This window comes from Sciurus carolinensis, chromosome 18, assembly GCF_902686445.1.
Source record: "Sciurus carolinensis chromosome 18, mSciCar1.2, whole genome shotgun sequence".
NCBI lineage: Eukaryota > Metazoa > Chordata > Mammalia > Rodentia > Sciuridae > Sciurus > Sciurus carolinensis.
Genome location: NC_062230.1, coordinates 11,133,605 through 12,281,544, shown reverse-complemented (window position 1 = coordinate 12,281,544; position 1,147,940 = coordinate 11,133,605). Strand labels below are relative to the sequence as shown.

Below are 1,147,940 nucleotides of genomic sequence, written 5' to 3'. Positions count from 1 at the left end.
ACTTGCATGAGGCTAATGAGGTTGAACACCTTTTCAATCTGGTCATTTGGATTTTCTCTTTTGTAAAGTGCTTATTCCAGTCTTTGGTCCATTTTTCTTTTGGGTCTTTTCTTCTTAGTAGTTTGAAGTTCTTTGAAGAAAGGGAAAACTAGTCCTTGTGGGTAGTATATTTTGGATATATTCTTCTTACTCTGTGATTTTCGTTTTCTTTTTGACAAAACAACCATTGTCAAATTTATAGTATCTTCCTTTAAGACTAGTGCTTTTAATGACTTAATAAGATATTCTCTACCCCAATTTCCTGAAGATGTTTTCTAACAACAACTGTTTAAAACTTTGCAGCTTTACCTTTCATGTTTAATCCTTTTTTTTTTTTTTTTTTAATTTATTTTTATTGTAAACAAATGGGATACATCTTGTTTCTCTGTACATGAAGTAGAAGCATACCATTTGTGTAATCATACATTTACATAGGGTAATGGTGTTTGATTCATTCTGTTATTTTTTCCTTCCCCCCACCCCTCCCACCCCTCTTTTCCTGCTATACAGTCCCTCCTAAACATCCACTCTTAATAAGAAGTGTTGTGAAGTTAGAAAAACAATTCTGAACACAACCACCTTTGAAAAATAAAGGAAAATAATAATAATAGCAATAAGAATCATAAAATAAAATGTACAACAGAAAATTACTAAGGTCAAATTCCATACACTGTTGTAATAAGAAAGAGGAAAGTGAGGAACAAGTTACCATCCCTGCTGACAATAACAGCATACTGAAGGCCCACAGATCAGATCAAAGGGGAACCAAGTATTTACAAATGAGGTAAAAGACCTTATGAAAAAAAATTCAAGAAATGGAAAAAGCAACATATGTCCAAATTAGACATAAGGTGATAAAATTCAGGAAAGAATTAGAAATAGAAAGTAAAAAATAATTTCGTTAAATTGAATTAAGAAGGAACACAGAAGAAAAACAGATAATACCTTAATGAAAAGGAGAAAACTTTAAAAGATAATAAAGAAACAAAGGAATTTGAGAGAAAGTGACAAATACTGAAGATAGTCAAAGCGTATCCAACTCATTGATAACAGAATGCCTGAAGCAGCATAGAAACTCACAAAGGAACAGAACACTGTTTTCCTGAAACAAAAAGACTCGATATTAAACACTGAAAGTGCACCATCTATACAGAAATATAAACGCAGAACAAACATATGAGGACATATTTTAATAAAAAAAATTGAACTTTAAACAACAATGTAAAAATTCTTTGTGCATTGAGACATAAAAAGCGAATGATTTTTTGTGGGGCTAAACACAAAACAAAACAACAACTAGATTCCATGACTTTCCAGAAGCAATGCTGTTACATCAGAAGGAAGTATAGTTTACACATTTAAGGTGTTTAAAATAAAATGGATCCAAGGATTTTCATATCAATAACATCCGACTTTTAAGATAAAGGTCTTTTTCTTTTACCCCCACAATTATCAACATGCAACAACTCAGGCAGCAATTTTCGCATGAGCCCTCCTCACAAAATCTATCAGGGTGGTGTAGTGGTGCACACTTTTAATGCCAGTGACTGGGGAGGCTGAGGCAGGAGGATCGCAAGTTTGAGTTTGTCTTAGCATGTTGGTGAAACATTTAGCAATGTTGTGAGAATGCTCTTTAAAAAAAAAAAAAAAAGACTGGAAATGTAGCTCAGGGGTAAATCTTCCTGGTTTCAATTCCTAGTACAGAAAAAAAAAAGTGTCAGAAAGCCAAAATGACCAGAGTAACTGCAACATAAAGATTGATAACCTAGGCTGTAAGTACAGGCAAACCTGTAGAGACCTAGATAGCACATATTCTAGCCTTCGTGAACAAAGGCCACACCTCCTGCTATTGGAGTTATAGATTATTCATAAATGAAAGAGTGTGCTGTATTCATAGACCATATAAAAGACATGGTTGGAATTTGGTCAACAGCTGGAGTTCACTGGCCCCTGAGCCAGGTCTTGAGCATCAAAGACTGCCAACGTCAGAGACAACTGATACTATGTGATTCCTGAAGAGAAAACACACTTCCACATACAAGTCTATGAAATAAACCTCTGGATTCAGTTTAGAATTTGCGGCCAGAACACAGGTCAGAAGATCATGCTGAATTGTGCCATGATAGACAATCAGCAAGGTTGAAACTGTGAGCACTTCTGTGGGTTCTGCCACAGATAAATTGTATAAATAAATAAAAGTGAATTGTGGTAGTAACCTGAAGATTAAAAGAGTTGTAACAGATATAAAATTAGATACAACTCTAATTCTAGGAATAGACATTTGTGTGATAAAACCATAACAAAATGCAGGGAAGTGATTAGTTCAAGGACCAGTTAGGAGAAGAAGGGGTTATGATGGAGCACACTGAAGGTGGTGATTGGTTGTTTTGGTTTCTTGACTCGGCGGTAGTCTGAAGAGTATTTGCCCTAACAATCATTAGGTTTTACCTTTGGTTTGTATGCCTTTCTTCATTTCTGTCTTATTTTACATTATAAATGTTAATGTATGTGCAGGAACCAGTCTGATAGAAATAGACTATCTTTATATGTCTGAGAAGCTGTGGGTGTAGTTAGATATAGGCACTAAAATACAGGACTCTGTGTCAGGCAGAAGGATAAGAAAGTCTGTAAACACTTCCAAATTAGTAATTTTCATCACTTTTCATATACTATTTCCTCACCTGCTCCCCTGACCTCCTCCAGAGTGTAACACAGAACTGAATGTTACATTTTTCTTCATAAGAGCACAGAACCATATTCCCACATAAAGTGGCCTCAATTTATGTTTGTTGATGTTGATAATAAAATATCACCAAAATTTCTTCCCCATAACTATGCTATTTCCCACACATTTTTCTTTTTTTTTTTTTTTTTTTTTTCTTTTTTTTTTTATTTTTTTTTTACGTTTACATAGGGTAATGATGTTTATTATATTTTTCCCCTCCCCCCCACCCCTCCCACCCCTCCCACCCCTCCCACCCCTCTTTTCCCTCTACACAGTCCTTCTTTCCTTCATTCTTACTGCTCTCCTTAGCCTAACTCTAAACCTAACCCTAAACCTAATGCTAGCCCCTCCCACCCCCCATTATATGTCCTCATCCGCTTATCAGCGAGATCATTCGTCCTTTAGTTTTTTGAGATTGGCTTATCTCACTTAGCATGATATTCTCCAATTTCGACCATTTGCCTACAAATGCCATAATTTTATCATTCTTCATTGCGGAGTAATATTCCATTGTACAAATATGCCACAGTTTCTTTATCCATTCATCAACTGAAGGGCATCTAGGTTGGTTCCACAATCTGGCTATGGTGAATTGAGCAGCAATGAACATTGATGTGGCTGTATCTCTGTAGTATGCTGATTTTAAGTCCTTTGGGTATAGGCCAAGGAGTGGGATAGCTGGGTCAAATGGTGGTTCCATTCCAAGCTTTCTGAGGAATCTCCACACTGCTTTCCAGAGTGGTTGCACTAATTTGCAACCCCACCAGCAATGTATGAGTGTTCCTTTTTCACCACATCCTCGCCAACACCTATTGTTGCTTGTATTCTTGATAATCGCCATTCTAATTGGGGTGAGATGAAATCTTAGGGTAGTTTTGATTTGCATTTCCCTTATTACTAGGGATGTTGAACATTTTTTCATATATCTGGTGATTACTTGTACATCTTCTTCTGTGAAGTGTCTGTTCATTTCCTTAGCCCATTTGTTGATTGGATTATTTGTATTCTTCGTGTAGAGTTTTTTGAGTTCTTTATAGATTCTGGAAATTAGCGCTCTATCTGAGGTATGGTTGGCAAAGATATTCTCCCACTCTGTAGGCTCTCTCTTCACATTTCTGATAGTTTCCTTTGCTGAGAGAAAGCTTTTTAGTTTGAATCTATCCCAGTTGTTTATTCTTGCTTTTATTTCTTGTGCTATGGGAGTCCTGTTAAGGAAATCTGATCCTGAGCCAACAAGTTGAAGATTTGGACCTACTTTTTCTTCTATAAGATGCAGGGTCTCTGGTCTGATTCCGAGGTCCTTGATCCATTTTGAGTTGAGTTTTGTGTAGGGTGAGAGATAGGGGTTTAGTTTCATTCTATTGCATATAGTTTTCCAGTTTTCCCAGCACCATTTGTTGAAGAGGCTATCTTTTCTCCATTGCATATTGTTGGAACCTTTGTCTAGTATGAGAAAATTGTATTTATTTGGGTTTGTGTCCATGTCCTCTATTCTGTACCATTGATCTACCTGTCTATTTTGGTACCAATACCATGCTGTTTTTGTTACTATTGCTTTGTAGTAGAGTTGAAGATCTGGTATTGCAATACCCCCTGCTTCGCTCTTGCTACTGAGGATTGCTTTAGCTATTCTAGGTTTTTTATTCTTCCAGATGAATTTCATAATTGCTTGCTCTATTTCTGCGAGGTACATCATTGGGATTTTAATTGGAATTGCATTGAATCTGTATAGAACTTTAGGTAGTATAGCCATTTTGACGATATTAATTCTGCCTATCCAGGAACATGGGAGATCTTTCCATCTTCTAAGGTTTTCTTGAATTTCTTTCTTTAGTGTTCTGTAGTTCTCATTGTAGAGGTCTTTCACCTCTTTTGTGAGATTGATTCCCAAGTATTTTATTTTTTTCGATGCTATTGTGAATGGAGTAGTTTTCCTAATTTCTCTTTCTGAAGATTCATCACTTATGTATAAAAATGCATTGGATTTATGAGCATTGATCTTGTAACCTGCTACTTTACTGAATTCACTTATGAGTTCTAAAAGTTTTCTGGTGGAATTTCCAGGTTCCTCTAAATATATAATCATGTCATCAGCGAACAGGGATAGTTTGAGTTCTTCTTTTCCTATTCGTATCCCTTTAATTTCTTTGGTTTGTCTGATTGCTCTGGCTAGAGTCTCAAGGACGATGTTGAATAGAAGCGGTGAAAGAGGGCATCCCTGCCTTGTTCCAGTTTTTAGGGGGAACGCTTTCAGTTTTTCACCATTTAGAATGATATTAGCCATGGGCTTAGCGTAGATGGCCTTTATAATGTTTAGGAATGTTCCCATTACCCCAATTTTTTCTAGTGTTTTGAGCATGAAGGGATGCTGTATTTTATCAAATGCTTTTCTGCATCTATTGAAATAATCATGTGATTCTTAACTTTAAGTCTGTTGATATGGTGAATGACATTTATTGATTTCCGAATGTTGAACCAACCTTGCATCCCTGGGATAAAACCCACTTGATCGTGGTGCACTATCTTTTTAATATATATTTGTATGCGATTTGCTAAAATTTTGTTGAGAATTTTTGCATCGATGTTCATTAAGGATATTGGTCTGAAATTTTCTTTCCTTGATGTGTCTCTGTCTGATTTAGGTATCAGGGTGATATTGGCTTCATAGAACGAGTTTGGTAGGGTTCCCTCCTCTTCTATTTCATGGAATAGTTTGAGGAGTATTGGAATGAGCTCTTCTTTAAAGGTTTTATAGAACTCGGCTGAGAACCCATCTGGTCCTGGACTTTTCTTTGTTGGTAGGCTTTTGATGACCTCTTCTATTTCATTGCTTGAAATTGGTTTATTTAAGTTGTGTATGTCCTCCTCGTTCAGTTTAGGTAGTTCATATGTCTCTAGAAATTTGTTGATGTCTTCAAGGTTTTCTGTTTTGTTGGAGTATAGATTTTCGAAATAGCTTCTAATTATGTTTTGTATTTCACTCGTGTCTGTTGTGATGTTTCCTTGTTCATTCCGAATTTTAGTAATTTGAGTTTTCTCCCTTTTTCTCTTTGTTAGTGTGGCTAAGGGTTTATCAATTTTATTTATTTTTTCAAAGAACCAACTATTTATTTTATTAATTTTTCTGATTGTTTCTTTTGTTTCGATTTCGTTGATTTCGGCTCTGATTTTAACTATTTCCTGTCTTCTACTACTTTTGGTATTGGTCTGCTCTTCTTTTTCTAGTGCTTTGAGTTGTAGTGTTAACTCGTTTATTTGTTGATTTCTACTTCTTTTTTTGAATGCACCCCATGAAATAAATCTTCCTCTAAGTACTGCTTTCATAGTGTCCCAGAGATTTTGATATGATGTGTCTTTGTTCTCGTTTACTTCTAAGAATTTTTTAATTTCCCTCCTGATGTCTTCTGTTATCCATTCATCATATAATAGTGTATTATTTAGTCTCCAGGTATTGGAGAAGTTTCTGTTTTTTATTCTGTCATTTATTTCTAATTTCAATCCATTATGATCTGATAGAGTACAAGGTAGTATCTCTATCTTCTTGTATTTACTAACAGTAGCTTTGTGGCATAAAATATGGTCTATTTTAGAGAAGGATCCATGTGCTGCTGAGAAGAAAGTGTATTCGTTCTTTGTTGGATGGTATATTCTATATATGTCCGTTAAGTCTAAATTGCTGATTGTGTTGTTGAGATCTATAGTTTCTTTATTCAATTTTTGTTTGGACGATCTATCCAGTGGTGAGAGAGGTGTGTTAAAATCGCCTAGTATTATTGTGTTGTGGTCTATTTGATTTCTGGAATTGAGAAGGATTTGTTTGACGTACGTGGATGAGCCAATGTTCGGGGCATAGATATTTATGATTGTTATGTCTTGCTGATTTATGCTTCCCTTAAGCAGCATGTAGTGTCCTTCTTTATCCCTTCTGACTAGTTTTGGTTTGAAGTCCACATTATCTGAGATGAGGATGGATACTCCAGCTTTTTTGCTGTGTCCGTGTGCATGGTATGTTTTTCCCCATCCTTTCACCTTTAGTCTATGGGTGTCTCTTTCTATGAGATGTGTCTCTTGCAGGCAGCATATTGTTGGATTTTTCTTTTTAATCCAATCTGCCAGTCTGTGTCTTTTGATTGATGAATTCAGGCCATTAACATTCAGGGTTATTATTGTGATATGATTTGTATTCCCAGTCAATTGACTCATATTTGTTTTTGACATGATTCGGTTTCTCCTTTATTTGGCTATTCCTTTAGGCTAGCGCCTCCTGTTGCTGATTTGCATCGTTGTTTTTCATCTCTTCCTCATGGAATATTTTGCTGAGAATGTTCTGTAATGCTGGCTTTCTTTTTGTAAATTCCTTTAGCTTTTGTTTATCATGGAAGGATCTTATTTCATCGTCAAATTTGAAGGTAAGTTTTGCTGGGTATAAGATTCTTGGTTGGCATCCATTTTCTTTCAGGGCTTGGTATATGTTGTTCCAGGCCCTTCTAGCTTTTAGGGTCTGGATTGAAAAATCTGCTGATATTCTTATTGGTTTCCCTCTGAATGTAATTTGATTCTTTTCTCTCGCGGCCTTTAAAATTCTGTCTTTATTTTGTATGTTAGGTATTTTCATAATAATGTGCCTTGGTGTGGGTCTGTTGTAATTTTGTATGTTTGGAGTTCTATAAGCCTCTTGTACTTGGTTTTCCATTTCGTTCTTCAGATTTGGGAAATTTTCTGTTATTATTTCATTGAATAGATTGTTCATTCCTTTGGTTTGTTTCTCTAAGCCTTCCTCAATCCCAATAATTCTCAAATTTGGCCTTTTCATGATATCCCATAGTTCTTGGAGATTCTGTTCATGATTTCTTACCATCTTCTCTGTTTGTTCCACTTTGTTTTTAAGGTTAAATATTTTGTCTTCAATGTCTGAGGTTCTGTCTTCCAGGTGTTCTATCCTATTGGTTATGCTTTCTATGGAGTTTTTAACTTGATTTATTGTTTCCTTCATTTCAAGGATTTCAGTTTGGTTTTTTTTCAGTATCTCTAACTCTTTATTGAAATGATCTCTTGCTTCCCGTATTTGGTCTTTTAACTGTTGATTGGTGCGATCATTTAATGCCTGCATTTGCTCTTTCATCTCCTCCTTCAATGCCTGCATTTGCTCTTTCATCTCCTCATTAGCTTCCCTGATCGTTTTAATTACGTACATTCTGAACTCCCTTTCTGACATTTCTTCTGCTCTGCTGTCATTGGGTTTTATTGATGTAGTATCTAGGTTTGTTTGGGACATTTTCTTCCCTTGTTTTCTCATAATGGTCAGTTGTCAGTGGGACCCTGAGATATTGCAGTTTTCCACTATTGGCTTATAGTGTCCCAGTAGATTTCCAGTGTATCACCTCCCAGCCTTCAGTAGCCTGATGTCTTGGAGGAATCTGATAAAGCAGCTCATTCGAAGAATACTGCCCCTAGCCCCCTACTGGTTCCACGTTTTGGAACTGGCTCTGTGCGGAAATGCTCTCACTGTGGGCCTGCACCGTGCAGCTGGCCGTGTGGGAAGAGCCCACTGCCGGAGTGTGGAAGACTACCTTGGGAAGACTCAAGCTGCCCTGCCCGGCTCTGCTAAGCCACCTCTATCTGGGCCTGCCACCCGGGCTGAGCTTTACCCAGTGGGCAGACTCACCTGTGGCTCCACTTCAGTTCGAGTCTCTCAATGCCTCCCCTTCTTAACTCCTGGGTTGTGGAGCGACCGGAGGTGCAGTCTCCCTCTAGGCCGCCATCTTGGATCGCCCCGTGAAGAGAGCCCGCAGCCGGAGTGGGCAGAGCCGCCTGAAGAGGTCTCCGGCTGCCCTGCCCTTATCCCTGAGGCTGACTGCAGATCGAGGCTCTCCGCTGGTTCTTTGCAGGAGTACACTGCACTGCAGGGGCTCCGGGACTCGGAGCGTGCTCTGTTCAGACAGGCTCTCACTAGCGGGCCAGTTCCGTTCCGAGAACCTGGAGAAGCTGGCTGTGTGGGCGGGGCCCACCGCCGGAGTGCGCAGGACTGCCTGTGGATGGCTCTAGCTGCCCTGCCCGGCTCCGATAAGCCACCTCTATCTGGGCCTGCCACCCGGGCCGAGCTTTACCCAGTGGGCAGACTCACCCGTGGCTCCACTTCAGTCCGAGTCTCTCAATGCCTCCCCTTCTTAACTCCTGGGTTGTGGAGCGACTGGAGGTGCAGTCTCCCTCTAGGCCGCCATCTTGGATCGCCCCGTGAAGAGAGCCCGCAGCCGGAGTGGGCAGAGCCGCCTGAAGAGGTCTCCGGCTGCCCTGCCCTTATCCCTGAGGCTGACTGCAGATCGAGGCTCTCCGCTGGTTCTTTGCAGGAGTACACTGCACTGCAGGGGCTCCGGGACTCGGAGTGTGCTCTATTCAGACAGGCTCTCACTAGCGGGCCAGTTCCGTTCCGAGAACCTGGAGAAGCTGGCTGTGTGGGCGGGGCCCACCGCCGGAGTGCGCAGGACTGCCTGTGGATGGCTCTAGCTGCCCTGCCCGGCTCCGATAAGCCACCTCTATCTGGGCCTGCCACCCGGGCCGAGCTTTACCCAGTGGGCAGACTCACCCGTGGCTCCACTTCAGTCCGAGTCTCTCAATGCCTCTCCTTCTTAACTCCTGGGTTGTGGAGCGACTGGAGGTGCAGTCTCCCTCTAGGCCGCCATCTTGGATCGCCCCCATGTTTAATCCTTTAATCCACCTGGAATTGATTTTTGCATATGATGTAATACTGCATTGAATGAAGTACCATAACTTTAACTCCTGGGATCTGCTAGGGAAGGTTCACTTTGTTCTTTGTCTTGGCTATTCTTTAGTCTTCATATTTCCATGTAGGTCTTAGGATCAGCTTCCATAATAAAAAGTTGGGATTTTCATTAAGATTGCATCCAATCTATAAGTCAACATGGGGAAGAACTGGCCTCCTCATGGTACAGAGTTTTCTAATCCATGAAAAATGGCATATCTTTGCACTTATTTAATCCTTTTTAAAGTCTCTCAATGGTATTTTGTAACATCTCTGTGGAGACGGTCATATCTTTTCTTAAATTTATTCCCAGTTCATAATTTTCAGGCTACTTTAAGTGGTATCTTTTCTTAGATATTATTTTCTGTTTGTGGCTGGTTTATGGGAATATAGTTGATTGCAAATCTAGCAACCTTATTCAACTCTAATTAAATGTAATCATGTATCTGTTGATAATTTTGAGTTTTCTTTATGACCAATCTTATATTTGCAAATAATCACAGTTTTATTTTTAAACTCTTATATATTAAATTTGTTTTTCTTGCCTTAGTGTGCTGGCTAGTACCTCCAGTAAGATTTTGAGTAGAAATGCATTCTTTGCTAGTTGCTGACCTCAAAACTGAAAAGTGCATGAGTCATGGCATAGGATCTTGTAGTTACCCAACAGCAAGCCACACGCTAGGACAAAGGAGTGAAAATATTCTAAGCATGTGAAGTTTGCCCTTGAAGAAGTAATCTTATCACCTATCATATCTGACACATTCTTTAATAAGCTTTGCTTTAGGAAAAAGCAGTTAGAGGGATACAACTTGTTAAAACTTTTAGTTGGTTTTGTTATGGACCCAATGGCAGTTGTTTTACTCAGCTGGAAAGGAGTGAAAGCAGCCAGCACCCAGGGTCCCCAGTGTCCCTGATGGTGGTGCCTTTGCAGGCTGCTGTGCTGTAGCACAGCTCCTTCCCTGTGCCGCCAACGTGTTTGAGTCTGGAAGACTTCCTAGGGGTTTAGTTCTACTTAGCGAACCCTACATACAGAATGCCCTGTCCCCTTTTCTGTTTCCGGTGACTCATGTGGAGTTGTTCCCTGTTTTATTTCCTGAAAGTCAGGATGAGTGCACAGGGTCTGATTTTGCCCAATGCTAATGTTTCCCTGGCCATTTCACGCCCTCTCGCCATACACCACACCTGCCTGTTGCCATCTGCCATCCTGCAAGTCCCCCTCAAATGCCAATACCTCTGCTCACCTGCAGCCAGCAGTGATGCCTCCTTCACCTGCAAACTGCAGGCATGTGCTCTTTGTTTGCTGGGGCAGCAGAGTTGAGAGAAGAGCATATCCCTGGCGGTGTTCTCAGAATCACCTGCGGCAACTGAACATGAGACCCTCCTGCCCTTCTTCTGTCCTTGTGTCCCAAATCCACTGAAGACATTAGGTGTGGCTCCCTGTCTAGGAGGTTCTCTGAGCCAAGACCTCTTTCAGACAGAGCTGGTCTTCATCCTACGTATGTTTCCTAGGGCCAGAAAGTGGATGGTTTAAACAACAGAAATCTACTCTCTCACTGTTCTGGAGGCAGAAGCCCAAGATCAAAAGGCAGGTGGGGACCTTGTTCCCTCTGAAGGTTCTAGGGAAATGTCTGTCCCAAGTCTCTCTCCTGTCCCTGGTAGTTCCTTGACTTGTGTTAGCAGAACCTCCATCTTCGCAAGGCCTTCTCCCTGTGTATGGCTATCTCCAAATTTCCCCCTTTTATAGGGATGCCTATCATACAGTACTAGGAGCCCAGACTATTCTGGTATGACTGCATCTTAAATAATTTCATCTGCAATGACCCTATTTCCAAATCAGGTCAATTTTGAGGTGCTGATGGTTATGACCTTCAATACACAGATTTTTTTTGGGGGGGACACCTCTCAACCCATAATGGTGACCATATAGTGGATCATTTGGGACTGGCACACTTTTGGGAGTAAAATGGGCCATTGCTGTAATTAGACTAGGATTGCAGGTATAAACCATGAGGAGGGCGGTCCCAGATGGGCAGATCACCCTAGGCAGAGGGGCCCAAAGGATTCATGTCATGCAAACACATAAGTACTGACTCAGTTAGTACTTCTTCTTACTTTAAATAGTAGAAAACTGACCTCAACATGGCTTGACATGAGGGTTCTCATGATCTTATGTCATGAGAACTCAGAACATGGGGCAGTCCAGAAGTGGGTGGGTTCACTGACTCAGGGATGTTGTCTAGGACTCAGTTTCTTCCCATTCTTCATGTCTTCTGTCCTTGGTGTATTGGACCTAATAATTTCCAAATGGCAATGGGGGCTTTAGGTCTTCCATCTTCAAAAACCAGGATCCAGAGACCATTTTTGTTTCAGGGGTCTCTTTTTAGCAATGAAGACACCTCTCTCGGTGCTCCCACCCAGTCCACTTCCTCTTGTCTCCTTGTGCAAAATGGCCTCAAGTGCCCAGACCCAAATCAATTCCTGGCAAAGAGTTTCAGACCACCACGCTTTTCTTAGCCCCATTGCGATACTCCTAGGAGCTGGGGTGCTCTTCTCCTGAAGTCAAGGGAAAATAACATTTGGACAAAATCTGGGTCTCCTGACAGGAAAAGGAGAGGGTGGGGAGGGGGATCCTGGGTAGTCATCCAAAAGGTATCTGCTACAGCAGAGCACTGGTGAACTGCAAGAGGAGAGGGAAGGATACATTATCACAGCTGAGCATAAAGGCAAAAATGAATCTTTAAGCTGTTATTCTTTCTAGTACATTTATTAAACGTAATGTTTTGGGAAGTCGGTGGCAATAGCCACATCTCATGTGGTAATTCAGAAGGCCAGATAGTTTTGTTATTGCCCTGGTCTGAAATCATTTCACACCAGATTGCTCTGTGATGCAGTCTTACTGAAGTGTACCAATGAGATAAAGGCCTCATTAAAGATGATTGTTACCAAGCAACAGCTAGCTTGTCAAGAACTGAACAAAAGGAACTGAAATGGACCACAAAAGTCAATCATCGAAAAAAAAAAAAAAAGGTAGCATATGGAAAGAAAAGAACATTAGAGAGCTGTTCCCATTTCTGTTCAATTTCATTTTAAAAACTCCACTTCTCCCAGCTAGAACTGCAACATATGTTCATTGTAGAAAATTAGGAAAATAGATATAAAAAAGAAACTAAGCTCATGCATCATCTCACAATAGCAATTTTTTTTTTTTTTAAATATGGGGTCTCACTCTGCTGCTCAGGCTGAGTTCAAGCAATCTTGCCTCAGTCTCCCCCTGGAGCAGACCTCCAGGTGTATGCCATGGAACCCAACTTTAAAATATTTTTTGACTGGCATGTTCCTCTGCTATTTGATAATGACACAAGCCAGGCTAGACTATCCAGACCCTGGGATGGTTGATTTATTTCAACTTGCCTAGTCTAAGGGGTGCCCAGATGGCTGGTAAAACATCATTTCTGGTTGTGTCTTTAGTGTGTCTCAGGAGGAGACAGGGCTTGAATCAGTAGGCTTGAGTGAAGATCAACCCATCAAAATGGACAGACATCATACAATCTGTTAAGAGACCTAACAGAACAAAGATGCAGAGGAAAATCTCATTGAAACTCTCTCTCTGATCTGAGACAGCCATTATGACTTGCCCTTGAATATCCTGTGCTCCTGGTTTGAACCTTTGAACTCAGACTGGGCATACAAAAGATTTTATTGGGCCCTTATTACTTGTTGAAAAAAGTAAAAGCAGCTGGATGTACAATGAATAAAATTGGCTAGGGCCTCCGCTGAGCTAGAGAGAAGGTAAGGGGAGAGGTGTACATAGATATTATGTATTAATCAGTATCTGCTGCCTGGGTGCCACATAACAAACAGCCTGCTCCCCCCAGACCTCAGTGGTTTATACCGTAAGCATTTATTTCTTCATTAGGGGTCTACTAGGCTATAGCTCTACCAGGCTCTGTTGGGCCTAGCTTCAGGTTGCTGATTTGGACCAGGTCTCTCCCATGAGTCTCAATTCTCCTTAGACAGTAGCTGTCCATGCCAAGTTCTTATCATGGATGACAGAACCGTAAGAAGAACATGAGACACTTCTTAGGCCTCATCTTGGAACTAGCCCAGTAGGGAGGCTTATATTCACATTCCACCAACCTAATCCAGGTGCATGACCAGGCCCCAAATCCACGAGGATGCGGCTATACATGTTCCCTTTCTTTCTGTGAATTAGGCAAAGTTAACAGTTCTATGCAAAAGATGGGGATGTACGATTTTACCACAAGGAAGGGAAGGAGTACCTACTACATAGATGTCAATAATTCCTAAATGTATATTATGTGCCAGTGGCCATTATGCTGTCATTAAAAACAATTTTACCACTTCATGGCTGACAATCTCTTCTAGCAGGACAGACTCCTTTGTTCCTTGTAGTCCATCCTTCCTGTGGTCTATTTCAGCTCTGGTTAGAATTCACAAGCCCATGCTGCATTCCAGCCACAAATCCATACTTTGAAGTACACTCCTACCTTGCAGGGCCAACAAACTGCTCGATCTGCATTCATCTGATCTTCCATGCTAATTTTCCGAGCTGATGGCATGCACTTGTTTTGGAAGGACCTCTGTCCTCAAATGTGAATGCATATCACTCAGTGACTCTTTAAGCCAGGAACCCCCCCCCCCCCACTCCACTGCTTTTAACATTTATATGAAAAAGAATATGCTTCTACTCTGAAGCATGCAAATCTGGGACTGTCACGTCTGTGCTTGATAGCAGCCACAGTATCTGGATAAAAAAGGCAGTCATTTCTCCACAACAGGACAAGCCAAGCGCCTGCCCACAGATAACAGGCTTGGGCCTTGGGTGATAAGGACTTGTCGGGGGAAATGATTGCTTGGTCTGTGTCTTTGGTTTAAAAACTTCATATTTAGAGATTAATGAATAATGCAGTATTAGCTGTTGGTTAATAAAGAACAGCAACATCAGAAGAAAGGCAGAGAAGCTGTGACTTGAGGTTATATCTAAGGAGGAAAGGAAATGGAGTTTTTTCTTCTTTTCCATGTTCCCAGCATATGTCTAACTTAAAAAAAAAAAAAAAAAAACAAAAAAAAAAAACTTTTTTTTTTTTTTTTCAATTGGGTCTTTTTGGTTTCTAAACTAAAACAAGGGAGCGGCTGCGGGAAGGCGAGACCCCTGGTTCCCCCACCCTGCTTCCTGCACGGGGCCGTTGGGAGCACACTGCAGCCTTGGTCACGTTCCAAGGCCCGTCTGCGCTGGCCAGGCAGCTTTCCCTGTTTGTTTGTGCGAGTGTGGGAGGCCCAGGCAGCTTGTCAGTGTCCTGTTGGCGAGAGGGTTGGAGGAATCTTTCTGCTCAGGCTTTTGCAAAGCTCTTCCTGCTTAGAAAAGAGGTTTTGTTTGACTCCTTTTCTGGCCTCAGAGGCACCAAGGGGAGTGATTAATAGAGAGCCACCTCGAGATTTCAATAGAGCCGCAGCGGGAGCTCCCAGGGCGAGGGGGGCCTTTGTTCCACAGAAAGTCTGGATAAAGCCTCTGTGGGCTGCTGCCTGCCATCCCGTCCTCACTCTGGCGGTTCCGTCTTTGCCAGGACAACCTCACGACCTGGGCAGCCTGGGAAGATCCGTCCTCCTGCACTCAAGCTGAGCCCATCTCCTTGGCAAAGTGCTCAGGGCTGGAGCTGGGGCCCAGGAAGTCTTGGTTTCTTTTGTGACATCCTGCAGACCAGAGCACTAAACAGGGCCTGGGGAAGGGGGGGGTGGAGGGTGGGGGCTCTGTGGTGGAAGCTTCAAAGATGCCTAGGCCTCTGTGGCAGGGAGGAGATGCGGGCCTGTGAGCGGGGTCATGGCTCTAGGCCAGTTTGGACTAATCTTGGGGCAGGCGAAGTGGGCCATCTAATATCACAACAGAAATGGGGAAGAGCTTTGAAAGCCAATGGAAGTCTGAGGAGTTAATCAGAAAGGGACACATTGGTCAGCATTCCTGGGCTGCATTTGTCCTTGAGAGCTAATGTGGGGACTTAGAAAGTAGTTTTGGTCCCACTGGAGTGAGGGTCAAGTAGGATCCTGCAATCGAGTACCAGAAAATCCAACTCAAAAATGGCCTAAATGATACTGCAATGTGTAGGTCCACGTAACTGGGGACATGTTGGAATTCGCTGCACTGGGGCCCCGAGCTCCTCCAAAGAGCGAGGGAGCTGGCTCTGCTCTCTTCCCAAGCAGCCTGGGGACCCAACACCCAAATCGGGCGGGGCCACCCACAGCTCACCCTCTCCAGGGGCATCTGGGAAGAAGAGACCTTCTCTTCCCATCACTGCCTCTTGAAAGACGCCTGCTATCTTCTAAAAGAATCTCCTTCAAATGCCCCCAAGAAGCGCGTACCTAACCCTTCCCGAACAGCTTAGGAAGAGTGGACAATGATGTACGTGGGTGCCTGACATCCCCTGACAAGAGAATGGTCCCCTTCCTCAGGGTAGAACCTTGTAGGCCTACCTGGGAGGTGGGTCGGTGAGCCCAGCAGGGGTCATCAGGCCCACAAAACCCACAGGGCTTCCTGATTCCTGAGGCAGGACACGCGAGGGCATTCTTGCCAACATCTTGGGAGTTACTTTCCACCTTTGTTATTGTGTAATGTTCATGTTTTTACCACTGACCTTAAAAAATTGAGAAATGCAGACCAGAGAGAAAGGAGCATGCGTTTGATGTGTCTCACAAGGCTACCATGAGGGGGGTCAGTAGGGCTGTGTGCTCATCAGGAGACTCGATAGGCCATGAATCCTCTTCAAAGCTCTCTCAGGCTGTTGCAAGATGTTTCCTGATAGTCTTGTGACAAGGCTCTGGCTTCCTCCTGCCATTGGCTAGATGTCCCCCTCAGGTTCTGGAGAATGCTCATGGGCTCCAGTTATGGAGTGGCCAGTCACAATATGCTGTTTGCTTTCGCAAGGCCAGCAGGAAGAACTATTTGTAGTCATCCAAGGTGGGGTCTCATTGATGTTCGTGATCATGAGAGGGAGGGGAGTGACGCCCACCCTTTCCTTGTAAGGCAACCTGATCAAGGCCATGCAACCCCCTCCCCTTCTCCATTTTCTGCTGGTTATAAGCATGTCACAGGCCCAGTCCACACTCAAGGTCATGGGATGATAAAGGAAGTGACTCGGTGGGGGTATGTCGTCTTGGCTTAGAGGTGAGATCTGTGTTGGCTCAGCAAGTCAGATGATAAATCTGTGGGCTGTTAAATGAAGTCATCATTATTATTGTTGGTATAGCTGTTATTATTATTTTTGCAGTACTGGGATTGAACTCAGGGGCATTCTACCACTGAGTTATACCTCCAGCCCTATAAAATTTTTTTAAAAATTTTGAGCTGGCACAGTGACATATGCTTGTAATCCCAGCTATTCAGGTGGCTAAGGCAGGAGGATTAGAAATTTGAGACCAGTCTGGGAAACTTAGCAAGACCTTGTCTCAGAATAAAAAAATGAAAATAAAAAGGGCTGGGAATACATAGCTCAGTGGTCGAGTGTCTCTGGGGTTAACCCTAGTACTGAATATCTTTTAAAATTTTGAGGCAGGGTATCTGATAAGTTGCCCAGGCTAGTCTCTAACTTGTGCTTCTCTTGCCTCGGTCTCCTGAGTCTCTGGAATTACATGTGTGCCACCATGCCCAGCTAAACACAGTCACTGTTAAATTACAGTGAAATCAATTCTATGAAAAACAAAGTCTCTAACCTCATCACTTCCATCATTTGCAATTTTGTGGCATAGACATCAGAGTATTCTTAGACAAACTGAGATGCTACAATGTCACTAGGTGATATAAACTGTATATGTGGTCTGGCGTTGACTGAACCATCATTATGTGGCACATGACTGAAATTAACAATCTATTGGCAGAACATATTTGTAAACACCTAGTGTAGACTTAATAAGGTAATACAGAAGTAACATCAATAAAACAATCTTAAAATTGTGTAAGATGTGTAGCCATCATATTGTTGAATAGCAGGAGATATTGAGGAACTATTCATCCAGTATAAGAAAACCATGATCCAATTCAGCCAAGTTATTGTTCATATCATGGAAGCACAAAGTTCTGATCTGGTCTTTTTTGCTCATTTCCATCTTATTCATTAACTTAAGAATACTGACCAACATCTGTATCACATATTACATTTAATGATAATAAATCTATTGGGAAAATATTAGGTTGGGAAGCAACTCAGTTTAACAAATTATGACTCAGTTCCAACCACAGGTTGGCTACGGATAGGAGAGTTTAGCCAAAGTAAGCAAAAACATTCTCTGAGAATCACTTGGCTCTATGGAATTCATAATAAATCAGTTTATCATTATTTGTAATTTGCTTCTTGCATAAACAGTAAAGTTTATAATAAATCTATGTACATACATCTGCACTCTGCACAGTGGGCTGTTAAACACATCCCACCAGCCTAATTTTTATGGTGGGTACTTCCTGGTGTTCTATAACTTAACAACTTTGGGACTTTCCTCTTACTTTTGATGTGATCCAGGAGCCTCAGAGTGGCCACATCGTATTTTATTTAAAAGACAAAGCTGGAGTGGATAAACTGAGGAATCATAATTTTACAGAGCAAACAGTCTCGGCAATGCAATTCTGGCCTTTACCACAGAAATGGCAGAAAATCAGGGAGAAGTTGGTTTGCTCGTTTTAAAATCTGTGAGCCTCTTCAAACCTTTCTAAAATCCTCCCAATCTAGGTATAAAGTTAAAGGAAAAAAGCAGCAACCGTAATACCAACTACCATTGACTAAGAGCTTAGCAAACGCCCACAGCGTGGTTCACGTAGCACCGCACGGATAGGACCTGCAAGAGTGGCTGATAATACTATCCGTTCGCTTCCCACTTATTAAACATGCAGCGAGCATGCGGAGGCCTCGGGCAGGGACGCGAGCCGCCTGCAAGCACCTGAGGTCAACTCGCGCAAGGCACACACGCAGGTGCACACTGCGACTCCACAGCCCTCGCAGCCTAAAGATCCACTGCAGCGTCCCCCGCGCACGTGACGGCGGCCCCGCCTCCGCGCGGCGGCAACGGCGCACGCCGGTTCAGCCCGACCCGGAAGGCGCCTCGCGCCGCATTCTGCGCAGGCGCGACGAGAAAGACGCCGCCAGGGGGTGCTGCGAAAACGCCATGGGGGAGGGGAGGACCGCACCGGCGGACCACGTGCGCACCACGTGGCGCCCGGCAGCCCCCAGCCGCAGCAGGGCCGCCGACGGGCCACGTCGCTCAGCCTTCAGCCCGCCAGGGTGGCAGGGCCGGCCTCTGGAACGGCGCCCCCGCGCCCACTGACCTCTGACCTCCGACCCTACCGCCTTTAGGGTTACCCCTCACCGGCGGCCGCGCGGTGTGTTTATAAACAGAGCTGTCGGCACGGCCGAAACCCCGGATGGGCGGATTCACACCCGGGGGAGCGGAGCCTTCGCGCATGTGCCCTGTGGCCGCACCGTGCGTCTCCTTGTGCGCCTGCGCACTGAGGCGCAGGAGGGGCGGGGCTAAGGAGGGCGGAGCCGAGAGGCGTGGACTGGGCGTTCCATTGCCCTCCACGCTCGCGCCTACCGGGTCCAGGTCCCTGCTCCGCGCGCCGTGTCTCTGAGCCGTGGGGATCAGAGGGTTAGTCAGGAAGGTTAGGTGCTGACAGCTCCCCGCCCAGCTGTCCTGCTCGGGCCACGTTGCCCTAGTGGGGACGCGGCGCCTGGCAGCTAACCAGTCCACTTTTGGAATTCACACACCATGGAGTAATTTCTCCTTAGGAAGGAATAAAGTAGTTTATGTCATGCGTACTTTATTTGAAAAGAGGAAGGATGTTCGAACCCTTGCTGCACTTGATGACTCCTGAGGACGTTGTGTGAGAGAAATACGCCAGTCACTAAAGGATGCAGTGCTGCCATCCCGCTTATGCAATGTCCCTGGAGTAGTCACATTCCTAGAGAGAAAGTAGGATGGTGATGGGTGCCAGAGCCTGGGGAGGCGGATAGGGAGTTGGTGTTTAATGGGGATAGAGTTTCCCCATTAAATAAACTATGATTGCATGGTGGTGATGGCCCAACCACAGTGTGAACGTGCTTAGTGTGTCACTGGACTGTCCATTTAAAAATGGTTCAGGAGGAAGTTCTGTGGTGTGTGTATTTTACCACAGCGACGCAGACATGTCACACTGGGGGAAAGTATGATATACATCCTCTCTGTGATCTCAGAGGCTTCCGCCTCTCAGTCCAGCCAGTGGCATCCTGAAGCCTCACAACCCAGCCTCACGTCCCATCCTGTTTCAGCCCCCGATAGTTTCTTACCTGGAGCACACCAGCCTTGGTGCTTCTCCTTGCTGATCTCTCTGACAGAAATACCTTTCCTTCATCTTCTCAAATAAAACGATCATTGGGCTTTCTTAGGTGTGCACTCATTGTATAAACACATGTCCTTGCTTACTAGGTGCTAGTTATTATGCAAGGAGCAGGTGACCAAAACAGTTAAGGACCTCCTTTCATGGACTTTATACTCTGGAGAGGCTGTGGTTAGTGAACACAAAAATATCAGGTGTCTGGTGATGAGATCTGTAAGGAAAATGTGGGGATGTGCTTAGGATGGTGGCTGGGAATCTAATCTAGATCAGGTGATGTTGAAGAACTCTCTGAGGGTGTCCCTTTGACCTGACACCTGTGTGATAAGGAGATAGCCCTGGCTCCATTGGAAATTCCACAGGGTGGGGGGATTTCCAGGGAGAGAAAACAAGTGCAGGAAGTTCTGAGGCCAGGACCATTTAGTATGTTTGAGGAACAGAAGGTCCAGGTGGTAGGAGCCTGTGAACAGAGAGGGTTTTGAGGTAGGAAGGCAGAGACAGGTGTATCCATTCCTATAACTGTATGACAGCTGCACTCTCCCCGCAACATGTACTTGTGTTAAACAATAGTCATTTTATTTGGCTCACAATTTTATGGATCAGGAGTTCATTTAGGGCTCAGTTAGGCAATTCTTGCTTGGGGCCTATATAGTTGTCATCACATGTTGATGGGGATTGTGGACATTTAAAAGCTGGACAGGGCTAGATGTTCGAGATAGCTTGCTTCTGTGACTGGCTGGTGATGCTGGCTGTCAGCTGGGTGGTAGGCAGAGTCTCCACTGCCAGGGATACTTATGTGTGGCTTCTCCACCACAGTGGCCTCAGTGCAGCTGGACTTAGGCTCTGGGGAGACCCAGGCAGAAACTTCATGATGGCCTTTTGGGATTTATCCTTGAAAGTCACCCCACAGCTTTGCTTTTGTTGTACTTTCCTGCTGGAGCAATCAGAAAGATGCTCAGATTCAAAGAAGGGGACGGACACCACCTCTCATGGGGAGGAGGGCCTCAGATGTTCTTAGCTCTGTTTTCGAATTACTGCGGGAGGTGACGTTAGCTCCTCTAACAGATGGCGCCTCCTCACGGTCAATGAAGCGCTTGCTGGAGGTCACAGCGGAACTTGGGACGCCAGTGGCTCTGGTCCTGTTTCTTTCATGTCCCTCCTGCCCTATTCTGCTTCAGCCACATGGACGGGAAGCTTCCGGACTAGCATTGTTGTGAGCATGGATGCCTTTGGCTCAAAGTCATCTCAGAAGGGCTTTCTCAATCCCACATGAAAGTAGCACAAAACCTGGGTTTCTCTGTCCTACTTCATCTTCTTGGCAGCCCTTCTCGTGGTCTCAAATGACTTCTCTGTTTCTTTGTTTGTTGTTTGTCTTGTCCACTGCCAACAACCTCAGTCTTAGTTGCAGCACCCAGTCAGTCTCTGTCCCCCGGAAACGTTCTGTAAGTGCTTGGGGGCTGAATAGATGGATTTAACTGAGGCTTCACTGGGCAGGGTGCACTCCTGGGTCCTAACTGCATCCTGCTGAGCACCTGCAACAGGCCAGGTGCTTGATAGACATCCATGCAGCTCTTCACAGCAATGCTTCACCCCATGGTACAGAGCAGGAAGTGGAGGCTCAGGAAGGGAGATCCATGTTCCAAGCTGTAGACTGGATTGTTTTGGCCTCCGATGGCCCTCTCCCTGCTTCTCCTGAACTTGTCATGGGTTAAAGAGGTAGTAAGTGCAGGGGTTTAGTCAACCAGGGGACCAACCAGTACAACTGGGATTCTTATCAAAATATGTGCTTGTTTCTGTCACACCTCATTTCTAAAAGTGGCCGAACAGGTCATGGTGACAGATAACGAGAGCATCAGGATGGAACACAAGACCGTAGTTCCCCCTTACCTGCAGTTTCTCTTTCTGCCATTTTAGTTTCTGGTGGTCAACTGCAGTCCAAAAATACTAAATGGAATATTCCAGAAGTAATCCATAAGCATTTTTTGTATCATGGCATATTGTTCTACTTGTTCTATTTTATGATTGGTTGTTGTGCCTAGTCGATGAATTCAACTTGACCATACATGTGTATGCAGGAAAATGCAAAGTATACACAGGGGTTGGTACTATCCAGAGTTTTAGACATCTTGAGATGTATCCCCCATGGATAAGAAGAGACTATTGTGATTCGGTGGGAGAAGGTGGGCTGGAGGAGAAGGGAAAAAGGAGGATAAGAACAAAGAGAAATGATTTTGTAGTGACAGTGTGTGAAAAGCAGTTCACCTGGCACTGAGGGTGTTGCCAAGCAGGTACGGGCTGGGACAGGCTGGCCACACCCTTGGGTGGCTTGCCTCTTCCTCGGTGGCACCGATGGTTGGATCTAAGATGAAGACCCTTGGAAGAGAGGGCTGCCCAGAGCTCACAGTGGTCTTGGCTGTTAGAGGCAGGGTGGAGAAACGCCCCTGGGACACGGGTCCTAGGATCCTGCAGGACAAACTCCTCATGTCTGAGCTACACAGGACTTGTCCTCCAGCCAGCAGAGCCCTGTAATTGGCAGAGCCCCAGACACCCTTGTCCTGAGTGTACCGCAAAGATCTTGTAAGACACGTTCGACCTAATGTGTAATTATGGGATCTCGGGCTTGCAGGCAATTCTCCTGCCGCAGCAGGAATGATTAGGCCATTCTTGTTACTTGTATTGCTAGCGGATATTAAGAGGAGATGTCTTAATTAAAGCATCTGTTTTAGAAAATTTATTTTTTTCCCTCCCCACCACATTGTAGTATCTTAAGAATTTCTAAAATGTGTTTTTGGTCAAATGCCTCCCTCCCCCTAACCCTACTCCACCCAAGTCCCCCAGCGTGCAGAAAATCCACAGATGCTTTAAATATCAGTGTAAATACTCCTGGGGTATTACCCTTTCCTCTTCTTTTTTGGTTGCAGACATCAAAGTCTGTTAAACACACACACACACACACACACACACACACAAGCACGGGGTCACTCTTTGATCCACGTTTCTGTACTTTGCCTCAGTGCTGTTGATCTTGCAGCAGGAAAGAGAGTTTGGCAGCTGAACACGCAAAAGGCACGACGGCTTTGGAACTCGAATGCCATCCGATAACATCAGTGTAAGCAATGTTTAAAGCCTGGAGACTCGCGGTGGGGTCCGTGCACCACTCCGTGTCTGCCTTACCATTTACTGTGAAGAGAAAAGATCAGAAATTGAAAACAAGCATTTAAACCTGGCTAGGTGGCGCCCACGTGTAATAGCAGCCTCTGAGGAGGCTGAGGCAGGAGGATGGTGAGTTCAAAGCCAGCCTCAGCAACAGCGAGGCGCTCATCAACTCAGTGAGACCCTATCTTAAATAAAATGCAAAAGAGGGCTGGGGATGTGGCTCAGTGGTCAAGTGCCCCTGAGTTCAATCCCCAGTAAATTTGAAGACAAGCATTTAGAAACTCTTTCGGCAACTGGTCATTCTGACAGCGTCCAAGAGTGGGTTCTGTGGACTTGTCCCCTATTCTACCAAATGGTCTGGAGAGAAAAGCAAAGCACACCTATCACCACCAGTGGTTTGGGGAGAACTGGAACAAGCTGATCTGAAGGTCCATGTCCACAGCATGTCCTACACCAAGAAACCTGACGACCAAGTGACAAACTTCCATGAACGCTAAGAGGATTTGATAGGATGGGCGGGTACATGGTGAATATTTTAAAAAGCCAATAGAATTTTCAGCTGGATGCAGTGACGCAGGCCCATAATCCCAGCGACTCGGGGGTAGAAAAAGTTAATAGAATTTTCCTATACAAATAACTGCTCCATAGAAAAATATATTGGAGGACGAAGTCCCTTAAAATGAAAATGCCCAGGGATCAATTAAACAGTTATGCAAAATCTTTTTGAATGATTTTCTCCCTTTGAGATCTAGAAGGCACCAGAAATTTTCTTGATGAAATTGAGGTGTTTAACTGGGAAGGAAGATCCTGACATACTTGGCAACTGGCTGGAAGAGTGTCCAAGGAAGTCAGGGTACAGTCCCAGAACTCATGGATTCTTGAAGTGCCTTGGAGGCAGATTCTGGGTCCATAAAATGGAGGTAAAATCCAGAGCACCGGAGCGAGCATCTTTAGCAAAGACGCTGAGGCTGACTGATAAAATCTTCATTCAGATATTAAACTGTCTGGGAAGAGATTTGGGGACAAGCTCCAAATGGTTCAGGAACATTTATGGAAACAGTAGGATACACGCAGGTGGTGGCAGACACTGGGCATCCCTGTAAGGACACCTGGGAAGCTGGGGACTGCATTCCTGCAGAGGGCTCCTGGGAGGTGGGGCAGAGGCAGGAGGGAGGGAGACATGCCCCCACCTTTTTTTTTTTTTTTTTTGTTATCAGGGATTGAACCCAGGGGTGCTTAACCACTGAGCCACATCCCCAGCCCTTTTAATTTTTTTATTTTGAGACAGGGTCCTGCTAAGTTGCTGAGGCTGGTTTTGAACTGGCAATCCTCCTGCCTCAGCCTCCTGAGCTGCTGGGATTACAGGTGTGCGCCACCTCACCCAGCCTTTGTTCCTTGTGAATTTTGTTCCATGTGCGTCTACAGACCATTCAAGAAGAGCAGAGATGCTAATCTGAAAAAGGCTCATGTCTTTTAGCCTTCTCAATGGAGGCCCATGGAGGATTAGCAGTTTCACTAGTGACATCTAGCTTATTGGTGGTAGAGCTGGAACTGCATTCTAACCAGGATTAGAATCCCTACCTGCAGTTACATCATCAGGTGACCAACCCCCCTCCCCCCGCCCCCGTACCTTTTTAAACACCTGGAGACCATTTAATGGATGTGGCCCAGTTCTTCAGCATGTATGGTTCTGCACTTAGCATTCATTCAGTTGTTCTGTAACGGTTTACTGAACATTTATTCTGGCCACGTTCATGCACCCCAGGTGCCAGGTGAAGTCCTTGGAACCCAAGGAACAAAATAGACCAAGATCCCAGCTGCAGGGAGCTGAGTACTGGAGGGAGAGTGAGATAAGAAAGCTGATAACAAAATACATATGGTACCCTGTTGGGAGGTGTACACAGAGGACAGAAGGTGCAGGACGGGCTGAGGGCATCTGGAGGGTGGGGCTCTCGGCCATGGAAAGCTGGGGGCAGGGTTGGGGCATTGCCAGGGAGAGCTGGGTCTCGCAGGACTCTGCAGGTCTTCCTAAGAACTTGAACTTGGCCTTCAGTGTTGTGCCAGGGGAGCTTCTGTTGGGTTTTCATCACAGAACTGATATGACTTGACCTTTTTTTTCTCTTTTTTTAATGACTTGCTTCTTGCAGACAACACTTGGCTGTGTTGGAAGTGGGGTGTAGGGCAGCAGCAGGCATGAGAGCCAACAAGGAGGCTGTTTCAGCAGCCCAGCTGGGTGGTGATGGAACCAGGCTGGGTGCAGACCTTGGGATGAAAGTGGTGGCCTTACAAATATATTTTTTATTTATTTTTGGGGGAGTACTGGGGATTGAACTCGGGGGCACTTGACCCCTGAGCCACATCCGCAGCCCTAATTTGTATTTTGTTTAGAGACAGGGTCTCACTGAGTTGCTGAGGGCCTCGCTGTTGCTGAGGCTGGCTTTGAACTCTCTGTCCTCCTGCTTCAGCCTCGGGAGCTGCTGGGATGACAGGCATGTACCACTCAGTGCTGAGTATGAATACATTTTTAAAAACCATTTTTTTCCACCGTGATAAAATATATATCACATATGATCTGCTCTTTTAATCATTTTAAGTGTACCATTCTGTGGTATTAATTACATTTGCAGTATTATGAAACCATCACCACTATCTATTTCCAAAATCATCACCCCAAACAGAAACTCTGTAACCACTATGCAAAAGCTACCCATTCCTCTTCTCATAGGTCCCCTGGTTACCCCTCTTCTACTTCCTGTCCCTATGACTCTGCCTATTCTAGATGTTTTGTATCAGTGGAATCATATAATATTTGTTATGTGTTTGGCTGCTTTCACTTAGCATAATATTTTCAAGGTCCATTTATGTTGTGACGTGCATCAGTACTTTATTGTTCTTCTATGGCTGCATACTATTCCATCATATGATTGTATAGATAGAGCATATCTTGTTTTTTCTTCTCGTCTGTTCGTGGACACTTGAGGTCTTTGCTGCCTTTGGGAATGGTGCTGCTTTGAACATTGTTGTACAAGTACCTGGGTCCCTGTTTTCATCTCTTTGGAGTATATGGTTAGGGGTAGAATCACTGAGCCACAGGCTAGTTCTATGTTTACCTTTTTCTTTTTTTGTGGTGTTGGGGATTGAACCCAGGGCCTTGTGCATTCGAGGCAAGCACGCTACCAACTGAGCTATCTCCCCAGCCCCTATATTTAGCTTTTTGAGGAACCACCCAATAGTTTTCCACAGTGGTTATCTTAATTCCTACCAGTAATATACACAGGCTCCAATTTCTACACAGACTCACGGGTACTTGTGATTTTGCATTTTAAAAATGAATCTCCATCCTGGCAGATGTGAGATGGTATCACATCGTGGTTTTGTCTCCCATTTCCCTAATGATTCATGATGTCTGGTGTCTTTTCATGTGCTTGTTGGCTGTTTGGATATATTCTTAGGAGAAAAAGAATTAATGAGCATTAGTAAAACTGTTAGTAAAAATCAATACATCATTAATAAATTGTGCCATATAAAACAAAACTCTCAAACTTTTTTTTATTAGAATCTCTTGGGGAGTTTTAAAACTCAATATTGGGTTGTGCCTGGTACAGAATAAATTGGTCTCTAGGGATTCCCACAACAGTACTTGCTGAAGCTCTGCAGGTGATTTCCACGTGCAGACAGGTTTGAGAATGAGAGTTGCAGAGTTTCCAGGACTTTAATGTTTCTGTAAAGCATCCAGGATCCTGCTCAAATGCAGATTCTCATTCCTCAGGTCTGAGGTGGGGCCTAGGACTTTGCATTTCTAACAAACTCCAGGGCAATGCTAAGGATGCCCAGATGAGGGGTTTCACATTTCGAGGAGCACAGGTCGTCCAGGTGATGCTGAGACTGCTGGTCCTTGGACCACAGATTGCCTGTCAAAGCCAGGTCACAGCATCAGAGGAACCACATCTGGAGCATCTGGGATTCACTGGAAACGCGGACTCAGCCCAACCCAGCCTCCTGCTGGGATCTGCATTGCACAAGATCCCGGTGCTTGCTGCTTCATTACCCTGGGTCAAGCGCAGGGCGAGGGCTCTCCCTGTCCTGGCCCCTGGTGTCTCTAGTTAATAGCACAGGAGAGCAGCTGCAAATGGACATCTGGGCTTCTGGGCTCCTGTAGCTTTGAATGACCAGCCAATCCCCTCTTCCCACCACTGCGCCGTGAAGGGAGAGTAATGATGAGCGAATGTTCTAAAGTGGTCCAGATCCCTCCCCTCCCAGATCCAAGGCCCTAATGAAGAGGGCAGGGTCGCCTGCTCCTCCTCAAGTCTGCAGCAGCTTTGCTCATCCTGGAAAGGCCCCAGTGCCCTGGAGATGGCAGTGCAGGACGGGAATTGAACAGAACACCCGCAGCGGCTCCTCCCTGACTTTGCACCGTCGGTTGGCTGTAATCACCAGAGTTGTTCTTGCTGTCCCACTGTGCTCCTGGTTTCCTGCCCTGAGGGCCAGCTGTCCAGCAGGAGCCAGGCCAGTGTCCTCTCAGAGCAGTTCTCTAGAGCACAGCGTGGATGGACGGGGTGCGGATGCTCCTGTGTTCGGGCTGGGAGGGAGATGCATTTAGCCCGAGACCAACATGTATCCATCGCCTGCTAAGTGCTGGGGACACAGGCTCAGTGCCAAGGAAACAAACGGTGATCAGGTGCCAGTCACATACATGTGTTCACGCTTAATTGACGCCTGTGAGACTGAGAACTGATCCGGGTGGGGATTTCTTCCTTGTGAGCGGGTTGAGGTCCAGGGGGTGGCAGCAGGTGGCAGGACAGAGCTGGGTGAGCGGGTGACACACTTCGTTCATGACTTAACAACGAAACACACGGTGATGCCAGGCTGTGTGAGGGACGAGAGGTGTTTGAGAGTTCCCCCTTCTCCTTGGTGACAAACCAGGCTTACCAATCCCAGCTAGCATTCGTGGAACATGGAGTCACTCAGACAGTGCCATACGCTTTTGGGTGAGGATGGCCCCAAACTTGGGAGAAATACCTGGCTTCACAGAAGTCAGCACCTGTCCCCTGAGATGGTCACATGTCCCATGGTGGGGCTCTGGGAAGCCTGGGCCATTCCAGAAAGCAGCAGCCAGGCTCTTGCTTCCTGAGAGTCACGGATTTTATTAGAGAGATCAGAAACCAACCTCAGCAAGAGGGCGGATGGGGCAAACAGGTTTGCAAAATGGTCAACAAGTTCTAGAGGGAGGGGGGAGGAAGCAGGGTGAGGTTCAGAGGAAAGAACTGGGGGAACGTGGGGGTTGCATCAGCCGAGGAGTGGGGTTCAGGGAACTCGGGGGAGCCCACCTAACTTGACCAGGTGCCTGAAGAGCAGATGGGTGAGGCTGATGTTGAGAGGGACCAGGATGGGAGAACTCAGACTTCTCTCCTGGGACCCCAAAAGACAGGAATGGAAGGCTCCAGGGCCACCTGGCTGAAACTCTACTGAAAACCCAGGTTTGTTCTTCAAAATGCTCCTACAAGCTGGAAATGATGTCACCCTTCTAGTCCCAGGTATTCTGGAGGCTCAGACAGGAGGATGACTTGAGCCCAGGAGTTGGAGATCACCCCAGCTGGGCGACATAGTGAGTTTGCTCCCCCGCAAAACCTTCTACCTTTCGCATTGTGCTCCATGATATAGGCAAGCCCAGCATAAAAATAATGTTTTGAATTGTTTGTTCGATGACTGGGATTTGTTTTTCAGCTTCTCAAGCTGAAAGAGGCCAGCATTTCAGGTGCTGGATGCCGACCAAACTCCTAACTTGGACAGACAGACGGGTGGACCTGGGTTTCTTCCCTAGGTGCATCGAAGTCTGGGTTCAAATCCCACATTCCCTACCAGGATGTCGTGGGTGAGGTTCCTTCTCCTCCCTGGACCCAGTGGAGCTCTCTGAGGGGGGATGAATCCCACAGGTGTGGGCTAGAATGGAATGTGTGCGAAAGCCCAGAATGGAATGTGTGCGAAAGCCCATAGTCAAGGGTCAATAAATGTCAGCTGTCATGAGGGTCCATATCCTTAGCTGACCAGAGAGGGCCTAGATGGCCACACTTCAAAGAAGAGGTGCAGGTGCGGGTGGAGGACCTGGGCCTAGGAGTTCAGTTGCTGTGAATCTGGGGATCAAAGGGACAGGGGTGTGGTCAGGAATAAAACCTGGTTGCCTCTGGCCCTTGGAGGAGGGTTGAGAGGAAGGAATGAGTTAGTCAGGAGGGGCCCTGTGAAGAGACCCCTGGTGGCAGCGTCTTGCTCACCGGCCCATGACCGTCAACACAGGCTCATGAGATGCAGAGCTTCGTTCAAAGCAAACAGATCTGAGCTCTCTGATTCGCTTGTCTGGCTGCATGAAATGGGTTGTCATTGATCAGATACCCAGGATGACATTTTCTCAGCTCAGAGAAGTGCCTTCTCACAGTCCTTTGGCCCCAATCTTCTCTCTCTCTCTCTTTCTCTCTCTCTTTCTCTCTCTCTCTCTCTCTCTCTCTCTCTCTCTCTCTCTCACACACACACACACACACACACACACACACACACACACACTTAGTAATTATATATTCTTTGCCCATTTTAATGACCTATATTGTCTATTTGTCATCCATCTCCCGTGAAGGCCAGGCTGTGTCTCTTTGTACGGCCAGTTCCTCATACAGTCTTCGGTGCCTAATAGATGCTCGGGGGCTACTTGTCTTTGGGGAAGTGGGTCCAGGTACTCGCTGTGCACAACAGGTCTTTGCAATTCTACAAGGTAGATAGAACTGACCTTTCCCAGATGAAGAAACTGAGGCTGATGGAGATGTGGAGTGATATGTCTCAAAGCCACACCTGGGTGGTGTGGTTGGGGATAGAACCCAGGTGTTGCTGGCTGCCAAGACCCTGTGTCTTCCACAAAACCAGGTGGCTTCCAGCTTGAGAGGGTGGTTCAGGAGTTGACAAGCTGAGTTTGCAAAGATGGCGGACTTCCAGGTGGAAACGTCCAAAGGAACACACAGACATGAAGGATCTTAGGGTTAGAAAGGACCCTAGAGGACGTCACCACTGTCCTTCACCCAGGCCTGGACTGTTCTTCTCTTTGTGGAAGGTGGTCCCTCACCAGGATCTGCTCAGACCGAGGCAGTGGTAGCAATTCCCTGACACGAAGGGCATACTGGATCTTTTCTCCGTGAGGTTTCGTTGTTTAATTCTTCTTTATCCAGAGCCAATATTTGTTTCTCTGGCTGACAATATGATAAACAGGACAGAGCCAGGAAGAGAAATGTGAGGCCTTGAGACTCTGGGTTGACATTAACCTGTTCATCAAACTTCACGTTGGGTCACTGCCTCTCCTGAACCATCTCATGTGACTCTGCTCCAGCCTGTATTTGTCCAAGTTGCCCACAGGACCCTTACGAGATGCCTATCAAATAAGTGCCTGGCAGAAACCCAGACACAGACTCTTTAGTCTCCCCCTCTCAGGAAGGGAAATGATCGTCCTCTAGTATGAATGTTCTCAGTGCATCCTACTGTCTCCTAAGGACACCCTTTTGTGCCTTTCCCCAGGGTTTACAGGACCTTAGAATTTCTCGGAAGTTTTTCTCATCCATAGACAGAGTTCTGCAGCTCCCAGAACCTGCCCTTCTTTGCTTTTTTCCAGAGGGAAGCATCTGTTCCTCCTTCCTCTCCTGGCACCTCCTTACCTCTTGGGGCTCTCGGAATACGGAGACCACATCTGTTCCTCACTGTCCCATTTGTTCCTGAGCCTGACAGAGAGGAAATGCTCAGCAGCTGTGTCGACTCAGACTGAACCAAACGGACTCAATTCTCAATCGTGTTCGCAAAACCTGCCATGTCTGTGATCACCCAGATTTCCCAAACCCTAACCTGTCTCCTGCTTGTGTTATTCTTTAAAAACAGCCTGTTCTTTATTGTAACCATAAAAGTAACACCTGCCTGTTCAGGATCCTAAAGACAATCAAACAAAACCCATCCATGATTCCGTTGCTGGAAGGTAATGACTGATGACATTTTCTTCCTGAGTTTTGGATTCAGATTTCCAACTGCCTGTGGAACATTTCCACCAGGGGTTCTTAAAAACATCTCAAGCTCCACCTGACCCCAATCAACCCCACCATCTCCAGATTGATTAATAGCATCACTATGCACCAAATCACCCAAGACAGAAATCTTTCATTAGCTTTCTTTTGACCCCCAACAACCCATTTCTCACCAAGACCCTAAAATATGTTTTTTCATCATTTTTCAGTGCTTGAAAACAGTCCCTTATCATCTCTTGTCTGAATTATTGCAATGACATTCTTACTGGTCTCCTAACCTTTAATCTCTCTTTCGCAGGAAATCTAATCTCTGTGGTGCTGCTGAGATAAGACTAGGTTATCCCTCTGCTCAAAAATGTTCAACAGCACTATTTTCTAGGGAAAAAATTCAACAGGGCATTGAAAGCCCCACATCATTTGTTCTCAATCTCTAGCTCCATCTTCAATACCTATTCACATGTCAACTCTTCCAAGAAGCCTACTCACATCTTGACAGCCAAACTGGCAGCCCACTCTTGATTGCCCCATGGAGCTTCTGTGGGTATGCAACAGCTTTTCCCAATCACTTTATGGTTGATTGCATGTATATTTTGCTCTGTCTCTAGCCTGGGGACTCTTCAATGTCAGGGATTGTTTCATTTATATTTGCGTGACCTGAGAACCACATTATCATTCAGGTCGATTTCAGGAGAGAATCCATCAGGGCATGGCGACTTGAATCCTTGACTATCTGGAACCTCCATCTTCTTTTTAAAGTGTTTTAAATGAATTGGAATGGATCTTTTCCCTCTTTTGATTCTCTAGGTACACATTCTTCTTGATTTCACCTTGAGGATTTGCTGGCTTCTACCCCAGTGGATATAGTCCTAACAGGGTTGATGTGGGGTTGACGAGCAGGAGTCTGTCCTCCCCAAGCTGAAGGGGGTCATATGCTCCAAGCTCACCCCAGTTGAATCATTTTCCTCCTGACACTGAATCTGAGGCAAAAGAACAAAGATTAAAAATTAGTGGCATTAGTTCTTCCCTAGTCCCTCTTGTGGGACGTGTCTTCTTAGGATGTATCAGAATGCGGGCTTCACTTCTATTGCTTGCTAGGGCTCACTTTGACTTTTGAAGGTTACAATATGAGGGGAATTATAGGATTTCCAAGGGTCAGACTTGATTCTCTATCAATCACTAAGGCGTATACATGCAGGTATTTTCCATAGTATTTCCAAAACTCCGCCTGTGAGGGGAGTCATTGCCCTGGACCTTGGAGCTGGCCAGGCTTGTCCGTGTGTAAGAAATGGTGCCACTCTGGTCCTATGAGTCCCTAATTTTAAGATGACTCCATTATACATGTGAAACCTAAGTCACAGCCATCACGCCTGGGTTGCATTACAGGTTTAACTTTGAGAGGAAACATAAATCTTAGAGGTGTAGGGTGAGGGAGTCCCCCTGGCCTCCTGCTCAGCATCATGAAGTCCTTCATGATGGAAAAATGGTGGGAACACCTATCCATCACTCTTGGTTCATTGGAGACACTGAGAGGGCCCATTTCCCTCCAGAACCGTGATTGCAAGAGGCAAGCAGAATCTCCTTTTGAGACGGAAAGCTTACTGGTTTGTGTGTTCTCCCTCCATGTTCCAACCTGTTGTTTAGCTTCCAGGAAAGGGTGTGGCTTGGTTTTGGATACCGGTGTCTGTTTATACACCCAACGGTTAGGAGAAGAAGCATATGACGGTGATAGGTCAGACATAACTTCTTGGATGGGTTCTTGCTTCTTAACTCTTGAACTGCCTTGGTTCTTGTCATTTCAAAGCCTGGTCTACATTCTTGCTGATCCTGGGAGTCTTGGATGAGGATTAAGGGATGAGTTTTCAGGCAGCAGAAAGAATGATTTAAATATCAAGAATGGACAACTCAGGTCTCATCTGTGGCCCTGTGGGATCACCAATGACCCAGACTGTTTCTGTTTTTCTATTCCAACTGTCCTCAATGTATAACTTCAAGGTCACATATGGTCATGACAGCTGCTGCAGGACTGGCCATCATATTGATATTCTAGATGGGAGGAAGGGAGAGTGGGTTAAAAGGACATAGCCAGCCACTTAAAAAACTCTTTCCTACAATTCCAACCCAGTGACTTCCACTTATATCCTATTTGCCATTACCGTGTCCTGTACCCACCCCTAGTACTGAGGGGAACTGAGAAGTGTTGTTAATTTGCTACCTTGATTATGACCAGGTTTCTCTCTGGAAGGAAGAGGGAGGAAATGGATATTGGAAGGATGAGTCTGACCCTGCTCAGGTCTCAGTGACCTTCTTATGATTTCTTTTGCTTATATTAGTTAGAGTTAGTTTCTGTAGCTTTGGACCAAAGAAAACTAACACTGTAACTAATCTTTTAATTGTTATAAAATAATGCATCTAAATTTAAAGGGAAACATGAGTGAAAAATCAAGATCACCTGTAATCCCACTACCCAAAGAGAAATATTATTAATAATCTCCTCATACCAATACATATTCCTAACTAAATTTTTAAGCTACTTTCTAACTTAAAAAAAAATCTTAAAGGATGCTCATCCTTATTGAATAGAGAGAATAGAGCTTCTTTGATTGACACTGGCCTGGGGGCCCAGACCCCTTCCTGTTGGTCCCCTCCTCCCTTTGCTAAATATAGGATTCAGATGGGAAACCACTGTTCAAAAAGCTGCCCACTGACCGCTACTTGGACACACCCTAATTCTTTCCATCATCCCCCATTGGTGAGTACTTAGGTTGTTGCCATGTTTCCGTTTGTGATAGGTAAATTTTGTTGTAAATTCCCCCATCATTTCTTTCCATTTCTCTAGGTTTGTTTCCACTGGAGAGCTCTTTGATTGACTTGGAGAAGGTCAGAGGACTGGAAGAGTCGAATCATTCTTCCTCTGCCACCTAGTGGCTTTACACCGGGACATCTCACCTTTCTCCTCCCCCTGAGCTTAACAAGAACAGCCATCTTTAAATGCACTAAGACTTTTTTAGAGCATCTCTCCTCTCACCGACATGGGGACGCAGCCTCGATGGCACAGTTGATGTCTTCCATAGGCTCCATCCTGGGGTCTGTAAAGGCTGGCATGAGCTTTTAAACACCCTGTGGAGTCTCTTCCTAGTGATGAGTGCCAGATAGTACTGACGGCTCGGTGTTTGTGTAAAGAAATAATCTATTTAAGAACTTTATTTTGAAATAATTCTATTCATAGGAAATTGCAAAAAAAAAATGTTCAGGGAGGTCCTTTGTATCTCTACATTTCTAGCTTAAAAAAGTCTTAAGGATGCTCACCTTATAAAATAGATAAAACAGAGTTGTTTTGGTTGATACTGACATGGGCCCCAGACCCCTCCCAGCTGGTCCTGCATCGCTGTGTAAGATGTTACTGGTGAAAGTATCACTACAACCTCTCTGTTTCCCCCAAGAGTAACCATGTGAAGACCTGAAATCCGAAATGCTTCCAAGTCTGAAACTTTTTGAGTGCCGACAAGACACCAGAAGTGGAAATTCCATACCTGACCACGTGCGAGAGTCACAGTCAAAAACAGGTGTGCTACAAATATTGCATGAAATTACTTTTAGGCTACAGGGTGTCTATGAAACATAAATGAATATTATGTTTAGACTTGGCTTCCGTGCCCAAAATATCTTGTTATGTATGTACACATATTCCAAAATCTGGAAAAAAAAATCTGAAATTCGAAACATTCTGATCCCAAGCATTTCGAACAAGTCCCTGTAGTACAATATCGACATCAGGAAATTGACATCGGTGCAACTGATTTCACCAGTTCTACGTTCACGGCTCTCATGCACATAGTTTTATGTAATTTCATAAGTTTTTCGTAGTTTTGATGTGATTTCACCCACACAGACCCATGTAGCCACCAACACAGTCAAGCAGATCTGAACCTTCCTCACGACCCAGGTCCAGTCCTCATCCCTGGCCACCAGGAATCTGTTTTACATCTCTATAATTTTTCCATTTAAAGAATGTTAGATAAATGGCACCATATCATATGTAACCTTTTGAGACTAGTTTTTTTTTTTTTTCCACTTAGCATTGTTCCCTTGAGATCCATAAAAGTTATTATGTGTATCAACGGCTTGGTTCTTTTTATCGCTAAGTGGTATTCATGGTGTGGATGTTAACAGTTTCTTTGAAGGACATTGGGTTGTTTCCAGTTTTTGCAAATCATGAATACAGTTACTCTGGACAATGGTATGCAGGATTTTTTTTTTTTTGTAAATCTGAATTTTTGCTTTTTTGGCATAAGTGCCCAGGAGCGTAATTGTTGGGTCTTATGGTGTATATACACCTTTGGTTGTAGAAGAAATCACCAAGCCATTTTCCAGAGCATCTGCACCAGTTTGCATTCCCTCCAGCAAGATGTGAGGGATCCAGTTTCTCTGTATTCTCAGTTGCTTAGGGTGTTGTTACTATTTTTTTTTTTTTTAAGCCATTCTGGTAGGTTGTTGTGATACCTCACAGTGGCCTCTATTTGTATTTCTCCAGCAACTAATGATGTTGAGCATCTTTTCATGTGATTCTTTGCCATCCTTATATCTTTTCTGGTGAAAGGTCTCTTCATTTCCTTTGTTCATTTTCTAATTAGACTTTTTCCCCCCTATTGATTCTTGAGAGTTCTTGTATTTATTACACATACACACACACACACAGTGCTTTGGTGAATGATTTGCAAATATTTTCTCCCATTCTGTGACTTTACTTTTCATTATCTTAAACAGGGTCTTTTTAAAAAAATTGAAGATGGGCACAGTGGCTCATGCCTGTAATCCCAGTGGCTCAGGAGGCTGAGGCAGGAGGATCCCAAGTTGGAGACCAGTCTCAGCAACTCAGCAAGGCCCTAAGCAACCTAGTGAGATTCTGTCTCAAAATAAAAAATAAATAAATAAAAAGGGCTGGGGATGTGGCTCAGTGGTTAAGTGCCCCTGGGTTTAATACTGGTACCAAAAAACAAAACGAAACAAAACAAAAAAACCCAGAAGTTGTCGGCACTTATAAAACACAAGATGTAATTAATATACCATAAATTCACCCTTTAAAAGTCTACAATTCAGTAGTTTTTAATATATTCTAATATAGTCTCAGATTTGCACTGTCATCATCTGATCCCAGAACCTTCTCATCACTCCATAAACAAGCCCAGTACCCATAAGCAATCCTCCCTGTTCTCCTCTTCCCTCCCGAACCTGTAAACCACTGTTGGTCACTGTGATTGGCCTATTCTGGGTGTTTGGTGGAAATGGGGTCCTATACTTTGTGGTTTCTGTCATGAAGCACCGTGTCTTCAAGTGTCTGTAGCCTGTGTTGGAATCTTACCCCTGTGATGGCTGAATAACGTTCCATTGTATGGTCACACCACATTGTCGTTAGTAGCCGGGTTGCAAATCCCCCCAAAGAGACACTGAGATTCTCACCCACCGAACCTCAGCACGGGAGCTTATTTGGAAACGCCATTAGCTGTCGTGCATTATGACGAGGTCCTACTAGAGAAGGGCGGGCCGTTCGTCCAACGTCAACGGGACCCTCATAAGCTACAGGGACAGAGACAGAGCTCCGGGTGATGCAGGTGTAAGCCGAGGAACTGCAGGCATTGCAGCAAACACGGGGCCAGCGTGGGGACAGGATGGGGTCTCCCTGTGGCTCCTGGGGAGCCAGTGGTTCTGCAAACACTCCTGACCTCCAGAGCCTGAAGAGTACATTTCTTTTGTTTTATGCAAACACATTTGTGGTCATTTGTTATAGTTCCCCGGGAAATGAATCTGTCCGTTCATCAGCTGAGGAGCACTTGGGTCATTCCCACCTTTGGGCTATTATGAGTCCTGCTGCTGTGATTTTTGTGGACAAGTTTTGTACGTACACATTTTTAATACTCTGGGGCACACTTAGGCAGGGCTTCCCTGGGTCACATAGTGTCTCTGTGTTGAACTCTGTGGGTGTGTGTAAAAGACACACAACAGAAGGTTTTCCACTTTCACCATTTTAAAGCACATAGTTGAGCCCAGTCACAGGGTTGTAGGACCGACTGCCTGGGCTATGGAGGCCCAGAACTTGCTTTACTACCCCAAACCCAAACCCCATGTCGTTGGGCAGTCCCGCCCCTCCTCCCCCTCCCCCAGGCCCTGGAAGTTGCTGATCTGCTTTCCGTCTCTGCCATTTTGCTTATTCTGGGCATTTCCTATAAATGGAATTATAAGATACCCGGCCTGTCGTGTTGGATTTCTTTCAGCTTCATTTTCAAGTTCCAGGCACATTGTCACATGTGTCCATTCTGTTTAAGGGTTGAGCAATAGTCTGTTGTACGTATGGACCAAATGCAAACCTCAGTCTCTCTCTTGATGGACATGGGGGTCATTTTTCTTGAGTAGGGCTCTTGTGACATTCGTGTCTGAGGTTTTGTTTAGACACCTACTTGCAGTTCTCTTGGCTAGATACAGGGGAGTGGAGGTGCAGGGCCCTGTGGCCATCGGTGTGTAAACTTCCACAGCAGCTGCTCCTTGTCACCGGGTGGGGGCAGCCCACGGGTGCATGAGAGCTTTAATTTCCCCACGTCCTCACCAGCATCTACGGTTGTCCTGTCTTTATTTTTAATATAACTTATTGAATTGTACATCTATATAATTTAACATTTCATAATGCCTCTGCTTAACACCTGGCATGCCAAACTTGTGGACATTTGGCAGAGGACCTTGCGAGATGGTATGAGCTAGTATGAGTCAACTCTATTCTACCCCCGATTGAAGCCCTACTGTGTGAATCTGACACAGAAAGATGTGAATGGTTTTTTTTTTTTTGGTACTGGGGATTGAATCCAGGGGTGCTTAACCATTGAACCACATCTGCAGCTCTTTTTAATTTTTTATTTAGAGACAGGGACTCATTAAGTTGCTTAGAGCCTTGATAAAGTGCTAAGGCTGACTTTGAGCTCCCAATCCTCCTGCCTCAGCCCCCTAAGCCCCTGAGATTAGGGGAGTGTGCCTCTGTGCCCAACCTGAATGCCTTTTTTTTGTTGTTTTAAATCTCATTACCATTTTCATAGGAGGGAGGGGGACTGTCAGTACCTAACCATGCTGGATCCCTGTTCTTGGACTCCCAGCTCCATAGCTGTGAGAAATAAATTTCTGTTGTGTGGAAGCCACCCCGTCTTGGTGCTTAGCTATATTATCCCCAAAGGACAAAGATGGTTTTGCCAGGCTTTGAACTTTATCTAAAAGTAATCATACAGTAATAGAGCTCTTACCTGGCTTCTCTGCTCAGGGTAGTGTCCACAGATTGATCCAGGTCATTGCACCGAGCAGCGGCCTGCTCACTCTTGTCACTGTGCAGTGTTCCATTGCTAGACTACACCACCCACTATTGACCTGTGTACACTGGATGGACATTTGAGTGGCTTCCAGCTTTAGCCTGTTATAAACAAAGCTGTGGTGCACCTTCTTTAACACGTCTCGGGGAGGCTTCGTGCCCTTCTATCTCCCGGGAAGGAACGAGCTTGCTGGCATTCACAGGCATTGCAGCTGCTCTTTCTGAAGCAGTTGGACCAAGCTGAGCAGGAATGGAAGGGGAGGTAGTGTCCTTTTCTCTGATGGCTCAGGTCGTGGAGCTCCTTGCTGTCTGATTATCTCCCATTAATATTTTGTTTGACTGATTCTCACTCTCATCCCGGGAGATTGGCATTCTTGTGTCCTTCAGCCTGACAGGGTCATGTGGTGTCCTGTCCGAGGGTGCTTGGTTGCTAAGTGGCAGGGCCCCTGGGTCTCTGTGTAAGCATTTCCTTTGACTGCTATTCTGTAGAGTGGCCTTGAGGCTAGGGGAGAAAATTCTTCCTCTCAAACTGGAGGAAGATCACCGAGACTCCGAGGAGTTTGTGTCAAATCAAAGTTCTGACACATGAGGGTTAAGGAGGCTCCTTGCAGTGGATTTGCCAGTTGGTAGGCACCGTCATTGGTTATTTTTTTGGGAAAGCACATTCCTTATTCTAAGTCATGGACGTTGGGATGAGCCCTGGAGTGTGGCCTGCGTCCGTCAACCAAAAGAAAACATTACAACCTGACCTGCAAGTGACCAGGAAGGTGGCTGACAGAACCTAACACACAGGCCTGGGGTTCAGGCATGTTGGGGTGGAGGCCTGGCCACTTCAGACTGCAGGGTTCTGCATCTGGAAAATACTAGAGTGCATTCGTCTCCACATTAAGTCAGCTTCCCCAGAAATGAAGACTGAGGTGAGGATTCGTATGCAAGGCACTGGTTAGGGATGGGGTCCCAGGGAGGCGGAAGGGAGTCAGAGAGACAAGGAGCCAGGAAGGGTGAGGGTCCCCGAGGATGGCTCCAGTCTGATCCTGCTGGAGGATTCCGCAGTGCCAGTTATGCCTCGGGGTTTGTCCATGCTTAGCCTGGGGTTCTGGGCTTTCACATACGCCTGCAAGGGCGTCGCTGGCCTGGGGCTGAAACTCACAGGCACCTCTCAATGTGTGCGGGCAGGTAAGCAAAGCGGCCTCACAGGAGCTGCGCCGGAAGCGCAGCACCCTGAAGCCCAGGAGGATGGTGAGGCTCACAGAGCCACAGCTCCTGAACTGGCATCCTATGGGAACGCGGGGATCGACCTCATGGCCTTCCCTGCCTGTCGCCTGCTTCCCCAAGACTTCCTGAGCCCCATCCCTTGGTTCCCAAGTTGGGGAGATGGGCAGTCGCTGTTGCCGGAATCATAATTCAACTTAGTCCAGTTCCAGCGCGGTGATCGATTGTTAAACGATGCGCTGATAGCTCCAGCCCTTTCATTTCCTCTGCAAAACTGGAGGCCTCAGTGCTTTCGAATTGCAAATGACAGCCAGAAGAATTACTAGTCAGCAATTCGGGAAGACAGTTGGGAGGAGAGTCCTCAGGGCCAATCGAAAGAAGTTGGTTTCCTCCGCCAGAACGCAGGGAGCGCAGCAGGCCGCGCACTGCGCTGGTGCAGGACCCTGGCACCTGGAAGCAGTGGAGCCCGGATGTGACCTTTGCTCTCCCCCTTTCCTTTCCTGCCTAACGCACACGTGGTTGTCTTTTGAGATATTCATTGTCGGAGTGCAGTGTGTATACAGAGAGTACAGGACGCCAGTGTGCGCTGCTCTGTGGATTTTCCAAATGGAACCGGCCTGTGTGACCACCTCTCAGATCAAAGCTCAGGATCTAGAGCGCTTGCCAGGTGTGGGCAAGGCCCTGGGTCCAGTCCCTAGCACCGTGCAGGGAGTCAGGACCTTCCTGGCAGCTTAGGAGATTCCCTCCATTCCCTCTCACCCCTACCCACTCACCCTTCAGGAAAACCACGATCTCACTTTTACTCCAGATACCAGCTTTGCCTCCTGTTGACATTTTATGGAAACGAAATCACACAGGGAGTTTTCTTTTGTGCTTGGTTTCATTTACTTAATGCATGCCAGCGTTGGCCATAGGACAGTGCCCAAGAGCCTTGTTGAATAGAATCCTGTGATCGGAGCATCATTTATTACCCTTCTATTACAGATGGGCATGAAAGCTCTTTCATCACGCCCACGGACAGTATGGAGCATAATTTTGTGTGCATCCGTGTGCATGCTATCTGGTACACAGCGAGTGCATCATGGGTATTTGTATGTTCGACTTAATTAGGGGCTGCCAGTTTCCACAGTGGGGATGTGACAATCTGCACTTCTACCAGTAATGTCGGCCTTGAAGTTCCTTGATAACGTCACCCACACTGGGCATTTGGAGCTTCCATTGGCAACTTGGAAAGGATGAGATCATTTATTTCAGTATTCTCCAGCCTCAGGGCTGCTGCTAGTTCTCCTAACACCTCAGCGTGGACTACCAAAGGCACCCCTGCATTTCCGACTGCTGAAAAATTTTGAGACGCTGATTTTGTTACAGTATGACACATTACTGCCCTCTGCTGGAAAACCAGAAATTTGTAGTACAGTACTTGTCTTGGATGCTACTTGGACAGAAATGGCAACCTCTTAGTGCCCTTGGGCAGAGCACATCAGGGACAACCACACGTGCTGACTCCAGCCATTCCCCACTCTTGTTCACACACTAACTGGAGGCGAAGGTGAGGAAGCACAATGAAAAGTCACAGACTGGTTGCCCAGGAGCTCAATTTGGCCTGTAGTGATGTTTTATTTGACCCACAGTGTCAAAAACAATTGAGCCGATATTTTAAAATTTGGAAGATTTTATCTAAAAATCTGGAAAAATCAGAGGAACTAGAAAAAATTAGGCCCTCATCTCTAAATTATAACACAGAGGCTGATCTATATGTTTCCCAGTTAGCCTCAATCTCCACCATGCCCTATTGCCTCCCAACCCCACAGGCTCTGTCAATGGCAGTCACAAACCCCAAACGTGATGATAATGGAGTCCAGTCCCCATTCTCAGTATCTTCACTTTTTTATGGCACCTGCCTAGATGTGTGCTAAAGGCGTGTTCAATTGTGATCACTAGTCATGATATTGATAAGGCGGGAACCAGTCAAGAAGATCATTAGATTGTGAAATAAATAATTTTTTAATTTACTTTGTGTAGAGTAAAAAAAACTCATGTGATGAGATTCTACAAACTATGTGGCAATCGGGCAAATGTCTACTGGCAGCACCGCCCACAGAGGTTGATGATTCTCCTGCTGGTAGTCAAGAAATGTCAAAGCCCAGAGAATGTGATACTGGTCACATCCAGGACATGATAAGAAAGCAAGTGTTTTCAGAGACCTGGGCTGGGGTGGCGGTGTGAGAGCTTGTAAACTGAGACTGAACTGGACATTCCCAATCTGTATGTTACTGAATTGATCAAGAATTTTTCACTTGTCTATCTAAAGCAATTTTTATTTTTGCACTTAGCAGCTTAATCAGCTAACCATGAAGTCATTATCTTTATCATCACTGTTGAATGAGAATTAAGGGTCATAACAAAGCTGGTGCCTTTTGGGCACTTCCTGTGTGCCAGTGCTGACTCATGAATCTTCAAAAGGACCCTCTGCCTCAATGTCCATACTACTATTAGCTCCACTGTTTAGATAAATGACCTCAAACACAGTCAATCCAGGAGCCCTCTGCTCCTCTGCCCGGCTGTTGTTGAGTTTGGAATCAGAACTCCTTCCCCATGAAGTCCACGTTGTCATAGTTACAAGCCTGTTAGTACCACACTGAGGGATGAACGTGCGACACCTTTCTGAACTGAACATTCCAAATCAGAGATGTGATTTGAAATCAGAACTTCTGAATTCTAATTCAGAAAGGTGGGTCTTTTTGATCTTTTACACCATGAGCTTTTTCAAACCAAAAATGTGGTTCGAAATCAGAATTTCTATCCAGTTTAGGAAGGTGGGTCCTTTTGATCTTCCACATCATGAGCTTTGAGACCCTGCAGGCTCGGATCACAGAGTCCCCCATCCCATGGGCTTCCAGGAGCCCCCACCGCCACCTGATGTTTTCACAAGGTCTCATGGGCGCCTGCAGCAGGGTAGAGGTGGGACTCTGCCCTGACTACCTGGGGTGGGGGCGTGGTTTCTCCACCCAGTGTGGGGGCTGGGTTCCAACTTCCGGGAGGCACCGGCCCGTGCACTTTGGAATGGTAGCTTGGAAGCCCTGCTCATACAGGATGCCTCCGCCTCCTTTCCTGAGTGGCAGGCGTCATCAGTCCTGATTCATGCCTGGCTTCTTGAAGTGGGCCTCCCATTCCGGGACCTCAGCTCGTCTGAGATTCCCACCGTGGCAGAGGCGGGCGTGACCCGCGCCCTTGCCGGATACGTTCGGTCTTGCCCTGGCTTAAGCAGGATATGGTGGGATCATGGGTCCTGCCTTAAGCCCTTGCGGGGGTGTGGCAGGGATCAGATGAGCTGTGCATGTGAAAGCTTTCGGAACAGAATAAGGTGCTGGGCAAACAGAGCTGGCTGATTACTGGGCTGGAGGAGCAAGCTGGAGAGAGGTCTCTGGAAGGGCGGTTCAGCTTTCCTCTGGGATGGGCCTTTCTTGGCCTTTGCGGGGCCGCGGGCTGCTGCTTGCTAAGGGTGTGGCTTGGCTCCCTGACATCTTGGCTTTGCATTTTCATTTGCACTGGAGCCTTGTGTTGAAGACACCTGACAGGTAGATTAAATAGAAGCTTTTCTTAGGCCACAGAAAGGTGATTATTTGCATTATGTGGGAGTAGTCATCCGTGAGAAGGAGAAATTTCCCTCTTAAAAATAAAGTGAAGAGATACTCCCGGGATCCTGTCAATGCTACACTCACAGAGAGGTCTTAGCCTTGGGAGGGAAGGGTGTCTGGATGGACAGGCATGTGAAATCCTTCCAGGGGCAGAAGTAAAAACAGGTGGAATGTGGTTATTCATTTATTTCTTCATTTAAAAAATTGTTTATTAAATACACACTTTGCCTGGACCCGGTTGACAAAGTAACTGTAGGGGCACGGATGTGGGAAAAATTGATGCTGTTGGGGAGATGGGTGTCTGGGAATGTTCCAGAGACATTTGCAGTTGACGGTAACTGTTCATGTTCCAGTTTACATGCACACAGGGTCCTGAAGGATGCATGAGACTTTTCCAGTTAGACAAGGAAGGGATAGGCATTTACAGTGGAGGAACAGAATGGGCAAAGGACCTGGGGTTGGAAAGTGCAAGAGTTTTGGCACAAGGAATTTCCTGTAGTGGGTAGAGCATAAGGTGCCAGGAGCAGGGGCCACATCAGGCTGGGAGAACCTCCCCTGCTATAGGTACCTTTCCCCCACCACCGGGTGCTCTATCACTGAGCTATCCCTTTCTACAAATTTAAAACATTTTGAGACATTGTCTCCCTAACTTGCCCAGGCTGGCCTTGAACTTGAGATCCTCCCCCCTCAGCCTCCCAAGCAGCTGGGATTACAGACAGGCCTGTGCCCAACTCCATGGAGCCTTTGCTCTAGTTCTGTCTTTTCTTGAGCCTAAGCTCATCATTCTTCCATTCTTATTATCAAAATCATCTCTGGTTTTAGTTGTAACTTAAAATAAAAAAAAAAAATCCTACTTAATATAGAAACAGTGGCCTCTAGGCGCCCAGAGGACTTTGCCATCAAAGAGGGATCCATTATGTTCATTAGCTGACACTCACCAAGCCTGAAGAGTGGGAGGCTTTGCAACCCCAGGAGTCAGAGTAGAGCGGCTTCTGCTCAACTCCCTGTCTGCCAGAGACACAATCCATCAAAATGGTCCATTTCTCCGCTTGACGCTTTACTGCATTGGGATTCTCTAACAGGAGATAATGTTATAAAGGCCTGGCATGTATCAAAAACTCAACCAACAAACAGAGGAGGGAGTGGAAATGAGGGTCCCTCAGGTTGTCCTGGGCTGTATGCAAGGACCTGGGAGTAACACGGAATCCTGTGCAACCAGGCGAGGAGTCTTGGACGTGGAACCAGGCTCCAGGAAAGAGGCAGGGAGGGGTGTTGAAATGGAACGGGCTCTACCTGGTGCCTGTGGAGATACTACTTTGGGCGCTCATAATTGAAAGTTGTGCCATAAGATTGTGAGACAATATCTCCCTAACTTGCCCAGGCTGGTCTTGAACTTGCTATCCTCGCCCCTCGGCTTCCCAAGAAGCTGAGATTCCAGGTGTGTCCACTTCACCCGGCTCCCTGGGAGCCTTTGCTCCTTCAAAGAGAATCAGGAAGAAGTCCAGAGAGGAGGAATCCCTATCCTAAAATCAGTCTGAGGATATGAAGTTTGAGTAAGTCTGCTAGGTGCATATTTGGTGACTTTAAAGAACTGATCTTGGCATTGAAGAATGACTGCGTCTGTCATCTCCTTCTTGGACTCCATATTTAGGAAGACTTCAGGTGCCATATTGCTTTCGCTAACTACAAGGTAATTGTTCTTTCCACGTATTATCATTAACATGGAGAGCTAATCAATGGTTTGGGTCAGAACAAGAACTAGGGCTACTATTCTGCTTTGATATTTTTCCTGCCCAAACCAAAGAAAGTTTTGTTTTGTTAGCAAGGTAGGTCTGACTCATTCATTCATTCATTCATGCGTTTGTTTGCTCAGCAAATATTTATAGAACATCTGCCTGTGACAGGTATTGCCCTGGAGTATACGGGTTGAGCAGCTGGGGTGCTCACAGCAGCAGGAGCTGTTGGAGAGCAGCCCGGGCTCTGGACACACTGGCCTCAGGCTAGACACCCTCTTAAGAGCAAGCGGAGCCCCCTATGACAGCATTTCCCCCCTTACATTTTCTTTTTGAAAAATGAAGCCCCCTTAGAAAAGTTATAAAAATAATACAACAATCACCCATTGTTATGGTTTGGATACGAGGTGTCTCCCCCAAAAGCTCGTGTGTTAGGAATGTTCAGAGGTGAAATAATGATGAGATCTCTAACCTCATTAGTGGATTAATCCATTTGATGGATTAAGAATTTGAATGTAGTGGTAACTGTAGGCATGTGGGGCATGGCTGGAGGAAGCAGTTCCCTGAGGGCATGCCCTTGGGGATTATACTTTGTCCTGGGCTCCTTGCTTTCTTCCTATTTCCCAACCATCATGAACTGAGCAGATTTCCTCTGCCACATCCTTCTGCCATGATGTTCTGCCTCACCTCAGACCCAGAGCAATGGAGTCAACCGTCCACAGACCGAAACTTTGAAATCCGAGAGCCCCGAAGAAACTTTTCCTCCTCTAAGTTGTTCTTGTCAGATATTTTGGTTACAGTGACAAAAAGCTGAACCACAGACCCATCCTCTCTGTCCGTACTTTTTCTGTTGTGATGTGGCAGAGGGCTAAGCTATTGGCCCTTGGATCCCACTTGAGGTGTAGCTTGGGGATCTGACAAATGACAGCAAATGAAATACAGCTCCTCGGTCCAGGCATGTCACGTTCTTTCCCTCCCTCACTGAATTCATCTATTCCTTCAATAGGCATTTGGTTGAGTGCCTATTAGGTGCTAGATACTGTGCTAGGCTTTGCGTATGCAGTTACGGTGACAGGACAGAAAGTACCTTGTGGGTACATGAGGTTCTTTCTGCACTGTCCCTGTCAATTTTTCAAAGCTCACCAAACTGTTCATCTAAAATGGGTCACATTTATTGTATGCAAATCATACTTTAGAGGAGTTGTTTGAGAAAGTTCTTAAAAAGTGATTTGCATTCACACGATGGAGTATTATCCTCCACCCCAAAGAAGGAGGTAGAATACCAATTTGGAGATATCTTTAAGATACTGCAAGTGACAGAGGAAAGTTGTACAGCAATGGACCCAGGACCCAGCTGGATTTAGACCCAATCTGTTTATTGAAACAGTGGCTCTCCTCACTGTGTTCAGGCCAACTTCCACTGAGCTGCCAAGACTCCTAAGGGAGTTTTCAGCAGACGCGTGATGTGCTCAGCTGGCACCCCATCTCATTTTGAGGAGGGTTGTTTTGGTTACTGAGGGGTGGTTGTACTGGAGGCAGGGAGGCCAGGGAGGAGGCTACTGTGGGCACCTAGGCAGGAAACAGTGGACCACAATGATGGAGGATGAAGTGGTCAGACCAAAGTGGTCATACTCCAGGGATACTTTGGAGGTGATTATCTGGTGGGGGTGGGTGAAGGGAAAGATGGAGGGCACAGATGCACAAGGGTGAGGGTTTTTCTGGCGTGGCCGATGGAGTAGGGTGTACAAGTTCCCTGAGATAGAACCTACTGGAGGAGGCCCAGGGATGTTCAGGGTTTACATTGGTGGTTGGTGTCTGGAAAGAGGCCAGCAGAGCCCAGGAGGAGAGCTGCTTAGCTGGGGAGGTAAGATGTGTTAGCTCTGGAAGGAGCCAGGGTCTCTCTGGGGGTTGGGCCATCCCTCTCTTGTAGGCTCCCTAGGAAGTTGGGGCTTCCTCCCTGTCCCCCTGATGTCCCCTGGTGTCTTAAAGGCTGGCCCTGCTTTCTTCATCTTTGATGCAAGACCAGCTCAGTCCCCCTTGGTGGACGCTGGAGGGAGGAATGCATGCATGGTAGCTAGTGCATCAGGAAACCAAGGCAGGCCTGGGATTCAGACAGCAAAGGGCTTCACTCATTCAGAGACCAAAGACTGAGACTGATCCAGGGGCAACCCTTGGCCTTTAGGTCCGCTGTCCACTGGGCCTCAGTCTGGAACAGAACACAGCTCTCCTCTTTGGGTTGGCCAGACATCCATGGCCCTTGTCGTTTTTGCTCTAGTCCCAGAAGTCAGTCACTGTCACTTGGGCCTTGCTCTCCTGGTCAAGGCGTTCACAAAGCCCTGCCCAGCTTCAAGGGAGGTAAATAGCCCACTGCTTCCGAGGAGAAGTATCAAGGTCTCATTTTAAGAAGAGCAGGTGGGATGGGAGACATTTCTGTGGCCATGTTCAGAAAATGATCGACTGTAAAACAAGACAGGGGCAGTGGCTAGGGAGACCAAGGACTTGGAAGAATCCTCTGCCAACTCCTGTCGAGGCTCTTACAAGGAAAGTCCACAGAAGGTGGTTCCTGGTTCAAATCCCAGCCTATCCACTGGCCCCCAGAGTATCCCTTCTCCCGAATTCACAGCAGGCAGTTGAGTGGTGTGCCTACCAGAGATGGGTGCTCATGGCGCCATGATTAGGATTGCTGTTCAGTCTCGACACTATTAGTTGCAGTTGGTTAGATCTGCTGCAAAATCCGTGCAGGTCTCTTAATGGTAAATGGTCAGTAAATGGTCTTAATGTAAATGGTCAGTACCTGGTGAGTCCCACCTTGTTGTAAAGATTGACACTGTCTAGAGATGACTTTTTGTGCTGGGGCATGGTGGGTTTTATGAGACCTTCCCATTGGGGAGGAGGAAAATTTGGGGAAATTCAACAACCTGGAAGCCCAGCATTTGTTGAGAGGAAGTGCCCTGTTTTTTGGCATGGACTCTAAACCATTTGGTGGTGGGGGGCATTGTGGGGAAGGTGTTGGCTTAGAACCTGTCCCTGGGCTGGGTATGTCACATGCTTGCCTGTGGTACTCAGGGGATTTGGTGAGGCTGGCCTCTGGATTAGAGAAAGCCCATAATTCCAGCCAGGTAAACACTGTGCTCATGACAGTTTCATTTTTGGTCATTTTCCAATGCCAGCACGCTATGCAGTGTTTGCACCTAGCTATTTTTCCATCTGCAAAAATCTCTTTTCCTTCCCTAACTACCTCACAGGGATTTAAAATGCCTGCAAAGTACTTTTGTTCATCAGACAGGGAAAAAAAAGAAGCACTACCAAAATAGAAGATATTATTAATACTGTAGGATTGTAAAAATGGTGATCAGGGAATTGAGAATGAAGGCGTTGAGGGAGAGCCGCAGTAGTGAATATTTTAGAAATAAAACATACATGATAAAAGAATTACCAGTGCGGACTAATTATAGAACCAAGGCTATTAAGGGAGGAGAGGAAAAGCCTCGCTGAGGGGGAAATGAGAAGGAAATTGGTGAACAGAGAGTGGAAAATGGAGCAGGAGAGAAATATTTATGCTCATCATCTGTTATATCAGCGGTATCTGAAATGTGCAGAATGAAAAGGAGACGTTTGAAGAGGAAAGAGGCCGTTGTCGGATCAGGATGATTTACTTTTTATTTTTATATGTAAGTCGGTTTTATCGAGGGATAATTTACATCTAGCAAAATTTGCCTTTTCAATATGCAGTTCTATAATGTTGACAGATGCCTGCCCAACAATAAAGACCCAGAATATTCCATCATCACCCAAAGCTCCCTGTTTCTATGTCCTCCTACCCACCCCCTTACAATCTGTCTTCCTCCTCCATCACACTGCGGGGAGAGCTCTGGTCAAGGCCAGTGATGACCTCTTGATTAAGTTTGGACATGTTTGAGAGATTCTAGAAGCTTGTTCAACTGAGTAGGGTCAGGAAGAAGGTGGGACGGAAGGACAGTGTAGGTGGGGCCACCTTTCTGGAACAGGTGAGGAGTACAGTGGAAATGGAAGAAGTCAGATCTGAAGGTCTTAATCATCTTGAAGTGAGAGGCTGGGTCGCCTCCTTAGAGTGAGGAGTTTGGGGCATGGGATTAGTATTTGAGGACTCTGGTGCAAACTGGAAAGTATTGGGGGTTTGCTTTGAGAGATCGAGAGACCTGTTGGTACCTCCACCTGGCATGGACATGTGGCACTTTCTAATTACATGACCCCAGGGCATTTAAAGAAAAACGAATGTTAATTCTTCTCAAACTCTTCTAAAAAATCAAAGAGAAGGAAATGCTTCTGTACTCGTTTTATGATGCTGGGATTACCTTGATACTAAAACACAAATGAAAAAGACAGTATGAGAGAAGAAAACTGCAGTCCAATATTCCTGATGAAAATAGGTATAAAAATTCTCAACAAAATATAAGCAAACTGAATTTAACTGTATATTAAGAGGATCATACACCATGACCAAGTGAGTTATCTCTGGGATGCAAGGATAATTCTACAAGTACACCTCAATAAATATGTATTGCACCACATTAATAGAGAACAAAAACCATACGGTTATCTTAATAGAGCTTTCAAAATAATTTGATAAATTTCAACATGCTTTCTGGATTAAAACACTCGAAAAACTAGGGATACAGGAAAATAGGAACTTATAAAGGCCACAGCTAACATGCTCAATAGGGAAAAACTGAAAAAATTTCCCCCAAGGTCAGGAACAGACAGGGATCCTCGCTTTCACAATTCAGCATAGTTCTGGGAGTACAAGACAGAACAATTAGGCAAGAAAAAGAAAATAAAAAGTTATTGGAAAAGAAGAAGTAAGATTATCTGTTTGCTGATGATATGATCTAATGTGCAGAAAATCCTGAAAATTCTATCCCAAAATATGTTAAAACTAATAAATTCAGCAGGATACAAAATTAGCAGAGAAAAACCATTTGTTGTTTCACAATGAACAACAATGAACAATGAATAATCCACAAGGAAATTAGGAAAACAATCCCAATTATAATAGAATAAAACCCAGACAATTTAAGAGTAAACTTAATAAGGGAGGTGAAAGGGTTATGCACTGAAAACTAAAAAGCATATGTTAAAGAAGACACAATGAATGGAAAGATGGCCCACGTTCATGGATTGGAAGACAATGTTGTTAAATGTCCATACTTTCCAAAGTGATCTACAGATCTAATAATTTCCTATCAGATTTCTAATGCCCATAAATATTGTTTGACAGAAATAGAAAAAAATCCTAAAATTCATGTGGAATGACAAAGAATTTCAATTAGCCAAAACAATTCTGAAAAAGAACAAAGTTGGAAGTTTCACATTTCCTGATTTCAAAGAATATTACAAAGCTACAGTGGTCTAAGCAGTATGGTACTGGAACACAGATATATAGACCAATGGAGCAGAATAGAGAGCTCAGAAGTAACAGACACATATACAGTCAGATGATCTTTTTTTAAAATATATTTTTAGTTGTCAATGGATATTTTATTTTATTTATTTTATGTGGTGCTAAGTATCAAACCCAGGACTTCACACATGCTAGGCAAGCACTCTACCACTGAGCCACTCCAACCCCTAGATGAGCTTTGATAGGAGTGTCAAGACACCACAGTGGGGAAAAGATAGTCTCTTTAATAAGGAACTCAATAGCAAAACAAAACAACAACAATAAAACAATAAATAACCAGGTTGAAAAAATGGACAAAGGACTTGAATAGCTATTTCTCCAAAGAAGAAATACAAATGTGAAAAGATGCTCAACACCACTGAATATCAGAAAAAGGCAAATTAAGTCATAACAAAGTATCAACTCACACTTGTTAAGATGGCTGTTATAAAACAATCAACCAACCAACCAACCAACCACAAAACAAAATAATAAGTATTGTCAAGACTGTGGAGAAATTGAAACCATTGTACAGGGTTGGTGGGAATGTCAAATGGTACTGCCACTATGAAAAACTGTATGGAGATTCCTCAAAATAAAAATGGAATACCTCAAAATAAAAATAGAACAACTCTGTGGTCTAGCAGTTCAACTTCTGGGTATATACCCAAATAATTGAAGTCATATCTTGAAGAGATCTGTATTCACACTGTCTTAGTGTGTTTTGGGCTGCTGTGACAGAATGCCTGAGATTAGGTAATTTACAAAGAACAGGAGTTTATTTCTTTCAGTTGTGGAGGCTGGGAAGTCTAAGGTTGAGCAGGTGCAGATGGTAAGGGCTCTCCTGCTGTGTCAGAACATGGGCGAGGGTACAAGTTTGAGAGCAAGAGATTGGACTCCCAGCCTCAAGCCCTTTTCTAGAGAGCATAAATCCACCCAGGAAGGTGGAGCCCTCATGATCTAAACACCTCCCATTAAGTCCCACCTCCCTACGCTGTTGCAATGGGGATTAAGTTTCTAATGCATGCTGGTTTGGGGGGCACCTTCAAACCATAGCACCCATGCAAATTGCAAGATGATTCACAATAGCCACAGAGGGAAACCATCTAAATGTCCACTCATGGATGAGTGGATAAAGAAAACACACACACACACACACACACACACAGAGGAAAATTTTTCAGCTGTAAAAAAGAGATCCTGCCTTGAGACAACATGGACAACCCTTGAGGACATTATGGTAAGTTCAATAAGCCAGTTACAAGGACAAACTGCATAATATTCCACTCACGTGAGGGATCTAAAGTCATCAAACTCATAGACCCAAAAGGTAGCTTGGGGCATGCAGGGCCCGGAAGGAGGGAGAAACAGGTAGCTGCTGTTCAATGGGCACGGAGACTCAGTCACGCAAGATGAACAAGTTCTAGAGACGAGCTGTACAACATAGCGCTCATTATTAAGAAAAACACATTAGGTATTAAAAGGTTTGTTGAGGGTAGGTCTTGTGTTTTTTCCCCCCATATTAAAACATAATAGAAAAATAGAAATAGATTAAAATGAACTGCAGGAAGACAGACTAGAAAGAGGCCCTGGTAAACAGTTGCCCGCAGAATGGAACAGAGGGGAGAGTGGTGCCATGCATATGGCGGCCACGGGCCACACAGGACTACGGAGCAGGAGGAAGGTCGTGAGTGTGATGAGGAGCCTCAGAGGAAGTGAGAGGGGGTCGCCAGGTGGAGGGGAGCCAGGCAGCAGGTAAGGTGGAGAGCTTGAAAGTGCTCAGAGTGACTGGGACCCAGAGGTCATGGGTGGTTTTGATTTTGAACTTGGTTTTAAGGACATTGGAGGCCATGACGGTTGTAAGCAGGGGAGTCAGAAGACGCAGGTGGGTGGGTACAGAGGCCAGCAAGGAGGCTCCTGCAGTGGTCCGGGTGAGAGGAAGCTGGTTGTGCACCTGGAGATGGCAAGACGTGGATGGAGTTGGGAGATGAATTCAGTAGGTCTGGGCTTGAGTGTGGTCCCTTAGATTAAGGGAAGATGCTGAGAACCGTTTGAAAATGGTGAAAGGAACCAGTGAACACGTGGGTTATTGTGAGCACTAAAGGACTGTCTCAGGGTAATGGATCCAAGGGAGTGCGTGTTTTCTCCTCGGCCTTATAAGAGAGCCAAGGTGGCTGCCATCTTTATACAGTTTTATAAGTCAGCATAAGCGCTGCCAGCGGCTGCAACAAAGAGCCCTGATGTCTCAGTGGCTCCAGTCATCAAGTTTGTTTTCCATCGCTTCACAGACTGGGGCAGGTAGAGCAGGGTCTGAAGTTTGGCTTTCTGGAATTGCCACCAGTTCCTTGGAGGAGGGTAGGCTCAGTGAGAGATAGGGGGTCTGCTCCAGGGCCGTCTGGGTAACAGTTTATCAGGTCTGAGCCAACAGACAACATCTGCAGCCAGATGTGTGGGGAGAAGACATCTCTGGATGACTTTCACCCCCAACCTCCAGAGGAGGTGCCGGACATGGTGGGGCAGCGAGAAGTCTCCCTGACTATGCCGGATTCCAAACTCACAGACCCACCAGCAGAACAAAAGTCTCCTACCGAGGGGCGGGACCTCCTGGCACACCTTTTCTTTTGATCCCAGCCCAGGAGGCCCATCCCTTCCGATTGCTTCTTGGGATGGAAGGAGCATATGAGGACACTACGTTGAGCTTCATTTGCTTCATCCTGACAGGCCCTCAGAACCGTGGCGTGCCCTTTAAAATCCAACTCATTAAACTAGGTGCAGTGATGAACGCCTGTAACCCCAGCCAGTTGCGAGGTTGAGGTAGGAGGATTACAAGTTTGAGGCCAACCTCAGCAACTTAGTGAGACCCTGTCTCAGAATGAGGGACTGGGATGTGGCTCAGTGGTAGAAAGCCCCTGAGTTCAATCCCCAGTACCATCCCCCACACCAAACTAAAATTGAGTTCTAAATTCATCAAAAACATAAGGAAACTGTTCTGAAGAGCAGAGTAAACCGAGGGGAGAAACAGAAGTAAAGCTGAACCTTAGGCAAAGGCCAGAGGCTCTGCGGCCAGAGGCTCCTCTGTTCTGCTGAGTGAAGTTCCTTGTGGGGTTGATGGTTGCTGGCCAGGGTCCTCTCCAGGTCGGTGGCCTGAGGCCCCCAATGTCCCGGACACTCTGATTCTGAACTGCAGGCCTGTCCGTGGGATGCCGGCCCCGCCTCCTCTCCGAGCCGGTCACCTGCCTGCCTGCCGCGTAAAGGGGAAGCCTGCCACGCGGGCCGCGGGTGACTTTTTGAAGCCACGATAATGATCGCAGCTCATATTTACTAAGCGCCCCTGTGTTGCCGACAACTCTCACACGTGAGCTCATCGCTCTCAACCGACTCCCTGTCTCTGGGGACTGGACGGGGGTGGGGGTGGTTGCATAACGCCCTGGGGGGACCAGACGCCACTGCCTGTTCCTTCAAAGTGGTGAGTTTTATGTGATGTGACTTTCCCCTCAATAAATTATGACACCAACAAAAACGACTCAGGGAAGCAGATGTGATGGTGCCGTGTTTGGACGAGGAGCTGGGTCCCGGCAGGTGACCTAGGGTCTCCCAGCTTGTCTGCGGGGAGCTAAGATCCCAATCCAAGCTGCTGAGCGGCAGGGTCCCGGATTTAACCACCGAGAGCCATTTGCGGGGTGCTTTGCAGGGACAGCAGAACCTTCCTGCACACAGTGCTGTGTCCGTGGATGTTTTTTAGCAGTTTCTAGAAGGCAGTTTTCTTCTTTGAGGAGGGAGGCCTGTGCTCTTTTTAATTTGGAGGTCATTATTTCACGTCCTCTGCTAAATGGGCTCTCAGGTCTAACGTTCATGGGGCATTAGGTAGGATATTAGAGCTTCACCAGCGTCACCAATACCTGAGATAATCGACTCATGAAGAAAAAGGGTTTATTTTGGCTCAGAGTTTCCATGATTGATCGGCCCCGCTGCCTTGGCCTGTGGTGAGGAGGCACATCTTGGTGGAAGGATGTGTTAGAAAGAAACTTCGGGATGCATGACCAGGGAGTGAGAAGGAGTGAGGAAGGGGCTAGGGTTCCCCAGTCCCCTCCAAGGCACACCTCCAGTGACCCAAAGGCCCCACTTCTCCAAGAGTCCACCACACCCTGATATGGGCCGTGTTGGGGGCCAAGCCTGCAACCCGAGGGCCTCTGGGGACGTTCCACATTCAAGCTGTAGCATGTGGGATGCACAGAGTGGGTCCTGAATGACAGCCAGGAACAGACTTGGTCTCTGCTCAGCAAATTAAGTTTTAAGTCAATTACATATATATTTTTTTGGGGGCGGGTTCCGGGGATTGAACTCAGGGGCACTTGGCCACTGAGCCACATCCCCAACCCAACTTTGTATTTTATTTAGAGACAGGGTTTCACTGAGTGGCTTAGCGCCTCACTTTTGCTGAGGCTGGCTTTGAACTCTTGATCCTCCTTCCTCAGCCTCCTGAGCAGCTGGGATTACAGGTGTGCTCCACTGTGTCTGCATTGAGTCAAATATATTTTTGACAAAATATTTATCATGAGTCCGAGGTCCCAGCCCCACCCCTCAGGGGCTTCTGGTTGCTCAAACTGTCAGAGTCTTCTCTCTAGAACCACAGGAAACCTTCATGGGAGTTTAAAGAAAAGCATCTTCTCATGGGAAGAGTCCATCAATAGAGGGGGACTGACTTGCACAGGTGCCTGCTCTTGTCAAAGCTCAATAGATACGTCTTTCAAATCGGTCACCTCCTCAGCTGGTGCCACAGGCAGCAAAGAATCGGCCTAACCTTGGGTGTGGCTCCACTTCCCATCTCAAGCCTGAAGGAGCCGTTCTCTGAACACTGTAGACATTTTCTTTTACCACAGAGAGGAGAATCTGCACTCTGTCGCTTGTAATTTTCTCTTTGAAGACTCCTGAGCCTGTGCCTGCCCTCCCTGGTCCGCCCCACACCATCTTAGCTACCGCAGCTTTTTCACAGGTCTGCAGAGTAGGTTTAAGCCCTCTGGCTTCCTCATCCTCCTCCCTTTTTCCTTCCCTTGCTTTGCCTTGGCCATTTTGGGCCCCTTTAAATTGCCACGTGAATGTTAGCACATCGCTCTAGAGAATTCTCAGGCAGTATCTGCTAAGCTGAAGGGGCCAATGCACTCAGCCAACAGTCCCCCTTGCAGGTACATAGTCCAGTGAATCACATCCACATTTTGACCCAAGATATGCAGGAGAACGTATGTACATGGCAGTGCTATTCCTAATGGCTTGGGACTGGAAAATTCCCAGGGGCCCACCAGGGCAATGGTTGAATATACTGTGCAGATTCACTCTGTGGAATACTATACAGCAGTGAAAACGAAGCAGTTCTTGTTGCACACAAATCTCACAAACACAATGTTGAGTGAAGCCAGATACAGGATTCAATCTGGTGGTTTCATTTTTGTTAAAGACGAAGTGAGCCCAGCTCATTTTTGCTGTGAGCGATCAAGAGAGAGGCTACTCTTGGTGGTGGTGGGAGGGATCCTGGGTAGAAGGAGGCCCAAAGGGGCTTCTGGGGATTCTCTCCCTTGCTGTGGTCCACATGGGGGGGGTGCTGGGTTTGTGGATATTCATTGAGCTGGACACTTGCAGTCTGTGCGTCCCTGCATGTAGATGGTGCTTTGATGAAGTTTTAAACATGGGGTGGTACTTTCTAAAGGAATGCTGACCAACACGGCACCCTCAGTCTGCAGTGCATACCGGTGGTCCTTGGGCACTGGCTGGGCATCCTTGAGGCTCCCAGAAACTGACCCCACAGGGCTTGAACTCTGGGTAGATCCTCCTTGTGGGTGATCCAGTCCATGGGATTCACCAAGCTTGTGCCTCCTCATCCCTCATGTTCCACCACCTCTCTGGCTGCCCCATCTAGGAATGGTCTCCATGGTGGGACACCTTCCATCCATCCACCCAGCATCTCCTCAATCTCTCACTTTTTTTTTTCTTTCTTGGTACCAGGAATTGAACACACAGGCACTTAACCACTGAGCCACATCCCCAGCTCCTTTTTCTATTTTATTAGTGACAGGGTCTCACTGAGTTGCTTAGAGCCTCACTAAGTTGCTGAGGCTGGCTTTGAACCTGCAATCCTCCTGCCTCAGCCTCCTGAGCCGTACAGGCATGTGCCTCCATGCCCAGTTCAATCTCTTACCTACATATGAGAAAACCCTCCAGTCTGCTGGGGCTCGGGCTTTGGAATGAAAATCTAAGGAACGACTCATTTCTCTTTCAGTTTCTGCTCTGCCTTCTCTCCTTGTGGCACAACAGGCAGAGTGGAAGGAAAATCCAGGGATAAAAAGGCAGCATTTACATTCTTGAGACTGGACAGTGGTGATGGTAGCACAACTTTGTACAGGTATTAAAGGCCAGTGAGTTGTACTTGAACATTTTTATCTGATGTCATGCAGATTTCACCTTGATTTAAAAAAAAAGTAAAAAGAGGCACCAGTTAATAATTTAAAAATGTTATCTCATGACGTCGCAGTGTGATTCAGGAGCCAGGTGGAGAGAATGAAATCAGCACCTTTAATTCTATCCTGGTTAATTGGAGCGAGCTCAGGTTTCTGGCTGCGGCAAACTGACTTTATGTGATTAATTTAGCAAATGTCATGGTCAAGAGTACAGGCTGTGGATCGGACCAGCGGAGGGCTGAGGCCTGACTCTGTCACTTACAAGTTGTGTGACCTTGGCAAGATTTTTAATTAAAAAAAAATTGTTCATTTATTATCAGCAGCCCGAGAGGAAGTATGTGACTATTATCCAATATTCTATGTCACCTTTCATGTCTTAGGGATTTTCACTGGAGGTGATATCGGTCAGGTCCAGTGGAGAAACATTCAAGAAGAAAGAAGTCAAAATTTTCCAAAAGGTCTCCAAGTGTTAGAAAAATGAATCACCAACCAAAAAGCACTTTTGGGGGGCGATAGATACTTAAATTCTTTGTGCTTCAATTTCTTTACCAGTAAACGAGGAATAATAAGGATGCAGTAGGATAAAAGATGTTTCATATACAACTCAGTGGCTGAAAACTTTGAAGTTTTTGTTATTGCTATTATTATTAATTTATTAATTAGTTTAATGCAAGTTCTGAGGGCAAGAAACTTTCCTGCTTCCTTCCTTCTGCACAGTGGGCCCAGCTTTGAATGGGCTCCACGTTCAATAAATAATTTTTTTTTTTTGGTACCAGGGACTGAAACCAGAGGGGTTTAACCACTGAGCAACCCCCCCTTTTCATATTTTATTTAGAGACAGGGTCTTACTGAGTTGCTTAGGGCCTCGCTAAGTTGCTGAGGCTGGCTTTGAACTAGCGATCTTCCCCTGCCTGGAATTACAAGTGTGGACCACTATGCCCAGCTCAGTAAATAATTTTTAATGACTAGTTGATTGAATTATTTCAATATTTAGAATCCATAATGTTTTTGGAGCTTAAGATTGAATCATACCTTTCCCATTCCATTCTAGTCCTCCAGTTCTTCAAAACTTTCTCATGATGTTTTTTTAGGGGATACCTGGGATTGAACTCAGGGGCACTTGACCACTGAACCACATCCCCAGTCCTGTTTCGTATTTTATTTAGAGACAGGGTCTCACTGAGTTGCTTAGGGTCTTGCTTTTGCTGAGGCTGACTTTGAACTCACGATCCTCCTGCCTCAGCCTCCCGAGCTGCGGGGATTACAGGTGTGCACCTGATGATGTTTCACGGGGTGTCCAGTGTCCAGGAGGGTCTGGGGAAGCATCCGCTGAGTGAATGGGTACATTGCAGAGACTCATCCGGGCTCTCTGGGCATAGAAGATGACCTTACCGCCATGGTCAGAGTTGAATACTTCCTAGCTGGCGGTGCTCAGCGGGAACCTGAGCTGCAGAGCCGCAGGTCCAGCAGAGTTCTGCCAGCTCCAGGCGGGTCCAGGAGGAAGGAACGAGCCATTCCAGCTTGCTTTGTTGTTCCTGACCCAACTCAGCCTGAGCCAGGGGGCGACAGAGAGCTGGCCTCTGGGCCTTTCATCCTCTGCCCGCTCCCGCATCTCCTGGTCTTGACCTTGACTCTGTGCGGCCCTACAGCCCTCCCTCTCTTACCGCGAACCCCCATGTCCATCCGTCACTTGATGCAAGACCTCTTTGATGTCCTGCACGCCAGGGCCCCTGCCAGGTCCACATGGGCAGGACCACCTTCGCTTTTTGACCTGCAGTTCACCTTTGCCCAGTGATCCCAATACCCCATCACGTTTGGCCTTGTTATTTCACCAAGATTTTTGTATAAATTACCTAGTATTAAAACCCGCCAGGAGAATGCCCGGTGAACCACACTGAGACCAGGCTGGAAAGTGCTGGGGGCCGGGGGACAGTGGCGACTCCCGCAGGTGATTCTCCTGGGAAGGAAGTGGACATGGGAGGACGGGTACAAACGGGGGCGGGGGCAGGGCCTTCCCTGGGATTGGAGCTGCTGGGGTGCTCTCTGCTCCCCGAGGGCGGGAGCGGATGGCCTGCTCGCACACACGTCCCCAGCCGGTGCTTGGGGGGTGGGGGGGAGGGCTGCCCCGTCTCCACGGCATCCCAAAGCCTTTTAGAAATTCTTCATCTGCTCTTCGAAGTTCTGGCAATAAGTTGCTTAACTTGCTGATGGATTATTCCCTGGAACAATCAATATGGGCTTTTATTAACCTTCAGATTAACTTCCGTCCTCAGACCTCTTTAGATTCCTTTCTTCTGCCCTGGTCCTCCCCCTCCCCCTCCCCCTCCCCCTCCCCCCTCGCCCTCCCTTTCCTCCTCCTCCTCCTCCTCCTCCTCCTCCTCCTCCTCCTCCTCCCTCTCCTCCTCGGATTTCATTGTTCCTTAATAATCTTGCAGCTGTGGGCATTGTTGACAGAATATTTCAGATCAGCCAACAGTGAACAGGGCTCCATTTGTCATTCCAGAGGACCAAGGCATAAACTAGGCTAGGCTGATGCAGAAGGGTCCCGCCAGCCGTCCTCTGCCCGCACACCTGACACCTGACAGAGGTCACCAGTACTCTCATGCCCGTAAGCCTTTCCTTTCTTATTCCCTGGGAATTCAGTAGAAATCCAATCCTTGTCTTTAAGGTTTCACAAAGTTGACCTTTATGTATCATGAGGGTGTGTGCGTGGGAGGGTCTGCAGAATTCTATTGTGGATTGTCTTTCATTTAAGAAATCTTGTCTTTAATAATTGCCAGTGACAGATTCTAGTTGCAGGCATTTTCTCGCCTGTTCCTCTGCCCCTCCGTCTCCTTGACCTGTTTTCTGGTCCTCTGTTCTCCTTTCGTTTTAAAATAGCTCTGAATCAAGCCAGTTGTTCTGGCAGAGTCTGGACACTTCTGATTTTATTTCTGTCTCTTTCTCTTTCAAAACTTCCCTCTATAATTTCAGTGTCTTCTTAAGGGTTATGAATGTAACTCTTGCTTCCTTAACCTCAGAGCTGTGACAGTTTTAAAAAATAGTTAAAATTAAAGGAGGAAAACCTTCTACATCAATGGAAGAGCTGAAACCATAAAACTTTTGGAAAGAAATGGGGGGAAATCTTCAAGACATTGGATTTGGCAAGGATTCTTTGATATTACACCCAAAACACAGGCACCCAAAGAAAAGTTGATAAATTGGACTTGATCAAAATTAAAAACTTTGGTGCGTTAAAACTATTCAGAGAATAGAAACACAACCCATAGGAGGGGGAAGTATTTGCAAACCCTATAACTGATAAGGAATTAATAGTCACAATATATAAAGATCTCTTACAACTCAACAATAACAAAAAGATAATTCAATTAAAAATGGGCAAAGAACTTAAATAGACATTTCTCCAAAGGGCCAATAAGCACATGAAAAAATGCTCAATATCATTCATTACTCATCAGGAAAAGGCAGTGAGATACCATTCATACCCACATCCTGGTCATGATGAGAAAGACTGAAAATATCAAATGTTGTCAAGGAAGTGGAGAAATTGGAACTGTTGAGCCTGGTTAGTGGGAATGTAAAAGGGCGAAGCACCAATGGAAAACAACCTGGCAGGCAGTTCCTCAAAAAGCTGAAGCCAGGCGCTGTGGCTGGCGCACGCCTGCAATCCCAGAGGCTCCGGAGGCTGAGGCTGGAGGATTACGAGTTCAAAGCCAGCCTCAGCAGCTTAGTGACCTGTTTCAAAATAAAAAAAAAAAAAATTTTTAAAAAGTGGGAGGCTGGGGATGTGGTTCAGTGGTTAAGCTCCTCTGGGTTCAATCCCTAGTATTTAAAAAAAAAAAAACCTGAACATAGAATTATCCAGCAATTCACACCTGAGTATATACCCCAAAAGAATTGAAAACAGGGATTTAAACAGATAACTTCTACCTCTATGTTCATAAACAGTATTGTTCAGAATAACCAAGAGGTGGGAGTGACCCAAGTGTCCACAGACAGATGGATAAATAGCAAAATGTAGTTTATACACCACCACGGCATATTTTTTCAACTATAAACAGAAGTGAAAGACTGATACACACCAAAACATGGATGAACCCGGAGGACGTAAGGCTGAGAGGAATAAACCATAAAAGGACAATTAGTAAGCAGTCTCACTTATTTGAGGAGCCTAGGCTTGGTGGATTGGGAAAGTAGAACAGAGGTTCCCAGGGATGAGGAGGGAGAGAGGGAAGGGGGTGCAGGGTTTCCTGTTTTTTGTTTAATGGGTGCAGGGTTTCTGTCTGGGGTGAGGCGAGTCCAGGGGGTGGATGGTAGTAGCTGCATGACATCGTGACTATGCTCAATGCCACCCAACTGTCCACTTACTACAATAAAAAATGAAACCAAATATAAAATGAAAAAAAAAATGAAAGAAAAAAAAGGAAGGAGAATTCCTTACCATCAGTCCATCAAGGTACTAAGGGGTGCCACATCATCTTTGCCTCCTTCTGGAGGAATATTTGAAAAATTCTGTCACCTGTAGGCATTAAAGCAACTTCAGTAGCAATGGGTTTTATTGATTAAGGCCACTCAGATAATTTTGGTTTTGGGGATCAGGGATTGAACCCAGGGGCACTTGACCACTGAGCCACATCCCCAGCCCTATTTTGTATTTTATTTAGAGAAAGGGTCTCGCTGAATTGCTGAAGTGCCTCACTGTTGCTGAGGCTGGTTTTGAACTCCAGATCCTCCTGCCTCAGCCTCCTGAACTGCTGGGATTACAGGTGTGACCCACCACACCAGGCCCCCTAGGATAATTTAGTGGGTATGAACATAAGCCTTTACTTTGGCAAATTCAATTTCTGAGCATGCAGAGTTCTGCTTTTTAGATTCCATATCAACAAATGTATTCTAAGGGGGCTGAAGCTGTCAAAGGAATCTTGACCTTTAATGGCAGGTACTAGAGTTCTCTGGTAAGAGCCAAGTTCATATCCTCAACCTTCTCAAAGTGGTCTGATTATAATTTGAACTTCCTCAGGCTTGTGTGCCTAGTTGAGGTCTTGGTCTGATTTTCTTCCTCTTTTTCCTCTTTTTAAATTAGTTCTTCTTAGTTATACATGACGGTAGAATCCATTTTGATAAAATTATGCAAGCATGGACTTATCTTATTCTAATTAGGACCCCATTCTTGTGGGAGGGCATGACCGTGGGGTTCACTGAGGTATTTTCATATGTGTACATAGGAAAATTATGCTAGATTATTCTACTGTCTTTCCTATTCCCACCTCCCTCCCGTGCCTTGGGTCCCCTTTGTCTAATCTACTGAACTTTTTCTCCTTCCCCTTTCCCTCTTTATTGTGGTTTAGCTTCCACATATCAGCAAAAACACTCGGGCACCAAAGAATAAATAACCCAGTTAATAAATGGGCAAAGGAAGTGAACAGACCCTTCTCAAAAGGAGAAACATCAACAAATATATGAAAAAGTATTTTGCATCTCTAGCAATTAGAGAAATGTAAATTAAAGCCACGCTGAGATTCCATCCGACTCCAGTCAGAATGGCAACAATCCAGAATACAGGAAGCAAGGAATGTGGGCGAAGACGTGGGGAGAGGGAGCGCCCACACATTGTTGGTGGGGCTGCAAATCGGTCCAATTGACAAGGAGGATTCAGCCATGATCGCTGCAGGAGGTTTGACATGGAGCACATTCCAGTTTCTGCCAGCCTCTGCCTCCCGTTTAATTCACTCTTCTGTCTTCCTAGGAGGACTTGAATGTGGCTTGAGAATCCTGCTGTCTGGGAACGAAGAACACGTAGTTCTAAAGGACAGACAGGGAAACCGAGAGCGAAAGGGGCTTCCATGGTCAAGAGTGATTGACAGCTCTGGAGTGGGACCCTGGGGACTGGATTCCCATGTGATTTCCTCCCAATACTATTTCAGCTGTCCCTTTGTTTACTCCAGAATTGCAAGTGTGGTCCGAGCTTGCTGATTCCCACCTTTCATTCCCTGCCTGCTCCAATGGCCCCTTCGCTTATTTCACTCTGGCTGAGAGGCCCTCTGAGGCCCGGAAGGGCCTTCTTTGCATGAATACATCGTCTCAGTTTACAGAGCTGCTCTGCGGGGAGCTGCTGGGGCCTGAGCCTTCACCACTTGGCATCACCTTCTCTGACCTCCGTGCGCACCTCGGGTGGGAGCCTCTGCTTGGAGCTGATGCAGCTGGTGGGCTGACCTTGGGGGCTCACTCGGACTGCTGCTGGCTCCTTCCAGCATCGTCTTTCCTCCATCCCAACATATTCCTCCGCTCCATCCTGGCAACTTTGCATGCTGTCTCCCCGCAGGGAGTTTGTTCCCAGGAACAAGCTGGAGTCCACAGAGGGAGCTGCGGGTCTTTGGAAGTAACTAGAAAGGACAGGATCAGCAGCTGCAAGGCTGGGAAGAAATGCTGAGCTTAAAGAGGCCCTCGCTCTCATCTGAGGGGCTAATCCTGCACTCCTTGGTTGTCCTGTCAGGCATGGTGCTTGGTGGTGAAGAAATGAGAAGTTTCTATCAATATTTCTAACCTCCTATTCATTACTTCTGTTCTCTTGAGAGGTTTGGGGAGGAATGCTCCAGGATAGAGGGGCAAGGAGATGTAAAACATCTGTCACACATCTGTTGGAGTTGTTGCTTTTGATTCGCATATATCCCTGCAGATGGTTTCCATGCGGAGGGAATTCTCCGCCCCATGGCTTGTGCTTGGTTTTCTGAAGGACAGTTGGTAGGAGCCAGGGGTTCACTATAAAGGAGCAATTTTTTTCTCATGGAAAGTCCCCTTCTGAGGCTGTTCGACACAGTCCGTCAGAGGATCCCCATGGGATGCCCCAGTTGTCCACAGCATTGGACATGCTCATTATCACACTCTGTCTTTGCTTCTCACCTTCCTTGGGTGGTGTCTCTACCCTCTCAAAATGCTTCCTGGGATCACCTGCTAAATAAACCACTTCCATCCCAATCTTTGTCTCGGAGTCTGCATTTGGAGGAAATGCAAACCAAGAGCCCATTTGTGCCCTGGGGATTTTACATTTGTTTTGTCAGTTGCTTTTCACTAGGCCAGGAAGTGTGCATCAAATCTTTTCAGCTGAGGTTCAGATTCCCCAGGGTCTCAGGGCAAACGAGGGCAGAGCCAGGATGTGAGACCATGCCTGTGGGACTCCTAAGTGTGTGTGTCCACCATTCCAGGCTGCTGCAGGAGAACCCTTGGGTGGGACTCTGCGGGCCTACCCTCTGGTGCTTTCTTCCTCCACACGGTGTGTGAGCTTGGGCAAACCCCTTGGTGATTCTTCATCTAAATCTTATTTGCATTTTCACCTCCAGTTTTTTTTTTTATTATTTTTAGTCGTTGGTGGATCTTTATTTTATTCATTTATTTATATGTGATGCTGAGGATCGAACCCAGTGCCTCACACATGCCAGGCAAGTGCTCTACCACTGAACCACAACCCCAGCCCCTCTCCTCCAGTGTTTGCATCAGTTATTCTCTTTGCCTGGAACATTCTTCCTTCAGTTTCTCCTTGTGCCACGCATCACCGAGACCACCATCAGATTTAATGATTTGCTAGAAGGACTTGGACAAGGTATTATACTCACGGTTATGCTTTATCACAGCAAAAGGGTGCAGATTAAAATCATAATGGTAAAAGGCATGGAGGACAGAGTTGGAAGGTGCCAGGGACAAGTTTTCCTTTGTTCAGAGTCAGCACCTGGTTCTCCCAGTGACAATGTGGGCTGACACATGTGACTCGTTGTCAGCCAGGGAAGCTCACCCACGTGTTGGGGTCAGAGTTTTTACTGAGGGTTGGTTGTGTAGGCCTGAAGCCCCTATGTGGCTGACTTTAGTTAGTCAGTTTCTAGTTCCTTCAGACTGATACAGGGTGGCCAAGACCTCCGCCCTCCACAATTCACACCGTTGGCCTTCTATTCCCAGGGATACAGAGATACTCTCACCAGGTGGAAGATTCCAAGGGCTCAGCGCCCTTTCCCAGGAGGTGGTCAAAGGCCAGGCCTTGCTTTGGATATGCAAGGTTCGGACAACACAGGCCTCTGTGTTAACCCTTCCCTGCGCACGCTCCCAGCTCAGCACAACCATGAGCTCCTCACAAGGACCTTTTTACAACCAAGTAGCCTGGATGACCCTCCCTCTCTGACTGCCACTTTTCTTCACCGTTCTTCTGACCACTGTATACTACCCGCCTCCCCCAAAGCATGTTCTTTGGAGAATAAAGACTTTGCTCCTCATCTTCTCTGTTGTATCTCAAATGCCGAGAAGAGACTATGGCAAAGAATGGATATGTAAGAAACCCTCTTTGAGAACTGAAGGCATCTGGTTAACAACAGATGGTGTTCTAGTATCTTCCCTGACTCTAAATACCATGAATTAAGTGAATCGATTCACATTTTCTTAACTAGATTTTTTTCCCACTTTTTTTTTTTAATTGGTGCATTCTAGTTGTTTGTACTGATGGGATGTTATGGCTTGGATGTGAGGTATCCCCCAAAAGCTCATGTGTGAGGCAATGCAAGAAGGTTTAGAGGAGCAATGATTGGGTTACAAGAGTTAATCAGTGAATTAATCCCCTGATAGGGATTAACTGAGTGGTAACTGAAGGTGGGTAGGTTGTGGCTGGAGGAGGTGGGTCCCTGGGGTGTGCACCTTTGGGGTATGTTTTTGGTATCTGGTGAGTGGAGTCTCTCTCTGCTTCCTGATCATCATGTGAGCTGCTTCCCTTCACCACACTCTTCTGCCATGATGCTCAGCTTCACCGTGAGCCCTGAGGAATGGAGCCTGCTGACTCTGGATTCACACCTCTGAAACTGTGAGTCCTCAAATGAAATTTTCCTCTTCCAGAATTGTTCTGGTCAGTCTTTTAGTTACAGCATAGAAAAAGCTGATCAAACATGGGATTTGTTGTTACATATTTGTACATTCACACAATATGCAATATAACAATATAATTTGGCCAAGATCACTCCTCAGCACTTCCCCTCTCCCTCCTAAGGGTACCAGGAATTGAACTCAGGGTCACTCAAGCACTGAGCCACATCCCCAGCTCTATTTTGTATTTTATTTAGAGACGGTCTCATTGAGTTGCTTAGAGCCTCGCTTTTGCTGAGGCTGGTTTTGAATTCGCAATCCTCCTGCCTCAGCCTCCAGATCCCCTAGGATTACAGGTGTGTGCCACTGTGGCCAGCTTAGGTCTTGAGTTCTAATAAGGAAAGGCTATTTTTCCTAGGATTATTCCACCTGAAAGTCCTCAAGACTGTTTGGGCAAGAGCAGCTGCCTGAGAAACACCTGGTGAATGCGTGATTCTCCCTCTATCTCCCATGACTCTCATGATATCCTGGGCCCTTCCTTCCCTTCTTCCTCTTCTTCCGTGGTGTTGTGGATATGACTTGTGAATCATGTTGCTTTCCTCATCTGCAGTTGCATCAATTGTTTTAAGCTCTTTTGCAACTAGCTGGTTCTTCCTGAGGTGACAAGCCTGTCCCTTAAGAGTGTGGCTTTCTGATGACTTACCTCTAGCAGGAGGCTCCGAAGGTGCTCTCCCAAAGTGCATCTTACTTGAGCCTCCCTCTTGTCTGCCTTCCTGCCACAGTTAGCTTGGTTGACACATCTATTTGTGTCCTAGGGCTGCCATAGCAAATTCTTACAAGTTGATGGCTTGAAACAACAGAAATTCATGCTCTCATGGTTCAAAGTCAAGGTGCAAGCGCGACCCACTCCCTCTTCCTGCCTCTCCCAGCCTCTGGAGGCACCTGGAATTCCTTGACCTGTGACCCTGCAAATCTAACCTCTGCCCCTTCTTTATGTCTCTCTGTCTCCGGTTTCTCTCTCCTTCCTCTATGAGGATGCCCATCCTTGGATTTGGGGCCATCCCCCAATCCAGAACGACCTCATAATTAAGATCCTTAACTTAAGTAGGTCTGCCAAGAGTCAATTTCCAAATAAGACCATCTTCACAGGTGCTGCGATTTGGGACTTGGGCATATTTTTAGCGGGGCGGCTCTTCAACCTACTACAACCTCATTTTGCCCTGGGCCACAGAATGTTTGAACTAATTCCTCTTTCAGGGTCTGGCAGACAGCTGAGTCTTGCAGGCTGGAAAATGAGTTACACAGACTCCATCTTCCCTTCAAGTTTATATCAATGAACTTTGTCATCAAATCTTCTTCCTGACCTTGACTGTCCTATTTAATACTTAACTCCTCTTCTGAGAGACTTCTGAACTTTAACTCTAGGCTCCAAGGTTAAAATAGAATGTCATGATGTCCCACAAATGGGTAGATGATATTGGGTGAAGGAAGTGGGGATTGGGCTGTGTCCGGTACCTGGAAGTGGGCATTGGAGCCCTGTATGCAGTAAGCACACACTAAATTCCTTCAGATGACTCTGAACTTGACCAGGAGAGCCAGAAATTTGTATTTTCCACACCCTGAGAAACTGTCTGGTTAGACACAAGTTATGGTAGGAGAAATGCATACAGAATCAGAGAAAGATCAGGTGACAGATGGTTAGAGGAAGAGAGATTTGTCTATTTCTTCCTTTAGCTGAAGCCCAAGTGGTGAGAAAACAGGAGGCACTTCCCAACTGCTCCACTCAAAGGGCGTAGCAGTTGTCAAGTGTGCATCTCGCTGCGAGTTTGATCTTTCCCATGTGTCATTTGGTTGTCTAGGGATGCCTCTGTTTTACTATTGAAATGTATCCTCCTTTCATTTAATTTGGAAATTGGAACACCAGATAGGTCACAAGCAACCTAGTTCTGCCTCTTTCAGCTTAAACTGACGCTCAGATACAGGACAGGGACAGAGAATGTCAACGGCAAATCCCTGCTCTCGGCCTCGAGGCTCTGCGGGAGAGTTCTCAAAACCTTTATCGAAAATCGAATCTAGACATGACCTCTCCATTGTCCAGGACGGTGACCTTGAGCAAGCCGGTCATCTGTTTTTGCAATTCCATGCAAGGCTTTATCTACACCTGACTCCATGGAATAATTTTCAGATTATGAATCTAAATATATGATTAATGCAGAAATACTACATTTTTTATATCAAAATACTAAGCATATTAAGTGAGATAAGCCAATTACAAAAAAACCAAAGGCCAAATGTTTTCTCTGATAAGTGGATGCTGATGCATGATGGGGGGTAGATAAGGGAAGAATGGAGGAACTTAGGATTGTGTAGAGCGAAATGAGGGGAGGGGAGGGGCGAGGGAAGGAAAGGTGGTGGAATGAGACAGACGTCATTACCCTGGGACACGTATGATCACATGAATGGTGTGACTCTACAGCGTGTACTACCAGAGAAATGAAAAGTGGTACCCCATTCGTGTAGTGATTCAAAGTGCATTCTGCTGTTACGTAGAACAAAATAGAACAACAACAACAAAAATAGTACCTGCTGCAAAATTCTCAAAAAATCAAAGACAAAAACAAAAAGAAAATACTAAGCATATTTAGGATGACTTTCCACATCTTCAGGCAATCTCTCCCATTTCCTGCAAAGTCCACAAATGATCAATTATTTCTTAATATTTTTGCATTCCGCAAACATCTCAAATTTTGTTTCCAATTCTTTTTCTTCCCTCCCTCCCTCCCTCCTTCCTTCCTTCCTTCCTTCCTTCCTTCCTTCCTTCCTTCCTTCCTTCCTTCCTTCTTTCCTTCCTTCCTTCCTTCCTTTTTTCCTCATATCATAAACTCGTTTTCTTGGTTCTATTCCTGAACCTCCCACATCCACGTGGGCTTGCGTCTCTGTTCCAGCTCTTACGCCCTGATCTTAGTCCCTTTTTTGCTCTGGGTAAGAGACTCAGGTTTTCTAGACAGGGCTTGGCGACTCCTTCTTGATGTTTTTATTAACTGGCTTCCAAAACCATTTGTAGTGAAGCATTTGTGGCTCAGGCTTGGTAATTCCCCCAGACAATGAGGGCTGCTTAGAATAAAAGACACATCCAATACGATTATTGGAAAAGAAAAAGAAATGAAAGCCATTCAGAGGAACGAATAGGCTCCCTCCAGGACTAAGCCACGGTAATGAAATGCTAAATCCCTCACCCGGGACTCCTGTTAGCCTGGGCAACGGGGGAGACAGAAGCATTGTACAAGTTGCATCATTTACTAGAGGAGAAAGCTGGTCCACCTGTCATTAGAGAGACACCTTTTCTGGTTTTAAACTACAGAAGGGACTTCTTGGGTGGATGCTGAATGAGGAACACTGAACAGCATCATTCACAAGGTAGAGGCTATTTTGACTTATTCTGGTCCCTCCTTGGGGATGGTCTTGTGTGACTTAGTTATGAAATGGCCCCATGGGACCAAAAAAGCCAGCCATCGGAGAGGAGTCAGTATTGACCACTTCCTTGTTGGACAGCACCAGACAGGGGCCTCCTGGATGCAGGTATTGGTACCGATTTTGTTATAATCTTCATGCTGATTGTGTTGAATTTACATTGCTACTTTTTTTTTTCTGGTACCAGGGATTGAACCCAGTGGCGCTTAACCACTGAGCCACGTCCCTGCCCTTTTTATTAATTGCTATTTATTTAGCGAGACAGGGTCTGCTTAGGGTCTTGCTAAGTTGCTGAGGCCAGCCTTGGACTTGTGATCCTCCTGCCTCAGCCTCCCGACTTGCTGGGATTCCAGGTGTGGGCCATTGTGCCTGGCTCGTCCATGCTTCTTGAAGCCAGGCTGGTCATAAAATGAGCTCACTGATTTTCGATGGAAGAGGGGCTGCAGGCGATTCTTTTTTTTTCGGTACTGGGGATCGAACTCAGGGCCTTATGCTTGCGAGGCAAGCACTCTACCAGCTGAGCTATCTCCCCAGCCCACAGGCGTTTCTTCCATACACTTCACCCTGCATCCTCTCAGTCAGTATCCACACCAGCGTCCAGGAGGCCCCTGGCTGGTGCTGTCCAACAAGCAAGAACTCCAAACTCAAGGCGTCTACAGGGTTGGTTTCTGCCAGAGACTGATGAGCGCCTGGCCCTCATGTCTTCCTGGTTTCTGGTGGACACGGGCAACCTTGGTACTCCTTGGCTGGTGGCAGCTCAGGTCAGTCCCCAGCCCCAGCCCACCATCCATCTTATTTTTTGCTGTGTTTCAGGGTAAGTTTAGAGGGAGGTGCTTGGCCCCTACGCTCTGCAGCATGCGGGACTCGAACCAGACGAACTGTGGTGTGTACATATAGGTAAGCACCTCTGGAGCAATGCCGACATTTTTGAACTAAATAAAGGAGGTGGTCACTCAACTCTGTGATGTTCTGAGTTAAGGTTGGTGTTCCCATACAGGCCAAGAACTCCAGCTTGTGGACCCAGGTGATCTCTGCTGAGCACACCTGCTTGACTCTGCCTCCCCTGCCCTTTGTGCCCTTGAGACCCATCACACCAAGTAACCTCACACGCAGAAAATATTTACCTTCCTCAGTGAGTGTTGAACCTTCTCCCTATTCACTCTGGGATCCACATGCTAGATTGCTGACAAAAATGAGTAATGCTGTTTGTCCCCATTTAGAGCAAAAAACAAAGGTGATTTGGTAGGTAGCAGCTAGCAATTAGCAGTGAAATGCATGGTAAGGTCATAAAGCGTCCTTCAAATGACTTCCAGATCCTTCTTTACGATAAGGTCATAAAGTGTTCTTTAAATTACTTTAGGGTCCTTTAAACTACTTCCAAAGTAGACGAGAAAGCAAAGGGTGGTAGTTAATTTGCAGAAAATAAACAGAAGCAAAAGGAGCTAATTGGGAAAACCTGTCAAGAGAAAAGGATTCATGGGACTTGACAGGGTCCTGTGAGGTTGGTGTGAAGCTAGGACTGACAGTTAAAGGTGTCTCCATTTGTCTGGGAAGAAAGATTCCTCCAGTAGCGCAGGCGCACTAAAGTAACTCCTGACCAGTTATTGACCCCAGTGCCCACATTAACATGGGATTGGCCTGTAGATGAATCCCTCCCCTAAACAGGATGGTCACCATGACATGAGAGGACCAACTAAGGTCAGAAACTCCACCACTCAACATGAAGGGGGAGTTGAACACTTGATTGGCAAAGAGTACAAAAGGTGGTCCCCAGCTCTCCAGGTAAACCTTAAACGGTAATAAAATTGGGGACAGCACTGTCTCCTGTGTCGTTCTTTGCATAGAGACGGCCCAATTTTTCCCTTGAGCATGCTTTCTGCTTAAGGCTCACTTTTCTTTTACTTTATGTTCACCTCACTTTCACTTCTAATAAAGTTCTCTTGCATGGCTTTTGGTGTCTGACTTTAAATTTTCTTTTGTCGGAACCGAGGTTTGGAGTTTTAGCTCCTGGGTTTCCTGTGACAGACTGATGGGATTTTTTTCACTTAAAAAAAAGTAACTTTATTTATTTTTTTTGCAAAGGTAATACGTACACACAAGGAAACATTAGAGTAGTATAAAAGGATTGTGCTTTTATACTACTAAGAATGGTGCTCGTACAACCAAAGTGTCCAACAACTGATCAATGGTTAAAGTGCGCGTCTATTCAATGGAATCATAATCACCCAGGAAAAGGGATGAAATCCCATCAATTGCAGAACGTGGATGGAATTGAACGTGACTGACGTGAGCCTGGCACCATGATGTCACTCGTGTGGAATCTAAAAGAGTTGATCTCGGAGGTGGAGGAGAGAATGGTATTTACCAGGGACTGGGGAAAGAGCGTGGGAATACCGGGAAAGGTTGATTGACAGGTGCTAAGTTACAGCTGGGTAGGAGCCAGAAGTTCTCCTTGGCTCAGTAGAGTGACTATTGACAATAGTGGTGAACGGTACGTTTCAGAGTACTGGAAGAAAGGGTTCTGGATTTTTTTTTTTTAACCACAAAGAAATGATAAAAGTTTGAGGAGCCAGGTGTGTTCGACCTGTGTGATTAAGGTCATTCTCTGCCAGTAGGGTTTTCTTCTTTTTTCTTTTTTAAATCACAAAAGAGCCCTGAGGAGGACCCAGTGCCTTTCCTGAGACTACGGAGAGGATCGCTTCACCTCCTTTAACCGGTCGATGGGATTATCTGTATTTATGTTCCTTCACTGCTCACCACTCTCAAGTTCCAGGTTAATTCCCTATTTCTAGATTGTTCCATTTCATATTTTTTTGAAATTTGAATATTTGTTACTTTTGTCTAGCTCAAACGTACTTGAGTATAAATTGATATAGCTTAAATTTAGTTGTGTCTGTTTTTAAAAACCAATTGAAAATAATTCCTGAAAATTTCAGTCTGTTTTTAGATACTGGAATGAATCAGCTCTCGCACACTACTGAGAGTATTTCTGAAATATGGTAGGCCATTCACCTACTTTGGGTATCTTTTTTTTTTGAACCACAGTTGACTGTGGGCAACTGAAATCTCAGAAAGAGAAACTGAGGGAAGGAGTCTCCTGTAATGTTATGCTGGAAACTTTTTTTTTTTTTTTTCTTTTCTCATCTCTGGATGGAGCAAATCCCAAGGTTACACGTTAAAGTTGATTGCAGAAGAATGTATTTTATTTAGAGACAGGGTCTCACTGAGTTGCTTAGTGCCCCACTAAGTTGCTGAGGTTGGATTTGAACTTGCGATCCTCCTCCCTTAGACTCCTGAGCAGCTGGGATTACAGGCATGCGCCACCACGCCCAGCCTGTCATTTGTTTTTTAATGCTGATACTTTCCTCCTACTTTCAGGTATGCTGGTGGGGCCTGGAGTGGGTAAAACACCCCAGGGAGATCACTGTCACATGCCGGGTGACGAACATCTTCTCCATCATCGACCACCCCCAGTTCAGTGAGTGTCCTCCCAGGTTTTCTGAAGCCTGGCCGACGTTCTCTGTTACCCGTTACTCCCATCACCTTTAACTTTGTGCTTTCCTGGAAACCCCAACGATCCCCATTGTGACCTGTCACAATGACCCCCCGCCTTCCCTTCGGATTCAGTTCTGGGCGGCAGGATGTGCCTGTCACTTTTGTGGTCACGACCAGCTCTGAAGCATTTTGCAACCACCATGAGAATGTTCAGGGAGGTGAGGAGAAGGCCCTGCCCGGGGCCAGGGTGACACATCCTGACAAGCTGTTTCAGGAGGAAGCCACGCTTGGAATCAGATGATCCTGTTCCCTGCCCTGGATTCCGGTTAAGCTGCTTGGACAGTCTCTTCCCCACCCTGGGCGACTGTCTCTGCTTCTGTGAAGTGGGAATTAACATCACCCAACATGACTTCACTCACTGTGCTTGGCACCATCCTGGGCACCATGGTAACGAGTGAGGTGCCCACCTCCTGCAGCGCCAAGAGAACGTCCCAGAGCCTGCCACCCGCCTCCCTGCCCCAACTAAGAGACCCACAAGAATTGGCTACTCCCCTCCTCCAGCCACCAAGTAGATACCCCGGGGTTCCCAGATCAAGTTTGGCCCTACCGAGAAGAACGGGCACCTGGGATTTGAGTTAGACAAATAACCTTGTTTGCATTTCTTCCTCCTCCCTCCTTCCTTCTCCCTTCCTTCTTTCCTTCCTTCCTCCCTCCCTGCCTGCCAAGCTGTCTTCCCAAGTGACCCTACCTCAGAGCCCCAGCAGACCTGAATGCAAGTTCCCATGGCGCACCTCCACACCGTGTTTGGTGCTTGGGGACTTCTGTTCAGTCTTCAGCCCAGTTTTTAATCAGCTCATCTGTTTCCTCGTTGTTGAGTTTTAAAAGATTTTGTCCATGTGGGGCAACGGTCCTCCATGTGTCTTGTAGGGACATTTTCTCCTGGTGTGTGCCTTGTGTTCTCACTGTCGGGTTGGCGTTTTTTTGCAGAGTGGAAGAGTTTGATTTTAACAAAGTCCAGCCTATCGATTCTCCCTATCGGGTGGTGTCTTGGTGCTGAAACTCGTGTTGGAGTTTAATCTCCACGGAGAGGTGTCTGGAGCATGGGAATTTGACCCAACTCTGGTGTTGAGGAGTGGAGCCCATGGGAGACCTTATGGATGAGGCAAGGTCATCTGGGAGGAGCCCATGAGTGAATCCTGGTGGCTTTCTAGAATAGAGCAAGACAGAGCCCAAACACACTTCTTTACAAGTTACCCAAGCTGTGGTTTTATGGTAACAGAATCAGAAAACATCAGACAGTAATGATTCAACTTAGCACGCCTTAGCAAGAGTCGACCGTCCAGCCCACGATCAGTTCTTCCATTGGTTGGCATCTCCTTTGCTTTCTTCAGTAAATATTTGTAGTTTTCAGTGCCCAGGTTGCTCACCTCCTTGGTTAGGTTTATTTCTAAGTACTTTATTCTTTTGAGGCTATTCTGAATGAAATAGCTTTCTCACATTTCTTTTCCGATTTTTCATTTTAGTCTATAGAAACATGACTTATTTTGTGAGTTGAGCTTGCATCCTGCAAGTCTGTTGAACTTGTCCATTACTTCTAATGGTGTTTTTGTAGACTCCAAGGTTTTCTACCCTTGAGGTCAAGTGGAGTCAGTGGCCTGTGGATCACCCACATCAGACATCAGATCACCCACAACAGACAGATGCCTTTGCTGAGTAGCTATTTGCTGAAAGTCTCATTTGCAGGACTCCTGAGTCAATTTCTCCCTGGTCCCTCCCTCCTGATGCTGCACTATGACAGGGGAGGGGGTGGGTTTTCCTGTAAACATTCTTTGCTATTTTAATTTCTGGACTGAGGTCGCCCTATGCCTCTGATTTGCCTCCTTCCTTTGCCTACCCTGCTCTCCCCATTCTGTGGGCACCATGGTGAGCTCTCCCATAAACCTATATTTCTGTGTTTTTTTTTTCCCCTTCTATTTCTATGGACTTAGGTCCATTTTTTTGGCAGAGAACTGGCAATAATGGAATATCCTGTTTCAGTGTCTTACAATATGGTGAATCCACTTAACCTTGAACTGACCTCCAGAGAATGGTGGGAAATGGGCCCTGGACTCAAAGCTACTCACTCCAGGTTTTGATGACCACAAAGCCCAACCCGAGACCTTCCCTGTACCAGGGACAGGAAAGTGATTCACATCACTGTGCCCTGTGACCCTTTGTGCTATGTTGGAGGATGGTACTAAAGACTAATTAATAGGCTGTTTACAAAGTGCTTCAACCTTTGCTCTTTCCATCTTGCTAAACCTAGGAGGTGTTGTGTGAGACAGAGGTGGTTTCTTCCTTGGTGTGTTTAAAGTCACCAAGCCTGCACTGCATTCTCAGGCCGTGGGAACAAAGAAATGAACAGACTGAGGATCCTATCTGTGAAGAAACATAGTTTTGTGGGCAGGACATTTGCATAATTATTGCACATATAGTGTGACATGTGTCTCAGCAGGGACCTGCATGCAATGCAACAGGGTTTTTTGAGGGGAAGGTCGGGAGAGCTGGGGAGACAGATATCAGCCTGACTATGTTCAGACCCAGGCACTAGAGTGTACAGCGACCACGAGATCTGATCCCAGGTCTGCTGGATACTGGGCCCGTGGGATTTGCCAGCGAGCAGCAATAAATTGAAACCCTCCTGTCATAAAAGATGGTGCTGCAGGGTTTGGAAGGGGTTTCTAAAATATAGAAGAACATAAAGAATAAGGTAACCAACACCCACGCTTGTTACTCAGAGTCCAGAATTCAAATCATTAATATTTCAGATAAATATTTTTGAATATTTAAAGGAGATAGAATAATATAATAAAGATGAAGTGCACTTTGTATCCCTCCCTAGTTTCAATCTCCGTTTTTCTTCCCCAGAGACAACATTATCATAAATTTGCTATGTATTTGTCTACTCTATTTTAAATGATTTCATCATGCATTTCAATGAATATATATCTCTATGATATTGCAGAGTATCATTTTATGCATTTTGAACTTTACAGAAGTTCTATGTAATGCATAGCATAAAATGGTAATGCTTGTTTTTAAAAAATTCAACATTATGTTTTCCAAGATCCGATCACCTGTCTATCTATTTATCTAATATATCCATCCATCCATCCATCTATTATCTAATATCTATCTTATTTTTAAATCCTTTGTAATATTCTTCAATGGAACAATTTGCATAACTTGTGCATAATTTTTCCTGCTGATGGACATTTAGGTTTTCTCTCTTTCTTTTGTTTTATTTCGCTGATAATTCTACAACAAGCAGTGTTTACACATCTGATGGAAAACTGCAAACATTTTTGGATTGGAGAAAGTGGGCAATACTAACTGAGGCCATATTGTTCTCCAAAATGATTGGATCCACTTGCATTTCCACCCTTTTCTAATGCAGGTTTATATTAAGCATCTGGTATTGTCAGGATTTTTGGTTTGCCAGTTGGATGTGGAGTTGAGGCCTCCTTGCCAGCTGTGTGCTGGAACTGGCTTGGGCTATTCTGGAAAGCTCATCATGTGCAGCTCATCCCAACTCCAGGGTCAGGGACTTCACAGTGCTGGCTTTTGATTGGCTGTGATGAGAGTCTTTACACCTTGGAAATGGGCAGATGCCATCTATCATGCTCCCCTGTGGAGAGCAGGTTGTGAGGACTTTGCAGCACATTGCCAGACACAGGGCTCCTGAAGTCACCTCTGACTCTGCCTCACTTCACACTGTTAGTGACTGACAGTCTGAAGACACAGGCAGTGTGGCAACTCTTGGTGGCATAGCGTTTGATGGCATCTTTATCACATGACAGTTCCAGACTGAAGGGGGTACCTGGTAAGATGCTCCTGGTAAGCAGTTAGAAAAACAAAAAAACAAAAACAAAACCTCCAAAAGCCCAAGAAAAACCTTCAGGAAATTTTATATCCAAAGGATAAGTAAAACATATTCAAATACATTAACATCCTCCTTTTAAAACTTCTTTTTTTCACTAAACAGACTCTGTACCTAATGATATTTTCCGGAACATATTGAATAGTGTATGCTGAGATCTATTCCATACTTTTTGTAGGTGCAGAGTCCCCATTTTATGGACATACCACAGATGAGCCCATCAATCCCCCACTGATGGACACGCAGGTTGCTTCCAGCCTTCTGCTTATAACAAGAAAAAAAAAAAAGGTTATCATAAATTAATGTATGAGTCATTTTGTATTTTTGATTAAGCATATTTAGGATAGATTCTTGGGAGTAGGATTTCTAAGAAACTTAAAGCAGTTTAAAAAACTTTATTGACATATAATTTGTACATCATAAAATGCAACAATTGTAAGTTTCCCATTCAATGATTTTGCCATAATTTATATGGTTTTGCAACCACCTCCTTTATCCAGTTTTAGGACACTGCCATCCCACCCCCAAATTCCCTCTGCCTGTTCCTGACCTCACATCAGATGCGTATTGATTTGTTTATTATCTCTGAAGCTGTTCCCTTTCCAGAAATTTCCTGTAAGTGAAATCATACAATCTGTAGACTTTCGCATGGAATTTTTTCACTTAACATCATTCTTGGGATTCATCCACGGCATTTGTTCAAGAGTCTGTTCCCTTTTATTATTGAGTGACACTTCACCGTGCGGTTATTTGTTTATCCACTCCTTAGTCGATGGAGTCTCGGTTGTTTTTGGTTTGGGAATTAGGATGGATAAAGATGCTGTGAACCCTCACAGCACGTCTTTGTGTGGTCGTGTTTTTATTTCTTGGGTAAACAGATACCTAGGTGTGGAATTGCTGGTTCATCTGATAAGTATATGCTTGACATTAAAAAAAGCCTGTCAAACTGTTTTCCAATTTTACATTCCTACCAACAACATTTGTGAGTTTAACTTTCTCCACATCCTTGCCACTGACAGGGTTTTTGATTTTAGCTCCATTTCCGGGTGTCCAAGGGCACCTTATTGTAGTTTGAGTTTGCATCCCCCTAGTGACTGAGAATTCTGATTATCTTTTCAAGTGCTGATGAGCTATTTATGTCGTGTACTAATGAAATGACTATTCAAATCTTTTACTTATTTTTAATTAGATCATTGGTCTTATAATTATTGAGCTGTAGAAGTTCTTTATATATTCTGGATACTAGTTCTTTATCAGATAAATATATGATTTACAAATATCTTCTCTCAGTCCATGGCTTGTCTTTCCATGTTCTTGGTGGTGTTTTTGAAGAGCAAAATTTTAAAATTTTTGATGAAGTCAACATTTATCATCTTTTTCTATGAATGGATTACGCTTTTGGTGTCATATCTAAAAAATTTCTGTCTTGTCCAAAGGAACAAAGATTTTCTCCAGTGCTTTTCTGTAGATGTTTAGTGAATTTTGCCCTTTTCTTTAGTTCTGTGATCCCTTTTGAGTTAATCTTGTATGCAGTCTGAGGTTCAGTTTGGTTATGTGCACAAAGGTGTCTGGGTTGCCCTTTAAAAGTGCTTTTGTTATCTGGTTCCTTCCATCCCAGTCTCCTGGGCCTCCTGTGGACACCAGGTACTTTCGCCTATGGAGCGCACCAGTCTGCTGGACATTAACTCCAGCCCAGGGACCCAGCCAGCTCCCCTGGATTTTGTCTCTCTCATGAGATTTACATCTCCCCCAAAAACCTGGTGGTCCTTAGAGATGACTGAAATTGCAGAGACCCTCGCCTGGGGACCTATGCCTTGCTTATGGAATGGGGAGAGGTGAGACTGACCAGAAAGCAATGAAGTTTAGTGTTTAAGGCCACTACGATGTCACAGTAATGAAATTCAACCTCCCAACATTTGAGTCCTAACTCTCCACCCTGGGTGGGTGGGAAAGGGCCTGCCTCATTCCCATCACTCCCTAGGGTGCACCCCCCACCACCTATCCCCTGATCTGATAAGAGAACCACACACAGAAGTGAGCAGCTGAGAGAGTCGATGCAAAGATGGGGATGGAGACACAGCCTGGGCAAAGGCGTGGCCCCAGGAGGGCCAGCACCAGGCTTTCCCCACCAGAATTCTGGAGGGATGTTGCTCACCAGAAAGTGGGGACAATGACCACATCCACAGCAGGATGGTTTTACAGACTCTAGGAAGAAACGTGCGTGCATGCGCGCGCGCGCGCGCACACACACACACACACATTCCCTAGTGTCATTCAGTGTTGCAAACACAGGGCACCATGGCAGGGCTGGGTCCTGCCTCACAGGTCATCTCACTCTCCCCAATCTCACGGTTCCACCTCCCCAGCGAGCCAGGGAGGGGCCCCGGTCACAGGGAGAAGTGAGTCCAGCCTGGCTTGGTCTTCAGGCAGTCAAGTGGTTCCCCAAATGTCAGAAATGTGGATTTAAACAAAAAATAACTCTATTTCTCTATGTTGATAAGATAAAAATAATTTTAAAAGATTCTGGGAGCCAAGTAAAACAAATATACGTGCCTGATTCAGAACAGATGCATGACTTCTGCTTTATGGCAAGGTCTAATCAGTGATAGATCGCCAGGTAGATTAAACCACCTGGGCCACAACTTTAAATTCAGGGGAGAAAAGGAGGTGGGGACAGGAGATGAGAGTCCCAGCTGTCTCTTTGCCATGGAAACCTGGTGGGAGAAGGCTGATATTTTTTTCTGTATTAAGAGATCAATGGGAGATTAATAATAATCCAGTACATTGATGTAGCTCTTCAAACTTGAGAGCTTGCTCCTCTATAATCTCATTTGATCCTCAAATCGGCCCATGAGCTTGTCAAGAGCATCCAGGACTTCCCAACCCGATTAGTGGGAGATAAGGACTTGGATGATTTCACTCACAGAAAGAAAATAGAGAGAGAGGAAAGGACACAGGGGACTCAGGTTTCAGGGGAAATGCTCAGGAAAGAGTTCATATTTTTTCCTGGACTTCCTTTGCTCTCTCAGCCTCTATTTGCTGTGCTTCTCTGCTTAGCAGATACAGAAGACAGCAGGCAAGGAAGACACACACACACACACACACACACACACACACACACACCTGCCCTAGTGAGTCCTTGGGCACAGCAGCAACAGGAATGAGAATACCTGCTGGTCAGGTAGAACAGAGCTGGCTAGATTTGCAAAGAATATACAGCCCGATAAATTGATGTCCTAAGAATCAAACTTTGACTAACCTCCGTGGAGTCCATATACCTAAAAATAAATAGCTGGGGGCCAATCTTTACAATCTGGGGACTCAGGCAAAAGTTCTCTTATGAGGTGGGGTGAATGTGCCCATCAGGAATGGTTACTATAATAAAACAAAACAAAATCCTGAAAATAATAAGTGTTGGCAAGGATGGAGACACATTGGAAGCCCTACATACTTTGGGTGGGAATGTAAGATGGTGTCTCCATAGAGGAAAATGAACAGCATGGTAGTTCCTCACAAAAGGACAATAGAATGACTATGTGACCCAGCAATTCCATTTCTGGGCAGGTACTTAAAAGAATTGAAAGCAGGATCTCAAAGAAATACTTGTACTCCTGTGTTCATGGAACCATTATTCACAAGAGACAAAAGTTGTAGGCAAATGTCCATCTACAGGTGAATGGATACCCAAGATGTGTGTGTGTGTGTGTGTGTGTGTGTGTGTGTGTGCTTCTGAGAATATATACAACAATCTTGCTCAGCTGTTAAAAGGGCAGACATCCTGACACATGCCACAACATGGATGAACCTGGAAGGTATTATGCTCAATGAAATATGTCCTTCACCAAAAGACAAATAATTTAGGGTTCCACTTAAAATGAAGACCCTGGAGTAACCTGATTCCTAGAGACAGAGCAGAAGGGTGGGTGCCAGGGGCTGAGGGAGGGATGAATGGGGAGTCAGTGTTGAATGGGGATAGAACTTCAGTTTTGCAAGATGGAGAGTTGGGGAGCTTGGTTGCACACCAATGTGTATTTCCTTAACAACTGAATTGTACACTAAAAATGGTTCAGATGGCAAATATTATGTTACGTAGATTTTACCTCAATTAAAAACATGAAAACAATTTTTTAAAAATTGGGCTGAAATCCTAGAACTGATGTAATCGTTCCCAAGCCACCCTTAGCTCTCCCCTTGGTCTTCAGTGATTTCAGAGTTACACTCTGCTGGTCTACATCTTGACGCCACTTTTGTCTCCTCTGTCTGGAATGTTGTTCCCATCTTTATCCTAGTTTGTGACCAAACCTGGCTCAGATGTCAGTTTTCCAAAGCCTTCCTAATCCTGACCACTCAAAATCAGCCTGAAAGGTAATCTGGTGATAGGATCTAGGACTGTGTTTGTCAGCTTTCTATTACTGTGACAAAATACCTGACATGGTCAATGTATAAGGAGGAAAGGTTTATCTTGGATCACAGTTTCTGAGCTATCAGTTGTGGTCAGTTGGCTCCATTGCTTCTGGGCCTGCGGTGAGAAGAATATCATGGTGGAAGCCTGTGTTGGAGCAAAGCTGCTCACCTTGTGGTAACTGGAAAGCAAAGAGACACAGGAAGGGACTGGAGCCCTAATATGCCATTCAAGGAAACATCCCAGCATCCTGATTTCCTCCCCCTGGTCCCCACTTCCTGAAGCTTCAACCACATCCCCACAATGCCATGGGTCGGGGACCAAACCAGCAACATAGGCCTTTGGGGGAGAGTCAAGATCCTAACTATAGCAACAACAATGAGGGGTCTAGAAAATGATTCATGAAATAAGAAACCCTAAGGGTGGTAGGGGCCGTGCCTGGTGTGCTGGTAACCATGATCCCAGACACAAGCGAGGAGCAATCTTTTTTCTTTTGTGCCTGGGATTGAACCCAGGAGTGCTCAACCACTGAGCCACATCCCCAGCCCTTTTTAATATTTTATTTAGAGACAGGGTCTCACTGAGTTGCTTAGGGCCTTGCTAAGTTGCTGAGGCCGGCTTTGAACTTGTGACCTCCTGCCTCGGCCTCCTGAGCTGCTGGGATGACAGGCGTGCACCACCGCACCTGATGAAGAACACGTTTTCCTGCTCCCTCTTCTGTTGGGAACTTCCTTCCCTGCCCTCTCCCAGTGGGAGCTTGGTCAGCCCTGATTTTGAGCTCATTGGTACAGGACGCAGTGCCGGCTCAGTCCCAGGGCAGGCGCAGCCTGGAGTCAGCACCAGATGTGTCCCCATTGACGTGTCCATCAGCACTCCCAGCCCGATTTAGCAGCATGTCTTTTTCCTTCTCCTGGCTGGGGGCTGGAGCCCTGGTGGGGAAGTGGAGGCCTGGCAGGTTTCCAGCCTTCTGTGTCCTGATTCCCCCTAAAGGGCTCTGCAGCAGGAGAGAGGAGAGAACAGGCAGATGCTGTGAGTCACTCCCGCCTGCAGGGCAGGTGACATAAAGTCTCTCTCTGCCTCCCTCCTTCCCTCTCTCCCCAAGTCAGAGTCCAGCCCCCGTGCCGTCTGAGCCCCACCACCTGGAGAGCCCACTGTGGGTGAAAGTGGACGGACTCTCAACTGCAGCCATGAGGGAGGCCTGGTCTTGATACCACTCTCTCTAGCAGTGTGGCATGAGGAACACCCCAAGTGTCTCTGGTCCTCTGCTTCAAGAAGCATGTGGAGGTCCTGGTACTTGGACTTGAGCAAGTTGGAGGTTGATGGAGGAAGAAGTTAGGACCACCAGCTGGCAGGAGAAGCTGGAGTTTCATTTGGTTGAAACTTGGACAACTTGCAGCATGGACTTCCAGAGGATTTGGTGTGGAGCCATCACCCAGCCAGTGAGAAGGTCCAGGGTGCTCTGAGGGATCAGCGATGGCTCTGGGTGGGGGTTCTAGTGTTGTGGTCCAGCATCCCTGAGGGGTCCTTGTCCTCTTCCAAGCTGCTGACTTACCTTAGCTATGGCTCACAGAGGTTGGGCACAAGCTTTATTTATTTTTATTTATTTATTTATTTTTTAAAGAAACTAAAAACCACAAGAAGCAAAGAACAAAGTCATCCATAATCACAAGCCGTTTTCTGTTTGATGAGCCCTCCCAGGCCCTGTGTGTGTGCATAGACCCAACAAAAGATCTTTTCCCACAACTGAGATCCCCACACTTTTTCACAGGCTCTGAATATTTACCAACTCAAAGTATGCTGGGAACGAAGATTCTAAAGCAAGCGGTGGAACAATCCAGCCACGGGGAACTCTAGGGAGGAATATCCTTGTGGTGATCCCAGAGACCACCAGGGGCAATGAGAGTTTGATGGGATGGTTTGTAGGAAGACAGTTATTGTTTTCCCACTGGATTGGATCTGGGAATACAGGCCTGTGGAGCTGGTGGGAATCTTCTTGCCTCTGTGTGGTGCCTGGGGTGAGGCTGACATCGAGGAGGGGGAGGTGGACAGATGGACAGAAGGGCAGATAGGGTCCTGTGGCTGCCAGGTAAACACCCCACATCATGTCTGCTGCCCGACAGAGATCTGAACTTCCCAGTCACAGAAGATAAAGTCTTCTCCTTTGTTCGTGCAAACCACACATAATCACTTTACCTGTGACAAGCTGAGTGTGGCATTAAAGAACAACGGTTCCTTTAACTTATGTTGTCCCGGGAGGGTCACACTGTGGTACCCTACTTGGGGTAGAGTCCACAATCTACTGTTTTATAAAGGAGCCAAAGATGGTCCCTACACAGTGGGCCCTGTGCTATTTATTTCTTCAAGCAAGCTGGGACCCATTCCCTCAAGAGACCACTGTTACCATGTTTATAGCAGCATAAAACACAACAGCCAAGCCATGGAACCAGTCCAGGTGTCCATCAGAGAAAGAGTGGACGCAGAGAAGATGGTCTGTAGACAGAACAGAGTTTGATTCAGACTTCAAGAAGAATGAAATTGTAGGAAAATGGAACTCAAGAGCATTTATGTAAAGTAAGCCAAACTTGGAAAGTTCAAGGGTCAAGGGTCACATGTTTTCTCTCCAATGTGGAAGCCAGGAAGGAAAAAGGGGGACACAACATGGAGGGCGGGGCTGTCATGAAAATAGAATGGAGAACAGTAGAATAGGAAGGGTACCAGTGGGGAGGGAGTGGGGAGGAAAGGCGAGGTCAAGGGGGAACAGAATCATCCCAAAGGTATAGTTATGCCATGTGCACCTACAAACGTGTAATAGCAAATTCTACCATTAGGTAAAATTATAATGCACTAATAAAAAAATCCCCATAAAAAGACCACTAGTACTGGATTCAATTTTTTTTACACAGATAATTGTTTTAACCATAGTGTAAATAGGTGTATTTTTAGCCATTTAGGCTCTACCTGCTTTGCGTACCCCTCAATTTACGCAAAAGGTCTCATTTCATGCCTTATTTCTTGTCTTCTGAAGAGCAATGATTTTGTCGTTTTATTGTTTTTCCTCCCATAGTCTGAGATTGAGTAGTTATACACCTATTTCTATTTTTCTCGTAATTGCCCTTTAAAGTTTCTTTACAATGTCTAGAATTAAACAGTATTTTTATTTCCTCCTCCAGACAAGAATATTAGCACTGAACTCCTTTATTTCTTATCAGTCTTCCTTCCCATCCCTCTAAACACCCCCATCCCACATCAAAATCTTTTGAAATGTTTTTCATTTCCTTTTTCTTCTTTTTGATTGACACCTCCTACGTGTACATGCTTGTGGGGTATGATGTGATATTTTGATTCATGTATACATTCTGATTTTTTAATAACATGTAAAAATATTGTGCCTCAAGAATTATTTAGACATACATATTTTTCTTCCACCATGTTTAAATTTCCTGCATGTAAAACTCACGAGCTGACCAATAGTGGTTTGATCTGATTGCTTCTTTCCCTTCACTATGGTTACTTTTATTTTATGACATCTAATTTCTTAAATTCATTAAATTTTTGATTGTCTTGTTAGCATAAGTCCCTAACTAATCTGTCAAAGAAGATTTTTAGATGACAAACTCTTTGAACCTCTCTTCTGTCTGAAGGTATCTTTAGTATGATCTCACACATAAATATTAGCTTTTGACTGTATTTAAGTCACGAAGTTCAAAACGGGTTTTATCTTCAGACTTTTGAGGTCTTTGCTCTTTTGTCTTGGTGTCTGCTGTGGCCAATGAGAAGGCAGAGCCCAGTGGATTTTTATTTCTTTGCAGGCATGTTTTTCTCTCTTTTGTATTTCCTGTTTTGTTACCTTTTAGGACTTCCTCTTCATCTCTGTTGTTTTGAAATTTCCCAAAGGTGCCTTTGGGTGTTGCTATGGTTGTGGATGAGTGTCTCTCAAAGGTCCATTTATACAGTCTTGGTCCTCAGGGTGGTGCTATTGGGAAGTGCTATGGATCTTTAAGAGGCGGAGCCTGATGGGAGGTGGTTGAGTCCTTGGGGGCGTGCCCTGGAATGGAAGTGTTGGACCTGCCCACCTGTCTCTGCTTCCTGGCTGGAGATGTGCCTGCTTGCCCTGACACACACACCTGTTATCACCATCAGTTGCCAAACCAGAGGCCAAACCAGTGGGCATCCCTCTGCTGGAGCTGGAGCTCCCAACCTCCACCACTGTGAGTTGAATAAACCTCTCTTGACTTCATAAGTAGCTTGTCTCAGGTACTTTGTTGCAGCAATGCAAAGCTGACTAACACAAGTGCTGATCTGTTTCATTCACTGTGATCTGTGAACTCATTTGACACAAATACTGTGTCTTTATTTAGCTCTGGAAAATTCTATTTTATTCTCTTTTATTATTAATCTATTCTGTCCTCCTTGCTCTCGTTTCTCCAACTGGATATTTTTTATTAGATGGTTTTTAGGGTGAGTTGATTATTTGGGCAATATTTTTTTTTCACTTGCATTGATCTACATTCACCTAATCTATTGAATTTTACATTTTAATTATCAGATTGTTATTTCCTAAGACTCCTAATTGCTCTTTTTTTTTCTCCAATCATGCCTTCCCCACCCCAGTAAGTTCACCAGGCATCCTTCTATTGGTGGCAGCAAAATACTTCATAAAAGAACAAACCTCCTCACAGAGGTCCTTGCTCTGTATCCGTGGGCTCCACACCTTCTGCTTCAACTGACCGGAGTTTGAAAATATTTGGAAGAAGAATTTTGCATCAGACTGAACAAGTACACATTTTTCCGTTGCCATTGTGCCTTACACAATGCAGTATAATCACTCCTTACGTGGGATTTACATTTTATTGGTTATTATACATAATCTAGAGATGATTTTAAGTCTACCAGCGGATGAGTGCAGGTTTTATGTAAGTACTATGTAATTTTTTAAAATAAGAGACTCGAGCATTTGTGGATTTTAGTATCTGTGTGTGTGTGTGTGTGTGTGTGTGAGACCTGGAACCAACCCCCAAGGATATTTAGGAACCACCGTATAACTCTGTATTTTAAATAGCTTTACGATTATACATTCATGGTTGACCTTAACCTTGGTCAGGTGCAGTAAGATCTGCAGAAAGTAAAACAGAAATGCTACTAATTTAAAAAAATTAGGGTAAACTGATCAATCTTGAGCTCCTCTTTAAACTGAAGCCACCCGAGACTTGGTGTATCCCACAAAGAGAGACAAATAAACGAAATAGACTTTTTTCTAAAATGCTTTCAGAACTCTGCCATTGCTGCTCCGACTTGTCACACAGCTCTGCCCGTGTACCTAAATTTAGATCCTTCCTTGTTATGAAACCAGGACGTTCCATTTTTGTTCAAAAAGAAATGGCACACAAGAGTATTCAGTTGCTTCATAAAACATTTAAATTTAGCTGAGGAAATAAAGATGTTAATTACAGTGTTATTTATAGTAGCAGAAATTGGAAATAATCCAAATGGTCAAAAGGAGAGAAGAAAATAAATCACAGTCTATTCAATCAAAGAATATTATGTAGACATTAAAAAGGAGATCTGTGGAGCCTCCAGGGGAAAACTTAGATAGGGTCAAATGAAAACGGCATCAATTGCCTGCACACCTTGGTTAAAACTATGCATACATAAAATACATGTGAAAACAAGAAAATACTAAAAAAGTGTTTTTTGTGATGATGGATTAGGATACTTTTTATTGGGAATTTTTTTTTTTTTTTTTTTTAAAGCCTAAGTTTTATAGCACGAGACAACTTTTAAAGTATTATTTGGGAGAATATTTAGCAGAGATGGGGAAGGTGATGGAGAAGCCAGTGGACCGAGCGGGAGCCCTGGGTTCACTCTGGTTTCAAGTTCTGCTCTGGTTGCAGGCAGCTTCCGCGTGCGATCTGTGGCCTTCTCCCCGACCCTAGATCATGTGGGATATGCTTTGATATTTCCCAAAACATCTTCCAAATTTTGGGTCTAGTACAATCATGGGTGTTTTTCTCTTTAAAATGATATTTTCTGCCATCTTGTGGGATTCAGAGACAGAAAGAAAGGATGCTTACTTAGTATGGTATCAGTGACAGCGGAGACCTTCCCGGGGATGCTAAGGGAAGGGCTTGGGAACAGCTGACTGCCCTGTTGGGTCAGCTGGACTACAGAGTCCCCCACCACTGCCTGTGAGGCCGAGGGCCTGGGGAGTGGGCTTAGGGTGGAAAAACCTAGTCCACATGGCGCTTTGGATTTTGCTCTCTCTTCTGGGTCAAAGGACAGGGTGGCTTATCCTGGCACTGGCAGGGGGCTTTGGTGGCAGCGGGCAGAGTGGCTGTCCTGTGCAGCTGGGTGTGAACGAGTCTCGCTTACTGGCTCAGAAACACCTTCCTCCCATCCCTGGCCTCAGAAGTTTCCGGGATTCAAGGTGAAGGCCGGGGGCTCTCTGTCCACAAGGACATGATCGCCTGCGCTGTGGAGAACTTCAGGGAGCAGAAACTCCAGGTGGTATTGCTCTGTGGGAGACAGGTGCCCAAGGCCCTGTTCTACCTGGTCCTGTGTGGGGACAGTGGGTCATAGAAAGAGCACCCGAGCTCTGGCACTCCACTCTCCAGGGGCTGGGGGGTGCACGGGGGCAGAGGAGGAGAGAAGCGCGGGCCAAGGAACCAGAGATCTGAAACCTCCTGGGCTTCCCGGCTCAGCCTTAGCCTCCACTGCCCCACCCAGACCCACCCTCAGGACAAAGATCTCCCGGGAGTCTGTGCTCCCATAGGTGAGAGAGAGGGAGAAGGAAAGGGAGGAAAAGTGAGAGAGGGAGGCAAACTTAATCCATGGCATCTGAGTCAAGATTGTCATTGATTTAAAAAGTCAGGGTGACCTCTTGGATGTGGCCTTTGGGCCAATTTGATGCAGAGTTCTGGTTGCTTCTCCATCTGAATGCGTCCCTAGAGTCAATGTGCACGTAGTTTTCTGGCTCTTCTTGACCTGGGAAAGCTGCTTGCAGGCAACCACAGGGGGACACACTCCTCATCACGCACGGCCACTGGATGGATCTGCATTTAGCCTGAGTGCCTCGGACCTTATTGAACTCTTTAGAGAGCGGAGACACCACCAGCCTGATGATTTTGCTGCTTGGAGCCTCTGGGTTCCAAAGGGCGGCAGCTTCTGCCAGGAGGTCCCCTGTGGGGTTTTGGGTGGTAATTTAGACACAGCTAGTGCTTCAAATACCTTTGCAAAGTAGCTATTAGCTTGCTTCTGAGTCCTTATTGAAATGGGATGCCTGGCCCATAGAGGACTGACCGGTGTCCCTAGTTTGTAGGTGTCAATCAACTCAATTCTAATGGCAACAGGAAGTGATGCCTCACTTGTCCAATAAATATGGAGCATTGAAGATCATGGTCAGCCTGGCCTCAGAGCCATCTAGGCATTGTGTCAAAGTGGCAGCGATCCCACCGGGGGAGTTTTCTCCGCCTCCCTGTTGCCTGAAAAAGAGCTCAGTCGCCGGCTCTCAGGGGTCCTATTCGGATTCCCTCAGATGCCCGTGTCTGGCTGAACTGAATGCTGCTGGTGTCTAGGGGGCCGTCCAGCCTCAGCATCAGCCATGCACACGCGAGAGTGGACCCGGCCGTTCCACTCTGGTGAGACTCAGACTCTTGAACTGTGGTCGATCAAAGGTACTCTCTTGGGGGCTGTGAACTGTTGAAGCAGAATGTGGTCGCTGATTGAACTGACAGGGTCCCTGATGTAGATGGCCAAGGCACAGGCCGTGACCCAAGAGGGACGGGGATCCCACGGTGTGTAATGAGGACTGCATTCACTGAGCGCTTGCTGTGTTCTCTGATGAGGCCCAAGGGAAGCCACCGGCGACAGAGCCTGTGACTCATTCTCGATTCTCCATCCGCAGAGCCGCTGTGAACATCCATGCACTGGTCTCCTTGTGCCCGAGGGCAGTGCGGAGTCAGAGAGCTGGACTCTTGGATCCGAGGGTAGGACAACTTATGCATTTTACAGAGGCCAGTAAATGGCCTTCTAGAGCAGGTTACAGGTGTTCCCATTTTCCTGTACTGTTAAACACAGGGCTTCAAACAATTTATTAAAAAGGCAGCATCTGACGTAGGTTTTGCTATGCCGTGTTATTTATGTCAAAACTAGTTTTGCCTGACGCCTGTCATGTTGCTATTCACTCCAACATCTGGGGCTCTGGATCTGCACCCATCACTCTGCCAGGTGTGGAAAGCCAGGTGGAAGCAGACGAAGCTCCACCCTTGTGAGCGTCTCTGGAAATGACTGTAGTGGCAGAGAGGCACAGGAAGGCAGGATGGCAGGGGTGGAGGAAATGTGAGGAGATGCACAGCCCAGATGAGGGTGGAGAGTGGGCCTCGAGAGAGGGAATGTGACCTTCAGGTGATGAGGAAACTCTCCAAACACAGGAGACAAAGACCGGGAGGAAGAGATCGATGTCAGAGAAGCCATAAATGTGGACGAAGTGAATCTGTGTCGCATATAAAAATCTCCCTCGTGAGGAGAGCTGTCCATGCAGAGGACCATGCACTTAGATTGACCCCAGATCCCAACAGGACCAGACTGAAGGCATTTTCCAGACCAGTGGACAATGGTGTTTACACCTCTGCGATTCCTCTGAGTTCATGCCTTCTCTCTACCACACTCGTGGTCAATCTTTGATTAGCACGACCACCAGGGACCTGCCAGACCAGAATTTAAACCTACTCTCAGGGTCATTGCATTTTTCAGGGGCGCATGCTCCTTGACCTGCATCCTTAAGTCTCAGCTTTGCTTATTTTTTAAAGTTTCTGGTGGCCTTTATTGATTCCTTCCCAGCATCCATTGTAATCTAAATAAAAGTATAAAGAGTCCAAGATGTAAAAAGGCCCTGTGTGGTTTTAACGTGTCTGTAAAGCCTCTCATGTGAGGATGAGTTTAGTTTTGGTTTATGGGTCTTTTGCAGACTCTTGATACTCACCCTTACTGTTGCTGATCCCACTGAAATGTGGCCCCCAACACCCCCCCACACCTGAGTCGCCTGTCACCATAAGGTGAAGTGAACAATGACCTCAGGTGGAAACTGACCCCAGAAGGGTCTCTGAATACCTCATCATCACAAAAGCTGCTTGGAAATTCAGGAAGCAAGGCCAAGGTTGCTTTCTGTAGCAAATGAACTGCTAGAGAGTTTGGCAGCGGTTGGAGCGTTCTTAGTTTCTAAGGAACGTTACCGTGCTGTGGACCAAGCATCCGGTTCTGATACTCAGTGAACAGAAATGTATGAAATGAAGAGCTGAGTTGTCACTCAACAACTCTAGAATATGTCACTCAAGGAACACAGTTTAAGATTCTATGCTATTACATTAATGCAATTTAGTAAATATAATTTCACAAAAATTGCTGCCTGGCGTATTGCAGAGCAGAATCTCTATGATATATGTAATGCAACATGTAATTCATATATTATATCAGATTAGTGTAATATATAATTAATGTAATAAAACATACATTATGTCATATACATGAGTGTATGTAATATATACATTACAAAATATATGCAATTAATGTTCCACTACATGTTAATTATACATGATTATGTTGTATCATATCGCATATGATATCATTGTGCACTGTTTTATAGTTACAGGGTGACTTGCTAGTTTGACCATCTCAATTCTCAGAAGTGCAGCTTCAGATCAGATTGGATGAGCGGAAACCTAATTTGAATGTTAAGGTAGCTTCTGGAGCTTCCATGTGCATGTGACTCCCTTGGGGTCCCTGTTAAAATACAGGTGCTGATCAGAAGGTGCCGGGCAGGACCTGAGAACCTGCCCACTCTCTTCCTCACTCTCAGGGATGCGGGCAGCTGGCACCCTGAGGGGCAGAGGCTGTCCTGCATGCTGGGCTTGCAAGTGTGGCCTGGAGCTTGAGGCCTGTGTCCATAGCCAGGCAGGGCCTCGCATGGCGGCATCTCTAGGCTACGTCTCTCCAGCCCAGAGCTGCGCCTGTTTCCACTCCAGTGATGGTTTTTGTGCCCGTGCCACGATAGGGTAAGTACCAGCCTTGCCTTTGTGAACCCCAGACCATCTGGGTCTGCTGGAATTCTTTAACTTCAGAGGACAGAAAAATAAGCCTAAATGACTCCAGTAAAAAAAAGGGGATTTACTGGTTCAAGTAGTTGGAAAGTCCAGGAGTAGGCCTGGCTTCGGCATTCAGAGAATACCCCCTCAAACTCTGATTTTTCCTCTACATTCTCTTGGTTCCGCTTGCTGTGGGTAGCAGCTGTCTGTCTATGGTTTCACCTTCTCTCTCCTCAGATTCCTAATCTCCCCTGACTCCAGCCAGGGTGCTGCTGGAGCTCAGGGGTGCTGGGTCCACCCCGAGGGCTTCTGATTCCGTGGATCTGAGATGAGGTGGGAGGACCTATGCACATCCCAAACAGGTTTGCAGGTAAAGTTTGTTGAGACTCGATGCACTGAGAAGTTCTGCCTGGACCATGCTGCTGCTGAGCTTTCCTCTCCTGTCTCTAGATCTTTTCCTTTACTGTCACATATTGTCATTTGGAGGGTCCTGTTTTCCTCTGATCTCAGCTGTATGTGAGGCCCTGAGAGCTGAGCACGCCCCTCCTTATTTAAATGCATTAGACTCAGAAATTGCCACTTAATGCCTGGATTTGGAGAACAGAAGCTGAAAGCCCCTGGGCAGTTTGTTGGTCACTGAGGGCTGCAGAAGGACCTTTTGCCCACACTCTCTCCCTCCACATCCCTCCTGTAATTCACATGTATCTACACACTGCGCCAGTGTCCCCGGAAACCCAATTCAATAGACCTCCTTGGAGAGCAAAATGGCACATGCTTTTCCCAGAGAGTAGAGGCAGGGTCATCTGGGTAAATGCTGCTGCTGCTCAGTGGCTAGCAGGAAGTACAAATGCCCCTCCCCCATGGTGCCAACTGTAACGGCAATAGTGGGGACCCCTCCCCGCCCTGCTGCTGCAGCGACCGCTCTGGGTCTTCTTGAATCCAGGCGAGGTGGATGCACGGCACACCCACCCTGGTCTTTTCCCATTGTCAGTGTCATGACACAGAGGAAAAGCCACGCTCGCCCCAACTTTGGGAGAGCACCTCTTCTCCAAAGAACCTTCTAGAGAAGAGCTGGGCCCTGTTAGCATTCATGTTCTCATAAAGGACCTGCTGCTTACTGCGCCAGTCTGGAAGGGTCTTGGAGCTGTACTTGGGGATCAGTCTTGTCTGAATTCCCACAGTTCATTTCCTGGGTTAGGCACTCACGTCCCCATGTGACATTCTCCCCAACAATGTGAATGACATTTTGTTTCATTCATGATACCTCAGTGTGAAGACGCTGGGGCTGTGTGAGGACGCTGGATGGCTTGGCTTGGTAAGAAAGGGAGTGGTGAATGGGGACCGACGTGTGGGGTGTGCTGGGTTAAATGCCCATCTTCCTATCCATGCCCTTGTTTTGATCTTACAAAAGTGACCCTATTTTCCTGCTTTACTGATGTGGATAAAGCATTTGCTTTGGCCACCAGGATGTTGGCAGACACTGCATGAGCAGAAGTTTGAAGTATGCTCTTGCCCATTCACCATTGATATGGGAAGAGTTCCACTGAATGGCTTCTGCCCCTACAACCTGGATCCCCCTCATGAACACATGGTGCAGGGTGGATCCAAATCCTGGAGGTGGAAACGGGGAGAGCCAACCAGACTTGTAGCTTGAAGAAGCAGATGAGCCCAGTCTTAATCAATGACCTTATGCTATTTTTCTTCACCACTGAGATTTTGTGGTTTGTTATGCAGCAATAGCTGACTGATACAGAAGGGAGAACAATTAGCAGGGATGTTGGAAATGCAAATAAGATTTTTATCACCTTTTTAAATGTGCCTAGACAGGTCCTGCTTCCACACCAAAGACCACAGGTCCATGAGAGACTTTTCCAAAAGCATGATTCATTTTTGCCTCCCTCATTGCGAACTGCAGGATAATGATGTCATTAAGCAGCTTTTAAAATTTCACATTAGCCAAGTGATGGGACTGAAACCAACACTTTGGCAAGATTTCAAAACTGAAAGGGATTTGGGAGGCAGGTTCATTTATATAAAATGAAATAACTTGAAGGTTTTAGTTTTCAATTACTAAGGTTCTAGTGCCAAAGCCCAGTCATGCAATTTAGTTCTTAGCTATTTTCGATAATATCTTCTCAGTGCTTGACATCTAAATACCCAGTCAGTCAACAGCCATTATGGAATTCTTATTATATGCAGTGTGGCATATGGAGTCGTGGGGAGAATACACAAAGTAAAAAGTGCTCCCTACTCTTTGGGAATTCATAATTTAGAGTAAACATGAACCATTGAATAGATCAATTATTGACTGAAGTGCTGACCAAATTTTATCAATGAACTCTTTAGTAACCTTATTTTTATAAATTGCTATAATAATATGTTTATTTCAAACAACTTACAAAATGTAAAATAGCATAAGGATTGACAATAATCTCAATGCTCAGATAATCATTGTTAACGTTTTGATGAATGATTTTTCAGAACTTTTCAGAGTACCTATGTTATTATACAAATAATTTGAAAAAAATAGTATCTTACTGCTTTTTTCCTATATAATATAAACGATCATCTTTCCATGTCCATAATTTTCATGGCTACAAAGTATTTGCATGAATATGCCATGTTTGTTTCATTAGTCTTTTAGTTTTTTTATTTTCTGTTTTTTTTCTTTATTATAAAGAGCAATGTGGTAAAATTCTTGGATCTTCACGTTTGTGCATTGGTCTCCTTGTAGACTTAAGACAAGTTCCTGTGGGTGCAATTTCTAGGTCAAAGCCATGCTACTTGTATAAAGCATTTGATACACATGCGCAAACGAACTCCAAAGGCTCTATTTTAAACGTCTTCTCTAAAGAAATTAATTTCTATAGATGGTCACATCACCATCGAAACATGCAATGAATCTGACTCTCTTGATGTCAAAGGCGATCCTTTTTGAATTTGTAGGTTCCACAAACTTAAAGGACTTACAAATCAGTCAAAAGCTTCCAATTTTGGTACTCTCAACTCAGTGTCTATAAATTCCATCTTTTCCTGCATTGACCTCTAGCCCATAAAAGGAATATCCATACTGTGTCGGTGCAGGTTAAAAAATAGGACAGAAGTACCATTGCATCCCCCTGAGATGTGGATGCTAACCCACTTTGCAAACCTTCTGTATCAACCCCTCCCCGCAGCCCACCATCCCCATGACAGTAAAGGATTTCCATAAATCAGCTGCTGATCACCATCACCAGACACTTCACAACTGCTGGGAAATTCCACAGGTTTGAGAGCTGGCAGCCTGTACCTGGGATGAGTACTACCCCATGCTTCCAATTCCCCACCGTTCCCTCATGATCAAGACTGGATGTTCCACCCATTCACCTTCCCTGTTGTTTCTATGGGCCTGTGAGTTTCATTGTAAATTAACCTTCTTCTGAATTAGAAGAAAAGGGTATTGCAGGCAAATAAGGAACTTGCAAGGTAACCTAGATGTTGCTGTGGTTGGATGTGGTTCGTCTCTCAAAGGTTCATATGTTGGAAGCCTGGTCCCCATTGTGGCTATGTTAAGAGATGGTGGACTTTTAAGAGCTGGTTGGTGTCTAGGGGGAAGTTATTAGCTTGTTGGGGGTGCTGCCTTTGGAAAACATTAAGATAGATCTCATGGAACCCCTGGTTAATTCTCATGATAAGTTTATTATAAAAGAGTAAGATTGTCCTCATGCCAGTCTCTGGCGTCCTGTCTGTCTCCTGTATGGGCTCCTACCTTGACACCATCTGCTGTGTGATGATACAGCCAAGGCGACTTTCATCAGGGCCTGAATGAAGGAGGCAGGGTAACTGAAGGTGGCTGCCGTTTCTATGCTTTGTGTGACAAATGGAATTCCTTGGGATCTTCCAAATGAAACTCTCTCTTCCCCATCTGGCTTCTCTGATCCCATCTGTGGAACCACAAGGTGGGGGTGTGTATGCAGGAAATGAACCCCTTCCTTAAATTCAAGCCATATCTGTAGAAGTCAGTGATTTTGTAGTTCACTCTGGGGAGTACGGAGGTGGCTACTCACTTCTGTTGCTGTCTCTTGATTAAAAGATCTGAAATCAGAGGCTACACAGAAACTGCAAATAAAAGAATGGAGGAAAAGTCCCATCAGGACTGTACTACTAAAAATCCCGCTCTACTGAGATAAAGAGCAATCTCATTGACTTTAAGACAGAAAGCAACACGGGGGACGGGGCTGGTCTTTGCATAACATTTGCAGGTTCCGTTTAGCAAGAAGAGGCAGCCACCCAAACGTGGGTACATGGAATAAGATGGTCCTACGTAGATTAAGCTAAAAACAGAACATCAGGGGAAATTGAAAAATCTACCCATACTATTCTTTCAATTATTGATAAGCCAATCAGGCAAAAAATGAGCAAGAATATTGGAGATGTGGACGAATCACAAGATGACCTAACAGGTCCCCATGGAATTCAGCATTCAGTGCCAGAGATGTCAGAAACACGGAGACCCACAAGCATTAATCATGTAGTTTCTGGACCACACAGTAGCCTCAGTAAATCTTACAGAATAGGCTTCATAAAGCCCTTGTTCTCTGATCACATGGCTATTAAGTTAGAAGTTAATACAAAAAGACAAGTTAAAAAATACTCACAGGCTGGTCATTTAAGGACCCTGTGAAATAATTTGTGAGTCATAGTAAAACTGTTAGTGGGAGGTTAGAAAGAACCAAAGACATGCAGTGGGAGCCCCTTTGAACTGGACCCTAGTCCTTCTAGTCTTCAACAATGACCTTGAGTTTTGAGCAAGAACAAATGTCCGAGGCTTATCATGGGTCCTTCTGCCCCAGACTGTGGATCAACCATTTCTCCAAGGGATGCTGGCTCCTGTTAGAGGCAAAAGGTATTTAGAAATCAAACTGTGGATGCACAGAGTGCTCAGTGCACCTAGGACACCCTAGTATGTCCTTGCTTCCTTTCTAGGTCTTTCAGTGGAAATGCCACTTTTCTAAGATCTTTAGTGAGTCTTGTAATTCAAGTTTAAATATTCAATATTCAACATTAAAGTTTAAACATTAAACGTTTAAAAATGAAATCTAAGAAATTTGCTGAACTTCCTAAATTTTAAATTTGTATTTCTTCTTTGTTGTGAAAAATCTTGTTTCATTTATAATATACATCTACTTGTTTCAAGTTAACATTGATATTACTGATCTACCAGGCAAACTAAATGTGATTGAAGATTTCTTAGCAATTTTACTCTATTTTTGCTCCTGGAATATATCCCACTAAATGAGTATGGTTGAAGCACTTATTCTAAATTTGTGTAAAATAATTCTTTTCTTTTTGTGATGATTTTTTAAATCAATTTTGTACACAGTTATGCCCATTAATTTGTTTTAAAATCTTAAGGATTTTCTGATTTAAAAAAAAATTTAGATGTATTTAAATGAATTCCAGAGTTCCAATGTCAAAACCATAACAAAATACATTTGGGGAAGTTGGGATTCCATTCTTGTTCCCTTCACCTGTCCTTACTGGTACCCCATAGGTAACCTTTTATAACTGATTTCTGGTTTAAAATATAGAGGGGTCTATGTTCGTGTACATGCATTTGTATGTTGGAGGGACTAAAAGAGAGAGCGGGGGAAAGACACATACCAACCTTCCTTCTTTCTTCACTCTAAATCTAACATATTGTGTTAATCAGGGCAGACTGATGAACTGATTGTCTTCTTCCAAGTTTTGCTGCTATAACTGAACACCAGAGACTGGGTCATTTATGAAGAAAAAAAAGGTTTATTTAACTCATAGTTCTGGAAGTCAAGAGTATGGAACCCACATCTGGTGGACCTCGGCTGAAGGCCAGTTGCTGGTGGGAACTCTGCAGGCAACACAGGGCATTGCCTGGCAGGCTTTGGTTTGGATCTCTCGTTTTCTTCTTATAAAGCCAACTGCATCGAAGGTTCCCACCCTCATGACCTCATGAAATTCTGACTGCCTCCTGAAGACCCCACATTCAAATACCATTAACAGGTGACTTTGGGGATCAGATTTCTAAAACATGAAATTTGGGAGATGCATTCACACTGTAGCTGCACCACAAATGAGTAGCAAACCCAACGTCAGGTGCGGAAGCCACTGACAGCTCATTTCTGGCTCCCACTGCGTGTCTGCAGAGGGTCGGCAGGAGGTACCCTGCACCATCAGAAGCCCCAGCTGGCAGAGGCTGCCGTCTTGCAGTCGCACCATCTGGAGGACACCCCCTCTTGGTTCCATGACAGGGGAGGTGAAACAGCTGTGACCATTGGCAGCCACTTCCAAGTTTCCTGAACCAGCACCAGCTGTCCTTGGGTTTGGCCCCTCTTCTCTCCCCCTTCCCTTCCCCGGCTACTGTTGCAAGTCTATAATTTTTTGTATTAAATTCTTTCATCGAAGTTGGTTTTTTCTGTTTTCCTGCTTCAGCTCTGACGGAGACAGCTAGACCCCATCCCTGATACTGATTTGGCATCTTACAAATTTCCACTCTTACAGAGAAGGGGTGGAGGAACACCTCGGGTTGTGGGGGGTCACCTCCGATTTTGCAAACTTCAGAACGAAGGAGAATCAACCTTTGTAAATACTCAGCATATGACAGAGCCACTCTAATTAAAATGGTGAGGGTCCTGGCACAGTAACAAGAAGGTTGAGGGACACAGAGAAAGTAGGGAAACAGACCCAAGCACCTATGGAAACAGTAAAGGGGAACGTGGCCTTGCCTATCAAATTGGAGGAAAAAAGCCGGATCGTTTAACATACCATGTTGGACAAACTGATGAGCTAATTTAAAAAAGATGATATAAATTGGAATTTGACCACATTCCTTTTATCAAAATAAATTCCACTGCATCTATATCTATCATATTTTCTTTATCCAGACATCCAATGGATACTGAGGCTGAGTCCATATCTTGGCTACCGTGGATAGTAACGCAGTGAAGAGGGGATGATCGTAATGCAGTGAACACAACTCTTTGATGTGATGGTTTTGTTTCCTTTGGATACACAGAATACTATTCAGCCTTAAGGAAAGAAAGAAATCCTGTCATATGGGAGAACCTGGATGAACCAGAGGACCATACTCTAAATGAAATACACTAGGCACAGAAAGACAAATGCCGTATGATCATGTGGAATCTAAAAAAGTCAAACTTGGAAGCAGAGGGTAGACTTGTTGCTGGAGGCTGGGAGGGGACTGGGAGATGATGGTGGAAAGGCACAAAGTCACAATTAAGCAAGATGAATAAATTCTGGAGATCTGACTTGCAGCATGGTGACAATAGCTAGCCATGCCTTATGTATTTGAAAATGACTCAGAGTGTAGATCCTAAATGTTCTCAACACACACACACACACACACACACACACACACACACACACACAAATGTATGTGAAGAGATGGGCATGTTAATTTAGTCATTTTACAATACCTATAGCAACATGTATTGTGCACTATAAATAGATAAAATTTTTTATTTATCATTTACACCTTGGAAATCTGAAGTTCAGAAATAGAGAAAATACTTCAGATAGAAATTTTATATAAAAATAAAAATATCTTCAGAAGAGATATTGGTGGCTCTCATATGATAGTCATATTTTTAATTCTTTAGGAACTTCCATATTTTCATTGTAAGTATTTGTCAGGGAATGAATGGATAAAAATGTGGTATCTATAACATTATTATTCAGCCCTAACAATGTAGGAGATCCTGCCATTTTCACAGCACGGATGAACCTGGAGAACATAATTCTAAGTGAAATTAGCCAGATGCAGAATGACAAATGCCAATATTGCATGGTCTTACTTATATGTGGAATCTTAAAAAAAAAGGTCAAATTGACAATAGTTACTGGGACCAAGGGGCAAAGGACTGGGAGAGAAGGAAAAGTAGTTAGATATAAAAAGAAAAGATATGTAGGAAGAACAGTCTAGAGAGTTAAAGTACATGAGTATGATAGCAAAATCATGTTGTTAGGAATTTTAAAAAATAAATATAATTTAGCTGATTCTAAAAGCTACTGTGTGAGGTGATAGATATGGTAATTTGCTTCATAATAGTAACCATTTTACTATCTATATGTGTCTCTCAACACCACATGGTAAATCTCAAAAATATGCAATAAACTTTATTTAAAAATTAAAAAAATAAGTTAAGGAACTCATTGGTGACGCTTCAAAAAAATAATGTCAACATTGAGAAGTTCTGAGAAAGGTTGAAAAATGTAGATTCATTAAACTATCAGCAAGGGGCTCATTGTATTGCTGCCTGGTTTTTTAAATAAAGTTTTATTGGAACATAGTCATGGCCATTTGCATTACGGTGATCAAATTGAGTAGTCCCAACAGAGAGCTTATAGCTCTCAGAGTTTGAAATATTTATTATCAGACTCTTTACTTAAAATTTGTTGACTACTAGGCCAAACCAAACACTGAAGAAAAAGATTGGTACATCAGAGATCACAAAGATTAAGTCTTCTATAAGATAGCAAACCTCTCTTAAAAATAAACAGTTTTCAAAGAAAACGTTGCAACAATACAGAGCTATTTTCCCTAAAATAAAGAGTTTTAAAAGTTCTGAACAGGACGCACCAAGCTGCTATAAAGATATTGGTACTCTTTGATAGTGAGGTTGAGGTTACATTGCAAAAACTATGAGACACTTTCAATAACTACATAATTTTGCAATAATCCTACACAACTTTTACAAAAGCACAGTGAATCAGAGAGCTAAGATGATTTTAAGAATTTAATCTAATTCCTAAAATTAGCCGGAATGTAAGTTTCTTGAGGGCGGAAACTTGTGTTCCAGTCACAACTGAATTTCCAGCACCACGGACAGCGCCTGGGTCTCTGTGGGGTCCAGGGTTTGCTGAATACATCTGATTAGTGTGTGTGTGTTGAGAACATTTAGGATCTACACTCTGAGTCATTTTCAATACATCAGGGTTCAGAAGACGCAGCTTGTGGGCCAACTCCAGATCTCCTCCTGTTAATATAAACAACCTTTCTCTGAAATGCAGCCACACCCATTCATTTGCATGTTTTCTTGGGCTGTTTTCCCTCTACAATGCCAGAGATAAGTAGTTGCAATCAAGACCATCTGGTCTGCAAAGCTGAAAGCTATTTACTCTCTGGCATTTTAGTGAAAAAGTCTGCCCACCCTATATTTGTTCATTAGCTAGTTGTCCCCAGAGGGTGGTGCCTTGGAGAAGGAATGGGGCAACCATTTGATGCTCCCACAATTTCATTTTTCACTTAAATTCATTGTTAATTTAGTTGGAGATTGTACAGAGGCCTCAGATTTTCCGGAGGGTAGGGTGCCCATTCAGTCTGGTGGCCTAGAAGGCTGTGTCAATGCACCCACAATCCTCATGGGTGACCCCAAAATGCAAAAGTTCTGCAAACTGAACCTTTTTGGAACTCTTTTTGCGGCAAAGCCTGACCTGTACTGATGAGGCTCTATTTATGATCCTCATTTTTCCCCCCAATTAATCTGAATATTCATGTATTTTGCTGCATAAATGTTAATAGGTTGGGTTACGCATGGTGCCCACAGGTTCTTCAGGGTTTTAATGCAATACGGAGCCAGTGCAGCGTATTATCTTTCTGAAAGCTGCAATGCTCTGAATTCCAAAACACACCTGATCCCAAGCCTTTTAGATAAGGCACCTTGGCCTTGACTTGTAACATGACAATATATAGCTATCCTTGGGTTAGAAGCGGAGTGCTTAACTGTGTACAAGGGAAAGGGGAATGGTCCTGAGAGGTGGGGGTGCTGGGGTCTGGGGCTGCTGAGGTCTCAGGGGGGCCACTCTTGGTGGGCATCTGGTCACTAAGCCTGGCTAAGAGCACCTATCAGGCTCTCAGGGAAGTTTGGGGAGAAAAACAGAAATGCCATTTTTTCTAAGACTGATGCTGTCTGAGGCCCTTCTCCTACAAGTTGAGCTCATTCATCTCTCAGTAATATTGTGGCACTTATATTAGTGACTCTTTTGGGCCCTTTCCACTCTCTTTCTTTTTGTCTGATGTTCCCTCCCCCAGATATCTACCTATAGTAGTCTCCCCTTACCACCGCTTTGCCTTCTGTGGTTTCAGGTAGTCAGAGTCAACCTCAGTCTGAAAATGCAGTACAGTGCAATAATACGAGAGAGGGAGGTGGGGTGGGGGGGGGGGAGAGAGAGAGAGAGAGAGAGAGAGAGAGAGAGAGAATATATCCACACAACTTTTATTATAATATACTGTTATAATTGTTCACTTTAATATTAACCACTATTTTTTTCTTACTGTACATGATTATTAGTTCAACTTTATCATAGGTTTGTATGTATAGGAAAAAACCCACAGTATCTATAGGGTTTGGTATTATCCATGATTGGGGGTTTTGGAACATAGACCATGTAGATAGGAGGGAAGCATTGTTGTATTTGGATGTGGGAGAAATTCCCATCAATTTCTGGTCTGGTTCTGGTTAGGACACCTGGTACTGGAATGACAGAGAGCTCCCTGTCCCTTACTGTGCTCTCCCTGGCTTGGGAGTCAACACCAGGTGTGTGCTGATGGGGAGGCAGGTCAAAGTCTGAGCTTGAGCTGAAAGGGAGGCTGGGAACAAGAAATCTAACATTTTCAGTCATGGTAGTGGGAGCTGTCTTTATCCTTCTCTCCTACCCCCTCAAAACGTGGGGACTTGTCAAATGCTAATAGAGGTTAAGATGCTGAGTGTGCAAAATGAACAACAAATTTGCTGATGTCTTAGAGAAGGAGAATGATTAGAAAACAAAATGGAAGTGGAAAATAAATGAAATCATGGACATTCCTAAATGATCCATTTTTTAAAAAATTTCTTCCCATGGATGCCAATCTTTGCATTTTTTCCCACTCTTCTCACTTGGGATTAAATTTGCTTTAGAAAACTAGTCATTTTAAAAAATTTTTGTAGACTGCTGGAATGATTTCATTGACTTGAAAAACTTCCTGCCAATCGCCTTTCATTGCCTTCCCCTTTCAATCAAAGATGCTTATATTCAGGCCTGGATCAGCTCCGAATTAAGTGATTACATGTTGTTGCCCCCATACTCTCCTCTGATTTTTTCAAAGTGAATGGACTATTCACATGCCCTTCTAAAAGTAATGACCCATTTACGGAGGTAGCACCTGCCACCCTGGGTGACTGGTTTCTTGGGGAGAGGTAGATTTTCATCTAGAGGTAGAATTCTAATAAAAAGGACCCAACAAAAGGGTAGAAGAAGGTAAGGGAAGTGGTTGCCAGGTTGACAAATTAAGAAAAGTGGTGAGCACTCTTGAGTGACTTTTTCCTCCTTTGGATTTGATTCACTAAAACGTGGAGGGAGATTGGTTGAGGACCTACGTGGTGTTCAGCAGTGCTGCCACAGAAATTTGCTGCATATACAGTACTTCTGGGGAAGGAGAGGCCTGCAGGTGAGGGGCTCTGCTCCAGCAAAACCCAAGAGGCGGGAGTGAAAGGGACGTGATTAGGCACAAGGGTGGTGTCGTCGTAAGTGGCCAGTGTTAGGTCCTGGACCCGTGCCAATTCCTAGAGCTTCTGCAGGAAAAACTTCTTGTGGAAGGAAGGATCCTTAGATCCTCTAGAAACTCAATTTCTTGGGCACCTTTTAAAGTAAAGGACATAAGTGGTTATCAGGAAGAAAAATCAAGTTGGAATAAATTGCCTGGGAATGAATAAATTGCCATAGAAATGCAGGTCGGTGGGGATGCTGGATTTGGTGTTTGCCCTCTGCTCAATTATCAGGGTGATAATTGCATGCAATGACATTTTGGTCCATCTCTAGGTGAGTACAGATGGGTGGTCATGTTCCCCAATACAGTTTTTTGAACTTGGTGTCTTGGTGTAGTTTGAATGAAGGGGATTTGCACTAGCATTGGGATGGAATGAGGAGAACTGGACACCCACATGAGGTGGGCGTGCTGAGGAACCCACAGTCCCCAGACCCTGGAGATGCCCTCCAACATTTCTAGGTTGAGGACTTGGGTTAATAGGGGAAAAGAGCAAAGGATCCATGAAGATTTTCAAAAGACAGAAGAGAAACCAATGTCCTCCCCAGTCAAGTTGTCCTCTGTTTCTTCCCGATGCCTTCCCCAGCACCCCTGCCTCCCACATATTTTCCCCTTCCTGACCCTGGACATCACCCGAAGGCCACTCTGGAATGTGAGTACTTTCTTCAAACTTCCTTCCTTTTATGACTTCACCTGTGGTGTGCTAAAGCCTGTGACATCAACTCCTCCCGCCATGAACTCAGCCACAGCCCCAATCTCCACTCAGTTGCTGGACACTTCTACTCTGGGGTTCCCCATCTTCTCAGAATCAAAATGTCATAACCACTGTCAATCAGCTTCCCTGCCCATTTTCTCATTCATGGGGCTTTGGAACCCTCTCTCTTAGTCCATTTTATGTTGCTAAGGACATAATAGCACAGAATGACTATGTTATAAAGAAAAGAGGTTGATTTTGGCTCCTGGTTCTGGTCCACGGTCAACAGACCCTGTCTGGTGATGGCCTTTTAGTTGGCAGAGTCCAGAGCCAATACTGGGCATCACACACTGAGAAACAGGTAGCATGCTGGAGATGCAGACAAACTCGCTCTTGAGGTAACCCATGAACCTGTTAATACTAATTCCATTGTAAGGGCAGAACCCTAATCATCTCTTACAGGTCTCACCTCTTCATGTCTGATAATGGGGACTGGATTTCAATGTGTTTTGGAGGGAACAAACCATATTTGAACCATAACCCATTCTTTTCTACTTGGTTGACTTCTGTATCTAGTCATCCCCAAATATACTTTTATCTTAAGAAATTTTTTTTTTTTTGAACCAGGGATTGAACCCAGGGGCACTTAAGCACTGAGTCACATCCCAGCCCTTTTAAATTTTTTATTTAGAGACAGGGTCTCGCTAAGTTGCTGAGGTTGACTTGGAACTCACGATCCTCCTGCCTCAGCCTCCCGAATTACTGGGATTTCAGGTATGCACCACCATGCTCAGCTAGAATTTTTCTTGAGTTAATTCTTCTCCTTAAAAAATTCTTCAAATTGAGGTATAATACACACATAAAGAAAAATTACTAGTAGAAGGTATATGTGTGTGGGTGCATGTGCAAGTTTGTGTAAAACAATCACCTCATTAAGAAATTCAGCCTGGGTGTGGTGGTACATATCTGTAATTCCAGCAGCTCGGAGGCTGAGGCAGGAAGATTGTAAGTTCAAAGCCAGCCTCAGCAATTTAGTGGGGCCCTAAGCAAATTAGTGAGACCCTATCTCTAAGTAAAATATAAAAAGGGTTGGGGATGTGGCTCAGTGGTTAAGCAACCCTGGGTTCAATCCCCAGCATCCCCCCGCCAAAAAAACATCAGGACATACCCATGATTTCAGAGGTGTGCCTTCCTCTGCCCCCACCCCTCAGTCCATCTTGACCCAGGAGGTAACTGCTAATATCCACATAGATGGTTTTTGCAGTCTTGCATTTTACACAAATGGAACTGTAGCCTACATACTATTTTGTGCCTGGCTTCATTTTTGTATTTGGTCAACAGAAAGCCTGTGAGATTATGCCATTATTTTTAGCATTCCTTTTGGTCACTGTATAGTATTCTGTGGAATAATATGCCCTGATTTAATCACCCATTCAATTCTTGATGGACATTTGGGTCATTTTAAGTTGGGAGCTATTTTGAGTAAAGATGTGCTCATTCTCGTGTGTGGCTTTGGTGGAGGAATGCAGTCAGCTCCGAGAATAGAGCTGCTGAGGAGGCCTAGGGCTCATTTGTGCCCTGGGGATTTTAACTTCCTGAGGTGACGCAGTGAAGATACAGACAGGTCAATGGTATGGAAAGAAGAAAATATTACTTAACATTTGCAAGAGAAGGAGGCATGCCCTGCCATGCAGGGCCACCTGGGAAGCCCCAGGGTGGGTCAGGAGGCAGAGGCAGGAGGCAGGGGAAAGCAGAGGCCAGAGCCTTTATTGGGGTTTCCGTGGGAAAGACAAGGCAGGGCAGGGAAACCGTTTAGGACGGGCAGGTGTGAGTGCTCCTACAGGTTTTGTGTGGTACAGGTGGCCTCCAGGTGCCCGGCATGTGGCCCTGGGATGATCTGGGCAGGGGAAATATTAGCTTGTGCATGAGACTCAGAAACAGGACTGTCAGCTTGCCTCTGACAGGTGTGTCCCCCCATTACGCATTTTCCTGCCTTTAGAAACAAGTCACTCTTGGAAGAACAGGGTCTCCTGGGGCCAGCAAGCTTTTAAAGATATCACAACATCAAAACATGATGAAATGCAGAACATTTACAAAATATGATTCACACAGCACACGTTGGGCTTTAGTAGATACTGACTCGCAATTTACCCAGGCGGGTCCCCAGCCGCCGCGAAGCTCCAGTCGACACCTCCGCCTGCCAGCAGGGGTCAGGACATTGCCAGTCTTCTTCTTTAAATTAAGTTTTAGCCATTTTGATGGATATAGAGTTGCATCTCACTGTGATTTTAATTTACTTTTCCCCGCTGAGCACATTTTATATGCTTATTGAGTATCTTAAATATCAGATATCTTCTTCCATGAAGTGCCTGTTCAAATCTATTGTTCATCTTTTATTTGAATTATTTTTTTCCTTCTTCCTACAAATAAGAGCCCTTTTCCAGAGATCTACATGGCAGATATCTTATCTGCATCTGCTCATCCTCTCTTCCTACCCTTGAGGAGGTTTTCTGGTGAACAGAGCTTTCAGTGTTAAGCGTCTGAATTCTCACTTTCAGGATCCCAACATCCTGAAAAGCATATGCTTTGTTTTCTTCTGAAAGCTGGTTTTTTTCTGTTGTTGTTTTGCTTTTCATATTTAGGTCCATGACCTACCTGTGACACACTGTTTTTGTGTGTGTATGATGGGAGGCAGGTGTCAGGATCCGTATTTCTTTTTCTGTGTGGTTATGCCAGGCCCCAGCAGCATTTTTTGAGAAGAGGATTTCTTCCCTACTGAATCCTCGTGGGGCCCTTGGTGATAAAGGCCTTTCTTTTGCAGAGCTGCCTCTGGACTCCTTTTGGGCCAGCAGCCCAGTCTTCACGGCTGCAGTTTTAGTCTGTAAGTCTATATTCAGATCTTACTTCCTCCAGTCAGACTTGCCTTTCACAATTCTGCAAAATAAACTCTCTTATACTGTTACGGTTGGATGTGAGGGGTCCCCCAAAAGCTCACATGAGACAGTGCGGGAAGGTTCAGAGGAGAAATGATTGGGTTGTAAGCATTAACCCATCAGTGAATTAATCCCTGATGGGATTAATTGAAGTGGTAGGGTGTGGCTGGAGGAGATGGGAATTGGGGTGCATATTTTGTAACTGGAGAGTAGAGACTCTCTCTCCCTCTCTCTCTCTCTCTCTCTCTCTCTCTCTCTCTCTCTCTCTCTCTCCTTCCTGATGATGCAAGCTACTTCCCTCTGCCATACTCTTCCACCATGATGTATGTTCTGCCTCACCTCGAGCCCCAAGGAATGGAGCCCGCCTTCTATGGACTAAGACCTCTGAAACTGTGAGCCCTCAAATAAACCTTTCCTCCTCTGTAATTGTGCTGATCAGATCATTTAGTACAGCAGTGAAAAACCTGGCTAAACCATACATACAGCAAGATCAGATTTTGTGTGTGTGTGGTGGGGTTGGGGGCGGGTAAAAGGGATTGAACCCAGGGGCCCTTAATCACTGAGCCACATCCCCAGCCCTATTTTGTACTTTATTTAGAGACAGGGTTTCACTGAGTTGCTTAGGGCCTCACTGTCACTGAGGCTGGCTTTTAACTCTGGATCCTCCTGCCTCAGCCTCCCTAGCCGCTGGGATTACAGGCATGTGCCACTGTGCCTGGTCAGGTTTTTTTCTTTGTTTATTAACTCCCCATTTTGTTTCTGGTTTTAGAAACCACGATGAACATTTACACAAATGCTGGCATAAAGGAGCACTGGTACGCTCTGCTCGGGGCTGAGGCGAGGGAGAGGGACCGACGCCCACCCACTCAGCCACCTCCTGCCTCATCTCCACCCACTCGCTCCATCTATGTTCATCCCATATACATTTATTGTGCACCCACTGTGTGCCACGCCCTGTGCAAAGTCCCAGGGAGTGTGGTGAGCAGACAGTAGACATGGTTCCCTTGGAGCTTCCAGTCTAGAGGATCGTGAAGACGTTTGAACCACAGATAAGTCGGGACATTACAAACTGTGAAGACGGTGACAAAGGGGACAGAAGGCCATGAAAGAGACCAACGACATGGAAGCTCCTTCCGTGCACCATCAGGGAGGGCTTCTCAAGCCAAGACCCCAAGGATGGGAAGAAGCCAACCACTCGAAGCGAGAGTCGGTTCTAAGCAGGAGAAGAAAGAGGCGTGGATGTAGACACCGCGGCCCGTGTTCTTTTTTTTTTTTTTTTTTTTTTTTGTTGCATTTCTTAAATACTATGCTATTAAGAAGAGCAGAGTGGCCATTGGAAAGCATCCGTGGAACGGAACCGTCCACACCTTGTCAGGAATTACAGGTGCATGACTGGAAGCTGAGAAGCCTGTTTCTGGCTTTTTCCCACGGATGAATTATTTTTTGTTGAAGTGTTGAAAAGAGTAAGAAATCAAATTAATAACCCTGCAAGAGCACACCCTGGACCTTATGGTTTTTATTTAAAGATTTAACATCACCCATTTGTAACTTCTTCATTAATTTATGCTCCTAGTTACCTAAGACCCTTTAAGGAACATTGTAGGATGTGAATAAATAGGTAAATAATGACAAAGGCAATATGTGCCAACCTGGGGTCGGTGGAAAAAAAAAAAATCAAGCAACGAATATTATGGGATGTAAGCTCAACCAACAGCGAACAGCCGCTGATCCTTAACAAGTTCAATAATGGAAGAGATGAGAGGCCTCGGTGACCAAACCTAGGAAGAGAAGCGTGTGCAGTTGATGACGTCATGCTTGAGTGGTGGATGGATGGACATGTCACCCCCATTGCAACTGCAGGAGTCAGACCTGCCGTGGCTTTAGGGGTGCAGGATCAGGAGGCAGACACCTGTCCCTGGTCACTCCCCTGTCATTCTTGGTGGTGTGATCGTGGGAAGTCACATAACACGGCCATGCTTTGGTTTCTTCAAGACCACCCATCTCTTAGGCTCGGAGTGGCCTTTCTAAGGTATAAAGGGGCCTCTGGGCCAAATCTGATCTGCCATCTATTTCTTACAGCCTGCTAGCTCCAAGTGTTTTCTACATTTTTAAATGGTGAAAAGAAAAACCAGAAGAATATTTGGCGACATGAAAAAAATCATACGAAATTCAAATTCCAGTGTCCATAGAAAAGCTTGTCCTGGGACATAGCTGGGCTCTTTCCTTGACTTTGCCCGTGACTGCTTTTCCGAGATGGGTATCTGTGATAGAGGCCTAGTGGCCAGGAAAGCCAAAAATACTTATTATTTGATCCTTTACAGAAGAAATTTGCTGCCCCTGGGATAATACCTCCAAAGGGCTTATTGCAATGTCTGGTCCTGTGTTGACTATTAAAATAATATATTAATAAAAATGTGTATTTGGGTTGTTAAGAAAATAAATTGGTTCTTCTCCACCTTTTCCCTCTTCCTTTAAAAATCATTTTATTCTCATTACCGCTATTCTTAGTAGGAGAAAGAGGGACGTTCCATCTCCCTAGGGCTAAACCCAGTGAGCAGCCCCACCCCCACAATATCTTCCAGGAACGCTGGAAGAGTCACCTGCTTGCTCCTGTTGGCCACATTTTCTTCCTTTGGCACCTCAAGCCCCTCTTCCCTCCTCCTTCCTCTCTGGCTCCTCTTTCTCAGTCTCACTTTCTGGTCCCTCCTTGCTTTTGTCCCTTTCCTGGGTTGGGTGCTCTGGAGCCACGTCTGGGGGCTGCCCACTCATCTCCTCCCTGGGCCCATAGCTGCAGATGGCTTCGTCTGGTCGACGTCTCCCACCTGACACCCAGGTCTGGATCTCTGCCTGGGCTCCAGGTGTAGGTGTTCTCTGACCTGCCAGGATCTGTCTTAGTGTCATCTTCACATTGGTCCATCCACAAGGTGCCCTGGGTCTCCTCCCCACAAACCTGCTCTGTTCTCATTTCTTTCCTCTTCTGTGGGTGGCAGCTCTGTCTTTCTGTGGCCTCTCCCACTCACCGCTGATGCCCAATCTGGCTTCAATCCGTCTGCTCTACTTTGTGAGAATTTGCAAAATCTGACCATTTCTTACCACTTCCTCCAGGGCTCTATCGTGGAAGCTGCAATGGTCTGTCACTCAAATGGTTTCAGGTTTCTCCTTAGGCATTTCCTGGCCCACCTCCCCACTGTCCATTCCCAATGAGCAGTCAGATTAATCCTTTAAAATGCAAGCCAGACATTGTGGAAAACCCTTTGGAATCCATTCTTACCATGTACCAAGATGTTTTGGCTCTTCTTGTGTCCCTGACCCTATCTTCCGACTCTCCCCTCCCTGGGCCCATTTAGCTTCTGATCTTGGGATCTTCTCACTGTTCCTGGAAACACCAGGCAGAATTCCACCTTGGAGTTCTTCTCTTTTTCTGGAAACTTCCTCCCCTAGAGAGTGGCATGGTTTATTCTCTTGTCACCTCCATGGTTCAGCTTAAATGTCACTTACAGGACAGGATCCCTCTATAGAATAGCAGCATTACCTGTCCTCAACTTTCCAGCCCTTCCGAATTTCCTTTTTCTGCCTCTCCTTTCTCCATGACAATTTTCAGACACAGAAAATATCTGTGTATCACTCTTCTTCAGTTAGCATATTACCCCCATTAGGAAGGGAGCATCGTCTATTCTCTCTTGCTTCTTCAATGCTTAAAATAGAGTCTGGCTTATAGTGGGTATTTAATCAACTTTTGTTCAATGAGTGATAATTTTATATATCTCTATATCGTTTGACTTCTTCGGTTAAAAGATTGTCAGAATGGACACAAAAATAAAATTCAACGATATTCTATTTATTTATTTATTTATTTTAGATATTTAAAATTTTTTTTGCTATTCTATTTATTAAGATACCCATGTAGAAATGCAATTAAAAAGTTTTAAAGTAAAAGGATAAAATTTATAACAAGCTAGGACTGATGCATTCATATTAGTAATATAGACTTTAAGACAAAAAGCAAAAATGAGTCACAATATAATGATAAAATACTCCTCATGAAATCAGTGCTAACTATGAATTTGTATGTACCTAATAACACACCTTCAAAACCTATGAAGTAAAAATTATCAAATCCATGACTAATAAGGAGCAAACTCTTTTAGAATTGAAAATAGAAGTCTTCAATTTAACCTCTCAAACAGACAAAAAAGTTAGCAGAGAAACAAAAATATTCCAACAACACAATTAACAATCTTCTTATAATAAACATATAAAACATATATAGAGAAGCTTTGCATAAATCTGGACATTTTTTCCCAGCCTGTATCACTTAGGGTTGTGGGTGCTATACTGTGGGATCCTTTTTTTAACAAATATTTTTTAATGTCCCTTTTAATTTTCTTAAGATGAATTATATATATATATATATATATATTTGAATGTAGTTTTTACCTTATTTCTTTCAATTTTATCAATCAAAAATGCAACTCAAAGTCCTGCCATAGTACAACAGAAGTAAAAGGAATTAAGATAAAATAATAAGATAAAGATAAATAAAAAAATATTTGAACATGTAGATATATCCAGCATATTTGAATGCATTAAGCATATTTGAATGTTTAAGGCGGCCCATTCTAGAAGATACAAGAAGGAGCCAGACGCTTGTATTTACATGTAGAATCACTGTGGTGTGACAGGTACAAATGCAAACTAATGGAGAGGGTTATTGGCATCTCAAACGATTGTGACTGGCATTGCCACTCTGGTTTTCTGAAATGGTTAAACAAGCACTCTCCTGGCAAAATTTCCCAAAAGTAACAACGTGATCTTCCTACTGAATTTGCATTCCTGGAAATTCAATATATATTAAAAGCATGCAAAACATGGCCTGTGTTTTACATAAATCTGAGTTTGGTCTAAGCTCAGATAATGAGGAACAGGGTTTCCATCTTACTCTGTCAAAGTCAGTGAAAATATTACAGAGTCATGTCTGGCACCCCTGAGCCCTCCTCAGTGCCCCCAATCATTGTGACAAGAAGCAGCTCACCAGTGTTCAAGATACCTCCTGGGACAAGAACTTTCCCCATCCCCAAAGGGAAAACCACTGAGCTGGGGTGTCCGATGGTTCCCAGTTCTTGGCACAAACACTCCTCTCAGCTGCTCGAACCAGGACCAGCTGCTCCTCTTTCAGAGTCCCAACCAAAATCTTGCTGTCTAAAACACAAGCTGGATTTCCATCAACAAAAACTCTGCCCGTGCCAGGCAAAGCTACAACAAATGTTAATGTAGAAATTGCACTGCAAACAATTACCGACAGCCAAATAATGGGCAAGAGTCACGATGGGGAAAACATGGTACATTGAGAAAAAAAAAATCTGTTATAAATATATCCTTTTACTTTTTTTTTTTTACCCTTTTAATTTTTTTTTTATTGTAAACAAATGGGATACATGTTGTTTCTCTATCTGTACATGGCGTAAAGGCATACCATTTGTGTAATCATAAATTTACATAGGGTAATGTTGTTTGATTCATTCTGCCATTTTTTCCCTTCTCCCCCCACCCCTCCCACCCCTCCCCTCCCTCTATACAGTCCTTCCTTCCTCCATTCCTGCCCCCCTCCCTAAACCCAACTCCAACCCCAACACTAACCCTTCCCACCCCCCATTATGTGTCATCATCCACTTATTAGCGATATCATTCTTCCTTTGGTTTTTTGAGATTGACTTATCTCACTTAGCATGATATTCTCCAGTTTCATCCATTTGCCTGCAAATACCATAATTTTATCATTCTTTATGGCTGAATAATATTCCGTTGTATATATATACCACATTTTCTTTATCCATTCATCAATTGAAGGACATCTAGGTTGGTTCCACAATCTGGCTATTGTGAACTGAGCAGCTATGAACATTGATGTGGCTGTATCTCTGTAATATGCTGATTTTAAGTCCTTTGGGTATAGGCCAAGGAGTGGGATAGCTGGGTCAAATGGTGGTTCCATTCCAAGTTTTCTAAGGAATCTCCACACTGCTTTCCAGAGTGGCTGCACTAATTTGCAGCCCCACCAGCAATGTAAGAGTTTACCTTTCTCCCCACATCCTCGCCAACACCTGTTGTTGCTTGTATTCTTGATAATCGCCATTCTAATTGGGGTGAGATGGAATCTTAGGGTGGTTTGGATTTGCATTTCTCTTATTACTAGAGATGTTGAACATTTTTCCATATGTTTGTTGATTGCTTGTATATCTTCTTCTGTGAAGTGTCTATTCATTTCTTTAGCCCATTTGTCAATTGGATTATTTACATTCTTGGTGTAGAGTTTTTTGAGTTCTTTATAGATTCTGCAGATTAGCGCTCTATCTGAAGTATGATTGGCAAAGATTTTCTCCCACTCTGTAGGCTCTTTCTTTGCATTGCTGATAGTTTCCTTTGCTGAGAGAAAACTTTTTAGTTTGAATCTATCCCAGTTATTAATTCTTGCTTTTATTTCTTGTGCTATGGGAGTCCTGTTGAGGAAGTCTGGTCCTAAGCCGACATGTTGAAGCTCTGGACCTACTTTTTCTTCTATAAGATGCAAGGTCTCTGGTCTGATTCCGAGATCCTTAATCCATTTTGAGTTTAGTTTCGTGCATGGTGAGAGATATGGGTTTAGTTTCATTCTGTTTCATATGGATTTCCAATTCTCCCAGCACCATTTGTTGAAGAGGCTATCTTTTCTCCATTGCATATTTTTGGCCCCTTTGTCTAGTATGAGAAAATTGTATTTATTTGGGTTTGTGTCCGTGTCCTCTATTCTGTACCATTGATCCACCTTTCTATTTTAGTACCAATACCATGCCGTTTTTGTTACTATTGCTTTGTAGTAGAGTTGAAGATCTGGTATTGCGATACCCCCTGCTTCACTCTTTCTGCCAAGGATTGCTTTAGCTATTCTGGGTTTTTTATTCTTCCAGATGAATTTCATAATTGCTTGCTCTATTTCTGTAAGGTACATCATTGGGATTTTAATTGGAATTGCATTGAATCTGTATAGCACTTTTGGTAGTATGGCCATTTTGACAATATTAATTCTTCCTATCCAAGAACATGGGAGATCTTTCCATCTTCTAAGGTTTTCTTTAATTTCTTTCTTTAGTGTTCTGTAGTTCTCATTGTAGAGGTCTTTCACCTCTTTTATGAGATTGATTCCCAAATACTTTATTTTTTTCGAAGCTATTGTGAATGGGGTAGTTTTCCTAATTTCTCTTTCTGAAGATTCATCGCTTATGTATAAAAATGCCTTAGATTTATGTGCATTGATCTTATATCCCGCTACTTTACTGAATTCACTTATGAGATCTAAAAGTTTTCTGGTGGAATTTCCTGGTTCCTCTAAGTATACAATCATATCATCAGCAAATAGGGATAGTTTGAGTTCTTCTTTTCCTATTCGTATCCCTTTAATTTCTTTGGTCTGTCTAATTGCTCTGGCTAGAGTTTCAAGGACGATATTGAATAGAAGTGGTGAAAGAGGGCATCCCTGCCTTGTTCCAGTTTTTAGAGGGAATGCTTTCAGTTTTTCACCATTTAGCATTCTAAATTAGCCATGGGTTTAGCGTAGATGGCCTTTACAATGTTAAGGAATGTTCCCACTATCCCTATTTTTTCTAGTGTTTTGAGCATGAAGGGGTGCTGTATTTTATCAAATGCTTTTTCTGCATCTATCGAAATAATCATGTGATTCTTGACTTTAAGTCTATTGATATCCTTTTACTCTTGTAAATATAAATTTAAGTAGAAAAATGAATTCCAAATACTTTTTTACATTTTTCACAGAGTTTAGCGAGGTCTCTGTCAGTGGTTGATTTATAAATGTAGATCAGATGAATGCAACTACATTCCTTCCTGAAGATCTCAAAATGACACTTGTCATTGATTTAGGACCTAACTTTCTTTCCAAAGAGCCCAGATGAATTTCTGCTGCATTATTTAGCAGTCGCACATTCTGTCGTCGAATTCTGGAATTTTATCTTCAAGTTACCTTCCAGCTCTGTGAGGCTTCAGGTGGTGAAGTGGAGACATTTGGCCTCCTGAATGACATCTAGCCAGGTAGGACCTTCAAAGGCTGGCACCCGGGTGCATTCCAGGGTACTCTTTGAATTGTCTTATCTTATCAAAAAGAGTTTGGAAGTTTCTACTCCTGTTCCTTAAATGTCTGTCTTAGACAACTCAGGACTTCCTTTGGAAGTTAGGAATTCTATGATTTTTGACTTTCCAACGACAGACTACTGCTGCTCTTTTCCAGAACCAGAGGCTCCCATCTTCAGGAGGTGGGCTTATTTCAAAGAAATCCTAATTATACTTTTCTGGAAAATTCTACCCTTTGAATAAATTTTTTTTGCTTTTATTAGTGCATTACAGGTATACATAACAGTTGGGTTCATTTTGACATGATCATATGTGCAGAGAATTCCCCTTCCTCTGCTTTACAGGTCCTTTATTGATTTATTTTTAATTGGTGCTTTGTAGATACACATACAGGTGGGATTCACTGTGGTGTATTCACTCATGGCTGTAACATAATTTTGTCAAATTTGTTCTTATTTCCTCCCCTTTCCCATCTCTCTTCCCTCCCCTGGTAAGCTCCTTCTACTCCACTGACCTTGCCTCTATCTATATTGGACATCCCTCCCCCACCCCTGCTTTTCCCCCTTACCTTTCCCTAGCTTTTACACAGGAGAGAAATCATTCAACCCTTGTTTTTCTGAATCTTATTGTGTTTTTATTTCACTTAGCATGATGTTCTCCAGTTCCATCCAGTTCCAGGCAAATGCTGGAATTTTGTTCTTTATGGCTGAGTAAAACTCCTTTGTGTATATAGACCACATGGCCTTTATCCATCATCTCTTGATGGGCACTTGAGCTGGTTCCATAACTTGGGGTTGTTGTGGGTTGTGCTGCTATGAACATCAATATGGCTGCATTGCCATATTGTATACTATGCTGATTTTATTGCTTCTGAATAAATGCCGAGGAATGAGATAGTTGGATCCTAAGGTGGTTCCATCCCTGCTTTTCTGAGGAATCTCCACATGGCTTTCCACAGTGGTTATACCAACTTTTAGTCCTACCAACAATGTCTGAGTGTACATTTCTCCACATCTTGCCAGCACTTATTATTCTTTGTGTTCTAGAAAATTGCCCTTCTGACTGGCATGAAATGAAATCTCAGTGTAGTTTTGATTTGCATTTCCCTGATTGCTAGGGATATTGAATATTTTTCCACATATTTGTTGGCCATTATTATTTCTTCCTTGAAGAAATGTCTGTTTAGTTATTTTGCCCATTTATTGATTGGGTTATTTGTGGGGATTTTTTGGTGTTGGGATTTTTGAGTTCTTTATATATGCTGGATATTAATCCCCTGTCAGAGGAGTAGTTGGCAAAGATCTTCTCCCATCAGTAGGCTCTTCCTTCATGTTCTTAAGTGTTTCATTTACTGTGCAGAAGCTTTTTAGTTTGATGATGTCCTATTTATTGATTCTTGGTTTTATATCTTGAGCTTTAGGGGTCTTGTTAAGAAAGCAGACTTTTCTCGATCCTCCTGGCTTTCCACTCTCTCTAGTGCACGCCCTTTCTTTTCCTTTCTATTTTCCTCTCATTTTCTCTCTTACCCTGCAGGGAGACACTCTGTTTGCTTAACAAATTTTCCTTATGTGAAAAAAAAAAAAAAAAAAAAAAAAGAAAGCAGTTACCTGCAATGGTGTGTTGGAATGTTGACCCTATGTTTTGTTCTAGCAGTTGCTAAGTTTTGTCTAATTACCAAGTCTTTGATATACTTTGAGTTGACTTTATTTAAGGTGTGAGATAGTGATATAGTTTCATTCTTCTACATAAGGATTTGCAGTGTTCCCAGCACCATTTGTTAAAAAGGTTGTCTTCTCTCCAAAATACATTTTTGGCTCCTCTTTCAAGTACTGAATGAGTATAAGAGTGTGGGTTTATCTCTGTGTCTTCTATTTGATTCCATTGGTATTCATGTCTCTTTTTATGCCAATACCATGCTGTTTTGTTATTATAGCTCCATAGTGTATTTTGAGGTCTGGTAACCATGGTGCTTCTAATATTGCTCTTATTGCTCAGGATTGCTTTGGCTATTCTGTGTCTGTTATTCTTCCAAATGAATTTTAGGATTTTTTTCTAGTTATGTGAAGAATGTCATTGGTATTTTGATGGGGATGGCACTGAATCTGTATATTGCTTTTGGCAATATGGTCATTCTGACATTATTAATTTTGCTGATCCAATTACATGGGAGGTCTTCCCATCTTTGGATCTTTGTTCTTCTTCGATTTCTTTCCTTGGTGTTCTTATAATTTTTATTGTAGAGGTCTTACATCTCCTTGGTTAGATTAATTCCCAAGTATTTTATTTTTATTTTGAGGTTATCATGAATGGGATAGTTTTTCTGATTTCTTTCTCAGCATAATCACTATTGGATTATAGGAAAGTTATTGATTTATTAATGTTGATCTTGTATCCTGCTAGTTTCCTGAATTTGTTTATCAGTTCTAGAAGTCTTCTAGTGGAGTTTTTTGGTCTTCTAGATATAGGATCATGTCATCAGTAAACAGAAATAATTTGACTTTTTCTTTTCCTGTTTATATCCTTTAAATTCCCTTCTCTTACCTGATTTCTCTGGCCAGAGTTTCAAGAATCATATTTAATAGGAGTGGTGAGAGTAGACATCTTTATCTTGTTCCTGATTTTAGAGGAAATGCTTTAGGTTTTTCTGTAGTGTAATGTTGGCTTTGGTTTTGTTATATACAACCTTTATAATGTTGAGGTAAGTTTCTCTATCATTAGTTTCTCCAGTGTTTTAGAAATGAATGAGTGATGAATTTTATCAAAGACCTTTTTACGTCTATTGAGATAACCACATGATTCTTGTCCTTAATTCTATTTATGTGGTGAACTACATTTATTGATTTGCATATGTTGAACCAATCTTGCATCCCAGGGATGAACCCCACTTGATCATTGCTTTTTCATTCTGTTTTTTAATATTTTTTGAATGCTACCATTTTATGAAGGATATTTGCATCTATGTTCATCAGGGATATGGGTCTGTGGATTTCTTTCCTTGCTGTGTCTTTGTTTGGTTTTAGTGTCAGGGTGACACTGGCTTCATAGAATCATTTGAGGAAGACTGGTGTTAGTTCTTTTTTAAACATCTAGTAGAACTCAGCTGAGAATCCATCTGATCCTGGGTTTTTTCTTTGTTGGAAGGTGTTATGGTTTAGATGTGAGGTGTCTCCCAAAAGCTCAAGTGTAAGACAATGTGAGAAAGAGATGAAATGATCAGGTTATAAAAGTTCTAACCTACCATTTGACCCAGCTATCCCACTCCTTGGCCTATACCCAAAGGACTTAAAATCAGCATACTACAGAGATACAGTCACATCAATGTTCATAGCTGCTCAATTCACAATAGCCAGACTGTGGAACCAACCTAGATGCCCTTCAATTGATGAATGGATAAAGAAACTGTGGTATATATATACAATGGAATATTACTCAGCCATAAAGAATGATAAAATTATGGCATTTGCAGGCAAATGGATGAAATTGGAGAATATCATGCTAAGTGAGATAAGTCAATCTCAAAAAACCAAAGGATGAATGATCTTGCTGATAAGTGGATGATGACACATAATGGGGGGTAGGAGGGGTTAGTGTTAGGGTTAGAGTTAGGGTTAGGGAGGGGGGCAAGAATGGAGGAAGGAAGGACTGTATAGAGGGAAAAGAGGGGTGGGAGGGGTGGGGGGAAGGGAAAAAATAACAGAATGAATCAAACAACATTATCCTATGTAAATTTATGATTACACAAATGGTACGCCTTTACTCCATGTACAAATAGAGAAACAACATGTATCCCATTTGTTTATAATAAAAAAAATTACCGATCATAAAAAAATAAAATAAAAGTTCTAACCTGATCAGTGCATTAATCCCTGATAGGAATTAACTGGGTGGTAACTGTAGACAGGTAGGGTGTGACTGGAGGAAGTGGTCACTGGGGTATAGATTTTGCTGGTGGTGAAGGCAGTTGATCTCTCTTTGCTTTCTGGTGCAAGTACTGAGACACTTTCCCCTACCACACTCTTCCACCATGATTTCTGCCTCACTTCAAGCCCTGAGAAATGGAATTGGCCTTCTATGGACTGAGACATCTGAAACCATGAGCCCTCAAATAAACTTTTCCTCCTCTAATTGTTCTTGTCAGGTCTTTTGGTCATAGCTGTGACTAAAACAGAAGATTAAAAAAAATTTTTTTTGTAGTTATCAGTGGATCTTTAATTTACTTATTTATATGTGGTGCTGAAGATCAAATCCAGGGCCTCACACATGCCAGGCAAGTGCTGTACCACTGAGCCCCAACTCCAGCTCCCAGAAGGCTTTTAATGCTGTTTCGATTTCATTGCTTGATATTGGTCTGGTTAGGTTTTCTATTTCTTCCTGATTCAATTGGGGCAGATCATGTGTGTCTAGAAATTTGTAAATGTCTTCTAAAAATTCCAGTTTATTGGAGTATGAATTTTCAAAATAGTTTCTAATGATCCTCTGGATTTCAGAAGCATCAGGGGTGATATCTCCTTTGTAATCTCTAATTTTTTTTTATTTTGGTCTTCTCCCTTTCTTTTGGTTAATTTGGTTGAGCATTTATCAATCTTATTTATCTTTTTAAAGAACCAAATTTTTGTTGCATTGATCCTTTGTATTTTTAAAAAATTCTCAATTTCATGAATTTCAGCCCTGTTCTTAATTATTCAATGTCTCTACTGTTTTGACATTAGTTTACTCTTCCTTTTCTAAGATCTTGAGAATTAGATTATTTATTTGGGGGCTCTTCTATTTTACTATTTTTTAAATGTAGGTACTCAATGCTATAAATTTTCCTATTAGCACTGTCTTCATATTGTCCCAGAGATTTTAATATGTTGTTTCTCTGTTCTCATTTGTTTCTAAGAATTTCTTCTTTTATTTCTTCTGAGATTCATTCCTCAAATAAGAGTATTGTTCAATCTTCATGTATTTTGTGGTTTCTATAATTTTCTTGGTGTTGATTTCTAGTTTAATTCCATTATGATCTGATAGGACCCATGGGATTATATCACATTTTTTGTATGTGCTGAGACTTACATTGTGACCTATAATATAGTCTATTTTGGATAAGGCTTCATGAACTGCTGAGAAGAAAGTGAATTCAGCTATTTTGTGGTGAAATATTCTGTAGATGTGTTATATCATTTTATGCATAGTATTTTTAGGTTGGAAATATCTTTATTGATTTTATGTTTGAATGACCTGCCTATTGGTGATAGGGGTATGTTGAAATAACCTATAATTATTGTATTGGGGACTATGTTGGATTAAAGTTAAGAAGTATGTTTAGTGTAATTAGGTGCACTGACAATTGGGGCATAAATATTTACTATTGTTATATCTTCTTGTTGGATCGTTCCCTTTACCAGTACGTAGTGGGCTTCTTTGCCTCTTCTGATTAATTTTTGCTTGAAATCTGCTTTGTCAGATATGAGAGTAGCTACTCCTGCTTGTTTTTGGACTCTTTGCATGGATGTTCTTTTTTTTTTTTTTTTTCCTACCCTTTTACTTTGAGACTATGATTGTCTTTGCCTATAGGATGAATCTCTTGCAAACAGCATATAGTTGGATCTTGTTTTTATTTTTGTTTGTTTGGTACTGGGGATTGAACTCAGAGGTGCTTAACCACTGGCAACATCTCCAGGCTTTTAAATAAATTTTGATTTTGAGATAACATCTTCTTAAGTTGCTGAGGGTTGGGAGTGGTTTTGGGTTTTTTTTTTTTTTCTGTATGCAGTATATCTTTAAGTATCTATGTAGTGCTAGCTTAGTAGTTATGAATTCTTTTAGTTTACCCTTTTCATGGCAGGTTTTATTTCTCTATCAATTCTTTTTTATTATTATTATTTTTTGATACTGGGTATTGAACCCAGGGGCAGTTAATCACTAGGCCACATCACCAGCCCTTTTTAATATTTTATTTAGAAACAGGGTCTCACTCAGTTGTTTAGGGCCTTGCTAATTTTCTGAGGCTGGCTTTGAACTTGTGATCCTCCTGCCTCAGCCTCCTGAGTCACTGGGATGACAAGCATGTACCACCATACTTGACTATCTCTATCGATTCTGAAAAATAACTTTGCTGAATATAGAAATCTTTGCTGGCAATTGTTTTCTTCTAGAACTTTGAATATCTCATTCCAAGCCCCGCTCCCCTTGATTTTAGAGTCTGATTTGAGAAATCAGAAATGAGTCTTATTTTTTCATCTCTGAATGTGCCCTGACACCTCTTGCACCTTTTAATGTTCTTTCCTTATTTTTTATGTTGGGCATTTTGATTATAATGTGTCTTGGAGAAGTTCTTTTTTGATATTGTTTATTTGGGGTTCTATATGCATCCTATATGTGAATGTCTATCTCATTTCGAATGAGAGGAAAGTTCTTCTATTTCTTACTGAAGAGGTTCTTAATGCCTTTAGGCTATACCTCATGTTCTCATCTATTCCAAAGACTCTCAGCTTTGTTCTCTTGATCTTGTCCCAGAATTCTTGAATATTCTGATCATGGTCTTTTATTTTTTTCCTTACTGCATACTGAGTATTCATGTTCATATACCCTGAAGTTCCGTCATTGAAGCCTTTTGAGTGAATTTTTAAATTTGATTCATTATGTCTTTTGTTTCTGGTAGTTCTGATTGGTTTCTTTTTAGTATCTCTATTTATTTATTGAAATGTTCTTTAGACTCCTATATTTGCTGTCTTAATTTATTCTGTAGATCTTCTTTTAGTTCACTAAACATTTAATAATCAGTTTTTTAAATAGCAGGGATTAAACTCAATGACACTTTACTACTGAGTCATATACTCAGCCCTATTTATTTTTTATTTTGAAATAGTCTTGATAATTTGCTTAGGGGCTTGCTAAGTTGCTGAGGCTGGCTTTGAACTTGAGATTCTCCTGCCTCAGCCTCCTGAGCCTCTGGGATGTAGGTGTGTGCCACTGCACCCAACTAATATTCACTTTTTTACAGTCTTTCTCTGGAATTTCATCCACTTCCATATCTGTGTGTTCCTTTTTTGGGAGATTGTGAATTTGGGGGGTAGATTTTTTTGCACGTTTCCTCATGTCTTCAGATGTCTAGGACTTGTGCATCAGTTGAGATGGATTCCTCTTCCTCTTTTATATACCTGCCCTTTGTTGTATAGTTATCTTTTTCTATCTAGGGATTCTCTGCTTTTGCTGTACAGAGTGGGGCCTGAGGTCCCCCTATGGTTGTTCCTACTTGGTACCTGGTCATTGGTTTGGTTTCCCCCCTCTATTCTGTGTTGAAGTATTATTGAGGCCCAAGTGAAGCTCATTTGTCTTTGAAGTGAGGTTCACTGTTACTTGACTGAGTAGTGAATGAGCTCAGCAGCAGGAGCTCTGCTCTGTGATCTTACAGGGATCCAACCACTTCCCAGTCCCTCTCACTGAGAAGCAGTCTTCCTACTGTTTAAATCTTGAGCTGAGGAACTGGGATAGTGCACCATCTTTACTAGTGCCCTGTGGTTGGTTTTTTTTTTTTTTTCCTCTCTCTTTTTTTTTTTTTTTTTTTTTTTTTGCTGTACACTCCTGGAACCAGTGACTGCAGATAGTTGGCTTTTTGTTGTAGTTGCTTTTGTTTTGTTTGCAATTGTCATCAGTTTTGCTGGGGAATGGATCCATGAAGCTCTTCACACAGTCAGGCTGCAAGTCTCGTTTTCTGGCTTTCATGGTGCCCGGTGTTCTCCCTATGGACCTTCCAACACCTGCATAGCAGAGAAACCTGGGCCCCTTGAGCATAGGAGAGGGAGTCTAGGAATGGATCCATAGAATGCATGGATATTCTCTGAAAGCATATTCTGAGCTTGGCACAGATGGGAAAATTCTTTTAGCCTTACAGTGTAGTCCTGATCAGCCCCAAAGAGTTAATAGACACTCACTGTGGCACAGTTCCAGGTGCCAGTATTAAAATGCTCTATAGAGGCATCACACATAACTCATAGTTCAGAGGGAAATAAATACTTCATCCCAAAGACTACTCATGGAGGTGTTACAGGACATCAAAATGGAAACTTTCCTGCCTCAGACATTTGTCAGGAGAGGCCAAGGTATTACCTCATTGCCTTCTGTCAGCATTAGCCATCCTCCACCGGCAGTACACAAAAGGGCAGCCAGGAAATTTATCCTGGGGTCCTGGAGGTTGGAAAGGGAAAGTTGTCTTGGGGTGCCAGAGTTTGGACTCTCTTTGAGAGAACAGCCTGAAACTCAAAACGAGGCCCAATGGAGTCTGAGGGACAAAGAGGGCAGGTGGATCTGACTCACCCCAGAGCTCTGTAGAGGTGAAAGGCTACGTGGGGCACCCCATCGAGGCACGGAGGAGCACGGCGCTGCCTAGGGAGCAGCATGCACTCCCATCAGAGCAACTGGACCGAGTGCTTGTCCTGGGCAGGGAGTGACCAGTTGCGGATCCAAGGAAGTGAGCTATGTTGAAGATGACCCCAACCTACAAAGATGCCCTGGCAGGGGAGCCTGGGGTTATTAAAAGCAGTTGGATAGAAAGAGCATTGCTTATTAAAAGGAAAATGCTGTTGGAGATCCTCGTAGGGGGAGATGTAGGGGAGACCCAAAGATAGCCTCAGAGCATCTGCCATGTGCGGGGCCCCCCAACTCCATCACATCTTCCTCTTCCTCTTCCCAGAATGCCTGGCCCCAAGGAGCCAGTGAGTCTGGAAGGAGGTTGAACAAAGAATGAGCAACAAACTCCACTGTCCCTTCCCCTGAGACTTCCCATCCTGCAGCCAGCTGGTTCCCGCAGGGAATCAGCCCCGCAGCCTGGAGGAGAATTTTACCTTTCATGGATTAGAGTGTTTCAAATTCCTGAGAAAAGATCCCATTCATTTATATCTTCTGGAAGGGATCCAAAAATCTGTTCCGTCTACCTGAAATTCCATTAGGGGGTAAGAAAGCTAGTCAAGGAAATGGGCTGAAGAGTGACGATGCTCTTCATTTGCTACCCAGAGCTGGGTTCCTGTGATGGTTCCTTACCTGGGCTGTTCATGAAGGGTGGGAAGCCAAACCAAAAATTCGTTTTCCTAACTGAAGATTCATCTCTTCTAAGCTCCAGATGGGAATGCCTGGCTTCTCAACCTCTCAAACATTTATCTACAGAGGCCAATTCTAGTTAACCAAGAAGTCTAATTAACACTCAGCATCCAAGGAATTGGTGAGAGCATTATTCAAGGAAGCCTCAGGGTGGGTTTTATTTTATTTTTTATTTTTATTTTTTTGGTACTGGGTGTTTTGCCCAGGGGTGCTTTATTGACCTATATCCCCTGCCCCCCTTTTTTTTTTGTTTTGAAACAGAGTCTTGCTACATTGTTGAGGGTCTCAGTAAGTTGCTAAAGCTGGCCTTGAAACTGTGGTCCACCCGCCTTGGCCTTCTGAGTCACGGGGATTACAGATGCATGCCACCATGCCTGGTTAGCATGGGGATTTCAAGCTGGGTCAATGACCCCACGGGTCTCAGAGTTTCCCTCAGATTCCAAGAAACTGCAAAACTGCAATCAAAGATTGTATGTGCTATGCACTTTTTGGGGGGATAGGGGGAGACAGTAACTTTTATTGTTTTCTCAAAAGTCTGAGACCTAAAAGTGGTCTAGAACCCATAACCAAGAGTTCTAGGTCCTTGGGCTCAGATGAACCTTTTGGGATGAGGTAAATACTGTCCCGGGATATAGGGCAACTCTTGGGCTCTTCACTAGCAGATGTGGAACTGAAGCCATGTGACATGCTTCTGAGAGATCAGCTCCTGAAAAGAAAAGGGGAGGAATCAGGATTGGATAAAGGGAAAAAAATCAGATTCCCACACAGACCCACCAGAGCCCGTGCACCCTGGAGGGGCTGCAGCATGACTATTTCCACCAGAGTGCCCCTTCCTGGGCTGAGACGGAGCCTGGGTACCTCAGTCACCAGATGCAGGCCACCCAGGAAGGGGTGGTTGCTCTCTGCAGCTGAGTCCCACCCTGCAGGAATGGGTGGCTGCTGGCATGTGCAGGACAAGCTCCCCAGCTGGGTGGCCAGGCTGACTGGGTGGCCAGGGATCCTGCCAATAGCTCTGTGTCACAGCCGTCTTCTGTCTTCCAGAAGCACCAAGTCAAAACCCTCACCAACCATTTGCTTCAGGCCCAGGATTGGCTTTCGCCCAGCATCTGGGGACCTGGCTCCCCACCAAGAGAGCTGAGGTTCCTGCTTGCAAGCTATATTTAGGCATCCATTCAACTCAACTCAAACAATGTCAGAGGATGCTCGATCCTTTTTAAGAAGCCATCTGGGAGTTGGTAGAGAACATGCCCACCATGCAGGAAGCCCCGGGGTTCCATCCCCAGCACCGCACAAAACAGAGAAGCAGGGTTTAGAGTTCAACTCATTACCTTCCTTGGGCATCACAATGGAGGGTCCTTTCTAGAACTTTCTCATCACAATTTCTGAAAAGCGATCGAAACAAAACAGAATACAAAGAACACAGGGGCGGACAAGAAGAGGAACTTCCTGGGCTGCTTTGTGTGCCTCTTACTTTGTTGCTGCGAGGAGCTGCTGGAATCCCGGGCTTCACCTGGTCTCGCTGGCCCAGCTGCCTTGTCCAGCTCTCCCCAATTAGGAGTTTTACTTTCACAAAGGAGAGTGCTTCCTGGGATGAGGCTCGTACCACCCGCCAGCACTGCCTGTCTTCTGCCTTTTCAACTTCGTTGCCCCTAGCTCCGGTTTAATTCCTTGCAAGTGTCAGAAACAGGGAGGGAAAAACTGCGTTCAGTTGTCAGGGCGGCTGCGCGCTGGCCGCCCCGGACCCTCGCAGCTGCTTCCCCAATTAGAATGTTTTCTGGACCGTTTGCTTGAGAACTAGGTCGTAACCTGCTCCGTTTCCTCCTTTTGAGGAAGCCCGCTGATTCTCTCCGCGTCCGCATGTAAGCGTGAAAAAATATCCCTATTGTATAAATTCAACTTTTGACACAACTCTGGAAAAATTGAGCTTAGACTAAGGAGATGTGATACACCGACATTGATTTCCTAACCATCTTTATGATTCAAATACCTTATAGTGACCGAGCACCCACTGCCAGGGAAAGAGAGGAATTTATGGGATCCTTAATTAAAAAAAAAGAAAAAGTATTAAGTCCATTTTAGAAGAAAAGATGCAGCCCTAACGTCTGGAAGTCTTTCAGTTACCTTTGCTGGAGATTAATTGAGCCATCTGAAACTCATCTGAGAAACTGATCTTTAGATGGCTTTAGATAAAACTTAAATTAAAAAAAAAAAATCCCTGTCTTGGACGAGATTGGACCACTGAGAACAAGTTGGAAAATGGGTTTGTGAACTCAAGAACTGACTTCCAAGTCAATGTGGGGCTCCTTGGTGACACACGCCTCCCTTCCAGGATGTCACGGCTGTTGTTCCCTAGCGATAGTCATCCCAGGTCAGCCTTCCTCTTACCAGCGCACAAGAAAGAACTGACATTCTCTCACCGAGCAGCTCATCAGTACTAGTGTCTAAGAAGAAGCTCTTTATTCTTCTCGTTAAACCTTCAAGACAATAAATGGGCCCATGACATCCAAAAGTTTCCTTGCACGCCTTTATGGGCTTTTTCTTTTTGTCTTTTTGGGTAAGAACACTTCACCTGAGACCTACCCTCTGACCACATTTTTAAGTGCACAATTTATTCTTGTCCATGGCAGCAGATCTCTAGAACTGTAACCAAACCCCATTGAACAACTCCTGACTCCTTCCTCTCCCTTCCCCTGGTCGCCCCCGTTCCATTGTTCCAATCACTCTACATTTGACTATTTTAGGAGCTTCAGAGAAAGGAAATCATGCATTACTTGTCCTTCTGTAAATAACCTGTTTCACCTGCTATGATATCTTCCAGGTTCATCTGTGTTTTTGCAAATGGCAAGATTTCCTTCTTCTTCAATGCTGAATAACACTCCACTACATCCATCTGTCCCTTGCACCTGCTGGTGGGCAGTGGGTCATTACCATGTCTTGGCTGTTGGGAACAGTGCTGCAGTGAACCTGGGCACGTGGGTTATCTCTTCAAGGTCCTGATTCAGTTCTTTTAGATATATATACAGAGAAGTGGGGTTGCTGTATCATATGGCTGTTCTATTTTAGATTTTTCGAGGAACCTCTACATCATGTGCCACAGCAGCTGCCTGGTTCTGCATTCCCGCTAACAGCACACAGATGGTCCCTGCCTTACACTGTTTTCACTTTACAGTGTTGTGAAAGCCATGTGCATTCAACAGAAACCATACTTCAAATTTTGACATTTTCCTGGACTTGCTCTATGCTGTATGATATTTTCTCAGAAGGCTGGGGAGCAGGAGCAAGCTGCAGCTTGCATTCAGCCATGTGGTCACCAGGGGAAGCAGCTGGCCCTCCAGGGTGTCCTGTGTGGCTAAGCCAGGGTGTTCTGCAGGTTAGGTGTATGAAGTGCATTTCGACATGAGATTTTCAATTAAGCATGGGTTTATCAGGTTGTAGCCCCATCGTTGTAAGTTGAAGCGCATCTCTGCTTCCAGTTTCTCCACAACCTTGCCAGCTCTTGTAATTTTTTGCTTTTTTGATGACAGCTACCTCAGCAGGTGTGGGATGATATCAAATGGCAGTTGTGATTTGCATTTCCCTGGTGGTTAATGATGTTAGTCATCTCTGATATACCCATTAGCCATCTTTATGTCTTCTTTGGAGAAGCCTCTATTTCAGGCCTTTTAAGTTATTCATTTATGTATGTATGTACATATGTATGTATTTATTTATTTGCTATTGAGTTGTAGACATTCCTTACGTATTTTGGAAATCAGTCCCCTTTGCTGTGGAGAAGCTGTTTAGTTTGATGTAATCCCATTTGTCTATTTTTGCTTTTGATATCATATCTAAGAATTATTGCTAAGACCCTGTCAAGAAGCTTTCCTCCTATTCTCTTCTAAGACTTACGATTTCAGATCTCCCTTTAACTATAATTCATTTTGAGTTAATTTTTTCATTATGGTATAACATGATGATCTGCTTTCATGTGGATGGGCCTTTATGCAGTTTTTTTCAACAGCATTTGTTGAAGAAACCAAACTTCTTCTATTGGGTATTTGGCACCCTTATCAAAAAAAATTGATCCTATATGTGGGGACTTATTTCTAGATTCTCGATTCTGTTTCCTCAGTTTATATGTCTACTTTTATATTGGTACCACACTGCTTTGGGTTTTTGTAACTTTGTAATATATTTTGAAATCAGGAAGTGTGCTGTCTCTTGTTTCTTTCTTGCTCAAAAATCACTATTTGGAGTATTTTGTGGTTACAGATCAAATTTAGAATTGCTTTATTGATTTCAGTAAAATAGGCCATTGAGATTTTGATGGGGTTATATTAAATCTGAAGGGTTTTTTGGTATAGTATGGTCATTTAACAATATTAATTCTTCCAATCCATGAACTTGAGCTATCTTTCCATTTGTTTATATTTGCTTTAATTTCTTTCATCAGTGTTTTTGATATAATAAGTCTTTTGTCTCCTTAATTGTTTATTCCTAAATATTTTGGTGCTATAGTAAATATGACTGTTGTCATTGTTGGTGTTTAGAAATACAGTGATTACATTTGATTTTGAAAGTTGATTGTACGCTCAAACTTATCTGAATTCTCCTATTACTGTTTAACAGATTTTTTTCCTGTGTAATTTTTAGTTTTCCACATATAAAATTATGTGACCTGCAAACAGAGCTAATTTGACATCTTTCTTTCCAATTGGATGCCTATTATTTCTTTTTCTTGCCTAATTGCTCTGGCTAGGACTTTTAGTACAATGTTGAAAGAGAGATATTCTTGCCTAAGACTGAATTCTTTTTGGTAAGACACAGTTGCTTATTTAGCAAATGCTTATAGGAGCTGATTATGAATTTTATCCTATGTGAGTTGAATATATTGTGTAAATGAGAAGTCATGCCCACAAGCAACTATTGTATTAGGTGATATGGGACAAAATTATTGAAACTTGAAAAGGTAGAGCTGTATCCTAGCTACGTACACAGCATGTGTATGGAGGTAATTCTTATGGCATTGAGGGGCACATTATCTATATGAAGGTATATAATTAGGAAATAAAAATGTGGATGTACTTGTTTGTTTCCTCCAGCTTACCCCTTCTCCCCACGAACCCCTTAATATGTGATAAGAATCTGTGTTCCCTACATGGTCATTAAACATTCCTTAGTTTCCCAAAACCCCATAACCAGTGAAAAGTTTGAACAGAATCTTACTTCTACTTCCCAGAACATTAGTCCCCTGAGAATTGACTTCCTCTCTCTCACTGAGGATGAACATTGACAGGAGTTTCTGTGTTCTGCTAACACACACTAGTGGGAAAACCAAGGCGATAAAAACCATTTTTAAAAAAGGAATGAGAAGAGTGCCCTGTGAGCAGAGCCTGTCTGTATTCCAAGTGTCCCTGGCATCTCCTCCAGTCTGACTGTAATCTTGCTGAGAGATGAACCCAACTACTGGAACATAACAAGTATTTTCTGTTTTGTCAAGACGCAGTTATGCCTATAAAATATCACCTTTTTTTTTTTTTTCATAGCCTTGAAGATGGTAAGGGCTTCCAGATGCTGCATAGTAAAGAACTGTGTGCGGGAGCTGGTGAGGAAAAAAGGCCAGTAGGAAGTGGAGGAGAGCGAGGGGGGAGGCGCAGGAGAGCTGAATCACCCGGCAGCACCCCGGGGAGAGCCACATGTCATCAGTGGCGTTTCAAGAGTTTGGCTGGCTTTTAGGAGACTCGGAACTGCTTTTATTTCTCCCAGTAAACAAGTTCCAAGTTCATAAATTTCACTGAACTGTCACTGGGATGGAAATGAGAACTTCCAGACCAGCGTAAGTGGGTATCCACGCACAATTTGAAAATCTAATCTGAAGTATCACATTGAATATCTCAAGCCTTTGCCTGGTCTCCGCTTGATCCTGCATTTAGATCAGACTGTTAGAGCATGACACAGCGCTGTCTGGAGCCCCCAAAGGAAGCAAGTTTTGGAATATGTTTTCCCTCTTATCAGAATCTGTGGTGCCAACAGCGCAGATAGGATGACTAGTTCATGGCTGGGGGTAATATCGATTCCCTCCACAACCCGGGAAATGGATGGAAAACTTCTTCCGATGTTAGTTATCATTTTTAGAAACTTGTTCTTAGAAATGAGGCTAGATGATCACCCTGTTGTCGCAGAGAAGGGAAGGGGGTTAACACGGATAGATCCACTTGTCACAGGGCTGAGTGCTTCCGTGTGTCACTGCACGTGACCACCATTACGACCATCTGCGGTTTAAAGAGAAGGGAACCAAGAGTCAAGGCAGAAGTCCAGGAAGATCAGCTCAGGGGTCCTGATCCCACTGCATGGCAGAGAGGGCAGGAAGAAAAGCCGCCTGCAGCTGTGGGCATCCCCTTACTTCCCCACAAAGAGCTTAGTGGAAGTCCGGTTGCATGGTTGGATGTCCTGAGGAACAGGCAGAGAGAGGAGCGGTGGGGACACCTATCAGAGAGATAGCGAGTGGAGGCATGTCGTCTGGGGTGCCCCGCGCTTCCTTAAGGGGAGCCACGTGGGACTCTTACTGATTTGGGAACGCGCTGAGATGCTTCCAGATTTGTACCCAACATAATAAACATGTTTCGGTTAAGTTTGCCCTGGAGGTCTACCCTAAGGCCTGCATTCAAATTCAGGTTTATTTGGGAGGTGTTCCCAGGAAACGCTGAGAGGCAGAAGGAAAGGCAGACAACATGGGTCGCATTATGAAGCAACTTACCATGTGGGTGACTGGGGTCATTCCCTCTGGGGAACTCTGCCTTGAGAACACGGGCCTCTGTGCTCCTCCACAGGAGGCGTGTGGGCACTGGGGTATCTGTACCCCGAGGGTAGTCAATCATCGCTTCTGGGCATATTTGGGGACATCACTTCTCTGGCTATCCGGCAGCCAGAGCAAAGAGATGCAGGACACGCTGCAGAGGTAATGACCACGGACTTGGGAAGGGCAACCTCGGAATGCACGGCGGACTTCACCTGTCCTTCATTGAGCCAGGTAGAGCTCTTTGTGTCCACCTGATAAAGGAAGGGAGCGAGTGAATCTTGACCAAAGGACTTAGGGGAGGGACAGATCACACTTGCTCACTTCCTCATGCCTCTCCAGGAAGTATACTTCTGGCTTATGCTTTTAAAAATATGCCTTTGACTTCCACTTGATGGAGTGGGTGTTTTACTGAATTCATCTTACTAACTACAACTGAGCCCCAGGATGGTGGGTATAAAACAGCCAGTAGAGGACAATGCGAATGGACCTAATGCTCCCAAACAATACGCTCAACAATGGGAGAAACGGCACATTTCACCTCGTGTCTCCTTTACCGTGAACAAACAACGAGCAAACGAACACGAGAAGACACTGAAAGGAGGCGAGAAGGCACACTGGCCAGGGACTCCTGGACCCAAGGAAAGACATGGCAGTGAATTACCTGCCTCTTCTTCTTGCCTGATGTGTGTTCCAGCTGGAGAAGCCAGCAACTAAGAAAAGCCAGCGGGTGCAGAGAAGCCAATCCCCACAGGGCTTGCTCTCTCTGGCCAGAGGAAAGGAAAAGGGGGGCTTCACATTGGGATACATCCCAGTACTTTTAAAATTTTTTATTTTGAGACAGGGCATCACTAAGTTGCTGAGGGTCTCGCCAAGTTGCCAAGGCTGACCCCGAGCACGTGATCCTCCTGCCTCAGCCTCCCGAGTCGCTGGGATCACAGGCATGCACCACTGTGTCTGAGGATTCTTCTACCTTTGAGGCAACGTCACCCTCCTCCAGCCGAATACCACAGAAAAAAGTGTCCCCTGCCTCCACTCCTGCAGCCTGGGTCCAGCTGAGCCCCAGCTGGACTTCTGTCCTGGGAGGCCACAATGATGGGTCTCGTCCACTGGGCAGTGTCAGAAAGACCCAGGGTGGAGCCTGGACAGTCTTTCTCATCCACAGAGAACTTAGATTTCTGTCCCCAACCAGTGGCACCGAGGCACCGTCTGCTTTCTCCCTGCTGGGTGGGGAGGGTGAGGACTTTCACTACAGCCTGGAGGTACACCTATGTAATGAGGGCTCCCCTATTTGCCAGTGGTGGCCACACAGGGGACAGGAATGATGTGCCCCTACCCATCCAGCTGGGAGTGTGTTGGTGGAGGAGTAGCAGGGCCTTGGGCTCCCCCGCTACCAGGAGAGATGGAAAGAGATGTCCCTGCAGCTCAGTGGGGAACTCAACCTCACCCACCGGGGAGCTGGAGTCTCATGACATAGTCCTCAAAGGGGCATGTTCCAAGAGAAATCCCTAGCCATACAAGAACTAGGCATATCCCAGCTTGAATGAGAAGACAACCAACAGACACCGAAGCTGAGATAAAACAGATGTTGGAATTATCTCCTGATGATGGACAAGCATCGTCAGAAAAATCCTCCAGCAAAAAGCAACAGACATGCTTGAGTCAAAAGATGGAGTCTCAGCAACGCAATAGGTGTCAGGAAGAAAAATGTAATAATCGAAATGGAAAACTCAATGAATGGGCTCAACAGCAGAATGGAGGGGACAGAGGGAAGATCCAGCAAAGGTGAAGACGGAAAAGAGAAATGACCTAGTCCAAAAACAGAGAAAACAGACTGAAGTGCCCGGGAGCACTGTGGAAGGTCTGAAGTCCAGATCACTGGAGTAGCAACAGGAGAAAGACAGGGCAGCTGAGAACCCTGTCAAGTGACCTCATGATAGGGATGCATTCTGAGGAAAGTGTCTTTGTAGATTTGGTCATCATGTGAACATCGTAGAGGGTGCTTACAAGACTGAGAGTGTACGGCTCTGATGCTGTGCTCTCTGGGTCCACCGTGGCGTGTGTGGTCCATGGTTGAGAGAAACAGCATCACGTTGTATTATGACTGCAAAGGAAGAATGGCTGAAAACCCCCTCCGTTTGGCAAAAGAGAATTAAGTTACAGATTCAAGAAGCTGAACACATCTTGTGTCAGTCAGATTTTTATTGCTGTGACCAAAACACCTGACAAGAACAACTTAGAGGAGGAAAAGTTTATTTTGTGCTCAGAGTTTCGGAGTTTCAGTTTCTGGTCAGCTGACACCATAGCTCTGGGCCTACGGTGAGGCAGAACATCCTGGCCAAGGGATGTGGTGGAGGGAAGCTCCTCAGCCCAGGGCAATCAGGAAGCAGATAGCGAAAGACTGTGGAGCCAGGGACACAATATAATCCCCAAGGACACTCCCTCAACCACCTGCTTCCTCCAGCCACACCCTACCTGCCTACAGTTATCAACCAGTAATCCTTTTGAATTATTAATCCATCAAATGGATTAATCCACATTAGCTTACACCTCTCATACTCTAACCATGTCACCTCTGAACATTTCTGCATTGTCTAATGCATGAGCTTTTTGGTGGACACCTCATATCCAAACAATAACAGCTTCTACACAGAACAAATTCAAAGACAGCCACAGTTAAACCTGTGAAAATTAAAAAAAAAAAAAAAAGAAACAATAGTCCTAAAAAGATCAGAAATGATACTTCACCTGCAGGTGAAAAACAATTTGAAAGGCAGTGATTTCTAATCACAAACAAACAAAAAAAGTTTGCTTTTTAAAAAATATAGTAGTGCAAAAGTAATTCAATGAAGGGAGGGCAGACTTTAAAAAAAATGAATCAAGTCTTAAACATTAGACTCTACAGAAAATGAACCCCAAATGGAAAAACGTACCTAAATGTAAATGTAAAACCACAAAACTTTCAGGATGAAAAAGGAGAAGATCCTCAGAAGCTCGGGCTTGATGATGAGCTCTTAGACGTGGCACAGGAAGTGTGATCCATAAAAGAACAATATCATAAATTGGATTTCATTTTAGTTAAAAACGTTTGTTCTGTGAAAGACCCAGTGAGGAGGATGAAAGGACCAGGCTGGGAGGAAATCCGTGCAAACCACAATCAGCAAAACCTCATACCTGCAGATATTTAAAGAACCCTCAAAACTCAGCTGTAAAAAAGAAATTGAGCAATCCACTTAGAAAATGGACCAGAGAGCCTGGTGCGGTGGGGCACGCCTGTAATCCCAGCAGCTCGGGAGGCCGAGGCAGGAGGATCCAGAGTTCAAAGTCAGCCTCAGCAACTTAGCGAGGCCCAAAGCAACTTAGCAAGACCCTGTCTCAAAATAAAAAAAAATAAAAAGGGCTGGGGCCATGGATCAGTGATAAAGCGAGTCTGGGTTCAATTCCAATCCCTAGGGGGAAAAGAAGAAAGAAGGAAGGAAGGAAGGAAGGAAGGAAGGAAGAAAGAGAAAGAAAGAGAAAGAAAGAAAGAAAGAAAGAAAGAAAGAAAGAAAGAAAGAAAGAAAGAAAGAAAGAAAGAAAGGAAGAAAGAAAGAAAGAAAATAGGCCAGACATCACAACAAGCAAAGGTTATTCAGATGGCAGAAGGCACAGGGGAAGATCCTCCATATCACTAACCAAAAGGGAAACGCAAATTACACGCATCAGAGAGGCAGAAGAAAACCCCCAGAGCTGGCAAGGACCCGCGGGCAGGGGCCCTCGAGCGTCTCTGGTGGGCTTGCGAAGCGGTGCAGGCATTCAGGACGGTGGTTCGGCATTTTCTTAACGCTAGACATACCCTTAGCATATGGTCCAGCAATTGTACTCCTGGGCATTTATCCCAGAAAATATGCAAACTTAAGTCTACTCAAAACCTGTGACCAAGGTCCACGGCAGCTCCCTTTGCAACAGCCAGAACTGCGAACGGGCGGCCCGGCAACGCGGGGACAGAGAGAAGGGAACGCGCGACACCTTCCATGGGTCTCACCTGCGCGGGAAAAAGTCAGTCTCAAAAGGCCACACGCTGTATGATCCCATTTATAGAATGCTCTCAAAAGGACAAAATTTAAATATGAGAACACACGAACGAACGGTTGCTAGGGTCGGGTGGGGGCGAGGGGCGTTGGGACCACCCTACGGGGGCAGCGGGAAGGAGCCTTGGCGGCTGCCCTGAGATCCACCTGCAGCCGGGCGGGGCGGACCTGCGAGGCGGCGCAGAAGTGGCTCCACCCACCACCGCTGTCCATCACCTGGTCTTCATTTCACACTAATTAAGTAAGATGTCACTGTTGGGGAAATCGGGTACGAGTTTCTCAGGATGGCTTTGTACTCTATTTGCTGCATCCTGTGAATCTGCGATGATTTTCAAAGAAAGAAGATATTTCAGAACTGCTGACTCCTACCAGTCTGTGAGAATCAAAGACCGTGAGAACTCGAGAAAGCTTAGGTAAGCGCTGGTATGCGCCCCTCATTAGACGTGGGAAAACGCTGCTTTTTAAAAATGAGCTCTGGAACATATTTTTCAGATTTCCTGATAGTTCACATAAATGTCAGGCTTTGGTCTGGGGAAGTGGCACACATCTGTAATCCCAGCAGCTCAGGAGGCTGAGGCAGGAGGATCGCAAATTCAAAGCCAGCTTTAGCAATTTAGCGAGGCTCTAAGCAACTTAGCAAGACCCTGTCTCAAAAAAAAAAAAAAAAAAAAAAAATTAAAAGGGCTAGGGATGTGACTCAGCGGTTAAGTACCCCTGGGTTCAATCCCTGGTTACCCCCCCCCCCAAAAAAAAAAAAAAAAAAAAAAGAAAGAAAGAAAGAAAGAAAAAAGTCAAGCTTGGGTGGGGGGTTGTTCTTGGGAGGTTTGGAAATATTTTCCAGTGAATTGTCATATCAGGATTCATTACTTCTGTGAGGAGGACCTTTGGATAATTTCGAGTCCATGCCATGAAATTACAGAGACATGTATCTGTGGAATTTGGAGTTGATAAAAGCAAGAAACCTCCCTCGAATCCTCGATTTTGAGAAGTTTTACCTCCCAAAGCTTGGAGATGAAATAGAGTTAAGATTCCCTGATTCCTGACCGGCTGCGAGTGTGCTCCGTGGGAAAGGAGTTATGAACGATGAATTCTAACCACCCAATTATAAACGAGGCTAATGGAAAAGGTAATGGAGGGAAATGGAAAGAAATCAGCGTGGCGGGGTCCTGGCAAGGGAGAAAGCTCGTTAATTTCCGAGGGTGAAGGGACAGGAGAGGAAAGCTTGGCCGCCCAGTGGGGACGTGTATCACAGGTGGGCGTGGCTGTTAGGTCAGGGTTGGGGGGATGCACCCCATGGACACTGAACCCAGCCGGCTTGGGAAGCTGAGCTGGAAACAGAAGACCAACGGCGGTGTCTGCTAAGCTGAAGCTGGAGAGCCTGTGGGGCCACCGATGCTGGTTCCAGAGTGCACAGGCTGGAGAGCCTGCGGCTGCGCTATCCAGAGGCAGGAGCGGAAGGCCGTGGGCTCTGGGAGAGACCTCGAGAGCTCTGCCTGAGTGGTTTGGTTCCATCTGAGTGAGTCCAGCTGACCCAGCAGTGCCGGCCCCCAGAGAAGGCCGATCATCCTCACCCAGTCCACCCCAAACCAGCCTTCCCGACAACCAGATCAATGTGATCGGTGGAGGGAAATCTGTGGGAGGAGGAGCTGGTTGGTGTCTCTCGGCCACCCTGGCTGTCCCGCGGGGGTGCACGTATCTCACCCTGGAGTTCCACTGCAGGAAGAAGAGAGTGGAATTTGGAGCCAATGAAAGCCAGACTCTCCCAAGTCCTTGGTTTTGAGTTTTACCTCCAGAGTTTGAAGATGGAATAGAGGGAGGAGTCTCGGATTCGTGACAGCTCCGGAGGAGAGGAGTTATGAAGGATAAAGTCTGCCCACAGGATAACAAGGTGATGGAAAAGGTAATGGGGCGGGGAACGGAAAGAAACCAGCCGGCGGGGCCCTGCACAGGAGAATGCTCTGAGCAGCTGCTCAGAGACAGCAGCTTGCCCAGGATCAGGCACAGCTGGATCACCAGGGTGCGGCTCACCTGCACCTCACACCCAGAGAGTCCAGCAAGAGTGGGGTTCGCCATCCGGAAGAACGAAGCTTAGAACAAGTTGAATCTCAAGAGGGTCCTGGAGGTTATGAAAGAAAACAATTGCCCATCTAGTTATTGAAAATCAGAAGCTTGAATGAGCTCGGATGACCCCCTTGCAGAATGGACAAAATCCCTTCACTTGCGATCATTCATCCTGGGTCATCATAATTAAGAAACTTGAGTGAACACAGATCATGGGTAGATATCCAGGTTTTCAGAGGAGGGTGTTGGCACAATGGATAGGGCTCATTTGGAATGTTCCTAAGATTCTAGCATCCAGCTTGGGTGAGACTAACCACATGACCTTACTGCACCCAGCCCATCTTCTCGGTTTTTCTTAACATAATGATTTTTCCCTTCTAGGCTTATGAACTCATGCTTACAAGATTGTTGCCACAGCTCTGGGCATTGCATCCTGATAGAACTGCACCCATAGCCAGGAAATGGACAGGTGGCCATGTGGTTAAACATCCCTAGCACATATTTCCATACTCCATTTCCATATTCCATGAACCAGAACTGGGTCATATTGGCAATATAAGATGATATGATGTGGCCATCCTTGGCCATAAGTGGAAATGTATCAGGATTTAGGTAAAGCATATTAAAAAAAATAAATTTCATGATTCCTTTGTTTGTAGGTCATTTGGCCTCTTGCATGTCATAGTCCAAGGTCTTTTCTAGTAACCAGTTTCCCCCTCACTTGCCTTTCCTGTGAATTAGGGTGTTTCTTCCTCACACACCATGCTAACAGTACAGATGGCAGGTCTGTGGTCCAAGCCTGGAGTCCTTGCCGATCCCACCCCACTCTCACGTCCAGCTTCCTGGCTGGAGCCCCGATCCCTCAGTGGACCTGGGAGTGGAAGCAATGCAGGCTCTCCGTAAGCTCTAGAAGGTCTGAATTTGAGCCACACCCCCAACTCTAATGCAAGAATTTTTCAGACAGTCAACCCCACAGGTGTGGAAAGAGTCGCCGCACTGGCAATGTGTTTGTGGGCTTCTGCTAACCATAGCTTAATTGGAGCCAAAATACAATGTGACTCTGCAAACAGCAGTATCAGTTCTTATAAATAGGTGCATAAATCAGTTTCCAGTCTTGGAAATCTATAATTCCAGCACCAGGTGCATTTTCCGGTGAAGACTTGCAGGGTTGGCCTCCCTTGCCCTTCAAGAGAACTAATGCAAACAGCTCGAGTGTGTGCAGGCCCTGGAAACCACAGCCTATGGGGAAGGGAAGGAGGAACTTGAGGTATTTGTCTGGAAAAGGTGAAAAGGGACCAGGATATTTGTTTCCCAATCTCAAAAATTCTTCGGCAGAGGAGGATTCATGCAACAAAAATCTGGTAAGTTCCTTCTACAGGCTGGGCTGGTTTCAAGACATCGCAGAGAACGGAGACTGCTGGGATGGGACAGGGGTGCAGTTTCAAGTGAAAGATCCAGGGGAGACCGTATTGGTGATGTGACGATAGGAGAGGCTTGAGAGGTGAGTGGGTCCCGCGGATATGTCAGAGGGACAGCTGAGCAAAGGCCCTGCGGTGGGCTGACCTGGCGTGTCCCAAGGCCCACAGGAGCAGACTCGTTCCAGGGACAGTGAGGACAGCCAACTTCCAGAAGGACTGGGTGGCCAGGTCAAGGGGGGTTGGGACAGACTCTAAGGAGGCTGCAGGAGGGCTGGGTGCGCTGGGGGCCGGGGCTTGGAGCAGGGAGGGCTGATGACCATGTCTTCCTGGCCATGCCTGGGAGGCGGGGCCCAGGACTTACCCAGGAATCTTCAGTTTTTAGGCTGAGCAATGGGGTTAACCAAGACGGGGGCAGAGCAAGAAGGCGAGGTGCCGAAGTGCAGGATCCGGAATTTAGACTTAAAAAAAAAAAGTCCTTAGACATTTAGTGAGGAGGAGGCGGGTTCTGGGATGGAGGCTGGGGGAGGCCTGGACTGGAGGCACATTTCAGGGCCAGTGTCTGCCAGGGGGGGCTTACCCGCAGAGTCTGGATGAGGTCCCCCGGGGAGTGCAGCTGGAGAGCAGACTGTGGCCCCGAGGTCAGGGTGCTGGAGAAGAGGAAGTCACAAGGCGAGGTGGGAGGGAGGGAGATCTTGGTGTCCAGTAGGACTACAGAGAGCCTCTCAAGGAGAAGGGAGTGGGTAACTGTGGCAATGGCCACCGGAACCAGAAACCAGAAAGAGGAGGGTTGAAAACCTGGTCCTGGGTTTAACCGCAACGAGATCTGACTGAAATCAGCAATGAAAGGTTCAGATGGAATGGTATTTTTTTTTAAATTTATTTTATTTTTATTTATTTTTTTTTTTTTGTACTGGGGATTGGACCCAGGGGTGCTTAATCACTGAGCAACATCCCCAGACCTTTAAAAATTTTTTTCTTTTTTTTTTTTTTAGTTCGAGACAGGACCTCTCTGAATTGCTTAAGGCCTTGCTAAGTTACTGAGGCTGCTTTGGACTTGCGATCCTCCTGCCTCAACCTCCCTGCCACTGGGATTACCAGCGTGAGCCATTGCGCCTGGCTGGAACAATGGTTTTGCAAACCTGATTGGAGTCCCCGGGAGGGACACTGGCAGGAGGGGACCTGAGGCAACATCAGGACCCATGGGTGACGGGTGGGTGATAAGGAGGAGCTGGAGAGGTAGCAGGTGGGTCCCGGCCCTGGGTCTGCCCCAGTGGAGCACCGGACCCTCCGGAAACTGGATGCACATTTACCAGGAAGAGTGCGGTAAGGGTTTGCGCGGCGTGCGCAGGTTGACTGATGATTGATAAGGTCATTCCGGGCTCTGAGATCCTATCATTCATTTTGCCACGGGTTTTATGAGCATCCGCCTTCCGCGCGTCCTGAAGCAGGGGCGTGAATGCGAATGTGCCGGCAGACGCTCCTGCGCGGGCCTCTCCTCCCGCCGTGCGTCCTTTTTCACTCTACGATTGTATTTGCACCCCCAGCTCCTCTTCTTAAAATGTCAAGCCGACCAGCCTCCCACAGAAGTACTGGAATTCTTCACCAGATCAATAAGCAACGCTGATAGAAAATCGTCCAAAAGGTGCCTGTGCAAGAAGCAGATCCTCCCAGTGCACCGACAGGGGAGAGCGAGAAGCGCCCCGGAACCGAGCTGAGCATGCGGGCTGATGCAGACACCCGGGGCCCCCGGGCGGTTCTGCATGAGGACCAAGGTTTGCAGGGGCGCAGCTCGGGAGGGAGACTGAGGCCCCGCCGCGGACTCCCAGGCGACTTCAGTTTTGATGAAGATGCTCCACGTGCTGGTGCGCACGTCTGTAATCCCAGCCTCTCCGGAGGCTGAGGCAGGAGGATTGTGAGTTCAAAGCCAGCGTCAGCAGTTAGGCCCTAAGCAACTCTGTGAGACCCGGTCTCTAAGTAAAAAAAGACCGTGAATGTGACTCCATGGTTCCATGGTTAAGGGCCCCCAGGTTCAATCAACGACCACCACGAAAGCGCTCCCTGTCAGTTCAGTTTAACGCCTCACAATGATTATTTCGTATTTAGGGTAGAATTATTCACATTTCTGCCTCTTTAATTTTCCTTGAGGCATATGGAACATTTTTTTTTAAACAACAAAAATAAAAGGTATTTCTTTAATTTAAGATTATGACCACTTAAGTTCAGTGACCCAGGCGTCCTCTTTACACCCACATGGAACAGACTCACCTAGAGGAGAACCAGACCACGGCCACTGATCCACCGATCCTCAGGAAGTCCTTCCAGGGCGTCGGCTCCCCGGGTCAGGGTGCCCTCGTGCTTCCCTCCTGCCACCCGAGTCCCTTGCTGGGCTGACCTGCTCCACCCCCCCCCCCCCCCCCCCAGCAAGCAGCCACCACACAGAGGGTGCCAGCGGGTGCCAGCACCAGCCACCTCCCAGGTGTCTTTGGGGACATCTTCCCACCTCCAGGACAGTGGAGCTGAGCAGTTCTAAACACACAGGCCTGGAAAGGCAGTGAAGTCGCTTGCTCAGCTGAGGTCCGGGTCCTCTGGTGTGGCCGTTGGTCGTGTCTGGCCACCAGCAGGAAAATGGAAATGGAAAATGACCAAGGAGATGCAAGGACCCCGGCCTCGGGATTGAGTGAGACCGCAGAGGTTGCATCCAGTCCCTGCGGAAGCTGGCTGACCCCTGCCCTTGCTGGATGATGTCTGGATGTCCATTCTGGGTCCCTCCTCCCCGTCAGAAACAGGGGTCAGGTTGGGTGTGTTGCTCTGCAAATCGTGATGGAAAACTTTAATCAGGGGCCAAGATGGAAGCTCACATCTCATAATAGTCACTCCCATTTACCTTCTCTTTTTTCTACTGTCCTCTTCAGAAAATTAAAAATGACTAGATGTTGCTTTTTTAGTATTTATTTATTTATTTTTGTCACAGTGGGTCACCACATATTGTGAGATTTAAGGGAACATTTTCTGAGGAGCTTCCACAAAACATTTTCCTTCTTTGATAATAATGAGAGGAAATTATATCGGAAATACCATCCTACTTCTGAAATTTAAAAAAAAAGGTGATGCCTGGAGCTACAACAGCCACCTTGTGAACATGAGGCAATGAACATGAGCTCAGAAAGCCCACATTTTAAAGATGAAGAGTAAAAGAATAGATGATCTTGAATCCTTGAAAATTCTTTTGAGTTAAATTCTTGCTCAGTAAGAGAGCCCTTATTGTTGTGTTTCCTGTTGTTTCAGCTAAGTGTGTTGAAATCCAACATCTGTAAGGCAATCTCTGAGCTTGTGACTGGAGGAGATATATCACAGGGAGCATGGCTTTGGGGTCTATATTGTGTCCCCGGTGAGCAAAGTTCTCTCTCTGCTTCCTGGTTGCCATGATGTCAGGTCCAGAGCAATGGAGTCAGCCATCTATGGACTGAGACTCTAAAACTATGAACCAAAATAAACTTTTCCTCCTTTAAATTGTTCTGTTGGGTCTTTTGTTATAGCAATGCAAAGCCAATGGAAACCAAAATTAGTACCAGGAAGTGGAGTCTTTGCTGTGACTAATCTGACCACGTGGTTCAGAAGCCTTTGGAGCTGGTATGTGGTGGGGTAGAAATGTTGAGAAGTTTGGAGGTACGAACTGGAAAAGCTTTAGCATGTTGTAAGCAGAGCTTAATGGGTGAGTTTGTGGAAGCTCAGAAGACCAGAATGCTGATGGGACTGTGGACAGTAAAGGCTGGGCTCATGAGATTTCAGGCAAGGCGGACTCTACTGAAAATTGAAGCAGTTAATGTTATGTTCTGGAAAAGAAGTTGTCTACATTTTGCTCATATCCTGAGTCCTTCTGTGGCTGAGTTTAAAGGTGATGGACTAATTAATCTGACAAAAGAAATTTCAAGGCAGCACAGCATTCAGAAAATGGCATGAATATTTCTGGCAACTTTTAGCCAAGTTTACTGTGATAATCAAAGCAAAAAACAAAGCAGAAAGATTTTAAAAACTTTCAGTTTGACCAGAAAATTGTGAGTAAAACTGGGGCTAAGGTAGTTGTGGTTATTAAAGACATTACAGCCACTAAAGAGATGCTAAGTACTTTACCTAGAAACAATAGGGAAGAAAGCTTGAGGGCATCTCAGGAATCAGCAAAGCCACACACATCTCAGGCTTAAGGGTGTAACAGTCAAAATTTCCTTGACAAGAGACCAGGGGGGCACCCTGCTTGCACAGTTGGACCCAGGAAGTTGAAGTACACTGGCACTTAGCAGCTGCTACAGTCATGGTCCCAAGAGATTTGGATACTGTTCAAGATGGAGGTAGACCTTGGCATCAACCACGTGGTACTGGTTCTGCAGAAAGGCAGGATGCTGGAGTTACAGGGCTGGGCCTGGGAGGTCAGGCAAAGTGTGGAAAGGTCAGAGTCCCTGTGGGCTGCCCTTTACTGGGTGATATGTGAAGATATGAAAAGGAAGTTGAAGCTGCAGTGAGACCCCTGAGAGTAAGAGATGCCAGTAATGTGGGATATCTACTTCAGGAATTGAGAAGAAACAAGCCAACAGAGAGGCCGTGTGGGCTGCAATCAGCAAGGCCTTAGGGCAGAGCTACACAACCCTTTGTAGGGAACATCATGGTGCTATGCACCCTGGAGGCTGGACATGGAGCTACAGCACTTGTTTGCCCAGCTGGATTTCTGTTTTGCTTTGGTCCCATTCTTCATTCTATGGCCCCATCTCTCTCCTGTGCAATGGAAATGGTTACTCTGCGTCTTTATATGTTGGATAAATGTGACTTGCTTTTGATCTTTACAGGGCAAAGAGTTTGCCTTGGGTCTCAGATGAGCTATTTGACTTGGACTTCTGGGCAAAGCTGGAACTGTTAAGACTCTGGGGACTCTCAGAATGGGCTAAATGTATTTTGCCTAGGGCAATGGGCATGAGATTTTGGGGACCAGGGACAAAATGTTATGGTTTAGATATGAGGTGTCCCAAAAACTCAATTGTTAGACAATGCAAGCATTTTTCAGAGATGAAATTACTAGATTATGAGAAGTGTAACCTAATCAGTGAATTAATCCACCAACATGGGTTGATAGGCAGGTAGGGTGTAGCTGGAGGAAGTAGGTCACTGGGGGTGTGAATTTGGGATTTATATTCTCTCTCTCTCTCTCTCTCTCTGCTTCCTGGTGCCTGAGCTGCCCTCCTCTGCCACCCCTCTGCCTGGTGTTCTGCCTCACCTTGGGTTCAGAGCAGCAGAGTCAGCCATCCGTGGACTGAGCCTTCTGAAACCATGAGCCAAACCAAATGTCTCCTCTTTTAAATTGTTCTTATTGAGTCTTGGTGACAGTGAGGCAAAGCTGACCACAATAATCCCCAGAGCGTGGACCTAAACCCCAGATTCCCAATTCCAAACCTGCCTTTGGTCCTCTGCCCTGTCCCCGTTGAAGGAGCGGATGTAGGCAGTGCAAGCCCGAGGGCTGGGGCGGGTGGCCCGCGACAGACCTGCCTGCAAGTCAGAGCTTCTCCAATGGCAGCTGCTCGTACTGCGAGGACGTCTGTGAGCAGTTCACACAGAAACGAGCAGCTGACTTCCTCTGCTTCTTCCTGGTACTAAAAGATGCCTTAACTTTATGGAATTTTAATAGAGACCAGGGAACATGTTTGTTCACTATTAACATTATGCAGATCCTTGACTTGGCTTTGACGCAGATGAAGTCTTCACTCAAACTTCTATGTCTCGATCACTGATTCTACAAATAAAACATGTCTCATTAAAATCATGCCCATTGACATGGTAGGAGGCCTAGAGTGATCATTTTAAAAATTTATGACATGCTGTATCAGTTAAGACAGGTTAACTCTAAGTAACTGCAAACCTGGCAAATGGAGGATTAAATAATGTAGACATTTAGTATCTCTTAATGGAAGAAGCCCACTGGTAAATTGCTCCAGGATTGGCTATTGCAGTGGAATCATGAATTCATTATGGATATAGGTACTTTCTTTCTTTGCTCAGTCATCCTCAACTTTTTTCCTTACTTGAGTTTCCTAATGGTCACAAAATGGCTGCCACAGCTCCAGAAATCATATGTTTACCCAACTATGTTCAAGAGAAGGAAGGGATTTTTTTTTTCTTCCATATCCTTCTTGACTAGGGAATTTCTCTCATGATCCATTGGACAGGAAGTGGGTAAGGTTTAGCTGCAAGGGAAGCTGGGATGTCATGGCAGAAGGGAAGGTAAGAGTTTGCTCTGAAGTCCTCTGTACAGGACAACGTTGTGGATTAGCATCAAGTTGCTAGGAAAGAAACTGGTTTCACCATCCACCTTAGAAGCTGCTGTGTTTGCTCCTGCCCCACAGCACGGCCTTGCAGGAGATTGCTCACCACAGCCTCATCTGGTAACAATGCTTCAGTTAGTGACTGTGAGTCATGAGGCTCTCAGAGTATCACGGCGCTTTCTAAACGATGACTTCGTGTGTGTGTCCGTGATAACTATTTTTCCACCTAAAGCACACTGAATAAATAAGCTATTAAAAAAAGCGATATTTTGCAGGGCGTGGTCTCAAGTTCAAGGGCAGCCTCAGCAGCTTAGTGAGGCCCTGAGCAACTCAGTGAGACCCTGTCTCAAAATAAAATGTAAAAAAGGGCTGGGGATGTGGCTCAGTGGTTAAGCACCCCTGGGTTAAATCCCTGATACCAAAAAAAAAAAAAAAAAAAAAGGTAGGAATATTCTGATGCTACAGTTTCAAGCAAGGACATGCAATTGACTTGCCACAGTTTTGAGTTGGAGACTATCGATATAATAAAATTTAATTGCACATCAAGAGCTTTGCTTTTCCTGCATCTGCCCACGGGAGCAATTGAAGGTCATGACTTCCAAAAGCCTTCGGTCCCTCTGTTGTGTGGATCCCATGTTCTTCTCTTGACGAGTTCTCACGTTTTGCTTTTATTTTGCCCTAAAGGTGATTTTATTTTAAAGTGCACCTGGAGCAACCAGGACCCTCCAAAACATTGAAAAATTGATGAGCAAGGCACAGGGAGGAGAAAAAAGAGAAGTGAACAATAAAACTTTATTACATTATACTTTATGGACAAGCCGTATTTATTTACTTTAAAGGAGTTATTTTATAACCTCGCTTTCCTTGTTCAATTGATATATGCTTGATCTGTGACAATTGTTTAAATAGCTTAAGTTGGGATGGATGGTGTCACAATTTCGCCTGTGAAATAATAGAAACATTTTTTCATTTAATAGCTCTTCACTCAATGCAGGAATTTCCAGAAGTAAATTAAGGTTGTTAAGTGAGATATTGATGTATAGATAGACGTGGCTTTTTAGAACCACAAACTATGCACAGTATTTTATTCCTTGTTCTTAATCGCTGGCTGATTTATCTACCCTGCTGAATAAAGGCTGCCTAAAAGATGGCTGCATTCGAATTCCTGGTGTATGAGCAGCACTCACAGGTACAGAATGCAACTGTACATGGATTGGCGTTGGGCTTGAAGGCTGGCATGCATGGGGAGCGTCCATTGCAGGCAATGCTGTCCTTGGAATTTTCTTGGATTAGCTTTATGTGAGCTGATGAGCATATTAGCTTTAAGTCTAGCTTGACTGAGCTGATGTCCCCGGTTAATTCAGCACTGATCTAGGGGTGCTACAGAGGTGTCAGATCCCACATCTGCAATCAGTTGACCAAGGGACAGAGGTTATCTTTTAACTTGGCTTATCCAGTTTAAGACTTTTACAAAACAAACTAAGACCCCCTGATGCTTCTCAAAGAAAAGTTTCTGCCTTAAGATCCTAGACTGAGTCAAGTGTGGTGGCGCACACCTCTAACCCCAGCAAATCAGGAGGCTGAGGCAGGAGGATTCCAAGTTCAAGGTCAGCTTCACAACTTAGCAAGGTCCTAAGCAACTTAGCCAGACCCTGTCTCAAAATTAAAAAAAAAAAAAAGAAAGAAAGAAGAGTTGGGGGAGCAGGAGATGTGACTCAGTGGCTAAGCACCATGGGCTCAATTCTTGTATCAAAAAAAAAAAAACAAAAAAAACAAAAAAAACTTAAGTATCAGCTCCTGAGCTGTCCTGCAGATTTTGGGGTTCCCAGCTCCCATAACTGCATGAACAAGTGCCTTAAAATAATATCTCCATTGATCTATTACATAATACAATTAGTATAATAATTTGTATAAGCAACATATGCATATTTATAATTAACATATTACTTGTAATAATTTGAATATTGCATTATTATATTACTGACATTGTATAATATGTAACATGCATACAGTATGTCATGTGTGTATATAGCGTGTACACATATACACCACGTGCAGCATCTGCGATTTCTCGTGTACGCATGGTGGCGTGCTGAGCACGGTCCACGCCGTCTGTAGCACAAGGACCTTTAACCACATGGGCGACCCTGGCTCCCAGCGTGGGCTGTGCCTGGAGCGGCCCCTGGAGTGGCCGGGTGGGGCAGTGGCGGACTCTGGTCCCACCTCGTGCTCAGATGGGACCGCGGGCTGGCGAGGGACGGGGCAGCCTTGGTTCTCTTTCCTTCCTGGTCTGGGACCTGCTCTGAGTCTCGTGGCGCAGGAGTGATGTCTCTGTGTCACCGAGAGTCTCACTCCGCCACGGAGCTTCTGCCCAGTTGCAGGCACCACCCTGGGTTCTGGAAGGAAGGGCCCAAGGAGTAGTGTGGGGGGGGGCCCGGGTGACGCAATTGGGTATGGAGAGGCACAGGAGCCCAACGGGAGCTCCCAGCGCCCCAGGTTGCAGCCTGGCACCGGTGTCATCACCAGCACCCCAAGCTCCTCCTACCTCGGAGCTGGGAAGACCTGCAGGCAGCGCTCACCCCGGACCTGGCCTCCCTGCGTGGGATCTTCCCGCGTGGCCTGCCGAGGGCGCGTCCTTTGCACAGCTGGCCAAGTCGTGGTGACAACTCCCTCCTGTGACAGGTGACACTCAGAGGGGAACCCAGCCCAGCCCATGTGCAGAAGAGGTGCTTCCAAAACAGAACGGATGAGGAGTGGAAGGAACAGGAAAAGGAAGAACATTCCAGGTAGAGGCAAATGCCCCTGCAGAGACTCCTGGAATGTTCCAGAAGCTGCCAGGACATCGGAATAGCCGGTATGCGTGCGAGGACTTCTTGAATTCCACCACAGCTGTCTGACCAGAGCAGGAAATGGCAGTGATCGGAAACAGCGTAATTAAAACTCACCATTTCTTTTTAACGGATGCGCACTGCTGCTCTCCTCCCTTAGACCTCGCGAAGAGTTCATTGGAGCTGTCAGCCTGCTGGAGGCGGGAGGCCTCTGGGTGGGTCAGTGGGCGTGCCTAGGAGTGATTGGCGTGGGGGATAGAGGACTAGGCGTGGCCTGCACCATCCAATAGGCTGGAGGCTGGATGGAGTCTGCGCTGGAAGAACACGGAAGCAGCGCACGTGCGAGCCCCATTCTCGAAGGCGTTCTTGATTGCTGCTGCGGTCGCCTGAGGACCTCCGACTCTCGCTCCTTCACTCTTCCAAAGGGGACTCTGCCAGTGATTCTCCAGGAGCCTTTGGTCTCAGTCTGGGGCAGTACCGCTGATCCCTCTTCAGCCTCTTGGACTGCGAAGCGACTGTTCCCTCCTGCTCTCCAGCCTGCGGATGGCCATTGTGGGCTATCCAGCTTCCGGTTGTGTAAAAGGATTCAATAGATCCCCTTTTTATAACCATACCTCCTGTTGATTCTGTTCCTCTGAGAACCTGATAATACAGACCTGTGTATGAAAATATTTGCTGGTCTGCCTCTGATTCACATAGCTGGCAGCAGCTGTAAGGGGCTGGACTACTGAAGAGGGGCATGCGTTTGCCCTCCACAGCAGAAATGGACAGTCAGCTGGCACTGGATACAGGACCGACCATAGTGGGCACTGCAGTGTTCAGGAGGCAGGTCAGAGGCAGGTCAGAGAGAACAAGAACAGGGAGGGTGTTTGCTGGGAAAGGCAAGGGCCATGAATGATGGCCATTGCAGGCTCCTCTTCTGATCTGGGACCAGGGTCTGTGTCCCCATCCCTAGAAGCTGGTGGCTTCCAATGCTGCCTTCACCCGTTGAGTACAGTGGAAGTGACATAACATGGCCTGGCTGGCTTATAAAAATGCCTTGCTGCTGGGTCCTCGCCCTAGGAACCCAGCCACCATGCCATGAGGAAGCTCAAGCAGCCCATGGAAAAGTCTGGGTGGAGAGAAGTCAAGATCCTCAAGCCACAGAGCTCCCTGGACACCACCAGCGCCAGTCGGACAACTGTGCAATGCGCCATCTTGAAAGTGGATCCTCCAGTACCCAGGTGAGGTTCCCTGGGTGGTGCTGTTTGGGCTGAGATAAGCCGTTTCCTCTAAACCCTGCATATTGTGAGCAAAATAAATAATTATTGATAAGTTACCAAGTTTGGGGTGGCTTATTGCACAGTCATCAATAACTGATTTTGATCTTAACCATCTCTTGCTCCAGCATCATCTCCCATCTAACACATTCTTGTCATATAATAGCAAGACAATGACTTCGAGGGTCCTCCATCAGGTGATAGGATCTGTGTTCCCTCCCTTGAACCTAGATGGGCTTGTGACTATGGCATTAATGGCACCGTGTGACCCTCCAGGCTTAGGTTATAGAAGGTGACACAGCAGCTTCCTCTTGGTTCTCTGGGGAAGCTCACTTTTGGAACCCAGCTGCCATCTTGTGAGGAAGCTCAGCCCATGGAGACCCAAAAGTTTCCCGAAGTCTTGTGTTGATGGCTTGGTTCCCAGTCTATGGTGCTCTTGAGAGGTGGTGGAACCGTAGCAAGTGAGGCCTAGTGGAGGAAGTTAGGTCACTGGGGGCATGCTCTTGAAGGGGATTTTGTAACCCCGTCCCCTTTCTGTCTTTCACTTTGCTTCCTGGCTGCCATAGGTGAGCAGCCTCTTCTGCCATGAGCTCCCTCCATGATGTTCTGTGCCACCCCAGACCCAAAGCAATAGGGCCAAGTGACTGTGAACCGAAACCTCAGCAACTGTGAGCCCGAGCAAAAATGAACCTTTCTTCTAAGTGGACTGTCTCAGTTATTATGTCATAGTGATGGAAAGCAGACTAAGCGAAGCCACCAGCCCCACTGGGGTCCATTCAGCAACCAGACCCACCTGCCAGACACATGGGTGAAGTTGACTCCAGAGCTCTACAGTCCGTATGGCAGCCATATGTGGCCACTCAATTTAAATTAAAACAAATAAAGCTTAAAACTCAGTTCCTTGGTTGTACTGGTCACATTTAGAGTACTCAAGGCCACACGTGGCCAGTGGCTGCTGCCTTGGAGAGCAAAGTTCTAGAGATTTCTGCTGGTTGGCTGTCAAGCTTTTTGAGGTTTTTCCACTGAGACCCCAGATGTGGTAGAGGAACTGGGAGAAGCTGCCCCTAAAAATCTGTGCCTGAGTCACTGCCCCATGCCCATGTGAGCACAATAGTTTGACAGCCTCAGGCCTTGAAGTTTTGGGGTGGCGTTCTGTGCAGCAATAGTGCCCAGAGGGCAGGCAGGGGTTCGACAGAGCTGGAGGCACGTGGACAGTGCTCCAGGAGGGGAGGCCTTGCAGACTTACAGGGGGCAGGGGTCCCTTGTCGTGTGCGAGATACACGGTTCCCGGCTGTCACGTGCCTGGAAGGTTTGCACACTGCTGGTGTTTCAGCTGGAGGCCAGCAGACCCTCGTGAGCCACCCAAGGGGAGGTGGTCCAGCAGACAGCCTGGCCTGTCTCTGCTCCATTTTGACCCTGTCTGCCACTAAAAGAGATTCCAAGTCAATTTTTTTTTTCCGGTGACTCTTGGACAACAATAAAAACTACACGAATATTTCAACTGAGAAGGAATAAAAATCACATGTATTTCATAAGATGGCAACAACTGTGACTGAGGTGTTTCTTGGACAACAAAAATGAACATGTTTGCCAGGCACGGTGGCACATGCCTGTAATTCCAGGGGCCCGGGAGGCTGAGGCAGGAGGATCGTAAGTTCAAAGCCAGCCTCAGCAAAAGTGAGGTGCTGAGCAACTCAGTGAGACCCCATCTCGAAATAAAATACAAAATAGTGTCCCTGAGCTCAATCCCCAGTATCTCCCCCAAAGAAAGAAAATATGAATGTGTTTTGAATACTTTTTCTCTCAGACACATTCCATCTGAAAAGGGGGCATTTGGAGTAAAAATGAATTAAAAAAAAAAAGCAGAATAGAAAGTGGTGTGAAAAAGGTATTGATTTGGAGCGACGTTTAACCTGGAGAAGAGCAAGTGAAGGTCAGTTGTAGCTACCTTCGTGTGACTTTTGCTCTCCTGGGTAACATCCCTGTCCACCCAAAAGACCTGGAAAAGTCAGAGCCAGTGTGGTGGCGACTGAATCCTTGCCACCACGCCCAACCACGGCTCTCGGCTCACACTTAACCCACGTAGTTGCAGAAAAATCGAACAATAAACTCAACAAAAAGACACACAGGGAAAGTCGCCCACATTTATATTCCTCCCACAGAGAGCCTGTTCACGCCTTCAGATGTCTTCTTCCATATTTATTCCTATGCAAATATGTGTGCTGTTTTTACAAAATCAGGATTACACTACATATAGAGTCTTGTGATCTGTTCCTTTCACTTAAGATGTCTTCTATTTTTTAAGCAATTTTCTTCTAATTCAAGCGAATGTTCTGAGTTGGAAAAAAAAGAGGATAAATCATCAGTGTCGTTTGTGCTTATATGCGAGTGGAAACTTGAAGTTATAGCCTCTTGGGTAAGGGGCACAGGAAAGGTATTGTTAACTGAGGGATTTAAACAGGCTCAGTAAGAATATTTTTTATTTATTTGTTGACCATTCATATTTCTTCTTCTGTGAAGTGTCTGTTCAGTTCCTCAGCCCATTAATTGATTGAGTTATTTGGGTTTTTTTTTTTTTTTAAGCTTTTTGAGTTCTTTATATATCCTGGAGATTAATGCTCTATCTGAGGTGCACATGGTAAAGATTTTCTCCCATTCTGTGGGCTCTCTCTTAATGTTCTTGATTGTTTTCTTTGCTGTGAAGAAGCTTTTTAGTTTGATATCATCCCATTTCTTGATTCTTTATTTTACTTCTTGCACGTTAGGAGTCTTATTGAGGAATTCAATGATGATGTAGATCTTCTGTGAAGTGTCTATTCATTTCCTTAGCCCATTTGTCGATTGGATTTCTTCTTTTTCTAGGGCTTTGAGCTGTAGTGTTCGTTTATTTGTTGAATTTTACTTCTTTTATTAAATGTGCTCCATGAAATAAATTTTCCTCTGGTCTTCATGTCTGTTTTGATGCCAATACCACACTGTTTTTGTTACTATAGCTCTGTAGTAGAGTTTAAGGTCTGTTATTGGAATGCCTCCTGCTTCATTTTTCTCACTGATTATTGCTTTGGCTATTCTGGGCCTCTTATTTTTTCCAATGAATTTCATAATGACTTTTTCTATTTCTATGAAGGATGACATCAGAATCTTAATAGGAATTGCATTTAATCCGTATAGTGCTTTTGATAGTATGGCCATTTTGACAATATAAAATCTGCCTATCCAAGAACATGGGAGATCTTTCCATCTTCTAAGGTCTTCTTCAATTTCTTTCTTTAGAGTTCTGTAGTTTTCATTGTAGAGGTCCTTCACCCCTTTTGTTAGATTGATTCCCCCAAAATTTTTTGAGGTTATTGTGAATGGGATAATTTTCCTAATTTCTCTTTCAGTTGATTCATCACTGATGTATAGGAATGAAATTGATTTGTAGGTGTTAATTTTATATCCTGCTACTTTGCTGAATTCATTTACGAGTTCTAGAAGTTTTCTAGTGGGGTTTTTTAGGTCTTCTAAATATAGAATCATGTCATTGACAAATAGGGATAGTTTGAGTTCTTCTTTTCCTATTCATATCCCTTTAATTTCTTTCTTCTGTATAATTTCTTCTGTATAATTCTCTAACTAGTTTCCAGGACTATGTTGAATAGAAGATGTGAAAGATGGCATCTGTCTTGTTCTAGGTTTTTAGAAGGAATGTTTTCAAACTTTTCTCCATTTAGAATAATGTTGGCTAGCATATATAGCTTTTACAATGTTGATGTATGTTCCTACTATCCCTAGTTTTTCTTGAGGGTTTGAACATTAATCGGTGCTGTATTTTGTCAAATGTTATCTATTGAGATAATCATGTGATTCTTGTCCTTTAGTCTGTAAATGTGATGAATTACATTTTTTGATTTCCATATGTTGAACCAACCTTGCATCCCTGAGATAAACCCCACTTGATCATGGTGCATTATCTTTTTAATATGTTTTTGTATGTGATTTGCCAGTATTTTTAAGAATTTTTGCATCTGTGTTCCTCAGGGATATTGGTCTGAAATTTACTTTCTTTGATGTGTCTTTGTCTGGTTTGGTCGTAGCTTCAAGAATGAGTTTGGAAGGGTTCCCTTCCTTTCCATTTCAAGGAATAATTTGAGGAGTACTGGTGTCAATTCTTCTTTGAAGTTCTGGTAGAACTCGCTGAGAATCCATCTGGTTATGGGCTTTTCTTTCTTGGTAGGCTTTTGCTGGCATCTTCAATTTCATTGCTTGAAATTAATCTGTTTAAGTTTTCTATGTCCTCCTGATTCAAGTTTGGAAGGTCTTATGTCTCTAGAAATTTGTCAATGTCATCAAGATTATCTATTTAATTAGAGTATAAATTTTCAAAATAGTGTCTGGTCATTATCAGACTATTTCCTTTCTCATCATGAATTTTAGTAATTTGAATTTTCTCTCTCTCTTCGTTAGCTTGGCTAAGGGTTTATCAATTTTATTTATTTTTTCAAAGAACCAACTTTCTGTTTTGTTGGTTTTTGAATTGTTTCTTTTGTTTCAATTTAATTGATTTCAGCTCTGATTTTAATTATTTCCTGTCTTCTACTGCTTTTGGTGTTGATTTGTTTCTTCTTTTTCTAGGGCTTTGAAATGTAGTGGTAGGTCATTTATTTGTTAACTTTCTATTCTTTTAGTGAATGAACTCAATGCAAGAAACTTTCCTATTAGCACTACCTTCATAGCTTCCCAGAGATTTTGATATGTTGTATCGCTATTCTCATTTACCTCTAAGAATTTTTTAAATTTAATACCTGATTTCTTCTGCTATCCATTGCTCTTTCAGTAGTGTATTTAGTCTCCAGGTGTTAAAGTAGCTTCTATTTTTTATTTTATCTTTGGCTTCTAATTCCATACCATTATGATCTGATAGAATGCAAGGTATTATCTCTATTTTTTGTATTTGCTGAGAGTATCTTTGTGGCCTAAGATACGATCTATTTTAGAGAAGAATCCACATGCTGCTTAGAAGAAAGTGTATTCTGTTATTGATGGGTAAAATATTCTTTATGTCTGCTAAGTCTAAATTATTAATTTTGTGTTTTAGTTCTATAGCTTCTTTGTTCCATTTCTTTATATTCACTATCTGACACTACATAATAACTTAAGAAGATATAACTATTCTTGATGACTGTTTGCATATTTCTTTCAGCTTTCTAGTCAAACTACTTCTTATACTATGTCACTGGTATTTTTTCTGAAAAATGAAGTTTTAAAAAATTATTCTGTTATTTTTCATGAAATTGTCTGCACTCTTCATTGAAGTGACTGTTATGTTAATGAATTTGAAAACATTGACACCTTCCATTGATTCTTCTCCATCATAATATTTTAAATTGCAAAAATACCTCCCTGTACAGATACCGAGGTATCTGTGAAACTTGGAGCAATTCTGATAAATGGCAGTCATTATCAATTTTATTATTTTTGCATTAAAATGTGTGAATACTTCAGTCTAAATTTTTACAAATTCTCCTTCTGCTACCATCCCAAACACCTTCTGTTGACAAACATTTTTATGAATCAAAATTTGTGAAATAAGTTCCCTCTACTAAGGATTCTTTGGAGTGATTTGCTAATCAAAGATACTGGGAAATTTTAAGACTTGAGTATCAATTTATCAAATTATAAATAGGGTCTGCAGCAAATCTCAATATCCCCAATCACAGTCTTAGAAGTTTCAAATTAAATCTTGTAAATGGTTTGAGCTTACAACATTTAAGTTGTTTACTTCCAGGCTTGCTTTTGTGGGGACAAATTTCAATACCTTCTCTGATTACAGATTTTATTTCCAATAATTACATTTCACTAAAATCTTTAAGCGCTGAAGATCTTTTGGTACTCTGTGATGACTTTAATTAAAAATTTCTAACTGATTTGGAAAAAAAATGATGCATTCAAAATTTGGAGAACTCATTTACCAAAAAAAAAAAAAAAAAAAAATCGCTATCACTGTGGGTTGCTTCATTTAAATAATAGCCTATTTTAAAGTATTCAAAGATTCAAACATTTCTAAAATGCATTGATGATGGGAAGCCAAGAGAGAAAACATTAGTTTTTTAAAAAATGTACCATCAACATCATTTAAGTCATTTTGTAGTTCTCTCACTATTTTTATAAATAAAATATGTGTAAATTGTGGCAGGCACAGTTTTATTTTATTGGTAGAATATTGCTGCAAACTTGGGAATGATTATATGTGCAGCAGAACCAGCTCCAAGTGCAGTTTTTATTCCATAGGTTCTATAATTTAGGGATGATGCTGCTTTTATGTTGATGTATTCCCTCAAATTTTGTATTGTATTGTCACAGTGAAAAAAAACATTTTATCTTCAATGTCAACTTTTCAAACTGAATTTTCAGTGGCATTCATGATAATCCCAGATGATTCACCTCCGACAGGGTGAATTTTCAAAGACTGGATAATATAAATTGGATGAAAAAGGATCAAACTATAATTGGAATTATCTCATGTTTGATTTGAAATCTCTTGCGGCCATGATGCTGTTTAAGGAAATTAAGATGGAGACCAAGCCAGTAGAATCCCTGCAAGGAGAGAGCCAGGTAAACCTCATCAGTGCCTTGACATCGCTCATTCACAAACACCAACACAACCTACGTTCAGCTGTTTCTAACAAATGCCTAAAGAAGATCGGAAGTTAGGCCCAACTCATCAGAAGTAGCCAACAAACTTAAATAACTAGAGATTTTCAAGAGGCTAGACCAGAAGGGCAACCCGAGCGGTAAGCATCCTCACCCTCTCTTGGCTTTACATCTGTCTTTTCTGCAAAGTCTCCCTCTGGCATTGTTGTGGTTTGGATATGAGGTGCTCCCCAAAAGCACCTGCATGGATGCAGGACTGTTCAGAGGTTAGATGACTGAGCTGTGAGAGTGTAACCTAAGCAGTCTGTCCTAGTCTGAATGGACTAACTGGGTGGTAACTGTAGGCAAGTGGGTCACTGGGGGCTTGCCCTGGGAGAGTTCATCTTCCCTGTGGCCCCTTCCCCTCTCTCTCTCTCTCCACCCATCTCTACTTCCTGAGTGGCTGTCCTCTGCTGGGCCCTTCCGCCATGATGTGCCGTCTCACCTTGGGCCCAGAGCAATGGCGTCAACCATCTATGGACTGAGACCTTTAAAAAACCATGAGCCCCAAATAAACTTCCGCTCCTCTCAGTTTTTCTTTCTTAGGTATTTTGGTCATAGTGACACAATTGCTGAGTAAAACTCATTCCACCGGTGGAGGTTCCCAGCCACCGAGCTCTAGTTTGGAGCTGCCCGATTCCTGAATCATCGGCTCAACTAAACTCTTTAAACTTTTATTGTGCCTCAGTTTGCCTTTTTTACCAACACAAAACTGGCACCGACTGGCTTTGAAATTCTTGTGCTAAAAAGGTCAACACCTGCAGCGAAGCTCTGCCCTCGATATCTGTGCCTATGCAAGGGAACTTGGGAGCGAATCGGGTGACGGGAGGTAGAAGAGCCATTTGATCTAAATGACAAGTCATGCTTCACAGAGTGCTGGGTCCATGTGCCTTCCATGGGGCACATATTCAGTTGTCATCTTAAAATGACATCAGCTCTTGGAGTAGACCCTGATGATTCTGCGGCAGGCTTCCCTTCCCCTGGTTTGCACGGGGAAAGGGCTTTCTCCCTGGCCTCCACGGCAGGCAGCACGTGTTGACAAGGATTTGCTAGGAAGGGCATGTTTGTCACCAACTTTCTTGACAAATGGAAATTTATGACTCAATTTTTATTAAACATACAAGTTTGCTTTTCCTTTTTAGTTGATTGTTATCTTAAGAGTGTTTTACAAAATAAGAAAAGCATTACCATTACTGGATCCCTAACTAGTTGTTTTACTCTATGCAGTAAGTGTCCATGCCATTACTAGAATCCCTAACTAGTTGCTTTACTGTATGCAGTAAGTGTCCATGCCGTTACTGGAATCCCTAACTAGTTGCTTTACTCTATGCAATAAGTGTCCATACCGTTACTAAAATCCCTAACTAGTTGCTTTACTCTATGCAATAAGTGTCCTTGCCATTACTAAAATCCCTAACTAGTTGCTTTACTCTATGCAATAAGTGTCCATGCTGTTACTGGAATCCCTAACTAGTTGCTTTACTGTATGCAATGTGTCCATGCTGTTACTGGAATCCCTAAGTAGTTGCTTTACTGTATGCAATAAGTGTCCATACCGTTACTAAAATCCCTAACTAGTTGCTTTACTCTATGCAATAAGTGTCCATGCTGTTACTAGAATCCCTAACTAGTTGCTTTACTGTATGCAGTAAGTGTCCATGCCATTACTAAAATCCCTAACTAGTTGCTTTACTCTATGCAATAAGTGTCCATGCTGTTACTGGAATCCCTAACTAGTTGCTTTACTGTATGCAATAAGTGTCCATACCGTTACTAAAAATCCCTAACTAGTTGCTTTACTGTATGCAATAAGTGTCCATGCCATTACTAAAATCCCTAACTAGTTGCTTTACTCTATGCAATAAGTGTCCATGCTGTTACTGGAATCCCTAACTAGTTGCTTTACTGTATGCAATGTGTCCATGCTGTTACTGGAATCCCTAAGTAGTTGCTTTACTGTATGCAATAAGTGTCCATACCGTTACTAAAATCCCTAACTAGTTGCTTTACTCTATGCAATAAGTGTCCATGCTGTTACTGGAATCCCTAACTAGTTGCTTTACTGTATGCAATAAGTGTCCATACCGTTACTAAAAATCCCTAACTAGTTGCTTTACTGTATGCAATAAGTGTCCATGCCATTACTAAAATCCCTAACTAGTTGCTTTACTCTATGCAATAAGTGTCCATGCTGTTACTGGAATCCCTAACTAGTTGTTTTACTGTATGCAATAAGTGTCCATGCCATTACTAAAATCCCTAACTAGTTGTTTTACTGTATGCAATAAGCGTCCATGCCATTACTAAAATCCCTAACTAGTTGCTTTACTGTACGCAATAAGCGTCCATACCGTTACTGGAATCCCTAACTAGTTGTTGTACTCTATGCAGTAAGTGTCCCCACCCCCAGAGCAGAAGTCTCCGGTTGTTCTCGTAGGCTCTACGGCACTTTCCACATGCACATCACATGCACCTACAGGCGTTTCTTGTGCAGAGCTAACCCACTGGTGGTCTGCTGGCTTTATGCCTTTTGTAGGGTGACGCACAGGCCTTTCCCGCTGGCCATCCCACAGGGACTGGCAGTGGGGGCTGCACTGCACCTTCCCCCGCCCCCTGGGCCTGGACAGGGTGGGCTGTGCCAGCGCAGCGTCCCTGAGTCACCACATGACATCCCCAGCCTGCTGGGCGGCGGCAGCAAGGCTCCTTCGTCCTCCCCCTGAAGGAGAAGTGTGTCGATGTTGGAAATGGTCAGGAAGCACAGGACTGGTGGCCGATCGGCTTTCAAGAACCGCATCCCCTGCCTGAGCCACACGTGGCTAGACCAGAGGCCCGAACAGCTTCTAGTAATCAAAGTGCAGGTCCCTCTGGCCTCGCTGCATTATAGCACTGTGTGGTCAGAAGCGAGAGCTCTGAGACCAATGCTGCAGGCACAAATGGCCCTGTCGGACAACGTGGGAAGGTTGGATGAGGACAGATGGATGATAGGCAGATGAAGGACACATGGACAGAAAGATAGATGGTAATGGAATAAGTGATAGGTGAGAGATAGGTAGGCAGATAAATGACCCATGGACAGATCCATGATAGGTGGGTTCACGGATGGAAAGATGACGGATGAATAAATGGATGGATGGATGGATGACAGGTTGACATAGATTAGAGAGAGATGAGGGATAAGTAGCTCCTACCATAATTTTGCTAATTGTCAATTTTGGAGCCATGGAAATTTGGTAAATTTGCTATTTGTGGAAGAATTAAGCACACATGGGGTTTACTGAGAAGTCTTCTACTCTGGGAATGTATAATCAGTCTCTTTGAGTTTCAACTCCCTTATTTTCAACATAAAGAGAAAAGACACTTCCCGCCCCTAATACAAAGGTGTGGTATCCAATGCGGCACTGTCAGCACGCTTTGAAAAATGTGAACTGGGAGCATTCTCTTTTCACAAGAAGAGGATCCCCGGTGCAGAATCGCTGCGGCTCCCTTCTCAGAGATGCTTTTACATTTCTGCTTTCAGGGGGAAAAAAAATCTTATTTCTTATGCTGTCAGGATGAAAGATACAGAGTAGAGATGAAAGACTGTATTCTCATATAGATTTCCTGAGCTTCCAACTAAACACTATCACTTGCTGTATTTGATTTTTAATTTAAAAATATTTATCAAAGTATTATGTACACAGTTTCAAAATCAAATAGTACCACAAGGTTTTACAGTGAAAAAAACAATCTTCTCTATCCCTGAATCCTACTCCTCACTGAAAAAACCACGGTGAACTGGTTTTATTGTGGTAAACTATACATAACATGAAATCTGTCTAACTTTGGCCATTTTATTTATTTATTTTGGGGGGGTGTTAGGGATTGAACCCAGGAGTGCTTAACCACTGAGCCACATCCCCAACCCCTTTTTGTATTTTATTTAGAGACAGGGTCTCCCTGAGTTGCTCAGGGCCTCACTGAGGCTGGTTTTGAACTCCTGATCCTCCTGCCTCAGCCTCCTGAGCCACTGGGATTACAGGTGTGCGCCACTGCGCTTGGCCACTTTGGCCATTTTTAAGTAGACAGTCCTGTGGCATCAAGTACAATCCCACTATTGTGTGACCATCTCCACCCTCTATCTGTGGACCTTCCATCTTCCCAAACTGAAACTCGGTCCCCACTAAACAACGCCCTGCCCATCCCTCACCCCCTAGCCACCATTTCCTTTCCTACAGGACAATCCGACTACTCGAGGGAGCTCACAGTGGTGGAATCCTACGGCATTTGTCCGTTGGTGATCAGCTGATTTCATTCGGTGTCGGGTCCTCGAGGTCCATGGGAGCTGCCCCAGCTGTCAGGATGCCCCTCTCTGTAGGACGGGGCACTGTCCCCTAGGTCGTGGACGCCACATTTGAGCCTCATTCCCTCCCTCCGTGACACTCAAGCCCCTTCTGCCCCTGGGCTCTTGTGACTTGTGCTCTTGGTCCAGACCCAGCGCGACTTCTGACTCTTGGCCAGCCTTCCTTCTTTTCCTGCTAAGCCACACGCTGGCCCCGCTCCGGCTTGAGTTTTAAATCCCAGGGCTCCCTGAGCTCTCCGCGGTCGGTGAAGAACCGGCTCTCCTTTCCACACCTGCCCGCTGCCTCGGCCTCCGAATATTTTGAATTAAATCAATAAATGGGATTTACATTACTAGGTGTCCGCTGCAGAGCTAAGTGGCCTCCCCTGCCAGGATCTCCCTCCCACACCATGGTCACTGCCTGGCAGCCTCTTTCCCAGTGCACAGTGCCCAGGGACACTGCCACGGCCTGTCCCCTTCACTCCTGAGGGCAAAGTGGCTTCTATCTCTGACAGCTCATCTTCCCTTATTTGTTCCTTTAACAAACAGCAAAGCCCCCTAAGCTGTCCCTCCATTAAGGTCTCTGCTCACCTCCATGGTCGCCCGGGTCCCTGGGCCTTCCTCTCTCCATCCAGAGCGTGCCAAGAAAGGCATGTGGGAGACACATTTTTTTCTGAGTCTTTCATGTCTGGGAATGTCTTCTTCCTGAATCCCAAAAGATGGACAAAGAGTAAAGATTCTGAACTGACAATCATGTCCCTTTGGACATTGTTTTTTCTAAATCCTCCATTGTTATGTGGCCTCCAGCGAGGTCGAGAGGTAAGAGTCTCAGCTCCGTGAGGGTGGCCCTGCTGGGTTGGTTTTGCTTTCCTTCTGGGAGATTGGAGCCCCTTCTCTTGATGCTCCAGGGTCTGGGGTGATGCCCCCCAGGTGGCTTCTTCCAGCCAACATGCCCTTTCCTTTTCTCAGTTCTATCAGGAACGCCGAGGAGTTGGATGTCGGATCTCCCCAGCCAATTCCATTCCTTATCTCCTTTTATATCACAATACCAGAAATGTCCAGTCCGGGCTGATAAATTAGTACAAGGAAAAAAAAAAAAACCTGCTACACCGTGGTATTACCGGAGAAACCCAATTCTCTGGCAAAAATCAAGCAGAATGAGCCAACAAGAAACACTGCAGAGTGCTGGCTTTGTTTATTTTTGCTCTGTACCATCCAGCTAGCGTGTGTTGCAGAGGACAGATGTGGCGTTGCTCTCCCCAGATTCCTCAGTGTCTGGAATGCTCATTTTGCAGGTGCTCAGTAGACACTGGTTAACAAGTGAAGTGAACCCCTCCATTGGGCAGCATGGGAAATGGGTGGGATGCCTGGTGATCAGTTCTCTCCTCTGCTGGAACCGCAAGAACTCAGACTGTGCCTAGTGCATAGTAGATGCTCATTTAGTAAGTCAATTGGGTTAGAAGGCACCTTCCTGCTGAGAGAGTCCAGTATGCTAACTACGGACACCCTCTTCTGAGGGCTGTATTTCTCCAGAGCTTAAACTTCCTGTCTGTAGATTGGCATTTGATACCCAGTTGCTGGACTGAGTCTGGAGGGGTTTGGAGAAGGGCAGATGGTCTGTGGTCTCATCACAGATACTCAATTGACTCCCCTGGTTTCATTTACTGCATTGTGTGCATCTGGGCCACCTTGGAGGACTCAAAGTCCCCTCTCCCTGGGGGTCTGTGCGAATGACCCCTCCCCCACCTCCTGGAGCTCTCCCAGGTCCGAATCCTCCCTCCAGCTCACAATGGTGACCCGTCCTCCCCACCAGCCTCAGCCCCTTCCCACATGCCCTCCTGTGCAATCCGTCACCCGCGGAGGGTCCTCTGGTGTTCTCTGCCACTTTGTAAATTTAAACTTTAAAAACTAGCCCTTACTGAATCATTTTAAATAGATCTTGGCAAAGAGGGAAAGAAGGCACGCTTGGCTTTCAAACTGTCATCTCTTCCATGTCTGTTACGCCATCGTGGTGGTCACGTGGTTGGGGAGGAAGGTGTTCTATGTGGGACCACCAGATTCCCAACTAGCAGGATGCCTGTTCTTCAAATCTTGACCAAATCCGACCCTCAGAGGGAGAGGTGGCCGCTCGGGGTGGCCTCTGCAGGAGCAATTCAGTACCGTGAATGCAGCCATATTAGTGGAATGAGTCACAGGGGAGAGATTGGCAGCCACAGGACGTATGGATGGGAGCGGGGAAAACAGAACCACGGCCACCGCTCAGAACATCTCAAGGGGCAAAATCCAAGCAAAGACTGAAGGCTGCCTGCCTGAGGAGGAAGCCCTTTGCAGAGAGAATGGGTGACTCGGAAAGATGATTGAGGGCAGCTGTCAGGAGACCCAGCGAGGAAGCCCCTGGGGCTGCGACGTCCCGGATCAAAGCAACCAGAAGGCAGGGACAAAGCTGCAGGAGAAGCTGAGGCCTCCGGCCGGAGCCCCAGCTGCTGATGGTCTGGATCCTGCCCTCCTGAGAACTCTCCCGAGACTGGACCCAACAAGTGCTTCAGCGTATGTGGTATCTTGCTTTCCTCGGGGACACAGGAGAGTTTTTTTTCTCCTCTGACACGAAGCACGGGGCTGTGGCTCAGGACAGTGGCCTCTCGTTAAAGCCCGGTCTCAGGAGCATCCAGGGCTACTCCGGCTTCAGGCGGTGGCTGAAAGGATGCATGGTTTCCGCTCGGTGGCCCTTGGGTCTTTGGCAGCGATCGGTGCCGCGGTGTGACAGTGTCTCAGGAGAAGTGAGCGGGGACAGGCCAGTCTTCATTTCCAAGAGGAAACCCTCCAAGGACGAGGCAGAGAATGTGGACTCAGAAAGGCCAGTGAAGCTCTGAAGCTGGAGGACACTGTGGCTGGATCTGGGCATCTGAGGAGACAGTGACGGAAAGACCTACTGTGGCCTCCAGGACGGGAGGAGGCGTGGCCAGGAGTAGAGCCCAGGGGCTGAGGGCAGTGCTTCCCCAAACCCCGCAGGACGAGTCGCTTGCTTGCTGAGTAAGGGCCACGACCGGTTGAGGAGCAGGGCGTCCTCAGGGTGACCTTTGGCAACCATGGAGGGTCCTTGTCTGCCTCTCTTCCGGTTGACCTCCTGCTGTTCCTCCAGCCCCTTCCTCTCCAGTCAGTCCATGCCCTGGAGGCTGCTCTTCCGGGCCTCTTTCCTTCTTGCTCTGGGGACGTAGCTCCCGGCTATTCTGAGGTCTGCAGGCGTTGAAGGCAAGAAAAAAACATGAAGAGAGAGCAGGTGGCACAGTGTTGAGCCATGTCCCACCAGGATCTGATAATTCCAACTGTCCCTTACTCGGGATGCCCCAGATAAAAGGGCCTCTCCAGAGTCTTTGCAGGGAACATGGTCTCACTAACATTTTTATTTTAGACTTTTGGACTCCAGAATGATGAGAGAAGAAATTTCTGTTATTTTCAGTCACCCGGTTTGTGGCGATTTGTTACAGCAGCTGTAGGAAACTGATACACGTCTAGATGGCAGAAACTCTTCCTGTCAACCCTTGACCCCCTTGTCTGAGACACTACTAAGACTGTGTTCAGGCGACTGTACCTAGCTCTAGTGGGTAATTAGTTCAGGTTGCCTGACCAGTGGGTTATCCTGGTGGTCTTCTGGGGAGTCCACAGTTCAGAACTTTCTTCTCTTCTCTCAGACCCTTTCTTTCCCTTAACCACCGTGTTATATTCCCCCCAAGACTCCACAAAGAGCCAAGGGTGATCTAAAGATATGAGAGAGAGGACGGGGAGGGAGAGGCAGGAGAGAACCGCATCACAGGATGTTGCATTTATCCTGAGGCATCTTGGTCTAGAAAATTGACAGATTAATTCATTTGTCCATGCATTACGCACTTACCAATTTGTTTGTTTGCATCTATTTTACCAAGACCCTTGGGAAACCAGAAGCAGGATAGAAAAAAAGAAAACAAAAACCCCCAGTAGATAGCATATCGAGTGGAGAATACTGGAATAAAATAGTTTAAGTGGGAAGAAAACACACATCTAAAATGTGAATTATGGATCCTTAATGGTCTCCTGCTGCATTAGTATCGAGGTTTTACCCAGAATGGAGACAGTTCCTGCTCACGGCAGCTATTCCAAACAGTAGGACGATTCCGGCACTCTTAAAAACACAAGGGGATGAGAACACACATTTATTAACACTCCCCCCACACCGGTGGTCTGTGCCCACCCTAGTGCTGATGAAGATCCGCAGGCTGTGGAGACACCCCAGGTTTCAGATGACAGTCCTCATTTCAAATTCTCTTATAATTCAAGGATGAGGCCCCATTAACCTCAAAAACCACCCATCTATCTAAGACATACTCAGGGACGCTCTGTGGAGAAGTCGGATGGAGGACTCAGAGCCCTGCGACCTTGGAAGACACTGACTAGTTTCCTGCTGTTGTGAAGAACTGACCGGCAGTTCCTTTCCTCGCATTAGTCTCCGAATGTCATCGCTTGGACCCCGAGGCCTCCCCTGCAGCCCCCGACCGGCAGGAACTGGAATGTCAAATCAAATCATTGCATTTTTTGTCTAGATATAAGATGGAGAGATTGGGTGATGGTATTGCAGGGTCAGTACCTCCCAAAGTTCATGCTGCCCTAGGGGAAATAAGCCCGCTCTGAGTGTGTTGGAAACAGATGTTTAGATGTGGGTGAGATTTCTGTCTTCTGCCTCCCCAGCAGGTGAATGAGAGGACTGGGGAATGGGGGTTCAAAAATGAATAGAATATTCCAGAAAGATCTGGGTCTGAGAGAAGAAGGGATGCATGCCCTTCTAGGCTGGGAGGAGTCTCCTACCTCTGTGAGGTTTGGGAGCCAAGAACAGATGCCAGGCCAAAAGGTCCAAAGCAGCCCCACTTGGGCCCACTGAGCCAAAGGGGTGGGGCCAGGTTTGCCTGGGAGGAGGCAGGCTGGAGAGGTCAGTGAGCTCGGGCACCTGCCCCCGGAGAGATGCGCATGCTCTTCTGGACTCCTCCTCACTCCCAGGGAGAGGCGGAGTCTAAGCCCCTTCCTGTGAATCTGGGAGGGCTTTGAGTTGCTCGTTAACCCATAGAACACAGCAGAGGTGACCTGTGGTTCCCAGGTCGTGGTTCAGAGGTGATGCTGCAGTGTCCTCCGGCTTGCCGCAGTACCTCATCTGAAAGCTTCACCACCAGGTAAGGCAGCCTGATTGCCCAGGGACTGCCATGCTTCCAGGAAGCGCAACCATTCCACCTGGAGAGGTGGTGGGAATGCATGGATGGAGAGAGATGTGGGTCCAGATCCTCCAGACCCTCCCCTTCCTCTTGTGAAGTTACAGGTCCAGGCACTGTTTGTCTCCATGAGACACCTGGAGCCCTTATCCCCCAACCTGCCTCAAAATCGTGTCCCATAAAAACCATGAGAGGTAAAAAAAATTAATGCTGGACTAGGGATGCGGCTCAGTGGTAAAACCTCTGTGTTGCTTGTGCAAGACCCTGGGTTTGATCCCCAGCATCACACACACACACACACACACACACACACACACACACACCGATAAATGTTTTTATGTCTCTAAGGTTTGGATTGATTAATTATGTAACAATAGAAAACGGGTGACGGGTGTAAGCTTTCTCCTCTCTGCAGGAGTAGAGGTTTGAATAGAAGCCAAGTTTAATTAATAAAATTGTGTTTAATTTTTGCGTTGCAAGTTTGAGGTTTGCAAATGTACCCAGCTCTAGAGTGGTCGCTCAAGGACCAGCGGGGTTGTGATGGACTCCTGAGCACTGGACACACGTGGCCAAAGGTGATCCAGTCTTGAAATCCATGTGACTCCCTTGCCTGGCTCTGGGGAAGGTGGACGCTGAGGACCTCAGAGTCCCTGGGATGTTCATTAGCATTTATTGGAAGAGGAGTTTGCAGAGTCAAATGCACGAGTGATCTGGAGAGCAAGTGCCCCCGAGGACTCCAGCATCCAGAAAGCTCCGTGACCAGCTCTGACCCCTCCCACAGGGGTAGTGCCCAGCCTAGAAGTGGCTCGGGGAAGCTAGCGTGTCATATCGGACCCCACCGTTTAGGGAATATTTTCAGTCTGCACTATGTTGAAACTGCAGGCACGGAATCCATGGATACAAAGGGCTCCTTCACACTCTCAGACCCTATGAAATGCCCTCCCCTGCCCTCCTGACACCAGAAAGTCCCCCGGAACCTTTCCTCTCATCTGATTCTGCAGAAGGGTTAAGCTTAAGGATTGTTCCAGAGCAGTTTCAACATCACTTTTATGGATAAAGATTTAAGATTAAATCAGCATTTCCCAACCCATTTCTATAAACCCACAGGGGCTCAAAAATATGTAGGGAAGTATAAATGGCTAAAAATGAACATGGAGCATATTTCCTTTTCAGTGATAAAAATGAACATTAAGCTTACGATTTCAGTGTTTTATTACTTTCAATTAGAGCCATTTAAAAGCCTCCGAGTGTACCTAGAGTGAGTCCACCTATGAGCTAGTGGGACCTGGGTGCTGTGGCCACCTCTCCTCTGTCCTTTTTGTCACTTGTGGGATTACATAGGCCACTGAGGCATAATTGGCCATTATGCAGTTTAAAGTGGTTTTTAATTGTATCATTTTCAGTGGTCGCCATCCTTAGGCATGGCTTAATGTGGGGACCATTGTTCAAATAGGGGAAACATATGGAACTCTGAATTTTAAATATAAGTTAAATAGGATAATAAAAAGAAACCAGGAGTCTTCAAATTTGTCTCCAGCAGCTCTTACTAGATCCATAAATCACAGTCGTTGTATCAAAAAATGGCACATCGAGATTTCCTTGTATTTTAAAAACTGGCATTACGGAAAGCACAGGGTGACCGGTCTTCGTGCCGTCTGTCTCTGCAGCGTGCAGCTTTGGAGGAAGGCTAGGAGATGGCAGTGCAGTCCTCACACTTAGCGGGTCACTTAAAAAAAAAACACAATGTTTATTTTTTAAAAGAATCAGTTGATTGTGCACTGCCGGTAGAATGTAGGAGGAAAACAGCGTGGGAGTTCCTCAGAAAACTAAAATGGGGTCACCGCCGGCTCCAGCCGCCCCATGTCTGGGCACACACTCTAAAGTGCTGAACATAGGGATGTGAGCAGGTGCTTGTGTAAGGAGCAAAATTAAATGTGTGACATTCTGTGTGCTGTGTAACTTGCAAAAAGTAACTTGAGTGCTCTGTGCTGTAATGAGGTAATGATGTGGTGCTGCCCCAAGATAAGATTGATGTTGCCCCAAGCTGGAGACATGTGCAACTGACCCCAAGTAAGATGACTGACTTCCCCTGACCAAGACCGGCTGGCAGGGTCTGATAAGAAGGATTTGAAAGGACTCACGTTGAGCCTAGCTCCAGTCTCCGTTTTCCACCAGTGACGCCAGTGCTGCGCCCAGCCTGGAGGAGACTCGCTGACTTGCTCGATGGAACATCCGTTGTCCTCACCGTGACCAAGACGTTCCTGTGGAGACGACCGCAGAGCTGCCTCGTCTTCCATGACAGCGGAGCTGCCCGTGTGCATCCTGCCTGAGACGTCTCGGCCTGGCCTGCCTGCCGTGACCTTGACGCCGATCAGGACTCCGGCCGGAGGGAGCTCCCCAGCGAGATCCTGAGCCGTCTTCCTGACTGACCCCTGGGAGTCGCTGCCATTCGACTCAAGGCATGTCACACAGGAGTGGAACTTAGGAACGGATCTCAGTGAGGAGTGAGTCTTATTTGGGGCTTATAGTAATTAAGTAATGTGTGATATTGGTGTGACTAAAGTTAAATAACTATAATAATTGTGTGATTAGCATCAAATACAAGCCAATTGATTTTGGACCAAATTTACTCTCGTTGACTCCTCCTTGCCGCTCATGACAGCCTGCATTCCCATACAAGGTGGCAGGAGCCTAGGTGTCCACGGGTCCTTGTTTTGTAATGGATACACAAAATATGATGTCTACCTAAAGTGGAATCTTAATCAGCCTTGAAAAGAAGGGAAATTCTAACACACATGCCACAGCATAGCGATCACCAAGGTGCTGGAGCAGAATCAGCCAGCCACCGAAGGACAGATAGCAAGGATTCCACTCATGCGAAGGCCCCTGGAGCAGCCACCTCTCCAGAGACAGAAGGTGGGACCGTGTGGCCTGGGGCAGGGGCTGGAGGGGGTGTTCAGTGGGTGCAGAGCTTCTGTTCTGCAAGATGGAGAGAGTTCTGGAGGTGGATGGTGGTGATGGCCACAAACAGTGTGGATGTGCCTAAGGCCACGGGGTGTCTATGTAAAAGTGGCCAAGATGGCGAACGTCATTGTTCCATCTTACCATGTCTCAGACTGGGACCTCTAAATATTTCAGTTAAACACTTAAAAAATTTTATAGCACATATTTATGTATATGTGTGTGTGTGGTCCCATATATATATAATAGTTATAATATGTATTACTATATATTATATACATAACTATTAATGTGGGACCATTGTTCGAATATGAAAAACACACGGAACCCTGAATTTTAAATATAAGTTAAATCAACTGATTTCCTGTATGTATATAGATACATAAACACATGCATATATATATACATGTGTGTATATATGATTAGTTGATTGATTAAAAAATTTTTTTAGTTGTTGATGGATCTTTATTGTATTCATTTATCTGTGGGTGATGCTGAGAGAGAAACCCAGTGCCTCACACACACTAGGCAAGCACTCCACCACTGAGCTACAACCCCAGCCCCAGTTGATTGATTTTATGTTCAAGATTCAAGAATTTCAAGCATCAAACCAATTTTTATCTACCTTTAAGGATAGGGTGAATTGTTGAATTTTAATTTATATGTCAATATTTAATTTTTATTTTTGAATTTTTTGTAAATGAATTAAACTTTTTGTACAGCTAATTGGGAAGCTCCAACATTTTCAGTATATTTCATAAGATAAAGGCTTATATAGTTAATTTTGAAGTACTTTAACTTAAAATCTTTCTTCATCATACCCTCGTGTGCAGTACTGAGTGGCACCCTAGGCTGAGCCCAAGAACTACATGTCCCAGAAGCCCCTGCCCCAGGAACTTCCTGTCAGAGTTGGTGGGAAGAGGAAATGGGGGCATTGGAAAATCATCATAGTCTGCTGTAGGGGTGGACAGATCTGAGGTGTTTCCTCACCCTCCTTCATGCAGCCTGGGGGTCACATGCCTTGGGCTCCATGACTCTGCTCTTTTGCAGACTCTTGGCTGTTGGTTCAGAGTCAGCAGCCACATGAGGTGCAGGTGCCCACAGCCCACTGACCAGGGCCCCCTGCAGTTAGGACTAGGGCCTACTCTGAATTTTCCTGCAGGAGCCAACTTCCCCTATGGGCCACCAACTGCCTCGACCAGCATGGCCAAACTTGTGGTTCCTGAAGGGGGTGAAGGGGGATTAGAAAAATAAAGACTCACAAACACAGACTTTGAAGATTAAGCTGGGATCAGGTGGAGGTCTGCCCTCTGATGGAGATGCATGCCAGCAATCTTTAGGTATGTCTCATCAGGTTAAAGGCTATGCAAGCATTACTCTTTGTATTCAGGAAAGTTACAGAAACCAGGACATCTATATAGCTTTTCTGTAGCTGCAATCCACAGTTGCAAAGTGCAATGTCAGGAGCTCTCTGTAGCTCTCAAGAAAGTCCATTGTTTAAAGTTACTGTGAAGCGGGCAGGAACAGGAGAAGGAGCTGGTGAAACATTGTGTCTGTCTAGGATAAGAATTCCTTCCTTCCTGGGAGCTGTGTGCCTGAGATCAAGGTCAGAGCTGGCGGGACTCTTGCACAGCCTCCTCAAGCAGGGTATTGCCTCCGCAGCTGAGCATCCTGTGCCCTTGCACAGGAACATTCCCAGGCACCAGGCAGGCCACAGCCATGAGGTCATCAGAGATCCTGATCTCAGTCACTGCTCTCCCTTCCTCCGTCACCACTCTCCACAGCCTGGGGTGGCGGGATGTGGGGGGCAGGGACAGCCCGAGTGGCTTTTCTACGACCTCCCAGCTCTATCTTCCAACCGTTCATTTCCCCAGCGCACTCCACATGTGTGTAAAGACCAGTATCAACAATAAATCCCTTATCCCATAATACTCGAGGTAACTCTGCTTGCTTCCCTGACTCAACCCTGACAGATACACCAAGAAAAAATTGCAACAGGCTTACAATTCCCAAAATGGTGCCCCATGGCTACAAATCCCTGTGAAAGGGGCTCATGAATCAGGACCCCCGGGGAGACCCTCAGGTAAATGGAGAGCTAAATGCAATTTAGTTTTATTCCTTTGTATGATTTTTCTTCAACAAATGAAAAACCTACAGACACCCACATCCCACAAATTTGGAGGAAGTTACGGTCATGTGTGTTAGTCAGCTTTTTTGTCATGGTGATAAAATACCTGCATGAAACCCCAGGCAGGGCAGAGGGGTCTGTGCTTTCTGGGACCAGGGGGCCCTTCCCAGGAGAGGTGACCTGAGCTGAGAATAAATAGAGTCACTCAGCAAGGGAGGCTTTTCAACAAAGGAAGTGTGTACAAGGGCCAGGGGTCTGCTGGTCATTCAGTCTGGCTGGAGCTTGGAGACTAGGGGCAGGTGGCAGAGGAATAGAGCCAGAGTTGGGGTTTGTCCCACCCTGCGCCTCGTTACAACCGAAGCAGAAACCATTCCACAATCCTCACCGAAGAATCTGAGGCGGACCCTGAAAACGAGGGGGAGACTTTGAAGTAGCAGAAGGAAAACTCAACTCCGAATCAGGACAAGAGCAAATGAAATCACAACCTTAGAAAATGCTAGAATTGTCTGAGGAGACTTGACTTCAAGGCCATGTGGAGAGAGGCGGACCAGGGATGGAGGAAAATAATCACATCCTCCAGACAGACAACGCCTAAGAGTCAGCAAAGAATTGGGAAGAAGGAAAGAAACACAGGAAGGATAGAAGAGTGAACATGGACTGAGATCACTCAGACCCAAACAACAGAATGTCAGCGGATTAAAACCCAAAGTTCTGTTCAGCCAGCGGGGCAGGCAGCAGGACTGTGGAGGGATACGGCTGCCTGAGAATCTTGCTGGAGTTCCCTGTGCGTGGGCATCGCTGCCTGGGAAGGTGGACACAGGGAAGGACCTGGCCACAGACCACCTGGGGGCTTTAACCTTCAACATCCCCCGGAGCAGGCAGGCAGCAGGCTGAGGTGCTGACACTAGGGTGTGGTGGAGACTGGGGCCCATTCCCCAGAATCACAGCTTGCTCGACTCCCCATGCCACCTGTTGGTGAGCAGGCTGAGAACCAATGATGTTGACTTCTAATTGATTTTAGAGGGGTTGGATGTCAGGATGTTAATGGGAAATCATTCAATGTGTTAAAAAGTTGTTAACTAATTCAATTTTATGACAAGTCCAAAAAAAAAAAAATCCCCACATTTCATATGTCAAGTTTAAGATCCAGAGAGACTAAATCTTTCCTGCCAGCAGTTGGAAATCTTCCATTCAAACTCCAAGGCGCGTGATCTCCACCAAGCCTGGATTTCAAAACTCGCTAGAGTTTACTCCAAATCCAAAAGTCTTTGACTTAAAGATGGAATCAGGTCAAGCTTTCTGAAGCTATGGAAGAGGTACAGTAGGGGGTCAGAGCAGGAAACGTTATAAGCTCCAGTCTCTGTGGTCCTCTCTGCTGGATCCTGAGGAAAAAAATACAGAGACAGTAGTTTGGATCTGAAATGTCCCCCAAAGGCCCTTGAGTTGAAGGGTTGGCCCCAGCCCTTGGTGGTTGGGAGATGGCGGAACCTTTAGGAGATGGGAACTCATAGGAGGAAGTAAGATAATTGAGGGTGCACCCTTGAATTGGGTATGGGCACTCCAGCTCCTTCCTGTCTCCCTCTTTGTTTCCTGTCTGCCATGAGATGAGAAGATTTATTCCACTATGCTCTCCTGCCACGATGGTCTGCCTCACCACAGGTCCAAACCAATCATGGTCTGAAATCTCCATAGCCATGAGCCAAAATAAACCTTTCTTCAAGTGTTGTCTCAGCACCTTGGTGACCTAGATGGCCTAGAGAGACACTAGCCTTCTCTGCATGGTCTAGCTGCACCTGTCTCTATGTTCTTCAGCTGTTTGCAAGTCTCTTCCCTCACTCACCCAGGAACTCCTTGCACACTGAAACCCCCATTCATTAAACCTGTTCACCTTCGCACCCCCATTTTGAGCATACAGTGAATGTGTTAGTTCATGCCATGAGCTGGGTTCAGTTCAGGTTCACTTCCTGTGTCTTCTTCTGGAATCAGTGTGATGCCTGAGCATGTACTTCTCATGGGAACGACCTAAGTTCAGGAAGCAAGCCCACCTGGAGGGACACCTGCGCACCAGCTAACGTCCCTGGTACTGCCTAGTCCAGTTGCATGGTGGAGAAATGCCCTGATCTTCTTGAAGCCAGAGCAGGTGTGTGGAAAGCACAGTAGAACCACAAGGAAATGAAGAGCTCACACCAGCCTTCGTTTTACCCCAGGTGCTTCAGTATCTGAGGAATTGACCAATAAGAAATACTAGAGAGATTCAGGAAGGTTCCCAACGACTGATAGTTTAACAACTGCGAGTTTACACACAGGCAAGACCAGCCCGTTTTTTTGATGGTTGCTCTCCCAAGGGTGCATGTGCTGAAGGCGTGGTCTCAGTGTAGAGGTACAAGGAGGTGGTGAGAACTTTAAGGGCAGGGATTAGCAGCAGGTGATTATGTCATCAGGGGTGTGCCCCTGGAAAGGATCAGTGTAGCTCTCTTGGAGTTCTGGTTAGCTCTCTGGAGAGTCGGATGTTGTAGACCATGTGCTTGGCCCTTCCTGCAAGTCACCATTTCCCTTCCCAGTTCTCTGCTGCCATGGGGCCTTCACCGATGCTGAACAGATGGGGCTGCCTGATATTGGACTTTCAGTCTTCAAAATTGTAAGCTAAACTGACCTCTTTTCTTTATAAGGTATCCAGCTTTGGGTATTTCGTTATAGTAACAGGAAATAGACCAATACCGAGAGGCTGCTGCCTCTTCCAGCATTACCCAACCCAGGCTTGCATTTCTCAAAGAAGAAGTAGTGACTGTCTTAGATCAAGCTAGAGGATCAGAGCACAGGGCTTGATGGCATAGAGAGACACTAGCCTTCTCTGCACGGTCTAGCTGCAGCATGGGGTGATGCAACACAGCAACATCCGGGTCAGCACGTCTCCACACCTGCTTCCTCTACTGATGTGCTCCAGAGGGGAACGAAAGGCTGAAACCTACTGAATTCTTGTCAGCCATCTCATTTTATTAGTCCATCACTGTAAAATGAGTTTTGGCATATGTACGAGAATTATTAACAAAGCTCATGAAGGAACAAATAGTTTGGCTCATTATTGTTCCTTTATTAATGTTTGTTCTTTTGATTATTTGTGGAATTCTATTAAAGGAAATGAGGAAGATGGACCCTTTCCAAGTTCCTGCTCATTGATGTTAATCCCAGGGATTTTATGCAATGAAATTTGCTTTTGAGGTTTGTGGGTTTTTTTTTTTTTTTGGTAGAGTTGGTTCAGTACCTCCCTTTATAATTTGCTGGGAGGCAGAGGTCGGCAGTAATATGCATAAATATTTATTTCCCGAACAGTTAATTCTTGCTCTTAAAATGATTTGGGGGAACTTTGAGGGGAATAGATTTTCATTACACAGCAGAAAACATTGAATAATTGAACTGGCATTTTAGAATACCGGACGGTGAAGTCCAGGAGGGGCCCAGGAGGCGAGGGGGTTTGGAATGATCCAGACATGGAGACCTGCCAGACTGTAGGGAGAAGCTGGGGTGCGCTGGGCAGCTGCGTGGTGTGACCTGGCGACTCCTGACTCCTGTCCTTTGAGGCTGGAGCTAAAAACCACACGCAGACAATCACATTGCCGACCACCCCCGAAAAGGTGTCCTCTCCCCAGTGTGGCCTAAGTCCTCGGCTCCCGAGGGCATCCCTCCAATGCACGAGGAAAGAGGGGAGGCTTTGCTGAGAAATGCCTCACCTTGTCCTCTAGAAACCACGCAGGTAACTTCAGGGCAACTTCCCCCACTGCTTGTTGGAGAGACTGCGACGGCGTTTAACAAACACTCTTTTCTTTCCCCCTCATTGCTGGCACTATGGATTTTTTTGCGTGAGGGCTTTCAGGTGCACTTGAGGACACTGGGCAACATCTATGGCCTCTACCCAACGGTGGTACCCAACCACCAGCGGTGCCGTCCACCCCCGTGACAACAGAGCGTCTGTAGACATTGCCAATGTGTCCCTCGAGGGGGGAATTGCTCCTCATTGAAAGCCGCTGTTTGAGCCCAATCTAAAAACAATTATGTGCTTGGTAATCAGGGAAATGCAAATGAGAACAAGCATTAAACACTATTTCCCCCATTAGCTCTGCAAAAACGCAAAGGTAATGTAGAATGTTGGCAAAAGTGCAGAGGAGACGCTTGCTGGAGCGAGTTGGAACAGTGTCGGACAAGGTATCCTGGGGAACGATCGGTGGTTTCTATTAAAAGTACACACGCACAGATCCAGTGGCAGAGACCACTTCCCAGGATCAGCCCAGGGGAAGCAGAAGCACTTTTACATGAGGAAGCATTTAAATGATGTTTTTTGCAAAATTACTTGGTGTCATGGAAAACAGAGTTGCCTAAATATGGTGCTGGGAAGGTGGACTAGGGACTGCTTTGCAGCCACAAAAAAATAATTAGGCACATCTGTGTGGACCAATGTGGCCGGAATACCCAGAGGTGGTATTAAGAATAAGCAAATTACTGAGTGATGGCTGTGCACAGAATAATTTTGCTCATGCTGCCCATCCCCCTGCACACACAGGTAAGAGATTGGCTTCAGGGACACGGAGAAGGACCAGGAAACATTCCCCAAGAGTGGCAGGGCATCTCTGATGCCCTCTCCTGCTCAAGGGTCAGAGAGGGCTTCAGTGGGGACTTGCTGGGTGGGGCAGGTGGATGGGGTTAGGCTGGGGGTGAAGCCGGGACTTTGAGAGACCTGCTTGTCACAGCCACAGCAGACATTGAGGAAGCAGAGGGTTCGGGTCTCCAGGAAAAGGGAGCAGAGAGTGGGGAGTGTACACTTGGCCAATCGGGCACCCCACATTCAGGCTAGCAGCAGCACTGATCCCAAGGACCAAGGGGCAGAACCAGGTCCAGTTCCTGACAGCAGATGAATGGATAAACACAACATGGTCTGTCCGAACGGTAGAATACCATTCAGGCATGAAAAGAGCAGAATACTGATACTTGGAAGAACATGGACAGATCTTGAAAAGGTGGTGCAGAGGGAAAGAAGCCAGACACAAAGAGCCCGTATCACAGCACATGACTCCATCTTTACCACACACCTCAAATGGGTAAATCCTTATAGATAGAGGCCCTGTCCGCAGGAGGGAGAGGGATGGAGAATGACTTCTCACAAGTGTGGGTTTCCCTGTGGGCTGCTGAGAAAGTTCTGGAACTGGACTGAGAGTTGGTGACTGCGCAGCCTGTTTACTGTGCTAAATGCCACCAAAATTGTTCACCCAGAAACGGTCAATTCTATAATTCTATTGAATTTCACTCTGATAGAAATACATTCAAACACAAACAACAAACTCTCCCCCAACACTGGAGCTGAGGAGGTGCCTTTTCCAAACTGCAAATTTGCTGTCAAGGAAACATTTCACCCTATTAATGAATGAGAGTCAGATACGTGGATTCCTGACAAAATACTCCTACAATGCGAACAGTTTCTACCAAAGAGTTGGTAGAAAATGTTATCAAGGTGTTGACCCCACCCTCTGGGCCTCTAAGAGGAGAAAAAGTTGTGAAAACAAGAATTACGTGGTTGCACCAATTTGCAACTCCACCAGCAATGTAGAATCCTAAGAAAACTTGGAATGGATCCACCTTTTGACCCAGTTATTCCACTCCTTGGTTTATACCCAAAGGACCTAAAATCAGCAAACTACAGTAACGCAGTCACATCAATGTTTATAGCAGCTCAGTTCACAATAGCTAGGCTGTGGAACCAACGTAGATGCCCTTCAACAGATGAATGGATAAAGAAACTCTGGTATAGCTACACAATGGAATACTCTTCAGTCATAAAGAAGAATAATATTATGGCGTTTGCAAATAAATGGATGGAACCGGAGAATATCATGCTAACTGAAATAAGCCAAGCCCAAAAAACCAAAGGCCAAATGTTTTCCCTGATAAGTGGAGGATGATATATAATGGGGTTAGGGGGTGGGGAATGAGAGAATAATGGGGGAACTTTAGAATATGTAGAAGAAAATGAGAGGGAGGGGGGTATGAAAAATGGTGGAATGAGACAGACATCATTACCCTACGTACATGTATGATTACATGAGTGGTATGAATCTACATTGTGCACAACCATAGAAACGAAATGATGTACCCCATTGTGTACAATGAATTAAAATGCAGTCTGTAAAAATGTAAAAGCTAAATAAAAATGAAATTTAAAAAAAAAGAATTACCTGGTAAGTTGATAAATTGTGCCTAAGGCTGCCTCCCATTCAGGGAGGAAAGGGTTCCACCTGACGCCCTGGAGCTGGGTTTGCCTTAGGACCTGAGTGATGGGGACAAGGATGCCCCGGGGCCTCTGAGGGCGCCCTCTGGTGGTGGTAGGTGGCAGTGGCAGGTTTCCAAGGGCAGGCGTCCAGGCTCAGGAGGTGCTCCACTCTCCTGCTCACCTGCTGGGTTCCTCAGATCAGTAACTTCTTCCAACTCCTCCTTCCAAGCCTCCTGTCCACTCCCACCCTCATTTTAAGAAAATGGCTTTGCCTCCTTTCTCGCTGTGGGAAGGAACAGAAACCACCGGTTCGAAATTCCTTCTGTCTTCAGACTGGGGCTCCCTGTGTGTGGCCTCCCTGGGTCTGGACTGTCCTGCCTCCTGCTCACCGGCTGCACCATAAGGGGGGCACTTCACGCCAAGGCGGGTCCTCTCCTTGTGCCCTGGAGAACCCCGACCCTTAAAGGCCAGCCTCCCCCAAACCCCTGTCTCTCTCTGCAGTCTTCCTGCTGCTTTTTAACGAGAAGAGATTTGTGGGGAAACTGGATGGAAGGCAGGGGGTTCCCGCACACCTCCTTCCCACCCTCAGGCTCCCCGTTATCAACATCGGGCATCGACTGGCACAATGCTCATGACCCCCGAGCCGGTACTGGCATGTCGTCATGACTAAAGTCCAGCGTTGGCTCTCGGGGCTCGCTCTTGGGCTTGTACTTCTCCAGGCTTTGACAAGCACCCAGCCACAGGTCAACCCTTCTAGGATCCCGCGTGCTAGGTTCACTGCCCTAAGCTTTGCCTGCGTTCCACCTAGTCATCCCACCCTCCCCACCAACCTGGAAACCACAGTCTTTTGCTGTACCCCGAATTTTGCCTTTTCGGGAACATCATATGGTTGCCACCCTAGGACACGTAGCCTTTCCAGAAGGGGATCTTTCACTTAGGATATCTATTTAAGTCTCCTCCTAGTGTTTTCTTGGGTTCATAATTTTTCGTTTCTATTACGGAATCCCACACTTTGCCTGGAGGTGCCAGTTCGTTGATTCATTGACCTGTTGATCTTGGTTGCTCTCGAGTTCAGGCAGGAATGAATGAAGCTCTCTGAACACCTGTGTGGATTTGTCCTGTCGCATTTAACCCGGGCAGGTCTTGACTCGGTTTTCCCCCAGCCTACAATTCCTTTCCCACATTTCCTTCCCTGCGTCCTCCCGCCTCTCATCCCTCACCTCTCACTCACCTCTTGACACAATTCAATCCCAGGTCCTGTCCCAGCAGTGTAGCCCAGTAGTTCTCAAAGTGTGGTCCCCGGACCAGCAGAATCCGCTTCACTGGAGAATTCTGAAAATGTAAATTCTCAGCACGCCAGCCCACGGAGTCAGAAATGGAGGCAGGGCTCTGCCCTCTGTGCAAACAACCCTGGAGGGAGGCCGGTGCGTGCTCAGGTATGAGGACCACCGAATTAGAACGCACGGTTCTGCTACCCCCATGCCAGACCACTCCAAGGCCAAGAGGGACCACTTGCCACCCACCAAACAGCTGGAACCAAAAAGTCAGGCGAGAACAAGCGCCAGTGAGTTCACGGATCCACCGGAGCCCTCAGCCCGGCTGGTGGCACGTACACCGTGTCACCACTGTGGAAAAAGCATGGCGGGTCAGCGAGTGATCCAGCTATTGGTCTAGCGATCCCACGGCCCTGAACAGACAAAACCTGGAACGCCCGAGGTCACAGCAGCATTGTTCACAATGACCCAAAGGTAGAGGCAACCCAGATGTCCATCGGGGCCTGGGTGAATAAGCAGATGTGGTCCATCCTTACAACGGAACGTTGACGGCGAGAAAGTCAGAAGCACTGACAACACACCGAGGTACAAACGGACCCCGAAAACACTGAGCTTGGTGAAGGAAACCTGTCACCAAGGACCACATGTGGTAAGATTCTATTCATGTAAAATTTCCCAAATAAGAAAATCCACGCAGCCTGAGAATGGAGTCTTGGTTGCTTAGGGGTCATGGGCGTGGGGAATGGAGGGGGATAGCTACCGGGTACTTCTTTTTGAGGTGACAAAAATATCCTAGAGTTGGGTGCAGTGGGGCATGCCTGTAATCCCAGTGGCTCGGGAGGCTGAGGCAGGAGGATCCCGAGTTCAAAGCCAGCCTCAGCAAAAGTGAGGTGCTAAGCCACTCAGTGAGACCCTGTCTCTAAATAAAATACAAAATAGGGCCGGGGATGTGGCTCAGTGGTCAAGTGGCCCCGAGTTCAATCCCCAGCACCCATACAAAACCAAAACATCCTGGAGTTGACTGGGATGAGCGTTGCATGTTATCTGTGGATGCACAGAGTCACTGCATCCCTAAACTTTAAATGAATAAGCTTCACCTCAACAAAGCTGCTTTGAAGAACATTCAAGGGCTCTCCATGGCTTTTATCATTAATTTAGGGGTCTGAGCAGCCACCCGTGGAGCCCGACATGATTGGATGCCCCCTGTGTCCTTCTCACGTGCTGGTCCCTCCCAGAGCTTCCCCCTCGCCTGAGGCATCTTTGTTTCATTAGCGTCTGGTTCTCAGGAGACTCCGAGCTCCGCTGAGCTGGGCACCCAGTCTCTTGGTGCCAACCTGAGATCTGCAGCACCCAGCGCAGTGCCTGGCACGGAAGGATGCTCCATAAATATTAATGCCGTTAACCAATATTAATGGAAATGCTAATTCCCTTCCACACCCCTGGGGCGTGCTTCAGCATCCTCCAAACGCCGGCGAGGATGATCCTAATGGCTTTTCTTGTAGCTGAGAGAAATTTCATAATGCCCTTCTTGGAGGTGGAAATAAACAGGAGAAGACGCTGTCACTGATTCTGCTTCAGCTGAATCTCAAGTGACCTTTCAGTCCAGGTGAACCTAAAGTCGGGTAGGGAGGAAGGAGGCGTGGGCTCAGGTCAGAGGCTCCTGGGGACGCAGGTGAACGCTGGAATGTTCGCCTGTGGGGCGGGGCAGGGGGAACCCACATAAGCTCCTAACAGGTTTCCACTGGTTTCCGCTGGCATCAGGCTGAAGTCTGGCCCTGTTTTCTGAGAGTCTGTTACAGCAAGGCCAAAGGCCGGCTTGGGGAATGAGAGATGGGGGTGAGGGGGCCCGTCGTTCAAGGACCAAGTCAGGCGATGCCAACCTGGAGGGGCTCTGAAGGGGTCCTCGCCTCAGTCCCAACCCTGCCTGCGGCAGCTGCCACCCTCCAAGCCACAGACTGGGGCTCCAACCCCAGACTTCGATTTTCTCACGATTCTGGGAGCTGAAAACCCGAGATAAGCCAGATTTACCTGGGCAGGGCTGCTCCTCCTGAGTCTGCCCTCCCTGGCTGGCTGATGCCACTTTCTCCCTGAGTCCTCATGTGGTCGTGAGTCTGTGTCCCGATGTCCTATTTAGAAGGACACTGGTCATTTCACCTCACACAAGCCTGCTCTCCAAATGCGGCCACGTTTCAAAGGGCTGGGCCAGGGCTTCCACGGGCGAGTTCCCAGGGGTGCCAGTCAGAGCATGGACCATCTTATGCAGATAGCAGCTGAGCTCAGGAAGGACCCAGGCAGACGTGGTCTACCCTCTGCTCCCACAGAGCCCGACCATGGATCCAGCCAACTGCAGGTCAAAAGATTACAAATAAAAAATTATATATATTATAAAAATAGTATTTAAAAAATTCCAGAGAGTTCCAAAAGGCAAGACTTGAACTTGCTATGCATCAAAAACAACACTGAATCCATGTGAATGAAAAGTGTTGGCAGGGCATGTTTTCGATCTGATAAGTCATCTAAGGATGATTAACATATAGGAGGATGTGAATAGGCTGTGTGAACCGACTACACCATTTTATGTGAGGGACATGAGTATCCATGGATCTTGGTTGGTATTCCTGGAGACCAGTCTCCCCGGGATGCCCAGGGATGACTGTATAACTCTTCCCAGAGTAGGAACACCAACGTTAGCCATTCCTTGAGTGAGTTTTGAATCATTAGATTACTGTCTAAATCAATTTGACACTAACCCTCAGCATTTGGTGAATCCAGGCACGTGGTCACTGATACAACACAGATGCTTTGCAAATGTTTAAAGACTGAGTCAGAGCCAGCATGGCAGTACACATCTGTAGTCCCAGCTACTCAGGAGGCCAGGGCAGGATGACTGCTTGAACGCAGATGTGTGAGGCCATCCTGAGCAACAAAGTGAGACCCTGTCTCACAAACAAACAAAAATGAAAGAATTTAATCAGCAATTGATTCATGATACTATAAACATAGACTATTTCTCATACTCTGAGTTGGACATAGTCCTCTACTTTTAAGAAAATTTTAGTAAAACAGAACATAAAATTTGCCATTTTAACCCTTGTGAAGTGTGTAGTTCAGTAGTTCAGGCTCTGCACCTGATCTCCAGAACTCTTTTTATCTTGTAAAACAGAGACTGTGTCCGCCTTAAGCAACAACTGCCTGTCCCCTCAATCTGCAGTTTTAAAATGACGAATACAGTAAATAATTTTGGAAGCTATGCCAGGAGATCCTCTGTGCATGTGATTGATTCTGTCTCTGAACAAAACCAGAGCAGAAGAGAATATCTGCAGATCCAACTCAAGAAAACCTATTGAAATACAGGATTTAGCCTCTGTAATGAAAGATCACACTATGTGACTCAGAGCAGCTAACAATGGAATATTTCTAGTTGGTTACTAAACTTCAAAGATAAAGGCAAAAATTCCTTGGGACAGTCAGGCAGAAAAAAGGAAGACCAGAAAAAAAATTCCAGCAGTTATAAGATATTCAGGTATTCAGTAATATAAATGCAAAAAATAAAAAAAGAGGCCAAGGGCAGGGGAAATCCTCATAATTTCTCATGGAAATCAAGTGTGAGACTTGATTTGATATCCAGCTAAACTGTCCTAAAGCACCAAGGCTCCTACAAACATGCTTTTGACCTGAAAGAACGAACAGACCATTATGCTCACGAATCCTTCTTGGGGCATCAATCAGAGGATCAGCTCCAGTCAAGCAAGGCATGAGCCAAAAAAGAAAAAAAATATATATATCTTCTGGTTTTGAAGAGAGCATAACCCCAATAGCATTATAGGAGATTGCAGTAATAATAGAATTGATATTCTTCTTCTTTTATTAATGACAGTAGTAATAATAAACCATTCTCACTCATGAATATAGATGCAAAATTTCTAAATAAAATATTATATTAGTGAAAGAATCTAGTAACATTTAAATATGCCAAGACAGAGCCAGTTCTGTGAGGAATATAAGAACTTTCAACTTGAAGAATTCTAATAAATACTTCAATTCACGCTGTAATTAAAAAATCATTTTCACTTTATGCTGAAAGGCATTGGAAAATTTTCAACCTCCATACTAATGATAAAAACACTCAAGGAAACATTGACAGATGGATACTGCCTTGTTCACCGTGGATACGTGATAAAGTATATCTACCCCAGATGAAAACCCAGGGTCTCTCTTAACAATACTTCATAGTGCATTTCTAAGACAATGATGTCCGCTGTCACTACTGTCCTTCAGCATTGCACAGGAAATTCCAGCCCTGGTGGGCAGACGAGAGATGCAACCTCAAGTCTTGCCAAAGGCGTCAAGCCTGCCAAAGTCGTCAAGCCCTCCAAATCTAGTTGCCAATTTGCAGGAAATAAGAGCCTGCAGGGACATGCTGAATGACACTAAGGGACACAATCAGCAAAAACTGTCCCAGATTTGTCAACAGATACATTTCAAGGATAAAGAAAGTAAGGAAAGCGATGACTTGAGAGTAAATGAGACTTCTGAGACAGAGCTTGGTTTTATGTGCTGGGGCACATGGCGGGTGGGCAGGGGGGCAAGACCCAACCATTGTGTCCTGGGGCTGCACACTGGGTAATTGTACTAAGGAATCGAGAAAGTCCTGACTGTGTCAGGCGAGTCGCTGCTTGCTGGGGAGAAAGGAGAAGCCAAGATTGGAATAAATAGAAAAGCAAGAGCACTTTTGGGGTACCATTCTTAACCTGGGTCTTGTTGACCGGAGAGCCTGCTGTACAATCCTTAAGCTGTACATCTCGTGTGTGTATTTTTTCATCCCTATGTCTCATTTTACAATAAAGAGGTTGAAAAAAGTTAAACTCTGATGGCCTAAAACACTGTGACAAAACCAAAAGGCAAACGATAACTCAATGTTGTCAACATAAAAGCAACAGGTTTACTCTAATTATATAAAGAGTTTTTAGAAATCAACAAGAAAGAAGTCATATTTGTTAGAAAAATGGACACAGGATGTGAATCAAGAGTTCGAAAAACATAAAAGATGCCTAGTTTCATCGAGGTGGTTGATATGCATAAGGTGCATCAGTGTTTCTGACCCGTCTTTTGGAGCCACAGTCCTTTGGGATCAGGTGTGGCCTTGTGACAATTTGTGCCAATGAAGCAAAGCAGAAGTGAACCATGTCACCTGCAGGTGGCAGCATTTACATGCCGCTGAAGGGCCTCCAGGACTCTCCCCAGCCCAGGTGATGGTGGCAGCATAATTGATATCAAGGTGCAAAGCTGAGCTGTTGCCTGGAGGGCAGCTTCCTGAAGAGTCTCTGGGCTTCATCAGGGACTTTGTGGGAAGCCATCGCCCATGAAATCTCGGGGTCATTTGTTACTGCGGCATAACTTTGCTTATCTTTGGGAGCGTGTATAGAGGATACAAATGTTCTCAGGGTGGCCTTTTACAATTATTATTGTGGTCCAGGCTGGGAAGAAAAATACTGCTGTTCGCAGTGGTAACTGATCAACTGCATCCTCCAAAGTGGGAAGGTTTCTAAATGCAGCTGATAAGGAAAAAAAAATGACAACCCTTTTAGCAAAGCTGAATATCTTCATATTTCAAAATGCCACCCCCACAGACAATGAGCCTGGATGGCCACATGATTTCATTTCCTTTGTGATCTCAACAAAATCACTGTATCATGAAAGAGGCCGTCCACCTTTTCTTAAAATTTCACTTATTTGTTCCACACATGTTAATTGAGCACCTATTCTGCGTCTGGCCCTTTTCTGGGTGATATATTTGGGAAGGAAGGAAATAAAAATTCCAGCTGTCCTGGAGTTTACTTCCTAGGGAGACGCAGACAGTAAACAATAGCCACAGTGCATAAATAAAGGGCACCACGAGCTGCGAATGAAGGGAATGAAGCAGCGTGAGAAAGATCGGGAAGGCCAGAGTGGGTGTCACCTGGTCAGTTGTCAGGAGAGGCCACGCTGGGAGCGCAACATCTGAGCCAGAATGGAGGAGCAGAGAGGGCCAACCAGATCTCAGGGGCATCGTGTTCCCTGTGTGAAAGTCCCGATGTGGGGACAAGCCTGCAGAACTTGTCAACGAGGATGCCCAGGTGGTTCGTGGTTGCAATGGGGCAGATGGGTGGGGGAGAGGAGGAGGAGCTCATTTGCGCCCAGTGACGCAGAGACGCATAAGCGCAAGGACGGAGCCCAACAGTGCTGGGACTGCCTGGGATTGTCACGGGCCTTGGGCCATGTGGAGAGATGTGGAGGACCCTGCCGTGATCAGCATCCAGAGCAGGGGAGGTGGGGGGTTCCCTCCTTTTCTGGGTTCAGACTTTCGGGGTGGAGGCTACAGGCTACCAGATATCTTCATGGTTTGGCTGTGGAACATGAGAGAAAGAAAGAGTCAGGATGTCTTGGAGGCATCCGCTGGAGCACCTGGGAGGATGGAGACACTGGTTTCCTCAGATGGATGACTTGAGAGCAGTGGGCTCAGGCAGTTTTGGACATATGGACTATCCACTGGCGGTTGGCCATTGCATTAGTGTCCTGGGGGCTCTTGTAACCAAAAACTGTAAACTGGGTGTCTTTAAACAACAGCATTTATTCTCTGGCAGTGTCCATTGTTTACTAGTATAACAAAATGCCTGAGGCAGGCTACTTTAAAAAGAAAAGAGGTTTTTTCATTCACAGTTTGGAGCCTGGAAGTTCAATCAGCTTTGGGCAGGCTCTGGAGAGGCCCCCTGTTGGCTGTACCATGTGGTGTGGTGTGTAGTGTCTCTCTCTTTCTCTCTCTCTCTCTCTCTCTCTCTCTCTCTCTCTCTCTCTCTCCTTATAAACCACCAGGATTCAGTCACAGAGGCTCCATCCTAATGATTTAATCTAATCTAATCAGTTCCCAAAGACCCCACCTCTAAACGTGAGAATTGGATAAAAGTTTACACCCTCTATCAAATTATGGTTTTGGGGCGTAGACTCCTGCATGATTTGGGGGCCACAAAAATATTCAAACCCTATCAGACAGTTCTGGAGGCCAGAAGGCTGTAATCTGGCAGGACCGAGTTCCCTCTGGGGACTCTGGGGAGAATCTGCCCTCACCTCTTGCAGTTTCTGGCAGCTTGAACATCCCTGGGCTTAAGGATGTACCTCCGTCTCTGTCTTCCTTCCGTTTGCATGTCCCCTGTAAGGACTCAGTGAGGATTTAGAGCCCATTTGGATAATTGAAGATGACTCTTTGTCTCAAGATCTTTAGCTACATCAGCAAAGATCCTGTCCCCAAGTACAGTCGCCTTCACAGGTTCCTGGCATTAGGATATGGACATACCTCTTTGCTTTGGGGCACTCTCCAGCCCAGGCTAAGCCTCCAGTGGTTCAGCGTGGATTCCGGTGGGTTCTGCTGGTGTTGCTCATGTTCTGGATGTTACGGTTGGAGTTCAGGGGACCCAGTGAAGCCAGGAGCGGAAGTGAGTTTTGATACCTGGTAGTCATTTAGTAAGCAAATGCTTTGCCCCTGTGAGCTCGCTTGTGTCCAGGGGTGTCTGTGTGGCTGCACATGGCTTCTCTTGGTGGCCTCCAAACTCCATCAGCACAGGGGACTGTGGCAGGGAGGAAATGTCATCCCCAATCAACCCGGGGCCGACACCTGAGAGGAGTGGAGACAGCGAGGAAGAGGAGAGGGTCCCTCGGTCGGCATGTCGCTGTGTGCTCGGGCAGGAGGAGGTCCTCAGGTATTTGCTCTGGCTCTCAAATTATTGGCTCCAGGGCTGCCAGCGACATTAAGAGTCTCAGGATGGTGTTCAGCGCACCCACCAGAGAGCCGGGATCCAGTCCCAGCTCCGTCTCTTCACACCTCTGCAGCCCCGCCTGGCAGGACCCTCAGGCTCTGCAGAGCTGTCTCTCCCTCAAGAAGGAAAGAAGGGCTATGGCCTCTGAGAGTCAAGAGTACCGTCAGCCTCCACGTCCCGCCTGTGGGTTCTGCGTCCATGGCTTTGAGCAACTGTGAGTAAAAGAAAAAAGAAAAAAAAAAAAAAAAAAAAAAAAAAAAACCCAGCATCTCTCAGGAGCATGCACAGTCATTTCCTGGTCGTATCACCTAAACAACGCAGCGGGACAATGGCTCACATCGCGTTCACATGGCGTCTGGTATTTAAGCCATCTAGAAATAGCTTAAAGCATGTGGGAGGATGTGCACAGGTTTTATGCGAATGCCATGTGGTTTACTTAAGGACTTGAGCGTTCTTGGTCCACAGGGGTCCTGGAACCAGCTCCCGCAGGTCCCCAGGGAAGGCGCGTGTGATTCCGCCTCTGTGCTCATGGCCTCTCCTCTCCCGGCCCTCGATTCTACCCCTGCCCTCATGCCGTCCCTTCTCACCTGTGATCCGCTGAGGTTCGATCACAGTGAGCCCTCGGTCCTGGGTCTGCCGGTCCTGCGTCTCCTGCCCTCCCCTCTGGTGAACTTAGGCAGGCAGTTCTCCAGCAATTTCCGAATTGAGTCTTTTAAAGCAGTGGCGCTGCTGTTACATCCTCAAATTTTAAATGTCAGTTTGCTCCACTGACAGGTACCGGTCGGGCCCCATTGCTGGGCTGCTGCAGATCCAGGGGACAGGAGTGAACACAGAAGCTGCCAGCGTGGCTGGTTAGAGACTTGCGTCGCAAACCGCAGAGGGACCGTGGTTGCTTAGAGCAGACCGGGGACTTCTTAAGAGGCGTGGAGGGAGCTCACAGCACCTCCGTGAGGTCTCCAAACCAGGTTTGGGGACGCTTTGCCGTGGACAAGGCTCCCTGCAGGTCCCCCGGGCACCCAGGGATCTGCTTGTCTGCCTCCTCCGACCCCAAACTCTGGGGGCTGCCTCCAGAGCTGCCATGACCGCTGGCTCTGGACACTGGACACAGCTGCTCTGCTGTGGCCGCTGTCACAGGAAGACACAGGGAGGACCCCTTCCTTTGCCGTTCTGACGCCTGTTTCAAGACTTGCCGACAGGGAGGCTGCAGCCAGGCCAGGAGCCCGCGCCCCGCTGCCTGAGAGGTGGAACAGCCCGGGTGCGCCACAGGCCAGCCTGTCTGAGGAGACAGTGCCCGACACTCACACTGCAGGCCCGGGAGCGTGATGGCCAGCCTCAGCAGCGTTCTCAGCGGCAAGCTGGGCTGTGCCCACCTGGAATCACGTCGTGTTCTTACCCTAGACCTTCCAGGGCATCTGTAAAAGGGCAAAGCAAAGTCAGGTCTCCTGCCCTGGGGCTGCCCCAGCTCCAGCCCAGCCTTCCAGGTCGGCTCTCACACGACTTCCTGTTCTCCCTCCTCCTCTCTACCAGGCCACCTGCCCTGAGCCCCTCCTGTGCCCACCTGGGGTCAGGTCCCCCTCTTCCAGTAGCCAGGAATTCTCTCATCCAGTACACTCGAGGCTCCAACAAAATATTTCCTTTATAATGAAACTGTTTCTGCTTCTTGAGCCAAAATCCTGCTTCTGCCCCCGTGTTTATGCCAAGACTAACCGGGAAAGCCTGCACCCCTTCACTGAAGTATGTTAACTGAGCACCTGCTATGGGCATAAACAGTGAGGGAAACTCCTCACTTCATGGAGCTTACGTTCTACAGAGAGGACAACAGGAAACCAGTCGACAAATGTAGGGAGGCTGTGTCATGTTTTGCTTAGGGATTTGCTAAATTGCTTAAAGTGTACCACTTCACACCCAATAGGATGGATATAATTTTTTTTTTTTTTTTTTGGTACCTGGAATTGAACCCAGGGACTTAACCATTAAGCCACATCCCCAGTCCTTTATTTTTATTTATTTATTTATTTTTGAGACAGGGTCTCACTTGGTTGCTTACAGTCTTGCTAAGTTGCTGAGGCTGGCTTCGAACCTGTGAGCCCCCTGCCTCAGCCTCCTGAGCCACTGGCAATAATTTTTAAGTTGATAAGTAAGTATTGGCAAAGATTTGGAGAAATTGCAGCACCTACATATTGCTGGCTTAGATGTAAAATATTATGGCTACTTGGGGAAACAATTTGATACTTCTTCAAAAAGTGAAATGGAATTACTATGTGTCCCAGCAAGTTCCATACTGGGTGTACACCCCAAAGAATGGAAAACTGGTGCTCCAGCAGGTGACATACACCCATGTCCATGGCAGATGAATGAATAAAGAAATTATGGTCACATTCAATGCATTAGTATTCAGTCATAAAGAAGGAGGGAAGCACTGTATGAATTGGCTAGCGCTGCTGTAACAAAGCAACACACAAGTGTCTTAACCAACAGAAATGTATTTTCTGACCATCTGGAGACGGGAAGTCCAGGATCAAGGTGCAGGTGGGGCTGGTTCCTCTGAGATCACCCTCTATGGCTTCTAGATGCCATCTTCTCTCTGGGTTCTCATGTGGTTGTCCCTCTGTGTGTGTCTCTGTCCAGATCTCCTCTTCTTATAAGGATTCAGTTAGATGGGATTAGGATCCACCTGACGTCCTCATGAAATCTTTTTTTTTTTTTTTTTTGCGGTGCTGGAGATTGGACTCAGGACCTTGTACTTGCAAGGTAAGCCCTCTACCAACTGAGCTATCTCCCTAGTATGAAATCTTAATAATCTTAAGGCAAGGATGGTTCAATTTATGACAAATCAATGTAATATGCCACATTAACAAGATAAATCAAACCCCCATGTAACCACCTTAATTGATGCAGTAAGAGCATTTGACACAATGTAACACACTGAGCAAAGGATTAAAATAGAGATCCCAGAAAGAAACCTTTACAGATGTGGTCAAATGAGTTTTGACAAGGGTCCCAGGACCATTCAGTGGGGAAAGGTCATGCAGCAGGGGACAGTGCACCTTCCTAAAACCACCCACAATCTCACCAAAACAGGAACAAAGATCTAAACACAAGACCTAAACCTACAGAACCTTTAGAAAAAGACACAGGGCCCCCGGGCATGGAGGTGCACACCTACCATCCCAGTGCCTCGGGAGGCTGAGGGAGGAGGATCGCGAGTTTAAAGCCAGCCTCGGCAACTTAAAATAAAATAAAATGAAATGAAATAAAAATAAAAAGGGCTGGGGATGTGGCTCAGTGGTAGAGTGCCCCTGGGTTCAATCCCCAGTAAAAAAAATATATAAATAAATTTTTAAAAATAAATAAATAAAGTAGAGAAAACCACAGTGTGAAACTCTAGCACGTCGACCTTGGCAGTGACTTTTTGGATATGGCACCAAAAGCACAGGCAACAAGAGAAAAACCAGACAAACCAGTCTCGTGGAAGCACACAAATGTCACACGTCAAACGGTGTTTGAGGTTCGTCCACCAGTAACGGTGCATGAACGAACCGCAGCATTGCAACATGCCCCGCAGGGACGCACCGCTGTGACCTGTCAATCAAACACATGTCAGCAGGGTGAGAAGGTGACCCACGGAATGGGGCTGGGAGAAGGTATTTGGAAGTCCCATGTCTGAGGGGTTAATATCCAGCGTATACGGAGACCTCCAAACACATGGGCATGCAGAGCAGAAGCGCCTGAGTAGGCGTGCTTCCAGAAGACAAGCAGATGGCCGATGCTTACAGGAACACATGCCCATTGCCTGGGGGACTGGGAATCAAAACTCCAAAGAGAGATGTCACCTTAGGAAGGCTACGACCCAAATGCAACAGACTTCATGTGCTGGTGAGGGTGCGGGAGACCGGGACCCCGGGGCACTGTCCCCAGGGTGTGAAATAGCACAGCACCTGCAAAAAAGGGCCTGGAAGCACCTCAGAAGAACTAAAGGTGGCATTACCATGTAGTCCAGCCACGTCCCCCGGGTCTCTGAAAGCAGAGAACTGAACAGACGTTTGTTCAGTCGGGTCCTTCACAGCGCCAGTCCCAGGAGCCCAAAGGCGGAGGAAACCCCGGTGCTTGTTGACAGAGAAATGGGTAAGCCACAGGAGGTCGGTCCATTATGCAGCCTTGAAAAGGAAGGACGTTCCCAGGTGGACCTTGGGGGTCAGATGCCCAGAGAAGTGAACCAGTTACCAAAGGACAGGTGCTACTTGGTTCCATTCCTATGAGGTCCCTAGAGCACTTAAAGTCAGAGACAGAAAACAGAGCTGTGGGTGCTAGGGCTGCGGGGGGAAGGGGGCCTCAGGGCTCCAAGCGTGTGGAGTCCCCGTTGTACAAGACGAGAAGAGCCCGCGAGAGGGTGGTGGGAGAGGGTGGTGGTGACGCTGTTCGACATTATGCAGGTGTTTAAACCACTGACCTGTACAAAGAAAATGGACAAGATGCTCAGTTTCATGTTGTGTGTGTGTGTGTTGTTTTTTGTTGTTGGTACTGGGGATTGAACCCAGAGGTGCTTTACCACCCAGTCACATCCCTAGTCCATTTTATTTTTTATTCTGAGACAGGGTCTCACTAAGTTGTTTAGGGTCTCACTAAGTTGCAGAGGTTGGCCTTGAACTTGTGATTCTCCTGCCTCAGCCTCCTGAGCCGCTGGGATGGCACAAGTCAAAAGGAATTAGCTACTGATACACATAAAAACACAGATGACTCTCAGATGCATTGCGCTGAGGGAAAGAGGGTTACCATGTGGCTCCACTTACAACAATCTCACAAAGGCAACCTGGTGGGCACCAATGCTAGATCAGCGTTTCCCAGGAGCTGGGCGGGGGCAGGGTGGTCCATATGGGGTCACGAAGGGCATTATTTGAAGAGATTGCTCATTGTGGCAATGGCTACACAACTGTATGCGTTTGTCAGACTCAGAACTGACACCCCAAAGGGGGAAATGTACCTCAAATAACCCTGGCCTTTTAAAAAAGTGAAAGAAAATGGAGAAAGATGTTCTGAGTGAGTGGGCAGAAAAATGAAAGGCTGGGAAAGTATTTAGAAGAGATTAAATTTTTTTTTAAATCTCTCTTCAACAGGAAGCCAAGCTGGCAGTTCTTTTTCTCCTTCCAATGCTGCAAAATTCCTATGAATTTCTCCTCCCTCTATGTTATGAAACTCCTCAGGCACAGTTCAGGGAACCGCCTCTTGGACAGCTGCCCACCGCCACCAGGATCCGACAAGGAACGTTCTGCCATGTTTGTTTGGCCACAGATCCGTCCATCAACTCGTCCATCCATCAATCTTAATTTTGGTGCACGTCAAAAGAAGTGGCAGTCACCAGTCCACTTCACCCCTGAAGTCAGCAGCAGGCATCTCATGAGCAAGAGCTCACAACTCATGCTTCCCCTCGTAAGGGAAGGTGTGGTGACACGCACCAGTCTTCCCTGGGACAGTCTGACTCGCATGGACCACGGTACATGCCTGTGTCACCAAACCCCTTACAAGGTGTGGAGCCCAGCGTCACCCTGGGTGTCCTCCCCAGTCTATCTTCAATTCCTACCCTTCCCCAGGAGCAATCCTTGACCTGCTTTCTGGGACTACAGGTACTTTTTGGTTGGTTCTGGAATTTTATATTAATGGGGAAAAAAAAAAAAAAGAGTATGTACTTTGCTGTCTCCTGCTTCTTTCTTTAGATGAAATGTTTGAAAGGGATTCTTTCACGCTGTTGGGTGCATTAGCAGTTGGTTTGCGATTTTCGTTCCTTGAAGGGGAACAGGAGGATTATATGGGAACTGTGAAGCTTCACTTTTGTTAGACTCAGGCTCATTCTGATCACCCAGACTGAGTGAGAAAGGAAGAACAGGGTTCAGAGGAACTCAGAAGACAAAGCAGAGGGCACATACCCTCTGGGCCACCCACAGTGAGATCCACTTCAGCTCTTTATATATTGGAGCTCTGGCTCAGATTTTGTTTGGGGACAAAAAGAAAAGGGTTTTCTAAATGAGCCTTGAGATGCATGGACAGGCCAGGGGAGCTGAGGTTTTTGTCTCCTGGACTGAGCGAGTCCTGCAGCAGGCACTTCACAGAGAAGTGTAGGGGTGCCAGGCTAGCTCAGGTGCAGGTAAGGGCCATGGAGTCAAGACCCCAGACTCCGGGAGTTGGGAAGAAGCAGGCTTGTGGCAAGCAGCCTGCAAACTCGTTTATTGCAGGAGCAGGTATACATTTTATAAGTTTCTTGCCCAATGACAATGTGCCACAGGGGATCAGACCACCAGGCTCCTATACGAGTTCCCTTGGTAACACTAGGTCAACTTGGGGCAGTTGCTTACATTCCTAGATGGCCAGAGCGAAATGCTCCTCTCTGCAAATTTACACACTTGAGACATTAACTGATGCGAGCCAAGAACTAGGATTTCTCCCAACAGAGAAGAGTTTCAAGTTCTTAGAAAGGCAGTGAACAAATACCCAGCTGCCCTGCCCAGTCTGGAGTGTGTCGGACTGAAAGACGTGGCTGAGGGAGGGCAGCGGAAATGCACTATGGAGGTGGCCCCAGTCCCAAGGACGCTGTCTCCTCCGGCAGGGGTCAGCGCCTCCTGATGAGCATGGCTAGCCGCTCTCACTGCCAGCCTCCAGGGCTTCCCCAGTCCTTCCTCCACGCGCCTGTCTCCCCAGTTCCCAGGCAACAGCTGCAGCCTCTGTGGGGCGGGGCTTCAGGCGCTGGACACCCCTCTGCTGCCGCCCCGGCCTCTCCTGTACAGTTCTGCTCCATCCAGCTGCTTTGTCAGACTGGACACGCACTTCGGACTCTGTGGACTCTATTTCCTGGTTTCCCTGAAAACAGAGTTTACGGGATTTTAAATTCTCCTTGTTCCTTATGTATGATCTCCAGGAGGGGACATAGAAAAATGTCCTTATGCAGCCTCACTGGGTCCGAAAGCTGATGGCCTAGTTTAATGAGTCACTTTTTTCCCGTTAGAAGGAGCCAAGGACTTGGCCCCTCCGTTGAGCAGTGAAAGGGATTTCTCTGTAGGGCAAGAGACGGCAGCAAGTACCAATTTAGGCCAGTGACAGAAAATCGGCTTGATGAACGGCAGCGGGTCAGCCAAGGAGCAGGAGGGGTGCGCCTGGAGGCGGGACAGAAGCAATGCCTTATCGTCCGATGATGCTGCCCCAGGCGGAATGTAAGACCGCTTTCCACCACGGAAATTGGCTCCGACGTACCTTGCAGGCAGGCAATGATTCTGCAAAAAATGTAGAGACTCCAAGGAAATGAATGTGAAAGAGCCACTAAGTCAAGGCAAAGAGCGGCTCAGTGGGCACGGTAACCGTGGGTCATAAACGAAGCCAGGGCAGGGCCCCGACAGTGCCGCTGGGGCCGCAGCTCTGACCCCACCTGGCGTCTCTGGCCCAAAAAAGACACAGAAGTGGCAGCTCGCTTGAGCCTGCTGTGTGGTTATGAGGCACTGTTTTAAGGTTCGCCTGCGACATCCGGGGCTTTTCCCTTTAGAAAGCAGAGCCCTGGACTCTGAGCCAGGACTGAGGGGCTGCTGCGCCCCCACAATGTAGCTGCCAGGTCCAGGCGTTCTGATCTGCAGTGGGGTAGATTAAGGAAGCAGCCCCCTTCCTTCCTGGAATCCCCCCACTGGGGACATCCAGAGGGAGCGAGATGCTGCCCAGATGCGGAGGACATGGTGGTGTTCCATTCTAGAGACAGTGCGACTGGGGTTTGCAGGACTGAAGTGACCAGCTGGACATCCTGAGCCATCAGGCTGGTCAAGTGACTGAGGCAGAAACCAACAAGTGTGTGCCTAAACCCCGTCACCTCCCTTCCTTGTTAGAACTATAAGGCCCCCAGGCCCAAATGATGATCAGGATTGTCTAAGACATTCACGACCAAGCTGTTTCCAAACCCCAGCCTCTCCTGCAGCTAACAAAGTCATGTGATCCAATCTTAACCCGGAAAACCTACGGGGAAGACTGCTCGTTCTATTCTTTGTATTTTTTTTATATTAAAAAATTTACAAAACAACTAAAGATGAAGCTCGCCTGACCCCTTATCCTTCCCTCCTTCTCAATGTCTTGGTAACGGACGTGATAGCTGCTGCTGCTGCAGTCATCTCGTAATCATGAGGCCCAAAACAACCAGTGAGACTCAGAGCTAACATATCCAGGGTCCCTGGTGACATTGTTAAAATAGTTATAACAATGTCAGCAACTGCCTATGTCCAGATTGCTGTGAGAAAAATAACTCCCTGTCTTTTAAACCCGTGTCTTTAAGTTTTCTCTTATATAGAGTCAAATGCATGTGCGATGAAGCTCCAGAGCAGAGCCAGAGTGCTTGCTGAGCTGGCTGACTGCAAAGTCGCTGCAGTTTCCTCTCTACCCTGAAAGCTTCCTGGCAAAAGATGCTGAAGCAGATTTCCCAAGCTCAATATCATGGGAGAAACTGCTTTAGAACAAGGTTTGTCTTAAGGAGCAAGAAGCAAGGTCCTGAGTGTCACATTGCTAAGCCAGAGTCACTTGATCCTTTCTCCCAAAGTAGCATGTGGTCCAAAAACCCAGGTGGAGGCCCGGCGTGCGCGGGTATCATCAGAAGTGTGCAGAAGATCGGGGCTCACAGCTTCAGTTGAAGGGTGAGGGGCAAACGCCCCGAGGCCGGGAATCCAGCAGGACCAGCTCCCCCAGCACCTGCTCACCCCCCACGAGTGCTCAGTGTCTTAGTCCCAGTCACCCTGCCCATGCCAACTGCCGTCAGTGCAGCCCAGGCCATTGCCCGTCCTTGGAACTGACCAGGAATCCTCCTCTGGAGAACTACAGCTCCACTTTCTGCAGAACACATCACCCCTGACCTTGGCGGTTAAAACAAAGACCAATTTCTTCTGCTCAGGAGTTTGAGGGTCAAAGCAGTGAGCGGATCTGACCGGGCTGCTCTCCCCTGGGGTCTCCCCTGCTGTTGCATCACAGCGACTGACGGCCAACCATCTGAAGGTGCACCTGGGGGCACATTCCAGCTGGTACCCACAGGCCTGCTGGTGGGGCGGTACTGTGGAGCCCTCGCTGGGACCCCCGCATGGCCTCCAGCATGGCAGTTAGGGAATGGCTTTCTTGACCTGGGCTTGGAAGTCACTCAGTGTTGCTCATACCTTGTTCTATTAATTGCAAGCAAGTCGCTGAGGTCAGCTGAGTTTCAAGAGGAGGCGATACGGAACCAAAGACACCCAGGGACATGTTCCCAAGCCAGCAGAGCCCTGGCAGGAAATTCTGCTGGAGACCCACCTCCAGGGAACACTCTGCAGTCGCTAGGATGCGCTGAAGCTGCAGATGCCAGCAGACTGTTGACTTTTTTGGTGGTGGTGGTGGGGGGGGAAGCTATTGGCTCTTCTCTTTCTTTTCTTTTTGTACCAGGGACTGAACCCAGGAGTGTTTGACCGCAGAGCAAACCCAGCCCTTTTTTACTTTTTTAACTTTGAGACAGGATCTCACTAACTTGTTTAGCACCTCGCTAAGTTGCCAAGGCTGACTTCGGACCCATGATCCTCCTGCCTCAGCCTCCTGAGCCACTGGGATTAGGCGTGCACCACCACACCCAGTCTATTGATTAGAAAATAATGCACAGTATGTGTCAGAGGCGGGGTGAGCAGAAAGGCAACCCAAACCAGGCGGCACGCAAGCTCATCAGAGACAGAGCCGCTGATACATCTTGGCATTTTCTCTCATAATTCTTTTTTTCCCAAGATAATTTTAGATCATAATTATTAATTCTATGCCAGAAATAAAACAAGATAAGAGCAACAATAGGTGTTGGCGAGGATGTGGGGAAAAAGGTACACTCATACATTGCTGGTGGGGCTGCAAATTAGTGCAGTCACTCTGGAAAGCAGTGTGGAGATTCCTTAGAAAACTTGGAATGGAACCACCATTTGACCCAGCTATCCCACTCATTGGCCTATACCCAAAGGACTTAAAATCAGCATACTACAGAGATACAGCCACATCAATGTTCACAGCTGCTCAATTCACAATAGCCAGATTGTGCAACCAAACTAGATGTCCTTCAATTGATGAATGGATAAAGAAACTGTGATATATATATATATATATATATATATATATATATATATACACACACACACACACACAATGGAATATTACTCAGCTATAAAGAATAATAAAGTTATGGCATTTGCAGGCAAATGGATGAAATTGGAGAATATCATGCTAAGTGAGATAAGCCAATCTCAAAAATCCAAAAGACGAATGATCTCACTGATAAGCGATGATTACACATAATGGGGGGTGGGAGGGGGCAAGAATGGAGGAAGGAGGGACTGTATAGAGGGAAAAGAGGGGTGGGAGGGGTGAGGGGGAAGAAAAAATAACAGAATGAATCAAACATCATTACCCTATGTGAATGCATGATTGCGCAAATGGTATGCTGTTACTCCATGTACAAACAGAAACAACATGTATCCCATTTGTTTACAATAAAAATAAATTAAAAAAAAAACCCACAATCCACCCACAAAAAAAAAAAAAAAGAAAAACAAGATAAGGTTTCCCCAGACTTGGGATCAGGGGGACACTGCTTTAGCTGGGGAAGCCTCTCCGAGGTGGTGACACTTCAGCTAAAGCAAAAACCTGGAAGATGGGAAGAGAGTGGTCCCTGCGGGGGAACAACTGGTGTGGAGGTCAGAACCAGCGTGCTTAGCAGAGGGGACAGTGGGCCTGGAATCAGGAAGATACAATTTTTTTTTTTCAGTGCTGGGCATGGAACCCAGGCTTCGCCCGTCTAGGCCTGTGCCCCAGCCAGCCAGCTGCAGCCTCAGATGCAACGTTGAAACAATGCAGTTTTGATCCTCAGTTGGTTTGACCCATGCATGTGGAGCCTGTGGGTATGGACGGCTTCAGAACAGAAGTTTATCATCTCATGGTCCAGAGGCAGGAACTCGGAGCCCAAGGCGTCGGCAGGGCTGGCTCCTGCGGGGAGGGAGAGCCTGTTTCAGGCCTCCCCCTGGCTTCCCCAGTCCTTGGTGGACCTGGGTGTGCAGAAGCATCATCCCAAATCTCCAGCTCCATGGCGCCCCCCGTGTGCAGGTCTGTCTCCAGACCCCTTCTTTTATAGGACACCAGTCTTGTTGGATGAGAGCCACCCTGTGACCTCATCATAACTTGATCTGTCAAGACCTTATTTCCCAATAGGGCTCCATTCACATACTGGGAAGATGGACTTTTTGGGGACACAATCCAAGCCCTAAGTGGCGGGGCGTGGATGGCTGTGTTTGGGAGCAAGAGGGGGCAGTCAGCGCCTGACTTCATGCCCCGGGAACTGGCCTGTTCTCACCCTGCAGGTTCCGAGCTCCGGCAGCACAGAGGCCCCTTCCGGGCTAAGACCTCCCCACGTGTCGCAGCTGGAGCTGGAGGCTGTGATGCTCTTACCTCCCGGGCCACCAGGGCACAGAGCCAGCTGCTCCTACTGGACGTGAGTCTCGCTGCTTTCTCTCTGGTCTCCTGAGCAAGTGGCATCATCTGGAAGGGTGGCCTGCACCTCACCTGCAGATGGTTTCTTTCTGTTTTTCTCTGAATCTTACTCTTCATTACAGACCCCAAAATGGTAGCCACCCCTCCTCTTGTTGGAAGAAAGGTCCTTCCTCTCACAGAGTGTGAGCTGCAGCTCTTAGGCACTTGAATTCTTGAACCCAGATAGTGAGGATCTGTTATGGCTTACACTGTGTCCCCCAAACCCCAGCGTTGAAGTCCTAATCCTCAGTGCCTCAGAATGTGATTATATTTGGAGAGAGAGCCTGTATAGACATAACTAAGGTAACCCAGGTCACTAAGGTGGATCCTAATCCCAGCTAATTGGGGATTAGGACACACACACACACACCACGGGAGGACCCAGGGAGAAAACGGCACCCACAATCCAAGGAGAGAGACCTCAGGAGGAATGAGACCCACCCGCACCTGGATCTCTGACTTTCAGCTTCCAGAATTGGGAGAAAACAAATCTCCATTGCTAAGCCTCCCAGCTGGTGGTAATGTGGCTGCACAAACAGGGAGACCAGATGGGGCGGTCTTGATGGGGAGAGTCTATGAGAAGCGGTCGGGGTAGAGTCCGTGCCCGTTGCACGTGGATTCAGGGTTTGTGAATCTGCCTACTGGATACAGTTCACCTCTTAGGGGGTCCGTAGTGACCGGCCTTGGCGGAATCCACGCATGCGCAGAGGGGAGACGACGTGCTCACGCCCGGGGGGCTGGGCAAGGCCATGCTCTGCCTTCCTGTCTCACGAGTGTGCCTTTCGGTCTATGAAGTGCCACAATCTTCACAGCCTTGTGCGTTTGGTTGATTTTCCCATTTAAACTGGCCCCAACAGCTGAGCGCTGGGGAGTGTCCCTCAGCGCAGAGAGGCGGCCACGTGCCCCGCCGCGGAGGTGCCAGGCGAGCTTCGCCCAGACCCGGTTCCCGCCGCTGCGTGAGTTCGATGCTAGGGCATCAGCGGTGGGCTCTACGGAGGCGTGTTTAGACAGAATCACAGGCCACACAGCCAGCGTGGACCCGAAGATGGAGACACGGGGCTGGCGGGACTCTGGCCCTCTGTCTTCCTGGGAGCAGAGACGTGCTGTGCTCGCAGTGACTTGATAGGACATAATAACAGCGAACAGTGAGAATGGACTGCAGGTGCTCTCGGAGGAGCGAGATGGCAAGGTGCCGGGGCGATGGGGTGTCAGGATACCACGGGGAACCCCTACCCCACGGTTTTGTCTGAGGTGAGCCTTGAAGGAAGGAAATGTGAGCGATCAAGGGACACATCCTGACGACTGCGCCTGGCCTCCTCCTCCTCCTCCCTCCCCATTGCCCGGGGCGGTGGTGACTCGCCTTTCCTTCCGTCTGTCTAAGCCTGGCGAGCAGCGTCCCGGACCTGCTGGTCTTTGTTTTGTATTAATGACTATTAATGGAGACACAGCTGGTGCAGGCCGGGGCCAGAGCGCCCTCCCTCTGCATTTCCCTGAGCCGCAGACTCTCCTGGCAGGTTTCTGCAAAGCACATCTGGAGTCCGGGCGTGGTGGAGGCATCTGGAAGGTATTCACATTCTAACTGGATACGAATGGGATGGCTTTCTGTTTTCACATTATTTGTTCATCTGAGGTTCATAAGATGAATTATATGAATTCCCAGAAGATAGAAGAGGGACATTCAGTAGATTTTTGGTAGGGAGGACTATTTTAAAACAAGGGGCCTAGAGTACACTGGAAAGGGAAGAGAATAAAGTTCTTTTATCTCTACATTAACTCTGGATTCCAAAGTCTAATAAGAAAGTGCCTCCAAAGCCCCCCACCGAACCCCAACCAGGAGGTCCTAGACCCACGGGACTATTGAATGCCTACCAGGTGAGGCCAGGCCAGGAGGAAAAGCAGAGCTAGGCTAAGGACTGTCCAAGAAGGAGAGATACATTTTTTTCCAGTATTGAGATGAGTTCCGCATTTTAGCCCAGCCTTGGTTTGGAGATATAATTAACGTGGGGAGGGAGGACAAGACACAATGCAGCAAACTGATTCAGCAGAAATCACATCAGAGCCGGTTATTGACCTCAGCAGGGGAGAGAAAAACCAATCAGAGAGGCCCCACCAGCTCACCAACGAAATGCACCCCCGAAATGTGGCTCTCTCCTCGGGATGAGCAATTGTCGGCCTGCCCGCAATAAAATAAGAACAGCACATAAACAACACTCAGTGTCTTAAAAAATGAAACCATTAGTGTAACTGCATATGCTGCTCATCCTTCCCCTCCTGAAACCTATGAAAAATTCCTTCTCCAGGGCCAATTAGGATCTTCTTCCACTTGCGCAAGAAATGCTACTTATTATAGGTGACAACATAATGCTAAAGAGACGCCTAGAAATAAAACTCCAGCTGTAATCATTGGGCTGAATAAGACTCCCTGGCTTTGGCAGTCTCGTATATTTGGTAAAAAATTTTCTTTTTACAAGGGTTCTGTCCCCGTTTACTATTTATTGTTGAGCACGTGTGGCCTGGGGGTTGGAGAATCTCTGTCCATGGTTCGGAGTGCCAGAAATGTCCTGTCTTTAATATCCTGAAGCCAAATTAATCTCGTCTCTGAGTCCCAATCGTGCCTGGCTTGTGGAATACGGCCTGAGGTATTTTTATGATGCTCCTTCCCCCTCTTCTAGAAATTGTGCTGAGGTTTTGGAGTTCCAGGCAGGACCAGGACAGCCTTGGGTCAAAGAAGGGTGAGGACAGAGATCCCCGGGCTGGTCCCTGTGTACCCTTGAAGTCTAAGGCTTTCTTTGCTGATTCTAAGCCAGTTTGGTGCCCTAAAATCTTTGCTGAAGCTGAGAGTCTGGTCTGGGACAACCATTGGTCATTGTCTCTGAGGTCCAGGCAGACGTTGGGGCATGAGGGTCCCTGCGGTTGAGGGGAGCTGTCACCTCATCTTTTACCTGGGAGAAGCCGGTCCTTGTCTCTGTTCTCAGCTCAGAAGCCCACCTGTCTCTCAGGCTCTGGTTTCTTAATGAGCTCAAGCTTTGGAAACTAAACCAGGCAGGGAAAGGAAGGCTGTGGCAGACATGTCCTGCTCCAAGTCTTCTGGGGCCAACAGCTTCAGCAGGGGGACGGAAGGGTCAGGCACAGGGAGAAAGCAAAGCATAGCTGTCGCATTCCGTTCTGGCTGGCATAAGGAAGCGTCGTGAACTGAGCGGCTTATAAACAGCAGAAACTCAATCCTCACAGCTCTGTGCTGAGTCCAGTGTGGACGTGCTGGCCGATTCTGTCTGGTGGGGGCTGCTTCCTGTCCACAAACGGCAGCTTCTCGCTGCATCTTTGCATGATGGAAGAGATAGGGGGTCTCTTGGGGCCTCTTTTGTAGGTGGGCTAATCCCATCCATCCGTACAGCCCAGTCTCCTCAAAGGTCCCACATCCTAACACCACCACCGTTCTCTGGTGTTTGACTGGGTGAGCCCTGAATTTGAATGAACTGAAGATTGTGGCACCCCAATTGTGTCTTGTGGCATCTCTTAAAGAACCAGCAGTGTGCATCTCAGGACTGTGCTCTGGTGTCTTTTAATTCGTGTTTTTGGAGTTGATGTTTCTGTCAACTTTCTCATCTAGAATAGAAGTCCATTTTTAAGACTAAGAAATGAAAATCCCTGCAGACCCTCCATCGTGGAAATCAGAGAGCCCTAAAATATGCAAGTTAGGAAACACTTTTAGAAAGTAGGAAAGTCCCTAAGAGTCACTTATTCAACTTGGTCCAGCAGCAGCTGGAAACTAAGGGATCTGAATAATCTTTTTGAATAAAGCTAAATTAGATAAAGATATGCTTGGGACATAAAATTCAGACCATGGTAAGGAAACTGTCCTTTGTAGGTGAATATGTTGTTGACAAGACTCTAAAGTAAAATTAGAAATAAATTTCCTTTTATAATATTATCAAAAAGAATAAAACATTGAATAAGTTCAAAAAAATGCAAAACTTATGCACTTTAAACTACAAAACATTGTTGAAAGAAATTAAAGTTTGAAATAAACAGAAAAGCATCCCATATTCATGGATTGGAAGACTTTATATTGTTAGGATGGCAATACTCTTCTAGTTGATCTATAGATTTAATGCAATATGTACTAAATCCCAGTTATCTGTTTTTCCAGAAATTAATGTACTTTGCTAAAATTCTGAAGGAAATGCAATGGATTCATAATAACTAAAACATCCTTGAAAAGGAAAAATAAAATGAATATCAACACTTCATGATTTCAAAGCTTGATACAAAGCTACAGTAATCAAAATAATGTTATACTTTATAAGGATCAATGGAATAAAATTGAGATTCTGGAAATAAAGACATTTATAGTCAATGGACTTTTTAAAAGGGTACCAAGACAACTCAGTGGGAAAGAATAGTCTCTTCTATGAATGGCCACATGTGACGGAATGGGGTAGGCCCCTTCCTCACATCCCATAAAAGAAAGTGAATTCAAATGGGCCATAGACCCCAGGTCTAAAGGCAAGAGATAAACTCTAATTAAACTCCTAGAAGAAAACCCAGGAGTAAATCTTCATGACTTAAGTTAGGCAACATTTTCTTGGATAATAACACCAAAAGCATAAGCAATGGACAGAAAAATAGGCAAACTTGATTTTGCCAAAATTAAACATCTTTGTACTTTAAATAATATTGCCAAGAAAGTGAAAAGACAACCTACAAACTGAGAGAAAGTGTTTCAAATTTTCATCTAATCGTGTCCATTACATAAAAGTTCCTATAACTCAGTATCAATAACTTAAAAATTAACCCAAATTGAAACAAACAAAAAAAAAATGGGCAAAGGATCTGAATAGACATTTCTCCAGAGAAAATATACATACAGTCAGAAAACATGTGAAAAGCTTCTTTAACATCATTATCACCAGGGACATGTAAACCCAAGCCACACTGAGATACCACTTCCCACCCTCCAAGAATTTGATTGAAGCCTCAATCAAAATGGCAGACAAGAAAAAATGTTGGCACAGATGTAAAGAAATTGAAAGCCCTGTGTATTGACGGTGAAAAGATAAAATGGTCCAGCCACTTGGTAAAACACATTGGCAGTTCCTCAAAATGCTAAATATGGAGATACCACATAAGTCACCAGTTCAATTCCTAGACATCGACCCCGCAAAAGGAAAACACAAAACTTGTACGTGAACACTCAGAGCAGCTTTATGGGTAACGGCTAGAAGCTGGAAACAACCCACACACACACCAATGGATGAAATGTTAAACAATATGTGCTATATTTATGCGATAGAATATTTTCCAGCAATAAAGTGGAATGAAGTACTAAAACAGGCTACGCTATGGAGGAAACTCAAATACATTATGCTACATGAAAGAAGCCAGTCCTGAAAAACCCCACAGATTGCATGATTCCATTTACATGGAAAGCCTAGGACAAGCAAATCTACAGAGACAGAAAGTAGATAAGAGATTGCCTGGGGCCGGGGTGGGAGGGAAGCAAGGAGTAATTCTTAATGGATACAGGGTCTCTTTCCTGGGTGATGAAATGTTCTGGAATTAGATTTGTCAATGGTTGCAAAACTGTAAAGGCACTAAAAAACATTACATTGTATCTTTTCAATGGTGAATTGGATAGCAACTTAATTATATCTCAGTAAAGCATGTTTTTATGTCACAAGAGAGCAGCTGACTCTGACTGATTCACATAATCTCTGCTGCGGCCACCTCTGACCTCTGACCTCTCCACCTTGGGTCTCTCTACCTCTGACATCTCTGTGTTGCAACAGCACCTGATGTCGTCAATGAATATTGCCGTGAAAAATCTGGCTGTGACAGGTGTCACCTCAGAGTTTGCAAGTAAGGAGAGCTCGTGGAATTCTGGGGTGAGGTCACCTTTTGTCATAGTTAATACTGACTTCAGTCCTGTGTTCATCACAGTGGAAGCCTGTATTCATTTCGGCGAGAGTCAGTAGGTCTGTGACACATATTCCGAAGCCCACAAGCAACCCCGCACCTTACCCTGGCTAGAGGTGCCATCCCTAGAGGTGACCAAGGGAAGAGACGCCCACGGAAGAATGGTCAACTCAGGGCCGTCTTGGTGCGTGACCCCAGGGGGCGCTGTTTCACGGTGACCTGGGCAGAGGGCGTCTGCGGAGTGATGCGAGGCTCAGAGTTCCTGTGCTGCCTTCTACGCCCATCCACGAATTGTCACAGTAGATGTTTGGAACTGGGGACACTTATCTATCCCTGGCTCTTCCAGGGCCATTCCAATTTGGAAAAGGGGAACGTGATTCTCTAAGCTCAGTAAACTTCTCCACAGGGATGAGATGGCCGCATCCTCAGGGGACCGTCACCCTGCAGCACTTGGGGCCCCTGTCTAGAGTCTCTTCATCCTCACAAAGAGCAGGCAGAGTCCCCAGGACGTGAGGACATTTCCCACCACAGGAGCGGCATCCTGTCTCTGCCAGGTATCTGGAGCAGCAGGTTTCCGGTGGACAAATGACACAAAGGTGTGATGCAGCGAGAGTCAGACGGGGAGTGGGGAAGGGCAGATGGCTCCCACAGAGCCTGCCATTCAGACGACTTCAAGGGGCCACACAGGGTCCCTTTTAGGGAGACATGCACAGGATGAAGTAGGGCACCCCACCTCCAAGCCGATTTGTGTGTGTGTGTGTGTGTGTGTGTGTGTGTGTGTGTGTGTGTGTGTTTAATCTGGTTGCAGATCCTGATTTTCAGGGCCATCAACCAACATCTGGAGTGGTAAGAAAATACCACTTGCAAAGGGGACACGCCCCAGGGGCGAGCCCTTGAGGGAGTGACGGGGGAGTCTCAGAGGGGGTGAAGTGCTGGAGGAAGTCGTGTCCTGTCAGCATCTCTTGACCGCACTGGCCTTTCACAGGAAAGTCGTTACCGTCACCATGTCATTAAGCACGTCTCCAAATGCTCAGAATTCGGAACCAGAGTTTTAGGACCGTAAATGTAAATCCGAGCGATGGAAAAAAAATCTGGAGGAGGCATCGGGATGAGCCAGACAGGACGACGCGGGTTCATGATGCAGCTGGTTAATATGAATCACACTCTTGCTTGGCTCAGAAGTGATCCCAAATCTTCTTTATTACCGCGCCTCAGCTGCTCTCCAGGAACATTCTACTCTCTTACGGGTGGATTATGAGGCAGCCTGCCTCTCCTCACTAAGAGGGTTTTAGGGTATCAATGCTGCAGTTTTATAGCCCCGCTTCCCCCAAATTTGAATATTCTGTGCCTTATTAAGGACTTTCACAGTCTGTGTTCATTTGCTGTGATAATACCGGTGGCCAAAGAGGACAAAGCCTTCCAGGATGTGGCCAGACAAATATGTGGAGGCCAGGCCTCTGTGTGGAGGCGGAGGCCCTGCGGGCCAGCACCTGCTGCTGGCTTCCGGGGGCATTTTGCCTCTGAATGGTTCTTGTATTTTTTGACAAAACAATTGCCAGTTTTCCACCTGTTACAAGCCAGTAGCGATAACCAGCTCCGGTGAGAGGGGTGGTAGATTAATGACTGGGCATCAAAAAATAAGGCAAATCCACTAAAACGCTTTCACTGTGGATAACGGTTTTGTTTTTTATTTTCCACAATGAACTGAAAATTAACTCCAGCCTCCTTCATTATAAATCTAAAGGGCATAGATAAATACAAACCGTGTGTTTGCCGGGTCAGCCTCCTGACTCCTACAATCCCCAGGTGTCGTCTGGACTTCTGTTTGATTTCTCTCTCTGTCTTCACCTACTTGTTAAAAATGATGGGCAATTTCCACCTTGATCTTTCCTGACACTTCTACAGGCATTTTGAAGCTTAATTATGTTACTTTCTGATTATAATTCATATTGACGGTAGAAAAGTTAGAAATGCCCACAATCCAAGGCAAAGCACTGTAATCCCAGCAGCTCGGGAGGCAGAGGCAGGAGGATGGCAAGTTCAAAACTGGCTTCAGCAACTTAGTGAGGCTCTGAGCAACTGAGCGAGACCCTGTCTCTAAATAAAAAAATTTTTTCTTTCTTAAAAAAGGACTGGGATGTGACTCAGTAGTTATGTGCTCCCTGGGTTCAATCCCTGGAACCAAAAGAGGAAAAAAAAAAAAAGACTAAGTAAATATTATCCCAAATCACTGCCCCCCTCCAGGGTAGGATTCATACTGTGATGAATCTCTTTCATTCTGATCTTGGGACATCCCATAATATTAACTGAGTGTCTGCTACACATGGCACACTTCGGTGTCTTTCCTGTGCCTATGTCTGTGTATTTATTTGTTTCTGAATTAGGATCCACTGCACTTTCAATTTTGTATCCTGCGCACCTTTCAGCACTAACTTAAATCTCCCCATACCAATTGGTAGTGTTTTTAATCGATACATATAATTTATCAAGTGAATTTATCATGGTCTGTTTAACTGTTTACTTATTTTTACATATGTAGGCGTTCCCTCTTTTCTGACGGACTTAAATTGCTCTCTGTATTTAAATCTGCATGTACTCATTTAACTGCAATGGGAAGATAAATTGGAAAATGAAGCTCCCTGGTCAAAAGCATGAAGCTTATGTAAGCTTTAGGGGCTTATTCCAGATGTGTTGGGGCTTTTCTGTGAACACAGAATGGACGTGTCCTTCCGTGGTTCTCACTGTGTGCTACTTTTCTGTGAAAGCCTCAACAATTTGATGTTTTAACATGGCAGTTTGCATTAATTTGTATTTTGGAGCATTCAGAAGTACAATGTTTTACATGCTGGTATGTTAGTTCTCCATTGTGTGACAAAGGGCTTGAGATAAACAACTTAAAAGGAGAGAATGTTTATTTTGGTGCAGGTTTGGGAGCCTAGTGCCGGGAACATGCTGATTCTTTTTTTTTGATACGAGCTTGAGATAAACTCAGTGCATTCTGGCTTGAATAAAGTCACTTTTGTCCTAAGCATCATACACACTCCTCCTTTGTACCCAGATCACAGGTGCCTACTAGCTGCCTGGAACCACACTTCTGTCAGCAAATTCCAGTAGACTGCACTCTGTGTGATCTGGATCGGTCTGCCCCTTTCTTTGGGCTCACACCACCTTGGGGGACAGTCCTCATTCACTGGGAATAGAACTGGGTTTTCTGAAATAGATGCATTTGTGTGGAAAAAAACTAAAGCAGAGGGGCACATACCTAAGGAGGTGAGGCAGTTAGAAAATAAGTCCAGAACTGACTTGAAACAAGCCCTAATAGACAGTATTGGCTGCCTGGCTGAGCGGAGTCTCAGTCTCCATAACCCCTGAGTGTGTGTGTGTGTGTGTGAGTGTGTGTGTGTGTGTGTGTGTGTGTGTGTGTGTGTGTGTTGTACTGGGGATTGAACCCAGAAGTGCTCCGCCTCTGAGCTACATCTGTAGTCTTTTTTATTTTTTATTTTTGAGACAGGGTCTTTCTAAGTTGCTGAGGGTCTGGCTAACTTGCTGAGGCCATCCTTGAAATTGCCACCCTCCTGCCTCAGCCTCCCAAGTAGCTGGGATGACAGGCATGCACCACGGTGCCTGGCCCCCTACATCTCACACTGGGTTTCCTGAAGCTGCATCCTACACCATGGAGTGTGGGGGTCCTAGTAAGTGGAAGATTCCACTAAGCACTGAGCTGGCTAAAGCCCCCAACCTACAGGCCAAAAAGAAACAGGGGTTGGCCTTGCAGGTTTTAGGGTGGGAGGCAAAGGGCCTGGTATTAAGAGCAGAGCCTCAAATCCCAGCTCAAGCTGTCTCTATCTGTGGTCGTTGGGAGACAGAGTTTTCCAGAGCCTCACCGGGCTGGGGGGACCCGCGTGCCACTGGGCCTCTGTCTAGGAAGCCCGTCCTCCCTGGGCCACTTCTCTGTCAGGGCAGGGGCTGGACTTCTGTGTTAGAGATCTTGAAACTGATATTGAGCCTGGACATCAGTTTTAGCCTCTGGGCTTCTTGCACAGATTGAAGCCCGCTTTCTAATTCTAAGGGGACCTAGGGAAAAGGTAGACAGGACATTGAGGAATTCAGTGTTGTGTGCTCTCAAGGCTGAAAAGTGCCCAGCACAGACTAAACCAGGCGTCAGGCCACAGACCCAGGCCTGCAGCCTCCTGTTCGTGGCCAAGGAGAGCCTTTGCCTCTCTCCTGTGTGGTTTTAAGCAAGTCTCATCTCCCGCCTCGCTGCCTGCCCCCAACTGAAACGGTTTCCTCCAATTAGGGGAGTGAAGTACCTGGATTCCAGACCACATTTCCAAACAGGTTTACTTCGGAAGCTGGAGTATGAAAGGAGAGACCTTGGGTTAATTGCTGGTGAGTTTGTAGGTAAAATACTTAACTCAGCCCAAAGACCTTTGCCCTCACATTTGGAGGGAGCCCTGGGAATGTCATGCCTCATAGGACTGTTTTTGTTGGTCTGGGTCCTTGGATCATGCCAAATAGTAAAAGAATGTGATTTAGGGAGGGGGCTTTGGGCTACGTGATATCAGCTCAGTCTCTGGAGAGGCTGGAGGCTGAGCCACCCGCTCAGGAGTCCACTGTGCCTGTGTGATGTAGCCCCTCCCTGGCTGGGAGGGGCTTCTCTGCTCCTCTCATCATTGTGAGGAAAGCAGCGCGGTTCCCGGGGAGGGGGACAACCAGCAGCTGAGCCCTCCTGGACCCTGCCCTCGCCTCTGTGCCAATCTATTCCATCGATTGATTTTTTATTTATTTATTTTTTGTGCCAGGGATTGAACCCAGGGGCACTTAAACGCTGACCCTTATCCCCAGCACTTTTTATTTATTTATTTTTTCATTTCGGGACAGGGTCTTGCTGAGTTGCTTAGGGCCTTGCTAAGCTGCTGAGGCTGGCTTTGAACTCACGATCCTCCTGTCTCAGCCTCCCAAGCATCTGGGATGACAGGTGTGTCACTGTACCAGGCCCCTGCTTTTGATCTGCATCTTTCCCTGTAATAAACCAGAGCAGCAAGGACAACAGAGAACGTGAGTCCTAGAGAATCAAGGGTGGTCTTGAGGACCCTGAACTGGCACTTGGTGGCCATAGTGAGGGTGGTCTTGCAGATCATCCCCTGACGCACTCTCAAGCCACCCTGGTTTCTTCCAGATGCACCCCAAAGACCATGGGGACTACTGAATAAAGAGATCCGATTAAAAACACCCAGTGTGGTCTCGCGGGGTCTCTGCAAGTCTCCGTGGAGAAATTCTGCAGGAGCCTGAAGGGAGGACTTTAAAGAGAGTGAACCACATCCAGGTGCCCTTGGGGGCCAGTGCCAAAGAGAAGGCTCTCCCAGGGCCGCGCCCTCCATTCTCCTGACCAAGCCTAGTTCCAGACGATGGGAGTACCTGAAGGTGAGGAAATAAGAGCGTCTCTGTTCTGGGCTCTCACGTAAACTCAGACCACCCAGCAAGAGATCCGATGCTTCGCCCACCGTTTGTCCCCACGGCCTGGCACGTTTGTGTAAGGCACAGTGTTGGGTGTCCTGGGTTAGGTTGTGGCCCCGCCTCCCAAATTCATATGTCAAAGTCCCAATCCCCGGGACCTCAGAACACAACCTCATTTACATTGCATTACAGATGTAATGAGTTAGGTTAAAATGGAGTCGCCTGGAGTAGGACGCCCCTAATCCAGCAAGACTGGTGTCCTCGTAAAGAGTGCCCCTTGAGGAGCCAGCATGCTCAGGAAGAACGCCACCATGAGTCAGGGAGGTCCAGCAGGACCTAGGGACATTCCTGAGCGCCTGCAGACACCTGGCATCTGTCCTCCAGAAGCGAGAGGAAATAACTTCTGGTTGCTCAAGTCCCCACACGCTAGCGTAGGGGTGAGAGGTGAAGGACCCAGCTGCAGCCCTGCAGAGGGCCTGCGGGCAGGGGCGGCAGTGATTGCCGGGACGAGGGGCACGGGTCTGGGGAGCACTGACCTCTCACCTCTCTTCTGGAACAACTCAGTTCTAGTGTAGGAGGGCCCGGCCGAGGGCGCCATGAGAAGGAAAGGCAGATCCAGGAACACATGGAGGGCCATTTACTGGGGACTCACCAACAGAAGCATGGTCCTGGGAGGCAGCAAGGCCAGTTGGGTCCCTGCCATACGGGTCAGAAAGGGGGGTCTATTACAGATTAGGACCAAAGTGACTTCGTCCTGGCTGGACTATGCCTGGTTTATCTGAAGATAATTTCATCGTCAGCTGCCTTCCTGGAGCCAGGGTCCAATTGCAAAGCCCCCCACACCACTCTCATTGTTTTGTCTGTTTAGAGTTTGCTGGGAAACTATGCAGGAGAAACTGGCCAGGGTTACTCTGGAGCAATCATGGCAGTAACAACTCAAGATGGCTGCAGTCATGTCAAGCTGAGTGGACACAGTCTCCAAGGATAGTGATGTTTCAGCAAGCAGAGAGAGAGGAAGGGCCACTGGGAGCAAGGCCTAGGTTGAGGCACATCTGGAGAAGATGGCCACTCTGGGACCACAGAGCCAGTAGGAGGAGGGATGATTGGCCCAGAGGCCAGCCCAAATTGGTTCAGCTGGGTCTTGCAGCGGCCACAAATCCAACTGGGGACTGTCTTGGCCTCCACTCCTGGGCCTGGTTGGGTTGTGACATTCTTACTCTTGGTGAATGCAGAATTAATTCCTGCTGTGCCTGACCTGTTGTGAAAAGCGATTTAGTTAAATGGGTTCGAGGTGATTCCCTTGATTGTGACCATGAGGTTTTATGCAAAAAAGGATGCAGACTTAAAACCCTTCCTTGAGGTTGCTCTCGTTTCTGCTCCAGCCCACACGTGGGGCTGCTAAATCCTTCTCGGTTCGCTGCTTGCTGGGGCTTCCCATCCTTCCTTCGTGCTTGCCTCATTTGTTAGGCTGTGACCCCACAGTGAGGCTGGGATGTGACTTGCTCATAACCGCAGCTGGAAAATTAAATTTTATTTTCAACACATCTTTACCCTTCTTGCTGCTGATCTGCCTGGCTCCAAGCCAGTCTCCCTGTGGCTTTGGTTTTAATATCTGACCATAAACCCCTCAATGTTACAGCTGCCATAAGCTGGTCTTGGTGTCATGTTCCTCAATACAGTTAATTAAATTCCAAGCACAGTGTGCAAATGGAGATTATAAAACTCCTTGGCAAGAGAGAGTGGGCTGGATGCTCTTGACCGGCATCTGGTCAAACATTCCAATTGTCTTGGAACAATGGCGCCGGTAGAGAATGGATGGAGGACGTCTGGGACTGGGTGGGAGATCACAATTCTAAGCTTCCTTAAAATTCTACCTGAGGGAAATGAAGACACCGGTCCACAAAATACTTACACAAGAATAATCATGGCGGCATTATTGGTTTTAGTCCCAAACTGGAGGCAACCCAGGCATCTGTAACCAGGAGAATGAATAAGAAGATGGTGGTGGCATCAATGTGGACCACTCAGCGGTGAAAAGGAACACATTACACAAGTCCAGGCTGGAGAATTCCATTTCATAAAATTCCATACCCAGCAAGACTAATCTGTTGCCACATAACTCAGAACAGTGGTTCCCGATGGTGGGATGGAGGGAGCTCAAAAGAACTTTCTGGAATGATGAAAATATCTCATAACTTGATTGACACGGTGCCTACACTGGTGGATATGTTTGCCAATGCTCATCAAAGGGTGTGCTAGGAACTGGGGTGTTTCACTCTCAACATTCCCTTATAATAAAAGGAAGGTTCCATTATGACACAACCAGAAAGTTACATTGGAGTGCCCCTCTGTCTTTCAGGACAGATCTCCTTGGGCTCAGGACAGAACTGAGAATCATGGTGCAGAACAGAGATGGGGCTCATCACTGGTATTCCCTTTGGGGAATTAGAATGGCCACCCACTGATCTCTGTGGTCTTCTTGGGGTCCTCCACAGATATCCCCTGGGGATAGAGCCACTGCCATGTCCAGAAGCTCCACCTGGAGAAGGACCTCAGACTTGGGGTCCACCTACGGGAGAAAAAGGTGTTTGTTAAGTGGCTTCTGAATTTGCCTTACGTGAATGCTGAGCCAAAGGAAGAACTCTGTTGTTCAGGAACCCTGCTAGGGCACCTCTGCTGGCTCAGAGCTGATAAAACGAGTGTCTCCAGAGCAGGTGCCGTGGATGCAGGTGAGACGGCGCTGCACCTCAGTGGGTATCATCCCTCTACACTAGTCTCCTCTGCTGGGCAAGAGGGTTGTGGGGAGATGGCAGGCCACTGGCCATATTCTTTAGGGGCAGTGCAACTTTTCCTTCCTCAGAATAGCCTGTGCCTCCATGCATGTGGATGCATGTGTCTCCTCAAAAGATCCCAGGAATGGCCAGTCCCACCTGGCCAACCCAGCCCTAGAGCTAGCTCCTCACCCAGATGCTTAGAGCACCAGGCAGACTCAGGAACCACATGGTTCTGCAGACTTCAGGGGGCATCTGGATAATACTGCTGGGGGAAGCAGGCAGCGGGCACAGCATGAAGTTTAACATGAACTTGTCACTCTTCCCAAGATGCTGGGTGTCCTTCACAAAGAAGTCTAACCCCTTTCCAGTCAACAGAGTTACTTCCTTCTTTCCAACAATGACATGAGGCCACAGGACTTCACTAGAAGAAACAGAAGGAAGGAAACTGTTGGGAGACTTCATGCATGGTGTGGTCACCCAGAGCTGGTCCACCCTGAGGTCTTGGCTGGCAGGTGTCTTAGTCTGTTTTCTGTTGCTGTAACTGAGTGCCACAGACTGCGTAATTTATAAATAACAAAGGTTTATGTGGCTTTCTGGAGGCAGCGATGTCAAGAGTGTGGTGCCAGCAACTGCCGAGGGTGAGACAGGGTATCGCATGACCAGGAAGGGCAAGCGTGCTGATTCAGGTCTGTCTTCCTCTTCTAAAACCACTAATGTCATCATGGGGTCCTTACCCTCATGACTCATCTGGCTCCACCTCCAGATCCATTTACATAAATTTGCAGATTGAGTTTCCAGCATGTGAATTTAGGCAGAACCCGTTCAAACAGGAGCAGGAGGGATGTTAGCGATGTGAGAATTCTGAAACTGGCCTTCCCCAGAAGCAACAGCATAGGACTATGGGTAAGAATGGCTGCCAGGTGCTAAGGGCTTCCTGTCCCCTGTGCTGGCCTGTTGGCACATTTTCACCTTGTTCAGTGCTCGTATGCGGCTCTTCTCTCCATCTTAGAGATGAGGAAACAGAGGCGAGAAACCTGCCCCAGCCACACAGCAACCGAGAGACGAAGCCAACAGTGACGTCCAGGCGGCAGCAGAGTCTGCAGCTAAGCCTCCCTGGGTATCCTGCACACCGGCCCCACATCCATGTCGACAAGACACCTGCACTGCAGTTGGAACGCTGAGAGTCAGGGTGAGAATGTTCTGGAAGAACAACAGTAAGCAGTAGAAGATGGAAATGCTCTCTCCAAGAACTTCATCATCCACCAAAGACCCTCCCGTGGACAGCCTGACGTGCTCTATCTGGATGTGCAGAACAATCCACAGTGTACAGAAAAAGGTCTTGAAAACTTCTCCTTATTTTATTTTTATTTTATCCTGTTAAAAAAATACTTATTTTTGGAATATGTCTTATTATGTACATAATGTATTTGCACAGTGGTGCATGGTGTGCTTCATAAGTAATAAATACATGTATACTTGTGATGCACGTTTGAAAAATGGTCGGCCACTTGGGTCTACCACCAAAGAGCCCCAGGCCTGGACGAGCGCAGGCTGGGGTTTGGAGGATCTGCTCTATTTTAACTGACGGCTTCAAACCCGCTTTGCGATGTATGGGGAAGTCGCTCTAGTCATGTGGATCCTCTTTATTCCTTTGCCCAAAGCTTTCAAATATCTTTCCCACGCTTGGTCTCCCTTGGTCTCCGCAGCCCAGAGCAGCTGGCTTCTTGCGCTTCCTTCAGGGTGGGGGTCGTGCATCTCAAAAGTTTGCTTTTGGACCCTGAGGAGAGCCTTGTGTCTCTGAGCATGCCCAGAGGGCCTGGGAAACCGAAGGCCATCAGCGGCCCGGCATGGTGGACTTCACCAGCATCAGCGAGGGAGCCTGTGTCCCCCCGGGAGGAGGTGCTATAGGGAAGTGCTGTGCGTGGTGGCCGCTGTTGCTGGGGAAGACTCTAGGTGCCCCGAGCCCTGAGATGGAAAAAATAACTTAAAATTTAAGGTCATAAAACAGAACAAAGAGGTCAAGAGGAGCCAGGAATTTCCTAACCCATCAATCAGTCAACCCCTGAGCCCTGAGCCCCGCAGGTGTCAGACACACCTGGCAAATCAAAGAACAGAGCAGACCTCCCACTGTCCAGTGCCCAAGACCCAGGTTCTGGGAGCACCCAGGACTGGAGAGCAGTACTTGCACGTGGATGTGGCAGAAGCCAGCGGAGGACACACAGGGGCTCACCTCGGGAGCTGGCTGTCTGCTTTCTTGCCAGGTGGACCATGAAGGAGTGACCACTGAAGGTCAGCAGTTAGGGCCTCGCAGGATAGGGGAGACGCCAGCCAGACCTATTAAAGGCGAGATTTGCAATAAGCAGAACAAGAGAGTATGAAGAGCCTCGTGAATTTTGGGGAAATACAAACTCAGGCCACGGTGCTGGCTCATGCACCCCCGACCCCTGCAGCGAGGACCCCGTTGGACGAGGAGCAGCTGGCGCTCACAGGCATCGCCATGGAAAGTAGAATGGTGCTTGGACTCTGGAAATCTGTGGCCTAGCTGAGCACACACCTCCCTATGACCCAGTAGTTTCCTGAGTGTCTGTCCAAGAAGAATGGCGGCTGCATCCACAAAAAGACATGCACGAGAGTATTCACAGCTATTTTAAGCCAAATAGCCCCAGACTGGAAACCCTCAAATATTCATCAACAACAGAATGGGCAGATAAATTCTGGAATGTTCACAGCATGAAACACTAACAAAAATGAAAATGAATGAATTACAAAGGCCCACAGTGTGGTGAGTGAACACGCCACCCAGAAAAGGGACCCAGAAAACAAAGATGACTATGATATGATATGATTATGCATGTATAAAGGTCAAAAAGAGGCACAACTTATCTATGGTGATGGAGGGAGAGGAGTAGTAACCTTCTAGGAGGTGGGGTTGGGGAAAAAGTGAAAGGGAACAGGAGGGAAATATCTAGAAGCTGGAAGTAGTCTACATCTTGACTTGGTTGGTGATACAGGGGGAGAATAAATGTGAAAATTCACTGAGTTGTACACTTAATATGTGCATGGTTTACTGTCTATGAGGTATCCCTCAATGAAATTAAAAAAAAAAAAAACCAAAAGACTATCATCAAATGGAAAGAAAAAGGGCAATTCTGTTATATACCCCAACTATTGTGTAAGTCAGTTTTCAGTTACTATAACAAAATACCTATATCAATTTAAAAGAAGGAAAGGTTTATATGGTTTCTGACCATAGTCACTCAGCCCTATTGCTTTGGGCCTGTGGTGGCACAGTACATCATGGCAGGGAACATGAGATGGAGCAAGCTGGTCACATCATGGTGGGCAGGAAGCAGATAGAGAGACAGGAAGGGGTCAGGGATCCCAATATCCCCTTCCAGGGCAGGAATACAGTGACCTAACTTCCTCCCTGACCCCTTAAAGTTTCCGTCACCTCCTGAAAGTGCCACAGATTGAGGACCTTTGGGGGATATTTAAGGTCCAGACCATAGCAACCGCATGCCAGTAATTCCGTGGGGAAAGTCTTCCATTGGTTTGGAGAAACTGGAAGTCTTCTCCCTTGAGCTATTCTTAGCTTTCCATCAGCTTTCTGAAGCAGAAATATACATGTTTGCAAAACATGTGTCCAAGTCACACACACACACACACACACACACACACACACACACACACCCGGTCTCCCTGTTACTCCTTTTGGGCTCCAGCATGGCCGTCTGTCCTGGGCGGCAGGGAAGACTCCCTAACCCATCAGCATTCCGAAGCAGCACCGGTCTCCGCTTGCAGCCTCATTGAACGAGATGTGTTTTGGGGATTGGCTACATGTAGACTTACTTAGTTTCTAAAAAGGACACCCTGAGCTTGAGGACTGCTGAGCGAGAGTGCCTGGGACACGGTCACAGGTCACAGCGGTGTGAACATTCAGAAAACCAGAGCCAGAGAGCCAGGTTCAGAGGACAGCTCCCCGCTGAGGACCTGCAGGGGCCCAGGCGGGCTCCATTCCTGTTTTACACAGAAGAGAGGAAATCATGGCTTGAGAGGGGCTGTCTAGGATGGCATCCAGTCTGAGGCCCAAGGGAGGCCCTCAGAAAGCACTCAGATGTTGACCGAGTGGAAGGAAATCAAGCAGAGAGTATTCGAAGTCTGCGGCTAAGTTTTCCAGTCCCTTCTGCCAAGCAGCAGGGAGATACACTGCACACGGTGTCCCAGGCGGGGGGCTCGTCGCTGCTGTCTGGCCTTTCCTTTCTCACACTCTGCCTCCTTTAGAGACGCCCCTCCGCGCCTTCCTGCCTCTGAGGGAAGGGCTTAAATGTATTCATAATCGAATGCTAAGCTTGGGTGGGGAAAGGGCTGACAGGTTGACAGGAGGGAGATTTGCATTTTAATGGGACCACGCTGGAGCTGCCTGGGCCTTGCTGAGTCTTGAGACTTGCATCCCAGCTCCAGGCTGCACTAAGCAGGATGATCTGCCGCCAGGCTCCAGGCCTGACCGCAGGTGCACTCAGCGAGCTGATGACCAGGCCCTGGGCTCATGATTTCTACTTCTAGTAAAATTGTCACATATTTTTTTAATACTCGTTCTAAATGCACTTGTGCTGGGCCCCTGAGCCCATGCTAATCACACGCAGGATTGGGAAAAGGCAAACGGATGTGGCTGGCTTCATACTACCATCCACACGAGGGGAGAGAAAGTCCTGAATATTCATGTCTGGGCTCCAGACAAATCCCGGAACTGCCTCTCACTCCAATTCCCAGACGCCCTAAAGAGCCAGCTGCTCTCTGGTCCTCCCTGAGGGCCACGCTGTCTCCTTCATGTTCGCAGCCTCGTCCAGGCCTCAGAAGGTCTCTGCATGTTTGATGTGGGGGAAACATGCGGGCACAAGATGGTCCTTCCACACCATGTTGTTACTGCATCCACAGGGACCCAGAGCAAGCGCCTGCGTGTGCGTGTACACACACACACACACACACACACACACACACACACACACAGATTCTTGGTGAATCTAATACAAAAGCTCCACTCACCAGATCTGTTGAGCCAAAGGGGAGTCAGGTTAATTAAAAGAGGAATGGGATGTTCCAAGATTTAAATTGAGCAAGAAAAAGACTTTTAATACATCTTAAAATTCTTATATTCTTAAAAGATTTCTGCAGCTCCAACTGACTTTCCTGCTCCCGTAAGTCCAATATGGAATGTAACTCTTTCTAGAACTTATGGATCATCTTAGTCTGAGTAATGACCATGCAGGACAAATCACTAGCTCAAATTCTAAATAGAGGGAACCAGCAGGTCGGTGGTAGCATTTGCTCAGGGACACTTCTGGGACAGCTCTGACCTGCACTCTTACCAATGACCATGGTGTAAAGACTCACCCATGGCCAACTTCCAGCTACTGATGTCCCATCCTTGTGTGTGAAGCCGAGAGGGCATGTATGCCATCAGCCTCCACCAGCAAATGGTCAGGCAGACTCCAGCTCACCCAGTGTGCCTCTCCTGGAAGGTCTTAACAAAGAAAAAATTTCAGCTATGAATGTATTTTGCTCCTTTTGCCTGAAAGGCAAGTGCAGAGAGCGAATCTGGCCACATGGAGGGTTTAAGTTGGGTGCTGATATTTATAATGTAATTGTCTCTTCTGAGGCCTTGCTGAACCCTGTTCTACCAATTTTTGGTAGATTCCTTTGGATTTCCTCCATGGACCATCCATGCTTTCTGTAAATAAGAACAGTTTTACTTCTTCCTTTCCAGCGTTTGCCTCTTATTCTCTGCACAGCCCTTCTAGAATTGTGAGGGATGGCAGTGGCGAGAGTGGACACCTTGCCTTTGTCCCCACCTGTGGGTGGCATATTATTTAGTCTTTCACCATTAATGGTCATGGATGGGCTTTTTGTAGATGTTCCTTATTAAGTTGCAAAACTTCCCTTCCAGTCTTAGTTTTCTGAGTTTTCATCATGGATAAATGTTGCATTTTATCAAATACCTTTTCTACATTGATTGACATGATCATGCATTCTTTTATTCTTAGCTTGTTAACATGATCGATTGCATTGACTGAAGTTTGAAGATTTGACCATGCCTAGAATAGACCTCACTTGATCATGGGCTCTGATTTTTTAAAAATATATTGTTGAATTGCATTTGCTAATATTTTGTTAATAAATTGTCATTTCTATATGCATGTAAGACATTGACCTGCAATTTTCTTATTTTCAATGTAATTGGCAGGCTGATATTGGCTTCATAAAATTTGTGGGGAAGTGTGTCTGCATCTTTTATTTTCTGGAATAGGTTATGTAAAAATCAGTGTAATTCTTTAAATATATGATGGAGTTCTACAGTGTCTCCATCTGGAGATTTCTTTTTCAGAGGATTTAAAATTATGATTTCCATTTCTTTAATACACTCAAATTATCTATTTCATATGGGGTGGTACTTTGAACTTTTTGAGGAGTCTAGTTATGCATTAGACTTTTTTATGACTATGAGGAAATACTAGAGGTATTAAATTTTAACACATGAGTCCTTGATGGACATGCTCACCATAGCCAAACCATCACAACCTATTCATCTGTCTGTAGCCTTCTCTCATTACTCTTTTGATGGCTGAGGAGCTAAAGCCATTTCCCCAACTCATTTATGGAGTTAATATTATGGGTCTTGGACTGGGGAGATAGCTCAGCTGGTAGAGTGCTTGCCTTGCAAGCACAAGGCCCTGAGTTCGATCCCCAGTACCACACACACAAAAAAAGGGGTCTTTTTGTTTGATAATTTTGCTAGAGTTTTATCAATTTTGCTTACTAATAACATTTCTGCTGTATTGATTGATTTTTCTCTATTGTTTTTGTGTTTTTCATTTCATTGATTTTTACTCTAATGTTTATTATTTACTTCCTTCTCCTTGCTTAGATTCTAATTTCTTCTAATTTCTTGAGTGGGAGCTTAGATTATTGATCTGTGATTTTTCCTCTTTTGGAAAGTATTTAGTCCTATAAATTTACCTCTCAAAATTCTGAATTTCAACCCACCAATTGATTTGTGTTTTTGATTTAGTTCAATATTACACGTATTTAAAAGTTTTTCCCTAAGATTTCCTCTTTGATCCATGTAGTATTTAAAATATGGTTTTTTAGATTGCAGATGTTTGAAGAATTCCTGTTATTTTTCTGGTTTTGATTCATATTTTTATTCCACTGTGTACAGAGAACATACTCTGCATAATTTCAACTCATTTATATGATCTGTCTTAGATAATGGGTCATAGGCACTTGGAAAAAATGTGTATTCTGCTTTTGCTGGGTGGAATTTTCTATTATTGTCAATTAATTCTGCTGTTTGGTGGTTTTGTTGTATAACCTTACTAATTTTACTAAGGTTTACTTTTGTTTAAACTTACTAATTTGGGGGGTAGCCTATCAATTGTAGAGAGGTGTTGAAATCTACAACTGTAATTGTAGATTTGTCTGTTTCTCTTTTCAGTGCTATCAGTTTTTGCTAGACATATTTTCAGTTGAGTTTTTACCCACTTGGTGTGTACACATTGAGAATTGTTATGTCTTTTTGGTGTATTGACCCTTTTACCAGTTTGGAAGTCTTCTTTGCTCTATTTTATTTTTAATACAGTCATTCCTCCTTCCTTTTGATTAATGTTTTTGAGTCTTTTAATTTCAACATGCCTATCTCATTATTTTGAAGTAGTATTACTGTAGATAATGCTTAATTGGGTCATTTTGTTCTCCCTGTCAATCTCTGCCTTACACTTGGTATATTTAGATCATTTACATTTAATGTGATTGTCAAGTGGCTAGAACTGAACTTTTTTTGTTGTTGTTGTTTGCTGTTTGCTTTCTCTATGTTTTGTTTGTTTATGCTTTATTTTCCCTGTCTTCCTATGGGTTATGTGAGCATTTTTAGAGTCCTATCTTGCTGGGTAGAGTGTTTGCTTGCAAGCACAAGGCCCTGGGTTCAATCCCCAGCACCGCAAAAAAAAAAAAAAAAAAGTTTAGAATTCTATCTTTGTCTACAGTGTTTTTGAGAATATCTCTTTTAATATTTTTTAATCATTGCTCTAGAATTATGTTATTGGCACACAACTTATCACAGATAATTTGTGTTGACACCTTACCAGTTCAAATTAAATGTAAAAACCTTACATCATTGTAGTATGCCAATTAGTTGGAGAATATCATGCTAAGTGATATAAGTCAAACCCCAAAACCAAAGGCCAAATGTTTTCTCTGATATGTGGATGCTAATTCACAATAAGCCGGGAGTGGGGGGACTAGGGAAGAATAGAGTTACTTTATGTTAGATAGAGGGGAGTGAAGGTAGTAGGCAGGATAGTAGAGTGAATCAGACATTATTACCCCATGTACATATATGACTGCATGACTGATGTGATCCTACAATATGCACAATCAGAAAAATGAGAAATTATACTCGATTTTTGTATGATCTATCAAAATGTATAAATGTATTCTACTGCCATGTATAACTAATTAGAACAAAGAAAAAATAATAATATAAAAAAAACTTACATCATTTTTCATCCCTTACCCTCCCTTGTTTATGGAATAATTGTCTGAAGTATTTTCTTTACTTATGTTGAGAACACATTAATATGTTATAACTTTTACTTTAACTATCAAACATAATTTAGGAAATTCATAGAAGAAGGAAAATCCATAGAATGCACTCATGTTTCTGTTCTTCTTTTTTTCTTTCTGATATTCCAAGGGATTTTTTCTAGTATCATTTCCCTCTCATCCAATGAGCTTCTTTTAGAAATTCTTTTTGAGATATAGCTACACATTTTTCTAGTATTCATTAATCTGAGACCACCTTTTTTCTCATTAATTCCTGAAGGATATTTTTGCTGGATTTAGGTTACAAAATCTCTTTAGCACCTGAAAAATGTTATGTTGGTTCTAAAGTTTCTATTTGGTTGTTCTTTACATATCTTCTAGTTTTTGTTGAGACTCCCAATTCCTTCATTTTTTTCAATTTTATTCATAATTACTCATTGAAGAAGTTTTAGAATGGTTGCTTTAAATCCATGTCAGATAAGTCTAACAGCTCTTAGAGCAGTGTTGGTGTCTGTCAATTATCTTTTCTCATTCAGCTTAATACTTTTCTGTTTTTTGGTGTAGTGAATGATTTTCAGTTGAAACCTGGACAGTTGGAATACTATGTTATAGGACTTGATCTTATTTAAATCTTGTCTTTTAGATCTTTTCCTCTGACACTACCCCAAGTGGGGAGGGGAATGACTGCCTTTTACTACTGGGTAGGGATAGAAGTCCTAGGTTCTACACTTGACTTCCACTGTCATCTGTTTGTGGAGGTATTTCTCATCATACTCGAGTAGGGATGAACTTTCAGATTTTCTGATACACATCCGCCAACATCATCCTAGAAGGAAGGATGGGATCACCTCCTTACTGTTCCCCAAGTGGCCTTTACTGATGCCAGGGTGGGATGGTGACAGAAGTCCTGACTGTCCAGTAGGACTCCGTTGGCACCACTGTTCCTCTCTTGGGAAGGCTGGGGGATGCCTTGTGACTCTGCGTGGTGGTGAGTCCAGGTCCCAAGCAATCTCTGCATTTCTGGCTCTCCACATGGTCTTATCTGAAATCACCCCAGTGGAAGCAGGAAGGAGGGAGGGAGGTGACCTTGGGCTATCTCATTGCAGCCTAGCAAGGGTGGGAGTTTAAGCTCTCCACTTAGTCTTCACTGGCAGGAGTGGGGAACCCACTATTTTTTCTGTTGTGTTGTTTTATCTAATTTTTTTGTCTTGGTATGAAAAATAATCTTTTATTTATTTATTTATTATTTATTTAATTCATTGTTTTCAGATATACATGACAGTAGGGTGTATTTTGATGTTTTATACATACATGGGTGCAACCCAATATAATTTTGGTCCCATTATTGTAGTTGAACGTGATGTGGTGTTACATTGGTTGTGTATTCATATTCTTGGGGAATTCTTTGTCTGTGTCTATTGGTGTTAAGCTATTGACTTCTCCAACACTAAGTTGGGACTTCCTGAGACCAAAAGAAAACTCAGAGAACTACTTTTGGCTACTTAAGTCCTCAGCTAGTCTGCTTTCATCTGTCCATCTCTCAAGGAGTCATCTTCTGTTTTATAGGATTTTACCTGCTCTTAGTGGGAATGATGGAGGTAGCAGAGTATATCAACTCCACCTTTCTAGAAAACCAGATTCCTTCTCTACATTTTCTGTTAATCAGTCACAAGAACAAACTCTTCTTGGGGAATTCTTGATCCCTTTGGTTCCCATTCCAATCCTTCCCCAGAGTTAATTATCTTTATTGATTTAGTGTGTTTTAATAGGATTTCTCCATAGTTATCTACACATATATAGAAATATATAGCTTTCTTTTCTATAAATAGTCAAATGTAAAATATTGTCTGTCATTTACTGGATCCATTTAGTATGTCAGGAATTGCTCCATGCCACTACCCAGGCTTGACAACATTTGTTTTAGCTGCTGCTAAAAAATGAATTGTGCTCCATACCATAAAAGAATGCAGTGTGTTGAACTAGTCTACAGTAAACAACTGAAGGTATTTAGGATATGTACAAAGTTTTACTCTTATAGACACTGGTGCTGTGAATATTGTTACTTCTGTCTGTTTGAACACCTGTGAGGTTGCTTTTCTGGAATAGACACTGAGAAAAGGACACACTAGATAAATGTGTTCGCATATTTTAATTTTTACTAACATTTTAACTCACTGCTTAATTACACTGTAGCTCCAGTTCACATCTCTCAAAGTAGTTAATAGAATACCCACTCCTACATACTCTCCGGTGCTTCTTATTATGAATATTTTCATTTATTACAAGTCAGTATGTGAAAATATAATTTTTTTCTTCCTTGCATGTAATTAATTAACAGTGGGTTTGAACACCCTTTTAGTTATTTTGGCTATTTGTGTTTCTTCTGTGATTTTCCTGTCTGGATCACTTGCCCATTTTCTATAGAACATTTATATTTTGGGCTTTTTTCTTATTAATTTGCAGGAGTTCTTCACATATACTTGGTATTATTCATTTATTTTTTATGGTTGAATTTATTTCTTCCTGTCTATTACTTTAACCTCTAATTTTAAAGTGTATTGTTATCTAGAAAATTTTTAATTAAACTTTTTATTTAACTAAACTTTTGTGTTAGAATAGTTTTAACTTGCAGAAAAGTTGCAAAAATGGTACAGGGAATTTCTTTATACTCCATACCTTCCCCCTACCATTGTTAACATTATAATTACTCTGATATATTTGTCATAACTAAGAAACAAATACTGATAAATTACTAGTAACTAAACTCAGCAGCTTATTTGATGCCACCAGTTTTTACCTAATGTTTATTTTTGGTTCCAGAATACCATCCAGGATTCCACATTATATTTAGTCATTGTCTCTTTAGGATCCCCTGGTCTGTGACAGTTTTTCAGAATTTTAATGTTTTTGATGAACCTGATATTTTTTGAGGGGTGCTGATTATAGGTTTTGTGGATTGTTCTGGATTTTGGTTTGTTTTCCCCTCATGATTAAACCAATCCTGGGTTGGGGAGGAAGGGTGCAAAGGTAAAGTGAGTAGGCATCATAGCCCAGGTGTGTGCTGTCTATGCAGCTCATTACTGCTGCTAACCTGGATCATCTGACTGGGGTGGTGTTTTCCAGGTTACTGTAAGGAAACTAAAAAGATCTAAGTACATGAAAAGACATCCCATATTCATGGATCAGAAGTCTTAATACTGTTAAACTGGGAATACTCCCAAATTGATCTACAGATTCAGTGCATGTTAGCTGAGGTCAAGGTGGTCACAACTCCTGATGCCCATATCTGCTCTCAGAGAGGTTATCTTGCTAAACCTACCAAGAGGCAATCTGTTTACCCTCCCGCGATGTCCTGCTTCCCTGCACTCAGTGGGAAGACAGGCTCACCAAGCCAGGACTTAAGAAAGAGCAGGAGCCAAGTGCAGTGGAGCATGCCTGTAATCCCAGCAGCTCGGGAGGCTGAGGCAGGAGGATCTTGAGTTCAAAGCCAGTCTCAGCAAAAGGGAGGCACTAAGCAACTCAGTGAGAACCTGTCTCTAAATAAAAAAATAAAATACAAAATAGGGCCGGGGATGTGGCTCAGTGGTTGAGTAACTGAGTTCAATCCCCTGCATCAAAAAACAAAACAAAACAAACAAACAAACAAACAAACAAAAAACAGAAGGAAAGAGCAGGAGACAGCTACACAGGGACAATGACTTCAGAACTTTGGGATTAGAGGGTGTGTGGCCTCAACACTGTCACAGAGAAGTGCAGCCTTTCAGTGGTTAGCTCCCCAGTTTATGCATTTTCAGGAGCTAAAATTCCATATTGGATGTTGCCAAAATCCTGGGGCAGTTGCCCCGCCCTTCACTTGCACCAGCTGATGACAATTGCCAATGAGATTCTGCGTCTGGCTGAAATGGCTCCGCCTTTATAAGCCTCCCACCCCTGCAATCAGCTGGGGTTCCAGCTTCCCGGGAAGGTGGGTGGGCCTCCCTGCAGCTGTGGCATGGCTTCCTTTCTCACTGGGGTCCACACGGGGGTGGGGGCATGAAGGTGCACATCTGTGACCACCACGGAACTCTATTTGGCTTGGCCTGTGGTGTCCCCACAAGAAGCCTGGTGTTTGGTTCCATGCAGACTGCACGGCAGGTGGCATCTGGTGCATCCTGTCTCCCTAGAGCAGCCAGTGTGGGGCTGCATGATACAGGCAGTGTGGGAGAGCATGAGGCTAGAAGAAAAGACAGCTGGTCTCAGAGGGCTCATGTTCCATTGGCAGGAAGGTGAGGAACAAGGGCTGAATGGTAGGACCTGCCTGGGACAGCAAGCATTCAGGGCCTGGGGAGCAGGCTGGCTGGAGCAGTCTGGGGTGCTACCTGGGACAGGAGAGGCATGAGTATCCTGAGTGAAGGAAGAAGCACTGAGGGCGGAGCAATGGGGTGGGAAGGGCAACATGGGGAGGGACCTGGGCCAGGTCCATGCTAGGGACTGAGGGGCCAAGGAGCCTCTGGGTTCTCACACTGAGCATGCGATGGGTCCTACTGAGTTGGACGATTCGAGGGGCCCCTTCCCTGGGCTCCTCATTGGAGATGCCCTGAGCCCCTCCCATGGCTGCTTGGTTCCCATCCCGTTTCTCATTCCTCATCTCTGCGGCGGCCCAATTATCTTATTCTCCAATTATCAACGTTCTTGCAAGAAGTTCCGTAAGACAGGAAGGGAGAGAGGACCCTCCCCCACACACCTCGGGGCTGCCCTGAAGAGTTGGCTATTCCTCTTCACCTCCCACTGGGGACCCACCAAGTCCGCCGGCCACAAAGCAGACGGCAGCTGGAGAATCCCACATAAACAGAAGCGCTTTCAGGATGCTTCAGAAGGTGATTTTTTTATTAAAATATTTGAGTCTGGATCACATTCAACCCCATAATGTAGTGATTTGCTTAATGACTGCAGAATATTGTCTTATCTGAGGAGAAGCAGGACATTTTAAGACCACAGAGCCTGGAATTAACAGCTTGGAATTTTCACCATGCTGGCTGTTAATTGACTTAAGCCATTAAAGGGAGAGAATTTTTGGCAAATCCTGAGATCCTCGTACAAGCCAAACCATGGGCATGTTCAAATCATTTTGAAAGAAGTGTCTGGTGAGCCAACTATTTCAGAAAAATAGGCTGTTCAATCAGGAGGTTTGCAAAAGCTTCTGTGGCTCCCAAATAAAGTCTCTGCGGATGGGGTTCAGCTGCACCCAGCACTCCGGAACCGAGGTGTGAACCCAACAAACTCGCAAAGACCACTTGGGTTTTTATTTTCTTAGGAAATGTAGTAAGACCTTGCCTCCTGCCCCAAAACCCCATCTCACTCTGCCATTTTCTGGGTGCCCTGGGTCTCCCCTAGCTGTGGTATGAACTGGGGTGAATAAGGAGGGTCACATGGTTGAGGCCACACAGGATGCCAGACCACGCTGCCCACCACTCAGTGCAGACAGATGCCTCCATGGCCCATGCGCAGAGCAGCAGGGATCCTGCACCCACTGGGACACAGACGACGTCACCCACTGCCTCTCATTCGGGGTCGGAGGAAGAGGTCATGGTGGAGGAGGGGCCAGATAGGGAGAGGGTGGCTGCTCTGGGATATTCAGCAGAGCCAGCCCCGCAGATTCTTGTTGGTGGGCACAGAATGTGCTGCCCTCGGAGGCAGAGCACCGGATTTGGCCGGGCCATTCCGGGCAGCTTGATCTGCATGGAGTGTGGTTTGCTCTGGGAACGCCTCGCTCTGTGGAGAGGGTGCCGGGCTGGCGCCTGCACACAGCAGAGGAGCTGCTGAAACTTCCCGTTCACGCTGGACACATCTCTGTCCCTGTTGGGGAGCACGCTTCTCTTATTATGTTGTTTTTCTGGACCCAAGGAAAGGGGATGGGGCTGCCACTCCAGGGCTGACGGCCCTTCCTAGGGGCTGTCCCAGTGCTTGGGGACAGCCCTTATAGCCTGACCCAGTTGAGGGATGGGGTCACAGTCCAGGCTGGAGCAGGTCTTCTTGAAGTGTAAGAAGCAGGACCTCCGGTTACAAGTAGACAGTCTCAGACTAAGTTCAGCAAAAGGGGTTTATTGAGGGGACAGAAGCTGAGCATGGACACTGGAAGAAGAGGCCACTATGGGAAGCTGGGCAGCGATCTCAGAAGAAACCTCATTGCAGCCTCTGCCTCCCTCTTCCCCTTCACAGTCCAAGGAGGAGCACCTCTTGTGCCATCGGCCCATCTTGGGTCACATGCTGCTTCCTGGGCTGGAAGAACCTAAGAATGACCATCCCACACAGCGTCACCTGGGGAAGGAGCTCCCCAGAGGCACTGAGGATGCTGTTGGTCAAGAGGAATGGGCAGTGGGCAGCCCGCACACAAATGAGCTCCCTCCCTGTCACAAATTTGGCCCCTGGAGCCACGCTGGGCTCAGGGCACTTTGCTGAGGACGGCTGTGCCCATCCAGCAAGAGTCCTGAGGCACCAAGGTCGTCACCCTGCTGTGATCAGGCTCTTGCAAGGGAGAGACAGACAGAGTCTGAGTCCCTTCCAAAGGGACCCGGAACTCATGGAGATGCGGGTCCCACAGGTCTGGCCCATGGGATGCCCAGTGCAGATGACAGGGGCCAGAGGAAGATGACCAAGGGCCCTGTGGGTCAAGTCCAAGAACCCAAACGCTCCCAAGAAGGTATGGAGCCAGAGGCTTCTGCACCTCCTGCTCCCTCCCCGCCCTCACTCACAGACAGACATGTGCATCTGATCAGGACGCGAGGCCCCATGAAGTCCCACCTGCACCCCTTCCCCCAGCTGTGCAGGAGTGCTCACCCAAGTCATGTCCCCTCTCCTGGAGATACTCTTGTCTAATGGCCACCCAGCAAGACAATGGGTCTGGCTTTCTCTTTAATGAATGGCTGCACTTCAAAAGGTCTTCTATTAACCGCAATAATAGTAACAGTAATAATAACAACGATAATAGCTACAAGGCTCTGCACGACCCATGCAAATTTAAGCCAGGCATTCCTGTTCGTGAGAGCCAGGAAAGAGGAGCACCATGAAGGAGCTCCACCCCTCTGCCGTGATGATGGCCGGCTCCGAGTCCCCTGTACCTGGGGCAGCGCGTGCCTCCTCCAGGGCTCACTGCCCGTGCATTTGAGGAAATCGCAGGCAAATCCTCTTGGACCAGGCAGAACAGTTAGGGGCCCAGGGCCCAGGCTCTGAAGCCCCCACGGGCCCAGGTTTGGGTCTGGATCTGCCCTTTGCAGCTGGGTTCCCTGAGGTCACCAGCCTCTCCTCTTTGGGGGCTTCCTCGTCTGTAAAATGGGCCCTCACCCCACCTACCTCACAGTGTCCTCCTGTGAAACTATGGATTAAGAACACGGCCGTGGCGTGCGTTTGGTAATGTAATCTGCCTTTTAAAAATCGTTTCAATCTTCTGAAAGATTGAAGATGATGAAAATGTGCAAATTTTAATTTCACATGATGGGGGGATGGTGCAGGCAGACAATGGTGGGGAAGAGCGAGAAATGAAGGGTTCTTACCTCGGCTCCTCTGTGGCCGCGATAGCTTCTGGGGCCAAAGGGCAGGGTTGGCAAGATGGGAACTGGGGAGCCTCCTCCTCCCTGCAGTTGGCTGCCTGTTCTGGACCCTGGCTTCCTGGGCTACAGTGAAGTCACCTGGGGACCAAGCCCGGAGATTCTGACTCTTGGTGTGGGTGCGGCTGGGCTCTGGGGATTCTAACTGCTCCCTGGTGACACTAAGGACTGGTCCTAAGGTGGGCAGGCGAAGGGTATGCTGTGGAGCTGCACCCTCTCCTGTTGGTCCTGGCATGGAGGCTTCCAGAAGACCCGGGGATGGCAGATACCTTTCAAAGTCCCACTTCTGCAGGGAAGAGAAATGGCCTGGTTCCTCCTGCTTCCCTCGGAAAAGCCCTGAGCCCAAGGAGGTCCTCTTGGGAGACTGGATGCTGCCGGGGGAGGCGTCTTTCTAGAACTCCATTCCACCCAAGTGAGGCCCAGATTAGTCAGGCGCTGTTCCTTCTCTTCTGGGCGCCTGTGAAGTCGCTGGGGGGCATGACCACAGGGTGCGCAGGGCTGGTCCCTCAGGGCGGCTCAGGGGGCAGGATGCTCCATGGAGCCCCGGGGCTTCCCTCTGACCTCATCCAGCTGGGGAACTCTCTGCCCCCTGCCTGTGCCCACTGCTTCTCCACAGGATGGGGTTCTAGAAGTGAGCCTGTGCGTGCACCTGCGTGTGGTTCAGAACGGCCTCGGGTTAAATTTCAGTGATTCGTATTTACGACCTTAGACTTCACGGATGTTCCTAAGGAGCCCAGGGTCATTTCATCAATATTGGAAGAAAATCACAAGCGCTTAAGGAACAAAATAATGTTTTTATTAAAAATCGTACCCATAGCACCTCTCTCTGCCTTCCTACATGTTGTTGGGTTTTTTCTTTTTCTTTTAATGAGGTCTGGTTTTCAGCACAACTTCTGGAAATGCTGTAGGGGGAATCTCAGGGCTGCCCTGGACTCAAGCCAGAGGGTGAGTCTGGAAGGAGGCGGCTGCGCAGACCAGCTCTGTTCGTGAGTCCACACACTGTCATCCCTCAGCTTGGGCCCTGCGTTGGCTGAACAAAGTCGCCCAGGTGCTCTTCACGAGAACAGCTGCAGTGTGCAGGACACGTACAAATGGAAAACCATGCTAGGAGCGCGACGCAAGCCCCACGCCACGCTCAGGCCAGTGGGGATCCACACACGCAGGGTCAGAGAACTTCGCGGAGTGAGCACCGCCCTCGTGGCTGCAATAGGTGGGGCCTGGTGGGAGTGCCTTATGTGGTGGCCACTGCTGTCCGTCTCCCCCATGGCTCACGGTGAGAAGGACCCTGCTGCCCCACATCTTTCACTGGGGCATCCAGTGAAGTGTGCCTTAAGTGAATGGGGGACAGATAATGAGGGGAAGGTAGGCAGGAAGGGCTGGTTCAGAGGCTGAGGAGACTACATACACTTGAGCCCTGGGTCCCTCTCCAGACACCTCTGCCCTGGCACCCCAGGTGGAGAGCGGAGCCTGCAGGCAAAACCGCATCTCGACCAGACGCAGCCCTCCTGGTGAAGAGCTGCACCACCCCCATGGGGAAGGGCACTGGAGGCTTCAGTGGGGAGACACCGCTACTGTCCTCTGGAGGCACCTGCAAAATGCACCTTTCAGCACCACAGGAGAGACAGAGAACCCCCGCCCTGCTCCTTGGTTACAATCTCTGCTTATTGTTTTTTTCTCGGAACTGAGATTAGATCCAATGTCCATTTTCCTCTCATGTGAATTTTTCCCCACCCTAAAGATGAATGATTAGGCACGGATAGCTCTCAGTGCCCAGGCTGCTCTGCTCCTTTGGAACAGGTGGCTCACATGAGACACAGTCCCTTGTAGTGACAGACACAACCACGGCCACGGAGCACTGTCCATCAGCAGCCACGGGGCCAGCAGCCTCAAACTTTACTGAAAGTAGAGGGGATCCAGGAAAGATGAGCCTAAAACAAGTGTCATGTTGTCATGAAACCCAAGAGCAAAGCCACACCTCAGACCAAATTGTCCTTGGCACTTCTCCTGTTAATTAAAGCAAAGTCCTTATGGCTTAAGAAAGCAAAGTGCACAGCGTGTCCTCTGGAGCATTCTCTTCCAGGAGCTTCAAGTGGTCACATTGTGGTCTCTGTCCACTTCACCCTCTTTGGGGCAAGAGGAAGGAGGCGGCTCTGTCCACTGAGGCGGCCCCTCCAGTGGACTATGGGTGGTGATTCTCATGCAGAAGTGGCTTTGGGCAGAGCATCTAGGATTTTTGGTTTAGAATATTCCCCCTTCCACTCGGGGAAGGAAGGAATGAAGGAAGGGAGGAAGGGAGGAAGGGAGGAAGGGAGGAAGGGAGGAAGGGAGGAAGGCAGGGAGAAAGCAAAGCAGAGAGGAGGGGGGAACATCCCACACCCTCGATTTTGGAAAAACTGAAAAGGGTTCTTCACCCCACACAAAAGGTTCCTCGGTCTCCTGGGGCCACACCCAGTAACTGGAAGCAGAGGGTCAAGACACGATCCACACTCTGCCCCACCGAGGCGTAGAAAGAAAGCAGCCACGATGGAGCCATGTTTTCTACACGTGGCCCTGAGACTGACTTCAGCGGCACCAGCTAGGGGCCAGCCAGGCGCCAGCCCAGCTCATCAGCTCACTCAGCGCACGGAGGTCCCTGGGAGGACAGTGCCCCACCTGGCCCTGCTGCGCATGGGGGGTGCTGACGAAGTTCTCTGGTCCTGCGTACTCTGCCCAGGAGTGGGGCTGTGGGGCTGTGGGGCCCTCGTGAGCCCTGGGATGCACATGCCAGCTGCAGCCAGCAGTGCTCTGGTCACACCCAGACTGGGCCCCGGGCTGAGGGCGACCACCTGCAAATGAGCCAGCTGTTGGAACAGTCAAGGGGTCGCTGGAGGCACAGCCGTGATCTGGACTCTATATTTTCCAAAGTAGTTCACACTATTTTCATTTAGCTTAAAAAAATTAGAACCAACGAGTGACAAAGAAAAAAACATTCCCAGGAAACCTGTTAAGGCTTAAAGCTGGCCTTGGGTGGGGAGGGCGGCAGCACCGGTGGTCAGAAGCAGGGGGCGGCCTGTGGTGGCAGGAGGACGACCGGAAGGACCGCCCCACGTGCCAGGGGCAGCCTGGGGTGCACGGGGCGACTCGGGGCCCAGTTTCTCAGAGCGGTTTGCTTTATTTGGAGACTGTCATTTCTCGTCTTTCCCATGTACAAAGCAGAACATATTAATAAAAAGGCACCCGGAGACAGCAAAGACGCATTCACTTCATGTGACATATTTTAAAAAAAGATAAAAAGATTTAAAAAATACTCTGGTTAACAATGCACACTTCCTACATGACAAGCAATTCTGCAAACGCCACCTCACTCTTGGTCAGCAGGGTTGGCCGTGTGCTGTGTTCATGGGAAAGACCCAGTTGCCACGGGCTTCGGGGGCTTCCAGAGCCTGGGGGTGGGGAGGGCTTCTTGTTCCTGCACTATCAGCTCGAAAGAAAGAAGGGGAGAAAGGAAAGCCCCAGAATATTTTACCACTGGAGTGACGGAATGCCAAGCTGAGCCACAAAGGGGCCAGAGGGCACCACCTCCCAGTCACCTGCCCATTGCTGAACCCTTAAAGCAGATTCCTCTCCTAGAATCTGCAGAGTGACATGTCAGACACAGGTGAGGAGGGTCACCAAGCTTGACCCAGGGAAAAGCGTTGGCTTTCCACACGCTAGGGATGAGCAAGGAGCCCGAAGTTGTCCTAAGACGGAGAAGAACGTGAGCCAGCCGGTTCTTGGAAGAGGAGGTAGAGAGAGACAGAGGCCTTAGCTCTGTTCCCCTGACCCTCGGCTCTCCGGCCCCTTCTCGCCTCCCCAGGTGACCTGGAGGATGGAGATGCCCGGGGCTGGGCGGTGCCACACCAGGGCACCAGGGAGATATACCTTCTCTTAAAAAGAAAAGAAAACAAAGAAACCTGCTTCCTGCAGCGATGTTACAAAAAGCCATAAAAAAACCTTCCTAAGTGAAACCTAGTGTTCACGGTAGGTAAAATCATCGCTTATCAGATTTTTTTTTTTTAAACAAAAACTTCAGCTCAGTTATCAGAGTTGATTGTCTTAACAAAAATAGACTCCGGAAGGTCCGCGGCGGTTCTACCCTGATGGAGGCGCCGTGTCACACGAAGGAGGAGAAGCCGGTGAGCGGGGCCCTGGCGCTGGGGCCCGCGGGCGTGTAGACGCCGCCCGCGCTCTGCGTGGTGATGACCGTGTGCAGGTGTGGGCCCGACTCGGCCCCCGCCACCGCCTCGTACCTGTGGGGCGCGGCCGGGGGCCTCCGCTTCCAGGAGTTGTAGTAGGTGGGGTCGCTCATGTAGTGGTTGACGAAGGAGTGCTTGGGCAGCGTGTCCTCGTAGTCCGAGTCGGAGGCCTGGGGAGAGCAACAGAGTGAGGAGGGGGCAGGGGACCGACTTTCCGGGGAGAGGGCGATCTCCGCAGAGGGGCTGACAGGAAGCAGGCAGAGACCAGGAGGCAACAGAGCTGCCGGGGTGTGGGGTGGTATCCCTCTTTCCAGCCCTGGCAAGGTCTACACTGCATCTCACCCCGGAACAGGTCCACACAGCCACCCAGAGGGCCCCAAGGGGATACGCTCGTGTCCTTAGGGTGCAGAACACAGAAGTGCAATAGGATCAGGAGCGGCCCCAAGCCTCTGGCCTTTGCAAATCCAAGATGCAGGCTGCCATGGACCAAAGAGAAAAGACCAGGCAGAAAGGACCCTGAGCCACGAGGAGGCAGGGAAGGCGTCCTCACTGCCTCCCCAGCACGTTGGCATCTCACCCACAGGACTGCAGGGGGAGGGTCCAGAAATGCCACCACGCTGGTGCCCAACATCTCCATCCACCCTCAGCCGTGAAGACCCGCCACCCCTCAGCCCTGCCAGGAGCGCTGCATCCCAAGACATCCGAGGCTCAGTCCCTTGGACCATTCTGTTGTCTTTATAAAAAAGCCAGCAGCTTCCGTGGGAACATTTACCCGACATGCTTTCCACGTTCATGTTCTTAAAGCAAACTATTCTGTTTCCTGGGCTAACGCCAGTCACTAGAAGGACTGCTAAAGAAGATGGAGCCAGGGTGGAGGAGGAGGGCCCTGTTTTTCTGATGAGCAGCACATCCTGTGAGACAACGTCCTCCCTCCAAGGGTCCTGGGTCCTGGGAGCTTCCGGAGCCCCTTGGGAGCCACGTGGTGAGGCCAGAGCCCAGCAGGCCCTTTTGGGCTCTAGGAAGCTTGTCAGACCCTGGACACCCAGCAGGCCCTCCGCTGCCCTTCAGTGGGCAGCCATGCGGCCACACACACCTAGACACACCCAGATGGTTCTGGACCCATCCCCATGGTTGTTGGCTGGCCTTTCAAGATCAAGGGGGAAGGGTGGAGTCGCTTCAAGGCCCTGCCAGGCTGTGGGGACCCCAGCTTTGGGACTTGTGCTGTCTTGCTCTGTCCTTTATGCTCCCAACATCTCCACTCTGTACTCTAGAGCCCTAACCTCTCGAGGGGTCAGTCACATCCACCCTTTTTCTCTCCCCAGTGGGGGTCCAGTGGACTCGGTGCAGGTGAGCAGCCCCAGGCCGTCTCAGAATGGCCAGTGCAGCTCTGAGGGAGCAGATTCCTGCGGGGAACCCAGTGGCCTGGAGGTCTGGGATGCCTGTTTAGAAGCTCCCAGTAGATTCTGATCAGTTCAAGCCTGGGAGCTGCTGGCCAGGGGTGGCAGGCTGGGGAGGTTGTGGCCCAGTCTCAGTCTCCTCCAGACTCTAAATATTCAAAAGAAGAAGCACTAACCCAGTTCCCCTTGGGTGTGGGACCCGTATCCTCTTGGCTGGGGGGTGGGCTGGGGAGGGGCAGCTACTACTGTCCCTACTTTATGTGACCAGAGTCCATGCTGAGACTCAGGAGAACATAATATCTGAGTATGGCGAGCATACTTGCTGCGGCCGCCCTGGACCACGCAGGAACCCTTGGACACGCAGGGCAGAGCCTGAGTCTCCCAGGATGTTCACACACAGACTGAATATCGAGCTCTAAGTAGGATATTCACATGAAGCAAGTTGCAGAGTTGGGATTCCTCGGAACACTGAATGCAGACTGCCGGTAGAGTGGCAGCTGAATACAGTTGTGTCTGTCTGCTTCTTGCTTGTTAAAGCTCCTATAAACGCGGGCTGAAATCGCATCCCAGGATGCTGAGTGCGCCAGTGTCTCTGTAATCTGATCCCGACTACAGCAGTTCCTTTTTAGTGACCACTTATCGCATGCCAGATTAATCCACTCCCAGAATTTACAACTGCCCGGTGTCCTGTGCTGTGCGGTTAATCCCATTTCATGGATGAACAATGAGGCTCAGAGAGTCTGGACAAGTAGGAGTCCAGGCGTGAGCTCATAAGCTGCAGGGTTTGTGTCTCAGTGGTCCTGAACTTACTCCTAGCTCCAGGCATCTCCTTCCCGCCAGCTCAACCAACCACAACTCCCTAATCCTGACCCACAACCCCAAACCCACAATGCTCTGAAATCCAAAGCTTTTTGGGTAACTCATCTGGTGGCGAAGGCTGACCTGCCTGGCAACAGTCTGGCAGCTGCCTCTGAGCTGATGTGTGGCAGTCGAGCGTGAACTCATGTCTTGCTGAGGAAATACCACCGTGCTGGGTGTCACTTAACACATGGTCGGTCCCAGTCCATCAGTGTGGAATTCCCAAGAGTGTCTGGCCTTGAGGGTTCCCGATAGGGGGTCAAGGACCTACACTGTGGCTGCTGTTCAAGATGCACTCTCCATCTGTTTTCTAGAGGACTCCAGGTGGTTTAGAAAGCTCTGTGGACACTGAGACCAGAGAAGAGGGAACTGATCACCCCAGAGAAGTGGAAGGACTCCACACTGTCAGCCCTGAACTGAGTTGCCAAGTCACAGACACCAACTTCAATTCTAAATTTCCTGAAGCTCAGGGGAGAGAAGGGTGTTGGAAAGACCTTAATGACATTACTGTCCTCGTGAGAAACTCACAGAAAGATGGGGCATGGGTGATGGCCATTTTGTTCCACAGTTTGCACACTGGGGTTAAAGTCATGATCACGTGAGGATGGACTGTAAGGTGACTGTCACCCCTGCAGGTCACATCCTCAGTATCCTGGGCCTCCCTATTCAACTTCTGGTGGGAAAAGGTGAGAGGTAGTGACTGGATAATGGTCACTTGTTTTGTGTCTGAAAGAACCAAGATTTACAAATTTGAGTGACCTCAAGTCACACTAACCAAGTCACACTGAGGGTATCTCAAACAAAGCTGGCAGGAGTGAAGCCTTACTAGGAGCAGGTAGGAGACATCTACCTGTCCAAAGGCAGACAGACACCCTTTATGTGGGTGAGTCTTGGACCAAGTCTCTCTGAGTGGTGGAGGAACTGTCGAGCTCAGTAGGAACATGAGCCGCTAATTCTGCCTCAGTAAACCTGTCTGTCACCCACCTCTGGCTTCCCTCTGCCTTCCCAGGACATGTACCCACCCCTCCTCCTGAGCTGTAGGGCTGCAGGGAGGTATGGGACAGGAGTGGGCTGGAACAGCCACTGCGTTCTCATAGGAGCCCATGAAAGTACGAGTCCATCCAGAATCACTTGGAGAATGAACGTTCCCTGTTAATGAATGGACCCTATTTAGGTGGTTCATAAAGTGCCTTTTCATTGACGTCTTCTGATATGCATCATGTTTCACTGCATCAACCAAAGGTCTAAACACACTACAGAACCAGGGGAGGGGTCTGTGACAAATGGGTCCTGGCAGGAGACACATACTGGGGGTGGTTGGTCAACACATAGGATGTCTCAGAATTGGAAGGAAGCCATCCTTCCCTGTCCCCTGGGATGAATGGCTCTTGCCTCTCAGAGAACAGTAGCTGGGTCCTGGGCGGGCACGTGACTCACGCTGAGCCAATCGGACTCCAGCTCTTGGAGTTTCCATAGAGCATCTGGGGGGGCGGGCTCTTGCGTGGGGATAAAGCTGCGGGGCTGGAGCCTGGCGAGGCCCTTGCCTGTGGACTCACTCACTCGAGTGATTCCAAAATCCATCTCAGAGAGCAAAACTGAGACGTAGGGCCAAAGGAAAGGGCACTCCTGGGTCTTGGCTCTAACCTGACAGCCACTGAAAGGTCCCACTTCACTTAAGTACCAATGTGTCAGACAGTGCCAGGCACATCCCTGGAGCCAGGGGCTCTCACTTAGCCCCTCAGAGCTGCTCCTCAGCACCCCCTGCGAGCAGACGACAGCCCTGGCTCCTTTCTTCTGTTCCAGTGAGCTGACCTGGCACTCTGATGTGGTGCTGGGTCTCACTTCCCAGGTGCAGGCTGCAGTAAAGCGTCTGTCTGTATGTTTGTATTTGGGTGACTTGGTTTCATTTCTATTGTCACTGAGTCAAAGTTCCCAGTGTCTGGCATCAAAACCATCATGCAGAAAGACACTCCGAGGAGAGACTAAAAGGGGCTTCTTTGCTGCTTGCTCTTCACAGGGAAGAGTCAGGAGAAGGTCCCCAGGGTTATGTGACAAGGAGATGTCAGCAGAGCTGGAGCTGAAAACTGCACCTCTGGCTCCTGCTCAGACGGTGCTGCTGGATCCCTGATAAAGAACAGCATTAAAACTCCATCCCTCCTCCTGCCACCCGCTCTGTTTATTGTTTATATGACATGATTATTTTTTAATGGGGATGTATTTTAGTGAGTGAAAATTATTGACATAAAGGAAATGCTGCAGGGCCTTTTTTTTTTTTTTTTTCAAAGTTTCCTGTGTGATGTGAAGTTGCAGTATGTGTTGGTTTCCCAGGAAACCACAGGAGAACGACAGATGATTGGATGCAGCATCAGACTGACTGTGAGAGTCCCCAAGGGTGCACAGAGGCCTGACCATGCTCCGAGACCCTCTTGGCCCTTGGGGTTCTACTCTGGCAAGAGGAAAGACCCACATGCTCTTAGGGAGTTCGTTGGGTACAAGGCGTTGGTCTAAGTCAGAACTGGAGGGATTTTGGAAACTGTGTCTTTGAATTTTGAGGACAATTTTAACATGCGATCCGAACAGCCATCCTGATAAAATTCACGAGCAGCCATGTGAGGAAAGGTGACAAATCCTCTTATTTCTAACTAGAGCAACAGAAGGAGCCCCAGTGTGTGCCATGTGACCAGGCGGGTGCTGTGCACCTGCGAGCTTGTTCATAGAATTTCCGCTTTGACAATAATTTTGAAAATGGTTTTAAAATACCCTGGGGAGAAAAGGCTGGTGCCATTATTTTCTTAGTGAGATATTAGCTTCTCAGAATTCTTCCAGCAGAGACAGTAGGGTTTCTGACCCCTCATCCCCTGGGCTCTGGAGAAGAGGGGCAGCAGGGAAACTGGCCTGTCCGTGGGATTGCCACTGCATGGAGCCACTGACTTGAACCAGGAGCAAAGAGCGCCACGCTCTTTATCCCTAGTGCTGGGGCTCCCAGCTTGGTGTGACAGACACTCTACTGGGGGCAGATGTGGCCAGGAAGACAGGCACCTGGTCTAAGAACTTGGTTTAACCTGGACAGGGCTGCAGGACAGCTGCTGCAACTCTTGTCCAATTTCCTCTGTCCCCCAGCCAGCTGCCTGTTAAAGAGGCCCTATTCCAGGCAGGTATGGCCAGGAGACCTGGGCTCTGCCCCCTTGCCAGCCTTCCCTCTTTGGCTGCAGGGACTGTACCAGGTGGGCCAGCCTGACAGTACGGGGCCCCAGCTGTCCCAGCCCAGGTTGTTTGTAGAGAAGAAGCTCTACACAGAGAGGAGCAAGCCTGGAAGAACAGGGGTAACCATCTCAACCAGTGCCACCCACGTGACAGGTGTGTCACTACGGAGAAGAGGATCACTGTCCCAGCTTTGGTGCAGTGACTTGGGGTCATTGGTGTGTCTGGGAGATAATCCATAGGAACAGAAGATGGAGCATGCCCAAGGGTGAAGACAGTGGAGACTGAGGGGTGAAGCAGTAAGAGCTGGTGGCTCCACCATGGTGACAAGTAAAGTCAGTCAGCAGCTTAACAGCGAGAATAGGGAGAGAGACGCTGGGCTAAGGGGCCCAGGTCAGAGCGAGTTTCAGAGATTGATGTCCTCTGGCTACTGCAAAGGGTTGGACATTAACTGGATCAGTGTGTGGAACAATTTATGCCTCAAGATAGCGTCAAAATAACAGAGCTAGTAGGGAGTAGAGGGAAATCGCTGGGTGTGGTGTCAACTGTGGTGGACCATCCAGAACATTCACGGGAGGTGGGAAAAGGGAATGAGGAGAGCCCGACTACAAACATGTCATCCCTGGTGGCCAGAGAGACTGCAAGGCCACGGCCACCCCTCTGAGGAGTGACACCAGAGCATGCACGCTGAGAGCCGGTCCAGCCAGAAGACTAAACAAGAGATGAGCCAATGACAGTCCTAAGGGATGGACATCAGCATTGAGCTCCCACAAGACACCATCCAAAATTACCTACTAAAAGACCCCAAGAAGGTGCAATGCATGCACAGGGAGGAAGGCAGCCCCTGAGGGGCCTGAGGTTGGACTAACCAGGCAAGACTCCAAGAGCAGCCATGAAAATGATGTTCAAAGACCTAGGAAGATATGTGCCAGGAATCAAGGGATGACGTGAGGATAATATCACAGCAGTGGAGAGAATCAATAAAGAGATGGAAATCATAAAAAAGGGACCAATTGGAAAACTTTGGAGTTGAAACAATACTATAACTGAAATTAAAAATTCACTATTGGGCTCAACAGTAGATCTGAGCTAGCAGAGGAAACAGTCAGTATGCTTGAAGATAAATAAATGGAGACTATGCAATCTGAAAAAAAGAATACAAAAAACAGAAATGAACAGAGCACTAAATGTGAGAGCACTAAGTACGCCAACACTGTGTAAAGGGAGCACCAGAAGGAGAGGAGAAAGAGGCAGAAGCAGCAGAACTCTGAAAGTAACAATGATTTCAAATTCCCCAAATTTCATAAAAAGCATCTACATATACAAGGAACTCTGTAAACTCCAAGCAAGAAAGAGGCAAAGAGAGCCACACCTAGGCCCAGCACAGTCAAAAACAAAAACAAGAAATGCTTAAAATCAGCAAAAGAAAAAAGACTCTTCATATACAAGAGAACATAAATGATATTACAACTGAATTCCAGTCAGAAAATAAAGTGGACAGTGGGTACTATAGTCAACGTTCTGAAGAAAACTGCTAGTTGGGAATCCTACGTCAGCAAACCTATTTTCAAAAATGAAGGTGAAATAAAGACATTTCCAGGTAGATGAAAACTGAGAAAAATTCATTGCTAGCAGATCTGCCTTGCAAGAAATACTACAGGAAGATTGTCAATTTGAAAGCAACTGACAGCAGACGGTAATTTAAACATACACACCCATAAAATAAGATAAAAAGACACAAATAAAGGTAATTACATAGGAAATTTAAAAGACAGTATAATTACATATTTCTTCTCCTTTCTTCTTTCTGATTTAAAAAGCAGTGGTGCATAAAACAGTATGTGTATAATTAGACCATTGGGCCTATGAACCTATAGAAATGCAACGCACAGAACAGCAGCAACACAGAGGAAGCGAGGGAGTAAGAACTGACCCCTGCCAATAGCCTGAATCCACAGAAAGAACCAAAGAGCACCAGAAATGGAGAAAAGGAAGGTGAAAGTGACAAACGCTCTAAATACATACTTGCTCTACTTTCTTCTCTCAACTCCTTTAAAAGACATGTAATTATGGAAAGTAATGATTATGAAAACGCATTCTTGAGTTTATAACACATTTGGACACAATGTATAATACATCATAAAAGGGGAGGAGGGAACATAGTTCTCTTTACATATCACTGATATTCAGGATAAATCTGAAGTGGAAAATGATACCAGAGCAAATCACTAATGGAAATAACTAAAAAGTACAGTAAAAGCAAGACTGAGGGAATTAAAGTGGTACACTACGTAGTATCTATTTAACAAAAAGGAAAGTAGTAATGAAAACACAGGGAAATATAAGAGACATATAAAAGGCAAATATTGAAATATCAGACATGAATTCTACTTATCTTTATGTTAAATGTAAATGGATTAAATAGTCCAGTTAAAAGGCAGAGATGGACAGAATGACTAAAATAACATAATTCAAATAACATAATTCAAATATACACTTCCTATAAGAGACAGATTTTGAATTCAAAGACACAAATAGGTTGAGAGGAAAAGGATACAAATTAGGTACCCTGTAAATAATAACCAAAGGAGAATTGGAGTAGGTATACCAATATCAGACAAAATGGACCTTAAGACAAAAATTGCTACTGGAGTCAAAGAGGGGCTTTCTATGTGAATATAAGGGTCAACCTGTGAAGAAGATGTAACAATTATAAACATATGCACCTAACCATAGAGTATCAAAATACATGAAATTAAAATTGACAGAAATGGAAAGATAAATACAGAATTCAACAATGATAGTCGGAGACCTCAAGTACATTAACAGATGGCAGATGATTAAATAAACAGAGGACTTAATACTGTAAATCAATTAGTACTAAAATTCACATACAGAACTGTCCATTCAACACAGCAGAATAACACTCTTCTAGTATAGACCACATGTTAGAATGTAAAAGAAGATTCAATAAATTTAAAAGGATTGAAAATATGATTAGCAATAATCAACAGAGGAATATCTAGAAAATTAAAAATATGAGGAGATAAAAATTATGCTCCTAACTAACCAATGTGTCAAAGAAGAAATTAGAAAGAAAATTAAAATATACTTTGAAACAAGTGGAAAAAACACAACATACTGAAACTTATGGGAGTTAGCTAATAGCGCTTAGAGGGAATAGTATGGCTATATGAGCCTGTATCCACAAAAAAGAAATATTAAATCTAAATAATCTGAACTCCCAGCCTAAGAAATTGGATGAAGAGCAAAAAAATCACAAAATGTACAGAAGAGAAGAAATTACAAAGATTAGATAGAAATGAATGAGAGAGAGTAGAAAAACAATAGAGAAAATCAACAAAGCAAGTTGGTTCTTTGTAGAGATCAATAAAATTGAGAAAATGAATTAGACTAAAGAAAAACAAGGGAGAGAAGACTCAAATTATTTGAAAAAAATTTTTTTAGTTGTAGATGGACACAATACCTTTATTTTATTTATTTATTTTTATGTAGTGCTGAGGATCGAGCCCAGTGCCTCACAGGTGCTAGGCAAGTGCTCTACCACTGAGCTACAGCCCTGGCCCAAGACTCAAGTTATTAAAATCAGTAACTGACTAAGGAATAACGTTCCTGAAATTAAAGACGCAAGAAATAACAGTATCTCACAAATTAGATTATTGAGATGAAATGAATGATATCCTAGAAGAACCCAAATGACTGACATGGCTTAGAGAGAAAATTAAAAAAATGGAATATATCTACCACAAGCAGAGATAAAGAATTAGTAATTAAGAAAATAGGAAAACTGAATATACCTGGCACAAATAGACATAGGATTAGTAACTAATAACGTATTGCAACAAAAAGCCCAGAATCATATGGCTTCACTGGTGAATTCTAACAGATATTCAAAGAAGAATTAATACCAATTAGGAAAGAAACTTCCCAACTAATTCTACAAGGCCAGTCTTACCCTAATTATATATATATATGTAAGAAAATTACAGACCTGAATCTCTTTTAAATGTAGATGAAAAAGTCCTCAATAAAATGTTTACAAACTCAATCTAGCATCATAGAAAAAGGATTATACACCATGACCAATGGGGGTTTGTCCTAGGAATGCAAGGATGGTTTAATATCAACAAGTTGATTAACATAATACTCTATATGAATAGAATAAAGAACAGAAAACCATCTCCATAGACAGAGAAAACTGGCAAAAATCGAACCCTTTTTAACATCACAAACATGCATCCATCTAAACCAGATAAAAGGCACATTATTTATAATAATCAAAAGCAGAAGCAAACAAAAGCAAAGAGTCATCAGAAGATGACTCAGTCAGCCTGTTTTCAGAGGGAACCAGAGGCTGGTGTATGGCAGACTGGTGAAATGATCTTTGCACATCCCCGGATTGTATGCATGGTTTGCTGTGCCTACACTGTACAAACCACATGGTTTATGCTATACCCACTTTCTTCCTGGGAGTCTGGGGTTTTGGCACATTCATGAGCCTAGGAGCTGAGTCCTCTGAGCAGTACCCCCCGGGCTGCCTGTAGCTGACTGTGCTCTGTCCTCTCTCTGTCATACCTCTCTATCATGAGCACAGCTCTACACTGAGTCCTGTGAGTCCTAGCAAATCACTGAACTTGGGGGTGGTCTTAGGGATCCTGGACACAAACTTAAATGTCCATCAAACTTAATTTTAAAATGTGGTGTATCCATACAATGGAAACATTATGCTGAGTTAAATAAACTGGTCACAGAGACCATCTGATTTATTTGGGTGAAATGTCCACCAGAGGCAAATCTAAAGAGGCAGAAAGTTTGGGGAGTGGTGCCAAGACCAGGGAAGGCCGGTGGTGAGAGGTGGGATCTCAGTGGTTGGGTGTTGGGGAGAGGCTGGTAATGGAACAGGGCGTGGTTTGGGGTGATGTTCCAGGGTTTGTGGGGATGGCCACTCCACTCTGTGAGTACACCGAGGCCACTGAACTGTGTGGCTCCATGGTGAGCTGTGTGGCCTGTGAATCGTGTCTCAATCCAGTCATTTAAAACACGGTTTAAAGTGAACTTCGCCATCTGAACTGGCACTTCCAAAATGGTCTGCTTCCCTAGGTTCCTCTGTTGGGCTTTCCTGAATACCCAGTGCCTGCAAATCTCCCAAGTTCATAAGCTTTAAGGATGGAATGCAGAAAGACTATTTAGCAAAGGACTCTCCAAAAATGAAGGGTTATGTTTGAGCTACCTGATGGTCCAGGCCTGGAATTCTTAGATGGGACTCGGGGACCTTTGATCCAGGGACCTATGAGAGACTTCAGGGAGCCCCATGCCCCCATGGTCCTAGGTAACATTCTACATACAGGCGGGGAGAATGTCTACACCTTTCATGGACTTCTGGGAGGAGCCCATGCCCAAAGGCATTGGGAACCTGGAGGTGCATCTGTGGAATTACAGAGAAACCCTTGCATCTCAGCACAGGGCTTGCCCCGGGAGCGGGCAGTTTGATCACAGGCCCTGGCCTCCCCTGCCACATGACTGTGCCTCAACAACTCAGTTCCAAATGGCAGGTGTGGCGGGAAAGATGGACTCAGAGCCCAGTGCTGGCCCAGCTCATTAGTGTGTGCCTTGGGAACATCCTGAGACCTCTTGTGGCCTCGCTCCTCCTCTGGTTTACAAGGACATGACCACCTCTGTGCAGAATTCCATTTAGAGTGGATTCCATGTCCCTCCCCATGCCTATCCTCCTCCCCTTCCCACCCTCTCCCTGCACACTCACCTCGCTCCTCCCACCTGTATACAGGTGTTTCTGTTTAGGTATGTATGCTCCCTAAACTCATTCAGGACTCTAATTGGTTGTCTGTGCTGGGAAATGTAAGATACTGAGGCAGTACGCTCCTCTGCGGGTATTTGTCTATGTGTGCATGTGTGTGTATTTAAATATGTGTGTAGGCATGTGTGTTAATGTGTGTATATGTAAGCGTGTGTGCATGTGAAGGCATGTATATGTATTTAGGTATGCATGTGTGTATGTATGCATTGTGCATGTGTGTAGGGCATGCATGATGTGCAGCCTAGCTCAGTGCCTGAGGGCATTTAGAAATCCTCCAAAAAATCAACTGAATTTGAATCTCAAAACCCTCATCCATTCAAGAGGAGAAGGAGACCCAAGGCTTCCGTGAACCCATTCTGAGAATACCATGAGCACCTACAGTTCAGAATCCATGAATCCAGTTCTGGCTGCTCTAGGACTCACCATCCACCGCCCCGCACCAGGCTGGATAGGATGGAGTGGGCAGGGTTAAGTTGAGCTCTGGAGACCAAGGACCCGTGCGGCACCCAGTTCCCTGTTGGATGACCTTAGCGTCTAAACAGGAAGGACGCCCCACATCATGGGAGGTCAAACGCAGCCCATGCTCAGTCCCTCAGAGCAATGCACACCCAGTGCAGGTGAGCTATAAGCACTTCCAGTGTCCCGTGGTAGCTAGCATGTGGTTATCAAAGTCCCACACAGTGCCCATGCCAGGGAAAGCATCCCGCAGGGAGTTAAGAACAGACCCGAGGCAGTGCCCAGGTGTGTCTCTTAGTGGTGTCAGCAGGTCCTGCTGGAAGGCCGTGCCCTGATTTCTCACCTGCTGCTTTTGGTACAAGCAGCTGCGTTTCCTTAGTGTGAAAGGCAGGTCAGTTTCTGCAGGATTTCGCCCCTCAAGTTGAGATGAATGCATCTTTTGGGACATTGGCGCTGCCACTTGCTGTTTTTGCCAAGCCCAAGGCAATGATCCAGATGCAAACCCAGCATCCATTGTAAACAGAACATGCAAAGTCAGGGCGAGCCGGGGCCCACTGGCTCCCGCCCGCTGCCCTCTCACTGGGGTTCATACACAAACCACAACAGAAAAGAAGCCATTTTATTGAGCCTTGGGGCTCAATAAGGCCTGAATTCAGGTCAGAATGAAGGTGAGACTTATTTTAGATTAAATATTGATTCAGCGCAGGAATGCTGGGAGGTGGGGCAGGCCTGTATGTGTGGTAAATGGCTGGTGACTTTCGCCCCTCTCCAGGCGTGAGGCCCCTGGAGCAAGGCATGGGGACACTCAAGCCCTAACTGCTGCTTTGGTTGTCTGTGCTGGGAAAGGCGAGAGGCTGGGGCAGTGCGCTCCTCTGGGAGTGCATGAGCCCCTCTCAGGGCCCCCCGTGCAGCCTCCCTGCTGGAAGTCCTCTTGGGCCATAGCGAGTCCTTGCACAGGGGACAGCTCTGCTGGGGAAGTGCTGGGTACCCAGGCAGAAGCAGAGGAGGCCAAGCTGGGCCCAATGCACAGTGGGGCTGAAGCTCCACAGCACTGCAGCAGACCCTCGTGCTCAGTGAGGAGGGACGCGCCTCAGTCGGGCTCACCCACCTGTCAGCTGATCCGGAACTGCTGTTCTGCATAAGGAGCCAAGAACAGGGAGCTTCTCGGGGAGGAGGGGGAGATCTGCTAACGCCAGGGAAGAACTGGAAGCCACTGTCTGGCCAGGAGCAGGGCTCCACTGTCTGCCGGTGCTGCCAGCCCAGCCCTCTGCCACTCGGTCTAGAGACCACCAAGATGCACAGAACCCTCTGGAAATACCAGGTTCATGCGGAAAACAAATGGAAAGACAGTGGGGCCTCAGCCCCAAAGTCCACTCTGAGCAGATACTGGGCCTTGCTGGGCCTCGTCCTTCATCAGGGTGGGTCCAGTGCCAGGGCCCTGCAGGCCCCGTTGAGATGGAGCATGTGAGGGTGTCCAGACACCAAGCGCAGGGCCCGGGGAGTGGTGCTCAGCTGGCGTCGCTGGTGCAGGGGACGCCTACCCTGCTGATCGCCTACCCTGACCCCAGGATCTGAGAAGAGAACCCGCTCCCCAGAGAGTCCACTCATGGCATCTGCTCTACCCAGGCCGTGAGGGTGCTGATGGCCACAGCGGGGGCATCTGAACTGGGGCGCCGGCACTTTCCTCATGTGAAGAGGGGGCTTTGCCATGCACTCCGCCTGCCTCAGGGTGGGCCTGAGGCAGAAGGAGGGGACTTCCTGGGGAAGCAGTCTTGGTTTAGCAGGAGGGATGGTGGCCGCTTCCTGGGGGCAAGCGCACACTGACCTCAGACTCTGACGCGCCCGTCGCCTTCCCCTGGAGGCTCCCGCCCTCCGTCAGTGCGGTGCCGTTGTACTTGTCACAGATGTCCTCATCTGAGTAGTGCAGGCCACCAGGACTTGGTCGTGGGGGGGACCTAGGATGACAGGGGACGCTGCAAGTTACCCCCGGGGAATAGTCACTCTCCTGAGGCCTCCCAAGCTGCTGCTGGCCTTGACCATGCAAGGGGAGGCAGGCCTCAACCTGTAGAGCACTGTGGCAAGGGGTCCCCTGGTGATTCTGCCACCTCCCTTCCTGGTGTCCGTCAGCCCAGGGGCCATGCTGGGCCGGGGCATCGGCAGAGAACATGCTCAAGTGGGAGGCACAGAGAGTGAGAGCAAAGAAGGAGCAGCGCGTGGTGCTGCCGAGGGCAGGGGCCAGGGTGGAGGGGAGATTACAGTGCACTTGTCCTCTGTGGTGGCAGAATGCTAGATGACCCCATCACTGCCCGCTGGGTGGTCTGTCTCCTCAGGTATGGGCAGGGCCTGTGATGCACCGCTAATCACTCGGCATGTGAAGGGGTGTTGTGCCGGGAGAGGGCGTGGGCTGTCACTGCCACCCCCCTCAGGATCACACGAGGTCAAAAGAGACTGGAAATAGAGACATCGTGCTGGTCTTACCCCAGCCAATGGCGGGAAGACGCCAGGGCCCCTGGTGGCAGGGCCACCTTGAAATGCATTCTGTTGAGAGTCTGAGTGAGTTTGGAAGAGGATCTCGCCTGGCTGAGGCTACATATGAGAACACCCCTCACTACACCAGGACTGTGGCCCCAGGAGACCCCAGCAGAGGGCCAGCGGAGGCAGGCCCGAGCTCCTGCCCCACAGAAACTGTGAGGCAGTAAATGCATGTTGGTTTAAGCTGTTACATTTGTCAGACACAATAGAAAACAGACACAGCCTTCAGTCCCCAACTCCTGGTGACGATCATTTTGTGGCCGAGTAAAAGTTCAGCCTCTGCTTTTCAGATGGAGAAAAGCACTTGGGGAGAAAACTCAGAGCACCAAATTGATCCATCTTTAAATGAAGCCAGACTGGGCACATCCTACCGCTCCAGGGTTGTTCAGGGACCCTGCTAGCTGTGGTCAGCCAGCCAGGCAGGGTGTGCTGCCCACGCCCTCGAGGGGAGTGTCCTCACATCCAGGACCCTCACGTTAGGAGGACCGAGTGCAGAGCCAGGTGGTGGCTGCCAGGGGTGACCTTTGTTAAAGTAACCCTTGGTGATCAAGCAAGGAGAAGCCACTGGCCAGGAAGCCAGGCACAGGGAGTGGGAGGGGGACCCTGGTCTTATGCCATAGCCACTGCCTCCCTCAGGTTGGCTCTGTCTCAGTTTTTCCAGGAGAGGCCCAGCAGAGGCCCAAGGGCCTCCTTTCTTTCCACTTCAAAGATAATTTATTTTGGAAAAGACTTCACTTGTCATCTTACCATTTGGGTGACTCTCTCTCTCATTTTGATACTGAGCCATGTACCTACTCCTTTTTTTCTTTTAATTTGAGACAGAATCTCACTAAATTTCTGAACCTGTGATCTTCCTGCCTCAGCCTCCATGAGTCACTGTGTCCAGCTCTATTTGGGTAAATCTTTTAATCTAAGGAGCTAAGATGGTGTCACACAAAGAAGTTGGCACCACAACATAAAGAGACAGGAATCAGTCATGCCACATTTAAAGGCACCTTGGACATGATGCTGGAGGACCGATCCCAGCAACGCTGCCCTGCCCAAGGTCCTCCACTCTTTTGGAGCCCCATGGACTTGCGGACATGCCTCTAGGATCCTTCCGTCGTTGCATTTGGGGACATCAGACTGGAAAGGTGATGGTAAAGAGCCAGCCTTTCTTTGCGTCTTGGTTTTATTTTGTCCTTGGTTCCCAGAAGCTTCAGGATGGTTTGCAACTGACCCTTTCAGGAAGTTCAGGAAGTTGGCCAGAGTCAGTTGACATGGATGCCGGAGCAGCAAGTGCCACAGGAACGCCACGGCTGCGGGCAACCAGGCTGAGAGCTTGGGCTCCCCACTCAGACCACCCAGAAGTCGTGCCCAGGTGGTGGCTGAGCAGAGGCAGCAGTAGGAATATGGAAATGTGTCCTTGGAGACGTGACCTTAGAGCTTAAGAGATGTCCACTGCTGTCCCAAATCTGTGGCCCCTGGACCCACGCAGCTCATTACGAGAGGCCCTCCCAGCCTGAGCTGCTGGGACGCTTTCTCTCTGGGAGGCTCAAGGCGCCCCTCTGCCCAAGGCTTCCTCACCCACCTGGGGAGCTCAGAGCCAGCTATCCAGCTGTCCCGAAGCACCCTTGGAGCTACCTGTAGGCTTTGGTTCTGCTAATACAAGACTGTCTTCTCCCTGTTGTGGGACCCCGGGAGAAATAAATCTCTGTGGGTTGAGACCTCCCACTTCTCCATGAAATGATTTTTTTCTGGGAAGCACCTGGGCTTAACACACTAGACCAATCTGTCCTTGGGCCATTTGCTTCAAAGTTACAAGCCTCTCAGAGGAGCCCAGATCAGATGGCAGCAAGGGAGCAGAGCATATAATATTTTAAAATTCTCTGTGACAAGTTCCTCTTGGTCTTGAAATTATGTGATTGCTTTCCCACAACTCTGTGACAACAGGGAAAGCCTGCCTCTCAGTAGACAAGTGGAATGAAAGATGTGACCAGACATCACCACTCACCACTTCCTGCCCTAAGGAGAGCAACACGGGGCGGCAGCCTGCTCTGCTTGGACTGGTCTCCAGGGTGCTGGCCAAGGGCCAATGGCAGGTGGGAGACCTGCTGGCTGCCTGCCTCCACCAAAGCCTGAGGTCCTCTGTTATTTCTGGCCTTGGGATCCTTCCAGTGATATTAGTGTCCCAAATAGGCAGAAGACAGGAACCACCTAGGCTACCCCTGGGCGATGAGCTAGCGCAGAATGGAAAACAGCCTTGTGAAGGGAAACAGACTTGTGCACTGCCTGTGTCCTGGTGGCTTGTGATGTTTCTGCAACAGAGAGCAAATCCATGTGGACAGGCCCAGAGAGAAGAGGCCCCCTAATGCGCTGGGCATGGGTAAGGCCCGTGTGCCTGTCCAGGGAAGGCATCCCCAGGTGTCTTTTCTACCACTCTCGAGACTGGAAGACCAGGCTCTGGGGGTCGACAAGTCAAGCAGGTCAAGGTTATCCGGCTCATCTTCAGCGAGCCTTGCTTCCTGCTGGAACTGGGAAAAGGCCATGAGGGAAGAGGCCTGGAGGGAGGCCACTCGGCTGCTTTCTCATGCACATCTGAAATGGCCGTCTGCATCGCAGGAAAACATGCAATCCATCAAACGATGAAAGCAACCACTTCCGCTCTAGGACCTGCGTGAGTCTGCTGCAGCCTGCGTGACACCCCGTGAACTAGGAACTCCTGACCCAAGCTTCCCGCTGGGTGACACGGAAGGCCAACCTGGTGGCTGCCAGGTGTTCCAGGTTTTGGTCCTCCACACCTGAGGTCCTGCCCCCTTTTCACATCTCTGCAAATGCACTGGAAACTTCTCTCACCCTCTGCAACCCTGGCCCTGCTAGAGCCAACACTGCCCTGGGGTCTTGGTATCACATCCACAGGGGGTGGTATGTCTGGCTTTCTGGAATGGCACAGGGAGACTCAGTGGGCACCTGTGGGCATGCCCTGGGCCAGCACCCTGCCCTGACTGACCCAGGCCCACCCACTGCCTCCCTACCTGGTCCCATTCTTCTTGGAGAAGGTGCTCTTGACATTGAGGTGGCGGCTGTTGAGCTCCAGGGCAGCAAATCCTCCATTATCCAGGGTCACGGACTCCTCCATGTTGGAGATGCTCTTACCTAAAGCCCCACCGGGAAAGCAAGCACAGTTTTACTGAGCTGCTCCTTGGCCATGCCAAACCTCACAGTCAAGGTCAGGAGTGCTTGGGGTCTTGCTAGATGTAAAGCCCTGCTTTAGCTCTGTAGCAGCTAGAGCCCTGCTGGGGAGCACCGATATGTATCACTTGCTGTGCTGGAGCAAAGTGACAATATTAGCATTTCAGTGTTTATTTTGCCTGATGCCAAAATACCAGTATGCTGGCCAATATTTTATGAAAATGTGCTTGGAATACATAAAAAGTTATTAAGAGTCGGGGAAGTTAAATATTTAGTAAATTTTAAAACAAGACACTCATGGCCATATAGCAAAACAGGAAGTAAAAAGGCAAATTTCTATGGGTGTAGTCGCTAAAGAAAGGGCTCAGGACTTCCTTTTGAGTTAGGTGACAAAAATGCTCCTAGATGGACTGCAGTGACGGTGGCAAGTCACTGAATTAGTAAGTTTACAAACACACATCAGAACACACTAGCAGATGAAATGAACACGCTTGAAAGAAACCAAACCACAGGGCTTCCCCTCTCCTGTGGCATGGGAGCCCCAGTCCTCATGCTTGTCACCAAGCGTGGCCTACTGTGCCTGCCCCACCCCATCACTGCCCGGGCCTGAGCAGGCTCATCCCTCGGGCTCCCCTGATTGCTCTGCCTGGAAGTCCCCTCCCCAGCCTCCTCTGGCCTGCTTACCCCTTCCTCCAGGTGGCAGTGCCGATGTCACTATGGTTTGAGTACAGTGGGTCCCCTGAGAGTCTTGTTGACATTTAATCCCCATTATGGGATATTAAGAGGTGGGGCCAGGTGGGACCTCTGGGAAGGAATTAAATCTGCCCTCAAGAATGGATTAATCCATTCATGAGATGAGTGGACTAATAACTTATCCTGAGAGTGAGTGTGCTGTGAGAGGCAGGTTCGCTGGGTCTCTTGAGTGTTCCCTGTCTCTCACTTTGTGATGCCCTGCACCACAATGGGACTGCAGGCAAGGCAGCTGTCACCAGATGTGTCCCTGGACCTTGGACCAGAACCCTGAGACAAAGTGAACCTCTCTACTTCGTAACTCACGCAGTCTGTGGTACAGTGTAATTAACAGCAGAAAACGGACTGAGACAGATGTGGTGAAACCAGCGGCTCCCTCCCCAATCCCCAGATCGCCCTCCTTCCTCCACACCCGCATTCCTACAGACCCCACCCTGATTCCTTTGCCTGGTACTTGCCCACCCAGGCAACTTCTGCAAGGGCACATTTGCTTGTTCTTAGAACCGTCTTCTGCCTTCCCCTGCTGTGCTGAGGCATGGACTTGATCTGTTATGTCCCCCACCACCCTGCTGGCCCTAGGGTGGAGACTGTGAGCACACAGGGCATGGCAGTTACAGGCTCCTCTCCACCTGGAACCTTGCATCTTCCCGCATGCCTCGCTGCTCTGTGAGCAACAGAAAAACGGACAGGCGCAGAGCGGCACCTGCCTGTGAGTGGGGATTGGATTGGTGGGGGGTTGGCAGGTGAAGACCAGAATCAGAAAGGAAGGAAGTGTGGAGGGCTTGGGGCGTGCCCCCAGGTAGGAGTGTGAGTGGCACTGGGTGGGCAGCTTAGGTTCTGCAGGTCTCCTGGGCAGGGAGGTGATATGCTGGGAGACAAGCTTGTCTTTTCTTCCTCAGCTTCAATTATGATGTTAAATTAACACTCCAGGGTGAGGCTGGGTATCGGAGGCTGCAGGTCAGATCTGACTTTTTAAGTCTGCTTTCCAGATGGAAAAGGAGGGTGAAAAGCAGGGAGATTTCCTATGCGCCACACATAGAATTCTGTAATAGCATTAACTCAGTAAAATGACATGCCATTCATACATTGTAAATCCCATAGGAATAAAATCTGATTTACAGACACTTGTTAGAAGTGAATTTATACAGAAAAAAATAAATCCTTTCTTTGAGGGATGAATTGCTTAACTTTACCAAAGCAAATGGTAAGGTGTTTTAGGTTAACCCCCTCAGAGCCAGGACGGACGGTACAGATGGCTGTAGGGATGTTCTGGGCCCTGGGGGTGGGGTTGTTTTTAAGAGCACCTCATCAGGGATTTCTAGGACAGCTGATGGGAAACCTCCAGTGACAGGGCCAGGCTTAGAACGAGGTCCAGTCCAGCTGGTGTCTGAGTATGAGAGGGCTGTGTCTGTCCTCTCGGGCTCAGCCACGGTGCTGGACGATGCTGACTGGGACAAGAACAGGCACAGAGTTCGGTTGTTTCCTGGTGATGCAAGAAGTGGCCTCACTAGCAATCATGGGAACCTTTGAAAATTGAGGATGATGAATGTATCAAGTGCGCCAACCTTCAGCGTTTGATGTGCTGTTTTCTCATCAAGTAAACCCCCTCTGCGAGGAGCGTCCTCTGCACCTCTACAGAGGAAGCCCTGGAGGACGCACCCCCACAAATGGGGCCACTCGGCGTGTGCCCTGGGGATCTGGCCTTCCTGGGTCCCGTTGTTCATTCTCTGATAAAGCGGGGAGGTGGCCAGTGGCAGGGCAGATCCCGGGAGGCCCGAGGTCACTGCCCACTCAAGGGTGCCCGGGAGCGAGGGACGGCGCACCTGCGCTGCAGTTCTTGTACTTCTTGCTCTGTCCGTGCAGGACCAGGGAGAACGCCACCAGCAGGACGACGATCAGGCTGCAGAGGGCCATCACCAGCAGGAACCACCACTCCTCATAGAACGGGGCCTCCACTTTAGCTGCAGGGAGACACAAACCACCCTGACGCTGCTGAAACCTCGGGTGGTGCAGAACCAGGCACAGAGGGCGTGGCAGACAAATGACCCGAGTCGCAGGGAAGGCCCAACCACTGTCCAGTGTGGGCTACTGTGGTCCAACCGACCCTCTCCCTGCGGGACTGGCTCAGGCAGCAAGTCCCCTCCCCTGACAGCAGGCTTCAGGACGAAGCTGCCTTTCCTATGGGGTCAGGCTCAGGACTCCTCCCACCCGAGACACTTCTGTCCTTGCCTTGTCCATCAAAACTGCCATTGTGCTTCTCCTCCTAAGGTCACCTACTTAAAAATGTTGGCTTAGCCAGGCACGGTGGCGCACACCTGTAATCCCAGCAGCTCAGGAGGCTGAGGCTGGAGGACTGCAAGTTAGAAGCCAGCCTCAGCAATTCAGCAAGGCCCTAACCAACTTAGTGAGACCCTGCCTTTAAATGAAAAATAAAAGGAAAGGACCAGGGATGTGGCTCGGTAGTGAAGTACCTCTGGGTTCAATCCCCAGTCCAAAAATATATGTTGACTTGAGTGAGGCCCTGCCGCCCCTCCTGGCTGAGGCTTCCTTCCACCCGGCCCACCGCCCCGCCCCCATCTCCATCACCGTCTCCTGCCAGCATGAGGCAACCTTGTCCCAATTGTCTGTAACCTCCTGGCTTGCTCATATCCACTCTCTATGTTGCCACCAGAGATCCCCAAGATGGAAAAGAGTTGTCCCCCAAGATACTCAGTGGCTCCCCATTAGCAATGGGGTGAAGGAGCCCGCAGCCCAGCTCTGGATTCGCCCGCACCTGTGCACACGCCTCAGGAGGTGTGCCTGTCTACATCGGGGCATCCCGTGCTGGACTGAAGTCCCTAAAGGCTGGCACTGTGTTTTATTTATTTAGTGCCTCCGGAAAAACTGAGCTGAACTATCAGCCCCATTTTTGATTTGTTTTTGTGAAATGAATAGAAAAGGTTTTGTGTAAAAGCTGCTTTGGAAAAGAAAACTCCTCTTTCTTTGGTGTCACTGTTTACTAAGACCAGGAAAATGGAGCTGGCTTCTCAGTGGAGCCAGCCAGCCCCAGGGTCCCACTCGCTGCCTTCCAGCAGTCCCTCCAGGGAGCTGGGTCCGAGACATCCAGAGCCTCTTACAGGCAAAGCCCAGGGTCTGCCTCCAGCTGCCAAAATCCACAGAAAACACACCTTCCTCCCATGAAACATCTCACCGGAAGAATGAAGGATGTGCGCACACTGGGAATAAAGGGGAAATTGACTTTGGATCACGTTACACCACAGGGTTTCTTAGGAAATGACAGTGTTTTGAATCGAAAGCTATAAGTAGGTTTTCAGGCTGTGCATTCAATACTCCATGTAAGAAGTCCAACAAGTCCCCAAAGGACCACTCAGAGTGGCCAGGGTGGGCCTGACTCTGGCACTGGCAGGGGAAGGACCCGCGGGGTTCTTACAGCAGGGCAGAATCCCTGTGGGCATGACGGGTCCTGATGTGACAAGGCCAGAGGTTGACAGGGGCTGGCTTTTCTGAAGGAGAAAAGCTGACTGCGGGCCAGGGGGCAGCTATGGCCAGCGTCTGGACACAGTGGAATCTCAGAGAAGCCTCACTCACAGAGCCCATGAGGGAGGCTGGGAGCCACGCCCCATGAAGGCAGTAGCCTGCCTCGGCTGTGGGCGTGGCCTAACAGCGGACCTGGAACTGTGTCACATCAGTTTCTCACAGATGGACCCAATAGACCCTTGCCACTCGGTTTGGGGGTGCTGCCAGGATCTCGGGCCTGCCTCTCCCCGTCATCCGTGGGGAGGATGAACAGGGTTCCAGTGCCTCCTCCTTTCCCTCTTGGCTCCCTGGAAGGGGTCCCCACCTGACACGGCCACGGAGGGGCTGCTGGGCTCCCCGTAGCCAGCCTTGTTCACGGCCACCACCCGGAATTCATAAGTCACTCCTTGCCGGAGCTCGTCCAGGCTGACGGTGTAGGACGTGGCGCTCCGGGGAATGTCCTTCACAAGCACGTCCCACAGGCCTTCATCTGCAAGAGGGACAGTGAGACGGCAGAGGTGAGGCTGGCCCTTCTCGCAGAGGCGAGCCCCAAGCACCCCGACGCCCCGCCTGCCTGCCTGGCCAGCCCGGAGCAGCCGTGAGGGGTCAGGAGGGCCGCGTGGGGAGGGAGGGAGGGAGGGGCCTGCTGAAGTCCCAAGCTAGGAGTGGCATTCTCTCGACCCTTCTTCACCCTGCCACAGGTCCATGGGTTCCAGGACGCCTCGACAGCCCCTCTGGTTCCCACGGATCTCGTCCTTGGGGTTTCCGGCTCTTTCCCGCTTGCTGCTGTGTCACTCTTGCAATGCTCTCCTTGACCCAAACAACTCCACCCAGCCACCCAGTGGTCACCAGTTGGTCCCTGTGTATCTGGGATGTCCACCTGCACCACAGCTGGAAACTAAATCCAGCCAAGAGGTCCCAGTGGGAACCTCGGGCCATGGCCGCTCTCCCAGCGGCTGCTGGTTCTGTGGCAGCCAACCCAGCAGAGCTGCAGCTGAGGAGGTGGCTTGAACTGTCCCCCTTCTGCTACCTCCTCCTTCAGAGCCAAGTGCCAGGAGGGCGGCGGGGGTGAAGATGCCAGGATTGTAGGATCTGCACACACAGGGTGACAACCTGCCAGCCCTGCCCCTCACCCTGGGCGACGGTCCCTGGCTTCTGACTTGAAGGCACCCTCGAAGCACGCAGAGCCCCATTGAGGCCAAGCACCCGTTGGCACCTCAGCAGAAGCACACCTGCCCGAAGCTCACAGAGGTCTCTGTACCATGCTCGGGTGCAAGTATAAATTTTTAGAAAAAATGTTGAATTTCACCACATTTGCACACAGCAGCCCACAGGGATGATGAACTGATAAGCAGAAGGTGGCACACAATGGACTATTACTTGGTCTTGAAAAGGAAGATTATTCTGACACGTTACAGCAGGGCTTGGCCCAGAGGACGTGAGGCTGAGCGTGTAAGCCAGGCACAGAGGATGAAAAACTGCGATTCCACTCTACCGTCCTGCGGCTGTCGGACTGAGACGGAAAGTAGCACAGGGACTGTCAGGGGCTGGGGGAGGGGCGGGGAGTCAGTGTTTAATGGGGACAGAGTTTCAGTGCAGGAAGATGAAGAGTCCTGGGCAGATGGACAGTGGTGCTGGCTGCACAATATGAATGTGTTTAAGGCCACTGAACTGCATACTCAAAAAAGGTCAAAATGGTAAATTCATGTTATGCATATTTTACCTCTGTTAAAAAAAAAGCCAGAAAATCTGCAGAGAGGAAGGAAGAAGTAAAAAGGTCTGGTTCTGAGGCATCCTCCAACAGAGCAAAGAAAGGAGATCAGTGAAATCTGTCATCAGAAAGTCAACCACCCTACAGCATCCCCGCTAAAAGGATGAGGTGTAGAACTAGATGGCTTTGGAGCAAAGCCTAGCCCCGCTCATTGGCTGTGTGACTTTAGGCAGAGGACTTGACCTCTCTGTGCCTCATCTGTAGAATGGTGATAACAAAGTACCTACATCATAGGTTTGCCTTGAGGATTAAACAAGTTATTTATAAAGTACTTAGAACAGTGCTTCACACATAGTAAGCACTACGTGAGTGTTTGTAAAATAGAATATAAATTTACTCCCTAAGGAGGTTGTTTGCTAAAAGGTGGGCTCAGAGCCCAAAATGTTCATTTGAAATAGCAATCCTTCACAAATTATATTTTCTTTTATAGGTACAGGTATGTGTACCTTTACATAGCAGGAGATCTGCGCAGAAGAAACCCATTTGAATATGCATGCGCACGTGCAGACAGCTTTATGGGGCCCCCAGGGCGATCTGAAAGCCAGCGCACCACGCAGCTCGGAGCGGCAGACGTGCTTGGGTGGATTAGCCCAACGGTAAACAGGAGTAGCTCGCCAGCATGGAAGTCTCTATTTGCAGAGGATTTATAGTTTGCCCCAACTAAGTCCTTACAGTCACAGGTTAACGAAGGAGAGATGGGAATGATTTTAAAGGCGCACATCTCTGAAGGGGCCGGGAGGCAGAACGGTGGCCAATTGTTTCTCGATATCCACATTTATGGCCATTTCTCATGGAGACACTCTTGCCAGGAACGACGTCCAACGGCAAGCTGAGCTTAAGGTCTGGATGTTTTCTCCACTTGGAATGGTGCGGCTTACCCACGCTCTGATTGTTGGATGCGGTTTGTATGTAATTTGCATGCAATTTGCACAAGGATAGTCGGGGAGGGCTGTGCACCTACTCTGACCAACCGCTGCTGGGCCTGGGGACCCCCGCTCACCTCCTCCGCCCACTCTGAGGCCAGGCCCTGCTCCACCCTCAGGGAGTCAGAAGAGACTTCTGTGCTCAGTGCCTCAGTCTCCAGAACGAGGCCCTGTCACCCTCTCAGTCTCACCTCTCTGAAGCCACCTGACCCCACCCTGAGCCCTACTCTAAGAAGTGATGGCTGTTCCCTGTCCATGGATCTCCAGAGCCCGGTTCACATTTACCTGCCCATCTACACCATAGGGTTCTTGAACTTTTCAGGAGTTCAATAAGTGTCTGTCGCAATCATCCATCCACCCACTCACCCACCTGTCCTCCGGTCCCATGGCCCCTCTGGGGCCTGCCCAAGCAGGCTTTGGGTAATGACACACCATCTCACTTAGGGCTTGATGTGAGCAAGTCGCTGCTCCAAGGGCCTTAAACATGGATTCAACTGTGGAGCATTTTTCCTCTAAAAAAATAATTTTATGCTGTAAGAGACTAAAGACAAAAATACAGACTTATAAACTGAGTGTTGTTTAAATCCACTGAAATTAAGGCACCAGGAGCGTGAAAGATTTCTGCAGAGTGCTCCGAGGCCCACACGCCTCCGGAGAGGGTTCTCCCGGGACTTCTGCATTAATGCTTTGTGGCTGCCAGGGGAAAAAAGATCCCCTCCTCCATCATCACCTGGAGGCCACGTTTTATTTTAAGTGCTCCATCATAGCTCCAGGAAGCGTGTGCATTTTTTATAAAAACATTTTGAAATATTGATACAGAATCTCAACACTGAACGATTTATCTAGTGATTCATTTATGCTCAAAAATGTGTGTGTGGGGTGTCATACCAGGATAATTTCTTTCTGAATTAATAGAAGAAAATGTTCACACTTTTATTCTGCTTAATTCTGCCTTTCCAAAATCAGCATGTTCAGCATTTTATATTCCAGTTATAATTCACTGAGCTATTTGTCCATATCAATATTTACACCATGATCACGAGTGGAAAGGAAAAATTTGGCAGTTGTTAAAGCATCCACTCTTTCTCAACTGTGGATTGTTTTTCTCGTTTGTATTATGTTGCTAAATATCTCAATAAATCAATGATGGAGAAAAGTATCTCTACAAATTAGCAGGAAAAATAACATTATGGAACTATTAGCAATAATGAGATTTGTGCAGCTGATTTCCATGTAGCAGAAGGACTCTGCGCCTGGACTTCCATCTCAATCAACACTGGAGAGGACAGCAGGTTGGGAAGAATCCCAGACACACAGAGCAGATGACTCTGCCACCCAGGCTGGGCTCACCCTGAGATGTGTAGGACATCCCAGCCTGGCTCTCCTCCCCCACTGAGCCAGATGCTATGGCACCATCATGGGACACCTATGACCTGGCTGGAAGAGAGGGGTCATGACCCTCACAGAGCAGATGGCAGAGGACTGATGCCTGGGTGGTTGGCTTCCAGAGAACTGATCCCTGGATAATTGATCCTCAGATGATTGATCCCTGGAGGACTGATCCTCTGGATGGCTGATCCCTTAGGCGACTGATTTTTGGATCGATCCCCTGAGCAACTGATCCCAGCACCAAGCTTCCTGCCAGAGTGTTAAACCTCCTGGGGTGGCATCTACCTCCAGGCTAGACCACACCTCCTGGTGTCTGGGGAAGCCCGGGAGGTCCACCCATCTGCTGGACTACCCTTCCCTTCCTGCCACTTTCCTGGGAAAGAATGCTTCTGCAGTCTTGTTACTGGGACACTCTTGGCAAATCCCCCTTCCTCCAGGTCTTAAGAAGGCAGGGGAACCTCTGAGCAAGAAACTCCGCAAGGGTCCCTAGGGTAAGCGCTGACGTCATCTCAACCTAAACCTGGTCGGCTCAGGGACAGAGAAGATGAGCCAACCAGCATCGGCACGCGCGGCTTTGGCTCTCAAAGGATGGTTTTCTATAAAGAACACGTGCTACTGGTCTTGGCTTCTGTTCTTGTGCTATTTGTCTACTAAAAGAAGGGAAGCGGCTAATACGGAAGATTCCTGAAACCAGAAATCTTTTCAGGTACAAATAGGATTGGCCCCTGAGACCACGCTTACTCCTAGCAGACAGAACGAGTCAGCTTTATTTTCCAGTGCTGACATCTTACCAATGGCAAGAGGCACATCTGTTCCCAGACAAAGTCCTGATGAGCCTGGACACATGGTCTCCTCTTTTCAGAACTGAGTCAGAGCCCAGCGCAGCCCATCCGAGCAGACGTGGCTGAATGTATCCCTCCAATGCCGGGACTGTGCTATGCGCCACAGGTACTAGGGCAGACGCCATGTCAATACAAAAGTTTGATTTCATGGACAATTAAACAGGGTCTCCACGCTGAATGAAACTGTCATTCACCGCCCGAGATTTCTAGTTCCATTAACTCACACAACCAACAACCTGACTGTCAGCACGCAGGTCTGAGCAAATGGAGGCCTGTCGGTTATTTATTTCTTAAACACTGCCATTTCTCCTTGTATAAATGGTTGAGCCAGGTCAGAAATTGAACTGGAACAGGTGGGGTTTAGATATAAAGCTAACAATATCTGATAATCAAAACACCTTTTACTTCACTCAAAGCAGGGGACAGCACATGATGCGTGCCTGTGCGCAAGGCCTGGCCTGTGATGGAGAAGGATCTGGAAAGCAGTGGAACTCAGAGGTTGACGTGCTGTCCATGGACGTGGCCACAAGAGGCAAACAGGGTGGGGGCCCCACGCAGAGCCTGTCTGTGGTCCTCTGCTGGCTGAGAACCTCTGTGGGTGTCAAACCTTTGGGAAAATACTGATTTTCCTCCTGGGTCAACTGAAAAGGTCCATTACCAAAGACCAAAAGCGAACAAGCTGAATTGGGAGGGACCTGGGAGGCACCCAGGCTGAAAGTAGACAGCCCCCAACTCTGGTCTCTGGGCCAGAGGCATCATCTGGGCAAAAGGCAAAAACAAAGTCTGCCTGACTAGGAGCGTCCTAAATATGTATTTCATGGCTGCTCTGGAGAGGAAAATATATTTATAGTTCCTTTAGTACCATTCCAGTCTATTGTGTAAATATGTAAATTAGGCTTCGTGATCTACACAGTAAAATGCCTCGGAATAATTTGCGTAAATAAATCATCCGCATCTGCCCGCTGCATGGCGGCTGCTGCCTTCGGGGGAACCTCGGGCACCGGCGAGAAGTGAACAAGCCGACCAGCCAGCCTGGTGGAGCCTGATGCTGTGTCCTTGGGCCACACTCAGGGACCACTCTCGGGAAGACGAGGGGCTTGGTGTCCCAGTCTGAGCTCGTTTCAATAGTTGCTGTTCAATTTGTGTCTCCAGGACATGGAGTGCTCTTGAGAATTCACAGGGTGGGTGAGAGCGGATGTGGATGGCAGAGCAGAGGCTGACGGCCATCTGCCCAGGCTGTCTGGGCCACGGGCCACCCTCTGAGCAGCAGCCACAAAGCTGGTGAACTTCTTGCGTCCATGGGGCAAGCAAAAATGTAGCTGGGAGGAGACATCAGGCTGAGCAGGACACCTGGGCCCCAGGGGCTCCTACCACAAAGCACTCAGTCCTCCCAGACGCCCTCCCAGCGGGAAGGGCTGGCCCATGGCTCCTCCTAATAAAACCAGGGCCCGTCGTACCTTCGGCAGACCACCTCCCCGGCTGGAGAGCGTCTTGCCGGAGAGCTTTGGTGGAGAAAATGAGAAGATACAGCATTTAATGTTTTGTGTAATGAGGCCTAAAATCGATGACAGCTGAGACCCAGGGCCCGGGGCACCAGCAAGGCATTTAAACACTGACAATCCATAAAGCCTGTGCTCCGCCACGAGCTGCTGCTGGCCTAAGTCGCAGAAGGGAGGGGGCGTCTTTCCCAACTTTCAAGGAGAAACCTCAGCCCAGAGGCCGGCTCAGGTTCCGTTAATGATCCGAAAGGGGAAATCACAGGCAACCTGCTTTCGAATGCTGTAACAACACAGAAGTGAAAGCAAGTTCTTTGGTGCTCATTGAGAAAGACGGCATCTTGCAGGGCAGTTTCTTGTCAAGTCTTAGTCCCCGTGGGCCCGTTCACATTCTGGCACGAGCTCCGCCGAGCACAGACCTCCGCTGACATCAGAGGCTTCTCCACGAGGCGTGGGGCCCAGTGTGAAGTCTGAGCAACACGCCAATTAGTTCTCACTCACTCAGCCTTCCCCACGCCACAAGCCGCGCATCTAACCCACGGGCATCCTGCCTCCCTGAGGAGGGGAACAATGAGCATCTGCGACCTGAGGAGAAATTAAAGGCTCCCCAGGCAAGGGTGAGAAGCAGGACCTGACCGTATTTTGAGAAGTTCTGGGCTGGGGCTGCGAGGGTGGAGATACCGAGGCCAGGCCCTGTGTCTGTCTGGTGAGTTACATCCCCACCTCTGATCTCTGACACAAGGAAGCTCTTTACAAAGAGACGCTGGTGCTCTTGACTGAACGGGGTGAGGCCCTCCATGTCTCTTATTATCGCCATCATCATTTTAGAGTGAACTTTCCATTCTGAGGTCACTGTAGAGTCCCATGTAGTTATACGATACAACACATGGGACTTATTAGGGGTCCCACATGTCCAGCTTTGCCCAGTTTCCCAAGGGGTACCATCTGGCAAAATAGCCAGGATGTCCTCAGTGACACAGTTGAGGACAGAACGTCTCTGGAGCCCTCATAGGGCCACGTGGCTGCCGGGAGGAAGTCTGCTACAGCCAAGAGACGGCACTCAGTGGGGAGGAAATCATTAGCAAGACCCTGGTTCTCTAGTGCAGGCTGCTTAACCTGTTCTGGGTTATGTGGACTCCTTTGACTCTTAAGGATATCTTTGCAGAATAGCTTTAGATATGTAAAATTAAAGAGGAAACCAGTGACATTGGTAATGTGCCAATTACCTAGAAGCATTGGAAGCTCCTGCTACCTCTGTCTCCTGGTTAGGGCTGGGTGTGGACTGTGGCTATTTTCTTTGCATTGCTTGTTTAGCTATGTGGCTCTTTGGAAGATGTACAGAGAGAGCTGGATTTAGATGACCTGAGACCACCATCATCCCAGTGCAACTTAAAAGTTTATGCCTTTCACAGCATATTGATTAACAAGGTTTAGCAGAGCCTACCAACAACAATAATTTCAAAGTCCTGGGGAGTATAAATGATCCTGTGAACACGGGGGTGTCCTGTGACAGTGTCAGGGATCTTGCTGTGACTCAGGAGGTTGCTCACCTGCCACTATGTGTTGAATTATGACCCACCCCAAGCACAAATTCATCTTGAACTCATGACCTCAATACCTCAGGATGACCTGATTGGGGAACAGGGTCACCACAGACATAATTGGTTAAGATGAGTTTGTACCAGAGTGGGTCAAGTCTCTAATCCAACATGGACTGGAGTCCTTCTAGAAAGGGGAAATTTGGATATGGACACACATATGAGGAGGCCATGTGAACAGGAAGGGAGAGATGGGGTGAGGCATCTCTGAGCCAAGGAGCACCTAGGATTGCCAGTAACGACTAGAAGCTAGGAGAGGAACCGAGAATAGATTCCTCCTCAAGACCTCAGAAGCAACCAATCCTGCCAACACCTGACTGGACATCTATCCTTTGGAGGGGCAAAGGATATGCTCCTGCTGTTTAAGTTGCCCATTTGTGGTACTGTATTACAACCCTAGCAAACAAATACACCTCCGTTCCTAATTGACAGAAATGCTAAATTTCAGTTAGAGGTTAATTAAAATGTGTTTTTTTTCCTTTCCAAGTTCATGGATCTCCTCAATTCTATCCATGAATCTTGTTCATTAGTTCATTTTCTGTTTCTATAGCAAAGTGCCTCAGGCTGGGTACTCTGTAAAGATGAGAGGCTTCTTTGGCTCACAATGCTGAAAATTCAAGAGCACGGCACCAGCATCTGCTCAGCACTGGTGAGGGACCCGGTACCACAACATGGCAGATGGCAACATGGAAGGAGCACATGTGGGAGGAAAAGATCACGTGGTGATACTGGAAGCCAGAGAGCACAGGAAGGCCGGGCTGGCTTTTGAAAGCTCACTCTTGCGGGAACTCACTCGCTCCAAGAGACCAGCATCAGCTCCTCCTGAGGGTGGCACACTCACCTTCCACGAGGCCCCATATGGGGCACCAAGTTTCCAACAATGAATCTTCCAACACATCAACCTACTGACCTGGTGGTGTATAACTACATGGGACTCTACAGCGACCTCGGAATGGACAGGTCACTCTAAAGTGATGCTGGTGATAATAAGAGACACGGAGGGCCTCACCTGTTCAGTCAAGAGCACCAGCGTCTCTTTGAAAAGAGCTTCCTCGTGTCAGAGCTCAGAGGTGCGGGATGTAACACATCATGCACTCAAACCAAGCACAGCAGACCCCAAGGTGGGCCAGAAGAACTCACAAGTCACCTTTGGAATACATGCTCTCCCTAGACTGGTGAGAGAACTGTGTCCCTAACTCAAGGAAGCTCCTGTCACTGGCTACCTCTCCCTTAGCCTCTGCAGCCTCTTGCAGCCCAGAACTCACTAGGACATTCCTCACAGCTCTTGTCAAGCTCTGAAGGCGCTCTTGCAACAAGCATCACTGGTAAAGGGTTGGTTGACTGTTCCAGGGGCCCATCTGCTGTCAGAGGTATGGAGACCCAGTGGCCAAGGAAGGCCCCTGAGAACCCCGGATCCTGCACCAGTTTGGGACCCTCTGTCTCCAGAACAGGTTGGATGTCTTGCTCAACAGACACCAGGAGGTCGGTAGGTCTACATGTACACATTCTTGAGTCAAAGAATTTTTCATGTTGCCTTTCAGGTAGAAATTTTTTTTTCTGTCTTAGGTACTAGGTTTCTCCTTGGAAGTTTCTAGAATATACTTCTAACTGGTAACCTTTCAAAAGAAAGCTGGTGGGGAGGAAAGAAACTTCTCTGACACAGTGATGGATGTAACTTTGAGGATCTATCCTCTTGGTCTAATAGCCTTTTAAAATATTAGACTAAAATGGCTCCTGATGCTTAGTCCACTGGCAGAGGACTTGACGGCTCCTTCCTGAATGTATTCCTGGAACATTACCTGTTTTCATGCTCAGATGTTCTTGATTAACTGTACAACCATCTGAAGGTCATGGTGAAGCTGCTCAGAGTTCTCCATGTTTGGTGGTAACCTCCAGCTCCCAGCAGTAATATTCAACTCAACCCATCAGAAATTCATTCTGAATAATGTCCATCCTTCTTATTAAAGCAGAATGAGACTCTTATACACTATTGGTGGGAATGTAAATTAGTATAGCCTCTGTGGAGAACAGTATGGAGGTTACTTGAAAAACTTAAAACTACCATATGATCCAGTTATTCCACATTCCTGAAGTCAGTATACAAAAGAGATATCTGTGTTTATTGCAACACCAGTCACAATAGACAAGATATGAAATCAGCCTATCAACATATGAATGCATAAAGAAAATGTGGTGTACATGTGTACCCTGTGGAGTAGTATTGAGTCACAAAGAAGAAAGAAATCCTGTACTTTGCAGCAAAGAGGATGGAACAGGAGGGCATCATGTTACTGAAATAAGCCAGACAGAGGAAGACAGTGCCATGTGATCTCTCTTACGTGGAAACAGAGTCAAGCTGAAAGTGAACAGTGAGTACCAGGAACCGGAAGGGCACAGGAGTGGGCAGAGGTGGAAGGGGGCTGAGTGTGCTCAGCAGCATCACAGTGGATCCTTTTTATGTATAATGAAAATGTGTGGAGAAAAAACAAAGTGAGCATATTAAAACAAGGTAGAATGGAAAGAGGGGTGAAGAAAATTCTTTGGTGGGATAGGGCAGGAAATGGATCTCAGACCCCATTTTTGGATGCCTCAAAGGTGAAGCAGATGATGTGCCAAGTTCACTGTTAATAGGGACATTCAAGTTATCAGAAATGAGCACAGCTCCTTCCACAGGTTGTAGCATTAGACCCCTGAGAGGAGTCCCTGAAAACATCTCGGATCTTCCTGATGAGCTGAAATGCCTGAAGTGCCCTTCAATCCTCATCTACCTGTTTCTGAGAATGACAATTATCCTTCTCCTCAGCATCATGGGGCTAGAGCATCATGAATCGCATGCCCAGGGGGTTAATAGCACAACTGTGGTTATGAGGACCCAAGCAGGGGGCGAGGAGTGAGCCCCTCCAACCTATGAACCCTCAGTCCCACCCTGCTAGGGCCACATGGGAGGGAAAGAGGCCAGGGGGCTCCATTACCCAGACTCCTTCACTCTGCCTTCCGCTTGGCTGCGACCCCACCCCTTGGACCGCCCACCAGGCCTCACAGCCCCTACCTGAGGGCCTGGCCTCTATGACGTAGCCTGTGGTGGGTGTGTGGCCTGCAGGGCCCTCCGTCCACTGCAGAGTCAGTGCAGAAGCAGATTTGGTGACCGAGATGTCTCTAGGGGAGCCTGGGGACCCTGTGGGATGAGAAGAGTGGTTAGACATTGGCACAGGGTGCCTCCTCCTTGGGTGTGGGCAGGTGAGTCTAGGTCTCTAGGGCTCTTGACCTGACTCCACCATGGTCTCCGTGGGAAATGGCGGGCTATCCAAGGATGGAAGGAAGTGATGCAGCAAAGTGCCCAGCACCCAGCGGTGCTCCCCAGTGTTGATTCTGCTGCCATGTTTGGCCAGGGCCTAAGCCAGGGTCAAAGAGTTCTCTAAGTGGGATGTTACATGATCCTTCCTCATGACATGTGACAACTTTTAAATTGTGTTTATTTCAAAAACTGAAGTCATGCCAGGCATGGCGGTGTATGCTGGTGATCCCAGTGACTCAGGAATCTGAGGTTGGATGATTGCAAGTTTGAGGCCAGCCTCAGCAATTTAGTGAGGCCCTAAGCAACTTCGCAAGACTCTGTCTCAAAATAAAAAAATAAAAAGGGCTGGGGATATAGCACAGTGGTCAAGATCCCCTGGGTTTAATTCCCAGGGCCAATAAGTAAATAAATAAATAAAGTATCAAATTTAATTCACTTATTTTCTTTTTTTCCCCCAGAAAACAAAAAAATTCCTGTGCTTAACATCCAAGAACTTGTTCATCTATACAGGAAAGTCCACCTGTCGCATGTTTGGAAGCCTTCCATGTTGCCTCAGCACCCCCAGCTTATCAGACCGGAGTATCTCTGCCGAGATGGTAGGACCCCCCTACAGCCCCTGCTGGACCAGAGCAGCAGGTGGAACTGAAGTTTCAATTCACACTCAGCCATCTGCCTGCAGGGCCCCACTTACCCTCTGCTGGCCCAGCTGTGACATTGGCCTGGAGCTCGGGCCCGTAGGTAATGGTCCGTGCTTGGACACGGAAGAAATAGGTCACTCCTTTTGTGAGGTCCCGCACCTTCAGCCAGCGCTGCCAGTTCCCTTTCACGTCCACTGTCACCACCTTGCTCACCCCTAGAATGTGCAAAGGCAAAGGAAAAAGGGGGCTGAGCTTGGAGAAGCAATGAGCGCCATCAGATCTGTTGTGATAGCAGGGAAAACAGTCCCTGCGGTTTGCTAAGGAAGTATTTCTTATAATTAGGAGGAGTTTAAGTGGTGATCATGGCCAATTTTCAGCACAGATAAGTGTAATTAGAATTTAAGCTTGATAAGTGGCGCTGACGGAGAGAAGGAACAAAGCCGACATCACAGCAGGGGGTGGCCGCTCTCAGGGAGGGTGGAAGGAAGGAAGGACAGGCAGGACCAGCCTGTGGGCAGCATGGGTGGGGAGCTGGCCTGCCTGTCCCAGGACTGCTCCCAGATGGCATTCCAGAGAGGGTCCCCTTCTCATGAGACCCTGAGCTATGCAAAGTCCTGTGTCACTTGTGTAGGTGGCCATGAGTCTCCTGATTTAGTCACCAGAGTTGGGAAGAGTATGGAAGAGATGGAGGAAGACCATCGATAAAGTTAAATGGTGGGCTTCCCCATGAGGGCTCTGGCCTGAGCGGGTTGGCCAACCTCAGCCTGGAGGCCCCACGGCCTGAGAGAACGTCTGTGTGCCTTGAAGCAAGGATGAAGACATGTTTATTTATCACTGTCTGTCTGGAGGTCTGGATTCAGAGAACTAGGACAACAAGGAGAAAAGAGTTCTCACACATGAATATGTAAACAAACGAATAAAGCAAAAGTGTTGGTTGCATTAAGTATAGGAGTCCCCCATTATCCGTGGGATATGTCTGAAGACCCCCAGTGTATCCTGAAACTGGATAGTATCAAACTCCATGTACACTGGGTATTTTCCTCGTGTCCTGCAGCACCAACACTTACTAGGAGAGCTAATCCGTCCTCCATGTTTTATGCCTATGCCTCCTTTGCACCACTGCCTTTGTACTTTGGGGCCATCAGTAAGTAGAATAGGGTTACTCAAACACAAGTTCTGCAATACTGCGAAGTGTATCTGATAACAGAGACCATTATTAGGTGACTAACAGGGGGGTAGCACATATAGTGTGGATATGCTGAACAAAGGGCTGATTCACATCCTACCCAGGGCGAGGTGGATGGTGGGAGATTTTGCCACACTACTCAGAATGGTGCACAGTTTAAAACTTACAAATTGTTTAGTTCTCACATTTTCCATTTAATATTTTCAAGTTACAGTTGGCTTTGGTTAATGGAAACCACAGAAAGCAAAACTGTGGATAAGGAAGATTACTGTATAATTAGAAAATTGAGATTTAACATTTAAGGGGAAGGATAAATAGTGATGATTAAACAAATGTAGCATTTTCCAGGAGGGAAAATGTGACTTTAAAAAAAACAAAAAGAAACCAAGTTGATCAAGTTCCTGACCACAGACCTCTTAGAGCTCTGGGTGGACTGATATCTATCGGGTGGACTAATATCTTGGAAGAGGATTCAAGGAGGCTGCATTTCCACGCCTTACTGGTCAACAGAACTGCTTCCCATGGAGCATTGAGAAGACCTGTGCGTGGGCATGGCAGCCAGCCCAGGTGTGGAAGGATATGTGGGGTTCGGCACCTCTCTGAGGTTTTGCCAGAACGCCTCCCAGCTGGTTCACTGGTTTCACATTATACCTTCCATAAAACACTTACTCAGCTACATTATTTTCTTCCAAATTATTTCAGTGTATCTTTGCTGGTTTTGATTGATCCTCCACACTTGGGATTTTCTGTAGAAAAATGGGGCTACTTGACCCCAAACTTATATAGGCTGCTCCAGAAAGAGAATTCAAGGACAACCACCCACAACCGTCACTGTCACCCGCAAATGAACAGGGTCCTGTCAGCTCTAGAGCTATTCTGGTAGCAACTCCTTTTCTTTTTTTGGTTGTTTAAAAATGCCTTCATTCTCCCTAGAGCGAAAACAAACCCATGTACAGATTTTGTGAATTCTATCCCATGAGGAGGTAGAGCCGGTCTGGCCTTCCCTCCGTCTCAAATGTGTCAGAATTTTATTTATTTAGTCAATTTTTAAACCATGCCCTGCGCTATAAAGCCTTGGGGTGCGATCCCATAAAATACTACTGTTTAAAACATTTTTAAAAACATAAAAATAGCTCTGCCATAAAACCAGATGCCCAAGAACATCATGGCTCACTGCTTAAATGGCACAGTGCTCCAGGTGGCTTTCTGCTCCAGAGGGTGTGTGGGTGAGTGGCATGGTGCTCCCTGCAGGGACCAGGGACTCGTCAGGGATGGCCTTGGGCTGCATCTCCATGTACAGGCTGAGCCAGGACTGCTTTCCTGAGGGGGTGGTAGCCCTGGTCAATGCCTTCCAGGGGTTTGCAAATGACTGTCCCAGCAGGACAGGCCTCAGCCTCCCACCAATGGACACTAACAAGTGAGATCGCTGTTGGACAACTTTCTTCTGTTCTCAAAAAAAAACTATACCATATTTCAAAGGTTTTTGTCTCCAAAACAAACTTCAAGTAGATAGTTCACAAGCACGCGTGCGTGCATAGAAACATGTCTCTCCCATCTTCGACAATCTTCACAAGAGAATCGCCATTGTGCTGAGAGTGGATATAAGTGTAGCCCCAAACAAAGACTCCTGGTGTTTTCATTACATCTGCAACCGTGTCTCTGAGAAATGCTCCGTTCCTATGAGGCATTTTAAGACATTAAAAAATCATACAGAGATCAGGTTACTACTTTCATAGTTCCCTGTAGGAAATCCAGAATCCAAGAGTGAAGGGGTGAGAGTGAGATTTCTCCAAGAGAGCCCATGCAAAGGCACCTTGCCCTGGGATCCTGGCCTCCCAGTGCCCTGACCAGCTCAGGGGGGAGCTGACCATCAGGGGAGAGTTGACCAGGGTGCCAAGTCTGGGGACAGCTTGGGCCGAGTGAGGGGGCAGGGAGCCCGGCAATATGATCTCCTAAGGTCCAGGAAGCTGCTCTGCTTCTCAGCAGTCATTGCCTTCTGCCATCTGCCTCTTGACCGTGACCCCAGCCCAGCATCATCTTACATCCGACAGCAAGTTCACCTCCGGCCGCCGCCATCCCTAGCAGTCAGAATGCCCAGGGTGCCTGAGGGCAGAGGGGGCCGTCAGGACAAGGCTTCTGGCTCCCAGGCTTTGCCAAGAGCCTGTTCTCTCTGAAATCTGCAGTCAGCTAGTAGGTGAGAGAAGGGGAAGAGCTGGGGGTCTGGAGCGGGTCCTCCATCTGCCACTTATTCCTGTGTGCCAGGGGCGAGGCTCTCAGGCTCTGCAGAGTCCTCAGTTTCCTGTCTGCTCTGAAGCTGATACAGCAGACACAAGGGAAAGATCCCACCTCGGCTACTGTCGCTGAAGAGCACACTAACGGGAACTTTGTGATCTGAGTCCTCAACTGCTGTCCCTCTTACATACGACCATGGTTAAAATCATGCCCAAAACTAGTGGCTTAAAAACCCGCCATTTGAGTTAGCTCTGCATCTGCTGGCTGATCTGGGCTGGGCTCAGGTCTGAGTCTGGGTCTGTCTCAGCCGGGGGTAGCAAGTTCCTGTGGTCTCCCCCACACGGCTATCCACTGAGGCAGTGAAGACGATGATTTCAGTTTGAAGGCCAGCTCCGGCATGTCTGCATGGTGGCAGGGTCCCCAGAGCAGCAGGAGGATCGAGGGGTGCCATGAGCAGACTTCCTGGTCTCTGCTTGCCTCATGATCGTCCTTGTCCCAGTGATCCAAGCAAGTCACACAGCCAAGCCTGAGGAAGGGTGGGCAGTGCTGCCACCGGGCCAGGGAAGGGAGGCGTGGCAACCTGGTGGACTGCCCTTGGCCCCTGGCCCTCAGGGCTCTTCGTGAGCAGCTGCCACACGTGCTCTGGACAGGGTGCGCTCACAGCAGGCCAACTTCAGCCCACTTGCCATCTTCTGTTGGCCTGTGTGGCTGCAGGATGTGGTTCGCAGGATGGGCCTGGGACCAGTTCCTCTAAGGTCAGAGCAGGAACTGCCAGCCCAGAAGGCAAGTGACCGAGTCTTAGACGTTCTGCTGGCCCTGGGGGGTGACGGGGTGGGGGGCTTCCCCTGAAGAGCACAGAGCTACCAGGCGGTGCTGGGAGGGGTTGGTGAGCTCTGTCCCGAGTGCAGCCTGCCCACTGACTGCTGGGAAAGTCAGGAGGAAGTCTGCAGCAGCAGCCAGTCCTACCCGCCGCTGGAGTAGGACTGGTGTGGGCTGGCCGGCCGGCATGGAGGAGCTGGCGGGGCCCCCTGGGCTGGGTAAGAGCTGCTGTCTGGAGGTGGGGCTGCCCTGCAGTCAGCTGGGGCTGGACCCTTCCTGCCACCTGCAGGGCTGGGCAGCTAGGCCCTGGGTCAGCACAGCAATCAGCAAGTCGGGACTGTGCCCAACACAATGGCTCAGAGCCTGGGAGTCCTGGTTTGTTCTTTTGAACTGTCTGTGCTGAGATTCTGGCCATTGGAAGCTGTGGAGTGATCAAGGGAGCCACAGAGCCAGAGAGCTGTCCCTCCTCCTGCTCCGGCTTCAGAGCACAACATGCTCATGGCGGAAGCCAGGGATGACAGGTTTAAGATCCGTAAGTCCTTCTCAACAGACAAGAGATAATTCTGGAGAAGGATGGTCTTATGACTTGTGAAAAGAGGTAAGATGGTGGCAACTGAAGTGATGTCGCCCCTTGTCACCCCAGGGAGTGACGAGCCCACACATAGCCGGCCTCGCAGCTGGAATGTGAATGAGTGCATGCACCCTCCTGCACCCCACGTCTGGCGCTCTCCTTCACACTCGCCTTCAGGAGCACAGCGCTCTGGGACCTCCGCATCGTAGGCTGTTTAGAGCTAGGCTCTCCTGTCAGACCGCCCGGGTCAGATCCCATCTTCCTCATCATTCTCGAAATGCAGGTTTGGGGCAAATGAATTAAGGGTTCTAAGCCCAGTTTCTTTGTCTGGGAATTGGGAATCCAGGCAGTGGTTCAAGGTGGAGTGTCATGGAGATTCATGATGGTGAATGGCAAGTGTGTAGCGCAGTGCCCAGTCCATAGTAAGTGCTCAGTAAACCTACCCGTCCTGCAGGGCCTTGACCACGGGGGCACATGGCAAGACACAGATGTGCCACACATGAGAGCAATCAATCCCCCAGCAGCATGTCTCGGAATGTCTTTGACTTTCTCAATAAGGCAAAAATTATCATGAAAATTAATGAGAAACTGCAACCTGGTCACATGAGGGGAAACAGCAGAGTGGGGTCACCTCCCTGGGACGCGGGGGTAGGGAAGGTGTGTAGAAACCAGGAACAATCCTGGCAGTGTGGAAGTGCAGCAAGAATGTCATAGGATGCTCGAGTCCCTGTGTGGAGATTCCGACTGAGGAATGATCCCTGGACCCATCTTGCCTGGAGGGGTACAGACGGAGAGCTGTGGCCTTGGTGTGCCCACCAGGGGCTTTCTAGTGATTCTGCAAGGCTGCCAACACAGGACAGGAAGAATGGCCAACGCAGGCTGTTTTGATGAGGAAGGACTCCTGGGTTAATTAGAACCATGAGGTTTTGACAATCATTTCTCATTTAAATGGCTCCAGATGATATCCTCGGAAAAGTATTTGTAACTTGGGCTGCTTGTGCACGCGAACCAAGGTACACACCATGCATATGTAAGCGTGTGTGCCTGTGTGCAGAGGTGTCAGGAAAAGAGAGAGAATGCTGCCAAGCAGCATGGAAGGTCCCTGGGAACTCTGTGCTTCTCCCTGCAGAGTGCACAGGAATGATGAGCAGATCCCCTCCTGGGCATCTGCACTGGGTCCTTGAAGATGGCCACGCCAAGGCCACCAGGTTCCCAGATGGGTGCTGGGTCCTGGAAAGAACACAGCCAAGCAGGGGCCAGGCCAAGTCCACGTCCCTCCAGGGTTCTCCGCACTTTGAGAACCACGTGCACAGATCACCTCCACCATGCTCACCATCAACGGTCAGACACATCGATGATCTCAGATCCGTTTTGTTTTTCTTTCTCATATTTTCACATCCCTGATTTGGGATGCAGCTCAGAATTGATGACACACAAGTATCGGGCCATAGTTTATTGGGAGTATTTCTTCTTTCTTAGCATGTCATAAAATAACTATGAATCTTACAGTCAATGGCATCTTAGATTCAATGAAATAAAATCTAGTGCTTCAATGTCCTCCTTCAAATCAAGTCCCTGTTTTATCTGAATGTGCTTATTTTAAAAGGAAACTTTTATCACTGCTTTAAATGGAGAGCCAATATTATTTGATATGCTGTTATATTTTTCCTCCTAGACATTAAATAATCTATAATTTTTACAGGCTGGCTGTGTCTATTACCAGGGGAACCTGCCCTGGGCCACTGGGCAGAGACAGCTGGGCTTGACTCTGGGGTGAGGAAGAAATGTCACGGAGCCCTCAGTGGACACGTACCCATCCATCATCTAGTGGATGAGGGAGATGATCAGAGAAGATACCAGCAGCAGGTCACATTTAACAGGGCAGGAACAGGAGAGACTGCCATGGGAGGGAGGCCCTGCCACTCACTCCCCAGCTCCTGTCCTTGCTTCCAGTTCGAGGACATAGTCCTCAGGCTCCTTCAAAACACATCCCTAACCCACCACTGCTCACCTTGCCCACCATCACCTGTCTCCTCCAGGCTCACACAGGCTCTACCGCAGCCCTGCCTGCTCTCCACTGCTGAGCTTCCATGGGGTCCCTGTGCCCTCTCCCAAAAGCCCTCTGCCCTTCATCCTCTGTTTCCATCTATTCATTTTCCAGCTTTGTCATTTCTTCTCTCAAGCTCCTGTGTTGAAATACTCCCTCCTTGCTCTCTAGAGGGTCTGTTTCTGATTGATCTAGGAAGTTCTGGGATGATCAATAATCCTCTTTTCATCCTGTGGTATTTAGACTGTGGTATTTAGCCAGGGGGAAAGGGGCCTTTGTAAAGCAGGTCTTCTTGCTCGGTTTCCCTTTGTTAGTCAGCTCTCCATCACTGTGACAAAATACCTGAGATAAAACTTAAAGGAGGAAAGATTTATTCTGGCTTATGGTTTTGGAAATTTCAGTCTGTAGGTGCTTGGCTCCATCACTGTGGATTTGTAGTGAGAAAGCCCATCATGGTGGGGAGGGTGTGGAGGAGCAAAGCTGCTCACCTCTTGGCAGCCAGGAAGCAAAAAAATGCAGGTGGGGGAAGGAGCAAGGGAGAAGAGATAGTCCCCAGGGGCAGTCCCCAAGAACTTACTCCCTTCAACTAGGACCACTTCCTAAGTTCCCACCACCTCCCAATAGTCCCTTCAGCTGTGAATCACCAATGGATTAACCCACTGATGAGATCAGAACCCTCCTGCCTCAATCTCTTCTCAGAAGCTCACCTTTGAACACTGCCGCACTGGGGACTAAGCCCCCAACACATGAACATTTGCGGGGAAACATTCCAGATCCAAACTATAGAAGCTTCCCTAGAAAAATTCAGATCACCTCAGTTGGCTCTGGCCTGCCCCATGTTCCCTCGTTCAGACCAGGTCATGTGGGACACTGGGCCCTGTCTTCCTCAGGGTCTGTACTGTCACTGAGTCCTCTATAGGAAGGTTTCCTAGACGTTTGTGCCCAGGGTCCTCCCTCACATGCCACATCCTTATGTGTTCCTAGCCTCTTTTCTTCACAGCATCAATTACCATCAAATTCCTGCTTGTTGGTTTAATTATTTGCATGCTGCCTCTCTACTGCTGGAATACAAACTTGCTGGACTCAGAAGAGCAAGGATCTTGATGCAGTCAGTCAAGACCCTTGCTCTCCTGGTCCCGGGACTCCAGCATCTAGAACGGTGTTGGGTACACTGCAGGCACTGATAAACTGTTGAGACATGAATGAGTGGCCGGGAGCACCAGAACACTATCCGGGGACACTGGGCTCTCCACGTCTCTTCTCATGGGGATGCCCATGATGTCAAGGGCCAACAGTGCCAAAGTGGTTCCAAGTGGAGCTTGGGGTGGTCTCTGTGGGCCACCCCAGGGACTCAACTCTCAGGAGGAAGAACAGAGAGCTCTCATGGGTTTTGGAGACTAGTCAAGGTTCCATAGGGAAATCATCACATTGGATTCTGAACTTGGGGCCTGTCTCAGATCAGCCTTTCCTTCCCTTTCTGAGCTTCTGGAAGACTCTGGCTGAAAGTAAGGTCAGGTGGCAGACCTGGTGCCCTCCCCGGCTCCCTCTGGTCTTACCTTGGACAGGTGCCAAGGGTTCATACACCACGCGATAGCCCTGAAGGACACCATTGGCTGCCACTGGCTCCCCCCAGGACACGTTGAGTGTGCTGGAGGTTATTTCCGAGAATGCCAAGAAGCTGGGGGCTCCAGGAGCTGGAAGAACAGAGCACAGAGTGACTTCCACTAGAGCACCTTTATGGATCACACGTTCACGTCTGAGCCTCCACACAGAAGAGAAAATGTTATTAGGTGTTATTTTCAACTCAGTAAAAGTCTAAATGCCACGGGATGAAAAGGAGACTCATTGATCACCTACGAACTTCCTAGGATCAATCAGAAACACAGACCCTCCCGAGAAGAGCAGAGAAAATGACAGAGCTGGAACACAAAGGAGCTTGAGAGATGAACTAACAAAGGCCTAAAAATGAATAATAGATGGAGACAGAAAATGAAATGCAGATGGCTCCACTTGTCCTGCTCTTTTGGGGAGACAGAGCTCCCCAGAGGCCGTGGTGGACATGTCCTCTCTTCTCCCTGGGGTTCTTGGAGGACACCCCCATGCCTCCATCTGAAATCCCCTGACACCGTGGTCTCAGTGGGCCCTACTGGGCTGATGGGGGAGATGACCAAGTCAAGGGAGTTGCTGGCAGATTCGGAAGGCCAGGAGTGCGGCCAGGGTGGAGTCTGCTCAACAGCTCTGCCTGGGTTCCGTGCAGGCGGACATGTGCTGGAGTCAGCTCTGCCTGACAGGTTGAGCGGGTGCTTCGTCTCCTCTACTCACCCTGCTGCTGGGAGGGCCTCTGGGAGCAGCAGAGCCCTCTTCCCTCCCATTCTGGGTCCTTTAGTCCCATGACCTACTAGGTCCTGGTACCCCAAGGTAACCCCAACCCCTACTTTCTGTCCCACAAATCTTCTCAGGTTCTTCTAGCTCAGATTTTAAAATCCGCCCCCTTGGGAGCTGGATGGGGGCAGAAGGAAGCAGCCTTTGAACTCGGGCATAGTCATCTCACAGGATATGGGCCTGGGGGCCCCTGATCAGGGGTTGATCATCTGGATAGGGTATTAAGTGGATGAGCCCACAGAATGTCAGGGAGCCCAAAGCCCTGCATCTTCACACCCCATAGGCTCCTGAACCCCACTTTCCTGGTCTTGGAATTTCTCATTAAGGGTCTCTGAGAACTTCCTGTACCCTAAAGTTAGTTCACTATTTCTTGGGATCTCCTTTGATTTCCAGGTCACTAGAACTGAGACTTGCTAGGGACGTAGCCTGTGAGGCATACGCTGTACCCTCTGTGTGGGGCGAGGCCTTGAGGTCCCCTGTCAGCGTGGACCCTGTCAAGTACCTGGAGCTAAGAGGCGGCTGCCAACCTACTCCAGGGGTGCTCTGTGGGACCTGAAACCCAGCGGAGACCCAGTCTTGGTGCCTGGCTTTGAGGCACAAGGAGCTCAGCCCCAGGGGTCCACACAAAGGAGGCAGCTGTGATGAGAATTTTCCAGAGGCTCTGGAGTGTAGCCTGTGGTCAGGATGAGGCTGGACGGCAGTCGCAAGGCCCTTCCTCTCTGCCTCCTCAGGGTTCGGGAGAGAACATGTGCTGCTCCAACCTTAACACTGGCTTAGTGCCCCCGAGGACCAGGCAAGGCCAGGTACAGGGAACCAGCTCCTGCCTCTCCAAATTCCTGCTGCACAAGGTGGTGCAGGTGACAGGAAAGGCAGAGCAAAGAGCTGTGGAAACCAAGGGAAGGGACAGTTTATTCTGCCTGGGGGTCCCTGGAGCCACCAGGAAAGTGACTCAGGCTGGTGGCTGAGGCCTGAAGAGAGGAAACCGCCCACCTACCGGCCTGATGGGTGCGCCCTTGTCGAGGGTCACTCTTGGGCCCGTCGCCGGCAGCGTTGAAGGCAGATATGCTGACCATGTACTTGGTGTGGCTGGTCAGGTTCTTCAGCTTCACTGTGGGCTCGGGGAGGAAGAGGACCTTCATTTTCTCTGTTTCATTCTGCCTGTCTGACTCCCAGTAGTAGATCTGTTAGGAAGGGCACCAGGGAAGGGAGGGTCAGGAGGAAGCTGCCTGTAGGACAGCTCCCGAGGCTGGGCCTGTGTCCTGGGCAGAGTATTGTGGGGTGGGGCACCTTCCCCCAAGGGACCAGGGGCGACTGTGGGTAGATGAAGGTCTGTGGCTGCTGACGTCACTGGGCAAAGATTAGTGTCTCTGAGTTGCTCACCTAGACTGTGAGCATTGCCTAATCAAACCTTTCAAGGTGGGGTCTCAGCATGGGAAGGGTTCTTTCCTTCAGTCTCCAGTAGGTGCCTAGATTACAAAGCTCGCCCTGCTGGGGTCTGTGTCCAGGGCCTCTGCTGGGCACCCCCAGTCTTCTGGAGACTGTCTACTTCCTGCTCCAACCTGCGGAAAGAATGAGGCCCAAACTCTACCATGTTACCATGTTTTGTTCAAAGCTGAGATCTAAATTTTTGATCAATATGACAAATATACTTTGGAAATCAAAACACTAAAAATCATAGGAAGTAAAGGCATGATGGACTCAGAACTGGTGGGAAAGCCCTATACCTCTTCTGGGTTCTATTTCCTCTTGGCTAGCTTTGATGTGCTTGTTGGTGAACTTGATGCCCAAGTACAAAAGTTTGAATTGGTTGCCAGAATCACTTCCCAAGACAGTTGGCCGGGAACCACTGCCCCAGCCAGTGCCAGCTGGGCTGCCCAAAGACAACACAGGCCAGAAGATCCATCTTGGCTCTGAAGAACTAAGCCCAAGCCAGGCCCTGAGAACAGTACACCCAGTGCAAGAGCAGCACAGAGGATGCAGGGGGTCTCTGGGGCTCAGAGCGGCATCCCACCTTGCACATGCATAGGTCACATCTGTGCTGGTGCAGGTCTTGACAGGTGAGCACCAATGATTTTCACTTGCAAGACACAGCTGCATGTCTGCTTGCAGAGCTGACCAAAGAGGGTCCTTCACTCACACAGGCCTTGCTAACTTGAGATCAATATCCAAGTTCAATGTCTTTATCATTAAGGAAATGAGAAAACATATTTTGGACATACATAAATAGCACCTTGCCTCCGAGCTCACAGGACTTGCCATTACCTCATTAATCATTGTAACAGCCCTGCCAGGGAGGAAGGTATTAATTTTCATAAAACACCTACAAGAATCATTTTTAAATGGACATTTAATTGGTCCAATAGGCATCAGGGCAGGCTATACCATAGACTCTGATAACTGATCAACTGGGGCTCTAGCAGGTCAGACAAGGAAATTAATTCTAGAGAAGGATGGGGCATTTTCAGGGAACAGAATAGGGTTTTTTTTTTCCCTCTCTCTCTCTCTCTCTCTCTCTTCTGGATGGTTTTTGCAGCTGTCCAGGGGTCTCAAGCTCTCCTAGCAGATGAGACCTTAGCAGCCAAGAGCTTAAGGTGCCCTGGACAAACCAATTCAGTGTAACCCACACCACTGCGCCTGGGGCTCATGTTGGAACAGCAAGCTATCTTTTCTTTTCCTGCATCTCTGCAACATGTAGCTAATGATGACTCAGACCACATTATATGGTTCTCAAAGTAGGGTTCCCAAAATCCATGCCACCCAGGAACTTGTTAGAAATGTAATTTTCAGGTCCCACCCAGATCTATTGAACTGAGGGACTCACTCAATGTCCCACAGTGACTGAGCAGAACTGCTATTTTGAGGACACCCCATTTCCTGTTACTGGCAGTGAATCTGCTGGTGGCTCCAGAGTGGGCACTGGAAGAAGTTGGGTTCCCTGGGCAGGCCACAGAGGCTGGAGGAGGGACAAACTCCAGCACCTTTGGATAAGCCAAGGAACCCCCAGCCTGGTCGACACAAAGCAGCTGCACACTCCCACCCCCGGCTGCTTTGATCCCAGGCCACGGTCCAGACAAGCCTGTTCCAGACGCTCCAGGCGGCAGCTCCCAGCCTGCTGTGTATCTGCCACTGAGAAAACAGCAGGACACAGTGAGCAGAGGGCGGCAGCCCTGGAGGGGTGCCAGGATTCCAGCTGAAGCCCTGGGGCCTCATACCGGGCAACAAGTGAGCTGGAAGAAAGAGCCAACCATGCGTGAGCGCTTGCCTTGTAACCCTGGATGTTCCCATTCTGGCTCTCTGGGGGTGGCGGGTCCCATGTGACCTCCAGCTGGCTGGCCGTGAGCGGGGTAACCTGGATGTTCTGCGGGGCCATCGCTGGGGCTGAGGAGAGAATAGCACAAGAGGGTAACTGGCATGTTCCTTCAGAAGCTGGGGGGACCCCCACCCACACCCCCACAGGGTTCATCTAAGTCCTAATTCCATGATGGCAGCAGGGGAGAGTCTGCCTGGACATTGCCCTGGCTTGGGAGAACTGGGGCACAATAACATCCCAGCTCCATGCTTGTGTCCCCGCAGTTCTTAGTCCTTTCATGCCTGGGGAGGCTACAAACCCTCCCAGAACATCCTTAAATGCAGAAAGTAAAACATACAAAATTGCAAAGAAAGCTGATTCCACTGAGTTAGAGTTAGCCGAGTGTTTGAAAACAAACAGGTACAGGAATCCACGTGCTCTCGGATGGTGCTCAGGGGTGGTTTGGCACCTACTGTGAGATCACAGTAGCAAGGAATGTGGATGATAAATGGAGGTGCCAGGGGTGCCTGGGGTGCGGCCAGAGATACCCGAGAGCAAGGCAGTCACAGGCTCTGCTGACATTCCTCACTGGGGGAAATGCTGAGAGTTGAAGAGGGTTTTAGGAGGAAGAAAAGATATTTGTATTGCCATCACAAGTGCAGGCGGCCCAGTGGTGAAGCCTGTCCTAGAACAAGCTAGTCTGGACATACAGGGTTGCTTCTCCAGATGGATAGGACCCAGCTTCCTGGGAATGCAACTCCACGTTGCTCTCTGAGGCTTTCACAGTTTGCAAGTTCTGAGCACCAAGTCCTTGCCCCCACCTCCTGCTTTTTCCCATGGGAGGGTCTCCCTGGGGTACCCCCTCAATGCACACTGCATGCAGAAGATGAAATAACTATGGGGACAGCATGGTTGCACCTCCTATGCAAGCATTCGGGAGTTGTGAGCAATGCACAGAGCCCACATGCACATTCTGGAACATTCCTATTTTCTCTATATTTTGCTGGCTTCAGACCATCTCTGAATTCCATGCTGGGCACTTTCTCAGGATAGTCTGTTCACTGCCTCTTCCTGGGTTACTCCCTTCTCCCACTGGGGCATTCCCAGTGGAGATCTGGGCTGGGCTGGACCTTGCAGAGCTGTGTGGAGTTATACTGGGTTCCCAGCTCTGGAAGGCCAAGCCCCCCTCACCTCCTGTGGCCACGATCTGTAGGCCCAAAGCATAGCTACATTTTGATTCAGGTCTGCTTATAAATAGGCATAAATAGGCAACAAAACAGTCACTGTCCGAGATGGCTGGGTACCTGGGCTCAGGAGAGGCCTTCTGGGGAGAGAATGACCTCATCAATCACCCCTTCCCATGTCCCTCTCCCCACTCTCTGCTCTCTCCCCCCAATGTAGAATAAAATAGTAATTAACACCCGCTCAGTCTGACACCAACTATTTATTTTGTTCTAACTGTGTGGTTTCCATATTATCACTGCCCACCCTGCCGTTAATGGAAATGTTAATAACCCACACCAGGTTGTTGTGACAGATGCTCAGCCTCATTATCAGAAATTCTTATTTACCGCTCCATTAAACAACAGAATCACACAAAAAAACAATTCAATCAAAACTAACTGGAGGAATTTTAACAGCCACATTAATAATCCAAAACATAAATAAAGTTAATGTCTTTTGCATGTTTGCCATCGGCAACTCTATTGCAAAATTACTGTTGTACAATTAAAATGTGAAAGGTAAAATTGAACATGACCATTACCCTGGTGGTGGCTTAGGACTCCCCCCAACACCCCAAGGTTTCTTTTCCACGGGTTTCGCTAAATCCAGAGTCCCAGCAGCCCTGGACTCAGATGTCTATCAGTGGGAACTGGTGGACTCCGTGAGCTCCAGGCAGCCTCCAGTGCTTGGGGCTGCGTGCCTCCTGGCTAGGGTGGACGCTGGACAAGGGCCCCTGGTGCCTCTCGGGCAGCTGAGATGCTCTGTGCAGCCGCCAGCTATGCAGAAGCCCAGCGTTTCTGTGTCATAAAAATACTGCAGGTAACAAAGACCTTTTTGTTGATTACACATGCAGGGAAGAGAGAAATAAATGTAAACACAGAGCAAAGCCTATTGGTTTGGGGACTTATTTTTTCTGGCTCCTGAAAGCTGCCAGGCTGCCAGCCTGATAGGAGAACTTGACTTTCAGGAAGGCCCTGCTGTTCCCAGTCCTGAATGCAACCAAGCCTCGCTAGGTATGGTGCAGCTGGGGAGCCGAGGTGGCTCAGTTCAGTCAGTTTCTCTTTGTTCTCCCAACGGAACATTTGCAGCATTAGGAAGCTACAAACATCAGCCAGGATGTTTTTTAAAAATACATGAAGTTCTTTTTAAAAAGTGCTTTTGGCCAGTAACACCTGGCATTTGTTGATTTGTAGATTGCCCCCACACAGCACTTAAAGATGGCACAGAATGGTTATGGTGCCAAGCTGAGACCTGTCCAGCATGCCTCATGTAGAGGGTGACAGCGCCATGACAGAGCTTGGTGCTCCCTTCCTTGGTGGGGTGGCTCCTGCACCCTTGCCAGGGCACTGGCATGATCTTAGAGAAGGACTTCTCTAAGACAGTGACAGAGAACATTCAGGGACTTCCAGAGACAACTTGCACCTGACACTTATAATGGAATTCCAGAGGCTTCTGGAATTTTATGGAATTCTGGCTGGTTACTTTGGGAAGCCCTTAAAAATTGGGTGCTGTAGGCTGAGCCAGGATGTGGTATGGCTCTCCCTGGTCTTGCTGCCTGTGCTGGGAAGGGGAGCCTCACAGGGTCCGGGGCCATGTCTGGGTCTGTCTCACTCCACCCAGCGGGCTCAGCATCCAGGTGGCCATCACCTTCAGCTTCATCAGCAAGCAGCCCCCAAAACACAAAGCTACTTCTGAAGTGGTCTTCACTTGCTAGTAAGCAAAGAGCAGGCCTGTGTCCCACCAGGCCTGGGGGAGCTGGGCCATGCGGAGTCTTGTGCTGTAGTCTTGCCTCAAGTTTTAAGGTGGGTGGCAGGATGGGCATTGCCATGCTCACACCATGGAAAGGAGCCATCCCCCCACCTGCATCTCTCTCTCTGTGGTTTCAATCACCTGTGATCAACCATGGTCTGAAAATATTAAATGGAAAATTCCAGAGAGAGAGAGAGACCACATTCATATAACTTTTGTTGCAACACACTGTCCTCACTGTTCTACCTCACTATTAGTTATTGCTGTTAATGTTACAGAGTACCTAATTTATAAATTAGACTTTATCTTAGGTAGCTATGGATAGGAGAAAGCGTGGCTGGCTACAGGCCCAGTACTCCTGGAGGGTTTGGGCCTCCACTGGGGATAAGGAGGTGGACTGTGTAAAGCCAAGGACCCAAGAGAGCAGAGGCACAGGAGTGAATGCAGGGAGAAGGACACTCATTCATTTGGTTTTCCCCTCCCTCGTTCAAAATATTTACACCCTGTGGCAGAGGGCCATCATGTTACTGGTGGAAAGTGGTGTGGCCATGGAGTTTGTGGTGGCCTCTCCTGAAGGTGGATGGCTCACCCTCCTCCCACCCATTTGACCAATGCCACGGGGGCAGCAGTGGAACATGGGCAGCAGCCACAGGGCTGCCTCCCAGCAGAAGCTTCTGGAGGGTATGTGGCCTGCTGCTCACCCCTGTTCCTAGAGTCTCCAGATGGGCTGGCCTCACATGGCTGGGACCTCAGCCTGAGTCTTGAGGAGAAGAGGAAGCAGACACTGGCCATGCTTGAAGGACAGGCAACATGGAGGTGAGCACCCCCTGGGGTTAGAGACTCTGAGAGTCAGGGTTAGTTGTTTCCACAGCTCAACTATGTTGGAAACTTCCTGAATATTAACTGGACCCTGGGCTTAGGGTTGACAGGTGGATGGATGCAAAGATGTAAAAGATAGTTTAACAAGAGAGAAACATGGCAGTGATCACAATGTAAGTTGTATGTGAACAGAGGTTCAAGGGGCCAGAAGACAGTGCTTCTGGCTGGCGATGTGGGTGTTTCCTGGAAGACAGAACATTGGACTGACTCCTAAATAATGGGAAGAACTGACATGGGACCCTGGGTCAACAGAGTGAGGGCACTGTCCCAGGAGGGAAAGGAAGGGCAAACCTCAATAAGAAAGCAGGGTGTTTATTGGGCTCACAGAAGGCAGGTCATCCTGTCACTAGGGGCACCTATTATTGCCGTGGCTACCATAGGCCTCACCAGATACCACTATTGCTAGGGACACCCTAGGCCATGCTGGGCATCCACTATTGTCAGGGTCACCCCAGACCATGCCAAGCAATCACTTTAGTAGGGCCACCTAGGCCATGTGGGGGCTTCCTGCTGCTGCCAAATCCCCCTCAGTCATGCTGGGCACCTGCTTTTGCTAGAGGCGTGTTAGACTGTGATGGTCTGTATTAGGTTTCTACTGTCAGTTTTTTAATCTGAAAACATTTATTTATTATTTGGGTAGAGCAGGATTTTAACTGATAATTTGAGGATCATTGTTCATGTTTTACCATAATGAAATAATACAACTTTTCAATTCTGCATTCATCCACTGACTTTAATTACATCAACATTTTCCTGGTCAAATCCTCTCTCTGACTCCCTGTTGAAGTAAATAGGAAACAGAATTCTCTAATTTACCTTCTCGGCAAACTTTGCCAACACGTCTGTTCCCCTAAGCTGGGATACCTGGAGGCACGCTGCAGATGTGGTATGTACAGGCCTTCAGGGCCTTCTCCACACAGAGGAAGTTTAATGAAACATACTACTTCAACTGGATGGGGACAAGTCAGAACTGGTGACAGAGTACAACAGGTAGGAACGTGAGCCAGTGGGGAATGGGCAGGCTTGGCAGGGAGCCAGGAAGTACAAAGCTGGGTACCAGGACGAGTGCATGAGCCCAAGGACCAGGGTGTCCAAATCACTGCCATCCTCACAGGGCAGGGAGACCCTGCTGTCCCAGGTAGTCCAAGTGCCGTGGCCCTGCCCTCAGGGACTTCAGGTTGTAAATGAGTGCTTCATTTGGCATCATTGGTAAATTTTAAAAAGCTTCCAATGGACGATTCCAAGTAAGAATATCGTAACAGACATGATGGATATGGATCACCCTTCTCTCAACCTAGAGTCCCCTTCTTTCCAGAATTCTCCAGGGTTTTTGAGGTCAAGAGTAGGTGATGATTTCTCTCTTGCTCACTGTGACTCCAAGCACTTTGTTCAGTCTTGTCATGTGTGGGAGGGGGAGATGCCAGGCTTGGAGGGCTTTGAGATGAAATGAAATGATCCCCGTGAGGGGCGCCCAGCCCTGCAAGCAGGACCTCAAGGGAGAGGTGGGTCCAGATGTCTGGCTATGAGCTCATGAGACCCTTCCCCAAGGAAGGTGGCCATCCTAGTCCCACCCCACCCAGGAAATTTCCTGGGGAGGGTAGGCACTGGTTCCATTGGGGTCGCGTCCCTTTGGGGGCTCTAAGTAGCTATACCACATGTGTGAACAGGTTGAAACGTGTGTCCCCTTGTAGGCAACTTCCAGCATGGCTTGCTGACCTTACGTCTTGGTTCTGAGACATGGGTTTAACCGTGACCTGCTTCTAAGAAGTAGAACCTGGCACTGCTGGGATTCAGTCATGGGAACCTGGGCCCCGCTCGCTCCTTCCTGTGGGGGGAGCCACTTGCTGTGCTGTGAGATGCCCCATGGGGCGACCCTTCCTGGCAAGGTGCTTGGGAAGGCCTCTGGCCAAGAACTTCTGGAAACTGAGCCTTAGTCCAACAGCCCTGGGGGAAAGGAATCCTGCCAAGGACGACACGAGCGAGCTTGTTCGCTGGTCCTTTCCTTCAAAGACTCCGCCAGGCTGATACCCTGTTAGAGACCCTTGTCAGGACACAGCTATGCTGTACACACAGAAACTGAGGAAGCAAACGTTTGTTGTTTCCAGTACACAAATGGAGGAACTTGTTACATAGCAATAGCTGCCTAATATCCTGGCTGAGCCTGACCTGAGCCCAGCCTCCACACAGTCTGTGTGCTTAGAGATCAGATGAGGTTTGGTGCAGGTCAGTCATAGACCCTGGTTGACATGGTGAGGATGTTCCAGAGACAACCCACTCAGGGTCAATGTGACTCTGTCTGTGGCACTGTGGGTATGCAGAGGGAATCAGGACCGGCTCCTGGCCTTTTTATTTGCACATGAAAAGAACAGTGCTGGAACAGTACAGGGTTCATCAAGTGGCTCCGATCACAGGAGCCTCCAGGGCACAGACAGGGAAGAGCTAACCGAAGCTCGAGGTTCTGACCAGGCACATGGACAGGTGTGGGAAGGCCAGACCCTCCAGATGGAGGATCTAGGAGTAGCAGGGGCGTGGTGCATCTGTTCATTTTACGCTGCTACCACAAAACACCTGAGGCAGCCTAACTATAAAGACGAGAGGTTTACTCAGTTCAGTTTCAGGTGCTGAAAGTCCAGAGGCATGGCTCAGGGTCTCCCCCTCAGCTGAGTCACCAGCAATGGTGGTAGCACATGCAGGAGCAAGAGATCACATGGTGAGGCAGGAAGCAGAAGAGACTGGGGTTCCACAGTCCCCTTGAAGGGCATGCCTCTAAATGACCTAAAGACCACTCTTAGCCCCGCCTCTTAAAGGTCCCATCTCCTAACACCGCCACAAGGAGGACCAAGCTCGCACTCCATGCACTCCTGGGGGACACACCACAGCCAAGTCACGGCAGTCAAGGTGGGCACTCTCCCTTCCACAGTTTGGAGGTAAGAACGAGGTGATCTAAGGTAGAGCAGCTGCCATCCTAAGCAATTAAGTGGTTTTAACATGGTTTTGAAAATGGTTGTTTCAATAGAAAAAGGAGCTTGAGGCCAGAGAATTTCAGACCCATAACAACAGATGTGTTTTTCTTACAGGCATTTGAACTTGTGGGTTTGCTCTGAACCCTCTGCACTGCTGAACATCCAGCCCTGATTCCACCTGGTAATGATCTCTGTTTTCCCATCATGGCTCTCGGTGCTTACACGTTCTTATCGGTTCATCACCGTTATCACCCACTGTTAGATAAGCAAAGTTAAAAGCCACTCGAACCAGCCAGCTGCGAGGCCTGCATGTTTCTGTTTGTTTTTTCCTTGCCTTGGAGAGTGAGCCTCCCGACACAGCAAGATCCAGGGCCTGACCCCTCCCGCTCGCAGGGCACCCCGGGCATTCCACATGCTCCTCAGTCCCTGCGGGCCCAAGGCATCCTGCACTGCTCGGGTTTGCAAAACTCATGCCATCGGAGAAATAGTTCATCTCATTTTACAACCTGGAAAATTGAGGCTCGGGTGGGTTAGGCCTCTTGCCCCAGAAGGAGCTAGAATGAAACTTAGATCTGACTTTAAGGTCCAAGCTGCTTCTCTAGAGCTGGGGTGCAAACTTTGTGTAAAGACCCAGGTACTATTTTTGAGGCACATAAGGCTCTGTTGGAACTACTCAGCTCTCCACCTTTCTGTGCAAAAGTAGCTCAAATATTTACTATTTAGGCCTTTACAGAAAAACGTGTGGCTGTGTCTCAATAAAAATTTATTATCAAAAACAGGTGATGAGCTGGCCTCAGCACCTAGGCCAAGTTTGCAGATCCTGCTGGAAGGCAACAGGAGGAAGTAGGGGCGCGGTGGGGACGATGCCTGAGGGTTGAGTGCTCAGGGGCTGAGAATCGCCCGTGGTGCAGCTTTGTCAGCTCAGGTAGAAAAGGAGGGAAACCCTGAAGACTGAAGACTAGATGCTTCCATGGGAATTTGAAATGCTGACAGAATAGTTGATTATATTAAGGAATTATGATTACTTTTTCCAGGTGCGATAATGACTTTGTGTTATGGATTGAATTTTAAAGAGTTCTTGTAGGGATATATACTGAAAGTATTTTTGGATAAAATACGATGTCTTTATAAAAGGGTAAGATGTCTGAGACTCACATGGGAGGAGGGGAAAGGCGAATAAAATGAGATGGGAGGTTAGGCTGGCCGGGATCTACAGCTACGCCAAGAGAAACAAACACAAGCAGCCTTCCTTCCAGGGCTCGGCAGGGATGGGGAGCAGAGAGTGAGGCCAGTGTTTGGGGAGGCCTGGGCTTGACGGGACTCAGTGACCGCAGCACTCTCAAGTCTGCTGCTGCCTCTGCTGGTCCCAGTGACCCAGAGGGCTGAGCAGGAACCTATCGCCACACACCCAGACTGGAAGGGGTGCCTCGTCACGTGGTGATGGACAGTCTGCTCATCTTGCCCAGAACCGCCTCGGCTGCCGCTCCCATCCTGCCACACTGAGACACACAGAGGCCCATCACTTTAAGGCTGGACCCTTGAGAGCCTTGCAGCCCCCAGAAGGCCCCAGGCCAGGCAGTCCCCTCCACCCAGAGGGGGAGCTGTCCAGGCAGGCCTGCACCTCAGGAGCCTCCCTCCTTCAGTGGCAAATTCCGGGCCTCAGCAAAGCCATCCCAGTGGATAATACAGCAAACTAAAGGATCTTCCAGAGACTCTGGCAACACACTTGAACTCAGGATTGTGTGATGTTTAGGATCCTTTCCAGATAAAGCATTAGTTATTATAATATTCTCCATAACCTTTCTACGTTTATGGAAATAAGGTTAGCAATAATGTCCCTTATCCATCCACATCTCCTGGGCACTGTGTCTGCCAGGAGAGGTAGTGACCAGGCTGCAGGGGCAGCATGTGACGCATGCAGTATGAGAGGGACATCTATTTCGGGGGACCAGTGTGACACTTAGGATGTGTGGATGGAGGATGGCCTGAGTGGGATCCAAGGGGTCCGCGGGCCAGTCCCAGGAGCAGATTTGCTGTCCCCTATAGACCACAGGGACCCACCAGGGCGGAAACAAAGTGAGAGGATGAAACCTGCTTTCAACAAGGACCAGTATGGCCTGAGCGCAGAGGGTGGGTGGGGTGAGGACAGCAGCCCAGAGGTCTCCCAATGGGCCCCCACTAGAGGTCTCGGGGACGGAGCTCAGGCCTGTGCTCATGGTTACCCACCCGCACCTGAGGCTGTGTCGGTGTCCCCTTTCCCTTTCCTCTCTCCCAGGGGCTGTCTGCCTCTCTGCACGGGGTTAGTCCTGGGAGTAGCTGTTCCCATAACCCCGTCCTGCACAGCCCTGCTCTTCCCACCCCACTCGGTTTCCCTCACTCACTGTGCCTACAGCACCCCACCCAAAGGGCTGTCTGGCACCCGTGGGCTCTCAAGAGATGCCCTGGGGTCACTTGTGCCAGCGGGAGCCGGGAGGAGAGCTCACAAGACATCTTGAAACCCACCAGTGCAATGAGGTGGGGGCTTGGCCCCGCTGTGTGCAGGGACCAGTCTGAGGCTGGGGCTGGGGCTGGCCTCCCAGATGTGTCTGTGCCTCAAGGAAGCAGATGCTGGAGCCCCACGGCCCTCGGCTGCCGATGAAGCACTCCTCCACCCGCTCTGAGGTCAGCCTCATCTGTGAGCTGGAGGTGGCATTTCCCCCAGGTGACTGTGCCAGTGTGGGCGCTTGCTAGATGTTCACTCCACCCTGCCCAGTGGAAGGCCAGGTCCGACTTCCACTCAGCACTGCCTTCGGCGTGGCCAGAGCCTGACCACTGAAACAGCAGACTGCCCGCGGTCTACACACGGTCACTACGAGCGTTCCGCTAACGGCCACCCGGCATCCCACCGAACGGCCGTGATGAGACGCACAGCCCTGTGAAGTGTGGGGCGACTACATTAATTGCTCTGTAAGCAACTGCCATTCTCTCTTCATTAGAAACACATTTTCAAACTCGCACAGCTCTGAATCCTTTTAATCTCACTTAATGGTCTCTAGGACCGGCTTTATTTGTCACTAGGGGGAGCTAAAACAGCTAGAAGCTTTGTTATTTTGCTCTCGTTCCAACCAACGGTAATTAAAAGCTGGTAGTATTTTAGGAAAGGTAAAACCCACACTACTGTTAAGTTTCTCATTCTTTTAAAATAACAGCGAACCCATAGTGTCAGGATATTTTCTGTCTCCCAAAGCAACACCCACACCAAAAGCAACCCAAATACTGCCTCAGGCAATTGAGTGATTAGAAACACTGAATTTAAGAAGCTGTCTTTTTTCTCTTTGGGGGAAAAGTTGTAGCGCATAAGACCAAAGCTCTGGATAGTCAGTTGTGGTCTGCTCTTGGCAGCCAGTTCCCACTGGATGCAGAAATGAGGCAAGTCCTGGCTCCCTTTTCAGAGAATCAGTAAGTGGCCTTTTATTTATTTGTATTTTAGTGCTGGGCATGAGATGGGGTCTTCTGCATGCAGCCAAGCCACACCCAGCGCCAACAAGGCTCTGCTGGGCCTTCCAAGGGGCTAGGTGGTTCTCATGGGACCATGTATGGGCACAGCAGGGACAAACCATCACAGCACCTGGGCTCACAGCAAGAACCACAATAAAACTGCCAGCCGTGATCACTAAGCAGGAGTGGACTCTCCCACGAACACCACTGAACCCACTATGGGATGGGGAAGGAGGACAGGTCAGTTCCTGGAGAGGAAGCAGGAACTGGATGAAGACATCAGGAATTCTGAAGTCCTTTTGTAATTTAATATGGTTGCCATCAAAATCCCAGTAGAATTTGCTTTTTTGAGCACTTGCCAAAATGATCATAAAGTTTATGGGATGGCTGAGAAATTCTGGAAAATGAAGAAAGAATAAGACAAGCTGTACTGGACATGAGCCATGCATAATAATGTGATATAAATGCAAGGCCCAGTGGCACCAGAGCCGTGGTGAAGCCATCTACAGAACTAAGGAACGGCCTGCCTCAGAGAGCCTGGACCACAAGTAGGAATTAAAACACAGCTAAGATACATCGCAGAGTCAGTCAATGGACAGCATGTCTCGGAAACAATCTGTGTGGAAGCTCACTTTATACAGTTACAGCCAGATTAAAGATTCTAATGGCAAAGATTAAACCATAAAGATTCAGAAGAAAATCTGGCGCTTGCCAGGTTTCTGAGTGCAAAGTGGTAGAGTCACAGAATTAAACAGAAGTGACAGGAAGGGAAAACTTTGCCCCAAACATGGCATCCCCAACACATAAGAAGCCCTTCAGTCAAATCATAACACTGGACTTTTCAACTGCAATGGTGAGAACCCAGGCTCTAGACTTCCTGCAAAACTTCGACTATTTCCTGTAAGTCTGTGTTACAGAAAAATGAAACTTACACTCAATCAATCAGAAGCTTCCAACCAGCTAGGAGTATCCAACTGGGGACTTCCCATGGCACAGACTAGAGGTAACCAACCAGCATTTTCCTTGTGTTGCTTTGGTCTGTTTGGTCCAGGTAGAGGTGACATTGCTCCCTGGCTTTGGTACCTCCGGCCACAGGCCATAGCAACTGGTCTGGGGATAGGCATGCAATTAAAGGCAGGCTGAAGAGAGCCAGTGGATTTCCACAGCAGACAAGGTAAAAGAGGGCAGCTCTCTGGGGCTGGGGCTGAGGGCCACCTTGAAGAAGAGAAAGGGGCCAACTGAGAGGAAAGTGGAACCAGGAGGCAGCTCAGGAGCAGCTCGTTAGGGCACTGGATCCAGCAGTGCCTGAAGGTGTACCTAGCACTTCAACTTTTCTGCTACAGGAGTGCTTAGGTTTGGATATGGCTTAAGTGTGTCTCCACAAAGGTTCATGTGTTGGAAACTTGGTCCCCAGTGTGACAGTGTGAAAGGGGTTGGCCTTAAAGAGGAGGAGCCTAAGGTAGGTCACGGGTGGCATGTCCTTGGAAAGGATGAAGTGGTTCTTGTGGGACCCTGTTAGTTCTCAAGGAAGGCTTGTTCCAAAGAGTGAACTGGGCCCTCCCTGGCCTCCTGAGGTCCTTGTCTGGAATAGGTCCACCCCGACAGGCTGGGGTCCTTCCTAGAAGGGGTCCACCCCTTCCAATTGGGGTCATGATCTATATGTTATTTTTACCAACTTGAGACACCTGTACATGGAAACCAATCTTGATCTCAATGAGAAATCTCCTAACACTACCTTTCTCTGAACTTAAAAAGATTTAAATATTACATCCTTGGGCTCCAGGACCCAAATTTCATCACTCTACACATTTCTTCATTTTCTAGACGCGACAGGTTAAGTGACGTGCGGGCACCTGCTCCTCATTCCTAGGTGCTGACTGGTGCCCCCACTGGCCAGGCACATTCTGGACATGCACCTCGCGGGTAGCACAGCAAGTCAGTGGCACAGCTGGGTGAGACCCTGAGTTTCCTGCCCCGGCACACAGATCCCCCTGCTATGCCATGAGCCTCTAGACTGGAGCTTATGCAGCTGTGGAAGGGGCCAGCACTCAATCAGGAGGCCACAGAAGCCTCCGAGCACTTCGGGCCCTCGGCTTATGATGCTCAGAAGCATCCAGAAAATAAACCGAAACTGGCCAAGGCGAGTTTGTGTCTGAAGTCTCCCCTAATGTGCACCAACATGTCAGTGGTACCTCTCACCATCGGGTACTCAGGTTGCAACGGTAATGACTGACTGGCCTCCTCTTTCCAGAAAATTTCCTCCAGTGTGAACATGGAGGACAGAAGTGTGCTGGGCCCATTTGCAGGACTGGGCCCGGCCAGGGTCAGGTCTGAATGGTGTGTATTGCATTAGGCATGAAGGAGCCGAGCCACTCCATAGGGGAGCAGATGGCACAAGGGGCAGAGATTCGCTCTAGTGAGATGGTGCCCGGAGAGTCATGTGGAGAAATGGAGGGGGACGACTCCAGAGGGAGGAGGAGGGACCAGCACAGGAGCCCTCGGGAAGGCCTCCTGACGAACACCCAAGGGCTGCCTGTCCTCATTGTGAGGACAGGATGCCAGGCCCCGGGCAATGAACCTGCCCCCTGTGAACTTGGGTGAGTCCTGTGTCCACTCTGAGTCTCCATTTCTCTCCAGTGACATTTCCTGAGAGCCACAGGGTCCACTGTGAACCTCACAGGCTGAGGACTTGTGCGGGGCAAGGAGACAGCAGGAATGGGAGGCAGATGCTGAGAGCAAGAGAGGACCCAGGGGAGGCCTGTGTGCGACACGTCGTCTCCAGACACAGCAAGCACAGCACTCCTGGTCAGGGAGGAAGCTCTGGTTCCGCCGCCTGTCTCCTGCTCTCCTGGCTGCGTCAGTGAGAGCGTGCTACTCAAGCACAAAGGAAGCTTCATCCTGGTCGCACATGACCTTCCCTCGGTCATGTGATCCAGGCTCCTCTCTCTGCCGCTCTGCCCTCCCTTGGGACTCAGCGCCCTCACAACTAAACCTGTCTGTGGGAAAGCCACAGGGAAGGCTGGTCCCTCCTGCTCCTCTTCTGCAGGAGGTGGCACCTGTTAGTTTTGCTCATGTTCCATTGGCCATGCTCGGTCACAGGTCTGCATGTTGTTGCAGTGGAGTCTGGGAAATGCATTCCAGCCACGTGCCCGGGAAAAGACAATGGTTTGGGTGGACACAGCACCACAGTTCCCAGCTGCTTGCTACAAACCTTCGTCTCCTCCTTGGCATCTCCATGCAGTCACATGCACACTGAAGACCATGATTTTCCCTTTTCCTTTCCTCCCAAATATTCCGAGTCTCCCTGACTTTTTCAGGCAGGCTTCTGGCCCATGATCCCTCCTGGGTCCCACACACCAAGGCCCTGAGCCCAGACTAGTGGCCCTGCTCCTGTGGATGGCGCAGGCAGGGCGCAGGCCCCGGTGGCCCTTCCCACAACCTTACTGCCTCTTCCAGGCTGCCCAGCCTCGCTTTCTCCCCTCTGCCTGCGGTCCTGCCTGGGGTCTCCTCTGGATGCCATGACCCACTTCATGGCAGGAGAGAACACAGCTTCCTTCTACTCCTCTCTTCCTGCCTCCACCCGCCCTGTCGGCACTGTGCTGGGTACAGAAGTGACACCACATGTGTGGGGTTGGCCCTCCTGGGAAGGAAGGACTCTGAGCACAGAACAGACTGGTTATGGCTGCCCCACTGCCTCCTGCCCCAGGGACATGCAGGGGCTGTGCGGGTTCCGCCTGCTCCCCACACCCTTGCCAGCTCTGCCTGGCCCTTTCCCTGCCGCCAGGAGCACTGGGGAAACCAAATGACAAAACCAGCCCAGAACAGGGGTTTGTCTGTGGCAGAAGGTGACAGAGTCATCTGCTATCATGGGGACACATGCAGCTCATCCCTTTTCCTTCCTCTTCCTCAGTGTGAGGAGCTTCTGCCTGGCCTTATCCCACCTCATGACCTGCTATGAGATGTGAAGCCACTTGCGTGCATCTTGGCATGTCTAGGTGGCCCCATGTCCATGTATTTCCAAGGTTGCCCTCCTAACCATCTGTCCTGATATCAAAGGTATGGTACCTCAAATTTGCAGACATGACAAATGTATTTGGTGTCCCTTTGGTACTAATGCTGGGCAAGGAGACTTTCATAATGAAGCAGCCCTGGCCTAGGGAGGAACACAGACATCGAGAGAGGACAGTCCCCTGATAAGTGACATGTGGAGGCATTCATGAAATGTCCACAGAGCCCAGTACCCAGGAAGAGATCTCAAGCCCTGCCTGGAGGGAGGGTCAGAGTGCCTAGGGGGAGCCCTGGAGCTCAGTCCCTGAGCATGGGCAGCAGCTATTTGGGATTAAGAGCAAGAGGCACTTCATGCTTCTCACACCAGGTAATTCCGTGAGGAGCTTCGTGGAACTCCTCCTGGATGTCCTGCTCTGCTCTGATCTTAGCGTACTCCTTCGAGCTCTCTTGCAACCTGGCTTGGCCTCTGGAGCTGGTATGTACGGGCCACACAGGGCTGCGTGGCCAGGGCAGGATGGATAGGGTCTCCCTTTCTTCTGTGAGACATAAAGATTCAGGTGGCAGAGCCCAGGAGACTGCACCAGTCAGTCACCACAGGGGAGCATGGTGTGCTGGGGAGGAGCTGGGTGGAGGACAGGCCTCTGGCAGGAAGGAACAGGGACTGTACAGCAGGGTCCTCCATGTGGAGAAGGGACAGAGACAAGGCCCCGGGAGCAGGGAGAAGCTGGCACCAGGTGTTATCAGTAGCCAGGTCTACCTGGCTGTGGCTCCTCCCGCCTGGCTCTGCCTCAGCTCTGCACTGTGAAAAACACCTAGGACTCACATGTCAACTTCAGCTCTACTCACAAATCCAAAAAGGAGAAACAAGCCAAGTGTCCCTCAGTGCAAGCATGGGATAGATCCATGCCACAGAACGTCACCAGGCTTGAAAGGGAACAGAGTTCTGACAGGTACTATCAAAATGGTGACCCTCAGAAACATCATGCTAAGTGCAAGGAGCCTGACACAAAGGACAAATAGCACCTTCTGCTTAGGCGAGATCTGAGGACAGGAGATTTGAAAGACAGAGGATGCCAGGTGCTGGGAAGAGAGAAGGGGAGGGGTGCTTAATTGGCCTGGGATTTCTGTTTGGGAAAATGAGAAAGTTCTGGAGGTAGAAGGTGGTGATGGCTGCAAAACACTGTGCGTGCTTAATGGTGAGGAACTGCGCATCGACAAGGTGAAGAGGCAGATTTCACCTTACACCTATCTTCCCACAACAGCAACAAGCGAACACACCCTAGGACCAGGCTGGGAGCGCAGCAAGTCTTGTTCTCCTGTGCTGCCGCCAGGCCCGCAATCTCTCCTCCTCTGCTGCAGCTCCTGTCTCTGGACTTCTGCCTTGGTCCCTGAGACAGAGGACCTGCCTAGAAGCCCCAAGCCCCTGGCACTCAGCTGCCACTGAGGGGTACAGGCTGACAGTGGGCAGAGTTCCCACATGCCATTGCCTGCTGCCACTGTTTGGGTTACATGGATCCCAAATGGCCAGTCATATCAGTCCCCACCCTCCACCCACACCTTGGTGACTAACAGGATCCACTGCCTGAGCACCCCAGTGGGCATGCATCTGCCACAATCACCCTCTGATGACACACTTGCATGTCCCTCTTCTGCCATAGGAGATCTGTAGCTAGGTGGATGCCAACTGGAACACCCAGGCCCCTCAGTGGCTCTGACTAACTCAGACAGACTTTGAGGAGAGAGGCAGAAATGATGGATGCTCCAGATGTTCCATTTCTGCAATCTCATTTGTATGCAATTATGGTTTGACCATTCCTGAAAAAGGCTAGACCCTCCGTGCCACTGACTGACCTCTCCAAATTGCCAAAGGACACCTGGTGCATTTCTATTCTCTGGCCCAGCATCTCCCCAAGGCTGGGGCTCCATCCTCAGGAAATTCTCATTGTCCTGGGCCTGAAGCATCACCCTTCTGAATCCACACCAGGCGATGCAGCAGGAGCACCAGGTGCATGCCAAGGGAACTCCTGAAAACCATCAGCCCAGGGAGCCTGCCTATGGACAGGACTCCTCAGCCAGCAGGGAGGGCATGAGCACCCGGCCAGGAGGAGGGGGGAGTTCAAGTGGATCTAAAAACACGACCTATTCTCACTTCAAGTTAGCCCTGCGACTCACTTGAGCTGTTGGGAAATCCCAGCACTCTCCTGAGCAAGGTTTCTCCAGGGGCACCATGGAAACTTCCCCTGACCAGGGCTGGAGAGCTGATGTGCCTGGCCACACAGCTTTTGGCCTTCCCATCCCTCACAGTGTCCCCAGCTGGCTGCAGGGTGGGTGATACTAGAGAAACCTTACCGGCCTCCCCAACGAAGACTTCCACAGGTGTGCTAGCAGGGCTCTCACCAATGATGTTGTAGGCGGTCATGATAACTTCATAGCGCCTGTACTTCTTCAAGTCTACGAGGTGAGAGGAGACGGGGTCAGTCTGTGGCAGCATGAGCTTCCATTCTTAGAAGGTTCCCTGTGTGGACCACACTAAAGAACAGAACCCCAGGGAGAGGCAGGAGAAGTCTGTGACATGCCTCCAGCCCTGTGCTCAGGTGAAAGGCCGCACGAGGTGCCCTTCCACAGTGAAAGGGTTAGAGGTCAACCAGGCCCTGAACTGCCTTTGCAACCAGCATCTCTCCTGAAAAGTACCAAGAGGTGGAGGGAGATGTCAGCATTTAAAAGAAAACATTAAAAAGACAAGAGCCCTTGGGTTGTTAAAGACGCCATCAGGGCTGGATATCTGAGGAGCCTGGGGGAGGATGGGGAGCCTGTGGTGAGGCACCTCAGCTGTCCACGCTGGTGGAACTATGCATGCAGAAACACAGGCAGGCAGCTAAGCACAGACTCCACACTGGCAGTGAGAGTAACTGACCTTGGAACCAAAACATTCTAGAAGATTCTCCCACTGGCAATACTCAGCTGTGCTGAGGCCCTGAGTGCGGTGTCTGAGTGAACAGTGATGCTTCGGGTGGTGCCCTCCCTGGTGAATGAGACCACCATGGCCCTTCTGCCATTGGCTCTGGGGAACATGTGTGTGGTCTGCCCTGATGGCCAAGAAAGAACCCAACCTCTCCATCTCAGTCCACTGGGCTCTGCTGCCTCAGGAACAGCCCTGAGGAAGGTTGCCTGCCCCCAGCAGCCTGGCTTGCTAGTCCCAGCCTGGGACCCATGTGGCTGAAGAGTCCACTAAGACCTGCGGCAACATCCTGCTTGGGACCCTCCTGACCAGAACCTGGTCAGTGTCCCAGCTGACGACACGTTTGGGATAGTGCCAGGCCCTAGTGGGCACACAGCAACTTGTATTTGGGAGTGATGAACACGGGGGTGAGTGGAGGATGGAAGGGGGCACAAAGGACTCACTGGATAAAGTGACACTTTGGGGGACAGCCTGATGCCGGGTGGTGGGTTTGGGGGAGCTTGTGTGGGTGAATTCTGCTCCACAGCCATGCTGGGGTGGGGCGGGAGGGTGTTGACTTTGAACAATCCCGCCTTGGGGAGGGGCTCAGAAAGGTCTAGCCCCACCCCTCCTCTTCCCCCACCCACTTTCAATCTGTCCAGACTCTGCATCAAAGAAAATCACATTATGGGATGTCCCATTAACCTAGCACTTGGATCCTGAAACCCATCCTGAGCTGGAATCAAAGGGGAAGCAAGATGGTTTGGTTTAAGTCAAAGGAGACAACCAAAATGTGGGCTTTACTTCCAATGGAAGGTTATTCAGTTACAAAAAGAAGGGCATTCTGATCCCTGCTGCAACGTGTGAACCTTGAAGGCCTCATGCACACCAGTCACAAAAGGACACACACTATATGAGACTGTTTTTGTTAAGTTCCTGGAGTCTTCAATCTCATGGAGACGGAAAGCAGCATGGTGGACTCTAGGGCTGGGGAGGGAGTGGGGTGTTAGTGTTTAATGGGTGCAGAGTTTCAGTTCTGGGGAAGATGGAAACCATCTGGACATGGATGGTGGTAAGTGGACCACCATCTCAAAATGGTTACGGTGGCAAACTTTGTTATGTATATTTTGCTACAATTTAAAAAGAGTAAAAAGAAAGGGTGAGGGAGTCAGAGAGGAGACTCTGCTGGATCTGACTTTCCTTTTTCTCCCAGACAGGGAGATCCAATGCAAGATCTGCAAACCCCTCCAGCCTCTGTTTCTAGAAGTTTCCTTTCCTGTCTCCTGATGGTTTTGGCATGTTGAAAAGCAGCATTTGAGAGGCAGAACTCCAGAAATTAGAGCCATTAATCCAAACTGGTTTCACTTGGTCCACTGAGAAGCCAACTGGCACACCATGATGTGCCGCCTGGTCACAGCAGCCCCCCGCGGGAGGCGGTGTGGACTTACGTCTTAATTCATACGTTGTTAACGTGGAGCTGCTGTTCACGGTCTTGAAGCTGCTTTGGGCTATTAGGGGTAAGCAAAGCAGAAAGGCAGTTAGCACGCAGGGACACAGTCACTGCAAAGGACACACAGCAGAAATGCGGGTGTGGAGCGACCCTGCTCAGATGCCATTCCAGGGGCAAAAAAGACCCTGTGCCACCCGCACCTCCCATCAGTTCCTGGGGGCTTACTGTACTGCTTTCTAAAACAGCAAGCCACCTCAGGGTGGGGTGGGCTCACCTTCCAACAGAACAGAACAGTGTTTGGGAACCCATCGTGCCAGACGGCACCAGGGGGATGTGGATGTGGGTTTCTCCCAGGCACTCTGGAAGGTAGGGCTGTCCGCTGACTGAGGCTCCTCCTGTGGAGCCCTGGTCTGAAGGGGATGGGTAAACCAGGAACCCCTGGGGCCAGGTGTACGCATCCAGCCTCATCTCAGGGTCCTTCTATTATGTGGGCACTACAAAGCCCAAAGAACGACAAGGACCAATGAAGCTCACTGTTGTCTGGTCATCAGCGAGGGACACCACTGGGGTGAGCAAGGGCGTGGAGGACAACTGAGCCATCTCCTCTATAACACCCCTCAGCACCACCCCTGGGGTTGGCAGGGCCCAGTGCATGTACACCACTGACCAGCCCTGGAGGGACAGGGCACAGGGACAGCCCCCGTCTGCCTGCTGAGTAGGCACACTCAGAGAGCCCTCTGATGCCCCTGAGTGGAGGAAGAAGGAAGGTGCCTGCAGGAGGTGGTGGGGACCTGCTCTCCCGCCCTGTTCCCAGTACCAGGGTGTCAAGGGCAAGGAGTACTTTCTGTGATGCCTTGGTGGCAGCTGGACTACCGAGAGCCATGCCAGCTTGTGGCAAGGTGTAGGCCTGGCACAGAGCGGCCCAGGAACGAGAGGGCCACCAGCTTTGTGTTGAAGCTGCATGTTGTGAGGACAGGTGGTCTGACCGTGGACTTGGCTGTGGCAACAGGACTGGTCCCCCCTCCATCACAGGCCCCAGGCCTCTGCCCAGGTGGTCACAGCAAGTCTCGCCTGGAGCCTGGTTCTCCTCCCTCTGCCCGTGGCACTTAAGGCTCTCCCGCCTCCCAGCTCTGTCCGCCCTTGTCACACCCACACTCCACCTGCTCCCCAAGCCCAGCAAAGGGTCACCCTCACCCGAGTTCCTCCACAGCATGCCTGTTTCCCGCCATGCTTCACGTGGAGCAGACGGATATTCAGAGTCACCTGGGAGCCTCGCTGCCCAGGGAGCTGCTCACCTGCGAGCTCTGCGCGCAAGGCGGAGGGGCTTTTGAGCGTCTTGGTCTCGGGGCTTGAGCCCACCTCGGCCTCCAGCTCCCGGTAGTAGATCCTGTAACCCTGGAGGAGGCCATTCAGGCTCTCGACCCGGGGAGGCTGTGGAGACACCACACAACTCGGTCATGCCAGCGCATCACTGGGTCAGCCCGCATCAGGGGCATGGTGGCATCTGCCCAGTTCAACCAGCCAATTGTGCAAGGGAGGCCGCTAGTTCCAGTTCGTGGCTCTTAATTGCTAAAACAACGAAGGAAGGTGTGAAATTGAAGAGAGAAATGCAGGGACCTCCCAGAAGCAGAGAGGAGGAAGAGCCCTGCACAGAGCTGTTCTGCTTCGCGTGTGTGGGGACACAAGGTCCCGTTCCATGTGCAGCCGGAGTCCTCGAGAGCCCCAAGACTGGGCAGGAGAGCATGGCCCAGGCACAGAGGGGTGAGGAACTGCCCCTTGTGGGATAAGCAGAGAAGAGTAAGGGTCCCGCGATGTGTCCTGGCTGGGGATCGTCCACATTCACTGGCTGGCCCTCCCTGGCCTGCCCACTCCCTGGCCACCCAGGCTTGTGGCAGTCTTACCAGGTTCCTCATTGACCCCTCCACATGCCATGTCACTCCCACCCCACCCCCTCAGACCTATGGCTGAATCCTCAGGGCTCCTCCCAAGCCAACGGGCACAAGATGGCCTAAGACAGGTCAGGTACTCATGCCCATGCACTAGGAAGAGACAGGTGGAGACCAGGCCAGCACTTAAACCCAAGTCTGTTAGACCCCAAGACCTGAATGAAGTCACATTAGGATGTCACTTCACCACTCAAGACCCAGTCCAAGGTCATCATCCCCCCAGTCTGTTTCTGTTAATAAGTGAGTTTGGGAGGATGTTTCACTTATTTGACAGATCTATCACTATGAGAAAAGTCCCCTGTTTCACAAGGGCTCCTCATAAAGCCTCAGGGGTCATAGTTCCCATCTGGCTGTTGGGGCTCCTCCCGGGTTGGTCAGATGAGGGATGTGGAGTAAAAACCTTCTTGGCTACACCAGGAGGTGGATGGAGACAAGGTCATGAAGCCTTGTCCCCGGACAGGATGTGAACCAAACACCCTGGGTCTCCTGCAAAGCAGCTAATTACGTGAGGCCACCAGCCCCTTGGTACATGGTCCTGTTCCCTGAGGAGAGCCCACAGCTTTGCTGCCAGACACCTGCCGTTGTGAGTTAAACTGTATCTCCCCAAAAGCTGCATTGAATTCTAACCGCATACCCGGGAAAGTGACCTTATTTGTGAATAAGGTGGTTTTTTTTTGCATTGGAATCAGTAGGATGAGGTCACACTGGATTTGGGTGGGTTAGGACACTAACCCAGTGACTGTTCTCCTTATAAGAGGAAGGAGGTTTGGACGTGGACACATGGAGAGGATGTCATGTGAAAATGGAGACAGACGTTAGAGGGATGTGTTGACAAGCCAAGGGGCACTGTGGGGTGTCATCTGCCACAGCTTCTGTGAGCATGGCTCCGCCAACACCGCGACTTCAGACTTCTGGCCTCCAGAACTGTGAGAGAATACATTTCACTGTCTGTGGCTTACGTGTTCCCACATCCCTTCCTCTTTGGACTCTTGCTACTCATAATCCCCAACCCAGATTTGGAACATGTGATATCCTTTGCTCTCCAAACCTGCCAACTGAATAATCAGGGGTGTGCATATTGACATAGTAACCACAAACACACACACACACACACACACACACACACACACACACACACACACACCCGCCAGTGGAGCATGGTATGCACATGACACACAGGATGTTTCAGAAATGAGAGTTGCTGACACACTGATTCAGCAGTCCCCAGGCCTGTGATGCAGAGCTACCGGCAGCTCCCTGACCTGCTCTGGGGACCCCATCCAGGAACAGCGCCGCAGCACATAAAAGTGTAACTAGACACTGGGCAGTCCTGCCAGGTCTCCCTGGCTCTCTTCAGAGGGGCCTGCAGGTGCACAAGAGCAGCCTGCACTTGCACCTAGACGAGCTCTGCCCTCCTGGCCGCGTGTCAGAGCCTGGTGTGCAGGTCCAGGGCAGAGGGCTCACGCCCCCAGGCAGCACCCTGGGGAGCGTGTCCACCCCCGAGTCCTCTTCAACTTTGCCAAAGTCTCCAGGGCCACCACTATATAGGCTGCAGCCTCAGCTCCAAGGACTCCTGCTGCCCACTTGGGCCACAAGGGAAATGGCGCTGCCAGGCTTCTGGAGACTATGGCCTCCAATTCTCTGGTGACGGAGGGAAACTGTGTCTCTGGGGGCTGGAGACTGCTTCGAGAACAGCTTTTCCTTTCCTCTCCTCACTTTCCCAGCAGCAGGGGGACCTCAGGGCTGGTTCTGTGCCTGTCTTTGCTGGGTGCCCTGGGGAGGGGACACCCCTGGGCACCCTGGTGCTCACAGGTCAGAACTGCCAAGTCAGAGTCAAGGACCTGATGTCAGGTGAGCTTCTTTTGCGCTTTTCTTTTTCCTGTTATATTTGCCACATTTAGAAACAAAAATATGGGACACCCCACTATGCCTGAACCTGAGATTGCGGCTGTGCAATCCCATGTGTGTGCTCTGGTGTCTCCGCTCCTTCCCCTTCCCAACCTGCCATCCTTCCTTGGGACAGCCACAGGGGGAAGGCTTCACAAGTCACCTCACAATAACTGAGCTGTTGAAACTAATCAAAAGCCAACCAGCACAGACCAGGGTCTCCGCTGGATGGGGTCTGCCAGTGTGGGGACTGACACCAGCAGAGCACAGCAGGGTTCCTGCTGTGACCACGACCACTTTCTCCAGTGAAGAGTTCTGGGCCTGCGCACCAAGTATGTTCCCAGGACAGGTCACTCATTGGAAAAGCAGAACAAAGCCCAAAGCAACCAGTAGCAGGGCTCCAGAAGTGCTGGATGGATGTGGATCCCTGGCAGAGAAGTGGGGGCGAGGGTAGCGAGCAACCCCCAGGCGTCTGCAGGGAGCAGGGAGGGAAGGCTGTGCATTTTGTGGCGGTTTTAATTTTGTTAAATTTTGTCCTTTTTCTTCCCACCGATTTTGTTATCAAATCTTACTGTTTGGGACGTCGTGTGCACCCAGCAATGGTAAATCACTGGAGTCCTGGGTTGTTCGTTAACTTCTCCTGCTGTCCACCTGTCCTGGATCCCCCTGTCTCGATCTGAACTCCTCTCTGAGGACTGAGCATTTCAGACTTTTTCCTGGGGTGCCACAGGGCTCATTTTCAGGTGCTCCTCCCTGGAGAGTCTATGGAACTGTTTCGAGAGCAGTTATTTTAGGTCTGTTTCCTTCACTCCTGATAGATAGATTCCTCGTGACAATTCCGGATGTCATCCAGTACTGCATCTGACGGCACCTAGACACGTTGCTCACAGCACATCGCCACAGGGCAGGATCAGAGATGGAAACTGTGCAGCCCATGACACTGGCACGTGCCCACTTGTCTAGGGACAGGGGTTGCTGGCAATCCACGCTTTCCACTCTAGTCCTGGTTTTCTTCTGGGGTACAGTTGAGCCTTAAATTGAGATTTTCATTCTGTGGCACATCCTCCTGCAAACCCAGTAGTACCACACAGTACTAACCCCTTCTTCTTAAGAGAGGTGCAATGAATTTAAAAGTTGGAGAATGGTGATAAGAATAAAGAGGCATTTGTCACACACTAATATTACAGAAACGGTGGAAGGAGCCACCCTGTGCATGAAGGCCACAGGGAAATGCTGTCCTCGGCTATTTCGCCAATTAAGGCAGCCCCAAAGATTCCATGCCTCTTCCCTGGGGACTGCAGGTCAGTGCACAGATGTGGCCCCCTGAGGGAGGGAGGATGACTCTGGGCCTGCTGGGCCCCTCCTACAGTGAGACAGGTCAGGGCTGAGGGCTGGGGCGATGGGGAGGCCTGAGTGCATGTTTGTTACAGAGCTGTCCCCTCTGCTCACTGTGCACCGTGGATGGGCGCAGAGCAGAGTCCTGAGATTGCTGAGCTCTGCACACTGGGGGAGTCAGCAGGAGCCTGGTCATCCGTGGGTCTATGGATTTCTCGGGTTGTGACACCACTCATGGAAGTAGATAAGCAAGGACTGTGGGGATAACAAAGGGGACTGCTTACTGCTCATGGCAGGACCAGAGTATTTATAGAGGGATGACTTTGGGCTGCCCTTGATGAGAGGTCTTTTGATGAGGGGAGGAGGGGGTGGTCTTCCAGGAAGTAGGTGGCATGCCTGGTACAGATCCACGGTCAGGACTGCAGGATGTGAGGCAGGGAGGGGGCTCAGGTGCTGGGGCAGGTCAGGAAGAGCAGCTGGGCTAAGGAGAACAGTCCCTGGGGCCTACACCAGGAATGGTCCAGGTCCTATGTTGTCCCCCACAAAGTAGACTCCCAGAATGATCTGCAGCTGAACTCAGGAGACTGGCCGGAATGGAGCTTCCTCCAGGTTCACCAAAGACCCACCTGTGTGGGCCCAGCTGGTGTCCTGGGCCCCTGCTACCCCTGTCTTGTGGCAATGCAGGAATGAGGAGCCCTTTGCCAAATGAGAGAGAGAAGAGAGAGAGGCCTCCAAGACCTTGGGGGTTTTGGCCTTCCTCTTCTGGGTCCCTGACAACCAGGCAGAGAGACGCACCCCTGCTCAACACAGCTGAGTGCCAGGAAGCCTGATCTTGGTCCTCGAGGCTCCTGGTCTGCTCAGATGACACCAGGCCATCCTGCTGAGAGTCTCTGGGCACTGTCTTCTCACATGCTGGCAGGAGGCGGGAATAGCAGGGGTCTGGCAGGGAAGATGAGATGCTGGCACTTGGTTTCTGGGAGCTGGGCTGACTGGAATCAGCAAGAAGGGAGCAGTGAGTGGGCAGATCAAAAGCTTGCAGCTGGGTCTCTTTAAGCACCGGTCCAGCAAATCTCACCCGGCGGGTCACCTTCAAAGCCTCCCTCACAGTCCCGGATTATACCCGCGGCAGCTCAGGCACTCGGGCCTCAGCAGGAAGATTGTGAAGGCCGAGGCCAACTCTGCAGCCACACGGGCAGAGTCGTGATTACAGTGAGAAGTGACTTCCTGTGGGGAGGAGGGAGGCTCTGGGCGGGTGGGGAGGACCAGATTCAGTTCACCAAAAATATCAAATACGTCGCAAGTTGGAAGGTTGGGAAAATAAAGATGGCTTTGCTGGCTCTCCCATCCCTCCTCCTGGTTTCTGCCTTGGCACTGCCCAAGAATGAAAGGCTCTGGCAGCCTCTTGCTCACTCCCCACACTGCCTGGGATGGGCCTTGGATGGGCCTTGGACGTGGCAGGTGCTCAATCAATGCTTGTGGAATTGAGTTGGACTTGCTGTAGTCCAGATGACCCTGTCTAGGCTTAATTTCATCCTGGATTGGCCATGTGTACGGGCAGATGCTGAAAGGGAACTGGGAATCCCTCTGAAAACTGCTTCCCTGTGCCTGCCACCAGCAGAGTCCGCCAGCAGACTCTGGGAGTCCTGCAAGGGTTTTCACTGTTCCAAAGCCCCCTATTAAAAGGCAGGTGACCTAGCAGAGTGCACCTGGGTGTCATGGCCCCGTGCAGCAGGAAGAGGGCAGAGGATGGTACACTGGGAAAGATCTGGACCACAGGGTGCCACGGGACAGCAGGGCTGAGAGGAGGGAAGGGTTTGGGTCAGGAAGACAGGCTGGGTCACTTGCCTGCTTCCTTTCTGCTTAGGTTGGGAGGAAGGTGGGGCAGAGCCTAGCTTTCCCCACTTCAAAGGTGGGAACCTGCTAAACCCACGCTGGAGGTCTCCTGGGGAACAGGAGGCAGGGCTGGGACTCAGGTCCAAATCTGATGGGAGTGCCATGCCCCCTGCGGTCTGTTTATATTCCCATGACTTCTGCTTCCTGGAGAGTGGAACAGGGATTCCCTCTGGGATTAAATCCCAATAGTTTGGAGGAACACAGAGGCCCAAGGTGACTTCCCGTGAAACAGAGCATCAAACACAGCACCACCTGTGCTTTGGCTGTGCCTTTGCCCTGCCTTGTACCTGGAAGACCTGTCTGTGCTGTGACGTGTGTGCAGCTGTCCCTCTGGCCAGTCAGTGGCCCCCTCATTGTTGCTGCATGACAGACTGACAGATCTTGGGTCTGCAGTCATCTGCAGCCCTCTGCCCAGGTGGTGCAGGACATCCCTGAGATTTGTTCTGAAGAAGCCTGCAGCCCCTCTCCCTCAATGCCCAGCATCTGTCCTCTCCCCTAAGGAAGGTGCTGTGACAACATTTGTTCATCCTTGGCTGACAGCTTCAAGTATGAGGCCATCTATGCTTAGGACTTTCTCTTTGCTAGAAACTGCCTCCAAATCTAGAGGAATCTGAGGGGTGCAGGGCCATGTGTGCGGCAGGCTGCGTGGTCCTTGGGAAGGTCTGGAAGAGCAAACTCTAGTGTTGTGGTCAATTTACGAACCTTACCGCCTGTTATGAGCAGTGCTCAGCGGGAATACCGTGCCACACGGTACAGGATGTGCGTTCAGATCCGAAGATTTCAAACAGAAGTGCACCCATGAAAGGCGAGATTGATTATCCCACTAAGAAGAATGAAACCTGACAAAGTGCTGGGGGAGGCATCTGAGTGGGTCTGCTCCCTTGAAATTATGGCCGGTGTTTGCATTTTTAAACAAATTACTAAAAAAATAAAGGTTTACAGGTGAAACATTTCATTTGGAATGCAAATCTATATTTAAACCTAGTTTCTTTTTCTTTGTTCTACTCGCTCTGATTTAGTAAATTACTCATAATTTTAATTGTACTTCAATTGCCTGGCAGTTGACAGGCATTTATTTCTACAATGCAGTGTATTGACCGCCTCCTGCTCTGGGCTTCATGCAATTAGTTTGTTCTGCTGGGCTTGGGAGAGGACAGCTGATGGACACATATGCCAAGTTCCCTCCGAGTGGCCCTGCGCTTCAGAGCTGTCCAGCAGCAGCGGAGGGGCCTGGAGTCGTGCTGTGGGGAGGCAGGACACGGGCGAATAGGGCCCCTTGTCTGCGGGGGTGGGGTGAGTGTCCCAGCCTGAGTGCCAGATGCCTTTATGGAAAAGGAGTTTACCTAGTTATTGGCACTGAGCACGTTCACAAAGAAAATGCTGATTTTCTGGCAGAGTTTAGCATAGTACAAAGGACCAATCTCCTTTCAGCTGATTATGTTGGGGACCTTGAATTTCCATTTTGAATGTTTCCACGTTCCAGCACAGCCCTAGTGGAAGTCAAGGCTCACGCAGGAACTGTGGAGGACCTGGAACACCAGGGACCTTGCACCTTTGAGAACTTTGCTTCTAGAGAGAATCCTGGAGCCAGAGCATCACAGGAGAGTTAGGGGTTAGGTCCTGTTTCACTTCGACCAGACAAATTGGGGCAGGTCAGAGCCTGGAGTGGAGGCTTCCTGTTCCTGGTCCACTCTCCTTCATTCTGGCCAACCTAGAATACACTAGGAAATGACTGGTCACCTTGGAAGGTTCCTGGCCACAGACAGAAGGTACAGAAGTGGCCCTGGAACCCTGTCAATACTTGAAGGAGGTGATGCACACTTGGCAGAAACCCACCTGTTAGAAGTGGTCCTGCCACTCTTGCAAGTGGCAGTGTCGCATTTCATGAGGCGGAACCCCATGAAATCGCCATGTTTGTACTTCAAACGTGACGGTGTTTCACAGGATTCAACCTGATACTCCATGACACCCCAAGTTACAACATCGCTGGAGGAGCAGCACCCTTAGGAGTCAGCAATCACCAGCTGGCCGAGTCAGGCACACTTTTGCTCTCATGGGGTCTACCAGCTGCCCTGGTCTCCTGACTCACTCTGTTCCCTCAGCTGCAGTGCCCAGGCTTGAAGACCTGGTGGCTGCCCTGGCCCTGTCCTCCAGGCCTGCCGAGTTAAGTGCTGCCACCCGAGTGCCCTTCTCCAGGGACTGGGGAAGTGCTCTCCTTAGGATGAGCTCCCCAAGGGCCTAGCACTCCTGTCCCTTACCCTACTGCTCCCCTGCAGGTCACCCTCTTTCCAGTGGACACCCTTCCAGCTTCCACTAGGCCAACACAGTGTGTGGTCAAGATACGGCCCTCTCAGCTCTCCAAGGCCATGTGCAGACCTCTGGTCCTTTGAGATTATCAGCATCACTGAGGTGGCTTTGTTTCCTGACCTCTTGAATGTTCTCCTGCCACTCACTTCCTGCTGAACTTGAGCTGGCACCTGCCATCCTCCTTGACAATGTTGTCAACCTCAAGGAACACTCTCATGCCCATGCAGGCCACCCTCCTGATCCCCCCAGGTCACAGGGTCACTTATAGGCCCACCAGCCTTGTTGTGGCTCTGAATACAGACCACAGCTCTTGCTTGTACCTGTCCCCATTCTCTAGCATGACACCCCCATTCTGGCTTCAGGAACGTTCCAGTTAGCCAAATGCACCACCTGGGTCCTCATTACTGTCCTCACCCTGTCCACCAGCCTGTTGGCCCACTGCACCTTCCCAGGCAAGCTGCAACCCTGGGGAACTCAGCAGGGCTCCCAGGACCCTGAGCTGAGCCCTCTCCTGCAGATTCCCACCATTATCCCCTAGCTGGGCTTTCCCAGGGAGCTCTGTGGCCTTCTCTGGCACTTCTGCCCCTTTGTCCCTTGTGTCCTCAATGTACTTCATGGTTATCAAATTGGAAATTAGGCAGAGAGGCTGGCGCGTCCTTGCTAATGTGAGCACCGTGAAAAAGGCCACCAGAGTGGTGTGATTATGCAGGAGAAGGTGCTTGGGTCTGGCTCAGTGTTCATTGGAGAGTGAAAACCCAGACTTTGTACATGTAAGCCTGTAGATATTTTATCTGTTGTCATTGATTTTTCTAGAAAAGACAACCGTGGACTGGAGTTTACTGCCCTGTGGGACATTGGTTTTGTTCTTGAGGAGGAAGCCCAAGTCCAGTGCCCTCTGTGACCGGCTCCTGGACAGCAGCTCTGATGCTCTGAGCAGCCTTGGAGGCCCCAGAGGCCCTGCCCCGTTCACTCCGTATGCATATCACAGTCCTGTTTCTAGCACTTTGGAAGCTACACTTCCACACCATTTTCCCTTCCAGTTTGCCAGCCTGACCAGACCGTGTCCCTTGTCCTACTCAAACACTTGGCAAGGGCTCCGCTTTCATCTGTGTCCAGCCTCTGGCTGAGCCAGGGAACAAGAGACTTTCATAACACTGAGGTCTCTCGGCTCTTACCTGCCACTGGATCAGGACCGAGGAGGTGGTGTGTGGGGTTGCTGAGACAGACCCTGGAGGCTCTCCTGGAACTGAAGCCGGAAGAAGCAGGGTTAGAACAGCTGTGAGCATGCGTGCAGCAAACCCTGCCTGCATCCCCCAGGGGCAGCCTTCCCCAGAGCTCCATGATGGTGCCCTCCAAGCGCTGCCCAGTTCCTCCCCGTGGTCCCGGATCTTTGAGGGTGGGCACACATCATTCTAGAAGTCTCTTAGGTCAGAGCTACTTCTGAGAAGGGCAGATGGTCACACTGAGATAGGAGTTTGGAGATACAGAAAAAGAAAGATATACTGAGTCTCAAAAGAAAAGTACCCATAAACAGTTGGAATGCAGGAAACACCCATAAGCCACTGGAGTGCACAGCAAGCAACTAGCAAGCACCCAGCCCAAGGCCTTGGCCCTCATCCTTGCCCACAAAAGGGACACAAGGTGGGCAAGGCACAAGGGCAGAGAAAACTGGCGTGAAGTTGTGTCACTCCGACCCGACGCTCTCTCTCTCTCTAGTTCAGCCCCTGGCTTCTGTCCCTCTACAGATATTCACAGCCCAGAGAAAGAGGTTGCGGCTTGTCCCTCTGGAGATGGCCAGCAAATCCTCGAATGTGTCTCAGCTTTCCTAAATAAATCTGTCTCTAACTAACGTGTCCTCAAGTTCAATTCTGCCACTTCTGTGGAGAACAAGAACCCCATGGTCCTGAGTTGAGGTCCTCCTCTCTGGGAACTCCTTGGACACCGTATTCTTGGTTCCAATTCTAATGTGACTATCTCTGGTGAGGTGGTAAGGCAAAAGGTAGCCAGCCTGGGTCCTGCAGCCACGGTCGGCTCTGGTCTCTGGTAAGACCAGGTTGGTTTGACCTCTGCCCATGGCAAGCCCTGCCCATGGCCAAAGCGTGGCCACTGTCACCTGCCACACCCAGGAGGCCATCTTTGACCCCTTTTCTGTGCCCTCTGCTCCCTCCAATTTGATGCAGTCCTCTTAATGTACTGAACTGACCTCCCATATCTCCTCGGCTGTGAGGTCACAGCAGAGTCCTGACACATATTCTACACTCAAAACATACGCTGAGCTGCGTAAGGTTGAAAGTGTCACCGTACCTCGTGTGTGCCTCCACTCTTGATCCAAGACTCCTTCCAGGTCAATCTGTGATTCTCCTCTAAACCTGCCAGCCGCTCCCAGCCACACCAGCCCCAATTCTGCCTCGCACAGCAGGTCTCTGTCCACCCTCCCAACTCCTGCTGCACTGTCCTCACTGTGGGCCCTTCCTCTGGCCTTCCTGAGAGCCCCTCACAGCAGATTGCAATTACAGGGGCCTCTCAACATTCTCCAGCTGTGAGGTTGTGCAGGAAATAAAAATCACAGTAATAAGAAAATCTTTATCAGTAAGCCATCCACACACTCAAAGGACCCTCCCCATCAAGCAGGGTCAGTCTGTGCCTGTCAATCGGCAGCCCTCAGCGGGAGACAAAGCAACACAAATACAATGCAAATCTGATGCAAAGGGAAATTGCAAATCTCAGAGAAGGAAGATGCTCAGATAGGTGCATCAAAAGCGCTGATTTGAATATCAAAGGACTGAGAAAGGCCTGGGAGCTTGGAGAGTCCCTCCAGTGGTTTTTCAAGAAATGGTCCATTCCCCCAGGTCACAGGGAGGCTGTCGGATCTTGTGCTCACACGGTTTGTCAGAGATAACACAACAATAAAATCAGCTTGTTATGTGTCTTTCTTCTCTCTTCTATGAATTAGTGCACAGTTGCAAAAATTACCTCAATTGTGTTAAATGTAAATTAAAGCAAAAGCATTTTCAGTTTGGGATGCTGTTTTAGTTCTAGAGCCACCTTCCCCATGGTTTAGTGTGAAACTGGCCCCCACTTGAAGCGGATGGACTGGAAGGCTTTGGGGTTGCTTGGAGCCTCCTGACACTTTACCTCTGCACTTGACCTAGGAGCTCCCTGGGGCTGACAAGCTCCCCGGCCCAGCAGAGCTGCTGCACCACACAGGACTCTGAATTGGGGCTTCTCCCCCAAGCCTCTGAAGCCTTCTCTCCTCTCCTGGTTTTCCTTGGGACTCCAATAAACTCCCAGATTTAGTGCACAGGAAACAGTTCGGGAGAGCCAGGAGGAGCCACACAGTCATTCCTCAAGGGCAGGTCAAGGGCCTCACAGAGGCCAGAGGGCCCTCCTATCAGGGCCTGAACCCAGCAGATTTTCACCCCACTGGGAGAACGAGTTTTGCAGCAAAACACAATCTCTCTGTGTTGCTGAGGAACTGAGAATCGTTCCCCTCCACCCTGGGATGGTTTCTAAGGTCCTGCGAGGCCTTGTTTGGGAGAAACTAAACTTCTAGGTTCTAAAAAGTAAGAACTGAAGATGTGAGGTCACAGGGTGAGTGGCTGGAAGCTGGTCTATTTGAAAATCTTTCCACTGGTGCGTTAAATGGGAAAGACGGTGCTCTGGGCTTGGCTTAGGGATTTATTATCAAGCGCTGCTGGGTGAACTAAGTGCTCGGCCTGGGTCGGATGTGCGCCTCACCGTTACACAACATCCATCGCTTCCCTCCCACGGGCTGCCAGGCCATCGCTGCTCCACACATCTGATGGAGCTGTCTCCCGGGCTCACTGTGGTCTGGCAGGATCAGGGCCCCGGAAATTACAATGAATCTTCAGGCCCAGAGTTTCTGAGGTAGGACGGGGGTGAAAGAACCACCTGATGTTCTGAGAGGCTCTGCTTTCCTTACCTGCCCTGCTGTTCTCAAACCAAGGACTTCGAGCAAGAGAAAAACTGGGGAAACCTCTTAAACCCAGCTACCCACTGACATTCATTTTTAACAACCCTATCAATTATTCAACTTCTGGGATGCTAATGGATGGTAGGGGCTTTGGAAGCCAATCAAAGAAAGTTCCATTCCATTTGGAAGCCCTTGAAGCCTTGATTTACAACCATGGGGCATGCAGGAACACTCTGAGCTGTCTGTCACTAATGGGATTCCGCTGCTTGCCACCGCTCCCTGGTGACCCCTTCCTTCCTGGCTCAAGACAAAAAGGGGCCTCTCTCTAGGAGCAAGTGTCTGGGCCTCAGAGGCAGCAGTAGAGAAAGGTTGGGCACCAACTTGCTCACCGTCCTGCAGTGTGGTGACCGCCTCCGTCTCTGAACTGAAGTCGCTGTCCCCGATGTCATTGGTAGCCTTCAGGCGCAGCTTGTAGGAGGTGAAGGGCCTCAGCCTGAAGTGGAGAGAGACTGTGACTGTGGGGCACTTGCCACCTTGTCCTGTCCATCCTGGGCAAGCACAGAGGGAAGGCAGGTATCTTCCTGGCCCAGGGAGCACGGGCTCCTGTGCTAGCAGAGATGGGCCTCTAACCACGCCAGCTGCAATGAGCGGGCCTCTAGGACAATGTGGATCTGTTGAGGAGCAGCCTGGAAACACCCTGGACCAGGATGCCAGGGTAGGAGGATTTCATGGAGCAGAGGTCTGGGAAACTGTCCTGTTCTACAAGGCTCCACCACCTCCACAGCGAGAGTCCACAGCCACTGCCCTCTGAGGACTTGCCAGGCAGGGTTGTCAGGAGGTGTTAATTAGATCAGCCCTCGCAATGACCCGCCAAGTGGGTGCCGGCCTGATGCACCCCTCTGCCCCTAGTGCTCCTGCGTGGGCTCTGCCTGGCCCAGCCTCAGGGGTCAGCCAAGGTCAAACTCTGCCCAGCTGGGAGGGCCACTGACCCCTCTCCCTCCCATTTGCTGAACCTGCCTGGGGCCAGTGCTTGGTAAGCATCACCCCATATGGTCAGCACAGGGGCTTGACAGGCAGGAGTTGTTGTTATGCCCATTTCCAGGTTGAGGAAACAGGCCGGTCAGGCCAATTCCCTCCCCACTGCCAGAGGACTGGTAAATGGCATGGCCAGGATTGGAATACAGGAGTGTCTTGAAGCAACATTATATGTCACTTTACATAATACTGCGTCCATGTCAACTATCCCTGTGAAAAATGTCCCAACCCCCTGATGAAGATGTTAGGGCACCGATGCTCTGCTCAGTGCTGGCGTTTCAAATCTATCTGTGCGTCTTCCCCCCCTCCCTCCCTCCCGTCTTTCCTTCCTTCCATAACAGCAATAGGGGAAGCATTTCTTTAAAGTAGATCTTTGAAAAGATGCTTTTTCTTAGAGTGACTTCCTCCTCCCCACCCAACCTTTCCCTAATCTATTCCCCATCTTTAACACCCCTTCCTCCCTTTCTCTTGGTTTCTAAAGAAGTCCCTCTGCAATGCTTTTCTCTCCTCCATCCAGAGGTAGCATGTTTATCTGGAAAGAAGATGCAGATGCGGGCCCAGGAGGTCAGGTGCCCTTTGATGTGATAAGAAGGCAACAGAGACTCAAGGCCAATGTCTTGGAAGAGCAAAGCCTGTGAAATTCCTGCCTTTTACACCTCTTCCTCTCATAAAAGCTTTCCACCCTGAATCCTCTGAAGAAGGAGCTCTCTCTTGCTCAAAGCCGGCTTTGAATGAAACCTGCTTTTTCCTTGCCAACCTGCCTCCTCCTGGGTTTCAGTGATGACAAGCCCTAAAGCCTTTCCTCCTTGGTTTTCCTCCTACCCCCCAGCCACTAAGCCTTCGTAGCTATTGGGTGTCACACACCAAGCCCCAGCCACACCTAAGCGGAGTCTTCAAACTACACAGCCAATGTCCCCTCTTCATGTCACTGAGCTAGTCAGTGACAAATGCCCCGGCTGCTCGGTGTCAGGCTGACCAGCTCTTCCAGCTGCCCTTCGCTTCCTCATGGGCAGGTGGGGAAGCCACACCTCTCTTCCCTCCAGCAGCAGCTCTGCCTCAGGCCACGCCGGCACCATCCCCTGTTTTCCAGGCCAGGAGACTTGAGGGTGATGGAATCCCGTCCTCAAGCACACGCCGACTCTAGGTTCCCCTGACTGCCTGTCTAAGCCGAAGTCCTCCTCGCCTGAAAGCCAGTCCTCCCCTGTCCCCACCATCCAAAGCTGACCTGTTGCCTGGGGGGTTTGAAACCGAGTCCTGGAACCCCTGAGACTAAGGACCCTGTGAGCGCAGAGCCCTGCTGCCTGCAGTAGCGCCCCACTGAGGTTGGCTTATGCCTTCAGCGTGGGAAATACTGTTTAGAGAAGGGATCCTGCTTTGTGGAAACGGGCAACCATTTCTGAGAACTGCCAACAGAGACTCTCCTGCTCTCTGCTTTCACATACGCCCTTCTCCATCAGCTCCAGGGAGGCTCCACCTCCAAGCCCCCAGGACCAACCCTGCCTTCTGCTCCCCGGGCCACAACGGCCTGGCTTTGCCACTCTGCACTCACTCCTGCAGCTGGGAAGAGCGGCGATGGAGGCCTCCAGACTTTAGTCAGCCTTAAGGGAGATACTTTCAAAGCCCCACAGCTACGATGGTCTCTGCTGCAGGCTTGGGGGAAAACCTCGGTTTAGTTCAAACAAACAAGGACTTCCACCTGCTCCTGGCCTCCTAGTTGTGACTGTGTCAGTGATGACCACGGGCTTTGCCCGTGAATGCCCAGCCTCACCCACCTCAGCTGCCCGCATATACATGGCCAGCAGCTTCTCCTCCTGGAGAAGCCCTGAAACCGAGCCCTGGAACCCCTGAGACTAAGGACCCCTATGACAGCAGAGCCCTGCCACCTGCAGTAGCGCCCCACTGATGTCGGCTTAGGTGTTCAGCGTTGGAAATACTTTGTTTGGAGAAAGGATCCTGCTTTGTGGAGGCGGTCCAGAAGGCCTTTTGGAATGTGGACTCTGAAGTCAGACTGCCCAGCTTAGTCCCCAGTCAACCTGGATAGGCCACTTTGCCCTATTTCTTTATCAGGGTGGCTAACAGCACCCTATCACAAGGGTAACCGGACAATTAAATTCAGGTGAAGCCCTTAGAAGAGTCTGGCACATTGTAAGGACTCGTTTAATATTCACTGTTATGTTACTGTCACCTTTAGGATCAGCATAAATAGCTAAAGTACCTGTCCTGCAAGCTGTCCTCTGTTGGGAGAAATCCTAGTTCTTGGCTCGCAGCAGTTTATGTCTCAAGTGTGTAAACTTGCAGAGAGGAGCATTCTGCTCTGACCACCTGGGAATGTAAACAATTGCCCCAAGTTGACCTAGTGTTACCAAGGGAACCTGGATAGGGGCCTGGTGGTCTGATCTCCTGTGGTACATTGTGATGGCAAAGAGTCTATAAAATGTATGGGTATTCCTGCAATAAACGAGTTTGCAAGCTGCTCACCACAGGCCTGCTTCTACCTAACTCCCGGAGTCTGGGGTCTTGATGCCACCGCCCTTACCTGCGCCTGACCTAGCCTGGCACCCCTACAGTCCTCAGACCTTGTTTGTTTCCCTCGTCTTCTTTATCCCATTCTCTTTCCTTGACGACATTATGAGAGTCAACATCCAGGAGGACAAGGACCATGTCACTTCACTTACTGCAGTAGCTCTGGTTACTGGTGCCTGTCACACCAGGTGCCCAGTAGTTCTTTACTGAAGGAGCGAATAAAAGAGGCTGACAGTGCCAGGAGCAGAGGACACAGAGGACACGTGCAGAAACTAGCAGGTGTCTGGTCTGTGGACGGAGCTCCAAAAAAGGCTTAGCCTTATATTTAGCAGTGCGTAGTGCAGGACTTCACTCTTCACTAAGGGTTTGGGGACTTGGGACCACACTGCCCACTCCTTGAAGACTCTTTTCCCACCATCCCACCTGGGTCTGCAACCTCTACAGGCACAGACGCCATGCACTGAGGAACCATGTCTGGCTCTGAGATTCACGGGGCTGGGGACAAGAGAGGACAGTCCAGCAGTAGACCCAGGTTCTGCCAGGCTCGCTTCATTCACCAAGCACTGACCAGCCACCTGGGAGCCGCAGGGCTCACAGGCATGTCTGACCTGCTTGGTAGGAAGCCACACCAATGCCCTGAAGACAGGCGAAGAGCAAGTCAGGTCTGCACCAGGGAGCGGCACCTCACAGACCAGATGAGACGAGTGATGACGGTGACGGTCGCCAGGTTCCCTAGCTCGGAACTGACTCAGCAGCATCCTGTGCCCACTTACCCCAGCCCCCTCCACCCCTCTGCAGAGCTGCTCCTCTGGGCTGCTGGACCACTTTCTGGCCTGGCACTCCAGCCTACCCCGTCCCTGCCAGGCTCCCTGCTGTGGGGACCAGGACTTCAGTGACTGCTTGATACAGAAGCAAGGGAACACCTGACCCTGGAAGTCTCCCCTTTGGCCCCTCTGATTCCCCCCCATTCTGCTCTCTCTCCCAGGTCAACTCAAGCCTCTGCTTTGGAGTCGGCAAGCAGGATTCCAATTCTGGCTCTGCCACCACATACCAGGGCAAGTCATTTAGCGCTCTCACTTTTCCCATCTATAAAAATGGAGATGATGTTACTCCTCAGGGCTGTTGTGAAAATTAATTATGTAACCAACCCCACTCATGGAGTCCAGTGGGTCTTGGTACACGGTAAGGTAAGCAGTTAACCAAGGTGGCTTTCTCTCTCTGGTCTTCCTGAAGGCTTTCTCTGACTCCCCTTGCTTTCTTCCAGGAAGCCCTTTGATGCGGGAGGCTGCTCCCCTGGCCATTTGCACATTCTACGTGCCTCCCCTTCCAAATCCCCACTATCCAACCTCAGAAAACTAATAGACTCAGGTCCATTTTAGAGATGACACCTGTGACCTAAACTCTTGCTTCTAACCACCCCCAAGCCCAGAAAATGAACAGAGTAGACAATGCAGGTCCCTGGCTATCCAGACTTGCCTAAGAACCCCTGTTCCCCAAACCCCAAAATAATTACACTGAGGAAGTAAGTGTGTGCTGGTGCTGGCTCCAGCTGTTGATCACACATAAGAATGTCACCTCTGCAGCGAGTGCTGTGTGCGGGCTGGGGCAGGGCTTGCAGTTCTGTGTTCTTCCCTCAGAGCTATTTTTGGAGTCTTATCAACAAAAGGAGCTTCTGTGTAACTTCAATTGTTTTGGTTATAATATAAACTGTATGAGTTCTTGGCATTAAAAAACTATCTACTTTTATTGATTTATCTTAAAGGCATCAAAACTAGTAAGAATTCATTGTTTGCATCACAGAGAATAAAAAACATCCAACCCATGCTTAAAATCCTTGGCCAAATTCACCTGATTTTGAAATGTCAGTATTTCCAAAATTATGTGGAAGAAGAATAAAGACCCTGATGGATTTAGGGTCAGCATGTCAGCTCTGAGTCCCTGCTGTTTGTGTGGTAAGTCCCTTCTGGCCCTCGTTTTCAGTTTGGATTCATGGCACCTGTTGTGTCAGAGTCCACTGGCCAGCAATGTACAGCCCACCAGGCTCCCATGGTCATGGTCCATCCTGAAGCTCACATGGCCCCTTCTCTCTGCTGCACATCTGTGCAAGGCTCACAGTCTCACAATCTCAGCTCACAATGGCTACACAGGTCTCAGGTGGACCTTCTCCCTGGTGCTCTGGACCCACAGTTACTAGAACCAAGCACAGTCACTAGATCTAGACAGTTAAGCACTCAGTATTTTTTTTTTTAAGCAGGTTTCACAAGACGGGAAAAGGTCAAATGTAGCTGTCAGGATTATTAAGCAGGAAGGGAGATCATGCCACAGCAGTGTACAAAATATTGCTTCCTTGGGATTCTGCCTGTGATGTGTTTCTACTGACAGTAGAGGAGGTATTTGTTCTAGTTCAGGCCTGTTAGGAAAGTGATGACAGTGTCCTCTGCACCAAATGACACTGCCTGTCCTGAAACATGGGGCATCTGCTTTCTAAGACCAAACCTAAGCACACAGTCGTCTGGGTATCTCAGAAGGTTCCAGAAAAAGTGCTGGACCTTTTTTGCTTTGTTTCAGATGGTTTCACAAGGGGGTGAAGTTATTCATATCCATGGCAAGCTGCTAATTAAGCTCAGCACCCAGGGCAATTGAGTGTGGCTTATTAAGAAAGGTCGGGCATGCCTGGCCACGCTCACCTGAACCCCAGAGCCACAGCAGGAGAATTCCGGGGCTCCAGAAGGTGACATCTGTGGCCAGGAGGGCTCCCCTCTGGAGGGCTGGGAGCTACGCCTCCCAAGCTCCTCTGCTGCTGCTCCCCGGGTGACTGGGTGCTGGCAGAAGGCTGGGAGGAGTCTGGCCATTCCGGATTGCCTATTTATTACCGTCAGTTTGCTGGTGGTCAACAATGAGGCCAGCCTGGGACTCAGCAGAAGAACCACAGGATCGACCTCCAGCCCTGCCTTTCACAGGTGACGAGATGGAGCCTGGCAAATATCCAGTGATGGACTTTTCCCAGGCCACACGGCTACATGGGGAGATAGGTGGCTGAAAGTTGGTGCTGAGCTGCTTTACTCTATGTCACGGGCCCTCATAAATCAGGTTCCCCGGGGGACAAGGTGTCTACAAAGACGAGCTATAGACCCATGGAGGGTCAGAGCCGAGGGCTTAGCTGAGCGAGGCACAGCATACCCATCACCTAAGACATCCCTGCCTCAAGCTTCTCACCTGTGAAGTGGGATTTTAAACATTCTGGCCTGCATCTCCACAGGGCTGCCAGGAGCCGTGCATGACCTATGGGAACGGTTCTGCAGATTACGGGGCTGTGCTCTTATTCACCCCCTCACTCAAGGTCTTGCTCTCCTCATTTTCAGTTGCCCATGGCTCTCTGAGGTCAGAAAATATTAAGTGGAAAATTCCAGAAATAAACAATTCATAAGTTTTAAGTAACTTTTATCATAGTCTATTGACACAATCATTCTATTTTACTATGAGTTATTGTCATTGCTACCTGGTTTACAAAGTTTTATCCTAAGTGTGTATGTACAGGAAAAGGCAGAGTAGATGGGTGCAGAACTACTGCGGCCTTGTGTCTGCAGAACGGCTGGTATCGTGTGCGTGTGGGCGAGGGGACCACTGCATAATGACCAGGTGAAGATATTAATGACACAGATGAAAACTCTACCCATCTGGAAGCCTCTGGACGGATCCACAGCGGGAACACCTCAGAGGTGACTGCCAAGACGCACCTGCTCCTTCTCACTATCCTCGCCAACTACCGCGTAACTACAGTCGTGGGGTGTGAGCAACTCTCTAAATTCCAGCTCTCCAACACGTGTGTCTGAATGTCACAAGTAGGAGGCTGAGTGGTGGCCTGGTCCCGCCATGAGGTCCCTGTGCTCAGGGCTGCTCGGCTTGGGCTCTGGGCACAGTGGAGAGCTATTGTTGGTGTGATAGGGCCAGGGGACCGGGTGTAGCTGTGCTGAGGTTGGCCTCCCTCAGCCTGTGACCCACTGTGAGTACCAGCTCCAGAGTGGGCCCAAGCCTGGGAATCACTGCAGAAGTCTGGGCCCTACCGCTCAGGGGAGGGGCTGCTCACAGCCTCTGATCAGCTTTCAGGGTCAGTGCCTCCTGGGGGCAGAGTGTGGGGGGACAACAGTGACATCACCACACCGCTGGCACACTGCTCCAGCATCCGGTGCCCTGGGTGTCATGTGGTCCTTATTTCAGGCTACTCCATGACTTAAAAGGCAGGTGGTGAGGAGATATCTGAGGTCACTCAGTCACTGTGCAAGGTCACCCAAGGGCAGGAGGCAGAAGCCAGGCCTGAGCCCCCACGTTTTACATTAAGATCCCTCTTCCTGCTATGTGCTGTGACCACCCCTTTCTCTTTCCTTTAGATCCCACCGTTGTCACTCCTGAGACAGTGATGGAGCCACACTCCCACCTGCCTGGTTCCAAAATCTGTCCTGGGTCCCTGAGGATGGAGGCACCCAGGGCTTCATCTCTGACCTGCTATGGCTCAGGTGGGGCAGTGCAGGGCTGCCCGGGCACCATGGAAGCTAGATGGACGCTCGGGGTCAGCAAGCTGCTCTCCTGAGTTTCCAGCTGCAGAATGGGGATCACCACCTGCCCTCGCTGGGTTAGTGGGGGTTCAATGAGCTGCACAGTGCCGCCTGGGAGTTAGAGTCTTGCCCTTCCCCTGGGTGCTGGTGAGGACTCCAGACCTGACATAGGGGGGTCTCACACAAGGAGTCCCTTCCCCACGCCCTGGAGTGCTGGCTTAGTAGCAGGTGCTCAGCAGCAAGCAGACTTGTGAGAAAGAGTCTCCTCTGTGCCTAACACAGCTCTCTCCAGGGCCCTGGGTGGTGAGGCTGCTGGAGGCCTGGGACCCCCTCCAAGACCACATAGGTCTGACAGTTCACTTAGCCTCTCAGCCTGTTTCCTCCACAGTAAGGGGTGTGAGAAGGCACCCTGAGGCCCCCGAGCAGACCTGTCAGTGTCTGAACAGGAGTATAGTTCCTCCCTGGTCCCCTGGGTCACCCTGCTGCTCACCCCTCCTCCACGTTCTCCCCTCCCCAGCACTGCCCTCTAAAGGAACTGGGACACACAGCCACACAACTCCCACTCTGTGGGTAGGGAGTCCAAGCTGCCTGGGGGGAGTCCTGGTTCCCTTAGTACCTTTCAACTGCACAGGCTGTGGCCTCGTGGCTGATGGATGAGGAGTAGGTCTGCCACTCTCCCCTGGGCAGCTCCCGAACTTGCACGGTGAAGTACCGGATGGGGGAGGCCCCATCACTGCCTGGGACCCACTGGAGCCGGAGGCTGCGGGCTGTCACTTCCGCCTGGGGCACCAGGAGCTCTCTGGGGGGTGCTGGCCGCTCTGCAATCAAAGGAGGACAGACCAGAGACATGAGAGAGATTGCTCTCTGCTGTTTCTGCTACCTGCCCAGACTGTGCATCAGACACTGAAAGGCTCTAGGTGAGGTGAAGAGGTGGTCTTGGAGCTGATTTTGGACATGCCCAGCTTGGATCTGATTGGAGACCCCTGCTGGCTCCCACAGCAGAGCCAGCCAGGCAGACAGGTGAGCAGAGGTGAACACCAAATGGGCCCCACCCTCCCAGCATCGAGAGCAGGCATCTGAATGACAGCTGGCATTGTGGGGGCTGGGACACCTCCTGCCTCTTTTATTCTGAGTTTGGGCTCAGTGACCCCAAGAGTGGGTTGCTCTTCCTGGCAATCAACCCGAGTCTAATGCATTAGAGGCATCTCCTTGGTTCTGAGGGGCACGGAGCAGGTGCAGGCAAGCCACCTTTGGGCTACCATGTCTGCCATGATGAGACAGGAGTGCAGGGTGCACAGGGCCAGCCCTGGTCTCCAGAGGGCATCACTTTCTTGTCACCCCGTTCTCGTGTCCCATTGATTCCAATAGAGAAACTCCATAGAGGGAGGAATAATTGTTTAATTGTTTATCATGAAGATTATTGATTCTGATTACAATGTGTGGCGTGTAATAAAGCAGCAATTGATTGTGGGCCCTGCAGTGATGGGTCTGTGAGAAAAGCTTCGATCTGGCTTCATCAGCAGTCCTGTCCCTAGGCACACACTTTGGCTGCCTGGCTTCTCCTGGCCCGAGCAATAGCCGGGCTCCCCTGCCCCTGCTCTGAGGCCTCCCCTGGACACACCGCCAACTGCAAAGTCCTTGTGGGCTCCAACTTCCTGAGCCACCAACTGAAGATCTGAGGGCCTGGCAGAAAATCTAAACTCTCTGGACTGGAGACGCAGGTGGCTAGAAGGAAGTGGGGTGCAGGGTGGGGAGCAGTGGCTCCACACCCTCAGCAGCAGGTCAGTGTGGACCAGGCCACGTTGGTCCACCCACAAGAGGACGTTCATGTGAGTATTTCCACCAGACTCAGGATTTGGGTCATGTCTGCCTTTACAAGCCTCCACACTGTCCTCTGCTAGAGGAAGCGAGTAGTCCCAAGTGGTGTTACCTGGAGGAAGGAATCAAAGGCCACTCGGCACAGGAACCAGGGCCGTAGCTGCCACACCCACGCCCTGACCACTCTCCCCAGTAACAAGGACCTCAAGGACCAGGCTGCAGCTCCGGTTCCTGGGGACCTTCCCAGTCCTGGTTTGGCGGGTCTCTTCACCTCTCTGAACCTAAGCCTCGTCCTCCACCAAGGGACCCGGGAAGAGTACCTGCTGCTGGAGGTGCGGGAGACGAGGGGCATTTTGGCGAAGCACATGCACACAGGCCGGGCTCACGGGAGAGGCACAGTCAGCATTGAGAAAATGTGGGTGAAAACATGTGCATGAGGAAAAGGTCCAGATGTTTGCTTTGGGAGAGTCACTGATTATTTTCCCAAAACTTCAGACATCACTTTGCTCTGATGATTGTGGGGTGGCAGCAAAGGGGACTGAAGGTGGTCCTTTAAAGAAGCATTGAGTGTGACCAGCTTTCACCCTCCATCTGCTGCATATTCAGAAGAAGTTCAGGCCTCTGGGTGACGTGAAGGCTGCTATCCTCCGGTCAAAAATGCCAAGAGTCACAGCAGCACCAGCGGCGGAGTGGGTGTGCATTACTGAGCTACAAGGGAGGGTCACCACTATCTCTATCACTAGGTAACAGGCCTGCTGCTCAGAGGTCCACGGGGACTCCCACAAGGGTCCCCTGGGAGCTGCAGGGCCCCTGGGAGAGCTCAGCTACAGGAGGGTGAAGCCAACCTTCCCCGTACTGGTCATGATGGTGGGGGTCAATGGCACCCAACTTGTGCCAGCTCATGGGGGCCAAGTGCCCATTTGTTTCCAGCTCTGCCTCAGTGAAGTCAGACTGGTAGCTCGAAGTGGACCCAGTGCCAGGACTAGCATCCTGGAATTCAAGAGCTGCCCTCAGAGACCTGGCCAAGGCAGGTGCTGCCTGGGGACCTTTTGGAAGAATCGAGTCACAAAGACGGAGCAGGAACAAGTCACCCAAGGGAATGTCAAGTGTCACATGCAGGAGCTGAGGGACCAGGTGGGTCCTGAGACCTGGGGAGGGAAGTCCTTGGGCAGAGGAGGTGTTGGGCCAGTGTGGGCTCAGAGAGAGGTGGCAGGAGCAGGTGGTGGGCTTGGGAAGCAGGGACAGCAGTCAGGGTTCCATTCAGAAATCAGGCAGCCGAGTAGCATGTGCCGTTTCTGGACCTGGCGTGGCAGCTGTGGCTTGGGCTGCAGGGTGCAAGGCCAGCTGCTGTCTGGGAGGTGAGCTCGGGCCTGGAGGGCTTACCTCTCTTCTCCGTGGTGATGACCGTGGCCTCCAGGGGCTCCCCCCATCCCTGCCTCGTCTTGGCGGACAACCTGAAGATGTAGGCAGACTCCGGGGCCAGCTGGGTGGCTGTGAACTGCCGCACCGTGGCACCAACCTCCACAGTGGTGAATGTGTGGGGGCTGCTGCTGGCCAGGCGGTAGGCGATCTGGTACCCTGCAGGGGAGGGGGTGGAGGGAGGGGGACGCTCAGCCAGTCCTCCCAGCACCAGCTGGGACCCTGCCCTCTGCCACCTGTCACTGCTTCTGGACTGGGAACCAAACACAGCCATTTGTTTCTTCCTGATTTCTGGAGGCTGCCATGGTGTGCATTGAAAGGGACAAGGTGCCCACAGTGAAGGATGGAGGGGCCTCTGAGTGTAATGCTCCACAAAGCCTGTTTTACCCTCCATCCTTCACCAGAGCAAGATGGGAGAACAGTTGCACCTTTCCTGAGGAAGCTGGCACATAGGGAGGATGCCACAGGAACCAGGACCCCATGTTCTTGACAGGACGGCCGCCGTGTGCCCTGCCCGTGGCTGTCTTTCTTTTGCCTTCTGTCCTCCTCCCATGATGGAGTCCTTCCCCTGCTCTGGCAGGAGAGGGCAGCGCCTGCTCTTGGCAGGTCCTTTCTCATGTACCAACCCCTGCACAGCAAGATGCCACCCGGCCTCGCCTCCGCCACACATGCGCTTCCTCTCATCTTCCTGCCGTCTGCAACCCTTGTGGTCCCCAACTTCCTCCAGTCTGCCCAGCATCCTCACCCTCCTCACTGCCCACCCCTGTGCTGAGCTGGGAGGCTCCACCTTAATCCTCCTTCTGTGATTTTTAATCAGTTGAGGGAGGGCTGGGCCAGCGCTGGCCAGCTCTGCCTGTTACTTGATTATTAAGGGTCACGGTTGATCAGACATCATTAACCATCAAACCTCTCCAGCAGGGCAACCCAGACCCAGCCTGGTTGCTGGGCACAGCCTCCTTTGGGCGCTCAGTGTGTGGGCCAGCTGCTGAGCCCTGACGCTGATTAAAAACAGAAAGGGGTGCTGGGTGTCCAGAAACTAATGACAGCCCATTGTTCAAGTTACACAAGGGGGACAGAGAGGAGCCACAAACAGCAGAGCTGAGGGGGTACTCAGCTGCTTTGCCTCATGCAGACTGTCTGTGGGCGGGCAGCACTGCAGGGTGAGGTGGGCCTGTCTCCTCCAGGTGGGCTCATGGCAACAGTGTCCCCCCGTCTCTGTGCTGGGTGCAGCACCCACTCTGCCGTTCTGGGGTGACTAGCTAACTGGCATCTTCCCAGGTCCTACACATGGCTATTTCTCTGACTGTGTAATGCGTCTGTCCCAGCTGGCTATATGGAGGGAAGGAGAATGTGGAGATCAGACCCTGACTCAGCCCCGCCTCTGCCAGTCACATCAGACTGGGCAGCAAACTCTGCCTCATCCATAAGGATGCCACCTGGAACTCATATATTTGAGGGACCCTGATTCTGAGTTGCTGCGTGGGCTACTCTGCCTCATGAACAAGGGCTCTTCTCTCGGACACGGGGACCAGGTGTCTTGGGGATTTCCTGGAGGTGCCCAGGACTCTGACAAGGGTGTTCTGCTAGAAGCCTCCCCCTTCCCATCCCATGTGACGAACAAGGACTGGCAGCATAGAATGGTAGGCAGGTCCTCCTCCCTGGCCACTCCTCCCTCCTTAGTCATGCTTAGTCAGGGGGTGGGGACTCTGCTGCTTGGGTAGCCAGTCTCAGGCCTTCAGAGACTCCTGGGCACCCAGCATCCTGAAAAGGAGGAAGCCAGCTACTATGGTGAGCACCCCACATGCAGGGCCCCAGGGGCTCCCACAGCCTCTCCTCCACCCCAGCCTCACAACAGCCTTAGCAGGGAACTCGTGAGGATGCAATGGTGCATGGAGAGGTTATGGGGTTTGCTCGAGGTCACTGACAACTGGAGCCTGGATCTGCTTCACTCTTCCTTAAAAAGAACAACCCAAGCCCATCTCTCAGCAAGAGGACTGGCCTGCTGATCTAGACCACGGTCCCTGTAGCACTGGATGAGGAGGTTTTCCAGCAGCAACAGTGCTCCCGGGAAGTGCAGGTGCTCTGGAGCACACCCCAGGTTCTGCACGTCACTGCTCCGTCACTCCAACACGAACCAGTGTCACCCCTCTGACCCTCAGTCTGTTGAGCTGTATGGGGGACAATAGGAAGCACTCACAGGGCTGCTGGGGTTACATGACCTACAACAGACACAGCTTCTTTTACGGTCACTCTTGGCCTTGATGGGGTCACAAGTCAGTAGCTGTCCCTTTGCTCAAGGTGTTCTGGTGGCGCCTCGTGATGCTCGCAGGGTTGCTTTTCCATGAGGCCCCCGGTCCTGCCAGGCACTAGTGCTGCCACGGTTCTACAAAAGCCATAGGCCTTGCAGCTCCAGGTCAGAACGGTGACCACCCATCAGAGGCAGCATGGGGACACCAAGCAGGCATGCAATACATGCTCAACTCCTGGCCTGACCCCTGGGGAGCTGGGACAAGTGCTTAACTCCCCTCACCTGGGCTATAATGTAGCAACGAAGCCCTGACTCTGCAGGGCCTGGAGACTGGGCTGCATCTGGTCCATGCTCAGCCCTGAGGCTGTTGCACAGCAGGTGTCCGTAGTGGGACCTCCCCTGGAAGTATATATTTTCCAATAGCTTTCTGCTTCCAACTACCTAATTCCAAGGTCATCTGACAGGAAACAGCATCTCTGGTTATGGAATCAATACGCATCTTTGAAAATTCTAGGCTTAAATTGCCTTTTTAAAAAGGCATTAAAATGTTATAGTATAATGTTTGATTATTACTTTTTGAATTGCTTCCTATTCACATGGCTCAAAGATTGTGTAAAACACAAAGAAAATAGTGTAAAGCTTTTCTCCTGTACCTGCCCCCGACACCTCCCTGAGCCTTTCTTCATGCGAGCACGGCTGGTTTCTTGGGTGTCTTTCTGGTGATAATCTAAGAATACGGAGGCAGAGCACTTAGGACGACAGCCTCATTCTTTCCTGCACACAAGAACACATCTGTCACCCGGTCCTGCGCGTCGCTTCTCTCATTAGCATCTGTACGGTTGTCATTTGGTTGGATGGATGTGGGTTTTCCCTTCTTATCCTTTGGGTAGTTTATCATTTATTTTGGGTTCTTCCAGTTCTTACCCTCGAATTTACAGGTTATGACATTTACTCGGTTGTTGGCTTCTTCAGACAGCATCTGATAACTCCTCCCATGAATGATGATGAAATTAGCCTTGTCCCCTTCTTTCGACCTGTCTTTTCTGTCACACAATTTTGGTTCAGTATAATACTGCTTTCCTTTTTCGTGGTATTTGCCTTTATACATTTAAATGCATTCATATCTCTATTATCTGGTAAAGCTCTGAATTTTATCTTTTGAGGCTCACCTACTGCTCTGAGAGATATAGACCAGTGTTCGCACATTACTCTGACCTCCTCAATATGTCCACACCTGGCTTTCAGAGTCACATGATTATTCTCATGGTGCAAAGATCTGAAGCATTTGCACTTTGTTGTGCAACCATGGATTATGGGTGCACAGCAGTGATAGCCTTCAGCAGAGGTTAAAGTGGCACATGGGACAGATCAAGCTGCAAGAAATGGCCAGCCTCTGTGCTAGGGAAGTGAGGTCCACACAGGATCTCAGGCACTACAGGGGTCGAGGCAGGCCTCATTGTGGACCAGGTGGCAGTCAGGGAACTGAGTAATACAAGGAACTTCTACATGACTATTTGAGCACATTCAGGTTGTGACTGGCACAAAAAGCAACTGACCCAGGCCCAATGCCATTGTCGTATGCATGTCTACTTTAAGGAAACCAAAGAAAGGTATTTTGCAATAAATAAACAAAACTTTACAACCAAGCATCAAGTCCACACTGGCAGACATAAACACAAGCAATAAGACCATGATCAAACATGGTGTTTTAGAATCATCAAGAATGTTGTACAGGCTGGTCATGGTGGCACATGTCTGTAGGACCATAAGTTCAAGGCCAGCCTTGCAACGTAGAAGAGAGAGTTTGTATCAGGAGAGAAAACCAAAAAAGGCTATGGATGTAGCTCAGGGGTAAAGTGCCCCTAGGTTCTATCCCCAGTACCACCACCAAAAAAAATCAAACCAAAACAAACAAACAAACAAAAAACACTGACCAGTATGAATTCTATACTTGAATGTTGCTTCTGGGGATGAAGAGCTAAATCATTCCTAGAGAAGCACAAATTAACTCTGCAATAAGAAGAGATGAGTGCTGTGCGTCTGTGGTCTACACCCTGTGCCCTTGCACACTGAAGGCTGGGGCAGGATCACCTGGCTGGTTTTGCCCAGGTGTGACTGAGCAAATTTCTCCCTCAGTGTGAGAAAGCCTGCGTCTACCTAAAACAGCAAGAGAAGCAAACTGACCTGGTGCTGCTGCTCTTCAGGCTCCTGACCACACCTGGCCCTGACACGCCTCTGACTGTGAATCATCCTGTGGCTTCCCGGGTTCCCTCCCACCTGCCAGTGCACCCCTGGCACCACCAGCCGGCGTTAGCTCCCTTTCTGTTACTTTGCATTTTGCAGAGTTGTGTGTGATTAAGTCTCCTCTCTAAAACCCAAATTGTCTTTCAATAAGAAGTTTGAATTAATGAGGTATTATTTATTTTTAGGACTGGGACATGATTACAGATGTGCTTTTGTCATAGTTTAATCCTCATTATTTTATCACATTTTATCTCTACTCAGATTATTCTGTTGCTAGAGGTACTAATCCTGCAATGAACTGAAGACTGTGTTCAAAGGCACATTTCGTGAATCACAGAATTGGGGGATTAAGTGGAAACTAGTCTCTCCTTGCCAAGCTAGACCCTCCTTCCCATTGAAAGTTTCACCCTAGCTCTCCATTCTTCCCAGGGTGACCTGTGACTTCAGATAATGGGGACAGGAGAGAAGGCTTTAGAGCTGTACCACAGGGGAAAGTATTTACAGACCTGTTCCCAGTGGTCACTGGCTCAGGTCTGTGGGGGTGGGAGGAGGACCTCTAAATGTCTGACCCAATCCTCAGAGCTCAGAGGCTCCATCAGTTAGAAGCAGAGTTGCAGGTTGTAGACACCAGGCATCTGGGGTTGGGTGACATGAATCTACAATAAGGTTACCTTACACTCAGAGACAACTGCTACTTGCTTGGATTTTTTTTTTTTTTATCATCATTCTGTGAATTTTTAAAAAAACTGATATTTTATTCTAAATATGGCTTTTTCATTCTGAGATTTATGTAAACCATATCAAAGGCATGCTTTTCCCTTCAGAAACATAAGTTTAAATGACTGTTTTGTATAGTTAACCCTCTGTATCTGTGGATCTGTATTCTTGGATTCAACCAGCTGAGGATCAAAATTTATTCAGGGAATAATCCCATCAGTACTAATCACATACAGACTTTCATTTCTTGTCATTATCTCCTAAATAATACAATCTGACCACTATTTACAAAGCATTCATACTGTATTAGGTATTATAAGTCATCTTGAGATGATTTAAGTACACAGAAAGACTATGCCATTTGACAGCAGGGACTTGAGAATTGGTGGAGTTTGGTATCTGTGGGGTCCCAGAACCAACCCCCCAGGGTTACAGAGGGGTGTCTGTATTGCCTTGAATGATTCTTCATCGCATGTTGCCAACAGCACTGGTAGGAAGGGGGTCTTTGCCACCCTTGCCTCTGACTTCTAGTTTCTGTCACTGGGGCACGGAGAGGATGACACTCACCTGGCACTGTCGTGGTAAAGACTCAGAAGGTAATGCATGTGAACTGCAAACACAATGCCATTTGTTCCTAATTGCAGCAAATCTGGGTTATTATTTTCCATCTCTGATCTGGGTTCCACACTGAGCCACTGGGAGAAATTCCTCAGCCTCTGGTTATATTTGCACTTTCCTATTATTTCCTCTTAAGTAAAGATGTTATCATTTTTAGTTCCCACATCGTGGTCTGTTAAACATAAAGATTAATACCTATATCTTACTCTGACACGTTTAAAAGATTCACTCACTGGACAATAGAAGAGTTTTTCCTGGGCATATGTGGCAAAAAAGGCAGCTGCATAATGGCCCTTGCATTTTTAGAGAAAATGATAGATGGTATTAGAGATAAGAGCGTTTACGTGGAAGAGGCTGGTTATGTAATTACGGCCAGAGCCAGATCAGAAACATTAGCACGCTGAATTTCAGCAAGGCGAGGTCAGGAGGCCGCAGCGTGTGTTAGGAAAGAATGAATCCACTGAATCAATAGGAGGGCCCGGCGTGGCCTGAGAGAAGCCTGTTGTTAAGGCTATGGGTGGATTATGATAATACAGGTATTCAAAGGAGCAAGGCCAAGCACGAGGAGCATCGATCCAAAATGAAGATTAAAAACAGAGTGAGAGGCCTGCCAGCATTTCTGAATACCCAAGAGGGGGAGGGAGCACTGTGCACTCAGGAAAAAAGGACAGGCAGTGAGCATGAGATGTTCCAGAACCACCCACCATGCGAGATATGAAGAGGAGACGCCAGGCAGGTAAGGTCACAGACAGCAAGCCCCGAGGGTCTCAGTTCCTTGAAGCCTGATGCCAGGGAGCCAGACTGTCATTTGGGGCTCCGTCCAGATATCTGGTGTGCTGCAAACCTTTTATGGGTGTTGTTGTCACCCAGCAAAGAAAAGGCATCAGTATGACTCGCCCTAACACTCAGATCCCCAGAGCAAGGTCATCAGCAGAGCATGGTGCTGCTGACCTCAGAGGCATGGGGAGGCAGTGACACCCCCACCAATATCCACGAAGAGGGCAGAGAACCTACAAGTAGCCGAGTGGCTGTAGGCAGCTGGTGGGCCTAGCAGACAGAGGCCAGTTGACTGTTGGTTTCAGTTTGCCCACTTGAAGCCGGGAGCACACAAATGCTACAGGGGTCCAAAGGAGGAGTTTGCAAATGTGCGTTATATTCACATGGGCTCCTAATTCTCAGCAGAGTTCTTGTGCACCCTTGGTAATAAGCTCAAGGTAAATGTTAGGCAGAAGGCCTTCTGACCCGGCAGCGAGGCAGAGTCTGGAGGGTTGGGTCAGGTGGGCTCATGGGTCTGAAGAGCATGTGCATCACGTCTATTGTAAGAGCATTTAAGGGCCCCTGTCTGGCAGGTGAGGAGGGATGGGCATACTTGGGAAGCTCTGCACATCCCCCCAAGGAAGGTCCTAAACGCTAAAAACTCTCCATAGTAAAATATTTACGCAAATAAGCAAGTGTTTTTCCCTCCAGGTGCTTGCTGGAGTTTCCTGCTGTTAATCTCTTTTGGAAATGCAAGAACATGTTTTGATATAGATTACAAAAGTGGGAGCTGCAGAGGTGTTTATACACTCAGGAGCGTGCACTGCAGAGCGGGAGCATTGATTCGTCTTCTGGACATAAAGTGAGTCATGCAAAGAGACAATTTCCTTCCTCCCCCACGAACCCCAACCTGAATCTCTGGAAATTGTTTTGCCAGCTTGCATCTACAATTTGGTGCACTGGCTGTAAGAACACACAGGTGAGGGGTTACTCAGACAACATCCATTACAGCCAGATGCCATTACAGCAAGAGAGGCTCAAATGGGGTGCACTACCTGATTTAGCATCTTTTATTCCACATTTGGGGTCCTCTTCTTACCTGGGCTTTGTTACTGTCAGTGACTTCCCAGGGATTCTGAATCAAAACCCAAACTTCCTAGCATACATCAAGGACATTCTATAACCCAATTGCTTTTCTAGGCTTTCTTCTTTCCCTTAGCATGAAGCCCCTGCTCCAGCAACCAGATAGAGAACAAGTCAATACAACATGTCATTGGTGTATACAAAGTAAATACCTGCATGGGGCCAAGCCTAGCATGACAGAGAGGGCTGTCAGCCAGCCCTGGGCCCAGGGGCCTTCAGCTAGGAGTGTTAAAACAGTAAATACGACGTGAGTACTAACATGGGTTGAACACTGACTATGTGGCAAGCATCGCTCTGAGCGCTCTACGTGCAACTCATTGATGCAATGATGGAGGCCTGAATGCCATGCCTCTCCGAGGAATAGGGAAACTGAGGCACAGAAATGCCAAGCACCTTGCCTGAGTTCACTCAAATAGTACACTGTAGGCTGAGGTCTGGACCCCTGCATCGCTGCCAAGTCTGAAACCTCATCCCCTTTCCCATCATGCCTTTCTGTAACCCAGCACTTAAAATACAGAGAGGAGCCCAGGCAGGCAGCCCTAGATGTCTGCCACACACCCTGGCAGGACATGGCTACTTCCTTCTTTGCTACTTAAATTTGCAATGATCAGCCCCATGCACTTGTGCAAGGACTGCTCTCAAGAGTATGGGGAGCAGTGGAGACCTCTGGGACAGGGAGCGGGGCATGTGCCTTCTAGATGTGGTCACCTGCCCTCAGCATGTGGTCAGCACACAGTCCTAACCAGAGAGGTCCTGCTCCTCGTGTCTGTCTGGAGTCATCAGACTGCAGGTTCTGAGTCTGGTGAATGTGAACTGTGAATTGCTGCCTAAATTTCATTTGATAGTGCTTTTATAATCAGAAAAACAAATGTTAAAGACACCCTGAAAAGTAAATGACAAGACATACAAGTGAGCCAAGAACCCCATCTGGACAGCAAGACTTAAGCTGTGCCCGGAGCAAGGTGCTCTGGGGAAAGGGAGAGGCACCTACCAGAGAGCCATGCACATGAGGGAGCAGTAGGGACTCCTAGGTAGAGAGGATGGGATGGTCTGAAGAAGACATGAAAGTCCCCACCAAAAGTCAGGTGAAAATTTCATCCCCATTGTGAGGTATTAAGGGGTGGAACCAGGTGGGACCTTCAAGAGGGGACGAGGGCCTGCTATTGTGAATGGGCAAATCCATCCAGGGAGTCTCAGATTCATGGGTTAATGGCTTCTCTGGAGAGTAAGTCTGTCACAGAAGCCAGTTTGGTATACGTTCACATGTGTCCCTGTCACTCTGCAATGCCCAGTACAGGTTCAGGTCTCTGCAGAGTCCCCACTAGTAAGAGGGGTCCTACTAGAGGTGGCTCCTCTACCTTGCACCTCCCAGACTCTAGAATCTGAAGAAACCTTTGTTCTGTGTAAAGCTGCTTTTAATATTGTATTTATTATTTTGTCATCTGTTGGACCAGAGGAAGCAGCAGATCCTTTCGGTCCCGTCTCACTGTCCTAACGGGACCCTCAGCTAGTGTTGAAATCTTGATATTTACTTTTCAGGGTGTCTTCAACATTTGTGTTTCTGATCATAAAAGCACTTTGAACTGGAGCTGATAAATCTTTATAAATGACTCAGTCCACAGTATTCAATTACAGCAACAGATAACAAACCTAGAGGCCATCTGCCATGCGTCTTACAGGAGGAGCAGAGCTCCCCAGGGAAGAGGGTCCTCCAGGCAAGGAATGGGTCAGCACCCTGGCTCAGAGCCCGTTCAGGTCAGAACTTCCCATGTTTGCAAGAAAGACCCTGTGTGGGACATTTAAAGTTGCAACATCAAGTAGACCACAGGTCGCCTGGTAAGAGAGCGCAGCTAAGATCCTAACTCAGAGTCCCCAACCTGCCATGCAGCCCTGCACCGGAGCGGATTCTGGCAGCACAGTCCCACTGTAGGGAATGCACAGAGGTGATCAGAGGATCAGGCATGGCTGGGAGGGTCGCTGGGGATGTGTCTTCCCAGACAACACAATGCTGCAGGCTCCTGGGACTGTAAGCAACAGATCAGAAGTCCACATTCTTCAGCTCTAAAAATCTCCCGTCTCAATGCAGCATGCTGGGACCACTGCTGGGTAATCCTGTGCGTCTGCTCTGCACCCATCTCCCTCACCCAGCTCTGGGCTTGTGGTGCAGGTCCCAGATGTGGCCTGCAGCCCTTCTCAGCAGGAGCAATCCTGAAATGTTCGCTTCAACAGGGTTCCTATGGTTGCTCCTCTGTGATGTGGGCAGCAAGGACCTGTGATTCCAAAGGTCCCCTAGTTAAGCAATGCTATTCTCATAGCAACACTTCTATCTGTAAGCTCAAGAACCCCACAAGGAAGGGTCACAATGAATACAGGCTGCTGCCTTCTTGCATGGGTGACGTTGGAGTATTCCAGGCCTGTCCTAATGAAGCAAGTACTCCATAAACATCAGCCTCTCAAGCCCTTTCTCTTGGTCACCTAGAAAACAAACCTGATCATGCCATTTCCCTGCCCCAAGTTGGTGGGTGGCTCCCCACTGCACTCAGTACAGGGTTATTAAAATCTAAAAATATTGAAGTGAAACATATTCTTCAAACCAAATCTTAGACACCCAAGGTCAAAATCAGATAAAAAGTAGTGACTTTTATCACTCAGGTATAAGTTCAGATTTCTAATTTCAGTCACCTAGAACACAAACTAACCTAATGCAGGGTCTCCCTGCATCAGGATTAGGTGACTGTCATATCTGTGTGCTGACCTGGGTCTGGCAGATATTCTGTGCTTCCACTCTTGCCTTTAAATGCCCCCTTTCAGTCTGCCACACTCTCCAGGGGAGAGCAGAGCACTCATCCCTGTCCCCAGCTGAGCCTGGCCCAGCCTTGGGTCTGTCTGCCAACAGATAGCATCTGTTCTGGGCCAGCAGACACTCCTTTCCCTTCTTCTAGGGCAACAGAGCCACTCATCCTCACGATCCAGCTCAAAAGTAGCCTTCTGTCCACCCACCCAGACCCCATCCACAAGGAGTGGCTTGCCAGGGATGGGGCATTCAATGAATCTCTCTCAGGTCATTTATCGTGTGGTATTGTCTCCTGTGTGGTCTCCCTGATGGGATGCGGCACCTAGAGGATGGGTAGGTTTTATTCACGCCTACTTCCCACTATGCAAGCAGTGTCTGGTACATAGAGTCCTTAGTGTGTCTCAGTGAGAAGGGTAAATAAAGGAATGGATGATATTTTAAAATATAATTTGCTGCCTTGGGGAAGTTAGGGAAAATTAAGGCCTTTCATCAAAGTTGCTTCTCTAAATGAAAAGTTAAAAGTGTGAACAAATTCCCTGGGACCTGAGGCTGGCACTTCACCTCCGTGGCTTCTCGTAAGGATCAGGTGCAGGCCTCACTGCAGACAAGCTGCTCCCGGGAGCTGGGGAGCAAGGCCAGGTCCACATTGTCTGTGAAAAAGTAGTTGCTTGTCCCCAAATACACATCACACAGCCAGAGTGGAAGCAGGGTGAATTACCAATGGCAATGCTGTGAGCCTTGAGCAAAGGGAGGAAATTCTGGGCTAAGGAAATGTTAAATTCATTCCACAAAAAACCCTTAGTGCACAGCTCAGGGACCAGTAGAGGGTCCATGATCACCCCAGTGCAGAAAATGCTGTGTTGCTACCAACATGGTTTGTCTTTACCCTTGTAACTATCTAAAAAAAAAATAGGAGAACGTAATCCAGTTGTCACTTCACTCTCTCCTGCCCCTCTTACCCAGAATCACGCCGTTGGGCTCCTCTGGGGGTTGCCACACGATCCGCACTGCGGTGAGCCTCACCTCCGGGAACACCAGCCGAACTGGAGGGCCTGGGGCTGAGAGAAGCACAGAGATATTGATGCACACAGGGTCCGGGGCAGCTGTGCGCTTCCCCCAGGACACTGCTCATGGTGGAACATGCTCAAGTGTTCAGTGAATGACCTTGGGAACCTATGTGGCTGTGTGGCTCCCTAACAATTTTGGGAAAACACCTCAGTCTGAATTCTCTCCATCTGCTTTCAAAGTTTTCCAAGTTTAGAAAGCACTGCTCATAAACTATTCTGGGAATGGTGCAAATGCAGCTAGTATACCGCAAAAATCAGGCCCTTAGTCACTAATAATTCTGCAGGGTGTGCAGCCAGTTGGAAGAAGATGGTACTAATCTGAGCTCAGAGTCCTTTACTGGGTTTGACATCTACAGAGTGGGCATGAGACAAGGCGTCCTCAAATCCCTTCCAACACTAAATGGAGGTTACAACTATTGATGAAGCAACATGTTGGCAATCAAAGCTTTTTCTTTTATGCATGCCACCCCTCTTCTGCCTTGTCCTAGAAAATTAAGAGTTGATGTGCACAAATGCATATAATAATTCTCTATGGTTCAGTGCACTGATAATTCAAAAAGCAGTTGTATATTGCGGAACCACTGAATAATAGGGTCATAACACTCATAAAATTTATTTGCTTAAATGAGTAGGCAAGTTAGTGTATGACCAGTATGGGAAATTATTGTTGGACTTAATCTTGGATTGATTCTGGGTAAGAGGCTGTGGGCACGTGATAATCAATACAGAAATAGAACGATGCGCACATCAGCCATGGTGGGCAGTTGAATTCTGCCTCAGGCTACTAAGCTAGGAACAGTATTTAAAATTTTGAATGGGTCTTCTGACACTTACATTTGGGCAAATAAACGTCTGAAGGAGACCATAAACTCACAAACTAGGACTAATTCACAAATATGCACTCTCTGACATCAGTCATGACATTGGCCTCCTCCAAGCTGAACATTTGGATTACATTGAAATGAGAGGAGGAAAGACATGTTTATATTAGGGCTTCAAGAGAAGAGGAAAAATCATCCCAAGATGAGCCAATGTGACCTTTAGGAAAAGCAAATGGCAAGGGACCGGGTGTTGAGGAGTTTCTAAAATGCCCCTCTACCCTCACTTGAGACACTTCGTACAGTCTGCAGTGAAACCATGTCCACTCTCCATTTCCATGTTGGATCCCACCCACCTGAGCCTGTGGGCTGGGGGAGGAGGAGGACATGCATGCAGCGCTCTGTTCTCTGCAGAAGCCAAGCCCTCTCTGGTCCTTCTGAGAACAAGGGAGGGACAGTCTCCACTCTGCAGGTGGAGTGTGTTTGGGGCTCATTAGTCACCTTGGTGGGATGCTTAAGCAAGCTGCACCTGTTTGACTTCTGTCAGATGACTCTGACCCCAAGGTGAGTGTTTTGGGGGAGATTGGTAATATTTCCCCTGACATCTTCATTACAGCCTCTTTAATAATGAAAATACAAAGGAGCTAACCTTTAAGTGTTTGACATCTGCAAAGTGGAAAAACATATTTACTGATGATTCAGACTTCCATAAAAACAAAACCAGCAAGATATGCTTGTTAGTCTGGAAACACAGGGGCCTGAGGACCCTGGGAGCCATCAAATGCACCTCTCTCTACATGGGAACTTATAATTACGTCTTATAATGCAAATGGTGAGACCTGGGCAGTCCCCTAAGCACTGGGACCCACTGGCCCAGAGTGGATTTTTAACTAGCTTTGTACAGGCACCATCAAGATGAACAGCTCACATTTTATAGCCGGGCCCACCCCTTGCCAGCACTGCCCACGGCAGAGTTATGACTGAAATTCTGCATAGCTTCATAATCAGGCTGTAAAACTCCACTCCAGGCTGAAATTGGCCATATAAATGCTCTCTGACTGAAAAACAATTTTGTTTTGTTTCCCTCAACTGAAAAAAAAAAAGTGGTTGGAAAATTATGTTAAAAACGATCACAATCCAAATTGTTTGGATTGGGAAAGCAAACCTGGAAGCAGCGAGGCCAGCCAGGGTGCCAGCCTGTACATACCATCATCTTTGGTGCGCTCGAGGATGAGGGGTGTGCTGGGGACCCCATTCCCTATGCGGGTGAAAGCCAGCACCTGGAGCTCGTACAGCACGAACTTGCGCAGGCCGGCCAGCAGAGCTGACCGCGTGTGGTTTCCTCGCACAGTGTGACTTCGGGGCTCAGGATCCAGGTCTTTGGCTCGGTACAGAATCTGAAGCATCAACACACAAGTGCGGGCAGTAAAAATCATGCTGTGTTGGGAAGGAGCCTCTGTGGGCCCAGGGGCAGACTTATAACCAGCCAACTGGGCGCAGCTGTGCTCAAGGAGTATGGATCTAAGTTCTGTACCCTGGCATTTGGGGAGGAAGATGGCGATGAAGTGACTCGACACCAGAAGGGTAGCTTGAGCTAACGCTCAGCCCACAGCTTGGCGACTTGGCTGCCTGGCCACAATTGTCAAGATCTGAAGCACTCAACTGCAGCCATGCCAGCCGTACCCACTAAAACAAGGACTCGATTATGAACACAGGCATTCTGCATCCTGCAAAAGGAGCCAATAGCTCCATGGAAACTGGTTCCTGCTCCAGAAGACTCTCTGTTCCCCACAAGAACCTGAGCCCTGGGTCACATCGCAGCCATCCTGAGATGGGCTCCTCCAGGGCCCTTCTTCTCCTATTTAGTTCCTACATCTTCCCTCCATGCTCATCCCCTCTCTATACTCTTCCCAGAGATCAGTGACTCAGAAGGCCATAAAAGACAAGCTTATCAGGGAAGAGTGTGAGAAGAGTACAGCAAGCATTTTTGTCTGGGACCCAAGAATGTGGTGTGCTGTTGAGGTCACCAGAACCCAAGACTGCCATGTATCAGGGCTTGGTCATGTATCAGCACATGGGACCAAAGGGAGCAATTAAAATACCCAGGGAAGAGGGGTGACATGTGAGAACAGGTAGGGGAAAAATAAAGAACAGGGATCTAAATTACAGAAAGGCAAAAAGGAGAACACTCACTATCTGTTGGAGCACATAGGGGGAAGTGTGGCCTTGCTGGCTGAGTCCAGAGACCCTCAACCCACTGCTCGGGAGAGCTGAGCTGGCGGGCAGAACCAGGAGACTGTGCTCATCACCCTCCAGTGGTAAATAGGAGGCTTTAAATGGTCCAGGTAGATGCAGGAACAGAACCTAGAGAAGCTGGGACAGGTCTGACTCTCTGGCTGGTGGCACTGCCTAGGACCATCCTGGGCCTTTATGATATTTACAAACAACATACATTTATCTGCACATAGCATTTAGCAAGCAAGGAGCACTTCAGGAAACAGTCCTTGCTTCTCACACCACCCCTGGGAAGCAGTCAGTATCATTCCCATTTTACAAGTGAGAAAATAGGTGTGGAGTTAAGAAACTGCCCAAGGTACCTCAGGCAGTGCCATGCAGAGCCACGGCCTGAGCTCCATGGACTTCCGGCTCCTTCTCAACTGACTGGGCATTCATAAGCAATCACACCAATGCTTCCTTCCCAGACTGCAATGGGCTCGCATAGGACAATTGATGGGAAAATCAGGAAAGGGGCAGTGTCTAAGGCTGCATGAAAAAATGAGTATGTTTGGCAGCAACCTCTCAGCAGCTCCATAAGGACAGCAAGGCCACTGTACATACCTTGTAACCCAGTATGAGCCCATTCTGGTCCTGTTCAGGGACAGATGCCCACGTCAGTAAAATCTGGGTGGAGCTGACGGCCTGGGCAGACACGTTTTCCGGGGCTGCTGAGGGAACTACAGAGAACAGGTTACATCAATTGGCATCAGAAGTCTAAAGGCGTCTACAAATAAAGGTCCAATTTTCACCCAAATCATCAAGTTGTCCTTGAAATAGTGATGTATTCTGAGCATTTTGTAGGGATCAGATTAAACCTGCAGGAGTATAACAGATATGTAAATCTCTAATGTTAGCAACAAATTCCATAAATCCTGGGTATTTAGAGCTCAATTTTATCCGAATCCACCCTGCAAGAAAATATGCTTGGTCTGTTCTCTGTAATAACTTGTGGAAACTTCAGGCTTTTATCTCAAATAGGAAATCCTCACTTTCAGACAGACACCAGCTCAGTGACATCTCTGAACAGGGCTGTCTGGGATGGTGGCAGGGGCCTGAGGGGTGACCTCACGATGTACACAAAGAGAAAGGGAGGGGAGGTTTGCCATGTACCTGTCTCTGTGCTAGGTGTCCTCAGATTTCTAACTGACGCTAGCCCCCAATGTGACCCAATGAGGCAGGTATCATTATCCTTTCTGCAAATGAGTGGACTAAGGCTCAAGGAACCTCATTTCCTTCTATTTAAATGGATGCTGTTTTTCACAAGGAGATACCTGTAGAGGCCCTTGTGCATGTAATTTTTCTACTTTTACAAAAGCTCTTTTCTCATTGTCTTGCTATGTGTGCCAGGATTCACATATAATGCGTATAAAGACAGCAGTGAAACTTTAAAAACAAGGACTTCATATTCTAGACAATCTCAGTGACTTCACTCATTTTCTAGAGGGCCCACTTACTCTTCAAAGGCCATTCAGAACAGAACACATGGATCTGGGCAAGTCCCCAAGCAAGTCAGAGGATGCACCTCTGATTTTATGACAGGCCATGAGCAAAGGGGGGGCTCTGAGCCTGGGCCTAAAGGTCACACTGTACCCCAGGGCCACTGTGGTTGAAAAGGAAGAAGCCACTTCAAGTTTTTCTGCATCTCATGGTGGGCAAGGCAGGCAGGCACCTGCCTGTCACTTGGTCTCTGAGGTCACTACTTGGTGCAGTCACCTTTCGAACTGGGAGGCTGTGAGGCTCCACGGGAAGAGAGAAGCTTAGGAGTGTGAGCAAACTTGGAGTGGACCTGAGGATGCTGCTCCAGCCCCTAGCCTCATAGCCCCACAGGGGAAATTGCTAAGTCCGGCACTTTCACTTAGCAGGTGCTTAGCTCTGGAGACAGTGACGTGGTGATGCTGTAACCCGGGTGTGGCGCGAGATGAACGAGAGCTGGGAGGGGTGGGTGTAGGTCCCGGAAGGTGGACAGACACCTGCCATCCTCCAGGGCCCAGACCGGGGGCACGCACCCAGGCTTTCCGACTCTCACTGCAAGGACTCTCACTCCTTTACTCAGGTGGCACGACCTCCTTGTGCAGAGGCTGTGAGGACCACTCCGCTACCCATTAACTTGCATACAGCCAGAGCCGGGGTCTGCACCATAATGCTGCTCTTGGACGTTTGATCACATGATAGTTTCATGCCAAGTGCTCCAGTCTTTGTTAGGAGTTGAATCATGTACCCTTCTGAATCCAGACTTTGGAGTCAGACCATAATTGGAAATAGGGCTGTTGCAGATGTAATCAGCTAAGGAGTGCCACCCTGGAGTAAGGCGGGCTGTAATCTAGCAGATTGATGTCCTGACAAAAAGGGGAATTTGCAGACATGCACACAGGGAGAGTGCCACAGGAAGGGACAGATCCCCACACAGGGACAACACCATCGCAAGATGGGTGAGGTGCTGCTGAGAGACTAGGACGGCCAGGGTCAGGAGAGGACCTGGGGGACAGCCTCCCCCACACCTTCAGCCGGGGTACAGTCCTGCTGACACCAGGACCTCAGGCTCTTGGCCCCCAGGATTCTGAGAGAAAACATTTCTGTTGTTTAAGTCACCCAGTTTGGGGTATTCTATTGTAACACTAATATAGTTTTCTAAAATATTTTTTAAGTTGTAGGAGGACATACCTACAACTAGATACCTCTATCTCTTTATTTTTATGCAGTACTAAGGATCAAACCCAGTGCCTCACATGTAGTAGGTAAGTGGCTCTACCACCAAGCTACCACCCCAGCCCCAGTTTTTAAGACAAAATGCCAGAATTCATAAATCTTGGATATTTGGCAAGCTTGATTGAGTTACTAGTTCGGCCAGCAATTTCTTCTTCTTTTTTTTCGGCACTGGGGATTTAACTGAGAAACACTTGACCACTGTGCTACATTCCCAGCCCCTTTATTTTTTCAAACTTGAGACAGGGTCTCACTAAGTTGCTGAGGCTGGCCTCGAACTTGGGATCCTCCTGTCTTAGCCTCTGGAATTGCTGGGATTATAGGCATGCACCACCATGCTTGGCTTCAGTCAATAATTTCTGTAGGCCCAGAGTAAGCCATGGCCTAATAATTCATTCTTCTCGGGAGATACTGATCATAGGATAAGAGGCCTCACCCCACCTGCAGAGATGTTCCCGGCGGGGTTGGAGCAGAAATCACAGAGGGAGTTCTGGAAGGGCCAAGAACTTGGCTGCATACCCTAAGAAGGACCATTTTATGAGTCCTGACAACTCTGGGGCAGCGTCTCTCCCCACCCTCCTGAGTACCTCTCCTTACTGCCCAGTCCTGAATCTGCTGCCAGAGCAGGTCAGTAAATGTGCCTACAAAATATGAAAGTCACTTGTTTACCTGCTAGGAAAAGCCACAGTGACCATCTCTATGCTTTGGAGGGATTTAATACTGGTCAGCTTAACCTAGTAGATAAGCTTTCCTTTCAAACATGTCAGTTGAGAGTCATGTATTCAACTGTTCAATCATTCAATTAAATAATGTCAATTTATAAGAGCAGATATGTGTCACAGAGAAGGAATATTTATAATTTTAAGTTTCACCAATTCTCAGAACAGGAAGGATGCTTGTCTCAGATGCCATCTCTTGTCCCAGCTGCCTTCCAGCTGTGGCTTCTGCATGGCTCCTGCATATTCCCCGAGCCTACAAGGGGCTCCCTCTGGGTGTCTCAAATGCTACTATGGCCTTAACCAGGATATGGTTTCCACATTTATTCATTTTATAAAAAAGAGTAACCAACAAAAATGAGTAACAAACTATGAACTAAAGGAGTCACTATCATCAAATGAAATGTAAACTCAAAGTAAATCTGCATTTACTTAAGATATGAACACCAAACATAATGTATGCTCACAAATTTAGTCTACATTCCTAAAACTCTGTCTCTTTTCTAAAAGAAGAGGGGCCATTGTAATAGCAACCCAGCTGATCCACCTCTTGGACCTGTGAGTCAATCTTTGAAACTGTAAGTGCCCAAGTCTCACTGCAGACCTACAAATAACTGCCAATTATCTATGATGTGATAGGTAATATATGCATCCATTTACTGGAGGACCATGCATGTCCCCAAAGAATGAGGTCAACCTGATGACTTAAGCCACTTGGGCTTTGTGCTTGGAATATGGCTGGGTTTCTCATAAAGGAGAGAGCTGGGTGGGGCTGTTAAAGAAGAGAAAATGGCAGAGTTCAAGAATAAAATTTTTGGCTAATTCAAATTCCACCCAGACAAAAAATCTGCCATTTTGTTACTAGGTATGTTTTTAGGATTTGAAAAAGAAAAATCTTACATCTATTTTGAAGTAGATTCAACATCTTTTCCAATCTTACATCTTAAATTTTGAAATGGTCTTAGAAATTTCCCTTTCATCAAAAACAAACCATTCAAAACGCTTATTTTCTTCTTCTCTACCTATTCTCTCCCCTCTCTAGGGTTTCTCACTGTGCAGTTCACTGATGCTCTTCATGTGGTCTCTTTTGATTTTTAAGGCCTCATTTATCCTTACAATATATCATAAGATGTCATGGAAGCAATTAGACTGCATTTGGGAACTATAAACTTCACTTAAATGTGGTTCAAGATGTTCTGTTCTGTGTTTCCAATCCCTTTTCAGTATTCTAGCTAACTGTGCCATTTTTAAGTTCCAAAGAACTATTGTTCTCATTGAGGTGAGTCTTGAACCTGGCTCAGCAGCTTTGCTGTCTTCTTTGGCCCTCTCTCCAATTCCTTACCATCCCATTGGTCTCACTGTTCAGCCTGTGACTTCCTCAACCTTGTCTCCCCTTGCCATGCTAAGCAGTGCCAGGCAGGATGGATCTCTCTGCTGAGGAGGGTGAGTGTTAGATGTCAGCAGGAGCAGGAAAGGTAAGAAGTCACAACTATTGCAATAGGGAGGGTCTTGCTGGTCAGAGGGAAGAGTCTTCCACATAAGCAGGCTCCAAAAGCTCCACACAGAGGTGGAAGAACTGAAGTCCTGCAACACCATGGCATTGGAGGGGCACCAGAGAGTCTCCCAGTGTGATTGGGGTGGGGACTGACATAGGGAATCAGCACTACCATAAAATGACTTGGCCTAAAAGGGGTCCCAAGGAGTCATTATTGCAGCATTGAAAACCTCTGAAATTGGAATCATCCACATCTTGACATGCATATCCATAATCTAATTATTCAACTTATGACGAAACCACTTGAAACAAAACTCTTTTCTTCCCAGAGAGATGTGTTGCACTGAAGTTTCTAATGGAATAAAATTTCGGTAAAAATCCAAAAGGTAATTTTCTGTAAGTTAAAAGAAGAAAAGACATGATGACGAAGAAAGAGAAGCTTCAGTTGCAGAAACATCAACTAGTGTACTACAAACACAACCACACTGCAGTCCATAGTTTATTCTGCATAGACTACATATGATTTCCCTCCAGGTGCACCTGAGAAAAAAAATAGACTAATGTTGGGAGAAAACCTAGTTCTTGGCTTGCAGCAGTTAATGTCTCAAGTGTGTAAACTTGCAGAGAGAAGCGTTTCACTCTGACCACCTAGGAATGTAAAAAAAGGCCCTAAGTTGACCTAGTGTTACCAAAGGAACCTGTATAGGAGCCTGGTGGTCTGAGGTATACATTTTATGTTTCTTGCCCAATCACAATGTGACACGGGGGAATCAGACACCAGGTTCCTATACAGGTTCCCTTGGTAACACTAGGTCAACTTGGGACAGTTGTTTACATTCCTAGGTGGTCAGAGCAGAATGCTCCTCTCTGCAAGTTTACACACTTGATACATTAACTGCTGTGAACCAAGAACTAGGATTTCTCCCAACAGACTAAGACAAAACCAACTCCAATATGCTTCTCTTGATACAAAATCTATTTCTCAATATTAAATGAAATGCAGTAGTCCCTATGAAAATAAACAACATTGCTTGAGAAAGACCCTTCAAGTTACTGTGAAAGAGAACCAAGATTGTTTGAAGAGAACAAAGTCAGAAGAAAAACATCAGGAATGAGCTTACATATACAGCATTAGGCTCTGCATTCTCTTGCCTACTAGTAAAAATAGATTTCAATGGCTGGAAAGGTTTGTATAAAAAATATAGACCCAATTCAGAAATTCTGCATTGGTTAACTTTGTTTTTAAAGAGTATTCTTTGAAAAGTTATCAAAGCAATGTTTCTATTGTATTTATTTTTATATAACATGTAGTTTGTTGTCTTCTGAATAAAATCACTAAGAATAGTTTAGCTGGGTATAAAACTTGAGTTTGACAGTTCTTTCCTTTCAGACCCTGCAACATAGTGATTCCATCTTTTTCTGTCCCCCATGGTCCTTGAGAAGTCATTACAACCAAGCTGTTACCATTACCTCTACAGATCATCTGTCTTTTACTCCCAATCGCCTTATGATTTTCTCTTTGGCTTTGGTTTTTGGAGTTGTATCACAAGCCATTTTGATGTGGATTTATTTTTACTTATTCTATTTAGGATCCATGCTTCTTCAGTCTGATGAAAATGTCTTTCATCAATTCTAGGATTTCTCAGCCTTTCTCTGCAGATATCCTCCTTATTTCCCTTTAGAGTCCTATTAGATGTGTATTAGATCCTCTCATTTTGGGTTTTGTCTTCACATCTCTGTTATATTTTTAATTTCTATGTCTTTGTGCTGTATTTTCAGTTACTGGCTCAAATCTAGCTTTCAATTTGGTAATTCTCTCTTTGGCAGTATCTAAACTGCTTTTTGCATCAATAATAGAATTTTATTTTCAGAGACTGTTCTATGTAGTTATTTCTAGGAAAAAAATCTGCTTTAAAAATTGTATCTAAATCTTTAAAGTTTTAATGATTTTCCTTAGTAATTTGAGACTTTAATGATTTTAAATGTACTTATTACACATTCTTTCAAACTAGTATGCATTTGAAAGCAATCAGTCCCTCTGTATTTTCTTTTTAAAAACTGTTCATATTTACCTGTAGCAGAGTGTTTCCTTGTGCATTTAATAATTGTCTCATTGAAAAAGGGCTAGGTTTTATTGGGAACAATTTGGCTGTGACAATATCTGTTCAGAGAGAAGTTGTGTTTGCTTTTGTTGGCTGTGCAGAAGGTCCAGTTTGGAACCAGTTTCTTTCTTTCTTTTCTTTTTTGTTGTGGGGGGTGGTATTTTCTTTTTGTTTCATTCTGTTTTGGAGAAGAGGACTATTCTCCACTATGGTTCAACATAGAGCTATTTCAGGATGGTGATGTTTCCCTGAGAATGCAAAGATATTACTGTAAATGAGGATAATCTTCAGTGCTTCTGTACATAGGCAAAATGCACAATCTATGAACTACACTTATACCATTTCATTTATACAAAATTAATTTTAAAAGGCTGACTTTTCTTTAAAAAACATTTGTATTGTGATGTAATTCACATATTCTAGAATTCACCTGGAGTGTACAATTCATGTTTTTAATATTCACAGAGTCGTGAAACCATTATCACAAGAAACTTCAGTTTTCATTATCCCCAGAAAGAGCCCTATACTCATTACCAATCATGCCCCATTTCCCAGGCCTTTCCCAGTCCTAGGCAACCAGAAATCTATTCTCTGGCTCTCTAGATTTGCCTGTATTAGACATTTCATATAAATGAAGTCATACAATTTGTGATTTCTTTGTGTCTGGCTTCTATCACTTAGCATAATATTTTCAAGGTTCATCTACCAGATTGTATTGTATCATGTACCAGAATTTCATTTCTTTTTATTGCTGAATTATCCTTTGTATGGATAAACCATATTTTATTTATCCATTTGTCGAATGATAGACATTTGGTTTTTCCTGCTTTATGGTCATTATAAAAAATGCTGCTCTGAACATTCCTGGTCAAATTTTTGTGTAGACATACCTTTTCAGTCTTCTTGGGTATATAGCTAGGAGTGGAGTTGTTGTGTAATATGGTAATATTATGTTTAATCTTTTGAGGAACACCAGCTGTTTTCTGAAGTCACTACCTCATTTTGTATTCTACCAGCAAAGTGTAAGGGTTCCAGTTTTCTAACACCTCACCAATACCTGCTATTGTCAATCTTTTAAAATAATTTTAACCATTGTAGTATATGAATGATATTTCATTATGCTTTGATTGCATTTCCTTGCTGGCTAATGGTGTTGAGCATCTTTTCATGTGCTTATTGGCCATTTGTCTATCTCCTGTGGAGAACTGTCTACCAGACATTTGCCCAGTTAATTGGATCATTTATCTTTTCATTGTGAAGTAAGAGATCTTTATATATTCTGGAAACAAATCTCTTGTCAGACATACAATTTGAAAATGTTTTCTTCCATTTTTTTTTCCATTTTGCGTACAGCAGTCTTTGAAGCAGTTTCATCATTCTGATGAAACCCAATTTACCCATTTTTTTTCTTTCATTGCTTATATTTTTGGTTTCTGGGACCAAATTCTACATTAATTTCTCCTCTGGGAGTTTCTGGGCCCCTCATAAGGTGTACATCTAGAGCCAGAACCTGAGTTAGGCACAGGACTTGGTCATTTTTCCCCATTCACAGTCTAGGCAGACACAAGTGAGCCTCTGGAGGGAGATACCTCAATATGGAAGAGCCTTGTCCTCACACAGGAGCTTGGGCCCCAACTCCCACTTCTGCGTGGGGCTCACCCTCCTGCTCCTGCCCCAACTCCTCATAATGGCGGGATGGATCCAGTCTACTGCATGGCTTGGTTTTCAGTTCCCTTTATGCTGCTGATAGATAACTGGAGATTTCACTATTTATCTTCTGAGCATACCATTAATTTTAAAATTCTAAAAATTTCTATTTTATACACAACTTTCCAGTTTGGTATAGCAAAAAGTTTTTTTCTTGTTGTTGTTGTTGTTTTTTAAATATATATTTTATTTCAGCCAGAGTGTGGTTCAGTGGCAGAGTACTTGCCTAGCAGACATGAGGCCCTGGGTTATACCCCCAGCAACACACACACACATACAAACACACACACACACACAGACACAATATATGCATTCATATATATATATATATATAATTATTTCTGTTACTGGATTTTGAACTATCCCTTAAAATTTCTCAAATGCTCTACTTTGTAATAAGCACTCAGTTGTTGAAGATAATACAGCTTTTTAAAAATCCACTTGCTCACAGTCACAAGCCAAGTTTCAGAGTGTCTCAATCTTTTCTAATATAATAAGACTTTTTAAATATAATAATAGTGTGAAGAAAGCCCAGACTTATGTTAGCAAGACCCTCTCTACCGGTCCTCTGGGAACATGCTGGTCACCACAACAGCAAGTCCTCAAAGGCTCCATTAGCTGGTTCACACGGCATGAGAAGAGAATTCCCATCTGACAATAATTCTGTCTCCCTGCTGCTCTTTTAAGTTCCTCCACCTGCCCTGACTGTCCTCTGGCCCCCCCAAAATGAGAAAGTCATGAACCTCATGAGAACTTTGGCTTGGAGTTTGTGACTGAAAGTGGACCAAAGTCAGGAAGCCCTATAAATCCAGTACACATCCAGATGACAGCAATGTCAGTTCAGATCTACATGGTGTCTGTCACTTAAGGAACCAGCAAAGGGGATGAGGAGAGATCCTTCATGGTGTCTCTCAGACCTTCCACAGCCCAACTTGCACAGGAAGTGGTGCCCACAGACACCCTGGACAGGCTGTGTTCCCACCCCTAGCCACCTGGAGGGCTGAGGACCAGATTTTGAGACATGAGACATGACCATCCACAAAGCCCAGAGGATTGGACACCTCATTACCAGCACACCTGCAGCTGTAACTGCACACATAGGGCCCTAGCTGGCACTGGGTAAACGAGCAGTAGAGGAAGCTGAGGGGTCTGTGGCCAGCAGGCTCAACAGACCTATTTTCCTTGTCGAAAGCTGGCCCCTCACCAGCCTCTCTGCACACCTTGCATCATTGTCCCTGGCCCCCAGTCCCTCCTCAGAGCTCAGGCAGGCCAGGGCTGGGGCCACAGCTCCTAGGCACCTGTCCCCTTCTGACCTGCTGCCCTCCCTGGCCTTGAGGAAGGCTGCCTCCGGAGCCATGCCAACGGGCCCCGTTGCAGCCATGTTCTCCACCCTCCTCTGCTGGTTTGTTAGACTCTTCTTGTTGTACTTGGCCTTCCTAACTTGCTCTTCTACATATTTTCCATCACAGTCATGCTGAATTCTAACTTCCTCCTAAGGCGGTTTTCAACATGTAAAAACTTCATTAATTAATTTTGCTATTTGAAACCACCCAGGGTGGCTCTCCTCCTACAGTGTTTTAGTGTGGAGACAAGAGCAGAGGGTTCTGGCTGAGGAGAGAAGGCCCTGGGTGGTGTCTTAGTGTGGAGACAGGAACAGAGGGTTCTGGCTGAGGAGAGAAGGCCCTGGTGGTATCTTAGTGTGGGGACAGGAACAGAGGGTTCTGACTGGGGGGAGGCGGCCCCAGGCATTTTCCAGCACTCCGGTGGAAACAGCTGCTGCAGGTACCCAGACTGTCCACTCTTCCTGTCCCTTCTCGGGTTCTAGGGTGACTCCCTGATGTGTCCTTGGGAGTCTTAAGGAAAGGAGACTCACTCTGGGCTCAGGGCACAGCAAGGCCTGTAACAGAGCTACAGTGGGAGAGGAAGTGCTTCCACGTCACACCGTCGGCGGAGAGAAGGCAAAGAGAAGGGTAGTAAGCAAAGTGGAGGAGGACTTCCTGGGAAGTGGGAGGGCCTTGGTCTCTACCTCTGACCCCTGAACTAGGTCACTGCCTCCGCCTGCCACATCTTCCCCTCATCTGTGTGGACAGAGGCTGGGTTTAAGAACGACTTCTCGCAGCCTTGGTCAGCCTAGAATCAGCAGCTGCTGGATGTGCCGAGTCCAAGCTAGAACATCCCGCACAGCTTGCTCCTCCCTTTCCAGGGCCACACCTCACCCATGCGACCTGGGTGGAGGCTAGTCCATGTCAGGTGTCTTTGAAGAGTGTGCTACACTCTTCCCTTTGTATTTCTAAAACTCAGATGAGGCTGAGAGGATCATCCAGATTTTGAGACATGAGACATGAGCCCAGAGGATTGGACACCTCATTACCAGCACCAAGTGGCAGGGACTACTCAGTGTTGACCAAAAACACTTGTTCTTTCCCCGCCCTCGGCAGTTAGCAGTACCCCATGACCAAGACTGATGGAGATGAGCAGAGCCAAGGGCTGTTTCTATGCAGGGTTTCAGAGGAGGCAGGCCGCTCTTTGCTCATTCTCCTCCCTCTGGGAGCTGGGAGCAGAGGGTGATTGGCCCCATAGGAGGGCAGAGCCTGAGTCCTTGAATCATCTCATGAAGAGAGCCATGCACCAAATAGGAACAACCACTCAGCCTGCAGTCACAGTGAGAAATCAGCTTCTAGCTCACCAAAGCAACTGGGCTTCAGGGTCTACTTGTTACTGTGGCTACACCTCAGAACATACTCTCTACATCCTTTCCCAAGAGGAGGGCCTGAACACCTTGTATGTTGACGATTCCCTATCAGATCTTCACATGCTCTCACTTTTTATCAGTATAGGGAAAATGATCCCTAACTTAAAAAATGACATTGTGAGTCCAGCCCCTCCTAGAATTCAACATCAACTTCAAAGGCGGGGCCTGAAGTTTCCCTTAGATTCCTGTTGGGACTGGCCTCACCTGGATGAGGAGCATGCCAACACAGACACGAGAGGGACCAACCAGAGAGGTGCCATTCACCTGGGACTTGGAGACTTCCTAGGTCCCACCTCTCTGGGGCTCGCAGCGCCCTCCTCTCACCTGACTCCCGAGTTCGTCCCCGCACCAGCTCACTCCAGGGCCCGGCCCCGATGGCGTTGAAGGCCTGCATCTGCAGCTCGTATTCCGTCCACTCCTCCAGCTCCTCGATGGTGAGCTCCCTCTCCAGCCGGTCGCTGACGACTTGGGCCAGTGCCGAAGTGGGGAGGTCAGAGCGCCAGTACTTAACCCTGTAGCCCACGGACTCAGGGTTCCCATTGTACTGGGAATCGGGCAGGGGCTGGCAATGAACGACAGTCTGTGACAAGCTGACACCTTAAAACCATTACTTTACAAGGTCTCAAAGGATGGGCCTGTTTTATGGGGCCAGTTGATGGAAAGCATTGGGGGAAGATTCTTAGTTTTTCCTAAAACTTTTCTTCTTTTAATTAAACGAAACCCTGTCAGTAACTTTGGTTGGACATCATTTCTTTTAATACATTTGATTTAATTTCATGGGGAAATGTTCTGATTAAACATCAGGCTGGCCCTCTTACAAATACTGAGTATTGGTTCCATGTTGACAGAGCTCAAAGACTTACAGGTGCAGCTCGGAGTGCCATCCGCATTCCTGCCCTGAGGGGCAGCCCAGCTCCACCCCGAGAGTGAGCAATGTAATGATTAAGGAGACACCCTAGGCGGGCTGAGATCCTGCACTAACTGTAAAGGATACTATCTTTTGGCTTAAGGATGGGATCAGCTCTGAGGACAAGGCCTGACTAAGGACTAGACTGAGCACCGGGTTGCAGGCCTGCCCCCGCCTCCACTGCCTGCAGCCTCCCTCCCCAGCTCCCACTCACCACCCAGCGCAGCCGCAGGCTGGTCTCGCTAGCAGTTCTGACGGTGATGCTGGTCGGAGCCACATCGGGTGGGGCCTGCAGGGTCTGGATGACCCGGGATGACTGACTGAAGGGACTTGGACCAACGATGTTCACTTGCCTCATTCGAAATCTGGAGGGAAAACAGGGATCAGTTATTCCACAGTAAAGTAATAAAATAAAACTGTCCTGGTTGCTCTCAGGGAGGCTCAGGGTATGTCCACCTGTCCAGAAAGGCCATTGCTCAGGGACACACTCTTCCTACCTGGTTTCATTAAAAATGCAAATCACCTATAGGGATCATTTCCTGAAAAGCCTCCAAAGACTGGTCTCTTGTGAGTCAAGGAAGTTAAATTTGAGTGATACAGCGAGATGGGTAGGGGACCAGAATCCAATCAGCTGCACTGGCTGATTCAAGTTTAGGGTAAGCTTGATGGTTAAGGTTCAAGTGACTACCAGACAGAACAGAGTGTTATAATGTTGCTATAATGTTATAATGACAGCAGTTTTGAAAGTCCAGTGTCATTTTAATGACCAAGGGTGCCCTGCACCCCACTGTGTTGTTTCAGGAGGACAGCGATGGCCCCAAATCCACACCCTGGCACCCTAACCCACAAGCTGTGAGCCTTTGGCAAATCAGGCCAAAGCTTCCTTATCTGCAAAGCCAGGTGGAGCAGGATGTCCTTTGAGGTTCACCTAAATGCTTTCAGACCTGTCTGTTCTTTATTTACATGTATAATTATTTGAACTGAATTTACATACAATGAAGTCCCTAATCTCTGACACATATGTTTATTACAGTGGCTCCCTAAATTTATGTGAATTGAAAATGGGGATACAGATCTATAATCACAGTTTCTGACCTTTGGAATAATTATAGAGCTTCAGCTAATTTCACACAGCAAGTCTTGAATCCCAGCAGCTCATTTTAAGCTAAAACGTTTGTCTCTAAAAACGAGTGTACTGTGTCTTGATTCATCTGCTGTACTTACGAGGGAGGTTAAAATGAATAGATGCTAAGATGTATCTCTCATTAGGTTTTTTCAAAATGCTAACTTTGGTATTGTACTGAAAAAAAAAAAAAAAAACAACGTTTTTCACAAAGATGTAATTTCACCTTTTACTCCCTGAATTAGTAATTCTTATTCTTTCATTCCCTGATCTCAAGAAATGTATCCATCCTGGCAGAACAATGACATTATCAAACTCAACATCTGGTGATAACTGGAAATTTCATCTCTTTCAATGATCTTACGGGAAGTTATAACATCACTAACAGCTCATGATCGCTCTGCCCTCTGTTATGGCCAAGGAATTACTGCCTGGATAAGTTTGGGGATCAAGAAGCAAAAGGTTAAATGGCATGTTAAGTGCTTGATTAGTGAGACTAGCAGCTCCTGGGTCCCGGAAGAGGGAGGCAGAACATTGCTCCTAGGGCTTCTGCTTGGTTTGCACACAGCATGTGAATAGTCCCAAGGGATCTTAGTGCTCTGTAAAGGAGGGCATCACATCTTTGTGGCCCATGGCTCTTGGCTGTTGAACTGAATTAGTGAACCCTTTCATAGGGCATTTGTCTGGCCAGCTCTGGTGGACAGACACAGCCACTCCAACATCCGAGTTACTCCCCGGTGACTGTCCTGCTTCTCAGGGTTTTGATTTGCTGTTTGTTGCTACTTGGAAACTTCTGATTTACATATGTACCACTGGGTTCTGTTGCTAGCCAAAGCCACTGGCTTGAGATGATGTGTCTTCCAGTGGGAGCTTGTCACCTGTCACCTGCTGTTCTCACCTGTAGTGGGTGTAGGGCGTGAGGTTTGGGATTTCCAGCATCTGGGCATCAGGTTCGTTCTCCTCCTCGTACAGGCTGACCCATTCCTCCTCATCACCAATGGCTCCAACCTGTGGGAAAGGATCCTGAAACCAGCTGGACAAGCCACAGGGACCAAGGCTGTCCAGATGCTGAGTCCCTGCTGTGCTTGCATGTGGGAGGACTGGGCAGAGCACCATCTCCTCTGCTCCTGGGATAAGCTGGTCCTGCACATACCATGTTGTGCCCTGGAGATATAAGCTCTTGTCATTCCTACCTCGAGTCTGGGGGGTCTTAGTACAAAGCTCATAGTCAAGACTGGCTCCAGGAGGGTAGGACCTTAGAGTGGAACCTCTGAGGCTTAGAGACCATTGGTGATGGAGAGGACACATCTTATTCTTCCTCCCTTTTAACAAACGAGGACTCAGGCACTGAGAGAAAGTCCCGGGCAGGAAGCTACACTGGGCAGTGATGGAGCCATGGGCCCCAGTGGTCTCAGGGTCTAGAGCTGCTTCCACCACAGGCTGATCCAGGGGCTTCAGTCTCTCTCCTTGCCCATCTGCCCCATCCCACCTCAAGCAGACACCATGAAGACTCCAGGGCTGACCCTGGCATAAGGAATATCCTCCCACAGAGCAGGATGAAGCTTCTGCCCTGGGAGTAGACCTGACAGGCCTCCCCCTTCAAGATTCATAAGAATGGGCTCAGATCAGAGCCACTAGGAAGAGGCACCCCTGCACACAGACTGTCCTTTTGTGGCTCTGCCAATGAGGCCCTGCAGGGTGCCTCCAAGTTCTCCCAGCATGCACCTCTCTGGAGCCCTGGTTCCCACTTTGTTGTCTCTCTTGCTGGTTTTCACCCTCCGTGAACTCCACATCCCGCTGACTCGCTCCGGCAACATTCTCATTACCTGTCACCTCCCCCTAGCCTGACCCTGCCACCGTATCACTCTGGATCATTAATGCAGAATATGGCTTTCCTCCTGCCATGCAGATCTACCCATGCACTTCCCTGCACCTTGCTGGTGCCTCAGGGGCCTGTACCAGCCTGAGAGCACAGGAGAGACACCATGGCCAGGGTCCCTGACAGTTCCCCTGTACAGATTTCTTCATCCCTGCTGCAGGCTAGGCCTTGTGTGACTGTGTGGTCCTGGGGACCCAGGGGACTCATACTGAGGGCAGGCTATGAGCATAGAGGGAGCACGGGGCCAAACAAACTACCCAGCTGGGATCAGTCGGTGCCCTGGCATTTAGCACTTCATAAGTGACTTAAACGACAGGAGAGGAGTGGTGCTCATTAAGTTTGCAGAGGAGAGCAAGCTGGCAGGTGGCCAACTTGCAGAGAATGGCCAGAGAATTTAAAACGACCTTGGTCTAGTGCAGAAATGGACACAAAGGACGAGGAGGGGACGGTAAACACAGCGCTGGCGCCGTGCTTCCTGTGGAAGATGAAAAGCTAAGCACAGAGCTCTAATCACGTTTCCACGTCTAGCACACTTGCAGAAGCGGCAAACTCCTACACACACGTGTTTGCAGCATGGCGTCCATCACAGCCAAAGGTGGAACCCGTGGTGAACAGTGCTGGACATCCCGTCCACACAAGGGAACGCTTGAGCCACCCAGAGGGACGGCGTGCTGATGCAGGCCATCGTGCAGACTGGGGCAGAGGCCAGACCCCAATTCTACACACTAAGGTTCCCCTTCAAGAGCTATCCAGAGCCCACCACCCCACAGAGACGGAACGCAGTGGGGCGGCTGCCAGAGGAAGCGGGTGACGGCTGGTGGGTGCGGGGTCTCCATCTGGGGTGATGCAAAGGTTTCTGAACTAGATGGAGGGGGTGGTGGCCCAGCGCTGCAGATCTACCAACCAGGGAATTTTACTCTTTAAAATGGGTAATTTTATGTCATGTGAATTTCACCTCAATTAAAAAAGAAACATTAAAATAAAATGTGGGATGCTGTCCAAAAACACTTGGTGGGGAAAGAGCAAGAGGTCAGAGGTGAAATGGTTAGTCTTGGATTCTGGGAAGCAGGAAGGAAGTTGGAATGGGAAGAGCGATGAGGAAAAGATAGTGCAGGCTGCCCTGCTGCGGGAGGAGGGGCAGGCCCTTGGCAGCCCTGCAGGCTAGTTCTCTGCACTGTGGTCCCCATAGCAGGTCGCAGTGTGGACCACATAGCTGTACCACCCAGGCTCGACAGCCAGGATGGGCAGGGTGGAGGGGTGCTGTGTGTTTTTTATTTCCTGGCTTTTGCACTTGCATGAGGGAGCAGGCACATGGAGAGTTCAATCCATCCTCCAAGTCCCAGGTCTGTCTGACTATTGGCATGGCAACTCCATTTTCTCTGCCCCACCAAACTCTCCCTTCCAACCTCTACCCACAAAGAAGGCTGGGGTCCTGGGTGTCAGGGCTCTGGCAAGCACTCCCTTGCCTTCCTGCTCCTGCTTTGCTGCCTCTACGTTTGATTCAGTCTGTCTGTATCACTGGCTCTGAATACATTCACCCAGGGTGTGTGTGTGTATGTGTGTGTGTGTGTGTGTGTGTGTGTGTGTGTGTGTGTGTGTTCCTGATACTGTGGACATTTCCCAGCCTATTCAGGAACTAAGTGATCAGGGTGTTCTCTTGGCCATGTGGGTTGCTGCAGGGTCAGTGCTGGTCAGAGCAGAAGCTCTGAGATTCAAGGCCATTCCACCCACATGAACAAGAGGAATGGAAGAGAACTGGCAAGACTTGAGATGCTACCCAAAGGAGAGACAGGCAGGAGAAAAGGGAGGAGCTAAGCTGCTCTTCCAGCAGGGGGCCTGTCACTCCTCAGCAAAAAGGGGAAGACAAGAGTTAGCACAGCAGAAGGCCAGGACAACGAACCTCAGTCCTCCCGGCATGGGAGAGTCCTGGAGGACAGGAGAGGGGTCTCTCCATTTACAGTTCCGAGACCCTATTGCCATCATCCCATGTTCTTGAACTGCCCGCTAGAGAGGGAATCAACTGCAGAGTTTCTGTTTTGCTGAGTGTGAGCTACAATTTCAGGGCAAGGACCAGATGGAGTGGGACAACAGGGAATGGCTGAGGCTGAATCCAAGGTCAAACGTCCCTGCCCTTCCATCTTGCTCAGCCTCCCTTTTCCTAAAGCGATTTGGATGGGGGCCAGTCCATTGGCAAGCCCAGGTGGCGCCACCTGGCTCTGCACTCTGCCTGCCATTCATCCTACCTACCTCTGATTCAGTGCTGCTCTCTTGAAAGCAGCAACACACCCCTGTGAGTATGAGGTGTGTGGGGAGTTATTTTGCTCATCAGTGAGGGAACCTGCAGAATTATAAAATTGGTTTGAAGGGGAACACGAGGGTCAACATTTGTAGAGTCAGTGGAAGAAAGAAGGCCCAAATAAGACCTGGAAGTTAGAAAGAAAACTGGCTACAGAGCAATACAACCATAACCTCTGGCTTAGTCACTTTCAATCTTTATAAGTTATGTTCTAGCATCTCAGAGTCTGGGCTAATAAACAAGTAGCAAGTCAAACACAGTTGGATTCCATCAGGCAGAGTCCCAATGAGCAGTTATCAAACAAGGTTCTGGTAAATCAGGAAACCCTGGACCACGGGCCAGAGTCAGCCCACTCCCTTCTTTTCCTAATAAAGTTTTATTGGAACACAGCCTGCTCAATGGTTTGTGTGTTGCTGATGGCTGCTTTCATGACTCCAAAGCAGCTGAATAGTTACAACAGAATCCATCTGGACAGGAAGTTGAAAAGATTCACTACCTGGCCCTTTACAGAGAGAGTGCCAATGCCTGCTCAAGCACACCAGTCAAAGGGCATGAGGTAAACGACCCCTGCCTCACTTCCCCATCACCCGCCAGTTGTTACAGTCCCTTGCCAATTGCGCAGCCTCAGGGTTTCACTCCTTACTGTGTCCCCAGCATCCCCCCCTAGGCCCCAGTCTCAACTTGGTGCTCAGCCTTGTTTGTTTAACACATGGACACACAACCAAACGTGTGAATGATTTAAAAATCAGTATCAAAAAAGAGATTTTCCAGCATGGAGCTCCAAAAGCAAATTATTACCAAAAATATCCCTTTACTTGTAGACCTCTGGGGGAACAACTTACATTTCCATAATAAAAGGTTTACGTCTTCATCTGAAGAGACCAGAATTCTTCAATCCTTGCTGGCCTCCCCTGGCTTAGTGTAGTTGGACTTCAAGACTGTAGTAACAGAGTGTTCCGGAAGTAACTGGCCACTCACTGACAATGTGCTGGACACAGAGTGAGACAGAGCTCTTTAAAGATAAAACAAATCGAAGTTCCCATGGGGAAGCTGGGATTTTGAAAGGCTTTTCCCCCTTCTTCTTTTAAAGCTAACAAACAGTACTTTATAATACTTATTACAAAAGCAGAAATGCCACATATTTCAAATGCTGCCCAGTAGGGGACAAGTCCTTCAGACCCATTAAGGAGGAGCACGTGGTCCCTCCAGTCCCTTCACTGAAGTGACAGGAGTCCATGCCCTGCCATGTTGCCTAGTAGGGCCATGGCTCTGGCTCGCCTGCTCCCATGTCTAGCCTGTGTTTGGCACCAGCTGACTGGGAGGCTGGGCCCCTCTGGACACGTGCATTCATTTAATAACCAGGGGTCCAGACCTGTCAACCCCTGCTGAGAGGACTTTTCTGTAAGACCTCGAGCATTGTGCCAGGAAAGCTGCTCAGCTCAGCTGGGCCTCGGGAAGTCTCAGGGAGACCTGGTGGCCTGGGAAGGACCTTGAATGCTCCTGCCAGGGTTCAGTGGCTACTCAGAGGACACTCATTAGCCTCATCCAATAGTTGATCCTGCAGATAGAGAGGAAGCACACAGGACTACAGCAGATGGGAGGAGGGAGGAGGAGAATGGAAGGGGAGAGAAAGCAGCTCTCCTTTCATCCAGAGCTAAGGAGAGTGGAAGACTCCAGAGCTCCTTCCATGGAAACCTGCCAACCCAGTGCATCCTGCTTGGTTGAAACTCTGCTGTCAGCAGGAAAACTTGCATGTCTAGCAACTTCCACTGATACCCAGTTCTGTCTTGTTCTGAGTGGAGTTTCCCTGCACACAAGTCAAAGGAAACTTCCCCAAGGGAGGCGAGCTGGAGGGCAGAGGGACAGATGGGGGTTCTGTACCCATGCTTCTGGCAAAAAGCACAGCTTAAGCAGGGAGGAACTCGAGGCCTGTGAGGTCCACATCCAGAGAGCAGCACACTGATGAGCCATTGCAGGCTTCTCCTGAGCTCTCAACTGACCCTAGCTGGTGCCTGCTTCCAAACAGGCCCCAAACTGATTTCCCCACCCTTACCTCCTACTTGCAGTCTTTCTAGGTTTTTTGTTTGCTTGTTTCTTTTTGCTTTTTGTTTTTATTATTTCATATTGTCTATCTCCAGAAGAAGGAGATGGTTGCCTGGTTCCTTCTACCCTAAACTCAGTTCTTGAACGGGGCTCTGCTAATCTCCCTCCAACTTCCCAGTGGTTTCTTTTGATTTCTCCTTTGTTGCCCCTGGCACCCCAAAATGACATACCTCTTTCCCTTCCTCCTTTCTCTCATGGTGGTGAGAGAAAGACTCCTCCTGGGCTCACTCCACTTCAGTGTAGGACGTGAGTTTTGAAGCTCTCACGTGGCCTATGTTGATGGTCAGTAAATTAAGAAGAAAATGTGACATTGTTGTTGCTGTCTTGTGCCAAATCAATGGGTCAGGGCCACCCTGGCTGTTGGCCTCCCAGATCCCCATGGTGACTACAGGCTCTGGCAAGTCAGCATCTCTTGTGAGCAGTGTGACAACCACAGATCTCACAGAGTCTCTCGCTGTGCATCCTTGGAGTGCCACCACTCACCATTCACTTGACACAGGACAGCCTGATTACTGTCCCTGAAGGATAGGTCTCAGAAACGTCTGGGCTTCCATGCTGTACAAGTGAGATGGATCCCAGGGTCTCCGACCATGCAAACACTCAGAGTTGATCCCTCCGACTCAAGCTCTGTCTCATGTTTCCCAGGGTCCAGCCACACTGTTCTGGCCCAGGCTGCCAATTCCCCCTGACTTAATTTTTGCTGTGTCTTAGCGTGTTCAGGCTGCTATAACAAAAACCACCAGTTGAGTGACTTACAACCAACAGAAATTCACTTTTTCCTAGTTCTGGAGGCTGGAAGTCTGAGTCCAGATGACAGCCTGTCAGGTTATGAGAAGACTCTCGGTTTGCACGTGGTTAAATTCTCCTTGAATCCTATGTGGTGGAAAGAGGGTGAGAGCTCTTCGGGGTCCTTTTGATAAGGGCACTAATCTCATTCATGAGGGCTTCCCTCCCAAAGCCCCTCTCCTAAAACCCTCATCTCAGGGGGAGGTTTGGACAGAACTTATGGGACGCTGACATTGAGTTCACAATCCTTTCTTATCTCCCTATGCCCTTATGTTTTAGGCAAATCTGTTCACCATTCTCCAAACGTATCCTCCTAAAGTGGCCTCTCCACTCCTACCCCAAGCCTCCCTCAGGGCTCCAGCTTTCCCCTAGTGCCACTCCTTATGAGTGGCTTCTCCTGGAGGCCACCTGTGCAGCCCAGGATGGTCTCTGTTCAGGAAGCCCATGAAGTACTCCAGTCAGGGCATCCTGTGCTGAGCTTGAGCCCTAAGGCCTTGGGGACAGACCCACAACCTTCTCTCTGCAGCTCCCAGGCCTTCTCTGCCTCCACCACTTGTTCACGCTTGTCTCACACACGGCCGGCTTCCCACATCTGTCATGAACGTTGAGCAGCTGGTGTTCGTGTCTGTTCCACCTCCCACTATATCTAACCCCTCTTGGGACCAGAGAGATGTGATGCCTCCCTGGCCACAGGATGGGACTTGGTGCTAACTTCTCTAAGTCCAGGAGATGTCTGGGAGGTCTTTTCTCTACCACGTGGGATGTGGGATGCTGAGAGCTCAGCCTTCTTGTCCTTAAAGCATGGATGGCAGCAATCACCAGCAAGTGCCATCAGAAGACCCTGAGGGTGAGGTGCCCAGGACACCGTCCCATAAAATGCCCAGGATCCACTTCCCTTAGGGACAGCCTAGCTTAGCAACACTATGCAGGGTGGAGGGTCTGTCTTCCCACTGTGGTCACACAGCTGACACAAGCTCTGATAGCTGCTGCCACCCACCACTGCAAGGGGGATGTCACACCGCATATTGCCAGCCTGAGAAAAACCGAAATCCAAAATTCAGAGTATGGTTTCTCCTGAACGTGTATTGCTTCTGCACCACTGTACAACCTGAAAATTGTAAGTCAAACCCTGGTAAGTCCAGGCCTCTTCCTGGGCCCACTTCCCACCTCGCCAGCTCCTCTGCCCCCCTGCTCCTCTCCTCTGCCTCCTGACAGGCAGCCCCTCCTCTTGAGCTCTGTGAGAAATAAAATTTCTTTGCAATACCACTTATTTGTGGTCTGTTGGCCTCACCATATCAGAATAAGAATAAAATCCACATTTTAAAATAATAGGTGCTATTATTATTATTAATATTAAGGTGCCAGCCATCTCCTCCCTCCAAGCATTCCCCCTCCCATTTTCTCTGCTTGGAACATCTCCTCCCCTTGGAACACCGCTTGCCCTGAAGGTGCATCATGAATTCCACCTCCTGCCTGGCCTGACTACCCCACTCAGTGCCTCGGAGGCTCCCCACACTCTCAGCAACATGCCAGCATGAAGATCCTCACGAATCTCACTGGTACTGATCATCAGATCACATTCAACCCTCCCTCCTGTCCTCTCCAAGAAAGTGAGGGATTCTGCAGAGGAGACTAAGAGTTTCTCACCTTAGGGCTCCACAGTGTGATGCTCCAAACAATAAAACAGTAGGTGCTTAATAAACGTTTGCCGGATGAATGGATGAATGAATGAAACCAATATAAAACCTAATGACCAGAAAAATGAAACACAGGCAAATCTAAAAATCCAAGACGAGACCTAGGATGAAAGGACCAGGGCACAGAGAAGTCCTCAAAAAGAACAGGGAAATATGATGCTCATAAAATTTAATTTGATTTGACAGCTGTGATTTAGGAATACGATTGACCTGGTTCTCAGAAATGACATTTGTAGTGAAATGCTTCCCTCGGTCCTACCTGAGTTGTCACTTATGCTACAGTATTTTCGTCTGCACAGTTTGAAGAGTCCCCTAACAGAACCTAAAAGGATCTGATAGACTAAAGAACAAGGTCACTTGAACCTACTCATCCCATCTGGATTTCCCAAGCTGGTCAAGGATATAAGAGAAAAGTCATTGTAAGAGAGTTATTATGGACAATCAAGCAAACAATAAACATGTTGAAATATTCGAGTATGTATTTCATTGTCACCTGTCACTACAGCACTCAATGCTCACACAGAGATATCACACCAGAACAAAAGACGGAGGCTGTCTTGGCAAATTTGCCCAGATGACCGCAGTATTATTGAAGGACCCATTAGAGCTGATGACAGCTCTCCTATGCATAAGCGACAGACTATTCAAAAATAATGCCTGTCTTTTTCTTCCTATTATGAAAAAGAAATTCAACTTTAGTTGGGTTTATTACAATCACAATGCTGACAGATACTTATCAAAGGGCCACAAACAGCCCTAACATCCCTCCACTAGTAGGAAAGGAGGACATCTGACTGGCGATTAGAAATCCCCAGCTACAGATCTCAAAGTGGGACACACCATCGTTTGACCCACGAACTGCAGGAGATGCAAGACACTGGGGTTTCCTTCCACCTCCACAGGTAACAGGATGCCAGGTGGACAGTGAAGAAAACAAAGGACATGTTTTGAAAGGAAGGGACACTCCTTCAGTTTCTGTCTCCAGGTGGCATTTGTGCAACGACACAACCACATGCACAACAGGCATTTCCTAGCACCTTCCTTGTGTGCACCAGGCCCTGTTCTTCAGGCGGAGGCCAGAGCCCAGACCTGCACAGCAAGGCCCTGTTTTCAGCAAGCTGTTGTTCCTGGGAGGATCAGCGGTAACTACATAATAAATAAATATAGGAAGATATTTGTGACAAAATGGAGTCATGGAAGAGTCCCTTGGCCCCACTGGGTGAATTCAGAGTCAGGTTCAGCTGCATTGGCACCTCTGGCCTGCTGTGGGTGGGGACAGGAATGGGCAAATTCTTCTGCAGAGATGGGCTGCCTCCCCCAGGGCCAGGTGAAGCCTGGGAGCCCAGGGTGCTTGTGGCAAGTCCTCTTGCCATTCCTGAAGTTAATTTCTACTGGGAAAAGGAGACAAGAAACAACTGGACTTGACATTTTCAAGCTGTGGGACTTTATGGTTCCATATGGGTGGAATTTAAGTATCATATTCACCTTCCACTGATATTCTGGGTGCCCAAGGTGATTTCTGGCCCCAGAAGTGTGGAGCTCTTTCTGGGCTACAAATCCGTGGGCTCATTGAGAACCTGGGTCATCTTGGTTCTTTGACCACAAAGGCCAACATGGGGACCTCGTGTCTCCCACTGTCCTCTAAGCTGTGTGAAGCTGACCTTGCCTGGGTGCTGGTCTGACCCGGGCCTTAAGCCTGAGCCTGCCCTGGTGGCCTGCTCGGTCTTCCAGGCGTTTCTGGGGCTCAGCCCTGCACTATCTCGCCAGGCCTTTCCCCAGGAGTGGAATCTTTCCTCTACAGCCCTCTTTAAAGGTGCTTGCCTTGCTTTCATTATTGTTATTATTATGAGCTTTCATCTATTAAGTGCCTAAGATGTGCTAGTCTCAGGCTAAAGTTTTAAATGTATCCTTACTCTCCCAATTTTGGGATGAAGAAACGGGGGCTAAGAAATGTTTTCTTTCTTGCCTCAGCATGGCTGGTTCTCCAGCCCCCATTCCTCACCCACCGCCGACAGCCAGCTCTGAAGGACACTCCTTTCCTATCACAACCCTTTGCCAGGAGGATGGCCCATTCCTAAAGTACCTACTGTGCTTTAATCACTGACCTGTCCCTCCCCTGGCCTTTCCCAGGGCCACAGAGATCCAAGGAGGTCCAAATGGTTCCACCTGCAACATTGAAGCCCAGTTAAGCTAGAAGGACAGAGGCTAAAGGAGAGAGGCCCATGTGGGGATCTGAGCCTCTCAGTCCAAGGAACCTTAGGCATTTAAAGCATTGACATTGTTCAACTTGCTATTTTTAACACTTCTACTCACCCTTAAGAGAACAAAACAACTTCAAATATAGATGTTCCTAACTCATGATGAGGTTAGTTCCGATAAGCCAATTCTGAGCTGAAAAGAACTGAAGTGTAAAATGCATTTAATACACCTGACCCACCAAACAGCCTTGTGTTGCACAGTCTGCCTCTGACCTACTCAGCGCACTGACCTTAGCCTGTGGTTGGGCAAAATCATTGAACTCAAAGCTTCAAAATCATTGAACTTATAATAAAGCATTGACTCTCTCATGGACACACAGATGGGCATTTCGTAGACATGATGGGATGAAAAAACACAAAACGCCGCTATCCCAAAACCCTGGCAACACAGGACACTGTACAGAATTGCCTCACACTGTCCTCAAGTGGACAGTTTGCAAGGTGAACCATCTCAAGTTGGGGAGCATCCCTGCATTCAAAGGGAAGTGGATCCTGCAACATTTTAGGACAACTGTCCATTTCACACATGCCCACTCCACCTTCAGTTTAAGACTTTTTTTTTCAGTACTGGGGATGGAGCTGAGGACCTTATGCATGCTAGGCAAGTGCTCTACCACTGAGCCACATCCCTGGCCCCTACTGCTGCTTTGGGACTCCGGCCCTTTGCTCTGAGGCAGTGCCTCTGGCCTTGAGGCCTGGGCATCTGGTTTCTTCCATGAATCTCTTTCCTCCTCCACCGAGGCAGGCACTGTTCTTTATTATTTCTGGGGTTCTAAAGTCCAGTCCAGATCTGGGGCCCAGGGAGAGATCAACTCATGGAGGATGGACACAGAAGTGTGACAGAAGCAAAACCACGTGGAGGGAGCAGAGGGGACTCTAATCCCAGAAATTTCAGGCAGGACATTTGATTTTGACTCCCTGGTGGCTTAGGCAGAAGAGGACACCCTGGGACATATATGTGTCAGCTTCTGACAGACACGGACAGGATCATCTGCAGAGACATTTTCCCTAGAATTCACCTCAAGGGGAAATGTATTGCGAGTGGCATTGGATCAAGGGCGTGTTAGACAGACAGAAGGCCCCAGACAGCCCAGCCCGCAAGACGTCCTCACAGGTGAGCGCATCAGCAAACAGAAAAATCAAAGAGCCGTCGGTGGCCTTCCATCCATCAGCCTGCCACCCAGTCCCGGGGTGTGAGGAGACAGACAGCATTACTGTGCGACCACGCTTCAGCAAGGAATGTGTCACTCCAAAGGGCGTCAGCACAGACAAGCCCAGCAACCTTGGCATCTGTAAGCATTAGTCCTGGGTACACCAGGGCCGCTCATCTCCACTGTTCCTTAGTTACCGAGAGACCAGCGCTGAGCCGACTTGCGCTGTGTTTTATTAGCCCATAACACTCTCTAAAACAGCTCCTTTTAAGAAAATGGCTACCATTATGCACAAATAAGTGCTAACTGGGCTTTTTCCCTCTGCTTTCCACTTCTGGAAAGAAAACAGTTTTATCTGTACCCAAAGTGTTACCACTGGCATCTTCATTACTGAAAAGTCTGCCCAGAGCAGGTTTTTTTTTTTTTTTTTTTTTTTTTTAAATTGGTGCATTTGGAGAAGACTGGATGCTGCTCTGGCTATCAGAGCGTGGCAAATGGCTGTGGGGCTGGGGCTCACCGGGGGAGCGCAGGCAAACAGGGGCACAGATGACAACTGTAACGTTTGCATTCTCCCCTTCTACACCTTGCCATAAAAATGCAGGAAGAGATGTTGTGTTCACTCTGTAGTCAAAGGTTACTAATTAAGCAAAGCATTACTGAACCAGAAATACCTATAAAAGCTTCTTTTTATAATCCACATCTGAGCATCAACGAATTAGAGGGCCTTTCAACGGGCTCCTCCAATACTGAGCATCTTTCAGCCCCAAACTCACGGAGGATAGCTCCAGTCCTAAAATCTTCTTGGTGCACAATTAAAAAAAAAATTCAGAACTTAAAGGAAACTAAAGTGGATCAAAGGGAGGCAAAGCAAAGGGTTTGCTACCACAAGGCATCTTGGGAGGGTCCTTCAGTCCTTGTTCCCGGGAGGCCACTCTTGGGTGCTGCCTGGGTGACATAGCAGAGCCTGGATATGTGGCCCGATGTTGCCCCTTCACCCCAGCCGTGGATGGACTTGTGTGGTCCTTAGTGTTCCCCCGGCAGCCTAGCGAGTTTCTTAAGTCACCCCTGGTTTTATGTTGTACAGATTCATTCTCTTTTGGTTAAATAACTTGGTCTGGTTTTCAATCATCCACTAGATAATCCTAAGAAAATCTCAAGACCGGACAAGGCAAAGGTTAGCCCGACTTCCCATTTTTAGTAAAAACAATCGAAACTTTATTGAGACCTATTTCTGCTCTGGAAGGTATATCACAGCAGAGCGTCCCTTTGAAAATGAATGAATGGCCTCTCTGAAAACAGGTCGAAGGCTTCATGCTAGGCCAGTGCCTCAGGGCTGTGCTGTCTGAGGACTCAGGCAGACAGTGCCCTGACCTGCCCTCGCCATCGCCTGTCATGCTCGTGCCCTGTCCAGAGCCACAGAGCCACAGCCCCCCCTCACTCCCAGCAGCAGGTCTCTGGCCCTGCCTCTCCCCACATGCCACCTCCCAGGCCTTCACCACATTCCATGGGTGGCTCCAATGATCCCCAGGAAATATTCCACTGACGAGTTCCCTGAAGTCATGTGGTCATGTGAACGCAAACAGCACAGGCTTTGGGAGGGGAGGGCAGGAACCTGAGTCCCCACTGGGCACTGCCTTGCTATGTGGCTTTAGGGGAGCTGTCTGCTGAAGTCCTTAGCTGTAAAACAGGAATAACAACACCTGTCTGCCGGGCGCTGAGAGGTACAACATGGTACTCTCTGAGGTATATGCCTTGCTTTCTACAGGGCATGAGGCACCATCCAGAACAAACCTCCTCTAATGGACCTGCCAACCCCTCAGGGTAGCCTGGGGTTCTGTCCCCAGCCCACTTCGTCACCCTGGGAGGGAGCTGGTCACTGGTCCTGCCCAGCCTCTTCCCTGGGAGAGCCCTGGCAGACTCACTCCAGTGGTGCCCATAACAGCCCAGTGTTCCTGAAGACCAGACAGGGGGGCCCTTGAGGCTGTCACTGGTGTGGGTGAAGTCTTCTGGAACATTCTACTCCTACCACATTCAAAAGAAGCACAAGACAAGCCCAGGCTTTCTCTGGTGTAGTAAGCAGCCCTTCTTCATCCCCTAGTTAGGTTCTCATTTGGTAGAGTCTGCTGGTGAGTCAACCCAGATGATGAGGGGAAAAGCTAGTTCTCTTACGTGGTACAAAGATCCAACAGAGAATATAAGCATCATGACCAAACTGTATTCATCTCAGGTCACTGTGATGGGGACACCTTAGAAGAGTAATGTGACCATCTTTCCTACATAGGAAAGCAGAAAAACCAGGTGAATGACTCAATGAATGAAAAAAGTGATTTGATACAATTCAACCTATTTATGATTTTAAAAACCCCAAGAAACAAAACAAAACAAAACAAACACACCAAATCAATACTTAGAAAGGCAGGACTAGAAAGGAATCATCTCAACCCAGTAGTGGCTAGCTGTAACAAAAGATACCTTCCATGAACATTGTACATATCATACTTGATGCTAAAACCTTAAAAGAATTTCTTTAAATATTTAATTTAATTTCTTTAAATAATTTAAAAAACTGCCTTCCAATATTGCTTCAATTTTAAATGATACAGAGGTTCTAGCTCTGCCAGCAGGACTGCAAATAAATAATAAAAAGAAACAAAAAAAGAAAGGATGAAAAGATTTCAGAAGAAGAAACAAACTCACTATTAAAAATCCATGTGAATTTTTTATATAAAAGTATAGGAGAATTAACAAGAGCATTCCTGAAGTTTCGGGCTGCAGCACTATACTCCAGGCTGAGCAGCAGAATGTCCCACTGTAACCAGACAGGAAACTCCATGCTTTATGTCCTTTCTATAGAATGGGACAACAGGGGCCAGAGAAGCACTGTAAGGGCTGGTTGAGCTGGTGTTCCTGCAGGCCAGCGACAAGGGCAGAATGCAGCTAAGAATGCAGACATTTATTAATTCTTATAATGATCTTACAGATAGTCCTGCTGACCTATTCACAGATAAGAAAAATCAGGTTCACAAACGAGTCAAGAATAATGTCCAGGAGGATCCCTGACCTGGAAAGAGGAAGGAGAGTCAGGAGGAGCCAGGTCCTTCTCTTCACATGGCAGTTTTCAGGAATACTCATTGCCCCTCACTTTTCTGCACTTTTGAGAGCCCAGAGGAGGGACCCCCAGTGCGGTGACAAGAAGAAAGATGCTGACACAGTAGATTTAGACAAATGGGGTGACATATCATGTTCCTGGACAGACAGGATCAGTATCATGAGGGACCAAGAAGAGTAGCCCAGAAAATCCTAAAAATCCCAATCTGTGTCTGTGTGTGCGCGCACGCGCGCGCATGGCCCTGAAAAGATTTTACAAGATATTAAAACATTTTAAGACCTCTATAATTAAATAATGTAGAATTAGTGCATGAATAACTAGACTAATAGAACAGAATAAAAAGTTCAGAAATAGATCCAAGTGCATATGAGAATTTAATGTTACAAATCAGGAGGAGGAAAAAAAGGGGAAAAAATGAATGTTTTACAAAAGGGCCTTGGGACAATTACATAGCTCTTTGCAAAATGATAAAAATGGATTCATACCTCACTTCATATATAAGGAGAAGTTGTCAGTGGATGGAGTTCTACATGTAAAAATGAAATCATAAAAGTGGTGGCAGCAAATGGGATGAATTCCTTTATAACCCAAAAGTGAGGAAAACCTTCCTATCTATGATTCAAAAATCCAAAAGCAAGCAAGAGAAGATTCATAAGTTAGACTTCAATTCTTTTTTGCATGGCAAACATAACATACATATTTCTCATGGGAATGCAAAACATTGCCACCTTCTACAAGATGTAGAAGTGGGATTTGGCAATGTCTAGAAAGTTCCCACCTGCAATCACTGTTTGATCCAGCAATCTCACTTCTGAGAATATACCCCAAAGATACAGTGGCAAAAACACAAAATGGTCATGCAAAGGCTGAAAACAATCTTCTGGCAGAATAACGTGTCCCAAATATGTCCATGCCCTAGTCCCTAGAACCTGTGTGTATGTTTTCTCACCTGGTAGAGGGACTTTGCAGATATGATTAAGGTTAAGAGCCCTAAAACCAGATTGTCCAAGTGGATCCAAAGCAAGCAGAGGAGTCCTTAAAAGAAGAGTGCCAGTGACAAGGCGAAGGACAGAATCAAAGTCTGAGACTCAACTCACTGTGAGAGGCTGTGTGAGGCACAGAATATGGTGGCTTGTAGCAGCTGGATGGCTCTGGCTGACAGAGGCTCAGAAACGCCATCTTAGTCCTACAACTACAAGGAACTGTATTCTGCTAACATCTTGATGAGTCTGGAAGTGAGAGTCTAGAAGAGACCCTGCCCTGGGAATGCCTCGAGTTTAGCCCATGAAACCCACATTGGACTTGTGACCTATAGAACTATAAGACGATACATTTGTGTTGCCTAAACCACTAAGTGTTTGTGATTTGTGAGGGCAGTGATATAAAATTCATACCCACTCCAAATGCCCCCCACTAGAGGGTTAGCTAAGTGACAACCCCAGGCTCATGCCCTCTGGGGAGAAGTGCCCACATACAGGAAGTCGTGAGCTATCTACACAGATGACAGTGTGCTTCAGGAGGCTGTCACACAAGGAGAGTGAAGTTCAAGATGCTGCACTCTATGTAAGAAAGGGGATATGAATACACGTATTTGCTTATGTTGTTGAAAAAAAAAAAGATAAACCCCAATCCTAATACACATGGCTATCTATGGGGGACAGGAAGCAGGATGAAAGGGGCAAAGGTAAACACAAACTTCTCTGAATGTAACTTTTTAAAAAACATTGTTTTGACTTTGAGATAATGAATGAGTTACATGCTCAAAAAATAAATTAAAAATGTTCTAGCAATATTTCTAAAGTAAAATGATCTGAAAATATTTTTATTGGTTCTTATAAGCAAAATGATTTTTAAAGAAATCAGTCATTAAAAATTGAAGCAAAGGAACAAAATGCCTGAAACAAATGTACTTAATTCTTTATTAAGCTGGTGGTGACACAGTCACAGAAAGAAAGAATTACACGATGTGACTTCAGAACACAGCATTTGGACTACACATGCATGATAAAATGTATCTTAAAGACAAACACTCAAATTGCATTTGGTAGTCTTATTTAGTTATACCATTGAAATCACCATTTTGAAACTCTAAATAGTCACATAGAATAAATATGGATGGGTTTCTAAAAACACTATTTTAGCATAAGAGAAGTGATATTTAATATATAAATTCAGGAATAATCATCTTAAAATTGAAAGGAAATATTGGTATGATTCATCATATATCAAAAAATATTGTTTCCTCTCTCTGCCCACAGGAAAGGTCTAGAAGCAATGACTAATAGGTAGCAAAAAGCAACATCCCCTTATTGCCAGGTTACAGTCCTTTAAGACCCCTCAACACTAAATGAAGCCACGGCCCATTAGATGGAGGGATGGCTCCACCCGAGCTTGGGGCAGGAAAGTACAAGCTGGGCCTGGGACACCAGCTGCCTCTGAAAGCAAAGCAGTCAACAAGAACAGGTAGCTTCGAATACAGGGCCCCAGGACAAGAAAGGCTGCCCAGCCTAAAAGATGGATGAATTTGGGGCTCAAAAAAGAATAAGGACTGCAGGCACCTGAAACGCACTGACTATAACTCTATGCTTCCATAACAAAACAGTAAAGAGATAGCAGGGCAAAAAGAAGAAGGAAAGAAAAATCTGTCTAACATTCAAAGTAACAGGGATAATTGGTAATTAAAGGAAAAGATATCAAGCTTCTTCTACATTTTCTTCTAAGAGTTTCAAAGTTTGCTTCTATCATTTTGGTTTTCATCCACTGGGGATTGATTTTCTTGATTAGATGTGAAGTAGGGATACGCTGTTACTTTTCTAAGTAAATAAATGTTCTAGCCTCATTTAAGGATGGGTCCCATGTAGGAGGTTCACACTTTGAGGAACCTATGTAGGATTCCAGAAACTTTTGCTTAATGAAACTTGCTAAGATGTGTAGGACTCCGTGCTGATTTATGGCCAGTTTTAGGCGTGACAGCCTTACCATCATCCAGTGCCAGCACAGGCCTTAAAGCCACTACGGTTTCACTGCAGACAATCACTGCTTGGAAACATTACTGCTCTCGTAATCTGGCTCTTTTTTATTCTCTTGCTTTTATTAGAAACAGAACAGGCAGGCTGTGGTATTCACCTCTGTCAGTGGGGTCCTTTCCAGGTATAGCCCTATCGCAGACACCCCAGCCTGCCATGCTGCTATGGTCTTGGCATCAGACTAGAGTCTTCCACGGTTCGCTCTGGGACCCTGTGTGCTCTGCGCCCACTCTGTTACTCACTTCTCACCTCTCTGTGCTGCCTCCTGGGCCTCCTGCTGCCCTTCAAACCCACCTGAGAGTCCTTCCTGAGAACCAGAGGTCCTTCCTCCCACCAGAACTTTTCCCTGTTACAGCAGAAACCTGTTTTTGCTTATTGCTGAATCCTCCATGCCTAAAATAGTGCTCAGAGATAGAACATGCTCCAGAAATATTGTTGAATGAATGCATATTTTTGACAGACAAGTTGTACTAAACAGTCAATCCCATCAGTATATTTGGTAGTTGATGTGATGCAGAAGTTTTAAAAAATCAGTCAAAAATCAGAAAATTGTGTTTTCAAATTAGGGTACCTGTTTTGGAACACAAGTTGAATTTTAACTCTTATTCTCACTCTTTTGATCACCCAGTAGGACCCTGGTCTAACATTCTGTTTTCCCTGGTCTTGGCACATCCTGTCCCCAGAATCTGAGTTTGTTCTATTCTCTACTTCTCCTCTAAGCGTGATCACATCAACTGCCCCTAAGTCCTTGCTGCTGCTAATGGGATGTCCTGCACGCATCACTCAACTGTTCTTCAAGGACAGGGCCCTGTGATACTTTCTGGAGACTCCAGCTTCTGATTTTACGAGACACATACCTGCCCCTCCACAATCCATCTGGAGATGGATGTCTTCCCATCATAGCCTGGCCGGAACTGCAGAGTGGCTGAGCGAGGGCTGATGTTGGAAATGACCAGGTTGGATGGTGCCCCGGGAAGGTCTAGAGATGAACGAGAGAGGGAGGTGGAGTTTAATTCTATCACAACTCAGGCAGGCATCAAACATGTCAGCTTTGTGCCAGTTTCTATACCAAGAAAGAGTTAGTTTTCAAAACCATGAAAGTGAGAAGTAGCAGGACTTCCCCAAGGACAGACTCAAGCATGATTTTTGCTTTAACAAGGTCACCCACCAGGTTCCAGGTCACCTGAAGTGGCCTTGGAAGCACATGCCTCATTTCTTTCTGGACAGTCAAGGTAGTCAATAGGTTCTTGTTGAATGAGCAAAGGGTGAATGAACGTAATTTCTCCCAACTGCTGAAACCACCAAGAGTTGTTTCCAACTTTCTTTCATCATTCTCATGATGCCCTGGGAAGTAGAGTGGGGGAGGACAGGGGCAAGGATGCCTTCTAGGTAGCATGACATGGCAGGTGTTCAGATCTTAGGCTTAGGCTTCTTGGGTCTGGTTTCCAAGACAACCAAATGCAGGTGACAGTGCAGAACTCTTCCCACTCTGTGGGTCTTCTGTTGCTCTGGCAACAAGGTGGAAGGTGGGTCTGCACAGAAGGAGGCTGCCATCAGCTAAGCCTCACTGTGGCTCTTGTCTTCTCCCAGACTAGACACCCTTGGGTGGGCTGCTCCCCGAAGAACCTCTCTGGCACACAAGTGCAATGCTGTGTGTTTGATCAGAGTTCTAATATTATTCACATGACAATTTTATATTATTTGTTAGGCAATACAAAATACCCTAGAGAAAGATAATGGGATAAAATGAAGAAAAGCAAAATGCGATAGATATGAGCTGGCTTTCTACCTGCAGCATTTCTAGGGAGCGACTTCCTAACGGGCATCGCTGGGGGCATTTAAAATCTTGCCAGGGACAATAAAACCACTTAGTCATCAGATCAGTATCGGTACAGGCAGGGTCCCTAGGATCTCAAGGGTCCTTCTGCATTTCGTTTAATGAATTTGAAGCAGAAATTGTTTAAACTGGAGGACAAGAGACTCTTTTCATTATATTCCTCAGCTCTCAATCACTAATGGATGTGAACCTCAAGAAGGGCAAACACAGCTCCCTACAAGAGTCTGTCGTCATAGTGTGCTGCCTGCAGCTGATTCCCATGCTCAGGTATGCCACAGGGGCTCTCCTGCTGCAGGTGACCTGTCCTGCAAACACAGAACAGCAGCCCCACCTCCCTTTACCTTGACTGTCAGGGCCAATCCGTTTGCCCCAGCTCTCCCTGCTGCAGGTCCAGGTGTGGCACGGACAGAGTAATGCTGGATGCAGAGGCCACCTGGAGGTCAGTAAGCCCAGTCTCCTGTCCTGGATGGACAGAGTCCAAGCCATCCCAGGAAAACCCTGGTAATACACACGGGTGTGCTTCCCATGCTGCCCTGTCAGTGTGTGTAGCCCTTTTAACAAATTAAATGGTGCTGCCACCATCACCAGTGTTCTGAGAGTACTAATGATATTTCAAATATGTGCTTTGGGAACTGGCTTGAAACACTTTAAATATGTGTTATGGGAACTGACTACTTGTGCAAGATAAATGAAGAGATGAAAAAGAATCCTTCTGGAGGTCGAAGACCTAAAACAAGGCTCAACGGCCTTAGAGCAGCAGTTCTTATGTGGCATCCGGCTGGGGCCGCAGCACCTGAGCACTGATGACCCCAGGGTCATTGCAGATCAGACCCTGGGGGCAGCCCTGCTTCAGGACAAGCCTATGAATTTTGTGCAGAGGTGGTGTGAGGGCCACAGACTGGGTGGGCAGAAAAACACCCCAGGATTCCCTGCTGGGGGCGGCCCTGTCTGAGGGAGCATTCCTTCAGCAAGTGCCAGGGAGGGCAGTGTCTGGTGGCAGAGAGATCACAAACAACCTGGCAACTGAGGGACACCAGGGGAGGTACAGGATGGTGATCGTGGCTCACGTGGGGACTTTCGCTGTCTGTTTTATGTATCGTGTGTTCTCTTTCAATCACGCATGCCCCTCTCCCAAGAGAATAGTTGGATCATGAAACCTGAACTGAAAGTGGGGTGAGTTTGGGGACAGGTGTGGCTTACCATGGGCCTTTCAGACCCTACACATGAAGCAGTCCTACTTTTCTCAAATACCCAAATAAGGCCACTTGACATCTTTTAAATGGCAGGAGACTTAAAGCTTTAATTAAAGAAATGCTCTGACATCCCCAAGATATTTTCTCACATTCACATGTATTTATAATTCTCTGGAAAAAACACCTTCATTTTAAACATAAACTTTAACATTGGAGAAAAAAGAGATGGGTAGCAATTTTCTAAAGCTGGATTGAGTGTATGGAACATTTACGGAGATAAGCTGAATTTCAAAAGGACAGGTAAGAGCCTGGCAGCACCAAAGAGCCAACCGGCGAGGGTGGCTTGCCAAGTGCACACACCCAGCTCTGACCCCTGCCCCTTGGCCTGTTCGGAATTCCCACTGTCTCATGCTTCTTTTTCTGCTTCCTCAATTTTTACTGCTTTGTAAAGTGAGTAAAGCTCTATGCTTCCTATTCTTAATGGCAACCTGAGTATTTCCTATTTCTTGCTCCCAAAGATGTCTGCCTGCATATGGTCCTTGGCTGGTGGGGCCCCTGACCGGCAGGAACCTGAGGCTCTCCAGTCCAGGATCAGGCTTCATGGAATCAGTATCTCTCCTTTCCCTTCAGCACATATCCACTCTCAGGAGAGACAAGGGCATGCCCCATTGGATATGCTGGAAAGCTAGGCTGCAGGCGGATCGATGCCTGCTTGCCTTCCTGTCCAGAGTAGTCCAGCAGGAGGCTGACACCCCACCCTGTTGAAGGCACTCAGGAACGCCATTGACCTTGAGGGTCAGGAATCTCTACAGGAAAGACAAAAGCAGGAAAGGTGCACCCGGATCTTACCAACCTGGGGGGACTCCAGAAGAGATGGTGGATGAGGTGGCCAGGCCCACCCCTGCTGCTGTCAAGGCTGCCACATCAATGGTGTAGGTGGTGAGGGATGACAGTCCTTTGATTTTATATTCATGTGTTGTGCTATTGAGGGTGTGCATGAGCCGAGAGTCATTCTTCCCATACACCTCCCAGGAAATCTGATAGCCTGAAAGGACAGACAAGAGTTGAGTCGGGACTTCCACCAAGCTGAGGATTGAGACTGGATGCCATGCCATCATCTTGGCAGATCTGGGACAGCTGGGGTCAGGGGGAAGCTCAGCTGGATCTGACAAGGTCACAGTGGAATTCATGGCCCTGCCCAAATGGAAGTGAGTCAGGGCTCCTTCCTTTGTGCCCTGTGGAAGTTCACCATGCCCCTTCTCCTTCCTCAGTGGCCTGTCTTTCCCAAACACAATGAGCCTCATGAGGACAGGAACCTGTCTGCTGGTCTGATGGCCCTAGAACCTGGTGTGCAGACCAAGGAGTGACGAGCGATTATCGTCAGCTGCTTGCTTGGCGTAGCTCCTCTTGTCTAGTTATGTGTGGTGCATTCTGTCAATATTTCCATTTTAAGAAGCTGCTATTTTCATTATACTGTGCCCTAAATCAATGGCTTGTGTTTGGGTTGCAGCTAGTTTATGGATCGCTTCTACTTTTTCCTTTTTTAGATGATTGACAGGCCACTCTTCCAGTTTGCAAAGTGCTGTCCTTGGAAAAGTTCCTTTTTACCTGAGTGCATGAATTTTGCTTCTAGCTCTCCCTCTCCCCTTTTTGGATATTCTGTTTTCCTAGCAAAATTTAATTTCCCCCTATACTCTGTTCAGTCCTGCAGGGCTTCAGGATCACAATTTATCCAACTCTCACAATTTGAGGCTTGGAGAAAAAGAGATCTGACTAGTGCCTGAGTCGTCTGCCTCAGAGGGGTAGAGAACGCTTAATGTGTCTTTTAAATAAAGAGGGAGATGGTGATAGAAAGAGCTCTTGGGTCCAAGATACAGGAAAACCGCTGAAAGCGCTTGCTCCCCCTTCTCCTCAGTCAATAAGCTCGGAGATGCTGAAGCACCAGGACGCATCCTAACTTCCTTCTCTTTCTGATGAAAGTAATAAATAAAGCTAGAAGTTGCATTTGCAGGTGAACAAGAATTTAGAGGAAAGCATCTTGGGACTTTAATATTTTAGGGAAAAAAAAAAAAACAAACAAGAAAAAAAACTGTCAAAATCAAGTCCCTGCTCACTGCCCCCATAGTTGTCATGCAGCCCGGTGGCCTCAGTGTGCTGACCCAGACATTCTCAAGCTGGGTGGTTCATCTGGGAACAGCAAAGGAAGAAAGATCCCTGAAGGCTGCTGGCCATGGTGCCTCAGGGCCACCAGAGCACCAGGAATTACAATGGCCAGTGGTTGGGAGGGTGCCACTCTCCTGGGGTCTCTGCTCCAGTCATGTGGACCCCTAAGCCACCCCCCTCTGTGCAGGCTCCCACTTCCTTTGGGACTTAGTCCCTTTTTCCTTCACACAGAGCTGGCTTGCTGACCCCTGGCCACTACCTCCTCCTGACACCCCCAAGCCTGGGTCTCAGCCTCCTCCTCTAACCTGCTGCCCAGCCTGCTCATCTGTATAGACCAGCGCCAAGGTCACCAGGCTCCCCATTAGGTCTTTCTTTTTAGCTAATTTTGGAAATAGTTGCACAATTAATAAAACAAAAACCTTCAGGACAACGAATACTAACAACATCAAGCAGGGTATGCACAAGGCTCCTGGAGTGTTTTAAGTACTCCTAATGTAACCCGCACAAAACGCTTGTGACCATGGAAAGCCATCATCCTCATTTTACAAAGGAGGAAATGGTTCAGGGCTAGAAACCAAGAGGCATCTCTAGGACCAGGCTTCTCCTCAGCACGACAACTTCCTGCCACCCAAGAGCCCCCTTGCCGACTTAGACTCTAAGTGTCTGAGGAATGTGAAAGCCATCCCTGACCTTGGCTGATCATGACTGATAAATCTTTAAACAACGTGACATTTGGGGTCTGCTCTGAGCGCACAGGAAGGGAGGCTTTGTGGAATGCTTCCACCTTGTCTGTCAGGAAATCTTACTTGTTTAAAGATGGTTATTCATTAGAATTTACTAAAATACAGCTTCCTGCTCACCAGGTCAACTGGGAGCTGAGACACAGTGATTCCAGCCCCAGCCTCTTTAGTAAGCACAGCATTGTTGGGATTTATTAGAATCAAAATTGATAATATAGTATGCTCAAATTGTTATGAATATGAACAGAAACCAAATGGACAATGAAAGAGGCTGCTCTGCTCAGCAAGGCCCAAGAAAAATACCAGCAGGGAGAAAGCACTGGCCTGGACCTCATGATAAAGAGCAGCACAGGACACTTGCGAGCCCACAGATAGACAGGGTGGGGGGCACGTGGCAGCTGGGGATGCCCTCCCACTTGTGCACAGCTTTGGGGCCGTGCCGGGAGGCCTCTGGCAGCTCTGGCCGCGAATGTTTCATCTGGCTCCAGTGCTTGAGAGGAGGGAGGGGCACCCGGAGCCAGGGGCCGGGAGCCTCCAGCTTGGCATCCACCTGCTCCGAAAGGCTGCCTAACTGAGACTAACGACCAGAGGAGCTTCAGAAATAATTTTCTGTTGATGTGAAGTAAATTCTCTACAAGAGAGCAGTGCATCCAATCACAAACTGTCTGTCTGCATCCTGGCCCTCATAAATCAGAGTTTACAGAGGGAGAGCGGAAGATACCGAAATTTACAATAAGAGCCCAATGGGCAATTTACTTGGGTGGGTGCTTGGCCTTCCCAGCTCGGCATTCCCTCTCATTCTGGCCTGAAATTAAAACAGAGGCACTGGGGTGCTTGATGTGGCCAGGCTGATAAAGCATGGTTTCCAACAGGCTCTGACCATACGATGTGCAGGACACAGACCAAGCCATCAGTGAGAGCGCACCCTGCAGTGGCCTTCAGCAACAGCTGGCCCTGAGGGCCAAGTCTTGGGGAGGGTGGGCACCAACATCCCTGAGGTGGGCTCTGGGGCCAGGTTGGCCTGCAGATATAGGTCTTCCTTTGCTGTACTTAATAAAATATCTCCAGAACAAACAGGCCTTTGTGGTGCTGCTGGCATGTTCCATGGGAGATTCCACATGGGGTGCTGTTTTTGGCAGAGCATCCAGAGCCATGGAAGTTGCACTGAGGGTAGGTGTCACAGGGAGGTAACTAGCTGATGCCCCAGTGACACAGCCATCCAGGTTATCCTCTGGAACCTCATCCTCTATGGCGCTGCTCAGCTTCTGGGGATGGGGGTGTGCTTTATAGTGTGGGCAGGAACAGAGAGAAACACAGGCCAGGTGCAGTGATGTGGAGACAATGTGGTCCCCTGAGAGGAGGGTCAGAGTCTGTGGCAGCACCATCGCCACCAGCCCAGGCAGTGGTAGGGGGCAGGCTGGCAGACTCCAACTCAGAAGAGCCAGCATTCCAAAGGTCAAGTTCCACAATAAACCATAGGCGTTTTCTTGTAACTACAGGTATTTGTTTAAATAAAATACAAAAATGAGTTCATTAAGCCCTATTAGCTGGCAAGAAGAGTGGATCATAAATTGGAAGTATTGGCAACCACGCGTGGCGGTGCGACGCTGGGGAGCTTGAGCCGCTGTGCCTGCCACTCTCTCAAGCTTTAAAGTGAGGACGAAGACTGGTGGTGCTGAAGGCACAGGGCAGGCTACGGCTGTGTCTGTGACAAGGACACCCTTCTGTCTCCTGGCTGTTGACCTAGGAGTCTCAGTCAGGGTTCTAGAACACGGCAGACTGCCTTGAAATGCTGACTAGGCAGAGAGGAATTGCTAGTCTCTCTCCCTCAGCTGCCCACTTCTGAGTTGGCGGCAAGTGTAGCTTTGCTCAGTGCTGGGTCGCCCTGAGGAGTGCGAGTTCAGGGCCAGGCTGAAGCTGTCTGACCAACGTGCAGCCCTGCTGAGCCATGCGCACCCCACACCCGCCACTCCATGGACTGATTCTCCATCCTTAGTGTGGCGTAAAGCAATGCGGACCAGTGGGGACCCTGCTCTCCATTGTGTTCCTCCTGTCTCCACTCTGGTGACTTCCTTCCATGCCAGGTGACAGGAGGGTTTTCTTATTCTTATGCTTGGTGCCTGTAGTCCTGTGCAGAGACCTCATGCCAACAGACTGGGGTTGAGGTCCAGTTGGGACAGTGCTGCTTCCCAGTCCTGGACTGAGGATGCCCCAAAGTGGGTGTTTCAAGACATCAGCTTCTCTAAGGCAGGCCAGAGGATATGGTCACTTCAGGGAAACGTTCGAGGTAGCATCAACTCGAGGGCCTGTGAAGAACTGTGCACCCACTCTGTGAAGGGTTTTGGTGGACACAGTTGCTCACAGAACACACACCCAGGAGCAGTGACAGGCAGGTGCCAGTTCTGCTGCTGGAAGGAGACTGGAGGTCAGGGTGGGGACAGTTCCTGGGCTGTGTACTGGGGTGCTGGACTTTGCAGTGAACTCCCAGGCAGTGACCTCTGCTGCAGTGACATGCAGGGCACCTGGCACCTGTCCCTACCGCCTGAGTTGCCAGCCTGAGGGAGTTCACAGTGTCCTGAGGAGAGTGTGCCCCTGCCTCTGCACGTCCTGTCCTCACTTAGCAGAGCTCCTGCCTGTTGCTGAGATAAGGCGGGAAACACCACTGTGGAGGAGGAAGTCACAAAGTGGCAGGAATGTCAAGGAGGGCCAGTCGGTGTGAGCCCACAGCCCAGCAGCTGGGCAGCCCCAGTAGGTGCACACGGCCACTGTGAGCAGCTGTGGCCAGCGAGAGAGGGAGCAGAGTGCTATTCTCTTGATGTGCATCATTTTCAGTGGCTGCTAAGCTCTCAGCACACAGGCGCTGATGCTGTCTGGCCCTACCGAGCAGGCCTGCCAGTACTTCCTCAGCCCAGGGCTTTGAGAGACCTGCTGGAGGCTGTGGACAGGGGAGATAGGGTTCCTCCAATTGGGCAGGAGCACAGTTCACAGCTGGCCCACACTTGATGCAGAGGAGAGAATGGATGCCAGTCCTGGTGCTGGCGGGGCCACTGTGAGCCACGTGACCATAGGAGTCACTGCCCTATCTCAGTGTTATCACTAAGGTGGGTGCAGGCCATGCCTCTGTAGTGGTAGAGGACAGCAGCCTCCTGTAACTCTGAGGTGCCTAAGCAACAGGGTGCCCCAGGTCATCGTTGCTGCCATCCAGGATGCTGGTGGCAGGAGGAAGGCCCTGTAGCACCCCAGCCCAGCAGCACTGACAGGCCACCTGTGCTCATTTGCATGCAGCAGGTTCCTTGCACAGGTTCCCAGACACACTGGACAGCATGTGTTTGCTCCAGGAACCACAGGGAGCTGAAGGAATCACATGGCTCCCTGAGTCTGAGAATGTGACCACGTCATGCTGCGGGCAGCTCAGGCTCCAGACTGACTTGTGTGCTCACAAATGACTCACTCAGAGCTGGGACTGCCTGGACCCTAAGGACCTGACTGCTTAATATCTAGGAGGAGCCCTTAATGGGATGTGCCATGCCTTTGGCAAAGTGAGTGCTGATGTGTGTACCCAGTGTGTGTGTGGCTGAGCAATAAGATATGAGATGGCTTGCTTAAAATTTCAAAAAATATTTTGGAAAAGAATAGGGCTGCCCACTGGTGGCTGAGTTGCTCAGGGCCAGAAAGTGGGCCACCTCCTCAGTACAACTTGCCCCAGTTAGCCCTTAACAGCTCCAGGGGGTTACACAGTTGTCACAGGGCCTGGGAGGTCAGTTGCAGCTGAAAGATGGGGCCTCCCAACTTCATTCGAGGCTAAAGCCTAGGCTGATTTCATCGAACCAAGATTTCTTTCTTTTCAAACTAAGATTTAAATTGAGCTTTAACCTGAACAATTTTCAGAAACCTCTTATATAAAATAAAATCACTGAAAGTCCTACAAAATGTAAGCTGCTTCCCAGAGGCACCTTGCACCACAGGAGGGGAATCTCACTGAGAGGCAGCCATGTGCATCCAGGCTGCGCACAACCCAGAAGCCCCCTGAGGCTGGAGTTCGCCTTATCCTGAGGTTTCTCACAGTGGGGCGGGTCCAGAACGAGGGATTTGGATTCAGATGATCCGGACTTTGTTCTGGCTTTGCCACTCATGGCAGTAGGGTTTGAGAACCAGGACCCTGGCGGGCAAGCATATTGGTCACCGCCTTACTGGCCCCATGTTAGGAATCTGCTGCAGATGGTAGGCTTTCAATGAACACTTGCTGAAAGATGGAAAGGTCCCCCACCCTCTGACCAGAATACTACATTACTAAGAGAATTAAGTGAGATAAATGCATGTGAGCAAATATCTCATAAAATGACCAATTCTCATTAATCAAAGAGAATTTCAAGGTTTTTGACTATAAAGAAAACAAACCCCCAAACTCTTTGGCTTCTGCCCACACAGTAAAATGACTCCCACCTCTGAGTGGCCCAGTCCCAGTGACTGTGACTGCCACACAGCTAGATAGACATTTCCATTATTCCAAAAAGGTCGCAATGTGTGCCCACTGTCCACTTCTCTATTGGAGGCTATGACACCTCTTTCTGTAGGGCACACTCGTCATTTCCTCTTATGGAATACAGGGACACATACCTGTAATGATGCCATTTTTCTCCAGGGGTTCCTGCCAGCTGACCTTGAGAGATGTGTCCAGAATCTCCGTGAAGCTTAGATGTCCCACAGCTCCTGGTCCTACCAATTAAAAATAGAGGCACCTATCAACATGAGAGTCCAGTTCTCCCTTAATCAGACTTGGTGGAAAGTTCTAACTACGAGGAGAAAGTGGTGAGCCAGGGCCAGCAGAAACCTGTAGGAAACATCAGGAAAAGTAGAGAGGGGACAAGGGATATGGGGTTAAAGGTGTCCTAACTATCATGGCATAAATTATTTTACCCACTCCATCCCAGCCACAAAAAGAACTGAAGTAATGGGCAGCAGGAAATTTATACATAACTCATTCTCAGTCTTTCTCCTTGATCTAATCTAAGTAGAATAATCAGGTTGGTTAGATCCTGAATAGATCACTGTCATGGAGTGTCCTTTGACAGGGAGAGGCATTTGCAGTCACATGTCTGGCTTATGTGGGGCCTTGCAGGAGCTAGATCAGAGGTGTCTTGGCCCACAGGCAATGCCTGTGAGACTGATCCAGAATTCCAGACTCTTAAGTTCTTCCCTTCTCTTGAGGGATTCCAGAGGGGTAGACAGGTACAGGAGAGTGCCAGTAAAAAATGGTTCCTTTCCCAGGAGTTTCTTTGCATTGCAGCCCTCCTGTTAAGGGAGGATGGAATAGCAGAGATAGGGTTAATCTGGAGGCAGAGCTGGTTTTGAGACCTGGCTGCACGGTGCACTAGCTCTGCAGTTCAACTCTCAAAGCCTTAGTGTGCTCCTCTGTGAAATGGGAAAATAAAAATAATCCTACAATGTAACTGGGAGAATGAAACCTAATAAATATGTCCGCAATTCTACCTTGGCACCAAGAAACTGTTCAGTGAACATTAACTGCTATAATTATTAATTATTGGCAGGACCATCCTATCACCAGAGGATATGGTCCAAAGGTTAGATTTCTGTCACTAGAGAGTAGACCTGAGAGGACACAACATGAGTTACCAACCCAAGCCCACATCCTGCTCAGTGAAACAACCCACTCGAGGACAGGGCTTGGTCCAGCAGGTGGGTGGGCAGATCTGCTTGCTATGAGGACAGCAGGACAGGGAACAAGAAGCCTGCAGGCTGGACAGCAGCTCTCTGGGAAGTGCACCTCAGTTTAGAGCCCTTTGTAGCTCCTACAGCCCCTGGTGGGGTCAGCCCGACCTGCCTGGTGGTTAGAAAGAAGAGGACAGTGCAGCCTGGAGGTAACTGGTGTGGGTGTGAGCCAAGAGCGATGTTCTCGTAGACACTGGGCACTCCCCAATCTAACCTGGTCCCTCCACAGTGGCACTGGCTATGTAGGGCCTAGGAGACGGACAGATGGCAATGGAAATGTTTAGGAGGTGGCTTACAGGGTGGAAAGATGGCTCCACAGTCCAGCAGGTCAGGTGCCGAGTGGTACCTCCCAGGTGTGCCTCTGCCCACAGTTTCCCACAAAGGCAGCTGGGTTGCTCAGATCTGCTCTGTTCCCCTACCACTCTTCAGAGCCTATGGCTCTCTGACAATGTCCCTGTGCCCACCCCTCTCAGGAGAGAGACAAGTGGCAAAGTCCTAAAGAGAGGCTGGTTTGAAGGCAGAAGTGGAGACAGAGGAAGAAAAGGTGGTGCCTGAAGGTGACACAAGGACACTGCTGACTGTGTACACGTCAGGCGAGCACCTGCTCTGGCCAGGCAGGGGACGCCCCTGCTCCTATTGACAGCGCTGTGTCCTCCGGCTCCCTCATGAACCTGCTGCGTAGGACTGCACTGAGACCTTTTTAGTTGTAAAAAATGCAATCTCTCAAAACATAAATAGGAACACATGGAGTCTAGGTGTGGCCTGTCCTGCAGGAGAGGAGGGTTGGCAGAGTCCTTGCAGATATGCCTCACCCTGTAGTCCTTGTTCCTGCTCCCCAGTCCTGCCTGCACAGGGACAGATTTCTAGGTGAATTCAACACCCGGTTCCCAACTGGTACCCTGACAGAGCCTTCTAACACAACTTGTGATTTTTAAAAAATGGTAACAGCCTTGGAAACTACATTCACCTGCAAAAGACTTTAGATGAGCTCAAGCGCCCTGACACGCTGCTTCCCTCGCTTGGAAGATGGTAAAGTAGGACGGCTGTCAGGACCATCTCCTCCCCCCACAACTGTGAGCCCCCAGAAAGACATTCTGACAGGTTTTTGAACCGACTTGTTCTTTTTCGATCGATGGAGTAGCAAAGAAAGCTTTTTGCGCCTTTTATATTCTCAGTGTATCTGCTTCCTGGATTTCTGCCCAAAAATGCTGTCCTCCAGCTCTGCTAGAACCAGCTGGCAGTGTCTGGGCTTAGATTTATTTTGTTTCTTTTTTACTGTCCCCCTCCCCCAACAAGTTCAAGTTCCCTTGAAGCTTTGGGAAAGAAGGCCAGCTGTAGGTGGAGCTGGGGGGACAGGGCCAAGACCATTCCCAGGGACCACATACAAGTTCTCCTAAAGGCTGCACTCCCTAAGTCGACTTTATCCCACCTTCAACTTCACATTTACAAGGACGCTACATCCTTCTAAATAGGTTAAGTAGGCTCCCTGCCTATAAGAAAAGTTTCAGTTAGAAAATTCTAAAAGGATGACATTACTTCCTATTTTCTCTGATGAAGAGTACATAAAATTTATGACTGAAAAGCAGATGCCACAGCAAAATATACATGTTTTTAAAGTAATCATTGAACATTTTGCCAAGGGTCACCAAGTCTTGACAAATTTAAAAGAACTGAAATCAGATCAGGTGTTTCTGGTCATAATGGAGTCAGATTAGAAATCAACAGTAGTAAGGCAACAGGAAAATCTCCAAACACACAGAAGTTAAATAGCATATTTCCCAATAACCATAGGTCAAACAGGAAGTCTCAAAGGAAATAAATACATAGAACTGAGTGAAAATGAAAGCATGCATATCAAAATATGTGCAGTGTAGCTAAAGCTGCACCTAGGGTGATCTGTATAGCACTGAAATGCTTACACTAGAAATTAAGAAAGCCCTCAGCTCAATTCCCAAGTGCCTGTCGCAAGAAATTAGAAAAAGGATGAAAAAAATCCAAAGCAAGAAGAGGGAAGGAATAATAAATAGCAGAAATCAATGGCATTGAAAATAGGAAATAATATAAAAATCAACAAAACAGGAAACTGATTCTTTTTAAAAATATCAGCAAAATTGATGAACCTCTAGGAAGAATGACAAAATTTAAAAAGAAGACAGGTCACAACATCAGAAACAAAATAAAGAATATCTCTATAGCTCCTGTAGCCTTTGAAAAGATAATAAGGGAGTTCTGCAAACAATTTTATACACATAAATCCAAATTCTTAGAGGAATGATTCCTTGACAACCACAAACTACTAAAACTCAACTGATGTGAAACAAACAACCTGAATTGTCCTAAATCATTAAGGACATTGAATTTATTATTAAAACCTTCCTCCAAAAGAAATCTCCAGGCCCAGAGGTTCCACCGGAAATTTCTACCAAACATTTGAAGAGGAATCAACATGAATTTAACACAATCTCTTCCAGGTGACAAGAGAAAAGGGAACACTTCCAAACATATTTCATGAGCTAGTATTGCCCCCCAAAAGAAAACCACAGACCAATATCTCTCAAAAAATTAGATGATAAAATCCTTCACAAAATATCAGCCAAGTGACTCCAAAAGCAAATAAAAAGAATTATACACTGTGACCAGGTGGGGTTTATTCCAAGTACACAAGGCTGATTCAACACTGCAAAATCAATCAGTATAATCCAACAGATCAACAGGGTAAGAAGAAAAATTGCATGATCATATCAACTGATGCAGCAAAAGCATGTGGGAAAAAATCAAATATGTATTTGTGACAAAAACTCTCAACAAATTGAGAATGTAACAGTGGGGAACAACCTTGACTTGACAAAGAACATCTACAAGAACCACTCTGCCTAACAGTGAACGATTATTTTCCTTCTGAGATGGGGAACACTTAAGAGTACCTGCTTTTACCACTCACACTCAAGGTAGAATTAGAAATTCTTGATACTACAAATAAGGCGAGAAAAGAAACAGAAGAGAAGGCATAAGGTTATAAAGGAAGAAAGGTAGGAAGGTGGCATGGTGTTGAAGAGGAACCTTAAGGATCTCTGTGGTGTCAGGACCATGCAGGTTCTTATGTGGATGTGGTGGTAGATACACAAACCTACACATGTGATAGACTGTTATAGGACTAAATGCACACATTTGCACAGATGAGAACCAAAACCCTGGAGAAATCTAAATCAAGTCTTTAAATGCTATCAGCATGAAAATCCTGGATGTGATGCTACACTATAGCTTTGCAAGTGTCAGCTATTGGAGAAACTGGGAAAGGGTACATGACCATTGCATTGATAATTCTTACAACCTCACAGGAATCTGTAACTCTCTCAATAAAAGTTCATTTAAACACAAAATAGAGAGAAGATCAAAGATACAGTGTAAGAACTTCCAGGATCAATTGATGTTAACAGCAGGGTTGCTTTTGATCTTTTTTTTAGGGGGAGGTCAATGGTCTCAGAGGGTCAAGACACCTATGTTCTGTTCTTCCTGATATAGATCTTGAGTCAATGGCAAGGTGGCTGCAGTAGGGGGGAGGGCTGAAATCAGACTGCTAACTGTCTGTGAGGGCATAGGGGTCAGGGGATCAAAGCAATAGTTTATGTGGAGAAGAAATAAGAAGCCAACTGGAAAAGTCCATGGGGTGGCAAGGTCAGGGGTTGCCCGTTTGGGGAGAGGGAGACCTGAGCACATGTGGGTTAAGGAGATACCATGAGAAGTGACAGGGTAGAGAGGAGCCAGGTGATCCAGGATATTCCACAAGGTCAGACTCTTCATCCCCTGCGATAGGGGAGGAAGAACCAGGGTGAGAGAAGGGTGCTGTTTCAGAGGGCAGGGGCAGGGGTGGCTGGTCCTGGGTGTCCTTGATGTCTGCAGTGTCTCCTGCTAGAGTCAGAGCAGAGGTACTGAAGGCTAAGCCATCCCCAGAGACCAGCCAAGACCCAGAGGGGGTGCTGTGTGGCCCTGTGTGACTGAAAAAAACACCTCCCCTAGGTTAATTCTCCTTGTAAAGGCAGTATATACTCATGGCAGAAATTATAAAATGCAGAAAAATTCAAAGAAAATGTAAAAACAAAACATCCATAATCATACCACACAGAGACAGTAATCAAAAGTATATACAAGTGTGTCTTGGTAAAATCTGGATCCCACATAGTTTTATAGACTATTTTTTTCCTTCACTTAGCATTATATTGTGACCATTTTACCTCAAAATTTTTGATCTTTATAGTTTTGGTTTTTTAAATGACTATAAGTTTATTATATTGTCAGTACATAATTTTTTCCAATCCTTCCCACTTGGGACATTTGCATCCTTTTCTTCTTTCTTTTTTTCTTTTATTTTCCAGTTGAAATAACTGTAACCTGTCTCCCTGGACACAAGGTAGTGTTCTATCTGTGATTATTTTCTCAGGATAACTTCAACACCCAGTGTTTTCCTATCCCATGGATTCGTTTGAGAGCAGAGGAGTTGAATGGCATCCAACAGTGGAGATAACCCAAAGCCAAAGTCAAGGGGCTCAAAAGAGCTGGGTGAACACCCCGGGGCAGAGTCAGAAGCAGAACAGGCTACGGGGCATTGAGGGCAGTCGAGGAAGGAGGTGAGTGGACTAGAAGTTGAAATGTGGGTGACAAGGAAGCTCATCAAGACTGAAGGAATGGACACAGGGCAGGCAGGACTAGTCTCCGATCTCTGTCCCCAGAGCTCCTTGCTCATTCCTTGGACCACCTTCCTGAAGCATTATCAGTCATTCAACTACTTACCTGCCCCAGGTGAGCAGACTGCAGGCCCTCTGAGAACATGGGGCTTCCTCATGCCTGTCTCTGCCCTGACCCAGTGCTGGAAACAGTGGCCACATATGTTGACAATGGACTCTGGGAGACAGGCTTGGTGAGACACATGGAGAGGAATACTCACTGTCCTCATGAGTCCACACGAGCTGAGGTGTGCTTGGAGGCCCATCGCCCGGGGTGGTGAAACACAGGACTGATGTGAAATAGGCAGTGAACTTCCTCAAGTTTGTTATGTACCCGTGGTGGATTCCATGGAAGTCTGGGGCAATGGTGACCACAGCGGCTGCCTCAGGGACATCTGCTGGCCATGCGAGAAGCTGGGAGTGAATGGGTTGAAAGAAGTCGTTTTAATTGAATTTCCTCACTAAAGACTACTAGAATTTTATTTTGCAAGTGGTAGGATAAGCTCAGTCATAATTAGATAAACCCATAAATCTTACATATTATAGCCTCATTTAAAAAAAAACGAATTTAAAAGAATTCAAATTATTATAAGCAAATGTGTATACACACATTTCATTTCACATGTAGGTAAAGTAATTACTCCATGGAATAATGGACATTCCTTCAAACCTTCACCTAAGAGCATGTATATATTTTTTAAATCAATAAGTTAAGGAATAATATGACATCATTTTAAAATTCAAAGTAAGGAATAAAATGACATCATTTTAAAATTCAAATGAATCCATGTAAAGAGACAGACGCATACATTTCTTCAGACAGTTATCTACTCTGACTCAAGAAGATTTAATAGAAACAGTCTTAATTATTTATAATTGATATTACACTAGTTTCCTGAAAAAGATTTGAGGAGATGGGTCAAAATTTTATTTAATTTTATTTTTCACTTTGTGTGCTGGGGATTGAAACCAAGGCCTTGCTCATGCCAAGCAGGTGCTCTTCCACGGAGCTGTACTCCCAGCCCCTGGTTAAAATTTTAAAGCAATAAAGTAGATGTACACATTCCATGGAAAGTAGCTTTCATGCTGTGGCAACATTATGTATGTGTGAGTTTTAATTCCTTTGACACCAAACATCTCTAGGACTAATTAGTCCTGAGAGCTGGCGTGCTGGAGGACACACGGTGCTTCTAAGCAGATCAAACTGACAACCCAGCCATCAAATGAGCGCTGTAGTCCTGCGATCAGACCTGGCAGGAGAAGCAGGGGGGCCAAAGCATCTGGGTTGAGCAGTACGATTTTCTTTCAAAAAAGCTTCTGATTTTAGGTACTTCTGAGGAAAAGGGAAAGGCAGGGCCAACTTCCAGCCACGGTTACCCTCCTTGCAGACAAACAAGTGTTTTAGTAAGTTGAACCCAAACTGGGGAAAACATAACAGAATGTATCTGGGGAGTGATACCCTCTGAAATCGACGTGACCACAGATTCAAGCACAGAGGTTGGAGCCCCTCCTCCACTCCCTGAGTCCTGCCAGGAAAGATTATATGGGATATGCAAAATGCAGGCAGGCTCCCAATCCTACTGGAGAAATTTATTTAAGAGGAAGATGAATTTTTTTCTTGGATTTTTTGTTTTTGTTTTTTTGTTAGTGGGGATCGAACCCAGGGACACATTCACCACTGAACTGCATCCCCGGCGTTTTTTTTTTTTGTTGTTGTTGTTTTTTTGAAAACGGGGCCTCGCTAAGTTGCTAAGGTTGGCCTCAAATTTTTAATCCTTCTGCCTCAGTCTCCCTAGTCACTGGGATTACGGGTGTGCACCACTGTGTCTGGTTTGAGTCATACTTTTGGAAACTGCCTTCAAGTCAATCTATTAAGGTAACAGATTCTGGTAACTAAGGACAACAGAAGTTGGATGGTGGGAATTTGTCCGCGTCTTTAATTCAGTTTGATCAAGTATCCTGAATCAACTTGCCTCACTTCTTTAAACACAACTCTCCCTGAAGCAGAGAGTGGGAGGAAGGAGCCTTCTCATCCTGTGGCTCTTGCACAGCATCCTCTGCTCTGAGTATGTGTTCAGCCAGCAAGCTCCCCTCCAGGAAGAGTGGCTGGGACACATGCTGACTTCAATCAACCCTGACACATCTCCCAAAGCCATTGAAAATGAATGCCTTTCTCCTAAGACTCTGCTCTTTTATGTATGAGCCATCTCCTTGATGACTGATCACTTGAGTTCTGAGCCAGGAGAGCTGATGATAAGACCTTGGATAAATGGTGACCCTACCAAGGTCAAGACGCTTTGTATTTCATGCACTGGGTTTTCCCTGGTCATCATAGACCACGAGAGCCACCCAGAGGCTCCAGTCTGAGGTCCAGTACCTTGTATCCCTGGTTGATGCCGTTGATGAACTGCTGAGGGGGCGGGTTCCACAGGAACTGCACGGTGGTGGAGTTCACTGCTTCCGCCTGCACATTCTGCGGGGGCGCGGTGGGCACTGTTCCAAGGTGGTCATTGGAGACAGCAAAACAAATGGCAGGAAGCACAGTGGGGAGGAGAGATGAAAAAGAAACCCTTAGCCGCCACTCAGGACTCACAGGCAATTACAGACGGAGAATGGGAGGGGTGAGAAATGTTTTTGGAGGCTAATAGTGGCATTACAAAGAGGGAATTGGGTTAGTTCTCATTTTCTGTTGGAATTCCTTAAGGCATGGGCAGAACACTGGACTAGACCATCTTCTCCATCCACATAAGAGCCTTTCCCATGGATTCAAGATGGACAGCAGCAAAGCCTTTCTCAGATTCCTTTTTCAGTTGCCCGATAGCGAGATGCAGGCAGGGTGTCATTCGAAACCCCCCACCATTGCCCAACTCCATGTTCAAGCTCAGTTATTCTTTATACATAAAAAGCAAGCAAGCAAAACAAAACAGCTGCCTGCTTCCCATACATTTTGTTGTTTATTCCTTTGAAAGCTAAATTTCCCTGGTCAACCTAGGCAACTACCTTGGGCTTTCCCAGGGCTTCTTGGTTTGGCTGAACAGCCCTAGAATCCAATGACTACCCCCCTCTGAGGGCTGTGTGTTCTGGTGGGGCTGCTCCTGGAAGGGTGCATGGGAGCAGGTGACCATCTGAAGGGAGGGAAGGCTTCACGTGGCCTCCACTGAAGGAAAGGCTCACCTTAGAGGGGGACAGACCTAGAGATGGCACTCTGGCTGGGGAACAGTGGGCATCAGCATGGCACTGGAAGGAGCCTGGTGAGGTGGGAAGTGGTGAGCTGAGCCAGGCAGGGGTGCGGGGCAACAGGAGCGAGGAGGTGGCAGGGTCCCCTTGGGGTTGACAAACACATCCTACACAGTGGCTGGCCACGTGTATCAGGGGGAATCGAAAGCTTTGTGGGAAGGGCAGTGGTGACAGGGCTGGCTTTTCAAGAAGGGCAACCCAGTGGCCTACAAAGAGCAGCCACTGGCTGGACCATCAGACCTTCTGCAGGACCAAAGGATGGTCCTGGCCCTTCAGGTCCTTGTTTCAAAAGTGAGGCATGGAGACTAAAGGATCCTTTGACTCCCAGGACACAAACAATGGCAAGGGTCTCCTGCCACAGGACGCACTGATCAGAACGTGGTCCTGTTAAAAATCTTCGCCCTTTCATGGTTCTCCTCTTCACGAGCTCATCTCATCAGGTGGAGAGGGGCAACGTCAGAGTCCTTGTGCCCCTCCAGCCAAGTCACCTGTCTTTCCACCTGCTGCTGATCACAGTCACGTTGTCCCCTCACCTTTCCCTCCACAAGTCACCAAGGAAACTGTCCAACCTCCCACTCAGCGCCCATGTGAAATGTGTGGATTAAAAACGACCACAAGGATCCTGTGCCTGGGAGTCTGCCCACTCCCACACCCCCAGATGACCACTCTACAGCTGGGTGAGGAAAGTGAAGCTGGCTGTTTGGTGGGGTGGGTTGCTAGGCTGGTGCGGGTCACTTGACAATATAGAATCATTGGGAGCCACAGACACACAGAAAGGATGCTTCCCATACACAGAAACAAAGATGCAAATTCTGAATATTTATTTCATTGGAGAATTTCACCAAACATTTGAGGAATAATTTAATTAGTTCTAAAGCATTACCCTGATAGCAACATCAGAAAAAAAGAACATTAAGAGAAAAAGAAAATTACAGACTAATGTCCCTCCTAAACACAAGTTCAAAAATTACTCAACAAAATGTTAGAAAATAAAACTCAGCAGTATATAAAAATCATAATCTATCCTGATAAGTGGAATTTATCTTATAACTGCAAGGCTGGTCCAGCATTTGAGTATTAATCAAAGTAAAATGCCCTATTGACAGAATAAAGAACAAACACTGTCATCTTAATGGGTTTAGAAGAGCATTTAATAAATTATAACATTCAATCATGATTTTTTTAAAAAAAATCCACCTCTCAGCAAAGAAGGAATTTAAAGGAAGTTTATAAACTTGATAAAAGTGTGTTTATAAAGCACCTACAACTGATGTCTCATTTAAGATGAGAGGATGAGAGCAGACACCTAAGATCAAGGATGAGAAAAAGATATCTTCTCCATCCCTATTCTGGAAATCCAAACCGGGACGGTAATGCATGAAGAACTGAAAGGCTCACAGATATGAAAGCGAGGAAGCTGCTCTTTATTCACAGACCTTATGACTGTCTGTGGGGAAAATTCCCAAGAGGCCACACAGTAAAAGCTCCCAGAACTAAGTGAGGTTAGAGAGTTCACAGGACACAAGATCAAAATACAGAAATCAATTATATTTCTAAACAGAAGCAACACACAACTGGAGATTGAAATCTTAAAAAAATCAGTGCTGTTTAAGGTAGAAATAAAGACATGAAACAGACACAAACAACATACAAGGTTTATATGGCGAAAACTAAGAAACACTGATGAAAGAAAGCAAGGACCTAGGTAATGCAGTCACAGCATATTAAGAGGTTGGAAGACAACAGAGTAGAGAGGACCGTTCTCCCCAAACTGATCTCCAAAGTCACAGCTGGATACCTTTTAGAAATTGGAAAGGGGATTTTAAAATTTATATAGAAAGGCAAAGTAATTGGAATAGCCAAAACAATTTTGATAAAGAAATGGGCAAACTTCAATACTTAAAGACTAACTGTAAATCTATAGTAATTAAAACAGGGTGTTACTGGAAAATGGATGGACATATTGATTAATGATCTAGAACAGAGTCCAAAAATTACTCACACATGTATCAACTGGTTTTCAATAAACCACAGAGATAGTCTTTCAAACAAATGATGTTGGAGAAATTAGATATCTGTATGCAAAAATTAAAGAGAATCATATATCTATACCATCTATGAAAACTAACTCAAATGGGTCATAGGCTTAAGCCCAAGTCTATAATTATAAAACTTCTGGGAAAAACAGTTGTGACATTGGGTGAGGTAAAAATTTCCCAGGTAGAGCACCAAGGACACAATCCACAAAAGAAAAGATAAGTTTGATTTCATCAAAATAGAAAACTTCTTTTCTATGATAAACATCTGCTAAGAAAATGAAAAGACAGGCCACAGACTGGGAGGCAGTATCTGCAGTGCCCATACTATATCCGATAAAAGACTTACCCAAATACACAAGGAACTTTCAAAATCCATTGACAGGAAAACACCAAACTCAAAGTATGGATAAAGGAATCAAATAATTACTTCATCAAAGAAAAGATGATGGAAAAATAAGCAGGTGAAAAGATCCTCAGCGTTGGAGGCACAGGAAAATTAGAACCAGGATGTGACACCACCTTTCACTGATTAAAGGGCTAAAATAGAACAAAGAACAATAACATCCAAATGCTAGCGAGGATAGGAAGCAAATGACACACTCAGACTTTTAGCTGGGAACACAAAGTGGTACAGACACCGGTGGAGCAGGTTGTAGTTTCTTACAAAGCTAAACATGCAGTAGCCACACAACCCAGTCAATCCTGCTCCTAGGCATTTGTGCACAAGTGAAAACTCAGGTTCACATGAGATCTGTATGCAATGTTTACAGCAGCTTTAACAATCCCCCCAAATTGCCAAGAGCCCAAGTGTTGGCCAACTGGCGGATGGGTAAACAAACTGAGGACACTGCTCAGCAACAGAAGGAACAAAGTACTCACATACCAGCAACGTGGTGACTAGACTACAGGAAAGGAGCCAGACTCCAAAGACTCCATGTGGGGTCACTCACATAAAAGACAAAATTGCAGGAAGAGAAAGAATCAGTGGTTGCCAGGGCCTGGTCTGGTAGAGGGTTGAGTACAAGGGGCAGGCCAGGGAAGCCGGGGGATAGAGAGGAGTATTCTCTCTCTCAACCATGGTAGCAACTGTGGACCGAAACTGTGGAAGCTGATGGTACTGTGCACCAGAAAGGGTAGATTTTACCGGTTTATTATACCACCATAAATCTCACTTGAGAAATGCTGGATTTGGTGGTCTCCACCCTAGGGCCCCATGAATGTGGGTCTCTGACTCCTCTGATCAACAGGATATGATCTAGGCCTTGATGAAGTAGCACTTTTCCCTTTCTGGGGGCAGAAAGTAGTGTTCCTGGAGAGGATGAGGAAAAGAGTCTTTTCAATAAGCAGTGCCGGAAAAATTGGATATCCTTCCTGGGAGCCTTGGTAGCCATGTAGGAACTTCAGGTCCACTGAGACCACTGTGCTGGAGAAGGCACATGCAGGTTCCCTGGGAAGACTCCCCTGTCACCATCAACATGGGATGGAAGCCACCTTCCACCTCTCTCCCCAACCGAATGAGTGACACTCCAGGGAAAAGAACCACCACCCAATCCCTGCCCAAGACCCTGACCCACAACATTGTGACACACAACATAATGACTATTGCCCCGACTGCTAAATTCCAGGGTCATCTGGTATGCAGCAAGAGAAAGCCAGGGCAATATTCTCTGGGAAAATGAAAAAAAGAGAAAGAAAAGAAAAAGAAGAGGAAGAAGGGAAAAGAAGAAAGGGAAAGGGTGGGAAAGACATCAGGAACTCCTGGGAAACACTGAAATACATTTTCCCTTTTCCCATGAACCCATGCTCTCTGGGTCCTTTCGTCCTTTGTGCCCCACCTTTAGAATTTCATCAGCCCCGATTACTGCTTGTGAGTTTATAATATTTTTTCATCAAATGTCATTAAATTCTCTAAAATAAGATATGGAACAGATGCTAGGAAAAAAGAGACGTAGCCCCATCTAAATCAGGAACAACTTCCTAAGATTCAAGAGGACACCTGTACCTTTGCTTGGTTTCCATGCAGTGTGGGAGTCACGGCAAGACATGTGCTCTTTCCTGGTTCTGTCCTTCATCCAGTCAGTTCTTCGCTGAACCCCTGTGGTCCCAGAGGACGTGTCCCCTGGCTGACCCAGGAGGAAAGCACTTCTGCTCGCTGCTCATTGCATGGGATTTCACAGGTAGGAGTCCCACTATCACTGCCCCTGAGCCACCTCCTGCCCAAGCCAAAGCCCTAGTGCCTGACCCTCTGGCACACACCCTCCACCCTCAATCAGAGGAAGACTCAGGTTTCTCTTTCTTTCCACCCTGAGCTTTATTCGGAAAATCATCCATTCTTCTCAGCCCTCTTCTATTCCCAGATCCTTGGCTTCTCTTTGTCCTAATTATTGTCATTAGAAGTGACTCAGAAATTTGTGGACAATGGAATTGAAAATTCCCTCAAGCAAGAAAAAGAGCTAGAGCCAGTAAATCCTTCCTGACAGTGTTTCAAATAAAAGAGCAGTTATGGCAGGAAAGGTCTTAATTATTGAGGTTACGTCATCCTACCCCTACAGAAGGCAAGACAGGGCTTCAGGCCCAGCCAGGGCTCCTGGGAGGAGAAGTGAAGGCCAGAGCTGGCTTTTAGCATTTCCTTCTCCCAAGTGCTCAGTTGGAAGCTGCGGACTTCCTGCTGCTCAGAATAAGACCTCAGGGACATTTTCTCCCCAGATAATTAGCATTTGAAGTTTGGTTCTTGCCAAACCCCTGAGGCTGGGCCTTGGAGCAGCTTGGTAAAGTGGCAGGTGTTATTTTTTTCTGATTTTCATTACTAAGAAAAAAATCCACTTTCACTAGCTGATTCCACCCAACAGACCTGGGTATGTTCTCAGTCTTAAATTCAACATAGTCCAAACCCACTCGACAGAGTCTCACAGTCATTAGGCAGCACCAGGGCGGGCTCCTAGGGCCCAAGGATAACCACAGGTAAAAGGCAAAGCTGGACTCTGGGGTTTTGTGTGTGGAATGTGCACAGCCAGGACTAAAGAGTCACTGCTTTTCCCTCTTCTTGGAGTGGGTGAGAAGGAGGTAGGCACCGTGCCAGGGATGGGTCATAAGACCAAGAGACACTGAGTTTGCAAAAGGATAAAACATTGTTGACTGACATTCAAAATGTCACTACTGTTGAAATTCCTTTGAAAACCATACTTAACACATTGAATGTTACCAAGTAAAAGGAGCCAATCTGAAAAAGGGTGTGATTCCAGCTCCGTGACATTCTGGGAAAGCCCATATATGGCCTGGCTTGCAAATGATGTTAATGCCAGAAGATCTTATTCTTGATGAAAATTCAAAATGAATCACTTGTTTTTTGAAAATTTTTTAAAGTTTTAAAATTAAGCTCTACAATTAAATCGACTCAGTAAAGAGGACAATAAGGGTGTATGCCCTCCAAAATGGACTTTTCAAAACATTTTGTATCAGAAATGACATCATTTCATATTGACTAATTTTTCAGAATTTTAATTATCTAATCAAAGAAAAAGGAATATAACAATATTGTCTATTTTTCTTACAGCAAGCTTCAGTTTTAAAATTTTCCAACCTGATTTATGTTGAACGATCTTGGCGTGTACAACAAAAATTTCTCAGAAGTTGGTTTCTGAAGTGATGAAAGCATACAGTTCACTTTGTATGCTTTAAATACACTGGCTGATATTTATGAACGTTATTTATGTCAATATTATTATCACTATTGTATATTTATAGAGACATATTTCCCCACCACAGTGAGTGAACAACTTTTCTATTAAAGGGAGTGAAAACACTTTCTCCTCTGAGAACATAAGGAGGATGCTCCCCAGTTCAGATTTGCGTCTTCCAAGAATCCTCCCTTCTCCAGTTTCAGTGTTGTGCTTAATGAAAAAGGAATCTGATGAAGCAAGGATTCCAGTCAAATTGTGCTAGCACTTTCCCCCAAAACATGTCTCTCACACAGAAAAGAAGTTGGAGCTGATAAGATCACCCGAAAGCCTGAGTAAGTACTCATGCGTGAGCTTGGTTACAAACTGTATCTGATTGGGTACAAGAAGCCAGTTACAATGTCCTGCCTTTAGTAGAGAAAGGTGAGATTCTTCCTGCAATTGTAGAATCATTCATGTTGCCAGGCTGCATGGAAACTGTCAGCTCCATATTTGGGATCAATGAAGCACAGGAAATAGGAAGGGTGCTATTTTGAATAACACTGTTAGAAGACACATGGATGACATGTAGGTGGACCCAGAGATAAATCTAGTGTAGGAGACTATTAAATCACATCAGTTTGCATCACAGGTTGATGGACACTGATGTTACAATTTGCACTTGGTGTATAGCAAGACACTGAATCCCTCAAATGAATTCTTCTGTCAAATATAGTATCCTGATTTCATATTTTCACAAAGCAAAAACCAGGATGGACCAGTCTTGGATTTTATTAGATTTTTCCATTCTGTTAACATCACTTAATGAGGAATTTGGATCTGCATACCATTGTTTACATAAGGGTCCATCTCTGTGACTAAAACAACAGATCTCTTGAATCCCAGGCTTTTCAGGTTGGATTCTGCTAGGTGTTGGTGTTGATATCTGAAACTTACAGATATTTTCCTCTAAAATGTTATTTATTCTAAGGTGATCTTTTTCTTCTGTATTCTTGAAGCCCTTACAATAGAAATAGGGGCCATTTGGGGGGGCTAGAAGCTGCAAATTTTTTTTTTTCTGTGCTGGGGATTGAACCCAGGGCCTTGTGCTTGCGAGGCGAGCACTCTACCAACTGAGCTAACTCCCCAGCCCTGACATTTGCCTTTTTTCCCTTTGTATTGTTCTCTTTCTCCATAAAGAATACTTTGTTTTAAAAACTTGTATATAGTCAAATTTATCTATTTTTTTCATTTATTTCTTCTAAATGTTGAGGCATAGTTAGAAACATTTTCCCTGCTTCCAGGTTTCAGGGGAACTCACTAAAGTTTTCTTCTAGTACTTTCATATTTCATCTTTTGATATTGATATCTCTGATCTACTTGGAATGGAACCTTACATATGGCATAGGGAATGTATCAGCTTTTTTTTTTTTTTAAATGTATATAGGTATCCACTTATTCCAGTAATTATAATCAAAAAAGTCTTCCTTTAGTAATTTAAGATGCTGCCTTTATTACATACTAAATTTCTATATGGGATGGAGTCCATTTCTGTGTTTTCTGTTCTGCTTCATGCATCTTCTGTTCATGCACCAACATGATCCTGTTTTACTTCCAGAGCTTTATAACATGTTTTACTACCTAAAGGACTCATCCAGCCCCACACTCTTCTCTTTCAGGATTTTTCTGTCCATTCTTGTTCTCATTTTCTCTCTCAATGAATGAACTTTATCTTAACTTCTAGCTCCAGAAAAATAAATCTACTATTATTTTTACTGGAACCTTGTGACAATTCTAAATTAATGTAGAGGATACCAACCTCACTGTGATGTTGCACTTCCTGTGTGAAGGCATGAATGCCTGTTCATCTCTTTATAACTTTTGTGACCTTCTGGAATGTTTGCAGTTTTCCTCATATGTGTTGGCCACTTCTTACTAATTCCCAAGTCTGTTCTAAGGTAATTCTGCTATTGTAAATGGAATCTTCTCTTCAATGATAACTTCTAGTTGTGCTTTATTTGTGAGTATGAAGTCAGTTTTTTTAATATGCTGACCGTATAACTTGCTAGTTCACAAAATTCTTGATTGTTTATAGTGTAGTACACCAAGGCATTCTAGATATCAAATCTTACTATCTGCAAATATAGTTTGATTACTTCCTGTTCAGGCATCCTGCCCATACCTGCCTTCACTTCTCTATTGCTTTGGCTAACTCTTGCATTTAACAGTGATGACTGAAGGAGACAGTGGGGCCTGTGGTTTCTCCTTCAGTAGGACTGCCTGTGTGCCTCTGATGAGGTAAACTGAGGTACACACATGCACTTGAGTTACACACATGGTTTACCATTCTGAGTAATATCAATAAATTCCTATGGTATTATATGTTTTTACTACAGAGAAGAGTTGAATATTGGCAAATGTCCAAACAACATTATTAGAATAAACCCCATTTGGATATGATCTACTATTTTTAATATGCTGTTGGATTTTATTTGATAATTTCCAACATTTTTTCACCAATGCTCATAGCCTATGACTTTCTTCTCTGTGTGATCTTTGCATTCTTTGGAATTGTTTGTGGCCTATGATGGGATCTGTTTATAAGGGTGTGTTCTCTGTTACTAGAGATCAGAGTTGCATGTGTAGCTGTGACCTCTCCTGTATATTTTGTGTTGCTTAGATTTTTAATTAGTAAGTTGGCTTTTTGTGCACATCTGCCTTCAACTGGAAGAGGCAAGCTAAATCCCGCAAATCATGAGATGCTATGTTCTATCTTCTCTTTTTGCTGTGTGTTTTGGTAATTAGAAAGATCTGCACACATGCTTGTATGGGTGTGTGCATGTGTACTTGGATATGTGTGCTTGGATACGTGCGTACACACATATCATACTGTCCGGCCAAGTCCTTTCTTGTGCTTCCGTAATGAATCGAGATCAGAGGGTGCTGCCTTCAAGGGGCTCAGAGTCTAGTGGGGAAAGTGGACCCTTTTAATTCTATATAACAACCACTACAGTGAAGGTCAGCAAGTGCTTCCTTAAGGAGAATCTTAAGGAAGAGTCAGTTCCTGAGCCAAATCTTCAAGTAGAAGCACCAGGTAAAGATGCAGTATGTAGGGAATTGCAACCTGTGCATGAGCTGAGGCGTGGCTGCAAACCAGAATACATGCTCTCCACTCAAGGTTGGTCCGTGAAACTATGACACTATAGCAGAGTTTGGATAAAGAATGCTGCCTCTGGAGCTTCCCAGAGCCAAGGGCACAGAAACAGCCTCCTGGCAATGCGTGCAGACTTGTGCAGCCTGGACGGGGAGCTGCAGGGCCTCAGGTCAGGACCCCTGTGTGGGCAGGAACCCTCAGCAGCCCAGCAGGAGGCCATTCAGCCTGGATGGTGGACTAGCTTCTGTAGGCTTCGGTTGACCTGCTTCTCCCTTGTACACTATAAAGGGGATAATAATTAACTAAAACCTTTCTTTCTGCAACTTCTGCTCATTGCTCCCCACTCTGTCTCCTGGAAAGTCATTCCTTGCATGCACACATAGCTTGATAGACTATTTGCAACTCACAAAAATATCCAGCTGGGCTTTTCCCTGCTCCTCCCCCCACGTCTCACGTGCAGGACTGACAGACCAAGTGCTGCCTGCGCTGGTTCCGGCTCTTTTCTGAGGAGTAGGGATTCTCACCTTCCCTCATGGCCAGGCACCTGGATTGGCTTCTCTCCAGCACAATGTTGCATGGCATTATGATCTGCTGTCATTTGTGAGAGAGCCTAAGGTCATGGTCAAGGTCTCCTTGGGTCTCAAAGCCCCAGGTCTTCTCAAGGTGACGGGGAAGGTCAGGTCCCTCCATCCTGTGTCACAGTGTTGGTTGTGAGGTAGGATGGAAGAAATAAGGATGGGCAGAAAGAAGCCTAACAGGGAAGGGAAAAGAAATGGTGCCTTTAAATCTGAGAAGCTTCCCGAGCACCCCCACCTTTTCTCCCCATGCCTGTCTTCCTCTAGGCCTGAATTCATAAAAAGAGCCCTTGAATCTTAAGAGTGTTATGAGTCCAGATGATGAATGCCCATATACATTGCTAGCTTACACAACATATTTCTTTAGACTGAATAAAGCAAAGGAAAATATTGTTAGAAACTTATGATACGAGAGTATTCCAAGCGCTATCCATTGCCTGGGTGACATCAACCTAGAGATTCTAAGAGAAATGGACCACTGTGACGGTCCTGGGCTCCATGATGAAGAGAGTTGGGATCAGCAGGCGGGTGTCATCCCACCCGGCACTTCTCGTGTCCACTGTTTACAAGGGTCCTTTAAGAAGAAGAGCCTGGGACCCCAAGTGAGTCTCATTCTGGAGCCTCTGTGTCCCTTCTCCCTTCGAGTGTGCATCCTGCTCTATCACTTGCCTTTCTGAATAATCTCCTTGCTTTCTTAAATAAATCCTTGTGCCTCTTCTGATGTGTCCCGAAATTCTTTTCTGTGACAAGTTCAGAACCTGCCAGGGCTGGGTTGAGATCCCCTTCTCCCATCTCAGTGAGGCCGTTTCAGACCCCTTTCTGGTGACAGTTGTTTGTATCTAAATATGGTATTCTGCTTATTTCTCTTACATTGCAATGTGTTGATTTTGACCATCAATCCAAGAAAACAACTGCTTTTGATTTCTGATTCTGGGACAGAATAGATGGCTTACCCTGCCTCAGGTGTCACCTTAGTTGTGACACCTCCATTCCCTCTGAGTCACTAGCCAACAACACCTGGAAGAACACTGGCTTCTGCAACTGAAATCACCTCCAAGTGATGAGATCAAGTCAGTCAAACTCTGGGCACAGTTCAACCCTAAAAATTCATCTAATTATTTTAGACCCATCTTATCTACAGGATGCTATCTCTCAATCTATATTTCTCTGTCTTATCTACAGAGTGCTTGAGTGAGTTAATGAATGATGAGTGAAGGAAGGAGGAATACCCATATACAGAATGAATATGGTCTTTGGACCTATCAACTCAGTAACCCAGCTCAAAAAGTAAATGAGATTGGTAGGACAGGACTCACTCTGAATGAAGCCAACTCCAAGAGACTCGTAGAGATTGCTTCCAGAGAACCATAGGGTTTGTCTAGGCTGCTTTCTCTCAAGAGAAATGTGTAGTCCTGCCCTCCACAGAGTGTCCTGTAGCTTGGTCCATGCATTTCTTCTCTATCCCTGATTTTTTGACTGGGTTTCTGTTGAACGTGTTGTTCCCCACTTTTTTGATATGAACTCCATCCCTAATCATCTTGACAAGGAACCAACCAGATCAAAAGCAGAAGAGAAGGATCATGAAAGTGTGGTGTGCTGCTTGACTTGAAGGAAGTATGGCTATCTTAGCCCATATTCTCCCAAAGGCCTGGAGACATAAACATAGGCAGAGCCTGTTGTCAAGTTCTTGTCTCCTCCAAATGCATGTATTTTCCTTGGTTAACCTTGGTCCAAACAGCTCAACCTTCTTATGTTGCCATCCACTCATTATGCATATATTCCTTATTTCCCAAAGTCATGACCTTTATGTAAAGGAGGCCCTGGCCTCCTGCCCAACCATAGGGGTTTCTGGAAATGCAGTGGAGGCTTCTGGGTGGCACCTCTACCACTGCGAGCACTCTCATGCTGGTGAGCTCATATGTGCAGGCTGCGGTTCACACGGACTGAGGTTTCCCTCTAGGAGCTGGATGGGTGCTCAGGAGCACACGGCCTCTGTGATAACTAGCAGAGTTCATGATTTTGGGCCCTTGGTGTGACGTTCTTCTACCCAACCTCTAGAGGAATTCTTCAAGTTAGAGCATGCATCAGGGTTATCTGGATGGCGGTGAAAATACAAGTGGATAGGCCATGCCCCAGTTTCTGATTTGGTGGGCCTGGGATGGGGCCCTAGAATATGAAAGTCTAACAAGTTCCTAGGTGGCGGTACTGCTGCTGCCCCAGGGACCAGCTTTGAGGACAAGAGCTCCCTCTTCTCCTTATTTTCTCCTTCCTCTCTTTTTTCTTTGTTCCTTGCTTTATCCTTCCCTCCCTCCTCCTTTCTTCCCTTGGCTAATACTTCTTTTTATCTTGATAGAACCTAATTTATCAGCTCATAGAAAACCCCAGCTTTTCTCCACCTTTTCCACCAGGAATGCCACTGCTCCTTACAGCCCAAAGGACTTGTGACTGCCAGAAAGGCACATGCCCTGCAGCTGAAAAGAGACACAGGTTGTTTTCTTCCTTTCTCTTTTTACTTTCCTCTAATGCTAGGGATAGAACCCAGGGTCTCACACATGCTAGGCAAGTGTTCTACCGCTGAACTATATCACTAGTCTGTTATTTTATTTTTGATACTTCATTTAAATCAGGTAATATATGAAGACAATGTAAAGCACAACCCCACCACCACCGAATGAATTCTAGTCAATCATTATAAGTCTTCTTCTACCCAGTCTACATCAATGACAGCAAAAGTTTAAATGATACTTAATCCAAAGAAGTCTCTGCTTATGGAACTGCTTATGATTTTGAAGATTCACATGTCAAATAAAATTAATAAAAGTGACATCATGAAAGGCTGCCAGAGAAGTTTGTGGGGCCTCATGAGACTAGTGGATGTGGGCATTTGGGCCTCTGCCGTAGAACTGATGGATCTCTGTGTCCTGATTATTGTCCTCTATCAGATAGATGCAAGCCCAACCTGAGGATGGCAAGCAGCCCACTGGCAATGCTGGGAAGTTAGCTAAATTTAGTACAGAGTGAAATTATAGTATATTGTCCAACAGTTTTTATATTCTAATGTGCCCAATCATATTGATTATGATAACACTATCTTATCTGTTTCAGATGAACTGTGAAATCTCATCAACACAATAAAATTTCATCTTTCATTACTCTCAAATGCAAAGTCAGTTTTCCTGGGTGGTGGGTGGCCTTGCATGTGGCCATTCAGGGAGCACCAGCCCACGCAGCAGCATTTCCAGCAGAGGAAAGGTTCAGAATCCAGGCTCTTGCAAAGAGCCAAGTCCCATGTGGGACGCATGCAGGTGGGGTTGCTTCAGAAGGCAGGTTGCAGTCTCCTCTAGCTGGCTTTGGAGCCACCTTTGCCTAGAAACGAGTCTCACCATGTCTTGCACTCCCTGGCGAGAGCCCAGTACAGCTGTTCTACATGAGAGGGGGCTGGCAGGGAGCTGCGGGCCAGGCAGCTGCTTTGCAGCAATATGGCGACACTGTGAAAAAGGGCACAGACCTCTGTCTTTGTCACGATTGCGCACCCTGTTTTCATTGCCCCCAAAGTATATGATTTACAATATTAGGGTCCGCAGTATCTATCCAGGACCTAATGGGGATTCACGGGCATCTATTTCTCCAGGTAACCCCACAGAATTAAACATATATGCCTTTCAAATGGGAGAAGTAAGCTCATTACATAGAAGAATTACCAGCTACACATTAGTGGGTGGATGTATATATTACAATTTGTGTGCCGGTTGTTATTGTTAATTCCAGATCATTATAGGCTATGGCTGAGCTCTTGTGCTGTTATGGTTTTTGCAGTTTTGATACACCTGAATGTGCTCACTGCATTAAACATTTCTAACACATTATTAGGATAACAAATCTTTGACAAACAAGCTTGAGTATCCTTCTTTATGGCCTTTATAAGAAAATGCTTAAAAAGTTCTACAGGTCCCTTTGTGAATGTGTTTTTTCCAGTTCTTTGTTTACCAAGCATCCAGAAGGCTTTGGGGCCAATTTTCAGGTTGGGGTAACATTATGGGGTGAGGCAGGCAGGCCTGGGAACGCTGTCTGCCAACCTTGCCCAGGTCAGCCTGCTCCTCTGAATCCATAGCAGGTTAGGGACAAGATGACAGAAAAAAAGAGTATCTCTATTCATGAAATGCCAGTTTCATTTCTGAAAAATATTTTCACTTGTGGCCAGGGCTGAGCTTCCCAACTGAAGGCCCGAGGCTGGCAGGGAGTGGCTGTCTGACTCACTTGGTCCAGCAGCACTTAACTCTGAGGTGTGCCTCCTCCTTTCCCTCATCCAAACCCCAGTTCTCAGGTACCCCATCTTCACGATTTCTCAGTGTGTGTGGAAACAGCACACTCACGCTTCTTTCTTGTTCTTACCTCAACTGCTTTTCACACCAACCTTGGGCTGCTTGTACACATACACGCCCATCCATACATTTAGGACCTGGAGTTCTCTGTGACACTGAATGACACACTTCCTGGTCATGCTGGGTGGCACTTTCATGCAGAAGGTCCCATGGTGTGACTTTTAGGCTGTGGCCTGTGGCAGCACTTCCAGCAGGGCAGGGGAGGAAAGTTCTGAGTCCGGGCTTTTGTGTGGGGCTGGGTCTGTGTGGGAGGCACTCAGGCAAGGTTGCTGAGGCAGGATGCAGGAAAGACACAGAGGGCCCAGTCTACTTGTGACAGTGCCTGGAGGTGCTTTCCCTCGAGCTTTCGAGATAGTGAGAAGAGCCAGGACAGAAGGCAGGCATTACATTGGCACGGCACTGGACAGTGAAATAGAAACTCTGAGCCTTCTGATTACAATCAGACATTCATTTATGCTTTGTAAATGTGTCAGGCTTTGCTCTTGGATTTGATGCAGATACAAAAAAAGGCAAATCAGGAACAGCCCCTGCCTTCAGAGTCCCAGACTAGTTGGAAACACAGGTCTATAAATCACAAAATAATATAATGCCCACAGTAGCTGAAGATGGGTTTTACTTGCCCATGTGTCTTTTAGCAGCAGCTGAAGGACAAGCCACAGGAACCCTTCTCGCTCATGAGATCACCTGCAGGGTACAGATGCTGGGATCCAGCTCAAGCCAAGCAGCTCCTGAATCTGAGCTCTGTGACTAGGCTGGTGGCCCCTGCTCACATCCCCAGTGAGACCCCCATTTGTCTTACAGCTGGACATAGAGTACAGAGTCCACACTCCAGACCCTGCTGAGTCCTAACTCCAGAGGGGTTTTCTAAAAGAGATGAAACCAGTCAGACCTGGATTGCTAGAGTCCAGCATTCTTTAAATGGTGGGTCACAGATGATTAGTGAATCAGGAAACCAATTCAGTGGTCACACCAGCACTTTAAAGAGAATGAAACAGAATGGAAAAGAACAGAAATATCAAAGAACATCATACACTGTGAGGGTAACTGTTTTTCCATGAACCCTTTGTTTCAGGTGTGTGGGCATACTGGGGTTGATGTAGAATAGATTTCATATTGTGCACTGCAGTTCAAAATGTCTAGCAGCCGCTATTCACCCACCTGCCATGTGAGTACAAGTGAAAAGAGATCTCAGTTCTTTTTTTATTTCACATTTGAGCTGTAGTGAAAACCTGGAAGTAATTTCTGACCATTCTTGGTACATGCAAAAGAAAAAAGAAAAGCAAATTCTAGTGATGGCAGGTCACTGCAGTTGGGGCCTGGGCTTTGGAGGTCACCTGGTCAAGGTTTAAATTCCAGTATTTTTCAGCATTTTCTAGCTACATGACCTTGGGAGAGTTAGTTGCCTATCTGAACTTCTACTTTTTTCTCTCTGTAAAACAGGGACAGTATGTCTGTCTCACATGACTATTCGGGGTCATGTGAGTGTAACTGTGTAGCATTTTATAATGAAAACCAGTATATGGCGGTTTCCCCTAAAACAGTGGCTTCCTATCCTTTCCTTTCCTGTAAATCCTAAAAGACCAAATTAAGTCCATCCCTAATGGAACATTCCATATCTATTTTGTTCAGCTTTTACTTGGTGTTTTAGGTAATGCCGAGAGAATTTGGAACATTATCCTATACTGTAGGAAAGGCCCGAGGTCTGAAAAGTCTTAGGGATTGAGAAACAAATCTTTTGTGCAGTGTCATTTAATGCCACATTGAGAATTTCCCAAGAGGAGATAAGAATGGGGCTTGCAAACGAGTGTTCATTTATAATCCTTACTTTAGAAAACCTTTCAAAGCCCAAGTGAACATTTAAGAGGTTTCACTAATGTTTTAGAAATGTGGATAACCGAATATTTTCTCCATTTCTTTTTAAATATGAAATATTTCTCTTTCATTATAAGGTAATGTTCTGAAACCAGAATAAATCATCATAGCCTAAACATACCTGTTACAGGAAGAAAAATGATAAAAGAAATAAAACCAGAAAGAAAAAAAGTAAAACTTTGCTACTCTCAAAATGATGATTTATGGTATAATTTGTCTTTGGACCCTTTATAGACAAATCAACATCTGTATCTTAATGGATACCTTTTTAAAATGGGGAGCCAGTTTGCTAATTGACATGGGTTTGTTTCAGAACGCAACCACGATCTAGTGCATTTTATATTCCAACAGTGCATGGACAGGACTCCCCGCCTCAAGCTCACCTGAGAAGTACCCACATTATTTCTTCATGTGTCTTCCGTGGTTATTTGAATTATTTCAAACAAAACTGAATCTTATGAACCAAAGACTGAATCAGCATCAGATGTGAACTGCTGATTACTTTCTGTGACTGGTACTTCCCCTCCCAGTCTGTACGATTAGAAAGTTGCTGAAGTCGTCATTGGCAATGGGAAAAATGCTTCTAATTACACTGGGCATTTAGCGTGCAGAACCTACACTCCTGGTTTTTTTCCAATTGTAACCAAAAGCATATTGATTTCTGGGAGCACTCTGAAATCCTCGAGTAAATGCAGGTTATTTTCCACTTCCTTCAGGGCGTCATGGAAAACTGACAAGTGGGCTTCAGGTATGATGGGATTTCGGGCCACAGGAGCTGTGGCGGAGCCAGTCTTTCCCATCACCCCTCGGGAAGTTCACTTGGCTGAACCTGTCTGAGAGCTGTGCTGCTCCATTTGTAAATTTAATACGTCCCATTTAAAATGCCTGGAGCAGAAAAGGTCAGGGAGGCACTGCTAATACAATCTATTAAGTGGGATTGGTGGACGAGATACGGGGGCTAGTGGATCAAGGGGGAACTTGAAAAGTCGGGAATTTAGAAAGTTAATAGTAGGCAGGCCCCGTGTGCCCACAGCCAGTTCATGCCAAGATCCTGTAAAGAGGCAGCGTGGACAACCTGTTCATTTCTCAGACATCTCAATAACATGTGGCACTGAGCAGGATGTGGGGCATGTTGCAGGTGGGTGGTGGATTCAGTGACCTCAGGGCTCAATACTACACCATGCTGAAATAACTTCCTTATCTTCCTTAAGGAGCTTCCTGGAAAGAAACACTTGAGACCAACAATGTGTGTGCGAGAAAAAGGAGCTGGAGCAAGCAAGGTGCCAGCCGAGCAGCTTGTGCGCCCTGCACTCCCCACCCGGGCGAGCGCTGCATCATTCATGAGATCTCTTTGAGAAAGACTGTCTAACAAGTTCCACTCCCACCAACAGCAGTGTGAGCCGCACATCTTCCCACGGCCTGTGCCTTCTCCGGGGGGCTCCAGCCAAGCCCTTGTTAGAACCAAGATGAAGCACGCCTCGTTTCCCGCTGGGTCGCACTTTGCCCTGGGCTAAGGGAGAAGCAATCAGACTGGCAGGACCCAGCCTCCCCTCCCCAGGCTGCGCAGTCCTGCCTCTCTCAGATCTCCTGATGGACTGCCAAACCGTGTTTCTATACATTCTGACAATTTCCCAAATTAAGCTGGCAAATAATTAATTTTATGAGTTATTCTTTTTGCCTTTCATATGCAGGCATATTAATTATTCCCTTTTCAGTATGAAGGACCTACTCAGCCTCCAGGCCTTCTCCACGTTCAGTGTCAGCAGCCATGGGATACTCAAGGCCTAAGTGGGCTCCCAGGCAAGAAGCCTGCTCAGCTGCTGCCCAATCTGGGTGGAGGTCGTGGCCTGCAGGGCTGTGGATGTGAAGTCGGCTAATCCCAGCAGGATGGTTAGGAAGTACCTGCAGGCACTCTTGTGAGGCAGCTGTGAGGCAGACGACTGTGCCATTTCAAACCTAGAAACTGCAACCCCTGGGTTTGATTACTCAGCTGCAGACACCTGAGAAAGAGGAAGAAACTGCTAGCTGCCCCTCCAACATCACCCCCTCTTCTTCCCTGAACAATGGCTGGAAACCTATCTAGCTGAGAAATCCACATTCCGGTTTCTCCTGCACAGAAAATTCCGTGAATAGTAAGCAGATGTCAGTAGCACATATGAATTCTAAGAAAAATCCTTAAAGATCTTTAAAGGAATAGTTGGCCACAAGGCACATCATATATGCTTTCCTCCATCTTGCCTTCTAGAATGTAGATGTGACAGCAGGCATTGCAGTAGCCAGCTTATCACCATGAGGAAAATACTAAAGCTAGCGAAGCAAAAAGACAGAAAGGTCCTATTTCTCTAATAATCCCAGAGTTCCCCTACACCCCACATTCCCACCTACTGCCAGCTCTTCTGATGTGAGAAAACACATACCACACACACAATTACACACACATACACACCTTCATTTTAAGCTACTGTCATTTGGGGTCTGTTTCTAGCAGCTGGATGCCATTTCTAACTAATACAGACAGCTGCAAACTTGCGCCTATGCTGGTTCCACCCCAGGGATTCCAATAAATCCCTCTTTAGGGGTAGCTCTCAAGTCTGTGGTCTACTCTGAGGGTCTTCACCGGTGAATCGTCAAAGTGTGCTTAGTACTCCTCTGGACGAATGAAGAGCAACCTCAGTGAAGCTGGTTTCTGGACTGGTTCTTGCCCTTATTCCTCAAGCGCCCATCTACCTTCCCTCCAGGGCTAGCAGGAACGAGGCAGAGGATGTCAGTGTCTTCTCTACCCTGTTGGCAGGGTCCTTCCCACAGCTCTGAGCAATCAGCAGGTGCTCATGTTAATTCTCAAATGGTTATTTTACTAATAGCAGAGAGACTGACCCCAAATCTTTCTGTATGATAGCTACTACAGAAACTTGCAAATACCAGGGTAGACGCTAGTTGTTGCCTTCTTAGAAAAACAGACCACGGCAGATAGGTGTCTGTAGAACCTCAGTTCTCAGAGCCTTTGCACACGTGGAGTGTGTCCTTTTCTAGCCACCGCCACCCTCAAGGCAGCCTGGAAGATATCAATGCCTCAACCTCACAGATGAGGCCCCTCAGACCCAGGGAGGCTGGGTACACTTTCTGAAGACAGGATAGAAAGCAGGAGGCCTGGAGAGGTTCTCGTTGGGGTTTTGTCTTTAGGATGTATGTGAATATGTGGATGTGTGTGTGTGTGTGTGTGTGTGAGAGAGAGAGAGAGAGAGAGAGAGAGAGAGAGAGACAGACACCATATCCCTGCACTCCAGTGTGCCCCACTGCTGCTCTAAAGCACTGTGGTCTTTCCTGTTGTCACTTTGCTTCCTGATGTGTCACCTAGTCTGACCCCTTTTTATCCTGCTCACTGGGCAGGTGTGACTGTGCCCCCAAAGTATCTAGAGCTGAGGGTCAGCTGTGCTTTTCCAGTCACGGGCCTGAGCCTGGCTTACAGCCAGTGCCACAGCCAAGTCCAGCACAGCATCCCTGTACTATGGTTAATGAGTGTCGCCACCTCAGTTTGCCCGCAGCTCCACACATTGTGGAACAACCAGGGTTGGGTAGGCAGGTGCTTCCTGGGGGTGTCTCTGAGGCTGTCACAGTCTGATAAATTTCTGCCCGTGGCCCATGAATGGGTTTAGGGTTGGGATCAGGGTCTGGAAAAAGAGCATGAAATGAACAGTGGAATCCCAGCAAGCTCAGGGGACATTCACTAGGGAGCATTTACAGTCCCAGAGAACACACAGGAAGTCTGAAACGCACGGAGGGAAACCTGCATCCCTCAAAGTGGGAGACAGAGCTGTGTTCCAGAAGCCCACAATGAGAACGTCTTCGCATGGAATGTGGGTCAGGACAGCCATCAGGCACATATGAAGAAGGTCCATGTATGTATAAGGAAGTTCATCTGTGGAAGTCCATGTGCCTACGAGGAAGTCCTCCAAGAGAAATGTCCCGTGGTGAGTGAAGATGTGAATTATGGCCATGTTTTCTGGGTGCCCCTAAATCCTGTGGGGCTCCAGGTTCAAGTGCCAACACCTGACATCAAACACCCAAGCAAGGGAAAGACTCTCAAAAGTGAGGTTGCGAATGGAGAACTGCTGTTGCAGCTTTGGTTCCCACTCTTAACTTATGAGAGTCAAAACAAATGCAGAGGTAGGTTTGGAGAGAAGGCAAACGGAGTCAGGTTCTTATCCACATGAGGAAAACAGCCTTTCACGGAGCTACAGCACACTGCAGTAACTTCACCACCAGACATTCGCTCAGACACTGGGGGCAGGAACCCACCCATCCTGCTGCCATCCAGCAAGTGCCCTGGCCTGCTAGTCCATCCCCTAATATGCCAAGACCTTCTGAGGTCCTGCTGACATCAGGGGCTGCTGATGTCATTCAGATGACAGTGGGCTTATCTGTGAAGATTGCATATCAGAGCTGTTCCAGTCATTTGCTAGATGTACAATTTCATACCACCTATTTGAGCTAGCCAGCATGCAGTTTCTTCATGCACAGTGACTGAAGACACTGCCGGGACCTCATCCTTATTTTTATACCCAGTTCTACTGTGCAGGAAGCAATGAATTAGGCTGTGGAGCTCAGCTGTATTTGCCTGGAGGATTTCAGTGGGGCATGACTGAGGTAATACATGTTTTGAGGTAATGTTTTGAAAGAACAATGCACCACCCAAATATACATCCTGACCCCTCTTATCAGTAACCACTGAAGTGGGGAAATCATTACTTGGGAGTCAAATTGTTGCTCTGATGTCTCTGAAGTTGCTGCTGCCATCTTTGTCCCTCCCACCTTGCTTGCACTCCACTGACAGATTCATCTTCCAGTACACCACTTTGATCATGACATTCACAGCTCTTAAGCCTTGAATGGCTCCCCATTGCCAAATGCATAAAAGGCATACTCTAAAGCCTCAAATCCCTTCTCAATCAGGCTAAGATCTGCTTCCCTCTGCCCTAAGCAGAACTCAAATGCACCAATAACACAATGAGGCAGTTGCAGCTAATAGTAATAGGGGATTATTAGTAGCAGTATTAGTCATTTTAAGTGTCTTCAAGTTTATTGTTATTTTATTAAATAGATTAATTAAAGCAAACATTAATGGTCCAGGTTTTCAGCTGTTTTCCTCCTCAAATGAACAATCAAGAATAACTTGCAGATGGACAGGTCCTTCTGAGCTGTCCTGCATTTTAATATTTCTGCTAGCCAGTGTGCAGGCGGAACTGACTGCACTTAATTTATAAAGGAGGATTTATGGACTTGGGGATGACAACAGACAGCCAATCAATAAGGGATGATAATAACAGCGTGTAATATCAAGGAACATTAGGTCTCGGGCATGATTTGGGGAGAGAAGTGGGCAGTTAGAAACCTTATCATTTGAAAAAGGTCAAGGCCTGGCAGCCATAAAAATGCCTAAGCAAATAAAATCACACCTGTGAATCAGGCAAGGGTATAAATCGCTGAGTGAAAAAGGATCTTAGATTTTGTGGAAAAATTACTTCCCTGGGCAAGGATTTGAGCTGCTATAGGACAAATGCAGTTGTGTCAAGAGAGGGTCTATTTATTACTGCTTGAACAATAACAAGCAATGCAGATGGGGAGAATGTTTCCCAGTGGCCGGCAATTCCTAGGGCTGAGACCTGAATCCTCCAGAAACATGGGAGGAGTCAGACACTGCAGAGAGGCTTTCGATGACTAGGCTGAGTCTTAGCACATATATTTAAGATCCACTGGCTTCATGACATTCTGTCTGGTCATTTTCCCCCCAAGTGATGGGGGAGTTTTTATTGATTCAGTAAATTGGTAGTGTAACTGAAAAAGGCAAAAAAAAGAAAAAAAAATAGCACGAAGTAGCAGATTCTATTACCAATAATCCTATTCCATCATGAAAAGCAGAATTGGAAATAATCATTCTCTTTGAAGGACATTCGCAGCATTACACAGAGCTCTGTGACCAGTTCAACTGAAAAGGTGCCCTTATGGCATTTAGAAAAGTTCTCTTCCACAGACCCTTTCAAGAATAGGTGTGCTAGGAAAGGATTTGAGCAGACACTTCCTGCCCTCAGCACCCAGAAAAAGCAGCTGGAACATTATGCTTCCCTTCCACCACATTGCTTCAGCTTAGGGGAGGCAGAGAGATGAAACTGAACACATCATGGATTTCTCCTAAATGGTCCCCAGAGGAATGCACCCTGTTTTCATTTCTAACATACCGCAATTTGAACTTCACAAACCCTGCTGCCCAATCAAGCTTCTGCAACCTGTTGGTTCTGGAAAGCAAGCTCACCTCCTTGTAAGGTGTACTCGGTCACCGCCCTGCTGAAGACTCCCAGGCCGGCCCCGTTGTAAGCAGCCACCTGGATCTCATACTGCGTCCAGATAATCAGGTCTGTCACCAGGCAGTAGTTCACCTCTGGGCTGGTGATGTTTCTCTGCTGATGTTCGCCAGGCAGGCCAGCCAGGCGGTACCTGCACCAGAAAGGAAGCCCATGATGGCACAGAAACAATTCAGACTTGAGCTGGTTCTCTGCGGTTGTTCTATGTGATTACAGAAAAATGGAATTACATAAACGAGAGAGGGGCCCAGAGGTCAGCACCAGACAACACTGTATCCCAATTCAATAATTTCAAAAGGTTATACTCAAAAGGTAGCTTATAGGTATTCTAAGGTATACTGTAAGTTCTGGGCAAAACAAAACTGGCATTTCAACTACATTATGGTTATGAGAAAATGATAGCCTTTTAGGTGTAACTTGTCCAGGCCTATGGTGACTTAGTACTCAAAAGTCCCAAAGTGATTTCCATCAGGCTTTGAGAAATACTTTACTCTTGTAACTGAAATGTGGGGAGACGTGGAGAAGCCAGCAGTGTGTAGCCTCTTGGCCTCCAGGGGCTGAGCTCCCAGTTCTGGTCCATTTAGGAATTCTAGGTTTGTCTAAGTATATCCCAGAGCAGGAGTAAGTGGGCTTTGAAAAGGTGGTAACACTTCTGAAATGCTAGTCCACTGCTAACTATGACAAATTGCTCTGGGGTCTTTTGTGAGTGCTTGGGTGGCATGCTTTTTAGTTCACTAAAGGCAGAAATTCACAGTTGTGTTTATTTAAAAGGTGACTCTTACACCTCTGTACTTAGAAAATGTATAAATTAGGAAATTGCATTTTATACTATGAAAGGACTTTCAGAGCATTATTTTGATTAGCAAATGTTTTTCCATGATTCAGTTTATAGAAGTTAATGTACTGAACCGACTTAGTTAATTTGCCGAGCTTTTCTGGATCAGTCTCCCTGGTAAATGAGGGACATGTACAGTAAAAGTGATTTCCTAATCATCTGCAGCTTCTAAAGCATCTAATTTCTATCCCAGAAGTGGTTCTTGCCTCAGAAAACTGTGGCTTTGTGTGATAAATGGAAAGGGGAGATGATTGACAAGGGATCCAAAATCAGAGCAGCAGCAATAAATCCACTAACTCTCCATGGCACCCTGGAATCTATGGGTTCCTCCCTGTGCTGCCGTGTCCTCAGGACAGGGCATCTCTGCATGAAGGGAAGTGCCTGAGTTACGGGGCACTCAGGCCAGGGCATTAGCAAGGCCGCCACTGTTGGAAAAAAGCAGAGATTTAGGCCCTTCAGTGAAAAAGCAAAAACAAAACAATGTTCCAAAGAGAATGAGAGCTGAAAAGGCAATAGGGAAGTAGAGAGATGGTAATCAAAGCTTCCTCTTGAAACATGAGGGTTTTCTGAGATTCTTTCAGGGCATCCTCTCCTGCTACAGATCACTTGCTCTTGGTGAGGCCAGTTTGGAAGGAAACATAGAAAGTCAAGGACAGCACTTGAATGCAGGAAGGACCATGACTTCCTTCTGTCTGCTGCCTGAAAGCAGGTGGCCCCAGGGTCCGGGAAGCACCAGGAAAGGGAGCCACTAATTCTCTGGTGGGCAAACATGGAAGTTATCAGGCCACACCTCTGCCTTACACTCCATCAGCCTCGGACACTTACTGAAGTGACATCCTTGACTGACCACGTAATGGCAGGTGCAGTTCATCACAGGGGCTCAAGTCGTTGAGGTAATAATGGTCCCCTTGGCAGTGGGTCACCAAGAGAAAGGCCTGGCACGGATTAACCCCTATGACAGATGTTTCCATTTAAATTCTCTGCCCTCAAAAGATGAACTTTTAAAGCAAATGGCACCCAGACAATTAGACATTTGGAAAAGGGTAAAGATTGGCTCCGCATCCACACCACGCATGTGAGTGGCCTGGACATGTGAATGGTCCCAAGCACCACCTGCAGCCAGGACGCTATGGTGAGTGTAGCTCCTCAGGAAGGACTCCTTGTGTGGACCCATCACTGCAACACGCACATGTCCAGCCCAAGCAAAGAGGTCAGCACCGGAAGACCCAAACTAAGGACCTGTTCAGTCACGACAAGCTGGTAACCTTAATGTCTTTTTGGAGCCTTGTCTCCACTGCTCTTGGATGGGAATTAAAATAATAGCATTCTGTTGGTTGTTGCACGAATTGAGTGAAACAATGAATGCAAAGGAGATATGACGTGCAAAGCACCCCGATTTTGTTTTAAGCACTGTTCTTCTACTAAGGAGTATGTGGGAGAGAACTCTGAGTTATGAGCTACTCGGTGTCCTCCTAAGCCACTCTATACAGTTGTGGAAAATAAATTGCAGAATTCACTTCTTCCAAATCGGCTCTGCTCCCTGCTGGAATGGGCAGGTTGGTCCACTCTGACTGGGAGCTCAGGGTGCTTTTGTAACATTCACAGGATATCCAAGAAGGTCACGATTAATAAGGGGAGTGCAGGGCATCCTCCTCTTGCTGGTTGGCCATGTTGCCCAGGAGACAGGCTAAGCCAGAACAAGATGATTTTTTATACAGAAATAAACAGAGTACATTTTTAAAGGACATAACCCTCTGCTCCTCTCAGAGAAACACCCTGCCCATTATTATAAATATTTTATTACTGCACACGCATCCTAACTACTTCTTATGGCCAGAGCCACGGAGGTGATTTATTTCCATTTGCTCTTCCCTGTATTGTGCCTCGAATCTGACACAGAGACTATGCCCTGGAGGATACACGCTTGCAAACACAGAGCTGATTTGCAGACCAGAGGATTATTCGGAAATGTTTCCAAGCAAATTCATTTTGGCATGGGTCTTTAATTTCTGAAAACTTTGATATTCATAGGCCTTGGGTAGTGCGCCCTCATTTTAAGGCTTTCTTGATTTAAGCCCCAACAAATACAGATGCCCTCTTCTCTAGCACTCAACTTACTGACACCATCACAGAAAATCCTTTTAACAGCAGTAATCCACGAAATAGAGAAATGTGCAGTCCCTGATGTGGCCTTGCAACATCAGAGAGATGTCATTAGGAAACTCTGCGCCCCGAGCCTGGTTCTGCAGGATGACTATGGAAGCCTTTACTTGATGGCTGCAGCCCGAGGAAACTTTCCCTCACTCCACGCTGGAAAAGGCAGGGGCTGCAGGAGGACAAGAGAGGGGGTGGCCAGGCTGTGCAGGCCAATTACTTCCATTAGTGGAAAAAGAGGTGATGGCTAACTCTGGAGCAGGAGCAAGCAGCAGGGGGGACAGATGGCCTCAGCCTGACGCAGCAAGGCTGTGGGAGGAGGTCAAGTGGCCGGAAGGGTCCCAGGGGCACCAGGACAGAGCCCACAGCCCCACCTGCTAGGACAACTCTGTCTCCTTGGCCTTCTTTACATGGGAAGGACAGTGAGGGCACAGAGACGGCCTTCCTGTACCATTTAAACCCTTCAGGCAGACAATGAGAATCTACAGGCTTGAGGAAACACTTGAGTAGCAAGAAATTTGTTGTGACAGACAGATACTACACGTGTGGAGACAAATGCCATTACCCAAGGAGTACATGATTCTGAACATGCATATGTCCTTCAGATACAAAGACAGAGCAGTTAAAGGAAACACTTTCGTAATTTCTCACATCTGTGTAAGAAGTCAAAGGTATTTTCATAACCAAGCATTTGCTGATCATACACTCCATATGAGCCCAGCGTGGGCATCTGGAGGAAGGGAGTAATGGATACCCATAGTTCTTGCCCAAATAAAGCTGATAATACATCCAACCAGAGATTTCACAGTTACCCTTAGGCCCTGCTTTACCTTTTCTTCTTGCTAGGTCAACAAACCACTGCAGTGGTCACCCTCAGTACAGCTTTTAAAGTAGTGGGAGTTTGGCAGAGGACATTTCTCCTCTGGACCACCACCAGGCACTCACGTGGTTCTCTCAATATTTTTAGAAGCCTCACTGACCCTTCTAAGGCAGAGACAGCAAACCAGACCCCCTTTAGCTACATCTGGCCAGCAGGTGTGTGTATGTGGCCTTTCTGACATTTCAAAATATACTGGTTTCATTTCCAACGCCTAAACACTGGGACTTTGTATGTAAAAGGCTAGATAATTGAATTTTCTTGAACTCCTACAAGATCTGGTAAAACTGAGCAACATGCTCATGTGGTAACCATTGGTTAATAACTAATCACATTAATTAGTATTAATTTAAAGTGACTATACTTACCAATACATGAATCTAGTGAAAATGTTAAAGGAATGAAAAGGTTTACAATGAATAGCATACATTGCTTCCTTACCCATTATGTCCCCTCCAAACTCCTGCCAAATGTAACCACGGATCTGGACTGTGTGCAGATTCTGCAGGTGGACACACATGGGAGGTCTCTGCAAGGCACCCACACTGGTTTCCACTCTCCAGATTGCCACAGTCTCCACCAATCCCTACCATCTAACACCAGACCTAAGTGCCTGCACTACTGATCGTCTCCTACGACATCTAGAGGAGCTAGCTAGTGACATCTAGAAACAGCCCATCACTGGCTACTTGCCTGAGGATATACCCACGTAGCACTCCATTGTGCTCTGTTTCTGGGGGTGGTTGCCACTGCACCATGATGGACTGGTTGGTTCGCCCGCTGGCCACAATGTTTTTTGGGGGAGCACTGGGTGGTTCTTCAGGTAACATCAGTCTAAAAATAAAGGATGGGTAGGAGAGAGGGAGATAAGTGCCAGAAACAGATGACCCTTGTTGGTATTCTCTGTGCTGAACCTGGAGCCTCACTCTTGGTGAAAATCAGCAAATGCATGTATGGGGACATCACAGTGAAGCCCATTAATTTGTTCAATTAATATGAGTTAATATTTATAAATAAATAAATAACGACGTTCCATAAAAATCTTTGTTTGACAGAAGTTAATTGTGCAAGGTCAAAAGACAAATGGCAAATTGGGAGCAAATTGTTTGCAACTCATTTCACAGACAAGGTTTAGTGTCCCTGGTATTTTTAGAGCTCTTACAGTTCAATAAGAACAAGACCAATTATCCAGAAGAAAACTGGCAAAGAATGCAAACGGTTCACAGCAAATAGAAGTATAAGTAGCTCTTAAACATATGAATAGTCAACTTCACTCTTACTAAGATAAAGGCAAACTACAAGGAGATACCACTTTTACTAGTAGGTTAGTAAGAACATAAATGTAAAAATGCACTGTGTCAAGGAAGGGGGTTGGGTACTGTTGTGCATGACTGTTGCAGGTGCCATTTGGTGCCACCTGAGTTGAGCAATTTAACTATCAACACAAGTTATTCACTGCAATGCTGTGTCCTATATCATGAAACTGGCAGCAACCTAAATGTCCATTAGTGGGGGATTTGTTAAATAGAGTACGGTACAATGTTACAACAGAATACTGTGTAGCTGTAAAAAGAAAAGGAGGGCACTTCTTATGAACTGATATTGAAAGATTTACAAAGATGGATTATGAAGTGGAGAAAGGATGCAGAATAATAAGTATGGCATGCTCTGATTTGTGTAGAAAGAAAGAGATTGAATTGTAAATTTGTATTTGCTAGTAGAGTATATATATTTAAATCTCTGGAAGAATATATGGGAAATATTTACATGGTTACTGGTTTAGAAAGGTGAACTGGAACACAAGGACATGGGTGGAAAACAGACATTTGCATAAATATTTACTTTAATTCTGAATCATATAAATATATTATAAAACTTAAAAATTAAATTATTTTTAAAAAGAACAAAACACACAGCACCAAAGGACATGTGTGGAGCACTTATAACCCCTCAGCACACTGGCAGTTCAGCAGGTGGCCAGGAAGATGCCACCAGCTCTGTGGAGAGCTGTGCTTTAGCTCCCCGAACCCCCACCAGCTGAGTGAACCACTCACACTTAGCACTGGAGATTCTTTCTGGATTATTCTCTTTGGCTCTATTGCTGTTTCTCATCTAAAACGCCCACATTTTCAAAGTCATTTCAATCTCACTATTCTACAATTCAGATCATAGAACTGGGGTTTATTGGGGGTTGGGGGAGCACCGTAAAACTGGATGGAGCCATTTTGCCCCCTTACAACTGCAGGGCTTCCAAAGTGTCCCTTCTGGGGTGTGTGGGAAAGGACACCCCCCAGAAAAGCAGTACCTCTGAGAGGCACTAGCGGTATTCAGTTTTCCACATCAATCACTAGGTGTTTACCTCTTGAGCCCGTGGCACATGCCTGGAATCCCAGCAGCTCAGGAGGCTGAGGCAGGAGGATTGAAAGTTCAAAGCCAGCCTCAGCAACTCGTTGAGGCCTTAAACAACTTAGCAAGACCCTGTCTCAAAATAAAATATAGAAAAGGGCTGGGGATATGGCTCAGTGGTTAAGCGCCCCTGAGTTTAGTCCCTGTACCAAAGAAAAAGAAAGGGCCCGGAAAACACAGCCAGCAGGTAAGCTCTTAATCTCCTGTGTACAGAAGGCATGCCATCAGGAGCCATCAATGTAGGCACAGCCAGAGCACCACAGGAGAAATCTGAAACACTGCTCCCAGCAATTAAGGGAAGCCCAGCTAGACCAACACATGACCGTGTTTGCACTCTTTGTGACAATCTTTTCTGCTCAAGCTTTTGCCAATATCACTAAGGGATGATCAATTAATTGCCCCCACCTACTGTGATGCATCTGTTTGACTCTCAGGCCCCTGCTGCTCCTGGCCACCATGCAGAGGGCAGGGCCCCACTCACCTGCTCGTCTCTGCACTGTACTGGCCCTTGCCCACTTGATTCACTGCGCACACCCTGAATTGATAGGTGCGGGCTGGAGTCAAGCCACCCACGGTGATTCCTGTCATCTCAGGGCCAACGTTTGACAGATGCACTTTCCATGGAGAGTCTAGAAGAGTAAGCAAAACAGATTCACACCCACGTGAGTACATGTCTGAATGACAAGCAAATGCAAATGCGTTCCCACAAATTATCTCATTTGCTTTCCAAGGCAGCACTAGGAGAGGGGTGTTATCCCCATTTGATAGACGTGGAAACCAAGGCTCAGTTGTGCATCTAGAAACTAGTGAACCTGGCATGAAACTCAGATTTCTCAGCCCAGATCTAGCATGCTTCCCATTACCCTGTGCTGTTGTCAATAAGTAAAGGCATCCTTTGTTCAACCTGCATATGGTGGTTTAGAAGAAACCAAAATATTCCTGGGTTCAAGATGTAATGAGAAAAGGTTCTCTGTGGGCTCACGTGGTTAGGCAGATTGCAGATTTGTCTCTCAGAAAAGGATGCTGCACTTGTCACTGAATGATAAATAAAAACTATATTCATTAACATTTTAATAAAAGAGGAAATGAGCATGATAAAGACAGATGGGCTGTGTGTTTTGCAACCCATCTGCAGCATGGCAGCCCATTACACCACACCCTGAGTGGCTCTGGCTAGAGAGAGATGATCAGAATTCAGAGCTAGTCTGGAGCATCTTTCCAACCAGCTTTCCGGCAGGTGTGGAAGAATGACTGTCAGCCAAATGGGCTCTTGCCTGCAAGAAGGTTCTGCAGGATCCTATGTCTCCGCATGAGTTTTTGCAGAGTTTAAGCATGCTTCTTGCTTAATTGTTTTGTAGAGTGATGCCCTGGAACAAACACAACCTGGCAGTGACTTTGAGCATCCACTGGCAGCTCCCATCCTGAGCCACCGTGATGCCTGGGTGGCATTTCAAATTATCAGAGAAGCAAAATATGGAGTGGGAGTTTCCTCTGTAAAGTAAACTGTCCTTCTCCTTCCTCCAAAATGGTGCTAAGATCCCTTTCACCCACTCTAGTCAAAAAGACATGACTCCATTGCTCTGCTCAGATTGCAGGCAACAACTGCTCTGTGTAGACTCCACCCATAAAATTGCATTGGCTCCTTCAGAAACCTAAAGACTGACCATGTGGATTCATCATGTGTGCCTGGAGCTCATCAGAAGGGCTCCTGGTGTTCCAGTTCTTTAGAGGTCACCAAGAGGTGACCACAGATTGCCCAGGATGAAAATGAAAGTCCCAAAGGCCACATCTATTGACTCTCATGTGGAGCTGTCTGTCACTAATTCAGAACTTGTAGCTGGGATTCCTTAACACAAAGTTAAGCTGCTCTGAGGTGCGATGCCAGTTGGGTGACAAAAATTGAATCTTTTTAATTATTTTAAATAAAGCTGCTTCCAAAAATGGCTTTCTGGGAATGCAGTCTCAACTACCAGCTGGGCAATTCTGTCCTCTTGGCTCTTGATTTCCAGTGACACAGTAATTGGTGGTTGATGAGGATCCCCTTCTCTTTATGTTTCCTTTAAAAACCCGACACATACACCCACAGTTAACTATGGAAAAACCCACACCACTGCTCTTTCTACTCGGGAGTCGGAGAGCCTTCTATCAGCATCAAATAGCTCATGGTGACCTGGTTTCTAGACAGGCTCCCTCAAAGAGTCAGCCACCTGTCAACATAAAAGACAAGAGGGCCTTCCCTGAAACCGTGCGATTGGACTTGGTTGGTAGGAGTGGGGCCTCCACAGAAGCCGTTTTCATCCTGAAGAACCCGGCACGTGTGGAAAAAGCATGGAGACCACAGCTGGTCCCAGCTCTTCATTTAGAGTTTGACTTTGTTTGAACTTCTGTACAAACAGGGGACAAATAAAAACTGCAATGACCTATTGCCTCATGCTCTTTAGGATGACTATAATCAAACAAACAAACAGAAAATAACAGCGTTGATGAGAACTTGTACACTGTTGGTGGGAAAGTAAAACAGCATGGAGATTCCTAGAAAAAATTAGAAACAGCATTCCCAACTCACCAGTGATCCTGCTTCTGAGTATGCACCCCACAGAACTGCAACAGGGTGGTAGAAGGTATTTGGTACCCAGGTTCACAGTGGCACTATTCACAAGAGCCAAGAGATAGAAAACCCCCTGGGTCCATCGAGGATATCCATCAATGGATAAGCAGAACATGGTCTATCCTACGTGGAATATTATTCAGCTTTAAAAAAGAAGGGAATTCTGACACATGCTACAACACAGATGAACCCTAAGGACATTATGCTGGGTCAAATAAGTCACAAAAAGAGGAATACTTTGTGATTCCACTTATATGAGGTACCTACAGAACTCCCATCCATAGAGACAGACAGTGGAAGGGGCTGTGGGAGGGACAATAGGGAGCGATTGTGTAATGGGTGCAGTCTCACTTCTGCAACATGCAGAGTTCGGAGAAGCCTGTGGTGATGAGGGCACAGTACCACCAAGGTACTGAACGCTATGAAATGCACTCTGAAAAATGGCTGGGATGGTAAATTTTGTTACGCGTACTTTCCACAACTAAAATCTAAAACAGGTGAGAAAATAACATGAAACCCCCAAGGCTGTCTGAGTACGAAATAAGACAGTGAACGCCGGAAGCACCATGCAGAGGCCTGGCCCAGGGACACTTGTGCAGGACGGCATCTGCTCCTTGGTCTCCCCTGGGAGGTCAGGAGGGGAGCACAGTCAGGCTGCTTCCTCCCTCCTTGAGAGGGTGCTCTCACTGTCCATGTCCTTTGCCCACAGTGCCTGCTCTTCTCTGGGGGCAGATCTGCACGGTCTCTCATGAGTTCTGCAAGTCCCTGGTCTCTGACCCCAGTGGAGCCGGCTGAGGTCCCCAGCCCTGTGCTCTCCCTCTGCCCACACCTCTGTAAACATCCTCTAAGACCTTCTCCTTGATTGGTCTCATTCAGAGTGCTGTCTGCTTCCTGCAGAACCCTCTCTTCCATCATCCCTTAACTCCTGATCTCGCAGGGTCTGCAGGTGGACAGCTCACCTGCTCTGTCAGATGCAGTGAGTGACAGTGGTTTCAGGGAGGGACATAGGCAAGGACAACTATGGTAATCAGTTGGCTAAAGCAACTCATCAGAACAAGGGAGGGGCAGCTAGGACCTGGGGATGCTGCCTGTTGTGGTCTGAGTCAGGTCGTCCCCACCAAAATTCACACTGAGGCTGGTCCCTAGAGTGGCAGAGTGGGAGGTAGTCCCTCGAGGGGAGTGGGGCCATTAGAGGGATTAATATTTCTCTTATAGGAGCGAGTTCTCACTCTTGCAGGATTGAACTGGTTACCTCGAGAGTAGGTCATTACAGGGGAAGTTGACACCTCCCCTTGGTCTTGTTGCATGAAATGTTTCCAATTTTAATTCTCTGTCATGCTGTGACACATCTGGGGCCCTCTTCAGAGGCTGGCACTATGTAGTTTGGACTATCCAGTCACCAGAATCACAAGCCAAATAAACCTCTTTTCTTAATACATTACCAGCCTCAGGTATTCTGCTATGGCAACACAAAACTACACTAAGATGTCCTCAGTGCCATTCTTCCCAGCCTCTGCCCTGCACAACCTTTGAAAGTCCATAACATGAGTCGCAGGGGCTGCTGCCCAGTTTGATTTGACAACAGGGCCTATTAATCTCCTCTGTGTCTCTGGCTCTGCTCAGTCCTCCAGTTGCATCTACAGAATTCTTTATTTATTCTTTTTCCTCCCTACTAGAAGATAAAAGATCTGGCAGGAAGAGAGATTAAACTGAAAACTAATACAAATGAACCCGATCCATCTCATGGGCGTTCTGATTTGTACCAAAAAAAAAAAAAAAAAAAAGTGGTTTGGGAAGGATTTGTCTGTTCACAAGCTTTGGAATTGCAAGCTTGCTGAGAACTGTTAAAATTTAAATAGCAAGTCTGTTTCTGACAATCAACAGGCAGACTCCTTTTAAAGGGCTCTTCCAGCCAGTTCTCACAGAAGACTCCAACACGGGTCCTGTCTTAGGGCTGGAATGCAGAAGAATTTTTTGATGAGGAAACCATCCCATAAAAGCTGCAGTGCCTCTTTCCTCCCCTTCAGGGATTCCTCTCTTCCCTTTGATCCCCAGGGCTGGGGGATTTCTGACTTCCCCAGTCAGGCTACAGAACAAGCCTCTGCCACAGAGGGCACTGAGCATCTCCCTCTTGGGTGCAGGGCTCAGAACCCACGGGGACTTAATCACTCCCTGCTATCTCTGCTGGCTCAAAAACTGATGGTTTTCAATCTTTGGAAATGTACTAGAAGCTTTTTCCAATAAAAAGAACATTACTATTTTCTCAATTAATGGTACCTCAGGAAGGAAAATGTTTTTTGAAGGAAATTTTCTCTTAATTACCAGAAGGATCTCTGTCACTATTAGTACAGATGCTTGCATGGCTGTGTGTGGTCTGAGGGTGCTTTTCCATCTGTAGCCTCTCTTGTGGGGGAGGTTTCATTGCATCTTTTATAGTCAAGAAAACCAAGGCTCACAGAGGTCTTAAATTACTTCTGGAAAACTCTGCAGGTAGTCGGTACCTAGACTCATGGATCAACCTTAGTAGTATGAGAAGTGGAGCACCTGGCCCTCATGTCCCTGCAATGGGAAGGTCACAGCAGCATCCAAAGCAGTCACACATATGCATACACACACTAACACTCTATAAGAAACAAAGTCAGCAACACCTGACTCACATGTGCACTAACACGCTCTACAAGAAAACAAAGTCAAGACTGAATGTGAATCAAATCTGTATCCAGGAGATAAAGAAGATGCAAGGACCAATTCAACCACAACCCAAATTCAGAATATGGGACACTTTCAGGCCAAATGTCACAGCTCTCGCCCAGGCAAGGGAGGAGAGGGGGAGGAGGCTGGGGCTTTGGTTGATTCTGAAACATTAAGAGATGAAACAACAACAATGGATGGACCTGGTTTTGATCCTTATTTGAGCAAACTGAGTGGAAAAAACCCAACCAACCAATCAACCAATCAACCAAGCAAACAAAAACAACACCTCTTTTTAGAAAAGGGAACATATAGACACAAAGACTACTACTTGATTCCACTAGGGGTGATGCCCCCTTTTTCCTTTCTTTTTGAAAGATGCTTACTGAATCACTTAGAGATGAAATAATATAATTTCTGGAATTTTCTTTAAAATACTCTGGCAAAAAAAAGGCAGGAAATAGGTGAAACAAGTATTAAAATGTTAACGATTATTGAAGTCATACGTCTGTGTCTATTTAGCACAGTTTTAAATAAGTTTTTAGAAAGTGACAATTTTGTCACAACATTGCCAGTCCTGAGTATTGACTATTATCTTTAATTGTGTATTTGGTAAGTAAAGAACACAACTTCGTTAATGTATACTTTGTATTTTTACATGAAAGAGAGTGAATATTACTGAATTAAAAACATGCCACTTCCCTTAGGTCCCAGAGTTAAGTGACTATTTTGTCACAACATTGCCAGTCCTGAGCATTGATTATTATCTTTGTCTATTTGGTAAGTAAAAAATGTGACTTTGTTAATGTATACCTTGTATTTTTACATGAAAGAGAAAGAATATTCCTGCATTAAAACAAGGCCACTTCCCCTAGGTTCCAGAGTTAAGTGGAAGAATTAAGGGACAGAATTCTTCTTCTAATTCGCACTTCACTGCTGTTTTGCTACAATTGTCTGACACTCTATCTCCTGAAATATAAATACTGGGTAAGAGTAAGTGCTCCTTACCAGATGAGCTCCTGGGATCTATTCTATTCACCGTTCACTCCTCAGTAGCTGGAAGAGTACCTGACGCCTATTAGGGGTTCAACACCTGTCATGTCCTCAGCACTGATGATGGCTTTATGTGCCACAAGAAGCCTACACAGTAGCCTCGAGGAAGATGTGCCCATCCTCCTATGAGAAATGACTGAGCCCCAGTGCATGGGCCCCCCCACCTGCTATTAAAGCACCTTGATAGAAATCCCCCAGTACAGGTCTGGTTCATGTCTCATTATTGCCTGTGATTGAAAGCTAGGGAGTCCAGGGCTTGATCAGGGATGCTCCCGAGGGCCCCAGCAGTGTCACTGAGACAGGAGCCCTCATGCTAATCAGAGGACCCCTTCCAGTGCACCAGGTTGTCTCTCTACACTGAATACAAGGGCACTACATTTCTTAGGATGATACTGCACACTCAAGACAGGTGCTGCTGAGAGTCTAATTCTAGGCACAAATTAAGCTAAATGTTCCAACATTTAAAAGGCACATCAGGCATCAGTGTCAGCAGGTCATGTTGAGAGTGTGCACCCTGGGGGAGACGATGAAGATGGCACTCCACCCCTGTCCTCGACCCCGACTAACCATAAGAGAAACATCAGGTGAACCCCGAGGGAGCAGCACTCTACAAAGCAGTGGGCCAGTCCTCTCGACACTGTCAAGGTCAGCACAAGCAAGAGAAGTATGAGGGGGTGTCCTGCCAGGAGAAGCCTGAGGGGACATGATGACCCAAGTGTGCCATGGGATCCTAGAATAGAAAACAGACAACAGGGGGACAGGACCTCCGGGGAAAGCGTGGGCTGCAGTGAACAGCAGTGAGTCAATAAGGGCTCGTCAGAGACAAACCCACCACACTGATGCAAGATGCTAGTCGTAGGGGAAACTGGGCATGCAGGGACTCTATCTTTGCAATAATTCTGTAAACCAAAACTATTTTAAAATAAAAAAGTTTAATGAGAAAACAGAAGGCCTATCAGTGAACCAGTTGGTCTAGAGGCAGGCAGGTGAGGAGCAAGTTATGGAGCTTTGAATAGAATCTGAACTAACTAGAAGGTTCTGAGTGTTTTGCTAGACAGAACAGAGATCTTGTGTGTGTGTGTGTGTGTGTGTGTGTGTGTGCACATGTGCACGCGCGTGTGTGTGCGCATGTGTGCTCAGAGCACACACGTGTATGAGCATTTGAAACCACACACGAATGCCCAGGCACACACCAGCTGGAGGCTAAGAGACGTCCAGGAGCCAGGTTAAAGCCACTGTGCTTGCTCTTGTGCTGCAGTTCTGGAGGATGGCTCTCAGATGTGGCTCACACTCAGCCTCAGTGTCTGCAGGAGCCAAGGGTGGGGACCTCCACAAGCGACACAGTAGTCTCAGGCACCTTCCAGGCAAGAGGCTCACACTGGCTCCAAAGCAGTGTGAACAGAGGGACCCTGGACTCTTGAACTTCTGCCCTTCATCTGCTTTGGCCCTTCTCTAGGCTCCAGCAGAGGTCCCTTCAAGTCTGTGTTATTTTTCTAACAGAGTGTTCCAAAATTATATACGCCATAGAAAATCTAGTAGCACCCCTGAGAGCCTGTCCATCTTCCCAACCATAAGAGTAATACAAAATGGTAAATTTTACCACTTTATGTATACCAAAATATACATAAGGCTATTATGGGGGCTGGGGAGATAGCTCAGACGGTAGAGTGCTTACCTTGTAAGCACAAGGCCCTGGGTTCGATCCCCAGCACCCAAAAAAAAAAAAAAAAAAAAAAAAAAAAAACATAAGGCTATTATGTGTATTTTGTATGTACATACTTGTATGTATGTGTATGTCTGTATATACTTGGTGAACATTACCTACACCACAGAAAAGTAAAACAAGTTCATAAATGAAAATTCAGAGTACCAGAAAAGATGGAATGAAACCAGCCCAGGCTCACACTGCAGCTGTTTCTATAAACCATGCCTGTGGTGTTCAAGGGCTCCGAGTAATTACCTTCAAGCTATTCGGAGCTTCCAACCCATGTTTAGTGTTCAGCCCAAAGAGCTGTCAAAGGTAGTTTGGTGGATGAACAGTGCGTGTTCCTCCACAAAAGAGCCTAAGTTCCTGTTGCCCCATGAACAGAGATGCACACAGGACCCCCAGCCAGGGAACTTGCTCTTGGCCTGGTCAAAGCTTGGTTGGGCATTTAGAGCAAAGCACGAAGAATAACTACTGCCTAAAGGTTAAATAAAATCCTTCTTCAAGACCCTGGTTTAAGGTTATTTATTACAGGAAGGAAAGAAATGTGGTTTTTAGTGGCACTGTGGAATTCTAGCGTGAGCCAGGAATATGACACGTAGAGTGGGCTGTCTCTTGCAAGAGGGCTGTGAGGGCCCCCACATGGAGTAACTCTACCGCGCGGCCAGACACAGCTGAAGTGCGAGAACACAAACATGATTTCGAAAGAGCATCTGGGTGATAGAACTGCTCATGGCAGCCCTGAAAAATGAGACTGAGGTTACAGGAAAGCCAGGCCATACTTAGCTGAGGATGCCTGAGAAAAAAGAGGCTTAGGCCAGACAGAGGTTTCATGGACAGGGAGAGGAGTGGGAAGAATATGGGTATTTTCCACCCAGAATAAGACCCTGAGAGTGGACAGTTAAAATGCAGTTTGAGGTCCTTTGCTTTGAGGAGTCCTCTCTGCTATATATACCTCTTGAGAAATTCTGCATGGTTCAGTTAAAATGTACCAAGTTCTGCCTTAAGTGTCAAGAATTAAAAGTTAGGATGTTTAGGTAGTCAAACCTGCAGCCAAGGGACATAGCCAAAGTGACTCTAGTGACTCTAGGTTTCAGGGCTTTTAGCTCTTCTTATCTCAGGGAATGTAGCCTCCAGAGATGTAGGTCAAGACCCCTAAAGGTGGACATCAAAGACTTGGGCTTGATCCACAAGGAGACACAGGGTGTGGGCCAATGTGCAGGAGGAGCAGTTCCCTCCAGTGACGTGGAAAAGGGACTGGACAATCCAGAAGCTCAAGGAAGTTCAGCCTGCGTTGGTGCTGGCAACCCCCACAGCAGGCTGGGGATGGTTGAACCATGGCTAGCAAGCTATTAGGTGAAGCAGGTGGTCATTTCTGGATGGAAGCTGGCCCAGATTTAGGGACCACCAGTCACAGCCTCTCTTCTGAATACTGCACCAACTATCACAACAGGTATTCTCATTTAGGAAGTTCTGTCTAACTGCAGGATAGGCTTGGGCACAGCCTTCAGAAGATGAGGACCAACAGAGGACATGGGGCCCATATTGGGCCCCCACCGCCTACTCACCTTGCCTGAGAGCAGGGACCTGGGAGCCCACCCCAGTCTGGTTCTGGGACCATACCGCCATAGTGGCATTCCTTCATGAACACCTGTGACAGGCCCTGTCCCCCTGGATGCATTTTAAATGGGAGCAAAAGCTATTAATGTGAGGCTCCATATGCAAAAGCCCAAAGGAAAATGAGCTAAAACATAAAGTACTGCCTAACAACTCTGAGGCTATTAGAAAATAGCTATGTGAGATATGTTTCAAAGACATCATTGAAACGATTTGAAGCACAGAGAACAAAGTCTTTGCCGCTTTGGCAAGCAAAACAGCACAAAGCCCATCAGCTTTTAAGTACATAATAGCAAACGTGGATCAAGATGTTTAACATATTGTGCAGTGACAGTTGGGAGCAGCTTTCATACCAGAGCAAATGAGCTCATGGAGCGCAGCGTGCAAGACTGCGATGGGTCTGTACATGAAAAGACACCTGTGGCATTAGAAGAAAGAACTGAGCCACACAGCTTAGATATTCTCTTTGTGAAGAAAGAACCCCCTCCCCGAAAGATGCTGGGGATGGGATGTGGAGAGGCTTTGGGTCTCAGAGAATGTTCTCCTGATGTCAGTCTTAGCCTAGCAGCTGACAGAACCAAGCTGAAATGGATGGGTAAAAAGCAAAGGAGACCACAATGGGTGCTATAATGTTCCATACTTGCCTTCTGCTTCCCAGGACCAGGCCTGGGGGTCCCTATCTTTGGTCTCCTCCTTCCAGGGAAAGCCAATCTGCCATTCAGGAATGACTTGCTGTCTGGCATGACCCTTGGCAACTGCCCCCTCACCCCAGCCTTGAGTCTTACACAGCTTTCTTTATGCCATTGCCAGGTCAATCTTGCTAAAAACTAATTTTCACACATTCCCCTGCTCATGGGCTGTATGGCTTTCTGTCTTGTAAGACTGGCCTGGCATTCTCTGAGCCCTTGGTATTCCTTGCAGGTCTCTCTTTCATCATGGAAGGATATACACTAGGCTGTAGGCAACAGTCCCTTGTGGTAGAGGCAGATAAGAAACTCTTCCTTTATACATCTGCTAATACTTGTTTAACCGTAATCAGCATGTATTACTCTGTACTTTAAAATATATTATTACATGGAAAAGTTTTTAAAAGCAATTCATTTCAGTCATGCCTCTAGCTTCTCATGTTCCTAAGAACCTTCTAGTTTTACAAACCCATGTGCCTGGGAATGTCCTGGATACCCAACATGCTCTACAGCAGCATCCAGGTCTCTGCAATCTGGGATCCCTCCTGTGAGGATGGCAAGTACCCATATCCTACCCACTCCCATATTCAGCACAAGGCTCACTTCCAAGGACAGCCTCCCTGAACTTTTGGGCCCACAGTGTCTGCCCCTCTTTAAGGATCCTGGTTCTGAGGGCCACTTCTCGAGCAACTCTTTGTGTATCAACTCAGGCCATCTCTTTGTTCTTGGATTTGTTATTTAATTTTGGGAGTGTTCTTCTCTGTCTCCCTAATTGACTTTATGCTCTGTCCAGGCATCTTCCTGTATTTAATACTATCAGACAGGAGTGACTACATAATTTGCATATTTACTGAAGTTGCAGATTCATACTGCAAAATGATGGGGAGAAAAAAATACAGAGATAGATAGCTATAGTTTCCCATAAGGCTTTCCTGGAAGAATGTTTATGTAATCTCTCTCTATCCATCCAACCCCCCTCACTGTGTGTGTGTGTGTGTTTAGAGAGAGAGAGAGAGATTGATTTTCTGCTTTTAAATAGGACTTAAAGATCTTCTTTAAAGGTCTTCTAAAAGGAAAGCCCACATAACACTGGATGACAACATGAAAATAAATACAAAATCATAAAGGAGAAGTTAAAAATGTTCTAAGCACCCAGTTCCTTCACTTAGGTGTTCAGTTAACTTTGGGCTTTCTGGCAACCAAGGCAAAAAGAAACTTATTGGATGGTGGAGTTTCAAAGGCCAGCTCCTCTTTTCACCAGAAGCACAAGATTCTCTCAGCAGAAAAGAAATCTGTCCTACAAAGCTATCCATGAGTGACAGGAAGTGACAAAAGATGTGGGAAACTTCTTCTTATTGCCCACTGTTTTTTTTCTTATTATTTATTTTGCAGTGCTGGGAACTGAACACAGGGTCTCCCACTTGCTGGTCAGGCATCTACCTCTGAGCTACATTTCCAGCCCCCTTTTGACATTCTTTCTCCCAGTGTATTGAAGACTGTTTTTTCTGAGTTAAGGATAAACACATTGAATTCAGATCTGAGGCCTGGGAGCTTTGAGCCATAGATGGAGAGAGAATCCCTCAGAGACACACTTGTCCTGTGTGGTGGGAAGGGCCTGGGGAGATCATGTTGCAGTTGGGGACCTGAAGAACAGTCTCATATCAAGTTCTCTTGACTTTGATATGAACTTGAGTTCAATTATTTTAAGAATAAGTTGCTTAGAAGTAAGAAATTTCCCTATACAATTTTTAAAATCCTAAGAATAAGGAATGAAAAACGTGTTAAGTGCTGGACAATTATACTTTTGAATCAATATATTGCTTATAAAATGAAGTTTAAAAATAGGCAAAACTACTCCATGATGACAAAAGTCAGAAAAATACTTGTTTCTGAAGGAGGAACAGGACTGGACAGGAACACAGGAACATTCTGGAAGGTTAAAAATTACATATCTGGTTTGAGGTGTGGACTACATGGGTACAGATATTTCTCAAGACTCACTTAAGATCTCTGCATTTTGTTCTATGCAAAGTGTACCTCAATAAATAACAAAAAAATCAATATTGTGCAAAACAATAAAACCCTAGCAGGCATTCCACTGACATTAGGGAAAAAACAAGAGAGACTACCATGCTAATTAGAATTTAAAATTATTCTGACAATCCAGTAAGATATGGAAAACAAAAAGGAAGCAATAAATTTTTATTATTTAGAGAAGATATGATTGTCTACCTTGAAAACCAAGAGGATCATTAGAAAGATCATTAGAATAATAAAAGAATATGGAAAGTGGCTAAGTGGAAAACAAATACCTAAACATCAATGGCTCTCCTATATTCCAATAACTGGTTAGATGATCAAAGGGGGAAAATCTACTTACAATAGCTATGAGACAATCTTAGGACAACCTTAACAAAAAGCACAGAGCCTGTGGGTCTGAACCTGCAAACTTCTCTAAGTAAATAAAGAGTGAGCCGAATAAATGGGATAGATGTCCTATGTTCTGGATGGAAAGAGAATTATCTGAAGTCAGTTCTCATAAAATTCATCATGGGCCCTACGGGACTATTTTTGAAATTTCATAAAATAATTCCATTTTTCCTAGATGAATAAATAGTAACCAGAAGTAATAAATTCTGAAAAGATAAGGGGACTTGATTTACTAGTTATTAAAATATGTTTTGGAACCAAAACAATTAAAATACTAAAAAGTTATCAGGAAAACAAACGATGAGTCAATGGAATCAAACAAACCCCAAACATTTAAAAAACATGTCCCATTAATTTGCAAAAAAGGAAACATCATAAACAAGTAGATTATTCAATAAATAGAAAATGGGTCCTTTGGAAGAAAGAAAAAATCAAGTCAAAATACATATAACATCTAAATTCCAAATCAACCGAAGAGTTAAATACAGTAAAAATTGAACCTTAAAAAACAGTGCAAAAATCTATGATGACATTTATCTTATGCTTGATAGTATCAAAATACAAAATGTAATGAAAGGAATCATAAAGAAAAATAGCAACAGATTTAACCACAGAAGAATCAAACACTTGTCTGTGATTGGTTTTGTGCACAAAAATTAAGGATAAAAAGCATATTGAAAACATATGTGTCAAAAAACAACAGGAAAAAACCCTAAGGCCTGGAGAGAAATATGGGAGAAAGGAAATTGACATATCACAGCACAGAAAGTGCAAAAGTCAACCAACTTGGAAAAATATGTTTGACAGTGCTGCTAATCAAAGAAATGAAAACTCACCTATCAGAAGATATGAACCTCATAACCACAAATCTTCTGAAAACACAATATATTTACGAAGTTGAAGTGGGAGATTATTAAAATAAATTCCTTGTAGTTATTTTTATCAGTGTTTCTGTCTTACTCTTGCTGGTCGCCTAAGTGCTTAGTTTGCCATATGGGCATTTCAGCACTAAGGACAGCACCAACTAGACAAATTAGGACAGTGCCTCCTAGAGGAGAAGATGGGGACTGCACTGTTTACACGATCTTAACCAAAAAACAAGAAGGCATGGACTGTGCCTCCTGGAGGAGAATGGACAGTGCCTGAAGACCTAAAGGAAGATGCTAAGTAGGAGCTGACCAGACAAAGGTAGAAAGGCAGGAGTGGGGAGAGAAGTCACAGACACAGTGAGCACTGAAAGTCAGGGGTGCTCGGGGAACTATGAGCAATGCCTTGTTATGAAGCACAGAAAGCAAAGCAATGGGTGGCTGGAGACACATCTGGAGAGGCAGGCAGTGGTCCGGGAGGAATGGTGCTATCTGCCATGCTAATAAGCCTGGAAGTTATTCTTCAAGCAATGAGGTGTTCTATATAGGATGGAATTAGGTTAGCACTCTGGTTGGAGGGCGGGCCAGCAACGAGGCTTCAGGTTGTGCTGGAGGTAAGATTCACTTTGGGGAAGTCAATGGTGATGATGGGGAAGTTCTAGACCCATTGCCCAGTGTCCTGCCGGCCTTTTCTGCAGAGCTCTGCAGGGTTTCATCATGGCCAGGTTTGTACTTTGTGGCACTCCCTCTAGTGGCCCAATGAAGGAGGGCCTTGAGTAGGACATGTCCATGGTGTGGTGCAACGGAGAGGCAGCCAGTCAACATCCGAGTCACAGGAATGGAGATGGGCAGTGGATTAGATAAAAATTAATGAATAAAGCCAAGAGAATTCTGTGGTTTATTTGTGGGGGAAAGGAAAGACATAGGAGTCAACACTGACTATGTATGGAATGGAAAGAGAGGATGGGAGGTTGAAATGGTTAGTGGAGCCCACTCCTTTAGGGCAGAAGGAGCCAGGAGAGAGGGAGAACTTGAAAGAGGGCAGCGAAAGACTAAATGATGAAGCCAGGTTCAGGAGGAAGGAGGAAGGAGGAACCAAGGGCATGGTGGAGGGCTGGTTTTTGAATATAAAAGATCAAAGTGATTATTTTTATTCTTTATGCTTTAAGCAACTTACAAAGTTTTATTAATGAGCATATATAACTTCCATAATAAAAAGCACAAACATTTTATATTTCGACAAAACTTAAATACTATAAAGTATAATACAAAATCACAACTATACTCATGTCTACCAAAAAACTAATGTAGAATTAAGTAGGATGAAATATCCTGAATTTTTTGTATGTTTGTTATAACAAGTATTCACTAGGAGACCCATGGCAGCAGGAACCAAGTTTTAAAAACATCATGAGGAAATGACTGAATTTTTACTAACTGGTAAAAGACCACAATTAGCCTTCTTCAGTAGCATGATACCTTAGTTCAGCTCATGGAAGACACTCAGGTACTCAGTCTAAGACCCAGGCCTCTCCCAAATATCAGGGTTTCCATGGAAACTTGTGACACCTGTTGCATTAGAAGATTTTTTTCATTTCTAATATTATGTGATGCCAAATGTTCATGTTCAAGTATAAATTTATGAAGAGAAAAATTATGACTCTTGTATAAATACAAAATTAACATGTACCAACAATTTTAGTTAGTTCATTAATTTAAGAAGGAACCAGTAAGATGTTAATAACTGTACAGTTAAAAGGAAAAATCAAACAGCACACATATGTTGACAATGCTAAAATAAATTCACAAACAGAAGTAAAACTGGTCAATAGCTGTAGAGCAATAACCAATTATATTATTATATTCTACAGGACAAAATTTATCTGCATTTTTATGGACAAGAATCATTTTCAATGCTGTAAATTTTCTGTCTCTTACAGAGTTGCAAATGGCCCAAAGACAATGAAAAGTGCAGGTCCTTATGGAATCATAAACCCTGAAGGGTGCTAGATGAGACACCTAGTAATTCCTTTTTTGGTTCACAGTAAAGTCACAATTTTTCCATGACAGTGTCCCCCCTTGTGATCATAATCATCTCCAAGAAAGATCACTCTTGATCATAAATAAGAGACATTTAGAAAGCAGGACTGGTACTTCCATTATTTAACAGAATTCTCATACCTGCCTATCAGGCTACCAGGAGTTCCTGCACTGTCTCAACAGAGGAATCCTCCAGACTCTCCTCACCTGTCACCTGGTCAGACCCTCTGCACTCCTCAGTACACCATGTGAAATAGGTCCTAGAACACTGCAACCCTTCTCTGTGCTCCCAGGTCACTAAAGGGGCACCTGGGACAAGAGGATCACCTAACTTCACAGAGAGCAAAACACAGGATGCCCACCTGCAGAGGCCAATATCCATTCAAGGTTTCAGTTCCAGTCAAGTGCATGGACAAAGCAGGTCAGTTCACAACTTTTTGTGGCAGTGAGAATGTCTTGAGGACAGGTGTTATAAAGCACCTGTCACAGACACTAAACCACATCCCTTTGGTCCCTGCAGCATCCATGGTTTGCAGGAGACCAGCATTCCTATCAGCCTGCTGGCTGCAGACGCTCCCACACAGAGGGGTGGATGGACTGCTGCATGGGGTTATTTAGCACTGTCTACTTTCACAGTGCTGAGTGCAGGCCAAATACAATTTCCATTTTAGTATACTTGCTGCTAAGCTGTTCTTTCTGACTATAATTAGCCAGCATGTTCAGTTGCTCCTTAGGAGCACTCATTCCTAATAAAAACAAAAACCCAACCAATGGCTCAGACGATGGAGCTGGTCTTCCTATTTGCTGTGGCACTGCTAACCAAGTGGTAGCAGCACATGCTGCTCAGGCAAGGCTGCAGATTTGTCTTATAGGGTTGAAATCAGGGACAGCCAAGAGGCAACCATCTTCTCCATTTCAGTTCTTCACACAATAATACCTGCATTAGACTCTGAAGGCAGAACAGCTGGGACTCTCATCCAGCTCCAAGATGTTCCAGTGGGGAGAATCAGAGGCTAATGAGGGGTTAATGACATTCTTCATCCCTTTCTCAGTGAAATGAAACAACCAAACAACCAAATTGTCCAGTATGTGCCAGGCACTATGTTAACTACCAGTAGGGTAGGGGGTGTGGCTCAGTGGCAGAGCACTTGCTAGCATTCTTGAAGCTCTGAATGTTTTATCCTCAGCATCACAAGAAAAAGTAAAGGGGGGAAAATAAGTGACCCATGGATGCTGCTGTGTCTGACCAACTCCTTGTTGTTACTAGTTGAGGCTGCTCATTTTGTCTCTGGATTCCAGCACCCAGCAGAGTGCCTGGGGTAGAGCAGATGCCCAAACAACACATGGCTGGCTGGCTGGCTGGATGGCTGGCTGTAAAGCCTGCTTCTGGTTTAGGTAAGCTGTTGGACTATGAGAACCAGCCAAGCAATCAGCTGAGAAAATGGTTAGTATGGCAATCTGAGTCAGCATCTTATTTGATATAAACTGGGGAAGGCTGAACATTTCCCTTTTGTAAGAAGGTCTACCACTGCGATACTGAGTCCACTGTAGGGGCTCTACCAGAGAGATGCATTTTAGTTCAAGTTTACTTGTTGAGTGTCAACTGAACACTATGGACTAGAGACAAAGGTGAATAAAACACAATTCACAATCTCCTGAAGATGGATGTCTGATGGGAGTTATCTTTTTGGTGGATGTCTATCAGGATTCTGATGACAAGAGCTCTGTTCCCATCATAGTCTCCCCACATGTCACTGTCACAGGCACCAGCTGTGACATCATCAGGGAAACCTTACCTTCTCAAAGGTTGTTTTAATAAGCAATGCCAACATCTACCCTCTCTGATCAGCATTGCTGAGCTGGAATGAAGAGGCTATCTGCATCCACATGGGTACCCAGATACCACTCTCTCTGAGGAAGGAGGCCAGGTCAGTGGGCACCATGGGAAAGGGAGAAGGGCCTGACTCCAGGTCCTTTCTCTGAGCTGGTGCAAAGCACAAAGCTATCACAGCCAAGATAAGAACTTAGCTACCCAGGAAATGAGAATAACACATGGCCTTTGGGACCTCTCTCAGAACTGGTTTAGGTGAAGTGTAATCCAATCAACCTTCTCTGATTCACACAGGACTCCTTGAATGGCCCCCAGACTAAACCCAGGTATGCTTGCCATCCCATTGGCCTTCACTGAAAAGCCCCCACTGAAGCACAAGAGAAAGGTTGCTCTGCAGAGGCCTGATGATCATGAAGAACTGGGCTCCAAGTCAGATGGCCAGGAGGAGGGGATCCCATCCAGAGACTTCGATTCTATACATCCATCTCCTTGGCTGTAAAATGAGACCCAAACAGAACAGTATAGTGCCATCATCACAGGGGGACCTCTCACAGATAAGGAAGAAGAAGGTATAAAGATGATTTGGAGAAACAAAGTCCATTTCATCAACAATTATAGAAGAGTGTGCCAGTCTTGGTGAGGGGGAGACCTAGACCAGAAGCCCATAGGATGCATCCAAGGACAGAGTGAGGAGTTTCACCAGGGAGAGTGAGATCTCAGGGCCAGCAGCACTGAGAGCACCACTCCTGGCTGTCCTGAATGCTGGGTCCCCTTCAGAATGCAGTGTCACCATGAGACAAACTGCAGGCCCAATGAGAATGACCATCCTAAGAGCCAGGCCACCTAGGGTCTAGCTGGTCTGCTTGGGGTCCCGGGGAGGAGTCTGGGATAAGAGAGTGATGATGCAGGAAGGACTTCTTTTAGGCAATCGAAGGTGAGGTGCAGCCAGCATGCTGGTGCGCTTCTTTGAGGAGGCAACAGGTATCATGAATGGCAGCAACCTAGCCTCCGAGCACTGAAGGTGGACAGGTGTGAGAGGAGATGAGACCCTTCCAGGGAACCTCATGAAGCCAGTGTGGTCGGCACATGCTGAGCAGAGAAGGGTGGCCTGGGGCAAGCCAGGGCTGCATGGGACTGGGGAGTTTGGGTTTCACAGCAGGAATGCTCAGGGCTTACATGGGGAGTGATCCTCTCTCCAGCCTGAAGAGGCCCAAAGAAAGCAGGGGCCAGTGGGGAGAGAGCTGAAGTGGTCCTGCTAAGAGAGAAGCATCTGGGGAAAGAGAGGGGAGCAGATGCCAGCTGAACTGCAGAACACAAAGGGTTAGGACAACTGCTGCCATGATGAGCTGGGAGAGGGACAGATGGGAAAGGCCGAGGACATCCCTAGGCTCAGGCTCAAGTAATATAGAAACCCAGGGTGCTGGGAACAGGTTGGAATGGCTGCAGCCATGAGGGGGGAACAGGGTCAGGGTTAAAATTATGGCACGATGATTCTTGAAGACATCAAGTTTGTGATGTGTGTGAGACACCAGGTGGAGATGTCCAGTCACTGAGTTCCATGTTGGAGTATGGGTGAAGAGAGCCATGAATATCATCAAGGAAGAGATGCTGGTCTCATCATGGGAATGCCGAGCTTCCCAGGAGGAGATGCAGAGAGCTGGGAACAGCATGCAGGACAGCACCCAGAACCCACACTGGGGCCAGCAGAGAAGGGGCAGGGGTGGCCAGTGAGGAAGGACCAGCAAGGCTGGAGGAAAGCCAGGGCGATGGCTTGGAGGGTGCTATGCTGCTGAGCATAGGACAAGTCCATTTAATACTTGGCACCATGTCTAGGCCAGAGAAAATAGCCAAAGATTCAACAATTGCTGCTGCAAACTCTCAAATTAGCCCCATGGGAAGTGCCGTTACCCCTTTCACCTGCACCCCAGGGAGGATGCTTTCCTGCAGCACCTCCGCTCAGGGCAGGCTGTGCACACAGCCATCCTGTTGACCTGGGCCCCAGATCCAGGCCCTTGCAAAAGTCCTCTCATGACACCTGCCACCCCACTCCTCCTGACCCCGCTCCCAGTCCACACGGCCATTTCTCTTCCTAAAGTGCAGGATGTGCTTTTCCTTTACAACCATAACATTCCTCTTGTCCTGTGGGTCTAAACCAGCAGTAAAGGTTAGGGACATTAAGGGCACACAAAGAAACCCGACTGCCATTCAGGACAACCGTTTTGTTTGTTACTTACTGTTTTCGGACAGCTCCACAATATAGTAAAGAACAGGGCTGTTCCCATCGAAGGGCCGAACCCAGGAGAGCACCACGGCGTGGCTGCGGGAGCTCAGGGTGGCCAGGAGGTTCTGAGGTGGGTGAGGCAGCTCACTTGAACAGCAAGAAGAAGGAACAAGAAGAAGGTGCATGTCAGACCAACAGTTCACCTGGGTGCTCACTATGGAGAGTCCCGGGGTACAATGTTTGGGAACAGAGAAAATAAAATATGGCCCAAACACAAATACTCCTCATCCTCCCTCTCCTGCAAGAGGAACAAAGCCCAGCTCCACCACCACAGTGCCATTTTGTTTTCTGAACATAATTTGATGTAATCCCTGTGGAACTGAAACAACAAATAACATCGTTACTTAAATGGGGCAGTGTGTGCACAATTTTTTTAATGCAGTATATTATTTAGTAGAGAAAACTTGGTCAATGATTTGTTTTCACAACTAGAAGCTGGTAATGGAAATGCAGTAAACCATATAAACAGGAAAAGTCCTGGTAGATATGACTTAATGTGAAAATTTTCACACTAGCCATTTGGAATTAGTATTGAAAATGCCCATCTGTATTCTTAGACAAACAGAGTCGCCTCATTTATTGACAGCATGAGGTTATATTGTCATTCCGTCTTCTGTTGGATAATGGGGGTTTGGGGGAAGCACTTAAAAGGAAATGTGGTGAAAACACTAACTAGAATCCCATGGAAATGGTAAATTTCACATCAGCATGGCCATAAAATGGAAATGCAATTAAAGCAAATAAATTCCAAAAAGAAGTTACTAATAAAAAAGTTTTTACTGGTATTTACTGGTGACAAAGCTGCATACTCTACTGTGTCATTTCTCCCAGCTACTGGCCTGCAACCCTGAAGTCACAAATTCCCCATGTCCAGTGTTTAACCTTGATGTCCCATGGTCTGGCGACAGGACCTGCTTTGGGACGGTGCAGGATGGCTGCTGCTTCTGCAAATGTTCCCAGGCAGTGCCGTGGAAAGGTGCTGAGCATGACCCATTTTGCCCACGAGCTGGTGTGGGCACTCTCTGAGACATCAGTTATTGCTGAAGCACATAGGTCAGAACAAAAAGCCATAATTACCCTGGATATTTTTTATTTTAAAAATGTACTCATTATACTTTAAAATTTATTAAGCTGTTTCGAGCTTTCAGCTACCTAAGAAACACAGCTCTCTCTAACCCCTGCACACCGTTTATAACAAAACAGTATTTCTCATGTAGACTGCAACTATATTGTAACCAAGCACAGTAAGCAGAAACCTCAGCCTGAAATGTTGCTTATTTTCTTCTTAACTGTGAATTGTTTTAAATCAGAGAAAGAGCTGTTATTTCTAGTTGAGTTCTCCAACAACCAAACCTCCATTAGATTTCTAATAAAGGCCAATAGGCAGGAAGTGCTAGGATAAAAACATCTATTCTACCTCTCCCAAGTCCCATTTCCTATTTTCTACCCCCGTCTGAATTGGTTTGCTGAAATAGTCCACCTGAAAACAAATCATGAATAAGCTTGAATAGACATATCTAAATAAGACTACTGAATAATAAAAAATTTGTCTGGCCTAAGCTGGAACATCTAAACCCTTGGAATCTCCAAGGGACAGAACTGTCTATTACCCATAATGGGCCTCTGAGACATACTGAGTGTATGCTTGTGAGGCACTTGGGGGCCCCCAGATTGTTCCAGGATGGGTTCTGGCCATGCTGGAAAGACCAGCACTGTGACAGTGGTGACAGTGACAGGGTGGGGGTTTCAGCCACTGCCATCTGCCCAACTTCTGGCCTCCAGCATGCAAACATGTGTGGGAGGTTAGAAACTGAATTCAATCATGCACCAATGATTGAATCAATGGTCCCAACACAGACACTCAGTTGAGCTTTCCTGGTTGGTCATCATGAGTTGATGCAACCTGAGCACAAGGAAGCTTTGAGTTCAGGATTCTCCCTACCCTGCTTCATGCTCTGTTCATTTATCTGGCCCTGATTTTTGTCCTTTATAATACAACTGTATGGAACGTACTTTCCTGAGCCATGAGTAGAGAATTTGAACCTGAGGGCATAGTGGGAAGTTTCAGAGTTTAGTCAATTGGTTAGAAATGCGTGTGGCCTTGAAATCCGGAGCGTGAAGCCAGTGCCTGAAGCTGGGGCCTCATGTTGGGGACTGTGCCCTGGTCTTGTGAGGTCTGTACTACACCAAGGTAATTCTTATCAGTGTCAAGACTCCCCCCAAACGGAAGGCTTTCTGACACAGGAACGACTTAGAAGACCAGGAGGGCTATCTATGTTGCAGGTCATTTTCCATGTGGACACTGCAGGTGCTCCAAGAGGCTCGGCTCCCTGCAGCAGATGGACACATGCACAGTCTGAGTCTCAGCCCAGATGCAGCATCCACACCAAATCCCAAAGACACAGTGAGAACTCGGGAACTCATGAGTGGCATCGTTTGACAAGACAGGAAACAATCACACATTCTAGTCAGTGTGGTTTCTGATTTCCCACCTCCTGGCGGCTCAGAAGCAATTGATAAGAAGGTGATGGGTCTGTTAGGAGGCACACTGAGCTGCAATGATGTAGCCAAGAGCCAAACATTAGGGATTAAAAACATTTTTAAAAAGATTTTTAAAAAAGAGACTTAAAACCAGGCCTGATGGCACTCAACTATAATCTCAATGACTCAGGAGGTTGAGAGGTAGGAGGACTCAAATTCTGAGGCCAGCCTCAGTCATATAATGAGATCTTTCCTCAAAATAAAATAAAATGGACTAGGGGTGAAGCTCAGTGGTTGAGTGACCCCGGGTTTAATTCCAAGTACTAAAAAAACAAAAACAAACCAAAAAAAAAAAAAAAAACTTAAAGATAAAGTGGTCTTGAGACATTCAGTGTAGAACCTGAGACCTAGGCAGTCCAGTGGTACCCGACAACATGGCCACGCCTGATGCACTGATGCGCCAGGCCATGGCTCACTCATAGCTGTCTGACAGCACAATGCAGGATGTGGCTTTTACACATACATCACAGGACTCAGAATTGGAAGGAGAGTTGTTTTTCCTGGTTCTAGCCCCTACCCTATGTGAACAGGGCTTCTATCATTTCTCTTGTGTCCAACATTACCTGTTAAGCCATGCAAAGAGCTTGCTAATAGACATTGAAAATATAAACCATTCCTTTAAATAAGTTCCAGTTATCTTGTGAAACCCTTGACTAGCCTGTCAGTAATGGATAAATGAGACTCTAATATATTCTGAATCTATTTCAGAAAATCTTACCTAATAGGAGAAGATTGCATCCAGGCGTTTCTCTGCCAACTTTGAAAGGAGATAAACGATTGGCAGAGACTCACAGACAGTGATACCCAGATGGGTAACAAATGGAGGCGATCTGAGAAAAATGGAAACGAAGCCCAGTGCTAAGTCACCTTGCAAGGTGATGGGACTGGGGCAAATCACCATCCACAAATTACAGCACAGGAATATCAGAGATTAACCAAAACACAAACCCAGACTATATCGGAAGGAGATTAAGTGAGTGTGTGAGAAAAACAGTTTTGAGGACAAGAGTGAGCAACTGGTGAAATTGTGGCTGTGGAGGAATGGCTTGGGCAGAGGAGGAGTGGGCAGGTACTTTCTGTATAAAAAGCATTGCCCCTTTGATGCACAAATGATGACTTGGTCAAACTCATCTTCTTCTACTCTGCTCCAAGGAGGAAGATGATGGGGTCTGATAACTTAAATTGTTCACTCATTATGGCTTTGTCAGAAGTAGTTTTATTGAAAGAAACCTCTCCCACTGCCTCAGGGTCAGAGTCTTCACGCCTTGCTCTGTAAATTAGGTTTTCTCGGTACTCCAGGATCATGAGACTTAGTCTCTGATTTCAGGAGGAGAGAGGCAATGCTAATTGGGTCTTTAAATGATTGAACAATTAATCAATCCATAAAGCCTTAGGAGTTTGGTCCCTCTGTGTTCAACAGAGCAAGATGCTTGCAGGGATATGGAGTCATCCCAGGAACCAGCAGCTCCTGACCTTATGGTACCAGCAAACTAGGGGGAAAGACATAAGCAAAACCAGGGGTGACCGCATTTATGATGACCAGTGCTGTTAATTTACAGGATACATCACAGAACCATCTGGAAATTTAGAAGCCCCTCCTTTTGGACAGGGGATTAACACCAAGCCCATGTAAATTGTAAATTAGTCCTCCTGGGTGGTGCAAAACATACCCTCCTTTTAAATTTAGTGGAGTGAGGCTCGCTTAGACATTCCCTGGCACCAACTATATGCCTGGCACTGTGGGAGGCACCCAATGCTCCTTAGCAGATACCTCTGGCCATGAAGATGTGGTCAAAAATAGTATCCAGAGGCTGCAGAGCCTGTGATGCAGCAAGGGATGGGGTGAAGAGGAATCAGAAAGGTTGAGATTCCTTGAGGGCACCTCTTCAGCCCCTCAAGGGAGAGGTGTGGCCCTTCCAACTGGTTTAACCAAACAGTTTCCTGCTGGACTACTAACTGGCAGGGCAAACAAGCATGAGGATACACCAATGGACAGTCTGTTTTTGAAAAGGTCATTTCTAATGCTCCTAATTTCTACATTTAACAAAGTGATTTTTAGCTGAAGTCAAGAGGGAAGGAAAACAGGCTTTCAGATCCTTGAAGAACACTGTTTAACCATAAGTACTTCTGAATTCCTTCTGCAATATAAGATTTATTTCTTGATTTTTTTTTTTTTTTTTTTTTTTTTTTTTTGGTCATCTGAATCAATCAGGAGAGTGTGACAGAACTCAATCTCAAAGTTCTCTGAGAAGCACCAAATGCCCCATAATCATGAATTATTACTATCACTATTATTGTCATTACTGATGTTGTAGAGTATCAAGACCTGCTTGGACGTAAAGGTGCACAACTCTCCTGATTCATTCAGAACTGGAAGAAGCAATGCTTATAACACCAACAACTCACAAGGACCAATGGCCTTCCTAATCAGTTCTGCAACCAGTGCCACCTAAATTGGTTTGAATCACAAATCTGCAAATATTTCTATATTTAGAGATGAGGTGTTTTACCACTGCAGAAAACCTATTATTTCATACATACAGCAACATTTGCTGAAAAATGTATTTTACTTAGAGGAAATCAAATAAGCAAATAGTAGGGAAGATATGTAAATCAGTAGAACATAAAATTGTGCAGAATAAAAAGAATGTGCTATATTGGAAGTATGCAATTTGGCTTCTGCTGACAGAGTCTTTATGAACTGCTAACACTTATTTATTTGATACCAACAATGGATGATCTAAGAGTTCTCAAAGGTAGTTTTAAAATTGTGAATAGCAGAGGATTATATGAATTCACTGGCTATGTTCTCTAATATCATAAAAAAAAAATTCCTCATCTGAGACCTAGAAAAAAAAGAGGAAAGGAACAGGAGGCGGACAAGGACTTCTGATGGAGCGAAGGGAGCTCATGAGCTTTTTCAGTGGGGAGCCAACTCATGCACATGGAGGGTAAGAAGGAGAATCAGAAGGCCAACCAGTGGCCCAAAGCATCCACGCATTACTCCATGCATTTGTGCATTCAGCCAACCAACCAGCACACATTTATTGAGTACCTGTTGTATACCAGACACTGTGTCAGGCACCCAGAATGCAAAACTGTGCCATTGAGGTGCTTCAAGGAAGGGAAGGAATCAAGAAGGTAGGCTCATCCCTCCCAGTGTATGCATGCTACCAGTACAAGGGAGGACGGACCAGGAGCTTGGCAGAACTGCAAGAGGCAAGAAACCATGATGGAGGGGAACCCTCAAGGATGCATGAGCAGGAGCCCTTCGGGTGCCAGCAGAGAACCCAGCTGTGCTATGGAGGCAGCAGTGACTGAGGCAGCTGAAAGGGCTGGAGGTATAGGGAAGGCAGAAAGCCTGGAGCTGGTGGGCTCCAGTGCTGATAGTCCAGTAGGGGAGACACTGGCTGTCCAGAGCCCAGAACCCTCTGTGGGTTCCTGCTGATTCTAACTAGGGTGAACTTTGCTGTAGACACTTGCTAACCTCTAAAAAGAAAAGGGTTATCCTGGATTGGTGCTGCAGGATACTTTGGACTGGCTGCTATACATCATTAACCTTTTAAATTCCACAAAGAGGGGTTAGGGCAACTTTTGTTCTTGGCCACTCATTCATGCAGGCAACAGGCAGAAGGTTGTGTGTGTGTGTGTGTGTGTGTGTGTGTGTGTGTGTGTGTGTAGCTTTAGCAAGTGCTGTTTTCATTCTTAATTCCCTTGGCTGGCATCTAGGGATTTAAAGATAAATAAGACACGTGTACCCAAACTGTTCCAATGCTATTTTTAGGGAATTATTTCTGTATACAGAATCCTTCCCAGATTAAGGTGGACAGAGTCCATAGAAAAAAATCTCTTATGAATGCCTTTTCCTGATGGCCCAGTGTCCAATAATGGCCAGGGAGGGACCAGTGGGTGTGTCATGGATGGGTGGGTCTGTCACCAGCACCAGCTGCTCCTCTGGCAATGGTGATGCTTTGGTTTTATTTTCAGGTTTTATTTTTGTATTCATGTACTCAGGGAATATCTGGGATGCACAGTTTTTAAAAAGCAAATAAATTCACATTGGAAAAATGAAATTTGTCAGCAGGCATTTAATTTTTCCACTCTATGCATGGAGAGAGAGAGCTGAGGAAAGAGTGTGCAGAAGAGATCAGTGGTTCCTGCCTGTGCCCCTGGACCCCCAGGAAGGTCTGGGCTAGAAGTAATGGGCAGCTGCTTGCTATTTTCAGGATTTAAAAGACTTAGTGGAAAGTATCTGTTCACCACAGGGACTAACTTAAGCTCCAAGTCTATTGACTGTCGCGGCAATGGTCTTGCTTGTGGGCTGACCCTGATATTTCTCCTAGATAGGAAGCTCTGGTGGGCAGTCAGATGGAAAAATGAACTCACTGCTGCTTAACCACAGTGTGGCAAAGAGGCTTTCACACTATGGTGTCTATAGGGCAGACATGACAAAGGATCAATGGGGATGATAACCTATGATCAAATCATCTACACTGAGAATGCAACATTTTAACTTTGAAGTTAAAAAAAAAAAAACAACCCAAATCTTGTCAATGCCCATGGCTGTACAGCATGACAGATTGACTTGGGACCACTTGGGCCTCTGTGTGTGAAGTGGTATTGCTTGGGAGGTGCTGGCCGAGGGCAGCAACATAGATAGCAAAGGAGCTGGCTAACACCCAAGGTGGTACTCACATCACTTCCAGCCGGGCTGTTCTGGAATCATTTCCACCCTCAGATACGATTTCACACGTGTAGTCCCCGATGTCACCTGACCAGGTTTGGCTAATGAGGAGGGACCCATCCTTCTCCACCACAATTCTAGAGCTGCCAGATGGGGTGATGACCATATTATCCTTCTTCCAAATGTAACTGTGGGCCAAGCAAAGAGTCATTAGTTACAAAGCCCTCAAGAGCAGGAGCACTTCCCTGTTAAACAGCAACAACTGACGACCTTGAGTATATACCAAAGATCATTGAATTGTGCTTTTTAAAAGTGTGACTTTTAAGGTTTTTGAAATATACCTAAAAAAAAAAAAGAAAAGAAAAGAAAAGAAAAGCATCTAGGGATCATGTGCATACCTATCACCTGCTAAAAGGTACTTAACAGTCCTGTCCCAGGAATGCACCTGCAAGACAAGACTGCCCTCTAAACAGGAGGCAAGGACTGTTTAAAAATTCCAGAGTGGGCCAGGTATAGTGCATAACTATACCTGTTATGTAACTAAACCCAGTTACTTGGGAGGCTGAGGCAGGAGGATTACAAGTGCCAGTCTGGGCAACTTAGCAAGACCCTACCTCAAAATCAAATCATAAAAGGTAAAAGGTCTGGGAATGTAGTTCAGTGGCAAAGTGCCCCTGGGTTCAATTCCCAATAGTGCCCAAAACAAACAAACAAAAAGACTGGGGGGCTAGGAATATAGCTCAGTGGGTAGGACACTTGCCTAGCATGTGAGAAGTCCTAGGATCAAGTCCCAGTACTGGGGGAAAAACAAAACAAAACAAAACAACAACAACAACAACAACAACAACAAAAAACCCTACAGTGGAATTACCCAACTCCTAACAAACAAACAAACAAAACCAAATAAATAAAAGTCACATCTCAGCATCTCATAAACATATTTAAACATATTTTCTTAAAATCCTACCATTCTAGCAGACGGTCCCTAAAGTTGCATTTCTTCCTCACTTAATCTTTATCTGTGTTTTAGTCAATTTTTCTTTTCAAATACAGAATCAATTAAGAGCCTGTCCAGTCTTTTGATGTCCCTGGGCTAGATGAGATGAAAAGTGCTCATTTTTTTCCCTCCAGAATAATTTGATCAGGTTTTCAAAATGTACCCAGTTTTTTTTAAAGCTTTTATATTCACAAAGCTCTAACATTTATAAACTTCTCATCTGAAATTATGCTGAGACAGAACAGATCAGATTCCACAAGAAGGAAATGGAGAGATGAGCTCCAGGAGCAGAAGAACCCCAGTTAAAAGGGAGCCATCCAGTCTTTCTCGCCAAGGGGCTTCCCATTTAATCAACATTACAAGAAAACCACACAGATCCAGGGCTTCTCTTTAAGCTCTCAGAGTAAGAGAAAGCCAGCCTGTTTGTTCTTTATTCTCTGTAATCACACTCCAAAAGTCTTTTAGAATGGATGGATTCTTTTCCAGGCATGGTAAAGATTCTAAGCCGGCCTCCAAGGATTCACTGGGTAATCTTTAACAGACTGATTTCTGTTTGTTCATTTTGTTTTGCATTCAGCATTCCTTCAACTAATCCAAACTTGTTTTTGAGCTCTGGGGACCTCCAGAGAACCAGGTAGGGATGTGGAAATTCCTGATTTGTCAAACACCTGCCAAGAAGAGTGAGAGAAAGGCTGAGTCTTTGAACCCAGTTAAAAACATATGCATCAGGAGTCATCCCCTCTGCCCAGAGAGGATGTCCCAGGAAGCAGGCAGGCATCTTGGTGCCACCACTTTGGTGAACTACATGGAGCCGAGACCAGAGTGATAATACTACGATGACTGGATCTCTTTCTAGATTTATTTTCAAGGCTGATTTTGAAAACTAATAAATTATTCTGTAAGTGCTGGTTTTGGGGAAAAAACTCACCACAGAGGGCCACCTGTCTCTAAACAGGCAACTACCTGAAGGGCCACGTTTTTTATCATCACCTGAAAGGATGTCACAATTGCTTTTGTGAACTGTCACCTAGTTTCCTTCTTTACATGTTATTTTCTTCTCAGTGCCTCAGAAAACTGTGGCTGCCTTTCTTCTAAGTGCAGGTCTCCGTTGTTCTCCATGTCATAAGGAAACCATCCTTGGAGTAGAGAAAACCTCTCTGGAGAATTGCAGAGTCCCCATGTAAACACTGCTGAAATCCTATTCGATCCCTCTGGATTTTTCTCTCATTAAGTATCAGCTGCTGACAAGTACGTTTTACAGATAGTGTATTAACCTTGGCAGAAAAATCATGAAAAGCTGTATTGAAGTCATGAAGTGGAACGCAGCTCACTGTAAATAATACATAAGGCTGGAGTGGAAAATGGGATTCGTGTGATTAACGATGGAGCCGTGACCATAGGATGCCATAATCAGGGATCAGCTGCTAAAATCAGTTCCCCAAATTTTTCCTCCTCATCTCAACTCCACTTTTCAAGTTCACAGAATATGAATAAATCCCAAAGTATCAAAACTAAGGGAACTGACCGTAGAGAGATTCGGGGGTCGTGAGTGGCTCCGCAGTGCAGTGTGGCCGTGGTCCCCTTAATCACTACTTGGTCCTCGGGAGGGTGAACAATGGATGTTCGATCTGAAATAACACGAGACACAGCTCAGATGAAATTACAAGTTTCAGAGTCTTTGCCCTTAGGGGGATAATGAATTGATCATCTGATATCAAAACCTCCCAAGTTTTCTCTTATCTTTGCAAAATGAGAGTAAATGGAAGCACTCAGAAGCATTCAGGGAATTGAAAACAAGACTTCCCACTTGCAGCAAAGTCCATCTTCCCTCCCCAACCCTCCTACATCATCCTGGATCCTCCAAACCCTCCAGGAGAAAGAGAGTGGACGATCCTGCGCAAGTGCCTCCTCACTTCTATGCTCTTTGTTAAAATCCAGATTCTTTCCCAAGATAATCATTGTTTGAGCAATTTCTAATGTTCCCATAGTACTTGTTCCCATTTCAAAATACTTTCACTTACATTAATTTATTCAATCCTCACAGCAATCTTGTTAAAGCTCTAATATTATTATTCCCAGTTTTCAGGAATGAAAATGGATACTCTGAAACACCTTGACTGGCTCCAAACTACAGAGTTCAAGAGAGTCTCATCAAGCACTGTCCACACCTGCAACCCCTAAGTCCCCTGGCTGCCCCAGAGAATGCCAACCTCCCTGCACATGGTCCATGCAGTGTGGTCCCACACCTTACACCTCTCAGGGGGATGCTGCTCCAGTCCCATGCACGGAACTTAGAAGTCACAGGGCTCAGCTGATATGACCAACTCTTAGCAGTGCATGAAGAAAAATGTCTGAGTGGTATTTTTCTTGTTAAAGAAAGGACATGTCACTGTCACTGACAGTTGTACAAATTAACATGGATAATGTAGATTGAAAATAATTTGTAGGAGCCAGGCATGGTGGAGTGCAGCTGAGTCCCCAGCCACTCGGCTCCTGAAGCATGAGGATGGCTTGAGGCCAGGAGTTTGAGACCAGTCTGGGCAACATGGTGAGACCCTGTCTCAAAAAAAAAAAAAAAAAAAGGAAAGCAAATGCCCTGTAGGTCACCAAAGTGCTACACCAATTGTTCTAGTACAGCTACAGTTTTGAATCCTAGCAGATCCACAAAATTATAGTGAGTAATCTTTAGAGATCCAGACCTCATTTTTCACAAGCTTTTGAATGTATGGTTAGTTTTTAGCAAAGCATGATGAATCAGAAGTGATTGATTCCCATCACCAAATGGAACAAACCTCTTTTTTTAGTACTTGCCAATATTGTGGGAATTTGGATTACCTTCTTTTAAACTCTTGGTGTATTTAGAATACCTAAACAATTAGAAAGAGTGATTTGTCAAAGTGAATGCTAAGCACATGAGCGAAAATGCTGAACAAATATGAAATGAAGCATAATGACTTTTATTTAAGGAAAATGGCATTTAGCAAATTCTTCACTCAAGTGAGTTAAATTTCTGTCCTTGTTAACCTAATGAAAATCTGTTGGTGAGCACTGTCTTTTGCTCTTTTGAACAATGAGCTTTTAGTGACATGGATTTGGATGAAGAAGAGAGGGAAAGTACTTGGGCAGTTGAAGTGGGGGGAGTTGGCACTCCAATCCTTACGTTCCAGAAAACAATTCATTCTGCATCTCAGAAACTAGTGTCATAGATGAAATAAGAATGATAAAAGTCAGAGAAACAATAAAGATTTTCTTCTACTTTACTCCTAATATATGAGAAACATTCATATTTAATGCCCTGGGAGTATAGCTGATCATAATACAGTACAGAAAATATATACTTTCTTTAGGATTTTAATTCTTGAGTCATTTTTCTTATAAATGCTTATAAATTTAATCAACACATCAAATTTGTTATTTGAACTAGTTGGGCATACTATCTCTACTCTACTGACTTTAAAAAGTTAATCTTTTATCTCTTCTGAAATATCCCCATTAAGTCTTGAATACATCTTTTAATTATTCTTTTAGAAAGTGAAAAATTAATTACTCAACAGACTTCTATAAATTAGTTGTAAAAATAATCATTCTCTTTTGATTAAATGAGAAAGTCCAAGGGCATATTGACATCCCCTAGGCACAGATGGCATGATGATTAAGCATGATTAATGGAAAGTTCACAAAGACTGAGGTCCTTACTCCACACAGTGAGTGCTGCAGATGCGTCCAGGGACCCCTCTGTGTTAGCTGCATAGCAGGTGTAGTTGCCAGCATCCTGGATGAACACAGGGGTTATCTGCAGACCCCCGGACTCCAGCAGCATGAACCTAGGAATCCGGACAGAGCCACTGGCCAAAATTTGGCTTCCTGAAGGAAAATAGGAATTTTAGAGTTTTAGAATTGTAGGGAAAACAGGAATGTTAGAGCCATAAACCTTGAAAAGAAAGAAAGAAATTGTTAAGCAGCAACCAAGAAAAATAACTTAAGAAGACTATCAGAGTAAAGTGAAAATTTTACGTACCAAAATAACCAAAGTAGTTTTCTTAGCATTACTTAGATTCATGAAAACCAAGAACATCCTAATTGTCCAACACTGAGAGTCGATTAAACAAACTATAATCTGTGTAGTAATCATTATCTTTGGGTGACTGGTTTTTATGTTTCTTTGTATACATATGCATTTAAAAATTTTCTATATAAAGCTGCTATTATGTTCAAGATCAAGAAAGAAAAAAAATATATAAAATATAAGAAGGCACCCTCTTGCTATTGCTCTGCAGTTTCCCAGGTCCTTACCTTACAAGCCATGTCTGAGTGCAAGACCTTCACCTCTGAGAGGGAAGATGCTGCCAAGCAGCTTTCTGATCATGTGGATCAGAGGTGACTTTTGATGTTCCCCCCACATCAATCCACCCAGCACTATGTGCCAAGCTATGTGAATCAACACAGTAAAGCACAGGCTTGTTGAGATGGGATCTGTGCCCTGGTCACTTAGTGACATGCACACTGACTTGTAGAAGAGGCTGTGGAGACTACAGAGACAATGGCAATGTGTCAACAGTCTTCAAAGGAACTGAAAACAGTTGAAATTAAGCTTCACAGGTCAAACTGGGGAAGGTAAAAAATGATAACATCTTTCTTAAAAAAAAAAAAAGGTATGAGCTTTAATTTTGAATATTACAAAGAACAACTCCTTCCTTCCATGTATAGGAAAGCTGAGTCCTAGCAGAGCTACAATTCCAACACTTAGTATTTTAAAGAGCCCCAGGGGGCTAAGGCACTCTATGAGAACTTAGGTGGAGGAGAGTGACATTTGCACAATTCTTATTATTGTTTAATGTCTGTTCCTTTTCTGGAAGGCAGGGGTCTTGACTGTTTCTATTCACCCTTTTACCCCTGGCATCTGGCACCTGGTAGGGACAGTCAATAAATGACTATTCAATTTTTACTGAATGAATTCGTGGATGTACAGAAAGTAAAAAGAACAAAATGCAACTGAAGGTGAAGGGCTCATCTTCTCCACCAGTCATGCTGCACTGGGAGCGGAAGCCACCTGCCTGTCTTCCATGTGATGGCGGGCTTGGGAGCCCCGGACACCTCGCACCGGAGAACAGCTGTCATCCCATCAGTAACTGTGGTGTCAACTGGGCGTTGGATGAACGCTGGGGCAACATCTGTGGAGAGGAATTGAACAGTGGGTGGTCAGCACATTGTCCCTGGTGAGAGTGCCACATGGCTCTGGAGACCCACTGCAGTGAGCATTAGCGATAAAACATGAAACCTTTTAGGAGCCCTCATTTGTCTCCCAGGAGTTCCCTATCTTTCTTTACAACCTAGAGAGAAATGGACATACGAGTGCCAAGTGCAGGGACCAGTGAGGGCAGTTTTGGGTGAATGGTAAAGAGAGAAGAGGCCTAACTCAGGATAATCCTCCTGGGAACCAGTTTAGAAAAGCACTTTCATTTCATTTCAATTGAATTTCCAATCTGACCCTCCTGAGAACCCTGCAGTCAGGGCTACCTCGTCCCATGGCAACACGTGAGGAAACTGAGGCTGAAAGACATTAGGTAAGCACCTGGGCTAGTTCCCAGGCCTCTTGCTGCAGTGGGGTTTGGCAAACTACCAACTGTGAGCCAGCTCTGTTTTTGTAAACAAAGTTTTATTAGAACATCCACTTCCTGCTCACTCCATGCTATCTGTGGCAGCTTCCACGCTGGTCACTACAGCAGAGCTGACTAGCACAAGTCATGTCCCTCAAAGCCTCAAATATTTACTATCAGGCCCTTTACAGAAAAGAACCTGGTTGATCCCTGCCCCAGAACTCCTGGCCGCAGTTTCAAGGTAGGCTCTAAATAATTCTAACTGATCAAAAATCAGTCTGGTTTAAGCATCCAATATTATTTCTACTTCTTGAGCTATATTTATTTCCTATGCTCCAAAATAAAGGGCAAATTGGACCCCTGGGTGAAGGTCAAGGAAATGACCCCCTATTTACCAAAATACACACATGGATCTTTAGAAATTTTGCCTCTTCACAAGCCCCGCCTGGTGACCGCCAATAGCCACACACACACTGGCATCAACTAGCTTTCTCAATGGCTCTCTCACCCGGGGACATCAGCACTTTGCTTCCCAAAAGGGCAACAGGAAACATATAATTCCATAATCACTAAATTCTACTTCATTTTAGAAGAACAATATTACGACTGTGGGAGATTAAAAAGAAAACCCACAGATACAATGAAAACCTTTACCTTTATTTTATTTTTCAAAGACAGAGTGCCAAGGTATTTCTGTTAATGGGATAATAAAAGAAACTCACAAAAGAACTATAATTGTTCAATAAAACTAAAATAGAGAATGAACATAAAAAATAGAAAAAAGATCAAAAGAAAAAGATTAGGAGTGAGCTAGCTATTCACTCAATAGTCTTTCTGATTCTGTCCAGAAAAATGGGGAATGTTTTTAGAGAGGAGGGTTCAGGGCTGGGAAGTCAGAGTCTCACAAGTACAGGTTCAGGGAGAGCACCAGCAGTGTCCTTGCTGCTCATGGACTTCAGGAGAATTTCCCAGGGACCCATAGTGGTTGAAGTATGGTGGCCATACCACAGGCCTGGTGCACCCAGCCCAGGGGCTGTGGGGAGGCTACTATTCTGTGTGTTTCTGGGGCACAAGGTGGGAAGCTCTGGCTTAAAGCTCCCATCTATGCTCCGCTGGTAGGCAGTACTTACTGGTCACATCCAGGTAGGTATGAGTCTGGATCTCCCCTCCTTCGTTACTGGCAAAGCACTGGAAGATTCCAGAGTCTTCTGGACACAGCTTCTGGATGCGCAGGCCTCCACTGGGAAGCACTGTGTATCGAGGGTTCTGGAGCTTGCTAATGGAGACAGCATCCTTATACCAGTAGAGGGTGGGAAGAGGGACCCCTGGGTAGGTGTGGAAGGAAACAGGCATTTGAGAAAATTAAACTCCAGGAAATCCTCACCAGGACTGAGGCAAGACTGTCTCGAAGGCTACATGACAACATTTTCACAGGCGTTTTCTCTTCTATTAGACCTCCAACCACTTGTAAAGAGGGATTTTTTTCACCTGAAGAAACCTACACCTATAGCCATTAAGAGAAGAGCAGAGGGAGCCCTGGATGCCCGCTGCGGGCTCTTCCAGGCTCTACCTGAACCTGCTGCTCCTATTTGGAGAAGCATCCCGCTGTGACTGAGGTTCTCAGTTGGGATGGAGATGAAGGGGCTGGTTCTGCCCCTGAATGGAAGGCACGCACAGGGTCACGAGGTCATGACCCATGCCTGCTCCACATAGGTCACATTCTGTCCTGGACAGAACACTTTGTCTCTGTTCCCTCACATATGGGTAAGGAAATAATAGCTGTAACATTAAAAAGTGTGAAGATTAGATACATTTATATATGAAACTCGTGACCGGCACACAGTACTCTGTGGGGAGCGTTTCTCATTAGCCCCACCAGCAACAATACAAGTGACAGCCACCTTTCACACGCCCTCTATCCGAGGGGTTGATTCCACTGAACTGAACAGAATTCTACTGTACTGGAGGAGAAATTAGGAAACAAGCACGTGAGATGCGTTTGGTTAAAGGTTATGGAAACCTAAAAAGTGTTTAGTTGTGGATGTGGGGAAAGTTGCCTCGGTCCTTAAGAATGATGGCAGAATGGTGGTGGGGGGCAGTTCCTGCAGGTTGGTTCCACCCTTGTATCCTGAGAGACCTGTGAGCTGAGAACAAGGCAAAGAGTTAGGTTAGGGGGCAGAGGGGAGCCCGAAGCTGGACACACAACGCTGTTCCTCTTTCTTCACGGAGTGGTATATGGAGAAAAACAGGACATTTATAGATGCGTCTAGGCTTCTAGGCTGCACTGTAGATGGAGAGCTGGGATGGAGACAAGTCAGTGAGGCCGAACCCACATGCTCCAGCTCCAGCCAGCCCCACCTGAAGGACGACTTTGGGCTTGGGAGGGGTGCATGCTGAGGGCACAGAACAAGTTCACAAGGGGCAGACCCTAGCCTGCAGGTGAAAGGGGCTGTCAGTCTAAGAGCATGAGGATTCCCTCCATGTGGTTGTGGTCAGCATGGATGACCCAGATCCTGAGTGAATGCTGCCAGGCTACATGGGGGGACGTTAGACCCTTCTGGGAGATTCTCTGAGTGGGCCTGGGCAACCAGCAACAGAGGAGACTGCTTCCTAGGAACCTCCCTAAGGCTTCTTGAAGTGAGAAGGGAAGACAGGGAAACTTGGGAAGTACCACACAGAGTGGACCAAGCCACAGATAACAAAGTCTAGAGACACCAGGCATGAGAAATTCAGGAAACACTTAGACCTAGTTCAAGATCTCAGGTGGCCTGCTCCTCAGTTTCCCTAAATGTAAAAGGGATGGAAATAAAGCCCATCTTGCCATGGTCTGGTGGAAGGTGCACCCATGCTCCTATCGGAGATGCTGCCTAGGGCGGGGGTGCAGGACATCCAGAATAAAGAATAAAGTTAATATTATGGAAACTTCAAGATCACGAGTTCACAGTCTGTTCTTTGCTCTAATTATGCTTCTTGTCACCTTTTACTAAATCACCAAAATTAAAAACCCATTTCAAGAGAGAAACATAACCAATTCATGTAAAAGCTCATCCTGGCAACTACATGTGGGGCTCTCATGAAGAACCCCCTTTCTCAAGCTGTTAGAGTCTCACTGTCAAAATTAAAAGAAAGCAGCAAGTTATACAATGGCGACACAGTGCTGTGACCTGTTTTGTATGTATTTAAAAGTCTATGCTTAACAAGCAGTTTATCCTGTAGAAATCATGCAAAAAAGAGGAGCATTTCCTTGTCAAAGGGAGAGTTTAAGATCGTCACTTTTCGAAAAGTAATTGTTAGTACGTGGGGAGCTAGGATATTTCTATTTTGGGGCAATTTAACTTGATAAACAGAAGTCGTATCCCCTGCTGCAGCGCATGCTCTCATCTCTGAGATGTAAGCACTCTAAATATTTTATAGCTTCGCCTTCACAGAGTTGTTCTCAAGAAGCTGGCGTTTGTAGGAGAACAATGCAGCCACAGTGAGGAAAATATTTCCATTTAAAATTCATATCGCTCTTCTCTCGCCCTTTCTGCCCTCCCTGTGGCTGTGTTAATAGAGCCAGAGCCCAAGAGAAGAGGAACTGAGAGACCTGTTCAGCAGCCATTGAGAACTGTCCAGGAGCAGCTGCTGCACACAGCACAGGACGGACTGCTCTCTGCCTTCACGGTCACCCCTGATCAGAGCCACACGGCACTTATCTTCAGAAATGCAGAATGGCATGCACCCGCTTGTACCCACAGGTGAAAGGTATCTGCTCCAAGCCCAGGAGCCAGGTGTCCTGGTGGGAGCATGCACTTCCGTAGCTGATGGAGCAGGGATGGAGCATTTCCAGTACCGTGTGTGACTTCAGTATTTAATGAGCATCTCCTACATGCCATGCTTGGGCAATGCTTTTATAAGCAGCATCTCATTTTATCTTCGTGGCACTGAGCATATTACTTGACCTTGCTTTATAAGGCTCAGGTTTCATATGTGCACAGTGAGATAATAAAAATCTCTCTCTCATGGAACCGTTTAGAAAGTTTGCAAGATTGACAGCAACCCTAACCCTCTGAGCTCTTAGGGAGCAGAGGAAAATCCCCCCTCAAGGTGGCCAGGTCTCAACAGGGAAGATCCTTTTAATTTCTTGGCAGTGTCAGAATACAAACACAGGTTTTGTTAATGAAGTTGCCTCTTCAGTCTACCTCCCCAGGGTTTTGTGTGGTCCCCAGGCTGCCTGGCATGGTGGGCAGCAGCAACCAAGGCATGGGGAGGAGGCTGAAGTTAACTGAATAATAAAGGACTGATGGTCCAAAGCTGGGAAAGCAGAAAAATAGGGAAATTTCCAGTGAAAAAAATTTTTAAATGATCTCCCTTCATACTGGATGGATGTGGTTGTGAGTCCCAACCCTCATCGCTGGTGGATGAGGACAAATTTCTTGTGTGTGCTGTGAGTCTTGGAAACCAAGAATTTGAGGGGAGTCCCTGGGGCATGCTATGCTTCCCCTCTGATTGGGATGGAGGGATGAGGTCTTCCTTCTCATTCCCTGGAGTAAATATTAGTGTGTCCATTTTACAGTTGAGGAAGCAAAAGCCCCAAAAAGGTCAAGTACTTTCCCAAGGTCACAGGTCTGGTTACTAAATTCTCCTGCACTCAGCAGTCTGTTCCCAGCTTGGTGGTCACTGTCTCCCTGTAGGGACGCAAACCCTCCAGGACATTGGCATTGTCATTCTTCCACACCGTGGCTCTGTCCAGACGCCAACCACACTCACCCATGGCTCGACATGCAATGTCCACAGTCTCTTCCACTTCAGCTAGAATCCGACTCTCAGGCTCAGCAGTAAAATACGGTGGCTCTTTAAACAAGAAGAAAAAAATCAATAGCCCCTAAGTAAAAGAAGGATATGTCAAAGACCACAATAGCCTCAAATAGTTTGAGTTCCATTTAAAAACTATTTCTAAAAAATGTGTCATTAGTCACCATCGCACACACAAACCCAGGATTCAGTAAGCAGTGGCCAGAGGCAATTTATATTCTAAGGTTTCAGAAAGCAGATTACTACTCAGGGCGAGGGCTACTTTTCAGTTTATGGGCTTGAATCATGGAATATCTTAATTCACATTTTAGAAGGATCATCCCAAGAGGTTCATAAAGGTTTATATTTACAGCACAGTATTTTATAGGCTAGTTTGCTTCAGTATCTACATACCAACTCATGAAGCATGTCAAATAAAGTGTCATTGCAAGGAACCAGCCTGTCCCAGGGAGCACTGTGGCCTATTAACATGTTTCTTAAAGTCTTAGCAGTTCTTTAGCTCCAAAATATAGATTGAATACCTCAATGGAATGCAAAATAATAGCAAATAGAAAGAAAAAATTGGGGGACTCTCATACATCTCTGGCAACAAAGGGAACCCTCGGTCACTGCGTCCCTAGGCTTTGCCCTCGCCTGGGCAACAGAAATAGTGGTTGTATTAAACAATGAATTTCCTCGGAGAGTAAAATGCAATATTTTTCTCAGTTTATTCAGCAGAAATTCAACAGAAGCATGGCCAAATTTGGGAGTATTCAGATGGTAGTGATTTCATTATCGTGATAACAAAAGGCTGGTACATTCACTTTCTGTGTGATAATTAATATCTGGGGACTGTCTCCAGGGTGGCTTGTTCTCATCCTAACTGTGTGGAATGTGGATAATGTAGGTTGGCATGCCTCCTATATTGACTGTATCTTTAGAACAGGGTAGGATGTGGAGGAGGAAACTGAGAAATGAAAACGTAGCATTTCAAAGAAATGATTAAGGAGAAAAAGCTGGAGGTTTCTGAATGGAGGCAAAGTTGGTATCAATTCTGCAATTACCTGGACCGCTCAAGTGGAAACAAATCTGCCTGAATTACCCACTCTGGCTACAGAGATGGCTGCAAATTCACTAGCTGGAAGCCGAATCATCTGTTAGTTTTCGTGTGTAGCAGCCCGGCCTAGAGCAGCACGGCAGATTTAATACCTTCCTTCTCCAAGCTGGTCTTGGGACACACATTCCCCATTTGGTCACGTCTTCTTAATCAATAACAATGATAGCAGCATTATTTATATTCTAACTACACAGCGGCTGCATTGTGTCAAAGCCCTGTGTACAAGTCATGCCCCATATTCATCAGTGGATACTAAAGTCAATATCTTCTGTCACCATCTGATTGAAGGGATGTGAGGCAAGAAGGGAAAAATTAAGTTAAACATTAACATTTGCTTATGATAAATTATAATTTTCATTGCCTTAGTCAAAAGTTTTATTTTTAGATAACTGTAGAGTATGGGACTCATGTAGCTGTATGAAATAATATAGAAAAGTCCCCTGTATCCTTTCCTCTGCTTTCCTCCACATCTTGCAAAACCACAGCACAATATCACAACCAGGATATCAACAGTGATGCAACCAGCCTATTTTATCCAGGTCTCCCCAGTTTTGCTTGTGCTTATGTGTGTATGAGTGTGTGTGTGTGTGTGTATGTGAGAGAGAGAGAGAGAGAGAGAGAGAGAGAGAGAATGTGTGCACACATTTAGTTTCATGCACCATCACCGCAAGTGCAGGTCTATGCATCCATGCCACACTGAGACACAGGATGCTGCCCTTTGATAACCATGACCATCCCATGCTCCTCCTGGCAGCAATGATCTGTTCTCTTGTCATTTCAGGAATGTTATATAGACGGTCATACAGTTTGTCGCTTTTTTCACCCCACAACTTCCTCGAGATTCCTCCCATATGAGCTATGCTTGATAATGCAAATCTGCCACCACCTTCAGGACCACAGCACCTTTCCCCAGGTGCTTATTCTGTAACAAGGACGCCGACTCTTCACTTCTGCCTGCAAGTGTCCCCTATTTGGCTAAAAGCAGGATTAAAGACGTGGCATCTCTGCCTCTATTGTGCATACAACTGCTCCAAACCACGTTGGATTCCAGGAGCGAAAGGTCTGGTGGAGAAGTGTCTCATGATGAGTGAAGCTACTCCACAGGAGCAGCCACTTCCTTGTCCTGGACAAGGCCCGGCCTGACTGAGCCTGAGATCATGATGGACAGACCACACCTGCTCAAGATCACCTGTTTTGGCAGCTCTGAACAGCCTCCAGCTGTGCAAACCCCGACCTTACCCTCATTCCCCTTTCTATAAAACCTCAAAGTTATTGTCAGCCCCTGGAAGACAGAGCTAAGGACCAGGGTCCCCTTGTCTCCCTGCTACACAGATTAAAGTTCCTTGCATGTTTTTCACCACTATCTTTCTGTTTGGTTTTTGAGGTGAGTGGCTGGACCTGCTTATTTGATCTCCAGAGTCAGGCCTCTGGTAACAATTATACCCCTCATTTCTTCCAAGAGTCAGGGAGGCTGGAGCTGGAGACCCAGCTAGGGCTAGAGAAAGGAGTCTACAGAGTAACCCAGTGGTTGAGGCCAGGCTGAGGCCACCCCTCCACAGGTGCCCTCACTTCACCCCAGTCAGTCAACAAGTGAGTGGGCATGGTGCATAGGGCCACCAACAGGTGGGAGCTCCCTGCCCCTGCCCTCCCAAGCACCTCGCAGGGGCCAGGTCTGGAAGGGCAGTCTGCTGGTGCCAGGCAGTCGCAGCATTTCACACCCCACCCCCAGGAAGATGGCATGGTACAGTGCATCAGGCAGGCTGGTTCCTTGTTTCTGGAAGCCTTCAGGTGGTGGAGCCGGCAGAGTGGGCACGGAGCTACCACAAGCCTCGGGCCACACAGTCTACTTCTGCTCTTCATCGTGTTACATCCCCACCGTCCACAGGCTGCAACCTCTTGCTGCTGGATCTTCACACTGCCTGATCTCACCAGTTGCCTGGAAGGATTTTCTCTCCATCACTCGCTACTTGTTCACACACAGTCTGCTAGGAGGAGAAAAAGCGGGGGGAATCCAGGCCTATCAGCCATGGAGGCTATGAGTTAAAGCATGGGGATCGGTTACGGGCTAGTCCTCCAGGCACAGACCTTTGCAACTACTTAATCTTCAAAGGGCAAGAGAGTGAGATGGGTCTTCACAAATCGGCAGTACTCTTTTTAGAACAGGTGTGCTGCCAGCTCACACCAGACTTTTAAAAATCAATCACAAATGCAGTCAATAAAACTGGGGATTGAAATGAACATTTCTATCTCTTTTGAGACAATGAGAAGACATTAAGAAAAGGTTCTCATGCCGAGTGTTAAATCAGAGTTCAGACAAGGCCAGCATGGGCCAGCTGTTCTCCGGGATGGGCTCAGGCCAGTGGCCCCACAATCTAAGACCTGGAGGTGGAGGTTCCTCCCGGGCAGCCCTACCCATGGGCCTCTATCAAATCCCCCACTCTCTGGAATGCCAGGGTGATGGAGCGTGGCTTTGGCCTGACCCAGGCGACCACAGTAGAGGCAGTCAGGCGCACCAAGGATTTGTCATCTTTTTCTGTCCCTGGTTCTGGGTAGTGGTTTCTGTCTGCAATTCAGGGCTTGTCCTGAGCAGGGGTTATCACGAGGCCTGAAGATATTCCCCACACCATCTTCCCTCCAGAGGCCACCTCCGTGAGCAGCAGGTCTCAGCATGTGCCTGCAGCAGTTGTCTGTCACTATCTACACTCAGGAGCTTTTGTCCACTGCAGTGGGCAGCATGGTTCCCAAGGACATCTACATCCAAATCCCTGAGCCTGTGAGTAAGACTTGCAGATGGGATCACGGTTACCAACCTAAAGTCAGTGGATGGGACTGAGTGTGCCTGGTCTAACCACGTGAGTGCTCAAGAGGGGAGAACTTTCTCCACCAGGAAAGAGGAGAGGCAGAAGGGAGGGTAGAGAAATTCCAGGTGGGATGGAGGGAAGGCAGGCAGGCAGGCAGGCAGGAGGCTCTTTTACACTGGGACATGAACATGTAAGAGGTGCTCTGCTTCAGCTCTAGAAGCCCATGCTGTGAAGCTGCAGAAGACTTCTCAAGCGTGATCCTGGCATCAGCCGAGAGGGACTGCAAGTAATGTTATTTTAAGGTATTTGAATTTCTGAATGATTTGTGTACAAACACTCAGAACAGATTTGAGATGTATGAAGATGGCTCTGTGATAGTTCCTCTCACCCTCCCAGTTTCAGAGCATCATGAAAGAGCCGGCGTGCGGGCTGCACACACTCACGCAGGCAGGCAAGGGTGTGAATGGCACTGCTTTGAATGTGACGAGCAGAAAATGCCAACTGTCAGTGTACGGGGAAGATGTGCTCGCTGCAGCCCCCTGGACCTACGATGTTAGAGTTAGGAGGAGGAATCATTTTACTTACTCTAAGAAAGAAACAATCTCCCATGGATGGCGAGACACCTCCTGATCACAGAGACAGTAAACATGAAGTGTGTGATATGAACTGATTAACGGTAACTAGTGCAATGTGACATGTCAGAGTTATGCCAATAGCAACTTGAGCCACCATTTAGTGTTTCTGTGGTGCAGTTACTTCTTTGAATTTTCACAGTCTCATCTGCTTTGTCTCCAAGTTGGGGATGTGGAAACTGAGGTCAACAGAGCCAAGACCCTGTTCAAGACAGTGAAGGGTGCAGTCAGAAGCTGACCCTAGAGACCACACTATCATATCTCATGCTAGGCTCCCCTCCAGCATGTCCCATATGCCACAGGGGCACAGCTGAGAGACATTCAGCAGAGGTGACATCCAGAGGGGTACTGAGGGGCACTTGGACCCCACTGATAAGCGAGGAGTGTCGAGGGCAGGAGGGCAGGTATCCAGCATGCCAGATACTCAGGGTCTGAAGGACATGACCCAAGTCTGCTGTTGGCCTTTCCCACAGCAGGCCCCAGACAACGCTGGATGCCAACAGTGCATGGGGGTGCTGGAGACACCTGGGGGCAGCAGATTAGCTAAAGAGCTTGTTCTTAAGGCAGTTTCTGTCGTGGGACCAGCAAGGTGGGAACTAGCACAAAACACACCTGGAATGGAACACATCCCCTCCTGCAGGCAGTGAGGGAGCTGGGTGCACTGACAGCTCCTCAGATGCCCAAGGGCTGCTCCAAGGTCCAGCACTTCCCACCTGCCACAGTGGGCACAGCTGGTTCCAGTGGCTGGAGGACGCCACCAGGAAGGAGATGGACGTGATGGGAGCAACAGAGCAAAAGTGGTGCCCTGAGGCAGGGGACATTCTGCCCCTGCCCTGGCGTGGTCAGGGAACACAGCAGCCCCATGGAGTGTGTCAGGTAGTATGGCGTGTCACCCTGAAGGTGCAGAGGGGTGGGTCAGAAGAGGGGCCTGCGGAGAGACAGCGGCACAACTGAGGTCCTGAGAGGTGGTGAAGACAGGTACCGGCAGGCCACAGAGCCTGCTGACTGTGGGAAGTGAGCACCAGGCATCTTCCAGCAGCACCAGGCTGCCTGATCAGAGCTCAGGGCTCCTGTTTAAAAACCCCAGAAATTGAGCAATACAGCAGGGAAGTTGACAGGGAAGTAAACAGTGCAACCACTCTGTCTTGTCTCATCAGTGTGAAATAAAAGTAATTGGGAGCCAATTTGTTTCTGCTTTCTTTCATCTACATGTTCACATCAATAGCTCTTTCCCCAGTTGCAGAGTGATGGTCCCGTGAGATTGAACACGTATGCTGAGGACATTCCGTGGTGGCTGGATGTGGAGCAATAATCCCACCAGGTCCTCAGAACCAACAGTGACGCTCTTCAGGGCCTTCCAGTGTGAACCAAACACAAGATCCCTCATCATAGTGAGTTCTTATGATTAAAGGAGCGTTGTGAAGAAGCAAAGTATGTTCATGTGCCTTTAAAAGTCAGAGCACACAGAGACGGTAACTGTAGAACACGAAAAACATTCTGCTTTGGGATTCCGATATAAATGCAAGACCTGAGTTCCTATGATAGATTTAAATATTTTAAAGAGGAATTATGATTGAAACAAACATTCTAGTTTACAGGGAGATAAATTTCCTCTCTTGTTTAAATTACCTTAAAATGTTTTAACACAATATAGTCCTGTCTACAAGAGATTTACACATCACCAATTTTAATTTTGGTTCAATCTATAATGCGCTGTGTTCATATAGCTGTAGATCAACCTTGATGAAAGTCTCTGCAGAGAACGAGACATGGTATTTACATCACAGCTGAGGCACCATGAGGAGCGGAGGCAGGCAGCAGCGGAGCAGTTCAGATTCCCAGTGGAACAGGCAGTGATCTGGGACCCAAGCCTGCTTCTTGGGTAGGCACAGTTTCTTTCAGGGGGGCTGACCGGTTTGCCCTGCACTGTACTCAGCAGAGTCACACTGAGGGCACAAAGCCATTGTCTAATTTCTACAGGAGTGTGTCAGTGCTCAAGGCACCCACCTTTTATACCTCTTGCTAATTTCACAGGGAGCTATAAGCTTTTGGGTTTTCCTGTTTTGCAACTGAAGGTTCAAGATGCATTATTGGAAGAGCTACTGATTTCCGAAGGCTTTCTTCCTATCTTGCCTCTCCTGTACTCAATTCCTCTTACTCATAGGAGGAAGAGATGGAGCAGAGATGCTCCTGCCTGGATCTCAGATGCTCTGATCAGGAGTGGCTGCCACCAAGGAGGATGGGTACCAGGACAGTAATCACAGTCACTTAAGAAAAGCAAATATAGGACTGACTAGAGCTGGAAGAGTGAAAGAAATGAAGGCACTCGCCTCACAATTTAATGTCATCTTTTCATAATCTGACTATAAATTTAAGATTTTCTCAGCCTGTACAAAGGACACTTTCTAACCACTTTAACTTCTAGCATTTAGAGCTAGGCAACTCAGGCACTTAATCTGATTTCCCATTCTCCTTGGTACTAGGTCGACACCCCATTTTTTAGGAAGCATCTCTGCTCCTACCTTCTAATTTAACCAAAGGCAGCAGCCAATAGTTTAACTTTCTTCTGAGTCAAAAACTAACAGTAATAGAATGCCTTCTGAACATCTTCATAGTAGCCCGGAAGCACTGTGGAGAAGCAGTGGGCAGAAATGCCAGACGAGGCAGGCGATTTCCATGAGGAGGACTTCGCCCTCCATTCCCAAGCTTTATGATTAGACACACTCAGAGGACATTTCCTGGAAGTATCAGGCACATCCACACTTTGGATTTAATAGATTCATCTTCTTGGAAAAGAAGAACAGGATGAATTTGGAAGATGAATGCAACCTCACCTCCATTTTCTGGGCTTAAAATAAAGTCCATGAAATACAGGGATGCTCTTTCATCTGCAGGGAAGTGTCAGTGTGGGTGCTATCTGAGGGTGCTGACAGGGCCACTTATTGATTTGAGCCTTACCTATGATGGAAAGAAAGGCTTTCGCCCTGGCTGGTTCAAAAGCACTGCCCTGCAGCATCGCCTCGCAGACATAGAGCCCCGTGTCGGCCGAGGTGGGGTTGCTGATGGTGAGGCGCCTCCCGAAGCTGTGGAGCCCACTGGTGAGTCTCACTCCGTTTCTCTTCCAGTGCACGCTCAGCTCTTCCACAGGCCTGCAAGGGCATCGGTGACAATGATTGTGAATCATGTAGATAGCAATAATAATAATTTCAGGCATTCAGCACGAGCCTGACAAAGCTAATTCTACCAGGAACCATGGCGGGTTGAACAATGGACATTTAAAAATCAATCCAGATACAGCTCTACTCCCTTACGGCACGCATCGACGATACATTCTGCTCAAGGGCTATTGAGCAAGGATAGCTAATTGCAGCAGCAATGGACCATAAGTGCTAATGATCCCATTTGCTCAGGAAAAGAATGTTTAAAATAAATACTACTAGGGGACACTATAGCTACACGGGAGGTGTGACCACCCGAACTCCATTCTGGAGTGACCATGATCCAAGCAGAGAACACCTAGGATTAAGTAGGGGACAGAAATGAATTTTTCTTTGAAACCAAGGGGCTTTGCTCTTCTTTCTCCAGCTAGCATTGTAGAAGAGGCCTACACCATCACCCATAGCTAAAATGAAAAGCAGCATTTATTGCAGGAGGTTTGGGGAAAAGTAGGGCATTGGTTCTCAGTCCTCCCATACATGGTGTGCAGAGCCCAGGTGATAGGCAGCCTGCCTCTGCGGAAAGTGGAGGGCATGTGCCCCTCCTCCCATCATGGTCTCGCTCAGGGAGTATTTATTAATACAGGTTCAGTATCCCTTATCTGAAATACTGAGGACCAGAAGTGTTTTTGTATTTCACTTTTTGTGTGTGGATTTTAGATTATTTGCACATACATAATGAGGTATCTTGGGGATGGAAACCAAACCTAACCACAAAATTAGTTGATGTTTCTTCTATACCTTATACACATAGCCTGAAGAGAATTCCATACAATATTTTTGAGGCACCTGTGTATTTTTAATATATTTTTTAAGTTGTATATGGACACAATGCCTGTATTTTATTTAATTTTTTTATGTGGTGCTGAGGATTGAACCCAGTGCCTCACACATACTAGGCAAGCGCTCTATCACTGAGCTAAACTCCAGTCCTAGCTCCTGTGTTTTGACTGTGATGCAACACATGAAGCCAGACGTAGAATTTTCCACTTAGTCAATACTCAAAAGCTTCAGATTTTGGATTTTTGGATGAGAGATGCTTAAACTGTGTGTCCGTGTCCACAGCACACCCATACCTGGCATTGGCTATGCACTCCAGGGTTGTCTCACTGGATCCTGCCACCACACTCCTGTTGCCTGGGGCAACCACAATGACAGGGGCCACAGCTTCAGGTGTGCCAATGTCTCCTGCAGCAGAGAAAGTAAAACGTCCATGGAACTCCTCTCTGAATGGAAAGGGGATGACTAGGACATGGCAGATGAAGGATCTTGTCAGACATACTCAGAGGAAATCCGGAAGTTCAGGACCTACCTGTGGGACCACAAGCACCAGGTCTATACACATCCAGCCTCTGTTGGAAGCCCGGAAGTAACTAGGAGTCTGGTGCACCTGAGGGTGTCATGCTGTGCTCCATGCACGGGGCTGCTATGGGACTTTCAACTACTCAGCATTTTGCAAAATGCTTGCTGGCTGTATTTTATTTTTTTCATTGATTTAAGACTTTGCCCATTGAGTTACCTATATACCCACTATTTTCAAATTCAGTCAATTGCACAAATACGCCATGTGTCAGGCACTCCGCTAGGCACAGAGGTCAATAGAAAGCAGCCGAATGTGACTCCCTGAGCAAACACATTCAATTAACAGTGTTCAGCTCCTTCGCTGGAGTTTCAATCCCTTTTTCTTTTCTGCAAAGTAAATATCCTGAATCCATCTCAGTTTTGTAAGTATCAAACTATAAATAATTTAGCTCATACTTTGGTGACAAGGGAGAAAAAACTGGGATGCATTTCTGCCACTTTTCTCTAAAACACATTTAGCATCAAAATTAAACTACCCACAGCACACTTTACTACTGTTTATTTAGGGAAAATGAAGATCAAACAACATTTATAGAGCAGGAATTTCAATAAAGGGTGGAGATGTAAGAGACTGGAAATAAAAACAAATTTAAACGACTGCAAATGCAAAATGCCTCCTCTAGCACTTCGTGCTAAAGAGCCCACCATCTCCAGCAGCAGAGGGAACTCTGGCAAGGAAAGGTTGTGACCACCAGGTTGGTGGTGGGTGCTCAGCCATCCAGAGGGAACAGGGAAGAGGGAGGACCTCCTGCAGCAAGGGGTTCCCACAACTCAGTGACTGGCATTCACTACCTAAGCAGGATGTGATTTTTCTGTTAAAGGCGCATATGAAATTTAAAAGGAGGAGGGAGAGGAGGAGGATGGGAAGGAGAAGGGGGAGGAAAAGGGAGAGAGGGAGAAGTAGAAGGAGAGGGAGGGGGAGTGGGAGTGGGAGGGCAAGGAGGGGAGGAGAAAAGCTTGTGGCAGCAGTCAGCAAACAAATTTTCTTAAACCTACTCATTGATTACACGATGGGAGACCAATTCTTAGGGATTTGTAGTCTGACGGAGCCAGGGGTGGCCCTGGGCTTTCCCAAACTCTGGGCCTCTGACACCCCGCCCCCCATGGCTCCCCTGGGAACCTGCCTGGTTACCTTCTCCCTTTAGAAACTTCACAGATTGTGGGACTGGGTGCAGATTTCCGAGAGAATGCTGGAGTACACACATGCTAAGGCCAGAGCATAAACTGAATGCCAAACTGAGGAACAACGCCTCCTCATCAACTGTGAAAGTCACAGATAAGAAGGAAACACCCGAGGAGCTAATATTTGCAAATAGTTATGAGAAGTGAAGGGCAGCAGCAGAGAAAGCTGAAAGGTCACTGAGAGAGATGCTAACTTGGCATTAATCTTGGTGCAGCCACGGTGGCAGAGAGGAAGCCCATGCTTAGCACTCGTCACTGCCTGGGGAGGATGGTCCCGACCACTGGTTCCTCTCCTGCTCAGACCAGAGATCAAGCATTGGACAGGGATGTCCAGAGGGTGAGCTCAAAACCCTTTCGGGACAGGCACCGTAGAGGTGGTGCCACACAGAGAGAAGGATGAAGCCAGCCGTCCTTGGTGCGGGTCCTACTGTAACTCTTATCAGTCACTTAAAGCACACAGATGCACTTCTGCAGCACACCGTCACCAGACAGAGGCACAGGGTGAACTGAGTGACTTCTCCATTCAGTTTGTAGATGTCAGTCTGCCTCTCAGCCAGCCCTCGAACCCCAACTCCTGGGTTCCTTCTAAGGATGCATGTACCCCAAAGGATACTGGTGGGAGAAGCAGAAGGTGCAAGAGATGCAGAAGAAGGGGGGCTGGGGCTGGCTCAGTGGCAAGGCGCTTGCCTAGCAACAGGGCCTTAGAGGAATTGCCAGGTACCCACAAGGTCACAGCAAGGTGCAGTGGCTCTGCGGGCACCACTGCACCAAGATGGAAGCAAGGGTGGCCCAATGCAAAGTTGTGCATTTTTTATGGCAACTCCTAACACTGCAGAAAAAATTTCCATAGCTTATGAATCCATGCATCCTGATTAGCAAGAACAGTGTGCATTATAGTATACGATTCTGGTATATGTTTTTTTTTTATAAAGTTGTTTTAAAATTTCGATTGCCAGAACCAAAAAAAAATTTCTTTTTAAATTAAGAATAAATTTTAGGGGCTGGGGAGATGGCTCAGTCAGTAGAGTGCTTGCCTTGTAAGCACAAGGCCCTGGGTTCGATCCCCAGCACCCCCCCCCCAAAAAAAAGAAAGAAAAGAATAAATTTTAAAGTCATATGTACACATGGATTAAAAAGATCAGTAGACTAAAATAAAATGGAACAATCTCTCATCCCGTCCAAAATCAATCTCTTCCAAATCTTTTCATGCTTTAGTTTAGTTTAAATTTAATGTATCTATGGCTATTTTTTGATTCAGCAATTTTAGGCATTGTTTACTGACCATCTGCTGTGATGGATAAGCTTTGTGCCTACACCACTTCAAGCATCCTCTCAAATAGGACTTTTGTTTCTTCTGTTATTTACCTTTGGAATTATACATATCTCCTAAAATGCATATATGCATGTGTCCACACTTATATTACACACACATACACATCTTTTAGAAAAGGAAGGTGATTAGAAATCCCAGGAAAACTAAGGTCCCTATAAGAAAGAAACAATCTTTGAATATTACCTCACTGTGCAGTGGTTAGTCTTTACCTAGTACATATAATATCAATACTGTATATTTATTTCAATGTAGTTAATATTTATTCTCTTATTAATAATCTATAGTCAAAGTTGAAGATGTAATTATGATTTTGAAATAGAATATAAATGTTATTAACCCTGATGTTGTAAAAGTAAAACTAAGGAAGACAGAAAAAGCAACACGGAAGAGCAGAAGAGAATTGAAGGGAAGGTGGTTTCCATTACACACAGGGAGTAAGAAGTTACTGTTTCCAGGAGCCCAGGAAATAGAGGGGGTTTGTGCACATATACCCATACATACACATTACTTTTGTAACTTTAAAGTACAGTTTCTTGCCCTCTGTATTTAGCCCCCCACCTCTTTCTCTGCATACAGTTAGAAAGGTGAATAACGGAAGAACTAAAAATAACATTTTAACTATGTTGAAATGCCCTGTGAAGTGGTATGAGCTGAAACTACCATAACAGCAGTCAATAGATAATGTCTAAAATGCGACACTGAGAAATAGCAATAGATACATAAACTTAAAACATGGAATTAAATGCTCAAATAGAGTTAAATTGAGCAGGAAATGCCTTGGTTTGACAGTGGGGAACTGCTGCATGTCACCTTAAGCCTTTTGTACTGTCCTCTTCACTCCATGTGCAAGCCCTCCACTGTGTTTCCTTTACATCAGAGTGACCTGGTCCTGTCAGTGTGAACCTGTCATCCTGAGACTGCTCCTCACTACTTTCTTGGCAATAGTCATCGTTCCCTGGAGCTCACGTTCTCCTTTTGGCTTTTGTCCTCATTTTTCTGGAGTATCTTCAAGATATTCCTAAGTAAAGTATGGTTGGAAAAGGTAAGCCTGCAAAGTCCTTGAATGACTGAAAGTGGCTTTATTCTCTTTCCACACATGATTGTTTGCCTGGGTGTACTCCAAATACAAAAAGTGATTGCCTTAGAATTTCAAAGGCATGTCCCACTGTTTTCTAGTGTCCAGTATTAAAGAGGTAAAGTTCGATTTAAGTTCAGTTCTCGTTATTTGTAAGTGATCTTTCTGTGTGTTTTTATTTCTCTCCTACAACTTTTGGGATATGTTCTGTGTATTTAATATTTTTATAACCTTTTTGTTATGCTGTGCAAGGTACTTGATAGGTCCTTTTGTTTTGAAGACACACATCCTTTTGCATTAGTTCTAACATTATTTTCTCCCTTGTTTTCTGTTTCTAGAACTCTTACTGGTTGGATTTTAGGCCTTTTGATTGATTCAAAATGTTCCTTTTTCTAATTTTTGCTTCTTTTTCTAATTTTGGAAAGAGCTGCAATTTTACCTTCCAATTGTTCTTTTGAATTTTTATTTCAGCAACCATATTGTAATTGTCAAGTATGGTTTCCCCTCATGATTGTTTGGGTTTCATAGCATCCTGTTCTTGTTTTATGAAATACATTTCCAAATCATATCTTTCACAGTAGGGTCTTTCTTTGAATGATCCATAAATGAACTTTCATACTTAAAAATTTTAAGAAGCTAATAGAAATATGAACATTTGGCTTGTCACTGACAACTGCCATCAGGTAGGATATTGACTATTATTCTGAAGACCCCTAAATCTTAGAGTATAGAGGTCTTTTCTCTGGAACCATTCATTCTCAGTCAAGAGAATCCTTAACTACCTGTCTGCCTGTCTGTCCACTTGTCTAGTTATTTTAGTTGTTGAGTATTCTCAACAATATTGAGTAACAGGAATAGGAAACAGGCTGCCCCATATGTAAATTATTAGCCAAGCTCTTACTTCTAGCTCTTGTCATAATCAACCTTTCCATGACCAAGTCTGTTCCAGGTGTCCCCACACTGAAATATCCCCAAGTGGTCAGGATTCCTTCCTCTGAGATCTGCTTTCCAGTTATTTGTCTTCATCCCTCACTCCGTGATAGCTACTCTTAACCTTTCTTGTTATCCTTAAGGACCTCACTCTGTTCCTTTACTGTTTTTAGTGAGTGTTTACTTCTTTTTTAAGCAAGAAGATGTAAATACATGAACTTGCTGGCTTTTCTACAAGAATATTTTCCACATTTAATTTTTAGAAGAAAGATTCAAAGATGACTATCTAGACATTTCTAAAAGAATAAAACAACCTCTTTACTTCTGTTAGCCCCACAGTATCTAAGATTTAGCAAAACACTTAACAAATGCTTAATGATTGATTGTTTCATAAATATTTGACATATATGAGCTGCCACCAACCTCTACTCCACATCTCACCTTCAGTGTTCTACATTAGCAAATAGTTTTGAAAATGCCATGTGCCAATTATGTTAGTCAGCTTTGTATCCCTGTGACCAAAACACCTGACAAGGACAACTTATAGGAGGGAAAGTTTGAGTTCACAGTTTCAGAGGTTTGGTCCATGGTTGGCTGACTCCACTGCTCTGGGCCTAAGACTACGTAGAAGATCATAGCGGAAGAGCACGGTGGAGGAGCACTGCTTACCTCATGGCAGATGGGAATGTGAGAGAGAAAGGGGAAGGGGCCACAGGGAAGCTGTGCCCTTCCAGGGCATGCCCCAGTGACCCACCTCCTCAGGCATGCCCCAGTGACCCACCTCCTCCAGGCATGCCCTAGTGCCCACCTCCTCCAGGCATGCCCCAGTGACCCACCTCCTCCAGGCATGCCCCAGTGACCCACCTCCTCAGGCATGCCTTAGTGACCCACCTCCTCAAGCATGCCCCAGCAACCCACCTCCTCAGGCATGCCTTAGTGACCCACCTCCTCCAGTCATGCCCCAGCGACCCACCTCCTCCAGTCATGCCCACCTGCCTACAGTTATTACCTTGTCAGTCCATTCCAACTAAGATGGACTGATTAGGTCATAATCTTTGCAATTCAATCATTTCACTTCTGAACATTCCTGCATTAACCCAGGTGCTTTCTTTTCTGGTCACACCTAATATTCAAACAATAACATCAGTGTATGAAGACTTATTTCCCAGAGGAATGTAAACAAAAATGGAAGGAGAGAATTTGTTTTACCAACCTCTCAGAGAGTCATAAAACATTTTTGCTAACTGATTACAAATGCTGCCCAATTCAACAGCACAGTAAGTTGGTTATTATCCCCCCTGCATAGATGGGAAAATTGAGGCCCAAGTCATAAGGTTTCAAGGGTAGAATAAGGCTTAAATCAATAAATGTCTTTATCCATAATCTTTTTTTTTTTTTTTTTAAATGATGCTGAGTCCTTCTAATAAAGACTTCAGTTATCTTCAGGTAACCAAACATGAAATTAACTAGGCTGCTCCTTCCCCCACACATTTCCTTAGTTGAGGTTTTCCAGTAGCTTTCCCAACTGAGCACCTTCAGGATGGCCTAGGCTGGAGGTGAAGTGGCTGAATCAAGAGAAGTCCTGCAGAAGCCGGCATCAGATGGACACTAGGCAGTGTCACAAGCAGAAAGACAGACACAGGAGGTGAAGCCTCTTTGTAGTGTGGGAATAAACCCAGGGGAGTAGACCCTGGTCTCAGGCAGCATCCCCCACATGACTCTCTGCTCCCTGAAAAGGCCAGTGTGGGAGAGGCCATGCAGCTTGCATCTGATTATAAAGGACATCTAAGAATAGGAAGTTTCTCAAACAGAGAATAAAAAAGAAAAAAAAAAAAAAAAAAAAAACAGTCTTAAATTAACCTGAACTGCTAAGCTGTGGAATTACTGCAAATAAAGGGAATGAATGCAAAACACTGCAGGCAGGCAGAGAGCTGGAGGTGGGACAATAAGCATATGGCTGACAGCCAGTCATGGAGGCTCAGTATTAGGAACAAGAAGAGTAGTAGGGCTGATGAACTCAGACCTTGAAGGTGGCAGTGAACTCAGACTTTGAAGGCATCAGGGAAAGAAAACCAGCCATGGGATTCTCTGGGCACAGTGCATCCCAGGCAGGGGTGACAGCCAATGTAGGACCAGGAGGCAGGAATGGGCTTGCTGTGCTGGGGGCATGGCCAGTGAGGCTGGACCAGAGCAGGGGAAGGGGCAGTGGATGACAGGAGGGATCTGCTCAGGCAGGGCCCTGGAGACCATCGCTGAGGTTTATTCTCAGTGAGGAGGGGAAGTCACTGGATTTGGGACAGAGTAGGGATGTGACCTGAAGAGCAGAATTCTAGAGACTATAGGGAAGTTAATTCTAGTGGCAAAGGTGGTCAAGGAGGCCATCCAGGTGGCCACAGGTGCCTGTGCCTGACACAGGGACATCTGGGCTGGGGAAGGGTGGGTCCTGGTGGCATCTAAGTTTCTGATACTTTCAAAGGCAGAGTCACATCATTTGCTTGATGGACCAGCCCTGGGGATAATTGAGGAACTGGAGCCAGAAGAGAAAAAGTTGGCATTTATGAGGTGGAAAGTCTGGGAGAGGGGAGGAAAGTGGCCAGGTTGAGGGTAAGTCAGGGATTGGAATTCAGAGGTGTCATACACAAGATGCCCGTTACCCATGGGGTCAGCAGCACCCTGGGCCCCTCCTCGCCTCCCCTTGCCTCTCTTGGTCCTCCCATCTTGTGCGTACCACACCTCTTAGGGAAGCTGCTACCTCCCCAGGACTGACTGGGGTTTTGATTTGTTGGGACAGTCCCCGGAGAGCTCTTCTGGCTTGAAGGCATTGCAGCCTGGGGTCCAGATGCCCCTGCTCCCCTGTGGGCTCCCTGAGGCATCATGGCCCACATGGTGCCTGGAGTCCCCAGTGGATGGAAGGGGAAGGGCTTACTATGGTAATTTCCAAAGCTCCGCTAGCCTTACCTTTCCCCATGGGACCAGTCTTCCCAGCAGTCTGCACCAGACCCTAAAGGCATGCAGTGTAGACTCCTCACTCCAGGTCCTCTCTAGACTATACTTCGCACTCTGCCTGGTAGGTTCTGGGATTGTGCCAGAGGCCACAAACTAGGTGTGTAACTTGCTCTGGTCACTAACACCCTCCAAGCCACAGCTCTCCTCACTCTTCCTGTGCCCCACTCTTGTTCCCATAACACTGCACATCCTCCCAGGTTCCTATGACTCACTTGAGCATCTCTGTGAGATTAGCCTGTCCTGAGGGCATGCAGTGTGGCCCTGGTGACATGCTCAGCCTGCTGCCAGCCCCTTCTTAACCTGTGCCAGTCAGGACATGTAGCAGGTGATGCTGGTGTGGCCAGGTCCTGGAGGCAGACCTCTGTTCCTGCCCTAACCACCCCCATTCCATGCTTCACCTCCCTTTCAAGGACCCAAAGTTCCCACCACCCCACAGCCAAGAGGCACAGTTCTGAAGAAGAGCATAGAATCCGATGTACCTGGAAATACCACAGTTGCTGACTGCTCAGGTGCAAGGTACTTCTCTGAGCTACTTGATATGGCAGGAATATGAAAAGTGAGGATGTGTATGTTCATCATTTGCACACGTATGTGTTTGTGTATGATGTGTAGATAGCCTGGTTGGGCTCAGAGCAGGAAGCTTGTAGCCAGGGCTCTGAGATCAGACCACTTCCCTGAGACTCTTGTTATGACACCTCATTAAAACACAGTCTTTTCAGAAAGTCTATGCCTAAGAGAAGTGGGGTTTCTCAGCACATCTGAGAAGATCCTCTATTTTGGTTTCCTCCATGAAGCCCACCATTCGGGGTCCTGGTTCAGAGCCAAGTGCTCCTGGTAAACATTTCTCAGGAAGTCTGCAGCAGTCAGCTCGGCAGGTGGAAGCTGGGGGCTGTCACCTCACAATGCCAGGTTTCCCTGTGCCAGACCAGTGGTGATGAGGCCAATGGAGATGCTGAGATGCTGAGTCCTTGCCTCAAGACACCAAACTCATGCATAATCTTGACATTCACAAAAATGAGTGGTCTGTATGTTCTTTTTACATAAAAGAAATGTATTCAGTCAGAGGTGGCTTTGTTACAAGGAAAACTATAGTATGACATCAGCCACCACAAGTGTTCTTTTTTTTTTTTTTTTCAGAACTGGGGATGGAGCCCAGGACCTTGCGTGTGGTAAGCGAGCCTTTACCAGTGAGCTAATCCCCAGTGCCAACCACTACAAATTCTAAGACTAAAAAGAACTTCCTTGTTTCTGCTCTTCATTTCTAAGTCTGTAGGGTTTCTGGTTTTGTAAAAACAGGACCCATTGCAAAGCTAACTGGTAAGGGAGCCCATGGGACCACTTGAAACCTCAAAATCTTCCTGCTCCAAAAATAACTGGTCTAATGCTTGTAGAAACTAAAGAGAAAATTAGACTGAAAACAAACCCAGGAGGGAGAGACTCTGTTTAAAAAGCTTAGTCTTGAGCCATTAGTTTCTTGGCTTATTTTAAATCCTTTTCAATATCCCATAACAATAATAGTTATTGATTGTATTGACTAGGTGAGAGAGAGAAGTTACAAAAATGTTTTACAGTGCAGACAACATCCATTGGGAAAAAACAAGAAGTGACCACTGCCTGGGTGCCCAGGACCCCAGCTCCTTCCATAGGGCCCATCTCACTGCAGGGCCATAACCTTCTGGTAGACCTGTCCACCCTTGAAATAAGGAAGGATGTGCAAGTCATTCGACTTTCTACACCATCAAGTACCTAGACTACAACAGTCTTTCTATCAGAGCTTGTTGAATAAAGAATTATCTAGTTCAAATAATATGTGGTTGGTTATTATCAGATCATTGATTCCCAGGATCGATGTGCATGGTGGAGGCACTGAGATAATGCTGGGAAGACAGAGCTCAACATGATAGGTCGGCATCACCAAAAAGGTTTAAGCTTAGTGGGGAAGACAGAGCTGCTTTCAGAACAAGTACAAAAGCCTTCTTGTGGGGACTGAGGGGCCACGGTGGGACGTGGTGGGGGGTGTGGTGTTGAGAACAATTTTTCCAGGGGAATTAGGAGAAGTTTGTGCAGGAAAATGGATAGGTGTTCACAAGACAGGGAAAAAGAGAGGCATTTTAGGAATAAGGAAGAAGGTGGGGCTGGGTGTGGCGGTGCATGCCTGTGATCCCAGCCACTGCAGAGGCTGGAGCAGGAGGATGGTGGGTTCAAGGCCAGGCTAGGCAACCTAGTGAGCCTCTCTCTCAAAAACAAATCAAAACAAAACAAAACAAGATGTGGGGACTAGTTTGGCCCATCTGTAAAATATGAAAATGTAGCAGTTGATGGGTGAGGTCCCCTGGGATCTGTTGTGGCCATTGCCGGCCACTGTGAAGGGAGACTGTGCCAGGCTGAGGGGCTTCCCTTCACCCAGAGGAAGGAGAGACTTGTGAAGGACTTCAGGAGGAAAGTGGTGACTGGGTGTGTGCCCTGTCCATGGTGTGGGGGATCAAATAGTACGGGAGGCTAGAGAGGAGTCTGCCACAGGGTGGGCAAGATGCTGGAGCCCTCCATCACCCAGGGCAAGGGAGTTGCAAGGAGGATGAAGGAAGAGGAGGGCACAGGTCAGAGGTGAAGGGAGAGCAGAGAGCAGAGAGCAGAGGGCAAAGGGAGGCATCTGGCAGTCAACCTCCCTCCCAACTTGTGGCTTGAGTGGCCTCAGGGATGGTGGAAACTCACCAACAGGAAACTGCAGGAGGATTGGCTAGCAGCGTGGGCATGTTGGGGTGGAGAGTGCAGTCCTTCTGGGGCACCTGCCTGTGCTTCGTAGGGGGTGCAAAGGGAGGCACTGGCTGTAGAGGCTGAAACCACTAGACAGTGAGACCCCTTCTCAGGAGGATGGAGAATGAACATGGGAGCCAGGCTTCAGGTGGCACCCAGGGAGCGCTGGCTTCCGAAGGGCAGTGAGAATGGGCAGCCAGAGCCAGCTGGTGGGAGAGCTTTGGAGAGAGGCCGTCATTTTCCCCCAAATGGACGGGGATTCCCATACATAAAATGAAGGCTACTCCTGCCCCGTTTCTGAAGATGCATCTCTGGTTTACCTTGTAGGACAACCACTAAGGAATGTCACAGTCCTGACCTTCCCCAAGAACAGCGAGGCTATACTGCACAGCACTGAGCATTGGAGAGCTGAGTTGCTGTCCTTCAGTTCTGTAGCCAGTGTCTGCAACAGGCCAGCTCATCTCAGGTGGCTCTCAGCATTAATTGGCCAGTCTTTTCCTGTCCTTGACCTTCCCCATGCATAGCCAGGGGCATGGGTGCTCCTTGTGGGGAGGGGTAGAACCTGCCCCCAGACATTGCATTTAAAGAAAATCAGGTGGACTTTCTGCCTATCAATTACCTTTGAAACCACTTGGAGTCCATCTCTGCCATATTATTAAATGGCCTGCCAAGGGATTAAGTGCCCCTATCTGCAAAAGCATCTCAAAGCCACAGGTGTGTGGTCTTTTGCCATCCCAAGGAGTCACATCTTGATAACACCTGGTGTGACTCCAAATCCCCCAGAGTTCATATTTTAAAAAAAAAATACAGACACAAGTGCATGTGCACATGGACACACACACACACCCCTCCAAGAACTCACAGAACCTGGGCAACGTGGAGATCACTTTATTGTGAAAACTAAAATAAACAGCAGTTTCTCTCCTGATAGGAAAATTCATGTTCAGTAAATAGAAAATTCCTTTCACCTTTTGCTTTTCCCAAATTCACTTTCTAATGTGCACTCGCCCAGCTCCTGAGCAGATGAAGCTGGCTTGTAATCTTCTAGGTTAATAATGTTAGACACGTGTTGCTTGTAGAGGTGGTCTATGGAAATATTCTACTCTTTCAGAGGCTGCTTCCTCCCTAGTTCATCAGCCAGAACCAGTCACGGTCTCACTGTGATTGCAAGCGCAGTGAGGGATGCCGGGATGGGGAGGGTAGCTGGAGGACAAACCCAACTCCCCAAGGCTCCAGCTGCTCCCTAGAGTGGAGTGTGCACCAGCTGGCTTGATTTTTCTTGTTTACTGTCCGACAGTAGGAGGGAAAGAAAAATGGGAGGAAATACGGCAGTATATCCCATTTACAATTTTATCTTTACATGTGCTTCCATTTTTATCTCTATACATTTCTGGACTTTTCCACTGACAAGAGACAATAAATAAAATAATATGACAGGTTGACAAATAATCCGGCAGTTTCTTTTCTTCACATTTATAACGTATTTGAAAACTTGTACATTTGGAAATGAATGGAATGTAACAAAGAATATATTTTCATCGGCTTTTTACTGGGCAGAGAAAAATGAAGGTGACAAGAGGCAACTCCACAGTTGGCTGACTTATTTATTTATTTATTTTAGGATGAGCATGAATTGATAAACCATAAAGGACTGTGGATTTAGGAACTGCATGATTAGACTCTAGAGTGACCCAAATATCTGATTCAAGAGACAATGGCTGAGGAACTGCCATGTATTAACATTCACAAATGCATAATCTACCACTTAACAGAAGAACCACACTCCACAGAATGACCGCAACCAAACGCAGTTAGTTGGGCAGACAGAGATGTGAGATGGCACTTTTCATGAGACTACGTCAGTTTCTCAAATGGAGTTCCCAAATTAATGAGAATTAAGGAGGCACAGTAACAGGTAACTGAGCTTCATTAGGAAGTGCCCTTGAACCAGTCTGCCAAGCATGCACATCTGGGCATGCAGCTGATGCCCATTGAGGCCATTAGCAAGGACAATGGGAATGTGCAGGCTGAGCTGGCATGGTCTGTGTTGCCCTGGTCCTTCTCCACCTCCAGCCATGGGAGCTTTGTGGCAAGAAGTTCCTTTAAAAGTTGATCTCACTCCAGTCAGAATGGCAATTATCAAGAATGCAAGCAACAATAAATGTTGGCGAGGATGTGGGGGAGAAAGGTCCACTCATACATTGCTGGTGGGAATGCAAATGGGTGCAACAATTGTGGAAAGCAATATGGAGATTCCTTAGAAAAACTGGGATGGACCCACCATTTGATCTATTATCCCACTCCTTGGTTTAGACCCAAAGGACTTAAAATCAGCATATTACATTGACTCAGTCACATCAATGTTTATAGCACCTCAACTCACATTAGCTAAATTATGGAACCAACCTAGGTGCCCTTCAACAGATGAATGGATAAAGAAAATGTGCGTGTGTGTGTGTGTGTATTTATATATATATATATATATATATGTATATATGTATATCTATATATCTATATATCTATATCTATCTATCTATCTATCTATATATATCATTCAGCTTTAAAGAAGATTGAAATTATGACATTTGCTGGTAACTGGATGGAGCTGGAGAATATCATCGTAAACAAAATAAGCCAATCCCCCAAATCAAAGGCTAAATATTTTCTCCAATATATGGATGCTAATTCACAATGGGGGGTTGGGGGCTAGCAAAGAAGAGTTACTTTAGATTAGGTAGAGGGGAATGAAGGGAGGGGAGGGGGTATTGGGGTAGGAAGCATAGTAGAGTGAAACAGACATTATTACCTATGTACATATATGACTGCATGACTGATGTGATTTTACAACATGTACAATCAGAAAAATGAGAAATTATACTCCATTTATGTATGATCTATCCAAGTGCATAAATGCATTCTACTGTCATATATAACTAGCTAGAACAAATTTTTTAAAAAGTTGAAAAGAGAAACACAAAACATTTAGAGGTTCGTCAAAGTGGCAAGTCTTCTTAGATCTGTAGGACAAGTCACTGCATTTAATAAAATGCCATAGAGGGGTCAAAGCCAACTGTGAAATTTTTTAGATAATGTCCACAAGACCTTCATTTTAAATGCAATGGTTAGGAAGAGGAGTGAGGGCCTCCTGGCTGATGACCTCTCTTCTGCAGGCTGAAGGCTGTGACAAGGCCCGTCCCTCTGTCCTCTGCTTTGCCTTCCCCTTCCACTTCCCACTTGCTGGGCTTGCTTTGTTTCTGTCTGTCTCCCCTGGGAGGCAAGACCACCAGTGTTGGCATTGTCACCTGTCCTGCTCCACGTACGGTCCCAGGACATAGAAGTGCCTGACGTACAGTAGGTGTTCAATGAATGTTTGTTGCATGAACACAAAGGAAGTCCTGGGGACAAATCTCTCCTCCTGGTCACGGGAGAACCCTGTGGGCCCATGGTAATATGCTGACCGGACTCGTCTTCACATCCTGGGGCTGTCTCATTCAGAAATGCCCTGGCCTCTCCTGGGCACTGCACAGCAGCTTCCTTGACACACTGGCCAAGACCAGGTGCCAGGTGACCACAGCCTGGCAGTTCTCCTTCCCAGTTCCAACATACCGGAGGAGCAGCAGCTCCTAGCCACCTGGCCTTCTCAGACTGCCCCCGCTCTCCTCCGATCTGTAATGACTTGCTCCGTTCCTACCTCCTCCCCACTCCTTTGCAGCCTCCTGAAATCCCACCCATCCAGGAAGCCCAGAGAACACCTCACCGCCTCCACGCAGGCTCCCAGTTCCCAGTTAAAGTGCTCTTCCCTCTTTTTATTTGTGGTACACTTCTTTCTGTTGGGATTAAATACACATAAAATTCATCACCTCAACTTTTTGAGTGCACAGTTCAGTGGCATTAAACACATTCACATTTCCATGCAACTGCCTCATCTTTTTCATCATCTCAAACCTTCTGTTCCCAGTACATACCAAGTCCCCATTTTCCCTCCCCAGGCCTGGCAACCACTGTTTTGCTTGCTCTCTCTGTGAATTTAACTACTCAAGGGGCCTCATACAGAAGGAATTGTGTGTTTTATCTGTCCTGTTGGGTCTGGTTTCTTTCATTTACCAGGATGTCTTAAAGGCTCATCCATGTTTCGGCAAATGTCAGAATTTCCTTCATTTTTAAGGCTGAGTACTATTCCATTGTGTGTATATATCACCACCCATTCATCTGTCAATGAGCACTTTGGTTTCTTTTGCCTTTTGGTTATTGTGAATAATACTGCTATGGATATGGCTGGACAAATATCTGTTTAATTCTCTGTTCTCAGTTCCTTTGGGTATATATTCAGAAGTAGAATTGCCAGATCATATGGTAATTTCTTGTTTAAAGTTTTGAGGAGCTACCATATGGTTTCCACAGTGAGGGCCTCATTACTGGTTCCCATCAGCAAAGCATGAGGGTTCCAACTTCTCCATATCTTTGCCAACACTTGTTGTTTCTGTTATTTTCTGATTTTATTAATTGCTATCCCACTGGGTGTGAAGTGATATCTCACTGTGGCTTTAATTTGCATTTCCCTGATGATTGGTGATGTTGAACATCTTTTCTTGTACTTATTGGCCATATGTTTATCTTTGGGGGGAAATGTCTGTACAAGTTCTTTGTCCAGTTTTAAAAATCAGGTTGTTTGTTTTCTGTTGTCAAGTTGTAGGAATTCTTTATATATCTTGGGTATTAATCCCTCTAAGATACATGATTTGCAAATACTTTCTCCCATGCCATGGGTTACTTTTTCATTCTGTTGATAGTGTCCTTTGATGAACATAAATTTTTAATTTTAATTTTTGCTTTTGATTCCTGCGCTTTTGGAGTCATAGCAGAGATCACTGCCACATCCACCATCATGAAGTGTTCCTTCTATGTTTTCTTTTAAGAGTTTTATAGTTGTAGGTCTTACATCTGGACCTTCAATCCATTTTGAGTTCATTTTTGTAAACTGTGTAAGGTGTGCCACGGCAAGGCTAATAGGCCAAGTGCCCTGTGAAACCTCCTTCCAACCAAAGGGATGTGAGCTGATGAAAAAGTACTCTTGTTTGCTCCCCTCAGCTGAGTAACACTGAAGTGACTCCCTGAGGTCACCAGGGGACTGCTCCCTACAGAGACAGGCTCACTAATGCACATGGTTGCCATCTTTCCTTTAACCCCACCTTCTGGGATCACCTCTGAACAAATGATTACACATACATCTCTGAGTTCACATACTCTGAAGGTCAGACTGGAGCCCATCTTGTCAACCAAGTGCATTCATACATGTAATATCTGCCTCATTCCCTGTAAACTTGAAGGTTCATGATCCTTGGGAACTCCTGAATGCTTCAGAGCATCTGGCAAACAGTAAGTGCCTACTAGATGCTAGCTAAATTGAATGGCTCTAACTTTGCATTTTCCAAGTAGATACTGGCACTATTCCTAAGACTTCCCAAGTCAAGAGTTTCTCTTGCATGTGCCAGGACAGCAGCTAGCTCTGCTCCTGAGAAATGTTTGTGATGATCTGCCAGGTTCAAAATTCCTGCTGAAAATCAGATGTTCTTTACAGAGCATGGGATTCACAAATAGTATCTGTAACTAGAAACGAATCTTTAATAGATAAACCAAGAACAAAGAAATTCAATCTTCAGTCCCTGAAGAAAACAGAACATTATCTTAACAAATGTTTTGAGCACATGAGAGAAAGAAAAAGAAAAAAGGAGATAAATAAGAGGGAAAGGGTCACAGCCTGTTCAGAGAATATCTTGAATGCTGCAATTATGCCCCCTCCTTAAAATACAAGAAAGATCTTTAGAAAACCAGACTAAATTGCAGTTATTTTCTCTTGCTGCAGACCTATGGTTCAGCTCACAGACCAGAAAGTACAGTAATCGGAGCCAGAGGCAAATGTACCTTCTAGCCATAGAGAAGCCTGCTTAGGAAGACTTGCTGCTAGTGATTGCTCCCAAGGCTGGTGCTTTTTCAAGACTTTGCTGAATGGGAATGAAATAAAATAAAAACCTTTATATTTAATACCCTCCATGCAAAAACCACAAAAAAATCAAGGGGGCCAAGATTTGGGGGACATGGTTCTCGGGGTTCCAATTCTCAACCAGAAGAGGTGCCCCAGAGACCAACAGATGACTTCCCTTTGATTTTTCATATCTTAAGTAAAACCAAAGCTTCAAAATTTAGAAATCTACAACAGAATAAAATTCCTCATTTGCAAAGTGAGTCATAAAACTGAAATGCTGAAAGGTGGTGATACTGGGAACTCAAGAGATCGTTAATCTATCACACAGCATTTCCTTTTCTTAAACATCCCACCTTAAATGCAAATGTTCACACAAATACACTGAACATTGCCTCTGCCCAGTTTTTAGATAACCTATTTCTTATTTCTGCTTCTTTGAGGAGGGCAAACTCTGAGTCTGACAATTTTGCAGGATTTCTATCCTAACCAACATAAAGCAACCGTGAGTACTCAATGTTCCAAGCAATAAACACTAAGCAAACAGCCTGATAGCCAACCAGCCCTTCAACCACATCATTTCAAAGTAAGTCCAGGAATGAAAGGAAATTCCGTTTTCTGACACCAGGATCCAGGCATGCCTCTCTCTGGAGGATGGGGCAGGGATTCTGCCCTACCTCCTCTAGGTGAGCCTGGCCAGGCTGTATCCTCTACCATATGGCAGAAGCAACTGCTGCTAGTACTCCAAGCACACTCTGGGCTCAGTCTCTTTATGGGTATTTATCATCCTGAGTGGAGAGCCCTGATCCTGAGAAGGATAAAGACTCAGGCTCAGCACACATGGCTGCAGAACTGTACCATAGTAAATGTGAGCACACAGGTGAGGCCAGAGTAGGGGGTCCTGTCTCCTTACTCGCCCTTTTTCATTTGAGCGCACGCGTGTGTGTGTCCATTTCTGGAAATTGGGAGCATGGTAAACTGGACCACAGCATAAGCCAGGACACAGGATGCTTTAAGAATGTAGAATGAAAGCTCATAACTGTGGAGGAATGTCCCCTTTTGTTTTCTCAGCTCTTTTCCTTTTGTTAGAAGTTGCTATATCAGAATTACCCTTGGGTGTCACAACAGAGGTACAAACAAATCAGGATATCTTAAGAGAGGAAAATATTTCTTCTCCTGTCTGCTCTGGCTTCCTTTAAATGAATAAAGTCAGTCCCACAGCGCAGGAACAGAGTACTCTGCTAGAACAAGACATTTTCTGATATGACCCAAGGTTATCTATTTAAACCAACCAGTTCTCCACTCAATCTGCTATGAAGCAAGCATTTTTTCCCCTTTTTTTTATAAAATGTCAACAAATCTCATTTATATTTTGGTCTAAAATCAACACCAACAATAAATCTAAGGTTTGTGAGAGAGTGGGAGAGTGCATACAACTGAAGCTGTGTGTGCAGAATTAAATGTATCAAAACACAGCTAAGATCCTTCCTAAGATACACACTTACAGATACATAACCTGGAACAGGACCGGGAGGCAAGGGTGTTGCTGTTAGAAACACAAGGAGTCTGTTCACATGGATCAGAAGGCAGGTGAATGTTTATGTGATTGTCCAAATACATGAAGGAGCTGGTGAGTGTGGACCTACTGGAAATGCGGAGGGCTGATGGCTGCTTTGCAAATCTGAATGCGCAGACTACAATTCACACTGTGAACACAGAGCGCATTTCAGACACTGAGCAGTTTCATGAAGTTTTAAAGCAGGGTGGGTGCTAGGCTTTTTGTGAGGCAGCATGAATAACGGACTTTTGGAGAATTTATAGAAAATCCAGAGGTAACTATGGCAAATCATTTCAATAGGCATCTTCACCAAAACTCTTCCAAAGCTCCCAATAAGAGGATGTCATCTGTTTATTTAAAAATGTGACTTAGTCTCCATTAAATCCATAGAAAAGCTCAATGTAGATAGCAAACTGTCTTATAGGAGGGAACAAGGAGGGACGGCACGTGCCTATAGACCAGGCATGGACCTGACTCAGCAAGAAGTAGTAATGCTGGGGTGCTAAAAGGCAAGGAGTGGGCAACCACAGGGCCAGAGAGGCAGGCGGAGACATGGGACCAGGGAGAGGACTTCTCTGCAACATGACCACGTTCAGAGACTCAAGAAAACATCAGAATGCAGTGGAACTTCAGCCTGCAGAGGGGGAAGCAAGTGGAAGATGGGTTGATCTTTGGACATGGAGAGGTCAAGAGAAGACTGATACAGGCAAGGGTATGATCAAAATATGAACGCCATGGAGACTGTGAGGGAAAGACTGCTAGAGAGGGCTAAGGAGTTGGGTGGCCAGGGCCACACCAGGCATCGCTGAAGCAAAGGGCAGGAAAGGTGGAAGGGAAAGAAGGCTGTGAATGGAACTGAAGGCCCCACAGCATGACACATTCAGAGATTACTGACAGGGAAACTGACTAACAGGTAGGTTATGTACCCAACATCATGCGGCCACTAACAGCAGGGCCAGGATGTAAACCCAAGGCTTTGTTTTTGGCTGGAATCTGTGCTCTCAACTACCCCGCATCCTGACTCTGATGAGGAGGCTAAGGCGAATCCACATGAGTCACACAGATGGAAGCTCACGGGGAGGAGAAGGCAGAGACTCTGCAGGCAGAATTGTTGACTGAAGTTGAACTCAGGCTGATCCTCCTGGAACACACTGTCATCGTGTGTAGACCCTGACAACTGCTCTGCTACCTGTCAATTCAAGCCTAAACTTTTGACTGGGTCAGGATATGTTAGGCTCACTGACATTTTGAGTTCTCTTCTTGGCACAAGGGGAGGGTCATCCATTCCTGTCCCCTAGAAGGCAGGTGTAGCCATGGATCTGGTTTGAAATGTGAGTGGAAGGGACCTGTGTTACTTCCCTGTGGACACATTCAAGGTGCATCAGTGCCCATGTACCTGATGCAGTGAGCCCGAAGACACCTGCGGAGAGGGCTGCATCAGGAACGGGCATGTAATTGGGTTGGGTCCCAGTGCCTCCTTGCCTCGCCCCACACTGATGTGATGTGAATGAAAAAGCAACTGTTCTTTCAAGCCATGAGACGACTCTAAGCTGTCTTTATCTGGGCATACTGACTGACAAGAACCCCACCCAAAAGTCTAACTTCATTTTGCACTTTTCTCCAATCCCTCCCCAGCTCAGGTCATGCTGGTTTCCCACTGCTCTGTTTGCTTGGTACCCCCATCCCAGCTCTGTGCCAGGCTCATTTCAACACCGCCCACTGCCAGGTGACCTCAACAGTCATCCAGTATACAAACTGTGCCATCCTTCAATCCCACCTCCTCCCAAACTTTGCCTAATCACTCAAATCTTTTCCTCCAAATCACTACAACCCTCACGGAGACAACACCTCAGTGAATGTTGTGTACAAAGTAATCGGGAAGAGCAGCCCTGCTGCTGTGTCCCTGAATGCAACAGAGTCCTGAAACTAACCTCCAAAACACTCATGGGGGAAAACAGCAAAACAAAAACAAGAGAGCCCGTCAATATGTTCCTTATAAGTTCAGGCAGACTTATGAGATGCAAGTTAGAAATTTTGAGAAAGACTCATAAAACTCATCAGGCAAGTGGACAAGTGAGCACAGTGCCTAGATGGAGATCGGTCCTGCTCCGATGGGGGCGGATAACCCAGTGCACAGAACCAGAAGCAGGTGTGTATGACCAGCCTGTCAGTTTACCAAGTCTGAAGTCTGTATAGACAGTGATGGAACCTGGTGGCAAGTATAACACTGAGGACAAACACAAGCCCACTCCACCCAGATAGTGGTTAAGCAGCAAGAGTGAAGATAAACGTAGGGGTGTCCGACCCAAAATAAAAATTCAAGGCAGCCTAGTCTTGTTTGAGGAATGTTCCTAGATGTCTGGAGTTGGCATTGGAAGGGATAACTGTGTCCATCGTGTCCTGTGGTGACTGAGAAAGGAGTATTGAAGGGGCAGGGAGTTGGGTCCAGTGAGGCACATTCTCCATTCTCAGATGAGTCAACCTCGTGCAGCACACAGTGCGAGTGGGAGTCGGCCGCCTGCGTCCGACAGATCCCAGTGTGCCACACAGCTGTTTGAATTTGGACACGTTCCTAACCTCGGTTTCCTCATGGCTTGAGCTAGATGGTCCCACCTGCCCAAGAGGCTGCTGAGGATGGGAGGGTGTAGGCAAGAGCATGTGAGGGTCGGGACCCAGCCGCGTGCAGAGGGAAGGTGTGCTCAGGGTCCTTGCTGCCATCTCTGTCACTGTCCTAGCTGTTGTTTTTCTTCAAATTACTGGCATTTCCAGAGAAAATACATTGATTCAACTGCTGAGTAGAAGGAACGTTAGATAAAATCAGTTCTTCATTTTCATAATTCTTGACTTAAACTGTTTTTGCCACACTTTAGCAGTTTCCTTTTTTATGAAAAAAGTTTCATCACCATAATCAAATAATATTTGCACGTGTAGATAAAATGTGCATATATTAATATAATTAACTTGTGAAAGGTTTTTAATTAAGTTGTAGAATTGAGGCATTTCAAACTAAATACTATTATTAGCTCACTGAGGGTAATTTTATACTGAAAAAAATAAAGCAAAGATTTGCTCAATTATCTAGAGAATTCAGACCAAAAAATCCACTTGTACTTTAATCAACAAGCTTGGCAGCCCTGATGGTTCTGGATACAGTAGATAATGACTATAATTTATATTGGCTAAGAATTCTATTAATTTTCCTATATCTTTTTGAAGTTATATCATTAATTGTTATTAATGCTTCCTAATCAAGACAGAGCCAGTCACTGAAACAATTAACCTGCTTCTGAAGGTGCAAATAGAAAGATAATTCATCAATTTCCTAATGTTTTTCCTCTGCTGCAACACCAGCCTAGCTTTTCTCACTAAATACTCTTCTACTAAGGACCCACAGCAGCTGCTGTCAGCAATCAAGAAAAAACAAAGAATGTGTTCATTTATAAAGGTCATTCCTGTAGTTCTGTGGTGAGGAACAATCATTGTTAACTTGGGAAAGAACTTCAGTCATAACCACAATTTTCACTATCAATGAGCTAGATTCCTGCAAAGAAATATTCTTCAAAATACAATTTATTTATGAAATTTGAGGGTATTGTTTTTCCTGCTAAGCAATATTCTCTAAAGTGACCTACGTATGTCCAGACAAACCAGTTGGACAAAATAGCAGAAGACAAGGCAGATGAATCCTTTCTTGCAACTGGCATTGGTTGAGTTTGGTCATTAGCCATGGTAAACCCTGTGCCTTCAGAAGAACAGTGCCAAGAGGATTCACAGTGCCTTGGAGTCTAAGTTCTGGCTCTTCCTCTCACTAGCTCTCTCACCCTGAACAGCAAAGTTCTCTTTACCACATGACAAAGGGGCTATGCCTGTTTTACAAAGTCATTACAAGGACTAAATAACATACGCTAGGTGCAGATAATGCTGCAGCTAGCATGCAGTAGATACTCAATAAAGTACATACCCCATAATATGTAACCAAAAATAGGAGGGAAACTAAAGAACCCACCACTTGCTGAATGAAAAAATTCTAATTCAATAAGTCATGCCATTACTTTGGAATGTTATATATTTTTAAATGGATTCTCAGATACTGACATGTCCAGAACCTTTTTACATTGAGTGCAATGTCAGAATTGGTTCAGTAAGATCTCACAAGCAATTCCTCCCACATCCCAACTATTAAATCTAAGTCAGAGAAAAGTGTTGGTCTCTAACTGCCCATTGCAAAAAATGAGTGCCAAAGGAAATCAATGGGTGGACAGAATTTGGTATTAGATGTACTGAGGGGCTTCAAATTAGGCCCTAAGGGTGACCAGGCTATTGGGGCAGACTTTAAGAATAAGTTCTTGGAAATTCTGTTGGAAATCTGGCTCCTGCCTGTCCTCTCTACTAATGGGAAAAGGATTATCATTCCTGTTTTATGGATAGGAACAGTTGATACAGGAGAAGTCAAGCAATTTGGCCAGTTTCACGGTTCCCAGTAGTTGAGACAGAATGTAAACCCGGATCTGCATGCCACCAGGGCCTGTGTTCTTAAACCCCACATTTCATTGTTCCTTGGAAAGCTTTGGCTTGATGTGACAGACTGTGCTTTAGGGGTGAATCTGAAATCAAAACAATTTAATGACATTTCTCTCAAACCAACCTAGAGAAAATCAGGAAAAGATGATAGAAACAGGTTTAACATCTGATAGACAAACATAACACACCAACATTTACTGAACACCCCCTATGTGCCAGACCTCATGCTAACTGCCATACTGTCCTTGTCAGTGCTGGCAATAACCCTAGTGGCGTTCATTATCCCTGGCTGAGAGTTTAAATGAGTCAGCTAAGGGTCCTTTGAAGTGAGAAGTACTGTCCATCGGTCTGCTCAGCACTTGGCTTATGTTCTTTTCATGGTGACACAATTGTCTGAAGACTCCTTTAATGTGCTTATTTACTAAAAAGGGGTCCACCCCTTGGAAGACCAGAAGTAATGACTTGAAACCCACACAGGGGCTCTGACCCTGAAGCTGTTCCTTACAGACCCTACTCCCACCGTGCTATCACATCCTCCCTGGGCTCTCTTTACTCAAGGATGTGGAAAGGGCCAAGCTCCTACAGCTTCTTAAAAAGCCTTGATTTGGAAATACAAATAATGTTTAAAACCCAATTCCAAAAGACCTTTTCCATCTCATCCATGGGAAACAGATGGGGCAAGTTTGGCCCTCAGGAGAACCACTGGAGCGTATTTTTCTCAAATAGGGAAAGCAGCTTGGAAAGAACACACTTTCAAAGCCTTTCTCGTGAGACTGCTCCCAACTTTACAGTCCTTCCCCATAGCAGTTCTTCAGCTGATGAGAGGACATACCATGTGCCCTCCGCTGCCTGCCCATTGCAAGCAGGGTTGGGGTCCCAGCCAACGCTTACAGAAGAACAAGTGTGTGGATGGCAGATGGGCCAACAAGAATACACTGCACTTGGATGCGCAGAAACCACACATTCATTCCTCATCATTCTGCTTCTGGGTCAAAGCTGTGTATTTGGGTGACTAGAGATTAACAATGAACTGACAGCGGGAGAATCACAATTACCCTAGCCAATAACAACTCAAGTAAGGAACCTGAGCAACAGATCATGTTGTGCAGGCACCCCAATTGATATGTGGAAACTTGAAAGTAGTTCTCCAAGATCTCAGCAAACTCAGAAGTCAGAATTTCCACTCATCTCATTGCTTTTCCTTATTTTTTTAATGCCAGTCATGTTAAGAGAGGGTAAATGTTTTCAAGTTACCAAAGGTTCTTTCTGGAACAACAAGTTCTTCATTTCTTCTTGCTTCAGGGTTCTCCTAATTCCCCTACAAGAGGCCACCAGGGCTTTGCCCCTATGCCAGGCAGTGGGAAGGCCCTGGGCCTCGGAGCTCTGCCCTCTAGCCCTGGCTCCCTGGGAGTGGGCTGCCTTGTTTTGTTTTTTAACACACTCAGGATAAGCAGACAGATGCTAAGCCACAAGAGGATAGGGGGAAAAAGGAAAGAGAGCTGGCAAAATCAGTCGCCAAGAGTCATGTTAAGAGGCTGAATCTAGCAGGTAGGGAGCACCTGGGATTCTGGCTGGTGTCGTCACGTCCCCAGCCAGTGACCATAATTAGGAGAGAGAATCCAAGACTTGAAATACTAGACGAGAGGGTTATTTACTGTGAAGGCTGGCCCCTGAGCCTCTGTCACATTCAACACAGGAACAAGAAAAACAAACATTCTGAGTGGGAAGAATTACGACAGACAGGAGGAGGGTAATGGGTGAAGAAATTCATTATTAACTTCAATGCCACTTTGTAAACTTGAAAATTAACATGCCAAAACTCTGAGGGATGGCTATGGAAGAGCTACACACTAATCAGCAGGGCACAGGCACCATGAGCCCAGGGAAAAGGGCATCTCTCAGGAAACCTGGAGAAATGACTCAAATGCCACTTTTATCAGTAACAAATTTGAATGTAGAATACTGAAAAGGAATGGCTGGCAGGATCAGTTCTTCATCCTGTTTGTTGTTGGACAGAGTATATGAACTTGCACATGCCGAGGCTCCCAGAGAATCCCCGTCACAGTCACGTGCTCAGGCTGAGGGCCTGGCCAAATCACCCACGTTAGGGACGATCACCTCCATCTACTCACATACCCAGCACCATTCCTCCCCCAAGCCCCAAACACTTAGAATCTCTTCCATGAAGTCATCAGGCAGCCAGCCTAGACAGCCCAGTGCCTTAACTCTGTCCACATTCCTTCCCTTCAGCTGCCACACAGGGGCTGCAGTGCGCCTCAGACACGCTCAGGTCCCACTTCTCTCCAAAGGCCCAACATTGCTTATGGCCTAGAGCCAGGCCCTGCCTCCCCGTGGGGAGCACAACGGCTTCCCCTCCACCCCAGAAAGTTCTGTGTCACACTCCCTCAGGAAGTCCAAAACAAGGTCATTTAAAAAAATCAAACTTCTCTCCAGGAGTTTTGAACTCACCCATTTTGCACTTCTTCCTAAATCCCTGAAGAAATATCCAACAGGGAAAAAAATAGCAAAATATCTGTATTCACACTAAAAATCAGGATCCCTACAACCGACAGGGAACAGCCAACACAGCCTGGATAGGTCTTGTTCAAGGATAAGGTTTATGGTCAGAAATTCCCCTCCTGCCAAAGGAAAACTCACCTGGAGCGTGGGTCAAAGGACCAGACTCTGCCAATACCAGAGCTCTGGCAGAAGGAGGGGTGGTCTGTGGGGCTGACTGGTAGGTGGGGGAGTCTGCAGACACCTGTGAAGATGGACTCATCCTTGGCCTCAACTTGCCATGGATAGAAGTCATGTCATGAGCACATGAGCAGATCCCAGACTTCGATGGACATGTAAGTCACCAGAGAGTTTGGGAGGACACAGGGTTTTGTGCCCTTTCTCCCCCAGTTTCTGATCCAGTGTGTCAAGACTGGGTTCTAAGAGTATGTGTTTCTAACAGGCTCTCGGGGGATGCTAAGGCCACTTTGAGGACTTCCCAAGCACAGTAAGTGCTAGTGAAAGAAGAGCAGAGCCCCAGCAATTCCTGGATTATTAAAACAAAAATGGAAAGAATTCCTTTATCGCTGTAATAAAACTCCCTTTACCAGACCACACTGAACTGCAGTCACCTCCCTACAGCCTACACATTCATTATCGTGCCAACATAAAAGCGCAATAGCCCTGATAATAAACTCCAGAATGAAACAGTCTGCAAGATAGGGATCAAGTCAAAGAACATGAAGAAATAACCCTTTAGAACACTTTAAGACATTTCTGAATCAAATTGATACACGTGAATTAGAAAATCTGAATCGAATCAAACACTAGAAAGGAGGAATGACATGCGTAAAAGGGAAAATGGAACAACCTGAGATCAGGACAGACTGTTTTCGAGGACATGATTACCAAGATTAAAACTGCAACAGGAACCCTGAAGAACAGGCTGGATTGTCCATAAAATCAAACTAGTGGGTTTGGCTGGAAATTCATTTCAGAGTTTTTCTTTGAATTCAGAGAAAATAGATCAAGTGAGCTCTGATGAGGAAAAGATAAGCCAAATGGAAAATGGATCAAAGAGACCCAACAGAAGACAACAGGAATTCCAGAAGGTGAATGCAGACTCAAGTTAATGAAATTAACCATGTAGAAACTCCTCTCTGAATTCAAAAAGGGAAACCTGTGTTTTCAAATACAAAGGGCTCACTAAGTATCAAGACAGAAGGAGCCATAGTAGTCCTATCTCAGCAAAATATTTGAGCTTTGTGGACAAGTAATAAAAGTTACAAGGGTCCAGAGAGATAAAACAAGGAGTCAACTCAAAGAAAACAAAAGTGAAAACAGAAAAACTCTAGCTTTCTTCCCTGCAACATTAAATGCTGAAACAGAATGAAATAACATCTACAGAATCCTAATGGAATTAAACTGTCGCAAAGACTCTAAATGTGTGGGTCACTGGCCATACTCCCTTCTTAAGGAGTCTGATGTGCTGCTCCATAGGACACCAGTGTCATTCCAATGAGTACTTACCAACAGCCCTGACTCACAGCACCTGCTGATTTCCCTCCATGGCAGATGTCAAATCCAGCTCACCCTCACTGGCTGGTGTGAGCAGACTACAGCACATCACTGGCTGAAAGCCACTCTCAGCCCCCAGATGCATAGCTGCCCAAGGTCAGCTGCTCAGCACTCAGGCCTGGCAGGAAGCTGCTGGTCAGACTCACCTCAAGAGTTTCAACTGAAAGGTAGACTACCTTCAGTGCCTGAGCTGGGTGGTCATGATAAAAAATTGATGGCAAGAGAAGTGAGCACAACAGATTGGTGATGGAGAGCGGGGAACAGAGACACAGAGAGCAAAGGTAAGCCACAGGAAAAGGTGCTTTGGCTTCAGGGAGCTGTTTAGATTCCTCATTTCTTTTTGTTCATATTAATCTCCTTCCCACCATTTTTATAATGAGCTAGCAAGGCTGTAGGGGTGTCTATTTCTTGCAACTACAAAGCTCAAGTCAAACACCTTTTAACATAATAGTTTTACTTCTAGAACTGTTGAAATTGGAAGGAAAAGTTTTGATGTTCACATAGACGTAGCTATGAGGATATTTGTCATCCTACCTATAATGGTGAAAATTAGGGAAAAAATCTGAATGCTTAAGGATTAAGAACTACGCTAATAAATTATCACACACTCACTTTAAAAAAGGAACTAGGAAGCTACTTTAAATGACACTGCACTTATCTGGATATGGTATAATCCCCAAAAGTTCATGTGTTGGGAGTTTGGTCCTCAGTGTGGTGATATTCAGAGGTGCAGGGACCTTGAAGAGGGGGGATCTAGTGGAAGGTCATTATTGGCCTCTCCCCTTGCTCCAGCTTCTTCTAGTCTGGCCATCTGATCTCTCCCTCTCATACACACTCCTGCCATGATGCCATCTGCCATCAGGTGACATAACCAGGGGTCCTTCACCAGAACACTTTTGGGTCTCCAGTTTCTAAAACTCTGGGCTAAATAAACCTCATTTCTTTATATGAACCCAGCCTCAGCATTTAATTATTTAACAGAAAATAGAGATTTCAAGGTAGTTATTATATAAATAATAAGTGGAAAAGTTGACAAAATAGTGATGTGCAGTATGACCTCATGTTGCTGAAAATAGTTATTTTTATTTGCATGAACACATATGAAAATCTTAACAGTCATGGATCTGGGTGGTAGAATTATGAATTATGTATACCTTCTTTCTGTTTTTCTAAATTTTCTAATTTTTTTTTACAATTAACATTTATTACATTTTTCAGTTGAAGATGGACACAATAACTTTTTTTTTTTAAATCTATTTTTATTTGGTGCTGAGGATTGAACCCAGAACCTCACACCTGCTAGGCAAGTGCTCTACCACTGAGCCACAACCCCAGCTCAACATTTATTACTCAAGAAAGAAAATGACCACTATGTTCCCAGAGTGCTTCGTGTATATCTCAACTACAGAAAGTAGGAAGTACATCTATAATGATCTGTAACTGGTGATCTTCATTGAGGGCAAAGATGATATTTATTTACCTTTGTGACTACAGTGGCTTGGACCAGCATGGAGAAGTCCTCAAGTTACTCATTATGGAAAGCCTTTTAGAAGAACTGGAATTCAAGGTCTCTGACTTTCCACAGAGTGACTTCAGAGTGCTGCTTTAAGCCCTTGGTATGTCCTATTTGGATGTGTTGTTTGCTGCTTCATCTTATATTTATCCCCCTCCTTCACTCCTGATGGTGGCCTGTCCTTCACACACGGTCCCCCTCTGCCTTCCTCTTGAGCGAGCTGATCTGAGGTTACTGGGAGCTACTCTAAGTGCTGAATCCCAGTCTCCATTTCCAGCCTCAGCATGCAGTTAACTGTCTGTTTGCCTTCTGGACACTTTTGTCTAGGCACGAGAATTCACTGATTTGTCTTTTTTCCTTCCTGTCCACCTGCTCCTTGGATAATCCTGACCCTGAAAACATTGCCTTACCCATGCAAACACCAGCTAGAAACCAGTCATAGAAGTTACTGCCCTCTCTTCAGCCCCATATATGACAGATCCCGCTGAGCCTACAAACTCACGGGCGTGTCGCTTTTCTCTTCCCCTTCTTCCCTCTCTTGGTTCAAGCCCTTATTACATCTCACCTGACTTATTGCAGAAGCTTGCCTTCAAATTAGCTTATACGCTGCAGCCTACTGACCTTCTACAAAGGGCTCAAAATCCAGAAAGAAATCTGAAAGTCTTAGTATGCACAGCATGATTGGCCCTGTTGGTTCCCTGACCCACATTCATCCCATCACTACCCCATACGCAAACATCCACAATCCAGGATGAACACACTATCATTCCTGAGAGGGTCTTCATGCTTTGATCTGGCTCCCTCTGCCTGCCCTGCCCTGGCCCAGGCCTCCTAACTATATCCTTCCAAGCTGAGGGTTCCAGTAATTGTCATCTGCTCTGTGAAGCCTTCCGAGAACTAGAGCCTCCCTCGGGCTAATTAGGCTCCCCTCCACTGTGACCCCAGAACCTCTGTGCTGACTCTAGTGGTCAGTGACACTGGTCACTCCTCTGTTGTTTTGTTGGCCTCTTCCTGGGAGGACTGTGACCTCCCTGAGGTCCATGTCTGTGACTGAGATAGGGCATATGTAAGCAGCCCAGGATTTAGCACAGCCTCTGACCTGGAGCAAGTCCTTATGAGTTAACTTGACCTTACAGTCTCTAAAAAGATGGTGAGTTCCTTCAAGGGAGAGGTCGTTAACCACCCATGGGCTGCACAACTATGTTGTGTCAAAGAATAAATCAGAATATTCCAGGGTACTAGCATCTGGTGGTCTATCTGAAACGGAATCTAAGGAGCATAAAATACAGGTGCTATTCGGTCAACACCTTGATATTGTCAATATTTTCTACTAGTTCCTTCAATTTGCCAGGAAGAGCAGGGGAGCACCTCTAAGTCCTTTGCTCCCACCCCCCTTTTTCCCTCCTCTATCCTCTGTTATCATTCCACGGGCAGAAGGAAGGGCACAGGACTTGTGTCCAATACTTGACCTGCAACATTAGGCAGGTCCCATGGCATCAGAGAAGGCAAACTCTGATTTAAAGAGCAAGAGCTATATTGGTACAGTCACCTGGGCCACAAAACCAGCCATTCACCCCAGGCCTCGCCCTGATGGAGGAACTAATTGTTCATTGATCACTGGCACACATTCATTATAGCCCAGGGAGAGAAGCCTCGCCTTCTCAGTCTGCAAGGAACTCCACGTCATTGAGTTGGTGACATACGGCAGGGAGAAGGTGAAAGGAAGCAGAGGGAGATGAAGCAGCAAAGATAGATTATATGAGATGGAATATAGTTAATAATAGTAATTATATTAGTGATAGCATGAATTATTCATATTTAGTTAATAGTCATTATATTAGCAATGATAGTAATAGTTATGAGTTAATGGGCTAATGATGATTGCATTGAATGTTGTAATAATAATAGAGAGAAGAATAATTCTGTGCTAACAGATCAATCTGAAAGGAAGTTAAACAGAGCTCGAGTGGATGGATGTGTTCAGTGGGAAAGGAAGTGTGAGAGGCGACACGTGGGGATTACTACAGGATAAGCTTTCAGAAGAGCTGCCTACCCAGTGTCATCTCCTGTGGAGGCCTGAGTGGCACACACAACTCCCAGAAGGCTCCAAGATGTCCCAGAGCTCAGATGGACAACACAGGATCCAAACGCCCTGGGTCCTGGATCTTCTGCTGAGTTGGAGGGAAGAGGTCAGCACCTGGAGATCTGACTGAAGCCCAGTCAAAAGAACAGCTGCTGCGTCCTCTGTGCTGAGAAGGGACACCTACTAACTGAATTTAATAAGGTGCAAGAGATTCACTTTCTTGGGTCCTGAAACAGAAAACTGGAATTACAAGAGCCTTACCAGGAGTTTGAGCAGAACCTGTGAGTCCTAAGTCTTCTCATCTTCCTATGGTGACCATGAACCTGAGTGCAGGAGGAGTGTATGCATAACCAGGACCAGTGCTGCTTCCTACACACATGTGCATGTGTCTGAGCAGGAATGCATCTTTGAGATAAGTCTGTTAGAAATTAAAGTTTTAGTATAGGATGTTCTAGTTTCTTCTTGAGAGTTCTGGAAATAAAAGGCATGATTTAAACATTTTTAATTTGACAGCTGGCCATCTAAAAGTTCCTCTAAGCCTGATTAAGGAGTTTGGCTCATCTGGCTTTACTCAAACATGACACATGATTTCCTGATCCCTCCTCTCCCATACACACACTTCCTTATTACCATCTCCACCTCCTCCCTGGGTCCATTTCAATTGTTAAGTCACCTACAAGGCCTTCCCTGTGTCCCTGGGCAGGCAGGTGCTCTCCTCTGAGTTCACAAAGTGCTTGCAGCCCTTGGGAATTCTCCTGTTCTGGTCATAAGGCTACCTGGGGAAAGAAGCCCTCCCAGCTAGATGTCTGACTTACTCTTGTGCCACACATAACTCCAAACAGAAAACAAGTTTGATAAACACTAGCTGCATGCACGGTGAGTGCTGACTTGGAAAAGACACTTGGCCACAGACAACAGATAGAAATTGGAGACTTAATGCTATTCAGTGATTGATTTTCATTTATTGCCAAGTCTGATCCAAAATGATAAGCCCGAAAAGAATTTTAAAAATGTGTGGTCCAGAAACATAATCTTTGTATTTTTATACTACTTCAGTATTCATCTGATAGAAAACCATTACATTATAGTCAGTGTGCTAAACTGTGGTGGTAGAGTTCTTTTTTGTGGTACCAGGGATTAAACCCAGGGGCCACATCCCCAGCCCTTTTTTGTTCTTTATTTAGAGACAGGGTCTCCTGAGTTGCTTAGGGCCTCACTAAGTTGCTGAGGCTGGGTTTGAACTCACAATCCTCCTGCCTTGGTCCCGAGTTGCTGGGATTACAGGCGTGTGTCACCTCCCCTGGCAAAGGTGGTAGAGTTCTTGATGGAGATCTGCCTTGGGTTTATAAACCTCTGGGACAGTCATCAAAATGGTGAGATGCTGTCAGGAACTCAGGCATGAGAAGTGTGTCTGAGTCTGTGCCTAACTCAGGAATTGCTGTAGGCACTAAAATCAACTACCTACCTACCAACATACCTACCTCTATCCACCTATTACCTATAACTTTTCCCATCCATCAGATGGAAGGTGATAACAGGGGCAGTATGATGTATACAGAATGTAAAAGGTATATTGCTAAATTTCTCTAATTATGATTATTTAGAAAAGAAACTGCTATTCAATATTTTCCTTAGAAATACACTGCTCATACACACAAAGGAAGAGCATATAATTCAGGCAAATGTTTCTAACTAGTCACTAAATAACCATCTGAGGCCATGATAAACTTCACCTGGGCATGGCTCATGATGACAGGTTTGTTGCCACATGCATGAGCTGTCAATATTCCACTGTCTGTTAGGACAAGGGCAGCAAGAGGACAACTAATCCCTTTTCCTACAGATCACTAAGAAGCAAGAGGATGGGTTTCCCAGAGCTTGGTCTTGCTTCTCACTGAATAGGTTGCAAAATGAAGGAGAAAAAAGTAAAATATCTACAAAATCAGTAGTTCTCCACAAGGTGATCTGGTCAGCCAGGAGTTTGAAAGCATGCTAGCATGCTCTGGACAGAAGGTATACAGTGTGAGAACCAATGAGCCTGAGTTTGACCAGTACAGCTCTTGAGAGAATTGTGTGGATGTCCTTATTAATAATTTGAAGTTGGTTGCAGAGTCAGAATGCCTGCTCTCTAGAGCATGCTGACCAAAGACTTCCCAGCTCCATGTGGGTCCTCTTCCCATGGAATGTCATCTGGCTGTGCTAAAGGGTCAGAGAGAATGGGGAGAGGTGGGGCACTACCTCCTCTGGCTCATCCTACCCTTGCCACTGCCTGATCAATCATTCATAGACTGTTATTTAGAACATACCATTGACTGCTCATGCTGCTGGGGGCTGATTCAAAGCTCCCAGGCACAGGATCCATAAAGGTCCATAATCAGCAATTGTAAGACTTCTAGGAGAAATATGCCTTACGTGCTTCACTGAAGGATGGCATATGATGTGAGTTTGACAGCTGCATCCATATTATCAACACCCACATAAAGTGAGTTCAATCTTACCAGTCACTCAGTCACATAAAACACTCACTTTCAGAAACTTTTGAAAAGATTTCTTTTTAAAAGTTCAAATGATTGCAAAGGTCTCATTTAAATTCTCAAAAAAGCAAGTAAATTAACCAATCAAATTGTATGGACGTTTCTCAACATTCCATTTAGCTTTTAATTACCCAACGGGCTGGGATGGCTCCTCTGGAGCGATTCACAGCTCCCTGTCACCGCTGCTGTCACAGATATCCGATGCTCTGTCCTCAAGCAAAAAATCATTTTGAAATAAGAGTTGGGAAAGATTACTGTGAATGTGCAAGAGCGAGCCTTTGAACTTCCCTGCCTTAGTCATCTAAATGTTCTTTTTAAAAATAGCTGCAGCTATTAGACCATGTTTGTGCAGCAACTGCAAACAGACCATTTCAGGGCTGCAGAGCATGCAGCCCCTCTAAGCTGATAATTGTGTCTCCTCATTTCTGCCACAACCTCCCTAGGATTCCAAGGCAGTTTTTCTCTATGTAGACACACGTGTATGCATTTTTTCATTTCCCCTGAATTTTTGACAATCTTGGCTTCCTTCCTCAATCTCAGAAAGCAGAATATTATAAACATTTAAAAGACATGACATGAAGCCAATAAGACAAAATAATGTAAGATGAGCAGGAATGAAAAAAAATGCAAGCACAATAATAACAGACGCATATTGCAGTAGCAACTCGCACCTAATTACGATAAAGGCACAAACGAACTGTATAATGCAAATGCTTTAAACCAGACGTGAGGGAAAGCTGCAAATGGGTTTTCACTAGATGCAAAAGCTAAGCCGTCCCCAGCACTGGGCCTTTATAATTGCTCTCTACCTTGTTTCTACATCTAGAATAGACTCTTTTATCTTTATAATAAGAATAAGAATCTTCTAGAAAAGCAGGCATGGTCAAGGAAGGGAGTGTGGTCTAGTGGAAAGTAATACCAGGCTCTGGTCCCTGGTTTAAAGATGCTGGGAGTGGGGAAAACGACAAGGAGAAATGTGGAGAAAAAATCATAGAAAAGTGGTTAGAGGTTGGCACCTGTCTTTCCCAAATGAGGTTTCTTACTTTTGCTGTACAGGAGACAAGAACAGATGAATGTTAATGAACCACTGGTGACTTTCTCCACGGAGGCTGAGGGGAGTTGGGGGTTGAACAGGCAGAAGGTCATCACACAGCAAAGAGAGGTAGAAGAGAAAGGTCAGGGAGGGAGAGAAGAGACCCAGGAACTGGAGGAGACTCAGAGGATGTCCCTGGAACCAGGAGCTCGATGCCCTGAAGGCTTCATGTGCAGCCCGGAGAACCAGGCTCCATGCACATCGGCAAATGCTTCCTTCAGGCAGTGCTTTCTCAGTTTTACTGTTTTCCTGGACATGGAATCCCCCTTATTCACAGATTCTCCTTTTTAAAGGAGAGGGGAAAGAGAGGAAAACAGAAACCCCAATTCCATTTCTCGCTTGCCTTCTACCCGCAGTGGTTTCTTGGAGCCTTACATGAAAATCCTCCCTTGCATCCAATGAGAGCAGATGGTTAGTGGAAAGGTCACCCTGCTTTTGGGTTAAAGACTGAGAACATTTTTCAAACAAGTTCAATGTATGAATAAGGAGGTCAGGTCTTCTCTTTCACCCAGCTGCCAAGTCCCTTAGTTTTCTTCCACTTCTTTCCAGCAAATGTCTCTCATCCCTGTACTAGGTCCCATTGTTAGAGAGAATTGATGAGTAGACTCGTGAGAATGGCTCTGCAGGATGGGAAAGGACAGGGGAACAAGAGATAGGAACCTCCCTATTATGGTTGGGATATGAGGTATCCCCCCAAAGCTCCTCTATTAATGCAGGAATATTCAGAGGTGAAACAATTAGATTGTGAGAACTGTGACCCAATCAGCCCATTCTAGTTTATGGACTAGATGGTGACACCTGTGGACAAGGCGGGCATGGCTGGAGGAGGTGGGTCACTGGGGCGAGACTTGGAAGGGTTCACCATCCCTTCCTTATTCCCTCTCTCTGATTCCTGGCTGCCATGAATAGAGCGGTGCTCCTCCACCACATTCTTCTGCCACCATGTTCTGCCTCACTTTGGCCCAGGACACTGGACTCAGCCAATTATGGACTAACCCTCCGGGACCAAAATAAACTTTTCCTCCTCTAAGTAGCTCTTGTTGGGTATTTTGGTCATAGTGAAACAAAGCTGACTAACCCCCCAAACCAGCGGGGTGATGGAAGTGCTGGGGTGTCAATGGGTGGCTTCCTACCTTCAGGCCAGTGAAGCTTCAGCAATCATTACATCGTCCCTATATAATCACCAAGCCTCTCCCTGGCCTCTCATCTTGATTCAGCCCCTCTTAGAGCAGTGTCTCACGAACCTCACCCTGTGGAATACGGGTATTGTACTTGCTTATTTGTTCATGTAAAAACACTGAAGGCCTCCAGTGCCTCAGTTATTGTTAAAAGAGGTTTTGTGGTTAAATACATTTAGAAAAATCTCCCTCTTCTCAGGATTCACAATATAAGCATTACAAAGGAAAATAAATTCTGGAAGAAATAAAGCCAATCTCTTGCCTAGGGTCTCAGAAACACAACTGAGAAACTGGTCCTATAGTCCATCCTCCACAGGACTGGATTGGTCCTCCTGCAGCACAGCTGCCATTATGAGGCTCCATGGCTTTGAACCTTCAATGAGGTCACACAGTAACACTCAACCCTCCCCAAGCTCCCATGGTCTGGCTGGGTTTCTAGACTACTCTGAGGGCCCTGAATTTCAGGTGGATTGCCCTCCCGCTTCCACCTACAAGGCCAGGTTCATCTCCCTCCCCATGCCTGGGATGCCCATGCCCACCTCCAAATCCCTGCCTTCACCCATCCAGGCAAACCTCAAATGTCAGCACACAAGATAAGCTCTTTACCAACCTCCTCCGGCCAGATTACTGACCTGAGCTAGATTACTTGCATCATCTACTACCAAGGGAAATTCATTAAATTCACTATTTCCCCTCAGGCTTCTCTGGAGCAGGACCTGGTCCATTTTCACCTCTTGCATGACCTCCTACCCCAACATCCGATACAGCACTAGAGACAAAATAAGCATCTCGTAAAGGTCTGGGTAACTGGGTTACTTTCCAGACATAAGGCCTGAGTGGCTGGTGTGGTCTGAATGCTTGTGCACCCCCAATATTCATATGTGGAAACTTAATTCCCGATGTGACAGTATTAGGAGGTGAGGACTTCAGGAGGGCCTACCCTCACAAATGAAATTGGTATCTTATAAAGAGGCAGGGGTAAGCTTGTTTGCCTTTCCCACCATTCAAGGACACAACCAGGTGTCCTCTGTGAACCAGGAAAGGAACCCTCACCAGACATGGAGTCTGCAGGTACCCTGATCTTGGATTTGCAGCCTCCAAAACTGGGAGAAATCATTTCTGATGGTTATGAGTCACTCAGTCTGTGGGCATTTGGTTAAAGCATCTGAATATACTAAAACAGCAGATCATTAATTTTCCTTGAATAAGAATATAGGTTTGGAGTCCAAATACACAGGGGTTTTAAATCTGCCGGACCATGGGCAAGGAGATGGCTTCAGCCATCGCAGTCCAGGAATCTATTGACATTCAAGTTGATCCAGGTTTTCTTCATGTATCTTAGCAACTTTGAGTCAGTTACAAAAGAGAAAACCCATGGAAATCCCCCGAGTGGGCCACTCTAGTACCCACAAAATTTAGAGTTGGCATGGAGTCAAGGCCATACCTTGGAAACCTGGTGCATGAGGAGAGGGGGAAAGCCAAAAACAGCAGGTAGTGTGGGAGTGGGAGGCATGTGAACCCATGCAGATGGGAGCCACCGGCAGAAGGAGCCCAACCCACTCCACAGTGTGTTGTGTTTATGGGGTACAATAGGATGCTGATTATCCACACTAATTGGGGATTTAACGATCCGAATAATCAATTTTTCTGGATAATTGATTGTGATGGATGCAAAAAGAGGACTCACCAGCTATTCAGGCAGAAGGACCAAACAATTGGTCTTTTAGGTGACTCACATCCTGGAAATTAACAATGAAGACTCCCTACAGGGCAACTGGGAACTGAAGATCCCAATTCTACATCATGGGTTAGGTGTTGATGCAAGGAACACAATCGAGGACCTCGAAGGCTTAAGACTGATGGTGGCACTTAAACCTAACAGGATGGCATCTCCAATTACTCAGTACTTTTCAGTGAACTCTGAAAGGTCAGGTGCTTCCCAAAATGCTATGGAAACAGATTCTTTGGACACGAAATTATGGCCACTTCAGGAAATATTCTACAATATGCAGCGATTTCCCTACACATGCAAATTCTCTAACAGAGGAGAGCCTTTAGAGACATAACACTGTTTGAAAAAATGTGCCTGACAAGAGACAATTGTGAACAGAGCTTTGTGCTGCGGTGATGCAGCAGCACAGCAGAATAATCTGTTTTTGTTTTGTCTCTCTTTGAATGTTCAGATTCCCTTTCTGCTGTGACTCTGAGTGCTGGAGAGAGTACAGAGGCACAGAGCACTGCACATTCCACAGAAAAATAATGCGACTGTCTGCTGACGCAGCGTTGCAGGAAGCCATTCGTATGCTGTGTCATTTTTTTTCCCTGCAAAGAAACACAATGATTCTGCATCAGCATTGCCACAAAGTTAACAGTCCTTTTAGGTGGACTTTCGGTCCGTGAGCACTTCCATTATTTCTGTACATTTTAAATGAATCTTCCCCTTGGCCCCTACTTTTTCTCATATAAATATTCACTTCCCCGGGGGTACACAGAAATGATAATCCCACCGCTCATTTTGTGTTTTCAAGGCTGCATTTCGATCCTGTCGTATTTAACTTTTATTCAAAAGGGACTGATTTATGTATGAAGAGACACCCCACTAAAGCAAGCAAGGTGCACAAAAACATAAAGCTATCGATCACAAGAGTTAAGAGGTGGTTCTTTATCACTGAGCTTATTCACAGTAAATTTTAAAATATTCATACCAAGAGGATGTGTCTTTGTTTATCCTTAGAAATAATACAAACTCACTGGATAGTGTATGCGGGCCAACTCTGTCCACACAGACTTAATCTGTAAGACCACAAACATGGTTCCTGTCCTCTGGATGTTTTCTGAGCTTAATATCCATGGAAGGGCTAAGGATGTAAAAAGTACGAAAGGTCAGTTAATGCTGCTAGGTGGCCACCTTGGCTTGAGTGGAGGCCAAGACCTGAAGAGGGCAGCTCCTGGATGGGCACAGGCTCCACCCAGCCTCTCCACACACAGCATCATCTGCAGAGTACATGGGCATTCATTCTGAGACTGGGGCAGAGGTAGCTACTGCTGGCCATCCAGCTACCACCCAAGGGCCAGCTTGGGTTGTGGCTGTAGCAACACACTGTCTGTCCCGGGGATCCTCCTGTTACTTGTGCCAAGAAATTTTCTATTTCTTTTTAAAGTCAATTTCAAGAATAAATAAACTTTAGGGCAACCAAGAGGAAGATAGGCCAAAAGACACAGCCAAATTGGCTGCCTTTCTAATCTCCCCAACACCTGCTGTCTACTTGAGTAGTGACCTTCCAGATGTGGCCTCCCTATGCCACCTGATGACCTGTTCTGGACTCCAACATGACCTGCACTGGCAGAAGCACAGAAGGAGGGAGCACAACCCATGTTTTCAAATGTGGCCCACTGTCTATATTCCAAGGCAACCCCCAAATGAGTTCTTCCCTTCCTGGATCCCTCAAAACATGTCCTTCTCCTTGTTCCTGTTCCAGCACCTGGGAGACACAGGTAAAATAAATTGATCATGTGTGAGTATGATTTTTTCCCACAGACATAAAAATAAGACAGATTTTAAGCTCAGGTTTGGTAAGAGTTTGAGAATAGTTGTTAGAGTAAAGGAAGGAAGAGATTAATGGTGTCGCACCAGCTAGGTCAAGCCTCTGAATGACCCCCTTTAAAGAGGCCCTTCCCCATGAACTGCTGAGCTGACTGCATCATGGATGGGCACTAGCCAGCTGTCAATGAAGGGAACTGCCAGCATGGTCTCAACATAGGCCCGGCATGGAAAACTGGACCAAGCAGATTCTCTCCTGGATCTGGCAATGCTCTCTGGAATCCTGCTTTCCTTATTGCCATGTGTACCTGTGCAATGAATTTTCCATCGCTTGCTGGAACCTAAATGAGTGTTTATTTTTTACAGCCCAATGTGCAAAGCATATTAGGTGCACAGCAGGCATGAGTCAGGCTGTGAATATAGTTCCATGAACATTCTGCATATTCCTCTATTATAGCACTTGCCATAATGCTCTACAATCTTCTTCTGTGTGTACCTGTTTCACTGAGTAGGACTCGCATCTTACTGTGCTGCTATCACAGAATCTAGTAGATTATGGGCACTCAAGTGTCTGTTAAACAAAGGAAAACTAAGCAGCAGTCAGCCGAGGGATGGGAAAGGCCAGAGATGATGTATTGATGCAGGAGGGTGCACAGCACTGAGTCAGCACCCTCAAGCTTAGCCAAACAAAACAACCCCTTCTAAAACAATAGTGAAATAAGCATACACACACAAGCACTTGTTCAAATTATTTTAGTCCTATTTAAAATCACATTGGATGGATGGTGTACACTGCTGAGCAATAAGTAATAGGAAGTGGGCAATTCTAGGGCTAAAAGGTATTGTTACCTTAGAATATCATGAAAGTTAACAAACAGAAACTATTTTGAAAATTTATACTCCAATAAAATAGAAAATCTTGAAGACATCGACAAATTTCTAGAGACATATGACCTACCCAAAATGAATATATGATTTAAAAAGATTAATTACAAGTAATAAATATAAAATGTCATCAGAAGCCAAGAAAAGTCCGGTACCAGATGGATTCTCAGCTGAGTTCTACAAGACTTTCAAAGAAGAATTAACACCAATACTCCTCAAAGTAGTCCATGAAATAGAAAAGGAGGGAACCCTACCAAACTCATTCTATGAGGCTAAAAGCACCCTGATACCAAAAACAGACAAAGACACATCAAAGAAAAAAAAAATTTCAGACCAACATCCCTGATGAACATAGACACAAAAATTCTCAATAAAATTCTGGCAAATTACAAACAAAAACATATTAAAAAGTGTACCATGATCAAGTGGGGTTCATCCCAGGGATGCAAGGCTGGTTCAATATACAAAAATCAATAAACGTAATTCATCACATCAATAGACTTAAAAATAAGAATCATATGATCATCTCAATAGATGCAGAAAAACATTTGGCAATATACAGCACCCCTTCATGTTGAAACCACTAGAAAAACTAGGGATAGTAGGAACATAATTCAACACCGTAAAAACTACGTATACTAAACCCAAGGCGAACATCATTCTAAATGGAGAAAAACTGAAAACATTCCCTCTAAAAACTGGAATAAGACAAGGATGCCCTCTTTCACCACTTCTATTCAACACTGTCCTTGAAACTCTAGCCAGAGCAATTAGATAAGAAAAAGAAATTAAAGGGATACAAATAGAAAAGAAGAACTCAAACTATCACTATTTGCTGATGACATAATTCTATATTTAGAAGATCAAAAAAAATTCCACCAGAAAACTTATAAAATTCATAAATGAATTCAGTAATGTAGCAGGTTATAAGATCAATACTCATAAATTAAACATGTTCCTACACATCAGTGACAAATCTACTAAAAGGGAAATTATGAAAACTACCCCATTTACAATAACTTAAAAAAAAAAAAAAAAACACTTGGGAATCAATCTAACAAAAGAGGTAGAAGACCTCTACAATGAAAATTACAGAACACCGAAGAAAGAAATTGAAGACCTTAGAAGATGGAAAGACCTCCCATGTTCTTGGATAGGCAGACTTAATATTGTCAAAATGGTCATACTATCAAAAGTTTTATACAGATTTAATGTAATTCCAATTAAAATCCCAAAGACATTCTTCATAGAACTAGAACAAATAATCATGAAATTGATTCAGAAAAATAAGAGGCCCAGAATAACCAAAGCAATCCTTAACAAGAAGAGTGAAGCAGGAGGCATCACAAATACCAGACCTCGAACTATACTACAGAGCCATAGTAACAAAAACGGGATAGTACTGGCACCAACACAGACATGTAGACCAATGGTACAGAATAGAGGACACAAAGACAAAAATAACTGCATAAATACAGTTATCTCATACTAGATAAAGGTGCCAAAAACATTCACTGGAGGAAAGATAGCCTATTCAATAAATGGTGCTGGGAAAATTGGAAATCCACATGTAACAAAATGAATTTAAACCCCTATCTCTCATCCTGCACAAAGTGGATCAAAGACTTAGGCACTAGACCAGAGACCCTGTGCCTAATAGAAAAGAAAGTAGGCCCAAATCTTCACCATGTTGACTTAGGATCTAACTTCCTTAACAAGACTCCTAAAGTACAAGAAATAAAATCAAGACTCAATAAATGGCACAGATTCAAACAAAAAAGTTTCTTCTCAGCAAAGGAAACAATAATGTGAAGAGAGAGCCTACAGAATGGGAGAAAATCTTTACCACATGCACCTCAGATAGAGCATTAATCTCCAGGATATATAAAGAACTCAAAAAACTTAATACACCCCCCCAAAAAAACCCCCAAATAACCCAATCAATAAATGGGCTAAGTAACTGAACAGACACTTCACAGAAGAAGAAATACAATCAGTCAACAAATATATGAAAAAAAATGTTCAACATCTTTAGCAATTAGAGAAATGCAAATCAAAACTACTCTAAGATTTCATCTCACTCCAGTCAGAACAACAATTATCAAGAATACAAACAACAATAAATGTTGGTGAGGACGTTGGGGAAAAGTACACTCATACCTTGCTGGTGGGACCAACGCAACCATTATGGAAAATGGTATGGAGATTCGTCAGAAAACTTAGAATGGAATTACCACTTGACTCAGCTATCCCACTCCTTGGTTTAGTCCCAAAGGATAATCAGCATACCTACAGTGACTCAGCCACATCAATGTTTATAGCAGCTCAACTCACAATAGCTAAAGGATAGCTAAACTATGGAACCAACCCAGATGTCCTCCAACAGATGAATGGATAAAAATGATGTGGTATATATATACAATGGAATATTACTCAGCCTTAAAGAAGAATAAAATGATGGTATTTGCTGGTAAATGAATGGAGCTGGAAAATATCATGGTAAGTGAAATAAGCCAATTCCCCCAAACTGAAGGCTGAATGTTTTCTCTGATATGTGGATGCTAATTCACAAAGGGAGGCGCTAAAGAAGAACAGAGTTACTTTGGATTAGGCAGAGGGGAGTGAAAGGAGGAGAAGGGATGTGGGGTTAGGAAAGATAGTTGAATAAATTCAACATTATTGTATATATGACTGGTGTGATTCTACATGATGTACAATCAGAAGAATGAGAAGTCATACTCCATTTATATATGATATGTCAAAGTGCATTTTACTGTCATTTTTAACTAATTAGAACAAATAAAAAAAAAAGAGATGTAAACCAATACAAAAGCCTTGTCATCTCTGCTGTTTGAGGGCAGAGCAATCACCTTTGTGATTTACTTTGCTAAGAATCTATTACAAAAAAACCCAAAATTACCAGATGATGCAGCAATTCCTCTCCTAGGTCTATCCAAAAGAACTGAGAACAGGGACCGGACAGATATTTACTTGCACGTGAATGATCATGGCAGCATTATTAAAGTGACCAATGGTGCAGACAACCTGCAGGCACACCAACAGGTAAGTGGATAAATAACCGTGGCATGTCCACACAAGGAAATGTTATTCAGTCTTACAAAGGAAAGGAGTTCTGACACAGACACTGTGGATGGATGTGGAGATGTGATACTGAGTAAAATAAACCTGACACAAAAACACAGATATTGGGTTTTTTTACCCCACTGATATAAAATCTGTAAGATATGCACATTTCCAGGTAGACTGGACGTTACCAGTGCTGGGAAGGGGTAGGAAAGCAGGAGGAGAGGAACGAGTGCTTAACGGGTACAGAGATTGTTAGGGGTGGTAAAAACATTTTGGAAATAGGTCTTGGCAATGTTTGCATAGTAGCGTGCATGCACTTAATGGCCTGAATTGTGTAGCTGAAATGACAAATGTTATGTCGTATATATTTTAGTATAGAAAAAATAATGACAAAAATCTAAAGATTTCTGATTTTACCTACATGGCAGAATAAGCGATCACAAACCTCATTCATGCTACAGGCACATAAAATTGTAGGTGAAATATAAGAAAGAAATTTAGCTAAGCTTGGTAGAAAAAAAGACAACAACTAGAATGTACCAGAAAATAAGGTAAAAATGACAGAGAAATGCTACCTGTGTCTTGTAGGGCTTTGTAATGTGAAAAATCAATTTAAACCAGTTCCAGACCAATGAAACCAGTGGGACAATGGCACAAACAGATAGAAAACCATTACACAGTAACACCTGCACAATCCAGGGAGCGTGGGAGTCCTGTGAACATAACAACTAAATAATAAAGAGGAGTTCACAAGCTGCACACAGCCCCACAGGGAGATCTGTGCATTCAGATGCAAGCATTTCACCCCTGAACTTGAGACAACGGAGTACTTCAAAAGAGACTATAAAGCAAGTAATTTAAAATGATTAAACATAAAAGAAGGAATACAATTCTAACAGATAACAGAACATCAGGAAAAAGAAGAAGAAAAGGAAGATTTAATAAGTAGCAAATAGATGTACCAATGAAAAATATAGTTACTGGAATTAAAAACTTGAAGGTGAAGACAGATATCAGGTAAAACTAAACAAAATAATTGAATAGAAGATCAAGGAATTTCCCCACAAAGTGGGGAAAGTGAAGCAAAGAGACAGATGCTAAGAAGAGAGGCCAAGTGAAAATAAGGTACAAGAAGAAAGTCCCAAACATGTTTAAATAGGAGTTCTGGGTAGAGACTAAAACAAGTGAAAGAAAAGCAAAAAAAAATAAGACTGGAAATTTTAAATTGATAAAAGACATGATTCTTCAGACATAAGAAACAATGGTTCCTAAGCAGGAGAAAATAAACTGCAGACAGCAGAGACAAGGGGGAATCTTAAACACAGCCCTAGAGAAAGATTACCTACAGAAGAGTAATTGAACTGACAGGAGCTTTCTTATCAGAAAAATAAAGAGACTAGAAGAAAATAGAATAATAGTGTCAAATGGTGGAAAGAAAGTAAACTTTCAACCTAGTATTTCATACACATACAGACTATCATTCAAGAATGAGGGTAAAATCACCTCCAATGACTCAGAAACATATGCACAAATATTCACTCTGGCACTACTTATAACAAAAAATATTGAAAATAGTTTAAATCATATCTAAATATGTTGACATAGAAAAAAGAAATGAATAGTGAACATCTCTATGCTCTGATGTGGACAGAGCTTTAAGATGTTCACTGGAACAAACAAGGTACTAATGAGAACATCTGAACAAAAATGGTGTATGCATTTGTTGAGATATAATTATACGCCACTAAAGCCACCATTTTAAAGTACATATTGAGTGTGTTTTACTGTGCATTCATTGGAATATCAAGGTCATGGACTGCTACCTAACTCCAGAACATTTCTGCCACCCCACAAAGAAGCCCTTTGTCAGTCCCTTTCCATCTGTGCCTCTCCCCTGAGACCCTGGGGACACTACTTGCCTACTTTTTGTCTCTATAAATTTGCCTACTTTGCACACTTCATATAAATTGGATCACAAAACACATGGGCCTTGGTGCCTGGCTTCTTTCACTTAGCAAGAGGTGTTGGTGGTTCACTGGGTTCACCACATGGTGGCATTTCACTGCTTTTTATGGCTGAAGATGATTCCACTGTATGGATGGGCCATACTTTGTTTATCCATTCATCCGCTGATGGACACTTGGATTATTTTCACCTTTTCACATATCAGTAACTCCTAAGCACATTCCTGCACCGGTTTTTATGTGAACATGTTTCTAGTTCTCTCCAACATGTTCCTGAGAGAATGGCTGGTCCCCTGGTAGCTCTCCCTTCCACTTTTCTTGGAACTGCCACACTCACTTCCACAGGGCGGGCCCACCTCATGTTCCCACAGCAATGTCCGAGGGCTCCAATCTCCCGCTTCTCACCACCACTTCTTATTCTTAACCCTTAAAAAATCATCACGATCCTCCTGGTAAGTGTGAAGAAGCATCTCCTTGTGTTTTGGTTTGTTTTCCTCTGATGAAAGCACATGAAGCGACTCCTCATGTGTTTGTTGGCTACTTGTTGACCTTCTCTGGAGATTTGCCCATTAAAATTCTTTGTCCATTTTTAAATCAGGCTGCCTTTTTATTACTGAGTTGTAAGTATTCTTTACATATTCTAGGTGACAGACCTTTACTGGATATATGATTTGCAAATGTCTTCTATCATTCTGTGGAATATTTTTATTTTAGGGGAAAAAAGAAATGGAGGTTCTAGAAACTTATGACAATGGCAATTTATGGGGCATTGAGAATGGGACACAAAGTGCAGTCTAGGAAGGGGACCAGGCTTCTCTGAGCATAGCCTTTTGTGTAGCTTTGACTTTTGTACTGTGCTAATGCTGCTCACATCCAAAACTGTATTACTAACTCAGTAGAGAAGGGGAAACATTCTTACACAAAAACAAATGAACCCAGTTGTACAGCAAATAGATAATATAATATATAGAAGGGAAAAAAAAATCAATGCAAGAAAGTTTAGAACCCAATATCTAACTGTAACTTTAATGGATTATTTTCTAAGCAAAAAAAGGAGTAGAAAGAAATCTTGAATTTTTCTTAATGAGGCTGTAGTAGGTAGTAGTGCAGGCAATTCTGCAAATTTAGGGTGAATAACAGGATTGAGCAAATGAGTAAACACATCGATGTTATCGGGAACCAGTATCCTTGTATCCTTGTTTTAGGAGAAGAGAGACACTATGGAATGGGGAGAGGAGAGGAAAACTGAGTTAGAATTAAAGGTGCCAGCATATATTCTTGATTTAAATCTATCTCTCTCTTCTCTCTCTCTCTCTCTCTCTCTCTCTCTCTCTCTCACACACACACACACACACACACACACACACACAAACACACATAGTATTTTTCTTCAAGGCTCTTTCAGAGGACAGAACTATACAGCCTTGGAAAGAACCTAGAAGCAATAATACCCACGTAGTGGTGAGCATGCCCACTTCACAGGTCTAGAACCAAATACCACACGCTACTCAAGGAACCAAGGGTCAGAAACAATGGCCAATTCTAGGACTGGAGTAGGGAAGAGGCAGGTGAGCCCAGACTACCTTGTGTGTCAGAAATGAGAAATACGCAGAACAGATGAGAACACATCAAAAAGATGTGGGAGACACTTTGAAGGAACTTTCAGCAGCCAAATGTGGAACAATTTGAATGTCAAAAGCAACAATTGAATGATTAAGTTACAACACAATGAATTAATAAAAAGAACATATGAGTCCTCTTCCAAAAGATAAGAAAGGGTGGAGGTACAGAGGAGGAAAAGCAACTCTTTATAGAAGTATGCTAACTAAATAAACATGAATAGGATGGTAGAGTTTTAAAAACAACTCTAGGTGTGACCATCATGGTAATACTTGATTGAGGCAAGGGTCGGCAATGAGAGAGGTAAGAAATAGAGTAGTCACAGAGTTTCAAAATACTATTATACAGATTATTCACAAATTACAAAGGAAAAAGCACCTTTGTATTTGGTCAAATCTGTTGGACCTCATTTAGCAAAATAATCACACTTACCACCATCAATAATGGGGGAGACTGGGCTGGGCTGTGGCTCAGTGGTATAGCACTTGCCTAGCATGTGTGAGGCATTGGGTTCAATTCTCAGCACCGCATATAAATAAATAAAATAAAGGCCCACTGACAACTAAAAAATATATATCTATTAAAAAATTATAATAATGGAGGAAACTGATGTCATGTTGCCTTTACCTTAGTGCTCTTGAGAAGAGCACAGTATCACCAAAATGGTTTACCTGACTCTGATAAAGAGAAAACAATCAGGTACATTCAAGATTGAGGATATTCTACAAAACAATTGGTCTGGAATTTTCAAAAATACCAATGTCAAGAAAAACAAGAGGCCAGGGAACTACTTGTTGAGGGGTAAGAAGATGGAGGGGTCCTGAGAGCCAAGAACAGTGAATACTCCTTAATTGGACGCTGGAATTGAAGAAAAACTCTGTAATAGTCCTTTTCTGCTTCGATTAGCAGGACATTTGGATTTGAATTATGTATTAGACAATAGTTCTAAATCAATGCTAAGTTTTTAAGGGTGATCACTGTATTGTGGATATGTAGGAGACTGCTCCTGTTCACAGTTGACAGACACTGTAGTATCAGGGTGGGATGTCGGCAAAAAATTATCAGATGCTTCAGTCTAAAGAAGTGTGTGTGTGCGACGTGGGCATGTGAATGCATGAGAGGGAAAGGAGGAGGGAGAGAGGAATCAAGAGACAAACGGTAACACTGGTGAATCTAGGCAAAGGACAGAAGACACATTTTATTCATCTTACTTTCTGCAGGTTGGATTTTTTTGACCTTTGGTTCCCTCCCCCTCCCAGTACTGGAGACTGAACCCAGGGATATTCTACCACTGAGCTGCATCCCCAGCCCTTTTATTTATTTATTTATTTTTAATTGGTACATATAATTTTTATTTTGAGATAGGGCCTCACCATGTTGCTCAGGTTGGCCTTGAACTTGTCTTAGCTCAGGATGGCCTGGAACCTGTCTCAGCCCCCTGAGTCACTGAGATTACAGTTGTACACCACCATGTATGGGATGTAGGTTAAGTTTTTCAGAATAGAGGTGGGAGAAAATAAAGATAAAAAACTAAATAAAATAAACCAATGCTAAATTTAAAAAACTGAGATGAAATAAAGTTGCCTCCAGTCTTCCAGCAGGAAGTGGCATCTGAAGGAGGAACTCCAAAAAAACAGGACACACAGCCCTGAGGACAGGGGCAGGAGAAACCACAAGGAGCAGATCACAGTAAGCACTCGCTATGAAAAAGAATTTTGCATCATTATTATTTTAAGCAATTTATAATTTAAAACAAGGAAGAACTAATATACTAGACAACACAAATGGAATAAAAGTAGGTTGAACTGAAATACCACAAGTTCTGTTCACATTCAGAATGTGTTGGTTAATTTTAGACTGTTGAGTCAATTATGTGTGCTACACATTTGAGAGTGACCACTCTAAGAACAGAAATGTTTACGTACATTTAAACATAGACAAATGACACTCTCTTCTACAGAATCACAGAGATGAGAATGTGCGCTAGAATATAAACACCAACAAGAAGGAGCAGCTCCAAGGTCGCTAACGGCTCTGCAACAGAGGAGAGGGACGGGAGTGGGTGGGGCTTTCTGTAAAACTGTTTCTTTAAAATTTCCATATTTAGTAAATGTTGGTGGCATGTCAGTTCATGCCTATATACATGAAATACCTGATGGTTAGAAGTTTTAAAGAAGAATCCATTTGAAGACTTTAAAATGTGTGTGGTTGCTTAGAATGTGAACAAGGGAGTACAACCCAAGAAGGACTGAAATGGACTAAATAGTTCCTGCAGCAGAGAGCTGGGACTAAGGGCAAAGAGCACCTCATTTTACCTGGGGTGGTCAGGTCAAGGACCGTCCCCCGGAAGAACACAGCAGGCACTAACACTTGAAGAAGTCTGCTAGTGGGTGGGGAGGCAAGCACCGGGCACAGTCACAGAGATGCACCAGAGTGGGCATTTCCCAGCGACATGTGCCAGGGTGTGGCTGAAGACTGGTGCAGAGTGGAGCAGGAGTGGGGTTGACCAGCCTGGGAGACAGGAAGAGCCCAGTGCTGGACTCAGGAGTCCAGAGCAGGGCGCCTTTCTGGAGGGCAGGTGGAGGCCTGCATGTGCACTCTCTCTCCCCTTCCCAACATGGCCACTGTCACTCCCATTTCACAGACAAGAACACTGAGGCTGTGCTGTTAAGTCCCACAGTATACAGCGAAAATAAGAGGTGCAGGGCTTGAGTGGGAAGTCAGAGAGGACACTGCTCTCACCCAGACTGTATCCTGCAAGTGATGTGCAGGTATGACACAGGAGAGGCACAGGCGGGTGTCACACACAAAGCCCTGCACAAGCCTCAGAGCTGAGTATTTCTGCAGGGAAGGGAAGGAGATAACTCAAAACTCAAGACTACACAGAGGTCCCTGGTCACCACAACAATAAGGGCGATGTCTTTGCTTTCCAAAGGTGATACTTGTTCTTTGTCTCACTTAAGCTTTCAGTAAGACTGGCAGGATTATAGGAAACATTTGAACAAATTTGTTCTGATTAAAATTTCAACAAAAAGAAACTAGACTGCTGATATAACAATGACATGAGGTCTACATGGACTGTTTTACTTTATTATATAGTTGGGAAGCCATTCATTCAAAATTTAAGATATGTTAAGAATTAAGTGAAAAAAGTCTAGGTTTGTTTAAAGATAAAATATTGCTCTGAGCAAATCAACAAATAAAATGTTGGCAATGCAATTGACCTAGTGGAGAATAAGATCCTTTGCACTTATAAATCAAACACATCGCCATCTACTTATTAAAACACATTCCTAAAGAGCTCTAATTGCTAAGACTTAGTTTGACAATCAAGGGTGACACAATGCCTTTCACATAACAAACTAAAACTCTAAATTAGCCACTCAAATTTTTTATGAATTCAGATGACATACTACTAGTCAGAAGTACTGAGATGCTGCTCTGTTCAGGAGCAATTATTTTCTTAGAACAATAGGTATAAAAAGCACATGACAAATGATAAAATTGGAAAAATATTTGCAATACACAATGTCTAAAATTAATAAAAATGGTCAAAGTGCCAGAGGAATAGATAATATTCACTGTCCCATTTTAATTATCATATATGTGTACATGTGTGTGAAAATTTTTCTGTGTATTACTTTAGAAATTTAAAAAGCTAGTTTAAAAGAGTTCTTGGGAGAAGACAATCTGGTGAAATCAGGACAAAGTCATGTGCTAGGGGTGCAAGGTCCTTGTCTCTCCAGGGAAATCCTGCTCCACTGTAAGCACCAGTGCTCTGGGCTCAGGGTAGCTGCCAGCCCTTCATGAAGGGCTGATTCTCCCTAGCCATAAATAACCTCTCTTTGCTGAATAATTCAAACAGTATCTCTGTGCCTCCCTCATTTAGGTTACTCTGGTCATGGGCATGGTCACAGTCACTTGATGATGTTCCTGTTTCCATTGATGCTCCTATTTCCTGTCCACTCCTGAAGCATAGCACCATGCTGAGTGGCTCTGTGTACCAGTCTCCCTGTAGTGGGGATAGCAGGTACACCAGAGGAAGCCAGAGGAAGAACTGGAGGACTCAGAAGGGCAGGAGAGGGGCAGAGAAGCAAAGAATGTGGGAAAATGAAAGAGAAGATAGAAGGAGGGAGAAAAGGGCAATGGTGAGAAAGGAAATGTAAAGAAAAAAGTAAAGGAATATGGCAAGGAAGGGGAATCTGATCAAAGTTGGCTAATTAACTACACCCACATATTTTTTCCCTTGAGAACAATTGCAGGAACACTTGTACACACCCACACACAAACACACACATACACACACAAACACAGCTTAAAAACAGATTGAATTCTATGGTGAGATGGTCATCAACATTTAAAGAATCTTAACAAATCTGTGGAACATTAAAAATTACATGGGAAATATCAGCATTATTCACAACAGTCCAACAGGGGAAGCCATCTAAGTGTCCATGGATGGATGAATGGATCAACACAATGTGGTCCATACACACAATGGATTATTGTTTAGCCTTAAAAAGGAAGGAGATTCTGGCACATGCTCCGACATGGATTAATTTTGAGGACCTTATGCTAAGTGAAATAAGCTAGTCACAAAAGGGTAAATAATGTATGATTCTACTTATATATGAGGTGTTCACAGTATTTGAGTTCAGAGAGACATAAAGTAGAATGGTAACTTCCAGGGGCTGGGGACAGGGGAAGGGAAGTTATTATTTAATGGGAAAGAGATTCACTTGGGGAAGATGGAGTGTATCAGGAGATGACGGCTGCGCATCAACATGAATTCATTTAATACTACTGAGGAGCATACTTACAGTGGTTGAGGTAGTGAATTTTATGCTTCATGTATTTTATGACAATTAAATGTTTTATATAAAGTAGATGAAAAGGACTTTGTTTCAGCCACAATGGAACAAGAGCCACATTTATTCTCCCACCTAAACAACTAGCAAACCAGACAAAATTCAGAAAACAATAATTTCCCGGCACTGGATCACAGGTGGTGTTCAACAGTGATCCCTGAGGGGAGGAAATAAATGGTTGCCCAGATGGCTGCCTGGGAAGTCTTCCATTCCAGGGTGAGGGAACCCAACAGATCCCAGTGGGACCCCGAGTTGGACAAGCCAGAGTTGAGCCTGGAGGGTCAAGAAGCTAAAGCTTGTGGCACAAACCCCAGAGAGGAGGCAGCTATGCAGGGGGAGCTTCAGAGATCTGGGGGGTCCCCTCTGGTCTCTTGCTAGGCACTGCTCTGTGCACACATGCAAGGAAACTACCAAGGCTAGGATCAGCAGGAGGAGGCAGCATCACCCCAGGCCAGAAAGACTCGGTTCTCCTTAAGCCCACACACCCAGGGCACTGGGCAGCGTTGCTCAAGCAGACCAGAGCTGCAGGACATGTTAAAGGAACGCCTTCGGGCAGAAAGAAAATGATGCCAGCTGGGAGGCCGGAGGGATGCAAGGGAAGGAGAGCACCAGAAACGGTGAAGGTGTGAGCAAAGATCTCAACCAACTTGTTTCTCATTGAAAAATCTTTCTTTTAAAAGAAAATTTAGAGAATCAGTAAAGATATAGAAAACTTGAACGGCACTATCAACCAGCTTGACCTAATTGATATTTACAGAACACTCCACTCAACAACAGTAAAATACTAATTCTTTTTAAGTGCACAAAGAACATTTGCCAAGATATTCTAGGCTATAAAACAAATCTCAATGAATTTAAAAGGATTAAAATCATGCAAAGTATGTTCTTTGACCACAACAAAATTAAATCAGAAATCAATAACAGAAAGATATCTGGAAAATCCTCATATAGTTGGAATTTAACAACATATTTATAAATAACCCAGGGGTCAAAGGAGAAATTACAAAGGAAATTAGAAAATAGTTTGTCATGAATAAATGAAAATCTAACTTATCAAAAACTGGGGGGTGCACCTACAGCAGTACTTTAGGGATATTTATTAGATCAGGCACTTACATTAGAACAGAAGAAAGGTTTGAAATCAATGACTAAGTATCCATTTTATGCAACTTTAAAAAAAGAACACAAAGGACAGAGGAGAGAAAAGAGAGAGTGTGGGTGGGTCCGTCAGTGTGTGGGCATCGTCCCCCTTCACAGTCACAAGATGGCTGCATGTCTCCAGGTCTTCATCCATGATCCAGAAGATGGAAGGATGGCAAGGTGGTGTTGGCCATATCTTTCCCTTTAACCTTAAGCAGAGAACAGTCCTTGAAGTCCCGTTTGTCAGATTTCCACTAAATTCTCATTGGCCAGAACTTTATTATGTGGCCATGCCCTGCAGGACTGAGCTCCAGGTCAGCCGAATGATGAAAAGTCATGTAAGTACAGTGAGGGATTAGCGCCACCAAGCTCCAATTGTTAAGTGCATGGACGACTTCTTTTTTTTTTTTTTTGGTTTCTCTATTTGTACATGGAGTCAAGGCATACCATTTGTGTAATCATACGTTTACATAGGGCAATGATGTTTGATTCACTATTTTTTTCCCTTCCCCCCACCCCTCCCACCCCTCTTTTCCCTCTATACAGTCCTTCTTTCCTTCATTCTTACCACTCTCCTTATCCCTAACCCTAAACCTAACCCTAAACCTACTGCTAACCCCTCCCACCACCCATTATGTGTCCTCATCCGCTTATCAGCAAGATCATTCGTCCTTTAGTTTTTTGAGATTGGCTTATCTCACTTAGCATGATATTCTCCAATTTCATCCATTTGCCTGCAAATGCCATAATTTTATCATTCTTCATTGCGGAGTAATATTCCATTGTATATATATGCCACAGTTTCTTTATCCATTCCTCAACTGAAGGGCATCTAGGTTGGTTCCACAATCTGGCTATGGTGAATTGAGCAGCAGTGAACATTGATGTGGCTGTATCTCTGTAGTATGCTGATTTTAAGTCCTTTGGGTATAGACCAAGAAGTGGGATAGCAGGGTCAAATGGTGTTTCCATTCCAAGCTTTCTGAGGAATCTCCATAGTGCTTTCCAGAGTGGCTGCACTAATTTGCAACCCCACCAGCAATGTATGGACGACTTCTTGTAGAGATTGCAAAATGGGTTTTGTGCCAGACTTCTTACCCTATCATAGAAACTTTTACTTTACTGAATAAAATCAACAAAATTCTTAGAAGAATGAATAAGCAAAACATATGAGACATGCTGATAATTGAGAGCCAGGAAATAAAGATAGCATCATTCTGCTTTTGTTTTAATATGTAACTCATAGATATGAAACACAGATACTTTTGTGAAGCACAGATGCCCTTTGTCACTGTCCAGGAAGATATACTGATGAAGATCCTGGAGCACCATGAGGCTGGACAATGAGGCTCAGGGACTAGGAGCATCTCAGGAGCTTCCTCTGGATACCCCCTAAGAAAGTCCTGCTCCCCACCACCCCAGGGGGCCTGTGCCCAGGCTCTGTGAATGCTGAAGGTGGTTTGGTCAGAAGTGTAACATGTAGCTTTACTTAGGTATTAGTCACCTAACTTCAGCTGCTGTAGCCCCCAAGCCACGAAGGCTACAGGGGAAGCTGTGAGATTGAGCAGAAGCATGCACGCTTTAAAACTGTTCCTGATTTAAGTTACTGGGAGAAGTAAATTACATTTTATGAAAGCTTTGACTTTTAATACTATCGGCAGTATATTAAAACGTTCTGAAGATTATTTATGATATATATTTTAAAAGCCGATCCAACTGCAACGAGGGAGAGCAGGGCAAGCTTCAAGCATGAAGTGCTTAAGGTGCTCCATGCCAGACTGAAGGCAGAGAGCTCTGGAGACGCTGCTTACAAAACTTCCATGTCTGCTCATGAATTTATTCTCTTATCTTCACATCTCGAGGTGACTGCCCACTGTGAAGCCAGCGGGGATATTGCTGGCAGCCAAGCTCAGTGGTTCACAAAGGAAAATGCAGGTCAGACATCAAGATCGCACATCTCTAGCAACATGACACGTGAGCGACTTACAGAAGGCTTGCTCTGCGGACCCCAGCCTGCGGAAGGAAGCTTTGTCTGCCAGGGTAGACTCGCTTGCTTCCACGCAACTGATTTTTTTATATAAGTACGTGGGGATTAGCAATGTTCATTCTGAATGCCAATACTGTTTGCTTGATGTGAAAACGATGATAATTTTTTAAAGTCTTGATTTGATTTCACTCGCCAAATGCTGAGTGACTCTCTAAATGTAAGTGAAGAAATAAGTGGCCATTTCAAAGATTTCAGAAAAATAATGTATTTCTTCTTATTCTCCAACTGCAAAGGCCAGGCGTTGTTAACTTTTCTTTCCCTGTTTGAATAATTTAACTATTTCAGGGATCACTTAGCAAATTAGTTATTCCAGATTGTTAAAATAGAATGCTGTCAAATAAAAAATGCACCCTGACAAAATTTTAAAAATGCACCCTAAAACAAAGAATTAATAGTTTGTGATGCTAGAAATAGCGGTAACATCTGAAAGTAAATCTGTGAGATTCTTAATACTGATCCAGAAAAACCAAAGTTAAAAAAAAAGGCAAACGAGTGGTTCAGGAGCCAGGGTCAGGAGAGGTCAGGGCAGGGCAGCTGCTGGGACATGCAATCACTACTGTCTGGAGAAGGCAGGGCCAAAGCAGAGCAAGCGCCAGGATGCAGGACAGGGGAGACTGTGTAGACATCTGGAACACACAGAGTGTGAGCACCCTGGGATGATGAACCCCCTGTCTGAAAGCACTCACTCACTCTTCTTTCACCTCTTAAGCAGAGCTGCCGAAGGGAACTCACAGAAGACAGCTATACGGGCAATGAATGCAGGAAATCTGACATCTGTAGAATGCTTGGGAGAGTTGAGAACCATTTAGCCTGAAGCAACAGGGGGGATGTGAAGGTTATGGAAATCAGGCTTAGGACCAGAGCTGCCATTTGGAATAATAAGGGCCACCAGCATGGCGTGCATTGGTTCATCAGTTCTTACATGACCACGGGGTGGGTACTGTCACTCCCCCAAGTACAGCTGGGCACCCTGAGCACAGAGGTGGAAGCGGCTTTTCTACAGGCACACTGATGCTACAGGCAGCGCAGGATTCGTGAGGGCATCTGGCCACTCGGCTTTGCTGCCTCTCAGCTGATGTAGTCCTGGGACCAAAGCTCCCCAGTAAAGGCATCAGGCAAGATGAGTCTCCTAACAAGAGGAACTGCTTAAAATAATAATCCTAACAGCAGTCCCATGGATTAGGTGCAACGCTGCTCACTTCATAGATGAGGAAACAGACTCAGGGTCGAAGACAGACACCCTTCCACATCTGACAACTGCGGAATGGGAATCACTCACTGCCTAATTCCTGATCTGTGCTCTTTCTGCTGCAGACCAGGTCCTGGGAACACACCATGCTCCCTGCCATGGGAAGCAGGCAGCCAAGAACCAGAGCACTGTCGCCCAGAGCAACCAACACACTTTGAGTCCAAACCTTGCTCATACTGAAGGGAATTTGAGATCTGCAGAGGAAGTAGCTCCCTGAGGTCTGTAGCTAGGTGGCTGAGCAAGGCCAGTGCTCACTCATCTAAAGCCCCACAAGCTTCTCTCTGATGGGCTGAGCCATGAGCACAGCTGGGTATCCACATCATGAGTCAGGGATCCTCCAGTATCGTGGCTCACTGTCACACTTGTGCCTCTGCTGCTGTTTCAGATGCCCGGCTTGACAATTTGTCATGGGTCTCCTCATGGTATCTATACCTGTGAGAGACTTACTCATGTGCAATCATTTGCCTCCACTTTTCTTGCTCACGACTTCTGAGAACCTAAAGGGCACATGCCCATTCAATGACAGGGTCTTGCGACATGGTGTGTGGGAGAAGGCGAGAGCATGCCCGTTCCTAGCAGAGGTTTCAGGAAATACTGTAGGTTTCCACTGCCCTTCAGAGCTCCTGCCATCCCCCAGAAGAGCACAGCCCAGATGGCGGCTGCTTGCTGGCTCAGTCCTGGCACAAGAAGACAAGGAGAACACAGCCAAGCTCAGCAGAGTGGCAGCTAACTTGCAGGACTCTTAAGTGAAAAATAAATGCTGGCTGTTGGAGGCCATGGAGATCTGGGGATTGTTAGTTACTGCAGCAAAAGATGACTCATACAGAAATTGGTACACAGAAGCAGGGGCCATTACAAGAACCTGAGATAAGGTTTCAGACCTATGCATGGGAAGCAAGAAAAGTCTTCAGAGGCAACCGGAAAATGGCAACCCAAGGTATGCAGTGCTGAAACATCTGGGGGAGGGGATCATCTGTTATAATTAAGAAGGTAGAAAATGTATCTATTAACCTTGTTTTCAAAACAGTGTTTCCTAGGGGAATTGGTTATTATAAGATGCCTTTGATAAAATACTACAGGAAAAAATGTGCCCCTACCCTCAAAGTATCCTACTAATTAGCAAACAGAATTGAAAGGGAGCATAGAAAATTCCAAAATTCTAGGGCTTGAAGAATTTGAAGATGAATCTGTTTCTCATCAACTTAAGTTTGGCCAGGAAGGTATAGCCTATTGGTAAAGACCAAATAAAAAATATGAACATCACCCCTTTTGTTGAAATCTCTAATTGGATTAATGTGGTCCCCAATGGATTTCCATTGCACAAAATGGCCTGAAGAAAGAGACACAGAATCTGGTCTCTTGGAAGCATGATAAGCTCAATGTACTTGTAACTCAGCTGAGAGAGAGAACTGAACTGAAAATAATTGTGAAAGTGCTTTATGCACATGGAGCTGACAGGAATCAAACAGATTAAAAATAAGCACAATGGTTTCAAAAGAGATGAATCCCTAGCCACACTTGGAGCATGGATTAAAATAGACTGTACTACTGGAGATCTGAAACCATTCTTGGTATACATCTTTTCTAGGGCAGGAAACAGGTTAAGAAATCTCCACCATCGAGAAGGGCATGTCTTCTACGTGTCTGCTATAGCGCCTTTCTCTGGGGAAGTCACAGAGGATGTCAGAAGAGCATGACTCCAAGGGCACATCCAGAGCCATGCAAAGAATGTTCTGGGCAGTCCTCTCAGGAGCAAACAGGGCTAGCTGAGGAATATTTTCGGCTCCTAGCCTAGGAGTCCCCCAGACATTTGCCCAACAGGGTGTCAGAACTGGCATGGACTGGTGTGGGCCTCCTTTCTTTCCTCTTTCTGAGGTGATTTTATTGAGTGCATACTTTGTTTCCACTCACCCTCTGGAGCTTGAAGAACATAGATAATGGCTTCTCTACAGAAGCCTGGAACTCACACTGAGAAACAACTGTACCCAGCTAGAATTAGACAGCCAGGCCAAGTCCAGGGCTGATGGTAGATCCATAGCAAGATACAAGTGGTGGCTATGGTGAGCCTCTGAAATTTGTGGAATATTTGTTGCTACAGCAAAAACTAACTAATACAAAATTCAAGCATAACAAACATAGGCCTGGTGCTCTGTTATATTCTCCCTCAGTTGTGAACAGCAGCTTGTTCAATAGCAATATAATCCAAGTTCCACAGGTGACTTTAAGTTTTGAGGAAGTCAAAAAAATTTTTTGAAAAGGTGAAGAAAGGTTTAATAATGTATTTTATCTTGCCTATCTGAAAGTTAATATGTTAACATGTAATCAATATAAAAACCTCAACTTGAGATAGTTAACAGTTGTCAGTACTAAATCTTCCAAATCTGATGTGTATTTTCACTTTATGGCACATATCAGTCAATTTGCTTGAGCCACACTTTAAGTACTCAATAACTTCATGTGGCTATGGACTATCATACCGGGTCGTACAAGTCTATAGAATGATTCTTCTACTGACTACAACTCACACAAGTGAAAAGAACAACATATTTGGGTCCAAAGGAACAGAGTTCTAGCCCCAGCACAGTTACCAACAGTCTGCAGGATCTGAACAGGATTATACCTGAAGGTACAGTGAGTGATCAGACCATCTCCTAAGTCTCGTTTTGATTTGAGCACTTACAAAATGTCAAATCAACACTGACTGCTTCATCATTAGTAGGGTTCTTAGTCGTCAATGGTAGAAACCAAGTCAGGCTAAGTTATGCAAAGGCTAGGAGGAGGAATTGGGAGACTTCTGGAAGGTTCCAGGAGTTCACAAAGCCAATAAAAGGTTGGCCAATCAGCTTTGGGAGATGGACCAACAGGAGCTAAGTCACCTCTGAAACAGTCTGCCTGGCTTTCATTTTCTGGGAGAAATCATCTGGTCAGACTGTCTCTGGCAATGCTGTGGGAATTGCCAACTTTGGACACCAACAAGGTGAATTCTAATGCAGCTGGAGTTACCATAATGGAGACCAACACGCCCTTGTCCTATCATCTTCAGTCACCCAACTATAAGCCTGACTTCTGGATGCCAGGGGCCATGGAGGGAGAATGCCTCCCCAGGGCTTGCTACCTGCTTCCCCAGCACAGTTCCTCTGGACACAGGCAGCCCTCTGAGCGTAAAGAAGCATTAGGAATTCAAGTAAATGCTATAGGATGAGGTTTTCAAGGACCCTACCATTTGGCTGGATCTTAGAGGCATTAACTAGATTTCATTTTTCAGTCTCAGTTCTTATCACACTGGAGAGAGCTACAGACTGCTAATGGGTTTCCTGAGCTTCAAGTTCCCAGAGGGTAGCAAGGGCCATGGGTGATTATGTCAGGCTCCTTAAAGTAGTACCAAGTAATATCAACACATCTCATTAAAATATTAAGAGCCACAAAATTATGCTATTCCCAGATCTCCACTTAAAAAATCAAATCCCATAACTTCTTCTTAACATTCTTGCAATTTTCAGAAGTGCTCCTGGGTTCATTTCTAGGTAAAAGGAAAAACTAAAGTGAGCATAGCGTATCAGACAGCAGCAGAAGAGAATGATCCCAAAGATGTGACACCCTCACAATGCTGCACCCAGGCTTATTCTGCACCCAGAGCTCATGGGTACTTATTCTGCACCCAGAGCTCACTGAGAGCATCAACTTCTCATGATACATGTGTTCTTCTTCCCAGCATTATTTGTACCTCTATACAATGTAACAATGAATCTACTGCTCCACAAATATTTCTACCCCCAAATTAGATCCACACTAAAATTTTAAGATCCTGTTCACGTGTAATTTATCAAAGTCATTTCTACTGTGGCAATATTGCTATTGTTTTGTGATGATATACTGTACAAAATGCCATTATCCAGAAACTGCATTCTGTGAACAAAGAATACAGTAGCAGTCTATTAATGCATTGCCACTGAGTTATTTAATACATTTTCTCTTTGGGCGCTGAAAGGCTTTTGTAAATCCACTCTGTACATCTGAGCAAATAATGCATAATCCCTCCACAGGTGGGGTATCATTCATGTCCCATTTGGCCTTCAGTAAAAGCCATCTCCAATGCCATCCCAGACGCTGGAGACCATGTAGTGGGATGGGGCTGTGCTATGAAAACAGCATCGGGTAAGTGACAGCTCATTTTCACTTGAAACCAGGAATTATTTCCACAGTTTTCACAACAAATAGCTGAGTGAACAGCTATAAGGGTGCGATTTCCTCCTGTATCATGTGAAATCTGTGCAAGTCAGACAGAAGACCCAGCACTTGTTACTTGCTTTTGAAATGCAAAAGTCAAACTCCTACGGTCCACTTCAGTAAAGTGGACCTGATACCTCCCTAAGCTGTCAGTCTCCACTTGGTTGAATCATACTTAAAAGAAATCTATACCATTTGGAAAGCATCTTTAATGTGAAAGTGGCAAGGACAACTTTTTTTTCTCTGTAAAACAGTTAGACAAAGAAAAGAAAGAGAATGCATCAAGAATAAGTGAAAACTTTCAGGGTCCAAGACCAGAGGGTCTTACCTCAGATGCTAGAGGGAAAAGGATTATTAAACACTAAAACATGTTTATTTTAGTCATTTAGGTTTCAAAACAGCCATGGGAACAACTATTGAGTATTTCCCCAGAATGATATTTCAAGCCAATGAGACTTACTCCCAACTATAAGCAGGAGAAAAAGAAAAGAAGTTACAATAAATGTGACACATAACATGGAGAGCAGCCATTTGCCTGAAGAGGCACAGGTTTTCTGCAGTCAAAGATGACAGCACACTTTCTGTTTTTTTAAGTAATCAAATAAACGTATTTTGTTAGCAATAGCAAAGTTGGCTTGGGTATTTCTGATGAATTAATGAGCAGCGACTGACATTTACAGCCTAAGGCAAAATTCTTCCAGCCTTTTAGAAAACCCCAGGAAATGCCCTAGGCGGGCCTTGATCCTGATTACTTAATTATTATTACTTTTCTCCCGGGGAAGACACTTCTAATACTGCTAACAACCCATGGTCTCCCCACCTTCCTGGGCACAGGGGATACTGCACTTTTGGCTTCCTTGTAATGAGCTGTTGAGATGGAAGCAGAAATGGCACTCTCATTGATGGACTGAAGGGAAAGCCCAGCATGTATCTCCAGCTTCTGCAACCTCCACAGCTGCTGGTGAAACTGACATAGGGGATCCATCGGACTCAAGCAGCCTGGATCCCTGAATCAAGGACCAGCAGTGGGCGCCATGTGGGTGAGAAATGCATGCCATGTTAAACCACCGAGAATACCAAGCTGTGTGCACCTTTGAACTGTATGCAAAGCCGGCCTGTCTGTCAAAGTTTGAACAAAAACACAGGACTCCCCCAAGAACACTTCCTAGCCTCACTGGTGTCCCTTCAGACTCGGCTGAAATACGGTCCTCAGTGGACACAAGCAGGGTCAGCATTGTGAGAGCTGACCTTCGAGGCAGGATCAAGTGGAACGATACCCACCCAGACCCAAGCAGACATCGAGTTCATTCAGTAAGTTAAGTATCAGCCTTGGCAGAAAGTGAAAGAACTGTTCACAGAGGGAAGAACACCAGTGACTTACAAGTGTCACCTGAACTAAGAGACTTTGTCCACCAAGACAGTTAGTTTCCTGTGAGATGAGAATCCCACAATGGCTAACGCAGTAGGCTATGGGTACCTGCACCACAGTCCTGGCCTCATGGCACAGTGCCCAGGGAAACCCCTCTGGCTGGCATTTCTTTACCTTGCTGCTTTCTCTGGAAACTGGAGGCTGCTCTGCCTTTATCCACAATGGGCAGATCAGCAAAGAATCAGCACCTTCTGTGTGTGCCTGTCAAGTCAGTGATGACTGCATGGAGTTGGAGGACAACGTTCCAAATTCTCCTTATCCCTGCTGAGGGGTGGCTATGGGTGCATGTGTTCCCTCTGGTCCAGAAGGAGCAAGCTGAGGTTACCCACAGCACCACGGATTTATAATGAGACTCTGCTTGCCCGCTTTCCCTTCCCCGGGTCATGCATCACTCCTGTCCTAGGATCTCCTTCTAAATAACCCCCTTGTACTGAAACCCTTGGCTCCCATGATGCCTCTGGGATGACCAAGGCTCAGAACTCAACCTAGGTAGGTGGGAGAATTCAGAGCAGAATGGCAGAGTGTACACTTCTGCACTGGGCTCCAGAAAGTGCTCACGAAATGTTAGCATTTGTTATCACCACTGCTGTTCATTATGAATATGGGGAGGAAACAAGAGACTGGAAAGGCTTCCACAAAACCATTTGATGAATGCAGGCAAACGCTGTGGAATGACTGGAAATGAAGTAGGCCAGGAATTAACTAATAATTAAGCCACACCTATCCTATTTCTTCAAAGATATGAGAATAGATTCCATGGTATTCACCAACTTAGTAGAGAGAGCAGAGACAAGCACAAGTGCCTCCAACACCATGGAGAGGGAAGAGGGCAAAGTTGGGACCAGGGCTGGGGCACAACCCAGAGCCTGTGTGGAATATCATGTAACAAATGTACAATGTACGGGGGTCTGTCTTGTGTTCTCTGTTAAACATAAGGAATGTGCATGACAGGTGATTCAAGGCACTCTGTCACATGTGTTATTCACAAAGCAGCCAGCCCTGGGTAATTGCTGCTTCATTTATAGAGTCCCCCCGCCCAAACCAACCATCACAGGCTGCCATAGACATACACATCAGGTTGTCCTGCCAATTCCCACATGCTGTGTCCAGGAAGGAACATGCAGAGCAGGCAAGACAGGTTCAAGGACATGGAACCCCATAATGGTCCCCAGGCCATGGGCAGAGAAGGGGGCTCATTGGGAGGTTCAAGGAGGTCACCTTTCCATCTCCTTTGCAACTTGCCCAGGACCACACTGAGGATGCTCTTCAGGAAAGAACCACCTCCAATTTGCAAGGACTCACCTGGGGAGTCAGTCACTTTTTCCTTCTAAAAGTGAAGGAGCAATGCCAAAAGTATATTCTGCTTATGGAGCCAAATAAGCTTGCTTCATATCAAGAAGGGATGTGCCAGTGTTCCCCACAATAGCACAACTCCCTCAGAGCTCGGGTCCTGTCCTCTACCAGGCTATAGCCCACCTGCAGGGCTTGCCCTCAGCTTCAGTGCCTGTTCCCAGCCCTCAGAATATGCCCGGCACACAGCAGATGCTAAAAGATGACTAAGGGTAGGCAAGGTTCTTAATCTTTCTTAAACTAAGTTTCCTCATTTAAGAAATGGAGTTATCTGCTCCTTGGGCTTCGGGTTGTTGTGAGGAGTTAAAAAGAGGCAAATGCCAAATTCCTGGCACGTAGTAAAGTTCAATAAGCAACAGCAAGGCCAACAGTGAAATTTTAGCAGATTCAGTTCAAACATACAAAATACTTTCATGAGTTAGTCACAAAGAATCCAAATGCAAGAGGCCCTCAATGAGCCCCAACCTTGAAGGATTTGAAATGTGTACAACCATCAAAAAGCTATAAACAAAGAAATTGCTTATGACACCGCGAACTGTAAATACCTTGTCAAAAGCTTGGACTCTGAACTTCTACCTTCTGGTTATCAGGACTCACTAAGGATTATTTTTAAGGGTGGTGACTTGGTCATGTCCCTGTTTTAAAAGTAGGCCCCTTGAGGTTGTATGGAGGTTTACATAAAGGAGGAAAGGGTACAGGCAGAACAATTATGACATCACATCATTTAGGAAAAGGTGGCAAAGACAAGGGGGCAGCATGAGTGGGGAAGGAGGACAAGATTCAGATGCAATGCAGCAGAGTGAAGACCAACGGCACATGGAGTGGCGGAAAAATGCTCTGCTGGCTCTGGTTCTGTCTGTCCTCCTTATGCCCTGATTTCCTGGATCCCCTTATGCATAAATTTCTGGAACTCCTTTTGCAATGAGTCAGCCCCAAATAACAAAGAGCTTTGTATTCCCCCCCACCCACGAAGACGAACACACACATGCACACATCTGAATCAACGTGTGGAAGACAGACACACAAAGAAGCTTACTCTCTCATATACATCCTCCTTCCACTCGTCAAGTAGACCATTTGGTTTTAGACATCCCAAGAGGCAGAGCAAAGGGCTAGCTACTAGTTTTTCACATTTTAAGAAGCTTTCTATTCCCCCCCTCTAAATCTTAGGAGGAATCCCTTGTTGAAAACTGAGAGAAGGACTGGGGCTGTAGCTCAGTGGCAGAGTGCTTGCCTAGCATGTGTGAGGCGCTGGGCTTGATCCTCAGCACCGCATAAACAAATAAAATAAAGGCATGCTATCAACAACTCCAAAAAAACCAAACCAAAACAAAACAGAACAGAACAAAAAGAAAAAAGAAAAAGAAAGAAAGAAAGAAAGAAAGAAAGAAAAAACTGAGAAAAACAGGCTGGTCTGACTGAAGTGGTGATGGTGGGGTCTGCCCTGTTCCCCTGGGAATCTCTGCTTTGCCCTGGGAAGACCCCAGATACCTGCTGAGAACCCTGGGTTCCAGGGAGCCCCATAAGAAGGCCTCTGGGCCCAGACCCTATGCCCAGACTCCCAGAGTTAGCAGGATCACATCTGTGTTACCTTTCCAGCCACCAGCACCCTGATCTATGGACATGGGACAAATGCTTCATTACTGAAATTTCATTGAAAGGGGCAAAAGCCAGAACAATCTCTTCTCTTAGGTTTGCATGACTAAGTTGTTTTGTGCATCAATACAAGACAGGAACTCAGAGGAAGCAGAAAAAGTCTAAAATGTAGATTTTTAAAATTTTTATTTTTTTAAAATAAAAAAAATGAGCTTTACTCATTTTAACTGCTGAAGTGAATTGCTAACAAAGTAGTTTCAAGGACAGGCCTTGCCAAGTCTGCTTTTATTAAAAAAATTAAAAGTTCATTTGTAAACAGTGACCTAAGTGGTACCTACATCCTTAAAAGCAGGCCCGACCCTGCTATCTACACTCTGGAGCAGCTCTGCACACCACTTTCCCACTAGTGGTGCAAGGGTAGACTCTATCCAGGTCAAGTCAGATGATCATAAATTCTCAGTGACTAGAATAAAAACGGATGTATTTGCTGAGTCCAAGCACAAATTCTAGGAGGAAGGAATGAGTGTCTGAGGTCAGATTATAGAGAAGAGAAGAGAGAGCAAAGTCCTTGAAGAGAGAGTGTCTGTTGCCTGAGGGTCTCCCAGTGCATGCTGCCTTCCTCTGCTCATTCCAGGTCCACCCTGCCTGCAGCACCCAGGAGCAGAAGGGCCCCTCATGTGGCTGGCACACTGTCCTCCCATACCCAGCAGTTTCTCAGATGCACAGTCCCAAGTTCCAGTGGCCTGACCTGGAATGTGAGGGGAGGCTGCACTTCCCCAGAAAGTCAGCCTAGCTTGTGTTTAAGGACAGGTAAGCATGAGTCGCTCACATTTCATGGGGCAAGGGCTCTCTTGAGAGGGTGTGCGTCTCACTGAACCATAAGCACGAAGATCCTGTCCACTCCGGTTCCTATTGTTTTCAAGGGCAAGTGGACTGGTAAAGTCGTCCCTGTCTCAAGATCCCAGGAGCCTCCTGTGGGTCTGAAGCCAGCACCGAAGGCCTCCTTTAGGGTTCTTCAGCAGGATAAATGACCCACGCTATGTAAGGCTCTCCTAACAAGGCCTGCCTTTGGTGCCAGTCTGTCACTCACAACTGCAACCAGAGCCCCCAGCAGCTCTGGCACTTGCTCTCAGCCTGCCAGCCTCAGTCCTTCTGTGAAGGCCATGACAGGTCCATCACCTTGACCAATGAAATGTGCTTCTGAGGAAAAACAAGTAAGAAAGGTATGGGGAGGAAGGAGCAGGGAGCAGCCATTGGGGATTTAGTTCAGGGGTTTAGAGCTGCAAGGATTTTTGTTTTTCACCTGGCTACATGTTCTTAAAAGAAAAAAAAAAAGCAACAGGGTATTGTCTTAAAATGTCACCACATATCTGTGCATGGCTGCACTTGTAGTTTGATCTTGGCAGCCCTCCAGAGGCATCGGAGTTCGCACAGGGCTGAGTGTGCGCTGCAGGCGGCTGGTGCTGCTCCCGGCTGTGTTGTCCAACTGCTAATCAGAGGGTCACCCGCTCACCTTTGACCGGCTATGCAGCTCACCCCTGCACTTTTCCATCACTCATTGCTTCATGTGGCTGGTCTGTAGCCTCAAACAGCTGCTAGGAATTTATTTCTAATAGGACTAATGTTTTAAATCATTTTTGACCAGGACTGGGGTCCACCTGACTGTCCTGAGGTCGTGGATGTATTCCTGTCCCTGAGGAGTATGGCAAGCATTCTGCTCATTAAGAGCCTTTTCACAGTGACATCCTTACTATCAAAGGGCGTAGAGATGATTGACCTTGGCATCCAGGATTAAGGCAGCATTATTTTTCTTGATTACCAGCAACAGAATAGAAGGGAAATTATAAAGCCATTGAGAGGATTAATATGGCCTTGATCTCTCTCTCCTGCTCTTTATCTCAAGTGATTAAAATTCTGTAGCAAAAAAAAAAAATGGTCACGTAGCATACGCCGGCTGCCACAGACAGATACGGTATCAGCACCACGCATCAGCTCACAGTGACAGGCGCGCAGAGGTTAATTATGCATGCTGTATATAGTTTTAATCACTTTAATCAGAGCGCTGTTCCACTACAGCCCAGGCTATAACTTCTCCACAAGCAGGGGCAGCATTTTGGGCATGGCGGTATTTGTGTAAGGGAAGAAAAGGGAAGAAAAATGGTACATTAACCACAGAAAGAAAGATAATGCAAAAGCTATTGACTGAACAACAAGATTAAACCCTACGTCCATCTTGAACACGCAGTGAATGGCTAAGTGAGGTTGAGCACAGGGGCAGGAGCTGCTGGCTGCTGGCCATCAGTGCAAAACTGAAACCTCCTCTGCCAAGATTCTGAGGCAGAACCTGGCCCCAGGAGAGGACATGAGGCCCAGGAGTCAGGGAGATTGGGCCTTGGCTTCTGATAAGTCCTGAGGTCATGGGCAAGCAGTGGAACCCCTGAGCCATTGCAGCCCAGCCTTGGCACCAAATAATCTGTACAGGCACTTCTGGGTCCCTGCAGGCTTCCCAGGGAAGTGTGCAATTGGTTTCCTCACCTCCACCTTTTCTTTTTCTTCCTTCCTTCCTTTCTTTTTTTTTTTTTATTTTTGTTTTTTTTTGTACTGAAGATTGAACCCATCAAATTTCAATGGCAGCCTGGTGCTGGCAGAACAGTAATGAGGAACGAATCACATTCTACCTTCCAGGAGTTGACAGCTAGTAAGGTATGTATGGTAATGTGGTAGTTTCAGTGCTATTCAACAAACATGGCTCTTCTCTTGCAAAACACACTGTAGAATGGTACTTCTCAACTTCTTTACAGTTGGGTGTCTCTGTGCTTTGGCCAGTCACAGCTGAATTGAAATGAGGTATTCCAGCTCTAGGTGGAAGTTTTAAGAACCTGGGCTCAATCTAGTACTGTTTCCTGGGGCCATGATAACTGGCAACATGCTCCATGGAAGTTGCTCTGCCAGCCTGGGTCCTCACGGAGGGGAATTTGTAGCTGAGTCCCAGACAAAATGAAAGGGATATGTAGCTTAAGGAAGAAATAAATGTTTCAGTCACTGAAAACTTTGTTGTTGCTTCTTACTGCAACATTATTTGGTTTATCCTGACTAATGCTGTAACTAGCCAGCATGTAAGAAGTTTTAAGAGGCTAGGGTTTTATATCAGTCATCATCCACATTAGTTGCCCAGTAACAGCAATTCTTAAGAGAATTAGATTTTTTCCCCCATTTTGAAACCTAGCAAAACACATTCCACTTGCTTCCTATACTGCAGTTAGCAGCGTCTATTATTTAATGGAATAAATGTGAATGAATTCCATTGATGTAATTTATTGTTAATTAAAACTTCTTTTCAAAGTGCCTGCATTACATCACCTCCACCTTCATCTAAATACTACAGGTTTGTATCATATAATGACTTGTACCAAATCTCACACCTCCACTCATACCAAACCACTTGGTTTAGACCACAGTAACATACTCTCAAGCATACACTTTTGAAAACCACCCTGTTTGGTCCTTACAACTTTTTGGATTGACTTCACTGTCAAATAGTAAGACTGTTAAAAGCCTTTTCAGTGTAGTGGGGAAATTAAAAGTATGCCAATGACTGCATAGAGACTTTGGGTGCTCCTCAACTTATATTGGGTTACCTCCTGATAACCCACCATAAATTGAAAATATTGTAGCACTTCATACACCTAATCTACTGGTCATGGTGGCTTAGCAACATTACACGTGGAACAGCTGCTGTCTACCTTGTGACTGCATGGTTGGTGGGAACTCTGGCTCATTGCCACTGCCAGCATGGTGAGAGAGGATGGAAACAGGTTACCCTGTGAAAAGATTCAGACTCCAAATCCCAAGGTCAGCTGCTGCTGAGCATGGTTGACTTCTGCAGTTAGGTAAAGTTGAAAACTAGTGAGTCAAACCATCATAAGTCTCTATTACAAATTAATTGCCCTTAGAGAAGAATAACTAGAAGAGGGGAGACCGATTGGGCAATTCTTCCAAAGAGAAATTTGTGTCCATCTGATATAAAAGTAGTGGTGTGGGAGCTTCTAGGACGATTTTACCTTTTTCATAATGATCATCTGTAGTAGAAAATGCTAATAAGTAATATTTTGGGACTTTGTCCTGGTGGTGACAGAACAGGCGCTTATGTGGTGATAATTCATTCAGCTGCAATTCTTGTACTTTCCTGTGTACATGTTGCACTTGCATTAAAAGAATTTTCAATGTTACAGGGCAGTCCTTATCATAGGAGAAAAACAACATTTCCTCTAGGAATAATAAAGATGCCTACTTCAACCAAGAATGCAGGTGAGAGGAACTGAGGAGACTTCCTCCGACTGCAGCCTGTCCTTTGCTGCTCTGCAGAGAGGACGACACAGGTGGTCCTGAAGACCCCACTGCTGCACACAGTTATAACTGCTGTCACAGTCGAAGGACTTCATGTGTAGTTAAAAGTTTTTCTTTGTTTATTTTTTGTGGTATTGGGGATTGAACCCAGAGGTGCTTTGCCACTGAACTACATCCCAAACCCAGGTCTTGTGAAGTAACTGAGGCTGGTCTTGAACTTGGAGTCCTTATGCTTCAGTCTCCTGAGTCACTAGGATTACAGGCATGCACTACCACACCAAGAAAGTCTACTTACTTTTTAGATAACTGCATTTTAAAATTTTAATAGGAAGAAATTTTTAAAGGTAATGTTGTAATTTAAGAAAAAAATGCTCCTCTTTACCAAGGCATATGGAAATATTTCATTTTACTTAGAAGATCCTAAACACAGAGATATGGATACTACATATGGTTTAATAAAAATTTACCTTAGCCTTCCCTTATCTTTTAAACTTTTATAACTAAAAGTTAAAGGGGAAAATCATCTAAAGATTTTTTAACTGGAAAATAAAGAAATGTCTCCACTAGACATAGTTCTCATCTTTAATCAACTGTGCATACTCCAAAAAGGTGCAGACTCAGGGTAGGCACAATGGACTATGGGGCTCTTCTTTCCTTCTGATCTGTGACATTTGACAATGTCACAACAGAAGCTGCACTCTGCCAAGAGCAGGCTATGAGCAGCACTGCCAATCCTCCATGGCTCTGCAAGACAGAGCCTTCATCCCACAGCTGCGGAGGAAACCCAGGCTCAGAACAGCTGTCACCATGGTGCATGGTCAGTAGCTAAAGAGGGGTGATGCTTGCCAGTACAAGCCAGAGTGTCTTGGGGTTAGAGGTCTCTGCAGAATCAGGTGGCTGTTATGATTGATCAGGGATCCATTTCTGAACAGAATTTGAATCTGTGTCTAATTCCAAAGCAAATCTTTTAACTATGCTATTTCACTATGACTACTTTGTCCCGAATCTAAGAATAAGGATTTATATAGAGACAAATGGGCGGGCAGAGAAAGAGGGGTCATTGACCTTATCAAAAAAGGTTTGCATTGAGAAAAGAACAAAGTAGAATTCATTTAAAAGGAAAATCCTCCTTAATATTTTGAAATGACTCAATTTCAAATATTTTGAGAACACAAGGCAAAGTCTGATAGAGCTGTATTAAAATGCTAAGATTTAGCGACTTCAAGTCAACCTGTGTATTTCACCTTAGCAATGCAGATTTCATGTGGAAGCATGGCTGCTTCTCTGGATCAAAAGCCACGATGTTAACAGAAAAGAAAGTATCCAACTCTTCTACCCCCAAATCTCTCATTTGGCCACTCAAGATACACTATGACAGTGTGTTTTTTGATTTCCGAAATATGACATACCACTTTCAATTAACTTAAACTCTAAGTATCTCATTGTAGGATGTTATGAGCCCTAAATGGTAATCTAACAGTTTTTACATTTTAAAATTATAAAAATAATGCCGAGAGAAAAAGTATTTCCTGGAAGCATTTACTAAAAGCATCTAATCATTTAAAGAGAATGAGCACTGATAAGAGAATTTAATATTGGCTCCTTCCTGGCTTAATTCCCATTGAGGGTCTATGGAATATAAGTGACAATTTGTTCCACATTCCAAGATCCTCAAAAGACATCAAAAACTTGTTTTGCAACTTTGAGCTGAACATAGCTAAACAATAGCTTTTGAGCATTGGGAGGTCCTAACACTGTATTACCTCCAGTCAGGCACTGGGGCAATTTGGATATGTGGTCCTTGAAGTTTCGGGGAATCAGTGGATGGGTACCTGACTCACACCAGAGCAAGAGAGAGGCCAAGGGGCTGGATCATGGTCTGCCTGGAGGAGAGGCCCCATGGAATGCAAGCTACTCCCACTCAGAGTGTGAGGCCATTAAGGTGGAAGATTCCACAGATCATGCAGGAGTCTATGTCTTGGATCCTGCTTCAGGGGACTGCTGGAGATTGAGAGAACAAAGAAGGAAGTATAGTAGCAGACGCTGTGGCTCAGGAAGGGGACACAGGACGTATGCACTAAATGGAGGAGGTACATTCTTCCATATTAAAGGATCATCAGGGGAGATTATCCAGTGTTACAGGGGCTCAGAGTTTATACAAGGAGTCTCGCAAGATAATTTTGCCTTTAAACACCTATGCTGGTTTAGAAAAGTACTAGTCATGTAAGAATTTCCTCTCCTTTGCATCTTCCCTTTACCAAGTCTCTCATCAATCTTTTCTTCCTGTCCTATGTCCCCAAAGTGGGAGGGTTCAGGGAAACCCAGAGATAGCTGGGGAGATAGCAAAGAAACGGAGATGAGCAGAGGAGCTGCCTGGCACTCTTCCGCTGCGCGCAAGCTGGGATGGGGAGGGAGAAGCAGCTTCAAGAGCACTTCATCAGGGGCCTGGCCTCTCCTTTTCTGAAGGGACAATTTGGGTACTAAAGGGACTGAAGGGCTGTTTATTTTCCTAGGAGTGACACAAAAGGTAGATGGCTACAGCAAACTTCTGGTTCCAGTCCCTTCATGTAGAGAGAACACCATTTGCAACTAATGACCTTTCTTAAACCTACCAAAGAGCTGAGACTGCCTGGTAAACAACTAGCCACAAATCTAGAAAACCTAGAGCAAGACGGGCACTTCTAGGGAGAAAGAGACCTAAGCATTTGCTTGTCTGGGGCAGTCACCCAAAATGTTAATGTGAATCCATAGGGGAATTGAGCTAGAAGATTCTGTGAGTCGTCCAAGGTATAGGCTAGTGTGAGTGTGTAAAGCCCTAGGGACCAGAACAGAAGGGTGACAGAAGGGTTAACAGCCTAGAGTAGGGGTTCTACCAGGAACCCCTCTGGGTGCTGACAGGGCAGATCAATAGGGATACTAAGAAAGCTTCCTCCTGTTGCTGGTCAGGACAGGGGAACATTAACCCCTGCAGAAACTGCCCAGACCCTTCTCTTCTGTGTCCCTGAAAGAACAAAAACTTAACCTATAGGGAGAAGTCAAAACACGAAAATAACACCCGCTCCACACACACACATGCACACACACACGCATACACACATGAACTATAGCCTTAAGACACTGGTAGAAACCTGGTGCAGCCACCAGAATAAAGTGGCAGCCCCAATGAACTCAGCCACACCCATCTTTCCTATCTCCTTTAGGAAGTAAAAATCTCAATGTGCAGGAGAAAGAGCAACAAACAACAACAAAAAACTGCAGCATGTGGCACTAGAGGAATCCCACTGCAGACATGGCAAGGGAGCAGGGGAATGCTCTGCCCTTGGAGAGGCACAATATGTGTGAGGCCTAACGTGACAAGTAGTCAAGGAGCAGGACATTTGTAAGGGACATGTACTGGAGCCCAGGGTCACAGAGCCTGCCTAAGAGTGAGGCTTAAGCATAAAAGAATGCCCTCCACCTCTGCCTGCCCCCACCATGAGCAAAAGCAGCGAGTGAAGGTCACTGCAGGATAGAGCGGGGGAGCTGCAGACTCCCTCTGGGTAGCGCTGCATAGAGAAGGCCCCCTGGGAGATCAGCCCGTGCCATAAACACAAGATACCACCAGAGGAATGTGTGGCCACCAGTGGGGTGAGGGTGACCATAGCAACAACAAGCTTTAAACCCTACCTGATCTCTGGCTAATGCAACACAAACCCTCACTGAAGGCCTAGAAGAAGAAAGACATGCTCATGTTCAAAAATGAGAAATATCTACCTTGGTATCTACTGTCCTGTACAACATATCTGGCTTTCAACATAAAAACATGAAGTATACAAAAAGATGTTAGAATGGACCAGTTAGATAAGATATTTAAATCAACTTTGGCTAATGTGTTAAAGGTTCTAATGGTAGGAAAAAATACATAAGATCAGATAGGTAATTTCACACAGAAATACAAACTATAAAATGAATTAAATGGAAATGACAGAAATAAAACAAAAACGGTATTGATATTAAGAATGCCTTTGATGTGTTCATAAGTAGACTTGAAAGAATGAAGATAAGATTATTGATCTTAAACCTAGGTCAATAGAAATCAACCTAACTGAAAAGCAGAAGAAAAAAAGGAAGGGGTGAATAAACCCAAATAGAGCATGAAAGAAATGTAGAATACCAAACAACCTCACATACCTGTAACTGGAATACTACAAGCAGAAGAAAAAGAAGGGACAGAGAAATGATCGAAGAAATAATGGCCAAGAAGTTTCCAAAGTTAATGACAGACACTAAACCGTAGATCCAAGCAGCTTACAGCCATCCAACAGCATAAATACAAAGAAAGTTCCATATCTACACTTCATGTTTAAACTGCTAAAAACCAAGAAGTCAGAAGGGGGAAAAAGACACACAGCCTAAGATAAGCAAGAAATACAGTGACCTTCTTGTCAGATGCCATGCAAGCAAGAAGACAATGGTTTCAAGAGTTGAATAAAAATATGTCAATACATAATTATATACCCAGTAAAACTATACCCCAAAACTGAAGAAACAGGACATCCTAGGCAAAGACAAAAAAGAAACTCAGGGAATTTATTGCTACTCTTCAAAAAACAAAAGAAAAGTCTTCAGGCAGCAGAAAGATGATATAGGTCAGAGACTTGAATATACACACAAAGTGGACAGCTTCACAAAGGAACAAACGAAAGTAAATAAAAATCTCTTTAAGTTTCCTAAAAGATGATTATTCATTGTGAGTTGAGTTTTGTGCAGGGTGAGAGATAGAGGTTTAATTTCATTCTGTTGCATATGGATTTCCAGTTTTCCCAGCACCATTTGTTGAAGAGGCTATCTTTTCTCCATTGCATATTTTTGGCACCTTTGTCTAGTATGAGAAAATTGTATTTATTTGGGTTTGTGTCCGTGTCCTCTATTCTGTACCACTGATCTACCTGTCTATTTTGGTACCAATACCATGCTGTTTTTGTTACTATTGCTTTGTAATATAGTTGACTGCGATACCCCCTGCTTCACTCTTCCTGCTAGAGATTGCTTTAGCTATTCTGGGTTATTTATTCTTCCAGATGAATTTCATGATTGCTTGTTCTATTTCTATAAGGTACGTCATTGGTATTTTAATTGGAATTGCATTGAATCTGTATAACACTTTTGGTAGTATGGCCATTTTGACAATATTAATTCTGCCTAACCAAGAACATGGGAGATCTTTCCATCTTCTAAGGTTTTCTTTAATTTCTTTCTTTAGTGTTCTGTAGTTCTCATTGTAGAGGTCAATGGATCAAGGACCTTGGAATCAGACCAGAGACCCTTCATCTTATAGAAGAAAAAGTAGGTCCAAATCTTCAGCATGTCGACCCAGGACCAGACTTCCTTAACAGGACTCCCATAGCACAAGAAATAAAAGCAAGAATCAATAACTGGGATAGATTCAAACTAAAAAACTTTCTCTCAGCAAAGGAAACTACCAGTAATGTGAAGAGAGAGCCTACAGAGTGGGAGAATATCTTTGCCACATACTTCAGATAGAGCACTAATCTCCAGAATCTATAAAGAACTCAAAAAACTCTACACCAAGAATACAAATAATCCAATCAACAAATGGGCTAAGGAAATAAACAGACACTTCACAGAAGAAGATCTACAAGCAATCAACAAACATATGAAAAAATGTTCAACTTCTCTAGTAATAAGAGAAATGCAAATCAGAGCTACCCTAAGATTCCAACTCACCCCAATTAGAATGGCGATTATCAAGAAAACAAGCAACAATAGGTGTTGGCGAGGATGTGGGGAAAAAGGTACACTCATACATTGCTTGTGGGGTTGCAAATTAGTGCAGCCACTCTGGAAAGCAGTGTGGAGATTCCTTAGAAAACTTGGAATGGACCCACCATTTGATCCAGCTATCCCACTTCTTGGCCTATATCCAAAGGACTTAAAATCAGCATACTACAGAGATGTAGCCACTTCAATGTTCATAGCTGCTCAATTCACAATAGCCAGATTGTGGAACCAACCTAGATGCCCTTCAGTTGAGGAATGGATAAAGACACTGTGGTATATATATATATACAATGGAATATTATTACTCAGCCATAAAGAATGATAAAATTATGACATTTGCAGGCAAATGGATGAAATTGGAGAATATCATGCTAAGTGAGATAAGCTAATCTCAAAAAACCAAAAGATGAATGATCTCTCTGATAAGCGGATGAGGACACATAATGGGGGGGGAGGGGGCATGAATGGATGAAGGAGGGACTATATAGAAGGAAAAGAGGGATGGGAGGAGTGGGAGGGTAGGGAAAAAAATAACAGAATGAATCAAACAACATTACCCTATGTAAATGTATGATTACACAAATGGTATGCCCTTACTCCATGTACAGAGAATCAACATGTATCCCATTTGTTTACAATAAAAATAAATTAAAAAAAGATGATTATTCAAAGCTCTGATGGCAGCAGTATGTTGTGTGTTGGCAGCGTGAGAGAGCGGAGTGAGTGACAATAATGGAAAGGCATGAGGGGTCGTGCACATGCTGCTGTAAGGTTCTCACATTGCATGTGAGGCAGTATATGGAAGTGGATTCGGATTATTTTTAAATGTGTGGTCTGAACCTCAAGAGTGGCCATGTTCTGCTTTCAAAAGAGGCATAAAATCAGTGAAACCAAACACTGGGTTTTGAAAATAGCAATAAAAGTGATAGACTTATGATAGAGTCTGTGAGAAGACACTAATTACACTATTGGATTGAAAGCAGGGACATCACTCTCAACCATGTACACTAAAAAGATAAGAAAGAAATACCTTAAATAGTTCTTTGCCTGTAAGCTCAACACTTAGATAACATGGACTAGTTCCTAGAGAGAAACAAGCTGCCAAAACCCACTCCAGAAGAAACACATAACAGAACAGTCATCTAACTGTTGATAAAATTGTATTTGTAGTTGAAACCTTTAAAGGCAAAGTGAGATAAAATTCCACACTCAGATAGTGTCTCTGGTGACATTCTACAAACATACCAATTCTATACAGTCTCTTACATACAACAAAGGATGAGAGAATATTTCTCAACATAATTTATGAGACCCACATTTCCCTCATAACAAAGCCAGGCAGCCACATTTTAGGCAAAGAAACTGTAGATGAATACCCCTCAAGAAAATAGATGCTCACATTCTCAATAAAATATTAGTAAATTGCATCCAGAAATAGATAAAAGTATACAAAGAAATGACTTCTTATTAGTGAGCAGGGTTCATCCCAGAATTGTACAGAGGATCTACCAATTAATGTAATCCATCATGTTACCATACTAAGAAAAAAACATGGTCATCTCAACAGACAGAAAAATAATTTCACAAAGTTCATCATAAATTCATGATAAAGACTCAGAAAGGGAAGAGAACTTCCTCAACCAAATATAGGGCATCCACAAGAACATCTTATTTCATGGTGTAAAACTGATCTTTTCCCTTAGGAACAGGGATAGATGTCCTCTCTCAGCCCACTGTACTGTACTTAGTCCAAAACAGTATGATAAGGCAAGGAAGTGCAACAATCATACTGTGAAGGAAGAAATGAAACTCTTTAGTAAAAAATGAAATGAGTATCTATGTAGAAACCTTCTAAGTACCTACTTGTGAGAAGGTTCTGCAACTAATAAGTGAGTTTAGCAAGATGGCAGAACATGAGGTCAATATATAAGGATCAACTGTATTTCTGCATACCAGCGATGGACAATAGAAGTCTGGGGGAGGACAAAAAAGCCCCCAAAACCAAAGCTAACATGTACAGTATCACACGCAGAAGAAATATTTAGGTATAGATCTAATAAAACATGTGCATGATCTCTGTGTTAAAAACTATATACTGCTGAGAAAAGAAACTGAAGCCCTAAATGAACAGAGAGGTAGAGCATGTTCACAGACTGGAAGGGAAGGTTGTAAGGAGGTCAGCTTCTCTCCCATTGGATCTACAGACTTAACACAGTAGCAGTCAGTCTTCCAAAGTAACAAGGTCAGGAAACATGAGAAGATAAAGAGAAAGTGACATGGAGGAGACAAAGGCCTCATAACAATCCAGTGCAAATGGTATCTTGGAGCAGATCCTGCAACAGAGAAAGATGCTAGGGAAAAGCGAGTAAAATCCAAATACACTCTGTGATTAGGTAATGGCTGTGAACTGATGTTAATTTCTCAGTTTTGAAAAAAATGTTTTATGGTTGTATAGAATATCAACATTATAGGAAACTGGATGAAGAGTATTCAGGAACTTTTTGAACCAGCTTCATTAACTCTTCTGTTAAGATATTTAGAATTAAAAGTTTAATAAAATGAAAAATAAATAAATGGCACCTGATGGATACTTTTCCCAAGGGGTCAGGGAAGAATGAGTCTAAGAAGAGCATTGTGAATGGGCAGTGGGAGACAGGAGTAAGAGCTATTTATTTGAAAATTATTATACTCTCTAAGTCCTACTTGTTCATGTAACCGTTACATCCTTACTGAACACTCCTTTTATTCTTAAGAGCCATCATTGTCCCCTGGAAACTGGCAGGCAAGGTCAGATACCTCAGCTTAAAAGGGGCAAAGAGCTGTAAAAATAACGAGAAGTGGCAATTACTTGATATATTAGAATAAATTTATAGAACGAGAGAGTTAAGTTTAATATATCAAAGGCCCATGGAAACTATGGCCCCAGGATTATAATATCTTTATGGAGTCTTAAAAGCAAAGTATTATATAGCTGTCCATAAACTTTTCTGAGTGCTGACCAAGGCTTTGTATTAAAGGATAATGCATTTTTAAATGCCTTTTATTGTTTTGATCATTTCTACTTTTAATGATTCAATGACAGGACTACATTACACAGAGCCTTTTGCATTATCCCTAGATGGATGACCCCAAATAAATCCATGAAGTTTTTAACTTGTAATACTCAGGAAACAATAAATATCATGTGGCATTTCTTTCCAATAAAACAATTTAAGCAGCATTTTCGTTTCCTACCCTGTGGGAACCAAAGGAACCAATGCATTATTTGTTAAAGGTTGCAGGTGATGTGCTAGGTCAGTTTTTAATTTCAATGTACACTTTACCTCCATTTTGCTGGGCAGGGAGGCATTACCACACACAGGTGACTGATTGCCTAAGAGAACCAATGTCCTTCTCCAGTGAAGTATCAAAATATTAACTTTCCCAAGGATTAAAATGGCACATCCATATTTTCTGACCTGCAAGGCAAACAGCTGGCCCATGGCAGTCGAGTGGCCAAAACATGGCATGTGCAGAAGGATGAACTGCTAGAGGGAAAGGGGGCCATAAGCTGAGCTGGGTAGAGGGAGCTGAGCCCAGAAAGTTCCAGCGGACCCTCACTCATCCACCTTGCTTCCCTGTCTGATCCCCTGATTGAAATCTTAGAAAATTGAAAAATGCAACCATGCCACAATGTACGCTGTTAGTTTCCACTTTTTTTCTTTAAAGAAATCTTCAGCTGACAATGCCCTAAAGCCAAGTAGAATCCCCCACACAGAATTACCCAAATCGGTTTTGTTTTTCCCAAATGAGATATGTCAATCGACTTCATATTTCCTTTCCATATTATTGCCTTCCAACAATATAATGTTGCAATTTACATATTCTTATGCAGAGCAATGATACCATACACATCATTTATTTTGCTCAGAATATTGGGCAACAAAAGCGAGCAATATAGATGTTTCTCTCTCTGGACACTAAGATGCCAAATTCAACTCTTTTCATGAACAGCAGCCCCATGAATACACCTGTGTATGTGAGCTACAGGTAACATGTGTGCCCTCAGTTTATGAAGAAATAAACAAGTGCCTATCTACATTCATATTAGGGGTCTGCAATCAGGATAAAAGTCTAAAGTGTTTATTAATGCAACATTAAAACATTAGTAAATTCTCATGGAAGAAAATGACAGATGAAAGAACAGGGTTTGACCATGGTAGCAGAGCAGATTATATTATCTGTATGCTCACATATTTTATTTTATCTAATAGTAATGCAAATTATGTTTTCAAAAAAATGGAAAATTTATTAACCAGATGTCACCCAGTCTGTAAAGCCAACTTTGATAAGGTAGCTTTCTTTCCTTACTTCTGCTTTAATAAAGTCTTGTCATCTGAACAGACAGTTTTAATCTCATTATATCTGGGGTCTTCTTCATGGTATTTAATAACCATAGTGCTTTTCTGAGACAAATCCCCCCACTCATATTCCACCAGTCACTGGGACAAAGGAAGCAGCACACTTTTCAGAATCAATGGTTGGTGGCATTTTGTTTATTGTTTACTAATAAACAATAAATGAAGAAGCCCCAGTGGGTAGTGTTAGGTTACTTGAGCATGGTTCTTGCTGAAGTATGGGCTGGCCTGACTCCTCAGATGGGGAATTTTCTTCTGAACTTTCCAGGACTCTCAGCAGCAATCCTGCAGCACAGCTGCTAAAGATGCCAGGATGAACATTCTGCTAAACATTCAAACCAAATTTACTCTTGAGTTATGAAATGGGGTTTTTATGACAGGCTTTATGCAATCCATGGACTCGAATCATCTTCAGAAAGATATAAAGGATAAGTAATGGTCTGACAGAAATGATATTTATCTCTTCCATGAAAGAAAGAAAGAAAAAAAAAAAACAAAGAAAAAAAGAAATGCTAATGTAATGGGAAAAGCATGCACAGACGAGGAATGAGAGCTAAGAAATAAAACATATTATTCCCAAAAAAATTCTGATTTTAAAAAAACCACATTTTCTCAAAGTAGAAAATAAGCCAAAGATCATAAGTTATATTTTAAGGTTTTTAAAATGTTTTAATCAAAAAAGTTACATTTTTATGAATATCTACACCAACCTAGTCAAATTCTAATCTCTTCATGTGCTTGGGCAAAATATGCTTTCAATTAAAAATGTACTCTTTCTGTGTGGGTTAGGATTCTTCTTTTGCTTCAGCTAGTTTGAACTCCTCTCCTCAGACTAAGGTTGGAAAAGGGCAGTTTACATTCCATTTGAACCCAACAGGATAAAATCACGCCTTTCTATGTTTGATTAGACCTTAATTTCCAGTAGCTTTTATGTCAACACTTAGGATAATATGGCCTTTCCATTATTGCTAGGAATGAAGACCCATGCCTGCACACTGGTCCTCTGCCTGGCTGGTTTGTGGCTAATTTGCCAGAAGGACAAAGAAGGAGCCTGCTGCACCCAGCAGGCTGAGGCCCACAGGGAGAGCCTCAAGGGGGCAGCTGAGGGCTGAGGACTGAAGGCCTTTCTCTCCGCAGTACAGTTCCCATGACCACTGGGATCAAATTCAGACTCTCCAGCTTGGTTATCAAAGTCCTTCATAAGACTTAAGCAAGGCTCTGTCCTCAGCCCTTTTCCTCTGCTCTCCAACTGCTGTCAACAATAAACGCAGACTCCATTCTGCCATTCCCATGTCCTTACTCTAACCAGCCACTGTCTGTGTGCCCTGAATGGATGCTCAATCTCTCTCTTGAATTCCTCTGTGAATTCTGCACAGGTGGAGGAGTCTGTAACCTCCCCACAGTCACGCGCAGGTCCCTGTGATCCAAGGACTCTGGCCTCCTTTCCCTAAGCACACAAACTCCTGCTTGCCTAAGGCTACGTCCTTGTTTTCTCTGTTGAGAAAAATAGCTGGCTCCCTGGCATCACCATAGGCACAAATCACTCTCCAGATCATCACAGTCATGCGCTTGTTGACGGTCTGTTATCTCTCTCCCCACTGGGCTGGGGCTCCGTAGAGCAGGATCCTCTTTGCCCTGCTCACCACAGAATTCCCAGAGCCTGGAACAGGGCCCAGCCAGTGAGAGGGGCTCGATCAATATTTGCTGAATTAATGAATATATGAATGAATCAGCTCTCAGTGTGGTTTGAGACCTAAGCAAGGCTCTGATTTGGTGGCCACAGAGGACAGAAACCAGTCTTCCAATAATCAAAAGGACTTTGGGTTATATATCCTAAAATACCTAAAACTCAGCTAACAAAATACATTCATCGTGCCCTGTGCTGTCTCTGGGCTGTGACCATGATTCCCCTTCAAATACATATCCGTCTCCTCTCAGAGTTGAACACCTCCTTGCTTCCTATCTCTCTTTATGTCAATCACAATACATTAAGGTGTGTTTATTTACCACAAGTGCTTTCCCTTCCTGGGTGCATCAAATGATTTCTGGAAAGATGCAGAAGATAAGAACCATGGGTTGTGTGTGGTTTAGAAGAAATCCACAAAACTGATATGATAAGAACTGAGGTGAAACAGTCACTTGGAGTCTAACAGGTGGCTATCTTTCTCCCTGCAGGTAGAATTATTTATGAATGGCATGGCATATGTCAAAAAAATTCTTAGCCTGTGGTCTTACTTCTATCACATTCCAAAGCTCCTCCAAAGGGAGATAGATGGAACACCTTCTCTACTCTCCCACTCTCCTGGAGGACTTTGTGGCTGCCACACTCCTGCCTCCATGTCCCACCTGCCCAGTTCACAGGGGCTCAGAGAGGAATTCTGGGAATCTTTTCTCCTTGGACATATGTCACTGCCAAGACCAGGGGCCTGTCCTCATGCCAAGAGGAAAAATGGTGGGAGGCTGAATGAAACTATGGAGAATGTGGTCAAGGCTAGCAACCCCAGGATGCTGCGGTCAGAGATCAAGTTCAAATAGGGGTGAAAGGGGGTCTGTCACACATGAAGGATGCATGTTTGCCACTTCTCTTCTTTGTAGAGAGAGTCTGTTATTATCACACTTTCTCTCCTCCTCTGCCACCTCATTCTTCAACTCCCAAAAGAGAGATGTGTGACTTACTTAATTGTGAACATGGAGGAAAGGAACAGGGTGCATCCACTTAGCTCCTCCCTCCTCCTTTCCTTTCCAGGATACATCCCTGCTATGCTTCTTCATCCTCCTTGGCAAGGTGGATGACAGACAGCTCTTCAGCCTGTCCAAGAGGGACAGGTTAAGTTTACCTTAGCCTCTGTTAGGAATTCCACTTTCCCGCAGATATTAGCCACATCCCCAATCCCCAATATCCCCTTTATTGATTAAGATAATATTTTAACCTCCTATATTATTCTGCCTTATTTCTGTCTTACTTCTCAATAGGTTGAAAACTCAGGCAGGAAAGAGAGGGAGCAATTTATTGGATCCCTGGAACCATAACAATTGTCAACATATATTCACCTTCTTTCCTGCCCCAAACCCCACTAAAATGACAGCCAAAGATCTTTAAAAATTATTGACCTGTAAGTACAAAGTGAACAGAACAGGAAATACAGCTTCCAAGAGAGTCCTGCAAATTTAATTGATGGGAATAGAGGAAATCACAACACAAGGATCTGTTTTAAAAAGAGACCTAAAAAAAAGTGAAGCAATGTGTACTGTAGAACCCAGAAAAGAGGCAGGGTGTGGGGACTGTGGGGACCACAGAAGTCTGGGAAACCCTGAGGCTGGAAATAGAGGGGCATTTGTATATCTGTATACAGAGTGATTTGAAGTCCCCGCCCAACTTTACATAAAACAATCTTTTTTTCTGAGTATAAAAATATTAAGGGTAAGCTAGTTCCAGGCAGTTATGTAAAAAATGAACCACCCAATCATTTTATACTTGTTAGGATGTTTATCATGAAAACAAAAAAACAAAATGGGAATTATAGGTTGATGAGGATGTGGAGAAATTGGAACTTGTGTGTGCTGTTGGTAGAAATACAACATGGTATAGCTGCCACTGAAAACGGTATGACAATTCTACAAAAAGTTAAGCACAGAGTTCCCATGGACCCAGCACTTCCACTCTTAGGTATGTTCCCAGGATAATCAAAACCAGGGACTCAAACTGGTATTTGTATACCCGTGTTCACAGCAGCATTACTTATAACAGCCAAAAAGGATATAATTCAAATGTCCATTTGTGGACAAACCAATAAATAAAATGTGGTTTATCCATACAGTAGAACATTATTCAGCCTTAAAAAGCAGTAGACTACTGATGTATGTGACAACATGGATGACCTTGAATATATTATGCCAGGTGAACTAAGACAGACATAAAATAACAAATATTGTATTAACCCCACTCATGTGAGGTACCTTGTGCAGTTAAATTCTGAGACAGAAAGTAGAAGTTCTGGGGATGGGGGCATGGGGAGTTAGTGGGTACACTTTCACTTTGGGACGATGAAGAAGTTCTGGAGATAGGTGGTGGTGATGGTTGCATGGCAATGTGAATGTGCTCAAAGTCTCTGACCAGAACTCTTAAAATCAGTTAAAATGGCTATATTTATTCAATGTATATTTTATCATATTTTTTTAATGGACAGGCTAACAATGGGGTGTCAATCTCCAAGGGACACTAGACTTCAGCAAAAATGCTGAGAAGTTCAGAAAGGTTTTTTACCAGGCCTCCTCTCAGAGAAAATTCTCGAAGAAGAGGTGAGGAACCCAGGAGATAGGCAGGAATGAGGACATCTATTGCCAGTACTCCTTCTGAGGAGTCAGAATCATTCACCAAGTGGAACATTTCAGTTTGAGACACTCAGGGGGTAGGAAAACAGGCTAAGTTTTCCCTAGTATTTCTCTGCCCATCCTCCAAGTAGTTCTGGAACATGGAGCTAAGAGAAGATGTCCCCAGTAAACTACTAGTAACTCGCATTCAGGTCTTGTCAGAAAAAGGCCAACACTTCAAGTGAAAATAAGGAAGGAAATAAATGAAAGTAACTGGGCATTCAAACTTTGCCTAAGAAATAATTTGGTAACCACCTTTTCAAAATTAAGAAGTAGGAAGCATTCTTTGAGAAAATAATCTTTATGATTCACAAATATGAAAGTCTGACAAAGTTACAAAAGCTACCTTTTGTTATGCATTTAACATATAGTCTTTTCCAGAAAGAACCAAAAGTCAATAATCATTCTATTTCCAAAAGATTTTGGTCACCATTGTGTGATAACACCAAGTGGGACTGTACTGGTCAGGAAGTGCTGTCTATATCAGGGGTCCTCAGTCTGGGCTGCAGATGAGACGAATACCTGTGAGTTTCAGAAGTACTAGCCCCCTTCCTCTGAAGACATTCTGCTATAATTGGTCTGGGTGGACTCTGGAACTTTTCAAAACTCCCCATGTGGTCCTAATATGCAGCCACTGCTGAGAGCAGCTCTAAGTAACGGAAACGAATTTCCTAATCATTGCATAAGTAGACAGATCTGTGGATGTCTAAGTCAAGCAAGGCCTTTGCACCAGGAAACTCCCATCACCGCTGGCAAGGAGCTTTGTCCAACCTCCTTTCAAAAGTGTTGACCTACAAAAGTATCCAGGAGCCTCTGTTTGAGGCCAAGTCACTTGAGCATAACTGGAGACTCAGGATGCTAAGTAGGTCTTCATAAAGGAGCTGCAGCCACAGTGGGGCTCCTGCGTGCCACAGCTGCCAGGATTGTTTTCCACGGAGGATGCCCACCTTCACTTTGGGACAGATAAACACAAACTCCTCTAATTCAGTAATCAGGACAGATAATTGCATCCTCTTAATTGTTTTCTTTTTTCATCTTAGGTTCACATTGATGGGAGATGGTAAAATTAGTCCACAAGCCATGTGAAGTTTGCTACTTTGCTGATTAAAGCTTTAATTGATTCAGAATGTTTTACAAATCAATCTCTGTGAATTACTTCAGGCTCGTGAAGGCAGCTTATAAAGAAGTGTTAGGCCCAAATAAGGTTCTGAATGAGCACGGTGTTAGCAGACACCCCTTCTGGTGAAGGCATTCAAGTTCTCCTTGGTATGGAAATGAGTCTTGCTTTCCCCCATTTGTGTTCAAATTACTCATTCCATCTCTTTCTGGTGGCTCCCAAGCAGCAGGGGGTCAGCTAGAACTCTCCAGTCTGAAGCGCTCAAGCACTCCCCAAGCCCAAAATGCCTGCACGGTGATTACCACCCTCCTGCAAGCACATAACCATCAGGCGCTGGAGAAGCTGCAATTTATAAGGATATCAAATGAACCTACATGCGAATTCTGTTTAAACAAATGTGTGTAACTTAAGTAACTAATGGAAAGTGAAGTTCGATTAGTTTCTTTCCCAAACTTTATGCATGGTATGGCATTGACCTTTATGCACAATACTGCATTCTAGATAAGTAATAGATTATTTAATCATCCTTTGTTCAGGAACATAAGAACGGTTCCCAAATCCTTACATCTATCTCCTGGTCATCCTGAGCAACTATTTCTCACAGCAGTGGACTGAAGGGTTATAGAATGTGGGGATTTATCATTATAATAGATCATCACACTGTTCTCCAAAATGACTGTATTAATTTATACTTCAATTAACAGCATTTTGAAAATTCCATTATCCTTTTACCCTGCCCAACACCTGATATTATCAAACTTTTTAATATGTTTGACAATTTGGTGAGTGAAAATTTATATTTTGTTTAAATTTGGATTTCCTAGATTAATTTTGAGCCTGACCATCTTTTCATAAGCTTACTGGCAATATGTATTCATCTTCTATCAACTGCCTTGTCATATCCTTTGCCCATTTTTTTAATTGAGGTGTCTCTTTTCATATTTATTACCTCTAGGATATCAAGTTTTTGTAGATTAACTTTGTGGCAGATATTTTCTTCCAGTCTATCTCTTGTCTCAGTTTTGTTTATAGGGCCCTATGTTATAGAGGTTTATAATGCTGATGTAATGGAATATTTCTGTTGGTTCTTTTATTGATTTAAATTTGGTTTCTTGGGGTTGGGGTTGTGGTAGAGTATTTGCCTAGTATGCACCAGGCCCTGGGTTCTATCCGCAGCACCGCAAAGTTAAATAAATAAATAAGGTTTCTTTTAAAGGTCTTCCCATCACCATTATTCTCTACAGCTTCATGGTTTTAGATTTGCATTCATGTTTAATCTTGTTGGAATTTACTTTGATACATATGGGAGAGAGGAATTGTGGACATTGTGGTCACTCAACACTGAGGCAAGCCCTGGAAACTAGCTCAAGCCAATGAACACACAGCTTTCCCAGGGTGACTGTATCATACTCGACCCTTAAGACAAAAGAGAGTTTTCATGTGAGACTTTGTCTCTTAATCTTGTAACAAGAAAGCAAGAAGCCCAATCCACCATCAGCAGTCATCCTGACTTGAAATGAAGTCAATGCTGAGGTCAGGAGAGCAGAAAAAAAGAAAAATCTAGGTCACTGATGACATCATGAGCTATCTGCCCGGCCCTTGCACTTATGTGTGATGATAATTTATTTTGCTTGAAAAACCAGTTTGAGCTGGGGTTTCTGTTACTGAGGTCCCAACCACCTACAGGGATTTTACCATGCTCAGGCAGTGCCAGGACCCTTCAGCCACAAGGTAATGTGAGGTTCAGGCCCAGAGCAAGGGCCCCAGAGAAGGAGATGTTCCAGGGAGGAAGCAGCTCTGGAAGCAGAACTCCAGCCCAGCACCTGACTTGGAACAGGGGGGCCCCATCCTGAGCACAAGAAAAAAAAAGGCTGCTTTAAACAACTAAATATGGGAGTCACTATTAATCTAGATAAGTAATACATTTATTCAATCTGCTCCATTATCACAAATTTATTACTTTGCAGTATGTTTTGACACCAAATGGGGACGTTCTCCCATATTTTTCTTCCAGATATCATGTTTAACATATTATTCAGAAACTTTCCTTCACATACAAAAATGCATGCTTGATGTTTAGTTATATGCATAAATCTACCTCATGACTCTTAACCCATCCTTTGTATTCCACAATATGGATCCACTATGGTTTACCGAGTCATTTTTTTTTAAGTTTTAGAATCACTTGACAAGTTTTCTGATTGTACTGAACTTATACAATTGTTTGGGAAAAGCTATATCATCATATAATTGAGTCTTTCTATTCCATGTGTGTGATACCTCACTGTATTGGTTTTTTGAAATCTTTAATAAAATTCTTCAAATCTCTGTATGTTTCTTGTTGGGCCTGTAAAAAATATTTAAAGGTTCAGCTTGATACAATGAATGTGATATTCTAAATTTTATTGTGTTGATATATTTTTCTAAGCAATTATTCCTGATAAGCAGGAAAATGGTTCACATATCAATATATGCTGTTATCTTTCAGAAGTCTGAAAAATCATAATGGTCAACTGACTACTTATGCCTCTCCCTTTTCTTCCATTGTTTCTTTCTGCCCCCTCCTGTTTTTTTGCCAATATAATGTCAAAAGCAGACATCTTTGCCCATATCCAGACTTTAAACTTAATGCTTCTAATAATTTTCCATTAAGTTGTTTCCAGGAGAATTTTGAGATGCCCTCCATTCATTTGATATTTTTTTTCTTCTAAACTCAGTCAGCTAAGAGTGATCTTTTCAATGAAGGGCAGCTGATTTTTCTTTCTTTCTTTCTTTTTTTTTCGTAGTTAATTCTGAACCATCCCTACATTTCTTAGAAGCCAATCTACTTGGTGATGGTATATTAATTATAACTATTTCTTGGTAGGTCCTTCCCTTTTCAATGTGAAATATTCCTCTTTGTCCATTTTAAAGCTGTTTTCTCTAAATTCTAATTTTATGATAGTAATATTGCTATGCATAATTGCAAGGTTAACACTTGTCTGACATGTCTTCACATGCTTTCACTTCAACCTATATTATTTAAAAATTATATAAATCCTGCAAATAGCAAATAATGTCACTGTTTTCAACTTCATCTGAAAAGCTCCGTCTGTCAGAGGTAGGTTCAATATGGTCACATTGACAGGGACTCCTGATCTGCTTGGACTAGTCTGATATTTTATGGATTTATTTTACCACACTTCTAGGTTGTTTCTTTTTAAAATCTCCTTTCCTGTCTTTTCTTAAATTGATATGGTTTACTCCATTATTGTTTTTTTCTCAAGTGGATTGAAACTATGAACTCTATTTCTATTCTTCTTTTGGTTGCCCTTAATTTCTAACATTGACTTACCCTTACCTTTCCTTTATGTCTAGACTTAATCACTAGTATGCTTTTTCTTCACCCTCCCCCCCACCACTCTCTCTTCCCCCAATCCACAATATATTCCATTGTTGACAGCTCTTGGAACTTAAGTTCTGTATTGATGCTATAGACACTAAACATCATTTAGATTTAACACTGAGGTTTGGGGATTCTTTCTTCATTATCACTTCATTTGCATGTAGCTTTCGTACTGCTGGAATCTATCATTTATTAATTTTTTCACAGTCTGTGGTTGGGAAGTTCCTGAGACCTTGAATGTCTGAAAAAGTCTTCACTGTCTTTGTTTCATTTTGATCCCTGAAAGAGAGCATGGAGTTCTACATTCTAAGTTTCCCCTGGAAACGCTGACTGAAGACCCCTGCCCCCAGGATCTTTTCTGATATTATTTTTAATTAAGTTTGTTTCTGATTCATTGTCACCCAATGACCCCTTGATTTGTCTTTCTTCGGTTACGGAGAACTGCCTGGGATTTCTTTGCATATCACTTCCTCCACGTTCTTATTATGAAAAACCTGCCAACAGATGACAACTGGCACTGCTGGGTCTGTCTTCCATGTCTATTAGCTTTTTAAAAATTCACATACATCACATCTCCTAGTCTAGATGGAACATATTCTAGAATTCCTAGCTGCTTCTCCAGCTGTTTCCACTTTTTTCTTTGGTCTATTGAATTTTTTATTTCAATAAGCAATGTTGAATTTCTAAGACCCTCAGTTTTTAATGATTATAATACATTCCTGCAACTCTTTTAAGAGAATAAAGGCAATTCTTCTGTGGTTAGCTCTATTTAATGTTTCCTTGTACAAAAATTCCCTGTGGAGTGGTGTATCTTTCAGAGGGTGGCATTTTCCAGTTGTCTAGTAATTCTAGGTGCTGTGCTCATCTCTGCCCGAGATTCGGGGGAGATCATCTTCTGTGTCTGGGCACCACAGGGAGGTTGGGGGATGTGCTGCTGGTCAGCTTGCTTAACGGGAAGACGCCTTGGGCCTCAGTGCCCTCCTTTCCTCCCAGCTCTGATTTCTTCCTGACCTGACTCTTTGACCTGGATTCCCACATCTGTGGCCACAGCCAGGGTGGGATGGGGAAGCACAGCACATGGAAAACACTGTGGAGGGACTGGTTAGAGCTCAGTTAATCACCTGGAAATGCATGTGGGTGCCTCCTGCTCCCAGTGTCTCCTTCCTCTCCAGTTATTCCCACCTTTTGTAGGTTTCTTTTCCATCCAATCTCGTCTACACTTTCTCTTCAGGGATTCCTCATACTACACCTTCTTCCTCTTTCCTGTGCATCCAGGCATCTACCTGCGTGTCTTTTCCACTGTAATTTTTCCTATCACTTCTGTATTGGGGGTGACAGGGAGAGACTCAGTAGGTACTTTGGTCTGACATTTGACCTAATACTCTTCAAATATTTCTCTTTCAGAAGATTATATTACAGGGGAAATAAAAACACTAAATTGTCACTTCTGTTTTCTAATGCACATAGGCACTCAAGTGAGTTTTGTGACACTTCAAAATTTCATGAACAACATATTTCCTAAATTGTATTCCATTCTCACTGAAAGATCTTGTTGGCATTACAGAACATGGTTACTGCTAACCTACACTAATCAGATTGTCTTCAGCAGCTAATAGCTGACAGTGGTATCAAGTAGTAAGGATGTGGGTCAGGCTATGAGAAGAGGAAACAGTTAACATTTATCAAATGCCTGCTGTGTTCCAGAGTTTCTATTTCTATTACCTGACTTAATCTGCACAAATGCAGATCCATACTGTATGGATTGTCATGTTTATTACTCATATTTCACAAGTGAGGCATCTGAAGTCTTCCCGGAAGAATTAGGGACGAGTTGATATTTGAATCGAGGCCAGATGATCGCCAAAGCTTTTCTCTTCCGCCACATCACATACCAACATCTTTCTCAAGCATGTTGTTACCAGGAGGTATGATCCATTCTCTTAGATTATTTTTATTCTCAAATTAAGAAATTTGTAGTTTCATTTTTAAGTAAAAGTAATGTATACATATTCATGCATACATAAAAATTTTAATTATAAGAGCTTTCTAACAGGCTTATTACAAGATTAAGATTCACTTGATTAAACAAATGCATGTACCCACACACAATTTTAAGACATAAACAGACCTGCTTGTGATGTTCCTGAGAACACCAATCTATATGCTGTATCCCTAATAGCTGGTACTTAATAGATGCCTTTGCTGAATAAACGAGCAAACCCCAGATCTATGCTCAGGACCACAAGCTGTTTCCAAGACTAGTCTTTAGGACAGACTTTTCTAACACTTTAACCCAAAAGTCAACACCCTGGACATTGTCCAATGGCAAATGCTACCTAATCCACACTGCTGGGCAGGAAGTAACCAGTCAGCCGACCCTGTTAGCCTTCTGTCTTCATGTACCTCAAAAAGGTTCTGGGTGGGGAAGACTATGATGAAGGTGTATGGATGTCAGGATCAAAAAACACATTTTTTTTTCCTGAAACAGCATGTTTTAAGAGTAAGTTTCAAGAAATAATACTTTTTAACACAAATCACACCTCTCTCATTTTTGCAAAACTCCTAAAACCAACATATCTCCAGTGGTGATGGCTGATGGGAGCTCTGTCTCCCACAATGCGACATGTCTTCCAAACACATGAGGATCCTTCAAAGGCTTTGTGCCATCCATCATTCTGGGCTGGTCAGTTTCTTTTTTTTTTTTTTTCTTTTTTACACATAATAATGGCACATATTTAGAAGGTACAATGTGAAGTCTGAATGCTAGTATACAATGTGTACTGATCAGATCAGGGCATTTAGTGTCTCCATCTGCTTATCATTTCCCTATGTTTGGAGTCTTTGAGTCCCTTACTTCTAGTTCTTCATAAAATGTATAATAGGTTATTGTGAACTGTGGTCACCCTGCTCTGTTGTAGAAAACTAGAACACACTCCTCCTATCTGTGTTTGGTACCTGTTCTCTAACCTCTCTCTCTTTCCCCCTCCTTCCCAGTCTCTAGTTATTTCTATTCTACTCTCTTCTATTTTGAGACCAACTTCTTGAGCTTCCATATATGAGAGATAGCATGCAGTACTTATCTTTCTATGCCTGGCTTATTGCACACAACTTGGTGTTTTCCAGTTCCAACTATTTTGCTGCAAATGACAGGAGTTCATTTTTTAAATAAGATAGCCAGTTTTTCATGCTTTTATAGAATGATAGCCAGAAATATTTTTAAAAATCGAAATTTCAAAATGATTTAAATAATCCCAAGTAAAAATGAACAATTGGTGCTCTCACACTTAGCTTATCACCCACCAGTGGGCTGAGGACCAGCAGTGAGTCCTGTCCTTTGACTTGGTCATCAATGAAGACGTCCTATGGAAAGACGTCCTATGGAAAGGAGTCTTCCAATCCAAAGCTGCCCCCTGCTTTTTGTTTACTCTGATTAACTCAACTTCCACTCTGCCAGCACTAGCACTCTCCATGCACCAGAAGCATTAAACAGAATAAAACACACTTCAAACACATTTTTCCTATCAGGAAAAACATTTTTCCTTATTTGTCAAAATCTGTCATGGGTATGAGAATATACTACTTTATTTATAGTTCATATTCCTTAATAACAACACTTTAAATCTTATTTTTCTTCCTCCGGGGGTGTCTGAAGCTATTTAGCCATTTAGCTTCAATGTCCAGTTCTCTTCCAGAGGCCATTCTTTCTGGGTTCGACCTCATTTCTACCTACAAGGCAGGTTTACTGGTGGGCTGTGTAAAATCACTGCAAAGTCTTACCATAAATCACACATACCAAGCTGCCCAACGCCAGCAACTCTTGCTGGTGAGCAAGGCTCTGTTTAAAATACACATCGACACAACACTTGTGTGATTGGCAAGTTTTCACATCAAAGATATCACTGATCTCAATTATTATTCCCTTGGGATTAGTATTTTCAAAATACAGCTCTGCTAAAGCAAAAACTTGTGACAAAGCAAGAACATAACACAGAATACAAAGCCCACACAGCATGCTTCCACCTTTATGGAATATTAAGTATAAATTAACTGTAACTGAGATTTTAAATGTTAAGTACTTATAACATTATTAACATGAAGTAGAAATTAAATATCAGTTTCTTAAGAAATATGAAAATAGGAGGATTCCTTCATTAAAATGTTAATCTCGCCAAATAATTCAATTTACAAAAAAGACTATCATGTCTTCAAGAAAGACATTGTTTCTAAAAGCTTATTATTCAGGGTAGATAGCATCTTTGTCTGCTTTTAACAAGCTTTAAATGAATTTTAATAAAAAGATAATTTTCATTCTAACAAGTGGAAATGCCAACATATATTGTGTAGTTTTGAATCCCTAATCATGGGCACATGAGGATTTTTTTTTTTTAGTGGTCCATCAGGTTTGGTCAAGAATTTGGTATAATTCTCAGATATTTTTTAAAGGTGTCTAATTTTCATTCAAGACAATAATAATTAGGATGAATAAAACTTTACTACCTGCCACACTCTGGCACACATGCTTTTCATGCATGTACTTAGTACTGGGAATGTCCCTAAGGTCAGTGGTGTTGCTACTTGGACTCAGCAGTTGGGACTTGGAGGGGAGAGGAATTTTTTTTGAACATCTTAAGGGCAAAGGTCAGTGAGGGGGAAGTTGAACTCAAAGGAAGTACTGGGTCCCAGCGCTGGTATTTGCCTTTTCTGCAGAACAGTGTGGAAGAAAATAACTTATAAATATGGAAGGAAACACCTTCCATGGTTTGACTTATTGGATAACATCCAGGAAACTCTACCATGCTTCTTGACCCTTCTCAGCCTGACAATTATTGGTCATTTCCACTTGTGAAAATACATATTATTATTCCAAATTTCTGAATTCTCTTGCTAGCAAAGCTAATATTTTATCATGGTGTCAAGTGCTGCCTTCATAATTAAAGGTCTAGTCAGTTTTTCTGTCACAAACTCCCTTTGTAAGCTTTGGAAGAGTGTTTTTTAAAAAAGAATTATTTATGGTATTTTGAAAGTCATACAGAAAGGTACAAAAAAAAAAAAAAGAAAAAAAAAAGAAAAGAAAATAAACAAATGATCCTACTACTACCCAAAGGACAGTTCCAGTATAGGCAATGACTGGCTACCAGTGACATTTCAATCTATTATCAAAATGTGCAGCCCTCTCAGAATCATGCATCAAAATGAATTCTGCATCCTGCCCTAAATTGAAATTCACTAGTAGGTGGAAGGTGCAAAAGATCTTCCAAATTCATAATATTTTCTCGTGATTTTCCCTGAAGTCAAAAATTAACCTTTCAACTGCTTAAACAAATCTTCCTTAAAAATTATTTAAAGATGAATAAATCAGTTTTCACACAAACATCCAAGAACTTTAATTTTTGGCATCTTAAATTGTAAAACTTCCATTCCAAAGTGTGTGCTGGACATTGTGCTTGGCCCAAGGACACATGGTCAACAAGAGGGTGTTTCCAGGAAAGGAGTTCCCAGCCCCCCAGGCAAGGTGAGCACCCAGCTCTGCAGGGTAGGCGTCAGGACAGAGCACAAAGGTGGCCAGAGGAGTGCATGTGGCTGTGGAGAAGCAGCCTGTCATCCCAGGGGTTTGGGAGGCTGAAGCAGGAGAATCATGAGTTCAGAGCCAGCCTCAGCAAAAGGAGGTGCTAAGCAACTCAGTGAGACCCTGTCTCTAAATGAAATACAAAATAGGGCTGGGATGCAGCTCAGTGACCGAGTGCCCCTGAGTTCAATTTCTGATACCAAAAAAAAAAAAAAAAAAAAAAGAAAGAAAGAAAGAAATAATGAGGACTGGGGTTGTGGTTCAGTGGTAGAGCACTTGCCTGGCATGTGTGAGGTACTGGGTTCCATTCTCAGCACAACATAGAAATAAGTAAATAAAATAAAGATGTTGTGTCCATCTACAACCAAATATATATATGAATTTTACATGAATTCTCTCACGTAGATGTTTGTTTGAGGAATCCATGGGACACCTAGACTGCAGGGACGTGTGTGAATTCCAGCAGTAAGGCTCAAAACCATGAAGGCAGGGGGGAGGATTCAGGTATAACTGACAGAGGTGTGAACAGAAAAGAAGAGGAGGCAAATGCATGTTTGGATGAAAACCACATTGCCAGGGAGGTGGCAGAGGGAGAGCAGAGGAAAAGCCAGTCAGAGCTGTGAGTTGGAAAACCTGAGGACATGGGGGTGGCTAAGAGGACAGTCAGTCCTGTGCCAAGGACCAAGGAGAACAGGACCAAGGCGGACGCCAGGTTTAGAGATGAGTAAGAGACCTTTCATCTGTGATAGCAGTTCTGCTGGGGACCAGACAAGCAGCAGTCAGTTACAGCAGCCTATAGGGACCATGGGGGCGTTGGGGAGGCCCTACTGCCCTTCATGGGGCAAGGAGATGGGTAAAAGAGGGGTTGCCTGGTGGGAGCCAGGGTCTAAGGCACACTTATCCAGGAAGAGCACTCTCCAGACCCTGGAGTTCCTGGTAAGGTAAGACAGAGGGAGGAAAGCGCGCAGCCTGAGATGGGGTAAGGCAGAGGGGCAGGGTTGCTCCTCTGGAATAGGAGGGGTGAATATGAATGAGCTGACCTGCCCACAGGTGAGGGAGTTCACCAAGGATGAGAGGAGGATGGCTCCTTTTCAGCAGGAATTCCAAGGCTGAGAGAGGCCTGCAGCACTCAGGGAGGGGGTGCACATTAAAACATCAGCCGAGATCAAAGATGAATGCTCTATATTATTTTCAGAAATGACCTATCAGTAGATAATCAAATTCCTTAAACAAATGTCCTTCTCTTTTTAAAATCAGAGGGCAGAATTCCCTTAGCCCATTTAGAATTCACACCTTACACTCTACTTATTTTCATGCAATAAACATAATTTATAGGAAATCTTTATTGAGATTCCTTTAAACAGTATATTAACTGCATACCCAAAGGGGGCAGGCCAGCTGATTTCCCTTTTCCAGGGTGTGTGTGCCTGCATGTGTTGGGTATACGTTCCCAGTGACACTTTTTATTATTCAGTTCATGAAATTAAGAGAGAGAGAGAGAGTCATTTATCAGCAAACTAAACCTATAGTTAATAAAATTCCTGGAGTCTCTTTCCTCCTGCAATGTGCAAGTTACCCTCATTTACTTCAAGCAGAAATACATATGTGTTATCAAGAAATACAAACCCACCTTTCTCCTTTAAGTAATTGGGAATAAGGTCTACAATTATTAAATTGGATTTCTGCAAAGTCTTATATAGGGGAGCAGCTGAAATAAAACATTATTTCTACTGAGCTTATTCCAGAAAGCACAATCTGTTTATACTGACAATTCAACCATTCTAAATGTACCAGTAATTTTCTCTATTCACTCAAATGTGATTTTATTTTTATTATTTTCGTCTCATGCAGCAAAAACTTGTTCAGTGTTAAATAAATAGTCACTGCAAGTGGAATTTCTTTTTAATTGATCGGGCTATATTTGTTTTAAAAAGAGAAAGGAACGAAGGAAGGAAGGAAGGAAGTCAGTTAGTCAGTCAACAGCATCTGTCTGAATGCTGAAGGGAGGCCTGGTGCCCAGGGCCACTGAGTCAGAGCTGCTTTTTTCCTGGCTTGACTTTCAGTTTCCCAGAATGCCAAGCATATGCAAATGTATTGTTAGCATGCCCAGCATGTTAAACTTCAGGCCACCTGCCCAGATGGACAACTGCCTCTTTTCTCCATCCTTCGACGGGTTTGGATAATTTATATCCTCAGATGGTTTTCACTCTCTCCCTACCCTCCAGCCTGAAGCAGCTTTGTCCCCAACACAGTGTCCCTCACTCTGCTGTCCTCAGCGGGGCACGCCCCAGTGTCACTTCCTGGCCATTGCTGGGCCTCCATGTCTGAGCGGCACCTCTGTGCAGCTGACCCACTTCGCCCCTCTGGACGGGCAGTGAAGCCCAGATTTTCAGAAACTTCCTTTTCTGTCTGTTGAGTGATGGCAGATGTTTTGCTGAAGTGTCTATTATATCTAATAAAGAACCACATTATAAGCTCTTTTCCTGGAAAAATTATTTGGTGAGTGATAATTTGATTAATTTAGGAGGTTCTACTTATAATGGATTTTGAATGCAGAATTGCACATCTTATAAAAATTAAGGCTCCTGTTTAACCAGCAGCCTCGTAGGTAAATGGGCCGGTCTCTGTCTCTAAGGCCTTAGGCAAACAGCAAGGTTATGCTCTGGAACTGAGGCTTGAGAGCTGCTGTTTGCATGGAGTGGTACTTTTAAAAAGTGATTTTTCTTTCTCAATTCTTCCTTGAGTGTGATTTTTTTAGTGAAATTTTATTTCTCAGTTCCCAGTTACAACAGAGATTAAACTGCAGGAAGCTGTACATCTCAGGAAGGGCAGGACAGGTGGGGCTCCCAAGCTGGATGGTCCTGAGAGCCAGCGCAGCGCCTAGGGTTTCTCTAGGTCTTAGCAGTTAGACTTGGGGAGGCGCTGGCAGGGACACTCCTCTTCTTCAGTGTGCAGTTCTCCCTTCCCTAGGTGGTTACTAGGTAACTGGTGTAAGGAGACAGTGGACTAAGGAGATGTTTAATCAGTGTAATACTTACATTGACTTTTGTGTATATTCTTCACATACCTATTCTACAAATGTTTCTGAATTTTATTCCACTCATAAAACAAAAGTTCAGAGTTCAAATGATTTAAATTCCTCACTTGAGGAATTCGATGGGAAATTCAGAAGGGAAAGCTGAGGCCTGGATCCAAGTAGTTAAAGAGCATCAGTGTTCGGGGCTTCATGGCAAGGTGAGTTCTCTCAGAAAGACTTGTGCTCTGAGTCCTGAGGCAGGCTTTATAATATGGCCTTTTTGTATAACAATGCCTGAATGCCTGTGATAATATTGTTTCAGGTCTAAAAGAAACTAATTAATTTTCATCAAAAGCATTATGAATAAAAAAATCAGATGTGCTAAAAAATGAATTAAAAGTAATAAAGGAATATCACCAATTGAAAACAGGTTGATTTTACTTAATTCAGAGAAGAAAGAGCCAAGTCCTATTTTGCAGGTGATGGAACTTTAACAATTTCTTTTCCACAATAAGCGCTCCTTTTTAAAAAAAGTTAGAGACAAAGCTAATAAATCATATCCCATCTGTGGTTATAAAGTAGACAATCTGAAGCCAAGAAATTCAACTTGGCCTAGAAGACAAAGCAGTGTGAGCTGGTACTATGCAGAATTCTGAAGTACATATAAGTTAACAAAAAGTTGAGGAAAGGGGTTCTGGCTTCCCCCTTTGGGTTAACATTCAGCTCCATGCAAAGACTTAAGGTTAAGGTCCAGCCCTGTGTGCTCAGCCAAACCCCAGTGTCCAAGAAATCAAGACCCTGGGGAAGGCAGGGCTGCATGGAGCTACGGACGATCCTCTGCCATTAAGTACCACAGTCATGTTTTCAGAAATCCAACAGCCAAGGGGGTGTAAGCAGTTGCTGGATGCATTTCCACCAAATGAGAATGTGAGTTGAGCCACCTGCTTCTTTTTGGTTGCTAGGTCTTCTGAGAATTCCTCCCCAAAGGGGCCGGTTTGCATTGCGCTGGACCCTACATATGTTGTGGCAAATTTCTGGTGGTAACTGTGGTGACAGTCTCCTCTCTACTATGTAGATTCATATTGCTTCATCCCAGCCTTGGTTCAAGGTTATCAGTGAGAACAATTTCAGTGAAGCAGAAGTGAAGGGGAAGGAGTGTGATCCTCACTCTTGAAGAGCATGTCAGCTGTCCCAGGTTGCTGGTCTGATGGGACGACCAGACCTTTCTCAAAGTGTTTACTTGAGTCACCCTTGGTTGCTACAACTGCCAATTGACCATTACCATAGGATATGGGGCACCTGGGACATACCTGCCAGTCACCTGGGTTTTAGACAAGTCCCTCCCCTCTCCAGGGTGTAGCAGAACCTGGGCTCCTCACAGCATCAGCAACAATTGCATAAGGTAGTTCAGCATTTGGTCTGGAGCCTTTGTGTATGCTCTGTAGAGATGTCATCTTCCAGAACACAGGACTTCTAGTAGAATAGAGCCTAAGGTTTAGGGACAGGAAGCACACACCTAGAACAGCCAGCAGGAGGATGGTGAGGGCACTGCTAGGGAATTCCCGGTACTCAGTGTTATCAGTGCCCAGAAACTCTTTAGAGTGAGATGTTGGTCCTTGTCAAATCATCAACAGTTCTCTTCTGCAGAAAGAATGATCTTGCTCCAGAACTCAGGGCCCAGAACAGCAATTCTGACAGGGCTTATACAACAAGGAAGCCTCAAGTACCATCAGATCCGCCCACCCCTACCTCTAGAACTGGCAGCCTTCTGAATTGCTCAATACACAGGCAGGGGCAGCACCCAAGGTTGAACAGGCTTGTGGCAAAAGAGAATAAGCAATGCACTATCAGCTTATGCCTGCACAAAACAAACTGTGCATTTGGGATCCATGCAAAACAGATGTCTGGGGGCTTGGACACAGGGAAGCCTGTGGTGAAAGTTTCAGTTCCTCTCTCATTAAACTGGATCTCTGGGTATTATATTCCTAGCCATTTCCCTAGATTAACTTGATGCCCAAAACAACATGAGGTTGGTGGAGATTTTCTCTAGAAAATCAATTTGAGTCCTTCTCAAATTGTAGTGAGCATTAGCATTACCCAGAACTTTGGTTAAAATAAGACTCCTAGACTCCACTCTCAGATTCTGGTCAGTCCTAGGATGGGTCATGGGAATCTTCATGCCAACAAGCATCCAAGTGATACTGGTGCTTCTAGGCTGGGGACCATACTTGGACCAGCTATGCCACAGGATCTCTGAGTAACAATAGAACTTTGCTCCGCCACTGAGGTGGAGCACTGGGAACCAGTCACACTGGCATCACCTGGGAGCTTATTCGGATCTTGTTTCTCCAAGTCTTCATGTGTGTACGAGTCACCTGAGCATCTTGTTAGGATACATGATTTGCCTCAGTAGGTCTGGGAAGAGCTCAGGCTTCGCGTTCCTAAGGAGCTCCCACCATGGTGCTGACATTATTGGTCCAAGCACCACACTTTATTTAGTGCCATAATTTGCCACCCTTGCCACATATCAAAAACACCTGTGGACAAAAAAGGCATCCTGACCAAACCCAGGTGACTCTAGACTTAAGAAAGTGTTACATATTTAAAAGATTTTTCAATATTCCTTTTTCTTGATGATGACTGTTAAATATATAGGCCCCGCCCCTTTTCCAGTGTTGCCTGCTTTGCTCTTCATTTCATCTTGCAGGGCTCCCATCGTTCTGAGGGGGCTCAGCAGGATTCCTTCCCCACTGCTTCTCTTCTTCCTTTCCTCCTCTATTTCAACTTTCACTTCAAACCAAGCACAGACCTCTTACTACCATGTTCGTAGAACATGGCCTTTGAATATTTTATCCATGTTCTCCATAAAGGAATTTGAAAAAAACTATCACCCTCACTTAGTCTAAGTTTCTATTTAAGTGTTTAAGTTTCATTTCCAGCATATTGTAAACAAAAGTTTAGATTGCTCTTTCATATGCACTCAAAGGAACCTAGAAACCAATATGATTTGAAGCCTACCATTAGCAGATCAGCATACGTAAGCTGAGGTATGGAAAAATGATTCCTTTAGAATCATCCAAGACCAAATATTTTAGAGACAGAGTGGATTTAAAATTCTCTCATTCTGTTAACTTCTACTTAACAAAGATTGATATCCAGACTGGCCCTCGAGCCTGGAGATAACACTTGAGTAAAGTGACACTTAAAAGTCCCAAGAAGGAGATTTCCGAGGCAGAAAAAAAGGAAAGCTTTAAGTAACAAAATAAGGCACCAAAAACTGGACAACAGAGACTCCTCACATGTGGGGTGAGAAGAACCAAAAGGAGTGAGGAACACTGAAGAGAAGGGAGCTAGAGGAGAATAAGCCCATTGCCAGGGAGGTGGTATTCCGGGAAGCAGGATGGAGAGTCGAGCAAGGGACAGGAAGACATGGCTCACTGCAATGCTTCCTCCATTCATGAGACAAGTGTTTACTGAGTCACTGTGTCACCTGGGGAAAGGAGAGACAAAACCTCTGCCCTTGTGAAACTTAGGTTCTGATGGGAGACAAAGCCCCACAGTGAATGAGTCTTGGAGTGAGGCTGCATGAAAGGTAGAGTCTTGCTAGGAAGACTGGTGTGAAACAAAGGGAACAAGTGACAGTACAGGAATGACAATAGTCCCTGCTGGCACAGAGCACTGGAGCACCATTCTCCCCAAATGTCCTTTCCTTAATCATCTCACTGGTGGTGCCTCTCTCCATAAAATAAAAGATGTTTATAGAGTTCTGCTAGCAATGCCCGGCAGGACTCTCTGCGTCACTCTGCGCATCTGGCGTCAGTACACTGTCCTCTTCTTGGTTCGGTGATGCTGCCTCTCCCAGCCATGGGGAAGCTTGGGACGGGCAAGGTCCTGAGTCTTCTTCATTTAGCTTCCTCAGGACTAAGCATGAGTCCTGGATATCAGTCCTTCAGGCACAAACCCAACAGGTGGACAGGACGCAGCATATCTTAATGCCTCAAGAGGGTTTGAACAAACAGAACTGCTTCCTAGATTTTTATCAAACATAAACATAAATAGCTTACTGTCATGATTTTAAAGACACCATAACTGAAATGAACAAAGAAACAAAAGGTCAGAATTTTGCCTATTCACCTCACTTCTTTATGATGGTGCCTTTGTGTCTAACTTTTGTCAGAGGCCATTTTTTCAATCAGGAGCTCTTTCAAGTAACAAGTACTAAACCACTTACACTTTCTGAATGCAACTAATAACAGAAAGTAAAACTTATGTATGTGGTTTCTCTACCTGATTAATGAGGATGGAGAGGAAGGGGAGGCTTGAATGCGGGAGCACATCTGTGCTGGAAACTTCCCCAAATGAAAGTCAACCCTCTCTGAATTAGTGAAACCACAGTGACAACCTGCAGGAAAAAACAAACTGCAACAATCTTTCAAGGAAAGCTGGAAGTGGAACAGGGTGGGCATGTGGACCCAGGGGGGACCCCTTGTACTAACAGTGCCTCAGTCAACAACCACCGTGTTCCCGCAGCTGGAGGGCTCTCTCTGACTCATTTTTGTCTAGCTCCTGTTCCTCAAGTCCATGCTGGGAAGACATTCATTCTCTCAAGGGCTTCACTTGAGCTTTGTGCTTCTGGTTTTGTGTTTGTGTCTTGCTCTCTGGGAAAATCACAGAGCTGTTACAGCCTGCTGACTCCCCAGATGGTCATTCGAGCTCATAACTGAGGTGAACCAGAAAATTCTCAGCTCACATTTTTATGATTCTATAAAACTACATAAAATAATAGTCTTTGGAATAGTCTTAAAAGGCTACACCTGCCAGATATTCCTAGGCAAAAGAGCAAGTTGTGCTGACAATCAGGGGCCATGGGGTTCTCTACCCTTCCCATGTCCTGCTCTGCCAAATTTGGAGCTACATGGGGCTGGAAGACTGGGAGCTGATTTGTGCTAAGACACTATTCCTGAAGACCACAAAAGGTGAGAGGGCACCAGCAGAATAATTACCTGAAGTAAAAAGAATCACAGGCAAAGACTATTGCTAAGAACTCACTAATTGGAACACACAGTCTACATCTTTGGATAAGTTTCTGGCCTCTATTATTTTTGATATAAATTCTACTTCTTTCCACCTCAGAGAAAAAATGTTTTTGGAAAATGAGAAGTCCAGTACTGACCCTGGCTTTGGTAATGGACTTCAAAGTTGCTAAGTGGTCTTTCACAGTAACAGATACTTTACCTAATTTTCCTAAGGCTTGATTTAGTATTCTCAACCACATTGTAAAGATCTACAATTTTAATTACCTGCTGTAATTGCTTTCTATAAGAGCCAAAAGAGCATCATTTACAGTGATCAGTAATAAAACATTATGACTAAGTGGTAAAGGTAGAAATGAACTGTGATCAAAGGTGACCACTGTCAGGCTGTATATACTACAGCAGCCAGAGTAATAAGTTTCAACATGATTTTAAAAATCAAAACTAATTCTACACTATGGAGTTCAAAATCAAGCCATCTAACTCTGTAAGCCTGTGCAAGTAATTTATTCCATTGGTTTGTTTTCTAATTTATATAATAGGAATAAATAATGCTGACCTCATAGTTTCATGATTTTAAAATGGGGATTAAATGTGGATTAATGTTTTTAATTGAATATAATGTTTGCATGTTGAATATATAGTAGACAGTCAATAAATTGCTGCTATTATTACTACAATGACATGTTTTCATTATACTTTGGGTCAAATCATGTCTTCCCATTCAGGCTCATAAGCTGAAGTTAAAGTTACCACAAGGCACCAGGCATACCCTCAGCACAAACATCATACTATTATGGCAGTGTTTGGTTCCACCCTCCATGTTCCCTTCAAACCAGAAACTCACATAGTCTCATATTTTTTCCTGAAAGATGAGATATGAAAAGACAATTTGCCCAGTAAATCAAACATACCTGGATTTTGAAAATCTCAAAAATTCTTAAGGTTGAGAAAAGAGACAGGAGCTTCTTAATGAGCATCTTCAGAATACCAAACTCTTTCATAAAAGGAACACCAGGAAGGTCCGAATAGAACTGTTTAGCCCAGAATAACCAAAAGTCAGACACCAGGGAACTAACCAGGATGATGATTTGTATTTCACTATTAAGTAGATATAGTCTTCTATGAAAACTACATTTATAACTTACAAGTAGTTCTGTGGTCTCATTTCAGTCAGTGACCATTGCTTTGTTTAGGAGTTCTCCAGACAAGATGTGTGATGATGTATGCCAGCACTATAGAACAACTGTGAGGAAAGTTTAATATTCCATCCCACTTGTTTACGGCCTTTATAGGTTTCTTATCATGGCAGGAAAAGCAGATCCAGCACTTTAACATATGCCATATCCAAAGTGACTCGAGTTGGGAAGTTACCACGTGAGCAAGTTACAGTGCTGAATCCCTCTAAATGTGGTGTAAGTTCTGAAATGCCATGTTCACATATTATGAGCCTTCAATAAAATTATCTCAGATTCCCTGTCAACTGAATTCAGCCTTGTAGCTGTGGGCTAAGTTTGAGAAATTAGATCCCGGAGTCAAGAGTAAACATTATTAGGACTACTTCAAGTTCCAGCCCTTAAAAGTACCACAATTAAGGGACTCCCACGCTTAAATATCTGAGCATAATAATTTAAATTGGTACATTTAACAAGAGGGTGGGAGGGAAGGTGGTTCAGAGGAATTATTAAAGTTCAGCTTTGTGGAGGAGTTTGTAAAAAATCTGATTAGGCAAATCATTGCCAAATGATACTCTGTGCCCTTAAATAATCATAACCATAATTGGGAGAAGTAAGTGAATACTTACGGTTCATTTACTGAATCCAACTGGTCAGTTCTGCTTGGTAGTAAGTATATTCCTGAGTGTCTACCTTACTCCCTAGTTGGAGTTTACTCACTGTGCAAAACCTGCACAACAGCTCAACAGTAACAGCTCAACAGTAACATCTGGGAATCAGTGAGTTTGATCATGCACATCAGTTGTGTAAATCCAGCGGGACAGATCATGTCTTACTTCATATCCGATGTGGTGTCCCATGTATTGCTGCTTTGATGAAATAACCACTACATTATTGTAAACTGTAACTTATTGTAGTGATGCTCCATTAGCAAGCACTGATTCCAGGCTCACCTCCCATAGCACCCCAAAGCCAAATCTGTGTTCACTTAATACCCAAATGTGCCTCACCAGGTACCCTGAGATTTCAACTTCAAAGCCACACGTGTGACCAGCACACTGGTATCACCTAGATGAATGTCTACTGGAGTGGTTTTGGCAACAAAACAGAAGACCTCTGCTTTTAGACACAAAGCCAGGCCCCTCTAAAGATGGAGTGTGGAGAGCTCTTACAGAATCTGCAACAGAAGAGGGCTCGCTGGGGCACACCCCTCACCCCAAGTCTCGTCTTCTGGCTTCCTTCTCTTGCACCAAGAGCACACCCAACCTCTGAAGCACATGCTGTTTCCCTTTTACGGGAGAAAGCAAGGTTTGGGGTCACAGAAGCCTTGACTGAGTCCTCAACCTACTATTTCACATTCTCCTGACTGGGTCCATAACGTTCCTCTGTGTGCTTGGCTTGAAATGGAGCTGGTCCTTGTTTCCAGGGTTGTTGTGGAACTGGGCAGGGAAAACACACAAGAACACATTTATATGGCACTCAAGGAAAGCTAGTGCCCTCATCTATCTGTGTGCTGGGAGGATCATGTAACTTCACTCTGTATTTAGAAATTATCACTGAACATGCATACAGCTTAGGGCAGTTTATGCTTCTAGAAGACCTGAAAAAAATTTTGTAAAACTATCTCTCCAACATTTTAGGTCAACATCTAAAGTTTTTCATTATAAATTTGAGGGGCTGCAAATAATATAATTTTCAGTGTATTTTAATATTCTGGTGTACTTTTAAATAAAATAAAATATTGCTGTACTCTTGTATGTATTCAAAGGAATCTAAATATTTGAAAGAACAGATCTAAAGATTTGATACACATCATCACCCACTTTAAAAAGACATGAACACACTCTAACTCTTAATAGTAAGAAATTTTACTATTTCTTTTTCTTCTTCTTGAATTTGTATTTCCATCCTCCTCCTCCTCCAGAATTTTATCCTACTGCATTTATTGACTGAAAGTTATCTTTCTGATCACTCCATCATAGTCTCTGAAAAAATATGTGCATAAAATTTAAATTTTACCCAAGGACTGCATGACTTTGGAGAAACAACAACTCTAACCCTCTTGACCTGTGGCCTGGACAGGGAAGAGCCTGAAAGTGACACACTATATTCCACTCATGGGGCCCCCAAACTGCAAAGGAGATAGAACTGCTTTCCTGTCCCAAGAACAAGGGAACTATCACTGTTAGCAATCAATGAAAATGTCTGTAAAGAAATGTCATCTGACAGTGTGTCTGGGTCCCACCTGGTTTTATACACAACAAAGAACTAAAAAACCTGATTTACAAAATGATTTATTTCCCAGTTATTAGAGTCTTTCACTTTCTCAGTTCTGCCATTGACATGTAGAATGTCTGGCCCCTGGGCATTCATACCCTTGGATAAAGCTGGAGCTGAAAAGCAGGATGAGTGACACACAAGCCTTCTTGTACGGGAGGAAAGGACAACCGAAAGGAGAGTCACCTGGACCTCAGGTATCCTCAGACACATCTTATTTTAGAGTATAAGAAAGGACCTGGACAAATTCCCTGAGAATGCCATTTGCCTGCTTACCCCTCTGGAAGTCCCCATGGGCTCCAAGTGACACAGCCCAGTGGGAGATGCTGCCTTTGGAGGCCAGGGATGCTGGGTTACTGCAGACTGGCTCAAGAGTTCAGGGCAAATTACAGTTCACATTGAACCTTACTCTTTAAGATTTACCCATGACAAAGCAGGATGGGATAAATCACAAAAAGGAAAAGAAAGATGCTTTGGGATAAGAAAAGCTGGGGAGATAGGGGAGATGAGGAAGACAGGAAAAACAGAAGGGGCAACAGAAATGACCCAGTCTTGGTGTTGGGGTGCGTGGCTTTATCTCTTCAGTCTTTGTGGTCTTTTCTTGTCTTTACTGAAGTCTTATTGACCGTCACCAGCTGGCCTCAGAATTTAACCTCATTGATCAATCCATACACATATGTGTACATTTGGGGTTCAGAAATAAAATATTAGAACTGACATTTTAATTTATGTTTTTCAGTGAAAATAAGGAAAAACTAAGCCTTACCATTGTTCATTATGCAGATCAAGTATTTACTTGGGTATGCCAGCTATCCCAGGGGCATCTGTACATTCTCACCTATTAAGAAGTGGACAGGATGCCCTCCTGTGCCCGTCTGCTTTCAGAACACTCCAATAGGCTATGGTTCACCTTTGCCAGCAGAAGCGGAGTTATCCATGTGGATATTTAGTTTAAACTAAACTAAATGTGGAGTGAATATCATATGACCAGGAAACACAATTCTCTGCACACAAGTCTTGGGAATTCAGCCAAAAAACTAAACATTATTAGGATGACCAAGTGAAATAGGAATTTCCACTCACAAAGTGTATATCATGTCATGAGATATCAACCAAAGATGGAATGGAATTTTTATGATGAGCAAGATACTTGAAATAGTTTATACTTTGCCTTTCTCTCTTTGGTATGACATCAATGCTTACAACTTCTACATAACTAAGTATTCCTAGGTTATGGGGTAATAAATGGTCACTTCCTGAAGGAGTATGTATAAAGGATCTATAGAGTGCAGAGCCCCAAAGTCGGTCCTGCCCGTCAGTGGCTCCAGGGGCCACAGCCAGCACACACCTCTGTCTCCTTACACACCCAACTTAGCAGGTTCCATATGTGGCTAAACCATTAAACTCACTATAAAATACACTTCCTTTTTTATGTTATCTGAAAATTCTGGCAGTAAAGCATCATGCAACCTATAGAGTTGCAGCTTGATTCTAAGCTGATCACCTGGAATGTGGGTCCTGTCCCTAGACAGATTTTGAGTAAGAGTGTATTTCAAACTGTTCCTACTGCTTTATCAATTCAAGTTATGTCAGAGTCCATTTGAAAGGCTTATGCCTGCCCCTTCTCCCCCTTTAATGTTAAAGGCATAAGGAAAGTGAGATAGAATTCTATCCAGGCACACAAAAGCCATGTTTTACAGGGCAGTCCTCTCCAATGACTGTGCAAAGACATTATTCTCAGGAATCCACTTTCAACTACTAACCATATATGAGGTCTGTAGTTAAATTAGCATTATAGAGGACAAAAGAATGTTAAGTGGTCTTCAGAATTAAAAGCAAGGGTTTGTCAGCCTGAAGGAGGATCAGCTGAAATGATATCCTATCTGCAAATGTTGTTTGAAGAGGAGACATTAAAATGAAAGAGGTGAAAAAAGCAGGAAGGAGAGAGGCAGTCATTTCTTTTTTAATCTAAGCTTCATCCCTAGTAGAGAATCTCATTACACTGGACATTTTGAATACTGGATCAGAACTGATGATGTGTCTGAGCTATGTACAATGGCACTTAAACAATGATTGATTAATCACTCTACAGAATTCTTCTTATCTCCTAACTGCGGGCTTTTTTTTTTTTTTTTTTTAAGAAGAAACTCCCATTCACATATTAATTCAGTTCAGAAGATTTGATCCACAAAAGTGAACTTAATGTAAAATCTTCAAAGTAGGACTGAAAAGCAGGTTGACAGGTTTATAAAGCTTGCCTGTGTTTGACCTCAGAATAGAAATGTCTACTCTCAGGCGAGTCCAGCCCGATTCTTTTTCTGGTGTGCATTTGAGCTGCAGGAGCCTGCTATGAAAAATTCATACAGGATGCTTCGGCAGTCCCACCTGTGTCCTTAACATCTGCTGGCTTCACGTCACATTAGAACTTCAAAGTGAATCCGCCCCTGCGAAGGCAGCAAGCTTTCCCTACTGGCCAGAGATGGAGAGCTCAGAGACCTCCTGGACTTCCCGACAGGAATAGCCATGCTGCCCAGGCTGCAGTTTATCTTCTTAACCACACAAACAGGGGAGAAGCCTTAAGACATAAAAACACCATCTATGAAAGCGTACAGAGCAGCAGGTGGGGCCACTACAGGGCTGCATTTCACTTCTAACACTCCTGGCTTTGAAAAAGTTATTTATTTTTATCCATACTCTCTTTATCTTTTGCTTCCCACAAGCTTCAAGCATAGCCAAAATATTCAGCAACTGGAAAGGTAGTGAGGTTTTTGAACTCTGAGGTATGCAGTTGTTCTGGAAATATTTTTCCACCCATTGGTAGTGACAGCACATCGTTCACCTACAAGCTCTGAGACAAGGCTAGCCCTGCTGCTCCACTCCGCTGCCCTGCTGCCCCCACAGAGGGGGGAAGGAGAGGCAGGACAAAGGACATTCCACTGTTAGCTTAACTGCAGTGCAATCCACCAGGAATCTGACTCCTGGTACCCTGCTACTCTGACTGTAGTCACTACACAAAGGTCCTTACTTTACTCTCCTGACACCAAGGAAAAAAATTTGTCTTCGTTAAACAATAATTGGCTGTGTATCGTTGATTCTTCAGAAATGCTGCTGGCAAATTAAAAAAAAAAAAAATTCATCAATCTTGGTGTTTTCGCAAAAAGCCTAACTCAGAATAAAAAGATGTCTAGGTCCACAGACACATTAAGCTGTGCCAAGGTGCGAAAGGATACTTTGAATATCTAATTTCATGACAGATCCAGGGTGGTGAGGGGCCTGCAGTGCTCCCCAGGCATCAGGGCCCAAGCCGCAACTCCCACTGCCGACAGCATTGCCATCGTCCAAACAGAGCCTAATTTAAACACACAATTCTGGGGAGTTCTGCAGATTTATCAAGACTTCTGATCTTTAGAGGTTTTCAAAATAGAACTTTAGTGGGAAAATGCATAATTGGTGCCATTTAACATTTAGCTAAATCCAATGTGTCAAACAAAGGTGCTCCTAGGAATTAAATAAGGAAGTTTTCCTCAAAGTCCTTCCTTCCCATATTGTACCTGGTCTTGATAAAAAGCAAAGAATATATAAAGGAACAAAATGTGGGTTTTCCCCCAGTCCAGATCATAACCTCATTATATTTCACATTCTCTCTGGTGCCAATGAAAAGATAACAACATAGAATGGAACAAAATGAAAGTCAGTTAATTATAATATTTATGAGCAACTTCCAATATACTTTTAGTTGGGGTAGAAACTGAAATTATTGAAAAAAATCCACATATTCCAATTATCTAATGCCATGGTATTGCATTTATATAGCAATTTGCAAATGCATGTACCAGTTTTGTTTTCTATAAGTTGTCCTATAGGTTTTCTATAGGTTGACCTATAGGAAACCACTAAGTGAAAACTATTTTATCACTTTGTGTGTCCAGTGTAACAGAATTTTTGTGAAATTATGTTTCACCTCTTCAAACAAACTGAGGTCAATTTCCTTGTTTCTGACTCAGAATTCTACCATCTCTGACTATTATTATCTTATTGAGTGCTAAATCAGGTTTGCTAAACAGAACAAATGGCTCTAGTTGTAAAACTTGGAAATCATTAAAAATAATCAAAATCTACTTGATAATACAATTTCCATCCTTTGTTATCACTGTTGAAAATATCTCGATAAATCATATTCATTTCTCCTTTGACTCAATTCAGATGATCCTTTAAATGGCAATTGTAGTATGCACTGGATTTAGTGAACTCCCACCTAGTCAAAGGGTATAACTCTCAAAAGATCAAAAGGCCTCACTGATGCTACATCTCTCCAGCCTGGGGAGCAGGATTCAGTTCCTGATAATGAAGGGGTTGATGGCAGGATGAAACACAGGCAGCAAGTCACATCACTTACCAGGATGTGGCGGGCAGGTAAGGATCACTTAGTTAATCTACAAACTCTAGCACCCAGCATTTGCTATGAACCTTTACCCTGTGAACTCTACTGGGCTGAAAGCAATTGTCCTGAAGGACCATGTGGGGCAAACTCCGCCCCCTGCATGCCATGCACTTTTCAAACTGCCCAAAGGGGAAACCTTCAAGCATTGTTCAAAAAAATGAAATCTGTTACTACACAGCCAGACCCATATAATTCACTCTTGTATGACACGATCATAATATTTTGAAATTCACCATCTGGCATTACTATTTCCCAACCACATTTTCTCAACAGCATAATAACTGCATTTTGTACCATGAAGCTTCACACTGTCACATTTGATGACACGCCCTCCACTTGCATATGTGGATCCATTGTAGTTCAAAGTTTCTGCTTTGGGTTATCTTCCCCTTCCCTAGATTTAACTCCTGCTGTACAATTTCAAAGGCCAAACATTTAAAGTGTCCTCAAACTAAAATGTCCTCAAATAAACTGTACATAAACTGTGATTTGTGCACATTCCCTTCATGATTCATGCTCTGAGTTAAATCAGATAGCAATGCAGTCATCAACTGTGTTTAAATACTGGTGATTGTAACACAACTTCACAGATACATTTTTTTCCTTAAGGATATTATTATTATTAAAGGAACATAACCTGTACCTGATCTAGTCTCAAATAAAGTTCATGGATATGATTCATATAAGTCAAAAGACTTTTTTGTTGTTAAACCAATACTCATCAACAGTGTACAAAACATTTCTTTAAATCCACAAGACAAATAAGATCTTGCATTCAAAAAAACAGTTCAATTCACAATTTCTGCAAATCATTTCAAAGGAAGCAACAACTCTGAAGCTCTTCAAACTATTGATGTTGGATCAATATTAAACCGTAACTACTGTACCAGAGAGAGAGAGAGAAGATTCATTGCAAAATGTTCCATCAGACTGTGGTTATTAATTAAGACAAGATTTTATTTCTTTAGGAATTATCATTTAGAATTCCAAAACTCACTCGCTATGCTCAGATGAATGAAAGGACTTGTCTTGTTTTCTCCGTTCCTCTCATTGACAGCCTGCACGTAATAAGCCCCGGAATCACTTGCTGTCGTTGCAAGGATCACCAGCTGATTCTCCAGTGTTATGGCTCTGTTCCAAAAAGTAGAGACAGTGTCAAAGCCACTCCAGAGAACTTTTTATTTGTAAGACAAAATAAATTCATGAGGCCAACTATACAGCAATGTGTAGAGTTTTAAAAAAGATCTGAAAGGACAAAAACAATACACAGGCACACGTTAGGAATGTGGCAACAGAGTCTTCTCTTGTCCCACTGGAGCCCTGTGACCATAAATGTCTGAGTGTTTCAGGTGCTCCACGTCTGTACCAAGCTTGACTGTGAGGAGACAATGTTTTGGAATACATATATCAAGTGGTTGCTAAAACTCAGAGATTCCCCTGAGAATGCATCACAAGGCCATAGAAAAGTTCTAGGGGAGCTGTCCCTTTTCTTTCAGGAAGGGTTATTTCTTCAGGAAATGCTCACAAACCTTTGAAGTAGAGGTTAGACCGTAAAATCTTTAATCCAGGGCAAATGAGTCTGTCATGATTTTCTCCATCTGTGTGTGTGGGGGGGTGTTCACTAGAACCTTTGCATATTTATGTTTATACTGGTGAGTAGAAGGAGGTGTTCAATGGGCACAGTGCTAACCCTTCTATTCTCCCGGTATCACTAGCAACCCTCGCCTGCTCTTTCTCCACATCCCAAGAATGCAAACAAGTGATTGTGACCAAATCCTCCTCAAATGTCCCAAGTATAATGTGAAAGGAACTGGTGACACCCTTGACCCACCTGCCCTTTCTCAGAGCCACAGCTACCTGCCAAGGTCACAAGGCGACCAGGCTCCTTCACAAGTAGACTAGTAACTCTTTCAATTGCTCCACATAAAGACTTTCACTGTGCTATTCATTTAAGAGAATGAAAGTCAATAATAAAGACAGAGTGGACACTTACGGACGTAAGTCCAAGCTACTTTTCATTGCAAAGGGGCCCCACAGTGTCCTTTGCTCCTGTTAGGATTCTATATTCCTTTTGCTAGTTAAGGAGGTTAGTGGGGAGGTAGAATTTGTTAAAAACACAAAGTGTGAACATGGGTAAACTGCTCTCTGGCTGGTGAATTGGGTAAGGAGGGCAAGATGCATTCTGAGCACAGAACCATCACTTCATCTGTGCTCTGATCTCTAGCACCAGGCACCCCAGGGCACCCAGGGGACTGCGCCAGCAGGCGGCACCTGGCAGGGACAGAGCTGCTTGTTTGTTTTTTGATCCCAGTCAGAGCCTTCTGGAATTGGGCAGTCACGCAAACCCAGGAACCTCTCATGAGCAATTTAATGTAATAACAACCTCTTCTTTCTGTTACCTTTTGAGAGCTTTTTCAAAAACTCTTGGTTTTTAAACATTGCATAAAATTAGTTTAAGGAGAGACTGCTCACTCAAGGCTCCCACAGGACAGATTACATTCTAGGTCTCTATGGCTAATTTATTTCATGTCTCATTTAGGAAAAATTCCCTATTAGGAAGTTTTCAATTTTTAGTACCATAAATGTATTTCAAAAGAGTTGTACTATAATTATTTATGACTCCTTTATAGGTTCTTTTATAGAACCATAGAAATTGTTCCATTTTATTTTAGTATATGTTACACTGCACCTAAAATTAAATATGAATATTTACTACACATGAAGTTATACACATTTAATAGCATAACTTAAAAACTGAATATATAACTTTTTGCATTAACATCTGATTTTTACCACAGTAATTTCAAATATGCTTATTATTTCTCAGAATTAGTCTTATAAAATACCCATTAATTTTCTATATTATTTATTACATTGTTTCAAGGATCTTGAAAACTTAAAAGCACATAAAAATTTCTCTCATATGTGGAAGCTAGAGGAAAAAAAAGAAAAAGGGGAGAATCAGATATCATAAATCTATAGGGAAGCTCAGTGGAGTAGAAGAAGGAGATGGAGAGGGGAGGAAATGCAGAATGACTTTTTAAAAATCATGTTATGTGCATATATAAATACACCACAGGGAATTTCTCCTTTATGTATAAGTAGAAAAAAACCATCAAAAATAAACAAATGGATGAGCAAAAGGAAGATCAATAGAGTAGAGGAAGGAGAATGGGAAAAGGGAGAAGAAGAGGGAAAAGGGAGAAGAAGAGGGAAAAGGGACCACATGAACTCAAATTGAATTCCATTCATGTACGATTCTGTCAGGATGAGCCCAAATATTATTTGTAACTATAATTCTCTTAAAAGAAAAGAGCAAATAGAAAGAGGGGGAAAAAAGTACAAAAAGAATAAAAACATTAAAATTTACATCTATAAGGGTTTTTTATTTTATTTTTAAAATATATTATTAGTTGTAGATGGACACAATAGCTTTATTTCATTCATTTTTATGTGGTGCGGTGGATTGAACCCAGAGCCCCGCATGCGCCAGGTAAGTGCTCTACCACTGAGCCACGACCCCAGCCTAGGGTTTTTATTTTTAAGCTCTTTTTTTCTCTTAGCTTTTAATTTATATACATGTGTAAGTCACTATTCATGAAAAAAATCTTTATTTTTTTACAAAAAAAAAAAAAAAGACACCAATGTTAAATCTTAGACAATTTTAGGTAGATGAGAATCAGTTCCCCATAAAACTACTCTTATTTTTTTCTCCAAATTATTCTGAACAAAGAATTTCTACAAAGGAAACTAATTTTTTAAAAATGCAAATAAAATATCTAAAACCATTCATATCAGTTTTGAGTCCTGGTAACTGTTGTGATGCTTTAAGAAAAGAAACCATTTTTGGCAACAGCACTGGATGTGCCCAGAGGACCTTGCTTTCCCGCGGCAGCCACATGTGCCCAGGCAGCTTGCCGTGTAAGGAGGCTACCTGTCTCAACATCAGGTTTAGATATGGTCATTTGTTCCGGGTGTTCATGGTGGCAATTTTATGGCCATGATGATATGACCCCAGAACAAAACTGTCAAAGTGGGTAGCAGGACAGAGAGCATGGAAAGTCCTTGGGTCCTTGACAGCTGGCAGAGCCCACCAACCACCCATCTGGCAGCCATCCTACCTCTGCACATCCCATTTTGGGGACACCACACCTCAGTCATATTGAAGCTTGTTTTGAGCCAGAGTTTCTGTTTCTAGAAGTCAACAACATGCTGACACAGATTCAAAAAGCCCATGCAACAGCATCCATTCGGGATGAAATACACTTGTATTCTTCTGTGTGCAGAGAAAACCGCCCAACACATGACATCTCATGCATGTGTGCACACAGCATGCAGCTGTGGGTAGCCTCTGAGTTGTGAGAGGCAAGTTAGTTTCTTCTGCATTATGTTTTAAAAACATTTTCCAACTTTTGTACTGTAAACAAGTATTACTTTCGTTATCAGAAGAACAATTTTCTAAAGGAATGCAAGGGCATGCTAAGTAATTATGCTAGCAAAATTTAATACTTTGACCATAATATGAACTACTCAGCTTTGTTAGACCATAATTCCAGAGAATTCATTTAAAACTTACATAGAATTCACAGGAAAATTATAGTACTCAGCCACAGAGGTTTTCCTTTTACTTTATAGAAATGTACACATGGCTTTATATAAAATCATTTCCTTAGTCTTCCCCATTTTAATTCTATATTTAAAAATGAAACCTCATAATTCTAACTTCTAATTCCATGGTTTAGTAATGAAAACAGTAAGGAAAAAAAATCTAAGTTCAATATGTGTGAAATGAATTATAGCTCAGAAAACTAGAATGTTGGGTTCATAAAGGATACATTAGAGGATCACTTAAGTACTAACCATTACCACAGAAAGGGTTTTCACAAGACAGAACCCAGTCTGTTGACATAACAACGGAGATTCACTAACAAAGAAAATGCTGCTATTAAGGAAAGGATGACAGTCTCCAGTGGGCACTTCTTAAGTTTCTGGACATTCTTCACTTGATTTCAACACATGCATGAGGTACTAGACAAAGTAATAATTCTCTAATTCAGCAAAGATAAAGCCTTAGGCAGAGAGGAACTACCTGGGGGTGGGGTTGTCTCTGATCATTAGTACTAATCAAAAAATTTCCCTGGAGGAAGTGACCCTGTAGGTGGATGCCTAGACCACCCTTGGGGCATACAAAGCAAGGGCCACCTTGTTGGGGAGTGTATGGTGGAGCTTCCTGCCACCCATTTCCAGGGGATGTCATGTTCCTCATGCCATAATAGATCATTTGCTTTCAGAAATGTGACATTAACAATAATCCTGGAAGCATAGGATTTATGGTTGGTAGAAACAGTCCAATGGGTACTTGAGGAACCTCAAGACCAGGAAGGAAAAGTCAGAGTACACATTCATGGGAGCAGAACCAAATACCTTTGTTCACTGAGTACTGAGTGACTATTTGGGTTCTCAGGCCTGTGACTGGGAGTGGGAGGGAAAATAACCTGAACCAAGAATATACTGTTTGAGGACCATGGAACCTATGTTGAGTTATTTATAGACTATAGGAAGTGACAGAAAGCATTTAAAAACCTTCCCCTAGGAGTGTTTGTGGGCAAAAGAAGTTCCAGGAGGGATCCAGAAGCTTCAATGGGGTGCTACAAAATTTGCAATGAAACTATCCTTTGGCTTTCATGGAAAGATAAATCATCTTTGGTTACCAGTAAGTATTTTGATCTCTGACATTTTAACACAAACTAGGAGGGTAATACGGATACTGAATTATATATTAAGATGCAAATTCAGTAATGTCCAGTAAAAGAAGAACTTAGCCCATAACATATAAAAGCATAATTTGAGTCTGTAGTTTTACCATTAGAAATGCTAAAGTAACATTTGATTAGTTTTAATCGACATTCAAATACATTAAAAAAATCAGAGTGCAGGAAAATGTAGAACACTCGTTTTTAAGCCCTTAAAAAAACTAAAATGTTTGAAATATTCTCTATTTTAACAAGACAACTTTTTAATGGGTTGGTTCTAAAGCTCAATGTTCTCGGTGTAATCTGGATTTCAAGCCCCACTTTAATAGCAAGTTTGAGGCAGACAACTTCGGAATTGATGAACTTGCCTTAGCTATATAATTACAAGAACTAAAATTGCTTCCAAGGAGTTTTGGCAATCATGAGTCCCTGGATACTGGATAAATGTTAAAGCACCAGAGTGACATGTTTACTGAGTCAGGAAGTAAACACTTGCTGTCCACCAGTGAGTGACTCTGGGATGAAAGACATTTGGAAAGTAAGTGAGGAAAGAATCTGGGAAACCCGTTTCCCAGAATTTCAAACCAACATAAATAACAAGTGAAGTCGTGTTCATTAAGAGAATGCATGAATCCTTTGGAGAGATCCCAGAAGTCCTAGGTAAGCAGGCACTGAGGACACAGGCAGCCATCAAATCTGAGAGTTGTAATTATTCTGTAGAGATACACTGTGCTTTCCAGAGAGGGGAGACTAGAGACAGCAAAGACCCCAGCCAGTAAGTTGCCTCAGAGGTCCATGCCTTCCAAAACACTTCAATGTAGGCCACGCAGAAATTGGCAGGTGTAGTTAAGTTCATAATGGCAAGTATATGGAAAAGGTAGTTAAATTTCTATGAATTCACCTCTGTACAATTCTTCCATATTGACTGTCATCTTAACTATAGATGCAAAAGGAGGTAAGGTGTGTCCCATAAAGTCCTGTGGATTTGAACACACATTTTGTTCTATCCACAATTTTCCCTAGTTTTTAAAGCACAGAACCTGATAAATAAAAGAATGCAATCGATAATTGTGTTAAGTGAAATGCAAAAGAAGAAGAAACTATTTAGGTTTTCACACTCACATATTTGTTCTGGCTATTCCTCTCTGAACTTGCAACTACATTTTGATACTCAGAACCCCAAAAAGTGGAAAAATTTACCCATTCAGTAAATATGAATGGAGTGTCTACTATGTGTATAATACCATCCAGGGAAAGGACAACTGTTAAATATGATCATTAAAACACAAGGAGATATCTCATTATAAGAGATAAACACATTGTAAGAGATAAACAGATAAAGAGAGTTCCACATATGGATGGGATTTTGGAGGAATGATAAGCCAAGTAGGCAGCCACCCATCACCAACGTGCGGATCTGACCTAGTGACAGCTGCTCCAGCACAAAATCTGATGCATATCAAAGTGGAAAGACAGACCCAGTCCTCTGATCCCAAAGACAGTAAGAGTTCAGAACTGAGCCCATCGCTGCTGCAGGGGACATGGGAGGAAATGCCACCCTCACTTCTGCTAATTCACCCACATAGAAGTCTCACCTTCCACGGGAGCTCTGGCCAGGGGCTCCTGCAGGGCAGGTGGCACAACCAACTTGGGCCTGCCTAGCCCAACTCAGGAAGAAACTTCAGTGGACCATCAGAAGAGAAGCAGAGAGGCACACTCCCTTACCCCAGGAGCACACTGATGGTCTCTGAACAAAAGAAGAAAGGAGAGCTGAGCTCAGGTTCATTCATCTATTCATCTTCTCCCAGCCCAGTTTCCTGAAGAATCTGGTATCTGGAAGCAGAACACAGACTGCCTTAGAGTAACAGCCTAAAGAGGGCTACAAGGAAAACACTTCGTTTTCCCACCAGAACAAGATAATACGGCTGAAAGGAAGTGAACATCATAAATGAACCCAGGTTGAGTTATCCCAGTCTTTTGTTATTAACACAGAGGCTCTTTAAGCAACCACACAATGCACCCTGGATGAAGCAATGGGAATAGAATCTAATATGTCCCTGATTTTGTTCCCTCAGGTTTATCATTTGGTTTTCCCATCTATAAAATGGGAACAACCATACTGACATCAAAAAGTGCAAATAAGGTAAAATGTGGATGAGGCTGCCCTAAGCCACTCACCAATATTTGACGAGTATGAATGTGGTTTATTGGGCATAGGGAATGAGAATAATACAGGTAGGAAGCTGTCCAATTTTGGAGTGCTAATTAAATAGAGTCTGAGTCAACAGACTGCGGTACACATACAGCCAGGCCCCTGAATTATCAGATGAAAGTCACCAAATGACCAGAAGCTTCTACCACCTAAAATGGCATGTATGGGAGCCTGAGTGGGATGATGTCCCAAAGGCCTGTCCCTGGTCTTCCTCAACACCTGTTCATGCGTGATGCACAGAAATGGTCCTTTCCTCTAGGAGAGATACTGCTTAGGAGGCGGGATGGAAAAGAAATTAGCTTACAGGGTAACTACTGATGTAACAAATGAAAGGTTCATTTCATCAGGGGATTTTGCCCAGAAGAAATGTATTTCTTATTTATAACAGTGTTTCTTAAAATTTCCAGTTAATCTAAACGGGATTTTTAGTCCATTTTACTTTTCTGGGACCTTCTGTTATTGTAACTAATTATTCTAGTACAAAGCACAAATAAATGGCCCTGCCAAATTCTTGGTGTGGTCAATCACAAGAGGACAGCAGGAATGAGGAAGGAGTATAGAGCTGAGGACTGTGCACTAAAATTTCCAGCCAAGATTTTTTTTTTCTGAAAAAGAAATAAGACTTAATAAAACTGTATGGAATATGCATTTTTAGGTATTTTAGGTCCTTAAACAATGGAATTCACTCATAGTGTTAAAAAATAAATAAAAGTCATCAAAGAGAGCCTCTCCAGATGCGGCCTTATGGGAACCCCCGGCTCCTTGAGATGCTCTATAAACACCAGACAAAATTGAAGTAAGTTCAGTTTATACAGTGATGGAATAAAAACCATACACAATTCAGTCCAAATTAAATGAATATGGCTATGGAAGGGAAGATAGTTTTCACCAAATTGATGGAATATGAAGACCAGTGCTGCTGCTAACCTGGAGGATGCTAGAGGGCTCAGGTGCAGGACTGCACAGTCATCCACCTGTGGCCAGGGAAGTGACCAGTTACACTGATGACATGGGCTGAGCAGGAAAGCTGGAGGCTGGCAATTCACGTTCCAGCCACAGCTTCCCTCCACATCCCACTTTCTTGAGAACAAGGCACTCCAGAGTCTTTCTTTCCTGTGCAGATAAAGGGGCACAGGCAGAGCACTTGACCCAGGCTCTGCGGGACTCCATCCACATGGGATTATGTCTTAGTGGCAGGATCAAGCATTGAGAGCAGTAACTATGAAAGAGCTAGCACTTCTCTAAAAGCAAATAATCGCAGAGGAATACTCAAAAATTACGAGCAGAGCAAATTGCTTTTTTGAATGTTCTCCACCTTTCACGTCTGTCTCTGCATTAGCTCCTCTTTGAAGGAGCATAATTATTGCCAAGAGTTCCACTCTTTTGTTAAACTCCTTTTGATTACTAAGTGACAAAGCTGTGCCTGCAGAGATGGGAGCACCTGCGACGGCCGAAGTCGACTCCTGCCTCAAGTGTGACAGCTCATCTTAGTGACTGTGGGGCCTCTCAGTGTCGCCTAGGAAATGAGGGCTCCCCAAGCTGCAGATAGTCAGCATCAGGCTCCAGGACAAAACTCTGTCAACAACGAAGACAGAAAGAATCTGAGTAGAAAGTCGAGTTTTCTTTCGATGGCTTTTTTCTTTCTGGAAGCAGCTGTGACAGACCTGGTATGTGTGAATGGAGTGCCTGTTGGGTCCTCTGCTGTCATACCTGCTGGCCCCATTGCTCTCTGTGGCTATGGACACAGTCCTGGAACAAGTGCCGGGCAATGGGAGAGCATCCCACAGGTGCGAACTGATTTATAAGCAAGGATGAGAGATATTAAAAATCCTGGGCTCCTAAACACAACCGTGAAAGTGTGAAATGGACTTTCTGTCCACTGAGCAGGGCTGCCCTCCCAGGCTGGGTTGGGACCAGAAGATCCTGCCCTGTTCACACCTGTGCTGTGGGCTGTTCCAGAGATGCTGACCAGTCATGCAGCTGAACTGTTAGCTGTGGCTGGGAAACAGACCCCAGCATTCCTTTCAGAGTTCTCTGCAATTTCCACGCAGACAACCACAGCTATGAGCCTACTGGTCTGGGACCAATCTCCCTGAGGCTTGGCTTTCTAACCTCTCCCCAACCTCCTACCTCCTGGGGTTGCTGCAGCTTTCAGAGGACACCAAGCTCACTCTCCTCAACCAAGCCTCTGTTCTGCCCTCCTAGCAGGAGAGATGAGAAGGAGCCTTTCTGGATGCTTCCTGAGGGTCTGCGCATTGCTAAATGCTCTATGCATATTCTCTCATCCAGTCCTCACAGCAACCCCACAAGGATTCAAATTCCCTCACAGCTGACACCAAGGTTTTGGATTCAAAGACACCCCCACAGGAGCCCCTTCTCCAACACTTCCTAAGCTTTGTGACACTGTGACACTGCACAAGCTGCTTGACTGATGGCTCTAATCCCCAGATCCTCATCTGATAGATGGGGATAACAGTACCTGTCTCTCAGTACTGGTAGAAAATTACATGGGGTCGTATTTTAAAAATAAGTGATTTGCATAATATCTGGCATACAGTCAAAACTCAAAACTGGTTGGCTACTGTCATTATCTCCACTTCACAGGCAGGAAACCGAAGCTTAGAGGTGACTGAACTCCCCCAAACAAAGAGAAGAATAAAGACTAACCCAGTCACACACCCCAGATGTTTCAATTTTCCTTCAAATCTCTTGTCCTCAGTCCATGCCACCTTTCCTGTCCCCAGAGGAGTAAGGCCTGACTCCAGGAATAGCAAGCTCTGCAAACCTTTGTTCTGGCGATCACAATGCTGTATCTCGGGCACCTCCTGTCCCCAGGTCTCACACCTGACTCCCAGAGGCTCTACCTGTGACTAGCATATGGTATGATGATGAAGAAATTGGCAAGGACATGCACGGGGGTGCAGCGCCACTGGGGTTAAGGAAGCCCTGGATGCTGCGTGAGCCAGAAGGAGGACTGTACCACCACACAAGGAACCTTGGAGTCCCCATGCTATTCTACCTATGTAAGCTGGAGTTAGGGGGTTCCCTTTCCACCTAGATGGACCCCCAAAGCCAGGCCTTTTGCCAGAGGTAAAACCAAGAGCCCTGGGTCCAGTCACTGGAGATTAATGAAACCACTTTTCTTTGGAGAGAGTATATTTTTTCTCAAAAGTTACTCAATTTGGACTTTCAGAAAAAGTTTTATAAAACCCTTTGTTATGAACATTTAGGATGTGTCTAAAATGAGAACATAAGCAGGTAACTTCAGATTTGCATGAGTGAATGGTGATATACCCAAAATTTAGCTATGCATAATTTAAAAAGGGCTTTTAGAGAAAGTCTGGGCATATTGAAGACAGTATTAACTGAGAACACACCTGTGAGAAATAGGTAGTAGGTGTATTTAAGTAATATAACTTAGTGCCTAAATATCCCACATGAATATAACAACAGGGAAAAATGAATAAAAATAGAAAAAAGGGTAGCAGCCACTTTTTCCAACTGTGTCTACTTGTTGGCATTGTTAATGATCATGCATTCATTTCCATGACAAACATCACATGGTAACATAAAACCCAATTGCCTCCATCTGTCTTCTTAGAGAATTACAGTGCTGTTCCTTAAGTTGTGAGGCATTTTTTCTTAATCCCTGGTCACATTTCTCAAACAGGCATTTTAGGTTTGCCACAAGCAGTAGTTAACTGGCTACCCTGAACCAAAATGATTAAAATGTACCAAGCACTAAATTTTGAGTCGATTAAAAGACCACAAATGTTCATTCTTTCATTTACTCATCTAACAAACTAGTACTGAGCACTTGCTAGGTATCACTGACTAGCTTATCGGCCATCGCAGTCCAGTAGGGACCAGAGGTTAAAGGTGCTGCCAACCCTCAGTGCAGACTGTTGTCCTAAATGCCACTCCCCACAAGAGGAGCCAGTGCTTTCTGGACAAATTATGGGTCTGGGCAGGAAATGTACCAGATGCCCCTGGACCGTCTTATGTCACATAGCAAGGAAGCAAAGGTGAGGTCACGTCAAATGGACCCAACCAAAAGACTCCCACTATCCAGAAAGGAGACACTTTGAGCATTAATATAAACAAGTCAGAAAGGAAGAATAAAACCATCTCTGTTTGCAGGTGACACCATCTACACAGGAAACAACTTAGAAGTCTATAAAACACCAAAGAAGATATAACTCAGAGACCGATAGCAAGTTCAGCAAAGGTTTCAGGATAGAATGAAAAACAATTGATTTCTTTTATTTTAGTAGCTTAAACAGTACAATTTTTTCCAAGTGTCAAATAATAATTGTATATGTTTGTGGTATACATCACAATGTTTTGATATATGAATACAGCATGGGATGGATAAATCAAGCTAATTAACATCTGTATTACTTTACATATTTATCTTGTCATGAGAACACTTAAACTTTACTCTCTTAGCAGTTTTCAAGTACACAATACATTGTTACTACCTATAGTCATCAAGATGTAAAATAGGTCCTTTGAACTTATTCCTTCTAACTGAAATTTTATGTTTCTGAGCATCTCCCAACACTCACCCCAATTTTATTTATTTTTTCAAATATAAAAATATTTTTTAGTTGTAGATGAACACAATATCTTTATGTTATTTATTTTTATGTGGTGCTGAGGATTGAACCCAGTGCCTCACACATGCTAGGCAAGTGCTCTACCACTGAGCTACAACCCCAGACCTTGAATTCTATTTCTATGGAATAGTACCAAACATGTGAAAATGAGAATTTAAGCCACATTACCATTTTCAATCACTCAACAGAAATATACAGCTGAAAACTGAGTAAATATGTACAGAATTTGTATGTCAAAAATACTGAGGAAAGAAGTTAAAACTCTAAATGGGGAGACATACTGAGTTTATGGGTTGGAACAGTCAATGTAGCAAAAATATCAGCTTTCTCCCAACAGGTCTCTAGGTTTAATGTGATTCCTACCAAAATTTTAGCAATAGGAAAGATTATTCTAAGATTTGTAGCTTTAGGAAAGAGTGTTCTAAAATTAATATGGAATGGCAAAGTAATTAGAATAACTAAAAAAATTTTTAAATAGGAGTAAAGTGGAAGGAATTGTTCTACCAGATGATCATACAGTATCATGACAGCATGGTATTGGCAAGAAGAAAGACAAACTCAATGGAACAGAATAAAGAACCCACCCAGAAATGCACACAGAAAAGTACGATCAACTGATTTTTAGCAAAAGTTCAAAAATGAGTCAGTAGAGGAAGGAGTGTCTTCAACAAACAGCACTGAAGAAATCAATCATTTATAGGAAGAAAGAAAATTAAACTCAGCCTAGTGCTGGTAGGCCTCACACAAAGATTAACTCATGAGTGATCATAGATTTAAATGTAAAATGGTAAAGAAAACTTTAGAAGAAATGGAGAAATTCTTTGGGACCTAGGGTGCGGTGCAAAGTTCTTAGACATGATACCAAAATCACAATTCACAAAGAAAGAAACCAGTAAACTGGATCATCAAAACATTTTTTTCTGTAAAAGACTGGATAAGAAAATACAATTGCAGACTTGGAGAAAAGTATTTGCATAACATTAATCTGATAAAGAATATATATGCAGAATACATAAAGAATTCTCAAAAGTCAACACTTTAAAGAGCTCTAAAATGACTCACCTAGAAAATGGACCAAGGTACAGAAGCACCTTCCACCAGTCTGTGGACAGCCAGTGAGTACATGAAAAGATGCCAACATCACCAGTCATTGAGACCATGATGAGATATCACCTCACAGATTAAAATAAGTAATGCAGAAGTTACCAATGCAGAGAAGCTGGGCCTCTCACAGATTGCTGGGGGAACAACCGCTATATTACTCTGTGGAAGAGAACCTGGCAGTTTTAACCATATTTACCACTCGACCCAGCAATGTCCATTTCTACTGGACACACTCCATAGAGGTAAATTTGTATCTACATGAGAACCTGTGCAGATGTGTTCATCTTTACTGACGATAACCAAAATGTGGAAAACCCAGATGTTCCTCAGTAGGTGACGAACTAAACAATGGTGTCACTTTCGTACTGGAGAATACAGCTAGCAATACAAAGAAACACGCTATTCATATGGGCAACTCGAATAAATCTCAAGGGCACTGGAGTGAGTGAAAAAAGCCAATCTAAAAAGGTTGCATAATGATGATTCTACTTATATAACATTCTCAAAGTGACAAAAATTATAGAGATGGAAACAGAGTAGCAGTTGCCAGGGTGGAAGGTTGAGGAGGGGGAGCTCTGACTACAAGAAGCCTGGGTGACAGGACAGCTCTGTATCTAGATGGCATGGTGACCACACAAACATATATGCATAGGCAAATGACACAGTGCCACCCCACACACTGACCAATGAATGACAACCTCCTGGTACTGATATTGCTCCACAGTTGTGTAAAATACAATCCTTGGGTAAAGGGTACGTGGGACTTCTCTGAACACTTTCTGCAACGGTTGGTCAATGTACAATTATTTCAAAATAATATGCTAAAAAGAAAATAAACACTCTGCTAGAGAAAAGGAAAAAAAGAAGACTCCTGACTGAAGTCAGAATGAGTTAGAAACTGAAACAAACAAGCTGTCTTGTCTTTCCGAACGCAGCAGCTCCTGGCAGACCTCTGACTGCAGCCATCAGGGAAATGACGAACATGGAGTTTGGGGAATGAATAACAAAACAGGGTAGACCTGTGAAGATCCAGGGTGGAGAACCTGGAAGGAGGAGGACAGGCTTGGTGTGTTACGGGATGTCAGAGGAGGCCCTGGAGGCAAGGGCAGAAAGAACAGGAGAAACAGAGCGGGTAGGAGCTGGAGCAGCAACAGCAACGTCATCTAGAACCAGTGGGGCTCGGGAGTTCTTGTCAATGAGAAGGACCTGCAGTCCGTGGCTCTGAAGCCCCTTCCTGCTTGGTGAAGCCTGATGATCAGGGAACTCAACCCTTCAGGCTGACAAAGAAGAGAGAGACATTGACAATCTACATTGGAAATACATAAATGATATAAATGTAGCCATAAGAACTCAGAAGGCATAATTGAGGCCAATTAGTGAATTAAAAAAATAAAAGTTAAAAATTTCAGTAGACTCTAGGGGTCATGGAATAGGAATTTATGATTTTAATTATAACCTTGCAGTGACATTGAAAGAGAATATATTATATGCACTACATTCCAAAGAAAAGAGCAGACATGAGAAAAGTTTTCATTAAAGCTGCTACAAATGGGGAGAAAAGGCTATGTTGATGAAATACTCCTTTTGGCTATAAGAAGGAACGCTTATATGAAATAGCTAATTACACAATAATGCTTCATAAATGAAACAGTAATGCATCTTATTTTCCCATCAGCATCTACGTCTTCCTTCACTCAAAGCTGTCAGCTTGATCTGTTAGTTTAACTGTGCTTTGGAATGTGTTGGGGAAATAAAAGGACTTTGTTAAAAATTATATTCCTCTGTGCAAATATATAAGTTTGGGGCACTTCTGTTATGGTGAGAAGGATGTGAAGGGGTCAATATGAAAAGAAAACTAGAGGAAGTTAGGTCAACCAGAGCAAAGAACTGTGACAAAAACAGGTCTGTCAGGCCAACAGACTGGAGCCAGCCTGCGGCACACCTGAGCCTTTACAGAGCTCAGTATCTGCAGGTTGGTGTGATATAAGAGGACAAAAGATCTTTGTCTTTGATGCAGGAATAGGTGTGTGTGTGAGCAATTCAAGATAGAAATCTGAATACTATTGGACTTAATAACTCTATTTTGTTTGTGATGACAGAGAAAACAGTACTTAAAAAAAAGATAGCTACTAATATAGCCAAGAGCACATTAATGTGGCTAGAAATTTTCATTAATGAATAATGGGAATAAAAATATATGACTCATTAATCAAATACTAAGTTGGCTAACAATTGATAGAACAGGGTTTTTTTTGTTGTTGTTGTTGTTGTTTTGCGGTACTGGGAATTGAACCCAGGGCCTTATGCTTGCGAGGCAAGCACTCTACCAACTGAGCTATATCCCCAGCCCGAACAGGGATTTTTTTTAAAAATAAGAGAACAGGGGCCAGGGATATAGCTCAGTTGGTATAGTGCTTGCCTTGCAAGCACAAGGCCCTGGGTTCAATCCCCAGCATCACAAAAAAAAAAAAAAAAAAAAAAAAAAAAAAGAACAGAAAATACAATTGCTACATCCCCTTATAAATTCAGACAAATTAAACCAGAATCTTTCCAATGTAGTGTGATAGGATATAAAGTCACACACCTAGCACACTGAAGCCTGCCAACAGAGAAGTTGGGCATCAGGACCCAAAAGCACACCCCTGCTATAGTATAACAACATCTGCTTTTCCTCAAATGTAATTGAGGACTATAATGAAACCTGTGCAGTGACCTACATTGTTTCATTGCTCTGAAAAAGGTATATTGTTCTATTTAATGGAGACAAGAAACTGAACCTTGACCTAGAAGAGGAAGAAAGAAAAATAGAGAATAAATCCATGAAAAAAAAATCCATGAACCAAGTATTTATGTTATAGTAATTTAGTCATTAAATTTAAAAGTACATACCAAAAGTATTTATCACTTTGAGAGCTTGTAAACTTAGGCAAGGGAAGAGAGAAGTTATGGGCCCATGTATGTCTATTTCAGACTAAATGGTGTTTAATATATTCATATGCTGTTAACATGGAGAAGCCAGAGGGGTCTCAAGAGAATAATTAGAAAATGGAAAGGCACATCATATCATACTTGTAGACAGAAGAATTACTGGATTAGAAAGATATTATTTTTTTCCAGACAGTTGCAAGATTTAAAGAAATTCTAAGGTACATCCCAGTTGAATTTTCTGAGAATGGAAAGTATTTTGAAGCTTTTATAGGAGGAATTTTTAAAAAAATTAATAAAATTCTCAAAATTATTTTAAAAAGGAAAATAAACATGGGGGACTTTTCCTGCCAGTTATCAAGTGAAATAAAATTCATAGTATGATAAATAATTGATTAATAATAAATAATCAAAGGAGATGTCACAAACTAGGAGAATTCCAATTAAAGAATGTGGAGAAAGAAAGGAAATGGAAAAGTGACCAGAAAAATTCACAGAAATAGTTGCTATGGGTAGAATCTCCTGATGAATGCTAAAATCAGAGGGCAAAACTTTTTAGGGAGAACAGTATATTTATACAACCTCAAAGTATCTACCCAAGATATTTATTAATTTTTTGAGTTCTTTTTAATATATGTTCATGAATTTGAAGCTAAACTACCTTGGCCCAGCGTGTAGGCTGAGCTAAGTGACTCACTTCTAAGAATACAACATGGGTAAGGGACAGTAACTTCACAGCGGGGAAACCTGGATGACAGCACCTTAACTAGGAGTTAAATCACGGTGACAGGTGTGCCCCTTTGATGAGAGGAGAGGCTCACCCCATGGGACTCATCTCCAAATCCACAGCCCCAACCTAAGCATGAGAAAACATCAGACAAGCCCCAAGTCAGGGATGTTGCAAAAGATAACTGATCAGTAATGTTCAAGAGTGTTCCAAGGTCATAAACTTAAGGAAAGATCAAGAACTATCTCAGACAGGAGGAGTACAAGGAGATGTGATGACTAAATGTAACGTAGGATCCTGCCTGGGATCCTGGAACAGGGAAAGGGCACTGGAAGAAAAGTCAGAAAAGTACCAGTCTCTAGTTTGTAGCATTGTACAAACATAAATTTCTTAGTATTGATAAATATATTGTGGTCATGTAAAACTTTCACAAATGGGGAACTTAAGTGGAGAGAATGCCAAAAATCTCCTGCAATTCTTTTAAATAAGCCTACAATTATTTCAACATAATGTTTTAAAATTATATTAAACAAGATCAACAACAAAAAGGTTGACATTTGCATGAAATATACAATGTTCGAATAGACAGTAGGTAACCATGATTAACATGTAATAAAGGAAGAGCTTTAAATCAATAGGGCAGAAATAGATAGTCCAAAAAAATCAAGAAATATTGGCTAGACATTAAAAAGAATAGATTCTTACTTCATGCCATATAGCAACAAAAGAATTCCAGTGGGATTTTCCAGTGGAAAAGAAATCATGGAAAAAACTGTAAATTATGACATACACAACACGGAACATAACACAACCAGTTAGAGAAACAAATTAAAGTTATATAAATGGGGGGGGGGGAACAGTAGGGCTTTGGTAGGCATTCCTGAAAAGAAAAATATAGAAAAGCACATAAAATATGATCTAATTTTTTGTAACGGGGACAATAAAAACCATGTGTGTGAGCACGTGCCTCAGTATGTGTGGAACTATAGTGACTTTACAGTAAAAAAGAAAAGAGACATTAGTTTATTAACATATGTTGTAGGTAAAGAGACAAAAAGAAAAGATGAAAGAAGTAACAAAAGGAAAGAGAGGAAACATGAACAAACTTTTAAAAAGCATGATCGTATTTATACATAATAAAATTATGTGTGAAGCCAGGAGTGTTGGTTCACTCCTATAATCCCAGCAGCTGGGGAAGCTGAGGCAAGAGGATCACAAGTTCAAAGCCAGCCTTAGCAACTAAGTGAGACCTTAAGCAACTCAAGGAGACCTTGTCCTGAAATAAAAAATAAAAAGGGCTGGGGATGTGGCTCAGTAGCTAAGAAGCCCAGAGTTCAATCCCTGGTACCTGCCTCCCCACAGAAAGTGTGAATATATGTTAAAGAAATTAAAATATAAGAATTAAACATTAAAAAAAAGTTAAGGTAAGCATGTGTGATCATTAACTTTTACCTTTATAAATATAGAAACTGTGTAATAAATAATAAAGGAAGAGATTAGTAAACTTAACTATATAATGTTTATAAGTTTGGTTTATTTTTAAAAAAGAAAACTGAAAGACAAACTGGTAAAAATGTATAAAATAGAAAATTCATTTAAAAACTAAAAGTGAATAATATATGTGTGGAAAATGCTCAACATTATTAGTAATCAAAATAAAGAAAACAAAACCAATGGAAACCATCACTGTTATCAAACCCAGAGGTACATTAAGTGATCCAAGTGCCAGGAGATGTCAACTTGGACCAGGGTGGTCCTGAAGAGCCTGTGAGAAGCAGCTGCAGTTGGACAATGATTGAAGAGGGGCTGGGGAGGAGGAGTTCCTGGACTGGGTACACGTAGGAGGGAGGAGTGGAGATGAAGGGAGCCAGGGGGATACGGGAGGGGGCTTAGGATCCAGGAACTCCACTTGAAGCAAAGAAGAGCAACTGGCAAACAAGAAAAGGGCTCCAAAGCCCCAGGCTGAGATCCTCTTTCATGTCAAGACACCTCTTTATTTCCAACCAGCCTCTTATACTTCCTCTGGTTGTCTGTGGACAGTGGGTCTGAGGTCTTTAGCATCCCATCATTTATCCTTCTTCCTGTTGCTAGCATGGACAGATCCAGTGTCCCTTTCTTTGTACAGAACTAGTTTCTATTCCCTATTCACTTTTTCTCTTCTTCAACACCTCACATGAAGCTGGACTTACACCACTACGCAAATAAAGAGAGCCAAAGGAAAAGAAAGACTGCACAAAATAGAGCACTCCTGGGCAGGCTGGCGGAGCACACTGTGACTTTTAAAGCCAAAGGTTACAAATTCTATTTCTTAGCACTTGTGATGTCTGTGTGTGCATCTGATCATGAATCATAACCTTCCCAGAAACACATTTTATGAGAGCTAAAGTTTAGATTTATTGCCCTCACTGATATTATTCTGAGCATAATCAGTCAATTTCACAGATTTTACTACTTGACTCCAGGAAGAATACAAATGGGTACATGCCCACTCTTGCAACTTTATCAAACAACTACGAAACACAGGGAGAACATCAACTTCTTTTTTCCAAACCAATGCTTCAAAAGGGCACATTTAAAGTCAGGTCTCAGTCCTCAATCTAATGCAATGGGTTATAACTCACCAGTGTCACTTTCCAATTTAATGTAATTTAACTTTTCATGATAAGAGAAGGAAAGTCAGCTATAAGACAGACATTTAACAACTGAACACAGGGAGGAGAAAAGAGAAATTTCTGTGACTGCAACCAGTCCTCCTCCTTTTGTTCTTTAAAGCTACCAGCCCTCTTCTTGAGGTTCGTTTCTGGAGCAGTTCTATGCACTTTGTACCCAGCTCCTTGCGTGGCCCTCTCTGTAGCAAATTCACAGTGATCTACAAGGCTGGAGGCAGGATCCCCCTCAATACTGCAGGAGGTACTGAGAACCAGACTTCTGACTGGCATGCCAGGTGGGGTGGCCTCAGTGTTCAAGACACACATCCACAAATCTGTAAAGAAGAACAAGTCAAAGTCATAGACACTATCCCATCTGAGTGTGGTGCAGAACACAGATCTGAATTCCTCTCACAAACTCCATCCAGTGGAGGGGGCAGTTGGGGTGTTGGAAGATTTTGGAATCAGTCAGTTTTACACTAACCTTGGATAAGCTACTTGACCTCACCAAGAGCCTGAAACCCCATCTGTGGAAAGGAAAATGATGCCTAGAGGGCAGCTATGAGCAGGGGGAGGTTGGCACGTGTTCAGCTTCCGGTGGAGAGCCTGGCAGAGTAGGTACCTAACAACATGGTCATAGGAGCAGCCACTGCAGTTATTACTTTTTAAAATAGGTCATTAATCTTTTCATGTTTTTATTAGTACATTATAGTATACATAATATTGGGGTTCATTTTGACATAGTCATAAATGCATAGGATATAATTTGCTCTACTTCAGTCCCCAGTACTTCCTTTTTCCATTCCCTTCTACTCTACTGTCCTCCCTTCTATTTATTTAAGTTTTTTAATTGGCGCTTTGTAGATATAAAGGTGAAATTCACTGTGGTATGCTTATATAGGTACATAGCACAATTAGATCAATTTCCTTTTGCTGTTCCTCCCTTTCCCATCTTTTCTTCCTCCTCCTTTATCTCTTTTGCTTCACTGATCTCCCTTCTATCTCCATGGGATCCCCCTCTCTATCAAATTTTTTAGAATTTTTGTCTTTATTTTGGTCTAGCTTCTGTATATGAGAGAAAACATTTGACCCCTGACTTTTTAAGTCTGATCTATTTATTATTATTTACATGATGTTCTCCAGTTCCATCCATTTCCTAGCAATTGTCATGATTTCATTCTTTTTTATTGTTGAGTAAAACTTCATTGTGTATATATATATCGCATTTTCTTTATTGATTTGTCTATTGATGGGCAACTGGGCTGGTTCCATAACTGGGCTACTGTGAAATGGGTTGCTAAACTTTTATGTGGCTGTACCACCAGAGAATGCTGGTTTTAATTTTTTAGGACAAATACCAAAGAGTGGATCATATGGTGATTCTGTTCCTACTCTTTTGTGGAATCTACATAATGCTTTCCAATTTGCAGTTCTACCAATAATGTATGAGTATACCTTTTCCGCGTCATCATCTATTTACTACTATTTCTATTCTTGATGATTGCCATTATCACCAGAGTGAAATGAAATCTCAGTGTAGTTTTTATTTGCATTTCCCTGACTTCCAGGGATGTTGAACATTTTTTCAACCATTTGTTAGCCATGTATTTCTTAAAAGTGTCTGTTTAGTTCTTTTGCTCATTTATTTTTTTTTCTTTTTGGTATTAAGTTATTTGAGTTCTTTATATATTCTGGATACCAATCCTCTGTCTGAGAAGCAGCTGGCAAAGATCTTCTCCCATTCTGTAGACTCTCTCTTCACACTCTCTTTTGCTGGGTGGAAGATTTTTATTTGCATGTCATCCCACTTAGTTTCGGGCATGTCCCATATACATTTTTGGCATCTTTGTTGAGTATCAGATAACTGTATCTATGTGGATTTTTCTGTGTCTTTTATTGTATTCCATTGGTCTTCGTGTCTGTTTTATTGCTAGCATCATGCTGTTTTTGTTACTGTAGCTCTGTAGTGTAATTTGAGATCAGGTATTGTGATACCTCCAGCATCACTTTTCTTGTGCAAGATGAGCTTTGGCTATTTTGGGTCTTTTGTTCTTCCAAACAAATTTTAGGACTCTTTTTTAAATTTTTTATTTTACTTCTGTGAAGAATGTCCTTTGTGTTTTGTTGGGGTTTGCATTAATCTGTATAATGCTTTTGATAGTATGATCTTTTTGACAATATTAGTTCCACCTATCTGAGAACGGGGGAGGTCTTTCCATCTTCTAAGGTCTTCTTCACTTTCTTTTTTCAGTGTTCTATAGTTTTCATTGTACAGATATTTTACCTCTTTAGTTAGTATTATTCCCATTTTTTTTAGGTTATTGTGAATGAGAAAGTTCTCCTGATTTCTTTCTCAGCAGATTCATTATTGGGGTATAGACAAGTGACAGATCTGTGCATGTTGATCTGGCATCCTACTACTTTGTTAAATTTGTTTATCAGCTCTAAAAGTCTTCTGATACAGTGTTTTGGGGGTCTTCTAGATACAACATCAGGTCATCAGCAAACAGATAATTCGACTTCTTTTCCTATTTGTATTCCTTTAATTTCCTTTTCTTGCCTGATTGCTCTGGCAATGACTACATTGAATAGAAGTGGTAAAAGTGGAAATCCTTGTCTTGTTCCTGATTTTAGAAGAAATGCTTTCAGTTTTACTCCGTATAATGCCAGCCTTGGGTTTGTTATATATACCCTTAACAATGTTGAGGCAAGTTCCTTTTATTCCTAGTTTCTCCAGAGTTTTTAATAAGAATGGGTGCTGGATTTTTTTCACATGCTTTTTCTGCATCTATTGAGATGACCATTGATCTTAAAAGTCAGTTTAGGGTCTCAGAATTCACTTAGGGCATCACAGAGATCTTCTAAAGCAGATGTCTTCAGGATCAACCAAGCAGAAGGATGGTATCTGACCTCCAAAATGCAGACAAAGATGTACACATTCAAAATGATTCCTTTTCTACATATGCCTTCAATCTTTTTGGTCTTTATTTTAAAATTATTTTAAAATTTGATAGAGAACCAGCTCAAGTAGGAATGTTAAATATCTAGTTCAGGTGGGTGTCCACATCTGGAGGGATGGGGAGGTGGGAAGGGCTTCTTTCACATTGGCAACGCTATACACCCTGGACCTGCAAGCTGGGTTTGAGGGCATTCATGACATTCTCCTTTATAATACTTTTGTACACCTGAAATATTTCCCAAAACAGTTTTTCTAGAAGGTGAAATCATAAGATGTAAAATGAACTCAAGGAGCACATTAGAGAAAATTTACAAATATATTTATTAAAAGCAAAACGAATTCGGCCTGTGCTAAGTCCAAGAGCTCCATTCTCATTCTTGGGGCAGCCAAATACTGGTATAAGGGTGCTGAGGCCCTCGGGGCAAGAGGCCTTCAGGAGTGGAGGGCTGTCCTACTCTCCAGGAGCAGGGAAGGGTGCCCCTGTTTTCCACAGGGAGGGGGTTCTAAGCAAGCTAGGCAGGTCCAGCTACATTTTCCAGCATGACTGCAAATGTGCAAAAACACTGCTCCCCACCCCCACTTGGGCCCATTCCCTATGTGATCCTGGAATTGCCACCCTGCACTGCATGGTCATTAGGGAATCTGGTATTCGAAATGCTGACACCCTATTTATACTTTAAACCTGCTTCCAACAGAGGAGGAGTTAAAGTGACAGAGGAGTTAAAGGTTAAAAGAGATACAGTTTACAGCTTGCCAAATCTAGAGAAAGAACAAGATTGCTTAGTTGTTGACAATAGGTAGAGAACTGACACAAAGATGCAAAAGCTGTAAAGGGCAGAGGCTCAAGGGTCTACTTGGAAGTTTGCATTAAGAAGGCAATCTGAAGACCATCCAAGGCATGCACACAGAAGCCTTTCATGAGCTAAAGCCAAGGTCATTGTTCATTGGAATATTCAGCAGAAGCATGTCAAACACCAGAAGGCTTTCCTTTGTAGGGCACAAGATCTTCAAATACAGAGCTTTTCTGCCCATGCAGAATACCTATGTGTAGCTGATTTTGCTGTTAATGATTATTTTTTCAAAGAGGAATACAACAAAATATAAAGCAAAACAAATGAATCATTTATAAGATTTGTTAGTATTGGAGGGTGGCCTTAAATTTAGAAATGTATTATTTGTCTTTTATGGAAACAGACCAAAATTATAACCCTTACATGAAAATAAAGCTTCCATTGGGCGGGAAGATATTTTTCATAACAGCACATCGCTTTCTTAAGGGTACTCATTTTGTCATAGTCCCATTTGTAGGATTCTGGAATCCTTTGACCTTTGTTCTATTATCTCCCATACAATTCTCAGTATTGTTGTGAAATGAATCTTTTCCTTCTCCTTAAATGAAAGGCTTGCGTAATTACAACCTTAACATTCCATTATTCCAAGGCATGACTAAATGCTTTCATTAAGCTTTCTATGTTAAAATGCTAGGCTTGAATGTACCCTGGAAGAGTCTTAGTGAATATAATCCAAGCGGAAGCCATCAGCAGTCCTGCTGTTAGGTAAACTAGCTCAAGAGTAAGATGCATTGAGGACCAAAGGAGACAGACAAGGGAATGGGTAATGGGTGGCTGGCTGGCTGGCTGGTTGGACCAGTGGAAAATGGGTGGATGGATCAGTGGACAAATATGTGGGTGAATAGGAAGTAGAGAAGAAAACATCATTCAGGCATTAGGTGAAGGATGATCAGTTGGGCAGTAGAGAAGAGAGTACAGCATAAAGACCTGATTTGTGTAAATCATTACTTCATCAACTATGATGGGCCAGTCCCTTGTTGGGCTGGCTTGTGCAAGGGAACAGAGAATGTAAACTGATTAAGACGCAATGCACGCCCTCAACAACATGCATCTTGTAAGGAAAATGAGAAAATTGATTCTCTGATGATCACTAGAAATGATTGAAGAGAAAGGGAAAGCAAGGAGGGCAAATCAATAGCACACAGTCGTGCCTGGTTCAGGGGTGAAGAAGTCACCATGCACAGGCAGCTGCAGATAAGATCCAGCCATTACACGGCAAGCTCTGGGCACCTAGGATCATGTGGAGCCAGATCATTCTAAGAGGCCTAGTTCAAGGTCCATGCAAGTTTCAAAGCAATGCTAAGACTCCTGGAACTTTGCTCCATCTCTGCAAAAGAATCCAGACTTCATCTGCATCCTGGAATGCACCTGGACTAACGTCTAGTTCACAGCTATGCCACTCAGACAGGAAGCTGCTGGATTCTGTAGTGAGGGGTCCCTGGTATGAGCCCTTGCCTTCCCCAACCCTTGCCCACACTGGAGAATGATCAGGGTGTCAGACTCAGCCTCAGGGTGAATGCTGAAATAACAAAGGCCAGACTGGAACCACTTTACCAACTCATCCCTCTGGAGCATACGACCTGAAATACAGTGCTATTTTGAGCTGATGACACAGGGGGTTGGGAGATACTCAGAATGGCCAACTGCCATGTGGCCCACCATTCCTTATGACTACACCAGGATGACCTTGTGCATATGATGTGGTTTCTACTTTAGTATCCTTGTAAAATCTGGACCCTTGATATTTAAATCACTCAAAATAGTTCCCCAGGGTTAAATCTGCTCCAGGACTCCTACTCCTGCAGAAGTTACACCCAGTGAATTGATAGAGCAACAGTGTGTTCCTCCTCACCTAAACTCTGGTTTGCCTGCTATTTCAGACCTCACTGGAGAAAAAACATAGTGAATGTATTTTGTTTGACCAGTACTTATGTGCTTACTACACACAATTATTATCCTAAGAACTTTACAAATAATAATCTTTATAATACCCTAGGATTCAGGCAGTTATTAGAACCATTTTACAGATGAGGAATCAGGCACAGAGAGGCTGAATAACTTGCCCAAGGTCACACAGCAAATGAGGGGTTAGGCTATGATTCAATCTAAGCAGAGGGCTACAGAGTCAAAGCACCTCTAACCACTGTCAAGGAAATTTTCATATAATTTAACTTTTCTCCAAAAATTCAGCCTTCCCCACCCACCCCCAGTCCACATCCACTCCCCAAAGACAACAACTTTGGTGACTTTTGACTAATGGGTTTGGTATTTGCCTCTGCATGGCCTATTTACCCATCCTAGTACCCTACACTCTGCAAACTAGATTGATGTACTCGTTTGCCAGTGGGGTCCCTGATAGGAACTACCAATGAGAGGCCACAGAGGCTGGAGGGGAGAAGGGCTTCTTCTCTGAAGCCTGCTGTGGGCAGGGGCAGAGTAGCCCACAGGGACACTGCTCCAGGAGCAGTGGCTTCTGCATCTCCAGAAACAGTCCACTGTGCCCCTCACATCTCCCAGCAGCAGCCAGGTGGCGCCATCTCCTCAGACTGCTGAGCTGGCCTGTGAGGGGCAGTCTCCCAGTCTCTGCCCTCATCCTAGCGATGGCAACTGCTCCCTGCAGTCCTCTGCTCCTGCTCTTTCAGTCCCCGTCGCCTAGGAAGCCAATGCATGTGTTCAATTCCTCTGTGAAATACCTACTATGGTTCTGTTTGCCTGACTGGTCCATATAAACAATCTCCAAGTGTTCTCTCTGAACCCACCCAGCTTCTCCAGACAGGCTCCTGGCTTCCGGGCAGAGATGTAAACATCTGGCTGCTGGCGTTTGGGGAGCAGGGCGGACCTGGGCCGTGGTTCACCATCCAGCACGGACCTCACTGCTCGGCTCTCTGGTCCTCAGCCAGCCCCTGCTCGGCCTGGATTTCCTAGAGCAGGTCTCTCTCCAGGTCAACTTTTTCACAGAATGAAGAACTGGTCCCAGGAATGGAGACTGGCAGTGGAAACAGTGCAGAGGAGGCTGGCAGGCTGCATATTCACTTCCTCCTGCCCCTCACCAAGCCCTCCATAGCCCTGTGCCCAGGCTTTCCTGTGGCTGAGCACACTCACCTGCAGGCCCTTTGACTTAACTGCCTCAGTTCTGCCACTCGGCTCTCCAAAGGCTGTCTACCCTGCAGGGGTCCGCTGAGCTGCTCAGACACAGCCACTCTTGTCTCCCCTCTGGTCCCCTTGTCCTTGTAGTTCATATATCCTTATTCTCTTACTGTCATTTCCATGGATTTTCAACAGGAAGAGGAGATGAAAATGTGAAGTTAATGTTCCATGTTCAATCAGAAGTTAGATGATCCATTTTTTCACTTTCCTTTTTTAATTTAAAAAGCATATACAAAGGACCTTACCAATGTTTCTAAAATGACCTAACACTGAAGTACCAATGATGAAGCTGATTTTAAAGGGATTACCTAGAACACTTATTTACACACATATGAAGTAGTACAAAAGTAGCTACGAGTAGAATTATTTCCCCAGTTACCAGACTTTCCTGGGGTCAATCAATTCCATCCCTTCAGCATCTATCCCTGAAAAAAAAAAAAGTAACATCACGTCTACTGTTTGATCAAGCTCTGGTCCCCCAGGAAAGAACTAGTTAGCCATGGCACTTGTGCCAGCCAAGGACAACCCGTGCTCAGGGAACAGAGGGGTCATCCCACAAACCGGTTGCACATCTCAACCACACCCCATGCCAGGCCTCCTTCCTAGGTCTGCACAGGAGGCCCACACAGCCTGATTGAGGTCTCAGCTCCACCTCCTCCTCTGCCTCGGGGAGATGCCATGTCGAGAGATGCTATTTGAAGGCTCTTTGGGGAGCAGTGTTTGTGATATCATGTTTGAACATAAAAAAGTATACAAAGAATGGCATTAGGACAGTACAGCACCCAAAATTCCACACAAAAACACTGCCAAACATGACTCTCCCCGCAGGAGAGGCATTTCAAACCAGAGTGCGTGGCAGATGGCACAGAAAGCCCTGCTCAGCTTCACCTTGGCCCCCTTGTGGTAGAGCACCTGGCCTGGCAGGACTAGAAAGCTCAAGAGGATCTTGCTGGACTTCCTGCTGGACTTTCACACATCTGGGACTCACGTGGCAGTGCTGGAAGGGAAGGGAGGAGTGGCATTCCTGCTGTTTCCGCTGACAAGTACTGAGCAGAGTGGTGAAGGTGTGTAGGAGTGTCAAGCATCAGACAAGCTCCTCGAGTCGCTGGCACCTGCATGCTCCCTCCACCTGGCTCCAGGTGCAGAGCCGGCTTCCTGCTTCTGATCTGAGTGGAGGGATACAGCCCCAATGTGGCTGGGGCTCCAGCTTTGAGACAGCCCCTCCCCAGTTCCATGACACCAACCTGAGTTTCTCTCCCAAGCTCAGTCAGTGCCTGCCCCACCCCCAGGCCTCCTGAAGGAACTAAGCATGGAACCCTTGTGTCCAATTCCCTTCTCCTCACACTACTGAGAGTGGATTCCGTGCCACACATCCTGACCCCAACTGCAACAAAGACCCAGGCGGTCCTGAGGTAGAGGGGCCCCAACCGAACGACCTCTTATGTTTAAAAGTGCTTTTATGCAGTACTTCACAAAGCTCATGAGGGACAGCAGAGTGAGGACGTAGTATACTTCTGCCACATAGGTCAACTTCAGAGGGGTTTTAAAAGTGCATCTCGGAGTTAACTGTGTTACAGGGAACTGGCCAACTGGAGATAAGAGAGGACGGCTCCGACTCTGGCCGGCTGGGAAAGCACACAGGACCCGGCATGGAAAGGGAGGCTTCTCCCTATTCCTTAAAAGGTACCGTGGGCATCCCTGAGATGCAGAAATCAAAAGAGACTGTGGACGTTTTTTGAGAACTGTGCTCAGCCTCTCCTGCCCTGGGCTCCTCTTCCAGGCTGTGCCAAGGGCCCAGTCCCAACACTTGCTGCTGCCCTCTCGCCTTTATCTCTCTGCAAATAATACAAATATTTCTTCTGTGCTGCCCCCAGTTACTCAGAATTTGTCTTTGTTTATAAGAAGGCATGTTGTCAATTATTATCACCACTCAAACAATGCCAGAAACTGAAAATTAAGCAGGAAAAAGAAGAGATTCAGGACAGGGAAGTTCTCCTTACCAGGAGTTTTTATTTTAGGGAATTTAAGAGTCAGTTTTTCCTGGAATGAAAGAATTTAATGATAATGAATACATTCTCAAGAAAAGTCCCATTTCCTATTTGCAACATGAAAACCAAAACAATGTGTATGTCAACTACCCTTAAAGTGAGAGAGAAAATACAGCCATCAATTTGAGCAAAAGGGGAGGACAATGTTTATTCTTTATTTCCTCTACTTTCTCTACTATTTTAAAAATAAGGCACATTAAAAAAATACGACACATGGAGTTCCAGTAACAATTTCATATGGATCAGGGTGTTCCCTGGGGTGCGGGAGGAGGGGAGACACAGGCAGCTGCGGGGCGCCAGCTGCAGAGCAGTGCGCTGGTGTGCTCCCAAACACTGTTTAAACAGGAAGAGAAAGATGTACGGTGCCTGGGACAGCGAAGCACTTCTCTCCCTCCAGCCCTAACACAAACACCCATTTCATCAGATAGGGGAGAAAGACCAGAGGAAGTATGTGTGTTTACGAATGTGTTGTTATCAGGGTAAACAGGCTGTGCTATATTTCAGTCCATCCACTGAAACCTGGAAATAACTGTGTCACTCAGAAGACACACGGTGATAGTCCCTGTGTTTCTGTCTGTAGCTTTTATCTGGAAGGGCTTACAAGGGCATTAATTATAGCTGCCTCCCTCCTCATGAGTTTCACGTGCATGCCTGTCACGAGACCAGGATTAAGATCCTGAACTCCACACTCTGGTATGTTTTAGGTGAGGAAGAGGGGAAGAGCCGCAGGTGCCCCCTCAGGGTCTGTTTCTCTAAAGGAGAGTCAGCATTCACCAGAAAACTCTGCTCAGCCCTGCAACAAGTGGAAAACACTGATTATTGATTAAGCCAGAAGGTGGAAGCTACTAAAGAAGACTGCTGGAAATCAGCCGGGATACTCTTCGTCTAGAATATAAACACTACTGACTAGAAGGAGGGAAGAAGAGAGAGAAAGAGGGAGAAATCAACAGACAGGCAACCAAATCTAGAAAGAAAAACTAGGAGTGCTTGAAGAGAACCAGCCGCCCTCTGCTTCGCTGCAGTAACAGCTGCTCTTATTTTGGAAGAGCCTGTGTTTTGTGCTGTATAAATGACCACAACTATATCATTTCATGGATCCACATAACAAGATCCATGACCTAATAAAAGTAAGCAATTCACCCAAACTGTGTTTATTTGAAATAAATACCGTATTTGCTCAAGGGTTATTTATTTCACTATTTTACAGGGAAAATAAGATAAGCCCATGGCTGTCTAGCAGGATTGAGATGTGACAGGCAGCTGGTGAAGTGACTCTGGGCAGCAGCATCTGACCTGCAGCTTCTAGGACTTTCAGAGGCACTGTCTCTTCTTCCACACACAACTCAGGCCCAGAGCTTGGAAGGGACTTGTCCCCCTGGGCAACAGTAGATTGCAAAGTAAATGCTTATATTTATCAGGTAATTTCGCACATTTTTCTTTCTTTCCCCTTTCCCTCCCATAGACAATTACATATGAGAGATTTACATCAATAGTCTAAGAATTAATTTTTAGTGTTTTCCTTCATCTTCTTCCCTGTTTTCACCTTTTTTGAGCACACTGGCCTAAGCTTAATTATATGATTTTATTTTCAAGATTTGATTCAGTCACAGATGTGTCTTATTTTAGATGGCATTAGAGGAAAAGAGAAACAGTATCGGGATCATCAGCATTCATTATAAAAACCGTTTTCAATCAAGGTTGTTTAAATACAATCAGGTTGGAGTCGGCTAACTTTGTTCTTGATTTTAAACATATAGGTCACTGTTTATTTATTTATTTTTTGCCACATTGAAAAGAGCATGACCTCACAAACGAAAATCAACTACTGTTCAGTGTCTTCCATCTGTCTTCTGAATCGTCTATAATTCTCGTAGCAGCAACATGTTAGACAGAGCTGCCTGGCCCTCACCCACTCAAGAATGGGGATTTATTACAGGCCATTTTTAAACTACTCCAGCCCTAATGTAATTGCTAGCTGAAGCTTAGGAGGGACAACCTGGCCAACTCCGTCCTCAATCTATTCAGAAATTTCTTGGACCAGATGGTATACCTAGTCCTAAAGATAGTGTGTTTATTTTTTCATATCAATCAATTTAAAATAATATAATTAGAAAAGAAACTCTGCAGAATTCTTAGCCAAATGATAAAAAAGGAACATCCATAATTTAATACTGTCTTTGTTAATTTCATTTTACTCTAAGGCATTCAATTAAAGTGTCATGCAATAAAAGCTGCTGCTACAATGGAATCCCAAATCCTATTAAGTGTCAAGGATGTTAAACCCACAAAACTAACAGATTCTTTAGTCTGAAACCATTTAGGTACTTTATAGTGCTGCCAGCTAGCCTCCCACCTGAATGGAGTTTTACTGGAAAGGCGGTCTATAATGTGTAATCACTGAAGCACTTTGAAATAATCGACCCCACAGGGCCCTTCAACCTTATTCAGTTTACATTAAATAATTATGAACCCATCATTTTGTTTAAGCTTAGTTTTTTTTTAAAGTCAGCCATTCCACCAAGTCTACTCTGCTAAGATTAAATATATTTTAGTTTCTGGATCATGGAAGACTCGTTTGATATAAATGTACTTCAACCTACTAGAAATGTGAAGCACTTGACTACAATGAAATACTACATTGATACTCATGTTATCAATACATAAACATAGAGGCATGAATGGTCTGCTCAGATGGGCAGAAATAACTGTTAGAAGAAACAAAAACGTTCTTTGGACATATATGTCAGGTATAAAAAGATAAAAACAAGAACTTTAACCAAGATGGTTTAAAGAACCTCACAATGAGAAATGGGGCTTCTAAGGAGGTTTTTTGTTCAAAGCCAAAACACTTAACAGAAGTATTACTTTAAAAATCGAAGTCAGGAGGGCCTTTTCTAAGATGTAATATCACCTTACTTTTTCATGCTGACACTTTTCTTTAGGAAAATGCTATTAAAATATGAGCTAATGTTAGTAAATAAAACTCCAGCTTCAGATTAATCTTCTTTGTTCATAGGGAAAACAAAAATTTGCATATGGGTAGGAAGGCTCTCCTCATGAGTGCCACTTGGCTGTTACTGAGATGGTGGTCCTGACGGCGTGGAAACACATGGCAACACTGGATTGCCATGAGCAAAAGACATTTATTTTGCCTGAAAGGAAGACAGGAGAACACTCAAAAAAGACTTCCAGCTACTTATGTAAAATAACACCATGTTAGGAAATGTCAGCCACCTTGTAACAATGTCCATCAATCCCTGGGGCTCCTTTCTCAGCAAGGAGCTGCTGCTTTCACTACTCAAAATTAGGGGAGAAATAAAGTCCACATCTCCTTTCATAACTGCTATATATTTTTAGCAATACTTTAAGGACAACTTTGCTGAAAGTCTCGTAGCTTGTGATAACTACTGAAAAATAATATTTATGTACATCTTGGTGTGGCATAGAAAGTTTTAAACTGGTAGATAAGTGAGAATTGCTGAATGCTCATTCTGGGCTTGAGGCTAAATATGCCAGTGGCTATGAGGGGACATGGTGACAGAGAGGTCTCAGGCCCATCTGAAGCCTGTGCCTAGCTTACCAGGAGGCACACCAGCCGCCTAAGTGTGAGGAGATGAGGCTGGTCCTGGTTGCAGCCCAACCATGGCTTGGCTAATCCACACCAAAGGAGACATCCTGTTCTCTAAACTGACAACCACACTGCCATGACTGTCTCACAAGGTGAAGCTCACACTGGACTGTGTGAGGGAACGCTTGCCCAGCGTAACATCTTATTCAAACATTAGGCTGTTTGTAAAAGGCTTAGTGATATCTATTAGGCAGCATCCTTAAAGGGTAAATTAGTGCACAGTCATCTGAACACAAAGGGTGAGACAAAAGATACTTTAAGTTCAAACTTGTGTTTTATTCAGGTCTAGTGAAAACATTCATTTTATATCTCAAGCACCTTTATCACAATAAAGTTTGCAGCCCTACAGTGACATCTTTATCTCATCCTATGTAAGCGCCAAGGGGTTAGAGACTAATCAGAAAGGGTGCATTATGAAATAGATTTTGGAGAAAAAATACCATCTTGATTAGCAGTGAGGAAGCAGGTGTCTGAGGCACTGAGAGAGCAAAGATGAAAATGAGCCGGTGGCATGTGAGGAGTGGAAACAGATCCCTCTTGGTAGATCAGCATCCACAGAGGTATGCACAGCTCCCTGGGAGACACTGCTCTACATGTTACCATGGAGATTTTGAGAAGTTTTAGTATATGGTGTTTTTTTGCAAGACTACTGCTTGATGTCTTAGGTTGCTGTAACAAAACCAAGGTCAATTTCTGTTAAATGTCCCTTTTTGGATTTACCCTTGACTGCAGAAAGAATTTTTTTGATACACAATTTAAAGATCTCCTTTCTTTCTTTTAGAAAAACAAAAACAACCTCCCCGCCCCCCGAGTTGTTTCTAGATCCTGTACTGGAGGCAGTGATTGACAACTATCACACCTAGGGATGGCGTGCTTAGCACGAGCACGCAGCCATTCGAATAGTGTTTCAACACTTTTGCACACTACTTCGCAAACCTATGGAAAGTGCACAACAGAAATGTAAGACGCAACAATGAGATCTGACTGGGTGCATTGTATTGAGCTAGAAATGTCAAATGAGATTGAGAAACCTGCACAATTTGTTCAGGTGATAGCAATAGAGGCTTTAAATTATCCAAACATACATCTGACAGAATATCCTTTCAGTGTGTGACTGGGAAGCAGTCATATGAAAACGGTGCATATGAAAACCAAATGTCTCCACAGCATTCCAAGGAACTCTGCATACGCACCTGTTACTGTCCTTTGCCTGCTGAAATGAAACTATCTGCTTATGAGTTCTTCTCTCCTGCAGACAGAGAGGTCCTCTGAAGCAATACTACATTCATTCATTCACTCGCTCACTCTCGCTCATGCAGTCATTCACCAAACATCTACTGAGCACACACTGTGTGTTACTATCATATTCGTGACCCAAATGCCTGCCACTTGGCCTGATGCATGGTAGGGGATGAATAAAGAATGCCATGGACACACAAGGTGGGAAATACTACATGTGCCTACAATAACAAATAGGGACCGGAGGAGGATTCACTTGCTCAGTGAATCAATGCAAAGCCTGGCCCAAAAAAGTTACAGGAGAGGGGGATTCAAATATATTAATGAAATAATTATTTCATTTAAGGAGGCGATAATTGAGTAAGAAATGTTATGGAAGGCTGAGAACTACCTTAAATCATCAGCAAGAACAACCAGGACAAACATGGAGGTGTGAGGATGGAGAATGCCAGACTAGATAAAGAGCCCAGGCTTCAGGCAGTAAAAGAAAGGCTTTGGCAAAATGCCAGGGGGACCAGCAAGGTCACAAGCAAGGTCAGTATTAGCTTGAACCACGTACAGTTGCCAGTACTGAAATGCTTCTGAGTTACAAAATGGCAACTATACAAGGCTCAACTTCATAGAAGCCAGGAAGACCTAGAAAAGTAACAATACTGACGGGAGCTTTCAAAAGCAAACACCTTGAACTGTTTCTAAGCGTCTAATTTGACCTGCATTTACTGAAAACCAGAATTCAGACCAATGACCCCAGTAATTCCAAAATAAGTAGCTGAACTTTTGTGAATGATGTTTTCCTGAACAGGAGGGGGAGTGCATGGACAGGACTCCTGCAGAGCTGACCGTGTTGACCATCACCTGGGTACAACCCTTTGTCACCAATCTTCCCACATGGGTCACCATAAAGTACCTTCCACAGAAGCAAAAGGTTTCCAGGCACAGAAGGAAGAGTGAGATACTTCAATTTCATTTAAAAATAATCACTTCATGATTTGCTGGATTCAGAAAACCAGTGTTATCTGGATGCTAACACCACAAATTAACCAAGCAAGGTAGAATTCTGAAGAAAATCATAAAACTGAGGAAAATATTATGACTTTTTTAGATTATAAAAATGATACAGAGAATGATTCTGGGATGACGTTGGGGCAGGAGGCACCAAGAATCTGTCTCCTCACCCAGGCCACAATGATATTGGCAGAATCCACCCAGTGAAACTACTTTGGAGCTCTGGGGGCTAATGAAGGGTTGCAACTTCCAGGGGAAGGCTTGGATGGTAAATGGCAGCAAGTCTCAGTCCATTTCAGCTCTCAGAACAGGAGCAACCAGGCCCCCTCACCCCCAGAGCAGGCAGCGTGCACAGGTTCCTGCAGCACATGCACACAACTTGTGGGAAACAGGGGAGGCAAAAGACACTGCCTCCAAAACCCGAGCTCCAGGCTCTTTTCACTGACTGCTACTTTGGAACACAGAGGTGCAGACCAACAGGCTAGGGGCCTCAGTTGTGCAGCTACCCCATCTGCAGTCCCTTCCCCTGCAGCTGAAGAGATCACTATAGGACCTCAAGGTCCCACACCCTCTCCTCTGCATTTTGGCCTTTCCCCTTCTGGGAGTCACACATTTAAAAATCAGTATATCCAACTACATGAGTGGGGAAGACTAGGAAGAGACTGTGTGCACCCAGGTGAAAAGGAAGACTCAGTAAAGACCTAAGAAGATTTTAAGTGTTTATACCCCAGGCTGAGCCTCAGCACAGACAGAGCCTATATCAATAAAGCAAAATGGAAACAATCCTTGGATGAAAAATCTTATTCTGGATTACCACATTATCAGATTCAAATATCCACTGTCCCCAAAACATCACAGGGCATACAAAGAAACAAAAACATATGGTCTGTTTGCTTATTTATTTACTGAGAATGGGTCTCACCACTGCTGGGCTGGCCTCTGGCTTGTGGGCTCAGGTGATCCTCTGACATCAGCCTCCCAAGTAGCAGGACTACAGGTGCTACCACCATACCTAACTCCATGTGGAACATTTAGAAAAAAAAAAAAAACATAAAACAAAACAAAATAAAAACAACAAAAACTGGTGGATTTACTAGACAAGAACATATAATGGCTGGAAACTTCCCAAATTTGATAAAAGACTTGGACATAAACATTCAAGAAGTTCAACAAACTTCATGTAGGATGAATTCAGAGACTCAGAGAGAAACATTATAATTAAACTATAAAGAGAGAATCATGAAAGCAGCAAGACAGAAATGACTCACAGCATACAAGGGATCCTGAATGACATTAACAGCAGATTTCTCATCAAAAACTTTGGAGTCTAGAAGGCAGTGAGATGATGCCTTCAAAGTGAAAAAACAAAGGAATAAAACAAATTTGCAACCAAGAATCCTGTATTTGAATGAGGAATTAAGACATTCCAGGATAAATTAAATTAAAAAATTAAAAAGGAAGGGGATGAGGGAGTTCTTTCTTTACTCCTAGGCCTTCTCCACAAGAATTGCTACAGGGTGACCTGCAGGTTGAAATGGAAGAATACCAGACAGACATTTAGAGTCACATGAAGAAGGAAAGATCTCCACAAAGGTAAGTACAGGGGCAATTATAAAAGCTAGTATTATTGTAACTTTGGTTTGTAACTCCACATCTTGTTTTATACATCATTTAAGAGGCTAATACACTCTTTAAAATCAACAGTTCATGCTTTTGGATACACAATGTATATATATGTGATTTTTGTGGTATTGACCACTAGAAGCAGTAGAGGGGGGATAGAGATATAGAGGAGCAGTGTTTCGTGTGATAGGTTAAACTGGTATAATTCCAAATTAGAGTGTATTCCTTTAAATTATTAAATATAATCTGCATGGTTCACTACAAAGAAAACAGATACAGAAATGTAAACAAAAGAAAATGAGAAAAATTAAAATATCTCACTATGAAAGAATTCACTAAATAAAAAAAGAAAACAGCAGCAAAGGAAACAAGGAACAAAAAAAGCTATAAGGCATATAGAAAACAAATAGCAAAATGACAGAAGCAAGTCCTTTTTATCAATCACCCTACAAAGGAAGCAAAGTCTGACATATGACACAGTATGAATGAACCTTGAGGACATTATGCCAAGTGAAAGAAGCCAGTCACAAAAGAAATGCCATATGACCCCATATATGTGAGGTCCTTAGAGTAGTTACAATCATAGGGACAGAAAGCAGACGTAGTAGCACTTGGGAAAGGGAGGCCTGGGAGCTACTGTTTATTTGATGTAGACTTCCGATTGTAAGATGAAGAGAGTTCTGGAGATGGATGGTGGCAACGACCATACAACAATATGAATGTACTCTCTGGCACTGACCTGTATGTTCAAAAATGGCTAAGATGGCAAAATTTATGCTATATGTATTTTACCACCATAAAAAATTTGGAAAAAAAAGATATGGACACATATTTCTTTTAGGAAACTTGGAAAATGCAGAAAAATGTCAAGAAATACTCTGACAAAGATACCAATTTCTGAGAAGATTGATCATATTGCTTTTGATGATGGGTGACTTTAAGAAACCAAATTCATCCTACGAAGCAATGAGTAATGCCATAGATGTCAGTCTCTGTAATCAACACGCGGACAAGCTAAAGGCATTCAGAACCCCCAAGAGACTAACCCATCACACACATGGGCAACAAGGAGGCCAAGGTAAATGCATTACAAAAATAGTCTCAATTCTTCACCCTTCCCTGTATGTATGCTTCTTGCAATGACTCTGAAGTGCCTCCCATCAAGAAGAGTCAATTTCTCCTTGCCATGAATTGAGGATGACCCTGCCACTTGCTTTGGCTGACAGTGCAGCTGAGTGATGGCCTGCCAGTTCTAGGTCAAGGCTGGAGAGGCTGTGTGCACACCCACACCCTCATGGATCCTACAACTGCCATGCACAAGTCCAGGCTGGCTTGCTGAAGGATCAGAAACCCCACAGAGCAGAACGTAGCTGTCCAGATCAAGCCCATCTTAGATTGGTCTCTTGCCAGTTGACCCCCAAACATGGGAGAGGGCCAGTCTAGGCCAGCAGAGCCACTGAGCACATCACATGAAGGAGCACAGCCACGACTGGAGAGGCACCTACTGGCACAGACCTATGGCAATAAAATGCTTTGCGTAAACAAGCAGGAGAACTGCTTAGGGACTCCAGGACTAGAGGAAGTTACTGGCAGAGCTTTTTTCAGCCACCTCAATAGCCACCAGGAGCAAGTGAGCCAGACTCCTGGATTTCCTAGTCCCTATCTCAGCACCAGAAGGGCTGGCTGGCAGTTTTGTCCCACCAGAATCCAACAGCCACAGTAAGGGTAAGCCAGTGGCTTAGGTGATGGCATCAGTCAGAAGCTGCGGAGAATAAGGAGCCAGAAGAAGGTCCTTCCTTCCCACCAGGCCTGGGGCAGCCCTGCTCACCAGGCAGCAGGCAGCTGCAGCAAGGGCGACTGTGCCATGGAGTCCAGGTGGGAAGTCTTGTTGTTCCCCTCATACATTGCTAGTGTGAAGTAAAATGTGACAGGCACTGAAGAGCAGTGTGGCAGTTACTTGTAAAAGTGAACATGCAGCTCCCATAGGCAACACCTGCACTTTTGTATGCTCATCCCTGAGAAATGAGCATACATTCTCACAAAAACCTGCATGTGAATGTTCACAGCAGCTTAACGTGTAAAGCCCCAAAGTGTAAATAACCCAAAGTCCTGCAAAAGTGAATAAGAAAACTGTGGCATATCCATCTGATGGAAATTACTTGGCAACAAAAATGAATGAACTATAAATATACATGAAAACTGGGGGGACCTCAAGGGAATTGTATTGAGAGTAAAAAAAAAAAAAAATCTCAAAAGGTTACATGTGTGTGATTCCACTTACAAAATGTTCCTTAAATGACATTATAAAAATGGGGAACAGGTGTGGTTGTGGGGGTGGGGGACCCCAGGTGGGGTCAAAGGAGGTAACGTAGTGACAAGAGGGCACCAGCAGGGGTCCCTGTCGTGAGTCATTCTGTACTTGATGTGGTAAAAACATGTGAACTTGCACATGTGAAAAAATCACACATAAACACAAAACACACACACACACAAATGATGAATACAAGCAGGACCGGGGGGGTCTGTGTAAGGTTGGTATACAGTATCAACATCAACGTCTTGGTTGTGATATTATAGGACTGTTTTGCAAGACGTCCCCATTGCAGGAAATTGGCCAAAGGGTACAGGAGATTATTATATTAGTCTGTTATTTCTTACAAGTGCATGTGATTCTACAGTTATTTCAAAATAAAGTTTCTTTTGAAAAGCTCAACTGATCAAAACTTAGTGGAGCCAGGCATGGTGGTGCATGCCTGTAATCCCAGTAGCTCAGTAGGCTAATAAGGCAGGAGGATTGAGAGTTCAAAGCCAGTCTCAGCAACTTAGCAAGACCCTAAGCAGCATAGTGAGACCCTGCCTCAAAAAAATAAAATAAAAAAGGGCTGGGGATGTGGCTCAGTAGTTGAGCACTCCTGTGTTCAATCCCCAGTACTCCCCCTCCCCCCCCCAAAAAAAATTCAGTGGAAACCGCTGATGTGGTGCCAAGAGAAAGCAGCATCATTGCAACCATCTTGCAGATATCAGCACACACAGTTTGGTCAGGGCATAAGACCACAAGGAATCTGTGGGCTCCAAGAAATGTGCTGCATTCTCCCCTGTTCCTAAGACAGGTCCACCGCACTGGATCTAAAGGAAGGGGGAGGGAAAACTGAGTGAAAAGAAGCATATGAATGACAATTTGGGCTATGGAGTAGGTGAAGAGACAGAGGCAGAGGGACAGGAACAGGATTTCAGAAGATGGAAAGCACTGGTGACTAGTCAATTTTTTTGTTTTTCTTCCCTACAGCTATGCACCAGGGCTTTAGGTCTTATGTAAATGCAAAGTGTGAAAACTCCTGTCAGGATGTGAAAATGTGCCTCTGAAGTACTCCAGGCACCCGAGGGCACTGGAATTTCCAAGTTAGACATTCCAGATGTATGGCACATGCCTGCATGATCCATTCAAACGATTAGACACAGTCTCAGAAACTGCTGAGCCAAGCCACACTGAGGGGTTAATAACAAAGTCTTCTCTATTTAATGAAATACTCTTTGAGGCTGCTGATTTTTATTTAGTTTCTTTAAAGTTAAAGGTTCAGCATGATAATGAAATATTTCATCCGCAGGCTAAATCTGCTGTATGCATGCATTACAATATTGTCCCAGAGTTTTGAAGGCTTGTATTCTCTACCTTATGCAAGGTAAGTCCACGCTCTCACATATCCTTCAAATCAACAGTTTTTCTGGTGAAACTTACATGGTAGAGAAGAGGAATTTTTGCTATTACATTCATAGCTATTTTGCTATTACATTCATTAAATGCAGTTCAAAGGCTGGTTGTTAAACTAACAACCCAAAGAATAAATGAGCCATATATAACCTTCAGCATGAAACCAAGATCCTGGGGTAGCATCATGCTTTCCACCCTTACTTGCCATGTGACCTCAGAGAAACCAGTGCACTTCTGATATTCACGTGTGTGAACAGGGGCAATCCTAATGGTATCTACCTGTCAGAGGTGTAAGGAGTAAAAAGAGGAGGGTAATAGAACTACCTTAAGATAGTAACTGGTTCAAAGCCAATGTTCAATAATCATCTCTCCTTGCTCTGTGAGATGTCATTTTGTAACAATGCCCTGGAAGAAGGAAAACTGTAACTTTGTTGTGCTATGTGTTTTTGTCTTCTTCTGGATGATTCCAAGGGTTTTGATTGTTAAAAGGTTGGAACAACACATAATAATTAAATAATTAAGAACACAGACTCGAGACTCAGACTGCCTGGGTTCACAGTCCCGTTTCTCTTCCTAACCACTCATCTAGCACAGTGGGATCTCCTCCACTGCAGTGACAAGGGGGGCAGCGCCTCACTCTCAGGTTGTTGGGAGGATGGAAGGAGTTGGTATACGTAAAGTATTTGAACCAGCACAGCACGTGGAATACAGTAATACTATGTTAGTATTGGCTATTAGCAATTTCATTTTATGTTAAAATAAGTGATTGCAATAAAAATAATGAAAAATCAAAAAGAGCAAATGCCTTACATATTCTCACACTGGAAGGCTGCCTACCCCAGCAGGCTCTCAGCACCACTGGCACTGTGTCTGCTGTATTTTAATATGCTTTCAGGCTGCTCTTGTTTTCTTCCCCCTCAGCAACAGCTTCAGACGTCTGCTCAGTCCCTGCTCAGCCCCCAGCGTAACTCACAGAAGCCAGTCCCAGGTATGAGTATGCACCTACCAGTCCTACCTGTCCCCTTCCTCATTGCCCCAGAGGGGTTCTCCTTCTCTCATGTTGTCTCCATTAGCCATCCCCCCACGTGCACCATCTACCATCTTTTTCTCTCCTGTCCTTGAAGAGGATACCTCCCTTGGTCCCCATTCCATTCCATTCAAACTTCTCCCAATTGGATACACACCCTCTCCACCTCCTTTCTATCATTTACTCATATGACTTGCCCTACTAAGATTACTAATGGGCACTAAATTCAATGCTCCATCTGATGTCACTACTTTTTTGTGGAATTTAAATACAACCACCTTTGGGTATGTTATAGAGGCAATTACATGAGCTTGCTCTAAGGAGTAATAAATACTTATTCATATTTTTAATTCCCGTGTATCTACACGTAAGTCTTGTTGAATACAAATAAAACTAATTCCAAAAACTTTATCAAAGGAAACAATTCTTAATCTTACCATTTATGAATATTTTTGAAGTCATAAGAGCTAATAATATTAGCTTTATATTTAGTGTTTCTAAGGTTGTAACAGTCAATGACAAGCAAAAGTTATTTTTAATCGCTTAGTGAAAGCTTACTAACCATTCCAAGTATCTAACATTATACTATTCCTTTTAATAATCAAACAACCCTACTAATAAACAAGTATAAGAATGGTATTAGACATTGTTACCCCATTTCATAGATGAGGCAACTGGAGTAGAAAGAGAAGTAACCTGTCTGGCCGCCAGGTTAAAATCAAGGTAGTCTAATGTCAGACACCTCACATCTAGATGCTGTCCTGCTTCCTTCCTAAGGTGAAAATAAGATAATATGTTTTGCAATTAATGTTATTTTCTTGAAATATAAGAACTTCTTGAGCCATGAATTTAGAAAATGTTCAGACTATGAAAAATGGACAACTAGTTTGCTTATTTAATATTAACTAATGCAAATGAGATACCAAGGAGATAAATATGATCCTATACAATAAGAATAACATCCTCTATAAATCAATATAAAAATATGCACATAATTCAAGATGCCAATCCTCAAACATGAAGCTTCTACCCATCACTTAAAGTTTCAGCCAACTGGGCAGATATGTCATCTCTTGGGAAAATGCCATTTTTATAATAAATGATATACTTATTAAAATATGTTCTTACCATAATATTATGGCTCCTAGGTTCTGTAATTCACTGAAGATGATAAGCTAGCCAGGAGAATAAAAATTTTAAAACATTTCCAAGGAAAGCCTTAGTCCTGCTGAACTCAATCACTCCCCACATCTTTAACTACAAATATTTAATAAAGCCTCCTTACTCTCCCAAAGTGCAATTTATAGACAAAAGAACCAGTCTTCACAGATGATTTTAAAAAATCAATACCATACTCTACCAAGATATAAAGGACAAATAAAAGAAAGCAATTTATAGTGACTATGCATTTCCATATGTAAATTCTTAGGCTGACTACACTAGAAGCATAATGAAGCTGTTAGATTCTTGCACCTTCTTATAATAAATATGTCTGGATGTGGAACTATAAGAAGATTAAAAGCCATTCCCCCTGCAAGTACAGGAAGATGAAAGAGCCAGGTGTAGGCAGATACTAGAACAAGAACTAGTATTAGGAGAAAAAGAGCAAAGCATTACTGCAAACAAGCACAGCCAAAGCTCATAAGTACAACACTGAGCAAAAGCAGCTGGACATTTCATCCTTCACACTGCCCTTGGGGAGCACTGGATGATGAACACTCTTTGTACCCTGATAGGTATATGTATAGGTATGGGTATACGTAACCTAAAAGTTCACTGACTATATTTTCATTCAATAGAATATTATTTATTGATTAAAAAGGAACCACTGAATAGGAAAAAAAAAAAAAAAAAAAACAAGGAGGAATATGAGAAAATGTTGAATTAAGCCTTAGACAAAAGCCCCATGAACATGGTGTAGGATTTGTTTATGTAAAGCTCCAGTATAGGCTAAGGCAGAGTCCCCCAAATCCAGTATGGGTTAAAACAGTGTTACCCTAAATTTTTGATATCAGTGTTCTCATACAGTCTAAATATTACAATTACTTAGAATCCCCCAAAGACTTGGTTTATGTTTATCTATTTACATTTACCATATTAAATTTTAAACAGATACACTTAATATTCATAATTTGTTAAAATGACAATAATAAACCTTATATTATCATATGTAAAATACTTAATAATTGCATCTTCAAAAAACACTTAAAGGAATGATACTAGTTTTCATTTCTGAGAACCTCTTTAATGTATGGCTCAACAGAAGACAGCTGGATTCTCTTATCTGTTTCTGCACTTAATTTACATATTAAAAACACATTCGTTTTGATTTATTTGCTTTTATTTCTCCTTTATATTGAAGCTAAGATATTATATTGCTTTTTAAAAATTATGTACAAGCTTGATTTTAATCTATGAATCTCACTGCAGGAGAGTAAAGGGGCCATGATTAAATATTTGTTGTAAAAAGAGAGGGTATTGTGTCCAGCAGAACTGAAGATACTCTCTTAAGTGGCATTATGAAATCTCAATTTTTTCCCTTAGTTCAGGGATACAGTGGAACTTTCTGGGGTAAGAGTGATATCTCATACCTTGAGGGGGCCCAGTGGACTCAAATGTACACATTTGTAAACACTAATCCAATTTTGGTACACTTAGTATTTATGTGTTTCATTGTGTGCAAATGCCACATCAACAAAAGTAAACACACTGACCTCTAATGATTCGCATATGAAGTGTTTAGGGATAAGTGTTCTGATTTCTGCAACTTTCCTGCAAAGCATCAAATAATAAAATGGACTAGGGCAAGAATGGAGGAACCGGAGGATGCACAGACATATGATGAAGCAAATATAGAGGAATGTGAACTGCAGAATCTGGGTAGTTGGCGTAGGGGTGCTCATTTTACGTTTCTTCCAGCTTTTCTCCATGTCTGATAAGGTCCATAACAAAATGTTTTAGGAATTATTGAATTATACACACAAGATTTGTGAACTTTATATGTTATACTTCCATTTAAAAAGATGAAAGAATGCTAAACAATGAAAAATACTAAGGTTTAGCTAAGTAACTATAGACTAGGCTTATTTGTAATTGATAGAAAAAAGAGGAATTAATCTTTACTGAAATAAACTTCTAAGATAAATTATACATTGTTAAAGTGAAGAAAAAGAAATATGACATTCTCAGAAATAATGAGGCTTATTTTTAAATGCAGTGTCAAAACAATGTCCTATGTTGACACAGGATATGGTTCTGGCAAAAGGTCCCAGAGAGTACATCTCATATCTTAAATCCTATCATGTGCCAAGTGATAGACCCAGTCTGACACTTAAGGGGGAAGGGAACAAGAGGATGTAATAGTTACAACGTAGACTACTGGGCACAGTATCAGAATATGACCAAAAATCTGGCAACCACCAGAGTCAATAATTTAAGTGTGATTTTATAACATGTTCCATATTGTAAAACTATTAAAATAAAAAATATATAGAAAGTGATAATGACATTTAAAAACTATGAATAAAATTCAGTGATATCTTCACACTCTGTGTTCATCTGCTAATTAAGAAATATTTGCTTCTGAGTTCATTACTCAAACCTGAAGCCCCTCTGCTACCTCTTTGCGTGTCTCAGCTACAAATGAAGACAGGTGTGTTGCGCTCGCAGCTCCAACACCACACAGCGCATTGCTCAAATAGAGAATGGTGCCTGGTGCACTTCCCTCAATTTACTCAGGGATGGTGTTTGTGAAAAATTTCAGTGTATGTTAAAACACTACAGAAAATATTCTGTACATTTCAAAAAAAACAGTGCTAGGCTCAGATCATGATAAATAGGTTTTTTGTTGCTTCGTTTTGTTACCTGCAGAAAAATCTAGGTGATGCAGGCGTGCACTGACCATTCTTCATCTTGAAGACTTGTCCTGAGTTCTGCAGGACTTCTAGTCTGGCTCCTGTTCCTTCAATGACCACTGCCATTGGGACCATTAAAAACAACCCACAAATGTTCTAGGTGTCCCACAGGAGGCAGCCTCCCTCCATTAAGATGAAACAATGTTTCAGGAGCATTTAGATTTTTACAGCAGATATATATTCTCCAAAATAGAATCAGTAGGCCGCCATTTGTTCATTCCTAAATCACTTAATACAAAGGTATTCTCAACTTCTTTATATAATTTGTGGCTAAATTGTGGTAAAATCACTCAACCCTACAAAGATATGCCCAGAAACACAGCTATCTGCTGATGTATTGTGTCTATATTTCATTACAAAGAAAGCATTTCAAACAGCAGCTAAAGACTTGTCTTACAGAAACAATATTTGCTACTTTTGCCGAAGGCTAGATTTAAACCACTGGGCCCAAAATGAAAACTCAAACATTGTGCTATTCAAAATATAAGCAAATACAAAAGCATCATACTTGTTCTCACACATTATTCCTATGATTTTTATCAATTTTCAGAACATCCGACCTTACCGCTCCAGTCCTGCCTGACTTCACAACTTTAATGTCCTTGTTTCCCTTCGTCAGCCACCGCAATACTGCATGCTCTGCTCTAGTGGGGCCTCTATCCTCAGACTCCTCAGCCATTCCCAGGCCCTCTTCTCCCTTCCCCAGCACCTGAGATGCTTCCTGCCTTCCCTCCTCCCAGCTTTTCTGCATCCCTACATCCTTGTACTCATGATTGGACCTATTTCTTTTTTAAAGGCATGAAAAGACAGAACACCACATAAATAATTTGTTTAGATGAATTGCCATCAAATAACTAAGTAGATTGGATTGTACGTATAGAACAAAATAAAAGTGTGCCTGATCAAAAGACTAACTGCTGAGTTTTTCAAAGACTGAAGGGCAAAAAAGAGCCAATTTAAAAAGTCATGTGATTTGGCAATTGCCATACTTACTAGGGAAAGGTCCTGTTCATTCTATGCTGTGTAGTGACAAAAATTAAACATGTACTTACAATGTTTAACCTATTTCTAGGTATCTATGAAAGTGAATTTAAAATAGAAGTTCATGAAATAAATGTGTAGGCAAATGTTTATAGCAGTTTTATTCATGAGCATCCCAACATCCAAAACATCTTCAACAGATGAGTGGGTAAACAAACTGACACATTCAGACAATGAATTACAATACAGTTTTAATGGAAATAAACTAGATTCATACAACTATGGATAAATCTTAAATGCATTTTGCCAAGTGATAGACCTGAAAAACTAACGTTGGATGGTCACATTTATATGACTTATTAAAACAGGCAAACTGTAGGATCAGAAAAAGATCACTGGTTGCCAGTTTAGGAGGGAACGACTGGCCACTGAGGAACATAAGAGGGAAGTTTCGGGGTAAAGGATTGTTTGTATGATCTGCAGTGATGGATACACATTCCTTTAAAAATTCCACAGAAGTGCACACCCAGAAGAGTGAACTTTATTGTATGCAAACTTAAAACAAATATACAAAATCAATCAGGATATTGAGGGAATCCCAAGATGGAATGCTGATTGTGAATGGCTGTGAATGAACACTGATAATGCATAGGGAGTGGACAAGAGGAGCTGACCCAGCTAACTTTGGAAGATGGTATTTTACAAAGCTGGGAGAAGGAAAAAAAAAAAAAAAAAAAAGGAGCCGTATATAAACACTGTATCCTAGTTGGTAAATTTGTTTCTCACAGGGATATGAGTAAGCAATTCTAAAAGTAGCCAGCAAGTGTGGTAGGGTTAAATAAGTAAATAACGTATAGATAATAGAATTCAGATTTCTCAGTCAGAGAAAGAAATTACAAATATGCACGGAGGAAAATAGGATGAAGTCTGTAATATAGGATTAGAGTGGGAGATACCTATCAACTCATGGCTATTTAAACATATAGAGAGTTATAAAGAGAGACAAATATAGATTTGTGTGTCCATGGGTTAGAAAACACATGGATATTTGCTAGCTCTCTCCACTGAGAGGCCTAGAAGTAGTGATGAACCAGTTGCAAAAAAAAAGCATACTCAGCACCTGGAGCTTAGCTTCTAATCCCATTTTCCACTAACAGAAGCCAGGGATTCTCAAAAAAAAATGGCTGACCTGGGGCTGGTGCAGGTAATGATGAAAAAACCTTGGAGCACCTCCTGATGCCAGACAGGAAGAAAATGCCAGGGGAAGGAAGGAGATGAAAGTGTGTCAGACAATGGAGCCAGCCCAGATGGAACCATGGCCAAAGCTAGAACAACTTGAGCTACAAATTTAAAGTAGAAGATTAAAACCCAAGAATAGCATAAATATCCAAATTTCCCAATATAATGAATTATTGAATGAATAAATAAATAAGTGGGAAAAAAGGACAAATCCTCCAAAGAGAAGACTTCCAAAAAAGTAAAAGTAAGCTGGGTGAGGTGGCACACATTTCTTATTTCAACCACGCAGGAGGATCACAAGTTCCAGGCCACTTTTAGCATCTTAGCAAGACCCTGTTCCAAAATAAAAAATATAAAGGGCTGAGAAATGTAGCTCAGTAACAGAGCACACCTAGGTTCAATCCCCAGTGCCAAAAAGAAAAGAAAAGGAAAGAAAAGAAAGAAGGAAGGAAAGAAAGAAAGAGTAAAGGAAGGAAGGAGGGAAATCAGAAAATCCCCACTGGAATGGCACCATAATGCCTGATGACACCAAGATCCACTGATGAATGCTGACATTTGTGGGCAAAAGTTGAGGAGAAACAGATATTTGCTTAGCTTTAATATATCTCCTCCAGAATATTTGCTAAATACTATGGTATTTTGACATATGCCTACAAATTATTTGAAACTTTTTCCTACTGAAGTGGAGTGAACTGTCAGATAATGAAAGATACATATCTGGCCTTTGTCTCCAGTGCCTGGCACAGAACTCCAAATCCTTGAATTCATGAGTGATACAGGTGAAAGGATAATCTTTGTTCTAATAAGGCAACTCTTGGTGGGCCCCTGAATACCTTCAAGATAGGGGCAAGCCCAAACCTCAACTAGAAACTTATAATTTCCAGGGAAGAAAGAAGGGCTCGAGATTGGATTCAATGGTCAATGATGTAATCGATCATGCGTATGGAATGAAATCTCCATAAAACCCTCAAGCAATGGGATTGGGTTCGTGGCGAGCACATTGAGGTGCTAGGAGGGTGGCATGCCCAAAGAGGAAAGGGAAGCTCCCCCTGCTCCTCCATCACCTTGCCCTGTGAGCATCTCTTCCCTCTGGATGTTCCTGAGTTGCATCCTTTGCAAATATTTGGTAATAGCAAATAAATGCCTTCCTGAGTCCTGTGAGGCATTCCAGTGAATTACTGAACCTGAGGATGGGGTTGCAGAAACCCCCAAATAACAGTTAGTCAGAAGCACAGATGGAAACTGGGACCTGCAGCCAGCACCTAACATGGAGGCAGTCCTGAGCCCTCACTGTGAGGGTCTCCGCTAACTTGGGGGTTGGTTGTCAGAGAGTTGGAGAATCAGTATGGAAAAATACCATGTATTTCATCTGTATGAGAAAAAAAACTTAGGAATGGGGTATTGGGAAAAAATAACTTTACTGGGGAGAAATCTGATTATAGTTCCCTGTAGAGGTGATTAAATTCATGTCGCCAGGAGTAAGTCATGCTGACACCACATGCACCATGTGAAAGGGCACTTCGCTCCTCTAGGGCTCGTCCCTAAAAATCCCCAACCCCAGGCTAAACATGAGGAAACATCTGACAAGTGGAGGAACATTCCTAACCAATGCTCTTCAAAAGTGCCAAGGTCATGGAAACAAGAAAAGAATGAAAATCTGTAACAGGTTGGAAGAGACTAATAAGATGTGATGACTAAATGCAGTGTAGGTTCCTGGGTTGAATCCTGAAAAAGGACATTAGAGAAAAAATGGTGAAAGGAAAATAAGAGGTTTAGTTTTCTGTTTGTTTTTCTAAAAGTATAAACTGTTGGTATTAACAATACACATACAATAACGAAAGAGTCACATATAGAATACCATAGGAAAGAAGCCAGATTGAAAGAGCTCCACATTGCAGTCACACTTACATGATATTTTGGAAAAGGCAAAACTATAGGGGCAGAAAACAGGCATGAATCAAAGGAAGAATCTGAGGAACCAGAGGAAGCCTTATGTGCTTTCCAAACCATGACAAATGATGACGCCCCTTCTCCCTGCAGCAAGCTGCCACTGGCTTCCCCAGCCAGCAGCTTCCGTTAGGGACACCGAGAAAGAGGATCCTGCTCTCTGGTAGCCTTTGAGTGTTCAAGAGTGAGGGACAGTGTCTGATCCCCATGGTCCTCTGCGCCCCTCCCCCAAGACACACACACTCTAGCAGCTCTGAATCAATAGCCTGTTTGTCCCTCTTTGGTCTTGGTGTAATTCCACCAAAGCAAACCCACTTTAAAAAACAGAGCCTTATCAGAAATTAGATAAAACAGTGCCCAAGTACCCTGTATTCAGCAATGTCAGAAACTCTAGAGTAACAAAAGGAGAAAGGAAGTTGGCGGCTCCCCAGTGCAGTGAATCCCCTTCATAATCACCAAGCCTGTTCCCCCTAACCAAGGCCACTGTTATCTCCACATGGGCTGTTGGGTGAAACAGGAGCTATCTTATCAAGTGAGACCTGGTTTCACCATCTGAATTATTCCTTGCATATTGTTTCACTGGCAAGGGACTTTGCTGTCACTAGGGCAGCAATCCAGAAGAACTTCCAGAGAAGGAGGAGCTTAGGGAATGCAGGTGAAGAAGAAAGGGCCAGTTTCTGAGTAACAGTTAACTGTTCTTGAAAGCATACAATGCTAGTAACAGAATGCCTCCAAAGACCCATGAAAGATTTCATGCCACAATAATTTAACATTTTAATGCTTCCTATAAAAGAGTTTTCTTTCTCACCACCTGTAGCAGTTTGCCAAGCTATTTGAATTTCAGAGGAAATATTAATATGGGCTAAATTAGCCAATGTAAAATTAAATTATTCTGACAGAACAACAGCAAGCAAAATTTGCTAAAGGAAGCAATAAATTAAGAAACCTTCTTAAAAATGCAATATTCAATTATAACTCAAATAAATCTCTAGGGTATGAACCAAGACAATTGTATTAAAATGTAATATAAATTTCTCAGAAAAAGAATTGCAGTACAGTGAAATAAAAACCTCTCCAAGAGCCAACTTCATTAGAAGCATACCATCAAAGACTCCTGGAGTGACTGGCAAATCTGAAACATCTTCCATTAGCAACTTCCATATGGCCTGGTCATTTACCTTCACAATATGGGAAAAAATCCTGAATGACCAGCCAAGAAGAGAGCTTAGAAATATCAAATTATCCTTATCAAATCACTAATTATTTTTTCATCTTACTTTCCTTCAAAATTATATTTTGTAGATAATACTAAATTCTCATAGGCATATTTTTTATCAAATATATTAATAAGAAGAAAATAAGAATAGTAGATACTAGAGTGTCCAGTCCTGTTTACCCTAGAGACTTTTTGTAGACTATTCAGTCTACAAAAGTCCCCTCTCCAACATGGTAGTGTCACCTTGTACATCTCATTGATGAGAAAATACACTAGGGCCACACGTCTCTGCGCTTCCCGTGGATTCACAGGTCTGTGGAGAGGACAGGACAGGGAGGGCCTGGTTGTTTGTCAGTCACTCTCAACACCCCAAGCCTTCTAGGGGAGGGTCAAGAGACTTCCTCTCTTGGGGTGACTGCTACCTGGCCAGGTAGGTCCTCCTGTTTTCCTCCCTGGGAAGGACAGCTCTGAGGTGAGCTGAGAATCTATCTTCTCCTGCTGCACAGGCTCATTAAGTGGCACTAAGCCACTTAAGAAACCTGCCTTTTTTGCTTCTCTAAGATTAGTAATGATGTGTTCTGCTTCTCACTGATGGCTGCTTTACTAAAAGGAATTATGTTTCTACATCAATAGTTTCCATGGGAATGCAGAAATCAAGTTCACACAATGAGAGTTTCAATTTTAAAAAATTCCACAAATTCACATTGAAATATAGTAATGAAATTTAAATTTGACAATATCTTAACTAGCTTATCCATTACCATATCTGAAATATTGCCCCCCCCAATTCTCTCAGTTTTTGATCACCAACTCAGATAACTTACTGATCTGACAGCAGTGAACTTCAAAGACTTCCTGGCAGCTCAGTACCTCTCTTTACATTTGTTTAGATAACTAGTAGCTTTAATGTTGTCTAGCACTTATCTTTCAGGGAGGAGAGACAGTATCTAGAGAAAGATGAAATTTAATACTGAGATAATAATAAAATCTAAAAAGAAGAAAGTCTAATATACTTATTATAGATTTGTTATGAATATTGTGGGAATTTCCAAGGATGAGGAAAGATAATAGACTTACAATTTATTTGCAGGTAACAAATGAGCATTTTTCACACATTGTTCCCCAATAATAAGATTCTTGCCTTAGAAGATCAGTGTTACGATTCATAATAATAAAAATGCAAAGAAGGAAACGGATTCATAGTGTTTTTAGAATTGAGGATTAAAAGATAAGGAAAAAAAGATAATACTGTACAGTCTCAGAAGATATCCATCCATGCAAGAATACTAAAACCAAAAATTCAAAAAGGCAATTTTCATAAATGTTGTTTTTGAAGGTATCTCCTGGCATGTTTTTGATTTCTTAAATACAGAACCATACTTTGACCAAGAGTTTCAAACTCTCAAAGCTCAGTAATGAAGTTTCCCCAACATCCTTATTTCCTCATCTTATTTCCCTTTAATTCTATTAAAATCCTAAAGTCAGATAATATTAAAAATATTAGGTGGGATCTCTTACAGAATAGTAATTATGTATCAAAGTGAAGGCACCAAAACTGTGATGTCCAGAAAACGATTTAAATGGGGAAATATCAAAAGAAAAAGGTCTTTGAAGTCCTAAACATGCATTAAGATAAAAATAATTGGTCTAATAAATACATCACATAGACTGCAATCCGTAATAGAAGTGAATAAAAGTTTCTGGAAGACAGTTAACAGAATCAATTTGGGGCTCAACTATCAGACTGGACAAGAGGGAAACAAAACTGCAATGTAAGTCTAATCATGTAGGCAGTGACTGGGGATGCTTGTTGGTTAACTTTCTCCCAAAAGGTTGATCGGAAATGTTAATCACAGAAGGCAAAAGAAATACTTTTTAAATGGCTGAGGGTTCATTCCATCTTCTGCTTATTTGTAACACACCTGATATGAAATACTATTGTCAATCTCTTCCTTGTTACTTGTGATGTTTTCAAAAATTAGAATAACCACACAATTTTCATAACTAAACCAGAAAAAGAAAGGGAGTAGAAAACCATCTTTCTGGGCTTTCAGAAGTGAATCCTTCTCTGAGGAAACTTAAGAGGAGGTGTCTGTAGCCCAAGTTGGGCCCATTACTCTGCAAGTTGGCCTTGGGTTGCCAGCGGGAAATGTCCTTGCCTGGGACCCTTCCCAGCACCTAACAGCTGTGCCTGATCACAGTACTTGGTACTGCCATTTGTGAAACATTAAATCATTTCTTTTGAGGATAAGAACCTTTCACGAAGAAGTCTGTGGCTGTCAGGATTGCCCCTGACAAAGATCAGTAAGGCCTGTAGGAAAGTCCACACTGGATATATAGGGATGGCTAAGCAGCATCCACCTCAAAGCTGTCCCCTCCTCATTCCCACCCCCAATGAAAGCCCTTTTCATGTGGCCCCTGTGTCTGGCTCTACTCATGGCTATGGCTTGCCACATGTAGCTCTCTGGGGTGACTTGTGCAGCAGCAATGAATCAGAGCAGAGACCAAAGTTTTGGTAGGCAGCCTTCTGAAGTTTATCCTAGACCCATCTGTGTACTGCCTTGTAAAATCCAGTTTTAGCAAAACACCCTCCCCCCTTGTCAGTTTGGCCAGAAATCTCTATCCTCACTATCTGATAGCCCTCAACATCAGACAGTTTCTCATCCTCCACCATCCCCCAGGTGATGCCTAGTCACCTTGGCCAGTTTTCAGAAAGAATCCTATTATGTCAGCATAGCCAGAATCCCTCTATCCATGATGTTTTATCTTAGTAGTCTGTCATCCATGGATCCCTAGCCTACTCCTTGCCTATAAATTTCCACTTGCCCATATGCATGAGGGGCCAACCCAGTCTTGTTCCTTGCTGCAGATCCTACACCTGTTGTGGTGGTCCTCAGCGAAGTCCCTCTTATTCTGCTTTACAAAAGACATTGAATAATTTCTTCTTGAACATTACCTATAGAAAGCAACATATATAAATTACAGATTCAAATACTTTAATGCCTGTTGATTTGGCACATGGTAGTAGATGTTGAAATCAAGTGGGTGATTGCACAATGCAATTAACTCTTCTACAATGCAATTAACACCTCTTTCTTAGTCTTGTTGTCCAAACAGTCACTTTTCTGCTTGAATCAGTTATCTTCTCTTTAGAGATGTCTGGAAGATCTAACTTTTCACTTCTCCTTTGCAATAACAAATGATACTATGAAGTAGTTTTTTAATTGAAGCAGTCAAAATAGCCATACATTCAAAGAGAAAAACATTTTCGCCAATTTTGTTCAATAAATTAGGTCAATTTTCTGCTAGGCAAATAAATCACTTCTTAGTTCCTAAACACATGTTTTACTCTAGTCTATAAAGCCTGTGTGAGCTCTGTATTAAAGAGTATGAAAAAAACATCCTGGACGCTAACAAGAACTCAAGTTCAATCAATTTATGTTGGTTGCACAGGCAGGAAAGATGGGGTTTTGTTTTCATCCTTGTATCTTCTTTACAGTACTGACTTGATCTGCATTATTCTCTGTTGCTGCAATTTTACACAAGGATAGTTCCTCCCTTGGGAGATGTAGTGTGCATTCTTACCATTAGGAGGCAGGAGAGGAGAATGATGGAACTCCAGCCCAAGGCATAAACCAGGAGGGGCTTCATTCCCCCTGTCCCTGGTACATCTCAGGAGAAAAGAGGACACTTTGTCTCCTTTTGCACCAGGGTTGAACCCTGAACACCTGATGCAGGAATATTATGGTTTGGATGTGAGGTGTCCCACAAAAGCTCATGTGTGAGACAATGCAAGAAGGTTTAGAGAAGAAATTATCCAGTTATGAGAGCCTTAACCCAATCAATGAATTAATCTTCAAATGGAATTCAGTGGTAATTGAAGGTGGATAGTATATGGCTGGAGGAGGTGGGTCTCTGGGGGCGTGGGTATCTGGAGGGTGGAGTCTCTTTCTGCGTTCTGATCATCATGTGAGCTGTTTCCCTCTTCCACATTCTTCTGCCATGATGTTCAGCTTCACCTTGCGCCCAGAGGAATGGAGCTGGCTATCTATGGACTGAGACCTCTGAAACTGTGAGCCCTCAAATAAACTTTTCCTCCTCTACAATTGTTCTGGTTTGGTCTTTAAATCACAGCAGTGAAAAAGCTGACTAAAAGCAAAGGGAAAGGGCTGAATAGCACCATGGCCACTTCTGCCTTATATCAGAACTTTAATTTTCTCTTTTATTTCAGATTAAAAGGTGATTCTTTTATTCAGCTATTTCGCTGCTGTGACTAAATGATCTGACAAGCACAATTATAGAGAAGGAAAGGTTTATTTAATGGCTCACAGTTTCAGAGGTCTTAGTCCATAGAAGGCCGGCTCCCATTCCTCAGAAGCCAGGAGGTTGAACATCATGGTGGGAGAGGGTGATGAAAGGAAGCAACTTACATCATCTTGATCAAAAAGCAGAGAGAGGGGCTGGGGAGATAGCTCAGTCGGTAGAGTGCTTGCCTTGCAAGCACAAGGCCCTGGATTCGATCCCCAGCACTCAAAAAAAAAAAAAAAAAAGCAGAGAGAGAGAGACTCCACTGGCCAGATACAAATATATATATATATATATATATATATATATATATATATATATTCAAAAGCTATGCCCCAATTTCCACCTCCTCCAGTCGCAGCCTACCTGCCTCCAGTTACCACTCAGTTAATCCCATCAGGGATTTATTTACTGATTAGGTTAAGGACTCTCAAAACCCAATCATTTCTCCTCTGAACCTCCTTACATTGTCTCACACCTGAGCTTCTTGGGGGACACCTCACATCCAAACCGTAACAGTGATGTTCTCCTTTACCTTCTTTAATGTATTCTATAGAACCAATCAATCAATAAAATAAAACCTGTTGTCTGGACTTGACAAATCAGGTGTCTAGAACAATGATGATACTATGAATAATACTGAAAAGCATACGGCAGCTGAGATACTGGGCTTATGTGTAGTAATTATATGGTTGTACCAAGTACTTTTGAATTTTAAGATTTGTTTTTGCTCCCAGTCAAATAAAACAGGAATGAGATTTAATTTACCCTATGATTTTCCTAAGGTAACCAAAACAGAAGTTTTACAGTTCAATACATGAAGCATAAAGAAACTGAACATGTATTAGAATTTCTAAAGTAACTGCTCAAGGTTGCTTTAGAAACCCACACCGTCTGCCCTGTGATGGATATTTCTCAATATCATTTTGTAAGCCCATTATAACATACAGAGACTGTTCATTTAAATATTCCAAGATAAAATCTTTTTTTCTCAAATTCTATGTATCTTTTCTTAGAAAAAAGTAAGGGAATTTGGAAAGCAAAAAAGAATATAAAAACAGCCTTCATCCTACTACACAGAAAACCACTGTAATAACAACTTGGAGTAGTTTTCTTCAGTGTCTGCATGCACATAGGTACATTTTTTTCTTTTATCAAAATTGAGGTTAAGGGACTGGAGTTTTGGCTCAGTGGTAGAGCACTTGCGTAGCATGTGTGAGGCCTTGGGTTCAATCCTCAGTACCACATAAAAGTAGATAAAATAAAGGTATTATGTCCATCTACAACTTAAAAAAAAAACTTTAAAAAATGAAGTTGAACTGTATGTACTATTTGTATCTTACTTTTATCATTTCATATCACTAAATGAACTGTCATAAAAATCATATCATTTAATATTAGTGATGAAATTAAAATCATGACAATCATATAATCATTGTAATATATAACAAATAATGGCCTATATACTAACATTATATTAAAATTATATTATTTAAAATTATGTTATTAAATTTCCTTTGAAAACATTATTTTTCATATCTGTTCCCTTATTAAAACTTAAAATTCATCTTAAAAATGCCATGATCCTCTGCACCTTCTCTCCTGGCTGCTCCACATTCTAGCCTCCTGTCCTGGACACCGCTGCCCTCCCCCACACCTGTAGGCTGGCTCCTGCTCCTCCTCACTCCCTCAGGAGCCCCCATACCCAGGCTGGGCTCTCAGTTATCTAGTACTTACTCTTGGACACTAGTGATTATTTTCATTTTCTCCATTATTTATTTAATGCTTATCTTCCTGTTTTCATCACTACTATATTCCCAGCAGCTAGCTTAATGTCTTACATAGAGAAGATTTACAATATAATTTGTTAAATAAAATATTGATTATAACTAAATAAAATCTTAGTGAACAAAATCCACAGCATGCCTGATCACTTCCCTGAATAAATTCTTATAAATGTAACTGTTGAGGTTGGGTGTGTAGCTCAGCAGTAGAGCAGGTACTTAGCATGCACAAGGCCCTGGGCTCAATTCTCCTGTGTTAACTTTCCATCACTGTGACAACATACCTGAGAAAATCAACCTAAAGGAGGAAAGGGTTATTTTTGGCTCAGGGTTTCAGAGGTTTTGGTGCTTGGTCACTTATTAGCCCCAACACTTTGGGCCTGTGGTGAAGCAGAACATCATGGCAGGGAACTCATGCTAGAGCAAAGCTGCTCACCTTGTAGTGACCAAAAAGCAGAGCAGAGAGAAAAGATTCTGGGTTCCAATACAGCCTTCAAGGGCAGTCCCAGTGGTCTAACTTCTACCTACGTGGCTCTACCTCTTAGAGGTCCAGGCACATCCCAAAAGTGCCATAGGCTGGCAGCCAAGTCTTTAACATAGGGAGGCATTTAAGATTCAAATATAAAACCACAGCAACAAAACTAAAAAAATTAACTATCAAAGTTACATACATTTTAAATGTCTTCAATATTGTCATGTATCCCTCCAGAAAATAGCTTTGCAAGCTTTATACACCACCCTTAAAAGTACATGTAGAAGTGATTATTAAATGATTTTTTCCTACATAATTGTCTGTTTGATAGCAAACTAGGTTGTTGATTTTTCAAATGCATTTTTAGGGGCTGGGGATGTAGCTCAGTGGTAGAGTGCTTACCTACCATGTGCACAGCCCTGGGTTCAATCACCAGCACACACACACACACGAATGAGATTTTTTTTCTATATATATATATACCTTCTGAGGGACTGTATAGTGGGAAAAGAGGGGTGGGAGGGGTGGAGGGAAGGAAAAATAACAGAATGAATCAAACACCATTACCCTATGTAAATGTATGATTATACAAATGGTATGCTTCTACTTCATGTACAGAGAAACAAGATGTATCCCATTTGTTTACAATAAAAATAAATTTAAAAAATATATATACCTTCTAATTATACTACTTCTATGATTTCCTGTTCACAAAATTTACTATTAGTATCTCTGTTTTCTTTCCTACTTTATATATATCATTTTAAACAGCCATGTGCTTCAATATTTATTAAAAGTCTTTTCTGTAATCATTGCTTTGTCATTCCACTTGTTGTATTTAAAAGGCAACACAGACTGATTTCTCTTACTGTTAGCATACCTTGTAATTTTTTGCTCAAAACCAGGACTGATGTCTTGACTATTAGAAACTAATGGACTTAGGCTTTCAGATTGAGGTCATAAGATCCTCTGGCTAGGTTCTGGGCTATGTGTAATATTTGCTATAGTTGTAGGCGTCTGAAGCTTCAGTTTTCCCCTTCCCTACTGTTTCTGGTTTTCCCCAAGAACTCCTCCTTAAATAGAGTCTGTCTAGTAACTCTCAGTCGCTATCCACTTTCACTGCACTGGAGCTCTGCTGCTATGGTGGGAAGCCATTTAGGAAGAGTTCTCTGTCCTCTGACTATTACATCTGTTTTGGTGGGTCTGAGTCCTTGGGCTTAGACCATGAAAGGTACTTCAAGCCAGTTTTTTCTTCTTCCCTGCATGACACAGGAAGGCTGGAGGAAACCGGAGCAGACCAACTGTTCTGCTCCAAATCAGATAATGCTTTGAGAAGTGTTTCTCTTGTAAGGCTGGGCTTTGTCCCAGGAATACTGTGGATGCGTTTCAAAATAGTTACTTTTCCTCCTTTCTGATGGACCAAGTGGGAATTTCTCTCCAATTTTTAGAGTGAGAACTTGATGGGATTCCACAAGATAAAACCCACAAAAGTAAAGGAACCTCCCTGTTCTGGCCCCAAGAGTTGTAAATCTCAAGCTTTGCCTCCAGAAATTCATTAAAAACACCCCATCAAAGTTCCTACCAGCTACTGGTCCCAGTGGCTTCTATTTTAGGTAGCTGATCTTAGCTGTGACTCCACACATTGATTCACTTCTCCAGCTTTTGGATAGGCCACTTGCCCTGTGTTCTCCATTCTCTGGTAGATCTTTATTGATGTTCTTTGTTTTCTCTTGTGTGTTCAAACTGTCATTTGAAATCATCTGCTTTCAGCCTGAAGAACTTTCTGCTGTATTTCTTGTAAGGACAGTCTGCTAGAAACAATTTCTCTTGGTGATCATTTATCTCAGAAAGTATTTATTTTACCTTCATTTCTCGAAGACAGCTTTGCCAGATGCAGGATTCTTGGTTGACTGTTTTGCTCTGAGCAGTTTGAAAGGTTGTCCTACTACTGTCTGGTCTCATTTGCTTCTGCTGAGATGTCAGCTGCTAATCTTAATGGGGTTCTCTTGGAAGTAACAAGCCATTTGTCTCTAGCTGCTTCTAAGATTTTCTCCTTAACTTTGACTTCCAGCTTTCCTACTATGACTTTTCTGTTTTGGGTCTCTTTGTATTTATCCTCTTTGGAGCTCACTGAGCATCCTTGTATGGGTTGATTGTTGCTTTTAAATAAATTTGGAATGGCTTTAAGAGCCATCATATTTGTTTAAAAATGCTTCCTTCTCCTTTCTGCCTCTCCTCTCCTTCTGGAACTCCCATTAGCACATGCTGTTATATTTAATGGCTATCACATTCTTTTTTCTTCATTCTTTATTCTGTTATTCAGCTTGCATAATCTCTCCTCATAGATTTTCAAGTTCGCTTATTCTTTCTTCTGCAAGTTCAAATCTGCTGTTGAGTTCCTCTAATGGATTTGTTTTTATTTTCATTATTGTACTATAGTACAATAATAGTTTCCTACTTCTTTGCCTACCTCAATTTTCTTTTGGAAACTGGATATTTCAGAAAATGTAATGTAACAACTCTGTGTGCTGTTTCCCAACCCCACCACTGTGGAGTTTATTATTTGCTTATTTACTCAGTGGCTAGTGGAATATTTAGTGAAGTTGGTTTCTCCCTAACAGGAAGCTTCTGGTGTTGCTGTTAACTAGAAGCAGCTTTGGGCACACCCACAGGCAACCTGGGGTGACAGTTTTTAGGCTGGGTGACCTGATTTTCTTCAACTGTAAACAGATATCAAATTCCACTAATTGCCTGTTGACTACTCTGTTGTTTCCAAGAATGCCCTGAGGCAAAACTTGCTCCACAAACTAATTCAAATTCTAACTCTTTGAAGGATGGTTCCTAAAGCCAGTGTGGGATTTCTGTTCTGATCTCTGGAGGGCTACCCTCAGGGGAAACCCCGAGCCAGGACAGCTGGAGATGGGTGTGGGGACAATCTCTGTCACACACACACAATCTTGCACCTCTAGGTGTGGAACCACCACTCAAGGGCAGTTGGGGTCTTCATGCTCTCACAGGGCCCAGCCAGGTCTCCTGCCCACAAGCAGAGGCTGGGTGGGAAAAGTAGCCTTCACCCTCTGCTGCATTCCTTGCAACTTGCATTCAGCAACAGGCAGTCCTTCTGGGAGAAAGCCCTCAGCCCATCATGTCAGGGCCCAGCAGTCTGCAGTGGAGGAGGAGCAGGAAGCAGTCTTGGTTTAACTTAATTTAAGTTTCACAGACTCTCATCTTTCTGACTTTTTGTAGGTTTTCTTGAATAGATGTCTCTTTTATATTAGATGTCTATTTATGTTTAGAACCACTTTCAGAGGTTTTAATTTTTTCTTAAATAATTTTCACCAGTTTCACTAACGGGTGGGTCATGCTAAAAGTTAATATCCTTCGATTTTTCAAATATTTCTTTCTTAACAAGTTATGCTACTGGTTTATCAGGGGTAATAACATTAATAAGAAAAATAATCCATTAGTTTGAGGTTAAAATATATGAAATTGACAATATGTACCCATTTTCATCTACTAAACAGCTATTTCCTACGGTTTTACTCACTCCATGTTGAGTGGGGAGTGTTATATGCATTAATCCTCACAACTCAGTGATGTAGCTACTGTTACTGTCCCTGCTTTACAGGTGAGGCAACAGTTACAAAGAGGTTAATGATTCACCAAGTGTCTGAGAGTTCGGTGTGGAGGAGCTGGGATCCAAACCCAAACACCAGGCTCTAGAGTGGATGTTCTTAGTCACCACAATGTAAGAAACTCAAATTAATAGTGTTTTAACCAATAATGTTAGGCTTTTCTTGAGATGAAAACATATCATTTGCAAACAATAATATGTGGGTTTCTTTCTTTCTTTCTTTCTCTTTTTTCCTTTTTAATACTGTTACTACTACTCACCATGGCTAATCGTTATCGGCTAGAAATCCTAAAACATGTTACACAGCTCTGGGGATGGGGCAGTCATGGAGTCATTTGTCACCTCTGTGGTGATGGATCAGCTCTCTGTCTTGAGACTAGAGGTGGTCAAAGGACAATGCCTGGGATCAAGTTGTGAAGAACTAGTCACATACATACACAAACGAGGGCAAGTTAAAACTGGTGTGCGCTGCAGTGTGTGGTCTACAAACAGCACTGCAGGAACATGAGTTTCCTGAACTTGATATGGCACTACAGTGATACAAGATGCCACCACTGGGAGAAGCTGGGTGAAGCTTCCACAGGACTGTGTATTATTTTTGCAACATGAGAGTTTACATTTCAAAATAAATAGTAGCAGCAAAAGCATGTACCTACATTTAATTCTGGATATTAATAGTAATGCTCCAGGATTTCACTTCTCAGCACAATGTTTGGTTAAAATATATATTATTTATGTACCTAAAGAGTAATATTCTCACAAAACAGAAACTGAGCTGAAAGATTTCAAGATACCATAGAATCTACCTAAGTTAATTTGATATAATTCATGAAATTGATAAAAAAAAAAAATCCCAAAGATAACATTCACCAAGGGTATGGAACTTTGTGCAAAAAGTAGGATCCATAAGTTGTGAATTTTTCACCTCCAAGGCAACAATAAAGCCAACAGATGTCACAATCGGAAGGCTCACTTAACTTGATAACTGCAGCTACTCTCCTGTCACCGGCTTCTATAAAGCACACTAGGAGATTTCACCTTCCAGAGGAGGAACAGCCAACCACAGAAAGACACAGACTTCATTTTGGTTACACTACATTATATCAGCTAGCATATAAACTGGAGGCTTTGTGTACATCTAGCTGATGAGTCCATGCCCCAAATGAGACTTATATTGTAATGGGACAGACCCTAGAGACAAAGACAAATACATACATAAGGAAGGGTGTGTCATGATAAGTGCTATGGAGCAAATCAAAGCAGAGCAAGGGACTCAGCATAGCTAGCGAAATAGGTTGGGGAACTTTGGAGACCGAGGACTTTTCCCAGGAGAGGAACTGGACCAAGGAATGGACCAGGTCTCCAAAAAATCAGGAACACCACTTAAACAGATAAACAATAGGGGAGACCCTAAAGCAGGAACAAATTGGGAAACTGTTAACAAACGAGGTGAGATGGCAGTGACTATAGATGCCCAGTAGGACCACTTTGGATGCAAGTAGCAGAATGTTCAAGTAAAGGTTTCTAATCAATAGTTTTATTAGTAACACAGACTGCGAGAGTCTGGAGGAAGTAACAGCACATCAAGGCATCTCTTACAGCCCGCTCAAGGACTCAGTGGTTGCTGCCTCATGGCTGCCAGTGTTCCAGGCAACACACCTTCATGCAATAATATCCAGGCAGGATTCTTTTCGCCAGGTTGCTCTGCGTACCTCTTCACATGTGGGTTCCATATGCACAGTGGAGATCTATAATCTCCCACGTGCTCCTCCTGTGAGATCTACTTACAATGGCCAGTACACACCAAGCAGTAAGCACAGCATGACACAGATTAATCATTCCTTAAATGCTATCTACCACAATTTTCACTGAAGTTGCTTTGTGATCCCACACACTTGTTCCAGTAAAGTAAACTGAGAAGGAGCCTCCTGTCTTTTCTGGGGCTGCTTGTCCTCTCCTTGGGATTAAGTTACAAGTTCATTTGCTTTGCTAGCTCCAGCCAAGTACATTGAACGCTACACACGAAGACAGGTGAGGGGACTGTGGCAGGGAGGAAGGCTGAATGTTTAGGGTTCAAAGACCCATGCTGACTACTGAGCGGAGTGCTCCACATGGCTGGCTATGGAGGTTGTCTCAAACCTACCCAGGGGTCAAAACCATTTTCCAGCTCCAAACTCCTGTTTCTACCTCCAGACACAAACCTAAAAGAGGAGCTCTTTTACACTATCCCTCATATAAGTCCCCCACCTGGCCTCTATGTGGAGGTGGGTCTGATGCTTCAGGACTTCTCTCCTCTTGAGGCACCTGAGGCCTATCACATTCTGGAATATAGCCTTTCCTGATCCACAGCAGGTGAACTGATATGAGGAAATTCTGTGCAACCAAGTCTGTGTCCATCAGTAAGCAGAGTCACATCATTCCGAGTATCAATACATGCCTACAAGTGCTGAAAAGGAGTCATCTTGTAGAAAATCAGTCTCAACTTAAAATATTCCATTTGCTAGCATTTTTTTCTTTATAACAAATTTCCTCCTAGTGTATTTCTCCAAGAATCTCTTTTCCATTCACCATCCCTCTGGAGTTTAACCCAAAGACCACTGACATTGTAAGGGAGGAAAAAAAATTTCCTCCAGACCCTTAGGTTTTCTGGTTGAGTCACAAAATGAGCTATCAGGCATATAATGGGAGAAAGGAAAAAAATATATATGATTTTATTTGATATCAAAAATTTTATCTGGAATGAGTTGGGGTGGGGACTTCATAGGTAGACTAGAAAGCCTCAAAGAAACAGTTATACTTGGAAGATTTTTATACCAGTTGGAAAAAGGATAAAGGTTTTCAAGAGAGATGGCAAGACAAAGAAAGACACTGAGTTTCTAGAGTGGGAAGCTGTGGGAAGACAACTGTGAAGAGCAACTGCTGGTCCTGAGGCCCAGTCCCAGGGTACTCAGTGCCATCCTGTCCCCAGTAACAAGGCTGAGAGTCCTTGTCTGGGATTTCTTCCCAAAGGAAGTGAGAGTAGGAGGAACACCTCTCAGGGACCTTGTGGTTTCTGGCAGTTGGGGAGGACAGAGAGTGCATCCCATCCACTTCTCAATTGCTTTCAACTCACAATCATCCATTTGCAGAGTGGAGCATCCTGCTCTCCTGCAACCCTTTATGCCATGAACTTTGACAGAGATACAGAAGGCCCAGGAAGTGGGGGAAGAGAGAAGAAAAGGAAAAGGGGAAAAAAAAAAAGAGGGACATAAAAATGAATACAATCATATAAATGAAGACAAAATTAAAACTTCCCCATCGATTAATGTTCTGTCCTATTTCAAGCCTTAAGAAATCAATAAAAACAGAACACTCGTGTGTAGTACAGTACTAGCTCACAAGCTGCAGGCAAGAAAATGCACAGGGCATTGGGATTATAGTTCAGAGAGAGTATGTATGTGCATCTTTGGAGAAGCCATTTAGTTCTTATTTTTTGGTTTACATGGAATAAAACTGAGCACTTTTAATTTGAAAATCCAAAATGCTCTGAAATCTGAAGCTTTAAGAGTACAAAATGACACTCAAAAAGTTTCATGTTTAGCAGGGTGCAGTGATGCATACCTGTAACCCCATCTACGTGGGAGGCTGAGGCAGGAGGATCTCAACTTTGAGGCCAGCCTGGACAATTTGGCAAGACCCTGTCTCAAAATAAAATAAAAAGGGCTGGGAATATAGCTTAGTGGTAGAGTACCCCATGTTCAATCCCCAGTACCCTTTCCCACACAAACCTTCAGATTTTAAATACTTTTGTATTTCATATTTTTAGATTAGGGATGCCTAATCTATAAAGTCTATGCAAATATTCCAAAATCCAAACAGCCCTGAAATCTGAAATACTTCCCATCCCAATCACTTCAGATAAGAGATGCTGAACCTGTGGTAAAATTAAAGTAATCAAGCATGTCCTGCCCAACAGGTCCTATTTTTCCTTGGTGATTCATGAGATATGAAGGCATGGGATAAATGGGGTTGTAAATGTAAATGCCAGGCTCCTAGCTTAAAAACTTTATGTAATTTACATAAATCTGCATGCTGAGTTCAAAAGGTACAAATCTGTAATAGTAAAGTAATTAGGGTAAACTGCTATTTAATATAAATCCAATATTTAAGAATAACACAGATAAAATACAGAGCAGTTTTAAAAAAACAATCCTTTTAATCATTTCCTGATTAGGATTACTAAAATAAACTCCACACACATACAGTAATGCCCGTGGGTGCACACACCCACGCAGACCACTGTAGGGAGCAGGGTAAAGACAGGAGCATCCCTGGAAGCTGGGATGAAGGAGCTTCATGGGTTGGAGATCAGGGCTCTGGGCTCTAGCCAGGGAGGTAGCTGCAGTGTCTTTCTGAAGTTCTGGCTGAAACAAAGGCTCAAATTGGGGAAACTCAAGAGGCTTCCTTCCATGGTTGGTGGAGAACCACCCCAGGCAGCCCTTAACACCCCTTTCAGCCCTGAAGAGGGGACTCAGAACATCCCTCAGTGTGCAGGAGGCGTCAGGATGGAGGTTTCCATTGTGCACAGGCACCTCACTCCATGATTTGCCAGGGGAGACATGGGCACATCAGTCACAATAACTTTCTTACAAAGTGACCCTTTCCTGTGTCAATACCTGATTGAACCACGAAAGTCCCCTGAGAGGAAAAGGACTCCTGGAATGGCAGAGTAAAAGCTTCTGAGAATCAGCTCCACCATGAAATCAATGAGAACTCAGGCAAATATCATAAAGTCGATTTTTCCAAAACTCTGAAAATTAATCAAAAGCTCACAACAATCCAAAAAGTGTTTATTCAAGACAAGCAGATGATTCTTACCAAGAACAAATAAACAACAGGTGTTTTAACTTGCCCTACTCCCATATCCCTTTCCCTGGTGTGACAGGACCCTTAAAAACCAACAGTCGTGTGACTACAGTAGCTGTGGAAACCAACAGCCTTGAAGCCACTAAGGGAATCAGAACAGAGAAGTATTACTATCCAATCTGTTAGAAGCTCCCTGGAAAGCTCCCTTCTTAGTGCTTGACTTTATTTGACCTGACTCAGAACTTGCTCTGTGAAAAAAGCCCTGTCCCTGGGGCACTGGTAAAAAACAGTCACTGACAATTGTCCAATACTGCAGTTGCCTGTGGCAGCAATACTAGCTGGGACTAACACAAGAAACTGACCGAAAAACTTAAAGGAAAACATGGAGGACGAGATGTTCATAGGGGATTTTGAAACTCTCTGATGTATTCTGGGAATTTAGAGGGGCACACACATGTGCAAGCCCTGTGAAAAGATCTGAAAAGGCCTCAATATCTCACCTCTGTCTGACCTTTGGCTCTGCACAAGCAAGTATGGGAGGGTTGTAAACCACCCGCCAGGGCGGCAAGCCTGCTCCTCGCACACTGGGCACTGCCAAAAACTTGCAGATGTATTCGTCAAACTGTTCAAAGGAACCTCTGTTCAGCTATTAGGTGACCACTAAGCTGACTGATTAGGGACTGAAGGTGCATAGAATTCATATTCAATAGAATTAGTCCAGGAAAATGACTCAAAAATAGGACCAACATAAAAGCAAATCCTGGGTAGAGTAGGGCACCCAACTTTCAAAGTTGCCATGTTAGATCCATTAAATGCCCAACTTTCAACAAAACAGAACAAAAACAAACAAAAAGGAAGGAGTGGCCTATACCAAGGAGGAAAAAGCAGTTAACAGAAACTTTCCCCAAGGAAGCCCATGTACTGAACTTCCTAGATAAAAACTTTAAATTGGCTTTTATAAGTATATTTTAAAAACAAAAAGAAACAATTTCTAAAGAATTAAAGGAAACCAAGAGAATCCCATCTTGCCAAACACAGAATATTAATTAAAAGAGTCAAGACAGATGCTGCTTTTGGAACTTCCATGCTAGCACTGAGTAGAGACACTAAGCATGTGACTCCAGGGGAACAATGCTCCCAGGACTGCCTGCCTCATCCCGACAACCACTCTGCTTAGCCTCCATCTCCAGAGCAGGGAAACTTAGGCCTGCCAGCTCTGCAGAAACCAAATGAATCCTCTTAAAGCAAGGAGAATACTTTTATTATTTGTAGGTTGTAGGGAAAACCTTACAGATCTCCAGGGATGAAGCAATTTTTCTATGTGTAGACAAAGGACAAAAATGCAAATATCCCAGGATTATTTGCTAGAAACTGGGTTGTTTCCCTAGACCCCAGCATCACTGCCAATCAGGATAAACTCATTCTCCACAGCAGGTGAGTAAGTTGTTTTATGTGGAACAGCACATAAAAGATACTCTGGTCACAATGCCTACATTCCAACAGACATTAAAGTCTTGAGCTGCTTCACAAGTACTTCCCCATGATGCTTTGTAGCAGCCATGGGGCCTGAATAAAAGGTTTTCCTATGTTCTCTTCTGTTGAATTATATTTTGTTGAGTGTATTCCTAGACATTTCTATGCCTCAATTAAACAAATGAAGTAGACATACTGCAAGGCTTAATTAGTGTTTGCCTCTCAGGCTCTTTGAACACTTCCCAAGGAGAAAGCAGAGAAATGTGTTGCCAATAAGAAAATGAAAGAATAATTATTAGCACTGAACAAAAAGGGAATATGTGAGCAGAAATAGTTAGATGGAGAGAGGACTGATTCAAGTGCTGTAAATATGAATTGTATAAAGTAAAAACTTACTGCATAAACTCTTTAAAAAAACTCTTCCTGTATCTTTCCTTGGAATTTTGAAGTTCTACCTTATTCTGTCTAAATAAATTCCAAATGATATGGCAGTTGTTCACTATAGGATGCAAAAACATATTCCTATCATTTATGCATGTTTTAAATACCTTTGTACTCATTTGTTCATAGCAATTTGAAGGCTGGCAGTTTTCTCATCCCCTACCGGCAAAACACATAAATACCTGCAGTTGAACAGTTCACTATTGTACCTACTTCTAAAAACCAGAAAGCCAATTGGAGTTCTATGTTGTCATTGCTAACAAATACTCCTTCCTTCATTCTATCATCTATCATTCCATCTTAGAAATAGAACTACCAAGAACTTTTTCTCCCTGGGAACTTCCTTCTGTTTCTACCTGAATCTATATGCTTCCTTCATTCCATTCACCTGAGCATGCTGTATTAGAATTTTGTTTGTATTCCTGGAGTTTCTATCATCACATAGGTGAGATGACAGAATGACTAAGAGATAAAAAAATTATCTACTTAAAACACCTAGTTGAGGTGCCTGCCGAGGTGGATCTTAACCACCAGGCAGATTAAAACACATAATGCATTTAACTCCAAAGCAACACTACTACAACATACAAGAATAGCAGAAGTAGCATGTTTCTGACAACTAGTCAGAAGCTGTCAACTGGCTTCCTTCAATTTCAGCACTATGGCAGAGTGATGGTGTCCGTGGACATGATCTGACTCTCTGGTCACACCTTCAGTAGGGCCTTTTCCATGGCTCTGGGTTGGCCATATAACTTGCTTTGCGGTTCAGTAGCAAACTCAATACAATAGAAGCTTGCAAAAGTACTTGTGCAGGGATTGGGGTTATGGCTCAGTGGTAGAGCACTTGCCTAGCACATGTGAGGCACTGGGTTTGATTCTCAGCACTGCATACAAATAAATAAAATAAAAGTTCATTGACAATTGAAAAAATATATATATATATAAAAGAATTGGATAAAAAAAAAAAAAAAGGACTTGTGTACTTTTGCATTCTTTCTCCTGGAAAACACGTCCATGTGAGCCTTGCAGGTAGATAAGGGAACAGATGTAAGAGAAAGGAGTGCCCCATCTGAGCCAGCCTGTCACCCTGCCATCAACAGCCACAGATGTGATCATCAGAATCACTCAAAAAACCCATAGACTGTGACAAATAACAAGTTATTCTCTAAAGTCTCTAAATTCAGAGTGGTTTGTTACAGCACAATAGCTAACTGATACTCAGTGAAAGACTAGAAAATATGAATTGAGAAGCAAAATTATCAAAAAAGTGACTCTGATGTTCATCTGGAATCTTAAGACTGATGTAAGTTTCATAAAGACTGATGGCAGAGATATGAGAAGCACCCAGTATGGAAGCCAAAGGAAGTCTTTGAGGCAGAACTTCGTGGCCAAAGGTACCAGGGACTGGAAGGAGCAACTGCCAGCAGATCTGCGTACACTCCTTTCACTCAATCTGAGCCTCTTTTCCAGTTGGCCACCTCTGGGTTTGTTTGTTCTAAACAGTTTCCTGGAAGGAATGTGAAACTTAATTTTGTGTGTAAGGAAAACTGATTGAAGGTCTGGAACCCCAGGCACAACTCTCACACACCATTGGCTTCTCTCCCAGAGAAAAAGGCCGTTTGTCACCTCTTCTTCTCTGTCTGATGCCAGGAAACTTAATCTTCCGATGGGCTCTTCCCATTGGCACCAGTCCTCTCTCTTCCTTCCTAGAATCCTCTCATTCATATCTTTATTACCCTCCATGTCCTACTCTCTTGTCATTTCACAATCTGCTCTTACAGATGGCCCCGGAAGATTCAAAGTCTTGGCAAAAGTCCACCCTGTTCACTGGCTTTATTCCAGAGCTCCTACCCTTGCTAGAGCTAGAAAAAGCAGCCTGATGCCTCAGCTGTCAGATTCCTCACACCACAGGTGAGTATGGACACTATAGTAGTTCCTCACTATCTTGTGCACAAGTTTAATGAGTACGCACATGTAGGAATCAGACATCCCTCTGGTTTCCTAGATGGTGAGACCAATTATCTTAGGTCCAGGTGTGGGTGTTCTACGGGCAGCTTTGTCTCAAAGGAATCCTCATCTGCAATGCTCCTAAACTGTGTGCCTTGTTCCCCATGAGGACCTAGATTTCCATCTAGGGGCCATCAAATCTATTCTAACCCAAGCACTATCTACAGACTGAAGAAATAATGAAATAATGGGATACAGACACAAACACACACACACACACACACACACACACACACACACACACACGGGTGCTATCTTTCCCATGTAATCAACAAATTATTTTAAATACATTAGTAAACTCACAGCCATTGTGTGTATGTGTTTGTGTGTGCGTGTGTATTTGCACCACTATGTATTTTCTTAGTTATTGCATAACAAAACAATTATGTCAGACTCCTTGAAAATTCTAATCTTCATACTCAAATAGGCTGGGTGCAAAATTGTTCTAGGTCATCAGACTCATTCTTGGGTTAACTTAGGGTCCTGTTTCTGGGGTCATCTAGCTAAACTAAATATATAACATGTCTCAAGGTGTAGAAGAAGGTGTCCCAGTTAAAAAATGGAAGCAGTGCTGGGTATGGTGGTGCACACACCTGTGATCCCAGCGGCTTGGGAGACTAAGGCAGGAGGATTGTAAATTCAAAGCCAGTCTCAGCAAAAATGAGGTGCTAAGCAACTCAGTGAGATCCTGTCTCTAAATAAAATACAAAATAGGGCTGGGGATGTGGTTCAGTGGTTGAGTACTCCCAAGTTCAATCCTCGGTACCTGTCCCCACAAAAAAATGGAGGCAATGTAGTCAACAATCAAACTTTCTCAACTGTGGCACTGTTGACATTTGGGGTCAGACAATTCTTTGCTATGGGAGTTGTTTGTAGAATATTTAGCAATACTGCTGGCATTGATTCACAATACGCCAGGAACAGTCCTCTGCCCCTACACCCAGCTGTGACAATCAAACATGCCTCCAGACATTGCCAAGTATTCCCAAAGAGGAAAATCCCTCCTGGCAGATCTGAAAAAGTCAAAAGAGGGGTCTCCATCAACACAGCCTTGAAACTGCACATCCTTGTGGAGATTTGTTCTCATTTGGGCTGAGACAATTCCAGACCTGCATATGTAACTGTTAACTTTCCTTCCAAGCATACAACAAAACAATGAATGCTTTCCTAAGATAAGTGATACTTAATTTCATTGAATTTTACATCTGAAGTTTCATTAATAACCCAGTTTGAAGCCTGACAAAACCAGTATAAACATCACCTAGATAAGGGCACAAGTGTCCCCAAGGTTAAATTGAATGATTTAGTAGGATCCCATGATATCTCCACCTAGTAGCATCAAAGGCCAGCATAATGAAGTACTACTGGCATTCTCCCTCAAGTTAGGCAACTTCCTAATTTTTAAATACAGGTCTTCTACTGAACTTTGTGGATACTAACAACTTCTTTTTTTTTTTTTTTTTTTTTTTCGTTTTCTTTCTTTTTTGGTACCGAGGATCTTTCTTTCTTTTTTGGTACCGAGGACTGAACCCAGGGGTGCTTAACCACTGAGATACATCCGCAGTCCTTTTCTATATTTATTTTGAGACAGGGTCTTCCTGAGTTGCTTAGGGCCTTGCTAAGTTGCTGAGGCTAGTTTTGAACTTGCAATTCTCCTGCCTCAGCCTCCCGAGCTGCTAGGATTATAGGCATGTGCCACATGCCCCATGACAAATTCATTCTTAAATGCAACCTTTTCATTGCAAGTTTGTGGTTATTTAGTTACATAATGCACTTCCTCTGCAATAAGGCCTCTGTTGTTGCTTTCATTCAGATGCCAGTTTTGTGCTCACATCTGGCTGGTCCTAAGGATGAAGATTCTCCAGTCTTTTGTGCCACAGGGAAACTTATACACATGCACAAGTCATGATAATGCAATGTGACAAGGCATGGAAGGCAAATATGGGAGCTCAGCTCTGGGCTAAGGCGTGGATGTTACAGAGAACAGAAGACATGCTTTCTGATTTAAAGTTAATTGAGGGGAAATTTTTTCAGATAAGATAAAAGTAAACAGCACAGGTTAAGAATAATTAAAAGCTCAGAGTTCTGGGAGAGGAATTCCAGAGACACTAGCCTTTATGACAGACTGAGCCATATGTCACACAAACTGCTAATTAACATAGGTAGGTTAAAATCCCAGCAAAGCAATGGATCCTTAAGAGTTTCCTAGAACACTAGCGCCTCAAATACCTATCTGCACCCTCAGAAATAGCCACAGGAATTCACTAACTCAAGACTCTCTGGTCTCCCCTCCCTTCTGTGCCACACAGCCATTCTTAGATTTCTAAGGTTTCCCCATATATAAAAGAAAGCCTGTAATTGTGATATGTTGCAGAATCATAGCATGGGTCATTCAACTAAGCTGGTGAGCCTGCCCACCCTCTGCCCCAACACAGCTCTCAACCAACAGCCTGTTTTAAATTCTAAATCTGTGGTCTGACATTCCCCTAACTGTTCAGACTCAGGAGATGATATCCGGGAGGGGCGCCCAGAGCCAGTCCTCACAAGATAGGCAGAGTTAAATAGGTAGAAGTAGCATGGAAAGGTAGCAGTGGAGAAATCTGGCAAACAACCTCAGCAGCAATCAAGGTCACATCAACAGGCAACAGTCATGCTGACAGCATGTGTCCTCCCTAGGATATGATGAGAGGGACACTTGGACCCTGTGCTCTTCCTCCCCCAATTCACAACCAATCTAATATGAGAAAAACAGCAAAAACACCCACACTGAAGGGCATTCTGCAAGATACCTGACCAGCACTCCTCTAAACCCTCATGCCTATCAAAAACAAGAAGTTTGAAAACAGTCAAGGATTGAAGGAGCCTAAGGACACATAGTGGCATGCAGCAAGGTGGGTGGGACCTGGGACAGAAAGGGACATTGAGTAATATAAGGAAATCTGAGTGAAGTGGGGGCTTTAGTAGAATGCTTTATTCTTGGCGAGTCAACATTAATTGCTGTTCTGGCAAAAAGGAAAGGATGATAGGCACAAGCAGCCTCGGGGAGAACCCAGATAATAATGCAGAGGGCTTCAATGGTGACAAGCTAAAAGGAAATGTTAACGATGAACCCAACATCATACCTTCTTTCCAGAATACAGAGCAACGGAATGAAACCATTTCTTATTTAGAGATTCTGATTACATATGAGATCAGCAGACACAAGCAAGCAGAACTCTGATTAAATCAATGTGGCAACAAGGCTGCTTTTTAAACTTAGAGTAACCTGCTTCTCTAGATGCCATGTAAACAATCAATGAATGAGACTTTTTCCAACACCTATTTATGATGCAAGTGAAAATTTTAGAAATCCATTCCTTCAATAAAGGAAAATGTTATTGCCTCTCTCACCATATACTGCTTTCTTATCACAAGCTATGATGTCTGCAAAGACTGAAATGCACATTCCTATGAGCATCAGTCAAAGGGACCTACCTTATTCATGGTCAATTTATCAGGGAGACAGGCAATTACGGTTTGATTAACATGATCTGGCAAAGTGGTTGAGCGAAAACCACTTGGTAAAATTTACACCCCTAGGGACTACAAAGTGGAGATGTGGTTAATATCAAGGGGTGTAGCAAAGGCAATAGACAGGAGAGAATCTTCCAGAACCAAGGTCAGAAGATTTTGACACACCATCTGTAGGAAGGCCAGTTCCACTGGGGGCACTACCAAAATCTGCTGTGATTCTCCCTAGCTGCTGGTGACACACGAAGACCAGAGTTTGATGCTCCCCACTACCCACGTTTTTAAGCTTTTGAAGCATTTAAGGCTGCTTTTTTTTTTTTTAATTTTAACCTTGGAAATGATTTAACAAAGAATACAATCAGAAACAATTGACTTACAGTGGAGTAAACCAAATGAAAACAAATACTTTAGTAAGCTCTAACAAAACTGAAACCAAAGAATTTGTGAATTCCCTGGAAGGAAAACATGCAAAGGAGTGACAGGTGAGCCTCAAAGTTTGCCATAAGGCTACCAAAAAACGTTTTCTATAAAACATACCCAGAATTGAGTTACTGCCAATTTAATTGTTTTCATATACCATTTATCTTAATATCTGAAAGCATTAAATTTGTTGTTTATCATAGCTCCAAGTCTGATCTAATTTTTTTTTTCCTGTTGATCACATTGTAGGAAAATGAACCTTATGAATTGGGTTCTAGTACTAGTCTAAAATGTTCTTAATCCTCAGATTTCTAGACCCTTTCTCTTTAAAGCAGGAATCCCTACTTTTCCACTTTCTCTGGGATGCTATGAGAACCAGGCAACAGGCAAATGTAAGGTGGTAGCACTTCAAGCATACTTAGCAAATCAGCAATTTATTTTCCCCTAAAGAATTTTAATAGTGTCTCTCTTGCACTAGGATATTGGCTCCTGAACACAACCTTATTTTTCTCAAACCAGTCATTATTTTGTGATGTAAGCATGTTTTAGCCCAGAATCAATTGACTGTTCAATACAATTGGATTCCAACTGCAGTAATTTTAGAAACTTTATTACCGTAGTAAATTGTGGTTTCAAATCAGATGTCATTCATGACCAGGCTTATAAAAGGAGCAGACAACAGTGTAACTCTTGCAATGGCATGAGCAATTTTCTTCCCTCCAGTGGTCCTGGCTTTGGGCGACTGTGTTTGACTACTTATGGTTGAACTACAGGACAGAGATTATTTTTCAGAGTGGCTACCCTCTCTATCCTTAGGGCTCCTGTCTTGCTACTTACGGTTCATATTAAAAAGCAGAGAACCAGAGTAGCAAGGATGGGTTAAAGTTGTTGGAATAACAAATTTACTGATAATATTAATGTTTTCTTAAAGGGAATTTTACCACAGTTTCTGTTTAAAGGAATTACGAACTTTGTTAAAACGTGAGTAAGCTTCTGATTTCAGGGAGAACAAATAGCACTGAGTGGAGCCCCTGGCCCACCAGCCTTGCCTGCAGGGGCAGTAAGGCAGTTCCTTCCCCATTCAAGGTCCAGGCGTGTTCGGCTCTGGCTGTGGTATGCCAGCAGTGATGTCCAAAACACTTTCCCTAAGTCCCACACTCTTTTATATCTCTACAAGGAACAGAGGAAGACTTTCTTGCAGTTTTCAGAACATCTAGCAAGTTTTCTATGCTGAGCTCAAACCAGAAAAATGAATTCCTGTATCAACTGGAATGAATTCAGCTCTCTAAACTGTCTGTCCATTAGAAATACTTGTCTGTGCCTGCTTATAGGGAAACAGGATTGGTTGCACAGGAGAGCCTAGGCTGACACAGCTTAGGAAAGCCTCCTGGACAGTGGGGATCACTGTCCCCCAAATCCAGTTTTTGTTTCTAAGATACACGTTCATACCTGAGAAGCAGTTCTCCAGCCAAGGACTGTATTTCTAACCCCCTTGCAAGGTAAGTGTGTCCATGTGACAAGTTCTCTTCAATGGAGAGTGGTGGGAATGATGTGGAACTATTGCCAGGCCAGGACTAGAAAAGGCAGGTGCCACCCCCTCACTCCACCAAAAAAAAAAAAAAAAAAGAGCTGAAAGCAGAGATTGGAAGGAACCTGTGTCTCCCAAACACCTCAGGGAAGACAGCGAGCAAGGATCAGAAGCACCTGTGCTGGGCTTCTATGTGAATGAGACCCACTTCTGTTGAACGTGACCTTTACTCCTTCCTATCTGAGTGTATTCTAGCCCAGTCTGATTGTTTCCTATACCAGCCCCTCAGAAGGCACAGTCAGGACTGCAGTTTCTTGCTAACCCACCTCCCTGCACACAGCAAATAATACCACTCAGACATAAGCAGTTGCTGTTGCAATAGTAAGACAACTACTTAGTATGCCATTTTCTCCTCCACGTCTAACTGGGTGGATTGTTTCCTTCCAATTCTTCAAACTTCATTAAAGGAAAAATGTATATGTTTAAAATTCAGATTTCACAATGAAAAGTTCATCATATGACAATTAGGTCAACAGATATAATTTCCTGATTTTTTTCTAATTTTACTACTAATATGAATAAAGCAAGGTGAAGAAACAATCTCTTTTCAACTTCCCTATTTGTGAAGTCATCAAGATATTGTAGTACTCCTTAGAAGTTTCATTTTATCAACAACTATATTTTTCAAAGGCTTATATTTAAGATATAAAAATTGTTATTCTATTATTTCAGGAAAGTGCTGTCTGATTTTTATGGTAATGATATGAATTTATGTCTATACCTTGGTACACAAAGGCAACTTACTTTTTTGGTCTAACTTATTTACTGTCGCATTTTGAACCCCTGATTTATTACTCAATGGGGACAAAGCTAAATTTTGAGTACAAAAGCTTTTTATTTTAGAACACACTTGAGAATGGTCTGGGTATAGAATTATAAAGTCACAAATTCCTTTCTAACACAGATCTGCTATCTAGCATTGTGAAAGTTACTTAACTTTATTGTCTCTGTTTCCCAAGTGTGAAATTGAATATTACATGTTCCTTCTTTTCTTCTCCCAAAGAGTAACGTGATTTCAGATTTGTAAAGCAATTTCAAGGTGAAAGGAGTTTACAAATACTAGGTACCCAAGCTAATTCTTCTCTGCACCTGTGGTAAAACAGTCCTGAGACAGGACAGGAGAAAGTCAGGTGGGGAGAAGGGGACCTTGAGAGACAGAAACCTACCTTTCTCCAGCTTTGGGACACGATCATAAATAAAAAAATAATAAAGGTTAAAAAAAGGAAAACATGGCAGAGGATGTGCTGATCCACTACAACAGAGTCCCAGCCTGGCCCCATCTCCAAGGAGCTGGGACCAGGGGCAAAGCCCTTGAACTCAGCATGGAGCATGTGCCTGGGACCTGAGGGTGAGGCATGTTGTTAAGCACAGGATGGCCCTTGATAAGCCACCACATGTGGTGTGCTACAGTGTGTGCAAGCGGCACATCCCTAAGGTGCTGGCAGTTCTGAAACGCACACAGCAGACTGATGAAACAAGCAGGGCAAGGGCTCCTGGGTGCACTCCCCTCTGGGGGTTTTCCCTGTAGTGATTAAAAGTTCTGAATTTCCTTCACTACCCTGGGCCACTGCCCCGAGAGCCCCTTTCTTGTGGCTGACATGACAGGGCACAGTGCTTTGATTGCTTCTCCAACTCAGTTCTTCTTTGTCTTCCTGGGGTCCCTGCCTCTCCAAAAGTGGCCATGCACAGTATGAGGTCCCCAGTCACTCCTTTTACCATGAAGTCTACAAGACAAGAGTGTTCTCAGTGTGGAAATGTTCGTAGCAAGATTTACTGCTAACAATCATGACAGAATCAGGGGATAACTGACATGAGAGGGAGTTTAAAGGATGGCAGGCGGTTTGAGCAGTTATGCTAGCTACCTGGGCCTAAGCCCTGGCAGAGTGGAGTGGAGCATGTTCCTCCCAGCTCCCAGCTCTGGATTCTCTTTTCGTATGGCCCTGCGTCTTCTTCCCTTCCTCTTCTCTTAATTTTGAGGACAGATCATCATTCCTTCCTCTTCATTTGAGAGAATATGATGCCCTCTGGTCCTATCCCATTCTCCTGTGAAAACACCGGCCACCTGCTAGGGCAGATGTCTGGTTAGACACAGATAGTCCTTTGCATCACAAGGGCACACCCAGAGGTATTACTAAATTGCAAAAAGCCTCCTTCCAAAATCTAGTAGCTTATTCTTTGAAAAGTTAAACATTTTTTTATTTTTAGAAATTCAAATTATTCTCAATGTTCTTAAAATATTTTAATTGTGAAATAATTATCCATATGTAAGAAGTTTCAAAGAAATGTACAGGGAAGTCCCTGTTTGCTTAACTCAGCCTCCTCCAAAGGTGACATCTTGACAATAGTGTGGGTACAGCAAATATCAATATCAGAAAATTGACGCTGGCAAAATGCACAGAGATTATTCAGGTTTTACTAGTACTGTATGCACTCATTTGCACATGTGTGTGAAAGTACTTCCTTGTGATTCTATCACAGGTAGCTCTACGTAGCTATCATTATGGAAAACCAGGATACAGAAATGTCTCAGGACCTCAAAGATCCCCTGGCTGCCACATCCATGACTTCACTTCCCAACCAACCCCTAGCTCCTGGAAACACGTCAGCTCTTCTCTCCTCTTGGGGCATCTTAAGAATGTTATATAACACAATTAAGATCATATGAGACTGGCTTTTTTCACACAATGTAATTCTTGTGAGGCCCATCTGAATTGAGTGTATCAGTAGTCGGTCACTTCTTATTACTGAGCAAAAATTGTTGGGACAGAAGCAGTAAGGTTCTTAAAAAACTACCCGTTGATTGCCGGATATGTGGGTTGTTTCTAGGTTTGGGCTATTACAAACGAAGGTGCTGTGAACATTTCTGCACAGATTTTTGTATGAACATAGTTCTCATTTCTCTGGGATGTGCCCAAAAGTATAAAAGCTAGAACATATAGTAAGTGCATTTGTACATTCAGAAGAAACTTCCAACCTATTTTCCAGAGTGATGGTACCAGTTTATATTCTTACTGGTAGTTTATATTCTTGTGAGCAAATACAGTGAACTAGTTTTTCTGTATCTTGATCAGTATTTGATGTTATCAGTATTTTTTACTTTATCTACTCTAATAGGTATATGGTCATATTTCATGTGGTATTAGTTTGTGATTCGTAATGATTAGTGATGCTGACTATTTTCACACGTGCTTATTTTCCACTTGTATATGCTCTTGGTGAAATGTCTGTATGCACTTTCAACCATTTTCTAATAGCAGGGTTAGTCTTCTTTAATGTTGAGTTCTGATGGTAATCTATATATTCTACATACCCCAGCATATTCTAGATATATTCTTGTTCTTCATCAAATATGTATTTCACAGATAATTTCTACATGTCTGCAATCTGTCTTGTCATACTCTTTATATGATCATGCATAAAGGTTTCTGTGATGAGTTTTTTCTTTTCTCTTTTGTGGATCATACTTTTGGTTTCCATCATGTTTAAGAACTCTTCTATTCTTTGGCCCCAAAGATATTCTCTGCTCATTTTTTCCTAAAAATTGTATAGTTTCACATTTTACAAGTAAATCTGTCACATCCTTGATTTTTAAAATGACTATAAAGTCAAGGTCCCTACCCCCCATTTTTTTGGCTATGGATGTCCAATTGCTCCAGTTAAAATTAATGTAAAGACCATCTTTTCTTCATCAGAACACGTTTGCACCATTGTCAAAAGTTGGGTATATTCCCCACAGTCTATGCTATAGTTTGGATCTGGAAGGTCTCCCAAAGTCCTTGTGTTAAAGGCTTGGTGCCCAGCTTGGCACTAGGGGGAGGTGGTGGAAACTTGAAGAAGTGGGTGTTAGTGGGAGAAAGGACACTGTGGGCATGCCTTCAAGGGGGATTGCAGGACCCTGGTCTCTTTCTCTTGCTCTTTAGCTTCCTGGCCACAAGCCCAAAAGCAATGGAGCCAACCAACCATGGGTTCTAAAAGTATGAGCCAAAATAAATCTTTCCTCTTCATAAGTTGACTAACTCAGGTATCTGTTATAACCAAAATCTGACTATCATAGGTTATCTCTGGTTGTCTGTGTTGTTACACTAACCTATGTGTTTATCCCTTTGCCTACAGCACACTTGTCATGATTACTGTCACTGACAATGGCAAAGGAATTCCTTCCAATTATTCTTCTTTTTCAAAATTGATTCAGTTACTCTAAGTACCTTGCTATGCTAGCAAAGTTTTAGAATTAGATTTAGAGATTCTTTTTGTAATTTAGAATTACAAAAAGAAAACTTGCTAAGTTTTAACAGTTTTTATGTTATACCCATAGGTCAATTTGGAAAGAAATGACATCATTTACTATGTTGAAGTTTTCTAATCCATGAACATTTCAAAGTCCCTCCAACTTTTAAGTATTTTTTGATTTTTCATTTCTAGTATTTTGCAGCTTTCATATAGTTCTGTTTGTGTCACTAGATTTAGACCTAAGTATTTCATTTTCTTTGGAGCCACTGCAATTTTTTTCATATTTTGTTTCAGTTGTAGGTGTACACAATGCCTTTATTTTATTTTTACGTGGTGCTGAGGATCCAACCCAGGGCCTCATGCATGCTAGGCGAGCACTCTACCACTGAGCCACAACCACAGCCCCTTGGCATTGTTTTTAATTTGGTTTCCATATGCTTATTGTTATTATGAAGAAAATGCAATTGGTTTTTGTGTGATTTTGTATTCTGAAATCTTGCTGAAATCGCTCTTGAGTATTAGGGCTTTTTCATATATTGTTTTGGATATTCTATGTAAACAATGTCATCTGCAAATCGAAACAGCTCTATTCTGTCTTTCCAGTAGGTGAACCTTACTTTTCCTGCCTTACTATAAAGATTAGGCAGAAGAATAAGAATGGAAGGAATGGAAGGACAGGCATCTTTTCCTTGTTCCCAATCTCAGAGGTAAAGCCACAGAGCTTTTTACCATGAAGTATGATGTTACCTACAAGTCTCTCTCCAATTCCTTATGAAGTTGAAGAAGTTGTTCCCTATAACTGCGTTGCTGAGGTGCTAGATTTTATCAAATGCCTTTTCTGTGTCAACATACATGCTCACAAGATCCCTTCTTTAGTTTGCTGATAAGATGGATTACAGGTATTGATTTCCAAATATTGAACCATCCTTGCATACCTGGATAAAACCAGCTTACAACACATATTTTTTTTTTATACTCTGCTGGACTCAATTTGCTAAAGTGGTGTTAAGGATTTTTTATATTCATGAGACATAGTGGTTCAGGGTTTCTTTTTTTCTGTGTTGCCTGCCTTTGTTGGCTTTGGTATCAGGATAATACTGGCCTCATGACAAGAATTGGGATATTTACAGATTTTTCTTGTGATATTATTATTAATTTCTAGTTTGGCTCTATTATGTTTGAAAAATATGCTGTGCATGACTTCATTTCTTTTAAATTTGTTGAGGTTTAATGTCCCAGGATATGGGCCATTTTGGAGAATGTTCCATGGGTGCTTTAAAAGAATATGTATGCTGATGTTTTCAATTGGATCCTAGTGGTCAGCGGCATTTGATATCCTTGCTCTCAATTGGTACTAGCTCCCAAAAGTAACTGTGGATTCAATTATGCCTCCTTTCAAGTAAGAGAGTTTTTATTTCAAGTATTTTGAAGGTGTGTGTTGGCAACACATGCATGCATGACTTTTTATCTTCCTATTAGAGTCTCCTTCTCATTATTATGCAATGCCCGTTTCCCTTTGTGATGATCTTTACACTAAAATCTACTTTATCTCAAATCAATATGACCAGTCCTGTTTTTAAAAAGAAAACTAGTGTTTGATAAAACTTTCCAGTCTCTTACCCTCAGCCTACACAAGTCAGTTTTGTAGTTTTAAAACCCACCCCGCCAGTCTGTCCACCAGGTGGTGTGTGACGATTGCTTGTTCCTCTGTTCTTGCTTACTGCTTTCCCTTGGCTTAGCTGATCCAGTTTTAGGATTCCATCTTGGCTTAGTCACAGTGTTTGGGGGCACCTCACTTCATGAAGTTTTCCTAGCAGTTGCTCTGACTATCAGAATCTACATGCACAGCTCATCACTGCCCACTTGTACTGTCCTTCCACAACTCCAAGTGTAGCACCGAGATCCCTTTCCCTCCCTGCTTTTAAAACCTAATGGTCTTGAGTATTTCCTTTCGTATTTAATTCTTTAATTTAAATATAATTATATTAAGTATTTTCTCTGCATACATTTACCATTGTTCAGATGGCATTATAATTCTTTTCTTCAAACTTCAAATATAATTTAAGAAACCCATGAGAGAAAGGGAGTCTGTTTTGCCTCTCCTCCTTCCATTCCTCTCTTTGTGCTTATTCCTTAGGCTCTCAGCCTTCTTCTCAGATCACTTGCTTCCATCTGGAGGGCCTCCCTGTATCATTCCTCAGGTATTATAGTCACACCTTATCTGAGATTCTTTTCCTCTTAAGTGATATTTTTGTCAGATACAAAACAGGTTTTTGAGAGGGTTTTGTTTCAACTTGGCCAGTTTTAAATTTTCTTTGGTTTTAAGAAATTATCCTGTAACTCCATTCAGCTTCCTGAGTCTGTAGTTATATGGGTTTTCTGCCCAGTTTTGCAAGTCCTGGTCATTATTTTTTTGAATATTTTTTCAGGTTCATCCTCTTTCTTGCCTCCATGTCGAACTCCAATAACATAAAAGTTAGATCTTTAGTTGTAGCCTCACAGGTCCCTGAAGTTCTGCTTTTTTCTAAGTCTATGTTTTGGCTGATGGTGTAGCTCAAGGTTAGAGTGCTTGCATGGAGTTCTATGCCCAGTGCTTGGAAAAAAAGGTTTCTTTGTTGTTAGGAATGTGTAAATTCTACAGATGTGTCCTCACATTCACTGATTCTATCTTTGTCATCTCATCTTTACCACTTAACTCATCCAGCTAGATTTTATTTCTGTTTATTCACTGACTTTCAGTTTTTACAATTTATTTTTCCTTGTTGAGATTTTCTGTCCCTTCATTTGTTCCAAGAGTCTTAAAAAATAGCTTGCTGATGAAGTACATTTATGATGGCTGCTTTAAAATCCTTGTCAGGTCATTCCAACATCTGATTCATCTCAATTTTGGCTTTAGTTGACTGTGGTTTCTCAAGTTATGACTTTTCCTGGATCTGTCTACTTTTCATAGGCTTTAGTTCCAATGACAATTTACACTTTGCAGAGCTATTCTGTCCTCCTTGGCTCTGTAGTGTCTGCAGGATACCTGCTTTATCCCTGCAATTCCTTCCTATAGTGACAGAAGGTGTGTCCCTTGGCTGCCCTGGGTCCCTGGGTGAAAGGTGGGAGATGCCCTACAGTCAGTTTCTCTGGGTCATCTGTGCTGGTGGGCTTCATGCTCAACCTGCTACCACCAGGGATATGCCTACCTGGCCCACCTTCCACTGCTGGGGGTGGATCAGGAAATTAAAAATTTCTGGTAAGTGAATACATACATTAATTCATTTATAGTCTGGAGCTCATCAGTAGAAAGTGAAAAAACCCTCAAGTTTGCAATTACATTTAGACAATTTATGACAACCTAGTATATTTGTGAATAGGGTAATTTAATATCTCTCATTAACTGATGCTAATTATATGTGCAATTATTTTAGAATAGAGTGAACAACAATAAGGACAATTACAATCTTAGCATTTAACATATTTTAAGTCATCATTTGAGAGGTTGAGCCAACTGAGAGATGAGTGTTCTCTCTACTTGATTCTTCATTTATTTTTTATTTAATTAAGTTTTAATGCTACATAATATTGAATCACAACCTAAAAGATTAGAATTATAATCAATCTAAGCCCATATTGCATTCTCTCAAAGTCCATTTTAAATTTTAAAAATTGTTGTCATTTATTAATTTCATTATAATTTGCACTTAATTAGAACCTCTCCATGTTTGAGACTTATATACAAAACAACTCCTTCTGGCACAACTGGGGAATAAGCTACCCTACAAAAGCAATTTCCCAGATAATCTGATGCTCAGTGCTGCAAGCATGGAAGTTTGTTGCAGAATCGCTTTTTAGAAAAAATACGTTTTCTAAAATGCTTTACTGAAGTATATCAACTGACATCTAACCTTTTCTCAGGACCACTGTCACAACTCATATACTGAGCTGTAATGCAACAGGGACAATACCAATCACTTACCTAAGATATACCAGAATGCAAAGCACTATGAAGACATTACCTAACTGATATGAACAAGCAAAAAAGATAAACTATTCTTAATTTAGAAGGAAACTGAGGCTCAGGGAGGGTAGATGAGTGGTCCATAATTAAACACTAATCAATTAGCAGAAAAAGAGGGATAAAAATTAACATTTTCATTATACTTCTTTAGTTCCAAAGCCCTACCACAAATACTTCACTGAATCCTAGTAACAATACTTATTCTTCATATTTTACATCATTTAACTCAAGTTGAGATATTTTAAGCAAAGTTCAGATATTTTTTGGTCACAGAAAGGACAAGCAAGGCCTCCCGCTCCTGACCTGTACTGGGAGGGGCTTGAAACCTTTTGAATCCAAGCTGCCCCAGATGAGCAGGGTTATTTCCACCTTCACAGCATAGCTCCAAATGCTCTGCTTTTTCAATTCTTGGCTCCACATCTTGCATTCTCTGTCCCTCCTTTGCTGTCAGGACACCGACTCCCTCTTTGCTACTGTCTGTACACCTAATTCTCACTCTTTCTAATCTGACATCTCAAATGTGTTTGTTAAATGAGATGAAACAGACTTTGAATTAGGGTCTGAGGAGTTCTCTGTTTTAAATCAAGTCATGAATTACGGGGACATTTATTTTGGCAGTATAAAGCCTCCCTTGCTGATTTCCAGTTCTGTTTTGCTCTTAGTCGCAATAGTTACTAAATGTAAGATTTGCCAACAAGTGTTGTACCTATAATACCTTAACATAAGCAAAGTGCACAGTGACTAATACTGAACTGCTGAATAGTTTTGCTTTGCAAGTTAGTGTATTCTACAGATGAAAGCTCTAGTTCCAATTCCATGATCAATGATCAAACATGGTGACAGAAAACTTAAAAGTAACCTGATGACTGATGGGATCTTACTCTAATGGAACTGACATATGTTTGAAAACATTCTTTTATGCACTTTCTATTACAAATACTGAAGTTTAGACTAGTCCTCGTTCAATGGTAAAAGACAGGAAAGCCAGTGTCAGGAAAGAAACAGGACATGGCTAAGATCTTGAAAGCAGCGAATGCACAACTTCAGAGGGAAAGCAAGGAGAAGGTGTGTAGCAAAATGCTTTCCCCTTGCTATGCTCAAATTTTCCCTTAGTTTAAACACTCTGGAAGCCCTCATTTCTTTTCTTGAGGAATAGAATTTCTCTAGGCCTGAGAAGACAAACTACCCCAACTATACTTTATAAAAACAGAGCTGAGCTCCCAAAGCACTTAGCAATACAAAGATCATTCCCATTCTCTCCCTTATCCTCACAGAGGAAGACATCTCCACTGCCAGCCTTCTGACGAGTCACATGGGCTGTGAATGTGGTCCTGAACCTGGGATACCCTCATACCTCCAGGGCTACTGAGGGTTCCCTGTACCTGCTGTCTGCCCCAGCTGTCCACAACCTCCTGCTCCTCTAGGGGATGCTGCCTGCTTTTTACACACTTCATCCAGTTCATGGTTCCTGACCAACCCAACATTTAGCATTCTTGGGTACTGAGTATTTGGGACTGCTCTCACAGGCGCTCCGGGAACGATGCCCTAAGACAAAGAAAAGAGTTGAATGTCACCATGAAGGCCCCAGGGAGATACCGGGCCGGGCCACACTGTGGCTCATTTGGGGCAGGTTAGCCACAGTTAGACAATGCTGCTCTTTGTAGACTTTTCTCATCTTTCCCCCAGCACGGACTCCTTTGCTCAGGTTTATCCTAGATATATTTCTTACAATGCAACTACTATATAGCACGAGTGTGTTGACAGGCCCACTGCTATGTGCCTTGTTGAAGGAGTGAAATGTCCAAGTCATCTTTACAACAGAGGGTTTCACCTTTGTTATATTACTGAGCACACTATTTGTTGCAAATTCTGTTGACCCTTTTATATTCTTCTTTTTCCTCTTCCTCCTTCTCCTCCTCCTCTTCTTCTTTTATTTTTCTCCAGTACTGGGGATTGAATCCAAGCCCTCAGGCATGCTAGTCCAGCGCTCTACCACTGAGCCACATCCCCAGGCCCTTCATATTAATTTTCTTAAGGAGTCGTCACAACAGCCCTATCAGGTGACTCCTCCCAGGACAGTCTGCTCCAACAACACTCTCCCTCATCCGCTCCTTGAGCAAGCCCTGCCTTTCTGCCTCGGACTCCTGGAACTTGTCATTTCCTTGGCTGGCACACTCACCTCACAGGGCTGGCTCATTATTATGCTTTAGGAATCACAGGTCACCTTCTTAGAGTAGGCTTCCTTGCCCATCCACCAAAAGCAAGCTACCTCCTTCACGTGATTCACAGCTCTCGTCATCCGCTCCCTGCCTGCACCCTCTTGTGACCTCCCGTCTCTCCCATGTAAACTTTATGAGGTCAGAGACCTTATTTGTCAACTCTGATATTTCCCCGAAGTGTAAACACAGTTCTAAATATTTAATGATAGAATAAATGAATCCTTAATAGCAAAAATGATGGATAGCATGGTCTCTGAAATTAATGGAGACAACTCTCACTTAAAAGAGGAAATCCACAAGAATATTCAGAAATAATTTTGTTTTTTAAAAAAGCTAAATCATACTGTTTCCTATGATTAAAGAGAAAGTATATCAACCTTAAATTATATGAAATCAAACTTTTGGACATAAAGCTATTTTACCTTCTGAAAAATAATATAAATTGCTATTAAATTATAGCACATGAATTCACACACACACACACACACACACAAATATTCCTGAAAGTGTCCTGGAAATAAACCCTAATTTTAAGTCTAAAATTGATATAAATTTATAAGAAATTGCCTTCAAATACAGGTCATATTTTAGAGAAAATATCTTAATATTACTACATGAAGCCACTGTAATAAAGACATCAAGCAGGTATTTATTAATGAGGCAGCATTCAATATTCTATATAATCACATAAGATAACTTGAAAATAGAAACTGAAATGATCAAATGTCAAAGCAAACATTCCTAGGAAACTTTCTTAAATAGAGGAGGTTGGTTTCCGTGATTACTGACCCACCAACCTCTCTGCTGCTTTCTCAATCAACTGGGGACTCTTCAGCTCAAGCAATAACAGCTGTGGTGAAGTTAACTATGAATTTAACTTGCAAGGGTATATAAGCACTCCCACAGTCTTTGCCTTAGATATCACAGTTCTGTTTTAGAACAGGAGAGAAAACAGCAACACATACTCTCTTTAAGAAAACGTATATTGCTAAGCACTAAAATAGAAGAGAAAGATTTCCCCTAAAACAGCTTGTTTTTACATAAGTAGTAGAACTGTCTCCAACCAGGCTTCTGTCATAGTAATTCCAACACAAGAACAATCAGATTTGGACAACAGATCTTTTTCTGGTCTTACTAAAATAGTATGGAACTGAATAAAAGTCAACTGGCAAATTGCTGTTTGTTCAGTAGGTTAGTGTCTTGCACCAAGCCAGTCTTGCCACTAGCAAGGAGATGGAGGACTGTCACATGTTCCCCTTTACAAGAAACTCAGGTGGGAAAACAAAATGCATGTATGTGAGGAAAAAAGAACAATTAATTGTCACATATCACTGGCTGTAAGCACCACAGAATCTGTTGTTGAATAATGAGAGAAGAATCAATTCTCTAACTGTCCTAAAGGGATTTAAAGCATTAAATGTGTTGTAAGCAATATCAAAAGTTTAATAAGAAATGTTTAAAGAGTTTTAGAGTGAACTTTGCTTTTTCTCTTATAGTCAAGTAATATACCAAATAATTTGAAATACCTTATCAGATTATTTTTAAAAATACAAAAACAAGACTTGAGGCATGCAACACTTATTTTTGCTTCCATGAGTTCACAGTGGGGTCTGTCCTGCAGCTAGGTGTGGGACTACTGGGTCTTTGATGACAAACAACAAGAGGAGAGAGCCTATGGTTTCTGACCTTCATGAACTCTGGTAGGACAAATTGTCCCTAAAATTAGAAGTTTAGGGGGCGGGCCAAGATGGCGGACTAGAGGGCGGCTGCATTTCACGCTGCTCCAGGACGCAAGATTCAAAAGAGGAGATAGTGAAAGACTTGGGACCAACTCAAAGCCGCCGGGTGAGTCTCTCCTGTTTGGGAGGCGTCCAGGATGGGGTGGTAGCCCCGGAACGCAGGGAATTTGTGAAGTGGAGTTGCTCGGTGAGACGCCCCTCCCCCCGCTGGAGCGGTAAACACGGACAACTGGGATCATCGTAGAGGAGGCGGATCAGCACAGCGCTTGGACTCGAGCAACCACTGGGGCTCCGGGCAGCTGCCTGAGGAGGAGCTGCGTGGCGAGCCGTTTAGACCCAGAACGACCGCTTCTGAACACCGGGGGGTTGCCCGGAGGAAGAGGAGAAGCCCGGCAGGTCCCTTGGTCTAGGAGTGACTGCATCAGAGCCACAGGCGGTTGCCAGAGGAGGAGCTGCGTGGTGAACTGTTTGGACTCAGGGTGATCGCTCCTGAACACCGGGGGGACTGCCCGGAGGAAGAGGAGGAGCGCGGCGGGACGCTTGGTCTGGGAGTGACTGCATCGGAGCCACGGGCAGTTGCCGGAGGAGGAGCTGCGTGGTGAGCTGTTTGAACTCAGAACGAGCGCTCCTGAACACAGGGAGGTTGCCCGGAGGAAGAGGAGGAGCGCGGCGGGTTGCGTGACCTAGGAGTGACTGCATCAGAGCCACAGGCAGTTGCCAGAGGAGGAACTGCGTGGCGAGCTGTTTGAACTCAGAACAACTGCTCCAGAACACTGGTGGCCTGCCTGGAGGAGGAGAGCAGTGGGACGCTTGGTCTAGGAGTGACTGCATCAGAGACACAGGCGGTTGCCAGAGGAGGCGGCGAGTGGTGAGTTGATTGGACTAAAAGCGACTGCTCCTGAACACCGGTGGCCTACCTGGAGGAGGAGCGTGGTGAGTCACTTGGTCTCGGAGCCACCGCTCCTGAACACCTGGGGGGCTACCCCAAGGAGGAGGAGGAAGAACAGGGCGGGTCACTTGGACTTGGAGTGACTGCCTAGGGCTACGGGTGGTTGGCGGGAGGAGGAGACCCGAAGTGAGTTGTTTGGACTCCTAGTGACTGCGTCGGAAACCGGGCGGCTGTCCGGAGGAGGAGGTGTGTGGCGGGTCTCTGGGTCTCGGAGCTATTGTACGGGGCTCCAGGTGGTGGCTCAGAGGAGGGGCTGCATAGCCAGGCGATTGGTGCAGAGCAGGGTCCCAGGAGCTAGGTGGCTTCTTGCTGGAAAGCCGCACAGAGACACGCCTCGGGGCGGAGCGAAGTTTCCAGGGCTGCAGGCAGATTCTCTGGGAGAGGCAGCCTAAGGAGACTCGCCTGTGAAGGGTGAGGCTCCCAGGCCCACGACGAAGGTCCGGGCCCCTGGGATCGTTGCAGAGGAAGACAGCCCAGCCCAGGCGGTAGTTGTAGATTGAGGGGAACCTCTAGGAGGGCAACTGACCAGCGAGATGTCCCCACCGAGTGAGTCTTCCCGGCTGAGGGAGGTTTTCCCACAGGGACGGTAAAACCAGAGACACAGGCACAAACAGGTCTTGCCTCAGCCCACAGTCTAGTTCCCCATTGGATGACCATTGGTCAACAAGTGGAGGCACCTCTGCCCACTAGCAGGGAATATACGCCACCTGAGGGTCACAACCCCTAGAGAGGCAGCTTCTTCGTGGAGCTCTTCATTATCAACCTCCTCCAAAACTTCAGGCTACTGAAGGATAAGAGGGGATATACTAGCAATCTTCAGGGATATTATAAGTTGATAGAGGAAATCTGCAATATCTTAATGACCCACTGATTCCTGAAAAATATGAGAAAACAAGGGAAGAAAATGCCCCAAACAAATCTAGATGTTACATCAATAAAATCCAACGACAGCATGGCAGAAGAAATGACAGAAAGGGAGTTCAGAATGTACATAATTAAAATGATTAGGAAAGCAAACGATGAGATGAAAGAGCAAATGCAGGCATTGAATGATCGCACCAATCGACAGTTAACAGAGCAAATTCAGGAAGCAAAAGAGCATTTCAATAAAGAGTTAGAGATATTGAAAAAAAACCAAACAGAAATCATTGAAATGAAGGAAACAATAAACCAAATTAAGAACTCCATAGAAAGCATAACCAATAGGATAGAACAGCTGGAAGACAGAACTTCAGATATTGAAGACAAAATATTTAACCTCGAAAACAAAGTTGAACAAACAGAGAAGATGGTGAGAAATCATGAACAGAATCTCCAAGAACTATGGGATATCATGAAAAGGCCAAATTTGAGAATTATTGGGATTGAGGAAGGCTTAGAGAAACAAACCAAAGGAATGAACAATCTATTCAATGAAATAATATCAGAAAATTTCCCAAATCTGAAGAATGAAATGGAAAATCAAGTCCAAGAGGCTTATAGGACTCCAAATACACAAAATTACAACAGACCCACACCAAGGCACATTATAATGAAAATACCTAACATACAAAATAAAGACAGAATTTTAAAGGCTGTGAGAGAAAAGAACCAAATTACATTCAGGGGGAAGCCAATACGGATATCAGCAGATTTTTCAATCCAGACCCTAAAAGCTAGAAGGGCCTGGAACAACATTTTTCAAGCTCTGAAAGAAAATGGATGCCAACCAAGAATCTTATACCCAGCAAAACTTACCTTCAAATTTGACGATGAAATAAAATCCTTCCATGATAAACAAAAGCTAAAAGAATTTACAAAAAGAAAGCCAGCATTACAGAACATTCTCAGCAAAATATTCCATGAGGAAGAGATAAAAAACAAAGAAGCAAATCAGCAAAGGGAGGAATTATCCTAAAGGAACTGTCAAATAAAGGAGGAACCAAGATGTGTCAAAAATTTTAAATATGAACCAAATGACTGGGAATACAAATCATATCTCAATAATAACCCTGAATGTTAATGGCCTGAATTCATCAATCAAAAGACATACACTGGCAGATTGGATTAAAAAGAAAGATCCAACAATATGTTGCCTGCAAGAGACTCACCTCATAGAAAGAGATACGCATAGACTAAAGGTGAAAGGATGGGGAAAAACATACCATGCACATGGACTCAGCAAAAAAGCTGGAGTATCCATCCTCATTTCAGATAATGTGGACTTCAAGCCAAAGTTAGTCAGAGGGATAAAGAAGGACATTTCATACTGCTTAAGGGAAGCATAAATCAGCAAGATATAACAATCATAAACATCTATGCCCCAAACAGTGGCTCATCCATGTATGTTAAACAAATCCTTCTCAATTTTAGAAACCAAATAGACCATAACACAATAATACTAGGTGATTTTAACACGCCTCTTTCACCACTGGACAGATCCTCCTAACAAAAATTGAACAAAGAAACCATAGATCTCAATAACACAATCAATAATTTAGACTTAACAGACATTTATAGAATATACCATCCATCCAAGAGCGAATACACTTTCTTCTCAGCAGCACATGGATCCTTCTCTAAAACAGACCATATATTATGCCACAAAGCTAATGTCAGCAAATACAAGAAGATAGAGACACTACCTTGTATTCTATAAGATCATAATGGATTGAAGTTACAAATTAATGAAAGAGTAAAAAACAAACTACTCCAACACCTGGAGATTAAACAATATGCTACTATATGATGAATGGATAACAGAAGATATTAGGAAGGAAATTAAAAAATTCTTAGAGGTAAACGAGAACAAAGAAACATCATATCAAAATCTCTGGGACACTATGAAAGCAGTACTTAGAGGAAGATTTATTTCATGGAGTGCATTTAATAAAAGAAGTAAAACTCAAAAAATAAATGACCTAACACTACAGCTCAAAGCCCTAGAAAAAGAAGAACAGACCAACACCAAAAGTAGTAGAAGACAGGAAATAGTTAAACTGAGAGCTGAAATCAACGAAATTGAAACGAAAGAAACAATACAAAAAATTGACAAAATAAATAGTTGGTTCTTCGAAAAAATAAACAAAATTGATAAACCTTTAGCCACACTAACAAAGAGAAGACGAGAGAAAACCCAAATCACTAAAATTCGGAATGAACAAGGAAATATCACAACAGACATGACTGAAATACAAAACATAATTAGAAGCTATTTTGAAAATCTACACTCCAACAAAATAGAAAATTTCGAAAACATCAACAGGTTTCTAGAGACATATGAATTGCCTAAACTGAACGAGGAGGACACACACAATTTAAATAGACCAATTTCAAGTAATGAAATAGAAGAAGTCATCAAAAGCTTTCCAACAAAGAAAAGTTCAGGACCAGATGGGTTCTCAGCTGAGTTCTACAAAACCTTTAAAGAAGAGCTCATTCCAATACTTCTCAAAGTATTCCAGAAAATAGAAGAGGAGGGAACTCTCCCAAACTCATTCAATGAAGCCAATATTACCCTGATACCTAAACCAGACAGAGATACATCAAGGAAAGAAAATTTCAGACCAATATCCTTAATGAACATCGATGCAAAAATTCTCAACAAAATTTTAGCAAATCGCATACAAAAACATATTAAAAAGATAGTGCACCATGATCGAGTGGGTTTCATCCCAGGGATGCAAGGTTGGTTCAACATCAGGAAATCAATAAATGTCATTCACCATATCAATAGACTTAAAGTCAAGAATCACATGATTATTTTGATAGATGCAGAAAAAGCATTTGATAAAATACAGCATCCCTTCATGCTCAAAACACTAGAAAAAATAGGGATAGTGGGAACATTCCTTAACATTGTAAAGGCCATCTACGCTAAACCCATGGCTAATATCATTCTAAATGGTGAAAAACTGAAAGCATTCCCTCTAAAAACTGGAACAAGGCAGGGATGCCCTCTTTCACCACTTCTATTCAACATCGTCCTTGAAACTCTAGCCAGAGCAATTAGACAGACCAAAGAAATTAAAGGGATACGAATAGGAAAAGAAGAACTCAAACTATCCCTATTTGCTGATGATATGATGGTATACTTAGAGGAACCAGGAAATTCCACCAGAAAACTTTTGATCTCATAAGTGAATTCAGTAAAGTAGCGGGATATAAGATCAATGCACATAAATCTAAGGCATTTTTATACATAAGCGATGAATCTTCAGAAAGAGAAATTAGGAAAACTACCCCATTCACAATAGCTTCGAAAAAAATAAAGTATTTGGGAATCAATCTCACAAAAGAGGTGAAAGACCTCTACAATGAGAACTACAGAACACTAAAGAAAGAAATTCAAGAAAACCGTAGAAGATGGAAAGATCTCCCATGTTCTTGGATAGGAAGAATTAATATCATCAAAATGGCCATACTACCAAAAGTGCTATACAGATTTGATGCAATTCCAATTAAAATCCCAATGACGTACCTTACAGAAATAGAGCAAGCAATTATGAAATTCATCTGGAAGAATAAAAAACCCAGAATAGCTAAAGCAATCCTTGGCAGAAAGAGTGAAGCAGGGGGTATCGCAATACCAGATCTTCAACTCTACTACAAAGCAATAGTAACAAAAACGGCATGGTATTGGTACCAAAATAGAAAGGTGGATCAATGGTACAGAATAGAGGACACGGACACAAACCCAAATAAATACAATTTTCTCATACTAGACAAAGGGGCCAAAAATATGCAATGGAGAAAAGATAACCTCTTCAACAAATGGTGCTGGGAGAATGGGAAATCCATATGCAACAGAATGAAACTAAACCCATATCTCTCACCATGCACGAAACTAAACTCAAAATGGATTAAGGATCTCGGAATCAGACCAGAGACCTTGCATCTTATAGAAGAAAAAGTAGGTCCAGAGCTTCAACATGTCGGCTTAGGACCAGACTTCCTCAACAGGACTCCGATAGCACAAGAAATAAAAGCAAGAATTAATAACTGGGATAGATTCAAACTAAAAAGCTTTCTCTCAGCAAAGGAAACTATCAGCAATGCGAAGAAAGAGCCTACAGAGTGGGAGAAAATCTTTGCCAATCATACTTCAGATAGAGCGGTAATCTCCAGAATCTATAAAGAACTCAAGAAACTCTACACCAAGAATGTAAATAATCCAATTGACAAATGGGCTAAAGAAATGAATAGACACTTCACAGAAGAAGATATACAAGTAATCAACAAACATATGAAAAAATGTTCAACATCTCTAGTAATAAGAGAAATGCAAATCAAAACCACCCTAAGATTCCATCTCACCCCAATTAGAATGGTGATTATCAAGAATACAAGCAACAACAGGTGTTGGCGAGGATGTGGGGAGAAAGGTACATTCTTACATTGCTGGTGGGGTTGCAAATTAGTGCAGCCACTCTGGAAAGCAGTATGGAGATTTGTCAGAAAACTTGGAATGGAACCACCATTTGACCCAACTATCCCACTCCTTGGCCTATACCCAAAGGACTTAAAATCAGCATATTACAGAGATACAGCCACATCAATGTTCATAGCTGCTCAGTTCACAATAGCCAGATTGTGGAACCAACCTAGATGTCCTTCAATTGATGAATGGATAAAGAAAATGTGGTATATATATACAATGGAATATTACTCAGCCATAAAGAATGATAAAATTATGGCATTTGCAGGCAAATGGATGAAACTGGAGAATATCATGCTAAGTGAGATAAGCCAATCTCAAAAAACCAAAGGAAGAATGATATCGCTAATAAGTGGATGATGACACATAATGGGGGGTGGGAAGGGTTAGTGTTGGGGTTGGAGTTGGGTTTAGGGAGGGGGGCAGGAATGGAGGAAGGAAGGACTGTATAGATGGAGGGGAGGGGTGGGAGGGGAGGGGGGAAGGGAAAAAATGGCAGAATGAATCAAACAACATTACCCTATGTAAATTTATGATTACACAAATGGTATCCCTTTACGCCATGTACAGAGAAACAACATGTATCCCATTTGTTTACAATAAAAAAAAAATTAGAAGTTTAGTTAATCCTGTAAAGTAACTAATACAACTATTTTAAAAGTCCAATTTTAAAATTTTACTTCAAGAGTTAGACAATTACATTGATGTAAACGATACACACAAAACTACAGCACCACAAAACAACAACAAAAGGCCCTCGTGGGAAAATGGGAAGCAAAAGATCATTTCAATAAAGAGTTAGAGATACTGCAAAAAACAAACAAACAGAAATCCTTGAAATGAAGGAAACAATAAACCAAGTTAAAAACTCCATAGAAAGCATAACCAATAGGATAGAACACCTGGAAGACAGAACCTCAGACATTGAAGACAAAATATTTAATCCTGAAAACAAAATTGACCAAACGAGAATGGTAAGCAATTATGAACAGAATCTACAAGAATTATGGGATGTCATGAAAAGGCCAACATTAAGAATTAATGGGATTGAGGAAGGCTTAGAGAAACAAACCAAAGGAATGAACAATCTATTCAATGAAATAATATCAGAAAATTTCCCAAATCTGAAGAATGAAATGGAAAACCAGGTACAAGAGGCTTATAGGACTCCAAATATACAAAATTACAACAGACCCACACCAAGGCACATTATTATGAAAATACCTAACATACAAAATAAAGACAGAATTTTAAAGGCCACAAGAGAAAAGAATCAAATTACATTCAGGGGGAAACCAATAAGAATATCAGCAGATTTTTTAATCCAGACCCTAAAAGCTAGAAGGGCCTGGAACGACATTTACCAAGCCCTGAAAGAAAACGGATGCCAACCAAGAATCTTATACCCAGCAAATCTTACTTTCAGATTTGACAACGAAATAAAATCCTTCCCTGATAAACAAAAGCTAAAAGAATTTACAAAAAGAAAGCCGGTATTACAGAACATTCTCAGCAAAATATTCCATGAGGAAGAGATGAAAAACAACGATGCAAATCAGCAACGGGAGGAACTAGCCTAAAAGAATAGCCAAATAAAGGAGAAACCAAATCGTGTCAAAAAACAAAAATGAGTCAAATGACTGGGAATATAAATCATATCACAATAATAACCCTGAATGTTAATGGCCTGAACTCATCAATTAAAAGACATAGACTGGCAGATTGGATTAAAAAGAAAAATCCAACAATATGCTGCCTGCAAGAGACTCATCTCATAGAAAGAGATACCCACAGACTAAAGGTGAAAGGATGGGAAAAAACATACCATGCACATGGACACAGCAAAAAAGCTGGAATATCCATCCTTATTTCAGATAATAATCAATATTTCTGAAGGGCATTTGGGACTTCTCCTTTTACTTTTTAGCATTTTATTTTGGAACAGTTATAGGTTCACAGGAAGTTGGAAATGGAAAACCACACACCTTTCAGCCAGATTCCCCTAAAGGATACACTTAAAGTGCAGTGGGAAAAAGACGTTAGTGTGACCTGTGAGGGAAGCTCTGTCACTACCCTGTGTGGCAGCCTTCACCACCACCACAGGATACCACAGGGGATACAGAACCAGACCATCAACACTAACCCTCCCCTCACCACCCCAACCTGAAGCCATTAATTGCTTCTTTTGTTTTCACTTTGAGACTTCTGCAGCATGTAACCTTTGGAGATAGGCTCTTTCTATTCAACCACCTCCCCTGAGACCTGTCCACCTGTTGCTGCACTAATGGGTCATTCACCTACGTTTCTGAGTCATAGTCTAAGTAAGGCTGTACCATACTTCAATCACTCACCCACTGAGGAACATATAGATTATTTCAGATTCAGGGCTACTACGATGAAAAGACAATATCTGTGAGAACATTTTGTGTAGACATGAGGCTTTCATTTCTCAGACGAATGCTCAGAGGAGTGCCACAACTCAGTCTTACAGTGTAATTCTAGTTCTAAACTACCTGTTTTCCAGAGTGGCTAGAACATTGGACATGCCCATCAAGGACGTACCAAAGACTGAGTTTCTTCATATCCCGCCAGCCTTTGGTTTTGTCACTATTTTTTATTTTAGCTCTCTTAAGAGCTACTTAGTGGTTTCCCACTGTGGTTTTAGTTTGCATTTCTCCAATGGCTGGTAGTGTTGAACACCTGTCCACGGGCTTACTGGTCATCCACGGATCCTCTTTTGTGAGATGACCCCTTATACCTTTTGTCCATTTTGTAATATTTTTTATTGCAGAGTTTTAAGGGTTTTCAGTTTTCCAGATGTGTTTGCTCAGATACATGGCTTGCAAATAAACTGTTACAGTCTATAACTTGTCTTTTCATTACCTGAACAGGGCCCTTGGAAGAGCAAAAGTTTTAAATTTTAATGAATTTCAGTTTAAGGTTCTTGATGCCTTGGTGTCATGTCTAAAAACCCTTCAACAAATCCCAAAGCCCGAGATTTCTTCTACACGTTTACTAAAGCTTAATAGTTTTACATTTCATACTTAATCCAACACATTTTGAGAAAATTTTTGAGTAAGCTGTAGGATTTAGGTCAAGGTTTGTCTATGGATGTCCAGTCACTCTAGAACCATTTGTTAAAATGACAACATTCTCTCTTCATTAGTTTTAAACTTGTGTTAAAAAAAAAAAAAAAAAAAATCAGCTGGCTGAGCCAGGTGCAGTAGCACAAGCCTGTAATCCCATTGATTTGGGAGGCTGAGGCAAGAGGACTGCCAAGTTCAAGGCCAGCTTCAGCAACTTACTGAGGCCCTAAGCAACTCAGAGAGACCCTGTCTCAAAATATAAAATGAAAAGGGATGGGGATGTAGCACAGTGGTGAAGTTCCCCTGGCTTAAATCCCTAATACCCCCTCAAGAACAAATAAATAAACAAAAATCAGCTGGCTCTATTTACCTGAGTCTGTTTCCCTTTCTGTTCTATTGATCTATGTGTCTATCCCTACACAAATGGCATAGTTTTGACTTCCTTAGCTATTTAATGTGAGTGCAGATTGAGCACAGTGATTCCTCCACTTTTATTCTTCTTTTTCAAAATTGTTTTACCTACGAGTCCCTTTGCTCATGCACATAAATTTTAGAATAATCATCCTATACTTACAAAAAATCTTGCCAGAATTTTGACAGAAATTACACTAAACCTATGCATCAATTTTAGTAAAACTGACTTCCTGCAGTCTATGGACATGACTTATATCTCCCATCTATAGAGAGATCTTTGATTTCTCTCATCAGTATTTTGTAGTTTTTAGCATCAAACCCTATACATGCTTAGATTTATTCTTAGTTCTTTTTAAAAGCAATTATAAATAGTATTCTATTTTTAATTCCAACTTGCACACATTAATCACTGTTTATAGAAGTGTGATTGATTTTTGTTGTTTCCTGTGACCTTATTCAACTTGTTTATCCTATGAAAGTTTTAAAAATAGATTCCTTCATACTTCCTAGGTAGACCACCATATAAACTCAGTTAGGACCACCCTGTAAACTTTTATCCGTATGCCTTTTGCTTCCTTTCCTTGAACTATGGAGCTAGCTAGGACTGAAGAAGAGTGGAGAGAGTAAATGTGTGTGCCTGGTTCCCAAGCTCAGGGGAAAGGACTCAGTATTTTGCCATGCATTCTAATGTTAGTGGATAGGTTTACTGTACAGACAATTTATCAAGATGAGGAATTTCCTGGCTGATTGAGAATATCAGGAATAGGTGTTGAATTTCATCTAATGATTTTTCTGCATCATTTCATGATCCTGAGTTTTCTTCTTTAGATTGTCAGTATGTTTGATGGCATTGCTTGATTTTTGAATACCCAACAAATCTTGCATAACTAAAATAAACACCCTGCAATCGTGGAGGAGAATTCCTTTGGATATACTGCTAAGTTCTATTTGCTAGTAATTAAGAATTAACTATTTTCATTTATGAGTTATGTTGACCTATATTTTGTGTATATACTGCTTTTTTTTTGTTTTAGTATCAAAGTAGTACTGACTTTGTAAATCTGGGAAGTATTTCATCCTCCACAATTTCTGGAAGAGATTTATAGAATTGGTGTTTTGTTTGTTTCTTTAAGTTTGGTACAACTATCCAGTGAAATGATCTGGGCCTGGAAATCTTGTAGGAAGGTTAAAATTGAGTCCAACTTCCTGCACAGTTACAAGATGATTCACGTTATCTATTTCATATCAGATGAGCTGTAATATTTTTTCCTTGTTGAGGGACTGGTCCATTTCACCTAAGTTGTTCAATTTGTGTGTGTAGGGCTACTCATGGATTTGATTATGTTCTTTTTGATGTCTGCAGTGATAGCTTCTGTTTCATTCCAAATATTTATTTCTTCTCCCTTTTGTCAGTCCTATTAGAAATGTCATTTTATTCATCTTTTAATAATTAGCTTTTTCACTGATTTTTCTCTACTGTTATTGTTTTCAATTTCATTGCTTTTCAACTTTGTTATTTTCCTTCCTTCTGCTTGCTTTTGATTTTTCTTACTCTTGTTTCACTAGCATTCTAAGGCGAGGAGTTTACTGATTTGAAACTTTTTTTTCAGCGTAAGCATTCAGTGGTATAAATTTGTCTCGGTTCTACTTTAGTTGTCTCCTCAGATTATGTTGTATTTAAATTTTTATTTAAAGTATTTTTTAATCTTTTCAGACTGTTTATTTGACCCATGGATTATTTAAAATTGTATTGTTTCCAAATTTTCCTATTATCTTTCTATTAGTAATGTCTAATTTGAAACCACTGTGGTCAGGAGAAATATTCTGTAGGATTTTAATTCTTTTAAATTTGGTAAGATTTATTTTATTGCCCAAGGTATTATCTGTTTTAATATATGTTCAATGAATGCTGAAAAGAATGTGTTTTGTGATGTTGAGTGAAATACCCTATGTCAACTAGACCCTGTTGGCTGATGAAATGGCTTCAAAGTTTTCTAGCAAATATTGAGAGGTGTTGAAGTCTCCAAATATAATTTTGGGTTTGTCTATTTCTATTTTCAGTTCTATTTGATTTTATCTCACATATTTTGCAGCTCTGCAATCTGTTTTAGGCATATCTAAGGTTGGTATGTCTATCTGGTTGACTGACCCTTTTTCATTATACCTCTTTTTTTCTCTTTAGTGGTTTTATTTGCTCCAAAGTCTGTAATATAAAAAGTTCTGGTTACATTACCTTCTCATGATATATGTTTTATGTCCTTTACTTTGAATGTATCTGTATCATTATTCTAACGTGACTTTCTTATAGATAGTATATAGCTGAGTCATGATTTTTTATTTACTTTTCCAGACTCTGTCTTTTTATTGGTGTACTTAAACCATTTATACTTGCTGCTGTTATGGATATTTTAGAGCTTAGGTCTACCATTTATTTTTTATTTCTCAGTTTCTTTTTCTCCTTTTGTGGACATTACTCTAACATTTTTTTAAAATTCCATTTTGATGCATGTACAGTATTTTTGTGTCTATCTCCTTGCACAGTTTTCTAGGGGTAGAGCCAGGTGTTACATTAGAGCTACATGATTTGGTGTGCTAGTGTCAACATTTTACCAGTTTGAAGTATAGAAACCTTTTCTCCCTTTAAATACTTTGACTAACCCTATGAGATATTGTCATAAATATTCCCTCTACACCAATGCAAACTACAATTGATGATGTTATATTTTCTGCTTCAACTATCAAACATAACTTACAAAACTCATAAAGAAAAAACCTATTTATTTCACCCAATCATTTTCTTTCCTGTTGTCTGAAGGTAATCCCAACTTTTTCTCTTTTTATCACTTCTGGTTTTGAAGAGTGCTTCTGTAAGCCTGCTCTTTAACAGTAGGAATTATAGGACCACATTCTCTTAGTTTTTCTTCAGCTGAGAATGTCTTAATTTCCCCTTCATTCTCAAAGGATAGGTTCATCAGATATGGAATTAGCAGCTTACCATTCTTATCTTTCAGTACTTGACAATACTCTGCCACTTCTGTGTGGTCTCCAAAAAGAACAAAGATCAGGTGAAATAAATAGGTTTTTTTCCTTATGAGTTCTCCTTGTGACTTCTCATCAGGTATCTGATGAGAAACCTGATGGAAGATTGTTTTTCCTGTGTAGATAAGGTGCTGTTTCTCTCTAAAGGCTCTTAGGAGTTTTTTTCCTTTTGTCTGTAGTTTTAGAAGTGAGATTATTGTTTTTCAGCGTGCAATTCTTTGGATTTATTCAGTTTCGGGTTCACTTGCTTCTTGAATTATAAGTTTATGTATTTTAAAATACCCAATCTGAAAAACTGCGATGATTATTTCTTTGAACACTTTTTCGCCCTGCCCTCTCTCCTCTCCTCTGGTTTTCTGATAATGAATGTTAAACCTTTTATGTGGTCTCAGAGGTCTCTGATGCTTTGGGTTTTTCTGTCCATCTTCAGGTTCACAGAGTTTTCTCCTGTTGTCTCCACCCTGCTGTTGAATCCATTAGCTTGGATTTTTATTTAAACTGTTCTATTTTCAGTTCTATAATCTCCATGCAGCCTTACATTACCTCTTATCATTATTTGCTGAGGTTTTCCATTTATTTGAGGAGCCCCCGCCCCTTTGTTTTCAGCCTGTCCACCATTGCTCAGTGATAACATTTTGGGACTGCTGTTTTAGAACCCTGATTGGATATTCCTAACGTTTCTATCATCCAGGTGTTGGTGTTTGTTATCTTTCCTCATTCAAGTGGAGATATTCTTGGTTCTTGTTATGCTCAATGACTTTCTGTCAAGACCTGAACATTTGGGGTACTACGTGATTCTGGAAGTTACTTAAGTCTACTATTTCAGCAGGCTTCTTTAGACACTCTCTGGGAGGAGAAGGGGGGCACAGTCCCTCATGGCTTCCAGGTAGGGCGGAAGTCTAGATTCCTACTTGGGTTCTACTGACTCTGGAATGCAGAGGCGACTCATTGTTACAGTAGTTGTGCATTAAGTCTTCTTACTGGATGGAAGGGTGATACAGATCGAATGTTTATAATCCCTCCATTCATATGTTAAAGCCCTAAATCCAATGAGAAGGCATTTAGAGATGAGACTCTTTAGGAGGTGATTAGGATCAGCTTAAGTCACTTATTTAAATAAACATCAAAAAGAGCTGTCTCAGGTCCCTACTATGTGAGGACAACATAAAAGATTGATGCTTCCAAGCTAAGCAGGAAGCCCTCACCAGTAAGAGAACTTGATCAGTACCTGGATCTTGGAATTTCCAGCTTCCAGAACCTTAGGAAAAGTAATTGCTGCTGTCTAAGCCATTCTGACTGTGGTGTTATGCTGTGGCAGTCCAAGCCAAGACCAAGGTGGTAGGCGTCTATTACTGCTACTTAAAAATCCGTAACTGACACTGGAAGAGGGGCCTTGTTACCACTGGGCAGAAGTGGCAATCCTGCCTACGAGGCCTCATCTGAAATTCCAAGTGGGACACCAAGGGCATTTCAACAGAACCAGATGGGAGTGGACATCTAAGGTTCCTAGTGGGCTCCCCTGATGTCACAAGCAGCAGCTCACTGCCATGGAGAGTTGTTATAAGTCTTAGGTGCACACCCATCCTTCCTTCTTGCCCCTCTGATTGGGTGGTTGGAGAGGTTGGAAATCCAAGCTCCTGAATCGGCCTTTTCTCATGGGGCTTGTGAGTGTGACCAGTTTCCTTCTGAGGTATTTGGCTGGAAAACAGTAGTTATTGGCTGAAGATTTTCTGTCTTGCTAAGAGTTCTCCTCTGTGGCCCTCTGGCTGAAAGGGCAGAGTTGTGGGGGCTTTTATCCCTATGCACACTGGTATCAGGTTGTCAGCTTCTCAATGCAAGACAGGTGAGGCAAACAGAAAGCTCAAGGATCCTGCCACATGTCATTCCTAGATGGTCCAATTCCTCCTCATCTTCTAGAGTCTTGTAGCATTATTTGTATATAACATTCAGAGTCTTTAGCTTGGCTTACTGGGACAAGGAGGGTAAAGTACACCACTTTCTTTGTCAGCTTTTGTGTCACTTTGACCAAAATACTCAACAAGAACAACTTGGAAGAGGAAAAAATGTTCTTTTGGGACTACAGTGTGAGTTCTCAACCCAGCTCACTTCATTGCTCTTGGCCCAAGATAAGGCAGCACATCAAGGCAGAAGGGCCAGCTTAGCTCTTGGTGGGGTTAGGAAAAGAAGAGAGAGTGGGGGAGGGGCCACAGGAATGGCGCACCCTTCCAGGACACACTCCCCATTGAACCACCTCTCCTAGTCATGCCACCCACCTGCCTATAGTTCCCACTCAGTCAGTCCAATCAAACGAGGATGGGCTTGTTAGATAGCGTTCCAACAACTGGATCATTTCACCTCTGAATATTCCTGCATTAACACAAGAGCTTTTGGGGGACACCTTAAATCCAAACCATAACACATCCCATCTTTCTGGAAGCATGACTCAAGAAGCCTCTTTTAAGATTTTCTCTTCCCCACACTGATGATCAGCAAAATAAAACTCAAGAATGATTATACAGAGTAATGCATCAGGAACAACTGGAGTGAGAATCTACTGTAGGAATGAAGGGAGAAACGGAATAAAATATACACTGCACACCAAGTGTAGGGGTGAAAACAGGTATCTCTTCACTGCTTTGCTCAGGTGAAAAGGACACACTTGGAGATGGTGATGTCAGAGAACTGAATGGGCAAAGGGGAAGAAGAGAATGAGATAATAAGTTAAGGGAGAACAGAGCACATTAATGTCACATGCCTGAGGAACAGAAGCAGGACACCTTTCTTATTAAAGTATCACATCAATTTGATGAAATGAAGAGGGAGAGAGGTTCTCCACATCACCAGCTGAATGCCACTCAACTCACTCACTGCAGAAAGACCTAAGTATCGAGAAAAGGCCACGCAGAGTCTTTGAGTCAGCACCTGCCATCCTGAAGTCACCTGTAAGCTATGGTGGGAGAGCAGAACGAGCCATGTGCACCACACATATACCAGTGTTTTGGCATTTCTCATCATCAGTAGATAGCACTTTAAGAGCCACAGTCCCATACAGAATCATCATCATTATTTTCCAAAGGTAGGAAGGAGACCTAGCAGGGAACAGTTAAAGTTCACTTTACTCACTCTGTTTTCATTACAAGAATTGGTCAAAGAAGGTAAAAGGAGAATCTAGAAAATGATTTCTTTCACATTCTAACTGTTACACTCAGAACCTGAGAGTACATCCCTTTCAAGATCTTCCAAGCATTTCTCAAGTACAAGTTCCATTTAGCACTGTGATTTTATATGCAAAATTAATTTGCCATACATACTATGGTACCTGAGTTTTCTCTAGGGAATTTCAGTGGTAAATATTAGAAATTTCCGAACCAACCTAGATGTTCTTCAATTGATGAATGGATAAAGAAAATGTGGTATATATATACAATGGAATATTACTCAGCCATAAAGAATGATAAAATTATGGCATTTGCAGGCAAATGGATGAAACTGGAGAATATCATGCTAAGTGAGATAAGCCAATCTCAAAAAACCAAAGGAAGAATGATATCACTAATAAGTGGATGATGACACATAATGGGGGGTGGGAGGGGTTAGTGTTGGGGTTGGAGTTGGGTTTAGGGAGGGGGGCAGGAATGGAGGAAGGAAGGACTGTATAGAGGGAGGGGAGGGGTGGGAGGGGTGGGGGAGAAGGGAAAAAAATGGCAGAATAAATCAAACAACATTACCCTACGTAAATTTATGATTACACAAATGGTATGCCTTAACGCCATGTACAGGCAGAGAAACAACATGTATCCCATTTGTTTACAATAAAAAAAATATTAGAAATTTCCTAGGTACAAATTGTGAGACAATTTATGTTAGAAGCAATGAAATGCTCTTCCTTTGTAGTGAATCACTTTATTATAAATTATATTTTAGTCCCTAAATTCAATATACTTTTTAATATAACAGAGAATCAATAAACTAAAAAATAATTTAATGTAAATTATTTCTTTCACCCTTTCATTGACTTCCTTAACATTATTTTAGAAGTTAGCATCAACACAGAATTAGAAATTTAGAAAAAAATGTAATTAGTTAATTAGTGTTGCTTGTTCAGTCACCTTAAGAGAGATGACACAAAGAAAGACAGAAAAGTATGCACTATGAGAAAGAGAAAGCTGGACTACTGGTCTCGGCACCGTCACTGCCTTCACATGAAACCAACAGGCTACACAGGAATCAGCGGGGAGATGTTCATCAGCATCAGCCAGTGGCCCCATCAGTCATTGCTCGGTCATCAGCCACTCACTGGCTGTGCTCATAATGTGTGCAATACACCCTTCAGCAGGGCACAGAGAACACATGCATGATGCACGTGCAGAAGCAGAGACTGTGATCCAAGCCATCCAAAGACAGAAGCATGAGCGAGCGGAGTGTGGGGCTGAGTGGAAGAAGCTGAGTGGGGTTCCAAGGGAGGGGAGGAGACAAGAGGATGAACTGGTAGGTTCATCCCAAGGGGCAGGTTGAAGACACAGGTGAAAGAAGAAATCGCGTAGGGAGGCGGTTTGGAGAGAAAAGAAAAGAGGGTCCAGTAGAGAATACAAAGGATTACATACATTTTAAGGACAAGTAGACAAAAGCAGAACTTAACAGGAGTCGCTCTTAGCTGAGGGAAATCTTCGAAGTTTAGGACACAATGATGTTGAGGAAAGCAGAAGAAAGGAAGCTTCAGGAAGTCCAAGTCCAAACAGTTTCAGAAGCTTTCAATGATCAAACAATGAAAAAAGTGAGAAATGCCCTCTGCTGTGATAATCTGGCTGCCAATGCAAACGGAGAGGAAAACTTGAGTGGTGTCTTCTGGGTCTTAATGCTGGTCCTCCTCTTAAAACCTGTACTGGCTCTCACTTGCCTTCCCTGTTTACATCCATGCATTTACATCACTCAGATTAATACATGTTAGAAGGAAAATGTACACATGACAGAAATGTCTCCTTTAAATTAAATGTACTTAGGTGAAATACATTTAATTAGGTGAAATTAATGTAGTGACAATGCCATTCTTCAATTAAAAACTTTTGCAAGGTTATTCGCATCAAAATACTATATCATAAACTTCACCCCATTAAAATAATTTTTACAAAGATCATGGCAAATGAAATTATCTAGAATATAATCTTAATTTTTAAGTATTTACAAAGCAGTTTATCAAGGAGGATCTCAACAATGAAAACCACATAAGAGAAAGTAGAAGTACAACAAAGTGCTTGTGGAGGCCCATAGAAAATAAGATCATGGGCTTTTTTTTTTTCTGTTTACTCATATTCTTCTGTATTTATCTCATATATTACAATGAATATGTATGTTGTAAAACGTAAAAAATCATGGAAAGGAATAATTAGGTCCTCTTATACAGATTCAATTTCCTACCTCCTACAAGTACATTCAGTGTGCAATCTTAGAGGAGATCATATTTAATTTGCTGTGGGAGGCAGCCAATACCAACCATGCTGACTTATGAAGAGGTTATCTTACAAGAACTCTGTCATCATGCACTGAAAAAAAGTATTTTTAGCCATCAAGAAAGTATGAGTTATATGACACTACAAAAAATTTCACAACCAAACAATGGTTTATCTCTAATATGGACTGTTTCCAATGAGCTACCTCTGTTCCTGTTTTATGGGTAAAACATTTACATATTCAAAATATTTCAGATTTTGGGGGATCAGTGAGAAGTCATGCAGAAAATCAGTAGAGTACCAAAATACCTATTAGGGCATGTGCTTTGGTGGTTGTACATGTATTTGTTTACATTTTGTTTCAGAGAACAAATGATGTTCAGCAAGCTTTGTATATGACCATTAAAAATCCTATTGCTCTAATACAATGTATCCCAAAATTCCCTAATGACATGAATGACCATAGGTACTTGTAAAAAATGTAGAGTCCTGGGTCCAACCTATAGGGTTAAATTCTCAAGAGGTGTGGCCTAGAAATGTTCTTTTAAAAAGTTTTCCAGGACACAAACCAGAATAGGAGTACTGTTTTCCTGAGTGTTTTAGGGCATCTACTGAATTGGGCACTTTCCTAATCTCAGATTCTTCTCTCTGCACCTCTTCGCATCACAACACACGCACGCGCCACCCAGAAGTCTTCTTTCTATGTAGTCTACAAGCACTTAACTGCTTCCCACATCTGCCAAGAGAAAAGAGCAGTCACCCAGTGGTCAGTCTAATTCAGAGTTATCTATGGAAGAAGAGCATGGTGTGTAACAGGCCTGGCTAAAATGGGCCTCTTGGACTAGCAGGGGAAGGACGAGTGGTCACCCTTTCCTGGATTTGCATTTTCCACATTGCACACTGCTTTCACACAATCTTAGGAGGTGGGCAGAGCATAAGCAAAAAGTGAAGAACCACAGGCAAAGGAAATCTAACTGACCTTTCTACTGTCACAGGACTTAGGCTTTTACCATTTACTTCCCACCCCGGCACACTTTATGGGCAAGATAGGTGTATAGATAAACCATAAAAGGCAAAATATGAAAAATACTCCTAAGAAATGTTCTGAAGGTCTCAAGAAAGAGGCAGATGGGATAGCTGTGGAACAGTACAGGAGCTGGGCTGTGGAGACAGTAGGATGCCGGCAGGCAGACAGGGCAGGGTGCAAGATGAAGCTCAGGCTAGGGTCCACTGCGGACTCAGGTGTAGAGCAGCCCAGCTGTAGCTTGCCTACATGAGGGGGCAGGAGAAATTAAGCACAAACCATAGGCCAGAGTCATAATCAGCTGAAGATGATCTCCAAGAGAGAAGGATACAGTTACAGTCAGGAAAGATAGTCAAAAGAAACTATTCACAGTAAAAAAAAATAAATAAAATTTAAATATGTATATACAGATATATATATATATATTATATATATATATATAATTTCTAGTATTATTACAAAGCATGAAATCAATTAACTACAAAAAAAGAACTTGCCAAATGTCACTGGAGCATATAAAGGATTAGTTTAGATACAGACAATATTTCTGGAGGTGAAAATGCAATTTTGTAAAGACATCAGTTCTCCCTAAATTTAACTTTTAAACTTTTAATGTAATTCTAAATAAGAAATATATTATCTTATATATAAGATATATATTTTAAATTCCCAATGTAATTCTGAAATTCATGTGAAGAATTAAGAGGCCACACTATGAAACAGTAAGAACTAATTACTTGGAGGGATTGGGAATGATAAATTTTAAGATAATAAATATATATATTAATAAATATTAAGACTTTTAATGCAAACTAAAAAGGAAATCAATAAAAGAGAAGCAGAAGTATTGGTGTTTACATAAGCTCTGAGTCTTTAAGTAAAGGAGCATTGTAAGAGAGTGTACAACATTTTGTAAAACAAAATTAACTGTGAATATTCTTAAAAATAATATATCACTGTCCACATTAATGTATTAGATAATGTGAAATCATATTAATGTAACACATTACATGACATCTATAATTTAATGTATTATTTATCTAAATATGTTCAAGCCTATCATCTCAATAGAAAAGTGGCAAATCACACACATATGGCAGAAAACTAAATGATATATAAATGGAAGCATTTATGCTACTTTTGTCCATCAAATTTCACATATTTAAAATCTAAACATTTTCGATGTGCCACAGGTATATAAACTAGGTACTATACATGGTTTGAATGTGTGTATATGTTGATGCAATTTAGAAAACAGGAGAACACTTCAAACTGTTTATTATATATAATAGATCAAGAGTATAAATACCTTATAATGTTTCATACATGATACAATATAGGAAGCACCACAAAACTTTCTGTATCATTTGGTCAACAACTTTAAATTCTAAATTATTTTCTAGACTTAAAAAATGTGGACAAACATTGGTTTTCATTCATCAACAAAAATTATAGGACATACCCAAAATGTACCCAAATAGAGAAATCATTAAATAATTTATGCTACAGAACTAAAATGAATTATTCAGAAACCTAAAAGATATGTTTAAAGAATATTTAATAATATGAGAAATTCTCACTTTTTAACTATCCTTTAAAGGGAATGGCAAAACTGAATATATGACTCCAAATATAAACACACATTTGTTCACATATACACAGAGAAAGAAATAAGTAAAAGAACACAGGTCAAAATGTTAACAGTTACAGGCTGGGGTTATAGCTCAGTAGTAGAGCGCTTGCCTAGCTAGCATGCATGATGCACTGGGTTCTAATCTCAGCACTGCATATAAATAAAATAAAGGTCCACTGAGAAATAAAAAAAAAATTTTTTAAATGTTAACAGTTACAATGGAATGGCAGAATATCTTGGGTTATTTTTCTTGTTTTTTTCCCCTATATTTCTAAATTGTCTATAAAGTTTTAGAATTAGAAAGAATTTTTGAATAAGAAAAAACAGAAATGAAAAATTGTTTTGGGTCTCTGAAGAGGAATTATAATTACAAAGAAATTTATATGATTACTCATTTAATGTCCATTCCCAACTCAATTATAAGTTAAATTAGAGTAGGAACCATATTCATCTTGCTCTTAGCTATCTTCTGAGTGCCTGGCACAATATACAAACTTAATAAATATTGATGAAAGAATGAATAAGCAAGAGAGAAAGGGAGAGAAGATGGCGGGGGCAGTGACAGATGGACAGGGGGATGGAAAGGCAAGATCCTGGTGAGCCTGCCAGAATAAGGAGTCCTGGAATCTTCAGCTTTTTAAGGTTACTTCTGTTGCCTAGCATATTACCTTGCTTATAATACATGCTGAACACATGCTGCGTGAATGAGCAGATGAACTAAGATTTACCTCTTAATTAAAGCCAGAACAAATAATACAAGTCACATTTTTTTTTTTTTCTTTCTGACTCAAGTGTATTCTAAGCACAACTGAAACTAGATCTAATAGCAAGGGCTATAGGTTTGTGCTAGCATGTGTGACCAAGGTCACAAAAGGAAAATCAGTAAGAGTAGACCACCATGGGTTGTACCAGGAAGTCATCTATTTCTATTTTTAAATATCACATCACCAGAGGCACCTATATTTTTTAATGTGAATACAATTGTCTCCTGATACAGTACCTGCAAAGAGAAGAGGGTGCCCTGGTCTGAGCACTAATGTTTCCAAATTCCCTTGGTTCACACAGTGCAGTGACTGGGCTTGCTTGGGCTGTTTCAAGCAACATGACTGTGAGGTCCCACAGCTGCAGGGGGCAGGCATCCACTTCAGTCAAAGGCACTTCAGGGAAGAGTCCAGACTCTTCCCATCAACATAAGACACTCACAGTCTATGGCATTTTTGCTCTGTTTTATGATGATGCAAAAACTTAAGAAAATTTCAAGTCTGAAATTCAGAAATCTCTTACTGCTTTTCAAATATATTTGAATTTATTCATGTTGAAAAGTGGTTCTAAGCTATAAAACATTGGTGTAATTGTCTGAAAGGAATCAGAAAGCTTCCTGCTAACTGATGAGAGATGAATATTTTTCTCTCATAAGTTTAAGAAATTTTTTTCAAAAGAATTCTCCTTAAAGAACAAAATCATCTGATGAGGACATGCTATGCTTTCTAATAGGTCACAGTGTTGAAAGAAAACCTTAGACCAGTAAACTACCTGTAAATCCAGAATAAAATATTAGTGCATTTTATTTCTGAAGTGTTTTAGAGTTCATATTATGAAAGTTATATAGATGCAAAGTATTACTTTTAGAGTAAATTTTCTTGAAACTCTGAAGACAAGTCATGTGGTTTTTATTAATGTAACATTTATTTTGACCTTGTGATGGAGAATATAATCAACTTGAAAAAAATATTAGAATAACATTACCTGGGGTTAAAGCTAATGTGGGATCTTAAAGACAAGAAATGATGCTGTTCTATTGAAACAAGATGGACCCTGACATGTTGGCTTGGCAATTTATCTGTGAAAGCTATATTATGATCTTATAATTCAATATTGGTAGGGTCACTTGATGCATGATTTATTGGGATTCCCTTTTAGTCTAAATGCCAGCAAAAGGAATATTCTATTCAGGGGCCTTACTTTTCCATTTAGTACATGAAAAATTTGAAAGAGAAACCAATATGATTATAAAGAAATAAACCCTTGCCACTATCATTGAACATTAACAATAAGCCTTGAGTGACTTATGTTTTTGGGGAAAATATGATTTTCTTATGACCCTCAAAGGAAAAAAAAAAAACCACAATTACGGTAAAAACATCAATAATGTATGATACTTGAGATGTAACAACAATATGTCATTTGGTTTTGCATTCATGATAACTGTCATGTGGAAGCTCTATCAGTTAGCACTGAGAGTCATACTAGGGCTATCAAAAGGAATGGGAAATCTTACATCAAAAGAAACCGATTGTCTATAGTAGCTGCCATTCCTGAATTTTTTTTTTTTAATTTGATCTGTTCTCTGTTATAAACTGTAAACATTGCCTAATAGCGTAAGAGCCACTGGATGCTTCTTGGAGACAATATTCTAAGAAATGGATGAATATGTTTGCAAAAACATTTAGCAAACACATTTTGTAGCTTAACTCAAATACAAAACATTCATTTCCACACAGATGATCAAAACAACTACATCTATACTGGAAATATTTTTGTTTGCAACTGAAATACATGTTCTGGTTGTCAAAACATTTCTAAATAAAACATGATTTTTGCAAAAGGTATTTAATTTGGTGAATATGTGCCTGTGTAGACATAGACTCAAAGTAATTTAGAATTATGTATGGATTCATCAGGAAATAAAAATAATAACTTCCAATTACTTGTTTAGTCTACAGAAGGAACTGAGCAAAAGCTTTATATTTACCATTTGATTTAATCCTCATTATTATTAAAGTGAGAAACAGAAAATCTGAAGCCTAGAGAAGTTAAGCAATTTGTGCACAATTTTCCAAATAAGGCTAAAACAGTTGGGTTGTATCCAGTCACAGGCAACAAACAATGATTTTAAAAGTCTTATAAAAATGAGTTTATTTTTTCCTATAACGAAAATACTAAAAGTAAGGAGCCCAGGGCCAGGACAACAGCTAGGGGATGGCGATGGAGAATCCTGCCCTGCCCTCATTCTGCTCCACTCCATCGGGCTGTCCATATCCTGCCTGCTGTATAACTCAGGAGGGCTACCACACCTAGAAGAATCACACCTAGAAACATCCCACCTAGAAACAACGGGATACAACCCAGCAGGAAAAGGGAGGAGGGAAACACAGGCCATACAATCCTCCCAGGTGGGCGGGAAGCCAGGAAACTGAAGTACGCAGCTGTCATAATATTCTTAGATGAGGGGTCAGCAAACACACTCCACAAAGACCAGACAGCAAACAAGTTAGGGTTTGAGGTTCCATGGTCTTTTCTACAACTGCTCAACTCTGCCCATAGAGCTGGAAAAGAACACCAGCCAAGATGTAAACAAATCAGTGAATGTGCTCTGATAAAACAACCTGCAGAAACCCAAGAGAGGCAGAGGGTGGGGACACTGGTAGATTACCTCTGGGGCAGGAGTTTGAGTGGAGTAGGAATAGAGGAAGTAGAGCAGTAATAGTAATCGTGGTTTGCACCTGGGGTGGGTGGACTATGGTGCTATTCTGAACAAAACCCCAGTCTTGTAGGAAAGCAGAGGAAACGAGATGTGGATCGGCAGTGAGCAATGCGTGCCTCGGAACTGAGGCAGAGCCAAAATTCGAATTGAGGCCTGTGAGGCCAGCCTGTGCTTTCAACCATGGCTTTATTGCCTCAGTATCAAGGAAGTTGGAACCTGGAAGATTGTTGACCTGTCATCTACTCAGACACACTAAGGTTCCACAGAAGGAGATCATGGTATGGAAGGCTAAGAGGATTTCTAGGGAACGCAGTTGTTGAAAGCAAAGAAGAAATCTATCTCTTGGTTCCTCTGCACCACTACTATACCTGCTTCCAGTAATAACAGCAGCAAAGCTGGTATCTGCAGAGCACTTAGGAAGTGCTTCCATTGTCTCATTTATTCTTCACAACGCCCTATGATAGAGACACAATTGACTTCTCTGATCTCATTAAGAACTGAAGCCCCAAATAATAACTGATTTGTCAAAGATCATAGGAACAAGAGGAGGTAGAGCTGAGAGGTGAGCCCTGGTCTGGCGCCTGAGCCCAAGCTCTGCACCACCCACCTGTACTGACTACAGCTTCCTGTTTGCTTTACTGCTCTTTAGGGCCCTGGGAAGGTACACCACATCCCTATGGAATACTCGGAAGCCTCTGCAGTTTTGAAATAGTAGTGACATGCTGAACCTGGGGTGCACAGCATCAAACAGGAGTTAAGCAGTGGCATCTATGGTCCTCAAGCTCTTAATACACAGCCTGCCCCAGAACAGCTACCAATAGTTTCTAGAGGAGTTCCCTTCTGGGAACCGTCTAGCTTTGAGGAATAAATCATCTTCTAATAGTGTCAGCAGGTGTCAGTTTCTCCTCCCATTCCCCATCTCTTAGCTCTGGAGATAACTGCAGATTCACATGCAGTTTTTAAAAATAATAGTACACAGATCCTGTGTCCCCTTTACCCAAATTCCTGAAATGGTAACAGCCTGCAAAGTCACCACTGGACACCTGACTGGAAGGTTGCTGTGACACAGTCAGGGCAGAGAACTTCCATGGCCACAAGGCTTCCTTGGGCTACCCTTCTACAGACCAGTCACCTTTGGCCCTCCCCTACCACACTAATCCCTGGCAACCTGTCATCTGCTTATTTCAATAATGTTATATAAATGGAATCAACAGCATGTGAACTTGGGGACTGAATCTTCTCATCACAACTCCTTGGAGAGTCATCGCACCCATAGTCTTTCCATTTTTCTGCAGAGCAGCACTCCACATTATGAATGTGCTGCAGTTTGATTATCTGCTACCCAGTTAAGGGACATTTGGGATGGTTTCAGTTTGTGGTTTTTATGAATAAAATTGTTCTGAACATTTGTGTGCAGATTTTTTGTGCACATAATTTTTCATTTCTCTGAAAAAAATGCCCATGTGATATAGGTCATTTTTAGTTGTTTTATGTGTTTTCTGCTGTCTTGACCCAGTTTTGAGGCCCTGGCTAGAGACCAGTCAGAACCCTTTTCTTGAGCAGCTAATTAAGTCCATGTCCAACACTTCCTGTACTAGGCTCTCACATGACAGGGCCAGGCAGCACAGCACTAGGGAGACCCCTCTACCTTAGAACCCACTGAGATTATTCCAGTTAACCAAATTACAGAAAGCCTGAGAAAACCAGCTGAACACACCCGTGCTTGCCATACCTAACGCCCTTGCCCTGCCACTTTCTGTTATCCTGTCCTAAGCTGCAGCTTCCTCCATGGCCTTGTGGTGGTCTGGCCTCCTTAAGAGCTGTAAGTAACAAACAGCTCTACCTTTTCTCTATTTCAGGACCAGTGTTCTGTGTCCTGCCATCAAATTAACCTTCAAAATAGCCTGAAAATACATTTGAGGAGTTGTATAGTATATGCCTATTTAGATTTGTGGAATAACTGCCAAACCATTTCCTGAAGGGACTGTATCATCATGTTCCTATCAGCAACGCACAAATGAGTGACAGGAGTGGGGCTCCTTGCAGACACTTATTAGGTTGATGACTTTCTTTTCTATTCTTAGTTTACTGTAAGTTATTACCAAAAATGGATGTTACATTTTACCAACTTTACAAAAACTAGTATGATCGTTGTTTTTAGTCTTTAGTCTGCTGATATTATTAGACATGACAGGGATGATTTTCAGAATGTTGGACCAGTCTTTGATAACCTGAATAAATCTTATTTAATTGTGGTACATAATTCTTTTTATGCATTGCTGGAACCAATCTGCTAATATTCTGTTGAAGATGTTTGCATCTAAATGCATGAGAGACAGAGAGAGAGAGAGAAAGGTTTTCTTTTTTAGTAGTCCTTCTCTGGTTTTGGTATCAAAGTAACACCATCTTAATAAAATGAATTGGGTAGTATTTCTGCCTCTTTCATTTTTTTGAAAGACCATCAGGTAAAACTGGTGTTTATTCTTCCAAAGTCTGGAAATTTTTCCAACAAAATTCATTTTTAATTCATTAACATTGTAAATGGCATGAGGGTTGGGGTATAGCTCAGTGGCCGAGTATGTATGAGGCCTGGGTTTCCATCCCCAGCATGACCTAAAAAGCAAGGGAGGCGGGCAGTGGGTGGTGGGGCGGGGGGTGGGGAGTGGGGGGGAGAGGGGAGGGGAGAGAGAGAGGAAGAGAGGAGAGAGAGAAAGAGAGAAAATATATACTTCATTTTTTTAAGGGTAAATTACAAATTTAATTTCATTGTAGTTACTAAACTATTCAGGTTGCCTGTTTCACCTTGGTTGAGTTTTTGATAGGTTCATTTCATCTGAGTGAACACTTGCATGTGTGTGCAGTTTTTCATATTCTTCCCTTGTTACCATTTTCCTTTTTTCAGGATGTGTAGTGATACTTCCCTCTTAATTCTGACCCTGATGATTTCTGTCTTTTCTCTGTTTTCACTGTCAATCTTGCTAAATGTGCATCAATTTTACTATATTTTCAAAGAACTAGCTTGTTTCATTAATTTCTTTCATCTTGCTTTTCTTTTGTCTTATCTTTATTATTTCCTTCCCTCTACCTGCTTTGGGTTTATTTTGCTCTCTGCCACCAGTCCTAGTTTCTTAAAGTGGGAGTTTAGTTTAAGATTTATTTCTCCCTTTTTTCTAGAGCACATATTATTGCACTATAAATTGTCCTCCCAGCGCTGCTTTAGCTGCACACCACAAACTTTGATACATTGTTTTTCTATTTTCTTTCAGTTTGCAGGATTTTAAAATTGTTTTAAGTGTTCCTTTATGACCCAAAGATTATTTAGAAGTGTGTTATTTAGATTCCAAGTGTTTTCCTATACTTTTTTTTTTCAGTTTGATTCCATTACAGTTGAAGATTTCTATGTAATTTAAATTCTTTAAATTTAGTGAACTTTGTTTATGGCCCAGGATAATGTCTATCTCTGTGAATGTTCCAAGTGTGCTTGAAAAGAATATGTGTTCTGTTTTTATTGGGTCAAGTGTTCTACAAAGATTAAGTTTCTTTGTGTTGTTCAGTTGTTCATTATTGCTGGTGATTTTCCATTTAATACTCCAATTAATTTCTGAAAGTGGAGTGTTTAAATTCACAATGATAGTGGTGGATTTTTCTGCTTCTCCTTTCACATTTATCATTTTTACTTTCTATATTTGAAGTTTCTGTTATTTGTTGCTTACATATTTAAGATTATTTGTTCCTGGTATATTTTTTCTTTTACATCATGAAATGTCTCTTTTTGTCTCTAGTAATTTCCTTTGCTTTGGAGACTACTATTTAGAGGTAAACTGAGCCTAACCCCCCAAAAATTGAACTTCTAAACCTCAATATCACAGAATATGATCATATTTGGAAATAAAGGAATCAAACAAGTAATTAGTTAAGACGAGATCATATAGGAGTAGAGTAAACCCCTAAACCAGTAAAACCGGCATCCTTATGAGAAAATGGCCATATGAATACAGAGGTACACAAAAAGAATACCATGTAGTGATGAAAGCAGAGATTGGAACTGCACAACTGCAAGGAATGTAAAAGAATGCCAGCAAACCACAAGAAGGTTGGGGGAAAAAAAGGAAGGATCACCCTATGGGTTTCAGAGAAATCACAGTCCTGTCAACAATTTGATTTTAAACTTGTAGCCCCCAGAATTGTGATACAATAACTTCCTTTTGTTTTAAGCCTCCTAAATTGTGGTGGTGCTTTCTTATTTTCTACTGAAACCCTGGGAACCTAATACAATGTGCTTTATCTGATGTTAACATGTATATTTGTCCTTTTTAACATATTGCATCAAATCTTTTTCTATTCTTTTACTTTTAGTCTACCTATGTCATTGTATTTTAAGTGAGGTTCCTGTAGATACTATATTATTGTATAATAGATAACTCAATATACAAATCTGTTTAAAATAATTATTGGTATGCCATAGCTTAAATCTGCCTGTCATTTTGTTGTTTTCTGTATATTTCTTCTGATTCTTATTAATCTCTCAGATCTTTTTGTAGGATATGGGAACATCTCTAAGGAATCCATCGTGATTCAATTCTAGTTACTTTCTGGATCTTTTCTATAGTGTTCTTAGTGGTTAATATGGGAATTATACATAGAAAATTTACCACTCTGAATGAAGAGTAGAAACCTTACTTCCATGTAGGTCCCTTTAACTTCTCCATTTTTAAATGTAATTATTTTGAGCATTTCCTCTTTATACATTGACTACTGTACTGGACGGTGTTGGTTTTTGCTCCCCTATCAGATATGTTTAAGAACCTTAAGAGAAGTAGGATATTCTATTATATTCACTCTATTTTTATGCATTCCAATATTCTTCCTTTCTTCTGTTATCTTCTTTCTGATCTGAGAATGTTCTTTGTTATTCTTAAAATAGGTTTGCTAGCAAAACAATTTTTAGTTTTCTATTCATCTCAGAATGTCTTGATTTCCCTTTCATTTTTAAAGGATGCTTTTGCCAGATATAAAATGTGCTGTTGACAGGGTTTTGTTTTTAGTAGTTGAAAAAATGTCCCACGGTTTCAGATGACTGCTGTCATTTGAATTCATATCCCTTTATAAGTTACATGTCATTTCTCTCTGACTTTTTTTAAGCACTTTTTTTTTCAGTGTTCAAAAGTTTAATTATGTTGTGTCTTAGTATGAATTTCTTTGCATTTATCCTAGAATTTGCTCAGCTTCTTGAATTTTTAAGTATAGCTATCTATCAATCTACACACACACACACACACACACACACACACATATACATATAGACATGTAATGTACCTTGTTTTTCCAATCTGGGATACTTTTAGTCATTATTTCTTTAAAAACCTTTACCTCAACCCTTTTTATTACCTCCTTCTGGTGTGATATGAATGTTCCCTCCTGCTATTGTCTCACAGGTCTCTGTGGATCTGTCTTTTATTTATTTTTTTCCTCCAATCTGTTTTTTTTCCCTCAGTTTTCAGACTGGCTAATGTTTGATCTGTTGAGATCACTGTTCAATTCTCCATCATTTCTATTCTATTATTGAGCCCATTCAGTGAGGGTTTTTTTGTTGATTTGTTATTATATTTTTCAGTTTCCTGCTTTCCATTTGGTTCTTTTGCTATTACTTCCCTTGGCTGAGAGTTTCCATTTTTGCATTTCATGAGAATTCATAAAGACTAAATGAAATAGTTTCATCATTGGCTGCTTTAAAATCTTTCTCAGATAATTCCAACATCTGATTTATCTCTGTGTTAGTGCCTATTGATTGGCTTTTCTCATCCAAGTTGTGACTGCTCTAGTTCTTAGGGAAACAAGTGATCTTCAATTGTGTTCTAAATATTTTGGATATTATGTAATACGGCTTTGCATTTTGTGTAATCTTCTCTTTTTAGTAGGCATACCCATCACTTATATGTAGCATAAAGGCTGGGTGGATTTGTCCAGTAAAAAGTTTTACACTAGATTCCTCCAACACAGCCTTGGCAGAAGTCCCTGCAAGCATAGTGGCTGCTCCATCTTATAACATCACGTCAGTATATACTTTTTCAATGGTTACTATGTGCCAAGTGTAGATGAGTTTCCAACCTCATGAGGTGAACTAAATCTTAACAAAGGTCTCACACATGCACAGTTATAATAATCCATAATGACTACTCTCATGAAACATATCCAACACCACCTACCCGCTTCAAAAATCTCCCTATCTCCTTTCAGCTGTCTAAAATGGTTTTGTTAAGAGCCCAAAGGCATTTATCTCTTAAAGGACTTAAATAATCATTTACCCATTAAGCAAATATTTGGCAAGTGCAGGGTATGTGCAGGGTCTCATTATGGGTAACAGGGAAACACTGGAAACCAAAGACAATGCAAAGTCTTATGCTCACATGGCTCATCCTCCACTGGAGACAGATGAAAGACAATAAACATAATGCATAAGGAGACCGTACACTACATTCATTCATTCAATCAATTCACTCAGTGCAAATGCCTTGCTAGGTAATAACTATGCCTGAAAATTGTTCTCAGCATAATTTGCTATTTCGTTCATAAAATCATGTTTGATTTCAGATCTTCTTCCTGTTTTGTGAGAGGAGAGTAAGCTGGGAAACCCTTGGAGTTGATTTGGGAAAAGTCCTCAACAAAGGAAAAAGAACACAGGAAGGGCAGGTGGGTGATGCTGAAGGCGGTTTCACAGTATGTGGAGGCTCAGTGCTTTTTCTGTGGCAGACAAATGAGTTCTGACCCAGGACAGACCACTGCATACATATGCCTCTGTGGGAACACTGCCATTACCTCTGTTGCCAATCCCCGGACAACTGTGCATGACTTATGACAGCTTCATTGTACAGGCACTTTCTCTTTCCCCTCTGGAAATGTTAATTTACAAATCACAGAAATTGCTACTTTCATCTATAACAAGCAGCTGTGGCATTGTTCAAATAAAGTATTGGAATCAAAAGACAAAGTTTGTGTCTCTACTCTTCTGTTTACTAAATCCTGGCAAAAGATTCTTATTTTCTGGTGCCTTAATGACCTCACCTGTGAAATGGATAAAACTGTGTCTACACTGCCTATCACCTCAGAGTTACCATGAAAGATAAACCACTTTTATGAATACTAATGCATAATTTTTAGCATCATCAATGGAGGTCTGACACATACACTTTATAACTCTACTAATCAATGGTATTTAGTTATTCTTATCCCTCCTAGTGTCCACAGCAGGACATTCTCACATTCAATTTTGAGATGCTCTCAGAGATGCTTCCAGTATTAAGCTATATGTAGTATATGCACTGTACTGTTTTACTGGAATGCAAAGAACAAAAATCTCTGGCTTCCCAGACACACTAGAGCCCAAGAAGTTTTGGAAAAAGAAAAACCAAAACAAAAAAAAAACAAAAAATCTTCGAGCTCATTGGTTCTAATTTATGTGAAAGGAGAGGCAATCAGTTAAGGAAGCTATCTTTCAGTTGCAGCACCCATGAGTTCAATGTATTCAATGAACAAATAATTATTAAGTGCCTACAATATCCTGGGCATTCTTCTAGATACTGAGGATACAGAAAAGAAAAAGAAGTACACAGTATCAGAAGCCTATATTTTAGTGATTGAAGATATATAGTAAATATCATATATAAGTATAATATGTTAAATGTCATTAAGTGCTAGTCACAAATGTACAAATAGGATAATTTTGAAAAATAAGCACAGTGTGCTCATCCATTCTGTTGTTGACTGACTTTTGAGCCATTTCTTAATTAGACTATTAAATGCAGTGCTATGTCCCTTTCTGTACATGCCTGGCATACTTGGGCATATGTTTCTCTTGGATTTAACCTGAGAATGGAATACTGGATCATAACGTTAGGCATGTCTTCAAATTTGTGAGAAATTATTTATTGTTCAAAATTGTTCTAAACCCTAAATAAGGTCCAAAAACTGAACTAGTAACACATGGGGCACACACAGGTGGAAAAATTATGAAGAAAAGCAAACTTTTAACCTGGGTGCCAGTACAGTTATTGCCTTCAAGGGGAACAAGAAGGGGCTGGGGCTTTGAGCTATAGTCTTAGGTCGTTTATTTGTTGATTTTTTTTCTTTTATTGAATGCGCTCCATGAAATAAATTTTCCTCTAAGAAATGCTTTCATAGTATACCAGAGATTTTGATATGATGTATCTTTGTTCCCCTTTACCTCTAAGATTTTTTTTTATTTCCCCTGATGTCTTCTGTTATCCATTCATCATCCAATAGTGTGTTATTTAATCTCCAGGTGTTGGAGTAGTTTCTGTTTTTTATTGTATCATTTATTTCTAATTTCAATCCATTATGGTCTGATAGAATGCAAGGTAGTATCTCTATCTTTTTGTATTTGCTAACAGTAGCTTTGTGGCATAACATGGTCTATTTTAGAGAAGGATCCACGTGCTGCTGAGAAAAAAGTATATTTGCTCTTTGTTGAATGGTATATTGGACAGGAAATACTTAAAATCAGAGCTGAAATCAATGAAATTGAAACAAAAGAAACAATCGAAAAAACTGACAAAATTAAAAATTGGTTCTTTGAAAAAATAAACAAAATTGATATATGCTTAGCCACACTAACAAAGAGAAGGAGAGAGAAAACTCAAATTACTAAAATTCAGAATGAACAAGGAAATATCATGACAGACACGAGTGAAATATAAAACATAATTAGAAACTATTTTGAAAATCTATACTCCAACAAAAATAGAAAATCTCAAAGACATCAACAGGTTTCTAGAAACATATGAATTTCCTAAACTGAACCAGGAGGACACACACAATTTAAATAGATCAATTTCAAGTAATGAAATAGAAGAAGTCATCAAAAGTCTACCAACAAAGAAAAGTCTGGGACCAGATGGATTCTCAGCCGAGTTCTACAAAATCTTTAAAGAAGAGCTCATTCCAATACTTCCCAAAGTATTCCATGAAATAGAACAGGAGGGAAACCTCCCAAACTCATTCTATGAAGCCAATATCACCCTGATACCTAAACACATCGAGGAAAGAAAATTTCAGACCAATATCCTTAATGAACATCAATGCAAAAATTCTCAACAAATTTTAGCAAATTGCATACAAAGTATATTAAAAAAATAGTGCACCATGATCGAGTGGGTTTTATCCCAGGGATGCAAGGTTGGTTCAACATCCAGAAATCAATAAATGTCATTCATCATATCAACAGACTTAAAGTTAAGAATCACATGATTATTTTGATAGATGCAGAAAAAGCATTCAGTAAAATACAGCATCCCTTCATGCTCAAAACACTAGAAAAAATAGGGATAGTAGGAACATTCCTTAATATTGTCAAGGCCATCTATGCTAAGCCTATAGCCAATATCATTCTAAATGGTGAAAAACTGAAAGCATTCCCCCTAAAAACTGGAACAAGGCAGGGATGCCCTCTTTCACCACTTCTATTCAACATCGTCCTTGAAACTCTAGCCAGAGCAATTAGACAAACCAAAGAAATTAAAGGGATACGAAAAGGAAAAGAAGAACTCAAACCGTCCCTATTTGCTGATGGCATGATTATATACATAGAGGAACCCGGAAATTCCACCAGAAAACTTTTAGAACTCATAAGTGAATTCAGTAAAGTAACAGGATATAAGATCAATGCTCACAAATCTAATGCATTTTTATACAGAAGTGATGAATCTCAGAAAGAGAAGTTAGGAAAACTACCCCATTCACGATAGTCTTGAAAAAAATAAAATACTTGGGAATCAATCTCACAAAAGAGGTGAAAGACCTCTACAATGAGAACTATAGAACACTAAAGAAAGAAATTAAAGAAAACCTTAGAAGATGGAAAGATCTTCCATGTTCTTGGTTAGGCAGAATTAATATCATCAAAATGGCCATACTACCAAAAGTGCTATACAGATTCAATGCAATTCCAATTAAAATCCCAATGACGTACCTCACATAAATAGAGCAAGTGATCATGGAATTCATCTGGAAGAATAAGAAACCCAGAATAGCTAAAGCAATTCTCCGCAGGAAGAGTGAAGCAGGGGGTATTGCAATACCAGACCTCCAACTCTACTACAAAGCAATAGTAACAAAAACGGCATGGTATTGGTACCAAAATAGAAAGGTAGATCAATGGTACAGAATAGAGGACAAAGACACAAACCCAAATAAATACAATTTTCTCATACTAGACAAAGGGGCCAAAAATATGCAATGGAGAAAAGATAGCCTCTTCAACAAATGGTGCTGGGAGAATTGGAAATCCATATGCAACAGAATGAAACTAAACCCCTATCTCTCACCCTGCACAAAACTCAACTCAAAATGGATTGAGGACCTTGGAATCTGACCAGAGACCCTGCAACTTATAGAAGAAAAAGTAGGTCCACATCTTCAACGTGTCGACTTAGGATCAGACTTCGTTAACAGGACTCCCATAGCACAAGAAACAAAAGCAAGAATCAACAACTGGGATAGATTCAAACTAAAAAGCTTTCTCTCAGCAAAGGACACTATCAGCAGAGAGCCTACAGAGTGGAAGAAAATCTTTGCCACTCATACTCAGATAGAGCACTAATTTCTAGAATATATAAAGAAATCAAAAAACTCTATACCAAGAATACAAATAACCCAATCAACAAATGGGTAAGGAAATGAACAGATGCTTCACAGAAGAAGATGTATAAATAATCAACAGATATATGAAAAATGTTCAACATTACTAGTAATAGAACTACAAATCAAAACTACCCTAAGATTCCATCTCACCCCAATTAGAATGGTGATTATCAAGAATATAAGCAACAATAGGTGTTGGCAAGGATGTGGGGAAAAAGGTACACTCATACATTGCTGGTGGGGTTGCAAATTAGTGCAGCTATTCTGGAAAGCAGTGTGGAGATTCCTTAGAAAACTTGGAATGGAACCACCATTTGACCCAGCTATCCCACTCCTTGGCCTATATCCAAAGGACTTAAAATCAGCATACTACAGAGATGCAGGCACATCAGTGTTCATAGCTGCTTAATTCACAATAGCCAGACTGTGGAACCAACCTAGATGTCCTTCAATTGATGAATGGATAAAGAAACTGTGATAGGGCTGGGGAGATAGCTCAGTCGGTAGAGTGCTTGCCTTGCGTGCACAAGGCCCTGGGTTCGATCCCCAGCACCACAAAAAAAAAAAAAAAAGAAACTGATATATATAATATATATATATATATTATATATATATTATATATATGAAAATTAGTCAGCCATAAAGAATAATAAAATTATGACATTTACAGGCAAATGGATGAAATTGGAGAATATCATGCTAAGTGAGATAAGCCAATCTCAAAAAACCAAAGGACAAATGATCTCACTGATAAGCGAATGATGACACATAATGGGGGGTGTGAGGGAGACAAGAATTGAGGAAGAAGAGACTGTATAGCGGGAAAAGAGGGGTAGGAGGGGTGGGGGGGAGGAAAAACAACAGAATGAATCAAACACCATTACCCTATGTAAATGTATGATTACACAAATGGTATGCCTCTACTTCATGTACAAACAGAGAAACAAGATGTATCTCATTTGTTTATAATAAAAATAAATTTAAAAAAAAAAGAAGGGGCTGGACTGGGAAAGGGCAAAGCTAGGCTACTCAGAGGCTGCAATGTTCTATCTGTGATATTAAATGAAACTTTAATTTATAATAATAAAGCTGCAAAACTATATTTTAAAAATCAACAGTTTTTTAAATAATAATATATTCATAGGAAAATGGAAATATAGCATAGAAAGATTTCATGTACCCTTCACCCAACTTTCCCCCAAAGATAAAATCTTAGATGGCTAACATAGAACATCAAAACCAGTGCACCCACTGGTGCAGTTCCAGAGCTGAGAGCGCAACAACATTACACACATTTGTTTGTGTGTGGACAGAGCTATGTAATATGTTTCAAGTGCTTACCACCACCACAATCAACACACAAACTGCCGCACCTCAAAGACCCCTTGTGTCACCCTTTATAGTCACAGCCCTCCCTCTGCCTCATCTTTCCCCAACCCTCTTCCATCTCTGACTCCTGGCATCCACTAATGTTTTCCCCATTTCTATAACTGGGTCATTTTGAGAATGTTACATGGATGGAATCACATGGTATATATCCTCTGAGACTGAACTTTTCACTCAATACAATGCCCTTGATGTATACTCAAGTTGCTCCTGTGTCATTAGTTCATCCCTTTTTATTGAGGAGAAGAATTCCATGGTATAGATGTACCAGTTTGTTTAATCATTTGCCTACCAAAGAATATCTAGGTTATTTCTAATTCTTCATTAACTACAAGTAAATTTGGAGTTTTCCCCATTAAGCAATAACTCCCCGTTTCCCACTCTATCCAGCCCCTGGTAATTTCTATTCTATATTGTCTCTCTGAGTTTTCAAACTCTAGTTACCTCACATAGGTGGAATCATGCAATATTTGATTATGATGTCTTTGCTAAGAAGGGTGACACTTTAACAAGGACTTGAAGAAAACTAGATAGGATTATAAAGTTAGTGGCGACCAGATTGTGAGGGTCTTGCAGGTCATTGCAAGCATTTCAGGTTTGACTCTGAATGAAACAGGAAATCACTTCTGGTTTTGAAGAGTGACACAATCTAACTTATACTCTAAAAGAATCATTGGCTAAGTGGTGAGCAGAGTATACAGAAGCAAGAAGACTAGACCAGAGACTAAAAGCTGTTGTAATAATCCTCATTGTAGATGACTGTCACCGGGTCCAGGATGGTAGCACTGAAAACAACTAAATGGTTGGATTCTGAATATATTTTGAATGGTGGGCCAACAAGTTTTTTGTTGCCTATGGGTGAGAGAGAACTACAGGTGTAAATAATGACAGCAAGTTTTGACTTAAACAATTTGAAAGGCAAAGTTGTCATTAAATGATATGCTGTAGACAATGGGTGGGAGAGGTTTGGGACATGGAGGAAGATCGGCATTTGAGATATCTATTCCTTTCCAGCTGGAGATGTCCAGGCATGATGATGTCTGGAGCCATGGCTCCCACTCTGGCCAATGAGCCAACTCTGAGACAGGCCTGTTTACATTCGCTCTACCAGGCAAGAAGACTGCTGCTCCTCAGGTCACTGTGACTCTACTCACAGGTTAAGAGGGATACCATGTGCCCCTTGCTCCTGGCCACTTGCAGTCTTCCCAACCATCTGCCTGGGTCCACCAGGATTTAATCCCATCGTGCCTTTTATTCAGTGGATGCCGAAGTTGACCTCTCCTGATTCACAAGACCAACTTTCATCATTCTTTGTGCAATTTCTTGTAGACTACTGGGTATGGACAAGGGGACAGCTGTTGTGGTAGGAAATACTAAAACCACAGAAATTGGCAAAAGCTACAAATTAGAACTTTTCCCACCAAGTACCAGTTAAACATTTAACAGTACATCATTGACTTTGTCCCTGTGAGTGGGATCCAGCACCACTCGTCTCCTGCTTACAAACCCCTGTACATAGTCCTCCCATCCACTGCATCCCCCACCATCCCCAAATTCCTTAGCCACTTCCAGTGTACCTTCTGGGACTCATGTTCTAACCTCAGGAAAAGCCCTGGCCGTACCAATCTGTTCTCTGGAGGCTTCTTTCTTCTTGCTCCACTTGATCCTGGTTCTCCCCTACTGCCCCAGCAGTCCTTTCTAGATGCTCCCACCCTTTACACCACTACGCATGGACACGGAGTGGTGGTCTCCTCCATCATCATTACCACATTCAGTTCATTCTCCCTCCCACGTCTCTGACTTCATTCCCAGTGAATCCCGTGCCGTCCAACTTCTGATGCTGCCTCAACCTTCGTGTTTGATAGTGCAACTCTTAAACCACCAATTTCCATATACTCTTTGATAGTCCTTCATCCTACAGCTGGTCCATCCATGCTACCAGGAGATATTGCCATTCCTGTTGTCTCTTCTATCTCTTAGTGGATTTTAACAGTTCAAAAGCACTTAAAACTCCATGATCAATCAAATCTCCCGGCTGTCATCTACTAAAAAGTCCTCAAAATAATCCCTAATTATCAAGATTTCTATTCTTATTCTGTAGATTTCTATTCTTATTCTTATAATAAAATAAATTTCTAGCTGGGCACAGTAGCACATGCCTGTAATCCCAGCAGTTTGAGAGGCTGAGGCAGGAGGATTGTGAGCCTCAGCAAAAGCAAGATGCTAAGCAACTCAGTGAGACCCTGTGTCTAAAAAAATATAAGACAGGTTGGGGAGGTTGCTCAGTGGTCTAATGTCCCTGAGTTCAATCCCCAGTACCCACACCTCTAAAAAAGGAGATTTTGGTAATAAAAATAGATTTCTTATTCTAGTCTTAATAAGATATAATTTTTTGTTCTTTCTTTTAAGAATGATTTATAATCACTTTATCAATAACAATCATATTAAAGAAGAGACATGCAGAACTTGGTTTCACTATTCTCAAATGAAAATAACATGTGCATCTTCCTCCCTTGGAGCATAAACCATTGTCTGCCATATGATAAAGTGACCATGTCAGTACCCACATACATGGAGCAGCAGGGTAGACAGTCTTAAAGGGACACTCCATGTTGATGGCAGACCTTCTGGCTTCCCACAGCAAGACAAAGCTACCTAATGCTTTAGGAAAGCAGAATATTCAAAATAATATAAGGCAGAAATAAAACAGACTAAGCATCTCACAGTGAATGTGAAGTCCTTATGTGGAAACACCAGCAGGGGTGTGGTATGCCTGCATTTTAGTTTTAACATGTTTAAATATTTGATTATAAATTTGGAGATTTGTATAGGAGATGAAGAAAAACTAGGAATGGAGAGAATAAAGAAAGGAAGAACCAGTCAACAAAAAGCATATGACTCCTGGGAAAGGCTCTTTCAGAAAACTAATGCTTTTATTTCCCCTTTCTTCTCTATTGACACTGTCTAGCTCTCAGATCTTTCTATCCTGTTGATCATGAACTGCTCCCAGAGGACTTGCTACTGCAATGCTTCATTCTGGTCTTACGCTTCTATTCTATCAAATGTAGTCAATAACCTGTCTGTAGGATGAAACTATTGCAGATAAAAATCAATTCCCTTTGGAACTCATTTTCTGAAAGGCTTGGTATACCACTGAAATTTAGGAACCACTGTCTTACAAATTGGTCAAATGCTATCAAAAAATACCTCAGTATTTCAAGTATTTGTTTACTATCAGCAAGAGCTTCTCCATAGATAAAACAGAGATGTTTCTTCCTTGAAAATGATAGAAAAAGCAAAAAAAAAAAAAAAAAAAAAAAGAAATCATGAGGAATCACTTGAAGAAATATTAAAAGATGCAACCAGAAAAAGTGTAACTGTTTCAAGAGTTAGAGCTTTACCCCAAAATCACTCCAGACACTCATGGGGGTCCTCATGACAAGTGGCTCTTTGGCACAAGTGTGCTTTGGGAATACTAGGAGTTTTCTGTTTTTCTCCTTTTTCCAAATTACCTCCAGTATCAAGGAAACCTCACTCCAGACTGAATGAGATTGCTTCTAAGGCATCGGTTTACAGTTCAACTTCTTCTCCACCGATACGACCTACCTTTTTTGGCGATGCCTCAGGTTCTTCAACAAGAGTTCTTAGTGTAAGTATAAATCTAGCTGTAGTTTTTCCATATAGTCTACCTCCAAGAAAGTCTAGAAAGACACCCCAGCATTTTGGGGGTATGACAGATGAGTTACCTGCCCTGACAGCTCACAGACAAGATGCAGCTGTGGGAGCCATTCTGGGCACGCTTCAAGCCTACCAAGCGGTATGGACCACGTCCTTAGAGTCCCCCTGTCCCTCATTTCTACAGTATCAGGTGGGATAAATGGTCACAAGATGGTCCAACATTCCTCAGAGTTACCAAGAAAACTGTTTCAAGACCTTAGGAGATCCTGGATCCTGAGGCATGATGAAGAGTCTTTCCAAGGCCACCCCGACTTCAGAGCAGTCACGTGTCAAGGTCCAGGGTCTTGCCACTCCTAGACCTAAACAATGACCACTTATGCATGCAGCAGTTACAAGGAGAGCAGGCAGCTCAGCTGAGTTCCTCATGGTATTAAATACAAACAACAAGCAAACAAGCCATCAAGCAAAGACCTCACAGACATATTAAGAGATGCAAGTAAATCAGAAGGGAAAAAAACCTATAAAATGGTTCAGTATTTCCCACTGGTGTTAAAAATTTCATTTCCTGCTCTTAATTTCTACTCTAGGTTTTTCATGAGACTATCTCCTCAAGGATTTTATTTTATTTTTTTTTAACAAGAACAACAACAAAATATTTGATTAGCTGACTGCCTGGGGAAAGACAAGTTTATTTTAAATAATCTTAACTTTAGGGATATTTTTCCCCCATTAGCTTAGCCTTAAATCTGTTAACAGGTACAGCAATAATTACACAATCACACAGCTGTACTAAGTAAAGACAGTATCCTGGTTTACACACTAGGAGTTCATAAGAAAAAGGGTAATGAGGAGAGCTTCAGTTGCTGGGTGACACATTAGGTTATTCCGTCTTTTGGGAGAACTAAACTGATTCCAAATCTTAGAACTCATGATAGATTAACAACTAATTTGTGATGGCTTAGAAAATAGGAAAGAAGTGTCTGTGATGTGCAGAGAATACAGAGTCTGATGGAATTTTAAAGAACACTGACTCCAATTTTCTCCTTTTACAAGATGAAGAAATCAAGCCCAAAGAGGGAAAATAACTTTATATTTAATGTCAGAAACAGAACAGAGGCCAGGTCAAATTCCTGTTAGTGTTTCTTCTTTCCACTAATGATATTTAGTGAGCAATGACTGCAAGCCAACTGCTGGGGACCAGTGATGAGCTAGATGGCCCAGGTGTGGTCTTCTGAGAGCTTCAAGCCCAGCAGGAGAAACATGCCTCAAGTAATTAGTTACACAGTGACCCACTTTTTAACTGTGACAACTACTGCAAAGGACAATGCAGGATGTGCTTTAAGAGCAAGTAACAGGGGACCTGGATCTGTGGATTCAGGAAAAGAGTTCCAGAATGTTACTTTTGAATTACTGGGGGTGGGGGGCATAATTTATTTTACAAACAGCAGAAAAAAGAGACACTTAATTCTACATAGGAGGTGTTCACTGATCCACAACAGATGTGAACTGAGCCTGTCCTGGGTCACCCAGAACATAAGGCCCTTTTGGAGAAGAAGATTAAGTCAGTACTGATCAGGCAACGTGAGGGCAGCACACTGCTCAGGAGCAGGGCCAGCAGGTATTCCCAGAGATGATGACAGACACTCTTAAGGGAGTAATATGACATCTATTGGGGGCTTATTAAAAGCCAGGCACCATGCCACCAATTGTCATATTTCATTTCAATTCACACAACCATCCCGTGAAGCTGGTAAAAACACTGGTAACACCATTCCAGCTTAAGGTGGGGTGATGAACTACAATGGGGTGTGAGGGAATCTGGGGGTGATAGAATGTTTTACATCATGAATATGAGGATGGATCAACAACTGTATGTTTGACAAAATTCAATGAACTGCACATTATAAAGAGTGGATTTCATGCATTAATTTTTTGTTTCACATAAATTTATTAGCAATTAATTAGAAGAATGAAGATATCTCTTAACATAGTAAATATGTGGTGATACCCACAAGCATTTGTTTGAGCACAAAAAGCACTTGTTCTATTAACAATTATGATATTTTTCAAACTAAAGGATTCCAGGGACTATAGGACTTCTTTTCCTGAAATTCCAAAGGTTGGGTAGACTACTTCTGAACGAACTATATTTATTTTGATCACATACAGTGACTTTCTAGTAAAATTTTTTTTTCATTGGAAAGTCAGGTAGTCCCTTTTTTTTTTTTAATGGAATACATCTTGTTTCTCTGTTTGTACATGAAGTACACTATTTGTGCAATCATGTATTTACATAGGGTAATGGTGTTTGATTCATTCTGTTATTTTTTCCTCCCCCCCACCCCTCCCACCTCTCTTTTCCCGCTATACAGTCCCTCCTTCCTCCATTCTTGGCCCCCTCCCACTCCCCATTATGTATCATCATCCACTTATGAGAGAGATCATTCGTCCTTTGGTTTTTTGAGATTGGCTTATCTCACTTAGCATGATATGCTCCAATTTCATCCATTTGCCTGCAAATGTCATAATTTTATTATTCTTTATGGTTAAGTAATATTCCATTGTATATATATACCAGAGTTTATTCATTTATCACTTGAAGGGCATCTAGATTGGTTGCACAATCTGGCTATTGTGAATTGAGCAGCTATGAACATTGATGTGGCTGCATCTCTGTAGTATGCTGATTTTAAGTCCTTTGGGTATAGGCTGAGGAGTGGGATAGCTGGGTCAAATGGTGGGTCCATTCCAAGTTTTCTAAGGAATCTCCACACTGCTTTCCAGAGTAGCTGCACTAATTTGCAACCCCACCAGCAATGTATGAGTGTACCTTTTTCCCCACATCCTTGCCAACACCTATTGTTGCTTATATTCTTGATAATCACCATTCTAATTGGGGTGAGATGGAATCTTAGGGTAGTTTTGATTTGCATTTCTCTTATTACTAGCATTGTTGAACATTTTTTCATATATCTGTTGACTGCTTGCAAACCCAAATAAATACAATTTTCTCATACTAGACAAAGGGGCCAAAAATATGCAATGGAGAAAAGATAGCCTCTTCAACAAATGGTGCTGGGAAAACTGGAAATCCATATGCAGCAGAATGAAACTAAACCCCTATCTCTCACCCTGCACAAAACTCAACTCAAAATGGATCAAGGACCTTGGATTCAGACCAGAGACTCTGCATCTTATAGAAGAAAATGTAGGTCCAAGTCTTCAACATGTCGGCTTAGGATAAGACTTCCTTAACAGGACTCCCATAGCACAAGAAATAAAAGTAAGAATCAATAACTGGGATAGTTCAAACTAAAAAGCTTTCTGTCAGCAAAGGAAACTATCAGCAATGCGAAGAGAAAACCTAGAGAGTGGGAGAAAATCTTTGCCACTCATACTTAAGATAGAGCACTGATTTCCACAATATATAAAGAACTCAAAAAACTCTACACAAACAATACAAATAACCCAATCAACAAATGGGCTAAGGATATGAACAGACACTTCGCAGAAGAAGATCTACAAGCATTAATTTTTTAAATGACAGGGAGGAAAGAAACCTCTAGATAGAGCGGCCTTGGAGCAGCAGCTGTGGGGAGGAAGGTTTCTGTTCTACATGAGCTCACCGACTTGTTCCCCAGGCACAGCACAGACAGACAGAGCTCCTGGGAATGAGGCATGGTCGTACTGCAAAGGGACTGGAACTGTAAGCCACTGGGACTGGGGCAGCTTTCCCATCTGCTTCCCTGTCTCTGTATGCTTCTCTCTCTAACCAAGGGCTTGCAACCTCTCTTTTGCATGTTTCCACCCTCTGCAGAACTACTGCTTTCTTTAACCCTGTCTCCTCTGAAGCCCTGGCACTTCAGAAGATATGTAGTTCAAGTTTTCCAAGAAACCATTCTATGGCCTTCATGGTTTCTTGTATAGACTTCTTTAAGGATTTTGGTCAAAGATCAACTAATGGATTAAACTCTGTCACCTGTCATCTGAAGAAGAAATCATAAAGCTCAAATGTGGCCTGCAGACTTCGTCTTTCAGCAGGAAATGCAACGGTGAGCCATTTTCTAGAGAAGAAGCAATGAGCAGGAGGTTCATTATGTCACCAGACAGGACTTCTTTAAAGTTATAGATCTTATGGATCAAGGGACAGGACAACCCAGGTGGAGACACAACATAATCAAGCAAAGGTAAAGAGTATGAAACCACAAGTGTATTTCAAAAGTAACATGCGGCTGCTTCTGCCTAAAACACAAAATACTTTATGACAGCATAAAAGGTGAACTGGGACAGGCTCACTGAAATGTGTGTATATGGATGGAGAGGGGAGCAAGTGTGTGTGGAGGGCTGGAGAAACCATGGCACACGTGTCACAACTTGGAAGAGTGGTGCAGGTTCACTTGGTCAGTAATGACAATCTCTCCTTGGTGAAGGACTGCAGTTAACAGGGGCCAGGGAGTTAGAGTGGGCAACAGCTAGGCTCAGCATGTGGTTTGGAAAAAAGAAGTTCAAAGAACAAAGACTTGGTTGTGTTTCTCTGGCCCACATCAAGAGAGAAAAGAAATGGACCTGGGTGCACAGAAGACATGCAGACGGACTGCTCTGGAGATAGGACAGAGTCTAGCCTCACTGTGGCCCAGAACAAATATTTCTTACAATGACCTGGCTCCTTTTTTCTGCATAGAAAGCAATTTGTAATAGCAACCTGACTTCTTAGATACTCTGATATGGAAGAGGGGTAGCTTGAAGAATGCATAGAAACTTAATGGTCAATGCAAGTACTATTCCTCAGGCCTCCTAGGTGGATCAAGTCTAAGGATGCAAATAACAAATCCCAGTTTGAGATGGAAGAGCTGAGAACTTGATCCTGGATGTGGTCAGGAGTCACCGTAAGTGCTGCAAATCCTCCCTGGTGAGATATTCTCTCTCCACGCTAAAACTGCAACTCACAACAGATTTTTCAGGAGCTCTGATGAGGACTGAAAGAGCAAGCCACGGAGATTAGAAAACATAATCTGAGCAACAAAACAAGCAATGACTAAACCCAGAATCCATTCAGAGCTCTTACAAATCAGCAAAAGACAGATAACCCAACAGAGAAAATGGGCAGAAGATCTGAATGTTAAATAGGTACTTCACAGGAGAAGAAATACGACTGCCCAGAAACAAACAACAAACCAAACTTTATTCTGTATCAGGGAAAGGTGAATGAAAACAACAGTGAAGTTTTAATAGTAAAACACAACTAGACTGGCAAAAATTTTAAATCTGAGACGACGTCAAGGGGAGAGCGGGAGTGCTAACTGCTGTGGCCGTGGTGGGGATGCACACTGTTTCAGTCACCTGGGAAGCAGCGGGCTCCCTAGCAAGGTTGAAGACAGGCCACACCATGACCCAACAACTCCATGCTCAGGAGGCACATGCAAGAGTAGCCACAGAGCTGCTCATACGGCCACGCTGCCAACAAGGTGCTCCATCAGGCAGAGGCACATAACCTGGCACGGCCATACAATGCAAAGTCATACAGCAAGGAATACAAGCTAAAGGAGTGACGAATGGCAATATGTATCAACCTCAAAAACCTCATAGTGAACTAGAAAATAAGACATGAAGGAGCACATTCTGTTTGACTCCTTTTATATCAAACCCAAAAAGAAGTGAAGAGGAAGGCAGAAAGTATCACCCGCAAGGTGGAATCTTTCTGGGGAGAAAAGGGGTATGGCCGGAAGGGAGGTGTGGGGCTCACAGGAAGTGTCCAATGTCAGACTGAGAGGTGCTGACACGGCACTTGCTTTATAATTGTTTCTTTTTTTTTTTGTCTACACATTTATTTTATGTGCTTTTCTGCATTTATGTGTATTTCATAATTAAGACCCTTAGCCCATACCAAATGAGGTTATACAGTCCTACTGGTTAATCTAAGGTGGGGAAAGAAACTGAACAAGAAAGAAATCAAGTTTAGAACTTCTGTGACTGGGAAAATGTTCGAGAATTAGTCAAAACAAAGACATTACCAGTAGCTGGGTGGGGAAGAAGATCAACTTCACGGCAACCAGTTCAGGTGACAGTGGGTAATATGGTTCCAACATCCCCTCCAAAACTGCAATGGAAATTTTAACTGCTATTGCTGCAGTGGAAGAAGTGAGCCTTCAGGAGGCAATGCGCTTGTGTGCACTCTGCCCACGTGACCAGAATGATGCTGCCATCAAGGGAGTGGGCTCCTGCGGTAAGGACGACAAGAAACCCAACGCTTTCCTCTCTGCTGCATGTGTGCTTGCCTGCCCTTCCACGATGTCATGACACAAGAAGAAAGCCATCCTGGACTTCACGGCTTACAGAACCATGAACCAGAAACTTCCACTGCTTATAATTTACCTGGTCTCTGGTATTCTATTATAGCAACAGGACACAGACTAGCACAGTGGATATTCTGTAAGCTGTGTGTTGATATTTAGAGATGATGAAGGAGAAACAAAATCTTAGTTATGAGAGTCAGAGTAGAGAGCAATAAATTTTAAAATTTTTATCTTAATATTATGTATTATATTTATCTTAATGTCACAGGAACACTTTTCTAAAATAAATTAGCTTATATGAAATAAAACAGACAAGTGATTCTTCACCTGCATATATGTTGTTAAACTCTCAATATGTGTGCCTCATTGCTTAGCTGAACAAAGCAATACTAAGAGTGCTGGGTAATGGATTAATCTATTGGAATGTTGAACACAAGTTCTTTTATTTATATAAAACCCAAAAAGTTAACACAGGGAACGATCCTTTCAAACCATCAGTGATACTTGTATCTGCCTCTTTCTTGAGGGTCAGCTATTTATAGTTTTTCATTTAGTTCCAATTTTTCAAAAACTAGATTTAAAAAAAATCATTATAGGTTTAAATGTTGTTCTATAAATTACTCATATAAAAAAGAAATAAATGATGTTACTGTAATAATGGAGTAAGTAGAAGCTGCGGTCTCCTCTGCACAAAGATATGTTTTTGATAATAATATAGTCATGAAAAAACTTCATGGATATATATTTCTCAAATGAGAATTACCTACAGTTAGATCAGAATAATCTGGCAAGGTACATGAAATTGCATATGTCATAATTCATTGGGATTTTATTTCTTTTATCATTTATTTTTCTTCTGGGAGCACTTAATGGAAAAAACAAGTCCCTCTCATAAAATTTCTCAAACTATAAGAGCATCTAAACAAACAAAACACAAGTCCTTATAAAGAAAAGAAAATTAAAAAACACACTTTAATTCCAAGTTCAGAGAAGTGTGAGGGACTCACCATCCAACAGAGCTTAGGACTTACAGCAGATGCAGGTAAGAGAAATGTGAGGTGTTGACCCCTCATCTCCACTCCACAAGGCCCAAGACAGGAAAGGAATAAATCAGCTTACCTGCCAGACACTGTTCAAGTATGTTCTCTTGCTGATATTTTTATTTCCAAGAATGTCCCTAACAGACAGATTAGTATGAAAAAAAGTTTTTAAATGTGAATAAGCAGCTTTACCAGTTTTGTTTCCAGCCTCTGGGAGGATGGGAAGCATTAAAGAAACACCACAGGCTGCTTGGTATCAGACTGCAGAAAAAGTCACTGTTCAAGGAATTACTATGTGTCCTGCTATGACCACAAGACACTATAGCTAATTGCCTGGCGCTACAGCATCTTGTCCCTCCCTCCCCATACCAAAATAGGAAAAAGAAAACAAGAGAAAAATATTTATTAACTGATTAGGCATAAGACAAAGCTCCATTCACCTAATCAACAAATATTTCTTCAACACCAACACATATGGTATTTTGTTATATATAAGAGATGCAGAATTGATAAAAATCAGTCCTGGTCCTCAAAAAATTTCAATTTAAGGTAACAGGGGCTGGAATAGGCATAAAAGCAGAACTGTTCACTATTTTAATTGCGATGTAGATGTACATGAGCAAGTTAAAGGAACATTCCAAGTACCTCAGTTGGGTCAGTCGTAAAGCACTTTGGGTTCAGGGGACAAGCCTTCATTACAAGGTGGGGATGAGGGTGGAGCTGGATATGAGTGCACAGACAGCATCTTCACATATGCAACCATGTGTCAAGTAAGAACCTAGGGACTTTGCAAAGGGGATCCATCTCACAGATGAAAGGCCTACTCACAAAGTTTTCCAAGTTTGAGAAAAACAGCAAGGAGAAAGCCCATTTGTTCTTATAGACTTATATCATTAATGTCTACTGTTATGGTTTGGATATGAGGTGTCCCCCAGATGCTCACATGTGAGACAATGCAAAAAGGTTCAGAGGAGAAATGACTGGGTCACAAGAACCTTAACCCAATCAGTGAATTGATCACCTGATGGGATTACTTGAGTGGTAACTGAAGGCAGGTGGGGTGTGGCTGGAGGAGGTGGGGCATTGGGGACATGGCTTTGGGGTGGAGTGGAGTCTCTCTCTCTGCCTCCTGATTATCATGTGAGCCACACTCTTCCACCATGATGTCCTGTCTCACCTTCAGCCCCAAGGAATGGAACCTGTCGGGTATGGATTGAGGCCTCTGAAATTGTGTGCCCCCAAATAAACTTTTCCTCCTCTACAATTGTGCTGGTTGGGTTCTTTTGTCACAGCAGCAAAAAAGCTGACTAAAACATCTATTTTCATGCAAATTAAAGGCTGAGATGGCCAAAAGAACCCAAAGTTACAAAGGTCTTTATCATTCTGATGTGGACATGAGTCATATCAATTTCCTGAAAAACAAAAGGTTGTAATTTAAAATCAACACCATCTCTCAAATATGGAGAAATGAAAATAACATTTTCTCTTTCTTGGAGGCAATGCTCCTTTGTCTGAAAGTCACAATCAAGGTGCCAAGTTGTTAGGACTCATGCAGATTTCAAGGAATATCAAAAGCACTATCATAGTATTTCTGTTTTCCAAATTTATAAGCATCATAGTAAAGGGTGTAGGACGTTCAGAAGGAAATGCACACACGGGTTCAGAGCACACACAGTAGGTTTTCTCATTACACTTTTTCACCACACAATTGCCTCTTGACTGGAGCCGCCTGGGCCATGGGGATTAACAGTCTGATGTGTGCCTTTTTAACAATCGCAATTACAAAGAGCATTCCAGGACTGGCTGGCTGGCACCCCGTTGACTTGGCTCATGTTTCACACTCCCTTTGAGGTATGTGTGTTGCTGTCAAGCATTCCACCCAGAAGAAAGAAAGTGTCTCCTGTGGCAAACTGGAAGATGCTCCCTGAGCTAATTTCAACAGGTACATTTCAACAAGCAGTGAGTGTCCATCAAAGAAGAACAGAGGGAAGGTAAAGGAAAAGGGGTGTAAAAGGAGTGTGACTGAAATGAGAGGTCCGGGATCAGGGAAGATCTCAGGGTTAATTTTTCTCAAATTTGCAAGACTAGTAGTGTGCTATGGAAGCATACCAAGTTCTTCCTGTAGTCACAATACATTACCAAGAGAAATGCTTTGAAAATAAAGTTACTTCTGTTCATGAAATATTTCAGGCTTGCTTAACATTTATAGAATCGTTAGCTAATCTTAGGGGTTTTTTTTGTTTGTTTGTTTTACTTTCCATACTTCCTTTTAGATGCAGAATCCTTGACAGTAGTAAAGAAAAGACACAATTATAATAGGGGACGTTTTATACCCCCAGGAGCTATAAACAAGCAGGGTGGCCAACCACCTTGGTTTGCCCAGGGACTAAGGAAGCGTTCACTGCTAAAACAGGGACAATCTAGGGCAAACTAGACTGAGCTGGTTACCCTACACTCACACACACAACCTCTAGCCATATGGTCTAAACAGTCTCTTTATCTTCAGCGTATGCTTTGTGGTGGTGTAGGAATTCCTCAAGACCAGCAGAAACTTGTGAGAGGACAGCTTCACAGTAAGTAAACCAACAAAACCAGGAGACCAAGGAGACAGGACCCGAGCATAAATCCTACTTCCCTAAACATGTTATTTAGTTAAAAATGTTAAAAGTGGGAAAAGTATGTATGAAACAAGCTTCAGCTCTTATCCTCCACCTGAAACTAGCCCAGCTGCAGACATAAACATGGATGTTTATTTCTCTGATGTGAGATATTTTGTTTCCATTACAAATCTTGCTCTAAAAATCAGTATCATGATTTTACTTGAGACATAGACAAGGGTCAAAGGCTTTTACACCATAATAGGCTTTAAAATATGGAAACAAAATAATCTATTTAATTATCAAATAAAAATTATCAAATTTAATTATCAAAGTTCAAAATGAAATCAAATGTGTGTACTCGTGTCTGATATGCATATGCACATCCATGCAACACACACTTGCACATAGATTACGTGGCTTTACCAGCTAATAGGAGACACTTTTGGAGGACGCAGAGGGAAAATACGTCATTGCTGCTGTGCACCTCCTCCTTTGACCTAGACTGTGAGTGTGGAGCCCTCCCTTCAGCCACCCTCATCAGCACCATTCTTTTCTCAGGATCACAAGAAAGATGGTCTGGATCACCAGTTCCTTCTCTGTCTCCTAAAACAGGGCTTAGAAATGGACAAAAAGAATCTAGGAGAGTTGTCCACAGGATGGGTTTTACTTTCTGGGTTGAGGTATAAGGCAAGGAAAGGAAGCAAGGATAAGATGTGCTTCTCACTCCGAGTTCCATACCAAAAACATATCAAGAATTTTCTAAAACCAAGGACAATGTCATTTGAAAAGCACTGTGACAAGTTCAGATAGTACCTTTAAAACCTGCATAACTTACAACTCATCTCACACCATTCATTTCACTGCTACTTCATCAGTTCCTTTCTTCATACTGCTATTAAGAATCTGGACTCTTGTTCACAAAAGGATAATAAAAATTTTCACACCTCCAGATGGCATGAGTGTGATCAGATATACAAAATGAAATTCTGCTTTTTAAGAGTTGCTTGAATTAATACCAACAGAATAATCCCACCATTGCCTCTTCCTGTTTTGGAAACACTCAAAAAAGTAATAATATAGCAGCCCCTCCCCCTGGTCCCCAGAAAATATGTTCCAAGACCCCCAATGGATGTCTGAAACCATGAACACTACCAAACCCTACACACACAATGATTTTTCTGTGCAGTGTTGCCACAGAGTAGAGGAGTTAATCTGTCCTTCATGTTTTATGCCCTGGTACCTCCTTTGCATCACTATTCACATGTTTTGGGGCCATTACTAAGTAAAATAGGCTTATTTGAACACAAACATGATATTGCAACAATCTGGTAGCATGCAGGTAGCATATACAACCATGGAGACACCAGACAAAGGCATGATTCATGTCCTCAGTAGGATGGAACAAGATTTCATCACTATACTCAGAATGGCATGTAATTTAAACTCATGAATTCTTTATTTCTGAAATTTTCCATTCAACCCTTTAGAACTGCAGCTGAACTAACTGCCATAACTGAAATTATGGGAAGGGAAACTGTGGATAAGGGGGACCTCCTGTAATAATGAGAAAACTAACAGTTCCGATGGTCCTTTTACGACCCAGATACTAATCTAGGCTCTATAGATTTACATGTGCTTTGACAGGTAATCCCACAACAGTCCTGAGGCAGGCATTATCATTATGCCTTCATTACAAAAAAGGAAAGCAAAATCCCAAGAGGCTGAGTAGTGTGCCCAAGGCCACATGGCTGTGATATGTCAGAGCCAGCATTCGAACAGGCAGTCTGATTTCCAAGTTCACATTCTTGGCCACCATTTTGCATTGCCTCTTACCAGTGTTTACCTGTTATATATCCCTAAAGATGTTAAGAATAGTAAGATAACAAAATTGTGCTAAATCAAGGACATTTTCCATGAAGAATTCAGAAAGAGTATTTTTTAATTTAATCACTAGATGCTTTTCAAAAATTCCATGACTGCCACAATTCTTTATTTCATCACAAGATCAAAGAAATGACTAAATCGTACCCAGGGCATTTACAAGTTATTCAAATTCATAAAGAGTGTAGTAGATGAAGGCCAAGCACTAAATAACTAGACATTCCACTCACAACCAAGGATCAGAGATAAGCCAAAGGCAGGTTGCCAATGCCTCCTTTCTCTTCAAATTTAATTAACGTGGGTCTGTTTCGCATTCATTTCTACAGATAAAATTCTTAAATTTAACTAAAATTTAACTCAGTAACTTTAATCCATATACAACAGCTTCAAAACAGAGTATGATTTCTCTTTATCTGTCCATTTTAAAATTAAGAAAAAGTTAATAAAAGTATTGAGAGTGAATTAGATGTTCAAAGTACTTGGCATGGTTTACATTTTTAGATAGAATACTAAATTCTACAAAGCACAGGTAAATGGTAATTTAGATCACTAAATTAGGCAATAATGGTTTTTTGATGATTTTATAGAATGAAAGGTAGGTATTAAAAAGACCATGAACACAGACTTCAGAAAGGTGATTTTCTAAATACCAAAAATTACTCAGCATAGGTCATTCTCAAAACTGCTTCATGCATTAAGTTACAGACCCCAACTATAAAAATATACACATTGTACATATCACCAGAGGACATAATTTATCTCTCAGATATAATAATTTACCTCTTCTAATAATGAATGGGCAAGTCTAGACTGAAGAAGGAAAGATTCATGCTCTCAAAGATAAATAAGTTCTAAGGATGCCTCCTCATTTATAACCTTCCAAGGTAAAACAGTGCAATTCCGTCAGCTACGATAAAGACCAAGCACTAAAACATGAAGAAAAATCATCCTGGGTGAAGCATGAACTAGTGCTGCTATGGTTGTCTGATCCTAAACTTTCTAATCTGTCCACAGCACATTTTTCCCAGGGGGCTTTCCAATTTATAGCTATGGTGAGAGCGAAGTTGGACCTTTTCCCAACCAGGCTGTGAAGCTGAGTCTGTTATGTGCAGTTTTTACCCAAAGATGATGGAAGCTATAAAGACAGGCTACCCCATCCTCCACTCTCTGCTTCTCACTTTTCTCCCTCATGCCTCCCATTCTCTGCTACTGCTGTGCTGATCTCTTATTTATTCGTTTTGTATGGAATTCACTTCCTATCGACTCAAGACTCCTCAGGAGGGCTGGAATCAGCTGAAAAGGTCGCTTCCTGGTGGCTGAAGCCATGCCACCGGGCCCTCCTGCTGCCTCCTCCCCATCTGCACTCCTGTGAGATCTTATCTCTGTCCTTCTCTGAATGTGGCAGATTCCTGGAGCTTGCATCTCTTCTCTCTTGAAGTGCCCGGGAGGAGCTTGTCCCTTTGCATGGTTTCAAGTATTTCCTCCACACTAATGATTCCCTCTTCTGTGCATCCAGTCCCAGCTTTCCTGTGAGCTCCAGACTTGTGTGCACGCACATGTTTAGTTGATCTTTCTGCGCATAGGATTGCCTGAGTGTCTCAAACCCATCTGAATCCAGCCGTTCTCACTTCAGGAAAATACCCAAGGTCACATCAGACCCTGACTCCACCATATACTCAGCCCATCTTTAAGACCTGTCTACTCTCCTTTTGGCATTACTTTTTTATGTGCCCACTCTGTTTCATTTCTTCTGCCCTGTGTTAATGAAGGCTGCCAGTGCCCTTTGCCAGGACATCTGCAAAAGCTTCCCAAGTATTCTATTTCCACTCTGACCCTTGCTATCCATTATTCACAGAGCAACCAGATTTTCTTAAACCAAATCAGAGTATAGCATTCTCCTGGTTTAAAATCTTCTACCGCACCTGGAAAAATGCAAACCTGTTTTCCAAGACAAAACGCCAGGTGACCTGGGTTCTGCTCTTCTGACCTGGGGCCACCCTCCTCATAGCTTCCTTTCAGGCCTCTGAACTCATCAGACTCCTGCCTACCTTAGCTTCTCTGCAAAGGCTGTCACCAGTTTCTAGCCACATCTCTTTGTGTCACTGGGCCCTTCTTCAAATTTTGGTATAAATGTTCTATCCTTGGACAGGGCCTCTCCGATCATTTGATTATGTTTATGTGTTTGTGCTTTGCTCATTTCTTCAGTTTACCTTTATCACATTGTGAATTTAGTGAGAACAGGAACCAGTGGAATGTGACATATAGGAGGCATCCAAGAAGTACCTGAAGGAAGGAGTGCCTTTTCTTTACTCCACAGAACTCAGGCTAGAAAAGGTACCAGTGAAATGACTCAGTGCAGCATATGATGATGTTCAGCAAACACAAGATGAAAGAGAGAGTTGAACTAACGCCACAGAGTATATATTCCTTCTGCATTAAATGCTCAAAGTGGACAAATCATTGGGACAATAAGAATCATGGTTCTGGAGCTAAAGAAAAGGTAAGAATGGGAAAAGCTACAAGTGGGTACAGGGTTTTCTTTCAGAGTAGAGAAAATTTCTGATAGACAGTGAAGACAGGTGCACAGTATTGTGGATATGCTAATGCCCTGGTACCGGGACTGGATAACTCCCAAGTGAATTTCAGGGAGGGTAGATTACATCTCAATAAAGCTGTCATTAAAAAGGCTACATGAGGATCCAAGATGGCGGACTAGAGAGTGACTGCATTTCCTGTCGCTCCAGAACCCAGGATTCAAGAAGGGGAGGCATTGAGAGACTCACACTAACATAGAGCCGCAGGGTGAGTCTCTCCCACGGGGTGAAGCTCGGCCCAGGTGGCAGGCCCAAACAGGGTCAGCTTCTCAGAGCAGGGCAGGGCAGCTGGAGTCTTCCCCAAGCAGCCCTGCTCTCTCCAGCAGCAGGCTCGTTCCACATCCAGCTTCTTGGAGCAAGCCGCCCAGTGAGAGCCTTTCCGCAAAGAGCCAGCTCCAAGCCCTGGACCCAGCGGCGGGCCCCGGCCCGCAGGCAGCTTCTGGGAACAGGGCAGGGTAGCCCGAGACTTCCCCAAGCAGCCCTGCTCCCACCGGCGACAGGCTCGTTCCACAGCCAGCTTCTTGGAGCAGGCCGCCCAGTGAGAGCCTTTCCGCACAGAGTCAACCCCCAGTCCTGGAAGCAGTAGGGGGCTAGGGGCAGCTTTCTTCGCAAGCACTGCATTATCAAGTTCCTCCAAGACTTCGGGCTACTGAAGGCTGGGAGGTGATATACTGGAAATCTACAGGATACTATAAGCCAAAGAGGAAATCTGCAATATCTCAGAGCCCCACTGATATCTGACCAATATGAGAAAACAAGGGAAGAAAATGTCCCAAACAAACCTAGATACTATATCAATGAAACCCAATGACAACACAGCAGAAGAAATGTCAGAAAGAAAGTTCAGAATGTACATAATTAAAACAATCAGGGAAGCAAATGAGGAGATGAAAGAACAAATGCAGGCATTGAAGAAGGAGATTAAAAAGCAAATGCAGGCATTAAATAATCACACCAATCAACAGTTAAAAGAGCAAATATGGGAAGCAAGAGATCATTTCAATAAAGAGAGATACTGAAAAAAACAAACAAACAGAAATCCTTGAAATGAAGGAAACAATAAACCAAGTTAAAAACTCCATAGAAAGCATAACCAATAGGATAGAACACCTGGAAGACAGAACCTCAGACATTGAAGACAAAATATTTAATCTTGACCAAACAGAGAAGATGGTAAAAAATCATGAACAGAATCTACAAGAATTATGGGATATCATGAAAAGGCCAAATTTAAGAATTATTGGGATTGAGGAAGGCTTAGAGAAACAAACCAAAGGAATGAACAATCTGTTCAATGAAATAATATCAGAAAATTTCCCAAATCTGAAGAATGAAATGGAAAACCAGGTACAAGAGGCTTATAGGACTCCAAATATACAAAATTACAACAGACCCACACCAAGGCACATTATTATGAAAATACCTAACATACAAAATAAAGACAGAATTTTAAAGGCCACAAGAGAAAAGAATCAAATTACATTCAGGGGGAAACCAATAAGAATATCAGCAGATTTTTCAATCCAGACCCTAAAAGCTAGAAGGGCCTGGAACGACATTTACCAAGCCCTGAAAGAAAACGGATGCCAACCAAGAATCTTATACCCAGCAAAACGTACTTTCAGATTTGACGACAAAAAAAAAAATCCTTCCATGATAAACGAAAGCTAAAAGAATTTACAAAAAGAAAGCCAGCATTACAGAACATTCTCAGCAAAATATTCCATGAGAAAGAGATGAAAAACAATGATGCAAATCAGCAATGGGAGGAACTAGCCTAAAGGAATAGCCTAATAAAGGAGAAACCAAATCATGTCAAAAAAGAAAAATGAGTCAAATGACTGGGAATACAAATCATATCACAATAATAACCCTGAATGTTAATGGCCTGAACTCATCAATCAAAAGACATAGACTGGCAGATTGGATTAAAAAGGAAAATCTAACAATATGCTGCCTACAAGAGACTCATCTCATAGAAAGAGATACCCATAGACTAATGGATGAAAGGATGGGAAAAAACATACCATGCACACAAACACAGCAAAAAAGCTGGAGTATCCATCCTCATTTCAGATAATGTGGACTTCAAGCCAAAACTAGTCAGAAGGGATAAAGAAGGACATTACATACTGCTTAAGGGAAGCATAAATCAGCAAGACATAACAATCATAAATATCTATGCCCTGAACATTGGTTCATCCATGTACGTCAAACAAATCCTTCCCAATTCCAGACATCAAATAGACCACAACACAATAATACTGGGCGATTTTAACACACCTCTCTCACCACTGGATAGATCTTCCAAACAAAAATTGAATAAAGAAACCATAGATCTCAATAACACAATCAACAATTTAGACTTAACGGACATATATAGAATATACCATTCAACAAAGAACGAATACACTTTCTTCTCAGCAGCACATGGATCCTTCTCTAAAATAGACCATATGTTATGCCACAAAGCTACTATTAGCAAGTACAAAAAGACAGAGATACTACCTTGTATTCTATCAGATCATAATAGATTGAAATTAGAAATAAATGACAGAATAAAAAGCAGAAACTCCAAAACTGGAGATTAAATGATATGCTATTATATGATGAATGGATAACAGAAGACATCAGGAGGGAAATAAAAAAATTCTTGGAAGTAAACAAGAACAAAGACACATCATATCAAAAATCTCTGGGACACTATGAAAGCAGTACTTAGAGGAAGATTTATTTCATGGGGCGCATTTAACAAAAGAAGTAAAAATCAACAAATAAACGACTTAACACTACAGCTCAAAGTCTTAGAAAAAGAAGAGCAGACCAACACCAAAAGTAGTAGAAGACAGGAAATAGTTAAAATCAGAGCCGAAATCAACAAAATTGAAACAAAAGAAACAATTGGAAAAATTAACAAAATAAACAGTTGGTTCTTTGAAAAAATAAACAAAATTGATAAACCCTTAGCCACACTAACAAAGAGAAAGAGGGAGAAAACTCAAATTACTAAAATTCGGAATGAACAAGGAAATACCACAACAGACATGAGTGAAATACAAAACATAATTAGAAGTTATTTTGAAAATCTATATTCCAACAAAACAGAAAATCTTGAAGACATCAACAGGTTTCTAGAGAAATATGAATTACCTAAACTGAACAAGGAGGACATACACAATTTAAATAGATCAATTTCAAGTAATGAAATAGAAGAAGTCATCAAAAGTCTACCAACAAAGAAAAGTCTGGGACCAGATGGGTTCTCAGCCGAGTTCTACAAAACCTTTAAAGAAGAGCTCATTCCAATACTCCTCAAAGTATTCCATGAAATAGAAGAGGAAGGAACCCTCCCAAACTCATTCTATGAAGCCAATATCACCCTGATACCTAAACCAGACACAGACACATCGAGGAAAGAAAATTTCAGACCAAGATCCTTAATGAACATCGATGCAAAAAGTCTCAACAAAATTTTAGCAAATTGCATACAAAAATATATTAAAAAGATAGTGCACCATGATCAAGTGGGTTTCATCCCAGGGATGCAAGGTTGGTTCAAGATCGGAAATCAATAAATGTCATTCATCATATCAACAGACTTAAAGTTAAGAATCACATGATTATTTTGATAGATGCAGAAAAAGCATTCAGTAAAATACAGCATCCCTTCATGCTCAAAACACTAGAAAAAATAGGGATAGTAGGAACATTCCTTAATATTGTCAAGGCCATCTATGCTAAGCCTATAGCCAATATCATTCTAAATGGTGAAAAACTGAAAGCATTTTCCCTAAAAACTGGAACAAGGCAGGGATGCCCTCTTTCACCACTTCTATTCAACATCGTCCTTGAAACTCTAGCCAGAGCAATTAGACAAACCAAAGAAATTAAAGGGATACGAATAGGAAAAGAAGAACTCAAACTATCCCTATTTGCTGATGGCATGATTATATACATAGAGGAACCCGGAAATTCCACCAGAAAACTTTTAGAACTCATAAGTGAATTCAGTAAAGTAACAGGATATAAGATCAATGCTCACAAATCTAATGCATTTTTATACAGAAGTGATGAATCTCAGAAAGAGAAGTTAGGAAAACTACCCCATTCACGATAGTCTTGAAAAAAATAAAATACTTGGGAATCAATCTCACAAAAGAGGTGAAAGACCTCTACAATGAGAACTATAGAACACTAAAGAAAGAAATTAAAGAAAATCTTAGAAGATGGAAAGATCTTCCATGTTCTTGGTTAGGCAGAATTAATATCATCAAAATGGCCATACTACCAAAAGTGCTATACAGATTCAATGCAATTCCAATTAAAATCCCAATGACGTACCTTACAGAAATAGAGCAAGCAATTATGAAATTCATCTGGAAGAATAAGAAACCCAGAATTATTAAAGCAATTCTTAGTAGAAAGAGCAAAGCAGGGGGGTATCACGATACCAGATCTTCAACTCTACTACAAAGCAATAGTAACAAAAACGGCATGGTATTGGTACCAAAATAGAAAGGTAGATCAATGGTACAGAATAGAGGACAAAGACACAAACCCAAATAAATACAATTTTCTCATACTAGACAAAGGGGCCAAAAATATGCAATGGAGAAAAGATAGCCTCTTCAACAAATGGTGCTGGGAAAATTGGAAATCCATATGCAACAGAATGAAACTAAACCCCTATCTCTCACCATGCACAAAACTCAACTCAAAATGGATCAAGGACCTCGGAATCAGACCAGAGACCCTGCATCTTATAGAAGAAAAAGTAGGTCCACATCTTCAACATGTTGGCTTAGATCAGACTTCCTTAACAGGATTCCCATAGCCCAAGAAATAAAAGCAAGAATCAACAACTGGGATAGATTCAAACTAAAAAGCTTTCTCTCAGCAAAGGAAACTATCAGTAATGTGAAGAGAGAGCCTACTGAGTGGGAGATAATCTTTGCCATGCATACTTTAGATAGAGTGCTAATTTCCAGAATATATAAAGCACTCAAAAAACTCTACACCAAGAATACAAATAATCCAATCAACAAACGGGCTAAGGAAATGAATAGACACTTCACAGAAGATGTACAAGCAATCAACAGATGTATTAAAAAATGTTCAACATCTCTAGTAATAAGAGAAATGCAAACAAAACTACTCTAAGATTCCATCTCACCCCAATTAGAATGGCGATTATCAAGAATACAAGCAACAATAGGTGTTGGCGAGGATGTGGGGAAAAAGGTACACTCATACATTGCTAGTGGGGTTGCAAATTAGTGCAGCCACTCTGGAAAGCAGTATGGAGATTTGTCAGAAAGCTTGGAATGGAACCACCATTTGACCCAGCTATCCCACTCCTTGGCCTATACCCAAAGGACTTAAAATCAGCATACTACAGAGATACAGCCACATCAATGTTCATAGCTGCTCAATTCACAATAGCCAGACTGTGGAACCAACCTAGATGTCCTTCAATTGATGAATGGATAAAGAAACTGTGGCATATATATACAATGGAATATTACTCCACCTTAAAGAATGATGAAATTATGGCATTTGCAGGCAAATGGATGAAATTGGGGAATATCATGCTAAGTGAGATAAGCCACTCTCAAAAAACCAAAGGACAAATGATCTCTCTGATAAGCGGATGATGACATATAATGGGGGGTGGGAAGGGTTAGCGTTAGGGTTAGGGTTAGGTTTAGGGTTAGGGTTAAGGAGAGTGTCAAGAATGGAGGAAGGAAGTACTGTATAGAGGGAAAAGAGGCGTGGGAGGGGTGGGGGGGAAGGAAAAAAATAACAGAATGAATCAAACAACATTACCCTATGTAAATTTATAATTATACAAATGGCGTGCCTTTACTCCATGTACAGAGAAACATGTATCCCATTTGTTTACAAAAAAAAAAAAAAAAAAAGCTACATGAGATGAACTGCTGTGAGGCAGCTGTAGTCCACTTAACAGACCATGAACCCTCAAGAGTCTGGCCATTTTATCAATCTTTTCATCTGCAGAGCCTAGTAGAGCTGAGACTGACTGACTGAATGATGACTGGATACTAGAGACCATCATTTGAGGCAAATTCTCTAGCCAGTAGACCTAGCTAGGCTTTGGTGAGCTCTCATTATAGCAAAGAGTGGGTTGTATGAGAAATGATTTCACATTAAACAGATATGAGACTTGGCAATTCACAAAAGCCCCTGTATCTATGCCAGTATTTGATAATTATACACAAACATAAAAGTCCTATGAGGTGGGCAGGTCAGCTCACTATCCCTACAGAGGGAGAAAAGAAACTTCCTAGAACTTATCAGTCTGCCCTGAGACCTGGCTGCATATAGCATCACAACACCAGAGGCATAACGTGCCTTCTGCCACATCTCCACCGTCATGGCCAAGCAGAAATAAACTGTGTCACGAGCATTTGCAAAAATGACCAGAAAGGTCCCATTCAAGGGCTGAGGTTCATCCTGAGCTCCTCCTCTAACATATTCTTTGGCTTTAAATCATCTAGACTCTTTCTTTCCCCCATCCAGTTGTCCACAGAATCTGTAGGACAGGACTTCCCATTTTCATTCATAGTATGCCAGGAAGATGGAGAACAGTCCTGCAGACAGGTAAGGAAAGGGTTTGCATGGGCTTCATGTCTCCCACCCCTGCTTCCAGATTCCATCCTCCAGCTCCCTCCATGCCTCACTGCAGCCCCATCCAACAGAAAGGCAAGATGTGTTCATGTCAGACAGTCACAGGACTGCTGTGCACTCACTTCACACGTGAAAAAAAAAAATGGAATCTCCAAAACATTAAGTTAGGTTCTTCTAGTACCAGAAAATGACCAAGGAGGCCCACTGGTTCTCACGGCCACACGTCACACTCTAACCCAGCCTGCTCCCCATACTCATCCAGCTCCCACACTCTTCCCTTCACTCTCAGACAGGGATGTGCCTCATCCACTTCCAAGAACACTACCTCAGTGGGCACCCACCCTGTGCATGAGTTGCCAACTGCAGCAGTTGCTCCAGTCAACTCGGAGTGGCCCACCTTTATCTGCTTAGCACATGTCACCCTCCCCATTCCCCACTGGTTTCTTCTTTCCAGTCTTCAACCTTCTTACAGTCCCAACTATGAAGAGTTCCAGTGCCCTGCCAGGGGATGCACATCACCTGCAGTTCCAAATACAGCTCTTCTCTCGAGTTCCTTCTCCAGGGATGAGAGACCAGCCTCTCCCCTCCTCCTTTATATATGAGGATGTAAAATTTGGTGACAAATATTTCTGCCCAAAGACCTGGGATAAGACTAGATAGGACCAGGTCACTATGATGAACAGTCTTCTAACTGCCAGTACAGACTGAATTCCAGTGATTCTTAGCTCTTTCTTGGATGTACAGGTGACAGGCATCCTGAAACATCAGAAGATGAGTTTAAGGACCATGCCTACGTCTGGATCTAACTAAATAGCCTTACGAAGTCCTCCCAACTCCCTATTATAAAAATGTCCCTGGCCAGGGTCAAAAGCACATTTGCCTTTTAGGGAATTTGATGCTCTAAGAGTTAAGTTTCACAGATGACATGAGCATAATTAGGTACTTTTTAAATGAATGAGTGAACAAATGATGAAATGACCTGTATCTGAGGGAGAGTAGCACTGACACTGATAATTCAAACGAGAAGCTGATAAAAGTCACTCATATTTGACTGGGTAATGAACTGTACATGAGATGCACAGTTGCAATGCCTCCCTAATTACCCAGCCAGTGTTAGAATGGCTTGAGTTTCCCAAGGACACTATCACTGGGGAAGAAAAGAAGGGGAGGGTGAATGGGGCACAGTTCCTAACTGTCTGCACAGCAAGGTGGCACTAAGGAAAGACTGAAAACTCATTTGCAAAAACCACCTAAAAACAAAGTTCCAAATGAGATGAGGAGTAGGTGACTCTGAATACTAACTTGTGTTGATGTGTCTAATTAGAGTGTAACAAGCAGAGGTGGGCATGACAATAATGCCACCGCACGATGTTTACTTTACAGGTTAAGGTGTGTTTTCCATCCTACAATTTTAATCACCAAATAACTGCAGTGTCATAACACCAGGAGCTTGGTATGGCAGCTACTACAACCTCCATTTGAAATACCCCTTAAACTCAGCTTTTTCAGGACAGTTATCTGACTTGCCCAAGGTCACAGAGCCACTGGTGTAGGGCAGAGACTAAAGCCAGTGTACTCTGTCCAACACCACCTTCCCAGGGGCCATATGCTATCTGGTTTGTTTATTCATTCATTCAAGAAATACTTATCTATTCATTTGATAAATATTCGCTGCTTAGTATGGGTGATCACTGTGGTTAAGTTGCTGGGCCCTTTCCTGTCTCCAGGGACGACGGTTAGTACAAATAAGCCAGGTATACAATGGGTGTAGACAGATAAGACAGCCATAAAGAAGCATTATTTCATAGTACATATTATTATATACACTAAAAAATGCCTCTTGCTTATGACTGTTGCCATTTCAAAACATTATACGGACACAAATTTAAGAGCTCAAAAAGAGAAAGGTATGATTCAACTAACACATTCCAGGCTTGGCAACTTCAGAATTTATTGCTCATTAAAACTGTATTTTAATTATCCTAGTTTTAATTAAAGCATTATGTAGAGTTGGTGAAATGCAATTATGAGCAACTGACTTAAGATGTATAATAGGCTAATATTTGTAAAGAAATGCATTATTGTCACTAGATCTGCTCATGTAAAATGAAGTGGCATTTTATTTCAAATGAAAAATTGGTACACAGAATACTAAACTCTTGTCATTAAAGTTAAGCACTGCATTGCCAACTCAAATGGAACCAAGTCATTCTAAGAGCCCACCCTTCTAGGGCTGTTCAGTTTGCGTGGAAATGGTTCCCGACCTGCTGCACACCTTCAGTAGCAGCGCAGGTTCAGCTACCTGCAGACACCACGAGAGGATCCTAGAGACCTATGTACTGAGGGATTCTGTCAAGCACAGGACAGGCAACTGAGTCAGCAGGCTGGATACTATTTGTTGAACCAACATGATACTTTCCATCTTTTTCTTACCCACTCTGAGGGACACTAATTTGCCGTAGAATAACATTAGCTCAGACAAGGAAACTCTGTGACTCACCCTCCCAGATGGGGTCACAAGAGCAACAGTGAAAATGACTTTCTGGGCTTTAGAAACCAGCACTTGGAAAAGCACCAGGGGCATTTTATAGGAGCCAAGGGCGCTGGGCCAAAGGGGCCGTACCCTGTGCTGCAGCATATTCTTTATCCGAGGGCTCTTCCCTCTCAGTCTACTATGAGCCATAGAAGACAGCTTGACCACGCTGCAGAAGAACGCGTCTACACAGTATCTTCAAGGCTCAACATCTGGGCGTTGGCACTTTTCGTTTGTTTGTTTCTGAGTGGGGCATACAGCACAGTCTTGGCTTCACTGGACACTAGTGGGCATATTTCCTTCTTGCTCATTATCTACTGCTAAATCTCAGCACTCTAGCTCCATAAATCAATCTCCCTGCTCCAGAAATGAAGCTGGAGCACCCCAGGACACATACCTCTCCGGTGAGATTCCAAGCAGCCAGAGGTTGGAATCAAATGCCCAAAGAGGAAGTTCCAAAAAACCTTCAGGGCATCTCATCTACCCAGAGCAAGCGCCCACCAAAGCCACAGCAGGCACTGGCCAACCATTCCCATCCTTCCTTGGTCCAAGTCCCAGCTGCCTTAGAGCCCATGAGATCAGGCTGTACTTGTGTCTCTTGTCAGCGCTGTCCCTTCCAAGGCTCCAATTGCTCCCTTTCCCACCCCATTTGCCTACAGCTCCTGATCTCCACCTTCCACCAACTACTGTCCTCACTCTAACACTGGCCTGGGAGCCTTAATCCTCCCACCCCACTGACCCTTTCCTCCACAGTGTGTCGGTCCCTCGCTCTCATGGTCACTCCCTAAACCTTGTCAATCCTTCTCAAGTTCCATCCTGATGTACAGACTTCAAACCCCACAAGTTTGTCCCGTTTTCCTGGAGAACAGAGCCTTTGCAACAGCTTGCACACCACCCTGTTACAGCAGATATCCCAGGCCAGCAGGAGCAAAGAGGGCACAACCCACAGGAAAACCTCAGAGAGGTGCGTGCAGCCGTGCAGCTGTACCGTATCTGTTATCTGCTGACACTCATGCATTCAACCATTCTGGTTCTCTAAGGGTCAATGTCAGACCCACGAAAAATTCAACTCTACCATGTTCCTGGATTGCATCACCTGATCTCTTCGAATGGGAGGAGAAGCCCAATGTCTTGGATTGGATGAGTGATCAAGGTGAGAACAAGAAGGCAGAGCCTAAAGCACCTACTGCCTCTCCTTTGCCCACTGTAACTATCTAATCCACAGGTGCTCGCAATCTTCTGACTGTATCATATTTGTCCATCTATCATTTCATCCTTTATACAACCGAGAGACAGCTGGGACCCATAACCCCCTCGCAAACACCCTTAACATTCTTGTTCCTGACTCCTTGTAGGTGACGTCTGCACAACTGCATCAGAATCTCTCAACTTTAGTGGAAAAATCTGTTTCCACACACTGCAAATGAGCACCTGCACTCGAAGGTTCCCTCAAGCCCTGCGAGTCTCCCTGGCTTGCTCTAGGCTGGATGATTATTTAACCTTCGTTTCTCTTCCAGTGGCACATGTCACTCCAAGCTCACAAGCTCATCCCAGTAACCTGAGAGAGTTAAAGTCCGTCGGTTTCTCACAAGTACATCTATCAAAACAACATGCATCCATACCTGTGTTCTGGCTGTTAAGAGTGGAAGCTGTCCCTGACTTTATTAAGGGCCTCAAAGTGCCACTACATACCGTTATGAGATTGTACACTGCATAGATGCAAGGCCCCGTCCTCATCTAGCTAGTCCCTAGCTCACGTTCCCTTCACCAGGTTTTGCTCCTCTCATGTATTCACACTCTCTTGAATCTTCCCAACCTCCCTCTCCATCAGGTCATTTCCACCGGCATTTAAATATTCCTCACCCCAAGGGAAAAACACCACCACCCTCACTTTCGTGTACCCACTGGGGACACCCTACCATACTCAGCAGCCATTCACAAGAGCCTGAAGAGTTACCTCCACTTGCTCTCTTCTTCTTTTATATACATATTTTAAAATTACCAAACTTTCCCTAAGTAGAGAAAATAAAATGAAGATCAACATTTCTAACACCCTATTACCTTCTAAATTCAGTATTTTCTAAACCTGAATTTCTCAGTAACCTGCTTAGAAATATGAATTTTCAGTCTTATCTGAAAATATCTTCATTTTCTCCTCATTCTTGAATGTTAGTTTAGCAGGATACAGAATTCTACGCTGACAGTTACATCCCATGACTTTTTGAAGGTATTATTATTTATCTTATCCATTATGGCTATCTATTTTCTAATTGTTGTTCTTTGTGTGCAGGTTTTAAGATCATTTTTGTTGGGTTGAAGTTGTAGCTCAGTGGTAGAGCACTTGCCTAGTATGGTTGAGGCACTGGGTTTGATCCTCAGAACCACATAAAAATAAATAAGTAAAGGTATTGTGTCCATCTACAAGTAAAAATAAATATTAAAAAAGATCTTCTTTATCTTTGAAGTTCTTTAGTTACACTATAAGATTATGGATTTGAATTTATTTTTACTCTATTTGAAATTTGTTCTGCTTCTTGACTCTGAAAACTCATCATTTTAGGAAACATTGTAGTAATGATCTCTTTCAACATTATCTAACCCCTATTATCTCCATTCCTTCTGATATCTTCTGACATGTCTACTGATTATCCTCTTATCCTCTATCTTAGTTGAGTCTTTCTCCATAGTTTCCATATTTCTATCTCTGCTTTTATTTTATTTTCCTCAGATCTACCAGAACAACAGTTCTCATTTTAGCTGCATACTGCCTGCTCTTTCACTCATTCAATTGACTTTTTAAATAAATGAATACATTTTTCACTATAAGAAGTTTAATTTTTCATGTTTGGTTCTTTTTTAAAATCGGCACATGAAAAGATGTTCAACATCACTGGTCATTAAGGGAAATGAAAATTAAAAACTCAATGAGATACCATTATATACCTCTCAGGATGACTGAACTAAAATATAGAGACAACACCAAATGTAAGAGAGGAAGCAGAGAAACTTGATCACTTATATATTGCTGGTGAGAATATAAAATGGCATAGCCACTCTGGAAAATTTTCTAAACAAGAACAAAATCCTAAACGTAACAGTTCAGTCATTGCATTCCTGAGAATTTGCCTCAGAAAAATGAAGTCTTATATTCACAGAAGAATCTTTTACAGCACCTTTATTCATAGGTGCCCAAACTTGACCCAACTCAGATATGTTTGCATAGGGCAATGATAACACAAACTGCAGCACATTCATACCAAGGTGTACTACCAACAATAACAAGGAACAAACACTCTGTGCAAGAACGTTGGCAAGATCATTGACAAATCAGAGAATTATGCTGTATAAAAAAGTTAACTCCAAAAAACTACATGCTGCATGATTCCACTTATATAAATTCTTGAAATTACAAAATTATAGAAAGGAAAAGTAGATTAGTGATTGACAGGGTTTAGAGAGGGATTGAGGCAGGAGAAAAATAATTGTAGCCATAAGAGAGCAATGTGGCAGATCACTGTATGGACAGAAATATTCTGTATCTTATTTGTATTATCATCAGTATCCTGACTATGATATTGTGCCCGTTTTTCAAGATTTACAAAAATTGGTTAAAGGGTACATAGCACCACCCTGAATTATTTCCTGTAAGTGCATGCCAAATCAAAAATGAAAAAATTTTAAAACAGGGCAAAAATGAAAAATACAATAGAGTCCACATATATGAGGTCCATAGAGTAGTTGAATTCATAGTCAGAAAACAGAATGGTGGTTTCCAAGGGCTGCGGGGAGAGGGAATAAAAAGCTAGTGTTTAATGAGTACAGAGCTCCAGTTTTCCAAGTTATAGAGATGGATATTGGTAATGATTTCACAACAACAAGAATGTATTTAATGCCTCTGAACTACATGTGAAAATGGTAAATTTCATGTTACATAGATTCTTACCACAATTAAAATTTATTTTCAAAAACAAACAAAATGAAAAGCAATCCTCTTTCAAAAGATTCCCAGATTTTACGGAATAAAATCTAGATTCCTTTCCAGATTCTGGGGCCTACAGGGTCTCTTGTCTCTCCTTTGTCCACCTGTCTGTACCTTTCTCACCATACTTATCTGACTATACCATAGACTCTTCAGTGGTGCAAATACACGCAGCTCTTTTCTGCACCTGCCTGCTTTGTCCTCTGCTTAGAACGTGCCTCTGCTGGATCTGTGCACTGCTAACTGCCTCCCACCCTTGGACATCGCCCTAAGAGCCAGCATGGCACACAGGGCCAAGTGTGTTCTCAGGAATCCAAGGGCACTAATGCTGCCTGGCTGTTGGCCTTTCTTCTCACCAGTAATGCAAGGATAAAAACAGCGCCAACCCACTGGGCTGCTGTGAGAATTAAGTGAATCATTATATATAAAACACTTAAAACAGTGCCTGGCACTCAAAAGTTGTTAATTATTGTTATTATTAAAATTCATATTGAGAATATCACAGAATTTATGTTGAATGAGTGAAGTAAGACACAAAAGATTTCATATTCAATGATTCCATTTCTATGAAATTTTAGGATAGGTAACAACTGCTAACCTAGGTAGAGAAATAAGATTAATGGCAGGGCAGGGCTGGAGGAAAGGGTGGAGGAAACTCTTTCCACTAGGATGGTGAATACTTCTGGGCACACAGTTGTTAACATCCATCAACCTGCGTACTTGAAATTTGTGCATTTTGTTGTATATAAACTATAATTTGATGACATGGTTTTTTAAAAGTCACTTCCATAAAGAGGCTGTCCTTAGCATTCAATTTAAAGGAGACCCACTCCAGTTCAGTGCTCTTTGCTATCCTATTATGCTTATGTCCTCTGAGCCTTTATTCTCACCCCAAAGGACCCTGCTTATTAATCCCTTCCCTTGTCGTTCTTTTAAGACGCCACTTTCCTTTCTCTACTTAGCAACTAGAACAGCACCTGGCACTAAGTAAGTGCACAGTAACTATTTACAGAATGCATAGAAGAAGGAAGAGAGGGAAAGGCTAAACTGGCCATAAGCACCCAACATTCATTACAGCATTGTCGTCTGTTACACTGGAAAGAGTCTTAGAAGTAGTCAATGCCCCATCTTCATTTTTGACATGAGAATGGAAACAAAAGGAGAAAAAGTAATTTGTCCAAGGTCAGAGTTGTAGTGGAAGCATGTCTGGAACCCATATCTCCTAGCCTTTTTTTTTTTTTTTTTTTAGTTAAACTCAATATGGCTCAGTGTGCACATATAGACATAAACATTCACAGAATGCCTATAAAAAATAATATAAAATTTTTAAAAGCACATTATTTTGAAAGCTCAGTTAACTATAAAAATATTATTACAACCAGATCTACTACATTCAAGCATTAAGTTGTGACTTCCAATACAAGTGCTAATTTAAACAAATCTTTCTTGGGGCAATTGAAATGAAATGGTAATAAGTTAATGGATGTTCAAGTATTTAAGCGTGGACAATTATGAGTCAGAATGTTTCCCAGTCACCTGGGATGCTGTTTACTGCCCATACTTCACAATCCAGATCATTACTGGCAAGCCGTCTATCGCAATGCTGACTGGAGGTTTGAAATATTTAACCATAAACTTCACGGTTCCAGTAAAACACATGCAAGAACACTTATGCTTTCAGATTCCTGTCAGGTAGACTACAGGATGCAATTTGAGCACAAAAACCTGCAATTAAGCAAAAGAATGGCATTGCTCGGACCCAGTTTTGGTGTCCTAATATGATAACTGCCAACATAAATTCCCTCCCAGAGGTAAGAAAAGCATTACATGGCATCAAGATTTGCATTTCGTAGTCTGAGAAATAGAAGGAAACAGAAAATGTAAACCAAAGCACACGCAGAAGAATTTTATTAAAAAAAAAAAGACTATATTTATAAAACAAAGCTATACTCATCTTTGATATGCAAAGATAGAAAATTAACTGTTTGGATTCAAAAATCAGAGAAATAAGCATGCATTTTTTTCATCTTCTTGGATAAATAAAACCCATAATTACCTATTCAAAATTCTGAATATAGCTTATTTTCAATTCTTCCGAAATATCATTTGCTCTTTCAAGATATTTTTCTGATCCAACAACCATTTTACTTGAGGTTGTTATTCTTATTTTTCCTCCTTCTGTTGAAGGAGTTTACAGACATTGCCTGACTTTCCTTCACACCCTTTCATTCATTCTGCTATGCCAGTACTGCGTATCTGCTATACACACCACCAGGCCAAATATAGTTATAGAAACAAAGATGTTTTAGAGGGTCAACACCCAGGGTCAGGGACTGGGTCTGATGAGAAAACTACCTGAGTCAGGTGCAGTGTTGCACACTTATAATCCCAGTACCTCAAGAGGCTGAGGCAAGAGGATCACAAGATTGAGGCTAGCCTTAGCAACTTAGCAGGACTCTGTCTTAAAATAAAAAAATAAAAGGAACCAGGAATGTAGATGTGGAATGCCCTGGGTTCAATCCCTAGAACCACGGGAGCTGGGGCAGGGAGGCGAACAAAAACTATTTGAATAGACAGGACCTACAGATTCACACAGTTATTGCAATACAGAATCTTGGTTAAGATGCTAAAAAAAGTTTCTTCTCCTATCTCAGAGTTTTGAGGGAAAGCATAATCTTAGGACAATGATGTCAGAAGAGCCCAAACATTCAAAAGAGAAGTGTTACGAGGTGGGCATGAGGATCCAGTCACCACCCTCCTACCCGCACTACAAAAGAAATGCTTAGCCTTTCTCCTCCCAGAGAGAGCAGAGGAAGCGTGGGAGAATTAGACCTCTGTGCGTGGAATGTACAGATAACATATATTGGAATGTGACTCTCAGGGTGAAAGCCTATGGGCAAGATGCTAAGACTGAGAGGTGCCAGCATTTGAGCATGTGCCTTTCATAGGGCAGAGCTACTAAATCTTGACTGCACTAGTTGGAAGAGTGTCTTTTTCCTTTTGTCCCTTCTTCCCACCTGTATCAGTTCTTCACTGCTTCTTCAATTTTAATTCCGCTCTGCCATGTAACCTAACAAGTTCACAAGTTCCAGGAATTAAGCTCTTTGGGAAACCATTATACTGTTGATTTGCTCTCTGGACCACAGAGCAGCCTGGTAACTGCTGAGTCCTCTCCTTACTGTTCAGTTCTACAATTCCCTATATACTCCAACAAAATGTCTTTTTTCAAAAGATAATCAAATCAACCTCTGTGACAAGATAAGAGCATGAACGATGCAATGAAACCCCCTGGGCCGCACCTACTGGCTCATATGTTTCACAGGTTTGTACAAAATTTAAAAATCATTAACATGCCAAATTTAACCTAGATATCTTTGCTGACCTTGGGTCTGATACATACAACTGTCTAATCATTGATTCCTTTTGACTATGCAATATACACCTTGAACTTCACATGTCCAAAAGAAACTACAGACATCATCCCTACACAAACTTGCTTTGCCCAAAAATGTCTTCCCATTTCAGGAAAAGATAATTCTACACTACCGTTGATCAGGTCAGAGATCTTAAACATCATCCATGGTTGCTTCCCACCACCACATCCCACATCTAATCCAGGAGGAAATCTTATTGATTACAGTTTTGAAATACGGCCATAACTGACACTTCTACACAAATCTAGGTTAACCTAAATATAACCTATAAAACAAAAGATCAGTGTTTCCGTGCATACAATGCACTTTGGGCCAAACGTTCCATATTTTAAAGGCACCTCTGGTGGTGCAGAACACATCTGATGCCATCTGATTTTTGCCTGCCAACCATCTGTGCAGGAGTAAAAGAGAAATGCCTTTCCATCTTTAGTCAAAAGTGGAACTTTGTTTCAAATTGAAAGCCAGTCCTCTACATGAATGAGGAAAAAGACAAACAATATGTGGAAAAAATGATCAAGAGCATGAAGAAAGTTGAGTGACTAAAGTGAAAAGAAGAATTAGCCTGATACAGAAGACAGCATGATTTGTGTGGACCTGCGTTGCAATCCTAGCTCCTTGGCTGTGCCCTTGGGTAGGTCAGCAGTTCTAAGGTGGAACAAATTATACTTGCCTCAGAAGCCAATTGTGAGGATTAGAGAAGATATGTTTCAAGAGGTCCTCAACAAATATTAGCCACTAAGATAATTAATAGGCTATGGAACTAATTTTTCAAGTTGGGAAACAAGTCTTACTGTTTCTTTTCAAAATGAAAAAAAATAATAATTTACTTGTAAGCCTAAAAGCTCAACATGAGATTATGCTATAAACAGTGGGAGGGGAGAAGAGGTTCCTCTGCCTGGACAAAGGTCCCTCACTCCTGTTGTGTCAGGAAACTGACTGAGGAAGTTTAAAGCAGATGCAAAGTTTCAACATGTATGAGGCTTCCAGCCAAATGTTCCAGGTTGAAAAAGCACCTCTGGTGGTGCAGAACACATCTGACGCCATCTGACTTTTGCCTGCCAACCCTCTGGGCAGAGGCATGCAGGAATGTCTTTCCATCTTTTGTCAAAAGTGGAATTTTCTTAGAAGTGGAAGGCAATATATCTTTGAATGATATATAAACTTGTGAAGAAAGCCATGCACATACTGATTTATGGTATCTTGCACAGCAGGTACTTAATAAATGTGGGGTGATTATAAGGTGGAAAATATGAAGCTAAAAGGCCTTGCAGAAGTGTAAATATCCATGATCAGTCTCATTTCATCTCTTTAACAAAAGGTATACCACCACATGGTCTTACTGAGATTGGACATTTATCAGTAGCATCACAATTATAAGCAGACCATTTGTTTGATGGGACACTAAGCTCACGTCCTAACAGTATTTTTACTTTATTACCTCATTAGGAATTAAACACTCTTTAGTGTGGATCTGCAATCTTAAAAAAGCTCATGAAATTAAGTGTTATTTTATTGTATACCCTTTCATACTTCTTGAATAAACATTCTCTTATAAACAAAGCTAAACCACAAGTTAATAAATGCTACCAAGTTAAAATAATCCTTCCACCATCAATTTTGCTGTAACTGATAATAATTAAGAAGCTTAATTCAATCTACCTCCCCATCCCTGGTACCAATTTCCCCCTAGCATTTTTTCCACCTTCACCTGTCATACTGTGTTCAACACTGGAAACTTCTAGAACATTTATATAAAACTCGGAGCTGCCATTTGTTCAGCCTAACAATTTCCTAAGGCAATGAGATATTGATCCTTCATTTTTTGTTTCACCCAAACTCAAAGACATCTGCTATGATTGGAATCAATATAAAGGTGGATATCTAAGTCACTTTTCATAAACAAAACGAAACAAAAAAAGAGATAGTAGTTATTTCATTTTCTAAGGTCATTTGTAATTTTAGAATGTTGAAATATGGCCTTTACATATGTCTCATGGTTTTGTTCCCTGTTTCAATAACCAAAATAGAAACATTTGCTAAATAAGCTTAATAATAGTCCAGATTCAAAAAGTGTTCTGATGCCTAGGTGGACAGATGCTAAAACTGGGCTTAAAGAAGAGATCCCATAGGAGCTCTGGCAGGGGAGAAAGACAGTTTATGCCACACAGTTACTTTCATAGTTTTAATTGAAATCTATTCAGCAAATTGTCTTAGAAATATACTTTTTGAAAAATGAAACACAACAAAAGTTTCTTCCCATCATGAATTTTCATGTAAATGCAACCACTCAGCAGTATAAAATATGTGACTTTTACCCTAAGCTTATAGCATTTCATGATCCTCTTGGAAATTATCATCCTTGAAACCTTTATATTTGGAATATGTCTTTAGAATGAAAAGTGCCTAGTTATGAAATATATACCAAATGTTCTTTTTAAATTACTTAAAGCTCCAAATGAAGAAGCATTAGACAAATATCTTCAATGTGGGATAGACAAAAACACCTTGAAATAATGCTTAACTAATCACAAAGCGACTATTCTGCAATAGATGGGCAAGCCACTAATTAGACGAAAGGAAATAAAACTGTCATGGTAGGATAAAAGGATAAAGAGAAATAAGCAGTAATTACTGTTTTATCATCAGAGAAAGTAGTATCAAACATGGCTCAATAAAAAGAGGAGGGAAAGCCCACAGCTTTACAAGTATATACAAACCTGGTTAAATTAGTACTAGAAGCTAGACACAATTCAGGAATGACAGTGACACCTTAAACTCTAACCGAGAACAAAAAGAATGATCTACAAAGAGTGGGCAAGGGTTCTTTGGGTTCAGGGTGTGCAACATCCTGAAGAATAACATGACATGGGCACTGGCTTAAGCTGCTTAAAAATGACCAAGCTAGTCTCAAAATAGCTGTTTATTAAGGACTGAGTTAGGACTCCTAGACAAGGCTATTATTGTCAAATCACTGGTAACCTTAATTGGTTCACTTAATATGCAAATGGTGCCAGTGAGCATAATCAATTTTATCTGAAGCTTTAATGTTTAGAACAACTTACATTCTGCTGCTTGGAATAATCTTGTGCCCTTCTCTAAACCAAGTCACTTGAGGTCTGGGACAGCTGGTGATGGGCAGTAAGTTTAGAACTGCTGCATGTCCTTGTGAAACAGTCTTCCTTTGGTCTGTATTCATGAAATTTCCCATATCTGCAGAGAGAAATTAATTTTTTAAGTCTAGAAAACAATTTAGAGGAGTAGAGGTTGGAGATGGAAAAACTATATTTTACAGTAAAGTTGACAATGATGTTATGCTCAACAATTAAGACCAACAAGGCTGAACGGCTGCACTGACAAGCACAGATCTGGCTGCGACAAGCACGAGGCAAAGCCTTGCACCTCCAAAGTGGCCATGAAGCTTAGTACTCAGCAGAACCACACCGCCTTTTTCTTACTGTAACAACAACGAGAATGACTGTAACTGCTTGCAACACTGAAATGTACTGCTGCAAAACGTCCCAGTATCACAGGAAGCTGTTCTCACAGGAATTGTAAAAAAAATGCTTCTGCACCTCTCCCAGCTACCAAATCTTTCAGGCCTGCTTTCCCAGCACCAGCTCTTGCTCCACTTGGTTTCTTCTCCTATTCATTTCTGGGGTGACTGCCTCCCTAGCAGATCTTTTGGGAGGTATTTTCTAACCAGTATGGAGTTTATAGGGAGTTATCTTACCCACTCACTGTTGACTTAATTTGGGTCAGTCTTGTTCTAATGGCTAAAAACATAAAAATGAGGTCACAGGGGAAAAAACAGCAATTCGAATGTAGATATAAATGGCAAATTTTTAAAATGATACCTTGAAATTTTTGAAGAATACCCATATTATGATCACATACAGATTCATGTGTACAAACATAGACATGGCAAAACACTGCATTTTAAATGTATATAAATTTGGAATTTTCCATAAGAAAGCTTTATTATCTATGGCTTTTTTATTCAAAAATTATTTTGATGTAACATTGTGTAATATTTGAGGGAAAAGATAAAACAAACCAATGAATCAGATTAAGAAAAAATCCATGGTTTCTTTAAAGTAAAGTGAAATTTGTTATCAAAGGGAGGAGAAAAGGAAGAGCTAGAGATGAAGGGCAGAAATAAGGATATAAGGATATAAATAATTAAGCAAGAGAAGTCCAAACTCAATTGTATAAAATAGAATTTAATATATTATAATAAATTCCAGGCTCTTAACTTACTCAAATATGGTTTGGGTATTGATCTGCACTCTATTTATTATATTTTCAATTATCCTACTGAATAAAAGTTTGAATTATTCTGTAGACAGATTTAGCTGAGTGACTTCATCATCACATGTCAGGAAAAACTTATGCCTGCCTAGTGATTTAAAAACAGAACTGAATATGTATGGTATCAATACTGCATACAAAACACAACAAAACAAATAGTATCTAGCTGTTTTCCTTTTCTACCTTGAGTTCTAAAACAACTAGATACTATTAGTTTTGTTGTGTGTTGTTTATTTTCATTTTGCAATGATGGAGCCTGAACCCCAAGGACTCTTGCATGCTAGGCAAGCACTCTACCACTAAGCCACATCCTGGCCCTATATATTATTTTATTTTACATATTAACACAAAGTTTCAGGCCTTAATTGTGGTCAAAATAACAAACGGGGAAATCTTGTCCTCAGCAAATAGCACAGCCCAACTTAGGAACTCTGCAGTGTTTCTTAAATTCTACAACAAGTTAAAATGTAATTTAAAAATTCAGAACATTTTCCCCCTACTTTTAAACACAGAGACATGTTGGTAATCCATTCAAAATATTAAGTGGATACTATTTTAGATCAATCCTGCTCTTCATAGAATCTGGATTAGAAAAAAAAAAAAAAAAGAGAGAGACTAAATGGATAGGACAAGTTCACTGCCCTCTTTCTCCTAACGACTACATTAAAATTCAGGCTCCCTGTATTATGATAGCTCCTTCAGTTATTTTTAAAGTTTCATTCTCTGAAATGAAACTGCTCAATACAGAATAAATTACTATAAAATTATTAACACCTGGGACATGGATACTTTTTGTAGCACAGCAAAAGGATTTCAAACAAATCATTATTGGAAAAAACTGATTATGAATTGATGACATTTGCTGTATATGGGTTTCACTTTTAATTTTAAAAACATTTTGAATTCTGCATAATGCAAGCTAAGAGCATCTAACTGATTCATCAAACCAGTCATTTTATTCCTTTTTGCACCCTCCCCAGGGCCTCACAGAGGTCCTTAATCTTTTCAGTTGAAAAATGTGACATCTGCCTCATTAGCCCCTCACCTGGTCAGTCACACTAGCTATTCCTCCTCTCTCACCAATTTCAGTCATCATTCTATTTTACTTGAACCAAAGATAAACTTTCAGTCCCTACAAAGGCTAGACATGATTTTGATTAGCTCCCCACAGCTGCTTTGTCTTGTTAACATTAGAAGTCCTTCTACTGAACACATACATGCAACTTGAACTTCTGATTTTCTCTGCAAGAGCGCACCCATCCTGTTTCGCACTACACAGCGGTAAAATCCAGCATCGAGCTTCTGTAAAGATGGAATAACATACCTGCCAAATACAAAAAAGAAGTGTTAGTGGACAGCACTGGCATGTCATCTAGCAAGTGCTCAGCTAACATTTTATTTTTGGTAACATAAGATCTAAGCAACCCTTCCCTGACCAAGGTATGTATGGCAACTGTGAGCTGTTTGTGAGATTACTGCATTGATATCTGCCTCCCCAAACAGGCTGAGACCATCACATGAACTTAAGACTTAGGTGTCTAGCACACACCATAAGCCAAGTAGGTATTACTCATGATAGGATGAATGTTGAGAAATGTTAAGTAATTAAAAGTCACTGCATTTAAACAAAACCTTTCAACAAAAAATATTTTTATTCCATTGAACCTCAGAATTTCTAGAAATGATTTCTGGCAACAGTCTTAACACAATGTGCTGCAACACTCTGGCTGAGTTTAGGATGAGACCCATCTGTCCGCAGACAAGGAAACAGTGGTGTCAAGGCTCACTCCTCTCTCCAGACCCACATGCATACCTCCCAACATGAAGATACACCTCCTTTACTCATTTCTCCATATGTAACCTGACAGTAACTTCATACTTTTTTCAGATGACAGAAAGTCATTTCATTTGTAGTTTCCATTCCTGAGGCAGTCATAATCATCAGTCAAAACCATATCTTTCTAAAACCTTCAGCATATTTTCATTTAAAAAACTAACTAAAAGATATAGTTTCCATAAAAGTCTTTCTTTAGCTTAACTGCTAATCTTGTAACTTAGTATGTCTTAAAATCCATAGGAAAGTTAGATACATAACTAGTGACCACCTGAAGAGAACTACCCAGCTCGTGAACGCATGCTAGCCAAGCTAATTGAGAAGGCACACTAACTGGTTTCTACATCATGTTCAGGAGCAGATCAAGAGTAAGGCTTGACATTTTCTCTAAAATCAGGAAGAAGACAAGGATGTCCAATCTCATCACTTCCATTCATTATAGTTCTCAAAACACTAACCAGAGCAATCAGGCAAGAGAAAGAAATTAAAGAGATACGAAAAGGAAAATAAGAAGACGAACTGTCTCTGTTTTCTGATGACATAATCCTATATCTAGAAGACCCAGAAAAACTTGACCAGAAGACCTCTAGAGTTGATAAATGAATTCAGCAAAGTAGCATGATACAACATCAAAATACATAAGTCAATAGATTTCCTATACTCCAACAGCAATTCTGCTAAGAAAGAAATTAGGAAAACTATTCCATTTACAATAATCTCAAAAAATAAATAAATAAAGTACTTGGGTATCAATCTAACCAAGGAAGTGAAATAGCTTTGCAATAAAAATTATAAAACACTGAAGAAAGAAATCAAAAAAGACTTGAGAAGATGAAAAAACCTCCTATGTTCCTTGAAAGGAAGAATTAATATAGTTGAAATGGCCATACCATCAAAAGCAATATACAGATTCCATGTAATTCATCAAAATGTCAATAGTATTCTTCACAAAATTAGAAAACAATCCTTTAATTCATTTGGAAGAATAGGAGACCCAGAATAGCTAAAGCAATACTAAGCAAAAAAAAACAATGCTAGATGTATCACAATACAGTTATTTTGCAGAGCTATGGTAAGAAAAACAGCATGGTATTGGTATCAAAACAGACTTGAAGACCAGAGACAAGCTGACACACTTAAACCTCTCTAATGCTTAACAAAGGTGCCAAAAACATACATTGGAGAAAAGACAGCCTTTTTTAACAAGTGGTACTGGGAAAACTGAATATCCATATGTAGAAAAATAAAACTAGATCCCTATCTCTCACTCTGAACAAAAGTAAAATAAAATGGATCAAAGATTCAGGAATTAGACCAGTAATCTTGCAACTACTAGAAGAAAACACAGGGTCAACACCCATCATATTTGTGCTGGCAACAATTTCCTTAACAAGACCTCTGAAGAGTTTAAGAAATAAAACCAAGACTCAATAAGTGAGATGCCATCAAATTTAAAAAGTTCTGCACAGCAAAGGAAGTAATTTAGAGTGTGAAGAGAGAGCCTATAGGATAGGAGAAAATCTTTACCAGCTGCTCCTCTGACAATGGATTAATATCCAGAATATACCACAAATTTAAAAATTTAATAACCCCCCCAATAATCCTATCAATTAATAGACAAGGGAACTAAAAAGGCATTTCTCAAAGGAAGAAACATAAAATGCCAAAAAACATGAAAAAAGGCTTGACATCTCTAGCAATCAGAGAAATGCAAATCAAAACTACATTAAGATTTCATCTCACTCCAGTCAGAATGACAATTTTCAATAACACAGATCATAAAGGCTGGTAAGATGTAGGGGGAAAAGGCACACTCTTACATTGTTGGAGGGACTGAAGATGAGTACAACCACTTAGGAATGCATCATGAAGATTCCTCCAGAAAGCAGGAATGAAATCATCATATGACTCAGTCATCACACTCTTGAGTGTTCATTCAAAATGAACCAAAATCAGCATGTTATAGTGATGCAGCCACCTCAATGTTTGTAGCAACACGATTCACAATAGCTGGATTATGGAATTGGCCCAGATGCCTGTCAATAGATGAATGGATTAAGAAAATGTGGAACATATATTCACACTGGAGTTTTACTCAGCCATAAAGAAGAATGAAATTATGGTATTTGCTGGTAAATGGATGGAAATGGAGAACATAATGTTAAGTGAAATAAACCAGTTTCAGAGGAAAAAAAAAAAGGGTTGACTTTTTTCTCATATGTGGTGGTTTCAGCAAAATAAGGGAATATCAGATATTATAAAGATAAGATGAACATGAGTGGAACAGAAGAACACTGAAAGGGAGGAAGGAAGGACAAGAAAGAGGAGGAAATGCAAAATGAACAAAATAATCTTCTGTGCATATATAAATATATCATAGAGAATTTCACCTTTATTTGTAAGTAGAAAGAACCATTCACAAAGTAAATGAGTGAAAGAAAGATCAGTAGAGGAAGGAGAATAATAAGGGGAGGAATGAGGGGAAGAAGAAAGGTAGGAAGGGCACTGAAATTAATTTCATCCATGAAGAATTCTGTCAAAAGGAACCCAACCACTATGGATAATATTCTAATTTATTTTTTTTAAATAATAAGTCTTGAGTAACCCTATGTGATAAAGGGTTAATATTCAAACTTTTTAAGGAACTCTGCAGTGAAAGAGAGAACTCAATTAAAACATGGACAAAGGAGCTGAACAGGTATTTCTCTAAAGATCATGTTCAAATGGCCAACATCTATATGAGAAGGTGCTCAACATCATTAATCATCTGGAAAATAAGCCAATCCCCCAAACCAAAGGCCAAATGTTTTCTATGATATGTGGATGCTCATCCATAATGGGGGAACTTTGGATTGGGCAGAAGGGAGTGAGGGGAGTGAGGAGAGGGGGAAGGGGTTTGGGGGTGGGAAAAAATGAAATGGACATTATTACCCTATATACATGTATGATTGCACAATGATGTGATTCTGCATCATGTACAATCAGAGAAATGAAAAATTGTGCTCCATTTGTGTATAATGAGTCAAAATGCATTCTGCTGTCATCTATAACTACTTAGAGCAAACAATTAAAAAAAAGAAAATGAGATGCTACCTCACACCTATTAGAATGCCTATTTTTTAAAAGTGGAAAAACAACAAAAGAGCTGGCTATGGTGGTACACAAATGTAACCCCAGCTACTCTGGAGGCTGGGATGGAAGATTGCAAATTCAAGGCCAACCTGTGCGACTTAGTAAGACCCTGTCTCAAAACAAAATAAAAAGGGGTGAGTATGTAGTTCAATGATGGAGTGCTTATGTGGCATTCAAGGGTCCCTGAGTTTGATACCCAGCAACATAAACATTCATCATCATCATCATCATCATCATCATCATCATCATCATCATCAATGTTGTGAGGGTGACAGAACAAGGTATTCTTTACACCACTGGTGAGAATGTGTACTGGTACAACCACTGCAGAAAACAGGAAAGGAGGATTCCTAAAAAATTAAAAACAGAAATGCCAATGAGTCCACGATGCCACTTCTGGGTATATATATGAAGGAATTGAAATTAGGATCTTGAAAAATATCTGCAATCCCATGTTCACTGCAGTTGCACAATAGGATCTGGAAAAAACCTAAGTGTTCTGTCAACAGATTAACAAAGAAAATGTGGTATATGCACATCCAGAAATATTATTCAGTCTAAAAAAGAAGAAAATCATGCCATTTCCACAACAGCATGGATAAACCTGAAGGACAGGACATTATGTTAAGGGAAATAAGTGAGAAGCACAAGGACAAACACTACATGATAACACTTGTAAGATGAACTGAAAATACTAAACCAATAGAAGCAGAGTAGAATGGTGACTGTCAGAGACTGGTAGGAGGGTAACTAAGGGGGTAGCAAAGGAAACAAAGATTCTTGTTATGTAAGAGGAGTCATAGAGATCTATTGAGCACTCAGTGTTTAGCATTAACAATACAATATTGCATATTTAAAAGCTTAAAAAGATGAAAAATCTTATGTTACATGTTCTTATCTCACAAAAGTAATAGTAAGGGCAAAAGTGGAATTTGGGAGATGATGGAGAGCTTGTACTGTGGATTGTGATGATGGCTTCATGGGTATTCACTTACCTCCAAACTCATCAAGTTATGTAACTAGATAGGTAACTACTCCCCAAGAAGGGAATACCTAATTGCTTTACAGGGCACTTTCCTCATGTGCAAAGGAGGACACCATAGAAAAATGTTGTCTTAACGTTTTGTTTAGGAACTTCCTTTAGCATTTTTCCTATTTTTGGTGCATTATAGTTATACATAATGGTGAGATTCATCTTTATATACTCTAAATGTCCATGATATAACAATATACTTTGACCAATATTATTCCCCAGTTATTCCTCCTTTCCCTCCTCTGGTCCCTTTCCTCTACTCTACTGGACTCCCTCACATTTTCATGAGCTCCCACCCCACATCTCTCTCTTCCTTTATCCTCTCTAGCTTCCACAAATGAGAGAAAACATACCACTTTTGACTTTCTGAATATGGTTTATTTCACTTAACATAATGCGCCCAAGTTCCATCCATCTTCCTGCAAATAACATAATTTCACTCTTGCTTATGGAGGAATAAAACTCCATTGTGTATAGATACACCAAGCTTTCTTCATCTATTCATTCATTAATGGACATCTATGCTGGTTCCATAGTTTGACTGTTGTGAATTGTGCTCTATAAACATGGGTAGGCATGCACCACTATGCTAATGCTGACTTTAATCCTTTAGAATATATACCAATGAGTGGTGCATCTGTGATTCCATTCCTAGTCTACTGATGAAACTCCATGCTAATTTGCACAGCCATTACACTAATTTACAATCCCAACAACAGTATAAAAGTGTTTCTTTTTCGTCACAACTTCTCCAGCATTTATTATTATTTGTATTCTTTTTTTAAAAATTTTTTTACAGACTGCATTTTGATTCATTGTACACAAATGAGGTACATCATTTTGTTTCTATTGTTGTACACGATGTAGATTCATACTATTTGTGTAATCATACATCTATATAGGGTAATGATGTCTGTCTCATTCCACCATTTTACATACCCCACCTACCTCTCATTTCCTTCTACATTATCCAAAGTTCCTCCATTCTTCTCTCACCCTCTATTTCCCCACCCCCATTATGTATCGTTATCCACTTATCAGAGAAAACATTTGGCCTTTGCTTTTTTGGGATTGGCTTATTTCACTAAGCATGATATTCTCCAATTCCATCCATTTATCTGTAAATGCCATATTATTATTATTCTTTATGGCTGAATAATATTCCATTGTATATATATATATACACCACAGTTTCTTTATCCATTCATCTGTTGAAGGGCATCTAGGTTGGTTTCACAATCTAGCTATTGTGAATTGAGATTATAAAAACATTGATGTGGCTGCATTACTGCAACATGCTGACTTTAAGTCCTTTGGGTATAAACCAAGGAGTGGGATAACTGGGTCAAAAGGTGGGCCCATTCCAAGTTTTCTGAGGATTCTCCACACTGCTTTCCAGAGTGGCTGCACCAATTTGCAACTCCAAAATTCCAACAGCAATGTATGAGTGTGCCTTTTTCCCCACATCCACACCAACATCTATTATTGTTTCTGTTCTTGATAAGAAGTCATTCTAAATGGAGTAAGATGAAATCTTAGAGTTGTTTTAATTTGCATTTCTTTAATTACTAGAGATGTTGAACACTTTTATTAATTGCCTGTATGTCTTCTGTAAAGTGTCTGTTCAGTTCCTTGGCCCATTTAGTGACTGGGTTCTTTGTATTTTGGATGTAAAGTTTTGTTAAGTTCTTTATAAATTTGGAGATAAGTGCTCTATCTGAAGTGGCCTTGGGTTTGTCTTATATAGCCTTTATGAGACTATATATAACTGAGGCAAGTTCTTTTTCTAGTTTCTGTAGTGTTCTTATGAATAGCTTATGAATTTTATCAAAGGCTTTCTCATTTGCTAAGAAGAAATGACTATGTGACTTCTATCTTTAATTATATTTATGTGGTGAATTACATTTATTTATTTGCATATGTTAAGCCAACCTTGCCTCGCTGGAATAAAACCAATTTGGTCATTCTGTACAATCTTAATATGTTGAATATGATTTGCTAATATTTTGTTGAGGATTTTTTAATTTCAATAGGGATATTGGTCTGCACTTTTCTTGATGTGTACTTATCTGGTGTATAAGGGTGATCCTGGCTATATAGAATGAGTTTGGAAGAGTTCCACACATTTCCATTTCATGAAATAATTTCAGGACCATTGGCAGTAGTTCTTTAAAGGTAAAATTCAGCTGAGAATTCATCTGGTCCTGGGCTTTTCTTTATTGTAAGGTTTTTTGATTACTGCTTCTATCTCATTGTTAATTATTGGTCTGTTTAGGTTTTCTATCTCCTCTTGATTCAATTTTGACAGATCATGTGTGTCTAGAAATGTACCCATTTCTTCCAGGTTTTCTAATTTTTTTGGAGTATAAATATTCAAAATAGTCCCTAACGATCCTCTGGATTTCTGTGATGTCTATGACAATTTCTTCTTTCTCTTCTTTTTTCTCATCTCTTATTTTTTAATTTGGACCTTCTCTTTCTTTTGGTTAGTTTTTCTAAGAATTTATCCATCTATTTTTTCAAAGAACCAACTCTTTGTTTCATTGGTTCTTGTATTGTTGTTTTAGTCTCTATTTCATTGATTTCAGCTCTTAATTATTTTCTTCCTCCTACTGGTTTTGAAATTGGTTTACTCCTCTTTTTCAAGGGTCTTGAGGTTCATCATTAGGGTGTTTATTTGGGAACCTACTGATTTTCTAAGGTAGGCACTCATAGTTATAAACCTTCCTCTTAGAACTGTCTTCATAGTGTCCCAGAGGTTCTGGTATGCTGTATCACTATTTTTATTTGATTCTAAGAATTTTTCAATTTCTCCCCTGAATTCTTCTATCATGCATTTTTCTTTCAAAACAGTATTGTTCAATCTCCACGTATTTATATAGTTTCCATACTGTTTTGGTATTGATTTCTAATTATTTTCTAAATATGCAACTTTTTGCATGCTTATGATATTGCATTAAAATACAATGTATAACACTACAAATTGATAAATAGATAATCTTTTATTTATACCCAAAAAAGAAAAAACAGAATAAGACTTCAATACTTACTCCACACATATAGGAAGGTGTTTACTATGAGAAAGAGCTAAAATCTGATCAGATAACCTATATTCTTAAAAAGAGGAGAAAACACAGAGATGCTCTCCTTTATGAAAGTGGTGCTTTGGTAATAGTTACCTACAAATAAAAAAATACGTCCCCTTACAAAGTATAAGAGTAGCATTTTTAAAATGAGGTAAAAAACAAAGCGTTATTTGTTCAGTTCCAAGCATACCTTGAAATCATTTATATTCAACTAATTGCTCTTGTTATTCAAGAGGGTTCAATTATTCTGAAAAAAGAACTGATACGAATAATTTTAAGTGAATAAAACATTTGGAAAATACAGGTAATTTGACATTAAGCAAATATTAATCAAAATGTTTTCCCTCTGAAATTGTTCTTCAGATCCTATGGTAGGATTTATAAAATCTTTAATAATAAAAAATATTACTAAGCTTTTCTTAAAAAATTTATTCTATTATGAAGAGTAGTTCATCTCAAAATTAATTGATGAAGACAATCAGAATAACATCAAACTGAACACATAGTCAATTCCATTTATTTAAATTACAAATCAGAATTAGAAGGCTGAGCAGCCTGATTATTATATACTGTGATTCTAATAAAGAGGAGTTTTGAGATTCAGTTAAAACAAAATCAGCACAAGTTTTTAGAAAAGAAATAGTACAGGTAGGTCATTGAAGAACATATTTGAAAAATTACAAGAACAATTTTTTTTACATAATTGTTTTCAATTCTACTTTTTTTTTTTTGCAGTGTCCTGAATAGATCTAAATTCTTATGGATTTCTATAATAATCCTATGTACTAATGCACAAAAATAGCAGCGCTTTCAAGCAAAAGGGAGAAACAGATACAAAATTGAATATTAGGCATATGCTGTTTTGTATCATCTCTTTAGTCTAATGTCTCACCAGGGAAAAACAATCCAAAAAAGTTGCAAAGTCTTACACCTATTACCAGAATTCCTATACAAATTATGTTCACCTAACAGATGGGAATATTCATCGTAACTCTACTGTTTATAAACACACATTTTTAAGCAGAGAAAGTTTCCTGGCTCTTTATAAGAAAGTATGATAAAATCTTAGCACCATATGCCTCTAAGATATAGAAAATGCCTGCTCCTGTTTCCAACCAACACAGCAGGGAATGTTTGTATTCTCTATATCAAGGCAGAAGTCTATAAGACTAACAGAATGAACCAGGGCTACTTCATTATAAGAAATAATGTTAAGAAAATTGAACAGGTAACTCCATAAAACCAAGGGTTTAAATGTCCATTACTGTAAGGAGAATACCTCAGTTATGAACCAGCACTCTGAATGGACTAATAGAGGGACCCAGGAATTTCTCTACGAAGCAGTCTCAGGACCATTTCAGTCCAAAAACAAGTAATTGCCTGGTTACCACTGGAGTGGACATTTGTTATGCTTGCTCTGCCTATGATCTGAACAATTACTCTGTATTTGGAGAGGTCTCCATTCTACAAGTCTTGGTAGAGACAGAGCTCTCTACCAAAATATGTGGATACAAATACCCCAATCAATAAATGGGCAAATGGACTAAACAGACACTTCTCAAAATAAGAAATACAAATGGACAACAAATAAAGGAGAAAATGCTCTCTATCTTTAACAATTAGGGAAATGCAAATCAAACTACACTGAGATTTCATTTCACTCCAGTTAGAATGGCAGCCATCAAGAGTACAAATAATAATAAATACTGGAGAATGATGTGGGAAAGAGGGAACACTTCTACACTGCTGGTGGGACTGCACAACCACCATGGAAATCAGCATGGGGTTTCTCATATGGCACCACTGTACCACTCCTCAGTATTTACTCTAAAGAATCACAGTCTTCACACAAGCATACCTATGTTCATAGCAGCATTAAGTCACAGTAGCCAAGTCATAAAACTAGCCTAGGTGTCCCTCAACAGAAGAAAGGAAAACATAGATAAAGAAAATGTGAAAAAATAAAAGAAAAAAAGAAAATGTGAACTATATACACAATGGAATTTTTTTTAGTCATGAAGGAAAAAAATTATGTTTTTTACAGGAAAATGGATAGAACTTAAGAACATATTAAGTGAAATAAGTTACACTTAGAAAGCTAAGAGCCGCACGTTCACTCTAACATATGGGAGCTAGAGAGAAAGGGGGTGGGGGAGGGAAAGGTGTATGTGGAGTGGCAATCTGGAGAAAATCTAAGGGAGATCAGTAGAAGAGAGGAAAGGGACGAGGGGGAGGGCACACAGGAGGTAAAGGGGCAGTACAGGGGAACAAAATTTACCAAATTATATTGCTATGTTGTATGCATGTATGAATAAGTAATGTGAATCCCAGTATTATGTATAATTGTAATGTACCCATAACAAAAATTTTAAACCACAAAAGAAAACAAATAGAGTTAATATTGAAATGTAAAAGGCTCCCTAAGATTCCGTATCTGGATCTCTGGTTTATGTGATTTTCACTAACATCAATAATATTGCAGGGTCAATTCATACTTCATTCATTTCTGTCTTTGTTTAATCAAAGCAAGGGCAGGAAAGGTAAAATCTGCATTAAATGAAACATGGATGTATGACTGGAGCCACTCCGTCAAATCTAGCATTATTAGAATTAAATACTTTCTGAAGTCAGTAAGAAATGGTATGCCAGAAAACCTTTGGGTAAGAAGACATTGATTTTTTTTTATGGTTAAAAATCTCTTTTTTCATCTCCAATTACTTCTTTATAAGGCCAGTCTCTGTGGACATAAAAAATTGTGACAATTTTATCTAGGATTAAAGTATGAATGTAAATGTTAGTTTCTACACAGTTAAAGATATCCATATTAAGACATAATGGGAAAAGGGACTAAATGAGTAAATACTATCACATAAGAACAAGTGAATTCATAATTTTAAAAGCTTTTACTTGTCTCATTTAGAGGTATTTGTCAACAAGAAATCATGTTACAAATTAGTCTGGTCTTTTTTTTTTTTTTTTTTTTTTTTTTTTTTTGGGGGGTGCTGGGGATCAAACCCAGGGCCTTGTGCTTGCAAGGCAAGCACTCTACCGACTGAGCTATCTCCCCAGCCCCTAGTCTGGTCATTTTGATCAAAGTTCTTCACTTAGATTTCACAATGATTCCCTGATAAAAGAACCAAGAGGGATTAATTATCTAAATCCAAACCATCTCCAATTAAAAAAAAAAAAAAAAACCTTGAAAAGATTAATACTAATTCTACTTCAGAGATATCCAGAAACATTCATTATCTATTATAACTACATGGAGTTGAAAAGACAGTCACACTAAAGCCAGAAATAAAGACAAACAACACAGTTTTGTGGGAAAGACATAAACACGAGGCCATACTACATTAATACTAGACATCTAAATCAAATAATATAGCCCAAGATCATACCACATAAACCTTGGGAGTCACTATTAGTTACTTTAACTTGGAGCAACAATAGTCTACCCATCCACTTTTAACTTCCAAAGTTTATTTTCCCTTTTCTTACAGATAAAAGGCAGAAGATCTTGATGCCTTAAAAATTAGAAATTCATCCTGTTAATTCAAGGACTTTCAAATTTAAGTCTTGGATACAGAAAAAAATGGCCAAAATTAGACTGAAAATTTTATGCTTACCTTTCCAACCATTCAAAATCAAGAAACAAGTTAAGTAGCTTTGGTCTAGATGGGATTCTATTTCTTTAGTTACAGCATGCAAGACTAGTTCAATGGAGCCAAAATATTAACCTGTTGTAAGTCACAACACAGAGTGAACCAACAAATATACAGATGAGTTTGGGTGGTTAAAGAAGAAACCCACTGGTTGTTTCAGCTATGAAAACAGTTCTCAAATAAATAGGCTCTTCTATGTGAGTACAAAGCTCAGGAGATTTAAAAACAACAAAAATAAACAATATGTAGGATATGCCTCTTGGCTTAGTCACAAAATTTTAACCTGGAGATTTGCCTCCAGATCTCAAGACTAAAGAATACAGACATGGGTCCAATCTGAGAAAAACTGACATGTTATTAAATAGTAAGTCTTTAGAAATTAGAACACAGTTTATGTGTCAATTGTCTTATTTCTCTCAGCAATGTTTGAAGTTTTCAGTGTAAAAATCTTGCACATCACTTGTTAGATTTATCCTGTATGTATTTCAGAAGTTTTTGTCACGTATGGAAGTGTGTGTGTGTGTGTGTGTGTGTGTGTGTGTGTGTGTTTACACATATATATATGTGACAATATATAGTTGACACTCAGTATCTCTGGGGGGAATGACCCTGAGATATCCCTACCCAACACAAAAATCCACAGATGCTCAAGTCTCTTATACAAAGAGCAAAGTGTTTGCATATCGTTCCATGTACTTTCTTTTTTTCTTTTTTTTTCTTCTTACAGACTGCATTTTGATTCACTGTATACAAATGGGGTACATCTTTTCATTTCTATGGTTGTGCATGATGTAGATTCATATCATTCGTGTAATCATACATGTACATAGGGTAATGATGTCTATCTCAATCCACCACCATGTACTTTTAAATCATTTCTAAATTACTTACAATACTTGATACAAAGTAAATGCTATGTAAATAAATAGTTGTTATATTATTTAGAGTATGACAAGAAAAATGTCTATACATATTCGGAATAGACACTTTCTTAAAAAAATTATTTTTCAACCTGGGCACCCTGTGAATACAGAGGGCCAGCTGTAACAATAATAAAATTTTAAATTTTTGCTAGTGTACAGAAATATAATTGATATTTATATACTGATCTTATATCTGATAACATTGCTAAACTCATCAGCAGCTTTTTACATGTATGACATTTCTGCATAGATTATCATCACACTTGCAAATAAAGAGAGCCGTATTTCTTTCTTTCGAATATGGTTAACTTATTTCTTTTTCTTACTGTATTGCACTGGCTACTAACTCCAGCTTGTGGTTTGTTGATTTGTGATTTAGTAGTTTTCAACATTTGGAAAAATTTTAGCATTATTTCATTGAGGATTTTTCCTCCCCATCCTTCCTTTAGGAATTCCAGTTACACATACAATACCATCTGAAGTTTTCTAGTAACTTGTTAATGCTCTTTCATTGTGGGTTTTTTATTATGCCTCTTATTTTAGATAGTTCTATTGCTAAATCCTTAAGTATATTAATATTTCCTTCTGCAATGACTAATCTCTGATAATCCTGTTCAATGTTTGCTTCACCTCAGATATATTATAGTTTTCATTTTTAGAAGTTTGATTTATGTCTTTTAAATATCTTTCATGTCTCTACTTAGATTATATGTGTGTTAGTCAGCTTTTTGTCACAGTGGCAAAACACCTGACATAAAAAAGTTAAAATGAGTGATTTATTTTGGCTCCTAGTTTCAGAGATTTTAGTCCATAGTCAGCTGGCTCCATTGCTCTGGGCCTGAAGTGAGGCAGAATATCTTGATGGAAGGGTGTGACAGAGGAACTCAGTTTATGACAGCCAGGAATGAGGGAGAGGGCCAGGGACCAGATACGGTACCCAAGGGCATGCCCCAACAACTGGGTTCTATCATTTCCACCATCTCCCTGTAGTCCACTCAGACTACAAATTCATCAATGGAGCAATCCACTGATGAGGTCAGTACCCTTATGATCTGATCACTTGTCAAAAGCCCTACCTCTGAGCACTGTTGCATTGGGAACCAAACATTTAACAATGAGCCTTTGGGGGACATTCCAGATCTAACTCTAACAATATAAAATAATCATGTGGTTTAATTGTCTTTCTCTAATTCTAATATCTGGCTCAGTCCAGCTTGGTTTCAATATATTAATTTTCCTCTTTTTTATAAGTCAGGCTTTCCTGTCTCTTTACAAGTCTGATAATCTTTGATTGGACTATAGACATTGTGAATTTTACCTTGTTGAGTACTGGATATTTTTGCATTTCCTATAAATATTTCCAAGTTTTGTTCTCTGATTCTGTAAAGATACTCAGAAGCAATGTGATCATTTGGGGTCTTGTTTCTTAGACTTGCTAGGCAGAACTGAAGGAATAATTTATTTAGGACTAATATTTCCCCTTCATAGACTCAAGACAATCTGTGTATTCTAGTCAATAGTCCCAAAAGTTTTGAAGCTTTTCAGTTTGGCTGGTGAGGACAGGCCCTCTATCCATTCCTGGGCATGCATGGGAGTTACTATCTCTACTCTTCTGAGGCATTCTTTCCTTGGCCTAGTCATAGCATAAATCTCTAGGATATATAAAGAACTCAAAAAACTTAACACCAAAAAAAATAATAATAATAATAACCCAATTAATAAATGGGCTAAGGAACTGCACAGACACTTCACAGAAGATATACAACTGATCAACAAATATATGAAAAAAATGTTCAACATCTCTAGAACTTAGAGAAATGCAAATCAAAACTACTCCAAGATTTCTTCTCACTCCAATTAGAATGGCAATTATTAAGAATATAAGCAACACTAAGTATTGGTGAGGATGTGGGGAAAAAGCTATACTCATACATTGCTGGGTGGGAATGCAAACTAGTGCAACCAATATGGAAAATAGTATGGAGATTTCTCAGAAAACATGGAATGAAACCACCATTTGACCCAGTTATCCCACTCCTCAGTTTATACCCAAAGGATTTAAAATCAACATACTACAGGGATGCAGACACATTAATGTTTATAACAGCTCAATTTACAATAAACTATGGACCCAACCCAGATGCCCTTCAATAGATGAATGGATAAAGAAAAAATGTAGCATATGTATATGGTGGAATATTACTCAGCTTTAAAGAAGAATGAAATTCTGGCATTTGCTGGTAAGTGGACGGAGTTAGAGAATATCATGCTAAGTGAAATAAGCCAAACCCAAAAAACCAAAGGCCAAAAATTAATGGTTTCTCTGATATGCAAAAGCTAATTCATAATTACGGGGGTGGGATAGGGAAGAACAGAGTTATTTTGTGTTAGGTAGAAGAGTGAAAGGAGGGAAAGGGGTATGGGGGAAGGAATGACAGTAGAGTGAAATAGACATTATTACCTCATGTACACGTACGACTGCATGACCAATGTGATCATGCAGTAGGTATAATCAGAAAAATAAGAGATTATATTCTATGTATGATCTATCAAAATGTATAAATGCATTCTACTGTCATGTACAACTAATTAGAATAAAATAAAAATATTTTTTAAAAAGTGATGATGAAAGATCTGCTGAATACTCAAGGCCTCCAGAATCCTTTTTTCATGCAGCTCCTTCTTTCTTATACCCAATCTTGGAAAATTTAACTGGCTCAATGTCTCCAAATCCTCAGATCTCTTTAACTTCACAAGTCTGCCACATTTCACCTGTATTCCCCTTTTTTGAGTCATGACCTGGAAATTCTTTCAAGGCAGCAAGATAAAGGCAATTCCAGGGCTCAACTTATTGTATTTCAGCTCTCAGAGATCACCATCCTTCATTGCCTGATATTCAGTGTCTCACAAACAATTCTTTCCTATCTATCGTTGAGCTTTATCATTGATTCACATAAATCTGATCCCTGTTAGTCTATCTTAGCCCAGGATGCTAGGCTTAATGGAGCCCAGAATAAGGGAGGAGTCAGCACCAGGATTAGACTGCATTTCTGAAGTAACCCTTCCAATTGAGTCACATATCCCATCCTACCAGACATTACCAGAGATATCTGTTGTGAACAAGGATACTGTGAGGAGTTTCTAGTAACCCTACAGAAGAGTTAAACACAGATCCTTAATGTTCTAGAACATGATCATGCCTTCTGCAACAGGGAACTACATGCACTGAAAAGCACTCCTAGTGAGCTTAGTATAAGCCAAGAGCCCAACCATGGGTATTAAGAAAACATGCTGAGAGAAAGCTTTTTAGTTTGAATCTATCCCAGTTGTTGATTCTTGCTTTTATTTCTTGTGCTATGGGAGTCCTGTTAAGGAAATCTGATCCTAAGCCAACAAGTTGAAGATTTGGACCTACTTTTTCTTCTATAAGATGCAAGGTCTCTGGTCTGATTCCGAGGTCCTTGATCCATTTTGAGTTGAGTTTTGTGTAGGGTGAGAGATAGGGGTTTAATTTCATTCTATTGCATATAGTTTTCCAGTTTTCCCAGCACCATTTGTTGAAGAGGCTATCTTTTCTCCATTGCATATTGTTGGAACCTTTGTCTAGTATGAGAAAATTGTATTTATTTGGGTTTGTGTCCATGTCCTCTATTCTGTACCATTGATCTACCTGTCTATTTTGGTACCAATACCATGCCGTTTTTGTTACTATTGCTTTGTAGTAGAGTTGAAGATCTGGTATTGCAATACCCCCTGCTTCGCTCTTGCTACTGAGGATTGCTTTAGCTATTCTAGGTTTTTTATTCTTCCAGATGAATTTCATAATTGCTTGCTCTATTTCTGCAAGGTACATCATTGGGATTTTAATTGGAATTGCATTGAATCTGAAAAGCTTTCTCTCAGCAAAGGAAATTATCAGAAATGTGAAGAGAGAGCCTACAGAGTGGGAGAATATCTTTGCCAACCATACCTCAGATAGAGCGCTAATTTCCAGAATCTATAAAGAACTCAAAAAACTCTACACGAAGAATACAAATAATCCAATCAACAAATGGGCTAAGGAAATGAACAGACACTTCACAGAAGAAGATGTACAAGTAATCACCAGATATATGAAAAAATGTTCAACATCCCTAGTAATAAGGGAAATGCAAATCAAAACTACCCTAAGATTTCATCTCACCCCAATTAGAATGGCGATTATCAAGAATACAAGCAACAATAGGTGTTGGCGAGGATGTGGTGAAAAAGGAACACTCATACATTGCTGGTGGGGCTGCAAATTAGTACAGCCACTCTGGAAAGCAGTGTGGAGATTCCTCAGAAAGCTTGGAATGGAAACACCATTTGACCCAGCTATCCCACTCCTTGGCCTATACCCAAAGGACTTAAAATCAGCATACTACAGAGATACAGCCACATCAATGTTCATTGCTGCTCAATTCACCATAGCCAGATTGTGGAACCAACCTAGATGCCCTTCAGTTGATGAATGGATAAAGAAACTGTGGCATATTTATACAATGGAATATTACTCCGCAATGAAGAATGATAAAATTATGGCATTTGTAGGCAAATGGTCGAAATTGGAGAATATCATGCTAAGTGAGATAAGCCAATCTCAAAAAACTAAAGGACGAATGATCTCGCTGATAAGCGGATGAGGACATATAATGGGGGGTGGGACGGGCTAGCATTAGGTTTAGGGTTAGGTTTAGAGTTAGGCTAAGGAGAGCGGTAAGAATGAAGGAAAGAAGGACTGTGTAGAGGGAAAAGAGGGGTGGGAGGGGTGGGAGGGGTGGGGGGGAGGGGAAAAATAAAATAAACATCATTACCCTATGTAAACGTAAAAAAAATAAAAAAAATAAAAAAACAAATAAAAAAAAAAAAAGAAAACATGCAACTGAAGGTAACTGTTATAAGGGAATTATTATCAAAGCCAGGTAATCCTAAGAGTAAGGCTACTTTCTCAACTACACTCAGGCCTCACCAGTTGATGGGGCAGTTATACTGGGCCTGGGTTTATATGATGTCACCTCAATGCCGAAAATGGAGATGCCACAACCATAGTCTGTCTTACAGGTAGACAAAAGGAACACAGTGAAGGAATATCCTCTCAAGAAGGGAGAAGGGTAGGCAGTACTCTTGGTTCTTATCTTTAGACAGGGAGATTTGAAAAAGGAATGGCTTGAAAATTGATAAAAAAAGAAACCTGAGCAACAGTGAATGCTTAGCTGACGGGGAAGAGGCCTAGGAGGAGAAAGAAGGGAAAAGAAATAGTCACTTGTCAATAGACCAATGGAGATGGATATAAAATATGGATATTTTAATAACACTAGAGAGTTTCCACTTTCAATAAGGTATTCAACAATCCACCAGACAGGATGACTCAAGTGTGGAAGTAATCTAGATTTCCTCATACCACTGAAGTATTACATGATCAAATTAACAACACTGGCAAGGCCTGAGGACATGAAGGAGTGCAAGAGAACTGACTCCTCCTTATCAAAGCTGACCTGGCATTTGTTAGATGCCAAACCTGACAATAGTACAGACGCATGTTGAGTCCTCATTATAGCACTGTTCTCTAAATGATCACTTGACTACATGATTGTATCTGCCCCTTCCAACATGGTATCAAACTTGGTATCTGTTCTGGATATGGGTCTGCTTTCCGAGCTTACTGACTCAGCCAAAACCACCATCTGGGGACGTACACAACATTCAATCTATAAGCCTGGCAGCCCCAGATGCCAGGCACTGCCCCAGATGCGGAACTATTTCACTTACAGGAGGAGGTGCGAAAAGAGATGCTTGACGAGGGGACCCAATAGTCACACTATTTATAACATCGACTGGAAATAGTCATGCTATAAGAACATGGAATTTGGAATAACACTGTGTAGTGTTTTACACCATTCTCCAAGATATATGTGTTGAACCAGTGACCATAACTAAGGGATCAAGATCTAAATGGTCTTATTCCAGGGACCTATTTGTGTTTTCCCACATGAAGCTCTTTTCTATCAGAGATATTGGTTCTTAAGGGCAAGTGCTTCCTACAGGCCATAAAGCAAAAAACAAGAGAACCTTAATCTAAAATTCACCCTGGTCCACTTTGTCTTCTGCATGCCAGGAGAACTCCAAGAAATTAGTTACTACTTTTACTTTTTTTTTTGGGTGAGGGTGGTGAAGTACCAAGGATTGAACTCAGGGGACTCAACCACTGAGCCATATCTCCAGCCCTATTTTGTACTTTATTTAGAGACAGGGTCTCACTGAGTTGCTTAGTACCTCACTTTTGCTGAGGCTGGCCTTGAACTCAAGATCCTTCTGTGTCAACCTCCAGAGCTGCTAAGAATACAGGTGTGTGCCACCACACCTAGCTAGTTACTACTTTTATAGAGGCAACTAACCTGATTACCTAAGAAACAGGGTTGGTGCCAAATGGTATAAAAGAGGAGGGAATTCACTGAAGTCTCCCTTATAGCTCACAAGATCATCTGCAATGACAACATCCATGGCCCCAAAAAAGCAAGGCAACTAAAAGCAGAGGTAAAGGTTAGATCAAGCTACCAGAAAGCACCTCAGATCAACTGGAGTTCTGGATGGCAGATAGGTATACCTAGAATGGGATAGGGATAAAAGAGAAATATAGGATTGAATAGAGTCTTAAGACTTGCACAAATAAGAAAAATAGCTTGTTATCCTAACTCTCTTAAAAGAGGTCCTTGTAGAAACTGTAGCTAATTATCTCTTGGAGGACATTCTTTGATGCCCTTAATAGTAGGTACAGGTGACCCGAGGGGTTCAAAAACAGACTCAATGCTATACTTCTGGCTCTACCTTTAGCCTGAGCCACTGCTGTGGTCAGCAGTTCCATGTAGTCTGGAGTGGCTTAATGCCAGTGCAACTGGCAGCAGAAGTGTCTCCACCATGCCTCATGTTTCCTGGGGATTCTCTGGCACCACATCTAGAATGTTTAATTGAGTACTAATGCTTGAACTAATTAGAAATTAAGGCCAGTGACCATAGGGCCAATATTTATCTATCAAATATGGAAGTTGATAAACATTTTCCACAGTCATGCATAAGGGTGAACATTTCTGAGATGCATTTCATAAGGCTCCAGAGAAGTTCCAAGTGAGACTGGGCTTCAGCCACTTACAGTGACCCCCAGGTTGATAATACATGCCTTTGTGGGGTTTCCTCCTTGTTTCTTTGCCCTGTCCACATTAGCTTGAATGTTAATCTGCATTCATTTGATTACATGTATTTTTATGTAGATCATGATCTGGCTCAAAACTCTCCTGTGGAATACTTATTTTCATACTACTAACTTGTGATTTTTGTGGGACTCTAATATGTCCTCATGCCTAGAAAGGAGAATTCCTCCCCATTATTCACCTAATGTTTTACAATTTGTTGATTTTCTTTTATGCTTATATTTCTAGATGTACTTGAGAACAATTTCCTCAAACTACCCACCAAAAAATCTCATTGGCATTTTTTATTAAAATATCCTATTGATAGTAGGTTTAATAAGAGACCCACTGATAACAGGTTAAACTTCTACAATAATTTCACAGGAAGCAGCATTTTTACAATGCCTTAGTTTCCTATCCTGGATCCTCTTTTCTATCTCTCAGGGAGGCTCTGTGTGACTTTTCTTCATGTTGGTTCTATTCATTTCTTATAAAAGTTATTCCCAGGCATTTAATAATTTTTATTGATATTGTGAATTTTTTGCCTTTTTATAAACATAAGAAAAATAACTTTCCTTTTAATCATATTCTTACTGGAAATTTCTATTGTTGGAGTATCATAGAATTGAAAGAGAGAGGGGTCTCATAAGAAAATTGTAAGATACGTAGCAGTTTAGAGTATCCAATTATTTCTCTTTATAACAACTAATATTGTGCTGACATTAAGGAATTCTTTGCACATGCATACACAAGTACACACATTAAATATAAGCATGACATATTTTTTTCCAAAGTATAAAATAATTTACAGTAAATGTTTTCTAGAAAAAATAGATGCAAATCTACCTAAGACACTCATACAACCTTGACTTAACTATTGAAACTACTATCAATTTGCCGGTGTCACTTGTGCTTAAATTCAGAGTATCCACATGAAACATTTGAAATGCACTGAAACAGCAAAGAAAGTGCTATTTTTAATCGAAGCTGGAAAAGGTGAAATTATTTACTTGCTGTTTTTAAGATTAGCATTGTCATAACTAACACCAGGGAAAGAATAATAGGGTCTCACCTTCAGGTAAGAAACAAGTACCATTTTCATAAAGAATCCACATTTTCCAATTTGAGGGTTAGAAAGGTCTCACAAAGGTTAATACATGAATGTACTTATATATGAAAGTTGAAGGTGCTTATTAGAAGAAAGTAGATAAAAGAGTCATTGGAAAAAATAGCATAAGATTTTTGGACAGGTTTTATATCTTGAAAAAATTATGACAAAATATGATGGTTTTTTGATAACCTGTCTGAGTACCTGAAGCCCTCAGTGAATGGAATGTAATTCATCACATCTACCCCAAACCATTCTTCCTCCAGAATCATCCATTTCTTTCTATCAAGTTTCCAGTGCAACGTAGTGAAGTAGTTGCCTCATTTCAATGGCCTATACATAATAAGTCACTCCCTCATTCTTGCTCAATACAGCCAACAGAGATTGTCTTGTGGTAGCCTATCAAGGCTTTTTTCAAATGAACCAGCAAATTTGCAAGTGAAAGGAGGAATGCAGAACAAAACAAAACACCTCAAGAATTTTGAAGTCAACACCAAAACTCTTGTATCATAAGTTTAAGAATTTGCATGAAACAGTGGCATACTTGTTCGTTTTGTGATTTCAAAATAAAACTGTTACACAACTGTTTTAAATACATGCAGTAGAATGCAAATAATATTATGATTTGACTTCTGTCTTATCCATTTTTACTGAAAGGAAGCCTAATAGATAGAACTTCAAAATTGTTCTTTTTCAATCTTGCACCCTTAAGGTGTAGTCCCACAGGAAGACACCTAATGGACCTGTGCACCCTTCCTCTGTGAAGTGGGAGAAATTATTAAACAGGGATAGGAAAAGACAACTAGCAAGGAGGCTGTACAAAAGGCATGTTCTTAGACAACCTAGTTCCAGACAATATATATAAGGAAACTGAAGATCTAGACCAAAAATTTTCTATTCCACTATCCATGACATATACCCAACTTTGAGAACCACTGGTACACACTGTCTACATCACTACTTTTCTTTCTTTCTTTCTTTTTGTGGTGTTGGGGATTGAACCCAGCTGTGCTCTACCACTGACTACATTCTCAGTCCTTTTATTTTGAGACAGGATCTCACTAAATTGTCCAGGCTGTCTTTGAACAATCCTCCCTGCCTCAGCCTCCTGAGTCACTGGGATTACAGGCCTAGGCCCCAGAGCCCAGTCACAGCACTAATTCTTTTTTATTAGGAAGAACAATCTGGGTTCTTTTGAAACATTATTGCTTTCTTCCTAGGGCACATACATTTTGCATTTAATTTTCATGAGAATCCTGTGATGGGTGTTTTATTATACCCATTTTACAGATGAGGAAAATAAGAACAAAATGGTTAACTTCTCCAAAATCACAGAGATAGTAAATTGAGTCGCAAGTACTTCAACTCAAATCACTTACTGTTCAAATCCACTACTTACACATGGTTCTCATTTCTAAGTTTTCCATTTTAATTTTTGCTTTTATTCCCCTACTAACAATCAAGTCCCATAATGTCACATAATAATACTGTAGAATGTTGACTAGATTAATTAGAGGATTACTTGTGAGCCAGAAAATATACTGTTTTATATACATTAGAATCTTCCAATGCTTACAAAAATCCAAGGGAGGTGTGATTGGCCCCATCTTGCAGATCCTTACAGTAGAAGCACAGCTGGCCTGCCCAAGGTCACAATGCTAATGCTAACAGGTCACAATGCTAATGCTAACAGGGAGGAGTGGAGCTGGGATTCTAACCTAGAGATAATTAAGTTCAAGACAAATGAACTTAAAATTATGCTAAATTGTTCCCCCCAAAGCAGATAATATTTTTTAAAAAAGGTATACCTAATACTTTAAGAGGAGATCACAAATTCAAATGTCTTTAAAGAGTGAGCAGACCATGGAAACAATCAAATCAAGTGTGAGGTGATAAGGAACAGCCGCCGGAGGGCCATGCCAAAAACAAGTTATGAGCTAGTACCACACAGTCATTGCTCCTGTGCTGGGCTGCAGCCCAGGGTGGCCTGTCCTCCGACTGGTGTAGGGAGAAGGAAAGCTAGCAGGGGTTTCACAGGAACACTCACTACTGGCAATCAATAAAGAGTGTGTGTGTGTGTTGAAAACACATTCTGGACAGGCCACCAGAGTACATCCTCTGAAGTAGATGAGGGCCAGGCTGTTCCCTGGGTTCAGTAGCCTGCCCCGCCTCCCCCACCCCATAGAGTTCATTACTCCTTAGCCCACTTAGGAGAGCATGGCATTGCTGACTTCTGTTTCCATTACAGCCTCTTGGGTTCTGTGGGCACCACCAGCTCTCTGTCCTACTCAGAGCTGCATCAGCAGCCTAACAACCTCTGTAGAGATATGGGGCTGAAACAGCAAAGGCCAGGAGCTCTCAAGTCCTGTGAGGAGAAACTGAGCCTCAAAAGGCAGTGCTGGGCTGCTTCCTGGATGGAGTAGCACTTCAGACTTATCCTCATCTCCAGCTCTGCCCCTTGACCTCTTACCCCACGTGCTGCTCCTTCCTTCCCCATGATTCCATCCTTTCCTATCCCAACTCAAAAATACAGCTAGGAATGTTTTTGTTGACTGCTCAGAGTTCCAGAGAACTACCAAACTAAAAGTTTCTATTTAAACATGTATAGCCTGTTAAATAGAAATAATACTTTTGGGTAGAGGTATAGTCACAAAAAAGTAAATTTGTCATGTTAAAGCATTATGTGAATTCTCTGCAACTGCACTATATTTTGACTAACAGTTTCGCTAACAGGCTTACTTTTACAAATATAATGACAGACTTCTATAAGAAAATACAATCTATATCAAAATAGTAAATCCCATTCTAATTATGTGTTCAAATCTAGTCCTCTAATCCTTAATGCATTAGAAATCCAAGCCAAAATTTTTACCCCTTATGCTATTATGACCCATAAAGCAAGTATTCTAAACACAGAAATCTGAAATGGAATCTTATTTGCAATCAATCAATTACTTATATTCGCTGCTGTAGGTGGTGAGCTCACTGTCATTGTGCATCCACTTGAATTCCAAAGGCCAGCTCCCTTCTGCAAGGCAAGTGAGGACAAGGCGATTCCCTTCCAGGTGCATCTGCGGTAGGCCTGGCTCTGTTTTAAAATATGGTGCAACATCATCTGAGATTTAAAAAGAGCGGGGGAGAGAAAGAAGAACACTGAATAAACATGAAAATAACATGAATCCAATTAATAAAATACTTAAGTAAACAAAATTTAACCCTAAGTTTTCAACTCTGTGAATCTGCCAACAAAATAGACACAGGTGCATTAAAGTGGGTTGGAAATCATAATTGAGAGCTTGAATATGTATATATATTTTCATATATTTTTTCCAAAAGTTCTAATCATTCACTGTTTACTTTTCTCAAAAGAAAAGACCTCTAAAAACATGATAATTATTTCAAAGATACTCTAAGTATCTTTGGACACCTAAGTTTTTTTAGGTGTCCCTCATCTAGGATAATGAAGAAAAAAATGCCTATGACTATGCAGTCAGAATCAGCTTTCAGTCTATCTTTCAGGTCTCCACCCTCTCTGCTCCATACATACAAGTCTGCTTTTACATATAACCAGGGTGAAGCTCCTTCCCACCCCAGGGCCTGTATATTTGCCCTTCCCTCACCTGGTACACTCTGCATGCTGATTTGTCTCCTCAGTTAACTAAGGCTCCTCCCCACCAACATGCCCTATATCATTACATTTATTGCAATCACAATATCTGTATTAGAGTTTGAAATTATTTATAGATTATGCCTTAGTACTTTTCCTGTCTTAATCATTTCTGAATTCCCAGGACCTAGAACAATGCCAGAAACAGAGTAGATAATAAATAAATTTGTACAGAGTGAATAAATATAATAGCAGTAAAGAAAAATATAAGAAATAGCTTGCATTTATTGAGTAATTAACATGTATTAGAAACTGTCCTGTTTTAGATGAACTTATTTAGTTTTTGCAAAATCCTGATATAGATGTCATTATTATACCTCTTTTACAGAGCAATAAACAGAAGCACAAAGAATTTAAGTAAACTGCTCAAGAACTACCCAGCCATAAATGGTTGTCATTATGTAAATCCAGATAATCCAGGTCTAGAACTCAAGCAATTCTATATATACGATTCTAAATGTCACAAATTTCTCAAAAGCAGGAATTTTCTTCTCAATCCATATCTAACTTCAAAGTTTTGGTAACTTGTTTGTGGACTTCCTTAGCTGGACTTTATAATTAAATTAGTATTTCTTTAACAAATTAAACATCAAATACTATAACAGCATTAAAATTGTACATGAAAGTGTAGTTGCACATGAAACTGTTGCACATACACTAACACTAAATATACACTCCCTGTTCCACAGGTCCTACCTCTGCAGATTCAATCAACTGCAGGTAAAAAGTATTCAGAAAATACACTGTCCTGAACAAGACCTGAGTTTTTTCTTCATGTCATTATTTCCTGTGCAGTGCCGTAACTACTGGCATAGCATTTACATCATATTAAGAGTTATATATAATCTAGAGATGATTTAAAGTGTATGGGAGCGTATGTGTTATATGCATAGACTACACCATCTATATATGGGATGTGAGCACCTGTGGATTTTGATATACACAGCAGGGTCTTGGAACCAATCCCTAGTGGATACAGAGCTATGATTGTATAATTTATCTTTGTGTTGACCAATTATACATAGTTGATATATTGGTAGTACTAACCACTTACTAGTATTCATTAATTTGTTCACTCAAATAAATGCTAAATTGCATCTGTGTGGTCAAAACATATAGTAAGGTGATTTAAACCAGTCAATGAGATTGAATGCAGGAGTTGAGCACTAAAGTATTAGAATTCAAATACTCCAGCAATAGTAAACTCAAGGGGCCAGGAGGAGACAAGGTGAATGACTTTGAGAAGTAAAAAAAAAAAAGAGAGAGACACTGAAAAATAGCCCTTACTGCAGGGGCAAAGAGTGAATGAAAGCAGGGTGTGCTGGGCCCAGATTCTGCAGGGTCCTATAGGCAGGGCAAGCACATGCCATCCTGCACGTATACCAGTGATGCCCACTTCACAAAAGTGTTCTCACTTGAGTAACAGATGATATGATCACCCTGTTTATACATCTCAGTCAAAAGTACTGGCAATGCAAAGGTGATGATAAGCTATCACTATCAAAGAATTGCAGGGAGCCTTTGAAAAGGTTGTGTAGTTCAAGATTATTCTGGTTGCACTGCAGAGAAAAGAGCTAAAGAAGGACTGGGGTAGTGGGAGATGATTTTGGAGGCCACTACTGCCATACAGTTAAAATGCCCCAAGAGGTGACAGATGGCAGGTCGGGCAAAGATAGTAGTTGGAATTGTGATGGAAGAGATGGAGTGAAATGGGTGGTTTTAACGTACTAAGTGGCAAAAAAGATTCAATAATGGGTTGGGTATGGGAGTGAAGATGACAGAGCTGGTCCAGAAGGATTCTTAGGTTTCTGGTTTGTATAATTTTCTGGTCAATAAACACACAGTGATTCTATGTGCTAGACCCTGTAATCAGCATTGGGAATACAAAGAGAATAAGATGTGGTAACCATCCCTTAAGAGGTTATGGTCTAAGTCTGATGACACAGGAATATAAACAGTCAAGTGTTAGGTGCTGTAATAAAACATGTCAAAGTCAGGAGGAGCCAATGATCCGGGTCTTATTACAAGAGTTTTACCTGCTTCTGTTGCACATGACATGGTCTAAGCTGCATTTCAAGTGCATTCCTAGGTTTTGACTGTCAACGGTGTGTCCAATTTCCCTTTTTGCTATGTACTTCAACTAAAATCATCCACTCTTATGACCCAAAGAGTGTAATAAAGCTGAATTGCAATGGATATAGCTTTGATACCTTGGGATTTACTGAGCTGCAGGCTTTATTAATGTCTTGCCATTTGCACTCTCTTTAACAATAGAAAAAGAAATGCCACTTCATATGGTTCCAGTGTCCTACATGCATGAGTCATAAAAAATACATCTTTTTGAAAGGAAAAGCTTCAAGATAGAAGCTTTAGAATTTGAATTTGGTTTTACAATTGACAGTGCATCATCAATTTAATACATTATACAATGGTTTTGAATTTAAATCATGCCACAGCTCAATTCTTCAAAGAATTCATAGTTAACCAAACATGTCTACACAAATGTACAAATTATCATGCTGGGTACTGTGATCTAGGAGAAAATTTTTCACAAAGAATAGTGTCCTAAAATTTGCAACAAATATTTTTGTAATCTAAGTGACCAAAGAATCATGGTTAGCATAGATGCTGATATTTATTACAAGAAGAAGGAAGGGCAAATGTTGTCAATGTTCTGGATTTTTAAACTTCTAATAATTAAAATTATTACCACAAATATTTTAACATAGATTAGCCAATGTGAGAATAATAATCCTTCTGAGTTCAGCATTATCTATCACTGAAAAATATGCAAGATCTTGAAATTTAAAAAGGACATAAAGGTAACAAAGCACAAAAGCTATTGGAAGAGAAAGAGGAAAGATTAGTATTCAGGTGTGCACAGACCCTCTACACAAGCATTTGTTCTTTCTATACTTTAAATAGGATAAAGAAAAGCTTGAAAAAATCCATAAAGCAGAAAAAAATGACTGAATTACCTCTAAGGTAAAGTTATCAAACTTTGACCTGGGAAAAAGCCAATGGTGCACTTAACGCTCTTTGAGAGGTAGGTATGTATGCGTTTCAAATAATAACTAATAGATCGCCCCCCCCCAAAGAAAATAAATAGATTATGCACACTTACATATCCTAACAATGAACATTCTTAGATCCTAGAATGAATTACCAAGGAAAACTGTGAAATTTCCATTTTCATACTTTTAAATAGAACGTAAATCATTTATGAAAGAGAGACTCTCATTTGTCTGGATAATACAGATTTAAGGTCCATCCAAAGGAGAGGAACAGAGTTAATGTTCTTTCAAGACAACATCATAATTTTATGATGTCAAAGTCAGTCCCCTAAATGGACTTTTAAGGTCTTCAGATAGCATGTAAATGGATTTCACTTTACCTGCCCGATGCAAAGATAATCTTCTCATCTAGAAAGGGACCATGACCCATGCGGCAGAGTAGAAATAGTTTCCTTGGGGAGCAGAGAAACAAGAGAAGTCAAAACTGAGACTCGTCCTTTGGTTTGGCTCCCTTACATGCAGAAGGGGACTGTCCTATGGGCCTTAATTGTCTGCTCCACAGGGAAAACTGATAATCTTTTGAAACCCCTTATGGTTGGATGAACAGGAATCAACTATTAGGTACTCAAAATATGAAACTTCAAGCTATTTGGTGACTCTACCAATGGGAGATTCAACAAAGATAAACGTGATCTACTCAGTAATTTGCCCTTTTCTCCTTTCTTTTCAAGTGATAATGAATAAAGAAATAATAATCAACCTTCACTTAGCAGAGGAAACAACAGAAACACAAAGGAGGATGAAACCACATGTTCTGCTGACGTGAGAAGGAAATCTACTGAGCCCTCGTAATCAGACCATCAATCAGGTGTGAGTCCAGCAGGGAGTCGCAGCATGAATGGGCAATCAGTCGGAGCAGGACCTTTTATTACCGAACTCTGCTTTTGCCACAGTTAAATTTCCCAGGGCGACTAATCTTTTGCTTTAAACCACTAATCTTCTCTTCAAAACTTCTTTTATATCAAATTCAAACATTTTCATGCCCCAAGCTTATGAATTTGCCACTAACACAAAGTTTTATTTTTCAAATTCCAGAGAGAAACAAAAGCACAGGGCATAATGTATCATTTGTGAACTATTCTGAAAAATATGGGTAGAAGATCCTGTTCTGGTAAATGCAGTCATTCCAATTTCAGCTACTGGCAGTTCATTATGTACACCTATTGAAGCCAAGAATTTAATCTCACGGTATAATGTGTTTTTTCACAATAGTAATATTAATCTTTTTAAAGAAAACAATTATGTATTTAAAATGCATTTCTGAGCTAAAAATTTAAAAATATTACTTGATACATTCTACCGTGGTTAAATCTTCTGATATGAAAATGTCAACCTGTAGTGCTCTTAAGAGGACCCTACTGTTTCAGGACAAAGTCCCCTAAATGCTTTAGCATAGGCAATTCAAGTTTCACTTTCTATGACCACCATGTAAACCTTTGTGTAGTTAAAGGTAAAATGAGGACAGGAGGAAAGAGAGGGTAAATCAATGGTAGATAATAATTCCTACACTAGCTAATTATCATTCCAGTAAAGAGCTGGTTCTATCATCATAGCTAAATTCCAGGCTTTGTTACTGTATTAGAAATATTAATAAATATTTTCCAGTGGTAGATTTTCAATATAATAGACTGTACTATCATATTCTGTGGTTCAAACAAACAAAAAAAGTACCCAGCTTCTCTGTATGTCACTTTATATACTACTACCTGGTAAAAAAAGTATCAGAATTCCAGGTGAAAGGTTGCTACAACTAAACAAATATATATTTGATTTCAAACATAACCCCAAAAAATGAAACTATCATGATGACTGCAAATTACAAGAAAAAAGGTGTTTTTCCAACTGTTCCCCTATCACACTCAAACGTTTCCAGTGGGGTAGGACTAGAAGTTTACCTATGTCAGGTCACGCCCATGTGTTCCTCTTTCAGCGCCATGTAGGATCTCTGAACAGTGTGAGAAAGGCCTCAATGCCTTCCCAGTTCTGCAGATCTTTGCACAGAAGAAGAGTTCTGTGGTGAGCATCTTAGAAATAGTGTTAGGCCAGCCTGGTACTTGACCAGAGCATGCTTATCTAGCTGCTCCAATGCTGGACACCATGGGTGTGGTTGAATGGACAAGCTGAAGCTAAGCTCAGCTTATGGTGACACACCTAGGACACCAGATGGGTGTAACCACAGGGTGGAAACCCACAACCAGAACTTAGAAGCTGCACTAAAGCCCCAAGCCTTTTGGAGTAGCAGAACTGGCGCAGGACTGGATGACATCAGAGATAACGCCTGACACTGTGCTCCCCTGTGATCCCTGCCACAGTCCAGGAGGAACCCGACCATAGCTCCTCAACTAAGACACATCACGGCAAGCATGTTCTGAGTTCAGCACTAGAAGAAATAGGTTAGGCTTAGAATAGGACTGAAATGATGTGTGATACCTTGTGTGATGCATAAGATGAGTTAAACTTACCCACCGCCTCCTAGTCACTAAGACACTCGCTACAAGGCCCAAGACAGATACCCTCACTAGCCACTGCTCCATTTACAAACCGAGGCACTTGGTCATTCCTCAAGCATTCCCTGAGCATCTCCTGGCTGCTGGGCCCTGGGGATTACAGCTGGCCCTACCCAATGAGCTCATGTTCTAGAAAATAAGACTTGTAAATAAGCCAAGAGAAATACCACAAGCAGAGGTGACAGAGGTATGAAGTCAGTACTGTGAGAAGGACCTTGATGGGGTTCACAGATAAGGACCTCCCTGTGGCTGAATTCCTCACATCTCAGCCAGGGCAGAAGTGGAGAGGCATGAGCTCCAAAGGAGCCTGCAGCAAGTGACAGATTCAGCTACAGAAGGATGAGGTTCCAAGGGATTACAGAAACAAAGGGCCCAGACGCATCCCTGAGAGCTACTTCATCTACACAGTGGCTTTGTACAGCTCTTGAAGGTTTGTAAAAGAGCTGCCCCCCTGTTCCTTATAAATGAGGTTTTTTTTTTTTCTTTTTTCCAGACAAATGCTCATAAATCCCAACTAAGCAGCAGCTGAAAGCCTGTTGCTCATGCCAGCTTTGGCCATGGTGGTAAGGCCTCCTGTGGGGAACTCCTGTACGTTGGAGAGATCTGGAGGTCACACTGAGGACAAAGAGTGGCTTATCTGGGGCCACAGTGACTGCAACCCTTGGTTGGGACAGAGTCTGGGAACCCAGCATCAGAACAACTGAGCACACTGTTAGACCAAGTAAGAGGTAGACTTGCCCATCTCCTTTCTGGTCTCTGTTCCTGTTTTCTGGAGGGTAATGTAATCAGAAGGGACAAAGCAGATCAAAGTTTGCACAGCATATTCCTAGGTCTCACCACCAAGTTGTCATTTTGTATTCAGAAGTTTGGCCAACGAGGATAGAATTTTCTCCAAGTCATTGGTCTGTGGTACCCTCTTGATGTTTCAGTCTGTGCATGTGAAGACAGGAAGAGCAGGAGGATTCCTCCTAAGATTTCCATTAAACAGTACTGTGAACAGTTTGCTGGGATTCAGTGAATGGGGAAGTCAAACTGATTGTCTCTCTTTTCTCTGAAATCGATGCAAATTAACAACACATTTAAGGCAACCCATGGGGTAAATCTACCCTTCCAATATTTCCCTGTAAGAAACCATTCAAGCTTTCAGTGACATTAATCTATAGTTAAGCTGATGGTAGAAACAAAAATGGTTGTATTTATGTCCCAGTTTGATCCTGTACTGTGCTAATCTATTTCAACATATAAATTAATAATAGGAAGAGACAGTAGGATAAAAGCAATTCCCTATATCTCCAACTGAAATAAGCTTCCAGCTCTCATATTTTACTTCAAAGTAGAAGTGTACTAAATTGTCATTTTTATGGTTTGTAGAGAGAGTATGACCAAAAGAAGAAAAAAAAAATAAAGAAGAAAGTTACCAGAAATAAAACCAACATTCTTGAATATGATACAATATTTCTTTCAAAGATTCTTTCAAATAATCCCCCCAAATCCAGTTCTTATTAAATAAAAGGTCAAAAGGTCCAAGACAAGAAACTTAAATATGATTTATCTTTTCCTGCTTAGGTATTTGCTCATGAGTTTATGGCACATATTTACTGACATAGAAAGTGGGACTCAAAAGAGATACCTAAATGGTGTAGATAACCTTAGCAAGAAAATTACATGTGAAAGAAATTCCTAAGACTATCTCAGGTCAATCAGACAAAGCCTGTTGATTTTAGCAAAGTTACAATCCATAAAGGATCCTCAAGGAGATGCTCCAACATGACGGCAGCTCAGAGCACAATTCTGGCCTGGGTTCCAACCAGTCACCTTGCCCTCGCTTTTTGATCCTGGGTTCCCAGGTCAACAGAACTAACTAACTAACTAACTAAATAAATAAATAAATAAATAAATCTCTTCAAGACAACAGTATTCAAACTTCTGGGCCTCTAGACCACTTTGCCACTTGTGTAAAAACAATCAGAGGACTACTAAATTCCTATTTTCCTGTTTATCATATTAGAAAGTAAAACTGTGAACTTTCAAAATATTTATGCATTCATTTCACTGGGCTTAGCAGCAGAGTACTTGCCTAGTAGGTCTGAGGCCCTGGGTTCCATCCCCAACATGGCACAAATTAAAAAGATTATTGAAAATAACATTGGTCATTATGTTAAAACAAAAGATATGCTTAGTAAAATGTTGGTTTCACAATCTAGCTATTGTGAACTGAGCTGCTATAAACATCGATGTGGCTGTGTTACTGTAGTATGTAATTTAAGTCCTTTGGGTATAAACCGAGGAGTAGGCTAACTGGGTCAAAAGGTGGGCCCCTTCCAACTTTTCTGAGGAATCTCCATACTGCTTTCCAGACTGGCTGCACCAATTTGCAACTCCACCAGCAATGTAAAAGTGTGCCTTTTTCCCCACAAACACGCCAACACCTATTATTGCTTATGTTCTTGATAATAGCCATTCTAACTGAAGTGAAATGAAATCTGAGAGTTGTTTTAATTTGCATTTCTCTAATTACTAGAGATGTTGAACACTTTTTCATCTATTTGTTAATCGCCTGTATATCTTCTTCTGTAAGTGTCTGTCCAGTTCCTTGGTCCACTTTATTGATTGGGTTCTTTGTATTTTTGGTGTAAAGTTTTGTAACTTCTTTATAAATTTTGGAGATAAGTGCTCTATCTGAAGTGCGAGTGGAAAATATTTTCCCCCACTCTGCAGCTCTCTTTTCACATTGTGAGGGGTTAGGGGGTAAGAGAAGAATGTTGGAACTTTAGATTACGTGGAGGGAAATGAGAGGGGGAAGGGACAGGGGTATGAAAGATGGTGGAAGGAGACAGACATCATTACTCTATGTACATGTATGAGTACATGAATGGTATGAATCTATATCGTGTACAACCATAGAAATGAAAAGTTGTACCCCATTTGTGTATAGTGAATCAAAATGCAGTCTGTAAAAATTTTTAAAAAAAGAAACTGTACTATCCAAAACAAAACAAACAATCTTAACAGAATTGCTCCACATTTTTTAAGTTTCAACCTTTGTAAAAAGTAGAAAAGAGATTCTCATATACACTTCTCTATTTAGTCTTGGTAGTATGTTGTTTCAGTTGAATAAGATACAGACTCCCAGATGTTTAGTAAGAAACCAGGAGAAGTAATTTAATAGCCTTTTCAAATAATTGAGAATATTTTGTTGATACACAACTGAACAAGTGTCAGTTTCATAAAGGTTAGTTGTAATGTAGAATTTGAAACCGTATCAATGAAATTTTGGTACTCTGTTATATTAAAATTCTTTGGTCTATCTGGTACTTTGGATCTTTTACACATGTGACTTTGTTGGTTCACTGAGTTTTGCAGATCTTCCAAATGTTGACACAATTTCATTATACAATGAAAAAGAATCACATGTTAATATAGCATAAGGCAAGTCCTTAAATAGTGGGAAAATGTCAAGCTTATATATAGAGGCACATAAGATTTCCAAAATTCCAATTTTTAAGTGTGACCTCAATTTTTAGCATTAATCACAAAGTTTTTTTTGTTTTGTTTTAATGAAATAGATTTATTTTGTTCACTCTCAAGAAAATGCTGCCAAACATCCAAGACTGAATAATTATACTTTGTCTGTCAGTCACTAGTTCAGGTAAAAATGGGAACCAAGAACAAAGCAGCAAGCGGGGCTGCCAGCTCAGATATTCTCACAAGGACTTTGCCTGGAAGCAACCTCCCTGTTTGTGCATTCAGCAGAAGGATTTTATATGTGATTCACATTTGGACACAAAATATTAAAAAGATATTCATTAGATTCAAAATTTAACACAATAAATGATTGTTTACTACTTCACCCAGAATATTAAGGGAACTGGATTTTTTTAATCAAAAAGAAATACATGCCAATAGTACAGTTTGGCATCATTATTGATATATCTGCAGGAGTGCCAGAAGTTGTACATCATCAGTAAAATCTCCACACATGGAAAAAATCTCTGCATTACTGTAAAATGCTTTTGCCCTGCTAGACTCTCCTGGCAAAGGGTTGTGGGGTTGTCAGAGGTCCTCAGACCACATTCTGAGAACCACTGCTCTCAAGGTGTCCTGAGATTAAACCAGCTAATGTGCACAAAATGCTCATGACTGCACCTTCTTAAAAAGCACGATATGGTTGCTGGCTTCTATTAAAACATTCTGCCATAGAATGAAACTGCATCTTCCTGCAGAAGGCTGAATGTTGAACTTCATCCAGAACACATTTACTTCTGGCTTTCTAAATAACACACATAAATCAGGCCACAGTCTTAAATGTCAATAACTATTAAGCCAAAGAAGTTGTTCAATTTAAAGAAAAACAGGTGTTCCTATTTTCAATTACTTCAAATTTCTAGAGAAGTCTAAATATTGATTTGATTATTTATTCGTTCATTCAACAAACATTTATTAAATACCTACTTGGACTTTTATGAGATGGGAATACAGATGTGAATTTAAAAAACAAAACAATGAAAATCACACCTTCATGGGAGATGTTTAGAGAGATTAACAGTCAACAAAGAAAATATACAGAACAACCTATTTTGCTAAAAACTCTATTTTTTTATACAAACTACTTCATCCGTGGTTGATAAATAGGGAGCTGATGGTGGTGCAACACAGAAGTTGTACTGATTTATACACGGTCCCCCCAGAATATTAATGTTACAACATTATCATGAACAAACTTCATTGTTTATTAGAGAGTAAGGTTTAGAATTATAAGATAACAATCAGCAGCAGCAGCAGCAAGAGAACTACTTTAAAAACCAAAAATGTACCTTCCTTTGTTTAGTACATGAAGTAACTGGTTTAGGCACATGAGGAACCACGGTGCTTTCCACTACATTACACTATGGAGAGAAGCTTCAAGGACAGTTGAATATGTCTGGAAGGCTTTTCTGTCTTTATCAAAACAGAAAATCAATGAAGAAAGGTACTGGAGTATTATTTTTTATTAGTGTCTTAATAGCAAAGTTCCATAGATTTTGTATGGTTCGCCCCAAAAATTTTCCTATAAGTTCTCTTGTTTTAGTGTATGATTTTACAAAACCATGGTATTTTTTAGGAACACATATGGAAGAGTAAGAGAATTACCTGCATATAAAGTATTGATAATGCTATAGAAAAAGATATGAAACAGAAAAGGAAAAGAAAATTTTGGCAAAGGGATGGCAATCTTAAATGAAAAAGATAAAGAGGCATCAATTTAAAGGTTGATTCCTGAGTAAGGAACAGGAGGGGCTCATGAAGGGAATCAGGCACATGGGTAGCTCAGGAAGCAGGAAATGCCAGTGCAAAGGACCTGAGGTGGAAGTGAGTCTGGTGTGTTTTAGGAACAGCAGAGGACCGGGTGGAAGAATGGAAAGAGAGAGTAGGACAGTAGCAGGAGATGAGGCAGAGGTGAGAGGAAGACTTATTTGATTCTGGATTTTGTAAGTAACAATGGGGACATTTGAGCAGAAAGGGGATATGCTCTACCTCAGGTTTTTGCTGGTCCACTACTAACTCAGCATTCAACTGTGCTGAGATCAGGCAGGAAGAGCACTGGCCGAGAAGTCACACAGGAGGCTGCTGCATTAATCCAAATGCAGGATAATGGTGATGTGGTGAATGGGTTGCAGGGAACGCAACAGGAGATCAGACCCAAGACACTGTAAAGTTAGAGCCGACATAATTTAGAAACACAGGCATGAGATATGAGAGGAAGAGGACTCAATGACAGTGTGGAGGCTTCTGGACAGAAACTAGGAGGACACCACTGGCATTTCCTGGAGCACAGAGGACTATGGAAAGAGCAGTTTTAGAGGAAAAGAGCAGAGCTCAAAGTGCAGCAGTCAAGCCTGAGCCATGTGTGGGGCACTCATACAGAGCTGCTGAAAAGGCACAAAATGCCAAGTCAACACTGGGAGCTGGACATAGGGTCCCAAACCATCAGTGGTACAGGTGAAAGTCATCGATGTAAGATATAAACTGTTGCCAAAGATATGAAACGTATAATTAAATAACATGAAAAACCATTTTGTGAGAAGTTAAAATTTAAATATCCTAGAAGATTATATTAAAAATAAAACCAAAAGTAAAAATTTTATTATCTAAAAGATTTGCAAAATCTCTGAAATAATTTTATCCTGAAATAGTTTAATTTTCATTTTATTACCATGTATATTCAGTTGATATTTTAAACTTAATTATACAATCATGCCTACTAAAAATTACTCGGGAAGAAAAAAAGAAAAAAGAATGGGTGATGCTTCTTATTCAAGACATGAAATGTCCTGGATAAACATGATGGCATCAATAATCTAATGGCATTATTTTCACCATGAATCTGCATATCACTTGTCTTTCCAGGTAAAAGGAGTAAACACTAAGAGAAGTCAAACGCAGGCAGGAACTGCGTGCCTGAGCACTGAAGGAGATGAGACTGTGAGTTGCCTAATGAGGCCTCTGGGCCTATTTTCTTTAGAACATTTTTTTCCTTAAAGAAAATATTTCTTAAAGCACAAAAGAATCCTATAAACATAGATGTAAAATACTTTTTTTTTTCCTGATAGGCACAATGCCTAAAAGTCTACGGTTATTCTTTCAAATGCCACGATATGAGGGGAAAAAACTGTACAGTAGCCATCACATCTAGTATATACATGTTTTTACTTTCTTTTTTCTTCCTTTTTCCCCCCACAAATGCCCATTGACTAATTATCAAGCAGACCACATTCTGGTCTATAAAACAAATCTCAACAAATTTAAAAGAATTGAATTTATAGAAAGTAATGCTTTGACCATAATTGAATTGCACTAGGAATCAATAAAAAAAAGACAACAAGAAAACCTCCAAACACCTACAAACTGAGCAATATACTTTTGAATAATGCATGAGTTAAAGAACAAATCTGAAAGGAAATTTAAAAAATACATAGAACTTGCTAGGCATGGTGGCACATGTCTGTAATCCTAGCAATTTGGGAAGTTGAGGCAAAATCGGATCACAAGTTCAAGACTAGCCTGGGAAAGTTAGCAAGACTCTGTATCAAAATAAAACATAAAAAGGGTTGAGGATGCAGTTTGGTTGTAGAGCACCCCTGGTTCAACAGCCAGTGCTGGGCAAAAAGAAAAAAAAAAAAAAAAAAAAAAAAAAAAACTGAATGAAAATGAAAATATAGCATACCAACATATGTAGGATGCAGTTAACGCTGTGCCTCCAGGGAAATTTATAGCATGAAAATATTTACACTAGGACAGAGGAAAAGATTCAGCTCAATAGCCAACCTCCTACCTCAAAGAGGAAAAAGAATATTAAAATAAACCCCAAGCAAGATCAAGGAAGAAAACAATAAAGGTAAGAACAGAGTCAATAAAATTGAAGAGACAAGCATAATACAGAAAACCAATGGGTCAAAAAAGTTGGTTCCTGGTGGTGGGGTGATAACTGACAAACCTCCAAACAACATTAAAATAAATAAATAAAGGGGTGATGAGAATTGTGAATATCAACAAAGAAAAAGGAGTACCTGTACAGATCTTGCTCCCATTAAAAGGGGGATGCTATTAACAAATTTAAATTCATAAAATGGACAACTTTGAAGATATGAGCCAATTCCTGGCATTTTTTAATTTTAAATTTCATTTAAACCTGAACAGTCTGATAACCACCAAAAGAATTTAAATTTGTCACTTAAGAGCTGCTGAACTAAAAAATCTACCAAACATCGTTTCACTAGAGAATTCTACCCACACTTAGAGAAGAGTTAACATCAATGTAAACCATGTACTCCAGAAAACAGAAGAAAAGAAAAACATTTTCCAGCTCATTTTGTGAAGCTTATATTACCCTGAACTGTATCCTGGCAAAGACAATACAAAAAAGTCACCTATAGACCAATATCTCTTACCAATTTAGAGACAGAAATCTCCAACAAAAGACTAGCAAATCAAATCCAGTAATATATTAAAACAATTATACACCATGACTAAATGGAATGTATTCCAGGTATGTAAGGTTGGTTCAACATTCAAAATTAAATCATGATAAATCTACCATACCAATGGGATTTTAAAAAATGAAGCAGCAAAAATATTTGGCAAAACCCAACATTCAGGATTTAAAAGCAACAAAACAAAAATCTTCTCTAAACTGAGAATAGAGGGGAACTTCCTCAATCTTATAGAGAACAACTACAAAAAAAAAAAAAAATCCTAAATCATACATAACAGTTAAGGATAATGTTTTTCCTGTGAACTTGGTAGCCAATAGGATGTTTGTTTTCATCACTCCTTTTCAACCTATTATAAAAAGGCTTATCCACTGAAATAAGGAAGAAAAGTGAATTGAACAAGGCTGCAGGATATAAGAACAACACATAAAATCAATTAGATTTCTGTAACTATTAAAGAATGTGCAGAAAGAAAAATGAAACACACAAAACCATTTATAATCACTCCAAAGAAATTGAAAGACTTAGGTATAAGTATGACCTATATGATGAAAATGATCAAATGCTCATTAGAGAAATAAAATAACTACATAGGAAGACATGCATGTCTGTAGACTGAAAGACTCAAACAAAATAAAGATGTCAAATATATACAAAAACACAAGGTTAATGGAATTCCAGTTAAAAAGCAAGATTTTTTTATGTACACAAGATTATTCTAATATTTATACAGACAGGCAATGGAACAAGAATATCTAAATTCTGAAAATAAGATGGAGGTTGGGTGCAGTGGCACACGCCTATAATCCCAACAGCTGGAGACAAGAGGATCATGAGTTCAAAGACAGCTTCAGCAAAAGCGAGGTGATAAGCAACTCAGTGAGGACCTGTCTCTAAATAAAAATACAAAATAGGGCTGGGAATGTGGCTCAGTGGTCAAGTGCCTCTGAGTTCAATCCCCTGTAACCTCCCTGCAAAAAAAAAAAAAGATGGGAGGAATCACTCTTCCTGATTTCAAGTCTTATGATGTAGCCACAACAATAAAGCCACAGAGGGATTCATAAGTACAGAATAGAGCCTAGGAAAACCCAACACAGGCACAGTCCAAGTGACTTTTGACAAGGGAAAACCATCTTGATGGAGGAAGGGTAGCCTTTTAAACAAGTAGTGTCGAAGCAACTGAACAGTCAGATTGCAAAAGAATGAAACACTACCTAATTTTCATGAGTTACATAAAAATTAAATCAAAATGGATCATTGACTTAAATGCAAAAGTACAAAACTTTTAGAAAGAGACACAGTAGAAAATGGCTGAAGTGCAGGGCTAGGAAAAATCTTAGACTTGACCCAAAAAACAGGATGTGTGAAAATGTAAGTAATAAAAGACAAACTGAAGATGGGCAAGGTAGTGTACACCTGTAATCCCAGTGGCTAGGGAGGCTGAAGTAGGAGGATCATGAGTCCAAAGCCAGCCTCAATGAAAGTGAGGCACTAAGCAACTCAGTGAGAACCTGTCTCTAAATAAAACAGGGCTGAGGATGTGCCTCAGTGGTCGAGTGTCCCTGAGTTCAATCCCCAGCCTCGTTCCCACAAAAAAAAAAAAAAAAGAAAGAAAGAAATTGAACTTTATATCAATATGAACAACTAAGACTTGAAGAAGATAAGCACAGAATGGGAGAAAGTATGTCCACACCACTTATCTATAAAAGGACTAATATCCAGAACATACAAAGAACCCTGAAAAACTAATAGCACAATGTAAACAGATAATGGGCAAAAGAAATGAAGAGGTTCTACAAATGGCAAAGACATACATGAAAATTTGATGTTCAACATTATTAACCATTAGAGAAATACAAATTAAAACAATAGGATGTCACCACACACTTAGTGGGATGGCTATAAGTATTCATGACAACATCAAACACTGCTTAAGAAAAGATTATTCACATTGCTGATGGGTATGTAAACTATTTAGAGACTTGAAAACAGATTGGTAGTTTCTTATAAAGCTAAACATGCAACTACCATACAGCCCAGCAATGGCACTCTTGGGCATTTATCGCTAAGAAATTAAAACGTGCTCACACAAAAACCTGCACCAGATGATCATAACAGCTTTAGTCATAAGAGCTAAAAACGGAATACAAATCAGATGTCCTTGGAAAGGTGAGTGGGAGGTTATACAATCTACAGAACACCTATAGGTGGGTAATATTTGGTAATAAAATGGAACAAACCATTAATGCAACATTAATAAATATGCAGGGAATTTTGCTTAGCGAAGAAAGAGCACATGCATTGTGATTCCCTCCTATATAACATTCTGAAAAAACGACAAAATTATAGAAATGAAGAAGATATTGATGGAGGCCAGCGATGGGGCAGGGGGATGAGCTGGGTGTGACAATAACACAAGTGATCCTGTGGTGAGGAGCGTTTCTCTGTCTTGACTGCACTGACTTTAGTAGCCTGGTTGAGATACTGTGCTATGATTCTGTAAAATATTACCACTGGGAAAACTGAATAAAAGGGACAAAAGTCCATGGGCCCACTCTGTATTATTTTTAACAGTTACATGTGAATCTGTAATTATCTCAAAATAAATATTCTATTAAAATAAATAAGCTGTTAATGAATAAGGCAACCATACGGTGGGAGAAAACAGTCTGGTATCTTTGTAAGATAATACCTTACAAAGATTTTTATCCAGATTATATAGAGAATGCCTAATTCTTTTTTTAAATATTTTTTTAGTTGTACATGGACACAATACCTTTATTTATTTATATGTGGTGCTGAAGATTGAACCCAGGGCCTCACACATGCCAGGCAAGCGCTCTACCACTGAGCCACAACCCCAGCCCTAAATGTCTACTTCTTGATGACAGCAAAGCAAATAAGAATACATAAATATAATGTGCCAAAGGCTTGAACATGTATATCACAATGGAAAATATACAAATAGCCCAAGAAGCACACTGGAAGTCGCACAACATTTTTCTGACCAGATATAACAATGACTAAATTAGGGGGGGAAAAAAAAAAGATAACACTAAACACAGACAACTGTACACAGCAATTACAGCTTCCCAACTCTAGCAAAAGACTCTTAACTTCTTACAAATCAAACACTTCAACAATGACCCAAAAATTCTAGCTCAGGGTATTTCCTCAAGAGAAAGGGATATCAACACCCACACAGATAATTTTCCATGAACAGTAGCAGTCATGACTAAAGCACCCTACACTGAAAACAACAGACATTAAGTCAGCACTGTGCAGAAAGCTCAGAGACATTCTGCTGGGTCCGAAAAAAAGAAAAAAGACAAAATTGTCCATATTGAATGATTCCTTTTATATGAAATTCAAGGACAAGCAATATTAATCTCTATTTTAAAAATCAGGGAAATAATTGCTGACGGGAGGGACTGACTGGGGTTCTAGAAATGTGCAACATTTGGATAAAGGTAGTAATCACATGAGACTATGCATTTATCAAACTCTTTGCCTTATATACTCAGTATCTATGAACTTACTCTGCAACTCAACTCAACTTTTACCTCAACTGAAAATCTTTAGTGCATATACCTACCCATTGTCTCAGAAATGGAGAGGTAACTTTCGCAGTCACTGTTTCAAACTGCTTAAAAGCGGTTGTCCACTCTAATGGTCACTACTATTTCAAAACACACTTTCTGCTAGTAATAACTACCCTAAAGAAATTTCCTATTTGCTACTAAAATTTCAATTACTTTATTACTATTTAACTCTTTATATGAACCTTACCTCACAATCAGATAGAAGACAGACAGCTTCTATTAGTACTACTACCTAACAATTACTGAGCATTTACTGCATACCTCGGAGGAAATATTTTAATAAATAATATCTGAAATGTTCCCACAACACCTCCATCAGATAACTGGACTTTTAAAATGTTCATTATACAGGGCAAAAAAAACTGAGTCAGAAAGTGGTTAGGTTAGGTAACTCACTGAGTCGCACGGTAAGTGGTAGTGTCAAGGTGAAATCCCTATCATCTAATTCTAAGATCATGCCACTCTGCCCCACAGTCCCTCAAGTTCAGTATGTGAACTAAAAGTGAGTAGAATTTTAATTGTATAACTAAATACTAACATTAGTGTTGGTAAGTTTTATGTCTGGGCATCAGTTCATGCTTTAAGTTCAAAGAACAGAAAATATACATACAAATAAGCTTATTACCTACAACCAAGCTATGTTCAGTAACAGTTATTAGAAAAGTGATCAAAAATATTCAGTGCATTAGCTATATATGCATGTTCCATGTAAGGAACATTCAATGAGTAGGTAAACTGAGGCATGAAAATGAATATGAACATATATATATACATGTATATTGTATTTGTATATAAATCTCCTATAAGAAAAATAAAATTCTCCAATACTAAAGAAAAAACAGTGTTAATTGGCCAGTGAGAAAAAGAAATCATGGAGGTAAAATGAGAATTATATATGTGTGTGTGTGTGTATATATATAATATATATACGTGTATATACATATATATGGAGAAAATGGGTTGTATCTGATTTCAATCTTTAAGAGCTGCTGAGAACAAATTGGAAATCACTGTGTAGCAACAAGATATTTTCCATGCTACAAAATACCTATTTTTAACATTAAAACAAAAGGAGATATCAAACAAAACAAAATGATCTCTCTATATATAAACATACTAGGAAAATGACTGAACAGTGAACATTATCATGACTTAGTTTTATTGAGAACTGACAATTCCTTACTTTTAATAAGTTGCTGGTATGATTCCTTAAAAACTGTCCTCCTGTCATAGGTATAAGCTTTAAAGAGCAGCAACCGATTCTTATAACTATATTATCTCTGAAGCAATGAACCCTTTTTCTTATAGTCAATGGAATAATAAGCACATGAAAAATGTTTAACATTATTAGTCATTAGGACAATTCAATGAAAATCATAATTAATGAGATAACCCACCTCCAATCAAACACTAGAATGTCTACATCAAAACAATATTAACAAGTGCTGGGAAAGCTACAGGGAAATTGGAACTCTCCTGCATTGCTGCTGGGAATGGAATGGAAGGAACTGAGCCGTTGCCCAAAATGTCAAATAGCAAGTTATCACACGATCCAGGAATTCCACCCCATACCTGAGAAAATTGAAAACATACATCCACGCAAAAATTCATACACAAATGTTCATAACAGCATTATTAATATCCAAAAACTGAAAACAACCTAAATGTACATCAACTGATGGATGGATAAACAAAGTACATACATCCACACGATGTAATATTACTTTTCAATAAAAAGGAATCAAATACTAAAGTTACAACGAGGATAAGTCTTGAAAACATTGTGTTGAGTTAAAAAAAAAAAAATACCAGTGACAAAGGGCCACATATGGTATGACTACACTGATAAGAATATTCAGAATAAGTAAATTTATAGAGACAAAAGTAGATTAGTAGCCACTAGAGGACAGGGAGCAAAGCAGGGAGGGTGGAGGGGATGGCAAGTGAAGGCGAAAGGTAAAAGGTTTCTTTCGGGGATATTCTAAAACTAGAGCATGGTGGCTATCACACAACACTATAAACATATTAAAAACCTTGAGGCATACATTTTAAACAGGTAGACTTCATAGCTGTAAATTATATCTTGATATGCCCATTAAAAAGCAGTATGTTTAGAAAATAAGAGTACCATTTGTGCTAGGCGTGGTAAATACTATCATTCCCATTCTTTTACAGATGTGGAAACTGAGGCACAGAGGGGTTAAGGAATCTAATCAAAGTTACACTTCTAGAAAGAGGCAAATTCAGAACTGAGAACAAGGTGGCTGTTACCCACTGTGCCATCTGTCCTCCTGACAATAGACAACTTTGTGTCTGGAGCATCAGCAGGTAGAAGGGAGTAGAGATGGGAGGGAAGGATGCACAGATCACTGGCTCAAATTTGGACATGCATTCTTAAAAGCTAGAAGTACCCAAGGGTACTTTCTTTTTGGACAAGGTCCTTAGCGAGGCTGGTTGATGTAATATTTTTTTGTGTGTGCGTGTGTGTACCAGGGATTGAACCCAGGGGCAATTAATCATTGAGCCACATCCCCCCCTTTTCATTTTTTTATTTTGAGACAGGTTCTTGCTAAGTTACTTAGGACTTCACTAAGTTGCTGAGGCTGGCCTCAAACCTGCAATCCTCATTTCTCAGCCTCCCGAGGCAGGTATGTGCCTCTGTACTCAGTTGGTTAATGCAATCTGAGAACAGGAAAGAAAAGAATCTGGAATAGGTATCCTCACAGTTTTCTTCAAAATAGTCATCTTCAAAACAAGCTGAGGCTTTCTTTAAGCTCTGCTTAAAGAAAAATTAGCTTATGCTCATCTGGATCCCATGCCATTCCCAGACCTAAAGGGCAAAAAGAAGTGAGGACGGGCCTCAGTCTGTCTCTAGTGCCTGGCATTGTATCCTACAGGAGGGAAGAACAGGAGCAGCCACCACTTCACAGAGAGAAGTGAAGGTGAAATGTCCTTTTCAAAAGTCCTGAGGTGCTGAGAACAGATCACTGCATAAATATGTTCTTAATATCAAGAAATTAACCTTAAAGGTGAATAAGACAGCTCAAAATAATACCTAACACATTAGCTTGTCAAGGTAGAAAACATAAATTCAATTGCCAATAAGCAAGATGGAGGCAGAATTCTCTCCTGCACTTCCGTTTGCATCTGCATGTCAACCATGTTTTTACAGTTCAGTCACCTTCCTAAGGTACGTGTCTCTCAACTGCCCATGGGCCCATAAGCTTGCAGAGAGCAGAAATCTACCTTCATGGACTCCTGGTTGCCCATTGGCTAGTTTTCACCTTTATCTCAAGGTAACTAATTCAAAACCAGTTTTAGTACTTTGAAATATAGCAAAAAAATAATCAGGTAAACTCTTAAGATGTGGCCATCTAAGCTGTTTCTGGAGTTGGTAATATGCAGCCAAGTCCTTCCATGTACGAAGCAGTGACATTTACCCATGCAGGATTCTCACAGCAAGAGTCTCCACGCTTCACCAGCCCGCTGCGCATTACACAATGGCATGGAAAGGAATGTCTGGGAGCAGTTAAGAAAGGAAACAGAGCACCAAGATAAGTAAACAGAGAATAAAACGCAGCTCGGGGAAGAATAAATAAATAGCCTTCACTTGGCAGAATTCATCAGCAGCCACACACAACAGCATCATTAAAGTGTCGCAAGAATGACCGGGAGGTAGAGAGAGAAAAGGGCAGTGAGAGGAGTTATAATTATCTGGACTATTAAAAGACTAAAGTAGAAGGCACTTTCTCAAATTTGCAAGGCTTGAACCCTGAATGCTCTTTCTCATTTTGCAAGGATTTTGTTATTCTGAAATGTTTGACTGTAAGGGGGTGGGGGAGGCAATTATATTTTAAAATGGTGCATAATCTTTTACAATAGATAGCTGACATTTTATAGTGAGACATCATTTTGATTTCAAACTGTTGGGTGATTCTTATAATGACTTGAGGAGCTCTAAGGAAATAAAGTACCAGCAGGTGGTCAGTCAAATACTAAGAAATTCCTCACTCCACAGGCAGTAATCAGGTTGAAATACTTCCTCCATTACTTCCCAAAATAGAGCAGACAGTGATACACAGGCCTTCCCAGCTCCAAATCTCTAATTTCCACAAATAGTAAAAACATATGTATTTGTTTCTGTATAAAAGCATCAATAGCTTTGTTTTTACTCTTTAACAGTGCACACTGAAAAGCATAATCCTCTGTAGGAATTTATTTACTTCCGTTCTTTCAAGCTTTGTACTTCACCCAGGTTCACTGAATCTGACCCTGATACCCTAAAAAAGTTTGAGTTTCACTACTTTTTTCCTTCCTTGGACAAATTTTGCAAACATCTAAAAAAGGATCTTTATGTTTGAAATGCAAAGAAAAACAACCTATGTATATCTCTGCCATCCGCCCTCCCAAGTGAAGGAAACGATGGTGGACAGTGTCCACAGCTATGGCCCCACCCAATCCAATCCATTAACCTTTTTCCAGCCATCAGTGTACAATGGGCCCTCTGCAATTTCTCCAAGAAATACTCCAGAAAGTCACTCATTGCCTGATGATTCAAAGGAAGAAGTTCCAGCATTTACTGTGATTTGTTTTTCTGAATGTCACTGTGAGCAGCCAGTGCAAAATATTTCTTTAATTTCATGACTTTCACAACTGTGCCCAATGCCAAGGCCTCTGGGCAGACACATAAAGGACATCCAGGAAGGAATTAATAATGGCAAGGCCTCCCCTAGGTGGCCATGATACTTCCCATGTCAATCAGATGATAAGTACTGAATTAAGAGCCAGGTCCAGTCATGCCCTGCAGGCTCAGTGCAGTTTTAAAAGGGTCTATTGGGAGGTTTCAAAAACTTAGGTCCTGGCCCTCAGTATTATGATGCCGTGAAAGGAAAGGGTAATCCCTACAATAACCACCATCTAAAACATAAAAACTGTAAAGATAAAGGTCAACACTTTGAATTGCCTATAAGTTGATCTGAGCTACTTTCCTAGGAATATTATGACAACTATAAGGTCAAAATATTAAAATACAGAAATCTACCTTTAAAAGTAAGAACAAAAAAGATTAAAGAATGATTATAACATTAGGAGTCATTTTTTTGCATTAAAATCTCCTGAGAACCTTTAAAAAATGCTGACACACAGCCCTCACCCCAGACCAATTAAACTGCAAGTCTGGTGGTGAGAGCTGGCTATCAGTAATTTTCTTTGCAATTTCAATGTGCAGCTAAGGATGAGAGCCACTGCAAAGAGTTAGAGGGTACTACAGTTATTTGAAACTGCAATACTCCCCCAAAGATTTTCAATTTTAATTAACAGATTTCTATTTCATAAAACAAGAAATCACTATGACTTAGTGATTTCAAACTTATTAGCTTCACTTTTTAGAAGCTAAAAAGAATAGTTTAAATTGCCACTTAAGTTTTTGGTATAATTTATTTCATTAAATCTATTATATAATGTAAAAATGATAAACCTTTATTCCACAATTTGTTTCTCCAGTTTACCCATAATCTACTTTTCTTTTCAAAACAAAGATAGAGTTGGATAATCCAAAGATTCCATTGATCCATGCTTTTCATATTAGTCAAGTAATGTATTTATTTAAGAGGTTATTACATTAAAGAATATAATGCTGTCTTCCAAAAACAGTGACCACAGGTACCAATAATATATGTGAAAAGGCAGCATGGAGAGGCCACAGAGGGAGTGTTGGTCACCTGGAAGGCACAAGGAGGGCACAGATGGGTGCCAATCAGTAGGAAAGCCACGATGGGGGTGATTAGGAGGGAGGCACGGGAAGCCATGGAAAGGTGCTAGTGAGCAGGAAGAGTCCACACACTGACCTCCCACACACTGAATCTGTTTCCATATCGGTAAAATGGGAATTAAACAATTCTACCCTACTCAGTTGCAAGAATTAAGTGAATTGATACTTAAAAATGACTTAGATAATATCAGTACAAATTAACTGTGGCCCCATATATCTGGTTCACTGTTCCACATCAAGACATTAAACTCACAAATGAAAATGCAGCTTCATTTATAGTAGGCAACAACTTCCATCTCATTTTTGACAAGCAGAAGCATCTGAAAATGATTACTGAAGAGAGCAAATCAAATGCATACCTTGATTCTTTCATTTCTTTTATTTGGATCACCCAAAATCATGATCTAAAGCAGCTTTACTCTTTTTTCAAGTCTCTCACATCTAATAAATTACTTTATTCTAGAACACTGCAAGAAGAAACTAAATCAACCCAATACAGATGTTGATAAAGCCCGATCAATTTAAAATGAATAATTCAATCAGTAAGGTGTCCAAAGGTTTCACTAAATCTTTTCCAACATCTTTCTCACACTTAACATTAAGCCACTGACTGAAAAGATTTTCATCACCTCAACAGCAAGTCTAGGAACACCCCTGCAGAACACGGCACCCGTCCAGCATGTTCATCATCTGCACACAAATTGCAGAAGGAAAACAGAAAGCTTTGAGCTGCAGGTTTTTTACAAGTGTATTTTCTTGAGCAGAAGCTTTCTCTGCTTTTCTGTTTTGTCTTTTATTCTTAAACTTCCATAAACTGCAAAACAGTTCAGTATAGATTCTATTCATTAGTGTATTACTGAAATAATGTTTTAAACAAACCTAATATCTGCAGACTAAAGATAAGTACTTCCGACAATATGATGTTATTAACCTAATGTTATAAATTCCACAGCTAGGCTTTTCATTCAGTCACGTGAAGTAACTTTACATCTGACTGCAAATCATGTTGTGACAAGTCACTTAATTCCTCTGTAACTCTGCTTCCTTATCTGTAAAAAGACAACAGCACAGTAAAGGACTCTTGGATTCACAAAGTTTCAGCTAGGGTTCCTTGAAATGCTCAATGTCCCTACTACATTTGAAATAAGATTCAATTTACAAAGAATTGATTTACCCACAGTTTTTCAAGAGCAATTCTGTATTGGCATAGACATACGTTTATTGGATCAATGAAGCATCCAACACATTTTTATTGAACATTTAGTACATGGAAGGCATTGTGTCAGCTACAGAGAACATATAGGAGATGTGGCCCCATGTCCTCTTAGCCCATTCTTCAGATGTGGTAATCTGATGGCACATGTAATGCTGGTTCACAGTCCAAGAAAGGTCAAGGAGCAATGTGAGGTGGAAGCTGAAATGTCAACTTGACAAGGTTATGGGGTACCCAGATACCCAATTACACATTTTTTTGGGGGGTGTCTCTGAAAACATTCCTGGAAGAGATTAACATTTGACTTGGTAGAATGAGTAAAGCAGAAGGCCAAGGTCTGGGTTACCCAATCTGTTTAGGGTCTGAACAGAATAAAAATAAGATTGAATAAGATTGGGCTCGCATTCCCTAGCCTCGTTGCTCAGTCAGGATGCTCATCTCCCACTCTCAGCACTTCCGTTCCTCAGGACTTTGGATCAGACTGGAGACCATGTCATCAGCTCTCAGGCCTTCGAACTGTACCATCAGCTTTCCTGGGCTATCATTTGCATACAGTAGGTCAGGGGACTTCTCAGCTTCCATATTCACTTGAGCAAATGCCTTCTAATAAATTCTGTTATCCACACATGCAAGTGCATACCCATTAATGGTTTTCTCTCTCTGGAGAACACGAACTAATATACACAGCAAACACTTAAAATCTCATACTGCCTAAATCTCCTCTGACCACCATTTCTTGCTGCTTTCTTCTTACATTCCCCACTTCTCTGTCTTTGGCCTTAATTTAACTGCTAAATTCTCAATTCCTTCCCTTTCCCTAGGTTTCCAAGTAGATTTTTCTGGTAGGAGTTAGCTATTATACCTGGACCTATAACCAGCCCTTTCAACAGAGTATTCAGATAAAAACAAGAAACCCTCCTGACAGGACCTTGGCCTATGCCCAGCATGCCAAACCCTGAATCTCTGCATTGTGCTCACTGTCCTTTCCTCCCCCTCCTCTCTCCTAGAGTTAGCAACCATGCCAACAGATACACTGCAATGCCAGTTAACCATATTTGGACCCTCATAGCTATAAAAAACAGTCTCTTATGGGGGCCTTGTTAAATCAGCTGCCTCGCGACTTCTCCAGCCCCTTCACCTCAGCTGAGGTGCAGCATCTCTCTTCAGTAATTGCTTTCCACTTGCCCACAGATCATTAAGAACCCTACGACACTTCAGAAAAGGTCACTCTGTCTTTAGACACTGAAATAAAATTGCTTCTGCTGTCCTGTCCCACATGTTGTGGGACAAATATGGAGGCCCAAACCCATCTCGATTTTGATGCTAATTCCCAAATTACTCCCATGGTTACGTCAACTGAAACACTTGTTCCCACTCACAACTCTTGGCCCATGACAGACTGTTTCACTGCTTATATTGACCCACTAGAACTTAGTCCATTTTGTGTAACTTAAATCCTTCCTCTCTCCTACGCCTTCCCACCCGAAATGCTGCTCCAAGGCACTTCTCTCTGTGGTGCACCTCACTGAGTGTGAGGCAGTGGTGAAGTTCCTCAGCCCGCTCTACCCACCAATGGCGCTGTACACCTCCCACTTCTCTCCCAGGCCAGTCCCACCTCCAAGGCCAATTCCCTCATTTCTTTCTTTCTTTCTTTCTTTTTTTTAAAAGCACAGCAACTTAGCTCTGTTGTACCCAATCAGCTCTGGAGTTCACATTTCCACATCCAAAAGCTCAATAGTGTTTCTGCTCAATGAAAGTGTCATGTATTCTTTGTCTCCCTTAGCCTTCCTTCTAATAATCCCTTTGCCACCAGTCTCAGAAAGAAGAGGAGAAAAACAGATTGATTTCCACACTAAGAAAAAGTCTACCACATCTCTAGAGGTAAAGGAGGTATAATCTGCTTTGGGTTTAGATTTTTCCTGTTCCATCTCTCTTACCCTTTCCTTAGCAATGAGGTACTAAAGTTGTCACATTCTTTCCCCACCACAAAACTTGAGATTCTTGGTGCCACTGAGCACCTCCTCCAGAAGCACTCGAAACCGTGTGCCTGCTGTTCTCCATTTCACTCATCAGTGGCCACGCATTTACGAAATCCAAGGTCTGACCAATTTCTTGCCTGGTATCCTCAGTGGTTCTGTGCCCTGGGCCTCTGCTCCTGCTTACATGACAGTCCCTTATCTATAGCATGCCCTCCTCCCTCTTTCCAGGCCTAAATGCTGCCATTTCTTACCTTTACTACCACCTCCTCCTGCAGCACACACAGTACACTCTCAGGCTTTCCTCAGTCCTCTGTAGGTGACCTCCCCCAAGGCATTACCTCCAGCTCCTCTATTCCAAGTTCTGATTGACCTTATCAGTTTCCTACTGGGCATTCAGTCCCTATTCTCCCCATTTCTTGTAAACCTGGCCATTTCATTGGATTACTGTAAACCTGGCCATTGCCACAATGCACAATGCCACCACTTGGCCTTTGGAGTTATGAGACTGCCAATTCCCAAAACATGCGAGTCCTTGGAAATACCAACCTCAAGTGCTGGATAAAACCAGGAGCCTGTCCTTGACCAGGTCCTACATCAAGGACTCATGCTGATGTGCTATTTGGAAAGTGTGAGCTAGAGCAGAAGGAGGTAAAGAAACAGATGTGTGAAGGCAGAAAAGATATCAAGTAATGCATTGCTCTGATCGTAGCCCATGTGGCAGACATGCCCAGGCATGTGACTTCTCTGAATGGTCCTCAGAAAAAAGCACACCTTGGGCCAGTCCATCAAGGGATAAGGATAAGATACCCACCAGTCCACACCTCCTCAGTCAACAGCTCACCTGTCAAGGAACTAACTCCCCCCTGACTTTGGGGTTACACCATTGAGCCCCTTGGTGGCAGCTAGGGAACCAAAGGTGTGGGTGCATCATTTTACTCAAGCCCAGAAATAGAGGGACAACTTCATTAGAACAGAGCTCACAGTGATGGGTCATGTGGAGTCATGAAGAGAACTAGGCCAAGAGCCAGGCAAGCAGCACCCTGGGGAAGAAAAATAAAGTCAAGGGAATCCAATAGGCGAACCAGGTTTGAATCTAGTTCAGGTTCTAGAGTCAAATATGTTCAGAATTGACATACGATATACCCACCTCCAAAATGTCACAGAGCAAATTAAAGGGTGTAAGAAGTCTCATAACAAAGACCTGTTTCCCAGGCTTAACAAAGCACAGGACTCTTTTGTCTTAGAAACTTACTTTGCAAAAAACATACTTTGGGAAAAGTTACTTGAATCAACTTATTTTCCTTGCTATATTAACCAGAAACTTCACCTTAGATGTGCATCTGGTTTCCTCCTGGAATGGTGAGAGATGGGTGTCTGACTCCAAACCAAGGATGCTGCCTCAATTTTCACTGCTCTCTTGACATGTGACCATCACTCTAATAAAACTAAACTACCTCCTGCTCCAGGAGGCCCCGGGCTTTCCTCTGCTCAGCTTGTTCCCACCACCTGAAATGCCTGCCACCTTCTATAGCTAAGTCAGTCTTTTTGTGGCAGATGTCATCTGACCCTGAAGCAGGGGCACACAAGCTTCTTGTCAACTCTGGGGCATGCCACACCTCTCAGGTGGCCTCTTACTTTATACCTATTTTATTTCCCCTTCCAAAGGTGAAAGACTCAGATGCCAGAGACTGATTATGTGTTATTCCTGTACCTTAAGGACAGCACCACGGACAGCTTTGCCTGTAATAGCCACTCAGTGAATCAAACAAGAAATATGGGCCATGAACTGGATGGAAACAACCTCAAAAAGGCCTAAGTGCAGATGTGGACACCACATTCTAGCTCCTCACATATTTGCAGCGATTGATTACTGGCTCTCCTTGTGCTCTAACACTATTCTAAACAGAATCTGATTTCAAGGTAAATAAAATATTCTTTATGAATCAGTCACCTTTAAGAGCAATTTGGAACCAGAAAAGGAAAGTTTCTAAATGGTAACATAATAAACTGAAAATTTGTTTACTAAGAAAGCAGTGTACTCCCAGAAAGATGGAGAATGTTATTTTAGAGCAGGAACTGCCAAATTTACATACTCTCAGGCATAAATGATAATCCTCATTAGTCTGGGAGCTGTAAACAAGGTCGTGCTGATATACAGTCTGCCTAGCTAGAGCCAGGGCGCACACGGTAAGAAGCAACCAGCGGCTAGAGTCTTGGTCTGAGTTCTTTTATCGAATATTTCACTCACCCACTCCCACTGCTCAAGACCAGGCTCAAGCATCAGAAGGAAGGACTTAGGGGACATACTCTGCCAAAGACCTGCGAAGTCCTATAACAAATTACTTGCTATATGCTGCCATCCTTCCCTACGTATATAGTTCTCTACTTGGCAGTGTTGAGATCCTCTAATAAAGCTGTTGCCATACTCTGTGCTGGGAAAATGTGAGACAGGGCTGGTCTGGGGAAGGCTAATGGCCTACCCAGAGCAACTGAAGTGGAATCTGTTTCCTCTATTTGTAATATTAGAATAGAGTCTGGAAACTAATTCCCTGGACTCTCAGACTGGCACTGGTAGTACTCGCATGGAGCCCCCATTTTATAGCAAAAGTAATGCAAACTATAAGAAAAAAAATATGTAAGATGAATGCCAAAAAAGGGGAGGCAAGAAAAGAAGAAAATGGAAACTTTACTATGCCTCTCATCATTGTAAGTTGAGTCAAAAGAGTTGATTTTACCCACTCTCTTGTTTCTTCCAATCATTTCCCTGCCAACTTCAGAGTTCCTTTAAAATGACTCTAGCAAAGGAACCACTGCAGGCCTCTTTGGTGTGTATGGACATATTAGGTTACTAGGTGATACAGTGTTATGGTTTAGATGTGATGTCTGCCCCAAAAGTTCATGTGTGAGACATTGCAAGAAAACTTAGAGATGAAATGATTGGGTTATGAGAGTTTTAACCTGATCAGTGCTTTAAGTCATTTAGAGGAATTAACCAGGTGGTAACTGTAGGCAGGTAGGGTGCGGCCAAAGGAGGTAGGTAGTTAGAGGCTTGCTGTTGGGTATATGTTTTAATCCTGAAGAATGGGGCTCTTTCTCTCTGCTTCTTGGTGGCCATATCCTGACCTACTTTCCTCCAGCACACCCTTCCACCATGATGTTCTGCTTCACTTCAAACCCGGAGGAATAAAGTCAGCTATCTATGGATGGAGACCTCTGAAACTGTTAGCCTTCAAATCCTTCAAATAAGCTTTTCCTCCTCTAATTGTTCTTATCAGGTCTTTTGGTCACAGAAAAAAAAAAAACTGACTAAAACAATAGGAATTGACAAAAATGAGGTTTCTTCCCTCAAGAAGCTTTTAACAGTCAGGTATGGTGGTACACACCTGTAATCCTAGCATTTTGAGAGGCTAGGGCAGGGGGATTGCAAGTTCAAGGCCCAGTCTCAACAACTTAGAAATACCCTGTCTCAAAATAAAAAATAAAAATGATGACTGGGGATGCAGCTCAGTGATAAAGCACCCAAGTTCAGTCCCCTATGCCAGAACCAAAATGAAACATAAAGAAGCTTTTAACATAGTTGGGGGACAATATGACATACAAAAAGATAATGCAAGCCACTGTCCTCATTTGTAAAAGAAAGAACACCTTCCTCTTAGGGTTCTGAAGGAATCCAGTTCTCAGTTTATTTCTCTTTAAATTAACAGATATGAAAAGATCTTAGTACATAGTCTGTCACAGACAAGGTTGGACAAATAGCCGCAGAATGAAAGAGTTCCATGAGGATTAGCTACCTGGAAGGCGTGGAACCCCTGTTAACTCATTGCATAGGAGGTTACACTTGAGATGGTAGCAGTTACAGAGAGGGGTAAGCGAAGAGCACAGAGCCTGCTCACAGGGCACAAAAATCTCCAAAAGCTCATGGAGTCCAAGGCAGCAGGAGGCTGGCAGCACCACGACTGAGCCAAGAGCACCACAGTAGGCACTGTGGACCCATTGGACACTCTGCCTAGCCAGCCACCAGATCTGCCTGCCCATCCATGTAAGGTGGGCTGAACTCAGGTCATCTCAGGAGCTGGCTGCAAAAGCACCAGCGAACAACAGTGAAAGTCGCTCACAGTGCTGGAAGGGTGAAGGGACATATACCAGGGTCTGTTTCCTCACGTGCCTGGCCAGCTCCCAGGAAATTAAACCTATAGCCCAAGGGCAGGTTTAGGCAGTCCCAGAAAATAGCAGCTGACATCTGCTTTACAGAGATCATGTGGATAATTTATAATACCTTCCCTCCGAAGCAAAGAAGCTACAGAAACAATGTAGAAGCTCTGGTTTCTGGAGAGCAAATAAAGAAACGCCCTTTTTACTTTGTACATGGGGCTTAACATAGGCAAAACATAGCTACATAATCCACATGGATACAAGTAATATTTCATGTGCTGGAGAAAAAAGATAAGCGTTGACTATGATCTGCCTTTTTTCTAGTCAGTTACAGATCCAGGTAGCTTTACTAGAGTGTAACTAAAATATTCATGTAAGGAGGTTACTGGCTGGAGAGCTGAGGGCATCCATGAACTGAATCAGTTGCTTAAAGACCAGTGTATCAAAGAGCAAGACATCTCCAACTGTCACCACTGCTGCCTGGCTGCAAACTGGAACTTCTCTGCTTAAGGTTCTGTGCATCCTCAGAACACCATCAGGCCCGGGGGAAGGCAGGTTTTCTCCAACCCCATGCTGCTTCACTTGCTTGTGGCTGCCCCTAGCTAGTTCAGAGCAAATGGCGGTGCTCAGTTGTTATCTCAGAAGTCTCCACCTGGTGAGGCCTCCAACCAAACTCCATAAACAGGGATGACCCCGAGAGGCCTATGTGGGGGTAATGGCCATGGAAGAGAGAAGCACAGTGCCATCATTCTGCATTATTTATAATGGCTGTAACAGATCCAAAGCACACCTGGTCTGACGGAAAATGTGATCAAGAGCTGGAAATAATACAGCTTTCTCTAATTACAATTCAAAAATCTCCTCTGAAAAGTAAAGTCAGATTTGTGATTTTCCTCCTTTTTCCCTTCTGTTTTCTTTACCTCTGAACAGAACCCAGGTAAATAAACGCACACATAGGGGAGAAGGCACCCTGAATCACTGCTGCCCTGGGTCACACGGGAAGAACTGCGCTGAGATGAAAGGCTGCCTCTCCTGTTTCTCTTGGCTATTCACAGCCTCACTCTGGAACCCACACCTCTAATAAAAAATAAATAATAGATTTGCGGACTCCTGGTTTGTAAAAAGACAAATGCCATTGTGTTTTGGATTTCAATGATACATGATAGACTGGGAAGCCTGTTTTTAATTCATTCCCATAAGTTTAAAAGAACAAAGAAAACTCAAAGAATTTGAATGCTATTAATAAGTTGATACCAAAAACTTTCTCTACATAGATTTATTCCCTTTACTAAGATGGTCCCTTTGAAGTACTTACTTAATGAAATTTTATTGTTGTTCTCTCTAGTTTTTTCCTGATTTTGAATATCAAAAGCCAGAAACCACTATCTATAACCAAAGTGTGTGAACTTTTTCCTCCAGAAAATGTACATATATATTCTTTAAACTTAAATAAACATATCATGAGAGATGTTTTCAAGGGTTGAGTACGTGTGTGCCCCACCCAACAATTCATCTGTCTGTTACCCTAACCCTAATGTGCTGGTATTTGGAGATGGGGCCTTTAGAAAGCAAAGAGTTGGACATGGCCATGAAGGGGGAGCCCTCCTGATGGAATCAGCCCCATATGAGAAAAGACACCTGAGACCTTGCCAGATCTCCCCCCACCCACACAAATGCACCAATAAAAGGTCATGTGAGAACACGAGGAGGAGGTCACTTACATACCAAGAAAAGAGCCCTCTCAAGGAACCAATCCAACCAGCACCTTGATCTTAGACTTGCAGTCCAGAACTGAGATAAATAAACATCTGTTGTGTAAGCCCCCAGTCTATGGTGTTTTGTTAAAGCAGCCTAAACTATGACAGATGTGTCAACGTAGACTTATGAATCCAAGAGGCAAGCAAGTCTTCCCTGGCTGCCCACGAGTGTAAGACAGTAATGAGTTGTACATCCTGACAGGGCTCGGGATGTAACTGCCCTGAACTTGGCAGACACCAAGTGGGTCCCTCAAGACAGACACTTTCTATACTCTGGAGACAATGCCTCTCACATTGCTGATTTGTGAAACTTCTTAATTCTAGAACTCTAACTTCCTCTTTTTAGTAGATTCTTTCACCTTTTATCATTTGTTTCCTTATCCCTATCATGTGGTTTAATACTTGGTCTGTTTCATGACTTCAAATGCATGTTTTCCTTCTGATTTTCATAAATCTGGCAGCACAGTGTGGCATCAACTCCCTTGTACACTCCTTTACGTGCCTCAAATGCACCACCCAGAGTCAGGCCTGAAAAGCAAGCAGGCTGAGCCATAGTCACCTGGAACCTGGGCCCTAGCTGGTTAACAGTAGGAGGAACTTCAAGTCATGTACGAAGTCAAATCAGGAACTCTGGGTCTGCTGTAGAAGGACAGTCAACTCCTCAACTGCAGAAGCTAAGGTCACCTTTGCTATCCCAGTAAACCAGGAATAACTCTTTGACACATGTCCCATCTTCAGAACCAAACTGAAGCACCAGCTCCACAAGAATGACATCTTACATATAACCCTGACTTTAGTAAGTATTCGACACAGACATGTAGAATTGACAAACCTGTCAGAATAAGAAAAACACAGTGTTTAGGTTTGGTCTAATTATGTTCTCAGTTTCTTTTCCTTTTCTCTCCCTCCTCCCCACACGAAGAACACTGGAAGAAGATTGGAAAATGGAAGAACAGTAGGGGACTTCAAAGGCTCTCTGCATGCCTAGGAAAGAAAGAACAGAAACTACAATGTCATCTGGTCACAGGGACCACACAAGGCAGTCTGGCTACAGAAACCTGCCTTTCCTAGTTGAGCTCTGACCCTGAGCTAATCAGGTTAACCCCGCACCCCACTCCTGGGGAGCAGAGCATTTGGTTATTGTTCTTTATATTCAAAGACTGGCTTTGGAGGAAGTGTCATTAAGCAAAAGACTCACAGTGACTCATCTCTTCCATGCTGTGTACATGGATGCTGTTTTCTAATGGGCAGCTGCATCTGTTGTCCGCATTCGGCAAGGGCTTCCTACCACCTGACTTCCTGGTCCCTTGAGCAAACAGATCCACCCCCTTTTCTATTGATAAAGAGCACACATTAAGGCAAGGCTGCTTCCACAGAGAAGGGCCCTCTGCTGAACATCAACTTTCTTGCCCCATTATCTGCACCTCAGTGGGGTCACTTGCATTCATCTGCTGCCCAGGGCACTGCTATTCAAGACCAGTCCCTTGCCCACTTCCTGTCTGGTTCCACCACTGACTGGTTCTGCAGTTCCTACTCCACCATCTCAGCAGGGTCTTCTCTCTGACAACTGAGAAATCTACATATTTCACCAGGTCTTAAACTAGTCTGTACCTCCCCACTGCTCTGGGAAAAACCCCGGGCTCCTTCGCAAGCAGCTAAGAGGCACGGTCACAACAGGCCTCACTGTGCCCTGCCTGGACTGTGTGAGTTACAGGGCTCTGTACTGTCCCTCGCTTCTGAGTCATCAGAGAGGACACTCTGCTCTTCTCCTCTCCTCTTCTAACTAACTCCTACCTACCCTTCAGCTGAGACACCCCTTCCAAAGGGAGTTCCTTCCCGAGTCTCTTCTTTAGGGGAATACACTCCTAAAGGATCCCCTAATTCTCACCACCAACGAACACTGTTTAGCCAGTGCACTTGTTTGAATCCCACAAAGTCAAAGTTCTATGAAGGCAAAGACTGGGTCTATCTAGTTCACAATTAAGCTCTCTGCACCTAGTACCATGCCTATCACAAAACAGGCACTGGACACTTGAACCTGTCTTCACTGAGTAAAATTTACCAAAATGAAATAATGCAATAGGAATGTAAGCCACCATCTATAGAGTGCTCTCACTGTGCCGCAATCTGCTAGGCACTGTTGTGTTTGCCTCATTCAATTTGTGCCCTTTCTGGCACATTCCAGCAGCCTCCCCTATAGTCATTCAGTGGTCGGTGCACCTAGCAGAACACACAGTGAGAAATTAATAAGACAGTATGTCTGCAGCAGATCTTCGGACCCATTTAGGGAAACAATCTCCATTCTCTTGCCCTGTGGGGCTGAGATCTTGATCCCAATTAGGTGCCATCTTCTCTGCTGAGCATTTTTGCCTAGTATTATCATTAAAAATATCTTACTTTACCAAAATTTGTGAAATGTCACTAAACCAATTAAAGGTCTGGCAAAGTAATACAAAAGAACAGGAACATAAATTACTTTAAATTAGAACCTACTCACTTATTAGTCCTATCATCCACAGTACTTTGAGCATAGTAAGTGCCTACTAGATATTTGTTGAATTCAATAAAAAACATGAGTTGTTTCTTGCTGATCTGAACATTTTAGTGTGCCCTTTCACTGATGGTTAGGTAGGGGTAGAAAGCCAATTAATTCTGTGCATTTGCATGTTTGTCCAGTAGACTTAAAGATTTTCCTAATACGATAACAAGTAACTCAAGTGAGAAAAGGGAACAGCTAAAGGAGAAAGATAGTACTCTTTTTAAAGGCTACACACAAGTTGAAAAATTACCTGTAAAAATATGGAAAGCAAAGTTAACATTAAAGAAAAAAAAATGTCACTTAGCAGGCATGGTGGCACACACCTGTAATCCCAGCAATGTAGGAGGCTAAGGTAGGAGGATTGAAAGTTCTAGGCCAGCCTCAGAAACTGAGTGACATTCCATCTCAAAAAGGCAAAAAACAAAAACAAAAAAGAAGCGAGGATGATATAACTCAGTAGTAAAGCAGTAAAGATTAACCCAGGGTTGGGTTAATCTTCGGGAAAAGGAAAGAAGTAAGGAGAGAAGAAAGGAAACAGGCTACTTTACACTTGCTTGTAATTCAAGCTCAAACTGCTCAAGATTAAAAATTTGATCCCATTCAGATTATCAAAATGCTGTATTAAGTGAACCCCTCACATTTATGAGTTTCTATTAATTTGAAAAACATTTTAGATCAGTTACTATTTTTTTAAAGTAGTGCTGTGAATTCCCATATAGCAAATCTAAAACAAAAAGCTGCTTCTTTAACAAAAAGATAATGTATAACAACAACAATAACATCAAAACTAAGATTTTCTATACTGGTAATAAAATATCCAGGGTAAGTTATATACTATGTATATTTCCATATTCAAGCTATTGCATTGAAATAAATTATCAACTTCAGTAGGCCAATTCTAAATAGGACACCTAATTAGAATTTTTCCAAAAAAGCATTTCAACATGAAGATTCTAATTTCATTAATATAGTTGGGGAAAACAAAATATTATCTCCCTGGGAAAAAAAAAAAGGCAAAACTAATGTGTGTACTATAAGTACAAATATCTCAGCACATAGTCTGACAGAAAAATTCATACTACAGATGGTAAACACATAAATCACCACAAATTAAAGATGCATGCATGAAAAGTAAGCAAGTAACTGTGATTATAATGAATTCTGAGCATCTATATATTGACAAAAATCACTGAACAAAATAAAGAACATTAATTTGGGTTAAAATAAAGTACTTTGTAGAGCAAAGCTTGAAATGCCTCTGGGAACCATCAGTGCAGCAAATTGCACCAGCTCTCTATGCCTCGGCATGTGATGCTGTGGGACATGGCTGGGCCATTGCCATCTGTGATTGTGACACAAGTTAATGATCGTGTTGTTATAAATTAACCTATCGTTAGAAAACAAGAAATCTCTACAGATAAGACAGAATTAGAGACATTCTCAGAAGAGCAATGGATTAAATGGGAAACCCTGTCATCCAGTGAGAGGCAGAGAATGGCTTAGGAAAACAGAGCCATTAGTTACGAGATACCAAGCCAGGGAAGCAGCAGCCTAAGGAGGGGCCCAAACCAGCTGGGTACTGGTGGCCACACAGAGAATAAGGGCCAGTGGCTTCTGGGCCCATTCTCTCAAGTGATAGAACTACTGTCCTTAATTTGTGAGGAAAAGAGAGTTATAAGGAGAAAATGATGGTCTAAGGATTCAAAGAGAGAAAAAGACCCTGGGTCTCTGGGAGGAAGCAGGAGGACACATGCCCAGTGAAACAGCAGACTAAGTTATCAACTGACGTCACCAGAAACAGGCTTTACCAAGTCTAAGGACAAATTCTTCTTCCAAAAGTAACTGATTTATAGTTCATACGGATGGACACAAAATTTCCTTTGATAATCACAAAGCAGAAGTCAATTAGGAACCATGAGAACAGATACCCTGAACTCACAGGGAGTGGGCAGGCCACCAAAAGTTGCCATGCCTGAGAGACCGTCCAGCAAGACCTTAGTGACTCCCCTAGTCTGCCTATCAGGGTATCTCATCCTCTGTGGAGAGGGTGACCTGGGTAGACCTTTGGGACTCTTCTTTACAGCTTCTATGAGCAATTCCACTAAGCAATTTATTGCTCATTATATCACAGAACCCTCATTTTCAAATTTTCAAGAAAAATATCTCCCCCTGGTTCTATTGCCATGAATAGTTGTACTTCCAAGAGATAGCTTCAGCAGATGCACCTAGGAAACTGGGCAACTAACTAGGATTCTTTTTCCTATTGGTTGCTATACGCCGATCACTACAATCAGGCTAGCCATGGAGAATGGACTAGGCTTTCTGCCTTTTACTATCAACTTCACTTCTGTTTCTAATCTGAATGCCTGCTCTTACTTATCTTTTTTTTTTTCATTTTTAACCTATGTTTGGTTTTGTATTCTCTGTATCCTTTTCACTAAATTCAAATGCATTTTAAAACTAAGCAATATATACATATAATATTATATAATATTAGTATTATACAATATTAAGTCAGTAGATAAGTAGGTAAATTAAAAAATACCAACTCATTAATTTTTCATATGAGACTATTAAGGTCTAAAGAACCACTAATGGTAACACAGTATCAGGAAAAAAAATATGCTAAATATTCAGTAACATAATAAACTAAAAACAAGTGTTTATCTCTACAATGGAGAAAGATACTGTATCATTTGGTTTATAATTCTTTGGAAAAATATTTTCTATAAATATAAATAGGTATAAATACCTATGCAGGAGCAAAACTTGCTGGAATTTGTATGGTGTTTGAAGGAATGTAGTAGTCAACATTATCCATTATAGATACACTCTAAGATGACATCAACAAACATGTCCCAGGCACCAAAGTATATCTCTATGTCACCAAAGTAAAGCCATGAGTTATAGTGACCCTTTCCATTCTGGGTCTGATCTTGACCACAGATTGTTCCTGAGAATTCTCCCTGAGGGCCATTAGAACACAACAAGGAATAACACTGTGGGATATTCTGAATATTTACCTGAAGAGAGCACAAAGAATACCAAGGAGGGGAGGCAACGTTCAATTAGACAAAAAATTCTTTGTTAATCAAAAAGTTCAAAAGTGAACTCCTAATAGTCCCTGAACAGAAGAATCTAAAACCTAGTGAGAAAAAAAAATTTTTTATCTCCATATTGTAAAACAAAAAAGCAGGGTGGTTACTGCTCTAACAGAGGCACAAAGCATGATAATAGCATTGAAAAGGACAACGTAATTTTCATCTGGAAGGCAGCGAGGAAACTAGAGGTGGTGTATTAGGGGTCTAGAGTAGTTGATTAACAAAGATTGACATGCTGCATGAACTGATCCATATTACCATTAAGGACACTGGTTCAAACAACAAATCTCTTAAGAATCACCCTGCTGAGAACCATGGAGGCTGTGATACAGACAGCAAATGGCAGCCACATAGACACTTAAATGTAATTAGGAACCAAAGTTGAACAAAAGAAAAACCACAGAGGCTTACCATCTCTTACTGATCCTTGTGAAATGAGATGAAAGAAGAATAAAAGGTGAGTAGATGATCCAAATGTTGAGCACATCTGAATCAAAGTGCCATTAAAACCAACTACAGCACTGAAACCCCAGAACACAGGAGGCTGAGGCAGGAAAAATCACAGGTCAGCAACTTAGCAAGACCATGCCTTGAAATAAAAAGTAAAAACGGCTGGGGATGTAGCTCACTGGTATAGCACCCCTGAGTTCAATCTCCAGTACTAAGGGGGTGTGGGTGGGGGAAGAATACCTACAGCTTTTTCTTTAGCTCTCATTCCAAGTAACATAAATTTATTTACTGTTGTCTGGTTTACTGTGGTAGCTTAAAACCACCATGACAAGGACTTTTGTCTACTCTAAATGCCAAGATATACTGAAACAATAATAACTAAAACAACTTTGGGTAAGCCTTAAAAAGGTTCATACTAGGGTTGGGGTTGGGGTTGTGGCACAATGGTAGATCACTTGCCTAGCATGTGTGAGGCACTAGGTTTGATCCTCAGCGAAGAAAGGAAAGAAAGGAAAGAAAGAAAGAAAGAAAGAAAGAAAGAAAGAAAGAAAGAAAGAAAGAAAGAAAGAGAAAGAGAAGGAAGGAAGGAAGGAAGGAAGGAAGGAAGGAAGGAAGGAGGGAGGGAGGGAGGGAGGGAGGGAGGGAAGGAAGGAGTGAGTGAGGAAGGAAGGAAGGAGTGAGTGAGAGAGGAAAGGAGGAAAGAAATGTATTTTTTTTAAAAAGGTTCATACTGGTGTTTCAAGATGGCGGACTAGCGGGTGGCTGCATTTCATGTTGCTTCAGGACTCAGGATTCAAAAGAGGAGATAGTGAGAGACTTGTGACCAACTCAAAGCCGCCAGGTGAGTCTCTCCTGTTGGGGAGGCGTCCCGGATGGGGCGGTAGTCCCGGAACGCAAGGAACGTTGTGAAGTAGAGTTGCCCAACGAGACACCCCTCCCCCCGCTGCAGCAGTGAACACGGACAACTAGGAGCATCGTAGAGGAGGCTGCTCAGCACAGCGCTTGGACTCGGAGCAACCCCTGGAGCTCTGGGCAACTGCCTGAGGAGGAGCTGCATGGCGAGCTGCTTGGACTCAGAGCGACTGCTCCTGAACACCGGAGCCTGCCAGGAGGAAGAGGAGGAGCGCGGCGGGTCGCTTGGTCTAGGAGTGACTGCACCAGAGCTACACGCGGTTGCCAGAGGAGGAGCTGTTTGGACTCAGAACGACCGCTTCTGAACACCAGGAGGCTGCCCGAAGGAAGAGGAGGAGCGCGGTGGGTCGCTTGGTCTAGGAGGGACTGCATCAGAACTCCGGGAGGCTGCTCAGAGGAAGAGGCGAGTGGTGAGTTGTTTGGACTCAAAGCGACCGCTCCTGAACACCGGGGGCCTGCCCAGAGGAGGAGCACGGTGGGTCGCTTGGTCTCAGAGCGACCGCTTCTGAACACCCGGGAGGCTACCCAGAGGAGGAGGAGGAACAGAGTGAGTCACTTGGACTCAGAGTGACTGCCTAGGGCTACGGGCGGTTGGCGGGAGGAGGAGACGGAAAGTGAGTTGCTTGGATTCCTAATGACCGTGTTGGAACACTGGGCGGCTATCGAGAGGAAGAGGAGTGTGGCGGGTCGCTAGGACTCGGAGCAACTGTACGGGGGGCTCCAGGTGGCTGCTCAGAGGAGGGGCCACATAGGCAGGCGATTAGGTGCAGAGCAGGGTCCCAGGACCTAGGCGGCTTCTTGGTGGAAGAGCCGCACAGAGACACGCTTAGGGCGGAGCGAAGTTTCCAGGACTGCGGGCAGATTCTCTGAGGAGAGGCAGCCTAAGGAGACTCGTCTGCAAAGGGTGAGGCTCCCAGGCCCAGGAGGTAGGTCCGGGCCCCTGGGAACGTTGCAGAGGAAGACAGCCCGGCCCAGGCGGTAGTTGTAGATTGAGGGGAATCTCTAGGAGGGGAACTGACCAGCGAGACCTCCCCACCGGGTGAGTCTTCCCTGCCGGGTGAGGGTTTCCCACAAGGATGGTAAAACCAGAGACACAGGCACAAATACGCCTTGCCTCAGCCGGCAGCCTACTTCCCCTTTGGATGACCACTGGTCAACAAGTAGAAGCACCTCTGCCCACTAGCAGGGAATATAACCCACCTGAAGGACACCACCCCTAGAGAGGCAGCTTCCTTGTGGAGCACCGCATTATCAACTTCCTCCAAGACTTCAGGCTACTGAAGGATAAGAGGGGATATACCAGTAATCTTCAGGGACATTATAAGTCAATAGAGGAAATCTGCAATATCTTAGCGGTCCATTGATACCTGAACAATATAAGAAAACAAGGGAAGAAAATGCCCCAAACAAATCTAGATGTTACATCAATAAAATCCAAAGACAGCAAAGCAGAAGAAATGACAGAAAGGGAGTTCAGAATGTACATAATTAAAATGATCAGGGAAACAAAGGATGAGATGAAAGAGCAAATGCAGGCATTGAATGATCGCACCAATCGATAGTTAAAAGAGCAAATACAGGAAGCAAAAGATCATTTCAATAAAGAGTTAGAGATATTGAAAAAAAAACAAACAGAAATCATTGAAATGAAGGAAACAATAAACCAAATTAAGAACTCCATAGAAAGCATAACCAATAGGATAGAACACCTAGAAGACAGAACCTCAGATATTGAAGACAAAATATTTAAACTTGAAAACAAAGTTGAACAAACAGAGAAGATGGTAAGAAATCATGAACAGAATCTCCAAGAACTATGGGATATCATGAAAAGGCCAAATTTGAGAATTATTGGGATTGAGGAAGGCTTAGAGAAACAAACCAAAGGAATGAACAATCTATTCAATGAAATAATATCAGAAAATTTCCCAAATCTGAAGAATGAAATGGAAAATCAAGTTCAAGAGGCTTATAGGACTCCAAATGCACAAAATTACAACGGACCCACACCAAGGCACATTATAATGAACATACGTAACATACAAAATAAAGACGGAATTTTAAAGGCTGTGAGAGAAAAGAACCAAATTACATTCAGGGGGAAACCAATACGGATATCAGCAGATTTTTCAATCAGACCCTAAAAGCTAGAAGGGCCTGGAACAACATTTTTCAAGCCCTGAAAGATAATGGATGCCAACCAAGAATCATACACCCAGCAAAACTTACCTTCAAATTTGATGATGAAATAAAAGCATTCCATGATAAACAAAAGATAAAAGAATTTACAAAAAGAAAGCCAGCATTACAGAACATTCTCAGAAATATTCCATGAGGAAGAGATAAAAAAAACAAAGAAGCAAATCAGCAAAGGGAGGAATTATCCTAAAGGAACTGTCCAATAAAGGAAGAACCAAGTCATATCAAATAAATAAATAAATAAAATTTAAAAAGTGAATCAAATGACTGGGAATACAAATCATATCTCAATAATAACCCTGAATGTTAATGGCCTGAATTCATCAATCAAAAACATAGACTGGCAGATAGGATTAAAAAGAAAGATCCAACAATATGTTGCCTGCAAGAGACTCACCTCATAGAAAGAGATACCCATAGACTAAAGGTGAAAGGATGGGAAAAACATACCATGCACATGGACTCAGCAAAAAAGCTGGAGTATCCATCCTCATTTCAGATAATGTGAACTTCACACCAAAGTTAGTCCGAAGGGATAAAGAAGGACATTTCATAATGCTTAAGGGAAGCATAAATCAGCAAGATATAACAATCATAAACATCTATGCCCCAAACAGTAGCTCATCCATGTATGTCAAACAAATCCTTCTCAATTTAGAAACCAAATAGACGGTAACACAATAATACTAGGTGATTTTAACACGCCTCTCTCACCACTGGACAAATCTTCCAAACAAAAATTGAATACAGAAACCATAGATCTCAATAACACAATCAATAATTTAGACTTAACGGACATTTATAGAATATACCATTCAACCAAGAGCGAATACACTTTCTTCTCAGCAGCACATGGATCCTTCTCTAAAATAGACCATATATTATGCCACAAAGCTAATGTTAGCAAATACAAGAAGATAGAGACACTACCTTGTATTCTATCAGATCATAATGGATTGAAGTTAGAAATAAATGAAAGAGTAAAAAACAGAAACTACTCCAACACCTGGAGATTAAACAATATGCTATTATATGATGAATGGATAACAGAAGATATTAGGAAGGAAATTGAAAAATTCTTAGAGGTAAATGAGAACCAAGAAACCTCATATCAAAATCTCTGGGACACTATGAAAGCAGTACTTAGAGGAAAATTTATTTCATGGAGCGCATTTAATAAAAGAAGTAAAACTCAACAAATAAATGACCTAACACTACAGCTCAAAACCCTAGAAAAAGAAGAAGAGACCAACACCAAAAGTAGTAGAAGAAAGTAAATAGTTAAACTCAGAGCTGAAATCAATGAAATTGAAACAAAAGAAACAATACAAAAAATTGACAAAATAAATAGTTGGTTCTTTGAAAAAATAAACAAAATTGATAAACCTTTAGCCACACTAACAAAGAGAAGACGAGAGAAAACCCAAATCACTAAAATTCGGAATGAACAAGGAAATATCACAACAGACACAAGTGAAATACAAAAAATAATTAAAAGCTATTTTGAAAATCTATATTCCAACAAAACAGAAAACCTTGAAGACATCAACAAGTTTCTAGAGACATATGAATTACCTAAACTGAACGAGGAGGACATACACAACTTAAATAAATCAATTTCAAGCAATGAAATAGAAGAGGTCATCAAAAGCCTACCAACAAAGAAAAGTCCGGGACCAGATGGGTTCTCTGCCGAGTTCTACAAAACCTTTAAAGAAGAGCTCATTCCAATACTTCTCAAAGTATTCCATAAAATAGAAGAGGAGGGAACCCTCCCAAACTCATTCTATGAAGCCAACATTACCCTGATACCTAAACCAGACAGAGACACATCGAGGAAAGAAAATTTCAGACCAATATCCTTAATCAACATCGATGCAAAAATTCTCAACAAAATTTTAGCAAATCGCATACAAAAACATATTAAAAAGATAGTGCACCATGATCGAGTGGGTTTCATCCCAGGGATGCAAGGTTGGTTCAACTTCAGGAAATCAATAAATGTAATTCACCATATCAATAGACTTAAAGTCAAGAATCACATGATTATTTGATAGATGCAGAAAAAGCATTTGATAAAATACAGCACCCCTTCATGCTCAAAACACTAGAAAAAATAGGAATAGTGGGAACATTCCTTAACATTGTAAAGGCCATCTACGCTAAGCCCATGGCTAATATCATTGTAAATGGTGAAAAACTGAAAGCATTCCCCCTAAAAACTGGAACAAGGCAGGGATGCCCTCTTTCACCACTTCTATTCAATATCGTCTTTGAAACTCTAGCCAGAGCAATTAGACAGACCAAAGAAATTAAAGGGATACGAATAGGAAAAGAAGAACTCAAACTATCCCTATTTGCTGATGATATGATTATATACTTAAAGGAACCAGGAAATTCCACCAGAAAACTTTTAGAACTCATAAGTGAATTCAGTAAAGTAGCGGGATATAAGATCAATGCACATAAATCTAATGCATTTTTATACATAAGTGATGAATCTTCAGAAAGAGAAATTAGGAAAACTACCCCATTCACAATAGCATCGAAAAAAATAAAATACTTGGGAATCAATCTCACAAAAGAGGTGAAAGACCTCTACAATGAGAACTACAGAACACTAAAGAAAGAAATTAAAGAAAACCTCAGAAGATGGAAAGATCTCCCATGTTCTTGGATAGGAAGAATTAATATTGTCAAAATGGCCATACTACCAAAAGTGCTATACAGATTCAATGTAATTCCAATTAAAATCCCAATGATGTACCTTACAGAAACAGAGCAAGCAATTATGAAATTCATCTGGAAGAATAAGAAACCCAGAATAGCTAAAGCAATCCTTAGCAGAAAGAGTGAAGCAGGGGGTATCGCAATACCAGATCTTCAACTCTACTACAAAGCAATAGTAACAAACACAGCATGGTATTGGTACCAAAATAGACAGGTAGATCAATGGTACAGAATAGAGGACATGGACACAAACCCAAATAAATACAATTTTCTCATACTAGACAAAGGTTCCAAAAATATGCAATGGAGAAAAGATAGCCTCTTCAACAAATGGTGCTGGGAAAACTGGAAAACCATATGCAATAGAATGAAATTAAACCCCTATCTCTTGCCCTGCACAAAACTCAACTCAAAATGGATCAAGGACCTCGGAATCAGACCAGAGACCCTGCATCTTATAGAAGAAAAAGTAGGTCCAGATCTTCAACATGTCGGCTTAGGACCAGACTTCCTCAACAGGACTCCCATAGCACAAGAAATAAAAGCAAGAATCAATAAGTGGGATGGATTCAAACTAAAAAGCTTTCTCTCAGCAAAGGAAACTATCAGCAATGCGAAGAAAGAGCCTACAGAGTGGGAGAAAATCTTTGCCAATCATACTTCAGATAGAGCACTAATCTCCAGAATCTATAAAGAACTCAAAAAACTCTACACCATGAATGCAAATAATCCAATCGACAAATGGACTAAGGAAATGAATAGACACTTCACAGAAGACCTACAAGCAATCAACAAACATATGGAAAAATGTTCAACATCTCTAGTAATAAGAGAAATGCAAATCAAAACCACCCTAAGATTTCATCTCATCCCAATTAGAATGGCAATTATCAAGAATACAAGCAATAACAGGTGTTGGCGAGGATGTGGGGAGAAAGGTACACTCATACATTGCTGGTGGGGTTACACATTAGTGCAGCCACTCTGGAAAGCAGTGTGGAGATTCCTCAGAAAACTTGGAATGGAACCACCATTTGACCCAGCTATCCCACTCCTTGGCCTATACCCAAAGGACTTAAAATCAGCATACTACAGAGATACAGCCACATCAATGTTCATAGCTGCTCAGTTCACAATAGCCACATTGTGGAACCAACCTAGATGTCCTTCAATTGATGAATGGATAAAGAAACTGTGGTATATATATATGATGGAATATTACTCAGCCATAAAGAATGATAAAATTATGGCATTTGTAGGCAAATGGATGAAATTGTGAATATCATACTAAGTGAGATAAGCCAATCTCAAAAAACCAAAGGACAAATGATATCGCTAATAAGTGGATGATGACACATAATGGGGGTTGGAGGGGTTAGTGTTAGGGTTAGAGTTAGGGTTAGGGAGGGGGGCAAGAATGGAGGAAGGAAGGACTGTATAGAGGGAAAAGAGGGGTGGGAGGGGTGGCGGGGAACAGAAAAAATTACAGAATGAATCAAACAACATTACCCTACATAAATTTATGATTACATAAATGGTATGCCTTTACGCCATGTACAAACAACATGTATCCCATTTGTTTACAATAAAAAAATTAAAATAAAAAAATACTAAGTAATATAATACTTTTGTTTCTAAGAACAAGGCTTTGTTGTTTTTTTTTTTTTTTTTTTTTTTTAGTCACTGGTTATAAAGCATCCTTGTTTCTAGGTACTAGTCTTCATAAGTAGATAAACTGCTATGTGACCAAATGATACCTGCTAAGATGTGCATCACATTACTTTATTATTATTTTGCAGTGCTGCAGACTGAACCCAGGGCCTTGCACATGTAGGGCAAGGGCTCTACTACTGAGTCACAGCCCCAGCCCCAATCCTATTACATTTATTTTTTAAAATCCCTAACAATCAAAATATATGACAACAGGAGGTAGTTTATATAATATCCATAAATAGCATATCACATATACATCAAAACATAAATGTTTATGAAGCACATTAACCATGTGAGCATAAAACAACACAAAACTGAATAGATACTGTGAATGCAACATTATGCCAAAAATAAAAATTGGGGTAAATTGCACAAAACATTTTTTAACTTTGAGGGGTATAAGTTTATGTGAAACATGTTCTTCAATTGATGGAATTTTATTATTAATGGTCACAAAAGATCCTGTGTGTATGTGTGTGTGTGCATGAATGTGCATGTTTGTATGTGTGTGTATATGAATTTATGGATGAATTCTCTCTTAAATCCATTCCCTATACTTATCTCCATGCCACAAAAAGCACCAATTCTAATGTTTAATGGTTATCCTTTTGTTTGAATGTGCTCTTACACACTATTTATTTTGTGGACATGTATTTTTAATTCTATAGATGATAGCACTGTGCATCAGTCACCTCCTGCTACTTACTCTCCCCCACAGCGTGGTGTTCTGTACCTCCTACTAGGCTCCATATTTCTGTAGCTGCAGTTGCTTCCACTCACTGCACTGCATGCAGCCACCACATTCTTCTCAACCACTTTCTGAGAATGGCACCCAAGCATATTGCCTCTAGAGATAATTTTGTTACAAACACCTTTTGCTTATCCCTCACTTGATTCCTGAAAATGTCCTTGGGACACATGCCCAGGGGAATAAATATCAAATCAATGCTCATATGTCTAATTTGATTAAGAATTGCCGGTACTCTTCTCCAGTGCAGCCAGTCAGAGCGTACATTCCCATCACTACTGTGTGATAATCCCTATATCCATAGATCTTCCCCTGTATTTGCTATTTTAGTTTGTAATACTGTACTACTACTCCAACTCTCACCTCTCTGAGTACTAATGACCTTGATGATTTCATCGTATGTTGCTTTAGGGGCTCTCTTTTTTGAAGTACACGTTCATCTCTTTCTTACTTTTCTATCCACATTGTTATCTCATTCATACTGTTTTTCGGACACTGATTTGCTATCAATCTCTTACAAATTCTGGACAATGCACACATTACATCCCATTCTGTCATCTGTCTCTAGATGCATGTATTATGCAGAAATCCATTAATTTTATACAATCAAATTAATACATTTTCTCCTATTGGTTTATGTTTTCAGAAGTTTAACATACTCTTCAAGAACATACAACTAAAATTTTGAGAATGAACTGAATGTTAAAAATTAACTTAGGAAGAACTCGTGTCTTTTTAATACTACCCCAAAGAGAAAGAAAGTCTTATTACTCATTCATATAATCTTGTCTTTTAGTAGAATTCTCTCTCTAAAAAGATTTTTGTGCATCTTAATTCATAGATACTATACAATTTTCATTGCAATTATGAGTGGTATCTTTTTTTTTTTTTTTTTACATTTACATAGGGTAATGATGTTTATTTTTCCCCTCTCCCCACCCCTCCCACCCCTCTTTTCCCTCTACACAGTCCTTCTTTCCTTCATTCTTACTGCTGTCCTTAGCCTAACTCTAAACCTAACCCTAAACCTAATGCTAGCCCCTCCCACCCCCCATTATATGTCCTCATCCGCTTATCAGCGAGATCATTCGACCTTTAGTTTTTTGAGATTGGCTTATCTCACTTAGCATGATATTCTCCAATTTCGACCATTTGCCTACAAATGCCATAATTTTATCATTCTTCATTGCGGAGTAATATTCCATTGTATAAATATGCCACAGTTTCTTTATCCATTCATCAACTGAAGGGCATCTAGGTTGGTTCCACAATCTGGCTATGGTGAATTGAGCAGCAATGAACATTGATGTGGCTGTATCTCTGTAGTATGCTGATTTTAAGTCCTTTGGGTATAGGCCAAGGAGTGGGATAGCTGGGTCAAATGGTGTTTCCATTCCAAGCTTTCTGAGGAATCTCCACACTGCTTTCCAGAGTGGCTGCACTAATTTGCAACCCCACCAGCAATGTATGAGTGTTCCTTTTACACCACATCCTCGCCAACACCTATTGTTGCTTGTATTCTTGATAATCGCCATTCTAATTGGGGTGAGATGAAATCTTAGGGTAGTTTTGATTTGCATTTCCCTTATTACTAGGGACGTTGAACATTTTTTCATATATCTGGTGATTACTTGTACATCTTCTTCTGTGAAGTGTCTGTTCATTTCCTTAGCCCATTTGTTGATTGGATTATTTGTATTCTTCGTGTAGAGTTTTTTGAGTTCTTTATAGATTCTGGAAATTAGCGCTCTATCTGAGGTATGGTTGGCAAAGATATTCTCCCACTCTGTAGGCTCTCTCTTCACATTACTGATAGTTTCCTTTGCTGAGAGAAAGCTTTTTAGTTTGAATCCATCCCAGTTGTTGATTCTTGCTTTTATTTCTTGTGCTATGGGAGTCCTGTTAAGGAAATCTGATCCTGAGCCAACAAGTTGAAGATTTGGACCTACTTTTTCTTCTATAAGATGCAGGGTCTCTGGTCTGATTCCGAGGTCCTTGATCCATTTTGAGTTGAGTTTTGTGTAGGGTGAGAGATAGGGGTTTAATTTCATTCTATTGCATATGGTTTTCCAGTTTTCCCAGCACCATTTGTTGAAGAGGCTATCTTTTCTCCATTGCATATTGTTGGAACCTTTGTCTAGTATGAGAAAATTGTATTTATTTGGGTTTGTGTCCATGTCCTCTATTCTGTACCATTGATCTACCTGTCTATTTTGGTACCAATACCATGCTGTTTTTGTTACTATTGCTTTGTAGTAGAGTTGAAGATCTGGTATTGCAATACCCCCTGCTTCGCTCTTGCTACTGAGGATTGCTTTAGCTATTCTAGGTTTTTTATTCTTCCAGATGAATTTCATAATTGCTTGCTCTATTTCTGCAAGGTACATCATTGGGATTTTAATTGGAATTGCATTGAATGTGTATAGCACTTTAGGTAGTATAGCCATTTTGACGATATTAATTCTGCCTATCCAGGAACATGGGAGATCTTTCCATCTTCTAAGGTTTTCTTGAATTTCTTTCTTTAGTGTTCTGTAGAGAAGAGCTCATTCCAATACTTCTCAAACTATTCCATGAAATAGAAGAGGAGGGAACCCTACCAAACTCGTTCTATGAAGCCAATATCACCCTGATACCTAAACCAGACAGAGACACATCAAGGAAAGAAAATTTCAGACCAATATCCTTAATGAATATCGATGCAAAAATTCTCAACAAAATTTTAGCAAATCGCATACAAATATATATTAAAAAGATAGTGCACCACGATCAAGTGGGTTTTATCCCAGGGATGCAAGGTTGGTTCAACATTCGGAAATCAATAAATGTCATTCACCATATCAACAGACTTAAAGTTAAGAATCACATGATTATTTCAATAGATGCAGAAAAAGCATTTGATAAAATACAGCATCCCTTCATGCTCAAAACACTAGAAAAAATTGGGGTAGTGGGAACATTCCTAAACATTATAAAGGCAATCTACGCTAAGCCCATGGCTAATATCATTGTAAATGGTGAAAAACTGAAAGCATTCCCCCTAAAAACTGGAACAAGGCAGGGATGCCCTCTTTCACCACTTCTATTCAACATCGTCCTTGAGACTCTAGCCAGAGCAATCAGACAAACCAAAGAAATTAAAGGGATACGAATAGGAAAAGAAGAACTCAAACTATCCCTGTTCGCTGATGACATGATTATATATTTAGAGGAACCTGGAAATTCCACCAGAAAACTTTTAGAACTCATAAGTGAATTCAGTAAAGTAGCAGGTTACAAGATCAATGCTCATAAATCCAATGCATTTTTATACATAAGTGATGAATCTTCAGAAAGAGAAATTAGGAAAACTACCCCATTCACAATAGCATCGAAAAAAATAAAATACTTGGGAATCAATCTCACAAAAGAGGTGAAAGACCTCTACAATGAGTGGTATCTTATGTTTCACTATATTTTAATTGGTTATTACAGGGTTAGAAATTATACTGATTCTTATAGACTGATAATATACCAAAATCATGGCACTCATTAGTTCTAATAATCAGTTTATTCAATTGTTGGTTTAGACGACCATGTTGTCTTAAATACGGATAATTTTATCTATTCCTTTCACTACTTAGGCCTCTATTTTTTTCCCTTCTTGGTTAGCATTGCTCAAGATATCAAATGCTATGTAAGGCAGTTGCAGAGATCATTAGCATACGTGGTAGATAACTTTGATAGGCTCTCTCAAACTCCATTCCACTTTCCCACTAGTTGAGTACGTCTACAAGGTAATAACTACCACCTATATTCTGCTATCCAGTTATCCACTTGTGGGGTTTGTAAAAGCCTATGATAATGAAAGGGGCAGCAGTGGCAATTTCCTGTTCTTTGATTTCTAATTATAGTGCTGTGATCTTACAGTGAATCCCCATCCCATACCTGTTTCTCCAGCCTTTCCAACTTTAAGTACTTGATTCACCCTACTACACCTTTCTGCTTCAAAATCTAGATGTTTTCCCTTGCAGGAAACAGTGACTAACCCCAGTATACTTGTTTGTTCCCAATATTAGAAGAAATGTAACTAGTTTCTCCACTAAACGAAGTCTTTGATAAAGTTTTCAGCATGTAACTGTTAAGGAAGTTCTCCTTTATTTCTTATTTTTCATGTATATGGTTTTTCTGACTCAAATCAGTGAACTATGCTTTTGCTCGGCTTCAGATACACAATTCTTCCTCTACTCATTTAATATACAGTATTATATTCACAGATTTTCTGATCAAAGTTCCAATAGCTTTTATAAAATAAGCTAGGTGCCTTTCCTGCTACTTTCCATTTTCTGGAATAACACGTAAACGATAAGAATTGCCTTTTTCGAAATATAAATTTAGTAGAACTTGCCTATACAATTTCCTCTGGGTTTTGGGGGAGAAAAATCTTCCACTGCTATCTCCACTTCTTTATAATGTACGGGTCAAACCATGTCTTGATTTCTTAAGATACACTAGCTTTTTCAATTTTTTTTCTGAGAACTTACTAATTTTCACAATCTATCCAAATTCATGAGTATGTATTTCTTCCAATAATCTTTTAAATCTTTTGAAAATTTATTTGGTCTACACGTATTTCTACTTTTGTTGTTCCCTATTTTATTTTAGCTTGACTTCTCTTCTTGTTCAGTCTCTCAGAGATCTATCTCATTTATCTTTCAAAAAGCCAGGTTTGGACTTTCTTAACCTTCTCTGTCATTAATAGTAGTGCTAATATCATTCTGAGTTCATTGCTTTCAGTGCTTACCTTTATTATTTCTTTCCTTCCTGTTTTCCTGGGTTTGGTTTTATTGTTCTTTTTTACAAATTTTTTCTTTATTCTTAAGTGTTTACTTATGAATGTACAGAGAATATAAAATCCCATGAAGCACTGCTTAGTGTATGTCCCACAATTCTGACATTTAATAATTTCATTTTCTTTCAGTTTTAAATATAACATACTTTCATTTTTCAATTTTCTTTTTAACCCAAGGGTTATTTACAATTATGTTATTTATAGGAATGTAATTTGGTTGGGAAAGTGCTTGCCTAGCATCTATAAGGCCTTGGATTCAATTCTCAACATCATCCCCACCCCACTTGGGAAAGTTTAAAAAAAAAAAAACGAAGTATTTTATTTAATTTGTAACCATAGGACCAAAATAATCTGGGAAGGCTACCATTTTGTTTATAGTTTCTTATTACACTGTACCTAATTTGTTTCATCCTTGGGAAATTATTGAGGCTCCCTTTATGGTATATACATGGTTTGTTTTTATAATCATTCCATACAAGTTCAAAAAATACATTTTCTGTTGAGTATGCAGATTTAGTGAGATTTCTAATAACTCAAGTGGATTAATTGCATTATTCAGGTTTTCTTTACCTCTGCTTATTTTTTTCAAATGAAGATTTATCAGTTTGAGAGAGCAGTATGTTAAAAATCTTCAAACATAATTGTTGGTTCTCTTTGCAGACCCATCAGTTGCTGTTAGTATATTTTCGGCCTGTGTTGTAGATACCTGTGTTTCTGATGGTTATAACTTCTTGACCTAATGTTCCTTTAACCAATATATAACACCCCTTTTTGGGCCTTATGATATATTCAAATTACTGCTGCTTTCTCTTGATTCACATTTTCATAATACATCACTTTTCTTTTATTTTCCACTTTTCTCTGCCTTTCTTTTTAACTTTCTTACAGATAACTTATTTTTACACCTTGATTTTTCGCCCCATCTGAGAATTCCTCTTTATGAGGATAATCCAGTAACATATATTGCAATTGCTGCCATATTTGCTTTTTTCTTTAAATTTCTATTTGTTCTTCTTAGTTATATATGGCAGACTATATTTTAACATATCATACATACATGGAGTACAACTTCACATTTTTGTGGTTACTACCATATTTGTACTTGCTGATCATTTTTTTAAAAAATTTTTCAATTTAATCTATTTTCTTTTTGTTTCTTTATTACACCTGGCTGCCCGTTTCCTGTTTTTGATTGGTACTTCAAGTTCTCTTCCCCTGCTGCTGGTTTAAAAGCTACACCTTCTGCCTATCTGTATTCATAGCATATTCCTTCCAGATTCATCCTTACATTTATTTACTTCTACTGTCAGATCCCATTGGATTCCCCTCTACCCAATAAAGCTGATAAAATTCAGGATTTACTTCCGGGTTATTATGCATGTGTTTTCTCTTCTCTTTGGTCCTAGGATTTTTAAAAATTGTTTGTTCTATTTAGTTAAAGGTGACAGCATTCCTTTGAAAGGCATCAATGAATGTCACTTGGGATGTGACCTCCCCTCTCCCACAGCACATGGGCTTATTCCCATTGCATTTCCTCCTGACATGTTTCTATGTGACTCTTTCTACAGAGAGCTTTATAAGAGTCATACAACTGGGGATGCTTATTATATCCCACACTGAGTGACTGAATTTGACTGAAAATAAAATCTGAGCCACAGGAGAGGTAAATGGAAAGCTAACTGTAAAGGAACTTCATGCTGTTGAAATGTCCTCTGAAAACTGGTTAAAATGCTAAATCTCATGCATTGTACCTCAACTTTAAAACAGCTTCAAACAAAGCTTTCCTCCAGACTCCTAGAATGCCCCTTCCTCCCTCTGGCTGCCACTGTCCACTTTCTACCACACAAAAGCTAGAACAGCCTGCAGTCTCCTGGGGGGTTTCTCATGCTTCTTTTTGTTTTTGTTGTTCTTAGTTCCTAGTATCCATATTTCTCTCTAGATTTCACAATACCTCAAAATCTAGTATGGGTTAGGGGATCCTTAGGCAATGCTAGTTTACCATCTTGGCTGTATTAAAAAGCTAACACCACCTTTTTACGAAATAATATGCCAAAGTATTTTCTATGACTGAGCATGTTTTACCTGAAGCAATAGAAAAGAAAAATATGTTCTTTTAAAGGTAGGGGTCAAAACTGATAATGGCAGGTTATTTTTGGAAAGCACAGAATATGATTTGAAATCCTTGGAGATAGGATCTGTCCTGCACTTGGAATTATTTTTTCCACAAAGGCACTATGCAGTTTCCCAAATAGCTGGATACTATTCCCAAGGTGAACTCTGGCTGAGGCAGCATGCTGTAGATATGGCATTGCATTCTATCCTAGATCAAGGATGTAAACATAGCCATGGGTGACTGATAAACAGAGACCTAAAATATTTATTATGGATGCACATTTTCTCTATATTTTCATCCAATGGTATTTTTGTTCCATTAATCCATTTCAATCCATCTTAACAAGAAAATAAAAGCAAATATAAATTTGAAGACTTTAAAAAGAAAGTAAAATACTCATAATTTACAGCTCCATAATGAATCTCACTTAAATCTTCATCAGAGAATCTTATTTAGCTTCCTTATTAAGAACAATGTGCTCTAGAAGGGGCACATGCTCTCCATATCCTATGCTTCAAGATGCAAAATGTGAAGGCCAATGTTATCCTACATAGAGATAAACTAAGTCAAGTCACTGAATTCTAAGGTAGGGACTCAGAAGTCATTTACTGAGTACTTACTATGTGCCAACATTATGCCTGGCCAATAGCCACCACTCATGGAAACAAGCACTAAGCACACCTAGATTAGTGTCAGTCTCCACAGGTGTGGTCAACCCAGAGGAAAAGCAGCAGTCATGAGAAAGTTCATGCTTTCAGAAATGTCCCCAGTCATAGCCATGCTTACTGCAGCTAACAGACAGCAACACTGGCATATCTGGGAGTAAGTAAGATCTAAGAGGACAGTTTCTATCTTTTCTCTCCTAAATGTTCCATCCCTGATGCTTGAGGAAAATGGCAGTCACAGTTGAGAGAACAGCTCAAAAGTATTTCTGACACAAAGTTGTCCTGGTATTCTAAAACCAAGAAGCATACAAGCAGATGTTGAAAGTTACTATCCAGGATCTGACCCCAAGAAAAGAGCGAGATAAGATTAAAAGGAGGCTTCTAATAGAACTCCAGAGTCAAGATTAAAGATCTCCTGGTTGCCTACTAAGTAACAAGTTACTTTCTAGCCCACCCTCACTAAGCTTACAACTTAGGGATGCACTGGGGCCAGCAGGCAGGGAGAGACATCAGATGCCTTTAACACAAAAAACATGTGGTATGTTAGGTAAGTGCCAAGAAAAGAAATAGAGAGGGAAAGAAGAATGTGTTGGGGGGCAGAGAGTGGCTGGTGAGAAATGGTGGTTAGGCTGAATAAGGGAAGACCTCACCGAAAATATAAGTTCTGGGTAAAATACCACTGGAAAAAGGCAGGAGCCATGCAGACACATGGTACAGGAAGAATAGCCACAGCAAAGGGAACAAAGACAAAGTAGCAGCAACACAGGCACACTGGAGGAACAGCAAAGGAGGCCAGGAGGCTGGAGGAGAAGAGCAAGGGGGAGGACGAAAGACAGGAGAGCTCAGGGATTGGCATGGGGGCTACAGGGAGAGCCGACAGAGAGGCAACGGCACAGATCTTTAGAAACAGTGGTGGTACTTTTTTAGCAGTAGGAACTGATCAAATTCAGGACACATATCCAGGTACAGCCAACAGTATTTCCTAACACACTGGATGTTAAGTTTGAAAGGAAAAAAATAAATAACCCAAGACTAATTTAGGAATTTTTCTTGCCTCAATCAACTGGAAAGACAGAGTTGCTATTAACTACAATGGTGAATTCAGGAGTGAAAGAAATATGGACGACATAAATGTGGATGTCCTCAACATATAGACAGTACTATCACAGAAACTAATTAATTTTACACTTGTATTTCTCAAAAGCAGCACAAGTTAGCTAGACAGAGGTCTTCAGGATGAGCACAGTACACTTTGCAAAAGCATAATAGTGTTCTATGAAATAACATTTAAAATAATTTTTGTAATAAAACATTCCTAATGTGCAGAAATCAGAACTTGTTTTAATATAAAACACCAGGCTTCAAAGAATGTGCTGTGTGTGACACGATTGTCTCCTGGAGCTGTGCATTGCTCTTTTGCCAATACAAGTTTTCCCATGTTCTTCCAAGTTCTGAGGAGCCCAATACTTCTTCAGTTTATTCACATCAGTCACCTGGAACATTTATTGAGTGTCAAGCACTATATATCATGAGCTCTAGGTGCAACAGTTAGCAAGACAAAGTCCCTACTTTTGTGAAGTCTGCGATATATTAGTTAGCAAGACACAGCCCCTACTTGTGTCAAGTCTGCAATCTATGTTGATGATACTAAGTACATCTGTGCTTGGTTTTGTTTAGGCATTTTTTTAAAAAAAGGAAAAAATAGTGGTCCTCTGTATTTATACTTTGAGGTTCAAATATTTATAATTATAAAACTTGTTTAGGAATTAGAAAAAGATACACAGGTGAACTGATTGGACTCTGCTTTTACAACAGGGCTGCAGGGTGATAAGGGAACAGCTACTGCAAGACACATAACAATAAATCAGAAAGGAATCTGAATGAATCACTGTAACTGAGGAAGCCAATTACTACATCTGGGCATTAAATTGTGCCTTTCGGGGTCCTGGCACTAAGAAAACATTTAGAACACCTTTTTCCATTTTCTGACCAAAAAAAAAAAAAAGGACAAAACCGCTTTTACACAAAGAAAATATTTTTCCTGGAAGTAGAACCAAGCTGAGTCAACTTGGGTCTTCATAGAAACTATAATGGTAACGGAGTGGATAAGACTCCCAGCTACTATTCTGCAAAGGATACAGCAGCATTGTTTAAACTGAGGCTTAATTGCTGATGAGCTGTGAAGTCAGATGGCCTCACAGTGAGCTGCTCAATTATGAAATCCTTGCGAGGGTCATTATCCTGGGATTTTATTTTCAAGTGCATGTGCTACTTTTATAATAATAAACAATTACATATCATGAATTCAGTGTCTGAGTTACAGGTTCAAGAACAGTCGTTTCAGTGGGTAGTACATGCTATCTATTTTAAATCCTTAAGTTTTAAAATATATATGTATTTCAAAATGTACAATAAATCCTATTAAATATTATTTATAACATATTAATATTTATAATATTAAATATTTAAATAAATCCCATATATTTATATTTATCTCCCCTGTAGATAACAGGAAAATCTAAAACATTCAAAGATTCATTCCAATACCCATCAGTCAAAATCCTTCTTTCAGGGCTGGGGAGATAGCTCAGCTGGTAGAGTGCTTGCCTCAGAAGCACAAGGCCCTGAGTTTGATCCCCAGTACCACAAAAAAAAAAAAAAAAAAAAAAAATCCTTCTTTCAAACAATATTACATATGTGACCTTGTACATGGCAGGGGGAAATGACATGAATTTGTAGTGGCATTTTATTTGCTAATAAAATGCACATTAAAAGTACACAAAAGGGCTGGGGTTGTAGCTTAGAGGTAAAGCACTCATCAAGTACATGTGAGGCACTAAGTACAATCCTCAGCAATACGTTAAAAAATTAATAATTTTTTAAAGTAGACAAAAATTATTCATTATCTAAAAGGTTCTTTTAAAATATTTTTATAGTTTCTAATATAAATTAGCTTGTCATTACCAAAGGGGAAAATTTCTACTGAATTTGAAAGTTATTACAATTAGGTTTAATTGAAAAAATATTGGTATATTTGTGATTTAAGATGAGGGCAGACCAGAGCAACCTTGAAGGGTTTTCCCTACTGGCTGTGTCTAGGTCACCCTCTGGTCCCACCCCAGAGGGCATGTGTTCATTCCATCCATACAGAGCAGTAATCCACACCACACCACTGTTTGTGCTATGTTAATCAGTGTTCTTTGCTCAAAAAGTGGAAAATGATGAGACGTTATCCAAACCAAGCTAATTCCAGTCTTCCCTGGAATTTTTTTTTTTTTTTCCTTAAACAAATCCTGCAATAGAGATTCCTTGTTTTCTGTTTGTTTGTTGGTTGGTTTTCTTGTTGTTGTTTGGTACTGGGGATCAAACCCAGGGATACTTAACCACTAAACCACATCCCCAGCCCTTTTTTGTAGAGAAAGGGTCTTGCTGAGTAGCTTAGATCCTCACTAAGTTGCTGAGGCTGGCTTTGAACTCTTGATCCACCTGCCTCAGCCTCCCAAGCAGCAGAGATTCCCTTTTATTCTTGTTTTAGGACTAGTAAGATGCTGGAGGCCACCAATGATCTGACAGAAACAGTGTGTGCAGTAAAAAAAAAAAAAAAAAAAAAAAAAAAAAAAGTCACACTTCAGAAAGAAGAAAATATAACAGATGTGTCTTCAGTTCCAAAATCTGAGAATACCAGAGCTCTCTCATTTCCCCTAACAATTCATTTATCTTAAAGTCCACTGCAAGATCCTTCCAAGACATCATACATTTTGAGCATGTAATTTCTTCAAATCCACTACTAATTTTCTTAGTGGTTACATGACTGTCAAGATCATCTATTTCACCTTGGTTAAGTTTTGGTAGTTGGCAGTTCTTGACACCTTGGTTTCACTGTTTTTTAGCTGGCAAATTTATGAGTGTGAAGTTCTCCCTTATTTCTCCTTTATGGCTATGTGATCTTTAATATTGGCTCACTTCATTTCTGATAACAGTAATTTGTGTACTTTTTCTTAGTTTTGCTAAGTTTATAAATTTTATTTTTTGCCCAGAACCAGCTCTTTGCTTCACTGATTTTTCTCTATTTTTCTTGTATTTCCATTTCATCCACTTCTGTTTTTTTTTTTTCCCTTCCTTCTACTTGCTTTGGGCTTATTTTCCTCTTTTTTTCCACTGAATTCTTAAGAATTAAGGTTATTGATTGGAGCTTTCTTCACTTTTAAATAAAACATTTAGTGATATAAAATTCACTCTCAGAACTGCTTTATCTGCACCCAACTTATTTTGATACATGTATTTTGTTTTCATTCAGTTTTATGTATTTTTATTTCCCTTATAAACCCATCTTTGATCCATTTATTATTAAGAAATGCAAGATTTCATTTTCACCTATTTGGAGATTTTCCTGTTATCCATTATGGATGCTAGTTTGACTTCACTGTGATCAGATAATACACTCTGCATGAACTTGATTGTTTTAAATGTAAAGTTTGCTCTACAACCCAAACTGTACTGTGTCTTGGCAAATGTCCCATGAACTCTTGAGATGACTAGAAGACTAGAAGATTCTATTGTTAGGTGGAATGTTCTAGAAATGTCAATTAGGTCTTGTTGGATAATTGGGTTGTTCATACCTTCTGTATCCTTGCTGATTTTCAGTCTCGGCAGTCATCCGTTTGGGTTTAACATGCAAGTCCTTGTTAAATTTGTGGGTTGTGGTTCCAATGACAGCTTGATTTCAGAGTCTTTGGAGTGTTCTTTAATCTACTCCACTTATCTACTGCCAATGGGGCTGCCTCTGATCACTGCTGGTGCTGCCCAGGAAGGTTTCCCCTGGCCTGGCTCCCTGCATCTCTCAACACAGGAAGTGGAGATGCTCATGCCCACAGATGGAAGGGCTTCCCTGGCTGGTTCTGCACCTTAGGGTGCAGGAAGGGAGTCCCAAGTTCATGGGACACAAAGAGGTTATATGGCTGAATCATTTGTGGGGTAGGATCCCACTAGCTAGGTGCTTCCCAGAAACCCAGATGTCTCTCACTGGAAAGGGACTTCTCCTGGCCCCTTAATGTTAGAGAAGCTCCTATCGGACCACCTTGTAGATGTGCAAGGCTTGTTCCTGTTCCATCCAAGGAAGGAAGGAGGCTCCTTTGGGCTGCCTTGGTTGCTAGTTCAGAGGTCAGGAAATGCCAAATATGCCTTTTCTGTTGGATGAGGGAACATGATATGCCCTGCCATTGTATTGATGCTTTGCTCCTCAGGGACCAAACTAGCTTGATCTCTTCCTATCACCTTTGATATTCCTGGTTCTTTGTTTTTTATCTTATTTCCAGGGCATATTATTTTACTTAATAAGGAGAAGAAAAGAAAAAGAGGTCTATGCCATCTTGTCCAAACTAGAATTTTCAATTTTCTAAATTTTCGACACTGAGCAAATTCTAAGCCTCAGATTCATCACTAGAAAATAGTTGCTTATTTTCTAATATTCTCTGCCATGAATATTAAACAGACAACACATGCAAAGCTCTTAATTCACCACTTCCTTCCATGAAGTAAGTACTCAGAAAATGGCAGCTATCTTTGCACAATATAAAACAATTATTAAATTTTGTCAAGAAACAGAAAAGATAATAAAGGAAATCCATCAAATTATACTTCTACACTTAAATTTTCTTATATTTCCCTATTTTCCAAATGCTGTATAACAGGTTTTTGATTAAGGATTTAAAAATCTTCAGGAAAAAATATAAACATATACCTTATCATTCCTTAAGGTAATTATTTACAAACTTTCCATACAATCTTCAGATAAAGGGAGGAAGATCATGAATGCAACACTATCCTAACTTACCTGTCACTTCTGGGCTTATGAAACATCAGAAAAAATTAATGAATAAGGGCATTAGATGCTGCTTTGTTCTGAGAATATAATGATTATTTCAAAGTCTTTCATTTCCTTTGACCCCTAGAATGGCCTAATTAGCAAAATGCATGACAGCTGAGATAAATGGCTCAATATGATTCACGGCCATGAATAAGTTAAGATCCTACCCTGTGGTCAGTACGGCATAGGAACATTGCCAGGAATCAAACAAAAAGAAGGGAACTCTCTAAAATGTGGTCCAGTGAAATACATATTACTTTCAAAGGAAAACCCATGTATTATCAACTTGTATTAACAAATTCTGCCTTCCTGTCACACTGTCGGCACAGAAGAGAGGAGAGAAGAGGTAGGGAAAATCTGTTTATATTTGACAAATGGCACAGATGAGCAAGCACTCATGCAAGGAACATCTACTGAGGGCCTGGGACCTCGACCGCCAGCAACCAGAGGGACCAACGGGTTGTGATCTCTCACTTAGGAATTGTACTGCAGCAAAACCTGAATGACAGAGGCCATGAAATCAGTTCTTTATTTCTCAAGTTAAAGAGTTTTTAAAAGCATGATAACATGATTCACAGTTTCCAAGTCTAAATAACTTCCTTAAGAAAAATTCTTTAATTAAAAAAACTTAAATTTAAAAGTTGTCTACTGTATGAAACTACTAAATTTAGATGGGAATGTGAGGTCAGTCAACCTGATGTTCTTGGTTTTAGTTTCGATAGATTTAATTCTAGGAGGAAAGGGGGAGGGGGGAGGCCTGAAGCAGCATGTAAGCAAGGTCAAAGATAAAGTGATTTAAAACTTAGCACAAGAGTATAACAACATGCACAACTAGCATAATCTGAACATTGTGTCCAACTTTAGGTTTAAATGACCTGTGAAGTGAGGGTGAAACTACTGTTGATGATTCCCCATTTGGGATCAAAAACAACCAGGGTAATTTTGGCTTATCATATTATATATGAACATGAATAATTCATTTTATTTCAAATACCAGAAAATAGTACCCGGACACTCATTTTAAATAATTCATCTACCTATCAGGTACTCATATATTAAGGTAATATGACCTATATTAATAAATATTGCATTATAAACACACGTGTTTTCTTTTTTTTTTTTTTTTTTTTAGCCCAGAGGTGCTTAACCACTGGGTCACATCCCCAGTCCTTTAAAAAAATATTTTATTTAGAGACAGGATCTCACTGAGTTGCTTAGGGTCTTGCTAAATTGCTGAGGCTGGCTTTGAAGTCACGATCCTCCTGCCTCAGCCTCCCAAGCTGCTGAGATTACAGGCATGTGCCACTCACCTGGCTTTTCTTTTCTATTTTTTTCTTTTTTTTAATCTTTTGACTGGGTTGTACCTCCTGTAAAACATCTACTTCTGGTAAGTAATATGGTAAACAAAATACAAAAGAACAACAAGAAAAAAGAGTTAATATCTTTTAAAAATTAATTTGCATGATATAAAAGTTGGTTAGATCCTGAAATAGGCTATCCTTTCTCCTACAGTGCTTAGAAGAAAAAAATATTAATAGCTGGTTGACTTTACTCAACACTGTTATAAAATCTATTGAAATTTTCCTTTTTTTTAAACAACTGAGATTGACAGAAGGTTTAAACTAAGCTAATACATTAATATGAAGGTTTCAGAGCAATACTGCAAAAATTATAAATTTCTTAGATTGAATAGAGTGAAACATTTCCTAGAAATATCAAATCATGAAAATTAGAGGAAATATGACAAGAGTTCTTAAAAGAAATCTTTTTTATACCATCACTTGTCATGGTAAACTATTAATATCACACAAAGCATTTCAAATTTTGCTTTATATTTTAATGACTATAAGAAAATTTCTGAACACATCTGTCAAGTCGATATAATTATCCTTATAAGAGACTTCCTAACCTGTTCTACATGTTCTGAGAGTTCACTGTTATAAGCCATTATCCAGGATTAGGGATAAAGAAGAAGCTAAGGAAAGGAAAGGACAAGAAATATCCCAGTTCATCAAGTAAAGGCATAACAGTAAGTATGCAGCAGTAACCAAGGAGAGGCTGAGGGTAAGCGGGACATGAGGTACTTGCATTACAGCCAAGTTTTGTCACAGCTGCTCTGACCAAATCCCTGACATCTTGTACAATACTAGTAATTCTTACTCTTGCCAAAATAAATTGATTTTAAGTATATTAACTCATCTGAAGATAGCACTTAAAAGAGAGGAAAAATGCAAGCAAGATATTTGTGTATCTCAAATATACATATATTATATACATCATGTGTATATAGATTTGAGATATACATATTGAGATACACAGCTCTATGTATATCTGTATATAGAAAAGTATATATGCATGTGACTATATATGTTGATATATAAAGCTATAAGTTTATGTTGCCTTTCCAAATACCATTATCATTTGACAATTGTGCTGATGTTCACAAATTTATTATAGACCTTTAGGTTACATGTTTTTACATGCAAAAGTAGGAAACTGTAAATGAATCTGAATTATTTTACTTCAGTGTTGCATGCACCAAAAATTTTTTTCTTTCCCCTTTATGGCTAAATTTTGGCTTGAGGAAAGAGTTGGCCTATGCATTAAAAACAAAAACAAACAAAAAAAAAAGTCATTGTTCAGATCTCTGTTTACATATTAGTTGGTTTATAGTAAGTAAAAGGAACATAGTAACGGTGCCCTTATATGCATTTAGAAAGCCACTTACATGGCTGGGTTGTGACTCAGTGGTGGAAAGCTTGCCTAGCATGTGTGAGGTACTGGGTTCGAGTCTCAGTACCATGTATATATGAGTAAATAAAAAGTAAAAGTCCATCAACAGCTAATAAAAAATATTAAAAAAAAAGAAAGTCATTTACAGAAAGCTACAACAGTGGTATATTGTTCTGGGTCAATTTAAAAAGAGTCCTGCAATAATCTTCAGCTTATTTATAGTGTAATAATTCAAGTCAATATTAAAAGTAAAAACAAAACCAAGAACCCCAGTGCAAAGAGCAGAGAACTCTACCCACAGGATCCAAACACACCAAATTCAGTCTCCTGTGCACTATTCATGACACATCTCTATCCTATTTTGCACTGAAGACTGTAAGAAATAAAACACCCTACCCTGAAAGGAAATAACTTTGATTTTTTCCATTTACACAAGAGATTATATGTAACATATTATATTATTTAAAATATTTTACTTAAATAAAATAATCCATTAATAAATGTGATGAATTCAAACTAAAAAGCTTTTTTCTCAGCAAAGGATATAATCAATCATGTGAAGAGAGAGACTACAGAGTGAGAGGAAATCTTTTGCACACTTAAGAGCACTTATGTCCAAAATTTATAAAGAATTTACAAAATTTTACACCAAAAATACAAAGAACCCAATTAATAAATGGGCCAAGGAACTGGACAGATACTTTAGAGAAGAATATATACAGGCCATTAATAAATATAACAAAAAGTGTTCAACATCTCTAGTAATTAGAAAAATGCAAATTAAAACAACTCTAAGATTTCATCTTACTCCAATCAGAATGGCTATTATCAAGAACAGAAACAATAATCGTTGTTGGTGTGGATGTGGGGGAAAAGGCACAGTTGTACGTTGCTGGTAGAGTTGCAAATTGGTGCAGCCAGTCTGGAAAGCAGTATGGATATTCCTCAGAAAAGTTGGAATGGACCCACTATTTGACCCAGCTCTCCCACTCCTCGGTTTATACCCAAAGGAGTTAAAATTAGCATACTACAGTAACACAGCCACATCAATGTTTATAGCAGCTCAGTTCATAATAGGTAGATTGTGGAACCAACCTAGATGTCCTTCAACAGATGAATGGATAAGAAACTGTGATATATATACACAATGGAATATTATTCAGTCATAAAGAATAATAATATTATGGCATTTGCAGAAAAGTGGATGGAATTGGAGAATATCATGCTTAGTGAAATGAGCCAATCCCAAAAAAGCAAAGGCCAAATGTTTTCCCTGGTAAGTGGATAATGATATACATAATGGGGGTGGGGAGGTAGAGGGTGAGAGAAGAATGGAGGAAATTTAGATTACCTAGAGAGAAATGAGAAGGGGGAGGGGGAGGGGTATGAAAGATGGTGGAATGAGGCAGACATCATTACCCTATGTACATGTATGATTACATGAATGGTAAGAATCTACATCATGTGCAACATAGAAATGAAATGATGTACCCCATTTGTGTACAATGAATCAAAATGCAGTCTGTAAAATTTTTTAAAAATTAAAAATAAATAAATAAAATAATCCATAAGGAATTCTACGTATATCAAATAATCAGAAAGATGTTTTCACCTCAATACTGTCTCATATTGGTTACAGAGATAGATACAAAAATCATGTCTAATAAAAAAATAATACTGATCAACCCTTTGGTGCCATCCTTGAAAAGAGTGCCCCCTCCCAGGAAGACTAGAACTGAGAGGCCACACTCCATAACCTTCAGAATGAACTCAGCAAATTCTGGATCCCATCAAGAACTGTACACATGAAAGATATCAAAAGACAGAAGCAAGCCTCAGTACATTACTTTTCTTACACAGTTTGGAAATAGGTTGCTCTTCAATTGAAAAGGTAACAGAAAGTGACAGAAGTCAAGGAAAAGCAAAGTCTACCAAGGGAAGCAACTTCTGAGGCACAAGAGAAAACCTGACTGTTGCTGTCCCTAGTTACTGGACTGTAACACAGGTCTCTGACTAATGCCAGAGAAGGAGGTTTTTGAGGTCAAAGAAGTGATATTTTCTTCATGAGCATATTAGTACATCAATCTGCAACAGATAATAAAAATACAAACTGTTAATTTCAGGTTGCACAGGAAGCCCTAGATTATAGGGCTGAAGCATGAAGATGCTTCAGTTAACAACAGAGACCATACATGATGGTCTCCCATGAAACTGTAGCAGAGCTAACAATTTCTATCATCTGGTGATGTGGAAAAGGTCCTGATATGGTAGCACAATGCATGTTTGCTGCTGATGCCAGTTACTTTTCATAAATGTATAGCACACACAACTACATACAGTACCTAATGCTGGATAATGACAATAAATGACTAAAACTGCTTTTTGTATTTACAATATACTTTTATCATTATTTGAGCATATACTCCTACTTACTGGGGGGGAAAAAAAAAAAAACACTTTATCATGAAAAAGTATGCCAGGTTATTCCGGAGCAGCCTCTCCCATCTCATCTTCTCCCCTCCTGAGGGCATCAAGAGGCCATGTCTGGCAATGTACACGTATTATCTAGTGTAAGGACATTCACAACAATGAAACCACACAATACGTTTCTCAGAACATTTCCCTGTTGTTAGGTGATACATAATGACACTTAACTGTGGGTAGAAAACTGGCAAAAGATATGGGAGATGAGGGTACAGTACTTCTCTAACAAATGATGGTCTGTTCTGAAGAGAAGAATAATGAGATGTAAATACCACAAAAGAATAAAGTCACTAAAATGTCACAGCCTTTCTGAAGAAAAATTTGAAAGTTTGTTTCAAAAGCCTTGAAAAATATGAATGAACTTACAACCAGAGTTTTCACTTCCAAGACATTGTTCAAAAGAAAATTATGGAGGACATGGAACCTTAATTCCCTTGGGCAGTTGCTCCTCCAGTACGCCAGGGATTGGAAAAACTACACTAGGCAAAGATCTTGCATCAAGATCAGGACTGAGGGCTGGGGTCATGGCTCAGTGGTAGAGCGCTTGCCTAGCACGTGTGAGGCACTGGGTTCGATTCTCAGCACCACATAAAAAAATAAATAAAGATATTGTGTCCATCTACAACTAAAAATATTTAAAAAAAAAAAAGATCAGGACTGAAATACATTAATGTGGGCGATCTAGCTCGAGGAGGGCAGTTATATAATGGCTATGATGAAGAGTATGACTGTCCCATTTTAGATAAAGATAGAGTATTTGATGAGTTAGAAAACCAAATGAGAGAAGACAGAGCTATTGTTGATTACCATGGTTGTGATTTCCTCCCTGAATGCTAATTTCATATAGTTTTTGTGTTGAGAACAGATAACAGTGTATTATACAAAAGACTTGAAACAAGGGGTTATGGTGAGAAGAAATTAAAAGATAATATTCCGTGTGAGATTTTTCAAGTTCTCTATGAAGAAGCCATAGATAGGACCCTACAAATAAGAAATTGTGCATCAACTGCCCAGCAATAAACCAGAAGGACTAGAAGATAATATAAATCAGATCTTGAAAACACTGAGCAGTGGGTCAAAGATCTTAACACTTGACTAGCCACTTTACAGTCACTCTTATTGATACCTCTATGCCCACTTCATAGAAATTTCCCACATACCAGTAAATACTATTAAAATCTTGTTGTAGGCCCACTGGGTACATAATGTAAACATTTGTGCCTGAGTCTCTTTTTCTCCACAGGAAAGCTAAACAATCTCAAATATAAATGAATATAATGTTAAAAGTAAAAATTGTCATTTAATGCTTCAGTTATTAAATAATAAATATGACCAAAGGAGTATTATAAAAGAAAATACAGATGATTTATTAAAATAAAATCATCAAAAAAAGAGAAAATTATGAATTTACTTTCAAAACAGACTTAAGGATGTTCATCACAGCATTGTTTAATATAAAGATAAAAAAATGAAAGCAACCAAATATTAACAAAAGAAAATTTTTCTCTTTTCTCTCCTTTCTGAAATCTGACTTCTAAAATCTGTCAGATTTCAGAAATGTAGGAAAATAGCTACAGCAACACAGACCTATGTACAAATACTTCCTCTATCACTTGAATATTTTTATAACATTTTGACTAATTTATTTGAAATTAATTTTGGACACAGAGTGAGAAGTGTGTCTAAAATTATTTTCTTCCAGATATATAGTCAATTGTGAATAAACCATCTTTTCTAAACTGATCTTTACCAGTTTTACCATATCTCAGATATTCATTCATACACATGTAGATCTCTGACCTATTCAGTTGATCTACATCAATGCTAAATCACTTAATTGTGGCAAATTTATAACTTAATTGTGGAAAATTTAAAGTACACAGTACATGGATTACAATTGTCTCACAATGTAATTTTTCAATTTGATAGCAGAACCTTGGATTTATTTTCCATTGTTACTTCAGAAACCATACAGTATGTGTTTTAAAGAATGAAAGGAGAGTGTGGTGGGAGAAATTGGCTATGCTTTCAATTACATTCTTCAACAAGAATATGTGGGTCAACATGATCAGAGAAGGTTCTGAGGAGGAGATGACCAGGTAGAAAGGAAAAAAAAAAAAAAAAAAAGCAGCAAAAAGTTAACTTTTAAGACTGAAATGCATCTTCATGAAAAGGGAATGAAGAATGGCCAATGTATTATTTTTTCCAATGGCTTCTGTTTTGTTTTTGAGGTGGCATCTCACTATTCTGTCCAGAATGGTCTTGAACTCTTGGATCCTCCCACTTCAGTCTCCAAAGTAGCTGGAGCTATAAGCATGCACCACTTCATCCAGCAGACCACTTATGTTCTTGGTTTTCCATTTTGTTTCCTTTAGAAGAACTGAAGTTCTATCTAAAAAAGTAAGACATATGTAGGAAATATATAAGGTGATCCAGAGAGCTGGTTAATAAGACAGGTCAAGGATACAAGGTCAGAGATTCTCAATCTTTCTCAAGTATGAAAGTGTGGATCAGTTTCATTTTACTATAACAAAGCATCTGAAATAACTGACTTATAAAGAGAAAAGATTTGTTCTGGCTCACAATTTTGGATGTTCTTGTCCATGATCAATTGGCCTCATGGTTTTGGTACTGTAGTAGCACATCTTGGCAGAAGCACATGTTGAGGAAAACCCACTCAAACCACAAGCCAGGGAGCAAAGAGAAAGAGGAAGGAGCCAGCATTGCACCATCCCCTTTGAGGAACAAGCTACCAATGACCTGAGGATCTCCTTCTAGGCCCCATCTCTCAAAGGTCCCACCACTTCCCAACACCACCACCCTAGAGACCAATCCCTAATACACAGGCCTGTGGGAATTTCTTTATTATGCCAAAAATCTAAATAGAATCCATATGGTATGAAGTGACCAATTTGTATTGATTAAAAATAATATTTAATAAAACACTATTACAATTGCAGCAAGCATGTGTTACATTAACCAAGAAGGTAGGTATTACATATGGGTGCACTTCACTGTCTATTACCCAGATAATCTTTGCCCAAAATAAGTTTAAAAATCTCAATTTTATTGTCAAAAATGATTTATGCTTACCACATAACTTTCTGTGCCCTATACAATTAACTCATATCCCTATCCAACTCAAATATAATAATTATGACTATTAAACTATAATTTTTTCTAATCTTAAATATTTGGCTATTAAAGCACTTAGTGTAAAAATTTTAATATTATATACTTAATGTTAATTTCTAAATGTACTATTAAGTATAATTTTAAAGTAAGGGTTAAACCATAATAAAAACTATCTAAAACTCTAAGACAACAAGATCATACACCATAAAAGTAAAATGCTATTGCTAGTTAATTATGTATGAACTACATTTTTAATCTCAAGATTATAACATTTTTGTGATTTCAAAGATTTTCCTCCTTTCCATAATTGGCTAAAGGAAGAGTGTGGGTAGATGACTTTATCTTTTTGATATTTGTATATACAATATTATACATTTGTTGAGAGGATGAGTTTAAAATGCTGACAAAATGAATAATTTTATACTCTCTATAAACTCTTTAAGAGGTAGGTAACCTTAGACTGAGTCCAAAAATGGATAAACATAATTTAAAATGCATCAACACCACAGATTTCTAGGTCCCCAACCATCACCTACACAAGAGAGCTCCACCAAGAAGAAAGGCGAGGGTCTTCTGCAAAGCGATGCCTTTAATAGGCAAGTTCAGCAAGGCCTGCCCTCGGCGGTCCACCACAACCTTCCTTCCTCTACATTCTTCACATCCATTCATTCGTTTGGCACTGGTCTCTTGTTCCTTCCATGCCCCCATCTTCCACTAACTAATATAATGCCATGTGAATTTTGAATGTAAAACATGTATTCATGGTTCATAATCTATAGGGCGTTACACTCCTACAACATCACTGTTGTAAAAATTGCTGTTAGTGTACAATTTCACCTGATCTTCCATGAGGACAACTGTGACCTTTATTTTCCACAAGGATTAGAGGGGCTGAGCATTAAACAATGTCAAAGGTTACTAAGTGGCATCATGGAGAGTCAAACCTGTAATTACTTACTGTCTTCTGGTTCTCTTACCACGTTGCTTGTCAAAGGGTAATCCTCAGACCAGCACAATATGATCATCCCAAGGAAAGAGATATAAATTCTTGGGCCCCAACCAGTACCTAAGGCAACAGAAACTCTGGGAATTGGGGCCTCCAGTTAGCTCTAATTTACTTTCAAGTTTGAGAATCAAAAGAATCTTAAGTCAAATTATTTGTCTAATTACATTCAGTAATTTCATAATAAAAATTGTAAAGAATGTCAATATGTTATTAAAGCCTTTAAAGGACTCTGATTATACTAATTTAGGTATTCTTAGTAATTCAAAGAAATGAAATTAAAACACATAGAACAAAAAACATGTATTTGGTACAAATGTATATTTCCCTTTTGTAATCTCAGAACTATCCTATGACCCCTCCTACATGGCCTCACCAAAATTAAAAGAGCAGTGGCCATAAATTTGAGAAATGCCATCTTGCTTTAGCTGTTTCCACCAGGACCATTCCCTGTGCCAGGTGCAGCCTCATGAAATGCTGAGTCAGCAGAGAACTGCAGGCACCAGGGGCAGGAGGACCAACATCTGGTCCATGAATTCATTCTAAATCCACTTGGTGACTGCGAACTACCTGCTAGGCACAGTGGATGCAGAAATGGCCCCTTGTCCTTGAAGAATTCACATTGAGTGGGAATACATGTAAATAAGTAGAATTTGAAAGAAGCCTTGAAGGATGAAGAACAACAGGTGTGGACAGCTATAAGGAAGACAACAACCCTATCATGCTAGAATTGACCTCACATGGATCTTTTCTTTTTCCCAAAATTTCACTTCAATCTTGGCATAAAATTGGCCATTAATATGAGACCATTCAACATTTTTCCATAGTGTTTATTTGGTACATTGCTATTTTTCTAACCCCTTCATTGATCACATGATATGTCTCTGCCTTCTGTCCTTTTGCCCATCCCTAATAGCTCTGATCCCAGTTATTCTCATTCTGCACAGTATGGAAATACACTGAGCAAGGCTGTTCATTCAACATTAAAACCCCTTCTAAAGTTGGCTTAGGTTAGAAGATGCTTTCTGAGCGATATGGTGCCAATCTCACTGCACAGCACAGGAGCCCAGTTTCCCTCTCAAATGTGTCAGGATGATAATCCCCCAACCCTGAATCAGAAATGGTCCCTTGCTATAGGCAATGAAATGCAGAAGTTTTAAGAGTCAGGGAGATTATCTACAGAGCTAAAGATATAGATATCTCTGCTGTACTTCTTTTCCTGTGACACCTATCAGCAACATGAGATGGCAGCTGCTCCATGAGGCTCCATTCTTGAGTGGCTTCAGTGAGCAGAAACCCTCCACCCAACTCATACTGGCACGTATCCTAGGCATGAAATAAACTTACTTTAAGCCACTAAGCTATTAGGATTGTTCAATGATATAGCATGACCCAGTTTCTCTGAATTTTTCACCATTTAATCCCAAAATCTGCTTTGATACAAAGACAAATATCAAAACCAGATGAGCTATCAATGTTCATTCTGAACTTCTAAAAGTTAAAACTTAGAATCAATGATCTATTTTTCCTAAAAGTTACCTTGGAAACTCACTAAGCCAATATTCCAGTGAAGAAACTGAGGCCCAGAAACAGGCAGTGATTAGGAAGGGTCAAGGTCCTCACTTGGACAGGCAGGCTCAAGTCACCTTGGCAGATTCCCAGTGCAGTGCTCTCTGCATACCCACGCTGCCTCTGAGGGTGGCAGGCATAGCTCCTTGATCCATGCCACTTACTATGCTTTTCCTGACAAAACGGGTTCTTCTCTAAATTAAGTTACACCAGAAAAATGTCTTTTAAATTATTTTGGCAGTTATAAACTGTTGAGAACCAAGACAAATACATATGGTTTCTGGAAAATGAAGAATTCTTACAGAACTAGGCTAGAAAATTTATAGGCAGTCAAGCATGTCTTCGCAGGCATTTAAAAATGAAATTGATGCTATAAAGGCCAGATAGTCAAAAGCATTTACGAAAAAGAAAAGCCAAGGATAACACAATTTATGAGGAAAATAATTCAAATATAAAAACTATCCAATTGTTATGGTTGAGGAAGGAATTAAACAAGTTGAACAGTAGTAGCATAGATATCTAGTGATAATAATCAATGAGTGAATAAATGATCATTTGTCAAAAATAAAGTCCTTCTTAAGGATAAAAACAAAAACTTCACAGAACTCAGATTGCTATTGGTGTTTTCATTATCAGGTAATCAACAAATGAATATATTCAAGTAATTTAGAAGCTAATGTTAATGAGATGTTCTGAAATGATCATCCATTTGTACAGCTTACACCAAAAGTAAAGTCCACATAACTTCTGCTTGTGTCCATGAGAAAGTGCAACACAACTGTACTCAGCAGAGATCTGCTTGCTGAGAAATACACTGAATGTCATTCCAAACCTCAGAAGCAAGTGACTCCTGTATTTCCAGACCTGCCTTGAGATGGCTGTGTAACCTTCATCACCCACTATTAGAAGTGGCTTCTGAAAGGACATCACTAGCCAAGAGCAAATTTTCTCCCCACCAGTGGCCTATTTTCCAATCCTACAGCCTTAGGAACCTTCTTGGTGGTAGGAATGACTCCTCTGTAGGGCAGGGGTCTGGCCCTGTGGATTTCCCCTCACATTGTACCTCATTATAACTTCCCAAGGCATAATGATTGTATTCCCACAACAAAAATTAAATGTGTGAAGCATCATGGAAGAAAGGAGAATGGACTGCGCTTTGAAAAGGTCAAAACCCTATGCAAATGCCATTTCAATGACAATTTACGTATGAAAGCATCTCAGATTTTCTTGCTAGAGGTAGAAATATTAGTTTGTCAACTTTCTGAACAAAAATAAAAATAAAGCATAACCTCAGTTAGCTTGGAGGCATAGTTCAACAAATTTTGGCAGGAAACTTGGAACACACATAGGAATTACTTCTAAACTTATCCCAACACAGAGAAAATAACAACAACCAAAACTTTGCCATGAAGGAAGTTTCCAGAAGAGGATTTTGCCATTAGGCAGTGAAAAGGTGACCAAAGGAACAGAAGAGACCTTCAGCAGGGTTTAGACTCTTCCCTTGCTTTCTGTTCCTTTATTAGGGAGCTTCCATAATGAAGGTAAATCAACTTGTACTTCTTTCTTATAAGTCTGTGTATTTGATTTTTTCTTTTCATTTCTTCACTTAGGCTTGAAGAGAGACCCCTTTAAGAGCTCCATGTCTTCCTGAAGATCTCTTCCAGTAATCCAAAAATAAAATTAAACCTACCACACAGTTTTTCAAAGAGGCTTAAAGACAAACACTGGCACCATAAGAATACAGTGGATAGTTACTCTCAAGTATTTACATAAAGTCTTTTATTTTAGTAGTATTTATATTAGTTAACATATCAATGCTATTTTAACCAAGTAGTATCATATAAACACTTACTAAATGTTGGCCTACTACATTCCAGGTGTGATAACAAAGCTGTCTCCCATACTAGCCCCTACTGGGTGATTCTTCTGTAAGACCAGGGCACAGCCTAGAGCTAGAAAAAAGAGTCTGTGCTGGCTGGATGACTTATGTAACGCCAGGAGTCATGTTCAAAACCCTACGAACTAACTAGCCATTGGAAAGGAGCTTTGGGATGCACCGGATCCACTTTCCAACAGAGTTCTGGGGAAAATAATAGAATTCTAAGTTGTAATATGTGAAACTGTCATAGTCATGATTTTCCTTACGTCATATCTCTACTGTATATTATCACTCTGATATAATGAGAAATCTATGACAGATTATTAGAGAAATCTTTATCATTCTAAATGAATTGTACAGTTTGGAATTGTTACTTCTCATCCAATATTAAAATTTTAAATCAATATGAAATATCTTAAAATATAGTTAGATAGTGTTAAGTTTTTGAATTAGTTTACAGAGGCTTAAATACAGATCGAGTCCTTTTTCTTTTAAAGATTCCTTTTTGTTCTTTTCATAGAAGCACACACCAATGAGACATAAAGGACTTTAGTTCCTAATACTATCAAGCTTAATGATTCTTTGATAATGCACTGGGTTAATAATTGATTTACTTAAGTCATGCACTGGGGCAGTGCCTATCTTATTGATGCTTTCACCCTAATTCAACTATCATTTGCTGAAAAAGTTTGCCTACTACTGTCATGTACAACCAAAAGAACAAATAATTTTTTTTAAAAAGAGGAAAAAGTTATTATATACCATTGTGAGTACTGACATAGCATGTTAACATAGAAATAAATTTGTTATATACAGCATCACCAAAAAAAAAAAAAAATGCTTGCCTACATATGTGTCTAGATGCAGAAATTAACTACACAAACTCTAGGAAATCCAGTCTTGTGGAAGAGAAAAATAAATACCAAAACTATGATTGCTAAGTGCTGTATCAAGGGTATATATGAATTCTCACAGGGAGAATGATAAGGAAGTGTTAGATATCTCCATAAAAGAACTAATATTTTTAAATGTTCCTGAAGCAGGTGTACATGAGAAAGACTAGAAAAGGATAGGAAGGATTGGAACATTCCGGGCAGACAAAAACAAGAGAAAAGTCACAAAGACATGGAAGTACACAGAATGATTAGAGTATGGTTTACATTATTCCCTGTTTAGCACAGCAGTAACAATAAATTATCCATATATCTTTCAGCATGTCAAAGTGAGGGAAGGAACTTAGAAAATGGATTTTGTTTGTTCTACTAAACGATCCCTAACTTGCACAAAATGCTATTAGGGTAATTTCCAACAATTAACATAAAAATGATAACATATTCCATTAGTTCAATGCCTTAGCAAAGGACATACTCTGTTCAATTTTTAATTAAAATACACATGTCCCAACCCACCAAAAAAAAAGCTTAGCAAATGGAAATGATTGTGTCAAATGTTGAAAAGACATTGGAAACCTTTTTTCTTCGTAACATGATAAGAAATTAACACCCGGATTGTAATTGGCTTTCCCTCTAGTAAAATAAAACCTCCTGGAAATGTCTTAACTTCCACCTGACAAATAAGACAAAAGTCAATTCTAGCACAGTGAAAAAAAGCAACAATAAATGTTGGTGAGAATGTGGGGGAAAATGTGCAACCACTATGGAAAGCACTATAGAGATTCCTCAGAAAACTTGGAATGGAACCACCATTTGACCCAGCTATCCCACTCGTTGGTTTAGATTCCAAGGACTTAAAATGAGCATACTACAGTGATGAAGCCCCATCAATGTTTATAGCAGGACAATTTAGAATAGCGAAACTAGGAAACCAACCTAGGTTCCCTTCAGCAGATGAATGGATAAAGAAAATATGGTATAAATATACATTGGAATATTACTCAGCCATTAAGAAGAATGAAATTATGGCATTTGCTGATACATGGATGGAACTGGAGAATATCATGCTAAGTAAAATAATCCAACTCCAGAAAACCAAAGGTTGAATGTTTTCTATGATATGTGGATGCTAAATGCACAATAAGGGGAGGGTGTAAAAATAGAAGTATTTTGGATTAGACAAAGGAGAATGAAGGGAAGAGACAGAGAATGGAAATAGGGAAGATAGTAAAATGAATCACACATTACTATCCTATGTGTGCATATAATTATACAACCAATGTAATTCTACATCACATACAACCAGAAGAATGAGAAATTATACTCCATATGTCTATAATATGTCAAATATGTTCTACTATCATGTATAACTAATAAGAATAAAAATATATTTTAAAAAACTGATTCCTTTACAGTTTCATATAAAATCCTTGAAAATTTTAAAATATTTCGTTTAATGTATTGTATTATAGATGCATGAAGGACAATTTTCCAAAAGACAAAGTAGTTTATATGAGCCTTGATAATTTTCTTGATAGAACTTTAGGAAAACAAATTTGGAGGAAGACAGCAGAGTAGAGCTAGGTAGCAATTCCTAATCTCCTCACAGAACAGAAAGGAAGAAATGAAGAAACAGAAGACCAGAGAGAACTTTACTACAAATTTATAGCTGGATTAGAAGAACTGTGAAGGACAGTAACAACATTTTGTTTGTTTGTTTTCCATAAGATTGAATAGTATGTGTCTTTACTCTAAAGTGACTGTAGAACATAGGGTTCGGTGGCTTCTCTCAAAGTGATGATAATACTGGGAACAGCAGAAGACACACAATGAATTAAAGTATTAATACCTGGGTATTTGCCCACTCAAGGGCCCTTAATGGAAAGAAGTTCACAAAATAGTTCCTTGCATAAAATAAGAGTGGTAATTGTCCCAAAAGATTGATAGATACACAAGAGTACAAAAAGGCAAGGGACAAATCCACCTCAAACAATCCACAATACTTCAACAATGAACTCTGCTGATAACTACAGTGGAGGAAATGTTGGAGAAAGAATTTACAAAGTTCACAAGTTAAAATGTTCACTGTGAGGAGGGATATTAGAAAATACAGGAAGTTAAAGATAATCTCAATAAAGAGAGAGTGATTCCAAAAAAGAACCAAATGGAAATCAAATTAATTAAAAATTCAATGAAAAGCATCACCAACAGATTAGACTACTCTAAAGACAGATTTTCAGGCTTTGAAGACAAAGTATATAATGTTGAAAATAAAGCTGACAATAAAGAAGTTAAGAGGAAAAGATGTTGACACCATGACCAGGATATTCAAGAAATATAGGATAAAATCAAGAGACCAAATTTAAGAATTGCTGAAGCAGATGAAGGCTCAAAATACAAATTAAAGGAATTCACAATCTTTTCAAAGAAATATTAGAAAATTTTCCAAATCTTAGGAACAAGATAGAATCCAACTATAAGATGCATACAGAACTCCAAACAGGCAAAAATCAAGAGATACTCTCCAAGATCCACTAAAATGAAAATACCTAATATACAGAATCAGAATAGAATTTTTAAAGACACAAGATAAATATGGAAGGTCACATTTAGAAGTAAACCAATTCAGATTTCAACTGATATTTCAACCCAGACCCTAAAAGCAAGAGTGACTTAGAATAAAATATATCAAGCCTGAAAGAAATGGGTGCCAAGCAAGATTACTATAACCACCAAAATCATCTTTCAGAATTGAAGTTGAAATAAAAACCTTCCAATATAAGCAAAAGCTAAGACTTTATAACCACTAAGCCTGCACTACAAAACATATTCAATGAAATATTTCGTGCAGAGAAAATGAAAACTAAAAGTGAAACCAGCATGGGAAGAAAGTACACCTGATGAACAATCAATTAAAGGAGAAACAAGTCTGAATTAAGCATTAGAAATAAATCAAACTGACAGGAAATAAAAATCATCGCTCTTCAATAACACTGAAGGTAAATGGTCTAACCTCTTCAATTGAAAGACATAGATTGGCAGACTTCATTATAAAACAAGACCAAACAATATGTTGTTTGCAAGAGACTTATCTTAAAGACAAAGACATCCACAGACTGAAGGTGAAAAGACAGAAAAAGATATACCATGCAAATGGTAGCTGTAAGCAAGCAGGTATAGCTAACTCCAATATCACAAAAACTAGATTTCAAGTCAAAATTAATCAGAAGAGCCAAAGAAGGTCACTTCACACTGGTTATGAAAATCATCCAACAAAACTATATAATGATTGTAAATATTTATGCCCCAAACAAAGGTTCATTCTTCATACATAAAACAAACCCTTTCAATATAAAGGATCAAACAAACCACAATACTCTAATAATGGGTGATTTCAACACACCCCTCTCACCACTACATAGTTCCTCCGGACATAAAATAAGTAGATATTCTCCAGAACAAAAAAAAAAAAAAAATACTATTAAATTGACCTAACAGACATCTATAGAATGTTTCATCCACTGACAACTGAATTCACTTTCTTCTCAACAACACATGGAATGTTCTCTAACATAGATCATATTTAAGACAAAATGCAGATCATAGCAAATACAAAAAAGAGATAATTCCTTGCAATGTATCAGATCATAATAGAATTAGACATAAAACACAAGATTAAAAAAAAACCAAACAACTCACAACTCCAACACCTGGAGATTAAATAAAACATTTTTTAATAATTTATGAGTAGCATAGGAAATCAGGGGAGGGATAAAAAAATTCTCAGAAAATAGTGAGAGTAGTGACACAACATATCAAAATCTCTGTGACAGTATGAAGGTAGTTCTCAGGGGAAAAGTTTTAGCACTGACTTCCTACAATAAAAAAAAAAAAGTAAATAAGTTAAGATTACATCTCAATGGATAGACAAAGAACAAACTACATCAAAATCTGGAGAACACAGGAAACAAAATCAGAGCTGAAATCAATGAATTTGAGAATTGAAAAAAATACAATGGATCAATGAAAAAAAAGAGTTGGTTCTCTGAAAGAATAAACAAGACTGATAAATCCTTAGCCAGACAGAGAAGACCTAAACTGATAAAGAGGAAAAATTAAATATCACCAGACACTACTAATATCCAGAGGATCATCAGGAACTATTTTGCAAGTTTATACTCCAAAAGCTATAAAATCTCAAATATATTGACAAATTCCTAGAGACATATGACCTACCCAAATAAAGTCATGAGGATATAGAAAACTTAAACAGACTAATATCAAGTAATAAAATTGAAGCACCTACCAAAAGCTTTCCAACAAAGGAAAGTTCAGGACCAGACAGATTTTCAGCCAAATTTTTATGGGATCTTTAAAGAACTGATGCCAATCCTCCTCAAATTATTCCATAAAATAGAAAAGGAGGGAACACTGCCAAATTCATTCTATGAAGCCAGCATCACCCTGGTACCATAATCAGACAAAGACACATTGAAAAAAGAAAACTTCAGGCCAATATCCCTAACCCAGATGCAGAAATTCTTAATAAAGTATTGGCAAACTGTGTTCAAAAACAAATTAAGAAGATAGTGCACCATGATCAAGTGGGCTTCATCTCAGTGATGCAAGTTTGGTTCAACAAACACAACAAATAAACATCACTCACCACATAGAATTAAGGAAAAGAATCACATAAGTATCTCAATAGATGCATCTCAATAGATGAATTTGACAAACGCCAGCACCAATTCTTGATTTAAACACTAGAGAAAGGTGGGAGAGAAGTAATTGCCTCCACATTGTAAAGTTATACATGACAAACCAAAGGCCAACATCATACTAAACAGAGAAAAACAAAGTATTTCCTCTAAAAACAGGAACAAGACAAGGATGCTCACTCTCACCAATATTATTCAACAGTCCTTGAAACCCTAGCTGGAGCTATCAGGCAAGAGACAAATTAAAGTGATACAAGTAGCAAAAAAAACAAAAAAGTCATCTCTGTTGGCTGATGACATGATCTGATATTTAGAATATCAAAAAAAAATGCCACCAGAAGACTTCTAGACCTGATTAACAAATTTAGTAAAGTAGGAGGACACAAGATCAACATACAAACATGAATTGCTTTCCTATACTGCAATAATGCATCTGCTGAGAAAGAAATTAGGAAAACTATTCCATTCACAGTAACATCAAAAAAATATTTGGGAATTAATCCAACAAAGGAATGAAAAACCTCTACAATGAAAACTACAGAATGCTGAAAAAGAAATTGAAGAAGACCTTAGAAGATTGAAAGACCTCCCATGTTCTTGAATAGGCAGAATCAATATTGTGGAAAAGACTATGCAACCAAAAGCATGATACAAATTCAAAGCAATCCCCATCAAAAAAACCAATAACATTCTTTAAAGAACTAGGAAAAACAGTTCTAGCATTCATTTGGAAGAATAAGAGACCCGAGCAGTCAAAGTAATCCTAAGCAAGAAAAGCAATGCTGGAAGAATCACAACACCAGACCTCGAATTGTATTACAGAGCTACAGTATTAAAAACAGCATGGTACTGACACCAAAAGAGGCATGAAGACCAATGGCAAACTGCAGACAAGACACAATACAAATCCACATAGGTAACAGCCACCTAATACTCGAGAAAAGTGCCAAAAACAAACATTGGATTAAAGATACTCTTTTTAACAAATGGTGCTAGGAAAACTGGATATCCACATGTAGAAGAATGACAATCCTTTTTTCTTGCACTATACACAAGTCAACTCAAAGTGGATCAAAGACCTAGGAATTAGACCAGAAACTCTGCAACTGCCAGAAGAAAATGTAGAATCAACATTACAACATATTGACACAGGCATCGATTTCCTTAACAAGACTCCTAAAGCACAAGAAAGAAAACCAAAAATCAGTAAGTGGGATAGTATCAAGTTAAAAAGCTTTTGCAAAGCACAGGAAACAATTAAGACCATGAAGAGAGCACCTACAGAATGGGGCTTCTTTGCCACCAGCTCCTTAGATGGGGATTTAATATCCAGAATATATAAAGAATTTTTTAAAATCCCCCAAATAACTCAATTAATAAATAGGCAAAAGAACTAAAAGACACTTTCCAATAGAAAATTTGAATGGATAATAAATATGTGGAAGAATGGTCTAGAAATAACAAAAATGTAAATCAAAACTACACTAAGTTTTCATGTCACTCCAGTCAGAATATCAATTATCAAGAATACAAAAATTAATGAACATTGGCAAGGATGTGGGGGAAAAGGCACATACATTGTTGGTGGGACCGAAAATTAGTGCAACTACTCAGGAAACCAATATGAAGATTCCTCATATGACCCAGATAGTAGCCCCACTCCTTGGTTTATATCCAGAAGGTCTAAAAGTGGCATAATACAGGGATGCAGCCACAACAATGTTTATAGCAGCACAATTCATAAAAGTCAAACAATAGAACCTAGGTGCCTGTCATCAGATGAATAAGGAAAATGTGACATATGTGCACGATAGAGTAGTAGCCATAAAGAACTAAATTATGGCAAAGTAAATGGATGGAACTGGAGACCATAATCTTAAGTGAAATAAGCAAGACCCAGAAAGTCTAAGGGTGAATGTTTTTCTGTGATATGAAGAAGCTAGACCAAAATAAGGGTAGGGAGAAGAATAAAGAAAGGTGGACTAAATTTAATGAAAGTGGGTAGAGGAAAGAGATTGAGTAGAGGAGGAATGGCAAAAGACCAGAATGAATCTGACAAAACTTTCATATATTCACATATGAATACACCACAGTGAATCTCATCTTTATGTATGTCCAAAACGCACCAATTTAAAGAAAAACTACAAATCAACAGAAGAAAGAAGAGAAAAGGGAACAACAGGAAGGAGGAAGGAGCAGGGGAGGGAAAAAGGAAGTGCTGGGGACTGAATTAGAGTATATTCTACACTTGCATAGAATCCTATTATTAGGTATAACTAAAATGAACTAACAAAAATGACTCAATTTTTATTGGTTCCTTTTAGTTATACTTAACAGAATACACTTTAGCATAATTATACAAGCATGGAATATATCTTATTATCCTAATTGAGGCACCAGTACCTCTCCTGCCCCTTCCCTTTCTCTAACCCCTGCTGCCTCCTCTCTAGAGATCTGCCATTTACCCTGTAGTTATTATTTTTAAATGAATTTCATGTAGATGTACACAATGGTGAGATTCACTGTGATATATTCATATATGAGCATAGGAAAGTTATATCAGATTCATTCCACTGTCTTTCCTTTTCCATCCCCTACACTCCCTTTATTCCCCTTTGTGGGTTAGCATCTACATATCATAGAAAACATTCAACCTTTGTTTTTTTTTTTTTTGAGGGGGTGGGGGATTGGCTTATTTCACTTAGCATGGTAGTCTCTAAATCCTACCTGTAAATGTCATAAAGCCATTCTTCTTAATAGCTAATACTCCATTGTGTGTTTGCATGTATATATATATTTGTGTGTACATACATATATGCATCTGTGTGTATGTATATATATATGTGTGTGTGTGTGTGTGTGTGTGTGTGTGTGTAATATCACAATTGCTTTAACCATTCATCTGTTGAAGGGCCCTTAGGGTGCCGTCATAATAGATGAGCTATTATGAATAGTGCTGCTCTAAACAATAATGTGGCTGCATCAATGTACTATGTTGATTTTAAAATCTTTGGATATATATCAACGAGCGGGATTACTGGGTCAAATGGTGGTTCCATTCCTAGTTTTTTAAGGAATCTCCACACTGCTTTCCAGGGTGGTTGCACCAGTTTGCAGTTCCACCAACAATGTGAGTGTATCCTTTCCCCCACATCCTTCATAACATTGCTCCTTGTATTCTTGATAACTGCCATCCTGACTGGAGTGAGGTGGAATCTCAGCATAGTTTTAATTTGCATTTCTCTAATTGTGAAAGATGTTGAACATTTATTCATATACTTGAAATTCCTATTTCTTATTTTGGTAAGTGTTGTTTACTTCCTTTACCCATTCATTAATTAAGTTATTGGGGGTGGAGCTGGTGTTAAGTTTTTTGAGTTCTTTTTATATCCTGGAAATTAACACTCTGAGTTGCAAAGATTTCCCCCCATTCTGTAGGCTCCCTCTTCATGCTTTTGATTGTTTTCTTTGCTGTGAAGCACCTTTTGGTTTGATGCCATCCCATTTAGTGAATTTTATTTTACTTCTTGTGCTTTAGGAGTCTTATTATGGAAGCCAATTCCTGAATCAGTATGTTGGAGTGTTGGGCCTACATTTTTTCCTAGTAGGTGCAGGGTCTTTGGTCCAATTCTTAGGTCTTTGATCGACTTTGAGTTTTGTGCAGGGTGAGGCATAGGGGTTCAATTTCATTTGAATATATATGAATTTCCAGTTTTCTCAGCACCATTAGTTGAAGAGGCTATCTTTTCTCCAAGATATGTTTTGGGCACCTTTGTCTAGTATGAGATAATGTATTTATGGGAGCCTCTGTGTCTTCTATTCTGTTGGTCTTCATGTCTATTTTGGTGTCAATACCATGCCGTTTTTCTTATGATAGTTCTGAAATATAATTTAAGGTCTGGTATTACTATGCCTCCTGTTTAACTTGTCTCGCTAAGGATTGCTTTGACTATTCTGGGTCTCTTATTTTCCCAAATGAATTTCATGAATGCTTTTCCTATTTCTATGAAGAATGTCATTGAGATTTTAATGGGAATTGCATTAAATTTGTATAGCACATTTTGACAATATTAATTCTGCCAATCCAAGAACATGGGAGGTCTTTCCATCTTCTAAGGTCTTCAATTTCTTTCTTTAGTGTTCTGTAGTTTTCAGTGTAGAGGTCCTTCATCTCTTCTGTTAGATTAATTCCAAGGGTTGGGTTTTTTGTTTGTTTGTTTTTGCTATTGTGAATGGGGTAGTTTTCCTCATTTCTCTTTCAGAAGATTCATCATTGGAGTATAGGAACACAATTGATTTGTGGGTGTGAATTAAGTATCCTTCTACTTTTCTGAATTCATGTATGAGTTCTAGAAGTTTTCTGGTGGAGTATTTTGGGTCTTCTAAATACAGGATCATAGCCAGGTGTGGTGGCGCACACCTGTAATCTCAGGGCTTGGGAGGCTGAGGCAGGAGGATTAAGTTCAAAGTCAGCCTCAGCACTTGGTAAGGCCCTAAACAACTCAGTGAGTTCCTGTCTCTAAGTAAAATATATAAAGGGCTTGGGAAGTGGCTCAGTGGTTAAGCAACCTGGGTTCAATTTCCTATACCAAAATGAAAACAAAACAACAAAGTAAATACAGGATCATGTCATCAGCAAACAGATAGTGTAAGCTCTTCTTTTTCTATTCCTATTCCTTTAATTTCCTTCTTTTTTTCCTAATTGATCTAGTTAGAATTTCAAGGACTATGTTGAATAGAAATGGTGAAAGTGGGCATCCCTGTCCTGTTCCTATTTTTAGAGGAAATGCTTTCAGTTTTTCTCCATTTGGAATCATATTGGCATTGAGTTTCTCATATACAGCTTTTATAATATTGAGGTGTTCCTTCTAGCCCTAGTTTGTGTAGTGTTTTAAACATGAATGGGTGCTGTATTTTGTCAACTCCTTTTTCTGCATCTACTGAAATAATCATGTGATTCTTAAGTCTATTTATGTGATCAATTACATTTATTGATTTGTGTATGTTGAACCAAACTTGCATCCCAGAGATGAAACCCACTTGATCATGGTGCACTGTATTTTAATGTGGTTTTGTATGCCATTTGCCAATATTTTATTAACAATTTTTGCATCAATGTTCATCAAGGATAGTGGTCTGAAGTTTTCTTTCCTGATTTGTCTTTGCCTGGTTTTGGTGTCAGGGTGATACCAGCTTCATGGAACGAGTTGGGAAGTGTTCCCTCCTTTTCTATTTGTGAAATAATTGAGGAAGATTGGTATTGTGTCTTCTTTACAGGTTTGGCTGAGAATCCATCTGGTCCTGGGCTTTTCTTTGTTGCTATCCTTTTAGCTTCTTCAATTTCATTACTTGAAATTGTTTTGTTTAAATATTCTCATCCTCCTGTTTCAATTTGGGTAGGTCATATATCTCTAGGAATCTGTCAATGTCTTCAAGATTTTCTATTTACTGGAATATAAATTTTCAAAATTGTTTCTGATAATACTCTATTTCTGAATTGTATATGGTGATATTTCTTTTTATCACGGATTTTTAAAACTTGAGTTTTTTCCCTCTTTCTTTGGTTAGGTTGGCTAAGGGTTTACCAATCGTTTATTCTTTCAAAAAAAAAAACCAACTGCTTATTTTGTTGATTTTGATTTTTTAATCTCAATTTCATTGATTTCAGCTCTGATTTTAATTCTTTACTGTCTTCTACTGATTTTGGTATTGATTTGTTCTTTTTTCTAGGGCCTTTAAATATAACATTAGATTATTTATTTGGTGTCTTTCTATTCTTTTAATATATGTGTTCAATGCTATGAACTTTTCTTTTAGAACCTCCTTGATAGTGTCCCAGATATTTTGATATGTTGTATCATTATTCTCATTTACCTCCATTTTTTTATTTCACCCCTAAGTTCTTCTGATATCCATTCATCATTCAAAAGTGTATTATTTAGTCTCCAGGTGTTAGTTTTTAATTTTATCTTATCATTGATTTCTAATTTCATTTCATTATGATCTGATAGGATGCAAGGTATTCTTCTTTTGTAACTGCTAAGATATGCTTTGTGGCCTAAAATATAGACTATTTTAGAAAATGTTCCATTGCTGGTGAAAAGAAGTATATTCAGTCATTGATGAATGAAATAATCTATAAATGTCTGTTAAGTCTAAATTATTAATTATATTTTTTAGTTCTGTAGCTTCTTTATTTTTGTTTGTTCGATATATCCAGTGATTAGAGAGACATGTTAAAGTCATCCAGGACTATTGTGTGGTGGTCTAATAATTCTTGATATTGAGAAGGGTTTCTTTGATGCATTTAAGATGCTCTGTTGTTTGGGGAATAACTATTTAAAATCATTTTTTCTTCTTGTTGTATGATTATCTTAAGTAGTAGAGATGACCCTTCTTTTTATCTTCTGATGTGTTTTGGCTTTAAGTCAGCTTTATCCACAAAAGTAATTTAAAAAAAAAAACAAGTTTAGTCTAAGTGATACCTAAGTTACAGCATGGACTATACAGATGCCAGCCCAAAAATAGTTGCAAATGTTAATGTTGCATTCTCCACGCAGTGATAAAAAAGATTCATGATGTTCAATTTCTTGATTTCTCCATACCAGATAACCATCAACCCTGCCACACTGCTCTTGAAAATCTTCTTAGATTCATACTTACTGCTCTCTTTTAACTCTTAAATTGTTCCCTCTTCATTCTTTTGGGGTTTTCCTTTTCTTCCTTCTGCCCTTTAAATAAAGGTTTCCCACACACTGGGACTCTTTTTGTTTGGGCTACCAGAAAAGCCAATGTGAAGACCTATTAATCCAATCTGATCAACATGTTTTAGTTATGCCTCAAATTATCATAAGTTTGAACATAAAAGGTACTTCATGCTGCTATCCAGTGTTTTGCTTAATTTGAAAAATTGAGAGATGTGTCAGTGTATCTACTACCTGTATCTAAGTAGCAACTACCTAGTAGGTAAGGAATGTGCCCTCCTGTGTGCACTCTTTACCTCCACACTGAGGCCAGTTTTCAGCTGTCGTCCATCACCCAAGAACAGGCACTCTTCATTCATTTATTGGGATCTGTAAGCACCAAGTTGGTGAGTTGTGAAATGTATGCAATAACTCTTACTAATCTCATTCATTCCCATATCTCACTTTGATGTGGATGACTGCCATGGTGACAACTACTCATTTAGGCATTCCTTCTACAATTCTTATTGAGAACCTATTACACACTGTAAATTATACCAGGTGCCAGGGTCCAAAGACAAATGAGATGTGGCCCTGCTCTGAGTCAGCCAGGCAAGTCTGTCAATCTCTGCTGAACACCAGACCAGAGCTAGCATGCATTCTGCTGGTATAGTGTAAACCTCCTGCAAGAGGTTTTGATACTCTTTTGATATTTCAGGAGGTAAAAGTAAGGGCCCAAAAGAGGTCTGATTTTCCCACTAAAAATTCTATACTGGGGTATCCATGTGCTTTGGCAGGGAGGGAGGAGGGGGTCCTCTTTCTTTTGCCCCCTCTTCCTCAAAACATTGCCCAACCACCAAGTAACCTTCTCTTAGGATCTTTGCCCTCTCTCTAGGGCCTGGTTTTCTAGTGGGAAATGAATGTCTTAAACCTTTGTTCTCAAGAATTTTTTGAATAGAGCAGCTGAGCAGACTGACAAGAGGAGGCCATGTGGATTAGGTCAATTCCTGTACTTCAAGGAATAAAACACAAATTCCTTAGCATGGCATCAAAGGCACTTCACAGACCATCATCATCCAGTCAACAGTCAACTACCCTGGAATGGAAAAGGATATTTGCTGACAGGGCAATAAGAAGGTGCTTGGAGTCAAAATGACACTGATTAACAGAAAATGCAGATGTCCAGTATTTCTGAACCTGCTTCAGAATTAACAGAAGGAAGCTTATTAATGAAGTCTATGGACTGATTTTTTTTTAAAAAAAGGATTTTCTTTCAAAGGCAAAGAGAACACAAAATGACAGTTGGAAAACATTCCAGCAGGGGGAAAAGTTACAGTTACTGTCACAGTGACCCCTATGTTGGTAGGGAGGGAAACCAACAGCCAACGTGATTTACATGCGAAATTCCACTTGGGGATTGCAGAGTGTGGCGGAGCTACCCCAGAAAGGAGTGAAGGGAGCCAAAAAAGGAAGCCTGCCGAAAGGGAGGTTAACAACCTCTGTGGGTTTTGCTTCCCCCATATACAACCCTGAACCCACTCTCTCCCCTCTGGAGAGGGAGGCCAGGATGCTACTGAATATCAGGCAGGTGTGCCCCATGTCACATCTGATCACTGGCAGCCAGGCCACCATCCTTGAGGCAGGAGACCAATAGAATCTTCTCTAGGGAATCTGATCTCAGGGAAATACCTCAAAAGATCAATGTTTAAAGTGAAGTTCACCCATATATTCTCCCACATCCAGGGTTTAGAGTGGACAAGCTACTTAGAATAGCCTGTGACTCACAGGAGCAGCTTGATAAGTATCTGGGGAGGGAAAACTGCTTTTGTGTGTGTGTATGACCCATTTGTAGTTGTTACATTTCGCACTCCCCAAGTACCATGGTGCTACAGTGAGAATCCACATATATGGAATAAAATACAAATTGCTCAGTGTAACAGTCAAAGTAGTCACATGACATCCTCCTACCTCCCTCCCCAGTAATTTGTGTCACAAGCATGGAAAGCAGCAAGTGCCAAGAGTTAGGGAAAAGTGCAGATACCAGGACCAGGTTCTGGTCCCTCCTGAACATTAAGAAAGTGTAGTGGGGATACAGAGTGACATAATGTATACAGGCAGAAATCAAAGAACAGGTATGATTACATTTATAAGATGTTTCAAACAGAAAGAAACTAACCAGTAGTAATTCTGTGTGTGCCTGATGGAGGGGACTTGAGGAATTTTCTGAGATGATGGTAATGTTTTACATTTTTAGTGCAGTGGATTTAAAAACTCATGAAAGGTTATAGTTAAAATCTGTACACTTATTTTATGTAAATTATACTTTAATCAAAAAGATTGAGAAAAACTATTTTAATGGAATGTGATTTAATAGACAATAAAGAATATGGTTTTATAATTCAATTAAATAATTGATAATTATTTCATAACAGCATTGTATTTTTATTAAAATGGGGTTTTCCTAATAAAATGTCAAATGTTAAAAATATGAAATATGTAGAAAATCACTTCAAATTCACCAAATACACTGTAAATATTTGCTTTATTAACTTTTAGATATCTGTGCATAGATTTTAAATATTCTCCAATTCAAATATGCAGAGAGAAAAATAAAGATTTGGAGGGAAAAAAAGAACTTAATTTCTCATAAATTTGTGAATTTTAGCTACCAGCACTGACTAGAAATAAATATGTCCAAGAGTATGTTTACAGAAAGTAATTTCTATGGTAAAGGGGAAACAATGAAAGGTGCTAACAAGTACCTGCACTGTGACTTATGTGTATATGCCAAAATTTTGAGCAACTGTTACCTCTCATTGAACAATTTTCTTTTAAAGTGTTTGAGTAGGAGTGGTGATAAACTGATTTTTCACAATAATGCCTGAATTTTTAATCATATGTTGGTATATACTGATACATACACACATAAAATGCTTGCATTAATTATTCATTAACTCAAAAAGAAACAGCATTTAGATATATGTTGTCAAAACTAAATGACTATTACAAGCAGAAGGAACCTAAGGGATTGAGCTATAGAAGGCGCTCATAGTAGAATACTTTATAGAAGGACACTTTCACGCACAGAGAAGTTAAGTAGCCTGTGTAAGGTCACACAGCTAACAAGGAGTCTGGAGGACAGTCCTGCCTTTGTCAGCTCAGCTGCCTTCCCCACATCACAGGGCCACCATACAGTATGAAGCAATCAAATGTTTTTTAAAAAGGAGAGTGAAAGTCATAAATTTATGAATTTACACTGAAACACTATACAATACACATTTACTTTAAAATTAAGTCAACAAAGGGACTCTATAGCAGACCATAGCTTTCTTTTGTATTAATGTAAATAAAACAAAACTACCCAAATTTAATACACTCTAATGAATTTTTTTTTACTTTATTAGCTTTGATAGTCCTGAAATACATTGGTACATTTTATTATTTTAAACCAAAAGTTAAGTGCATTTCCTAAAAGATCTGCATCTTTTAGTAACATGACTGAGAAAATATTAATCACTGTTCTTCCTATGAAAACTGAACTCTCCCTGACAACTGCCTGCTTTTTTACATTGTCAAAGCATTTAAATTATTTTTATATAAATCAGTTTCCCTACAACTTCCTGAAGAAAGTGACCCATTATCTCATCCTAATTAAGGATAAGAGTAATGAAGATTCAGAAAGGTCTCCATTGCTTGAGTGGCTAGCAATCTCACCAGAAGAAAGTGTTCCCTGAAAATTGCTTGTTAACCACATTTAAGCCCTAAATTGTGATGAACTTAAGGGAAGCAAGATCCTGAAAACAGGACCTTTCCCATTCAAAAAAAGACAAGAATCCTACTACCAGATCCTCTAACATATCAAAACATCACAAACACATATCATTGATATTTAAAAAAACAAACAAAATAATAAGTTTTCAGAAGTAATAGAAACTTTCATGATAATTCGGATACAAAGTTTAACAGTCTTAGAATTTGTCTTTCTTATGTGCCATGTAAACAGCTTCCCAGTTTTGATAGGCAAATATGGAAAACGTAATATGAAAGGAAAGGGCTACACTGTATACACAGAAGCTGGAGAACCCCACTGAAATAAGAGGGGTCACCTAAGGAGAGAAAAAAAAAACAGCATTCCAGTCACATCCACCTGCAGGGAGGAATGAAGGGGCAACTACTTACTAATCAACAGATGACTGTGGAAAGCTTCCAATATGAAAGATAGGGACCAAAACAAACTTTAAAACAAAACAACAACAACAACAAAAAGGCAGAGACATTCAACCAAAGCAGTAGTGAGCTACCTAAGACCTCATAGCTGCCAGGATGACTACTACCAAGAAACAATGGACAAGAAGTGCAGGTGATGATGTGCAGAAAAGGGAACACTGCACCTGTTGGTGGAAATGCAACATGTACAAACACTGGTGGTTTCTCAAAAATAGAACGATCATATAATCCAACCATGCTACTTCTGAGTATATAAAAAGGAACTGGATCACAATCTCTAAGAGATGCCTGCACTCTCCTGTTCCCTGGATATTATTTGCAGCATCCAAGATATGGAAACACATAAGCATCCAATGTCAGATAAATGGATAAAGAAAATGTGGTGTATACATACAATGGGTTATTATTCAGTCTAAAATGGGGATAAAATCTTACAATGTGTGACAAGATGGAGAACTTTATGCTAAAGGTCACTGTGCTAAGTAAAATAACCTCGTCATGGAAGGAAAAATACTGCATGACTCCACTTACATGAAATATTTAGAGCATCCAAATCCACAGAATCAGAAAACAGATTAGCAGCTGCCAGAGACCGGGAAGGAGCAAATGAGGAGTTGGTCATCAAAGGGCATAAAGTTTCAGTAATGCAAGATGATTACATCCTACAGATTTGCTGTACAACACTGTGCCTACAGTCAACAATATGGTGTTATACACTTAAAAATCTGTTAAAAGGGATCTCATGTTAAGTGCCTGTTTTACACAGCTATTTCATTGCTGTGACTAAAGGATCTGACCAGCACAATTGTAGAGGAGGAAAAGTTTATTTGAGGACTCACTGTTTCAGAGGTCTTAGTCAACAGAAGCTGGGCTCCATTCCTTGGGGCTTGTTGTGCGGGACAGTATAGCAGAGGGAAGAAGTTCATATCATGCTCAGTAAGTGGAGAGAGACTCCTCTTGCCAGAAACAAATATATACTCCCACGGCCACACCCCCAATGAATCACTTCCTCCAGTCACACCCCATCTGCTTCCAGCTACCCCTCAGTTAATCCCATCAGGGATGATTTTGCTATTCGGGCAAGGCTATAACCCAATCATTTCTCCTCCCAACTTTCTTCCGTTGTGTCACAGGTGAGCTTTTGGGGTATACCACAACTAATAACCATAACAGTGCCCATTCCATTTAAAAGAAGAAAAAATTCTAAAGAACATAAAGAGAGGCAATGAAGAAAGAAGGGGAAAATGGAATCATCTCAGATAATTAAGAAAACAATACTGTGAAACTACATGGTAGGGAGGGGGGACCCAGTGAAAGAAAAAAAAAAAACAAAGTAGAAAAGTAGATTAAAATAAGGTCTAGTAGGTTCAACAGGAAAATTAGCAAGTGTTCCCAAAAAATATTAAGAAGAGAGAGTGATAGAAATTATCAAGGAAATAATATCAAGGGGGAAAAAAAAATCCCTGAGCATAACCATCCACATTTTAAGAATAAGCAGAATACCTAGCACTGCAATTTTTATAGAGTTATAGTAATAATTGGCTTTACATAGCTTATCTCTTCAGCTGATAAAAAAACATTTACATTTATAACACTGTTTTTGGGCTGGGGTGCGACTCAGTGATACAGCATTTGTCCAGCATTCAATTTCTAGTACAGCATGAAGAAACAAAAGAAAGACCGCTTATAATTTCAGCCCTTACTGTCCTCTAGAGAACTTATTTGGACACCACCCTCAGAATAATAAAATCTCTGTATTTACAAAAGCATGTGTGAATCCTCCCGTAGCCTTTCCCTTTCAAGTCTGAGTAATCCAGTGTCCTTCAGGCTTCACCAATGGCCGTTTCCATTAAACTTTTGAGGTCAGTTGGCAGAGCTCACATCCTCCAGCCCTGTCGTACTCTGTTTAGCACCAGAGTAAAATGGAACTCTAATCAGAGTCGGATCAGCAGAACACTAACCTTCAAGCATGGGACAGGAGAGACAAGCACATGACACGCCACAGGCATACAGGGTTGCACTATGTCTTATTCTATGTTGGTCACATGGTTTACGGTGGTTATAGTGCTTGAATCATCTCCTTTCATGTCATGGGTGTTTGTTTCACTTGTTCTCTATCTGTATTTGGATATCTCATTTTTCTGCCTACTGGTACTCATTTCTGCCCCTCAGCTGCTCATGCTTGTGCATAGTCTCTTTCTCCCCCATAATTTTTCCCTTTAGTGATTGCTCATAGTGGCCATATGGATGGTACATTTCAGGAGGATGAGCAGAGTGAAAAGGGAGAAAAGGCAAAAGAGAACAAGAGTCTGAAGCCACATAACAAGGATGGAGAGGAGGTAAGATCCTAGAGATACTCCAACTGACCAAACTTTGGCAACTCTGACTGCAGTGTCAAGAAGTCCAGGATGACTCTGGTTCCTAGCCTATGTAAGAGAGTAGCAAGAGCGCATCAGGAGAGAACACAGCCTCTTTTCTATTTATTAAGATCACTAAAATGTTTAGAACAACTACCTGGGGTTAATATGGATATGGTAGAAAACACTACTTGGAGACAGGAGACTGTTACTCCTAGTGTGTACAAGCTGGGCCTTTCCCAGAAGGTTCTTTAGAGCTCAGGCTACTGACCTGGGAAAAGAAGGGTTTAGGTCTTCCCAGGTAAGACCCAACAAATCACAAGTCAGTGACCTCCTAATGATAATCCTCTCAAAGAAAGGTACAAATCTAGCAGTAACCAAGGAATACATGAATGCTAACAAGGAACAAAAATCACACTTCCTTAGACTCTCACTCCTGGATTCTGATTGAACGTAATCAGTGATTATCTAACAACATGAGTTGCACAAATCATAGAGAATAAATGTAAAACCATTAAGGGAGATCAAAGAGTTACCACAGGTAGAGACACCTGAAGAAGGCAGGGCAGCTTACTGACGGTCTGACCAATAGGAAGGGGAAAAAAAAAAAAAAAAAAAACTTTAAAAGTAAGTTTAAGCCAATGCAGCGGCACATGCCTGTAATCCCAGCAGCTGGGGAGGCTGAGGCAGGATGATTGCAAATTCAATGTCAGTTTCAGCAACTAAGCAAGGCACTAAGCAATGTAAAGAGACCCTGTCTCTCAATAAAAGACAGAAAAGGGGCTGGGGATGTGGCTCAGTGGTTAAGTGTCCCTGAGTTCAATCCCCGATACGAAAAATAAAAAATAAAATAAGCTTAATGCTCAATTACTTGGTGTTTAAAAAAAATGGTCCTGAGTAATCAGAAAAAAAAAAAACATCAAATTACATTTGGTATCCTCTAACTTTAAATGAATCAAAGTATGAAGTAAAAAGTATATATTTTATAAAATTTTCTAACAAAAAGGCTAAATTTAAGATTGTAACCCCTGAAAGTGTAAGATTCAGTTGCCTGGAAAACTAATTTATGATCAGTTATCTGGAAAATTCCATCTTATTCTGGAAAATGACCTGATAAATGGGGTGTTACTGAATGTGCTACTTTAGTACAAATAAATGAATCAAGTTTAAAACAAAAGTCTGCTTAATTTCTAGAGAGTTTATTTCACCTGAACTGCAGCATGTTATTTGAATTTCTTGTACAGGTTGAGGGTCCTTATCCAAGATGCTTTGGAATATAAGTGTTTCCTTTTTCAGATTGTGAAATATCTGCATAGTCAATACTGGTTGGGAATCCCTAATCCAAAATTTTTCAGATGAATATTTTAAATATGCAGGTTACACATTCTTAATCTATAATGCTTCACAACATTCAGACATACACCATAAGTGGTACACCAGAAACAGTCCCTTTGATAAGAATAAACTCTCCCATGTATCCCTTTATTAACAAACTGTCTTCATCCAGGTGGAAGTAACAAAAATAAACAATGGGATTAGCTTATTTACATACACAAATAAGGGGAAAAGATAGTATGGCTGATGACACATAATGAATAAATTAAAGTCACACTGGACTATCTAAGACATACTCAGCAGCACAAATGCTTACTTTCACTCTCAGTATATTCTAATGAATCCACACTTCCTTCTCACTAGACTCAGAACATGGCTGGGAAAAGTTGGCTCTCAGTGATAAAGTCCAAAAGATCTATTAACTGCTCAAATTGTAGATAGCTCAAATTCAGTTTTTCAAATTTTAAGGAGATAAAATTTCAATTTGTCCTCCAATTTAGGATTCCAAATGTCCACTATTTGAATTAAAACTGATTTTCTGACACTGTTTCTCAAGACCCTTAAACAAATGAAATCAAAATCATCATGAACGTTTCAATACAAAACAGAGTACACAAAAGTTTTACAAAAAGCAATAATATTGGACACTGATTCAGATAAGTCTAAAATGAGGCCTTGAATCACCCAAGGGAAAAAATGTAACTTATCAAAATATTCATATTTATTGTCAGTTGAAAACCGCAGTTCAAGAGGCAGTGGTTAGGTCTGACAGTGAGGAACAGATCCAACATGCAAGGTAGCAATCCCATTAGTTAAATCTCGGCAGAATCTCAAATGAATGTTCATTCATTGGTATACGAAGAGTTGTTGCTGTTGTTATTATAAAATCCTACAGCAAAATTCTCAACACTAGTCATGTCCTTACCAAATCAGTGAAAAGTCACAGAATTATCAACTATACAACAAGGAATTTTCAGTATAAAACACATCTATTAACATTCAGAGTTGGCTTTCTGGATAGTTGGTTACTATGATTTTATACACAGAGAAATAACACAAAGTATGGACTCAAAACATGTTATCATACAAACTAGCTTGCAGATGTAATTGGAAAGACCCTAGGAATTTCTTATAAGGTAAATGGATTCTGAGGCTCCATTTGTGAACTTAGTCACCTTAGTGACATTTTTATTTCTGATTTATTCACATATGCTTACTTCACATTCAAGGTAATTTTGAAATACATGATTTACTTTGCAAGCCTATCTATTTGAAAGTTAAGTCTTACTCTATTACCACAAATAAACAACAGGAATACTGTTATTATTTTATCCAGACTTGTCCTTTATAAAACATAAATCTTGAAGCTCCATCCCCTCCTTGTCCCATCTGACTTCGTTCTCATTTCTCCCATGGCACACAGTCTTTTAAGAACTAGCTATCAGGAGTTACCCTCTATAAGTTATCATAAATTAATAAAATGATAATAGAAAAATTTTCTTTTGGTGGTTTGCACAACCCTGAAATTGTAACAACCACTTAGCCAGTAAGAAAAACACAATCCATAAATTGTTACTGAAAGTTGAAAAGCAGAAGGATGAAGAAGATCTGTGAAAGATAGCAAAGAAAATACCCTTCCATCAGAAATATCACATTCCTACTCTCAAGCAAGTTGAAATGGGTCATTTCTAAGAATCCATGGTTTATTCCATTATTATTTTAAAACATGTGCAAATAAACTCTTGCTATTTTGACTTGATATAATATCACATATGCATATCACTGGCATGAGTGTAAGCTGGTTTTAGGTTTGGTGAATATAATTTGACAATACTCCTCAAAGTCTTTAAAAGTTCTTACCCTTTGATCAAATTACTACATATGCAGAACTCCATCTTACAGAATACTTGTAAGTAATGAATTTTATCCAAAAGGGTATTTATCATATATTAGTGAAACAATATAAAAATTCTGAAACTATAAGTGTTAAGTTGACTTTTTACATGATGATATAATATTAGTTCCCATTAAATGTTGCTTATAAATAATGTTAAGAAACAAGGGGAAATGACTATGAGGTAATGTTATGTTTAAAAAGTGAGGCACAGAAATGTATACATAGCACAATTTCAGCTACATAAACTAAACAGTAAAATAGTATGCCAAAATGGAATGCTGAGTGAATAATCTGTCTTCTGTTTTGTATATTAAAACCTCTGTAATGAACATATTTCCTTTAAAATCAGATTTTTTAAATGAAGATACTTTTAAAAGAGGTTAGTTTTATTTTTTCTGCTTTGGTAGTCAATCAGTGTGCCTCAGTGTTTGGAGCAGAAGCTTTGCAACCGTCACAGAGGCTTAGGGGAAGTCTCTCCGGCATCTTCGTGACCACTAAGTACCTACCAGGTTGTATGGATGAGATCCAGGTCAGCCCAGATCCACTACAGAGTGGAAACTGTACCGGACCTAGACCATGACCTAACGGATCATCACATAAAATGGGTCAAAATTAAAACTGATTATACTCAACTTTGCAAGGAACAATTCCATTATGTCTTACTGATTTAGTTTTATTTTGTTTTAAACTGCTGTCATAACAAGTACTTTGAGAACCCTAAGGAACCCAACATGATGCAAATTCATAATCCCTTATTACTCTTTACTTGTTGTAAACATGCAAATTCTATCTCCCCCGACCCTCTGTACCCTAAGACTATGCCCTCAAAAGTCACCATCTGCCATACCATTACACCCTCAATTTCTTCTCTGAAGTCACCCTATCACCTCTTTTTCTAATTGAAATCAGGCTAGCCCCTGAAATCACTGTAAATGGCTGGGTTTTGTTTTGGTTTTGTTTTTTTCCTTCTGCACACCATATGCCATTGGCCTGAAGGTGATATGCAATGGCTGGTTCCAGATCTTCTTCCTTGCTCAAAAATTTCAGAAACTTGGAAGAAAAAACCTCAAACTATTTTTAGTAGTTTCCCATTGCTACTATAACAAATTATCACAAACCCAGTAACTTAAAACAATACAAACATATTACCTGTTATGGAGGCTGGAAGTACAGAATGGTTTCACTGGTTTAAAGTCAAAATGTCAGCAGGGCTGTGCTCCCTCTGGAGGCTCTACAGAAAAGCTCTTCCTGTGCCTTTTCCAGCCTGTAGACACCCCTTCCTCCATAGACACAGTTTTGATGTGGTTTGAGCATGTCTTCCAAAGGTTCATGGGTGGAAGCTTGGTCCTTAGCAAGACAATGTGAGAGGTTGGGGACCTATAAGAGGTAGGGCCTAGTTGGAGATCATTAGGTCATCAGAGGAGCTGTGCTGGGAAGAGATTAAGGCAGCTCTGCTGGGACCCTGGTGAATTCCTGAGAGAGGGTTCTTTGTTATGGAAGAACAAGACCAATGCTCCCGAATTCCAGGATTCCAGTCTTGCCAGATGCTCTCTCCCTCTCACATGCACCTCTGCTATGCCATCCATCCTATCATGATGTGACACAGCCACAGGAACCCTCACCAAAAACTAGTACCAGCCTGTGTAGGCTTTTAGCCTCCAACACTACAGGCAAAATAAATCTTCTTTATAAAGTGCCCAGCCTCAGGTAGCATACAGAAAGTCCACTAATACATCCATCTTCAAAGTGGCCACAAAGCAGCTAACTTTGCTTCCAAAATACCTCCTTTTCTGGCTGTAAGCTCCAGTCTCCTTTTTACAAGGACCCTTGTGATCATATTTGGCCCTCCGAAATAATTCAAAGTAATCTCATTAATAAATCTATTGCATCCACAAAGTCCCTTTTATCATGAAAGGTAATATATTCACAGGTTCCAGGGAATACATGGATATTGAGAGGCATTATCCTGCTTGCCACACCTTCTACCCTGTAAGTTTCTAGGTAAAATCTCGTGGTTACTCCTGCCCCTCGCTGATGAAAATCTCACACTGAGAGACAACGTCTTTCTCATACCATCACAATTTTCTCATCACTCAACATGCACACAGATGATCAATCCTCCATACTCTCTTTTTCAGCTATTATCTTTCTGAAGAGTTTTTTGTCTATTTCAACTTGGTTGCCTTCCTCCACAATCATTCTCCCAAGGCACTGACAAAACTCTCAATCTCAAGTACCCTGCTATACTCACTCACAGAACTTAGGGCCACTGCACTCTGCAACTGCCAGGCAGCCCTGAAAATGCACCCCAAACAAGAAGAGATTGCCATGCAGAGCTGCAACGCACTGCCTACCATGGCATCTTCACTGTCCATTCCTCATGTGTCCTATCACAACCCCTGTTTGGATCAGAGTCTGCTGTCCATCATGCTACTCATGCCCTTTCAAGCACCCTTAAGTCCCTTGTCCTCCCTCCTTCCTCTCTCACAGATCAGTAGTTAACTGGTACAGATTAAACTCAATTCTCCACCCCCACCTGCAGACAAATAGCTAACCATGGTTTGTGAAAAACACAAAGCTGACTTTATCTTACTCAATGTCATCTTTACAGTCATAAATCCTAAAATTACTTCTAGACATAATTCCCCTGGAAATCTAGGCTATTACATGAAAATTCTACTAAAATGTCCATTTGGATGTTTAATAGGCATCTAACACTTAACACACTCAAACAAGAAATAAACTTGATTATGTTATTCAAATTTAGATAAAAATCTCCAAGAATACCATGAAGAACTGGATCCCCTGCACCCAGATTTATCAGTTGTTAACACTTTACCACATGTGCTCCATCTCTTTATTAAATGTATCCATTATCATTACTCTTTGGGAGCAAGGTCCTGACATAATGGCTGATCCCTCCCTAGATATTCCACAGCACACTATCCAATAATATAAATACTTACCTATAGAACTTGGAGATGACTTCTTAGTCTTTCTCCCTCTCACAGTGTTAATAATTCTAAAGAGTTCAAGCCTTTAACTAGGATGTCCTTCAACCAGTGTCAATGTTTCCTCATATTCAGACTCAGTAATACCAGAGAAATGAGGCCACACTCTATTTTTCATCAGGAGGCACGTGAGGTCTACATACACCACCACTTTAATACTGGCCTCCATCACCTCATCCCACTTTCCCCTCTGTAACTAATAAATATTTGGAGTAAGGAGATAACCAAAGACTACCCCCTTATTATGCTTCTCATCAAACCTGCCCTACCAATGGTAGTATCAATTGATGACTCCTACTTGAATCAACCACTCTAGGGTGGCTGCAAATGGTGTTTTTTTTTTTTTTTTTTAGCACCATCATTTTTAAATTAATTAATTGTTTTTGGTACTGGGTACTAAGTCCAGGGGTGTTTTGCCACTGAGCTACATCCCCAGTTCTTTTTCTAAGACAGGATCTCACTGAATTGCTGAGGCTATCCTCAAATTTAGTAATCTTTCTGTCTCAGCCTCCCAAGTTGCTGGGATTACAGGTATGTACCATGCCTGGTTAAATTATTTGTTAACAGGTATTTTAGAATAAGAAATTTCCTTCCCTCTCCCATTTATTTATATCCAACACTATCTTTACTTCAATGCTCAAACTGTCCGAGATTTGGCCAGTGCAAGTGCCTTTTAGCTGGCTCTGTAACTTTGTGACATGCTTCCATCATTCTGAGTGCTTCCTTACTTTATGGCACAAATATATTTGCCAGGTTCTTCTTGTACTTATCATAGAATCAGTTATTCCTTCAAGGAGCACTGGTTTAGAATTTATAAACCAGAATCTATGCACTTGGCATGCTCACTGCTGATGGGTGATCATGTGCTTCCAGAACATGTATGTGTGTGTGTGTGTGTGTGTATGCATGCATGTGCATGCCCCCACACACGTGTATTTTTTCTATAGCTACCAATAAATACATACATCACAAAACCTCGAGTTGGCATTAATACTTTCAATTCCAGTATAAAACTTTTGAGGTTCTTTTAAATTTTCCTCCTTTTAATTATAAATCCTTTATCTGTTAATGGTAAACCTAGTTCCTTTTATCCTTAATACATTTACTTATCTCTTCAATCCCCTGTATATAACCAATATGCCAATTATACTGGCTACCTCCCTAGCTTCTGTCCCACTGCCCCCCAACCCCTAGCATTGCTGGCTTCTCTCAGCTTCTGCACCTGTCAATGCTTCAAAACAAGGAAAGGGAAGGAGATAAGGAAGAGCCCATTTAAAACCCAGAAAGGAACTCCTAATTTTTGCTCCAAAACTTGCTTCTGAGACCTCAACTTCTTGGTAAATTCCACCACAATACACCCCACTGCTGAGATACAAAAGCTAAGGTTTGTCTCTCCTGCTCAGATGCCCGAGCTAACCCACTGTCAAGTCCTGCCTATTCTGCCTTCGAATGCGAACCCACGTGCCATCACTGCTCACCGTCTCCAGGGACTCCTGCAGCCCAGGTCTTCTTCCTCACTTACCAAAACTGCTACAAAAATCTGCTAGCTTCTCTCTCTTCAGTCTATTCTCCAAACAAAGCAGAGTGATACAAACAAGTTCAGAACCTACCCATGGACTTCTCTTACATGTTTAACAAAATTCAAACTGTGTACCATTCCTACAAAGTCCTTGGGGTCACCCTTGCCACCTCTCCACAACCTCCCCTCCTACCAATCACCTCTAACTGACTAGCACCAGTTACCCTGCCCATTTTCAGGTCCCTTAGACTCTCTAAGCCAGTTCTGCTTTAGTAACTCAAACCCAACTTTCTTCCCTAAACTAGGCTTCACTCCGTCACATCAAGAGGCCTTCCCTGACCCCACCCCATGCCTGTGCTCCATCCCCACACCTGTTTTGCTTATTGCCTGCTTCCCACACCAGAATTTAATTCTTTTTCACCATAGTATTCCCCTTCCTTATAACAATGTGGACCTTTAGTGTTTGATAAATTGACACAAGGAAATGTGTATATCACAAAATTAAAAATACAAAATTTTAGGAAAGGGGAATATAATCATTACTAAATCATCATAAATGCAAAATAGTAGGGTTGGTGACCACTAGCAACATCAAGACAACCATCAAATCAGAGATATGCCTTACTAAGAACTTACGTAATGATACAATACAGAAACAAGATGGATTTATAGCGAATTAACTGACAACCTGCTGTCTGAAAGTTATAAAAGGTAAGCAGAAAGAGTCTTGAAGAAAAAGCCGTTCTGAGTTGCCCAAATGACAAATATCTTCATAATAATATAAGGCTATATCTGGAAGACATATAGAAGATTCAAAAATGCATACTCCAGTGGTTTGTATATGCATCAAAAATGAAAACCAACTGAACAAAAGACCATCCATGGCTCTTTGCGGCCATGAAAGAAGAAAAAGAAACAGAACCAGTGCACAAATGAGACAGATTGATGGCATGATTGAAAACTTGACAAAAATAAATGGGACTACAGAAAACAATCATGATGGTGAAAAAGAGAAATGAAAGTAACCGTTTCATTCAGCATTTCCAAGGAAAGTAATGGAGGAAAACATAAGTGAAAATGAAAATTTCACCTGTAACTATCTGCAGACAATGAAAACAAATTAAATGTATACAAACATATACATAACACGTACCCTCATGTTACAAGGAAAATACGTGTTACAAAAAGGAGACTGACAAGTTTTTAATCTAAAAACAATGATTAAATCGAAGTTATATCAAATCATAAGTGGGGAAAAAATGACCTTAAAATTTGTTCTCAGGCTGGAGCATAGCTCAGTTACAGGCATTTGTCCAGCTTGAGTGAGGCCTTGGTTTCTATCCCCAGCACCATGAACACAATGAAAATGATAAAAAATTCTGTAATAACTGAAAAAAGGTTCCATTTATAGTAAACTAGGTATCATAATAAAAATCCATGATAAGTACTAAAATGTAAAACAAATACTATAAAAGCCAAACTATGAATTATCTTAGTACAGGGTTATGTCATTAATCTCTATCATCACTCAAATTTTAAATCCTTGATAAAATTGTATTTAAGAGAAAAAATTACCAAGGACAAATTACTGCATTGCAACTCTGATAATTTGTTACTGGTCAGAGAATAGGAAAGTAGGGGATTCCAGACAGAAGAAATCATTTACAAAGCAACTGAGACAGGAATAATAGGACACATGGGGGAGGTCATTAAAGATCAACACTGAATATGGTTTCTGAATTGGCATCACCTATCTGAAATAATCCGTTTATCAGAAATGGGACTCCACCAAAGAGAGGGAAAAAAACGGAAATTGTTTTTCAGATAGGAATTAATCTTGACCCAAAACCCAATAGAGGCCTTTGCAATCAGAAAGACATGGCACACCTGGCAGCTGAAAATCAGTTCCAGGTTGGTAGGGGTAGGAGATACCACTGAATGAGTTCCACTATCTGAGCAACCAACCGCACTTGCAGACTCCTAGGAGAATAAATGTACCAGACTATTCGCCTCCCAGGAGACAGGAGAGAAGCAGAGTAAAGAGCCTTCTCCAGGTGTAAGAGAATAAACTACCCAGTGTATATCTGCTAGACAGAGAAGACAGGTCAGAAAATAACCTGCTGCTCAGGAAATACCCTCCTGGTGGCTTGAATCCATGGAAAGATGAGAGCTGCCCATCGTAGTTTACAGAAGTTATTCCTCTCTTGTATGTGGGAACCACATTTCTGCTCCCAGGAAGCTGAACCTGCCTGGAGGCAAAAACACAAGCACATTGACTGGCCTCCCTCTGAATACAAGCCCACAGCCTCCAAAAGCCCCTCATGCTGCCTGGCAATCGCACTCGTCTGGCCCCTCCACTCTCCCAGATGACTGTTTCCAACCCCTTTCCTACCTAGCAGGCATACAGTGGGTAGTTTATTCTCTCACAGCTACTTGCTTCAAGGCTGCATATTCTGCCCTGCTTCTATTGCTGCAGATAAATTGGCCACTCTCTCCTATCTAAGGGCAAAACTTGCATATGGATACTTCATCAAGAACATCATTTCTGCAATTTCTCCCTAACGTTTCCTGTACACTGGAATTTCCTCACTAGGTCTACAAACACTCTCCCAGTTTTTAAAGATCACTTTTGAAAGCACTCTCATCCCTCCTCCAGCTACCACTCCTCTCTACTACCCTTTACAACAAATGCCATCTAAGAATCATCTGTCTTACCAATCTCCAATTTCACTCTTTCCATTACCTCTTATATCCACTTCAGCTAGGTTTCCACTAATTCCACTTTTTCAATGTTGTTCTTCAAAGTCACCAATAGCCCCCAGTGGCTGAACCCAGTGTTGAGACATCAGGCCTCCTCAAGAACAGCAACAGCACTTCACTCAGTGCATCCTTCTTCCTTTGGCCTACAGGGCACCATGTTCTTTTGGTTTCCTCGTACTGCTCTAAAGGCTTCTTTGCAGACTCCTCTGGAAGCTCCCCTCTATCACCCAGATGATAAATGTTGGAGAGTCCAGTGTTCATTCAAAAGATCTCTTGTCTTTTCCATCTATGTTCACCCCCTTCAGTGATTTCAGTCATTCTCATGCACATTAAACCTTTTATTAGATTAAAGATTCCTCATCCTTTTTTTCTAATTGGGACCTCTAAAGAGCAAACACCAAATTTCTAGTTAAAACTGCCTATCCAACAGCTCCTCTGCTATCCAGCAGATATCTCAAAGTGAGCATGTCTAAAACAAAGCTCCAGGCATTCACTCTTGTGAATTCACTCTCAGTTTCCCTGAGAAGATGGAAGCACAAATTCTCAGGTCAAAAATGTTGGAGTCATTCTTGGTTCCCTTCTTTCTCTCCTATCTTCCCCGGGGGCATGTATGACTCATGCACCATACATTCTCTATCCATATCTGTCAATAATGCCCATAAGTACAGCCTTTAAAATATGTCCCCAAGTCCTATACTTCCCATCATCTCTACTCCTAGCACCAGAGAGTTATCTCATTATCTTGTTTGAAAATTTAACATTTAAATTGCCTCCTAATTGATTTCCCTGTTTCCATTCTTGGGACCACACTGTTCAACATAACAACCACAGTAATTTTGTTAAAATATAAGTAGGATCTTGTCATTTCTACCTTGACTCAAAATCCTCTAACAGCTTATCATCTCACTCAGATAATGCTCTGGAAGGCCCTACATGATCCCATGCCCCTAACGTCACCTCTCATGGTCACAGGCAATTAATTTTGCTACTGCTTCTTCCTAGAAAGTTCTCCCCCTCGTATCCACCTTCATTCACTTCCTTCCTTCCTGCAGGTCTTTGCTCAAATGTCAACTTCTCAGGTGATATTTGTTGAGTGAATGAATCAATCAACATTGTCAATAAAGCTGATGTGCTGACGCAGGCCAGGCACTGCAAGCTAATCCCCGTGATGCCAGTAGGAGCCAGGAACCAGAATCCAGACTCAAAGGACACCGTCATTAGTGGACAGCAGGGCCTGTATCCGTAATTGCAATAATATTTTCATCATGTAAACTGATAGGAAACTGAAAACACAACCACAAGACTCCTTGGTGGGGATGAAATTAGGACAGATAGTTGAATTATCTGGTAGACTATAGAGAAAATGAATCATACCAGTTACACTATAGTATTGCTACTCAAAAGTATAACATTGAACTGGTGCCAAGCCCACGCTGTTACTAGTGCCAGAGAAAAATAAGAACAGAAATTAAGAGCAAGCACTTTGAAACTTACTGAAATTTTATTTTGCTGGAACGAGTTAGTGAATTTGTCTTGTTGATCAGTGGTATATACCAGTTTTGAGTCCAATGTGATATAAGATCCATACTTATCATGTGCAGAAACACCATTAGTTAGTCTGTGATGGGTTATGGCTTTACAGAAAAGGGGGAAAAAACCTTTCCCCCCACAGCTAGTTAAAGAAGAACTATAAAGTATAACTCTTCAGTGGTCAAAATACAAGCATCTACCTGATATTTTCTCATTTAGTTATATGGAAAAAGTAATTCTTGCTTCTCATATTTTTTTCTTAATTAAAATGTCTATTCATTTTCTTTACACAACCTATATCCATAGACAATGGCAATTTGGAAGTTTTAAGATTTTTCTTTTTTTTTTATTTAACTGGCAACATTGATAGCTTTACTTCTTGCTATTGACTAAGTTATAGCATCTTCATAGAGATCAACAGTCCCATCTTAGGTACATAGATCCTACTAAACTTTTTCACAGAACTTCCTGAAGTTTATAACATAAACTGTAACATTGTACTCTCACTTCCTAAAGCCCCTCAGTCTTACAAATGTCCTGAGGACAGTTCTCAACACAGTCCCATGTAATTATTTGTTTGGATACCCATCTTTTCCACTGAACTGTAGTATCTATAGGAGCAGGTACCATGTTTGAACTGATTTATCCCAATACCTAGAATAATTCCTGGTTTATAAAAGTTATTCAACAAACATTCAATGAGCAAATGAGATCACCTTATTACCTGTAGGTGAACCTCAGGTAACAGAAAATGTGGAGGCTCTCAATTGGCAAAAGGAAGGAGATATTTCCTAAATATGAGGACATAAGTTCATGGTGTAACCTCTACATGTCATGAAGATTATCAAGCTTTGTTTGAGAAACTCAGATTCCTAACAACAGATACGGCTGGTAAAAAGGAAATGCATTCAATACAATGCAAAAAAAAAGTTTAAAACAGTAAATCAAATAATAACAACAACAAACACAATATGTTTGCTCCCAACAAGTTTCTGAACACTCATTGGGCTCCTACTTAAGCAAAGAACATGGCAGAGTGGGGAGAGAAGACAGATGTAGGGACAAGTATTCCATTTTCCTTGGAACTCATTCCTGTCTAAGCTAAAAGTTTCTAGTTTTCCTTTGCTTTTACTTTCTGACTTGTGACAAAGAAAAAGAGTTTCACACTGCTGCAAATTAAAGTATGAGTGGTTGCTGACGTGATGCAGGTTAATATTTGGTAATTCTGAGTTCTGAGCATATTAAGTTTTTCTCCTATTATGGGAGGCTAGGAGTTCCAAACCTTCCCCTCCTGCGTTCATTCTGCACACTGAGTTCACTGAGGCACTTCAAATTCTGGAACAGGTGTGCACTTTGCATTCTGTAGGGAAGAGTTGGTGAAAGGTTAAAAAAAAAAAAAAAGACTCTACAGGTCTACGGGAAACAAATGGTTTGTAACTAAACATTGAATGATTAGTAGCCATTCACCAAGCAGGCAGGGTTAAGAGAAGGGTGACATTCTTTCTCGAGTCCATACCCCCTCAGTGATGACCTGCTGAGCATTAAGTACAACCACATGCTCTTGCTGGGCCCCTGGAAGGCTTTATACTCTGCATCCCTGTGTCTCATCAACCAGATTAGAAGCTCTGTGCCAGCACAGACCGCATCTCTAGAATTCGGAACCTAGCACACAGCCCTGCACATAGAACACATTTGAAAATATTAATTGAGAATAAAGCAAACTTTTTCACTTGGTGACTCTTTTAACAGTTAATGTTATTCAATCAATTGTGTATAGTGTTTTTCAGATTTCACTCCTTTGAATTTTGCCAAAAATATACAAATATTGTCATTTCCAATTCAAATGTGATACCTAAAATTTTCCCCTTTATTTAATCCTGATCTACATCATCTGTCTCATAATACAAATGTTAAAGGTTTACCAATTTACCACTTTGTATTAAATTACAAGTTTGCCTTGAAGAGGTTTTTGAAAAAACTATTACTCAAGTCCTGCAAGGTATAATTAAATAAGTCGAACCAGCCCTTAGGGACCACTTACTTGGAAATGAAATTTCAGAGCCAAAGAGTGCCTGTAACCTTTACTGACGTCGTGTCTACAATGCTGCTCTGAACTTCACTTAATCAAATCTCCACAGAGAGGTAGTCGCACTTCACTGGTGTAAGGACTTCTGAATCTCACCCCCACCAAAAGGATCAATGTGGCAATTATATTAGAACAAGATCATATTTTCCGAAGAGCACTGTGAACCAAAGACCAGAACTCTCCTGGTGACTCAGGGTTAAGCCAGCATCTCTGCTACTTTGCCAGTCATCCCTCCACCCTTGACAGTGGAGAAAAGGTCAGGAAATAAGAACTCTTTCAAAAGTCCTACTAGCTGGCCCCTACCACCAATCACTGATTGATCAACACTCAGGGCTGTTCCAACAATCAGGCCCACAAGGAGCCCTGAGGGTACCAGACAACTGTTCCTGCGTACAAGAAACAATGCCAACTATTTTCTTTATGCCACATAAATAAGTTATCTCCTCTAAAACTACATGTAAATTTAGCAGGATGATTATTCAGCCTGGTATAAGCTGTGCATCTCACATTCTCTCAAATTATCTCCAAGAATAGCCGCAGGGATAGGGCACAGGATCAGAATTAAAGACCAGAATTTTGCTGCTACTTATGACACTGACATGCTGGATGCTCTTGAGAAAAAAACTTAAAGATTTCTAAATTTTAGCTCTTCCTATTCAAATAGAAAATGCACTTCATTCTATGCTGAATGAATTCTGAAGACCATTATCCAACAAGTATGTGAAGCATTGAAACTGACGTAGGACAAAGTGAACCACTCTTATCGACATCACAGCCTTTGAGATTTACTATATACAGGATGACAAAATACAGGAATTGATGAGGTAGTTACTTAAAACTTAAGCTTTCAAATGATAAAAATCTTATGCAGACAAAGTTTAAGATTACCTAAGAAGATGCTTGATATGAATGGTCCAGACCCTATATCCCCTGCTCACCTTTCCTAACTCCACCTTCTCCACCTCTAAGCCTTCCTGCACAACATTACTAATCTTCATGCAACATTAATGTAATTCATATTACTCTCTCCAAAAGTTAAATATTCCATTTTAAGAATCACATCTAAATTACATTTTTATGGACTAAATCTTCTGTAATTGTATATATTATTTCCATTCTTCTTACCTAGACAATATAACCTCTTTGCTATCACATAAAGACATCAAGCCCATCCTACCTCATATTTGTTCAAGGTGGTCAAGTTCTTCCCCACCTTCTGTACATCTTCAATTTTTAGAATATCAAAACCCAAAGTAGTCTTCAAGGACCCACTCAGGTGCTTCTTCCTTGTAAGGCCTTCTTTGTTCACATCTTCACTAATTTTTACTTTCCTTTAGTCTTCTACAATGCCAACACAAGTGTTTATCACAAGTCCCCAACTAGCTTTCCCAACTCATGTGTCAGAACTGTACATACCCCTTACTGTCTGCCTGCAACTGCAAGGTTACACATGTAGAAGGCATATACATGTGAACAAACAGGATTATTGGTGGTAGGCAGAGTGGCTCAGAAGGTACCCTTAATCCCTGAAACCTATGAATATGTTACTCTACAAGACAAAAGGGACTTTTAAATGAAACAGGAGATTAGTCTGGATTATGTGGGTGAATCCAATCTAATCACATGAGCTCTGAAAGCACAGACATGTGGCCGAAGGAAAATGGAGGATTCTCCTAAGTGGGATTCCAGTAGCAGCTCATGGTCAGGAGACAAGAGGAAAAGGGCTCCATCCTACATCATGGAACTGAATTCAGGCCATCTAAAGGAGCTTGGAAGTGGATTCACCCCCCAGAGACTCCAGAAAAGAACACAGAACACACTGCAACACCTTCATTTTGACCCTGTGAAACTCCAGGTGGAAAAACCAGTGGAGTCACACTGAACCTAGACTTATGGCCTACAGAACTACAAAGTAATAAATGAATGTTGTCTTAAAATGCTGAATTTGTGATAATTTATTATGGGAGTGACCGGAAAACAATCACTTGCAAACATGGCTGTGCCAGGTCAAACAAGAAAGCAAGCAGGACAAATGTAATTTCAGACATGCTGCCCAAACATAAGTGACTCTTTAAATGCTGATTAGATGTAAGAGCAGCAAGCACACTTGAACAGAAGTAACAGCAAACACTAATGTTTCCATTTTTATTAGAAAAACATGACAAGAATGAGAGATTCCAATAGTCAAACAAATTTAGAGTAATCAAGTCAAACACATTAAAACTAAAGCATATAGTAAGACTATATGCTTCAACTGCTTTTGATTTAAGCAAGAAATTTATACTGAAACTTCCAAACATTCTGACAAAACATTCCCTTATGATCCAGTGGGGTTTCCATGACAGAATCAGAGGTACAGGCTATAGCACAAAACACAGCAAAGTGAACATCCAGGCACAGAGAGACTGCATGCATGGCCTTGTGATTAGCATCACACTAACAGGAAAGCAGATCAGTGCAGAGAATGCTCTTCACTAAACTGACAAACTGGTTATAGGTAAATCACTGGAACCAGATGGGATTTCTCCAGAAGCTCTGAAAGAAACAGACAGTGAAACTAGAAATATATTGTGGAAATCCTAAAACCCCATCATTTATAAAATTGTTGTGACAAAAGAAAGGCAAGATATAAATGTTATACCCACTAAAAGGGCTTCAGAAAAGATTCTGGTATCTTGATATCTAGCATTTCTACTTGCCTATCTCACGTAGGATACAATATCAAAGGCAATAACTTTAAATTAAAACAAGTATAAATTTTCTTTCCAAATGCAGAATAACATGCTAAATAAAAAAAGCTCCTAGAAAACAGAAAAATACATGCACGAATAGAATCACCTGTAATCCCACATCCAGAGGTAATCACTATTATTACTCTTCTGTTGTATGTTTTTCTGTTTTACATATCACCAATGTTCCATTATATACCTATTAATTTTCCTTTTTTAAAAAACAGTATAATTCTGGCTGAGAATATAACTCAGTGGTACAGCATTTGCCCAGCATGCCTGAGGCCCTAGTTTGATCTCAGTGCTATAAAAAAAGTATACTTAAAGTCTATAACATTTAGCATTTGGAAGGTAGGACTTAATTTTTTAATCTCCTTATAGAACTCTATTTTATATGGTTCTAACAATTAAAATAACCGCTTTTTGTGGAAATGTAAGTGGATTCGAAATTCTTAATCTTTTACATATATTTTATGCACATCTCTGGATATAACAGAAGCAAAATTCTGTCTTCACCATTTACTGGCTATGTGACACTGGACGAAACAAGTCATCTTCTGTGACTCAATGTATTTAATCCATAAATTGTATATAACAGCAGCATCTAACTCAGAGGTAACAGTAAATAAGGTGATAGACAAAAAATGCTTATAGTCCCTAGAATGTACCAAACAGTACAGAAATGTCAACTATTACTGTTATTGTTATTATTTCCTAAAACAAAGCTCCAGAAGTATAATTATTGGGTAGAAAAGCTCAGGCTTTAAGAATTTTTAATTTGTATTAATATTTTCTCTAGAAAAAAACTACAAAATAAATTATTTACCCCCTGAGAAATGTATTTTCCTGCTTTGTAGCAACAATAAGTACAAGTTCATACTATCTTCTAGGCAAAAAAAACAAAAACAAAAACAAAAACAAAAACAAAAAAATAAAACAAAAATCCCTGCAAATGTAAATATAAACACATTACTGAAACACTTGGAAAGATAATTATGTTTCGACCAGAAAGGGCCTAAAATTTATAATAATATGGTTCTTTACACACCCTACCTAGGTTCATCCACCAAAAAAACACAGGGCACCAAAACATACTAACAAAGGACCAAATCAGTTATCATTAGACTAAGAAAATACATGTAGTCAAATGGCTAAGGACAGCCTAGCAAAGAATTTGTTTCTGGAAAGATAAATTTCAACAGAAACATCAAGCTGCTAGAATGGTACTAGTTAGCAATGGTCTAGAAGAAATCACAGGGATTTCTAAAAGGAAGTATGGTGGCCATAAAATTCAAGGTTGGCAGATTATGCAACAGAGAAGAGGTCCATTCTAAGGGGTGGGTATCTCCAGGGGCAACTTGCAGGCAACAAGTTCAAGATGCTCACCCACAGTCTAGCATGACAGGTTCCAAGTCACTGGTCCTGAAAAATGACACATTCCTAAGTCTTTAAGCTGTCCTGGACCATTTCATAATGAAATAAGCTCAAGAAGTTCCTTCAGAAAGCAAGTAAGAGAAGAGCACAAGAAACACAAAACAGTGACTTCCTCTTCAATGGAACCATGATGCAATCCAATCTCTGACACTGAACAGAATTCATACTGCTGCAACTCAAGAGGAGATGGAATATCCCAGCATACACAGACCACAGTAAATAAGAAGAAATGAGTTCCACACAGATTAGAACATTAGTATTCCACAAAACGCAAGAGTAAAGCAACTTGGTTAAAGTTTCCTCAAAGCACACATGCTTCAGTTCTGGGATGCTCCTGCAAACTCTGGGGATACAGTCTCCCCACCACCATCCTTCCAGAAGGTTTACGTGCAAGTTCCTTTCAAAACTGTTCAGACTGAAAATTGACTAGGCCCCAAGAAAAGTGCTGGTTGCGCACACTTAAAGATGTATATGCCATTGGCTGTCTGCTTAAAATTTGAATCCTTTGAGATGACACAATCAAAAATAAACACTTTGCACCCCTATGTCGCCAAAAGTCTCTGACTGTCAACATCAGAGAACAGCAGGCTGATGTGACCCAGCATGCCAGCTCTGTTAGTGAGTGCTTTTTCATGTCTCCAAATTATGGCTAAAGTGTCTTCCTTTGAATGATTTTGCATCGATTTCTTCTGAAGTAAAAAATTTTTTAATAGTGGCCATCTTTCAAACTGTTAATTGTGAGACAATGACCAGAGTTCTTCATACTACTTTTATGAACTTTTCCAAATTATCATTTAAGTAAATCCCCTAATAATTCATCTGAAAGGATCTTACACTCTAATTAATACATTTTAGACTATTTTGTAAAAATATTGTTATAGTAGACTAGAAAATGAACTCTTTAAGAGGTCATGGTAGCCCCCCCAATAATTTAGGAATCAGGAGGATGTCATAGAAGTTGACAAATATTTATTGAAATATATAAACAGATTAAGTACAATGCTCACAAAGCACTTATTATACTTTCAATTGTTAGTTTGTGTCAAATATTTTAAGTTATAAAAGTTAGTTCTGGGCTAAAAGAATACAAAATAAGTATCATCCAGCAGGATGATATACTTTAGGTAGCTTCTATTCAAGAACTCTGTGGGGCAGGGGATTGAGCATGCACACATTTAAGCACAAACACAGTGTTGTGCTTTAGGTATTAAATGTTCCCAAAAGCTTGTGTGGGATAATGGAAGAAAGTTTAGAGGTAATACAATAGGGTGATGAGAGTTTTAACCTAATCAGTGCAGTGACCACCACCCTACTCCCCCATGACAGAGATTAACTGGGTGGTAACTATAGGCAAGCAGGGTGTGGTTCAAGGAGGTGGCATGCCAAAATATACATTTTGTCCTTGGTGAGAAGAGAAGAGGCTGTGTTTCCTGGTGTGATGTCCTGAGCTGCTTTCCTCTGCCATCCCTTCCATCATAACGTTCTTCCTCACCTCAGGCCCAGAGCAATGGAGATGGCCATTTACAGACTGAGACCTCTGAAATGGTGAGTGCCAAATAAACTTTTCTTTCTGTAAAATTATTCTTGTCAGGTCTTTTGGTCACAACAGCAAAAAAAAAAAAAAAAAAAAAAAAGCTAAAACCCATAGGACACACACATAATAGCTATACATAGTATATATACAACATGTATATTATATAGAATGTTAGAATGTGTCATCTAATTATACAACATATGTATATAGGTATGTGTGTATATGTAACAAATATTATAAACAAATTTTTAAGTATATGAAAACCAAGAAAATACCTTTTTCATTGAAGAACAAAGTTAAAAAATTTCTTATGTTTTTCAACTTTATATATCTAAGACAACACTTAATTCTCATATGACTGATGAATGTAAGTATAAAATAATAATGAAATGACATATGTAAAAAGTCCTAATTATACTACAGGAATATTCCAAAGGTCAAAACTAAAAATCTCATCTAAGTCTCTTCTACATAGCAAGGAATATTCATTACTTTTGTTTCAATCTTCAAAAATTCATCAAAACAAGGTGATGTCTTTGAGATGATTACTGGAATTTAGAAGTGAAGTTAAATAAGTTGAAAAATTGTGACAAATGCACAAAACAAAATTTACAAAAACATTGCTCTATGGTTAACTTCTTTCTACAATTCTAAAATGATTTCCAAATACTAAAACAAGAAAGTTATTTGCTGTTTCAGTTCTAAATTTTGGAGAACAAGAAAAATTTTAAGAGAACATTCTAGATTACAGAAGGCAACTGATTCTATCAAGAACACAACTCTAAGCATAAATTATATAGCATTTAACTGCACAGGATCTATTCTTAAGTGAAATTGTTCATAAAATTTAAAATCATGAGCTACATATTGTTTCACCCTTCACATTATCATACCACTACCATTAAAAATTTTTACCAAGGGTCTTATGCATAGGAACCTGTCATAGGAATCAGTTTTTGCCTTCCAGATTCCTGCTGGCCAGAGGTGTCTCACTTTTTGAATTTAATTTAGTCTCCACAAAAAAAAATGAATCTTCTTCTTTTCCTAAAATGCAGGACTCCCTCCTCCTAGAAACATTCTCAGGATGGTCACACCAGGGGTTGAGTCAATGCAGCCACAGGCAGCCAAAGCCTCCAGGCCCCCAAGGCTGTTCAACAAAGGCAGAATAAGAAGCTACTGAACCTTGAGACTGTTTCCTCCCCACCCATCCCAGTGTACTCCCTTCCCTCACCAGCTCCCTAGAACACAGAGAGCAAAGTCAAGGGGACAAGAGTGACAAAGGCACCTTCCAAACCTGGTCACACCTCATTATGAAAGCACCACATTCAGTGGCAAAAGGGTTTAAGGATTATTTTTCTGATTAGCATTAGAAAAATTTTCTTTGCTCTTATTACACTTAAAATGATTTTGTTTGTGTGTGCATATACTTATGTGTGTATATATAAAAAATGGAGCAGAAATTGCTACTCACAGTCCAATATCCCTCTCTAATTTCTCTTTAATAATAATACAAGTAACAGTTCTTCACTGGGCACATAACAGTGTATGTTGATTCGTGGATTTAGAGTTCTGGCCAATGAAATGCACTATAAATACTATGTGGTATGTGGCTGCTTCCAGAAACCTCCTCAAAAAGCAGCTAAACCTAAGTGGTTTGCCCCCTACTCCACCCTGCATACTGAAATGCATGATGGCCAAGTGAGCACATCCCTGGAGGTCATCAAGGAGACATGCCATGGACAGAGAGCAAGGAGTAGCCTAGCACCTAACTACCAATGACTGTTGAATTGCCATATGAACCCTGAACTATTACCTGTCTAGAGATGAGAGAGAAATTAACCCCTCCCTTGTTTAAGTCACATAAATTTTCTATGAAAAGTAACTAAAGTGACATGCAAATTATCTTCAAGAATATCTTTGTTTTAAGTGTATATTTTTGCTTTTTTCATTAACGAAATATAAATACATAAAACTATACCTAAGAAAAAACAGATTACACAACATATACTACTTATAAAATGCAGCAATGTCCATTGTGAGTTTCTTACAGCATAAAAAAACAAGTATTTTGGATTTAGACTAAAAATATTCAAACTCTATCAGACAGTCTGTGATTTTTGTTCTGAAGCATGATAACCTGACATCCTTCTGTTCTTTCCTTGTTTCTATAATACCAATACTTTCTTCATGTTGCTTGCCATAGCTTTATCTGTTGGCCCATAAGTCTTAAGTCATCATTAACTTGTCTTCATTGTAGTTTTTTTATATTGCTTTGAAGCTTAGAAACATCATTCAGAATGTTGATAAATATTTATTACATTTTCCCTTAATTGTGGGATTTTGCTTAGAATTCTGTCAACCTTATAAATCATTTTGGGAACTAGTATCTAAAAACATCATCTTCCTATATGTAGCAAACCACTTTATTCAAATCTCTCTCAGTTTTAGTGTTTCTTAATGAAGACTTTTATCATCTTTCTGGGCTTCGGTTTATCTATAAAACAAAGACAGTCTTAAGTCCCTCTACACAAGATTATTGGGAGGAATTAAAGAGTTAAAACATCCGAAAGACTAAGAATACTGCCCAGCACACAGGAAAAGTTCGGTGTTAACTACTATTATTTTTACTGGCAACCTCATAATCTCCCTGTCCCAATCTCGTACTGCCTTAGTGACTGAGTTCATCTGTGAGGACTGGATGCCTAGGGGCCATCCTCTTCAGGTCCTCTTCAGGTGAGCTAGCCAACTTCACTTGTGCTAAGATGGCTGTCAGGCAACCCATTCCTTCATTATAACCCATCTGCATGCTAAATGACACCCCCCCCCCCCCCGCAACACCATGACAGTTGGCAATTATCATGACTATGACCAGAAAGAGGAGAGAAAAGAGGTAGCAAATTCCCAGAAAATCTCCACCAATTCCCAGGAAAGACATGAAATATTTCCCCCTTTTATTAAGTCATATCCCTCTCCCCTTTTACCCTTTATCTATCACCTCCTGACACTAAAGGTTTGGGAAATTAATTTGCAAGTTTATCTCCTACTGCTTTTCTTAGACAAAATAAAACCTTCCTTCACTGACAATGGATACTGGGTCTTGCTATTGGTTCTACAATTACAGGAGAGAAAGTTTGGAGTCAAAAATTAGTAACAATACTATGTATTAAGATGCTCAGATGCTCAAAAATGTTTCTGGGCTGGGGTTGTGGCTCAGTGGTAGAGCACTTGCCTAGCATGTGTGAGGCCCCGGGTTCGATTCTCAGCACCACATATAAATACATGAATAAAAGAAACGTCCATCAACATCTAAAAAATAAAAATAAAAATGTTTCTACTTTCCAAAACAGTCACATCATTTCAATATAACAGAAAATGGAAGACTTTTATGCATCATTATTTTTTTGGTAATGTTATTTATCATTTTTTTTTGAAGTTGGAAACATACTTCTAACAATAGTGAATGTCCAGTCTCATACAATCACAGTGCTTACAATGACATGATGCATTTTTTAGAATTTTTTTTTAGTTGTTAGTGGAGCTTTTATTTATTTATATGCAGTGCTGAGAACTGAACCCAGTGCCTCATACATGCTAGGTAAGTGCTCTCTACCACTGAGCCACAACCCAGTCCAATATGATGCATTTTTAAGAAAACAGAAGATTTCATTGTGTTGTTAACTAGGGAAAAAACTCACAAAATTATTTTCACTCCAAATCTCAATTATTCATATAAAAAAGCATAGAAATGAAATGATAGAAATTATACCATTACAAAAGTTTACTTCGAAGAACTGAATTTAAAAACTGGCCAAAGATCTTAATAGACACCTCACATCAGAAGATATGCAGATGCAAACAAGACTATGAAAAGATGCTGCACATCATTTATTACTAAGGAAACGCAAATTGAAACAATATTATCCACTGCACAGCTATTAGAAAGAATTGTCAAAATCCAGAATACTGACATCACCAAGTGCTGGGATGATGTGGGTCCGAGTCATAGGAACTCACAATAATGGTAGAAAAATAGGAAATGTTGCAGCCACTTTGAAGAATATCAAACAGATAGGTTAAAACCTCCAGTAGGCATTTACTAAAAAGTGTTTACAATTGTATACATGTGTTTCTTGCAACTCAGAAGCATCTCCCCCAAGAACCTAAAATGTTATCATCAAAAGAATGAGATCTGTCTCTAAGACTCCATGGGAGGACAGAATCCTACTTTGATAATTGTCAAGGAACAAACACAATTGGCCTAATCTCATTTATAGTTTTCAACACTTTGTATTTATCTTTATTTCTCTGACTCTGCTAAGCCCTCATACTCCTTCTTCTTTTAAAAGGACAAAATCAGTATGAACCTCGATTGTTTCTTCTACTGCCAGGCATATAATAACTTCCTCATTTCTAATCATTGTGAAAGATGTTTCACAGAACATGTGTCCTATGAGATGCAAAATATCCAACCTACAGAGAACCCCAAATTGGATGAACTACAAGTCCCAAACCAACAGAACCTTAGATTCAGGACTGAGAGATACAGGGAGGGATGTTAATCATGAAACCACAACACAGGAATAGTAAAAATCAGGAAAGACACAACTGCACTCAATGGAGACCCAAGACATTATCAGACACATTAACTACAAAAGCCCTTGAAAAACCACCTCACTGGTCAGTTGGGGAGGCAGATTTAAGCATGCCTCTTCTCTCCTTCTTGGTTGACTGTCAATAAATCTTTCTTTCTGCAAAAAAATGATACAATATTGGCTTTTGTAATCAGTTGGGCAATGAGCCCTTGCTCAGTATTCAGTCCTATACCAAACATAGTCATACCATGCCATACCAAATATAAACACACACATACTCAGCCATCTAGCAATAGTGTCCCACAGTATCTCCCTGAAGAAGCTGACAATATATGCCCATACGAAACCTGTGTAGATGTAGACAGAAGTTTTATTCAGAGGCGGCTCTTGTGGAGGCAGCTAGTACAAGGCTGGGATTGCTGAGCAGTGTATCATCCTCTGCTCTGTCCAGACTAGAGAGCAATACAGTCAGGATGGCTAAAAGTGACCCCAAGAAACCAAAGAGCAAGAAATCTGTTTATGCCTTCTTTGTGCAGACTTGCAAAGAACATATGAAGAAAAATCTAGAAGTCCCTGTCAATTTTGCAGAAATTTCCAAGAAGTGCTCTGAGAAGTGGAAAACAATGTCTGGGAAAGAGAAATCTAAATTTGATGAAAAGGCAAAGGCAGATAAAGTACACTATGGTCAAGAAATGAAGGATTATGAATCAACTAAGGGATACAAGAATAAAAAAATGACCCTAATGTCCCCAGAAGACCACTGTCTGGATTATTCCTGTTCTGTTCAGAATTCCACCCCAAGATCAAGTTCACAAATTGTGTTCTCTCCTTTGGAGATGTGGAATAACTTAAGGGACAGTGAAAAGCGGTCATCCATCACTAAGGGTGCAAAGCTGAAGGAGAAGCAAGAGAAGGATGTTGCTGACTATGAGTCTAAAGGAAAGTTTGATAGCGCAAAGAGTTGTGCTAAAGTTGCCAGAAAAAGGTGGAAGAGGAAGACGAGGAGGAGGAATAAAAAAAACTGTTTATCCTCCTTCTTGTCAATACCTTAGAGTAGGAGAACACCGTGATTGACACATTTTATTTGAGAAATGTCTGTTGCTCTCTTTAGGTTCAATTACAGAATTGATCATGATCATATTGTAGTCTCTCAAAGTGCTCTAGAAATTGTAATGGTTTACATGAAGTGGCCCTGGGTGTCCAGAGCACCCTGAAACTGCATCAAAGTTGTACGTATTTTCAAACATTTTTAAAATGAAAAGGCCCTCTTGCATTCTCCTCACTGTGCACTTTGCTCTTGGGGTGACAAGGCATTTGAAGATGCTTCTAGCATTTTTTTTATAATTTGTAAGGTGGTGTTAACTATATGGTTATTGGCTAGAAATTCTCAGTTACCAAATGTACATATTTGTAATCTGTAGTCTGTAAAAGAACAAAACCCCAAGAAAAACTCTTGATGCTCCTTGCTTGGCATTGAGGCTGTAGGGGAAGGTTCCTTTTGGACGGACCATAACTCAGGGCGTGCACTGTGAGGCTAGACCTGTTGACACTGCAGTGGGCATCTATTTAGTTTCAGGTTGTCTTGTTTTTGTACATAGTGTTAATAGCATTTTGCTGCCTTTCTTAGTTGTGGAAAAGGGGGAGTCAGCTGGCATGAGATGTATTTGAATTTTTTTTTAGTGAAGTACAGTAAATTTTAAACTTTGTTTTCAAACAGACTTGTAGAACTTTGTCAGAAAAGCAAAGAATCACTATCAATGAAAGTTCAAGAACCTTCTGTACTTAAATACAGTTTGCAACATTATTTTTGTATATTTAGAATGTTGAAATGTTTTGAACTTAAAAAAATAGTATTACATTTTTAAAACGTTTTGTTCATAATTATTGAAACTTGGAAGCAAACAAGATACCCTTTAGTAGGTGGATGGATCAACTTTCGATACATAACAGATGATGGAATATTATTCAGCAATAGAAGGAAATGAGCCACCAAGTCATAAAAACGCATGGAAGAACATAAAAATACATTACTAATAAGCAAAAAAAAGTCAGCCTGAAAAGTTTTCATGCTGTATGATCCCAACCTTATGACTTCTGGAAATGGTAAGATTCTGGAGACAGTGAAAAGATCACTGGTTGCCAGAGATTAGGATGGAGGAAGAGGGGGATGGACAGGTGGAGCCCAGAGGATTCTTAGGGCAGTGAAGCTACTCTAAAAATGGATGACTTATTGGTAAGTTTGTCCAAACCTGTGGACTGTACAACACCAAGAGCAAACCCTAATGTAAACTATGGACTTGAGGTGATAATGAGATATATACAATACAAAGTCACCCTTGTTGGGGAGGCAGGCTATTCATGTGTGAAACCAAGGACACGTGGCAAACAAATCTCTGAATTTTCTGCTCAGTTTTGCTGTGAACATTAAATTGATCTAAAAAATTGTCTCTTAAAAAAATAGTTGCCTCAGAATGGTATAATTATGGTTGATAGTATATTTTTATTTCTTGCTTCCTTAAGCTTCTTGTGCTTTATCTTCTATGAACTTATTTTTATAATAAAGATTTTTTTAAAAATAATTGCTTGCTGACTACTGCCACTTAAAACAATTATCAGGAAAAAGCTGGATTAGAGGGTTAAAGAGATCCACAATGTTAAATAGACAGGAATAACTGCTAAATAAACATTTTGACAAGCCATTTAATAGAGTCTGACAATTTGACTAGCAAATTTTACCAAGTAGTTAAAAGCTCATTAAACAGAAATATTTTAATATAAAGCGTAAAGTAAGTAAAATGCTCTAAATAATCCACTTATTAAATTTTAAATAACTTAAGCTTGAAAGAATTGGGGTTATTTTGAACAAGAACTTTATTTAAAATCCTTAGTCCTGAAGTCAGATGTGAAATCTCAGAACACCATCCAAAGATACCATCACACTGTGTATAAAAAGAAAACCATAAAATTATAGTGTATTTTCAAAGTATACTAAGTTATATTGTATATCTAACAAGGAAGAAAAAAGTTCTAAATCACTTATTAAATTGACAGGAGCCTATGGTGACTTCAGTAGAAACAAGTATAACTTGGAATTCTCTTGACTTCTCTCTCTCAGATCACAAGTCTATCCTGGGACCCTGCTGGCTCTATCCACAGACATCCCTGCCAGCCTGGCTCAAGCCACCGTCACCTTTTTGTCTGGATTACTGCAATAGCCTCCCGTCCCAGCTTCCCCCCTGACCCCCGACCTGGTCCTCCTGTTTTTGCCCTGTCCCCTGGCCTGGTTCCCCTGGCTCCACCTTGGCCCTGCTATCTGGTTACCCCTATTTTCACCCCCAGTGCACAACTGATTCCCTTTTACCCTGTCCTCTTACATTCTTCAACAGAGCAGCAAGTGCTCTCCTTTCATATCTTGTTCTGGGCTTCCCATCTTAAAGTAAAAATTAGAATCCTTACAAAGCTTCTGAGAGGGAACCCCCGTGGCCCCACTCTGCACAAGTGCATCTTCTAGCTCAGGCACCTGCTGAGCCAGGCTCCTTGCCTTCCTCCCTTTCCTGAGGACCTGCAGTGCTTATTCTTCCTCCTCTCAAGTCAAAGGTCATCAATTCCATCAAGCATCCACATCCAAGCAACAACTGCAGGCCACTCACAGCCACCATCCTCCCTACTCTTTTTTGCCCCGTCACCCTCACCACCTCATGACATATTGCATGTTTATTCACTGTTATCATTCTGACTTCCCTAAGCCCCTACCATTAAATAAACATTCAGTAAGGGAAGGAATTTTTATCTGGTTTTGTCCACTGATGTCTCCCAAGCTCCGAAGCTTAACTGGCCTTAGCACAAGCTTACTAAATTGTTGAATGAAGGCAAGTGGCACATTTATAAACCACAAAACAAAAATGTAAGCATACTATGGTAAAGCTGACAAAAAAAAAAGTTAGGGTTCTCTCTGTGAAGACAAGTGACAACAATTATGCTCATGCAACAGAAAACTGATTACAAAGAGACACACACCAGAATACTTGAAAAGATAAGGGCATTCCTTCTACAAAAACTCTCCCACTACCTTTCAGTTCTTCATCTAATCCTTTGCTTGCCAAGTTTGTTTTTTTGGTTTGCTTGTTTGTACTGGTGATTGAACCCAGAAGTGGCTTACCATTGAACTATGTCCCCTGTCCCATTTATTTTTTATTTTGAGAGAGAGTCTTACTAAATTGCCCAAGTTGGTCTCAATCTTGGGATCCTCCAGTCTCAGCCTTCGGAGTCACTGGGTTACAGGGGTGTGCCACCATGCCTGGCTTCATGCTGAGTTTTAAAATAAAAACAGTATCACTAGACAGTTGAAATGATGTCACATGACAAATAACAAAATGGCCAGCATACAGGGGGGAAGCCAAAACATCAAGCCATCACATGTTACCAGTGACACCTATTTTGTGTGAATCAATGACACTGAATGCATTCAGATCTGCTTTTGTAGATGAGAACCTCCTCAAAGCATGCTAGCTTCCCTATTGTCCTACGCACATGTGGGTAGCAGCACAGTGGTTTGCAACATGAGTTAAAAGGGGAATGTTTTGAAGAGGGAGTGTCTACTTTTGAAGAGAATGTCTCTTAGGAAAATTCCAAAGAACAAGACAATAGCCGTGCCCCTCCCAGTTCTACCAGTCTGCCAGGGCTGGATGCTGGAACCATTCAGGAGATTTGAAAAGCACTTGGCCCCCACCCACCAGAGATACTGATTCAATTGGTGTGAGGTGAGACATCCATGTCTTTTAAAAGCTTGCTGGATGATTCTAATGTATACCCTGAATTGGAAACAAATGATTTGAACCTTCAATTCTCTAAAATCTAGATTCTAAATACTAATTTCCTATGTGGTAGGGGACAACTCTCTGCCTGTCCTTTTGCCCTTCTTATATAAATACTCCCCAGGGCAATGGCAGAACACACACATGTCCAGCTGTCAGATCCAGAGCTACCAGTGAGTGAAGCAGCAGGAGACATGGTCTGGGAAAGAGCTCTGGAGACAGAGACCAGCTCTGTAACTTTTAGGACCTCAGTAATGTGCTAAATCTCAGGTTTGGAACTATAAAGTGGGGGTTGTAGAATGGACCCCAACCGTGGCCCTAAGTATTTAACAAACCCTTAAATAGTAGTTATGGTGTACCAGGCCCTTTAAGAACTTCATAAACATTACCTCTCCGGAAGCATGTACTAGCATCACCCTCACTCTACATGTGGGGAAGCTGAAACACAAAAAGGTGAATGAACTCACTGCAAGTCACATCTTAGCAGAGCTGGGATTCAAACCCAAGCAGCTCTGGTTCCAGCTTCTACAGAAGCAGCTCATATTACTAGTGTTAAAAACAGTACACAAATAGGAAATACCTGAGAACCTGGCACACACATTGGTATCAGGGCTGGTGGCCTTAAGCCAAGTCAATGGGCCATGAAAGGTTGGGTTCATTGCCACTGCCTGCCTGCTCTGATTGGCCATCCCTTCTACAGCTATCAGTAGATCATTCATTCCATGTATTAAATCACTGTGGATATGATCATTCTCTAAGAGTGGAAGAACTCTCCTACATTCAATAAAAGGAATATTTGCCTCCTATAAATTTCATTCATTTCTTCACTTGTTCATCCATAAATACTTGTAGAACACATATTGATAGCAGCTGATCCTGCCATCAATGAACTTCCAACCAAATAATGAAAAAAATGTGCTACAAGGTGATTTTAATATGAGGGCTCTAAGTGTGAAAACAGGGGGGGAAAAAAGAACACTTTAAAGAAACAGGGAACTGTGGAACTGGACACATCTAAATTGCACTCAGAAGACTGATAATGTGAGAGAGGCAAGAGTAATGATTAGTTCTATCTTGAGCATGCCTAAGGGAAAGAAAATTCAACAGCCAGTTGTCCACATCAGTCTGAAACTTAAAAAGTGTATGACCAGGAAAAAAAATTGCTAGAAAAATTCAAGATTCTGTATGATAATTCAAATAATGGAAGTATGAGACAGCTATGGTACAGTATGTAGAATTAGAAAAGACAAAGCCCATGGATAATATCTTGAGAATCACCAGAAATGTCCAGTGAGAGAAAAGGAAGCCAGACAGAAAATGGAAAGCCAGAAGAGAAAGGACAAAAGAATGTGAGATGTCAAGAGGGAATGGGTAGAGGGAAATGAGAGGGGCGAATATAAAAGGTGGTGGAATGAGACAGACATCATCACCCTATGTACATGTATGAATACACAAATGGTATGAATCTATATTGTATACAACCACAGAAATGAAATGATGTACCCCATATGTGTACAATGAATCAAAATGCAGTCTGTAAAAAAATTTTTAAAAATTAAGGAAAAAAAAACCTCAAAAGTTAACTCAAAAAAAAAAAAAAAACAGGGAATGGGAAAGAATTTCAGTAGGGACAAAGGTGTCAAATGCTACCATTTATCAAGGGAGATTAGAACTGAGACAGCTTCAGTGATTTAAACAATAGGGAATCCCTGAGCAAAAGTCTCCAGAGGAACTGCTGGATAAAAGAAAGAATGAAGTAGATTAAGAATTGAGTAAATGCAGGTTCCCATTTTATATAATTTGTTCACTGAATTTCTACCCCATTATGACTAAAGTTCCATGAAGACGAAACTTTATTATTTTTTGGTAAATCTTTATTTTGCTTATCAAAGTAAACGCCTGGTGCCTACAACATTGTAAGGCACACAGGAAGCATTCAATAAATTAGTTGAATAAATTGGTCTTTTATGGTAAGCCAATTCCCTTAAATGGCAGTTGGTGTTTGAATACCTACTTCCCATGATTTTATTTTTAAAAGCCATATAATCCATTTTCCAAGCAAAATTCTATGTGTAACTACAACCTACTAAAAGTTCAATGAAGCCCTGGAGGTACCCTGCCACTTGGCTCTTCCAACACTCAAGGTAGACCCAAGTACACCACTGAAACAAAAAAGCACAATTCAACAACTTTCATTTCTTATCATTTTACTGACCATTATGAAATAGTTGGATTTTTTAAAGCAGCTTTATTGAGATATGTCATATACCATAACATTTACCCATTTAAATTGTGCAACTGTAGATTTTAGTATATTCACATAGATGTGTCACTATCACATCTGATTTTAGACTAATTCATAAAGTATTTCATTACCATCAAAAGAAATGTCATACTGATTAGAAGTTAACCCCTATTCCCCATCCTAGCCCTAAGCAACTACTAATCTACTTTTTCTTGATATTCACTTGTCTGTTATGAACCTTTCATATAAATGAGATCATAAATGCACGGTGTTTGTGTCTGGCTTCTTTTACTTAACATGTTTCCAAGGTTCTACCATTTTATACCATGTATCGACATTTTGGTCATTTTTATTGCTAAATAATATTCAAGTGTGTGTGTATATCATATTTTATTTTAACCACACAGCAGTAGACACTTGGGTTTATTCTGCTTTTTGATGAATAATGCTACTAGGAACATTTGTGTCTAAGTTTTTGCATGAATGTATGTTTTCATTTTTAGTTGGATACATATCTAGGAGTAGAACTACTAGGTCATGTGTGAATTTTATCTTCAACATTTAGAAGAACTATCAAACTGTTTTCCAAAGTGGTTGTACCATTTTATGAGCGTTTTTACTCTTTCACTATTTTTACTTTTAGTGTTTTCATCTAAGGAACTAGCCCAAGGTCATGAAGATTTACTCCAATGTTTTCCTTCAAGAGTTTTATGGTTTAGTTATTTATACATTGAGTTAATTTTCATGTATGGTGTTAGGTTGGGATCCAAACTTTTTTTTTAATGAATATCTAGTTGTTCCAGCAGTTTGCTCAAAAAACAAAAACAAAAACTTACCTTAATTTGTCTTAGTACTCTTGTTGAAAATGAATTGACTATAAATGTTAAGGTTTATTTCTGGACTCTAAATTCTATTTCATTGATAGGTATGTCTTTTTTCTTGCCAGTACCACAGTATCTTCATTACTCAAGTTTTGGAGTGTTTGAAATTGAAGTGTGAGTCTTCCAAATTTCATTCTCTTTTCCAATATCTGGCTTTTCTGTTCTCTTGTTCTACAATGTGATTTAGGATCAGCTTGTCACATTCTGCAACCACAGCAAATACGGCTGGGATTTGACATAAATTGTGTTTCATCTGCAGATTAATGTTTTAACAATATTAAGTCTGATCCACAAACATCATGTCTTTTTATTTGATTTAGACATTCTTTCTTTTAACAAGGTTTTATAACTTTCTATGTACTAATCTTGTATTCTTTCATAAACTTTAGAATAGAACATTCTTTTCAGTGCTGTTATTAATATAGAGTTTTTCTAATTTGCTAACTGTTCACTGTTGTACACTGTGTTTGACAAGACTCAATCAATGGTCAATAATGAATAATTCTGAAATATTATGAACACCATAAATCAAATAATCGAACTCTTCCAAATGGGGTTACTGAAATCCCTGGGTCTTAATGAATGTTTTCTTACTCCATTTTCCCTAGAGTTGATAAATTTTTAAGAACCTTGTAATTATGTATAATTTAAATATGTTTTGTTAGTACTCACCATTTGCAGAGGAGGACAAGGATTGCAGTAAGCATACCAATATCTCCATGTAATTTTAATTAAAAGAAATCCAAAACATTAGATAATACGATGGCATCATTATCTAGTCTACTATGCTGAAAATAATACGTGATATTATGATAACATCATCTATTTTAATAATTCCAAACCTAAGAAAAACAAAATATTTCACAGTTTATTATTCATATTGTAGGGACAATATCAAAATGATTTGGTTGGATGAGGATTAACATCTTCATCTCAGTTTTGTACCCAGGAAAAGTGTGTTATAGAACAAGTGAACAATTTGTCATTCAGAAAATCATAAGCGGCAGTTGATTTCTGATAAGGTCCTCCCTTCATTTTCCAAGAAATATAGGTGTGTGCTTATGCAAAATATGTAGTTCTGAAAATGTATATGAATCTAAATTTTGTGCATGTAATTATGTTCTAAATATATCAGAGACTTTATTTTCAATAAAACAGTTTTGAAACATTTTGTGGAAGATTGAATTTACTAAGACAATGAATATCAAAACTCTCCAAGGAAGCAATCCCCAGGTAATGATCCTTATGTACACCTGAATTTTCATCTCATAGATTTGTTTAATGGTAGTCACTAATAAAACCCTAATTATAACATTAATATTTTTAGTCAGAAAAACCAAACGGTAATGAATTTATATATAAATGGAATTTTTGTTTAAAGTTTGCCAATCACTAGAAATCCAACTGTTAAAATAAACACACAAAATTAAAGAACACCTCCAGTCTGGGAGGATAAAACAATAGGACAAATAAGGATAAGAATTAAATGACTGCAAAATATTTTAAACTTCCAAATGTCTATAAGTCAACAGGAACTCAGATGTGAATTTTGAAGAACATCAAAAGAAAGAAATATTTCAAAGACACTATCTCACATTACTTTCAAAATAACTGAGAAGTTCAAATGACTACTACTATTCAACAAAGAAAAAAAGGAATATTATGGTAAGTATGGACCAACATAGCATGTACTTGAGTAACTAGAAAGATTAGAGTACAAATTAATGAAGAAATCAGTTTATAATCAATTCAAAAAACACACACACTGGATCAACTGAAATGCCCTAGAAATATAAATTACTCCATCTAAATCATGTTGCCAGAATCCAACTAGAAATTCAAAAGCATGTTTTGGGGTCATCAAAATAAATGTTAAAAAAAAAAAAAAAAACCATAAGTGTTTCATGCACAGGCCAGTCCCTTATGTGGGCTATTATTCAGAACCTCATTGTTCTACTCTCATACTATCCTAATCAGGTATTTTCCCTCAATCTCTAAACCATGGCAAATTGGCAATGGCAAATTAGAGAAAAGGAGAGGCAAGAATGGTGACATTTACTAGACTAGCAGGACACTGGAAGACTCTTCTTGGGGCACTCTCTCAGTCCAGGGGGAATTCTCTAAGATACTTTTAATATTAGTATATTAGAGATACTCACAAATAGCTCTAGCAGATGTCCTTTAAATGAAACTCCAAGTTAACCTATCCTCCTTACACATACAGGCAAATTTTTAAAATGCCACTTCACCTTATAATGTACCTACCTCTGCTCAATCACCATCTAAGAAAAGACAACAGAGAAATCAGAAATAAAAACAGTAAGTAAACAGATATAAACAGTAAGTATAAAGATAATACAGAGAGAAGAAAACTTCAAAAAAGTCATCAAATTTCTCAAATATGAAAAAATTTATTACAGCAGAAAAAAAAAAAAAAAAAGAGTTGGAGAAGCTAAAGAAATCTCCCAGAGCCAGGTGCCACACCTGTATTCCCAGTGGCTCAGCCAACTGAGGCAGAAAGATCTCATGTTCAAAGTCAATATCAATGGTGGAAGAAAGCAAGGTGAGAAGGTTTTGAGACCACCAAATGAAAGCAGTTCTTCAAGAAAGGAAGAAATAATAGCTATCTATAATAGCTACTAAGTAGTAATAGTAATCAAGAGCAAAATAAGCCTTTATTTACCATCCACAATGTGCCAGACACTGTGGTCAGCACCTATACACATTATTTCATTTATTCTCCTCAAAAATGCACCTTATTTTGTAATACCACATCTCACAGAGGACATGCACTGAGATCAAGTCTAGAAGGCTGTGTAGAGAAGGAACCCCCCAACACAAGTCCACTTAAGTTTTAAACTTCTGCAAAACCTAAGAAGAGACATCAATCTGCCTACAACACACTTTTATATATATAAATGCTTTCTAAAGACTTAAGGTCTTTAGAGTATTTCATACTCCTTATAAAAACTGGTATTTTGAAAAATACCAGGCAATGAGTATTTTTTACCCCAAAGTCCCATGCAGGTAAGAAATTGAGCTGAATTTTACAAATAAGCTCAAAACTAGAATTACAAATTAAGGTTCAAAACTTCAAATTAAATGTAGGCCAATTAATTCCTGAATTTTTTGTTTTGTTTTGTTTGGGTGGGTACCAGGGATTGAACTCAGAGGCACTCAACCACTGAACCACATCCCCAGCCTTATTTTATATTTTATTTAGACACAGGGTCTTACTGAGTTACACTAATTAGTGCCTCAATTTTGCTGAGAGTGGCTTTGAATTCTCAATCCTCCTGCCTCAGCCTCCTGAACCACTGGGATTACAGGCATGTGCCACCGCACCCAGCTCATCCCTGAGCTTTGCCAGGCTCATCCCTGAGTTTTAAATGACGAACATTGGGAAGGTTCGTTTCTTTAAATCAATTATGTTCAATACAAGCCACATGGTTAGACTGTCAAACTGGATAGAGCTGTCTGCATGATAAGGTCACTGCATCTGTCACTGAATGACTTTGGAAAAAGTGTCACATCCAGAAACTCTCTAACCCCATAGCCCATATATCTGAGAAAAGCCCATCAGATGATTAAGATGTGCAGTGAGAGGATTATAAAGGGTTACCCTGTGTGACAGTGTTTGTCTGTCAAATTGTTGTTTGCATTTTTATTTTGGGAGGAAAGAAAGGAAACAAAATCAAAAGCTCTCCACAGTCTAAATAACATCTAAAGGGTTCATCAAGGTATGTGATTTTATTCCTTCATCTTTAAACCACTTTTACTCCATCTCACTACAAACAATATAATCTTAACAGGCACCATACTGTGTCTGATATCAGAGAGGATATTACCATAATTAAATGTTATTTCTGCAAGGATGTGTGTGTTACAGGTTGAGACAGGATCATATATGGTATTATATTGCAATTTGCAAAATCGTCTCACTCCTGCTGCTTCAGAAAGTCACTCTAGAATAGCAATGACTGGAAAGCTTCAGCACTTTCATAATAAAGGTGCAATGATGTCTGCAGCAGAGAGCTACAAAAAGAGTGATAAACATCATCTATCAAAAAATAAGAAATAAAATGTAAAAAAGAGCAGGTAGCTCAACATTCCTCACAAGTACTGCATTTATCCACACAAATCTACAGGCACCAGTCCCCTTGCACACATTCTGTTTCCTAATTCCAGCACTGGGAACGACTACCTTCAGAGCAAACAAATTTTAAAAATAAGAATAACCACTATGTTCATGTAGAGTTAACATCTTTGCAGGAGCATTTTTCCAGGCCATTCTTTAAGATATATATTAAAATGAAGCCATAGCAATAAGCACTGTTAATAAGCATTTCTATCTGCAACAATTTTAACTATCATATACTTATTATGAACATTTTTCACTGGAAAGATGACATGATCAACAGTAAGAATTATTTAATTATTCTGTGTGGAGAATGTAAAAGTACAAAAATACAAATATGGGATTCAGATTGTTTGGCTGCTTTACAACCACAATTAACTCAAGTCACTCCTGAAGAGGAGTTTGGTCACACACTACTAATCTAATCATGAGAGGTACAAAATTTTATCTTTCAGCCTGTAAAAGAAACTAGCCAAATTCAGCTAGAATTGGATGCTTTCACCAAACTAAATGCATTAGCCAATAGCCCACTCTTAGTGCTTTTGGAATGTTGCAAAAGAAATGCAACTGAGAAATAAAATATTCAGAATAAATATTCTACATAAAACAGAAATCTGACATGTGAAAATTCATTACTATGAAGTTTGTTACATATAAACCAACATATTATACTTGACCTGAATCCTTACTGTTTAAAATTTTCACTTTCACCATGCAACCTACTCTAACTCATTCATTCACGCAAAATGGTATGACTTTTCCCTACACTTGATAATTACAAAGCAAAAAAGGATTAAGATAACCTTCCTCTACAATGCTAAAAAATATTAAAAATAGAGTTCAAGCTGGATGCAGGGATGCACACCTATAATCCCAGCAACTCAAGAGAAAGGGAATCGTAAGTTAGGGGACAGTGTCAACCACTTAGGAAGGCACTAGCAACTTAGTGAGATCCTTTCTCAAATTAAAAAATAAAAATTAAACAGGGCCAGGAATGTGGCTCAGTGGTTAAGTGCTCCAGGTTCAATGTGCAGTACCAATTAAAAAAAAACATTTTTTAATAGAGCTCAATATCCTGAGTTGTAGAAACTTAAAATTAATGGTTTTTATCAAGAATCTCCAACATAATATAGTGGGAATTACAAACATAGCTATAACCATGGAGTCAAAACTGATAATAATAATAGCAGCTATAGTACAACACAGGCTCATAGATGCTGTCCTCACAGCTTCAGATTCCTATGAGATGGGAATCATTGCTACCCCCATTTTAACGCAGGAGGAAAGGCATTTCGAGAGAAATTAGTATCATACGACTACTCAGCAACAACACAATAATCCAAGACCAAGTCACTGTGTGGCCAGGGTACAAGATCTCAACTACTGTTATATCAACTCACTTGCAGAGAAAAAGTATGCCAATTTTATTTTACTATTAAGTTCTTTTTAAAAGAAATTTTTTTGTTTGTTCTAATTAGTTGTTCATGACAGTAGAATGCATCTATACATTTTGGTAGATCATACATAAAGGGAGCGTAATCTCTCCTTTTTGTGATTATACATATTGCAGGATCATATCAGTCATGCAGTCATATGTGTACATGAGGTGATAATGTAAGTTCTTACTTATTTTTATAGTGACAGGCCACTGAGAAAATATGATACATATACTCTAGCTATTGCTAAAATGATCCTGGAATTTGTAAAAAGTGAAATTTTGAGAAGTGTGGGTAAACAGATCTACTAGGACAGGATGATGACTCAGAAGACAGGTGGAGATTCTCTTCTAAGGACAATCCCAGGAAGGAGAATAGCAAGCACAAAGTCTTGGAATTGTGGCAGGACCCTGCCTTCCCAGACAAGGGAAAGTTCCCTGTCACCCACCTGTGGTGCATATGTGGAGAAGGCAAGGAGCGAATGCTAAAGAAATGCAGGAACGAGATGATGGAGCAGTCAGTGAGGCCTCATGGGGAGTAGAGCATCATCACTCATTTCAAAAAAGAGTAATTCTACCAATGTTGTTATTGCCTACACACAGGGAACCATGTTCCAGCAGTGGGCTTCAAGGAAAGCAAAGAAAAGGAGAGATGGGTGTCACTGAAAAGGCAATTCTGAAGGTTTATGACCATGGATGTGGCTATTACAAAAAGAACTGAAAATGCAGTGTACTCTAAGTTTCAAGCATAAAATACTGATCATCCATCATTAACGAAGACAGGGAATGGCCCCGAGCATGGCACTCTACGAAAAAGAGACAAGAACACCAGGTCTGGAGTTCCTCCAGGAGGTAAGGACAGCGCTAACCATTAACCAAAAAAGCAATGGTCTGAAACACAAGAGGGAAGTCTGGGATGCAGAGAGAAGGAGACACATGAAATCATGGGAACAAGGAGGACACATGCAGAAAGGGTAACTCCACATCACTTCTTGTACATGATAAATGTTTATGAAGTTATCTCTTAAATATGCAGTATAATCAATGAATTAGAGAATCCAAATAGCTTATAGTCATGCTGACTGTAGTATATAAAACATAATTCTTGGGGAATAGGAGATGTTGTTCACAGAGTATGTAGTTGCAGTTAAACAAGAAAGCTCAAGGTGACAGCTATGTTAACTATTTTGAACAATCACTCCACACTGTGTAGAGATACATGCATCACATACAGGTATCATAATATCATTGTGTAACCATAATTAAATACAATTATAATATGTGGGAAAAAATAAAAATGCATAATTCTTTTTCATAGTTTATAATTTCCAATGTTGTCTTACTATAGCATAATGTTGATACCCTTAGAAGTTGTTATTATGGTCAGTTATTTACCACCACTCTAAAATGTCCCCAGCTATTATAATAACTCCCCTATTCCATTCCAGGTAGGATGCCTCTATCATTTGTCATTGCCTCTTCTACTTCTCTAAACTGTCATCTTTAACCTGGACTAAAATAGAATAAAATCAACAAAGTTCATTAAAATTGTATAAAATAAAAATACTGACTCAAGAAAAAAGTACAAAAAATCTTCCCTGTGCAGTAAGAGATATGCAGTATTTGTTTCGACTTTATAATAGCTATCCTGAATGTTGGGTGTTGGAGGGGAAAATGTTTGTTTACTTTCACTAGGTTCTGGAATATTCCTGACTTTTAAAGAAACAGAATGAGAGTACACTTCAAAAACATCTTTTAACTTTCTAAAACTCACATAAGTATAATAGGGAATGAAACCTTTCAATAAACAGTTCACACCAGAACACATTTTTCTGCCTGCTCTGGCTGTGTGAGACCACTGAAACATTTGATGTCTTCTGAACTTGAATATTTCCAATTCAAACTAGAAGGCTGGATGAAGAATTTGTTATGGAACTTTGAGGCCAATTCAATCTGGTCATTCAAGGTAGAGATAGATTCAAACAGATCTGCTACAGCTATGTTATAAGTGAGAAACGATAATCAAATGCAGTATTTGTGAGTTAATACAAGAATAATTCTTTTAACCTTGCAAGACAGACACTGGCATTGCAAAAGCCCTGACTTAGGAAGACAGCATTCATAAAGTTCTTTCTGTAATTCTCCTTCCTTTATTTAGTTAATAGTCCTAGAAAGTAAAGTTTCTTGATTGTTTTATCAATGTGGGCACTTCTTGGTAAATATATATAAATTACAGAAGAATGAAATAATATTCCCCGCTGAGAACAGCACACAATGTCAGAGCAATATTTTTAATTTTTTTTAGAACAACATCCATAAGCATCCATTGAAAATCTGATGCATACAATAACTCAGTGAACTAAGCTCTGGACTTAAAGATTAAAAACTCTGATGTGGAATTTTAGCTCTCACATTAAATCAAGGATGAGTAGTCAGACAATAGGTAGATAGGTAAGTGGATAAACACATCATCTCTTTGAACATAGTACATCCATAAGCTGCTTATTACTGAACCACAGCTAAGTGCTCAGTGCTTATATAGCTCATCTTTAAATATAAAAATTTTAGTCACAAGCCAACAAAAAGCCAAATTAAAAGTCTTATGTTCAATCAAGAAGAACAGCTGCATCTTTCTACTTGCCATTTCTGTCAATGGGTTGGGATTTCATTTTATAATTAGAGCCTCAATGTGATGTAAAGATATTATTTAACAAACATGAGAAGAAATGCTTTAATCTTTATTTTACAGGTCATTTGACAACACATTTGAAATATTCCATAAAGTAGAAATAACCATGTTGTCAAGGTTCTAAGCCAGTGGCCCCTCACTCAGCTGGCTGTGCACTCGAGTCATCTAGGAACAATATCTACCCTGATACCTGGGCTCTACCCGAGAGGTTCTGGTGAAATTGGCCAGGACAGCAGTCCAAAAGTCAGTGATTGTAAAAGCTCCCCAGGTGATTCCAAAACCCAGAAAGACTAGGATGGCTGCTCTCAGAGAGAGGTTTCTCAGCAATTCTAGATACCATATAGGGATGGAATTTTTCAGTACATTGGTGCGGTGATATATGCAGCTACACTGACCTACCAAGCTATAACGTCACTATATATCTTCAACATGGGAAGCATGTGAAAGTCAAGGTGAGACCCTAAGAAACCAAGTAGCCCGCAACAGTATGGAAGGACATGTAGGCCTTCATGGGTTCACATACTCAATCTGTTCTTGATTGAGAGTTAAATGGAGGTCACAGGAAGTTGCAACATCCCATATGGCAAATCCTTAACAAAAAGTAAGTCTTCAAAGGAATAACAGAAGAAAGGGAATGGCAATATTTAAAATGATGTGTAGAACACAGGAATGACACTCAAGAAATACTTGAATGAACGGGGAAATTTATTTTACAGCAGATATGATACCTAGTCCAAATTTTATACACCTTCCCCAAGAATAACAAAACCATCCTGAAAGAACTATTAAGAAATATAAATCCAAGAAATTCATTTCTCTTCTGCTAATTGGTATCAATGATAGACTATCAACTTAAAATATGCCTATTTCCCATTAAAAGAATTTATTAATCCATTATTCATATCACATTACCTGGATGTGAAGCAAAGAACCTAATAGTTATGATTCAACAGTTACAAGATACACTATTCTAGTAAAAATAATTTCACTTAAGACAGATTTCTTTTCACTTAATTGGTGCCTATGCTGAAACAATGAGAAATAATTCGATCTTGAAGTCAAGTGATAATATATTTTTGTGTATTCTCTCAAAATGAAAATAACCAATAAGCACAAGAGAAAAAAGCAACTCATCCTGACACATAGTTCTCCAAATATACTAGACTTTGACTATGACTAACTGGAAGTATCATTTCTTCATGACAGGACTCATTTAATGACATCACAACTTCCCACGAATTCAACATTTCACTCCAACTTGAACTATTAACTAGTTGGGATGAATTTGGTGGCATTACCATATACACTTGGTGACCAAATTTTAATAGGATCATCTTATCTGCATTCACACAGTACTTTTAAACAAATTATTTTTACATGTTGCCTTAAAATAAATCTATTTTTCATATTAGAAGCTTTCCCTGGATTACAATGCAGGAAAAAATAATATTTTAATAAAAACAAACTGGGCAAGCTAATCATATCTTGAATTACACCTCAATCTATCTCTAGATACATACCTTTTATTACCACTAATAATTAGTTTCTGGAAATCCAGTGCTCAGTGCCAGGTGAACAATAAGGAAGACACATGTGCTTTCAAAATCTTAAGATTCACAATTGGTTTTTTAAAATGCTAAGAACATATGTGACATGTTTATAGTATGAGAAAGAGAATTTTATAATAATCATTTCTTAGGGGTGTAGCAATTAACTTATTATAGACAAAAATCATGCCAAACCTTGCATAATACACTCTATTAATTATGATCAAAAACAATCTCTAAGTCATACCTGAAAGGATGAACATTCCAAATACAGTGTGTGGATCATGTATGCAATGTCACTACTGACGAAGTAGTGATACTCTGGTGGCCTGACCAACCTCTTTGACCCTACACTAGGCTCAACCTCAGGCAGAGAATCATTGTACTCTACTGCCCACGGGGCTCTCACTCCCCATAACTGGTCTGGGAGTGGGGACACAGTACTGCCTGTGACAATCTCACTCCCCTTGACTGACTTGGGAATGGGCATAACACATTCTGGCCACTGGAAAGTCTGCAGAACATAGGTGAAGCTTCTGAAAAGGCCTCACAAATATAGAAGCGCTAGAAAGGAGACATCCCTCTTTCAACCTGTTTGCTATCTGCGAGACTCTGAGAAGAGTCAGTCCAAGACAACAAGCCCAAGCTGTCATTCCGAGAAAGGGAAATGGAAGCAAGATGTTTTGATAACTCTATTGAGACCTCAACTAATAATTCCTAGAATTACCCTAGTTCATGGCTTCTACTTAAGTGGATAACAAATTTTCTATCTGCTTAAGCCATTTTCAGTTGGTTTTCCACTACCAGTAGCTAAAAGCAACCTAACTAATGAACATTGTAATGAATTTGAAAATCATTTTGTGATCATGGAACATTTACGAACTTGATTACACATTATTTCACAAACTAAGCCTCAATTCTAAAGAACATAAATCAAAGAGATCACATTTTCTAAAGTTAATGCGATAAAAACTGAAATTCAGGACAAAAAAAAAATAGCTAAACAAAGTACTTCTTTAAAAATTTCCACAAATACTAAACAGCTTCTTAAAGAAGCTATAGAAGCAATCATAAAATCTATAGAAAATAAACTAAGAATACATGTCAAAAAGAAAGGAAACAGAGGAAAAAGAAAAAAACAGAGCTGGAATTGTTATCAGACCAAAAAAAAAAAAAATCACAAAACAGGTGGGGGGGCATTAATTATTAATTTAAAGACATCAGAAAGCAAATAGGAACAAGCAAAATAAAGATAAAAGATCTAAAAAATGAATCTCAAAGAGATCTGCATTGGAAAATTAATTCAAGAGTTTCTTTGAAGGGTGTGGGAGAGACACACTTTTAGCTAAGTATACTAAAGAATCAGATAAGACAATATGTAAAAGTAGGAGTAAGTAAAATGTGTAGCTGCAGCATTAGAGACACAAGATACTACAAAAACTCTACAGATCTTCAGTTCAGTAGACTGGAAAACATTTAAATATCTTATCTTCCTTTCATTATCATGGCTTTAAGGAGCCTAATTAACACCCTGCCCCTGAATTAGATGCTAAGGAATAAGATTTTGTTGGGCAGGGTTGAGTTTTGGAGAATAATGAGCCAATATAATTTCTGAAATTTTTTCGACTTCCCCAACCCAAATCTATTTTCACAATATTGTCCCTGTTGTTAATGCAAGCATTAATAGTAAAAATGATACTATAGAACAATAAGAATTTTCTGTACTGTTTCAAAAAGAGAGAACACCAAAAACAATGAATGAAGTTGTATGAATTTACAATAAATTACTATTAGAAAGTAACAGATAAAGATGATCTTATAGACAGGAAATACCTAAATTCAGGAGTCTCAAAACAAAAATACCAGGACACTTAAGATGACCTACAAAACTGGCAAAGTTTCAACAAATCTGATTAAGAAGAAAGTCCAAATAAGCCACACTAAAAATGAAAAAGGAAACATAACTTCGGGTATGAAAGACATTAAAATTTTCTCTATAAGTCTGGGGGTAATTCAATAGTAGACCACTTTCCTGGCATGAGACTCGGTTCAATCCAGAGGCAGGGAGGGAGGGAAGGAAGGAGGGAATGAAGGAAGGAAGTTGATTTAAGAACTAAGTAGATTAAATAATTCCCATGTTATATATACTGCCCTAGGATGAAGGAAAAGATTTCCTTAAAAACTCTAATATATTTTAAGAGGCCAGCATAAATGGATTCATAAACAGGGTAGGAGCAGAAGCTTAGATGGAAATAGCACTCCTGAACATGGAATATTTCAAAGTAACTATTTCAAAGTATCAAGGTTAGCCAGGATTGTGACCATATGATACTTACCCAAAGTGTTATAAAAATATTTCTATTACTAAATAAAGAAAAAAAAAGTTTCAATTAATTTACTATATTAATGTATTAAAGGAGAAAAAATCATAAGATTACCGAGCAGAAGCTGAAATATTATTGACACTATTCAACACCCATTCCTAACAAAACTGCTAAGCTAATTTTAAAAAGGTATACATTAGATATTTTACCATCAAATATGTTTCTCTAAATATCAGAAGAATTCATTAAAATGAAGAATAAAACAAGGTCACTTGTTCTGTCTGCTAAAATCCCACACTGTACTGATCCACTTGTTGCAATTAGGATAAACAAAAATTTAAAGATGTAAATATTGGAGAGAAGACAAGATTATAATAATTCACAAGCAGTATGATTATTCACCTAGAAAATCAGAGGCAATCAACAGAAAAGTAGAAAGACATGTTTGCCAAAAGGGACCACATACAAGGTCAACATCCAAATCAATATTTTCTTACAACTCCAAAATAGCCAATTTAAGAATCTAATAGAAAAAGGCAACATAAACCCTAAAGTAGGTATAAAACTAAAAGAAATGTGCAAGATCTTTATGAAGACAACTATAAAACTTTACTAAAGGACATAAAAGAAGCCTGGATAAATGAAAAAAATATACTCTGTTCAGGAACAGTGAGACTCAATATTGTAAAGATGTCAGTTCTTAACAAATTAATCTATAAATAAAAACTTTATCAAAATTCAAACATGATTTTAAGAATTTCACAAGTTAATCCTAAGATGTACATAAGAGAGATATGAAAAAAAAAAAAAAGACTAAAAAGAACAACGAAAGTTTGAGCTACACGATATGGAAGCAATGTAGCTTTGTACTGAACAGTGTGATTTTACTGCAGGAAAAGAGAAATCAGTTGGCAGAAAAAAAGCCTTGAAATTTTCAACACTGTCCTTGTCATCGGCATCATCACAGCTAGCATTTATTTAGCACATATTATATGCCAGACATAGTTCTAAATTTATTACACTTAATTCTCACAACAATCCTTTAGTTGTTTTTATTATTCCCCAAACTAAGACACAGGTTAACTGGTCCAAGGGTTCCACACCCAGTATATGACAAAACCTAGATTCAAACTCAATATATCTGACTATGGTAACCACATGTAGTCCTGGTACAGGTGCACATATTTATGGAGTTTGGTAAATTAAAGTAAAATTTCCAATCAAGAACATGCTGGACATCTTCCATGTATGTACCTTTTCAGATATGCTCTCTGCACCCTGTTCTGTCCTCCAAGACTGGCTTGCTTGGAATACATCAGTAGATTTCCTGCCTGTGCCTACCAAAAGTGTGCAGTCAATGGGGAATGAGGGCAAAGAATTAGGTCCTGAACCACCCCCTTTCTCTCCACAACAGCTCTTTTTTTATAAGATTAATAACAGGCTTACTGCATCCATTGGAAAAGGCACAGCTCCCTCAGGTGGCCCTCTCTACTCAATCCTCTCCACATCTAGTTTCCACCTGCCTTTATTTATCCCTTAAGGCCTAGAAGTAGAAAGGAAGTAGAAAAGTCATCCATCACTCTAGGGCATGACATTGTTCCTTTTTTATTAAGCTCTTCCCAAATTATTCCTGTTCTATTGCACAATTTTGTATCAAGATTCTGAATGATACAGTGTGAAAGGAAAAATTAATAAAATCAGATATCCCTTGGCAAAAATAAGTTGTAAAGAACCATGTCACACCAAAAAGCTAGATTTGTTTAAAATACGTGTGTGTGTGTGTGTGTGTGTGTGTGTGTATGTATGGGATTAAAAACTGAAACATTAAAATGTCAAAATATGTACAAAGAGATAGAATTCACATAATAGTCAAGTGAAAAAAAAAAAAAAACATTCTACCAGCTCCCATAAAGCTGGAGTAATAAAATAGTTTAATACTGACGTGTAAAGAAGATGTTTTCTTTTACAGTATTATGACAAATTACATACCCTAAACTACTTACCCACTGACAACAATTAAAAATACTAGAGGATATTTTTAAAAAGTCATTTCAATATTTCCAAAAAGCTTTTAATACATATTTGTGATTTGGCAAGACAACAAGGAACTGACAGGGGAAATGAAAGCTCCTCGGACTGCTTAGACCATCATTCTGAACTCTGCAGTCCAGAGCTTCTGGTCTGGTAGCTGCAAGGGACTCCAGAGAGTGGTCATAAAGTCTATGGTCTCTACAAAGTGGGGAGGTCAAAAGAGATCAATGAATACAGCTCAAAGTCGTTTAACCACAGGCCAATGATAAACTTCTCAAAAAATAAATCCCAGTATAAAAGAGAAAAGCAAACACAAGAAGTCTGATTCATTGGAGCAGAGGAAAAGCTCTTCCCTGAGAAGGTATAACCACCAGGACCCTTCACAGTCCTGCTACCCTAGGGGGAGGTCCCCCAAAACTTAATGAAGACTTCAAGTGGCTGTGCCCACTGGCAGAAATAAATGCAAGTTTCTTCTGTAGGAGAAAGCAGCTCCAACTCAATACTCAAAGCACTGCAAAAGGCAACAAAAACACAAAACGGGCTTAAAAAATTAGCAGGAAATTCACACAAGATAAAATATGAGCAAGAGAACAAAAAAAAGTTCATAATCATATCAAGCAATAACCCAAGAAATGCAAATGAAAATGATAATACCATTTTACCCACTTTATGGACACAAATTTATAAATCTCATAAGATTAGATGCCAAGTAGGATGTGAGAAAAGTGAAATCTCACATATTGGTGATTTGTTCATTATTCAACAAATGTTTACCAACCTCCTGCTATGTAATCAGTATTAATTTACTAAAAATCATAAAGTCTGTTTTGAAGCTAATGTTCTAGTGACCATAGCCAAATAATAAATAATCATGTTGAAAGGGGTGGACTTTGATGGCAGATAAGACTACAAAGAAAAATAAATAAGTGAAAGTCTTTAGAGTAGGAGTCTACAAATTCTTTCTGTATAATGTCAGTTAGTAAATATTTAAGCTGTATGGGCCATATGGCCTTAACTGAAACTACACAACTCTACACATATATTCACAGACAAAACACAAACGAATGAGTATTACTGTGTTCCAATGAAACTTTATAAGACCTGAGGAGGTCTGGACATGACTCTGGGCAATAATTTGTCAACCCTTCAATGAAAGAAGGAACAAATAATTTTTATGAAACTATTATGAAAGATGCAAATATAAGAAAAAGTACAAAAACAATCTAATGAATACCTAAATACCCACCAAGCAGGCTTAAATGTTAACATTTTGCCATGTTTGTTAATATTTTGATGTATTATTTCGAAGTAAAAATATCAGATGTCATGATATAGCTTCATGCATACGTCAGCAGGCAGCTTTCAAAAATAAGGATATTTTCCTACGCGGTGACACTATTATCACATCTAATAATAATCCCTAATTTAATCTTATTCCTAATCCATATTCAAATTTTTTTAAAAAAGGCAAATGTCTAAAAGACTCACTTTCATAGCTGGTTTGATCAAATCAGAATCTAAGGCTAACACACTGTATTCAACTCTTAGCTCACTCTTGAGTGTTTCTTGACAATAACCTCAACGCAGTTACTAGATACAGCTTAAAGGACAATCTCTGAAACCCGAGATTTTAAAGACTCAGGATGCAGCATAAGGCAAATAATCAGGATTTCCCCCCCATTACTAGAGATTGAACTCAGAGCATGTGCATGTTAGGCAAACATTTTACCACTGAACCACATCATATCCCCAGCTCTTTCTAGATTTTTCAAAATTTTGAGACAGGGTCTTGCTAAATTGCACAAGCTAGCCTCATATTTGCGATACTCATGACTCAGCCTCCTAAACTGCTGAGAATACAAGTGTACTGGTCAGAAAATGTTAAAAAAAAGAAAAAAAGCATGTTAAGAGACAAAAAATAAAGAAGTTCTAACACATATAACAGGAAACTGCTCTCCATGAAGATGGGCAGACATACTTTTGAGACCTTAACTCAGTCTGTTGGTAATTAAAAATACCCCTTCACTCTCTCAATCTTACCTACCTTAAAAACCAGATGCAGCCTCAAAACCATGATGCCTTTGCCATAAGGTCTCCAACATTCCTCAGAAAGATGAAAAAGGGAAAACATGACACCTGAAAGATCTACCAGAATTAATGACAGACACAACTCATCAGATTCAGCCCAATAAATCCCAGTGGAGTGTCCATACTGAGATGCATGATCCTGAAATATCAAAACACTAAAGATAGACAGCATTAAGAATGGCAATTCGATTTATAGACAAATTCTCACCAGCAACATCAGAAACCAGAAGACAATAGAACATTTAATGATACAGGAAGAAAGTAACTATTAGTTTAGAAAAACATCCCCTTGATAATGAGAGAAAATAACTGTCAGACTAGAATTCGATGGCAAACAAAATTTCTTTCAAATGCAATGGCAACATAAAGTCTTTTCAGGCAAACAAAAATTAAAACATGAAAAGCAAGATCAGAAAGAAAAGTATTAAATCTAGAAGGATGAACTGAGACGCAATAAGAAAAGCTAGACCTAGAAACCAACAAGCATATGGTTAATTCCAAACAAATATTGGTCATATAACTCAACAATACTGACACTGAACTTGGAGGATTACAATTAAAAATAAGATGGAACTAAAAATACTGGAAAGTATAAATGTGAAAGAGCATGACCAGAGTTAATATCATTCAGAGTTAATATCATCTAGAATTGTTAAGAAGAAGCCTTCTCAGACTTTGAGTGTGCCATTAAGCTTTTAAGAATAACTACAAGAAGAATAGAAATAATTTACTATGACCAAAGTGGTGGGGGACAAAAATGAGAAGGAACCATTTTAAATAAGACAAGACAGAATGTCAGAAATACAATGGTAAAAATGATTCTATATTTGTCAGTAATACTAAATATAATTGTTTGAAATTATTCAATTAAGCTGGGTGTGGTGATACATGTTTATAATCCCAGCAGCTCAGGAGGCTGAAGCAGGAGGATCACTTGTTGAAAGTCAGCCTCAGCAACTTAGTATGGCCCTGTCTCATAATAAAATATTAATAGGGTTGGGGATGTGGCTCAGTAAAGTGTCCCTGGGTTCAGTCCCTGGGCCAAACAAACAAAAAAACATACTATCAGAATGTGTAAATAATCCAAAATCCACATAAAGAATGAATATATATACACATAACCATATACACAATGTTTAAACACAAGGACACTGACAGACACCTGAAGAAGGGAAAGAGTTGTGCCTGCAAAGCACTACAGCCAGAGTCTCCAGCAGGGTCTCTGCACTATACTAAGCAGAGCTACATTCCTTGCTGCAGGTTCTAAAAAGAGCTCAACTCCCTGCCTTGTCAGGGTTCTAAAGGGTGACAGCAGCCTTGCACTTAAGGCCCTCCCCATCTCCAAAGTCAGCAGTAGCTGATGGCATCTTTTGCCTCCTACATTTAAGTACACTTGTGATTACATAGGTCCCACCCAGATAAGCCAAGTTGAGCCCCCTATTTCAAGATAACAAGATAGGTAACCTTAATTCCTTCTGCTACTTTCATTTCTCCTTTGCCTTGTAAAGGTATTCACAGATGTATGGATTAGAATGTGGACATTTTTACAGGAGGGAGGAAAAGGAGGAGAAACTGTTCTGCCAGAGCACCTAACAACCGTTTCAAGTTGCAAAAAGAAAAATAAACTTAAAAAAACTTGGAGCAACTTACAGATCCATTATTTAGGAGAATATTTTAACATATCCCAATAATTGATAGGTAATCAGACCAAAAAAAAAATCATTAAATATATTAAAGATTTGGACAATATAATTAACAAGCTCATTATCAGATATTTTTAGATCACAGTGTCCAACAACTGGAGAACAGGTATTCTTATGAAAATGTGAAACATTTATGAATAGTGAACACACACTGGACCATATAGTAGGTCATAACAAGCTTTAAACGATCAGCTTAATACACCCCAAGGTCTCTGACCAAAATGCAATTAAGTTAGAAATCCATATAATTTAAAAAAAAAAAAAAGGAAAGGAAAAATTTTCACTTAAAAACACATTTCTAGGTCTGGGATGTAAAACACTTGCCTGGCACACAAGAGGAACTGGGTTCAATCCACAGCACCATATAAAAATAAGTCAATAAAATAAAGGTATTATGTCCATCAATAAAAGTTTTTTTAAAAACACATTTCTAAATAATCTGATTAAAGAAGAAATCATAATTACAAAGTCAAAACAGTTTTTAATGAACAGCAACGAAAATACCACAAATCTGAACCACTGATAAGCAGCAAAAGTGACTGGGAAAAAAATCATATATTTCAATGATCATTTTTTTAAATACAGGCTGAATACCATTAAACTAAGCATCAATTTAAAAAAAAAAGTAGTATAAACCTATATCAGGCAAAATTAAGAAAACAATAAAGAAAGCAAAAATAATTAACAAAAATTCAATGGAAATTCAATAAAATACCAACAATGCATCCAAGACAGATGTGCAAGGATTACTGAAGAAGAAAATTTATAAAGCAGTTTAAAAAGTACAAGCCAAATAATTACTATAAGCATTCAAGCAAAATTTCACTCTTCATTTTCTGTATGTTCTTCTCAATGACTCCTTGGATTCAATTAGAATTCAAGGATTTGGGGTGGACAGCAATGTGTGCCCCATAACACTTGTAATAGATAATTTGGGTTTGAGGTCCTGTTCAACCTTAGCAAATTATTTCACTCATTTTGTAACTGTATTTTCAGTCAGTCAACTCTGACCTTCCTCACAGTGTATTTGTGATGTTAGTCATATGAACTGAAGGCACAATGATGCTGATGATGTTGATAAAGATGGAAGAGCAGCAAGAGGAAAAATGGGAAGATGACCAAGAGGAAGGGAAAGGGTCAAATAACACAGGTCACCAGTCTCTGTATAATGGACTTCCATTTTATTCGTTTAGCAGTGCTTATTAGTTTTCCTTCCATAAGTATTGATGCCCTAGGTTCTAACACTGGCACATTTTGCTGTTACTTAGGCAAGTTACTGCCTTCAGTGTCTTCCAATGTAAACTGTGTAATTTAAGTTAAAGTGTTAAATTTTTAAAACTTTACGATATTTCTTTCTTTTTTTTAAAGGAGGAAAAGTTTATTTGAAGGCTCAGGATATCAGAGGTCTTAGTCCATAGAAGGCTGGCTCCATTCCTCAGGGCTCGAGGTGAGGCTGAACATATTTCATAAACTTCAGTAAGATACTAATTCATCTTTAAAATCAAAAACAGGAAGTAACAATAGTCTTACAAATGTGTTATTTTAAAACATTCTTAAATATTATCTTTATCTTGTATTATTTCCTAACTTCATAGCTAAGTTTTGCCCCTCCAATAATATTGTACACTTCAAGGCAGGAAAGTTCATTGCTGTTGTTTTTTGTTTTCATTTTCCTTACAGTAACTAACAAAATACTTTGCTTACACCAGATGCTCAATAAAATTTGCACAAAATGTGCATCATGTAGAAACAAAACTGTTCTTCATAGCCCTTTCTCATCTACCAGAAGGTATTCCAAAATTATAAGAGCGCTATGGCTAAAAAAGGAAATCTATGGATACTAACAAGTAAGAGATGAAGAATAACATTTATAATCCCACTGTAGTAAGAGAGGAAACCTACGCATTCACTAACCCAAAACACAGTAGAGGAAAATTGTACTCAAATACAAAAAGTTTATTTTGTTCTTGGCTACTAATAGTAGCATTATCTGTTTCTTTACAATAGCATTTGTAAATTCTCCATCTAAAAACAAGCTACATTTGCCTGTGAATGTGAATTTGACAGCATTTCTTATTCTTGACTTCCAACACCACAATCAAGCTAAAAAAGTGTAAATATGCAAAATTGAATTTCATCTTATTTGAACAATCTAAAGTGACTGCTCATATTGCTAATATTATTAATGACTCCTTAATTACCAAGGTTTTAAGTACCTGTAGTTTGAGGATTAGCACATATTAAAGATAATGGTGTGAAATAATCCAATTTACAATATCAGAAGATGATAATGATTTTTCAGAGGAAACAAGATATAATAAAATAATCCCGATTCCTAATACCATTTACTGACAATCACAGCTTTATATCATGCTAAAGTTACGTACTTATCTCCTCATTAACAACTAATCTCACTTACTCCTCTTGCCAAACCAATTATAAGAAAATTTTCACTCAAAAGAATTAATAGAACACTTGGACTTTACTCAGTCTTCTCGTGACTCAAGTAATTAGCAAGCACTTAAATATTAAATCCAAATAGTTTTCCTAAACTAATTAATGAAATGAAGGGCATCAAAATGTTATCAACTAATAACAACTCAAGTCTCATACAGCAAGAGTACTCGAAGAGATATGATAATTGCAATATGTTGGCAGGGTCTTTTTGGTCAACTCACACTAATTTTGGATGTAAATAAGGAGAAAGAAAGAGGTAGTTGCTTATCAATACAGCAAACTATGTGATAAAGGAATATGTTATAGGCAGTTATTTGTATATTAAATAGTTTCCGGATTCCCAACTCTGTAAGCACATAATACAAGGTGAATAAATGATAATAGCAGAAATTTGCATTTATATGATATTTTCTTCCAAACAGCTCAATATGGAAGAACATAAGGCTAAGCCATTTTCTCAAAATTTCAAAATATAAAATGCCTGGAATTTCTAAAAAGGAATTTGGAAAGCTAGATTCTGCTGGCAGTTCCTTATTTTCTGTATCCTTCAACCATTCATTTCAGAAGTCAAATAGCCCTTTGTTACATGTTCATGTAGTTTTCTCTGCTTTCGTACACCCAAATTTAAGTCTCCAGTGTGCCTACTTAAACCTCTCTACCCAAATTTTCTTCCTAACTGAATAAGAACCTCAAGTAGATTTTTATAGACATTTGATTTCATAAATTAACAGCTTATCAGCTATTCTTAGATGTAAATCTTTAAAACAATTGATAGTGTAACAGAAATTTAGTCTGACTAGATTTTATATTTCTTTATTAAAACTCAGATGCTTAGTCAGGCATGGTAGCACATGCCTGTAATCCCAGTAGCTCAGTAGGCTGAGGCAGGAGGATCGTGAGTTCAAAGCCAGCCTCAGCAACAGAGCAAGGCCCTAAGTAAGACCCAGTCTCAAAATAAAAGACTAAAAAATGGACTAGGGGTGTGGCTCAGTGGTTAAGCACCCCTGGGTTAAATCCCTGATACCAAAAACAAAACAAACAAACAAAAAACTAAGATCTTTCACCAAATCTTCATTGGTGTTACAATGTCTGAGGACAGTACCTTGATTCTCTCAGATGCCCTCAGCATGCACTTTGTGCCTAAGATGAAATGTAAAATGTTCCCTCACATCGAGTCCAAGCAGTTTCTAACTTAAGATGAAACCACTGATCTACACAGTCATTTTCCTGACTTAATCCAGAGAAGCAGCTTCACCTGGTCTGAAATCTCAGGAAGCATTTTCTTTTAGAAAATGCCCGACAGACTTTTATTCTCTTTAGATAAAGCTCTCTGAAGATCAAAGAGTCTTACTCAGGTTCATGTGTTTTCTGTCAATGGCTAAGAGGGAAAATCAGAAGTCATACTTAGAGGATCCCTAAGTAATTAGACATTAAATGGAGAATACTGGCTGCAGAAAGGTCAATGAATAAGGAAAGAAGGTGCGTGCACATACACACACACACACACACACACACACACACACACCAAAAAAACACCTAACACAAAACTTTTTTCAAAAACCAGCACAGAAAGGAGCCCTGACTAGAAAATTAAGCCACAATTAAGTAGATAAGCTCTCCACAAATATTCAAAATTACTTAAGAAGTGTGCATCACCCAATTCTATTTATCACAGATCCTAATTTTCACTGAAGAAATTTCTGATGCAATCACTTAATACAAAATTCCAAACTTAAAATCAGCCTGTACATAAATGACATGATCAGGAAAAAATAATCTGTAAAATTAATAATGTTATTAATAACAATATTTCATAACATGACTTCAAGTAATTAGGGAAAAGTCCAAATGTGTCAACAATTCATCCCCAAAACTGGATTAGCCAATTTCTGGTTATATCTTTTCAGAAAACCTATGATTGGACACACTTCATTATTAATGAAAAAATATATACTTCCTCAGGATAGTTTTAACAAAACATGAATAAAGTAATGTTAAATATATTTATCTGCACTTTTCAAAACATAAAAGAATGATTTATTTTTTATTCAAAATATTGATATAAAAATTCTTTAAATGTATTGTATTATTAATATCTTAAGTGGAGAACTGCCTTAAATCTTCACTAAAGAAAAATGATAGTGACAATGACTATGCCACCTATATATTATAATTAGAAAGCCAGAAAGCTTAAAAGTCAAAACAAAATAAATAAAAAAGAAAACAACGTCTCTAATCAACTTACATATTTTCAGATTTCTCCAGCACTGTCCCAACATATAAGCTAGTAAAGTCTAAGGCTACTTTCACAGGGAAAATAAGTTACAATTAAGTACCATCCAGTAGCAAATATTTTACCATAAAATTAAGTTTACCTTTAATTTTACCTCAATATGTAATACAAAAAAGTACTAAGAAACTTTTAAAATAAGTAAACTCATTATAAAGATTTAAACAAAATATGTTCTTTAGAAAACTTAACACTCGCAAAGAATGGATTATAATTTCCAACATACTTTGGTAACAGACACTAACTTTAAAAGAATTTACTATGATAAAGAATTACATAAAAACAAATAAACACCTTCAGGTAAAGGAATATCCTAGCCTATATCTCCAAAAACCAATTAGACTTTTACTAGTCTTCTGATATATTTTTGTATATTTTATGTTTTTGCATCATGCATTCTTTGGTACATTTTAATTTTTACACATCACTAAAGTATGGTGAACAACAATTCTTGAATTCCATGAGTACAGGTCCCACTGTCACAAATAAAAGTATTTTCCTTTTTCTTTTTTTAAGAAAAATGCAAGTGGTAATTAGCACCAATTCTAAAGTTGCTCAATATACAAATTTCACTATGTTTTTAATTACTGGTAAATTTTTAAGCATTTTTCTATTTTAAAAGTAACACATGATTATAGAAAAATACTTCTGATATTTAAAAGAAGTTTCCCATAAAGCAGATAGCAAAGACTAAAAAATGTAAAAAGCATCCCAAATTCTACCAACCAGGCATAACCACTTCTGTTAATATTTTCAGTCTTTCCTTAAAGTCTCATTTACTCACTACATATGTTTTACATAGTTTACTACATACACACATGTGGGCACGTGCATACATGCACATCTTTATTAGTGTGTTGAAGAGAGAAAGAAGGAAATTTCAAAGAAGAAATACTAATGAAAAAGTTTACCATGGGCGGGTTATAAACATCTTCAACTGTAAAAACTTAATGCCTCCAGTCACTCAGCATGAATTTAAACACTAAGTAAATTATTAGTCGAAAATCTTGGCTATGAAAATGCCCTTTAGGATGTTAAATTCAACTATGCTTTGGAGAAGGGGGTAGAGGAATAATCCTCTTGACATACTATCAAAATTGTTTGAATAGTTCTGCCATTATTAGCAAATCAGAACCTGTTCTTATTTTAAATGATAAGCAAGAATGACAAGCAATTTCATATAAATTGTGAATATGGAACATGGCTCAAAGAGCAGGTAGACTCACATGGAGATAAGAATGGATGAAGGTGAGGAAATCTGCCAGAAACAGTGAAGGCTGAGCTTACAAGTCAAGCTACACAACCCAACTGACAATACAACATGACTAGATTCTTGAGTTTAGGATATATACAAAATAAAAACCCCATCTGTGACAGAATAAGATTCACTGTATTAGACAGGTAAGCCAGTAGCACTTCTCCAGTGCCAGAGTGAAAGTGTGGTTTGATGATGCCGTGCTTCCTCTCTTGAGCAGCAGCATCCAGGACATCTCGTGTGCAATGCGGGTCTGCCTCCAGCTCCCAGAACTAGCACAGAAAGCTGAGAATCTGCCTCAGAGTTCAATAAGAGTTTCTTATTGAATCTAAATGTGCTCAATCATAGAACATCTGATAATGAAACTTACCTCCTGACAGAGTTGTCCTTTTGAGGATAGAAAAACTACCATTTCCTGCAGTGGCCTTCAAAAGGGTCAAGGTCTCTTTAACTCTCAGTCCAGGAACAGAAACAGATGGAAAATTACAATAACACGTTTTATTCAGGAATAATCTGGTCCAAGTGTGAACATGTCTCAGGAGTGATTTCTATGAAATTCCTGACAGTGATTGGGGTTTTAGTATGATGGTTTAACCCAGTGATCATGCCCTGCAATGCTCCACTGTAGGCTGTGAAGTGCTTCAGGAAACACCATGATAAGCTGGCTCACCAGATACTCCTTCCAGACTTTCCAAATCATATGCCCAAATGCAAGATAAGCAGAAAATACGAGAACATGCCCCTTCCCTTGTGATCCTTCCCATCCTTAGTGAAGTGATTAATGAGGAAGAATGTGTCAACACACAGGGGGCTTGATCCTATCAGTAACCCCAGTCCACAAACCTTAGCAATGCAAGGGATGTCAAGACATTGAAAGGGAAAGGGACACTTAACCTAGTTATTAAATGACATGAGAAACCAATGGTCAGGAATATCAGAGTAATCTGCTAGAAATACTCTTCTCAGCTTTTGTCTTCACCTGCCAAATATCAGGTTATGCTAAGGTTACTCATTACATCTCCCAATTTCCTCTAAGAATTCTTGCTCTTAAGTATTTTTACTCATAGAACAACTCTGTATGTATTATGCAAATGTTCAATGTTAAATACTAAACGAAAAAAATTATGTAAATGTTTATTTTTCTCCAGGAGGATTAATTTAATATAAAATACAGTTAAACTTATGGCTTATTTTGAAAAAAAAAAAAAAAAAAAAAAACCTGCTACAAAAAGAATTAAACTTAGAAGTAGTAAGTCATAAAATTGAAATATTTCAGCCATAGTACTTCAGGGGTATATACACACATGTATGCATACAATGAATGTTAACATATTATGAATCAAGTATGAAGCTTTATAAATGTTGGTTTTAGATTCATAGCTTTTTCCTACACTCCTTCCCCACCTCCACCCCCCAAAAAGAGTTGATGAAAAGGCATTTCAAGTGTTGGTGGTCTGGGAGAGTTTTTCCCCACATTATTTGATACTGAACTCAGGGACGCTCTACCACTGAGCTATACTCCAGACCTTTTTTAATTTTTATTTTGACACAGAGTCTAAGTTGCCCAGCCTAGTCTCCTACCTTGACCTCCTGAGTTGCTGGGATTACAAGTGTGCACCATTGTGCTTTAGAATACCTTGTTTTAATAGCAAAAAATAAAATTATCCCCCCCCCACTTCAAAATGTGCTTTGTACACTCAAAACGCAAAATTTTAAGTTGCACTCAGTGTATCAGTATTCAGAAATAAGTACATAAAACATTTTTAGAATTGATTTTTACAAGTGGTTAAGTAATAGTTAAAACACACTAAAAGGATTTTGATTTTTAGATTGAAGCTATCAGAGAGAGATTAACAGTGAGAGGATCGTTTTACATCTGCTTGGCCCTCGGGTAACTGAAGCTCCAAAGCTGCAGAAATACCCTGAGCCCATGAAAGCTCAGAGTAGGATAAAAGAGTTTTGGAACCTGGATGCCTAGAGTATATACAAAAATCCAGTAAGGTTACAAAGTCACCATAAAATCAAATACTCCTCCTACAACCCATCATGGGAGGAACATATTAAAAGTCATCAGACACTAAGGAGCCATCAGCAGAAAGACACTCAGAGACAAAGATACACACTCACTCACACAGGTAGAGCAGGCGGTATTAAATAAGACCGGAGAGGCCCCTCACAAGTTGAAGCCCTGTCTCCATTTTTTCCCTTTAGAAGTATAAAACAATTAAAACAGGCAAAGAAAACACAACTTAGCAAATACTTTGATGATAGATAATAATCATGACCATATGGCAATTGACTGGCACTTATCATGGTTTAGCACTAAACTACACATTTATTCATATTATTATTTTATATACAATTGCTATCCCTATTTAACAGATGAAGAATAAAGGTTTCAAGAGAAACTGATCTCTACAAGAAATTGCTGAAGGTCACACAAAAAGTAAGTATAAGCATCAGGATTAAAAACCCACCCCAGCCAGGTGCATCAGGCACCCCTGTAATCCCAGGGGCTCAGAAGGCTGACAGGAGGATAACAACTTCAAACCCCACCTCAGCAACTTGGCAAGGCCCTAAAACAACTTTGTGAGACCCTGTTGCAAAATAAAAAAATAAAACGAAGTTGAGGATATAGCTCAGTGTTAAAGCACCCCTATGTTAAAACCCCAGTACAAAAAAAAAAAAAAAAAAGAAAAACAGCAACAACAAAATCATCCTACTCAACTTCATTTATTCAGTCATTCAGGACTGTGTACATCCCAACTCTATGATAAGTTTTATGCAGCACCAAGGTTAAAATGGTGGGTAAAAAACAAAAAGCAAAAGGACATTGTCACTGTTAGTATACATGAAAAATTTTATCAAATTATCACAAGAATAAATGTGATATACATGGGTAAAGGATGATGAAGAATAAGCAAGACATACAACAATCACTGACCTGTCTCTGAGGAAATAAGGACAACTTCTCCGAGGAAATGACACGCTGAGATCTGAAGGATGGGATGAAGTGGGGTGACGAATCAGGTGGGGTATGTGTAAGAGACATTACAAAACACCACAGGAGGAGGGAACAAGGCACAGCTCACACAGGAGGGAAAGAGGGAGAGAGCACAGGAGAGTTTGTGCCAGTGCAGCAGGCCAAGGAGGCAAAATCCAAAGCCTGCAGTCCATGGTAAGGGTTCTGTGCTAACAGCAGTGGGAAGGCAGTCGAGCATGAACAGATGAGGAAACATGATATTCTTTGTTTTTCAAGAATCACTTTGGCAGTGTGGAAAGTAGACTAAATCAGTCATAATACTACTGAGGTTGTCCAAGAGAGAGATTGTGAAAGCTTGGATTATAGCAGCAGCAGTAGACACAGACAGGGACAAAATGCAAAGCTATTAGGGAAGAAGAATGGTGATGTGGGCGAGGCATCCAGGTAAGGACTGAGTTTATAACATGTGAGACTGGACAGAGCGTATGCTCCAGAACATGTTCAGGATGAAGTGCCTTGGAAACATACAAGAGAAATGTCAAGTTAATGGCTAGATAACGTGATGAGAATTCACATAAACATTTGAGTCATCAATATATAACATAGAAGACAATTCAAACCATGACCATAAATAACCCAGCTCAGGAAGAGTATACACTGAGGACAGAACAGAAATTGGTTAAGTTATGGGGAATTCTGACATTTAATGACAGGTAAATAATGAAATTTGGCCAGGGTTGAGGGGAGCACAGCTCATTTAGGAAGAAAACAAGACAGTGGGTTTGTTATGAGCATTTCAAAAGAAGGGAAGTATTAGTAGTGAGGAAGGCTACAGAGAAGTCCAGAGAGATGTAAGATGAAGAATACCCTGTAAGTCTAGTTTCACTGAGACCACTGGTCATCTTTTCAATAGAAAGATGGAAGTAGAAACAATATGACAAAGATGTAAGTTGAGGCAGTAAGTACAGACAACTCTCTTCATGAGAAGAGTTGCTAAGTAGAGGGACGGTAAGGAAGGACAGAACTCTTGTTTAAATATGCAAGTGTTGAGCATGCTTAAATGCTGATGGAATTGATCCAGTTAAAAGTGACAAGTTGAGTATTCAAGAAAGGGGTAAGATAAATTGGTAGTACACACTCCTTAGGAAGACAGAGGTGGAATTCAAACTCAAAATGGAGATATTGACCTGGAATGTTTAGCAAAAGGAAAAAACACTGGAGATATACACAGGTTTTAGAAAGAATTTTCTTTTTTACATATTTTACTGGTACATTATAGTTCCACATGACAATGGACTTTGCTGTTACATTTTCAAACAGGCTAGAAAGTAGAATTTTCCAAAGTAGAATACTGAGGGAGGTTCTACCAAATGGCTTCTTTTTCTGCCATGTATAAAGTGAGGTCATCTGTTGAAAAGGTAGAGATAACAGAAGGAAGAAGGAAAGCTTTGAGTCAAAGGAAAACCTCACAACAGTTAAATGATGACCAAAATCACAGAATTGCCAAGTGCCACCATTCTAACCTGTTTTAAACTTCCATTCAGCCCTCATGACACTTCACATTAGTGGTTGCTCTGTCCCCCAGTAATGTATGATTTTTCTTTGCATCATCTCCCCAACCCCTGACTCTTATGCAAAGAAATACTGGTTACTAAACACACAGGACCCCTCTGAGATATGTGGGTATTATCTAAAAATTGACAGGCTTCTTTTACTACTCATGGTTCTGATTTTAAATAACAGAATCTAATTTTAGTGGTATCAAACAAGGAATTAATGGGAGCGAGATCATATTGGTCATAGAATTGTCACAAGGACTGGAAAACAATTTTCCAAAAAGGGTCAACAATCAAGAGAACCTATACAAAGCAAAATCCCAACAATGTAAGGGCTGACTAGGCCCCCACTAGGCTGTTGGGCCTACACCTTTAACCAGGGAAGGTCAGACTGCCCTCCCAACTAGTTTGCATGACACACCAACTACCACATATGAGAGTTTAATGAAAACTTTACAAGCCCTCCAAGAGAGTAAATTGTGTCAAATCCAGTTAAATCCTGTGTGTATATTAGCAAACTTCAACGTCAAACATGGTTTCAAATTGGCTGTGATTTATTCTTTAATGTTTATGTATTATTTAGAACATAAAAGGAAACACAGCTGTCAAAGATTACTCTTTAGTCAAAAACCTAATCTGAGAGTTCTTTATTTAAAATTACCACCTGACAGGGGACAGGGCAATGAGGGAATTATATAACCTGAAGGAGTTTCGATAACTAGACTTTCATATTCATTAATTCTTCAATTTATGACAACTGAGCTGTTTTAGCCTTTGAATAAGTTTTTAAATTGATTCATTCAACGTGACTAAACAAAGTCACTTGACCATACACAAAACTTTTTCTAATCCCTTTGTCATTTAGGCAAGGCAATGTAACTCTTCAAATAAGGAAGGCCTAAAAGAAAAAAAAAAAATCAGGTTATTAAATTTGGAAATTGTGTGAGAATTTGGTACAAACCAATTGCTATGACATACTATCATATCATAAATTATGAGAACTCCTGCTTTTCTCCTTAAAGCACATTGCTAAATTATTTATGAGCATCACAAAAATATTTATCAGTTATAAAAATCTAAATTTTTATATTTAGAGGATCCAAAAACCTCCTCCAGAAAACTTCTAGACCTCATCAATGAATTCAGCAAAATAGCAGGATATAAAATCAACACGCATAAATCTAAAGCATTTTTATATGCAAGCAACAAAACATCTGAAAGGGAAATGAGAAAAACAACTCCATTTGCAATAGCCTCAAAAAAAAAAAAAAAATAAAACACTTGGGAATCAATCTAACCAGAGAGGTAAAAGATCTCTACAATAAAACTACAAAACATTGAAGAAAGAAATTGAGGAAGACCTTAGAAGATGGAAAGACCTCCCATGTTCTTGGATAGGCAGAATTAATATTGTCAAAATGGCCATACTACCAAAAGTGCTATACAGATTCTGCAATTCCAATTAAAATCCCAATGACGTACCTTATAGAAATAGAGCAAGCAATAGTGAAATTCATAATGAAGAATAAGAAACCCAGAACAGCTAAAGCAATCCTTAGCAAGAAGAATGAAACAGGGAGTATCGCAATACCAGAACTTCAACTATACTACAAAGCAACAGTAACAAAAACAGCATGGTACTGGCACCAAAATAGACAGGTAGATCAATGGTACAGAATAGAGGACATGGACACAAACCCAAATAAATACAATTTTCTCATACTAGACAAAGGTGCCAAAAATATGCAATGGAGAAAAGACAGCCTGTTCAACAAATGATGCTGGGAAAACTGGAAATCCATATGCAACAGAATGAAACTAAACCCCTATCTCTCACCCTGCACAAAAATCAACTCACAATGGATCAAGGACCTTGAAATCAGACCAGAGACCCTGCATCTTATAGAAGAAAAAGTAGGTCCAAATCTTCAACTTCTTGGCTTAGGATCAGACTTCCTTAACAGGACTCCCATAGCACAAGAAATAAAAGCAAGAATCAATAACTGGGATAGATTCAAACTAAAAAGCTTTCTCTCAGCAAAGGACACTATCAGCAATGCGAAGAGAGAGCCTACAGAGTGGGAGAATATCTTTGCCACTCATACTTCAGATAGAGCACTAATTTCTAGAATCTATAAAGAACTCAAAAAACTCTATACCAAGAATACAAATAACCCAATCAACAAATGGGCTAAGGAAATGAATAGGCACTTCACAGAAGATCTACAAGTAATCAATAAACACATGAAGAAATGTTCACCATCTTTAGTCATAAGAGAAATGCAAATCAAAACCACCCTATGATTCCATCTCACCCCAATTAAAATGGTGATTATCAAGAATACAAGCAACAATAGGTGTTGGAGAGGATGTGGGGAAAAAGGTACAATCATACATTGCTGGTGGGGATGCAAATTAGTGCAACCACTCTGGAAAGCATGTGGAGATTCCTCAGAAAACTTGGAATGGACCCACCATTTGACCCAGTTCTCCCACTCCTCGGCCTATACCCAAAGGACTTAAAATCAGCATACTCCAGAGATACAGCCACATCAATGTTCATAGCTGCTCAATTCACAATAGCCAGACTGTGGAACCAACCTAGATGTCCTTCAACTGATGAATGGATAGAGAAACTGTGATATATATATACAATGGAATATTACTCAGCTATAAAGAATAATAAAATCATGGCATTTGCAGGTAAATGGATGAAATTGGAGAATATCATGCTAAGTGAGATAAGCCAATCTCAAAAACTCCAAAAGACGAATGATCCCACTGATAAGGGGGGTGGGAGGGGAGCAAGAATGGAGGAAGGAGGGACTGTATAGAGGGAAAAGAGGGGTGGGAGGGGTGGGGGAGAGGGAAAAGAGGGGTGGGAAGGGTGGGGGTGAAGGAAAAAATAACAGAATGAATCAAACATCATTACCCTATGCAACAGGTATCCCATTTGTTTATAATAAAAATAAATTTTAAAAAAAATCTAATTTCATCAAAAAACAAAAGATATCCTTAATTTCAGCTATTTGTTGACATAAGTATCTGCAGCTTTTCATAAAGATATTGACTAAGAGTCTAAAGCAAAATTCCTAAAATTATTAATTCACTAATTAAACCTTCTCAGATACAGTGGTTTTTTCACCCATCTCTGTCTTTTGCAAACTATTCTTAAGGAAAACATAACCTAATCATTCCAAAACTAAACTATGGCAAGCAGGTATGTGACCCACCTTTAATGTGGCTGTCCTTGTTCTATAACTTGGCTGAGGAAAAATTAGAAAATATTTTTCCATCAGAACGATAAGTGTTTTATACCTGAAACACATCAGGAATCAAGACTTTACAGAACTCATAATGCCATTTACCATCTTAAAATATTATCATATCATAATAGACAACAAAACAGACTTCAAATAAATCCCAAAACCACTTAATTTTTAAATGTTGGACAAAAAACAAAGAAAAATCACTCTTTGATAGTCAACAAGTAGGCAAGTTTCAGACAGTTAACAACAAACTATATATTGAGAAAGCTTAATAAATGTAACAGGCACCTTCTCTGCCTACACAGTATTTTTCTGTCCCCAACCCTGCTCCACTATATTCAAAGGGCACAGAGTCAGGGAAGGCCCTGCCCCAGACTGAAGACATGAACCATGACTGGTCTCGATCAATCTCATGGCCCTGGTTTCTAATCCTGAGGGTCTGAGTGACTGAGTTCTGGCCAATAAAATGAAAGCACCACTGTGCCGCCAGACTTGAGAAGGCACTTCCTTTCTTAATTTTGAAAAAGATTAAAGACTCCTTTGTCCCTTTCTCCTGTTCCCTACTTCCTACATGGAACAGAAAAGAGATGACTCAAATATGGAGCAAAATCACAAAGATGAAAAATAACAGGTTAAAGGGAAAAAAGCAGAAAGACAGGAAGAGACTGGGTTCTTGTTGGCAATGGGAACCAACCTCACACTGACTACTGGTCAACTTTATAGAGAAACACACACACACACAACATTTGAGAAAGACTTGTGAGCTTTATATTGTTTGAAACTAAAAACATTTAAAAGTAATAAACCACACCAAAAAACCACGGTAAATGAAAGCATACCTTATTCAAAGAAGGGTGTAAAAAATGTACAACAAATACAGTATCAAATTCCTATTTCATGATCTAAGTTTTTAGGGGAATAGAAAAATTCTCATGTGATATATTGAGAAGAAATCCAAAAGTCATAATGAAATAACAAAAAAGTCACAGATGTAAAGAGAATATTGTAAAGATGCCAACTGCCTCCTAATCTATAGATTCAATGCAATCTCATTTAAAAAAAAAGTTTTGTATTTATGTACACATGATTTGACACATGAATTCCACAAATTTACATGGAAATACAGAAAGGTCAAGAAGATCAAGACAATTTTGAAAAACATATTTAGAAGATTTTCATTACCAAATATATGTTTTTGTTTTGTTTTGCGGTGCTGGGGATTGAACCCAGGGCCTTGTGCTTGCGAGGCAGGCACTCTACCAACTGAGCTATCTCCCCAGCCCTTCATTACCAAATATAAAAGACTATAAAAACTCCAGTAATTAAGACAGAGGTGTCAAGGCACATAGAACAGTAAAACAGAATCTCTATTTCCTAGAGCATATACAAAGAGTTCCCCCCACAACACACAGCCACTTGATTTATAACAAATGTGATATGCTACTACCTTGTAGAAAGGATAATTATATTAATAATGATGCCATATCAAATAGGCATCTACATAGAGAAAAGAAAAAAAAGCTTTGACCTCCACCTCATACCATACATAAAAAACCAATCCCAGGTAGATTGTATACCTGTAGATTATTCTATTTCTCACCACAGCTCTGAAAGGCACTTTACAAAAAAAAAATTATCTGAGGTAAAAGTAGGAGTGGGCTCTTGTTAGAAAATAACAGTTGGGTGTGGTGGTGGGTACATGCCTATAACCTGGAGACTTGGAGGCTGAAGCAGGAGGATTGCATGTTTGAGGCCAGTCTCAACAATTTAGTGATAATTTGGAGGAGGAGGAGGAGAGAGGAAGAGGAGGTAGAGGAGAGGAGAAGAGAGGAGAAAAAGGAGAAGAACAACTAAGAATGGAATGTGGTTCAGTTGTAGAGCACCCTGGTTCAATCCCCAGTATGGAAAAAAGAGAGGGGAGGAGGGGAAGAGAGAGGGTCAGAGGTGGTAAAAGAGAGAGAAGGGGTGGTAAAGAGGGAGAGAAAAGAACACAACAGGAAAGTTGGAAGATCAATTTAGGAAATGTCCCATGAACAAAAAGACACAGATGTGACAAACAGGAAATTTGGAAGATTAAATCCAGAACATTTACCTTTTAGGTAGAAGGAGTTCATTTATTCACTCATTCATGCAATGAACACTTACTGTGTAGAGTTCATACTCTATAGAGACACTGTTCTAGGTACTGGACAGTCAATGGAGGAGACACAAGTCCCTCTACCTTTCAAGTTTATATTCTAACAGATTTTCAAATATAGAGGAGAAAGAAGAAAGGGGAAAAGAAAGAACATGGTCAATTTTCCTGGGATGGGGGAGGGGGCAACAACATCATTAGTTTCCATACTAAAAAACCTACCACCTGGCCCAATGCAAATTTTTAAAACACCAAAGATAAAGAGACATGAAAAAATACAAAGTATAAGAGTCAGAGTATCATTTCACTTCTTAAAGAGAATCTCTGGTCACACCAGCAATCCCAGCAACTCAAGAGGCTCAGGCAGGAGGATTTTAAATTTCACACCAGCCTGGGCAACTTTGTGAGGTCCTGTCTCAAAATAAATAATCTAAAGAGTTGGGGATATAGCTCAGAAGCAGAGCAACCCTGGGTTCAATCTCTATACAGGGTAGGGTGAGAAAATGAATGTGAATGAATCACTGGAGGCTGTGACAATGGGCAACATTTTGAACATTCTGAAGGAAAGTTATTTCCAACCAAGAACTGAAACCTAGACAAGTGTGAGTAAAACAATATTATAAAAGATTGAAGTGTCTAAAAATCTACTTCTTATATATATAATCTCCAGAAACCCTCAGGAAGTATCCTCCAACAAACAATAAATAAACTTAGAAAGAGGAAAACATGGAATTCAAGGAATTAGAGAAAATGTAAGAGATCAGAGAAAGAAGACCGATGGAATGACAGTGGCATGCAGTTCCAAGATGAGAGTGTGGAGAAGGCCCAGAGAACAAGCTCAGATGGAAGCAAGCATGTTTCTTTTTTGAATATTCACAGTGAAGAGAAATGAAAGGCAGTGAGTCAGCTCGTATCTGTGCCATGGTAGGCTGATTTTTGTAAAGTGTAGGAATCGACTAGTAAGTATTTAGAAAACCAAGCAAAATGGAAACCTAAGAAAGGAGTTGCCTCATAGTGCACTGGCCTCAGAGCCAGGCCAACTATGAGCAATAATTAATAGTCATAAAAATATAAATACCAAATGGTGATTTAACCAGAAGCTGTGAAGCTGTCAGGAGAACAGAAGAGGGAGGAGGTGTACAGCACTGGGGAGAGGTACAAGGATCATGATGCTAAATATTCATCCTGCAAAAAAGAACTCTGAAAGGTAGAAAGAGGCAGACAAACAAGTTAAGAATGGGAGGATTGGAGGGAAAACATAATGGCAGGATGTGAGGTCCCACCTAAGGGAAAAAAGCAAATGAAGTCTGGCATTTCCTGACCCCCAAACTAGCAGAGGTGGCAGCTAAGGTAAACTTCTTCTTACCTAGAACAAAGGAACCCCAGCAGTGACAATCAGGTGAGCACAACAGCACCAGAAATGGGCTCAATAGAACTACATGGCAACATCAGCCAGAAGCAGCATGTGCCCTCCCAGACCTTCCTCTCAAGTCCCCAGGACCCAGACTAAGGAAGCACTTTCTGCACCCTCAGGAGGCATCAGTAGGGGTCTGTGGGAGGCCAAGAGGGAGGTGAGCAAAAGAGACCAAAACAAAAAGACAAAAGCACTAAAAATCAAGGTCTCACTGGAACCAAGGCAAGTCCTGAGTGCCAAACCTAAACAGGGTGACCATCAACTAAAGTAAATGATTTAGTCAGGATCAGGAGTCTTCTAACATGATAACCAAAATGTCTAAGATACAGTTAAATATCTCACATCATATCAAAACCCAGTACAATCACAAACTAAGCTAGAAAAGTGATCAGCTAATGACACATAAGTTGGACTTAACTGACAAAGAGTTCATCTAAAAGTGCATTAGCAAACAATTGCATATTCTCTTAGAACAAATGAAAAGAAAAAAGAATATTTCAACAATGAACTACAAGTTATTTTAAAAAGAAAAAAGAAAAAAACCAAGCAGGAAATTTACAGTTATGTAAATACAGCAGCAAGACAAAACAAAACAAAACAAAAACACCTCCCTGGAAGAGCTCAATGAGAGAATGCCGATAACAAACAAAAGAGGGTAAAAAAGAAAAAAAAAAAATCAATGAAATAGGAGAACAGCAGAATTTACCAATAGCAGAGAGAAAAGAAGCCTGGGGAAAGAGTGGAACCTCAGGACTTGCAACACAACAAAAGGCATAGCACTGTATCACTGGAGCCCAAAAGTGAAGACAAAGGTAGTAAGGCTCAAAGAATATTTGAAGAAATATGGCTAAAGTATTTTTCAAACCTTAGCAAAAAAAATATAAAATTACATAGTCAAGAGACTAAGTAAAACCAACACAGAATATATCCAAATAAATTCATCCTAAGAAAACTGATGAAAAATAAAGAAAAAGAAAAAAATCTAGAATCCAGTCAGAGAAACACCACTTACAGAGGAACAGCAATTCAAACAACAGATTTCTTAACAGAAATTATTAAGGCAAGGTCATCAACATAACAGTTTTTAAGTTGTAAAATAACAGTCAACCATGAGTTTTCTATCAACAAAATTACCCCTGAGGAATGAAGAAGAAATGAAACCATCCTGAGAAAAGGCAAACTGAACGAATTTCTGAAGAGCAAATCTTTTCTCAAAACTTTCAAATCTTTTCCAATTTGATCCATTGATGTACTACAATTCCTATTAAAATTTTAGCGTGAATTTTTGGAGATACAGACGTGACTACTTAAAAATTTATATGAAAAGGCAAAGAATCTAGAATCTAAAAACAATCTTTTAGCTATTCAAGTTAGAATAAAGTGAGAAGAATCACTCTATCCAATATCAAGACCTTTTACCTAGCTATAATAATCAAGACTGTGTGGGTACCAGTAAAGTGATAGACACCAATGCATGGAACAGAGTAAACAATCTCAAAGTATTATACATGTCAATATGCTCACCTCATTTTTGACAAAGGCGCCAAAGAAATATAGTAAGTGAATAGCCTTTTCAACACATAGTGCTGAAGCAATTGACCAAAATAAATTAAATAAAATAAAAATAAATAAAATATAAAAGAACCTTGGTCTAAGTCTCATATCTTACACAAAAATGAACCTAAAAGAGATTAAGGACTGATAAATAAAACTTAAAACTATAAAACTTTTATAAGAGAGAAAGAGAATCTGCTACACTAAGGGAAAAGAATTCAAAAAGTGACACATTGAACATCACTAAATTAAAAACTTTTGTCCTGGAAGAACGTTAAGAGGATGAAAAGACAAGCCACAGACTGGCAAAATGTAATGGCCACCTACATATCCAGGGAGTGCCTAAGAAATACGAAAAACACTAAAAACTTGACAGTGAAAAAGAAAATTGGTACACGACCAGAATGAACATCAAATGATATTCAATATCAATTGTCATTAGAAAGAAATTAAAATCACAACCAGACATCACTACACATCTATGTGAATGAACGTCTAAAACATATAACACTACTGTCAAGGATGCAGAGAAATTGTACCACTCATACATGGCTGATGACAGACTAAACTGGTATGGCCACTCCAGAAAATAATTTGGCAGTTTCTTATAAAACTAGCTGTACAATACCTATACAATCCAGTAATTGCACTCTTGAGCATTTATCCCAAATGAAAAGTTATGACCACATAAAATCCTGTACCCAAATGTTCACAGCAACTTTATTGGTAATAGCCAAAATCTGGAAATAACCAGAAAATCCTCCCATGAGCAATGGTTAAACAAGTCATGGTACAACCAAGTCACACAGCACTTCTTGGCAAGAAACATGTAATGAAGTACTAATAAACACAAGCACTAAGATGATTTCCAAGGGAATTTTGCTGAATGAAAGAGTGGATCCCAAAATAGTAACTTCTTTTTTTGTACTGGGGATTGAACCCAGGGGCACTTAACCACTGAGTCACATCCCCTGTTCTCTTATTATATTTGATTTAGAGACAGGATCTTGCTACGTTGCTAAAGGACTCAATAAGTTGCTGAGGCTGCCTTTGAACTCACAATCCTCCTGCCTCAGCCTCCTGAGTTGCTGGGATTATAGACATGTGCCACCACACCTGGCTCCAAAGCTATAACATTTTTGAAATGACAAAATAATAGAAGCAGAAAACAAATTTGTTACTGCAGTGGGTTAGAGGTTGGAGAGGGAATGCTTGTGCAAGGACAAACACAGGGACCTTTGTATAATGGAATTATTCTGTATCTTGAATGGACCAAAAATCAACACTTGTATAAAACTACAGTGTTATTTAAATGTGTACACAAAGTACAATGTGGGAAAACATGAAAAAAATTTAAACACATTTATTAACAAAAACAGAAGGTCATTTTTAAAGGGAAAATCTAAAAGAAAAACCAAACGAAATTAAAATAAACAGCAAAGATGAGACTCTGGAAACCAAGTTTTATAATCTGCTTGTATCAATTTCATTTGGGGACCTAATTTTCTTTTATGTACATTATATTTACGTATTCTTATTTCATGCCACCTTAAAATTTTTACCGATTGAGACATATACAAATAAGTCAACAACCAGTTAACCTTAGGCCCAGACTTATGTAAGAAGTTAAAAGAGTAGTATGAAAAAGAAAAGTGTAGCATAAACTTTTTAATGTATGACAAATAAAAGTAAATTATAGGGGCTGGGGCTGTAGCTCAGTGGCAGAGCACTTGCCTAGCACGTGTGAGGCATTGGATTCAATTCTTAGCACCACGTAAACAAACAAAATAAAGGCATTCTGCTCATTTACAACTACAAAAAATATCTTTTAAGTAAATTATAATGAAAAGTCACCATTGCAATAAAAATGACAAAGTTCTCAACAAACATACACAAACACACATAACCTATGATTCCTAAAATTTCCCTTATTTTTTTTCCTTCTCCTTCAACACAGTCATTCATTGCAGCAAAACCAAGTAATGAATGGGATTACCTTACAGACCTGGATTAATCCAGATTAACAGTTAATCCAAATGTGCCTGAACCACAGTTCCAGAACTGACTGGAGGATAAAACTGCCTCTCAGTTCCATTAAAAAGTACTGTCCAAACATCAGTCTGAGACACTAAGTGTCTTGCTAAGCTGAATGCAGGTCAAACAGCAGTGACAGTCTCCCCTTCAAACAAATATTGTCAAAGTGAAAAGAGGTGAGTTCCTGCAATAGAACTATCTGTGCACTAGTCAAACAATGCATATTCCTGGGTACCACCCAAAGCTACTTTTATCAACTTCCTGCAATGGTCATAACAAAAGACTTCAAGAGTTTTCTCAATGTGACATTTGAGTAGTAAAGGTTGTAATTTATTATTAATGCATACTTATGATACATGCATTTGGATCCAATAATCATAAGGTTAACTTTATTCCGGAGATGTTTATGGTCAGAATTTCCCTATGATTCAAAAGCAAATTAACTTTTATTTACATCGCTCACCATACATCAGTCTCTACTAGCAAACATTCACCTCTGGGAGTGAAATAAATCAGAAGCTTAAACCAAGGCAATAAATAGAGCCAATGTCTAAGAATTGGGACACGTATTATCATCCCAGAGTCCTTAAAAAAGTAACTGTTTACCCAGAGATTAAGATGAAATTTAACATGTTCTAACAAGAAAGCTGATTTAACAAATGTTCCAAATATGTTGACCAGATAAAACACAAAACTGCTTGTAACTTAGTTATTTTAACCATGAAAGTCACCTTAAATAACCCTTGAAAAATTACACAATTTAATTCAATAAATACTCAGTCCTCTGTCACCTGTTTTAAAAACGAATTTATTCACTTTAATGCATTTTGAAAAAATTATTTTTTCTATATACAAAAAAATTAACAACAGAACTCATGAGCTGGGAGACCTTCATTCTATGCTAACACTCCCATTTGGAGTCTATTTTCTTGGCAACTGGCCAAATCAACACCTATATGTGTGCCTCTAATTCTCTCCTTTATGCTGATTCAACAGGCTGTACTCAGTTGGCTTTTAAATGTTTATAGTTAGTTGAGAGAAAGGATGTGCACATTTTGAGTCAAACAAAATGGACAGTACCCAGAACAGAACCCTGGCAGTCAACAGAGCTATTTAATTTCATGTATGTATCGTTAATTAAATATTTACTGTAGCTTAAATTTTAGTAAATTGTTCAGTTCTACAATAAATATAAGTTTTTGGCACGAAACCATCTTACATGGTAAGAGAAAACAAATAAAATGCTATCTCTTTTCTTCTGATGCCTTTGTTGATTCTCTGGCTAGACCACTGACCACTGACCATGATCATTTACAGAGACATCATCATGAGGCAGCACTCTCCCTGGTCCTCAGATCTCTGCCTCTCCATCTCTCCTCCCCTTCATCAGAGGAATTTCTTAATTCAAAGAAAAATGCAACAATTTTAGTTCTTTCCCTGTTTACTCTCCCTCCACCCAAACTCACTTGTGGCTCACATCTTCTCCTTCTCCTCCCCCTCCAGATTCAGTGGGAAAGGAGTCCTTGTTTCTTCCTGAGAGCACCATGCTCCCCCAGTTACCTCCTTCTTCTGTATTTTCCCCTTCTATTCCCCAGATTCAGGACATTACACTAGTCCCACTCATCTTAAATACACACCCTTCTCTCAGTCTTCTAGCTACTGCACTGTGAACCTGGAGTCCACTCACTGAAGCAGAACGCACAATACACTCTATACTTGTCTCCAGTTCAACTATGCTCTCTCTCAGTGCCTGAGACTTACCATCTATCAGTGCCTCTCCAGAAAACTGCTCTTGTCTACATCACTGATAACTCTGTATTGCCCAAATCAACAAGATGCCATTGAGGCTGAAGTGGGTTGAAATCTTTGTCATCTGACAACAAGAATTACTGCTTCCTTTATGAAACCTTCTCTTCTCCTGGCTTCCACAAAACTGATCTCTATTTTCTTCCTTTCAGGCTGTTCCTTCTCAGTCATCTCTAAGGATCCTCTGCCTACATCTTAGATGTCTACACCTTTAGCTCTCTTCTCTTCATGTAATTTTTCCTTGTATACAATTTCAATTTCTCCCATAATCAAAAACCATTCCAATATTGAAAATGGGAAAATCTCCAACTGTCTTATGTGCTAAGATCACATCTACACAGCTCCCCAATAAATATCTTCATTTCTTCCCAGGAAAGGCCTCAAAATGGATTAAGTCCAAAACAGAACTTAGTATCTTCCCATTCCCAAACCCATTTATCCCCTGATTTTCATCAAACTTCACATACCCACCTGCTCCACTCCAGAAATCTAGGTGTCATCTAAGTCCTTTTATTCCACAAGTCCTAGCAGTGCTACTTCTTAAAAATCTCTCAAAGTACACCCACATCCATCTAAAACATTTCTCATCTGGATGATTCTGCTACCATCCTACTAGTCTTCACGACACTGCACTTAGCACCTCAGTCACACTTCACTCTGTTTCCAGAGAAATCTCAGAGATGATGAAGAGATTAATCCCCTGCCTGAAGTCCTCCTTCCGGATAACTCAGTTTCCTCAGTTGTGGGAAGAGGTCATCCTCACTATGATTAGTTCTACACATCTTCTTTTACACTGATAAACATATACATGTACACTTGCAAATGATCCAGTTATCCAGACCAATAACTTAGACTTCACCATAAACCTTACATCTATTCTTCAATGTGTACATCTACCATTTACTCCAAACTAAAAACTCCCCTCCCCCCAACAATCTTCACCCCCTCTTTCCTGGCAAATGCCTTTCATTCTTTTGAGCTCAACTCTAATGTCACCCCCTCCAGGAAGTCCTTTAATTACCCCCCCAAGCGAATCTGATTTGTTTCCCCCCTCTATATTCTTCCAGTACACTGAGTATTCACCTGTTAATACGCAATGTCACAATGGTATAAATCTACCTGAGTCTGCTGGCTTGCAGGCTAAGGGAGAGCAAAACTACACCCTTCATCTTTGTTCTCCAGAACTTCACAGACTGCCTGAAGAGTAGCTCACAATTGGTAAATACTATTAAATGAACAAACAGGTTACACAATCAGTCTCTGCTGCCTAATATATTCTGAGTTTATATTCTGGATGTCTACTAAAGATACTACTTTATCATGAACCACTTTACAGTAGAATATTTACCTACTACACCTACCTATTCATCAAAAACACAACATTTAATAACTGCATGCTATTACATTCCTAGGAAGTAGCATATTGCATTTGCTCATGTCCTTACTGTTGGATATTCAAGCTGTTCATAAAGAGTTCTTTGTTCTTCAAGAGTCTATTTTCTAACTACAAAGATGATCTGTCAATACAGTAATGTAATATATGGTCAAATCCCCTCAAATCTGTAGTTGACACAATTTTTCTAGCTACTTTCTAACTAGACATATTGAAATTATTTTGCCTCTCCATCACTCGCATAATGATGATTTTGAAAAGCATGATGATTTTGAAAAGCATGATGTTGTATCACCATGCCCAAGGACTTATTTCCACAATGAATGAAAGTAAGATACATCTGGTTTTGATCTTCCTTTGAACCCAAAATAAAATCATGAAGTAGGCAGTTTGCCTTCAGCGCTCTCCAAAGGTACAGCTTTGAGACACTCAGTCCCAAATAACCCACATCCTTACTTGGAGAGTCATCCCCACACATCCTGTGCCCTGAAGGCTTTAAGCAATCCTAATTGTTTATGTGTCCGAAAAGAAAAGAAAAAGAAAAGGGGAGAGATTGCTTTCTTGGAGCTCCTGAATGATTTTCTTTAGTGCTTGTATGTTATTGCTCTTGTGGAAGAATTGACTAAATATCCCAAATTCCCCCATTTTTTGCTACATACTGAGTAGTGGGTTTGCTCACAGCAATAATCCTTCCTGTGCTTCCGATTTTAGTCTGCAACAATAAAGAGTATCAGGTAGCATTTGACATTTTGAGCAAAGAGAAATAACCTTTCCAATTTACTAAATCCTGCTCTTAAAAAGTCATTACCTTGCTGAAAATGGGTTAAGCTGGGAAAGAAATGCAATCAATTAAATATTTTTTTAAAAAATACTGATGGCATTTAAATTCAGAGAGGAAAGGATGGTTTATTTACTAAATGGCGTTAGCATAATAAATGGCTAGATCTCTACAAAAAGGCAAAGCTCTGCTTCCATATCTCACCATATATGAAAGTAAATTCCAAATGAATTGAAAATTTCCACATAAAAAAGTAACACTCAGCATAAGAGTTTAAGAGAATATTTTATAAAACTAAGGAAGATGGGATATACAATAAATATAGAAAATACATTTTATTGTTCTACAGGAACAAATACCTTAAATCGCTATGAAATGTTATAGATTAGAATTATTGTTTCCCAAATTAAAAAAACACCACAGTTATCCCTAATATAGAAATTATTCTCACAAAGTGAAAAGTAAGGGACAACTCAATGGGAAAACGCACAGACAAATGATACAAAGGAGCAAAAGACACACAAGACAAAATTGAAATGGTCAACAAACACAAAAAGATGTTCAACCTCACAATTTCCGTAAATGCAATTTAAATCAACATGATACCTTTTTTTTGCCCACATCAGCATAATTTAGAGTGATAGCAACTAGTATAATAAAGATGTGAAAAAATTAATACTCTTATATGATATTTTTAGGAATAATTTTTATAGTAATCATTTGAAACAGAAATCTGGCACTATCCATACAAAATTAAGTATACATATCCTTTGACATAGCAGTACCATTACCAGAAATCTACCTTAGGGGGAGAATAATCATTGCTACATAAGAATAAAGACATATAAATAAAGATGTTTATCACCTTGTTGTAAAGATAAAAAAGAAAAATTCACAGGCAACTACTCAGATAACCATCAATGGGGAATAAGTGAATAAATTAGTACACCCATACTATATTCTCTCTATTGTCCTGGAAGATTGAGGGGGAGGAAGACAATTTACAGAGTAGTATCAACATACTAAAACAGTCCCATTTATGAAGCATATAATTATGACTAAAGTACAACACATGTGAACTGTGCATGTGTGTTTGTGAGCACTGTGCTTACTTGAACATGTGGGAGGGTTTGGGAAAGAATACAATGCTAACCTTAGAGAAGAAACTGAGCTCAGGTTGCTTGGGAAAAGACTTTTTGCTTCATAGTATTTTGTTTCAGTTGCTACAATTAAGATATTTAAATTTTGTAATTAAAGAAAAATATTAAATACAAAACCCACTGTTTCCTCTAATGTAGTTCAATGTATAATATTTAACATATTAAAATATTTAACATTAAAATATATAAATACTGACTTATAAACCTGTTCAGAGTATATTTTTAAATGATATTTATTCTATCTGCATCCTCAAAGATTTAATAATGTTTCAAGTTCAGAGCTTTATAACATGTCCTTTGCATAAAAATAGGAACCTAAAGCCCATCCTTGCTTGTGTATATTCCAGATTGTTTCATTAAATCTCCCTTCGTGGAAATCATCTGTCCCTTTTCAACCTTTTCTTTGACTGTTGTTCTACTGATTACATGTTATTTAAAAAGATGAACCAGGCAACTGCAAAGTGTGAAAAAGATTTTGAAGAGAGTACACAATAAAGCAATAATCTCATAAGCAAATCCACTTGAGTGTATAGTTTAATATCTACTAACTCTTGTGCTTAAAAAAAATAACCTGGAATACTAACTAAATTCCATGTAATGCTACTGATTTATGTTATTTATTTCTTGGGGGTTGAGTTCAATAGAGTTTAATCTTGTTTGAAAACAAGTATTGTTTAAAATCATTAACTTGTTCTACAAATTCTATTTTATAATACATTGTAAATCTATTAGAGAAAATTAACAGCAAAGACTTGGTCGAGTTGAAATAATACAAAATATTTAACATGATAAAGTTTCTGAAAGTATGGTGATTTTTATACATATCATATATTTAAGATTCTACTTTAAATATTAGTCAAATAAAACACTAGTAAGAATTTTTAGGTACTGTGGCTATAGCTGAGTGGCAGAGTGCTTGCCTAGCATGTGTGAGGCACTGGGTTTTGATCCTCAGCACCATATAAAAATAAACAAATAAAATAAAGGCATTCTGTCCATTTACAACATAAAATTTTTTAAATTTAATTTTGTTGTGTGTGATGGGATGATAGAAATTTGTTAGCTCTAAGATTTTGTCCAACTATCTACAACTGTATGGAAACATGTATAGAAAGTATTACAGAATTATACAATTCTCAATTATTCCTTAATTTTGAGATTGGGCTAAGTTAATGTACTTCCATGAGCCTCAGACTCCTTCTCCACAGAATGGAGATAATAAAACTCACATGCAGGTTTTCATGGGAATTAGAGCATACCACATGCCAAGGATGTACCAGGTGCTCAATGAGTTATAGTAATTAATACTGTGATTAGCAAAATTAAGATTTATGCCAAGGGTATTAAAAATTCTAAAAAAGAAAAAACAGACAGACATAAAACAAGTACAAGTTAAGCCAGCTGAATATTATTTTCCCCTAAGAAAAAAATAATCATTAGTAACAGCTTCCTGACTTCTGACTTCACACCAAAATGAAGCAGACATACTTCTCTCTGGTCCTCTTGCTAAATACAACTAAGACCCACCCCCCTGGACATTCTATATCAAACAAACCTAAAAAGAATCTTCAAGGTGGAGAGAAGTCAGATTTGGCTAGGGTCCTCAGGGCCTGATTCATGACACAGTATCACATTCCCTGTACTTTCTTTGGGCTTCATCCCAGATTGGATGCTGGGGAAGAGAGCAACATAGGAAAACAAACAGAGACAGAAAAAAAAAAAAAAAAAAAAAAAAATCTCCTGGAAAAAATGCGTTATCTCTAATCAAAGGACCAGGAAAGGGGCAACGTCCCAAAACCAAAACAAAAACAAAAAAAAAAAACCAAAAATAAACAAACAAATAAAAAAACTTTTAGACAATAAGCCATGGCATGGGGACTGGGGTGTAGACCAAGCCAAGTGGGTAACCTAGACTCCCACCCTTGTCTGACTGTATCAAGGTACTTCTCCCTCTCTCCACCAGAGTGATATCAGAGAAGGCACAGTGGAGCTGGGGCTCTCACCATCACCTAGCTATATCAAATCCTAGCCTCCTCTCCACATGATGTCAGGGGAGGTTGTATGGATGAAGACACTGGATTTCCATTCACCCACAATGGATACAAGGTACCTTTCTCCATCCCCACCAAGGGAGCATCAGATGAGAATAGGTGGGAACCAGGACTTTCACCATCACTCACAGGTCTCCGCCCCCTATAGTGTGAGTGAAGCTGTGTGGAGAGCAGTAACTAAGTGACCTTTCTTCCCAAGCCAAGAAAGTGTCAGGGGATCCTACCAGAGTGTGTGGAAGCAGTAACAAGGTGATCTTCCTCTCTAAGCCAAGAAGGTGTCAGTGGACCTAGAGGGGAGTTTAAGATCCTACTGCCACCAAGCAGCAGTGAAGAGCCCTGGCCCCTGGGCTGTCAAAAAAGGCTGAATGGGAACTGTGAACTCCCTCACCCTAAAACCAGCAGGAAGGTGAGGGCACCCTATTACCCAGCATATATAGTGTCTCAGAAGGCCTATCAAAAATAAGGTTTAAATAAGATCCAGAGTCTTACAACATAATATCCAAAATATCTAAGATAAAATAAAAAACACCTGTCAAACCAAGAACCAGAAAAATGTCTCAACTTAAATGAAAAAAGACATTAACAGATGCCAACACCAAGATAAGAGAGGTGTTAGAATTATCCAACAAGAATTTTAAACATCATAAAAAAGTCTTACAAAATATCTGAAATAAAAAAGAAAAATTTTAAAAGGAAATTATAAAACTGAATAAAAGAACAAAAATTTAAAAAGAAAAATGAATGGATGAGATCCATGCCAGCATGGAGAGGACAAAAAGAAGAATCAATGAACTTGAGGACAGCACAACTGTAGCATCCACTCTGCACAACAAGGAGAGAAGGGTCTTAAAATCAACAGAGCCTCAGGAATCCATGGTACTATAACTCAAGATCTAATATTCATGACATCTGAATTCAGGAGAGGAGAGGAATGTGTGAAGCTGAAAAAGTATTCAATAAAGTAATAGTTGAAATTTCCTCTAATTTGACAAATGATTTAAGATTTTATTAAAGATTTGCTGCTTGCCAAGGAAGGACGCAAAAAGCTGGGAACCTGGGTTCAAGAGGTAGCAACCATCTGTGTCTTATAACTGATAACAGAGTTCAACCTGTCTTTTCCAGGGAGCAAAGTAGGAAGGAGAGGAAAGATGCAGGGTAAAGTGAAATTCACTATAGCAGTATATCAGAAAGAGGGAGAGAGTAAGCTGGCACAGGCGGGAAGACCGCACAATGGTGCCCTGGAATGCAGTTGCCTCTTGTCAGGTTTCCATGCTTATTGCCAAGACAACTGTAATTGCTTCCTAACTGCTCTAGACCACATCTACTTTGGCTCACTTCACTTCATTTCTCAATGGCAGTCATAGAAAATCTTATCAAAACTGAAATTTGATCATTTCACCTCCATTTCTTAATCTCTCCAATGGCTTTCCCCACTCTTAGCATAAAGACACATCTTTCAGGACCCTGCAAGTTCTGGCTCTTAGTTAACACTCCAGAATCCTTTGAAACTTCAAACCCCCTCCTTTGCTCCAGCCTAACTGGCCTTCTGTTAAGTGCCCAAATCCACCATGTTCACCACCATAGGGACTCTCTACCAGCTGTTCCTCTATCTGTACACCCAGAGATAGACAAAGGGTCTATCTTTTCATCTGTTCAACTTCAGCATTATATCCTCAAGGAACACTTTCTTCATCTCCAGCAAAAAGGACAATAAAATGTTCCTACTCTTCAGAACACCTACAACAGTTAGAATTGTTCATATGACTATCAATTCTCTACCTCCCTATGAAGTATAACCTGCTTAAATCTGCTGAAGAATTTGGCTCATCACTAAACTCCCAGCAATAGTTTAGTGTCTTATCTTTAGTAAGCTCTCAATAAGTACTGGCAGATGGAATAAATGCCTGGAACCAGGAACAAGAGCTCCTTATAACTTGTGACTTCTGAAGTCAAACACACCCGATACACACACCTGCCATTATGCCTAAATTCATCAGTCAGGGGAACAGCATTTCTCTTTTATATTAAAGCAAATACCACATTAGATGATGCTAATGAATGACGCTCCTGTTATTAAACTATTTCTGTTAATAACATTCTGCATTCAACTGTTCAAGTCATATTGGCAAATCATGTTCTGCTTAGCTTTAATTGAACTTGAAATTACCAGTTTGTATTTTATTATGGAAATTCCAATGGTGACCTCACCAGCCTGACAACAATAAACTTTTAATAAAGGTTCTAAAAAAGAAAGCCATTGTGCTTGCTGACCACCAGCAATATTACCTACCTTGAGGGTGACTCAGAATTGAATTTAACATATTCTGCTTCTCCTTGGCAATCACAGACAATAAGCACATATCAAACCAGAATCAAGACTTGTGAGGTTTCTATTTGTGACAGCTGTATGGGAAATATTTAAACTTGGTATTCAGTTAGCACTATGGATTTTGTAACTAGTCATCATCTCCCTCATTAATAAGCAGTTAGTGACAAAATTAGATCACATCATCTGTGCAGTTAATTACAAACTGGAAAATATTCAAGGTATACAAATTTTATTAGCATGGCTGACATCTGTCAACTATTTTGGTTAATTACTACTGAATTTGGATTCTAGCCTTCAACTACTTCAAATTTTAATATATTTGACATAAATGGTTGTCAAGTTACCAGTATCTGTTGAGTATTTGTCTTTTTCCTATTCTAAAATTATCAGAAATGAGTACTGCTACTTCTCCAATACTGACTTAATTCATATGTAGGTAAAGAATTGTTAATTGGCAGAATACTACCTATCACACAGTTAATTTTTTTTTTATCAATGCTTGTTAAGTACTCTAAGTGTCGCTATATCAGACATAAAATGTTTTTAACTCTCTTAATTACGTGTTAAGGATATAACCCAGAAAACATTACCCTACTTTGGAATAGGAAAAAAAATATATGACTTTTTAATAGGTTGGGTATGCACAGGTTTTTTTGTGTGACTTTGTAAGTAAACATGTTTCCCACCACTCTTCCAATCTACAAGTAATCTGTGGTATGTGACAGCAGGCTTCTAGGAAGAAATTAGTTTTGAAGTCAAAAGAAGCCTGACCAAAGTGAAGAGTTCAAAAATGCATGAGGGAACTACAGAGGTGAAACAGGATGAGTAGAACAACTAATGTACAGAAAATAAAGCAAAAGCAGTTAACTCATCATACAGTCCCAATTTTTACAGGTAGTCAGTGGAAACTAGAACATACCAAATGAAAATCAAAAATAGAGAAAAAAAACATTGCACTAAAACCCCAAATTAACTGCACTAATCAGTAACAAATACACATTTTTAACCTCTCCATGTTATTAGTATCATTTTCCATATCCTTCAAGAAAAGAGAGAAATTAAATGAAGCCCCAAACTTTAAAGCTAGCAAGCAGCAGAGTGGTAATCTGAATCCAGGTAGGTTAACTTCACGCTCTCAATCACAACACTGTGGTTCAAAAAGGCACATTATGCACTGAAAAGAAAGTTCTGCTCTTCATGACAAATATGTTCTGTATTGTCTTTTAAGAACTGGTGGTTCATCAATACTTATAGCAGCTCAATTCACAACAGCTAAGCTATGGAACCAACCTAGGTGCCCTTCAACAGATGAATGGATAAAGAAAATGTGGTTGATAGATACACACACACACACACACACACACACAAAGGAATTTTACTCAGCCATAAAGAAGAATGAAATTATGACATTTGCCAGTAAATGGACAGAACTGGAGACTATTATGCTAAGTGAAATACAACTATCCCCAAACACCAAGGCCAAATGTTCTGCTGTGCAGATGATAACACACAATTTGGGGGTTGGGGAATAGCAGTTCATCGAATTAGACAAATGGAAATGAAGGGAAGGGATGGGGGATGAAAATAGGAAAGACAGTAGAATGAACTGGACATAACTTTCCTATGAAAACACAACCAGTGAAACTCCACATCATGTAAACACAAAAATGGGAAGGTATACTCCAAGTATGTATATCCAAATACACTTTCATGTATAACTAAAAAGAATTTTTAAGAAGAGAAAAAAGAACTGATGGAAAATCTGCATCGACCAATCACCACTCTGTTATTGATCATTATGTAATAATCATTATGTAATTAATCAAACAGAATTGTGGGCATCAAACATGGTGGCAATGAATAATCCAGCTGACACATATGGTAGGTAGTCCAACCTCATACTGCAATCAACATTTTAGAAAAATATAAATCCCTAACCTAAAAAGTTATGTTCTAAAGACACTGCTACCTAGACACCTATGGCACCTTAATCCCTTTCCTTCCTGACTAAAATTAGGTTGCTCCCATTAATAATGGCTTAGGCTTTCAAGTATCTGCCTTTCTTGCAGGACACACCTGGGAAAGGGTGGTTGATAGGGGAGAAATTCCATATTGTTGGATCTCAGGTATCTCACTCTGAATGCCCACTACCAACTATGGGTCAACAGACTAGGTGAGTACACATACTAGGTCAAATGGTTGCTGTGGGTAAGGGTGCCTAAGCAGAGTTCAAGGTTCCATTTTTGGGTAAGACTTTCAATATTTAGACACACATTACATAACCATTTTATTAATCAAGCAGAAAGACCAGTTCCCAATTCTCTGCTTAATCTAACTGCAAGGCACTCTAAGAATCCCCTTTTGCTTCCTTTCTGATCTGTAATCCTGAGTAGTACACATGTTAAACCCAAATAATAGTTCTTAAATTCCAGAGATTCAGAGACTCTGCTCATGGTCTAAAAGACCAAAAGTTGTTGTCAATTCTCCCTTGATCTGTAGATTAAATGAAAGCCCAATCAAAATCTCAGGTGAATTTTTGGTCAGATCTGATAAGTTGCTCCTAAAATTCCTATGATATAGCTCCACCAACTTTGAAAAACGACAACAAAGTTGGAGGATTAACACTAACTTGACCTCAAGAAGTATTAGGATGCAACAGTAATCAAAACTGTGATTTTGATATAAAGATACATCAATTAATTGAACAAAATAAGAGTCTAAAAATGAACACACACTTTCATGGATTAATTATTAGTAAAAAAGCAATTCATGGAGGAAGGAATATTTTTCAACAAATGGTACTGGAACAATCAGATAGCCATATACAAGGAGGCGAAAAGAGATTTGGAACTAGATCCTTATCTCATACTATACAAAACCTAACTCAAAATGGATTGTAGGCATAAATGTAAAACCTATAACACTTGTAGAAAAAAGCTTAGAAGATATTTATGACCTTGAGTTTGACAAAGATTTCTTAGATGTGATATCCAAAGCACAAATCCATAAAAGAACAAACTAGAAAATTAAACTGCATCAAAATTAAAAACCTCTACTCATCAAAAGACACTATTAAGACCATGAAAAGATGAATCATAGACTGGGAGAAAATCTTTCTAAAGTATATACCTAATATACTTGTGTTCAAAATAAAGAACTTTCAAAACTCCAAGAAAACACTCTGACGTAAAAGCTTATGAAATATTAAAACAGTACTTCCCAAAAAAGACATAAAGATGGTGAATAAGCATATGAAATGATCTTAAACATCATTAGTAAGGAAATGTAAATTAAAACCTAATGAGGCAATCCAAGATGGCGGCCTAGAGGGTGACTGCACCCCCAGTCGCTCCAGAACCCAGGAGTTAAGAAGGGGAGGCATTGAGAGACTCGGACTGAAATAGAGCCACGGGTGAGTCTGCCCACTGGGTAAAGCTCGGCCCGGGTGGCAGGCCCAGATAGAGGTGGCTTATCGGAGCCGGGCAGAACAAGCTCTGACTCCCGACACGCAATCAGCTTCAGGGACGAGGATAGGGCAGCCAGAGACGTCCCCAAGTAGCCTGGACCCCTGCGGTGGGAGGTGCCTTTCAAGGCTAGCTTCTCAGACCAGACCGCCCAGTGAGAGGTTTTCTACATAGAACCAGCCACAAGCCCCCGAACCAACGGAGAGCTTCGATCCGCAAGCAGCCTCTGGGATCAGGGCAGGGCAGCCAGAGACCTCTTCAGGTGGCTCTGCCCACTCCGGCTGCAGGCTCTCTTCACGGGGCAATCCAAGATGGCGGCCTAGAAGGTGACTGCACCCCCAGTCGCTCCAGAACCCAGGAGTTAAGAAGGGGAGGCATTGAGAGACTCGGACTGAAATAGAGCCACAGGTGAGTCTGCCCACTGGGTAAAGCTCGGCCCGGGTGGCAGGCCCAGATAGAGGTGGCTTATCGGAGCCGGGCAGGGCAGCTAGAGTCTTCCCAAGGTAGCCTTCCACACTCCGGCAGTGGGCTCCTCCCACACGGCCAGCTGCACGGTGCAGGCCCACAGTGAGAGCCTTTCCGCATAGAGCCAGCTCCAAACCGTGGAACCAGTAGGGGGCTAGGGGCAGTTTTCTTCGGATGCACTCCATTATCAGATTCCTCCAAGACATCAGGCTACTGAAGGCTGGGAGGTGATACACTGGAAATCTACCGGGACACTATAAGCCAATAGCGGAAAACTGCAATATCTCAGGGTCCCACTGACAGATGACCAATATGAGAAAACAGGGAAGAAAATGTCCCAAACAAACCTAGATACTACATCAATAAAACCCAATGACAGCACAGCAGAAGAAATGTCAGAAAGGGAGTTCAGAATGTACGTAATTAAAACGATCAGGGAAGCTAATGAGGAGATGAAAGAGCAAATGCAGGCATTGAAGGAGGAGATGAAAGAGCAAATGCAGGCATTAAATGATCGCACCAATCAACAGTTAAAAGACCAAATACAGGAAGCAAGAGATCATTTCAATAAAGAGTTAGAGATACTGAGAAAAAAAAACAAACTGAAATACTTGAAATGAAGGAAACAATAAACCAAGTTAAAACTCCATAGAAAGCATACCAATAGGATGGAACACTTGGAAGACAGAACCTCGACACTGAAGACAAATTATTTAATCGTGAAAACAAAGTTGGCCAAACAGAAAAGATGGTAAGAAATCATGAACAGAATCTACAAGAATTATGGGATATCATGAAAAGGCCAAATTTAAGAATTATTGGGATTGAGGAAGGCTTAGAGAAACAAACCAAAGGAATGAACAATCTATTCAATGAAATAATAACAGAAAATTTCCCAAATCTGAAGAATGAAATGGAAACCAAGTACAAGAGGCTTATAGAACTCCAAACATACAAAATTACAACAGACCCACACCAAGGCACATTATTATGAAAATACCTAACATACAAAATAAAGACAGAATTTAAAGGCCCGCGAGAGAAAAGAATCAAATTACATTCAGAGGGAAACCAATAAGAATATCAGCAGATTTTTTCAATCCAGACCCTAAAAGCTAGAATGGCCTGGAACGACATATACCAAGCCCTGAAAGAAAACGGATGCCAACCAAGAATCTTATACCCAGCAAAACTTACCTTCAAATTTGACGATGAAATAAGATCCTTCCATGATAAACAAAAGCTAAAGGAATTTACAAAAAGAAAGCCAGCATTACAGAACATTCTCAGCAAAATATCCATGAGGAAGAGGATGAAAACGACGATGCAAATCAGCAACAGGAGGCACTAGCCTAAAGGAATAGCCAAATAAGGAGAAACCAAATCATGTCAAAAACAAATATGTGTCAATTGACTGGGAATACAAATCATATCACAATAATAACCCTGAATGTTAATGGCCTGAATTCATCAATCAAAAGACACAGACTGGCAGATTGGATTAAAAAGAAAAATCCAACAATATGCTGCCTGCAAGAGACTCATCTCATAGAAAGAGACACCCATAGACTAAAGGTGAAAAGATGGGGAAAAACATACCATGCACACGGACACAGCAAAAAAGCTGGAGTATCCATCCTCATCTCAGATAATGTGGACTTCAAACCAAAACTAGTCAGAAGGGATAAAGAAGGACATTACATACTGCTTAAGGGAAGCATAAATCAGCAAGACATAACAATCATAATATCTATGCCCCGAACATTGGCTCATCCACATACGTCAAACAAATCCTTCTCAATTCCAAAAATCAAATAGACCACAACACAATATACTAGGCGATTTTACCACACCTCTCTCACCACTGGATAGATCGTCCAAACAAAAATTGAATAAAGAAACTATAGATCTCAACAACACAATCAACAATTTAGACTTAATGGACATATATAGAATATACCATCCAACAAAGAACGAATACACTTTCTTCTCAGCAGCACATGGATCCTTCTCTAAAATAGACCATATTTTATGCCACAAAGCTACTGTTAGCAAATACAAGAGATAGAGATACTACCTTGTACTCTATCAGATCATAATGGATTGAAATTAGAAATAAATGACAGAATAAAAAACAGAAACTTCTCCAATACCTGGAGATTAAATAATACACTATTATATGATGAATGGATAACAGAAGACATCAGGAGGGAAATAAAAAAATTCTTAGAAGTAAACGAGAACAAAGACACATCATATCAAATCTATGGGACACTAAGAAAGCAGTACTTAGAGGAAGATTTATTTCATGGGGCGCATTCAAAAAAAGAAGTAGAAATCAACAAATAAATGACTTAACACTACAGCTCAAAGCGCTAGAAAAGAAGAGCAGACCAATACCAAAAGTAGTAGAAGACAGGAAATAGTTAAAATCAGAGCCGAAATCATTGAAATCAAAACAAAAGAAACAATTGGAAAAATTAACAAAATAAATAGTTGGTTCTTTGAAAAAATAAATAAAATTGATAAACCCTTAGCCACACTAACAAAGAGAAAGAGGGAGAAAACTCAAATTACTAAAATTCAAAATGAACAAGGAAACATCACAACAGACACAAGTGAAATACAAAACAGAATTAGAAGCTATTTCGAAAATCTATATCCAACAAAACAGAAAACCTCGAAGACATCAACAAATTTCTAGAGACATATGAATTACCTAAACTGAACGAGGACATACACAACTTAAATAAACCAATTTCAAGCAATGAAATAGAAGAGGTCATCAAAAGCCTACCAACAAAGAAAAGTCCAGGACCAGATGGGTTCTCAGCCGAGTTCTAACAAAACCTTTAAAGAAGAGTTCATTCCAATACTCCTCAAACTATTCCATGAAATAGAAGAGGAGGGAACCCTCCCAAACTCATTCTATGAAGCCAATATCACCCTGATACCTAAACCAGACAGAGACACATCAAGGAAAGAAAATTTCAGACCAAAATCCTTAATGAACATCGACACAAAAATTCTCAATAAAATTTTAGCAAATTGCATACAAAATATATTAAAAGATAGTGCACCATGATCAAGTGGGTTTTATCCCAGGGATGCAAGGTTGGTTTCAACATTCAGAAATCAATAAATGTCATTCACCATATCAACAGACTTAAAGTTAAGAATACATGATTATTTCATAGATGCAGAAAAAGCATTTGGTAAATACAGCATCCTTCATGCTCAAAAACACTAGAAAAAATTGGGGTAGTGGGAACATTCCTTAACATTATAAAGGCCATCTACGCTAAGCCCATGGCTAATATCATTCTAAATGGTGAAAAACTGAAAGCGTTCCCCCTAAAAACTGGAACAAGGCAGGGATGCCCTCTTTCACCACTTCTATTCAACATCGTCCTTGAGACGCTAGCCAGAGCAATCAGACAAACCAAAGAAATTAAAGGGATATGAATAGGAAAAGAAGAACTCAAACTATCCCTGTTCGCTGATGACATGATTATATATTTAGAGGAACCTGGAAATTCCACCAGAAAACTTTTAGAACTCATAAGTGAATTCAGTAAAGTAGCTGTTACAAGATCAATGCTCATAAATCCAATGCATTTTTATACATAAGTGATGAATCTTCAGAAAGAGAAATTAGGAAAACTACCCCATTCACAATAGCATCAAAAAAATAAAATACTTGGGAATCAATCTCACAAAAGAGGTGAAAGACCTCTACAATGAGAACTACAGAACACTAAAGAAAGAAATTCAAGAAAACCTTAGAAGATGGAAAGATCTCCCATGTTCCTGGATAGGCAGAATTAATATTGTCAAAATGGCTATACTACCTAAAGTGCTATACAGATTCAATGCAATTCCAATTAAAATCCCAATGATGTAACTTGCAGAAATAAAGCAAGCAATTATGAAATTCATCTGGAAGAATAAAAAACCTAGAATAGCTAAAGCAATCCTCAGTAGCAAGAGCGAAGCAGGGGGTATTGCAATACCAGATCTTCAACTCTACTACAAAGCAATAGTAACAAAAACAGCATGGTATTGGTACCAAATAGACAGGTAGATCAATGGTACAGAATAGAGGACATGGACACAAACCCAAATAAATACATTTCTCATACTAGACAAAGAGGCCAAAAATATGCAATGGAGAAAAGATAGCCTCTTCAACAAATGGTGCTGGGAAAACTGGAAAACCATATGCAATAGAATTAAACCCCTATCTCTTGCCCTGCACAAAACTCAACTCAAATGGATCAAGGACCTCGGAATCAGACCAGAGACCCTGCATCTTATAGAAGAAAAAGTAGGTCCAAATCTTCAAACTTGTTGGCTTAGGATCAGACTTCCTTAACAGGACTCCCATAGCACAAGAAATAAAACCAAGAATCAACAACTGGGATAGATTCAAACTAAAAAGCTTTCTCTCAGCAAAGGAAACTCTCAGAATGTGAAGAGAGAGCCTACAGAGTAGAGAATATCTTTTCCAACCATACCTCAGAAAGAGCGCTAATTTCCAGAATCTATAAAGAACTCAAAAAACTCCACACGAAGAATACAAATAATCGAATCAACAAATGGGCTAAGGAAATGAACAGACACTTCACAGAAGAAGATATACAAGCAATCAACAGATATATGAAAAAATGTTCAACATCCCTAGTAATAAGGGAAATGCAAATCAAAACTACCCTAAGATTTCATCTCACCCCAATTAGAATGGCGATTATCAAGAATACAAGCAACAATAGGTGTTGGCGAGGATGTGGTGAAAAAGGAACACTCATACATTGCTGGGTGGGGTTGCAAATTAGTGCAGCCACTCTGGAAAGCAGTGTGGAGATTCCTCAGAAAGCTTGGAATGGAAACACCATTTGACCCAGCTCTCCCACTCCTTGTCCTATACTCAAAGGACTTAAATCAGCATACTCCAGAGATACAGCCACATCAATGTTCATAGCTGCTCAATTCACCATAGCCGATTGTGGAAACCAACCTAGATGTCCTTCAGTTGATGAATGGATAAAGAACTGTGGCATATATATACAATGGAATATTACTCCGCAATGAAGAATGATAAAATTATGGCATTGTAGGCAAATGGATGAAATTGGAGAATATCATGCTAAGTGAGATAAGCCAATCTCAAAAAACTAAAGGACGAATGATCTCGCTGAGAAGCGGATGAGGACATATATTGGGGGGCGGGAGGGGTTAGCATTAGGTTTAGGGTTAGGTTTAGGGTTAGGGATAAGGAGAGCGGTAAGAATGAAGGAAAGAAGGACTGTATAGAGGGAAAAGAGGGGTGGGAGGGGTGGGGGGGAAGGAAAAAAAATAAACATCATTGCCCTATGTAAACGTATGATTACAAAAAAATAAATAAAAAAAATAAAAAAATAAATAAAAATGTAGAAATGCCTCCCTGGCATTTTAAGTGAAGTTTGTATTTGTGCACAGTAAATAATTACAGTTGAAAATAAAAAAAATAAATAAAAAAAAACCTAATGAGATACCTCTACACACTTAACAGAATTGCTAAAATTAATGACTGACCATATTAAGTGTTGGCACAGCTGTGGAGAAACTACAATTATCCTAGAACACCTCATAAACACTTTGGAAACAGTTTATTGAAAAGCATATTAAAAAAAAAAAAGAAATGCATATGACCCCACCATTCCATTCCTATATTTTACCCAAGAAAAAATATATATGTTCAAACACTTATAACAGGATGTACATACCAGTTTTATTTGTAATAATCCAAAATTGGACATAATCAAAATGCCTGTCAATAGAAGGATGAATAAACTCTGATATATCCATGGAATGGAATACTAACTCAGTAATTAAAAGGAACAAACTATGAGTACAAGCTACATAATCGCAAAATAATTAGGTCAAATGAAAATTCACTGTGTATGATTTCTTGCCATTTAACTCTAGAAAATGCGAACTGATCTACAGTGACAAAAAGGCAGATCAATGAATATATGATGGGGATACAAAAATTTCTCAGATACTATGCCTAACTTATGGGGAACATGATGGAAGATTACATCTCCACTCAGTGAAATTTTGGGGAAAGAATATATTTTTTCACTGTCACAATGTTGGTGATGATTTCATTACACATTCATTCAAAACATATCAAATACATACTTTCACTATTTTTCATTTCCTCAATAGAGCTGTAACTTCTAAAAATAGTCCAGTTTCAAATAGTTTGGGAATTGGCCTATTCTAATCCACTCAGAAGCTTTGAGGGGACAGCATCAGGATCCTGTGGAAAGAAGGGAGGTTTCTGTGTATGTGGTTACAACTTTATGGTCATTTGGACTATCTCACAAAGTTGGTGGATTTAAATCATGATGATAGAGCTAAGTCTTGTAGGAATGAAAAGATTCTTTCTGTTCTATAAATTATGATCTCACCCAAAAGGGTCTTAGATAACTAAGAAATCAATCTAAAAGAAGAAATATGCCATTCTTCTCACCCTCTCAGAGTAGTAACTAAATCCTACAGGCAACCCTTCCATACTGCCTGCCAGGACTCCTGCAGTCCTCACAAGCATCATGTGGTATTCTGGACTTCAATGTATGCCTCTGGGCACATAACTCGTTGCTGTCCATTGAGTCAATGTCCCAGGAAAGGCTGGCCACATTCCAAAACAACCTAATGTCACTCTTGACTAGTAATCCAGAGATTTGTGAGTGACCCTCGTGAAACAGCTGAATCTAAAGCCTGCATGTGCCACAGGTATAATCACACCTTGAGAAACATTAGCTTTATCAGTTTGAGGGAAAAAAAAAAAAAAAAAAAACCAGGAAGGTGATAAATTATGCTGGAAGAGAGATGATATACTAAAAATGATAACCTAGTTCAATGTTTTTAAGCAGAAATCACATTCAATGGGAATATGAAATAAATCTGAGTAGCAAATTTCAGTTTAGCGTTAACTTGAATAAATAAAAGCAAAAGAATTTTTTTTTAAAAATAAAATTAAAAAGATTTTAAAAAGGAAAACAAAGCACTGTAGAGTGTGTTTGAAAGATTTGGGGTGAAGATTAGTTGCAAATATTAACTATGTGGCCTTAGATAACTTAATTATTGGAAGTCTGTTTCTTCATCTGTAAAATCTAACAACAGTCTCACTTGCCTTATCAAAATCGCAAAACTAAGAGGATTAAATGAGAATATAAAGAAACTGTCTCACTTGCATAAGCAGCATTCTCATGGCCACTACCTTATTCTATAGATGTTACTCATACCATTTCTTCACCAGTAAGTCCAGTACTACAGAAGGAAGAACTTCCATTCAGTCAAAGTCCTGAGGTTTCCAAGTAGTATTTTGTTCTCCTTAAACATATCTAATTTTTTCTGCTGATATCTACTAGGAAATTACAGGTTTCTAAATTTTACTATCATTTTAAAAACTTCTTGCTTTTCAAATACTGTGAAACAGTTGTGATATTGTGCTAAAACATTCTTTATATAAAGTAAAATTCTGACCTTGAAAATAATCGCCATCTTTTATTCCACCCCAAAACCCACCCATCAAATCTGAGAAATAACATTAGAAGACTGTTTCCTTAAAATAAAAAAAGAAAGAAAAGAAAAGAAAAAGAATTTATTACTTAGGTTTTCAGATATTTTTTGCATTAGAGTATCTCCCTTCATTCCTGAAGGCCACTGGACAATGACAGTGAAAGACTACAGAACATCTTCTATTGATTTTAAGGACTGTACTAAGCATCTTTCAGTGACCTGGGATCATGTGGCAGGAACAGCCTTTAAAACCAACCAGGGTCTCCTGGATAACTGGAGGGCTGCTGCCCCTTGGTAGAGAACCCAACAATGATCATCCTATTGTCTATGCAAATTCCTGGGAAGGGAGATGACTTTTTAAAGAGCAGTCTAGCATTCTCCTGCTGTTCATAACTCTAGAGCATAGGTTTTAGGGAAAGGAGAAAGAGGATGAAGACAAAAATCGTGCTCTAATTTAAATATTCTTCACGATTGAGCAGTAGTTACTTCTTTTAAGATTCAGTCGCCTTCAAAATATTACACAAAAAGAAAAAAATTATGTGGTTTGTAACCAAAAACATTAGTAAAAGTACCTCTATAATGTAATCATTACTTTTACTTTCTATTCAAATTTTTTTCATTTTTTATCATCTCAGTTGCCAAATCTCAATCTTCATTGATTAAAAACACAGAACTCCTTGCATACAAATTTATTCAGGTTTGCAAACATTAAATCATCATTAGATTAGAATGACAAGCATGACAAAAATTAATATACCAACAGAGGTTCAGGGAAATATAAAATCTAAACTGTATTGAATTAAGTTTTAAATTGAACCCATACAAGCTTAAGTTCAATGAAAACCATATTGCATACTTTTTAATCAATTACTTCATAATCATCCCTCTAAATCCTTTAATTTACCGAGAAATCCTATCTAAAAAGTTTTCTAAAGTCAACCATAAAATACAATTGAAATGCAAATTGGATCTAAACTTCCACTAAATCCATCAAATGTCACCTTACTTCCATTCATCAAATCACTTTACATGAGTGAATCTTAAAAATGTCCTCAGTGTTCATTAGTGTTACAATTAAGAACCATAATATAGCGAAAATAAAATGACATAATTATTTTGAACAATTATGGATCTAAACTCTTTTTAAAAAGCTTATCATGCAAGCCACATGACATCAAGCTCATTTATAACCTAACACATAATGTAGACCTAATTTCCAAAGCTAATGTGTACTCAAAAGCAATAGTCCTGCCTTTAAAAATATTTTAATGGCAAGAACCACCTTTTTTTGGTTCCTTGTAACAATCTTCTGGTTAACAAGTGATTGAAGATGAGAGGTTAGGCTAAAAACAAAGTAATCATGATAAATTTTTTGAGAAAGGATGGGACCCCCACAGAGTGAATACTCAGAGCAGGCAACAAGCCAGAAGATGCTGGTAAAGACAGGCAAACAGGCTGGGTCAGAAGGACATGTAAAATAGCACAGAGTACTCTTCCCCAGGTGTTAAAATAATAAACTAAACACCAACTAGCACACACCTTTTGAAGGTGAAAGCATCTGTAGTTACAGCAGAATCACAAAGGGCTACAAAATTCATCTCCACTGCAACATTCACTGGAAGCATGTTGAAACCAAAGGAATACAAGTAGTTAACTAGACAACCCAGGCGAGGCCCCGTGTATTCTCTGGCCTCCCCTGGTTCTACTAGGACTTGCTGAGAACTGTGTTGTCACACTTGGAAGCAACTGGTCAGCCTAACTTATGTTGCCTGGAATCTCTGAGGATACGTTTTGCAATCAAGAAGAATTCTCATCTGGGAAAACCTTTCTCTAAATTGAATGGAAAACTAGCTTAACTCAGATAGAAACCTCAGTACAATGTAAAAGAACTTTTAAAGATTCTAGTCACTCTTTTCTGTAAATGAATATTTACAAGTGAGTAATAACAGGCTATGAATCTGTACAATAATGAGACTCATCCATGAAATTCTTTCCAGAAAAGGTGGAACAGCATTATTCATCTTCCCAAATTTTCAGTCTGGCTTGAGTCTCTTTTAGAGGGAGAAAATAATTTCATTTGTGTGTTACAAGCAAATTTTATTATATTTGGGAGTGTGAGTCCTTCAAACCAACTTAAATGTGAGTCTGTTTTCACAACCCATTCAACCAACACCCTTCTACAACAGTGCAGGGCACAGTCTACAACAGAAGACAACAAACCTAGGTTCTGATTAAAATTCAGGTACTGTCTGTCTCTAGCTACTCTGTGCTCCAAGAGCTTTTCTATGTAAAACCTGGCAGAATATATTTCTTCCCTATAGTATACTTTAAAATAAGACTATTACATATAGTCAACATAAATATGTGACAATCTACTACTTGTCCTCCCACTTTAAGCCTTTGAGATTGTTTATACATTAGCTTTTAGGATATTTTGCCCTCTAGAGAATTAATTCACAAGAAGACATAAGATTGTCATGGTACAAGTCAATCCTTCAGTGATGCTACATCAAAATTCTAGCAGTAGGTAAAGTGAAGCTGCATACAGTTGTTCTTGACTGGGGCAAGATGACATGGTTCCAGTGCGTGCCGACTTGGCACCAGTATATGTCATGATGCTAAGACTGGTGTGATGATACTGATATCAACACCATAGCCACAATTTAGCAGAACTGGAACTAATATCTCTTACACTGACAGAAGCTTATCCCAAAATCTAGGGTATAGAAATATTCTTTGTTTACTGCAGCCAGAAAAAGACAATTTTTAAACTATTTCACATAAAATCACTGAGTTCTTTTAATTCAATGAAACACTGCAGTGTGTGTGTTTTTCACTTCAACCACTGTCTTTTTAAAACTAGTATGTATAAAATTTTTGTGAATCAAATGTTAAACAATGGAGAATTCTCGGGAAAATCTTTTTTGAAACCACAAGCTTGATATAAAAAAGAAAAAAAAAATTCTTGATTTGTATAAAATCTATTGTTGAGTATGCTCAAATCTGAATACACCTATATTTCTACTGAGTAGATCCCATTTTACATATGAAGAAGTAGACAGAGGCTAATGTTCTTTCTCAAGGTTGCAAAGCTAGTCGCTTGCAAAATAGATTATATCTCAGAGCTCTAAATTCCCCATTCTCCCCTTAGTCCACTGGGCCATGCTGCTTCTCTGACTGAACTGAAAATAGATTACAATAAAAGATTACCATAAAATTTTGATTCTTCCATTCACCATTTCATGGACTGTCTTTACAAGTACAATACTGAAAAATTGAGTTGGTATTCATCTTTGATATTTTTTACTGCAATGAAGTAGCACAGAATGTGACCAAAAAGCACAGTATTAGTCACAGACCATGCCAATGTGTTTTCAGACCAATCAACCAAAGGGTCAGCAGGCTGTTAGGAGGCTGGTGAGTAAAATAAATAAATTAGCTTGAAAAAAAATCTTGTATATTTTTAGAGAAAAATCTGCTATTGATCTTTCTTTGTACTATATAGTTCTTTGGAAGCTGTTTATGATCAGGGAGAGTATGGATGTAAAAGTGTCATCTGGAAGCATAGAACGTGCACTTTCTTAATATAAAAGTACTAAAAAGATAGAAACCCAGCATCAAAAAAGCTAAATGCAAGTGAGTGACAAACTTGAGCAGCAGCCCCCATTCTCCATTTTATTTCAATAGAAGGGCGAGATCTAGCAGTGGTGAAGGACAGAATTAGGACACTCTGGTCCACTGACAATTGTGCTAGCCCTAGACACTTAACTAGCATTGGAGAACTAGTTAATGCTGGGCTCCTTACTCCAGTGGACCAAAGTCACCCTATCGTCTAGAATTCTAGAATCAGGTCACAGACAATCATTAGAATCTGGCCACTGAAAATGATGGTAATAAAATCACAAGTTGGTTGACCTTCAATGGGATCATGTGCACAGAGGTCTAGGAAAACGTTATCGAGAGAGAGGAATGAAGCTGACAAGCAAGGAAGAGCTTATGTCAAGTAACCCCTAGGCCAGAGAGGCTAAAGCAGAGACCTAGAGTAGGCAGGCAGAGAGAACCTCCTGACCATCTAGCCAAGTTCTACTCCTGGCCCCTTGGGAGTGCTCATAATTTCAACGTGAAAGACTTCCATAGTCTTAATATTGGTCTTTTTTAAATTGGCTACAGTATGCTTCTGTTACTTTGTGCCAGAATAACTTCAGTGACTCATTAGAGTACAGTCCCCAAACACAAAAACAATTGACTATGGATGTTTGTATGGTCTGAGAAACTCAACCTAGATGGTATAGAGCCCTTTCATTTCCAAATTAAGGACACCCGATGCTCACTGAAATGGCTCCTTCTCTTACAAACATGCAGAGATGAAGACACACCAATTGCGTGCACATGCAAACATTTACAGAAATACTGGTCCTTCCAGATATCCACAATGCTACTACTAAGAATGGCTGCCTTCAAGGTAAGGGGTAGAGTTTCCACTGTCCTCAAGTTGGGTGGTACTTGAAATTTAAGATTTTATATGATGATTACATGCATTTTAAATACAGAAAAAGATACACACAGAGATATAGAAACACAAGAGATATGCATATAAATCAGGCTTTTGTGCAGAGCACAAAAATCAGTATTTTCAAACATTTCTAGAGAAAAGCACATTTTGTTATTTTTTTAGATACCTGACAGTAGAGTGTACTTTGAAATATTATGCATACATTGAAAACAACTTATTCTAATTAGTATCCCATTCTTCTTGTTGTACATTATGTAGAGTTTCGCTGGTCATGTATTCATATATGAACATAGGAAGTTATATCTGATTCATTCTCTCTCCTATTCCCATCCTCCATCCCTTCCCTTCATTCCCCTTTGTCTAATCCAATGAACTTTTATCCCCCACCCCCCGCCTTTTGTGAGTTAGCATCCATATATCAGAGAGAACATTCCACCTTTGGTTTTTTGGGATTGGCATATTTCACTTAGCATGATAGTCTCTGGTTCCATTCAATTACCAGCAAATGCCATAATTTCACTCTTCTTATGGGTAATATTCCATTGTGTGTATATACAGCACATTTCTTAATCCATTCATCTGTTGGGGGCACCTAGGTTGGTTCTGTAACTTTGCTATTGTGAATTGAGCTGGTATAAACAGTGATGTGGCTGTGTCACTGCAGTATTCAGATTTTAAGTTCTTTGGGTATAAACTGAGGAGTGAGGTAGCTGGGTCAAATGGTGGTTCCATTTCAAGTTTTCTGAGCAATCTCCATACTGCTTTACAGAGTGGTTGCCCGATTTGCAATCCCACCAGCAATGTGTGAGTGTACCTTTTTCCCCACATCCACAGCAACATTTAATGTTACTTCTATTCTTGATAATTCCCATTCTGGACTACAGTGATAGAATTCGCAGTGTAGTTTTAATTTTTCTCTAATTGCTAGAATGTTGAACATTTTTTCATATATTTGTTGAACATTCATATTTATTCTTCTGTGAAGTGTTTGTTCAGGCTCCTTTGCCCATTATTGATTGGGTTATTTGTTTATTTTGCATTAAGTTTTTTGAGTTCATCGTATATCCTGGAGATGAATGCTCTGAGGTAAAGGTGACAAAGATTTTTCCCATTCTGTAATCTTTCGGTTCATATTCTTGATTGTATCCTTTGCTGTGAAGAGATTTTTAGTTAATACCATTCCATTTATTGCTTCCTAAACTTTCTTCTTGCACCTTTAGGGGTCTTATTGAGGAGTTGATTCCTAAGCCAAAATGATGGAGAACTGGGCCTATATTTTTTTACAGTAGGTGTAGGTCTCTAGTCTAATGCGTAGGTCCTTGATGCATTTTGTGCAGGTTGAGAGATAGGTGTTAAACTTCATTCTACTACATACGAATTTCCAGTTTCCCAGCACCATTTGTTGAAGAGGCTATCTTTTCTTCGATGTATGTTATGGCACCTTTGTCTAGGATGAGATAACTGCATTTATGTGAGTTTGTCTCTGTGTCTTCTATCTGTTCCACTGATCTTCATGTCTTTTTGGTGCCAATACCATGATGTTTTTGTTACTGTAGCGCTGTAGTATATTTAAGGTCTAGTATTATGATGCCTCCTGCTTCACTTTCTCACTAAGGATATTTTGAATATTCTGGGCCTCTTATTTTTCCAAATGAATTTCAGGACCTGCTTTTCTATTTCTTATGAAGAATGTCACTGAGATTTTAATAGGACGTGCATTAAATCTGCATAACACTTCTGGTAGTACAGTGAGTTTGTCAATAGTAATTCTGCCTATCCAAGAACATGGGAGATCTTTCCATCTTCTAAGGTTGACTTCAATTCCTGTAGTATTCTGTAGTTTCATTGCAGAGATCTTTCACCTCTGGTAAAGAACATCATTTAAAGTTCATACAACAGGCAGTGCATGATTAAAAATGAGATATGCATCCCCCAATTTTTTCACTTTTTGGTTCTTCTCCGAGGTGCTGGGGATTCGAACCAGAGCCCGCACACACACTCGGCAAGCGCTCTATAGGGTGAGCTATTTGGCCCGCTCCAAATTTTTTTAATAATATTTTAGCCTGATTGGTATCTTTAAGAGTATGTGATATATTTAAAAGGCCTTGGTTTAAAAAAAAAAAAAAAAAACTCCCTTTATTACTTACTAGGTGTATGACCTGAAAAAAGTAACTTAATGTCTTAATCTTTAAAATCATAAGCATTAACATCTACTAACAAAATCTTATAAGAATTACAACACTAATTTTTTAAAAAATCACGCATAAGATGGGGTGCAGTAGTTCCTGCCTATAATCCCAGGGACTCAGTAGGTGGACACAGGAGGATCTCAAGTTCAAAGTCAGCCCCAACACTTTCCAATGGCCTTAAACAACTAAGCAAGACCCTGTCTCAAATTAAAATATAAAAAGGACTGGGGTGTGGCCTCAGTGGTAAGCACCCCTGGGTTCAAACCCCAGTGCAAAACAAAAAAGTCATGCACAAGGCTTATTCTTTTAGAGGCACTAAATAATGCTAACATTTTGTTCTTTAATCACTGTTTTTCCTCATTCTTCATCTCCCAGGCCTGAGTGCCAATTGTTTAGCCCATATCCTTCTCACAGCTCTTCTGTATCCTAAACACTTCTGGAAGTTCCAATTGAGCCTCTTCAACATTTGACAAGCTAGGCTGTATCTCAGAATCAAACCCCACTGAGATTAACTACTTCACATGGATCCTCTCATCAGGAGACCAGGATACTGAGTAGAGACTATGGTGAACCTATCCCGATGCCCTGAAGCTAATAGTCAGGTCACTTAATATCCCCACTCACTACTGTTGATTTCCCATCCTGACCAGGTTTTTCATCGGTAACTGTCAGCCCAGTTTTCTCCACTTGACTACTGGAATCTTTCTTTCATTCTCAGGAATTTTTTATTTGCTCTGGGTTGGTCCCTCTAAGGCTAAGGACTCTTCATTCTAAGAACAATCTCATGTAAGAGCAGATATGTCACTGGCTTTCAATAGCTTTGTACAATGATTAGCTTTTCATGTCAGCCCTGGCAATCTTACATGGTCAGCTGAGCTAGGCAGAAATAAGGAGTTCCTACAAGGCTGCAGACCTGATTAGACATGCCATTCCTTTTTTCAAAGATAATCCATTTGTAATTTGGACTACGTCACTATTTTCTTTGACAGAAGCATAGGGACAGGCCATGTCTCTTCTAATATTAAAGATCACAGACATTTAAAAGTCACATTAATGGATCTGTCAGCTTTTAGCTGTATGATTGAAGGCAGGCAGGTAATATTCCTAAGACTAAGTTTCTTCATTTGTGGAGTAGTTATAACTTACTTCACAAAGTCCTTGCTTTGTGAAGTTCTGAGGTACATGAACTTCAGTTACCACAGTTTAATATCGTTCTCCTCCAAAACAAGGCTCAAATGTCAGTTATCATAGTACATTAGCCATTAGTAATTACATGAAAGACAAACTTCACCACAATTTCTTCAGTGCACAAATCACTACATAATTAACATGTGGGTCATGATCATAGCTCATCTATCACTTCTGTCAAAGTCTGTCACTGTACATCTTAATTTATACACAGACAGCAGAGAGGGTGGCAGTGTTGCCTCCACGTTTCCAGTGATAAACCCACTTGTCATTTGACAATGGGTAATTCAATAGTCAACTTGCCAACAAAGGTGTAAGTGCAGCAACAAAACACTGGTAACACTGGAAGTGAAGTTTAAATCAAACAGAGTAGGGAAGAAACAGCTAAAAGTAGGAATGTTGACACCTCTGCATTTGAGAAACACTGTGTATTATAGCCACAGGGACTTAGTTAAGGCAACTCAACACAAATGAGCAAAAGGATGAAGATGTCCCCAAAGAAGTGATGTCAGAAGAAACTTCATATTAAAAGAACTCTAGAAGATATTCCACAACATCAAAAGCACAAAGGATAAACTGTTGGAAGCTGATTCAAACTTTTGAGTAGGGATATGTACCCAGGTATAGAAAAGATGCTTGTCCCATGCCATGTGTTTTCTTTTTTAAATGTTTTTAGTTGTAGATGGATACAATACCTTAGTTTTGTTTATTTAGTTTTTCTTATGTGGTTCTGGGGATCAAATCCAGTGACTCACATGTGCTAGGCAAGCACCCTACCACTGAGCCACAACCCCAGGCCCCCATGTGTTTTCTGACAAAATGAAGGCAGGCACTGTTCAAGCTACACATGCACATGATATGTTTTTAATTCTACATATTTCCCACGTTTTATGTTATATTTGTCCTAAATGAATATTAGTGTTTCACCACTTTTTCATTTCCACATGCATTTACTCAGAGTTTTTAATGTTCTAACAAAAATTCCACAGTCCTCTAATGCTGTAATGTTTCCTGCTGATTAAGACTGCCTGGGTGGTTCAGTTTCCATCACCATCCTTACAGCCCTGCAATTTATGGAGTAAGGACAACCTACATATTCTTTGGAAAGTTATAGTAAGAATTACAACAGATAATATTCATGAAGTACCCGTTGGGAGAAGACATTGGAAAAGCAACAAGGGCTAACATCTGAAGAACTTTCCTGTGTTTAATGTTGAAAATTAATTATAAATTCGTTAAAATTACAGAGAACCACTGGAGAGATTTAAGGATAGTGACATTTTAGAAAAGTAAGGACAGTGCATTTTAGAAAATTAATCGGTCATAATGTGCAGGATGGAGTTGAACAAAATTTGAGCATAAGAAGAAATTGAATTTATATGAGAGAGAAAAATCTCTAAGGCTATGGTGAGGATCCAGAGGAAAAATGATCTTTTAAAAACATTAAATCAAGAATTGGTCAAAGGTGGTGACTAGCCAGAGTGTTGAGAATGATTGCAGATGACTACCACAAGGTCATGATTTACTAATATTTGCTGACTGCTATGCACTACTGTCCCAAAGGTTTTACATTCACACATTAACGCAATTCCCATGAGAAACCAAGGAGGTAGGTTCTCTTACTATCAGGATTTAGAGACAGGGTAGAGAGAAGGTATCTCCCCCAGCTGCAGAACTAGCACCTACCCAGGAGGGGCCGAGCAGTCCAACGTGGGACGCAACGAATGACACGCACTCCTGAACCCATTCCCATGCCACTCCTCCAGTGGGCCCCTCACCTGGAGCTCTGCACTCTCCTCCTACAGACTCTTCCCTCTACTCTGCTCTCCTTCCTACCTACTGAAAACACTATAGGACTACCACTGTCTTCTGCCTACTATTGTAAAAGTTCTCTTCAAAACAGCTAGGACCCACTGGGGTTGTGGCTCAGTGGTAGAGCACTCGCCAGCATGTGCAAGGCACTGAGCTTGATCTCAGTACCACATATAAATAAATAAAATAAAGGAAATGTGTCTTCCTACAACTGAAATAAGTAAGTTAAGCCAACATCATCCTAAATGGAAAGAAAGAAAGCATTCCCTCTAAAAACTGGAAGAACACAGGGATGTCAGCCACTTCCAGATCCCAGACCAACCGCACCCTGAGCGGGTGCAGCACCCACACTGCGGCTCCCCAGCAAGTCTGGAAACTGTGCAGACATCTTGAATTATCCCTGAGGGGGTGGCTACCATCTTTGGGTGGGGTGGCTCCTGCCCTGAGACACCTGCAGGAGACTGGAAGCTCTTTCATAGGTACCTCGCTTGCATCAGGATACTGAGGACCAGGAAATTTGACTGGTGGATAACTGTGTATCACAGATTTTTTTTATTTTTAATTTTCATTTCCTCTTTTTTTTTTTCCTCACTCTATTTTCCTTTTATTTGCCTGTTCCTCGGGGTCTCTTCTCCCTTTTCTCATGCTAAAGACCAACTTCTTTTAATTCCACTCTCACTCTTCCCATGATCTAATACCTCTATATACTCACTTCTTATTCCACTAAGGGTTACATCCTACACCCTTTCCCATCCTCTTTGTCCACCATTAGAAATTTAGAGCTCACTGAAAGTCTATTAGTTATACTATACAAAATAATAAACTCATCCTGTTTATTAAAATAATGCTAACGTCTTTATAGGGGCTATCTGGTTTAGGGCTGCCTATTGTTTGTATTGGATGCTACTAATATTGATCTCCCCCTCAAAGGAGAGGTATTAGAAACCTCCAGGGTCACAATAAGCCTACAGAGGGGAACCTGCAATACATCAGATCTTCACTACTACAGGAGAAGATACAGGAACAATATGAAAAAAAAGGGAAAGAAAGTGTCCCTAACAAACCAAGATGCTATTTTGATAGAATCCAATGATAGCATGGCAGTAGAAATGACAGAAAAGGAGTTAGAATGTACATAATTAAAATGATCCATGACGCAAAGGATGAATAAGAGAGCAAAGGCAGGTAACGTACAATCACTCCAATTAACAGTTAAGAGAGCGAATGCAGGAAGCAAAAGAACATTTCAATAAAGAGATAGAGATTCTGAAAAAAACAAATACTTGAAATAAATCAAAATACTCAACAGAAGCATCATCAACAGAATAGATCTCGTGGAAGACAGAATCTCAGACAATGAAGACAAAATATTTAGTCTTGAAAATAAACTTGACCAAACTGAGAAGATGGTAAGATATCATGAAAAGGAACCTCCAAGAATTATGGGATATCATGAAAAGATGAAATTTAAGAATTATTGAGATTGAGGAAGGCACAGAGATACAAACCAGAGGAATGAACAACCTGTTCGATGAAATAATATCAGAAAATTTCCCAAACCTGAAGAATGAAATAGAAAATCAAATACAGAGACTTATAGAACAGCAAACCAAATGCTCAAAATTACAACAGATCCACACCAAGGCACACTGTAATAAAAACATCTAAGTAACAAAATAAAGATAGGATTTTAAAGGCTATGAGAGAAAAGCATCAGATTACATATAAGGGGAAAATAATACAGATATCAGATTTCTCAGCCCAGACCTTAAAAGCTAGAAGAGCCTGGAAAAATATATTTCAAGCTCTGAAAGAACATGAATGACAACCAATAATCTTATATCCAGCAAAACTTACCTTCAGATTTGATGATGAAATAAAATTTTTTCATGATAAACAAAAGTTAAAAGAATTTACAAATAGCCTGCACTACAGAACATTCTCAGCAAATTATTTCATGAGGAAAAAGTGAAAAACAATAATGCAAGTCAGCAAAGGGAGGAACTACCCTAAAGGAAATGCAATCAAAGAGAAACCAAGTTAGTTAAAAACCAAAGTAAGAAAAAAATGACCAGGAATTCAAATCATATCTCAATAATGACCCCAAATGTTAATGGCCTAAACTCATCAATCAAAAGACATAGACTGGCAGATTGGATTAAAAAGAAAGACCCAACAATATGCTGCCTCCAAGAGACTCATCTCATAGAAAAAGACATTCACAGACTAAATGTGAAAGGATGGGGAAAAACATACCATGCACATAGACAAAGTAAAAAAATCAGGGGTCTCCAACCTCGTATCAGAAAGTGGACTTCAAAATCTAAGTTAGGGGGCTGAGGAGATAGCTCGGTTGGTAGAGTGCTTGCCCTATAAGCACAAGGCCCTGGGTTCGATCCCCAGGACCCAAAAAAAAAAAAAAAAAAAACCTAAGTTAGGAGGAATAAAGAAGGACATTTCATACTGCTTAAGGGAACCATAAACCTTGAAGACGTAACAATTGTAAATATTTATGCCCCCCAAAATGGCACATCCATATACATCAAACAAATCATTCTCAATTCCAGGGAACAAAAAGACCACAACACAATAATACTGGGTAACTTTAACTCATCACTTTCACTACCGGATAGATCCGCCAAACAAAAACTGAACAAAGAAACTACAGAATTAAATAATACAATCAATGATTTAGACTTATCAGACATACACAGAATATTTCATCCATCATTGAGCAAATACAGTTTCTTCTCAGCAGCTCATAGATTCTTCTCCAAAATACACCATATGCTATGCCACAAAGCAGCCATTACTAAATACAAAAAGATAGAGATACTACCTTCTATTCTATCGGATCATAAAGGAATGCAAATAGAAATCAATGATTAAATAAAAAAACAAAAACTACTCCAACACCTGGAGACTAAATACTATGCTACTGAAAGATGCAATGATAACAGAAGACATCAAGGAGGAAATAAATTCTTAGCGGTAAACTAGAGTAATGTTATAATACATCAAAATCTCTGGGACACTATGAAAGCAGTACTAAGAGGAAAGTTCACGGCATTGAGCTCATACATTAAAAGAATAAAATGTCAACAACTAAATGACCTAACATCACATCTCAAAGCCCTAGAAAAAAGAACAGATCAACACCAAAAGTAGTAAAAGACAGGAAATAATTAAAAGCAGAAATGAAATCAATGAAACTGAAAGAAGAGAAACAATCAAAAAATTGACAAAAGTTGGTTCTTTGAAAAAGTAAACAAAATTGATAAACCCTTAGTCACACTAATGATGAGGAGAGAGAAAACTCAAATTACTAGAATTCATGATGAAAAAGGACAGATCATGACATACACCAATGAAATACATAATTAGAAGCTACTTTGAAAATCTATATTCCAACAAAATTGAAAATACGGAACACATCGACAGGAAGACATACACTATTTAAACATCAATTTTAAGCACTGAAATAGAAGTCATCAAAGCCTACCAACGAAGAAAAGCCCAAGTCCAGATGGATTCCAGTCAAGTTCTACAAGATTTTTAAAGAACAACTAATACCAATACTCCTCAAAGTAGTCCATGAAATAGAAAAGGAGGGAACCCATCCAAACTCATTCTGTGAAGCTAGTATGACTCTGATGCCTAAAACCAGACAAAGACACATCAAGAAAACTTTAGACCAATATCCCGAATGAACATAGACACAAAAATCCTTAAAAACCAGGCAAATCGCATATAAAAACATATTAAAAAGATATTGCACCATGATCGAGTGGGGTTTATCCCACGAATGCAAGGTTGGTTCAACATCTGGAAATCATTAAACATAATTCATCACATCAATAAACTTAAAGTTAAGAATCACATGATTATTTCAATAGATGTTGAGAAAGCATTTGACAAAATACGCCACTTCATGCTCAAAACACTAGAAAAAACAGGGATCGTAGGAACATACCTCAACATTGTAAAGGCTATCTATGCTAAACCCATGACCAAAATCACTGTAAATGGAGAAAAACTGAAAGCATTCCCCCTAAAAACTGAAACAAGACAGAGATGCCTTCTTTCACCACTTCTAGTCAACATCGTCCTTGAAACACTAGCCAGAGCATTCACACAGAAGAAATTAAAGGTATACAAATAGGAAAAGAAGACTCAAACTATCACTATTTGCCAACACCACGATTCTATATTTAGAGGGTCCAAAAAAACTCTACCAGAAACCTTCTAGAACTAATAAATGAATTCAGCAAAGTACCAAGATATAAAATCAATATACATAAATCAAATGCATTTCTATTCGTAAGTAATGAATCCTCTGAAAAATGAAATTAGGAAATTCATTCCATTCACAATGACCTCAAAAAAAAAAAAAAAAAAAAAAAAAAAAAACTTGGGAATTATTCTAACAAAGGAGGTGAAAGACCTCTACAATGAAAACGACACAACACAAAAGGAGATTAAAGAAACCTTAGAAGATGGAAAGATCTCCCATGTTCTTGGATAATTACAATTAATATTGTCAAAATGACCATACTACCAAAAGCTCTATACAGATTCAATGCAATTCCAATTAAATCCAAAATATGTACCTCATAGAAATAGAGAAAGCAATCATGAAATTCATTTGGAAGAATAACAGATCCAGAATAGCCAAAGCAATCCTTAGCAAGAAGAGTGAAGCAGGAGGTACCATATCAGATTGTCAATTATACTACAGAGCAATAGTAACAAAATCGGCATGGTATTGGCACCAAAAAATCAGAAACACCAATGGTACAGAATAGAGGACACAGAGACAAACCCACATACATACAGTTATCTCATACTAGACAAAGGTGCCAAAAACACAAAGGAGAAAAGATAGCCTCTTCAAACAAATGGTGCTGGGAAAACTGGAAATCCATATGCAGCAAAATAAAACTAAATCACTCTCACCCTGTACAAAACTCAACTCAAAATGGGCCAAGGACCTAGGAATTAGACAAGAGACCCTGCACCTAATAGAAGAAAAAAAAGTAGGTCCAAATCTTCAGCATGCAGGCTTAGGACCAGACGTCCTTAACAAGACTCCCAAAGCATAATAAAGAAAAGCAAGAATCAATAAATGGGATAGAGTCAAGCTAAAAAGCTTTTTCTCAGCAAAGGAAACAATCAACAATATGAAGAGAGGACCTACAGGATGGAAGAAAATCTTTACCACACATACTTCTGATAGAGCACTAATCTCCAGAATCTATAAAGAACTCAAAAAACTTTACACCAAGAATGTATTATCCCAATCAATAAATGGGCTAAGGAACTGAGCAGACACATCACAGAAAAAGATTTACAAGCAATCAACAGACAGATGAAAAAAGGTTCAACATCTCTAGTAATAAGAGAAATGCAAATCAAAACTACCCCCAAGTTTTCATCTCACCCCAATTAAACGGCTATTATCAAGAGTACAAGCAACAATAGATGTTGGCAAGAATGTGGGGGGAGGGGAGGTACACTCTACATTGCTGGTGGGGTTGCAAATTGATGCGGCCACTCTGGAAAGCAGTATGGAGATTCCTAGAAAACTTGGAATGGAACCATTTGACCCACCTATCCCACTCCTTGGTCTATACCTAAAAGACTTAAAATCAGCATACTACAGTGATGCAGCCACATCAATGTTTATAGCTGCTCAATTCACAATAGCTAGATTGTGGAACCAACCTAGATGCCCTTCAATAGATGAATGGATAAAGAAACTGTGGTATACATATCTACAACGGAATATTATTCAGTCATAAAGAATAAAATTATGGCATTTGCAGGTAAATGGATGGAGGTGGAGAATATCATGCTAAGTGAAATAAGTCAATCCCCCCAAAACCAAAGACTGAATGTTTTCTCTGATAAGTGGATGATGATACATAATGGGGGGTAGGGGGCAGCATGAGGGAGGAATAGAGGAAGGATGGATTGTGTAGAGGGAAATAAGGGGTGGGGAGGGGGCGGGGGGGGGGAAGGAAAGATGGTAGAATGAGACAAACATCATTACCCTATGGACATGTATAATTACACAAACAGTGTGACGCTACCCTGTGTACAACCAGAGAAATGAAGTTGTACCCCATTTATGTACAATGAATCAAAAAATAAAATTTTAAAATAAAAGTAAATAAATGAATAAAGGTATTGTGTCCACCTACAACTGAAATGAATATTATATTTCATATATTGTATATTCATAATATATATTATATGTAATATATTTATATATTTTACATATATTTATAAAGCTAAGACCAACTGTTTATCTCCTCATCAGTCCTTTCTTCCATGTCATTAACTGTTTTAGTAACACAAATGACTAGAACACAAGTGAGATAAAGGGCCATTTATCTGAAAAGATTAAAAAAAATTGAATAAATGTTTTATCTCTTAGATGCCATTTAAATATTGTAAAATACTGTGAGGTGAAAAGAGACATACATGAAAATACTGGTGTCCTTCAGTATCCACAAAGAATTATGTCTAGGACTCCTCCACACTGGCACCAAAATTCAAGGATACTCCAATTTTACATACGATGGTGTAGTATTTGCATAGAACCTACAGTTCCTCTCGTTTTTTAAATCACCTCTGGATTCCTATGTGAATGCTATGTAAATGTCAATATACTATATTGTTTAGAAGTAATGACAAGAAAAATCATTTGAACATGTGCAATATACAACTTTCCTAAATGTTTTTAATCCATGGTTGGATGAACACACAGATAAGGAACTCAAGACATCCAACTATACTTTTAACCCATCTGACTTCTAGCTTTCTTCACCAAGAGGGTCCACCCCTCCTGTTGTCATCCCCTACTGTTAGGGAAGTATTCCCCTCTTCTGAAAGGAAACTTCTTAAGAAATTGTATTCAACACATTGTCAACTATTTCTTCATGTGCACTTTCCTAGGACTTCCAATAAGAGGTGTCTCATCTTCCAATGTTCTGGAAATTACTTTTTCTATCTACCCATTTTCCCTAATTAATGCACATTTTATCATAAGGATCTTTAATATTAAAAATTGAATTTCTTACATTTTCCCTCTCCAGCCTAAAGAGTGAATATAGCTATGGGCACAGGAGCAACCGGGGAGGTAGAGCCAGGAGGCTCACAAATTCAAGGGCAGCCTCAACTTAGTAAGACCCTTAGCTTGTCTCAAAATAAAAAACAGAAAGAGCAGAGCATAAGAGTGCCCCTGGGTTCAATCCCCAGTACAAAAAAAAAAAAAAAAAAAAAAATTTAGTGTAGTCATGTTGTTAATTCCCATTAATGAGATAACTATAAAATTTGTTTCCTACTCTATTAACTATGTTATTTATGGAGGTATATAAGGAATCCAGGTGAATTCTAGAACAACCTAACAGAGAAAAATAAATCTACCATAGTTTAGTTATTCAATTTATATCAAAATATAGAAAATTGGTAGATGACAATGTAAATGGGTTATCAAAGTTACTCAGAAACCAAACACTCATACATTTATGCTGAAAGAGAAAAATATTCATTCAATTATTGATTTATACCAGTCATTCATAAAAGTCTTCAACAGACAAAAGTCATAAATCTGTCTCAATAAAAATGTAAATCAGTGTCACAGGAGGATAACAACAAGCCTGTCTCCAAGATCACTGAACTGTTGAACAGCAGCTGACACGAAAAGAGAAGGTAGTTTTTAGTTTAGTAGTTCTTATAACATTTCTACCACTTGTTTAAAACAAAAAGACACTTTTGTGACTATGAAGAGAGAGAAAAACAAAAGTATGAATGCTTTTACCATGGAGGAGATACAATAACTACATTAATTAGCAAATAGATGATTTAGCCAAAAATGGCTTTAATCATTCCTTGCAACCTGAAAAAAAAAAAGGAAAAGCACTTCACTGTTCTTTTAAATAGTTTTTGTTTTTTTTGTTTTGTTTTGTTTTTGTTTTTTTGTAAGACTGAAAGATATCTGTGAAGGAAAATTCTTAGAAAACCATGTATCAACTAGACTATCAGTAAAAAAAAAAAAAAGAAAGTAATTAAATGGAGGCAGTAAGAGGAGTCATAAATGAAACATATTCTCACAAATCTACCATATTATCATCTTCTCCTGTTTGCATCAGGATGAATGAATTCCCTGAATTAGTTCACACTGTTCAAAAACCCCTTGTATCTGAGGGTAGCATAACTTTATTTACATGTTTAAGAATATATTTCCAAAAAAATGATTTATCTGAACAGAGGTATTCTAAACCAGTATCAAATATTTTACAGCAAGCTACTTTGGTTATTACACATCAAGGCATAAGATAATTTCTCTTTTTATGATTTTGTTTCGAATGAGCTATAAAATAACATCCCCCAAACTAAATTGGTATGCATTTACCAAAAAGCATTCATTTTTCAGAACATATAAACAACAGAGCAGTGGTTTTATAATATGTATTATTTACTGAAAACTGGAAATATTAGATAAATGAAAATTTTCAGTTTATCTGATCATGTATTCTCATTTTCTTAAAGGAATTTTACTAATCCACTCAGTCATCAAAAGCAAAACTAAAGTATGTTTAGACTTCAGAGTTTCATAACACAATACCACCTAGAAATATACCTCCATTACATTCTTAAATCTCCTATGGGAAATACAAATAAAGCAGCATAAAAAGCAATTGATTCCATGATTAAAATACAATGCCAGGTCTTTTATCCATTGACTTTTCATCTTGAATTTACTGCTTTTATGTTCTCATTGCCTGTTATGGTTTGCATGAGGTAGCCCCCAAAAGTTCATGTGTGAGACAATGCAAGAAGGTTCAGAGAAGAAATGATTGGGTCACGAGAGCCTTAACCCAGTGAATTAATCTCCTGATAGGATTAACTATTGCGTGGTAACTGAAGGCAGAGGAAGTGGAGCATTAGGGGCATGGCTTTGGGCTGTGATATTTTTGATCCCATGAGTGGAGTGTCTTTCTCTTTCTCTCTCTCTCTCTCTGCTTTCGAATCACCATGCAAGCTGCTTCCTTCCACCACACTCTTCCACCGAGATGTTCTACTTCACCTTAAGACCTGAGGAATGAAGACCTCTGAAACTATGAGCCATCAAACTTTTCCTCCTCTACAATTGTTCTGGTCAGATCTTTAAGTCACAGCAGCCAAAAAGCTAAAACATTGCCCTTTCCCCAAAAACAGTCTCATGAAAGCAGAGGAACCTGCTTATCTCCAGAAACTCTTTCGGTTAAAGATTTAATTACTCCTATTCAGCCCATCTGCTCAATAGTTCATTGTTCTTTTGATAGGAATCATACAAATTCACTCCATATTTTCCTCTAAGACAGAAAATTCAGGGCCTGGTTCAGTGATAAAAAAATTTTAGTGTTCTCTACTATCAAATACAAACCAGGTCAACTATAATTAGCATTAATGAAAAAAACAATTGTTAGAATTGCTTGTGCTTAAATTTTTCTGGGAAAGGGTCACATCTCTCACCAACTTTTATTCCTTTATTTCCACATGCCAGATCAATCATGGTTTCCCTTCAATTCCTTAATGATTACTCCCTAATCTTTTCAATTTAGGAGTTAAGAGGAAATATTTTAAATCACTTTAAAATTAGAGTATCTACAATACCAATAAAGGTTCATTACATTTTTTTTGCAGGCACATTAACTGGCCTGTATGTTATCCCTGATAGGATATCCCTAAGGTAACAGAAACAAAGTGGTCAGACAAAATCTTCAAACACTGAATAAACATTATCCATTTTTAATATTATTTCAGAAAATCAGATCAACTGTCTCTGGTATTTGACCCTGGAATTGAAAGGCTATCATCTTATCATTTTCTCTCCCATCTCCTAAATGCCCCACTTCTTCCCCCATCTTTCATTTCCTGCCCAACTGTTATGTTGCCACAGAGTTTTTTAGTCAACTTGCATGTGAACTCAAGAGTTTCAGAAAGAAATAATTTGATGTCTTAAAAGGAACTCCACTGTTAGCAAGAAAAAAATTGGTTGTCTTCTATATAATATTGTGTCAATGAGTTCATTTACCTTCTGAACCTATTAGTACTTATTTAGATTCAAGTTCTATTCGTTGCATAAATTAAAATTTTTTCATTCCTATTAGTGTTGAATAGTTCACTCTTGATTTTGCCACTGTCTTAAGTATTTCATAAATTTTTTTGGAAAGGATTCACAAAATAATAGCATATAATCAAATATTAATCTTTTAGACACCTATATAATAGTACTTTAGCTGGGTACAGAATATTTGGATCTGATTCTCTTTGAAAATCTGACTTGAAAGTAATATGTTTTATTCTAATTAGAAACTTACTGAATTTTCTATTTTGAAATTCAGAAATCTGATTATATGCCTTTTGTTGTTGTTGATGATGAGGCCTTATATCTACTAAGTTGCTCCCAATCAAGAGCTGACACAGAAAGCTATCTGTTGCCTAAAGATACCCTTTAGTGGCAGACTATCACACAATGTAGGAAAATTTCACTCTCCATAAATTTCATTTCACAATGTAATCAGTTTACATATGGTAGCTCAATACCAAAACTATACACAATGGAATCAACAAACTTAAAAAGTATCCACAAATACTTATTCTGAAACTTAAAAAGTGTTTACAAATTTTTAATTTAAAAGGTTTCAATCAGAAAGTTACAACAAAAAAAATGTAGTTTAAAAAACTTTGGTAGTTGTGAACATCATATTTAATGACAAATGATAAACTTAGCATTGTCAACTAGAAGTGGAAGTATAAGGAAACAAATTTATTGTCAAAAAGCTTTAAGTTTTTCTCCTTCAGGAAGCTATTTCAACAACAGAACAATGAAACAATTCAGGTACTATGCTTAAAAAAAAATAACTGTTTCAACACATGGCTAATTCTTCCATCAAGATCCTCTTTGTTTTAAAAGGAATATAATGACAAGCCTGGTGCCGTGACACATGTTGGTAATTCCAGTGATTTGGGAGGCTGGAGCAGAAGGATCACAAGTTCAAGGTCAGTCTCTGCAACTAAGTGAGATCCTGTCTCAAAATAAGAAAAAAAGGCTGAGGATATCGTTCAATGGTAAAACATTCCTAGGTTCAAGCCAAAAAAGGAAGGAAGGGAGGGAGGGAATATAATGACTAAACATTCATTTTCTCCAAAACAAATAATCCTCCTTACTATTGAGACACCTAACACACTATGTAGGGAACAGGGCGAATCCCAAAATGCAATACAATCTCCCCTAAAACCCTTCCCAAAAGATTAGCAAGACTATTAACTGTTGTGACAGACAGACAATATAAAAGGGGCAGGAGGAGTTCATTAGCACCTGACTACCTATACAGAGAAATGATTACTGCTCTGAAGGAAAAATTAATGAGAAGAGGAAAATGCAAAAAGATCAGAGGGTGCTGAAACCATGTTCCCTGCTGCTGGCAATCCATCAAACTGTGCTAAATAAATGCTATTTCTTTTAACCTTTTAAAATCTTTTAGATTAAACAATACTTTCAAATTCATGATATCAAAAAATAATGGGAAAATTTTTAAAGCTAATATGACAATATTGTTAATCCTGCTATAATATTACTAACACTTTAAAATTTAAAGAATACCAATTGAGTATTAAATAGCATTCATTTTGTTTTTACTCCAGGGCATTCTTTTCTTTGCACATAACTATGCAGCCTCTTCAATTTGCCACTGACAAGAAAGTTCAAGTGCCAGAGAAATACCTCAGAAACTCTAAGCATTGGTGGCACATTTCACAGTCACAGGGGTTCAATGTGTTTCTCATTATTACCTACTTCTGAGTCATTGGGACATCTCTAACAGCTTTGCATATTTTCCAGTTTTACTTATTTATCTTTGCTTTTCCACATTTTGCCCTTTTGATTGTGGAACGTCTAGGCAGGGATTAATACTAGGCCACACTGAGCTTATTTTTGTTCTTTAGAGAAAGCAGTTAATTCTCTTTTAATAGCATAGTGCATTTCTTGAACATTGGGAACTTCAGTACTTAAAGCATACACAGGTATTTATCAACTTAAAAACAGATTATGTTCCAAAAGTGCACACATAAATCAGTTGTCAGAACTAGGAACACACTCTCCCGTATGGTCAACACTGTGAAGGATGACTATGAAATCTGAATGGCATTCAAAAATCCACCCAATCCTCGATAAGCTCTTGTTACAAAAGGATCCTACAAGAAAGATGAAGGTGTCCACTGAACCTGACATTTTCCAAAAATAGCAACACCCCTGGAAGTCCTGACTACGGGAGGAAGAAGATAGTCTATGGGTCCACAAGACACTCACACTGGAGGCAAAGCAAGGATAGGTAATTTAGGGTCAGGAATGAGACCCTAGGTGGCAGGAAGGCAGAAGAGGGAATAGCACTCAGTCCTAGGGCTGACTTTAGACTTCAGGGTTCACAGAGGTACAGCACAACCTGGTAGGTAAGAACACAGATTTCTAAGGGTAGACACCTGAATTCAAATGCCAATGCTAATGTGTCAGGTAACTTACAGATCTGTAAAGGACTTAAGGGCAACTTTCCCACAGAAATTGTTGCAGGAAAAAAGTGAGTTAATACACACAAAGTGGAATGAGGATATAGCTCAGTTGGTAGAGTGTTTGCCTCGCAAGCACTAAGGCCCTGGTTTCAATCTCCAGCACCGCAAAAAAAAAAAAAAAAAAAAAAACCACACACACACACACAGTGTTTAGAATAGTTACTTTGCCCAAATGTGTATGCATGTGTAATAACTGTTAACTACAGGTAATATGCACAGTACTGCCCACAGCTCCCACAGTACACCCTGGAAGGTCTTAATGATGGAAGTTCTCATAAGGCATTTCCATTCTATAAGGATTTCCAAATCATCTCATGCTCATACCAAGAATTCATTTTTTTAAAGATGTGTTTCAAGTCCTGACTAGTATAAAGATGAAAAAACACATTTTTGATGCCACTGATATTTATTAAAATAAATGACTATATTTTTGGCTCAGTGATAAGCACAGGAGATCTAAATCATCTGGGTTAGTCTATGCTCTTTCCCAAGCACAGTGCTCTAACTTACCTGGCTGTGAGTATTTGTACTGAACTGAATATTCCATTCTATTACTATCCACTGAGAAAAGAAGTCAGAGTACCATGTCTTGGGATTCATTTCTTATCCTACTGTTGTAATCTGGCAGATTCTGACAGTGCCTGCTGAATTAGTAAAACATGAGAAAAGTTGCAATCAGTAAATTACCTGCAAGTGTTCCAATATTTTACAGGGCATACTTTTGCTTTTATCAGATAATTTTAAAACTCATTTCATCTTCACCATTCTGCTAGAACTAGTTCTTCTAAAACATTTGATGACTTCCACTTGCCGATCTATGAGATACCTTTCAGATGTTGACTTGCTGTACCTTAGCACTGTAAGTCAATGCTGAACACTGCCATTTCACTCACTGACAGATCTCTATTAGGCACCAACTGTGTTCCAGGCAATGAACTACACAATGAAGAAAGAACTAACAGGTGTAGGCAGTGAGATAGGCAATGGAAAAATCTCTGCTTAAGTAAATATTTGATTGCAATGTAACAAATGCTACAAAAAGGAAACAGGATGGGTGGTGAGAAAGCATCCTGTGGTATATCCTTCTCCGTACCCTAAGGCATTCAACTTACCTCAAAGGTCAGAAGGAGTGACCCTCAAATGTAAGCTTAAAGAGTTAATAGAATTTCACCACAGAAAGAGGTACAAAATGGTTGAGGTACGAGAATACGGGGCTGAAGGAGGTCTGATGAGCTTGCAACACTAAAAGGTGATCATACAACAGGGTAAGAGAAAGATATATATAAAGCTCAGAGCAGTGGCTGGATGGAGGGACAGGAATCAAACCTTGTGCCCCCTTCATTTGTTCTTTAAAAGTGGAATTATACATACCTTATCGAATAGCCAGAGCAAGAATCTCCTCCTCTAGGTGGAAGGCTCACAACTATCCACGCCCACCCCCCCACTTTTTTTTTTTTTTTTTTTTTTGGTTCTAACAAACTGAACATTACCACAAGTAACTGGCAGGCAGATGAGGATCAAGACCAAGCTTCTGGAGGCCTGGTAGCGTATGATAACTCCAACCCTGGGGAATGTACGGCTGAATCCAACCTGGGCCTCAGGGCAAAATGGGGCTACCTGCTGTTCTCCCTGTAAGATCTGAAGGCAGCGAGTTCACAGAGTAAGCCTGTGTGACCTATCCAAGCAGGGGAAGGCTGACACCCTGGACCAGGAGCAGCAGAGGCAAGCCTGGGCCCACCAAGGGCACCTTCCAGTCCAACTTACTTCCTAATTGTAGCTAGCAATTAGGGAGGAGAGATGGCACCTTTTTCACTCCACGAAGCACACGGAGAAAGAGAGAAGGATGGAGGCCAGGTGGAAACACAATGACTTACACCCATGTTAATGTCAAGTTCTGAACTTTACAATTTGTCACTCTTCCCCATGGGGAAGAGTTAATAAAGGGAAAGGAGATGGGACCTTAGAGTGGGGGCACAGGTCTCCACCATAGGAACTAAGTGAGACCAGCACCCTCCTAAAAGGCAGAAATTTCAATAATACTGCTTCCAAATCTGATCACAGACATCTTTCTTTCTACAACTACCTAAGCTGTGTAATTTGACACTTAATACAACAAAGCTATAAAGATTTATATGATCCATAATCATTACCTTGACAACGAAAATAAAATCTACTGAGAAATCATAAAATACTCTATACTTTAAAAGACACGGCAATGACTTTTGCAGCAAACTTGTCCTTTATCCTGCCTGTGTGCACACACCATATGCTTTATTATGTGTCATGTCACATGGAACTGCTCTTATAATTGCAAGTCTCGTGTTATGACAACATCAACGGAATAAGAAGGTACTGAATAGAGACAATGAGCAGTAAGGGGAAGAATGACCTATTTATTAGCCTTACCCTCTATCACTCCCAATATAATTTAAACAGCATAGAATTTATTCGGTCTTTCAAAAATATGTTTTCCCATGTACATGCTAAGCAACAGAGGTCAGACAGTGAAGAAAACATAGTACCCACTCTAAATAAATGTACAGTGTTGGAAATAATTAATTAAAAAGTTAAAGAAAAATGGCTAGGATTTTAAAACTCAGGAGCAGGGATGCAGAGCAACAATTATCACAGATTGGTGGGGATCCTCCTGATTACTTTTTATACTTTGTGTGTATGTGCATTTATATCATGAGCAATATACAAATAGTATTACTTTGAGATAACATTAACAATATAAATGTCAATCTGCAAGTCATTTTTTTTCTCTTACCATGTTTTTGAAAATCTACTTTAGTGGGGATTGCATATTTGTATATTTAACTGCTATAAACACACATATCCCTGCAATATAGTCTTCTACCATGTGAATATTACACACTTAACATACTCCTTCTGGCAAACATATATTTAAGTTTCCAGTTCTACCCTATTTTAACCAATGCATTGCTGAACTTCATTTTAAATATTTTTGTGACATATACAAGTTTTCCTCTAGCCCATCTAATCCTCTCAATCGCTGTTCCCTTGATCAGTAATTGTGATAAATAAATTCTATAAAGACTTTCTAAATAGTAAAAGTCCTACATAACCTAAAACATGTAAAGAGTTCCTAGACATTCCACTCCCAGGTATTCAACCAAGAGAAATGAAAACATGTCCACAGATTAACTTGAACACTGGTGTTCACAGCGCATTATCATAATAGCCAAAAAGTGGAAGCAACCCAAGTGCTCTTCATTTGATGAATGAATTAACAAAATGTGCACAATGAAATATATTTTCAGGCATAAAAATGAAGTAATGACACATGCTACAACATGGATTACTCTTGAAAACATACTAAGTAAAAGAAAGCAATCATAAAAGGCCACATATTATAGGATTCCATTTATAAAAATGTACTTAACAGGCAAATCCCTAGAGATAGGGTTGCTCGGGGCTGAGGGAATGGGAGTACCTGTCAACAGTTCCAGGGTTTCTATAATGTGATAAAAATGTTCTGGATTCAAATACTGGTGGTGGTTGTACAACCTTGCAGGTAATGCTAGAAATTGCTGAATTGTGCACTGTAAGATGGTAAGTTTCATGGTATGTGAATCATATCACAAAATAAATTTTTTACAAAAATGTAAAGTATTACTTTTTTAGTTTCATAAGTTTGCAAACTTTGTCCACTATTTGTGAAGGAGGATGTACAGATATATATGTAGAAGGAAGATAACAAATAACAAAGAAACCAACATTCTCCAGATTTTGGAACATTTCCTGTGATCATGGGATGTTCTCCCCACCATAATCCTCCAGGCCTCATGACAGGTCAGGGTTCAGAGATGCCCCATTTCCGAAACCCAGGAGTGGTTCCAGTTCTTTGCAACTGCTAGTCCTGCAACCTTTACTCAAGACTTTCACACATGTTGCTTCTTTATATCACCCAGGCTTAGCTGAAATGTCGCTTCCTCAGGGATACCTTCTATGATGAGTCTGCCATTTTTAAAATGTCCCCCACCAGTCATCATCGCATTATCATATTTATTATCGTCATAGTATTTAATTTTCCCTGGAATTATTATACTTGTTTATTTACTAGAATATAAGTTCCAAGAGAGCAGGAAAGTCCTGCTCTCTGATTTTTCCCTAGAACCAAATGGTTTGTGATAAATATGCATCGGATGGCTTGATCTCAGCTGGGCATTAGGTTGAAAGCACAGTGATTAAAAATAATATGCATTAGGAAGGTCACATTCCTTAAATCTTCCAGGCATGGATTACTTATTAGCCCAAATAAATTCCTAATTGGCAGTTTATAGCAGACAGCACAGAAAAGACATTGGCTTAGAATTAAAAGTCTTTCACACACTTACAGCCTCCAATAGAGGCTATGTCCTTCCATATCCTGACTGTACCTACCTCTTAATTCTGCTGTTCCAGGAATTGCCCTACGGCTTTATAGCACATGTGCGAAGTGACACATGTAAAAGATTATTCTCTGTACCACTTTGTATAATAGCAAAATATTATATGTTCATCTGTAGCACTTTGTAAAACAGCAAAAGATTATATAATGTTCATCAATAATAAACTGGCCAAATATACTATGACAGTCATATAATGAGACTCTGAACAAAAGAATGAAGAAGCTGCCTATGTACTGATTACATATTGCTTATGAACCATTTCCAAGAAACACAGTAAGGTGGGGCGGGGGAGGCAAGGTGCAAAAGAAAGTGAACAGTCTGACACCATTTTAGAAAAGTTTAATTTCTTTTTACAGCTAAATTAGAAATTTACTTCCTTAAACATGCCTTCTCTCAATTTTTGCTGGGTATGCCTTCTTTCCCTTTCTTCTAATGAACTCTTACATTCCTTTACACAGTACACATCAAATCTTATTTCTTTTGCCAACTTTCATGTACATGATGAACCCTGTTAAAAGTGATTTCTCCAAGAACATCTACAAGAATTTGCTGGTAACCATCTTAGACTTCAGCACTAGCTACTTCATATAGTTATTCCTCTTTCTAGTACAGACTCCATCTATTTTTAGACAGTAAACTTCTCCAGGAAATGTGCAGTGGCTTACTTATCTCTATATTCCCCCAAAATATCTGGCAAATAGGTTCTAAAATTATAGTTGCTACATTAATATCATGGGCACCATAAATATCATCATTCAGGGTTCATTGGAAAACTCAACCATAGAATATACCAGTCTTACCTTTTCTCTGCCCTTTAGTAAAATGAAATATAGTTTTAACTGAAGAGGGGGAGGCCATCCTAGTAAGGCAAGTGAGTTTTCAGGTTATAGAAGTACCATGGTATGTCATCTTATAATACTGGATGAAAGACTGCCTGAAAATCTTTAGTCAAGGAATCCCAGAGACTTCAACCAAACTAGTTTACAGGTCCTCGGGTCTACCTGTAACTGTTCTGATCAGGATCTTGGGCTTGGCTCCATGATGTTCCCACTTACCATCAGGGCCCACTACCTACACACATACATATGCACTCAAAATTACAGAAAAGCCTGAGTTTCATTCATATATATATATATATATATATAAAAAATTACACCTAAGGGCAATATACCTTGTCTGATTTCTGGGGGGGTTTTTTATTTGTTTGTTTTTGCTATTGTTAATTTAGAAGCAATGAAATAATTATGTGCATGATGTCACTTTCAGATTTTTAGAAATGTTATCAATATGAAGCCCAATGGAGAGTTCCTCCATTCCTTCTTTAAAATGAATTCATCAAAAGACTACTACACACCAGGCACTACTATTATGAGCAATGAGTTCCTATTTTGTGAACAGAGTCCCAGCTCCCATTTAGCCCTCAAAGACAAACAAGTTAGTCTCCAAAGTTCATAGTCTGTTGCTCTCAAATGATAGTCAAACCAGGTAACAACTTTTTAAGTATGAAGAGAACAGATACAAAGAATGCAGAAAAATGAGAAGAATCAATATGAGTAAGAGACATCACTGCATTAAAAGACAGTTTTTCCAGGTTAGCATTAGCACAGTTTTCACTTCATGGCAGCATGTCTATTGCATTTCATATGTGCTGAGAAGCATTACAGATACATAAGATTGCTGAGTTTTGCAACTGGATCTCTAAGCTGAAAAATGTCACACATCACTCAATACTTGAATTTTCTATTAGTAAAGCGTGAATTGTAAAAGAAAAAGGAATAAATCCAGGCTCCAAATTTTAACTACTAATTCAATTAAAAGAATTATAAGAAACTAAAAAAGGTTCCCATTTCTTATACTTGTACTTAAACCAATTGGTTTTAGCTCTAAGGATAAATAATTTCACCTGCTAACACTAAAATGTGATTTAGACTGCCATGTAGGTCTCACCCTCCTTGACCTCCATGTAGTACTTAACAGGGTCAATCAATAGGTTTTTGTTTTTTTTTGTTTTCATTTTTCTGTTTTGGCAGGACTAGGGAGTAAATCCAGGATTTTGCACTCATGCAGCTTCACACCTAGTCACAACAGGCACTTTTTAAAGCTCCTTTGTCCCTAAATACAGAAATGACATGATTCTTTTGCCTTCTTGTTTTGACTTTGCTTTGCCCTATACTGATCTTTTCCCTCTTCCTCAGTAGCCTAAATGTCAAGTTTCATTCCTATCTTTCTATAAGACTCTCTCTTAAAATGATTGTCATTTAAAAGTCCTCCTCATATGTTTGGAAAGGGCATTGTCCATTTGATACTCAAAACAACCCTATTCATGTCAGGTGTTTTGCCCTGTATCTCCCCTCTATAGAACACAATCTCTGCTGAGGAGATTATTTTCACAAAGGGAGGAGGGAGACAAAACAGGTATATGGTTTCATATGGGTTCAAATTTGGACCTTGTAACTTAAGAATTCTATGATCTCAAGTTCCTAGAGACACAGCTTTCTCCTCCATAAAAAAGGTATAATAATACCTCTTTCCAAAGGAGCACTAAATTCTGAAAATAACATTTAAATATTGTTGATTATGTGCTGAATACTATTAAGCACTTTACACATACAAACACATTGAATCCTCAGAAGAACCCTACTGTTATAGTCCTCCAAGATGAAACAGGTACAAACAGCATGTTTATAAAGCACTTCTCACAGTAACTAGTAGGCACTAAGTAAACAGTGGCTGTTGTTATGACTGCCTCTATGCTATGGCTCTCAAATATATATCCCATCAAGTATGTATCTTCATTTATGTCAACTCTGATAGGAGATTTCCATACAAAGACTTATTAACAAAACATAAGAATGTCAAAAACCAAACTCCACATTCCATTGCCCTGCACCCAGCACTCCTATACACAATGCATGGCTCTCCTTCTTCCTTGAGGTTAACAGTCACCCTGGGAGTCGCTGCCATCACTACTGCTGCTGTCTTCAACACTGCTCCAGACTTGGGAATTTTCCCTACTTGCACAGCCCTCCACTTCTACTTTCTATAACCCTGTCTTGCCAAAGAACTGGATTCTGGAGCCAACAAACTCTAATAAATGTACATTTGTAGAATAACTCTGCAATCTATGTAGAGTTTGGTGGAAATATGAGCAGCAACACCTCAAAGTCTCAACCATGAAGGACACCTGAAAGGCAGTGGAGGGCGCAGGACAGAATTAGACCACCTGACTGCAGAGGCAACAGACAGTAGTAAATGTGTGATCAGATGGTCATCTATCCTCACAGCAACCAAAAGCATTACTCAAATGGCCTTGAAGGCATCCAAAAAACAAACAAACAAAAATCACAATAGAATCTTAAAACAGATCATGATATGGGCAAGCAGGATAAAGGATATGAAGATTAGTGAAATCTCAGTGAAGCAAAGAGGTAGAAAAACACTAATGTGAAACTGAATAAGAAGACTCAGGTTAATCAGAAGCAAAAATATCAGTTTACATTATCTGGTTTTGTTTTTATCTCATGAAAATGAACGCCAATTCATATATGAAGGGTGGAAAAAAAAGAAGTTCACCACAGTGATATATTCTTCCATGTCGCATTCTAACAACTCTGACAGGCTAGCACTATGGGCCTCCAACTGTCAATAGGGCTGACAGAACCACTTAGTCTAATTAACTGGTTAGGTCTTTAAAATGCAACGGGAACTGCACATCTGCACTGCTTAATTATTTCAAGACTACAACTGCTAAATAAATATTGTAAGTCTTTGGCAAATAAATAGCATTGCCATTTTTTGGTTATCATTATCAAACCTTAGTGGATACAGCTGAGTACTCAAAAGCCAAGTTCTAAAAGGGGAATTTTTAAATGTATATTAGATACAAACTTACAGTTCATTAATAGAGCCAATCTACAGTATGGTTGAACATATCAAAAGCAAAAAGTTAATTCAAGTCTAGGTCACATCAATACATTTTTTATAAACGGGTGCCTAAAAAGAATGATCATGCCAACATACAGAAAGCAAAGAGCAATCAGCTAAAACCTCCTTGAAGACCACAATAAATGGATTCTCAAATGTATTATTTAAGTATTTTTTTCAGGAATTTGTCAAATGGTAAGCTGGATGGAATTCTGATAATAATTTCTTTAGGAAATAATAACTAGAGTTTAAATTTTTTAAGAAGTCAATAAAGCCAATGCTTATAATTAAAGACAAGATTATTTAATAATATGAAATAGAGGAAAGCAACATTTTAGTCATAAAGTGAGTTGATGTGAACCAAAATGAAGAGTGAATGATGGTGTTGTCCATGTTAGTATGAAACACTGGCCTTTACTCAATTCTTTCTAGGTTCTGTCTAGAGCTCACCTGCCCCCTGTCTACACTCATCTCACAACACTAAGTGTGCTGCAGGAAGGGCTATGTTTGCTTCTTCCAAAGCCTAGAACAAGGTCTGACCCATGGCAGCCACTGAATAAGAAAGTGAGAAGATGTATTTTCATGGTTCTCTCTGCTACAAGAGTAGGGAAAACAATTTCATATTTATCCTTGTATGTTCAGTGCCTAGAACAATGCCTGACATATAATACTCAACTTCATAATATTATAACAACAACATATAAAAGTAATAAACCAAAAAAATTCATTTTTAATTTATAGTACCCAGTCTGGAAGTTTATAATGTATTATAGTATAGGTTACTGACAAAAAGCTAGTTTCCTAAAAGTATATCTTATTTATTAAATAAGAGCAAGTTGCCCAATGTAACACAGAGATAAACATTTTAGTACACTGTCACTATATCTTTTCCTTCACTTATCTGTTCATTCATATCTTTTCATTACAGATATTTGAATAGGTTGCTGAGACCAGTCTACCAAGGCACTGGTCACCAATAACATCACCTAGCAAGATGGAAATTCCAAAAAGCTTATCATATAAAAGGTCTCCCAAAAGCTTTGTTTTTGATCAGCCACAGAAGGAACAATCATTTAGTAATAGATATCAGCGAAGCTTATGTAGTTTGAGTGGGGCATGATGACTCATACCTGTGATCCCAGCAATGGGAGGCTGAGGCACAAGGATCACAAGTTCAAAGTCAGCCTCAGTAATTCAGCAAGGCCCTAAGCAATTTAGTGAGATCCTGCCTCAAAATAAAAAAAAAAAAGGGTTGGCGCTCTAGCTCAGTGGTTAAGCACCCCTGGGTTCAATCCCCAGTACCAAAAAGGAAAAACATTAATTTATGAAATTTTTCCTATGAAGTTCCAGGAAGCACAGTATTCTGAGTAAATTATGAACTGAAAGGAAAAAGGAAGTCCAAGTATAAATACCTCTTTCAACCCACACATCCCAGTGTTCCTTGTCTCTTTTATTGGTTTGCTTACACTTTGTTCCTACCCCCAATAGAGGAAAAGCACAATTTTGGGTGAAAGGATGATCTCTGCCTTCTTCTCTAGCATTCTTGATCCCACTGACAACAAATTCTTTATGGCCCACCTACTCTGTTGTTTACTCCATCTCGTCCAGAGGTAAAAACTAGAATAGGATATTCTCTACTTATTTCTGAATGAAAGTAGGCTGCTTACATTATAAAAGTAGTATTTCACAGAACAGAAACTCCTTTATTTATCACTTAACTTTCTAGATTCATTTTGTGTATATATCTATTTTGGTACACAAGCATATATATATAAATCCCCTTATGTATACATGAGTATGTTTATATGTGGACATTGTGTATGGCTTCTCAACCATTCAAAAAGTCTTCAATGAAGAATTAGATAAATATTTTCCCCTAAAACTCATACCTTTGCAAACACATCCAAAAACTAGGAGATTGGTTTATCCTTCCCTTTGGTACCCTAGTTTGGATGGTAAAGCTAAGTGCTTTTGAGTATGATATTTCACTAAATCCCCAAACTATAGAGTGAAAGGGAAACCAAAGCTCTGACAGATTAATAAACTGGCCAACAGCTGAAGAAAGAGAGGCAAGATCCGAACAAGGACTGACTCCAGGCTATCTAGTCCTAACAGTATTCCAAGGCAATGCAGGAGGGGAAGAAAAACTAATCCAGCAAACAACAACTCCACAGAGAGTAGTTTCAGTTTTCTATTACTGTAACAAATACCCAGATAAACCAACTTAAAAGACAAAAGTTTGCTTTGGCTTTAAGTTTCAGAGTTTTAAGTCCATTGTTGGTTGGCCACATTGCTTTTGGGCTTGTGCAGAGGCAGCACATCTCGGCAGGAGCATGTGGTGGAACAAGCTGCTTACCTCATGGTGGTTAAGAACCAAAGAGAGAGGAAGGGGCCAGGATCCCAATATCCCCTTCAAGGGCACACCTCTGATAACCTGACTTCCTCCCACTAGGCCCCACCTCCTAAAGGTTCCACAACCTCCCAATAGTACCAGGATGAGAGCAAAGCCTGAAACACCTGCGCATTTGGGGAACACTCTAGATCCACACTACTACACTGCTAAAGAGCATCAGGGGCTGTTTATTTTGCCTGGCTACGAAAAGTTTTCTACAGATAGAGAGGTCTTCAAAGTCAGGATTCTGAGGCATAACACATCCAAACTCTGGGCAAAAGAAGCTCAGTGAGATGCTAATTGACTGAGTACACATTTAAAGCCATCAGCCTTTAAATCAGAGAAAAAAAAAAAATCACATGGATTAACCACTTGACTAACTTATTCTAGAGTTTGTTTGGAGATTCAACACAACAATTATACTGACAGAAGGTAGTAAGATCAAGATGACCAGTGACAAGTCTCTTACAGAGATGTTTCCTCACTGCTCCTCATGAGTGCTCCACCAATCCTACATAGTGCTGCTAAAGTGAGCTTTCTCATAAGCACATCTAATCACACCACCACCTGCCCAAAGTACTCCTCTGTCCACACTAGCCCAGAGACAAGGAAAAGAGTGCAGTGTAAGACTAGAAGGAGGCAGAGAATGTGGGAGCTGGAAAGCACAGACACCTCTAACAGTGTATAAATTCAAACTTCCAGCCATGCTCTGTCTAGCATAAACATTACAACACGTGGCCAGCCCACTAGCTATTTGCTTCTACCTTGTATACCTACTATGTAAAATCTGTGTTGCTTTTGCTAGTGGTAAGAATGAATTTTCTAACATTACAGGTCCAAGTTTTACCACTAATTTCTCTACTCTTCCCCTCAAACCTCAACTCCTATGATACCAAAGTACTTAGAGAGCTACCAGTACGCCCCTGTATTAGTTTTAAAGCATTCTGAGACTAAGGAAAGTTTTACCAACGAGGAATTTGGACTAGGCCAATGCTACACTAGAGCCTCTTTAAAAACAAGAAACCATGGTTTGCCAAAGTCACAAAGGTTGCTGTAGGCAGGCGGTCACCTAAGTCCATTCCCTCTGACACCTAGTTCAGTTCTTTTAATCCAACCAGGTTTTTCTCCGAAACTTTATAAACACATCAATTCTTTTTCTCTACAAGTCTCATTTATTTGAATATTCTCATTTACATAATATCTTGATTTTGTTATATACATTTTAAGACACAAAATTAACAAGTTACAATATTTAAAACTTTGTGCCTTTGAAAATGCTCCAGAATAGCTCTCTCAAAACACATTTGTTAAAATTCCAATTACAGCAGCATTTATAAGAATCCCACATTGTATTGCTAGACAGAAATAAACCACATGCCAAGGCTGCAGTCCAGGCTCTGAAGCAACTGACCTCAGTCATGTGAAAATACTGACAAGAATCAACTGGCCTTCAGCCCGGGAAGCTTTCAAACCAGTTGGCCGTATTTAATACTTTTAAACATTTCAAAACTCCTTTTTCATTGAATATTCCAGCACCCCCAAAAGGCAGACTAGTAAGTTGTTCATTAGGTAAACAAAGTCAACAGATCCCATTAATAATAATGCTATTGATTCTGCATTACCTAGACTAAATTAACTTGTTTATCAACCATGGCAAGAAATAATAAACCATGTGGGAAAAAATGTAATTTACTACAAATCAGGGACAATACTACAATAATAACTAAGCCATAGGCTAAAAGAAATCTGTATACTTAACAAATGTTAAGTATACAGATCTAGATGTATATGAGATGTATACTTCATATGCCTGTAACACAGAGTGAAGAGACACTACTCCAGTTCACAGGCGATACAAAGTTCCCGCCCTTCTGAGAGTGCGCACGAGTGAGTCATCAGCTTGGAAATAGAGAGCAGGAACACACCATTTTAAAAGGTAGTAACCACTGGCCTATTTTACAACAAAAAAAGAGTATGATGTTGAGTCTCCGTTTCTTATTATACCTGTGTTCTTTATGCAGATGTCTAGGTATATGCCACTTTCCTCATAATATCTAAGTCATTCTGCAGCTACCTCAACAATTCCTCTTAAATTATAACCAAAATACCTGCTTTTCAGCAGCATTTGTAAGTCATTACCACCAATCAGAGAATGCTGTCAAATAATCACAATATTCAAATAACATGAGATGGATAATAATAACTGATAAATCTCCAGAACCAGTTTCCAAAGTTTTGAAAGATGCAATCATTCATTATTTTTATGAGAGGGGGGGAAAAGTAAAATAAAATTACAAAATTGTAAAAATAAAGGAATCTTAGAGATCTCCTAATGAGTAAGCTCATGAGAAATATACAAAAATGTTCGTTTAATTTGTAATAAAGTATATGAAATTAAATCTCTATAAATCAGAAGCCATAACATTTATGTAAGAGCAAAATAATCTTATTAGTTTCCACAGAGTTACAATGAACTCTACTGTGGAGTTGAGGATAAAGTTTATATTCACTAATAGGTTCAACAATGTTGAGACTTAACCACATTGGTTTTTATTTTTAAGTTACACAAATAGAGATGAGAAAATTGCAATCAAGAAGAAAAACAATATTGTGATTTATTTAAACACCTCAAAATGTCATGAAATGGCCCATATTAAAAAAAAAAAGGAACTACTTCAAAGTATTTGCCTTTCACAATGCATACTCTAATTTCACTTGGAAAATTTAATTGTGTTTTGCATGTGACCTTTAAAGCATCACTGTCACAGCTTGATGATAACATCCAAATAATTTCAGTGAAACATCTACCACAGATGGGAAGTCATAAAATCATAATAGAAATACTCAAACTTTATAATAGTATTAAAGAGAAATTTCTTTTCTAAAAGTCTTTCCCTCTTCAGAAATGAATATTGTGCTTCCAAGTGAAATCTTGAGAAGACACAATAAAAACTATTGAAGTACCTCCCTCATTACTCTCTGAATAGCCAAACTTCACCGTCTTTTGTATTCGATCATTCAGTTCAAGTCCTCATTAAAGTCTTCCCTAAAAATCAATCAGATTTTATACATGCCCTCTATACATCCTACTGAGTGCAAGACTAAACCAAACTGAGCTTTCCCTTTAAGTTCTTTTTGCATTTATTTTCTGCATATTATTCTCTTTAAATGACACTTCTTTGTCATTATTGATATAAAAGCCACATCTCACAAACCAGACTGAGTTCTAGGACAGTAGGATTCAGTTTGTACTTCTTTTAAATCTCCCATAATAGCTAGCACAAGGTACATACATAGCAGGTGTCCTTACCTCCTGACGAACACATTATGAGAACTTCACAAATATATAAGAGCATGAATATAAACTAGGAATGCCATGCACTGGCCTTCAAGTCTAGAATAATGATGAATTATAATGGTTCTGCATCTGTACAAATGTCATTTGCTCATTTGGTCGATATTCAAAGGTTGTTTTACAATTTAAGTATCTGAGAAACTAAGGAGTAATTTTTGTATCCTAATATTATTAGATATAAACTCATTACACATGGGCAGTGTCATCCCCATAGTTCATATATGTAAACTAAGGCTCAAAAAAGTAACATAACTTCCCAAAGTGCAAGTAACAGGTACATCTTGAAATCAAACTGGGTTCTTCATAACAGTAAACTATGGCTGGCTTGGCCTTTTGTGGCCAGATCCCCTGGAACAAACATATGAGCCATGAGCAGTCTTGTTATTTTTACTAGCAAATCATAAAATTACCACTTGCTATGGGAGCAATACATGAGAAAGTTTGTGAAGTACTGTTTGACTCAACAGGTGCTCTCTCAAAAAGCTTTTCAATGAAACACTATTCAACAATGGTACTCCAATACTTAAGATGCCATGTTTACTCTTCCATTACAATACAGTATTTTCTTTTCCCAATACTAGGGATTGAACACAGGGGTGCTCTACTGAGCTGTATATAGCTCCAGTTCCACATTTTTTTTTTTTTTTTTTTTTTTAGACATATTCTGACTAAGTTGCCCAGGCTGTCCTTAAACTTGCAACCTAGCTCACCCTCCCAAGTTGCTGGGATAACAGGCATGTGTCACTATAACTGGGTATAAGATAATATCCTTTAAAACAAGCAAACTACAATTATTTAACTTTCCATTTTCTTACATACCTTTTATCCATATCCTGCCTCCACAATACCATGCTTAACTTATCTTGACTATAATTTGGGTATTCCCCACATCTTTATTCATAATGATTATAAGAAAAAATTTCTCTTGAACATTTGTCTAATGGGTTAACATCACGTATGAACTTGACTGTGGATAGCATGATCTGTGTATTTTACTGGATTCTCTTCTATGTGTACTAAAGTTTTAAGGAAACACTGTGGAGCTGAGTGCTCTGAGGCTGCAGATGGCAGCTGAGATCCAGTCAGGGAAAGTCTTAGATGGCTACTTATCTCCAAGTGGCAAGAGCTGCCACTGCTCTCTTCTTCACCAGCCCCGTCCTGACACTAGAGTTAGGCCAACTTAGGCCCACGAAAGGCTGGGCAGTGATATTCCCCCACCCATTTATCTGGCCATAAAAAGGGCTTTGAAGGCTGAGATTAAACATCCTTTCTAAAATTCTGCTGCATAACAGATTCTCCATCTCACCTATTAATGTTAAAACAAAAGAATACAAAGTACCTTTGATTTCATATTTTTAATAATGTAATAAGAAACCATAAACCCACTACTCCAAAATAAAACTATACACTAAAGATAGCAAACATTAATCCCTCTATATCTGCAGTTTTACTTTTCATTGTTTCAGTTACCCACAGTCAAGCACAATCCAAAAATATTAAGTGAACATTCTGTAAATAATTCATACATTTTAAATAACTTATTAGAGTGCATTGCTATAATTATTTTACATTATTAGTTTTGTTAATTTCTATCTGTGCCTAATTAGAAGTTAAATTTTATCATAGGTATATATGTATAAGGAAAAAACAGCATATATAGGATTACATGCTTTCTGCCAATTTATATATATTTATATAAATATACATAAGTCGTAATGGACACAATACTTTTATTTATTTATTTTTATGTGGTGCTGAGGAATGAAGATGGTACCTCACATATGCTAGGCAAGTGCTCTACTACTGAGCTACAACCCCAGCCCAAAGAACTTTTTTTTTTTTTTTTTTTTTTTTTTTACTTGTTATTAAAATGCATCCATGCCAGGCATGGTGGCACATGACTATAATCACAGTGGTGGGAATTAAAACAGCTGGGTTTCTGGCATTTTAACTCCATCTACTGTACCCCAAAAAACCACAGTGCAACGGTCATGGGGAAGGGGTGGGAGAGGGTGATTTAGTTCAAAAGTCCCCCAAAGGCAACAATTCCACAGCACTGTCACTACATGACCTGTCTCACAGCTCCCTGGGAAAGCCCCATTCACAAGGCGTTACCATTATTTGATGTCATTCAGAGCTCACTCAACAGAAAAAGCCTTATCCCTAGGGATTTTGTCAGAAAAAATTGGCTGCAACTGATTAACATCACAGCTAATAATTTTTTCATACCAGTTGGGCAAACAAAAAACTCCAGTCAAAAATTTAAAAGGGGATACTGAACAACTCTGGAAATATTTATGGGGGTCTAGAACTCCATGCACAAATGCAGGATTATGTGCATACCCAAAAAAAGACCTGAAGAGGCCCCTAATCTCTCACTTCTGGATGAACTTGGACTCCTACACAATCAGAAAGTAAAGACTCACAGATGACCTGAGTGTTGAAAATATGCCCCAAAAGAAACAGCCTCCAAGAAAAGGCTGGGAGAATTATGATAAAAGAAGTTTAAGTAAGTCATTGCCTTGTCATTAGATAATCACAATTCAAACCAAGCTGAGACTTTAATGGCCACACACAATAAAGAAAATTAAGCCTTTATAGGATTTTTCCAGGAAAGTTACTATACAAATAACAGCCACATCAACAAAAAGATACCTTGGGGACATGAGGAATTTGGAGTTCATATGTTAAATCATTTAATATTTTCAATGTGGTCTTGGGGTGTAATTTAGAGGTAAAGGGCTCACCTAGCAGGCACAGGCCCTGCGTTCATTACCCAGAGGGGGAAAAAATTCCCATGTCTGACAAGAACTTATGAGACATGTAAAAACACAGGAAAGCCCATTCACCAGAAAAAGAGCAGTCAAGAGAAACTCTCTCTCAGGCAGTCCAAATGTTGAACTTAAGACAAAAACTCTAGCTATCATAAATATGTTCAAAGAACTAAAAGAACACATCTAAATTAAAGTATGAATACAATGTCTCACAAAATAAAGAACTTCAATAAAGAGACAGACTTATAAAAAGGAAATAAGGAGAAACTCTAGAGCTGAAAGGCACCATAAGGGCTCAACAAAGAAAAACTGGCAGAGGAAAGAACCAGCAAACTGACTGAGGTTAACTTGTCTGAGGAATAGAAAAAAGACACAATGAAGAAAAATGAACAGAACATTTTATATTAACAGAACATTATATATTAACTTGGGACATCCCAAGTTAATATATAAAAGGAATCCCAGGAGAGGAGAGAGAAACAGGCAGAATGAATATTTGTAGTAATAATGGGACAGTCAGATTCTGCTACAACATTTAATGAGTTTGAAGATCCATCCTTACAATAAGAAATATGCTGAAATAAACAACTTTTCATCAGAGAATTGAGGTCAAAGGGCTAACAGCTGTGTCAAAAACTGAGCATTCAAGGCCAACATCATTCTAAATGGAAAAAAAAAAAAATGGAAAGCATTCCTTTAAAAACTGAAACAAGGCAGGGATGTCCTCTTTCACCACTCAACATCATCCTTGAAACTCTAGCCAGAGCAATTAGACAGACCAAAGAAATTAAAGGAATACAAATAGGAAAAGCAGAACTCCAACTATCACTATTTGTAGATAACATGATTCTATATTTAGAGGATTCAAAAAATCCCACGAGGAAACTTCTAAAATAAATGAATTCAGCAAAGTACCAAGATATAAATCAATATACATAAATAGAAGGCATTTCTATTCATAAGTAATGAATCCTCTGAAAGAGAAATTAGGAAAACCATTCCATTCACAATGGCCCCCCCCAAAAAAAAAAAAAAAAAAAAAAAACCACACTTGTGAATTGTTCTAACAAAGGAGGTGAAAGACCTCTACAATGAAAACTACACAAAAGGAGATTAAAGAAAACCTTAGAAAATGGAAAGATCTCCCATGTTCTTGGATAATTACAATTAATATTGTCAAAATGACCATACTACCAAAAGCTCTATACAGATTCAGTGCAATTCCAATTAAAATCCCAATGATGTACCTCATAGAAATAGAGAAAGCAATCATGAAATTCATTTAGAAGAATAAGAGACCCGGAATAGCTAATGCAATCCTTAGCAGGAAGAGTGAAGCAGGAGGTTGCTTATCACCATACCAGACCTTCAACTATATCACAGGCAACTGTAACAAAAACGGCATGGTACTGGCACCAAAATAATCAGCTAGACCAAAGGTACAGAATACAGGACACAGAGACAAACCCACATAAATAGTTACCACATGCTAGACAAAGGTGCCAAACACACAAAGGAAAAAAGATAGGTTCTTCAACAAAAGGTGCTGGGAAAACTGGAAATCCCTATGCAGCAAAATGAAACTAAACCCCTATCTCTCACCCTGTACAAAACTCAACTCAAAATGAACCAAGGACCTAGGAATTAGACCAAAGACTCTGCACCTAACAGAAGAAAAAGTAGGTCCAAATCTTCAGCATGCCAGTTTAGGACCAGACTTCCTTAATGAGACTCCCAAAGCATAAGAAAGAAAAGCAGGAATCAATAAATGGGAGAGATTCAAACTAAAAAGCTTTTTCTTAGCAAAGGAAACTATCAACGATATGAAGAAAGAGCCTACAGAGTGGGAGAAAATCTTTACCACATGCACTTCAGATAGAGCACTAATCTCCAGAATCTATGAAGAACTCAAAAAACTTTATACCAAAAATACAAATAGGGCTGGGGTTTTGGTTCAGTGGTAGAATAATGGCCCAGCATGTGTGAGGCACTGGGTTCAATTTTCAGTACCACATATCAGTAAATGAATAAAATAAAGGTTCATCAACATCTAAAAGTTATTTTAAAAATACAAATAACCCAGTCAATACATAGACTAAGGAACTGAGCAGACGCTTCACAAAAGATCTACAAGCAATCAACAGATACATGAAAAAATGTTCAACATCTCTAGTAATATAGTAATAAGAGAAATACAAATCAAAACTACCTACGATTTCATCTCACCCCAATTAGAATGGCAATTATCAAGAATAGAAGCAAAAATAGGTGTTGGCGAGGATGTGGGGAAAAAGGTACATTTATACATTGCTGGTGGGACTGAAAATTGGTGCAGCCACTCTGAGAAGCAGTATGGAGATTCCTTAGAAAACTTCAAATAGAACCACCATTTGACCCACATATCCCATTCCTCAGTCTATACCCAAAGGACATAAAATCAACATACTACAATGACACAGTCACATCATTGTTTATAGCTGCTCAATTCACAATAGGTAGATTGTGGAACCATCCTAGAGGCCCTAGATGAATGGATAATGAAACTGTGGTATATATATATATGCAATGGAATATTATTCAATCATAAAGAAGAATAAAATATGGAATTTGCACGTAAATGGATGGAGTTAAAGAATATCATGCTAAGTGAGACGAACCAATCCAAAAAACCAGAGGCCAAATGTTTTCTCTAATAAATGGATGCTGATACATAACAGGTGGTTGCGGGGTAAGGGAAGAATGGAGGAACTTCAGATTGTGTAGAGGGATATGAGGGGTGGGAAGGGGCAGGGGGAAGGAAACATGGTGGAATAAGATAGACATCATTCCCTATGTATATGTATGATTACACCAATGGTGTGACTTTACATCATGTACAACCAGAGAAGTAAAAAGTTGTACTCCATTTGTGTATAACGAATCAAAATGCCTTCTGCTGTCACGTAGAACTAAATAGAACAAACAATAAAAAAGTAGTAAAAGGAATTCATATCGAAGGCAAGCAGTAGTAAGAAAATAAAAATAGCAGGAATTAAAGAAATGTAACAGAAAACTAATACAGAAAATGATTCCAAAGATGGTTTTTCTAAAACATCAGTAAAATTAACAAACAGGTAGACAAACACTTAGCAAGAGAATGAGAGAGCACCATCTACAAATATCAGAAATGAAAGAGATAATCCTGACCTCTCAGAAATTAAAAAGATTATAAGGAATACTATGAACAACTTTATTCCAACAAATTCAACTACTTAGATAAAATGGACAAGAAATTCCTAGAAGTCACAAATGAAAAAGACTGGAGGAGGAACAGGAAATCTGAAAATATCTGTAATAAGCAGAGAAACTGAATGAGCCATTAAAATAATTTTCCAAAAGAAAAGTGCAGGCATATATGGATTCACTGGTGAATTCTATCAAATAATCAAAGAAATAATCATCTTAATACTTGACAAATTCTTCCAGAAAATAGGAAGAGCATGGAGTACTTCCCCAACTAATTCTAACAGACAATAACACCCTGATACCAAAGCCAGACAAACCATCACAAGAAGGAAAACTACAAACCATATCCTTCACCAAAACAGGTATAAAAGTCCTCAATAAAATATTAGTGGATCAAATCCACCAACATGTGTCAAAAAAGGTTGTATGCCATGATTCCGTAGAAATTACTCCAGGAATGCAAGGTTAGTGTGACAGGTGAAAATCAATTAATATAATATAGTATATTAGTAGAATAAAGAATAAACCACATGAAAATCTCAGTAGTTGTGTAAGGGACATTACCAAAACTCTGATAAAAATTCTTAACATACTTAAAAGGGCATTTCTTTACCTTAATAAAGAACATCTGCAAAAAATCTGCAGCAAATACAATACATAATGCCAAAACACTGAATTTTTTCCCCCTAAGGTAGAGGGAAAAAGCATGGATGGCTTTCTCACCTCCTCTATTTGACATACTACCAGAAGTCCTACCCACTCGAGGAAAAGAAAGTTTGTCAAGGATGAAGCAAAACTGTCTTTATTTCCAGATGAGATGATCTTTATACAGAAAATCCCAAGAAATCCACAAAAATACTACTAGAATAAAAAAGTACATGATGGTCATAGGATAGAAGAATACAAGATCAATACACAAAAATAATTATTTCCAGCGATAAGCAATAAACAACCCCATTCACAATAGCATTAAAATGAGTAAAATATTTACAAATAAATTTAACATAATAATTGCAAAACTTGCACCCTGGAAATTACAAATTTTTCTCAAAAGAAATTAAAGATCTTTAAAAACTGTGGAACATTTAATGTTCATAGACAAGAAGACTCCATATTATGAAGATGGCAATCCTCCCCAAATTGATATATAAATTAAATGCCATCCCTATCAAAATTCTAGGTTTCTTCACAGAAACTGAAAATCAGAATTTTTATATGGCAATTCAAAACATTTAGTGTATCCAAAACAATTTTGCAAAAGAACAAATTTAGAGAACTTTCGCATCCCAATTCAAAACTTACATAAAGCTACAGTAATCAAAGCAATACAGTACTGATGAAAGGACAGAAATTGATCAATGGAACATAATTGAGAATCCAGACAGGAATCCTGTTTTTTACAGTTCACTGATTTTCTTTTTAATATGCTAAGGCAATTCACTGGGCAAAGAAGAGACTTCAACAATAAAACCAGGGCAATTGTATGTCAACCTATAGAAAGATGATCTTAAACACCCTTCCCTTCTCCCTCCATACATAGAACTTAACACAAACTGGATCGTAGACTTTAAATCTTCCTGACCTTGTTTAGGCAAATAGTTATCAGGTAAAATATCAGAAACACAGTCCATAAAAGAGAAATACTGATCAATTAAACCTCATCAAAATCCACAAAAATTTCTTCCTCAAAGACACAGTTAAATAAATGAACTGACTAGGAGACAAAGTTTGGAAAGCATATATTGTATTTAAAAAATTATATGCAGAATTTACAGAGAACCCTTATGACACAGTAAGGAGAAAAACGACCAAATCAAAGAATGAACAAGAAATATGAAGACATTTCACCAAAGCAAGGGTAAGAACAAGTAATAGGTTCATGAAAAGATGCTTAACATCATTTGTCACTAAGAAAATGCAAATTAAAACTGCAATGAGATATTACTTCATACTCAATAGAATGGCTATAATAAATAAGACAGACAATAACAAATAAGTATATAGAAAGATGGAAGTGTTAGACACTGCTAGAGGAAGTGCAAAATATAAACTCAGTTTGGGATATAATCTGTTTTTCAAAAACTTATACACAAAACTACCACACTATCCAACAAGTCTACACCTAGAGAAATAAAAACATGTCCACAAAAAGACGCTCATATAAATGTTCAAATAAGCATAATCCAAACAGCTAAAAACTGAAAAGACCCAAAATATGCATCCACTAGTAAATGGACACAAAAAATGTGTTTTATCCATACAATGAAATACTATGCAGCAATAAAAAGGAACAGACTATGTCATGGATGGAACTTAAAAACATTCCTCCAGATGAAATAAATTAGACATAAAAGATTAAACACTATACATTACCATTTATGTAAAATATCCATAAGTAAATTTATGGAGAGAAAGTAGATTGTTTCTTTGGGATGGGGGAAGAGGCGGAGACAGATTAACTATAAATAAGGAGGGACCTTATTGGGAGAGGAGGATGAATGAAAATATTCTAAAACAGTAATGGTGATTGTTACATCACACAACAAAGTCAGTAAAAAATCACCAATTGTGCATTTGAAATGGGTGAATTTTATGATAAATAAAATACACCATAAAAAGAAACTAAAAAGCTATTAAAATTTTGTATCTATTTCACTGCATAATGTATGACTGCTGTATAGTGCTCCAGTGTATAGAGTTTATGCAACTATTCTTTTAGTGGGCAGTTTGGTTGCTACAAAGATTTTTGCAATTATGAACAAAACTGGTATAAACATCATATACATACTCCTGACATATATGGTAAGGATTTCTCATAGATATATAACTATATGACATATATGGTAAGGATTTCTCATAGATATATAACTAGGGTGTGTGTGTGCGTGTGCACACACATGTACACATATATATACAACTTATATATACAACATATATACATAAACATTTATATGTATATATATATATGTAAGTGCTGAGTTGTAAAGTATATGAATTTTCAATTTTATGATATAATATCAAGCTGGTTTTCCAAACTAATAGAATAATTTATGTATTAATGCTCATACTAGAAATGGGTCAAAATTTTTGTAGGTTCATGTCCTTTCCATCCAACTCTTGGTTGTAGACTTAAACCTCTAGTGATTAGAGAAATGCAAATCAAAACTAAGATTTCATCTCACTCTGGTCAGAATGGCAATTATAAGAAAATAAGCAACAATAAATATTAGCGAGGATGTGGGGGAAAAGGTACATTCATACACTGCTGGAGGGAATGCAAATTGGTGCAACCACTATGGAAAGAAGTATAGAGAGATTCCCCAGAAAACTTGGAATAGAACCACCATTTGACCCAGCTATCTCACTCCTCAGGTTATATCCAAAGGACTTAAAATCAGCATACTACAAGATGCTACATGTAAATCTTGTCCATTCATTTTAACTGCTAAATAAGTGTTCTGTTGTGTGAATAATCCAATTAACATCCTCTTTCTGGATTCATAAGTTAGTTGTTCCCCTATTTTTCACTCTTAGGTATGCTGAAATAAATACTTCTGTGTAGCTACCACTGAACATCTGCTAGAATGGCTACACTAAATAAAAGGAAATTAAATGTTGTCAAGGATGTGGAAAAAGTAGAACCCATGTACTTTTCAGGTAGGAACGTATTATGGTGCAAGCACTAAGGAAAATAGTCTGGTAGTTCCTCATAAAGTCAAACACAGCATTACCATGTGACCAAAGCAATGTCATTCCTGGGTGTATGCCCAAAGGAACTGAAAACAGGGGTTCAACAGCATTATTCATAACAGCCAAAAGGTGGGAATCCAAGTGTCTGTGAACAGATAAGCAGATATATGAAGTGTGGTATATACGTACATACACTTGAACATTAGGAATGAACTTTTAATACACGTTATAATATGCATAAGTCTTGAAAATGTTATAAAAATAATAAAACGATGAAATAAGCCAGAAGCAAAAGAACATTTATCATATGATTCCATTCCAAGGAAATAACTAGAACAGTAAAATTCATAGAGACGAAGTAGATTATGCTGGGCACCATCTGGAGTTCCAGCTATTTGGGAGACTGAAGCAGGAGGGTCACAAGGTCAAGTCCAGCTTTCGCAACTTGGTAAGATGCCCATCTCAAAAAAATAAAAGGGTCTGAGGATGTAGCTCAGGGTCAGAGTGCCTCTGGGTTCAATCCCCACTGTGGGGATAAGGGGTGAGGGGAGTAGAATGGAATTTATTAAAGTCTGGGGGAGGGAGAAATGGGGAATTACTGATTAATGCTTGAAGACTTTTTGTTCGGAGTGATGAAAAATCTGGAAATCATGGTGGTGGGCCAAAATTCTGATTATAATTAATGCCACTAAATTACATGCTTAAAATGACAAATTGTATTCTATTTAAATTCATAATTTACAACATATATTTATGGATAGATATAAATTACTATATATGTAATTTACTATGTATATAAGTATGTAAATATATATATCACATCACACAACAGGGATTCAAGAACGACCAAATGAAGTCATTTTAAAAGATCACAGGATCCAACTTGAAAGTGCCCCAAACAACCAAAGATGTGCATATCAATAAAAACTAGTGACAGACACAAATTAATACCACAAATACCTAAAACTTCTTAAGTCAATGATACATTTAAAAAAAATATTGGTCAGCAGAAGACTCTGCTATAATATTATGATAAAGATGGTTGTGAATCCTTTCCTACTCCTCTACTTAAATCCAGGCTGGTCTTAGTGATTTACCTGGCCAAAAGAATGCAATAGAACTGATATTCTGGGACTTCAAGGCTAGGACATAAGAAGCTTTGCAGCTTATACCGGGAGTTCCTGGAATATTCTCTCAGGGAATTCCGAGCTACCACAGAAAAAGTCCAACTACCCTGGGACCACCATGCTGGATGTGGCAAGTATAATCTCTCTAAAGGAGGGTCCCAGCTAAATCCCCCTTCTTTTTTTTAATTTTTTTTAGTTGTAGATGGACATAATATCTTTATTTTATTTATTCATTTTTATGTGGTACTGAGGATTGAACCCAATGCCTCATGCATGCCAGGCAAGCGTTTCTACCACTGAACCATAACCCCAGTCCCTAAATTCCCCTTCTAACTCATCCCACAATGGCACCGGACATGTGAGTGAAGCTACCTCAGACCTTCCAGACCAGCCCATCAACTTGTTAAATACCTATTCCACAGAGAAGAGAATTGCCTATTGGAGCCCTCCAAAATTCTTGACCTATCAAGTCAAGATGTATAATAAAACTGCTGTTGTTCTGTGCCCCTTGAGTTTTGGGGTAATTTGTCATGCAGCTATGGATAACCAAGCAGGCATCAGTTCATTACTTTGAAAACTGGTAAAGGAAAAAAACAGAAACCAAGCATTTATCCTGTCCTTTTAATTGAAACTTTTTCAGAGTAATTATATAACTGATAGGGATGGTTCTATAAAGAATCATAGCTAATAAAAGCATAAGAAATTATATAATGAGAAATACACTGTTTTATAATCCCTGAAGAAATGATTCTGAGTAACAGTAACCACTGAAGGCCAAAACTTCAGGTAGAACACCTGAACACATGCACAAACACAAATTCAACAAATAACTACATGAAGTAAAAAGAGGGGAGGCCAGTATACAATAAAACAGGTTTAAGAGATAGAACAACCAAATACAGTAAAATACAATGGTGGCACTTTGTTTACATCCTGATTCAAATAAACTTACTGTAAAAAGCTATCTTGAGAGTCAACTGGAGAAATCTGAATACAGATAGAAAACTAGCTGACATTAAAGAATTCCTACAAATTCCTTTAAGCATTAAAGTAGATTTGTAGTTATGTCGAAAATGATCATTACTTACCAGTTAGAGATGCAAACTGAAGCAATTACAGTTTGCTTCAGTAAGGCATGAAGATCTTTGATCCTGCTTTAAAATCCTCCAGGAAAACAAGAAAAAAAACTAAATCTGTGGACTGTAACAAAATTGTCAAAATGTTAATTTTCAAAGCTGGGTAATGAGTATGTGGGGTGCATATTCCTATTCTCTTTACTTTTGTCAAGTTTGAAAATGTCTGTGATGAAATGTTTTAAGTGTTCAGTAATTTATTGGAAGTGAATTTGTGGATTAATGTGAGGACAATAGCCATCTTTACAATATTGATACTTTTCTAGCATGAATGTAGTACATGAATGCATTCATCTGTCTCCTTGTCTCAGTAAAGGCCTTGCATGTTTTTTGTTAAACTTAACCTCAGTAGTGTATAGATTTTGCTATTACGATTATATGGTTAACATACCTTTAAAAATATTTCAATTGTTCAAGTTACAGATATGTACTTTTAAATTGTCTTTTAACACATTTTGAAACTAACATTATTTGCACCTATTTCTTTGTGAGAAGGTATCTTTTACTCTACAATGGAAAAACTAAAAGCAAAAACATTATTTCACTTATGAATTACTTTAATACAGAATTTCCAGGAACAACTCTATTCCACAAAATGAGGCATCCTTTTACTTTCGGCACTGCTAGAAGTTAACTGCTTACATTCAAGGGGCACTCCTCAGTCCTGCACTACAGAACAAAGGTCATATGTGGTTGACAGGTCAGAGGAAAAGAATGATATAAAAGTCACTTTTAAGAGCTGACTTCTACTGGGTCTATCTTCCTGGTCAGCCCAGGACGAGTGTTATAGGGAAAGAAACAAACAGCAGATGTGGCAATACTAATTTATACAACTGTGCTTCCAGTTCTTTCTTGTCCCTTCTTGGTTTGATAAAATGTTTGACTCTGTGTCCAAGGTCTTTTAACTTCATTCTAAATCTGATCTGTATAAAAGGGACGAAAGGTTTAAGAATTACCCAAGGAGCTAGACGCAGTGGCACATGCCTGTAACCTCAGAGGCTTGGGAGGCTAAGGCAAGAGGATCGCAAGTTCAAAGTCAGCATCAACAATTTAGCAAGGCCCTAAGAAACTCAAAATGACCCTGTCTCTCAAAAAATATATAAAATGGGCTGAGGATGTGACTCAGTGGTTAAGGACTGGTTCAATTCCCAGTACAAAAACAAAACACAAAAAAAACAAGGATCTATGGTACCTAACTCAGCTCCTAAAACCAAATTTGGAAAACAGCCACAGTGGACGCTGGCTGTGTGGAGAAGTAGCATTTTCTGTTGACTTTTAAAAGTTAATTCGTTAGAATTATCATTTAACCCTTACTTATCTAGACATGTTAATTCCATGGGGCTGCTGTAACAAAATACCAAATTGTTGGACTTAAAACAAGGTATTTATTCCCACAGCTTTGAAAGCCCAAAGGCCTCCATCAAGGTGCCAGTTCCTACCCAGAGACTCAGAGGCAGGAACTTTCCATGCCTGTCTCCTAGTTTCTAGTGGGTACTGACAATCCCTGGTGCTCACTGGCTTATGGCAGTATCACTTCAGTCTCTACTTCCATCCTCAGATGGCCCTCACCCTACATGTCCCTGCACCCAAATTCCCCTGGTGTGCGAGGATACCAGACAATGGATTTGAGTCTATCCTAATCACACATGACTTCATTCTAACTTGTTGTATTTCTACTACTTCCAAATCAAGTCATAGTCACAGGTCTCAGATAGATGTGAATTTTGGAGGGACACCATTCAATCCAGTACAGAAGAAAGGCTTCCAAATAGTTCATAAAATAATGAGTATGCCCAGTCTCATATCTGTACTTAGATCAGTGAAGCCATTGCCAGTGATGAACATTTAGAAGGCTGATGAGCAAATCCAAACCCTAGTGTGTGACATATTCTTGACACTCATCGATAAACATCATACCCTACAAGCTTTCTACTTAAAAAAAAAAAAAAAAACAGGAATGAGACTCTTCGCCCCTAACCATCAGGAAGAAGCTACAGAATAAAGACAATGGTCGCACCCCAGGCATCTATAAAAACAAAAAGGGAGTAATATTGGCATCAGATCTGTTATTTTGCTGACGTCATTATTCTGCCTCCTCCACACCACTTTACAACCCAGACTGTTAGCCTGCAACCTCCTAGTCAGCCACTGGTCCATTGTTATTAGCCCGCGAAATTCCACTACTTAAGAATAGTTCCCCCGCCATTTTCTCCCTCCTCTTCACTCTTGCTCCCTCTCTTGCGTGTGCGCATGCTCTCTCTCTCTCTCTCTCTCTCTCTCTCTCTCTCTCTCTCTCTCTCACACACACACACACACACACACACACACACACACCCTGCAGGGAGACACTCTGCCTAGCCGCTTAATAAAATCTCTTGCCTCAGTTCCTGCATCCGGAGTGGTTTCTGGGTTCCTTCACAAACCATGGCACTACGCTCCCAACCCTTTTCTATTTTTTGAGTTGGGATGTCACTAAACTGTCCAGGCTGACCTTGAACTTAAAATCCTCCTACCTCAGCCTCCCAATAGCTAGGATTATAGGTGTATGCCACTACAGCCAGAAAAACAACAGAAATAAATTCTCCTACAGTACTGGAGGCCAGGAGTCCAAAATATTACTCTAAAGGAGCTACAGTCAAGGTGTTGACAGAGCTGCATTCCCTGGACTGTGGCCCCTTCCTCCATCTTCAAAACCAAGGGTGTGATAGGCATTTTCCCCATCTCTGTTTCTGCCATGTGGTCACCTTCTCTTCTGTAATCAAAGCTCCCTCTGGACCCCTCTACAAAAACACTTGTGTAGGGCTGGGTAGATAGCTCAGCTGGTAGAGAGCTTGCCTTGCAAGCACAAGGCCCTGAGTTCCATCCCCAGTACCGCAAAAAAAAAAAAAAAAAAAACCACTTGAGTTTGCACTTGGAGTCCACCCAGATAAACTAGATGATTTTCCCATCTCAAGAACCTTAACTGAGTCACATCTGCAGTCTCTTCCCTGAAAGTCAGAGTCACCAGTTCCAAGGATTAGGATGTGGGCCTCACAGGGGCCACAATTTGGCTTTCCACACTCACTGGGAATGCTACTCTTCTCCCACCTTCACCTCTGCCCTTATTCTTCTCAGCACTAGTTTTCTTGTCCTTCTCTCAACTTTTACTTAAAATGTCACCTTCTCCGAGAGACCTCCCAAACCACCCTATTAAAAAGTTGACCCCATCAGTGATTCTCTATCACAGAATGCTACTATGTCTTTCCCAGCAGGTATCTCAATATCTATTGATTTTATCCACTCAATACTTCAGCTGTTGACTGCTTTACCACTAAAATGCAAAATCCATTTGGGCAGGTTACCTTCTCTCGACCACCTCTATACTCCAAACATGATGCCTTATACTCAGAAAAAAAAAATCTATTAATATAAAAGATTATGTTAAACTACATTTCACATCATACCATATAAAACAATTTCTCTTTTCCCTTAAAAATGTTAAGGAACAATATTTGCTAACTTATCTCCAATGAAGTCCAAAGACAGCTTATAAATTTCAAAGTAGAAGGTTTATACAACTATTACCTCACTGCACTGTGACATTATAATACCACATTTAATATTTGGGAAACATCAGGAGGCTAAGGCAGGAGGATCCTGAGAACAAAGCAAGCCTCAGCAACTAACCAAAGCCCGAAAGCAACTCAGCAAAACCCTGTATCAACATAAAATATTAAAAAGGGCTGGGGATGTGGCTCAGTGGTTACGTGCCCCTGGGTTCAATCCCTGGTACCCAAAAAAATAATAAAAATGGAAAACAACTTTTCTGGATGAAATCTGAGAACAATTCATGTATTCATCCTCGATCACATAGCATTTGATGAATCAGACTCTACAGGTCACTTGAGACTACTGAATCTTATTCAACCTCAGAACCTTATACACATCCAGAACATTTATAATCAGAAGAGAATTTAACAATAAGCTTTATACAATCTTATTTTATAGCTGAAATTATGGAGATCAGACTATGCTCACAGTCACGATGTGGCGTAGTCACAAAGCTGGAATTGAGAACTCTAGCCACCAGATTTCCAGAGTAACTTCTATCTAAAGATAAATATAGAATAAAATTAGGACAATGTATATTTATGTTACTCTATTGTGACACCATGAGTTTTGAAGATAAACAACTTGGGCTTGAATCCTAGTCTCCTACTTAAGAGTAAGGCAACTCTGGGCAAATTATATAATATACAGCACAATTTTCTCATTTGGAAAATAAGGATTATTAGTTATTTACTAAGATTGTTGGTAGGATTAAGTAAATTGAACTATAATATGTAAAATGCTCAGAATGTTTCTGACATGTAGTTAAAACTATATGAACTTTATCAAGTATAATTTTATTAAGCAATATAATTTTTAAATTTTTATGTGGTAAAACAAAATCACCAATTTATTCATTTTAAGTGCATAGTTTGCTGACATTAAGTGCATTTGTACTGTTGTATATAACCATCACCAGCACTCATCTCCCAAAGTTCTTTAAGCAATATTTTTTTTTAGATATACATGACAGTAGAGTATATTTTAAAAGTTATGTCTGATTCATTCCACTGTCTTTCCTATTCCCATCCCTCATCCCTTCCCTTCATACCCCTTTGTCTAATCCAGTAAACTTCTACTCTTCCCTCCCCATACCCCCTTATTGTGTGTTAGCATCCACATATCAGCAAGAACATTCAGCCTTTGTTTTTTTGGGATTGGCTTATTTCACTTAGCATCATAGTCTCCAGTTCCATCCATTTACCAGAAAATGCCATATTTCATTCTTCTTTATGTTTGAGCAATATTCTATTGTGTATATATACATTTTCTTTATCCATTCATCTGTGGGGGGCACCTGGGTTGATTCCATACCTCTTTGCTACTGTGAACTGAGCTACTATTAACACTGATGTAGCTGAGTCACTATAGTATGCTGATTTTTAAGTCTTTTGGGTATATACTGAGGAGTGGGATAACTGGGTCAAACAGTGGCTCCATTCCAAGTTTTCTAGGCAATCTCCACACTGCTTTCCAGAGTGGTTACACCAATTTACAGTTAAGCAATACACTTTAACAAATACAAAAATGAAAGGGAAATGGCATTTATCTTCAAAATATGGAGGCCTGATATAGGATTTAAAACTCCAGTGTGAGGCATATGTAGCTCTTACATGATGTTGGAGATTGTTAGATTCTATTAAAACATAGCTAGGAAGCAACTTAGTCGAAGGATAAGATCATTACTGGTGCCAGTCACCAAAAAAGGACATAGGACTTGAGTAAACAAACAGGCATCATTAGGGTAAACCCAGAGGAGGTGGAAAACAACAGTCACTCTGCCTCTGGCTACCTCTGGATTTTGAGGATATGAGGGACCTTTAAGAAAGCTGAGGGTGAGGTGGGGGCTGTTAAAGGTGGGCTTCATGCAGGGCCACATATGTGTGTGACCCTGCACAAAGGTGCCCAGATTGGGACATACAGGGGCTAAACTCATGCCCTATTACCATGTACCTTGGCTTGGGACTTTTTTTTTTTTTTAAATAAATTATCCAGTCTGTGGTATTCTGTTATAGCATATGCCTAGACGGGTCACCTCCTTGTGATCTGTCAGTCCAAAAGGGACATATGCACGACCTCTGAAATGCAAAAAAGGTACTTATGTGCAAACAACAGTCCCAACTAACTGAAGATGTGTATGCCTTAACTCTAGAATCAGAATGCTTAAAACTCATGATCCACAGTATTCTCTGAGCTCTCCTCCCTTCACTACTCTCTAGTATTCACTGGAGCCTTGTTTTAATTAAGACATGTTGTGTACTCTTGGACCATGATGTTAATAAAGGATCAGCACCCATTCCCCTGAAAGATAATTGTAATTAGTAGAAAATTCCCTAAGAAATTGAGTATCTGAGATTGATCCTAAGCTGCCCAGTCCAGATGCACTCACTCCCTGCTTACAGAAACTGAACTAGAAGGTCTGGAGTGGACATTAGGAAAGCAGCATTTCCTTCCAAATGCCAAACAGGTGGGTTAAGCATAGTTCCAGAAGGGAAATGTTTATAGAAGCTCAGAGAGTCTACCTCAAGAGGAGAGGAATAGGAAAATATCTCAGGAGAAAACATGGAACATAATTTGAACATCGTGAATGACCTAAGGAAAAAAAACTAGAAGGTCCTAGATTCTCTTTTAACTCTGAACAAAATGTTTGAAGTTACAAAAGTCTACAATGTGAAGTTAAATCATGTTCTTATACTTAACCTTTCTAGAAAAGAAGTATTTATTTTACTTAAAATACTCAGATTCCTAATAGCCAAAGTTATTATCTGCATGGTAGTAAAAGTATCACCAAAAAAAAAAGAAAAGAAAAACATATTTCTAACAGATATAATAAGCTATGATTTGAATGTTCCCTCTGAAACTTGTGTCAAAATTTCATTATCATTACAACAGTGTTAAAGAGGTAGGATCTCTGGGAGGTGATTAGGTCATGAGCACTCTACCCCCAGTCACGGATTAATGCTGTTATCATGGGCCAAAGGCTGAGTTTAGCCATTTTCTCTATCTCCCATATTCTCACTTGCCCTTCTGCCAGACTGATGCAGTATAGAGGCCCCTGTCAAATACCAATGCCCTGCTCTTCCCAGCCTCCAGTCCATGAGCCAAAAAAAATTACTTTAAAAAAAAAATTATCCAGTTTGTGGTATTCTGTTACAGCAGCAGCAAACAGACTGAGTGTAAAACCAAATCTTTCACATCTTCAAACATCATTAATCTTACATTATACCATCAGTTATAATTTGGCAGCATACTAACACAAAAAAGTCTTATTTTTACCAAATATTTCTTCAAAGTTTTAAGTTTCAAAACCAGCAGTTCCATTACTTCCTACTGAAGCCAGAATTAAAGACAGGCAGTTAGTGTAGAATAGGTAATCCGGTGGAATTGAGAAAATGGAAGCCAAACTATAAATTGGAAACTGCCCCTGGGAGATTGGAAGGTTCATGTCTCCAGAGCCCTTTGACATCACCCCTCCCAAAAAAGTTGTTAATGAAGCAACTCATGAGCAGACAGAGAGCTATTAATCAATGCCTCCTGGGCTGCCGCTCCCTTCCTGTCCAGCACCCCACCTTGGCCCTTCCAGTCTACCTGCTCACCCTCTGGCCATCCCACCGGCATCTCCTGGGTCTAGTCACTAGGCAGGAAGGAAAGAGACAAGGGGGAAGACAGCAGGAGAACAAAGGAAACTTTAGTCTATAAAGTGGGCAGGGCACTTTAACTTCTTGGGATCCCAGCCATGACCTGCTTCTTCCTCCCGGGAGAAGTCTGGGTTGCTACCTCTAAATAAAACCTGCTCTATATGCTTTCTCTGCGTGTTTCTCTAATGTTGAAACTTCAAAATTTGAGGAAGCAGAACTTGTCACCATCAACCAGCAATATCACTATTGCCGCCTACTCCATCTGTCAAGGAAAGTATTTTCCCATTACTTAATTTTCTTAAAAAATTATAACATTTTCTAATCACAGATTCCCTCGTGTGGGAAAACAATTTCCATGCAGAAAGAGGAAAGAACACAGTATTTTGATAAAATTCTATCAGAATTTTACAAAAGTCTCACTACTAAGTAACCTGTATATCTGACAGTTTCATCAGTTGTAAAATGCTGAAATAGGTATGAAAAACTGTACAAGCCAACAAAAATTTGCTTCAAAGAAATTTTTATATTCAGAATTATAAATGTTGCAATGATTTACTAATCGCTATAGACTAGGGTCTTCCATTTACCTCACCAACATGTAAAAACATGCCTGAGAGTGATCAGAATTATAAAGATAAAACAAGGAAGGTTAAAGGGAAAAACAGACACATTCAGGAGTTTTCAGGTGGTCAGGAAGGTGAAAGGTTAAGCGTGAGAGCTAAACTATGACAGAAAAGAAGGGACAAGTCACTGTGTGTGGAAGATCAGGCAGAGGGGACCAGCAAAGGATCTGAGGCCAAACAGGAAGACATTATTTTGTTTTGGTTGCAGGGTGGAGGGGAGTAAAAAGTACTGATCCCAGGGCTGCTTAACTATTGAGTTACATCCCCAGTCCTTTTTATTTTTTGAGACAAGGTCTAAGTTGCTGAGGCTGGCTTTGAATTTGTGATCTCCTCCTGCCTGAGTCTCCCAAGTCAGTGGGATTACATGTGTGTGCCACTGTACCCTGCTAAGTTTTTTTAATTAGGAAAAGGTGGAAGTTTTTAAACAATAGGAAAAGACCACTCACTATTGTCTATTAATAAAAAATTACATTTTCTGTTCATTGTTCATTCTGTTCATTTTCTCTTCATCAAAATAAAATAGAAATATTTTTTCTCAAAAATACATATGGAATAGAAAGTTTAGGTTAATCACATTTATTTTTTAATAGAGCTTTATTCCATAAAGGGAAAGATACACATTTACAGCATTATATCAATTTAAGTAAAAATAATTTTTTGATGCATTCTGTATGTTAATTATATTCCAACCACATTACAAACTAAGAATTGTCATCAATCATGAGAAAAACTGAGGTTCTGAGAAAATCCATAATTTGCCTAAGGTGACATGAGTGAAAACTGGTAGAATCCATGCCCAAGTCTAGGTCTCCAGACCCAAAATCCAGGACCTCTTTTTATTAACATATTTAGTACAAAAAATAGTGTCCCAAGACAACCACATCTGCATATATCAGAATGTCACACCTTGTTGAGCCTGATGGAAAGGTTTTCTCCACCTTAAAGGAAATAGTTAAAAATATCTCATTGACTGGTAAGATTTTCTCACCCATTTATGTCACATTTTCTGATTATACTGCTACATACTGCAGGTAGTGTAGTGAGTAAAACAAATATATAAGCATCCATGTGTGTATGTGTACGTATGCTTATAATATGTACATTTATAGATACAGGTATTGATGCAAGAATGTAAGTAGCAGACACACACAGCTACCACATCTGCATGCTGAAGGGCAAGATATGGGAGGTAAGTTCCAGTTAATATGACAGTACATCACAAACGGCTGCACAGAACACAAAGTCACTCGAAGTTCTTAAGATGCTCATGAACACTGCACAGAACAAGAGTACACATCTGTTGTTAGATAAATTTTGGAAACTCCATATTAGATGATGTTACATTGATTTAATTCTTTGCTGCAGTGTTTCTCAGATTCTTCACTAGTTAATGTAAACAATGACTCTTCTAGAAAGAGGAGTCGGTAGATACTCTCTACATTTATTGAACCACAGAATTCTTTTTGGAAAAGCTCTCAAAGGAATTAGGATTCTTCAGAACATCCTTCAAGATATGCTCCTATTGAAAATAAAAATGTATTCCAGAAAACTACTTTGGAAGCACTGTTGACTGTAACACACTAAAAAGCAAACATAAAAAGAAATAATAAAAGTTTAAGAAATACATAACAAATGAAGGCATGGCATTTCAAAAATTTTTTAAAGTTAGTATTAAAGTTTTATTTTCTAAATAGCTAAAAAAAGAAGTTTCATTTCATAAATCTACAGTAATAATTGCTCATTAATTCTAATTAATTTAAGGCCTAAGCTGTCTGTATAAAATAAAAATTTATTTATAAACTTTAATAATGCTACAAAGTGAAGATAATAAATGATCTAACAGTCAAAATATCTTTTGAAATGTAAGAGGCTTTGATGTCTTATATTTTAAAATATAATAATCGATTATGGCCATACGACTGACTTATTTCAGTTCTCCAGGTGAAAAATCTAAAAATGTTTTCCTAAAAAACAATACAAAAAACAAAAACCACTATTTGCTGTTATCCTTTGGATGAGACCCAGTTGTCCAAGAAGTATTTTTCTAGTTACTTAAATTATTCAAATGATACTGGCATTTAATAGGCTCTATGCATCAAAGATGTTTGACAATCATTAACCTTTTAGGGCTACAGTAATTTGTGCAATTAACTTAGGGGAAATTATTTTTCTCGGTCATGTAATTAATTGTCCATGCCTTTTAAAAGAACTCTTGTATCTAAACTAAAAATTACATGAAAATACCAAGACCATACAGTTTAAGATCAGGTCCTCAATACAGACAGTGCAATTAGCCAGACATTTTTTAAGTCAGACACTTTCCACATGTCTCAATTATGCATGCAATCCAATTGATAATATAGAGAGAGGCCCACCCCCCAAAAAGGCCAAAGTCCCTCTACAAGTTTTACAAGTAACAAAACATTAAAATGACATTTTTAAAAATCTTTTTGAAGATTTTTGAATTGTTAAAAAAAACACTCCATTTCTAAGTTCATAATTTTAATGTTTTTTTTAACTGAAATACAAGAATAAAAGAGAATATTTCACTAATAAAGTGTAAGTGGGTACAATGGTTATTTTCTGTTGTTGCTCACAATTTGGGAATGAAGTGAGGAAATAAGAGGGCATTCTTTCTCATCACCAAGAAAGAAATAAGCTGCATTAATGAAAGCATCAGAGTAATCTTGAGTCAACAAACACAATAAAACAGAAAACTACTGAGTTACCCAAAAAAAAAAAAAAAAAAACACAGCAGCCCTTTTGGAGACTACATTCAATGAATCAGATGCTGTGGAGAATTTAAAAAAAAAAAAAAAAAATCACATAAACTACACTCCACATCCTATCAAACTTCTACATCTGTCAACGATTGTTTCCTTCCTCTTCAAATCTGAGACCTGACACCTCCGCTAACACAGCAGACAGGTTTCTTTTCGTCTGTCTCCTAGAGACAGAGCCCTTCAGTTATTTCTCCTATGGTTGTCACCAATTACAGAAATCCCTTGAGTCCACACACCTGCCCCCCTCTCAGGGAAGCAGAGGTGCTTTGTTCTTCCTTCTAAGCTTATCCCTGGATCTGACTCCCTCCACCTGCATAGGGACTACAATCCTTCTACTCCTCAAAATTAAACTTGGTCTAGTATCACCTGCACTTAAAAAAAAAAAAAAAAAAAAAAAGAATAAAGAAGGAAGAAGAAAGAAGAAAGCCATCTCACCCCAATTAGAATGGCGATTATCAAGAACACAAGCAACAATAGGTGTTGGCGAAGATGTGGGGAAAAGGTACACTCATACATTGCTGGTGGGGCTGCAAATTAGTGCAGCCACTCTGGAAAGCAGTATGGAGATTCCTCAGAAAGCTTGGAATGGAACCACCATTTGACCCAGCTATCCCACTCCTTGGCCTATACCCAAAGGACTTAAAATCAGCATACTACAGAGATACAGTCACATCAATGTTCACTGCTGCTCAATTCACCATAGCCAGATTGTGGAACCAACCTAGATGTCCTTCAATTGATGAATCGATAAAGAAACTGTGGCATATATATAATGGAATATTACTCCACCATAAAGAATGACAAAATTATGGCATTTGCAGGCAAATGGATGAAATTGGAGAATATCATGCTAAGTGAGATAAACTAATCTCAAAAAACTAAAGGACAAATGATCTCGCTGATAAGCAGATGAGGACATATAATAGGGGGTGGGAGGGGTTAGCGTTAGGGTTAGGGTTAGGTTTAGGGTTAGGGTTGAGGAGGAAGGAAGGACTGTATAGAGGGAAAAGAGGGGTGGGAAGAAAAAAAAATAACAGAATGAATCAAACAACATTACCCTATGTAAATTTATGATTACACAAATGGTATGCCTTGACTCCATGTACAGAGAAACAACACGTATCCCATTTGTTTACAATTTAAAAAAAAGAAGAAAGAAGAAAGAAGGAGAAGAAAGAAGGCGGCTTTTCTTGACCCCACTTCACCCTCACTCCTCCATTGTGTTTGGCCTTGGTTTAGTCATGCGTGCTCACTTTCACAACTTTAGACCTCTTCATTCTGTACCACTGAAAATGCTTTTCTTCAAGGTCACCAAGGGCTTCCTCTACTAAACCTCAAGTTCATACCTCAGTTCCCAAAGGAACTACTCACCAGAATATAAGAAAATATAAACTCTGACTTCCTTCACACAACTTGCATACACCACACCCCTCTCCCAGTGCTGACAGAACTGATCCTTCAAGGTCATTCTTTCCTGGCACCCCTGAAGAATACATATTCCTTTGCCCGTCCCTTCAACTCAAAAGTTCCTGAGGGTTCCCTCACATATTCCCTCCCATACTCTGTTAACATCCCTTGAGTAATCTTAACCATGTTTCTATCACCTTCTATAAGCCAGTAACTCCAGAAAAAACAGAAACATAAAAGCTTGATTTCTTTGGTTCCCCTGAAGCTAATGATGGCTCTGTGACACATTTCTGGCCACAGCAATGTCAATGCAAGTTTAATGGGTGAAATTTCTGTGAAACCTATGGGTTTTTGTTGTTGTTTTTACACCAAAAGGGACAAATCCAACTAGTGCCCCCTTCCCCCTTTGCCTAGGTGGTCCACAGATAAAATTTCTAGAAGAGCAGCAGCTGCTCTGTCACTTGAAGCTAAAGTCACACTATAAGAGTGGTAAGTCAGTTGGTTCCTGATGACCTAACTACCATACCTGAGCTGAACCTGAAAAAAACTACAAGTAAATGTCAAGTTTGCTCTAAGTTATTTAAGAAATTACCTATGTTTGTTTTCGTACAGCTGAAAACAATCCGAACTGATCCAACAAAGTTAGTCAAATTGAGTAGTCAACTGCTCAAACGCATTTTAGGCCTGAATATGTGCTGTTCTGCAAATGCTTCAATTTCAAGGTAGGACCAAGTGAGAGCTTTCACATAACTCTTAAAACATTTTGTAGAAGACAAAGATTTAAAGTCTGATTGCTATGAATCTTTTAACTGCTTTAATAGTGTCATGAGGCACTAGCAAGAATTCTTGAGGATAAAGTAATTTTCTTCTATTGCATGGGTTGGTTTTGTTACCGATCATATGCCATTCCAAGTAAGTAATATCTTCATAATATTACAGTTGATATACCTAACAACTCTAAATTCTGTAAACCAACTCTTAATTCAGTTTAAGAGCTTTTCTTCCAATTGTAACAATAATCCACCCTCACAGAAAAGCTGAAACTCAAATTATAAGTTTCAAAGTTAATAAAAATTATTTTTCACCCCATCTTCCAAGAATATTTATAGTACTGCCATCCTGCTTTCCAATATTTTATATATTGTATGTGTAAATTTTAATGCTTTTCGCAGACTGTTATGGAGTTTAATTCATCATTCTTTGAAGTCTCCCCATTCAAGATTGTTCATCTAACTTTTTCTCCCCTCAAATCACATGAAACAGGAATAATCCATAACAACACTAAATATCCATGAGGAGTGACACTTCATCTGTCTGCAAGATCTTTTCACATCCTGTTCCATTTGGAACACACTTTTACCCATTCATCATCACTTGGTCATTCTTTCACTTCCTTCAAATCCTAGTCAACTGTCACCTGCCCAGGTAGACTTCCATAACAATCTCAGGTTTGCCTTTTCATATGCCCCCACAGTGCAATGCCCATGCTTTGCATGTGTAAATGAATTTTTTAATGCCTGTCTCCAGCACAAGATCATACATAATCTACTTCATGACAGGTTATTTCTCTTTGTTCATCTTTACTTCATAATGCCCAGCACACCATCCTCCACAATAACAGTTACAGAAAAGATATTATGAAATTCTGGAAAACTTTAAAATGGACAGGAACAATGCTGGCAATTCTAAAGTACAAGGATACAAGGAACTTGTGTCAGCTAAAAAGTCCCCCAGCAGCAGCTAAGAACAATCCCATTATCAGTGCAGCACAGGCTATGAGGAGTGAGCATGAGGACTAGCCAAGTAAAACTACACGCTGGAGGACCCAGCTTCCCTAGAGTCCCTGCTTTCAACTGATTCAGTCAACGCTCCAGCAAAGAGGTGGGAGGTCAGGGCAAGAGTGCAGTTTCTGACAGAGACATCCTAACACAGAAGACAACAGGGTCTCTCACCCAGTGGGACAGGCAAATGAAGACCCTGCCCTACAGCCTTCTCCCCTTCATTTCTCCCAAAAAGTCATCCAAGGCTCATGGCCTGAATCGGAACCTGCATTAGCCACCAGGTGACAAGGAATTCTCATTAGATTCGAGGAAATATGCTCAGTGGTAGATTCTTAACTATGAATGGGAAAAGAAACACAAGAAACACCAAATGTTTGAGGTAGACAAACAACATGGGAGAGGTGCCAAAATGAACAAGCAGAAGAAACATAAGAGAATGGGCTTTGGAGTAGAGATCCTGGATCTGAATCCAACCTTGACTTTAGCATTTCCTCCTGCACATGTACACTCTCCCAAACCTGAAGAGACAGGGAATATAGTGAGCAGAAGGAAACTCTATAAACTCAATGAGATAACATACCTATGGCGAAAAGAACAAGTCAATGAAACACAGGTGTCTATTTCCCCTCCCACTAAGATCTCCTCAACTGATGGGAGAAACTACTGCTTTTAACAAAAATTATAGAATCCTGGGGCTGGGGTTGTAGTTCAGTGGAAGAGCACTTGCCTAGCATGTGTGAAGCACTGGGTTTGATTCTCAGCACAATAAATAAATAAATAAATAAATAAATGTTCATCAACAACTAAAATAAATTGTAATAGTTTTTAAAAAATTTTTTAGTTGTAGATGATGCAATGCCTTTATTTTATTTATTTTACATGATGCTGAGGATGGAACCCAGTGCCTCATACATGCTAGGCAAGTGCTCTACCACTAAGCCACAACCAGAGCGCTAAAAAAATTTTAAAAAATAAAGAATTCTGGAACCAGAGCATGGTGCCGTCAGCAAACCATGTATTTTATGGAACACCTGACGAACAGAAAACATGTAGGGCAAAACCATGAGGGACCCTAGAAAGACAAAGCAATGTGCACTGAGGACCCAAAGACAAAGCCATTCCCAGATATCCAAGAGAAGTTAAGTCAACCACCACAGACAGAACTAGTTTAGCAATACACAGATTAAATATCAGTTTAACAACTAGGATAGTAAGCACCCACATATAACCCTCTGCCCTCAACACAGAGATGAAAAAAGAACCCCAGAGCAGGTGATATATCTGGGGAGAGCTCCATATGTACATATTTGAACTTCAGAGGGAACTGAGAAAGGAAACTCCTAACTTCTATGAAAGACAGGGGTAGAAGTCAGCTCAGCGAAAAGCTGGGGAAGAGCAGCATTTCTGTCTGAGATTAAGACCATGATGCACCTTACGAAAGAGTTAATAAGTCCCTGCATTGGTAATATGGAGGGAAGCCAGTTTGCCTGCTGCTTCCCCACCCAGACAGCACCCTTGAGGGAAGCTTACCAAGCACATGCTCCATGCTCTGCACAGAGCCTGAAGTAAACGCTCTCTTCTTGGGGACTACAACATAATTAAAGAGGAAACCTGCAATAGCCACCAATATTCATTAACCCAGTCCCTTCTTAAATATGAACAGTCAGCCAAGGACCATCTGGTCTTGAAGAAGATCTTTAAAAAAAAGAGGAGAGAGAGGAAAGAACCCTGGAATCACCAGGACTCTTTACAAACAAATGATATGAAGTTTAAAAAAATTCTCCATTAGTATCCTCAGAGATTTCAAGAGTTATTATACTCTTTACTGAGCAGAAACCTAGAAAAAAATAATTTATCAGAAAGTATTTCTGGAAGTTAAAAGTATTTGCCAAACTAAAATTTTCAAAGCAGGGTTGAATAACAGAATGGATGGCAAAAAAAAGAGCTGGTAACATAGAAGTTACTAGTACAGAAAAAAAATCAAAGGTTTGAAAAATAAAAGCACACTGTTGCAAAGTAGAGATCAGATTCAGAAAGGTCTCATAGAAATTTCTTATTAGGAAAATAGAAACAGGGAGAATCATGAGATAAAGACAGGAGAAAAATATGACTAGATGAACAAACTGGATTTCCTAATAATGTATACATCCACCTATTTGTGCCCAATTATTACTATAGGATAAATTTACATAAATAGAACATTCGAGAGCTGTTATGAGACTGCCTGAAAGTCATATAAATCTACATTCCCACCCACATTTTATTAATCAACTTGCCAATTCAGAAATCTGTTTAACATCTGTCAATCTAACAGGTAAAATGTGTTCTTTCATTATTCTTAATTACATTTCTTGGATAACTACTGTTCATACATTTACTCATATTTCTACTCTGTGAATTATCTGTTCTTGCCATTGGCCATTCCATCTACAGAGTCTTATTGATTTTTCAAGTTCTCAATAGCTCAAAGATATTTGCCTTTTGTAATACAGGTTGCTCACGTTTTCCTAATTTGTGGTTTGTCTTTCATACTTGTTTATGAGGTTTCTGTGTCATAAAAAGCATTCCCAATTTCACTTTATGGTTCAATTGCATAATTATAAAAGCAGGAAGTCCTCTTCCACCTCTAAAATATTAAAAATTTCCATTTTTTTCCAAAATATTAATTCTTCCACTTTGGATTCATTTGGAACTTTCTTGAAGCAAAGAGGACAGTAAAAATTCAACTTTTCTCTCTCCAAATACTACCAAGATGTTTCAACACCATTTCTTGAACAAGGTGATCAGTTTCTTAGTGCTATATAGAAAATTAATCCAAAGCTTAAAAGAACAGGAAACTTTCTCAAGTCTCTGTGGGTCAGGAATTAAATTCCATGGTTCTGGTTTGGTTACATTTCACGTGGTTGTAGGCAAGATATCTCACTGAGCTGCAGTCACCTAAAGGCTTCACCAAGGCTGGAGATCTGCTTCCAAGGTGGCATTCACACAGTTGACAAATGGATGCTGGCTGACCAAGACCTCTTTTTCTCTCCATGTGGACCTCTCCGTTTCTCGGTGTTCTTTTAACACAGTAACTGGCTTCCTCCAGAGCAAACAATCCAAAGAACATAGACAGAGATCACAAAGTCTTTTATGACCTACGCTTGAAAGTCAAATACTATCATTTTCATGTTATCCTATTGGTTATATAATCAGTTAACATAAGACAGGTCTATCTAAGGATGAGAATTCCAGGAGGCAAAGGTTATTGAGAGCCATTTTAAATTAAATTCCTTTAATTTAAAATAAAACACATAGGACATACACTAAACTCCCACATATACACTGGCTTACTCCTAGATTTTATTTCATTTTCTGTCTACTCCTAAACTAGTATTACATTTAGTATTTATAGCTTTATCATAAGTTTAAGTGTAAAGATAATTGTCTTCACTGGTGTTCATTTTCCAAGTTTTTCTCAAAACCCAAATATTTACTCTTGCAAATGAACTTTCAATTAACTTTATTATATGTGAGAGACTAGACTGACATCTGTGAAGCAGAGGATTTTACAGATAATATGTAAGGAAAATGCTGAAACAGCACCATTAAACATGTAATATTATGCTATTCAAAATATTTCATTAAATTATTGCACATTCACCAAGAAATATTTAGTAAATGTCTTATGTTGCAGATTCAATCAGAGGTGTTGGATATACAATGGTAAACTAAAGAGACCGTTCCTATCCTCTAATGAAATAACAAATTGAACTGTAAAAGATACTGCATAAAATATATGATCACATGACACAGTTTCAACCAGTGAGCATAAGAAAGGGAGCTAACTGATTATGAAAATTCAAACAAGGTCTCTCTGAAGAAGTACTCATTAATCTGTGACCTGAAGGATGAATTAGAGTTGGCTAGGTGGTGTAGGGTGGGGGGACATGGTTAGGAATGTAGAACATATACAGTTAAAGCTTTTGTAAAGGTCCTGGGGTGGTAAAGAACTTACCTTTTTCAAAGCAATGAAGAAGGACAGTAAAGATATACCATAAGAAAACTGGGAAGACATAAGAAGTACAGTGGCCAAGGACAGAGGCACAGTGAGGAGCTTCCAGAGGAAGAGGAAGACTGTACTGTTTCCAGGGCTGTGACTAGCTAAAAGGCTAAAGCAAAGCAGTCAAATTCCCCAAAGACAGAGTAAAGATGAAGGCTGAAAGCCAAGGCAGAAAAAACCCTCCTTTTTAATAAGCACAATGGCTGATGACAATCTGACTTTCAGGTTGTCTTCCATCAGGGGAGGAGTCTCAAGTCTTCCAGAAAGTTGACATATGCCAAGCAGAAAAAATAAGATCAGTTAAGTGAGGGAACTTTGCTACTGAGCAAAAACCACTTAAAGAAACAGTCCTGATACCAGAATCAGATAATCTCCCCATTGCCCAGCCCTCCAGTTACAAATTACACAATGCTGTGAATCCAAAGACCTCTGATACTCTAACTACCCTTGGTATCAGAACATCAAGTTGTTAAAAAAAAAAAAAAAAAAAAAAAAAAATGCACGATTTAGACTGGAATTACATTGAATTTAGAAACCAACACTGACACTTTACAAAGTTGACTATTCTTATGTAAAAGTAAGATACAGATTCATGTTTTCAAGTCTTTATGATCCTTTAAAATGCTGCAGTTTTCTTAACATAAATCATATACTTCTTACAAAGTTTGCTTCAAGCTTTTGGGTTCAGAATGATGAATGAAGTTTCCTCTATTACTGATTAAAAATGGTTATTGTTGGTGTGTATGTGTACAAGTGTATTGCATTAAAAGTACCTATTATTCCTAAAAACTTGTCTACTTTTGTTTTTCCAATCACATCTTTAAATTTCACTAATCTGCCTCCTCTTTGTTGCTGTTTACTATATATTTTCCAAGGTTAAATATAAAATATCACACTTCCAAACCAAAAATATTAAAATAGCATTGATAGCCTCATTTGGGAATTTGAAGTAAACATTTCTAGGGCTTCAGTATAAATAATGTTGACTATTAAGACACACCTCTGGCTATGTTAAGATGAAAAACACCCTTCAGTCCTTATGTTCTTATTACTAAGGGTTGTTATTTTTTTTCCCTTTGGTACCAGGGATTGAACCCAGGGGCACTCAACCACTAAGCCACATCCCCTGCCCTATTTTGTATTTTCATTTAGAGTCAGGGTCTCACTGAGTTGATTAGTGCCTGACTTTTGTTGAGGCTGGCTTTGAACTCACAATCCTCCTGCCTTAGCCTCCTGAGTCATTAAGTTACGGGAGTGTGCCACCATGTCCAGCAGGGTTTTCTTTTTAAAAAAATAAATGTTAAATTTTATTGAATAACTTCCTAACATCCATTGAGAGCTTATGAGTTGTTCCTTCATTCACTTGTTCATAACTTGAATGATATAAAGTTCCTTCATACTGCTCAATCATTGATAATACTGAAGGATGAAATTTTTTATATCAACTACTGGATTCTAGCTTCTAAATGTTAAGTTTCAACATCAAAAGCCTTAAGAATATTTTTCTCTACATTTTGTTCTTATTTTTTAAGAAATATAAAAATATTAGTTTCTAAAATGTTAGAATTTAGATCTAGATTTTGAAATAAATCCATCTTCTTCACACATTTGCAATTCTGCCATTACAGCTTACAATGTACACTCCTAGACCACACACTATCTCCCCAGTCTAGCTCTTTGTCATTGTGTATCACATACTATGTACTGAGGAACAAAAAACTCCACTTTGATAATTGACTGACCATCCCACATAAAGATAAAGCCAGAGGAAGAACCATTTCCAGATTCTTTAGTCCAGAGACTCAAGATGTTTTGAAAAACCCAGGTTCTACCCTCTCTTTGCTCTGCCATTCTCAGGGCATAAAATTTGTCCTCAGATTAGTTCTCTTCCTAGCTTCAAAATGATTTAGGAGGCAACTGAGTGTTGTGAAGCACAAAGGTTTTCAACTTTGACTAAGTTACATTTATCAAGTTTTTCTTTTATCACTTTTTTCATATCACATCTAAGAAAGGATTTGCTTAACCCCAGGTTTATCTTTAAAAGTTCTGTCATTTCAACTCTTAAATTTAGATCTGTAATACATTGTGAGTTAATTTTTGTGTTTGGTATAAGGGATATGATTCCCATTTTGGGTCTTTTTTGTTGTTGTTGTTTTGCATGTGGATATCCAATCTCTCTATCAACAAATGTTTAAAACACTATTTCCCACTGAATTGTCTCTTCAACAAACAGTGCTAGGACAATTTCTTTCCCATTAGTTGGCTCTTAAATCTAGGAGTCCAAACCATGGAGCTAAGGACGGAAGGGATTCCTGACAAAATCAGGAAAGCAAGGGCTAATGGATGGGAGAAAGACAACAATGTCGCAAAGGGTAAAAAAATAAAAGCAAAACACTGCTCATGTCTGTTAGAAACAATTTAAGTCAGCGCAGTATGATTTTCACTTAACAAGGAAAATTCTGGGCCTATGAGTTGCAGGGAGAGAGTGGGTAATTTATATTTTTCTAGAAAAGTACCTACTTTGTTTCTAATTTATAAACAATCACATAAAGCATATTTTCTTTGTTTTCATTCCTAGTTTTCTATACTGTTTGCTCTCAGTTTACCCAAAACCTTAATTAAAACACTGGACATTTTCCTCAAAGAAAAGTCCTTAGATGTATCAGCGGTACTGTTACTGGTTTTGTGCGTATTTTTTTTTTTACCTTTGATAGTATTCCTTATGATTTCCTTTACTTTTTAATGTCTAACCTGCAATGCCTGACTTTTATTCCCTTTTTCTAAAACAAAATAATTTTCTCTATTCTGTTGCTGTGATCACATCTCAGCGTTAATACGTATTCTACATCAATATTCTTTCTAGAAAATTTATAATCACAATTTTGCATATGTCTTTAACCCAATCAAGAATTACTTAGGAAATGACTTGGGAGATGGGAATAGAATCTGCTTTTTTAATGATTTTCATGTATAACAGTTTTGCAATTTCACCACTGTTAGAGAATAAATTTTGCATCACTCTCAGTTTGCTCAAATTTTAGATTATTTACAGCCTAGAATATGCTGCATAAGGAAAAACAAAATTCCCTGTGGCCCTGGAAAGAAGGTGCTTGTAGGGTACAGGTCTCGGTGTATTTCCCTTCAGTCATCCTTAATATTAGAAGATTTACAAACTCTATTATCCTTCCTCACTGTGTCACTTCATCTGTCAAAAAGAGGCAGTGTCTCATTACTCTTTCTTTGCATTCCCAATAATGTTTACTATGATGTCACTTATAAAAATTCATGGTATTTATCGTGGCTTATGCTTTTTGTTTCCGCCCCTAAGCCCCCATTTTGTTTTGTTGTTTTTGTAGTACTGAGAATTGAACCCAGGGCCTCACACATGCCAGGCAAACACTTTACGCTGAGATGCATCCCAAGCCCTTGCATTTTTTGAGACAAGTCCTCACAAAATTGCCCAGGCTGGCCTAGAACTTGCAATCCTCTTGCCTCAGGCTCCCAAGTAACTGGGACTACAGGTACAGGCCACCACGCCCAACCTTGTTCTATTTTTATGCTTTATCTTAAAATAGAATACTCCCATTCTTTGTTTGCATTTATCAATTTCTTTAAGCCTTTAAATCATTTTATTTTGAATGTGCCTTTCATAAAATACATATAGTCAGATTATTTTTTATTTGATGAGTGTGTTTTTAATACTCTAACTGTAATTCAGGACACATTTTCCTCTGAATAATCCAATTTCCTGATCTGATAAAACAGGCTACCCTGTACTGCTAACCACCCATCATAGAACATGACACATAAATGCATACCAATTTCCCAAAAGGTCAGGAGACAGTAAGACTTCATGCCAGTCTCTTCCTTCAAAATCTGAGAAATAAGCTAAAATCCAAGAATGATCTCTAACAGATGAAAAACATGTATTTAAGTAACTTTTTATAGGATGGATGGAACATGACTAAAAACAGTCATTAAATCATATATTAACAAAGTAGCTGAATACAGTTCTGGGCCACAGGCTTACACGTGTACATCTGCCATTTAATAGACAAGATGCCCGAGATAAACCTAATTTGTGCTCTTTTGCAGGTAACCTTCTCTATCTCCTGGGATTGCTTTATCCTTAAAATTCAAATATTTTGCTAGGCAGGTCTAAGCAGGAAACTTTCTCATTAATTTTGGTTGGTTCTCAGGGGTCCTTCTGCTATTTACTCACACTTTTCTTTGGTGCAGCAAAGTTCATTTTGATTTTCCTGATAACTGCTCTGGCTTCCTGTTCAGGAACACCTCCTGACTGAAAGGCCTTTATCTGCCTTCCACACCCACTTTCCTCATTTGCATATCTTCCTCTGTTTCTTCTGTGCACTCTGGGAGTGTTCAAGTTTGTCACCCATATGACTCTTCCATTGCCTCCATTTTAAGTCTTACTGAAATCGTTATTTCTCTGTGCTCATTCATCTCATCCAGTTTCTTTGACACTCCTGCTTTCATCAGTCTGTTTCTTAAGGGCCTCTGCTTTCTTCTCTTCTTCTGCCTGTGATCCTTTTTTCCCTAAGACACCAGGAAACTTGTACTAAATTACTAAATTTGTTACACGTTTTTCACACATAATCATGTTCAGAGACGTCATTCTTTCCTTTTATTTATTTGTGGCTTCATAAGCCACTCACTTTGGTGAGAAACTAGATCAGAGACTACTGCACAGACAGGTTAACACATCCTCAGCATCCTCAATGTCCACTAACTGCTAGCAAGTTCTCCTTTCAGGATTAGACATGAAATAATACGTGCTTTACCCTCAGCCTGACTGGTAACATGTGACGGACATTCCTTCCAGGCATCTGGAAAGAGCACAACTTCCTGGTGAGAGTCAGGTCCTCTCACATGCACCACAGGCAGTACACCAGCACACAGAATGCAGTTCTCTTCCTCTTTCCCCACGAGTTTTTAAGTAATCTCCAACTCTTCCCCACCCACCCCCAACACACACACACCCAGCACTGCGGATTGAGACCAGGGCCCTCAGAATGCTGGGCAAGTGCTCTACCACTGAGCTGTAGCCCCAGCCCTAAAAGCTTTTCTGTGACTTGCACCAGCACCCCTTGCATTTCCCCCACATTCCTGCTGCTGGGCCACACACTGGAAGCTGTAGCTTTTAAATCAAAGTCAAAAGAAGAGAAGCAGTGAAGACAGAGAGAAGAGGCTGGTGAAGGATCCTGGCATGACTGAGTTCAGAGTGATACATCTTTGCCACTCAGCATATTCCTCAGTTTCCAGAATGTAGGCACACTACCTAAGTTTTAAACATGCCCTACATTGTGTGGGGCCATTCATCCTGCTCTAGTTCAGAGAATGGAACATGTGCTGCATGGTCCAAGACTATTCTCAACCCATTCCACCAACCATACAGCATATGGCTTTTGCTTTACAGTACAACTGCTGTGTTTGTCATATTCATGGGTATTTTAATAAGAATTTGGTAGTAGTATATCAGGCCCAAGTAGCCTGCCACCACGTTATCCCAAAAATGTCAAACATTAAGAACTGGCTTCCATTTTGAAATAAGTCTATCATCTTCCACTATTTTAGTGAGAACTCAGAAATCACAGGCTGCACTTGTACATTTAATGCATACTTTTTTAAAACAGACAATTATTTTTCACATCATTCTGAAGTCAGAATACAGACTTATAAAGAACTGACAGCAATTGTCTTCTCTCCCTAAGGCTAGCATTTGTGTGGCTGTCTCTTGTTTGGCACACCCTGTACTGCCAAGCATGAACCATCTGCTTTGCTATCTGGAAACACCACTTGTCTGATACTCCCCTGCCGGTGAGGAGACAGTGCCGAAAACCCATGTACTCACAAAGCTGATCTGTTTTAGCCATTAACAATCACACTATCAAAACTGCACTCACTAAAGCCATATGCATATCTCCATTCAAAATCAGGACTAAATTCAAAGTTTATCTTAAGCCCACGTTCATGCTCTGAATCCAAGTAAAATAATAGTAATGTTTATTTAAAGAGTTTATAAAAGTTCTGTTCCTTTGGTGTTAACCTGTCCTTCTGGATGAAGGCCACCCGCCACTCCCTGCCCACCCCCACACAGCCCCCAGCCTAGAGTGCTGTGCTGTAAGTTGGTACTGCAAGCTAGTTTGGCTCCATACTGTCCTGAAATACTCACATTAAGAAGGTGAAATATTACATGATATAAATGTGAATAAGAATTTATTCTTAATAAGTCAAAAGCAATGTACCACAAATTTTATTGGTTTAGTTTTTCATTACGAACAAAGGAACAACTTCAAACCTTCAAATTAATTCACACAGGTTACTACAAATGGTAATGTTTTACTAATTTATAATAAATCTTCAAAATCAACTTTAGTAGCAATACAAATGCAAATCTGAGGAAGCACCGAATTTTATGTTATCTGCTTTTATTTGCTTCAGTGTGACATGTAAAAGAAAAGACAACTAAATGGTTTCTAAAAGCTGTTCTTTAATGAGAACATTTTATTTACTTTTACTCTGAATCAGAAAATCCTACATATAAAGATTAGCAACCTAGGGTCAAACGTTATTTTGTTTTGCAAGCCATATAAGCTGTAATATCTACTCACCTTATAGGCAGAGCAAAAGTGGCCACAGATAGTATGTGAACAAATAAACGTGACTGATTCAATACAACTTTATTTTCATTATTTATATTAAATGAGGCAGCAGAAAAAAATACCATGTAAAGAAGTATTCTAACTTGGGACAACTTAAGTCACAGAATGACAGATTTCCTCTCTTATACCAAGAGACAAGAGATAGCAATGTTTATGTTATATCTATCAGCAATCAAATGCTAGGTGCAACATCTTCTGTTCAGTTTTTACTCTGTGTCAAGCACTGTTCTAAATGACTTGCATTAATCATCGCCCTCAGTCTTATAAAGTCCAGGGGGTGAGGAACAGAGTGGGAAGAGAGGCAGTGCCAGGTTCCATCATAACACTTCTCACTTCTGGAAGCTAAAATGATGGGCAGACACCAAAGGTCCAAATGGCACAGATTTGACAAAGTCCTTGTTTCTAGTGGGCCTCCTCTCCAACAATCCTCCCTAGTTATCCTTCAATTCTACCATCCTATGACCTCAACCCCTCTGTGCTGATTCAGTTCTGAAGCATTATTTTCACTCAGTCCTCTTTACTACCCCACATTGGACATTCTCCTTTAAAACCATGAAAACTGGATGGAAACATGATAGAGTAAGAGATACTGAATATGCAATTCCTCTGATACCACCTAGAAGAGAATAAATGTTTCCCAGAGAAGTGATCTGCAACAGGTAATTTTTAAATGTTCACTTAAACAACCATCTTCCAGAAATGGTGTCAATGGCCGGTGTACGAACCTTCTGGCTCTCAGGAGAAGAGCCCTAAAAGCCCTTTCTCGTCTTCATAACACACAGACACAATCATGCCTCATATAACTGACTCATTCTTACATTTTTCATTCGTTTCAGATCCTTGTATTCACAGAAGCCATTATCACTGGGCTTAATTTTAGTTAGAGGACTGTAAAATACTCATAAATATGTGACAGAACTCCTTCCTATTGCAGATCACTCTCTCAGAATTATGACTTCTGCAGTAGAGCTGATGATGTGACTGCATCACTTTTTAATAGCTTCTTGGCAATGTTCAATCTTAAAGGGAATATTGTTAGCAACACAGTCAATAAAATAAATTTAAGAATTTCCTGGTTATCCTGATTTTCTAAGAGAAACATTTTCCTAATATTTATTTTGTGCTTCAATTTTGTTACAATGGTTTATATCAAAAAAATAAACAAGACTTAATCATCATCACCCAAACAATATACTGCCATCCCTATAGGTACATGGCTATATTATGATTTTATCTTTAAGGTAACTAGGATCTGACAGAACTCAAACTAACAACAAGGAAGTGGGCAGTTAAAGAGATGGAAGGACAGTTAAATTATGACAATCTAGTGCCCAGGCTTGCAGATTATGGTCCATGGACCAAATGTGCCTACTCTTTCCCTTCTCCTCTCAGCTCCTATCTACTTTTGCAAATAAAAGTTTCATTGAAACATAGACATGTTTGTTTATATACTGTCCATAGCTACTTTTATGTAGCCATGAGTAATTGTAAGAGAGATTACATAGCACAAAACACCCAAAATATTTACTTCTGCTCCTTTAAAGACGAAGTTTACTTTTCAACAAATAATGCAGAAGCAATGAGGCACTCGTGGGTTAAAAAAAGAAAAACTCTAATCTGTATGCAAAAATGTAACTGAAAATGAATCATGGAATTTAATGGAAACATAAAATGAATTTAAGAAAGACACACAGGAGAAAATCCTTAAGATTGAGGGACAGGCAGAATTCAAACTTGACACAAAAGCATGATCCACAAAAGGAAAAAAAACATTAATCTGAGTTCAACAAAATTAAAAACTTTTTCTCTGCAAAGGACTCTGTCAAAAATATGAGAAAACAAGCTTGCAGATGCCAATGTTGCCTGGACCTACCCGCTGCCTGCCATGGTCAGTCCTACTGTGTCCTTCAAGGTCACCATCAGCAGCCAGTTGGGGGCCATTTCTCCTTGAAGCTATTTGCAGACAAAGTTCCAAAGACAGCGGAAAACTTTCATACCCTGAGCACTGGAAAGAAGGGACTTGGTTATAAGGTGTCCTGCTTACACAGAAATCCTTCCAAGGTATATGTGCCAAGGTGTGGACTTCATATGCTATAAGGACACTAGAGGCAAGTACATCTACAGGAAGAAATCTATGAAGAGAACGTCATCCGAAGCATACAGATCCTGGCATCCTGTCCATGGCAGATGCTGGACTAAACACAAACAGTTCCCAGTTTTTCATTTGCACTGCCAAGGCTGAGTGGCTGAATGCAAGCATGTGGTCTAGAGAAGATGAAAATAAGATGAACAAAGTCATGGAGCACTTTGGGACCAAGAATGGCACCAGAAAAAAGATCACCATTGCCAACCATGGACAACTCTAGTGCATTTGTGTTTATTTTAACCACAAGACCATTTCTTTCAGAGCTAAGGCAAGCAACCCTCCACCCCAACTGCGTGCAATATCCCATAATTTCTGTGCTCTCAAAACAGTTCTTTGGGTTCCAGATTTTCCTTATTCCCTCCAAGTCTAGATGGATTGCAGAATTAAGTTTATGATTAAGAAATAAAAACCAAATAACAAAAATGATCGTGAAAAGGCAGCTTACAGAGTGGGAGAAAATATCTGTAAACCACACATTCAGTGAAGTATTAAAATATACAGAACCTTCAAAATTCAACACTGAAAAACAATCAAATTAGACAACAGAAAAGACAGGAACATTTTACCAAAGAGGACGAATACACAGATGACAAGCACACAAAAAATGTTCAACGTTAGGGGAATGCAATTAAACCCAAAATAAAGTATTCATAACACACCTATCAAAGTGACTAAAATACAAGGTATAGTAGTTCCCTGACTTTTTATGGTTTTAATTACCTGTTGTCAATGTGGTCCAAAAATATTAAATGAAAAATTCCAAAATAAACCATTCCTAAGTTTTAAATACTTTTATTACAATTTATTGTTACAATTATTCCATTTTACTAGTAACTGTTCATCTTTCATTGTGCCTCATTTATGAATTAAAATATTTATAGTATAGGAAAAAGTATAGTACATATAGAGTTAATACCATACATGGTTTCAGCTTTCCACTGTGTATCTTGGAACATACCCCTGCATATAAAGGGGACCACTGCAATGACATCGTTGAATGCTAATGAGGATATGGAGAAACTAGGTCATTCACACATTGCTATGTAAAAAACAATATAGCCACTTCAAAACAAGTTTCTTAAATACTAGACAGGCAATGAACACATGACCCAGCCATTGTATTCTCAGGCATTTATCTTTAAAAAAACACCTATACACAAATGCTTATAACAGCTTTATCTGTAATAGCCAAAATGTGAAAACAACTTGTATGCCCTTGATGAATTAATAGTTTAACAAACTATGATACACAAATTCCATTGAATACTACTCAGCAATAAAAAGAAATGAACTATTGATAAACACAACAAAGTGAAAGAATCAACAAAGAATTATGTTAAATTTTTTTAAATACCCACAGGTTCCAAAGTATGTTTCTATTTGTAAAATATTCTTGAAATAAGAAATTCATAAAAATGGAAAAGGATTAGTGAGGCCAGGAGTGGTGGGAGGGCAGCAGGAGAAAATAGGTGTGGCTATCAGAGGTCAACATGAGGGGTCTATACCTGAGCTACAGCAACTTCAAAGTCAGGATTTGACCACTGGGAGGAAGGTTTTACATGAAGTGGACAGAGGATGTCTCTTTTTTAATACAACTACATATAAATCTACAGTTGTCTCAAAGTTAATTGAATGGAATAAATAAAACTTTAAGTGGTTGAACCACATTGAAATGAGACACAAGTGATTATCATCCTAAAAATTACCCAACTTTTCCTTAGAAGTCTGGTAAAACATGCATGGAAAACTAAAAAGGAAAGTATAAACAATAATCACAAAGGGTACTTTCTAGATGGTTCATGAAAATGTCTTCCAGAAAGAAAACTGGTTGTACATTCATATAATTCTCAGTAAATATTGTTTTCTTCAAGTTAATTATACATTTCAATACTATTTCCACAATGCAGAATGTTCACATGCAAAATAAATGCAAATTTATTTTCTATAAATTAAGTTGAAACCATGTGTTCCTTCAGAAGTTTAGGAGGAAAAAATAAGTTATACTTGAAAATATTCAAGCCTTAATATTTTAATAGAACTTGTTATGGTACAGGAAATTATGAACAAAAGTGTTCCTTTAGCTATGGTGAATCCAAGAATAATTATGAATTATTCTGCTGCTATATATTAATATTCAAATACAACAAAAATCCTACTCAAACAGTAAGATTATCAAGATGACAATAAGAAGATTCAAGCAAGTGTTAGAAAAATGCTCTCCAGGGACTGGGGAGATAGCTCAGACGGTAGAGTGCTTACCTTGTAAGCACAAGGCCCTGGGTTCGATCCCCAGCACCCAAAAAAGAAAAATGCTCTCCAAAATGAGTCTTCAGAAAGATTTTTCAAAAAAGTAAAGGCAGACTGCATTTACACTCAGCTCACACATGCATTTGTGCACCAAACTATGTGAAAACAGATTACATGCAGTCATAATCGGCCACCTAGTGCCTCAGGGATATATACCGTTCTCCAAGGGTTAATTTCATCCAGATTCTACAGGAGGAGTTATTTATCACAGCATAGCCCTCAGATCAAAATGTTATTATAGGAACAAGGTCCCTTCACTCAGGAAAATTATTTTTTTCCCTTTCCTTTCCATCCTGCTCAAAATTTGCAATAATAAACTTTAAATCCTTTAGGTCTGAAAGTTTTAAAGCAATAAAGCATGGGTACCAATATATAACTCAATGTGGAGAAAATGAAGAGTGCCATTGAAAAATTAACCTGCTCCAAGGTATAGATCTATAACACAAGACACTTTAAGATTTTCTAATTTTGCATACAGCTGACTTTCATTGTACATTATCATTAAAGCACTTTAAATAATCACCCTGAAAAACCTACTACTTATTTTTAACTGATTGAGATTAGAAAGTTGACCAGCTATACTGCTCATGAAACAACTACAATGTTTTCCCTAATGATAAACCCACAGTGAACATCTACCTACTTAGCTGGACCAAAGGAGAATTCTAGTCAATGATTAAATAGATAGCCACAGGTAATGCATCTGGGTGCCTGCTTGTTTCCTATTTGAAACTGCTGATATTTGTATATCATTAAAAAATAAACCAAGGAGAGATGGTCAAACTATAGACTGAAGTGGAATGAATCAAAGAGGATGAAGACAGAAGATGGCAGAAACGGATACAGGACAGAAGAGGAGAAAGAAACCCTAGAACAAAGGGATAAAGGGAAGATGGAGAAAAGACAGAGCAAGAAACTGAAATAGGAAAAAATTAGAAGAAAGCCTATTTGTAGGTAGGACAAGAAAGTGGATCAAAGAATAAGAAACAGAGGAACTACAGGAGGAATAAACATTCTTACCACACATGTTTAAAAAGTAGTACTGATTTAAATTTAATGTCTTTAAATTAAACCATTTTAATATTTAAAAAACTACAGAAGAGATAACTAATCATATTTTTCTAAGATTTTGATACATGTTTAAGATAAACATTTTCAAAGTATAATAATGTGTCACTTTAAAATTCAACTGAAGAGAAAAGATGGTAAGACTGCCATTTCACCATTTGTTTCTTCAGTATCTGCACTGTAAATGAAAATTAGTGGCTTTACTATTTATGTGTGTTCAATTAAACACCACTGTCCATGCCAAGTAGGTCATATAACACACAGATGGCACCATTTCCGGTATGGAAGTGCCCAACTAAGTTTCATCCGCTCCCTCCCAGTGGATCCACAATTACAAAACAGAGTCTTCCTTTCCTCTGGGGACCAGGGACACCCTGGATAATGCGACCTTATTTTGACAGAAGGAACAGCTTCTCTCCATGCTACATGGTCAAACACATGGCTGGGGCTGTAGTGGGGCAGGCTTACAAAACCTGGGACAATCAACCCCATGCTTCTGATCACATACTCCTGACAAGTTTTAAAACACAACGGAAAGAAAGGTTTATGTTTCAACAGTAATTTTCAACAGTTTAGTTACTTCTATTGCAGAATATTAGGAAAACAAAAGAGGTCTACTGGTAAAAGAGAACTGAAAGTAAAATGTCTTCTTTGACTTATCTTTAGATACACACTTTCCAATTTTGTCCCCCCTCCCCACAGGCACTTCATTCATTGATATTACAGGACTGGCATCTGCATAAGCTACTCCAGAGCGACATAGTTAAGTCTCATTGCTTTAAAATACTCATGGTGGAGATCCAAGATGGCGGACTAGAGGGAGGCTGCGTTCCTTGTCACCCCGTAACTCCGGTTTCAAGTAGAGGATATCTGTTTCTCGGTGAGGCAGTTTTTGCTGCTTATCAATCCCCTGCTGTTTACCCCATTTGTCTGCTGTGACCACCTGTAGTCTGCCAGCATATGGACACCTTTTTTGAGTGCAGATTGCTCACTATCATCCACCTATCATCCGCCATTTGCCTGCCTCTCACCTGTCCATCGCCTGCCTTACACCTATCCATCACCCAATGCACGAGATTCACCTCCCAATCGTCCGACAACAGTCAGCAAACTGATCACCGACCACCAGTGGAGTACCGGTTGCCTGCTGTTGCCTGGAAGTTCACTGTTACAGTACCTGCAGGTTTGATTACATGTGGCTGCCACCATTTTGAGACAACAGCCAGGCCCCATAGGACCCCTGGCCAGACTGACTGAGCCCTGTCTCCAGAATCCCTCAGCCCGACCGAACACTCCCTGCCTCCGGGACCCTCACATTGACTGACTGCTCCCTGCCGCCAGGACCCCCAGACCAACTGACTGCGCCCAATCACCAGGACCCCAGACCAACTGCACCCAGCCTCCAGGATCCCCCAACCACACCCGAACTCCAGGACCCCTGCCTGACCAACCACACCCCGCCTCCAGGACCTCCAGCTGACCATGTCCACACCCTGACCTGCAGCTCCCCATTTGCCAACACATTTCAAAGCCAGAGTGGCCATCTTGGATAATCCTGGAAGCTGGAGCTCCGATCTTTAGGTGGGGAAAATCCCATCCTGAGATGCCTGCTGGAGACGTGAAGCTCAATGTCAGGTACCTCTCATGCATCAGGCTACTGAACACTGGGAGGTTTCATTAGTATATGACTGTTATACTGTAGATTTTCTTTTTTCTCCTTATTGAAAAATTTTAAGTTTTTATTTCTTTACTTTTCTTACTCTCTTTTCCTTTTGTTTATCTGTTCCCTCAGAGTCTTTCTCCCTTTCTTCATGCTAACATCCAATTTCTTCTGATTACACTCTAACCCTTTCTATTATCTAGAACTTCTGTATATTCTTTTCTTATCCCATTAACAGCCACATTCTACATCCCTCTGCATCCTCTTTGTCCTCCATTAGAAACTGCAGACCTTATTGCAAATCTGTTTGTTATACTGAAGATAATATTTGTACTCATTCTGTTTATTATGACAATTTTGTTATTGTTCTCATAGGGGCTATTTGGTCTAGGATTGCATAGTGTCTGAACTGGGCACTGCTAATATTGATCTCCCCTTAAAGAAAATGTTTTGGAAACCTATAGGGTCATTATAAGCCTATAGGGGGAAATCCGCAATACCCCAAATCTGCACTGCTAGAGGGGAAGATACATGAACAACATGAAAAAACAAGGGAAGAAAATGATCCAAACAAATCTAGATTCTTTATTAATAGAATCCAATGACAGTATGTTAGAAGAAATGTCAGAAAAGGACTTCAGATTATACATGATTAAAATGATTCATGAAGCAAAGGATGAGATAAGAGAGCAAATGCAGGCAATGAATGATAATACCAATAAGCTGAAAGAGCAACTGCAGGAAGCAAAAGATCATTTCAACAAAGAGACAGAGATTCTAAAAAAAAAAAAAAAAAACAAACGGAAATCCTTGAAATGAAGGAAACAATAAACCAAAAAACTCATGGAAAGCATCACCAAAAGACTAGACCACTTGGAAGACAGAACCTCAGACAATGAAGACAAAATATTTGATCTTGAAAATAAAGTTGCCCAAACAGAGAAGATGGTAAGAAATCATGAACAGAATCTCCAAGAACTATGAGACATCATGAAAAGCCCAAATTTAAGAATTATTGGGATTGAGGAAGGCACAGAGATACAAACCAAAGGAATGAACAACCTATTCAATGAAATAATATCAGAAAATTTCCCAAACCTGAAGAATGAAATGGAAAATCAAATACAAGAGGTTTACAGAACACCAAATGCACAGAATCACAACAGATCCACACCAAGGCACATTATAATGAAAATGCCTAACATTCAAAATAAAGATAGGATTTTGAAGGCCACAAGAGAAAAGCATCAGATTACATATAGGGGGAGACCAATATGGATAGCAGCTGACTTCTCCACCCAGACTCTAAAAGCTAGAAGAGCCTGGAACAACATATTTCAAGCTCTGAAAGAACATGGTTGCCAACCAAGAATCCTATACCCAGCAAAACTAACCTTCAGATTTGAAGATGAAATAAAATCCTTCCATGATAAACAAAAGTTAAAAGAATTTACAAATAGAAAGCCTGCACTACAGAATGTTCTCAACAAAATATTCCGTGAGGAGGAAATGAAAAACAATGGAGGTCAGCAAAAAGAGGAACTTCCTTAGAGAAAAACCACTCAAAGGACAAACCAAGCCAAGTCAAAAACCAAAAATAAGCCCAAATGACTGGGAATACAAATCATATCTCAATAATAACCCTGAACGTTAATGGCCTAAACTCATCAATCAAAAGACATAGACTAGCAGAATGAATTAAAAAGAAAGACCCAACAATATGATGCCTGCAAGAGATTCATCTCATAGAAAAAGACATCCACAGACTAAAGGTGAAAGGATGGGAAAAAAACTACCACGCACATGGACTCGGTAAAAAAGCAGGGGTTTCCATCCTTAGATAAAGTGGACTTCAAGCCAAAGTTAGTCGGAAGGGATAAAGAAGGACATTTCATATTGTTTAAGGGAACCATAAATCAGGAAGACATAATGATAGTAAATATTTATGCCCCAAACAATGGTGCATCCCTGTACATCAAACAAATCCTTCTCAATTTCAGGAATCACATAGACCATAACACAATAATTCTGGGTCACTTTAACGCACTGCTGTCACCACTAGATAGATCTTTCAAACAAAAACCAACCAAGAAACCATAGAACTCAATAACACAATCAATAACCTAGACTTAATAGACATATATAGAATATTCCATCCATCAATGAGTGGATTCACTTTCTTCTCAGCAGCACATGGAACCTTCTCAAAAATAGACCATATGTTATGCCACAAAGCAGCCCTTAGGAAATGCAAAAAAATAGAGATACTGCCTTGTGTTCTATCAGATCATAATGAACTGAGAGTAGAAATCAATGACAAAATAAAAAACAGAAATTACTCCAACACCTGGAGACTAAATAATATGCTATTGAATAAAATACTTGTGGTTCTCTGGACCTATCTGGTAAGAGTCAACTCTCCCACCAGTTAACTGAAATTTAGATAACTTAGTACAACCTTCACTCACTCATTTAACGCATATTATCAAGCACCTCAAAGTTTTTTAAGGAGTGATATTAAAAAGAAAATACATGAAATGAAAGTCACTAGAGATTCTTGGGGAAAAAAATCAGGCAGAAATCCTTGAAATGAAGGAATCAATAAACCAAATTATAAATTCAATGGAAAGCATTACCAACAGACTAGATCACTTGGAAGACAGAACCTCAGGCAATGAAGACAAAATATATAATCTTGAAAATAAAGTTGACAATGCAGAGAAGATGGTAAGAAACCATGAACAGAACTTCTTAAAATTATGGGACAACATGAAAAGACCAAATTTAAAAGTTATCGGGACAGATGAAGGAGCAGACATAAAAACCAAAGGAATGCACAATCTTTTCAATGACACATCTGAAAATTCCCCAAACCTAAACAATGAAATGGAAAATCAAATACAACAGACTTACAGGACACCAAAAGTACAAAATTACAGAAGACCACACAAAGACACATTATAATGAGAACGATTAACATACAGAAGAAGGATAAAATCTTAAAGGCCATGAGAAAAAAAAAAATCAAATTGCATATAGGAGGAAACTAATTCAGATCTGAACTGATTTTTCAACCCAGACCCTCAAAGCTAGGAGGTCCTGGAAAAGTATATTTCAAACTCTGAAAGAAAACGGATGCCAACCAAGAATTTTTTACCCAGCAAAATTAAATTTCAGATTTGAAGATGAAATAAAAACCTTCCATGATAAACAAAAGTTAAAAGAAATAAAAACTAGAAAGCCTGCACTACAGAACATTCTCAACAAAATATTCCATGAGTATAAAGTTTAAAAACAAAAAAAGGGAAAACCCGCAAAAGGAGGAACTATAATAAGGAAATAAGTCAAATTAAAAACCAGAAATAAACCAAACTGACCAGGAATCCAAATCATATCTTAATAATAACCTTGAATGTTAACAGCACAAACTTATCAATAAAAAGACATACACTGGCAGATTGGATTAAAAACAAGACCCAACAATATGCTGTCTCCAAGGGAGACTCATCTCATACGCAAAGACATCCGCGGACTGAAGGAAAAAGGATGGGGAAAAAAATATCACTCATATGGATCACGTAACAAGCAGGGGTTTCCAACTTCATATCAGATAAAGTGGACTTTAAGCCAAAGTTAATGAGAACAAACAAAGGACATTTCATACTGCTTAAGGGAATTATATAACGTGTGTGTGTGTGTGTGTGTGTGTGTGTGTGTGTGTGTAACAATTCCATATATATGTTTTATATAGCTATACATAACAACTGTAAATATTTGTGCCCCAAACAATGGAGCATCTATGTACATCAAACAAATCCTTCTTAATTTCAAGAATCAAATAGATCACAACACAATACTAGGTAACTTTAACACACCTCTCTCACAGATCTTCTGAACAAACACTAAACAAAGAAACTATAGAACTAAATAATACAATCAATAATTTAGACTTAACAAACATATGTAGAATACTTCATCCATCAATGAGCAAATATACTTTCTTCTCAGCAGCACATGGATCCTTCTCAAAAACAGACCATAGGCCACAAAGCAACTTTTAGTAAGCACAAAAAAAGTTAAAAATGGAGATAATACCCAGCATTCTATCAGATGATAATGGAATGAAATTAGAAATCACTGATAAGATAAAAAATAAAAGCTACTCTAACACATGGACACTAAATAATACACTATTGAATGATGAATGGATAGCAGAAGAAATTAAAGATGAAATAAAAAAAATACTTAGAGGTAAATAAGAATACCAACACAACATAACAAAATTTCTGGAACACTATGAAGGCAGAGCTAAGAGGAAAGTTCCTTTCACTGAGCTTATTCATTCAAAGAATAAAAAGTCAACAAATAAATAACCTAACATTACATGTCAAAGCCATAGAAAAAGAAGAACAAATCAACACCAAAAACAGAAGACAGGAAATTATTAAAATCAGAGCTGAAATCAATGAAATTGAAACAAAACAATTCAAAAAACTGACAAAAAGTTGGTTCTTTTAAAAATAAAATTTGATAAACCCTTAGCCACGCTAACGAGAAAAAAAAAGAGAAAACTCAAATTACTAAAATACATGACGAAAAAGGAAATATCACAGTGGACACAACTGAAATACAGAAGATAATCAGAAACTCTTTTGAAAATTTATACTCCAATAAAATAGAAAATCTTCAACACATTGATAAATTTCTAGAGACATATGACCTATACCAAATGGAATCAGGAGGACATATATGATGTAAAAAGATCAATTACAAGTAATGAAATAGAAAATGCCATCAAAAGCCTACCAAGCGAGAAAGCCCAGAACCAGACAGATCTCAGTCAAGTTCTACAAGACCTTCAAAGATGAATTAACACCAATACTCCTCAAAGTATTCCATGAAACAAAAAAGAAGGGAACTCCTCAAAACTTATTCTAGGGGGCTGGGGAGATAGCTCAGTTGGTAAAGTGCTTGCCTTGTAAGCACAAGGCCCTGGGTTCGATCCCCAGCACCCAAAAAAAAAAAACAAAAAAACTTATTCTATAAGGCTAGTATCACCCTGATACCAAAACCAGACAAAGACACATCAAAGAAAGATAATTTCAGACCAACATCCCTGATGAACATAGATGCAAAAATTCTCAAAAAAATTCTGGCAAATCACATACAAAAACATATTAAAAAGATAGTGCACCATGATCAAGTAGGGTTCATCCCAGGGATGCAAGGTTGGTTCAACATATGGAATCAATAAACGTAATCCATTACATTAACAGACCTAAAAACAAGAATCATATCATCATCTCAATAGATGCAGGAAAAAGCATTTTACAAAATACAGTACCCCTTCATGTCCAAAACACTAGAAAATTAGGGTTAACAGGAATATACCTCAACATCACAAAAACTATATATACTAAACATGAGGTCATCATAATTCTAAATGGAGAAAAATTGAAAGCATATCCTCTAAAAACCGGAACAAGGATGCCCTCTTTCACCACTTCTATTCAACATCATCTTTGAAACTCTAGCTAGAGCAATTAGAAGAAATTAAAGAGATACAGATAGGAAAACAAAACTCAAACTATCACTATTTGCCAATGACATGATTCTATATTTAGAAGATCTAAAAATTCCACCAGAATACTTCTAGAACTCATAAATGAATTCAGCAATGTAGAAAGTTATAAAATCAACACCCATAAATCAAATGCATTTCTGTATATCAGTGATGAATTCTCTTTAAGAGAAATTAGGAAAACTACCCCATTCACAATAGCCTAAAAAAAAAAAAAAAGAAAAAAGAAAAAAACACTTGGGAATCAATCTAACAAAAGAGGTGAAAGACCTCTACACTGAAAACTACAGAACACTAAAGAAAGAAATTGAAGAAGACCTTAGAAGATGGAAAGACCTCCCATGCTCCTGGACTGGCAGAATTAATATTGTCAAAATGGTCATACTACCAAAAGTGCTATACAGATTCAGTGCAATTTCAATTAAAATCCCAATGACTTTCTTCATAGAACGACAAAAAGCAATCATGAAATTCATTTGGAAAAAATAAAAGACCCAAATTAGCCAAAGCAATCTTCAGAAAGAAGAGTGAAGCAGGAGGCACCACAATACCAGACCTTTAACTACACTACAGAGCCATAGTAATAGAAATGGCATGGTATTGGCACAAAAACAGACATGTAGACCAATGGAACAGAATAGAAGACACAGAGACAAACCCACATAAATACAGTTATCTCATACTAGACAAAGGCACCAAAAACATTCACTGGAGAAAAGATAGCCTATTCAACAAATGGTGCTGGGAAAACTGGAAAACCATGCTTAACAAAATGAAATTAAACTCCTCTCACCCTGCACAAAACTCAACTCAAAGTGGATCAAAGACTTAGGCACTAGAACAGAGACCCTACACCTACCAGAAGAAAAAGCAAGACCAAATCTTCACCATGTCGGGATGGGATTTGACTTCCTTAAGAGGACTTCTCAAGCACAAGAAGTAAAACCAACAATCAATAAATGGAATGAATTCAAACTAAAAAGCTTCTTCTCAGAAAAGGAAACAATAATGTGAAGAGAGCACCTACAGAATGGGAGAAAATCTTTACCACATGCACATCAGACAGAGCACTAATCTCCAGGATCCATAAAGAACTCAAAAAACATCAAGAAACAAATAACCCAATCAATAAATGGGCTAAGGAAATGAGCAGACACTTTACAGGAGAAATACGATCAATCAACAAATGTATGAAAAAATGTTCAACATCTTTAGCGAACAGAGAAATGCAAATCAAAACTGCTCTAAGATTTCATCTCACTCCAGTCAGAATGGCAATTATCAAGAATACAAGCAACAATAAATGTTGGCAAGGATGTGGGGGAAAAGGTCCACTCACACACCGCTGGTGGGAACACAACTGGTGCAACCAATATGGATAATGGTATGGAGACTCCTCAGAAAACTTGGAATGGAACCACCATTTCACCCAGTTATCTGACTCCTCGGTTTATACCCAAAGGACTTAAAATAAGCAAATCACAGTGACACAGTCACATCAATGTTTACAGTAGCTCAACTCACAAGAGCTAAACTACGGAACCAGGTGCCCTTCAACAGATGAATGGATAAAGAAAATGTGATACACATACACACGCGCACACACGCGCGCGCACACACACACACACACTCACTGGACTATTACTCAGTCTTAAAGAATGAAATTATGGCATTTGCAGATAAATGGATGGAGTTGGAGAATATCATACTAAGTGAGATAAGCCAATCCCAAAAAACTGAAGGTTGAATGTTTTCTCTGATATGAGGATGCTAATTCACAATGGGGGTGGAGGACTAGTGAAGAATAGTTACTTCAGTTTAGGTATATGGGAGTGAAGGGAGAGGAGGGGGCTTGGGAGTAGGAAGGATACTAGAATGAATCAGACATTACCACCCTATGTACATATATAACTAAATAACCAATGGGTTTCTATATCATGTATAACAAGAATTAGAAATTATACTCCATATATATGATGTATCAAAGTGCATTCTACTGTCATGTATAACTAATGAGAACAAATTTTATAAAGAAAAATAAACAAAATAAAGGCATGCTATCCATCTACAACTTTACAAAAAAAAAAAAAATTTAAGTTTCTTCATGACAGAGTCTGTTACTATACGTGAGGACAATAACTCCAGGCCAAAGCAGGTAACTCAAGATTCACTCAGTCAAAGAGCCTTCCTCCATTTGCCCTTCAGAACCTAAAGGTCAGGGCACAGTAAGAATTCCTATCACTGGGACTTAATTACTAAACATCATTCTTCTCTACATAATCCCCAAATGCTTTGCATTTACCAAAGAGTCCCACAAGCCTTTGAGATGTTCTCTTGAAATTGCTGAACTCTTGATACTTTTAACAGAGAGATAAGTGGCATGTCAGCCCTAGTGTCTCACAGTACTCCAAACAGGAAGCTCCAGAATCTTCTGGCTAGAACGTTAGTGCCAAAGGATCATCGCAGTAATCCTGTTTTTGCCACAGACATTTTAGAGAAGGTATCTAAAATGTCTTATTTAAATGGATTCCTGGCCAGGTATCAAATCACTCATCATAAACATATATACATATATATACATATATATATATATATGTATATGTGTGTATATACAAATGTGTGTGTGTGTAATTTCCAGTCATAGTGGCAGATACCAGTAATCCCAGAGACTCAGGAGGTTGAGACAGAAAGATCACAAATTTAAAGTCAGTCTCAGCACCGTATCAAGACTCTATCTCAATATATAAATAAAAAAGGCTAAAGATGTGGCAACACACCCCTGAGTACAATTCCCAGTATTGCCAATTAATAGTTAATTAACTTGTGTAAACACACAAAAATTTTTAAAAATAGTTAAACTGGCCATATTCCCTAAAGTAATATACAGATTCAATACAATTCCTATCAAAATATCAATGACATTCTTCACAGAACTAGAAAAAACAGTACTAAAATTCATCTGGAAAATTAAAGACCCAGAATAGCCAAAGCAATTCTGAGCCAAAAAGCAATGCTAAAGCCATCACAATAACTGACTTCAAATGATTCCACAGAGCTATACTAACAAAAACTGCATGGTAGTGGCATAAAAACAAATGCTTAGACCAATGATACAAAATAGAAAACATGAAGACAAACCCACATAGATAAGGTCATCTGGTCCTAAACAAAGTTGCCAAAAACATATGTTGGAGAAAAGACAGCCCTGAACAGTGCTGGGAAAACTGGTTATCTATATGTAGAAGAGTAAGACTCAATGCTTTTCTCTCATCCTGCACAAAAGTCAACTCAAAATGGATCAAAGACCTAGGAAACAAATCAGAAACTATGCAACTCCTAGAAGAAAACATGGGAGTAACACTCTAACATAAAGATTCGGTCAATGACTTTCTCAACAGGACCCCTAAAAACTAAGGAAATAATGCCTAGAGTTAATAAATGAAATGACATCAAATTAAAAAGCTTCGCACAGCACAGGAAACAATTAAGAATGTGAATAGGCAATCTACAGAATGGGAGAAAACTTTGGCTAGCTATTCTTCTGGCAGAGGATTAATACCAAGAATATATAAAGAATTTTAATAACACCACCAAAACCACAAATAACCCAATTAATAAATGGGCAAATGAGCTAACCAGACACTTCTCAAAAGACTAAATACCAATGAAGAAATGTATAAAAAATGTTCAACTCATTAACAATTAGGGAAAAGCAAATCAAAGCTACACTGAGATTTCATCTCACTCCAATTAAAATGGCAGTCATCAAGAATATAAGCAATAAATGCTGGAGAGTATGTGGAATAAAAGAGACTCTTTTGCACTATTGGTGGGATTATAAATTAGTGCAACCATTATGGAAATCAATATGAGGGTTCCTCAAAAGACTAGGAATGGAACAATATGACCCACTTACATTACTCCCTGGTATTTATCCTAATGAATTAAAGTCAGCGTACTATGGCAATACATACATACCCATGTTATAGCAGCACAATTCACAGTAGCCAAACTATGGAACCAGTCTAGATGTCCATCAACAGATGAATGGATAAAGAAAATGTGGGATTCATACACAATGGAGTTTTAGACAGAGAAGAATGAAATTATGTCATCTGAAAGAAAATGGATAGAACTTGAGAACAATATGTTAAGTGAAATAAGACTAACCAGAAAATCAAGGGTTCTATGCTTTCTCTCATGTGGGAGCAAAGAGGAAAAGGAAAAGAAAATTGGTAGAAATGGATCTCATGAATATCAAAGAGATCAGTAGACTAGAAGAAAGGGACCAGGGAGAGGGACAAGGAGTGGGAAGGAGAAATCCTGGGGAATGATAACTGGCCAAATTATTTTGCCTTGTGTGGATGTATGATATGTAACAACAAATTCAAACATTATGTACAACTATAATGTGCCAATAAAAATGTAGAAAATAAATATCATAAGATGGCAGAACACTTTGAAAATGCTAAGTGGGTTACTTAAAACAAACAAACAAACTAAAACCTAGCCTTTGAGTCTTTTAACAGCTTGCTAGTGTAATCCCCAACTTGCCATCCCACCTAAGGTACTGGTCATATCTCTCAATTTTACAAGGAGGTGGGGGGGACTCAAGACAGAAAGGGAAAGTATTCACCCTACAAGTGGTAGCCATGGGTAGAGGCAGAACTAGATTCCTAGACTGCCCTAGGGCTAGAGTCTATTGGCTCTGCTCCCTCTGTGTGCTGCATTCTGCATGGAGCCAGGAAGGTGGCCACTTGGCAGCCCACACACAACTAGCAATCCAACAAGAAAAGTCAGTCTTTCCTTGCCAGTCTGGCAGAAAAGCACCAAAGTGGACCCAGCTGACCTGGGTGATCACATGCCTGTTCCTTAACTAACATTGTGTCTCCAAGGTGATGTCCTGAGGTTCTGTATGGGTGAAAATGCAAAACAAACAAGTAAATTCCCTAAGGAACTCAAAAGTCCTGCAATTCTGAAGAAGAGTCTGAAACTAGGGTTCTAACTTAGATGTTCCTGAAAAAAAAACAAAAAACAAAACAAACAAACCAAAAAAAACTGCATGTTCAAAACCACACCCTAGAAATGAGTGTACCAAATTGCTATTGTTATCAATCACTATTTAACCCTTACTTGCCACTGAAAAGAGAGATTCCTAGTTTTAATAGTTAATGCTCTTAAAACCCACCACATTTTGGCACTAGCCTGGGCACATTCTTATTTACTATAGTGCATGTACACATAAAGGTCTCAGAAATCAAGTCTTCCAGAGGTTTTCTGCCAAATGGATTAGTTTTCAAAATCAATATCAATGCTCGGAGCTGCTACAACCTTCAATCCTTCAGAAAATTCCAGCTGCACAGTGATTCTAGAGTGCACTTAATTCTATTTTGACATTGCTTTTATAGAAAAACTCTTTTATGAGTCATACCTTAACTTATGCTGCAACCTTACAGAACAGTTAATGATTAGATTAGCTAATTGTTCCAAATACTCCCCCCCATTAAAATAACTTACTATTAAGAAGAAACTGTCAAAGATCACCACTCCAGTAAAAGAAATAAACAAGAACTGCTTATATATCAATTTAGGAATATCATTAATAGTTTTAAATTTTATTATTCTAGATTCCTTATGTTACTAATAATAGTTTTTTAAAATAAATATAATTATGAAATACTTGGCATAACTAAGACAGTATGCGAGAGAATAAGATGTGAAATCACAAATCTTAAATCCAATACAAAGATAGTTCACAGTTTATTTTCTTGTTTTTCGAAAGATACCAATACTGCAGACAAGGTGCTCAGTGGTCACAGGATTATCATGTGTACCTAAATCCTAAAAAGTGGGTTCCCAACTCTTTACTTATCAAGGTTGTTTGCCATTCTCTTCAGTACTGTAGGTCACCACTAGATAATCTCAGCATCTATGTCATTCATTTACAAACTTGGTTTTAGAGGCAATAGTTTTGGTTTCTGTATCATGTTCAATGAAAGGGAAAAGAGAAACATGGACAGAGAACTAGGCAGGGAAAAAACAAAAGGGAAATGACTGATAAAGGAAGAGTGAAAGACAGAAACAGACCAGGATTCTGACTTTAGATCACTAACATGGGTGTTTTAGAGTCTCCAAGAGATTAAGTTGTGACCATATCAACAGATGATTACAACCAAAAATGGAGGAGATGCTTAAACAGATAACTAAGGTCAAGCAAATTTCAGAGCAAATATTGAATGATAAATCACATATGTATAAGAATACATGAGTCTCTAAAATTAGTATCAGGAAACCATATCAAAATGAGGTTCATATTGCAAGTATGATTATGTCAAAGTGAACCCCAGGGGCTGGGGTTGTTGCTCAGTGGTAGAGCACTTGCCTAGCATATGTGAGGCACTGGGTTCAATTTTCATCACTGCATATAAATAAATAAATAAAAGTTCCATCAACTAAAGATATATATGAAAAAATTGTTTTTAAATGAACCCCAGTATAACTATAATGCACTAATAAAAACAAAGAAAAAAATGAAAAATAAGTTTGCTTAGTTACATTACATTGTAACTAACAATTATAGGCATTATACAACTCTATACCTACTTTCTCAATGAAAGTATCTTCAAAATATACATAGAACTAAACATCAGAATGAGAAAACATTAAAATCTAAAAATAAGTGAGGATATTAAAGGAGTAAATTTTACATACTCTAATACTAAATCACAGCCTATACTGCAGTAGTATGTGGATAAGCTCATGAAAGACCAGTCTTAATCTTCAAAGACAAGTACCCAAAGACTTCTGAGAGCTGGTAGTCCTGCTATTGGTCTGAGTAGTGCCTAGGTATTCATTTTACAGTTGGTTGAACTGTACTTCTGCTGAAAAGTAAAAAGGCTTAAAAAAACTGAAGGTACGGGATAATTGGAAAAGGGCAAATACTGTCCTCAATTTTCAAAAACTACAGTATGCATCCCTAGCAAGATTCTTGCAAATTAAGAATAGTTTGTGGAAGTCAGTGGAGCCAACATGGGAACTCACAATGTAAGACCTTAAAAGCTCCTTTGACAATGTTTTCAGGAACTATGGCCTGTATGAGTTTCAAGGCATCCTACTAGTACAGTGCAGGACACATGAAAAAGGAGTGAAAGTAGGGGACAAAATGGAAAACTTTCACAAGTGCTCCAACAGTTGTGATTTCCACACTTTGAGAACATAAAGGGAATTAGTGACAGGATCAAATTCATTCTGGAGAGAGAACTCTGAGAATGTGCTCCAAAGTTCTATGCCTGACCTCTTGACATGTGAATACAAAATCACAGGTAGCATAAAACACCAGATTCAATGATAATGAATTTAGGAATTACAGATCCATTAGGATGGAGGTATTTTCTTAAATTAGGGTCAGAAGGTACTGTTAAAAATAGAAAAGTAGGTGTCTATAGGGATAAATTTGTGGCAAGTAGGAAAAAGGAGTGGGGATGCCACTGATGACTTCTTCTGTGAAAGGCACCCATGAAGAGAGGGAATTGAGAAGAGTGGGGAAGATATGAAGAGCTGATGCAAAGAACAGATGAGATGTCCAACTGGAAACACAGCATTAGTATTAAGATTTAAGTTTCTAAATGGCAAGCAGTACAATTTGGGGCAATTTTCTCCAAGGATAGCTAATTTTTTCTTCTTCTTCTTGTGGTGGTGCCGGGAATTGAACCCAGAGCCTTATGCATGCAAAGCAAGCACTCCACCAACTGAACCATATCCCCAGTCTGGATAGCTATATTTTAAAAGTAACTCCATTATCTATATAAATGAATCCTTGTTATGATTTTTTAAGTTTTTTTAGATTTATGTGGTGCTTAAATTAAGCACCACATAAGAACCCAGTGCTCAGGACAGAACCCAGTGCCTCACACTTGCTAGGCAAAGTGCTCTACACTGAGCCACAACTCCAGTCCCCCTTGTTATATTTTAACAAACAACATTGGTCCTAATTTCGGAGAACATTCACAATTTTTAGATATAAGATATCCCAAAAGCTTCAGTTACTATGTTACAAAGGCTTGTGATAACTTTTAATAAAATATGAATTAACAAACAACATGACTAAAAGAGGATTAGATTTGGCCAGATACGTCCTACCCTAATTCAAAGAAAATGAGAAAATAAACTGTAGCTTAGTTATAATCATATAATTAGGGTTTCCCAATAGATAACAAGAATGTAAACCATTTCTGCAGGCATTAAATGTCGTCTGGTAGATTTTAAGCATCTATTATTACATAGCAATGAAGCGTCTTTAAAAATGTGAAAAACTAAGTGGAGTTTAAAAACCAATAGTTCCCCTGTTTGTGATTTTCATTTTGATATTCTTAAACACAATACAATCAATAATATTTTGCCCTTATCCTTCAGGATATATTTTTCTTAAGGGCAAGGACTAATGCCTTAGCTAGCAGGTTTCAACAGTCTGTCCACTCTAGACCTATAAAGTCAATATGAATTCTCAATGAAATATAATTAATTGTCTGTGGTTTAATAAATCTGTGGCTATGATATATAAGGAAAAATATAGATCATTTGATTTTCCAGTAGTCAAAGCACTAAATGACTTTTTCCAAATAAAATGTTAAGAATGTTAAATTTAACTTTTATTATATTGCCTAAATCAACAATTTACCCAGAAAATTAGTTTCTAGAACAATCTCAGGCACCAATAGAAAAAACGGTATGACAAAAACTAACTTTCTCCATATTCAACATTCCAGATATAAATATAAGGAATAAAATTAAGCCATACTGTCTTGTGACTAATCCACAACCTTGGTTTTAATTTTGTGTCTTAAAAATAGCCTGGATCCAGGGGGTCAGTGATGGAGCTCAGTGGTAGAGAGCCCACCTCACAGTGCAAGGTCCTGGGTTCCATCCCCAGCACTGTAAAAAATAAAAAATAGCCTTAATCTTGGCAGAATGGAAAGGGGTCTAAAGTGGACACTGAGCCCAATCCCACCACAATGTGTTACTTGGGCAAGTTAACTGACCTCTCTCTGGTTTGGTTTCCCATCTCCAACTTCAGGGAATGCTGTGGAGGACATGGAAAAGCATCCTGTGTGCAGCTGACATAGGGTATGCTCAAATGTTTGGAGGGCTAGGGTTGTAGCTCAGTCATAGAGCACTTGCCTAGCACGTGTAAGGCAAGTTGGATCCTCAGAACATTAAAAAAAAAAAATAAGTAAATAAAATAAAGGTATTACGTCCACCTACAACTAAAAAACTATTTTTTTAAAAAAAGTGTAGAACCTGAGGTAAATGGTCTTTCACCCAACAAAATCCACATGGCTCCTATAGAACTGTGTAAGTTAATCCAGTTATTAATAGATTCTACTTGTGACAGAGGCGAAATATCATCACCTGTAAAAGGTCTGATGTGGTGGGCATCTCCACAGGTACTCAGAAAAGATATCCAGCCAATTCTTGGGTAAAAACAGAAGAAACTACACAAATGGCACCACTAATGGAGAGCTACACATGGCTAGGGATATAGCTCAGCAGCAGAGAAAATGCCTAGCATGCACAAAGCTCTGGGTTCCATTCATTGTCCCCGTCCCCCCAAAAAGAGCTGCACACATTATTTTTTCGATTTTACAAAGAATAAAAAGTTAACTTATTAAACAAAGAGGGATATAAATATTACATTTCTTTCTGTTTGTCTATTAACTTATTTCAGAAATTATGGCTAATTGGGAGTCTTGCAAATTTATAAATCCAGTGCAATTTATAAATCCAAATGTGGGCTAAGGGGTTATTCTAAATGCCATCAATTTTCAAAATAACCCCCAAGAAAAAAGATAATCATTAAAGTTATTAAGTGGCTATCCAGAATTAAGTCAAGTACTTTAAGAAAAGGACAACAAAAAGGCTATATTTTTTCCATGCCAATTTTTCCCTGCCAATGCTTACATCACTTACATATCCACCCCTACTCAAAAATGTTACAAGTTAACAATAGGAAACAAAACAGAAAAAGAAAGACTGCCCTAGGAAAAGAAACTAAATTGAAACAATGCGGAAAATTATTTTAAAAGAGAGACAATGGGATATGATCACCAGAAAAACACACATATCTACCTAACACCTCACATACCTTTTTACGCCTTCTTTTTCCTTATGGTTCCTCCTAGAGTACATAGCTTTTTTCTGCATCCACATGACAATTTTTTCTTTGACCTGGTGCCTGTTCTGATTTTGACTCCCTCATTCATTCAAAACACAAGCCAGAACTCTTTTCCTACAAGTTTTAAATGCCTGAATTTTTGCATGCTCCTCAGAACTTTAAAGGGGTGGGGGTGGGGGACAATAACCTAAAGTCTATCTCCCCTCTTTTCCTCAGAAACAGATAGGAGAAAGGGTGGTGAAACACCTAACAACACATCTGTGACGGCCAGTGTTACTCTATTGTTTAAATAAGAATGTAGAAATAATCTCCTTCAATTTGTCTAAGGCCCAAATTTCTGTCTATCCAGAGACTCATAACTATAGGTTCAACTAGTCAACTGGCCTCTAGACATATGAAAGCCAACGCCACAACTCTGAACCTGAATCCATGTTTTCAATATCCCACACCACTCTTCTGCCACCAGCAGGGACCATCTCCTTCCCTGCTGAAGAATTAGCTCACTTGCCTTCCTAATCCGATAGATCACTAGCCACTGGAAAAGGAACATCCTCAAAAATATTGGTGCTCTCTAGAATATGTAAATATCAAATACTTGAACATCAAAAATATACGTACACATACTCCCAGGGCTGGGGGTGTGGCTCAGAGGTTGAGTGCTTGCCTAGCATGCAGGAGACCCTGACCCTGAGTTTCAACCCCAGCAACTGGGCGGGGGGGACCCTTCCTGCATGCTGTCAATTTTTAGTTACAAAGTTCGGCAACACCATGTTTTTGTTTTTTGGTTTTGGGGGGAGGAGGGTTGGTGCCAGGGATTGAACTCAAAAGTGCTTAACCACTGAGCCACATCCCCAGGTTCAATCCCCTGGGGATTATTCTGAGACAGGGTCTTACTAGGTTCCTTACAGCCTCAATAAGTTACTAAGGCTGGCTTCCAAACCTGCAGACATCCTGCCTCAGCCTCCTGAGTCACTGGGATGCCAGATGTAAGCCACCACACCTGGCTGTTTTTTTTTTTTTTTTTTAATGACAATGTTTCTTCCTTTCATAATATGTTAATACTTTCATAAGGCTTTAATTTATAAAATGTTTAATTTCTAGACATATGGGGATCTTCCTATCTTTTGATTCTTTGCTTAATTCCATAATAGTGATTTTAATCACTTAAAATTTGTCTAGATTTGCTCTAACAATCCTATACATAACCAATGTTAAAGTGTCTTATGTGCATGAAGAGTGGGTTACACAGAATTATTATGGTATGTGTATGTCTGAAATCAAATTTGTGAATTATGTTCTTGAAATTTAGATCCTTCTAAATTCCTGCCAGTTCATTAATTATCCAAAAAGATGTGTAAACTTCCCCTAGGATTGTGATTATTTTGTTTCTATGTATTTTCCCTTTCTGTAATTTGTTACAGTGGTCCTGAGTCCCCAAGTTCCTGTATTTGGTGAACTAAACTTTTTATACTATGTAGTGATTTTCATCTGTTAGTTTTTTGCCTTATTCTCTATTTTGTCTGTTATCAATATATCAGCTTTGATTACAATGAGCCTGAAATTTCCATTCTTTTGCTTTCTGTATCTTTGTGTTTGGGATATGCTTATTGCAAACTGAGCATCTCACACTTTTTTGTTCTTTTATCCAATATGATTACCCTTGTCTTTTCACTGAATGACCTATTTTATTTATTATAATCATTGACACTTGGATTTCTTTTCTTTTCTTTTCTTTTTCTTTTTTTTTTTTTTTTTTTTTTTTTTTTGCGGTGCTGGGGATTGAACCCAGGACTTTGTGCTTGCGAGGCAAACACTCTACCAGCTGAGCTATCTCCCCAGCCCCGACACTTGGATTTCTAACTACCATGTTGTTTTGTGCTATTTTTCCTGCCTCTTCTATGATCTTCAAGGTAGGAAATGGTATTATGGTTCATCTTTTTATTCCAAATTTCTCCCCTTGTGTTCTTTTTGAGTAATGACAGCACATTACAAGGTAAATAAAATGATTCAATTTTTATTCTTATTTTATATAAGTATAATTTTGTAATTAATAAATTCTCATATTTTTAGTTGACAGCAAAATACAGGACATAAAATGTTTATGGACTTTTGATACAACTGTAGTATGGTCTTTAAGATTAAGCAATCTATGTAAATTCAAGACTGTCCACTAAAGATGATGGCAGAAGATTCTCAGAACAACCGCTGTGTATGCAGCAAGTAAGCTGATTTCAAATGCTTTTATTTTTCTAACTTTATCCAATGAAACTAAGTTATATTATCACCAAATATATCTATGTACCACATATTATTGATCCTATAGCAACCAAATGTCACTAATTACTTTTACTCTGTCACAATGCTTTTGGACTCCCCCCACGAGGTACTGGGACTGAACCCCAGGCCTTGTGCTTGCCAGGCATGCACTCTACCACCAAGCTATATCCCCAGCCCTTTATAATTCTCTTGATATCTAACCCAAAATAATGACCAGGTGAAGTCAAATTTCTCAAAAACAGGGTTTTTCATTTTTAATGTTTTTTGTCAGTTAAAATACAATGATTTCAGAAAAACAAGAATTGAACAAAAGTTTGCCAGTGTCTATGGAAATTTAGCTTGAAAAATTCTTTTAAGTTTTGTAAAAATTACACTGTCTGGTCATGACAAATGAACATGCACAAAGTTTAGCATTATAAAACAGTGGTCAGTTAATGTATGACATGTTCAGTGACTGCAGAAGTTAAGCTGAGACATCATTAAGAAAAGGTTGCCTAGCCACTACCAACTGCCTCACAGACCAGCAGGCATGGCCAAGATCCTCCCTTGTGGCCCAATGACCTTACTTATTGCAATCCTAGAGTTAACTGGACTTAGGCAAAAGGCCTCAGGTCAAATTTAAAGCCTATCAATTTATGAATCAAATAAAATTATCAGTATTATTAGTAATTTGAAAGAAAATAAATAACTGCCAAGAAGACTGAACATTGAACTCTTTTGATCAATGTAATCTGTCCTACTAAACTACAATGGACATCAAAATCAAACAAATGCTCCATAAATTGAGAACCCTAATAAAGGGAGTCATCTCCTGGTTTCATAAGTTTACGGCATCATGATGCGTACACTTACACTATCAGTGGCAGAGTACTTGCCTGTCCAAGGATACCTCTCCAATAAAGAATATCTGCATAAGCACTGATGAACTCTTTCAATTGACTCTTGTTTTTCTGAGCTCACTGTTAAATGACAACCTTTTTTGTGTGTGGCATATTCATTCTATTTTTTTTTTCTGGGTATATCTCCTTTGATCCATTATATATTGATTGAATCCAAATGGACTGCCCTAATAAGCCAAATTTGTTGTCAGTGAGTACATCACCCATACTTACCAACACCATACTCTCATTATTGTGCTCCATAAATGAGATGTGCAAAGTCCCCAACTTCATTCTCCTCCTGCTACTTTATCAACAGGCAATGCACAAGGAGTAGCAATTGGAGGTGCTATTTATGATACACATACTCTAGCCCTCAAAAGCAGGAATAACATCATACGGCAACCTTACACATATTCTTCACTTCTTAGTCCTGTGCTTCTACAAAGCTAGTCGTCTCTAGGGCAGCTCTTTCCTAGAGATCTTAATCACACTCAAGTTGAGAATCAAATTTCACCCTATAGTAACCCAGAGTTCTTCCTAGCAGACTCCCCAAAACCCTATTCCACCCTCTAGTCTAAGGAGTTAGCTTCTTTGTCAGATAAGCAACTCCAAGAATGACTTTTCTTATAAGTGATAATGAGCTAAAGTCTAATAAGCGCCAGATCCTGCTCTTATCACAAAGACAGTCTTCAGAAAGTCAAAGTTATATACCTACACACAGGATTTTTTTATTTTTTATTGTAACCCCAGGAACAACTGAAGTCAATGGACTGAGGAAGGAAGCAACAAAAGTGAAAGAGAAGTAGAGATCTAAAGGGGATATGAAGAAAATTACAAAAGTGAAGTTTATTTCAAGATACTGCTGCCTAGGGGGTTAAAAAAAAGAGAAGGATCAGGTCAGCTACATGAACTCCACAGTAACAGGCAGAAAAAAAAAAAAAAAAAAAAAAAAAAAACGGGAGTGGAAAGCAAAGACAGGACAGAGCCCAATACATGCAATACAAAGTGCAGAACATCAGAACGTTTTATACTACGAGAGGTTTATTACATCTGCATCTAGAACTCTCTGCAGATGAACCTATTATAATTAACAAGAATAGCAAAGCTATTTTCTAATCAGTGTTTGCTACTATGTTCCAAGGCACACTACTTGGTACTTTCTATCATTTATTTCATGTGACTTACTCAAAAAAAAAAAAAAAAAAAAAAAAAAAGCCCTAACAATGAATAATAAAAATAATAGCTCAGTTTATGAAGTACTTACTTTCGCAACTTCTACTTATAGTATTATTCCAGTTTACAAGTGAAAAAAGCTGAATCACAGAGATTTAACTACTACTCACACAGATAGTTATTAGTGAAACCAAGAAGTGAACCCAGGCAGTGCACACAGGTGACATATTAAAACCTAAGAACACAACATTGTGCTGTCCCTGATTTAAACATCATCCCCACAGTAGAGATGAGAAGAACTTAGTCAACCCACTGAGTTCTCACAGGGCAATAGGGCTGAACTAGGATGAATCCACCACGTTTGTATTATAATAACTCTCATCTCATTGAAATATTACACATATTTAAGTATTTATGAAGCAGAATTCTGATATTCAAGCTCCACCTCTACTTGTTTTCAGGGACCCACTTCTCAAAAGAATTTTGGAAAACAATTCTAGTGTTTGTAACTGACTAGACACAAAGCCACACGCTAATGCATAAATTTTTCCCTGAGAATTAATAAAGTACTTAAGAAACTTGTATTAACTCTTTCAGGCCACCAGGGTACCATTCAGTGAACTGAAACCTTAATTTATTAAAATGGTACCCAAGAGGTTCAGAAGTATATAACTTCCTCTGAGAGCACAGGAGGGGAAACTTGGAAAGTCATTTAGGAATACACACTAAATACAGAACAAAATTAAAAACCAAGCTTTAGGGAAATACTGCTCTAGCAAATTTGTCTCTGACCCTCAAGCACTGGGCACAAATGGAGGTAATGAGAGACTGGAAATACCTAGGTCTTCAGGATGAAAAGTCACCTTGGACTGGCTGGGGGTAGACCTGACCACAGCAATAAAAACAGGTGAAACCAGAGAAAGCCGTTCTGCTCCTGTTTAATCAAGTACTGCTCCAGTGAGAGATGGCGGGGTCTTAGAAGAGTCACCACATCTCCACCTGACACACAATATCTTCTCACATGGCAGTTCTCACTTCGTCAGCAGTCTCCCTGCCTACAGCACTCCTCACCACCTCAGAATGGCAGCACATCAATATTCACAGGTCTCCAGCAATCTAAATCTTACTACAAATGTTGTACACAAAACAATATCAACACTACTAATGCCAAGTTGGTTATGCTCTTTAACTATAAACTATTGCTCCATCCACTAGAGTATCTGGAGATTTATGTCAAGTGCTGTCAGAGTAGTACATAATTGCTGTAAGAACACAAAAAATCATTTCTGGCTTATGCAGTTGGAGAGGAATTCTTGAAAGAAGTGGCATCTAAGTAGGGTCTGTGAGGACAAGTAAAACTTCACTTAACAGGTTACCATTCAGATGAAGGAGACAGCAAAGAAAGCAGACAGAACCACATGGGTACGATCAGAAGTAAGGAGGGACAAAGTCCCTCAGGAAGCAGTTGGACTAACTGCAGACTTTGGCATATGAAACAAAACTAGCTCAATTTCTCTGGTAGAGGAGGAGGAGAAAGAATTCTCCCCGCTGCACTGCTAACTTCTTCTCAAATATGATCTCACTGGCCTTCCTCTTCTTACTAATTCTGATGTTCTTCTCAATGTTCTCCTTTAGTATTTTTGCCATATTTCATTTTTAGTAAAGACATGCTTAGCCATACTTAGAGTAGCATAATCATTCTATTACACAATGTTTAACTTGTTCAGGTTTCTCTTTCTTAAAACAGTCTCTGCTACATTAACATTGCTATCCCAGTGTGCTCTACTTCTAGCCCTACTGAACTAAAATGCTTCTCAGCAAAGGAAACAATAACTTGAAGACAGAGCCTACAGAGTAGGAGAAAATCTTTACCACATGCACCTCAGATAGAGCACTAATCTCCAGGATATATAAAGAACCTAAAAAACTTAACACCAATAAAGTAAATAATGCAATCAATAAAAGGGCTAAGGAACTGAACACACACTTCACAGAAAAAATACAATCAACAAACATATGAAAAAAAAAGTTCATCATCTCTAGCAATTAGAAAAATGCAAATCAAAATGACTCTAAGATTTCACCTCACCCCAGTCAGAATGACAATTATCAAGAATATAAGCAATAATAAATGTTGGCGAGGATGTGGGGAAAAAAAGGTCCACTCATACATTGCTGGTGGGACTGCAAATTGGACCAAGCACTCTGTAAAGCAGTATGGAGACTTCTCAGAAAACTTGGAATGGAACCACCTTTTGACCCAGTTATCCCACTCCTAGGTTTATACCCAAAGAACTTAAAATCAGCATATCACAATGACACAGCCACATCAATGTTTATAGCAGCTTAATTCACAATAGCAAAACTATGGAACCAACCTAGATGTCCTTCAACAGATGAATGGATAACGAAAATGTGGTATATATACACAATGAAATATTACTCAGCCTTAAAGAAGAATGAAATTATGGCATTTGCAGGTAAATGAATGGAACTACAGAATATCATGCTAATAAGCCAATCCCAAAAAACCAAAGGTCAAATGTTTTCTATGATAAGCAGATGCTGATCCATAGTGGGGATAGGAGGGTAGGGAAAAATGAAGGAACTTTGCATTGTACAGAGGCAAGGGAGGGGAGGGGTGGGGTGGGAAGGATGGTAGAATGAGACAGACATTATTACCCTATGATTACATGTATGATTACTGGTGTGACTCAGCACCATGTACAGCCAGAGGAATGAGAAGTTATGCTCCATTTGTATATAATGTATCAAAATGCATTCTACTATCATGTATAACCAATTAGAATAAAAATAATAATAAAAAGGGAGGATTTAAAATTTGACAATTTAAAAAAAAAGTGACTTTGGACTCCATCCCTATAAAGGCAGAAAACTTCCATAAATTTTAAAAACATTAACTTTTAAAGTTCTAATGACTTGGTTTTCAAAAGTTACCTGGACCTAGTCATCATGGACTCGGTTCAAATCCTACCTCCACCACATCACAGTTATGTGATCATAATCAAACCACTTAGTCTCTCACCAACCATTTCATTAATGTTTACAACAGGCAATAATGGCACCTATCCGTATGTTCTTAAAATGACGATTAAATAAGATAATGCACATAGTACGTGTGGCTTAAGTGTTTGGTCAATGTTATCTCATTACTGTCATTACTGTGAAGGCACCAGAGAACACAGTACATTAGAAGAACTTCAAGTAGTTTCATGTATTAGAAACATAAATATACATCTTTGGGCTTGGCAGGAAGAAGAGAAAATAAGGCAGAGCCTTGGGAGAAAGCAAAAGTCTGATGAACAACTATATATGAAGGCTTGTTGGAGCTCCAGGAGAAGTCTGTAGTGAGCTGAGAAAGTTCCCAAGCATCATAACCAGCCCCAGAGCTTGAATACTGGACCAAAAAAAAAAAAAAAAAAAAAGAAGAAGAAAAAAAATAATCCTCATTACTGGTACCACATTCAGAACATGGTCAACTTTATCATGAGCAGCAGTCCTGACTGCTGAAGAGTTTCAATTTTCTTCTGAAGACCAGGGCCTCAACAGACTTTAAGCAGAAGACGACGAGGTATTCCAAGTTGCATTTAGGAAACTTAAAACTCTAAATCTTAAAAATTAAACCCAAAAACAGTTTACCTATGAGTACAAACACCAGAAACATCTAAAGACGGGATTGTCCTTAAAGATTTGTTTTAATTATTATACTAACAATGACAAAACACCAAAGTGACCACAGCTTGTGACAACAGGCTGAGAACACTAGATCACTGATGTCACAGCAGCCCAAGATGTCTGTTAGAGACAGGGTGATATGCATTCTAACAGACCAAAAAGTACTACCATAATTACTTAATTTGAAAAAAATTTCAAGAACAAGGACACTTACTACTGAGGAGGAAAGAGCCCGGAAAAACACTGAAACAGGAAAGAACAACAGAAAGGTATGGTCAGGCCAAACACAATGCTGAAGGATCTTAAGTGGGTTGTGGTCCTGGCTTAAAATTTGGGTTTCCATAAACATGTCACAGGCCCTGGTAAGTGAAGTTACTTAACTCCTCTCTTCAACTCAAGGACAATTTTCTGGAAAAAGAAACAAAACAAAAAACCTTGTGTTACTAAGTGGTGATTTCTTCACTATCAAAAAAAATTTGCATTGCCAGATCTTGCTTATCGTAAAAAATGCGTAAACTATACTTAATGTGCTTGCATCACTGAGTATTTAAGGATACTATACAATCTTTCTCAGGAAAATCTGATCTCTTAAAAGTCATATCTACTTCTGTTAGCTTACTTGACATAACTATATTAAATTAAAAAGAGGAGGCGGTTTGGCCCAGCCACCAGGCCCAGTACCACCTGCACACATTTCCTGCACGGAGGAGGCCCACACCCCAGCCCTTGGTCTAGAACCCCGTGCTGCGGCTGACCATCTGTCAACATGTAGAGGGGCCTCTGCCCACTAGCATGGATTATTCCTGACCTGGAAGTCACCACTCCTAGTGGGGCAGCAACCTTCTTGGATCACCACACTATCAAATTCCTCCCAGACATCAGGCTCCTAAAGACTAGGATGTCTGAACAGTACAGTATGGTTTTATTTTAGAATTTTTTTATTAGTAGTATTATTACAAGTATTCCTATTATACCTACTATTATTCTTACTTTTATTAATATTTTTCACGCCCTCTCTATTTTCCTCTTATCTGTTTCCTTGGAGACTCTTGCTCCCTTTTCTTATGCTAACAACCAATTTCTTTTAATTCCACTTGTGCTACTCCAACAACACAGTACTTCTACAGACTCACTTCTAATCTCATTATCATTATATCCTACACCCCTCCCCATCCTCTTTGTCCACCACTAGAAATTATGGTCATTATTGCAAACCTATTGGGTAAGCTGTAGATAATAATCGAACTCAAACTGTTTATTTAGACAATATGGTTAATATCTTAATAGGGACTATTCGAGCTAAGGATGCATATTGTATGTATCATGTGCTGCTGATACTGATCTCTCACTTCAAAGTGAGGTATTGGAAACCTTCAGAGACAATGTAAGCCTATGGGGGAAAACTGCAATACCTTAGATTCGCACTGCTAGAGGGGAAGATACATGAACAGCATGAGAAAACAAGGGAAGAAAGTGTCCCAAACACTGCTACATAAATAGAATTCAATGACAGCATGGCAGGAGAAATGTCAGAAAGGGAATTTAATTCACATAATTAAAATGATCCAAGAAGCAAACGATGAGATAAGAGAGCAAATGCAGACAATGAATGAATGCACCAATCAACACTTAAAAGAGAAAATGGAGGAAGCAAAAGATCATTTCAATAATGAGAGAGATTCTGAAAAACAAAAATCCTTGAAATGAAGGAAACAATAAACCAAAGAAAAAGCACAATAGAAAGCATCACCAACAGACTAGATCACTTGGAAGACAGAATCTCAGACAATGAAGAAAAAATATTTAATCTTGAAAACAAAGTTGACCAAACAGAGAAGATGTTAAGAATTCATGAAAGGAACTTCTAAGAATTATGGGATAGCATGAAAAGACCAAATTTAATAATCATTGGGATTGAGGAAGGCACAGAGATACAAACCTATCTATTCAATGAAATAATCTATTCAATGACTCCTCACTGCCTCCCTAGAATGGAAGGTTTGGAGGTTCAGAATTGGTTTCGTTCGTTTGTTTTTTCCGCAATCCCACAGTGCTAGGGACTTGAAACCGGGCCTCGAGCATGCGAGTCAGGCACTCTATGTGAGGAGCCACCTTAGAAATGGCAAAAAGAGATTCACATTTTAGAAATTTCTTTCCAATGTGATAGAGTTTGGATCTGCAATGTCCCCCAAAGACTCATGTCTTAATAAAGGCTCATACCTCAGTTCCTCAGTTTGGTGATATTGGAGAAGACAGTGAACCACTGAGAGAGACAGGGCTTAATGGAAGATTCTAGATCATTGGGGGTGTGCTCTCCAAGAGGACAATGGGACACTGGTCTTTTCTTCTTTTTGCTCTGACCAGAAATTAGGTGAACAGTTTCCTCTGTTACACATTCCTGCCAGAGGTCCGCCAAAAATGGAACATAGCCACTATAGACTGAAACCTCCAAAACTTTGGGTCAAAATAAACCTTTCTTAAAAAAATAATAATAATAATAATCTATTCAATGAAATAATATCAGAAAATTTCCCAAATGTGAAGAATGAAATGGAAAATCAAATACAAGAGGCTTATAGGACACCAAATGTACAAAATTACAACAGATCCACACCAAGGCACATTATAATGAAAATGCCTAACATCCAAAGTAAAGATAGAATTCTAAAGGCTGCGAGAGAAAAGCATTAGATAACATATAGGTGGAAACCAATACGGGTATCAGCAGGTTTCTCAGCCCACACCCTAAAAGCTAGAAGGGCCTGGAATAACATATTTCAAGCTCTGAAAGAAAATGGATGCCAACCAAGAATCTTATACCCAGCAAAACTTACCTTCAGATTTGATGATGAAATAAAATCCTTTCATGATAAAAAAAGTTAAAAGAATTTACAAATAGAAACTCTAGACTACAGAACATTCTCAGCTATATATTCCATTAGGAAGGAATGAAAAACAACAATGTAAGTCAGCAAAGGGAGGAATTACCATAAAGGAATAGCCAAATAAAGGAGAAGCCAAGTTAAAAATCAAAAATAAGTCAAAATGACTGGGAATACAAGTCATATCTCAATAATAACCCCGAATATTAATGGCCTAAACTCATCAATCAAAAGACATAGACTGGTAGACTGGATTAAAAAGAAAGATCCAACAATATGCTGCCTGCCAGAGACTCATCTCATAGAAAAAGATACCCATAGACTAAAGGTAAAAGGATGGGATAAAACATACCATGCACATGGACTCCCATAGCACAAGAAATAAAAGCAAGAATCAATAACTGGAACAGATTCAAATTAAAAAGCTTTCTGTCAGCAAAGGAAACTATCAGCAATGTAAAGAGAGAGCCTACAGAGTGGGAGAAAATCTTTGCCACTCATACTTCAGATAGAGCACTAATTTCCAGAATCTATAAAGAACTCAAAAAACTCTACACCAAGAATGCAAATAACCCAATCAACAAATGGGCTAAGGAAATGAACAGACACTTCACAGAAGATCATCTACAAGCAATCAACAGATATATGAAAAAATGTTCAACAATCTAGTAATGAGAAATGCAAATCAAAATTACCCTAAGATTCCATCTCATCCCAATTAGAATGGCAATTATCAAGAATACAAGCAACAACAGATATTGGCAAGAATGTGGGGAAAAAGGTACACTCATACATTGCTGGTGGGGTTGCAGATTAGTGCAGCCACTCTGGAAAGCAGTGTGAAGTTTCCTTAGAAAACTTGGAATGGAACCATCATTTGACCCAGCTATCCCACTCCTTGGCCTATACCCAAAGTACTTAAAATCAGCATACTACAGTGATGCAGCCACATCAGTGTTCATAGCTGCCCAATTCACAATAGCCAGATTGTGGAACCAACCTAGATGTCCTTCAATTGATGAATGGATAAGGCAGCTGTGATATATATAAATATATGATGGAATATTACTCAGCCATAAAGAATGATAAAATTATGGCATTTGCAGGCAAATGGATGAAATTGGAGAATATCATGCTAAGTGAGATAAGCCAATCTCAAAAAACCAAAGGACGAATGATCTCGCTGATAAGAGGATGATGACACATAATGGGGGGTGGGACAGAGGCAAGTATGGTGGAAGGAGGTACTGTATACAGGGGGGGGGGGAAATAACAGAATGAATCAAACACCATTACCCTATGTAAATGTATGATTACACAAATGCTATGCCTTTACTTCATGTACAGAGAAACATGATGTATCCCATTTGTTTACAATAAAATAAATTAAAAAATATTACCTGTACAGTAATTGGTTTTAAATTCTTAAAATCATTAACATTTTAATGAGCTTGGCATCTCTGTACTCATTTTATTGGTTTATTGCAATATCTTTGTAGATACCAAATCAGGAAAAAGAAAAAAACTAGAAAGAAAAAGAAAAATTGAAAACATTTTCTAGTAATTCATTTTTCCTCATTATTTAGATTTTCAAACAATCCAAGTGTATACTGCTTACAGCCATTTTTAACTTGTCATGTTTTCTTAATAAATCAGTGCTTTTGGTATGACCTGGAAAAGAAAAAAAAAAAAAAAGAAAGAAAGAAAAAGACATTCAACATCATTAGCCCTTAGGGAAATAAAAACTAAAAACACAGGGAGGAACTGCTGCTAAATGGCTAAACTTTAAGAGTGATAGCACCAAATACTGTTAAGGATACAGAGATATGGCATTACTTATACATTCCCAATGGGAAAGTAAAACGGTACTTCGTAGAAAATACTTTCACTGCTTCTCACAAAACTAAACATACAACTACCATGCAACCCAGCAGCTGGACTTCTGTTTATCCCACAGAAATGAAAATTATAAAGATCAGAACACAAATCTTCCTAGGAGCTTTATTCTTAATACCCCCACACTGGAAACAACCCAGAAATCATTCAGTGGATAAATGACTAAACAAACTGTACTACATTTGTATCGTGATTACTTTTAACAATAAAAAGGAACAAGTATTGATAAGTGTAATGGAATGAATTTCCATGTTGAGTGACAGCCTATTCCAAAAGGTTACATCTAGCATGATTCCATTTATATAATATCTGAAATGATGAAATTATAGTGAGAGAACTGATTGATGGTTATCATTAGTTAACAAACTGATAAGAATGGGAAGGACAGGGATGTTGCTAACAAAAGGCCACCATGGGAATCCTGGTGATAGAAACATTCTGACTCTTGACTTGTCAGTGTCAGTAGAATGCACATGGAATTTGCACTATAGCTGTTCAGGATGTTGTCATGTGAAACTTGGTCAAGGGTGAACAGAATACCTCTGAAGTATTTTTTTTTTTACAACTGCATGTGAATTGATAACTATCTCATAATAAAAAGTTTAATTGAAAAATGTGAATGAATGGTTCTCTTAGAAGACAAAATTGGAATTGCCCTTAACACTGTTTATTACAAGTCAGTTGTTAAAGGGCATACAAATACAAAGAACTGGGTCTAAAGACACCATACAAACAGAAAACAAAAAAACAAGGAAGAGTAATACAGCACTTGAAACTTAAAAATGAAAACTCCTAACATTATTATAGGAAACACTGATGCAAAGCATTATTCATGAAGAGGATATAATAGCAAAGATGTGTAGACACCGCATCACTTAGTTGTGAAACACAAAATCAAAAATCAAAATATCCCCCTGCCTCACAAAAAAAACTTGAAATGCTGGTAAATTTTAATAAAATTTTTAGTTTGATCAAAGCAATAAAAGGAATGTCACCTATCAAAGTTTAAAAAGACCATGACGGAGGCAGCCTAAAGAGACTTATCTGCAAAGGGTGAGGCTCCCAGGCCCAGGAGGTAGGTCCGGGCCCCTGGGAACATTGCAGAGGAAGACTGCCGAGCCCAGGCGGCAAGACACCCCTCCCCCCGCTGGAGCAGTGAACACGGAAAACTGGGAGCTTTGTACAGGAGGTTGCTCAGCACAACTCTTGGTTTCGGAGCAACCCGCCAGGGCTCCAGTGGCTGCCCAGAGGAAGAGCTGCAGCGAGCTGTTTGGACTCAGAGCAACCTCCTGAACAAAGGGGTGGGGGGCTGCCCTGAGGAGGAGGAGGTGCGCAGTGAGTTGCTTAGTCTCCAAGTGACCACACAGAACACCGGGTGGCTGCCTGGAGGAAGAGGCATGCGGCGGGTCGCTGGGGCTTGGAGAGTCTGTATGAGGCTCCAGGTGGCTGCTCACAGGAGGGGCTGCATAGCCAGGCAATTAGGTGCAAAGCACAGTCAGGGGACCTAGGCGGCTTCTCGGTGGAAAGGCTGAACAGAGACAAGCTGAGGGGCGGAGCGAAGGTTCCAGGACTGCGGGCAGCTTCTCTGAGGAGGGGCAACCTAAGGAGACTCGTCTACGAAGGGCAAGGCTCCCAGGCCCAGGAGGTAGGTCCAGGCCCCTGAGAACATTGCCTGGGAAGGCGGCCCTGCCCAGGCAGTAGTTGTGGATTCAGGGGAACCTTCAGGAGGGGAACTGACCAGCGAGACCTCCCCACCGGGTGAGTGTTCCCTGCCGGGTGAGGTTTTCCCACAAGGACGGTAAAACCAGTGACACAGGCACAAACAGGCCTTGCCTCAGCCCGCAGCCTAGTTCCCCTTCGGTTGACCAATGGTCAACAAGTGGAGGCACCTCTGCCCACTAGTAGGGAATATACGCCACCTGAAGGCCACCACCCCTAGAGAGGCAGCTTCCTTGGGGAGCACCGCATTATCAACTTCCTCCAAGACTTCAGGCTTCAGGGGATATACTAGAAATCTTCAGGGACATTATAAGTCAATAGAGGAAATCTGCAACACCTCAGCAGTCCACTGATACCTGAACAATATGAGAAAACAAGGGAAGAAAATGCCTCAAACAAATCTAGATGTTACATCAATAAAATCCAACGACAGCATGGCAGAAGAAATGACAGAAAGGGAGTTCAGAATGTACATAATTAACATAAGGGAAGCAAAGGATGAAATGAAAGAGCAAATGCAGGCATTGAATGATCGCACCAATCGATAGTTAAAAGAGCAAATACAGGAAGCAAAAGATCATTTTAATAAAGAGTTAGAGATATTGAAAAAAAACAAAAACAAAAAATCCTTGAAATGAAGGAAACAATAAACCAAATTAAGAACTCCATAGAAAGCACAACCAATAGGATAGAACACCTGGAAGACAGAACCTCAGATATTGAAGACAAAATATTTAACCTTGAAAACAAAGTCAAACAAACAGAGAAGATGGTAAGAAATCATGAACAGAATCTCCAAGAACTATGGGATATCATGAAAAGGCCAAATTTAAGAATTATTGGGATTGAGGAAGGCTTAGAGAAACAAACCAAAAGAATGAACAATCTACTCAATGAAATAATTTCAGAAAATTTCCCAAATCTGAAGAATAAACTGGAAAACCAAGTTCAAGAGGTTTACAGGACTCCAAATACACAAAATTACAACAGACCCACACCAAGGCACATTATAATGAAAATATCTAACATACAAAATAAAGATGGAATTTTAAAGGCTGTGAGAGAAAAGAACCAAATTACATTCGGGGGAAACCAATACGGATATCAGATTTTTCAATCCAGACCTTAAAAGCTAAAAGGGCCTGGAATAACATTTTTCAAGCTCTGAAAGAAAATGGATGCCAACCAAGAAACTTATACCCAGCAAAACTTACCTTCAGAGTTGACGATGAAATAAAATCCTTCCATGATAAACAAAAGCTAAAAGAATTTACAAAAAGAAAGCCACCATTACAGAACATTCTCAGCAAAATATTCCACGAGGAAAAGATGAAAAACAAAGAAGCAAATCAGCAAAGGGAGGAGCTATCCTAAAGGCACTGTCAAATAAAGGAGGAACCAAGTCGTGTCAAAAATAACTAAAATGAGTCAGATGACCAGGAATACAAATCATATCTCAATAATAACCCTGAATATTAATGGCCTGAATTCATCAATCAAAAGACATAGAATGGCAGATTGGATTAAAAAGAAAGATCCAACAATCTGTTGCCTACAAGAGACTCACCTCATAGAAAGAGATACCCACAGACTAAAGGTGAAAGGATGGGGAAAAACATACCATGCACATGGACTTAGCACAAAAGCTAGGGTATCCTTCCTCATTTCAGATAATGTGGACTTCAAGCCAAAGTTAGTCATAAGGGATAAAGAAGGACATTTCATACTGCTTAAGGGAAGCATAAATCAGCAAGATACAACAATCATAAACATCTATGCCCCAAACAGTGGCTCATTCATGTATGTCAAACAAATCCTTGTCAATCTCAGAAACCAAATAGACCATAATACAATAATACTAGGTGATTTTAACACGCCTCTCTCACCACTGGACAGATATTCCAAATAAAAATTGAACAAAGAAACCATAGAACCCAATAACACAATCAATAATTTAGACTTAACGGACATTTATAGAATATACCATCCGACGAAGAGTGAATACACTTTCTTCTCAGCAGCACATGAATCCTTCTCTAAAATAGACCACATATTATGCCACAAAGCTAATGTTAGCAAATACAAGAAAATAGAGAGACTACCTTGTATTCTATCAGATCATAACGGATTGAAATTAGAAATAAATGAAAGAGTAAAAAACAGAAACTACTCCAACACCTGGAGATTAAACCATATGCTATTATATGATGAATGGATAACAGAAGATAGTAGGAAGGAAATTAAAAAAATCCTAGAGGTAAATGAGAACAAAGAAACATCATATCAAAATCTTTGGGACACTATGAAAGCAGTACTTAGAGGAAAATTTATTTCATGGAGCGCATTCAATAAAAGAAGTAAAACTCAACAAATAAACGACCTAACACTACAGCTCAAAGCCCTAGAAAAAGAAGAACAGACCAACACCAAAAGTAGTAGAAGACAGGAAATAGTTAAACTCAGAGCTGAAATCAACGAAATTGAAACAAAGAAATAATACAAAAAATTGATAAAATAAATAGTTGGTTCTTCGAAAAAATAAACAAAATTGATAAACCCTTGGCCACACAAAGAGAAGACGAGAGAAAATCCAAATCACTAAAATTCGGAATGAACAAGGAAATATCACAACAGACACGACTGAAATACAAAACATAATTAGAAGCTATTTTGAAAATCTATACTCCAACAAAATAGAAAATTTCGAAGACATCAACAAGTTTCTAGAGACATATGAATTGCCTAAACTAAACGAGGAGGACATACACAATTTAAATAGACCAATTTCAAGTAATGAAATAGAAGAAGTCATCAAAAGTCTACCAATAAAGAAAAGTCCAGGACCTGATGGGTTCTCAGCCGAGTTCTACAAAACCTTTAAAGAAGAGCTCACTCCAATACTTTTCAAAGTATTCCATGAAATAGAAGAGGAGGGAACCCTCCCAAACTCATTCTATGAAGCCAATATCACCCTGATACCTAAACCAGACAGAGACACACCGAGGAAAGAAAATTTTAGACCAATATCCTTAATGAACATCGACGCAAAAATTCTCAACAAAATTTTAGCAAATCGCATACAAAAACATATTAAAAGATAGTGCACCATGATCAAGTGGGTTTCATCCCAGGGATGCAAGGTTGGTTCAACATCAGGAAATCAATAAATGGAATTCACCATATCAATAGACTTAAAATCAAGAATCACATGATTATTTCAATAGATGCAGAAAAAGCATTCGATAAAATACAGCACCCCTTCATGCTCAAAACACTAGGAAAAATAGGGGTAGTGGGAACGTTCCTTAACATTGTAAAGGCCATCTACGCTAAGCCCATGGCTAATATCATTCTAAATGGTGAAAAACTGAAAGCATTCCCCCTAAAATCTGGAACAAGGCAGGGATGCCCTCTTTCACCACTTCTATTCAATATCGTCCTTGAAACTCTAGCCAGAGCAATTAGACAGACAAAAGAAATTAAAGGGATACGAATAGGAAAAGAAGAACTCAAACTATCCCTATTTGCTGATGATATGATTATATACTTAGAGGAACCAGGAAATTCCACCAGAAAACTTTTAGAACTCATAAGTCAATTCAGTAAGGTACCGGGATATAAGATCAATGCTCATAAATCTAATGCATTTTTATACATAAGTGATGAATCCTCAGAAAGAGAAGTTAGGAAAACTACCCCATTCACAATAGCTTCGAAAAAAATAAAATACCTGGGAATCAATCTAACAAAGAGGTGAAAGATCTTACAATGAGAACTACAGAACACTAAAGAAAGAAATTAAAGAAAACCTTAGAAGATGGAAAGCTCTCCCATATTCTTGGGTAGGCAGAATTAATATTGTCAAAATGCCCATACTACCAAAAGTGCTATACAGATTCAATGCAATTCCAATTAAAATCCCAATAACATACCTTACAGAAATAGAACAAGCAATCATGAAATTCATCTGGAAGAATAAGAAACCCAGAATAGCTAAAGCAATCCTTCGCAGGAAAAATGAAGCTGGGGGTATTGCAATTCCAGAACTTCAACTATACTACAAAGCAATAGTAACAAAAACGGCATGGTATCGGTACCAAAATAGAAAGGTAGATCAATGGTACAGAATAGAGGACACGGACACAAACCCAAATAAATACAATTTTCTCATACTAGACAAAGGTGCCAAAAATATGCAATGGAGAAAAGATAGCCTCTTCAACAAATGGTGCTGGGAGAATTGGAAATCCATATGCAACAGAATGAAACTAAACCCATATCTCTCACCGTGCACGAAACTAAACTCAAAATGGATTAAGGGCCTCAGAATCAGACCAGAGACCCCGCATCTTATAGAAGAAAAAGTAGGTCCAGATCTTCAACATGTCGGCTTAGGATCAGACTTCCTCAACAGGACTCCCATAGCACAAGAAATAAAAGCAAGAATCAATAACTGGGATAGAGTCAAACTAAAAAGTTTTCTCTCAGCAAAGGAAACTATCAGCAATGCGAAGAAAGAGCCTACAGAGTGGAAGAAAATCTTTGCCAATCATACGTCAAATAGAGCACTTATCTCCAGAATCTATTAAGAACTCAAAAAACTCAACACCAAGAATACAAATAACCCAATTGACAAATGGTCTAAGGAAATGAACGGACACTTCACAGAAGAAGACCTACAAGCAATCAACAAACATATGGAAAAATGTTCAACATCTCTAGTAATAAGAGAAATGCAAATCAAAACCACCCTAAGATTCCATCTCACCCCAATTAGAATGGCAATTATCAAGAATACAAGCAATAACAGGTGTTGGCGAGGATGTGGGTAGAAAGGTACACTCATACATTGCTGGTGGGGCTGCAAATTAGTGCAGCCACTCTGGAAAGCAGTGTGGAGATTCCTTAGAAAACTTGGAATGGAACCACTGTTTGACCCAGCTATCCCACTCCTTGGCCTATACCCAAAGGACTTAAAATCAGCATACTACAGAGATACAGCCACATCAATGTTCATAGCTGCTCAATTCACAATAGCCAGACTGTGGAAACAACCTAAATGCCCTTCAATTGATGAATGGATGAAGAAACTGTGGCATATATATACAATGGAATATTACTCTGCCATAAAGAATGATAAAATTATGGCATTTGCAGGCAAATGGATGAAATTGGAGAATATCATGCTAAGTGAGATAAGCCAATCTCAAAAAACCAAAGGAAGAAAGATCTCGCTGATAAGTGGATGATGACACCTAATGGGGCATGGAAGGGGTTAGTTTTAGGGTTTGAGTTAGGGTTAGGGAGGGGGACAAGAATGGAGGAAGGAAGGACTGTATAGAGGGAAAAGAGGGGTGGGAGGGGTGGAGGAAGGGAAAATTAACAGAATGAATCAACCAACATTACCCTATGTAAATTTATGATTACACAAATGATATGCCTTTACGCCACGTACAAACAGAGAAACAACACGTACCCCATTTGTTTATAATAAAAAAAAAATTGAGAAAAAAAAAAAAAGAGTGAAATAAGGATTCTCGAGCCCATAGTAACATCACTAAGTTCTTGAGTGACTTGGTCAATGAGGGAGATGGCACAAATTTTCCTGATGGAAAACTCTAAATAACAAATGTGGAAGAACTGTGGGAGGTGAAGGTCTTCATCAGCTCACCACAGGAATGACCGGGGGTCCAGGTCCTCTGAGGAGGCTTACGTGGGGGACCCTTGAAACGTCTGTCTGTGTGATTCACCAAGGGCTGCGATGCTTTCAGCAAATTCCCTAACCCTTCAGCATGGGCTGGACTTAGTGGCCCACTTCTAATGAAGCAGTGTGGAAAGGAAAAAGCAGGAGCTTCACAGTGAGGAGCCTGGGACTTGTCACCTTAACCAAGTGACTGAAGTCAACGCCATCAGGGGTGAGCCACGCTGATGCCCTGATCAGCCAAGAACTCTGTGGATGATCATGCTAAAAATTATATGGTTGAAGGGAAAACTGGTGAATCAGAAACCGAGTCAGAAGGAAATGTTGACTGAGAGACAAAAGGTAGCCACCTACATGGAAAGAAGGTGGAAAATATACCAGAAGGACTGACAAGGTCAGTGGGCAAATAACTCAAGTCCTGAATACAGAAATAGAAAAAATGGTGCAGAGGCAGTGTTTGAAGACCAAATGACTAAAAATGGATCGTAAACAACTATGAAAAGATACTTAGCCATAGATCCAAGAATTACTATAAATGTCAGCCTGGATATCATAATAAAATTTAAATTCATCATAACAGAATGAACTTGAAACCAGTATTACCCTTAGCCAGCTCTCACTAAGAACAGTGAAAACCCCAGAGCCATAGAGTGATGTCTTCCAAGTGCTAGAGAAGAATACCACTAGCTCAAACTCCTACGCCAAGGGAAAAGAATCCTTAAAAGCAAAGGCAAGAGAAAGATACTTACAGACAGAAGTGGAGAGGATGTGTCATCAACAAACTAAAAGGAATGTCAAAAGAGAAGCAAAATGTCCCAGATGACAGCTCAAAGATACACGGAAGGAAAAACGATGGACCTGTATAAATCTAAATGAATACTGACACTGTTAAATAAAACTTCCTCTAAGGTTTGAAATATGAAAAAAAAAAAAAAAAAAAAAAAAAAAGACCATGACATCGTATTTGGGGGAAAATCTTTAGAATCAAATGTCTTCAGTACTAAAGAACGCAAAGTTAAAAAATTCTACGTAACTAATTTAAAAAGTGCTTTTGAAAACTAAAAAACACATCTTAATTTTCCATTTTAACTGTAAGTTCATATGAATATATTCATATTCATATATTACACATTTTCATAATATTAAATACATATCTTTGTGCAACTAATCTCTAGAATTTCTTTTACCTTGTGAAAGTGAAGTTTCAAAGCTCAGGATTCAGTTTTCCACCTATTTAGTTGCATATCTGAGAGAATTCTGATTTACCTAAGTAATGGTTGTTAACTAGTTTTTAGATAGTTTCACTTGCAATTGCGAGATGTGCTTTAGTTATATTGAGGTAGAGCTTAAAGAGGAATTATAGGAAGTTTTATTTCTAAGCTGAATAAAAATGTGACAACTGCTCATATTATCGTAAATAGAAAAGAGACAGATTTGCAACAAACATTAAAACTACATTATGATCTCAGAATAGATGGATATCGTGTCCTCATTTGTTGTTGCTGGACAGAACATAATGGCATGCTGGAGGCACATTTCAGTGAGATGTGCCCAGGCTCTGTCTGGTATATAATCCAACTTGGCACATGTATGTTACAGAAATGTGGTTGATGGTACAGTTCTGTGAAAATGAACATAAAAATTCAATTTTTTAAAATTTGGAAAATGCTGAGTGGTGAGCCTTTATAGTTAATGACATGATTACTACAAGTTGTACTCTTATGTGGTAATCTTAAGAGATGGTTTACTGCAGAGTCTGCACAAACACAGAGTAACCTGACCAAAAAAGGTAGTGCTTTGGGGGGCTTCTGTGTGTAAAAATATGAGGTAGTTCTTTCCTGATTATCACCACTGTGCTTTATCAGAGATTTAAAAACAAATATGTCTTAACAAGTGTTTAGGGGAAACTTGAAGTGTTGCTGCAGAACCTGGGGGTGCCATGGAATGTGGTTTGGTTACTACTGAACAGCTGCACTGTGGTACACAGGAGGAACGCCATTAGGAACTGTGTTTTAGACTTGGAGAAATTTATTTTCAGACAACTTATTATATAGTGAAGATGTTTATGCTGATATGATTTATTTTCTGGTTTCTGTAGGACCTTTTTTCAAATGAACAGTATCTCCAGAGATTAAATATTTTCAAAGGAACCCTTTGAGTAAAAAAAATTGGGACATAATATGGGGTGAGAAACACATGAGAAGGTTAGCTTAAGTCTCTTTTTAATTTTTCTTAATTTTGATTCCTTGTACACAAATGGGGTACAATTATTGTTTCTCTGTACACGAAGTAGAGTTGCACCATTTGCATAACCATACATGTACCTAGCGTAATGATGATGGTCTCATTCTAAGATTTTTTTCCTCCCCCCACTCCCTCCACCCCTCATTTTCATCTATACAATCCATCCTTCCCCCATTCTTGCCTCCCTTCCACCCGGTTATGTATCATCCTCCACTTATCAGAGAAATCATTTGACCTTTGGTGTTTTGGAGTTGGCTTGTTTCATTTAGCATGACATTCTCCAACTCCATCCATAATTTTATTCCATAATTTTATTCCATAATTTTATTCCATAATTTTATTCTTCTTTATGGCTGAGTAATATTCCATTGTGTATACACACCACAGTTCCTTTATCCATTCACCTATGGAAGGCATCTAGGATGGTTCGACAATCTAGCTATTGTGAATTGAGCTGCTATAAACATTGATGTGACTGTGTCACTGTAGTATGCTGATTTTAAGTCCTTTGGGTATAGGCCAAGGAAGGGGCTAGCTGGATCAAATGGTGGTTCCATTCCAAGTTTTCTAAGGAATCTCCATACTGCTTCCCAGAGTGGCTGCACCAATTTGCAACCCCCCAGCAATGGACCAGTGAACCTTTTTCCACACATCCTTGCCAACACCTATTGTTGCTTGTATTCTTGATAATTGCCATTCTAATTGGGGTGAGATAAAATCTTTGGATAGTTTTGATTTACATTTATTACTAGAGATCTTGAACACTTTTTCATATATTAATTGCCTGTATGTCATCTTCTGTGAAGTGTCTGCTCATTTCCTTAGCCCATTTATTGATTGGTTTATTTGTATTCTTGTTGTAAAGTTTTTTGAATTCTTAATAGATTCTGGAGATTAGTGCTCTATCTGAAGTGGTAAAGATTTTCTCCCACTCTGTAGGCTGTCTCTTCACATTGTTGATTATATCCTTTGCTGAGGAGAAAAAAAAAAAAAGCTTTTTAGTTTGATCTATCCCATTTATTGATTCCTGCTTTTTTTTTCTTGTGCTTTGAGAGTCATGTTAAGGAAGTCTGATCCTAAGCCGAAATGCTGACGATTTGTACCTACTTTTTATTCTATTAGGTGCAGGGCCTGATTCCTAGGTCCTTGATCCATTTTTTAGTTGAGTTTTGTGCAGGGTGAGAGATGGGATTTAGATTCATTTTGCTGCATATGGATTTCCAGTTTTCCCAGCACTATTTGTTAAAGAGGCTATCTTTTTTCTCCATTGTATGTTTTTGGCACATTTGTCTAGTATGAGAAAACTGTATTTATTTGGGTTTGTGTCTGTGTCCTCCATTCTGTACCATTGATCTACCTGTCTATTTTGGTGCCAATACCATGCCGTTTTTGTTACTATTGCTTTGTAGTATAGTTGAAGATCTGGTATTATGATACCTGCTGCTTCACTCTTCCTGCTAAGGATTGCTTTAGCTATTCTGGGTCTCTTATTCATCCGGATGGATTTCATTATTGCTTGCTCTATTTCTATGAGGTACATCATTGGGATTTTAATTGGAATTGCATTGAATCTGTATAGCACTTTTGGTAGTATGGGCATTTTGACAATATTAATTCTGCCTATCCAAGAACATGGGAGATCTTTCCATCTTCTAAGGTTTTCTTTAATTTCTTTCTTTAGTGTGCTGTAGTTCTCATTGTAGAGGTCTTTCACCTCTTTTGTTAGATTGATTCCCAAGTATTTTATTTTTTTTGAAGCTATTATGAATGGGGTAGTTTTCCTAACTTCTCTTTCTGAGGATTCATCACTTATGTATAAAAATGCATTAGATTTATGAGCATTGATCTTATATCCTGTTACTTTACTGAATTCACTTATGAGATCTAAAAGTTTTCTGGTGGAATTTCCTGGTTCCTCTAAGTATATAATCATATCATCAGCAAATAGGGATAGTTTGAGTTCTTCTTTTCCTATTCATATCCCTTTTAATTTCTTTGGTCTAACTGATCTGGCTAGAGTTTCAAGGACAATGTTGAATAGAAGTGGTCAAAGAGGGCATCCCTGCCTTGTTCCAGTTTTCAGGGGGAATGCTTTCAGTTTTTCACCATTTAGAATGATATTGGCCATGGGCTTAGCGTAGATGGCCTTTACAATGTTAAGGAATGTTCCCACTACCCCTATTTTTCCTAGTGTTTTGAGCATGAAGAGATGTTGTATTTTATCAAATGCTTTTTCTACATCTATCGAAATAATCATGTGATTCTTGACTTTAAGTCTGTTGATATGGTGAATGACATTTATTGATTTCCAGAGGTTGAACCAACCTTGCATCCTTGGGATAAAATGCACTTGATTGTGGTGCACTATCTTTTTAATATATTTTTGTATATAATTTGCTAAAATTTTGTTGAGAATTTTTGCATCGATGTTCATTACGGATATTGATCTGAAATTTTCTTTCCTCAAAGTGTCTGTCTGGTTTACGTATCAGTGATATTGGCTTCATAGAATGAGTTTGGGAGGGTTCCTTCCTCTTCTATTTCACGGAATACTTTGAGGAGTATTGGAGTACATGAGTTCTTCTTTGATCTTATAGAACTTGGCTGAGAATCCATCTGGTCCTGGACTTTCCTTTGTTGCTAGGCTTTTGATGACTTCTTCTGTTTCATTACTTGAAATTGATCTATTTAAGTTGTGTATGTCCTTCAGATTCGGTTTGGGTGAATCATATGTCTCTTGAAACCTGTTGACGTCTTCAAGATTTTTCTATTTTGTTGGAGTACAGATTTTCAAAATGGCTTCTAATTGTGTTTTGTATTCAGTAGCATCCGTTGTGATATTTCCTTTTTCATCACGAATTTTAGTAATTGAGTTTTCTCTCTCCTTCTCTTTGTTAGTGTGGTTAAGGGCTTATCAATTTGTTTATTTTTTTAAAGAACCAACTTTTGTCAATTTTTTGATTTTTTTTGTTTCAGTTTCATGGATTTCAGCTCTGATTTTAATTATTTGCTGTCTTTTACTACTTTTGGTGTTGTTTTGTTCTTTTTTTCCTATGATTTTGAACTGTAATGGTAGATTGTTTATTTGTTGACTTTTTATTCTTTTCTTGAATGTACTCCATGAAATGAATTTTCCTCTAAGAACTGCTTTCATAGTGTTCCAGAGATTTTGATGATATATCTTTGTTCTCGTTTACCTGTAAGATTATTTTTATTTCCCTCCGATGTCTTCTGTTATCTATTCATCATTCAATAGTGTATTATTTAATCTCTGGGTGTTGGAGTAGCTTCTGCTTTTTATTGTCATTTATTTCTTATTTCAATCAATTATGATCTGATAGAATACAAGGTATTATCTCTATCTTCTTGTATTTGCTAACAGTAGCTTTGTGGCATAATACAATGGTCTGTTTTAGAGAAGGATCCATGCGCTGCTGGAAAGAAAGTGTATTTGCTCTTTGTTGGATGGTATATTCTATAAATGTCTGATAAGTCTAAATTATTGATTGTGTTATTAAGATCTAGGGTTTCTTTGTTCAATTTTTGTTTGGAATATCTATCCAGTGGGGAGAAAGGTGTGTTAAAGTCACCTAGTGTTATTGTGTTGTGGTCTATTTGATTTCTGGAATTGAAAGATTTGTTTGACATACATGGATGAGCCACTGTTTGGGGCACAGGTATTTATGATTGTTATGTCTTGCTGATTTATGCTTCCCTTAAGCAGTATGAAATGTTCTTCTTTATCCCTTTTAACTTTGGCTTGAAGTCCACATTATCTGATTTGAGGATGGAAACACCCGCTTTTTTGCTGAGTCCATGTGCACGGTACGTTTTTTCATATCCTTCCACCTTTAGTCTGTGGGTATCTCTTTCTATGAGGTGAGTCTCTTGCAGGCAGAATATTGTTGGATTTTTTTTTTTTAATCCAATCTGCCAGTCTATGTCTTTTGATTGATGAATTCAGGCCATTAATATTCAGGGTTATTATTGAAATATGATTTGTATTCCCGGTCATTTGGCTCATTTTTGTTTTTTGACATGACTTGGTTTCTCCTCTATTTGGCTGTTCCTTTAGGGTAATTCCTCCCTTTGCTGATTTACATCATTGTTTTTCATCTCTTCCTCATCGAATATTTTGCTGAGAATGTTCTATAGTGCTGGCTTTCTTTTTGTAAATTCTTTTAGCTTTTGTTTATCATGGAATGCTTTTATTTCGTCGTCAAATCTGAAGGTAAGTTTTGCTGGCATAAGATTCTTGGTTGGCATCTGTTTTCTTTCAGTTTGAAAAATGTTATTCCAGGCCCTTTTAGCTTTTAGGGTCTGGGTTGGAAAATCTGCTGATATCCGTATTGGTTTCCCCCTGAATGTAATTTGATTCTTTTCTCTCACAGCTTTAAAATTCTGTCTTTATTTTATATGTTAGGTATTTTCATTATAATGTGCCTTAGTGTGGGTCTATTGTAATTTTGTGTATTTGGAGTCTATAAGCCTCTTGAACTTGGTTTTCCATTTCATTCTTCAGATTTGGGAAATTTTCTGAAATTATTTCATTGAATAGATTGTTCATTCCTTTGGTTGGTTTCTCTAAGCCTTCCTCAATCCCAATAATTCTTAAATTTGGCCTTTTCATGATATCCCATAGTTCTTGTAGATTCTGTTCATGATTTCGTACCATCTTCTCTAGTCAACTGTTTTCAAGATTAAATATTTTGTCTTTAATGTCTGAGGTTCTGTCTTCCAGGTGTTCTATCCTATTGGTTATGCTTTCTATGGAGTTTTTAATTTGGTTTATTTTTTTCCTTCAAGGATTTCTGTTTGTTTGTTTTTTTATAAGTGTCTCTAATTCTTCATTCAAATCACCTTTTGCTTCCCACATTTGCTCTTTTAACTGTTGATTGGTGTGATCATTCAAAGCCTGCATTTGCCCTTTCATCTGGTTTGCTTCTCTCATCATTTTAATTATGTACATTCTGAACTCCCTTTCTGACATTTCTTCTGCCATGCTGTCATTGGATTTTATTGATGTAGCATCTAGATTTGTTTGGGACATTTTCTTCCCTTGTTTTCTCATATTGGTCAGGTAGCTACTGCTCTAGTAGTGAAACTCTGAAATATTTCAGATTTCCTCTATTGACTTACAGTGTCCCTGTAGATTTCCAATAACTCGCCTCCTAGCCTTCAGTAGCCTGAAGTCTTGGAGGAACTTGATAATGCAGTGCTCCACAAGGAAGCTGTCCCTCTAGGGGTGGTGGCCTTCAGGTGGGGTATAATCCCTGCTAGTGGGTTGAGGCATCTCCACTTGTTGACCAATGGTCAGTCAAAAGGGGGACTAGACTGCAGGCTGGGGCATGGTTGGTCTGGGCCTGTGTCTCTGGTTCTATCGCCCTGGTGGGAAAGCCTCGCCAGGTGGGGAAGACTCACCCAGTGGGGAAGGCTTGCTGGGCAGCTCTCCTCGGAGAAGTTTCCTTTGGTCCAGAACTACCCCCTGGGCTGGGCAGCCCTCGCCTGCAATGTTCCCTGGGTCCCAGAACTTCCGCCTGGGCCAGGGAGCCTCACCCTGCAATTGAGACTCTCATTGGTGGCTCCTACTCTGAGAAGCTGCCTGCAATCCTGTCCTGCCGCTGGTCCTGGGACCCTCGCTCTCTGAATGTTTTTTTCTGTACTTATTTGCCAGTTACGTATCCTCTTCCATGATACATCTCTGTTGTCTTTTGCCCATCTTCTAAATGGATTGTTCATTGTGTTCTGAAAATTCTTTTGTATTACAGATATCAGTGTTTTGACCAGTCGAGGGCTTATCTATTCATTCCTCTTAATGTGGTCTTCTGTAGAGTCAAGTTATTAAAAATGTGAAGGATTCCAATTCCTCAGTTTTTTCCTTAATGAACTGTGGTTTTGGTTTCAAGATTAAGAACTCATGGCCTAGTCCTGAATCCTGAAAATTTTCTATTTTTCTCCTAAAATTTTTATAATTTTTACACATAAATCTGTGATCCATTTGAGTTTATTTTATATAAGCTTCAAAGTTTAGATTGAGATTCATCATTTGGTCTGAGGATATATAAATTCCTCCAGCATCATTTGTTGAAAAATCTACCCACCTGTCACTGAACTGTTTTTGCATCTTTGTCAAAAATTAGTCTGTCATATTTGTGTGCTTCTTGAGTCACTGTCCCACTGCATTGATCTACATGTCTATTCCTTTGCCAACACCATATCACCTTAATTACTGTAACTATAGGGAAGGTCCTGGTATCAGCAGAGTGATTCCAACCACTCTATCTCTACTCTGCAGCCTATGGCTTTCCATACAATTCTTAATAATCTTGCCTGTGTCTCCCAAACAACAAACAAAATTTGAATTAATTTTTATACTAACTGCAGAAATTGAATAATTTGGGAGAACTAATGTGTTTAACTATTTAGAGTCTTTCAGTATATGAGCACTGCATATGTCAATGTCTATTTAAGTATTACTGTTTTCTCGGTATTTTGTAATTTGCAGTACAAAGATCCTATACATTTTCAAGTTTATACCTGCTTCATGTTCTTTGTAGCAACTACAAATGGTATTATGTTGATCGCAGTTGCTACATGTACATTAGGATAGAGAAACGTGATTGATTTTTGTGATCTTGTATGCAATGTGTTGAGTTCCCTTTAAGTTTTTCCCTAGATTCCTCATAATTCTCTACATATAAACAATTGTATAATCTGTAAATAGGAACATTTTGTTCTTCCTTTATCTGTATGCCTTCTAATTCTTTTCATCCTTTATTGCAAGCTAGAACTTCCAACACTACTTTGGACAGCAAGTAGAGTGCACATCCTGGTCCTATTACCAACCCAAGAAAAAACATCTCATCTTTAACTACCAAGTATGGTCTTAGCTGGAAGAGGTTTTTCATAAGATGCTCTTCATCCAATAAAGGAAGTTTTCCTGTATCTGGAGTTTTCTAAGTTTCTGATCATGAATGAATGCTGGATTTTGTCAAATGCTTTTAGGACTGAGAGATCATATGATCCTTCTTTGTCCTGTGATATGATGGATTACAACGATTTTCTAATGTTCAACTAGTCCTACTTGCCTGGAATAAATCCCTTTTGGTTGTGTTAAATTTTTTATACCTAATGGAATTCAATTTGCTGCTATTTTTGTTGAGGATTACCACCTCTAAATTCGTAAGATATTGGGGCTGGAGAGTTTCTTTTGTTGTGTTGCTGTCTTTGACTTTGCTCTCAGAGCAATACTAGATCCAGGAAATGAGTCTATAAGCCTTCCTTTTTCTTCTATTTTCTGGAAGAGACTGAATAAAACTGGTGTTAATTGTTCTTTAAATGTCGGTAAGTTCTCCAATGAAACTACCTGTGCCCAGAGGTTTCTTTTTCAGATTTTATACTAAGAATTCAATTGCTTTAATGACTGACAATATTCAAGGTGTCTATTTCATCCTGGGTGAGTTCTGGTAAGTTTTAAATTTTGATTCAAACAAAGACATTATCTTTAAGTTGTTAAATTTATAAGCACAGAATTGTTGGCAGTATTTCCTTATTATTCTTTTAACAGCTATGGAGATCTATTGTGATATTCTCTATTTCATTCTTTAAACTTGTGATACCTCTCCTCTCTTTTAATCTTTGTCTTGCTAGAATTACAATTCTATTGATCTGTTCAAAGAACCAGTCATTTATGGGGGTTTTTTCTTTTCAATTTCATTGACTTCTCTTTACTTCCTCCTGCTTACTGTGGGTTTATCTTCTCTTTTTCTAGTTGCTTATAGTAGCTTTGATTGCTGATTTGAGGTCTTGTCTTTTCAAAATATCATTTAGTGCTATAAAATTTCCATCTCAGCACTGCTTTGAATCCCACATATCATATTTTCATACATTTAAATTTTTCCTTAGGACAGTTTGACCTAAGGATCACTATAAATGTGATGTTTAATTTTTAAGTGTTTGAAATTTTTCCTGTTGTTTTTAGTTTGATTCCATTGTTGTCACAGAAGATACTCTATAGGATTTTAATCCTTTTAAATGTTTAGTTTTTATAGCCCAGGATAACACCTATGTTGATTACTGCTCCACAGGCACTTGAAAAAAAAAATACTCTGTTCTGTTGGGGTGAAATGTTCTGAACATGTCCATTAGATTTTGTTGGTTATACTAAGTTCTCTCATATTCTTGCTGATTTCCTGTCTAGGAATCCTATCATAGTTGCTGAGGATGGAATGTTGAAGACTCCAACTTTTATCTGATTTAATTAGATTTACCTATGTACAGAAAATCTACTTAATCTCTTATCCATTTCCCCTTTCAGCTTTTGCTGCTTCATGTATTTTGCAAGTTTTATTTTGTATGTACACATATAGATTCTTATGCCTTCCTCATGGATTGATCTTTTCCTCATTATGTAATGTTTCATTGTCTAGTACTTCCCTTTACTTCCCTTTGCTGTAAAATTCACTTTTTCTGACATTAATAAAAAAGGAGTGCCTATATTAATGTTTATGTGGTATATATGTCTGTATTTACTGTCAATCTATGTCATTATACTGAATTTCTTGTAAATAATACAATTTTGGATTTCTTATCCATTCTACCAATGTTTCCTTTAAATGGTATATTCAGACCATCTAACTTTTAAGGAAATTACAGATGGGGTGCATCCTAATGAATCTATCATAAGTTGAAAATACATCTAGTACAAAAATCATTTAGTACAACCAGGTACTTTAAATGTGCTCAGAACACTAATATTAAGCAACAGTTGGACAGAATCATGTCACACAAAACTATATTTACAATAAAATGGTTGAATGTCTAATGAAATTTAATGAATACTACACTGAAAGTGGAAAATAGAATGGTTGTAAGAGTATGCCTTCAAATTATGAAATTTGAAAAAACCGTAAGTCTAACCATCATGAGGAATCATCTATATTATTAGTATGATAGCCCTAAACCTATCATTTGATTGTTTCTACCTACCTTCCTGTAAACTTTTTTAAAAACTGTAACTCCATCTTGATTTGTACTGTTTTTGAGCATTCACTTTGCAGTTTTCTAGCAGTTGTTTTCACGATTACAATATGCATATATAACTTATCATGCACTATTGGTATTGACATTTTATCAATACAAGTATAGAAAACATACTTCCATTTAAGTCCCTTTGCCCTTCCTACTGTTAAGTATAATTATCTTACCTATTTCCTCTACATACATTTAGCAAATCTTAATTTTACCTCAACCATCAAATATTTAACCAAATGAGAAGGTACTCTTATTTACTTCTATTAGGACCCATTCATTTTTTTTTTCCTTTCTGAAAGCCCTCTTCCATTACCTCCTATACATTTAGAGACCTTCCATTACCTCATCTTTAAAGATATCTTTATTGGCAAAAATTCTGCTTTCCTTCATCCAAGGTGGTTTTCTTTTCCCCTTAATTCCTGAAGGATATTTCTGCTGCATACACAATATGTGGTTGACAGTTCTTTTCTTCAGTAGTTTAAAAATGTCATGCCACTTCCTTCTGGCCTCAACATTTTCAGACAAGGAAGCTCCACTCATTTACACTAGTTTTCCCCTGATAATCAGTGTGGCCTCTTCCTCTGGCTACTTTCAATAATTTACCTCTTCTTTAGTTTGCATAAATTTAATTATGGTGTGTACTGCCATGCATTTCTTGAGTTTATCCTGTTCAGGGTTCACTCAGTTTTCTGGATCTACAGCTTGGTATCTTTCATCAAATTTGGGAAGGTATCAGATTATTTCTTCATACACTTTGTGGTCCCTTTCTCTCCATTCCTTCTTATGGAACTGCAATGATATAAATTTTAACTCTTTTCTTATTGTCTCAGAGGTCTATGAAACTTTTTTTCAGCCTATTTTCTCTGTTGTTCACATTCAGTAAACTCTAAAAACATGGTGTATATATATACAATAGAATATTACTCAGTCTTGAAGAATGAAATGATGTATTTGCCAGTAATGGACGGAGCTAAAATGGCTAAAATGGCTTAAGAACCTAAAGCCAAGTGTTTTCCTCTGATATGCAGATGCTAATTCATAATGGGAGGGTGGCTAGGGAAGAATAGAGTTACTTTAGTTTTAGACAGAGGGGAGTGAAGGGAGAGGAGTGGGTGTGGGGGAATAGGAAGGGTAGTAGAATTCATCAGTCATTATTACCCTGTGTACATATATAACTATGCAACCAGTGAGATTCTACATCATGTATAGCCATAAAAATGAGAAATCATCTATTATGTAGGATGTATCAAAGTACATTTTATTGTCATAACTAATTAAACCAATAATTTTTTTAAAAAACTCTAATCTTTAAAGTCACCAATTATGTTCTCTATCATCTCCACTCCACTATTTTGCCCATTTAGGAACTTCTTATAAATTTTAGTTATTTTTCCATTCTATGCTTCTTTTTGGTTCTTTTTAAATATAAAGTCTGTTTCTTGGCTTAGATTTTCCGATTTCTTACATTTGTAATAGCTTGTTAAAACACTGTTACCATGGATGCTTTTAATCCCTGTCAGATAAATATCAGGGTTGGCACCTATTGATTGTTCTTTCTCATTTGAGTCATTTTCCTAGTTCTCGGTATGATGAGTGATTGTTTAGCTGAATCCTGTACTTTTTTAAATATTAAGAGACTTGGATCCTATTTATTACTCTTCCATTAGTATGCATATTGTGCTCCCCCACTAAAATGTGTAACACCAGGGACTTGTGGGTGTTCATGTTCAGTGACGTACTAGGCCCTCCCTTCCTGCCATAAACCTGACAAATGTGAGGTGCCGACTCACACTGAGATATTGAAGATAGGGTGGAAGTTCAGGTCACTGACACCTTCCCAGCAGAAGTGTAGCTCCAACTCAATTCTGTTGCCTCCCCATGAGGAGATAAGCAACCTCTTGGGTCAAGCTACCATCAGTAAAAGAAAAAACCAAGGGTTAAGTCATACCATTTCACCATTTTGTTGCTGCATACTGGAAACAGAAGCCCACTGGCCCAATGGGCCCCACACCAATTTAAATCAGAGAAAAAAAGGAGAAGAGAAGTGCCAAGTATCCCACATCTCATTCCACCTTTCTGGTGCCAGTGAATGTGGAGGCTTACCTCCCTACTGGGAGATGAAAGGGGTCAAGTGCAATAGTAATTAGCCACTAATTGCACCAGCTAGTTGTAGTTGGTTGGGGCTAGAAACTCAGCTCCAATAGGGACCTTACTGACAGTGCCCCAGCAGAGGATCTGGAGCACCACCTGCTTCTGCCAAGAGGCGAGTGGGAGATCAGCTCCCTGCTAGGCCTTGTCATCACCAATGGTAGGGGGAGGGCCACCTGCTTCTGTCAGTCAGGGAATGAAAGGTTAGCATGCCTCTGACCTCTGGGTGGGGAACTGGAGTGTACTGGCTGCTTTCAAAACCTGAGAAGATGGTAGTGAATAGTTCTGTGGTATTTGTTAGATCACCCTTCCCTGTCCTTTGGCTAGGGGGAAGGTCTCTAGACTCCTGCAATCCTCTTTTCACCTTTCAGAATCTTCCCATTCTCCTTGGTTACCTATAGTCCAGGGATTTTGAATTGTAAGGTAGAACCAGGAGGAATGGAACAGCTTCATCTTAGTAAAAATGGGAAGTCTCTGGCCCACTTGTATTTATTTCTTATGACTGACTTCTCAATTTTATACTATTTCCACTTTTTCTGACACCTGGTTTTGTCAGATTGCTATTCATTCAATTTTTTTCCCTTGCTTACATGAAGTTTGTACCCATCTCATTCCTTATGCTTATACTGGCTTTCCCTGTAGTACTAATCACTCATATTTTACTAACAGTTCTTACAAACTGCTCCTTCACAAAGTTCCTCTATTCTTCAATCTTCCAATTGGGACAAGATCTTAAAATAATCTCACTGGTCTTACCATCCATTCAATTATTTGCACATCTACTATGTACAAACAAAAAAAGAATAAAAAACAGGTAGGGGGAAAAAAGTTCTGCCTTCATGAAGTTTATATTCTAGCAAGAAGTAAGGGGGGTAAAAGGAAAAGGACTATTAGATATCAGTCCCAATGAGTGGGGAAAGCAGTTGCTTTAGAAACAGAGAAGAATTAAGAAGCAGCATGGAAGGAGCTTCAGTGAGTTAGGTAGACAACAATAAGAGGTGACGCCAAAAAGACCATATACACAGTACCTTGTAGGTCATTGGAAGGATTTCAAATTGTCTTCCAAGGGCAATGGGATTTATAACCAAAGAGAGCAGTGGAAAAACATGATTAGATTTATGTCAGTCTGGCTGCTGGACAAAGAGGTTAAGAACAAAGTCAGATCCCCCATTTAGGAGGCTTGTTAATGATGATGGTGGCCTAGAGTGGCAGCAGTAAGGTTGATTGCAGGGTATATTTTGAAAGCAGAGACAACAGAATTTGCTAATGGATTGAATGAAGTCAGAGAAAAGAAGAAAACAAAAGTAACTCCAAGGTGTGGGGTATGAGTTGCTGGGTAAATTACAAAGTCATTTATAAAAATAGGGGGACACTGGGTCAGAGGCAGATTTGGGGAAGAAAAAAAAAATCTAGAATTTGGTTTTAGACATAGTGAAAAAAAAAAAAAGCCTACTGGATATCAAAGAAGAGATGAATGTAGGCCATTAGAAATATATAACTCTTGACTTCTGGGAAGGTTGAAGCTAGAGATAAAATAGGGAGGACTTTGCCCACAAAAACAGAAGTAAAACAGAAAAAGGACTAAGCCATGGTCAGGAACAGGAGAAGATTCAACAAAGAAGGCTTAAGTAGATACAGTAAGCAAGACAGGAAAGAGAAGTATCCTGGACTGTAAACAAAGACAGATTTCCACAAAGGAAAGAGTAAGTTAATGGTGTGCATCAAATGTTCACAAAGGTCCTTTTTGGAGCCTCTAGAATGTATTCCTGTCCCATTCCTCACACTCGTCCTTCCCACCCCCCAGCGCCACTGCTTCAGGAGGCACGGCCTCCCTGGGGAATTTGCTGACTCCCACTACCTCCTTCCTAAACTCCAGATAAAATTGTCATAACTAGTAAGGTAATTTGAAAGGGACAGGAGGGAAGGATGAAAGAATTAAGTGGAGTTCATATCCACTTCCTTTTTTCTCAGGCTTAGGCTCCAGTTATCTGCTAAGAGAAAAACGGGTCAGAAAAGGACAGGAATTGCTGCTTTAAAGGACAAAAGGACAAGTGAAAGAACTGCAAGATAACTTTGAAGAATCAGTGATAGTTGCAAGGCATAAACTTGTGGAAACAATTGCAGACTGACTCACTCAAATCTACTTTAGCCTTCTCTTACTGAACTGCAGTGACTGGAAAGGTAAAAATCACACTGACCAGCTCTCTTGCATCAGATGATCTATCCATCAGATGATGATAAACATGGACCATGCAAACATGAATTTGTATGCTCCCACTGAGTTAAGGCTAAAACTGAATAAGTTGGGGGAGAAGTAATGTGTGTCTTACCCAGCCTTCTTGTTGTAGCCAAGGTCGTATGTTCTGGGGCCAGGAGTTGTGCAGCATTCTGACTGGCTGAGCGCTGGCTACCCTGGCAGTCAACGTCTGCAGGACGTATGCCCGAGTATGTTTTTAAGCACCCTCAACAATTCAACAAGAACAGTCAGGAGTGTGCATGACAAGACAGATCAACACAGAGACAAAGCAGTACAAGGGATCTCATGTGTGAGTTAGAGATGACCGTGGAATCCAGGCTCAGTATGAAAGGAAATAAAACCACTGCCAACAAACAAGAAGTGAGAGATAATGAAAGACATGGATGTGTAAGAGACCAACTAAAAGAAAAAATAAAACCTGAACATTCCACAGCTACAATAAAGCAATGTCTCTGACCTCACTAAAGGGTAACAGTTATGAAATGTAATATCTTCTCAAACAATGGATCCTTTCATTTACCATTAGTATGTACTTTCCAGAGCGTAGTGGACTCCCTAGAATGTCTACACATATTCCAGCTATTCTGAACATTGTAATTTTTGCGAAGAACAGGATATACTGGCTCTGTGCATTTTGGGCTTCATTAGGAGTCAGACACCCCCAGGGCAACAGAATCACAGGAAACAACCACGTTCACAAGTTCTTAAGAAATCTGAACTTGTACACAGACAACAAATTATGAAAATGCCAATATCAAACATGCTCATCAGAAGCTTTGTCTTCATTTGTTGGCATGGCCATTACCTGGGTTACAATATACTGACAGGGGAAAACGTACAGCCCTTTTCTGGACATTCGAAACCATTTCCCTGGCTCAGCTCTGACTTCAGTTCCAATCAGTGGTAATGTCAAAGTGGTAAGCTGAATAACCATTTAACTTAAAAATGTTAATAATATTTAGACACTTTCAATAATATGAGAATCACATAAAATGAATTTTGCAGATTTACCAAAAATATTTCCTGTATCTAGTCCCGAGGAGGAGGAAACATTCATTTGGAAATAGCAACACTTTATTGGCTTAATGTTAGAACCTTTAAAAGGATCACAGTCCCCTACAGCACATTATGACATTCCTAGAAACTCTTCCAGCTCCTACTAACTTTAATTGAATTATGAAATGCAGAGCCTTTCTAGGGCCTGGAAATATAATAATTCTTCCTAAAATAAACGGCAGGCCATTTACATTTATTACATATGGCAATAAAATGTGTTTTTTCCAAATAGATAACAGATTCTATTATCATTTCTTTATAATTACTCTGACTGCACTTTAAGAGTTATTGCTTATTAGAAATGTGAAGAAGGGCAATTTTTAAGTTCTGGAATCCTGTTGAACCATATCCCTTTTCACCCACAAAGTAAGAATTTATACCCACATAAGATATAATGCCAGAATAACAGGGATAATGTGAAAATAATTTACAGCACTGACATTAAAGGATGGAACCCTGCTAGGATTAATTTGTGCAACTTTAGTCATACTTATCAGTAAGTCATGTCCTGTATATTAATTATCCAGAAAAACTAGGGAGATTTAAAACTATAATTCAAATAGTAATTTTTTTAATTTTCAATGGATGACCAAAAACAAATCCCCAAAATCTGAGTTATTAAGGAGTCATTCAAAAATTATAAACATATTAGCTTTCAGAAGTGTAATAGTTTGTATAAAGTATTTTAGCCTGCAATAAATTAATCACCATCTTCTTAGCATAAAGTTTAATGCTAATCGAAATAAGGTAAGAGAAAGCTATATTCTAAAACTACAAAAGTAGATAAATTGATTTTTAGTACCTATAAAGTAAGCAATAACAAATACTTTACAATAAATATGCAAATCTACATTGTAGAGTCACGTTTTATTATAAAAGGTACATTTTCTCATCAAAATACCTTTGGAAGTACTTCCAAGTGTCCAAAAGTCAACAAGCACTGCCTTAAAGTAAGGTGCACCTGAGATGTCCTTCATGGAATGGGCTTAAGGAAAAACCACATTGAATATATCATGAACCCAGTTTCATCAAGCAAGTCCTGCCTTTAAAGATGTATATATAGGTATGACATCAAAGGCACAGGTGATAACAGGAAAAAAAAAAAAAAGACATCATCAAAATTATAAACTTTGTGCTTCAAAGAATACCATAAAAAAGTGAAAGAAAATCTACAGAATCAGAGAAAATATTTGGAAATTACATACATGATAAGGAACATGTATAAAGAATATACAAAAATCTATTACAACAAGAAGAAATGATAAAAATAGGCAAAGTATCTGAATACATATTTTTCCAAAGAATATATGTAAATTATCAATAAGCATGTAAAAAGCTGCTCAACATTATTAGCCACCAATGAAATGCAAGACAAAACTAACTGATACCAGTTCACACAAACTAGAGTGGCTGTAACAATTTATTTAAAAAAGGAAAACAAGACATAGTCATAAGGATGTGAAGAAATCAAAACCCTCATGCTCTATTGGTAGGAATCTAAATGATGCAGCTACTTAGGAAAGAATGCTTTGGTTCCTCAAATGCTTAAACACAGAATTAACCTCCATATAACCAGAAATCCACTTGTAAGTACACACCCAAGAATGATGAAAATACGTCCATGCAAAAACTTCAGTATGGTGGCATTATTTCCAACCATAGAAAGGTTAAAACAATTCAAATATTTATTCTTCAAGTGATAATGGATAAATAAAATGTGGCATATCCCATAAGAGACTACTATTCAGTTATAAAACACAATGAAGTATTGATGCACACTACAACCTTAGATGAATCTGGAAAACATTATGTTAAGTGATGGAAGTCATTCAAAAAAAAAAAAAAAAAAAACAAGTTGTTTGGTTCTAGGTACATGATATGTCCAGAATGGACCAGTCTATAGAGATGGACATTGAATAGTAATTACCTGTGATAGGATGATACTGTTTGGGTTATCCAAGACTATCAATTCATTTAGGTATAACACATTTATCATTTCATGCTAGGAATCAACTTTTCCAGTTTTCTTATCAAAACACTCAACTATGTATACACAAAGATGTTCATTCACTACATGATATTTTCCACTAAACAAAAACCAAAAGGCCCACCAGTTCAAGAATAGGCTGTGAAAGTTATGTTGCACATGGAATACACAATCACTAAAAAGAAAAGCAGATCTGCGCATGCACTATAAGAAGATCTCTAAGATTAAACAAAGCAACAAAATACTGAGCATGATCCTATTTATATAATTTTTAAACAAATACTGATGAATAAAAGTTTTTTTTAGAAAAAATACACAAAAAGATTAATACTTTAACATTTGGGTAGAAGGATTAACTTTTTAACTTAATACACGTTTGTGCTGTTTGATTTTTAACCAAATGAGCTGTTACTGTTATAAATACATTTTTAAAATCATACTACCTTCCTTTCTGTGTGAAGTTTGGGTCTTGCCTTACAACAACAAGCAATCTAGACTCCTTTTAACTAGGATGTTAGCATGATCTAAAATGAAATCATCTTCATCATTTACAAGCAACTTCAATATATATGCCTAAAAGAAAATTCTAAAAGCTCATAAATGTAGACCTTAAAAAGGGCCTGATTCTGTTTTATGATACATTACTTCATTTCAAATAATTCAAATTAACACTATAATGTACTAATCAGACTGGATTAAGTGAAAATATTTTAAAACATTTGTCATTTTGCCTCTTGAACTCTGTTCAACTGTTATAATATTTCAACCTTATTCTTTCCCATATTTTCAGAAGTTAAACATGTACAGAATAAGAATACCATGCAAATAACATGTTATTTTTAGTCAGTCCTATTCTCAATATGCTTTACATAATAATCTAATTTTCACAGCTTTAAAGGAACACATAGGGAAAGTATTATCCTCATTTTACATGTGCATAGTGATCAGGAATCAAAATACAGTGTACACCATTCAACATATGGGAAAACAACTCTAGGTATGAATAACCTTTGGATTAGAAATGTTCAGAATTCAGACTTTTTTTGGGTTTTACAAGGGTAATTACAGCATTACAAAACACCCCCTGGAGTATGGAAAAGTACACCAAAATCAAACACATCACTATTTCTGCAAAGAAATGGATGAATATTCACGACAAATGGGATAAAGACAGACATCTGTTCAGGTCAAGGTTTGCCTCCAAATGAGTTATGAAACATTTTGCTGCAAGGACTTGATTTTGAAACTAGAGATATGGGTTCTAGGCATACACAGGGTAGCTCTCAGTTGAAAAAATTATTTTTCACTACTTATAAGGCAAAAAATTCCTTTAAATCTCAAAGTTAAATCCTTCTTTGGAGAGATGGGTGTGTGAATAAAATCAGACAAAAATCATCTCAGGGTTTCCTGGAAACCCAAAACTATTTCTGTCACATAACTACACTTGCTTTCATCAGCCACATTATAAACAAGATCAGTAAAAGTTAAGCATGAGGAGATAAAATTGGTCACTAATTAGCAATCTCTTCCTTGTTCTCCTTGAAAAGTTTCCATATGCCACATCTTCAGATAGCTGTCTCTACCCATCACCCTCTTCCTTCAGTTTTACATTCTAAGCTGAAGACTCCCACCTGGTTGCTTTGACCATTCTGTGTGTGACACTATTCTCTAATTTCTCCCATGCTGGTGGCTCTCTTCTGGATCTGCTCCCTTGTCACTGTCTTTTTTGAAATGTGACATCCAGGACCAAAAGCTGCTGACCTTGCTTGGCCAGCATGAAATCTGGTTACTTTCCTGGAACTGAACATTATCTTTGCATCTCACAGGTTAAGATTATTAAACCTAAGTGCTAAGACACACTAATGCAATTGGTATAAACCTGGAGAAAGGAAATCAATTAACTCACTGTTAAATTTAAATGTATAACCACTTTGTACCCAATAAATATAGTAAAAGATAGTCTCAGTAATAAGTGAAAAAAGGTAAATAAAAATAATATATCATGGATTAACTCATTTAACAAAATGGGAGGAAAAGAAACAAGTGGCATATAGATGAAACAGATTAGCCATGAGCTGAAATTCCTGAAACTGTGATGGATGCCTATTTTACCATTGCTTACACTTATGTTTTTCATGATAAATAGCTGAAGCTGAAAATAAAAATAAGTGAAAGAAATACATATTTCTGATTGATAATAATTAAAATGATTGTCAATAAAGCATTGGAGAGTTGATGCAGAAATAAAGACCTAGTGGAAATGCAAATTAACCCTACCTTTCTGAAGGATTTTTTTGGTGATATGGGACAAAATGGACATAACCCTGTGACCTAGCAATCCTGCTTCATGGTATTTACTCTATCTAAGATGATTCTTAGATAAACAGAACAAGATGTAAACACCTAATCATATTCAGTGATTATTTATAATGGAGAACTAAAACAACTTCAATATCTATTAATATCAAAGGAAAATAGTGGAAGAATATGAAATCTATTGAAAACAATAGTGCATATCTATAGATATAAAAACTGACACTGTTGAGATTACAAACCAGTATATAATTTCATCCCACTTCATTAGATATGCATACTTTTACACAAGTACAAAAGGCATAGAGATTTCTAGAAATGTATACCAAAAATGTTGACAATGGTTATCTCTAAGTAAAAGGATTTGCTTTTATTTTCTTCAGATAGTTTTCTATACTCTACTTGCAATGAGTATCATTTTTACAAAAACTAAGCTGCTGAGGGACAATAAAAACTAACCACCTGATTACAGTTTTATTAGGAAACGGTATACAGTATCTTTACCAGGTATAGCCTAAACATGATTCTGTCCTTTCATACAGCTGGCTCTTCTCCCCATGGGAATGGACACTGGAGGCCATCAAATGACTTAAGTCCCTCAATGGTAGTATGCCAGATTCACACGGCCTAATTCTGGTCTGAAAGTCTACCACTTCTATTTTAACAACAACCTATATGATTTTCCTGCTTCAAGAAAAATTAGTTGAGTAAAATGTCAGAGAAATTCAACTGGATTGAGGACTATTTATGTATTTTTAAGAATTTATAAGACACTGTTCAGCAACTTTCCTGGTACTTTTTTTTTTAACAGATATATAAAACTATTATTTTGTAATAATTTTACACAAGAAGCTTAGTTTAAATTGTTCATAAACCCTTTTACTCTTTTATGACAGTTCTACAATGAAAATGATTGGTCTTATATTCTATTGTCTGTAATTAATAACATTATTTTGGTCCCCAGGAACTGGAATTATATAAAAGAGCTTCTTCAATTGCTTATAATAAAAAGTGCAATAACTAAGTTCTCACTTTTAAATATATCCATGGTTTTCTCCTTAAACTCATATTCACCAATTTTTTTTGCGGGGGGGTGCTGGGGATCAAACCCAGGGCCTTGTGCTTACAAGGCAAGCACTCTACTGACTGAGCTATCTCCCCAGCCCTTTACCAAATATTAATGAAATACAAAGTAAGATTACTTGTGTCACTTATAAACACAGGCAATAATTCATAAGGTTAAAACAATACTGAGTAACAAGTAAAGATACTACATGCAAAGATGAGAATGTTAACTAAAAAGGTTTATAATTACTATAATATATGTAATTAAAAAAATAAGCAATTGAGTCTCAGCTCATGAATTCTTATATACTCAATATTTAAAATGCAGGGCAGTGAGTTCTCAATTCTCTGCATTGGAGAACCACAGCAGAATCTGAGACTCAAACATTACCAAAAACTAGCTGGGCAGTGAACTTTAAGAATCATCTGTCCCAGAGTTCAGGTTTCTTGTGGTCACAGTGATCATCAATGCAGTTCAGGAACCCCTAACTAATAGTCATTCCACTAGAATTTCCACCACTTCATGTGAGGCTTGAATGTAGTTTCCCAAAGTTTGTCCTCTGATGAAAAAGAAATATTCAACAAGGAAAGTTTAACCTGTTTAAACGGAAAAATTAAGCATGGAAAAAAGACATTCTTTCAACTGTTCAACCATGAGAACTTTCAAACAGATTCTGAAATCTTGTCCTTCACTTTTTGTGGGCACAGGTTTAATAAAATTATAAAAGAAAAACTAGAAATATTGGTCATAAAAATAAAATATAAAAGTCAGCAACCACTGCAAATTGACTGCATTAGGATGACCTTCCTAAAGAGCACTTTTTCAGTTTCTATTTTAACAGCAAAAGTAAAAGCCTACTATCACTTTGATTGCAAAACCCATTTTTATAACTAAAAGTTACAGTTATATGATGGGAGTTTATTTCCTATTACCAAGAAAATAAGGTATCTAGCCCCACCCACATCATCTTTGATCACTAGGTCCCATACTCAGCAGCAGACAAACCTGAGATCTACCTTCTATCTATTCTTATTCCCTTCTCTAAAACAGTCTGAGGATTAGGTTTTTATACCTACTTCTCAAATTGAAAGAAAATAGCAATGATAAAAAGGATTAAGTAAGCTGAAAGTTCATCAAATTAATAGGTAAGCAAAATGCTGCTTTTAAAGGGGTCATCAGGTAAGCAGGGTTCTGGAGTCCTGGTAAGTGTTCTAATACTTTTATCTGGGTATTAAATACATGTGTTTGTTCCCTTTTTGAAAATTTACCACGTAATATTATTTCTCTTCTGTATATTTCAGTGAATTTATTTTAGAAATTCTGCTTACAATCAAAACAATCTACTCAACGATTTCAAATGCTAAGACTTTGGGGACCAAATAAATGACAAGAAAAAAAATCGGCCAGGAGTAGTGATGCACACCTGTAATCCCAGCAACTTGGGAGCCTGAGGCAGGAGAATCACAAGTTTGAAACCAGCCTTGGCAACTTAGCAAGTTTCTATCTCAAAATAAAAAAGACTGGGGATATAGCTCAGGAGTAAAGCACCCCTGAGAAGGAGGGAAGAAAAAAAGGGAGGGAGACAGAAGAGAGAGAACAATGTAAACCTAAAATTGCATCTGCAATTTGAGAAAGGAGTGAACTATGTTTCCTTCAAACAATGCATTCTAGACTTCACCATGAGGGCCAACAGCCTATTTATACACTCTTTTCTCTCAATCTTTTTTCTACCTTATAAGATATATCACATGACAGATCCTTGTCACATACAAAGGAGGCCAAAAGGTTTGATGAATTGCTAACAGGTAGTACAAACCTTGCAATCAAAAGGCAGAGAAGAAAATACTTCATTGACTAAAGCAGAATCATAACCCAACTCATCATTACACTATGTGCACTGTAATGGGCAGAAATTTTTTTTTTTTAATGTTGTTTTCCAAACCCTAGAACCTGTGACTAAGATGAGATCTCACTGCTGTGAGGAAGTCACATTCTATGGCACATTTGGCCTGAAGACAATATTTTCCTGGTGGACACGATACAGGCACACAGCCCTTCAAAGCAGAGTTCTTCTGTCCTGAGGCAGGTCAGACACACTTAAAGGCTCAACATATGAGGAAGACCTGACGCATGGTTGCTGGTTTGAAGATGGAGAGGCCATTAGAAGCACAGTGTCCCCAACTGTCAGCCAATAAGGAAACAGACCTCAGTCCTACAACCACAAAGAACTGAATGAGCTTTGAAATGGATTTTTCCCTAGAACTTCCAGGTATCTTCTTTCTTACTGAAACACTGGAAAATATTAACTACCCCTTCCTACCTTTTACAGCAAATTCTAGAAATTCAACATGCACTGGCAGAAATGATAATAAAAGAATTATACAATTTATGTATTCATTCAGCTAACATTTATTGGATTCCTCTTATGGCACTGTGCCAGAGCAGGGAATATGACAATGCATAAAATAATCCTGTCTTTTGAAGTTCACAGCCTGATAAGAGATTGATAACTTATAACAAGGAAGGTACAAACTGGGAGGAGATGCAGAGTATTGTGGAAACCAAGGCAATTCTTGATGTAGAGGGCAGAGAGACCAGAATAGACTACAAAGAGGCAGTGATGAATGAGCTCAACATCAACACATGAGTCTAAATTTGCTGGGTCAGAATGGAGTAGGGGAGAGGGAGGAGGTGGCAGCATTCAGGGTTAAAGAGACCTGCAAGTAAAATCCAAAACACCATGGTGTGGTGGGAGCAAGGAAGCAAAAGAGTGGAACTCCTAGCAATTTAGCATTCTGAGAGTGCCAAGTGAAACCCAGAGAATACAAATGCAATGCAAAACAAGGCTTAGCCTATAAAGATCCCAGAACACCACAGTAAAAGCCATTATAAGCAAGACCTATGGTGAGATTTATATTTTGGATGCAATTGGTGGGGGGGGGGGATTTGAACAAGAATATAAACAGAAAGTTTAGTCAAAATAATGACATATTTGAGAAGTATTTACGGTAAGAGTAAAATCTTCAGGATCTCAAGATTGACCATATGGCAAGGGTGGTCAGGAAAAAGAGCTAGACTCAGATGAGCCTCAAGTTTCTAGCTTAGGAGACTCTGATAATGCCAACACCAAAACATGGAAACTATCCTAAACTGCCGGTTAAAACACAGACCAGGAGTTGGGGATACAGCTCAGTTGGTAGAGTGCTTGCCTTGAGTGCATAAGGCCCTGGGTTCAATCTCCAGTACCACAAAAAATAAATAAATAAATTTTAAAACACACAGACCAATTACAGAAGGAAAGAAAAAAGAATACAAATGTGTTTACATATATATCTCAAGAATGATGTAGAACTTTTGATGCTAGACTCAACTCAGAAAATTTTGTGGAACCAAAGGAAGTTTCTAAAACTGGAAAGGTGATTCAAAAGTATTATTTAGAAAAGCTGTTAGTCAAAGCTAAGGCTGTACCTCAGTGGTAGAGTGCTTGCCTAGCATATGTGAAGAAGGCCAGGGTTCAATCCCCAATACTGCAAAAACAAAACAGAGAAAAGCTCTTAGTCATTATAATTGTCCAGACAGTGAGTGGGCCCACATTCAGGCAGTAGAAAACAGCAGGGAATAATCATACATCGCACAGTGTTTTCTGTCAACAACAAACCACATTTACCAAAGTGGTCACATGGAACTGAAAAATTCTTGCCTAGTGAATACACAGCTGAAGAGGTAAGAGAAAAAGGAAACTGCAGGTGAAAAAAAAAAGAACCTACAAGAATATTCACAGAGGTTTTAAGTTTATCCAAGTCTCAACAAGTTCCTTACAGTTTGAAAACATGGATCACCAATTCCCAAAGGTTTTCATTAACAGAGAGGAATGTTCATAGTAAATTATCTACTTAATAAGCAAATCTAGGATAAAAAAGAAACAAACCAAGCAAACCCCATGAACATATTTCTGAAAAGAATGACACATCTGAGCTGGGGTGGCTCAGTGGTAAAGCATTTGCTTACCATGTGTGAGGCAATGGGTTTGATTCTCAGCACCATATAAAAATAAATAAATATGAAGGTCCATCATCAACCTTCATATCAATAATTTTTCCATCACTGATGTACAGAAATGCATTATATATATATATATGGAATGACACATCCTTAAGAAGTTCCAGCAGGTCCTTCAGGAGGTTTCTCCATGCATGTTATCACCCCTGAAGACCTCCCAATTGGAAAAGATCTGAGGTGGAAGTCAGTGATATTGATGAAACCAACCCTGTTTTTGTGTCTTACTTTTTAACAACAAAAAATTTAAGTAGAAAAACTTTATGGAATAAGGATATAAAGAAAATGTTTTTATACAGTTGTACAATGTATCTGTGTCTCAAGCTAAGGGTTATCGCAAAAGTCAAACATTACAAAAATTAGTACTTATAAAGTTACAGTCAGCTTAATTATTTAGGAAAGAAAATTTTCTATAAATTCAGTGTAGCCTAAGTATGCAGTTTTATAAAGCCTACAATAGTGTACAATAATGTCCTTCAAATCACTCACTCACCACTCACCCAGAGCAACTTCTGGTCCTACAAGTTCCATTCAAGGTTAAATCCCTACACACTGTACCACTATTTATCTTTTGTGTCATTTTTTACTGTAGTCTTTTCATGTTTAGATACACAGATACTTACCACTGTGTTACAATTGCCTATGATATTCATCACAGTCACAGGCTGTATAGGTGTGAACCTGAGGGGCAAGAGGCTAGATCTATAGCCCAGGTGTAGGAGGCCATCCCACCCCGGTTTAAAGACACTCCATGACATGTATAAAAGGTATTTTTCAGAATGTGTTCCCATCCTTAAGCAACACATGACTGTGAAATACTTCCATGTAAAAACAATGGGGCCAGCAACTGATCAGATAAGTGGCTTCAAAGGGTAAGGTAATTTTCCTAATTTATCATTTAGTGGATCCATCACTGATTACAGAAATGCATTTGATTTATGGGTATTAATTTTATATCCTTTTACTTTGCTGAATTCATTTATTAGTTCTAGAAGTTTTCTGGTGGAGTTTCTGGATATTCTAAATATAAAATCATGTCATCGGCAAATAGTGAAGTGCAAGAAGTAAAATCAAGAATCAATAAAAGGGATATACTCAAACTAAAAAGCTGCTTCTCAGCAAAGGAAATGATCTATAACATGAAGAGAGATCCTACAGAATGGAAGAAAATCTTTACCACAAGCACTTCAGAGAGAGCACTAATCTCCAGTATATAAAAAGAACTCAAAAAACTTAACAACAACAACAACAACAAAAAAAAAAAAAACCCAGTCAATAAATGGGCTGAGGAACTGAAGACACTTCACAGAAGAAATACAATCAACATATGAAAAAATGTTCATCATCTCTAATAATTAGAGAAATGCAAATCAAAACTAAGATTTCATCTCACTCCAGTCAGAATGGCAATTGTCAAGAACACAAGCAACAATAGGTGTTGGTGAGGCTGTGGGGGAAAAGGTACACTCGCGCACTGCTGGTGGGAATGCAAATTGGTACAACCAGTCTGGAAAGTAGTATGGCAATTCCTCAGAAAACTTATAATGGAACCACCGTTTGACCCAGTTATCCCACTCCTAGGTTTATACCTAGAGGACTTAAAGTCAGCATACTACAGTGATGCAATCACATCAATGTTTATAGCAGCTCAATTCACAATAGCTAAACTATGGAACCAACCTAGATGATTTCAACAGATGAATAGATAAAAGAAAATGAGGTACATTTATATACACAGTGGAATAATACTCATCCTAAAAGAAGAATGAAATTATGGTGTTTGCAGGTAAATGGATGGAGCCGGAAAATATCATGCTAAGTGAAATAAGCCAATCTCCAAAATCCAAAAGCCAAATGTTTTCTCTGATAAGCAGATGCTGATCCATATGGGTGCAGGGGAGATGAAGGGACTTTGGCTGTGCAGAGGGAAGTGAGGGGAGGGCTGGGCTTGAGGTTATGGGAAGGATAGTACATGTATGATTATACTACCAGTGTGACTGTGCCATGTTCAGGCAGAGAAAGAAGTTGTGCTCCATTTGTATACAATGTGTCTAAATGCATTCTACTGTCATGATAACTAATTAGAACAATTTTTTTAAAAATTTATTTAAAAAAAAAAAAAAAAGACAAGGTGGACACAGTGGCACACACCTGTAATCTCAGCAGGGTGAAAAGCTGAGCCAGGAGGATCTAGAGGTCAAAACCAGCCCCAGCAACAGTGAGGCACTAAGCAATTCAGTGAGACCCTGTCACTAAATAAAATACAAAATAGGGCTGGGGATGTGGCTCAGCATTCGAGTGACCCTGAGTTCAATCCCTGGTACCCTCAAAAATAAAAATTAAGCTAAAAAAGTTAGATGAAAAATGTTTTTGATCATTTATGTACTTATTCCAAAGACAAAAATACTTGCCTCAGGCTGGGCACAGTGGCACACACCTGTAATTTCAGTGGCCTGGGAAGATGAGACAGAAGGACTGCAAACTGAAAACCAGCCTCAGTAACTTACCGAGACCATGTCTCTAAATAAAAAATATAAAAAGGGCTGAGGATGTGGCTCAGTGGTAACTCCCTCTGGGTTCAATTCCCAGCACCAAATATAAAATTTTTAAAAATTGCCCCAAGTCATCTAGATAATGTAACGATGACTTTGGTTGTGGGGTCTGAATTTGAGGTTACAGTAGGGTGAATCAGACCCAAAACATAAATAAGGAAATACAGCATACAGATGAATCCGTTTGTTTAGGAATGATAGTGCCAAAGAACAGATGAGATTACAAGGTAGAAAAGGCCACAGGTGAAACCTGGAGCACATCTCCAAGTATGTAGCAGAAGAGGAGAAATCAATGCAAAACCCTACATATTAATTTACTTAAAAAGTTCAGCTGTAACTGATTGAGCATGCAATGTCCTGAAGTCTGAGAAAGAAAATCTCTGGACTCAAGGAGTCCATAGCACCACCAGAGTTTATTCACATTTAACACTAGACAGAAGCTTCCCAGTACTACAACAAAGATTCAGAAAAATGCTGAAAGATGGGGGGATATTCTAGCTGGGTGAAGTAGGGAGTATGTGTGAAGGAGAAAGCATCTGGGTGACCCTTCAAAGGGAGAGAAGTTTGAAGCCAAGGCAAGGAAATAATAGAATAAAAGGAAATAATAACCAGCAACAGTGGGGTGGGGTTGAGGGGCCTTTTTGTTTGTTTGTTTTAGTTGTCAATGGACCTTTATTTTACTTATACACAGTACTGAGGATTCAACCCAGTGCATCACACATGCTAGGCAAGTGCTCTACCACTGAGCTACAACCCCAGACCATGGGGGGGGGGGGGGGGGGGTTACATTATTTAAGTCAATCCTTGCAACTACTCTCACTTTAAAAAGGAAGGAAAGAGATACTTTAGAAGGCTAAGTGCAGGCCAGAGTGTGGCTGTGGCAGAGAGGAAGATATTCTTCCTCAATTTGCTGCAGATCTGTTATCCTATAAGCAAAAATCTAAACTCAAAGTGGGTATTCACGTCAATGTTAAGATTTTCAGTTGAAGATAACAGATCATTTGGAAGAAAACCTATTTGAAATGGGCACAAACCTCTTGTATTTAGAGTTTCCCATTATAAAGTCTAACTATTAAGCACTATAAAATACTACAGTGCCAGTTATCAGAGGCAGCTAATGTTTCTGGGTGAGCCTTAATTCTGACAGTATAAATTCTTACAAGAAGAATAAAGGTATAAAGGTACAAAGGTACAGTGTAGTGGGAACAGTAAAGGAAAAACTAAGAGTAAATAATTTTCTCTCGGGGATTTCATATTTAAAAGACTACAGACCTTTGCTGCAACAATTGTACTTCCACAAAGGTGCACAAAGGCTAAACTATCCATATGCAGGATTCAGTGATAACCGTTTGGAACAGAAGACTGGCAACAATAGAGAACTGTGATTCTGCCATACCAAACCCTCCAACACTTCTGGGCAATTCCATCAGGTAAAGAGAAATTTATTTTCTCTCTCTCTCTTTGAAGACCCTGGTACAGTCTACCTGCCATTTCTTTAAGTGCTCAAATTTTTAGGAAAATAAATGTCAAAATGTAAAAAAGATTGCTAAGAAGGGGTTATGTTTGGGCAAATGAAAAACAATTTAATATGAAGAAAAAGCAGTAACAAAAGTGAAATCCTTGAGCAGAACATTTAACTGTATTTCAAGTGCTAAGTTCCATTTCCTTCACTGCCACTATATGGCAGAAGAGGCAGTCCAGCTGGCAATGAACAGACCAGAAACAAGCAGACCATCACCAGATACCTTGGGAGTAGATGACAAGTCCTTCCTCATCACATAGCATACGATGCTATAAACCCAAAAAAGACAACAACACTAAGATTAACAAACAGTCCATACATGTATCAGATGTGTAAAACCTGTCAGACCAAAAAGCCAGACAATTTTTTTTTTTTTTTTTTGATACTGAGGATTGAATCCAGGGGCATTTAACCACTGAGCCACATCCCAAGCCCTTTTTTGTACTTTATTTAGAGAGAGGGTCTCACTGAGTTGCTTAGGGCCTCAATAAATTGCCGAAGCTGGCTTTGAACTCAGGATCCTCCTGCCTCAACCTCCCGAGCCATTGGGATTACAGGCATGCACCACCATGCCCAGCTAGAACTTACTTTTCAGGAGAATATAAAGCCAACTCTGACTCTTAAGTCAGATGGGCAAGACACACCAGCAGAAGGTGTGGATGAGTCATACCGATGCTCTTGAGGAACTCAGTCCCTCACAGTTCTGGGAGAACCCGTCCTGACTTCAACAAGCATGATGATCTGGCGGACCTATCCCCCTTCAAGCAAAACCCATCGCTATACTGTGAAGAAGGGCAGGGGCTTCCCATTGCTAGATAGCTTGCATTCTGAGGCCAAACAGGACACAGCAGTAGCCCAGGGAGGCTGATTTTCCAACCCACACCACGTTTTTCTGTTTTTCACACACACATACATATATATACACACACACACCACACCCTGCAAGGCATTACTTATGAAGCCCCACTGACAGTCATCATGCCAAAGTTAACTGAACCGTACAATGCATTCAACACCTCTGTCCCTACACACTCCCTCTTTTGACTAGCCCCCAGGGACAATCCTCCTGGCACCATCCCCAGACAAGCCCTGACTGGTGAAGCACTTCTGTGGCATCTTATCCTACATTTACTACCCTCACCCAAATACCATCTGCATCCAAGCCTCAGTTCTATTCCTTCTGAAATCCCAAACACAGTAAGAATCATCTTGTCTAGTAATATAAACAAATTTGGTGGTCAATATTTAATTTACTCTGGAGTATCACTAACAAAAATATTGCTAATGTTTTTATATAAGCTACAAATGATAGCACCTAATTAATGCCATATCAGGAAGGATATGTTAGGTCAGTAAAGTCAACAACAAACCAAGAAACCTCAAAATAAAAAATAAACATAACGTGTTGGGAAACCAGTGGGGAGAGGGGATGTAAACAATGGAACTAGAAATAAAAGATAGCCAAGATAAGGTAAAAAGGTCACAAAACAAGTAAGAAGTAAAAATATCTTCTATGTACTTTATTTTAGTTGAAGGAAAATCATGAGGGGTTCATTTGATCTGATAAGTTAATGAGCACAATAGCTGTGATTTACTAAATAAGACACTGTGCTAAGTGCTTTACACACATTATCTCTTCTAATCCTTACAAAAACCTTGTGAAAAAGATTAACTTTGTTTTACAAATAGGAACCTGAAACACAGACAAGTTACACAGGTTGGCCAAGGTCACAAAAATCAAAGAGCAGAGTCAGGATTTGAATCCAGCTCTAAGATTCATGATGTTCTCATATTATAATGCTAATACACTACACTGAGGCAGATGGCTTTAAAGCGTATCTTTTATGTATGCAGGTTTTAACAAGATACATCCATATGTGCTTACATGTGAACTAATCTCTCAGATACATTAAGTGAAAAAAGACAAATACACCAAGGTCAGCCTCTAAAGTAACAGTATGATACCATATGTACAGAGTCAAAGGATTGGGGACAAAGATACATATGTCTATGTATGGATAAAATATCACTGAATGAAAGTTTTTGAAACAGGAACAGTGACAGCCTCAAGCAGAGGGAACTATGGGATCAAGGGTAAGAAAAACAGACTTTCGATACTACATTGGTGTAACAAATTCACCTACTACAGTAATTTTCATAAGAAATAAGTACTACATAATAAAATGACAATTGCAAAATCAAATTCTGTAATGAAAACATACCTCAGACTCCTCGTTTCACAAGTTAAATAAAGAGCATTAAGAACAACAAAGTCATGCTTATTTTAACTGAACAACCTTTTTAGATGTTTTTCACCTGTAAAGGTGCCTATTAAGACTACACTTGCAAGTGGCACAAGCCTGTAATCCCAGCAGCTCGGGAGACTGAAACAGGAGGATCTCAAGTTCAAAGCCAGTCTCAGCAACCGCAAGGCACTAAGCAACTCAGTGACATACTGTCTCTAAATAAAATACAAAATAGGGCTGGGGATGTGGCTCAGGGGTCAAGTGCCCCTGAATTCAATCCCTGGTACCCACCCCTCCAAACAAAAAATACTACACTTACACCCCAAACATGGAACAAATGTGCAGTCATGCATGGAAAGGAAAAACCAGTTCCTATGAACACAGAAGAGGAGACTGCAAAAACCCTAAAGGAGATAGAGAGGAAAAATCAGCTTTCATTATTATAACACACTGTCAGTATTCTGTTACTATAACAAACATCTGAGATAAGAAAGGAAAAACGTTTATTCTGGCCCATGGTTTCAGAGGTTCCAGTCCATGATTGGTTGGCCCTGTTACTATTAGACCTATGGTAAGGCAATGTATCATGGAAGGAGTACATGGCAGGGCAAAACTACTCACTTCCTCAGCCGAATTCTATAAGACCTTTAAAGAAGAACTAATACCAATACTCCTCAAAATATTCCAGGAAATACAAAAAGGAGGGAATCCTTCCAAACTCATTCTATGAAGCTAGTATCACTCTGATACCAAAACCAAACAAAGACTCATCAAGGAAACAAAAACTTTAGATCAATATCCCTGATGAACACAGATGTAAAAATCCTTAACAAAATACTGGCAAATCGCATATAAAAACATATTAAAAAGATAGTGCACATGATCAAGTGGGGTTTATCCCAGGGCTCCAAGGTTGGTTCAACATCCAGAAATCAATAAATGTCATTCATCACATCAAAAGACTTCAAGTTAAGAATCATATGATTATTTCAATAGATGCTAAGAAAGCGTTTGATAAAATACAGCACCCATTCATGCTTAAAACACTAGAAAAAATAGGAATAGTAGGAACACACCTCAACATTGTAAAGCCTATTAATGCTAAGTCCACGGTCAAATCATTCCTAATGGAGAAAAACTGAAAGCATTCCCTCTAAAAACTGGAACAAGACAGGGACACCCTCTTTCACCACTTCTATTCAACATCATCCTTGAAACACTAGCCAGAGCAATTAGACAGACCAAAGAAATTAAAGGAATATGAAAAGGAAAAGGAGAACTCAAGCTGTCGCTATTTGCTGATGACATGATTCTATATTTAGAGGATCCAAAAAACTACACTAGAAAAATTCTAGAACTAAAATGAATTCATCAAAGTAGCAAGATATAAAATCAATATGCGTAAACCAAATGCATCTCTATTCATAAGTGATGAATTCTCTGAAAAAGAAATTAGGGAAACCACTCCATTCATAATAGCCTCAAAAAAAATAAAATATTTGGGAATCAATCTAACAAGAGGTGAAAGACCTCTACACTGAAAACTACAGAACACTAAAGAAATTGAAGAAACCTTAAAGATGGAAAGCTCTCCCATGTTCTTAGATAGGCAGAATTAATATTGTCAAAATGGCCATACTACCAAAAGTGTTACACAGATTCAATGCAACTCCAATTAAAATTCCAATGACATTCCTCATAGAAATAAAGAAAGCAATCATGAACTTCACTTGGAAGAATAAGAGACCTCGAATAGCCAAAACAATCCTGAGCAGGAAAAGTGAAGCAGAAGGTATCACAAACCAGACCTTAAACTGTACTACAGAGCAATAGTAACAAAAACAGCATGGTATTGGCACCAAAACAGACAGGCAGACCAATGGTACAGAATAGAGGAAACACAGAGATGAAACCACATAAATTCATCTCATAGTAGGCAAAGGAGCCAGAAACATACAATGGAGAAAAGATAGCCTGTTCAACAAATGGTGCTAGGAAAACTGGAAATCCATATGCAGTGAAATGAAATTAAACCTCTATCTCTCACCCTATACAAAACTCAACTCAAAATGGATCAAAGACTTAGGAATTAGACCAGAGACCATGCACCAAATAGAACACAAAGTAGGCCCAAATTTTCATCATGTTGGTGTAGGATCAGACTTCCTTAACAAGATTCCCAAAGCACAAGAAATCAAAGCAAGAATCGATAAATGGGATGGACTCAAACTAAAAAGCTTTTTCTCAGCAAAGGATATAACCAATAATATGAAAAGGAGACCACAGAGTGGGAGAAAATCTTTTCCACATGCACTTCAGATAGAGCACTTATCTCCAAAATTTATAAAGAATTTACAAAACTTTACACCAAAAATTCAAAGAACCCAATCAATAAATGGGCCAAGGAACTGGACAGACACTTTACAGAAGACACACAATTAATAAATATATGAAAAAGTGTTCAACATCCTCTAGTAATTAGAGAAATGCAAATTAAAAACTCTAAGATTTCATCTTAATCCAATTAGAATGGCTCTTATCAAGAACACAAACAATAATAGATGTTGGCATAGATGTGGGGAAAAAGGCACACTTTTACATTGCTGGTGGAGTGGCAAATTGGTGCAGCCACTCTGGAAAGCAGTGTGGAGAATCCTCAGAAAACTTGGAATGAACCCACCTTTTGACCCAGTTATCCCACCCCTCAGTTTATACCCAAAGGACTTAAAATTAGCATACTACAGTAACACAGCCACATCAGCTCAATTCACAATAGCTAGATTGTGGAACCAACATAGATGCCCTTCAACAGATGAATGGATAAAGAAACTGTGGTGTATATATACACAGTGGAATATTATTTGGCCATAAATAATAATAATATCATGGCATTTGCAAATAAATGATTGGGATTGGAGAATATCATGCTATGTGAAATAAGCCAAACCCAAAAAACCAAAGGCTGAATGTTTTCCCGGATAAGTGGATGATGATATATAATGGGGTGGGGGGGAGGTTGGGAGTGAGAGAAGAATGGAGGAACTTTAGATTGTGTAGAAGGAAATGAGAGGGAGCAGGTATGAAAAGTGGTGGAATGAGACAGATATCATTACCCTATGTACATGCATGATTACATGAATGGTATGAATCTACATCATGTACAACCATAGAAACAAAATGATCTATCTCATTTGTGTACAATGAATCGAAATGCAATCTGTAAAAAATAAATTAATTAAAAAAAAAAAAAAAACTACTCACCTCATGGCCAAGGAGCAAAAAAAGAAAAAGAAGGGCCTAATTTCATTTGTTGTAATTACATAGATAATAAACCATTAACATTCAACATATGTTCGATTGTCTTAACTTTAAGAATTACAATTTTATGATATGATTCAAAATTGTTGGTAATGCTTATTAAACATCCTTTCTCATTTTTAATAGGTTTGAATACTGTGCTCAAAGAAAAGCAACTCTCGATAGTTTAAGTAAAAAACGGGGATATATTGGAAAACAAATAGATGAAAAACTGAACATCCAAATCTCAGGATGGGCAAAATCTATACCAACTCCAGGCTGCAAGCATTTGTAGAGCTCCATAAAAACAAGTCAAGAGATGACAAGACAGAGAAATGGCCAGTGGTGCCTCTGCCATGTACCAGTGCATTCTCAGAAAGTGGTGCATCTTAGGGGATGGAGCTCAGGCGTAGAGCACTTGACTGTAGAAAATGGTACATTTTGTAAGTCAGGTGCCACCCAGTTGTTACCTACCACACTACAGCATACATACATCATGCTCTCCTAATTTACATTTATATTTAGTATACTTTAATTTTTAAGAACTAAATTTACATTTAATTAAATTTAAATTCACTCCTAATATTCATTTACAACTGCATGTTTCAATGATTTTGAGCACAGTACCATAAAAAATTTGCATGTACTGAATGGATTCAATATCTGAGTTGTTATTGGGAGAATTTGACAGTAGAATCAAAAAGATTAAACAGCCCTAACCAGAAATCAATGGTACAAATGTGTTTATCAATCCATCTTTCAAAATAGTTTTTTGTTCTTATAAAGAGCCTGTAACTTAAGATACTGCATGCCTTTTTCAAGCAGATGAACAAAATAAGGCCAAAACAATAATTTACGATCCAATAGGGAAAAAAAAGACAAAATTCCACATCCCCAATCATGTAATCTCAACCTGAACCGCTAAACCACTTTTATACCATTTTCTGCCTCAAATCCACTGATACCACATAATGGTAAAGAATTTTAATTGCTTTTGCAATTCTAAAAAGTTATAAAAGCTCACAGTGTGAAACAGTATATTCAGAAAGAAAAGATCTCTCAAAAACACTTTAAGAAGTGTTCAATCATATTGCATCACACTATAAATCACAATAATTTCTTACCTGTTTTTTATTAAATACTCCCATTTTTTTCATCTTTATGCTTCTCTATAAGATTTAACATTATTTCTTATTTCAAAAGCAAACTGAGCTCATTATAGAAAATTAGAAAAACAGAAAAGTTCTTAAAAGGACATCATAATTCTACTCATCAAATATTAGTTTCTAGTCCCTTTTCTACTTTCACACATGTGAAAACCAACATGTGGAGGCTTCCTGTGATGGGGCTTATGGCAGCACAGTGAAGGACTAAGAAGTCCTCAAAGATAGCTAGTGCTGCATTCAAAGCCCAGTTTCACCACTTAAGTGAGTGACCTTAACTTCTCTGTACCTACATTTCCTCATCTACAAAACAGAACCTAAAAGATATTGCATAGAAATTCCTCAGTACTGTGCCCCTTATGTGAAAAGTGTTCAGTGAAAACGTGCTATTAGGCTGTACGAAGCATTTTGTAAACTCATTTCTCACCTAATACTAAACCATCCTTTCATGTCAATTAGAACCACTTCTACATTCTTTTTAATACCAACATAGTAATCTTCTCAAGTGTCACACCAGCCACTACAAAAGAGAAAATTCAGATCCTCATGTTTGTCACAGTGACCTGCTGTTGACCACAGGGACACAGGACTCCAGTCAACCCAGGTTCCCCCTAAGAGAAAAGAAGTGAGAGGTTAGCACTCCCCACCTATCCTTAATAGCTGATGTGGGACAATCCACAGGTCACACAAGATTTGACTTTAAAAAAAAGTTTTTGATGTCAATAGTACCTGACAAAATTCAGATTATTCACCCAAAGACAGAGCAGTTTTTTTAATAAACTGCAAGTTTAAAAAACTTTTAAAAACTCAAGCATATTTGCAGCTAATAAAATGCCATACTTTTTGCTATATGGTATTAATCTCATCTATATAGGTGTATACACCACATCCTATGTTTCAGACCTTTTTGTTGTACACAGAAGAGCAAAGACACAGATGACCTTTGCCTTTCCAACATTACTTCTCCAATGGCACTAAATTTAAGCCATTTTTAAAGTTTAAGCATTAGTGAAAAACAACCAGTCAACCAAACATGTCAAGTTGCCACAAAAATAATGCAAACTACATTCTCATGTTATTTACACTCATGTATTGAGGCTATCAATCATATTCCTCTACTTCTATGCTTCCACTTGACTGTTAAAAAAAAAAAAAGTACTTTTAATTTTTTCTTTTTAGTTATACATGACAGTAGAAAGTATTTTGACATATCATAGAGCCATGGAGTGTAACTTCCCATTTTTGTGATTATACATGATACGAAGTTACACTGGTTGTGTATTCATATATGAACATAGGAATGTTATGTCCAATTCATTCTTTTCTATTCTCATCCCCCCTTTCCTCACCTCCCCCCATCTGATCTGGTGAACCTCCACTCCTCCCTCCTCACCCTGCATTGTGAGTCAGCATCTGCGTATCAGAGAGAACATTCGGCCTTTGGTTTTTGGGGATTGGCTTATTTCACTTAGCGTGATAGTCTCTTGCTCCATCCATTTACTGGCAAATGCCATAATTTCATTCTTTTTATGGCTGAGTAATATTCTACTGTGTATATGTCCATTTTATTTATCCATTCATCTGCTGAAGGGCATCTAGGTCGGTTGCATAGCTTAGCTATTGGGAACTGAGCTGCTATAAACATTGATGTGACAACATCACTGCAGTATGCTCATTTTAAGTCTTTTGGGTATATGCCAAGGAGCGGGGTAACTGGGTCAAACAGTGGTTCCAAGAGTTAAAAGAATTTTATCTTTGCACTTTCAGATAGCCAATATTCTGTAAGACCTTTCATAGTTATGACAATAAGACCCCAATTCAGAATGTAAAGACAGCATTCCAAATATATCAGCTAAACAGGAAGGTCTTGATGTTTGGAACTCCAGTTTGGCAAGAATTCTTTTATCTAGGGGTTGAGTTCCTCACTCCTGTTACTCAGACTCTTTCTACTGGAATCCCTCATCTTTGTGTTCCCAAGTGCTACTTTGCATCCCCTGACCCTAAAATACCTACTAGCATGCCCATTTAAGTTCTCATCTCCCCAATTTTGAGCCTTCTGTCAGGCTTAAAGGGCCCCCCAGTGTCGACTGCACTGCCTTGCATCTGCCAGTGTGTATTTGCTAATCAACCACAGGCCCCATGAAGGAAGAAAATGTTTCACTGACTGTGCCTTTGTTGCCTCATACAGTGACTTAACAAAGTACTGACTGAATACTGTTACTCCTACTTTCTAAATTTTATTTTAATTGGCAAAGATTGTATACAGCTGAGCCTTGAACAACATGCGTTTCAACTGCATGGATCCAGTTATATACAATGGTGTGGTGCTTTTTTTTTTTTTTTTTTTTTTTTTTTTTTAAGATTTGCAACAATTTGAAAAGCCTGCAAACTGCTTAGCCTTGAAATATTAAAAAAATATATATATTTTATGAATATATAAAATATGAATATATAAAATACATGTAGACTAATCTGTATCATTTACTACTATTAAATATACACAAATTAATTATAAAAAGTTGAATTTGGGGCTGGGATGCAGCTCAGAAGAGCATTTGCCTATCATGCATGAAGCCCTATGTTCAATCCTCAATGTAGAAGGAAAAAATTAAAATGTACCAAAACTTACACAGACAATACAAAGTACGGTACCATTCAAAGTGGAGAGATATAAAAACAGTAAAATGCAATATTAAATCATAACTGCAGGCTAATGGGAAAGCTCAGTAGTAGAGCTTGTGTTTACAATGTGCAGGACTCCAAGTTCAGTCCCCAGCAAAAAAAAAAAAAAAAAAAAAAAAAAAAAAAAAAAAACTTATATACAAGTAACTGTAGTCCACACTGCCCTAATAATTTCACAGCCACCTCCTGTCACCAGTGCAGCAAGTTCCAGTGCTGTGGGTATCCACTGAAAACACCATGTCACTAACCATCTCGACCTGAGCAGTTCTCTCCAGTACATGACATGCCACAGTAAAAAGTGATATCTTGTGGTTCCAGTTATTTCTCACTGTATATAAAACATATAGCATACAAAATATGCATTAATAGACTGTTATAGTACCAGTAAGGTTTCCAGTCAAGTGAAGGCTATCAATTTTCAGACAATCAAAAATCATTTACAGATTTTTGGCTGTACAGAAAGTCAGTGCCTCTAACCCCAGTGTTCTTCAAAGGCCAACTATATTTACCATACATAACATGTTTTGAAATAAGTATACATTGTGGAATATGCTAAATTGAGCTAATTAACATGTGCTATTTCACATACGTTTATGGTAAGAATACTTAAAATCTATTCTCAGCAATTTTCAAGAATAAAATACATTGTTATTCACTCTAGTTACCATGTTGTGAAACAGAACTCTTAAAGTTATTACTTCCAACTGATTTGTGTCCTTTGACCAATATCTCTCCAAACTCATCCATTCCACCACCACTCACACTCTTTAGCTGCCTGCATACACTACAAAGCATAGCTCACACTCTTGAGCTAATCTGTACACACTATAACATTGGCAATGGAAATTGCTAATACCATTGTCCCTCAGTATTCATGGAGAATTGGTTCCAGGATCTTCACAATCTCTCCCCTATAATGCACATTAAAATCTGTGGATGTTCAAGTCCCTTAAATAAAATGACATAGTACTTACAGATAAACTATGCACATCAACCCATATACTCTAATTCATCTCTATAATACTTGTAATACCTAATACAATGCCATATAAGTAATTGTTATATTGTATAGGAAATAAGAAAAAATGTCTGTACATGTTCAGTGAAGATGAAATTTACTTCCCAAATATTTCCAATGCAAGGTTGGATGAATCCATGGATGTGGAATCTAGGTTTACAGGTGGTCATTTGTACTGACTTTCCTCAAAACACAAGTATATACAGAGCAAATTTAAGGAAGGCAACACTACTTTGCTTCCTATCACTTAGCTGCTTGCATCTCATTCCTTCCAATTTCAATTTCCTTCTTCCTGAAGTACATCTTCTAGCAATTCCTCCAGCAAAAGCAAATGAATGAGCAACTTTTCTTTGTCTTTATCTAAAAAACCTTTATTCACTGTTTTTTAATATTAATTTATATGGAGACAGACTTCTAAGATGGTATTTTTTCCAGTTCAGTACTTTGAAGCTATTACTCAAATATCTTCATGACAAAACACCTGCCAATCCAAATATATGTATGCCTCAGATTGCTTTGTCTTACTTTCTAGTGTTTCATCTACAATGTATCTATCTAGGTATGAGTTTATTTTTACTAACCCTGTTTGGGGTTCCTTGTGATTCTGAACTCTTACGAACTCAGGTCTTACATTATGAAAAATACTCAGCCATTATGTCTTCTAATAGTGCCTCTCCTCTACTTTCTCTTTCTTGAAGCTCACAGAAGGTAATATTGGTCTTTCTCATTCTAAAGTTCATGAATCTTAACCACTGGTTTTCCATCTCTTTATCCCTCAGTACTGTATTCAAGCAATTTCCTCAAATCTCCTTAAAAATCAATAGTTTTTTCTTCAATTATATCTACTTGGCTATTTAACCTGTCCATTGAGGTTACTTTTTTAAATTTAATGACCATAATTTTCATTTCCAGCTCTATTTGGTTCTTTTCCAAATCTATATGTTCACTTTCTAATCTATTCTTTCATTATGGTCTTCTTTCATCTCTAATAATTTTAAACAAGTAATCTCTTTCATGTGTCCTATCATCTCTACCTCTTGGAGTACTAATTCTCCTATTTATAACATCTGCTGACTCTTCTTCATAGTGATTCATTTCCTTGTGTGGCTGGGCCATTTTTGTATTGCAAGTTCATCTTCAACTCGAGTTGTTTCTTCTGCAAAAGTCCTAGGATTTTAATTTGCTCTGCAGGACAGTTTCACACTTACTTCTGAGGGCTCTACCAGTTTCCATAGTTCTGGACCAGATTTTGTGCTAATTTCTCAGTGTGAGAGTTAATTGCACTTGAAGAAATGTTGGATTTGAACCTATCCCCACTGTGAGTTCCAGCCTTAAGTTTAAGATTATTTTTTTGTTTTTTATCCTAATTATCACTACCTAGGGAAGACAGCCATTTTTTTGCACTTTCCCAGACTATCAGGCATAGTTTTCCTAGTCCTTTTTTCACAGATGGGACAGCCCCTCAAGGGTATCTTTTATGCCAGGGTACCTCCACTCCACCTTCCAACTTTATGCAAACTAAGGCCAAGTCTTCTGGTCCTTCAGTAGACTCCCAGACCCAGACCTTGTACCCCACATCCAAATGTGAAACCACCACAGGCCTGGAGCTCCTGATTAATGCCCCAGCATAAGCTTTCTTCAAATTTCTTGCACCGGGACATTTCCTGGTCTTTCAAGCCTGGGAAAGTGTGTGCTTGTTCTGGTGTATTTTGTCCAGTTTCTGTGTGTTTACAGTGGTATGGGGATGTGAGTCCTCTACATCAGCTCTGCTAGCAATGCTGCTAAAAGCTTCCAGTAGTCACAAAATATGAAACTGAAATAACAAAATTGTGATGAATACGTACCACTTTGCCAGATAACAACAGCCCACATTTTTCCCCCAGTCTCAAGAACAGGTTTCAAATTTAGAAAAAAAAATAAGTATTCCTAAGGCATTTTAAGATCATTTTGTCACTATGCATTTCAAATACCTTGGTAGTTCTTTCACTGCTTGAGAATGTCCACAGTACAAGAACACACCTATTGACTCCATTCCCTTTCTACCCATAATCAGCTTCTACATACTTTATTCTTCAAGAACTCCAGAGAACTTATACTCAAAAAGATACTACTTTTCACCTCATCAACAAATCCAATGGTCTTTTCTTTGTCCCCATCTCATTCGCCTCTTGGAGCAATACTGACCATTCCAATTTTTCTACCCTAATACTATCCCAGTTCTAACATTTATTATTCCTATAATACCCCACCATTACTCACCCCCACCAGTCCACTCCCTCCCCCTGCAATTTATCCAGTAAATCATAGCCATATTACTACTACTACAATACCTCTCTAGTTGTGTCGATTGTTCCCACTCCCACTCTATTACAGTAGCTCATTAATCTCTAATGCTATGGAGGGGAAAAGGGATGAATGAGGCATGAGGCCGGTCCACCAGAGTGTAAATAACAATAGCAACACCTAGCATGTATTAGCTGCATCCTATGTACTTGGTAAGGCTCTAGACACCTTACCTGCAATCATATCAATCAATTCTCAAAGGCTACATTGAGTGTAATTTTTACACAATCTTCAGGGATAATAAAAATAAAGTTTAAAGAAGATTAAGTAGCCAACCCAAGGAAGCACAGTTAGCAAATGATTTTGCCAGTTTTGTTTTATGCCAGGCCCATCCTCTTAAGATACTATACTGTCTCCAATAAGTGTTTATGCCAAGCACAGACCTCTCCTCAGATTTCAAAACTCATCTATGCAGGTACTTTCTTAACAGTTCTCTCTAGATGCCTCCAGGATACTGCACAATAATACATTCAAAACCAGAATCATGACCATACATACTACTCAAAGTGAGGTGGTTTAACCTCAGTGAATGACTGCACTAACCAACTAGACACGCAAGCTAGAAACCTGGACATCATCTTTGATATTGTCTCACTTAGTCTCTATATTCAACCTATTACCAAATCCTGTTCATTTGTGGCCTCCTAATCTCTCTCCCTCTCTCTCTCACTCTAGCATTACCACCGTATTCTAGGCTGCCCAATCCTCCCACCTTCACTTCTGCTATAGCCTACCTCATCTACAGTCACTTATTCTGGTTTCTTCCACTCCTCCTTAGTTTTGCAACAACCAAAAAATGCCCCCCCCCCACAAAGATGATTTTAAAATACAAATCTGATCATTTCACAAATTTTAGACTCAGTATCAAAGTCTTAAGTCAATCTTTGTTTCAGTGTATGAAGTTATGAGAATGCAAAAGACTGGCTACACCTGGGTTTCAGTCACAAAGAGAAAGCAATTTTCATTGAGTCAAGAATAATACCAACACAGAAAAGAAGAAAACTGAAGAAGAAGAAAGATGAAGAGGGCAGTGCCTGAACAGTTGTTTGGCTGTTTTGTTTGTTTCACTACAGTGCTGGTAGTGGTACTAGGAATCAAACACAGGGTCCTTGGCTTTTGTTATTCCTGAGGTGGATAGAGCTTAATTCTAACTTGCCCAAGTTTCAAGGTATCCTTCTAGTTACACTGTGACACTCCCAAATGCCCCCAATAAAATCCCTTTCCCCCGCTCTTCAGCAGTTCAGGATTGAGTTTCTAGCTTGCAATCAGAACACTTGGCTAAGTGCGAGACTTTAAAAGAGCCAGGATGACATAATTTCAAAAGAGGGGGCTATGCCTACAAGGTAAAAATAAATTTTACATAAAGTAAAAATACCTTTGGTCAACAAATAAATAAATATGCTCAATGTTTGTAAATTCACATATCTCCTCCCTTTAAAGGTGTTACATAAAATGCTTTAGGGTAAGAACCACACTTTCTTTTATGTTCTGCAAATCATCACAGTTTACTATAAGAGATGAATAAATGCTGATTTTAAAAAGTAGAAGCATGACTATACAATAATATAAATGATAAAGTTACATCCCTAGAAACTCACTCCCTTTGGAAACAGTTTATGCATTCACTCATGGAAATAAAAATCTCTAATGATACTGTATCACTATTCTTTTGTGATTGTGATAATACATTGTCAGGTAATGCAAACTCACCAAGCTCTTAGCTAAAAACTTTATATCATAAGTATACTGAGAAGTGGTGTGTATCACAGAGGAAAACAAATTTTAACTTGGGAAACCACAGATTATATCCTATATAAACATTTTTTCTGTTGCCATCTGGTGGTTCATGTATAAAATCAATGCTGACATCCATCCTATAGAAAGGCTTCATCTCACAGAATCAAAATATTCGTTCTTTCTGTAACACATGTAACATTCAAGGAGAAGTCAAGACAGAACTTCCCTACACTTTGAAAATAGGCCTCTCCCATAAAAAAAAAAAAAAAATTACACACAAAATATCTCTGGAGATTATTACCCTAAATATAACGGGTTACATCTAATGTCATACAAAATCCCTCCATAGCCCAAATCTAAAATGTATTCCTCATTAGCCTGTTGAGCTGCTAAAGGTGCTCCCCACATATCCATATTACTCCCCAAAAGTCACTACAGTTATTTATTGATTACTTCACTATTTTTTTCTTGGAAATACCATTCATCTTTATAAAAAAAATCAATCTTTAAAACCTCTCATGGTAAAGAATCTGAGGAGAGTTATGAAAGGGAGAAAATGCAACAAAACAGCACCCAAGACTAATTTTGTCTTCATAATAAACAGTCCCAAGGTCTAGCCCATTTTCTCTAAAGCCCACTCTCCAAAGCCATGCCTTATCTATTAAAATTTTAATTTTCTTTAAAATACAATGAGCCAGGTGGGGTGGTGAATGCTTGTAATCTCAGCTACCTATAAGGCTTGAGGCAGGAATATCACAACTTGGCCAGACCCAATCTCATAATTTAAAAAATAAAAGGGTTGGGGATGTAGCTCAGTGGTAGAGCACCCATGGGTTCAATCCCCAGCAGTACTGCCAAAAAGAAAAGAAAAAAGAAAAAACACAGTGTGGCCAAAATACTGAAAAAATTATTGTCTTAGGTCATGTTCAACAAGTTGATCTCCAAAGGTCATTAAATTAATAGATTTACTTTACTGACATGTCAGCTGTCAAGAACCTGGATTGTTTAGTTGATAGCTGTTAACTTCAGTAGACAGTGTATTATCAACATAATGCCAGCTAAGCCTTTTAAAGTAAAAAATAATTGTTATTTTTAAGAACTCTTTGACTTACTAAAGTTCCTAATGAGAACAATTAAATCAACAAAACATTAGGTTGAGCACAGAAATATCAACAGACATCATCTGCTAATCTCTTTAATTACTGATGATCACTGTCCAGTAAATATAAACATTCTCATAACTCTCATTATTTCTTTTTATATTTCTGGCTGCATTGCCTCCAATAGATTTCAACTAGTCTTGTCCTTTCTTTTAGCCATTTACATAAATAAGCATCTCCTATTTTAAGAAAATTTATTTCTCCAAACTTCAAATTTACACTGATAAATTATGGCACTAATTTGCTTTATAAAACCTAAAATTTAGAGCATGAACCATTTTCAGGCTAAGGTAAATACATCATGTGTTAGATGACAGCACCTAAGGAGAAATATTATATTACACCTCAGTTGACTTCAACATTGTAAATACCCTACAAAAGTAAAAGTAAAATGAAATCAGTCCTGGGAGCTAAGGCATATGGAGTTATAGAATCCCCAGATAGCAGACACCCATAGACTCTGGCGAATGGTAGAAAGAATATAACATACGAAGATCAGAGAAACAGGGCAGAGCAATTTTGAACATCTAGTCTAATGCCCTCCTTTTAAGGTGAGAAAACAGGCTCAGAGAGGCTAACAGACTTGCTCATATTGACAGGTACTTTCAGAATAAGATAAAAGCCAGGGTTATTGACACTTAGCCCAAAATCTTTTCCACTTGCCACATCCCTGTTTCTAGGAAATATTTATTAAAGAAAATATTCTCATTCCAACAATACCCACAGGAGATTGGGGCCATGCTGACACAGTGAGTCTCTGGCTTTAGTCTCAGAAAGCAAATAACATAAATACTAGAATGGCAAATGCATAAACATAAGAGTTTCCTAAGGCAGTGCTCCCATAGTATTTTTTATTTCTCTATTTGGATATAGTAAAAATAGTGTTAATGTAGTGAAGTTGTAAAACTAATAATAAATTTCTCTAGACAAGGTCTCAGGTATAGGACCAATAACTGGCAGGCAGTGGTCTGTCAAACTGACAGACTTCCACATGTGGGCTACTCATTGAAAAGCTTATCACTGTAATTTTTATGTACTGCCATAAGAGGGCAGGAGGTGCCACACTTGAAGTCCCAGATGATGAAACCCCTTCTCCCTCAGGGTTATGGGTGCAATGTTTATGCCCTTTTGATTAAAAAATGTACATCATGTACAATCAGAGAAACGAAAAGTTGTACTCCGTTTGTGTACAATGAATCAAAAAGCATTTGGCTGTCATATATTACTAAGTAGAACAATTTTTAAAATGTACAAATTTATGGGGGAATTTAAGGCAATGCTTTATAAAAAATATTGAAGTTGAATTACAATAAAGGAGTCTAGATAAATTTAAATGCTCAATTACATTAGGTAGAAAAGCATCACTTATTTAACCAAATAAAACTTACATTAATACCTTTTATTTTAAAATAATTAACTCTTTATATTATACCTTTCCATTTATTTTCGTTTCCTTCCTTGACCTCACTCAACTTTCATGCACTATACTAAAGGGGGGTCTACTCTACCATATTCTTCACTTTTTAGAAAAATTTAAGCCATGCCTAGTTGAATTCCAGTGTTTCCCCCCTGTTCTGTTCATCCCAGGCTCTAGTGTCAGTGATCCAACATAACTGGTCTCTATCTCAAGGACAACCTAGGGAAAGTCAGAAAGCAGGCAGACACTATATGCTGCAAACCTCCACTACCTAAAATACCAAAACCCATTTATCAACAAAAATGATGCAAGGACCCATAGGATGAAAATATAAAGGTAACTGGTAAGTAGAATTTAAACAGAAAGTCTTATCTGATATCATTGAATTGCCTGTTTAATATGTAGCCTTCTACTTTGTTTTACCCCAAGGTTTGAGGTTTCATGAAACTTTCTGGCCAAGAATAGTCTCGGAATGTAGCTGAACTTAACAGATGTTAGACAAAATGCACGCTTAAAAAAAAAAAAACTAATAAATGACAGATTTGTACAAACTAAAAGTCTTAAATTCGTGTACTTGAGTGCAGATAAGAGACTTTACCAAATGTTCCTCACAGATATGGTTGATCCACTCCAATCCCATTCTGGAAAGGCCCAATCAAGCTCAACAGACTGCCACAACCCACAGCTCAAGTTATGTTATGAAAAAATACAGGAGGGAGAGAGAAATACACCAAAATAACAATAGCCATTTTATCATGGGAAAGTATACAGAGGGGTTATGCATATTTCTACATCTTCCAAATTACCTAATGTAATTTTTATTGTCTTTCAATCATAACTGTAAAGTAACCTGAGACTTAAAGCAAGGTAACTCAATATGGTATTTAAAACATCATTCTCCCATCTTCCCTGCAATGATCAGATTGTTCCCTATTCTCCTCTCTACTTACAAAGGCAGAGGCTACATGGGAGAAACTCTTATCCAACAGTTGCACACTCTGATTAATATTCACAGACTCTGGATCAAGCTCCCCACCACCCACTCCACCACCAATTCTGGGACGTAAGGCAAATAACTTCTCTCTCAGTGCCCATTTCCCTACTGGTAGAATTAAAAAAAAAAAAAAAAAGCTACCTGGCCCTCAGGAGTCATTGTGAAAAATAAATGAGCCTGTGATGCTTGATGTGTAAGGGTTCATTGAAGGAGAGGCTACAGGTGGTTACATGCACATGGATATACAAGTGACTAGGTGCCATCTGTAAAATATGAAGTGGTCTAATCATATTTGATTCAGTAAGTACCTGGGTACTATAGCATAAGGTTACATACTGACCAGGCATGATGGTGCACACCTGCAAATCCAGCAGCTCGGGAAGCTGAGGCAGGAGGATCGCAAGTTCAAAGGCAACCTCAGCAATTTATTGAGGCCCTAAGCAACTCAGTGAGACCCTGTCTCTAAATAAAATATAGAAAAGGGCTGGGGATGTAGCTCAGTGGGTTCAAGCACCTGGGTTCAATCCTGGTACAAAAAAAAAAGGACTATATACTTAAGCAAGATGGTCTGGAAACCAAGTTGTGAGGGGAAGGGTTCAGAGGGGGAATAAAGCACTTCAGGATTGAAGGAAACAAATAAGGGCTTGAGAGGAAGCTAGATTTGTAGTAATCCCAATCAACACTGTTTTGTAATTTCTCCAAATAAGCTGCCGAAAAGCCTAATTAGTGAACCTTACCCAAGCCTGGGAAATGGCCTGAAGAAAGTGGCCCCAACTCTAGGAAATCAGAGTAAAAGTGACACCACTGGATGAAATTAGGACAGAAAGAAATGCAACGCAAAGAAAGAAAATCACTTGTAGAGCTTTTCTTGAAATGCATGCCTCTGAGAACCAACAGGTCTGAGGTGGAGCCCCAGTGACTATATTTTCTAAATTTCATTAGGGATTTTGATGTACACCCCAGAGAGCACAAAGCAGGAGCTCAACAGTTTCAGTAAAAATAGTACACATTATTAAAAAAGCTAATCAGAAAGCTTGTATAAGTGAAGATAGCATCCAAGTCCATAAAAGTCACTGGAATTTAGAGGTTGGGAGAGGACTACACATCCATGAAAAAGTTAAAAGGGAACTGGAGTCATGTTAATATCATTTGAAAGGGTTGAAGCAGCGGCTCTAAATTTGTCTGAACATCAGAATAACCAGGGAATTTTCAACAGCCTGATGCCCAAGTCAAAACTCAAGAAATCAAAACAAATTCTGGAAGTGAGATCCAGGCATCACATTGGTTAAAGCTCCTGGGTGACTCCAACTGCAACAAAGTTTGAGAAACACAGGTTTAGAGATTTCAGGAAATAGGCAGATGATAAGAGTGAGAAAAGCAAAATAATGTACATTAATGCTTCTCAAATACCAGCATACATGAGAATTACCTGGAAAGCAAACTGTGGCTCCATAACAAAAGAATTGGTCCTCTGTAGTTCTGCCAATTATCCCTGGTGATTCTAACACAGCAATGTGTGAAAACCACCATTCTAACTCCAAATGAGAAACTGAGGACTCTGAACAACCCAAGACATTATCATCCCTCTTGGCATGATGGATACAAGCTCAGACTATAGGGTGTTCTAAGCATGATCAGAAGCAGTAAGTCTGTAAAATGTCTGAGAGTAGAGCTAAAGAAAGGAATGCATGTGATAACTTAGGAGGCACTCACTGCCTCAGAAGTCATCCTTCTAAACCACTCACAGCTGGCTCCTTAGTAGACAGCATAAGGAAAGCATGCATTGCCACCTGCCTTTCGGAATCAGATTTGGCTTCTAAGGAATACACAGAAATCAGACACACCAATAAGCAGAGTATATGTGAGGAATTCCCATTACCATGTAAGAAGAAGAAACTAACATATTCAAGTTACATTTGAAGATGAGAATCTGGCATTTCACACATTTCCTGCTTATAACTTCAATAATACACATGTAACTTTTGCTGAGAAATGTTGCCCTCCCCCGCCCCCAGGATGCCTTGACAAAACCTACCCACATGAAGAAAAGTGCCAAGAGAAAACACTTGAGCAATTAGGAATAGCTTCACCCTGCTACATAGTAATAATATGGTACTTATCACCAGTTCCAACTTAGTGGTAACTATTCCATTTAGAATGTTACATTTTATCTGATGAGATTCAAGAGAATGCATTCCTGTGCATGTGACCAACTCATCATTCCATCAGAAATCTCTATAGCAGTACCAGAATTTTCATTTTCAAGATACATGAGCTTTTGTCAAATGGTGACATCTCCTCTGTAATATGAATTTTCAATATGATATAAAAAAAGATGGATATATTACACATTTCACAGAGCACAGAGAACAGAAACCTGTCAATGAATTTAAAATTTGTGACAACCTATTTGAAATTTTACACTAAAAGATCTGTATACTTTCATAAACCATATAAATGTAAAATAGGTACCAATGATTTTACTGGTAACAAAAATAAAACAGTACTCCATAACAAAGTTCATGTTACATTTTAATTAATGGTTTTCATTAATGTTTCAGCTGTAAAAATCCAACACTTTTTATGGCCTTCAAAGCACAACCCATGACCATGCAATGTACTTCAAACCAAAACCACTGATGGATTTTTTTCCCCATCATCTGAATTTCACACTAATCTTCATATAGCTAAATATGGCTTACTATAAAGTGCAAGTTACTTTTTTAAAAGAAACAAACACCATTCTTATTTTCTAAAGTACATCCTAAGTGATTCAGATTTCTCCACCCCAACCTGACTTCTGACAATCTAGATTCCATGATACAAAATGACTCAATTCTTTTCTCACAGACTAAATCATTAAGCAAAAAGCACAAATAAGTCAAATAAAATTTTACAAGTAATGGAAGAGTTAACCAGAAATACAGCAATTTGTTTTCATGTAGTAAAACACAAAAGGAGGCATTTATGAAAGCATGAGGGAGACAACGACTCAGAAAACATTAGATAAGCATTAATTTAAAAGTTACGTTGTTGAGCTATCTGATCATAAATGAGTTCAGACCTTTAAAATATTATCACATTGAAATCACTGGCACATTTAAATCATCTTCACCTGACACAGGACACAGCTAATGCTGGCAACTTTCATCAAACCCAGAGTACACGGTTTCTTAGTGTGGCAGTATTTCAGGACACAGGTAATGAATACCACAGTTAATTTTTCTAAAGCAGCTAACAGTAAAACGAGTTCACTAATGTGTTTTAAAGACCCCACCAAAGAGGAGTATTAACATTTTATTTTTAACAGCAAACTTCTGTGAAAGACGGCGCTGCCTAGCTGGCTTGATAAAGGTTTAGGTGGAGAATTCAGATTTAGGTGGGAAAGCTCTTTCACCAAGAGATGGCATCTCCGTTTTCAAAAGGTCATTTGAAATCAGCAGATCCTCTTTCCCTGTTTTAGAGATCACCACTGTATTCTAAATAGAAGTCAACAGAGGGAGAAAAAGCGAAGTGGCAAAACCGTGGACGCCGAAAGTTTTGCTCCACCGATTGTACAGCACCCACTTGGGGTCGGGAACCAGGACTTGGGGGACTGGGAGGACAGGGCCCTGGGGAGAGGGCTGGAAAGGGCGGCTCGCGGTGACTGGCACCTGACATTTCAAGTCCACCGCCGATGTCATTCATCGTTAACAAGACTCTGCGGTGCTCAGACACTAATCAACCCACGTTTAATCAGTGTAATAGGACGGGACTCGGGCGTTCTTTTAAGGAGCGGATGGCAGGGTCGCAACTTTAAAAATCTTACATGGCTTCGCTTAAGGGGGAAAAAAAAAAAAGAGCCGCAAACACCGTGCATTCTCTGGATAGCCCGGTTTCCCCCTCCTCCGATTCCTGCGCGGATTAAAGGCACACTGCATTAACCCCTCGGCTGCCTGGCACAGAGCGATGCGCAGTCCCGACCCGGCGGCTCGGAGGGAAAGTCGGGGACCCGGCCTCGCAAAGTTCGCGATGCTGCGCCCCCGGGTCGGCGCCCCGGAGCCGGAGCCCACCCCGGGCGGCGCCCCCCGCAGAGCCCGCCCGTCCTGCGCCCACCCCGGGCCACCCCGGCGGCGCCCCCGGCCTGCGCCCACCCGCGCCCACCGAGGAGGCGCCCGGGCCCGCGCCCACCGAGGAGGCGCCCGGGCCCGCGCCCACCCGAGCCCGCCCCGCCTGAGCCCACCAGCAGGCCCGCGCCCCGCGGCGGCGCCCGTCCCCGGCGCCCACCTACCTTGCGCCAGCGCCCGGAACAAGTGCAGCTGGAGCGCCAGCAGCGCCCACCATCCGCGGCCGCCGGGGCCGAACTTTGCCGCCCACCGCCTCGCGCCGGGGCTGACGGTCTCGGGCGTCGCATGGGGCCCCAGTGGGCTGGCGCCAGGGTCGGGGCCCGGCGGGTTCCCCCGCGGCCGCCCCGGGCCCGCCAGTTCAGGGGGCGCCGCGCCGCCGCCGGCCATGCCGCGCGGCCGCCACCCCGGACGCCGGGGTGGGCAGGGACGCGGCGACTGCCCCTCCGCGGGAACGCGCCCGGCCGGCCAGCGGCGCGGGGCTGAGGGGCGGCGTCCCGGGCCCGCGAGCCGGCCGGGAGAAGTTGTCGGGGGCAAACGCCCAGCACGCCGCCCTCGCCACTCGCGGCCGCCGCCCCGCGGCCGCAGCGCCGGGCCAGTCGCGCTCTCCAAGGGGTCCGCGGGCGCCGAGCAGCAGCAGCAGCAGCAGCCGCCGCCGCCGCCCCCGCCCGGCGCTGAGGAGAAAGTGCGCCCGCCCGCGCGCCGGCTCTCGCCTCGGCCGCCGCGGCCGCCGCGCCCCATTCACAGCCCGGTCGCACGCGCCGCCCGCGCCCGCCGCCTGCCGCTGATTGGCGGAGAGAGGCGGCTCTGCGCCCGGACCCGCCCCCTCGCGCTCGCCTGTTTTCAAACTCGCCGCGCCCGCCCGCCTGCAATTTCGCGCCGGCCCCGGCGCTCTGCTCGGGCGGCTTCCCGCGCCGGCTGCGCCCCCTAGGGACCTGCGGCGGACACTGCAGACGGCGCCGTCTCGGCACGCGCTCCGCAGGCGGGCTCGCGGGCCGGGCGTGCGCGGACAGGGTGGCACCGCCTCGCCCCGCCGGTGGCTGTCGGGCGCCCAGGTGCTGTGGGCCAGGTGGGACCCGCCCAGGTGCGGCTGGGCGAGCGAATACTTTTGGGTCGTTGGGCCGGAGGCATGCGGGCACGCCCCTCCACGCATCCCGGGAGCCGCCCTGCTCCCACCCGCGGACTCTGTGCTTGGGTGGTTAGGCGCCAAGTTGCTGTAATTGCACACAAGAAACAAGCGCAAACGGGTTTTTTCATTCCTAGCAACAAGAGGTACCTTCCGGCACAACCCCGCAGCCGGTTCAAAGGAGTGGACATGGCTTTGGAGAAGAGTCCAAGGTCATGTTTGGCCAGGAGGATCGCAGCGCCGGCAGCTTCCCGCCGTGCAGTGGGCGGGTCGGGGAGAAGGGCCTTCCAGGGAAATGATCCCAGCGCCGGGCTTGGGGAGTCCGCGGGGGTGGGAGTAGGTATGGGTTGGGGATGGGCGCGGACGCTCGGCCGCATGTGGTAAGCATTAGCTGAGTTTATGGGGTGAACTAAGCGCTCTGGAGCTGAGAGGCCAGCATTTTTGTGGGAGGAGGGCTGGAGAGTGACAGACTGATGCTGCTGGGAGTTGGCCGGGAGGAGCCTGGGGGCATGTGATGGTGATTGAATGAGGTCATGTAGGGGAAAGCCGCGGGACAGGGAGTGTGTCCACACAGTGCCGGCTGTCCAGGAAGTATTTAAGGCGGACTTGTTGGTATTGTTTTTACTGTTCCAGCCCAAAAAAAGACCCCAGGTGGGAGTGTGGAAAGCAGGTCACTGGGACTTGGGGTTTGAGAGTGGGAGCTGGTGCCTGTTTACAGAGCACCTGTGGTGAGCTATCTCGGTATTAGGGTCTGAGCACCACCCTTCACAAGTCTTAACAGGGAAGGAAAGGTCGGGAAACTGAGGCCCGAGAACGGCAACCAAGTGGAGCAGGTGGATTAGGAACTACATCTGACCCCAGTCTCATCTTTTGTCCCCTTCCCTGTGCTAGAAGAGACACAAGAGTAAAACGCATCCCAAAGGCGCCCTGTTCTCTGAGAACATAGTGAGGGTCCCTAAGGGGCACCGGCTGCCAGAGCCCAGTAGTGCCCTTTCTAAGACCCTGGTGTCATGAGGATATGTGCTTGAGACTGGGAGCGGGAAAGGGCTGTTTTTATTTTCTGCTGCCAGCCACATGGGCTTCTTCAAACTGACAAAGTTATGTGAAAGCTTAGGGGAAGGAAAACAAGCAATACCTCCTATGCATTGAGCGCTCGCTGTGGGTCAACCTTCCACAGTAGCACCATCTTACCCAGCGTGAGAGATGACTGTCATTGATACAGATGGGGAAACTGAGGCTTCCAGGGGCAAAGTGTCTTGCCCAAGGTCAGGAGCTCAAATCCTGTCTTCTCCACCTCTAAGCATCTCTGCTTTGCTCAGAGATGGGGTGGGGGATAGATGTTCCAGTGGAGCTGATTGAGGCTTGGAGAACTTAGCTCTGTTCTTTCAGGTTGTGAAATTTGGGCAAACACTGGCTGTAAGTTCCTGGAAAAAGTTAAGAATAATTCCCACCCCTCAGGGTTGCCTCAAAGTGAACTAATTCACACTCAATAAATGCTAGTTTCCCTTTCCCCACACCAATGCAGAAGTGCTTGTCACAAACTACCCTTGTTCTGCCCACCCATTGAGTTTGGTCACACTTAACTTTTTTCATTTCAGAAAGCAATATATGCCCATACCCCCTTACAGTATAGGCATGAATATGACTCATAGCTTCTTGACTTCAGGATACTCCAAAAACTGTCCAAAGCCTCTTTTGCTGTGATTTATTTTGCAGTTAGCAGAAAGCTTTGTGGAAACTGGCTTGGAAATTGGAAAGCCAGATCAGTATATGATAAGTTATAAGAGATCAATGACATCACCGCTACTAGAGAAGGTCTGGAGACCCCTCTGGGAAATTTTTTATTCCAGTTTCATCTTGGGGAGGCAAGACTCTATTATCATCTCCATTTTACAGTCAAAGAAAGAAAGCCAGAAAAGTTTAAAATATGCAAACCAACTGTGTTGAAACTAGAATGAGAATCCAGTTCTCTGGTGTCTTGGTCTAAGACATTTCTCCTGCTAGGCTATTTTGCCTTTTACAAGACCCATCAGATCACTATCTTGAGGAGTGTTTAGACTACAGCTGTTCTAAAAAAAATAAATAAAAAATAGAGAAACCCCTACATAATGTTGGGAAGGGGAGCTAGCCAGAGCAGGGCTGGAATTTTTCTACCCAAAAGACTAATTAATCTTTCATCTTAATTTTATCCAGCTGAACATGGCTTCAAGAAGTGAACATTTCATTTGAAAAGGGAAAAAAAGTTTATAGTTCAAAATGGTAAGAAAAAGTATTATGGGATATTTCTGGCACTTATGAAAATTATATCTTACTGAATTTGGTGATATTTGAGGTATTCTTTAGCTTTTAAAATTTTGTAATGGATTGTGATTTTTCTCTTTCTAAATGTTCACTTCTGTGTTTAAAAAAAGTGAACATTATAAACTTGTACACTTACCTTTAAAAATTCTGGGTCATATGCCAGGCACAGTGGTGCCTACCTGTAATCCCAGGGACTCAAGGGGCTGAGACTGGAGGATAGCAAGTTCAAGACCAGCCTTGGCAACTTAATGAGGCCCTAAGCAACCTCAAAATTAAAATAAAAGGAGCTGGAGTTGTATCTCAGTGGTAAGCGCCTATTGGTTCAATCCCCAGTACCAAAAAAAGCAGGGGGGCATATATTATTCTAAAAGACCATGGGTAGAAGGCTATTACTTTATGAATACTGATGCATTTTTTTTTTCTTTGAAAAAATGAGCTGTGGCTGTCTCCTACTTTCCAGAATAAGAAGTTGGGAATATAAGCTTAATTAGAGAGGGAGTGTTTCCAAACACATGATAAAGTGGAATTAAAATGATCGCTGAGTCCACTAATGTTTTCCCCCATGTTGCAATGGAAAGCCCAGCTACTCCAGATGTGGTCCATGGACCATCCAACTCATCTGGGAGCAGGACTGAAATGCATATTCTCAGGCCTGCCCTGGACCTACTGAATCCAATCTGTACTTTAACAAGACCTCCAAATGATTCCTATGTAAGTTGAAATTTGACAGTCACTAAATAATCGCTTTGTGTCTCTTAGGAATTTTATAAGCATGAAAATAACTGCCCTGTGTCTTTTCTTCCTTTCTGCCTTCCTTCCTGTTATGGGCCATGAGATTAAACAGAAAACTTTTCTAAATAATAGATATATAAATTTAGTTTTAAAGAAAAGATATGCAACTTTCTAATAGAGGCAACTGTAAATTAATACATTCTATTCCATCATTCCAGATGTGAAACTCCTATAAAAACTTTAATCAATCAACAAATATAGCTCTTATGGTAACTTTGAGGTAATATTTTAAAAAGTATGTTCACAGAATTGAAGATTTAGGATGAAATGGGCTTAAAAACAAAATCATCTTTATGGTACTATAAGAAAGTATTAATATTTATACCAGTAGCTTTCCTTCAAGAAGAAAAATAGATGAACAACTCCTATAGAAAATGAGTAAAGAACATGAACAGGCAACTCTCAAGAAATAGAAGGGACACAAATGTTTGAAAAGGCAAAGAAATTAAGCCCCCCAAAGAATGAATAACAAACTCGTAATGGGTTTTCCTCCACGGTGTCACTGGGTAGGACATGAGGAGGTCCCCCAGAGGGAGATAAGAATCTCAATTTGGCCCTGGCAGGTTCTTGACTTACACCACAGAAAGGAATTTCAGGACACATCAGAGGAGGCACAAAGATTTATTTAGGGAAGCGAGAAGATTATTCAGAAAAGCACGTGATAGAGCAGGATGCACAGTGCAAGACAGAAGGGGTGCAGGCACTCGAGAGTGAGTCTCATTTGGGGCTCACGGGATTCTCTTCTTAAATGAAATTTGGCAAATAGTGACCGTGAGAAGTGCCGAGGTGTGGAGGGCAGGGTGGTGTCAATCTGCTGAGCGTAACTCTCTTGATCCGGAGCGCGTTGGCCCGGAGTGGGTTGATGTCATCCAGTCGATGGATAATGTGTGGAATATACCCGTAAGTCTCTAAAGATATCTTCCCCTTGACTTTATTTTGTCTAAAGGAAACACATTATATAAGCTAGCAAAGTATGTGGCCATTAATTAGACTCACAATACTGTAATATTCAAGGTCCTTTAAAGAATTTATTTCTGGAGGAGGACAGTCTTGGGGAGTGAAGGTAAGGGTGTTCATGCAGCTTCTCAGACTTAAAGGTACAGTTTCTTTGTTGGTCTCCTTTCTACCTATCCTTATTTATTCTGTCTCTACCTCAAGGAGACATGGAATTATATTTTTTCCTATTCTTATAAAATTTTCAAATGTGAATATATATTTTATAGTAAACTAGTAAAGCTTGTTTTTTAAAAAGTAGGTTGTGATGAGTCTAATAAGTCATTTCTTACCTCACTCATTAAGAAATGTCCCTAATGGATTCTCCATGGTTCTTCTGAGAAAAATAATCCCCAAGCCCATTAGAAGGCAAGTTAAAATCTGAATGTGTCCACATGGGAATATCGTGCATCTTCCACGTGCAAACTAAGGCCCCCAGTCCCATGGTGGGGTGGTCCTTGCCCCTGGCCCTGTGGTCCTCTCCTGAGGAGAACTCTACCCTCAGGATGCCTCCGCGATTCACTCTCAGATCCCTGCCTGTGGCTAATCCCAGTCTTAGTCTCGCCTTTGTTCTGTTGCCTGGCAACCCATTAATGAGCCGGGATCAGCTCCAGGTGCTGCCTTAGAGCCCTAATGGGAGGTGTGCTTTCCTTACTTCAGAACCCACCTAGTTTTCTGAAAACATTTTTAGGAGCTAAAATCTCACAAAATGTTCCTATGAAACAAGCTACGAAAAAGAGAGGTACTAGAAATATAGCAAGCCTCCAGAAATGCCTATCTGCTTCCTTGAAAAGTAACTATTACTCACCTAAAGGGCTTGACATTGCATAAAACAGTTCTTAATGTGAGGTCCCTGGTCAGCCTCATCAGCACCTCCCCAAACTACTTACTGAATCAGAAACTCCAGGGGTAGAGCCAGCAGGCTGTGATTTAACAAGCCCTCTAGGTGGTTCCACTGCAACTGAAGTTTGGTCACCATTGGTGGAAAGTAATTGCTTTCATTCTAAATTTTGAGCAAGTATTTATCAAACACTTGATTTTGGCCAGCCCTGGTGCCAGACAAGAGAGAAACAATTACAGTAATTATATGACAAGCAAAAATACTTCAAGGAACATCTGAGAAGTGATCTGCAGCCTTGAGGAATCAGGGAAAGTTTTCCAGGGGAAGTAATGTCTAAAGTGAGACCTTTAGGATAAATAAGATGGAATCAACAGCCAGGACAAAGGGTGTTCCTGGTGAAGGGAATCCCAAATGCAAAAACCTAGAGTTTGACTCTTAACTGAGTACCACGAAGCCTTTTCAATAGGGGATTACATAATCCAAAACATTTTTAGAAAAATTTTTGAGGCAGTGGACTGGGTTGGGGTTAGGCAAGATTGGAAACCAGAAGACCTGCTAGGAGACCATTGCTGCAATTTAATTAAGAAATTACAGAGGCAGCTTGCATGGGAGAGAAGCAGCAGCTTAAGGAACTATTTAGGAGATAGGACCTGTGTGATTTGGATCTGCAATGTCCCCAAAAGGTCCCTGGTATAGCAATGTTCAGAGGTGGGGCTTTTGAGAGGTGGTTGTATTATGAAAGCTTTAAACTCACCAATGTATTAATCTATCCATGGATTCATAACAATGAATTTTTGGGAGATGGTGGAAACTAGGATATGGGGCCAATGGAAGAGAGTAGGTGCTTGGAGGTCTGCCCTTGAGGACTATATATCTTGTCCCTGGTGTGTGTATCTTTCTCTCTCTCTCTGTCCCTTTCTCTCTCTCTCTCTCTCTCCCTCTCTGCCCCCCCATCTTCTTCTGTCCCCCCTCCCTCCCTTTCTCCCTCCCTCTCCTTCCTGTCCACTGTGAGTTGACCAGCTTTGCTTTCCTGCATATTCCCCACTTTGATGTTTCATCTCACTGCAAGTCAACAGCAGTGGGGCCAAACAGTAAGCTCATGGCCCACAAATGACGGAGGCAGGAGATGGGAAGCAAACCTCGGATCAGCAAGCTTTCCTTTATTCTGTAGCAAGGTCCATGGATCAGGCATGGGAAGGACCCATTTTCTGGGTATGGAGCTGGCCCCCCAGGTTTCAGAAGGAGTCTGGGTTTTATAGTTTCATTGGAGACTGCAGATGTGCAGTTTGGGCAGTCAGGGGCTAGTTGTGCAGGTTAGAACTTTAACTTAGGAGGATAGTTGTAAAAAGGTTGAAATTCATTATTATCTGGGGAGATCGGAATCCAGATCCTGAGGGATGAGTACTCAAATCTTGCCCGTTGCTTTTCTTTCTCTGGGATCCATTGTTTCCCAGAGTTTCAATATTTGCCGTGCCTTCATTTAGGGCTAATTTGCAATGGGGGAAGGTCAAGTCCAGGGCCCAGCATTTCAGTATTTGCCTTCTTCCTTCAAGATGCACTGGGGTTAGGAAGGGGTAAATGTTTGCTTTTGGTGGAGATGCTGGGGATGAACCTGGGAAGGGGTGAAAGTTTGCTTTATCCCCTCAGGGCACATTGTTATTGGGAAAGGGTGTATTGGGAGAGGTTTGATGTTTGGCTAATTTTCTCTCCCTCCTCCTGAGCCACACTGTTCATCCATTTTTCTTGGAGAGCTGTCTTGTAGGGATATTATTTTCCATAATCCTTCACAGACCATAAGCCTAATTAAATCTTCCCTCCTTTTAGTTGATTTTCTCAGGTAGTTTGTCACAGCGATGGATATCTGGCTCACCCAGGACCCATAACTAAGAAAGGGCATTGTCAAGGATGTATCCTATTTTTCAGCTTACAAGTGGCCATTTCATTTCTGTAGGGAGAGAACACAGGTGGAGAGACAGAATTGGAGGGACATTGTACAGAAGACAGTGCCAAGTCCAATTTTGAATCTGTTGAACTTTACAGGTCTGTGGGACATCTGCACACAGATGGGATCATTAGATATGTGGATGTTGAGTGCAGAGCAGAAGGAAGCAAAGAAAGATAACTTCAATCTGTCTTCAACAGCAAAGTGTCACAAAGTTAAGGACTGAAAAAGTGACCTCCATATTTCATGACAAAGATGTCCTTACAGACCTTAGGAGAGAAGTTTCAGTGGAAGTTTAAGCCAGCCCCAGGAGGTTAGAGGAACAGGGGGTGGTAGAGATGGCAGAGTTGGCATTGGGAAGAGCCATGGTGCCAAGGTGAGGCAGAAGATGGCAAGATGGGTACAAGCATGAGGGAGTTTTTTTCCTATAGAAAGGTGTACCCAGAAGGAGGGGTTGATGATCAAGAACTCTGGCCTTCAACTAAGAATGTCCTGTGAAGTGGAGATTTAGCCTTAGCCTGGGGAGAGGGTACAGCTGCACTGGAAGAATTTAGCAGGGGAAGTTTTTCTCCTGTTGAATGTGAGGCGAGGGGGACTTGGCAGTCTTTTTAGAACAGGACATAGAACTTTTGAGATATTTACTTTGGAGAAAGGGAGGGACCTTCGCAATAGATTCAGCAGACATCCCTCCACCTGATTTTTACATAAGCACTTTAATCCTCACAGCAATCCCTGTGCGAGAGAAAGTATGTTTTTCCATTATATTGAGACTCAGATAATATTTTTTCCTGCAGTGCTGGGGATGGAACCCAGTGCCTCCCATATACTAGGCAAGTGCTCTACCACAGAGCTCTATCCCCAGCCCTTCAGATCATTTAAATCAGTTACTGAGGGCCACCCAACCAGTGAGAGGGGGAACTGGGATTTGAGCCTGAGTTTCCCATCACTGCCTCCTGCTGTTGTGGGGGAGGGGGACAGAACAAAAATGGTACAGAAAGCATCATGCACACTTAGCAGAAGGGATCTGAACGAACATTGTATTTAAAAGCAGAAGTATTAAACCAAAGAAAATAGTTTTCTTAAGTCTCTGCAGGAACCAAATGTGGAAATGATGGACTCCCAGACCTGGAAGGGAGAGGTGTGAGTGACCTCAGCACTCTCTAAGTCAATCAGTCACCCCCACGTGGCATTTCCCTATCTCCCCATCATCCTTGAGGTCCTTCCACTTGCAGAGGCTCTGGTTACTGCTGAGATCTGAATCGTAACTGTTACACTGAACTGTAACCAGCCATTCGGCAGCATCTGCTTACCCCTCCTTATTCTGTACTCTGGAGCTACAACCAAGCAACACCATGCTCTCCCCAGTTCCCAAAGCAGCACACCGGGCACTGCAGACAATAACATTTGTTGTCAGGACAAATGGTGGAAGGACCTCTGATCAACAATTGTGAAGCCTGGGTTTTAGTGCGGCCCTACTAACCAGCTGAATAACTTTAAATACGCCACAATCCCTCTTTAGGTTTGAGTTTTGTCATCCAAAAATGTGGTATAAAACAATCATTTTTACTATGCTCACAGGTTCCGGGGGTCAGGAATTCAATAGCAGGGAAATGGCTGGGGACTGGAATCATCTGGAACTTCATCAAACTCATGCCTGGGGCCTGAACTGGGATTACCTGCAGGCGGGGCTGCCTGGGGACTGTTAACCCGAGTGCATTTCTGTGGTTCCTCATGCAGCCTAGGATTCCTCACTACATAGCAGCCAATTCTGAGCGAGGATGTCTGAGCAGGAGGGTTGGGAAGCTGCTCCATCTTTTCTGACTTGGCCTTGGGGTCAGGAAGCATCACTTCGACAGCACTCAGTTGTTGCAAGCAAGTCATGAAGGCCACTTCAGGCTCAAGAGTTGGGGCTGATGAGGGGAGGCAAGGTCACACTGCACAAGAGCAGGTCACAGCAGGCAATACTGTGGCCGCCAGTATTGACACTCCTTAAGGACTCCCAGAAATACTTGGAGGCAAGATACTTTGCAGCGGCCTAGAGGCCACTTTTGATGCTGATGAGATCAGATTGCAAACAGAAAGCCCTCTGCATAAACCAGTTCTTCCTCCAGTGGAAGGTAATTCATATGTTGAAGCCCGTACCCTCAGTACCTGAGAATATGACATTTGGAGACAGGACCTTTAAAGAAGCTTCTGAGTTAAAAATAAGGTCATGCGATAGATGGAATCCAATATGACTTGTGTCTTTGTAAGAAAAGGAGATCAGAACACAGACCCACAGGGAGGAACAACCCTGTGAAGACACAGGGAGACCATGTTTACGAGCCAAGGAGAGAGGCCTCGGAAGGAACCAGCGCTGTCCACACCTTAATCTTGGACTTACAACCTCTGGAACTGTGAGAGGATAAGTGCCTGTTATGTAAACCCCCAGTCTGTGTGGCATTTCATAAGGGCAGCCCTAGAAATCAGATATGGTGAGTGACTGGGCACCTTTCTTAGGAGACACAATCCCTAAGAACTGCCACTCTTGCTTAAGGAACCTTTTCTCACATCCCTGTGCTCCCTGGCATTGCTGCCTCAACCGGGACATTTATTATGTAGGTTTTCAATTATGGCATCTTACCTCAAATTTGCTTTCTAACTGTTGGTGTTTTCTTCCTTGCTTATGGGACTTAGGGTTCTTGGAGAGAAATTAGGGTTTTGTGTATAGTTTTTACATTTTACTCTTCCATTATATCCAAATAGGAAGTGAAATAGTTTATGTAACCTGCCATTCTGAAAAGGTACTATCTGAAAAAGGAACATCTCATACACACATATAAAATCTCCCATATACATATTATATGCTTAATAAAATTAATAAAGTTTATATTCTTTGCCCAAATTATATTTTGGTCAGTATATCTCTAAAATACAATATCTCCAGATAAAAATGAATGTCTGTACAAAAATGGTTATCTCTGCATTGAGGTAAGAGGAAAAAAATTAGAGTCAGCCAAAATGTCTAAAAGTAAGTATTATTATGCATTATGGTTTACTGCTTCACGGAATACTGTGAAATAATCTATATTTTCAAAGAATAATGGCAAGGGAACATGGTGAAGATAGTGTTAAGTGGGAAAAATTTTAGGCCATTTTTCTCTTACACAATTTGGAATATATGGGTTTGTATTAAAAGGGTGGATGGATGGGTGGAAGGATGAATGAAGGGGAGGAAGGAAGGAAGAATGGATAGGAGAAGATGCACCAGAATATTAGTGGTCATTCCTTTATAGAATCATAGGTGGATTTTTTCTTTAAATTTTTCTTTATCTTCTAAGAATCCTGAGAAGAATATGTTTCACTTCATCCTTGCACAAGGACCATGCTAATCTTCTCCGTATCATTCCAATTTTAGTATATGTGCTTCCAAAGCGAGCACTATGTTTCACTTCAAATGAGTAAGTAAACTACATGTGATAAGAAATGTTTTAATGTGGGGGTGGTGCTAGCAACTGTCTTCCCCCAGATGAGGCTGAACTCACGCTAAATGACATCTGCTGTTCTTAGTAATTCTGCCTCTTCCCGCCCTCTCCTTCCTTTCTCTTCGCCTTTACCTCTCAGAGAACATTACAACTGCAGTAGCCTCTGACCCAGCTGGCTTCATTCTGGGACTGATAGCGGCACCAAAGAACATTTGGTGGGAGGACAAAGAATCACAAAATTTCAGAGCTGGAAGGGACCTCAGAAACTATCTAGTCCAACCTAGTTATTTAATCCTGATGTGAGCTGGAAAAGCAAGAAATGGACAACAGAACATCCCAGTTTGCCATAATAAGCCATTATGGGTCTCTCAACCATGAAGTTGCCTGAATCATTTTTGAAGCTATTTGTATTTTCAAGTCTGTACCATTTCCATAAACCTGCTGCCCATGGTGCAAGGCCCTGGCTGGGGGACAGGGTATAATAGCAACACATGTAAGAAAAGCCTCCAAGCTGCTCTCTCAGTCTGTGAGCCCTGTGGGACCCTCAGTGGTGGTCCAGGGCTGTCATTGGGTCAGCGTGGTGTGCAGAAGCAGGGACTGCTGGCCAACACTGGATAGAATGACCATCCCCCAGAGCAACGTATTCAGCTCCTGGTGGTACAGCTTATGAGGCACAGCCACAGGCTAGAGCAAGCAAGGTTCATGTAAGATGGTTGACAGAACAAAGGGTATGTGGAATAAAACGGGAAGACGGGAGGTGGATCTGCGGACTGCTTCAAATCCCTGACTCTGTGTACTGAACTCTACTGTAGGACCAGTAGGTGAGCCCTGTCCTGTGGCCATTTGCAATTCAGTTTTAGGGAGAACTTTTCTAACATTTGAAGCATTCCCTGAAAAGTCTGCTTTGAGAGGTAGGGAGTTCCCTGCAGGTGGGACAAGTGGAGATATCCAGTTTTCAGTGGTGTGACAAATGAGGAGAAGCAACAGGTAGAAGGTTGAATTCAGCAAATTAAGATCCCTCTTACCTCTTCTTCTCTCTTATTTATCGACTCTGATAATAAGGGTCAAGTTATAGAAATAGGCAAATTAATCTATAGTGATAGGAAGTAGATCAGCGGCTGCCCAAGGTGAGGATGAGGGTGACTGACTGCAAAGGGGCATGAGGGGACATGGACATGATATGTACCTTTTCACTGATGATGATTACCTGGTGTGTTCCTTTATCACAACTATACACTCAAAATAGGTGCATTTAATTGTATGTAAATTATACCCAAACAAAGTGGATTTAAAAAAAAATACTAATGTGCATACCCAGAAAGATTCAAGTCAGCTGCCATTCATTTGAAAAATACTTTAAGGTGTTTCTTAATCATTGAGTTGCCTCCTTTGCCTAGTACTCTGACCTTGTGAGCAGGTCACCTTCTCCACACTGTTCAAGAATTCTGCTGTGTGATTTGTGTTTTTGCTGTCCCCTCTCCAGATTGGAGAGCCTCCCTCCCTCCCTGGTGTCATTGCAGTTGACCTGGGACTTCTTCCAACTCCATGGGTCTGTTTTGAGGTAGGGAGTTGATCTGCTCCCCATGCATGCATCCCATAAGTACAGTAACTATTGAGTACCTATTGTGTCAGAAGCATCTCATGTTTTTGAGATCATGGTACATGGGATGAACACTAAAGCATGTGAACATGATTTTTTGGGGGTGACCTGAGTAGAGAGAGCTGGCATTAATGGTGAGCAGCCATGGCCAGGTACATGGTTGGGGATGACCTCGTAGAGAAGGAGGTTTCTGAGTTGGAAATTAAAGGGTGCAGGGAATTCTTGACACGGTGGGACACGCAGAGGAAGACATGATGAATTTCAAAAGCACAGAGTTACAAAAGGGGACAGGGAAAGTTAAGAAGAATCCCTGGTATAAGGGTATAAGGTAGGGAGGGAGAACAGCAGAAGAGGGAAGAGGAGGCATTTCAGAAACCTGAGCAATAATGAGCTATGTCATCTGATGGCTGGATGCCCTTCCTTGTGATGGCTGAGGTGATCAGCAGCAGTGCATGTGCCTCCTCGGTCCTTTCCTTGGGTCACAGCTGACCTCTCCACTTTATTTTTCCCTGGATGAATTTCCAGGGTCTGCCCCAATGCAGCTCATTTACCACCTCCCTGCCCATGTGCTCAACCCTGAAGACCTCTGACGTCTGTCTCCGTTGGTCTGACATTCCACTACTTGGGAAGGTCCAAGGTTACATGCTGCATCGCTGACTTTACTGGGCACATTTTCCTCCAGATCATTTGTAAAAACATCAGCAGGGACCATTTCCAGTGTTCCTGGCTGATGCCGGCAGCTGATACTAGTCTTGCCAGAGTTGCCTCTGTCTCCTCCCTACCTTTATAGAATCTTCTTTTCCATTTGATCGACCCACACTGCCCACCCCATACTATGCTAACTACAGGTTTCAAAACAGATTTTTATACAGAACCTTGCTAAGGGCTCTTTGAACATCTAACATATTATTTCCATGTGTTTATTGCCTCTTGACAATAGACTGGTTTATTTCCTACAAGATCCATCACCAAGCCTGATTTTTCCACCCAAATAATGACACTTTTCTCCCGGATTTCATTTCCTTTGGGGCTGGATGATGGTATTATTTATTCTGAGTCTCCATTTTGCCCAGAACACAGTGATATTCACTTGGCTATTCATAGGGTCCTTGCTGGACAACCTCCCCACAAAACTCATTTTCACCAACGTGCTTCACTCTCACAGTGGAAAAGGTACATCCTCAGTATGAAAAGGACTGAAGAGCCCTAGGCAAGGTTATTTTGGCAAACTCTTTTAACAGAGGAACTTTTTTGTTCCACAAAGTCTTATGAAGACATATATTCATTCAATAATATTTATTTTAGTGTCTACTCTGTGCCATTTCCTTTTCTAGGTCCTTGGAAGCTATCAAGGGACCAAAGTTTTCAGTCTCTGGAGCTGACAAGGAATTGCAGGGAGGTAGAAAGAGGAGGAAGAGAGACAGAACAATAAACATAATAAATAAATTGTATATTCAAGGGTGATAAGTGTGACAGTGCCAAGGAAGACAGGGTATCCCCACGGAGAAGGTGGCATTTGAGCAAAGGTATGAGAGAGGTGAGGGTTTGCACTGTGGGGTTCAATGTGGGAAAGCAATCCAGATAGTGGGAATAACTCTATCAAGGGAGGCTGCCTGGAAGGTTCCAGGAACACCAGAAAGGACACACTGGTGGAGCAGGGTGAGGTCTACAACTCCACAGGGAGGAGGACCTTCCAGGCCATGATAAGAATCTTGGTCTCTGGGGAGCGGTGGTGGTATTTTGAGCAGGCAACTGCCATGATCCAAGTGATGTTTTAAAAGGCCTACCATGTAGCTGGGCATGGTGGCACATGCCTATAATCCCAGCAGCTTGGGAGGCTGAGGCAGGAGGATCTCAAATTCAAAGCCAACTCAGCAACTTAGTGAGGCTCTGAGCAACTTAGCTAGGTCCTGTCTCAAAATAAAAAAATAGAAAGGGCTGGGGATGTGGCTCAGTGGTGAGGCACACCTGGTTCAATCCCTGGTACATAATAATAATAATAATAATAATAATAATGTCTACCATGTAAACAAGATAATAGACAAGCCACTCTGAAGGGAAGAGGAAGAGGCAGTCTATCAATGCCCAAACCCTAGAGGATCTGCAAAGTCCAGTTTCAAATCTCCAAGTCCATAAAATATATGTGTTTTAAAACATAGTTTTCATTGTTGTTTAGATACGGCAAGTCCAACAGCTCAGAGGAAGCTGCCACTGAAGAGGTAGCTTGTCGTGTTCTGTTCCCAGTTAGAGAGGGCACCACATGGCATGAGTGCCACACAGGGGGCCGGGGGATCTCTAGCATCAATCAGAGGCAGAGGAAGGGAGAGGAAAATGTGGGCAAGAGCCCTTAGTGTGGTTTCCATGAGAAGGAACAGGTGGGGTGGGGTAGACAGGTTTAGGGTTGACTTAAATAATTTCAGTAGGCTCTGGAGCACAGTGCTGTCCCTTATTATCTGGTATCTGATCCTGGGGAGAACAGGGCAGGTGATGATAGCCCAGGGAGTGAGAGGTGAGTAAAGGAGGCTCTTGGGGGCATGGACTCGACACGGGCTGGCTTGTGTTTGAAAAACCTACTCAGGAGAGAATTGGTTGCCATCTCTAGGAATTATCTAAGTCTGGGAGTGGAGGAAAGCCCCTACAGGATCAGGAAGACCCCTAGATGTCCAAACATCAATGATACAGAATAAGAGGACATGATCAATGCACAAAGGTTCTCATTAGTGCCGTGCAGGGCACTGGAGACCCAGAGTAACCCTTAGCTAATTGGGTCAGGGTATGGGGAAGCTAGGGAGTCTAATGCTCAGGCAGTGCTGAGAGCCATAACTCAAACACCCACCCCCAAAGACAGCCCCTAGCGGAGAGGCACAGAATAGGAATCCGATTGAGCCACCATTAACCCTAGGATCAGGACCAGGTCATTTTCCCTCGTAAGCCTTAGCTTCAGGCTCTCTGGAATGAGGACTATGTTTTGATTTCTACCTTGGCAAAACAGTTGGACAAATATTGTTCCTATTATTTTGCAGATTTCTTTACTCGAGAGCTTTTGAGTTCAGTTCAGAAGCTGGACTCTGGGTGACATCTTCACCTCTCTTCTCATTTTGCTTTGTATGATTGGTACTGGTGTACTTGGGTTATCCTCCCAGAAATTGCTGGGAGTTCCTTAAAAGCAATCAGTGGCCCTTCATCTATTTATCTGTGATGCAAAGCTGGCTCCAGGGCTTCCAATAAGTTTGTTGAATGAAAGCAAAAGGGTGTGACCAATAGTGGATCAAGAAACATAAGTTACATTGACTCCTTCCCCTCCTGTCTGATGCCTTGAGTAAGAAACAGCCCCTGCAAACACTTCCTTGCATAACAATGACATCGGAGGCTTAAGAGACAGGGAGGTCTTTATGAATTGTTAACCATCTGATGTCTCAGGGGAAATGCTTGTTTCCTGTGAATGATGGTCCAATTAGCAAGGGGTTAGGGTTATAACAATAGGGATGTTGCTTTTATTAAGCGAACACTTCCTGCGTTCCTACCATGTATCACACCGTTTAAAGGTCAGAGAAAAAGACAAATAAGCCCCTGTCCTCAAAGAACTTACAGCTTAGAGGCAAATACACACAGAGAAACAATGACTCATAATACAAATGATTATCCTGCTATCACAGCCTGATATAGATGATATTACAAGAGCTTAAAGAGACCCACCTTTAGTACATCAATTTTCTAAACTTAAAATGGAAGAAACCCAGCAAGCATGAGATACAGGCTTCTGTTAGAAGCTTCTGTAAGACCAGGAAACAGCCCTGTAACCCTCCCTAAACAAATAACTGGAATAAACAGCACGTGACCCATCCAGTGAGACATTGGGTGGGCAGAGCAGACAGATAAGCAAAGCCAGATTACATATCCCAACCCAAGAGCCTAAATAACAAGATGGCTCTTATGGACACATGGTAGCAGATGGAGATCTAAACAGAACTGGCATCTCAGAGACCTGGAGGCAAGGGAGCAATCGATGAGACAGACTTGTAGGCCAAAAAGTACATAAAAGAAGAGAGGCAGGTGAAAGGATGGCGGAAGCCTGCCTGAAGAGGAGTGACATGTGTTATAAAGAGCAAGTGATGGGTTGGCTGACTCTTTCCTACAATAGGTAGGTCAGGACCCTAGTGTGATAGTGAACAATGACTGGATCCAGAAGTCATGGTGGAAAGTCAGCAAAAAGTCAACAAAATAATAGTAACAACAGTAGCTACTGAGTATTTACTGTCTCTAGGGCAAATGATTGATTTCTCCATGGAGTATCTCACTTAATCCTCATAACCACCCAGTAAGGTAGGTATTGCAGACCTCAGAGAGGAACAGTGATTAGCCCATTCCACACAGTGAGTTAGTGGACCACCTAGCATTCAAATACCAGCCATCTGACTACAAGTGCCTGTGTTAGTAGCTGGTCACCTTCTAACCACAGAACAAGTTCAGCATCTTGGGGAAAACCATGTGTCCAAGATTTAACTTACCTGGCTACCTGTTCCCTGGAAAAGGATAATGCAGTCAAAACTAGACTTTAGAAAAATGCAAAGAGGGCACTAGAAAGAGCAAATAACTACAAAATCAAGAGGCTTACATTAAGACAACCGAAGAACTGTGCCTCCTTACAGATTGAATGTGCTTTCATTGGGCTGAAAATAGCCCACTCCAGTCTCTTTTACTGGGGGTGGGACTCAGTGGCAGAATGCTTCCCTAGCACATGTGAGGCATTGGGTTCAATCCTTAGCACCACATAAAAATAAACAAATAAAGGCAGGCTGTCCATCTACAACTACAATTTTTTTTTCTTTTAAAAGAATGGGCTCATAGTATAGTACCCCAATGCAGAGGCTATTCCCAGGTATTATGAGATTGACGCCTATTCAATCTGAAGGCCCCTCTTTAAGGGGGGGGGGGTTATTCATAAAATTAGAAACAAAAGTGAACGTTTATTTGGAATGAAGGGAAAAATCATTACAAAAGGGCATATTTTTAAAAAAATATTGGCCAATACCCCACACATCACAAGCATTGGAGAAATGATCATGTAGGTGAGGGGTCCAAAGAAGGCCACCTCTTCAGAAAGGTCCCCTAGGATCATAGAGCGCACCTGGTCTACAGTGGCACTCAGAGTCCTCCTAGGACTCGCTGCCACCTGGAGTTATGTTGCGTATCTAGTACTCGCCTGTTTGTGTCCAGCAGGGAAATATAAGCTCATGAAGGTAGGAGTACTGTGTTATTTACTAGTTCATTCCCAGTGCCAAGAACAGAGACTGGTACATAGTAGGACTGTTGATTGCATGAACAGATTCCCGTCTCAATGGTGACTGACAGCCCTTCATGAGGCACAGGTTTGCGAATGGTTTAAATCATCCATAACAATGAAAGAGGAAAACAGTAAAACATCTAAGCCAAAGGAGAGAATTCTATGAGACACTCATACATAATCAGGCTCAGAAAAAGTTAGAAAACCTCAAGGAAGTCACCTGAGAAGAGACCAAACCAGTCACATGAGAAAAGACCTTTTAATGATGTTAAAGAGGAAAGACTTCTAGAGAGAGACTCATTGGGAAACTCAGCTGGGGGCTGGATTGATCTAAGCTCTGGTTGCAATCAACGGGATCCCAACTTACACTAGCTCAAGCCAAAAAAGAAGGATTTATTGGCTGGCAAGGAATGGAGACCACAGAAATGGAGTCTAAGGATCCCTCCACTCATCACTCTCTATGCCTCTCATTCTCCCTGTCTCTTATTCTCATCATTCTTACCTGCTTCGAACATGCCTCCTCTGTTGGAGAAGTGAGAGAATGAACAAGAGAAGCTCTGGCATTATCTGCTTGAGGAGGAAGGTCCTCCCCCATGGGCTCCACTTAGAGAAACCTCAAGAAAGGCTACCAGTTGACCCACCCCTGGACTAATCATTGTGGCCAAGGGGATTGTATGTAGTGGCTGGTGATCCCCAACAGAACCACCAATGGATTGTGTGGGAAGCTTTTTCCCAAAGGAAAAGAGAGTGATACCGGCTGACGAAGTGCTGGAGTCAGGGCTACATCCAGCTCAGGTCAGTCTGCCTCTTAAAGCTGAAACTCTGAATCAACTAGGCAACACAACTTCCTGATCACAATACAAGGTCAGTACCCTACTAGGAGAGCACAGCCCGCCAACTCAGTTGCCATTCCATCTTTGGAAAGGATGGTGTGACTAACAGATGTTCCCTACTGAGGAAGGAATGAAAATATGCTTAATGGATTCTGTGGACTTCCAGTCTTGGTCGACAGAGCTATTTGAATAGCTTCGGCAGCACAGAGGTACTAGATCAAGCCATGGTCAATATCAGCATCTTCTAAACCAGATTGGAAGCAAGGAAGTGCAGCTAAATCACCAAAAGCAGATGGTATCCACCTGAGACAGTGGTAGGACCTCATGGACCAAATGGGGATGGTTGGTTGGCAGGATTATGAGACCTGTCAGTGCAAAGGGCCACTCTTCTGGAGAGGAACTCAGCTCACAGATGTGACCCCAGCCATAAGAGTGTCTGGGCCTGGCCTGGGGGAATAGCAGCACTGATGAGTCAGCTCTCAGCCTCCATCTGGATCAAACTGGTGGCAATCAGAATAAAGGAGAGAAGCTGTGGAAATGAAAAAACAAAAGACAGGGAATGAATGGGGTGTGGGGGCAAGAGGGACCACACAGGTGCTTCTCAGAGAAACCGTACTTGATTGCCGCACTAGAGTCCTCTGAAGCCCAGAGCGTGAGTCAGTGTGTGCACAACGGGAAACCAATGACTCTAGTCTCCGCGGGGGTGATGTACAGCAAGCAGCTGATATCTCTGGAAAAGAGTAGGTTTTCTGAATCACATTGTGCTGGCTCTAATCCCAGCTTTGCCACCAACTCAGACTAGGTGAACCTGGGCTGGTTGCAAAGTTTGCCTGTGCCTCAGTTTCTTCACCAAAAACAGGATAATTACATTGCACTCCAAAGGTAGTTGGGAGGATTAAAACTGATAAGAAAAGTATCTGGCAAGAAGTAGGGAGGAAATAAATGGTGGTCAGTATTGTCTACTACGTCTGGGACCAATGAATTTTCCAGCTGAATTCTACAGTGGGAACACAATCTTAGCAGCCACTGTGGAGGGTCTTTGGGGAGGTCAGGAAACAAATCTACAGGCACCTCCTACCAAAATTTCCCCCAAAATATCTGCTTCAACTATTTTTCCCATAAGAGTCCTTTCAACAAAAGGCAGGGCATAGTGGGAGTCTCTGTGTACCTCACCTTCCAGGCCCTCCTCATTGCTTGGAGCGGTCATTTAGCATGATTAATGATAGCACTACCTAAAAGTAATATGAGTTCATTTGCTTCTAGATTTATGATCCCCCCAGACTTAGCGGCACCTGCACCTTTCATGCAATGACTGAGACTAGTGGATCTGGAGCAAGGCTATCTGAGTCCAAACCCTAGCTCTGTCTTCACTCTCTGTATCACCTTAAGCTCGTTACCTAACAGTTCTTCTTCCTCAGTTTCCTCATCTGTAAAGTGGAGTCGACCATCATAATACTGGGTTCATAAAGATGACCTGAGGATGATACCTAGTTTTACTGCTGTGACCATCACCACCACCAACATTTTCTTCATCACCACTTTCGTCATCATCATCATGACCACTGTCATGGACATCAGCAGCAGCACCACCACCATCATCACTAACATTATCATCACCAACATCACCACTATTATCACCATCATCACCACCACCACTACCACCACCACCATCATCCTGACTATACCCACAGAAAACTGTAATGATCTTTCTTGCTGTCTAGATAGAACAATAACTAATAGTTTCCCTGACTTTGGGCAGAAAACCAGGAAGAGGAGGCCACCAGGACCCTGGATTGTGAGTAGATTGAAAAGGGAAGGTGAGGGGTGACCTATGGAAGATGAGTTCTCATACCACCCATATCTGAGGCCAATTTGGTAAAGACCTAAAAAGTGACCCAAACAGAAGGCTGTTTCTGTGCTGCACCATTACGTGGGCTCTGTTGTTATTCATAATCAGCTACCAATCAATCCAACACCTTTTCTGGTCTTGATCTAGACATTCACACTCTTCTAGAGGCTAGTAGTAGCATAACAGTGGGTGACCAAAGGTTAGAGTACAGGGAACAAATGCCAAACATAAAGAGACAGAGCCTTTCTTCTATAGGGAGGTGTAAAGAGCAAAACTCACGAAAGATCAGGGCTAGTCGGCTTTATTTAATATTCTTTTAAGGAACCAGAGGAGGTGGAGTTGGAGGGAACAGAGAAAGTTCTAGGTTTGCAGATGAAAGGACAAGGGATGGAAATTGACAGGAAAACAGGAAGATCTTAAGGCTGTGCTAGTGGGCAGGAAGGAGGGAGATGGGATCGAATGCAGTAAGTTCAAGGGATACACTTCACAAAATGGGCGTTCTTGGAGACCGCCCGGAACAAGCTCCTTGGCAAAGTCACCAGGTCTGACATCACCACGAAGAAAATTAAAAACGAAATGGAAAGATTACTCATCTCTTACATGTTAACATCATTAGCACCTTCTCCCCCCAGTTTCCAATATTTGGGGGGCTGTTCTGAGCCCCAGCTCAGTGAGATCCAGTAATGCCAAACTTGGGAACAGATGAATTGGGAGAGGGGGAGGTCAAGGGGGAAGCCTGCCATCAGCTGAGTGGACCATCTGGCTTATTCAAGGGCTAATGGCCTTGTTACCTTCCAGAGGATGACCTACAGAGAGGATAAAAGCCATAATGCTGCTATCAATTCCCAAGATGCTCCATCAACTCAAGTGGTAGATGACTGTGTTTTTCTCTCCAGAATGCTTGTGTTCGATCAGAGGTCCCCCATGCCCAGTGGCAATATTTGTGAGCCACAAATGCTTAGGATGAGCTGGTTATAAGGCTACTTCCTATTTCTTGTCCCCCACAGTTTAGTACCCAGGGACAATTTCCCTGTTGTTTCAATTTCCAGCAAGAGTTCATTGCATGAATGGCCCAAAAGGGCTCTCTGACCAGCTGGCTCTCCCAAATGAGCACATTCTGCCTTCTTCACTCCCCTGTTTTCTTCCATGAGGCTGAGTTTAAGAGCAAAGCAGACTTGGCTTTTAAACAGTATTATGTGTCATCTAAATAAATACATTTCACTGGGGAAAACATGCTAAATATGATATTCCCGTGAGTCACAGAGCAGCTGTTGGACTCTGCAGTGTAAATCTGCGCCTCCATCAGTAATAAGGATGGAAGAAGAATGGAGCAAGATCACATTTCAGAATGGGCAATCCCGGGAGAAGCAGGAAGTGGTCACCTCCTGGCTCCCTGATCGTACCTTCTGAATTGCTATGGCAAGCAAGTGAGTCAAAAGGTACTAATAAAAGCACAAAATAAATTCTGGGCAGGATCCAGGCAGCTCAGCACAGACTTCAAGTTGATGGAGAGAGAGGGAGATGGGTAGAGAAAGTTCTACAAAGGAATGATTAGATCTCCCAGTGCTTTGATTCCTATTATGGTTTTAAAAGATTAAATCAAACCTAACACACTCCCACCTACCCACTAGCACTGCCCGCCAAGTGCTAGGGGTCTTGAACTCATAAACAAATGAGCTAATATTTGCAAAGTCATTTAGTAAAATTTGGAGTGTTATTGCTAAAATTCAGTCATCATTTATGATCACGTAAAGGGTCATTTAGAGGTGTGGTCCTCTCTCTGGACCCTGTGTGACAGTAACAGGGGATTGAGAAGAAGGAAAGTCTTTAGACAAAAATCAACCCCCAAATTTCTTCCTTTCACATGTCAGAGGGTCTTAAAGAATGGTTTTTTGCTGTGGTCATGTTCAATGAATTCAAAATTCAGAAGGCAGTAAGGAAAAAAAAAAGTGTCTATTTTACTTTACTTTCCCCAAATGGCAATTTAGTTCTGCATTTCTCTAGCTTAATTAACGGGAGGCCATGCATGTCGTGGTGGGGGAAGGCTCTCTGTACATGACCATGTTTTCCTGCTGAACTCCATAGAGGTGAAAATTTGGGAAAGAATCTTTAAATCACACTTCTAGATAGCCTATTTTCTTGCAACACATTTTGAGACCACCCCCAGGAAAGAATCAACAGGCAAAAGAAATAAGGATATTATCTTCAACCGTTTAAAGAGTTTTAGGGAGATTATCCTAACAGAGATGTCACCTTCAAGTCTTAATCCTTTTAGACTCAACAAACAACCTACCAGTTTCCCTTCTCCCTAAGTCCAAGGATGCCTCTGGTCAAGGTAGCCTAAGGACATTTCAGGAGGAATGGAGGATCAAGTGAATGGAACCGAGATGCTAAGCTGCCCTCTGTGGACCACCTGTCCCCATAGCCCCAGCTGTGATTTTCCATCTTCCTGCCAGCTGCTCATGAACCTCTGAAGCGCATCAGCCTCCAATCTTGCACTGAGAATTACATGTGGAATACACTGTCTTCTAATAAAAAAAATATGAAATTAAATCCTTGCATCCTTTGATAGCATCTTTCAAAAGCAAAATTGCTTGCTCAATTATCCAGATAGCACTCTTTGCCTATACGGAGAAAAATGACACACAACAGAGTTAATATACTTAGTTTTACATTTTCAGAAGCATGTACCATAGAATATCTATGTTAGTGTAATTAATTTAATTGAATCATACCTACCACAAATTATATTGCTAGTTGAATAGGTGATATAATTATAATAAACTAACATTCTTTTTGCAAAAAAAAAAATCACATCATATTTATTGCCAGGTGATGGGAAGAAAGGGAGAGAGCGATGGAAACCATTACTGAGAAGGCTTGAACAACCACAATTTACTGCGAAGAGATAAAAACCAAACACCTCAGCCATGTTATCACCATAATTGCTTGCAGTTTGCCCATCTTGTAAAATATACGGATCATGAAATGTGAGAGCACGTTTCAAAACATACATAGAAGGTGTTGGAGGGATTACGAGTAGGCTGCCCCGCTTAATTGTAAATTGTTTTCCTTTCGGTGGGGAGTGAAAAGGTATTAATTAGTAATGATTTTGACCAGAGTGGAAGTCCACGGACTTTGGTTGAGAGACAGGTCTGGGGGCTCACTGGCATGCTTGGAGGGTTGGGGGTCTGGTTGTTTTCTCCTTAGCTCTTCATGGCATTTTGTTGTCTGCAAGAATTCACAGATCTGAGAGATAAATGCACAAGTGGTTCAGGTTTTAACACGGAGCTTTTCTCTCCTAACTCCAGGTGGCAGAGACGAAGGCCGGACAGCATTGTGTGGCCCCAGGGAGCCACAGACAGAGGACCAGAGCAGTGGCAGCCTGACCAGCTGTCTCTTACATCTTAGAGGCGCTGGCATCAAACCAAAATCCGACTCAACACTCCGGCCTAAGCCTTCCCCACCAACAGGTTCTCATTCTCAGCAGCCAAAATAATTTATTGTTTTCCTCCGTTCTCCTCGGCTGAATCCTCAAGTGCACAGACTCCCCGTTTTCTGGACGGAGTCTCCATAATTCAGCTGGCACCTCATCAGCACGGTGCTTCTTCCTCTAGTCGTGATTCTTTCTTCCTTCTGAAGTCACAAGCCAACAGATGCTACCCTGGAGTGCAGTTCGGGTTAAACAGAATGGGGAATGAACCTGACCACATTCTTACTTCTTGCCTGGGAAGAGCTCAGTTTCTCTGCAGCACAAGTAACAAGTCAGCTTCGCTGAGGCAGCAGACATCGCCCTTTGCTCTGGGTCAGTTTCTGGGATCTGTGTTCTCACTCACAGATCTATTAATTGCATTCTTTTCCTGCAGCCTCTTCTGGGTTTCTGCACGCCTTGTCTTACCTGGATAATTAGTGCTGCCCAAATGTATAGCGCAAAAACACAACCCGAGATGGTTGAGTTCCTTAATTAAAGTTGGGAATGGTCTAAATATGTGAGAAAATGGGTCTGGCAGGCAAATTCAGACTGTCATCTTTCACGATCGGCCCTTGCAGGAAAGCCTCTGATTAACCTCACCAGCGATGGGGGATGCTCCCGTCGCAGCCGATGAAACAACACAATCACATAGAAGCGAAAGATGAATCACTTCAAATGGAATTCTGCCGGGCTCTGTGCAGCGTATGTTTCATACCAGCCCCTGTTATTTTCATAGCTTGGATCAGACCTGCTGTCAGTCCATTAATTTCACAGGTACACTTCAGGGAACTGTGAGCAGTCAATGGGAGCATGGGGCTGGGTGTGATGGCAGACCAGGGACAGTGATCCACCTTGCAACTCCCACAATGTGGGAGAAAGTAAATGGAGCACAGCTCAGCACTGCCCAACACACAGGACACAGGTCTTATGTCGGGAAAATCTTACAGGGCTGCATCCTCGAAGCCCAGCTGAGAGACCCTCACCCCAAGTGTCTGTGGACTCAACCTTTTACAATAACGTATCTCAGTGCATTGTTAAAAATTTAACATTTTTAATAAAAATGTGAAGGATTTAATGTTTAAAAAAAAACAACACTGACTGGGAACACAAGGCAGTGAGACCACTCTATGATACTATAATGGTGGCTAGAATATATCTGTCTAAACATATGGAATGTGCAACATGGAGGGTAATCCCTGATGTAAACTACAGACTCTGGGTGATAATGATGTGCTAGAATAGGTTCATCAATTTTAACCTTTGCCACCGGGGTGGGGAGCGGATCTTGATGATGCGCGAGGCTGTGCACATGTAGGTATATTGGAATCTCTGTGCCTTCTGCAGACTTTTGCTGTAAGCTTACCTAAAATTCTCTAAAAATGAAGTGTATTAAAACAAAACAAAACAAAACCACAGTGGGTCATTCAACCACAGATCCTTTATGAAGTGAGGTCAACTTAAAATATTTTTAAAAAAACTATGCCGTACCTTTGGAGCGTATTTTTGTTCTATTTAATGGTGGTGGTGGTGAGACTGGCAATAAATGAGGGATGGGAATGAAGGTCCCCTAAAAGGGGCAAGTCTAACACACATGTCTAAAAATAATACCTACGCCTCCCTTTAAGACCGTAATTATTTTAACACCCCTGGTGAGCTGTCTGAGAACTGAACTGGGAACATCCTCCAGAGCCTCTTGTGTAGCCCCTGATACTTGGTTTGTTACTTTATATAAAGCAGACATCAGGCGAGGGAAGGAAACGAGAAACTGAGGGCTAGGAGGGACTTTGGGAACGTTGTCAGATCCACCCACAGCGGTTGGCAGGACACCAGCTCCCTCGACAGCCAAGGGTACACAAAGCCCCCTGACTTAGTTCTCCCTCCCAGCTTCTTCGCAGGGCTCTGGGAGTTAGGGATGAAGAGCTTCTCCGTGATGAACGCAGCTCTCCTGCCTTCTGATTGGATCAGTGCTGAATATCAGAAAACAGCTTCTCTGGACAAACCTCATAGACATGATGTTGAGAAGATGAAGCCAGTCGTTAGGAAATACTGTACAATTCTGCACAATTCCTTCATAGGAAAGTCAAAATAGCAAACACAATTGAAGGTGATTGAAATGCCAGCAGTACATCCCCCCGCCCTGGGAGGTCAGAGTCCCAGGGGGAGGAGCTTTCTGGAATGCTGGATTCCACACCATGCTCTTGAATGCCTTTGCTCTGTAAAGATTCATCAGGCTGCACCCTTGCAATGTGGGGACTCACTACATGCGTTACACCTCATTAAGCTGTGCTTTTACGTGGACCCGCTCACTCTCTTCCTCTAGCTTAGATACTAACGAGAAAGGTCCAACACAGAAACAGAGGGAATGAGGAGCCTTTAGGCTGCATGCACATGGTTTAACAAGTCCGACTATTTTGCTGTTTCCTCCAAATCTTTTTCTTTTTCTTTTGAAGAACTAAAGCATTCCAGGAAGAACTGAAACCCTTGATGTATCGGTTTCTGACGGCATTTCTGGGTAACAACAATTCTGCATTTAGCGTCTTTCGTTCTCATTCGTGTTTGTATACCTTTCCAACGTAAGTATTTTATGTAGCCATTAAGAATATACTGTGTTGTTCTGCAGGCCTTTAAACTATATAAATGGAATCTTATAGTTTCAATCATTCTGCAACTTGCCTTTTCGGGCAAGAGATTTCACTTTGAGGATTAGCCATATGGATCCATGTAACTCTATTTCTTTCATTTAACCACTATATAGTACTCCATTGTACAAATGTACTGCAGCTTATTTATCCATTCTCCTAAAGATAGACATTTAAGTCTAGTGGCAAAGACTGCTGGCTGCTTCCCAAATGCCCTCTCCTCTCCTTGGTAAGAGCCCCACATTTATCCAAAGCAATAATGTGCCTACTTGAAAGACTACATTTCCCTTACCTGTCTTGCTCCCCAGGGGTGGCCATGTCCACATTCTGGCCATTGTGACACATGCAGGATATGAGCAAAGCCTCCTTTAAAGAAGGGCAGATTGGTACATATCTTTTGCTCTTCCCCCCTTTCCTTCTTGTTGCTGGGAATGTGCATTTGATAGCTGAAACTCCAGCTACCATATTAAACCAGGTGGGGATGCAGAGAATAGAAGCCTCCTGCTAAGTGTGACAGAAGAGAATGGGGTCCTTGGTAATATTGTGCAGTTTTCATTCCAGCCTAGGTCTTTTTTGTAAATGTGAAAGAATAAATTCTATAGATAAGCCTCTGTTATTAGCAGCTGACCATTACATTACTAATTAATTGCATTTGAGAGTTACTACAAGTAATGTTGCAATGTACTTTCTTGGACCTGTCTTACTATACACGTGTGTTAGGTTTTCTATACAGTAAAATATAGATAGATAGATATAAATACATACATACATACATATTTGGTCTTTGTCACTGTTCCTGACACAGAGCTTCTAAGACCCTTGGAGGAGCTTCTGATGTTCTTCATAACAAGCTCCCTTCAACCATACCTGAGTTTGCACTTATGCATGCCTCTCGATAGCTTCAGGATGGGGTGGTGGCCAGAGCAACCAATTTTGTGATTATAGAGTTGGAATATCCAGTCTCACACCCCTGCTGTCCTCTGGGGAGGAGAGAGGGACTGGAGATTAACTCATCACCAGTGGCCAAGGATTCATGCCTATGTGATGGAACCTCCATAAAGCCCTAAATGATGGAGTTTGGAGCTTCTTGTTGATGCACATGCTGAGGAGTTGGGTGGCATTCCTGGAGAGGATATGGAGCTCTCCCATCTGCTGTGCCTTGCCTCGTGCACCCTCCCATCTGACTTCCTGAGTTGTCTCCTCTGTAATACATCAGGAAAAAGAATAAAGCACTCTCCTGGGTTCTGTGAGTCATTCTTGTGAGCTATCAAACCTGAGGAGGAAGCCATGGGAACCCCTGATTAAAGCCAGTAGGTCAGAAGTACAGGTGGCAACTTGTGACTCATGTTCAAAGTGGCACAGCATGTGGGACAGAGCCCTTAAGCTGTGAGTTCTGTGCTCATGCCAGGCAGTGGGTATCAGAATTGAACTCAACTTGTGGGCTGCTCATTTGGTGTCTGGCGAGTTGGAGAATTGGTGGGTGTGAAGAAATAAAGCCCACACCTTTGGTGAAAACAGCAGGGCACAGTCCTGGAAACAGCTAGACGGAGGGAGATAGCGCCCGTGAGTGTCCTGAGACGCTACCCATTGCTCTTCAAAAGTCCGAGTCAGTTCACACCTGCATAGAACATTTGAGAATTTCTACTTCTCTCCACTCTTGCCACTTGATGTTGTCAGGTGTTCATGTTCGCCTTCCTGACGGTGGGAAACAATATCTTGTTTTAATTTGTATTTGCTGATTCCAAGGGAGACTGGGCATTTTTTTCCATATCTTTATTTGCTGGGCAGATTTTCATGTCAATGAATTATCTATTCATTTTCTTTGCCTCTTTTTCTGTCAAGCAGCAACCTCTTCTCCTTCCTTTTCTTCTGCTTCTTCTTCTTCCTCTTTTTCCTCATCCCCTCTTCCTCTTTCTTGGCTTGTAGGAATGCTTCATTTTGGAAACCACACCTTAATTAGTTATCTCTTCTCTTCATCTGTATCTTATATTTTTACTTTGTCTTCTGTTGTACAGAGGTTTTATTTTATTATAGTCGCGTTTACTCATCTTTTACTTTACAGTTTGCACATTTTGTGTCTGCTTAAGAAATCTTTCTACATGAAGGCCCAAAATATATTTTTCTATATTTTTGATTAAAAGTTTTCCAGTTTTGTTTTTTATATGTAAGTCTTGAGTTCTTTTTGAATTTATTGTTGCATATGTTATGGAGAGGTAATTATTTTTATATGGATTTATATTTTTCTATGGATTATCAATTCTTGAGCAGACAAGGTCCTCACTTTTTAACACATGGTTTACTGAGAAAAACAACCAATAATGACCCACCTTTTCTTCCTGCCCCTTCCCACATGTGAGGGAACAAACATCTCCATTCCCAGGGTAGAAGGGTGATTGCTGATAGATATGGGTGCTCAGACCTTCTTTTCTTGAGATGTTCCAATTATACTAATTTCATAAAGTTTTGGATTGTGACTCAGTGGTAGAGCACTTGCCTAGCATGTGTGAGGCACTGGGTTTGATCCTTAGCACCACATAGAAATGAATAAATAAAATAAAGGTACTGTGCCCATCTACAACTAAAAAAATAAAAATAAAAAAAAAAGTTTTTGTACCTTTCTCTCTTTTGCTAGCCTAGGAGGCAGATTTGACAGGATGTTCTCTGGGGAGTGGAATGTGTGGTGGGAGTGTGGTGGAGGGCACTTGTGACTGCCAACCCAATTTTTTTTAATGGTTTTTGGCTTATTTATTATTTCAAAAATCTTAATTTTTAATTTAATAATATTCCATATATATTGGTTGATCTCTGTTATTCTTGTTTATTTTTCTATAAAATGATCAATTTCATCTAAGTTTTCAAACTTGTTAGAATAACATTATTTATTGCATCCTAATTAAAAAAATCTCAACTCTATTTGTATTTATTTATTCCTCTATTCCCATTAGTGTTTATTTATACCTTTTCTGTCCCCATTTAAAAGTCAATCTTGCTATTGGCTTGTTAATGTGTTTTGATTAAAAAGACAGCTTTTAAAAGTTCTTTCTCCTTTATCTTGGTTTTTCATTGTAATTTCACTAATTATACTTTTATGTTTCTTTTTCTTTTTTTTTCTTTTCTTTTTTCACCATACTGTGATGGCGCCAGGGCCTCACCCATGCTAGGTAAGTCCATTACCACTGAGCTACATTCCCAAACCCAGTCCATGAACATTTGTCAGTGTATTTCATAATTTTTTTGTGCTGTCTCTTATTTCTCTCTTTTCATACCTTTCTTCTGGGCTCACTTCCTTTTGAGAGTGAGCATGTACCAGTAATAAACTCTCTTTGTTGTTTATCTGAAAACATCTGTTTCTCTGTTTTGTCTTTACCGCTGAGTGAAAGTATAGGTAGGAATAGAACCTCAGGAAAGGCACTTCCCGCCCCCGTCTTGAGACAGCGTCTCTTTATGTTGCCCAGCTGGCCTTGAACTTCTGGGCTCAAGTAATCCTCCTAACTCAGCCTCCCGAGTAGTTGGAATTTCAGGCACCCAGGTATTAGAAAGGAATTTTTAAGAGATATTTCTTTATTGTGCATCTCACCTTTAATACTTAGACCCACTGTGTGATTATTTGAAAAAATGCTCATCTTCCTCCAGAATGATTTTTGCTTGTTCTGTTTTCTGTGTTTCCTCAGCCCTTGACCAATGCCAGGCACGCAGTGGGCCCTCAGTAAAGAAGTATTCTACAAGTGATGAATGGATCCTTTGCTAGTCTTAGGTTCTCTAAAGGCAAGAGGGGGCATCTTTCTGTGCAGGGCTGAGATACAGCACCTTGCTAGTGCCTAGAGTGGAACTAACTACCCATTTGTTGTAGAAATAAATGAAATTACCCATGTTCTAAAACGAAAAGCAAGAATAGTACTCTTACAACTAAAGTTTTTTGAAAAGGCAATTGTCTCATCTTCTCTCACAACTAAAGCTTTTCAGGCAATTGTCTCATCTTCTTGGTTCATATTTTCTTTTAAAATATTTTCCCTGGGGTTACCTGCAAGGGAATTAGGGGCTTTGGGGAGAGTGCCCCCTTCTACCATGATTTGTACAAACTTTCAAAGGTCTGTTCATAGAAAGGATAATATTCTTCAGCTTCACTGGGAACCTGACTGATCCTTGTTTCTAAATGGACTCTGATACATCATCACTGGTGGCTCCTTTAAGGGACCAGGGTGTCACAACAGAAAAAATGACATCCAGGTGCAGGCTGGGGAGAGACACAGTGACCAATAAAACACACAGTAGTTACTGCTGTAATTTCATGGAGGGCCCATGCCACAGCAGAGGAAAGTGTCACAGAGTCACTGATGCCCTGCAGGAGGAAGAGGGAAGAAGAGCATCAGGATTTTGCAGGAGGATCCATTAGGAATGTGGCAGGGGCCTCTGAGGCTCATTGTTCAGCAGACATGCAAAGACTCAGCCCCTAAGAGAACTTAAATGGTTCAACTTGGTCATTTATAAAGCAGAAGGAACCATTAGTACTCAGAAAAGACACTAGCCTGAACCACTTAGAGGACACAGGGGTCACCTGTATGTCAACAAAGCAAAAGGGACATCCATAAAGTTCTTAGTCTGTTTTTCAGCTCCCAAACCCAGCCTATCATTCCTAGGTAGCAGGGTATTTCTCCACTCTCTGGCCAAGTATAGTAATCGTGCACTGAAGATCCATCTCATCCCCAACGGTCTCAATATCCTAGCTCTGGCTAGCTTTTTAGAGAGACATGGCACTCTGTCCTGCTCAGAGAGTCCCCTTGAGGCTGGATGATGTTACAATTACTACTGTAACAGGCACCTTTTGCCAATTGGTGTTGGTGCTACCATGCATACCTCTGCCTCAGGTCACTCTCAAGACCACACAGTTCAAGGACAGCACAACTGGGTAGAAACCACAAAAACAGGAGAAAAAGGAGTGTTCAAGATGTCAAAGCAAATGCAGTAGTGAGAGTTTACAAACATGTTTTTCTTGGCTCTCAGAGAACAGGCCTTTTTGCAAATTGGGTTTCTCTCATCCATAACGTCTACTCAGAAACACGGAAGTATAAACAGGAAATATTCTTCCCAAATATTGGTTCAGATGTAGGCAGGACAACAGTTGCCGAAGGACCAAGAACAAATTCGGGTGTGAGAAAAGCAAATTATTTTTTGAGGCATCAAAGTCAGTTTTCTAAACAAAGACGAGTGCTATTTCTTTGTTGGAAGGGGAAAAAGGCACTGTAGACACACTGTATAGTCACCCTTTAATGTTGATATATGACAAAAATGTTTTTTGCTGCTCTCTTTCTCAGTGGGGGCCTCTGATCGGGGCCCACTGTTTGGTTTCGCTTCTCAGACTCTCCCCTGCTTTGGTGTCCTCAAGAAAGGGCTTTCTACCACTTTCAAGAATGGAGTGACAATAATAAGGTGATGAACTGGCCTTCAGTCTTGGCAAAACCGAAAAACATATGCTTCTGAGAGTCACTTCATTCACTGCTAATTAAGCTCCCCCTCAACACACGCACACAAAACGAAACTTTTTCTGAAACAGAAAGCCAGCTTTAGACATAAGGACATCTTGATGGGGCCTCATCTTCTCTTCTGAGGATCAAATTCTAGCCAACTTTCTTTGAAGTTTAGAGACCTATATGGAATCTGAGGCATGTTAATAAAACAGTGTTGCATATTTGGAATTGATGTCTCAAAATTTCTTCCCAGGGGAGATGTTGTAATGACAACTCACTAACTTTAGCCAAAAAAAAAGAAAAGAAAGAAAGACATGATGGTCTCCAAGTCACACTGTCACACTGATATTATGGAATCATACATATGTCTTCGTGCCACCCCAAGGACTTGGCCTCAGGGACATCTAGGGACGTCTAGGTCTCTTCCCATCGACACCAGCCCAGATGGTCACCAGCCATCTCCGCAGCAAAAGTCACTGAGCATTTGGGTAGATACACAGCTTATTTGTCTTCAGTTAGTGCAGCCTTGTGAAGCACAGATGTTTTCCTTTTAATCCTGTTTATACTTTGCAATGGTCACACTCGATGTCATTTGGCTGCGGGAAGCCCCTCCAGGAATGATCTAGCAATGGTGCCATCTGATTCAGGCTAGCTCCCTGCCTGTCTGCATAGCTGAGCACAGTTAATTTATTTGAACGAGTGAACTAGGTTATGAGAGTGAGAATGAACACATAAATACCCCCCCATGCACTTTTATTTATTTATTTATTTATTTTTTGGAGGCTAACTCTACAGGATCTAATCATTTGGCCCTTCAAGGTAAGTTTATGACTGTGTTTAATGTGCTTTTCTCTACCAGAATTTGCAAAGAGCCTCCCTGGCTTCCTGAGAGTCTTGGAACTCAAGACCTCAAATGGATAGCAAACAGCCTTGGCTCAAGCCTTGACTCTGCTGTTTCCTAGTTGTGTGAGTTTGGGCATATCACTTTACCTCTCTGGGTTGTTTCCCCATCAGGAAAAAGGAGCAAATACAAGTGCCTGCACCATGGGGGCAATTGTGAAGAAGAAGGGAGATACTGGACAGGGCACACAGAATGAATATGCAGACATATTTGTTATTCCTTTGTTTCAGCTATGTCCCTTGACCTTGACCTTGTTCCTCTCTTTACGTCCTTGATCTTTTTTTTTTTTAATATTTTTAGTTGTCAATGGATCTTTTATTTATTTATTTATTTATTTATTTTTATGTAGTGCTGAGGACGGAACCCAGGGCTTCACACATGCCAGGCACGCATTCCACCACTGAGCCACAACTCCAGCCCCAGCCGTTTATCTTTTTTAAGAAATATTTTTAGTTATAAGTGGACGCAATACCTTTATTTTATTTATTGTTTTATGTGAGGCTGAGGATTGAACCCAGTGCCTCACACATGCTAGGCATGCGCTCTACCACTGAGCTACAACCCCAGTCCCTAAGCCCTTGATCTTGACTGGCATAAAGAACCGGCTTCAGTTGAAGGCCATGTGTGTTATTTCTCCCCCAATCACCAAAACGTCCACCTTGCTTCTTTCTTTGGATCAAAGAATAGAGACTGGTATGAAACATGATCTTACCATGTTGCTCATGCCATTGTGATTCAGCGGTGTGAACTTTGGATTTACCTAGAGAGGACTAGCCCTAGATGAGTGGAACCAGGGTCAGATCTTTCTGGGTGCTTAGAGGAAGCTCCAGACTCAATAAGTACTCATGAAGGGGCCACTCTGTGCCAGGATATTGGTTAGGTCTATTCGCAACACAACAGGACTGACGTCATTGTGATCTACATTTCATGGAAGCAACTGCTGTAAGGCAACCTTTCCCAACCACCAAAAGGTACCCCTCCCCCAACCTATGGGATGAGTCCCCAGACCCAAAAGAGTCTCTGTGGTGTAACCCTCCATGAATCCGTTCACCTCATTTTCTCCTTTCCCTGCCTGCGCCTCACTATAACCCAGTGAAACCTGGGTCTTTTCCTCTTTTAAGAGGGACTCAGGCTTCAGCGGTCAGCAGTGTAACCAACAAGAACTCCACCTCCTGAAAGCACTGAACTTTATGAGCACCATGACTGACAATTTCTCATGGGAAACCTTCCCACACAGAGGGATGTCCTAAAAACCCACTTTTCACACCTCTCTCCTCAGAGCCCAGTTCTTCTGGAAGCTGCTCATCTTAGTTCCTTTTCTCCTTCGTTAATTCTTTTTTTTTTTTTTTTTTTTTTTTTTTTTTTTGTGGTACTGGGGATCCAACTCAGGGCCTTGTACTTGCGAGGCAAGCACTCTATCAGCTGAGCTATCTCCCCAGCCCTCCTTCGTTAATTCTTAAAGGCCACTCTCTTGTCCTCCTCTTCTTCCTGTGACTCTCCTCCTCACCTTCCTCAAATTGAGAAGCATGGCAGGCTGCTGCTCCTACGATAGTCTCTCTACCCCTTGTGCAGATTACCCTGGTGAGGGCCAGCCGGGAGGGCAATTAGAGAATTGCAAAGAGGGACGTGAACGTTTTTCAATTCCATGCACGTTGCACTGTGGAAAGGTGGGCTTGTGAGCGGTTCCTGTGTGGTGATGGGCTCCTGCTCAGGCAGGATGGTTCCTTCAGGGTGAGGGGTTCCTGCACAGGTGATGGGGTTCCTGCACAGGTGATGAGTTCCTACAGGTCCTGCACAGGTAACACAGGGGATGGCCTCCTGCACATGTAGTGGAGTTCCTACCACTGAGGTCTCTTATCGAGGCTTTTATTCTCACATCCTCTCCGCAATCTTCTTCTCCACTAACTCCTCATCCTCCTGCCCCAACACCCTTCTCAGACACTCAGAAGAGACCAACCCTGATTTAAGGGCCCCTTTACGTGCAGGAGGGCCAGGTGTCCCTAGTCTGGGCTCCCATACATCCATGATCACAGCTCATCTACCCTTACCATGCCCTTACCATGGGTCATTACCATGATTTGCCTCTGGGTCCATCTCCCACCACATTTTCTTGTCTTTCTCAAGGTCCCCTCGGCACTCTCTCCTAGGTGATTGCTCCTGTGGGGTCCTTTTTGGAGAGACTGAAACAAATACGAATTTGTTTTTCTCTGGAGCAAACACTCAGGAGCAAAGAGCACCTCCCCTGAGCTGGCGGGCGGCACAGAGGCAGCCTGTCCCAGGTCCTCCCACCTTTCTCCCACGGGAGGCCCTGTCCCTGCAAGAGGGCTCCAGAGACTACACAGTGCTGCTGCCTTCAGGGGAAGTCAGCACGGGGATCAGGTGGCAGAGCAGCTGCGTCTGAACGTCTGAACAGAGGTCAGGTGCCCAAGGCAGCAGCGTTCCTGTACCCAGCCTCCTAGCGGCCCTGGCCACTCCTGGGTCTCAGCTTCCCCAGGAAGAGCATGTTTAATGGAGCGTTATGATGTGCTTTGTTTTTAAATTTGTTTTTGTTCTTTATTGGAATGAAATTCACATGAAAAATATCACCATTTTCAAGTGAACAATCTGGTAACATTTAGTACATTCCCAGTGTTGTACAACCACCACCTCTGTGTGGTTCCAAAGCATTCCCCATCACC

The 1,147,940-nt window shown here is 42.0% G+C and overlaps 1 protein-coding gene and 2 pseudogenes across 1 annotated transcript; 1 reads left to right on the top strand and 2 right to left on the bottom strand.

Annotated features, from left to right (window-relative positions):
- Positions 1–230,628: 230,628 nt before the first annotated feature.
- Sdk1 (sidekick cell adhesion molecule 1) lies at positions 230,629–1,112,298 on the bottom strand. Its single transcript, XM_047533731.1, has 45 exons — positions 1,111,928–1,112,298; positions 758,742–758,901; positions 735,021–735,127; positions 732,558–732,705; positions 572,088–572,221; positions 462,082–462,193; positions 460,749–460,939; positions 453,217–453,300; positions 449,598–449,792; positions 447,925–448,041; positions 446,567–446,734; positions 444,396–444,498; positions 441,885–442,061; positions 434,602–434,735; positions 415,322–415,469; positions 413,128–413,268; positions 408,520–408,701; positions 385,675–385,790; positions 383,519–383,711; positions 377,464–377,562; positions 370,797–370,988; positions 367,771–367,892; positions 349,507–349,616; positions 347,700–347,850; positions 346,903–347,140; positions 335,665–335,780; positions 334,034–334,223; positions 331,901–331,999; positions 320,386–320,580; positions 317,801–318,002; positions 309,463–309,566; positions 306,315–306,385; positions 297,067–297,202; positions 295,770–295,829; positions 293,733–293,834; positions 277,057–277,172; positions 274,789–274,975; positions 272,969–273,106; positions 264,611–264,772; positions 263,674–263,799; positions 252,931–253,095; positions 250,913–251,050; positions 248,183–248,303; positions 244,462–244,591; positions 230,629–231,058 (listed from the first exon to the last, which is right to left on the bottom strand). The coding sequence occupies exons 1-45, from the start codon at positions 1,112,148–1,112,150 to the stop codon at positions 230,807–230,809; spliced, it is 6,555 nt and encodes a 2,184-aa protein (XP_047389687.1). The 5' UTR covers positions 1,112,151–1,112,298; the 3' UTR covers positions 230,629–230,806.
- On the top strand, positions 824,918–825,656 carry LOC124970615 (adenylate kinase isoenzyme 6-like; annotated as a pseudogene).
- Positions 1,112,299–1,123,084: 10,786 nt separating the features above from the next.
- Positions 1,123,085–1,123,176, bottom strand: LOC124970829 (uncharacterized; annotated as a pseudogene).
- Between the last annotated feature and the right edge of the window lie 24,764 nt (positions 1,123,177–1,147,940).

Coding starts and splice junctions, on each gene's coding strand:
- Sdk1 (XM_047533731.1), bottom strand. CDS start 1,112,150: ATGGCCGGCGGCGGCGCGGCGCCCCCTGAACTGGCGGGCCCGGGGCGG. Junction 462,194..572,087: donor CATTCATCTGAGCATAGCGA/GTGAGTTTTGGA, acceptor TCTCTGCTGCAG/GAGACATTGGCACACCTGAA. Junction 334,224..335,664: donor GGCTCATACTGGGTTACAAG/GTATGTACAGTG, acceptor TTGATGCTTCAG/ATTCTGTACCGAGCCAAAGA.